Source organism: Schistocerca cancellata, chromosome 3 (assembly GCF_023864275.1).
Source record: "Schistocerca cancellata isolate TAMUIC-IGC-003103 chromosome 3, iqSchCanc2.1, whole genome shotgun sequence".
Lineage (NCBI taxonomy): Eukaryota > Metazoa > Arthropoda > Insecta > Orthoptera > Acrididae > Schistocerca > Schistocerca cancellata.
Genome location: NC_064628.1, coordinates 873,692,310 through 874,845,742, shown reverse-complemented (window position 1 = coordinate 874,845,742; position 1,153,433 = coordinate 873,692,310). Strand labels below are relative to the sequence as shown.

At 44.4% G+C, this 1,153,433-nt stretch overlaps 2 long non-coding RNA genes, 2 other non-coding genes and 1 pseudogene across 4 annotated transcripts; 1 reads left to right on the top strand and 4 right to left on the bottom strand.

Moving 5' to 3' along the window:
• Window positions 1-228,378: 228,378 nt before the first annotated feature.
• On the bottom strand, window positions 228,379-228,451 carry Trnav-aac (transfer RNA valine (anticodon AAC)). Its single transcript has one exon. It is a non-coding gene; the product is annotated as a tRNA-Val (tRNA).
• Window positions 228,452-299,769: 71,318 nt separating this feature from the next.
• On the top strand, window positions 299,770-945,208 carry LOC126175946 (uncharacterized). The gene is made up of 5 exons (XR_007535625.1): window positions 299,770-299,966; window positions 306,884-306,964; window positions 517,545-517,570; window positions 627,493-627,522; window positions 945,108-945,208. It is a non-coding gene; the product is annotated as an uncharacterized LOC126175946 (long non-coding RNA).
• LOC126175947 (uncharacterized) lies at window positions 309,173-631,420 on the bottom strand. Its single transcript, XR_007535626.1, has 3 exons — window positions 631,375-631,420; window positions 488,371-488,477; window positions 309,173-311,601 (listed from the first exon to the last, which is right to left on the bottom strand). It is a non-coding gene; the product is annotated as an uncharacterized LOC126175947 (long non-coding RNA).
• On the bottom strand, window positions 598,492-598,609 carry LOC126177743 (5S ribosomal RNA; annotated as a pseudogene).
• Window positions 874,560-874,633, bottom strand: Trnat-ugu (transfer RNA threonine (anticodon UGU)). The gene has a single exon. It is a non-coding gene; the product is annotated as a tRNA-Thr (tRNA).
• Window positions 945,209-1,153,433: the final 208,225 nt, after the last annotated feature.

Genomic DNA, 1,153,433 nt, shown 5'->3' with positions numbered 1-1,153,433 from the left:
TTGCACTATTAAATATATCATCGCTTGTGGTGTATTTGGTACTGTTCACTTGACGTGTACCTGCAAATTGTACCATGGTCATTCAAAAAAAAAAAAAAAATGGCTCTGAGCACTATGGGACTTAACATCTGTGGTCATCAGTCACCTAGAACTTAGAAATACTTAAACCTAACTAACCTAAGGACATCACATACATCCATGCCTGAGGCAGGATTCGAACCTGCGACCGTAGCGGTCACGCGGTTTCAGACTGAAGCGCCTAGAACCGCACGGCCACACCGGCCGGCCTAATTTTTAGTGACTCAAGCTCTGCTGTAAGGGATTAGCTTCTCGCTGACAGGATAAAGAGCGAAAGCTGTTTGGATGGCGGTGGGGCCTTAATGCATTGATGACTGCGAGGTCGCCGGCGGATACAGGAGAGGTTCAGGTCTGACGCACGCACGCCCTCTGCACGCTATCCTCTGTTTAGTGTGATATGCAGCGCAGCATGACTGTGCATCAGGGTACCAGCTGTTATATCTACTTCAACTTTTTGAAATCTGTTTTCTGTAAGTCTATCTTCAACAGAGCTTTTATTATAAATTCTTACGCAATTTAAACGTCGCTCTAAATGCATTACAAAACTGGTAGCTAATTTATATTTTGGTACGAACAGGGAGATTTGCTCCATCGTATAATATGAGCATTAATGGTTTTGACATAAATGGATCTCGTACCGTCAACGAGTGGGATGACACGACGTTGTAGACGTCGAAAAACGACTGATTTCACTGATGAAAAATTACCGAGGATGCTGGAAGAATCAAAATTTGATGTTGTGGTCCAATACTATCGGAGTTTTCTGACGAAGAAAATGCGTTTGTGGACACAGGTGAAAGCCAAAGCAGCGATGATGCTAACCATTGTGTTGTTAACGGTGATAGGGATGGCCTCCAAGGAATCTACAGCAAGTAGAACTGTAAGAAGCCGCAACTGCGATCCAGGTGCTGCTGATCATATCTCGCCAAACCAAGATCGCATTTACAGACCACATTCATCCACTTTATACACTACTGGCCATTAAAATTGCTACACCACGAAGATGGCGTGCTACAGACGCCAAATTTAACCGACAGGAAGAAGATGCTGTGATATGCAAATGATTAGCTTTCCAGAGCATTCACACAAGGTTGGCGCCGGTGGTGACACCTACAACGTGCTGACATGAGGAAAGTTTCCAACCGATTTCTCATACATAAACAGGAGTTGACCGGCGTTGCCTGGTGAAACGTCGTTGTGATGCCTCGTGTAAGGGGGAGAAATGCGTACCACCACGTTTCCGACTTTGATAAAGGTCGGATTGTAGCCTATCGCGATTGCGGTCTATCGTATCGCGACATTGCTGCTCGCTTTGGTCGAGATCCAATGACTGTTATCAGAATATGGAATCGGTGGGTTCAGGAGGGTAATACGGAACGCCGTGCTGGATACCAACGGCCTCGTGATGAGAGGCTTCATATCCGCATGGCTGTAACGGATCGTGCAGCCACGTCTCGATCCCTGAGTCAACAGATGGGGACGTTTACAAGACAACAACCATCTGCACGAACAGGTCGACGACGTTTGCAGCAACATGGACTATCAGCTCGGAGAACATGGCTGCGATTACCCTTGACGCTGCATCACAGACAGGAGCGCCTGCGATGGTGTACTCAACGACGAACCTGGGTACACGAATGACAAAACGTCATTTTTTCGGATGAATCCAGGTTCTGTTTTCAGCACCATGATGGTCGCATCCGTGTTTGCGACATCTCGGTGAATTCACATTGGAAGTGTGTATCCTTCATCGCCATACTGGCGTATCACCCGGCGTCATGCTAAGGGGGGCCATTTGTTACACGTCTCAGTCACCTTTTGTTCGCATTGACGGCACTTTGAACAGTGGACGTTACATTTCAGATTTGTTACGACCCGTGGCTCTAACCTTCATTCGATCCCTGCGAAACCCTACATTTCAGCAGGATAAAGCACGACCGCATGTTGCAGGTCCTGTACGGGTTTTCTGGATACAGAAAATGTTTGACTGCTGCCCTGGCTAGCAAATTCCCCACATCTCTCACCAACTGAAAACGTCTGGTCAATGGTGACCGAGCAATTGGCTCGTGGCAATACGCCAGTCACTATTCTTGATGGACTGTGGTATCGTGTTCTGCATGGGCAGCTGTACCTGTACACGCCATCCAGGCTCTGTCTGACTCAATGCCCAGGCGTTTCAAGGCCGTTATTACGGCCAGAGGTAGTTTTTCTGGGTGCTGATTTCTCAGGATCTATTCCCCAAAATTGCGTGAAAATCTAATCACATGTCAGTTCTAGTATAATATATTCATCCATTGAATACCCGTTTATCATCTGCATTTCCTCTTGGTGTAGCAATTTTAATGGCCAATAGTGTTTTTCCATCAGGAAACCGCATGCAGTGGAGGTTGTATTACAAACTCGCCGTGCACAGATACACTGATCAGCCAGAACATTTCGACCACCTACCTAATAGCCGGTACGTCCACCTTTGGCACGGATAACAGCGGCGACGCGTCGTGGCATGGAAGCTATGAGGTGTTGGTATGTTCCTGGAGTCACCTAATTCCCGTAAATTCCGTGTAGGAGGGGGGTGGAAGGAGGGGGCCGATGAGCTCTGACGTAACGTTCAATCACAACCCAGATGTGTTCGATCGGGTTCAGATTTGGTGAGTTGGGAGGCCAGCACATCAACTGGAACTCACCACTGTGTTCCTCGAACCACTCCATCACACTCCCGGCCTTGTGACACGGCGCATTATCTTGTTGAAAAATGCCACTGCCTTAGGGAAACCTGATCGTCATGAAGAGGGGTGTACGTAGTCTGCAGCCAGTGCACGATACTGTTTAGCCGACATGGTGCCTTTCACGTGCTCCACTGGACCCATGGATGCCCAACTGATTGTCCCCAGCCAGCTTGTCTCCGACCCGTAGTACAGGTGTTAAGGAGCTGTTCATCTGAAAGACGACGGATTCGCGCCCTCCCATCGGCATGATGAAGAAGGTATTCTGGATTCACCAGACCATGCAACGCTCTGCCAGCGGCCACGTACCCATTTCAGTCATAGTTGCCGATGTCGTGGTGTTAACATTGGCACATGCAAGGGTCGCAGGCTGCGGAGGCCCATTGTTAGGAATATTCGATGCACTGTACACATTTGTACTATGGCCAGTATTAAAGTCTGATGTTAGTTCTGCCACGGTTCTCCGCCTGCCCTGTTTTACCAGTCTGCCCAGCCCACGACGTCCGACATCTGTAATGAGGTGTGGCCGCCCAACACTACGACGTCTGGACGCGGCTTCACCTCGGATCCGCCACCTGTCGAAGACACTCACCACGGCACTCCTCACACACCCGACAAGTTGTTCAGTTTATGAAATGCTCGTGCCGAGTCTCCGGGCAATCAGAATCAGCCCTCGGTCAAAAGACAGATCGCCCGCCTACCCCACTCCACACACGGACAGCACGCTCACTGATACTACATACGCGTGTCTGACTAGCAGTCGTTCCTCGTCAGGTCACGCTGCTATCGCCTGTACGGGTTTATATCGATAGTAGATTGGTGGTCATAATCTTCTGGTTGACCATGGTATACTGTGCTAGAGAGGAAAGTGCGTCCACCGGCGCGCGCACACTGCGTCTGACGTTTAGCCGGCCGCTGTGGCCGAGCGGTTGTAGGCGCTACCGTCTGGAACCGCGCGACCGCTGCGGTCGCAGCTTCGAATCCTGCCTCGGGCATGGATGTGTGTGATGTCCTTAGTTAGGTTTAAGTAGTTCTAACAAGGGAACCGCCCCATCGCACCCCCCTCAGATTTAGTTATAAGTTGGTACAGAGGATAGGCCTTGAAAAACTGAACACAGATCAATCGAGAAAAGAGGAAGAAGTTGTGTGGAACTATAAAAAGAATTAGTAAAATATACAAACTGAGTAGTCCACGCGAAGATAGGCAACATCAAGGACAATGGGACTCAAGGAGCGCCGTGGTCCCGTGCTTAGTGAGAGCAGCTACGGAACGAGAGGCCCCAGGTTCAAGTCTTTCCTCGAGTCAAAAGTTTAATTTTTTTATTTTCAGTGTATGTGACAAACCCTTATGTTTTCATCACTTTTTTGGGAGTGATTATCACATCCACAAGAAAACCTAAATCGGGCAAGGTAGAAGAATCTTTTTACCCATTCGCCAAAAAGTGTACAAGTTATGCGGGTCGACAACATATTCCTGTCATATGACGCACATGCCGTCACCAGTGTCGTATAGAATATATATGACGTGTTTTCCTGTGGAGGAATCGGTTGACCTATGACCTTGCGATCAAATGTTTTCGGTTCCCATTGGAGAGGCACGTCCTTTCGTCTACTAATCGCACGGTTTTGCGGTGCGGTCGCAAAACACAGATACTAAACTTATTACAGTTAACAGAGACGTCAATGAACGAACGGACAGATCATAATTTTGCGAAAATAAAGAAAGTAAAATATTTAGTCGGGAGAAGACTTGAACCAAGGACCTCTCACTCCGCAGCTGCTCACGCTAACCACGGGACCACGGTGCTCCTGAGCTCAGAATCTCCTTGATGTTGCTTATCTTGCCCATGGACTACTCAGTTTGCATATTTTACTAATTTTTTTCATAGTTCCACACAACTTCTTCCTGTTTTCTCCATTGATCTGTGTTCAGTTTTTCAAGGCCTATCCACTGTGCCAACTTATAACTAAATTTGAGGGGGGGGGGGGGGTGCGATGTGGAGGTTCCCTTCTAAGTTCTAGGGGACTGATGACCTCAGATATTAAGTCCCACAGTGCTCAGAGCCATTTTTCGCCTGAAGTATAGGCTCCTCAGTGTCTGCTAGCGGCCTCGTGGAAGCCAATATGTTAAAGCGACTATTCCATTATTCACCCGAAGTGATATACGGAAATCATAGAGACTCTAAATCTGGATGATTGAGTGCTGATTTGATTCTCACGCCTCCTGAAAAGGCAGTCCATTGCCTTACCAGCTGCGCCATCACCTTCATAGAATCTTAAGAGTCATATGATTTTTTGCACGTCTTGCACGAAGCAAATAGCCAGTGCTCAATGCACAACAAAACGATATCGTTAAGCTTGAAACGTCTCCTTAGAAAAATTATGAATAATTGTGCTAGTAAACTTCTACGTTATTTCATACAAAGACAGCTGAGTAAAACTGAACGTACACAGACAGTTCTCTCTTTACGTATTTTGATCGTCACTAAACTGACACACAATATTTTTTAGCGCAACGCAATTTGGCTTTCAACAACCCCTACAAAAAAATGGCCCTGACTAACAATAACCTATACCTTTCATGAATCACATACCTCACAAAAACATCCGTTACTCGAACTACTGCAATACAGCGAGCGCCAATACTGCCAGGTAAATAAAAGATTCTAGCTACTGAAGGCACTAACTACTGATAGGAGAACAAGCAATATATTTACCATAATAATGTTCAAAAGTTATCATATATATATCTATCAATTCATGACATCCATCTTTACACACGTCCACATCGTCCGCTCATAGTAACCTCTCAAAACTCTGGCATCTCTCTCTCTCCGCATCCACCACTGCTGGCGGCTCACCTCCAACTGCACAACGCTACGCACTGTTCACATCCAATTGCCCAACACTACACAAGCGAATATTCCAACAATGAGTTCACCCAGCCACAGACTGCACACAGCACAGTCAGCGATTTTCATACAGAGCGCTACGTGGCGTTACTAACATGAAAACCTAAACAGACTACTTACAAGCTTCGAGTGGCTGTAGAGGGTATCTTCCGGAACAAATTGAACACAGGAACCCATGCCCGCAAATGTCATCCACCAGACTGAAGCGCCTAGAACCGCTCGGCCACACCGGCCGAACCAGTTTGGTCCCTTAGGAATTCACACACATTTGAACATTTTTTCTGCAGCTGAAATGTTAGTGGCGCTGACGCCACTACGCCTGCCAATCTCTGCAACGTTTACACAGACTGAGAAACATTCGACTCAAACTGTCGTCCTCGGTGCTTCGAAAATTATCGGGACATGTTCCGCTTACAGGGGAGGCCGCCAATTGTGAAATTCAGATTCGATTCATACTGCGCATAATAAAAGCTCATGGCCAGAGGTGTAATGTGGCAAAGCACCAAGATGCACTTCTCAGCCATTGTCAAGAAAATCGACAGTTAAAAGAAACCGTTGCGGTGAAATACTCTCTACGATTAATAATTTTCTACAGCGTTGTGGAGCAGCGGTAAGCGCTCGGGTTTGTGGATCGAATCTCGCGCCATGCAACCTTTTTTTTTTTTTAGTATTTGTTTTTGTAATTCAGATGTACACACACACACACACACACACACACTATATATATATATATATATATATATATATATATATATATATATATATTATATATATATATATGTGTGTGTGTGTGTGTGTGTGTACATCTGAATTACAAAAACAAATACTAAAAAAAAAAAAAGGTTGCATGGCGCGAGATTCGATCCACAAACCCGTTTGGCGTGTGGAAAAACTGGCGACTTCGAACATCATTATGTTTTCCGCAAACAAAGTTGTATTTCAAAAATGTTATTAATTGTCTTCATAATGTTTACCACGTATAGTTAACGGAAGACGTAGAAGCGATATTCCGAAACGAATACGTATAGTATAAGTCAAACGTTCGAATTAGAATAGAGACCCCACGAACACAAATTTGCTGTGACAGGTACGAAATATAAACTCCGTTACTCGCTCGTTACACTTGAAGGACAGATGTTGAATGGGCCGAAACGAGCCGCCGCATAACAGCGTAGTTGCGTGCTAACTTCGAAAGAAGATAGATGCGGTCCCTAGCGCAACTTATAACATTGTTGAAAATCAGTGCGTACGTGAGAGCTTTGGTACACCCTGTTAAGCAAAGGGAAAAATGGGAGCGGTACAATTGGAGAGCGATCCGGGCCCTTCGCATGAAAGTGATGTGATCGAAGAAGATTCTATACACAGTGAAGTGGCGAAACAACAATTGAAAGATGCGTTGGTGTATTTTGAAAGCCTCCTTCGTAACAGTAATCGCATCGCAGCAGAACCGTCATCATCAATCAACGAAGAAGCCATAGTAATTGGGGAAGAAATGTTCCAGAATACGCTGCAAATGCTCGCCGAAGAAACCCTCGTTCATGATGAGGAACTGATTAATGACATTAATGAAATCGACGATAATAATGCCTACGAAGACGTTGAAACGAGTGCCATTGCCAACGAATCATCAGACGAATAATACGAGCCGGACGAGAAGAAAAAAAAGGGTACGACTATATTTCTCTGGATTACAAAATTAGAGCTGTCAATCTGGCCAAAGAATATCCAGGCTGGAGTCTCAAAACTTTACAAAAAAACTGGTGCTCTCGTTTGACAAAAATGGGCTATTTATCCAGGTGGGAAGAGTAAATCAAACGTGGCGGTAGCAAATTTGATAAATATTGTACCATCGATTCATGGGTGCATGATCGCTTGGTAGAAGCTCGACAAAACTTCCAGCAAGTTACTAACAGAAACCTGCAGCAGTGGGCATTGGGCGCTGCAAGTCAGTTCCCAGATTTCAACTTCAAAGCTTCAAAAACATGGGTCACCGAATTTAAAAAGAAGCATGGAATTCGGCAACGGAAAATCACAAAATTTGTTTCCCGGAAAGAGACGGCTACCCAAGACGAAATTTTGGCCGCAGCGGACACATTCGGATCCAGACGCGAACGTTGATAACTAACTACGACAAAGATTTTATGGTGTCACCGCCAGACACCACACTTGCTAGGTGGTAGCCTTTAAATCGGCCGCGGTCCGTTAGTCTACGTCGGACCCGCGTGTCGCCACTATCAGTGATTGCAGACCGAGCGCCGCCACACGGCAGGTCTAGAGAGACTTCCTAGGACTCGCCACAGTTGTACAACCGACTTTGCTAGCGATGGTTCACTGACAAAATACGCTCTCATTTGCCGAGACGATAGTAGCATAGCCTTCAGCTACGCCATTTGCTACGACCTAGCAAGGCGCCATTACCAGTTACTATTGATATAATGAATCATGTACAGTCAAGAGCGATGTTCACCATTTATGGATTAAAGTTAAGTATTCCACCAGCTAGGTCCGTTTTTCTAAATTCTAATTTCCTTGACCTGTTCCAGACCTCACGCCAGCCTGCGTGAGCTAAAACGCGTGCCTTTCGGCTTCCTCTAATAAAACGGTGTTGGCTCTCCTGCCAACCCACAACAGATTTCATAATTCATACCGATCAAACAGGTACGTAAAGAGCTGTTCACAAATGTCATATGACATGATGATAGAATATGATAATCTGATATATGATAGACAACACAGATTTCGTATATTTATTATATAAACGATATTTTTTATTTTGTTTGTCAGGGTGCCAGTACCAGTCCACGTTCAATAGAACTCTCGCCGAAAAAGGGTCAAAGGCTGTCCTGGTAACCCGACACGACCTGAACAAGGTGATGCATTCGTATACGGCACAATATTCAATCACGATGTCTGGACGAGTCTTGCCTCTTGTTTTCGTATGCCTCCAAGAGTCCACAGGTACCCAGAGTACAGAAGACAGTCGACGAGTACGCCATATTTTTGTCTCCGGACTTGTGTTCCTCTTTCTCCCAGTTTCATTATTTAAAAAAAAAAAATGGTTCAAATGGCTCTGAGCACTATGGGACTTAACATCTGAGGTCATCAGTCCCCTAGAACTTAGAACTACTTAAATCGAACTAACCTAAGGACATCACACACATCCATGCCCGAGGCAGGATTCGAACCTGCGACCGTAGCGGCGCGCGGCTCCAGACTGTAGTGCCTGGAACCGCTCGGCCACTCAGGCCGGCTTCATTATTTTGACTACTTTTTCCCTCCTCTGTATTCAGTCGCGACGTTACTAAAATGAGACTTCTGTATCCTCGCTTTCATGGGCATTATTATTCTGCATTCGTTACTTTCGCTATATTTAAATGTTTATATATAACCTTTTTAGTTTTCCTCTCAACTTAGAGCTTGCGTAAATGCGTCTTTGCCAGTCAAACTTCCTCCCGTTTCTCTTTCCAGGCGTTGAAGATTCTCTGCTGTACGTGGAGAGGTATGATACTACGAATTTATTCAATCGTTTATCCACTTTTATTAGGTCGTATTTTACTGAATTTTGTTCGGCATTATTTAAGTTATTTATTCAGAATTTTAATACTTACAATATACATGTAACATTTCAGTTATGAAGGTTGGTTATTAGTCATACTGTTATGTTTATGACAAAGTTTTTGATTTTTCCGCTATAAAATGATTGTAAACGCGGTGACTGGAGCAGTGGTTTCCTCTTCATCATTAGAACACTTTCTACTGCCTAACATGACTTTATTCGTTTAGATGGTCTTTTATACATTGTCTTCGGGAAACATTTCCAATTATCAAGTGCTGTTTCTGTCATTGCATTACGCTGACGTAAATGTGGTGCTTGTTCAAGCTACTGCATCGTTCCAAAAACTACATCGTAGTACAAACGTGCGAAAATTTTATCGATACTGACGTTTCATGTTCCGTGTTCTACGTGGGGTAAAATGGTTGGGTTTTCACACTAGATTTTCAGAGCGCGTGAGTGTTTTATCACACTAAAGATACACAAGATCAGAACGTTTTAAGTAGACCACCCATTGAATAAAGGTAGGGAAACTGGTTTATGGAAAGGATTAGAATTACACTTACTTAAAAAAAAATGAAAACAAAGTACTAAATGGAAAACTCGAATCAATTAGTATTATTTATTTATTCGAGTCAGAAAAAAGTATGCTACATGGTTATTGTGGTGTCACCGCCAGACACCACACTTGCTAGGTGGTAGCCTTTAAATCGGCCGCGGTCCGCTAGTATACGTCGGACCCGCGTGTCGCCACTATCAGTGATTGCAGACCGAGCGCCGCCACACGGCAGGTCTAGAGAGACGTCCTAGCACTCGCCCCAGTTGTACAGCCGACTTGCTAGAGATGGTTCACTGACAAATTACGCTCTCATTTGCCGAGACGATAGTTAGCATAGCCTTCAGCTACGTCATTTGCTACGACCTAGCAAGGCGCCATTATCATTTGCTATTTATCTTGTGATGCATGTACCGTCTGACCGATGTTCACCAATTATGGATTAAAGTTAAGTATTCCAGAAGATCCGTACTTTTTTACTAGACTCAACTCCTTTAATGTTCCAGACCTCACGCCAGCCTGCGTGAGCTTAACGCGTGCCTTTCGGCTACCAATCATAGTGGCTTGGCTGTCTTGCCAAGTCACAACAGTTATTACCATTAAAACAAATGGAAAAAATAATAATCAGGTTAGCCCAGTTGTTGATCAAAATCTTGCAATTTCAAACACGCTCGGAGTCGCGAGCGGAAGATGGTTTTTGTGCGAGATGAAGGGCACAGTAGCTGCTCCGTAGTCTGTGACTCCCTTTAGTCAAAGTTGTTTCTGTCCACAGGGAGATGCCATTTCTGGAGTTTAATCCTGACTCTCTCAGCTCCAGAATTAAGACGATTGAGCGAGCTCTGCACCATCCAATTCCGTTCACGCCCAGGTGAGAGGATTTACGAAGGGTGATGCCAGGTATAGTCATTATCAAGTCGATATATCCGCAGTTGTTTCTTTATGTTAGTTGCTGTTGTTTTCGAGACAGAAGTGGTCTGGATGACACTTTTTCTGGACCTCAGCCTTGGAGCCGCTGGAAAGTGCCCATTTACTGGATATGTTTCCTGATGAGCCTGATTTGTACTCTCCGCTTTGGCAACCACTACCAACCAATATCTGGTGGTGCTATGCCTGCGAGATGGTAGCGTTTTACAAGTGAACCTGTGAAGCTCATTCCTGCTCGCAGTGCCCTGAACTGAACATCAGCGCTTCAGAAGAAGAAAAGAAGGCCAAATTAGTAAATTTGTTCAGTTCATGAATCGAAATTAAAAGAATAGTGTGTAGCAAATATAGGGATATAGTTGCTGTTCAGAGAAACTTTTAACGATGAAGGCCAAGTGTATCAATTTGATGTTGGGAACACTGTTTCGGAAAATACTTAATCGGAAATTATAAGCGGAAATAAGAAGATTTATAAATTACTGTTGGCCTATTGAGGACGAAGCTCCAAGTACAGTCATTCTTTAAATAATTATATCTTCGAAACTTCCACAAGGTGCTGTGTACACAATCGTTGTTCACTGTGGCGACGCCCCCTAGAGTACATCTTATGCCAAGCTTGGAAGGCAAAAGGAAGAGAGGTATTGGCTGAAATAACTCTGTGAGCACTATACGAGGAGATCCTCTTTAGTCTCGACAGATCTCTCGTTCACAAACCAACAAGAAGTTAAGGAGGTTAAAGATTAACCAAGCGAATGAAGTGGCAACGAAGCAGGACCTCTTCCTTCCAGCTATCTTATAAGAAATTTCTAACGTTGCTTGTAGCCACGTACAGAACAAATCAGTTTATCATAGTGTAGAAACAACGATTCCGATGTTCTCAAATTCCATTTGGTAGAGTTGTCTCGTTAAAAGTTTGACTCAGTGGCTTTCGAGTCAGCCGTTTCGGAACCAGGCTTCCTTATCTCAAACTGGTATGTTTGTCCTCCCCATCCTGTTGGCAATGCCTAAAATCATATCTTTCTGGTTGGTTTGTCTGTGTTTCTATTTTGGCGTGTGAGTCACATCCGTGTGTCTGGTTCACTTTTTTGAAGCTCGCAAGTAAAGTGTAAGTGATAAAATGAATGAATTTCTACATAAAACGTCTCCTTCAAAATTCTGTGAGTAATATTACTTTCACATTTTCTAAATCCCATAAGATACAAAATGTGTAAAACAAATTTCCGCTTATTTATATTACGGTACATTTTCCAGAAAGCTGCAACTGCTGACACGCACCAAGCAGTCATAACTCGATAATTTAAAAAATATTTCCTGACTCAGATGAATAAGATAAATAAAACAAATAAAAATGGTGGACGGCTGCAGCAAATGTTTTGACAACAAAGCAAAACCATATTATAACAACACCCATGTTGCGGAATACGATATACTTGTCTGATGATAACTGACACTCACACATGGTGACTGCGCTTTGTTATTCGCTACGGTGGGCGATGTACTGCGCTTCCATTCGTGGAGGTGACCAGAAATGGTAGAGTTGTCTCATTAAAAGTTATCATACTGATAACTGATCACGGCCCCATTGTGGACAACCCAAATTGTCCTCTCGACAAACACGAGGCATTGCTCCGACCAGGTGTAAAGAGTGCTTTCGCTCTGTAATTTTTCTCGTACTCTAATAGAACAGAAGCTACGAGGTCTGACGTCTGAAGTTTTCTCGTTCTAATTGGTTTATATTACATTTTCGTTAGTCCAATCAAATTGACGGCTTCACATTAGCACGTTGTAACCTTCATAAAGTGCTGCGAGCAATGGTCTTACGTGAGCTAGCCGCCAATGTGTTTATAATTAATCAAGATAGTCACTTATGGCAAGTTAAAACATAGAGACGATCAGACAATAATAAATTCAGCCTTCAGTTGCAAGGTAAATTTTATCACTTTACCTAGGTTTCGATGCCAATAATGGTATCTTCTTCAGAACAAAAATTAATTTATTTTGAGGGCCAAATGTTGGCCATGTCACATAATAAAACTAATGCAAAATGAAGAAGCATAATCGTAAGATTATGTCTGTTAATACTAAAAACAATAACAAAAACGTAGACGGGGCTACGTCGGGCCAGGAAATAAGGGTCACACGTAAGTAACAAGGAGTTTAATGTTTGTTCTGAAGAAGGTACCATTATTGGCATCAAAAACTAGGTAAACTAAAAAAAAATTACCTTGCAACTAAAGGCTGAATTTCTTATCGTCTGAACAATTCACGGTTGCTGAAGCGTTCCATTATGTTAAAGATTTACAGAGAGGATCGCTTAATGTCACAGTTGATATAGGAAGCTAGACTTATGAAAAATTATGACACTTTCACACGACTTGACTGTGCAACAGTGGTGGAAGATATTCAAAATCCTCGGGAAAACACACCTGTGGAGGAAAGACGAGTAATATATAATATGAACGAGGACCACGATGGAACAATAATAATGGAAGACCAGGTGAGAAGTGCCCAGGTTAAATGCGCATGTCTTTCTCTTTTATTGTTTAACTTCGAAGAAGCAATGAGGTATATAAAAGATCAGCTGTAGAATTAAAGTTCAAGGTAAAGGACAACAAATTTAAGATTCGTTGATGAGACTGCTATCCTCAATAAAAGTAAGAAGAATTGCACGACGTACTGAATACAATGAACAGGTTACTGAACACAGAAAAAGGTTGAAAATAAACAAAACAATGGCGGATGTATTGAGGATTAGCAGAAATGAGATTGGCAACGAACTACATCAAGACTGCAGACCACATAGTGGAAGAAGTGACGCAAATCTGCTCCTATGCAAGCCCTATGACGCACGACGGTCACAGTACAAGAAGTACATAAGAAACACACTAGTACAGACTTAAGTCAACACTCCTCAGCAACACAAGACTGCTGGTGCCAAACATAGGCCTTAATTTGAGAAAATAACTTCCGAAAACATGTACCTGAAGCACAGCATTGTCTCGAAATTAATCTTAATGATGGACAGTGGGAAAACCATATATTGAAGAGTTTGAGATACTGAAGAGTTTGAGATACTGAAGAGTTTGAGATACTGAAGAGTTTGAGATACTGAAGAGTTTGAGATACTGAGGAGCTTGAGATACTGAGGAGTTTGAGATACTGAGGAGTTTGAGATACTGAAGAGTTTGAGATACTGAAGAGTTTGAGATACTGAAGAGTTTGAGATACTGAAGAGTTTGAGATACTGAAGCGTTTGAGGAGGACATTGAAAATCAAGTGGACTGACAACATAAGAAATGAAGAGGATCTCCACAGAGTCGACAAGGAACGTCTAGGTTGATAGATGTAAGACGAAATCGTACAAGGTAAAAGCTATAAGGGAAGACAGAGATTGTAATATATACAACAGTTAGTTGAGAACATCAATAAATGCATAAGAAACAAGATCCCTTTAAGGGTGAGGTTATGGTGATCCTAATTTCAGTAATTTATTTGTTGACTTTGATGAAAAAAAGGGGTACTCGCTTTCTCCTGACTGAGAATTTATACAGGGGAAATCAGCCTAGCTTCTAAGCTGAGAAAGTTAACGCTCTCTCGTGTGGTGGCTCTGGTCAGAATTCTGTTTGAGAAAACCTTTTCAGCGTTACTATTTGATCGACATAGGAAGGGGGCATGGTGTCGCCAAGTTCTCGGTCATCTGTGTCCTGAGTTAAATGACAAAGGTCTCGACATTTCTCGCGGCGAGAGAGCCTATTGCTGGTGACCTGTCCGTCAGAAGACGTCACGATCGACGGCCTCCTTGCTGTTATTCGAGAGGAATGGTACCTGGTTTCACTCTCTTCCTTTCATCTCATTGTCATCAAGAACACAAAGGCGACATAAAACATCACACGCCCTTGTTACATTTGCATTTGGCGAACGAAAGGTGACAAAGTGCTCGCAGAAAGAAAACGTTTCCAATTAGGCCACTGAATCTCTCTCTCTCTCTCTCTCTCTCGGAGTCTTCCACTCAGTAATGGCATACGTATTTATTTTGCACAAAGAATCTACAGAAGGAAGGAAATTAGTGTTTCAAGACCCAACGATGGTGGGTCCATTTAAGCCGTAACACAAGCTCGGATTGAGGTATGATGCGTAAGAAAATCTGCAGTGTCCTTTTCAAGGGAACTGTCGTGGAATTTGCCTTAAGCTATTTAAGGATTATTAGAAAAAACTAGAACTCTATTTTCGTAAGAGTATTTGAGCCACTGTAATCCTGAGACCAATTTTTTTACCACTGCCCCACCTCCACTGGTGGGAATACGCGGTCGGAGGGACCACGAGAGATTCACCTTAGCGCCAGAGAAAACCGCAAGAGTTCATGTAATTGGGTGTTGAGATCTAGACGTGTGGCGTCTTTCAGAGAGCAGGGTGCCAAAGCAAGATGGCACCTCGCAACGAAGCCACAGGAAACTACAATTGCTGCATGCCGCATCAACGAATTGACCGGTTCACAGTCAACCATCAAGATGACATCATCAGTTTATTTAGGCCACGACTGTATTAAATGTTTTAGGCAGAACTTAAAGCTAAAATTATGTCAGTTGTTCTTCAAGTGAAAACTCTTGTAAAATTGTCTGCATCAAATGGTACTTTAATGTTCCAATGCAGTTGATTCGGAAAATTCGTATAGGGATACATTGTACGATGGTAAGTAAATCTTCATGTGTATGTTGTTATAAAGTGAACCAGTATCTTAAGTGTTACAGTTCCGTTCAGTCTCCTCCCTGAGCAAAACAAAGAACCCACCAGGGTGCCAGCGCCGGCCGGAGTGGCCAAGCGGTTCTAGGCGCTTCAGTCTGGAACCGCGCGCCCGCTCCGGTCGCAGGTTCGAATCTTGCCTCGGGCATGGGTGGGTGTGATCTCCTTAGGTTAGTTCAAAAAATGGTTCAAATGGCTCTGAGCACTATGCGACTTAACTTCTGAGGTCATCAGTCGCCTAGAACTTAGAACTAATTAAACCTAACTACCCTAAGGACGTCACACACATCCATGCCCGAGGCAGGATTCGAACCTGCGACTGTAACGGTCACGCGGTTCCAGACTGAAGCGCCTAGAACCGCACGGCCACACCGCCCGGCCCTTAGGTTAGTTAGTTTAAGTAGTTCTAGGGGACTGATGACCTCAGCAGTTAAGTCCCATAATGCTCAGAGCCATTTGAAGTGTGCCAACGAGTGTCTTTTCGGACGGCAAACCAGCTCCTTCTTAGATTTCGGTTATTTTCAAACCCTGACCAACTGGATGCGCGGCAAAGGGAGTTACCAACCAGGATTTCTTTTAGTGGCAATAGCAGTTCCCGCGCGTACCTTAAAACCAATGAAAACCTCCCGAAAACCTCGCTTTATAGTACCGTTCGGCTCGCGTCGCCCATTCCATCGTAACATGTATTGTTCTTCGGCGCTCCCGTGCCGTTATTCGGCGAAACGTACAGTGTCTTTCGGCTAGTGACCCCACCATTGCTGCATCTCTACTATTTTAGCTACGTTTAGTCTCCTATTCAGCTACATACAATCAATACAATAACAACCATGACGAGATACCATAACGAGTAATCCTGCATCTTTGGGCTCTCGCCACTGGTTTTCGGTGTTACTAAATTTTGAGCGCATACTAGCGCGGCAGTCGAGTGCTGTTGTCAAACGAAACGACAGCGAAATTGAACACTTGTATTTACAATCGCATTTACTGCGGAATGATTTTGTCGATTGCCATTAATAATGCCTAATAGTATTTCGGAAACAGAGGGTATCGTCTGTGGAACATTCATGAAAGTTAGTTTTATTTAAGTTTCAGTTTATCAGAGGAGCTACGGCTGATGAAGGGTTTGGCATTTGACCTCGAACGTAAGTAAATGTAGCGTATTACAGAAGAGGTTGAACACTGCTCGGCTACGCTGTTGATATAAAAAATGGTTCAAATGGCCCTAAGCACTATGGGACTTAACATCTGAGGTCATCAGTCCCCTAGACTTAGAACTACTTAAACCTAACTAACCTAAGGACATCACACACATCCATGCCCGAGGCAGGATTCGAACCTGCGACCGTAGCAGCAGCGCGGTTCCGGACTAAAGCGCCCAGAACGGCTCGGCCACAGCGGCCGGCTGTTGATAGAAAATCACTGGAAATATTAAAACAACCGTAAACGACTAGGGACAAACCATCCTGAATGACGTACAGTGGAATGACCACATAAAAGAAAGTACGAGAAAAGTGGATGCCAGGCTGAGATTCACTGGAAAAATATTAAAGAAACGTTTTCAGTTAACACACACAAGGCTGAATTAAGTCAAGTCGCTATATAAGTACTGATCACCAATAAAAGAGGCACTATTATGGAAATACATATTTTCAATTAAAAAAATTAGGCGCTCTGGGTGAAAGATCGTCGCTGTGCGGAGAATATGTCTCGAATTGTCGATTTATTGCTTTTTATGATGTGCAACCTTGAAGTTTCGTTGGGCCAAATTACGCAGTCTTCGACCACCCACCCACCCTCCATTTTCTACCTATATTTAGTGCTAATTGCGTTCAGTTAATTATGTTGATGAGAAGCTGAATTGGCAGTCGCATGCTATTGGTCTTGTTCTTCTTCTGCAACTTTTGCGTTACGGATAACAGCGGACATATAAATGACATTTGTTTAAAAAATTGTTTTAATTTTCCTATTGTCATTCCGTAATGTGCTATGGCAGCACGTCCTAGGGTAACACTTAACACTATAAGAAAGTGTTACATACAAGGGTGTGAAATGATAATATTTGTTGTCCGTTCTAGAACGTTTTGGAGGCAGTTCTTTAAGCAGTTGAGAATATGAACAAGGGCCTGACAATTTATTTAGTCCACAGGAAATTTGTTGTCAATAATTAGTTGTAGTTCCAGAACAATAGTAACAATAAGTACTGTACAACACTAGATCGGAAGCGACTTATACTATTTACCACCGTTATTGTGGCGCAGACAGGAGCGAGGTATTTCAGCCAAATGAATTTTGACCTAGTGATGTAAATTTTATTATTAACGTTGTGTATGTATGTGTGTGTGTGTGTGTGTGTGTGTGTGTGTGAGAGAGAGAGAGAGAGAGAGAGAGAGAGAGGGTTAACTATAAACTAACAAAAATGGCTCAAATGGCTCTGAGCACAATGGGACTTTACTTTTGAGGTCATCAGTCCCCTAGAACTTAGAACTACTTAAACCTAACCAACCTAAGGACATCACACACATCCATGCCCGAGGCAGGATTCGAACCTGCGACCGTAGTGGTCGCGCGGCTCCAGACTGTAGCGCCTAGAACCGCTCGGCCACCCCGGCCAGCATAAACTAACATATGTGAGAAATTGTAGCTTAAGATAAATGTGAAATTCAAACACACAAATTCTCAGTGTGTTACGTTATTTTTCACTGAGAAATACGTTACATTTGGAAACTGACTCGTTCTACATCATCGCTAGAAACTGGAATTATGACCCATAGAACACTCAAACAACTCCCTAACTGGCAAATATGCCTTTACTGTAGCCCCAAGCATTAGTTGCCCTAAGGATGGGGAATCGTGTATGCTAATTCTCTGTGAGTCATGTAAACGTCCGTCCCCCGTGTCTGTTTACACAGAGTGAATCACCTAAAACTTACGCCGCAGATATTTCAATATTTCATGGCGCTATTTATATGCGTATTTCACAGACTGGAATGGTAGGCGAGTGACCCGCCTTTGCAGCCCATACACGAGTTTCTGTTGTGTATTTATTTACAAAAGGTACAAATATTTAAATGGAAAAATGCCTACTGACAGTATCACAATCAAAGTAGACGAAACCGGAACGTCAGTGGTGGTTGTTGCAGGAGTCTAGTACAAATACTTCAAGAGATATCGCAGTTTAGTCCGCAGCTCGTGGTCGTGCGGTAGCGTTCTCGCTTCCCACGCCCGGGTTCCCGGGTTCGATTCCCGGCGGGGTTAGGGATTTTCTCTGCCTCGTGATGACTGGGTGTTGTGTGATGTCCTTAGGTTAGTTAGGTTTAAGTAGTTCTAAGTTCTATGGGACTGATGACCATAGATGTTAAGTCCAATAGTGCTCAGAGCCATTTGAACCATATCGCAGTTTAAACATCGTTAACGACAGCTGTTGGCTGCATGTTGTCGCGCTCGTAGGAGCGGTATGTATAGCCCTACACAGATAATACGTCTCCAGAGGGGTCGTGTTGTTAAATGGGACATTGCCTAGGAGAAATGAAAGACAAAGGTGAATACATTAACTCTGTGGGGTCTGACACGTAAAGAGTCAATCTATCCTGAAAGCCTGTGCACAAAATGAGAATCACCAGCGCCAACACAAGCTTGCAGTCTACCACGCAACGATTGCTGCGCACGTTCTAGCATTTTAGTGGAAATTGCAGCGTAGGCAGTAGAAATGCGCCGTTTCAATTCATCTGTGATTGTTTGAACAGGTTGATATCTATTGGGATATCTTTCGGCGTACACGGTACACGAACGAACGGCTTACTTCCTATATTCACGCTGAACAATGAGCATGTTCGCTTTTTTCACAGTGGGAAGAACCATTTTCGAAGCACGTCCTACAACGTCCGCTATCACGCAGTAAGTGACAGGTGTATACACATAACGCAATGTAAACAAACATAACGTCGTCGCCTAGCGCCTAAGCACTAGAATGGAACATACAGCTGTCGGTCTTTACAATGTTGACAATACGATAACTCGTAAACTACTTACACTAGCTTCCTGCAACAAACACCACTGACATTCTCATTTACGCTATTTTCAGAATTTTACTGTCAATAGTCACTGTACGAATTAAAAACTTATAACTGTTGTAAAACACCACACTTCCGTCAACGCCTGATAATCTGTGTGTTGGCTGCTAAGACGCACCCTTGTCTACAAATCAGTTGTGCGAAAACGGCATATCAGTAGTGCCTTCCATGTCCGAAACATCTGCGGTGGAAGTGTGTGTGACGCGCAATTGGAAAAAACACCTGAACTGTCTTCTCAAGCCCAGGATGTTAAACAGACATTCTAGATAAATATGAAGCTGGCCCTGTAATGCAGCAAATATTAGGCGCAATTAGAAGTGCTGCTGTCACTTAACCAGAATGCATAAATTAATAAAAGTGAAAGGTGGTGGTGGTGGCTCTGAGCACTATGGGACTCAACATCTATGGTCATCAGTCCCCTAGAACTTAGAACTACTTAAACCTAACTAACCGAAGGACAGCACACAACACCCAGCCATCACGAGGCAGAGAAAATCCCTGACCCCGCCGGGAATCGAACCCGGGAAAAAAGTGAAAGGTTTTGATCTATTCTAGAAAGATAAAACAGCTATTCCCCTTTTCATTCTACATATAATTTATCACTGTGCTTTCAGGGAGTAAACTTATACACAACAATCTTGTTCAATTACTTCCAACACTCAACCACAAAATATTTAGCTCTTGGACATATTGAATTGGCGATTATTAAATTCGTTATCTCTACATATGAAAATTTTTTTCACAGGCAAGAATGATTAAATATCTTCATCAGCTAACTTGCGTCTACGATGGCGTAGCTGGTCAATGCACTGAGTTGGAGGAGAATAATTTTACTTTTTAAACCAATGAAAAATCATCATGCACTCAATGTGAGGGTAGGTTAGTATCCTAGCTTTTGATATTCAATAGTCTAAACGTATGCAAATTGAAGTGAGCAAAATCTCAACATTTACTGTGGCCTAATGCGTGATAGTACTTTACCAAGCTGGATCTGCGACGGCGTTATCTCTGTGCAGGATCTGAAACGCTAATTTCCTACTCTGGCCTTGACTGAATTCACTCAGTCTCAACTTTCCTACATTCCGAAGATCTTTAATTTTTCCCTAGTCGAAATAATGGATATTGCACACTTGCTAAGGGTTGGAGTGACGTGCACAATTTCTTTGCCCGCAAAAATCCCCGTAGGAATAATTAACTGCCTCTTTGCTATCTCTCACCATGATACTTGAAGCATATCGTCCACACTTCTCAACGCCCTCGTTATTTTACACTTACTTGTGCGGTCCGCCGCGAGACGAGAGAGATTCTAGAAATTTTAGTTCTCAAAATGCTTTTATATAGACTGTGTCGCTTCTGTGTCGCCCAGTATAGCTTCAGCCAATCGCCGTCTCGTTAAAGGTGAATTTTATTTTTCTTGCTGGGTAGCCGCCTAGCCCTGTTAAAGCCATCTAGCCACTTACCCTCGGTCCCGGCCGTATTTACGTTAAAAGGAATAATGTATTGTTCTGGCCTTATCCCTTTCTGTGCTGAAGCTCGCTGCTCTCTTGTTAAATTGGGTTTTCCAATGCCATTAACCACCTGCTCGGTTCATCTCCAAAATTCGTTTCACTTTAATTTATTTATTCATGCCCCTGTCCACATATTTTTAGATATTGTTTAGTTAGTTTTCAGTACATGAGATAACTGCAATTGCTTTTTGTTGGTATAATATACTTATTATTTTCTGAGGATGTAATACTGTATTGTCATTCTGGATCAGGCTCATGTAAGATCCGTAAAATCAGGATGCCTTACAAGTGTTAGGTGATTCACGTTGTATATGAAACAGTGTACTGCGTTTCCGAGGCAGAGATGAGTATCTCAGTCCTGTGTTCATGCAGACGAGTGTGGAAAACCACCTAAAACCCCACTGATGTGTGTACAAGACTTACTACTAGGCCCGCCTCACCTGTAGCGTAGACAGATTCCAACAAGCTGCTGTGTAGACAGGTTCCACTGCCACATTTGATACCATATTTGGTATCGATGCCAACACCAAAAATTGTATCGGTGCCTCCAACATACCTAACAATAGTATCGATTCCTACAATATCACAAGATCCTCATTGCTTACGTATTTTTTAGGTTTTCTGGAAATATGTAAATTACGTTGTGTTTTCATGAACCAACTTGAGTATACAATGGCATATAGGGAGTGTAAAAGAGGACACGCAGATTTATATGCTATTTAAACAGAAATAAAATGTACTGTATACGGTGAATGTTCACCAGCCAGCCTACTGCTAGTGTACTAATAAGGCTGCCCTCCGCCAAATGTGAGGCAAACTTCATAAAAATTTAACAAATAACACGCTTGTTTATTATAAGAACAAAGTGTAACCAATAAGCACACATACGTCGGGACTGCACAGTATTACAGTGCAATGTGTCTTTATAAGCAGGATGGCGGATCCTTGACATAGAACACAAGGATTTTCCAAAACTCCCCTCTCTGGCAACCAATGGCAGTAAAGCAAATGCTTATCTTAGTTACCCCGTTGTTGTTGGATGTGATTAAAACCGCCACAACCCCCCTGTCCACCAGGCAAGGCAGCGTATTTAGGGAGTCGAACCCGCGACTCCCCACTGCCCGAACAGGAAGCAAACAGCGCTTCCAACAGCGTAGCCGCTCCTTAATGGTCAATCCGAGGTCAATGCGACTGCCTCGATACCCAGGTGCCGAAGCCAATCCCTCGGTCGTTTTACGGAGTCATCAGCAGAATGTCGCCCACACATTGCAGTATTGGTGTGGAAGCTGAAGCAAGAACCTCATTGGTGTAGCTCATGCTCAAGCCTTTACCATCGCGAAGCAATTACACTACTGGCCATTAAAATTGCTCCACCAGGAAGAAATGCAGATGATAAACGGGTATTCATTGAACAAATGTATTATACTAGAACTGACACGTGGTTACATTTTCAGAAATTTGGGTGCATAGATCCTGAGAAATCAGTACCTAAAACAAAAAACCTCTGGCCGTAATAACAGCCGTGATACGCCTGGGCATTGTACAGGTGCAACTGCCCATGCACCTTCAGCAAGATGCCACAGTTCATCAAAAGTAGTGACTGGTGTATTGTGGTGAGCCAGTTGCTCGGCCACCATTGACCAGACGTTTTCATATGGTGAGAGATCTGGAGAATGTGCTGGCCAGGGCAGCAATCGAACATTTTCTGTATCCAGAAAGGCCCATACAGGACCTGCAATATGCGATCGTGCATTATCCTGCTGAAATGAAGGGTTTCGCAAGGATCGAATAATGGGTAGAGCCACGGGTCGTAACACATCTGAAATGTAATGTCCACTGTTCAAAGTGCCGTCAATGCGAACAAGAGGTGACCGAGACGTGTAACCAATGGCACCCCATACCATCACCCCGAGTGATACGCCAGTATGGCGATGACGAATACACGCTTCCAATGTACGTTCACCGCGATGTCGCCAAACACGGATGCGACCATCATGATGCTGTAAACAGAACCTGGATTCATCCGAAAAAAATGACGTTTTGCCATTCCTGCACCCTTGTTCGTCGTTGAGTACACCATCGTAGGCGCTCCTGTCTGTGATGCAGCGTCAAGGGTAACCGCAGCCTTGGTCTCCGAGCTGATAGTCCATGCTGCGTCGTCGAATGTTTTTATTGCAGATGGTTGTTGTCTTGCAAACGTCTCCATCTGCTGACTCAGGGATCGAAACGTGACTGCACGATCCGTTACAGCCATGCGGATAAGATGCCTTTCATCTCGACTGCTAGTGATACGAGGCCGTTGGGATCCAGCACGGCGTTCCGTATTACCCTCCTGAACCCATCGATTCCATATTCTGCTAACAGTCATTGTATCTCGACCGACGCGAGCAGCAATGTCGCGATACGATAAACCGCAATCGCGATAGGCTACAATCCGACTTTTATCAAAGAAAAGTGATGGTACCGATTTTGCCCCCTGACTCGAGGCATCACAGCAACGTTTCACCAGGCAACGCCGGTCAACTGCTGTTTGTGTATGAGAAACCGGTTGGAAACTTTCCTCGTGTCATCACTTTGTAGGTGTCGCCACCGGTGCCAGACTTGTGTGAATGCTCTGAAAAGCTAATCATTTGCATATCACAGCATCTTCTTCCTGTCGGTTAAATTTCGCATTGGGCTGCATGGGCAGCTGTACCTGTACACGCCATCCAAGCTCTGTTTGACTCAATGCCCAGGCGTATCAAGGCCATTTGGTGGCCAGAGGTGGTTGTTCTAGGTACTGATTTCTCAGGATCTAGATAGGTAGAATTGTGGACAGTTGGGAATGTGGGTCTCACGGGAAGCGTGCAAGGGATAAGTCCCTGCAGTCGCGCTATTCATCTGTGTCCTCGGTGGCTCAGACATACAGCGATACGGGATGGCGGCAGGAAGCGTGCTTAATCTACAGAAGTCACGCTGCATGAATGTCGGTCGAGGATTACAACCAGGGGAGGAAGGCCCGCTCATGTTAGTTAAGACCATAAAATGTCTAGGTGTTACGTTCCACACGGATGTGCAGCGGACAGCAGCGGAGAAATACCGACGCTTAATGAAACTGATGCGGACAATGGTGCTGTTACAGAAATTAAGAGCGTTGGATATGATTCAGAGGGTGTCCTATGTTTACGTATAACTAGCACCGAGACCCACTCACGTAGCGCATGTCCTGCCTTCTACGCGCACAATGGCATCACGGATACAAGGAACTTTCGGAACCTACCTGAGTGTGGGACACCTCTTGGATCTTAAAGAGGTGTCCCACACTCAGGTAGGTTCCGAAAGTTCCTTGTTTTGTATTGGATCTTACACAACGCTTACGCTACCACCTGGAGAGGGTGGACTTGGTCTAGTGAACGTATATGAAAAGGCACGGGCGTTATTCGTCAGTACGATGTTACGACAGTGGCGCGGACAATTTGGCAATATCTCGGGTGCGTTGGCCGATGTACTAGCGCCCCCTTCAATGTTGCCCCCAGTCAATGTGGGCCACATTTCACCGAATATGTCACATTTCAAGTCTTTTTTTGGAGCTTAGCTATGTCAGAGAATCCTTCCCAACAACACGACTTCCGACGTCGTGAGATGTATTGTAAGTAGGCTGTTTAGGTTTTTGTATTGGTAACGCCACGTAGCGCTCTGTATGAAATTCACTGGCTGTGCTGTGTGCAGTCTGTGGCTGGTTTGCATTGTTGTTGGCTATTGTAGTGTTGGGCAGTTGGCTATTAACAGCGCATAGCGTTGCGCAGTTAGAGGTGAGCCGTCAGCAGTGGTGGATGTGGGGAAGTGAGATGGCAGATTTTTGAGAGCGGATGATCTGGACGTGTGTCCATCAGAGACAGTACATTTGTAAGACTGGAAGTAATGAACTGATATATATAATATGGCTTTTGAACAATATTAAGGTAAATACATTGTTTGTTCTCAATCAAAATCTTTCTTTTGCTAACTGTGCCTATCAGTAGTTAGTGCCTTCAGTAGTTTGAATCTTTTATTTAGCTGGCAGTAGTGGCGCTCGCTGTATTGCAGTAGTTCGAGTAACGAAGATTTTTGTGAGGTAAGTGATTCATGAAAGGTATAGGTTAATGTTAGTCAGGGCCATTCTTTTGTAGGGATTACTGAAAGTCAGTATGCGTTGCGCTAAGAAAATATTGTGTGTCAGTTTAAGCACAGTCATGTATAAATGTTCAAAGGGGACGTTTCATATGTCGACCCTTAGCCGAGGATACCTCACTGGAATCTTCTGATTTTTTCTTGTAGTTTGTGTAATTAGTGTAGCTTTTGTTTATTGCTAGCGCGTAATTGTAGAGAGAATCTCCTTAGTACTTGCAGTCTTTCATTGTTGTACAGTAAAACAGTTGTGGCATGCATGTAGATTTACACCAAGTATTTCGCAGCTGCGCTTGCGATTAACTAGATATTATTTTCAGTGCTATGCTAATGTGTTTTCTTATTTTTGCTCTTCAAATTGTGCTTTTCTGTGTTATCGTGTGAAATATTGTGACAATTATGGCGTGTGAAAAACGTAATACTAGGCTGCAAAGTAAACTGAGAAATGAGAGTGAAGACGAAAGCAGTGTGTTAGCGCCACCGTGTAATGAATTAACTAATGTTCAACATAGTAATTTGGTAATTGTGCATAGGGAAATGGAGCGGGCGGCAAACAATGGTGTAGACAGTGAAACAATTAGTGAACAGGGAAGCATTATCGATCGATCGGTCGGCAACAGCCCGCCTCAGGAATCGGGAATGACAGAACACAATCTTGCAAATACTGCAGATTCAGGTTTTAGGTCCTCACCGTTTTCTCAAATAAGTCAAGACACATTTTCTGCTTGTCAAAATGTGAATGTTGCCGGTGCAACTTCACTGCCGAAAAGCACTGAGGAACATGTTTCAGACACCAGTGCATTGTTGTTACAGTTAATGCAACAAATGGGACAAAGGCTACAAAAGTTAGACACAACGCTTGAACAAAATCAGAAACAAATGGGACAAAAACTTCAAAAGTTAGACTCAGTGGAACATACGCTTGAACAAACACGTGAAGATTTAACTACTGAGTTACATAAAATCGAATCGAAACGTCAAAAGTCTGTAATGACGTAAAAACATATATTTGTGAGCATTTCCAACCTGTTTTTTCGCGGCATGAAAATACATTACAGAATCACGAAGCAGCCATAAAAGAACTGCAAACTACTGTTCATGAAAATCATGAAACCTTGCAAGCTAAGATTGACTCAGTTGCATCTACCGATTCGGTTACGCAACAAAAACTCAGGAAAACTTAAAGGACCCAGTAGATACGATTTCAACACAAATGGACATTCTGAAACTTGGTTCAGAAAAACACACTGAGGAAATAAGTACACTAGCGGAGAAAATAGCCGAACTTTCGGATCAGTTCACTAACTTATCTGCAAAGGTTGATAATGATCTGAATGACACAAGACCTGTAGCCATCACTGACACAGAAGAGTATGAACAAATTAAGAAATTCAAACAAAATCAGAATCAAATTAATACGCAACACAAAAGAGAAATCCGGGAAGTGCAAGATCAGTTGGCACAAGTAATACAAAAATTACATATTTCATAGGACACTCGCACTCCAACACGGGAAGAGGGACTTAGAAATACGGAAAAGCCACAAAATAATAATACAGGGCATTTCGGAAATTATGTAAGAAATTGGCAAGGTGCACCGAATTTTGAGATGTAACCGCCGACACGACGTAACAATGACCGATATGCGACTCGCCGACATGATGATTTTGACTATAAGCTGTTCATTACTACACGCAAATTCAAAACATTTAAGAATTCTGGCAACGACATTCATCCACAAGCATGGCTCCATCAATTCTCTCATTGTTTTCCTCCCAACTGGTCATTAGAGCACAGATTAGAATTTATGTGTGGCTACTTAGAGAATGAACCAGCTGAAAGAATGTGATCGGTCATTCACGATTGTCACAGGGAAGGAGTATTTTATCATGCCTTCCTCTCAGCATATTGATCTCAAGCTACACAAGACCGAGAAAAACATAGCATCATAATGATGAAACATTTCGAACAATCTGAATTTTCCAGTCTTGTGAAATATTTTGAAGACATGTTGCACAAGAATCAGTACCTGTCAAACCCATACAGCCCCTCAGAATTCATCCACATTTGCTTAATCAAATTACCTGAACATTTACGACATATTATTTTGGCAGGACGTTGCAAAGACGACATTGAAACTTTTCAGGGACTCTTACAAGAATTAGAAATTGACACTGACAATCGCAGAATGCGAAAAAAGGAACACAACAATTACAGGTCACATCCGTCGCAATTCCACGATGAAAGAAATAATAACTGGACACGACAAGGCTCTTCTCACAACACATATCGTGACCAAAACAGACACCACCCGTATGACAACTGTTGGCAGAGTAGTAATAATTACAGGTGTAAGTAGGCTGTTTATGTTTTCTTTATGTAAGTTTGCTGTTTATGTTTTCTTATTGGCAACGTTACGTAGCGCTCTCTGTATGAAAATCACTGGCTGTGCTGTGTGCAGTATGTCGCTAGTTTGCATTGTTGCCTGCCATTGTTGTCATGAACTGCTATAGCTGGATGTGAACAGCAGATAGCGTTGGGCAGTTGGAGGTGAGCCGCCAGCAGTGGTGGACGTGGGGAGAGAGATGGCGGAGTTTTGATAATCTGTAAGACTGAATGTCAATTATGAATATTAAGGTAAATACATTGTTTGTTCTCTATTAATATCTTTCATTTGCTAACTATCCCTATCAGTAGTTAGTACCTTCAGTAGTTTGAATCTTTTATTTAGCTGGCAGTAGTGGCGCTCGCTGTTTTGCAGTAGCTTGAGTAGCGAAGATTTTTGTGAGGTAAGTGATTTGTAAAAGGTATAGGTTAAAGTTAGTCAGGGCCATTGTTTTGTAGGGGTTATTGAAAGTCAGATTGCGTTGCGCTAAATAATATTGTGTGTCAGGTTAAGCACAGGCTTGTATAATTGTTCTAAGTGGACGTTTCACATGTAAAATTGTTGTAAGGGGACGTTTCATATGGCGACCCTGCCAGGATACCTCACTGGAATCTTCTGATTTTTTCTTGTAGTTTGTGTATTTAGTGTAGCTTTTGTTTATAGCTAGCGCGTAATTGTAGAGAGAATCTCCTTTGTAGTTGCAGTCTTTCATTGTTGTACTGTAAAACAGTTGTGGTATGCATGTAGATTTGCACCAAGTATTTCGCAGCTGCAATTAACTAGATATTATTTTCAGTGCTATGTTAATGTGTTCTCCTATTTTTGCTCTTCAAATTGTGTTTTTCTGTGTTATCGTGTGAAATATTGTCACAATAATGGCGTGTGAAAAACGTAACACTCGGCTCCAAAGTAAACTGAGAAACGACAGTGAAGACGAAAGCAATGTGTTAGCGCCACTGTGTAATGAGTTAACTAATGTTCAAAGTAGTAATTTGGTAACTGTGCATAGGGAAATGGAGCGGACGTCAAACAATGGCGTAGACAGTCAAACAGGTAGTGAACAGGGAAGCATTATCGATCGGTCGGTCGGCAACAGCTCGCCTCAGGAATCCGAAATGATAGGACACAATATTGCAAATACTGTAGATTCAGGTTTTGCGTCCTCACCGTTTTCTCAAATAAGTCAAGACACATTTTCAGCTTGTCAAAATGTGAATGTTGCCGGCGCAAATGCACTGCCGAAAAGAGTAGAGGAACAGATTCCAGACACTAATGCATTGTTATTACAACTAATGCAACAAATGGAACAAAATCAGAGACAGATGGGACAAAATCTTCAAAAGTTAGACACAATGGAACAAAATCTTAAAAAGTTAGACACAGTGGAACAAAATCTTAAAAAGTTAGACACAGTGGAACAAAATCTTCAAAAGTTAGACACAATGGAACAAAATCTTCGGAAGTTAGACACCACACTTGAACAAACACGTGAAGATCTAACTACTGAGTTACATAACATTGAATCGAAATGCCAAAAAGTCTGTAATGACGTAAAAACACAAATTTGTGAGCATTTTCAGCCTATTTTTTCGCGGCATGAAAATGCATTACAGAATCACGAAGCAGCCATAAAAGAGCTGCAAACTATTGTTCATGAAAATCATGAGACCTTGCAAGCTAAAATGGACTCAGTTGCATCTACCGATTCGGTTACGCAACTTGCAAAAACTCAGGAAAACTTAAAGGACACAGTAGAAAGACACATGGGGGAAATTAGTTCATTATCAGAGAAAGTAGCCGAACTTTCGGATCAGGTCACTAACTTATCTACAAAGGTAGATGATGATCTGAATGACACAAGACCCATAGCCTTCACTGACACAGAAGAGTATGAACAAATTAGAAAATTCAAACAAAATCAAAATCAAATCAATACACAGTACAAAAGAGAAATCCGGGAAGTACAAGATCAGTTGACACAGGTAATACAAGAATTACATATTTCAGAGGATACTCGCGTTCCAACACGGGAAGAGGAACTTAGAAATACGGAAAAGCCACAAAATAATAGCACAGGGCATTTCGGTAATTATGAAAGAAATTGGCAAGGTACACCGAATTTTGAGATGGAACCGCCGAAACGACGTGACAATGACCGACATGCTACTCGCCGACACGATGATTTTGACTATAAGCTGTTCATTACTACACGTAAATTCAAAACATTTAAGAATTCTGGCAACGACATTCATCCACAAGCATGGCTCCATCAATTCTCTCATTGTTTCCCTCCCAACTGGTCATTGGAGCACAGGTTAGAATTTATGTGTGGCTACTTAGAGAATGAACCAGCTGTAAGAATGCGATCGGTCATTCACGATTGTCACAGTGAAGGAGAATTTTACCTTCCTCTCAGCATATTGGTCACAACCTACACAAGATCGCGTAAAACATAGCATCATGATGATGAAACACTTTGAACAATCTGAATTTTCCAGTCTTGTCAAATATTTTGAAGACATGTTGCACAAGAATCAGTACCTATCAAACCCATACAGCCCCTCAGAACTCATCCGCATTTGCTTAATCAAACTGCCTGAACATTTACGACATATTATTTTGGCAGGACGTTGCAAAGACGACATTGAAGCTTTTCAGGGATTGTTACAAGAACTGGAAATTGACACAGACAGTCGCGGGATGCGAAAACAGGAAAACAATCACTACAGGTCACATCCGTCTCAATTCCGTGACGACAGAAACAATAAATGGCCACGACAAACCTATTCTTACAACGTAAATCGTGACCAAAACAGACACCACCCATATGACAACCACTGGCAGAGTAATAGTTACAGGGAAAGATCACCTTTCCGCGGTAATGACTATCACAGAGACAATCAGAGAAACAGACAATATGGGAACCAATATAACTATTATCAAGGGAGACAGAATAACTTTAGTCGCAACGGTCCAGCACGCAGTTACGACTCAGGCAGAAATTCTCCACCACATGACCGACAAGAAAGAAACTATCGAACCTACCGACATGACGACAGACGATATGATCGTAACGACAGACCTGAATTGCATCAGAACTGGCGAGTTTTAAACAGAGCTGGGCCCTCTGGGCAAGGCGAATTTGTGGAAGTTAGGCCTCCAAATCCCAATAACGACGCGCGCCAACAAAGAGACAATAGGCGATGACTCACACCACTGGCAGCCACAAGACGTACTTATGAAACTGACGACGGAGCTGCCGTAGCTAGTAATTACGTAAAAATGGAAGACATTAGGGACATCTTACTCCAGGAACACGACGTAAAACATAAGAACATTGCATATCCTGTGATCCACATTACTGTAAATGACGTAAAATTTACGGCAGTACTTGACTCTGGCAGTCCCATTTCAGTAATTAGTGAAACAGCTTTTAGCAAATGCAACAAATCGAACGATTGCCCCACACTTCCGTTACGTAAGATTAAATTACAAGGTGCAATCTTTGGAAAAAGTGTAGATGTACGCCAACAAACCAATTTAGAATTCTTTTGCCAAAGCCACAGCTTCTCTATGAACTTTCTTATTGTTCCATTATTGTCGACGGAAATTATACTGGGAGTAGACTTTTTGAATGAATATAAAGCAATCTTAAGCTTTCACGATGCTGAAATAAGTTTAGAGAAAGAAGGTATGTCAATAGCTTTGAAATTTGAAGACTGGCTCTCAAACCATGATGTGGAAATTAATCGGCTTTACCTTCTGTTAGATAACAGTTCGGAATTTTCTACGGAACTAGACACTAACAATCACTCTGCAAGTACTGACAGGGATGACATCGACGGCATATTTGAAATTAATGAGTTAATTCAGAATAAAATTCAGACAATTGAGAATTGTAATGACACTGATAGGCAGGACCTTTTTGAGATTTTACAAGCACATTCCACAGTTTTTACTCACAAAACAGGAACAATCAAGAGGTTTCAATACCAATTTCGTGTTCGTGAGCATACTAAATTTTGTGTTAGACCATACGTAATTCCAGCACATTATAGGGACCGTGTTAGAACAGAAATACGATCTATGCTTGACGAGGGCATTATTGAGCCTGCAGTAAGCTCATACAACAATCCGTTACATGTTGTTGAGAAGAAAAATGGATCGATCAGACTTGTCTTAGATTCGAGACAAATCAATACTATCATTATTCCTGAAACAGACAGGCCGCAGACGATGGAAGAACTTCTTCAAAATTTAAATGGTGTAAAAGTGTTGTCTTCCATTGATCTCAGATCCAGCTTTTATCAGATCGAACTTCATCCAGAATGTAGAAAATACACAGCTTTCCTTTGTTTCGGCGTTTGTTATCAGTTTCGGAAACTTCCTTTTGGGTTGAACATTTCTTCAGCAGCATTCATTCGCGGGTTAAATTCCATATTACCTGAGTTCTTAAAACGTCACATCACCTTATATGTGGACGATATTCTAATAGCAGAAGCTTCATGGGAACAACATAACCGCATACTCAACAGTTTGTTACGTATTTTTGCAGAATCTGGAATTACAGTTAACTTGGAAAAGTCTGAATTCGGTAGGACAAAGGTGAAGTTTTTGGGACATATTATTTCTTCTGAAGGCATTCAGCGGATCCTGAAAAGTTAGAAGCAATTAGAGCCATTCCAGTTCCATCCACAAAAAAACAAGTCCGCAGTTTTCTAGGTCTCGTAAATTTTTACCGTCGTTTTCTGAATATGCAAATTCTAGTTACACCAAAACTTTGTTCTCTCACTGGAAAAAATACTATTTGGAACTGGGACGAACAAGCACAGCTGGAATTCAATTCTTTGAAAGAAGCGTTACTTCACGCGCCAATACTGGCTCATCCAGATCTGTCACAAGATTTCTGCCTTAGCACTGATTCTTCCAAAGTTGGTCTTGGTGCCCATTTATTTCAAGAAGCCATAGAAGATGACATTACTGTTCAGAAAACCATTGCTTTTGCTAGCCGAGTGCTAACAAAATCTGAAAAAAATTATTCCGTTACTGAATTAGAAGCTTTAGCTATCGTTTGGGCATTTAACAAATTTCGTTTCTTTCTTTCTGGTAAGCACGTAAAAGTATACAGTGATCATCGTGCATTACAGTTTCTTATGTCTTCAAAATTAAATCATGATAGGTTAGAACGTTGGGCATTGTTTCTGCAAGAATTCCGCTTCACAATAGTCTACATTCCCGGCAAGGAGAACATTGTTGCGGACGCGCTGTCACGCGCACCGGCTGGGCTTGAGAAAAGTAACACAGAAGGCAACCTCGAGAAAAATTTCAGTATTCTTTACATTCAGAAAGTCGCCTTTGAAAACTTCATCACCACATCTTTAAAGGACATTGCTCATGAACAAGATAAAGATCCGATTTGGAAAGATATCAAAAGTAAATGGCATGAAAAGACACACACTCAGATTCGGCATTATTACCTGGTTAGAAACAACATACTTTTCAAACGCTGCACTGTTGATGACAAGCTATGGGTACTTTGCATTCCAGACGATTTTGTTAATAAGCTCATTTGGTACATTCATTTCAGCTACGCACATTTTGGTCCACGAAAATGTTATCATATTCTTCGAACGACTTGTTATTTTAAAAATATGGAAAAGCGAATTCGAAGAGTCTTGTCTATTTGTAAACTTTGTCAAAAGGCGAAACCATCTACTATCTCACATCGTGCTCCGTTGTTTCCTATTATTCCTTCCAAATTAAAAGAATTTGCTGCTGTTGATCTCTTGGGACCCCTTGTCACAACATCGAATGGATTTTCGTACGTTCTAGTCGCTGTTGAACTTACTTCAAAATTTGTTTCTTTCACTCCGTTACGTAAAGCCACTGGACGGTCTGTATCCAACGCCTTTGTTAAAAATTTCTTACGTGAAGTGGGACACGTTAGTAAAGTCATTTCAGATAACGGACCGCAATTCAGATCTGCTGTTTGGTCACGCATGCTTCGGAATCATAAAATCAAACCTGTTTTTATTTCATTGTATTCACCACACTGTAACCCGTCTGAACGGATTATGAAAGAAATCAATAAGCTTTGCAGACTTTATTGTCACAGAAAGCATCAGCATTGGGACAGATATTTACACTTATTTCAAAATGTGCTGAATGAAATGCCTCATGATTCCACTGCTTTACCACCTACTCTTGTACTGAAGAATGTAGAACCTCCGAACAGAATCAGAGAGCTTGTACCTTTCCCGAATACACGTAAACTTCGACACAAAGACATAATTGATTTGGCTCTTAAAAATATAAAATCTGCAGCAGACAAAAGGAGAAAACTACACGGTAAAGCAAATGCAAAGAAATTATGTATTGGTCAGAAAGTTCTCATTAAAGCTCATTCATTGTCACATAAGAAGAAACACTTGAGTCACAAATTCTTTCTAGTTTACAATGGACCTTACAGAATCCGACGTATACCACATGATAATTGCGTTGAAGTTGAAACTCTGCGTACTAGGAAGAGTAAAGGTTTACACCACATTTCTCATGTAAAACCATTTATTGACAGATAATCTGCTTTTTAACTTAGTCTTTGCAATTTTCACTTCACGCTACTTGTACAATTTGTCACACTGAGAATCTGTTAACATGCAACAATGTTTGAAGTTAAATATCCAGTAAGAACCAAGAGAACTTATTTAAACAGAAATTACGAATGCATTGTTATTGCGAACAGACGACACAGTGTAATTGTGTGTGTACATTCTTGCTTGTTAGTTGCACGATTAGAACATTTACCAGCACTGCTAATGAAATTTTCATGCAACATTTTGGTTTGCTTACGAGTGGATTCGGGATTTGGTGCTTTCTGTGAAATGCCAGATGACACAGTGGTTGGTTTGTGTGACAGCTACACGATTATATCACGACGTTACTAATGAGTGACAATTTACAATGTTGCTTTTGCGGTGTATCTGTTTGATATCTGCACAGTTTTTCTGAATTCTTCTGTAAAGTAAAACATGTTTTAGTGGTGACTTTTGTGCTATTGCTACAAGGAGACAGCCTTTTCCGTAGCACAACAATACTTTACAGCACAGTAATTTCTTCATCGCAACAATAAGCATAATAACTAAGTTATCTATACGCAAAGCATTTCACTTTTGTTTATCATGAGGTAAGTACATTGACTTCTGCAGAACTTAGCTTTCGGAGGACAATAACTACGACACTTCCCAGAGATTATCTTACAGCAAGACGCACATTTAGCGCTACTGGACACGTATTTGAGTGATTAATTTTGTACTTAAGACATTTATTTTTAGAGATTTTTGAATTACAAAGAAAGTTTTTCGTGATACATTTCATTCCATTGCTGTAATCTGTAACACCTGAGGGTATAATTACAACAAACCTCAGGGGGGTACACGCCTACTTTGTGTACCATGTGTTTGGCAAGCACAAGGAGCCCTAGCTAATATGGTATTTGCTTATACAATTTAACACATCGGTACCATATTTCTCTAACACATAAATTACACACCTATCTGATCATTTAACAGAGAAACAAACATCCTTTTACTACGTCAGTGACACATGTTTACGCAATTACAGAGTTGGATTACTTCACACTTAAGAAATTGTACTTTGTCTGCACTTTGTGAACTGTTCATAATTTTTTTGGTACCATTGTGATACTATGAGAGCTTTGAATGATGTATTTGGTAAGGGAGAATGATTTTAAAGTACGTTTGAGGCAGATGACACCTTTGATATGAGCAGAGAATTTTGTTAGGTTTTGAAATTATTGGAGGAAGATACGACGATTTTGAGATTTGACTGAGGTTTTATGATGTTATTTTTACGACGACGATGTGTATTATGCTGCTGAGGTAAGTTTATGATCAATAAGCTAATGCTATATGAGTTATTTGATTATGCTATGTATCTGTTATGATGAAATATGGAAAAAGTGTCGACGAATAAGGTAAGGAGTAATGAATAGTGGTTAGGGACTCTTGACTTGTGAAAAAGGATGTTGGAAACCAAGAATTGTACTTTAAGAGTTATGAGATATGTGTGTAAATGCGTGAATGTATCACAATGCAAGCGAAAATTTTTTGGACACTGTCATATCAATAGCATTTTGTTTCTACAGATTTGTAACGCAAATTCTTGACCTGTGAAATATTTTTATATGAGACTGTCACTGTAGCGGAAACTACTGTCGTAAATATTTCCGTAAGAAAGTTAAGTGACCACCTGCACATAATGTGACGTGGGCACCCAGGTGTGTCAGACACCTGGAGAACAAGCCTTTTCAGACGCTCAAGTAGAAAAGAAAGCCATTAGGGTGTGCCAGAGGCACAGGTGGAAGAGAAGGACAAAGAGAGGCCTATAACCCTGTTAATGACATTCCTTTGTAGAGGGCATCGCTAATGCGACACGCTCGCTACTTGAAAACATATGATTTTTGTAATGCGTTGTGGGCACACAGCTGTGTCAAACACCTGGAGAACAAGCCATTAGGGCGTGCCTTTCATCGCTAATGCGACACCGTTGTTACTTAAAAACATATGATTACTCGCACTTTGTGCTAATTATTGAAATGCTTATGAATTGACAAGAAATATTTTTACATCTGCACACCTGATTATGACAAGAGTCTTTGTACGAGAGTTGAGAGCAATTAACTTATGAAATGAAATGTCACATGACTACTGAATGACATTTTTATGCTTTGGTTTGCGTAATTGCTTATTTCATTTGATATCTGGTTTCCAGCTGCGTTGCAGCATTGCTTTTATAAAATGAGATGCATTTGCTAATGTGTACTCTTTCTGTCAACAGATCTATTAAATGATAATTTTGTAATCCACATTCTTTAAAAAAGGAGCACTTGGAAAGGAAAGAACAATAAGAAGTAACTAATAACAGTAACACTTAATTTTCTTTTCAGGTACATGGTAATATTTTTTTACAATCAGTTGTTATGGTGCACCACTTTAATTACATAGACATTAAGATGTGAATATGCATTTCCCTTGTCTGCATTGTTGTTTTTCTTGTAATATTTTTTCTGCTTGAGCTATGTCATGTTTAGGTATAAGTTGCTGCTGTTTGTCAGGCATAGTGTTACTGAATTTGACTTTGTGTTACTCTTCTAAGCTAGTTTTTCTTGTTTCCTGCATTGCCTTATATTAGTTGTAATATTGCACTTGCTTTGCTAATTTATGCTGCTAGCTTTGCCAATTTGCATTTTTTGTCATTTCTGTTTGTGTTGATTTGTTGTGATGCTGCATTGCCTCGTCCCTTGGTATATATATCTGAGCTCAGTAGATTTAAGTTAGCTTAAGAGGGGGTAGACTATATAAGAAACTGACTATGGATAATAGGTAAAGAATGCATTGCGAAGAAAGATTTGGGCCCCAATGAGTATTGTACAATCAGAAATAATTATTTTGAAAGAAATATGAATAGAATACAGGAACGAGGTATAGGTAGGATTTTCTTGGAAATAAATGATGAGGTAAGCAATATGTGAACATATAAATACAGAAAGCATGCTTGGATAGGATTTTTTTGGTGGAAACAAATGTTGAAATAAGACGAAAGATCTATCGAATGAAGTTGTGGGGTGGACTGCAGTACCAAATGTTCCACTGAAAACAAACCCTGTCCTTTCCTTTTGTGTTATCCCACTATGTGTTTGGGTACCCGTGTGTATTTGTGTTTTTCCTGTCTTTATGTGTTTAGCTGATGAGAGCTATGTTGTAGAATTTTTCTAATACTCTGTTATTTTCTTTGTAAAGATGCTTAGACTTTATTTATTCTGTTTTGTTTTAATGCTCATGTGTGAAGTTGAATTTTTAAAAGTGATTCTCATCTTTTATGTATGTACTCATGTCATCATTCCTGTAACACTGATGTATATGTTTATTTCTATTGTTTTGTAAAGCCTGCACTACAAATATTATCTGTATTGTTATGTTTTTAATGATGTATTTTGTATCTTTGTAATTGTATTCTTATGTTATATAATTGTAATTGACACCAGTTACTCAAATTAAGTAACTTGTAAGCATTCATTTCACTGCACACATTTCTGTTGGTCATAGTATATGGACAATATGTGAGAAGTAGGGACTGTTAGTGTTTGCACGTGTGTTAATAATTCAGCAAGGGACTGGATAACAGCATTGCTGGTTCTAAGGACAATTCCCAAAAACTTTGTGAATGCACAAGTGGTGGTTATGGACTTGCTCTATTATCCGCAAGACTCTTCAATGGTGATTGTGCACCTGCACAGTCACAACAGATGGCTGCTGGCCATCTCTACAAGGACTACAGTGGGTCTGCATCTTTGATGGCCCACCAATACAATTATCTCTACAAGGACTACTGTGGGTCTGCATCTCTGGTGGCCCACCAATACCATACTCTCTACCAGGACTGCAGTGGGTCTGCTCAGTGATGACCTACCTACCAATATTCGTCAGAACTTCGAATGACTCTGCTGTGGGTTTGCTCCATTGTGGCCCATTACCTGTCAGCATTTCAAGAGTCAGCACTGTCTTTCCGTTGGAAGGACAACACTACTTCTTCAAGACTGCATGGAAATCCACTACTTCTATGTGCAATTTCTTTTACTAATGAGACTTTGTGAAAAACAAAAACTGTAATTACTATTATGATGAACAATCTGGACTGTCTTTATTGACTGTGAAAAAAATTTTAGCTGTTGACCAACATTGTATCAATAAGTGTGTGCATTTGATATCTTTGTTATTGTAATTATGAAAAAATTTTTCAAATCTGTATTGGCCACTGGCCAAAAACATTTTGTAAAATTTTTTGTGGGGAGCATGGGGGCTATGTAAGTAGGCTGTTTATGTTTTCTTTATGTAAGTTTGCTGTTTATGTTTTCTTATTGGCAACGTTACGTAGCGCTCTCTGTATGAAAATCACTGGCTGTGCTGTGTGCAGTATGTCGCTAGTTTGCATTGTTGCCTGCCATTGTTGTCATGAACTGCTATAGCTGGATGTGAACAGCAGATAGCGTTGGGCAGTTGGAGGTGAGCCGCCAGCAGTGGTGGACGTGGGGAGAGAGATGGCGGAGTTTTGATAATCTGTAAGACTGAATGTCAATTATGAATATTAAGGTAAATACATTGTTTGTTCTCTATTAATATCTTTCATTTGCTAACTATCCCTATCAGTAGTTAGTACCTTCAGTAGTTTGAATCTTTTATTTAGCTGGCAGTAGTGGCGCTCGCTGTTTTGCAGTAGCTTGAGTAGCGAAGATTTTTGTGAGGTAAGTGATTTGTAAAAGGTATAGGTTAAAGTTAGTCAGGGCCATTGTTTTGTAGGGGTTATTGAAAGTCAGATTGCGTTGCGCTAAATAATATTGTGTGTCACGTTAAGCACAGGCTTGTATAATTGTTCTAAGTGGACGTTTCACATGTAAAATTGTTGTAAGGGGACGTTTCACAGGGAAAGATCACCTCTCCGTGGTAGTGACTATCACAGAGACAATCAGAGAAACAGACAATATGGGAACCAAAATAATTATTATCAAGGGAGACAGAATAGACGCAACGGTCCAGCGCACAGTTACAATTCAGGGAGAAATTCTCCACCACGTGACCGACAAGAAAGAAACTATGGAATCTACCGACATGACAACAGACGATATGATCGTAACGACAGACCTGAATTGCATCAGAGCTGGCGGGATTCAAACAGGGCAGGGCCCTCTCGACAAGGTGAATTCGTAGAATTTAGGTCTCCAAATCCTAATAACGATGCGTGCCAACAAAGAGATAGCAGACAATGACTCGCACCACAGGCAGCCACGTGCGCTGGCTGGCTCAGAGAAAAATAACATAGACGCTAACCTTGAGAAAAATTCCAGCATTCCTTACCGACATATACAACATGATAATTGCGTTTTAGTTGTAACTCTGCGTACTACGAAGGAAAAACGTTTACACCACATTTCAGTTGTAAAACCGTTTATTGAGAAATAATCTGCCTTTAACTTAGTCTTTGCCATAAAATTTTCACTTCAAGCTGCTAGTACGCTTTGTCACACTGAGAAACTGGTAACATGCAACAATTTTTGAAGTTAAATATCCAGTCAAGAACCAAGAGAACTTATTTAGACAAGTAATTACAAATGCATTGTTATAGTGAACAGAGGACACAGTGTTACTGTGTGTGTACATTCTTGCTTGTTAGCTGCATGATTACGTAACGACTATAAGGCTTACATACTTGGAACATATACTGCTGACAAGATTTTAATGCAACATTTTGGTTTACTTGAGAATACATTCTGGATTTAAAGTACTTTCTGTGAGATTAAATATGACTTAGCATTTGGTTTATGTGACAGCTACACAATTATATCACGACGCTACTAATGTGTGACACAATTTACATTGTTGCTTTTGTTGTGTATCTGTATTATATCTGCACAGTTTTTCTGAATTCTTCTGGAAAGTAAAACATGTTTTAGTTGTAACTTTTGTGGTATAGCTACAATGAGACAGCCTTTTTCTTAGCACAACAAAACGTTACAGTACTTTCTTGATACAGTACTATGCGTAATAACTACGATATCTATACCCATAGCATTTCGCTTTTGTTTATTACGAGGTAAGTACATTGACTTCCACAGAACTTTGCTTACGGCCGACGATAATTACGACACTTGGCACATTTTTTTACCCTTAGGTAATGACGGAGATTATGTTACAACAAGACGCACAATTTAGCGCTACAGGACACTCATTTGAGTTATTAATATTGTGCTTAAAACATTTCTTTTTAAAGATTTTTGAATTACAAAGAAAGTTTTCCGTGATACATTTCATTCCATTGCTGTAATCTGTAACACCTGAGGGTATAATTACATTAATCCTCAGGGGGGTGTTTGGCAAGCACAAGAAGCCCTAGCTAATATGGTATTTGCTTATACAACTTTACACATTGGTACCATATTTCTCCAAGACAGAATTACACAGCTATCTGGTTATTTAACAGAGAACCAAACATTTTTTTTACTACGTTAATGACAGATGTTTACGCAATTACACAGTTGGATAATTTCACACTTATGAAATTGTATTTTGTATGTACTTTGTGAACTGTTCATATGTTTTTGGAACCATTGTGATACTATGAGAGCTTTGAATGATTTATTTGGTATGGGATAATGATTTTTAAAGTACATTTGAGGTAGATGATACTATTGAAATGAGTAGAGAATATTTTTTTAGGTTTTGAAATTATTGCAGAAAGCTATGGCGATTTTGAGATTTGACTGAGGTGTTAATATGTTATTATTACGATGACAATGTGTATTATGCTGTTGAGGTATGTTTATGATCAATAAGCTGATGCTATATGAGGAATCTGATTTTTCTCCGTATTTATTATGATGAAATATTGAAGAAGTGTCGACGAATATGTATATGTGTAATAAGGTAAGGAATAATGACTAGTGGTTAGGGACTCTGTCTTGTGAAAAAGGATGTTGGAAACAAAGAATCGTACTTTAAGAATTATGAAATGTGTGTAAATGCGTGAATGTATCACAATGCCGGCGAAAATTTTTTGGACACTGTTACATTTATAGAATTTTGTTTCTACAGATTTGCAACGCAAATTCTCGACCTGTGAAATTTTTTATATGAAACTCACTGTAGTGCAAACTGGTGTCGTAAATATTTCAGTAAGAAAGCTAAGTGACCTTGACGTAATGCGTTATGGGCGACCAGCTGTGCGAGTCACCTGGAGAAAAAGCCATTAGGTGAAAAAAAAAAGAGACCATTTACCTCGCTATTGATATTCCTTTGTAGAAAGCATCGCAAATACGACACGCTCATTACTTGGAAACATATCGTACTTTGTGCTACTTGCTGATATGCTTATGAGTTGGTGGGAAATATTCTTACATCTGCACACCTGATTATGACAAGTCTCTTTCTACGAGACTTGAGAGAATTTCTACTGACTTATGAAATGCCACATGGCTATTGAATGATGTTTTTAAGCTTTGCTTTACATAGCTGCTTATTTCATTTGATATCTGGTTTCCAGCTGTGTTGCAGCATTGGTTATATAAAATAAAATTAAATGCATTTGCTAATGTGAACACTTTCTGCCAACAGATCTATTAAATAATAATTTTATGATCCACATTCTTCGAAAAAGGAGCAGTTGGAAAGGAAAGAACAATAAGAAGGGATTAATAACAGTAATTACATACATACTTTTCTTTTCAACTACTTGGTAATTTTTTGGTAGAGTAAGTTATCGTGATGCATTACTCTAGTGTTAAGATGTGACATAGGTATTAAACATGGCCATTTTTACTGTAATAATTTTTCTGCTTGAGCTATGTCATATTTAGGTATAAGTTATTGCATTTGCTGCTGCTGTTTGCCAGGCATAGTGCTACTAAATTTCACTTTGTATTACTCTGTTAAGCCAGTTTTACTACTGATTTCTTTTTCTTGTTGCTGCACATTGGCTCATATTAGTCATAACATTGCAATTGCTTTGCTAATTTATATATACTGCTGCTTGCTTTGCCAATTTCCATTTTTTTGGTCTCGCTGTTTGTGTAAATTTGTTATGTGCTACTGCATTGCCTCGTCCCTTTGTATATATATCTGAGCTCAGTAGATTTAAGTTAGCTTAAGATGGGGTAGGCTATATGAGAGAACGAGTTGTGATGAATTGGAAGAAATGCATTGAGAAGCTATAAGAAAACGGTTTGGCCAAAAAAGAATTTTGAAAGAGGATATGAACAAAAAAGTAGGGTTTAGGGACAACAGGTTTAGGTAGGATTTTCTTGGAAATAAATGATGAGGTAAGATAATGGAAAATAAATAATGAGGTAAGAAATATGTGAACATATAAATACAGAAAGCATGCTTCGATAGGTTTTTTTTTGTGGAAACAAATGGTGAAATAAGACGAAAGATCTATGGAATTAAGTTTTGGGTTGGACTGCAGTACCAAATGTTACACTGAAAACAAACCCTGCCCTTTCCTCTTGTGTTATTCCGCTATGTGTTTATGTACCCTTGTGTATTTGTCTTTTTCCTGCCTTTATGTGTTTAGCTAATAAGATTTATGTTGTAGAATTTTTCAAATAATATGTTATTTAATATGTTATTTACTTTGTATAATATGTTATTTACTTTTTAATAATGTTTAGACATTATTTATTCTGTTTTGTTTTAATGCTCATGTGTGAAGTTGATGTTTCAAAAGTTATTCTGATCTTTTATGTATGTACTTATGTCATAATTCCTGTAACACTGATGTATATGTTATTTCGATTCTTTTGTAAAGCCTGTTTTACTACAAATGTTATCTGTATTGTTATGTTCTTTAATGATGTATTTTGTACCTTTGTTATTGTATTCTTATGTTATAAAATTGTAATTGACACCAGTTCATCAAATTAAGTAACTTGTAAGTTACATTTCACTGCACACGTTTCTGTTGGTCATAGTATATGGACAATATGTGAGAAGTAGGGACTGTTAGTGTTTGCATGTGTGTTGATATTCAGCAAGGGACTGGTTAACAGCATTGCTGTTTCTAAGGATAATTCCAAAAACTTTGTGAGTGCACAAGTGGTGGTTTATGGACTTGCTATATAGTACAAGATTCTTCGATGGTGATGGTGCACCTGCACAGTCGCAACAGATGGCTGCTGGCCGTCTCTACAATGACTGAAGTGGGTCTGCACCTTTGATGATCCACCAATACCATTATTTCTACAAGGACTGCAGTGTGTCTGCACCTCTGGTGGCCCATCAATACCATACTCTCTACCAATACTATAGTGAGTCTGCTCTGTGATGACCTACCTACCAATATTCTTCAAAACTTCGAATGACTCTGCTGTGGGTTTGCTCTGTTGTGGCCCATTACCTGTCTGCATGTCAAGAGTCAGCACTGTCTTTCCGTTGGAAGGACAACACTACTTCTTCAAGACTGCATGGAAATCCACTACTTCCGTGTGCATTTTCTTTTACTGCTCAGACTTCGAGAAAAACACTGCAGTTTTACTGTGATGAACGATCAGGACTGTCTTTATGGACTGTGAGAAAATTTTAGCTACATTGTATCGATAAGTGTGTGCATTTGATTTCTTTGTTATTGTAATTATGAAAATTTTTTTCAAATCTGTATTGGCCCTTGCCCAAAACAATTTGCAAAATTTTTTGTGGGGAGCATGGGGGCTGTGTTAGTAGGCTGTTTAGGTTTTTATATTGGTAACGCCACGTAGCGCTCTGTATGAAATTCACTGGCTGTGCTGTGTGCAGTCTGTGGCTGGTTTGCATTGTTGTTGGCTATTGTAGTGTTGGGCAGTTGGCTATTAACAGCGCATAGCGTTGCGCAGTTGGAGGTGAGCCGTCAGCAGTGGTGGATGTGGGGAAGTGAGATGGCAGATTTTTGAGAGCGGATGATCTGGACGTGTGTCCATCAGAGACAGTACATTTGTAAGACTGGAAGTAATGAACTGATATATATATAATATGGCTTTTGAACAATATTAAGGTAAATACATTGTTTGTTCTCAATCAAAATCTTTCTTTTGCTAACTGTGCCTATCAGTAGTTAGTGCCTTCAGTAGTTAGAATCTTTTATTTAGCTGGCAGTAGTGGCGCTCGCTGTATTGCAGTAGTTCGAGTAACGAAGATTTTTGTGAGGTAAGTGATTCATGAAAGGTATGGGTTAATGTTAGTCAGGGCCATTCTTTTGTAGGGATTACTGAAAGTCAGATTGCGTTGCGCTAAAAAAATATTGTGTGTCAGTTTAAGCACAGTCATGTATAATTGTTCAAAGGGGACGTTTCAGTATACCAACTCTTACTGCGCCGGTGCCCCAGGAATACCCTGGAAAAGAAGTACCCAGATAAGAACTGGCGACAGATATGGCGCGTTGTACGGAACGTTTACCTCCCAACGTCGGTACGCTCAACATGGTATGTGGTGGTAAATAGGAAGTTCGCAACAAATCAACGGCGGCACGCGATTCATTTGGCAGACACTCCCCAATGTTTAGGCTGCGCAACAGTGGTCACTGATGAACATCGTTTAGCATGTAGTGGGACGGCTCCAGTGAGGCACTTGGCACAACAGGTATTGGCGTTCCTGTTACGCTCTGCCCCTCACACAACTTCATCAGACACACTTTTTTTCCCCCAAGAATCTTATTTTCCGGTCCAAAAAACCACGGGGTATGGTGGTGGGCTACCTCTATAACGAATCAGAAAAGGACAAAATGGATTTTTGGCATTTTCTCCTGGATGGACACACGAAGCTGCAACAACATAAGAAATATGGGCAAGACTTCGCTAATTACTTGCGACTTACATTTACCGACCCGCCGGCCAGATGGGGTGTGACGGGTGAGAGATGAGATAGACGAAGAAGCCGAGATACACATCGATCACACGTACGGACCCTTAGTTAATTTCGAGAAGACGACCCAGTCTTACACCAACGTCTGGAGAACGGGTCGATAGATGGCTCTATTGCTCTATCGAACGTCGGGTCGTGAGCAGGTGTCGCCCCCGACACGAATTTCATTTCATTGCTACAGGAGCATGTTTCTTTTGTATTTGTACTATCTGCAATGTCTTCATGTCTTTCATTTGGACATTTTCAGTTTTATTCATCTCCTTCATTAATTAATTTTCTAATTAGCCACTATTTGTCAACATTTGGACATTGTAGACACTATTTATGCGGTAGTACAACAAAATGTATGTCAGCAAAGGTTGTAAGTCTGACATTGGATAAAAATAAAAATAAATAAATAAAAAAGATGGATAGAGCGTCTGCCATATAAGCAGGAGATCCTGGGTTCGAGGCCCGATCGGGGCACACATTTTCAGCTGTCCACATCGAGGTATATCAACAACACCTGTCGGCAGCCGAGGGTTTCAGTTAGTCATTTATTCCAGGGAAAAGCTGCACGGTGATCTACAGTATCTGTTCTTTCGAGAACAGTTACTGTCTTCATATAGACTTTAAGAATATTAAAGCTACTACCACTGGTGACAGAGGAACGAGGGCCGGACGCATTCACAAATCGGGATTTTTTCTCGCATTCGCTCAAAGCTGTGCAGCTATCGCGAAAGAATCGCTAAACAATGAAAAAATAACAGCCATTGCCGGTTCGAGTTGTTGTCTTAGCGCTTTTCTTCCAAAGTTCAATATTTGTTTTAATTAATTCGCTGGCTTTCATTTGCATTCAGATAGAAGACGAAAGAGAAATGTTTCTGTCCTTCAAAACACGCAGCTATACTGAAATTAATTTCACTTCCCTCTTTATGTAGAGACACCCTTTAAGTCTTGTTGGACGTCTATTTCACTTGCATACAGACGGAATTTGTAGGAATAAATTTATGTATGATTTTATTTCATTTAACCTTCCATGATATAGTGAATCAGACAAAGACTACTGATATCTTTCGTAATTCCTACTACAGTTTTCGGCATTGTTAGTTTACAAGCTCAATTCAACATTATATAAATATCGAGCATGCTATAAGAATTAAAAAGTATTAATCGTATGCTGTTTATGAAGCTATTTTGTATGGTGCAAGGATTAGAAGCATCGAAAGCAGCAATCTAGCGTTATTACGTCTTACGCTCGGCCGTCGTAACAGTGTCGTCTCGAAGCAGCGTTCGCCATGTTTTCTAGATTTTATATTCAGCAGATTGTGAAGTCGCTGCGAAAAATAGCAATCAATTTGAAGCTACACTCAGCCACGTGTGGCAGTCTGTGAACGAGTTATAGATTTGTTTGTGACATAAATGGAAGACACGATAATATTGTAGCACATAAACATCTGAATATATTATTTACAGCACAGAATTTCAGAGAACGAAAAAGAGTAAACATTCATTCTATAAGTTGAAACATCTTTTTCGTGCTGCAGTCTGCATTTATTTACGTTCCATGCACGTTTCGCCTCTTATCTTCCGTGGAACTGATCTGAGACAATACAGTTTTGTTTCTATATGCGATACTTATTGATGAGAAAAAAAATTGATGAGAAAAGAGTTCAAGCCCTTCTTTTTTTACATTAGTAAAATGTTACTGACGGTTATTCGTTACTCCGACCGGAATCTGCGTTTTCTCTCATCTGTTCACAAGTCAGAGGTCGCACAGTCACTCACTAACACAAGACCGACTAATTTTCGCATCACTAGCTATTTGTTTTGTAGTCTTCATATTTCGTTTGCTAACTTCTGTGGAACAGCACTACTGATCTGACAAAAGTTGCAGAACTGTGAGTGATTTCTGTCGTAACACTACCCATTTGGTGTCTCTTTTCTTATTTTTACGTAAATGTTGGCTACCTAACCACTTTTCATTTCTGTTCTCTTCCTCGCGTCTGTGACTCATAGGTCCATGTACAGAAACACGTTTAATACAAAAATAATACGCGTTAAATGGTTAACTGTCAAGAAACGGCCGCACAATAAAGAACTGTGTGCGTTGCCTTTCTTAAGAATACTACTAATGAAAATTTAAAACGTAAGACGGGCCGAACTTACAGATTTGTTAGTGTACTTGCTTAATATACCCACACAATATGTAGCGTAATTCAGACTGTGTATATTTGCTGTGTCTTTCGAGTAATTACATGTTCTATAAACCACTTACTAAACCACTTACCAGTGGTGCTTCCACTGAATGAATGAATTGAGAACGTCGACAGCTCGTTGCGGAAATGATAAAATAAATGAAGCCATGTGGCAGAGTGTTTTCGAAACGTACGGTTTGGGCATAAGCTAGGGCGTCCGTTGAGTTTATCATCTGATCACGGCCATGGCGATTCATAAACTCATTTCAGAAGTTTCACGTAATGGGCTATGTTTAAGTGAAGACGCATTATATTCAGAATTCTTAGCAGTGTCAGAAAGCCGGAATATTTGTTGTCCTACGTAAGGCTACCTCGGTACGGGTCGTGACGGTCTTAAAAATTCAAACACTTGCCAAAAATTGGGACATCTAGCAACGCTGGCTACAATCTCCTGTGACTCTCTCCTCGGATACGGCGTCTCTTTCATATCCTCCGACTCTTATCACTGCAGTCTGATTCCAGTACAAGTGCCAGACATTCTTTCGTTCCCTGCATTTTGTCCGTTATAACTTGGCTGTGTGGTAAAGCGCTAGATGACCTACGAAGGTCTCGTGTTCGACTCTCCGAAATTCACTGAGTTTCATCTGTTATCTGTCATCGTTGCATTCACCTCTGTCAATGTTTGTTAACGTGAAAAGTGCTGAGTTGCGTCGTGGTCAAAGTCTTCGTCACATTGTAGGCCCCCTATAAATGGCTGAGTAATAGGGATGGCGGCAATCGCTGAAACAACATGTTTTCGGTTATATCGGTTTTTCCACGCCAGTTTAAATCGACTGGTAAAACCGCTCATAATACTGGTTTCTGAAATAATCGGTTCTGTTTCGTTCTGTAAACTTAAAAATCGAACAAAGATTGAAAAATTTTGACTCACTCAGTTTCATGATGGATAGAATCAAAATAGTAAATTAAATGGGTAAATAAAGGAAAACTTAGTCCGTCCGCCGTTCGCTGCTTTTCTCAAAAAGTGATAAGTGATTGAGTACTGCAAAAAATCACCAGTATTCTCCTACTGATTCTAAAGTTTTTTGAAACTCTGCTCAAAAATCGTTTTGTAATCGAGAATCATGCCGTATTTCTGCATTACGAATAGTCGGTGCTAATTGGGGAAAACTGTGGTTGAAAAACTGTTTTTCGTTTTAGTTTGTCCGTTTTCAAGGGCTGCAGGCAAATAAAGGCGTGTTATACAAACAAAGACAGCAGATAAGATACTTTCTGTTGTTATTATATACTATGAATGAAATGTTAAATTTTCAATACGTTACCCTTACCATAATTTCCTTCCTCTTTCATTATCTCATAGAAATGACAGAAAGATCTTTAATCTTTTAAAACAGATACACTATTGCTTTGTCACTTCGTAAAAATATTTGGTGCCATTTTGCAATATAACGGATATCCGGAGGCGACAGAGAGGAACTACAGTGCAGACAAGGTGCGGGCTAGTCTTGCATACTGCAGTACATTAAACTATGACACACTGAGACATGAACATTATTCCCTCAGGAACGCTGCATCAGTTCTTACCCCATGTGTCGGTTGCCTGTTTCCGTCAGCACTGTTATTAAAACAGCATTGATAACTTTTCCCATTCACTGTAGAAAAATAATATTTCAGTCTACATCTACATTTATACTCCCCAAGCCACACATGGCGAGCCTGCGTGCGCGCTCGAATCTCTCTAATTTTACATTCATGATCTCCTCGGGAAGTATAAGTAGGGGGAAGCACTTCAAATCGTTCCGTACGCATACTCCCAGATATTTTGCAGAACTAACTGTTACCAGTGTTTGTTCCGCTATCATATAATCATACAATAAAGGATCCTTCTTTCTATGTATTCGCAATACATTACATTTGTCTGTGTTAAGGGTCAGTTGCCACTCCCTGCACCAAGTGCCTGGTCATATATATATATATATATATATATATATATATATATATATATATATTAGTAAAATTTGCGTTCGATACAGTTCCGCACTGTCCCCTGATAAACAAAGTAAGAGCCTACGGAATATCAGACCAACTGTATGGATGGATTGAAGAGTTTTTAGCAATTGCTTTTCATATATATATATTGTGAAAAGCAATTGCTAAAAACTCTTCAATCCATCCATACAGTTGGTCTGATATTCCGTAGGCTCTTACTTTGTTTATCAGGGGACAGTGCGGAACTGTATCGAACGCAAATTTTACTAATAAAAGAGACTCCTTTTTTAATAAAAGGTTTACTTAAAAGCGAAAAAATTTAGCACTGCTGCTATCGCTAACTGACCTTTCGGTTTTTGTACTGGTTACTAGTAAAAAGTTAAAAACACTTCTTACCACTGAAAGTGTTGTTAATAAAAATTCTCTATTTAAACTAGACTTAACTGCATGTGACTGCTTTAGTCTTTAATAAAACTTGCATCTGACTGCGTATTTAACTGAACTGAACTTTATCTGACTGCATGAAAATATTGTTGGAAAATTAATACTCAAAATACGCATCTGACTGCATGAAAGTTTAGTGGTAAAAATAAATGAAAGTGACCAACCTGCATCTGACTGCGTCTGTGGACTTAGCTGCATCTGACTGCGTCTGTGGACTTAGCTCGTGCACGCCTTCCCGCTTAGCCGACAATAAAACATATATTCAACTCAGCAGTAGTGCAATGGCATAAAATTGTCATTCTAGATAACTTTACTCGTTTTGGCCCTGTGTGTTACTTAATAAAAATTCTGTCCTGATCGGCCGGCCGCGGTGGTCTCGCGGTTCTAGGCGCGCAGTCCGGAACCGCGCGACTGCTACGGTCACAGGTTCGAATCTAGCCTCGGGCATGGATGTGTGTGATGTCCTTAGGTTAGTTAGGTTTAAGTAGTTCTAAGTTCTAGGGGACTGATGACCACAGCTGTTAAGTCCCATAGTGCTCAGAGCCATTTGAACCATCTGTCCTGATCTGAATAATTTGCCAACTGTGCAATGGGATATAGATTATTTTACTCTGATAAATGAAATTATTAGTTTCACTCATGGGAACTTTGCTTTAATGTAGCTTTTGGTTCAATGCAAGCACAGGATGCGGAGAACGACATAAGGTGTGAGATGAAACTCTAATTTTATCTAAAAAATATTTATTGTTCAAACTTTTAAGGCACATGTGAAAAACTAAAAAAAACTTCTATAGCATGGATTTACGTGATAGTTTCACAAAACGCTTATTGCATCAACAATGGGATTTCTATCTAGCTTTTAGACATTATTTAACCAAAGAAAACCTATTTTATTAATTATTCTTTCTAGGTTCCCCAGGTATGTGCTGAGTTTCGCTCAATATATAGCTTATTATGTGCGTAGCGCCAATTCTTACTTTGATGCTGTCACGACCCGGCTGCCTCCTGCAGGCATCTAGCTCCGACTCGAAACACGTCTGCTGTCTGTGCGCATCTCCTCACCACTACTCAAACTTTTACCGCGTGCACCTAGCTCTGTTAGCTGTCAAAGACCTTACTATTCGAAGATGTACTACTCGTCTAACCTTGCGGTTGGGAACTATCGACATTTTTCACTGGCTCTATCCTGATCGAATCTCAGCAATACCTTTCACCACCGAAACCAGAAAAAAACGAAAAAATAGTTGTCATTCCGAACTAAAATAACGGTATTGGTTTTAACAGGTCGGTTTTCCCCGTCGCTGCTGAGTAACTCAGCTCGAAGCCCGGGCAGAGGCAACGGCATACCATCTTCAATAGCACCACTCCTAGAAAAGTACTGTGGTGTTCAAATCAGTCTCCGGGTTGATGACAGCTTTACGCTTTTAACTTGAGGATTTCAAAGAGTGCTTTCCAGTCAGCGTACAAGGCTCGAAACGTTAAAGCGTCAAGAACGCCGCAGATGGGAAAGCTAGTAGTGGCGCCTGCACGTGCAAGTGTCGCCGCGCGCACGTGGCCGGGCTTATTGCGCTGTTCCGCGGCGCCCTTGAGGGACTGGGGGAGGCGACGCGCCCTTCGCCCTTCGCGGTGCGCTCTGAGTGGCCGCCCTGCCACTCACTCACTTGTCGCGCCGACGCCACGTGGAGGGCGACAAACAAGACCGCCGGCCCTTCCCCAGCCCGAATACCGCACCGCCACCACTTCTGCGTCAAGCCCCGCGTTACCCTCTAGGGCTCATTCTCGCGGCTCTTGCCTTCCTTTCTTTCACGTGTTAATCAGCTTCCGTCTGTTACACTTATTATTTTTATTGACTCTCTTACTCTCTCATATTTTTCTTCTCTCAATTTCATCATGTGCAGAAGTTGGAAAGAAGACATGCGGTTACTGAGTCAGATTAAATTTGCTTTACTTTATGTCTATGGTCACAATTTTTTTTCTCATATCAGACTACCGGTTTCGGTCTGTAATGACCATCTTCATGACTGTTTTATAAAAAATGGTTAATGGCTCTAAGCACTATGTATCTGTTTTATAAAAACATGTCCTACTATACTGAAGCATAGTGGCATCGTCAAATGGTACACATGAAATCAGCACCACCAATGTGTTTAGCATTTGACGATGTCACTATGACTCCAGTACATTACAAAGTGTACAGTTTTGCTTCCGCCGTTTGCTGATAGGTGGCGACAACGGTAAGTAGCGGTCGAATGAAACAGATCGCAGACATCAGACAGTTAGCTTGGACCTTGGTCAACATAACCTCATTCCAACATTACTCGATTTGTGTCTGCATCATAAAGTTGTTCTTGACTGAAAATGTCAGTTTACGAGCGTAATTCTCATTATTTGCGGGAGGTGTTACTGTTTTGTTTCAGTATGAAGAAAACAGCGGCTGAGTCTCATCGAATGCTCTCAAGTGCGTATGGCACGGGCGCTATTAGTGAAAGAACACGTTATGAGTGGTTTCAACGCTTCAAGAACGGTGATTTTAACGCCCTAGACCGGTATTGTGGTGGAAGAGAGAAAGTTTTCGCATACTTGGAGACATTGCTGAGTGAAGACTCGCGTCAGACTCAAGAAGAATTGGCACGATTAGTGGGAGTGACACAGCAAGCCATTTCAAAACGTCTCAAGGCTATGGGCATATTCAGAAAGGAGGGTCCCCTGTTAGCTGAAACCATGGTACTTTGAACGGCGTTTGTGTGTTTCTGAACAGTTGCTTCAGAGGCAAAAACGGAAGGGATTTCTACATCGCATTGTGACAGGGGACGAAAAATGAGTTCATTACAATAACCCTAAACACAAAAAATCATGGGGTATCCCGGCCGTGCTTCCACGTCGACGGCCAAATCCGAATATTCATGGCTCCAAGATCTTACTCTGCATTTGGTGGGACCAGCTCGGCGCCGTGTACTATGAGGTGTTAAAACCAAGTGAAACAATCACAGGTGCTCGTTATCGAATACAGTTAATGTGTCTGAACAGAGCATTAAAAGACAAACGGCCGCAGCACGACAACGCTCGACCCCACGTTGCAAAAATAGGTCAAATCGCACTTGGAAACGTTAAAATGGGAAGTCCTACCCCACCCTCCGTATTCTCCAGACATTGCTCCCTCTGACTATCACCTGTTTAGGTCTATGGAGCACGGCCTGGCTGACCAATACTTCCGATCTCATGAAGAAGTCACAAATTGGATCACTCGTGGACCTCTTCAAAAGATGAACAATTTTTTCGACGCGGGTTTTGTACACTGCCCGAAAGATGGGACAAAGTAGTGGCCAGCGATGGAAGATACTTTGAATGATACATGTGTAACCAATTTGTTTCATTAAAGGCTCAAATGTTGGAGGAAAAACAGCGGAAGCAAAGTTGTACACCTTGTAGGACATGTTTTTATAAAACAAATCTGAAGATGGTCATTATAGGCCGAAACCGGTAGTCTGATGCCAAAAAAACGTCACCATAGATGTAAAGCAAAGAATATTTATGCTATATTCAGCTCACTGTTTTATTCGCGACAATGCCTCAGTGCCGGCCGGAGCGGCCGTGCGGCTCTAGGCGCTACAGTCTGGAGCCGAGCGACCGCTCCGGTCGCAGGTTCGAATCCTGCCTCGGGCATGGATGTGGGTGGTGTCCTTAGGTTAGTTAGGTTTAATTAGTTCTAAGTTCTAGGCGACTAATGACCTCAGAAGTTAAGTCGCATAGTGCTCCGAGCCATTTGAACCAATGCCTCAGCTTGTGGTATTATTGGATGTTCATAACATCATTCGCTCGTTTCTTTGCTTAAGGTTGTAGATGCCCTATTTCCGCTGTGCTTTTCTACGTCTACATTTACATTCCGAATTCCATCTTATGGTGTGCGGCGGAGAGTAATTCTGGTATCCCCCGTTCTCCGTTCCATTCACGGATAGTGCACGAGATGAATGAATGTCGGTAAACCTCCGGTTTAGCTCTAATTTCTCGAATTCCCTCGGTCTGATATTTCGCAGGACATATGTGGGAGGTAGTAGTGCGTCCCGGATCGAACTCTCTTGGAATTTCCATGCTAAACCTTACAGCGATACGCAACGTCTGTACCGTCTGCCACTGGAGTTTGTTAAGCATCTACGTTATCTTGTCTATCTCTTCTATCAGACCAACCTGGTAAGGGTCCGACATTGATGAGAAATACTAAAGAATCGGTCGAACAAGTGTTTTGTAAACCACTTGTTTCGCAAATTAATTACATTTCCTTCAGGTTGTTCCTGTTAATCTCAGCCTAACAACTGATTTTCCTACATTTTGTTTTATGTGTTCATTCCACTTAAGGGTGATCCGGATGGCTACTCCTAGGTCTTTTATGGTAGCTACTGTTTCCACTGATCTGTCACCAGTCGTACAGTAGTCGATTTCCTAACTTATTCTTATTTCACTTTGTACTGTCATTAATCACTATTGAAATCTGCTTTTCCTTGCCATCTGGTATCACGCACTTTCAAAATGTCTATTTCATTCTTGTTAATAATAATTTTGAGGTCACTCATAGTTTTTTCTCAGCGGATATGTTCAGTATATGACTCTCGGCTTTGCCACCCGATCACTGTTTGTGTGTCCCACAATATTTCGTCGAGGCAGCATTGTCAAGTTGGTGGCAAGTAGGAACTCGAGGACATATTACGGGATACACAAAACATGACCCAGCAGCATTGCCGAGAGCCATATATTAAATAATTCTGAACTTTTGTGTCATCTCGTTGCCACGGTAGGTTTTGTACCAGGGGAAGCAAGGAGAGGATGTTTGGTGGCCAGTATCCTCTTTCTGTAACACAACTGCAGGCACGTATTAACTGGGTCTTTATTAAGTAGACAAAGAGCTACTTAACTTAAACTTCCACGTGCTGTAGTACAAGCTCTTCCATAATAATCCACGTTAGCCTCAGTGCTGGTGAAATACAAGTCTCGCTATGTACAGTACTCTGGTCGCCAGGTGCTGCCTGAGGTAGAGGCTGAGCTAACTGCGACCGCGACTCCCACTGGGCTGGGACTGATGACTCAGCTCGTTGACCCACTGGATGACTGACTGGCTGTAACTGAATGAGCCCTCCGGTCCACGGCGGCGATGTAAATACGCCGGCCGATGTGGCCGAGCGGTTCTAGGCGCTACAGTCTGGAACCGCGCGACCGCTACGGTCGCAGGTTCGAATCCTGCCTCGGGCATGGATGTGTGTGATGTCCTTATGTTAGTTAGGTTTAAGTAGTTCTAAGCTCTAGGGGACTGATGACCTCACAAGGGAACCTCCCCATCGCACCCCCCTCAGATTTAGTTATAAATTGACACAGTGGATAGGCCTTGAAAAAAAAGGAAGAAGTTGTGTGGAACTATGAAAAAATAAGCAAAATATACAAACTGAGTAGTCCATGCTGGACATAGGCAACATCAAGGCCAATGTGAACTGAGGAGCGCCGTGGTCCCGTGGTTAGAGTGAGCAGCTACGAAACGAGAGGTCCTTAGTTCGAGTCTTCCCTCGAGTAAAAATTTTACTTTCTTTATTTTCGCAAAGTTACCATCTGTCCGTTCATTCATTGACGTCTCTGTTCACTGTAATAAGTTTAGTGTCTGTGTTTTGCGACCGCACCGCAAAACCGTGCCATTAGTAGACGAAAGGACGTGCCTCTCATATAGGAACCGAAAACATTTGATCGTAAGATCATAGGTCAACCGATTCCTCCACAGGAAAACACGTCTGATATATTCTATACGACACTGGTGACGGCATGTGCGTCATATGACAGAAATATGTTGTCGACCCACCTAACTTGCACACCTGGCGGAAGGGTAAAAAGATTCTTCTACCTTGCCCGATTTAGGTTTTCTTGTGGATGTGATAATCACTCCCAAAAAAGTGATGAAAATATAAGAGTTTGTCACATAAACTGCAACAAATGACTGCAACAGTTTCACAGTCGCACAGTTTTCCCTGTGCTCTGACAAAACATATGGTTTTTTTTTGTTTTCAAATGTTTCCGTGTGTAGACCGTCAAATCCTGCATATGTCCAAGCAAATCTGAACATGTCCTGGAATTTTGGAGAGCGAAGTTGATTATGTGTGAGTGCCTGAACTTTGATAATTGTCACTCTCGAGAAAAGACTTGAACCAAGGACCTCTCGTTCCGCAGCTGCTCACGCTAACCACGGGACCACGGCGCTCGTAAGCTCACATTCTCCTTGATGTTGCCTACGTTGCGCATGGACTACTCAGTTTGCATATTTTGCTTATTTTTTTCATAGTTCCACACAACTTCTTCCTGTTTTCTCGATTGATCTGTGTTCAGTTTTTCAAGGCCTATCCCTGTGCCAACTTATAACTAAATCTGAGTGGGGTGCGATGGGGAGATTCCCTTGTCAGATGTTAAGTCCCATAGTGCTCAGAGCCATTTTTGATGTAAATACTGGTGGTCGGGAGGGCGTTGGCGGTGCGTTCTTGCGAGTTTGTCTTTGGCCTCTCTCCTGAGAGGCTCGCTCGCTCCGATGCCTATTATCGATCTTCTAGCAGCCTCTTCGCTGCCTGGTATGCTGGCGACAGCTTACGCCAGCACATGAGTTCTTACAATTTACCTTCTTTTTACTATGTCCTCGTCAGTTTCTTCGCTTTCTTCACAGAGAGACACTTTTAATACTGGATATCAGCTAGTTATGTGCCCATTCCAGATCTTAGCTTACGTCTCCCATGTTAATTAAAGTGAAAATTAATTACTGTACTTTTCATGGTTGCTTTAATTAGGAGATACTGCGGTGGTATCCTGCTACCATTAAAGTCGTGGAGCTACTTCCATCCACACTGTCCTGACCATACCAGTAAATATTGTCACAATCCATATTGACAGCCTGCATCTTTTGCAGTTTGCTTACTGAGGACGCCTTTTCATCATCAAGACGAAAGACTCTTCCTCCTTGTCTGCCGTTGGCATTATCTTCTTCCCCCATTGAAGACACTCTCTTGTAATCCATCAAGGAAAGTGGGACAACAGCCGGATTGAAGTACCTGAATCATGATAGCTAAACTAACAGTCGTACTGGAATTAACGAGGTTGGATCCCAATGCAACTGTTGGCTTTGTTACCATTATTCAAGTACTAATTGAAGTCTTTGGTTTTCTTCATCTGTAGACCTCGACAGATCCCTTTACGACGTGATATCATGTGGAGCCAGATGACACCTGATTTTGTAACAAGGTGTTACTCCTCCTCCTCCTCCTCCTTTTCTAGCGTGACATACAGCTGTGGTGTACGCAGGGCAGCGCTCCTGCATATACAGCCATCACACAGATACAGAGTACTCGAGTACAGAGTACGCGAAGGAACTTGCCCCCCTTCTTGCAGCGGTGTACCGTAGGTCTCTAGAAGAGCGTAGCATTCCAAAGGATTGGAAAAGGGCACAGGTCATTCCCCGTTTTCAAGATGGGACGTCGAACAGATGTGCAGAACTATAGACCTATATCTCTAACGTCGATCAGTTGTAGATTTTTGGAACACGTATTATGTTCGAGTATAATGACTTTTCTGGAGACTAGAAATTGTAGGAATCAGCATGGGTTTCGAAAAAGACGGTCATGTGAAACCCAGCTCGCGCTATTCGTCCACGAGACTCAGAGGGCCATAGACACGGGTTCACAGGTAGATGCCGTGTTTCTTGACTTCCGCAAGGCGTTCGATACAGTTCCCCACAGTCGTTTAATGAACAAAGTAAGAGCATATGGACTATCAGACCAATTGTGTGATTGGATTGAGGAGTTCCTAGATAACAGGACGCAGCATGTTATTCTCAATGGAGAGAAGTCTTCCGAAGTAAGAGTGATTTCAGGTGTGCCGCAGGGGAGTGTCATAGGACCGTTGCTATTCACAATATACATAAATGACCTGGTGGATGACATCGGAAGTTCACTGAGGCTTTTTGCAGATGATGCTGTGGTGTATCGAGAGGTTGTAACAATGGAAAATTGTAATGAAATGCAGGAGGATCTGGAGCGAATTGCCGCATGGTGCAGGGAATGGCAATTGAATCTCAATGTAGACAAGTGTAATGTGCCGCGAATACACAGAAACATAGATCCTTTATCATTTAGCTACAAAATAGCAGGTCAGCAACTGGAAGCAGTTAATACCATAAATTATCTGGGAGTACGCATTAGGAGTGATTTAAAATGGAATGATCATATAATGTTGATCGTCGGTAAAGCAGATGCCAGACTGAGATTCATTGCAAGAATCCTAAGGAAATGCAATCCGAAAACAAAGGAAGTAGGGTACAGTACGCTTGTTCGTCCGCTGCTTGAATACTGCTCAGCAGTGTGGGATCCGTACCAGATAGGGTTGATACAAGACATAGAGAAGATCCAACGGAGAGCAGCGCGCTTCGTTACAGGATCATTTAGTAATCGCGAGAGCGTTACGGAGATGATAGATAAACTCCAGTGGAAGACTCTGCAGGAGAGACGCTCAGTAGCTCGGTACGGCCTTTTGTCAAAGTTTCGAGAACATACCTTCACCGAAGAGTCAAGCAGTATATTGCTCCCTCCTACGTATATCCCGCGAAGAGACCATGAGGATAAAATCAATTAGAGCCCACACAGAGGCATACCGACAATCCTTCTTCCCACGAACAATACGAGACTGGAATAGAAGGGAGAACCGACAGAGGTACTGAAGGTACCCTCCGCCACACACCGTCAGGTGGCTTGCGGAGTATGGATGTAGATGTAGATGTAGATACGCTTTGTGGGTCAGATACGGCCCTTTCCTCGCCTCGGTCTCAACAGAAAAGTCACTGAGTTGTTTCCCTCCACACCTCCTGCAGCGGCCACAGGGACTGTCAGCGCAAGCCGCGTCTGTATGCGGCGTGCATGCATTGGTAAAAAGTTTTTGTAACGTGTTACAAGCAGCTGCGCAGGTGAGCTATTGTTGTTGGTCTGCGCGATTATCTGACCTCGGCAGCAACTGACAATTGCGAGAGGGCCCGTGGTGCGCCTGCGTGATGCGCGGTCGTAGTCGGGTAAATAGAATACAATCAGTGAGCTTAACAACCACGATCGTTACGGTAACATTGGTGCAGAAGTACCGAGTTTAGATTCTGCTGCAATAAATTTGGGCGAAGATACGCCCGGATTCGGAACGCCGCGGTGGCATACGCACTGGGAACTGCGGCCGTTAACTGTTTGTCGTCCCTGTAATGTCTGCACCGCTCCACTTAACGTTCTTAAACAAAGTCTAGTACACTGCATTTGAAACTCAATGGGCTTTTAGGGAAGTCTCAAAGTCACTGTCCTACCCATGTTTACTGGTCTACTTACGTAAAAGAAGCATAACAAATTCAGGCACTCATTGAGTATCCTAGTCTTTTAAGCAAAATTATATTTTGCTGTGATGTAAAGAGGTTGCCCTTTGTTTGCGTGCGGATATGATACACGCTAACATGAGGTTATTACCACACGGCCCGACCCAGCCACCTGCTTTGACCCACCACTGCAGACAACTAAATATGAACTTCAACTACCAACACAAACCACAAAAGCTCAAAAATACTGCTCCAGCATCAGCTTTGATACCCACACAAAGAATATTACGAACACAAATAAGCACACTACACTTCTTACAGTAAAGCTAAAAAATACATAAAAAAAACGTGCCACCCAAAGTCAGCTAAGAAATAAATCTGGACTGACACAACACACACACACACACACACACACACATACAAAATTAACGGTACTGTAACCCACTGAAAACGCCACCACAAAAAGTCTTCTCTGGTTTCAGAAGCAGAGACTTTGCTTAACCTCATAAATTTAACGCACTGCTGACACTTCACGCACACTGCCACGTGGCCATATACCTCGTGAAAGACAACTGTAGACGCCACATCGTCGCCCGTAGCAGCAAACGACGAACGACTAGTAAATTTCGTTGAAAGATCTGTACATAGTATTAAACGAAGTATCCAAAAAATAACTTTCAAACCACGAACAACACGGCGAACTAACAATTTCAGAACCGAAAACAAATCAGTACCCAATAACTAACGACATAAAATAATTCACTAACAAGACAACTAAAACGAACTACCGAAACACCGACTAACACATGAAGGGCTTATTTCAATAGTGACACAAGTCCATCACCTCCACTTTTCTGACTATAATGGTTCTGAAATTAATGATCCAAACAAACAGAAAGAAAGGTTCATCTCTAGCAAGAAGCCATATGCTTGAATATTTCTGGTATCTCAACTGCAGATTTTTCAGCGCTCATTTAACTTTAGGACTCTGTATCTCAATATGAAGAAAAATGGACTTGTACCACTTTGAAATAAGCCCTTCACATAGCATTAACTCTAATGACGCGCTAACATCACTAACAACTAATTTAGAAACGTACACATCCCACACTAGAATGCGCCACCGCTTACTACAACAGACCCTCTACAAACACAATCCATTTCAAATACGCCGCGCCTCCATGACGTCACAAACGCAACACAATTACGTCACGGGTCAAAAACGACTAGTGAGAGTAGGAGCGAACGGTAGAACCTGGATTAGTTTTCTTCCATTTTCTGATTTCTCCTGCTTCGTGACGGAACCGACGTTGTTGTGAATCTGCGCTGCCGATACAATGTTTCCCATATTTACATGGTATTGGCGATGCTATTTGTGTGAAATGCTAATAAAATCAGTGCGTGTTTATGTGTATAACCTAGTGAGAATTCTAATTTCTCTTGTAAGTGTGCAATATTTGGGCATACTGTCACGGAAAACCTAAAACTACTGTCATACTGTTACCCCCTATACTGCCAATAGCAACCTTAATGGGGAGGGCGGAGGGGGGCGGTCTCTTGCAACCCTCCCTCATCTGAAATCTGAAGTACAGAGTTCTGAGTGGCTAACTGTCAGTTCTCTGGGACAGAATAAGTTTTTAGGGTCATGTATAAAATTTGGTTCTTGTGGCACGACGTGTTTCGAAACTCGCCAATTCATTTATGAACTTCCAGCACGCTAGAGTAATCGCAGGGCAGTAACTTGTATTAACAGTGCAATGGAAAAATAGCCAAAATTGCAAATTTCACTTTTGTTTACTCGAACACTTGTTTCGTGTCGGGACCCATTTTCAAATAATCCAAACAGTCAAAATGATATTTCCCAAAGCATAATAACCCTGTGAAGGCAACTGTATGCTCTGTCACTGTTCATTTGCACTTTCTTCTTCACACATGTTCGTTATCTTGGCATGGTTCTTATATTTTCGAAAATACCATTTTGACTATCTGGATTATTTGAATGTGGGTCCCGATCCGAAGCTAGTCATCATGTAATTAAAAGTGAAGTTTGTAACTTCGGCTGTTTTTCCTTTAACTTATTTATATTAAAAATAGTAATTTTAGAGTCACCCATCCACCCTGGAAGAACTTCTGTGGACTCCCACAATAGTAACGGCATCAAGTACAGATAGGCGGCCAGCGTGCGTATGTATATATATTTTCTTCTGGCAACTAAATTCTAAATTCAGTCATTAAAGCGTATATCTGCAAAGCAGTGTAAAGACATGCAGACACATTAGTGAGGAGAATGGCCCTCGATATGCCCACCTTATAAAGAGGTGCGTTAGTAAATCGGTACACGTTATCATTATAGTTATTTTAAACCTTTCATTCTCGTCTTCTGTATCGGACTTTGGAAATAATTTTTATCTGTCAAATTACAGTCGTTCCGTTTTTATCGGTCAAATTACGGTCGTTCCGTTACACTCGGACATGGCTGGTCTGCTATCTACAGAATCACGTGACACTGTGGCATTACGTGTACAGGGCACACACAAGGTACATGCAACTGCAAATCGCTACCGCGAATACCAAGGGCGGATCTGGATATTACAGGCAAGCAAACCTGCTGTGATACAGAAGTGACACGCAGAACTGTATGCAATGGACTACAGCACGAACGACTTCCTTCCCCATCCTTCCCTAATCCGATGGGACCGATGACCTCTTTGTTTGGTCCTTCCCCCCCCCCCCCCCCCAACCGACCAACCGATCGACTACAGCCAAACGAAGCTCCTGGTACAACGTTTGCACTATTTGTAGTGCCGTATAACACATGAAACTGGCATTACAGTCAAATATATGAAGTATCACAGAATAACCTCCTCCATGCCACTAGCAGAATTTATTGTCTTTCGAAAGCATTTAAATCAGAACCACGTCAACGCCTGTTAACAAAAGTTTGACCATGTGGGACGTAAAAGACATTTTGCGACTGGACTGAGAATTTCTTGACAGGCAAGACATAGAATGTTATCTTAGGTGGGGAATCACCGACAGAAGTAGAAGTAATCTCAGTCGTGCTCCAGGAAAACATGTTACAAAGCATACTCTTAGCGCTATATATTTATGTCGTGGCAGAGAATTTTAAAGATAATCTCAGAATGTGTGTTGATGATGCATTTATCTATAACGATGAGCTATGTTGGAAAAGAGCCGCATAAATATCCAGTCAGATCTCCATAAGGTTTCAAAGTGGTTCAAAATCGGCGACTTGTTTTAACTATCAGAAAAGTAAAATTGAGCTGTCCACAAAATGCCCCAATGTAGTATTCTATGACTACAACTTCAAAGACCCATATTTGTAAAGAGTCAATTCATGCAGATATCTGGGTGTAACAATTAGTGATGACATAAAATGGAATTATATTAATGGTAAAAAATTACATTGTATTCCAGTTGCTGATGATGTAGTATTCTTAGCAGATTCTGAAAATATCATGTACTGAACGTCAAAAATTTTACATGACGCCTTGGACAACCACAAAACGAAAACAAAATACAACAAGACTAAAATAACGATGATAGATAAATCCGACATACAAATAAGGGCAAACATTAAGATAGAAAATATAATTTCAATGGAAGTAAATTAATTTTCCTATTTGGGGAGTGCAATAACAGATAACAGAAGTGTAATGGATGTTAAAAGAAAAACTGAAATGAATAAACAAACACCAGAAATGAGAGTAACTTATTAGCAAACAACCACCTTAATAGAGAAACAGGAATTAAATTGATCAAAATACTTATTTGGAGCATTTTAACTATGATTATGAAGGGTGGTCTCTGAGGAATCGAAAAATGAAAAAATTAGGATCAGTAGAGATGTGAATATCGAGAAGACCCACAAAAACATTCTCCATCGGAGGGATATCTAACGAACAAACATTGAAAGAAATTAGAGAGAAAATGACAGTGATTAACATGATGTAGGGCAGAATACTAAATTAATTGGACACATACTTTGACATAAGAGGTTCGTGATAAACATCTTGGAAAGAAAAATATCGGGAAAAAATCAACAGTTAGGCCAAGAACATCCACACTCGTATTCCAAAGCGTCGTCAATGGAATGAAATGTAGTAACTACAACCAGATGCTACAGACGGCAAGGGAAAGAGGCGGATTGCTACATCAACAAGGCGCTGCTTTTAGCGTCTGGCGATGATAAAATGGAAAGGTCACCTTAGCTGAGCCGTAGGTAAAACATCCGACAGACTTCCGTTCATTTGTATGATACTGGGAAAATGTAGTAGATCTATAAGGTAAGTTGCTTACAAATCCATCCTAGTACAATCATTAATGCGTGGAACCAATACCATATAGGGCCGGCCGGAGTGGCCGTGCGGGTCTAGGCGCTACAGCCTGGAACCGCGCGACCGCGAGGTCGCAGGTTCGAATCCTGCCTAGGGCATGGATGTGTGTGATGTCCTTAGGTTAGCTAGGCTTAAGTAGTTCTAAGTTCTAGGTGACTGATGACCTCAGAAGTTGAGTCACATAGTGCTCAGAGCCATTTTTGAGTACCATATAGGTCTAAGAGGGGCTGTTGAACGTGCACTAAGTAAGGCAGCAAGAATGGTCACTGGATTTCTTTTTAGTCACGGTACAATGCCATAGAAATGCTGAAAAACATGAAGTGGCAGATTCATGAAGAATAACGCCAACTATCCCGCAAAAGCCTACTCACAAGGTTCCGGTAACCACTGTATTGTAAAAAAAACTAGAAATATAACACTGCCTCGTATGTATACCTCTTGTAGGCACCAGGAAGACAGGACTGGTTCAATTACCACGCTCTTTGGAAGATATCCTAGTACATTATAGAATGTGTTCAAAATGGTTCAAATGGCTCTGAGCACTGTGGGACTTAACATCTATGGTCATCAGTACCCTAGAACTCAGAACTACTTAAACCTAACTAACCTAAGGACATCACACAACACCCAGTCATCACGAGGCAGTTATACAATGGGAAGTATCCTTTGCCACGCACCTGACAGTGGTTTGGGGAGAATGGATGTAGGTGCAGATAGCGATTAAGAATTCTAGTTCAACAAAACCAGGAACCCGATTTTAGAATAATTAAAAGTCGCAACTGATACCCATTAACATCATTTTCACTGCTGCGTTCTCCCGATACCTTTGGGGTCAAATATAAATGTGACAGGGGGCGAACCACCTAGCACACAAAGTGGTTTCTTGCTGTTCCTGAGGTGGCTTGCTCGCACCCAGCCTTGCCACAGGGCCACATAGGATTACGCAAACTACGGCAAAAATGGTGCCGACACATATCAGCAACAATTTACAATAATTTATTAAATGAAAGTGTACATTACGTAACTGGAGTGTGAAGAGGATAGTTGGCAATGTAACTAAATGTCCATTTGCACTGACCAATCTTTGAACACTGCTCTCGTCCTGAATCCAGGTAATGAATATAATTTGTAGAATACCCAGTTTCGCTCATCTGGACGGCGACTATAGGTGCCGTTTTGAAACACAATTGACACTATGAAATCAACTCTCTGGAGGCTGCCCATGCCGTGTGGCGCACACTCTGCGTATGATTGTTTTTCGTATCTCTGGCAGGCATGGCAAATAGATTTCTGATACGAGCGTGAAAACCCGACGGAGCGCCAGACACGCTTCAGAACCGTGGAACGAACTTCTGCTGAATCGACGCTGGAGGCAAGCGCGTCTGTGGGGCGCAATATGTAGACCAAAATAAGCGCCCCTTGCTCAGTCGTTTCGACAGTGGTCGTGATAAAAGCAACGTGGTCCATTGCTTAACTGCTACCCCACTGAGCACCCCAGTCAGACTCTACACCTGTGAGATCTGAATTATTGACAGAGGACAAAAGTATTTTGGGACCTAATATAGAGCCTTGGGGTACATCATAGCTAATCATGACAAGGCGTGTCACGCTTGTGTCAGGTTGACGCCTTTGGTTTCGTCATTCAGAAAGGCCTCTGTGAGCCCAGCTGAGCCAGTGGCAGTGGCAGGCAGCAGCTTCGCCGGCATTCTGGTCACGGCGGCCGCGACAAACTGTGCCTCTCTGGCGGAAGGGCCCGGCAGGGGATCAATATCGGCGCGTCACACGCCGCCCGTCCGTCCTAACATTTCCGCTGGCCCTCGCCCTAGCCCTAGGCCTCCCTAAAACCCACCCCCGTCGCCTCCTCCTCCCCCTCTCTCTCCCCCCCACCTATAGCGGAGACATCGATCCGGATTTTAACCTTCGCGACCGCCGCCCCTTCTCTCACAGGGTGTCCTGGCAGCTGGACCACCGCAGCCTACCGGCTGGCTGCTATGGTCTGCCAGTAGACTGAAGATCGAGCGACTACCTGCAGTTTCTAAAAAACACTTGAATCATCCCGCAGCGTGCCATTTAAATCATCCACTTTCAGGAAATCATCCACGTTCAGGGAGTGTCTGTGTTTCTCTAAATGTGGTAACACTGCATGGAGTACTGAATGGTATTTCAAAATGGCTCTGAGCACTATGGGACTTAACTCCTGAGGTCATCAGTCCCCTAGAACTTGGAACTACTTAAACCTAACTAACCTAAGGACATCACACACATCCATGCCCGAGGCAGGATTCGAACCTGCGGCCGTAGCGGTCGTGTGGTTCCAGTCTGTAGCGCCTAGAACCGCTCGGTCACACCGGCCAGCTGAATGGTATTTCCTTCCTTCAAATCATAACATTATAAAGTTCATAGGTACAAATATCATAGGACTTAAAAAATTTATGTTAATAATTGTGGCTCTACTGCGTACAAAGTGGCCCAAGGTCGAAGTGGTCAGTATTAACATCCATACAAAGGCGATGTCGCAGAACTAGTTTACAGACTACCGCCCGCGACGTGTCTAGTTGGACGTCTACAGAGAAATGTTAAATCCATTCTCGATGTTCATCCAATGTCTACATCTACATCTAAAGCTACGTGATTACTCTGCTATTCACAATAAAGTGTCTGGTTCTCGAACGGCGCGCGGGAAAAACGAGCACTTAATTTTTTCTGTGCGAGCCCTGATTTCTCTTATTTTATCGTGACGATCATTTCTCCCTATGTAAGTGGGTGCCAACAGAATGTTTCCGCTATCGGAGGAGAAAACCAGTGATTGAAATTTCATGAGAAGATCCCGTCGCAACGAAAAACGCCTTTGTTTTAATGATTGTCACTCTAATTAATGTATTATGTCTGTGACACTACCTCCCCTATTTCGCGATAATACAAAACGAGCTGCCCTTCTTTGTAATTTTTCGAAGTCATCCGTCAGTCCCACCTGATGCGGATCCTACACCGCACAGCAGTACTCCAGAATAGGGCGCACAAGGGTGGCGTCTCTTTAGCAGATCGGTTGCACCTTCTAAGTGTTCTTCCATTGAATCGCAGTCTATGGTTTGCTCTACCCACAATATTATCTACGTCATCGTTCCAATTTAGGTTATTTGTAATTGTAATCCCTAAGTATTTAGTTGAATTTACAGCCTTCAGATTTCTGTGACTTATCGCGTAATCGCAATTTAGGTGATTTCTTTTACTACTCATGTGAATAACACCACACTTTTCCTTATTCAGTGTCAATTGCCACATTTCTCACCATACAGATATCTTATCTAAATTATTTTGCAAATCGTTTTGATCATCTGATGACTTTACAAGACGGTAAATGACAGCATCATCTGCAAACAATCTAAGACGGCTACTCAGATTGTCTCCTGTGTCGTTAATATAGATCAGGAACAATAGAGGGCCTATAACACTTCCTTGTGGAACGCCGGATATTACTTCTGTTTTATTCGATGTCTTTCCGTCTGTTACTACGAACTGTAACCTTTCTGACAGGAAATCACGGATCCAGTCGCACAACTGAGGCGATACTCCGTAGACACGGAGTTTGATTAGAAGACGCTTGTGAGGAACGGTGTCGAAAGCCCCCTGGAAATCTAAAAATATGGAATCAATTTGACATCCCCTGTCGATAGCACTTATTACTTCATGTGTTTCACAAGAACGATATTTTCTGAAACCGTGCTAAGTGTCAATAAATCGTTTTCATAATGTTCGAATACATTATATGTTCCAAAACCCTACTGCAAATCGACGTCAGTGATATGGGCCTGTAATTCAACGGATTACTCCTACTTCTCTTTTTGGGTATTGGTGTGACATGAGCAATTTTCCAGTCTTTAGGTACTGATCTTTCTGTGCGCGAGCTGTGGTATATAATTGCTAAATATGAAGCTATTGTATCAGAACACTCAGACAGGAACCTGACTGGTAGACAATGTGGACCGAAGGCCTTGCCTTTATTAAGAGATTTAATCAGCTTCGTTACTCCGAGGATATCTACTTCTACGTTCCTCATATTGGAAGTTGTTCTTGATTGGAGTTCAGGAATATTTACTTCGTCTTCTTTGGTGAAGGAGTTTCGGAAAACCGTGTTTAATAACTCTGTTTTAGTGGCACTGTCATCAGTGACTTCACCGTTGTTATCGCGCAGTGAAGGTATTGATTGCGTCTTGCCACTGGTGTGCTTTATGTATGACCGGAATCTCTCTGGGAATTTCTGCTAGATTTCGAGACAGAGTTTCGCGGTGGAAATTATTAAAAGCATCTCGCGTTGAAGTAAACGCCATATTTCGAACTATTGTAAAACTTTGCCAATCTTGGGAATTTTGCGTTATTTTAAATTTGGCATGCTTTTTTCTTTGCTTCTGCAACAACGATCTGACCCGTTTTGTGTACCATGGGGGGATCAGTACCATCACTTATTATTTTATGTGGTGTATATCTCCCAATTGCTGTTGATACTCTCTCTTTGAAAACATTCCACAACTTCTCTACGCTTACATGATCAGATCGGAAGGAGTGAACAGTGTCTCTTAAAAAGGCGTTAAGAGCATTTTTATCGTCTTTTTTAAATAGATATACTTTGCGTTTCTTTTTGGTGGTTGTAAGTGTTATGGTATTCAGCCTAGCACCAACTGCCATGTGCTCGCTAATCCCTGTATTCGTCACAATACTATTTGTCCAGGATTATTTGTTGCTAAGAGGTCAAGTATGCTTTCGCAACCGTTTACGCTTCGAGTGGGCTCATGAACTAATTGTTCAAAAAATGTGCGTAGTTTTTGTCGATAAAGCGTGTCGTCTAGTGTTCCCCGTAGACAAAAGTCCAGAGGAGTTAAGTCTGGTGCATACTCCACAGCACCTACACGGTCTGTCCAGTGCGCGGGTAGATTTTCGTTGACATACTCCCCGACACTATTGTGGTAATGGGGTGGAACACTATCTTGTTGAAAGCAAAACCTTCCTCGTACAACTCACGGATGGCAGGTAAAATGGATGTCTCAAACTTCCTAGCTACACCTCACCGGTAACTATGCCATCAAACCCAATCAAACCCCGATAACAAAACTAGCACCATACATTCATTAGCGGTAAATTCACGGCTTTGTCCACACTGACGTGCAGACTTGCGGCGGGGCAGCAGATACAATTATCGCAGTTTTCTGTACCGCTGTGTTTAAATTGCTCCTCTTCAGACGACACAAGCGTCTCTGGAAACGTTCATTAATGTGAACGCGAGGTGCCTCTTCTTTCAAACATGGCCGAAAGAACTGACACTGCGAATTCATATCACTGGTACGCCTCGATGAGCGATGAATCCACACCTTCAGTGCGGATGCACATTTACTCGTACGTTCGACCTACAGCAGGAATCAGAAATAAGCGAGTACGGAGGACATGGACGGCGACTGGAGATAGGCCGTGCTAGGTGGAAGTGGCAGTCGGTCGGGGAGCGTGCCAGGACAGTCCGCGCGTTTGTGATAGACACCGTGTCCGGGTGCTACAGTGGTTAACGCAACTGCTTAGTTCGCAGGAGATCCTGTGTTCGAGTCTCGGGCTGGCACGCATTTTCACTCGTCCCCGCTGATTCCGCATTCAGGGCTGATGCAGCTGATATCGTTAGTTCATTTCCTCTCTCCCCCCCCCCCCCTTCCGCCTTCTGTTTACATAGACCCTTCATTATTGCGCACCATGCCATTAAACTAACCGCAGTACTCCGTTCTACGATCTGGGTCGTCCTTGTTCAGTGAAGATAACAGTCTTGTGCTGCAACACTATTTAGCAGTCTTTAATATGCACTTAACATTTGAACGACTCACTCTGGTTTCACAGGCACGCTGTCTCAAAGACAGATGTGGTGGGCGACTGAACTGCTATAACACAGCACGGGGGTTCAATGGACTTGTTGCTGTCACAGGTTGTTCAGGTTTTTGTTTGTGTAAATCAGTAACACAGCTCAAAAAATGGTTCAAATGGCTCTGAGCACTATGGGACTTCACATCTGAGGTCATCAGTTCCCTAGACTTAGAACTACTTTTACCTAACTAACCTAAGGACATCACACACATCCATGCCCGAGGCAGGATTCGAACCTGCGACCGTAGCAGCAGCGGGGTTCCGGATTGAAGCGCCTAGGACCGCTTTTTTTTCATTTTGTTCGCTTTTGTTTGTTGCATCTGCTCGGGGCGGACGTCGTAAGACACCCGTATAAGTGCGTCGTTGATCGATTAACTCAGTTTTTTTTTATTACAGAGGGCAGCTAACCCTCTGATCGAACACGCTGAGCTACCATGCCGGCATTCGGCCACAACGGCCGGCAGTAACACAGCCTTAATATGTCTCTCAGATGCGCGTCAGTGTCACATACTGTATGTCTGTGGCTCTGTTTTGAAACTCATTCCGCCATTGAGGTTGTACTACATTAATGTTTTTCTATTTAATGAAGCACTTCAAAACTGCATTCCTTTCATCGAATGCCAAAATTGCACCAACCATGTCTACTCACTTACCTGAAAGCAAAACAAAACACTATGATAACAAAACAAAATGGTTCAAATGGTTCTGAGCACTATGGGACTTAACTACTGAGGTCATCAGTCCCCTAGAACTTAGAACTACTTAAGCCTAACTAACCTAAGGACATCACACACATCCATGCCCGAGGCAGGATTCGAACCTGCGACCGTAGCGGTCACGCGGTTCCAAACTGACGCGCTTAGAACCGCACGGCCACACCGGCCGGCCAATAACAAAACAAAATAACCCTTATGTGGCGGCTATTACGTATCAAAACGGAACGACGCCTGTGTAGCGAAGCTAGTACAATTCTCTCAATTAATTTATAATGTACAACTCAACTGTATGTACATTTTTGTCGTCCACTCTGTACATGGAACTAAGTACTCATCCATATGAATATTTTTATTTTCTTTAAGTCCTACCACACGGATAGATGTATTTCACGAAGATTATCCCGAAAATTTGATATCGTCTCTTATTTAACAAAGTACGGTTTATCACTGAGACTGCATTGTAAAATAACAATTCAAGTACGAATGAAATTTTTCAGCGTATAACTGTACGAAAATTTCGATGGCGCATTCACTAGTATACAGCTTAGCTGATGCGAAAGTATTTTATGTCAGTAGCTTTTCACGTTTCTGATTGCTAAACTGTGTCCATGTACTTTCTCTGTTATGATCCCGTTTGTTGCATTCGAACACTTCTCAACCCAACTAAGGAGGAGGCGTTACTTCCTGACTTTCGCACAGCCGTTTCCTGCGCCGCAGCAGAGGTCACAACCCTGGTACTGCTTTGCTAATGCCTCTTGTATCACACACGGTCCAATGTGACAGATATACAATACTACACACTGAGCACATTTATCAAATGAGCCGTATAGCTAATCTTCATCAGAAAATGCTGAACTATGAAAGAAAAATCGAACTGCAGTAAATTAGCCAAAGTAACACCTACGTTTAACAAAGGAGATAGGAAATGAGTGCAAATTCTAGGATCGTTTCTTTACCCAACTCTGGATATAAAATATTTAGGAAAATAATATCACAAAGACTCGCAATAATTTTAGAAAATATCTTGCTGGAGAGGCAAGGAAGGGTACGTACTATTGAGAAAACACAATTTTCATCGGGCACGTAATCGAAATGTAATAGAGAGAGACCACTGTTGTCCGTCGACCGCGTAGAAGCCTTTGAAAATGTATATACGAGAATGTTCTGGAAAATACTAGACAGGAGAGACATACCACAGAACTTAATAAGAGTAATTTAGCAAGAGTAATCCAATAAATGTACCAAGACTCAAGTATTGCTACTGACGGAGAAAACAATGTTAAAACAACGGCAAATCTAGGTTTCGACAATGACGCTAATATGTTGAGACAATGGCTAAAACAAAATTTGAAAATGTAATTTGGTATATACTTCACTCGTTCGCCGTGCATCACAAAGGGTTGAGATTAACTCAGTTCTCGTTTCATATAGTTACTGTCATAATTTGTGCTAGGCTGTCTGAACGCTTTCAGTACCGTTCATAGATCAATTCAGGCAATCCATATATAATTTCTTGACATTTTATTATGTTCGTAGTTGGTACGAAACTCAATAATTCATATTCTTGTATAACAGCACAATATGCAGGATGAGGCAAAAGTGTGGATACAGCCCTATGAAAGTCGAACGGTGTGAGGAATCATAATGGCAACTGGTATGGGGTGTCTGCAGTTAGGGGAGGAATTTACCTTACTTTGCCGGCAGCGGTGGCAGTCTTAAAATCCGCCATCTTGAATTTGGGTTACGTGTTTCAAATGGGAAGGGGGTCATGTAACACATCATTTTCAACTGCCTATTTCTGAGGGAAACACACCTGAAATCTGTTTTAGCCCCTTAGCTTACAATGTCGTGTGAGAGACGTAGCGTGGCCGACCTGGCCAAACATCACCTAGACGTATCAGAGACGTGGTGTGTTTACCGCGCCGAACAAGCGCACGTCGTGTGAGACGTCGCCGGTCAGTCGCGCCAAATGTAAACAGAACGTCCCCGAAACGTCGCGGAGATGATCGAGTACACGCGGCATACACGAAGTGTTCTTCGCCGCATTCGGACCTGCCGACATTACAAAAATACTTTCGCAATGTTCCCGAAGTGTAGCAAACGTGTTCACGAGGAAAGGGAGACATGTGGTGGTATAGCCAACAATGATTCTGCAGGATATTTTGACAAGGGCATTGGCAGTAGTAGGGACGTCTTACCTCCTGTACGAAAACGGTGTAAGCGGCTGGTCATTGAAGATGATACAGACGAAGAAGAGAAAACATACCAGCAACAATCAGAGTAGTGGATGTGGCAAAAGGAAGACAATGAACCAACAATCTGGACGTATACGGAAATTCCCAGAATAAAGGAAGCAGCTTTACAGCGCGTGAGTACAAGCATAAGGGAATTATTTAACAGAACATTTTGGGAAAACTTCGTAACAGAGACGAATAGATATGCACAAGACGTACTCAACAATGAACAGAAGAGACGAAAAGCCGGCCGGGGTGGCCGAGCGGTTCTAGGCGCTTCAGTCTGGAACCGCGCGACCACTACGGTCGCAGGTTCGAATCCTGCCTCGGGCATGGATGTGTGTGATGTCCTTAGGTTAGTTAGGTTTAAGTAGTTCTAAGTTCTAGGGGACTGATGACCTCAGAAGTTAAGTCCCATAGTGCTCAGAGCCATTTGAATTTGAAGAGACGAAAAATAGACCAAAAGTAGTCTCCTATCGGCTGTAATGAAATAAAAATACATATTGCGCTATGTATAATCATGGCTGAAGTAAGGAAACCGTTGATTCAGATGATTTGGTCTAGGACGGCCGTTATAGAAACGCCAATATTTAGGGAGACGATACCATTCTGGAGATTTCTGCACATAAATAGATTTCTGCATCTAGCGAATAGCAGTTTTGCCAACAACACAGTTACGCTGTACAAACTAAGGCCAGTCATAGATACGTTCAACCAAAAATTTAAGGAAGTGTACACAATGCAAGAGAATATTGCCATTGACGAACCATTAATGAAATTTAAGAGGCGCTTATCCTACAAACAATTTAACCCATCAAAAAGAGCGAGGTTTGGTATTAAAATTTATACGAGGTGCATTCAAGTTCTAAGGCCTCCGATTTTTTTTCTAATTAACTACTCACCCGAAATCGATGAAACTGGCGTTACTTCACGACGTAATCGCCCTGCAGACGTACACATTATTCACAACGCTGACGCCATGATTCCATGGCAGCGGCGAAGGCTTCTTTAGGAGTCTGTTTTGACCACTGCAAAATCGCTGAGGCAATAGCAGCACGGCTGGTGAATGTGCGACCACGGAGAGTGTCTTTCATTGTTGGAAAAAGCCAAAAGTCACTAGGAGCCAGGTCAGGTGAGTAGGGAGCATAAGGAATCACTTCAAAGTTGTTATCACGAAGAAACTGTTGCGTAACGTTAGCTCGATGTGCGGGTGCGTTGTCTTGGTGAAACAGCACACGCGCAGCCCTTCCCGGACGTTTTTGTTGCAGTGCAGGAAGGAATTTGTTCTTCAAAACATTTTCGTAGGATGCACCTGTTACCGTAGTGCCCTTTGGAACGCAATGGGTAAGGATTACGCCCTCGCTGTCCCAGAACATGGACACCATCATTTTTTCAGCACTGGCGGTTACCCGAAATTTTTTTGGTGGCAGTGAATCTGTGTGCTTCTATGAGCTGACTGGCGCTTTGTTTCTGGATTGAAAAATGGCATCCACGTCTCATCCATTGTCACAACCGACGAAAAGAAAGTCCCATTCATGCTGTCGTTGCACGTCAACATTGCTGGGCAACATGCCACACGGGCAGCCATGTGGTCGTCCGTCAGCATTCGTGGCACCCACCTGGATGACACTTTTCGCATTTTCAGGTCGTCATGCAGGATTGTGTGCACAGAACCCACAGAAATTCCAACTCTGGAGGCGATCTGTTCAACAGTCATTCGGCGATCCCCCAAAACAATTCTCTCCACTTTCTCGATCATGTCGTCAGACTGGCTTGTGCTAGCCCGAGGTTGTTTCAGTTTGTTGTCACACAATGTTCTGCCTTCATTAAACTGTCGCACCCACGAACGCACTTTCGACACATCCATAACTCCATCACCACATGTCTCCTTCAACTGTCGATGAATTTCAATTGGTTCCACACCACGCAAATTCAGAAAACGAATGATTGCACGCTGTTCAAGTAAGGAAAACGTCACCAATTTAAGTATTTAAAACAGTTCTCATTCTCACCGCTGGCGGTAAAATTCCATCTGCCATACGGTGCTGCCATCACTGGGACGTATTGACAATGAACGCAGCCTCATTTTAAAACAATGCGCATGTTTCTATCTCTTTCCAGTCTGGAGAAAAAAAAATTGGAGGCCTTAGAACTTGAATGCACCTCGTAAATTGTGTGAGTCAAGTTCAGGATACTGCTATGATTTTAAGATATATACGGTTCGTGACAAACGTGATGCTAGTGGTGGTGCCTCTCAAAGTGTAGTTCTAGAACTATCACAGAAGGTATTACACAAAGGGCATACTCTATATGTAGATAACGGGTTTTCTTCACTGAAACTTTTCAAAACTCTCCTCACGAATTAAACTAATGTGATTGGAACATTGCGCCCAAACAGAAAAAATATGCCCCCAGACTTCCTGAAGGCAAAATTAAAGAAGGGACAAGTGAGGAGTTGTAATGGATTATTGGCACTAAAATGGAAAGATAAACGAGACGTTTACATGTTTACCACAAAACATTCAGCAGCAGAAATGATTGCCACAGACACATCTCTCCGCAATGCGTCGTGGGAACCGAAATGTGTCGTCGAATACAATAGAGGCATGATTGGAATTGATCGCCAAGATCAGATGCTCGCATGCTTCCCTGTGATGAGAAAATGTATGAAAGGATACCACAAGATATTCTTTTACCTATTTGATGACGCTTTATTCAACACATACATTTTGTATTACAAAATACATTGTGGCAAACGACAGAGCTACGCAGAATATAGGATTCACATTGCAGAATCATTATTGAAAACTACACCTTTACCGGAACATAATCGGAAGGGGCTATTAGCATCCGCCGATATACCACAAGCGCAACATTGGGCACATTTTCCCAAACATATTGCTCCACCACCACCAAAAGTAAATCCTGCGAGAGCTTGTGTAGTGTGCAGAAAGCATAAACGACGCAGCGAAACAACGTGGGAATGCAAAAAGTGCAGGACTGCATTACATGTGCCAGATTGTTTTGAACGATATCATACAATCGTGTACAATTCGTGTACATGTCATTGTGAAGACGTTGCGTTTGAGAATATGTTTGCCAACGTACTAACATAACAAGTTTTGAACAAAATATTATACAGTCTTAAATCATTGCATTGTCGTGAATATTATTATTAAGATGTATTTCGTCAATGTATGCTTACAAAGGGAAATAAAACGTTTGTGAATATATCGTTGCGTTGGAGACAATGAAAGTTTAGTTTCCAATGGGCAACTAGTCGTTATTATTTATGATACCTGTAGAAATGTCACGTTACTGGTATCTCACACACGTACTTGCAAATCCCGAGGGCGTTGCACGACTCCGGACGCCAGCAAGCGTAGTGCACCGCTGCCTTAGCATGTGTAAGAGCCGGGAATCGTAAGGCGCATCCGTACCTTACAGCCACTTACGGCTCACGCTAACGGAACTTACATCATAAGGCAAAGGGTTAAGACGTCTTTATTTCTGTAGGAGTCATGATCTGTTAACATTTGAAATTGCGAGGGAGTGGTCAATTCCGTCTATTGTTTCAGGTGATCAACAATGGCGGTTACACACCAGGAACGCATTGAAATTGTGTTAATGAGTGGTGGACGAAGTAACAGTGTGATTGCTGCTGAGTTTAGTGCCCAACACCCTGAGAGAAATGGCATTACACCTATACTGATAGGCTAAAACCGGAACGTTGGATGCCGCCTGGTGGCGTTGAGGGCAATTGACACTTAACAAAAGTACATAAAGGGAACAGACACGGACGGGGGATCACGCTAGCGAAGACATGGGCTGCAAATGGGTGTATCCACTGAGATGAGCGACACTGGAAAAGGGCAGATTATTGTTCTGCAGAGCCTGTGAACGATTATCTCGAAAACGGTGAAACTGGTCGAATGTTCACGTGCTACTGTCGTGAGCACCTACAGTGAAACCACCACTAGGCTATAAATGGTTGGACATCCACGACTCTTCACAGAACGTGGGGTTCGGAGGTTCGTCTGCTCGGTAGAGTAGGGTAGATGGCAATTTGTGGCATCTCTGCCGAAAGGGCACAATCCTGGCGCACGCACAAGTGTTTCTGATGTGTTGGCAGAAGAGCCAACACCGTGTTGCTAGAGGAGGCCGAAATGCACGCGTTAAAGCTCACGCAGGCTGGCGTGAGGTCTGGAACTGTTAAGGGAATTATAGTAGCAAATAAAGTACGTAGTTGATGTAATACTTAACTTTAATCCATAATTGGAGAACATCGCTCTTGATGATGCATTAAGTACAATCTCAATATAAACTGGTAATGGCGCCTTGCTAGGTCGTAGCAAATGGCGTAGCTGAAGGCTATGCTAACTATCGTCTCGGCAAATGAGAGCGTAATTTGTCAGTGAACCATTGCTCGCAACGTCGGCTGTACAACTGGGGCGAGTGCTAGGACGTCTCTCTAGACCTGCCGTGTGGCGTCGGCGACAGGCGGGTCCGACGTATACTAGCGGACCGCGGCCGATTTAAAGGCTACCACCTAGCAAGTGTGGTGTCTGGCGGTGACACCACAGTTTCGGAGAGCATCGTTCATCGTACATTATTGAACATGGAGCTCTGCACCAGACAGCCCCTACGTGTTCACTTGTTGACCCAACGACATCGTCGGTTACGTTTGCAGTGGGCACGGGACCATCGGGATCTGATCGCCGATCAGTGGAAACGAGTCTATGTTGAATCACATTTCTGCTACACTAGGACGATTGTCGACAAACAAGCTATTATGCAGCTAGTCATAATGGTTTTTCTCATCAGTGTATGACAGTATCCAAGTTATTGGACAAATTTCATGCAACGGGTTCTGTGCCAGACAAGCCATGCAGTGGACGTCCAAGAACAGCCACCGACGAGGAGACTGCGACAGCAGTTGCCGCATCATTTGTGAAAAGTCCACGTCGCAGGACGTGGCGATTATCAGCAGTAGCCGGTGTCAGTCAGTGTTCCATCCTGCGTGTGTTGCACAGTCACCAATGGCATCCATACAAGTTAATTTGCAACATCATCTCTCAGAGGACGGTCCTGACCGGCGGGTGCTGTTTGCAGAATGTGCTCTGGAGCAGTATAACAGAAATCCAAACTTAATACGACAGGTGTTGTTCAGTGATGAATCTAACTTTATATACAAGGAGAAGTAAACAAACAGAACCATCATTACTGGTCAGATGCAAACCCCCTGATGGGTGGGTCCCTATAAAGTTGCATGTGAAAAAGTGATAGTTTACTGTAGGGTCTGGGACACAAGAATGATGGGTCCACTGTTTACTGATGGAACCTTGAATAGGGAGAGGTATCTTAACATGCTCCGTGATTATGTGCTTCCAACACTGCTGAGCTGCTAGGGTGATTTCCCAACCTCTTTCCAATAAGGCGCTGCACTTCCCCAGTATGCTACTGTCAGTTTTGGATGAAAAGTTTGGAGGTCACTGAATAGGTAGGAGGGTCCTATCGAATGGTCACCGCGGTTCCCTGATCGCACACCTCTTGATTTTTATCTGTGGAGACATTAGAAACCAATCGTGTACGAGGTAAAAATCAACCATATAGCCGACATATTGAGGAGGCGTCTGCCTCTGTTGGCCCACAGATCATACAGTGTGTGCAGCAGGACTGACAAAAAAGACTCCTTTTGTGTGTCCACCTCAATGGCGGTCATAGTGAGCATATGGTGTAATACCGACTCTAACAAGTGCCCGAACATTAACAGTTTACAACTCATGCACAAATGAAAATGTCTTAGAACAAATTCCATGTGAGTATTCCTGAGAAAGAGGCAGTTCAAAATGATGTGCCACAAGACCCCCTTCCCATTTGAAACACCGAGCGAGGTGGCGTAGTGGTTAGACACTGGACTCGCATTCGGGAGGACGACGGCTCAATCCCGCGTCCGGCCATCCTAATTTAGGTTTTCCGTGATTTCCCTAAATCACTCCAGCCAAATGCCGGGGTGGTTCCTCTGAAAGGGCACGGCCGACTTCCTTCCCTAATCCGATGAGACCGATGAGTACGCTGTCTGGTCTCCTTCCCCAAACCAACCAACCAACCATTTAAAACACGTAACCCAAATCCAAGATGACAGGTTTCAAGATGGCCAACGCTATCGCCATTGCTCATATACGAGGGTTGGAACTTAAATAGTGGCAACTATTTATTCACAACCGATACAAAAGAGTTACATGTTTGCACCTTTTACCATCCTTCAAAGTAGTCACCAGCATTGTGTAGAATCCGTTTCCAGTGATGTGCAAGGTGTAGTACGCCGTTAGCAGAGCCTGTTTGTCAATGTTGCGAATGGAGCGGTCTGCTGCCTCTCGAATCTCTGAAACAGTTCTGAAGCGAATGCCACGAAGTGGTTCCTTCATCTTCGGAATCAAATCAAAGTCACAAGGACTTAAGTCCGAGGAGTATGGTGGATGGGACAGCAAACTGGATCTTTTTAGCACTAGTGTTGGGTATATCACTGGCATAAAGGTTAAAAAGCGTTAGTTATAACACAGCGCCCTGCAGTATCCCATCATTCAGTCTTCGACACCTGCTCCCTTTGTCTCCAAAGAATGTTTGAAATCGTCTGCTGCTAAGCTTGCTATGCATTGCATTAACCAAGATTCATACATGATATGATTTCTGCACATTTATGTAGCAGGCCATCGCGCCATACAGTGTCAAGTGGGGCCGCAAGATCAACAAAAATGGTTCAAATGGACAAAAGGACAACACACACATTGATGCCCGAGGCAGGATTCGAACCTGCGACCGTTGCAGTCGCGCGGTTTCAGACTATAGCGCCTAGAACCGCACGGCCACAACGGCCGGCTTACTTCGTCCTCCACTCATTAACACAATTTCAATGCGTTCCTGCTGTGTAAGTGCCATTGTTGATCACCTGCAACAATAGACAGAATTTATCACCTCCTTGTTAACAGATCATGACTCCTACAGAAATAAAAACATCTTAAAACAGATTTCACGTCTATTTTCCCGAGAAACAGGCAGTTGAAAATGATGTGTTACATGACCCCCTTCCCATTTGAAAGACGTAAACCAAATACAAGATGGCAGATTTCAAGACGGCCACCGATGTCGGCAAAGTAAGGTAAGTTCTTCCCCTAACTGCAGACACCCCATACCAGTTGCCATTATGATTCCTCTCACCGACTTTTATAGGGGTGTATCTTATCTGCATGGCTGTAACGGATCGTACAGCCACGTCTCGATCCCTGAGTCAACAGATGGGGTCGTTTGAAACACAACAACCATCTGAACGAACAGTTCGACGACTTTTGCAGCAGCATGGACTATCAGCTCGGAGCCCATGGCTGCGGTTACCCTTGATGCTACATCACAGACAGGAACGCCTGTGATGGTGTACTCAACGACGAACCTGGGTGCACGAATGGCATTTTTTCGGATGAATCCAGGTTCTGTTTATAGCATCATCATGGTCGCATCCGTGTTTGGCGACATCGCGGTGAACGGCCATTGGAAGCGTGTATTCGTCATCGGCATACTGGCGTATCACCCGGCGTGATGGTATGGGGCGCCATTGGTTACAAGTCTCGATCACCTCTTGTTCGCATTGACGGCATTTTTAACAGTGGACGTTACATTTCAGATGTGTTACGACACGTGGCTCTACCCTTCATTCGATCGCTGAGAAACCCTACATTTCAGCAGGATAATGCATGACCGCATGTTGCAGGTCCTGTACGGGCCTTTCTGGATACAGAAAATGTTCAACTGCTGCCCTGGCCAGCACATTCTCCAGATCTCCCAGCAATTGAAAACATCTAGTAATGGTGGCCGAGCACCTGGCTCGTCACAATACGCCAGTGACTCTTGATGAACTGTGGTATCGTGTTGAAGCTGCATGGGCAGCTGTACCTGTACACGCCATCCAAGCTCTGCTTGACTCAATGCCCAGGCGTATCAAGCCCGTTATTACGGCCAGAAGGTGGTTGTTCTGGGTGCTGATTTCTCAGGATCTATGGCCCCAAATTGCGTGAAAATGTAATCACATGTCAGTTCTTTTATAATTTATTTGTCCAATGAATACCCGTTTATCATCTGCATTTCCTCTTGGTGTAGCAATTTTAATGGCCAGTAGTGTTCATGACATCCAGTCTTACAAATTTCCTTTTTCTGACGGACACACGTCCAGATCGTCCGCTCTCAAAACTCAGGCATCTCTCTCCCCACATCCACGACTGCTGGCGGCTCACCTCCAACTGCACAATGCTACGTGCTGTTCACATCCAACAGCCCAACAGTGCACAAGCGAATATTCCAATAATGAGTCCAACCAGCCACAGACTACACACAGCACAGTCAGTGATTTTCATACGGAGCGCTATGTGGCGTTATCAACATAAAAACCTAAACAGCCTACTTACAAGTTTCAGATGTCTGTTCTCTAAATATTTTCAACTGCGTTCCTCGTAAAGAACGTCGCCTACCCATTTCAGTTCCCCGAGCATCTCCATAAAACAGGTACTGGACAACGACACTTCCTGTACACCAAGAACCTTCAGCAGACAGCCGGAGATTGCTGCAGAGAACAATATGGTCCTATCGCGCTGCCCTGGGACATCTCGAACGATGCCCTTCTCTCCAACGAACACTCGTCGTCGAAGACAACATACTGGGCACTATCACTAAAAACTAAACTCCTCCCGAACAGGCCATGAAGGCCCCACGGTACCAACCGACCACCGGTCATCCTCAGCCTACAGGCGTCACTAGATGCGGATATGGAGGGGCATGTGGTCAACACACCGACCCGCCAGGGTAGCCGAGTGCGGCGAGGACGTCTTGTTTACGTCCCGTCCGCGCGGTCGCGAGTGCCCGTAGTTGTTTACTACTGCGTTTTCGCTAGTTTAGAGTCCATCACTACCGACGCAACATGGCACATTCATACAGACAAACCACCATCAAGATCAGTTTTCAACCCGATCATGCACGACCGCGAGCTTTTGAAGTGGAAGGTTTTCTACGTGACGACGTTAAAACTGAACCGCGAGACACAATTGGTATCCATCTCTCTATCACGAGCAGTGTTGTTGACGTCAAGTTAGTAAGTGACGAGGTGTGGAACAGAATCGTGCGCGCACATGCGAACAATCTTAAATTCAAACATTCTGATGGCCATATTGGGGCAGTCTCTATCGATCACGCGGGGTTTGGCCTCCGTACGATACGCGTCTTCGAACTCCCTTCCGAAGTACCACCGGACGTATTCACCGCGGCTTTCCAGCCCTACGGCAGAGTGATCAGCCATATGGCCGAAAAATGGCCCACCTTTACAACGTACCCCCTTCTTAACGGGGTACGACAGATCAAAATTGAACTGACCAAACATGTACCGTCGTATCTTGTCATCGGCGGATGTAGGGCGATCATTATGTATGACGGTCAGCCACGCACTTGCTCCGGTTGTGGCCAAGAAGGGCATGTCCTGTCGGATTGTCTCCGACGACGGCTAACTCAAATCCCGACAGGTGAATCTATGACTCCTTCTACGGTGACGACCCTTCCTCTCAATTACGCCGAAGTTGCACGGGCAGCAACTCTTTCCGATGCTGACCAAATTAGTCCAATAGCCGCCCCCGACATGGAGACCATGATGGATTCTGCAGTACAGGATCCGGCCTCTACAACGGCGCCCCCACCTGAAGATAATCACCGACCGACCTTGCAAGAAGACGTGGATGCCAGGATGGAAATTGACCCACGGGTTGTGCTGACAGCGGCTTTTCTTCCAGACACCGGAGCAGCTGAAGAAATCCGCCCACATTCACATACTGAAACACACGTCTGTAAACAGCGTTCCCCGCGAAAACACAAGAGACGGAGGCGTGCTCCATCGGACGAGTGTTTGCAGCGATCGTCTGACATGGACTGTGGACACTTCGACGACGGTACCGGCGGTACAGAGGCCGCTGTAACATCAAACTCAACAGTTCGCCGTGGTGACGGCTTCAGCCCCTCCGACCCCACAGAACAGCAGGATCACAAGCAGACAGCCGCTGCCGATTCCCAGCCAGTAGAGCCGATGGAGTCAGCGGCGAGTGCCGCAGCAGCCACCAACAGCCACCAACAGCCGATGGTCTTTCATGGTGACTGGGCGGATGACTGTGAGGAAAACTCCTTGCCCACCGTGTTGGACGACACGCGGGGAAATTTACCCCACCAGTGTTGATCCTTTTCCGCCGTCAGATACAGTGACGAGACAGCCTTACAAGGGTATTGATGGCCAACACGGGTGCTATGGATAGACCTCAAACTTATCGCGTTGCAACTATAAACATCAACACTATACGGACGCGCGCTAAGTTATCCTTGTTTCAGGATATGTTGAAGTCTGCTTCCATCGATATAGCCCTTCTCCAGGAAGTGTACGTCGACGACTTCCGAGGCGTGTACGGTTACGATGCTTGCGTCTCTCCAGCTTCCCCTACAGGCAGCGGTGTCGCTGTACGAGGTGCGTTCAAGTTCTAAGGCTTCCGATTTTTTTTCTAATTAACTACTCACCCGAAATCGATGAAACTGGCGTTACTTCTCGACGTAATCGCCCTGCAGACGTACACATTTTTCACAACGCTGACGCCATGATTCCATGGCAGCGGCGAAGGCTTCTTTAGGAGTCTGTTTGGACCACTGGAAAATCGCTGAGGCAATAGCAGCACGGCTGGTGAATGTGCGGCCACGGAGAGTGTCTTTCATTGTTGGAGAAAGCCAAAAGTCACTAGGAGCCAGGTCAGGTGAGTAGGGAGCATGAGGAATCACTTCAAAGTTGTTATCACGAAGAAACTGTTGCGTAACGTTAGCTCGATGTGCGGGTGCGTTGTCTTGGTGAAACAGCACACGCGCAGCCCTTCCCGGACGTTTTTGATGCAGTGCAGGAAGGAATTTGTTCTTCAAAACATTTTCGTAGGATGCACCTGTTACCGTAGTGCCCTTTGGAACGCAATGGGTAAGGATTACGCCCTCGCTGTCCCTGAACATGGACACCATCATTTTTTCAGCACTGGCGGTTACCTGAAATTTTTTTGGTGGCGGTGAATCTGTGTGCTTCCATTGAGCTGACTGGCGCTTTGTTTCTGGATTGAAAAATGGCATCCACGTCTCATCCATTGTCACAACCGACGAAAACAAAGTCCCATTCATGCTGTCGTTGCGCGTCAACATTGCTTGGCAACATGCCACACGGACAGCTATGTGGTCGTCCGTCAGCATTCGTGGCACCCACCTGGATGACACTTTTCGCATTTTCAGGTCGTCATGCAGGATTGTGTGCACAGAACCCACAGAAATGCCAACTCTGGAGGCGATCTGTTCAACAGTCATTCGGCGATCCCCCAAAACAGTTCTCTCCACTTTCTCGATCATGTCGTCAGACCGGCTTGTGCGAGCCTGAGGTTGTTTCGATTTTTTTGTTGTCACACGATGTTCTGCCTTCATTAAACTGTCGCACCCACGAACGCACTTTCGACACATCCATAACTCCATCACCACATGTCTCCAACTGTCGATGAATTTCAATTGGTTTCACACCACGCAAATTGAGAAAACAAATGATTGCACGCTGTTCAAGTAAGGAAAACGTCGCCATTTTAAGTATTTAAAACAGTTCTCGCCGCTGGCGGTAAAATTCCATCTGCCGTACGGTGCTGCCATCTCTGGGACGTATTGACAATGAATGCGGCCTCATTTTAAAACAATGCGCATGTTTCTATCTCTTTCCAGTCCGGAGAAAAAAAAAATCGGAGGCCTTAGAACTTGAATGCACCTCGTACTTCTTCGGCAAGGGATAGTGGCGGACGATATCCTGTTTCTGCCTGGGGCAAGAGGAATGGCACTCACAGTATTAGGTGTCCGCCTTATGAATATCTTCGCACCTTCCGGGACGGACAAACGTCGCGAACGTTCACGATTCTTTGCGGAAGAGGTGGCCCCGCTCTTCCAAGACCGCCACGACCATCTGGTGTTTGGAGGTGACTACAATTGCGTACTGGCGCCCAGAGACCAACTCCCACGACATAATCCGTGCCCGGAACTCGAGACGCTAATTCGAGACCTGCAGATGGTGGACACTTGGGATCATCTTCACGGCCATTGGCCGGGATTCACACACTTCACGAGTCACTCTTCCAGTCGTATCTCACCGGATTTATGTCTCACGCTCTCTCGCCGCTGGAACACAGGATGCGGAACTGTGGCCTGCAGCCTTCTCGGACCACTCAACTTACATTTGTGCCGTCACCCTACGTCGGCAACAAGTGTGGAGAAGCCGCAGCCCGTGGAAATTAAACATCGCTCATCTGTCGTACCCGGATTGCCGCCAAGCCGTTGAGGATACGTGGCATTCGTGTGAAAATCGCCTCCGTGCATATCCCACAACGATCCGCTGGTGGTTGGACTGCGCCAAACCGGCACTGAGGCGACCGTTGATAACCTACGGTCGCGACCACGCTATTTATCGTAGACATACACTCGACTTTTACTTCAGGGTGCTGCGCTACTGCGATGCTATGGCGCCGTCTCCGGAACGACAAACGGCGGTCCATCGTGCTAGGCTCAGATCATCGCTCATATGTTACGCCACCTAGAGGGGGTAGTCATCCGCTCGAGGACGCAGGATCGGATACCGAGCGAACGCCCGTCAATGTTCCACGTCCTTCGTGAACGTAAACGACGCCAACGAGCGCTGATACGCTTCATTGACACGGAGGACGGTCGTCGCCTCACCACGCAACAAGACATAAACACAGCGTTCTACAATCATTATTTCCAACCCTATTCCGCTCAGACTCCTGATGCGACAGCACTGGAGGACGTCTCTCAGATGATTTACGGCAACGTCACCCCGGCAATGGAAGCGGCCTTGATGGAAGAAATTACAGAAGAAGAAGTGATCGACGCCATTAGAAAAGGAGCTGTCAACAAGTCTCCGGGTCCTGATGGCCTCCCCTTGGAATTTTACCGGACTTTTCAATATTTATTAGCCTCCCGATGGACGGACATCTGTCGCGAACTATTATCCCCGGACGTGCCGCTCCCTGCGGCCCTTGTGGAAGGGATGATTATTCCTATTCACAAACCGTCCGGTGGCTCACGACTGCAGGACTACCGCCCGTTGCCGCTATTGAACTGCGACTTTAAGATCTTTTCTCGTCTGTTGGCGGCGCGGATACGCCAGACCTTACGATATGTTATCTCACCCGATCAAACGTCATTAGGAGGCGACAATAATGTTCAAACAGCACTCAGTGAATATCGTGACTTGATTTCACTGGCGAAGGCATGTCACCTGAAGGGTGCACTGGCAGGAATCGATTTTAGTCAAGCTTTCGACCGAGTGGATCACGACTATTTGGAAGCGGTCCTCCAACATATGCGGTACCCACAGCCATTCGTTACTGTCGTCATGCGACTATTCCGTGGCGCGACGTCCAAGGTGATCGTCAACGGCCGATCTACGCAGCCCCTCACCATTTCTCGATCGACACGCCAAGGCTGCCCTCTGTCCAATTTACTTTACGCTGTGGCCATGGAACCACTCCTCTGCGGCCTGCGAGAACGACTAACGGGTATGACGTTACGAGGCCACACATTCCGATGTAAAGCGTACGCTGACGACCTGGTGATAGTCATCCGCAATGGTGACGACACCGCTAGCGCACTGAATTGGATAGCGAAATGTAGCATGGCCACTGGTAGTCGTATCAACGTCGCAAAATCGATGGCGATGAACATCGGGGTCGGATTGTCTGAGAACAGTGTCACCCTCTTACAGCTCAGAGATAGTTTGAAATGTCTCGGCATTGATTTCACAGACGATATACGACGGACCGCTGCTCACAACTTTCGACGGCTTTTACGAAATGTTCGGACTGGAATTGACAACAACCGCCTACGAGCCCTGGACATCGTCCAAAGGACCCAGTATGTCAACACACATTTAGCGTCACGCATTCCGCACATCGCCCAGATATTACCTATACCGGTGATGGTAGCTCGCCGTATACTTGCGGCTTTTGGGTCCTTCGTGAGTTCAGGGATGCTTTTCAAGATCAAATATGAGACTCTCACCCTTCCCCCGGATCGGGGAGGGCTTGGCCTTTATCACGTGCATGACAGAGCGGTCGCCCTATTTGTGAGCACATTAGTCAAACTATGGCACCGCCGTCCGGACAGTCTGACGAGTTTGTTAATAGAAGAACTAGCACCGCCCACCCTGTTGCCACCTGTGCCGATACACCATGTCCCCTCCTCGCTCTTCTACATCGGTGTTTTTTACCTCGAACTAAGTTACGTTCGACTTGCGATACCAGCGACCCAACTGGCGACGGCAAAGACGGTTTATCGGGTCCTGCAACGTGGACGACCCGATAACGTCGTGGAGAGAAAGCACCCGAACGTCAACTGGCGAGTAGTATGGAGGACAATTCACCACGTAACACTGGACACTGACGTCACGGCGATGTGGTATATCACTGTCAACGGTAAGCAGGTGACCAGATCAAGGCTACATGCGATCCACATCGTAGACTCACCACATGCACGAGCTGTGGCGTTCAAGACAACGATGAACACCGTCTTAGCTGTGGAGAGTCTGCGGCAGTGTGGCACTTAGTGAGGCAAATGTCAGCATACTTCCTTCGAGTAACGCCGAATCATATCGACCTCAAGACTATCTTCTTCCCGGATGAAACGTATTACCCATGCACTAAAACTAATGCAATGACGTGGCTTCGTGGACAGGCAGTGCATTATTTGTTTTAAGACGGCACTAAGGACACTTTAGACTTTTGGAACTATTTGCAGGAACGACATTGCAAGATCCTCCGTAACCCAAAGTATCGACAGTATTTTTCCAATTATTTGTGGAGTGCGTTCCACGACCCTCCATGTAGCTGGAACATCACAGGTACGAGAAGCTAAAATTACAAGACGATGATAGAACACTACACGGTACAACGTTGGATCTACCTTGGTCATTACGAGAAGTCATACCTGGATGATACAGCAGATGGAGAGTTTCGTTGTGAGCCCTCACACTCTGTAGCAGTATTTGCCCCATTTCCTCTTTTTGTCCCCGGTGCGAAAAGGTCCTCGCAGTTTTTGTTTCCCATCCGGTGCAAGATGTAGCACTGGTTAATGGTGGTATGGATTCCACCCTTCAGTTTTGTTTCACGGTTTCCTTAGCCCCGCGCTTTGCTCTCTTTCTTTATGACTTTTTCTACAACTCTTAGCATGTTTTTAGTTATGTGCGTCTCCAACTCGACGCAACGAGTGCACTTACTACTTTTCAGTTCCTTACTGTTAAAATAAAAAAAAAACATATAAAAATTAAAATTAAATGAATAAATAAAATTTTTAAAAAAATTCACAATAATACACCAACTGCATCCTTTGTACCACATCCCCAGGATGGGAGGGAGGAGACGTCGTGGCCAGGCCTCGGGTTGCGACCCCTGCCCGCCTTGCCTCCGCCACCCCACTACCTGATCCATCTCCCATTAAAAAAAAAGGAGCGTTAACGTGCTGTTTCCTGGACTCGGGCAGGCGCGCCGGCCCCAGATCGAATCCGCCCGGCGGATTGACGACGACAGCCACTGTGCTGGCCAGCCCTGATGTGGTTTTTAGGCTGTTTTCCACATCCCCCTAGGTGAATACCGGGCTGGTCCCCACGTTCCGCCCTCAGTTACACAGCTCGCAGACATCTGAACACATTCACACTATTTCATGGATTCCACTAGACACAGACAGTTGGGGTATTCTAATTCCTTCCTGGGGGGAGGTGGGAGGTACGGGGTGGCGGCAGGAAAGGCATCCGGCCACCTCTTAAACTTAACATGCCAAATCCGACTAACCATGGCTGACTCTGCGTAGAAGCGGGACAAGGCCCAAGCGATAGAATGTGGTCAGCACACCACTCTCCCGGCCGTATGTCAGTCTCCGAGACCGGAGCCGCTACTTCTCAATCAAGTAGCACCTCAGTTTGCCTCACAAGGGCTGTGTGCACCCCGCTTGCGAACAGCGTTCGGCAGACCGGATGGTCAGTCACTCTTCCAAGTGCTGCCCCAGCCCGACGGCGCGTAACTTCGCTGGTCTGACAGAAACCGATGTTACAATTGCGGTATGGCCGTTGGCTCGGCTACTGTCACTTACGGGGAGGTTTACTATCTTTGGCCCGAAAAAAGCATGCTCTTTGAGAATTTTTTTCTCGGGATGTGTTACAGATTTGAATGTCGAATTTGGTCAAAATGTTTACTGGTATTTCCTCTACAAACTGGAGTTTTCCGACCGGAAATGTCGAAGAGCAAAGGCGGAAGTGCCGTCGGGACGAAACAAAATTTCGATGTAGACCTCCACGCGCGCTATGTCACAGGTCAACAGGCTCGTCTGAAATCAAAATTGAGTTGACGTTAGCGAAGATTCTTTAGGAGTTGTACCTCGCTTAAGTTATTTGGACCATAGTAAACAAAATGGCGGCCATTTGAAGAAAAATAGGGATTCTTCATCGATTTTTCGACTTCGTCGGTCAAGTAAAAATATTTGTAGTTGATGGATCGGAATAAAAGTGGTACAACTCCTAGACAGTTTAGTTAGCTTCGTCGGAAACAAAGAATCATTCCAATCTGTTCAGTAGATTTGAAGTCACCATACCGCGCGATAAAAAAAAAAGTCTTTTCGAGAAAAACGCGTTTGAAGTTTTGACTACATATAAATGCGATATTATGCAACTTACATTCAATCTGCTTTTCCGGGTCCATAAACTAGTCCTCCCTCTTCCTAATAGAGGGCGTTCTGCTCGATATGGACCATCCTGCGCTGCTCCAGAGCCGCTCGTACGGCCGGACACAAGCGGTTTTCGGCCGCTTGAATCCGGTGGTCGTCCGAATGCTTGGCGAACTGCGTCGAACAGAGTCCCAAGGTGACGTCCATCGTTGTCATGGTCTTCAGAATTGCTGAATACCCTTCGTTGAAGCTGCTCACTGCCAGGAAAGTCGCAATCTCCACAGTCTTCGCACCAGAATGCAAATGCTTGGGGGCAAACTTCCAAACACACGCGTTCAAACTTTATTTGAATTTTGTGTGTTTCCTCCCAAGCACCGGTACAATAACTCGTCCTCCGAAAGAAAAATAATTGGTGCTTGAAAAAGGCCGATTTGAGGCAGGTGCAGTTTCTTGTTCAACCGCGAATAACACACATTTCCGTTCCGTATTCGGAAAAACCGTTTCAGGGGTGGATTCTAAATACTTTCATGGATCCAAAAAATGCAACTTTCGATTTTTTGAACCAAAAGATAGTAAACCTCCCCTTAAGAAGTTTTCACGCCATTCACACATTTTTGAACGTATTGTGTATGCCAGTACCCCGGTCAACAGCGTGCAGTGGGACACCGTGGTGGCCCCGAAATCAGTCACGGCACAATAAAAGGAAAAACATCTAAACCTATCACGCGACTGCCTTCCTGGGTTCCATCACATTGGAAAGATCCTTTCAAAGAAACATGACTCCTTGTAGCGATACATTTGCAGTAACATCAGAAAAAAAGTGATTCAATCGCAGTACGTGTAGATGTTCATTCTGCTGTGTCTGTCGATTGCGCTAACTTCACTGCTAGACCGTATGGTATTCGACTTTGACCGTTTTTTTTTCTCGAAAACCCCTGACAAGCACATTAAATGCTTTTTTCAGCATTCCAATGCCTACTGTTTTCCTCCTATCTGTTCACCGTACCAAAAGCAGTAAATAAGTGGGTGACAGTGATGCAATACGCAAGATATGTGGCGAACCAGTCGCGATTTGCTCTCTTCAATGGACCAGATGAATAAAATCATCATGAAAGGCACTCCGCTATAAATGTTATTCAAGTATTTGCACTGACGGTAGAAATGAATATCGGCTGCGTGTTTCACGCGTTGAAATTCATAAACTGGAAAAAGGGAGTTTTATACGGCATTACTTCTCTCTCCTCAAAGAAATAATGAATTTCCTCGGCTGTTCCTCCTTTTTTCCCGGTGGCAGTAGAAGCATTTTTCGTGTTTACGGAATAGTACGCTGGTTGAACGCTTTAGCACAAAGGAAAATGTTATTAGCGGGCGTAAAAAGATAAAAAGAAGTTGCGCGGAGGAAAAGCATCGAAGTAAAGAGCGTACATTCACCGACAAACATTGCCGACAAAGTTATTGTGATCGATAAAGCCTCTAAAAGAATCGGAAGGCCGCTGACGAGCAGAGGCCGGCAAAGCTGGCGAGAGAGCCGCTTTATTTCGACACTAAACGAGGCCGCCGGCGATTAGAAGTCGACAAGTGACACATCAAACAACAATGCGAGCAGTTTCCTCGCCTGCCGGCTAAAGTAACCTGCTCCCTCCCTCCCTCCGCCTCGCCTTTCCCCTCCCGAGATAAATGGCGGCCCTCTTTCTGCTCGCTGTCACCGAGCTGTCTCGCTTTCCCCACTCAGGTCGGAACAGGCCGCCTGCCCTTAATGTAAACGCGACGTTGAAGACTGTTCGTAAAGGCGATGTCGCTAAACCGCGCCCTCGGGACGCAATACCAGAGGTTCAGTGTTTCCACAGCTATCAAATACTGTCGACACTACTTTTCTTGCTTCAAGCACTTCGCAACGGTAATTATCAATGTATAGCTTACAGACTCCAGTTTGTAAGGGACATCCTCCTCCAGCATTTCTTTTCCTCAATAGTAGTTGTCGATACCAGTAATATTTTTCGAAATTTGGGAAGGTCAGTATTATCTCAGCTATTTTTCTGAAAAATTTCATATAATTTTATAAACAATATATTTCAAGCTGAAATTTATGAATAGGAATTATTATTTTGGATGTTACAATCCATAAATACTAGTTCTGAATGTGCAGTTAAAATTATATTTTTTAGAAACATTTGAAATTATTAATCATGTGGCACACTTAAAATTTCTACTATTAATTACGCAATCTAGTAATGTTTATTATGTTTATTTCTGGACTCGTTTATGAAATAATATTCGAAACTAACAGAAATTCTTTTTTCAAGAAAAAGTGTAAACCCTTTGGAATACCTTACTAGCGCAAAGTGAAGGTGTAGTAAGCATGCCTCTGATGTGATCGGACGTATTTTTATATTCTGGGCTAACAATGTAATTTCGGCTTTGTTAATGTGAAAATTCAAAAGACTGTGTGCTACTCTAAACTGCGACAAAAAATAACGTGAGAACAAAAAATTCTGCAACGACAGTCTTCAAACTTATATAGATCAATTCAACGTTGCGTTGTGAGAATTTCAGCTTGAAGAATCAGACTCCTAGACATGAAGAACTGGAGCCAACCCTACAAGAAAAGATAAGTAAACTAAAAAGATTGCTATAATTTTACTCCTCTGTAATCTCCAGAAAAGATTTTGGTTTGTGGACAGCAGCGCCAAGCAGAAAGTAGATGACAAGTTTCAGTATAGTTTGTGTAGTACAACATGTTTAAGTTAGTCAGTGGGTTTAGCGATATATGTTCATACCTTTAGTGTCTGAAACATTCAGTACATTATACATAATGTTTTGTACCCATATCAAACTGAAGCATTGCAATTTGTGTTTTTTGTGTAGGTGCATAATCTTCAAATCGTCGTTTATCCTTAGAAATAACTCTTTGTATAGCCAGAAGCTCTCGCTGATATTAATTATAAGTTACGTGATGTCGCCTAGAAAGACGAAAATTGATTCACAACGAAACGTAAAATACTGTTGCAGAACAGTAACGCTGTGAGTCTCAGTATTTAAGAAAATTTTAATCGTAAACGTAATATTATAGAAGTACTCCAGGGTCTTACGTGCATGTATGTAGATGAAATACATTGTAATATCTGATTGTTCTTTTGGAAATAAATACCCCATATTCTTCATTCGTGCAGAAGACATAGTCTTGAGTAAACAAATGTATCTCCTTGAAACACCATTCAGTTTCAGTTTTCTGCTGTAAATGAAACTTTATTTATAGTCTTCTGTAGGTTACTCGAATACGGTACTGCGTTGTCATCTTACTGCAATTTAACCCCGCTACAACCAAGTATAGCTGTGAGAGGAATTAGGTCAGTACAGCAATCCACTGTTGCGTGACTGTGACTCGCAAATACTGTTTCCATCCCTTGTTATTGACCCTGGACATGCAGTCCAATTGCATGTCCTTGTTTCACGAATCGCACTTCAATATGACAGATGGTTATTGCCTTCCAGATTCTTCCCAAGGAAATTACCCACACCAAGCAAATAGAATATTGTGGAAACTGCGGTGTTACTTGCGACGATGACAGTAATGCTACATTCATTTTGGCCTCTTATCAGAGGGGATCGTGTTTCGACAATTATTTTCGAAAATCGACGACGAAGATGTAAACGTAATTATGAGATACAGACTTACAAAAAAATTGTGCCTTCAAAAATGCTTCTAAAAATAGCTCTCTGTTACAGTATACTATATTACACACATCAAAAAAAGAGTTTTGCATCACCTCGGTTCCGAGAGTTCCGGAATAGAGATCAACATAAACATCATTTCCGCCATTTTTATTGCTCATGAAAACTACACATTGCATATTCCACCACCATACAGCGAGACCTTCAGAGGTGGTGGTCCAGATTGCTGTGCACATCGGTATCTCTAATACGCAGTAGCACGTCCTCTTGCATTGATGCATGCCTGTATTCGTCGTGCCATACTATCCCCCAAAATATGCAAAGTCAGGCTGGCGATCTGTTAGATGAATCGCAATTACTCTCTGATGAAGCCCTGAAACCTCAGTAGATGCCAGTGTGTGTGGCACTCATGTTCGCCGATCATATAATGGACCAATTTGACTCACTTATACGCCAGTGCGCACAAGGAGATCAAACGTCAGGGCAGCAGACCTGATATGAATAAGATTTTCCTGGGCACTGCGAGTTATCCAAGGTCACTGAGGTCTAAACTGTCGGTACTGCTCTCCAGTCAAGAGCAGCGCCAGTGCGAAGTCACCCTCAGGGCGACTGTCCCAAGTGCAACCCACTCACAACAAGAGTCAAGATCGTAATCTCCTCTCCAGACTGGTGTCTGAGTCAGAAGCCCTGTTCCTCCACACCTCCCTTTCCATCAAACCTCATTAAACTTACAAAGAATGCCCACGCAAATGCCTCCACAAAGGTTTTGTTCCAATCACATGACTCCATGAGCGCCATGTCTTCCATCCCGCTTGTCTGCTCCACTTGCCAGCCAATCCTAACCAAAGCTAATAATATTCTTTCTCTGCTGAAGACGCAGCCAATCCCTGACTCATAAATTACAGCACACGGAGGAGAAGACATTACGCTCCCAAATTGTTTATGCAGAGTGTTTTGAGTTTTTGTTATGATCTAAAGTGAGCAACATATTTGTCACAGACATCATTATCTGGACGGATCAAATGTTACAGCATGGCGGACCAGGGACCTTGGCTAAACTAAGAGAAGTGCTTTTGTGTTCCAACATAGACCATTTCAGAGCTGCCATAAATGTTGTATACTACCCTAAAATACTTCCAAAGGCCTGAGACTTCCCAAAAACAACTCGACAGGCAGAGGGACGACACCATCTGATGGCTCCCTCAATAACATCCGATCGAAGGTGAACGTGGAAACTCGCGGATTTTTATGGACACTATCTCTACATCTGCATCTACATCCACACTCCGCAAGCCACCTGACGGTGCGTGGTGGCAGTCTCGTATTGTTCGTGGAAAGAAGGATTGTCGGTATGCTTCTGTGTGGGCTCTAATCTCTCTGATTTTATCCTCATGGTCTCTTCGCGAGATACAGGTATAGGTAGGAGCTAGCTATATACTGCATGACTCTTCGGTGAAGGTATGTTCTCGAAATTTCGACAAAAGCCTGTACCGAGCTACTGAGCGTCTCGCCTGCAGAGTCTTCCACTGGAGTTTATCTATCATCTCCGTAACGCTTTCGCGATTACTAAATGATTCTGTAACGAAGCGCGCTGCTCTCCGTTGGATCTTCTCTATCTCTTCTGTCAACCCTATCTGGTATGGAACCCACACCGGTGAGCAGTATTCAAACAGTGGGCGAACAAGTGTACTGTAACCTACTTCCTTTGTTTTCGGATTGCATTTCCTTAGGATTCTTCCAATGAATCTCAGTCTGGCATCTGCTTTACCAACGATCAACTTTATATGATCATTCCATTTTAAATCACTCCTAATGCGTACTCCCAGATAAATTATGGAATTAACTGCTTCCAGTTGCTAACTTGCTATATTGTAGCTAAATGATAAGGGATCTATCTTTCTATGTATTCGCAGCACGTTACACTTGTCTACATTAAAATTCACTTGCCATTCCCTGCACCATGCGTCAATTCGCTGCACATCCTCCTGCATTTCAGTACAATTTTTCAATGTTACAACCTCTCGATATCCCACAGCATCATCAGTGAACTTCCGATGTCATCCACCAGGTCATTTATGTATATTGTGAACAGCAACGGTCCTACGACACTCCCCTACGGCACACCTGAAATCACTCTTACTTCGGAAGACTTCTCTCCATTCAGAATGACATGCTCCGTTCTGTTATCTGGGAACTCTTCAATCCAATCACACAATTGGTCTCATAGTCCATATGCTCTTACTTTGTTCATTAAACGACTTTGGGGAACTGTATCGAACGCCTTCCAGAAGTCAAGAAACACAGCATCTACCTGTGAACCCGTGTCTATGGCCCTCTGAGGCTCGTGGACGAATAGCGCGAGCTGGGTTTCAGACGACCGTCTTTTTCGAAACCCATGCTGATTTCTATAGAGTAGATTTCTAGTCTCCAGAAAAGTCATTATACTCGAACATAATACGTGTTCCAAAAATCTACAACTGATCGACGTTAGAGATATAGGTCTATAGTTCTGCACATCTGTTCGACGTGCCTTCTTGAAAACAGGGAAGACCTGTGCCCTTTTCCAATCCTTTGGAACGCTACACTCTTCTCGAGACCCACGGTACACCGCTGCAAGAAGGGGGGCAAGTTCCTTCGCGTACTCTGTGTAAAATCGAACTGGTATCCCATCAGGTCCAGCGGCCTTTCCTCTTTTGAGCGATTTTAATTGTTTCTCTATCCCTCTGTCGTCTATTTCGATATCTACAATTTTGTCACCTGTGTGACAATCTAGAGAAGGAACAACAGTGCAGTCTTCCTCTGTGAAACAGCTTTGGAAAAATACATTTAGTATTTCGGCCTTTAGTCTGTCATCTTCTGTTTCAGTACCATTTTGGTCACAGAGTGTCGGGACATCTTGTTTTGATCCATCTACCGCTTTGACATAAGACCAAAATTTCTTAGGATTTTCTGCCAAGTCAGTACATAGGACTTTACTTTCGAATTCATTGAACGCCTCTCGCGTAGCCCTCCTCACACTAATTTCGCTTCGAGTAATTTTTGTTTGTCTGCAAGGTTTTGGCTATGTTTATGTTTGCTGTGAAGTTCCCTTTGCTTACGCAGCAGTTTTCTAACTCGGTAGTTGTACCACGGTGGCTCTTTTCCATCTCTTACGATCTTGCTTGGCACATACTCATCTAACGCATATTGTACGATGGTTTTGAACTTTGTCCACTGATCCTCAACACTATCTGTACTTGCGACAAAACTTTTGTGTTGGGCCGTCAGATACACTGTAATCTGATTTTTGTCACTTTTACTAAACAGAAAAATCTTCCTACCTTTTTTAATATTTCTATTTACGGCTGAAATCATCGCTGCAGTAACCGCTTTATGATCGCTGATTCCCTGTTCTGCGTTAACTGTTTCAAATAGTTCGGGTCTGTTTGTCATCGCCACGAGTCGGTTCTCTGTTTAATTGCTCAAGGTAGTTTTCAGATAAAGCACTTAAAAATTTCACTGGATTCTTTGTCCCTGCTACCCGTTATGAACGTTTGAGTCTCCCAGTCTATATCCGGCAAATTAAAATCTCCACCCAGATCTATAATATGGTGGGGAAATCTACTCGAAAATGATATCTCTTCACACAATGGGCATTTACGATACTGTCGAAGCGTATTGGCTGGGGGACCCACTTCTCTCCTGCACTCCTTTCCCTGCTGTGGTGAGAAACGCCTGACAGGTACATCCAGGTAGGCAGGTTTTCCGCCTCTTTGGACAAAAGTTTGTCTGCACCCCAGTGTCAGAAATTATTGAGACCATTGTCCTATCCCCAGTAAGTGCTTCGAGATGTTCCTCTCCATAATAGCAGCACGTGGTTTCCAAGCCCCAAATGTCCACTGCAAGAGCTACTATTAAATAACCAAACTGCCTGCTTGTTCTCAACTCCAGAAAAGACTTTTCGAAGGAGAGCTAGAATTACTGTGCTTAAACTGACACACAATATTGTTAGCGCAACGCAATCTGACTTTCAGAAATCCCTACAAAAGAATGGCCCTGACTAACATTAACCTATACCTTTCACAAATCACTTACCTCACAAAAATCTTCGTTACTCGAACTACTGCAATACAGCGAGGGCCACTAATGCCAGCTAAATAAAAGATTCAAACTACGGAAGTCACTAACTACTGATAGGGATAGTTAGCAAATGAAAGATTTTAATAGAGAACAAACACTGTATTTACCTTAATAATCATAATATATATAGCAGTTCAATTTCAAAACTCCGCCATCTCTCTCCCCACATCCACCACTGCTGGCGGCTCACCTCCAACTGCGCAACGCTACGCGCTGTTCACATCCAGCTGCCGCTGCCCAACACTACAATGGCAGACAACAATGCAAACTAGCCACAGACTGCAAACAGCACAGCCACTGATTTTCATATAGAGTGCTACGTAACGTTGCCAATAAGAAAACATAAACAGCCTACTTACATAAAGAAAACATAAACAGCCTACTTACAATGAAAATAACTGACCTGCCGTCTCTCTAAACAAAAACACAGAAATGGTGGAGGTACAAGCAAAAGCTTTTCAACAAGTGACATTTAAAATAATTTAAATGTATTTGGATCAGCGCCGTCTGTATTCACCTTTAAAATTTCTTGTAACCAAACGACCACCTTAAAGTGGACCATAATTGTGCTTAATAGCTGCACGTACAGTAGTGTGGGGACGTAAAAAATGTTGCGATGCTGTCCAGTGCAGCTATACAGGCCTGCAGAGACACACAGAGAATGTTGGTTACCCGCTAGTGAAGATGCAGCAAGCAGTGCCGTTACGAATAGAACACCGCACACACTCGATTAGGTCTGCGGTCTTTCTCACACTATTTTACAGGCACTATACAGTAAAAAAATGAATTTTGCATTACTTATTCATATATGGGTGTAAAGTATGTATGTAGAACTGTAAACGGAGCCTAGCCAAGGCTTGACATACGTTACGTACCAATAATAATGGAGATGTAACCCTTGTGCGCAATTTCTGGTTAACCACATCACAAGGACAATTGTAAATTTAAAGATTATGGGGTCGCCACCAGCACAAGCCCTTCCTATCAATTAAGAAACGACCGAACTGGAAATTATCAGTTAAATTAAATTAAGAATTTAATTATAAGAATGCAAATTTTTCAAAGGAACTAACAAGATGAAGAGCATCGTATGTCGTACATCAACGAGCTTGTTTAATTAAATGTGAATTCCCTAATTTTGAGACAGTTCACCTGTTCACTTTGATTTTTCCTCCCATTTTTGTTCATCACAAGCAAGCAGATTAATTTTTGAAAAAATCAGGGAATAGAATATTCATTTGAAAAGTGGCATCAGGGAGAAATATAAAGGACGCAGAATTTATCTTTTACGTAGCACGTGATAAGCTTCATTACGAGTTAACTGTTCAGAAATCAGACATTAATCAACGCAAAAATGTAAGATATTTTAATGGTGCAATACCAGAGTGATTTTGCCACCACAAAATAAAATTAACTCGTCAAGGCAGAAATCCCCCAACCGTTTCGACTTACATGTGGTCCTTTCAGATACAAACCGTTACAAACATTTCCTCTATGCGCACGAAAAACTGATATTTTATTGAAATTATAACACACGAAACAATTAAACGGGTAATAAGAAAACCTATTGCAATGCAGTAGTAGACCAGAAGGATCATCGGTTACCAAACACCAGGTACAAGACGAACACAAAGAGATAATAGCATCTTCCACGAAAACATAGAAAATAAGAACAATAAAAAATCACACTTGCTCGAAAACACTATTATTCTCACGTTCACCCGAAGTTATACCGACTAGCTTTTCCTAAACATATTCACTGCTAGAAATTCCGCACCATGACGTCCGAAAAGAACAAAGCAACTTCCGCACTTTTAATTTCAACCACCATCATCGCCGATTTTAATGCCACATTCCGAAAATACATAACTACACACACGCTTCAGAATAGGATGCACAGAATCCAGTGAGACAAGCGTCTTATGAAACGACTTCACAGACACGTTTCGTGGGGTGAACATTAATAAAACCGACAAACTGCACGAACGTATTTCTGACTGGAAATGGCGGAAAAAGGTATCCGCTAATGGACGGTATGCGTGCTACGACAACGAATCGTCCAGGAACAAAGTAGTACTGGTACAGTTAAAAAGCCGCTCGGGATTAGCCGAGCGGTCTCAGGCGCTACAGTCATGGACTGTGCGGCTGGTCCCGGCGGAGGTTCGATTCCTCCCTCGGGCATGGCTGTGTGTGTTTGTCCTTAGGATAATTTAGGTTAAGTAGGGTGTAAGCTTAGGGACTGATGACCTTAGCAGTTAAGTACCATAAGATTTCACACACATTTGAGTATTTTGAACAGGAACAAAGGTACAGATCTGCATCGCATCCACGTCACAACAAATGGTTCAAATGGCTCTGAGCACTATGGGACTTAACATCTGTGGTCATCAGTCCCCGAGAACTTAGAACTTTTTTTTTTTTTTTTTTTTTTTTGTCATCAGTCTACTGACTGGTTTGATGCGCCCCGCCACGAATTCCTTTCCTGTGCTAACCTCTTCATCTCAGAGTAGCACTTGCAACCTACGTCCTCAATTATTTGCTTGCCGTATTCCAATCTCTGTCTTCCTCTACACTTTTTGCCCTCTACAGCTCCCTCTAGTACCATGGAAGTCATTCCCTCATGTCTTAGCAGATGTCCTTTCATCCTGTCCCTTCTCCTTATCAGTGTTTTCCACATATTCCTTTCCTCTCCGATTCTGCGTATAACCTCCTCATTCCTTACCTTATCAGTCCACCTAATTTTCAACATTCGTCTATAGCACCACATCTCAAATGCTTCGATTCTCTTCTGTTCCGGTTTTCCCACAGTCCATGCTTCACTACCATACAATGCTGTACTCCAGACGTACATCCTCAGAAATTTGTTCCTCAAATTAAGGCCAGTATTTGATATTAGTAGACTTCTCTTGGCCAGAAATGCCTTTTTTGCCATAGCGAGTCTGCTTTTGATGTCCTCCTTGCTCCGTCTGTCATTGGTTATTTTACTGCCTAGGTAGCAGAATTCCTTAACTTCTTTGACTTCGTGACTATCAATCCTGATGTTAAGTTTCTCGCTGTTCTCATTTCTACTACTTCTCATTACCTTCGTCTTTCTCCGATTTACTCTCAAACCATACTGTGTACTCATTAGACTGTTCATTCCGTTCAACAGATCATTTAATTTTTCTTAACTTTCACTCAGGATAGCAATGTCATCAGCGAATCGTATCATTGATATCCTTTCACCTTGTATTTTAATTCCACTCCTGAACCTTTCTTTTATTTCCATCATTGCTTCCTCGATGTGCAGATTGAAGAGTAGGGGCGAAAGGCTACAGCCTTGTCTTACACTCTTCTTAATACGAGCACTTCGTTCTTGATCGTCCACTCTTATTATTCCCTCTTGGTTGTTGTACATATTGTATATGACCCGACTCTCCCTACAGCTTACCCCTACTTTTTTCAGAATCTCGAACAGCTTGCGCCATTTTATATTGTCGAACGCTTTTTCCAGGTCGACAAATCCTATGAAAGTGTCTTGATTTTTCTTTAGCCTTGCTTCCATTATTAGCCGTAACGTCAGAATTGCCTCTCTCCTCCCTTTACTTTTCCTAAAGCCAAACTGATCGTCACCTAGCGCATTCTCAATTTTCTTTTCCATTCTTCTGTATATTATTATTGTAAGCAGCTTCGATGCATGAGCTGTTAAGCTGATTGTGCGATAATTCTCGCACTTGTCAGCTCTTGCCGTCTTCGGAATTGTGTGGATGATGCTTTTCCGAAAGTCAGATGGTATACCGCCAGACTCATATATTCTACACACCAACGTGAATAGTCGTTTTGTTGCCACTTCCCCCAATGATTTTAGAAATTCTGATGGAATGTTATCTATCCCTTCCGCCTTATTTGACCGTAAGTCCTCCAAAGCTCTTTTAAATTCCGATTCTAATACTGGATCCCCTATCTCTTCTAAATCGACTCCTGTTTCTTCTTCTATCACATCAGACAAATCTTCACCCTCATAGAGGCTTTCAATGTATTCTTTCCACCTATCTGCTCTCTCCTCAGCATTTAACAGTGGAATTCCCGTTGCACTCTTAATGTTACCACCGTTTCTTTTAATGTCACCAAAGATTGTTTTGACTATCCTGTATGCTGAGTCTGTCCTTCCGACAATCATATCATTTTCGATATCTTCACATTTTTCCTGCAGCCATTTCGTATTAGCTTCCCTGCACTTCCTATTTATTTCATTCCTCAACGACTTGTATTTCTGTATTCCTGATTTTCCCGGAACATGTTTGTACTTCCTTCTTTCATCAATCAACTGAAGTATTTCTTCTGTTACCCATGGTTTCTTCGCAGCTACCTTCTTTGTACCTATGTTTTCTTTCCCAACTTCTGTGATGGCCCTTTTTAGAGATGTCCATTCCTCTTCAACTGTACTGCCTACTGCGCTATTCCTTATTGCTGTATCTATAGCGTTAGAGAACTTCAAACGTATCTCGTCATTCCTTAGTACTTCCGTATCCCTCTTCTTTGCGTATTGATTCTTCCTGACTAATGTCTTGAACTTCAGCCTACTCTTCATCACTACTATATTGTGATCTGAGTCTATATCTGCTCCTGGGTACGCCTTACAATCCAGTATCTGATTTCGGAATCTCTGTCTGACCATGATGTAATCTAATTGAAATCTTCCCTATCTCCCAGCCTTTTCCAAGTATACCTCCTACTCTTGTGATTCTTGAACAGGGTATTCGCTATTACTAGCTGAAACTTGTTACAGAACTCAATTAGTCTTTCTCCTTAGAACTACTTAAACCTAACTAACCTAAGGACATCACACACATCCATGCCCGAGGCAGGATTCGATCCTGTGACCCTAGCAGTCGCGCGGTTCCGGACTGAGCGCCTAGAACCGCTCGGCTACCACGGCCGGCACATTTTTTTTTTTCTCTTTATTGAATTTCGATTCTCCCCCGAAGGGGGCGGGCTGGCAACAGCTTAGTATGCCGTCCTTCAGCCTACAGACTTAGTTAAAAAGATGAAGAGAATAAATAATAAAAATAGGCGATAAAATCGGAGACTTAAAGAGTAATATGGCGAAAAAAAAATCGTGGAACTTAAAACATAGAACAGAGGGATGATGATGCTAAGAAAATACGAAGCAGACAGGTAAAACAATAGACAGACAATTAAAAAACACGGCGACAGTCTGGTTTCTGTTCGCAAAAGACATAAAATTCACACCTAATGACAGCATGGTTTCTGTTCGCAACACGAGAAAGACGAACAACACTAAACAGGCACTGGAACACTGCACTAAAAAGTTGGCAAATGTGACATACCACAGCCGAGAGCAGGTGGGAGGAAACTGGACAGATGATGGGAAAATAAAAAAGGGGGGAGGGAGAAGAAAAGCGAAGGGGGGGAGGCGGGAAAGGAGCCGATGTAGGACGAGGACTCATAAGAGGGGTGGGGGGTGCTGGGCAGATGCGACAGGGAGTGGGGAAGGCAGAGGAGGGGAATACAAAAGGACTCGGGGGGGGGGGGGAGAAGGCAGGTAGGGAGAGGTTTGGTGGGGAGAAAACAGGATGGAAAGGGGGGAAGAGGGACCCCAGGGAAAGGACGGAGGAAATGAGGGGGGATGGGGATCAGAGTTGATAGGAGGGATTAGATGGAGGGAGAGAGGGCATCATCTGGGAGGGGGAGTTGGTGGAAGCCACCTTTCGAAAGGAGATGAGGGGTGTAGAGAAGGAGGGTACGGGGGACACAACAGTGAAGGCATGGCAGGGGGCGGGGATGGGAGAGGAGAGGAGCAACCAGGGGGTGAAGGGGATCAAGGCGGCAGGAGGTGTAGAGTATGCGGATATGTTCGAGGAACAGGAGCAGATGGGGGAAAGGAATGAGGTCATATAGGATCCACGTGGGGGACAGGAGGCGTCTACTGAAGGCGAGGCAGAGTGCATGACGCTCAAGGATCTGGAGGGACTTATAGAATTTGGGGGGGGGGGCAGATATCCAGGCAGGACTGGCATAACAGAGGATGGGACGGATTAAGGATTTGTAGGTGTGGAGGATGGTAGAGGGGTGCAACCCCATGTCCGGCCAGAGAGGAGTTTGAGGAGTCGGAGGCGGTTGTGGGCTTTGGATGGGATCAAGCGGAGGTTAGGGATCCAGGTGAGGTGATGGTCAATGGTGAGGCCAAGGAAGGTGAGGGTGGGGGTGAGGCCAGGACAGGCGCAGACAGTAAGGGAGAAATCCAGGAGCCGGAAGGAGCGAGTGGTACGACCTACGATGATTGCCTGGGTCTTGGAAAGATTGATTTTCAGGAGCCACTGGTTACACCATGCGGCGAAAAGTTCAAGGTGACTCTGGAGAAGGCGTTGGGACCGTTAGAGGGTAGGAGCGAGGGCGAGGAATGCGGTGTCATCGGCATATTGCAGGAGGTGTACTGGAGGAGGGAGGGAGGGGGGTTGGGGCATATCTGCCGTGTACAGGAGGTAGAGGAGAGGGGAGAGGACAGAGCCCTGGGGCACACCTGCAGAGGGGTAGAAAGTGTGGGAATTGGCGCGGCCGGCACGTCACAACACATGTTTAAAGTAGCCTCCATGGGTTTGTGCATGTGAGGCCGATACTGCTGCCTCTCGACCGTTTCCATCTGCTTTGCCATACACAGACACCATCTTGGCTTGTTTCTGACATGAAAACTGCACCTTTCTTACAACACACTGCGCCAATCACGCAACCGGCAACACACGAGGAACACGTGGCACGTGGTCAGAGGAACTTCCATTCGTCAGCGCCACCTACTGTGCAGCTTGTGCCCCAGGTAGCGCTAGTAGTCGTGCAGTGTCACGAGGGTTGTCCATCCCACGGTCAACACTACGGAAAGTTTTGCGGTCTATTTTTCACTGGTACCCGTACAAGATCCAGACGGCACAGCAGCTGAAACCTCGTGATCCGCAGCAACATTCTGAAATTCCTCTTCGATTTCTGGCACGGATTAAAGTTGATGACACATGACCGGGAAATATTTTATGGAGCGGCAAGTTATATTTTACACTACAGGGTGCAGTGAACACACGGAACTGCCGGATTTCACTTGTGGTCCACGAAGAGACCCTACACTCGCCTTGTCTGACTATATGGTGTGGATTCACAAGCTTTATTCACAGTCCCTTCTTCTTTACAGAGAGTACACGAAGAGTGATTCTAGGCGCTTCAGTCCGGAACCGCGCGACCGCTACGGTCGCAGGTTCGAATCGTGCCTCGGGCATGGTTGTGTGTGATCTCCTTAGTTAGATTTAAGTACTTCTAAGTTCTAGGGGACTGATGACCTCAGATGTTAAATCCCATAGTGCTCAGAGCCATTTGAACCATTTTTGAAGAGGTCCTGTCAGGTATACTGTGACGTCTGCACGTTATCGAGAGCTCGTACAGCATGTGATTCCTGCTCTGGAAGGGCGCAACTGATTGGAAGCTATTTATGCAAGGTGTGGCAACACCTCACCTCGCTCACCCAGTGAAAGATCTCCTTAATGTAACCTTCCACGAACGTGTATTGTTCAGAGGTTTTCCAGATGCATGACCTGTGATTCATCTGATCTGAATCCATGTGACTTTTGGCTCTGGGGATAGCTAAAAGAACGTTCGGTCTCTACCTGACCTGAACACCATTATAAAGGAACATGTTGCTCAGATTCCAATGGAATTGCTGCGAGCAACTGTCGATCACATCGTTTTACGGATGCAGCACCTCGTCGACGTTTCCGGTGGTCATACTGAACAAACTGTGTAAGGGGTGGCTATTAATAAAATCAACATTATCCCTTTCTCAGTTGTTTGACGTTTTCTGCCCATCCCCTGTTCGTAAATCGTAGTGAACCGCGGCGCCACTGAGTTAGTAGACTTCTTTCTGGCGCCATTGGCTCACAGGTAGTATCGACTATCCCTCTTGCGGTCCCGTTGCCAATATCTATGAGGAAGATTTGGTATCTGTGGGCTGTGTGCTTAGAGGGTCTTTGCTTGCAGAAGTACACACATCAAAAAAAGTTTATCATCACCCCTGTCCCCATAACCTGAAGACAGAAGTTGACTGTGGATATTGTATTACAGGCACAGTACCTTTGACTGTTCAGAGATGTCACAAAACCCGCCCAAAGATGAAAACAACCATGCATCAGTTTCAGTCATTCCACCAGGAATACCGCGGTTCGATTGCTTCCGCATTGTTACTTTGTGCCTGGAAGGGCTCTTAACAAGGGAAGTGTCCAGGCGTCTAGGAGTGAACAAAAGCGATGTTGTTCGGACATGGAGGAGATAACAGAGAGATAGGAACTGTCGATGACGTGCCTCGCTAAGGTCGCCCAAGGGCTACTACTGCAGTGGATGACCGCTACCTACGGATTATGGCTCGAAAGAACTCTGACAGCAGCGCCACCATGTGGAATAATGCTTTCCGTGCAGCCATAGGACGTCGTGTTATGATTCAAACTGTGCGCAATAGGTTGCATGATGAGCAACTTCACTCCCGACGTCCATGGTGAGGTCCATCTTTGCAACCACGACACCACGCAGCGCGGTACAGATGGACCCAAACAATATGCCGAATGGACCGCTCAGGACTGGCATCACGTTCTCTTCACTGATGAGTGTCGCATATGCCTTCAACCAGACAATCGCCGGAGACGTGTTTGGAGGCAACCCGGTCATCCTGAGCGCCTTAGACACACCGTCCAGCGAGTGCAGCACAGTGGAGGTTTCCTGTTGTTCTGCGGTGGCATAATATGGGGCCGATGTACGCCGCTGGTAGTCATGGAAGACGCTGTAACCGCTGTATTATGCGTGAATGCCATCCTCTGACCAGGATCGCTCGACTAGAGTGGCCAGCATGTTCTCCAGATATGAACCCTATCGAACATGCCTGGGATAGATTAAAAAGGGCTGTTTATGGACGACGTGTCCCACCAACCAGTCTGAGGGATCTACGTCGAATCGCCGTTGAGGACAATCTGGACCAACAATGCCGTGATGAAGATGTGGATAGTATGCTACGACGAATACAAGCATGCATCAATGCTAGAAGACGTGCTACTGGGTATTGGAGGTACCGGTGTGTACAGCAATCTGAAGGTCTCGCTGTATAGTGGTACAACATGTAATGTGTGGTTGTCATGAGCAATAAAAAGGGCGAAAATGATGTTTATGTTAATCTCTATCCCAGTTTTCTGTACAGGTTTCGGAACTCTCGGAACCGAGGTGATGGAAACCTTTTTTGATGTGTGTATATACGGTGCTCGCTGACACGAGAGGATAGCACGAAGTTTGGGGATTGGCGTTAGCGTCGCGACAATAGGTGGTCACGAGGCCCGAGCGACCGAAACCACGAGCTGTGCAAGGAGGGTCTGGGCAGAGCGGAGATACCGGAGTACTTCTCCGGGGTAAGCGTCGACTACAAGCAGCACTCCGACATCCCGTCGGTTGGTTGGCAACATTCGTGTCGGACGACCGCTGCTCTCTTCATCGGCACCACTCAATAACTGCTGCGACGCACCGTGGATCCATGGAATTGCTTGCTGTTAAAGGGGAGTAACATTCTGTAATCCTCGTGGTGATTTGTTTCATTGTCTACTTGCCTTGCTTATTATTTTCTGGTTTGTACCCGATCGTCAGAGTTTCACTCGTTCGGCTCTTTGGTCGTAAAAATAGGCGGTAGTCTTCTACTAAGACCCTAGTTGTCGTTTGAACATTTGTCCCGCTATTAATTTGCCTTTCCTTTTTGATTTGTGTAGTGGACTGACCCGACAGCCAATCCACTATGACTTGTAGCCGAATAGCACGCGTTTAAGCTCACGCAGACTGGCGTGAGGTCTGGAACAGTTAAAGGAGTTGAGTCTACTAAATAAAGTACGAAGCTCTTTGAATACTTAACTTTAATCCATAATTGGTGTACATCGGTCTGATGGTTCATGCTTCATTAGATACATAGCAAAGGATAATTGGCGCCTTGCTAGGTCGTAGCAAATGACGTAGCTGAAGGCTATGCTAACTATCGTCTCGGCTAATGAGAGCGTATTTGTCAGTGTAGCATCGCTAGCAAAGTCGTCCGTACAACTGGGGCGAGTGCTAGGACGTCTCTCTAGACCTGCCGTGTGGCGGCGCTCGGTCTGCAATCACTGACAGTGGCGACACGCGGGTCCGACGTATACTAGCGGACCGCGGCCACTTTAAAGGCTACCACCTAGCAAGTGTGGTGTCTGGCCGTGACACCACAATTTGTACCCGAACGTTACTGCTGTAATTAATCAGCCGGAACAGTTGTACTGAGGCACAGGTTGCCGTTAGTCAAAAGAGGGACCTTGTGGTTAGATTTCGATGTTAACAGTTTCAATTCTTTGATTGTAATTGCATTTCTCAGTCACTAGTTATAATCTGAACCACCTTTTATATTAAGCTGTGTGTTGCTGTGTTTGAAAGACAGGGTCATAATTGGTGTATTTTAGCTGGATCTTGTGGTTCCGCCGAGTAAGTTCTTCTGTAACAAGTGTTCACAAGTAATGTTTTAAGACGTTCCTTCAGAGCGGCCTTAATAACTGACAATCAGTTCAACTCTGAAAATATGAACAGCCAACTGTCACCAGGGCTTTAGTCAAAATAAAATTGGACTCCAGTAGTACCTTGGTTGCCGATTGAAATTAAGAGGTCGATTGCTTTGAAGTAAGCCTTATCATTGTCACATTATTAATCTGTTTAACCTTTAAGCACAGGTGCGCATCTTAACCCCCAACCTTTCTATATACAGATTTCAAATTGAATGTTAAGTCTTCTGTTTTGAGTAACTGAATCACTCTTGTCATCAATGGTGCTTATATACGAGGGTTGGAAATTAAATAGTGGCAACTATTTATTCAAACCAATACAAAAGAGTTACATGTTTACACCTGTTACTGCCCTTCAAAGTAGTCACCAGCGTTGTGTAGAACCCGTTGCCAGCGATGTGGAAGGCGTAGTATACCGTTAGCAGAGCCTGTTGATGGTGCGAATGGAGCGGCCTACTGCCTGTCGAATCTCTGGAACAGTTCTGAAGCGAATGCCACGAGCCGGCCGCTGTGGTCGAGCTGTTCTAGGCGCTTCAGTCTGGAACCGGCTCCTGCTACGGTCGCAGGTTCGAATCCTGCCTCGGGCATGAATGTGTGTGATGTCCTTAGGTTAGTTAGGTTTAAGTAGGGGACTGATGACCTCAGATGTTAAGTCCCATAGTGCTCAGATCCATTTGAACCATTTGAATCTGCTTGGTGGCCTCGTCATGCCAAATGGATGTGCAAATGAGACAAACACGTTTCGCTTAACCTGCGGAATCATTGCCTGTCGGTTGGAAGCAAGATAACAGGCTTAGCTTGGCGCTATTCATTAAAGATTTGCCCACATGATTCTATAACTTAGGGTGGATACGGTTACTGCAATGTTACTAGTGAGTGAAAAATGCACAAAATATAGGCTAGTTTTCCATAATTCTCTGAACTGGAGTATACAGGGTGAGTCACCTAACGTTACCGCTGGATATATTTCGTAAACCACATCAAATACTGACAAACCGATTCCACAGACCGAACGTGCGGAGAGGGGCTAGTGTAATAATTGTTTAATACAAACCATACAAAAATGCACGGAAGTATGTTTTTTAACACAAACCTACCTTTTTTTAAATGGAACCACGTTAGTTTTGTTAGCACATCTGAACATATAAACAAATACGTAATCAGTGCTGTTTGTTGCATTGTAAAATGTTAATTACATCCGGAGATATTGTAACCCAAAGTTGACGCTTGGAACCTCCGACGGTCAGTTGCGTGTTGTAATAAACACGGGCCACGCCGGCGAGCAGCATCTGCAGGGACATGTTTACGATGACGACCGTGTTTACGAGTGTGGCTGTAGTGCACTGTTGTGGTTTGGTCTAGCTGTCGCAGTGTCCGCATGTAGCGCTTGCTGCTATTGTTATTCTGCATTCGTCTCCGCTCGCAGACCAACTGTAGTACACCGTGCTACCAGACGTCTGTGACAGTGTAGTGTTGCAGGAACTGTGACCATGGTGTATTCGAACTCTGAAAAGGCGGAGATGATACTCATCTGTGGCGAGTGTCGACGAAATGCAGCTGAAGCCTGCAGGGTGTATGCAGAACGGTACTCGGACAGAGAGCATCCAACGTGCCGCACATTGCAAAACATCTACCGCCAACTGTATGCAACAGGTATGGTCGTAGCACGCAAACGGGTCCGTAACAAGCCCGTCACAAGAGAAGCGGGTGCAGTTGGTGTGTTTGCTGCTGTTGCCATGAAACCACGGGACATTGCGAGAGCCGGTGGACTGAATCAAAGTAATGTCATGCGCATACTGCATCGTCACCGCTTTCACCCGTTTGATGTGTCGCTACATCAGCAATTACATGGTGATGACTTTAATCATCGAGTACAATTCTGTCAATGGGCATTAACAGAGAATGCGTTGCAGTTCTACCTGTTTACCGATGAAGCGGGTTTCACAAACCACGGGGCAGTGAATCTACGGAACATGCATTACTGGTCCGTGGACAATCCTCGCTGGCTCAGACAGGTAGAGCGACAGCGACCGTGGACTGTAAATGTATGGTGCGGAATCATTGCCGACCACCTCATTGGTCCTCACTTCATTAAAGGGTTCCAAACAGCTGCAACATACATCGCGTTTCAACAGAATTATCTGTCGAAAATGTCCCACTGGAAACGCGTCGACCTATGTGGTATCAGCATGATGGTGCACCTGCACATTCCGCAATTAACATTAAGCTGACCCTTGACAGGATGTTCGACGGGCGTTTCATAGGACGTGGAGGACGCATAAATTGGCCAGCCCGTTCTCCTGATCTTACACCTCTGGACGTCTTTCTGTGGGGTACGTTAAAGGAGAATGTGTACCGTGATGTGCCTACAACCCCAGAGGATATGAAACAACGTATTGTGACAGCCTGCGGCGACATTACACCAGATGTACTGCGGCGTGTACGACATTCATTACGCCAGAGATTGCAGTTGTGCGCAGCAAATGATGGCCACCACATTGAACATCTATTGGCCTGACATGTCGGGACACACTCTATTCCACTCCGTAATTGAAAACGGAAACCACGTGTGTACGTATTCCTCACCCCTCATGTTAATGTACATGTGCGTCAGTGAAAAAGACCAATAAAAAGATGTTAGCATGTGGACGTAAGGTGCTGTTCCAGTCTCTTCTGTACCTAAGGTCCATCACCGTTCCCTTTGGATCCCTACGTAATTCGGTGCTCTCCGATATACACGATCGAACAGCGGAGGAGTGGTACTCAAGCGTAAAATTTAGGTTACAATATCTCCTGATGTAATTAACATTTTACAATTCAACAAACGGCACTGATTACGTATTTGTTTATATGATCAGATGTGCTAACAAAACTAACGGGGTTCCATTTAAAAAAAACGTAGGTTTGTGTTAAAAAACATACTTCCGTGCGTTTTTTTATGGTTTGTATTAACCAATTACGCTAGCCCCTCTCCTCACATTCGGTCTGTAGAATCGATTCGTCAGTATTTGATGTGGTTTACGAAATATATCCAGCGGTAATGTTAGGCGACTCACCCTGTATACGCAGTCTCCCCCTCCCCTTCCCACACCCCACCTACATCTACATACATGTTCCGCGTGCCACTACTTGTCACTTCCATCCCTGTTCCACTCGCACACAGAGCGAGGGAAAAACGACCGTCTATACGCCTCAGTATGAGCCCCAATTTCTCGTATTTTATCTTCGTGGTCCTTAGGCGAAACTTATTGTAGCGACAGTAGAATCGTTCTGCAATGAGCCTCAAATGCCCGTTATCTAAATTTTCTCAATAGTGTTCCCCGAAAAGAACGCCGTGTTCCCTCCAAGGATTCCCATTTGAGTTGCCAAAGCATCTCCGTAATACTTGTTTGTTGTTTGAACCTACCGCTAAAAAAATCTAGCAGCCTGCCTCTGAACTACTTCGATATTTTCCTTCAATCGGACCTGGTGCCTATCCCAGACATTCGAGCAGTACTCAAGGACAGGTCGCACAAGCGTCCTAGAAGCGGTCTCCTTTGCAGATGAACCACTCTTTCCTAAAATTCTCCCAGTAAACCAAAGTCTACCATTCGCCTTCCCTACCACAGCCCTTACAACCTAGCTCCACTTCATATCGCTTTGCAACGTTACGCCCAGATATTTAAACTACGTGACTGTGTCAGGCAGGATGGTACTAATATGGTATCCGAACATTTCTGGATTATTCTCCTCCTCAACCGAATTTCTCTACATATAAAGCTAGCTGCCATTCATCAGATCAACTAGAAATTTTGTCTATCTTGTATCCTCCTGCAGTCACTGAACGACTATACTTCTCCGCAAGCTAGAGCGTCATCACCAAATAGTCGCAGATTGCTGCTCACCTTATCCGCCAGTTTATTTATGTATACAGAAAATAATAGCGGTCCTATCACACTTCCCTTGTCTCTGATGAACCTTCGCCATGCAAGATAGCGTACTACGTTCTATTACTTAAGAAGTTTTCGAGCCAGTTACATACTCGTATCTGGACACTTGTTACGTATGTTCATACCTTCGTTAACAGTCTGTTGTGGAACACCGTGACAAAAGGTTTTCGGAAATCTTCGAATATGGAATCTGCCTGTCACTCGCCATCCATAGTTGGCAGTACATCACGTGAGAAATGAGCAAGCTGAGTTTCTAACACCGTGCCGGTTCGTGACAGAAACTTTTCGGTCTCAAGAAAATTTCTTATATTCGAACTGAGAATCTGTTCAAGAATTCTGCAGAAAACCGAGGTTAGAGATGGTCTATAATTTCGCGGATCAGTTCTTTTACCTTTCTTACATACAGGAGTCACCTGCCATTTTTTAGCGTCAACAAAATAGTTCAAATGGCTCTGAGCGCTATGGGACTTGACTTCTGAGGTCATCAGTCCCCTAGAACTTAGAACTACTTAAACCTAACTAACATAAGGACATCACACACACCCATGCCCGAGGCAGGATTCGAACCTGCGACCGTAGCGGTCGCGCGGTTCCAGACTGTAGCGCCTAGAACCGCTCGGCCCCACCGGCCGGCGACCAGTGTTTCATCTGTTCCACAGTCCTTCGAATAGCTCCCTATGAAATGAGACGACGTTTGGAGTAAAAAAAAAAAAATGCACTAAACAAGCTAGGCTAGCGTCAACAGTAGTGGCGACTTATCTACGTCAGAAAAAATCAGTGAACTGGCTGTTCCGTGGTTAAGACACACCGGACGTGGTTCACCGTTCGAGCCTATATACGTTTGATTAAAAGCTTAAGGGGCTCCGGAACGCCCTATACTTGCAATGTTAAAATAACGCTTATAAATTACATCTTTCCTCACAAAGTATTTGAGGTTGGAAGTTGAACTTTTTACAGATTATTTATTGGAATATGGGCTACAACTTAACACAGGAATTTTACAAAATTTTAGTTCAGTTATTAAAGATGATTTTTTTTTCAATTGCAATGAAAATTCACAACATTTTTTTGCAATTTTTTATTTATATATTCAAAAATATACAGTTTTTTGGAAAAAGGCTGTGTTAAATTATGGAGAAGGTACTGTCTAACATTTACTGAAAGTTTGAAACCAATATGTTTGGAAGATCCTTAGAAAACATGTAATTAGTATGAGAAAATAAAAGTTTTGGGAATCGAGTGACAAAGATTGGATTAACTTTTTAGTGCATTCCAGGTCCATAGGATGGATTATCTTCATCCTCTGCAAACTCCTCCTCCAGCTTCCTCTTGTTCCTCCTCCTGTTTACTCTTGCTTGTATTTCTAGACTCTTTACAGCCCTGTCTGCAGCCCGAAGGCGTTCCTTGTCTAAAGCAAGCATCGCTCGTACCATGTTAGAACCTATCTTCATTCCCATAATTCTAAATACCTTGCACCTTACAATGTTGCCATCATTGAAAGTCGCAACAGCAACTTTACTTTTACTCATTATTATACTTCAACAAAACAGAGACTCAAGAAACAGAATTAATTACGAATATTTTCGAGATAACGACAGAGTAAGTAAACATGAAACAATCGACAATCACACCAGCGATATATATTGAACCATCACAGGTTAGCCACAACACATACTTTATCTCACAGCACTAAAATGTACCTGATGAACACGGACGTTAATAATAACACCATTTGACAGCAGTTTAACAGCGCCACAGTGGGTCACGCCCATGTAGAACACATTTCAAAAAAAATTTAAAAATAGTTGTAGTCTTCGGAATTGAATAAATTATATATCTATTAAAAGGTAATAGTCTGCAGATTCAGAAAACGCAAAAAAGTAAAAATTGAACTTTTCATGATTTTGAGCCTTTCCGGAGCCCCTTAAAGTTATCTCCTCATATCGGTGAATCTATTACATCAATTTGCGTTCAACGTCACAGCTTTTGACTGCGCTGGAAGAGCCAGCTGGCACGCTTTCGGCCGATAACTGGGATCGGGTGTAAACAGTGATTAGCGTCTGCCTTTGGTGCGGCCCTTCTTTGTCACGGCGCAGCGCTGCAATGCCATCTATCACAGGAGAGGCGCGATCCACCTGGCCGGAAAAAAGAGTCGCTCGCCCTGATCCGCTTTGGCCGCCCTTGTAGTTTATAGATATATATATATATTTCCCAATTTGTAGCCATCGAGCTGTGTGATAGCGGTACGGTGCGATTCCAATACAGTTGCCGCGCTGCGAGCTTTCAAGCTGTGGCGCAATTTACGGAGTAGGACGGCCATTTTGTAACTGCCGGTCCGTTTCACTCGGATAGCCCTGAAAGGGCGATCTGTATCCGCCCCAGCCCAGCGACCCGCCGCGTATCGCCGCTTCCGATGAACACACCGACCCGAGAGTACTGCACATAATGAACAGCGCGTACCGGCTCCTACTAGAGAACTCAGCAGGTAATCTCGCAGCTTCCTGGAGGACTGAAACTGTATACCTAACGAGACATTAGACAAGGAACCTGGGACAGGCAACGAGGTCGTGTACCTAGTTAGAGGACACAAACAGCCAGGTCCTAAAGGAAGGACTGGAGAAAACTATTGGTTTGGTTGGCTCATTTTGGACAGTGGACCAAACAGCGAAGTCATCTGTCCCATAAGATTAGGAAAGGATGGCGAAGGGAGTCGGCCGTGCCCTTTGAGAGGAACCATCCCGGCAAATGCCTGAAGCGATTTAGGGAAATCACGGAAAACCGAAATCAGGATGGCCGGGCGCCGGGTGGAACCGTCGTCCTCACGAATGCGAGTCCAGTGTGCTAACCACTGCGCCAATTCGCTCGGTGGAAAACCACTGAACATCATTTGCTATTAAGCAGCTCCACCAAAAATTTACTAACTAACAAAAAATTAATTAATACTTGTGCTACCAAGCTTATAAATGATCACTTGCAGAAAACACTATTCTTATCTATTAAAAAAGGAAAAAAATATTAATGGTCAGCCCCAAGAAAAATTACACTACTGGCCACTAAAATTGCTACACCAAGAAGAAATGCAGATGATAAACGGGTATTTATTGGACAAATATATTATACTAGAACGGCATGTGATTACATTTTCACGCAATTTGGGTGCATAGATCCTGAGAAATCAGTACCCAGAACAACCACCTCTGGCCGTAATAAAGGCCTTGATACGCCTGGGCATTGAGTCGGAGCTGGATTGGCGTGTACAGGTACAGCTGCCCATGCAGCTGCAACACGATACCACAGTTCATCAAGAGTAGTGACTGGTGTATTGTGACGAGGCAGTTGCTTGGCCACCATTGACCAGACGTTTTCAGTTGATGAGAGATATGGAGAATGTGCTGGCCAGGGCAGCAGTCGAACATTTTCTGTATCCAGGAAGGCCCATACAGGACCTGCAACGTGCGGTCGTGCATTATCCTGCTGAAACGTAGGGTTTCGCAGGGATCGAATGAAGGGTAGAGTCATGTGTCGTAACACATCTGAAATGTAATGTCCACTGTTCAAAGTGCCGTCAATGCGAACAAGAGGTGACCGAGATGTGTAACCAGTGGCACCCCATACCATCACGCCAGGTGATACGCCAGTATGGAGATGACGAATACACGCTTCCAATGTGCGTTCACCGCAATGTCGCCACATATGGATGCGACCATCATGATGCTGTAAACAGAACCTGGATTCATCCGAAAAATGACGTTTTGACATTCGTACATCCAGGTTCGTCATTGACTACACCATCGCAGGCGCTCCTGTCTGTGATGCAGAGTAAAGGGTAACCGCAGCCATGGTCTCCGAGCTGATAGTCCATGCTGCTGCAAACGTCGTCGAGCTGTTCGTGCAGATGGTTGTTGTCTTGCACGTCCCCATCTGTTGACTCAGGGATCGAGACGTGGCTACACGATCCGTTACAGCCATGCGGCTAAGATGCCTGTCATCTCGATTGCTAGTGATACGAGGCCTTTGGGATCCAGCACGGCGTTCCGTATTACCCTGCTGAACCCACCGATTGCATGTTCTGCTAACAGTCATTGGATCGCGACCAATGCGAGATAAATCGCAATCGCGATAGGCTACAATCCGACCTTTATTAAAGTCGGAAACGTGATGGTTAGCATTTCTCCTCCTTACACGAGGCATCACAACGTTTCATCAGGCAACGGCAGTCAACTGCTGTTTGTGCGTGAGAAATCGGTTGGAAAGTTTCCTCGTGTCAGCACGTTGTAGGTGTCGCCACCGGCGCCGACCTTGTGTGAATGCTCTGAAGAACTAATCATTTGCATATCACGGCATCTTCTTCCTGTCGGTCAAATTTCGCGTCTGTAGCATGTCATCGTGGTGTAGCAATTTTAGCGGCCAGCAGTGTAGTTCTTCTCGATACCTCTTTTTGCTTGGAGGTATTCTACACAGTCTGTATACCATACGTCTGATGGCTGCCATTTTTTGATAGTCTGTGTGGTTTCATATCTTTTGTATTACCATATCTGTAGTTGCTTCCTTTCAGAAAAAGTTGAAGCTGTTCCTTTTGTTAGATTTTGTGAGTTTGAGATTACTGTAGGATATTGTTTCTTCTATTTCTTTTTCCACATTGAATTAAATTTTGTGATGTTCATCATTAATTTTTTTGTGTAAACTGTTTGAAAATTGCTTGCGCTATCGACTGACATGGTGGTGGCCGAGCGGTTCTAGGCGCTACAGTCTGGAACCGCGCGACTGCTACGGTCGCAGGTTCGAATCCTGCCTCGGGCATGGATGTGTGTGATGCCCTTAGGTTAGTTAGGTTTAAGTAGTTCTAAGTTCTAGGAGACTGATGACCTCAGATGTTAAGTCCCATAGTGCTCAGAGCCATTTGAACCATTTGACATGAATTCTATTGAGTACGCTTGGAACCAACAGAAACGGCCAGAGAGGCGTCGCACGAAATCTCCTCGCGTAATGCCTGACCTCAGGAGAGCTAGAGAACCAATGTCTTGATGAATTTCTGGACGGCATCCAACGCGAACAAAAGCGTGTTACAATGCACAAGCCGAGCAACCCGACTGTGAGTAGTACACAGCAATACATTTGATTCCAGCTTTCTGGTTATTTTCTGTAAGTTCGTAGACTTACACGACCAGTGCCAATTTCAATAAAATGTTTTTCGTATAAGGCAGAGTCATCAAGAAACGCTGAAAACAACTAGAATACCGACGTTTCGACCAGCTTTCCTGTGGCCTTCTTCACCACGATGTACTTCTGGATTCTGAAGGTGGTTTTCTCCTATATACTGTCCTAGTTAGGTTCAAAGGTGGCTATCGATGTCACATTCTGGGATGCCATTGGACAACTCGTAAATAGCTATAAAGGCGTCGCTGTACCGAAGGCTGTTGCCCGCGCCACTCTGACAAGTGATTGGTAGTCAACAGCGAATCGGCAGTTGTACGAGTAGTTAGGGGTAGTGTTTTCCTACCGCATGGCAGTTCTCTTGCGGCTGCTTGTTCACAGCGCTGAACCCACGTCACGTGGAGCTGCTGGTGGAGATCACACCCGGCCCGCTGGAAGGGGATCAGTGGCATTGTGGCCATTCTCTCTGTTCATACTGTTACGGAGTTATTTTACACTGCTGCATCCACAGCTATCGAGCAAGCACACGAGAGTCTTGAAAACTGATAGATTGGTCACAATCCTGGTGGTATTCATGATGAATGACTGAAGCAACAGACACTGTTATGACGATTAGAGCTATGCTAAATATTACAAAACTGACTAGTATTTTGTGAATCTGGATTGACGTCAGCTGCTTGTGACAGATGATACTCTATGACAGACTGGGACTCGTAACCAGGTTTCCTGCTTATCGATAGCAGTCGCACTAACCACTTCGACTATTTGAGCACGCTTCCAGGACCAACCTAGAATTAGTACGCCTCCAAGACCGACCTGAACATAGTACGCCTCCAGGACCGACCGAGACATAGTACGCCTACAGGACCGACCTGGACATAGTACACCTCCAAGACCGACCTAGACATAGCACGCCTCCAGAACCGACCTAGACATAGTATGCCTCCAGGACTGACCTAGACATAATACATCTCCAGGACCGATCTAGACATAGTACGCCTCCAGGACCGACCTAAGTAGGCCTCTAGGACCGACCTGGACATAGTATGCCTCCAGGATCGACCTAGACATAGTACACCTCCAAGAAAGACCTAGACATAGCACGCCTCCAGGACCGACCTAGACTTAGTAGGCCTCTAGGACAGACCTGGACATAGTATGCCTCCAGGACTGACCTAGACATAGTACGCCTCCAGGAACGTCCTAGACATAGCACGCCTCCAGGACCGACCTAGACTTAGTAGGCCTCTAGGACTGACCTGAAGATAGTACGCCTCCAGGACTGACCTAGACATAATACATCTCCAGGACCTATCTAGACATACTACGCCTCCAGGACCGACCTAGACATAGTAAACCTCCAGGACCGACCTAGACATAGCATGCCTCCAAGACCGACCTAGATTTAGTAGGCCTCTAGGACTGCCTTAACATAGTATGGCTCCAGGACCAACCTGGACATAGGACGCCTCCAGTACTGACCTGGACATAGTACACCTCCAAGACCGACCTAGACATAGCACGCCTCCAAGACCGACCTAGACATAGTATGCCTCCAGGACTGACCTAGACATATCTCCAGGACCGATCTAGACATAGTACGCCTCCAGGACCGACCTAGACTTAGTAGGCCTCTAGGACCGACCTGGACAAAGTACGCCTCCAGGACTGACCTAGACTTAGTAGGCCTCTAGGACTGCCTTAACATAGTATGCCTCCAGGACCGACCTGGACATAGTACGCCTCCAGTACTGACCTGGACATAGTACACCTCCAAGACCGACCTAGACATAGCACGCCTCCAGGAACGACGTAGACATAGTATGCCTCCAGGACTGACCTAGACATATATCCAGTACCGATCTAGACATAGTACGCCTCCAGGACTGATCTAGACTTAGTAGGCCTCTAGGACTGACCCGGACATAGTGCGCCTCCAGGACCGACCTAGACTTAGTAGGCCTCTAGGACCACCTGAACATAGTATGCCTCCAGGACTGGCCTAGACATAGTACGCCTCCAGGACTGACCTGGACATAGTACACCTCCAGGACCGATCTAGAGATAGTACCCCTCCAGGACCGACCTGGACATAGTATGCTTCCAGTACCGATCTAGACATAGTACGCCTCCAGGACTGATCTAGACTTAGTAGGCCTCTAGGACCGACCTGGACATAGTACGCCTCCAGGACTGACCTGGACATAGTACGCCTCCAGTACTGACCTGGACATAGTACACCTCCAAGACCAACCTAGACATAGCATGCCTCCACGACCGACCTAGACATAGTACACCTCCAGGACTGACCTAGACATAATACATCTCCAGGACCGATCTAGACATAGTACGCCTCCAGGACCAACCTAGACATAGCTCGCCTCCAGGACCGACCTAGACTTAGTAGGCCTCCAGGAACGACCTATACATAGCATGCCTCCAGGACCGACCTAGACTTAGTAGGCCTCTAGGACTGACCTGGACATAGTATGCCTCCAGGATTGACCTAGACATAGTGTGCCTCTAGGACCGACCTAGACATAGTATGCCTCCAGGACCGACCCAGCCATCCATATGCCATGGGCTCCACAACATTGACACTGGCACATTTCGTGATTTGCGCACAAGGAGAGATAAATCATTTATGGTCCTTTTAGCCCGTCGAGGTGTGGATACGTCAATCATGCTTACAATGTCTGTGCTTACACAGTGTCTGTATCTATACATTACAACGTCATTCAGACATGCATGTACGTATACATGCATATGTGAAGGAAAAGGCACTGTTTTGACAATTATAGCTGTTGTAAATACTATGAATTTGATTGGAATTTTGCGAATCTGGGTGGAAGCACGCCTGAAGGACACTGTAATGCGAAGATACAAACACCACTCGGAAGTACTTGTTTAATTCCTCCATGCGCAGCACGTTGCCCATAGGGTCACTGACGAACCTCACATAAGCGAGTAAGACAAAATTGTTCTTGTCTTCTTTTGTTTGTTTTTTCTTGTTGTCCTTCATAGATCGTCGTATGTTCTCGTTGCTACATCCACTCACACGGCATATTGTCCAGAACTGACCCATTTCTTATTGGAGATTGTCCGTGTCGCTAATCTGGTCAGCGTACGTAGCACAGCGTTCTGTATTGTGGTGGACTCCATTTACAAATATCTCTTGGTGTATATTGGCGCTCGAATGAGTCGTACTTTAGTCAATAACCTGGGTGCAGCAGGCCACAGCTGTTCGAATGCTTCCATGAATGCGTTACCTGCTGCAGGTGAAAAGGGAGAGCCCATTGCCACCCCTACCGTCTGCTCATATTCCTGGTTTTGTTTGGATTTCACTGTAAAGATATTCACTGAGCTGGCAAAAATCATGGAATGCCTCCTAATATCGTATCAGACCTCCGTCGGCCGGCGTAGTGCAGCATCTCGACGAGGAGTGAACTCAACAAGTGGTTGAAAGTCCCTTGTAGAAATATTTCTGTCTCTGTAGCCCTCCGTAATCGTACAAGCGCTGCCAGTGAAGGATTTTGTGCACAAAGTGATCTCTCGATTACGTCCCATGAATGTTCGATGGGATTCAGGTCGGACGATCTGGGTGACTACATCATTTGCTCAAATTGTCCAGAATGTTCCTCAAACCAATCACGGACAAATGTGGGCCGGCGACATGTTTGGAAAATGAAGTCTACTAATGGCTGTAAATGACATCCATGTAGCTGAACATAACCATTATCAGACAACGATCGGTTCAGTTGGACCAAGAAACCCGGTTATGGAGCCACCACCAACTTGCACAGTGTCTTGTTGACAATTTGGCCCCATGGCTTCGTGGGGTGTGCACCACGCTCGAACCCTACCCCTAGCTAACGTCAGCCGAAATCAGGACTAATCTAACAAGGGCACGGTTTTCCAGTCGTCTATGGTCCATGAGATCTATGGTTCATGAGCCCAGGAGAGGTGCCGCAGACGGTGTTGTGCTGTTAGCAAAGGCACTCGCGTCGGTCGTCTGCGGCAAATGTCGCCACACTGTCCTAATGGATGTGTTCGTTGTACATCCCTCATTGATCTCTGCCATTATTTCACACAGTGTCGCTTGTCTGTTAGCACTGGCAACTCTGTGAAGATGGCGTAAAATGGAAAACCTACAGCCGTCCTTACAATGTTATTTATTGTATGGCCAGCAGTTTCGGTGCTTCAGTGCACCATCTTCAGGCGTTAACTGACGCTGAAGGGGCTAACTCCAGCCGTATACACTATTCATCAGTGGTCAACGTCTGTGAACTGGTTTTCGCAGACTATCTGTAACAACAACATTGTGTCGCTAACCATGGCACCGAAACCAGTTGGCAGATAATAAATAAAACCACAAGGAGAGCGCCTTTAGGTGTTCCATTTTATTACATAAGTGACGGCCGAAGTCCCCCAAACCTCCACTCAGAAGAATAATGGACATACAAAAACTACGCTGCTTTCGGTCGTTAAATGGAGGTCGTTGGCCACTGCGTTGTCCGTGGTGAGAAGTAATGCCTGTAATGCGGTATTCTCGACACTCTCTTCACACTGTGTCTCTCGGAATACTGAATTGCCTAGCGATTTCCGAAATGAAACGTCCCGTGCGTCCAATAGTAACTACCATTTCGCGTTCAAAGTTATAACGTTGTTGCTTTATTTTGTGGTGTAAGCGGAACTGATAGACAATAAAAGCGGGTTAAAAGCTGTGAGCTGTCTGGGGAAGTTAACCTTGCATTACTGCGCAACTGTTTCACCAGGTATCCAGTCTAGCTTACCAAATTCCCAACCAGACTAACATTAATTATAATCTTTTAATAGTCATACGACAACCTGTGATATACACTCCTGGAAACTGAAATAAGAACACCGTGAATTCATTGTCCCAGGAAGGGGAAACTTTATTGACACATTCCTGGGGTCAGATACATCACATAATCACACTGACAGAACCACAGGCACATAGACACAGGCAACAGAGCATGCACAATGTCGGCACTAGTACAGTGTATATCCACCTTTCGCAGCAATGCAGGCTGCTATTCTCCCATGGAGACGATCGTAGAGATGCTGGATGTAGTCCTGTGGAACGGCTTGCCATGCCATTTCCACCTGGCGCCTCAGTTGGACCAGCGTTCGTGCTGGACATGCAGACCGCGTGAGACGACGCTTCATCCAGTCCCAAACATGCTCAATGGGGGACAGATCCAGAGATCTTGCTGGCCAGGGTAGTTGACTTACACCTTCTAGAGCACGTTGGGTGGCACGGGATACATGCGGACGTGCATTGTCCTGTTGGAACAGCAAGTTCCCTTGCCGGTCTAGGAATGGTAGAACGATGGGTTCGATGACGGTTTGGATGTACCGTGCACTATTCAGTGTCCCCTCGACGATCACCAGTGGTGTACGGCCAGTGTAGGAGATCGCTCCCCACACCATGATGCCGGGTGTTGGCCCTGTGTGCCTCGGTCGTATGCAGTCCTGATTGTGGCGCTCACCTGCACGGCGCCAAACACGCATACGACCATCATTGGCACCAAGGCAGAAGCGACTCTCATCGCTGAAGACGACACGTCTCCATTCGTCCCTCCATTCACGTCTGTCGCGACACCACTGGAGGCGGGCTGCACGATGTTGGGGCGTGAGCGGAAGACGGCCTAACGGTGTGCGGGACCGTAGCCCAGCTTCATGGAGACGGTTGCGAATGGTCCTCGCCGATACCCCAGGAGCAACAGTGTCCCTAATTTGCTGGGAAGTGGCGGTGCGGTCCCCTACGGCACTGCGTAGGATCCTACGGTCTTGGCGTGCATCCGTGCGTCGCTGCGGTCCGGTCCCAGGTCGACGGGCACGTGCACCTTCCGCCGACCACTGGCGACAACATCGATGTACTGTGGAGACCTCACGCCCCACGTGTTGAGCAATTCGGCGGTACGTCCACCCGGCCTCCCGCATGCCCACTATACGCCCTCGCTCAAAGTCCGTCAGCTGCACATACGGTTCACTTCCACGCTGTCGCGGCATGCTACCAGTGTTAAAGACTGCGATGGAGCTCCGTATGCTACGGCAAACTGGCTGACACTGACGGCGGCGGTGCACAAATGCTGCGCAGCTAGCGCCATTCGACGGCCAACACCGCGGTTGCTGGTGTGTCCGCTGTGCCGTGCGTGTGATCATTGCTTGTACAGCCCTCTCGCAGTGTCCGGAGCAAGTATGGTGGGTCTGACACACCGGTGTCAATATGTTCTTTTTTCCATTTCCAGGAGTGTATATATAAAAAAAGAGAATTTAAATAAAAGAAATAAATCAGTTTATATTTGGAAATTTATTTTAACATTGATCATTGAAATTTCAGCATATTAAATTTGATTCATAACTAAACTGGTGCCTTATTTAGGATTGTGGAAAATGTGAGTTTGTAATCTTACGGAACACATCAAATACGGAGCCAAGATTGGGAGACTGCATACAACACCGCATTCATAAAATAATACACGAGGAACGTTGAAACATATGCAAGAGGAAATTAACCACAACCAACTGATTCAATTTTCACCCAAAGAAGTTACGTTCGTAGCACAATCCTGTCCGTCGTGTAATTACCACACACTGGTATACTAAATTCATACTGACTCTCTGTGAAATCTTCCCAAAAAGAATAGCTGAGGGCTACTTTGATGATTACACCACATGCTTCACGTGGTCAACTTGGTTTACACAAAGAGTGTAACTCCACAATAAATTTCGATAATTAAAATAAATTAGATCGAAAAGCAATTTACAAAAGAAAAACCTCGAAATGGTTACTAACGTCTTACTATTAATCTGATGGGTCAAACAATTGTATAAGCACGTGGTACTGGTTTCACAAAGTACACCCCACGTGGGTTGAACATAAAGAAAAGTTGCTATATTGAAAAATATTGTCAAGACGAGAATTTATAATTTTACGCACGTTCGCATTTAAGATTGATGAACTTAGTTAGATTTACTGATCAACACGTGGTTCCACTTTACTCACAAAGTAGTGACAAAGCAACTACCGGAATATATTCTGAACTTCACACGAGAATTACACTGCGCTGCAATTTAAGATAACATTAGATATTTTAGAGCTAAACCTGAAATAAAGGTGATTAAATTTTCAGTTAGGCTGAACTTAAGAAATCCATTGTCCTATGGACTTAGCAGACACGCGCTTAGCCGGAGATCTTACCACTTCAGACGCTCGCCGCAGACAGACTGCCCTGGTCCCTTCCTGAGGGTGGCTCACAAATACAAACGGAAGTGGCCAGAGGGGCAGCTTCCTATACCAACATGACAAGCGACGGACAGGACCATACTAAGGATAGAAACCTCTTTGCTTCTAGAAAGCGTAGCTACCTGTTCCGACGTTGGTCCTACTGTTCTCTAGCAGACAGGCTTGTCTGCTACCCTCAAGCATGCAACTAGAAATACATTTGCTCATTCATCCTCTCACACAGAAGGGAAGGGGGATGACAGTATCTTATCATATACAGTATATAAAAGAAAGCGGATGTAGGTTCCGTATGAGACTGTGTGACATGAATTACATATAAACTGTGTTTTAAAGTGTAGTAGTGTGACAGATCGTTCTTGTTTATGTGTAAAAGTAACACGTTCCACTACTCAGTCTCCTCCCAGATAGTCAGAAACGCCACAGTAAATTTAGAAGAGGAATTTATGCCGTAAATGACAACAGATTTAAGAAATTAACATGAAAGGAATCCAACAGAGACCTTTCAAAGTCTGTTAATTCTCTTCGTGCGGCCATATTTAATAACACCGGAAACCTTTTCGCATGAATCACCTCATTACAAATGACACCTCCGCCAGTGCGCTGCTCTTCTGCACGCTGTGCACGCGATACCACCGCCATCATCTGTATATGTTGTAACCTCCCCACAAAATACTTGAATAAATAATAATAATGAGTATGGTTCTAATTTTAGTGTAACCTCCCCACAAAATTAAAATTAAATATTATGGAAAATGATTCTAATTTACGGTAACCTCAAAACAAAATTCTTTCTCATTTGCAACCTCTCTACAAAAATTCATTCACATTTAACCTCCACACAAAATTTGTTTCCCATTTAATGTGCCCATAAAATTCTTTTCTCATTTAATGTAACCTCGAAACAGAAAAATTCCTAAACCTCGTAATAAAAAATAAATTCAGTAACCTGGTAAATTTTGGACGACAGTACTGCTCCGTCATGGCCCTGTAAGATCATTCTGAATAAAAAAAGGAAAAATTCTTACCTCAATAAACTCGACCAATATATCTGCTCTTACAATAAATTTTTCCGGCACAGCTCTGTGCAATGCTGGCCGATAGATTTGTCAGTTATGAAAGGAAGCAACTGATTTTTCTTTTGCAACAATCGGAATGATCATGCATTGGAGAAATTAGTAAATTCTTTAAATTGAAGTGAATGCTTATTAAAAAAATTACTTTATATGACATTTTTAAAACATTTACATGGGAGTTCAGATAACATTACTAGATATTCGCGAGGCTGCTTTTTTTACCTTATACAATAATACTCAGCCTCCGGCATCGCTGCACCGCGACCGGCCAGCCAACACGATGCACCATACTAGATCAGAGCAGACTCCAGACTAGCGCAGACTAGCAACAACTTACTGCTACAGCTACACAGTACCTACTGCAGTCAACACTGCTCTCTGGTCAGCGATTCTCTTATACTTTGCATATCGCAGGCAGCGCATGAGCAATACATCGAAATTACATCTGCTCGGACCTCTTACATAAAATTACATCTGCTCGGACCTCTTACAATGTGCATCTCGCTATCCCGTGATTCTCGTCACCTCAGTTTATATTTTTCATTGTTTGCTTCATAAGGCTCGTTCTTGCATTCGCCACTCTCCTTGACTCTGAGCGTATACACGGTCGCAGCTGTGTAAGCGGTGCAGGATCTTTTTTTGAGATGTTTATGGAACGGTGGCGAAGAAAAACCGCGTCAACATGCAAAGCAAGTGGAACTGGTGACGTTGGGTGGGGGGGGGGGGGGGAAGGGGGTGGGAGGGGAGGGACGGAGGGAGTCGTGCGTGCGAATCTCCAAAAACTACAGTACTGCTGTACCTGGTTTCCAGTAACTCAGTTCTTTTGGTTGCACAGTTTGGCTGCAAGTTTCCCGCCGGCAGAGAATCGCCCCGCAGCGAACTGGCGGTAGATGGAAACTCGGCATCCTCGTACTGGCGCGGTTTGGCTGCCAATTCTGCAGAGTTAGCCCGCGGGTTAGGGAGCATAAAAGCTGGCTGGCGCGCGCCGCGGCAGACGCTCGGGGCCGCCGTAAAACGGCGACTCCCCTCTCTCTCCGGCCGTTCTTTTATTTCGGAAGACGTCGGCGATGAGGGATTTTTTAAGAGTCGTCGACGCGGCAGCGCAACGCAGCCAGCCCCGCCGCCACGGATCGTATTCTTCCCGCGTTCTGGCTGGCGCAGCTTGCGCGGCTATACCTTGTGTTAACGGGCGCACACGTCACACTCCGGCAGCCGATGAGCAACCACTTGGTTCTGCTTCAGGTCTTCAGTTGGAAGACTGGTTCGGTGCAGCTCTCCACGTTCCCCTATCTTGTCCAAATCTCTTCCTCTTGAAGTAACATCCACCTGATCCTGTTTACTCTATTCGCGCCTGAGTTCCTCATGCAATTTTTACCTCTAAAACTATTCCTCGATACCCCAGGATGTGTTCTGTCAACCTGTACTTACTTTTAGTCCGGTTGTACCTGTAACTTCTTTTCTCTACCATTCGATATAGTTTTGACTTCCGCAAGGCGTTCGAGCGTTCCATACAGTTCCTCACAGTCGTTTAATGAACAAAGTAAGAGCATATGGACTATCAGATCAGTTGTGTGATTGAATTGAAGAGTTCCTAGATAACAGAACGCGCCAGTCTTCCGAAGTAAGAGTGATTTCAGGTGTGCCGCAGGGGAGTGTCGTAGGACCATTGCTATTCATAATTACTTACATGACCTTGTGGATAACATCGGAAGTTCACTGAGGCTTTATGCGGGTTATGCTGTAGTGTATCGAGAGATTGTAACAATGGAAAATTGTACTGAAATGCAGGAGGATCTGCAATGAGTTGACGCATGGTGCAGGGTAATGGGGCCCCTTAGGGATATGGCAGCAAGGGAGGGGAAGAAAACCAAAGTGCACTCCGTGTGCATACCGGGGGGAGTCATTCCAGATGTGGAAAGGGTCCTTCCGGATGCCACGAAGGGTACAGGGTGCACCCATCTGCAGGTGGTCGCTCATGTCGGCACCAATGATATGTGTCGCTATGGATCGGAGGAAATCCTCTCTGGCTTCCACCGGCTATCTGATTTGGTGAAGACTGCCAGTCTCGCTAGCGGGATGAAAGCAGAGCTCACCATCTGCAGCATCGTCGACAGGACTGACTGCGGACCTTTGGTACAGAGTCGAGCGGAGGGTCTGAATCAGAGGCTGAGACGGTTCTGCGACCATGTGGGCTGCAGATTCCTCGACTTGCGCCATAGGGTGTTGGGGTTTCGGGTTCCGCTGGATAGGTCAGGAGTCCACTACACGCAACAAGCGCCTACACGGGTGGCAGGGGTTGTGTGGCGTGGGCTGGGCGGTTTTTTAGGTTAGATGGCCTCGGGCAAGTACAGAAAGGGCAACAGCCTCAACGGGTGCGGGGCAAAGTCAGGACATGCGGGGACCAAGCAGCAATCGGTATTGTAATTGTAAACTGTCGAAGCTGCGTTGGTAAAGTACCGGAACTTCAAGCGCTGATAGAAAGCACCGAAGCTGAAATCGTTATAGGTACAGAAAGCTGGCTGAAGCCAGAGATAAATACTGCCGAAATTTTTACAAACGTACAGACGGTGTTTAGAAAGGATAGATTGCATGCAACCGGTGGTGGAGTGTTCGTTGCTGTTAGTAGTAGTTTATCCTGTAGTGAAGTAGAAGTGGATAGTTCCTGTGAATTATTATGGGTGGAGGTTACACTCAACAACCGAGCTAGGTTAATAATTGGCTCTTTTTACCGAGCTCCCGACTTAGCAGCATTAGTGGTAGAACAACTGAGAGAAAATTTGGAATACATTTCACATAAATTTTCTCAGCATGTTATAGTCTTAGATGGAGATTTCAATTTACCAGATATAGACTGGGACACTCAGATGTTTAGGATGGGTGGTAGGGACAGAGCATCGAGTGACATTATACTGAGTGCACTTTCCGAAAATTACCTCGAGCAATTAAACAGAGAACCGACTCGTGGAGATAACATCTTGGACCTACTGATAACAAACAGACCCGAACTTTTCGACTCTGTATGTGCAGAACAGGGAATCAGTGATAATAAGGCCGTTGCAGCATCCCTGAATATGGAAGTTAATAGGAATATAAAAACAGGGAGGAAGGTTTATCTGTTTAGCAAGAGTAATAGAAGGCAGATTTCAGACTATCTAACAGATCAAAACGAACATTTCTGTTCCGACACTGACAATGTTGAGTGTTTATGGAAAAAGTTCAAGGCAATCGTAAAATGCGTTTCAGACAGGTACGTGCCGAGTAAAACTGTGAGGGACGGGAAAAACCCACCGTGGTACAACAACAAAGTTAGGAAATTACTGCGAAAGTAAAGAGAGCTTCACTCCAAATTTAAACGCAGCCAAAACCTCTCAGACAAACAGAAGCTAAACGATGTCAAAGTTAGCGTAAGGAGGGCTATGCGTGAAGCGTTTAGTGAATTCGAAAGCAAAATACTAGATACCGACTTGACAGAAAATCCTAGGAAGTTCTGGTCTTACGTTAAATCAGTAAGTGGCTCGAAACAGCATGTCCAGACACTCCGGGATGATGATGGCATTGAAACAGAGGATGACAAGCGTAAAGCTGAAATACTAAACACCTTTTTCCAAAGCTGTTTCACAGAGGAAGACCGCACTGCAGTTCCTTCTCTAAATCCTCGCACAAATGAAAAAATGGCTGACATCGAAATAAGTGTCCAAGGAATAGAAAAGCAACTGGAATCACTCAACAGAGGAAAGTCCACTGGACCTGACGGGATACCAATTCGATTCTACACAGAGTACGCGAAAGAACTTGCCCCCCTTCTAACAGCCGTGTACCGCAAGTCTCTAGAGGAACGGAAGGTTCCAAATGATTGGAAAAGAGCACAGGTAGTCCCAGTCTTCAAGAATGGTGGTCGAGCAGATGCGCAAAACTATAGACCTATATCTCTGACGTCGATCTGTTGTAGAATTTTAGAACATGTTTTTTGCTCGAGTATCATGTCGTTTTTGGAAACTCAGAATCTACTATGTAGGAATCAACATGGATTCCGGAAACAGCGATCGTGTGAGACCCAACTCGCTCTATTTGTTCATGAGACCCAGAAAATATTAGATACAGGCTCCCAGGTAGATGCTATTTTTCTTGACTTCCGGAAGGCGTTCGATACAGTTCCGCACTGTCGCCTGATAAACAAAGTAAGAGCCTACGGAATATCAGACCAGCTGTGTGGCTGGATTGAAGAGTTTTTAGCAAACAGAACACAGCATGTTGTTATCAACGGAGAGACGTCTACAGACGTTAAAGTAACCTCTGGCGTGAAACAGGGGAGTGTTATGGGACCATTGCTTTTCACAATATATATAAATGACCTAGTAGATAGTGTCGGAAGTTCCATGCGGCTTTTCGCGGATGATGCTGTAGTATACAGAGAAGTTGCAGCATTAGAAAATTGTAGCGAAATGCAGGAAGATCTGCAGCGGATAAGCACTTGGTGCAGGGAGTGGCAACTGACCCTTGACATAGACAAATGTAATGTATTGAGAATACATAGAAAGAAGGATCCTTTATTGTATGATTATATGATAGCGGAACAAACACTGGTAGCAGTTACTTCTGTAAAATATCTGGGAGTATGCGTGCGGAACGATTTGAAGTGGAATGATCATATAAAATAATTGTTGGTAAGGCGGGTACCAGGTTGAGATTCATTGAGAGAGTCCTTAGAAAATGTAGTCCATCAACAAAGGAGGTGGCTTACAAAACACTCGTTCGACCTATACTTGAGTATTGCTCATCAGTGTGGGATCCGCACCAGATCGGGTTGACGGAGGAGATAGAGAAGATCCAAAGAAGAGCGGCGCGTTTCGTCACAGGGTTATCTGGTAACCGTGATAGCGTTACGGAGATGTTTAACAAACTGAAGTGGCAGACTCTGCAAGAGAGGCGCTCTGCATCGCGGTGTAGCTTGCTCGCCAGGTTTCGAGAGGGTGCGTTTCTGGATGAGGTATCGAATATATTGCTTCCCCCTACTTATACCTCCCGAGGAGATCACGAATGTAAAATTAGAGAGATTAGAGCACGCACAGAGGCTTTCAGACAGTCGTTCTTCCCGCGAACCATACGCGACTGGAACAGGAAAGGGAGTTAATGACAGTGGCACGTAAAGTGCCCTCCGCCACACACCGTTGGGTGGCTTGGAGTATAAATGTAGATAGATGTGGAATGGCAATTGAATCTCAATGTAGACAAGTGTAATGTGCTGCGAATACATAGAAAGAAAGATCCTTTATCATTTAGCTACAATATAGCAGGTCTGCAACTGGAAGCAGTTAATTCCATAAATTATCTGGGAGTAGGCATTAGGAGTGATTTAAAATGGAATGATCATGTAAAGTTGATCGTCGGTAAAGCAGATGCCAGACTGAGATTCATTGCAAGAATCCTAAGGAAATGCAATCCGAAAACAAAGGAAGTAGGTTACAGTACACTTGTTCGCCCACTGCTTGAATACTTCTCAGTAGTGTGGGACCTGTACCAGATAGGGTTGACAGAAGAGATAGAGAAGATCCAACGGAGAGCAGCGTGCTTCGTTACAGGATTATTTAGTAATCGCGAAAGCGTTACGAAGATGATAGATAAACTCCAGTGGAAGACTCTGCAGGTGAGACGCTCAGTAGCTCGAGAACATACCTAGTAAGGTGTCAGGCAAATCCAACACCTTCCATCAAAACCCTGACATGGTAAGCAAATCCGGCAGTATGTCACATAGCTCCGAATAAATCCTGACATTAAAATAACCAAAGTAATACGATCAACGAGTGAGCAACTGGAATACCACAGACTGACACAAGAACGCCTAAATGCATGTCATACCTTCCCACCGTGAAACAGACGCAGTTCTGAGGGGAAAAACGAGAACCGAAGCCGAGAGCAGAATCGTGTAGGCTAGGAGGCCCTGCGATAAGGGCCGGACACCCACGTCGCCAGCAGACCGCCTAAATCTCCCCCCCCCCCCCCCCCAGCCCATGTTAAAAGATAGAGCCCTCCAGAAGAACAGTATAGATCTTACGATAACACTAAAAGGGCCACACCAGCTGCAAGTTTTAGCGTGAGACTTTTTGGCGTCTCTTTTACGTTGCAAACGGTAAAAACATTGCCCCACCATTAAAAGTATAACGTTTCTCATTGGATAGACAGAATTTTTGTAGGCGGAGCTTATGGTTAACATTGAGACCCTGACTGGTCAGTTGAAAACACAGCCAGATAGCTTTATTTAAGCCAACTTCGGTAAATTGTAGTAAGGAGAAGTTAGGAGAGAGTTGCTTCCGAGACAGCGGGCTGTATGGAGCTGTGCCGCCTGCCGCCTCTGATGCTGCCTAAACACCGACAAGGTAATGAACGCACGCGATGCCGCATTTTTGACCGCATAAGGCTTCACTCAGAACTGCAGAAGTCTCATCTGTTACATCCTCTTTTTACGTAATACTAGTGTCGATCGTCAATTAAATCTCATGGTGTTCACATTTGCTACTTAAAGTTAAAATCTGAAACGCGATGATTTTTCTGTTATATAATTATTGAGAAGCCACATCTGCCACTGTAATTTACGACAAATTAAATAAGTAATTAAAGATAATTGAGGGTCACTCTAGACCAATTTTGATAGTTTTCTCTTTTATGCAACTTAATTTAAACCTAGATTATTGATGTGATATGGCATAGGTCATCCTTCGATCCATTGTAGAACTTGAAAACCCATTCAGGGAAGATTCGTTCACATTTTTGTTGGGCGCAGTTGGTTTTTATCATCCTGTATCAAAATATTTCCTTTTATCAATAGTGCAATTTATAAACAATGTTTTGTGAGTAGAATAAAAATTGCAATGGTAAACCTAACTGCTTTTTCGACTTTATTTTACCAGCTAACTAAAAATAGGAAAGCCTTGAACCCCTTCCTCTAAATTTAGTTAGTATTAAGGTTCTTTTACAGGGAGTGCAGTGGAGCTGACGCTAAAATCATTAAGTATTTGATTATATCATCGCTAGTCTCACTGAACTCTTCTGAACTCTACATGTCATGTGTGGTCTGGCGTCTCCTTACCAGCAACAAGTCACATGTTCGAACTAGTCAATTCCCTAAAAAACACGCTCAGAGCGTCGTTGCGCGAAAGTGGTAGGTAGACACGACTTAGAACAAACAGACACCACGCAGAATGTTAGAACCTTCACCGAGGAGTCAAGCAATATATTGCTCCCTCCTACGTATATCTCGCGAAGAGACCATGAGGATAAAATCAGATTAGAGCCCACACAGAGGCATACTGACAATCTTTCTTTCCACGAACAATACGAGACTGGAACAGAAGGGAGACCCGATAGACGTTCTCAAAGTACCCTTCGCCACACACCGTCAGGTGGCTTACGGAGTATGGATGTAGATGTATATGTATCGGTCTGACCCATCCAGTTCTTCAGTATTACTCCGTAGCACCATATTTCAAAAGCTATTCTTTTATTGTGCAACCTCTTTATCTTCCTCGTACACTTCTACATAAGGCTACAACCCTAACAAATACTTTCAGGAATTACTTCCTCGCGCTTAAATTTATGTTTAGTGTTAACAAATTCCTTATTCCAGAAAAGTTTTTCCTTGTTATTGTCACTCTGCAATTTACATCTTCATTTTTATGTTACTGTGCTGACCAAATTGCAAAAGTTATTTTATAGTTTTAGTGGCTCTTTTCCTAGTTCAATTCTCCCATCGCCTCATTTAACTTCACTACATTCCATGACGTTTGTTTTACTTTTTTACGTACATCTTATAACCTCTTTCCAAGACACAATACACTCCATTCAACTAATCTTCCAAGTGCTTTGCGTTCTCGGCCAGAATTACAATGTCATCTGCAAGCTAAATTATTCACGGTAAATGATGACAGCCAAAACAGTTGCAGGATAAAGATTTACTAAAATTCTTGACCAAGGTTTCGGTATATATAAATATACCTTCATCAGAAGTAAAATATCTAAAATTACATCCTGCAATGGAGATTAATAAAACAATTGTGCAAATTAGGCATGTCGCAGGTTTCTCTAATCTATTCTATTTCTTCATTTAGACACATCATTTGCAAATTATTTGACCTTCTTCGTGTTCTTTTTTTAATTTCAGATTTTCTTCAGACAACAGAAAATATAATATACACACATCAGTTTGTGTCACCTTGGTTCCGAGAATTCATGAGGATACATTTTGACTGTGGATATTGTATCACAGACACAATCCTTTTCATTGTTCAGAGAAATCACTAAACAAAAATGTAAACAACCATGCATGAGTAGTGCCTATTAGACGGAGGGGGTCCGACAGGAGATCAGTTCCAATCATTCCACCAGGAAGGAGGTACACGGCTCGTGTTGTCTGTAGTTCAACCATGCCTAGACGGTCAATACCACGGTTCGATCGCATCTGCATTGTTGCTATGTGCCAGGAAGGGCTCTCAACAAGGAAAATGACCAGGCGTCTCGCAGTGAACAACAGCGATGTTCTTCGGACATGAAGGAGATAGGGATACAGGAGCTGTCGATGACATCAATCGCTCAGGCCGCCCGAGTGCTACTACTGCAGTGAATAACAGCTACCTATGGATTATGGCTCGGAGGAACCCTGACAGCAACGCCACCATGTTGAACACTACTTTTCGTGCAACCATGGGACGTTGTGTTATGACTCAAACTGTGCGCAATAAACTGAATCGCGAGCAACTTCATTCCCCACGTCCATGGCGAGGACCATCTTTCCAACCACGACACCATGCAGCTCGGTACACATGGGTCCAACAACACACCGATTGGGCCGCTCAGGATTGGCACCATGTTCTCTTCACCGATGTGTATCGCATATGCCTTCAACCAGGCAATCGTTGGAGATGTATTTGGAGGCAACCCGGTCAGGCTGAACGCCTTAGAACACACTGTTTAGTGAGTGCAGCAAGGTGTAGGTTCCCTCCTGTTTTGGGGGTGGGGGGGGGCATTATATGAGGCCGACGTACACCGCTGGTGGCCATGCAAGGCGCCATAACGGCTGTACGATACGTGAATGCCATCCTCGGTCCGATAGTGCAACCATATCGGCAGCATATTGGCGAGGCATTCGTCTTCATGGACGACAATTCGCGCCCCCATCGTGCACATCCTTCAGGATAACGACATCGCTCTACTAGAGTAGCCAGCATGTTCTCCAGGCATGAACCCTATCGAACATGCCTGGGATATACTGAAAAGGTCTGTTTATAGACTACGTGGCCCACCAGCCACTCTGAGGGATCTACGCCGAAACACAGTTGAGGAGTGGGACAATCTGGACTATCAGCGCCTTGATGAACTTGTGGATAGTATGCCACGACGAACGCAAGCATGCATCAATACAAGAGGACGTGCTACTGGGTATTAGAGGTACCGGTGTGTACAGCAATCTGTACCAGCACCTCTGAAGGATGGGTGGTTTTCATGAGCAATAAAAAGGGCGGAAGTGATGTTTATGTTGGTCTCTATTCCAATTTTCTGTACAGGTTCCGAAACTGTCGGAGCCGAGATGATGCAAAACTTTTTTTGATGTGTGTATTCAAATCTTGTTGGGGGCTGTATAAATATTAAGAATATATAGATGAAGAGAAATCAAAGGTTCCAGTTATGCTGAAATTTGATATTTATATTATATGTTAAAATTTAAACTTGTTATATGCACAAAAGCTAGCCCTTGAGGAGATGAACGTTTTGGCTTTTCATTTACATAGGTCGCAGCAGTTATTCATGAAATATTTCCATTTTTGTCAAACCAATAATTAAGTTTGATTAATTATGCTGATTTCTGTCAAGTAATGAAATCATTTTTTTTTTTTCACAATCAGAGAACTCCCGCCAGAGGTTCGAGTCCTCCCTCTGACATGGGTGTGCGTGTTGTTCTTAGTATAACTTAGTTTAAGTAGTGTGTAAGTCTTCGGACAGATGACCAAAGCAGTTTGATCCATTAGGAATTCACACACATTTGAACATTTTGAAAACTAGAGATTTGGCTGGGGTATTTGATACCCCATTTGTCCACTTCCCACCCTTCTTTCTCTATGAAAATTCGAACAAAAATCCATTGTGTAATTTTCCCTCATGTCGCTAAGTTTTCTTGACTACCCTGGTTACTTTCGAGAAATTAAGTACTATTTTGCAGAACTAAACATCACGCTGGTGAATTTGATACCCTATTTGTCCATTTCCGACTCTTCGTTTGACTATAAAATTCGGACAAACATCCCTTGTGCAATTTCTAGTGCGTATTGTTTTCGCTCCTTTGAAACAATCGAGCTACACAATTATCTGTAGCAAAACAGAGAATTTACGATAACAGGAGATTCATACTACTGTTCCATAGATGAATCTAACTTTAATGCGAATTATGTGTGAAAAAGCACAGAAAGAAAATGCTTCGAACGTACGTCACCTTCATACACACTGGTTTCACAGATACGCGAACCGTAATGTTACTGGGCGGGACAGAGGAGTATCTGTGGAGCGGTTCGCGAACGCAGGCTGTCGGATCGAACGCAGGTAGAGCCTTGTTACAGACAGGTCACTCAGGCGTGAAATGAGGATAAATGAAACGGGAGCGACGAACTCAGAACGACAAGCGTGTTCAGATTAAAACTGGAAACGTCGAGAGCAGCTGCGCGCAAATGAAGCGGCGCGCGTTTGAGGCTGTGAACTGTAATTGTGCGTAATCCCGCGTGCCGCGCCACGCCGCCGTCTCGCTAATTGATGGCCGACCGGACGCACGCATCTCCCACGTGTGCGCGTCCCCAGCGAGGGCCCACGCGCCGCGCGCTGCGCTTTGCATAATAGCGACTGCAGCCGGTGGCGGCGCCACTGCTGCAGTAATTTTGTGTTTGACAGCGGAGGCCGGCTGTTCTCGTGCGTGTAAACGTCCAAATAACGTGTTGCCTGCTGTTTCAAAGTGGCGTTGCCCATGCTTCTACACAGCACTGGAAAAATCGTTCCCGTAACTCACCGTGTTTGCAACTGCAGAATGCAAGCAGGGTTACAGAGCAACGTCGCGTCAACGACGACGTGACGTAACGCTAACCCGTCTCATACGGGGTAAGGTAAACACCGACTCAAAGGAAGGCCTCGGCGCTTGTTCGTGACGTCACGTCAGCTAGGCACGGCGAACGCCAGGTGGTGTCTCCCTCTCAGGAAAATGGGAAACTATTGGCGGTAGTTGACCAACACACATTGTTCTGAGAGATTTCTGCAAATCAATTAATTGTGCAATTCATTACACATCTTAACAAATAGTGTACTCCTGAACTTAAATTTCCACCTGTTTTAAGGATTGACATACAAAAACAACTTCATGGTCCAGCAGCAACAGAATTCGTGCTTCTGTGCCTTATTTGTAAATCTGAGGAAGTTACGTTTGTACTGGGTTGCTTTTACAAGAAACTGTGAACATATTGGTGCTCTTCTTTAGGTATCTTGGTTGACTATGGGGTGAGGAGCACTGAATGTTAATGAAATATCTTGCGACTGTACACGTTGGGGGAGGGGGTGGGGGACAGAAGAAGAGGCAAAAGAGAGATACTTGTTTTATCAAATAAAATTTTTTTATCTTATAAAGTTTCTCCTTTCAGTTGCAAGAGGGGAATATTTATCTTTTCTAATGTGCATGTTTAAAAAAGTTTAAGCTCAGCAGTATTTTCGATGTATGAAGCTATTTTGTTTCCTGTTTAGAATTCCTTTCGTTGAAAACTACTGTAATCTAATGACTGGCAACAGTTGGACATTTACACATGTAAATTAGTTCACATTTCCAGTGACCATGTCAAACGAAAATAAATAAAAGAAACGAGTTAATTGTAAGGGGGTTGGGGTAACTTTCGATAACAAAATGGATCAAGTAAATATAGTTACTTCAATGTAAAATTTCCGAAGCTTGCAATGGGGCAGAGCATCTTCTCATATTGATCTACGTTTGTTTCGAGAGGATTCAGTAATACAGAACTATGATCTTCATTTGTAGCTTTACGATAGTAAGAAAATCTTTCATCTAAATAAAACTGCAGAATCCAAAACAATACCAAACATTTTGTCCAAAAATAAGAGATTTATAGTGATAAGCACGCCCAGGCGTTTCTGCCTGCAACAGACCTGGCGTTCGCCGTGCCTAGCTGACGTGACGTCACCAACAAGTGCCGAGGCCTTCCTTTGAGTCGGTGTTGGTAAGGTTCGCCAAAGTTCGATAGCTAGCGCGCTTGACTGTTCGGTATCAGAGAGTGTGGACGGTTAGTTCGCATGCTGAAGTTGTAATGCTGTGTAATATACTGAAGAGCTAAAGAAACTGGTACACCTTCCTAGTATCGTGTAGGGCCACCGCGGCTGCAGAATCGTTCTGGAGTCAGATTCAAATGCCGATTGTCCAAATATCCGAAAGAACAGACACCACCCATTCGTACAATTTGATGAGGCAATGGATCCTCTTCCTTCAGTGCGGATGCACAAAAACGTCCACCCTCCTGTGGGAATCCTAGAGAGCGAGCATAGAGCAAATGGACAGGAACTGTGTGGATATGTGGCACTCGATGGGAGGCGTGCCGACGTAGACCGCGTAATTGGGTTAATACTGTGTTGTGGATGGCGCAGTAGTCAATGCACCAGCTTGGTAAGCATGAGATCCCGGGTTAGAATCCCGGTCTAATACACATTTTCACTCCTCGCCCCTGATTCCGTGTAATGTCCCGATGCAGCTGACAGCAGTCATCCCCTTCCTTACTTCCCCTCTCCATATCCAATTTACATATCTTTACAGTGTTTCGGCAAAAAGAACGTCGTCTTCCCTCGACCGATTCTCATTTCACTTCACGAAGCATCTCCGTAATACTTGCGTGTTGATCGAACCTAACAAATCTAGCCGCGCGGGATTAGCCGAGCAGTCTAGGGCGCTACAGTCATAGACTGTGGGGCTGGTCTCGGCGGAGGTTCGAGTCCTCCCTCGGGCATGGGTGTGTGTGTGTGTCCTTAGGATAATTTAGGTTAAGTAGTGTGTAAGCTTACGGACTGATGACCTTAGCAGCTAAGTACCATAAGACGTCACACACATATGAACATTTTTTAACAAATCTAGCAGCCCGCCTCTGAATTGCTTCCATGTCTCCGGGTGTTACTAGTGTTCTGTACGTGGTCTCCATTGTAGATAAGCAACATTTTCATAACATTCTCGCAGTAAACCGAAGCCGACCATTCGCCTTGCCAACTACAATTCTTACACGCTCGTACCATTTCATATTGCTCTGCAACCTTTCACATGGATATTTAATCGTCGTGACTGTATCAAGCAGAGCACTACTAATGATGTATTCGAACATTACGGCTAGCTTTTCCTACCCATAAGAATTAAATTACATTTTTCTACCTTTAGGGCAAGCTGCCATTCATCACACCAACTACAAGTATTTTCTAACTCATCTAGTATCCTCCAACGGTCACTCGACGACGAGACCTAACCGTATACCACAGCACCGTCAGCAAACTACCGCAGATTGCTCCTCCGCCTTTCCGTCAGATCATTTATGTATAACGGGCGATCAAACAGGTTCCATCTGTCGGCGTTGCTGGAGCGTACATGCAACCTGGCACGACTGCGATCGTGTTGTGTAAGCACCGACATGTAGGGCGGTTAGTGTGGACTTCGAACGTAAATTCCGATCGTCCCTCATACACAGGGTGGTCCATTGATCGTGACCGGGCCAAATATCTCACGAAATAAGCGTCAGACGAAAAAACTACAAAGAACGGAACTCGTCTAGCTTGAAGTGGGAAACCAGATGGCGCTATGGTTGGCCCGATAGATGGCGCTGCCATAGGTCAAACGGATATCGACTGCGTTTTTTTAAAATAGGAACCCACATTTTTTATTACATACTCCTGTAGTACGTAAAGAAATATGAATGTTTTAGTTGGACCACTTTTTTCGCTTTGTGATAGATGACGCTGTATAGTCACAAACATATGGCTCACAATATTAGACGAACAGTTAGTAACAGGTAGGTCATTTAAATTAAAATACAGAACGTAGCTACGTTTGAACATTTTATTTCGGTTGTTCCAATGTGATACATGTACCTTTGTGAACTTATCATTTCTGAGAACGCATGCTGTTACAGCGTGATTACATGTAAATACCAAATTAATGCAATAAATGCTCAAAATGATGTCCATCAACCTCAATGCATTTGGCAATACGTGTAACGACATTCCTCTCGACAGCGAGTATTTCGCCTTCCGTAATGTTCGCACATGCATTGACAATGAGCTGACGCATGTTGTCAGGCGTTGTCGGTGGATCACGATGGCAAATATCCTTCAACTTTCCCCACAGAAAGAAATCCGTGGACGTCAGATCCGGTGAACGTGCGGGCCATGGTATGATGCCTCGACGACCAATCCACCTGTCATGAAACATGCTATTCAATACCGCGTCAACCGCAGGCGAGCTATGTGCCGGACATCCATCATGGAAGTACATCGCCATAGTGAAGCATCTTGTAGTAACATCGGTAGAACATTGCGTAGGAAATCAGCATACATTGCACCATTTAGATTACCATCGATAAAATGGGGGCCAATTATCCTTCCTCCCATACTGCTGCACCATACATTAACCCACCAAGGTCGCTGATGTTCCACTTGACGCAGCCATCGTGGATTTTCCGTTGCCCAATAGTGTATATTATGGTGGTTTACTTTACTCCTGTTGGTGAATGACGTTTCGTCGCTAAATAGAACTCGTGCAAAAAACCTGTCATCGTCCCGTAATTTCTCTTGTGCCCAGTGGCAGAACTGTACACAACGTTCAAAGTCGTCGCCATGCAATTCCTGGTGCACAGAAATATGGTACGGGAGTAATCGATGTTGATGTAGCATTCTAAACACCGACGTTTTTGAGATTCCCGATTCTCGCGCAATTTGTCTGCTACTGGTGTGCGGATTATCCACGACAGCAGCTAAAACACCAACTTGGGCATCACCCTTTATTGCAGGTCGTGGTTGACGTTTCACATGTGGCTGAACACTTCCTGTTTCCTTATATGACGTATTTATCCGGCGAACGGTCCGGACACTTGGATGATGTAGTCCAGGATACCGAGCAGCATACATAGCACACGCCCGTTGGGCATTTTGATCGCAACAGCCATACACCAACGCGATATCGATATTTTCCATAATTGGTAAACGGTCCATTTTAACACGGGTAATGTATCGTTTCTGAAAGTATTTGTATGGAGTGTAGCCATGTATGGAAGTGAAACATGGACGATAAATAGTTAGGACAAGAAGAGAATAGAAGCTTTCGAAATGTGGTGCTACAGAAGAATGCTGAAGATTAGATGGGTAGATCACATAACCAATGAGGAGGTATTGAATAGAATTGGGGAGAAGAGGAGTTTGTGGCACAACTTGACAAGAAGAAGGGACTGGTTGGTAGGACATGTTCTGAGGCATCAAGGGATCACAAATTTAGCATTGGAGGGCAGTGTGGAGGGTAAAAATCGTAGAGGGAGACCAAGAGATGAATACACTAAGCAGATTCAGAAGGATGTAGGCTGCAGTAGGTACTGGGAGATGAAGAAGCTTGCACAGGATAGAGTAGCATGGAGAGCTGCATCAAACCAGTCTCAGGACTGAAGACCACAACAACAACAATGTATCACGAAGCAAACAGCGTCCGCACTGGCGGAATTTTACGTGATACCACGTACTTTTACGTTTGTGACTATTACAGCGCCATCTATCACAAAGCGAAAAAAGTGGTCCAACTAAAACATTCATATTTCCTTACGTACTACACGAATATGTAATAAAAAATGTGGGTTCCTATTTAAAAAAAACGCAGTTGATATCAGTTTGACCAGTGGCAGCGTCACCTAGCGGGCCAAGCATAGCGCCATCTGGTTTCCCCCTTCAAGCTAGACGAGTTTCGTTCTTTGCTGTTTTTTCGTTTGATGCTTATTTCGTGAGATATTTGGCCCGGTCACTATCAAAGGACCACCCTGTATAATGACTCGTTCCACATCATTATGATGTATCGTGTAAACGATACGTGGAACATGAAACTAACAAATTATTGGTATATCACAAAGCATGGTATAGGCTTATATACTCCGGAAACCTCAAAATGAAATTCAAAAGTCGAATCAAGCAGATGATCAAAGCAGATGTCCATTGCAGTTGTGCTTTGTTTGGTTAGCCTTATATCTCACACGGGTTAGGCAATCATTACTAAAAAATTACTTGCATACACGTTAAAGGAAAATATCTATTTTATGTGGTCTTAAGCTTTTGAGACCATTCCCTTAGTCACATTCATACCATTCCGCAACTCTGGAAGATCTTTAAAAAATTATTTCTTTTTTTTTTAGCCTGTACTGTTATTATTGCCCATACACTGATTGAGGCATCATAGATAAGATTTCAGAGTGAGAAGATATGTAAGCGACAGAGAAAGTAATGCAGTGACAATCTAATAGAAAGAGGAACTCTATTCATGTCCGCCTGCTTAGCTGAGTAGTAACGTGCTCGCCTCCCATGCAAGTGGGCCTACCTCTATGCAGTTCTGTTCCTTTCAGATTTCAATAATCGTTTAGTTCGTTCACATGCATAAGACATGACAGCAATCCTTACTTCTTTCTTCATTGCACACGTTTATGGTCTAACAAATATACGTAGGTAAGTTCTTTGGAAACGTGAACATTAGAAATGTTGTGCACACGAGTTGAAAGCTGAAAATGTAACGGACAAGAAGCATTACCAGTAAGCAACCGAGTACTAGTTTCGGAGTTCCAGCATCATTTGCTATAGCTACAAATATTGTAAAAGTGCAAAAAAATGCATTACGAAAGCATCCTTTTCACATCACGTCCTTCGTTTCTTCGTTATTCAAAGTGCATCAACAAAAACAAGTTACATTAACAGGGCCAAATGTGTCGTATTACGAGAGCAAATACGCATTCAAGAACAGAAAGACGCTCGAAATAGCCTTCCTGACACTACGTTGTTCATGTAAACATTATAATTCTTAGTATTTAAAATGGTTCAAATGGCTCTCAGCACTATGGTACTTCACATCTGAGGTCATTGGTCCCCTAGAACTTAGAACTACTTAAACCTAACTAACCTAAGGACATCACACACATCCATGCCCGAGGCAGGATTCGAACCTGCGACCGTAGCGGTCACGCGGTTCCAGACTGAAGCGCCTAGAACCGCACGGCCACACCGGCCGGCTGGCAGATCAGGTAATAGGATTCTGAAAAGGGCCAAAGGTTGAGGTCAGTTTCTCCTTCTAATTGACACTTCTTGTAATTTAATAACCTTTACACCCAAAGTGGCACATAGCCACGCCTTTATCGCATGCAAATCTTTCACGGCTGAAGGCCTCCAAACAAGAAATCTTAAAAATCAACAAGATTAAAACGCAATTAAGGAGGCAAATCAAATTTAAAAAAAAAAACGTATCATGGCTATGTGCAAAGCCCAAAGGCTAAGCAGATAGAACATGCATATGCAAGATGCAGTACCTATGACTGAAGGCCACAATTAAGTTTTCCCACAGTGCTCAGAGCCATTTGAACCATTTGATCTGGTCAGCGGGTTTAGCGGGCGTATCACGTCACTACAGATATTCGGATTTAGGTTATGACATGTTCGATATGCCTGCCATCACTAGCGATGATGTGGCGCAGACGGATAGCGAAATTCTGCATGGCCCGCTGAAGTGTTGGAACATCGATGATGTTGATGACCTCGTGAATGGCTGTATTCAGCACAGCAAAGGTTTCGGGGTTATTGCTGTACACCTTGTCTTTAACATAGCCCCACAAAAAGGAGCCGCATGTGTTCAGATCCAAAGAATATGGCGGCCAGTCGAGGCGCATAGCAGTGGCCTCTGGGTACCCCAGATCCAGAATGTTGTGGACTGGCAAGACAGCCAACCCACTAGGAGGAAGCCGAAAAGCACGCGTTTAAGCTCACGCAGGCTGGCGTGATGTCTGGAACAGGACAAGGAAATGAGACTAACAAGTAACGTACGTAGCTGCTGGAATACTTTAATCCATAATGGGTGAACATAGCTCTTGACGGTACATGTTTTACAGCATCAATAGTAACTGGTAATGGCGCCTTGCTAGGTAGTAGCAAATGACGTAGCTGAAGGCTATGCTAACTATCGTCTCGGCAAATGAGAGCGTAATTTGTTAGTGAACCATCGCTAGCAAAATCGGCTGTACAACTGGGGCGACTGCTAGGAAGTCTCTCTAGACCTGCCGTGTGGCGGCGCTCGGTTTACAATCACTGACAGTGGCGACATGCGGATCCGTCGTATACTAGCGGACCGCTGCCGATTTAAAGGCTACCACCTAGCAAGTGTGGTGTCTGGCGGTGACACCACACAGAATGCAGTCCCCAAAGTGCTCCTCCAGCTCATCACTCTCCTGCTTCGACGGGGTCGAGTTCTGTCATCTCGTCGAAATCAGAATCACTTCGGATAATGTAGGTGAAATCATCTTCCAAAACCTTCACACACTGTTCGGTAATCACCGTGCCGTCAAGGAATATTGCACCGATATTTCCGTGACCGGACACTGCACATCTCAAAGCCACCCGTTGAGGGTGAAGAGATTTCTCGATCGCAAAATGCGAGTTCTCAGTCCCCCAAATGCGCCAATTTTGCATCTTGGCGAACTCATCCAAATGAAAGTGGGCTTCGTCGCTAAACCAAACCTATTAATTCCCATCATGCCCCGCGGACAACCGTGCAGTTTGAACGCAAATTATTCAGAAGCTATGACGATTTTATTTCATTTAATTCAAGAATTGTCATCCTGTGTTAAGTTTTAAGTAATAGGTATTTTTTATGGGTCGTGGCAAGTTACTGGAAACGTATGTTCCTGAAAAATGACACTTTTCTGGATCGACGTTATTGGTTTTAAATCTTTACATGACTTATTCTTATTTCAGCTATCGAAAGATATTCACGCCCAGTTTGATTAAGGAATAAATACATTGTGACTGGATTTGCGATTTCCTGTCAGAGAGGTACAGTTCGTAGTAACTGACGGAAAGTCATCGAGTAAGACAGAAGTGATTTCAGGCGTTCCCCAAGGTAGTGTTATAGGCCCTTTGCTGCTCCTTACCTATATAAACGATTTGGGAGACAATCTGAGCAGCCGTCTTCAGTTGTTTGCAGATGACGCCGTCGTTTATCAACTAATAAAGTCATCAGAAGACCAAAACAAACTGCAGAACGATTTTAAAAAAATATCTGAATGGAGCGAAAAGTGGCAGTTGACCCTAAATAACGAAAAGTGTGAGGTCACCCACATGATTACTAAAAGGAACTCGTTAAACTTCGGTTACACGATAAATCAGTCTAATCTAAAAGCCGTAAATTCAACTAAATACCTAGGTATTACAATTGCGAACAACTTAAATTGGAAAGAACACATAGAAAATGTTGTAGGGAAGACTAACCAAAGGCTGCATTTTACTGGCAAGACGCTTAGAAAATGTAACACACCTGCTAAGGAGACTGCCTGCACTATGCTTGTCCGTCCTCTTTTATAATACTGCTGCGCGGTGTGGGATCCTTACCAGGTAGGACTGACGGAGTACATCGAATAAGTTCAAAGAAAGGCAGCACGTTTTGTACACTCCTGGAAATTGAAATAAGAACACCGTGAATTCATAGTCACAGGAAGGGGAAACTTTATTGACACATTCCTGGGGTCAGATACATCACATGATCACACTGACAGAACCACAGGCACATAGACACAGGCAACAGAGCATGCACAATGTCGGCACTAGTACAGTGTATATCCACCTTTCGCAGCAATGCAGGCTGCTATTCTCCCATGGAGACGACCGTAGAGATGCTGGATGTAGTCCTGTGGAACGGCTTGCCATGCCATTTCCACCTGGCGCCTCAGTTGGACCAGCGTTCGTGCTGGACGTGCAGACCGCGTGAGACGACGCTTCATCCAGTCCCAAACATGCTCAATGGGGGACAGATCCGGAGATCTTGCTGGCCAGGGTAGTTGACTTACACCTTCTAGAGCACGTTGGGTGGCACGGGATACATGCGGACGTGCATTGTCCTGTTGGAACAGCAAGTTCCCTTGCCGGTCTAGGAATGGTAGAACGATGGGTTCGATGACGGTTTGGATGTACCGTGCACTATTCAGTGTCCCCTCGACGATCACCAGTGGTGTACGGCCAGTGTAGGAGATCGCTCCCCACACCATGATGCCGGGTGTTGGCCCTGTGTGCCTCGGTCGTATGCAGTCCTGATTGTGGCGCTCACCTGCACGGCGCCAAACACGCATACGACCATCATTGGCACCAAGGCAGAAGCGACTCTCATCGCTGAAGACGACACGTCTCCATTCGTCCCTCCATTCACGCCTGTCGCGACACCACTGGAGGCGGGCTGCACGATGTTGGGGCGTGAGCGGAAGACGGCCTAACGGTGTGCGGGACCGTAGCCCAGCTTCATGGAGACGGTTGCGAATGGTCCTCGCCGATACCCCAGGAGCAACAGTGTCCCTAATTTGCTGGGAAGTGGCGGTGCGGTCCCCTACGGCACTGCGTAGGATCCTACGGTCTTGGCGTGCATCCGTGCGTCGCTGCGGTCCGGTCCCAGGTCGACGGGCACGTGCACCTTCCGCCGACCACTGGCGACAACATCGATGTACTGTGGATACCTCACGCCCCACGTGTTGAGCAATTCGGCGGTACGTCCACCCGGCCTCCCGCATGCCCACTATACGCCCTCGCTCAAAGTCCGTCAACTGCACATACGGTTCACGTCCACGCTGTCGCGGCATGCTACCAGAGTTAAAGACTGCGATGGAGCTCCGTATGCCACGGCAAACTGGCTGACACTGACGGCGGCGGTGCACAAATGCTGCGCAGCTAGCGCCATTCGACGGCCAACACCGCGGTTCCTGGTGTGTCCGCTGTGCCGTGCGTGTGATCATTGCTTGTACAGCCCTCTCGCAGTGTCCGGAGCAAGTATGGTGGGTCTGACACACCGGTGTCAATGTGTTCTTTTTTCCATTTCCAGGAGTGTATTATCGCGAAATATGGGAGAGATGTCACAGAAATGATACAGGATTTGGGCTGGAAATCATTAAAAGAAAGGCGTTTTTCGTTGCGACGCAATCTTCTCACGAAATTCCAATCACCAACATTTCCTCCGAACCCGAAAATATTTTGTTGACACCGACCTACATAGGGAGGAACGGTCACCACGATGTAATAAGGGAAATCAGAGCTCGTACGGGAAGATATAGGTGTTCATTCTTTCCGCGCGCTATACGGGATTGGAATAATAGAGAATTGTGAAGGTGTTTCGATGAACGCTCTGCCAGGCACTTAAATGTAATTTGCAGGGTATCCATTTAGATGTAGATGTGGGGTAGTTAGTATTCCCAGTTCTTTAAGCAGTTCACCACAGGACAGGACGTTAGTGAATACAGACTACAGTGAGCAGTTAAGAAAAACTAAACAACAGCTTCCTTTTACAGCAATTATTGTTGAATCTCAATCCCCAAGACATGAGATTCGAGTAATAACACCAGATATCGTGAGAACATCGGTGTAATTAACTTCACAGCTCATGGCTTTCAATTTCTCTTTCGCGTGTATTACACGCAGAGAGCAGTATTTACATACACATGGCTGAAAACTAATTACGCGGCCTAGGTTTGTCGGCCGCGCCACGTTTTTGTCGCGCCCACGCGCCGCACCGACTGTCCTGACGAGCATTCAAATGAAAACGGCAATTAGCACCTCATTACGCGCCGCTCCGGCGTGCATAGAACAGTAAGGGCCCGCTGTAGTAGGCGCTTTTTCCGGCAAAACTCGATAGCGGCGTCCGGGCAGCGTGGCGTGGCATTCGCTTTGCTGTGTTAGCGCCCATCCGTGACGCCATGTGATGTGATGTGACGGGTGATTACTGGGGGCAGGCAGTAGCAGATGGCCGCAGGCAAACGAACCACGAACCGGGTTCTCTGAGGTTCCAGCGCCGGCGAGGCACAAACCGCCCTCGATGCTGTTCTCTCGCTGCGTTCTGCTGTCCCTGGCGCTGTCCTGTGTCCGGCACACATCTCTCCCATCCCCACGCCCATCCCGCTATACTCACCACACTCGCAGTAGCAATAATTCATACGCCTGTCAATTAACAAGCTGCCACTTATCATGCAGAATAATTAACTGGCGAATAAAAAGTGACAGTTAAACAGTACCTCTCTCCAACCCCCACCAACTTTCCCCCAAATTTGTGAGTATACATCGCTTTCCAATGCGTCATTATACGCGGTTGAAATATTTAAAAAAAAAAATTCGCTGCGTTTTCCACCTGTCCGAAACAAATGGTCGAATTCATTTTTCTCCCATTCAGAGTTACTCAGTGATAACGACTCCGTTAGACTGATTCATCGAACATGTTGGTGCTATAAGGTTCTACATCTACACTACTGTGCTGTGATATGCAAATGATTAGCTTTTCAGAGCATTCACACAAGGTTGGCGCCGGTGTCGACACCTCCAACGTGCTGACATGAGGAAAGTTTCTAACCGATTTCTCATACATAAACAGCAGTTGACCGCCATTGCCAGGTGAAACGTTCTTGTGATGCCTCGTGTAAGGAGGAGAAATGCGTACCATCACGTTTCCGACTTTGATAAAGGTCGGATTGTAGCCTATCGCGATTGCGGTTTATCGTATCGCGACATTGCTGCTCGCGTTGGTCGAGATACAATGACTGTTAGCAGAATATGGAATCGGTGGCTTCAGGAGTGTAATACGGAACGCCGTGCTGGATCCCAACGGCCTCGTATCACTATCAGTCCAGATGACAGGCATCTTATCCGCATGGCTGTAACGGATCGTGCAGCCACGTCTCGATCCCTGAGTCAACAGGTGGGGACGTTTGCAAGACACCATCTGCACGAACAGTTCGACGACGTTTGCAGCAGCATGGACTATCAGCTCGGAGACCATGGCTGCGGTTACCCTTGACGCTGCATCACAGATAGGAGAGCCTGCGATGGTGTACTCAACGACAAACCTAGGTGCACGAATCGCAAAACGTCATTTTTTCGGATGAATCCAGGTTCCGTTTACAGCATCATGATGGTCGCATCCGTGTTTGGCGACATCGTGGTGAACGCACACTGGAAACGTGTATTCGTCATCGCCATACTGGCGTATCACCCAGCGCGATGGTATGGAGTGCCATTGGTTACACGTCTCGGTCAACTCTTGATCAGCATTGACGCCACTTTGAACAGCGCACGGTACATTTCAGATGTGTTACGACCCGTGGCTCTGCCCTTCACTCGATCCCTGCGAAACCCTAAATTTCTGCAGGATAATGCACGATCGCATGTTGCAGGTCCTGTACGGGCCTTTCTGGATACAGAAAATGTTCGACTGCTGCCCTGGCCAGCACATTCTCCAGATCTCTCACCAACTGAAAACGTCTGGTCAATGGTGGCCGAGCAACTGGCTCGTCACAATACGCCAGTCACTACTCTTGATGAACTGTGGTATCGTGTTGAAGCTGTATGGGCAGCTGTACCTGTACACGCCATCCAAGCTCTGTTTGACTCAATGCCCAGGCGTATCAAGGCCGTTATTACGGCCAGAGGTGGTTCTTCTGGGTACTGATTTCTCAGGATCTAAGTACAGTAAAGCTGCATGCCCTCGGGAAAAATTACGGCCGTAGTTTCCCCTTGCTTTCAGCCGTTCGCAGTACCAGCACAGCAAGGCCGTTTTGGTTATTGTTACAAGGCCAGATCAGTCAATCATCCAGACTGTTGCCCTTGCAACTACTGAAAAGGCTGTTGCCCCTCTTCAGGAACCACACGTTTGTCTGGCCTCTCTACAGATACCCCTCCGTTGTGGTTGTACCTACGGTACGGCTATCTGTATCGCTGAGGCGCGCAAGCCTCCCCACCAACGGCAAGGTCCATGGTTCATGGGGTGACTCAATGCCCAGGCGTATCAAGGCCGTTATTACGGCCAGAGGTGGTTGTTGTGGGTACTGATTTCTCAGTATCTATGCACCTAAATTGCGTGAAAATGTAATCACATGTCAGTTCTAGTATAATATATTTGTCCAATGAATACCCGTTCATCATCTGCATTTCTTCTTAGTGTAGCAGTTTTAATGGCCAGTAGTGTACATATACATACATACTCCACAAACCACCGTACAGTGCGTGGCGGAGGGTACCCTGTACAATAACCAGTCGTTTCGTTTGCTGTTCCACTCGCAGATAGAGCGAGGGGCAAACGATTGTCTGTATGCCTACGTATGAGCCCTAATTTCTCGTATCTTACCTTCGTGGTCCGTACGCGTAATCTATGAAGGCGGTAGTAGGATCGTTCTGCAGTCAGCTTCAAACGCCGGTTCTCTAAACTTTTTCAGTAGTGTTCTTCGAAATGAATGTCTTCTTCCCTCCAGGGGTTCCCACTTGAGTCCTCGAAGCATATCGGTAACACTTGCTTGCTGACTGAACCGGCCGGTAACAAATCTACCACCTTGCCTCTGAATTGCTTCGATGTCTTCTTTCAGTCCGTCTTGGTGCGGATGTCAAACACTCTAGCAGTATTCTAGAATAGGTCGCACCAGCGTGCTACATGCGGTACTGTAAAGGATTACAACACTTTCCTCGAATTCTCCCAAAAACCGAAGTCGACTACTTGCCTTTGTTACCACAATCCTCACATCCTCGTTCCATTTCATATCGCTACGCTCGATATTTATACGACGTAATTGTGTCAAGTAGTAGACTACTAATGCAGTATCCGAACATTACGGGTTTGTTTTTTTCTCCTCATCTACTCGCATTAAGAGCGAGCTGCCATTCATCACGCCAACCAGAAATTTTGTCTAGGTCATCTTGTATCAACCTACAGTCACTTATTTTCGATACCTTCCTGCTCTCCACAGCATCACCAGCGAACAATCGGACATTGCTGGCCAGCCTGTCTGCCGATATTCTTGCTTTAACCGATATACAATGTCTGCAAGAGAAAAGTGAACGAAATAATTGTTTTAAATAACAAAGACGAGATAGTGCTAAGGAACATGTAAGATAGAGCTGGAACCTATCTGCACTGCTGTCGGGCGAGGATACCGCGAAGAACGTCATGTTTCAGGAAAGGAATAACGGTGCAATCGGAAGAGATATAATAGCTAGGATCTGAGTTACGGGGTGGGGAATACAGTTTCGTAGAAGGGGAGAGAGGTGGAGAAAACGAAGCACAACTACTTAAGAAATAAAACTTTAAGAATTAAAACCCAAAAAACTTTTGATAAAATAGGCTTATTAATCATCACGGGTAATGTAATGGTATCGTGTTTGTGTTGACCGCTACACTTAAACCAGTGTTGCAGGATGGGCACTTATGCCACCGGAATAACCTGTGGCCGTGAGGCTGGTATTTCCCAGTACCATGCCGCGGTGACAAGAATGCTGGTTCAGTACAACAATACATGTGGCGTCGTTGAGTTATGTTTGTCTTCAGCATATTTCAAATGGCAACGAAAATACTATGAGCAGACGGACGGCCTAGCAGTGGGGTCTCCCTTATCCCCTTAGCAGCAAATGAACTCATGAAGGCCTTTGCAGCAACGGCACTTTGTTCTGCTCTTTAACGCCCACAGTGCTGGTTCACATACGCGCACGATACGTTCGCTACATGGTCGCATGATGAAACGGAGTTACACGGATTTCACGACAGACTAGGACATACAGTGTATCGGAAAACTACACGTACTGACAAATATTTGCACGCCCAGTACGACTGCCACCGAGCGTAGAAGAAGTCAGTTACCCGTTCTTTGGCCGTGCGCAGTGTCTATCTATGTTCAAAACATAACACATGAGCGTGAAAGGCTACGTAGAACGTTCGATGTCAGTGGCTACAACCATAAATCGATCCAAGCAGCCATGACAATGGAAGCGAGGTAGGCAATAAATTGACAAACTGCAGTCGTCAGCGCGCTTACCTTAAGTGAAAAATGTCACTGACCGGATCGGTAAACTCCTTCGTCGGTTTGGCCCTTCTACTACGGTACCCGCATGATCCAGCATGTGCCAGGCTCCACAAAAAGACAGGATAGCTGCTTTACATACTGCAGATGCGTACGAGGTGGAACGTCAGTTTGGAGTACACATCGGTGAGACCGGTAGGCCTATAGCAATGCTCGTACGAGAACATAAGCACTACATTCGTCTGGAGCAGCACGGCAATGAAGTGACCGAACACCGTCAAGACGGCGGCAAATTTAGCGAAGCCCACGTGCTGGTCAAGCAGATGGGTTTGACGAAATGCAAGATCCGAAAAGCCATAAAAATAAATAAACGCCCTAATAATATGAACAGACAGGATGGATACAGGCCAGCCCCACCTGGCTCCCATTCCTTAGAGTCCAACAGGCCCCACCAACAACAACACGTGACGCAGAGCTACGGCTTCCAGCAGGAGGAAAACAGGAGCTCACGCCTCGTTCGCAGATGAGCATCAGTCATAACAAACAATGCTGGAGCAACAGACGATAGCAGATCGCCACTATCTCCACCGAAGCGACCAATACACTTAACCGCCAAGGAAACTGGTGTAGGCATGCGTATTCAAACACATATATAAACAGGCAGAATAGGCACTGTGTCCGGTTAAGCTTAAGTAAGACAACAGGTGTCTGGCGCACTTATGTGGGTCACTGCTGCTACAATGGCAGGTTATCAAGATTTAAGTGACTTTTTAACGTGGTGTTATAGTCGGCGCACGAGCGATGGGACACAACATCTCCGAGGTAGCGATGAAGTGGGGATTTTCCCGTATGGCTATTTCACGAATGTACCGTGAATATCAGGAATCCGGTAAAACATCAAATCTCTGGCATTGCTATGGCCGGAAAAAGATCCTGAAAGAACGGATCAACGACGGCTGAAGAGAATCGTTGAGTGTGACAGAAGTGCAACCCTTGCGCAAATTGTTGCAGATTTCAGTGCTGGGCCATCAGCAAGTGTCAGCGTGTAACCATTCAATGAAACATCATCGATGTGGGCTTTCGGAGCCGACGGCCCACACGAGTACCCTTGATGACTGCACGAAACAAAGCTTTACGCCTCGCCTGGGCCCGTCAGCGCCGACATTGGACTGTTGATGAGCGGAAACATGTTGCCTGGTTGGGCGAGCCTCGTTTCAAATTGTATCGAGGGGATGGACGTGTACGGGTATAGAAACAACCTAATGAATCCATGGACCCTGTATGTCAGCAGAGGACTGTTCAAATTGGTGGAGGCTTTGTAATAGAGTGGGACGTGTGCAGTTGAAGTGATACGGAACCCCCTTATACGTCTAGACTCTGGCGCGTGACACGTACGTAAGCATCGTGTCTGATCACCTGCATCCATTCATGTCCTTTGTGCATTCCGACTGACTTGGGCAATTCCAGCAGGACAATGCGACACCCCACATGTCCAGAACTCCTACAGAGTGGCTGCAGGAAAACATTTCTGAGTTTAAACACTTCCGCTGGCAATCATACTCCCCAGACCTAAACATTATTGAGCATGTCTGATATGCCTTCCAGCGTGCTGTTCAGAATAAATCTCCACCCCCTCGTACTCTTACAGATTTATGGACAGCCTTGCAGGAATCATGGTGTCAGTTCCCTCCAGCACTACATCAGACATTAGTCGAGTCTACGCCACGTCGTGTTGCGGCACTTCTGAGTGCTCGCGAGGGCCCTGAACGATATTAGGCAGTTGTACCAGTTTGGCTCTTCAGTGTATAACAAAGTTCTCGGTCACCGCGTTAACTGACCAGTCATAACAAAGAGCGTTTTTAAAATTACGAGGTAAATTCGTGGTAGTGACCAGCAAAATATAAGCAACTCCACACAGCTAAAGCACATCAGTAAACTTAGAAGAAAGCCATTGTAATCGTGGCCGAAACTATGGTTTCTCTGGTATAGTTTTTGTTTTTTATATTTTGACTCTGTTCGACATTCACAAGGGGACGGCTCGACATCGGGATCACAAATTTACTTCAAACGTTGTACGCATTTAGTAGGTCATTAAAACAATTTATTGTGCAAATAGTAAAATGCACTACTCTGGCAATTCCGAGAAAATCAAGAGAGAAGCTTTACACGTCTATTATGTCGCGTATGTATCTATGCCTAGTGCCGGACGTTTGAGGTCATAGTGATCAAATGGTTAGCGTTTGAACGTTATAAGACGAACGTGTATGAGGCGACAGTTCGATTCACACTCAATTTTTAATCTACAGTTTCTTCATCAATGGTCATATATGGTTTGCATCCAAACTATCGGAAAAAAAGAGAATATTTTTCAAAATGCGAGAAAACCGAGTTCATTCGATGTAGCTAGATACCGTTTCAGTTCATTTTTTTTCCATGTCTGTATGACGAATAGCAGCCCGCAACATGTGACGTTGAGAGCTCACGTGACGAGTAATCTTGTGGTCTGGCACATTGTGACTTACTATATTACAGAGAAACGTCATTCGCATCAATATTTATGGAGGTTTTACTTGGACTTTGCCTCGCCCTTGAAAAATTAATTAAAAATATTAAATAGTCAAGTAACGTATGAAATTCACTACACTTCCTGAAAATGCACGTGGGTGTCTTTTAGTTACATTACTTCACAAATGTCATATAAATTAAATAACCTGAGCAGTGATGAAAATAATATAGATTAAAAAATAAGTATTGGCGGTTTTTTTTTCGTCGCGTTTGCTCGGGGCAGACGTTCCGTGACACCCGATCAAGTTCATCGTTGATCCTTTCACTCAGTTTTTTTAATACAGAGGACAGCTGACTGAACACGCGGAGCTACCCTGCCGGCTGACGTTCACGGCATTCGAACCGTCGCCTCGTCCGCGACCCTCTCGCTGAACGTGAAAGCAGACCGCGCGACCACACTACCATCTTGCGGGTGGCACTTTCGCACAGATACATTGGGTACAAAACAGATGCGTAAAACTTCTCTTGCAATTTTCTCGGATTTGCCAGTGTAGGGCACCTTAGTACTTGCTCATCATGTACTTTCAAGCCTACTAAAGCTGTCATAAAGTAAATCTATGATCCCAGCGTCGTGGCCTCGCCTTGTCAGAAAAAAACTGACTCTGACCGCGGAAGCCTACGCAGTTATGCAATAACGCATTTTTTTTATTAATGACCATTTTCCATACGGCAGGTCGACGGCTGTGGTCCAGGTACTGACCATGGCTGGCAGCAGTGAGTTGGTCTGCTGAGACGGCGTGACAGCATTTGGCGGCTACAACGTCCTCGAGACGCATTTCCGCTCCGCAACACACTATGACCGTGGCACAAAATGGCTCGAGGTGGCGCAGTGGTTAGACACTGGACTCGCATTCGGGAGGACGACGGTTCAGTCCCGCGTCCGGCCATCCTGATTTAGGTTTTCCGTGATTTCCCTACATCACTCCAGGCAAATGCCGGGATGGTTCCTCTGAAAGGGCACGGCCGACTTCCTTCCCCATCCTTCCCTAAGCCGATGAGACCGATGACCTCGCTGTCTGGTCTCCTTCCCCAAACAACCCCAAAACCCCACAATATGGCTCGCATGTGCGCGCAGGCGTCCAGAGTCGAACCCCTGAGTCTCGAACGCTGGCTGCGGTACCGGGCAACGGCAGCCAATGACAGGCCTCGCCCTGGCACTGTCGGAGCTAGCTGACTGCTCCTAGACCAGAAGCTTTGCCAAGTTTGTGGAGCTGCTTAATGAAGCTGTAACTTATTGGCTGCTCATGTGGCTGATGACCGGCACAGAGAATGCGCCAGACAAATACACGACGCCGATGAAGTAAAGCTACCGGCGGAACTGGTAGCACTGTACTTACTCTGGCCAGGTGTATTGTGACAGGAGCTCAGTTCCCGTAACGTACCTCTGCTGTGAAACGTTGCCTTACGCCACAGCACGTAGCGATCTATGCCGCCGCTACGGCAGACCGCTGCACTGCAGAACACTGTGCCACGATTAATGCAGCTGCAGAATTACGCAGGTGACTGGTCCACATACACTCCTGGAAATGGAAAACAGAACACATTGACACCGGTGTGTCAGACCCACCATACTTGCTCCGGACACTGCGAGAGGGCTGTACAAGCAATGATCACACGCAAGGCACAGCGGACACACCAGGAACCGCGGTGTTGGCCGTCTAATGGCGCTAGCTGCGCAGCATTTGTGCACCGCCGCCGTCAGTCTCAGCCAGTTTGCCGTGGCATACGGAGCTCCATCGCAGTCCCTTAACACTGGTAGCATGCCGCGACAGCGTGGACGTGAACCGTATGTGCAGTTGACGGACTTTGAGCGAGGGCGTATAGTGGGCATGGGGGAGGCCGGGTGGACGTACCGCCAAATTGCTCAACACGTGGGGCGTGAGGTCTCCACAGTACATCGATGTTGTCGCCAGTGGTCGGCGGAAGGTGCACGTGCCCGTCGACCTGGGACCGGACCGCAGCGACGCACGGATGCACGCCAAGACCGTAGGATCCTACGCAGTGCCGTAGGGGACCGCACCGCCACTTCCCAGCAAATTAGGGACACTGTTGCTCCTGGGGTATCGGCGAGGACCATTCGCAACCGTCTCCACGAAGCTGGGCTACGGTCCCGCACACCGTTAGGCCGTCTTCCGCTCACGCCCCAACATCGTGCAGCCCGCCTCCAGTGGTGTCGCGACAGGCGTGAATGGAGGGACGAATGGAGACGTGTCGTCTTCAGCGATGAGAGTCGCTTCTGCCTTGGTGCCAATGATGGTCGTATGCGTGTTTGGCGCCGTGCAGGTGAGCGCCACAATCAGGACTGCATACGACCGAGGCACACAGGGCCAACACCCGGCATCATGGTGTGGGGAGCGATCTCCTACACTGGCCGTACACCACTGGTGATCGTCGAGGGGACACTGAATAGTGCACGGTACATCCAAACCGTCATCGAACCCATCGTTCTACCATTCCTAGACCGGCAAGGGAACTTGCTGTTCCAACAGGACAATGCACGTCCGCATGTATCCCGTGCCACCCAACGTGCTCTAGAAGGTGTAAGTCAACTACCCTGGCCAGCAAGATCTCCGGATCTGTCCCCCATTGAGCATGTTTGGGACTGGATGAAGCGTCGTCTCACGCGGTCTGCACGTCCAGCACGAATGCTGGTCCAACTGAGGCGCCAGGTGGAAATGGCATGGCAAGCCGTTCCACAGGACTACATCCAGCATCTCTACGATCGTCTCCATGGGAGAATAGCAGCCTGCATTGCTGCGAAAGGTGGATATACACTGTACTAGTGCCGACATTGTGCATGCTCTGTTGCCTGTGTCTATGTGCCTGTGGTTCTGTCAGTGTGATCATGTGATGTATCTGACCCCAGGAATGTGTCAATAAAGTTTCCCCTTCCTGGGACAATGAATTCACGGTGTTCTTATTTCAATTTCCAGGAGTGTTCATGTTGGCTGTCTGCTGCAGTCCGCCTGCTACCGATGCAGCACCAGTGGTAACGCTGACACTTCACAGTAGGTACCTGCTCTCTACTATGTACTTAGCTGACAAGGTATGGTACGAGATTTGTACATATTATTTTCCTTTCAGGCAAGTAACGTTTAAATATTGTTTCTTTAGTGGTCTTCAGTCAGAAGACTGGTTTGATGCCTTTCTCCACCCTCTCCACGCAATGGTCTTATTTTAATCATCGTAGGACATTGTACAGAGAATGGGTAGGCAGTATGCTGTTTAATATTTTATTCTTCTATATAAGTTTCACGTCGAAACAAGGCCCCTGGAGTAGATAACATTCCATTAGAACTACTGACGGCCTTGGGAGAGCCAGCCCTGACAAAACTCTACCATCCGGTGAGCAAGATGTATTACAGGCGAAATACACTCAGACTTCAAGAAGAATATAATAATTCAAATCCCAAAGAAAGCAGGTGTTGACAGATCTGAAAATTACAGAACTATCAGTTTAATAAGTCATGGCTGCAAAATACTAACGCGAATTCTTCACAGACGAATGGAAAAACTGGTAGAAGCCGACCTGGGGGAAGACCAGTTTGGATTCCGTAGAAATGTTGGAACACGTGAGGCAATACATCCCTACGACTTATCTTAGAAGATGGATTAAGAAAAGGCAAAGCTACGTTTCTAGCATTTGTAGACAATGTTGACTGGAATACTCTCTTTTAAATTCTGAAGGTGCAAGGGGTAAAGTACAGGATGCGAAAAGCTATTTACAATTTGCACAGAAACCAGATGGCAGTTATAAAGAGTTGCGGGGCACGAAAGGGAAGCAGTGGTTGGGAAGGGAGTGAGACAGGGTTGTAGCCTATCCCCCATGTTATTCAATCTGTATATTGAGTAAGCAGTAAAGGAAACAAAAGAAAAATTCGGAGTAGGTATTAAAATCCATGGAAAAGAAATAAAAACTTTGAGGTTCGCCGATGACATTGTAATTCTGTCAGAGACAGCAAAGGACTTGGAAGAGCAGTTGAACGGAATGGACAGTGTCTTGAAAGGAGGATATATGATGAACATCAACAAAAGCAAAACGAGGATAATGGAATGTAGTCGAATTAAATCGGGTGATGCTGAGGGAATTAGATTAGGAAATGAGACACTTAAAGTAGTAAAGGAGTTTTGCTATTTGGGGAGCAAAATAACTGATGATGGTCGAAGTAGAGAGCAATGGCAAGGAAAGCGTTTCTGAAGAAGAGAAATTTGTTAACATCGAGTATAGATTTAAGTGTCAGGAAGTCGTTTCTGAAAGTATTTGTATGGAGTGTAGCCATGTATGGAAGTGAAACATGGACGATAAATAGTTCGGACAGGAGGAGAATAGAAGCTTTCGAAATGTGGTGCTACAGAAGAATGCTGAAGATTAGATGGGTAGATCACATAACTAATGAGGAGGTATTGAATAGAATTGGAGAGAAGAGGAGTTTGTGGCACAACTTGACCAGAAGAAGGGACTGGTTGGTAGGACATGTTCTGAGGCATTAAGGGATCACAAATTTAGCATTGGAGGGCAGCGTGGAGGGTAAAAATCGTAGAGGAAGAGATGAATACACTAAGCAGATTCAGAAGGATGTAGGTTGCAGTAAGTACTGGGAGATGCAGAAACTTGCACAGGTTAGGGTAGCATGGAGAGCTGCATCAGACCAGTCTCGGGACTGAAGACCACAACAACAACAACAAAAATGGTGCAAATGGCTCTGAGCACTATGGGACTTAACATCTGAGATCATCAGTCCCGTAGAACTTAGAACTACTTAAACCTAACTAACCTAAGGACATCACACACATCCATGCCTGTGGCAGGATTCGAACCTGCAACCGTAGCGGTCTCGCGGTTCCAGAGTGAAGCGCCTAGAACCGCACGGCCATAACAACAACAACATATAAGTTTCTGTCGGCTTTATTGCCTTCATCAGTACATCTGCAAACAGTCGCATTTATTCATATTTTACATAATAAATAATTTGTAAAGGTTTTTTACACTGGATTTTGACTCACGTCCTGACGCTCTAAACGGACATATTTCAAGTTTTGCTGTTGTCTGTAGTTGTTCTATGCAATATTTTTCAGTAACGTTTATAGTTGTCCGATGATTTTATGGTTCACGTATATTATAACAGGTTTTTGATTATTTTGACAGTAGCAGAGATTAACAGCCGCTCCGTGTTCTGTCTTTCTTCAGATAGGTATAGAACTGACACTCGTGTGTGTTCGCCAGGGCATTGTGTGAGTACGGAATGCGAATATCATTTTTTATCTAGGGTTGGGGGCGACTGAGAAGGAGCTGCAGCTGCCTTTCCCAGACACGCACTCGGACTCCAGTGTGCAGCTTGCTTGATTGATTTGCTGTCAGATTTGCTCACTGTCCCCTCTCACGCTCTCGTGCACCACGTGGGTTGACGTTCTGGCACTGTGCTTGCCACTTCGTTTGTTGGCAGACTCTAGAAGGTGCCTCAACATAAAATTTAAGAATTCCGAAATCGTGTTGCACCTGATTTAATAAAGTTTCAAAGAACACAGGTGTATGAGCAATTAGTTGAGTAAACAGATATCGATGCCAAGCTTAGCCTCTGACGTAACCATTCTGACAGAACTGTCACGTAGGATGTGCAAGGTTCTCATATGTTTTGTGCTGTTGTAAATAATTTGCCTCTGCTGTACTGAGACAAAGATGAATGAGCGCACTGCACGTGTAGCGAATAAGATCCTTGACTCTTAGTTTTATCTGTGGTTGACTTGCTGGTCCGTCTGTTGTGCAACGCTGCGCATTCTTATTTGAGGCACGGTAGCGACCTGTTGAGTTCTTCCGACAGGATATCTGTATTTGTGAATCTGCGAAAAACCATCTGGAATATTTTAATATGGAGAAGAAAAGTGATATACACTGCTGGCCACCGTAAATGCAACACCAAGAAAGACACGAGGAAGCACAACAAAATTTATTTTGTAGATAACATGTTGACCAAGTATCAAATGATTACGTTTACAGACGTCTGTGACATGTGGTTCCTGCCAGAATTAGTAGCCAGAGTAGCCGCCATTGTTGGAGATCACCGCTGCCACACGTCTCGGCATTGAGTCAAAGAGACGTTGGATGTGTTCCTGGGGTACAGCAGCCCAAGCAGCTTCCACACGTTGCCAAAGATCATCTGGTTTGGCAGCTGGGGATGTAATCCGGGTCACTCGTTGAGCAACCATGGACCACATGTTTTCTATCGGCGAAAGATCCGGAGAGCGAGCCGGCCAGGGAAGCAATTCAATCTGGTTATTGACGAAGAACCTTTGGACAATGCGTGCCACGTGTGGTCGCGCATTATCCTGTTGAAATATGGCTGTGGCCGAACCCTGAAGGTAAGGAAGGACAACTGGCTCCAGCACCTGGGATTTGTAGCGCTGGCTATTTAAAGTACCGGCAATGCGTACTAGAGGCGTGCGAAAGTAATATCCAATACCGCCCCATACCATAATACCCGGTGCAAGACCAGTGTGGCGGTGCATAAAGCAGCTGTCCAGCATCCTCTCTCCACGGTGTCTCCACACTCGAATCCGACCATCGTGGTGCTGCAAACAGAAGCGTGCCTCGTCAGTAAAGACAACGTCATTCCATTCTGCCGTCCACATCCGTCTGTCATCACACCATTGGCGACGGAGGCGTTTGTGGTTCTGCGTCAATGGTAGACGAAGCAATGGACGTCTTGCGGACAGACCACTCTGCTGTAAACGGCGTCGAATGGTACGCGCAGACAATGGATGATGCGTTACAGACGCAATGTGCTGTGCTATGGTTCGGGATGTCACTGAGCGATCCGTCACTGCCATGCGCACAATTTGCCTATCAGCACGTGCAGTGGTGCACCGAGGTGAATGCGATCGACCACGTCAGTCCGTCGTACCCTCCTGCATCCAACGGTCACATATCCGCATTACAGTTGTTTGGTTTCGTCCAACACGACTAGCGATTTCTCTGTATGATAATCCACAATCTCGGTAAGCCACTATCCTTCCTCTGTCGAACTCGGATACTTGATCAAAAGATGTTCGCTGTTTTCTACGAGGCATAACTGATCGTCTTGTGAAACAACCACAAGGTAAACACACGTGCCGAACGTACACTCGTCGAAATCGCCAAGCCTTAAATGGCGCTATGAGGTGGCGCCACAGGCGCGCGTGATGTGCGTCTGCGCTGAAAGTCTAATCAGTTGCATATCTCATCGCTGCAAACTAATGGTGTAAATTTCACTTGATTCGGATGCTTCCTTCAGGGTGTTGCATTTACGGTGGCCAGCAGTGTATAATACTTTCTTGTTTTGTACTGGAGGAATTGTTGAGATATGTTTGTGATTTTTGTAATAAGAGTCTTCTTATGTTGTGCTATCTTTTTATCAACGATCAGAGTTTGAAGGTTCCTGGCAGATTAAAACTGTGTGCCGGACCGAGACTCGAACCAGGATCGTAGGTTGTGTTCCAAAAATAAACAGCACAGGGACAGAAGTGATGACCCTCATTTTGCAGGACAATGCTCAAGCACGTACAGTGCAAGCTGTCACTGATTTGTTTGACTGATGGGGCTGCTAAGTGCTATACCACCTACGGCGCTCCCCTGACTTAAGCCCTCGTAAGTTAAACTCGATTTCTAAACTGAAGGAAACACTGCACGGCATTCGCTTCAGAACTGCTACAAATTCGTCGGGCAATAGACCGCGCCGCTCGAACTGTCAACACAACTGGCACTGCTAAGAGTATCCAACGACTTCCACATCGCTGGCAACGGGTTATACATATTGCTTGTGACTACTTTGAAGGTCAGTAAAACTTTGAAACACGCATCTATTTGGTACCAGCTGTAAAATAGTTGCCATAGTAAAGTTCCAACCCTCGTAGATAGTGTGCTGTATTTTTGTTTCTTGTATATTTTTGCCAAAGCACTGTACACTGAGAACAGTAACGATGCTGTGATCTGCACGGAAAGTTTACTGTGCGTAATTTAAGAAGGAAAGCTATCTGTTAATTACGGTGGGATTTGTATGTAGATTTCGTGGGTTTATCGCAATTACAGAAATTTAAGAGAGCACTGTATTACGTGACTGTTTATTAGTATTGTGTGGAAAGTTGGCGGGTTCTTACATCTAGATTATGAAAAGAGTGAAGCAGGGAGCAAAAGTGCAACCGGTACTCGCTGCCGGGTTTTATGTGTGACCATTGTGCGGCACGCAATCTCCTGTGCTGTGGGTTGGCGATATGCGATACGTGCTCCTTAGGAAAGCACAACGGAGGCGGTTTCTGTGCCAAAGCGAGATAGCGCATTCGGTAGCCGTGTATCCGCCAGCCAGGTGTACGCAGCCGGCGCTCGCACCACCGCCTATCGGCTGGGGCCACGACCCGCGTCACGCCGAGCCGTATCTGCGTCTCAGATAACGCCGGCGTCTCAAAAAATGGCTCTGAGCACTATGGGACTCAACTGCTGAGGTCATCAGTCCCCTAGAACTTAGCACTACTTAAACCTAACTAACCTAAGGACACCACACACATCCATGCCCGAGGCAGGATTCGAACCTGCGACCGTAGAGGTCGCGCGGTTCCAGACTGTAGCGCCTAGAACCGCTCGGCCACCTCGGCCGGCGCCGGCGTCTCGAAGCCTGCCGAGGTGTCTCTGCACAGCTCTCTGTGGGGACAGGACTGACTGCAGAATGCCAGTCGCACTTTACAAATGAAGACCACGGCACAAAACGGAGATATATGTTTGTACACTCTAAGACAGAAAAAAAGATGACCCACCGCGAAGGAATTATCCGTATGGGACGGAAATCGGGAGAACTGATGTACATGTACAGACGAACAAATGATTACAATTTAAAGAAAGCCGGATGGTCTATTCAAGTGAAAGAGCTCCACAAATTGAGCAACGCGTCCGCCCACGTCTTGCCCTTGTGCAAGCAGTTATTCGGTTTGGGTTTGATTCATGGAGTTGTTGCATGTCCTCCTGAGGGATATCTTGCCAAGTGATACGTGGTAAAAATTGCTGTTATGAAGAGCGCGCCGCAGCGCGTAGTGTGAAGCAGTCGCCTTCCGTTTCTGGCGGTGGCGCCGCTGTGGCAGTCGCAGCTTTGGTGTCTCCCTCTGGTGGGAAAGGGGGAAGGTTGCCTGTTCACGTGCATTTAAGAGGCGCTATGAGCTCGCCAGGAGTCAGTCTGGGTCAGTTTCTCGTCCCCAGCTTGCTAGTCTGTCTCTCGTCCGCATTTGATAGGCACTTAGTATCTGTCTGTCATTCGGAGCTGCCTCTGTCATGTTTGTCGGATTTGGTGTGTTAACGAATTTATTGCTTGGAGTGTAAAGGCCAAATACCTGAAATATGTTTTCATCTTGCCTATGATCTTGAGAAGCGGTATCTGTGTACTGTAGAGCACTTAACTTGTTTGGCCAAGCTTGTATAATTTTATGTAAGATTGCATTTCATGGGTTTTTATTTAAATGATCATTTTAGTGTATAAAGTTGCCACCCTTTCACCGTTAAGAGTTTTCTTAGAAGTTAAAATCAAGTTGCACCTCCGGTGCCAAAATTAATATTTTAATTGTTAGCATTTACTACCATTTCCATCCCTCCTACGGGGGTGCATAGTTTGTGTGCTTGTGTAAATTGTTAAAACTTTTAGTTTAAAGTAATCTGGTGTGTTTTAGATTTGCACCAGTGTAGTCTTTCATAGGCTGTTGTGAGCGGTCGTAACTACGGCCGTGTCAAAAGGGAGCGGCAAGGTTCTCTGCCCGAGAGCACATAGTCAAAACTTGTTTCTTTCTGCCTTGGAATAAATTTTAGCTCGATATTTTTAGAGGGTGCTTTCTGATTATAATTTTAAATCTGTTTCTTTAAAAAAAATGCTTTTAGGCACTATTAAAGTGAATAAAATTCCCATTTGTTAAAAGGAATTTGGTTCTGATTTCATCAGATACTCCCTGACAACTACTTCTACGCTTACATAGTGTGATTAACTGTGTTAATGTTCTTGATGAATCTCTAGTAAATAAAATAAATTCTTAAGTATATTCTTTGAAAATAAATCATGGTTCACCAAGTTCTGTCCAACTGACGCGTTAGGTCGTCAAAATCCCGAGCTCATTGGAGGGCCCTGCCCATAACGCTTCAAACGTTGTCAGCTGGGGAGAGATCGGTCGACCAGGCTGCCCAAGGTAGGGTCTGGCAAGCACGAAGACAAGCGGAGGAAACTAGAGATGGGCAAACTCTTTCACCTTTGGGAACTAGTTCACTGGTGATCGCTCTTTTTTGGGAACCGTTCATATTTACTCGTTCACCGTTCATTTGTGCATGATGTACGATTATTACGAAAAATTGAAAATTAGTAGCGTAGGTGAATGAAGGATGGAAGCGCCTAGACCTCCCCCTGGAGTACAGAGTTTTTATTCATTACAGAATCCTCACACACATACAGAAGTAATTTCCGTGATTCTGCAAAACCTCTCGTTTAACCAACTACAGCGTTATGTGGCTGATCGCAGTGAAATAATATAAGGTGGCGCACGAAAAACCGGCCCCGAGTTCAGACTGCTCGCCAATTACGCACGATTTGTTGACCGCTACGAGCAGAGTAGATAAACATGTAATAATTAGGCAGTAAAGAAATAAAAAAAGCTAATGCAAACAACTACTTCGAAACTACAGACGACGATTGGTGGGCGACAATGAGCAGTCTAATACTCTGGCCGACTTTTCGTGCGCCACCCTATACCACTGAAATAATAATGTGAAGTTATCATATTCTGAATAAAACGTTCTCGGTTTTCAAGCCGCGTCAATTCGAAAAAAAATCCTCGAGCTTTCGATGACCTCCTCCGTCATCGTCGTCATGAGTTCATTGACTGAAGGGGCTGCTACGGTTTCTCCCTTATATAGGCATGATGACATCATCAGCGGCCAATCAGATAGACCCAATGTGGCGCGCGTAAGTCGACCCGGGCAGCTAGCGGAGCTATTGCTCTTGGCAGCACCGGGTGACGTCAGATGGCGCCAAGGGCAGGTGCCACGTTTGAAACTGCCGCTCCCGCGTCACGCATCTGTCTTTCCTTTCTGTTGATGTCCAGCGCCTGCCCCCATGCCCTGCTGAGTGTGTACCGCTGGTCTCTATTGAAATTGTTCTTTAAACGAATCTCGGCCGCTTCCTTTATAAAGGAGTCCCAATATGTAGATGCATGAGCCAACACTTTTGTATTTTCAAACTGTACTTTATGTCCGTTTTCTAGGCAATGCTCCGCTATGGCCGACTTGTCAAGCTCCCTTTGTTTTATGTGGCTCTTGTTCTCAGCACAACGCTCCGCAACCGTGCGAATTGTTTGTCCGATATACATGCTGCCACATTCACAGGGTACACCATGCACGCCGCACAGTCGAAGAGCAATGTCGTCTTTAACGGGGCGCAACATATCTCGTATCTTGGGGGCGAGCCGGATCACTGGTCTTAGCCCAGCGCATGCTGTTTTACCCTGGATAAAAAAGACGGAAAATGGCCATTCGTGTGTGCCCTGCCGACTTTCTTTGCATGTGTCATGACGAAAAACTTGCCTTTTTGTAAGTAAGTCGAAATGAAGTAAGCTGATATGCCATTTTGCTACCTAAAAAGATGTATGTATTACATACAATGTAATTTTTATGTAATTAACGTAATTACAAAATACATTTTTACTACCGGTCGTGGACGCTGAATACGAAAAGAACCAGAAGTCCAGAGTTCAAGAAAGGCTTGAAACAGATCTAGAATGGAAGTGCGCACGCGAACGAAACGAACGACAACTCTATACTGAACTAACTGGGCGCAGTCGGCAGTGGAACTGCGACGAGTGAGCACGCGAAGAAGGACGAGTCCGGCCGAGGGAGACAGAGACAGAGACGGGAACGAGACCGGCCTAAGTGACGCTGCCGGAACGAGACCGACCGTTTCCCGCTCCCGGGAACTACAAGGGGCGTTTGAAAAGTCCGTGCAAAGTCCGAGAGATGGCACCACCGGCGCGTATCGAGGTCATGTTTAGTTAGTAGCATCTTTGGACAGAGCGCACGCCAAGATTCAGCCATATTGGTATACTCTGTGTTTGGCATTCGTGTGAATCAAGGAAGTCGAGTGATTGTCAAAAAATGGACGAAAAAGAATTTCGTGCGGTGATTAAACATTACTTTATGAAAGGCAAAACTCCTCGGGAGACTAAAGAGAAGTTTGATAAACATTACGGTGACTCTGCACCTTCGATTAGAACAGTTTATAAGTGGTTAAAAAATTTTATGAGTGACCATATGGGCACAAGTGATGCTGAACGTTCTGGACGCCCAGTGGTGGTTACGACTCCACAAATCATTGATAAAATCCATGATATGGTGATGGATGACAGAAGAGGTAAGGTGCGTGAGATTGCTAGTGCTGTGGGCATCTCGAATAAACGGGTACATAATGTTTTGCTTAAGCATTTGGACCTGAGAAAGCTATCCACAAGATGGGTTCTGCGATTGCTCACGCTTGACCGAAACGGAATTGTGTGAAGTGTTGCAAGGATGGTTTGCAGTTGTTCAGGAAGAATCTGCAGGACTTTAAGAGTCGTTTCGTCACTATGGATGAAACATGGATACATCACTACACTCCTGAGACCAAACAACAAAATAAACAATGGGTCACCAAGGGAGAAATGGCTCTGAGCACTATGGGACTTAACATCTGAGGTCATCAGTCCCCTAGAACTTAGAACTACTTAAACCTAACTAACATAAGGACATCACACACATCCATGCCCGAGGCAGTATTCGAACCTGCGACCGTAGTGGTCGCGCGATTCCAGACTGAAGCGCCTAGAACCGCTCGGCCACACCGGCCGGCTACCAGGGGTATAATCTGCACCAAAAAAGACGAAGACCATTCCTTCGGCCAGAAAGCTTATGGCGACTGTCTTTCGGGAATAGCAAGGGATAATCCTTATCGACTGGCTGGAAAAGGGTAAAACTATTACAGGTGCATATTATTTATCGCTATTGGACCGTTTGAAAGCCGAGTTGCAAGAAAAACGCCGGCGACTGGACCGCAAAAAAGTTCTTTTCCATCACGACAATGCACCTGCACACACCTCAGCAGTTGTGGTCGCAAAATTAATGGAAATACGATTCCAGCTCGTTTCACAATCCCCCCTAATCCTCAGACTTGGCTCCCTCGGACTACTATTTGTTCCCCAATTTGAAGAAATGGCTAGTGGGGCAAAAATTTTATTCAAACGAGCAGCAACTAATAGCTGTTTTGCAGACTTGGACAATTCCTGTTATTCAGAAGGGATCAACAAACTAGAACAGCGTTGGACGAAGTGTATAAGTCTAAGAGGAGATTATGTCGAAAAATTAAAAATGATTTACCCCAAACACGTAAGTAGTTTTTATTTTTGCGCGGGCTTTTCAAACGCCCCTCGTATAAGTAGAAAGCCGGGACCGATGTGAGCTATGAAAGACCGTTCCTTACAATTCGTTCCTCGCTCGTTCCTTCCATCTTGGTGAATGGTTCCTTTGGATCCGTTAGTTTGCGAACGACCCATCTCTAGTAGAAACTCTCGCAGTGTGCGGGCGCGCATCGTCTTGCCGATGTAAGCCCAGGATGGCCTGCCATGAAGGGCAACAAAACGGGACTTAGAATGTCGTCGACGTACTGTAAGTAGGTCATGTAAGTAGGCTGTTTATGTTTTCTTATTGGCAACGTTACGTAGCTCTCTGTATGAAAATCACTGGCTGTGATGTGTACAGTCTGTGGCTAGTTTGCATTGTTGTCTGCCATTGTAGTGTTGGGCAGCGGCAGCTGGATGTGAACGGCGCGTAGCGTTGCGCAGTTGGAGGTGAGCCGCCAGCAGTGGTGGATGTGGGGAGAGATATGGCGGAGTTTTGTAATTTGTCATGAACTGCTATATATGACTATTAAGGTAAATACATTGTTTGTTCTCTATTAAAATCTTTCATTTGCTAACTATGCCTATCAGTAGTTAGTGCCTTCAGTAGTTTGAATCTCTTATTTAGCTGGCAGTAGTGGCGCTCGCTGTATTGCAGTAGTTCCAGTAACGAAGATTTTTGTGAGGTAAGTGATTTGTGAAAGGTATAGGTTAATGTTAGTCAGGGCCATTCTTTTGTAGTGATTTTTGAAAGTCAGATTGCGTTGCGCTAAAAATATTGTCTATCAGTTTAAGCACAGTCCTGTATAATTGTTCTAAGGGGATGTTTCAGTACCGCTGTGCTGCGACTGTGCCGCGGATGACAGCCAGAGGGGTGCTGCTATGAAATGAAAAGCCACCCCAAGCCGTACAGCGGGTGGTCGCCAGGTTGATACCCACCGCTGTCCGGAGCTTCTCGAGGCACGTCTTCTCTTGTCTTCGGGGTTCAGTTCGAAGCGGGACTCAACACTGAAGACAATTCTACTCCAGTCAGTGAGATTTCAGGTCAAATGCGCCAGAATCCCCAGCAAACGCACTTGTTGGTGTACAGAGGTCAATGGTTGTCGACGCAAGGGACACCGCGACCTCAGTCCTCACTCTGTGAGCTGCGTATCAGTGGTCGTCGTGCTCGCTGGAGCACCAGTTGCACGTCGGATCGATGATAATGATGAATCCGGGGCTCTGACGATTGCTCGGTCCTCACCTTCCGTCGTCTCTCTAGGTCGTCCGCTTCCTTCTCGAAACTGTGTTCAGCCATGGTTCACCCATTCCTGCCAGCATCGCCGAATAGTGGCATCATTCCTATTCAAACGTCGATCGATTCGCTTCTTTGAGCGCAACTACACGTCTTCTCACGAATGTTGTCATCTGCTCATATTGTTCGCGAGCCAGTCTGCAGGGCACGACTACTGTCCAACTGAGTTCACGGAACGACATTCTCGAATACTTAACGCCCCGGGCCCTGTTGCTGACATGTCCCCCTTTTACTACCCTTGCGGTGAAACTGCGCAACAGCATCACACATGCATCCATCGGCCACCAAAGTTTACAATTTTGCATGTTCCGTTTATAATTATACAAACATCAGTTCGTGGCCAACTTGCGTAACTGCTTAGTAGTACGATGGCTTCCTTTAAAAAAAGAGAGAGAAAATAAATTTTACATGAAAGTAATTTCAAAAAATGAAACACTCTGATTCCTGATACCTTCCTCTATTTTTGTCATCTGTCCTCTCCTGTGTCAAGCACTTCATCTCTGAGTAACACTCATATACAACGTCCTCATTTATTTGTTGGATATAGCTCCCTCTGGTACCATGGCAGTTATTCCCTTCTGTAATCCTCTACCTCCTCCCTCTCAGTGTTTCAAGTATACTCATTTCATCTCACCGATCCTGCAGAGAATCGCATCATTTCATATCGTTTCAATTCACATAATTTTCAACATTTTTCTGTAGCACCACAACTTAAACGCTTCTGTTCTCTTCTTTTCCTGTTTCCTCAGCGTGATTCACTTGCATACAATTCTATGCTCCAAACGTACATTCTCATAAATTTCTTCCCCAAGGCCGCTGTTTGAAGCTAGTTGAATTCTTTTAACCAGGAATGCCCTGCTTGCCTGATATATTCGGCTTTTTTATGCCTTTGATTACGAGGTACCAGAATTCTTTTACTTCTTTTACTTTCTCATCGACGGTTTTGTTGTTAATTTTATCGCTAATCACATTTTTGCTACTTTTCATTACTTTCGTCTTTCTTCGGTTTCCTTCCAGGCCATATTCTGTGCTCAATAGACCGTTCATTCCATTCAGTATGTTCAGTAATTCTTCCTCCATTTGACTGGGTATAGTAATGTTATCAGTGAATCTTACCATTGATAACCTTTCACACTGCACTTTAATTCCACTCTTTAACCTTCCTTATATTTCCGTCATTGCTTCTTCGACGTAGAGATTAAACGATAGGTGAGAAGTACTGCCTCCCTGTCCTACACACTTTTTAATCCAAGCACTTCATTATTGGTCTTCCACTGTTATTTTTTCCTCTTGGTTCTTGTATACATTTATATTACCCTTCTTCCCCTATAGCTTACTTCTATTTTTCACAGAATTTCGAACATCTAGCACCATTTTACATTGTCGAACGGTTTTTCTAGTTCCATAAATCCTATGAAGGTGTCTCGATTTTTCTTAAGTCTTGCTTCCGTTAAGAACCACAACAATGGGACTGTATTTAGTAGTTACTTGCTTATCTTCTTATACGAGCATTTTGTAATAAATAAAAAACGGAATGCAATGTAACACGAACCTGTTCAGAAACAAAAGAGGTTGAAAGGCCCACCAAACCCGCTGGGCAGAACAGGTAATTAGGATTGTGGAAAGGGCCAAATAAGGTTCAGGTCAGTTTCACCCTCTAATTGTAATTTATTGTAATTTAATAACACTTTTACAAACAAAGCGGCACACAGCCGGACCTTTACCGAATGCAACTCTTTCACGGCTGAAGGCCTCCAAACAAGAAATCGTAACAAATCAACAAGATAAAAAATCCAATTAAGATAGCAATAAAATAATTTTAAAAAAATATCATAGCAAAGTAGATAGAACAAACATATGCAAGGTGCAGTACTAATGGCTGAAGGCCACAATTAAGTTTCAAATTTTTAAAATATGTTACCATAATCTTTAGGCAGAAGGCCGCAATGTTTAAGCTTGAAAGATAAATTTAAGAATTAATTTTGCAAAATTTTTGCGATGAAAGGAAAATAACATAAGCCTTAAATTTTAAGCAGCTGAAAACAGATAATTAAACACCGGTGGCACTCAGAAGCCTCCAGGGAGGTCGGTCTGCCCTCGTTCACTTAGGCGAGACAGGTGGTGAGCCCAACTACACTTGATCCGTCGGAACCCAACCAAGGGACAGCCACGGACCGACTGACTTAACGAGTTTCTTCCCATCAATCAGTACATGAGAACTCAAACAGAAAAGGTTACAAACGCCATAATCCACAATGGAGTATGTATTCGCTGTCAAATTACACACCGTGTTGGACAACGACAACAGATGAGGAAAGGACTCTACCTGAAATTACGTTAGTGGCCAGGGCAGGTAAACGGAACAGTAACACCCACTAGGCAGAAAATTCCGCTGGTACACCTGAGTTTGAAACACGGTAATATAGTTAACTTCCCCCAAAAGAACACTGCCTGAATTTACGTCAGTGATCAGGGCAGGGTAACCAGAACACTAACTGCCACTAGACAGAAAATTCCTCTGGTGCACTCGAATTGTAGTGAACCAAAATAGTTGATTGCACCGGTTGGTGGCTAAATTTCACCAGTAGAAACACTCAGTGTTGCTCACAGCAAATCACCGAAACGAACCACCACAACATGAAAGGACGTGGCTTGGTTAGTTGAAACCACTACTCAACTTTCACATCCCGGGTCGGTGAACCACGAAGCTCGTAGCGACCGGACAGCTCCACACACGTTCTGACGTTGCGCAGGGGCTGCCAGCGGACCCAGCCGACTGCACCGCGCAGAGATAACTTCCCTCGTCTACAACAACCGACCGACTGCCTGTTGGTCCGTCCGCGACTGCTGCTCCGTCGCGACTGCACTGCTGGTGCGTCTCCCACTCACTTCCAGACACACGTCGGCGGAAATACTGGCTCTTGCTCAACCGTGCAGAGGGAACACGCCCACTGGCTAAACGACATCCCTGCACCAGGAAAGGACCGACCCAAGTTCCGCAAGAAGGTAACTGAAGCGGCCCAGAAGCGCTCGGAGAACCAGTTACGAGTCGCCCGATGTGACGACCGACCTCTCAGAGGCAGTACGCCGACAACATTCAAATTAGCTTGTCGAAGTAAATAACGCCAACTACATGCACAACCTGACAAACACTTGCACGAAGACCTGAACGACACGCAACAGTAACTAACACGCACAAAGATAAATCGGGAGTCTACACACACGCACAGGCGACTCAAGAACGATCGGCGAGCCAAAACGCGTCGTCCGGTAGGACGACCGACCGACGATCCACCAAGACCGTGGCCCGGCTCAAGTGATGCGTGGCGGCAATGGTCGGGCGAGCCATGTCGACGCAGACCTCACTGCTCCAAGCCGACTGCACTAGTGCTACATTGTAACTCCCCGACTGGGGACTGCGCTCCAGACGCGTTCCAACCGACTGGCAGACCGAACTTGCTATCCGAACTCCCGACGAACTGCTCTACGACAGACAGCGACTGGGAAGTAATAGCAGTCAAGCAAAGACACTACGAGAGGGAATATATCGACACGCACAACTAACCCGCTCATGGTCAGGCAAAGCAGCAACTCAGTGACAGTAGTAATTTAAATTAACGTAATGAGGTGGAAGTGCGTTAAACATAGGATGTAACATACATGATGGCGGGAACACAAACCACGCACGGCTTAGAGGTAATATAAAATAAAGGGGTTATGTACATCACACGTACGGTAGTGAAGAAAGTAAATCACTCATGTGGTAATATCGAGTAGCCTTGGCCATCGGAAGAGCATTGTTCGCTTGAAATGCACCGCGATATTTTCGTGTGAGAGGTAACACATGATGACGTAGGACGCCCGTGACTACCGCTGTGCCGTCAGAGTCCCTTCAGTTACTCACATCCATGACGTGAAGTACTATCCTATAACTTCCCACACCATGGCACCAGGAGTGACGCCGTTGTGCCTCTCCAAAACATTGTATGAGAGGATCCTCACCACGGGTCGACACCGTACTCGGCAACGATAATCCGGCGTCATGGAGAACCGTGATTCATCGCTGGACACAATGCGACGCCATCGGTCAGCAGCCCATGTTTCCCGGCCACGGCACCACTCCAAACGAAGCCGTTCGCGCTGCGGTGTTAATGGCAGCCTATGCAATGGACGGTAATTACCTGGTCCAGTTGCTGCTAGTGTCCAGCAAAAGGTGCAGCGTGGCACAGAACGTTGCAGGGAGAGCATTGCTTGGTTCAGAAGGCAGGCACAGATGTGAAGGAGTTGCGATGTCGAAGGTCCTCTCCTGCGGTCGACAGAAACCTTGACGACGAGTGTACCCGCCCTCACATTAGCATGCATTTCAACACTGGGCCTTTGTTACAACCGAAAGATCCACAAATCTGGATATTGCACGATTCGACCAGTCGGCCAAACGGAGATCCACGGTGATCCCATTTTCAGACTGTCAGGTGCCGATTACGCTGTCTCACATGAGTGCGCATCATTTTTGTGCCTTCTACAGCTGTCACTCAACATCTGACATTGTTCACGTCGCTTACACACGCCGCCAGGCCCAGTAGCAACACTAAGGCACTCTGGTGGTCGCTCTACCTGTCACACAGAGAACTGCAGCTCTGATCATTTACAAACCAGCCGATGGCGTGCGTGCTCGAAACTACTTTAATATCCGACCATGTCTGTGGAAGCTTCGATTTGTTTTCCAGTCGACTTACATACTTTTCCCCTGTGCTTTTCAAATGTCTAGTACAAATTTTATTCGTCTTGATGACAAATTGCAATTCAGATTGCCAGTTTCGGTAGTACAGACACTCATTTTTAGTTCCAGAATACATTTAAGGGCATACGGAACGCCCTATGCTTACAATGTTAAATTGAGCTAAAAGTTAGGAACATTTTCTCATTTGTTATTTGGACGATACTCTTGATTTTTTCACAGAACGCAGAGATATGTTCTGCTTTTATGCTGAATGATTAATTTTGAAAAAATAATGTATAGTTTTTCAGAGATTTTATTTTTTGTAAATGTTAAAAAAGTTATACATTATAACAAGTATTTTAAAATTTACATCCATTAATACAAAATAATTCCACATATCTTTTAATTCAGATATATTAGAAGGTCTTAAGGAACTACTACAGAAAATTTCATCTTTCTACTATCAATAGGCCCTGAGAAAATGTACCTTATACACAAAAAAACTAAAGTTACGGGAAATTAGCTTCAAAGTTTTTACTTCAGTACAAGCCTGCTCCATAGCTTGTATCATCAGAATCGTCCAACAGCTTCCTCTTGATGGCTCTGCTATGCTGTCTAGCCATCTTTAACTATACTTTTATGGCATTATCTGAAGACCTGAGCCGTTTCTTGTCCAAGCAAAGCATAGCTGCGGCAGTTCGTAGTCCTACACAGAGCCCCAACTTCTGCAGAATTTTGCACTTTGTTATATTGCCCTGATTTAATGATGAAACAGCATTATAAACGCCAAAGTGAAGTGTGTTTATACCCACAAACACAGTTTTAGGTAATCTATTCCATATCACATGGTTCACACACTCATTTTGATTTTGAGTCCGGCCATGAAGACATTTCTTTAGTAGACTAATATCTGCGAGGTCTCGGAATATTGGTTTTATTTCATCCATTATGGCAGGTGGCAAGTGATGAGGGTGATTGTATTGTTTCTTAGTTACCTTGCCTCTGTTGTACTTGCACCAACTATCGTCTCCTTTTGGACATAGCCCATGTTGGGGATTCTCATTGTTTGAAGCTGTATGAAAAAACAGAGCCCAGACTGCTCTTCTCATTAATTCTGCATCTGCTGTATTCTGTCTTATCGCTAGACCATAGCACTTCTGAATATGATCTATTGTAGCATCTGTCAGTCTATTTTTCCCATCTAAAGTTTTTCCATCGCTCAATTTCTTGTCTTTCATGCTAGCCTTGAGCCGTCGAAGTCTTGATCCCATCCTTTTCTGAACATGGCCAACACACTCCAGTTTGGAAATTTTCACATCGTTACCATAGGGTCTCAGTTCCTCAATTTCTTTGAAAGCCTTTGAGTCACCATCTCCAAGGTAATTTATGTATCTAACGTTGTACCATTTTATTGAGCGTTGATAAATACTTCTTACACCAGCAACTTCCATACCACCACTTGACCCATAGTAATTTGCCATGCACTCCTCTTCATGTTTATTTTTCAAATTTCTCCTTGCATCTGCAATGCTTCGAAAGTATTGCCACATCAACTACCTTACCAGTGTCCACACTTGTAGCTGTTACTACACCATTCAGAGATGTGTGGCCTCTCTTCTGCCAGCTTCCATCAAAAGCTATGGACAAGTCTCTGCTATTATTATTTTCAACAACTGCTTCCTCAACAGCATCTTTCATGTTTTCCTGTGCCACATCTTCTACAGCAGAGCCTATTGCAATTATGTGTTTGTTAAATTTTGAAGGTGGAGGAGGGAGGTTCATCACACCACACAACATGGCACCTGCAGCCCTGCCCTTTCCTATAGACCGTAATCCATAAACCAGTCTAATGTTTATATCGTATAGTTTACCTGTATCTGCAGTAACATATGAGGAATTGAAGAAAGTAACACTGTGTTTGCAATAACTGCACATCAACTCTAATTCACAAGCAAGTCCTATATGCAAGTTTGTTTTCAATGAAACACCACATTTTCCACATTCTTTGCAGCACATATTGTTCTCCAAAACGTCTGATAATAAAGAGACGTTAATTATCTCATGTTTTGTAGTCCCAGCATTTATTTTCTTGTATTCTTCTTCAATTCCAGCTAGTTTTCTTCTTGAAGCACTTTCCGGTGTAGTGGCAGCAGCATCACTCAATGTATCACTACCAGTGTTGAGGTTAGTCGCTACTGGGACATCAGATACTGATGAAGATGAATCAGACGAATTTTTAGTACACTTTACTTTCTTGCGTCAATGTACACGCTTTCTAAATACCTTCAGACTAGGTCTTGGCATGTTGAAGGAAAGAAAACTCAATGACTTCTCCACATACGGCTTTCACAACAATGACATGGATGTACTCACAAAGGAAACAATACAAATGGTGCAGAATCTATTGTCAACTGTCTAGCAGTCTAGCCAACAGAAAAGCTAACTCTCTTGTGCTCAATTATATCTCTGGCAAGGCTGTCTATATCACGAATATTTCGCGTCTCATATACAAAGTGCGGAACATCGTGTGTCGAAATTATTTTAAAAAATTATTTAAAATAGTTCTATTCACGTCATCCAAATATTTTATACATAGTATTAAACGGGAGAGTCTAAATTTTTCGAAAATGCATTTACCCAAAAATCGATTTTTTCATCAAAAAACTCATTCCGTATACCCTTAAGAGAGAACTCCTACTTGCAAATTGTCTTAATAAGCCAGATACACGGCATACAGTGTGAACCAGCTACGTTTACCCCAGAACTACTAAATGTGTAGAGATGCGGTTTGCGCTACGCTATAGAGTACAATGTGGTGAGAACTCTGACGCGCGAAAGTAAATTTTTAACGTTCATAACTGCCGAATTATGACACCGAAACTGCTTTTGAAACGGAATTGTATACTTTTCCTTTGGCGTTACCAACAGTCTTCAAAGAGGACGTAAACGAAATAACATGTATAGTACTTGACATAATACTTACAAGAATACAGCACCTTACACCACTGTCTCCTCGCCAGGAGAAGAATGCCAAATGTAATCAAACATTTGGCTCATATACGGCTCTACAGTTTATTGTTATGACTCTTATATCAAGTGTCTAAATGCTGACCTTAAGCAGTGATAAAGCGATTCCGGACAGACAACACAGCACGCTGAATGTCGTCTGGACCAATTACAGCATGGGCGTGTCTAATATGGCATTTCACGTCTTCGAGAGTCGTCGGTGTCTCTTTGTAGCCGCGCGGGATTAGCCAAGCGGTCTAGGGCGCTGCAGTCATGGACTGTGCGGCTGATTCCGGCGTAGGTTCGAGTCCTCTCTCTGGCATGGGTGTGTGTGTTTGTCCTTAGGATAATTTAGGTTATGTAGTGTGTAAGCATAGGAACTGATGACCTTACCAGTTAAGTCCCATAAGATTCCACACACATTTGAACATTTTTTAACATTTTTTTGTTTCCTTGTAGCCCTCTTGTTGTACCGCAGATAAGTCTACAGATATTACGTCTAACAAGCATTTTGTGTTTCCTAGACAACTGATGCAGTGATCTCCAAATTTTCTACTAAGGCTTGTAGTTTTTTGGGCCAGGACATCGGTCTTGTTGGTACATCTACTGTTTGATGTCCAGTGGGAAATCTTCGAACAACTACGGTTAGCAACTACAGATACGTGTGCCTATTTAGAATCCCAGCTATAACACAGGGGCCAGTTATGTGATCACTGAAAAGGCTGCAGTCTGACAGAGCAGCATCAATGTTTGTCCACCGTGGACTTTCAGCTGACCAGTTGTGCATATTGCGAAGACTGATTTGTCCCTCGTTTGTAAACGATGCTTCATTCGTAAACAAAGTCGCTGTACACTGGACCACGAGTTACGGATGTAGAAGTTCGAAATAAAGTTAGCGGAACATAAGTTGCGAAAACTTGTTTACTCATAGATGTTGTTGTTTGTTGTTGTGGTCTTCAGTCCTGAGACTGGTTTGATGCAGCTCTCCATGCTACTCTATCCTGTGCAAGCTTCTTCATCTCCCAGTATCTACTGCAACCTACATCCTTCTGAATCTGCTTAGTGTATTCATCTCTTGGTCTCCCTCTACGATTTTTACCCTCCACACTGCCCTCCAATGCTAAATTTGTGATCCCTTGATGCCTCAAAACATGTCCTACCAACCGATCCCTTCTTCTAGTCAAGTTGTGCCACAAACTTCTCTTCTCCCCAATCCTATTCAATACCTCCTCATTAGTTACGTGATCTACCCACCTTATCTTCAGCATTCTTCTGTAGCACCACATTTCGAAAGCTTCTATTCTCTTCTTGTCCAAACTAGTTATCGTCCATGTTTCACTTCCATACATGGCTACACTCCATACAAATACTTTCAGAAACGACTTCCTGACACTTAAATCTATACTGGATGTTAACAAATTCCTCTTATTGAGAAACGCTTTCCTTGCCATTGTCAGTCTACATTTTATATCCTCTCTACTTCGACCATCATCGGTTATTTTACTTCCTAAATAGCAAAACTCCTTTACTACTTTAAGTGTCTCATTTCCTAATCTAATTCCCTCAGCACCACCCGACTTAATTTGACTACATTCCATTATCCTCGTTTTGCTTTTGTTGATGTTCATCTTATATCCTCCTTTCAAGACACTGTCCATTCCGTTCAACTGCTCTTCCAAGTCCTTTGCTGTCTCTGACAGAATTACAATGTCATCGGCGAACCTCAAAGTTTTTATTTCTTCTCCATGAATTTTAATACCTACTCCGAATTTTTCTTTTGTTTCCTTTACTGCTTGCTCAATATTCAGATTGAATAACATCGGTGAGAGGCTACAACCCTGTCTTACTCCTTTCCCAACCACTGCTTCCCTTTCATGCCCCTCGACTCTTATAACTGCCATATGGTTTCTGTACAAACTGTAAATAGCCTTTCGCTCCCTGTATTTTACCCCTGCCACCTTCAGAATTTGAAAGAGAGTATTCCAGTTAACATTGTCAAAAGCTTTCTCTAAGTCTACAAATGCTAGAAACGTAGGTTTGCCTTTTCTTAATCTTTCCTCTAAGATAAGTCGTAAGGTCAGTATTGCCTCACGTGTTCCAACATTTCTACGGAATCCAAACTGATCTTCCGCGAGGTCGGCTTCTACCAGTTTTTCCATTCGTCTGTAAAGAATTCGCGTTAGTATTTTGCAGCTGTGACTTATTAAACTGATAGTTCGGTAATTTTCACATCTGTCAACACCTGCTTTCTTTGGGATTGGAATTATTATATTCTTCTTGAAGTCTGAGGGTATTTCGCCTGTCTCATACATCGTGCTCACCAGATGGTAGAGTTTTGTTATGACTGGCTCTCCCGAGGCCATCAGTAGTTCAAATGGAATGTTGTCTACTCCCGGGGCCTTGTTTCGACTCAGGTCTTTCAGTGCTCTGTCAAACTCTTCACGCAGTATCGTATCTCCCATTTCGTCTTCATCTACATCCTCTTCCATTTCCATAATATTGTCCTCAAGTACATCGCCCTTGTATAAACCCTCTATATACTCCTTCCACCTTTCTGCCTTCCCTTCTTTGCTTAGAACTGGGTTGCCATCTGAGCTCTTGATATTCATACAAGTGGTTCTCTTCTTTCCAAAGGTCTCTTTAATTTTCCTGTAGGCAGTATCTATCTTACCCCTAGTGAGACAAGCCTCTACATCCTTACATTTGTCCTCTAGCCATCCCTGCTTAGCCATTTTGCACTTCCTGTCGATATCATTTTTGAGACGTTTGTATTCCTTTTTGCCTGCTTCATTTACTGCATTTTTATATTTTCTCCTTTCATCAATTAAATTCAATATTTCTTCTGTTACCCAAGGATTTCTATTAGCCCTCGTCTTTTTACCTACTTGATCCTCTGCTGCCTTCACTACTTCATCCCTCAGAGCTACCCGTTCTTCTTGTACTGTATTTCTTTCCCCCATTCCTGTCAATTGTTCCCTTATGCTCTCCCTGAAACTCTCTACAACCTCTGGTTCTTTCAGTTTATCCAGGTCCCATCTCCTTAAATTCCCACCTTTTTGCAGTTTTTCAGTTTCAATCTGCAATTCATAACCAATAGATTGTGGTCAGAATCCACATCTGCCCCAGGAAATGTCTTACAATTTAAAACCTGGTTCCTAAATCTCTGTCTTACCATTATATAATCTATCTGATACCTTTTAGTATCTCCAGGATTCTTCCAGGTATACAACCTTCTTTTATGATTCTTGAACCAGGTGTTGGCTATGATTAAGTTATGCTCTGTGCAAAATTCTACAAGGCGGCTTCCTCTTTCATTCCTTCCCCCCAATCCATATTCACCTACTATGTTTCCTTCTCTCCCTTTTCCTACTGACGAATTCCAGTCACCCATGACTATTAAATTTTCGTCTCCCTTCACTACCTGAATAATTTCTTTTATCTCGTCATACATTTCATCTATTTCTTCATCATCTGCAGAGCTAGTTGGCATATAAACTTGTACTACTGTAGTAGGCATGGGCTTCATGTCTATCTTGGCCACTATAATGCGTTCACTATGCTGTTTGTAGTAGCTAACCCGCACTCCTATTTTTTTATTCATTATTAAACCTACTCCTGCATTACCCCTATTTGATTTTGTATTTATAACCCTGTAATCACCTGACCAAAAGTCTTGTTCCTCCTGCCACCGAACTTCACTAATTCCCACTATATCTAACTTTAACCTATCCATTTCCCTTTTTAAATTTTCTAACCTACCTGCCCGATTAAGGGATCTGACATTCCACGTTCCGATCCGTAGAACGCCAGTTTTCTTTCTCCTGATAACGACGTCCTCCTGAGTAGTCCCCGCCCGGAGATCCGAATGGGGGACTATTTTACCTCCGGAATATTTTACCCAAGAGGACGCCATCATCATTTAATCATACAGTAGAGCTGCATGTCCTCGGGAAAAATTACGGCTGTAGTTTCCCCTTGCTTTCAGCCGTTTGCAGTACCAGCACAGCAAGGCCGTTTTGGTTAATGTTACAAGGCCAGATCAGTCAATCATCCAGACTTTTGCCCCTGCAACTACTGAAAAGGCTGCTGCCCCTCTTCAGGAACCACATGTTTGTCTGGCCTCTCAACAGATACCCCTCCGTTGTGGTTGCACCTACGGTACGGCCATCTGTATCGCTGAGGCACGCAAGCCTCCCCACCAACGGCAAGGTCCATGGTTCATGGGGGGGTACTCATAGATAAGCGACTGATTTTTAATCCGTTTAACTTCTGCGTACCATTTAACTGTGAGCTTCAGTTGATCTAAGCTATTTAACGCGAAGTGTAGTGTTTAGATGTTAAATCGGTTTTTAAGTAACACTGCATTCAACTGAGATACTTATTTTTCTTGAAGGATGTGTTATTCGGCAAGGCGATAAATACACAGTTCTAGTGCCGTTTTGAAAGATCCCGACCGACTTCTTTCTCTTTCCTTTCCCAATTAAAATCTGTGCTCCGTCTCTAATGATCTCGTTGTCGACGGCACGTTACACTCTATCTGCCTTCCTTTTATTCACGTTGAAACAGACTACGCAAGCCACCCAAAGAGTACCCAAACGACTAAATTTATCGACTGGCGTCTGATGCTGAATTATGGTGGAGAATGTAACAGATGTTCTGGCGTACGCAAACAAATTTTAGCGTTTATAACAGCTGAAGTATGAGATAGACTATTATTTTTAACAGAACCTCATACACAGTATTCGGAAAGTTGCTGTGCAGTTATAACATGATTATGTTGGAAATACCGTCCACAGGACGGCTGTACAATGCTTCTCACGTTCGTAATTATTTAAGTTCTTAAGTCACAAAGCGTGCGTGGGCTATTGTGATACACTAAAATTTTGCTGCTGCCCAAAGAAAAAAAGGCTGGTGCACTAAAGTCCGGCGAGCGAGGGGGTCATAGATATTTTCATGTGACACGTTCCCCAAAAACTTACAGAAGGTACATAGTGATGTTATCTGTGTGTGCAGTAGCGGCAGCTTATTGAAATTATGAGTACTTGATCTGGTCTTCCTCTAGCAGACCAATGAAATCGTGGAATAACAGTGACGTTCATTGGTCACTGTTCGCGGTTTCTTCAAAAATAAAGACCCAATAACTCGCCGTCTGGATGTTGCACCCAAAACCCAAATTGTTTATCATACAACGGCGTTTCAAGTACAGGGTGAGGAGTCTAGTTTGACCATAATCGCGTGTTTTGGGTGTTAACACAACCAGAGTGGTGGAACCCGGCGTCGTCTGTATAAAACGCGACATGAAGGATGTCAGTATCAAGATGAAAACTATTTGTAGTAATGCATTCGCTTTTGCTGATCCACATCCTTCAATTCAGGGACTGCTATCGCTTTATACGGGAATAATTTCAATGTTTGCCTAACCGGTTTGTGCGCGGTTGCAAGCCCGATAGCTTTTTCTTGTTCCCGCTTGCTCAGTGATTTAGCTGGGCTCTGCTGCATAGTCAGCAATATGGAACAACTTATGTTCGTCTAGTTTAGGTCGTTTACCAGTTCGTTCGGCATCTAATACTGAGCCTGTCTCTCGAAATTTCTCAATAAGTCTACGAACTTCATTAGGGCATTTTTCGGCAAATGACTACTTAAACTACATGAGCTACGTGATGTCACTGAGTTTCATTTAAGAAATTTATTTTAAGTCTTTTATTAAAATGTTTATGTTCTAGAATTATTATAATTATTATTTTTAGTTCGTCTCAAGCAAGTCCTAGTTTATTTAGTTTTGCTATGTAGCTATTGTTCATTTACTTAATTGGTAATTCCGGGACTTCAGCGGATTTTGAGTGGCTCACAAAGTTTCAGAGAATTTCCAGACGTCCATGTGCTGGTCTGAAAATATCTCGCCGATTAGCTACAACTCTGGTAATGAACACATGATCGCCTGAAACTCGATATTGTACTTACTCTCACATAAAGAATCTTCGGAGCCTGCACTAGTGAATTACAGCACTCAGATGACTAGACATAGATTTCCACACAATAACAACGTGTTAGAAATTCTCCCGGTGAGGAGACCGTGCTTGCAGTCTCGCCAGGGAACATCCAAAAAACAAATTCAGAAAATCCTACGGCAATATTAAACGTGCCCGGTCACATCAGTCACGGTTGGATAAATAAATAAATGCCGTGTACCTTAAACTTTTGCTTTGTTATTTTACTGAAAATATTACACTACTGTGAACCGAGATAACATTAATTGGACACTATTTGTGTCGACAATTTGACCCTGCATTAATACAAGTCGTAATGGGGCCAAAAACGTACAAGTTGTTCCTAATCAATAGAAAGGTCCGTAGTCGTTAAGTCTTCTAACCAAAGTAAGTCACAATCGTTGCATACTTTCATTACAAGATTTACTCTCCTAGGAGAAGCGCTAAGGTTACAGGACATATACCGCGCTCTCGTAGTCGAATTAAAGTCGATATATCATTAAAAATATTGTAGTAGCAAATGACACGCCGTAAGAGTAGACGTATGTTAGACCACTACAGCTCGTGATATATAAAACTGAAACATAAACTAGTAGTAAATCTACTTCGTAATTCCGCAACGTGCTTCTGCAGTTCAATACACCACCTGCTAAATCCAACGCCCAGGATAAGAGAGGGTTGACAGTAACATTCCCGAGCAAATGATTTCTTTCGTACTGGAGGATGTCGACTAAATTTTTGAAACGAACAAATGGGAATGAATTTGGGACGTAATGTAAATCGCACTCCTGATAGTATCTGTGTATGCATGCGAGATGAGTGCCGCCTGCCGCTTGTGTGTGTATATAAATAAATAATGTAATATTAGTTCTGGAGTAACTACCTCACTTGTTTGGAAGATTGCACACACAAAAAAAAATCAATGCGCACAGTGTATAAATTCTAGTCAAACTAAACCTGCACGTAATTATGTCTACATGTATAAATTTGTTATCTGTTTGTATTAAGTTGATATATCAAGTATATTGGTTCATATAATCTGTGTGTAAATAAATCAACAGCTGCTCGTGTTAATATTACTTCAATTGACTCTCAGACAGTTTAGTTTGAGATGACGTAAATTATTTTACGTCAATAAAACAAAACGTTTCCTCTTAGTAAAGGAAATGTTTGAATTTAGACTTTCATTTCAGTCTAGAATGTTGTTTAAAACAAAAATTTCAATTTAGAGGAGAGAAGGCTAATACGAGGTATTGAGTATTTTGCGATACTCCCCAGTATAACATAAATTAAGCAGGTGATCCTACAAACAGTAATGGTTCCACGGGGCACCTCGGGAACAAGTGCGTTGTTGTAACCAGAGTGTGGGCTAACATACAAGTAACCAGTGTAGGCTAATACGCAAGAAAGGAGTTTTGTAAACAGAAAGGCCAGGGTCAGAGACCTTACCTTCCAGTTACAGTACTCACACACGGCGGCCGACAGTCTTAGCCACATAAATGTACTATTGTTTTCGTATAGTGACTTAAACGCCAATTTCTGGAATACAGCGTCCGTTTTCGAGGACGTACCACATGTTCGAAGAAATGCTTTGTTTGATTTGCGCAGTACGACCGTTAATTCTCCTCCTACTGATCCTGGCAGAAATATCAGAATCAAAATGAACGGAATCCCTAACAGATACGGACTGTAATGGAACTCTGTTTTAAGTAGTGGCGCACAGTCTCCGCAAGGACTGTACGAATAATCGGCGACAATATAGAGAACCGCATCTTACTTGCCACCAGAACATCTAGGTCAAGGCAGAAGTGGAAACCTTAGTTGAACATTAATTTGAATGAATTTCTTATTAAAATGAGTGCTTTTGAAACGCTGTTTTTCCAATCGCTTCTCCCCGCAGAAGCACTTGCATTCTACGTCCGCAGTTATTTGGTGGATGTATTCCAATCTCTGTCTTCCTCTGTAGTTCTTAGCCTCTACAGTTCCATATGATACTATGGAAGTTGTTCTCTGGTGTTCAACACATGTTATCTGTAGTGGCGTAGTGGCAATTCTGGATTTACTTCTGGAGGAGGCCACATGTCCTATCTGTAGTGGCATTGTAGCAATTCCAGATTTACTCCTGGAAGAGCCCGAGGAGATACTACAACGCACACAAAATATTAGATCACTTTATTAAAAATTGAACAAGATAAATTACTTAATTTCGAAACAATCCAGGTCCACAGGAATGTCGCTATATATAAGTTACTGTCGCTGAACCGTAAAAATTACCACTAGGCTCGATACAGAATGGTAGTCATATCTCAATGTACAATTGTCGATAAACTTCGATAAACAGTTCTGCGTTCTAATAGAATTCGCGCTGCTGGATCTGAAGCAAGATGACGCTGGTGTCGCAAGCGATGATTAACGTGTGGGCTGACCTGCGCTACGCTCTGATGTAAGTACATATAGGCCTCGCAACAAGTTTGTGACGTCACAGTAGTTGCCTTGCCCAATATACATTTGCACATGCAAAAAAAAGTGGACACCGCCCTGAATGAAACCTGCAGGCCGATCACAGGCTGCCTGAAGCCAACGCCAATACAGAAGCTGTATACACTTGCACGTATAGCCTCACCCGATATTAGACGCCAGATAGCGGCTAGCAACGTGAGGCAAAAGGTCTGCAATAACCCAGCGCACCCCTTGCACGAACATCAGCCACCACCACTTCGACTGAAGTCCAGGAAGAACTTTCTACAGTCTTCTGTTCCCATTGACAGAGAGCAAAGTATAGCCAAGGTTGAACTGTGGAAAAAAAGACAACCTGTCCATCCAGAGCGAGACGTAATTCAAGAAACTCTACCACTTGGTCACCAAAAAGGATGGAGCACATGGAAGTCCTTGAACAGACTGCGTGATACACCCGTTAAACTCGCTGGGTAGAACAGGTAATAGAGTTGTGGAAAGGGCCAAGGGTTGAGGTCAGTTTCTGCTTCTAATTGTGTTTTAGTAACTCTTTCACGGCTGAAGGCCTCCAACAAGAAATCTTAACAAGATAAAAATCCAATTAAGATAGCAATAAAATAATTTAAAGAAACAACATAAGCAAGGTGCAATACCAATGGCTGAGGGCCACAATCAAACTTCAAAATTTCAAAATACATTACCATAATCTTTAAAGGCAGAAGGCCTCAGTGTTTAAGCTTGAAAGCTAAATTTAAAATTAATTTTGCAAAATTTTAAGAAACAAACAATAACCACAAGCCTAAAATTTAAAATAACAGATAAGTAAACACCTGTGGCACTCAGAAGGCCTCCAGGGAGGTCGGTCTGCCCTCGTTCACTCAGGTGAGGCAGATGGTGACCCCAACGGTACTTGATCCGTCGGAACCCAACCCGGGGGCAGCCACGGACCGACCGACACAACAACTTGCTTCCCGTCAATCAGTACATGAGAACTTCAACCGGCAAAGTTACAAACGTGATAATTCATAATGGAGTACGTATTAGCTGTCAAAATTACACACCATGTTGGACAGCGACAAAAGGTGAGGAAATGACGGTGCCTGAAATTACGTTAGTGGCCAGGGCAGATAACCAGAACACTAACGGCCACAAGACAGAAAATTCCACTGGTACACTTGAATTTGAAACACGATAATAATTAACTCGCTCAAAAGAACACTGCCTGAATTTACGTCAGTGCACAGGGCAGGTAACCAGAATACTACCGGCCACAAAACGGAAAATTCCACTGCTGCACTCAAATCGCAGTCGACCAAAATAGTTAATTGCACCGCATGGCGGCTAAATCTCAGCAGTAGAACAACTCGATGTTGCTCACCGGAAAACCTCCCCAACAGCGAACCACCACAACGTGAATAAACGTGGCTTGGTTAGTTGAAACCACTACTCAACTTTGACGTCCTGAGTCGGTGAACCACGAAGCTCGTAGCGATCGGACAGCTCCACGCACGCTCTGACACTGCGCAGGGGCTGCCAGCGGCCCCAGCCGACTGCACCGCGCGGAGATAACTTCCCTCGTCCGCAACAACCGACCGACTCCTCTCAGAGTGCCGACAATGCCTAAAATCGTCGCCAGTGGAAATAACGACAATTGCACACACAATCTGACAAACACTTGCACGAAGACCTGAACGATACCCAACAGTAACTTAACACACACGAAGACAAATCGGGAGTCGATGCACACACACAGAGCCTACTCATGAACGATCGTCGAGCCCAAACGCGTCGTCCGGTAGGACGACCGACCGACGACCCACCATGACCGTGGCCCAGCCTTCGACCATAGATACTAGTAGACTGGCCTTGCTGTGCAGAAGCTATAGGGCTGGTGTGGCTCCAACATAAACCACGTGACTGTTGGCAAAACGTGGCGGGATTTCAAATCAGCGGTCTGCCATCCTATGTTTGTATCGTATTTTACCCACATTTCTCAGTTGACTGCCAAACGCTTCCAACAAAAATTACTTTTTTTTGCGAAAAATTATGTCAGAACTACATTTGACCTGGATTTGTTCACAGTACCATTTATAAAATCTAACAAATACATCGAACGCCCCTCTGGTGGCCAGCGGGACGAAATTACTATAAACTATCAATTAAAGTAAAATGTCGTTAAAATTCTTTTAAGCGGAAGAGTGGGCTCGTGTCAAAACTTCTAACATTGGATTCGCCGCGTTTTGAGCTCTAGTTGCTTATAAAAGAAAATGGGATATGGGAATTACGTCAACTATAGGTGCCAAAATTGTCGACTTTAGGAGCAGGTCCATTTTAGAGTATCAATTTTAGGTGCACTCTAAAGGTTCAGTTCCTACTATTTTTACAAGAGTTTAAACTATCAGTTTAAAAAAAATGATATTTTAGATGAAAGGTGAGACTTTGAAGTTTCAGAAAATAATTTCGGAGCCTACCTTTATTTAATAGTATCAGAAGGTAGAAAAAAATTCTCTTCATGTGTCGACTATAGGTGCTCTTACCTTATTATAATCTCACTTGTATATACAAAAAGGCGCGTATGTGCAGATGGCTTAAAGTTTTTCCATTTCAGGGCCTGTATCCAAAGCTGCCTTCGGTTTTCATCCTTAAGAAACCTATGAGTAGGAACGAGAAACAGTTATACTTACTTCTGTAACCGAATTATCACAGATACTTCCGAAAATGGAATATGAGTCTGACTTTACAGGCATCACTTTCAACACTTTAATTTACGTGATACTCTATTTCAAGTGTAAAAAACATAAAAGTCACTTCAGCAGATTTCCATAAACGCATCTGCACCATCATAGGAACACTTACACGTGAAATGTAATGCCATTTCCCCCGACAAAACGCTGAGTACAGCCGTAAGCGCAACACGAAACAACCACGTTTTGCCAACATTCACGTGACTTTAGCCCTGAGATGTTGGAGCCACGAAAATGACGTCAGGGCCAGTCTATTATATTTATGGTCGAAGGGCCCAGCTCAAGTAATACGTGGCGGCAATGGTCGGGCGAGCCATGTCGATGCTGACCTCACTGCTGTTCCAACCAGACTGCACTAGTGCTGCATTGCAACTCCCCGAGTGGTAGGTCCGGACTGCTCCTGACGCGTTCCAATTCACTGGCCGACCCGAACTCGCAACCCGAACTGCCACCAACTCACTTGGACAACGAGTGGAAAGTAATAGCAGTCGAGCAAAGTTAGTACAAGAGGGGATATATCGATAAGCGCTGCTAATGCCGCTCACGGTCAGGCAAAGCAGCAACTCAGTGACAGTAGTAATTTAAATTAACGCAGTGAGATGGAAGTACGTTAAAAACAGGTTTTAAAATACATGATGGCAGGAAAACGAGCCACGCACAGCTCACTGCGCTGCAGCGTTGCAAGAACGAAGGACAATTGGAAGAAATTGTGCATCGCACAATGCGGAGACACATTGTGTGAGTGTGGAGATGAACAAACTACAAGCCATCTCCTAAAGTGTCATCTCTGTCCATACTCTTGTACAAGACTGGAACTGGCTTATAGCAACGCAGTCAACTTTGCCAAATACTGGATACAACGAGAGTAAATGTGTTTATTATGTAAAAATTGATTTCTTACTCCTGTGCGTATTATGTAAATATTGATTACTTACTCTTTTTTCACTATGTGTCCATTTTATTACGTTTATACGTCTCTGAATTACTCACATATTCAAATATGTATATTTTTAAATGAGGAGTCTGTGACCTATTACTTCTGACACGAATAAATAAATACGCACATTAAGAAATGCAATCTGAGGCTAAGTAACAATGTAATTGAACAGAATATCCGTGCAACGTAATAACGAAGGAATGACACAAATTTACAGATTTTACTGGTCTCATATAGATATGATTTCATGTATATAGACTGAAGCAACGAGTAAAACTTTGTACCAAGGGAAGGAATTAAACGCGGGTCTCCTTCTTACTAGGCAGGATCGTATGCCACTAAGCCACTTAGGCACAGCATTTAGACAACTGCACGGATTACGCTGGCATGCTGAAAAATCCCCTTAGAACAATTTATACAAGACTGTGCTTAACCTGGCACACAATAATTTTAGCGCAACGCAATCTGACTATCAAAAATCCCTGCAAAAGAATGGCCCTGAGTAACATTAAACTATACCTTTCAGAAATCACTTACCTCACAAAAATCTTCGTTACTCGAACTACTGCAATACAGCGAGCGCCACTACTGCCAGCTAAATAAAAGATTCAAACTACTGAAGGCACTAACTACTGATAGGGATAGTTAGCAAATGAAAGATATTAATAGAGAACAAACAATGTATTTACCTTAATATTCATAATTGACATCCAGTATTACAAATTATCAAAACTCCGCCATCTCTCTCCCCACATCCACCACTGCTGGCGGCTCACCTCCAACTGCGCAACGCTACGCGCTGTTCACATCCAGCTGCCGCTGCCCAACACTACAATGGCAGACAACAATGCAAACTAGCCACAGACTGCACACAGCACAGCTAGTGATTTTCATATAGAGCGCTACGTAACGTTGCCAATAAAAAAACATAAACAGCCTACTTACACAAAGAAAACATAAACAGCCTACTTACAATGCCTCTCTTCTTGATCCAAGTTCTTAGCTGTATGAGACGAATAAAATATCTGAAATTGTGTCATTTCATTTTTATGAGTACCTGCACCTGGGTTTCAGTCTGGATCCCTCATTTATATTTGATGCTGAGATGCTGTTCCAGAACATGGAAAACCTTGGCAATTCGTGTGTCAGGAGGAACTTAGACTGGGATGGCAGTGAGACTTTGGATCGAGGAGGGAGGCGTTCCATGGTAGTCAGTGAAGTTGTGTGAACTACTGTGCCAAGGTGGCTTAGTGGCCTGCCTAGTAAGCAGGGGACCTGGATTCAATTCCCGGCCTTGGTACAAATTTTCACTCACCGCTTCAATCTATATACATAGAATAGTAATAACGAAGGCGACTTTTTTTAACCTCTAATTTGTTGTGAAATGCAAATCACTGAAAATCAAATATGTTATACATGCAACATTTAGGTACAGCTCCCAGCTACTTGCCTTCATAGTCACTGCTCCGACTTAGATATGCGATGTAGCGTGGAACCAGCTTTCCAATAGCCTCGTCATAGAAGGAAGCCGCCTGCGATATCCGCCTCTTCCCTACATTGGTCAGTAGCTCGTTGGCTGTGCCAAAATGTTGTCTTTATAGCCAGCGGTTCATGTGGTCGAAGAGATGAAGATCATAGGGTCAGGCTGTATGGTGGATCGTCAAACACTACCCATCGAAAATGTTGTAGGAGTATCTACATAGAAGCCGCAGTTTGTGGCCGAGAATTGTAGTGAATAAAAAATGTTTGGTAGTTACGTTAAGTGGGCTTCATGAAATCAGGCGAAGCCCATCAGCAAGACTTCACTCTCGGCGGGGGACATTACTTTCGTGGTCATTGTGCGCTCAAAACTGAAAAGCAGGACTTGGCGTGATAGACGGGCATACTAGAGACACTGCGCAAGACATCTGTACCAAGCTGGTCTCACTTTCGCGACCGATAGAGGTTGAAAAACAAAATAGCCCTCATATATAGCAAACACAGTCCGAGAAATTGAATAGTGGTAAACAAGAAAAATCTGTTAAAAGATCCTAACAATAACTAACGTATTACAGTGGACATCTTGTAGTTGATCACTGTGCTATGGCGATGTAGAATCCATACTTTAATCACAGTATTCAAATCTGGACCGCTGCATAATTCCTAGCAATACGACTTAAAGACGGTTGAAAGATGTTGCTGTGCTATCATGTATCGATACCACCCCACTGGCGTTCTACAGTTGGTAACAGAATTGCAAGTCCCCGTTAGGTGCCAACAGCGGTCACGCGGGATCTGGTGGACCCAATGGTACGCGCGTGCTGCGCCATCTCTGCAGCAGCCCTGGACTACGAGCGCGCTCTGTTGCCGCGATATGGGGCGGCCGGCGGCAGAAACACGGCCCACTTGCGCTTTTTTTTCTTTTTTTTTCGTTCGTTGCATCTGCTCGGGGCGGACGTCGTAAGACATCCATTTAAGTCCGTTGTTGATCGATTGACTCAGTTTTTTTTATCATAGAGGGCTGCTAACCCTCTGACCGAACACGCTGAGCTACCGTGCCGGCGCGCTCGGAGCCACTGCGCCACGTGACGCTACGCAGGCGCCGTCATTTGTTGCCCCAACACCATCGTTCGTGGTTTGGTACAGAGAGGTTCTTCCTTGTTGACATTTATAAGCTGGACCTGGCCTCTAGCTGCATTGTTTGTAATGAGTCTTCGCATGTTTGGAGAACTACAAGTTAAGTAAATCTTCTGTTTGTTGTGTTAATTTGCTCGCTAATTATTTCTGGTCCTGTACAGCTCTCACACTACGACAGTTATCGCACCGCTCTGTAGCCCACTTCTGCTTACCGTTGTTTACAAAGTCATACACAACAATTGCTGTTTGAAAGATTTTTAATATGCATGGTTTGCCAAATGGTGCTGGACACCTCGAGATAATACTTTATCTGATATGGCTTGCAGGAAATTAATTAATTCACTATTCAGGATCAAGCGCAGCGTCTCTCCAGCAACTGTCCATCGCCAAAACCCGCCTTGTTAAGTGAAATTTGTGCATGGGAACGGAGATAAGTATTGATATAAATAGTGAAACCGTCTGAGGTACGAAATACTTGATGAAATTTATGAAATACAACAGTTCGCTGAGGTAAAGGTAGTGTCCTCTAGCACACGATCACGAAATGGCGGCATACACAAGATTATACGAGTTTGTATGTAAATACTCAGTAAATGAATCAAAAAGGTTGAAATGAGAAATAGTATTAGAATTTAGATTATATAATTGGTTCGAAACCAGATGAACATAGGGTAGTAACATATGACCACTTGCCACCACAAAGACACGTCCGCCGCTCGTGGTCTCGCGGTAGCGTTCTCGCTTCCCGAGCACGGGGTCCCGGGTTCGATTCCCGGCGGGGTCAGGGATTTTCACCTGCTTCGAGATGACTGGGTGTTTGTGTTGTCCTCATCATTTCATCATCATCCAGGAAAGTGGCGAAATTGGACTGAGCAAAGGTTGGGAAATTGTACGGGCGCTGATAACCACGCAGTTGAGCACCCCACAAACCAAACATTATCATCATCACCACAAAGACAGGTGGACACAAGTCGTATTTACCAGCATCACATGAGCTCAGTTGCACACTCGACACAAAGCAAATCATTGTAGACTGCTTCAGTTCAGTTTATTCAGTGTTCACAGCCGGCCGCGGTGGCCGTGCGGTTCTGGCGCTGCAGTCCGGAACCGCGGGACTGCTACGGTCGCAAGTTCGAATCCTGCCTCGGGCATGGGTGTGTGTGATGTCCTTAGGTTTAAGTAGTTCTAAGTTCTAGGGGACTTATGACGTAAGATGTTGAGTCCCATAGTGCTCAGAGCCATTTTTTCAGTGTTCACAATGCCTTAAACCTACAGCAACACGTCGCAGAACAGTTCTTCACATCAGCAGTTAATAGCAAGTTTAGCAGCACGAAACCAGTGAAAAATTTAGCCGAGCAATGTGAACATCTCACGAATGTTGTAAAGAATGATCGTGCATATGAAAAATTAATTCGGATAACCGCAGTAAGTACAACAATCTCACTCATTGTAGACCGCTTCAGTTCAGTTTATTCAGAGTTCACAATGACGTAAACCTACAGCAACACCTCGTAGAACATTACCTCACATCTGCAGTTAATAGCAAGTTTATCAGCACGAAACCAGTGAAAAATTTAGCCGAGCAATGTGAACACCTCACGAATAATACAACAGAATGATCTTGCATACGAAAAATTCATTCGGATAACGGCAGTAAGTAGAACAATCTCACCATCACTGCACAGCCGTTACAAACGCAGTCCCCTGCGCGAAGAACCAGGGGCGATGTGTTTGAGAAACAACTCGCCGGCATGCACAAAAACCGACCAAGCGCTCGTTGGCCAATACACCGGAAACTTATGACCAAAACTTCAGTTAAACATTTATGACCAAAACTTCAGTTAAACATAACAGAAGAAACACTTCACACATCTTGACTGTCAGTAGTCGAAACTGATTACAAAAATATCTTTAGAAGGTCTCTGCAAGCCTAACTCCCGAGATACAATAAGAAAATACGCTGAAGTGCCCCGTGTCGTGCATATGAAAAATTAATTCGGAACTCGACAAATTGTTGAAAGTCCCCTGCAGAAATATTGAACCAAGCTGCATCTGGTTGGATGGTGGAATCGTTTGTGGGATTGAATGGACCAGACTACTAGGGCCATCGGTCCATGCTGCATCTATTGAGTAAGTGTTGCCAGTGCGGGATATCGTGCACGAACAGACCTCTCTGTCATGTCCCATATACACTCCTGGAAATTGAAATAAGAACACCGTGAATTCATTGTCCCAGGAAGGGGAAACTTTATTGACACATTCCTGGGGTCAGATACATCACATGATCACACTGACAGAACCACAGGCACATAGACACAGGCAACAGAGCATGCACAATGTCGGCACTAGTACAGTGTATATCCACCTTTCGCAGCAATGCAGGCTGCTATTCTCCCATGGAGACGATCGTAGAGATGCTGGATGTAGTCCTGTGGAACGGCTTGCCATGCCATTTCCACCTGGCGCCTCAGTTGGACCAGCGTTCGTGCTGGACGTGCAGACCGCGTGAGACGACGCTTCATCCAGTCCCAAACATGCTCAATGGGGGACAGATCCGGAGATCTTGCTGGCCAGGGTAGTTGACTTACACCTTCTAGAGCACGTTGGGTGGCACGGGATACATGCGGACGTGCATTGTCCTGTTGGAACAGCAAGTTCCCTTGCCGGTCTAGGAATGGTAGAACGATGGGTTCGATGACGGTTTGGATGTACCGTGCACTATTCAGTGTCCCCTCGACGATCACCAGTGGTGTACGGCCAGTGTAGGAGATCGCTCCCCACACCATGATGCCGGGTGTTGGCCCTGTGTGCCTCGGTCGTATGCAGTCCTGACTGTGGCGCTCACCCGCACGGCGCCAAACACGCATACGACCATCACTGGCACCAAGGCAGAAGCGACTCTCATCGCTGAAGACGACACGTCTCCATTCGTCCCTCCATTCACGCCTGTCGCGACACCACTGGAGGCGGGCTGCACGATGTTGGGGCTTGAGCGGAAGACGGCCTAACGGTGTGCGGGACCGTAGCCCAGCTTCGTGGAGACGGTTGCGAATGGTCCTCGCCGATACCCCAGGAGCAACAGTGTCCCTAATTTGCTGGGAAGTGGCGGTGCGGTCCCCTACGGCACTGCGTAGGATCCTACGGTCTTGGCGTGCATCCGTGCGTCGCTGCGGTCCGGTCCCAGGTCGACGGGCACGTGCACCTTCCGCCGACCACTGGCGACAACATCGATGTACTGTGGAGACCTCACGCCCCACGTGTTGAGCAATTCGGCGGTACGTCCACCCGGCCTCCCGCATGCCCACTATACGCCCTCGCTCAAAATCCGTCAACTGCACATACGGTTCACGTCCACGCTGTCGCGGCATGCTACCAGTGTTAAAGACTGCGATGGATCTCCGTATGCCACGGCAAACTGGCTGACACTGACGGCGGCGGTGCACAAATGCTGCGCAGCTAGCGCCATTCGACGGCCAACACCGCGGTTCCTGGTGTGTCTGCTGTGCCGTGCGTGTGATCATTGCTTGTACAGTCCTCTCGCAGTGTCCGGAGCAAGTATGGTGGGTCTGACACACCGGTGTCAATGTGTTCTTTTTTCCATTTCCAGGAGTGTATGTTCGATGGGACGATCTGGCTGGCCAAACCATTCGCTCGGACTGTCCAGAATGTTCTTCAAACCAGTCGCGAACGGTCGCAGAGTTCGAATCCTGCCGCGGGCATGGATGTGTGTGATGTCCTTAGGTTAGTTACGTTTAAGTAGTTCTAAGTTCTAGGGGACTGATGACCTCAGAAGTTAAGTCCAATAGTGCTCAGAGCCATTTGAACCATTTGAACCAATCGCGAAGAATTGTGACCCAGTGACGTGACATGCTGTCATGCATAAAAATTCCATTGTTGTTTAGGGACATGACGTCCATGAATTGCTGCAAATGGTTTTTTAGTAGCCGATCATCGAGAGGACGGAGTCCATTCCATGTAAAAACAGCCCACTCCATTATGGAGCCACTACCAACATGCACAGTGCCTTGTTGACAAGTTGGGTACGGCTTAGTGCGATGTGCACCAAGCTCGAACCCTGCCATCAGCCCTTACCAACTGCAATCGGGAATCATCTGTCACCAGTCCACAGTTTTCCAGTCGTCTAGGGTCCAACTGATATGGTCACGGGCCGAGGGGAGCAGCTGAGGCGATGTCGTGCTGTTAGCAAAGGCAACCTCGCCGGCTGTCTGCTGCCATAGCCCATTAACGCCAAATTTCGCCTCACTGTCCTAACGGATGCGTTCTTCGTAAGAGCCACATTTATTTCCGTGGTTATTTCACGCAGTGTTGCTTTACGTTAGCACTGTCAACTCTACACAAACGCCACTGCTTCCTGTCGTTTAGTGCAGGCCGTCGACGTGGTGTTGTGGGAGGTAATATCTGAAATTCGGTATCCCGGTACACTCTTGACACTGCGGATCGCGGAATACTTAATTCTCTGACGATTTCCGAAATGGACTGTCCCGTGCGTTCGGCTCCAACTACCACTCTGCGTTCAAAGTGTGTTAATTCCCGCCGTGCGACCACAATCACTTCCGAAGCCTTTTCACATGAATCACCTTGATACAAATGATAGCTTCGCCAATGCACTTCCCTTTCGTAGTTTGTCTAGGCGATACTGTCCCATTTTTATATGTGCATATCGGTATCGCAGGAATTTTGCCACTTCAGTGGAACGGAAAAATTGAAATGGCCATTTAACAGACACCTTTACAACCATCTTCCTGTAACATGTTTCTGTTGTTGTACTCATTAAGGAATGTAAACTGTGTTTATTTTTTTCTGAACTATAGTAGTTACTAAATTCTCTTTAATATCATACACTATATGTAACTAACAAACCCGCCAGGTTAGCCGAGCGTGCTAACGCGCTGTTTCCTGGACTCGGGCAGGCGCGCCGGCCCCGGATCGAATCCGCACGCCTGATAAACGACGAGGGCCGGTGTGCCTGGCAACCTCTATGTAGTTTTTAGGCGGTTTTCCACATCCCCCTAGGTGAATACCGGGCTGGTCCCCACGTCCCGCCTCAATTAGACGACTCGCAGACATCTGAACACTTTCGCAGTATCCCATGGATAACACCAGTCACAGACAGTTGGGGTACACTAATTCCTTCCCGGGGGTATGGGGTGGCGGCAGGAAGGGCTTCTGGCCACCCCTTCAACTAACATTGCCACATCCGATTAACCATGCCGACCTGCGTATCCGCGGGAAAACGGCACAAGCAAAAGAAAGAAAGACTATATGTAACTTTTAACATACTTATCGTAATGAAAATAGTGCAAAATATGTAGAAAGGCTGATTAGTGGCTTAAGTTCCCCAGTACGTATCCTCCACATATTGTCAGCACGAACCACAAGTCTCCCACTTTGCTGCTTGTTACGGTATCTCCTTGCATGTTGCTTCCGCAGGAGGTTTCTACAGGTGGTACCTTAAACAAATGAAACGACGAAAGGCTATTGACTAAACCGTCAGACAAACAAAAAACTGGAAGAAAAACTTCCATCTGAAAATTGGACTAAAGACATCTGGCGTGAAAGTTTTCAAAGCTACTTGGTTTAGGAAAACTCTTGGAAATGTTGTTCGTAACATAGACAACCGTAAACGTTCATGACCTGAAAACGTGGCTAATATACGGATAGCATTAGCAGCTATATGAGTAAGCAGGCTTCTTAGCGTACTGTTCTGATCAAGTCTTGGGATATCAGTCTAGCAGCAGCGTAGTTTTGTGGCAACGTTTCAACATGTTCCTTAGGTGATGATGATGTTTGGTTTGTGGGGCGCTCAACTGCGTGGTTATCAGCGCCCGTACAATTTCCCAACCATTGCTCAGTCCAATTTCGCCACTTTCCTGGATGATGATGAAATGATGAGGACAACACAAACACCCAGTCATCTCGAGGCAGGTGAAAATCCCTGACCCCGCCGGGAATCGAACCCGGGACCCCGTGCTCGGGAAGCGAGAACGCTACCGCGAGACCACGAGCGGCGGACCGGTGTTCCTTAGGTGTCGCATTCAGGTGAAGTCCAGAAAGATTTTACGTAAAGATGATGAGTAGGAACCGCACTGAAACGTTGCTTCATGACGACTTTGTCGTCTAGCTGAAACCCGAAAATTTTCATCAAATGCTAGTTATTGTGTTTTTTAATGGAACAATGTTCTTTTTTAACGTACTCGACAGCTCGTGGAAAGAGGACAGTGAAAAGCACATGTCAACATACTGAGTGAAAATAGCCGGAAAATGTATGTAATCTAACGCTAAAATTTTGCATATTACAGAGTGTCCGTAAATGTTTACCCTGATTTCAATATTAAATAGCAATTATATTTTATTCAGTCGTATGGCTAGATCCTTCGCCGGGTGCCGGTCTTTCAATTTGACGTCACTTCGGCGACCTGTAGTGGATGAGGATGATAGGATGATGAGTACAGCACAACACCCAGTCCCTGGGAGGAGAAAATTCTCTGATCCAGCCGGGAATCGAACCCGGGCCCAGAGCATTGACAATCCGTCAAATGATTTCGCCCCAGAAGAAAGCTCAGTGTGTTGTGTTGCTAGCAGAAACCAAATCACCGCCTACTGTGCAGTGAAAGTTTTTCTGCCATTACCGAAAGAAAGCACCTGATGTCAAGTTAATCAGAACATGGTTGGAAACTTTTTTTTAGCAACGGAATCGGTTCCGAATCGAACAAGCAGCGGCAGACCATGTGTTTCGGAGGAGACTGTGTAGGCAGTTCAAACCGCATTCCCGAGGTCACCACAAAAATAGTATAGACAAGCTTCGCAGGAGTTGCAAAAAGTGGTTCGTAAACGTCTTAAATTGTACGCGTGCAAGGCCCGAGTTGTTTAGGCCTTACAACCAGATGATCGCCCAAAACGTGAACAATTTGACGTGCTGAACTGTTTGGTTTAGGGCATTGATTTCTTGTAGCGTGTGTGTTTTTTCCGATGAGGCTACATTCCATGTCGCGGCTCAGTTGACCGCCTTAACGCTCGGATCTGGGGATCAGAAAGTCCTCACGTCGTACGAGAACACATTCAGGACAGTCCAAAGGTTAATGTGTGTTGAGAGTTAATGTGTGATCGAGTGATTGGCTCATTTTTCTTACTTGAAAGCAATGGAAGTGAATATGATTACCTAGAAATATTAGTGAACTACGGCGTTCCCCAAGTACAGCATGTGAAAAACACTACCATCTTTCAGCAAGATGGCGCTCTGCCTCATTGGACTCTCGAAATCCGTAAGTTTCTTAATGAAACCTTCCTCAAAATGAAACCTTCTCCAACAGGTGAAATAGTAGAGCCTGCCCAATTCCATAGTACCCGACATTACCCCCTTAGATTTCATTCTTTTGGGGTATGTGAAAGATATTGTGTACAAAACGGCAGTTCCTGACGTAGTGACTTTGCAACAACGCATGAGAGGCGCCATTGATATAATCACACCAGGCATATTGCAGAATGTGTGTCAAAGAGATTGAATACCGGCTTGATATTTTGCATGTTGCCCGGGTAGGGAGGGGAGGGGCACACGTTGAAGTGATTTAAATGCTGAAGTCTATTACCTACATGAAAGGTTTATGTAATATTTAAAACTACTTTATGAGTAGAGGCATATGTGGTACATAGCAAGTTTCATTTACTGTATCCAATATAGAGTTACGTTGTTTTGTTACCAGGGTAAACATTTATTGACATTATTTCGTGAACGAACGGCGCTCAGGCGGAAGGTAATTCCAGTCATATCTCACTTTGCCTCGTATATCACTGAAACGTGTAGTATAATTGCTCATAATTCCGTCGTTTTAGATGAAATTTTGTCGTACCTTGCAACCTTGCACCAGAGCGTAGATGTATGACGTACATGATTCTGGCGTCCCAATATTCCGTCACTGAATCTAATGATGTTGTCGGACAGGATCTCGATATAATATGCTCTCGCATTACAATGGTAATCTCATACAGGGAGTGCTGCCGAGAATAACTCATTGAAGATGCATTTGACAACATGGGCTTGCCAATGACATAGCGTTAATGTTGTACAAGGTATCCGTCGTCGTCCTTCTATAATGAATTGTGTAGCAGTGTGCAGCAGTTCTACGTATTTATACTCCTCTGCCTAATAACTCATTCGTAAAGCCGATTATAGTGATGCCGCTATATGTCGAGCAAACATTAAGTGGCGTATTTAGCTGAACCCGTAACCTTTTGTGGGAGTTTCTGAATATAGCAACGACGTCGATGGAAATCAATGGAGAGCATTTAGACTTTGGTGTCTAGACAAAACGTATATTAATTGATAAGAAGCACTTATCCAGCACTAGCTATCAAATTAGTTCACACTATAAGGGACTTCAAAATGTCAAAGAGCGTAACATACAAAGGGCCAAAAAAAAAAAACAACGAGTCTGTTTGCCATACAGCCTGTCTTGTGACCTATTAGTACGGGACTGTTTCTCGGTTCTTCAACTGTGTCTGTCGTCTTCTAGTTTTACGAAAATAGATCGACTAAGCGACAGATTCTTGCGATGTACTACAGACGTGTTTTTACTCTCCGCAGAGAAGTGTTGTGTACAACCTCTGCTGAAAAATAATCGAGACGGGTGTGTGCTTACCAAACCCGTTGAGTTAAGGCTAGCGATTCCGTAGTAGAGCCCGTTTGACTCCTAGAACGACTACATTCTGTTTTGCATCCCAGGCAGAGCTATCCAACACGGGTCGAAAAAATGTTTTACGAGAAATTGTTAATATCAAAAACTTTTACACTGTTATTTAATTATTTGAATTTAATGTGCCCTCCTCATACCCTAGATAACTAGAAAACAGAAGGTAGAAACAATCGTCATCTTTTCCTATCTTTTTTTTTTTGCACGAATGTAATTTCGAAGCGAGTAAATTAGTCTTACAAATGAATACTTTCAAAAAAACAACCATAAAACTATTTGATGGATTTGGGAAATTCAAATAATCTAAACAATGCTTAATTTCTTCAGTCTGATGTAGTGGTTCTTTTACGTTGTTTTAGGTGCCACAGTGAAGTGGGCATGGGTGGTAAACTCTCTTCGCTTATCCCCAACTTTGACCCAGAGTATTCATAGATATATTTGTACTGTAAACATCTGCCATAATTAACCTTCCCACCACAAGACGGTGTCGGATCCGACACGTCGTATTTGTTTTTGCTTGCACAGGAAACAACGCTAGTGTGTAATTTTGTCATATGATGACATGGTTGGAGACCGTGGCTGTTATCTGACGAAAAGTAACACACTAGTGTGTGTTATGTGTGTAAACCAAATAAACCTGATTAATAAGGGAAAAACAGTTTTTAGCTAACTTTCGAATAAGACACGACCTTGTGATCACCTTGTAGCAGGAAGGTTAATATATGCGATCTTCACCAATTATTAAATGGTTCTTTGTGGACTTAGGAAGAATTAGGGTAATTGGAGGAGAACCTCCCTGTCATTGCATAGAATTCTTTTCTTCGTATCATTTTACTACAGTTATATAGCAGTGAGACTGGGAGTGGCCTCAATCTACGCAGTTTTTAATATGTTCATCTAGGAAGCAATAACAACAATGAAACAGAAGACGACTGGACTCCAAATTAATAATAATTGTAGTCACTGCATCAGATTTGCCGATGATAAGGTTTTAAATCAAGAGATAACAAAACTAAAACTAAATATGAAGAAGACAAAAGTCATCATTATAGACAAGAATGGAAGTTGAAGTAAGACTGACGTAAGATCAAACAATGAAAAACCCAAAAACCTCAGCAAAATACGGAGGAAAACATTAGATGTCTTAAGTAAATCAAGAGAAAAAGAGGATTGACCATGAGCACCTTCCAGAATAAGAAGAACCTTCTGCTGAAGAAGCGAATCCGCTTCGTCACTAACGAAAGATTTGAAAAGATCTTTGTATGAAGTGTCTTGACATGAGGATGTGAATACTGTACGCTAGCAAAACAGGAGAAATCTCGTCTCGAGTTGTGGAAATGTGAGTCTGAAGGAGAATTACAATAATTAGCCGAACTGACAGAAAAACGAATGAGATGGTTCTACAACCAATAGGAGAGAATACAAAACTAATGTACGTTATAGACCAAAGCAAAGGAAAACACATAGGACAATTCTTTATAATCCGTTCATCATAAGAATAAACCTGATGTAAACATTGCACTGCGTTTGCTGGAACCTCATTGGATTTCCGTTTCACGTGGGACTGCAGCCAAGCCGTCTCGGGTACTGTCAAGGCCGATCATAAGGGTACGTTTTGTGCTGTGCGTTACGCGCACATCGATTGATCGATAATACGGCGCATTTAACTTGGACAGCACTGGCCGGTCAGCTGGTACAGCTAGCCTGCAGTGACGTGGCCAGCTGCAGTTCACACGTAAAAAGAGATGAGCAGAGGACCAATACAATTCGAATGTCATTTAATTTTTAAATAGAATGAAATAATACACTGCAGATCTCCCACAATACGCTCCTTAGACGACTAGACGAAAACCGCAACTTGTTGCCGTTTTTTACTAATGCGCTATTGTAATTAAAAACAAGAACGATGAAAATTCCTGACTTAACCACAGGATAATTTTTCTGCATAAGCTGTGTGTAACGTAAGAGAGTATTGAAGGATTTCATCTTATAGTTAAATACTGAAGCCACTGAATGTATTAATTAGAGGCATTCGTCTGGTAATCTCTTAGCTCCTTCCTTATCCGAATCCGAGAAATACATTTCAGTTCTGGAAGTGTCACCTACTACGTTGAGTTCTGTTGTTGAGCCTATCAACAACAGAATCCACGAAGCCAACCGGGCGCAGCATTTCCGCTTCTTCCTTCATGACGAGCCTTTCTACATCCCGCCAGCGTTCGGCAGTGACGTGTGAAACAGCCTGCGTGCGTTAGTTCCAGTACGTCTGGCAGCTTAGCAATGTTGTTGCTTCTCGGGCCAAATCCCGCAGCTTGGCTCCAGATCAGTTCTGTTGGGTTCATATCGTAGAGGTAAAGTAGCAAATGTAAAAATGCAGCATTTTTATGATGTGCTCGATGCTTCATGTTTCTAAGACACTTATCAACCTCTGTGGTATAAAACGATGGACATAGTCCAAATAAAGAGGATGTGATTTTTCATTTTTGCCTTAAAAATTAAATTGTTGTTTTCTTAATTTAAACAACTTTTATGAACAGTATTTCATAAAACATCGATAATTAAGAATTTGTATTTGAAATGGAACCAGAAAATTCGCATCCAATATGTAATTAGAAACAAGAAGACGGGCATTATACATAAAAATTTATGAGTTTTATAATTACGAGATGTAGGTATTTCAAATTGAACGAGGAAAGAAGAAGATACTGAGGAGATCTGAACCAACGCAAGAATAACCAGATTTGTTTTACATTTTATTGCGCTACGGACTCCACTATACGTCCATTGCGAGTTTGTGTATCAATTGCAGTGTATAAAAGCTAGGAAATCTTCAAAGCCGATTATCTCCGTAAATTTATGAAAAGCATTACGAACAGCCTGTTTCTACCGTGTTCTATGCGCGTGTTTCACTACGGAACAGAAAGCAGCCTCAGCCATTTTCATAGTGTACATTAACAGCCCGACAATCAGAGCACAACAGTGCAGAGGCTGCGACTGTACACGATTTTTGAAATTAAAAACTACGTAACTTAAGCGTGATTAAGAAAAACGTTGACGGCTGTTAATACATTTGAATATGTTAAAGTTTCATTTAGCGTAACTTAGTAATTAGATATCTAATGCATAAGTAGGACCTACTTCTAAGAGTGTAACAACACCGGTGTACGTGTGCTACGGCTTCTGACCAATAATCGCGTTTGTATATGTTTACATCAGGTTTATTCTTATGATGGACGGATTACAGACATGATATTCCTTTACAAAACATTTTCGAAGGCAAGATCGTAGGGAAGAAAATGGTGGAACGACTGAGAACATCCTACTTTAAAAAAATATGATCAGAGAGATGGGATGTTCTCCCCGACATGAAGAGGACTGCTGAAGAGAGGAAACTGCGGCTCCCGAAACAAGGTTTAGCCTTTTGAAAAAAAAAAAAAGAAAAAAAAAAGAAAAAGAATAAGCAATCAGCGATGACTTGTTCAATGCAACGAATGGTTGAACAGATGGACACTCACTGATTCATTTACAATATCACGACGTATGATATTGTTAAAAATAAGACAATCTTCTTTTTAAACAATGTACAACAATTGAAAAACAGCTATGCGGGTGATTGGAACGACATCTTCGCTCGTGGGCTGGCCGTAGGCTGGAAGATCGTCAGTGACCGGTGCGACTAGATACGTCACAAAGCAATTTATGCTGGTCTTCTCTGTCTCGCTCGGTGACGAAACAGAATACATAAACATAGTTACGCAGTGCAATTTACTGCTTCGAAGCTGCAACTGAGAGTTTATAAATTAGTTATACAAAAGTAACCTTTAATTGTGAAAAGGGTAAATAACTTACGGAAAGCCGGCCGTTGTGGCCGAGCGGTTCTAGGCGCTTCAGTCTGGAACCGCGCGACAGCTACGGTCGCAGGTTCGAATCCTGCCTCGGGCATGGATGTGTGTGATGTCCTTAGGTTAGTTAGGTTTAAGTAGTTCTAAGTTCTAGGGGACTGGTGACCTCAGAAGTTAAGTCCCATAGTGCTCAGAGCCATTTTTTTGAACTTACAGAAATGTTTGATAAAGCACTGAATGCACTAACCCTCACTTCAATTCCCGCCTAACATTGTTAGTTCCCGACGTTCCCGCTAGGTGGCATAGGCGAATGAGTTACTCTAGAAGTCATCATGGAGTCGCATAACGGTGCAGAACGTGGGTAGCGCTTTTTAGGGTTTCATGGATCCAAATATCACAAGCCACCACTTCAAAGGCAAATTGTTGTTAATTGGTAAAATCGTTTCATCGAAACTGGCTGAGTATCGAATAGGACGTTTCACCGAAACTGGCTGAGTATCTGATAGGACGCAGTATTAAACAAGTTCAGCTGTCTTACATAGTCTCGGGAAATCAACGAGACGTGCCAGCTTAGAGCTGAATATACCTAGTGTTACAGCGTAGCACGTAAAGCCGTGTCAACTGTAACAAGCCTATCGTTGCTGGAATTCTTCAGCATTATGTAATGCCTCAATTACAACGGGATATGGGCACAGAATTTATTTTCCAGCGAGATGGTGCCCCATCACATGTCGCGTACCTCCGAAGGAATGTGCGATTTGGACTGGGCGTGATGGAACAATATCCTGGCCGCCACGAACAACTGAAGAACGTTGACGTTCATCCACTGTTTGGCCATCAATAGTCTCAACCTAGGCTGAAAATCAAGGAAAACTTTGGAAGTACATCCAGATAAGGTAAAACTTTTATGTGAAATCTAAGCCCCAAGAATGGATGGAGCCACGTGAACTGGTTCTGGCTGGTCACAACGAGAGCTGGGGTGTTTGGAGGTCCCTTAACTTAACAACAATTGGTGTCGCCAGGACTAAGTCACCGATTATGTCATGAGGCTTTAAACCACACCGAGCGAGGTGGCGTAGTGGTTAGACACTGGACTCGCATTCGGGAGGACGACGGTTCCATCCCGCGTCCGGCCATCCTGATTTAGGTTTTCCGTGATTTCCCCAAAAATGCTCCAGGCAAATGCCGGGATGGTTCCTTTGAAAGGGCACGGCCGACTTCCTTCCCCGTCCTTCCCTAATCCGATGAGACCGATGACCTCGCTGTCTGGTCTCCTTTCCCAACCAACCTTTAAACCACATATATTTAGCGTTTCTGACACGAATAAAAAGTCCTTTGTTCATTTTAACGACAATGTAAGCATGTCACATTCTTACGATGTACACAGTCCGCCACACAGAATGGAGCTAATACATTGGTGTGCAGGATGAAATTAATTTTCGTACGATGTATAACTGGCAGGAACGTAGCTCGATGAAACATGGACCATACTGAAACCTCCCCTTCGAAAAATTTATGAATGACTGTGCTGATAAACCCCTTACTTTATTGGATCTCAAACAGCTGAGCAAAACTGAACGTACTCAGACATTTCGCTCTTTACTTATTCTGATCAACACTAAACTGACACGAAATATTTTTAGCGCAACGCAATCTGACTTTCAATAATCCCTACAAAAGAATAGCCCTGACTAACAATAACCTATACCTTTCATGAATCACTTACCTCACAAAAATCTTCGTTACTCAAACTACTGTAATACAGCGAGCGCCACTACTGCCAGCTAAATAAAAGATTCTACCTACTGAAGGCACTAACTACTGATAGGCATAGTCAGCAAGTGAAAGATGTTGGCCGGCCGCGGTCGCCGAGCGGTTCTAGGCGCTTCAGTCCGGAATCACGCGACTGCTACGGTCGCAGGTTCGAATCCTGCCTCGGGTATGGATGTGTGTGTTGTTCTTACGTTAGTTAGGTTTAAGTAGTTCTAAGTTCTAGGGGACTGATGACCTCCGATGCTAAGTCCCATAATGCTCAGAGCCATTTTTTTGAAAGATGTTGATTAGAACAAACAATGTATTTACCTTAATAATGTTCAAAAATAATCATTATATATATATATATATCAGTTCATGATATTCAGTATTACAAATTCACTCTTTCTGGCGGACATACGTCCAGATCGTCTGCTCTTAAAATTCTGCCATCTCTCTCCCCACATCAACCACTGCTGGCTCACCTCCAACTGCGCAACGCTACGCGCAGTTCACGTCCAACTGCCCAACACTACAATAGCGAATATTCCAACAATGCCAACGAGCCACAGACTTCACACAGCACAGTCAGTGATTTTCATACAGAGCGCTACGTGGCGTTACGAACATAAAAACCTTAAACAGCGTACTTACAATATGTAGACGGAACTGCTACAGCATAGCACGGTACAAAAATTTACTGAAAGAGATCCGCCATGACACTAACAGAACTTTAAAGACAATAATTACACTTAATTCACCGTGATTTATGATTGTTGCCTGGACGGTAATAAAAGTGGGACATGGTTCTTTGTAGGCACTGTGATCACGGAGGACGGTCATCCATCCTCTGCAACGTGGTCCAATACTGACCACGAGGTTGGCAACTGCTGGAGGTCGTTGACGCATGCGGACATATTGTAACACGTCTGTCCAACTCATCCCACATTTGCTCGACGGGATTTAAGTCGGGGGGACGGGCATGGCAGTCCATTCTCCGAATATCCTCTCGTTCCAATAGCTCCTCCACCTGCGCAGATCGATGCGGGCCGGGCATTGTCATCCATGAAAAAGGAATCAGGGTAGAATGCATCTTTGAAAAGATGCATATGGGAAAGAAGTACAGTGTCACAATAATGTTGACCGATGAGTGTTCCGTGTTGAAAGATTTGGTGGTCTGTGCGCTCATGCAACATTATACCTCCCCTCATCACAACACTTGGGGCACCAAAACAATTAGGTTCGATGATGCTAGATGTATCCTCATATGGCGAGAGGTGGGAACACGTAACACACCCAGGAACATTATTTATGTGATGGTTCAAATTTTAAGTGTTTCTTAATTGTAGTCCCTAGGTATTCGGCTGAATCGATTTATCGTGTAGGAGAAATTCGGCGGAATTGTTTTAAGCGCTCAAGTGAAAGACCTCACACTTCCTGTTGCTTACAGATAATTGTCACTTTTCGCACTGTGGAGACATCTTGCCTAAACTATTTTCCAGTTCTTTTTAAACTTCCGATGCGTTTAGTCGACGGTAAACGACGGCATCGTTGTAGCAGGATAAAAAAAATAATTTATGGAATAACTCATACCTTCAACTTCGCTGACAGTTATCGTTCTTCCATTATTCATCTGCACGATAACAGTATGCTGTATTACAAGCGATGAGAGGGAAGGTAAGGTACCAGTCTCCTCCCGGTATTCTTCGTAAGAAAGAGATGGGCTGCTTTGATGATGCAGGATCTCGGAGAGAAGGTCTTAGGAAAGGCGGAGAGCGCCCTGAAAGGGTTGTTACGTAGTTACCGCTCCGAGCCCAGGGATCCCGACAGAGCAAAGTAGCCAACCCTGGCGCCAGGGCAGCAGATGAGCTGACGCGAAGCGGCTCCTCTCTCAGAGACTCTCCTTGTATCTGCGAGGATTTTTAATTAACGGCTTTGTAAAGTGCCGGGCGTGATCAAAAAGAATCTGCAAGTAGCCGTAAAAAATGTAGGCATTACTCTGGCGTGGATGAAGGTCAGAGTTCCGCGACTGGCATCTTCCTTCCTTCCTGTCGCCAACTCCCCCAGTAATTACTTCTTTAGTTACCTCTTCATTGATTCGTCGTGACTGCACGACGTCAGATTATGGTACTCAGCTGGTTTTTAATGTTTACTCGATCCGAACGACTTAGGGGTTAGGCAAAATTACGGAAACACTGCGAGAAATCCATTTTTGGACATCAATGCAGGTTGCGCCGTTGTCTTCAACCACGGGTGTAACCTGTGCAATTGCCTCAGTATGTTGGAACTGCAAGCTGTTCGGTTCTATGATCATCACACCACCATTGCAGTACAAGTGTAGAAGTATGAAACCGGAATTTTGTTGCAACAATTACAGGTCTGTTGTTACACGTCTGTTGTTTAAAACTGATAAGGAATTTGTTACCGAAAATAATCTCCATTGCCATTTATACCTTTCTCCCACCATCCTGGCAGGCTATGAATGCCACGCCAAGAAAACAGTTCTTCTTTTGAGGCGAACCAGTCAGCGAGCCATCTTCGTATATTTTTATACGAACTGAAGCGTTGTTCAGCGAGAGCGTGTCCCAGTGATGCAAACAGACGATAATCGGACGGAGCCAAGTCTGGAGAATAAGCCGCATGCCCTAATATTTCCCAACTGAACGCCTCGACTGTTTCCCTGCCCCGTTTTGCTGTGTTTGATGGGTTGTTATCATGGAACCCTTTTCCATATTCGGTTTAAATTCATCATTCGCTGTTGTTACCGATCAGTGTTAACGGTTTCACTGGATTTTAGCAGCTTATAATAGATGACACCTACTGATCCCACCAAACACAGAACATTATCTTCTTTCCAAAGCGATTTGGTCTTGCAGTGGATGTCGATGGTTTGCCTGGATTCGTCCATGATTTACGACGCTCAGGATTCTCAAAATACATCCATTTTTCATCACTTGTCACTATTCGGTGGAGAAACGACTTTCTTTTGTATCTGGCGATGCTTGCTGTCTTTCATTCAGTACATGCGGAACCCATTTTCCCACGTTCTGCATCCTTCCCGTAGCTTCCAAACGAAGAGAAACAACTTTCTACGTCTCATTCAGTTGTTCCGCGAGTTAGTTTTGAGTTCGAGTATCCTCTTTGTCCAATAACGCTTGCAATTCGTTGTCTTTGAACTATTTCGGTGGTTTCCCGCGCTCCTAGTTTCTCACTTCAAAATCAACACTTTTTAATTTTCTGAACCAATAGAAACACTATGTTTTCCCAAGAGCATGTTCGCCGAAAGTTTCAACAAGCATTAGATTTGATTCTGCAGCAAAAATGATAATAGAAAACCAATGCTGTCTGCAAATCTCACTTCGTAGGCACAAAACCCGACGTGTTTACAGGTTTGAAACAGATACAGATGTATGGAACTTGGGTTACTGTGTGTTGACATTCATCGTCAGCTGTTAAGGGGGCACATGGCGCTACAGACACGGTCTTACGGCCCTACAGTGACAGCTAGCACCATCTATAGGGAAATTCTGGTTTCATACTCCTATACCTGGTAGGTAACATACCTGCTCGGACTACTGTGCAGCTGTGTTACCAATGCTGCTACAGTGGTGTAGTGACTAGCACACCTGCCTAATAAAACCAATGCTGCTACGGTGGTGTAGTGACTAGCACACCTGCCTAATAAGCAAGGAGACCAGCGTTCGTATCCACGCCATGGAACAAATGTTAATTCATTTCTTTAGCTTCTATCATTATCGTAGATGAAGTTGAGATTGATATGTCTCAAGGAAAATTTAATTATATCAGATCTATGTTTACTAAACGTTTGGATGACAGTCTTCTACTCATTGTGTTGAATCACAACACCTATAATTAATTTTATGTTCCTTTCTATAAATAGGCTTAATTACAGCATTTGAGGACGACTGTCTCTCTCATGCGCATTCAGGCATGCATGTTACTTTTCTGTAAAAATCTGTATCATAGCATGCGCACGCCCGTGTGTTGTCAGTACTGGAAGACAAACAATACAACAGTACCCCTCCCCTCCCACGTCCTCTAAGCCGATAGCGGCCGCGCTACTTGCCCCTCTGCCCCTGAGGCAAAGAGCCAAATTTATTCATCTCACAGTGAAATTCACCAACATCAGTTACAATTAAGCCGATCTTAAAATATTACTTTCTCTGTAAGTCATTTTACTTGTTACTGAGCAAGAGAGATGCTCTTAATGTTAGTTGAAGCTGTTGGCTTCGGCTGTTTGTCACTAGTTGTATATTATTGTAAAAAAACGGCTGAGAATCGTAGGCCGCAAGAATACTTGAATCGGGCGGCAGTTTGATGACCAGTGATAAAAATCTACCCTTCACATAAATAGTTTCAGTAACGACTATCTAAGACTTGAAGTAATTATTAGTGTCTCCATGTTCTGAGGGTGCTGACTCCGCACCTGTATGTTCAGTTAATGAAGACCCGCTCCCAGTTGCTAACGAGAACTTTATTAAATACACGACCGTTTTCGGTCTGTGGAAAAGCGACGTCAAGTGACCGTTCGACGTTGTTCCTGTACAGCACAGTATTCATATTGGCCTCGTAGACTTAATAAAGTTCTCATTAGCAACTAGAGCGGCGTCTTTTTTACTTGAATTTATTTTCTACCAGCGACCCGCCTCGGCTTAGCACGGGCTCCATCAAATATCTACGTCCGAGCGACTTGTCTAGCGTAGCGGTCATAAATTGTGTACACAAACCTCCCTCGTAAATCTGTCAATCTATCCGTGAAACCCGTATCAAAATCCCTACAGTAGGTCCTGAGATTGCCTTCGCATACAGACAGAAACTTCGCCGGGAAACTATAAATTATATACAGGGTAAACCAGAACGCCATCGACAAACTTTCAGAGGTGGCCGTTGGTCGCAAAAAAAAAAGGGGGGAAAAATGTCCGGTAAACGTCGGCTCTAAACTACGTACCTTAAGAGCTATTAACATCTCTTGAGCAGAAGCTGTTAAAGTATGCACTTTAAATTCCATGTGCACTACCCGTATTTTTTTGTTTTGGTACATACTATCACCGATCAAAATATTGAAAGCAAAGAATTTTCAGTAGAAGAGATCGAAGATGAAAAAGTTTTGTCAAAGGTACGGCTTTACAGCCAAAGATTACTAGACTTTCTTTCCTTGTTGTGGTCCATACTCTCACCTCAAAAAGTTTGTCGATGGTGTTCTGGTTCAGCCTGAATATGTCTAAGGTCAACAATTTTTTTTTTCTTTTTCAGAAAATCTTTTCTTGCTATTGCCTGCCTTTACTTCTGTGCTCGTCACTTATTTTGGAGTCCAAACATCTAAACTCGTCTGCTACTTGTAATGTCTCTTTTGCCAACCTAACTGCCCTAGTGACTTGTACTTATCGGGGAAGAAAACATTTTCGTCACTGTTACGTCGTGAAAGTGTATGTTAAACTGTCTGCATCCAATACAACGTTACAAGAGCCACACAATTTTTTCCCGCGCTACCACTCATAAGAAAATGCTTCTTTCGTTCTTATGGACAGAGAAAGTTACTGCAGCTCATAGTAAATATGGCACCGAGCCTGGAAATGCGTCACATTAAAAACACAAAATCTCTTTCGTCCGACTATAAGGAAGAGGATAACAAAGTAAACTGAAAGAATTTTAACGGGTGGGGCTGATCTAGTGACCTGATATCCGACTGAAACAAATAAAGTCTGTTTCAGACCTACTTATTGAGGTTTCTAGAACTGATAGGATGCACAGGAAAAGACAGATATGTAAAAGGATAATGCAGGAGTGCCTGGAAATCGATCGGCAACACGAGAAAGCTACGAACTAGACAAAGTACAGCTGAAGCTGCGAAATTCTCATGGAGAGAGAGAGAGAGAGAGGCAGATTCCTGTACACTGACCGGTGATGTTAAAAGTATGCACTAAAACTGGCTGTTTGGCAACGTGCCAAGAGGTCGGCGCACCAATATCATTAACTCAGGCTCGCTGATTCTCAAGGATCACCCACACACAACCGCAATAATTACCTGGAATTGCTTACCAGCGGCTACCTGAGCTGTAATATAAAATTGTAGAAACTGATTTTCAATACAGACATTTATTCCACCAACACAAAACAAAACCATCAGCTACTGTCGATGAGTACTGAATTGTCGGCACAGCGACTGATAATTACGAGCTCTGTTGCGTGAAAGCACATCCGTGATGTTGTCAAACTCGGCTTCATCGTTCACAAATTCCAATTTGCTATCGATCTGAACAAATTTTCGTCGAAGGCCAGCGCTAGGAACATCACAATCAAGTGCTGTTGCCCTCTCACTAGTTCATCATACCGGCGCATTCCACATCTTGGGCATTCAACCCTCACATTACAGCACTGAGCACACCTATTACAACATTTTAACTATGGAGTCTACAATAAATATAAGTACATCAAAATAAGTACGCCAAAGTACCGATCAAAATATTGCTAGTAAATAATCATCATTTGGTTTTTCTCACTTACAGCGACCGTGGTTGCAGATAAAATTGCAAGATATTAGGTACACCTGTTATGCAGAATACTGTATTTTCATATGGTGCAAACATGTCTCAGCACCTTTGTGGGTTTCCTCTGTCCAAATCTGTAAAATGCGAACGTCTTTTAATTGATAATTAATTTACTTTATATCTAAATGTAATTGTGTTCGTACGAAGATATTTCGCGAATATAGTTGTGACTACTTACATTTAGAGTTCGCAAATCCTTTTAATCTGTGTTCCCATGAGATGTTGAGAAGCATCCAGTAACACTACACATATTTTGCGGGATTTACATGCAACACTTGTCAGTCACTATAAATAGCACAAACATGCAAGAACTTTAAAACAAGATGTTCACAGCATTTCAGAGATTTAAAAATAACAAGTCGCATATAACATGCAATAGCCCCTAACTATCACCCAAGTAAAATAGAAACAAATTTAAAAATACTAAAATCCAGCTACAGCCTATACCACAAATAGAATAAAGCTTACAAATACAAAAGACATTAGCAAGAGGAATACAGATTATATACGAGTACACTACACTAAGAAATGTCACATTGTTTAACACATTAAAGGGTCTTTGCAGAGCTCTACATTAAATAGACTTTACACACACATACACACATACACACAAAGAAAGAGAGGGAGAGAAAGTAAGCAAAATTCACATTTGGCGCCAAGCTCACTTGAGAACAAGTAAACGCAATTGCGACAGGTCATACAACAGCAACACTACATTTTGGCAAAGTTGAAAAATATTATTTACAAATGAAATTCCGCAAAATATATTTAGCGTTTGTGCCATCTTCTCCACAACTCGTGGCAATGCCGATGACAAAGGATTTGCGAAAGCTAAAATTAAACAGTCGCTAAAATAGTCGTGAAATCGAGGGTGGTTCTGAAAGTACTCGGAATCACCACTAGAGGTCAGCGCTAGCGCAACGAGTTCTTCAGGTGATATTCATTGGACTGTAAACACGTGCCACATCAGTGCTCTTGGAAGACATTTGTGGCGGTGACGTGGCTCCGATGTTGTTCCCTCGTAGTGATTGGCGAAGATGAAACAAAAATCGAGATTCGAGCAGTGATTAAGTACTTCGTAAAGAAAGGTATCAAAGCACAGGGCTTACATGCCGATTCCCAGAATACACTGGGGGACTCTGCTCCTTCTTATTCAACTGTTGGCAAGTGGTTCAAAAATGGCTCTGAGCACTATGGGACTTAACATCTATGGTCATCAGTCCCCTAGAACTTAGAACTACTTAAACCTAACTAACCTAAGGACATCACACACATCCATGCCCGAGGCAGGATTCGAACCTGCGACCGTAGCAGTCGCGCGGCTCCGGACAGAGCGCCTAGAACCGCTAGACCGCCGCGACCGGCCAATGTTGCCAAGTGGACAAATGAATTTAAATTTGGTCAGGAGAGCTTAGATGATGATCTGCGAAGTGGTCGGCCAAGATGTGCCACTAATCCAGAATTCATTGTAAAAGTGCACAAAATGGTCATGCAAAATCGCCGATTGAAAGTGCTTGAAATTGCTCATGCTTGCCAGATGTCATCTGAAAGGGTATATCACATTTTAACTGAAGAATTAGAAATGGAAACATTATCTGCAAGACTGGTGCCGCAACTCTCGACGCTGGATCAAAAACGCATGAGAATGGACATATCGGAACATTGTTTGGCCCGTTTTAGGAGAAACGGACAAGATTTTTTGGGCCATTTTGTGACCACAGATAAAACTTTGGTGAACTACTATACCACAGAGACAAAACAACAGTCAAAGCAGTGGAAACAAGTTGATTCTCCGCCACCAAAGAAAGCAAAGACAATTCCTTCGGTTGGAAAGGTCACGGAATCAGTTTTCTGGGATGCGAAGGGGATTCTGTTTGTAGATAATTTCCCCACTGGGCTAACAATTACTGGAAAACACTATGCTAACCTCCTGGACAAATTGCAACAAAAGATACGGGAAAAAAGGCCATGTTTAGCAAGGAAGAAAGTCATCTCCCATCAAGACCATGCGCGCCCGCACACACATGGCGTCGCGGTGGCAAAATTACACGAAATAAGGTAAGAATTGTTGCCACACCCGCCTTATTCACCTGATACGGCTCCTTCAGACTTTCATCTCTTCCCAAAAATGAAAATTTTTCTTGGTGGACGAAGATTCACTTCAAATGCATAATTCATGGCCTGGAGGAAACTCATTTTCGAGATGGGATCAGGGCACTGGAACATCATTGGACCAAGTGCATTAATCTACAGGGAGACTATATTGAAAAATTAAAGAAGTTTCAGTGATTTAAGAACTTTTTTTTCTATTTCGTTCCGAGAACTTTTCAAACCACCCTCGAATGTTCACACAGCAAAATTACGTTTAGATATAAATTAATGTGTAACTCGCCAGTCAAATCCTCATTAACTTTATTTGCTTGTTGATATGAAGCTACCAGTATCCGATCCCCCCCATGAACCATGGACCTTGCCGTTGGTGGGGAGGCTTGCGTGCCTCAGTGATACAGATAGCCGTACCGTAGGTACAACCACAACGGAGGGGTATCTGCTGAGAGGCCAGACAAACGTGTGGTTCCTGAAGAGGGGCAGCAGCCTTTTCAGTAGTTGCAAGGGCAACAGTCTGGATGATTGACTGATCTGGCCTTGTAACAATGACCAAAACGGCCTTGCTGGGCTGGTACTGCGAACGGCTGAAAGCAAGGGGAAACTATGGCCGTAATTTTTCTCGAGGGCATGCAGCTTTACTGTATGATTAAATGATGATGGCGTCCTCTTGGGTAAAATATTCCGGAGGTAAAATAGTCCCCCATTCGGATCTCCGGGCGGGGACTACTCAAGAGGATGTCATTATCAGGAGAAAGAAAACTGGCGTTCTACGGATCGGAGCGTGGAATGTCAGATCCCTTAATCGGGCAGGTAGGTTAGAAAATTTAAAAATGGAAATGGATAGGTTACAGTTAGATATAGTGGGAATTAGTGAAGTTCGGTGGCAGGAGGAACAAGACTTCTGGTCAGGTGACTACAGGGTTATAAACACAAAGTCAAATAGGGGTAATGCAGGAGTAGGTTTAATAATGAATAGGAAAATAGGAATGCGGGTAAGCTACTACAAACAGCATAGTGAACGCATTATTGTGGCCAAGATAGATACGAAGCCCACACCTACTACAGTAGTACAAGTTTATATGCCAACTAGCTCTGCAGATGACGAAGAAATTGAAGAAATGTATGATGAAATAAAAGAATTTACTCAGATAGTGAAGGGAGACGAAAATTTAATAGTCATGGGTGACTGGAATTCGAGTGTAGGAAAAGGGAGAGAAGGAAACGTAGTAAGTGAATATGGATTGGGGCTAAGAAATGAAAGAGGAAGACGCCTGGTAGAATTTTGCACAGAGCACAACTTAATCATAGCTAACACTTGGTTTCAGAATCATGATGGAAGGTTGTATACATGGAAGAACCCTGGAGATACTAAAAGGTATCAGATAGATTGTATAATGGTAAGACAGAGATTTAGAAACCAGGTTTTAAATTGTAAGACATTTCCAGGGGCAGATGTGGACTCTGACCACAATCTATTGGTTATGACCTGTAGATTAAAACTGAAGAAACTGCAAAAAGGTGGGAATTTAAGGAGATGGGACCTGGATAAACTCAAGGAACCAGAGGTTGCACAGAGTTTCAGGGAGAGCATAAGGGAACAATTGACAGGAATGGGGGAAAGAAATACAGTAGAAGAAGAATGGGTAGCTTTGAGGGATGAAGTAGTGAAGGCAGCAGAGGATCAAGTAGGTAAAAAGACGAGGGCTAGTAGAAATCCTTGGATAATAGAAGAAATATTGAATTTAATTGATGAAAGGAGAAAATATAAAAATTCAGTAAATGAAGCAGGCAACAAGCAATACAAACGTCTCAAAAATGAGATCGACAGGAAGTGCAAAATGGCTAAGCAGGGATGGCTAGAGGACAAATGTAAGGATGTAGAGGCTTATCTCACTAGGGGTAAGATAGATGCTGCCTACAGGAAAATTAAAGAGACCTTTGGAGATAAGAGAACCACTTGTATGAACATCAAGAGCTCAGATGGAAACCCAGTTCTAATCAAAGAAGGGAAAGCAGAAAGGTGGAAGGAGTATATAGAAGGTCTGTACAAGGGCGATGTACTTGAGGACTATATATATATATATATATATATATATATATATATGAAGATGAAGATGAAATGGGAGATACGATACTGCGTGAAGAGTTTGACAGAGCACTGAAAGACCTGAGTCAAAACAAGGCCCCCGGAGTAGACAACATTCCATTGGAACTACTGACGGCCTTGGGAGAGCCAGTCCTGACAAAACTCTACCATCTGATGAGCAAGATGTATGAAACAGGCGAAATACCCTCAGACTTCAAGAAGAATATAATAATTCCAATCCCAAAGAAAGCAGGTGTTGACAGATGTCAAAATTACCGAACAATCAGTTTAATAAGCCACAGCTGCAAAATACTAACACGAATTATTTACAGACGAATGGAAAAACTAGTAGAAGGCGGCCTCGGGGAAGATCAGTTTGGATTCCGTAGAAATACTGGAACACGTGAGGCAATACTGACCTTACGACTTATCTTAGAAGAAAGATCAAGGAAAGGCAAACCTACGTTTCTAGCATTTGTAGACTTAGAGAAAGCTTTTGGCAATGTTGACTGGAATACTCTCTTTCAAATTCTAAAGGTGGCAGGGGTAAAATACAGGGAGCGAAAGGCTATTTACAATTTGTACAGAAACCAGATGGCAGTTATTAGAGTCGAGGGACATGAAAGGGAAGCAGTGGTTGGGAAGGGAGTAAGACAGGGTTGTATCCTCTCCCCGATGTTATTCAATCTGTATATTGAGCAAGCAGTAAAGGAAACAAAAGAAAAGTTCAGAGTAGGCATTAAAATCCATGGAGAAGAAATAAAAAATTTGAGGTTCGCCGATGACATTGTAATTCTGTCAGAGACAGCAAAGGACTTGGAAGAGCAGTTGAACGGAATGGATGATGTCTTGAAGCGAGGATGTAAGATGAAGATCAACAAAAGCAAAACGAGGATAATGGAATGTAGTCGAATTAAGTCGGGTGATGTTGAGGGTATTAGATTAGGAAATGAGACACTTAAAGTAGTAAAGGAGTTTTTCTATTTGGGGAGCAAAATAACTGATGATGGTCGAAGTAGAGAGGATATAAAATGTAGACTGCCAATAGCAAGGAAAGCGTTTCTGAAGAAGAGAAATTTGTTAACATCGAGTATAGATTTAAGTGTCAGGAAGTCGTTTCAGAAAGTATCTGTATGGAGTGTAGCCATGTATGGAAGTGAAACATGGACTATAAATAGTTTGGACAAGAAGAGAATAGATGATTTCGAAATGTGGTGCTACAGAAGAATGCTGAAGATTACATGGGTAGATCACATAACTAATGAGGAAGTATTGAATAGGATTGGGGAGAAGAGAAGTTTGTGGCACAACTTGACCAGAAGAAGGGATCGGTTCTGAGGCATCAAGGTATCACCAATTTAGTATTGGAGGGCAGCGTGGAAGGTAAAAATCGTAGAGGGAGACCAAGAGATGAATACACTAAGCAGATTCAGAAGGATGTAGGTTGCAGTAGGTACTGGGAGATGAAGAAGCTTGCACGGGATAGAGTAGCATGGAGAGCTGCATCAAACCAGTCTCAGGACTGAAGACCACAACAACAACAACAGTATCCGATAATTCTCAGAGGGTGCAACATGAAGCTATAATGTAAAATTTCAGTTAATGACAACCTAATTTTCGTAGATTAGGTATCATTTAAAATATGCTTCTAAAGTTTGTTATTATATCTAAAGCATATAAACCCACGCATCCGAAGATGTATTAATATTACTATCTACTAACCTTACCTCATGAAGTCACGTGTTTTTGTGTTTATGCTTAGTCACTCGGAAATAATGATTAAAGTTCATTCAAATTTTGCAGACCTCTCAACATCATCGGATGACACCTGAGAAGCGTCATCTGTTTACGCCTGCATCTTGTTTAGCAGATATTATTGTACTATTAAATTATTTAATTATGTAGCACAAAACCAGAACAGTTTCTAAAGTTCTCGCCAGGTCGGCTAGCCCTTTACACCGAGTATTCCTTCTTTCCCGCTACCTTACCAGTGGTATTCTTATGAAGAGGATTAAAGTGCGCTGAAATTAAATGTATAATCGATTGGGATAAAGTGAAGATGCAATGACGTACGAAGACGTCGGTGTCAATCGTTCAGATATCCTGAAGCTGTAGTGTAATCAATTTAATATTTAACCTACTGTACTGACACCATTTGATGCCATCACATCTTCATTGATTTCGTCCCATCTCTCTAGCCATTTTATTTCAGTATATTTTAATTCATTTCACATACTACGAACCTCCAAAGCCCCGATCCACAAAAAAAAAAAAAAAAAAAAAAAAAAAACTTCTGTTCTAAGAAAAGCTAGTATGTTCACGCACATCAATGTTTAGGACTATGTGTCGTATAATGATATACTTTTGCTGATTCATTCAGTGCTAGGCTTGGATACTGTCTGAAAAATGTGTTTCGAATAGAGTAAATAATAGGGAAGTAACAAATACGAAGTCTGTCTAAAAAGTATCAGACCTTCGATTTTCCCGCGCAAAATGGAGAAGATAGCGCGGCGCCACTGTACACAGTAAAGGAAGAGACCTTTATGCGCAGGCGTGAATTCTGTCCCTGCCTTCCAGGTCGTCAGTCGATGAGTGAGGTGCTACACAACGAGATCGTCGGATTACCGATTCTCTCAAGATAACAGAACGTGCTGAGCAAAGATACTGCATCAAATTTTGTCTAAAGCTTGGTGATTCTCAAATCGAAACAATTCGTAGGATTCATCAGGTGTTTGGAGAAGATTCGATGGGTGTAATAGAAATTAAGGAGTGGTTCAACCGATTCAAAAATGGTCGCACATCAGTGGAGAGTGACCAGCGCTCTGGCAGGCCCCAAACTACTCGGAGTGCAGCTGTTGTTGAGAGGGCGCAAAATTTGGTGATGTCAGATCGTAATTGACCTTATGGGAGATTGCCCAAGAGGTTAGAGTGAGTAAAGATTCTGCACATGCAATTTTGCGTGATGATTTGAACATGCATCGAGAGGCTGCGTAATTTGTGCCCAAGATGTTGTTGGAACAAAAAGACCTCCGTTTTGATGTTGCACAGGACCTTCTGGACACCACCAACACTGAACCTGGGCTTCTGAACACCATGATAACTGGAGATAAGTCATGGGTGTACGGGAACGACCCAGAAACGAAGAGACAGTCGTCGCAATGGAAGCATTCCGTGTCTCCAAGGCCGAAGAAAGTGAGGCAGGTGCGAAGCAAAATCAAGGTGATGCTGACTGCCTTCTTTGGTGTCCTTGGAACTGTGCGTCACGAATAAGCACTGGAAGGACAAAAAGGGACAAAGGAGTACTATCAAGATATTCCGCGGCGACGCGGTGTGGGCGTCTGTTCTTTAGGACATGTCCGAACAGATGCGATCTTCATATCGTTTAAGGCTAATCGACTTATGACCTTCTTCAGTGCGGATGCACACAATTTGCCTGAACTCTTACGGGACTCGGTGGATTGTATGCCGCCAGTAATGGGTATAATGGCAGGGGCATTACGAATGTAGTGTGCGGACTGTAAGTTGAGAATGTGGGTCTTACGGGGAGCGTGCCGGCGATAAATCCCTGCAGCCGCACCATCATCTGTGTCCTCGGTGGCTCACATGGATAGAGTGTCTGCCATGTAAGCAGGAGATCCCGGGTTCGAGTCCCGGTGGGGGCACATAATTTCAACTGTCCCCGTTGATGTATATCAACGCCCGTCAGCAGTTAATGGTATTGATTTAACTTTAATTTCATTCTAAAGAGCAGCACGGGCATCTGTTCTTTCGGACATGTCCGAAAGCACAGATGCCATCTTCATAAGAAATGCAGCTTTCCTACTTTATGTTAAAGCCGACTGCGAGGGAAAAAAAGAAAATAGCAGATCGTTGTGCATACGATTCTTGTTTAAAATTACATATAAGGAGAAAGACTATAACTATAAGGGAAAAACAATTTGTCTAATAGTTTAAATACGCGGGTACGGAATTAAAACTGACTGTGACAAAGAAAATGAAACTGCACATTTTCACAGCACAGTATGGCACAATATTTTCTTTCTGACAGTTTATTTTAACAGAAAAGCTGTACATTGCTGTTTAAAAAAATATAGTCTATGTCCATCCGAAAGTTTATTGAAGTGTTCGAGATTTTTGCTAGCAACTTTTCCCTATGATGTGTTATATACAGTTATACATTAAAAATTACCCTACGTCCGTCGATATATTTATTGTTTAAAAATTCAAAGAAAATTGGTCAAGAACTTTACGGGATTTTTGCTGAAAACGTTTCCCGTTTGTATGGTATACAGAGGGCTGTCAGAAACTGTCTGAAAAGCTTCAAAGGGTGTGCTGAGAAATAACTGTTGAGAAAAAGTTTCGATGCGTTGCACCGTTTCCGACTTATTTAACATTGAAGTTAGCCAATCAGTTCTTCACGCGCGCAAATTTAAGGAACCAGTCAGTGGAAGAATCACCAAACGTGTTGACTCCGAAAGAGGGACATTTTAACTGGTAATGAGCATTTCGACAAGTGGTAACTCAGGGACTCACACATATCTAAACATTATCGCATTTTAGTGTATGTAAGTGTTTGAATTTGCGCACTTAGTGACCTGATTGTAATTTCAATTCTAAATAACTGGGAAACGGCGGAGCTTAACGAATATTTTCTTAACAACTGTATCCTAGCACAACCTCCCTCTTGCAACACCCTTACAAGGTTTCCAACCTGTTTATGACCACTCTGTACATATATTTGAATACCATATATACTTATTTAAAAAATACGTAGCCGATTCGTCTTGAAGGGAAACAAGAGTAAAAAAAAAAATACGTAGCCCACGTCCACCTTAATGTTCGTTAGAGTAACGTCTAAAAATCTGAAGTAAATCGATGAAGAACTTCTCAAGATTTTGGATAACTGCTTTAAATAACGACTTGTCTTTAGCAGTAAAGATTTTCTTCTTCTGGTGTCATAATTTTGTCCTGAAAATATCGCTATTTCTCCTTGTTACACCCTACATATTTGTCGTGTCACATCATCAGTCGTTCACGAGCTCAGTGCGACGATACAAGGGCGGTTGCAATGTTACGGCCGATGTGCGAGCAAACGAATTAATGTAATTTGTTAGCGTTTAGTGTGTCTCGTGGTATTTCGTTACTCCGTCGTTTGAACTGAGTAAATAGTTACGGGAACGCGTCTGCTGTACTTCTCTTTAGTTTGCGACCTTCAGCCAATTATTTTGCATTCTGCCTAATTGTTTGCTGCAGTGGGCGGGGCGGAATGCCATCCAGCCATACAGAGCTTTTCCTACACATAAATTTAATCCGCCAGATCTAAATTTCCCTCGTGGATTTCTGCTATTAAAGTGGAAACTGTCAAAGGTAATCAGCGCTTTATTTGTGTACCAGGAACAATCGATTCGCCGAAAATTAATTTCCGAGCCATTAAATGTTCCTGAGAGTTGACATGGCGCTCGAAAAAAAAAACCCAATTCGTTCATTAATATCATTCTACGACACATGATAATAGTACTGAGCACGGCGTATCACAGATATTTGACAGTCCTCTAACATCGGCATTACTGAACCGATGTGCGCCTATACCACAGACGATAGTAATAACCGTAGAAATAAAGAAGAAGAATAAGGATTAGAGAGAAGGTCAGCATTGGCCGTAATATTGATGGTTTATTGAGAGCAAAATCGATTTTCAATCACATAATGATCATCTTCAGTGCTGTTGTGTACAAATTAAACTCATAGGCACTGGTGTCAAGTTATTTATCAGTAACCAAAGCTATGAACTTAGGTTACTGATAATAACTTGACACCACTGCCTATGAGTTTAATTTGTACACCACAGCACTGAAGATGATCACTATGTGATTGAAAATCGATTTTGGCTCTGAGCATTATGGGACTTAACTTCTGAGGTCATCAGTCCCCTAGAACAGAACTGCTTAAACCTAACTAACCTAAGGACATCACAAACATCCCTGCCCGAGGCAGGATTCGAACCTGTGACCGTAGCGGTCGCGCGGTTCCAGACTGTAGCGCCTAGAACCGGTCGGCCACTCGGCCGGCTAAATCGATTTTGCTCTCAATAAACCATCAATATTACGACCAACGCTGACCTTCTATCTAGTTTCACGTATATGGTCGTTGTGCACACAACACTCTGTGGAGTCGCTAATCAATAGAATAAGGATTAATACCTCGTCGACAACGAAGTCATCAGAGAGAGAGCACAAGCTCGAATTGGGAGAGGTTGGGGAAGGAGTTAGTTCGTGTCCTTCTCGAAGTAGCAGTTTCGCAGTTTGCCTTAAACTGTTTAAGGGAGCCCCAGAACATATACACAGAACATTATGACCACCTACCTAATACGCGGTGACGCGTCGTGATATGGAGGCAATGAGGACTTCGTAGGTCGCTGGTTGGAGTTGGCACCGCACCTGATCCCACAAATCGCCAAATTCCCGTAAATTCCAGGGAGGGGGCGGTGAGCTCTGACACCCCCTTCAATCACATCCCAGATGTGTTCGTTCGAGTTCTGATCTGGCGAGTTGGGAGCCCAGCACATCAACAGGAACTCGACACTGTGTTCCTCGTACCATTCCATAACTCTCCTGGTCTTGTGACATGTCACATTATCTTGCTGAAAAATGCCAATGCCATCGGGAAACAAGATCGTCATGAAGGGGTGTACGTGGTCTGCAACCAATATACGATACTCCTTGGCCATCATGGTGCCTTGCACTATCTCCACTGGACCGTTGTATGCCAACGTGATTGGTCCCCAGAGCATAATGGAGCCGCAGCCAGCTTGTCTCCGTTCCGCAGTACAGGTGTCAAGGAGATGTTTCCCTGCAAGATGGCGGTTCCGCACCCTCTCATCGGCGTGATGAAGAAGTTATCGGGCTTCATCAGAGGCAGCAGGGCAGATGAGTAGATGAAATTGTGTAACACTGACTGATACCGCAATAAATTAGAATTTTTCTGTATCGCGACTGGGATCTACGTCTACATCTACATGATTACTCTGCAATCCACAATTAGGTGCCTGGCAGAGGGTTCATCGCTCCATCTTCAAGCGATGTCTCTACCATTCCATTCTCGAACAGCGTGGGAAAAACGTACACTTAAATTTTTCCGTGTTAGCCCTGATTTCTCTTCCTTTATAGGTAGACCCCAACAAAATATTTTCAGACTCTGAGGAAAAAATTGGTGATCGAAATTTCACGAGAAAATGCTTCCTTTTAACAATTGCTACCGCAGTTCGCGTGTCATATCCGTGGCAGTCTCCTCCCTATTTCCTTTTAACTTTTTGGATGTCCTCCGCCGACTCTATCTAATGTGGATCCGACATCGCTCTGCAGTACCCCAGAAGAGGATGTTCTAGGGCACTGTAAGCAGTCTCTTCAATAAACCTGTTACATTTTCGAAGGGTTCTGCCAATAAATCGCAGTCTTTGGTTTGCCTTACGCACAACATTATCCGCGTGATCGCCCCAATTGAAGTTTTTCGTAATTGCAGTTCCTAAGTAGTTAGTTGAATTTGCAGCCTTTAGATTTCTGTCATTTATTGTGTAACAGAAATTCGGCGGATTCCTTTTAGCAAACATGTGGACGACTTCACACTTTTCATTATTTAGAGTCAATTGTCGCTTTTCGTGGGATACAGATAAGTAGGTGTAATAAGTATGTTCTGGCGCACTTTGGGGGACGTATATACCTAGGTATACGTCTTAGCACCACGCCGCAGCGCGTAGCACCGTACCGTACCCAGGTGACGTCACGACTCTTGATATTTTCACCTCGCCTTACTCCAACAGGTGTCAAAGCTCGGCAGCTATCCATCGAGAACATCTGTTTAGGCTCACACACAAACACACACACACACACACACACACACACACATACACGTAAATCAAAGTATTCCGTATGTTGTAACTTTGCAAATGCTATGATTATTTTTCCAAATTAATCCAGCTGTTATGTGCATTGCTGAATCCAAGCCATTTTATTAGAGCTTTGTTCCCTTGATCAGTTTATAAGAGTCCTGTACCCGCCTCTGTTTTCTGTGTAAATTTTTTTAAGCACGTTTGCAGCTTTTAGTCTTCAGAGCAGCAACCCATGCGTATAGCCACAATCTGCCAGGAAGTTTCATATCAGCGCACACTCCGCTGCAGAGTGAAAATCTCATTCTGGAAACATCCCCCAGGCTGTGGCTAAGCCACGTCTCTGCAGTTTCCTTTCTTTCAGGAGTGCTAGTTCTGCAAGGTTCGCAGGAGAGCTTCTGTAAAGTTTGGAAGGTAGGAGACGAGATACTGCCAGAAGTAAAGCTGTGAGGACCGGGCGTGCGTCGTGCTTCGGTAGCTCAGATGGTAGCGCACTTGCCCGCGAAAGGCAAAGGTCCCGAGTTCGAGTCTCGGTCGGGCACACAGTTTTAATCTGCCAGGAAGTTTGATATCAGCGCACACTCCGCTGCAGAGTGAAATTCTCATTCTGGGAACTTAAAAAGTTTACTAACTAATGAAACGATAACAGAGATAGAGTACCAAAGAGTGTGCAGTGTTTGGAATGCATTCAATTGTAAGATACTTTGAGAATACTCTGATTTATATTTAAAAGTCGATGTTTTACTCCTTGCCGATGTGTTTGAGAAGTCTTTGCCTTAGGACATATGAACTGGATGATGCTCATCATATTACTGCACCTGGTTTCGCATGGGACGCTTTACTGAAAACTGCTACAGTAGAATTGCAGGTCGTTACCGACACTGAACAACATCAGTTTATCGAACGTGGTATCATAGGTGGAATTGTTCATTGCTCGTGTCGACGTACTACTGCAAACAACAGGTTTATATCTAGTTATAACGAAAATATTGATGAATCTTGCATTATATATTCCGATGTTAATAGCCTCTACAGTTGGGCAATGATGCAACACCTTTCTGTCTCAGAATTAGCTTCGGTTGACTCAAAGGGAGAGAGTTTGAATACTTTTGATGTGAGGAACATACCAGATGATCCTGATGTGGGCTATATTTTAGAGATTGATCTTGAATACCCTGAAAGTATTCATGATCTACATTCTGATCTACCATTATGCGCTGAGAAATTGCTACCACCAGCTAGGCGCACCAGCAACAATCCTAGTGTTACAAAAAAAAAAATAATTTTCTTCTTTGCATGATAAGAAAAATTATGATACACTTTAGAAATCTAAAACAGTGCCTGAAGCGCAATATGGTGCTGAAAAAATTCACAGAATACTGTTGTTTAGATAAGCACCATGGATGAAATCATACATTGAAATTAATGCAAAGGAACGTATGAAGCCAACAATGATTTTGAAAAAAATTTCTTCAGGCTCATGAATAACAGAGTCTAAGGCAAAACTATGCAGAATGTACGAAAGATGAGTGACATAAGAATAGCAACATCCTGGAAAGGTAGATATTTAGCATCTGCATTAATTTCGAAACTTAATTTCAAAAGGAGTGTTATATTTTTTTTAAATTAGTTGCTGTTGAATTAAGGAAACTTAACATAGTGTTTGATAAGCCATTAGCAGTAGGAATAGCGATTTTAGATATTTCAAAGACTCTTCTTGTAAAATTTCATTGTGAATTTAATTATGAATATATGCTAAAAAAGTTTCCACTAAACCCTGTAAAACTGTGTTACACTGATACTCATAGTTTAATACATCATATTAAAACTTCAGAACTTTATAAGAATATAAAGAGTGATTTGCCAAAATGGTTTGATACTTCAAGTTTCCCTGTAAATAACAAATATCAGATTTCACTTGTAAATAAAAAGAAAGTTGGATTATTGAAAGATGAGTGAAGTGGTGATCGTATTGTTGAATTTATCGGTCTACAAGCTAAAATGTATGCTCTCGCGACTGAATCACAGCGTGTAATGTGCAGAGTAAAAGGAGTGAAACAGTCTGCTATTAATCAGCTAACCATTGATTATTATCGACAATGTGTGTTGAAATCTAATGTTAAATCAACTGTACTGTGTATTAATCAATGCAAAGGCCATGTAGTTTCCACTGTTAAGCAATATAAGCTAGGTTCATCAGCACAAGATGATAAAAGTTTTATACTGTCGGATAAAATGAATACCTTAGCATGGGGTCACTATCACTTGAAAAATAATAATAATGATGATGATGATGGTGGTGGTGGTGGTGGTGGTGGTGATGGTGATGTGTAAAAATAAACACAAGAAATATTATTTGTAAAAATTAAATATTAAAAAGTAAAAATTTTTTTAAGTGATTTAATTTGTCGAAAAATAAAAACATATATTACATAAACATGAGTTTGTAACTGTTTGATTTTGTGGAAAAAATAAATAAATAAACGTAATTCAATAATTACTTCATTTTATTTTATCTGAAAGTTCCTTTCTACAACCTTTACAGTTCACTGTAAATGGAGGTGATCCATCAATCTGACAATGTGCATTCAAATCATAATGTTTATAGCAATTTTCATACTTAGAAATAATATCATCATTCTGAAATATTTATGGTAACCTTGTATGAAATGTCACATAAAGAGGGTAACAATTGTTTAGGAAACAGATAATAATCAATTCCATTCAAATTTTTAGATCCTGCTACACGTTTACCATAAATTTCACAAAGCAGTTTGCAAACATTTTTCGATTTGATCCAAGCAAACAAGAAGAACACATCAGCAGTGTCAGTCTCAGCACTAGCAGCAGCTCGCTCGTCGAATCCATAGTCTTCCAATTGTAGCATTTTAACGTCTTCAGGGATAATAAGTTTCAAAATATTTAGGATAAGTGGACACAGTAGACTTCGTGAAAACACCAATGCTTTACAGTCACTGATTCCATAATCTGAACTTGTAGTACACATTCATTTCCATCAATTAAATTAGTGTCCAACACTCTCAATGAATGTTGGTCTGAATTAATGTTAATTATCATAACTTTGTTCATATTTATTCCTTTAGCTACTGGACTGATAGGATGCAAATGGTGAAATGAATGTAGCTCTCTACATATTTCTCTCTTTCTATATTTGACTACGCTTTGTGACCTGATTGTTCACAGGCAGTATCTCTTTTTCCCCTGGTGAAATATTCTTCTAAATTCTTACATTTGTCCTCTAGCCATCTGCCTTAGTCATATTCCAATTCCTGTCCATTTCATTTTTTAGATGTTTGCATTCCCCTTCACCTAATTTATTTGATGCATTTTTGTATTTTCTTATTTCATCAATTTAGTTCAGTATCTCCTATGTTGACCAAGGATTTCTACTAGGCCCTGTCCTCTTACCCATTTGATCCTCTGCTACCTTCACTGTTTCATCTGTCAAAGTTACCTATTCGTCGTATACTGTATTATTTTCGCCTGTTACTGTGAATCATTGCCTAATGCCCCCTTTGAAACTCCCAGCAATTTCTGGTTCTTTCAACTAATGTAGGTTCAGTCCCTTTTTGAAATTTCTTTAGTTTCAATCTACTGCACATAATTAATGAAATGTGGTCCACTGTTCTTTTCCTATCACAGCAAACATATTTCTGTTAATGGCACTAGGATACATTATGGCCATTCACTCACAATTTGATCCTATGTCATGTCTCTGTAAGTCCATCATCACCTTACAAGGTGGTTGATGGACCTCGTTTGTTGAATATGAAATGTCGAATCGAAACAACTTCAGCCGTCTAAATTTCGAGATGTTATATTTGTTGACCAACCAGTTTCGCCGCTACATTACGAAAATGGTGCCAATGGCTCTGAGCACTATGGGACTGAACATCTGAGGTCATTAGTCCCCTAGAACTTAGAACTACTTAAACCTAACTAACCTAAGGATATCATACACACCCTTGCCCGAGGTAGGATACGAACCTGCGACCGTAGCAGTCGCGCGGTTCCGGACTGAAGCGCCTAGAACCGCTCGGCCACTGCGGCCGGCCGCTACATTACCTCATCTTTTTTTTGTTTATTTTGAACCTACGTCTTCCACTGGTTCTGCGCTTACGAATAGTCTCTCTTCCCGATCTAGGCCCAACAAAGCACAGCCTAATTAACAACTACGCTCTTCGCTTGGCCGTTTAGAAACAATCAGTACGTAAAAGTGAAGGCACGAAACACCAGACAGTGCTAACATGATCGACACTGACTTACACACACATAAACGCAAACACAAACACACACACACGCCCGCACGCACGCAGCTGGATGTTGAGCTCCCGCGTGCCAGTGTGGTCTGGCGTCAGAGACTGCTATCGACCGCACGCAACTTCGCGGCTGTTCCAGCACTCGGCAACTCGGGCAACGTTGGCGCCAACTTGGCTGGCGCCAGCTCGTTACGTACCGCCGGCGCAGCGCTCATACCGGGCCAGCTGCATTTCGTCACACCCGCGTCTGAAATACCGCACTTGGCTATTCAAATTTCGCCCATCTGGGAAAGGCATACGTTTATTACTTCCGTGTACACCGCTGCAATATAATTTCACGCGTGTTTCTGTACTCTGTTCGACTTGGCAGCATTCTTATTTGAATTTCTGCCTGGTGTGCGGAAACTGAAGGGTTGGGGTAATGTATCACTAAACCACAAAGACGTGGACGGTAGCGGAAAAAATTAAGGTCTGTGACAGTTTTAATATAGTTTCCGCCCGGAATCAAACTGGGGACCTTTTGCGTGTTAGGCACACGTGATAACCGCTACACCACGGAAACTGCTACCCTCTGTGCTGCACCTGAGATTGAACTTGTAGGAAAATCGCTGTTTTGCCGTAAAAGTCACTTTGCGGAAACGCACCGTGCAAGTACTTCCACTCGTCTGCAACAATCGACAACACCTTTGGCAGTCTGAATGCCATCACGAGTAAGAGCTTAAGTAGTCAAAGAAAATGCTCGCGTGCGAGTTCTCAGTAGCATGATTAGCTCTATCTTTCCGTACGAGATACCGTCGATTCGAACAGTCGTTATTGCAAAAAGATTTCACCAAAACCAGTCACTTCGTTGGCAGCACGGAGTTTGGGCCCAGGGGTTATCAGGCCACATGCCATTCAAATTTCAGATTTAAAGTCACCTCATGTAGAAACTTAATTGAACACAGAGACTGTATGACAGAAAGCGCTGAGTTGAGATAGAGAAGGAATGACGGGTGTCTATTGATACACCCATCTCGACTTTCGAAGTAAATCATTCCCTACAGCAACGCGATTTTATTTAACTTTATTTTTGTTTACACGATCTTTCTTACAATCACAGGACTAGGAAGCTCATTTGACTATCAATCTTTGCCACTGAACTCAGTTTCAAACGTCACGCCAAAAGAAAAACTGTGAGAAGACACTGATACGCCTCTGTTTCGACTAGGAATATGGAAAGACTCGCTTTGCATAATTAAGTTTCCGAGCGTCATCTTAACGCGCAAGCTATATGTCCAAGGACTTGCGAAAACGTATACGAACTCACAGCTCCCTGGATAGGTTCGTTGACCTTTGTTTAAGATAGTGATCGAGAAGGAAACAAATGTGAAATCTGGCGAATGTGGGCGACTGGTTTCATGGAATGAATGAATGTCTGTATATAAAGATAATCTTAATACAACTTAAACATATTGGCTTATTCTCATATTGACTAAGTGGTATGCCAGATTTTACCGGGAACTGCATGGATTCTAATCTATCCTTAACAGATTTGCGAGTCTCCTCAAAAGAAACGGCCGACGAGCCCTCCACTCATGTCCACAACAAGGAATTCTTTCCCAGCGAGAAGGAGATGGGTTGCTGCTATGGTACTGAAACAAGGACGTAGCCAAAGGGGTGAGGAGGGAGTACACGCCCCCCCCCACCCCCTATCAAATGAACTGAATTACACGCAATGTGGTTGCCGTGTAGAGAAACTGAAAGATATAAGGGACGACCAAAACGTTTTTGTATGCGGTCGTTACTGCAACGTATAAAGGTCGGGACACACACGTCCGGGCCGTGTCAGGGCCGAGCGTCGGACGAGTGACGGCCGCGCTCCGGTCCGTTCCTGCAGGGGCCACACATGGCCGGGGCACGTCAGTGTCTCTGTTGTTCTTTGTAGCGACTCGGACGCGGTGATCTGTGTTTCTGTTTGTGAAAGCTGTAAAACATGTTCACTAATTTTCGTAATAGTGAATTAGGACTTATAGCACTTGCTTTAGAAGAAGAGGAAAAAGAACCAAGGCAAACAAGAAGAAGAAAATTATGGATCCACAGTGCCTGGAAAACAAGACCAGTACAGGGAGAGTTTCGAACATTATTTTCTCATCTCATAGATGATGAGACTAAGTTTTATGAATATTATAGGATGACGCAGTACAGCTTCTGTGAACTTTTAAAGAAACTAGAACCAAGACTGAGAAAATAGGACACTTTCTGGAGAGTATCAGTTTTACCCAAAGAACGACTGACTGTTTTTTTAAGGTAGGTTAAAGAAAAGTACACAGAACACAGATAAATATGAAGTTTTTAGGACGCATTTATATTTTATTACTTTAGTAATTGAAAGATAAATACATAAGTTAGTAAATAATACAGTTAAATTTCTACTATCCTAAGAAAAACAAATGAGCATTATTCAGTGACTTAGTTTCTGAAGCTGATGAGGATGCAGGGGAACTTGGAGGATGATCGCTTTGGTTATTTATATACGAATTGTGGGAATCCCTTTGCAGATCCAAAAGCTGCTGTGTAGGTTCTGTTGACTCGTTTTCCACAGGTGAAGGATATGGTGTTGAAACAAATTTTGCTGAGGAATTGGAGGATGATGGAGTGAATTGATGGACTGATACGTCATTCATGAGTTGCTTCACCTCAAAGTCTTGTACAATTGAAAAAATCCTCTTTCAGCTTGATGACAAACTCTGTCTTTGTACTCGATATTCCTGTAGTTTTCACTTCCCTGATGGTAACGAACAGGAAACTTATGAACTTCTTCTATTAGCCGTTCCACATCCATGTTTTGTACACAGAACAGTCTTGCGCAGTTGCACAGCTCACAAGACAGTTCTACCGTCAGGCCGTGTCCGTCACGTGAAAATTTAAACACGGCGAATCCCGCCCGGCCCGGCCTCGGCCCGTTGACGTTCCCCGTGCACGGCCCGGTCAAGTGGGGCCCGCTACATGTGTTTTAATGGTGTATTTCGTTGTCCGGGTGACGGCCGATACTCGGACGTGTCTCGGCACGGCCACGGTCCGGGCATGTGTGTCCCGACCTTAAGCAATGTAGCGCGACTCCGATTCATTGCTGGCGTATAAGCATTGACATGAAGGTAAGGGATTGGTGTGGAATTCGTGTCTTTCCGACGGGAGTGCGGTAAATGCGTAAGCGTGAACTATGGCGACGTTGATACCGAACGCGTCGAAACGAGACGAGCGTGCTATTATTCTTTTCTTGACTGCCGAAGGGCAAACACCGATAGACGTCCATTGCAGAATGAAGAATGCGTATGGGGCAGCATATCTGTAGAAGACTGACGTCGTGGAATAGTGTGACAAAGACTGCTGCTGCTTCATTATAACGTCCGTCCCCACATTGCAAACGTTGTAACGCTGAAGTCACGTCAACTTAAAGTGGGAGACACCCGAGCACTCAATCTACAGTCCTGATCTCTCCCCATGCGTTTATCACGCTTATAGCTCCTTAAAAAAAGGCCTTGAAGGGTCAACTATTGCTGTCGGACGAGGATGTGAGCAGGCAGTCATGGACTTCACACAGTCGACGCCGTGTTTCACCAAACGGGTATCTTCAAAGTGATTGTCTCAATACCCACGACGACTTTCTCTGAGTGACATACCGAATCTGGATTCTACGGCCGTCGAAGGGAACCTTTTTGATCGTCCTTTACATTCTAATTTTCAATCATACGACGAAAAAGGTGAACGCACTATCGATAGTCAACAATGCCGTCGATAGATTTAAACTATCGATAGTACTGTCGGCTGTAGCCCATATCTTTACTTATATTAGAAAAGTCAGCTGTGTTTTGTTAGCAACGAATTGTAATTCGTTTGGCAGTGCCAAATAAAGAAATATTTAATTCCACAACTGGGTATCTTATATACAGGGTGATTCGCGAAGATATACAAATATTTTAATATATCATTCTACAAGTAAAACTAAAGAAAAATGTTCTCATAAACAAATATCCGCAAATGTTAAGTTACTGAGTTACGCCTAATACAATATTTTGCCTGAAATTTAGCAACTTCGCTAATATGAAGCAACCACAAAACTGTACGACGTTAAAGTAAAGCATGATTGTCATTTATTTTCTTGTTATTGGTCTGGTGAATTTAATAAAACCTATCCCAGACGTGTATCTGCAACAGTTTTCCAGAACATCCAGAGAAGCACAGATTATTATGCCAGTAAATTTGTTTACTTTCCATTAAAAATGTAGAATCGTTTATGTCATTGTTGACAGCCGTTAGTGAGTTGCTTCAGTAGTTTCCTAACATCGTTTATGAGGGCAAAGTCAATACACGTGAGGCATTACCTACTCGCATTATGAGTGCAATAGACGAAATTAAGAACAACGATGTGAAACTGCAACGAGCAACAAAATCTGTTCATACACGTGCAGCAAAATGCATTGAACTCGGTGCAGACATTTTTGAACATTTATTGTTTAATGTATTGTGAAACTGTATGTACACTGTCCAACTTCTTTAACACTGAGCTTTGTTTTTTCCGGTTTAACATGAATTCACTTGTGCTATGGTATTAATAAAAGCAGATTATCTGACACATACAATTTCTGTTAGCGTCATTACCATCATTTTTCCAAAGTTAAATTCTCTACAACTTATGTTGAAAACTTTGTTGCAACTGTCTGGGATTTCAAAAACAAATTGGACCAGGTAGTTAATAAAGTAAAAATTTTACGAAATTACTCCTTTGCTTCTCTGGATGTTCTGGAAAACTACTGCAGATACACGTCTGGGACAGGTTTTATTAGATTCGCCCGATCAATAACAACAAAATAAATGGAAATCGTGCTTTAAAGTAACGTTGCACAGTTTTGCGATGGCTTCATATTAGCGAAGTTGCTAAATTTGTCAAAATCTTTTATTAGCCGTAACTAAACATTTGCGGACCTATGTTTACATGAACTTTTTTAGCAGGTTACCTTCCGTTCGGAAAGTGGTTGCGCTCAGCGACTGTTATGTGACTTATAAATTATAGAGTGCAGCAATCAGTCGTCCTTTTTTAGATTTTATTCAAATAACTGTGGCTGACGCCCGAACAACAGGAACTTACACATGCACTGACAATAGAAAATAGTGCATTGAGAATGGCTAGCTACTACCCGAAATCTGGAATTGCGTAATAAAATCTAAAAATCTATGACTGATTGTTGCACTCTATAATTTGTATGAACTTTTTTCTTTAGTTTTACTTGCAGAATAAGAATATAAAATATTTGCGTATCTTCGTGAATTACTCTGTATATGCGATGTTGAGAATATGTGTTATATTTTTTAAAGAAAGCTTTTCTTGGTTAATTCTACAGACTATTTGTATGAACGCCTCCCAAAAACAAATTATGTACACGTGGTTAATAAATAAATAAATATGTTTTAAGAATAAAATTAAAAACATGAATCTATTTAAGGTCCTCTTTAACAAATCGGATACCCCCCACCCTCGTTGACAAAATCTTGGCTGTGTCCTTGGAAGGAAACATCGCAAGATTCTCATGCAGTGGTCTAAAACGTAGACCAGGTCAGCAAATGGCTATTTTAAACAGTCCACTGTTTTGATCGAATAAGCCGGTATATTGTACTCGTATACAGGAGTTTACATATCGAAATTTCTTCCGGCCAATCCTGACAGGTTCCCCATGATTCCCTCAGATCATTAGAAGAAAATGAAATTTCATTAACATATGCCATGGATAGCAATGGACTAACAAATTTTCTTGGGACACATCGTCTGCAATGCTGCCTGTTGAGAAATCTTCAATCCAATCGCGAACAGCGCTGGATATGACATTCGAAAGTAGGCCTTGTGGTTGCTCCAAATCAAAAGATTTTGACCAAAGTGTAAATAAATAACGAAACGATGTGGCTACCTCCGACTTCAAGAAGAATATAATAATTCCAATCCCAAAGAAAGCAGGTGTTGACAGATGTGAAAATTACCGAACAATCAGTTTAATAAGCCACAGCTGCAAACTACTAACACGAATTCTTTACAGACGAATGGAAAAACTAGTAGAAGCCGACCTCGGGGAAGATCAGTTTGGATTCCGTAGAAATACTGGAACACGTGAGGCAATACTGACCTTACGACTTATCTTAGAAGAAAGATTAAGGAAAGGCAAACCTACGTTTCTAGCATTTGTAGACTTAGAGAGAGCTTTTGACAATGTTGACTGGAATACTCTTTTTCAAATTCTAAAGATGGCAGGGGTAAAATACAGGGAGCGAAAGGCTATTTACAATTTGTACAGAAACCAGAGGGCAGTTATAAGAGTCGAGGGCCACGAAAGGGAAGCAGTGATTGGGAAGGGAGTGAGACAGGGTTGTAGCCTCTCCCCAATGTTATTCAATCTGTATATTGAGCAAGCAGTAAAGGAAACAAAAGAAAAATTCGGAGTAGGTATTAAAATCCATGGAGAAGAAATAAAAACTTTGAGGTTCGCCGATGACATTGTTATTCTGTCAGAGACAGCAAAGGACTTAGAAGAGCAGTTGAACGGAATGGATGGTGTCTTGCAGGGAGGATATAAGATGAACATCAACAAAAGCAAAATGAGGATAATGAAATGTAGTCGAATTAAGTCGGGTGATGTTGAGGGTATTAGATTAGGAAATGAGACACTTAAAGTAGTAAAGGAGTTTTGCTATTTGGGGAGCAAAATAACTGATGATGGTCGAAGTAGAGAGGATATAAAATGTAGACTGGCAATGGCAAGGAAAGCGTTTCTGAAGAAGAGATATTTGTTAACATCGAGTATAGATTTAAGTGTCAGGAAGTCGTTTCTGAAAGTATTTGTATGGAGTGTAGCCATGTATAGAAGTGAAACATGGACGGTAAATAGTTTCGACAAGAAGAGAATAGAAGCTTTTGAAATGTGGTGCTACAGAAGAATGCTGAAGATTAGATGGGTAGATCACATAACTAATGAGGAAGTATTGAATAGGATTGGGGAGAAGAGAAGTTTGTGGCACAACTTGGCCAGAAGAAGGGATCGGTTGGTAGGACATGTTCTGAGGCATCAAGGGATCACCAATTTAGTATTGGAAGGCAGCGTGGAGGGTAAAAATCGCAGGGGGAGACCAAGAGATGAATACACTAAGCAGATTCAGAAGGATGTAGGTTGCAGTAGGTACTGGGAGATGAAGAAGCTTGCACAGGATAGAGTAGCATGGAGAGCTGCATCAAACCAGTCTCGGGACTGAAGACCACAACAACAACAACAACCTCCATCGTGGCACTGGGGATGTGTGTGTGTTTGCGTGCGAAGGAGGGGGGAGGGAGAGGGGGGGGGGGGGGGTGTGCGAAGAGCAATTGAGACTTTTTACGTTGCAACAATGGATTTGTAAACGACAAGAGATCATATTTGAAACTGGTAATTGCGTAAGTAAAACCTGTGACTGGCGTCCAGTTAAATAACGGTGAAGAAGGAAGGGAACGTGCAAAAAGATGGAGATTTTTTTTAAAGTCTAGAACAAGAGAACATAGGCAATTGTTACATACAGTTTACTGTAAAATACACACATCAAAAAAGTTTTGCGTCACCTCGGTTGCGAGAGTTGCGGAACCTGTACAGAAAATTGGACTAGAGATCAACATAAACAGTAGCACGTCTTCTTGCATTGATGGATGCCTGCATTCGGCGTGGCATACTATTCACAAGTTCATCAAGGCATTGTTGGTCCAGATTGTACAATTCCTCAATGGCGATTCGGCGTAGATCCTTCAGAGTGGTTGGTGGTTCACGTCGTCCATAAACAACCCTTTTCAGTCTATCCTAGGCATGTTCGATACGGTTGATTTCTGGAGAATATGCTGGCCACTCTAGTCGAGCGATGTCGTTATCCTGAAGAAAGTCATTCACAAGAAGCGCACGATGGGGGCGCGAATTGTCGTCCATGAAGACGAATGCCTCGCCAATTTGCTGCCGATATGGTTGCACTGTCGGTCGGAGGACGACATTCACGTGTCACACAGCCGTTACGGCGCCTTCCATGACCACCAGTGACGTACGTCGATCCCACGTAATGCTATCCTAAAACAGCAGGGAACTTCCACCTTGCTGCACACGCTGGGCGGTGAGTGTAAGACGTTCAGCCTAACCGGGTTGCCACCAAACACGTCTCCGACGATTGTCTGGTTGAAGGCATATGCGACACTCATCGGTGAAGAGAACGTGATGCCAATCCTGAGCGGTCCGTTTGGCATGTTGTTTGGCCCATCTGTACTGCGTGCGCTGCATGGAGTCGTGGTTGCAAAGATGGACCTGGCCATGGACGTCGGGAGTAAAGTTGCGAATCATGCAGCCTATTGCGAACGATTTGAGTTATAACACGACATCCTGTGGCTGCACGAAAAGCATTATTCAACACGGCGTTGCTGTCAGGGTTCCTCCGAGGCATAATCCATAGGTAGCCCTTGGGTGTCCTGAGCTAGGCATGTCATCGACAGTTCCTCTCTGTATCTCCTGCATGTCCGAACAACATCACTTTGGTTCACTCCGAGACGCCTGGTCACTTCCCTTGTTGAGAGCCCTTTCTGGCACAAAGTAACAATGCGGACGCGATCGAACAGCGGTGTTGACCGTCTGGGCATGGTTGAACTACACACAACACGTGCCGTGTACCTCCTTCCTGGTGGAATGACTGGAACTGATCGGCTGTCGGACCCCCTCCGCCTAATAGGCGCTGCTCATGCATTGTTGTTTACATCTTTGGGTGGGTTTAGTGACATCTCTCAACAGCCTGTGTGACACAATAGCCATAGTCAATGTCTATCTTCAGGAGTTCTGGGAACCGGGGTGATGCAAAACTTTTTTTGATGTGTGTATAAGTTAGCATTATCTACGATGAGTGTCATTCTTTAGCGACAAGCAGTTACATATATTATCACGTCTACGAACAGATGGTTCGCCTTGTGCACTGTAGAGACGTAGATCACGTGTTCAGGAATTGTTCTCTGAAGACAAGTTTAGCAACAGGCTTCTCCACCTCCTCGTGCCCTCATCCTTTAGGTTTTTTTTTTCGTCCACTTTGCCTGCCTCCCGTACATTTCTTTTTTTTTTTTTTATTTCTGCCACTTTGAACTTGACAGGGTGTCAGTCCTTGGCAGCAAAGTGGCTTGGCATGTACCCGCCTCTGAGAAGCTGCCAAGCAGTATCGCCAGCGACGCTTCACGGAAATCCGGAAATGACTTTCTCAGAAACCGGCGAACGAAACGCCAGGTTTATTTCCGTGTGTTACAGTCGTAAAGTTTTTCGGAGAATCGGGAACGCTTCGTATAGCTTAGAATTCGTAGCTCAGTTATGGTACGCCTGTAACTGGCCGCTATGGAGTATGTTTCCTAGACACTGTCATACTGCTGTCAATCTTATTGGGCAGCCATTCCCGTTGTCTAATTAGGTGCCACAGCGAAATTTTGAACCGTGAACGAAAGATCCATTCAGAATGAGATTTTCAATCTGCAGCGGATTGTGCGCTGATCTGAAACTTTCTGGCAGATTAAAACAGTGTGCCATACCGAGACTCGAACTCGGGACCTTTGCCTTTCGCGGGCAAGTGCTCCACCAGCTGAGCTACCCAAGCACGACTCATGTCGACACCTTTACACAGATTGAACAGTCCAATCTCGATGATACCGTGCTAGCTTTAATCATAATTGATTATGTCGATGGGTAGACGTAGGTGTCGTAAGGTTCTCATATCTTTTCCGCTATCGTAAATAATTCATCATTACTTTACCGGAACAAAGATGAATGAGCGTACTGTAATAGTAGTGAATAAGATCCTTGACGCCGTGTTTAATTTTATCTGTGACTGATGTGTTATTCAGTCAATTATGCAACGCTGGGGCATTCTTATTTGAGGCGTAGTAGCGTGCAGTTGAGTTTTTCAGAGAAATAGATCCGTTATTTGTGAATCTGGGAGAAATTATCTGGAATACTTTATTATCGTGATGAAAACACATTTATAATGCTTTCTTGTTTTTTATATTGATGGAGAAAAATTTGGAGAAATTTTAAAGTTGTTTGTAATTTTTGTAATAAGAGAATTTTCTAATTTAGAGGTTTTTGTGTTGTGCTGTCTTCTTCTCAATAATCAGAGTTTAATTTCTTAAAAAAAGATTTTCTCTAACGTAAAACCTACCTTCACGATTCATAGTAAAGTTTTGAATTTTTATTGTGTATACATCGCACGTTACGGCACACGAAGCAGGAGATCGTTTCTGACAAAAGGAAGATTATTTATGTTCAGCTGCTGCATCTTCTGATTTGTATTTGCTTTCGAAAATGTACTCCAGACACAAAAAAAATAACACCAGGCTGAGCATTTTTTTTTTTTTATTTCAGTGCAGATCTTACCTTGCGTTCTTGTGCAGTGTGTAGTGAGGCTTGTCAGCAGACGTGCTAGCAAGTACATTAATCATGAGTGAACAGTGTTGCTAACATCACTTATTTCCTTCCGTGTCTAGCAGTACTTAGTATCTGAGAATATTCTTAGCCTAACATTGCACTTCGTATTACACATTGTTCATAATGTGTTTACGGTACTGAGTTAGTTGTATAGTTTTCACTGACCACACACTTAGTTTCTTTTGGCATTTAATTAGTTACATTTTATTTATTTCAAATTTTGTATTTCATGAAGTTATATTTTACGACGCTGTTCACATGTGCAAAAAATGGTTCAAATGGCTCTGAGCACTATGGGACTCAACTGCTGAAGTCATAAGTCCCCTAGAACTTAGAACTACTTAAACCTAACTAACCTAAAGACATCACACACATCCACACCCGAGGCAGGATTCGAACCTGCGACCGTAGCGGTCGCGCGGTTCCAGACTGTAGCGTTCAGAACCGCTCGGCCACTCCGGCCGGCGTTCACATTTGCAATACGGGGCCATCCAACAGTGGTTTTGTTAGGCAATTGAATACTGTACCTAATGCACACGTTCAATGTGGAGAAATTTTTCGAAATCAGTGTATTCAGTTTTCCTGTAGTCAGACAATAGCTTGTAGAAAGTTTGTATCGTCTCCTACGGGGCTCCGCGTTCAACAGTGTGCGCTGAATAGTGTGATCCTTAACATTTGCGCCTGCACCTGGATTGTACTCTGTCCTCAAGTCTGACACTTCGTGACTGATTAAAACTGTGTGCCGGACCGGGACTCCAATCTTCTATCTTAGAAACTTTACAGAAGTTATTCAAAAATGGTTCAAAAGGCTCTAAGCACTATGGGACTTAACATCTGAGGTCTACAGTCCCGTAGACTTAGAACTACTTAAACCTAACTAACCTAAGGACATCACACACATCCATGACCGAGGCAGGATTCGAACATGCGACCGTAGCAGCCGCGTGGTTCTGGACTAAGGCGCCGGAACCGCTCGGCACCGCGACCGGCTCAGAAGTTATTCTCCAAAACATGCAGGACTAGCAGTCGCGGAAGGGAGGGTACTGGAGAAAAGGCAGAAGATGCACTGGGAACCGTGCTTGCGTAGCCCAGTCGGCTAAGCACTTGGGCGCGAAAAGCGAAGCTTCATGGTTCGATTTCCGGCCTGACACATACGCTACGGGCCATTAAAATTGCTACACCACGAAGATGACGTGCTATAGACGCGAAATTTAACCGACAGGAAGAAGATGTTGTGATACGCAAATGATTAGCTTTTCAGAGCATTCACACAAGGTTGGCGCCGGTGGCCACACCTACAACGTGCTGACATGAGAAAAGTTTCCAACCGATTTCTCATAAACAAACAGCAGTTGAGCGGCGTTGCCTGGTGAAACGTTGTTGTGATGCCTCGTGTAAGGAGAAGAAATGCGTACTATCACGTTTCCGACTTTGATAAAGGTCGGATTGTAGCCTAACGCGATTGCGGTTTATCGTATCGCGACATTGCTACTCGCGTTGGTCGAGAACCAATGACTGTTAGCAGAATATGGAATTGGTGGGTTCAGGAGGCTAATACGGAACGCCGTGCTGGACTCCAACGGCCTCGTGTCACTAGCAGTCGAGATTACAGGCATCTTATCCGCATGGCTGTAACGGATCGTGGAGCCACGTCTCGATCCCTGAATCAACAGATGGGGACGTTTGCAAGACAACAACCATCTGCACGAACAGCTCGACGACGTTTGCAGCAGCATGGACTATTAGCTCGGAGACCATGGCTGAGGTTACCCTTGACGCTGCATCACAGACAGGAGCGCCTGCGATGGTGTAGTCAACAACGAACCTGGGTGCACGAATGGCAAAACGTCATTTTTTGGGATGGATCCAGGTTCTGTTTACAGCATCGTGATGGTCGCATCCGTGTTTAGCGACATCGCGTTGAACGCACGTTGGAAGCGTGTATTCGTCATCGCCATATTGCCGTATCACACGGCGCAATGGTATGGGGTGCCATTGGTTACAAGTCTCGGTCATCTCTTGTTCGCATTGACGGCACTTTGAACAGTGGACGTTACATTGCAAATGTGTTACGACCAGTGGCTCTACCCTTCATTCGACCCCTGCGAAACCCTACATTTCAACAGGATTGTTGTGGACTGACAAGGCAGCCAGTCCACAGTGACGGGTAACCGAAATGCACGCTTTACTCACGCCGGCTGGCGTGAGGTCTGAAACAGGATACGTGATGAATGCTATAAAGAAAAGTACGTAGCTGCGTTAATACTTAACTTTATTCCATCATTGTGGTACATCGCTCTTGGTTATACAAGTGAGACTCTCTCCAGAAATGGTTAATGGCGCCTTGCTAGGTCGTAGCCATGGACTTAGCTGAAGGCTGTTCTAACTGTCTCTCGGCAAATGAGAGAAAGGCTTCGTCAGTGTAGTCGCTAGCAAAGTCGTCGTACAACTGGGGCGAGTGCTAGTACGTCTCTCAAGACCTGCCGTGTGGTGGCGCTCGGTCTGCAAATACTGACTGTGGCGACACGCGGGTCCGACATGTACTAATGGACCGCGGCCGATTTAAAGCTACCACCTAGCAAGTGTGGTGTCTGGCGGTGACACCACAAGGATAATGCACGACCGCGTGTTGCAGGTCCTGTACGGGCCTTTCTGCATACAGAAAATGTTCGACTGCTGCTCTGACCAGCATATTCTCGAGATATCTCACCAACTGAAAACGGTGGTCAATGGTGGCCGAGCAACTGGCTCGTCACAATACGCCAGTCACTACTCTTGATGAACTATGGTATCGTGTTGAAGCTGCATGGGCAGCTGTACCTGTACACGCCATCCAAGTTCTGTTTGACTCAATGCCAGGCGTATCAAGGCCAGAAGTGGTTGTTCTGGGTACTGATTTCTCAGGATGTATGCACCCAAATTGCGTGAAAATGTAATCACATGTCAGTTCTAGTTAATATATTTGTCCAATGAATACCCGTTTATCATCTATATTTCTTCTTGGTGTATCAATTTTAATGGCCAGTAATGTAGTTTTAATCTACCAGAAAGTTTCACATCGGCACACACTCCACAGCATAGCGGAAACTTTATTCTGCCTAAAACTTGTAAATATGTGTATTCACTGGGACTTGTCAGAGTACAGAACAATAACGTAATGCTGTTAAGAGTAGGTAGCCTTCCAGAGTTCTTTGGAAACCAAACAAATAGCTGTACAGGACCTACCACAACGCTCCTCCCTTGTTGATTCAGAGAACTTGACGTTGGAGACACGTAGAGCTGGCCACCGACAGCGACGCGCGCTGGAATAGTTGCGAATTAGTCACGATTTGCGTTAAATGGCACTTTCGTGAGTAGCAGCGAGCCGGGTGGTCCGTGGCAGAAGTTCCAGCCAGAACTGGCGTGATTCTCGAGCACAGAGATGCACATGGGAGCCCGGTGGATTGTGGAGCATGATCATCATCCGATGCCACCTTAATGAACTGTTTGTGGCGCTATTTAGACTGTTATAGCACGCAATGGGAAGCGTAGCTTATGTGTTGGTTAAATAATGACTATACAGCTGTGTCATTGTAACTGCAATATTGTATAATAAAGGAATACATTTTCCATTGCAGGCTGCATTGTGCTTTATTAAAATCGTGCTGTTAGCTAATTTTGGTCGTGAGCCATTATCAAGCACATTTGCTATGTCATGTATTACATACCATACTCATCACATTCTTTTATGTCACATAGATAATACCGTAAGTCGTACTCCATCGTAACATACATAAGTGCTGCGGCCACACCGCTCTTGAACTAATTCATATAGTTGAATCTTTCAAAGGAGTGAACAATCAGTGATTCAGAAAAAAAGAACGGTAGCTCCAAACGTTTCCCACGGCAGAGAGAGAGAGAGAGAGACGGAGCATATCAGCAGCGCCTCTGCTGGTCAGAGCACAGTGCACACCACACAACACAGCCAGCGCCGGCCTCTGCCCTGCTTCTACCTTGGCTGCCTGCATTGTGCAGTGCCCCATTGGATTTTGTGTTTCACATATGCCGTGCCGTCTCTGTGCGTCGTCTGTCGCCTGCAGTGTCTGGTGCAGCTTAACTTCGCATCGCACTCTGTCGGCGATTGTTTCAGTCGCACGTCCTGCCCTCTGGGCAGTTGATGCGAGCAACAGGACAGAGAGCCACCTAGCGGATAACATACGAACTACTTGCAACAACCTGCTCACAAGGGAACGGACGATTTATCTCGGAGCGGGTGAGTTCACCGCTCTCCCCACCCTCGGAACTCGCCCGCTCAACACTCGCCCCACCATCTCGACTCTAGCCAGAGCGTTGAGCAAAGCGACTCAGGTGTCACTCTGGTCTTTGCGGTCTCAGCTCATGCAGTAATACAGCTCGCGGCTCGACCTGCTCGACTCAGCGCCTCTGCATCGGAGTTCGTCTCTACTGGATATTGTTCTTCGTAGTAATACCGCTATGTATATTACATTATTATGTTATGTATACATCAATTGTTTTTATTTTATTTTTATTTGTTTAAACTGATTAGATTAGGTTCCTGATGACTCCTCTTACTATAGGATTTTTATTATGGACACTCGAATTTACGCTTTAATTACGAGCGAACCGATAAATGTATCGCAAAATGTGATACACCAATATTTTCCTTGTTTTATTCTGCGTAAGGCTATATGCAGCACTTTCGTTTTACAGTCAAATTTATATGTTTTTTTTTTCTTATTCTGGTACGGATTTTGCGATTTTAGGCGTCTTCGGAAGGAAACGTTCACTTTAAAAATATATGGCTTGCGATGTATTTGTATGAGGTTAATGAAATTTTAATACATTATAGCCAAATATATTGTTAATGTAAATCTCAAGTTACAACATTTTCCGATTACCCAAAAAACCACGATAGTGCAAAATAAATCAATAATCAAAAACTTTGTCATATCGTGGAAATTTCAATAAACAATACAAAATTCTTACTCATTATCTGTGTTACTTCAAAATAGGATCAAATAAGATCAAAATACAGGTATAGTACTGGAATAAACCAAGTTTAAAGGGCAATGTGCCTTCCATTTATTTTCTATTGTAAATGAGTGGTGAGTCATGAAAAAGAGCTAATTCATTTCAGGGAGTGAACAGTTCTGATCCAATCTCTGAAAAGAACAGTTTTGCCCATCTCTACACACCATATGTAGTACACACGATATGTAGTACATGATATAGCGAATTGCTTAATAATAGCTCACGGCTGAAGTTAGCCAACAGCAGACTTTTAATAAAGCACAATGCTGTGTACAATGGACAATGTATTCTATTATTAAACACTTAGAGGCTGTGGATCACCACTGAAGCAAAATCTTCATGTAATATTGTAGTTACAGCCCATAATTGTCATCGTGTTATTATTAGCTCTCCCTATTCTTAATTACAACCTATCATCGTAGTAGTTGTTAAATAATCCGTAAAATTAGTGCCAAATTTAGCCATTAAATTTGTTTTTAATACTGATAAATTTTGCTGTAAGTGAAAATTAAATTTCTTCCTGATTAAACTGTCTCAGCAATAAAAGTACATATAAATATCTTGTGTCTTAAAATCAGAAAGTAGTTAGTGCCTTTAAAGAAATATTAAGCAATTTCCTGTGCTATGTCGTATATCACATATCATGCTCATCACATTCTTCTATATCACATAAGAAGTCGTACACCATCGTAATATACTCTTACGTGCTGCAGCTTGACATAGCAAATGTGCTTGATAATGGCTCACGGCCGAAATTAGCTAATATCACGATTTTAGTAAAACACAGTACAACCTACAGCTGACAATGCATTCTTTTATTAAATACTTAGAGGCCGTGGTTTCTCACTGCAGCAAAATCTTCATGTAATAGTGTAGTTAGAACACAAAATTGTCCTCACATTATTATCAGCTCTCCCTATTTCTAATTACAACCTAGCATCGTAGTATTAGTTAAATAACCCATAGCATTAGTACCAAATTGAGCCGTTAAATTTGTACTTAATACTGGTGAAGTTTGCGGTAAGTGAAAATTAAATTTCTGGCTCAGCAATTAGAGTACTTACAAAGCTCTTGAATCTTAAAATCAGAAACTAATTAGTGCCTTTAAAGTAGTATCAAGTAATTTGCTTTGCTGGCAGAAATTTTTCATTAATGGTTTAACGATTTTTGTGCACCTGAGGTTTTACTGATTACGCAATCAATGCTCGTGATGATTACTGTTTCCTCACCTCGGATCCTCTTGTCCTGTGAAACTGTGGCATTATCGATCTAATAAGAGGTCTTTTATTATAGTGTGCAGCCACCAACCTTCTACCATTTACTTTAATCATCTTAATTATTTCTCATCTTTTATCTGATAGCGGTGCTTCTATTTCTAGAGCTACTAAGACTTAAGAGCAGTGAATGTGGACATGAAGGCTCGTTCATCATGCCAAAATAATGTGGCCAAGTCGTTAGGGTCATAAGTCTCCAGTTTTATATTTGTGTATTTTTACATTTTTCATAATTTCTAGATTTTTGTACTTTACATTTCTATTCTCGCAGTTTTGATCCTGTTATCCAGAGATTCTCTGTTGACTGCTGTGTTAAAAAAAAGTGTGGAGGACGATGAACGTTAACTTAACTGTATTTGTCATTACATACCAATTCAAACTAAAATGTCACGAAAGTAGTGTCACTTATAGTTGCATAGTTCATCATTTTATCCTAGTCTTCCTAATAGGTCTGTCATTTTAAAGAAGGAAGATTTAAATGCATGTATTACCTCACTTCATTATATTGTTGCAAATTGTGTACAACAATGGTTATAATGGTGTTATCGGAACAATTAATGTTTCGATAGTATCGGTTACGATCCTTATACATAGAATAAAAAGAACATAATCCTTCCTTACCTTTCTAACACTCATATTAATATTTTAGATAACGCAGACGACACATATACCTGTCCATACAGTATTATACGTATTTGACTTGTTTGTTACGAGGGTCGCTGCATACAGTACATTGCTCAGTGACAACAGTAAATGGCGTGGCTGTTTATACTAAACAGAATATCATCGATAAAGATAAGCTCGGTAATGTAATGAACCATTTTGTTATGTAACGTTTTCAGCTATTGCCTACGACTATTTTCCATTGTACTTACACAGTGTTCAATTTTTATTTATTTTATTGTACATCGGGCGCAGTACGGAGTGCCCACGAAAATGGCTGTAACCCAAAACATATGTAGTTAAGAGCTGTAACTTTATAATTGCTCTTTGTATTCCGATTTCATTCTGGTGGCTGTAACCAATGGTTGCTTTAGAATTTGCATTCTAATTATCTTTTTTCTGACATATTTCCAGTTACTTGAGAATGGCTACACAGCCGAAACGTCGTGCCACGTAAAATTAAAATGAAACAGAAATGAACAGCAGCCGATACAGGGAAGTTATTTGTTTCAAGAAGGTTATCACGGCTGCCGAACTCGTTGTAACTAAGTTAATTGTCAGTACGGCCCGTCGGAAGGCGGCCCAGTTTTCAGCAGCTCCACGCATCCCCCTCCACTAACTGCTAGCAGCCAATTAGATTTATGCTGCTTCCGAGCCATTAGCCGTTAGTTAACCCTAGGCGACGCTAATTGCTCTACGCTGTTGCCATGCTTAGCGACGATACAACTTCATTCATTCAGCGACTGAATTATTCATTGCAGATGAACTGTCGATGCTGCATTGTGATTATAGGCATTGCTTGTGAATGTGAATGTGTGTGTGTGTCTGTGTGTGTGTGTGTGTGTGTGTGTGTGTGTAACCATGCTTCCAGATTTGTAAATAAATACGTCATGTGGCGGCAGGAAACGCGAAATGCTTCACCGGCAGACGCAGGGGCTATTTACCACGTTTGCGTTTACAAACGCGACTCTGCAAACACTACTCCTATTGTTAAAATTTTAAATACAGAATAACGGGATTGTAAGAGCATGTTGTGTTCGTGAAAGAACTGTGTAGAGAATTGTGAACGAAATACCAAAGTTGTAGAAAGGTTACGAAGATTTGGTTTCGTGTCGCCTGAAAGCATCCAAACTGCGATAATGCAGCAACTCTCCGAAGTCTACTATTAACCATAATGGAAAAATTACAGAGAATACAGTTAGGTGCGTAAGATGATATGTAATACGTGATTTCCAGTTCATATTCGTATCGATAAGCGACTGTGTATTTCTATTTAATTTACAACACAGTCCGAATCGAACTAAATTGACAAATATTGGAACTGGATTTCATGGTCTTGTCGTCGGCGAACACCCTTCTTGAGAAAAATTGTTCTTGTTGGCTTCAGGAGGTTTCTTAGCCACTCTGCATCTCTTGTCTGGCGTCGATGGGAGCGTCTCTCTTTACCATCAAGTATGATGTTTCTCAAGAAAGCGATTGTCTGTCAAACTGATCAAAACCGGCCACAACATTTGCTCTTTATTTAGGTATAAGAAAAATAACATTACTAAAATAAATATTCAGAAAATAAAAGTTAAAATGTAAATCTTAAAATTCGAATCATATCATGTATCTGAACATTTGAAGCGATGTACTGTAGAGAAATAAACCTGTGCGAAGTAGATAACGTGTCTTCCCCTCCCCAAGTCTTCTTGCACCCTTTAATGTGCCCGTACCCTGATTAAATTATGTTTTATATATTTCTGGAAACTGTTATTATTACGTTAATTAAATATTACTATTTCAGTGAAATTGTCTGTACATGATGTAATATTGCTACCATTGATAAATCAGTAAAAACAATCTAGCAACGTTATGCAAATTGTAAGCCACATATGATAGATATCTTACGAACATTTTAAAACAAAACCAAACGCATCTTGATAATTATTCATGAAAATAAAAATGCTTTTTAGTTACCACACTGATTTTCAACGTGCTAGGTCATTCTTTGTAATGAAAGTCGTCGTCCTTTGGACGACCTAATTCCACACAACACCTTAAAATGACTGGCAGATTCATGAATAAAACTGCCCGGTCCAGGTCTTCAGCTTTGCTAGAAGGAAAATTATTGAACAATCTGGGCTGATAGTAAAGCGCCTGTAAGGCAATACTGTAAATTTTGAATACGCCGCGTAATATCGGCGGACTGCAGCATTCCAGCGAAGCTATTTTCGCTCCGCTGTAGACAGTGGTGTAATTCTGAAAACGGATTATTTGACACAGGTTAACACTTCTGTAAATAAAACTCAACTTATTAACTTATTATCTATTTGACATCATCTCAGTAAATTACATTACATTACAGTCCTGGATAAGCAGTATATGCGCTGGACTCGCAGTCCGGAGGACGACGGTTCAATCCCGCGTCCGGTCATCCTGATTCAGGTTTTCCGTGATTTCCCTAAATCGCTTCAGGCAAATGCCGGGATGGTTAATTTGAAAGGGCACGGCCAACTTCCCTCCCCGTCCTTCCCTAATCCGATGAGACCGATGACCTCGCCGTTTGGTCTCTTCCACCGGATCAACCCAGCAGTGTATGTGATAACGCTTCGGAAGCGAGAAGGTCTTTACGTACCTAAATCGATTGAAGACCACTTATCAGTACAATGATACCGTTTATTTTTCAAAGATGAAGGTAACTCAATTATTATCCGCAAAGTAGTTACAAAATTTTATTGTAATCAAACAGGAAACTTACAAAGACATCATTGTTCGACATAGTCTCCTTGCATTTCAACGCACTTGGTCCATCGTTGTACAAGCTTCCTGATGCCCTCATAAAAGAAGGTTCTCGGTTGAGCTGCGAGCCACGAATGCATCGCTTCTTTCACTGATTCGTCCGAAGCAAATCGGCGGCCCATTAATGCCTGTTTGAGTGTACCAAACAAGTCATAGTCAGAAGGCGCAAGATCGTGACTATGTGGAGGATGATCCAGTACTTCAAAATTGAGTTTCTGGAGCGTTTCAGCAGTGTGGGCAACAGTATGCGGACGGGCATTGTCGTGCAACAACACAACACCTTTTGACACAGAGTCCTTGGCGTTTGCTTCGAATTGCAGGCTTTAGCCTGGCAGTAAGCATCTCACTGTAACGTACACTTTTTATTGTTGTGCCCCTTTCCCCATAACGTTCAAGCACTGGACCTTGTGCGTCCCAAAAACTGTAAGTATCAGTTTTCCTGCGGACTGTTGGGTCTTGAACTTTTTCTTGCACGGCAAATTTGGATGTTTCCATTCCATACTCTGCCGTTTACTCTCTGGCTCATAATGATGGATCCATTTTTCGTCACCAGTAATGATCCGGACCAAGAAGTTGTCCCCTTCGTTACCATAGCGACCCAAATGTTTTTTTGCACATGTCCAAGCGCGTTTGTCTATGCAACTGTGTGAGATGTTTTGGGACCCATCTTGCTCAAACTTTACGAAACCCAAGTCTGTTGTGGATGTTTCCGTAGGCAGAACCGTGATTAATTTGCAGACGATATGCCACTTCTTCAATAGTTAATAGTCTGTCAAAGAGAATCACTTCACGTGAACGCTCAATGGTTTCTTCATTTGTGGCGGTAAACAGTCGTAGGGCTCCTTCATCGTGCGCAACACTTAATGCGAGCATTTCGGAATTTTTCAACCCATTCGTAGACACTCCGTTGTGGCAAAACACTGTACCGAAAGTCTTCGATGAATTTCGGCCCCTGATACGCCTTCCGACCACAATAAACGGATCACTGAACGTTGCTCTTCTTTGGTGCAAATAGACAGCGGAGCAGCCATGGTTCAAATGGCTCTGAGCACTATGGGACTTAACATCTATGGTCATCAGTCCCCTAGAACTTAGAACTACTTACACCTAACTAACCTAAGGACATTACACAACACCCAGTCATCACGAGGCAGAGAAAATCTCTGACCCCGCCGGGAATCGAACCCGGGAAGCCGGGCGTGGGAAGCGAGAACGCTACCGCACGACCACGAGCGGCGGACAGGAGCAGCCATGATTAACAGCACTGCAGCGATAACGAAACTAACCTAGCAGCTTGAAAATGGTAAAGATATAACAACAAATAAACAACGCATGCGTCGTCAACGTAAAACGACAGTACTACCAAAATAAACAAAAATATAACTACATGATGGATATTAATTGACTTACCCTCGTACTTCATTATTGTCTTTGTTTTTTAAGCTAACAATTTTCGTAATTGTTTGCACAAAACACTGTTTTCGCGTTTCATAGCCATACGAACTTTTCATAATTTTTTTACGTCTCATTTCACCTGCAAAAAACATTATTACTACATATTGGTATGGGGACGCTATAATACATTACAATCTCTCTCCCTCACGCCTGACTGCGATGCCGCCTAACTATGTCTCGATCAAAATGTGACAGACAGTCAAGCATGGAAGGACGCGTTGTTGGTAGTTCGCCTTGGCCAACACACACCATATAGCTGCGGCAGCAACAGCTGTAGGCCTGCGCTTCGGTTCTGGGTACGTTCATACGCTCCTCGTTAATCGGCAGTACTGGGTTTCGTCAGCGGAATGCTAATAGCCTTATCAATATCCTGCATAGTTTTTATACATTCTGGCACGCACAAGAAACATGCCGAATAAAGAAGCAATACAAATAACGAAAACAAAATCCACATTTTCGTTACTGGCTTAAGCGTCGAAACTGACTGTGCAGGAGTGCGCACAAAATAAATATTCACGTAGTTGCACAGATGGCGCGCAAGGGCGGGGTAAACGGCCGGTGCGGTCTTTTGACCGGTGAAGCCTACGCGCAAACATGTCTCACGTAACTTGTAAGCCGCGGCTAACGAATCTACACATAATCTTACTAACAGGTTATCTCAGTAAGACCAACAATTCGACAAATATAGGCCTTCAAAGTGTGGAGTTTCTCACTAGTTTACCGAAAAATGAATAATTGCATCAAGAAAGGACCGACCAAAGCAGAACAAGTCCAACTACACGAAAAAATCCCCCCGGGTACTCAATTGTCGTCCGCCCATTGTTTTGAAGCTGTTTTGTACTGTCAGTACGAGAGTCGTTGCGACTTGGTTAAGAAATCTGAAGCAAATACCTCAGCGAGATGTATCCTCTTCAAGAAAGAATTGCAATAGTAGAGGCGTCCGTTGTCTACCAGTTCATTTAAGGAAACACGGGACGTTTTTGCAAAGACGTTTCCTGGCGTTTCCATACCAGCGAAGAGCTATATACAGGATTCGGTGACAAAGTGACGACTATAGGGTCAGCTGCAAACGCAAAACGGAACTGAGGCCCGTTCATTCGTACACCTGCTGTGACCGTGGATACTCGTGCTCGAATAATTCAGCGTCCAGAGGAGCCGGAATGTCAACTGTGGCAACGAGTGAACGTTTCGCGTAGTTCTTGTCAACGGGATTACCATCACATAGGGATGAAGCCGAACAAAATGACGTATGTCCAAGAACTGAAGGAGGAAGATACGACAAAACGTGTGAATTACTATATGTGGCTATAACAAACGACTTACAATGGATGCTGTGTTTTACGAGTGATGAAGCCTGGTTCCGTCTGACAGGACATGTGAACTCCCAGAATATCAGATTCTGACCAGTCCTATACGATTAACGAGGAACAACTTCACCATGAGGAATTGGTGTGGGGTGTGCCATACCAGCAAGACAGATTGTGGGTCCCGTACTTTTTGAAACGAACGTAAACACTGATGTATAGCCTATATTCGAATCTTTGACGAATTTCCCCCCTCTTCCCCCCCGCCCCCATGGTCGTTGTGTTCTTCAAGCGGATGAAGCTACCGGTTGTACTTCAATAGAGCCAATCTCACGAATTCCTGAAAAATCCACAGAAGAAAGGCCTGTCACCAAAGTATTGTGGCCACCATGTTCGCCGCACCTAACCACTTGTGACTTTTGTCTGTTGGGTAGTCTAAAGGCAAAAGTGTACGGGAATAACCCAAACGTTAGAAGACTTGAAGGACAATATTCGTAACGAAATTTTGAGAACTAATCCGTCACAGTAGCAACATGTATATAAGTGAGCTGTGTGCGCTGGCCAGAGTAGTGCCTGTCTGGTTGTCGATGGTCGTCTGTGGTCTTCCGATGAGTCCAACCAGCCACAGACTTCACACAGCACAGTCAGTGATTTTCATACAGAGCGCTACGTGGCGTTACCAACATAAAAGCGTGAACAGCCTACTTACATAAGGTCCACAGTGCACACAAATGAAGGTAATCAGTTTTACACTCGAATGAAGGAACACACCCAAGATAACACTAACGCACAGAAAAGAAGGGAACACGGTTGCACTAAACATTGGTGACGATCTTTGGCACAGAGAACACTGAACATACGTGATGAGATTGGGGGGTGGGGGGGCTGCCATTGGGTGTAGGGGTCAGGCAGTGGGGGAAGGAGGGAGGAAGAAGCCAGTGGGAGAAAAGAAGGGAGAGGGGAGGGGAGAGGGTAGGGTGAGGTGTGGAGGCTCAAGGAGGGGGGAGAGGAGGAAGAAAGGGTGGTAAGAAAGAAGAGAGAAGGAGCCCTGGTGGTAAAGGGAGGAAAGGGGGAGAGGAAGGGTGCACTGATGTTTTTTTTTTTATTGATTTTCGATTCGCCCCAAGGGGGCAGGCTGGCAGCAGCTTAGTACGCCACTCTTCAGCCTACAGAATTTGTTTTAAAAAGATGAAGATAATAAATAATAAAAGCAGGCGATAAAATCGGTGACTTAAATGGTAAAATGGCGGAAAATTGTGGAGCTTAAAACATAAAACAAAGGGTTGATGATGCTAATAAAATACACAGGAAGCAGACAGGTAAAATAATAGACAGACAATTAAAAAACATGGCGACAGTCTGGTTTCTGTTCGCAAGAGAAATAAAATTCACACCCAGCGACAGCATTATTTCTGTTCGCAACATTTTGGACAGACGCAGAACGCTCACTTGAACACTGCACTAAAAAGTTGGCACAAATATGACATACGACAGCAGAGGGCAGATGGGGGGAGCCTGGACAGATGATGGGAAAGAAAAGGGGGGGGAAGGAGAGGAAAAACGAAGTGGTGGGGAGGGGGGGAAGGAGCCGACGGAGGACGAGGACCCATAAGATGGGGAGGGGGGGGGAGCTAGGCAGATGCGACAGGGAATGGGGAAAGGCAGAGGAGGGGAATGCAAAAGGACTCGGATTGGGGGGGGGGAGAAGGGAGGCAGAGAGTGGTTAGGCGGGGAGAAAATAGAATGGAGAGGGGGGAGGAAGTGCAGTGATGGGCTGTTGTCCTCTATAATTGTGTGGAGCCGGCGCGGTCGCTGAGAACAAGTCCGACGAGGGTACTGTACTCGAGTCTGAGGGGCCAAACTGTATTGACGTTCACAGACAGCGGTGATCTTTTGTTGATTTGGTGACTAAAAGGCTGTTTAAACCATTAGTCCAGGCTCATCAAGAATTGCCGCCTCCGCGGGCACAAGGCAGTGTAGTTCAGCGCCCCGTACGCGGCCGCGTGTAGCTAGTGTCGGCATAGGAGTGAGAGAGACAGCTGCGGGGAGAGTAGGACAGCACAGCCCTGTTCTGCTCTGCACTGGACTGTCCCGCGGTCAGATCCAACGTAAACAAAATAACAGCGGAAGCGCAGCTCTGTAAAAGCGGTCGATGAGCGGTAAAACAAGCAAACCATTTGCTGTTTAAGTAACAATTAGTGTTCGTGTGGCAGAATTTCTATGCAAAGCTTTAGAAAACAATGTCCAATACAAGAATCGAAGAACAACTTACAAGGGAACATCCCCATCGCACCCCCCTCAGATTTAGTTATAAGTTGGCACAGTGGATAGGCCTTGAAAAACTGAACACAGATCGATCGAGAAAACAGGAAGAAGTTGTGTGGAACTATGAAAAAATAAGCAAAATATACTAACTGGGTCGTCCATGCGTAAGATAGGCAATATTAAGGGCAATGTGAGGTGAGGAGCGCTGTGGTCCCGTGGTTAGCGTGAGAGAGACGGCTAACCTCAAAGACTTAGTCAAATTTTTATCGCTTGGTTTTAGCAAGCTTTGAAAGGGAGAGAAAGCGTTCACAAATATACGTGGAACTAAACACTGAGAGAAATTTGGCAGCGTGCTAGTGCAGAAGATGATACTACTTCCGTAGAAAACAGCTGTAAAAAACCATCCAAAGTTTTATACATAAGAAAGCGGTCCTTCAGGCGGATGTCGGACTGCAGGTCAATCAGCTCTAGTTGAAACACTTGTGAGACGTCCTCTGCCGGAAGGGAAAACGAGCGAACAAATATATCTAAGACCGGTTGAAAATCACTTACCTCCAAAAATCCGTTTTCAAATCCTTCTTGTAATTCGCAGGTGATTTGAACATAATCTGAAATATCCACATCTTCTTTGACCCTGTCTAATGCAGGGAAGTGCCCACAATTCTCCCTGGGAAACGGTTTTTCCCACAAAGTAAGGGTTTTTTTTATTTTTTTTTCAAATGCTTGGAGTCGTCTGCACTAAATCAACAACAGAGTGATTTTCACCTTGGAGTGAAATGTTCAAAGTATTTCAATGACCGGTTAGGTCATTCAAAAAAAGCCAAATTCGCCACCACTTTTGATCACTAAGTTATTATTCTGGACGTCCTTTCATTTCCATAAAGGTATTGATTTCGTCCCTCAAGGAGAAAAAACGGAAGAAGCACCTTTCCTGTGCTTAGCCATCTTAATTCGGCGTGGTAGGGGATGTCCGGGTATTCCGCTTCGATATTCTCGAAATTCTTTAAATTGGAGATGTCTGAGTCCATGCGAGCGAAGATTATTAACCGTTCGAATAATTGTGTCCATAACATTTTTTTATGTTGACAATCTTCGCACAAAGTGCCTCCTGGTTTATCAGACAATGGACTGAGAGAATAATGAACAGCCGACTTCAGTCATTTTTGACCTGACGTAACCCAGGAATCCAGCGCGTATCCCTCGTGGCTGAGGGGCTCCATCCCTTGTTACACTGGTCAAGCGTTCCCATTTTAAAACCATTGACTCGAACACGTTTTCCATAGCTAGAAAAATATCCAAACCCGTGGTTGTGTCTTTTAATGTTATAAGGTCTAGAAATTCTTCGGTGACACGCAGATTGTTGTCGACACCCGGAATGAGTACGACGAGCTGAGATATGTCCGCAACGTCCGTGCACTCGTCAAGAGCGACAGAAAATGAAACGAAGTTTGCCGCTCTCTCCATTAATTGCTGCTCCATATCTGAGGCCATATCTTCGACTCGGCGAGCAACAGATTGAGGCGAAAGAGCAATTTTTTCAAATTTTTTCCGTGAGGTCTGTTCGACAAATACAATCCGCCGAGTGGACAAGGCAATCCTTGGTGAGATTCCCAGCCGCAAAGGATTTCACTGCTTTCGCGATTCTTAGCGAGCATTTGTAACTTGCGCGCAACTTTTCCCACCTGTTTCCTGCTCCTACCACGCCAAAAAAATAAATAAATAAATCCTGAGTTACTGAGGACCTCATATCTTCATTTGTATGTCGTTTTTTAAAATGAATTATAATTTTTGAATATGATAGTTTTGAGTAACCATGAGGCCTAGCGCTAAGGCCCTGCGTAAGAATAACAAAATAGACAGTTTCATGCCCTCAGCTCACTCATCTGTTCAGTGACATGTTTTTCAAGTCACGCACATTTTGCGACCCTGCAAGGATTGCTGTTACTTCAGTATTTTCAAATAACGAAAGGTAAATTTGCCTTCACAAGGCAGGAGCTACTTCGTCATCTTCATAACATGTTTTGTGATAGCCTTACACTGTCAGCTTATAATAACAAAGTGTTGTGAAGTTATGACTGACTTCACGATTTAATATTTATATCTTGCTGATTAGGGGAAACATAAAGGTTTCTCAAGCGCGAAGTACGTATGCCTGTAATGAATTAGCCCTGAGACCAGAAAACGCAATAAAATTTGTTCCATATCTGAGGCCATATCTTCGACTCGGCGAGCAACAGATTGAGGCGAAAGAGCAATTTTTTCAAATTTTTTCCGTGAGGTCTGTTGGACAAATACAATCCGCCGAGTGGACAAGGCAATCCTTGGTGAGATTCCCAGCCGCAAAGGATTTCACTGCTTTCTCGATTCTCAGCGAGCATTTGTAACTTGCGCGCAACTTTTCCCACCTGTTTCCTGCTCCTACCACGCCCAAAAAAAAAAACAAAAAAAAAAAATCCTTACAAATAATTTTGTAAAATCCTGTTTTTAAAAAGCTTTTATCATTTTAACAATCAATTGTTTCATGCATTGAAACCCAAATAAAAAAACTAACAAAGAAAGACCGGTTTTAGGTGCGTTTTCCCCCAGTTCCTCTGAAAAGCGGACGACTAAATGTGGTCGCAATATAAATTTTCATCTATTGAAATATTTGCGTTTTAATTAATTGAAAACATAGAGCAAACTACAGCATATGTTTCCCTACCCATCAAAACACAAATACACAAAAACAAAGAATGACTCTTAATGACACTTTGCTGTCCGAGAGGGCGTTTGTGACGACTTTTCAGAAAGTGGCAAAAAATAACGCACTTGAAACTTTTTCTTATGTCTGTGCGACGTGTTTTAATGCAACCCAAATACAAAAATTAACCGAAAAGAAATGTTCCTTGTTGCTGACAATCTGATATTCGATAACTGGCACATTTCTAAGCGACATATCAGATTATAAAATATAGTTTAATAAATAATAAAGATTCATACGATAGGAAACACTTACTTCACTGTAATGCTACGTGAAATTTTCTTTCAGTTCTTCAAGCTTTGATTGGCTTTCCACTTGCGATAAATTTTGGAACTGATCTTTGGGGCAGTTATTAAAGTGCAGTTCAACCGAGTATTTATTTAAATACATGAGATTCCGATGACATACTCAACATTTGGCACGATTTTCGACAGCAGTACAAAAGAAATTAATTTCCGACTCGGATTTTAATAGTGCGGACGCGCCGCTCCTCGTTTTTATTGTCTGCTGCTGTTGAGCATCCATCTCGATCCGCTGTAGCTTTACGCCTGTTGAGTAACGGCCTTGTGTCGTATCAATGCTCTCGACCGCTGCTGGCGCGGCGGTCTGTCTTCCGTAGTAAGCGCGCCTACAGCGAGCGGCATGGCGAGTCGCGGCGTGCGGACCGCTAGGTCACCTAAGCGGCACGGCTCGGCCACAGCAATAACATACGATTTCGCCCGGGGAGCCGGCTCGGACGATCGCGGGCGCTAGCGCCCCAGGGGCACAGTTTACACGAGCCTGCATTAGTGTGTCCCACAGCCTGCATACAGTAGAAGTACAAGTACAGTTAGGCTACTATTTACTTCTGTGACCGGACGGCACTACCGAGCGTATATGTTATGAATGGATGGTCTAAGTGATTTGATATTAGTAATTTGTCCACGTTGTACTGTTCACGTTTCTTTCGCTCGTTAAGAAATGGCTTGACTTCAGTTGTCTGTAATTTAGTACGGTGTTCATACGTAAAAAACTATCATAAGCCATTGTTGTTGTTTTACCGTGCTTTAGATATTTCCTGCCTTAAAGAGAGTTCCTTTTACTCAACCATTATGTAAAGATTAGCTGGGTGGATGATCACTGAATTGTTTGTAATTCTAGTAGAATCAAGTGGGCTGAACCTGTTGCTTCTCGTAAACCGAGGAGGTGTTTGTGAACTAGCTGCTGACGTACTGGCTTAAACTGTTTGTACTGCTGTTGATCCGGAATTGTTTCATAAGCCAACTGCATCTGTCAAATAATTACTTCTTACTTCAGGTAACTCAAATTATTGGTTTGTTAAGTTGGTATGAAAGGGAGCAATCATCGGTTGGCTTAATTAACAAAAAATGGTTCAAGTGGCTCTGAGCACTATGGGACTTAACATCTGAGGTCATCAGTCCCCTAGAACTTAGAACTACATAAACCTAAATAACCTAAGGACATCACATACATCCATGCCCGAGGCAAGATTCGAGTCTGCGACCGTAGCAGCAGCGCGGTTCCAGACTGAAGCGCCTAGAACCGCCTAGTCACTCCGGCCGGTCGCTTAATTAGCAGACAGGTAAGTTAAAAGGTTAAAATTAAATGGGTTTATGCCATTTAATGCCAATGGATCATTCTAATACTACTAATTGCTTTTCATTGCAGATTTTTCTGTGTGTGTGTGTGTGTGTGTGTGTGTGTGTGTGTGTGTGTGTGTGTGTGTGTGTGTGTGTTTGTTTGGGGTTACGTATGTTTGTTGCCGTTATTAAACATCTTAATTAAGCACTGTGTCTTCTTGTCTATTCCGGGTGCTGTTAAGGTTTATGTTACAGGTATCATAATTTAGCGTAACCAGAAAGGCCAAGACGTGGACTATTGCAAAGAGAAAGGCCAGCAAGTCCAGTGAAAGACTTACCATTTCTAAAACTAATACCAATATTGTGATGCATAAACACCCCCCAACCCCCTGGCCTCACAAGTTAAGTGCAGATGTGTAGCCCTTGGTTGTCAATGGACTCACAAGGGTTGTATCTGTTGTTTAACTGATTGTCTTGAGTGATTTGTCGAGTCAGCCGTTTGTGAATTTATGAGTTGTAATTAGTTTTTAAAGAGAAAGATCGTACTGAAAGATGCTTGGAATTCTTTGTACATATTGTTTATCGTCAGTTTTATATTACTGTCTACAATCCGAGTTGTGAAGTTGATAATGTTCTTTAATGCTGACTATCAGTGTTTGTTTAAGGTTTCTTAACTGACCATTTGTATTCAAGTGTTTAAAGTTTTAAGGTACGATTGTAGAATGGCTTGGCACCTTACCACTCCACTCCTGCTCCTACCATTTCAGTTAACATGTTTGGGTGCGCGCAAAAGTGCACTGGAGCACAAAGAGGTTATTTTCAACACGTGACACGTGTAACGTAACATGAAATACATGATCAATTCAGTAAATAAAGGTCGTTGCATTAGTTTATTTGTTATTTCTTTGTTATATAATTATTACACGTTTAGCTATTTGCTGTTGTATCTGCTCGTGGCGGGCAACAATTCGTACTTAATTGGCGACCTACTCGGGACAGTGTTCCGTGTACTAACACTGCGATGTGATGCTATGAAGTGAAGAGATAACGACGGCCATGCCCACAGTGTACAGTTCGGCAGGCTGCAGTCAACAGAGACGACCATCCCTTCAGAACACAGGAATGGATCAGTGAAGCGCTCACGACGAGAATGCACTTCTGTCAGAGCCCTAACTGGCGCTTGAGATAGCAGATGGATATGACAACGTTGACAGAACAGAAGGCGTGACCAAGCTCATTTCCTGATTGGTTATTGCTATGGTACCGTACTTTACACTGAGGTGTCGAAACTCAGGGGGTACCTGCTAATATCGTGTCGGACCTTCTTTTGCCTGGCGTAGTGAAGCGACTCGAAGTGGCGTGAACTCAACAAGGCTTGGAGTCCCTGCAGAAAAAACTGAGCCACGCTGCCTCTATAGCCGTCCATACTAACGAAAGTGTTGCCAGTGCTGGATTTTGTGCACGAACTGACATCTAGATTGTGTTCTATAAATGTTCAAATGGCTCTGAGCACTATGGGACTCAACATCTTAGGTCATAAGTCTCCTAGAACTTAGAACTACTTAAACCTAACTAACCTAAGGACAACACACACACCCATGCCCGAGGCAGGATTCGAACCTGCGACCGCAGCAGTCCCGCGGTTCCGGACTTCAGCGCCAGAACCGCTAGACCACCGCGGCCGGCCCAATGTTCAATGGGATATGTGTTTAGGAATCTGGGTGGCTAAACCATCCGCTCGAATTGTCCAGTGTGTTCTTCAAACCAGTCGCGAACAACTGAGACCCGGTGACATGACATCATTGTTTGGGAACACGAAGACCATGAACGGCTGCAAATGGACTCCAAGAAGCCAGACATAACCATTTACAGTCAATAATCGGTTCAGTTGGACCAGAGGACCCAGTCCATTCCTTATAAACACTGCCCACACCATTGTGGAGTCACCATCACCTTGGACAGTGCCTTATTAACAAAAAATGGTTCAAATGGGTCTGAGCATTATGGGACTCAACAGCTTAGGTCATAAGTCCCCTAGAACTTAGAACTACTTAAACCTAACTAACCTAAGGACATCACACACACCCATGCCCGAGGTAGGATTCGAACCTGCGACCGTAGCAGTCCCGCGGTTCCGGACTGCAGCGCCAGAACCGCTAGACCACCGCGGCCGGCCCTTATTAACAACTTGGGTCCATGGTTACGTGAGATCTGCGCCGCACTCGAACCCTACCATCAGCACTTACCAACTGAAATCGGGACTCATCTGAACAGGCCAAGGTTTTCCAATCGTCTAGGGTCCAATCAACATGGTTCACGAGCCCAGGAGAGGCGCTGCAGACGATGTCGTGCCGTTAGCAAAGGCACTCTCGTTGTTTGTTTGGTGCCATAGCACATTAACGCCAAATTTCGCGGTACTGTCCTAACTAATACATTTGTCGTACGTCCCACATTGATTTCAACGGTTATTTCACGCAGTGTTACTTGTCTGTTAGCACTGACAACTCTACGCAAACGCCGCTACTCTCGGTCCTTAAGCCTAGGCTGTCGACCACTGCTTTGTCCATGGTGAGAGGTAATGCCTCGCCAGTCGATATGCAGCAAGGGAAGTCAGACCGCGTTCAGAGAGAAGACACTTCGATTGACAAAAATTTAACAGTAAATTATCGAAGTATTCGTAACAAAGTTCCTGGATTATCGGCCCTCGAGGAAAGCTCTCGCGTTAAAATTATTCTCGGGACCAAGAGCTGGCTGTAACCCGAGGTGGAAAGCTCTGAGTTATTTACCGAGTCATTGAACATACGCCGGAAAGTCAGATTAGAGGCCATAGGAGAAGGAGTGTTATTGCAGTTGACAAAAATATTGTCTCTATTGAGGTGGAAGTTGAGCGTGACAGTGAAGTTACTTGGCCGCGTATAACAGGTCTAGGTGAAACCAAGCTAATTGTTGGATGTTTTTATCGGCCACACGATTCTGCTGTGACAGTTCTAGAGTCATACAAAGAATGTCTGTGGTCAGTAGCGCGTAAATGCTCAGATCATGCGGCTTGAACCTACCGAGTATAGACTGGTTTTCCTATGGATTCGTTGCAGGGGTACAAACAGACACTCATGCGAAGTACTTTTGAACACGTTTTCTGATAAACTGTCTTGAGCCGCTAGTTCGGCAGCCCAAACACAAAGAAAATATCTTACATCTTTGTAGCTAAAATAGGCCGGAGAAACGGGGATTAGCGATCAAGATGTCCTTATATGTCAACGATGGTTACGGAAGTTAATAAATCAGTTAAGAAGGCTGAAAGAGCGTTTTCGCTGGAAAGAGCAGTTTTAGCATCTCACTTAGCCAGCGAATTTACATTACTTAATTCCAGTAAGATAGACGTAGAGCAATTGTGGGCAAAGTTTAAGCAGATTATAAGTCTTGGTCTGGAGGATTATATATCCAGTAAGTGGATTAAGGACGGAAAAGACCCACGAGATTCAGAAAATGCTGAGGATTGAGAGGCTTCAAAAGAGAAGGCGCAAAGGACGACAAGCAAAGGTTAAGAGTGATTCGTGCGCCTGTGAAAAGATCTATGCTCGAAGCATGTAACTACTACCACCGTCATACTTTACTAAAAGATATGGTAGAGGAACCGAGAAAATTCTGGTCTTACGTAAAAAACGCTAATTGGTTCTAAGGCTTCCATCCGACCACTTGTTAACGAGTCTGTTGTGGCAGTTGAAGATAGTAAAACGAAAGCCGATGTTTGAAATTTCACGTTCAAGAAATCGTTCGCGCAGGAGAATCGTACAAACATATTCTTTGACCATCGAACGGACTTCCTTGTAATAAGCATCCTTGGCGTAGAGAAACAACTGATGGAATTGAAAACAAGTAAGTCACCAGGCCCGGAGGGAATTCCAATTCGTTCTCTCAAATAGTACTCTACATATTGGCCCTTTACTTATTAGCTTCCATTTATCGCGAATCTCTCGACCAGCGCGAAGTCCCGAGCGACTGAAAAAAAAAAAAAAAAAAAAACGCAGACAGACCTAACATAGATTTGCTGCGGAATTCTTGAACATATTATGAGCTCGAAAACAACAAATTTTCGCAAGACTGAGAAGCTTATGTCCACGAATCAACATGGTTCTAGAGAGCATCGCTCGTACGAAACTCAGCTTGCTCTTTTGTCGCGTGATACACTGCGCACTAGAGATGAAGGGCAACAGGCAGACTCCATATTTCTGGATTTCCCAAAGTGTTTGATACGGTGCCCCACCGCAGGCTGTTAAAGGAGGTACGAGCATATGGAATAGGTTCACAGATGTGCGAGTGGCTCGAAGACTTCTTAAGTGGTAGAATCCAGTACGTTGTCCTCGACGGTGAGTGTTCATCAGAGATACGGGTATCATCAGGAGTGCCCCATAGAAGTGGGACAGCAGTGTTGTTATTCTCTAAATACACAAATGAGTTGGCGGACTGGGTGGGCAGCAATCTGCGGTTGTTTGCTGATAATGTGCGGTAGTGTACGGTAAGATGTCGAAATTGAGTGACTGTAGGAGGATACAAGATGACTTAGACAAAATTTAAAGCGGGTGTGATGAATGGCAGCTAGCTCTAAATATTTAAAAAAAAATGTAATACAATGCGAATGAGTAGGAAAAACAAACCCGTAATGTTCGGCAATAGCGTTAATAGTGTCCCGCTTGACACCATCACGTTTTTTAAATATCTGGACGTAACGGTGCAAAGCGATATGAAATGGAACGTGAGGAATGTGGTAGGAAAGGCGAATGGTCGACTTCGGTTTATTGAGAGAAACAGTCATAGCTTGTTATTCTGGGTCAAGGGGTTTCACAGTGCCTATGACGAGCTTCTAGGGGTTGTAGAGAGGATAAAGTTGTCATAAGAAACCCATGTTCGTAAATGTAGCATTTGGACATAAAATATGTTTGAAGATCGGAACATTTTCAATCTCCAACATCACCGTACTCCCACAGCGGAGGTATTATCTGACCTGTGTTGAGTCGTGTCACGGCTCAGCAGTTTTGATTTACCCGCGAGATTATTTCACTTGTTTTCGCCGCAGCGATAGGGGGCGTGATCGATGAGCGCTGTTGGCGCTGGTGAGCGAAGCAAGAGTTTTGGGGAGGACGGCTCGGTCGGAAGATAGCGACAGGACGGAAGCGGCGGGGAGCCAACTGGTGCCTGCCGATTAAGGACTGCGATGAGTGCGGCTGTTTGCGAGCATGTGGGGAGGACGGAATGCTCGCTTGCTTAGCGTGGTTCTCCATGACCAGCTGTTGTTTGTTGGGCCTAGCACTCGAGTGTAACGGGAAACTGCATTGGTGTGGTTCTCGTCACCTGGCTAAGGCCGAAATTTTCATATACTTTTATTATATTTCATTATCATTACCTTATTATGGGGTTGGTACTTGTAGCCAACATTTTGTGATTTGAAATGCTTCAGAGAATATCATCATGTGCCAGGTGTCTACTGCGAATAATTCTTAATTTGTTTCATACTGTATGGCACGGTATCCACTATCATCGATCATTTTATGAAAGTTCTGTCCAAATTATTATTACATTAGACTTTGTTAAAATTGGTGCGTTTAAATTGCAAATTTCCTAATTCTACTAATATTGCTTGGGATAAACCCATCTATTTCTTGATATTGCCATATTTGTGTATTAAGTTGTGTTTCTTCTCGAGACTGGCTGAATTGATTTTGGAACACGTGGGGGGGGGGGAGTATTTAATTGAAAATTTGCTAAATAACACAACCGTTGTGAAAATGAAAACTTGACAGTGTTTACTCATGTCACCAGTCGTTAATGTTATTTCTGTCTTGTAGCTTACTTAACTGATATAAAATAATTTAGAAATTTTGTGTATTTGCCACGAAAGGTGAGCTGATGTCACATGACATTGGCATTTGTGTAGAATTTACGTAAGATTAAGTAAATCACGAGGTTAAAAAAAAGGAAAACTGATTATCATTGCCACATTTTTTTTAGCAGGCAGTAGGGAATTTGTTGCACTCTTGCCAAATTGGATTTTTTTAAGGTTTGATTTACATGTAGTACAAATCACAAGTTCAATATTTTTCTGGTGTAATTGTTAATATTTGTACATGTTGCACTATTGTACGATATAATATACCCTTTACTAAGAATGCCTTTATGTAATGTTTCAGAATGGGGCTGCATGTTCTTCTAGAGAATGTTTTAAAATTTTTTTTTTGTTATTGCTAAAATTTTCTTTTAAACTGTTAATTGTATTAACTTGGATGTATAACCAATTATTGTTAAATAATAAATTTGTGTCAACAAGGCTCAGACCAAATAAATGTGCCTACAGCTTCCCCACCCTGGCTCTGCTACCGTCTGTACTTCACACTGTGCTCTACAGGAGCAATGTTCCGAGTGCTCGTCACTGGGTTCTCTTCTGTGTGATGAAGGACGTCCTCCTTATTGTGGACAGCCTTGAACGTCCGTGGAGCATCCCAGTCAACCGTCCTAGTCGCAAACGTACCAGTTTCTTGCAGTCGCCGTTGTAGTCCCAGAAGTGTAGAGACTTGCGAGTACTGTGGGCCGCAAGCACGTAACTGTGGCTAGTTAAAGGCTGCAAGCAAAATAAAAGAAAAATTACATGATTATTTCACTTAATCTGTTGCATGAATATTTACTATTTTAAGAAATATAACTACAACAGCGTAAATTTAGAGAAGTATTATTTACACAGTTCAATTTGAAACATGACGCTCCACTGATTTCACAACTGCTTCTATGTTTGGCTCTATTTGTAAGAACGATGAGGGGCGAGCTGTCGTCATAAAAATGGCGGGCGGCGATCTGTTTTCCATGTTGCAGTCGGACGAAAATGATATGTGACGTCATAATTACAACAAGGACTGACTATGTCACCTTCTGCCTAATTTCTGTGCTTACGTGAAGTGGGGGATTTGAAAGTGATCCGATCATAAACCTTATTTTGGTTAAAATGGCGCTAAACACTACGGGACTTAACATCTGAGGTCATCAGTCCCCTAGAACTTAGAACTACTTAAACCTAACTAACCTAAGGACATCACATACATCCATGCCCGAAGCAGGATTCGAACCTGCGACCGTAGCAGCAGTGCGGTTGAGGACTGAAGCGCCTAGAACCGCTCGGCCACAACGGCCGGCAAACCTTGTTTTGTATCCAAACTGTACATTTCCTGGCATTGGTTCTCTGTCAAAACTTTATCTATTAAGTCTCCTCTGCAATCCCTAGAAGCCTGTAACAGAGATTGCGGAACACCCTGTATATTACAGCAAACTATTCATTCTTTCGTTTTAACTATGAAAGGTTTATATGCTCCATCCTTCCAATTAATAAAAATGTGTATTTACATCGCCCTGTGAGTTCCATTTTATTGACTGAAGACATTGTCAGTGGTAACATTTGTCCCAATATCTGTTTACACCTGGTAGCGTCGTATCCTTGCACATTTCCCAGGTGTTCCTACGTTAGGCACAGTTGGTTTCGACGTAATTTCTTTTGCAGCACAACGCATTTCTTTACATGCAGTACGACGAAATACATGACCACTACAGTCCGATTAAAATTACTTGATAGTTGACGTCTGTCACTTGACGCTACAGTGTTGCCACATCCGCTGCCAGCTACCGCTCGGTTATAGGCGACACACAAACACGGTGGGTCGCTTCACAAATACTCTTGAAGTATAACGCGGAGCAATGTTGGAAGCGGCTGAAGCGACGTATAACGGAAATGAGAGACTCTCTGTCGACAGATAATTAAGTTACCAATGTCCGAACTGCGACAGACAACGTGTTTTCTAACCCTGAATTTAAACTCATGTCCTAACCTAACCACAACCTCGTGATGTGCCACGTATCCGAGAAAACAACACTCAACAATTTGTGCAGAACTAAAATCACGGTCGCTTTGTTCATGACGTTTAACGCTAACCTCTACGAGCAAAATTCCATAATATTCCAAATTTCAATTTTAGCAGTACAAGTAAACTATAATTTCTCGCTGTACTCGGTTGGCTGAAATTATCCTCACATTGGCTACAAGGAAAGCGGCGCCGCCAACCGATGAGCTGTTCTGGTTGGCACTTGGTTGCAGATTTTAGGCGACGCAGTCAGATTCCAAACGAAAAAAAGGATGGTAGGAAGAAAAATGAGAGCACACAAAAAAGTCAATACAATGATGGGAATGACGCGGTAAAGTATTAGAAATAGAAAATTACATTTAAACCAACTAAGTGAATAAAAATGGTAATCAAAGTCTTTTGTGAGTTTTAGAAGAATAAAGATGCCGCTGCATTTGACGAGATTTGAACCTTGTGCCTTCTACACGGCAGGTTTATATCGTAACCACAATGCTATGCCATTTCACTGGAATAAGCTCTTGTGTTTCTAACTCTGGTGACGCAGTCGCAACTATTAATTGACAGCCTTCAAAAATTCGACTTCACGCAATGTCGTGCGAAGCTTATGTAATGTAAGCGGATCTCTGTGATTATAATAACTGTTTAAATGTCTTGTGTGGAAGGATTCAGTAGGATTTGGTTAGTGCTGTGTATGAAACATGTGTATTTCATTAGTATCGTTGTGTGTGTGTGTGTGTGTGTGTGTGTGTGTGTGTGTGTGTGTTGTTGTTGTTGTTGTTAGTATGGATATCATGTGTGATGAAATACGAAATAAAAAGGTCAGACCCAGCTGGCGCCAGTGTTCTCGCACTTACAATGGCATCGCTGCCATCGATTATACGGTCACCATCTTTGCCTTCCGCGATTTAGGCCGGTGGTCGGGTGGTTAAGAGAGGGAGAGCAAAGAGACAGCGGAGGGGATATTCGCAGGGTCGGAGGTGGCTCGTCGACGTTTACCATGAGGCATGTGGTACGACGCCTGTACGCTATGCGCAGGGTCAGCGAGAGATCCCGGCATGGACTTGATGGGACCTCGGGTGCGGTATCGCGGTGGTGCACTGTTGTGTTCTGGGGCTTTTCTGCTGCGAGGGCATGTATAGGTTCTTGTTACTGGCCTCCGAAATTGAGATGTGTCTATGGAGTGACGGAGGAAATGTGTGATGCTCGCCGCTGTTGCATGTGAAAACGCTTCGTCTGCCTTGTGTCTGTGCAGGAAATTATGTGAAGTAAGTAGCTGATACCACGGCGACATCTTGCTCTTACGCGTTCTTGAATATATTTCGGAATTACTGAATGGTGAAGATGTCCCACGTGTGAAGCAAATGAAGCCATTTGCGCCATACTTACTGGTTTATTCTGCTTAAACATGTGTCAGTTATATGTGCATTTATATGCCCTTCTTTAGTTGCAGACGTTATAGAAGTGTGTAAACAGAGAGCTATGTGGAAAGGGATGCAAAGCTGAAACCCTTCCAATAAGTGAATACACTCGAATTCTGTATTACTTAAGGTGCCTTTCGATACCAGCACCTACCTTGGGTAATAAGTGTCATTCGGAGGTTGTCATGGAACTGTAAGTAATTATTATACACTCTTTATTGTGATTATACTAAATAGGAGATGTAAGGTCGGTTCTGTACCGCTGTAAATTACTATTGTCTCCTCTGTGTTTGGTAGCCTAGCATTGTCAGTGGCTTCAATCATTATTTCGAGTTTTGTATTCGCGGGTTTGCTTAAGCTGACACTTAAGTTGAGTTGTAAGACCTACAAACAGGGAAGTCAAACTGAGTATTCAATGAGCTCAAGACGATATTCTATTACGTGGTACCTTAGTTTGTTTCAGGTTAGAAGTATTTTTCGTGTTATTAATATTCTGCTCTTTGCTTTGTCTAAAGAGGAGCTGGTTCTGTGAAGTAGTCGTTTATACTTTATTAGCGTGTTACACGTTGTGCCTTTTCATGTTAATTGTTTTTAAGAAGCTACAAATGACTCTGTGTGTGTTGCAGGTGGCTGAAACTGACGTGTTCACGGGGGACGCGTCCTGACGCGGTTGATAGTGACCCTTTTTACTACGGCACACCCGGCTATCCTCCTTCAGTACATTTGTCTCGCTTATATCGTTACTACGTTCGTCGAGTGGAATTAGGGCTTACTGTAATCACCTTATATGTTGAAGTTAAGTATCTCCCTTGCCAGGGCGCGAACCTTCGTGGATATAGTCGTATTCTCATCTGTAAAGATTGATAGTGTTATTCATTTGTTCTCGTCACATGTATGATTATTTATCTTGTTATATTTAATGTCTGTAAAATGTAAGTGTCAGCGAGGTCCGAATTGGGACGTTGTATTCTCCTCTTGTGGAAACAAATTTAGGTGATTTTATTCCTTTTCTTAAGTAGCCTTTAGATGTGTACATTTTGCCTCCATGTTTGGTGTTTTTATGGCTTCCACGTTAATTAAAATTACAATAAAGATAAATTTTGCAACGGAGGGTTTCGTGTATTTATTAGTTGCTAAGTGGCTCCTAAGTTAAGTGCAGAAACCCTACCAGAAGTGAACTAATTGTTATGGCAGTTCGGCAACTGTTCGGGCGTGCCGTTGAGCGCTCTGGTTGGAGGAACCAGCTCCAACAAGTTCCAACTATCAAGTAATTTTAATCGGACTATAGTGAATGTTACGATCACAAAGGCCACACATTTTTCCGAGTGAACATTATTGGTTCTATATCACGTAGTATTTCACATCACGAAATCTGTTGTGCTGCGAACCAGCGTGAAATTAACCTTTGAATACCTGGGAAAAAGCAAGCACACGCCGTTGCCAAAAAGAAATCAGGAACAAACATTACCGCTGACATTAGTTCATGTAAATAAAACGCAGTGCGTATAATACACTACTAGCCATTAAAATTGCTACACCACGAAGATGACGTGATACAGACGCGAAATTTAACCGACAGGAAGAAGATGCTGTGAAATGCAAATGATTAGCTTTTCAAAGCATTCACACAAGGTTGGCGCCGGTGGCGACACCAACAACGTGCTGAGATGAGGAAAGTTTCCACCCGATTTCTCATACACAAACAGCAGTTGACCGGCGTTGCCTGGTGAAACGTTGTTGTGATGCCTCGTGTAAGGAGGAGAAATGCGTACCATTACATTTCCGACTTTGATAAAGGTCGGATTGTAGCCTATCGCGATTGCGGTTTATCGTATCGCGACATTCCTTCTCGCGTTGGTCGAGATCCAATGACTTAGCGGAATATGGAATCGGTGGTTTCAGGAGGGTAATACGGAACGCCGTGCTGTATCCCAACGGCCTCGTATCACTAGCAGTCGAGATGACAGGCATCTTATCCGTTTGCAAGACAACAATAATCTGCACGAACAGTTCGACGACGTTTGCAGCAGCATGGACTATCAGCTCGGAGACCATGGCTGCGGTTACCCTTGACGCTGCATCACAGACAGGAGCGCCTGCGATGGTGTACTCAACGACGAGCCTGGGTGCACAAATGGCAAAACGACATTTTTTCGGATCAATCCAGGTTCTGTTTACAGCATCAAGATGGTCGCATCCGTGTTTGGCGACATCGCGGTGAACGCACATTGGAAGCGTGTATTCGTCATCGCCATACTGGCGTATCACCCGGCGTGATGGTATGGGGTGCCATTGGTTACACGTCTCGGTCACCTCTTGTACGTATTGACGCCACTTCGAACAGTGGACGCTACATTGCAAATGTGTTACGACCCGTGGCTCTACCCTTCATTCGATCCCTGCGAAACCCTACATTTCAGGAGGATAATGCACGACCGCATGTTGCACGTCCTGTACGGGCCTTTCTGGATACAGAAAATGTTCGACTGCTGCTCTGGCTAGCACATTCTCCAGATCTCTCACCAATTGAAAACGTCTTGTCAATGGTGGCCGAGCAACTGGCTCGTCACAATACGCCAGTCTCTATTTCTGATGAACTGTGGTATCGTGTTGAAGCTGCATGGACAGCTGTACCTGTACACGCCATCCAAGCTCTGTTTGACTCAATGCCCACGCGTATCAAGGCCGTTATTACGGCCAGAGGTAGTTGTTCTGGGTACTGATTTCTCAGGATCTATGCACCCAAATTGCGTGAAAATGCAATCACATGTCAGTTATAGTATAATATATTTGTCCAATGAATACCCGGTCAACATCTGCATTTCTTCTTGGTGTAGCAATTTTAATGGCCAGTAGTGTAGAAATGCGCATTTTTTTAACTCTTACAATGACTTTAAATACCTTCAATAACAGCAAAATAGCTATGGCCATTATGACCTACGAATGAAGAATTTCAGTTGAGAGCGTTTTCCCTTACTGTGGCGGTGAGACACGCTTGCCATTCAGTCACGAATGCTGTAGAACTTTGTGTCAGGACATAGTTTGCACGCCGCGTGTCCAGTTTACTGGTTTTCCGCTTTGCTTCTTTCAGGGCGGCAGCAGTTCGGCGCGGCACGCTTTGGTGGAGTGAGTGCCTGTGAAGACGGCGGTGGCGTGGAGTGGCGGTGCTGACTGCTAGTGGTCCGGAACGGCGCCGCAGATCGACCTGGGCGGTCGTACATCGATCTCAGCAGCTGGGCCGGCGCGCCGTGTGACGGAAATACCGCAGTCCTGCCCTGTTCTCTTCTGTTCCTCCCACACCCCTCCGGCGCGGTGCTCGCGGTGGACGGCAGCGAACGAGCGGCGGCGCGAACACCCGCTCGAGGCATGCAGATCTGCTAGAATTCCAACGGCACCGTAAACCTACTACAAATTCAAACGCCTTTTTCTTACCGGAATGAAATATTTATTTACGCAAAAAATTCATATCAGTTTTCATTTAAGGCACCTTCAGTAGAGCCGGTCGAAGTGACTGAGCGGTTCTAGGCGCAACATTCCGGAACCGCGCGACCGCTACGGTCGCAGGTTCGAATTCTGCCTCGGGCATGGATGTGTGAGATGTCCTTAGGTTAGTGAGGTTTAAGTAGTTCTAAGTTATAGGGGACTGATGACCTCAGAAGTTAAGTCCCATAGTGCTCAGAGCCATTTGAACGAAACACCTTCAGTAGATTTAATACACTGACTGGAAAAAAATCGCAAAACCGAAAAATAATTAATGTAGAGTAGTGAAATTCCAGGGATACATTCGTCTAGGTAACACAAACATTGAAGCCACACAGAAACAGTAGTTTTTCGACGGTCAAAAAAGGTAACAAACTAAATAAAGACTATGAAGGTGTACCTCCAGGTGTAGAAGAGCTTACCTTAAGGGTAGCAACACTGGAAGTTGACTCAGCATGTGCATAGAAAGAGAGAGAGAGAGAGAAGATAGATGAAAATTTGAGTGATATCATTAGTCAAGTTGAAGCAGGTACGTTAGGTAAATGTAATACCATTGCAGAGAAGTCAGTAACAGATTGTAAGTTGTACACAGATGTAGTAGAAAAGGCTATTCAGAAAAAAGAAAATGAAGTAGTGAACAAGTTAAACATTAAGCTGCGAATACATAGAAAGGAAGATCCCTTATCATTTAGCTACAATATAGCATGTCAGCAACTGGAAGCAGTTAATTCCATAAATCATCTGGGAGTACGCATTAGGAGTGATTTAAAATGGAATGATCACATAAAGATGATCGTCGGTAAAGCAGATGCCAGACTGAGATTCATTGGAAGAATCCTAAGGAAATGCAATCCGAAAACATAGGAAGTAGGTTACAGTACGCTTGTTCGCCCACTGCTTGAATACTGCTCAGCAGTGTGGGATCCGCACCGGATATGGTTGATAGAAGAGATAGAGAAGATCCAACGGAGAACAGCGCGCTTCTTACAGGATCATTTAGTAATCGCGAAAGCGTCACGGAGATGATAGATAAACTCCAGTGGAAGACTCGGCAGGAGAGACGCTCAGTAGCTCGGTACGGGCTTTTGTTGAAATTTCGAGAACATACCTTCACTGAGGAGTCAAGCAGTATAATGCTAGCTCCTACGTATATCTCGCGAAGAGACCATGAGGATAAAATCAGAGAGATTAGAGCCCACACAGAAGCATACCGACAATCCTTCTTTCCACGAACAATACGAGACTGGAACAGAAGGGAGAATCGATAGAGGTACTCAAGGTACCCTCCGCCACACACCATCAGGTGGCTTGCGGAGTATGGATGTAGATGTAGATGTAAGCTACAAGCCGCGGGAAATAGGATCCACAATCTTTTAGAAGAAAATATTACCGGATCTCGAAATGTGCATGTAAATAATACACAGGCTACAGTGAACAAACCACAATCTGTTGGTATCTAGTATTCACAAATTGTCAGGAGTCCCACAGCAGGTACCAGTGAGAGTTGTAGAGCGCAAAATGTAAACATACCCACAACTCCAAACATGAGCAATTACCAACCGGAATTACAGGTAACGACAATAACCACATAAATCCGACCGAAAAGACAACGTGTCCATCGACTATTTTTGCAGACGAAGGTTTGCTGAGACATCGACTGTTTCCTGCATTCACTACCGAAGGTAAAAGAATGAATTCCGCAGTATTTATGAGTGCTTTTCGTCATGTATTTCCACGCAGCTGGACGGAAGCACAGAAAATCGGATTTGTCGTGGGATGTACGCAAGGCGATGTGCTTTTATGGGAAACTGAAGGGGCCGAACGTTGCAGCTCTTATATCCAATTTGGTCGAGCTCTCCTCGACGAGTACTGGTCTAAGGCAGTGCAAGAAAGACTCAGACGCGAGGTTTTCAAACCCTGCACCATTCAGCGGCAAATACGGCAGTCCACGTGGATACTTTGAAAAATACGTGAACAAGACACGCTACTGTAGAACACATTTCAGTAATCAGCATTGCAGGATCAGAGGTTAATGTAAGCGCGATATAAGCCATTGCAAATGTGACATTCTGGTACATTAATAACCAGTGTAGCCGCCAGAATGTTGAATGCAAACATGCAGACGTGCATGCGTTGTACAGGTGACGGATGTCACTTTGTGGGCTGGTGTTCCATTCTTATTGCACTCTGAAACTTCCTGGCAGATTAAAACTGTGTGCCGCACCGAGACTCGAACTCGGGACCTTTGCCTTTCGCGGGCAAGCGCTGTCCCATCTGTTTCTCGAAACATCCGCAAGGCTGTGGCTAAGCCATGTCTCCGCAATATCGTTTCTTTCAGGAGTGCTAGTCCTGCAAGGTTCGCAGGAGTGCTTCTGTAAAGTTTGGAAAGTAGGAGACGAGGTACTGGCGGAAGTAAAGCTCTGAGGACGGGGCGTGAGTCGTGCTTCTGTAGCTCAGATGGTAGAGCGCTTGCCCGCGAAAGGCAAAGGTCCCGAGTTCGAGTCTCTGTCCGCCACACAGTTTTAATCTGCCTGGAAGTTTCATATCAGCAGAGTGAAAATCTCATTCTGGCTTATTGCACTTTGTCGGTCAATACAGGGACGGTTAATGCTGGTTGTGGATGACACCGGAGATGTCGTTCGATAATGTGCATTACGTGCTCGATTGGAGACAGGTCTGGTGATTGAGCAGGCCAAGACAACATGTCGACACACTGTAGAGCATGTTGAGTTACAACAGGGGTACGTGGGCGAGCGTTATCCTATTGGAAAACACCCCCTGAAATGGTGTTCATGAATTGCAGCTCAGCAGGTCGAATCACCCAGCTGACGTACAAATTTGCTGTCAGAGATTTGTGTGAGATAACAACGAGAGTGCTCCTGTACGAACTTGCACCGCAGACCATAACTCCAGGTGTAGGTGCAGTGCGTCTAGCATGCACACATATTGGTTGAAGGCCCTCAAATTGTCGCCTTCTGACCAAACACACGGCCATGCCTGCACCGAGGCAGAACCAGCTTTCATCAGGAAACACAACAGACGTCCACTCTGCCCTCCAATGAGCGCTCGCCTGACACCGCTGAAGTCGGAAATGCTCGTCGTTTAGGGTCAGTGTAATGCACGCTGCAGGGCGACTGACTCGGAGCTGTCCTCGATGTAACGACACATTGCGACGCAGAGACATACAGTACCTTAAAGTTTGCGCCAAAGATTAAATTGAGAGGAATTTAGAATATAATCTCTGTAGTGTTCATATTGGATTCTCTTTTGTTTCATGCTCCAAGGAGGAGTTAAGATACACTTTCGATTGTTACCTTGTAATGGGATGGACGTAATTTTTGGTGCGTGCCTTCGACCATAGATACTAGTAGACTGGCCTTGTTGTGCAGAAGCTATACGGCTGGTGTGGCTCCAACATAAACCACGTGACTGTTGGCAAAACGTGGCGGGATTTCAAATCAGCGGTCTGCCATCCTATGCTTGTATCGGATTTTCCCCACATTTCTCAACTGACTGCCAAACGCTTCCAACAAAAACTACTTTCTTATTTGTGAAAAATTATGCCAGAACTACATTTGACCTGGATTTGTTCAAAGTACCATTTATAAAATCTAACAAATACATCGAACGCCACTCTGGTGGGCAGTGGGACGAAATTACTATAAACTATCAATTATAGTAAAATGTCGTTAAAATTCTTATAAACAGTAAGAGTGAGCTCGTGTCAAAACTTTAAACATTGTATTCGCCACGTTTCGAGCTTTAGTCACTTATAAAAGAAAATGGGCTATGGGAATTACGTCAATTATAGGTGTCAAAATTGTTTACTTTAGGAGCAGGTCCATTTTAGAGTATCAATTTTAGGTGCACTTCAAAGGTTCAGTTCCCACTATTTTTACAAAAGTTTAAACCATTAGTTAAAAAAAAAGATAATTTAGATGAAAGGTGAGGACTTTGCAGTTTCAGAAAATAATTTTGGAGCCTAGGTTTAAAAATGACAGACACTGTAAATACAAATTATAGATATACATTGTAAATAATAACTAACCTATCAAAACACTTCTCCTCGAAGTGCTTCGAGCAAAGGCGCGTATGTGCAAACGGCTTAAAGTTTTTTCCGTTTCAAGGCCTGTATCCAAAGCTGCCTTCGGTTTTCATCCTTACAGAACCTATGAGTAGGAACGAGAAAAAGTTATACTTACTTCTGTAACCGAATCATCACAGATACTTTCCAAAATGTAATATGAGTCTGAGTTTACAGGCATCACTTTCAACACTTTAATTTACGTGATACTCTATTTCAAGTGTAAAAAACATATAAAAGTCACTTCAGCAGATTTCAATAAACGCATCTGCACTATCTTAGACACACTTCCACGTGAAATGTAATGCCATTTCCCCGACAAAACGCTGAGTACAGCCATAAGCGCAACACGAAACAACCATGTTTTGCCAACATTCACGTGACTTCAGCCCAGAGATGTTGGAGCCACGAAAATGACGTCAGGGCCAGTCTATTATATTTATGGTCGAAGGTTAAGATACACTTTCGATTGTTACCTTGTAATGGGATGGACGTAATTTTTGGTGTGTGAGGAAAGGCAGCCATCTTGTTAGTATTTATGGTTTGTGCGACAAGCAAAGCAAGTCTTATTGTCTTGTGAATGAAAAATATCTAAGTTTTACGAGGATTATTTAAAGCGACGTAGCATTGTATTCCTTGGTTTCCACCGTCTTCGTGAAGTAAACCGATGCCGACTTAGGAAGAAACACACGGTCAACAAAGAGAAGAACATCGATGGCGACTAATGAATTAATATTGTGGCAGAAAGACTAATTCTATTTCTAAGGTGATATCAACAATGAAGTAGAATTCAAAAATGTACTTAATTGGAATTGTAAATTATATTACAGGCAAATTTCACGCAGCACTGAATTCGTCCGCATCCAGTCCGTAAAAAAAAAAGGTCTTTCTAAAGTTAAAAGTTCCATATCCATAATTTTTTTCTCTTTTCAAAAAATCAATAAATTTAATTTATTTATTTATTTTGCCACATTGAAGTAACCGATCTGTAACAGAGCGTCGTGTTACTGTGCTGCCGACTGCTGCTCGAATTGCTCTTGTAGATGCAGGACGATGCGCCGGAGCCGTACGCCGAACACAGTGACCTCTCTCGGTAGTGCGACGCGGCCGTCCGGAGCCCGGTCTGCTTGTGATCGTACCAGGCCCCCACTACCGCACGAGTGGTCGACTGTGAAGCGCGGACAAATTGAATAGCTGGGCGGCGGCCATTAGAGTGGTAAACTGACGCGCGGAGTTCGAATGTTTATACATCGCTTTTGGTTATAAAATGCCTTCCCTTGAGTTAGGTCACAAACATAATGCCTCATTTAAATACGTTACTACAATATACTTTTTAATTTACGAACAAACAGCAACTAGTCACTGTTTATGAATTTATCTTACGTACTACGTGGAATCTGCCGTAGCTAAAATTTATGTACTGGACCCCTAGCATTTTTTGTAGTTCATTTACGATAGATGTACGCAATATGCATCAAAATACTCGAAGATTTGCCCAGTATATTAATAGATATTTTCTGACTCTACTTTGCTTTAGATTTTACGACGAGAAGTGCGTTTTATATGGCATAGTGCTTTGGCAACTCACGACCAAATTATCAAGTTTCAACCTAATCTAGACCATGAAAACACTACCGATCAGCCAACTTTCTTCAAAATGATCAGAACGTATAAAATAGTATTCTGTCGGTCGGAAATCTTGCCTCCTGACAGCGTGTAACCATTTTTGTAACAGCTGCGGTTTTGAGAAAGGAAACCTGCAAATAGATGCGCAGACAATATGCTAGTACCGTGTTACAAAAACATTTATTAAGCAAGTGCAGTGACATACAAAACAACTTAAAATATTCACATATCTGTGAAATGTAATATTCGTTCCTTTCTCGAATTTATTTGTACAATTAATCGCTGCACAGCACTTCACCATTGTACTTCTTTTGTTGGGAAGTACAGACAGTAGAATTACGAGTAACAAATATTGTATGTACGCCCAAACAAATATACAACGTTCAATCTGGGTCTTCATAAACAACAATACAACACAACACATCAGACTGCAACCACTATAATGGCGTCCAGCCGAAGGTTCAAATTATCCCGCGACTGCAGCGCCATCATTGAGTCTAGTTATTTTTTACAAGGTCTTTGGATCGTACATTCTCGTGACCAACGCTGTCAGCCATCATGAACAGTGGCTACATTCTCTCTGCAATATCGCAGAAGGAACGTCCAGCTTCTCGGAGCCCTATTTCACGACCTCGATGAAACTCTGTGAGGTTTTGACAATGGCGTCTTTGGCGCCTTAAAGGCATTCTTGACTAACATCAACTCCCACGACAGTTACAGCGTGTGTTTGAAGCAGACCTGATTTGCATCGCCATACTGGCGCTATTTCTGCGAGTGTTATGTGAGTGGCGTGAAATCTGAGTAGCTATAATCTTTCAGATGTATGAACACCCTACCATCTATCGTTTACGTCGCACACCACCTTCATGGCATTTTTTTCCGTCAGTGTAGTTACTCGTTTGCTTGCCAAAGTGTGCATTTCCTCTCATCTGGACACAGGCTAGACAGGCTAGAACTCGCATTGCCGCTTCATTTGTAAAAAATCGGCACGTATCACTATCGAGATCTTCTGTGATTGAAGTTTTCACACTTTGTTTTTGGCTATCGAAATGCTGTGAAAACCTCACCACTGATATTGCGTGAACCGCAGATTTATCGCGTTCGCGATTTCTGTCTTAACACTTCGGCTGTAACTGTTTCTCAAAACGAGAAATTGTTATTACACCATCCGTCCGAAAAGGTCCGAGACTGGTGTTTCTCCTGCCGCATAAGCGGCACCAACACAGTAACTGCGGTGGCAGCTTGAACTAACAATTGTAAACGACAGGTATGTAGTAGCCATTCTATCGTGTCAGCAGGCGCTGTCACGTTCGCGCAAGCAACCGTACTGTGCCAGCATTGTTGTGTCACAAATCGCAATGGAGCAACATCTCTAAATCAAGGGTTCAAGACGTTATCCAGAATGTTTTGAAGAAGTGAAAAGCATGTGCAAAGTCTGTCCTGCACATCTCGACTCCCTAACAAGAACAATGGCGCATGGACACCTTTCGTGGCTTGGTTGAGATCCAAATTGCGGACAGTTCTTTTCTGCCACAGATCGACTATATGCAGAAGTTCACGTGAACGGTCAACACGCTGACGACATAAGAGACATTAAAAATCCATGTGACGCGCCAGTCGAACCACATCCCAAAAAAGAACTTTTTTGACAGTTTCACATAGCTATGTGAACGTAGCGTACGTTATGCTCCGGAGAGGGGGAGACTATGTAGAATATTTGAAGCATTAAAACCAGCAACTTAAAGTTTCTCTAATATTGATTAATCCAGAAGTTTGACCGTGTACTTCCCATGTTTATCTTCTGGACTTTGTCACCAAAGCTGTAATAGTTGTAATAGCTCCTTTGAAACCAAAAAAAAAAAAATTCTTTCATTTACACCACATTTTATTAAGAAATTTACCTCAGTATTTTCCTACACTTTAGATACATCGACAACTCATACTATTCAGATATGTTTGTGCCTCTCCATACAACATCAGTCAGTGTCAATCTCAGAAGCTCACATTGCTTCCATTTTAATTTGTAACTGTTTTCGATATAGCAGTTCTTACGAAATCTGCACATCTCCAGGACAGGACGGCAATCTTACACTGAAGCGCCAACGATACTGGTATAGGCAAGGGTACTCAAATACAGAGAGATGTAAACAGACAGAATACGGCGCTGCGGTCGGAAACACCTATATAACACAACATGTGTCTGGCGCAGTTGTTAGATCGATTACTGCTGCTACAATGGCAGGTTATCACTATTTAAGTGAGTTTAAATGTGCTATTGTCGGCACACGAGCGATGGGTCACGGCATCTCCGAGGTAGCGATGAAGTGGGGATTTTCTCATACGACCATTTCACGAGTGTACCGTGAATATCAGGAATCCAGCAGAACATCAAATCTCCGACATCGCTGCGACCGGAAAATTATCCTGCAAGAACGGGACAAACGACGACTGAAGAGAATCGTTCAACGTGACAGGAGTGCAACCCTTCCGTAAATTGCTGCAGATTTCAATGCTGGGTCGTCAACAAGTGTCAGCGTGCGAATCATTCTACGAAACGTTATGGACTTTCGGAGCCGAAGACCCCCTTGCGTATCCTTGATGACTGCACGACGCAAAGCTTTACGTCTCTCCTGGGCCCGTCAACACCGACATTGGACTGTCGATGATTGGAAACTTGTTGCCTGGTCGGACGACTCTCGTTTCAAATTGTATCGAGCGGATGGATGTGTACTCGTATGGAGACAACCTCCTGAATCCATGGGCCCTGCATGTGAGCAGGAGACTGTTCAAGCTGGTGGAGGCTCTGTAATGGTGTGGAGCGTGTCCTATTGGAGTGGATGGGACCCCTGATACGTCTAGATACGACTCTGACAGGTGACACGTACGTAAGCATCCTGTCCGATCACCTGCATCCATTCATGTCCACTGTGCATTCCGACGGACGTGGAAAATTCCAGCAGGACAATGTGACACCTCACACATCCGGAATTACAATAGAGTGGCTCCAGGAACACTCTTTTGCGTGTAAACGCTTCCGCTGGCCACCAAACTCCCAAGACAGAAACGTTACTGAGCATATCTGGTTCGCCTTGCAATGTGCTATTCAGAAGAGATCTTCACCCCCTCGTACTCACGGATTTATGGACAGTCCTGCAGGGTTGACGGTGTCAGTTCCCTCCAGCACTACTTCAGACACTAGTCGAATTCATGGTACGTCGTATTGCGGCACTTTTGCATGCTTGGCGGAGCCCTACACGATTTACCAGTTTCTTTGGCTCGTCAGTATACTTATTACCCCACCCAAACACGTGTTACTACCTCTCCCCGCGTTCGCCGTCCCATGCTGAAGCCGCATTTCGGCCCTCAATATGCATCACCACAACCATAACAAAAATACAACCAACTCAAAATATCTCCACTTTTAATGTAGACAAAATGTTTTATACGTTATTTTCTTACTGTATAATTACTTTCGTTGTGAGCATCATTCGTCGGTAAGAAGACATTAGGGATACGCCCCACTGCTACCGAGATGTGAGCTATGAGAGATTTCCGGCGGAACACTGTTCACTTGCTATCTCGCGAGATAAACCTTCAGTGCTTGCCAGATCAGTAGCGAAGTGGCTCACAACATTTAGATAACCAAAAACGAAGTATGTAAACTTCAAAACTGAACGACTTCGGCACGAATATGTGCCACATTTTCACACGTGAAGTGGCAGTCCGACCTGTAACGTAAGACTGGTGTGAGGAAGCTCATATTTTGGGGCACAAATCAGTATTATAAATTCAGTGAAGAGGCTCTGACATAAAAGACGAAACGCGTCTGGAGCGTAAATAAATATTATATTGCAGCAAGAAAAAGACGCGTAAATTTATAAAATTAATATATATACATTCTAGCTGCGGAATTGATCACGGCAAAAAACATGCGACCTAGAATTTTATTTGTTAGTAGACCTAGAGGACAAATGTAAGGATGTAGAGGCATATCTCACCAGGGGTAAGATAGATACTGCCTACAGGAAAATTAAGGAGACCTTTGGAAAAAGGAGAACCACTTGCATGAATATCAAGAGCTTTGATGGAAACCCAGTTCTAAGCAAAGAAGGGAGCAGAAAGGTGGAAGGAGTATATAGAGGGTCTATACAAGGGCGATGTACTTGAGGACAATATTATGGAAATGGAAGAGGATGTAGATGAAGATGAAATGGCAGATATGATACTGCGTGAAGAGTTTGACAGAGCACTGAAAGACCTGAGTCGAAACAAGGCCCCCAGAGTAGAAAACATTCCATTAGAACTACTGACAGCCTTGGGAGAGTCAGTCCTGACAAAACTCTACCATCTGGTGAGCAAGATGTATGAGACAGGCGAAATACCCTCAGACTTCAAGAAGAATATAATAATTCCAATCCCAAAGAAAGCAGGTGTTGACAGATGTGAAAATTACCGAACTGTCAGTTTAATAAGTCACAGCTGCAAAATACTAACGCGAATTCTTTACAGACGAATGGAAAAATTGGTATAAGCCGACCTCGAGGGAGATCAGTTTGGATTCCGTAGAAACGTTGGAAAACGTGAGGCAATACTGACCCTACGACTTATCTTCGAAGAAAGATTAAGGAAAGGCAAGCCTACGTTTCTAGCATTTGTAGACTTAGAGAAAGCTTTTGACAATGTTGATTGGAGTACTCTCTTTCAAATTCTGAAGGTGGCAGGGGTAAAATACAGGGAGAGAAAGGCTATTTACAATTTGTACAGAAAGCAGATGGCAGTTATAAGAGTCGAGAGGTATGAAAGGGAAGCAGTATTATTCAATCTGTATATTGAGCAAGCAATAAACGAAACAAAAGAAAAGTTTGGAGTAGGTATTAAAATCCATGGAGAAGAAACAAAAACTTTGAGGTTCGCCGATGACATTGTAATTCTGTCAGAGACAGCAAAGAACTTGGAAGAACAGTTGAATGGAATGGACAGTGTCTTGAAAGGAGGGTATAGGGTGAACATCAACAAAAGCAAAACGAGGATAATGGAATGTAGTCGAATTAAGTCGGGTGATGCTGAGGGAATTAGATTAGGAAATGAGACACTTAAAGTAGTAAAGGAGTTTAGCTGTTTGGGGAGCAAAATAACTGATGATGGTCGGAGTAGAGAGGATTTAAAATGTAGACTGGCAATGGCAAGGAAAGCGTTTCTGAAGAAGAAAAATTTGTTAACATCGAGTACAGATTTAAATATCAGGAAGTCGTTTCTGAAAGTACTTGTATGGAGTGTAGCCATGTATGGAAGTGAAACGTGGACGATAAATAGTTTAGACAAGAAGAGAATAGAAGCTTTCGATATGTGGTGCTACAGAAGAATGCTGAAGATGATGGGTAGATCACATAACTAATGAGGAGGTATTGAATAGAATTGGGGAGAAGAGGAGCTTGTGGCAGAACTTGACTAGAAGAAGGGATCGGTTGGTAGGACATGTTCTGAGACATCGAGGGATCACCAATTTAGTATTGGAGGGTAAAAATCGTAGAGGGAGACCAAGAGATGAATACACTACGCAGATTCAGAAGGATGTAGGCTGCAGTAGGTACTGGGAGATGAAGAAGCTTGCACAGGATAGAGTAGCACGGAGAGCTGCATCAAACCAGTCTTACACCAACAACAACAACAGTAGTCCTTGTGTCACATCACAACAAAGTAGAAGTCAGGAATCGTGCCTGCTTTTGGTTATTCTCGATTTATAAATTCATCTTTGATACCGGTGACTGAACTCCGTGGCTCTAGATTAAATTGGTCGAAGAAACACAACAAGCAGACTTTTTTTCCGTAATTGTATTTGTGACCAAGGCACGTTTCGGGTATTCTGTCATCTTCAGTTGACGTACATCTTCATCATTATTAACTTTACGTCGACCGCATTTTACAGCTACAGCTGCTCTGAGCAAAGTTAACAATTGTTATGCAATGTTCAAAATGCAGTCGAAATAAAGTTGATAATGATGATGGCGAAACTGTATCACGCCACCTGAAGAAGGATGATAACACGAAACTCTTCTTGGCACAAAGAAACTTATATAAAAAAGCTGATATTTGGTTTGTTTCTTTAAAGTGTTTACGATTTGCCATTTGCGAAAGGTGGTTTGAAACAACTAAGCTGCGGATAACAAAATCTTCCATTCAGAAATCTTATTTAAGCGTTTATTTCGTGTCATACGGAAATTCTCATCCCGATTTACAACGTGTTCTCCACCTGAAGATCCGTGGAGTGTCAGTAGAGGCCCTAGCGTAAGAATCGTCAGGCCAGCAGAAAGTACTCCATGTATTTGTTTCATTTCTGAAATCGAGCGAGGTATCGCAGTGGTTAGCACACTGGACTCGCACTGGGGAAGACGACTGTTCAGACTCGCGTTGGACCATCCAGATTTAGGTTTTCCGTGATTTCCCTAACCCGTTTAAAGGAAATTTCGGGAGCGTTCCTTTGAATTGGCATGGCCGATTTCCTTCTCCACCCTTCCATAATCAGAGCTTGTGCTCCGTTTCTAATGACCTCGTTGCTTATGGATCGTTAAACACTAATCTCCTCTTCCTTCCTCGTTTTTGAAGGATTAAACGGAGCTATGAAAGAATGGTTTCGACGAAATAAGCTTCGTTTTATTACATTATAAGTCATTTGAGTACAAAAATTCGTACGCAGCAAACAACTCGCATATTCTGCATCTCCAGCTACATCCATACTCTGTGAAGTGCATGACACAGGGTACTCCCGTTGAAGAAGTGGTTAGTGCTTATACCCATTCAATTCACATACAGATCGCGGGAAGAAACATTAAATGCTTCTGTGCTCGCTGTAATGAGTCTAGTCTTCCTGTCGTGATAATGCGACACCGGCAAGCTTTCAAGGTCACCTGACCTCTAAGGTCTTTGGATTTTTCTGTCTGGGGTCATCACAGAAATGAAGTTTACAGCACTCCCGTTGATAAGGCGAATTTTAGTCTTGTCAAGCTTTGCCAGACGGTCTGTGGGTGTTTGAAACAATTCTTATTCGCTATAGAGACGACTGCAGTACTGCATCCAAATGCACACGTACAGGTGTAGGGTAAACCTATGCAACTTTGAGATATTAAGGATTGTAAATGAAAAAGCAAAACAAATATTCTATCTAGAAATTGTATATTTTACATGTAAGAGACCTCTACATTGCCCTACTAACCCGTGATAAAGAACATTTAAGAAATGAAAAACTGTTAACAAATCTTTCTTTTCTTTCTTTCTTTCTTTTCCTGAGCCTTGTCCCGCAGTTACGCCGGGTCGGTCATGGTTTATCGGATGTGGCAAGTTAAGTGTAAGGGGTGGCCGAAAGCCCTTTCTGCCGCCACCCCGTACTCCCTGGGAAGAAATTAGTGTACCCCAGTTGTCTGAGTCTAATGTAAGCCATGGAAGAGTGTGAATGTGTTGCAGATGTCTGTGAGTCGTGTAACTGAGGCGGAACGTGAGGACCAGCCCGGTATTCACCTAGGGGGATGCGGAAAACCGCCTTAAAACCACATCCCGGCTGGCCGGCACACGGGCTGTCGTCGTTAATCCTCCGGACGGATTCGATCCGGGGCCGGCGCGCCTACCCGAGTCCAGGAAGCAGCGCGTTAGCGAGCTCGGCTACCCTGGCGGATTGAAAAACTGTTAAAAAATATAGTAAACAAAATGGGTATGCTACCTAATTTCGTTATAGCATACCTAATTAAAAATTAGGTAAACCTGTGGACTGACGACTTTCATGGGACCATCGCAGACGAAAGCAACACTGAATACAAGCACCTTTATTCTTTCCACAGCTGTAGCTCTCTTTACAAGTGGCGCAGATGCCACCATTTCTTTTCTTCTTTGACTTCTGTTTTCCCTTCGACATTGATTTCATTATGCTACAATGTTCGAATAAAGTACAGACTGAGCGCCAGTTCCTGCATTTGTATTGGAAATTGACCAATTTAACTTCCATTTCACTCGTAAGGGCAAACGGTCTATCCATTTTGCCAACGATCACATTGTCTTTCCCATCATCACTGCGGTCTACATAGTACTTTAAAGTGCTCAGTGGAATGGGGAAATGTTTAGCAGCTTTGCATATCGATCACTTATCTCCCAAAACCTTATGAAGTGCTCCACGAAGTCATCAATATAGGATTGTCTTCTCTTGCTCGCAAAAGTCGATTTTGGCTTCTCCTCCTTCGCACAGTTGCTTCGACATGGAGCCAATGTTTCTGAAATGGACACATACCTTAAGAGTTGTTGCCGTTTTCCTAAGCGAATGAGTCAGCAGTAAGGAATTTTTGTGGTGACTAAGATTATCATCATGTTTCATTGTTGCCGGCCGGTGTGGCCTTGCGGTTCTAGGCGTTCCAGTCTGGAACCGCGCGACCGCTACGGTCGCAGGTTCGAATCCTGCCTCGGGCATGAATGTGTGTGATGTCCTTAGGTTAGTTAGGTTTAAGTAGTTCTAAGTTCTAGGGGACTGATGACCACAGATGTTAAGTCCCATAGTGCTCAGAGCCATTTAAGCCATGTTTCATTGCCAATACAACTACATGTAAGTGTCTGACTAATTACTAGAACAACTTACCTTAATGAAACTGTATTACAATATCAGGGTAGCAAAAGACGTGTTTTTCTTTCCACACAAAACAATAAATACCTGTTCCGCACACAACGTTCATTCCCGCCCAGAATGTCTTTCCCGTGTGAAGAAAATATTCATGCAATTTGTTGAGGACGGTTGGAACTGTGATTACAAGGGATACTTTACTTAAGAAGGAAGAATGTGTTAGCTGTAACGAAATAAAGTACATCAAGGAGTTATTTAGATTCACCCTATTGTAAATTGTAACATGTGAAATATAGCGTATGGGTGAAATTTGAGCCCAGTTACATGGGGAGTTAATCGAAAAGTTTACATTTTAAAATATGTGTGCACTTATCGGCACAGTAGTTGATTACTTCGCAAAATGCTCGCTTGGGGAACCATATTCCCTGGCTTGTTTTTCCTACTTATCGTGTTTTTCACACGTTTCAGTTTGTGCTGTTAATTATGATACACACTGTACGTGGGTATACAGGAAGGTTTCTGCTCATAGTAACTGACGGTAAGTCATCTACTGAAACAAAAGTTATATCTGGGGCACCTCAAGGAAGCGTTATAGGCTCTCTGCCGCTCTTACTCCACGTAAACGATTTGCGAGAGCAGCCCCCTTGAATTGTTTACAGATGGTGCTGTCATTTACCGTCTACTAAACTTTTCAGATGATAAAAATGAATTACAAAATGATTTAGGCATGATATCTACGTTATATGAAAAACGGCAATTGATCCTGAACAGTAACAAGTGTGAAGTCTTCCACAGGAGTATTACAAAAATTCCGTGAAATTTCGGTTACACGATGAATCACACACATTTAAATGTTGTCGATTCGACTAAGTACTTAAAAGATCACATAAGGAACAGCTTACATTAGAACTATCACATAGAAAATGTTGTGGTTAAGGTTAATCAAAGACTGCGCTTAGTTGGCAGAACACTTAGAAGTTGCAACACATTTACTAAAGAAACTCCCCACACTGCACTTATCCGTCCTCTTCTGGAATACTGTTGCCCGGTATTGAATCCTTACAAGATAGATTTGACGAGGGACATCGAAAAAGTTCAGACAAAGGCAACTATTTCTGTGCTATCTCGAAATAGATGAGAGAGTGTCACAGATAAGATACGTGAACTGCGGCGACAATCATTAAGACGAAAGTTTTTTTCGTTGCGATACGATCTTTTCACAAAATTTCAGTCACTAAATTCTCCAAAACTACATAAATATAAATGTAAATGTTCTTTTGTTCAAAATTGTGTATCTCAGAAAGTTCTTGACCGATTGTTTTGAAATTTTGACACAACGTTGCATTCGAATACTCAAGAGTTTTTATACACCTGCTGGAACGCCATCTGGTGCATTTGTAATATACATGTAATAAAAGGGGAAACATTGTAAAAATGTAAATGTTGGTTTGTTCAAAATCGTAAATCTCCGAAAGTTCTTGAACGACTGCTTTGAAATGTTGGCACACTGTTGAATTCTAATCTGGGCGTATTTTCAGGTACTTAATTCCATGTATATCAAAATGTACCTGTCCGGTTTTCTACAAATGTTTACACGTTACCGTGAATTTTTTTTTTATCAGCTAGAGTAAAATCGTTGCATCAAGTTGGTTTCTTTACTATGTGTTGCACAGCGAGGGCCCTCCGAACTGTCGTCCCTCTTAAACTTCCAAGGTCGTTTAGACTCTGAGGTATTGAGCGTATGTATTTTTTATTCTGAAACTGTGTATTCCTACCAAATGTTATATAGTTTACTTGTTATTGCTTCTTTGAATACGCTCATGTATAATGTTCTTTTCCAAATTCAATCCATTTTTTCTGCATGTTTGTATACCTCTGAGTTACTTCTCAGTTTAAATGTTTCCTCAGCTGTTCTGTATTGTGGTATCTTCGTCACACTCTGTCTTTCCTTTTTCCCGATTCGTGTTTTTTTTTTTTTTCTTTTTGCGTGCATAACAGACTCGTAATGATGAATTTCTTCATTTATAGCGTTTCCTTTTTTTATATTAAGAGAATCTCTTGTCAGGTGGAATGTTAGGTCCATATTTCGTAACCTTCCTCTGATAATGCATGTATCAAGACTGGTGATTTCCCCTATACAGGGTGAAAAGTATTTAAACCGACAAACTCTGGGAGGTTGTAGGGGACATCAAAACAAATACTTTTCCCCAATGTCAGTTTTTCCTATGAGGAGTATTTAAACCGGTAGAGGGAGATTTCTCTGGCGGCAAATTAATTAAACCAGCAAACACTTTTCCATTTTTTATGACCAAGAGGCAACACATTAACACAACCCAATTTCAGTTACAGTAGATTTTCAAAATGCCTCCATTGACACGTAAGCAAAGGTTACACCGTCGGATCATATTCTATCTGACAGGGGCAAAAACCCCAGGAGTATCCTGAACTGTTCCTGCTGCTGCTGCTAACTATCCGGACAACCAGATCCTCTTCTGAAGCAACAGGAGTTGCGTAAAAGAGGTTGTGCATCTCTCCCCACACAAAAAGTCCAGAGGGGTCATATCTGGGGATCGAGCAAGCCATGGTACAGGACCACCTCTGCCAATCCATGTTTCTGGGAACCGTCGGTCCAGGAATCGACGCACACGACGACTGAAATGTGCCGGCGCCCCGTCATGTTGGAGCACATGCGTTGTCTTGTAAGGAGCGGGATGTCTTCCAGCAATTCTGGCAATATTCTGGCGAGAAAATTTTAATAGTACCTGCCATTTAATGGCCTAGGTAGCAGATACGGCCCAATTAAACAGTCCCCAACAACACCCACCCACACATTAACGAAGAACCGCACTTGATGAGCGCTAGTAACTGTGGCATGTGGGTTAACCTCACTCCAAACATGCGAATTATGCATCTCGAAGACTCCATCACGCCCGAACATTGCTTCATCGGTAAACAACACAGAGGATGGAAATGTAGGATGCATTTCACACTGTTCCAGGTACCACTGCGAAAACTGTGCTCTGGGTCGATAACCAGCTGATTCCAGGTTGTGGACACGCTGTAACTGAAATGGACTAACAACTGCTCTCGAAGGACTGTTCTTGCATTAGTCTGATTCGTCCCCATGTTACGTGCAATTGCACGAGTGCTGATTGAAGGATCCCGCTCCACATGCTGCAAGAGAGCTTCCTCCAGCTGCAGCGTTCTTACCGTGTGACGGCGTCCCTGTCCAGGTAATCTGCTAAATGACCAGGTCTTACGCAGACGTTGGTACACAGTAGTAAAGGTCCTATGATGCGGGATACAGCAATTAGGATATTGTTGTTGATAAACCCGCTGTGCAGCTCGTTCGTTGTGGTGCGGTACGTAGTACGTACCAAACATATCAGTGGAGTCACTCCGGGAGTATCGTTCCATTAGTAAACAGAAACAATGCACTACTACACTGGTGGACAGCAGTTGCCTACAACTGAAGAGCGTAATAAGCCCTCTAACAACAGAAGAGCGTAGTACGGCCTCCACCTGTTTAAATAATCCTCATAGGAAAAAATGACATTAGGAAAAAATATTTGTTTTGATGTCCCCTACAACCTCCCAGAGTTTGTCGGTTTAAATACTTATCACCCTGTATAGTTAAACTGGTCTGATGTTCTGATTTTACCACATTATATGCTTAACTCTGGCAATGTTGCTCGGCATTCTCTATCTTTTTTAATTTTGCGAAAAATATTTTTGTAGTGCCGCTTTTCCTGCTGATTAAATGTTTTCCTTTGTCACAGCTGCTAAATCATCTACAAATGGCCGGCCGGAGTGGCCGAGCGGTTCTAGGCGCTACAGTCTGGAACCGCGCGACCGCTACGGTCGCAGGTTCGAATCCTGCCTCGGGCATTGATGTGTGTGATGTCTTTAGATTAGTTAGGTTTAAGTAGTTCTAAGTTCTAGGGGACTGGTGACCTCAAAAGTTAAGTCCCATAGTGCTCAGAGCCATTTTAACCATCTACAAATGATACACGCTCAATTTTGACTTTATCCATTTCCGAGCCATCTTGTATTCCAATTTTTTCTTTGTGTTTCTTTCTCCACTCTCTGATCACGTTTATGCGAAGTTGCTCAAGACAACTGACCAAGGTGACGCAGTGGTTAGCCCACTGGACTCGCTTTCGGGAGGACGAAGATTCAGACCGCGTCCGGCCAACCAGACTCAGGTTTTCGGTGATTTCCCTACATCGCTCCAGGCAAATGCCGGGATAGTTGCTTTGAAGTGCACGGCCGATTTCCTTCTCCACCCTTGACTCAATCCAAGCTCGAGCTCCGACTCTAATGACCTCGATGTTGACAGGGCGTTAAACCCAATCTTGCTTCCTCGTTCCTGCTCAGGGTTGTAATATCGAATGACTGAGACATTTTAGTTTAGATTTTAGACTCTGCATTTGTTCGCGTTTCTAGTAGAACCTCCTGTATTGTCTTATCCATTCCAACTTCTTACAGGGTTTTGAGTATCATCATCCAGTCCGCACACTCCTAACTTTTACAATCACAGAACACGTAATGAGATGATGTTCAATAGCGGCCGTACCACATGTACGCTCTTTTTATTTTCTTTATTTCCTGGATTGCGCTATACGCCTAGTTCCTTCGTACAGTGCGTATAATGTACAGCTGGTACAGAGTGTTACGTCACGGAATGTATTTTTACACATCTGCGCTGCATCGTGTTGGTGTTAGATGTAGACGTTTGCAGCGACAGTATATTTTCAGAACATCTAAGTTGTTATGACCCTGCGTTGTTAGCAGCGCCGCCACACTGGCTGGGATCTTATGTTCAAACTTCACAAGTTCAAGCAAAAGGACTGCTGTAATATCACGTCGCCTGGAATAGCCAAAGAAAGAAGGAAGCAAGATTAATATCTAACGTCCCGTCTAGAACGATGTCGACAGAGACGGAACAAGAACTCGGATTAAGAAATGATGAGAAAGGAAATCGTCCGTGTCCCTTCAAAGGAACCATCCCGGTATTTGCCTTAAGTGACTGAAATAAATCACAGAAAATCTATATCACGATGACTGGACGCGAAATTGAACCATTGTCATCCCCAAATGCGAGACCATCGTGCTAAACACTGCTCTACTTCGCTCACCAAAGAAAAGATAATCTGCGTCCTCCTTTTCTCCGCAACGGGAAGAATTATTCACGATGTGCAGCTGTTTGTGAAAACGCCTGTGGCTAAATCTGGGACGAGCTATTAAAGATATCAGCCTCCTAGAGACTGGGCATGGATGGGATTTCATGGACTAGAGAACCGCCAGCTGAATTATTGCACAGTTCTTGCCTCAGTGTCTTGTATGCTGCCATTCATACCACCAGTTTTCTATTATACCTATAAATAAATCATGTCTACTCCAAAAGTGGAGACTTCAGTGTAAGTTATGTTCCCCGCCCTTAACAGTGATCAGCTTCATTACCCCTAAGTTCTCCTGATCGGAGGTAATAGATTTGCCTTTTCGCATGGATACAAACATTTGAATTATACTATGTGGAATAGTATTTTTTGTCCCGCTGCCACCAAAATTACTCGTCACTTTTAGATCAATATGCTGTTCTAGTAAGGCCTCGAATTCCGCAGTCCTAACCCTCGTTGCCTCTTCTAACAGAGACATTGGGTTTGAAGTGATTATACGTACTGCTTCTCAAAATTTAGATCAAGATATTAAGTACGTGTTATGCTCAAAAAGAATGCTAGTTATTGCCCTCGCACTTCCTAAGCGTCGCGATAGTCCAGAAGAGTAATGTTCCCTCTCTCTTTGAGCAAGGAATACCCAAATAGTTTGTTGTGCATTCCGCAGAACTTTAAAAAGTGTGGTTTATATGCCCGACTATGAAACAAATCCATATTTCACGGAGCATTTTTGGAGATATCTATTATGTCCAAGGTCCTCTGTGCAAACGTCACAGGATATTCTGCGGACTACTGAAATATTTCTGTCCACCTTTTCTTAAGTTGCATTCATTTTCAATCGTGGTAGAAAATCCTGCGCGATATTACATATTTATGACACAGATGTTTTATTATGTCAACGAAGTGTCAAAAAAATGTGTGTGAAATCTTAAGGGACTTAACTGCTAAGGTCATCAGTCCCTAAGCTTACACACATGTTTAACCTAAATTATCCTAAGGACAAACACACACACCCATGCCCGAGGGAGGACTCGAACCTCCGCCGGGACCAGCCGCACAGTCCATGACTGCAGCGCCTGAGACCGCTTGGCTAATCCCGCGCGGGCAAAGTGTCAAAGGACAGAAGACTTAGTAGTTACGGACATCGATAGTAGGATTAGCAAAAAATATGTAGCTGTCAGAGGAATAATTACCAAGTCCACACCTATTTTCATTAGGTATCGTAGGGCGCTGGAAATCAGCCATTGCAATCTGAAGCGAAAGCCTTTCATACATGAACAGAAAGATAATCGCTGAAGGCATTAGCGCAGGCGTGAACTTAGCGTTGGCTCACCGTTCTTGTCCCGACATGACCCAATTTTGTCCCGATTTTGCTAAGTGCTGTTACGAACTTGGCTCAAGTACGAAGTAACGCCATCTGTTAGCGCAACATGTAAATGCAGCCTCAGTTTTATTTACAAGAAGTTTATTTCGACAAAGTCGTCTGACAGATGGCGTTGCATGTTGCGTGTTCTGTAACGACGATACTTGTTGCGTTGCGTGTATCGACGAATCGACGCTACAAGCACCTTCTAAGTCTAGCGCCATCATTCTGAAAATACCAGTCTCCTCCAGTAGGAAGGGGCTGGAACTATTTAAGCAGCGCCGCGCGGAAGAATCGGAGAGTTTCCATTTGAATAGCGACCTGATAACACGATTCTTTCTAAACTTAATACGTACTGCGAATGCAAGTTAGTAATGGGTTGGATTGGGTTGCTTGGGAGATGAGACCAAACAGCTAGGTGATCGGTTTCATCGGATTAGGGAAGGACGGGGTAAGGAATCGGCCGTGCCTTTTCAAAGGAACCATCCCGTCATTTGCCTGGAGCGATTTAGGGAAATCACGGAAAACCTATATCAGGATGGCCGGACGCCGGTTTGAACCGTCGTCCTCCCGAATGTGAGTCCAGTGTGCTAACCACTCCGCCACCTCGCTCGGTCAAGTTAGTAATGTTTGTAGTGTTTACTGCGGTTATATAGGGCGTGAAGTGTGTAGTGACGTGTACATCGATGACTAAAGTGTTATTGTTGACTGTTTACCGTCTAATAAACTTATCATAGCTTACGGAAATGCTTAAGGATGGAAAGAGAAAGTGACGTTTTCGATTGATTACAGAAAAGAGTAGTTTGTAGCTGTTTCATCTCAGTAAAACATGGAGGTAAGACAGATCACATTTCTACGCACAACTATACAAACAGATTCGCGGTAGCCTCGACATCAAGGCCTATTTCTACATTTATGGTTAAAGAAGATATCCGAGAAGAATCGCTACTTGCTTCTGCAGAACTAACAACAGCTTATAAAGCGTCAACAGTTTTTCAGTTCTTTTGACTGTACTGTAAAACAGAATGCCGCAATGTATCCTGACTCCAAAGTCGCATCAAAGCAGTCTACAGCCAGGACCAAAGCTACACCGTGTCCGAATACGTAAAACAAATGCAAGAAGTTTTATTTTACGGCACAGGCACCGACGCATCGAACCACAGGGCTGAAAAGATGTTTCCATTAGTTGTTCAATACTTTACCGAAACTGACGGAATCCAACAGAAGCTGTTGAAGTTTGATTTGCTCAATAACGAAACATCGGAGACAACTGCAAAGTTTTGCCTAGACACATTAGGACAACTGCAAATTCCATTAGATAAATTAATCGGTTTTTGGGGGGACAGTACCAATACCAACTTCGGAAGGCATCATCAACGGAATGTATTCACCAAATTAAAGAAGAACCAGGGAAAAAAATGTAGAAGGCCCGTCGATATTCTCCACAATACTACACTCCTGGAAATTGAAATAAGAACACCGTGAATTCATTGTCCCAGGAAGGGGAAACTTTATTGACACATTCCTGGGGTCAGATACATCACATGATCACACTGACAGAACCACAGGCACATAGACACAGGCAACAGAGCATGCACAATGTCGGCACTACTACAGTGTATATCCACCTTTCGCAGCAATGCAGGCTGCTATTCTCCCATGGAGACGATCGTAGAGATGCTGGATGTAGTCCTGTGGAACGGCTTGCCATGCCATTTCCACCTGGCGCCTCAGTTGGACCAGCGTTCGTGCTGGACGTGCAGACCGCGTGAGACGACGCTTCATGCAGTCCCAAACATGCTCAATGGGGGACAGATCCGGAGATCTTGCTGGCCAGGGTAGTTGACTTACACCTTCTAGAGCACGTTGGGTGGCACGGGATACATGCGGACGTGCATTGTCCTGTTGGAACAGCAAGTTCCCTTGCCGGTCTAGGAATGGTAGAACGATGGGTTCGATGACGGTTTGGATGTACCGTGCACTATTCAGTGTCCCCTCGACGATCACCAGTGGTGTACGGCCAGTGTAGGAGATCGCTCCCCACACCATGATGCCGGGTGTTGGCCCTGTGTGCCTCGGTCGTATGCAGTCCTGATTGTGGCGCTCACCTGCACGGCGCCAAACACGCATACGACCATCATTGGCACCAAGGCAGAAGCGACTCTCATCGCTGAAGACGACACGTCTCCATTCGTCCCTCCATTCACGCCTGTCGCGACACCACTGGAGGCGGGCTGCACGATGTTGGGGCGTGAGCGGAAGACGGCCTAACGGTGTGCGGGACCGTAGCCCAGCTTCATGGAGACGGTTGCGAATGGTCCTCGCCGATACCCCAGGAGCAACAGTGTCCCTAATTTGCTGGGAAGTGGCGGGGCGGTCCCCTACGGCACTGCGTAGGATCCTACGGTCTTGGCGTGCATCCGTGCGTCGCTGCGGTCCGGTCCCAGGTCGACGGGCACGTGCACCTTCCGCCGACCACTGGCGACAACATCGATGTACTGTGGAGACCTCACGCCCCACGTGTTGAGCAATTCGGCGGTACGTCCACCCGGCCTCCCGCATGCCCACTATACGCCCTCGCTCAAAGTCCGTCAACTGCACATACGGTTCACGTCCACGCTGTCGCGGCATGCTACCAGTGTTAAAGACTGCGATGGAGCTCCGTATGCCACGGCAAACTGGCTGACACTGACGGCGGCGGTGCACAAATGCTGCGCAGCTAGCGCCATTCGACGGCCAACACCGCGGTTCCTGGTGTGTCCGCTGTGCCGTGCGTGTGATCATTGCTTGTACAGCCCTCTCGCAGTGTTCGGAGCAAGTATGGTGGGTCTGACACACCGGTGTCAATGTGTTCTTTTTTTCCATTTCCAGGAGTGTATTTCAAGCGCTGCTGGAGACTTAAATGTCGACATTGAAATAATCGCAAACTATTGTATGTTAGAGGCAACTGCAGCTGTCGACAGCCATGATCTACATTTACATTTACGTGATTACTCTGCTATTCACAATAAAGTGCCTGGCAGAAGGTTCCATGAACCACCTTCAAGCTGTCTCTCGTTCCACTCTCGAACGGCGCGCGGCAAAAACGAGCACTTAAATTTTTCTGTGCGATCCTTGATTTCTCTTATTTTATCGTGATGATCATTTCTCCCTATGTAGGTGGGTGCTAACAGAATGTTTTTGCAATCGGAGGAGAAAACTGGTGATTGAATTTTCATGAGAAGATCCCGTCGCAACGAAAAACGCCTTTGTTTTAATGATTGCCACTCCAGTTCACGTATCATGTCTGTTGCACTATCTCCCCTATTTCGCGATAATACAAAACGAGCCGCCCTTCTTTGTACTTTTTCGATGTCATCCGTCAGTCCCACCTGATGCGGGTTCCCCCACCGCACAGCAATACTCTAGAATAGGGCGGACAAGCGTGGTGTAACCAGTCTCAATTTAGTAGACCTGTTGCACCTTCTAAGTGTTCTGCCAATGAATCGCAGTTTTTGGTTTGCTCTACCCATAACATTATCTATGTGATCGTTCCAGTTTAGGTTATTTGTAATTGTAATCCCTAAGTATGTAGTTGAATTTACAGCCCTTTGATTTGTACGACTTATCGCGTAATCGAAGTTTAGTGGATTTCTTTTAGTACTCATGTGAATAACTTCACACTTTTCGTTATTCAGGGTCAATTGCCACTTTTCACACCGTACAGATATCTTACCTAAATCATTTTGCAAGTCGTTTTGGTCATCTGATGACTTTATAAGACTGTAAATGACAGCATAGTCTGCAAACAAACTAAGACGGCTACTAAGATTGTCTCCTATATCGTTAATATAGATCGGGAACAATAGAGTGTCTGTAACACTTCCTTGGGGAACGTCGGATATTACTTCTGTTTTACTCGATGATTTGCCGTCTGTTACTAAGAACTTTGTGACCTTTCTGAAAGGGAATCACGAATCCAGTCGCTTAACTGAGGCGATATTCCATAGGCACACAGTTTGGTTTGAAGACGCTTGTGAGGAACGGTGTCGAAAGCCTTCTGGAAATCTAAAAATATAGAATCAATTTGACATCCCCTGTCGATAGCACTCATTATTTCATGAGTATAAAGAGCTAGTTGTGTTTCGCAAGAATGTCACTTTCTGAATCCGTGCTGACTATGTATCAATAAATCGTTTTCTTCCAGGTACTTCATAATGTTCGAATACAGTATATGTTCCAAAACCCTACTGCAAATAGACGTTAGTGATATGGGCCTGTAATTCAACGGATTACTCCTACTTCCCTTTTGCGGTATTGGTGTGACGAGCAATTTTCCAGTCTGTGAGCGAGCAGTTCTATGCAATTGCTAAATATGGAGCTATTGTATCAGCATACTCTGAGAGGAACCTGACTGGTATGCAGTCTGGACCGGAAGCCTTGCTTTTATTGATTGCTGCTTTGCTACACCGAGGATATCTACTCCTATGTTCCTCATATTGGCAGTTGTTCTTGATTGGAATTCATGAATATTTACTTCGTCTTCTTGGTGAAGGAATTTCGGAAAACCGTGTTTAATAACTCTGCTTTAGTGGCACTGTCATCAGTGACTTCACCGTTGTCATCGCGCAGTGAAGGTATTGATTGCGTCTTGCCACTGGTGTGCTTTATGTATGACCAGAATCTCTTTGGGTTTTCTGCCAGATTTAGAGACAGAGTTTCGTTATGGAAATTATTAAAACCATCTCACATTGAAGTACGCGCTATATTTCGAACTTCCGTAAAACGTTGCAAGTCTGGGGGATTTTGCGTTATTTTAAATTTGGCATGCTTTTTTCGCTGCTTCTGCAGCAGCGATCTGATCCGTTTTGTGTGCCATGGGGGATCAGTAGCATCACTCATCAATTTGCTGTTGATACTATCTCTCTGAAATCATTCCACAACTTTTCTACGCTTACGTGATCAGATCGGAAGGAGTGAAGACTGTCTCTTAAAACGGCGTTAAGAGAATTTTTATAAGCTTTTTTAAATAGATATACTTTGCGTTTCTTTTTGATGATTGTAGGTGTTAACGGCATTCAGCCTAACAGCAATTGCCTTGTGGTCGCTAATCCCTGTATTCGTCACGATACTCACTATTTGTCCAGGATTATTTGTTGCTGAGAGGTCAAGTATGCTTTCGCAACCATTTACGCTTCGAGTGGGCTCATGAACTAACTGATCAAAATAATTTTCTGAGAAAGCATTGTTCAATTTCGGGTGATGTTTTATGCCCGCCGGCGGCTTTAAACGTATAATTTTTACAGCATATCGATGTTACGAAGGACTCCGCTAAAAGCTTGTAAAATTGTTGTTTATTAAAACACAATCGGTTTCGCGGTCTAAGGCACACCCATCAAAATTTTAAAGAATGGAGCACGTCTTCTTTACCTTTCGCTCACCGAAGTATTGTAGATATTCACTGAATAGTATATGTTGACTAGGAGCGATGGGTATGCCTATGATCCTTTAATGTTGTTCCACCCTATGATGCGAATTTCAGGCCGCGAAACCCGTATTCGTCACGATACTCACTATTTGTCCAGGATTATTTGTTGCTGAGAGGTCAAGTATGCTTTCGCAACCATTTACGCTTCGAGTGGGCTCATGAACTAACTGATCAAAATAATTTTCTGAGAAAGCATTGTTCAATTTCGGGTGACGTTTTATGCCCGCCGGCGGCTTTAAACGTATAATTTTTACAGCATATCGATGTTACGAAGGACTCCGCTAAAAGCTTGTAAAATTGTTGTTTATTAAAACACAATCGGTTTCGCGGTCTAAGGCACACCCATCAAAATTTTAAAGAATGGAGCACGTCTTCTTTACCTTTCGCTCACCGAAGTATTGTAGATATTCACTGAATAGTATATGTTGACTAGGAGCGATGGGTATGCCTATGATCCTTTAATGTTGTTCCACCCTATGATGCGAATTTCAGGCCGCGAAACCGGTGGTGTTTTAATAAACAACAATTTTACCAGCTGTTAGTAGAGTTCTTGCTAACATCATTGAAAGTGAAGTATTGAATTGCTTTTCAATATACACGGTAAGGAAAGAGAAGCTGAAAGAGTTCTGCCTTTACGTTGATTGTCAATCGTCAGATTCTTGTATCTCACTCAAAAACAGGATGGCTATCGTTAATACCCGCAGTTAAGAGAAACTTTTGATTCCATTAAAACAGTTTTTTGGCGCCGAGGACAGACCACCTAAACTAATTTATGATTTTTCAGTACTCCGATCAGTGAAATTTACTTCCTTTTCTGCAGTGAAACTTGGCTGCTTGAAAAAAATGAAAAAAGCGTGGATAAGAAGGAAGTCTCGATAACTGAAATAAGAAATATATCGACCGACACTCAAAGATGTCTCAATGAAAGGAAGACGGCCAATATTATCGACATTGAAACCAATATGAATTTGAACAAATTAAAATATGAGAATCCCAATCAAAAAATAATTAATTCGATTTCGAAATTTGAGGAAGAGACAATGGCTTTCTATATTATGGCATTCGATTACTTAGAGAAATGGGCTATTTCTTTTAATGAATATCAAGTATTTGATTGGATGACGCTATCTGAAACTCAAAACTGTGTGATGATTGGAGTGAATGGTTCGAATGGTTTTGAGCACTATGGGACTTAACTTCTGAGGTCATCAGTCCCCTAGAACTTCGAACTACTTAAACCTAACTAACCCAAGGACATCACACACATCCATGCCCGAGGCAGGATTCGAACCTGCGACCGTAGCGGTTGTGATGATTGAAAACACTATTATATACCTGATTAAAAATAGTGCGAAGATTTCAGGCGACAATTGTGTTCCAGAATATATGTATCTGTAGAGCTTTTTAGAAACTAATGCTGACTCGGAAGAATGGAAGTCTAAACACCTCGAGGAAGAAAGGTGGATTTACTTTCTTAAGGAAACGTAAAACCGAACTGCTAAAATTATATGAGTATCTGTTTTCTATTACCGGACACAACGCCACCGTGGAAACGTGACGTCGGCCCAATGAACTGCTGAAAGAATGATGTTAGTAAGAACTCTGCTAACAGCTGGCAAAATTGTTGTTTTAAAACACAACTGCTTTCGCGGCCTAAAGACGCACCATCAGATTCAACAACGGTAAGAGGCCATAGGGATACCCATCGCTCCCAGTCAAAATTTACTATTCATTGAATATAACAGTAGGTTTTGACTGCGATAGGTATGCCTATGACATTTTAACGGTGTTGCACCTCATGGTGCTTTAGCCTACGAAACCGTCTGTGTTTTAACAAACAATAATTTTACCAGAGGTTAGCGGAGTTCTGCCTAGCATCACGCCTTCCAACATCTGTCCGTTGTATAAAATAGTATCCGATGAAAGAAATAGACGGCTGCTATGAACTGTGGAATCAATCATACAGTGCCCCTCTAACTACAAGCTGACTTGCACGTGAAAGGGAAAAAAGACTTGCTGAAAAACGTGAAATCTTCAGAAAAGTATAGTGCACTAACTAATTCTGTTGCAACAGGTTCCGTGCAAAAAGTAATTATATTAAATAAATTTTTACTTCATTTAAGAAAAAACTCTGCATTAAGTAAATAAGGTTCCAGGCATGGTCTCCTGTTCTCTCTTAGTCCCTCAACCACAAGAGTCAACGAAAGAACTACGCCACATCTCCGAAGTTGTGGATTTTCTCGTTCACTTATTTTATTTGATCAGAGCGAAAGGCGAAACCGAAAGCTAATATATAAAACACTACAGTCGAAGTTTCGGCAGGAACTGGGTTCAAGCCCATCTTGATTTTCTGTGGATTTCGAAAATCATTTAGGAAGGTTCGACACCTTTTCACCTCCCAAGAGTAACCAAGCTGGTTTTAGAATATTTAAACGATAAATGTTAACAAAAGAAAGCTATTGTACGTTAAACTCACTATTGAAACTGTCTCTTATCTGCGAAGGAAACCATTGAAGGTGTCACTGTGTCGAAACGTGAATCACATTGCGCACACAGAATCTAGGATAGGAATGGGTGAAGCCTATGCAAAGGAGAGTATAACAAACAGTGCGAAACACAATGTCTCCTGCGTATATGGCTACTCAGAATGTTAAAATTAAGTGAAGTAGTACTAACACAGTTTGCTCTTTTCCGAAAGAGAAAGTATATCGGACGTAACATCCAGTCGATCTGAAAGTGAGACGGATACAAACTCAGTAGAAATGTGACGGATAAGCAAATCACCCACGGCCATTCTTAATAATTCATCCCGGCATTCACCAAAATATTTAAGGAAATCAAGACGAAACAAGACGAAAACCTAAGGATAGCCAGACACGGGGATTTGAAGCCCCGCTCACTTTTACGATGAACTGCAAGTGTTTACATCGGAAGAAGGTACGTTACAAGCCTTAAGTCACAGTGAAAGATCATGCATTGTGATATTTACGATGGTTAATTCACTCCTCGAGAAAGAGTAAATTAACAATATCCCAAATTCCATACCTTGTTAAACTCTATTGCCGACCACAATCTCAGAGTTGTTATATCGACCACGCAGGACTTGCGTCCTATATAGTTCACGCAGTGGCCGTTAAGAGCAGCAGCGCTCACTTCTCGCATGTAGTTCAGCGCGTTGCCGCTCGAGGGCGGTAAATGTACTTTCAGCGCTTCGTCGTTTGTCGATCTAGCTTTGTTTATACATAAACAGTGACAAAATAGATACTTAAATTTTATAAATGTATTTTTGACAGTGGACTTACTTTATTAATTTTATATGATGTGCCTTAAATGCGTGTGCTGTGTGTGTCAGAATGATAAAGAAAAGATGTTTTGAAGAGTGAAGATTCGTTGACTGGTAAGAGTTTGGAATGCAGTACTAGGTAGTAGTACACATGTTCAACGCATATGTATGTATTCTTTGTTTTTGTGACAAATGAAGACAACATAAACGTACAGTGTCCCGACCACTGACTATTGAGAGCTGAAATAAATTAATAAACCCCTTAGTTCGTAATTTTCGAGTAATATTTTCCGATTTCCGTAGTTTAGTTGAAATTAATAGACCAGTAATGTAAAAAACTTTTGAAAGGACGTCAAAAACTTGTTGAAACTCGAAATCGCTTCGTAACAGTAGAATTTTAGTACAGTGTGCCTACGTATAGAAGTAACATTTGTTTACGTTTGTAGTCATGCACTCGATGTTACCACTGCCTCTGTCACTTGCATCTCCTTTTTCCACATTATTATTCTTGGAAGTGTGTTTATGATTGTTTCCTTATGATTTGAAGCGGTTTTGTTACCCAAACAAATGGAAGAAAGTCGTAATGCCACCGTGGAAGTGTTGCATGTGGAAGTGTGTTTTGATAAACAGACTCGCATTTGTCAAAGAATACCTCAAGTTTGCAGTTGACGTTGCAGTAGTGTATTTCCTACTATCGTTAAGAAATATAGACCATAATTACCCATTCTAATGGAATCTGTCGGCCTCAGTCCCTAAAAAGATTGTTACGATTGCCATTTATACTCAGATTTTCTGCAGGCAGCAAAATCTTTACTTTTCTTTATTTTGTGATTTCGGAAAACAAGCGAATGATGTTTCCATTAGAATCTTTTTCCAATACTACAGCATCTGAATGTTTTCATGGTGCTCTGTTGCGGTTGTTGTTAGTTAGACACGTTTATGTTCATTCAGTGGCTTTTGTAGTTTACTACAGGTTCTGTTTACATCATGTAATGTGGTGTAAACAGTTCTCGTCTGAAGTAACCATACATTCTGTAACAAAAGTTTGCGAATATGTTGCTCAAGACATGCCTTAAATTACTTAAGAATTATTTCAGCACTTAGAAAGCTAAAGTATGCAACACACATTTGAATATATGCTTTCCACGTGTATAATTCATAGTCAACAACTTGAGAGTTACTTATTATTCGAATCTTAAATGTGTGGTGGCAGCCAGCACTTTGTGCAGCTAATACATACAGGCAGAAGATCTAAACAACAGCCTTCATTATGTGAAAGTTTCATAATGAAAACTATAAAACATTGCAATATATGATGCAGAAAAGGTGTATTGGCGTGCAGAAGTAAACAAACTCGTGGGCACAAAGGCTGTAATTGTATTTTCTGTTTTGCCATTTCATTATTAGTGAAAACACAGGTTTTATTTTGCAGAGCAACGAACTGACGTTGCAGACAGTTCACTGTGCCTTATAGGTGTATTATGTGCAAGTAACACACATAAGTTAAACATGTTGTAATGAGAATAGGTCTATATGGGAGAGAGGGACATGTTTGGATTATAGAGTTACTAAAACCTTCAGTAGAAAATTTGTGGTAAATTACATCTAGAATGGTGTATTTTACACAACAGTTTTTACATAATGATTGCGCATTGCACTGTAGGCCTGCCCATTTCCTAATGAGCTGCAGTAATCACAGGAATCTAGTTGTTCTATTGTTATCTGAAACATGAATTCTGTTATATTAAGCCTATGAGAGTGAAAATTTCCATCTAGAGTAACTGATACAGGTTAGCCTTCCGAAAACATTCTGAATGTGAAAAAGTTATTCCACTTGTGCAGTGAACAATATATTTCTGTTTGTTTCTCATGTTTCTGGTAAATATTTTGGTTTATGAACAGTACTTGCAAATTTATTTCCTGTGTAGTGTTGTAACAATATTGTGTGACAGTGTCACTGTATTTGTCTCCATCTTTCTAACCACTCAAACAGAATTAGTCTTTAGTAGACCTATTTGTCAACTTTGAAATTCCTTCTTTGTGGATTTTTGTTTATTGACTTCATTGCTAGATTCCAATGAGCCGTATTATCAACCAGTGCTTAATTTCATGTATGAAAAAAAATTAGGAGTATTAATACTGACATTTACTTTACTTTGGTATTGCTTATCTATGTTACAATTAGCTCGTCTGTAGACAATCATGCAAAATGTAGTTAAGTATGTTTTGCTTAAGGTTTTCCTGACATAAGAAATAATGTCATATGCCACATTGCCTAAAAACCTCCTACAGTTTATTACATACATTTTGAGTTTTTGTTGGACTCGCATTCGGGAGGACGACGGTTCAATCCCGTCTCCGGCCATCCTGATTTAGGTTTTCTGTGATTTCCCTAAATCGCTTCAGGCAAATGCCGGGATGGTTCCTTTGAAAGGGCACGGCCAATTTCCTTCCCCATCCTTCCCTCACCCGTGCTTGCGCTCCGTCTCTAATGACCTCGTTGTCGACGGGACGTTAAACACTAATCTCCTCCTCCTCCTCTTTTTGAGTTTTGTTTCTTCCTGTTGGTACTAACGGTAAATGATTTCACCTGTGAAATATTTGTTATCCCTGTGATCATGGAGTACTTGAAATTAATATTTTTGATTGCAGCACCAGTTATTTTTATTGTATATATGTTTTAGAATAATGCTGCTTCATTACTGGGTTAATGTAGTGTTGTGATCAAAATTCTGTGCCAAGTAATTTCATTACCTTTATTTGTACACTATTGTTTACCATTCATTGCGCACAAGTTCTATTAGAGTATTGTTTTATGTGAAACATTTCACTATTGTCAAGTGGTTTTAAGTCGGAGTACAGTGCGTCAGTTAAACCTCTGTGCTGCTTACATTAAATGTACAAGAACAGTACTGTATCTGCCATATCTTTCTTTAGGAAAAAAAGATAGAGCATGATCTCTGTGCTCAGGTCATACTCACCTTTTAGTCTTGACAATTCATACAGAATATTAGTTAGCTATCATATATGTACCATGCTGTTACCATCCTTACTTTTTACAAGTAGCATTTTGTGGCTTTGTCCAATTTTAGATACCTGCTAACTGATTTTGTATTAATTAATCTGAAATTGCTCAGCATCAGCTTTATTATCGTATGACAGACTTTTACAATTTTGTGCATATATTACCACGAACATAGATTTGTTAGTTTTTACTTGCTTCTCAACAAATATTTTGCTGGGAACTGAACACATGTTCAGATGTACATAGCATTGATGCAAGATTGGGCAAGCTTGACAGGAGCAATGAAGCATATTTTATTTTTAAGTATGTAAAATATTTCTTATTGTAGTCTAAAATCTGTTGAAAGTATTGTCTGTAATTGACATAGTTGTGCCTTATTTAAAGTAAGTTAGGCTGTTATTTCGATGATGTTTGGTATCCAATAAATGTGTCAGAAGTCCTTTATGTCTTATTCCATTACTGTATGTATTGTGATGTACTTGGTCAATTGAACCTACTGATACTCTACTTCATATTTGACCTGTAAGATATTAATATGTGTGTTGTTGTATTTTGTCATATGTAGTAACACAACAGAACATAATACTGAGGATATTTGCTTTGTGCCTATTATTATTTGGAATGTAGCATTTGGTACCAGGCATAACTGTATTGTAGTCAAAGGTCTAGGTTACGTTGATTGGTGATGGATTGGCTTTAAGTTGGTGAATCCAGAAAATGTGAATATAAAATATTAGTTGTGGTGATTTAATAATCTGTAGTGTAGCTCCAGGTCTAGGTTAGATTGAAAGTGAACAATTAGTTGTAAATCAGCAAAGCAATATCAAAAGCTTTTGTTAACCCATAATTTTTGTGTTCTTATTATTACATGCAATCACATGCATTTGTCGGGATTATGGAAGTGTCAGATTCCACCTGTCTGCTTTGACCCATGGCATCATCATTATGTTGAAAATGGCTATTCTAAGCATCTCCAATATGGCACCAATGGTGTCACTACATACACATGATAACAAACACGAAAATACATATAAATAAGACAATAACATCTCCCTCCTAAAATATAATCACACTAACAGGACAACTGCGGGAAACTGGGGGTTTTAGGGAGGGGACAAGCTAATTAAAAATAACACCACAATCCCAAAACACACAAAATGACGAACAAAAAAAATTATTACAAAATCTACAGGAATTGGACACTTCCCTTGACCTGTGTAGGTCAACCGCAGCTGACGATACCAAAACACCAATACCTATGCGTAAAACTAAGAAAATTAGAATCGGTCATTTCACTTGACCTATATGGGTCATCCATAGCTATTGATATGAAAAAACAAACATCTACAACTACAAAAAACAAAACTGAAACCACAAACACACAGAGGGCGCCATCATACAAACAAGAAAACTCCGTGCCTTAATGACGTCGCACACCATTATACCCTTACTCCATGGGTCAAAGCAGCGGGTGGAATCGGATACTTGCGTTCACCCCATTGGTCTCAGGCCAAATGTACTAGTCAATTTCGCTTATGTTGGTTCTTGTCTATTTTTGTTTTGGGTGTTGCAGTTATATTGTGTCATTACGTGACAGTGTTACTGGATTCAATAAAATTTAAAACATTGATTTAGAAATGTTGTATACTGTTCTTCGGGCTTTGGAGGGTAATGGAACTTTATAGAGTGCTGCTCCTTGCTTTGTGCAATGTTATTTAAATGAAGTGTATTAGGAATTTTTTGAACTTATTATGCCTACTTGTACAATTTTCTCATTTTGTATGTTGTTTAGCAGATGTAGCTTCTGATATGCTGCACACGTTGCTGCATAGTTAAGGGCATACAATTTAAAAGATTTAAGGTATTTCTTTTTCAACTTAGGTAGTTCTGAGACATTAGCTGGATGATATTTTGTTTGTGTGGAATGTTGTACATAAAATAAAAATTATTTTTATCCACCCGTTTTTTCACTTACTCATTATTTCCACAAAATTGTATGTGTAACAGATTTCACCTATATGCATTTGATTGTCATCTTTAAATGGATTTCATAAGCTACTACTTCTGAGTATTTAGTTTATATTGTGATTGAGTTACACTTATTCATTTTCTGCATTTCTGTCAGAATTAAACAAGTACTGTAACTGTCCACAGGGCTTGTTTTCCACAGGGCATTAAATCTGAAACAGGAAAAAAAGCATCATAAAAATAATTTGCATATCAACATTTCTAAATATGCCAATAATGATGAGCAACATTGAGTCAGCATAGTTTTCCATGGCCATTGTTGCCGTAACTAAAACTTTCCAGTTATGTAACAGAAACTGTGGCCTACAAGACAGCATGACTACGTGATCACATACCTGGACAAATTTTCTAAAAGCGCAACAATGTTTTCTTTATTTGATACATGCTACTGGTCCTAATGCTGAGAGATAGCACTTCTGTTTAGAGTTCTCAGCTTCAGTTTGATATTCCACAGTTCTTCAACACTTATGCTTCTGTTTTATGGGCTACTGTGTTGTTATGTAGAGGCAAACCAGCTTGTCTTGGGAACAGTGGAATAGGGTGATAAAGAAGCTAGAAAAGCAATTATGAAGACAGGAAACCAGAGGAAAAAATACGAGTAGACTGTAAAAATTAAATGTTTTAGCATTTTGAAAAGACAAATACTCATAAGTAATCCACTAATTTCTTTTTTTCTAGTTTTAGTTTCTGATAGAACAAAATGAAATCACAACTGTGATAATTTGCAGATGCCTCAATTTGTGCGCAAGATAATTCTCTGCTGGTTTTCCTTTATATATATATATATATATATATATATATATATATATATATATATATATATATATATATATATATATATATATATATATATAATAGAGGGAAACATTCCACGTGGGAAAAATATATATATAATAAATATATATATATATATGTCTAAAAAGAAAGATGATGAGACTTACCAAACAAAAGCGCTTTTTAGATATATTTTTTCCACATGGAATGTTTCCCTCTATTATAACAGACAACAAATTATAACGATATAGTCTTTGTTTTTGAAACTTACTGTGTTTTATTTATGAGGGCAGTCAAATGAAAACAGAACAGCTGCCACAGTGGGACCATCGAATGGTTTCTTTCAAAGTAATCAATGCATGCTTTAAGACATTATCCCATTGGGAGATGAGATGATCAATTCGGTTTTATAGAACATAATGGGCCATCGATGGATTCAAAATCACATCCAATCATGCATTTCCATGTTTGACTAAAAACAATGTCCACATATGTCTTTTTTGGGTCACCAAAGACATAAAAATCACATGGTGAACAATCTGAGCTTTATATAGGATGTTACAGTGTTTCCCGACAATATCACTGAAGCGTAGCTGTTGTACAGTTGGTTGTGAGGGGGCAGGCGTTATCATACAACAGGATGCTTCCGTTTGACAGTATTCCGACAGCCCGAAGGCAAACAACAAAGTCAGTGGCAGAAGCATCTCACATCTCCACTACTGAGGAAATCCAGAGCTTTTCACACAGGTTCCGGTTAGCTCCTGATGATTTCCTCCTTTGACTTCGGGGGCCCTGTGCTCGTCGAGTTTCTTGAGTATGGAACCACAATCTGTGGGCAGTGCTATGAATACACTTTGCAGAAACTGCCATAAAGTCAAAACGCCCAGGAATTCTGTTGGACAGAATAATCTTGTTGCACAATAATGCCCACCCTCTCAATCAATCAGAAAAAGGCTGCACTTCATCGATTTGGTTGGGAAACACTGCAGCATCCTCCAGATCTTTCACCATTTTGTTTTCAAATCTTTGGCTACCTGAAGAAGTACTTGTGTGGGTGTCCCTTTCAGTAGTGTATGTCATCCCTGCAAATGCACAACTAGATCTTTGATAAGTCAAATTTTTTTCTGAGTTTTACAAAAAAGGTGTTTTTTACTTTTAATTGCATTAAAATTAAACCCTGCTAACTTGGGCCACATTATTTCAGGGGCATTAACGGAGTGGAGGGGGAGCCACCATAACTTCTTGACAACGGCGCCACAGAACTCTCACCCTCTGCCCATACATGGTAAGTATGTAATGATCTATTGCAGTTTTAATCATTGATTTGTATTGTCATTAAGCCAGTGAGAAGTTTAAAGTACTGCTACAAATACACAAGTATTTCAAAACGTCAGCCTACACATTGGTGAGGAAAAACGTATTAACCTATCACAAATTGTAACATATCTGCCCCTCACCCATCTCCATTTTCTTTCTCATAATTGTGTTGCCTAAGTTAGTCCATTCTGGGATCTCCTTATAAAAGCTGACTCATGATGACACCACAGTGACAGGGCAATAATGGACTCGAGTAATCCGCGAATAGTGTGGAAAGGGAAGTAAGGAACAAGTGAATTGAGCCAAGACCATACTGCTGGGTGCCTGAAGTATTGTTGTCACAAGTTACCATTGCCAAAGTGGCGAATGAATGTGGGCACACTTGCTCACTAAGATGACATATGAACAGGGTTGGTTCAAACAGTCCCCAGTTTCTGCTCCAGTCAGGGGCAAAACACATTCATCTTTGTTTACAAGAATATCAATAGTTGTTAAGAAACTGTTCTGTCAGATGCATTTTCCAGGATATAAGGAAATACTCATTTATGAAATATTTACAATGGCAAGGTGTGGAATGCTGAATTTGGACAGTCTAAGTGCCATTTCAACCAATAAAAAGTGCAATAGGCCTGTTTTCTGTACTCTTATTATCTCTTCATTCTCCTCTTCTTACAGCATTTGTTTAAAAGCAAGGCAACTAATGTAGAAGCTATTTATTTGTATGAGAAATGAATTGAATACTCATGTACCAGTTAGTTAAAAATACGAGAATAAGTAATGAACTATTGTCTGTCTCTTTTCAGATATAATATTAACATGAGACACTTCACAGATGATGCAATTATGTATAAAGTAGAATCAATTTCTTGGACACAAAGTGCACTTCTGGAAGACAAGTTCATCTGTAGTAAAGAAATCATTTTGTGCTTCCAGCCACACAAGTAGTTCAGGCTCAATAACCTTTCTGCTAATCCATCCTTGTTGTTGTCATTATGTGTCAACTATTCACTGCAAAGTGGAAGACAGCAGTGTTTTTACGAGAGTTGTGCTATTAGTGCTAATAGCACTGGTGCTTTGTTTAGTGTGATATAAGGCTTTATTTTCATTTCATGTGTGCTGTGCTTGCTTAAGTCACATGATGGCTGGTCTCAACTCTGTAGTTGGCTACAGCCAAACATCTTCATTAAGACTGCTATCTTCTGTTGAATATTTGTGCCATTTCATCACTGAATCTTATTCTGCACTTAATAATAGAGGTGGTATCTAATAATAAGTATACATCCATTTTCTTGAGAATGGAAGAAAAGTGGCCTCTGGGGTAGCAGGATAACAAAATATACAGTAATAATTTGCACTAAATAATTGTACCGTAATCAGTTTCACCTACTGCAAGAAAAATCAAAGATTAGAATATGAAATATGTTACTTTCAATACAAGTATTAACAGTTATTTTAATGTAGTCAATTGAAGTGGTAGCTATTATTATGACATTGGGCTCACATTCTGGAGGAACAGGAATCAAATTCCCATTGAAATTCGTGCTTTTTTGTGGTTTCTCCAACTTTTTGTAAGCAAGTACCAAATTGCTTCCATTGAAAACGATACAGTTGATTTGCTTCTTGCTTCATGAAGGCACCTATGCTTGTGCCCTGTCCTCAATGGCACCATCGTTGAAAGTTACTGCCTTAATCCTCCATTCTTCCTTTTGATTTGATTATGCCTCAGAACACTGCCTTCTCCATAAACGTTTGTATTGAGAAATGTTGATGGAAAGCCCTTGGTGGGATATAAATAATTTAAGACCCAAACATTGGCAACAGTCCATTTTGTTAATGTATACATGTTATCTGCCTTTCTTTTTCTTCCGACAGTAACGCTACTGTATAATAGTCATAAAAACTAGACAGAGAAGGAGGAGGTCTGTCAGCTCACATGTAATTGTTGCTAAGAAATGCATTTGGCTGTTGTCTCAAGCATTAGGCACTGAGAGAGCTTCTTGAGGATTGTATCGAAATGATAAATGTTTTCCAAGTACCTGAAAAGATTGCTCCTCTTCTACCACTATTTGGAAAACAATTTCACACAAACATTGAAAAAATTAATGTTTTCAATACAAGAGACAGTACATTCAGATCTTCTAACATTTTTCGGGCAGCTTGAGACAATGTTGTACTGGGGTGCAAGAGACACACGTCTCTCGCAGTTGACTTACATATTGTGTGCAGCCGATCCTCTTCTCTGGGTAATCAGTTACATCGATCTCTAAAAGCTTCTTCTCCGAAGACTATAGCGGGTTAAAGGAATTTATTAAGCTACTTCTCTATTCTTGAAATAATTTGTGTACTCGTGAAACACTTTCAATTCCTTCATGGTATATTTTCAACTCTCAACACAAAGCAACATTTACTCTTTTTCACATAAGTATCTGAGTTCTGGCAAACCAACTGGTGTCTTTAAACGTCAGACTCGATAAAACACAAGTACAATATCGTAGATTGTAACAATCAAATAATTTATAGACATCACACGTGCCCTGCCTCATGCAGAGCTGAGACATGAAGTAAGTTAAAAGTATATAGTCAGTTGTTTTCTTTTCTTTTTCTACAATAATCACTTTCACTAACACATCAAAGAATATTCCATAATTATTCCTTGAGTTTTCATCAAGTGTTCTGTGGCCCTGGTGGCAAACACTTGTCATCGTCTGTGACTCGCCCCTCTTACAGTCTTGTAATAACAAACTTCCAACCTGCACATAAAAACAGGTGGATCGATAGAAACATTCTCACTCTTCCGAACACGTGCCTAAAATATCAGGTGTTCGATACGGTGGAAGGCTCAATGTTTCCAGAATTTACACCGAAATTCTTGAGGCACTACAATCTATTAATGTGCGTGGCTGTTTTGTCAGAAGATTCTAAATGTTTCTTCAGCAGTTTATGTTTATGTATTTTATAACATGATAAAAAGCACATCTTGTTGAAGAATGTAGTCACTGTTGTGAAGTTTAATAGCTTACGAGCCTTGCCCTAGTTCTTCGAGGCTTTGTTCTTGATCAGTGTGTTTCATAAATTTTTCCAGTGATGTTAGAAATTTGAACTCAGGTGTACATAAAGCAACATGTCTTCTCATGTGGTTACTAATCTCCGTGTTTTCTTGTACCATGCAAGACATACTGAAGTTTCGTTCAGGTGCATCTAAATTACCATCCTGGTTTAGGTTTTGATTGCTTTCACCCAAGCAATGACTGTTAAAATAAGTAACGCCTGCTTTATTTCTCCAGTACTTCTACAACCAAGCAACTACTGCATCTTTGTTAGTACCAGTGAGATGTTGAACTCTTAACCGTTCATCCTTTTTAGATGCGTGATGAGTTATCTCCTCAAAACTTGCAGTAAGATTCATATGGTAAAACATTAACCCTAGTATCAAAATTAACACCAAGGGCAACGTACCACTGAAGCACTATTGTTTTGCTCACTTTTGCACCTTAATTCACTGTTTAATCTTCAGAGAATTGTGTGAACAGTGTGCTTGTGGATATTCAGCCAAGTACTTGATTCCACTTATGTGCACTATATTTCAGTGACTTGCACAGTCATCATCTTCAGATGCTGTGAGCTGTGTCTTTATGTACACTCACTGCCTGTAGGTGTCACACCACTGGCAGGGTTCAACATCTTGCACCTTCTATGCCCATTAATGCTCATTTGTTATCCTGTGAAATGCACGTTCTCTCAGCTTTTTTTAACTCTGGCTGGCTAGATTGTAAAAAGTTGATTGCAAGATCTTAAGCATTGTTTAATTTGCCACTTCTGTCTCGGTTTGTAATGCTTTCTGACATTGTAATTGTGATATGCTCCTTAATTATGTTGTTGTACAATACTGGGCTCATTGTATTTCATTTCATGATTATGAAGCATTGCCCATCAACAGCTAATTTACATGGTTCTTTTAGTCAAGTGTATTGCTGATGTTCATTGCACCCCTCAGCGACTGTTCCCTACCAGTTGAGGTGGTGCAGTGGTTAGCACACTGAATTTGAATTCAGGAGGATGACAGTTCAAACTGACAATCCAGATTTTGGTTGAAAATGATTTCCCGAAATCACTCCAAGCAAATGCCAGAATGATTCCTTTGAAAGGGAATGGCCGATTTCCTTCTCCATCTTAAAATGATTCAAGCTTGTGCTCTGTGTCTGATCCATCATTGTTGGTGTGATATTAAATCCTAATCTTTTTTCCTTCCTTCCCCTGTTGCAACAGTCTGCCCAATGTAAGACATATTACATTCACTCTGGTTGCTTGGTTTTGAGAGATCTAGATTGTTTTCAAAATTACGAGCAGTGCTTTTTATCTTGACGGGAGCAAAATCCACTGCATGCTATATTTCTGTGGTGGTCTACTGATCTTTCTGAACACGGAACCAGCATAAGGTAGATGAGCAATTCTTGTCTTTTCTTTTTCTTTCTCAGTCTCAGCCTCTTCCTCAGACATTGCAGTGCCCTCTCAGTATGTTGATCTGAGTAACCACTTCTTCAGAACAGTATTTTTAGGTGTAGCAATTCTTCGTTGAGGCTCTCATTCTCTGATAGTCCACAGCACCTGAAGAAAAAGAAACATGGTCTGTTGTCAAAACATTGCTCATAAAAAATGGAATCAATAGTTGACTGAACATTCAAAAGCATACCATTACTCAAACATACTTAGAAAGTGTGAGAGATCGCAGCTTTCAGTGCACTTACGAAACGATGTTTAACAGTAGGAAATGCCCTAAGCAATGTGATTCTGTCAGTGGTTTTAGAGTTGGTACAGAAGTACAAAAGTAGTAAAATAAAATTGATAAATGTGAATTGGAAATGTGACACTGCTTTGGAGACTTGCATGTCAGATTCTCTGTTCATTTTACCAAGGGGTGGCTCCTTTGGCCTCACAAGACTGCGTGGATCCCATTCTTGACCTTCCCACTTCCCGGAAATCTGAAGCACCCACCGGATTTCAGTGTTAGTAGCCAGCAATGCTAATCATTACACCATGAGGTGGCACACAATATGTAACTTTATTTATTTTATGGATTATACATTTAAATTGAACAAGGTCTGTACAGAATTTAAACCTCCTAATGAATAAAGTGTTCTACATGGTCACTTATTTGCCTTACAAATTCTTGAAGTCACATCTGCGTTACGGTGAGGATTCTCTTACACAAATAGTGAAAGTACATTTTGTTTTATATATAATTTTTTGTGCAATATTTTTTGTCAGAAATTGTCAGGGGACAAGCCATATGTCAGTGCTGTGATACAGCCGAATATGCTCATCTTCATGACATTCTGGTAATCCATTCAGTGTGACATGAATGCCAAATCTATTGTGTGATAATGTGTTGAATACCAAGTGACTGATGACCTCAGCAGTTTGGTCCTTTAGGAATTCACACACACACAATACAAAGCACAAAATCGGTGTTGTATCAGTGAACGCCATCCTACACTAACCACTGTGTCCACTGTTGCTACATATGTTGCTGTAAGTTGGTGACAAAAGTGTTTCCACACCATGGCTACGTTCTGTTAACTGATTACATTGTCATCGAAGAAAACTGGAACCACATATTCCATAATTTGTTGCTTTACTGACACACTCAGTTTTTCCCGGTACAAGGCATGATCAAAAAGGAGCAGAAATTTTTGTTTTTCTTAAAGAATCATTTTCTTTCATCCTCTCAATTTTGTTCCTTTTGAAGTAATCCCCCTCAGATATAATACACTAGTACCAATGCTTTTTCCAATCTTGGAATCACTTCTGGAACTCACTTTTCGTTACGGAGCTCAGCTTCTTCAACAGTTCTGTTTTTATCCCATCAAAGGTGGCCAAACAACATCCTTTCATGGTTCTCTGCAGCCCACGGAGTAGAAAGAAGTCGGAAGGGGCCATGTCCAACGAATAGGGTGGCTGAGGCAACGTAACAGTTCTGTTTTTTGACAAAAAAATTATGAACAAGCATTGAGGTATTAGTGAGAGTATTATCATGATGCAATTTCCACGAGTGGTTTTGCCACAATTCTGGCCATTTTCATCAGATTGCTTCACACAAATGGTGCATAAACCTTGCAGGTAGTATTCTTTATTGAATGTATGAGCATAAAGTAGGAACTCATGATTCACTATCTCATTGTAATCAAATAAAACAGTGAGAAGAACACTGACATGGGATCAAACTTGTCAAATTTTTTTAGTGTTGGCTCTTCAGTAGTTTCCATGGAGACAGCTGGGCCTTGGTTTCGATGTCATACCTGTATACCCATGTTTTGTCACCTGTTATAACCTTCTTTAGAAGTTCTGGGTTGTTAACTTCATTCGGCTATTCCTGAGTGATGTTTGTGTGATGTTGTTTCTGGTTGAAATTCAACAATTTCGCAACAAACTTTGCTGCTACAAGTTTCATGCACAAATCATCCGAAAAAATTGCTTAGCATGAGCCAAAGGATGTGCTGACATCAGCAACCTCTCTGATGGTGCTTTGGCAGTTTTCCAGAACCATTTTCTTTAGTTCTTCCACATTGTCGTCAGTAATTGATGTGCTAGGGTGTCCAGGGTGGTTGTGGTCTTCAACGTCTTCTCCGGCCCTCTTTGAAACATGTATAGCCCTCGTAATCTCCTGTCTTACTTGTAGTAGATTTGCCAGAAAGCACAGTCAACATTTCAAATGTGATGCTGCACTTTATTCCATTTTTCGAGTAAAATTTAATGTGTATTCTTTGATCCATGTCTTTCAAAAGCCAAAATTCACCAAGCACTCGAAAACATGATTTTTTTATAAAAAAACATGAAATTAAAGAAAATCCCATTAATTTTTGATTATGCATCATATATTTTTCTCATGTGCACATTTTTTAAATGTTATGTCTCCCTTTACCAAACATCCTATTAGTCTACAAAATCATTCACAGGGAATTCATCAGAAAACCCTGTGTTATGGAATGTTCTGCTTGCTGCCTGCCCAATTTGAAAACCGTAATCTCTACTCCATTCATCCTGCCTCAAGCTTAAGTATCACTGTCATCATGTCAGAAACAAGTTAAACTCTTTTTGAGTAACAAATTAAGATAAAGTTGCAGTTCGGTGATGGCTCTTCTTGTTGAATTTCCCTGACATCATTTCAAAGCCACGAGCTGTGCTTATGCCTTCTCTGGTATGGGAATACTAGCAACATGTGGCCACTTATTCTGTGAAATACCCCCACTATTGTCTGTGTACACAATGCCAGCCATGCACCGAAGATGCATCAAAATTTATCTGTGGCACGCTTTGTTTTTGAGAGTTAAACACATCTTTTTCCCTCTTTGAAACACTTTCCATTCATGGTTCACAATTATTACAAACTGATGTGATAATCTGTACTCTGTGAATTCATTTTGCCTAATTTTGAAGCTAATACCACAGTGGTTAAGAATAAAATAAACCTGGAGTCCGTTCATGTGCTGTCCTGTAGTTACCAGCAACTAATACCGTATTTACTCGAATCTAAGCCGCACCTGAAAAATGAGACTCGAAATCAAGGAAAAAAAAATTTCCCGAATCTAAGCCGCACCTGAAATTTGAGACTCGAAATTCAAGGGGAGAGAAAAGTTTTAGGCCGCACCTCCAAATCGAAACAAAGTTGGTCCATTGTAATATGAGACACAATTTAGGTCGAGTGAATGATGATACAGCTACAGTAGTTTGGTTCGAGTCGTAAGCTTAGCAGTTAAGCTTTACCAGGTAGCCATTGCTACGCGTCAGGCGCTCCGTCCGTATTTATACGGGTACCCTTCCTTTTTCACGTGCTTCGCCTAGTTTGAATTGATTGCTTATTTTTCTTTGATCTGATAAGTGCCGTTCTCTTTGTTATAGGTGTTTACGTCACTCTAAGCTGAAAATGCATTATTGTACTGTGTCATGCATTGTTTGTCGCATTCTGATAATGAGTGTTTACGACCTGTCGCCACTCGCGGCATGGCTTACTTTTGTGCGCCCTACCGCCGCTTCCAATTTTAAAAAAAGCGAGGAATCGTCTCATTAGCGAAACAATGGCAAGAGACTGCTATTTGTTGTAACTTACACTGCTGCTTTCTTTGATAATGATCAACAAGAACCAAATAACAGACTGCGTGTGACAGAAGATGTTGTGAAGCAGAGTTTAGCGAAAATTTTTCCCCATTTGAAAATCTTTGCAGACCCACTTCAGTACATTACATTCTGCACAGAAACTAGAGTCATCTTAGATTTAAAAATCTAGTCAGTTGTCAAGCTTCATTCCTGACTGTATCACTATTCGGCGTTAGAATAATACGAATATAAACATGGCACGATATGTATATTCTTCCGCATTTGCCGTTGTCTCACTCTAGTTTCGTGGTTTATTAGGCAGACAGGATTTAAATGAGATAGCAGCAAACACGAAAGAATACGTGGCAAAATGTTTATATTCGTATTATTCTTATGGTGAAGAGAATACTGCATGTGATTCACAATTCATAAAAGTTCCTATTAGCAACCATCTCTTGTCACAGATAGGAAAAAATTCAGAACGTAGAGTTGGCCATATTGTCCTACATCCCAAACAGTCTTGCCAGTCGGATTTTCGTAGTACATTGAAAGGCTGCTACATCCGAAGATGAACAATCCGGAATTTGTATTTACTTCGTTGGATAATGTATGAAAATGTAGTGGTCGAAACTCGGGGCGGAGAAAAAAAGCTCGTCTTCTACCTTTTTTTAAATTTATTTACTGACACAGAGGTTTTGGTGCCAGTATTTATCTTTGCGCCTGCAAAGCATGCCTATGTAACGCTACATATATTCGACGGCAGAAGTTAGTTGTGTCGGCACCTACCAACATTTTACAGAACTTCCATTTACTTTGCGCTCGATTGTAAGCCGCAGGCGTTTTTTTTGGGTTACAAAAACTGGAAAAAAAGTGCGGCTTAGATTCGAGTAAATACGGTAGGTAGTAACATTCAAATTACGTGCCAGAGATACACATATTTTGATTCTTGTCCACAAAGCTGGAAGTGTAATATTGAGACAATGAGGTATTTTTAGAAATATATTTTTTAGGTGTATACAAGGGGTCCTATCTAAGAGTCGCCTGGCACATTTTTTCCGATGTTTTGGCATATATTTGCAATTTTGTTTTTGCAGTGTGTAGCTAGAGTCAGCGTAAGCAATTATGCTCGTGACATCTTTCATGTGATGGCTGGTGTCTGGAGTGCAGCAGTTTGTATCATGGTACAAATAAAATTATTTTTAAAGTGGTTCCAAATTGGTCTAGTCTGATATTCATTTTATCTATCTGTATTAAGAGGGCAGTAAATCACAGAAGAATATATCGTACTCCAGAAGTGACAGGACTGCCATGACCCGCACTGACTGCTACCACCATGCAGAAGTGGTGCTCAGTTGCTACTGGGGTACTCATTATTCTTTGTGTTTTTTCTGTTTCTATTAGTACATATCGAAAAAATGATTATTGCACTGGATTAATTTGGGGCTGCTATATCAAATGGATGCATAGATTTCCATTTTAAAAATAATTTTGTTTGACACTTTTTGTTGACATGAAAGGCATGATGATCATTATTTGTTTGGGCTGACTTCAGCTGCACATTGCAAAAACAAAATTGCAAATATCTGCCGAAATCCCAGAGAAAATGTCCCTGGCGATATTTAGGAGGGACACACTGTATACGACAAACTGTGTACGTGGTGCACATTTGGCGACACATGCCTCTAGGTTGCATATTGGAGAGAATGTTGTACAGTAGCCTCTTATTGGGATGGGTAGTGAGTGTGAGACTACTAATTTCAAACTCAGTGTGGAAGGCAAAGATATTGACAATCTAATGCCTCGTGTAATTGGAACCCTTTTTAATGCCCATTTCTGTTGTGGAAAGCCTAGTGATTTCTGTACTATTTTCTCAGTGCTGCATTGTATATACGGATTATCTGCAACAAAAATGACAGTTATTTTAGTTAATATTTATTTGCTTCAAAAACTATTTCCACAGTTAACCCAAGAGTTCTTATATAACTCAGGCTTAAAACAACATGCTACAAAAGCACATTGATATCACTATTTTAATGACATTAGTGATATTAGTTCTTTGTTGCACGTATCAAATTAGACTTTATGGATTAAAATAGACTTCTCATGGCAGGTTTGTTATAAACTTGTTGGGCATTAACTTTTTTGTCAACACATTAGCTGAGAACACTTTTTCACGTGTATCTGTGGCAGCAAATGGTAAAAGTACCACAAAGGCCTTAAGTGATAATTGAGGTTATTTGTCTTTTAAACTGCACCAAAATTCCACTGTTGGCATTAATTTAAAATTTTCTTCCATCCGTGAATCAGATATCAGTTTGACAAAAGTTTTGTATTCTTCTGGCATCCTCAAAGGCCTTGCATCGACAGTAAGGTGGTTTTTAAACAGTTCATATTGATATGTAGTATACTGTTCATTTGGAGAGTAGTGGTGACAGACGACACAGTGATACAGACTGTTGTGGTTGCAGGTGCACTTTTAGATGGATGATGCATGCAATTTGGATGACCTGCTACAATCAAGCCGTGTGCAATTGTTTGCTCATTGTTGATTTGGCCATCTGCAGCCTTGTTTACTATCAATGTGTATCATATTTGTACTGACTATCCAAATTGTTAAATAGAAGGCATTAGTTGTTTTTTTCCCATGGAGATGAGATATTCTAATGCTTTTCTTTTAAGCTACTTTCTTGAATATTACAATTAAGAGACACACAAGTTTTGTGGAATCATTTAGTTATTTCCATGGAAGCCCAGGGTTCCACAGAACACAGTTTAAGAAACACTGGTCTAGCTGTTTGCCACTAACCTTGTAATGACTACTGCCGGGTTATTTCTCTTTGCTGGAGGCATTGCCAAACATTTACTCACATTTAAGGAGAGCTGTTTTAAGATTCGCAAACGATAATACTTTCCTGTTGACATTAGCATCGACTGCGAACAATCTGATAGCATTTTCTGTGTTCCTACAGTTTGTTTACAGGGTAGAAAAGGGAAACTGATCATGCAGTATTTAAATTGGTGTTCTGTTACACTTTGAATCCCATTAACTTTGATCCCCATTATATTTTTAGTCATTCATCATACTTCTTTTTCATGCCATCATACTAACATTTCTTATGGAGCCTATTTAATTAGAGACAGGATGCTTACTACTTTGACAGTTGTGAATTGTCTGATGTAGATCCCAGTCCCACAGTGATGAGAAACCATCATAAAAGACTGTATCAGAACATGTGAGTAGTCATGAGGAATGGCTACTTAATAGGCCTGTATTTTATGTCGAGCAGGTTAAATGCTGCAGTATGTATTGCATATCTGAACCTCTAAATTTCTAAATTGTCGTAAGTTCCTCTAGTGGTTTGTCTTTGTATGTGAGATGAATGTAGTGGGACATCATCTCATAATTTAGCAAATCATGCTCCTAAGTGTCACAGTTTGTTTTAGACTAAAAACAGGTTTTTGTCCCTGGTTGTTGTCTTCCCATGAGTCCTGATCTTCCACCATTTCTTATCTTTTATACTGATGATCCTCAAAATTCTTCCATCTTCTACTAACCACAGCAACTATTTTGGCTAGTGGCAGTGGTATTTGCAAACTGAAGTTTCTTCTTTAATTTTACTAATTTTATATTTGCCTATCATCCCTGAAACTTATTCCTGTCACTCCTTATCATAGGCAGTCAAAAATAACACATTTATGTGACTTACGACTAAAAAAGAAAAGATGGTGCTCTTGTTTTAACTTAAAATATAAAACTTCCTGGCAGATTAAAACTGTGTGCCCGACCGAGACTCGAACTCGGGACCTTTGCCTTTCGCGGGCAAGTGCTCTACCAACTGAGCTACCGAAGCACGACTCACGCCCGGTTCTCACAGCTTTACTTCTGCCAGTACCTCGTCTCCTACCTTCCAACCGTGAGTACCGGGCGTGAGTCGTGCTTTGGTAGCTCAGTTGGTAGAGCACTTGCCCGCGAAAGGCAAAGGTCCCGAGTTCGAGTCTCGGTCGGGCACACAGTTTTAATCTGCCAGGAAGTTTCATATCAGCGCACACTCCGCTGCAGAGTGAAAATCTCATTCTTTAAAATATAAACTTTGAACAGGAGTAAGGAGAAGTGATATCTGGTTTTCGAAGTGCACACAGTGAGTTAGACAGAGATGTACCAAACTTAAACAGAAATGGTAGCTAAATTCTTACTATTTCACTTTCATTTTGTCTCCTTTGATTTCAGTAAAGGTTTTGTGTAATGACGATGATGATGATGATGATGATGATGATTGGTTTGTGGGGCGCTTAACTGCGCGGTCATCAGCACCCATACAATGTCCCAATTTTTACACAGTCTAGCCAGTGTCATGAATGATGATAATGATAAGGATGAAATGATGAGGAAAACACAAACACCCAGACCCCGGACAGAGAAATTCCCCAACTCGGCTGGGAATCGAACCTGGGATCCTGTGATCCAGAGACAACAAGTCTAGCCACTAGACCACAAGCTGCAGATTTTGTGTAACAAAGAACATTAGATACCACATGCTTTGCAAGCCATCATTTTTGTGTGTGGCGGAAGACACCTTGTACCACTACTAGTCGTTCCCTTTCCTGTTCCACTTGTGAATAGAGCTAAGGAAAAATGTTCATCTGTGTGCTTCCGCACGAGCCATAATCTCTCTGATCTTATATTTATGTCCTTATGTACATCAGTGGTAGTAGAATCATTCTGCAGTTGGCTTCAAATGCCCATTTCCTAACTTTCTGAATATGCTCCCCGAAAAGAATGTCACTTTCTCTCCAGTGATTCCCATTTGAGTTTCTGAAGCAGCTCCATAATATTTACATTTTGTTCGAGCCTACTGGTAACAAATCTTGCAGCCCACTTCTGATTTGCTTCGATGTCTTTCTTTAATCTGACCTGCTGCGGATCCCGAATGCTCAAACAGTACTCAAGAATAGGTCGCACTGTGTCCTACATTTGGTTTCCTTTACAGATGAACCGCAATTTCTGTAAAATTATCCCAATAAACCAAAGCAAAGTCGATTGTTTGCCTTCCCTCCTAAAATCGTTTCATGCTCATTCTGTTTCATATCTCATTGAAACGTTACGTCTAGACATTTAATTGACATGACTGTGTCAAGCAGCATATTTCTAATGCTGTGTTTGAACATGATGGTTTGTTGTTCATACTCAACTGCATTAACTTACATTTTTCTACCTTTAGAACTAGCTGTCTTTCATCACACTAGCTAGAAATTTTGTCTAAGTCATCTTGTATCATCCTACAGTCACTCAGTGATGACACCTTCCCACAAACCACTGCATCATCAGCAAACAGCCACAGGTTGCTGCTTAACCTGTCCGCCAGATCATTTATGTATATGGAAACTAACAGTGGTCCTATTGCACTTTTAGAGTGCTCCTGACATTACCCATTTCTATGATGAACACTTGTGATTGAGGACAACATGCTCGGTTCTATTACTTGTCAAGTCTTTGAGCCACTTGCATATCTGGGAACCTGTTCAGCACTCTATATTACATAAAATAAGCATCTCAGCAATGGAATTGGCTTGTAATCAACTTGTGTGCCTGTAGAAGTATTTTAGTTCACAGCATAGTAATTAATGTTACCACAGTTCTCATAGAATGAACCCATTTTGAAATCAACTCTCTTGTTCCTAGTCCTATTACCCATTCCTTCTTATTATGCTCATTAAGCATGCTCGTTGAACGTGAAGAACTGCCAGACTGGTGAGATCTGAGTAAGAAAACGGCTATTCCTGAATTTCAGAGCATTCTTGTCGTTTGCTTTCAGTGTTTTAGGAAACTGTAGAAAACTTAGATTTTGGTGCCCAGATTACTTTGTCACCTGTTATAGTGAATACTCAGGCACATCTCGTCTATTATTGGTATCTCAGTGGCTAAATGGGTAAGTGCCAGACTGCAATCCTTAGCTGGTCCAAGGGTGTTTCTCATCACTTCACTGTCTGAGGTACATTGTAGACTGGATAAGCCGGACCAGAGGTTAGAGGAAACCAAGAGAATGCTATCCCCAAAAGATACATGTCAGAAAATGCTTTCCAGTATTCACTCAAACCCTCAGGTTGAAGACATATTTAATTTTATCAATTACTCTTAAAAATGGGGAAAAAACTTTGCCTAGTGACAAAAAATATGTTGTTGTCCTCATCATCTTTCTCGTCTTCAGTACAAAGACTGGTCTGTTGCAGCTCTCATGCTACTGTATCCTTTGCAGGCCTCTTTGTCTCTATGTATCTACTGCAACCCACATATATTTGAACCTGCTCACTCTGTTTATCCCTTGGCCTCTTTGTACAGTTTTCACCCCTGTCCTCCGCACTGCCCCCAATACCAAATTGATGATCGATTGATGCCTCAGGCTGTGTCCTACCGACCAATCTCTTTTCTTAGCGAAGTTCTGCAGTAAATTTATTATTTTCTCCAGTTTGAATCATTAACTCATTAGTTAATTAGGATTTGTGAGTGGTGTAAAGAATGGCAGCTAACTCTAAATATAGATAAATGTAAATTAATGCAGATGAATAGGAAAAAGAATCCTGTAACGTTTGAATACCCCATTAGTAGTGTAGCGCTTGACACAGTCACGTCGATTAAATATTTGGGCGTAACATAGCAGAGCGATACGAAGTGGGACAAGCATGTAATGGCAGTTGTGGGGAAAGCGGATAGTCGTCTTCGGTTCATTGGTAGAATTTTGGGAAGATGTGGTTCATCTGTAAAGCAGGCCGCTTATAAAACACTAATATGACCTATTCTTGAGTACTGCTCGAGCGTTTGGGATCCCTATCAGGTCAGATTGAGGGAGGACATAGAAGCAATTCAGAGGCTGGCTGCTAGATTTGTTACTGGTAGGTTTGATCATCACGCGAGTGCTACGGAAATGCTTCAGGAACTCGGGTGGGAGTCTTTAGAGGAAAGGAGGCATTCTTTTCGTGAATCGCTACTGAGTAAATTTAGAGAACCAGCATTTGAGGCTGACTGCAGTACCATTTTACTGCTGCCAACTTATATTTCGCGGAAAGACCACAAAGATAAGATAAGAGAGATTAGGGCTTGTACAGAGGCATATAGGCAGTCATTTTCCCCTCGTTCTGTTTGGGAGTGGAACAGGGAGAGAAGATGCTCATTGTGGTACGAGGTACCCTCCGCCACGCACTGTATGGTGGATTGTGGAGTATGTATGTAGATGTAGTTATTCCATCTACCCATCTAATCTTATGCATTCTTTTTTAAAACTAAATTTTGAAAGCTTCAGTTCTTTTCTTGTCCGAGCTCCTTGTTCTGTGCATTTCACTTCCATTCAGCAAATACTTCAATGTCAACAAATTCATCTTTTGCCAAAATGCTGTACTTGCTATAGCTATTCTACATCTTATATCCTCTCTAGTTCGACAATTGTCAGTTATTTTGGTGCCCAGATAGCAAAACACTTTGTCTACTTCTAGTGTCTGATTACCTAATCTAATTATTTCAGCGTCACCAGTTTAATTCAGTTACATTCCATTACCTTTGAATTACTTTTGTTGATGTTCATCATATAACTTACTTAAAGACACTGTTGTGACTTGGCAAGACAACCAAGCCACTATGATTGGTAGCCGAAAGGCACGCGTTAAGCTCACGCAGGCTGGCGTGAGGTCTGGAACAGTTATAGGAGTTGAGTTTAGTAATAAAGGTATGTAGCTTCTGGAATACTTAACTTTAATCCATAATTGGTGAACATCGGTCTGACGGTACATACATCACAAGATAAATAGCAAATGATAATGGCGCCTTGCTAGGTCGTAGCAAATGAAGTAGCTGAAGGCTATGCTAACTATCGTCTCGGCAAATGAGAGCGTATTTTGTCAGTGAACCATCGCTAGCAAAGTCGGCTGTACAACTGGAGCGAGTGCTAGGAAGTCTCTCTAGACCTGCCGTGTGGCGGCGCTCGGTCTGCAATCACTGATAGTGGCGACACGCGGGTCCGACATATACTAACGGACCGCGGCCGATTTAAAGGCTACCACCTAGCAAGTGTGGTGTCTGGTGGTGACACCACAGACACTACCAGTTTTGTTCAGTTATTCTTTCAAGTCCTTGTCTATCTCTGACATGATTACAATATCATCAGCAAATTTCAGAGTTTTTATTTCTTCTCCCTAAACTGTAATTCCCTCTCCAAATTTCATTTTTGTTTCCATTACAGCTTGTTCTGTGTACAGATTGTATAAAATCGGGGATGGATTACAATTCTGTCTCGCTCCCTTCTCGACCACTGCTTCCCTTTCACGTTGTTTGAATCTTATAATTGCAGTCTGGTTTCTGTAAAAGTTGTTAGTAAACTTTGGCTCCTTGCACTTTGTTCGTACTCCCTCCAGAATTTCAAAGGGTGTATTCCAGTAAGCATTGTCAAAAGCTTTCTGTAAATCTACATATGCTGTAACTGTAGGTTTGCCTTAGGATCATTAGTGCCTTGCTTATTCCTACATTTCTTCATAACCGAAAATAATCTTTCCTAAGATCAGTTTCACCCATTTTTTCCATTCTTCTGTAAAGTATTCATGTCAGTAATTTGTGAAAAAAGTAACAAAACTGATAAATAGGAAATCCCCTTATTCTTCTCTTTGCGTCTCTCTTGACAACTGTAAAGCAAAAATTTACCTTCATATCTGCTTGTGTGCAAGTCTGGTACTTTTTTGATCATTCTTTTCTTTCTTTTACATAATCTAGTTTCTATAACTTTCTCTATTATTGCAGAGAGACCTCAAGAATATGATAGCAATATTATTTCATTCATTCTGTATTTATTTGCATAAAACTCTATAAAGTAATAAGAAGAAACTAACATCGTGAGATTCCTTAAGATATCACCAAATCATTAATTGGCCAGTGTGTGGTATTGTGACAATGAATGGAGAAATTTTCTGTGGGTTTTTTAAATGTTGATTGTCCAGTAGGCTACCGTGTATTTTCACAATGTATTCATGTGTGGTTGAAGATGTGGCACATTCTTTGTGTGATCTTTATTGAAGAAAAGTATGACGGTGTTTTAATTTGGCTGTCCATGTCTTATGTGATGAAAATGAAGCAGCAGACTCGTCAAACATTCAGAAATAAACATGAATTTCTGTTGGCAGTAAACCATACAGAATAGTGTTTTATGACAGCATGGTATTCTTGTTTACCCATTTGAAAAAAACTACTTCAAAGGCTGTTTCCCAGGTCTGTTATTCCAACTAAAAAAATTTTTGCAATTGGATGTTCTAGTGTTCCTTGTCCATGAAGCCATGCTCATGAAGTTTAAATGAATCACGTGGAAGTAAAAGAGAGGAACACAGAGAGACAGAGGGAGAGAGAGACAGGAACATTATAATGGGAAATACGTCATGTGGGAACGTACATGCATATGGTATGTATCTTTTTCCCTCGTGAAAGTATTCAAAATGCATCCATAGGATTGATTCGTACACCAACCTGTTGTCGCGTGGAATCCAGCATGTGCCGATTTTTCCCAGAGGTATGTTTCACAGCCTTGCACAGTATCGATACCCAGCAAGAACAGTGAACAACTTAAAATGCAATACTTGAAGAAACTCGATTTTAAGAATTAATTTTTTGAAACTTATTGAAATAGTATAAGCTTCCTTTAAATTTCAAGTAAATGCAGTTGCCAGTAAATTCCGGTATGTTTTACATGCTCTTTGGGGGCATTCCACACTTATTTTTCGGTGATTAACTAAAAATTGCCGTTTTTCGTGTTGTCGCTTTTATTGCCGGAGTGCGATACATGCAAAAAGGTACTCTCCATCTTTTACCGAGGCTATATAAACGAGGTCTTCCAAATGTCCTCACAAGGAAAGTCTGCTGGACTAGGTGCAGACAATGCGTAGGCTAGGGAATTGAACCACCTCTGCTTTTCCATCTGTCACTCGTGGTTAACTTACGAATTACATCTTAACCGTATTCCAGAGCGCTTGGAACGCAAAACCCACAAATTGAGCGAAACTGCGGATAGACACTGAAGAGCCAAAGAAACTGCATGCGTATTCAAATACACAGATAAGTAAACGGGAAGGATACGGCGCTGGGGTCGGCAACGCCTGTTTAAGACAAGTGTCTGGCGCAGTTGTTAGATCGGTTACTGCTGCTGCAATGGCAGATTATCAAGATTTAACTGAGTTTGAACGTGTTGCTGTAGTCGACACAAGAAAGACGGGACGCAGCATCTCCGAGGTAGCGATGAAGTGGGGATTTTCCCGTACAACCATTTCACGAGTATGCCGTGAATATCAGGACTCCGGTAAAACATCAAATCTCCGACATCGCTGCGACCGGAAAAACATTGTGCAAGAACGGGACCAACGACAAGTGAAGAAATCGTTCAGCGTGACCGAAGAGCAACCATTCCGCAAACTGCTGCTGATTTCAGTGCTGGCCCCTCAACAATTCTTAGCGTGCGAACCATTCAACGAATCATTTTTGATAAGGGCTTCCTGAGCCGAAGTCCTACTAGTGTACCCTTGATGACCGCGACACAAAACTTTACGCCTTGCCTGGGCCGTCAACACCGACGACTTGGATCGTTGATGACTGGCAACATGTTCCCTGGTCGGACGTGCCTTGGTTCAAATTGGATTGGTATGGAGACAACCTCATGAATCCATGGACCCTGCATGTCAGGACTCTGAGACAGATGACGCGTACGTAAGCATCCTGTCTGATCACCTGCATCCATTCATGTCCATTGTGCATTCCGACAGACTTGGGTAATTCCAGCAGGATAATGAGACACCCCGCACGTCCAGAGTTGCTACAGAGTGGCTGCAGGAACACTCTTCCGAGTTTAAAGACTTCCGCTGGCCTCCAAACTCCTCAGACATGAACATTGAGCATCTCTGGGATGCCTTGCAACGTGCTGTTCAGAAGAGATTTCCACTCCCTCTTACTCTCCTGGATTTATGGACAGCCCTGCAGGATTCATGGCGCCATTTTCCTCCCGCACTACTTCAGACATTAAACGAGTCCACGCCGTGTTGCGACACTTCAGCGTGCTCGCGGGGCCCCTACACGATAGTAGGTAGGTTTATCGTTTTCTTTGGCTCTTCAGTGTATTTTTGCTGTGCTACCAACATCCTTTAAGTTCTTATCTACTTAGACGTGGAGTAAACTATGTGTTACTGCAAGTTGTAGCGGGATGTACGTAGAGGTATAGTTTGTTTTGCGTCGTAATTATTGCGTCATCTCGTTCGACACAAATGAGATGGCACTTGTGTTTGACAGTTTGATGCAAATGTGCCAGTGCTTCACTCGGCTGTGACCGGGAACGGAAGGCAGAGAGGACGGACGGATGCCGCAGTACCCTGCTGACCTTCACTGTGACCCGTCCTCTCGTTGCAGCGTAGGCGGATGCACAAAGGCCAGCGAGTGCCGTCAGTTGCGAAAAACGTTTACCGTCACACCCAGCTCCGGCAGAAACTGCACGTCAGACATTTGCGCAGCGATTGTCGTTTTTAAACCGAAACCTATCTGTGCTTCTGTGATCTCGCATGCGGTGATACAGGGCGTACCGATATTACTGACACTTCCTTGAGGTACCTATGGATATCAGTAGCGTAATAAATGTCAGAGTTATCGAATACAGATGGAGAAAGTAATAATCTTTCACTGTGACGCGTATTTCAATAAAGTAGCAAGATTTGTAAAACTGAAGTTGTTAGACTAACTTAATGTCTCTCTTATGAGGGGGGGGGGGGGGGGGGCAGTGGAGCAACGGTCATCATTGATGGTGGTGCGCATTTCTCTTACTGCATGTGATACGCACCTAAAAAGAATGCAGCGATTTCAGAATGACTTGGCTCTTGAAGTTTGTACCGTCAGTTCTGTGGGGTTTGTATCTGACAGAAGCGAGAGCAGCAGATTCACAGTTCGGAGACAATGGCCGGATCGTACGTAATTTGCACTTGCTCAGAATGATCCAAATCAATGTTAGGTGATCTGCAAATAATCTCAGGGACGCGCATTGCTTATAGCAGAATGAAATCAGTGGCTGAACGCGAATTACATTCGGCACATTGTCCTTTACCATGATCTGCTGAGCTCGCGGTTCCGGCTAGTTGCCATGCCTGATCAGGCCGGCTCCTCGGTTCATCTGTTCGCTACAGGGTGTGTTTCGAGATCTTTCAAGAGGGGTTAATTGTGTTAAGCGCCTAGTCGGAGACCAACACCAGAAAAGGGAAAAAAAAAACAGGTTTAACGTGAGTGGCGCATTACACTGCCTCAATATTTGCCGTAAAAAAGCCACGGGAAACCTGATGTGGGGTTACCAAATCCGACCATTAAGCATACAGTCTCGTGTATTTTCAACGTCTCACAGTGGTGGTTCATATGAAACCAATTTATTTTCTGCGGTGGCACTTACTCGTTTTGCCGTTCACATACTTTTGTGTTAGGATTCTTTCAGTTAGTCGTTGGGTCTGTTCCCAATTGTTTGCTTCAAACTGAAAGGAACTCATCGCAGTATGGCTTTCGTGAAAGAGAAAAATAAAAAAATGAGCTGTTTCGTATAATAGGATAGGCTTTGTGTCCGTTTGGCTAGTTTTTCATATTTCTCTTTAGAACGAAAAATGTTATCCATGCGATGATTCGGGGAGCAGTTCAGATAATTGTGTAAATATTCATAAAACAGGGTCTTAGTGTTGGAAGTAGTGAGGCATTTGAAAATATAAACCATTTTCATACAATATAGTTGTTCTGTTGACAGTTTATAATAATGTTTGTATTTGTAGTTTTCTGTCTCCCAGTCTGACAAACGTTCTTATTAATTGTCGTGTAACCGGTGAATTAGCTTGCACTGTTATTGTTATTTAGAGAATGTCTTCGCAGGTAAAATAGGATCCAGTCAACATTTAAAATAACTTGGGGCGCAATATTCATGTTTTTTTTCCCCACAAGTAATGATGATTACATCATAAAGCGTCATCTCTAGCACTTCATATATCTGGATATGGAACAGTTCAGTTTACGTTTGTTTTTAGATGGCCATAATTCATTTAGAGTATTAGTTGAATATATATTTAACGTCTTAGCCGACAAAACCGTTAGAAAACAAAATTCCTGTGTATCAAGGCCGTTAAGAGATCGATCTCAAGTGACCCCGCGTACTGGAGCCATCTGTGGCGGCGCTGCGAACTGTTGGAACAGCAGCGCTCTGGTGGCGAGTCTGGCAAGCATTGAGAAATGTTGCCGGACGCGTATTGTAGCACCAACTGGCGGAGCGTCCACGAACTGCTTGCTGTATCATGATGCCTTTGAGTTTTTTGTTCTCTTGTGTTTCACTTAGAGCGTGGGGAAGTGACGAGGCTACTGCAGAGAGCGGGAATCAATAAAAAGGAGATTTTCATACCATTGCTTAAGCTGCCCACAGACACGTACAGGATATACGGTGCTCAAAAGTACTTCGTCTTATTATGAATTAACAACAATATATTCATTTTAAGACTCAATAGTCGTAAAGTTCGTTTCATGAAGTAACAGTTTGAGTCGCAAAACATCTTCGCAAAGTTGCCTTGTGGTTTTATAGCGCAGCCTGTATAGATTAAAAATAATTGTGTTAACTGCTTTTTAATTTGTAGTTTATTTTCCTCTTTTAGTGCTGTAGTAATGTTTCAGTAGAGTTCATACGTATTTCGACGATCAACTGCGTGTAATTCACTTCGATTTTTTTCCATTGTGCGAAATACAGCGAAGTCTGCGCAAACTGATTTCGAAGGAATTCTTGTTTCTAAATCCAACTTACGAAAAGTTTCCCGAAAAACATAGGAATGCAATATGCTACAGCCTCTCTCGACGAATTTAATGGCTTATAACACTGCATTTCTGTTGAAGGATCACTGATAGTGATCTCCGACTGCAGTTAAATGTCAGATATTTCGCATTGTTTTCGCTAACCCTTGCTGGAAATGGTTATGATCAGATACTTTCAAGTTAATGTCGTTCGGTAATACTCGAAGTATTTTTTTTTTCTTTTTCTCCGAATGAAGATTAGATGAAATCAAGTCTCATATGTGGACGCTAATTTAATTGTGTTTTTGGCCACACATACCAAATAAACTATTTTTTAATGACTCATGTTGTATCCCACAACCGATTCCATCTTTGCTCAAGTTGTGCCATAAATTTTTTATCTCCCCGATTGCATTCAGTACCAATTCATTATTTTCCGATCTAATCATCTAACCTTCAGCATTCTTTTGTTGCACCGCGTATGAAAAGCTTATGCTCCATTCTTCTCCTTACAGCTTATAATCCGCATTTGACTTTCGTATAACCCTATGCTCCAGAATAATAATGTCGGAAAATACTTCCAAAAACTTAAAAATTTTTATTCATTGTTAACACGTTTCTCTTTTAAAGAAACCGTTCCGTTGCTGTTTCAGGTCTGCGTTTTATGTTCTCCACTTCGCGCCACCATCAGCTATTTTTCTCCATAAAATTCCCTCAGTAACACCTTATTTAACGCAATTACATTACATTACGCTCACGGAGACGTAGTATTTTTAATGTACACACGTGAACGAAGGTGCTGCCTCACTCCGTTGTGTCGTGCAGGTTTGTTGCTATTGTGACTGTTCCCGTAGCGATCGGGTCATCCCTGACGTTGTTTGTAAACATACAAACTGCCACCACGAACGCTACCTATGAGTGGAACGCCGCACTCGAATGGATTGCAGCGTTTCAGTTGAAAGTAAAACGCTAGTAGGGCGCGTTAGAGTGCATGGAACGGGTGAGTGAAAATCCGGCATGCCACAAAAACAGCACATGCCGTCCGCGCTTGACAGATGATCGTTATCTACAACTTTTGAGTCAAAGGAAACGTGGGTTGACTGCTGCGGAACCGAATTCAGCTTTCGAAGAGGCCACAGAACAGCATGCATCCCATCAAACTGTTAGGAGACGATTGCATTCTCCGTTACCGATGAACGTGGCGAGCGCAAAGTACACCACTGCACCAAGATGGTCAAGGAATCATGCAGATCTAGGCGCTCAGTCCGGAACCGCGGGACTGCTACGGTCGCAGGTTCGAATCCTGCCTCTGGCATGGATGTGTGTGATGTCCTTAGGTTAGTTAGGTTTAAGTAGTTCTAAGTTCTAGGGGACTGATGACCACAGATGTTAAGCCCCATAGTGCTCAGAGCCATTTGAACCAATCATGCAGAATAGACACCCCACGGCGTCGGGCGTTGTTTACGAACGAAACTAATTTGTGTACCCTAGTAATCGCAGTCAGCGTGTTTGGAGAATATGAACGACTCAAACACTGTGTCCGACGTGGGAAATGGTGTAGTGATGCTGTGGAGTGGCATTGCACAGGGGCGCCGTATTACACGCGCAAACTAAGTTGACACTCGGCGCGGTGGCTTATGGAAGTGACTGTAACCAGGAAATGCATTTACGTTCGCTCCCATCAGCCGCCACGCCGAGTGTCAATTTAGTCATTCATCCCCATTATGGTCGGAGGAAGGCAATGGCAAACCACCTCCACTAGGACCTTTCCTAGTAAGGCGGCGCGGGTCTCCCGCGTCGTTCCCCTACGCTCTGTAAAGAAGTATGGGTCTCATCATCATCATCATCATAGTAAGCCGCTCGTGGTTGTTGAGGGAAGTATCACTGACCTTCGATGTGGCGACGATATTCTGCGAGCAGTAGTGGGATTGTATCGCCAACATTTTGGTGACAATTTCATTTTACTTCTGCCAGTACCTCGTCTCCTACCTTCCAAACTTTACAGAAGCTCTCCTGCGAACCTGGCAGAACTAGCACTCCTGAAAGAAAGGATATTGCAGAGACATGGTTTATCTACAGCCTGGGGGGCGTTTACAGAATGAGATTTTCACTCTACAGCGGAGTGTGCGTTGATATCAAACTTCCTGGCAGATTAAAACTGTGTGCCGGACCGAGACTCGAACTCGGGACCTTTGCCTTTCGCGGGCAAGTGTTCTACCAGCTTCTGTAAAGTTTGGAAGGTAGGTACTGAGGTACTGGCAGAAGTAAAGCTGTGAGGACGGGGCGTGAGTCGTGCTTGGGTAGCTCAGTTGGTAGAACACTTGCCCGCGAAGGGAAAGATCCCGAGTTCGAGTCTCGGTCCGGCGCACAGTTTTAATCTGCCAGGAAGTTTCATTCTACATGACAATTGTTACTACCCTTATCACTTACAGCGTGTGCAGAGCTTACTAGCGACATACTTTCCACATCGGGAGCAGTTTTGTCACTGGTTTCTTCACTAGGCAACCACGATTCCGGGATTTGTGCCATTCATTCTGTCATTCTGTTCACAGATGATGCCAACTTTACCCAGAGTGGCATCTTCAACTTTCATAATAGACATCTGCGGGATAGTATGTAGATCCCCAATGGTATGGTGACAGCAAATCAGTAGCATCGGTGCAGCATGAATATGTGGGCCGGGATAATTAGCGACTGTATTTTGGGACGTCGCCGAACAGGCCGGAAATAGCGGTCCGCGGGTGACATTGCCTCTCCTGCTGGAAGAAGTGCCATTGATGATTCGAAGGGTTACGTGGCTGCTACATGACGGTGCTCCAGCCCACTTCGCCGTTAACGTCCGGACGCTTCTCAGTCATGTCTTCCCTGGTCGGTCGATGGATCGGACGAGGGCGTCCAGTTGTGTGGCCTGCTCGTTCACCGGATCTCAACCCGTGCGATTTTTGGTTATGGGGCCATCTCAAAAGTATCGTGTATGCAGACACTGGAACCGCGTATTCATGCTGCCTTTGACACTGTTCAGATGCAGCCTGGCCGATGTGAACGTGTGAGACAGAACATGCTACGGCGCGTACACGCATGCGTTGAGGCACATGGAAACCATTTTCAACACATACTGTAACTGTAGCTGCTTGGTACAGCGCGTGTTAGACCCCAGTCTCTGTAACAGTGTGTGATTAAATAAATGGTCTCTAGCATGGAAACCATACATTTCCGGACGTAGGTTCTTTAGACCTTTTTTTGTTCTATATCTTCTCATCCCTAGAAATTGTACACGGTGGAAAAAGTCACCCTGTATAATGTCTCTCATTATATATTGTATAAATATCAAAGGTGCAATTTTATTTCCTTCCCCACAGACGGTTTCCACATAAAACAGGAAAGTTGTATTTCTGGCTTATCGGCTTGTGATTGGAATGCTGCCATACAATCTGAATTTGCAATAACAAGAAACAAGGCTCAGAGTCAGAGTGGGAGAGGAGATAGAAAGAGGGGTGGGACGAAGTGGGCGTAGAGAGATCCGAAAGGAGGAAACGGAGAGAGAGGGGAGAAGTAGGTCACGGTGAGGGGGGGGGGGAGAAGAGGGACTGGGACAAGGAAGAGAAGGAGATTAGGACGTGTATCTGGTTCCCATACATACTAGAAACGTGTGCATTCTCTTTTCTTTCTTTTCCATTTAACCAGACTAAGCCACAATAAGGCGTGGCTGGGTACAGCCAGTAGTATAATGGAATAGTAATAGGTGTTTCCGTCATGCCCAGTACGTTACATTAATAGTTTAGTGTAGTTTAGTAATATCATTTTCACCATTATTTTATCGATGTGATGTGGAACAAGTCAGATTACAATATATACATGAATAGTGCTAAAATTAATATTACTGAAATTTTTAGTTCTACACGTTCAACTACATTTAGAGGTACAATTTTTTTTTACCAGCTTTGAAACAGAAACTCGTCCATCAAATAGAAGGAGTTGTCGACAAGAATGATTTTAAGCTAGATTTAAAACTTGATCTGCTACCTGCCAGACACTTTTATGTTGTTGGGCAAATGGTCGAAGATTTTTATTGCTGAATAATGTACTCCTTTTTGAGCAACTGACAGCTTCCATAACGGATAGTAAAGGTCATTTGCCCCTCTAGTGTTGCACGTATGAACAGCACTGTTCTTCGCGAATTGAGATGGATTATTTATAACGAATTTCATTAGAGAATATATGTGCTCTGGTGCTGCACTTAAAATAACTAACTCCTTGAATAGGTGCCTACATGACGTCCTTGGGTGAACACCACTAATTATTCTCACTGCTCTCTTTTGTGCCTTCTGCCAGTCCATGCACCAGTTGTCGATGCTCTACATTTCGCTACAATTTTCTGGCGTTGCCAATTTGCTTTACAAAATAAGCACGAGCGCCACCTACAAAATTCGATGGTTGTTAAAGGGATTTTATCAACTGTTCATTGGCTGGATAAAGACTTTCTCTTGAATGTTCCATGTACTATGGTTTTCTCTACACATCCACGTGACTCCCGTATATTTGCTGGTGTCATTTCCTTATTTTCTATTAGGTTGTTGTCTCCTTGTTTTGGAATCCAACAGACGATTTCTTAGTCGGCCTTCATGTCCCATCCACCTCCATCCTAGTAATTTTCAACATGTATCCTTCCTCGCTGTTCAGCTCTTAGTGTTCGAATTGTTTTCCTATTATAAATAATGTCTCACTTTCGTAAGTCAAGATTTTTCATACCTACTGGTTGTAAACTTTCCTTTCCAGGCGAATCAGAAGGTTATTTTAGTTTGCCAGACACTCCCAACCATTCTTGCTCTTGTGTACTCTTAAGGGTGTCAAACGGCTGTTGATGGTCCTGCCACAATTAATTTCTTACTGTAAGTTCTGATTAATGCTTAAGTGAGACGAAACTTAAATCTACAATGTGAGGTAATGGTAGGAAAGTAGAGGGGCGAACGGACAAAAGCTGCTGTACAGAAGGAGAGGACTGAAAGAAATGCAACCCCAGTTCAAAGCTGCAGAGAAACTTAAGATTAGGGGGAAATGGACGTGTATCGTATTCGTGAGCTAATACACTGACGAAAAAAAAAAAAAAATCGCACCAAGAACGAATCGTGCGACATAAAAGAAAGTTGGTAGGCGGCTTCCTACATCTGAAAGATAATGTACCAGCATTTCACCTGTGTAATGACGTATTTCGCGCTTGGATTAACCTGTGATTTTTCGATGTTAATCACTTAAATATTTTACCTAGACAGATGTATTCCTGAAATTTCATTACTCTCCATTAATTATTTTTTGGTGTCGCGATTTTTTTTATATTTTTTTTTTGTGTATAATGTGCGAGCAAAGCGCGAGATACAGGCGATAGATGGGAAACGGTACATGGTCTTAACAGGTCGCGCTACGCCTTTTAGCCGCTTCCCTGCTCTTGTAGCCGACACAACCCGCTGACAATAATTTCTTTCGTTTGATGTTAGGAAATGAATGCAGTATCGACCTATGCTGCGAAGTCTTTTCACACCACTGCAACACACAGTAACGGCTGCAAAACTGTTTGTGATCCCCACCAACAACAAGCATTTTTTTCTCCTTTTGTTCACATGCATGATGTCACATTTTTTAAATTCCTGTTTTTACTCGTGGTGCAGTACTCCGGTTGCACTACACATCTGAAAATAATAATGAAAAAAAAAGTGAGACCCGGCTCGTGTTTGTGAAGTTTGAAGTGCTCCACTCCTGTTACTCGCCTGTGGCATCATGTGCGTGGCGTGTGCAACACGAGTAGTGACGCTGTTCGGGATGCCGGCCATAACCGTAGCGACATCTGCCCTGCACAGAATACACTGTCGCACAGGCATTTTAATTCTGTTGCTATATTAGACCTGGCGATTTTAGTCATTCGTGCCAAATGCGTGCAAATTGATAGCACAGCAAATTAATCTCTCACTCGGCGGCAGAGTGTGCGTTCGTGTGAAACTTGCTGACACGTTAAAAATTAAATGCGGCCTCGGGAGACGAACCCGGACGCTTACCTTTCGCAGAGAGATCTGTCCCGGTATAATTGGCATGTCTTCGCAGCTTCATTGCAGGTATCTCCCTCCTACATTCAAAACTCAAAAGGTGTGTTGAAACTTCCTGGCAGACCAAAACTTTGTGGTGGACCGGGACTCGAAGTCGGGAACTTTGCCTTTCCCGGGTTAATGAGCCATCCTGGCGCTGCTAGCCACCCACTCTCACAGCCATATTTCTTCCAGTATCTCTCTGCTGTCCTCCAAACTTTACAGAAGTTCTCCTGTGTACTTTGCGGGGCTGTCAAAGAAAGGAATGTAAACGTTGTTCATTTACACGCCGGGAATTCTACGTGATACAAAGATGGCGATGGTGGTTCTTTCTCTAAACTCTTAAGGGAAGGTACTGTCAAGTGCCGAAGCACTAACCTGCGGAAGAAATTGGCACAAAACTGATGAGAAATCATTATGAACCGGTGGAGAGTCTGGTAACAAAGTCGGAGAATTATGTTACGTGCGAAACTACCCAACAAAAATGTAGGTTCCTGCCTGTTTGTATGCAATGTGTTAGATTTGTCAATATTGAGGGTGAACCGCTAATCCCAACACCAACCGTCTTTGTTGCGGGTCTTGCCGTATTTCCTTACAATTCTCTATCGTTTTGACAGTACTGTGACATTCTTACTTCTACGGATCTCGCTCCATCTGCCGCCAACAGCAGCCATAATGGCGGGGAAAAGCCTGAAGGTGGTCTGAGGAAAGGACCGAAACCGGTTGCTAAGGAATAAAAATCTGAAAACACTGTCGAGACTGCTTTTATTTGATTTTTAGTGCTGTGTACGATGGCATTTGTCGTAGACAGTCTCTCGGACCTCCCTGTATTATCCATTAGGTCATATACAGGCTGACCCAACATTCGCGCCCTCGGACGCTACAGCATGATCCCTTGCATCGGCACACGGTACGAGACAGGTAACGTCGACGCGCACGTAGATGGAATATCCAGCCATATGAGACAAAACGGCGTCAGCTGATCTGGTTAACGTGTCTTAGCGCTCTCCAGCGGAGTTGTCGGCTTTATTTGGCTCGCAGACAAGAGACCTGTCTCACGAAAATGGACGGGCGTAAAATTCCGACATAGTTCTATTACGAGGTGCATTCAAGTTCTAAGGCCTCCGAATTTTTTTCTAGTTAACTACTCACCCGAAATCGATGAAACTGGCGTTACTTCTCAACGTAATTGCCCTGCAGACGTACACATTTTTCACAACGCTGACGCCATGATTCCATGGCAGCGGCGAAGGCTTCTTTAGGAGTCTGTTTTGACCACTGGAAAATCGCTGAGGCAATAGCAGCACGGCTGGTGAATGTGCGGCCACGGAGAGTGTCTTTCATTGTTGGAAAAAGCCAAAAGTCACTAGGAGCCAGGTCAGGTCAGTAGGGAGCATGAGGAATCACTTCAAAGTTGTTATCACGAAGAAACTGTTGCGTAACGTTAGCTCGATGTGCGGGTGCGTTGTCTTGGTGAAACAGCACACCCGCAGCCGTTCCCAGACGTTTTTGTTGCAGTGCAGGAAGGAATTTGTTCTTCAAAACATTTTCGTAGGATCCACCTGTTACCGTAGTGCCCTTTGGAACGCAATGGGTAAGGATTATGCCCTCGCTGTCCCAGAACATGGACACCATCATTTTTTCAGCACTGGCGGTTACCCGAAATTTTTTTGGTGGCGGTGAATCTGTGTGCTTCCATTGAGCTGACTGGCGCTTTGTTTCTGGATTGAAAAATGGCATCGACGTCTCATCCATTGTCACAACCGACGAAAAGAAAGTCCCATTCATGCTGTCGTTGCGCGTCAACGTTGCTTGGCAACATGCCACATGCTTTTCAGACCATTCACACAAGGTTGATGGCAACACCTACAACGTGCTGACATGAGGGTAGTTTCCAACCGATTTCTCATACACAAACAGCAGTTGACCGGCGTTGCCTGGTGAAACATTGTTGTAATGCCTCGTGTAAGGAGGAGAAATGCGTACCATCACGTTTCCGACTTTGATAAATGTCGGATTCTAGCCTATCGCGATTGCGGTTTATCGTATCGCGACATTGCTGCTCGCCTTGGTCGAGATCCAATGACTGTTAGCAGAATATGGAATCGGTGGGTTCAGGAGGGTAATACGGAACGCACAACGGCCTCGTATCACTAGCAGTCGAGATGACAGGCATCTTAACCGCACGGCTGTAACGGATCGTGCAGCCACGTCTCGATCCCTGAGTCAACAGATAGGGACGTTTGGAAGACAACAACCATCTGCACGAACAGTTCGACGACGTTTTCAGCAGCATGGACTATCGGCTCGTATATCGTGGCTGCGGTTACCCTTGACGCTGCATCACAGACAGGAGCGCCTGCGATGGTGTACTCAACGACGAACCTGGGTGCACGAAAGGCAAAACGTCATTTTTTCGAATGAATCCAGCTCTGTTTACAGCATCATGATGGTCGGACCCGTCTTTAGCAACATCGCGGTTAACGTACATTGGAAGCGTGTATTCGTCATCGCCATACTGGCGTATCACCCGGCGTGATGGTATGGTGTGCCATTGTTTACACGTCTCGGTCACCTCTTGTTCGCATTGACGGCACTTTGAACAGTGGATGTTACATTTCAGATGTGTTACGACCTGTGGCTCTACCCTTCATTCGATCCCTGCGAAACCCTACATTTCAGCAGGATAATGCACGACCGCATGTTACAGGTCCTGTACGGGCCTTTCTGGATGCAGAAAATGTTCGACTGCTGCCCTGGCCAGCACATTCTCCAGATCTCTCGCCTATTGAAAACGTCTGGTCAATGGTGGCCGAGCAACTGGCTCGTCACAATACGCCAGTCACTACTCTGGATGAACTGTGGTATCGTGTTGAAGCCGCATGGGCAGCTGTACCTGTACACGCCATCCAAGCTCTGTTTGACTCAACGCCCAGGCGTATCAATGCCGTCATTACGGCCTGAGGTTGTTCTGGGCTGGGTACTGATTTCTCAGGTCTATGCACCCAAATTGGGTGAAAATGTAATCACATGTCAGTTCTAGTATAATATATTTGTCCAATGAATACTCATTTATCATCTGCTTTTTTTCTTGGTTTCGCAATTTTAATGGCCAGTAATGTATTTTCTGATTTCATCTGGCTTCTTAATCGTTTCCGAGCGAGGTGGCGCAGTGGTTAGACACTGGACTCGCATTCGGGAGGATGACGGTTCAATCCCGCGTCCGGCCATCCTGATTTAGGTTTTCCGTTATTTCCCTAAATCACTCCAGGCAAATCCCGGGATGGTTCCTCTGAAAGGGCACGGCCGACTTCCTTCCCCAACCTTTCCTAATTCGATGAGACCGATGACCACGCTGTCTGGTCTCCTTCCCCAAACAACCAAACCAACCACACCAATCTTAATCGTTATACAGCCACTACAGCAGGACTTATACAAAACGCTTGCAATTATTTAATACTAACACGGAAATGAGAGAACATTTTAGTTATCCGCCTTCCTGGAAAATTACCCATTCTTGCTGAATATAGTATGTATTTTCAACACCATCAAATTGATAAATCTTGTAGTTATTTCTGTCCTACGACAGATCATTTTGTTAACTGGTTATAAATAGAGCATGATGCAGAAGTTATGCAACCCTAAATTTAAAAAAAAATATATTAATGTGCGTACGATGTTTACAATCACAATATGTATTTTCTCATAATATATTCATGAAATGCCTACCGTTAGCTGCAACGCCCGCCTCAACACGTACCTTCTTGCTAGCTGGTACTTTTTGGCACTGCACTTATGCAGTATATTACGTCTTCGATAATATGCTTCATTTAGTCTGTTGTGTGAGGGATGCCGTTGTAGTCGTCATCCTTCAGATGTCTCCAAAGATAAAATGTCTGGGAAAGATAAATCGGGGGATTTAGGCGGCCAGAGGTCACGTGAAATGGTGTTCCCCTAAAGAACTCGTGCAACATTATGGTGCTATTCGCCATGTACGCTGTTGTGCCATCTTGCTGCAGCCACCATAGTCTTTTATCAGCCTCTAACAGTACTGCGAATTTCATGTTGATGTCATGGGGCGTTCAGCTGTAATCGTTCCCGAGAAAAAAAAGGGCCTACAATTCGTTTGAGCAAAATTGCACACCAAACAGCAACCTGCTTTTAATGTAATGGTGTCTCCTGGAAAAGTGATGGGTTTCTGAACTTCATTACCTGTAGTTCTGGCTCTTTACGTAGCCACTTGATGAAACCCTGTTTCATCAGAGTAGGAAACATAATCCAAGACCCAAACGCGAAAACCATTGACAGTAACGCAGTCTTTTTCCTCTCAGGTTCTCGAAGCTGACGCAGGCCGTAAATATTATACGGACAGAGTTTCAGCTTCTTCGTGTCTCTGAACATCCCTGTCACACATTCCAGTTTGCTGAAACAGTTTTCTTATCGACTTTTTAGGTGTTACCTAGCAACGACGCGCAGCTATTTTCCTGTGCGGTATCACTTAACACCGAAGGTTGGCCGGAACGTTCACACTCATTCGCACTATTAGCTTTTTTGAAAACTAGCGACTGTGCGTGAAATCGTTGATTTGTTAAGCAACCTTGTTTCAGGAAAATCTGCCGTGAAGTATTCCTGACATTTTAAGAAAGATTGCGAGTTGAAATATTTAGCGGGCCCCTGTGGCCGTGCGCTTCTAGGCGCTTCAGTTTGGAACCGCGTGACCGCTACGGTCGCAGGTTCGAATCCTGCCTCGGGCACTGATGTGTGTGATGTCCTTAGGTTAGTTAGGTTTAAGTAGTTCTAAATTCTAGGGGACTGATGACCTCAGATGTTGAGTCCCATAGTGCTCAGAGCCATTTTAAAATATTTTTCAAGAATCAACACACGTTGAAACTTGTGAAAAACACATTTTTGTTCGTACGCAGGTATCTCAACACTGACATCAAACTGACTGGAAAGTGCGTGGATAACGCGTTCTATGCGTCTTGCACAAGATCATCCATTGCCGACAGAAACATTCCCGCCAGCAAGAAACTCCATTTCCCACCACACTATTATTATTATTATTATTATTATTATTATCATTATTTAGGAACATGTAACTTCTAGTTGACCCTGTATTTCTCACATGTCTGACAAATTGTCAGCGTTAAAAAAACAGTTGTAGGGGGATATGTATCGTATAAGAAACAGGGTACTTTACACCATTATGCAGCAAATCAAAATTTTAAAAAAATGAACGTAGATCGCGACTCGAACTCGAGTGTTCTACTGCAAAACTTAATCCAATGCACCAACTGGGCAGCAGAGCTATGGAGTACTAAATGAAAACACTTGCATATTTAATTAGTTTTGCCAAATTGACTTTGAAGCCCTTTTTTTTACCGAGAATATGTACGGTACGAAATTTTGTTAGAGTCATTTGTATACTATTAGTATGCAAGGAATTGCATTGTGGTGTCCGATTCCGGGAATTTTGATTGGTCCTCTATAGTGAACAGTAACGAGCGTCTCACACACCTTTGCATTACCGGAAACCGGGTAGACTTTGACCGATTTTCAGATTGAGAAGTGATTATATGACTGTTTTTTTAACTTCTGTGACATTTTTGTTTATGGACGCATGGGCTTGTATGAAAGAGTCACATACTAATGAGTACAAGACTTTTATAAAATGCAGAGGGAGTAATCGGAAAAAATGCAGGTGGTCAAAGTTAGCATGGATTTAGGGATTCATTGACCGGCCTGTACTTCCACCACGCCTGCCAGCTAGCATTCCATGTGTGGTCAGTATTTTAAAAACAGAATGAAACTTTCACCACCCAGAAATAAGTGCATTGATCGAAAGTTTCCTTAAGTGCTCCATTAAGCCCCATAAAAGAAAAAAACCTAGTGTGGTACATAAATCAAAGTTTGTATGATCGGTCATCAAAATTATAAATATAGTGAAAGGTACTGGGATGGAGTACCATACACTTAGCTTCAAACTTAGCTGAGCATAATTCATTGAATTTCATCCATCTTAGATCTAAATCCTCGTTTCAAAACATCCATTGCAGTTAGAATTAAGGTTATCTGTTCTTATTTTTATCGAGACAATATCTGGCTCGTGTGGCCAAACAAAATTAATTCCTCGTTTCCGGAGTATTTGACATTATATGTTACACCTGAATCACTACCTGAACGACAGCAGCATGTGACTGACATTTGTTTTTGTTATTCGTAAGCACGTTAACAATTGCAAATGAGCCTTGTTTATATACCGATGGTTGATGTATGTGTTCCTTAGTTCCACATTGTCATTCGCATAAACATCGTTTAATAAATTATGTGTCTGTAAAACTCTGCCAATCACATTGAATTGCCTGGCAGAGGTTTCATCGATCCCACCCTCTACTGTTCCAATCTCGTATAGCGCGCGGAAAGAACGAACATCGTCCGCCCCTGGTAGCTGAGCGGTCAGCGAGAGGGAATGTCATGCCTAACGGCCCGGGTTCGATTCCCGGCTGGGTCGGAGATTTCCTCCGCTCAGGGACTGGGCGTTGTCCTTATCATCATCATTTCATCCCGGTCGACACGCAAGTCGCCGAAGTGGCGTCAACTCTAAAGACTTGCACCAGGCGAACTGTCTACCCGACGGGAAGCCCTAGCCACACGGCATTTCCAGAACGAACATCTATATCTTTCTGTACGAGCTCTGATTTCCCTTATTTTATCATGGTGATGGTTTCTCCCTATGTGGGTCGACGTCAGCAAAGTATTTTCACATTCGGAGGAGAAAGTGGATGACTGGAATTTCGTGAGAAGATCCCTGCGCAACGAAAAACGCCTTTCTTTTAATGATGTCCCCTCCAAATCTTGGATCATGTCAGTGACACTCTCTCCCCTATTTCTCGATAATACAAAACGTGCTGCACTTCTTTGAACTTTCGCGGTGTAATTAACGGTATCTGGTAGGAATCCCACACCGCGCAGCAGTATTGTAATAGAGGACGAACAAGCGTAGTTTCGGCAGTTTCCTTAGTAGCTACATCTGTTCCATTTCGTAAGTGGTGTGCCAATAAAACACAGTCTTTGGTTAGCCTTCCCCACAACATTTTTTACGTGTTCTTTCCAATTTAAGTTGTTCGTAATTGTAATCCCCAGGTATTTACTGAATTTACGGCCTTTAGATTTGACTGATTTATCGTGTAACGGAAGTTTCAACGGATTTCTTTTAGCACTCATGTGGATGACCTCACGCTTTCCGTTATTTAGGGTCAGTTGCTAATTTTCGCAACACCACACACACATATATATATATATATATATATATATATGGTGAGCCGCGTAAGACGTAACACCCCTTTTATTCCGGGGGCGATTGCACGTATCGGCATGCGGTTTTAGGCGAATCATAGCGGTCTATGGGGCACATACGTTGGTACATGCACAATAATCCCAACGTTTATATTGACCGAGATAATGAGGCAAGTACATGTTTTTTAAATGGGACGCTATACTTTTTTTACCATCATTCGAACGCTCTGAAAAAGACGCGTATGTAACGCATGTTGCTATTGTGATTCAAACTTTGCTTAAAATAGGGCGGATGAGGATTTACCGCCGGCAGGAGTGGCCGTGCGGTTCTAGGCGCTACAGTCTGGAACCAAGCGACCGCTACGGTCGCAGGTTCGAATCATGCCTCGGGCATGGATGTGTGTGATGTCCTTAGGTTAGTTAGGTTTAATTAGTTCTAAGTTGTAGGCGACTAATGACCTCAGAAGTTACGTCGCATAGTGCTCAGAGCCATTTGAACCATTTGAGGATTTACCTACGTAGCGTAGGCCGTGCATGCTGCACTGAGCACGGCAACTCGGCTTGCGAATCGCGCGAGGCGTGTTTACAGCCGCTTCCGACCGCCTCGACCTTCAATCGTACATTATTTCCCAGCGTCTTTTAAGCGAAGTTTGAATCACAACAGCAACATGCGTTACATCACTATACGCGTCTTTTTCAGAGCGTTCGAATGATGGTAAAAAAAAGTATAGCGTCCCATTTAAAGAACATGTACTTGCCTCGTTGTAAATCTTACGCGTATGAGTGGTGAAAGTAATCACGGCGGTCAAAGTATAGCCGTTTTACGGTATTTCAGGTGTTACTTTTACATCCGTCGATTACGCGCCATTAAGAACGACATTAGAGTTCAGTAGCTAAGCTGGTGCGATATTCCGTAAGTCCGCTTTTGTTGGGTAGACAACAAGCATTTCAAGACTGTAGTTGTTCTTTGGAGCTTGGCCGACATACGAAATTTTTTTGAAGAAGGAACTATTCGTAACGTGTATGTAGGAGGAGGCGGAAACGTACTTAGAAATTCGGCAAACGCGGCGCCCGATACGATCTCAGGCGGAACGCAAACAGGCGGCGCGCGGGGCTGCTCAGCTATTCCGGCGGGTTAAGCAAGGCGTAGCTAATGCTCGGGACCGCAGCACACGCAGGCGAACAATGGCGGCCCTTGTACTACAGCCGCGAGCCTCCCATTAAGCGCCGCCCGCCGACCTGTTGACGATGTTCCGCTGTGTACCTGTATCGCTGTCAGTGACGTCACGTCGCCGTGCACACTGCCGACGCACTGAAGGGACAGTTTCTCGTCCCACGAGGTTACCGCAGTGCTACTCGATCAAACCAGCTGTGTAATATTATGTGATTTAATGAACATGAGAGCACCAAAACTAGCTGTAATAAGTTAATGTATCGAACAAAAGACCTGATTTCAAAATTCTATACTTATTGATAAAAACATACTACAAACATGGAATGAATCGCAGAATACTCACAAAATCTTGAATTTTTAGCTATGCCATTACAGATGCTCTCTGTAACCACTAGCAGCAGCACGAACAACATTTAGACTATAGGTAAATTCGTCATAAACATACAGTGCCTCTCATAAGTTTTTGGACAAATATTGTGCACAGAGTGTTTGGTTCAAAAAATGGTTCAAATGGCTCTGAGCACTATGGGACTCAACATCTTAGGTCATAAGTCCCCTAGAACTTAGAACTACTTAACCTAACTAACCTAAGGACATCACACACACCCATGCCCGAAGCAGGATTCGAACCTGCGACCGTAGCAGTCCCGCGGTTCCGGACTGCAGCGCCAGAACCGCTAGAGAGTGTTTGGGTATGATAGAATTTATGATGCTTAACACGGAAGCAAAGATGTACGTCTGCAAATTATCAGTGTGCATATCTGTTATGCGTTACTTCCTGCGATGTCAGTCATTACTTGTCGAGAGCTCATGTGTGTTTGTATACAATGGTACGTATAGGTCAAAAAAGTACTTTTTAACAGGGGCAGTTAGTAATATTCCACCACGAAAAGGGAAGAACATGCCGAGAAATAGCAACGTTACTGAATATGAAGAAGGGTGCTGTAGGGAACGAAGTCCGTCGATGTGAATATGAAGACAGGATAGAAAATATGCCACAGACAGGCCGTTCAAGGACATTTGTGAGGAGAGAAGAGAGGGCAACAGTACAAAAGCTCAAGAAAGATCCACGAATCACATGTACACGAATTACCATTGAGTCTAACAAAGAGTTTGGGAAGAAGGGCCGCGCGTGATTACCCGAGTGGTCTTAGGCGTTGCAGTCATGGACTGTGCGGCCGGTCCCGGCGGAGGTTCGAGTCCTCCCTCACGCATGGGTGTGTGTGTTTGTCCTTAGGGTAGTTCAGGTTAAGTAGTGTGTAAGCTTAGGGACTGATGACCTTAGCAGTTAAGTCCTATAAGATTTCACACACATTTGAACATTTTTTGGGAAGAAGGCCAGTCCTAGCACAATCAGACAAGTACTGTACAGAGAGGATTACCTTGGGCGAACTGCAAGATGGAAGCCTGAGTTCAGCGCTGCCAATAGGAAGAAAATGGTGCTAATCGCAAGGGAACACACAAACAAGAACACGGAGTGCTGGAATCAAGTAATTTTTTGGATGAATCAAAATTTAACATATCAGCACCTGATGAACGAGTAACGATCTGGCGGCAGCCCAACAAAGAGCTGCAAGAAAAAAACATGCAAGCTTTACTGAAACATAGCTGGGGCCATGTTATGGATTGGGTTTGTATGTCGGCGCAAGGAGTGGGTGAGCTGGTCTTCATTGACGAAACAATGGTTAAAAATGTATACCTGCAGATTCTAAGGAACAATTTGAAGAAGAGCGCAGAAAATGTGGGAATTGGAGACTGTTTCACATTTTATCAGGACAACGACCCCAAACTTACCGCCTGTATAGTACGTTTGTAGCTTCTGTACAACTGTCCAAAAGTTGTCAGTCCCCCTCCACAATGTCCCATAGAGAATTTATGGGATGCATTAGAAACAAATAATCGAAAAGTCACCCTACATCCAAACAAGACGTCAGGAGACGACTGCAAGAAAAAATGTGAAAATCTTAAGTATTTCGTACTTACAGAAGCTTGTACAACGTATGCCAAAACGGCTGACACAAGTGTTACAACGTCGCGGTAGAAGTACGAAGTACTGATTCCTCATTATTTCCTAGTTTTTGGTTAATTTCTGAATTTTGTCCCAAGACTTTTGCGAAGGCAAATCTTTGTTTTTTCATATAAATATGAAATTATTTCTACACTCCTGGAAATGGAAAAAAGAACACATTGACACCGGTGTGTCAGACCCACCATACTTGCTCTGGACACTGCGAGAGGGCTGTACAAGCAATGATCACACGCACGGCACAGCGGACACACCAGGAACCGCGGTGTTGGCCGTCGAATGGCGCTAGCTGCGCAGCATTTGTGCACCGCCGCCGTCAGTGTCAGCCAGTTTGCCGTGGCATACGGAGCTCCATCGCAGTCTTTAACACTGGTAGCATGCCGCGACAGCGTGGACGTGAACCGTATGTGCAGTTGACGGACTTTGAGCGAGGGCGTATAGTGGGCATGCGGGAGGCCGGATGGACGTACCGCCGAATTGCTCAACACGTGGGGCGTGAGGTCTCCACAGTACATCGATGTTGTCGCCAGTGGTCGGCGGAAGGTGCACGTGCCCGTCGACCTGGGACCGGACCGCAGCGACGCACGGATGCACGCCAAGACCGTAGGATCCTACGCAGTGCCGTAGGGGACCGCACCGCCACTTCCCAGCAAATTAGGGACACTGTTGCTCCTGGGGTATCGGCGAGGACCATTCGCAACCGTCTCCATGAAGCTGGGCTACGGTCCCGCACACCGTTAGGCCGTCTTCCGCTCACGCCCCAACATCGTGCAGCCCGCCTCCAGTGGTGTCGCGACAGGTGTGAATGGAGGGACGAATGGAGACGTGTCGTCTTCAGCGATGAGAGTCGCTTCTGCCTTGGTGCCAATGATGGTCGTATGCGTGTTTGGCGCCGTGCAGGTGAGCGCCACAATCAGGACTGCATACGACCGTGGCACACAGGGCCAACACCCGGCATCATGGTGTGGGGAGCGATCTCCTACACTGGCCGTACACCACTGGTGATCGTCGAGGGGACACTGAATAGTGCACAGTACATCCAAACCGTCATCGAACCCATCGTTCTACCATTCCTAGACCGGCAAGGGAACTTGCTGTTCCAACAGGACAATGCACGTCCGCATGTATCCCGTGCCACCCAACGTGCTCTAGAAGGTGTAAGTCAACTACCCTGGCCAGCGAGATCTCCAGATCCGTCCCCCATTGAGCATGTTTGGGACTGGATGAAGCGTCTTCTCACGCGGTCTGCACGTCCAGCACGAACGCTGGTCCAACTGAGGCGCCAGGTGGAAATGGCATGGCAAGCCGTTCCACAGGACTACATCCAGCATCTCTACGATCGTCTCCATGGGAGAATAGCAGCCTGCATTGCTGCGAAAGGTGGATATACACTGTACTAGTGCCGACATTGTGCATGCTCTGTTGCCTGTGTCTATGTGCCTGTGGTTCTGTCAGTGTGATCATGTGATGTATCTGACCCCAGGAATGTGTCAATAAAGTTTCCCCTTCCTGGGACAATTAATTCACGGTGTTCTTATTTCAATTTCCAGGAGTGTATTTTGTGAGTCATTAAATGAAGTAAAATGTTCAATTTATTGCTCTGTGAATATCATTCTGTCTGTTGGAATAACTCACATAATACGTTTAATTGTTTATCTGTTATTTCCCAAAGTAAATACAAAACTATTGTTTGTCCCAAAACTTACTGTATCTGCTTTTACAAAACTTATGGCGGGTGTTATTCTGTTCTTCACTTCTATGTAGGGTAATAACTACTACACATTCTCTGTATAGCTCCTACTAAATAGATATGAGCTTATTAAACCTCTAAAAGCATAAGACAGTGTAAATTCGTCAAATAATTTAGCAGAATATATAACGTTTAATTAACTGAATGCGGAGAATGGCTAGGTTCGTTAACCTTATCCAACATTCACCCGTAACAGTCCTTAAATCTGTGTGTTTCTTTGTGTCGATTGCCTTCCATCAGCTCTGTGTGTATTGGAAAGTTTGTTGCCCGATGCGGATTTGTTTTTTTTTAACATTCGTGTTTTTAATGACCATTTAACCCTCAGTGCATCATCTCTTCAGCGTTACAAAATCCTCGCACCAGGCAACGACCTTTGGAATGGGTATTCGTATTGATGTGCTCGTGAACAACATTTTGTATTATCGCAGTGCTTTGTGTTGGTAATGCGCATTGCCTACAATTCAATTTTTTGTATTTAAGAGAACGGACTCTGTGCTGTGTATATCTGCATACTTGACGAACTGTACTCGTATGCACACGCGAGAGTATTAAGCCGTGTTTAACTGTAATACGGCATAATCACCCGCTCTGAAATCAGGGTAATCCAAACTAATTGGTGCGTTGCTTTCTAATGAACATCGGGATGAGGACTCCTGTTGCCTGCTTACTCTCGCGCTAAGTCAGGGGAGCGGTCTTGGCACGCAGCCGTCTAACCCGAGCTCCTGGAACCACCGCCGCCTCAGGCGTGTGTAGGCGCAGTCGCTCGCCAAGTGGGGAAGCTGTTACCGCCGGTTATTGAATCGATCCCTCAGTAGTTTCCTGCGTCGTGTATTTCTCTTTCGAATATCGTGAAGCCCTTGCTGGAAGAGCACAGTGGCTTTGGTTTTATTATCGACGAGGCAAAATACCGCGTTGTCTACTTGCTTTGCTAGATGCACCTCTGAACCCGTTCTTGTTCGAAATTCGCCTCCGTAAGTTCTCTCTCGTTCGCCCGCCAGGGTAGCCGAGAACGCTAATGCACTGCTTCCTGGACTCGGGTAGGCGCGTCGGCCCCGGATCGAATCCACCCAGCGGATTAACGACGAGGACCGGTCTGCCGACCAGCCTGGATGTGATTTTTAGGCGGTTTTCAACATCCCGCTAGGTGAATACCTGGCTGGTTCCCAAGTTCCGCCTCAGTTACACGACTCACAGACATTTGAAAACGTTCGCACTATTCCATGACTTAGAACACTAGACGCAGACAGCTAGGGGACACTACTTCCGTCCCGGGGGGCTCGGGGTCGCGGCAGGAAGGGCATCTGGTCACCCTCTGAAAGTAACGCTGCCAAATCCGTCATAACAAAGCCGACCCCGCGTTGGAGCGGGAGAAAGGCCCAAGAAAGAAAGTTCTCTGTCGTTCGTGAAAGAAAAACCATACCTATTTCGACTTTTGTTCTGATCGTACACTGCAACCATTTTCATTCAGTTCACTGGTCAGCGAAACACGGTAGAGGGCTGCCAGTTAGTCGTTAAGTAGGGCTGTAAATTTACCGACTGAATTTCGATATTTTCGAGACAAATTCCCGTTCCAAAGTATTTTTGTTCGTTACTTGGGCTACTGGACGTCGTTACTACTGTAGCGACTACACATAAATACTATTTTTGTAACCTATAAAGTTTTGGGTATTACCATGCTCGTGAAAGCGCCATTTGAGTGGGATGTCTTTGCTGCAAAGGTTTATCTCTTTTACCTACTGCTGATCAGTCACCAATAGCGTTAATGGTAACTGCTGGAGGTAAATGTTATCATATTAAAATAATTACTATTTGAGCCACCATGCCACTACCTCGCGCAGCTCCACACCCAGACACGGTGATGCTGTCGTACGCCTGTCGGCGTCTGCAGTGGCAAACCAAAAAGGTTATTTTTCGATATCAGTTATTTCAACAACATTTATGTCTCTCTATTTTTATCGATTGCAGATAACTTGTAGATATCTGTGCTATGGTCGCCTGACGGAGAGCATACGGAGCAAACGCCGTATTTGATTTCATAATTTTGAAGTTTGTTTTGTGGCGTAGCAAGACAGCCACGCCACTCGGAAGTAGCCGAAATGCACGCGTAACACACGCCGGCTGGCGTGATGTCTGAAACAGGATACGTAATGAATGCTATAAAGAAAAGTACGTAGCTTCTTTGATACTTAACTTTAATCCATCATTTGTATACAGCATTCTTGATGATACAAGTGAGACTCTCTATAGAAATGGTTAATGGCGCCTTGCTAGGTCGTAGCCATGGACTTAGCTGAAGGCTATTCTAACTATCTCTCGGCAAATGAGAGAAAGGCTTCGTCAGTGTAGTCGCTAGCAAAGTCGTCGTACAACTGGGGACGAGTGCTAGTACGTCTCTCTAGACCTGCCGTGTGGTGGCGCTCGGTCTGCAATTACTGACAGTGGCGACACGCGGGTCCGACATGTACTAATGGACCGCGGCCGATTTAAAGCTACCACCTAGCAAGTGTGGTGTCTGGCGGTGACACCACAGTTTGTATGTCGTATTTGGTGGTTTACGTGCAACGAATAAAATGCAATTTTTAGCAGCCATTGCACAAGCGCCAAGGAAGGCGGAAGTTAAAAAGTTCTTGAGAAAGAAAACCTGTTAAAAAAATGGCTCTGAGCACTATGGGACTTAACTTCTAAGGTAATCAGTCCCCTAGAACTTAGAACTACTTAAACCTAACTAACCTAAGGACATCACACACATCCATGCCCGAGGCAGGATTCGAACCTGCGACCGTAGCGGTCACGCGGTTCCAGACTGTTGCGCCTTTAACCCCTTGGCCACACCGGCCGGCGAAAACCTGTTAGATCTACAGCAGAAGAAGCAGGCAAAGCAGAACAATACAAGAAAGAAAAGCTTTAAAAGTGATATAAGGAACCATAAAATTACAAGAAAGGTTAGAGCGGCTAAAAGAAAAATTGAATTTCAGAATTGTGACGAAAGTTCCTCTTCGTAAGACAACCATTATTTTCGTTGTCGTTTGTAAGGACAAATTTGCAAACACATTACCGAACGAGCAGTGGGCGCAATTGTTTATCGGATTACTTGGTAGATTTTTTATTATTTGAAATCTACAACTTACAATGTACAACGAGTGATACATTTAATGAAGTTTTTTTATTTAAAACATGAAAGTGTTAAAAATGGTAATATTAATAATTAATTCCTTTGTTATAATGTAATTAGTGCGGCAAAATTGTGTAACCTGGAAATATTATTGCATGTTTTAATGTAATTACGGTGTGATTAGGAGGAGGAAATAATAATGCAAGAATGTGCTAGTTCAAATCATTATTTTTGTGTTGTAACGCATCATTTCTGTTATATTTGACTATACCTATCACTCATAGTTATTATTTTGTCGTCTAACACCTGCATTTTCAAAAATGGTTCAGATGGCTCTAAGCACTATGGGACTTAACATCTGAGGTCATCAGTCTCCTAGAATTAGAACTACTTAAACCTTACTAAGCTAAGGACATCACACACATCCTTGCTCCGCCCGAGGCAGGATTCGAACCTGCGACCGTAACAGCAGCGCGGTTCCGGACTGAAGCGCCTTGAACTGCTCGGCCACAGCGGCAGGCTGCATTTTCATAATATTATTACATTCTTATTGATCATATATTGTTTTTAGAACTTAAAATACTGTGTTCCAACTGACCCAAATGCGTGTTACAACTCACTGCGAAGCGTGGTCGAGTGTAACACTGCACGTTGCTCCGAATAAACGAATAAAAGTGCGTTAAAATAAAATTTTAATGCAAGTAATTATGCAACCTTACAAACACAGGACTTCGTTCAGTAATCGCGGAGATGTTCTTCAAATTCCAGTGGTACACGCCTCAGACACGAGCAACCGATTCGGCTCATATTTGGCTGGTCGCTTGTACAAAACCGAAAAATGAAACACTAAGGTAGTTCTCTTCCATATCAGATAACGTGCGTTGCGTCGTATGCTCGTCTTCACAGGTGTCTTACTGGGAATTATTGTCAATAGCAAGGCTTAAAATTTTAATTCTTTGCTACTCCAATTCGTTTGAAAAAAATTTATGTACCAGCCTTGTTATTATTCCTTTACTTAACTTATTAACCATCCTGTTCCTACAAATTTCGAAAATAAAAAAATACAAATGAAAAGAAATGAATGCACTTGGGAATCGAACGCAAGTTCTCTGTTTTCCAGCCAAATGCCTTGGTCGATACGCCAGCGGCGGTTTCGTTGCACAGCATATACTTTATGGTACATAAGCGGCAGCCACAAAGCTTCTTTCCGCAATTTCCAGGAAAACATGCGTTTGCAGACCCCATATATAATGGTGAAAAAAAGTCAGTTTTAAATTGTCTGTTGACCGCGTGAGTAGTGAGTCGATTGCGCGTCAAGAACTGTAGGGGTGGTTTTTTGAATGACGTGGGGACGGTTGTCGAGCCAAAATACGTTAGTCTTATTTTAGGTTTTACACAATTGACCTGCCAGATTCGAGCCGAATCGGTTGGATGTGTTAGAAGCCTTTCGCTTGTCAGAGAGATTACCGTTGAAATTCCGAAAGCTTACGTTCTAAGATGAGCCGACAGACCTACGAGGTGTGTGAAAAAGAGTAGACTGACAACGCTGTGTTGTTCTACTTGCGTGTTCAACCATCCCAGATGCTCAGTCCACGTTCCAGCTCCGCGCCATCAGTGAGGTTGTGTTTTTGTTGTGTTACGAAAACGGAACAGCGGAATTTAGAGTAACGTTATGCCGTCAGGTTTTGTGTTAAACTTGGGGCATCGGCGAGTGTGACATTTGAAAAGTTGGAACAGGCCTGTAGGGAACATTTCTTATCAAGTGGACAAGGTTTTTCGCTGGCACGAACCATTTTTGGAAGGCTGAGAACACGTTGAAGATAAACTTCGCTCAGGGAGACGAAAACGTCGAACGTGTGCATGCTCTTCTGAGATCAGATTGACGTTTAACAATAGGGATGATAGATGTCCTGCTAAACTTAAACACTTTCACCGTACATGAAAATTTGACCGAAGGTTGTGCCAAAATGGTGTCGGAAAAATCCTACAACTGAGAACGATCGTGGAAAAAACTTGTATGTTGGTCTTCGTGAGAGGACTGCCAACGATCACGAATGTTTCAGTCGTGTGATCACAAGTGATGACTCCTTGACTCTTGAGCACGATTCTGAGACAAAGTGGCAAAGTGAGGAATGGCACACCGAGTCATCTCTTCGACTGAAAAAAGCTCGAATGAGCAAATCAAAGATCAAAACGACGCTGATTTGCTTTATTGATAGTAGGGGTTTCGTACATGGAGAATTTGTTCCTTCAGGACAAACAGTGAACCAAGTGTTTTACAAAAGGGTCCTTGAAAGGCTCAGAAAAAGGGCGAATCGAGTGAGACTGGACGTTGCAGACAAATGGATGCTGCATCTTGAGAATGTCCCATGGCCTCTTCCATCACGGAATTTTTGACCTCAAAAGCCATTCCTGGTGCTGCACAGCCCGCCTATTCACTTGAGCTGAGTCCTTTGTCTTTTCTGGGAATTGAAAAAATGTCTTAAGAGGGGATAGGACGTCAAAGAGGCCGACTTGGAGCAGGAGAGGCACCACACGACATTTTAAGTTCCACTGTCTGTACTTTTTTAGAAATAAATTCATAAAACTTTGTCAGCATGACCAGGGAAGATTCAGGATTCACACTCATAGCAGTGGTAGTTCAAAAACATAACAAAGTAATTTTTGTACATGTGAAATTTGATAATTTTTTTCACTTGCTATTGGATGCACTTGATGCTGTAGGTTCACTTTTCTTCATAAGAAACTTCAGAACTTCCCAAATCTGTTAAAAACTGTCGTAAAATTTGAGATAATTAACTATAAAATTTGAGTTTTTTCTAAGCATGAAGTTTAAAATGTAACAGCTCATTAATTTTTTCACTAATTAAATAAATTCTAGAGTTTCGTACAGCTGTAGGCATGGTTTGTATGCTGTGCAAAATTCGTCGAAGAATCTCTCTTACTTATGAAGAAAAGTGTACCTATGGCAACAAATGCAGCCAATAGTAAGTGAAAAAAAGATGAAATTTCAGAGTGAATTCTGAATCCTTCCTGGTCATGCTGACAAAGTTTTATGAATTTATTTCTAAAAGTATAGACAGTGGAAATTAAAATGTCCCGTGGCGCCTCTCCTGTTCCAAGTCAGCCTGTTTGTCGTTCTACCCACCTTAAAAGGACGTCGTTTTGAGACTCTGGAAAACATTCAAAATGATGTGACCGACATGTTAAAGGCCCTGCCAGCGGAAGCCTTGCAACACTGCTACTCGTTCTTCACATGTTGCACTATGCCGCGTATGGATAAGGGAAAGGGGGAAAACGAGAGTGGCGATAAAAGTACCCTCTGCCATTAGCCGCAAGGAGACTCGCGGAGCCACAGACGTAGATTGGATGCAGAATTACGACGAGGTGACGACCGTGCCGGGTGACCGGCCGTTTGAGACGGCGAGTGCTTGACGTGTACTGAGTGGAAACCCGCGTACTGCTGCGGCCTCGCCGTCGAGTGCCGGCAGCTGCGGGGTCGATGCCTGCCCTGCCCGTTAGCGCTTTGTGTGCTGCCTCCTCAAACGACCCGCCTCTTGCCACACACACACACACACACACACACACACACACACACACACACACACTCTCTCCCCTGCGCGGCGCTGCGCCGATCCCGCTATTCACACCTGCCGTCGCCAGAATACGAAACGTTTCCTTCGTGTCACACCGAGAGACGGAACACTGTGAGTTAAAAACGCCAGACAACCGTCGTCCGGATTTAGGTTTTCCTCGGTTCCTCTACGCGTTTGCCAAAGTAGTTCCTTGAGGCGTCGACATCAGTACAGGCAGCCCGCTATACAGGGTGTTACAAAAAGGTACAGCCAAACTTTCAGGAAACATTCCTCACAAACAAAGAAAGAAAATATGTTATGTGGGCATGTGTCCGGAAACGCTTACTTTCCATGTTAGAGCTCATTTTATTACTTCCCTTCAAATCACATAAATCATGGAATGGAAACACACAGCAACAGAACGTACCAGCGTGACTTCAAACACTTTGTTACTGGAAATGTTCAAAATGTCCTCCGTTAGCGAGGATACATGCATCCACCCTCCGTCGGATGGAATCCCTGATGCGCTGATGCAGCCCTGGAGAATTGCGTATTGTATCACAGCCGTCCACAATACGAGCACGAAGAGTCTCTAAATTTGGTACCGGGGTTGCGTAGACAAAAGCTTTCAAGTGCCCCCATAAATGAAAGTCGAGAGGGTTGAGGTCAGGAGAGCGTGGAGGCCACGGAATTGGTCCGCCTCGACCAATCCATCGGTCACCGAATCTGTTGTTGAGAAGCGTACGAACACTTCGACTGAAATGTGCAGGAGCTCCATCGTGCGTGAACCACATGTTGTGTCGTACTTGTAAAGGCACATGTTCTAGCAGCACAGCTAGAATATCCCGTATGAAATCATGGCGGTGAATCGAGGAAGTACAGTACATACTGACGAAACTAAAATGAGCTCTAACATGGAAATTAAGCGTTACCGGACACATGTCCACATAACATCTTTTCTTTATTTGTGTGTGAGGAATGTTTCCTGAAAGTTCGGCCGTACCTTTTTGTAACACCTGTATATGAATTTTCAAGCCGGTGGCAGGAAGATACGTTCAACATTTTCTCCGTTGTATGAGGTGTAATGTCCACATTGGATGAAGACATTTTAGTCGTTGCCTGCTGTCTGTTCGTGACCTGTGCTAAATAAGCGAGGAAAGTGCCAGAGTAGTATTATCGAGCGGGCTGTCTCTACTGAAGACAGAAAAGTCTCCCAACTAATATTTTTTCACAACTGAAAACCATTTCCCCAATATTTCAGAATTAATAGGGATAGATGAAGATGCCTACTTTCGTCTACTTCATTGGTCACATAGTTTATTACGGAAAATAGGTATCAACAGCTATGCAAGCAGCCATTTATCCCTGTTAAGTACGACCAAAAATGCAACAATCAGAAAGCGATTTCGAGACAAAGTGAGAGACAGTAAAATGTTTGACACTTCGCTAATGTATTACATTTTCGGCTGACATATGCTGTCAGCAGGCTCTTATGGATTGATTTCTTAATTTTATTGTTTTCTTTCTTTCCGGAAGGCTTGTCAGATATTATTCATCTTTTCGAATACATAATCTTTCTTGTCACTTGTCTCCATCTCACTGAACTTTACTAAGAGACTTGCATATTTATGCCTACCCCCCCCCCCCCCCCATTTCCTATCTCCGTCTCCCTCTTCCTCCCCCTTCCGCTCTCTCTCTCTCTATCTCTCTCTCTCTCTCTCTCTCTCTCTCTCTCTCTCTCTCTCTCTCTGTTATGTAGTTCGCTGTTAACAGAAAGAGTCACCCGAATGTTGTTTCGCTGTACGAAAAGTACACGAGAGACATCCATGCTGTTCGTTTTTGAGCAGCATGTCAATCGTTAGCGTCATTTAATTACAGAGAAAAAGGAACTCAATCATATAGACGTTGATACTTTGGCCACCCTGTATCATTGTTACCGAGACCCAAGTGACAGTAGGCAAAGTTAAGGGACATTGCTACCTCCATGAAGTTATTCCTATAGATCCGAAAGAAATATTCACGAATGTTCGGATGAGCTCTGTAACTGTAAAAACCAATCAAAACCGAGCAAATAATATGCCTATTACATTCAAATGTTTGCGGAAACTGTCTTCGCCATGTTGCATATTTTCAGCGTTCATCCTACAGATGCACAGTTAGCGGAAATAATTTACATCATCTCAGCGTCTAACATATCCGAGATAATTTGTGAAACAATGTTATCCCCAATGTTCATTCTTCATTAGAAGTAGCATTTCACAGCATAAGTCAAATTGGATGTAAAGAGAATTCAATCTATTTGTTGTCATGTACGGCACAGAAGAAAACAAGTAGTGAAAAAAGCTTACACACGGCTCCCGAATCTTAAGATCTGTTACTGTGATGTAACATGCAGTCTTTCGTGTCAGAAGATATCAGAAGAGTAAATCCACAGAGGACAAATGCTAGCTGAATAAAAACCAACTCCGCAGACTAGTGACTCAGAAGGCCATTTCGGTAAATATTCATGCCATTTCTCAATTCTTCGCTGATATCTCGGGCGTACGACTGAGTTAGGAACGTAAAAATAGTATTCATACATATCAAAGAAACTACTAGGAATATATCAATACCAGATAAACGACTGTCTGTTGTAAGTAAAATATTAAACAGCCTTTAACATCAGTGGCATACATATTTACCAGTGTCCCAGTTTTACAGCGTCAAGCCAATATAGATGGTCGTTTCCTCTCTATGTTATGTTCTTCGTAGTCACCACACATTTGCAAAAACTGATATATTGTCCCAGGCACGAAATAGTGGCAGGGCACGATTCACAGTGGTATAAGCCGTTACTACTGTCGCCTTCTTTTCTCCTAATTTGCACCGAATGAGACTGTAAAAGCACGAATTCCGCATAATTTATTGTGGAATTGTCTATTGTTGTACATGATTGCCATTTTGATAAATTATGATCATATCCAGGTCAGTCCGAGTTAATAAAATGGCTTTAAAAGATATAAAAATTTTGACCTAGAAGTTTCCGGCTGTTATTTTACTATCAGAGACCTATCTGAACATCATCGTAATTGATCGAAACTTATAATAAGCCACAAAATTCGATGCGATCAAAGGCTAATACGAGGGTGAGTCAAATGAAAACCATAAATTTGTAATAACAAATCGAAATTTCGCGCCGTTATCCTGTAAGTTGGAAAGCGTGCTACAAACAGCGTGCAGAATGGACTGTAGGTGGCAGCGTAGTGCAGATGCACACACACCGTCGCAGTATCTGTATAAAGATGGCCGCCCCACTTGCTACTTGCACCGGGGAAGAACAGCGTTCTGTTATTCGGTTTTTAAGTAGTGAAGGTGTGAAACCTATTGAAATTCATCGACGAATGAATGTTCACTACGGTGATACATGTTTGTCACAGCAGCAAGTCTACGAATGGAGTAGAAAGTTCGCAAATGGTGTGACTTTAGTGGAAGTTGCTCCTCGTCCAGGTCAGGCACAACGAGTTGTGACTCCACAGAACATTGCAGCAGTTGAAGCCATAGTGATGGAAAACCGCCAAGTGACACTGAATGACATTGCAGCATGTTTACAGATCGGTCATGGGTCAGCACACCACACTGTGCATGATGTGCTCCAGTTTCACAAAGTGTCTGCAAGATGGGTGCCACAGCAGCTTACTCCTGAAATGAGAGAACGGCGTGTTGATGCTTGTGAAGAACTTCTTCGGCGCTTTGAACGAGAAGGTAATGGCTTCCTTGGAAGAATCGTTACTGGGGACGAAACCTGCGTTCTCTTCTACCAACCGGAAACGAAGAAAGCGAGCAAGGAATGGCGCCATTCCTCATCGCCAAAATAAGTTTCGAACAGAGCCATCAGCAGGGAAGGTTATGCTGACTCTCTTGTGGGGCGAAAAAGGGGTCATTTTGGAGCATTATATGCCTAGAGGGACCTATGTCACCAGTGCACCATACACAGATCTCCTAAAAAATCATCTGCGGTCTGCAATCAAATCAAAGCGAAGTGGATTGCTGTCAGCAGGTGTCCTTTTGCAACATGGCAATGCAAGGCCCAACACTGCCCGTACAACAGTTGCAACAATCACAGACCTACATTTTGAGTGTCTTCCTCATCCACCATACTCACCAGACCTTGCCCCAAGTGATTTCCATATGTTTGGACCAGTCAAAGACGCAATGGTAGGAAACAAGTTCCGTTCTCATGAAGAGGTATGCCACGCGGTGCATGAGTGGTTGTGCAGACTACCAAAAGAATTTTTTTCTAAAGGAATTTATGCACTTTGTAAGCGGTGGAGGACTTGCATTGAGCGTGGGGGAGGTTACGTTGAAAAGTGATACAGCTTTGTACCACTTCAGCACAATAAATAATATTTTAAAAAGTATTTAAAGTTTTCATTTGACTCACCCTCGTACAAGTTCTACAATGTCAAACACTGGATCGCTGTACCTTGTTCATGACCATGTCACCCTACTCATTCGTTTATGCTCTTACCGTCTTTCTGTGGACCTAAAAACCTGTTGCGAGTTGTTCGTGCAGTGTTCTTCCTGTAATCGGAACTATAAATGTAGTATGAGCAATACCACTGTTCGGGATACATTTTACTCCGTGCTGAGGACATCGTAGAGCGTGGCAGATGTGCCATGCGGCCCGCTTCGTGTTAAGATCTTTCCGGGAACGAACGGTCCACTGTCATCTGCCACGCGCCACCGCAAAAAGTAATTTTCGCGAGCAGTGAAGCACGTCCGCGTCTCGCCGCTAAACGCTACCGAATCTTTCGACCGGAAAGTGCGCCCCGAGCGCTTCCGATTGCCTTCCGCGCTGTCGGAGAGGGGCTGTCGGATGAGCTGTGCGCGCTCAACTTCGGCGAAAGAACAATGTGGCGCTGGAGGCAACGGGGGTGCGTGGTTCCGCGGACTGCTCGCAGTGGCGGGCGGTATGACGCTTGACTTACCGCGCAATCTAGCTGTAGTTGCTTCTGGCTGTAACACTGACGCCTGCCACAATTACCCGTAGTCACACTGACGCTAACAAAATATTTTCGGTACAGGCTGCCGAAGCGAAGTGTGTGCCTGGAGTGACAGCGGAACACTTACGAACTTTTCACCTGCCATCTGCTGTTACGAAGCTTTATTGGTGACCCGGACAGGGAAATGGGTGGCATTATGGAAGAGATCTGTCCGGTTGTCATTGAAGGCCAACGAATGACAAGCAACTGATTCGGCCGAATGTTCGTAGGCAACGCATTTGCGTTCCGCCTCTCATCGTCATTTAGCCAAGGGGTTGGGGCGATGGGATTTGGCATGTGGAATCGCAGCTGGTTCTGGTAACTTGTCGAGGTTGCTCCCATTTTGATGTTATAAAGTATCGTTTTAATTACAGGTTCACCGGCTGATTCTTTCTTTCTTTCTTTCTTTTGCTACTGCCTGTATCCCGCATTGTGCGCAGGGTCGGAAGGGTTAGGTACGGAAGTGGCATGGTTAATTTTAAGGGGTGGCCGGATGCCCTTCCTGCCGCCACCCCGTACCCCCACCCCCCACAGGACGGAATTAGTGTACCCCAGCTGTCAGCGTCTAGTGTAAATCGTGAAATAGTGTGAATGTGTGTCAAATGTCTGCGAGTCGTGTAACTGAGGCGGGACGTGGGGACCAGCGCGGTATTCACCTAGGAGGATGTGGAAAACCGCCTAAAAACTACATCCAGGCTGGCCGGCACACCGGCCGATGTCTTTAATCCGCTGGGCGGATTCGATCCGGGGCCGGCGCGCCTATCCGAGTCCAGGAAGCAGCGCGTTCGCGCTCTCTGCTATCCTGGCGGGTTTTGACCGGCTGATACTATGAAGGAAGAAAACTGTTTAGCAGTCGTTGCATTTATTTTACTGCAAGGAGGTGATCATCAGAAGAAGAAGATGATGATAAAATTCTGCTGGACGAACTTTCTGTGGGAGCAGCGTGGTGGGACAAAATTCGTCTCTTACTTTAAAAGCTGAACTGGAATATGAGCTATTTCAAATTTTTTGGGAATGAAAGCTACAGATTTCGCATCGTTATTGAATTGTGTAGACCCTAAATTTCGAAAGGTGAGGAATATACCAGCAGCAGAAAGATTAATGGTTACTCTGAGATACGAGGAACGTTCATTAAGTACAATTTCTTTTTCTCCGCCAATTTCGGTTGAAAATGTTCCGGTCTAACGACAAGCGCCGGCACAAAGATCAACAACGACACATAAGAGAGGGCTGTGAGACGACGTCAGCCAATAGCTCGCTGACTGGGACGTCACCACGACAGGAGCGGCCTCTGCGCGAAGAGAAAAAAAGCGATGCGCCGCCTAGCCTCGGATTCACCTGTACAAGAAGAGAGGACTAGAAGAGCCGCAGTGATATTAACGATAGCAATGACTTATGTGATTAGCTTGCATGGATGTCGTATATATCAAAGGACATTGATTATTTGCATGTCGACAGTTGCTTGCGACCCGTCATGTAGAAACGAAAGTTAAGTGTTGTCAATTCAATTAATACAATGAACTCCATTAAAATGATTTGTTTGTATGTTGTCTAGGTATCCGAGAAAACAGCTTCCTAAGCACTCTATAAGAGACCAGTGGGCAGGATCCCACAAAAAAATGCGGAATTTGTTATGGGATATCGCGTAACATTTCCGCTTCAGCCCCTATAGTTTCGTGAAATTCTGATTGGTGGCGGCGCAATACGTAGTCTTCAAAATGGCGTCTCCAACGGAAGTGCGTTCCGAGCAGAGAGCTGTCTATGAGTTTCTTTTGGCGGAAAAATAGAGCATTTTCGGAGACGTGGCAGTAAACAAAAGCATGGTGAGTCGTTGGGCGAGGTGTCTGCCATCATCGCAACAAGGTAGCGTAGACCTGTCTGATGTCCCGCGTGCCGGCCGGCCCCACGGAGCTGTGATACCTGTAATGCGTTCGTCGCCACAAAAATTGCAAACCAACTACTTCTTCATCACAACGGACGATCTCATAGATGTATGTACACCTGAGAGTAGTTGACAAAACGCCACTGGGCTATTCTTCCTCATCCATCCTACAGTCCGGATCACGCACCTGAAGATTTCCATATGTGTGGCCCAGTGAAGGGCGCACTGCGCGGCAATCAGTACGTGGATGATGGAGAGGTTATTGATGCAGTAAGGCGTTGGCTCCGACGTCGACCAGTACAGTGGTAACATGCAGACGTACAGGCCCCCCCCTAGTAAGGTGGCGTAAGGCCGTCGTATTTAACGGAGATTCTGGTGAAAAATAAGGTTTTGCATGGAATCCGGAATAAAACCAACCTGCTTTCAGAATAAATGTGCTGCATTACTTATTGAACTCCCGTAGCATTTAGCTGCGGGACATTTTGATATGTCAACATAATGTGTACCTTTAAAATACCAAAACAGTTCCTTTTCAAGATTGTACCTGAAGTTTGTTAGGCTGTAATTTAAAGAGTACAGGGGTATATTAAGGTAAGATCACGGCGAAGAGATGTCAATAAAGCCTCCATTTTCTTTTTCACATCGAGTACATCACTTTGTAAGAGCTCACGTCTTTCCCTCCAAGCACATAATCTTTTCGATTTCTTTTTGTAATCGCAAGTTGTAGGATCCCATCAACTTTCCCATTCACGATAAAGCTCCCTCGGCTTTTAATACTGTCTCTGTATTCCACTCCACACTCCGATACTATTAAACATAATGTATACTCACCCGTTCGACAGACGCAGTAAATCGCTGATGAACCAGCGAACACTCGATGCGGCACCCACATTGGGGAGGGTCGCAAGAAAAATCCACCACGAACGTTTTAATTGTACCGTCTGCAGCCCGAACCGCAATCACGGCCAGCTGCTTCGTTGTCTTCGATTTTCCGCCCGTACACACCGAGCAAATATAGACCAACGAAGCGGTTTTGTAGTCGTTCGTTGGTCTAGTGTGTACGCACCTTTCAGGAGAATTCCTGATCTACGCTGTGGGCTGAGCCGTACAGGCTGTTCCTTCAGCTGTTCTGTGCCCGTCTCTGTTTTCTTTCCTTCTTCGGCTACTCTTTCCCTGAGGCACTGATGTGAAACAGGGTGGTGCACCAAACAGGAAGCCTCCCACAGAAGCGGTTCCACGTCACACCAAGTGCCTTCTCAGTAAGACATGTCTGTGTGTGTGTGTGTGTGTGTGTGTGTGTGTGTGTGTGTGTGTGTGTGTGTGTATGATGCTCTGAATATCTGCCTTTTGGACTGGACGTAGTTATGACTTTGGACTCGCAACTTCGAATCTTCTATCTGTGGGCGACGTACAAATAAATTGTGCTCTATTGACAACACAACATTATTATAATACTTCAGTTGCTTCAGTAGGTATGGCTTACGCTCATGGGCCTACAGATTTCGAGAAATCTGTGTTCTTTGTAAGGATTCAAAGGAAAAATCGTCTCCGGGGGCAATGAGGCGTTTGGAACCGTTCTAGTGGGCGCATCACTATATTATTACTCTGGGGCTGTGCCTGTTGGACTTGGTAACATGACAAGACACTACGAGGTCTTTACTAAAAATTCCGGAACTTGGTCCACAAAATTATTCTACGCGTACCTTTTACTTGTTGTGCATGGTCTCCTTCGAAATACTGTCCTCCACAATTGATTTACCGCTCCCATTGCCGTTTCCACTTCCGGAAGCAGTCATTGTATACCTCTGGCTGGACTGCGCGAAGCGCCAACACATAACGCACGGCGACACTCTCGAAGAGAACCGCATGGCAACGCGCACGGACCCCAGGTAACCTCCCGTTCTCCGCACAAGAAAGCTGACAGGAAGATTTCGAGATAACATTCGAATTTTGCAAGAAGTTAGGTCAGCAGCAAAACCATCGCAGAAGAATTTAATTAAAGCAAGCCGGACGACGCACGATTACACAGCTTACAGGACTGGTGAATGGCCGAAGGGATAGCCGAAGAAGTGTGCCATTCTCGGCTACCGTATTTGAAGTGTATAAAATCATACAGAGCCACGTTGCAGCATAAGGCCGTACCACAAAATCTTGTGTTCTTTTTGACGGCTGCACGAGTAAGACTTCTCCGGATTCCTTTCTCTCGCGCCCTTGTCAGTTACGGAAAGGGAAAAGTCCTTTGTCTGTAATGACGCCCACGCGGTAACTCTGGCGACTTCGCGCAGCCCCAAATTCGCACACCTCCGAGGCGGAAAGAAACTGCAGCCTCGCAGCGCCGTGGAGTGCAGTCCACTCGAGGCGGGGAGCGGGGTCGCAGGGCGCGCACGTTCGCTTTTGTTTACCGACCTGGCGGTGCAAAGAGGGCGTGAAACCGCCCGCCAGTGGAGGGGAGGAAGCAGCGCGACAGTGCCCCCCCCCCCCCCCCCTCTCTCTCTCTCTCTCTCTCTCTCTCTCTCTCTCTCTCTCTCTCTCTCTCTCTTGGCTGCTCTCCTCTTTTCTCCCCTCCCCCAATCTTTTCACTCGGCGTCCCCGCGCGGCCTTTGGCTCGGTGCTGTAGCCACGGTGTAACGGAGCGCAGCCTGGCCAAGTAGCGGCGCTCGGCCGGTCTTCCTTTCAGCGCCTGCTCGCCCGCCTGAATGGCGCCTGCGCTGTCGCTGCATTAAAGTCGTATGTCCGCGCCGGCCGGCACGGTTTTTAAAATTATTCTCGCCCTCGGCGCGCCGCCACGACCGCCCGTTCGTTCTTCCGTCCTCCTCCAGTGGCTGGCGGCGACAGAGACCGAGCCGCCCGTTTAGAATTAATTCCCGATACGTGTCCCGAGTGCCGATGGCGGGCAGACTCTTTAATACATCGCGGAGCCAGTCATCTCGTACCCAACTCCACTTCTTCCCCCCCCCCCCCCCCAACACTTCAACTCCTCTCTTCCTCTCTCTCTCTCTCTCTCTCTCTCTCTCTCTCTCTCTCTCAAGTGTCGCTTTATTGATTTGATAGCTTCTGCGGCAGGCCATTCAAATACATGCCTCACCGCCACCGCAGGCGCCATGAATTCGCATTAGCTCGAGTGGGGGGGCGGTGTGGGAGGGGGCGGTATTCGCCGCGGGTGGTGCGGTGGGTGGAGGCAAATGGCACGAAAAGTTAAAGACCCGCCCTATGAAATATACATGAACTACGGCCAGCCCGAGACTGTATTTCATGTCTGAGACCCAAAAACATACATTCTGGACGGCGGAGAGTGTTCCGTGTTGGGACGGCGCGCATTACGGATGCGGGATGAGCGAGTAATCGCGCGCTCCGACCCGCCGGTTTATTTCCTTTCAGCGTTTCCGTCCCTCCCTCTTCTCTGCGCCCAGCGATGGAATCCACGTCGTTGCAGTTATGCAGATTTATTGGGCTGAGAACCTCGTGATCGTCCGACAGGTTTCTTCTCTTTTTTTCTGGCGTCCTAAAGGAGTATCGCAGCATAGAATCAGCTCTTCACTTATTCTTCTTTCTACCACCCCCATTTCTTTCCTACCTACACCTACACAGCCCTTGACAATAGACGCCGTGGATGACAGATTGTAACAACCCCGTTACTTTGTTTATAGAAGAGGTTCACTGAATACTGAATTTTACCCACAGGCGGTTACTGTTTGATCCACGTTCATCGACCTACCTGCGTGTTGCTTTCTCTGTATTGCAAGTCTCTCCTAAGAGTCGCCAGACGCAAGTTCTCTGGTGCTTCCAGTTTTGTTTTTGCAATGTGTAGCTGGAGTCCGTCCCCAAGCAAAAAAAAAAAAAAAAAAACTGGTTATTGCGCCTTTTATGCGACGCTCAGCTGCGACCGAATGCCTAGGATTGATTCCCGTTACAGACAAGATGATTGTAAAGCGGAATTTTGCGTGCTCATAAAACTTGTGCGATACTCATTTTATTGATATCTATTAACAGGGGCAGTAAAACACGTAGAATAAACAGTATTCCAGCAGCTACCGAGCAGCGCTGCTGCATGGCGTTAGCAGTCAGCGTGCGCCAGGGCGCTGCTCACTCGCTGCTGGAGTACTGGTTATCCTTCTAGTCTTACTGCCCTGTTCAAACACATCAATAAAATGAGTATCGCACTACTAAAGTGTGACCGCTTTATCGAATGGACACGCAAAATTCCGCTTGGTTGTAACGGGAAACAATGCGAGGCTTTCGTCCGCGCTGGGCGTCGCATGAAAGACGTGATAAGCGGTATTTGTTCGTGCTGACTTCGGCTACACATTTCAAAAACGAACTTGCGAATATCTGCCGAACACTAGAGAAATTGCGCCTAACTACTCTTTTTGCTCTAGCTTTCTACTCGCAGTGAGTGTGTGTCACATATGTGTCCGATCCCTCCTCTAATCTTCCTTCGACCTTCCACGCTCTTCCACCTCCTTCATCACCTGTCGCACGTCCACCTGCCTCCTCACATTCCCTCCCCCTTCCACCTCACACCCTCTCCGTTTTCCACTTCCCGACTACCCCTCTCCATCTTCCACCTGCTTCCTACAGCTCTCCGTCTTTCCTGCTCCTCCTCCTCCTCCTCCTCCCTCTATTGTCCATCTTCTCCTCCCCCTCTCACTGCCCATTTACTATCTCATCCCGTTTTCACCCCCTCCCAATGGGAGGTAGGTGGTTATTACCTCCATAGTACTACTTTCGAGACAATAACTGACATATGTACCAAATCTGGTTAAAATGTATCCTGTGTTTTAGGAGGAGATGTGGAACAAACACACATCCATATATAAACTTTTATTATAGGCATAGATATATAGGGATCAGTAAGGACATATAAAGTGGGCTGCAGTGCAGACAAGCCTCCGAACCCCATGTTGCGTGAAGAGTCGTGGACGACCAACTATTTAGCGCCTAGTGGCAGTTTCATTGTCCTCCTCCTGCCTTTTACCGTAGATACTTGTGACATGGGACGTGACCATTCGAACAGCTTTGCCGTCCTCGAGATACTAGTTCACAGGCTCTGCGTAATAATACTCTGCCCTTTGTCAAAGTGGCTTATCTAATGGATTTCCCCATTTTCAGCACATATCTTTGCTAGGTTGATCCCCCGTCCGTGTCTGCTGCGCTTACATCTGTTAACGCGTCACGTGCCCGCAACGCCAACAGGAGGCATAATCTTTTGTCTGATCAGTGTGTAATGTAGACTTCGGGTAGGTGCCAGCTATTTTATGTGAAGTATTAATAGCATGACGACATCTCCTACGATGGGAGACATGGCTGGGTAAATTCTGAAATGTACGAGTATTTACGGTGTGTGAAGATGAGTTATAAAAGACAGAACCGAACGTAACCATTATACCGCACGTTTATTGTGGAACACATATCTTCCATATTTTACAAAAGTTAGCAGTATCTGTAGTGTGGAGAGGTGTATCATATAGTCTTCGGACCGCTTCCTTGTGTGTGTGTGTGTGTGTGTGTGTGTGTGTGTGTGTTGCGGTAAAAAATTCAGTTGTTCTTGATGGTTCACACCGAGCGAGGTAGCGCAGTGGTAGCACATTGGACTCGCATTCAGGAGGACGACGGTTCAATCCCGTCTCCGGCCATTCTGATTTAGGTTTTCCGTGATTTCCCTAAATCGTTTCAGGCAAATGCCGGGATGGTTCCTTTGAAAGGGCACGGCCGATTTCCTTCCACTTCCTTCCGTACCCCGAGCTTGCGCTCCGTCTCTAATGACCTCGTTGTCGACGGGACGTTAAACACTAATCTCCTCCTCCCCTCCTTGATGGTTCACAAACGATACTGTTCACGCTAGTTTGATGGATAGTCGGTGCACGATGAACGATAAAGAGGAAGAAGGTATTAATTCGTCACTTTTGTTTGAAACGCTCTGGCTTGGTGCACAGAAGAGTAATATACATGGTAAATCCGATCACTGCCGACAAAAATTCGAAAGTTGTTCGGGATATTTTCTGAGTATTTTGTGTAAGAGATCTATGTCTCCGGTGAGTCGCATCAGAGTAATTGCATTTCGTTTGACTGCTTGCCCCAGTTTATCTTTATATCTGCAGTGCACTGAAAATATCTGTATAACAGTGCAATGTTGATACTATCGTGTTCTGAAAAGAACTTGGTAGACTCATTCGTGGTACTTGTTGATTTTTTAGAGACGCTTTACTTTTCGCCGTTGAGCTGGCATTCAGTACGGGTCGGTTCCGTCTCCGGTTCATTTTTCAAGTAGTGTTAGCTTTTGTAACCAAAGCAATTACTTGTGATGCAAGTACAGTTTACATGCACACACGTAAAAATATATATAATTATTGTTGTTTATTTTGTACTCAATAGAACTGTCTTCATAATTATTTTCGGCCATAGTGTCTACGTTTGTGAACAGTGACTGTGTAGGATAATTATTTATTTGTAATTTCTGCTACCAGTCACATTTTTATTTGTTTTATGTTTAATCTAACGTAGTACAGCGCGTTTCGAACATATTTTGTTCTTCATGATGTATAAACACGTGATGAGCAAACATGTCCGGAACGGGTTATATTATGTTAAGCATAAAACAAATAAAAAGTGACTGGTAGCAGAAATTACAAATAAATAAGAACTTCTTCATCTTCGTCAAATGGAAAAGTCTCTTGTTATTAGTGATAGATGCGAAAGTTGTTTATGAGTAAGAGAAACTTGTTTTATGTAAGTCCGACGAAGTATTGAAGCGATGTTTGATTGTTTTTTGTTTTTTTTTTCTTCCTTGTAGAGGAAATTCCGTTTTCTAGTGCTACTTGATAAATCGGCATTGTTTTCTTCATTTTTACTACATCATCCCTCAGTCCCACGTTACAAATCAACATTTTTTAAATAAAAGATAAATTAAACATTAATAATTTCAGTTTTGCTGTAAACACAGGGGGATAACTATGTACAACAAAAGCGTTCTGCAGACTACGCAGCCCTTTGTATGTCCTCACTGAGTTTTTGGATGACCCACTGCTTCCGATTTCTAGCGGTATCTGGTGAGAGACAGACCGCAGACGCAAACAAAGCGATCGAAATGACGTAACGCGCAATAGGTATGCAACACACCTAACGTTCAGGTAATGTGGTTCCTATCTTAAGTGACCAAGGCTACTAGGAAAACTATCGTACGCTTACTTACGATAGTCTACGGTAGCCAACGATAGTTTTACAAGTCCAGGTATCTGCTGGCCTTGGCCAGAAATGAAAGTGGCGAAAGTGGGAGCTCCACATGGTCAATAGCGTAGAAAAGGAGTAGTAGTTTTGGAGCGAGTCGGGCCAGACCTGAGAAATTTACAGGGAAAAATAGGCGCCATGTCACGTATTGCGCGGCCCCTCCCTCCGGAGGTTCGAGTCCTCCCTCGGGCAGGGGTGTGTGTGTTGTTCTTAGCATAAGTTAGTGTAAGCAATGTGTAAGTATAGCGACCGATGACCTCAGCAGTTTGGTTCCTTAGGACGTCACACATATTTGGACATGGCAAAATAATGTGAACGGTGATAGCAGTTGGGATGGTTGTGTTTGACGGTCAACAACGCAGACAATGTACAGGGTGTTTCAAAAATGACCGGTATATTTGAAACGGCAATAAAAACTAAACGAGCAGCGATAGAAATACACCGTTTGTTGCAATATGCTTGGGACAACAGTACATTTTCAGGCGGACAAACTTTCGAAATTACAGTAGTTACAATTTTCAACAACAGATGGCGCTGCAAGTGATGTGAAAGATATAGAAGACAACGCAGTCTGTGGTTGCGCCATTCTGTACGTCGTCTTTCTGCTGTAAGCGTGTGCTGTTCACAACGTGCAAGTGTGCTGTGGACAACATGGTTTATTCCTTAGAACAGAGGATTTTTCTGGTGTTGGAATTCCACCGCCTAGAACACAGTGTTGTTGCAACAAGACGAAGTTTTCAACGGAGGTTTAATGTAACTAAAGGACCGAAAAGCGATACAATAAAGGATCTGTTTGAAAAATTTCAACGGACTGTGAACGTGACGGATAAACGTGCTGGAAAGGTAGGGCGACCGCGTACGGCAACCACAGAAGGCAACGCGCAGCTAGTGCAGCAGGTGATCCAACAGCGGCCTCGGGTTTCCGTTCGCCGTGTTGCAGCTGCGGTCCAAATGACGTCAACGTCTACGTATCGTCTCATGAGCCAGAGTTTACACCTCTATCCATACAAAATTCAAACGCGGCAACCCCTCAGCGCCGCTACCATTGCTGCACGAGAGACATTCGCTAACGATATAGTGCACAGGATTGATGACGGCGATATGCATGTGGGCAGCATTTGGTTTACTGACGAAGCTTATTTTTACCTGGACGGCTTCGTCAATAAACAGAACTGGCGCATATGGGGAACCGAAAAGCCCCATGTTGCAGTCCCATCGTCCCTGCATCCTCAAAAAGTACTGGTCTGTGCCGCCATTTCTTCCAAAGGAATCATTGGCCCATTTTTCAGATCCGAAACGATTACTGCATCACGCTATCTGGACATTCTTCGTGAATTTGTGGCGGTACAAACTGCCTTAGACGACACTGCGAACACCTCGTGGTTTATGCAAGATGGTGCCCGGCCACATCGCACGGCCGACGTCTTTAATTTCCTGAATGAATATTTCGATGATCGTGTGATTGCTTTGGGCTATCCGAAACATACAGGAGGCGGCGTGGATTGGCCTCCCTATTCGCCAGACATGAACCCCTGTGACTTCTTTCTGTGGGGACACTTGAAAGACCAGGTGTACCGCCAGAATCCAGAAACAATTGAACAGCTGAAGCAGTACATCTCATCTGCATGTGAAGCCATTCCGCCAGACACGTTGTCAAAGGTTTCGGGTAATTTCATTCAGAGACTACGCCATATTATTGCTACGCATGGTGGATATGTGGAAAATATCGTACTATAGTGTTTCCCAGACCGCAGCGCCATCTGTTGTTGAAAATTGTAACTACTGTAATTTCGAAAGTTTGTCTGCCTGAAAATGTACTGTTGTCCCAAGCATATTGCAACAAACGGTGTATTTCTATCGCTGCTCGTTTAGTTTTTACTGCCGTTTCAAATATACCGGTCATTTTTGAAACACCCTGTATGTGTGGCGCTGGTCCGTGCGCGTTCAGTACGGACTAGGCATCAGTGCAGGTTGTTTACGAGTAGTGCACACTTCGTACTTGCATTCGGAGGCCGAGATCGAAGTGGAGTGAAGGACCTAACAGAGTTCCAAAGGGGGCAGGTTGTGTGTGTCGCACTAGCTGTAGCTTCAGTAACCAAGACAGCCAACCCATTGAATGTTTCAGTCGCAGCTGTTTCAGCAATCATGACAGCCTACACAACACATGGAAAGACACCACCGTGTAAACGTAATAGTGGGCGCAAATCAAAACTGACAGAGATCGTCATACGCTTACACGAATTGTGTCAAAACAACACAAAACTACGGCAGCTAAAAGTGACTGCAGAGCTGAATAGCCGTCTTCGATACGTCTTATCTATCAATACTGTCCGCCGAGAACTCCATAAAGCGAATATCCGTAGACGAGTTGCTAACCATTAGTGAGGACAACCAACGGAAAGAAGCGTAAAAGATGGTGTCATGAGCATAAATCCTGGGCGGCTGATTAGTGCAAACACGTCATATGGTCCGACGAGTCAACGTTTTCGCTATTTCCAACATCGGGCCGGGTTTATATCTGGAGAACTCCAAAAGAGGCGTACGATCATGACTGCTTCATTCCAACAGTTAAGCATGGAGGTGGAAGTGTGATGGTTTGGGCAGCTATATAATGGTACTCTGCTGGTCTCATCATTACTCTCAAAGGCCGTGTTACAGACAGCGATTATGTGAACATTTTAGGCGACCAGGTGCATCCCATGATTGAAATGTTGTTCCCCAACAGTGATGCCATATTTCAGGACGATAATGGACCCATTCACACAGCCAGGCAGTACAGTCGTGGTGTAAGGAGCATGCAACGGAACTGCAGCGTCTTCCCTGACCAGCACAGTCCCTGGACTTGAACATTATCGAACCCTTGTGGGTGGTATTGGAGCGCAGACTCCGGAGTAGATTTCCGCTTCCCTCGTTATTAGAGGAACTGCGAGGGTCACTCCAAAAGAAATGCACACTTTTTTTTAATCCATCTTTTATTCTACATGTTTGAAAGTTTTACAGTGTGTAGATACATCCTTTAGGAACAGTATTTTCATTTGTACACGTAATTTCCATCCCTCTCAACTGTCTTATGTCATCTTGGAACCAACGCCTGTATACCCGAACGATAAAATTCTGGATCAACCTGTTGGAGTCACTGTTTGGCAGCGTGCACAAGGGAACCTTGTTCCGCGAAGATAGTCTTTCAGTTTCTCAAAGAGAAGGTAGTCACATGGAGCCAGGTCAGGACTGTAAGGCGGGTGTTTCAGTGTTGTCCATCTGAGTTTTGTGATCGCTTCCATGGTTTTTTGACTGACATATGGCCGTGCATTGTCGTGTAACAGCAAAACATCCTGCTTTTGCCGATGTGGTCGAACACGACTCAGTCGAGCTTGAAGTTTCTTCAGTGTCGTCAACATGCATCAGAATTTATGGTGGTTCCACTTGGCATGATGTCCACAAGCAAAAGACCTTCGGAATCGAAAAACACCGTAGACATAACTTTTCCAGCAGAAGGTGTGGTTTTCAATTCTTTTTTCTTGGGTCAATTTGCATGATGCCACTCCATTGATTGTCTCTTCGTCTCTGGTGAAAAATGATGGAGCCATGTTTCATCACCTATCACAATTCTTCCAAGAAACTCATCTCCACCACTCTCGTACTGTTCCAAAAGTTCGCTGCATACCATTTTTCTTGTTTCTTTGTGAGCCACTGTCAACATCCTGGGAACTCACCTGGCACAAACATTTCTTAACGTCAACGCTTTCAGTATTCTGCAAACACTTCCTTCCCCTATCCCAACGTAGCTTGACAATTCGTTCACTGTGATGCGTCTGTCAGCGGTCGCCAATTCGTTAACTCTCTGCACATTGTCTGGAGTGTGTGCAGTACGAGGCCTGCCGCTGCGAGGACAATCATCAATATTACCGCGCCCGCTCTCATCACGTAACCTGCTTGCCCACCGACTAACTGTACTGCGATGACAGCAGCATCTCCACACACCTTTTTCAACCTCTTGTGGATGTTTCCCACTGTCTCGTTTTCACAGTACAGCAATGCTATGACAGCACGTTGCTTCTGACGAACGTCAAGTGTTGCAGCCATCTTGAAGACATGCTGTGACGGCGCCATTCACGGGTACAGGTTGAACTAAGTTTGAAAACAAGCGGGAAGGATGTATCTACACACTGAAAACTTTCACACTGCAAAATGAGTATTAGTTGAGGACCAATTGGATGAAAATCAGTGTGGGTTTAGGCATCTTAGAGGTTGTCAGGACCAGATCTTTATCTTACCGCAAATAATGGAGAAGTGTTACGAGTGGAACAGGGAATTGTATCTATGCTTTATACATCTAGAAAAGGCATATGACCGGGTTCCTAGGGGGAAGTTATTGTCTGTTCTACGAGATTATGGAATAGGAAGCAAACTTTTGCAAGCAATTAAAGGTCTTTACATAGATAGTCAGGCAGCAGTTAGAGTTGACGCTAAATTGAGTTCATGTTTCAGAGTAGTTTCAGGATTAAGACAAGGCTGCAACTTGTCTCCACTGTTGTTCATATTATTTATGGATCATATGTTGAAAACAATAGACTGGCTGGGTGAGATTAAGATATGTGAACACAAAATAAGCAATCTCGCGTATGCGGATGATTTAGTTGTGATGGCAGATTCGACCGAAAGTTTGCAAAGTAATATTTCAGAGCTAGATCAGAAATGTAAGGACTATGGTATGAAGATTAGCATCTCCAAAACGAAAGTAATGTCAGTGGGAAAGAGATATAAAAGGATTGAGTGCCAAATAGGAGGAACAAAGTTAGAACAGGTGGATGGTTTCAAGTACATATTCTCACAGGATGGCAACATAGTGAAAGAATTGGAAGCGAGGTGTAGCAAAGCTAATGCAGTGAGCGCTCAGCTACGATCTACTCTCTTCTGCAAGAAGAAAGTCAGTACCAAGACTAAGTTATCTGTGCACCGTTCAATCTTTCGACCAACTTTGTTGTATGGGAGCGAAAGCTGGGTGGATTCAGGTTACCTTATCAATAAGGTTGAGGTTACGGATGTGAAAGTAGCTAGGATGATTGCAGGTACTAGTAGATGGGAACAATGGCAGGAGTGTGTCCACAATGAGGAAATTAAAGAAAAACTGGGAATGACCTCTATAGATGTAGCAGTCATGGCGAACAGGCTTAGATGGTGGGGTCATGTTACACGTATGGGAGAAGCAAGGTTACCCAAGAGACTCATGGGTTCAGCAGTAGAGGGTAGGAGGAGTCGGGGTAGGCCAAGGAGGAGGTACCTGGATTCGGTTAAGAATGATTTTGAAGTAATAGGCTTAGCATCAGAAGAGGCACCAATGTTAGCACTGAATAGGTGATCATGGAGGAATTTTATAAGGGGGACTATGCTCCAGACTGAACGCTGAAAGGCATAATCAGTCTTAAATGATAATGATGATGCAAAATGAAAATTGTATTTTTACAAAAATAGTGTGCAATTCTTTTGGAGTGACCCTCGGAAAAGAGGTTCGCATCGAAGAGTGGCATAACATTCCGCTGGAGAGTATAATCATTATATGCCAGTATTCCAAAAAGAATCACAGCTGTATTACGGGCAAATGGGGTCCAACCTCTCATTAATCACCCATTCCCAAGCAAGACGGGTGTTCACATTGTTTTGCCTATCCCCTGTGTGTTAGCATAGTTTCCAAGCAGCGGCTGGCGCAGCGCAAAGAGTGCATAATTGTAATGCGGGGGTCGTATCGTCGAGTCCCTCTGCGGAAACTTTTTTTTCAGTTTTTACGTTATTTATACTGCAGATAAACCGGAATTATGTTGTTTATTGGATTCATTAACATTTTCATGAAGGGAAAGGCAAAGGAAAATCCTGGAGTGCACAAATTCGCACGCGCTCACAGCCAGCGCCCCGAGCGCGGAAGCAGAGGGTAAGGAGCAGGAGGTGCTGTTGTTCTCGGGTGTTTAGCGGCTGCGCGGCCCCGCCGCCACCGCCAACAAATGGCGGAGTCGTCCGCCGCCGGGCCCCGGGGCGCCTGCAGTGTGACACTGCCGTAAACGGGGCCTAACTGCGGCCGGAATATCTCGTGTAAATAGCGCCAGATTGCAGAATAAACAAGCGGCCGCCGCCCCGCGCCGCGCTGTTTGCGAGCCTCCTTAAGAGCGACAACAAAAGGAATTTACACTCGCCTCGCCTGCTGCGCAGACCCCGCGCGGCTGTTTATCACCGCCCCTCTCCACACAGCGCGCTCTTTCCCCGCTCGCTACCCATCTACCTCGACCTGTTTCTTTTTAGCCACCCTTCCCCCCTTCCCCTGTTCCCTCCGCATTCTCCGGGAGGGGGAAGTCGCGAATGTGCGGCTGCCGCGACCTCTCGGAGAGGGAAGCGCACTCGGAAGTGGAGAAGTCACGCGCCAAGAATTTCTGCCGCTGTTTCGGCGCAGGTGTTTTCGTGCCCCATCCCGTCCCATCCCATCCCGGGCGGCTCGGTTTTCTCGCAAGACTGCCTGTGCGGAGTATGTGACGCCGTTAAGGTCTCTCGCCTACTCTTGCCGTCGCCCAGGCCGTGCCTTCCCTCTACCACTGCCGTATTCACGCTTTCTCTTTTCCGTATACTCTGTTGTCTGTATTACTGGTTGTTTGTTAATATGTCGTAACACACACCTGACTAAAAATGCAGACGTAACCCAATCAGCATGAACACCGAAAACATCGCTCATGGAAAACCCAACTCGCGTTTTCGTTGTGGAAGAAGGCAGTCTGGTATGTACAGTATTTCTTGCCTCACCACCGTACGACGTACGGGCGTATGGAGTAGCAGACAAAATTTATAACTGCACTGAGGCTTTCTTGGCAAAGAGGACGCAGCTTGTTATCTTGAACGAAGAGTAAGAGTAGTAAAACTACCGTTGACTAACGTAAATAAGCGTAGACTACGGTAGTTCTCCTAGTACTTTTCGTCAGTTAAGGTCTGACCCTCGTTACCTGTACGTTATATGTGTTGCATACCTATAGGGCATCCATTCATATCGACCGCTTTCTTTCCTTTTGCGATCAGCGCCTTAATATATTCCCCTAAAAAACGGAAGCAGTGAACCGTCTAGAAACTTAGTGAGGATATATAAAGGACCGGTTAACCTATAGAACATTTTTTCTACATGGTTGTCCTCCTGTCTGTTACTTAAAAAGAAGCAGTATTTATAGCAAACCTGAAATTGTAAAACTTTAATTCACGTTTTATTCGAAAATTGTTGATTTGCTACGTGGAACAGATATATATTGTAGAAAAAATAAAGAAAGCTATAAAGATTTACCATGTAGCTCTAGAAGACGCAATTTCCTCGACAAAAATAACACACACACCGCTTCAAATCGTCGTTGAATTTACGTGAAATGTGTTTGTGTTATTCATAAAGAACTTACGCATTTATCAGTAATAACAGGAAACACTTTCACGATGAAGAACGTTCTGTCGAGTACAAAGTAACACTAATATACGTATGTATCTTTTTTATATTTGTATATGTGAACTGCACTTATATCAAAAATAATTGATTTGGTAATATAAAAGCCGAGAAGTTACGCAAGCAACTAATTTTTATTACTTATAAAAGACCGTTTATATTCTGTAAGGAGGTAAAAAAGCCACAGTGGAGTAACACTGGATTCCGTGCTGTTGTAATTATGTCCAAAGCAACCAAACAAAACAAACAAAGATAAGTCGTCGGCTACCAGATTCTCTCTTACACATTCTTTTATGTTTCTTTCCCCAACCGTGCTACATCGCAATTCTAATAGAGACTCATTGCCCATTGTCGATGTAGCTTCGATTGTGCACCAGGGAAGAGTGTTGCTACCTCTGCTGTTCATGTTGCGTATTGATGACCCTGCAGACAATAGTAACCTCATGAGGAATAACAGTGTAGATCGCCCATAAAAATGGACTGAAAGCACAGAATTTATGTATTTTCGCGGTAAATAAATTCCTCACATTCCTACATTCCTACATTTGTGTAGAAGCGGGAGAAACTCTTACCATACCAGATCCTTATTAAAAATTTACGTAATAGTTTCAGTTTTATAGTGTGTTGTTATTATTGTATTTGCTGGGTGATATTATTTTCATTTGTGTTGATGTGTGGTGGTTAGTTCCTATGAGACCAAACTGCTGAGGTCATCGGCCCCTAGGCTTACACACTACGTAATCTAACTTAAAGTAACTTATGCTGAGGACAACACACAGACCCATACCCGAGGAAGGACTCGAACATCCGACGGGGGGAGGCGTGCGAACCGTGGCAAGGCGCCCAAAACCGCGCGACTACCCCACACGACTGCGAATGGCGAATTAGGGTACAACCGCGTCGTGTATGCGAAATTTGCACAACTGATATTCTGAGTAACTTAGTGTGAGTGAGCGTGGGTATCAGATTGTGCAGTCCTGGTGTGTCACTTATATGGTACAAAATGGTGTTGTAAAGCAGCCAGTTTTCGGTAGCTCAGAAATGTAAAACTTACTTCCGTCCTTCAGAAGATTAAAGATGCGGTTATTTCATTTTTTTGCGTCTTAGGTATGTGTTATTCTGTAATTTCATGTAAATTTATTTCGTAATGGGGACGGGTTCGGAATGTGGAGCACCGATTTGTGTAAATCGAAATATGAAGTTGATTGGATAAATCGTTTTCCGGCCAAGCGTAGCAGAGATCTTTCGCGCCATTTGGCGCTGCGACAGAAGTTCCGCGCACGACTCGAGAAGAATCTGTGGTCAGATCTTGAGACGAAAGGTCACCGATCCTGGAGCTAGGCAGATTCGGTAAGATTGAGTTACGCAATGTGATCAAAAGTATCCGGACACCTGGCTGAAGTTCGTGGCGCCCTCCATCGGTAATGCTGAAATTCAGTATGGTATTGGTCCACCCGTAACCTTGATGACAGCTTCCACTCTTGCAGGCATACGTTCAATCAGGTGCTGGAAGTTTTCTTGGGGAATGGCAGCCAATTCTTCACGTAGTGCTGCACTGTAGAGACGTATCGATGTCGATCGGTGAGGCTTGGCACGATGTCGGCGTTCCAAAACGTCCCAGAGGTGTTCTATAGGATTCAGGTCAGGATTCTGTACAGGCCAGTCCATTACAGGGATGTTACTGTCGTGTAACCACTCCACCACAGGCTGCGGATTATGAACAGGTGCTCGAGCGTGTTGAAAGATGCAATTACCATCGCCAAATAGCTCTCCAACAGTGGGAAGCAAGAAGGTGCTTAAAACGTAAATGTGGGCCTGTGCTATGATAGTGCCACGCAAAACAAAAAGGGGTGCAAGCACCCTCCACGAAAAACACGACCACACCATAACACCACTGACTCCGAATTTTACTGTTGGCACTACACATGCTGGCAGATGATGTTCACCGGACATTCCCCATGCCCACACCTTGCCATCGGATTGCCACATTGTGTACCGTGATTCGTCACTCCACACAACGTTTCTCCACTGTTCAGTCGTCCAATGTTTACGCTCCTTACACCAAGAGAGGCATCATTTGGCATTTACTGGCGTCATGTGTGGCTTATCAGTAGCCGCTCGACCATGAAATCCCAAGTTTTCTCACCTCCCGCCTAACTGTCATAGTACTTGCAGTGGATCCTAATGCAGTTTGGAATTCCTGTGTGATGGTCTGAATAGATTTCTGCCTATTACACATTACGACCCTCTTCAACTGTCGGCGGTCTCTGTCAGTCAACAGACGAGGTCGGCCTGTACGCTTTTGTGCTGTACGTGTCCCTTCACGTTTTTCACTTCACTATCACATCGGAAACAGTGGGCATAGGGATATTTAGAAGAATTGAAATCTCGCGTACAGACGTATGACACAAGTGACACCCAATCACGTGACCACGTTCAAAGTCCATGAGTTCAACGGAGCGCCCAATCTGCTCTCTCACGATGTCTAATGACTACTGACGTCGCTGATATGGAGTACCTGGCAGTAGGTGGCAGCACAATGCACCTAATATGGAAAACGTATGCTTTTGGAGGTGTCCAGATACTTTAGATCACATACTGTACACTGTTTTAGTAGAATTGGATTTATCGATAAAAGTTTACGATAATTCGTGAATGATGTCCACGGAAATTTCGGATTTTTTAGTGATAAACGATACTTACTTTTGGAGGGTAAAAATTCTGGTCTCGCTGTGCAGTCATAATTGCAAACTTTCAGAGTCCAAAAGTGATGATTTGCGTATAATGGAGCGAGCATTCAAAACTGTTAAACCCTATGTATTGTTTACAGATCGTCTGTTAACTGACCAGTAGTGGAGTTCTTTTGGCATCAGATCTAATTCAAAACCTTAAACGGGTCACGAGAGAGAGAGAGAGAGAGAGAGAGAGAGAGAGAGAGAGAGAGATGACTTTTCGCAGATGATGCACTTGTCTACAATTATGTACTGGCCGAAAATGGCTAGTCATGCATGTGGAAAAACAGAGTTCTTCTGTGGATAGGATAGGATCTATAATCCTGTGTTGGAGGAAGAAAGGACATTACCGGCATCTGTTCACTATAAAGCACTTTGCTATCAATACGTTTACGTTTTGCATGCTGTCGTGGTTAATAGTTGAGGAATATTGTCTCAATCTAAAACTAAAGGTGCCGTCTGTCCGAATGCTGGTTTAGAAGGGCAGAGAGCTATACTAGGCATCACCCTATTGGAGGTGTAGTACCCTCACTTTGTTCACCTTACCTAGTCACTTGGGTGAGAAGCGCAGTTTGATGTGAATTTCTAACCCTGGTCAAACCTTCACGTTTTTCACGTGCATAAATCATTGACATAGACGGAAGAAATAAGAAGTAGTACACCCGCTAAGGATTACAATCCTGGATCGTATGACTTGAAGTCTGATACTTGTCCAATCAGCCTTCGAGGCACATATTATTTCTAAACAAAAGATATATTGTTGTAATTAAATGACTTTTAAATACAAGGTGTCATGTGATGAAAGTACGTTGGATCAAAAATTTTTAATTCCACAAACGCTTTCTCAAATAACGAATCAAAACAGCGTCTTTTTTAAAGGCCCACCCTAACCAAACAGCGACAATGCGGTATGCATGGTTCGTTTCCTTTGTTGGTATTTTATTTTCGTTCGTAACGACACTGATAAATCGAACTGGTTACAGAGGACTCAATATTATCAAGAGGAGACTGCTTCTGGACGCACTGAGTGTCGGTGTTATCGATTAATGTGCGTCTTAATTCAGTTTGTCTTTGGCACTCCGCGCGGATTTTGTGTTTGAAATTTAAGCGAGAAGACCTACTGGTTAAGGCACAGCACTCGCACTCGGAGTCCAGAGGTTGAGATGTCCCGTATTCAGTTTTTCCTATTTCCATAAATCGCAAATGGAAGTTACCTCATAAGAAAAAGCTGTGGCGAGTTTCCTGCCCCCTACTTCTCCAACCCAGACTTGTGCACCCACTCTGGTGTCTTTATAGTCGACTGGACGTTAAACCCAAATGTTTGTCTTTATTGAGCGAGATGAAGTAGCGGTATAAGGCGGGCGATGTCCGCAACAAGACTTCTATCGCCCACCATATACAGTACCTAGTAACGTGGTGATTTCTGGGCGCTGGCGAACAAAGCACCTCATTTCGTTCTGTGTCGGGTTTTCCCATCAAGAAGTTGTTCAAAAAATTAAGACACGCCGTAACTTTCAGTTTCTCCTACCGCGCTTCAGACAAATCGTTCTTAATCTTTTCTTCGGTCTGTGGCATCTTTCACGACTTACCTTCTGGCACTGACTGCTTTTTTAAGGGTCTCGTGTTTCTGTGCCTTCGCGGTTGCGTTCTTCATCTGACAAGTGTCTTCCTCAACCTCACTCTCTGCCCACCAACGCTACCAGTGTTACCGGCAAAAGACTAGATCCAGCGACACCCCGAAGGAAGACCAAACTGACTACGTGAAGAACAAACTTCGAACGTGCTGTGTGATGTGGAGAGTTATTCGTTGTATCAGTCGAAAATGCATCTCGCTCGTGTAAATTTGGTGATTCTAATGCCGTAAGGTCTTCTTCTTTTCGTTGGTAGCAGTTGCATCTAGTGATCTTGTTTTTCAACCAATTTTGAGTCCATTTTTTCTACGTACACCGTGAGTTAGATTCTTCGCATATGTATTGTTTCCGTGATTTAGAGATTTCGTCTCTATATTTCTGCGTTGGGTTGTGGGTGATGTATTCCATGATTTATTCCTGGTCCTAAGATTTTTCTCACAACTTTACGTTTTTCTGTTTCTAATTGCTCTTTTAATGTTTTTCGTCGGTTTCATTTTTAGAATGCGTTTTTAATGGTCTTTCGATGCTCTTTCTGTTTACTATAGCATAAAAGAGATGCTCACATTCTGGTAGCGAAGTGCTATTTCTTTGAATTTCGCAACTTGCGCAGTTGGTGTTGATTCAACACCGTGTTTTCGCTTCTGTGCCACAGTGGAAACCAATCGCAAATTTTTCCTCGTTTCGTTGACTCGTCCGCCGTTCCTCGCACTGCCACTGCCACTGCTCGACTTGAAACAAGTTCCCCCCCCTACGCTTGTTATCCCGCGGGGCACTTCTTACCTGTTAGCTCGTTCTCTTGGGGAGTGGTGAAAAAAGACGTTGATTAAAAAACAACCAGCTGAGGACCCTTGTCTGTTATTTTAATTAATTAGTGCGCGGGAGGCAGGAGGGGGGCGGCGGCCACCGCTGTTTGTGTTTGGTCTCCCCGCCGGATGAGAATCCTCTCGTCTCGCCGCCTAAGGCCGCCACTGGCGACCCCGCCAGGCACCCCGCCCACGCCCTCCCGGCCGCTTTTCATTCTGCGCCTTTAATTATACGTGGGCTGATAGATTCCTCCAGTTTGTATACGGAGAAAAAGTCTGCCGCTCCGGCAAAAATCTAGCTCCCACAACTTAATGACTTCGGTGTTCCGTCTCCCGTAATCTATGGAAGAATAAAACTTCGCAAAATTCACTTGCTTCCCGTTACGTCTTCATGTTCAGCTTCCATCAAATATTTTGTCGCTGCTCACAAGAAATTACGAACAAAATATCCTCACCGGCAAGGCACACAGGTAGTTTACTATGCTCCATTGTGGAGGTTATCGGCTACTCGCTTTTTCACTGTGAAAACAATTTTCCCAAATATCTGTGTGCTTGATCTCTGTACCCATACATAAACAGTGTGACAGATAGGCTGAGCAGCAGTCTGCGACTGTTCGCTGATGACGCACTAGTGTACGGGCAAGTGTCGCTTTCGACTGACTGTACGAGGAAAAGGTTGTCGTGGATATAGTTACTTCTCTGTGGAGTTACTTATGGGACCTTGCTCTGAATGTGGGAAAATGAGTTGGGAAATCGATTCCGTTATATTATAATACAGTATTAATATTTTCTGCTTCTTGACACAGCAAGTTGACTAAATATCAATACTTAACGTAAAGCCGGTTTTAGGTAAAGTATTCGGGGCTCAGAACAACAAGGTAACAGAACTATGTCTCCATTTATTAATAAAATGGTTTTCCTCAACTTAATAAAAAATGGTATCCTTTGACCAACACTGAAGCTCAACACAGGCTATTTCTATCGCTTGCACCTTGTCCCGCAGTTACGCAGGGTCGGCCACGGTTAACCGGATTTGGCATGTTAATTGTAAGGGGTGGTCAGATGCCCTTCCTGCCGCCACCCCGTACCCCTCAGGACGGAATTAGTGTGCCCCAGCTGTCTGCGTCTAGTGTAAATCGTGAAATAGTGTGAATGTGTTTCAATTATCAGTGAGCCATGTAACTGAGTCGGGACGTGGGGACCAGCCCGGTATTCACCTAGTAGGATGTGGAAAACCGCCTAAAAACCACATCCAGGCTGGCCGGCACACCGGCCGTCGTCGTTAATCCGCCGGGCGGATTCGATCCGGGGCCGGCGCGCCTACCCGAGTCCAGGAAGCAGCGCGTTCGCGCTCTCGGCTATCCTGGCGGGTTGAAGCTCAACACAGGCAGAGTGCAAAAATGTCAGTAGTCTGGTAGAAAATCTTACGCTAAACGGTAAGTTCACTGAATGTTTGATAACGCGACCCGTCTTTTAACTGGACACCCAAAGATATTCTCTGTGATACGATACAGCCTTTCCACTTGCCCGAACACTGTGGAAACTAAGTACACGCTCCCACTGGGAAGCTAAGTCAGAACAGAATGAACCTTAAGGTTCCGTCGAACTTAGCGCTGTTCTCTAGACGCGAAGGCGGCCTGCGGTCGGAAGCCTTGCTGGGTCCGTAGCAGATGATATTAGTTGACGGGGTTTCAAGGGAACTGTGTGGGTCGGGGTCGGCGTGGTCCTAAATACTGGCATGGTGGAGGTATATTTGCATTCGACTGGCCGCTCTGACACGATGAATGCAGCAAAAGGTCCGCAGCAGGAACAATCCCAGTCGCGGTTGTGCGCGCCACCTATTCTTCGTGTCTGGTGAAGGCGAAGACCCTCTGCGGGCCGGGTTGCAAGTTTCTTGGCTCGCTGGACTGTGCAGTCACAGGAGCTGTACTTGGTGCAGCTCGCCTGGCAGAGATATATTGCAGGGTGGCGTCGGCGCTTGATGAGTTTCGCGACACGCCTGTAGACAAGGCGAATGATCGACTTCGGTTTATAGGGAGTATTCTTGGAAAGTTAAGCTCAGCTACAAAGGAGGCCACCTACAGAACACTCGTGGTACCCATTCTTGAGTACTGCTCTAGTGTTTGGGACCCCAACCAAGTCCCAAGTCCTGATTAAAGGAAGACATCGAAGGAAATTAGAGATGTTGGTTGGTTGATTTGGGGAAGGGGACCAAGCTACGGGGTCATTGGCCCCCTCGGATTAAGGAAGGATGGGAGGGAAGACAGCCGTGCCCTTTCAAAGGAACCATCCCGGCATTTGCCCTAAATCACGGAAAACCTAAATCAGGATGGCCAGACGCAGGTTTGAACTGTCGTCCTCCGGAATGCGAGTCCAGTATACTAACCACTGCGCCACCTCGCTTGGTAAATTAGAGACGTACTACTAGGTTCAATCAACACGCGAGTATAACAGAAATATTCCGTGAAGTCAATTGGGAATCAGTGGAGGGACAATTTCTTCTCGCAAAAACGCTGTTCGAGAATGCTTGGAGATCCAGCATCTGAGATACACTGCAGAACAATTTTACTGCCAACACCCTACATCTCGCGTAAGACGTACGTCCATTTGCGGCTGCTACAGGAAAGAGAATGGCTAGCAGTGGTTCGGAGATACCTTCAGACGTGTACTGTACGCTGGTTTGCGGCGTTTTTATCGTGACGTTGTACACGTTGTATGTACACGTTGGCTCTTCATCTTTTTGTTGATCAGATAAAGGCATCTGTTGGGGGCTCGTATGACCCTGTGTTCAACCGACAGCTAGAGAACTTACAAAAGTTGGTTATACCATGGATCTCTAGCAGTTGACTCAAAGTTACTCATGTTGGCGTTGTAGTCTTTAGTCCAGAGACTGGTTTGATGCAGCTCTCCATGCTAGTCTATCCTGTGCAAGCTTCTTCATCTTCGAATAACTACTGCAATCCACATCCTTCTGAATCTGCTTAGTGTATTCATCTCTTGGTCTCCATCTACGATTTTTACCCTCCACGCTTCCCTCCAATACTAAATTGGTTCCCGGGTTCGATTCCCGGCGGGGTCAGGGATTTTCTCTGCCTCGTGATGGCTGGGGGTTGTGTGCTGTCCTTAGGTTAGTTAGGTTTAACTAGTTCTAAGTTCTGGGGGACTAATGACCTCAGCAGTTGAGTCCCATAGTGCTCAGAGCCATTTGAACCATTTGAACTAAATTGGTGATCCCTTGATGCCTCAGAACGTGTACTACCAACCGATCCTTTCTTCTAGTCAAGTTGTGCCACAAATTCCTCTTCTCCCCAATTGTGTTCAGTACCTCCTCATATAATCTACCCATCTAATCTTCAGCATTCTTCTGGCACCACATTTCGAAAGCCTCTATTATCTTCTTGTCCAAACTATTTATCGTCCATCTTTCACTTCCATACATGGCTACACTCCATATAAATACTTTCAGAAACGACTTCCTGACACTTAAATCTACACTCGATCTTAACAAATTTCTCTTCTTCAGAAACGATTTCCTTGCCATAGTCACTCTACATTTTATAACGTCTCTACTTCGACCATCATCAGTTATTTTGTTCCCCAAATAGCAAAACTCCTTTACTACTTTAAGTGTTTCATTTCCTAATCTAATTACCTCAGCATCACCTGACTTAATTCGACTACATTCCATTATGTTACTCATATGACCCCAAAAAAGATACTACTATGAAACGAATAAAATGACAAAGAAAACAGCTGTAAGGAAAATACATACAGTGAGAACAAAATATTCGCCTGTTACTCTGTTGTGATCAATAACGTTTTTAAAAATGAAAACTGGTAAACATTATCAAATATATAACTCTCGTTATATCGTAAAAATTTCGGAAACACTGAATTCATTGATTAAATCAAACACGTTAGTCACGTACAATAATTGCAAGTCGTCCTTATTGCCGAAAAAAAAAAACCAGAATAGGGCAGCGTCTTGTTTTGCTGAGCCTGTCCTGCTACCGCTGCTCAAAAATGGTTCAGATGGCTCTGAGCCCTATGGGACTTAACATCTGAGGTCAACAGCCCCCTAGAACTCATAACTACTTAAACGTAACTAACTTAAGGACATCACACACACCCATGCCCGAGGCAGGATTCGAACCTGCTTTCGTAGCGGTCGTGCTGTTCCAGACTGAAGCGCCTAGAACCGCTCGGTCACAACGGCCGGCGCTGCCGCTGCGTGACGTTACATCCGGCTACTGCCACTGGTGCGTTCACCACCCTGCTACAGTTTGGTGTAGATAAGCTATTGGTTACATTTCAATGCGCAAGTCGCCGCAGGGGCGTCTAATCGAATGACTTGCACCTGGTGAACGGTCTACCTGACGGGAGGCCCTAGCCACAAGACATTTATTTTTTATTGGTTACATTTACAAGACGGCTGTGCCTTGTATTATTGCAGCTTAAACTTAAAATGTTGAATTTTCTTTTAGATATATTCGCGCGTGTCTGGCCACCTGGACCGAAACGACACAATAGTTGTCGGCACGTAGATTAGCCGTAGAGTTGTTTTTGCGTGGTTTCCCTTCTTGTAGATAAATGTCCTCTCTCTCTCTCTCTCTCTCTTATATATAAATTCGAAGAAAGTACAGCAACCCACCGTTTATGAAAACAGGTGCTACTCGTATGTACATGAAAGGTAATATGTGTCGCGCAACAGTCGACGTCAAAATAATATGGCTCTCATCTGTACATAATACGTGTCGCTCACGCAGTGGAAACACTTGCTCTTAACGGAATGACAACGAAAATTTGTGCCAGACCGTACATCGAACCGCGATTTCCTGCTTATCGCCAACTGTCGCCTTACCATTAGACTGTCCGACCAAGACTAACAGCAAGACCCAAACTTCCATACGTCGTCGTAGCCTAAAGCTAAGGCGACTTTTGCGATAAGAGGGAAATCCGGGTTCGATTTCCGATCCGGCGCATTTTTCGTATTTCGTAACGGCTGTGGTCGCCGCAGTGCCTCCTGCTCTGGACATGCATGAATATCCAAAGGAGTATTATTGCATCGTAATTCTGAACAACAGAGGCAGAGCAATATCCTATCGTATCTGTACATAGTTCGGCGATATTTCTAAAGAAATGATGCATTAGAGTCATATTTCACCGCCGGATCATGACGCTTGCACCAAAGCCACCGTCGGACAGCCTGAAATATTTTTCCATTGTATACTATTTCACCTTCAGTGACTCCGCCCTCCTAACATGTCCACGGTCGTTTTCCAGTCTACTTATAGCCCTTGCCTGGCAGCTAAAAATCGATAATTAACAACTCACGTGAAGCTGATACTAAAAGAAGATTATTTATATTTTGTTTTGAGATACAGTTCCCTTCAGAATTCTTGGTCTGTCTTGATACTAAATTAAAGTATACTGTTAAACTATCCCAGGAGGGATGTGTTGTTAATAGAACTTTTCTAACTGCCGACAGATGACAACACTGTAGCTTCCAAAATGAGTTATTGACAATAAATGTTAACCTGTCGCACATTTCTTGCTGTTGCGGAAGTTTCGAATGGCTCACATACGCTAGGAAGACGACGAATAAACGCAAACGTGTTCTAATGATCGAAAAGAAATTAGAAGCTACAGAAAAGCTTGTGAATGGCGTATCTGCTGTAAATTACGAGTATTATTTCCCGGAAGTGATATGAAATATAGTGTGTGTTAAGAGTAATTTTGTAAAGAAGCTTGGAAATTCCGGCAAGTATCGGTGTTACTAATGCAGTAGGCAGTCACATGTGACATACAGGTTATTTCGTAAATACAGTAGATAGTTTCCGGTAAAAATACACATACTTCTTATTGTCCATGTTTTTTTGGTTTTTTGAGCAGTTTCGGGTCCGCGTTAACCTGGATAATCATAAGCTACAAATACCGTTGGTGCACAGGAACTTCCTCTGTTAAGGGTTCCCTTTAGTTTCAGCGTACGAGGTACACGGCGTGTGGAAGACTGATCTAACCGGAGAACTCCTCACAGCCACGCCTCCGCTTGTAGGAGAGGATTTCTCGTTACAGCGGAGACCCTCTCATATGAAGGTTGGAAGGCACGCTAAGTAACTATAAATCTATTGTACCTACCCAACATGCCAACCAGTAACGTGTCTCCTGAAGACAAGGCAAAAAAAGTGCCGACACTTGAATTGGTACAGTAGCAATGAAGAATTAAACAGTTCGTAAGACGAATTTATCATTGCTGAAAACAGTATTACGGGCGGAAATGAAAGCAATCTACGTTTCTGTTTACTCTGTCGAATACAGCTTGGTATTACTTCGCTGCTCAATAGTTTACATGCTTTTAAGATGAAAGACATCGTGCAGAGGAATGAGGCCAGCACAGAGTTTCGTGACTGTGCGCTGATCCATCTTTAATACGAAGAGCTATTTCCTGTAGGGCGTGTATTCTGCTACAACCTTTCGTTGTGGCTCTTGCGTAATTTCATTTAGCTGGTATGGCTCTTAATGATAGCGTTTCTGTGTACTTTAGTTTCATTATTATGCAGAATGCAGTTTTTTGTAACCACGACAAATGTATAAATATTTGACTGACGCCACATCCTTTCAAACTGAATTAATACCATGTTGTATGGTTCAAATGGCTCTGACCACTATGGGACTTAACATCTGAGGTCATCAGTCCCCTAGAACTTAGAAGTACTTAAACTTAACTAACCTAAGAACATCACACACATCCATGCCCGAGGCAGGATTCGAACCGCGGACCGTAGCACTCGCGCGGTTCCAGACTAAAGCGCCTAGAACCGCTCGGCTACTCAGGCCGGCTATAATAACATGATTTGTTCATAATGATTCGAAAAAAAAATTACATTACTATTTAACGAATGTCCTTAAATTGTGAACGTGACAAGACTCTTTCAGTGAACAACAAACGCACCCTTTCCATATAAGAACTACGCGCGTCTGATTAGATCCCAACAGCATTATTGTAAAAGTTCATCTATTGCTTAGATGAAAATTAAGGAAAAAGTAAAAATTCATATTTCGGATGTTTTGCTTGCTATTTTATTTCCTCCGCGTCCTGTTTCTGCGTTGCCGTGCCGTCTGTCATCATAATATTATTTTGCAGTCCTCCATTCAATAAATTATTATGTGTCGCCCATTTTCGAATATACAGTGGGTGTCGCCGGCCAATACTTCCAAGAAGCGGTGAATACTGACAAATCTTCGTACTCCGAAATCTTTTGTACTGCTGTTGGGTCGATGCATGTGTTACGAGTGTTGTTCGTTCTTTACCACAAAAATACTATGATAGTAGAGTTTTAGAAGATACTTGTCCTCCATTTCTTATTAGCAGTCTTGAGCTTGTAGAAGCCCCATGATAGTTTTTCTGATTCAGAAAAGCTTGTGGTCTTTGTGAACTAAAGAAGATGAAGAGTCAATTAGAAAATAATTCGACACGATTAGCATTCGTTGGAGACGGAAAAGCAGCGGAGAGGGCTCGTAACATAGTGGTATGTACAGAAAACTGCCAGTGAAGAGAGCTCGGCAGGAAAATAATCTCCCCCTTTGAAACAGACTACTTTAACGTGGGTGAGTGGACACTTCTAGGCAGATCATTGATGTATTATGAAGATCTTCAGAATATGATAACTTTAGTCAGTCAATTCAATCAGAAGTGATTAATTGCAGCTAGTCAAGCATTGCGCGCCATTAACGTTCCGTTGTAAAAGTATGGACATTGAAGGTGGAATTCAAAACAACAAAAATCGTCTCTTCTTGCTTACTATTAAGTACATCGAACATTTCTAATCAAGGTTGTTACCAATGTCAAAAGAATATCCTTGAGGGAACATCAGAACAAAACGGGGAGCTGTGAGTCAGCGCTAATCAAAAGGCAACAAACCGCAGAAAATATTCCGCCGCTCCAAAAAAAAAAAAAAAAATTCGAGCGTCTGATGCTATAAAGAAAGCCATATGCACTTGTCAGCTATTTCACACTAATATTACTATGATTGTTGGTGTATACTACCTACAGCAGATACACCTTGCAGTATTAGTTGAAAACGATGGAGAAGACAAGGAAGGTACATACCGCGATTCTACAGCACGATAATGAGTGCTTGCTAGCCAATCAAATTGCGGAAGTAACTTTCTAGGATCTTGGTTGGGACGTTCTACCAAGTCCACTATAATTTGTCTGGCACTGATCTGTCCTGTAGTGTTCGAGAAAACATGTGTTCGAGGCACATCATTTCATGACAGAAATGTGCTTAGAACTAGATCTATGGACTCAGAAGTCGAAAGCAGCAAATTTAATCAGACTTGGAATAGAAGAATACCATTGCGCTGGAGAGAATCGTAGACGATATAAGTCAGTTTATTACAGATCCTTTTCATGTTCCGTTGGTCAAAATAACAAACTGAAGCATAAAATGTTGCATTATCACAATAAAAAACAGTCTCTCAACGTATTACATCATTCCACACATTTCTCGTAAAATCAGCGTGACAGGAGATTTACGACTGATGACACACCGGAATGTGGCTTGCGAAGTATAGACATAGATCTAGTTTGCACATGCGTCTCTGTAAATGAATTTGTTTAAAGAAGTTGATGTGTTTAACAGTACAAGAATATTGCCTGTATGCCCATGTTCGATAGTTGGCATGCTTCTACGACTATAGCTTAACGCGCTGCGCGCTATCTTAAGAGTCAAAGGAGGAGAGCCCGTCCTTGATCGAACCCACGCTGTCGAATGACGACCATTGGTCCGGTAGACCACCCAGTCAGAGTGTGGCTTTTAGGCGGTTTCCCATGCTCGTCGAGGCGAATGTTTAGTTCCCAACCTGTGCACTAGAAAACATAGTACGCAAGCACTTCCAAATCAACAACACGCAAAATAAAGATTTCATGGTTCACCACAGATGGCACACATGGCTCTCCGCCCCCACCTCTCACCGTGTTAGGTAAACGGATAACGGTGACTACATGAAGTGTACCCAGACACAAAAGATGCCACAAATCATGATATAGTTAACCCCGTTGCCCGTGTGGGTTCGCCGTCTGAGTTGTCGGCCGCTTTAGCCTCCGTTTCTCTATGGCGTATTCTGTAGACCTTTCTCCACGTCCCTGTTTGTAACTGTCTTATCTTCCGTCCATTGAGACTGACGCGATTTTCTCATGAAATTTCAATCACCAGTTTTCTCCTCCGATTGCGAAAACATTCTGTTGGCACCCACCCACATAGGGAGCATCACGATAAAATAAGAGAAATCAGGGCTCGCACAGAAAAATTTAAGTCCTCGATTCTCCCGCGTGCCGTTCGAGAGTGAAACGGTAGAGAGACAGCATGAAGGTGGTTCATTGAACCATCTGCCAGGCACCTTATTGTGAATAGCAGAGTAATCATGTAGATGTAGACGTATAGTCCTCTCTTTGTCTTTGTGTTCCACAGTTTTGACATGTGCGCGTATGACCCAAGTTACTTTTGCGCCCTAAAACAAAACAAACAAACATTGACTGTTGGAATGAATGGGAATTCTATGCAAATATTGAGTTAGAACTTAATAGAAGTGTATTTTCCAAGAAGCTTTTCTGCTGTGATCCATTTAATGCACTGATACTCTGGCTATCATCATTACATGTAGAGCAACTTTTTCACTAACGGTCACAAGACTTTTCGGTCCAAGAGGAGGCCAAGTTCTTATGTCTTGTTAAAAGGAAGATTGTTGTAAATAAGAGTTTTGTTTTAAATAAAAGCTTTAATGAACATGAGTTAAAATTACACAGAAAATGTATCAGTCCGTGAAGAACAGTCGATATCGGTAGTTTCGTTTCGATATTATCGTGGTATCGATACAATTTTATACATTGGTAAGCAGTGTGCCTGTCCTCAACCCGGAGCTAAGTTTGAACACCGCATCACTTTACTAGGCATTGTCTTATTGAAGACGGCGCGCCCTCACCTTCCTAGAACCTTTAGATTGACTTACGTAGCCTGTGGTAGCGGGACCTTCAGTGAAACGTGCATTCCGAACTAAGATGCACCTTGTTAATTTTTACAACTACTATTTTTCGGTGGTGAAAGAGGCGAAAAAAATACGAGAACCAACTGGGGATCGTAATTTGGATTTGTAGTCCAGCGTTTATATACCAAGCCTCCAAGCCACATGGGTACCAAATGCCGTATAGATTCTGTCTCGGGATCAGGCGATGTTCTAGGATTTGGTTCTGTTCTGAGGGCTGTGGATTGCACAGTCTGTTACTGCTTTCCCCCCTCTAAAATTTTACCTTTATTTACGGTTACCCATGCTTTTAACGTGCCACACATGTTTACTATTTTGATGATAATAATAACAATAAAATTCATAAAATGTTTTAGTATAATAAGAATTATATTATAAGAATTGTCACTCTGCAGCTGAGTGTGCTTATATGAAACTTGCTGGCAGATTAATACTGTGTGCCGGACCAGGACTCGAACCCTGGACGTTCGCTTTTCGCAAGCAAGTGTTCTGCCAACTGAGCGAGCCAAACAAGACTCACGACGTGTCCTCACAGCTTTCGTGTTCGCCAGTGCCTCATTTCGTATCTTAAAAACTCCACAGAAGTTAGGAACTTGCGGGACTAGTACTCCTGGTAGAAAGGATACCGTGCATTTACATCAGTACGTAGTACACTGCTTTAGAAATTGCAATTCAGAGGACAGTAGCATTAGAGAGGAACTTTAGTCGTGCAATTAATTTAAAAAGTATTATATACGGAGTGTTCAAAGGAAAAGTTACGAAATAAAACTGTGGGTGTAATTGAAATCTTCATTCAAAAGTAGTCATCAGAGGCCGGAGTAAAACTACCCCCTGCTTCACGACGCGAAGGATTACCTGTTCCCAGAATTCCTGATAATGATAGGAGCCAGTCTTCCACTGTGTCCTTCAATTCGTCGTCTGAGTTCGTCGTTCTTTGAGATGTTTTTTGTAGCGGACCAAACTTACGGAATCCAGAGGGCGACATGTCCGATCTCTCGGGCGGACGCTCAAGCTGCTGGACTTGGACTTAGCCATTACACGTAATGTGACCTTGGAGGCGTGCGGACGCACGTTATCGCGGAGGAAAATCTCACCCTCAGTGAGCAGCTGAGGCCGCTCGCTCTTGATGGGCTTACGTAAGCTGCAATGTGTCGCACAGTACACGTCACTGACGATGGGTTTTCCGCGCTAGAGGAATTCAACGAGAATCTGACCTCGGACATCGAAACAGGAGGTGGACATCACACAGCTTTGAATATTTTCGCATGAGGTGAGAAGGCTACATTCGCGTCGCTAGATGTCTCACTACGTTATCCAAAAGCACCATTTATAGATTTTAACTGGTGTGGTTGTTACGACTTTTCGTAGTTTTTCATTTGAACACTTCTTATAGCAACAAACCCCCACAAAATTAACAACGTCATAATTTGCGCAATATAAAATAGAAGTGTGCAGTCAGTAGTTTCAGTTTTTTACTTAGTACTGCGACTGCGTGAGCTGCAATGTGTCGCACAGTTCACGTCACTGACGATGGGTTTTCCGCGCTAGAGGAATTCAACGAGAATCTGACCTTGGACATCGAAACAGGAGGTGGACATCACACAGCTTTGAATATTTTCGCATGAGGTGAGAAGGCTACATTCGCGTCGCTAGATGTCTCACTACGTTATCCAAAAGCACCATTTACACAGAACAGTCTGGAGAGTTTGGGTACATGGGCATCTATATGAGCGGAATACTGTTCCTTACAGGCCGGCCAGTGTGGCCGAGCGGTTCTAGGCGCTTCAGTCTAGAACCGCGCGACTGCTAAGGTCGCAGATTCGAATCCTGCCTAGGGCATGGATGTGTGTGATGTGCTTAGGTTAGTTAGGTTTAAGTAGTTCTAAGTTCTAGGGGACTTATGACCTCAGATGTTAAGTCCCACAGTGCTCAGAGCCATTTACTGTTCCTTACAGTCGTTTCCACCTACGTTCGGGAAGTCGTATTTGTTGTTGATAGCAGGTGCTGTCATCCTGGGAATGTGCGCCTTTGCCCGGTTAGAATGTGACCGGCCGCGCCGTGAGCCCATCCTCGTCGGCAGTCCCTCACGCAAGGAACTGAAAATGTAGCTTGTAATTCTTCACGGTAAACGATGACAGCCAAAACAGTTGCAGGATATAGATTTATTAAAATTCTTGACCAAGTTTTCGATATATATTATACAAGATGATTATGGACACATTGTCGATGCGAACACAGTTGTATAAGTGGAGATGATATCTTAACTACTGACGACGCCTTTGGCACAATTGTTTTACTAATCTCCATTGCAGGATGTAATTTTAGATATTTTACTTCTGATGAAGGTATATTTATATATACCGAAACCTTGGTCAAGAATTTTAATAAATCTTTATCCTGCAACTGTTTTGGCTGTCATTTACCGTGAAGAATTTCAACAGTTGCTGTTTCAGCCGTGTTTAAAATTTTGTAGCTTGTAATTTATACAATGCCTGGTCATTTTTTAGATCCTTACTTGTCACGCTACTTTATTGTTCAGAAGCTTGGAGATCGATGTAATACGTAAAATGCTGAAATGTGTTTTATGGAGGTCATGACCCCCCCCTCCCCCCCGCCCCGCGCCCATGCAGAAAATGAAGACAGCTGGAACGTTATGGTGAACTACCTGTCCAGACCACTACAGCGTCGTTTCTTCTGGAATCATTTCCGTCAGGGTACGTCACAGGCTTGGCGAGAAGCGCGCCAGCAGGTAGCGAGTTCTTTTCACGGACTCCTTCGCTACGATTCGGAAATATTAATTACGGCCGTGGGAGTGGTCGCGTTTTGTACTCTTGTTCTTGGCGCCTTCTGCGGTGTTTTTGACGTGGGCCCGTCTTGTTCCGCGGACGGCAGGAAATGAAACTTTGGCTCTGTGCTAATGAGCCCCGGCGCCTAAAGACCGCGAATCCGGCGAGGCCGCCGCACGTCCGCATTCGGCGCGCGGCCGGCTCGCTCCCTCCCTCCCTCCCACCACAATGGCGCGCCCCGGCCCTTTGTGGCGGCCGACCGCTGATAGCGCGCTCTTGTTTTCTTTTCAGAGCGCCCGCAAGACAAAGCCCAGTTTGTACGTACGCTTTAACATGAAACGCCCAGAATGGGCTTTTTAGAAGAGCGCGACCTCCAGCGCGCAGATAACGGCGTTTGTTATCTCGCCGCGCCGCGGCGCCCGCTGCCTTTCCCCTGGACCTCAGCAGCCGGCGCCGGCGTTTGTTTTATTTCCTTTAGGGAGATGCCTCGCTAAACACGTGCCCGCCTTCCGGAGATATATTGCTTTCGCCTTCGGCGTGATATATATCTCCGCGGCCCTCGCCGTACGCGCGCGTCTCGTCGATGCTTGCGTGATTGCCATCGGCTGAAAAACGATTGAAGCTCCAATTCCCTTTGCCGCCGACTTCGTCTACTCCTTCAACCTCCCCTCCCCCAGTGTTTTTTCACGGAAATCATGTTGCGTCTCAGCCGTTCGCAGTCCAATAAATATACACAGTTGTGAAACTTTTACATAATTTGCGCACAGTAAATAAAATCCTGCCCCTGCCGCAATATCTTTTACTAAATGCTTCCAGTTTCGTAGGATTAATACTTCGTCTTCGAGTATTATAAGTTCTAAGTGGTAGAGGACTGATGACCTCAGAAGTTAAGTCCCGTAGTGCTCAGAGCCATTTAGCCACTATCTATCTGAACACCTAGAAATTTGATCTGTTCAGTTTCACTAATCATATGCCCATTCTGTGAAATTAAAACGTCAGGTTTTGTTGAATTGTGTGGTAGAAACTGTAAAAACTGAGTGTTACTGTGATGTAGCGTTAGTTCATATTCTACAAGCCATGAACTGAGGTCATGTACTGCACTACCTGAAACTGAGTCAGTGTTGCACACAACATCCTTTACTACCAAGCTAGTGTCATCAGCAAACAGAAATATTTTAGAGTTACCCATAATACTAGAGGGCATATCATTTATATAAATAAGGAACAGGAGCGGCCCCAACACTGATCCCTGGGGCACCCCACCACTTGACAGTACCCCACTCGGACCTCACATCACAGCCGGTTTCAGCATTGTGTATAATGACCTTTTGCTGCCTCTTGCTAAGTAAGAGGTAAACCAATTGTGAGCTACTCCCCGTATTCCGTAATGGTCCAACTTCTGGAGCAATATTTTGTGATCAAGACAATCAAATGCTATCATCTGGTAGCTTGACAATGCCCGTGGCGGCGAAGTTAGGTCATCGCTAAATGAAATTAAAGAAAATGCAGCCTGAAGGAAAGAAACGATGTATTTCAAGATATTTGCACCGTTTGGGAAACCAGGCATGGAAAAGTGTGTTACTGCCATTGTCTTCCAAGACCTTTGCAAGTAGATTTTTAGGAAGACATGGAAGAAATCGAGAGTTGTAGTGGTAGGATCGCTGCACAGCGACAGTATTATACGCGTACGTTATAACTGCGTGTTGAGAAACTAGATCCCGCGGGCAAATTCTATTAGGCGGTGGGAGGACGAATGCGAGCGGCTGGAGGGCGACAGTATTTCTGGCGGTGGCGCCTGCGGGCGAAGGCCGAGGCGGCCCTCCAGCAGACCAGGAGAGCGTGCGCTTAATGCGGGCCGGGCCGCGCGATTACGACCTGGCAGCGGAGAGCTGCTTTTAATTGCCGGCGGCGCGCGCTGGCGCCGGCCCAGCGCCGCCCTGCCGCCGCCTCCGCCGCCTCCAGCGCCGCGGGGGCGTGTCCGGCAGCGGGGGCTGCCCGGGCGGGCACTTCATATTGGCGCGGACCGCGGCCAGCCGCAGCGCCCACGTAGCGTTCTAATCTGCTGCCACTGCCAGTCGTCCGAAGGATGACAATCTGCCCGTAGTTCACAGTTTCCTCGACGTCCGTATGATCAGAACACTAAAGTGCGCGTCATTTACGACGGCGGCCGAGTTTAGATTCGTTCTGCGCATCTGACGTCACAAAACAGTCAGCCAATGAACAGAGAACGACGTTGCCAGAGCTCGACTGCAGTGCACAGCACGGACGAGTGTCTTCAGTTTTAGAAACGTTCAGTCATAAATAAAGTAATTGCACAAAAGCAATGTCTTGATAGCAGACTTTCTTTTATAGAAAGTTTGGAAAAAGCATTCTTTATACCAATTGCTTCATATTCTATAAATTAATTAAACCAAACAAGCAATAAGCCTCCTAATTCAGGCGATAGCAAGGAAAGGTGTTTGTATCATTCTCACTAACCGCTTTTTCGCAATAAAGAACAGTGGCAATTGTTTATTTCCTATTGTACTTCGACGAAACGTGAGTAATTCATAGTCATACCAACAAAGCACTTGCCCCCGAAAGGCAAAGGTTCAGAGTTCGAGTCTCGGTCCGTCACACAGTTTTAATCTGCCAGGCAGTTTCATATCAGCGCAGACTCCGCTGTAGAGTGAAAATTTCATTCTAGATACAAACAGTGTTTGTCGGTATTTTGCGTGCTATTTTAGAGTCCGTTGGATGGTCTATGAAACGACGAGTTGCGTTAGCGTAATCGTTAAAGTGTTTGGCTAGTAAGCGAAAGGTTTTGAGTTCAAACCTTGTTCGGTGCTTAATATTTTCTTTATTTTAAAACAATATCGAAGTGTCTTACTTCATGAATTTTATTCGTTTGAATGTAGTTTTTTGAAATTTCTAGAGGCAACTAAAATCGACCATACGAAAAGTATACGCTATGGACTTCTACCTTTGCAAACTCTTCAAAATTTCGTGCAATGGTTTACTACATCTAATGCTGCACAATAATTGCGTTGAACATCGAAACACAATTAAGTCATTTATGGGAGGAAGGTATCAGTCAAGAAGATGTATAAAAATCAAATTATTGGGCCAAATAGTTTTTTTGAAATGGAATGATAAAGTGTGTCAAAGCAGTCGAAACACCATGTGTCTGCACAGGCAGGCGGTGCAGTGATGCAAAATCGCGCACAGAGCGGAATGCGGGGAGCACGTCTCTGTAGCAGCGAAAGGGTTAATGCTGCCGTGGTGGCTTTACTTAATAAACTGCGCGCTCCCCCCCTAAACGTAATTTTGCGAACTATACTATACTATGGCGCTGCTTCTCTTGGCGCGTGCAACTGGCAATCTCCCGAGTCTGGGCGGACACGCGCGAACCGCCAAGATAAAAGAATTGAGCTATAGCATCGCAGAAAAGGCAACCCTACAGCAACTGCAGTGGCTTAGTGTTGCGGTGTACACAGAAAAAAAAGGGCTAGAACGAAAGGGACTACCTGCGTGAGGCGTCGCAGCTAGGGCGCGATCGCCAGTTTGTCTATTAAAGCTTTCTTGTATGAATGTATGTTGGCTCCAGTGTAAATAGTCAGAAACTTATACGGTCTGCAACGGGCGAGTTGTGCCCTGCAAACGTGCGTCATGACCATATGGCGTGACTGCAGCGTGTGAAAGTAGCGGAGAGGCGCTTACAGAGTAGTTACATTCTCTGGAACTATAAATATTAATAACTGATCTCGAAATAGCCTGAGGAATTTCATATTAGATACTTAACCTTCTGATGTGTAAACGAACAATCTGTCAAAATCTGAAGTCAATAACTGTCATAATTTGGAAGTTACGAAAAAAAAGGTCAGTAAAAAACGTAATTATCCGACATTTCAAAAAGGAAATCAGTATATATATGTTGTGTGATGTCCTTAGGTTAGTTAGGTTTAAGTAGTTCTAAGTTCTAGGGGACTGATGACCATAGATGTTAAGTCCCATAGTGCTCAGAGCCATTTGTTAATAGAAGCTGTATTGTGAGTGATCAAATTGCCTTGAAGAAGGAAACGCACGCTTATGTTATGTGGCCTGCAGCCGAAATTTCTCACCAGGTCCTCGTACTTGGCGAGAGACACCGTTTTCTAGTATTTTTACGTGCTGATTGTGCGCTCAGAACTGAATAGAGCGACGTGACGCGATCGACTGGCATACTAGACACTGCCCAACGCATCTGTGCAAAACTTCATCGGATTTTCACTGTGGTTTCCATTTCGCGACTGATTGGAACTTTCCGAATAGCTCTCGTAGTTACCGTCACCCGGTTCTGACCAATATTTTCGGCAGCTTTCCTCTGATTGGAAGGCAATGCTGGAACTGGAAATCCCAACTGCGAGTGCCTGGTATTTGACTGAAAACGCCCCAACTCTACAACAGCCCGCCTGCCTCTAGGAGAAAAGAGTGAGGGTAATTAAACCTTTTGGGTAATATTAGACTTTCTTGGCGGAGGGGTATAAAAACAAAAACTAATCGGTGATTAATGGTTAGTCACGGCTCTAAATTACTTTTTTGGAAAATTTCTACTAACATTATTACGTTAGAATATGATATTTATATCATCATCCATTATGGCACAGCTTGACTAGAAAAACGATCGGTTGATAGGTCATATCTTGAGGCAAAGAATCAAAAATATGGTAGTGAAGGGAAGTTGGAGGGGGGGGGGGGGTAAAAATTGTAGAGACAGACCGGAGGTAGTTATGCAGAGAAGATGTTTGCGCAGGATAGGCAGAGAAGATGTTTGCGCAGGATGGGTTATCGTGGAGAACTACATCAAACCCTTCTTCCGACTGAAGTCGACAACAGCAACGTAATATCATCGTCAAAAAGTATCATTGTTGTTGGAATTGTGTGAACAATATATTTCGTGTGTGACGGCGCAAAGTGCACTGTGTAAAATAGACCTCTTTGACATTGTCTAACACTCTTTGTGTGAGCTAATTATTCTGTTGTGTTCGCTGTAATTTTGTTTGTTCTTGAATGTGCAAATATAGTTATTAGTAAGATGTCCTTTTTCTCCTTAATACTTATTCAGCTGCGCAAATTCCAATAGGTTATGGGCCCAGCGTGCATTTGGAATAACTATATCAATAAAATAGTAGGGAGAAAGTATTGGAAAAGTTCCAATTTACGTGAAGTGCGAGTTATCCTTACAAGACGATCGCATTTTTTTCCGCATTATTTTTCGGTGTTCTTTACGGCAATAAAAAGCAAGTTACCGTTAAGAATGAGTGCGGCACAAATTCCACAGATTGAAAGACTTATAGGTCGCGAAAACTATGCAACCCGGAAGTTCGCAGTAGAAGCGTATTTACGTTTAGACGACCTATGGGACGTGGTAGATGGGACAATGAAATCCACAGATCAGAATTATTCAAGTAAGGATAGGAAAGCAAAATCAAAATTGATATTACTGATTGATTCGGTGAATTATGTTCACGTTGAAAAAGCTGCTACAGCGAAAGAAGTCTGGGACAATTTACGAAGTGCATTCGAGGATGGTGGTCTTACGAGAAAAGTAGGATTATTACGCGAGTTAATTACCACTCGTCTGGACAAATGTAAGAGTGTAGACGAATACGTTAACAAAATCATAACCACGTCGAACCGACTGAGAAACATCGGATTCGAGATCGCTGACGAATGGATAGGAACATTGCTGTTGGCAGGACTGCCCGAAAGGTATGCGCCTATGATTATGGGACTTGAAAGCTCGGGTATACCAATCACAGGCGACAGTGTTAAGGTGAAATTCCTGCAGGACGAAAAGAGTGCTCCAAGCTGTTGTACATTGGAGAAGGAAGGTGCGTCTGCTCTCTACTTCAAAAACAAAAAGAAGAAACCGGTGAGGTGCTATAAATGTCAGAAGATGGGACATATTGTGTCTCAGTGCAAAGAAAAAGTAAGCCCAAGATCAGACACTCAGCAAAAGAGGTATGTTACTGATACCCCAGAGAGAAGGACCAATAACAAAGGTAAGGCACTCTCATGTTTTTATTCTTTTGGTGGGATGAGCAATCGTGATATGGAATGGATTTTAGACTCAGGTGCATCTGTGCATATTGTTAAAGATAAATCACTTCTTTATGACATCAAAGATAAGACTCAAATGGGAATATCTACTATTGATGGCAACAAGCTCCAGTGTCACCTGGCTGGGAAACTAGATCTACATGTAAGTGTAAATGGTGAATCAGATATGGTTACAGCACACAATGTTCATTATGTGAAAAATGTGGCAACTAACCTGCTGTCTGTAGGGGAAATTGTCAAGAAAGGAAATACAGTCACCTTTGACATGCAGGGTGCAAGAGTAATCAGTGAAAGTGGTGAAGTTATAGCTACAGCAAGTAACGAAAGGGGTATTTTTAAGTTGGATACCATTGACAGTAAACATAAAAATGTTAGTGATTCAGTATATTCAGCAGAAGGTTTTTTATGGCACCGGAGGCTTGGACATCTAAATAGAAAGAGTATGTCTATAATAAAGGATATGGTAAAGGGAATACAGAATTTTAGTGTGTCCAAGGATCCTTGTGAGACATGTATAAAGGGAAAACAAGCAAGGTTACCCTTCAAGACTAGTAAGACTAAATCCACAGAAGTCTTACAGTTAATCCACACAGATGTATGTGGCCCGATGGAGTGTGAATCCATAGGTGGGAGTAATTATTTTCTTACGTTTATTGATGATTACTCACGATATACTCATGTTTATTTTCTTAGTTCTAAAGACCAAGTGAGAGATATCTTTGAGGAATATTGCAATATGGTTGAAAGATGGACAGGAAAGAAGATCAAGATCATCAGGTCTGATAATGGGAGAGAATATATTAACCAGAAATTGAAGAAACTTCTGGCAGAAAAGGGAATCAGGCATCAAACTACCATAAGGTACAGCCCATCTCAAAATGGGGTTGCTGAGAGGGCTAATAGGACCATTGTTGAGAAAGCAAGGAGCATGATGACTGACGCTGAATTATCCAAAGATTTTTGGGCAGAGGCAGTGTCAACAGCTGTATATTTGAACAATAGATCACCTACAAAAGCATTAAAGAATAGAACCCCTTATGAGATACGGGTAGGAAAGAAACCTGATCTAAGCAATATAAGGGTTTTTGGGTGTGATGCAATGGCACATATTCCAAAACAGCTAAGAGGAAAATGGGATCCGAAAGCTAAAAAGTATATTTTTGTAGGCTATTGTGAAAATTCAAAGGGCTAGCGATTAATGGATCCATTGACTAAAAAGATTGTCACAAGTAGAGATGTAATATTCTTTGAAAATAGAAAGGACTCAAAAGAGAGCGAAACCACTAAGTCAACTGCACCTAGTTCAGAAGGTGAAACCTTGTGTGAGGAAATAGGAAGTGAAGAAGAGGAAGACGACAGCCAACGACAAATGGATACATTTTATGATGACAATGAGTTAGAGGATGAAAAACATGAAGAAAACAATGTAAGGCGTTCTTCTCGTGTACCAAAACCAAAGTAATATCCGGATTTTGAGATGTATACAGCACAGTCTTTTAATGATGAGCCAAGAACAGCAGAAGAAGCAATGAGTGGCCCAAACTCTCAAGAATGGAAAGAAGCAATGAAGAGAGAATTAGAATCTTTATATCAGAACGAAACCTTTGAATGGGCAGATATGCCAGGAGATAAGAAACCACTGCAGGCAAGATGGGTATTCAATTTGAAGAACCCTGAAAGCTCATCACCAAAATACAAAGCAAGACTTGTGGTAAAAGGATATTCACAAAAACAAGGGGTAGATTACGAAGAAACTTTTTCACCTGTAGTCAAGTATGCATCATTGAGATATCTTTTAGCCTTGGCAGTAAAACGAAATTTAATAATTCATCATATGGATGTTAAAACGGCATATTTAAATGGGAAATTGGAGGAGGAGATATATGTCATTCCACCAAGGGAAGCCATAAAAACCAGGTCAGAAAGTAAAAAGATTTGGCGTTTGAGAAAAAGTATTTATGGACTTAAACAAAGTGGACGTTGCTGGAATCGATGTCTACATGAAACTCTAATAAATATGAATATGAAGCAATCCAAGGCAGATCCCAGCATTTACTATAAAGGGAGAAAAGAAGAAATAATAATAATGGCGATATGGGTGGACGATTTCTTTATCCTGACTGAAAGTGAAGGCCAAATGAGAATTTTCAAGAAACAGCTGCAAACCAAGTTTAAGGTGCATGATTTGGGAGAAGTCAAACGTTATTTAGGTATGCAGATTACTAAGGATGAAGAAAGACAAGAATTGAGCATAAGTCAATCATCATACACGGAAAAAATATTAAAGAAATTTGGCATGAGTGATTGCAAACCTATAAGTACTCCAATGGAAGTAGGAGTGAAGTTAAGTGTAAATGAGACTGATGTGCAATGTGACAAGAATGTTCCTTATTTAGAAGCAGTAGGGAGTCTGTTATATTTGTCTCAAACGTCACGACCCGACATTGCTTTTGCCACCAATGCAGTGAGCAGATATTGCAGAGACCCAAAGGAAAAGCACTGGAAAGCTGTAAAGAGGATATTCCGATACCTAAGAGGAACCTCAAACTATGAATTAAAATTCCATGGAGATGGTGACGCAAAACTAGAGGGATATAGCGATGCGGACTGGGGGAGTGAATTGGGAGACAGATACTCCACCACTGGCTGCTGTTTTAAATTAATGGGGGGCCTCACATCATGGTCCTGTCAAAAGCAAAAAACTGTTGCATTGAGCACCGTAGAGGCCGAGTATATGGCACTATCTAACACCACACAGGAAGCATTATGGCTACGAACATTAATAAGTGAAATAGAACCCAATTTAATTGATGAACCTACAACCATCTTCTGTGACAATAAGGAAGCCATAAACCTAGCTAAAATGATGTTACTAGTGCTAGGACAAAGCATATTGATATACGGCACCATTTCATTCGGGACCACGTAGAGCGACAGAACATTGCCGAGGACTATCTGCGTACAGAAGACATGTTAGCTGACCTTCTGACCAAACCCTTGGAAATGGAGAAGTTTGAGAAGATTGTGGAACTATTTGGTTTATCTTGTGGAAGCAACACACAAAATATAAGTTCAAGGAGGGGTGTTGGAATTGTGTGAACAATATATTTCGTGTGTGACGGCGCAAAGTGCACTGTGTAAAATAGACCTCTTTGACATTGTCTAACACTCTTTGTGTGCGCTAATTATTCTGTTGTGTTCGCTGTAATTTTGTTTGTTCTTGAATGTGCAAATATAGTTATTAGTAAGATGTCCTTTTTTCTCCTTAATACTTATTTAGCTGCGTAAATTCCAATAATTGTCAAAAACATCAGCCGTTAAACATCCCACCTGGATAAAGGCCTTCTTTAACCCTTTCTGTACATTGTGGTCTCCAAATATACGAATCCACGTTTTTAATGGCATATAACCACGTACCATTAGGTTCTCGTCTTGAACTTTTCTTGTCTCTTGGAATACAACAAACAATTCCTTGAAACATCTGCCATATACTCGCTGGATACACGTACTGCTCCACCCTGTTCGCCGATGTATTCGTTTGTTTGCCAACGTGGATGTCTCCCGTCACTTTTTAATCGATTTCTCACGAAAAGTCCATGTCTCATCGACTTATGTCAAAACTGGTAATAAGCACCGATTATCAGCTTTCAGTTTAAGACAAACTGGAAACTTCATTTTGAAAATTCTATTTGCAGGGTGTTTCAAAAAGAATATACATATTTCGAATGTATATATTTATTAAACTTTAAGACATACGAATATGAAACTTTACACACATATTTACGAACCTCTTAAGTTCAGATTACAGATGTTCAATATGTCCTCCATCTGCGACACGATCAATTTCACATCGATACTCCTTCGCATATTCGGGCAAGAATGTCCTTCGTCACTGATGTTATGGCAGAACGAATCTGGTTCTTCAACTCCTCCAGGTTCTGTGGGAGTGATGGTTGGTGCATAAACGTTGTCTTTAACGAAACCCCACAGGCAGAGGTCAGAGGGTGTCAAATCTGGTGACCGTGGAGCCCAGCTGAGACACGCTAAGTCGCCAGCTCCTTGACGACCAATCCAACGGTTCGGTAGAGTTTCATTCAGATATTCTCGCACATGGCGACTACAGTGAGGGGGTGCCTCGTCTTATTGAAAAAGTAGGCTTCGTGCAACCTCGGAAACAACCAGTTTTGTAACATAGCTAGATACTGCTGACCGTTAACCGTGTTTCCATCGAAGAAGAATGGGCCGTAAACAGATAATCGGTATATCGCACAAAACACATTGACGTTGGGCAATCTCGTACATGTTCAGTGGCTTCATGTGGGTTCTGTAGGCACCAAATTCTATCATTGTGTTTGTTTACCTGATCACTAACATGGAAAGTCGCTTCATCACTGAACATCATGCGTTGTGCGAAAGTGTTATCACTGTCAATAGCATCAAGAATCTCGTTACAAAATGCCACATGTTTGCGTTTGGACGCATAGCTTGTAACAGCTGTAACTTGTAGGCTTAATAACCAACCGACGTCTCAAAACACGCCAAATTGTTGTTGTAGGCCCTACTGGCACGACGAGTTGATTTTGAAGGACTGCGTTCGAAAGCAGTTTGTATTCGTGTAATATTTTCTTCAGGAACACGAGGGCGGCCAGATCTCTTTCCTTTACATACACATCCTGTCTCTAGAAACTGTCGATACCATTTGCGAATGCTCCACCCATCCGGAGGATCAGTTTGGTCCCTCAATCTGAAACGTCTTTGCACTGTAATCACGGAATTACACTTCGCAAACTCGAGAACACAAAATGATTTGTGCTACGGAGTAGCCATTATAAACATATGACGGTTGCCAAGCAAAACAGAAGACAATTGACATCTAGCAGCTATTAATATAAACTAGAAAATGTATTCGTTTCTCCAATAGCCGAGCCGAGGCGCAGCGATCGATAGTTTGGACAAAATAACACTGTGTAACACGTATATTCTCTTTGAAACACCCTGTATTTCACAAAAGCACTGAACGCCATTTTTGTTCTCCCGTGTTTATACATTTTCCTGTCACCCATTCGTGCTTCTGAACACTCGCTATCATACAACTGTATTTCAACAATTATTTTTCTGATTTGGGAAATTGGCGTGAATATACTAGGATTCTAATGCAGTTTTCCTGTTTTCCGTAAAGACAACACTCGGAAAACAGTTTTGTTAAAACACGGTTGGTCACGCACCAGATATTCGATAGCAACCTATCGGAAAATGCCTTAAGTATAGTGATTCTGTCGCTTACAGCTTGCAGATGTATGTCGATTTACGACAGTGTTCGTAAAGAAAAATTGGCCAGGTGGGAGTATTACTTACGTACTGATGGTTCCGTACGAACTTAATTATGTATATAGACAGTTCATCTATCCAGGGAACCGACAGTCTCGATCATCTTTGCCTGTTGTCGAGATTGATACTGGCGAGATATCGGTTCTGGGAATTCCAAGCCTGTCTACAACATTTTAATTTGGAAGCCGAATTATAAACGACAAAACGAATATTTTTAGTGTAGTATAACTACAAATTAATACTTTTATGACTTTTTTTTCGTGTACATGTACTGTGAAACCTTTCTTCTTGCCAAATGTCTAGAGTCTAAGCTAGCGGGGCCGCGCGGGTTAGCCGTGCGGTTTGAGGCGTCTTGTCACGGTTCGCGCGGCTTCCCCCGTCGGAGGTTCGAGTCCTCCCTCGGGCAGGGGTGTGTGTGTGTGTGTGTGTTGTCCTTAGCGTAAGTTAGTCTAAGTTGGATTACGTAGTGCGTAAGCCTAGTGATCGATGACCTCAGCAGTTTGGTCCCATAGCCCTTACCATAAAATTTCTAAGCTAGCGGGAAGTAACCTATTGGTTTTGATGAGTGAATTTGCTAGTATCAAAATATGTCATTTGTTTGCATTGACCTAGAAGCTTAAATATTTTTTTGCAGCGTCGAGGAACCGTAGGTCTTAGTACGTGACATTAATTTCAACTCGATACATCTACCGCTCCTGAGAAAATGGGTTTTGTTTTTTGTCAGACAGACAGGCCGGACAACGAAGTGATCGTGTAAGTTTTCGGCGTTTCTACCGACTGGGGTACGGAATCTCAAATTAATTAATTAATTAATTAAATATAACGAGGCACTGAATAAAATTTAGAGGACAGAGATGGGGAACATGACTGATGTTTTGTCTTGAGAAATCTTACGTGGTCGCTGCACTTTATAATGCCGCTAATACTGAAACCGATCGGTAATGAAGAGTAAAATAAAAATATGCGAACTGAAAAAACTGCGCGGAAATGATGTGTTGCAGTTGCGGTGCACGGCGATAAGAAATTAATCAACACGTAGAATATCTTGGTTGATGTTAAGGAATTTTTGTATGTGTCACCTTCTTACATGTACCATCATTACGGTCAGCGAAATGTGCACGTAATTAACTGTGTGCTACATGACGCCCACCTGGTGGGCACTGTTTTGTGACACTCGCTGCCGACTGCTCGCGTATTACCTGTTTGTCTCGTCATCTCTCGCAGCCAGCGCCGCGGCCCCCGTAATAAATACCGATAGGGGGCATACAAATAAGGGATTATAACCCGTCCGATCCGCTCCTCGGCAGTCGAGGGGCGCGGGAATCCTTATTTGTATGGTAATGCCGCGGACTCGGCCCTATCACCGCCAGGGCGCCGCGCGGCCGCCCTCAGCTAACGGCACGGCCGGCAAAACCCCGCCGCGGCCACCGTTATTATGTTTTTTAATTTAATTTTCCGCTCACTACACTCCGCGGTACTTTTTCTCGCCGTCCTTCCATCATCTTCCACCCCCACCCCTTCCCCCTTCCTCCACTTGGCGTCTACAGATAAATGTTCGTAAATACGGCCTCGCGTCGAGGCTACGCCGATCTACTTTGTGCCGGGGCGATCGACTGACGTGGGGGAGTGCGATCGAAATGGCACGCGTCGCGCGGAGAATTAGCGGCTTAGCGGTTACTGGGCGCGACCACTTGCCGTTGCGGCATCGCTCCCACCACCCCCACCCCCTCCCGCCCCCACCTCTCCCCTTTCTCCCGCCCCTCCAGCATTGCCGCCGCGGCCATCGCCCTGGAGAAAAGTGGCAATTACGTTAACGGGCCGCACCCTGCTCTCCGCTCCCTGCCGTTCTTTCGCCTCACCCCGATCCACGCGGAACACCGGGCGTCGCTATCCGTAAACCCCGTCCGCTGTTGATCTGATTATATCTGCTCCTTTTTTATGTGCCCCTCGCCGCTGACAGTTTCCAGTTTGGCGTGTTTTGTGAAGTATTATTGTGGGCAGAGGCGCGCGCGAACACACACACACACACACACACACACACAAACACACACACACACACACACACACACACGAGCTGGGACGGATTAGGGGAGGCAGCGCAGCGCGTAGGAGGGCCGTGTGTGCTCGGCCGAGCGGCGCCGCTGTTTGGATTGAAAATTGAATCCGTCCGCGGCTATAACCCGGCGCTACATCCTCTCTATGGACTCATTGTGCCGCCGCCGACGCCAGGGTACCGTCGGCTGCCCTGCAAACAGACTCCTCCCACATGTGAACAGACTGTCCTGTCCACTGTGAGGCGAAATTGGGTATTGTGCCACACACGTTCCAGTGAAGAACACGACCCACCGCGTTAGATTTGTGTCGTTGTTGTAACACCCTCCACTTGCATACGCTATGTTCCTACTCATATTTATTCACACACAGATTATTCATCTGACGTCAAAATGACACCCAAGTAACAATCAATTTACAATAATCGCCATTTGAAGTGTGCTTTCATATTACATCTATAATTTTATATGCCTTTTTAAAAAAAATAAATAAAGAGAGAACTTTACTTTTCTTCAAATTTAGTGACCATTTGAACTTGAATGTACCAGTAATTATCTGTTTTCATAACCACATAATTTATCAAATTTTTAAAAAAGAATAATTTGGGAAATTAAAACAGCGTAACCTCAGGACTATTGTTTTATACCAATTGGAAGCTGTTATGTCTAATTACTGCTTGTAAACAAAATAATTAAAACTTATGTAATTATGAAACTTTCTCTTGTTTTTATGTGATATGTATGAAACATACCTAAATGAAGGTATGTAAATACTTATTTAAACATAACACATTATAAAATCCTTCGTTGTCTTAAAAAATTTGTAGGAAAAAGTAGCAGTATCGGTAACATGTAGTTGTTAAACAGTTCAGTCTCGATATCTTACGTCATGCGTAAGTTTTGGATGTTGGTTGATGATTGAATGCACGACGAGTTGGGTGTGCAGATAATTGTGAACTGGCCAGAGCTGGCGGTATTGTCATTGCACCGTAGACGAAGTCGTAACAGTTAATAAAACTGTTAATTAATGAGCAACTAAAAGTGTGTTCTATTTATGAACGGGTGTTTTACAGTGAAAAACTTTGGTAATACTTACAGGAATAGTCATCCTCCTGACAGGCGACAGAAGAAAATATTTAAGACGAAGATAAGTATGTTAGAACAGTAATTTGTTATTTCTATTCAACTGTTCAGTTCTGCAGACAATTTGCAGGTATGGCTACGGAATGTATGATCTCTCAGTCACCCAGTGTGAGGGTGCATTTGAAAGCGGCCGAAAATTTTATTTTTCTTCATACGTGATACGAAGCATATATTGCTGTGTTGACCAAAGAACCTGTTTGAGCTGTTCGTACCCATTATATCTGTATGCCTGGGACAGATGCGTCGCAGTTACTAAAAGTGCGATAACATGAATTCATTTATTGTCTTATAAATTTGTGGCGACAAACCTCATTTCCCCAGCAGTTCCTGTAAGAAGTGGAACTCAAGGAAAGTGGGTTCGTTAAGTGTAACTTCGGAAGCATCCTACTTACAGGCCCCATTCAAGCACTGAATGGATTAATCGACAGCGGTAATTTTCTTTGGTCATGAGTATAAACTTCTTGCATTTTTTTAAAATGATTACGTGACTTTGTGCAACTCTACATGTTTTTGACTGATTCTAAATACCACTATACATTTTCGTACCTAGCTCCTTTTTAGATACACTGTATGTAAAGGATGATGCGGTACTGCGATATCTGTGATGGTCAGTATTGGGATACTGGTCTTCTGTACAGTCTTTTATATACATGCATGGCCTGATCCTTGTACATTAAGGAGCTGTATACACGTATAAATGTAGTATTGATTAGCACGTCGCGACCGGCCAGTAAGAAGTAGGTTTTCTTATTGAGGGGAATGTCTGGTTCATTGCATTGCATTTCTCAAGCCGAAGAAAATACTAAGAAACTCATTTGTGTGGGCTTCTTTCGTGTGGTTGCCGATCTAGCGTGTGATAAAAATGCCTACGTTAATTATTATTGCATATGGTTCAAATGGCTCTGAGCACTATGGGACTCAACATCTTAGGTCATCAGGCCCCTAGAACTTAGAACTACTTAAACCTAACTAACCTAAGGACATCACACACACCCATGCCCGAGGCAGGATTCGAACCTGCGACCGTAGCAACCCGCGGTTCCGGACTGCAGCGCCTAGAACCGCACGGCCACCGCGGCCGGCTATTGCATATGTATATGAAAAAATACATGCAGGATGGAGAAGCAAAATTAATGACAAGGCGAGCATCTAAGATCAGAATGATGCACGATGGATTTCATCGCATCATAAACTTCCAGTAAAAAGTTTTCGAAATTTAGGAAATCCTCCCTAAACAGCAACATAGTAACTGTTTTGTTCAAACTCCACGTATCATCAAGTCTTCTAGTCGTCACTGTCCGGTCGTATTCACCAGAAAATAATACGAAATTTGTCGAACGTCGCTTCAGAGCGAGACTGTTGCCATTATGATACGAGGGCTATTCATAAATTAACCTCCGCTGGCTTTTTTAACAGTTAAGAAATTTTATATGCTACGTGGTTGTTGTGCCAGTTGTTGGCAGCATTCTTGAGTTCATCGTTGGTCGTGAAGTGCTGAGGAGCAAGTCAGACCTTCGTTTCGGTGGAGAGATAAAACCGCTGCGTGCCAAGTCCTGTCTACAAGGAGGATGTTGAAAAACTCTCATCCAAAACATTTGAATTTTTCCGTTCCATTCGCAGTATGCAGTCGAATATTGTCATAAAGGGCAATGATTCTTTTGGTAATCATCGCGCTTCTTTCGCTTTGGATTGCGCTTCGGAGGCCGGCCGATGTGGCCAAGCGGTTCTGTGCGCTTCAGTCCGGAACCGCGCGACTGCTACGGTCGCAGGTTCGAATCCTGCCTCGGGCATGGATGTGTGTGGTGTCCTTAGGTAGATAGGTTTAAGTAGTTCTAAGTTCTAGGGGACTCAGATGTTAAATCAGATGTTAAATCCCATAGTGCTCAGAGCCATTTGAACCATTTTTTGCGCTTCCGAGTTTCATAAGAGTGCCACAATAAACCTGTGACTTGACGACATTATCAAGCGTTACTGTGATGAAAATCGTCGCGATCGCAAAAAACTTCAGCCATCATTTTGCCTCTTCACAGCTTTTGCTTCAATGGGAGAATGAATGTTCTGACTGTTCTTCTGTTCCAGAGTTCACGTACTGCACTTATGAGTAGTCTGTAAAGTTGCGTTCTACCAAAACTACAGTTCGGTGGTTTTGGTACAGTACATAAATGACACAATAATAGTAGGCTTGCCGGTAATATTGGTAACACTGGTAGAAAAACAAACATAAATGATCATGTCAGAGAGAAACTGGGAACCGACTTCTCACCGCTTTTTTTTCTTCTACATAATTAAAATCCCACATCGTTAGTCCATTCTGTATTTTATCTCCTTACTAAATATAAATTGCAATATATAAGCAATAAAAATGAGACGATCTCGGGGAACTTCGGCGCCTTTATGTAACCAAGTTCTTTTGATGCAAGGGCAATTTAAATGCACTTAGGGACGTAAAAAGTCTGTAACTGTTGTTAATTTGTACTCAATGGAGTATTCACCATCATGATCATTTCCTGTTCTTATTGATCAGTGTGAAAGTTTTTAAAAATAACGGAAACTTGTTTAATCTAAGCTCCACAAAGTAGTGAAGCGATGTTTGATATGGTTTTGCTTTGCGTTTTTTATTTTTCCTTTTTTTTTAAGGAAATTGCTTTTTCTACCGCTATATGATAAATCTGTATTTTTTTTATTTTTGCAACAACGTCCCTCTGTTTCACGTTACACGTCAACAATCCCCCCCCCCCCCAAAAAAAAAAAAACTAAATCAAACTTTGACCGTTTCAGTTTTGCTATAGATACTGTTTATTTGTAAGTAACAGAAGATGATAATTAAGTAAATCAAAAATGTTCCGTAGATTACGCGGCCCTATGTATATCCCCAATCGGTTTCTAGACGGTTCACCTCTTCCGGCTTCTAGGCACTTTAGTAAGACACTGACCGGATACGCAAACAAAGCGATCGAGATGAGGTTACGCTTGGTAGTTGTGCTACACACATAACGTACAGGGCTAGAAGGAAACCTACCCTACTTATTGTACTCTGCCTTAGTTTTACGACTCTAGTTGTCTCCAGTCACCATTCTGTTCAGAAAATCCTGATAGCGGTGAATGAATGTCTAGGCCTAACCCATTCTTCCAGTTTTGTCGACATCGGTTAGACACTTTGGTACCCACCGTGCACAAAAATACGGTAACATATCCTTTCTGTGACAGTATTGAAGAGGGCTAGCACAGCAGAACGTTCGCAAATTATAACCGACGTCTCGTCAGCATATGGTCCAAGTTCATCAGTCATATACTTCCATCATGCATTTCTGTGCGAGAAGCCTTGAATTTTCTGCATCACTTCCTCATAGCACCATTACAAATAACTCCGTCCCCATACACAGCACACAGTCGATGATGAACTTCGAGGCATTGACTCCTATTTTCAGGAAGGGAATGACAGTTTCTGAGCTGGCGCGAGACACATTATCACTGACCATCCCAGTCGATTGCTGCTCACACACTGACGAATGCAACAAGACCTATCTGATGCAAACTGACCTTCTAAGTCTCCTTTTACAACTGTGCAAGCGCCATGAAGTTACAAGTATTACTTTATTTTTAATAGCCAATCGGAGGTTAATTAAAGGGGCCGACGGAAAGAAGTGCTAACCCCCAATTGAATAACGATTGGCTTGATCACGTTATCTGTTGTACACTACTTGCCATTAAAATTGCTGTACCACAAAGATGACGTGCTACAGACGCGAAATTTAACCGACAGGAAGAAGATGCTGTGATATGCAAATGATTAGCTTTTCTACATCTACATCTACATCCATACTCCGCAAGCCACCTGACGGTGTGTGGCGGAGGGTACCTTGAGTACCTCTATCGGTTCTCCCTTCTATTCCAGTCTCGTATTATTCGTGGGAAGAAAGTTTGTCGGTATGCCTCTGTGTGGGCTCTAATCTCTCTGATTTTATCCTCATGGTCTCTTCGCGAGATATACGTAGGAGGGAGCAATATACTACTTGACTCCACGGTGAAGGTATGTTCTCGAAACTTTAACAAAAGCCCGTACGGAGCTACTGAGCGTCTCTCATGCAGAGTCTTCCACTGGAGTTTATCTATCATCTCCGTAACGCTTTCGCGATTACTAAATGATCCTGTAACGAAGCGCGCTGCTCTCCGTTGGATCTTCTCTATCTCTTCTACCAACCCTGTCTGGTACGGATCCCACACTGGCGAGCAATATTCAAGATGTGGGCGAACAAGTGTACTGTAACCTACTTCCTTTGTTTTCGGACTGCATTTCTTTATTTTTCTTCCAATGAATCTCAGTCTGGCATCTGCTTTACCGACGATCAACTTTATATGATAATTCCATTGTAAATCACTCCTAATGCGTACTCCCAAATAATTTATGGAATTAACTGCTTCCAGTTGCTGACCTGCTAATTTGTAGCTAAATGATAAGGGATCTATCTTTCTATGTATTCGCAGCACATTATACTTGTCTACATTGAGATTCAATTGCCGTTCCCTGCACCATGCGTCAATTCGCTGCAGATCCTCCTGCATCCTGCATTTTCAGGGCATTCACACAAGGTTGGCGCCGGTGGCGACACCTACAACGTGCTGACATGAGGAAAGTTTCCAACCGATTTCTCATACACAAACAGCAGTTGACCGGCGTTGCCTGGTGAAACGTTGTTGTGATGCCTCGTGTAAGGAGGAGAAATGCGTACCATCAGGTTTCCGACTTTGATAGAGGTCGGATTGTAGCCTGTTGCGATTGCGGTTTATCGTATCGTGACATTGCTGCTCGCGTTGGTTGAGATCCAATGACTGTCAGCAGGATATGGAATCGGTGGGTTCAGGAGGGTAATACGGAACGCCGTGCTGGATCCCAACGGTCTCGTATCACAAGCAGTCCAGATGGAAAAGCATCTTACCCGCATGGCTGTAACGGATCGTGCAGCCACGTCTCGATTCCTGAGTCAACAGATGGGGATGTTTGCAAGACCACAACCATCTGTACGAACAATTCGACGACGTTGCAGCAGCTTGGACTATCATCTCGGAGACCATGGGTGCGATTACCTTTGACGCTGCATCACAGACAGGATGTTGTACTCAACGACGAACCTGGGTGCAGGAATGGCAAAACGTCATTTTTTCTGATGAATCCAGGTTCTGTTTACAGCATCATGATGGTCGCATCCGTGTTTGGCGTCATCGCGGTGAACGCACATTGGAAGCGTGTATTCGTCATCGCCATACTGGCGTATCACCCGGCGTGATGGTATGGGGTGCCATTGGTTACACGTCTCGGTCTCCTCTTGTTCGCATTGACGGCACTTTGAACAGTGGACGTTACATTTCAAAATGGTTCAAATGGCTCTGAGCACTATGGGACTTAACATCTGAGATCATCAGTCCCCTAGAACTTAAAACTACTTAAACCTAACTAACCTAAGGACATCACACGCATCCATGCCCCAGGCAGAATTCGAACCTGCGACCGTGGCGGTCATGCGGTTCCAGACTGAAGCGCCTAGAACCGCACGGCCGGCGGACGTTACATTTCAGATGTGTTACGACCCGTGGCTCTACCCCTCATTCGATCCCTGCGAAACCCTACATTTCACCAGGATAATGCACGACCGCATGTTGCACGTCCTGTACGGGCCTTTCTGGATACAGAAAACGTTCGACTGCTGCCCTGGCCAGCACATTCTCCAGATCTCTCACCAATTGAAAACGTCTGGTGGCCGAGCAATTGGCTCGTCGCAATACGCCAGTCACTACTCTTGATGAACCGTGGTGTCGTGTTGAAGCGGCATGGGCAGCTGTACCTGCACACGCCATCCAAGCTCTGTTTGACTCAATGCCCAGGCGTATCAAGACCGTTACTACGGCCAGAGGTGGATGTTCTGGGTACTGATTTCTCAGGATCTATGCACCCAAATTGCGTGAAAATGTAATCACATGTCAGTTGTTGTATAATATATTTGTCCAGTGAATACCCGTTTATCATGTGCATTTGTTCTTGGTGTAGCAATTTTAATGGGCAGTGTTGTAGATGTGTATGGACCACAAGGTAGTAACAAGTAATTCCATATATGGTCATGTTTTTAAATTTAACCATGCATTTAACACGCAGTAAATGAAAACACGCTCGTGTGAGCTAGCACTCCCATCAGCCGACGCCTTCAATTTCTGAATATCCCTCGTAACTGGAGAAAATTTCGTCAATGAAATTCGTCGAGAACGAAACTATCGTTTGCCGTACTTGACCACAATGAATTTCAACGCATAGAGATAATTGTTGACAGTAAGGGGAGCGCTAAACCGGCTTGTGCCAAGTGGGCTATTGGAAAACAGAGCTGGCGCACGGCCGTTGAACGGCTGATCGGCGTATAATGCAGCTCTGTCGGTCTGGAGTTTTCCGGCGCGCGCGGGTAATACGCGAAATGTTTCACGCGCGGGCCGTCATTTATCACGGCGTCGCGGCGGAGTGGGCGGGGGACGGCGCGCCAGCGTGGCAGCCAGGTATCGGGACGTCGCGGCGCTGACAAATGGCGCGCCCGTCGCCGGAAATATGCGGAGCCCTGGTCGGAGGCCGCGCCGTCGTAGTCTCGCCTGTGTACACGGCGGCCACAACTGGGCGGCGGGTCCGCCTAGCCGGCGACCGAGTCTGCGTGCGGTCAGCCACTGTCGCCGAAGTCGGCGCATTCCGCCGACGACCGACGCCGCCCGACGACGGTCGATCTTCAAATCAGTAAGCCAGTAGGCGTAAGCAGTCTTACGAGGAGAACACGGCAAGTGCCATAACTCGATTTCCCAGGAACTGCGCTCGGTGGAAGAGGGGTCAAAATAAGCGAACACATGTCTCGGCTTATCCTTAGATAGTCGACCTTTTCTGAGTAAACGACGAGCCATGTTTCGACGTACCTCAGATTCCTTTTAGAGCGCGCTGATCTCAGCAAAAATGGTGTCCTAGCGGGTAGCGTCGCGGACTTTCACTTTTGCGCTTCGAAACCCGATTGTTGTTTTTATTTATTTTATTTTTATTTTTTCATTTATGAAGCCATCCATGGCCGGAGAATGTTAGTACAGGAATCTTTCCTTTCAAGTTCGGGGATAAAAAGGCGTTATATTACGTATGGTTTTTTTTGTTGATAGGATCCGCCTTTAGCAAAACACAGTTTTTTTTTTTTAACCCAAACATGTTTCACTGCAGTTCCAGCATCTTCAGTGCGCTTTTATTTCTCATCTGTTAAAGATAAAGAAAGTTCTTTACTGTTTGTGTACATTTAACTGTTAGTTTTTAAATCGTAATTACAGATATTTGAAAAAACACACAGATTATGAATTCATACCTTTTTACCACATGGTGTGGTTTTTCTGATGTGTTGTGTTTTTACAGTGACTGTTTTGTTCCACAGTTTGTCATCAGCAACCAGTTACACCTTAAAGTAGATAAATTGTTTAAGCTAAAATTACGATTTGAAATAGTTATTTCTATCTGTGAAATTAATTAATTCTGTGTGTGTGTGTGTGTGTGTGTGTGTGTATTTACATAATGTTTCACTTACGTTTTCTTTTTCGTCATCTTCATCACTGTCAAACACTATATATTGAGTTGCCACTGTCACCATTCCACAGTTTACAAGCTGTAAACAAACATGGCGGGCAGAAGAACAATTGAAGGTGTAAAAACAAGATGGCTGACAGTGGAACAGTTGAAGGTGTTCCTGGTGGTTGTTCTGAATCTTTCAGAGCTGTCTGTGAATTTGGTCGTGTGTGTGTGTGTGTGTGTGTGTGTGTGTGTGTGTGTGTGTGTGTGTGTGTGTGTAGAGAGAGAGAGAGAGAATGAATGAATGAATGTGACGGTAGGTTTTAGGATTTTGTGTGGTGTGTGTGTGTGTGTGTGTGTGTGTGTGTGTGTGTGTGTGTCAAGGGAGATAGAGTAAAATTAAAACTGCGTTTCACAATGTCATATATATGTGTGCACATATATGTGTGTGTGGGGGGGGGGGGGGGGGGGGGTTATGAAGTTTTCAGGTGTTACAATCTTTTTAAATGCTCGTATTCTTATATTTCATTCTTATATTAGTTCTTATGTTTTGTTTTATGTTTATTCTTCAGGAAGATTTGGTGCATTCCCTTCGTTGATACCCATCGTAGAAACTCGAAACATAAAAATATCACGAGTTTAGCGCGAAGACAGATTTGCCACATTGGCATTTCTTCGTACGAATCTCACTCGGGAAAGAAACATAGTTAACACTGCTGAAGATTACGCGGCAAATCACGCATAATGCATCACTTCTCCGTAAACTGACGCTTGCAATTGCTTATGAGCAAGGTGCAGTATTGGAAATTCACCTAAAACAACTTCAAATAATTTTCTTGTTCATTTATTATTATTATTATTCAATTCATTCACGAAACATAAAATTATTAGGCGAATAAGAGCATCTTATTTCAATGTACATTTGAAAACATTCGTGTAGTAATCTTCTCTGGACGTGGGTAATAAATAACAACAAAAATAAATGTAATCATCGGGTTTCGGAAACGGGGCACAAAACTGTCAAGTCGCTACGCCTGCCACTGTACCACCGCTAAAAGGCATAAAATACCACGAAAACTTTGACCGTTTTTCCTCAGAAACGGTTGAGTATCTACGTGTAAGCCGAAACACGTGTTCGCTCATTTCTACCCCTCTTCCACTGAGAGAAGTTTCTGGGAAATCGAGAATTGGCACTTGACGTGTTCTCCTCGTCAGTGCAACCAGTCTTAGCGCCCGGACTTACCGACTTCCGGCGACAGTCGGTGGAATCCAAATTACAGTAATTTGTTTTCTTTGAGCGAATCGGGCGACAGTCCTACACGCAAAACATACGTATTCTGAATGACAGTCATTGAAGAGCAATTGACATATGTCTGTTTTGCTGAATTTATTTGAAATAATGTAAAGTGTTTGTAAGCTCGCTTTTCAGTGTCATCACTAAAATATGTAATAGAATGTTTCTCTCTTGACCTCGTATATTTGTAAAGCTTGCCTGATTTTTCCAGTAAACCGAGGAAAGTGTATCCAGTACTCGCCACGTCATTTTCTGCGGAACGGGTATAGCTCTTTCACGTGCTTTCGGCATTGTTTTAGTAGCACTCTTATCCAAGCACGGAGGCTACGTAGCATCCAGCCCGCCCAAGATGGTTAGAATAGATTCGGAGGCCTGCCGGAGCTGAACCAAGATTTCTATATGCAACTAGTGCGACGCGACTCCGCCCCCACTCGGGAGGCGTCACCGCAAGTTAACGTCACTTTAACTTTGCGACGTCAGTTTCCTTCCCACATCCTTCCCACACCACTGCCTAGTCTCATTTGACTGCCATCTCGTGGCCAAACTGCGAAGCTCAAAAATGACTCTGAGCACTCTAGGACTTAACATCTGAGGTCATCAGTCCCCTAGAATTTAAAACTACTTAAACCTAACTAACCTAAGGGCATCACACACATCCATGCCCGAGGCAAGATTCGAACCTGCTTCCGTAGCAGTCGCGCGGTTGCGGGCTGAAGCGCGTAGAACCGCTCGGCTACAACGGCCGGCAATTGCGAAGCAGCCCCGCTGTATTCTGGTTTTGGTGTTACTTAAACTCGTCTCCAGTCAGTTTGAAAAAGGAAGTAACAAGCCTTCTGGTGACAGTATAATTTCAGCTTCACTCTCCCTTCTAATAAAGCAGCATGAATATTCAGTCATAAACGAAATTACATGTCTTATTTTTTTTTTTATCTTGGAGTTCTTCCATTGGTCTGTATTTGCATAGAGGAAAGGTGCCTAATATGAGACACACTTTTGTAAACCCATTTGAAAGACCTAAGAGTAAGGGCAATTGTATTTTTTATGATGGTAATAATATCTTGTATTATTTAATTTTAACATACAATTATCGTATTTGCAATAATAGACAATCTTACAGAGTAGTTACTAAATCTTCACAAACAAGGCATTTCGTAGAAATGAGATCAAGGTTTCCTAATATGAGACAGGAATAATATTTTGCTTCAATTATTTTATTACAGAATAATGACGTATGAATATACAATTTTTACATGTTCATTCACTTCTGTTATCCTTCACTCATTTCACACTACTTAGGTTTATATTTACGACTTCCGGGGCAAACAAAATTGTCTTCTGTGATACCGCAATCTTCATGAGCCCAGCGATAACATTTTGTGCACTGTGTCCATTTCTCCCCGTGCTTGTCTTCAGAAAAGCGCTCAGTACAGAACAGACAATCTGTGTCATCGTCAACACTGCTGTCTGAATCCCCACTGTCCTCTAGATGGACATCGGATGCCGAGTCACTAGACGATTCTTCTGCTTTAGGTGTACAATTTGAAGATTTTCCACTCTTCTCCCCAAATAACTTTCTGGCTGCTTTCTTAGCTTCAGCCTCTGATTTCTTCTGTTTAGATTCTTGCAATTGCTTCACATAAGGAGTTGAATTTAGTAACGCAGCAGAGCACGAACGCGACGTTTGACCTATTTGAATATCTTCAGGTGGTTTTTCGATGTGTGGGAGAGGTCTGATGTCTGCCGGGCTGACAGCTTGACCATCATCATTTCGTTTTTGGCATCTTTTTCTTGGAGAGCGTCAGCATGGCGATGAACTGATAATTCATGTTCCCTACAGATGTTTCTGTTGCGTGGGATGAGACCTGGCCGGCCGGAGTGGCCAAGCGGTTCTAGGCGCTACGGTCTGGAACCGCGCGACTGCGACGGTCGCAGGTTCGAATCCTGCCTCGGGCATGGCTGTGTGTGATGCCCTTAGGTTAGTTAGGTTTAAGTAGTTCTAAGTTCTAGGGGACTGATGACCTCAGATGTTAAGTCCCATAGTGCTCAGAGCCATTTGAACCATTTTTGATGAGACCTGTTTTTCTGAAGGCATTCACAAATGCTTCAATTGTTGCTGCTCGGTTGTAAGCTGCTCCAAATAACCTGGCTATTAATAATGGGGTGATAACACGACCTGGGTTACTTGCCAACCACGGTTCTATATCTTGAGCATAGTAGGTTTTCAAAGGCCCCGTAAATCCGACATCAAGTGGCTGCATTTTATGCGTTGAGTGAGGTGGCAAACATACAATATGAGCATTGTTTTCACGTGCTTTATCTAACACATCGAGATTCTTTGTGTGGGAATAATGCCCATCAAGAATCAAAATGATAGGGTCATTTGAAGAGGGCTTTGCATGACTTACAAAATGATCAAACCACTGAGTAAATATGTGAGTTTGTATCCAGCCACTGGGATGACAAACTGATATTGATCCTGCAGTTTAACCGTCCATCAATTCCTGCTTCATATTCTTCCTTGGAAAAACTAGTAGAAGCCGACCTCGGGGAAGATCAGTTTGGATTCCGTAGAAATACTGGAACACGTGAGGCAATACTGACCTTACGACATATCTTAGAAGAAAGATTAAGGAAAGGCAAACCTACGTTTCTAGCATTTGTAGACTTAGAGAAAGCTTTTGACAATGTTGACTGGAATACTCTCTTTCGAATTCTAAAGGTGGCAGGGGTAAAATACAGGGAGCGAAAGGCTATTTACAATTTGTACAGAAACCAGATGGCAGTTATAAGAGTCGATGGGCATGAGAGGGAAGCAGCGGTTGGGAAGGGAGTGAGACAGGGTTGTAGCCTCTCCCCAATGTTATTCAATCTGTATATTGAGCAAGCAGTAAAGGAAACAAAAGAAAAATTCGGAGTAGGTATTAAAATCCATGGAGAAGAAATAAAAACTTTGAGGTTCGCCGATGACATTGTAATTCTGTCAGAGACAGCAAAGGACTTGGAAGAGCAGTTGAACGGAATGGATGGTGTCTTGAAGGGAGGATATAAGATGAACATCAACAAAAGCAAAACGAGGATAATGGAATGTAGTCGAATTAAGTCGGGTGATGTTGAGGGTATTAGATTAGGAAATGAGACACTTAAAGTAGTAAAGGAGTTTTGCTATTTGGGGAGCAAAAGAACTGATGATGGTCGAAGTAGAGAGGATAGAAAATGTAGACTGGTAATGGCAAGGAAAGCGTTTCTGAAGAAGAGAAATTTGTTAACATCGAGTATAGATTTAAGTGTCAGGAAGTCGTTTCTGAAAGTATTTGTATGGAGTGTAGCCATGTATGGAAGTGAAACATGGACGGTAAATAGTTTGGACAAGAAGAGAATAGAAGCTTTTGAAATGTGGTGCTACAGAAGAATGCTGAAGATTAGATGGGTAGATCACATAACTAATGAGGAAGTATTGAATAGGATTGGGGAGAAGAGAAGTTTGTGGCACAACTTGACCAGAAGAAGGGATCGGTTGGTAGGACATGTTCTGAGGCATCAAGGGATCACCAATTTAGTATTGGAAGGCAGCGTGGAGGGTAAAAATCGTAGGGGGAGACCAAGAGATGAATACACTAAGCAGATTCAGAAGGATGTAGGTTGCAGTAGGTACTGGGAGATGAAGCAGCTTGCACAGGATAGAGTAGCATGGAGAGCTGCATCAAACCAGTCTCAGGACTGAAGACAACAACAACAACAACAACAACAACAACAACAACATTCTTCCTTGGGAAGACTATTAGTGGTGGAACATAAGTGCCAGCTGCGCTCATACACGTTACAGCTGTGATTAGATTTCCCCTTTCTGCTGAAATAAAGGCAGCAGCTTGTCTCTTCCCTTTCATAGCAATAACCTTGCTGTGTTTGTGCTTCACTGACGTCACCCCAGTTTCGTCAACATTGAAGACTCGCTGCGGGTTATGGTTGACTTAAGGTAGCACAGATTCGTAAATACGAAAAAATCTCCCCACATTTTCTGGAGTGAAAGCTTTCACTCTTGCTGCTGCAAGACCCTGAGGAGTTCTCACTGATAAAATGGGGTGTCTCTTCAGGAAAGCTCGGAGCCATTTCTTTCCTGCTGAAGCCTTTTCTGGACTGAAGGGATTCTTCAGCCTATTCCTGACAGCTAACTGGAGGGCTATGCTTCGTATGTCCTTACATTTAAGAGCATAAAATCGCTCTTCCATTGCAAGTCAGTATTAACACCAACCAGCTTCTCGGGTGTACGAGTTTACCCTTCACATACTTTTCCAAACTACGTTTTGGTACAGCAAAAATTTTTGAGGCTTTTAAGTACCCCATCTCGCCGTTTCTCACACATGTAATGGCACGAACCATGGCGTCTTTATCCCATGTTTTCCTTTTAGGTGCCAATGCCATCTACAAAGAATAAATACAGTAATCTGACATACTTCTTAAAGGACTTCAACTTCTACGATTTTATTTGTTAGATTGTTTTTTTATAAGTACTGTGAACGGAGTACTTTGAATCTGGAGTAATATTAATCAGCTTTTGAGCAAAATACTGCCTTGACAGAAAGTTCCAGAAAACATTCCAATTTCTGATCATAAGACTAGTCAAAGTAATCCCTGTTGATGATAATTTAATCGAATTAAAAGAAACGCAGTTGCCAAAATTTAACTACAATAAATGATAAAATATTGTTATCTCGTGATAGTATTGCGTAAATTACATATAACAAATCGTGAGAGAACGAGTTCCCCCAATATGCGATAGGTATTGTAATATGCGACACTGTCGCGTATTTGGATCCCCATAGTATCGCATGTTAGGAATTTCGCCATCTTACACAAAGAATCACGCACTTGCTAACAACGTTCGTTGGAAAATTAACCTAATTGTCAATAATTATAGGTAATACCGTCACAGATAGCAACAATAAAAGAGTGCAGTAATATCCACCTACCTTTAAGCTGAAATATTGTCTTAACACCGATGTCGCAAAAACTCCAAACACAAGAAATTTTGTATGAACCTGTCCGTACTGTGTCCGGCTCAACTGTGGCGTCCTACTCTCTGTGTGGTCGTCTGGCACGCAGTAGACGTGTTTACGAAACTCTCCACCAGAGTGCAACCCCTAACACGAGCGCAGTTGGGGTGTCTCATATTAGGGAACTATCGCATAATAGGCACCTTTCCTCTACAAACGCAACAGTATGGAAATTGTGGATCTGCCTTGATTCAGCAATGCTAGAGTATAGCAATTCACGTGTAACGCTTGTCAGACCCAATGTATAAGACAAACAAGCAGAAATTTCCGAACGAGATACACAGAGCACATGAGAACTCTAAAGAGTGACAGCGCACATTCCACTTTCGCAGAACAGCCTAAAGAACAAAAAACCATAACCCTACCGATATCGAAAGTGATCTGCACATCCTGAAAAACAGCAATATCTTATACTGACAACCAACAACAGAGGAAAATTATTACATACAAAAGGCTGTATTGGAAGGGCAAACCTCAATAAACGAAAACACAACTCTTTGCAACAACGCACTCTTTACCGCTATGAGAGGACCGATCCAGGACACAGAACAGAAAGCACAAACACACAAAAGAATCACTCCCCCATCACACGCAGAGACATAAATAAGGAACAGATGTCGTCAGAACTCCCGCTACAATGTTCACAGCCATGTGATATATTTCTCGCGATACACGCGAACAACAAGATGGCGTTTTGTTTTGCACTATGAACGAAGTCCAAAAGTTATGCTTTTCTGAGTATAAAAGTAGCTACAAGCTGCCCAGTAAACGTGAGTACATGACAAGCTAAGTAACAACCCAGTACACACCAAAACTGTATCCACAGTACTGCCACAATCCCAACTGTATGATGCTGACATACGTAAGTTCACGTTTCCTGTGTTTGTTTACTAACAGTCGGTCACACAATTGCAGATGACATGATGTATGCCGAGAAAAACGGCAACACAAAAACGCAGAAAATATGCCGCAAAAACCGAAAGCAGTCTTAAAACCATACTGTAACCTACAGTAAGTAAGGTATTGTGAAAGTATTCACAGAAAGCAATAGTTAAAAAACAAACAGTAAATGTGTTATAATTTTTACAATGTTTTATAACTATGCTGTTTCTGTATGTTTTAGAATTAAAGAACCATGTTTTATAACTATGCTGTTTCTGTATGTTTTAGAGTTAAAGAACCCACTGAAGATGGCAATATATGTCGCTGAAGCTAATTTGTAGAGTAAATAAATCAATCAATGAATAACAAAAGTGTTTTGCATCAAGGGAGACCCACAATTCCCATATTGTATATTGTCTTTTATTGCACTTGCACAAAGTTCAACTCCAGTATTCGGTACAGAATAACATTTGCAAGATCTGTGATGTTTCGTGTAACTAATCGATATGAGGTGCAACAGTGTAAATATTAGCCTCCAAATGAGTCTTCAGAGTATCGTAAGTAGTTGTACTTCGCGTGACGTGGTACATGCGTTGTAGTGGAGAGACGACAGGTAATCGTCAGATTTCAAATATCGAAGTGCCAGTTGTAATTCCACTCGAGCCAGTACTGCTGCCGCCCGGTGTCGCCGAGCGGCTCTAGGCGCTTCAGTCTGGAACCGCGCCCCCGCTACGGTCGCAGGCTCGAATCCTGCCTCGAGCATGGATGTGTGTGATGTCCTTAGATTAGTTAGGTTTAAGTAGTTCTAAGTTCTAGGGGACTGATGACCTCAGATGTTAAGTCCCAAAGTGCTCAGAGCCATTTTAACCGTTTTGAACCAGTACTGCTTCTGATGTAACACATTTTTATAGAGCTCTGTACGCAGCTAAACAACTCCCTCCCCGAAATTTGCTTCTGTCGTTCGAAATTGGTTCCACAATTAACCTTCGTTTACCAGTTATACTTTCTTTTGAAGTATAATGGCCCTCTGTTATTTCTGCGCAAAATCCACAAGTCCAACTTTTATACTTTCTTTTCTTCTTACTGGATTCTTGACTCAGTTCTGACGCCGTAACATGACCAACACCGTCCGAATAATCCCAGTTGACGCCTTAATGCAGACAGTGCCACTAGAATTTTGAGAGGGGCGTGTCGAAACAACAGATCACGGCCCCACTGCCGTTATCAGCCGGCATGCCACTCCCTGTGGCTTCCCTTCAGTTGCAGGTGGAAACACGGCTTAACAGATGATGCGAAGTTACTGACTTGGGCACTCCCAACGGGCATTTCCGACACTGTCAGAGGAGACTGTGAGAAAAGGGCAAACAGCCTTCCGTCTTCTGTACGTATTTTCCATTTATTCACTAAGAGTAATATTGCATTTTTATTCACATAACCTATTACGTTTAAATAAACTAAAACAGTGCGGCTCGGTACTCAGTAGGCTTCTAAGCTAAGGTCCGTCAGAACGTTTCTTGCAGAAGAACGATATGCACAGCAATGACAAAATAATCTACGCGACAAAACGGTTCAACGAGATACACTGCAATGTGAAGAAGTCTAGCATCGAACTATGGTATTCGTCGGAAAATAAGCCGTGCTTTTTCCCCTCAGAACTCGGCCACAAAAAGTTTTAGGGTGCGACTTAACTGCGCCGCCCTGTAAATAGTGTTCGTTCCTTAGCTGAGAAATGGGGTAACAGTATCGCTATTGTTGGGAATTGATGGTAGCACATTTTGTTGCATTGTAATCGTATTCGATCGCTAACATTTCATTTAGTTACTACTATTATCGTAATTACAGGGCAGCTAATATATGTGTCAGTACAGGCTCAGTTTTTTTCTCTATCTAAAGAACAAAATTTAGTCTTTACCAGTAAGCAGCAATGTGGGAAGAATATCAACAAACTTAGGAATACAGATATGGTATGTGATACCCGTTACGAGTATTCGACGTAGACCCTGCTGCTGTACTCCTCACGGCCTCTAACCAATTGAAGCTGTTCAGTCAAACACTTATGGTACACTGTAATTTAAAATCACCAGTCCGATGTGTAGCACATTTTTGGAAATAACGTTTTCCACCTTACTTCTCCGTAGTCTTTTCTAGGGTCAATTAAATATTCTGAGTAATGAGCATATCCTCATCGTAAATCGGTACTTCGATGCGATGAATAATATCACACAAACTGCTCACTTACAAAGGAGAGAAATAAAGAAGGTGTGGTAAGGATGGGAATCTAGAAAATTACGCAGAAGTGAAAAGGTTGGTTATTGAGTTCTGTCTGCAACTTTTTCTTGGTGCAAATGTTTGTGTTTGAAGCTAGTTGTGGGTCAGAGAGAGAGAGAAAGAGAGAGAGAGAGAGAGAGAGAGAGAGAGAGAGAAGGGGGGGGGAGGAGGTATTGTTTCCGATACTTTTTTCCTTGGCCACATGAGAGCCTATCTTGGCAGCAGTATCGGAGTTCATATTTTCAGCTAACTAATTGAATCGCACCAGCAGCTACGCTCCGTCTCAGTTTGCTGGCCTCAGAGAAGTTGAACATCGTCGGTTTGCGGCGGCTACATGCTACGCTTTTGCCATTTCCGTTGTACAGGAACGGGAAAAATAATATTTGCTTTTCTCTGTGTGTGCGAGCTGGCGAGCTCGTTTTCCCCCTTTGAATTCGTTTTAGGACGACTCGCGTAAATGGGAGACATACCAGTCGAGTAGGAGAAGGAGGAGGGAATCTAGTTACAGCCATCGATTTTATCTGCGCTAACCGTGCGGCGACGGTGTGTGTTCCATTGCTCGGCGCTTGTGTAGTGCATTCGAGAGCGTAAGGCCATTACGGGTCTTTGCCGAGGGGCGAGTATCGTCGATCCCATAGGTAATTGATGACCGAGTATGCAATTAATAGAAAAGATGTTTCTGATGACTTCCGTAGTGCGTTTGCGGAAACATCGTATTTCTATCGCTTTGTTAACCTTGCAGTGGACCGCAGTGAAGGCCAGATCGCTTGCTGGCGATGATAGGCGTTCAACATGTGTATCTAAAAACTGTTTCAGGTGACTGGCTGTCGGGAATGCGTTGGTCACACAGATCAGCATTTCGTTGAATTTGAAATCTGGACTGACTTGTAATTTGTTGGTGATTTGTTTGTCAGATCTGAGACATGGCTCATACAGCCGAATACAGGTGAACATTTTTTATGGTTCGAATGTTGTTTCGAGACACTGAGTAACTTTTCAGAGATGCCTTGGCTTTTCGAGGGTTGCCTTGGCTTCGCGAGGAAATATACACGATATATTGTACGTCCGATTAACCAAGAAACTTTTGTAGGTGGCCACGGAACAATTATAGCCACTGCTACCTATACAGGGTGAGTCACCTAACGTTACCGCTGGATATATTTCGTAAACCACATCAAATACTGACGAACCAATTCCACAGACCGAACGTGAGGAGAGGGGCTAGTGTAATTGTTTAATACAAACCATACAAAAATGCACGGAAGTAGGTTTTTAACACAAACCTACGTTTTTTTTAAAATGGAACCACGTTAGTTTTGTTAGCACATCTGAACATATAAACAAATACGTAATCAGTGCCGTTTGTTGCATTGTAAAATGTTAATTACATCTGGAGATATTGCAACCTAAAGCTGACGCTTGAAACCTCCGACTTTCAGTTGGGTGTTGTAACAAACACGGGCCACGGTCGGCGAGCAGCATCTGCAGGGACATGTTTACGATGACGACCGTGTTTACGAGTGTGGCTGTAGTGCACTGTTATGGTTTGGTCTAGCTGTCGCAGTGTCCGCATGTAGCGATTGCTGCTATTGTTATTCTGCATTCGTCTCCGCACGCAGACCAACTGTAGTACACCGTGTTACCAGACGTCTGTGATAGTGTAGTGTTGTAGGAACTGTGACCATGGTGTATTCGAACTCTGAAAAGGCGGAGATGATACTCATCTATGGCGAGTGTGACGAAATGCAGGTGAAGCCTGCAGGGTGTATGCAGAACGGTACCCGGACAGAGAGCATCCAACGTGCCGCACATTGCAAAACATCTACCGCCAACTGTGTGCAACAGGTATGGTCGTAGCACGCAAACGGGTCCGTAACAGGCCCGTCACGGGAGAAGCGGGTGCAGTTGGTGTGTTAGTTGCTGTTGCCATGAACCCACACATGAGTACACGGGACATGCGAGAGCCGGTGGACTGAGTCAAAGTAGTGTCATCCGCATACTGCATCGTCACCGCTTTCACCCGTTTCATGTGTCGCTACATCAGCAATTACATGGTGATGACTTTAATCATCGAGTGCAATTGTGTCAATGGGCATTAACAGAGAATGCGTTGCAGTTCTACCTGTTTACCGATGAAGCGGGTTTCACAAACCACGGGTAGTGAATCTACGGAATATGCATTACTGGTCCGTGGACAATCCTCGCTGGCTCAGACAGGTAGAGCGACAGCGACCGTGGACTGTAAATGTATGGTGCGGAATCATTGGAGACCACCTCATTGGTCCTCACTTCATTGCAGGGGCCCAAACAGCTGCAACATACATCGCGTTTCTACAGAATGATCTGCCAACGTTGCTCGAAAATGTCCCACTGGAAACGTGTCGACGTATGTGGTATCAGCATGATGGTGCACCTGCACATTCCGCAATTAACACTAGGCTGACCCTGGACAGGATGTTCGACGGGCGTTTCATAGGACGTGGAGGACGCATAAATTGGCCAGCCCGTTCTCCTGATCTTACACCTCTGGACTTCTATCTGTGGGGTACGTTAAAGGAGAATGTGTACCGTGATGTGCCTATAACCCCAGAGGATACGAAACAAAGTATTGTGGCAGCCTGCGGCGACATGACACCAGATGTACTGCGGCGTGTACGACATTCATTGCAGTTGTATGCAGCAAATGATGGCCACCACATTGAACATCTATTGGCCTGACATGTCGGGACACACTCTATTCCACTCCGTAATTGAAAACGGAAACCACATGTATACGTGTACCTCACCCCTCATGGTAGTGTACATGAGCGTCAGTGAAAAAGACCAATGAAAAGGTGTTAGCATGTGGACGTAATGTGCTGTTCCAGTCTCTTCTGTACCTAAGGTCCATCACCGTTCCCTTTGGATCCCTACGTAATTCGGTGCTCTCCGATACACACGATCGAACAGCGGAGGAGTGGTACTCAAGCGTCAACTTTAGGTTACAATATCTCCGGATGTAAATAACATTTTACAATGCAACAAAGGGCACTGATTACGTATTTGTTTGTATGTTCCGATGTGCTAACAAAACTAACGGGGTTCCATTTAAAAAAACCGTAGGTTTGTGTTAAAAAACATACTTCCGTGCATTTTTTTGGTTTGTATTAACCAATTACATTAACCCCTCTCCTCACGTTCGGTCTGTGGAATCGATTCGTCAGTATTTGATGTGGTTTACGAAATACATCCAGCGGTAATGTTAGGTGACTCACCCTGTATATTAAAAAAAACCTCTTGAATAAGGGACACCTAGGTCGTTTAGATTAGCGAGATACGATTAAAATTGTCACTATTTCAGCACAAATAATAATTGTCCCATGCCAACCTAAATCACATTTATACACATTCAGAGATTCGGCCACTGGGGTGGAAACCAGACATCGCTACCTTACATCATGGCAAAGTTTCTAATATCCAAACGAACCTACAAAACGCGGACCATAGCGTTCAGTGTGCAATGTGGGTCTTTCCTAACGTCGGATTACTGAAGCCCAATGCGTCATGGCCGCAGTGGTACAGAAAACCCCGCCCGTCAGAAATTCTTGTCTCACTAACGGTCAGCATCGGGACCATACGACACGGCCATCAATTGGGTCGGACTGAAAAGCAAATAAATTTTTCTCCACAGTAAATCCTGAAACTCTGTTATAGCTTAGAATGGGAACAATAAAGCAAGAAAATCAGCTCCCGGTTGCAGGTTACACCATTTGGCGCTTTGGGTCGACACTTCTCCCTCCTGTTCTTTCATGCTGTATCTCTGGTGACCCATGGCCGCGATACTGCCTCATTTTTATCATCAGTGACCGACTAAAATGACAATTATCCTGCGCCAGCCTGAATGCGAACGAAGTGCGGAGCGTTACCGTAATAATTCGGCTTGCGCTAAAAGCCCCGCATGCATTTATCATGGGAGAGCAGATGGCCGTTGGGTGATTAAGCTGCGCGTCCGGTTTGAAATACTGTTACAGCGGTGCGCAACCGGCCCTTTCGGCCGTTTCCAGACAGATGGCCCTCACTGCGGCCGACAGACACCAACTGAACACTGCCGCTTGCTCCACTAACCTCTCGTGCGTGCAAAATGTGTCGCTGACATACAAGGTGTGCGAGAAAAGTACTGGCATAGATTTTTTATCTACCTAAGTTCGTATTTTTTTCTTCAAAAAGTGTGTAGTCTCCTTCAAAATAGTTTCCTTCGGCAACTATACACCGGCGAAGTCGTTGTTCCGTGTTGGAAGCAGCGCTGAAAGGATTCAACTGGTAGGGCCTTCAACATATCGGTCACATTCTTTTGAATGTTCTTCAGAGTCCTAGAATTCAGGGCAGAGAAAAACTTCACAAGTACTCAGATCAGATAAATAGGGAGGGGGGGGGGTCGGGTCAGTGGAACAAAAAAAATGGATCTGAGCACTATGGGACTTAACATCTGAGGTCATCAGTCCCCTAAAACTTAGAACTACTTAAACATAACTAACCTAAGGACATCACACACATCCATGCCCGAGGCAGGATTCGAACCCGCGACCGTAGCGGTCGCGGGGTTCCAGACTGCAGCGCCTAGAACCTCTCGGCCACTCAGGCCGGCCCTAATAGCGAAGCCCCAAATAAAACTGTACATGGTGTTTCAAAATGAATATACGTGTTTTAAAGCTCTGTAATATTTAGGACATTCAACTTACAACTATAAACAATACCTCAAATGAAACAGCAACCCAGATAGTATACCTGTGCGCAAGGGGAAGACTATGGAACGACGAGGAGTGACGGAAGAACGTGTTGAACGAGCGAGTCTATTGCGCGTGGCCTCAAAAAATCAGTTCGGAAGGCTAGTTGTGAATTAGCAGTTCCAATGACGCGTATGTGCAGACTTTCAAGGAGAGGCTTACAACTACATACCTACTGTTTACAGCGTTTACAAATTCTAAAACCTGCAGACTCCGGTTTACACACCAATTTTGCAAATCGAATGTTGCTGTATGACGACGAAGATTTTCTGGGTAGCGTCGTCTTCAGTGATGAATCGACATTTCACCTACGTGAAAATCTGGACATACATAATGTGCGCATCTGGGGGTCAGCAAATGCCAACTAGGTGGTACATTCGCAAGAGAGACCCCTAAATTGAATGTTTTTTGTGTGATATCTCGGCGGAAGGTTTACCGGCGTTTCTTTTTCGGTGAAGCAACTGTAAGTGGTGTTTCTTATCTTGATGCGCTAGAACTATGGATCTTTCTTAGCTGGAAGAAGCTGAACCATAGAACTTCATTTGTCATCGAGATAGTGCACCGCATCACTGACATAACTCAGTAAGCGATTGGTTAAACAACGTTGTAACCGACCTCTGGACTGGCAGAAGTGGCCGCATGTCGAGAGCTTGTTTTTCATGACCTCCACGTTCACGCACTGTCTGACGCCATGCGATTTTTACCTTTGGGTGTTTATAATCACGTGTATGTGCCTCCGCTACCAACTGCACTAGCCGACTTTAGAGGCAGGTTTGACGCAACAATTACTCCAGACACACTGATCAAGGCTTGGGAAGAACTCGCCTATCGATTCGATGTGTGACGAATGGTGCTCACATTGAACACTCGTAGGAAAAACTTTGAGTTTCTCTTTAATTTGATATACTACACTACGGGCCATTAAAATTGCTATACTACGAAGATGACGTCCTACATACGCGAAGTTTAACCGACAGGAAGAAGATGCTGTGATATACAAACGATTAGCTATTCAGAGAATTCACACAAGGCTGGCGCCGGTGGCGACACCTACAACGTGCTGAAATGAGGAAAGTTCCCAACCGATTTCTCATTCACAAACAGAGGCTGACCGGCATTGCGTGGTGAAACGTTATTGTGATGCCTCGTGTAAGGAGGAGAAATGCGTACCATCACGTTGATAAAGGTCGGATTGTAGCCTATCGCGATTGCGGTTTATCGTTTTGCCACATTGCTGCTCGCGTTGGTCGAGATCCAATGACTGTTAGCAGAATATGGAATCGGTGGGATCAGGAGGATAGTACAGAACGCCGTGCTGGCTCCCAACGGCCTCGTATCACTAGCAGTCGAGACGACAGGCATCTGTTCCGCATGGCTGTAACGGATCGTGCAGCCACGTCTCGATCCCTGAGTCAAGAGATGGGGACGTTTGCAAGACAACAACCATCTGCACGAACAGTTCGACGACGTTTGCAGCAGCATGGAGTATCAGCTCGGAGACCGTGGCTGCGGTTACCTTTGACGCTGCATCACAGACAGGAGCGCCTGCGATGGTGTACTCAACGACGAACCTGGGTGCACGAATGGCAAAACGTAATTTTTTAGGATGAATCCAGGTTCTGTTTACATCATCATAATGGTCGCATCCGTGTTTGGCGACATTGCGGTGAACGCACGTTAGAAGCGTGTACTCGTCATCGCTATACTGGCGTATCACCCGGCGTGACGGTATGGGGTGCCATTGGTTACTCGTCTCGGTCACCACATTGACGGCACTTTGAACAGTGGACGTTACATTTCAGATGTATTACGACCCGTGGCTCTACCGTTCCTTCGATCCCTGCGAAACCCTACATTTCAGCAGAATAATGCACGACCGCATGTTACAGGTCCTGCCAGGGGGTTTCTGGATACCGAAAATGTTCGACTGCTGCCCTGGCCAGCACACTCTCCAGATCTCTCGGCAATTGAAAACGTCTGGTCAATGGTGGCCGAGCAACTGGCTCGTCACAATACGCCAGTCACTAATCTTGATGAACTGTGGTATCGTGTTGAAGCTGCATGAGCAGTTGTACCTGTACACGCCATCCAAGCTCTGTTTGACTCATTGCCCAGGCGTATCAAGGCTGTTATTACGGCCAGAAGTAGTTGGTTCAAATGGTTCTGAGCACTATGGGACTTAACTTCTGAGGTCATCAGTCCCCTAGAACTTAGAACTACTTATACCTAACTAACCTAAGGACATCACATACATCCATGCCCGAGGCAGAATTTGAACCTGCGACTGTAGCGGTCTCGCGGTTCCAGACTAGCGCCTAGAACCGCACGGCCACCCCGGCCAGCAGAAGTGGTTGCTCTGGGTACTGATTTCTCAGGATCTATGCACCCAAACTGCATGAAAATGTAATCACATGTCAGTTCTATATAATATATTTGGCCAATGAATTCCCGTTTATCATCTGCATTTCTTCTCGGTGTAGCAATTTTAATGGCCAGTAGTGCATTTGCAATTGTAAGCTCAGTGTAACAAATACAACAATGTTTTAAAAACTCATATATTCATTTTGAAACTCCCTGTATTTTTTCTCGACAAGAGAAAAAAAAATCTTGCACCATGATGAACCCACCTGCACCTGAATGGAGATTTCAACTAAAAATTCATAAAGCAAACACCCATACCTGACGATAGTCCGTTGTATGAGAAGTCCAATGTACCATCTTACCAAAAAATTAAATTATATTCCGACCCAAAACCGCATATATGATTATCAGTAAACAATAAAGATCTCTAGCGACCCGATAGAACAGATTAAAGATCTCGAATTTTGTGACTGTCGTGTACATGATTGTGAATGCCTTCTGTGAACCTACGCCTCTAGATCTTTGTGAGAGTACGGTAACTGGCAGACTGAGGTAGGAGCACTGGCAGCGCCCGTGCCGCCGGCAGCCCCGGGTCGGGCGCGGCGTGAAAGCTTGGCACCTGGCGGCGGCCGGCTGTCGCGCCTCATCTCATCCGCGGCACAATCGATACGCGCGGCGTGTAGCCTTCCGCCGGCCGGCCCGGCGCGGCCCGGCGCGGCCTCCTTGGTATTCACCGGCGGCGGGCCACGTGTTTACATTCAATCATCCGCCCCCGCGGCCGCCCGGCGCCCCCCCCCCCCTCCCCCCCTGGCCCGCTGCCCGCTCTTTCAATATCCGCGGGCGTCCGGCCGGCGCGCCTCTTCGGGGGCTATTTTTCTGGCGCCAGCAAAGCCAGCCCCGGCGGCCCGAGAGCCGACCAGAGGAGAATCAATATGTTAATGGCGCGGCTGCCTCTCCGCCGCGGTCCGGTTTGTTTAATATTTCGTTCTCGGGTGCGCCGGTGTGCGCGCCGTCCGAAAATCCACCCTCTCGGCGCTTATCCTCGAGAGCAATCGCCTCTAAAAGTTCGAAGATCTAGACGATTCTTCGTCATCATTACACACTGGGCGACGTTGCGAAGAGATCAACAGACGGGACTCGCATTCGGGAAAGTCATTGTTCAAGTCCCCGTTTGAACGTTCACGTGCAGGTTTTACAGTGTTTCCCTAAATCGAAAATGCCAAAAGGTCTCTTTTGAAAATGGCTCGGAGCACTATGGGACTTAACTGCGACGGTCATCAGAACTACTTAAACCTAACTAACCTAAGGACAACACACAACACCCAGCCATCACGAGGCAGAGAAAATCCCTGACCCCGCCGGGAATCGAACCCGGGAACCCGGGCGTGGGAAGCGAGAAAGCTACCGCACGACCACGAGATGCGGGCAGGTCTCTTTTGAAAAGGATGCTGCTAACTGCATATGCCAGTGCGATCTTCGGCTCAGTCTCTGATGCGCTCGACGTAGACGGCTCGTTAATCCCACAATCTTGCGTCCCTCATTGCCTGTTTTAACCACACAGTAAGTTCGTGGACTCTTGTACAGTGCTGACATTTTTTAGTTTGCTTATAACTTAGCTGCTAGACTTTTTTTAGAATTTCCTCATTTTTATTAATTAATTACTGATGTTTTTGATAATCAAAGAAATATTGGAATACAGGTCTTTTACACTACTATGATTCGCTGTTGATTTCTTTTGCTTTTAGCGATGATGGTTTTTGTCACTCATTGTCGTCTTACTTTTCACAGGGTGGTCCATTGATAGTGACCTGCAGACTGGCACGCTAACATACTCTGCAAACTGTCATCTTGTGCCATAACCTTCTGAGACAATTCAGCTAAACTGGGAAAATATTTGTTATATACAGGGTGGACCATTTATCGTGCCAAATATCTCACGAAATAAGCGTCAACCGAAAAAACTACAAAGAACGAAACTCGTCTAGCTTGAAGGGGGAAACCAGATGGCGGTATGGTTGGCCAGCTAGATGGCGCTGCCATAGGTCAAACGGATATCAACTCCGTTTTTTAAAATAGGAACCCCCATTTTTATTACATATTCGTGTAGTACGTAAAGGAATATGAATGTTTTAGTTGGACCACTTTTTTCGCTTTGTGATAGATGGCGCTGTAATAGTCACAAACATATGGCTCACAATTTTAGACGAACAGTTGGTAACAGGTAGGTTTTTTAAATTAAAATACAAAACGTAGGTACGTTTGAACATTTTATTTCGGTTGTTCCAGTGTGACACATGTACCTTTGTGAACTTCTCATATATGCTCAACTGTGTCCCATCGGCTGCAATGCACATTTACAATCGCTGTTTGTGAACGCTATACATTCCAAATCTGTAGCAAAGGCGATTACAAAACAGGTGTAGCTTGTTCCAACTTTTCGGAAAAAAATCTGAGAAAATGTGTTCAAAATCCCTAATATGAGCAGGGTATTAGGGTTTGGTGTAGAGCGTAAAGGTTGATGGTGGGTAGTATTCGGTGACCTAAGTACCTGAACAGCAACTCCTCTGCATTTAATACACACTTTCCTGGAAGCTAAGGATTTAGAGAAATTTCAGGTATTGTAGAGCAAGTTGGCAACGCTACGGTGCTATGCGTGCAGCGAAAGTGATGTGGATTCAGATGTAACGAAGCAGCGGTTGGATGAATGTTGCTGTTAGCCACGATGGAAAGGAACACGTATAAATGTTGTCGCGTTGTAGATTGCGTGTCATTGCGGTGACGTCTCTGTACATAGCGGTATAGTGTAGTGTAGTGTAGTGTGTGGTGTGTGTGTGTGTGTGTGTGTGTGTGTGTGTGTGTGTGTGGGTGTGTGTGTTTGTATGAGAGAGAGAGAGAGAGTGAGAGAGTGTGTGTGAGAGAGAAAGGTATGCCGCCAGCTTTGATTGCAACTGCCAGGCACCCCCGCTTCCACTTTGCATCTTGTAGCATTAATGCGTTTCGCTGATGTGCCGCTCATTCGATTACGTGCTGTGGCACAACACATTGATGACATCTGTCGGAATGAATATAACGCCACGCAGTACAAATCACACTCACGAGCTAATAATATCCACTCCGTACAGAATCAAATCACGTCTGTTATGCATTATATTCCGCAAACGATCGTCGGTTAATTTCATATCGCGATTCTTTTGCTAGTTTTCTGGTTCGGCATTCTTACCCGAATTTGGTTATTCGGAAAACTGAAAAAATGAGGCCTGTTCGAGATGATGCGTTTGATAAAAACATCTTTATTGTAGTTGCGGAATACAAACATGGTTGCGGACTTTACCTCCAGTTTAATTCCTTTATAAGTTCTGTTACGTAACGTGTGCACAGCGATCACTCTTACACTAGTGGATAGTAACGCCCGTTCTCAAGACCAGACTAGGACGTCAATAAGCATAGCTTTATTTGCAACTATTCCTAACACTTCGTTTGTTTTGACTGAGGTTTAACTTCTCGATAACTGCTGGTCATCAAATATGGGTCGTTAATTTACTTAAATAAGAAAGAAGAGAGTACAATGCTGAGATCTTAGGCATTCGCATCACTTTAATCGAAGTATAGTAAGGTTATCGGAATCTTTGGATTTTTCTCAAGCTTCACACAGAGCGAGGTGGCCGAGTGGTGCGGCAATACATTAGTGTCCTGCACTGAAGCGCCAGTGTATATTCTGGAGGACGTCACTCCAGATCCCACCCGGCCATCTAAATTTTGGTTATGCCTAGGTCGCTTAAGGTGAAGGCCAGGATTGTTCCTTTGCAAGTGTACGGCTAGCGTTGCACTCTACCAAAACTACAGTTCCATAGTTTTGGTACAGTACATAAGTGACATAGCAAATGGTGGGATAGCCGGTAGTTCTGGTAGAACTGGTAGTGAACGAAACATAAATGACTTTGTGATGAGAAACTGGGGGCGGCCGCAGTGGCCGAGCGGTTCTAGGCGCTTCAGTCTGGAACCGCGCGACCGCTACGGTGGCAGGTTCGAATCCTGTTTCGGGCATGAATGTGTGTGATGTCCTTAGGTTAGTTAGGTTTAAGTAGTTCCAAGTTCTAGGGGACTGATGACCTCAGATGTTTAAAGTCCCGTAGTGCTCAGAGCCATTTTAAACCATGAGAAACTGGAAGCCGACGACTTCTCTTTGTTTTTTGTTTGTTTGAGTGTTTTGCACGTAATTAGAACCGCACATAGTTCAGTATTAGTCCGTTGTGTATTTTACATCCTTATGAAATATGAGTTGTATTTAATATGTAAAAAATTAGTTGACTGGATACCTTCTGCGCCTTGCAATTACTTTTGGTGCAGATACAGACTAAATGAACAAACATAAAAATTTATATAATTATTGTTGTTATTTTGCACTCAATAGAAGAGGAAGACAAGAGTTTGCTGTTATTATTGGTAAGCCTGGAAATTGTTTATGAATAACAGAGAAACGTTTCGTGTATGCTGGACTAAGTACTGAAGCGATGTTTGGTACGTTTTCGTTTTGCTTTTTTTTTAATTTTACCTTTTTTCCTTTTAGGAAATTGCGTTTTCTAGCGCTATATTATAAACTGGTACTATTTCTTTTATTTTTTACTACAACATCCCTCTGTCGCATGTTAAAAATCAACGATTTTCGAATAAAACTGAAATAAGCATTGACAAATTCAGTTTTGCTGTGAGTATTGTTATTTTTAATTGACAGGGATGTGACTGTGTAGAACAAAAATGTTGCATAGGTTACGCTGGTCTTTATATATCCTCACTCCGTTTCTAGGGGAATCTACTGATCGCATACGCAAAAAAAGTGATCGAAATTAGGTAACCCCCGGTTGGTATGCAATACATCTAACGTCCGGGTAACGCAGTCACGATCTTACCTGACCAAAGCTACCAGGAAAACTACCGTAGTCTACGCTTACTTAATGATAGTCTACCGTAGTTTTACAACTCTAGGTACGGCTAATTTTCTTCCCTAATCCGAGCTTCCTCTCCATCTCCGTGACCTTGTCGTCGATGAGACGTGGAACTGCAGTCTGCTTCCCCCTCCTAGTTTTACGTGGCTACTTTCTACAGAGGCACTCGAATACTACTCTCATTTACACTTGTCGTCTGCAACTCTCTCTGTAGTGCATGGCAGAGGGTATTTGTCATTGCACCTCGTATTTGGCTTTTGTCCCATTCCAATAGTGTATGGAGCACGGGAAGAATAACTGCTGAAATACACTGAACCGTCAAAAGAAACTGGTATAGGCATGCGTATTAAAATACAGAGGTATATAAACAGGCAGAATACGGCGCTGCGGTCGGTAACGCCTATATAAGACAACAAGTGTCTGGCGCTGTTCTTATATCGGTTACTGTTGCTACAACGGCAGATTATCAAGAGTAAAGTGAGTATGAACGTGGTGTTATATTCGGCGGCGCATGGGCGATGGGACACAGCATCTCCGAGATAGCGATGGAGTGGGGATTTTCCCGTACGACCACTTAACGAGTGTACCGTGAATATCAGGAAACCGGTAAAACATCAAATCTCCGACATCGCTACGACCGGAAAAATACCCTGCAAAAGCGGTAATAACGACTACCGAAGAGAATCGTTCAACGTGACAGAAGTACAACCCCTCCGCAAGTTGCTGCAGATTTAAATGCTGGGCCATCAGCAAATGTCAGTGTACGAACCATTCAGCCAGACATCGATATGGGCTTTCGGACCCGAAGGCCCACTGTGTACCGTTGATAACGCGCGACACAAACCTTTACACCTCGCCTGGGCCCGTCAACACCGACATTGGACTGTTGATGACTGGAAACAAGTTGCCTGGTCGGACGAGTCGCGTTTCAAATTGCATGGAGCGGATGGACGTGTACGGATATGGAGGGAACCTCATCAATCCACGGACTGTGCATGTAAACAGGGGACTGTTCAAGCTGGTGGAGGCTCTGTAATTGTGTGCAGTTGGAGTGCGATGGGACCCCTGATACGTCTGCGATACGACTCTGACGGGTGGCACGTACATACGCATCCTCTCTGATCACAGGCATCCATTCGTGTCCATTGTGCGTTCCGACGGACTTGGGCAATTCCAGCAGGACAGTGCGACACTCCACACGTCCGTAATTGCTACAGAGTGGCTCCTCTGAGTCTAAGCACTTCCGCTGGCAATCAAACTCCCCAGACATGAACGTCATTGAGCATATCTGGGATGCCTTGCAAAGTGCTCCTCAATAGAGATCTCCACCCCCTCGTTCTCTTACGGATTTATGGACAGCCCTGCAGGACTGATGGTGTCAGTTTCCTCCAGCACTACTTCAGTCGAGTCCATGCCATGACATGTTGTGGCACTTCTGCGTGCTGGCGGGAGCCCCACATGATATTGGGCTCTTCAGTGTATCTCTGTGCGCGCTGTAATTTCTCTGATTTTACCTTCGCTGTGCCAAGGGTGGGCTGTACTGTATTCGTAGATTCTTCACCGATTCCTTAAACTTTAGTTACAGACTAGGTGGGGTAGTTTTGTTACCGTTATGCGTGGTCGAGTGTGACCTTTGTTGTAGCACAGCGACGTTCAGCTATGAGGTGTAAACATGACGGATACGGGCCACGACCAGTAGAAAAGTGTACAGCTGGCATGTAAAGTCTGAATTTTATTGTACACGCCTATCCACTTCACATGCATGCCATTTTATCTACGTTTCTCTAGTGTTGGGCATATTATCTCTCAGTTAAGCCTCGTAAAATTTATGACTGTTGCAAATACGCTTCTCGGGTTTGCCGCCGGATCGTATTGTGTAAATCGCACAGTATTTCTTCGATGTAACTGCTCGCCATCATCAGGTGGTGGTAGGCGCTGCTTTCACTGCAGCAGTGACAGCAGCACCTACCACCACCTGATGATGTCGAGCAGTTACATCGAAGAAATATTGTGCGATTTACACAATACGATCCGGAGGCAAACCCGAGAAACGTATTTGCAACAGATCCGTCGGGAAAGCATGAAAAGTCACATTTATGATGGTTGTTGACAGCAATTCGCGGTTACCACCAATCTGGTATTGTCCGTATACGGTGCAGAAGAGGACATTTTCTACCTACTATTGTATGTGACCTACCATTGGAGACATTCCAGTTGTTATTAACTAGTGCATGAACTATACACAATGACTTTCTTTGAATGCAATAAGGAGTACTTAGTAAAAATTACGATGGTTTAGTAACTATATAACATGTCCCTCTATTTAGTATTCTACATTTGCGTGTACATACTCCGCAAGTCACTGTACGGTGTGTGGCGGAGAGTACCCTGTACCATGGCTAGTTGCTTCCACTCGCAGACAGAGCGAGGACAAAACTACTGTCTACATGCCTCCGTATGAACCCTAATTTCTCGTGTCTTATCTTCGTGGTCCTTACTCGAAATGTATGTTGGCGGCAGTATAAATTGTGTGGCAGCCAGCTTCAAATGCCGGTTCTCTAAATTTTCTCAATAGTGATTCTCGAAAAGAACGTCGCCTTCCCTCCAGGGATCCCCATTTCATTTCCCAAACTGTCTCCATAACACTTGCATGTTGTTCGATGCCGGCCGCGGTGGTCTAGCGGTTCTAGGCGCGCAGTCCGGAACCGCGCGACTGCTACGGTCGCAGGTTCGAATCCTGCCTCGGGCATGGATGTGTGTGATGTCCTTAGGTTCGTTAGGTTTAAGTAGTTCTAAGTTCTAGGGGATGATGACCTCAGATGTTAAGTCCCATAGTGCTCAGAGCCGCAGATGAACCAAGATGATGATGATGATGATGTTTGGTTTGTGGGGCGCTCAACTGCGTGGTTATCAGCGCCCGTACAATTATCCAATCTTTGCTCAGTCCAATTTCGCCACTTTCCTGGATGATGATGAAATGATGAGGACAACACAAACACCCAGTCATCTCGGCAGATGAACCAAAGTTTCCTAAAATTCTCCCACTGAACAGCTATGTCGACCATTGGCTTTCCTACCACAATCTTTAAATGATCGTTACATTTCATGTCGCTTTGCAACATTACGCCCACATATTTAAATGAGTTGACACTGTCAAGCAGTGTTAATGGTTCAAATGGCTCTGAGCACTATGGTACTTAACTTCTGAGATCGTCAGTCCCCTAGAACTTAGAACTACGTAAACCTAATTAACCTAAGGACATCACACACATCCATGCCCGAGGCAGGATTCGAACCTGCGATCGTAGCGGTCGCGCGGTTCTGGACTGAAGCGCCGAGAGCGCCTAGAACCGCTCGGCCGTTGTGGCCGGCGCAGGGTTAATCATACGCGATCGATTGTTTCCTCTTCACAAATTTTCGCCTTTTAACATGGCCTGCACATAACCAAGTGACATTTCAAAAGTGTTGGATGTGGCCTCTTCCTACGATGCCCGGTCGACATGGAACTGTGCCCGCACTTAGAATATGCAGGGGGAAATATCGAGGGGGCCGGAATGGGCACGTGCCCTCAGTGGCGGCGTGTTTGTCTTAATGTAAGGAGAGCGGCGGCGGATGCCGCAGCGTTCATTTTTCTCTATTTATCCGGCGCTTTTATTTGCGGGGGCGGGCCGCGACTGGAAGCTCGATGGAGGCGGAGGGGCGCTTATTGCATTCCTGGGCGGCTTCCGTCTCGTCTGCCGCAGCCGCGTTCCTCGCCCTCTTCCCGGGGTATTGTCGTTCGAACCCGGCGGCCTCTTCCACCCACCCACCCCCCTCCGCTAACCCCACCCACGCTTCCCCACCCCTCGTCCAGCACGTCTCACGGGTAATCACTTCGCAGGCCGGCCATCTCTTCTGCGCCGCGCGCCGCAACTGTGCGCAGCTCCAAGACGCTGTGCTCGTCCCAAGACGCTACACTCCTTCGTGCCATGTTATCTCTTCCATATTGCTCCCGAGGAACTCGATTGTAGAAGAAAAGGTCAAAGCTATCCGCCTAGTATTGCTCATTTTTCCTCGTTGTAGTCAGCTCTGGTTAAATGCGCAATATATTGCGAGGATGTGACAAAGCGGTAAACTTAGACATCGTTACGCATTTGAAGGAATCACGAAGTACCCGGTGGAAGAATGAATGGAAAATAAGAAGCGCCTCTTCTGGGGCGGTCCTGTCCCCCAGTACGTCTGTAATTTAACCACCAACGCTACCAAAAAAATATTCATCAACTTGTAACGACGTCTCCCCCAGGTGAGGAACGTGGGACGCGCATTTCCATCGAGTGTGAAAACCCTCCTGATCTCAGCGGCCATTATGATGCTACTTATTTCGTACTGCCCATTATAACATATGCCTTCAATTACTCCTTAATCGTAATTTCTTTCCTCGGGGCCTGGAAAAAGGGACCAGTTAAGCCACTACCAATAAAAGAACGTTGCCACAGCACCCTCTGATTACCGACCTGTTTGCGTTCTTCCTGCACGGTCTCCAAGGCCTTAGAGTATATAGCCCACGAACAGCTAAGAAACTTCCTAACTACAAAGAACCTTGCAGACGAACACCTGCTGTAATAAAGGTAACACATGGCTTGAAGCTTGCCACTGATGCAAAAGAGGCGACTGTCGTGTGCTTCTTAGATTTCGCCAAAGCTTTTGACACTGTCGACTTCGACATTTTACTTGCCACTTAGCAGCTTAAATTTCCCGCAGAGCGCAGTGCAGTGGTTTCGCTCATACTTGAGGATTCGCCAGCAGTGCGTCATGTGCGCCACCGTAAAGTCACAATGGACCCAAGTAGTATCACGCGTCCCCCAGCGTTAGGTTTTAGGCCCTGTACTCTTTTCACTGTGTGGCAAAGATGTTTTAGTAGTTTAGTCCTCCTTCAAATTTCACACGTACGCTGATGGCCTACAGTTGTAGCTAAGTGCAAAACCAATAAACCAGGAGACAGCGAAAGAGATCTCAGTACCTACCTGTATGAACTATTAACAAGGGCGTAGATATAGGATTAAAGCTCAGTCCGTCCAAAACCCCAGCGGTACTGATTGATGCTCTTTAGTTCAATATATCGAGAATCCCCATCATCTGTGGCCCTAACTTCTCTTCATGAACAAAGAGTCTAGGAGTAACAGTACATGAAAATCTAAATTGGACTGAGCAAGTAAACAGTTTGCAAGAAGGCATCAGCATCTCTCCATGCCCTACGAAAATATAAAAACAATCTCTTCCCTCTTGATCTGAAACAGAAACTTGCACTAACACCTATACTTCCAGTTATTGTTTACAGCAACGTTTTCCTGCAATGCCCTTCTCAGGAAAGTTCATGGCGCCTGAAACTCGTTCGTTGTATCCGTGATGTTCGACTCGCTGATCGTATTTCACCATCGTTTCCACAGCTATCCAGGCTGTGCGCTGTACACTGTTCCTCATATGTCTGCTCGATCTTAACGCTCTTGACTGAACAACACAGCGTTCGGACGATCTCATAAACCGAGACACAGGTTTTCAACTGAGCAAGGCATGGAAACCCTTACTTAGCTCCATCAAGGAGTCACGCCTCAAGCGAACACAAGATCCTTCCACGACGGCCGCCGGGGACACTCCACTGGATTTTGCATTTTCCACCATCCGGAACGACGCCGGGGTCGGCGCGGACCTGGGTCGGCGACCGCAATCGGAGCGTCGGCGCAGGGAATCGAAGCCCGACTGACGACTGACGGTCTGGTTAAAAATGGAAAGTGACACGGACCTTCATCAAGCGTCACTTCCTTTTAACTGTACGGTATATGTTACATTGTATTTAGGAATTTTCGGGTTATTGAACACGTATCAATAATTACGGATTTCTGTAGTTGTATATATACGTTTGGATGTAGCTGTATTGCATTGATGTACTGGTGGATATTGTGTGGTATGACCATGCCATCAGAACCACCTGATGATGGCGGAAAGGTTATTCGCCGAAATATCGTGGGACTTCACCGATCGCATCCGGCTGGACACCCGAGAGCCCATGGAAACAACACGTACGCCGGGAAAGCCTCCAATCAAATATGATTACCACTGTCCCTGTACACAGTCGTTACCCTTGTACCTCCCTCTTTCGAACCAAATCTTCCACATTTGCCATTATTCTTACTGCTACAATCTCCTTAGATTTCCTTTGAGAACTCGCTATATCAGAAAGTATCTATTAGGTACACCTATAAATGCTTTTTATGTGCCGCTATCATAGTTATTATTATTATTATTATTATTATTATTATTATTATTTCTATTCTTCTCAGATCTTAGGTCTGGTTAAAAATGGAAAGTGACACGGACCTTCATCAAGCGTCACTTCCTTTTAACTGTACGGTCTATGTTACATTGTATTTAGGAATTTTCGGGTTATTGAACACGTATCAATAATTACGGATTTCTGTAGTTGTATATATACGTTTGGATGTAGCTGTATTGCATTGATGTACTGGTGGATATTGTGTGGTATGACTCCTGTTGTTGATAGTATAATTGGTATAATGTCAACTTTATCCTGATGCCACATGTCCTTGACTTCCTCAGACAGTTGGATGTATTTTTCAATTTTTTCTCCTGTTTTCTTTTGTATATTTGTTGTATTGGTTATGGATTTTTCGATTAGTTGTGTTGATTTCATCTTTTTATTGGTGGGTATGATGTCAGGTTTGTTATGTGGTGTTGTTTTATCTGTTATAATGGTTCTGTTCCAGTATAATTTGTATTCATCATTCTCCAGTACATTTTGTGATGCATACTTGTATGTGGGAACGTGTTGTTTTATAAGTTTATGTTGTAAGGCAAGCTGTTGGTGTATTATTTTTGCTACATTGTCATGTCTTCTGGGGTATTCTGTATTTGCTAGTATTGTACATCCGCTTGTGATGTGATCTACTGTTTCTATTTGTTGTTTGCAAAGTCTGCATTTATCTGTTGTATAATTATTATTATTACTATTATTATTTCCATTATCACTATTAGTGGCAGCAGCAGTAGCCGAAGTAGTACCAGTATTAACTTCATTAGTTCATAGTCAGTATTATTTACTCACATTATCACGATATACACATCATTTTCATACTGTTTTTCATATTAAAATTGTTATTTCTTAGGTAACTATGATGTAAAAAAAGTGCTGTAAATGTGAAACGGCGGTGCGATGTAAGCAGATCAGACTGAATAAATAAATAAAATATGTATATTATCGTGGAATATTCTTGCGAATTTGCGGCTCTGATGCTATCCGGTAATCCCACCTGCAAAGAGAGAAAAACTTTTATATAAACGATACTGTAGCCAGTATTGTACGTTCTGGCCAACTCCCTTTGTGAATTTGCAAACGGAACGATCCGTGTGGCACATATATAGCTTGAATATATGATTCTGAAAGTGTACGTGTATTTGCCTTTGATTGGAGATGGCTGTGTCATTGTAAAAATAAGAGGCAATATAAAACGTATTACGAGGATTGACAGAAAAATCTGGTAATAACCTACGAAATAGCGGCAGGTTTTTGCCAAGCAGCTTAAATGTCGATAGGCGAAATTTTTGTGGCGATATTCTGCAATCTTACATGAAGGTTTGTTTTCAGCCCCTGCTTTGACTGGTAAGTGTCAAAGTCTTCATCAAAATTCAGTCAGATGGGTGCTGCGGAGTGATTAAAACTTTTAAATTTTCAAAGTGGACCCGGCCAGGATACAGTCAAAGAAAAAAGAAAAAAAAGGCACATGCAGTTAAGCTGAATACGTGTAAGCCACCTTCTGAAAAATGACAAAGTTGCTCTCTCAAGTTTCATGGACTCTGTTTATTACCGGATTAATGGATTGAAACTTGGTCGTATGAACACTGGATATGGACGTCCTATTACGGTTTCTCCTGAACAAATGTTCCACAAAACTCGTTATGTAGAAACTGTTGTGTACACATTTGTGAAATTTTTCAGATGATAGCAATCGGTTACGCAACATACTGAATGTTTATCAGCATACGAAGAAACGGAATGATCTCTGGACGCCGCTTTTGAAATGAAACTAATCAACGGGAATAAAAGGAATGTACAATGACAATGAGACTATGCCACTGGAAATCGCTCAGGAGCTCTGATGAACCGGAAACGTAACGAACATGCGGTAAAGTAATAAAACTTCCAGTGTAACCGAGTGAATCATCTTGAGAGATTCAGCAACAGCATTGATATTTAAGATAATTCCCAGTTATTGTTCCGTCTCAGGTGAACATTTTTAATTAGATTACGTTTTTCGAACCCTCTGGATCATTTTCCAGTGGGATCGAAACATGTAATCTAATTAAAATGTGCGTTGCTCTGATACGTGCTTCTGAGTAGATAAGACGACTTGCTGACGCAACTACTTAGACCTGAAGAAGATCCAGAGGGATCGAAAAATGTGATGTAATGCATGTGGGACGGAACGACAAATGAGAATTGTATTTAACGACCGTGAGTCGAAACCGGGTTTCCTCCGTTTCGCGGTCTGTCTCGTTATCCTAGAGGCTATTCATCACGCATACGAACTTGATCCAGTCATTGAGTGTATGTGTTCATGTCATTGCATCTTCCTTTGTTTCATTTCATTTCCGTGATTTGAATCAGTTGGTATTCATCCATAAGCCAGAGTGCGCCACTGTTTTCCACCAGGTCAGTTCCCCCGGTGGCGCTAGTGCCACATACCACCATGGGAGAAGCTCTCTGTGTAGTGTTAAGAATTAACAAAAGGGAAACGTAGTGAATATAAATGTCTAAGTCTGGCCAGAAGACGGCTAGAATGATATATATGCGGGACGTGATCGAAAAGCTTGTAATGAGACAGAAATTTCTCTGGTAACACTGTGTCACACTTGCACTTCCTCATGATCTCGCAGACGAGTTCGTTATAGGGAACGTTGTTGCGCTCGTACGCCTGCTACCGGTGTTTGCTACAATACCTTACGTCTAATACCTCATGTCTAATTACCAAGGACTTGAGATGTCAATGTGACCCTGTTTCTGACAGCTTAGTGCTCGCTTTGCTAATCAGAAAAGTAACTGAATCTGGTGGAGCGTTTCATTCCCTTTGTGCAGGTTTTCATTCCCTTTGTGCAAGTTGTTCACGCTCGAATGACCTGGGTTATGAAAAGGCTTTCGCTGCAAAACATGCCCTAGCAGCACCAAGCGCCATATTTTTCAAATTCATTGTGTCAGCGCCACAGTGTCGTGGCAACTGATCTATTCTCTCCTTTTTTCCACACTAGCGCACAGCTGGTGTAACTGCGTGCTACACCTGAGGATAACAGCACGCCACGGTTCACAGATGTCGAAACAAAGCAGTAAATGAAAGGTAGAAACAGCAGTATTTACATATGAATTCGTAATGTTCGGCCACGGAATATAAACTCGTCTCACCGTGAAATTACAGAAAATGCTGCGATTGTCGAAACAGCGACCGCGTTGAAACGTAAAAATGAAATTCCAGTTGGAGGCAAAGTATCGCCAAATCTATTCAATCAGGCGTGAGCTTCGCCTGCAGCATAGCGGTGACCCAGGTAGACAAGTTCTCACGAGGCTGTTAAATGCCGAGGTCGTCCTACTACTCTCACTGTTTGTTCGTTGAGCTGTACAAGCAAACTTCATTCTGCCACGGAATTCCGGGTGATAAGTTTGTTTCGACCCCGTGAACTTTGGAAACACAATACCAACTGCCAGCGATTTTTCCCTGTCATAGTTCTTGTTTGGGGGAGCAGTAAACAAAAAGAAATAGTTGGGCCATGTATTTTCATTACTCTGATTATTCAGTGACACTTGCCGCGTATGGGTACTAAAAGGACTGAGAAACAAAATGTTCGTAGCTGATAACAGGAGTCCCCATTTTCCAGGAACATGTTTCCGCTTGAGTTACTGCACCTTACTGGACTGTAATGACGTCCGTAACTTCAGGAGTGTGTTAGTTAAATTGGATGTACGTGATTCGCGTATCGTTCTTTGGACCGTGGTATACTTTAAACTCAGTTCTTCAGTGTTAAAGAAATGTTTAACAATAATTTAATAAAATTCAAACTCCGGCCGCTGTGGCCGAGCTGTTCTAGGCGTCTCAGTCTGGAACGGCGGGACCGCTACGGTCGCAGGTTCGAAAAATGGTTCAAATGGCTCGGAGCACTATGGGACTTAACATCTGAGGTCATCAGTCCCCTAGAACTTAGAACTTCTTAAATCTAACTAACCCAAGGACATCACACACATCAATGCCCGAGGCAGGATTCGAACCTGCGATCGTAGCGGTCGCGCGGTTCCCGACTGAAGCGCCGAGAACCGCTCGGCCACATCGGCCGGCGGCAGGTTCGAATCCTGCCTCGGGCATGGCTGTGTGTGATGTCCTTAGGTTAGTTAGATTTAAGTAGTTCTAAGTTCTAGGGGACTGATGACCTCGGATGTTAAGTCCCATAGTGCTCAGAGCCATTTGAAAATTCAGTCCTATCGGCATAAAAAACAGTAAACACCGGTGCCCAAGTTCATGTCATGTTCTTTGACTTTCGAAAGATGTACAATATGCTAATATTCACTCCATTTGTATTTTGTTCATTGGCCGGCTGTATTGTACATCCGCCTAATGAACAAAATACAAATGGAGTGAATATTAGCCCATCTTTCAGATTTGGGCTCAAACAGTTCCGAGCAAATAAAACACACCATGTAATTTTTAACGGAGAGAGTTCTTCAGGCGTAAAATTAGTTTCGGATGCATCGCAAGGGAGTGTTTATATCCACTACTGTTACTCCGTTCGAAAGCCAGGTAAATAAGCACTTGCGTTATTATGTAACTCCGCAGGCTTTCTACGCCGTTGTCACTGAAGTTAAAATCTTCTGGGTTATTAGGCCGCGTCATGTTTCTTCTAAAATGTTCGACTTTTCGACCCCTCTGCTGGGATCTTCCTCAGGATATTTTGGTGTCCACTACTGCTAGAACGCTGTTCTTTAGAAGAAACATGACCGGTCCTAATAACCCAGAAGATTTTAACTTCACTTGTGGTATTAATCGTTAAAATCAGAATTGCAGCATGTTTCTTTACGTCGCGACGATTAATTCCACCTCAAAAGAGCGATACTATTTGATAACACGAGTGGTTTTGGAGAATGTTTCAATTTTAGACCACTACATACAGGAAATACTACTTGCTGGAAGGTTCATGTGATGGCTAGTGAGCTCCACTAGACCAGTAAAGGTGCGTTTGGAATGGTTCGGGGAGGTTGGCAGCAATGTAAGCTAAGCGTCCAGTAGCGTGACAGGCAATCTCTCTGGGCCGTGTCGTACTTACCCTGTGGCAGTCACGCTGCCTATCAGTACTGCTAATCCCCTTAGCAGAGGTCTGTCTCTCGTAGGTTACCAACAGTCTGTGTTCAAATATCACGAGGTGTTGGTGTTTGTTATTATCATCAACTGTTCGCAGAAAGATTATTCCATCGGAACGTGCCTTTTTCCAAGTGTTAAAAGAGTTGACAGATAACCAGAAACAAATATGAAGTGACTGAGGCACAAAGTAACATTGGGACGATCAAAGTGGCGACTTCGATCAGTAGTTAGTGGCGGGAATTAAACTTCGTTAGAGTGTTTTAAAGCTATAACAAAATGGTGAAGAAAGAAAGCAGTTACACTACTGACCATTAAAATTGCTACACCAAGAAGAAGTGCAGATGATAAACAGGTATTCATTGGACAAATACATTATACTAGAACTAACATGTGATTACATTTTCACGCAATTTGGGTGCATAGATCCTGAGAAATCAGTACCCAGAACAACCACCTCTGGCCGTAATAACGGCCTTGATACGCCTGGGCATTGAGTCAAACAGAGCTTGGATGGCGTGTACAGGTACAGTTGCACATGCAGCTTCAACACGATACCACACTTCATCAAGATTAGTGACTGGCGTATTGTGACGAGCCAGTTGCTCGGCCACCATTGACCAGACGTTTTCAGTTGGTGAGAGATCTGGAGAATGTGCTGGCCAGGGCAGCAGTCAAACATTTTCTGTATCTAGAAAGGCCGTACAGGACGTGCAACATGCGGTCGTGCATTATCCTGCTGAAATGTAGGGTTTCGCAGGGATCGAATGAAGGGTAGAGCCACGGGTCGTAACACGTCTGAAATGTAACGTCCACTGTTCAAAGTGCCGTCAATGGTAACAGAGACGTGTAACCAATGGCATTCGATACCATCACGCCGGGTGATATGCCAGTATGGCGATGATGAATACACGCTTCCAATGTGTGTTGACCGCGATGTCGCCAAACACGGATGCGACCATCATGATGGTGTAAACAGAACCTAGATTCATCCGAAAAAATGACGTTTTGCCATTCGTGCACCCAGGTTCGTCGTTGAGCACACCAACGCAAGCGCTCCTGTCTGTTATGCAGCGTCAAGGGTAACCGCAGCCATGGTCTCCGAGCTAATAGTCCATGCTGCTGCAAACTTCGTTGAACTGTTCGTGCAGATGGTTGTTGTCTTGCAAACGTCCCCATCTGTTGACTCAGGGATCAAGACGTGGCTGCACGATCCGTTATAACCATGCGGATAAGATGCCTGTCATCTCGACTGCCGTTGGGATACAGCACTGCGTTCCGTATTACCCTCCTGAACCCACCGATTGCATATTCTGCTAACAGTCATTGGATCTCGACCAAGGCGAGCAGCAATGTCGCGATACGATAAACCGCAATCGCGATAGGCTACAATCCGGCCTTTATCAAAGTCGGAAACGTGATGGTACGCATTTCTCCTCCTTACACGAGGCATCACAACAACGTTTCACCATGCAACGCCGCTGTTTGTGAATGAGAAATCGGTTGGGAACTTTCCTCGTGTCAGCACGTTGTAGGTGTCGCCACCGGCGCCAACCTTGTGTGAATTCTCTGAAAAGCTAATCATTTGCATATCACAGCATCTTCTTCCTGTCGGTTAAATTTCGCGTCTGTAGCACGCCATCTTGGTGGTGTAGCAATTTTAATGGCCAGTAGTGTAGTAATGTACATGTCCTGTAAATATGAACGTCCTGACTCTAGTCTTTCAAGGTGTTCTGCTTTTTCTGAACATGATTGTACATACATCAACATGTGCCAGTTATGTACAGCTTATGGATATAACCTAGGAGAGTAGTGTAGTATTTTCGAACATTAACGTCTGTAGGGTCCTGCATTGGTTATAGCATTAACGACGTACGCCCCTGTCATATCGCAGCTTTCCGATAATTTCTCCGCGGTATTGCAATTACAAACCCGTGACGACAAGATCCATCTTACTGTGGTGATGTAGAAACATTGAGTTTTGAAAAGTAAATGTGCGGTATCTCTCCTGTTTTCAGACGGAAGTAGGTACCGGAAAACTCCTTTCGGGCTGGGTGAAAAGACGGGGCTGTGGTGAAACGGATAGGGCTGCAAGCTTTTAGCGGCGTCGGGTCCGGCCGGCGTCGGCCTGATGCGCTCTATTCACGCGGCTATTTCCTGTCGCCGCTCGAGGCGCAGGCAATTACGGGCGCGTCTTTCAAGCGCTTTTCAGTCGCAGCTGCAGCTGTGGCCACCGCCGCGCCGCGCCCGGCGGGGGTAGTCGCCCCAATTTGCCGGGCGGCGGGCGCGCGTCACTCAGCGACCGGGCAGTGGTAGCAGCGGCAGCGGCAGAAACGTTCCCACCTGTTAGCGCTCCCAGCGGGCCTTTTTCTTTGCTAATTTGGTTTACGCCGCAACACCTGCTGCTCGCCGGCGCGGACGCGCGGAAGACGCCGGCCGCAACAGCCGGTCCCAACTCCTCCACGTCGAGTCACGCATCTTGCTGCCGAAAGGAACGAAATCGTTTCTTACCTTTAGAAATGTTTAGTCGCGACTGGAAAAAAGTCTGCTTAGTGTGCAGTAATGCACACTCCCCTTACACCAGTGTAAAGATCCTCCCGTTATGCGACATTTAAAGATCTGAGTAATACAAAAGTATCGCATATATATTTAGCCGCGTTATAAAAGCACATTCCAACAGCGATGGTGTGCCTTCTAACGGCTGCGTAGTTGCTGATGAAAAAACTTAATTAATAGGACCTTAAATAACTCCATTCCTTTTCTCCCATCGATGGATGTTCTGGCCAATACGTTGTGGTTGGCTTCCGTCATTGGCTGGTTCAAATGGCTCGGAGCACTATGGGACTTAACATCCGAGGTCATCAGTTCCCTAGAACTTAGAACTACTTAAACCTAACTAACCTACGGACATCACACACATCTATGCCCAAGGTAGGATTCGAACCTGCGACCGTAGCGGTCGCGCGGTTCCAAACTGTAGCGCCTAGAACCGCTCGGTCACTCGGACCGGCACTACCGTCATTGTTTATTGACTTTTTTGACCGCGAAATTTCGATACAATTCCCACCCTGCGAAAGTGTAGGAAAAAAAAGAAAATTAAATTATTGGACATCGTCTCTGCGAAGATAGGTTCTGTCTTTGATGCTGCAGTCAGTTCCACAAGAAAATGTGCGCCATAATTTTAAATGCAACGTCCGCAGCGATATCTGTTGCAGTGGTCTCGAATCTGTAATCAATGCGTCTTTGCACAGTGTGAGAGTTGAACGTTTCGTTTTGTCAGTTGCAGTTGAAAATGAGTGCAAAATATCTGAAGCGTCATGAGGCAGTGTTCCTTGTAAATCATCCAAAGGGATCGAAGTATTCATATGGAGCTGGTGCTGAATTACTTGAAAGTCAAAAACACTCGAAGTGGGTCAGACAATGTTTAGAGGTTGGAAACATGGACAATTCGCCGGAGAGAGGGCTAAGGTGCTAAGCTATAATCGATAATGGCGGCGAGTGGATTAACTACTAGGTAATGATGCAATTAGTAATAAAATGCGTTTTCATGTAAACGTATGTATCAGACATCTTGCGTATAAATATGTCTTTTATTTCATACTGATAGCGGCGTACACATTTTTTGGTCGAGCTGATTGTAAATGTTCGTGGTTCTCAGATCGTTTCGTCACTTAACAGTGGCGATTGTAATCCTGTTGAAATCGGCCTCCTGTGAAATAGTGACTTACAATTTTGATTAGTTCAAGATGTATAAAAACGTGTACTTCCCATATTTCTACTAAATAAAACACCTCTACACAATCGGTTAACTAATTATTTACAATATCCTTTTACATGAGCTACACTCACAGTATACTACCATCCAAGAAATAGTCAGAGAATCAAGTGACACAAATCTTGTCGGGACAGAAGAACAGTAGCCTTTTCTGTTTCAAAAGATAAATGATAAAGAATGCAACCAGCTTCTTAGAATGCAAGAAAGTGATATCTGTATTACAATTCCTTGTCATTATGTAATAGAATAGTTCATCATTAGTTCTCTACGTATTTTTTATGATTTTTAAATAAAAAGTGATAATCGTATTCTCCACAATATAAAAAATTGGGGTAGGTAATAAACTGTTTAATTTGATCGCACAATCTCATACGCATGATAAATCGAAAGTTAAATTCCAAGGCTAAATTTCTGAATCATTTGAAATCAGGAGTCCTACAAGGGGATGGATTGTTTGCTGTACTCTTTAATTGCCTTTCTGAAAAAAATCATTGGAGAATAGGAAAATTCTCTTCAAAAAAATAAGAATAAATCAAGAAATAAAACTAGGAACGGAACATAAAGGAATCAAAATCAACTGCATGGCCTTTGTGTATGATCTTGCAGTCTTTTGCCAGGCGTATGGAAACAGCTGTCACCCAAATAAACCTCTTCGGAAGAATATCAGAGGAAGGCAGCTACAGATACCAACATCCAAAATATAGTGACTGTCACAATTATCGTAGGTGCCGCAAAATCGTTGAAAACATTTGGAAAATCGTCATTTTCCTGTTTTCCGTCTTTACGTTAGTTGCTTTAAATTCGTGGAAGTATGTACCGTCTATGCAACTAATTGAAGGCACTTTGGTTATTGCCATACGGGCTTCGATTCTTTTATTTGGGAAGCATCATCATTGGTCTGTAATACTTGTCTCCTTTTATACATACAATAAACGTATTATGTGGTAGATATAATATGCTGCTGTATTACATATTGTCGTGGTTTTCTCTTGTTTTTTACGTTAGAATCAACTTTGAAAAAAGTAACGAACTTCAAAAATATGAGTATCTCGGAGAAATCATTCAAACCAGTGGAACGACCAAAGAAGCAAACACCACTTGATCCCAGATGATGGTGTTGGCGTTATCAACTTTTCAAGGGCACCTACAAAAAAAAAAAAAAAAAAAAAAAAAAAAAAAAAAATCTGTATCTCTTAACGCGATGCCGGCCAAAGTGGCCGTGTGGTTAAAGGCGCTGCAGTCTGGAACCGCAAGACCGCTACGGTCGCAGGTTCGAATCCTGCCTCGGGCATGGATGTTTGTGATGTCCTTAGGTTAGTTAGGTTTAACTAGTTCTAAGTTCTAGGGGACTAATGACCTCAGCAGTTGAGTCCCATAGTGCTCAGAGCCATTTTCTTAACGCGATAATTAGACCCTATGAAATAGTTCCAAAATCGGAACGCATTATGGAGCAGAGAGATTTGTCACACTTGACCTTGGGCAAACAGGAGAAATGAAGAAAAAAAGAGAGGAGCGAGCTCTGAAAAATCCTGGCACGCACCATAGACGAATATGTTAACTGGAAATTAAGAAGCACCAAAGAAATCTATCAAAAAATTCACACTCACACACAGTCATCGAGAAGGCGGGTCAGTTTCTTTGGACATGTGAAAAGAATGGAGGACGGAAGATCAACTAAAAGAATCTTCCGATTTTTCAATAACAAAACGAACAAAAATCAGGAAAGCAAATATACTCAAAAGGTGAAGAAGAGATGAACTTAACAAGTCGTTCAAAACAGAGAAAAATACGAACCAGAACAAAAAACTTTAAAGGTTTTCGAGAAAAAGACAGAAAACCTTCACCCAGGAACAAAAATACAAGCATAACGAGAGAGAAAATAATAGGAAGAAAAAAGCCACTCGAAAGAACCACGTTTCTCAGCAAGTCATTTTACATTATCCATAGTTTGGCGGATTCAACGTAAGAGAGGCATTAGCTTGCTGGAGTTCCAATCATATGTGACGCCATCAGAATAATTTTCCCCTCAGATCAGAATGGACGCACTTCAGGACATAATGGAGCACTTGCTCATGGAAGACTTGCTCTTTGGTTCGGAAGAATCGTGATAGGTTCAACATTTTGGATCCTGGACATAGATACACTAAATAAACACAGTACATCTGATCAAAAATATCCCTTCGCCGTCATGACGTTTTGAACTATTCTGGCGACAATTGCAGCGAGTTATCTCGGGAGTAATGGCAGCCCATTCTTCCTCAAGAGCTGATACTAGAAAATGTAGTGACGTTGGACGCTTGGGTCTGGAGCGAAGCCCACGTTCTGACTCATTCCAGAGGTGTCTGTTGGGTTAAGGTCGGGACTGTAGGCAGGTCAGTCCATTGAGGAATGCATATTTTTCACATACCATTGCTTTACGTACGCTGCTTTATGAAGGGGTGTATTGTCATGCTGAAACAATCAGTCATCGTTTCCTAATTGTTCCTCTCTTGTACACAGTACACAGTGCTGTTAAATGAGTTCATACCCTTCCACATTTAGCATTTTCTTAAGCACAGTAAGGGGTCCATACCCTAACCACGAAAACAGCCCCTTACTGTAACACCACTTCCTCCGTACTTCCCTATTCGCACTACACATGATGACAGGTAACGTTCACCAGGTATTCACCAAACACAAACCCTTCCATCGGACCGCTGCATGTTATAGCGTGACTCTCCACTCCGCATCACCTGTCTCCTGTGTTGTGACTCTCCACTCCCCATCACTCGTCTCCTGTGTTGTGACTGTCCACTCCCCATCACTTGTCTCCTGTGTTGTGACTGTCCACTCCCCATCACTCTTCTCCTCTGTTGTGACTCTCCACTCCACATCTCTCATCTCCTTTGTTGTGACTCTCCTCTCCGCATCACGTGTCTCCTGTGTTGTGACTCTCCTCTCCGCGTCACTCGTCTCCTGTATTGTGACTCTCCGCATCACTCGTCTCCTGTGTTGTGACTCTCCACTCTGCATCACTTGTCTCCTGTGTTGTGACTCTCCATTCTGCATCACTCGTATCCTGTGTTGTGACTCTCCATTCTGCATCACTCGTCTCCTGTGTTGTGACTCTCCTCTCCGCATCACTAGTCTCCTGTGTTGTGACTCTCCACTCCGCATCGCCTGTCTCCTGTGTTGTGACTCTCCACTCCGCATCACCTGTCTCCTGTGTTGTGAGTCACCACTCTGCATCACCTGTCTCCTGTATTGTGACTCTCCACTCCGTCACTCCTCTCCTGTGTTGTGACTCTCCACTCTGCATCACTCGTCTCCTGTGTTGTGACTCTCCACTCTGCATCACTCGTCTCCTGTGTTGTGTCTCTCCACTCTGCATCACTCGTCTCCTGTGTTGTGACTCTCCTCTCCGCGTCACTCGTCTCCTGTGTTGTGATTCACCGCGTCACTCGTCTCCTGTATTGTGACTCTCCGCATCACTCGTCTTCTGTGTTGTGACTCTCCACTCTGCATCACTTGCCTCCTGTGTTGTGACTCTCCACTCTGCATCACTCGTCTCCTGTGTTGTGTCTCTCCACTCTGCATCACTCGTCTCCTGTGTTGTGACTCTCCTCTCCGCGTCACTCGTCTCCTGTGTTGTGATCCACCGCGTCACTCGTCTCCTGTATTGTGACTCTCCGCATCACTCGTCTCCTGTGTTGTGACTCTCCTCTCTGCATCACTCGTCTTCTGTATTGTGACTCTCCTCTGCGCATCACTCGTCTACTGTGTTGTGACTCTCCACTCTACATCACTCGTCTCCTGTGTTGTGACTCTCCACTCTACATCACTCTTCTCCTGTGCTGTGAGTCTCCACTCTGCATCACTCGTCTCCTGTGTTGTGACTCTCCACTCTGCATCACTCGTCTCCTGTATTGTGACTCTCCTCTCTGCATCACTCGTCTCCTGTATTGTGACTCTCCTCTCCGCATCACTCATCTCCTGTATTGTGACTCTCCTCTCCGTCACTCGTCTCCTGTATTCTGACTGTCCACTCTGCATCACTCGACACCTGTGTTGTAACTGTTCACTCCGCATCACTCGACTCCTGTGTTGTAACTGTTCACTCCGCATCACTCGTATCCTCTGTTGAGTGGCGTCGCTCCTTACACCATTGGAAGCCTTCGCTTAGCATTGAGTGCAGAGATGTGTGGCTTGTGAGGAGCTTCTCGACCATTGTACACAATTCTTTTACATGGAAACATGCTACTGGGGGTTGCCTTGACAGGCAATCAGCTTTTTTATGTCCCTTCTCCCCACACCTAGCGCAGGTTATTCATTCATCATCACAATATTTGCTTGTGTGGCCTATCCCACAGCATTTAAAACATTTCCTTGTTGCATTGTAGTCCTCCATGTACAGTGCCAGGAAATTTGTAAAAACTCGTTCTCGATTCAAAGGAATTGTTCTCATCTTTGGTGTAACGAGTGGAGTACACGAGTTGCGTCCATGCAGTCCGGCAGGTGACCCCCGCAGCCACGGTGCCGGCGGCAGCCCTCACTTCCCTGCCGCGGCGCGGCCGAGCCGCAGGGCAAGCGGTGGAGCGGCGCCACTTGGGGCCAGTCATCTTTATTCATGGATACTGCCAACCGCAGCGCCCTCACCTGTCGCCAGGACTGCCAACCTCCCCTCCAATTTTCTACACGCTGCCTCTCGAGTACGTCTTGATTGTCTGGGTCACCGCATTAATGGCTGGATTTGCTCGGCAAACCAAACCCCTCACACGAAACGCCACTTTAAGCTTAGGAGAATAATTTAGGCCTGGATGCCAACCATACCTGTTGTATAAAAGTCGTCCAAACGACTGATGACCATGAAAATGACCTGGAGCATCCAAGTCATATGGCATCGTTGACTGGAAGACGTTGAAGGGTGGGTTCTGCTCCCAAAGAAAGGTTCGTCGTCCTTCGCGTACTACGACACATTTGCTTTGCATAGTGTGAGAACTGCGTTGCGTGTTATGTTATTTGTTCACTATTGGTGACTGTATTGGTGTGTATATGTAAAATATTCGAAGACTGCTGTAAAAGAGTTTAAACAAGAATACAACCATTTTGTTTGTATTGAACAAGTACGTTATCCTTATGAACTGTGGACTGCGGCATCTAACTTTTTCCAAGCACCACTCTTCATCTTGTGCAGCACATCTGCAACTGTAGGCACTGCATCTCTTAATTTGCCTCTTACAGGCCCAACAGTCTCAAGAATCACATCTTCATCAGAGGTCGTGTGATCCTGGGAGTCGGTCATTTTAGCCCTTTCAGTGCTACACCGTCACGGCAAGATCGTTCATTCAAATTGCGTACTAAAGCAGGACTAGCCTCACAGTCATACAAGTTTCAGTAGGAAAAGAGGAAGAAAGCCAGCCTAACATTGCCGTAAAAGCGGCGCCTTAATTTATTATGTATGCAACCCTCAACATTACAGTTGTACTTGCCCCGTTTCTGATCTGTATGGTCTAATTTGAAATTGTAGATAAAATGGAAAATCTTTCTTTCGTCGTCTTTTGTGGAAATGAGCGATACACATACTTCATAAATAATTATACAGACTTCTGCTGCATATCGTATTACTACTTTTTTTAAAAGTATTAGTAGTACGAAATGTGAAGCACATTCTTAACAGAAACAAATTTAGCACCTGTAAAAATGCAAACAAGAATGCCTATTGGAACACAGGAATACATAATCCCTCTCTGTAGCAAACGGTGTTAACGGACGCCTCTGCGGTGGCACTGTACTTGCAAGGTAAATTGATTGGAATCCTGTCGACGGAAGAAATGTTCACCTGTAGTATTTGGCCAGCAAGCGGAACGGTAATTCCTGATCACCACACTTAGCGTCATTCTCCTGCATTAGGCTATGTGCCGGCACCGTCTCACTTCTGTCTGCAAAACGCTCTCTCTCTCTCTCTCTCTCTCTCTCTCTCTCTCTCTCTCTCTCTCTCTCTAGGATATGGATATCCTGTGGGAGGAATGGTCAGATATTCAGAGACGTGATAAGAATGATCATTTAAAGCAAAGAAGTCCATTAAACGTGGACTCTGTGGACTCTAATTTGTGTACCTTGAGAGCTATAACACTTCGTCTTCGATACTGTGAAACAAATCTCTTCTTCTGCAGGCGCTTCGCTTTCCATGTTTTGAGAGGCAGTAGTGTGGACCAAAGCAAGAAAAAAAAATTGTCCGCTAAACATGAGCTCTGAACTGTATGCCTGAAGAGCAATGCGCACTTGTTCATCGTCGCTACTATGAAAGACATCTCATATACTGAACAGGGTATGCAATTTAGAGCCCATTTTCCTTATTTTGGTCCATACTACCTCCTCCCAATATATGGAAAGCAAAGGGATAGTAGTAGAAGAGATTTGTTTCACAGTATCGAAGACGGACGACTCATAGGTCTTCAGGTGTGCATTTTAGAGCCCATATTTGCTAGACTTTTTGGCTTCAAATGAGCGTTGCTGTGATGTTCCTTAATATTGAGAATTCCTTTTGGGACACCCTCTAATTCATAAATCCGTAAACATTATAAAAATGTTTGGTTCGTTGACTTTCGGGGAGGGGACTAAACCGCAAGGTCACCCGTCCCATCGAATTGGGAAAGGACGGGGAAGGAAATCGGCTGTGCCCTTTCAAAGGAACCATCCCGGCATTTACCTGGAGCGCTTTAGGGAAATCAGTAAGGCCGGACGCAGGTTTGAACCATCTTCCTCCCGAATGCCAGTCCAGTGTGCTAACCACTGCGCCACTTCGCTCGGTGTCCTGTAAGGTACTGGAAGCAGGGCAGGGTTCGGAACACATACATTATATTTTGGCGCCAAGCGCGTCAGAGTGGGATTAGCATCAGTATAGTCTGGCAGATGTTCTGCTGTGATTAGTTATATTCCTTGTATGGTGCAAGCAAGTTGCACAATTTGGACTATTTTCTTTACTGTAAGGTTAGTTGATCGATTCGGGGAAGGGGACAAAACAGCGAGGTCATCGGTCCCATAGAATTAGGAAAGGATGTAGAAGGAAGTCGGCCGTGCCCTTTCAAAGGATCCTTGCGGGCATTTGCCTAAAGCGATTTAGGGAAATCATGGAAAACCTAAATCAGGATGCCCGGAGACGTGTTTGAACCGTCGTCCTCCTGAATGCGAGTCCAGTGTGCTAACCACTGCGTTGACTCGCTCAGTATAAAAATGAATGTAAGTATACATTTTTGTATGGCCAAGATCTCAGACCGATTTCAACCAATCTTGGTACACATATCGCTTACTGTCTCTAAACCCCGCTGTGCTGGTGAGAATTACTTACGTATCAGAGAGGTATTGGGAAAGCAGTGTACCTCACGACCCGCTAATACCCACACTTCAGTGATCTAGTATTTGAGAATGTGAGCAGTCAGTGACTGGTAGCAAGCTTAACAAGTAATTTCAAACCTTAACAAAACTACTTCTCGCTGAAAACCTCCACAAAATGATGAAAGGAAAAAGGTTTATCCCTTACTACATTTTCGCTCGTCTTGTAGAAAAACTAACGCACGAAGCATGACGTTCTAATTTATGTCTGCTTTACTGTTAACTATTTTCGCGACACACTTCGCAGGCAGTATTGGAGTATACCACTGAATGTACTACCAAAATTATACCATTGTACGATGCACAGTTGTTCGACGTCACAAACACTGAGATGCGTGGAAAACTGTCGCGTCACGAAAGACTTTTAACTCTATTCGCAACACTCTTCGGAGACAGTATCCACACATGCCGCTGAATGTACCTACACGAGTATATCATGGTACGACACAAAGTTCTGGAGATATGACGTCAAATACTGTGATGCGTGACAAACTGCCGCGTCATGCATGATGTTTAATATATTACTTCTTTGCTACTAACTCTATTCACAATACGTTTCGCAGATAGTAGCCACGTGTGCCACTGGATGTACCTGCAATATCATATAATTATAGAGCACGTAGTTCAGGTGATACGAACATTGAGTTGCGTGGAAATGAAACTGTACGGCGAAATTCGTTACAGATAAAAGGTGAAATATGCGTACAAATATGTGTGACGTGTTAAACATATGTGAAATATATTTGATGTGGGTAAAAAGTTCATTCTAAATCCCTGGAGCGATTTTAATCAAATTTGTTTCGCATATTAGTTGCGCTCTGGAAGCCAATACTGCGAGCGTGAGAACCACCAGCCTCCCATTAGGGTGAGCGTGAAAACGAGGAGAGAGAACTTCGGAGGAGGAGGAGGAGGAGGAGGAGGATGATAGACAGCGAGGGGGGAAGGTGAACAGAGAGAGGAGGAGAGGGAAATGGCAGACAGAGGGGAGGGTAAGAGAAGGGTGGAGAACAGAGAGAGGGAGATGAGGAAATGGACATGCAGAGGGAGATGACTAGGGAGAGGGGAAATAGGAGGTGAGCAGAGAGAGTGGGAGGAACAGATGGACAGAGAAGGTGGAGAAGGTGGTTGATAGAGGGGGGAGGAGACGATGGAATTAGGGGGGGGGAGGATGTGTGGAATAAATAAATACCTGCGAACGCCAAATATTTAGTATATTGGTATATAATAATCGTTCTGTCTAACAGTTGCGTCTATAGTCGCAATGCAGCGTGCATCGGTTATACTTGCGAATTCGTGTTCTCGCTCTCTTTTCTACGCTGGTACTGCCCACTTGTACCCGCAAACTGACTCAAGCGGCGAGTTTTCTTAAGTAGGGAGCGGCGTAGACTGGCGAGTCAAGTGTCTGCTTGTACGGAGACAGCGAATTCGGAGATGGATGGGTTCATAGGATCCGCTGGTGATTTTAAAGCGTGTATAAAGACCTCACTTCTGAACTCTATTGGACAACAGATGGTCACGAGTAGCTCTGTCTACGCTCATCCAACCTCCACCAAACATTGGATGGCGCAGTGATAAGCCACTGGGACGATGGTTTAGATCTGTCGTCAACCAGATTGAGACTTTCTACGGTTTTAATAAATCGCTTAAGGCAAATGCTGGGATGGACCTTTAATTAATTTGATTCTGTATTTTAGTTTCCTAACGCTTTCTGCTCCCCTTTTATTTCCTTTTAAACACATCATCTGAGGATGACTTGCTAAGAATTCAAAAGCGTGTTACGTCACTCCGCTATGTTTTTCCGCTTTTTTTTTCTTTTGCGGCGATCCGATCGGATATTGGTACGCGATGGTTAACACAGAGAAAACTCCCTTTGTTCGAAAGCCTGATATTGTAGCTCTAACAAAAATGTGTCTCTTTTCTTTATTAAAATTTTTCACTGTCAAGTAAAAAAGATTGCCCTGAAGAAATACCATTTACTTCGTTTATTGAGTTCTTAACTAACATACTTATTAATAATGGCTATGCGGCCGCTGTGGCCGAGCGTTTCTAGGCGCTTCAGTCCGGAACCGCGCGACTGCTACGGTCGCAGGTTCGAATCCTGCCTCGGGCATGGATGTGTGTGATGTCTTTAGGTTAGTTAGGTTTAAGTAGTTCTAAGTTCTAGGGGACCGATGACCTCAGATGTTAAGTCCCATAGTGCTCAGAGCCATTTGAATAATTTTGAATAATGGCTAGACGCAAAAAGCCTCACTTTCACATTGAAGTTCAAATTTTAACCGTCACGGTAGAACAATTTACGATATCCTTAATAATGGTTAAACAAATAATAGAGCCTGGCAACGGATGCTACTGAGTGATTACGATACAGATTTGGCTGCTGGTTTCGTGTGTAATTACCGTGTGGCATTCTGGAGGAAGACAGTTCAAATCCGCGTCGGATCATCATGATGTAGGTTTTCTGTGGTTTCCCTAAATGGCTCCAGGCAAATGCCGGGATGATTCCTTTGGAAGAGCACGGCCGATTTCTTTCCCCATCTTTCAAACACTCCGAGCTTATGATCCGCCTCTAACGACCTTGATGTCGACGGGACGTTATACCCTATTCTTCCTTCCTTTCTTTCGTGTGCAACCATCCGCGAATGAACCGATTAATCACTCATTGTTGCTTTACCGTTTGATGGAAAAACTTCCAGACGAATATATTCTCACTATCTGCAGACTTTTTCGATTCTACTAGACGCCATGCAGCCGTTCCACACGAAACCTAAACGCCCGCCCCCGCCTCACGTAAAGGAGCGAGAACGATAGCGCTTGGGGTTTGTTGAACGAAACGGCAAGACAGCGCCTCCTGCCGGAGGAAGCGTGCTCAACTGCGAACGCTCCAGACAAACAGCAATGCATAAGGGGTACGAGTGACTTAATTGCACCATTATCTATAGTACCTAGTGCCTCTCTTAGCCGTTACTGGTATCATCTGTCTGACCTGAAATATGTAATTTTGCAATGAAAAAAAATCCATGTGACCTGTCATCTTACATTGTGACATGCTCCACCAAGATCGAGCAACTTAGTGGCCGTCGACGAGCAGATGTGTTCTTGTGTTGAAGTTTGGAAAACAATACTGCGTTAACATGCAGTGGCAAATACAAATTCTTTCCGACAGCCCCGTTACTTTTCTGTCGACGTGGTATTGTCAAATAGAACGATACGGTGAATTCAGAAAAGGCAGAAGAGAGAGGAATCACTGCGTCTTTATTGTCATGGAAGCGAGGTAAGTTCTAGGAATATCTGATAATGCCTAAAAGGAGTGTTAGAACTCTGAGTTTTGGTAGACGGTGCTCCGGAAGGTAGCTGGAGACTAAACTTGTAGGACGTCTCACTGGCGTCCACTTTCAGTAATGCAGTAAGAATTCCAGGAGGCAGCGGTGTGTGTGTGTGTGTGTGTGTGTGTGTGTGTGTGTGTGTGTGTGTGTCTGCTTTGATCTCGCTATCCCCCTGCTGGCGCCCACTTGCCGACTGCACGGCGGGCTGAATCTTCGTGACTTGCATCGCTACGTTGCGCCCATCCGTGTCGGCAACCCTCCCCCGGCCGTTCTGGAACAGCTGCCAGGAAAGAGGGAAAGATTCCACAGGGCGCTGCAGCAATGATTGACGTGTTTCCAAGCATCATAGCTCGCGCCGCCGTCTTGGGGAGGGGGGGGGGGGCAGGCGGGCGCATGATTTTGGGACATGTCTCGTTGACTATTTGCGGCGTTGGAATATACTGTGAAAGTCTTAACTGTCACGTGAACGTTTCGGTTCTTTTACGAAAGTTACAACCGTTTTATATAGGGCAAATTTCATAACTGAGTTGTGTTGTCGTAAATGAAACAGGAATGACTCAAATGGCAACTACTAGTGTCACGGGATTTGGATACACGTTAATTGTACGTAAAACCGCGAAGAATGCTTTGTGGGACGATCTGCAGCCCTCGCAGACGTCAACAAGGCATCTAAACTCTCCTAGAAACTGTGCATATAGTGTATCTGCCGACTGACAGATTTCAGCGTGTCTTTACAATCAAGTGCAGTGCCGCTTCGTACATTCGTGTATATCGGCAGGAGTTTTATGCAAGTAAACAACTCTGGCCTTTAACTATCAAACGCAAGAATTATTGTTGCGGTATCAGCAGCTGTAACCGCACCTAACCGCATGGGCGCAGTATTTGACCTGCAAAGAAATTATTACTGCGGATACCCCCTGATATATCCGTGTATATTCCAACCCGCGCAGACCTCTCCTGAACTGTATTCCAACTCTCTCCAACATGTCTATATGAACTTCATTGGTGGCATCAGTTATTCAAATTATAAACAAAGTGCATCTGAAAAGTTTCGTGAATGGCCTCATAAAATGAAGGAAAGAAGAATTACGGTCAAAATACCTCTACTTGCCTTCAGATTAATCACAGTTAGCTGCAGTGCACACTTCTGACGTCGGTTGTAAAATTGATGGAAACTATCATCTTAAGGAACCGCTTGAAGGATCGTGTTCACGCGCAACGCCTATGAAGCGTACGCCTTTCAGGGCTAATTGAAGGTGCGAACCAGTGCCCGAGCGGTTCTAGGCGCTTCAGTCTGGAACACCACGACCGCTACGATCGCAGGTTCGAATCCTGCCTCGGACATGCATGTGTATGATGTCCTTAGGTTAGTTAGGTTTAAGTAGTTCTAAGTTCTAGGGGACTGATGACCTCTGATGTTAAGTCCCAAAGTGCTCAGAGCCATTTGAACTATTTTTGAAGGTGCGAAAAGAAATAAGTCTGCTGCGCCAGATCTGGGGAGTAAAGAGGATGTTGAAGAAAGTCACCTTGCGTTGAGCAAGCACAGCAGCATGTGACCACGGTGCTTCGAGCGATTCCGCAAGAAGCGTGTGCCGACAGTTTCCTACTGCCTTACAACCGATGTAAGACGCGTGTTTTATCTAATGGTGATTACACTAAAGGCCAGTAAAGGGATTTTGTTTCTAACTCCAGCTTCCTTCAATTTCTGAGGCCAAGCGCCGAACTTTTCAGACGTATCTTGTACATCGTTAGGAGGCGTTTCGAGAACATCGATAACCACCTCCTTTGCACCGCAGAAAAGAACCCAAGGTGTGATATGATATGACTGGGCTAAACTCGCAGTTCTTTTCATAAATCTGAGGTCGACTGCGACCATTCGATCGATATCGAAACAGATTGCTTCAGATGGAAACTGCTTTGACTTTCAAGTAACATAGAGGAGAGCTGAGTTTGCTTGGCCGTGTGCGAGTCAGCGGGATGAGGACGTGACGTCACGGTGCCGTCCCAGTTGGGCTCAGGGAGCGCGTGGCTCGATATGGGTAAATCCCAAAGCGGGTGTTTTGGACGGCTGTTGATCACATAGCCTTTGTGCGGGACAGACAACGCTCCTAAAAGCGACGGAGTGCCAGACAAGCTGAAAGATGGCTTCTTACACCTCTACAAATATCTACAATAATTGAGAGTCAAATATTAACAGCACTATTTCAATATCTTCAAAACTACAGAAGTTAATATTTCGTATTGAATAAATATTTTCACAGTGAACCTCTGAATTAACAGCTTTTAACTACTTCTTGCGATTTCAACAAACGATATAGGCCTATCAGGTGATAGCATTGCAGCCCAGAAAGCCTCTCTTATTTATTTGCTTTATTTATTGACTTACGACTACTTTTTGATCTTTAATCACGTCCGGTCTTTCTCCTTGACTGTGTGGAGCAAGTGTTTATGGCACAAAGAAGAAGTCCGATTGCAATGGAGGTGGCGGTGTGAATGGAATAACAACATTTCGGATGTGAAGATGCCTAAATAAGGCGAAACGCGTCGTTGAAAAATAAAAAACTAAAATTGCAACCAAGGCTGTTTTTAACCAAGTCCAATTCACATACTACTGCTAGACAACAGTATTGCAGGCTGAACACGATAACACATGTAAAAAAACTCTCAGCAGTCACAAATATCCGTGCCGTAGGGGGGAGTATAATCACGGAAAAAACACCTAAAATCGCGCAACAGAAACGACAGATTCGACGGAGAATCTGTACGAGACATACAAATCATTAACTTAAGTTTAAGTCCTGTATGCACCGAGATCATCACAGACGGGCCACTTGTTCTAACAGAGGATAAAGGACAAGCATTGAAATTATCACCGCCGTTTTAGGGAGACCATACTGGCGTTCACCGAAGCGATTTAGGAGATGCACGGATAGGCCAGCTCAAAGGCCGCCCAGATGATTTTAACACAGGCCCTTCCAGCCAGGAGTCCAGTGTATTAGCGACCGCCGCACCAGCCGATACCGAGTAAAACAGAATTAATGGCGGCGCTGCGAACTGGTCTGGTAACACGGGCGGTCCCCGCCAAATCGGCGAGTGCCGTGCTTTGACAGTGCGTTGCGTCAGCACGGGGAACGGTTTCCCATGGAATATTCCGCGTCACCCTTGGCTCAAAGAACACTCAACACAACAGCAATTAATAGACAAACAAATTAGCAAACCTAATAATGCAAAGAGCAGAAACCAAATCAACATTATTACCGAGAGCCGAGTCAATAGAAGAACACCACGCGCCCTGACATTTTAGCGTGTAAACACCGTGCGCTGAATTTTCCGCCGCCCACCGGTTCGCCGAAACCACAGGATAATATTAACAGCGGCGATATTCAGCACTACAATATCGCATGGTCAATTAGGGGGAAAACTGTCAACGATGAAAAATTAAACAGTCTCAGACAAAAGCACCGCAGATTAATGAAAATTTTAATATTTATATGGAAACGCTTTAAAAGGGAACTCGTTTATTTTTTTTAAATACGTGTAACTGATAAATGTTGCATTAATAGACTTTTCCGGCGGTGTTCGGCGGAGCGTGCTGATAAACTGAAACGCAACGCACAGGCGCAGCCTTGCTGCCGAATTTAATTGCGAAGCGATTTTCGGCTTGTTAGCGCTTGCCCGCTTGATGATGGGCTGCACCGGTAGGAGGCCAGTTCGTAATTAAATAAATGTTCTGCAGCGGGCCTTAACGAGTGCGGTAAACAGACACCGCGCCAACGCGTCACACACGACTGGCGTCACCGTTACAAACGACCCAAAAGCGCATCACTGACAAGACTGACACTGCCTATGATCTATTGCGGAAAAGCTAATATTCACAGACCCAACAGGGAATACACGATCGCTTTTTTACCATGGTTCTTACTTGAAGTCGACGTAAGGCCAGTGGTCTTGTCTCATGACTGGTCTCCTTGCTTGTCCATTTCTGGCATTTATCTCGGCATGCTGCAGTTCTATCCATATCTACTTCCATACTCCGCAAGCCACCTGACGGTGTATGGTGGAGGGTATCTTGAGTACCTCTATCGGTTCTCCCTTCTATTCCAGTCTCGTATTGTTCGTGGAAACAAAGATTGTCGGTATGCCTCTATTTGGGCTCTAATCTCTCAGATTTTATCCTCATGGTCTCTTCGCGAGATATACGTAGGAGGGAGCAATATACTGCTTGACTCCTCGGTGAAGCTATGTTCTCGAAACTTCAACAAAAGCTCGTACAGAGCTACTAAGCGTCTCTCTTGCAGAGTCTTCCACTGGAGTTTATCTATCATCTCCGTAACACTTTCGCGATTACTAAACGATCCTGTAATGAAGCGTTATGCTCTCTGTTGGATCTTCTCTATCTCTTCTATCAACCGTATCTGGTACGGATCCCACACTGCTGAGCACTATTCAAGCAGTGGGCAAACAAGTGTACTGTAACCTACTTCCTTTGTTTTAGGACTGCATTTCCTTAGGATTCTTCCAATGAATCAGTCTGGCATCTGCCCCCCAATCTCATGTGAGATTTTTCAAGATGCGTATTTCTGGTGTAAATACGTTAATCTGTGCTTGATTCCGTTCGATTTATTAAAAAAAAAAAACGAAATTTGCTTATAATCTAGAATCACAGTGAGAAAATCGAACAATAAATAGCTTAAATAAAATGAACTACTGAAATTCGTAAACGAATATTATTCTAATTGAGTCCACGGGAACTCATGTGCGGTCTCAAACAATGACTGTTGGAACCAAGATGTCCATGTGATTTTTAGTAAAATCATCTGCTCATTCGACTCCGCTGTGGTGTAGCCACCCTAAACTGTTCTCGCTTGCACACAGAAACTCAGTACCTCGACGTGTGACAATTTGTGAGGCTCGCACTTTGCGCGGTGGTGCACTGTGGACGGCACGCCGGTGCTCTGCAGCTCTTGTGATGGATGGAAAGTACATACCACATGCACTCAGCACCTCTTTCCTGGATCATCACTTACATTTGGGCAATAGGGGGCATGCTGAGGAGGGCATGCAAAGGTTGAATCGGTAGACAATGGCGGATCAAGAAGGGAGCAAATGACTTTCCGTTCACTGATCCGTCGAGTAATGGAACATTTATGGGCGTAAACACACCAGCAGGTGGGGGGGGGGGGGGGGCCGCTTCCGCGCGTCGCTGCCACCCGGCTGCTACACCGCAGCGGTCGTTCAGTCGCACATTACGCTGGCCGGTGGCGGCTAAACAATCCAGACGGTACTGTGCTACTTTGTAGCGCTTGCATAACCGCGATAAATATTATTGTGTAGGATTTAGCAATATTTTAGTGAACAAACATGTTTCACTCAATTTCACCCAGTTTTCTCACAGTTTTGTACTGTTTTTTTGCGGAAAAAAGAAATTGTGTGGTATTTGCAGTGACCCCCTCTCCCCCACGTGAGGTTAGATGAGTTTCTGCTCAACCCCCGTCTCGCCCCGCCCCACCAATAAGCATTTCACGTAATTAATGGAGCCCCCCCCCCTAACTAAACTGCCTCTCTCGTGAGGCTGTTCATCGCCTCTTCACTATACAGGGTGTTTCAGAAGCGATGATCAGTATTCAGGAATATGACAAGAATGATCATTCGAAACAAAAAAAGTCAAGTAAACGTGGGCTGTAAAACGCATACCTTAAGAGCTATGAGCAATTCTTGATCTTCGCTACTGTAAAACAAATTTCGTCTACTGCAGGCTCTTTGCTTTCCATATTTTGGTTGGTGGTAGTATGAACCAAAACAAGAAAACAAAATCCAATAAACATGTGCTCTACAATGCGAACGTTAAGAGCTATGAGCACTTGTTCATCTTCGCTACTTTGAAACGCAACGCTTCTAATGAAAAAGTGCTCATAACTTTTAAGGTGTCCATTTTAGAGCACTGAGTAAATGAAATGGCGCCTTGTGTGGATCAGAACTATCCCCACCACGACCACCTCCCACCACCGCGCCCTCAGTACCACTTAGTTCAAAACCTTCCGTCTCCCGTGCGTCACCCTGTAGAATCTGTGGTCGCAGCTGACCATCGGCAGGACCAGAACTTCAGTACTGTACCACGGGCGCTGTCCTTCCACTGTGCCGTGAGGGACAACAGGTCGCGTCCCCTGTGCCTCGAGGGGTGTGCGGCAGGCGGTGGCGGCGTCTCCGCTCTCCGGCAGATAATTAGAAGGCCCGTCCTCGGCCGCGGCGGCTAAACTACTCCGGGGCGTAGTGTGGCCGACCGGCGGAGATTTTTAATTAACGACCGCGCAACACGAGCAAGTGTTTCTGGCCGCTCGGCCGGGCTTAGGTGGCGCTCCGCAAGACGCGCCCGGCCGGCCTTTCTCCCTGCGAGCGGTTAATTAGGCGTGCGGGCCACGTCGTTAGCACGCCTGCCGCTCCCCGCGAGTGCGATTGGTTTCACCGGCAGCCTCGCAGCGCAAAGCCAGACTGCCCTTTTTTTTACCTCGGGTTTAGTTACGCCCTCGAAACGTTACTTTGCCGACAGAGGTCCATATTTCGTTTGAAAGTCTGCCTCACTTGTGTCGACGTCAGGCGCTGGGTTCGCTCTCTTTAACATAAGACTTCATCACAAGAATAAGTTAACCAGCGCTCCTCCCCACAATATTGTTTGCATCGACAGCTAATTGAGACCCAATACTGGATGAAGGCCCTCGTGAATTGCGGTTGTCAGCTGTAGACGTCCATGTCATTCCTGAGGGATTCTCAAGGTCACCTACCAGCTTTCCCTTATAATCACGTCTCGGAGATTTCGTATCTCTTGCTAGCCACCAGAAAACTTCTTCCGTCCACCTGCTATCAAATTACCTACCTACATGAGTGTATGGTTTAATATGGCGCTCCACATCTTCAGCTCACAGTAGCACTTCCACGGAACGTCTTCAATCGTCCATTAGGTATATTCCGGTCCTTATCTCCCCCTACAGTTTTCACTCTTTACGGCTCTCCTGTACAGATTTTATTCTGTACTTCTTTCTCTAGTAACATGGGTATCGCACCCTGATGTAACACACGACCTATCAACCTGCCAGTATTCTCGAGATGTTCCTTCCTTAGGTTAGTTAGGTTTAAGTAGTTCTAAGTCTAGGGGACTGATGACCTCAACGTTATGTCCCATAGTGCTTAGAGCCATTTGAACCATTTGAGAATCTTATTTCTCCTCAGTCCACCCAATCTTCAACATTCAAGCTTTTCTTGATCAATAATGCCCTCTGTGTCTTTGCTAGTCTGCCGTTGATGTCCTCCTTGCTTCGTCCTTAGTGTGTTATTTTGCTTCCAAGGAAACACCGTTCTTTCACTTCATCCACTGTGTGGTAATCAATGTTGATGTTAAGTTTATCGCTAATCTCATTGCTGCTACTCCGTATGACTGTACTCTTTCTTAAGTCAAAATATACCTGTACTTACATAAAGATGAAGAAGCATCGTCATTAAAATTATGAAGCATTCCGTCTTCAGGCCACAAGTGGCCCATCGGGACCATCCGACCGCCGTGTCATCCTCAGCTGAGGATGCGGATAGGAGGGGTGTGTGGTCAGCACACAGCTCTCCCGGTCGTGAAGAGGGTTTTCTTTGACAGGATGCACTACTATTTGGTCGAGTAGCTCCTCCGTTGTCATCACGAGGCTGAGTGCACCCCGAAAAATGGCAACAGCGCATGGCTGCCCGGATCGTCATCTATCCAAGTGTCGGCCACTCCCGACTGCGCTTAATTCCCGTGATCTGACGGGAGCCGGTGTATCCACTGCGGCAGGGCTGTTGGTTGTTATAATTATGCTGCACATATAATGACGTGCAACTGACTGGAAAAACTGTCACCATAACACATTTATAATGCGGATGCTTCATCTTTATCACGCCCGGGTTCCCGGGTTCGATTCCCGACGGGGTCAGGGATTTTCTCTGCCTCGTGATGACTGGGTGTTGTGTGATGTCCTTAGGTTAGTTAGGTTTAAGTAGTACTAAGTTCTAGGGGACTGATGACCTCAGTAGTTAAGTCCCATAATGCTCAGAGCCTTCATCTTTATGTACGTACAGATATATTTTCGACAAATGTTGCCTTGCCACCAACAATTGTTCCACTTGTATCTGTTTAATCAACAGCAAATAATTTTCTTTTTATTTAAACAGTGATCTCCAGCAATATAAATATGTACATGAATTTATAAACACCTGAGGATGGCACAAGCCCGAAACCGGTCCTGTGACGGGTAAATAATCTTCTATTGTAACTGGTAGCGGAAATTTTTCTACACCCTATAAAGAAACAGTCACGGAGTACAGCAACATCCGCTATGGATAAAATTCTCTTTCTTACGTTTATCTTCAATCCATAGTCTATAATTTTGAGACTATTCATTCCACTGGACAAACCCGCGGTTCTTTCTCCCTTTCGCGAATCTTATCACAGGTATCCTTTAACCCAGAATTTTCCATTCCCTTCTTTCATTTCCGTAATTGCTTTTTCGATATATGGATGGAGCATTAGGGACGAAAGGTTGCGTCCCCTGTCTTACAATCTTTTAAACCCGAGCACTTCGTTCTTGGTCTACCTCACCTACTGCACCCTCTTGTTTTTTCTTTTTTGTTTTTTCTTTGTATGTATTAGCCGTCTTTCCTTACAGCTTACACCTGCTTCTGTGACAATTTTGATCATCTTGTCCCTTAAAACTCATAGTTCCGTCTTCTGTTTTAGTCTGTGTCCTGATCCGTATTTGTCTTCTTGTCTCTCACTATTTAGTGTATCAGTAATGCTCCAGAATAGTTGTACCTCCTGTTAATTTCTTCCGATGCCCATTTATCCATGCCTTAACTGTCCTATACATCACATGGATGTGTGACTGCTGTGTACGGACGCAGGAGGAGCTGGCCACTGTTCGCGAACAGCTGAGCGTGTTGATGGCCGCGGTCAGCCGTCTTCAGGTTGCTGCCTCGGAGTGTAGCGGCAGTGGGGAGTCTGGTGCGTCGCAAGGTACACCCCAGGTGTTACATGCTTCACCCACTGTCCCTGCTGTCGAGACATCTTCGCGCGTTCCGGGCGCGGTTGGGCCACCCTCTCCCCAAGGGGAGTGGCGGGTTCAGCGGCGTTCGCGGCGCACGAGGCGGAGGGTAAATGTGGAGGCTGGCCGTGTGGCATCGCCCGCTCTGCCTGTGAGTGGGCAAGTGGCTGCTCCTTCAGCAAGGTCCGAGCAGGCACACGGGGGGAGGGGTTTATTAGTTATTGGGAGCTCCAACGTTAGGCGGGTGATGGAGCCCCTTAGGGAAATAGCGGAAAGATCGGGGATGAAGGCCAGTGTTCGCTATGTCTGCTTGCCGGGGGGTCTCATCCGAGATGTGGAGGGGGCCCTACCGGCGGCGATAGAGAGCACTGGGTGCACCCGACTGCAAATTGTTGCTCATGTCGGCACCAGTGACTCCTGCCGTCTGGGTTCAGAGGTCATCATCAGTTCGTAGAGGCGGTTGGCGGAATTGGTGAAGGCGGAAAGCCTCGCTCGCGGGGTGGAATCAGAGCTAACTATTTGTAGTATCGTTCCCAGAACCGATCGCGGTCCTCTGGTTTGGAGCCGAGTGGAAGGCTTAAACCAGAGGCTCAGACGATTCTGCGGAGATCTGGGGTGCAAATTTCTCGACCTCCGCTATCGGGTGGAGAAATGTAGGGTCCCCCTGAATAGGTCAGGCGTGCACTACACGCCGGAAGCGGCTACAAGGGTAGCGGAGTACGTGTGGAGTGCACATGGGGGTTTTTTAGGTTAGAGAATCCCCTCCCTAGGCCCGACAAGGCGCCTCCTGAGATGCGGCAAGGTAGGAGTAGGCAAAATGCAACAGGGAATAACAATATTAATGTGCTAATAGTAAACTGCAGGAGCGTCTACAGAAAGGTCCCAGAACTGCTCTCATTAATAAACGGTCACAACGCCCATATAGTACTAGGGACAGAAAGTTGGCTGAAACCAGACGTAAACAGTAATGAAATCCTAAACTCAGATTGGAATGTATACCGCAGAGACAGGCTGGACAGTGAAGGAGGAGGCGTGTTTATAGCGATAAGAAGTGCAATAGTATCGAAGGAAATTGACGGAGATCCGAAATGTGAAATGATTTGGGTGAAGGTCACGGTTAAAGCAGGCTCAGACATGGTAATTGGATGTCTCTATAGGCCCCCTGGCTCAGCAGCTGTTGTGGCTGAGCACCTGAAGGATAATTTGGAAAATATTTCGAGTAGATTTCCCCACCATGTTATAGTTCTGGGTGGAGATTTTAATTTGCCGGATATAGACTGGGAGACTTTTTCTGTTTAGCAAAAGTGACAAAAAGCAGATTACTGAGTACCTGACGGCTCAACACAAAAGTTTTGTCTCAAGTACAGATAGTGTTGAGGATCAGTGGACAAAGTTCAAAACCATCGTACAATATGCGTTAGATGAGTATGTGCCAAGCAAGATCGTAAGAGATGGAGAAGAGCCACCGTGGTACAACAACCGCTGCGGAAGCAAAGGGAACTTCACAGCAAACATAAACATAGCCAAAGCCTTGCAGACAAACAAAAATTACGCGAAGCGAAATGTAGTGTGAGGAGGGCTATGCGAGAGGCGTTCAGTGAATTCGAAAGTAAAGTTCTATGTACTGACTTCGCAGAAAATCCTAAGAAATTTTGGTCTTATGTCAAAGCGGTAGGTGGATCAAAACAAAATGTCCAGACACTCTGTGACCAAAATGGTACTGATATAGAGGATGACAGATTAAAGGCCGAAATACTAAATGTCTTTTTCCAAAGCTGTTTCACAGAGGAAGACTGCACTGTAGTTCCTTCTCTAGATTGTCGCACATATGACAAAATGGTAGATATCGAAATAGACGACAAAGGGATAGAGATACAATTAAAATCGCTCAAAAGAGGAAAGGCCGCTGGACCTGATGGGATACTAGTTCGATTTTACACAGAGTAACTTGCCCCCCTTCTTGCAGCGGTGTACCGTAGGTCTCTAGAAGAGCGTAGCGTTCCAAAGGATTGGAAAAGGGCACAGGTCATCCCCGTTTTCAAGAAGGGACGTCGAGCAGATGTGCAGAACTATAGACCTATATCTCTAACGTCGACCAGTTGTAGAATTTTGGAACACGTATTATGTTCGAGTATAATGACTTTTCTGGAGACTATAAATCTACTCTGAAGGAATCAGCATGTGTTTCGAAAAAGACGGTCGTGTGAAACCCAGCTCGCGCTATTCGTCCACGAGCCTCAGAGGGCCATAGACACGGGTTCACAGGTAGATGCCGTGTTTCTTGACTTCCGCAAGTCGTTCGATGCAGTTCCCCACAGTCGTTTAATGAACAGAGTAAGGGCGTATGGTCTATCAGACCAATTGTGTGATTGGATTGAAGAGTTCCTAGATAACAGAACGCAGCATGTCATTCTCAATGGAGAGAAGTCTTCCGAAGTAAGAGTGATTTCAGGTGTGCCGCAGGGGAGTGTCATAGGACCGTTGCTATTCACAATATACATTAATGACCTGGTGGATGACATCGGAAGTTCACTGGGGCTTTTTGCAGATGATGCTGTGGTGTATCGAGAGGTTGTAACAATGGAAAATTGTACTGAAATGCAGGAGGTCCTGCAGCGAATTGACGCATGGTGTAGGGAATGGCAATTGAATCTCGATGTAGACAAGTGTAATGTGCTGCGAATACATAGAAAGATAGATCCTGTATCATGTAGCTACAAAATAGCAGTTCAGCAACTGGAAGCAGTTAATTCCATAAATTACACTGGTCAACACTCATTTTCTTGCCAAGGATATTTGAGTGGCTTTAGGATGGGTTAGTGGTGCTGAGGACGAATATAGCAACCATTTATGCAGTTTGGCTCTAGTTTTTGAGATAATGCATGATTTATTCAAAAAATTAGAAAAAATTGCTAATACTGAACTCGAGCGCTACAAACTACAATGAAAAAAGAAAATAATCTTTATAAATAGCTTCTATGAAAACCTGATAGGCATTTGTCCACGTATAAAACATAATTGAAAAGTTTCTCTATAAGTATATCATTTTCCGTCCATGACGAACCGCTTCCTGCACGCTTTCCTTTTATAGGTCTCTTCAGAACAGTCACGTTGCAGATTCCAGCAATAATCTGCCATCATATGCCTGTCCCATCTTCCTTTATATCTTTCCTCTATTTCTTTCATATCTTGATGGAACCGCTCTCCTTGTTCCTCACTGAAATCACCTAGATTACGAGGAAATCGATCCAAGTGGCTGTGAAGGAAGTGCAATTTTATGCTCATGTTAGCTCCTAAGTTTTGAAAGTTAGTGAGCATGTTTTTGACCAGTTCCTCGTAATTGGGAGCTTTATGATTGCCCAAAAAACATTTTACAACAGCGACAAAACTGTTCCAGGCCGATGCTTCAATGACAGTCATGACACTTGTAAAATTGGTATCGTTGATGAGCCTGCGAATTTGAGGACCATCAAATATTCCTGCCTTAAGTTTTTCACTACTGAGTCCAGGGAACGTATTGCAGATGTATGTGAAGCAATTACCATTTCTGTCTAAAGCTTTGGTGAATTGCTTCATTAGTCCTAACTTAATATGTAATGGTGGAAGAACAATTTTGTCCCTACTAACCAGAGGTTCATTAATGATGTTTGCTTCACCAACAGCCATATGTTCCCTTGGAGGCCATGTTTTCTGCTTCCAATGTTCGTGCTTTGCCCTACTATCCCACATGCAGATAAAACATGGGTGCTTTGTGTATCCACTTTGTTGTCCAAGCAAGAAGTTCACCATTTTCAAATCAACACAAATCAACCACTGGTGCTGCATATACTGAATTTTCTGCAGAACCATCTTGATGTTAGCATATGCTTCACAAAGTTTTGTTGACTGGGCAATTGGAATAGATGCGTAACGATTGCCATTGTGTAGGAGAACACATTTTAAACTTCTAGTGGAACTGTCTATGAAGAGACGCCAGTCCTCTGGTCTATATTCCGGCAGCCCCAATTCAAGTAAAAGTCCAGGTATATTGCTGCAATACACTATAACCTCTTCTTGGTTCAAGTATGGAAGAGGGTTTTCTTCTCTCGTCCGGTAAGCTGTTATTTTAACACTTGGATGAAGACAGTTCTTTTCCTTAAGCCTGGATGCTAAGAGTTCTGATGCTTGCTTTGAAAGATTGAGTTCTCGTATCAAGTCACTGAGCTCCTTCTGGTCGAACTGCTGGGGTTGTGTCTCACGTCCTTCGTATTCCGAACCACTAGTTGTACATTCCTCGCCGTGCACCTCGTCATCTGATGATGTTAGCGTGGGTAATGTTGTGAAGGTTGGTACAGGAACATCGTTGCTGTGCACCACCGGTCTTCTTGCTGACGCCAAATCGGGATATTCCCACTTTCGTTTTTTGAACCTATTAAAACCTTTCACATTAACAATGCAAAAATAGCAATCATCTGTATGGTTCTTCTGCTCTCGCCATACCATAGGCATTCCGAAGTTTAAGCTTTTCCTTTTTCGTTTTGTCCACTGCCGTAAGCACTCCACACAGCATTTACAAACTTTATGGGGTGCCCACGCCTTGTCTTGATCTCCAAGTTTAATTCCGAAATATGCCAGATACGCTTCCTTCACAAAAGGAGTGATATTCTTCCTGTTCTTTTGAAGAACGTATTCACCACAAATGTAGCAGAACTCATCTGGATGGTTCACGGAAAGACGGCGTGAAGAACTCATGTTTTCCTAAAACAAAATTGCACAAATACTACATATTGTGCAGAAATTTCTTGTATTTGCATGTCAATCACATCCAACAAACATCATTAATTGTTTTGTGTGAAATGAATACTCACCTCTTATTTGCTACGTCACGATGAAAAGGTTCTATCTCCTTGAAGCTGCACTGCACATGTTTGTGACTTTCGACCATCGCCATTTTTCTTGTTTACACTGAACGCTACCTATCGGCTGTTGCGGGGATTACCTCGGCCAACAAATGAATGTCGAGTACCGCCGAATTCAAATCTGCACAACCCTCAATATCTTCAACACACGCACCGCACAACAGGACTGAACACATGCTGACAGTGTGATGTTTGCATGATGTAATCCGCAACCACACAGATGCACTCCCTGAGCACAATTGTTTAATAAAGATAGTACAATATCACTAATTAAAAAACAGGTAGCAAATACATTACACCATATATGGACCCTGCAGTCGATATTAACCACATGAAACTCTCATTTCCACAAATAACCTATATCTCAAAAACCAGAGCCAATTTGGAAAAAGAACAAATATACTCGGAATGAGTATCATAACAATATCCCATTTTCGTTCAAACTTCCCTGGCAACGAAAAAAAAAATTTATTTTGTAGAGCTGTGTTATCTGCGAGTGCGCATTAGGAGTGATTTAAAATGGAATGATCATATAAAGTTGATCGTCGATAAAGCAGATGTCAGACTGAGATTCATTGGAAGAATCCTAAGGAAATGCAATCCGAAAACAAAGGAAGTAGGTTACAGTACGCTTGTTCGCCCACTGCTTGAATACTGCTCAGCAGTGTGGGATCCGTACCAGATGGGGTTGATAGAAGAGATAGAGAAGATCCAACGGATAGCAGCGCGCTTCGTTACAGGATCATTTAGTAATCGCGAAAGCGTTACGGAGATGATAGATAAGCTCCAGTGGAAGACTCTGCGGGAGAGACGCTCAGTAGCTCGGTACGGGCTTTTGTTAAAGTTTCGAGAACATACCTTCACCGAGGAGTCAAGCAGTAAATTGCTCCCTCCTACGTATATCTCGCGAAGAGACCATGAGGATAAAATCAGAGAGATTAGAGCCCACACAGAAGCATACCGACAATCCTTCTTTCCACGAACAATACGAGACTGGAATAGAAGGGAGAACCGATAGAGGTACTCAAAGTACCCTCCGCCATACACCGTCAGGTGGTTTTTCAGAGTATGGATGTAGATGTAGATATAACCTCACCCACTGGTTCTGAGATTTCATTGATAATTTATACTGTTTACCTTTCTCTACGTTTGTTATACATTATTATAGTCATGTAACTGTTTTTCAAACTTACTTTCAAAGTTGATATGTAAAGTTGTTGCATTCGTTGCTGAAGTTTATCTACACTTCTAAGAAACAAAATGGTTCAAATGGCTCTGAGCACTATGGGACTTAACTTCTGCGGTCATCAGTCCACTAGAACGTAGAACTACTTAAACTTAACTAACCTAAGGACACCACACACATCCATGCCCGAAGCAGGATTCGAACCGTAGCGGTCGCGCGATGCCAGACTGTAGCGCCTAGAACCGCTTGGTCACCCCGGCCGGCTCTAACAAACAGGACCGTGTCATCGGCAAAACCAATGAGGTTCAGATAGGTTGCGTTAATACGTGTTACTACTTCTTGTTCAGTGTATTAACCTAGTTTCAGGGAATGCTGCATTTCTCAGGGGCTGGCGGTTAATACATATTTTGTTGAAACCGAGTCAAAAGTCTCGATAAACATATAAGTCTCAGACAGAGTGGTAATTTCGTTCAGGATTCGCAAATGATTCGTTATGCTGTACCGATTCGCGAGGTCATCTCGTTTGTATGCCTCCTTAAGATCCAAGTTTTAACGAGCATGCTGTACATTACGGATAGAAGGTTGATAGCTAGTATATTTTTATCTTGTGAGTCTCCTTTCTTGGATGATTACAGCTTCCGTCCAGTTTAGGGGAATTATTGTAGTTCGAAAACATTTTGTAAACAGTTGTGCAGATTCGTCTTGTAACACTTTTTGTCCGAATTTAATAATTTTCGTTGCAGCACAACCATCTGCCAGCACCTTCCGTGTCTTCTTTGTTGTACTGTCTTTGTGTAGCCGTTAGGAAGGTAAATGCCACGTTCAGTTTTGTTGCAAGAATCTTTGGGAGGTATTGCGTCCTTTGGCGGAGTGATTTAAATGGCAGTATAGAAATACCTCGTACACACAATGCAACTGTTTGTTTATTATCAGGAACTAAACGAAGTACAGCTTCTGCACACGAATGTGCATGAACGTCGCAGTAGCGTGCAGCAGGGAGGATCGCAATGACACGGCCCCACGAGGCAGTCACTTGCAGATCCTGCGAAGCGGTGCCCTCGGGAGCGGCTGCTAGCGAGGGCGAGAAGACGACTTGGCAGGCAGCAAAGGCTTGGGGTCGGTAGCGGACGGCCGTGGCAGCTTATGGTAGTCCGGAGCCCGAAGCGTTAACTGGCTCTCGAAGGACCGACGCGCGCCCTACGTACGCTTGAGCGGAAGGTTACAAGTGCGGTGTCACGTGCACACGTGACGGGCGGAGACGTAATAGGTGCCTGCGACTGCAGCGCTGTTTCCCGCTACCTGCACGCCATCTGACGGTGTGGCGGCTGCAGGACGTTTGACGGTGAACAGTTCAGCGTCTTCTGTGGACAAACGACGTGCAATATGACGCAGGGGCCTTACATGGCCCGCGAAGCTTGCTCGTAAATGTGGTGGCCGAATATGCAGGGGCGCAGCCATGCAAATATCACAGGAAGTCAGCTAATACAGACGAGAAAGGTCAATTACAAGCCTTCCTTTGATAAATACTCTACCGTCGTTCATCGATCTTGGATCCTTGTCACTTCGGATTAACGGGAGTGTAAGAAAATATTCAAATATTGCCAATTTGGATTAACGGAAGTAATAAAGAAGAGATGAAGGAGAGTTGCACAATTCGTCACGGGTTTGTGTAGTCAGCGTGAGAATGTCACAAAGATCCACATCAATATGTGGTGGCTGACGCTACACGAAAGGTTGTGTAGGGTAAACCTGTCTAACATCGTGGTTGAAGGAGTGTAAGTGAAAAATCAAAACAAATATTCAGTCTAGAAACTGTATATTTTACATGTAAGAGAACACTACATTCATCTACTAATCCATGATAAAGAACATTTAAGGATCGAAAAACTACTGAAGGTATAAAATGTAGTAAACAAAGTGGCCGTGCTACCTGCTTTCGTTATGGCGTACATAATTGTATTACACAATATACTTCGCGATAGCCGAGCGGTTCTAGGCGCCACAGTCTGCAACCGCGCGGCAGCTACGGTCGCAGGTTCGAATTCTGCCTCGGGCATGGATGTGTGTGATGTCCTTAGGTTAGTAATCACTCACTTTCATCATCGGTGTCACTATCTCTAACATTTGCCCAGGTATTGCACATAGATGCAATCAGGTGAATTGATTGACTGACAACTTACGTGGAACCATCGCTGACAAAAACAAAGCTGAGTCCAAGCACTTTTAATCTTTCCACAGCTGTAGGTCTTTTTACAAGAGGTGCAAATGTCATCATTTCTTTTGTTCTTACTTCTGTTTTCCCTTAGACACTGATTTTGTTGTATTACAATGGTTAATAGATTATCCAGTAACGTACGTATATCGACCACTTTTCCTCCATAACCTTCTTAAGTACTTCACGAAAATCGTCAGTTGAAAAAGATTGTTTTCTCTTGCTCACGTAACCCTTTTTGGCTAGTCCTTCTTCTCACTCTTGCTGATAGACAGAGGTGTTCTGTCTGAAATGGGCACAAAACTTAAAGAGTTGTTGTCGTCTTTCTAGGCGAGCGCTTCAGTAATGAAGCATTTCAATTGAACTATGATGACTGAGATTATATGTATGCTCCATTGGTAATACAATTGCATGTAAACGTCTGACTAATTACTTTAACAACTTACCGTAATAAACTTGTTTTACACGGTCAACGTAGCAAACGACGTATTTCCCTCCGCACAACAAACAATAAACTACCTGTTCCGCACACAGCGTTTATTCCCGCCCCGTCTGAAGACATCTTTCTCATCTGAAGACAATCCTACCATTTGTTTAGGACGGTTGGAACTGAGTAGAGAAGACCTGCCTTGCTTAAGGACAAAGAATGTGTCTGCTGCCACAAAATAAGGTGAGTTGGGTAGGTTTACCCTATCAGGGGAACCTTATAGTATTTCAAGAGCTAACGTTTCATAGTGATTCTACAAACTGTTTCCTCCAATGTATACAGATGGAAATGGAAAGTGTTACACAATGAAGCACCAGTCCTATATTTTTCACGTTTCTGTCAGTGTAGCGGCAGCGTGGCTGCAGTTATGTCCTCTGTTGTGAGTGGCACAAGGCAGATGTACGTGGTGAATAACTCAGCATGTAGTTGTTTTAATTTTGGCATGTCGATGAATCAGTCTTCTAGTGTGTTACGTACCTGCCAAAACATGAGAAAAAGTACTCTTATTGTTGCTTTAAGAAATATGCAGTAACCTATCTGTCGAGTTCGGAAGACGGTAATACTGATTACCGAAACCGATCACCGAGAATAAAGGTTATTATTAGACATCTTGGCAAAGAAGATCTGTAATCTTACACCAAGTCGGCAATGGACACACCGGAGTCGATCCGACAGCCGCATTCAGAAGCGAGACTCATCGCTACCGAGTGTCACACAGTGACGCATCTGACTTTGGCTCCGTCCTGTCTTTTGTACTGTTTCAGCGGAAAACGCCTCTTAGCAACTCGTGATATCAACCCAGTTTCTAATAATCTCCACCGTATTTCTATTGTTATCATCTGTTTAGTCGTCAGGGCCAGTAGATTAGTCGTACCATCTTCTAGTGATTGTGTCTCTGAAAACACCCTTACCTATTCGTGCCACAACTGTGTTCTCGGTATGTCTCGTCATCACTCGTTCTGAAATTATATCCTTACAGCCAGCTGGCTTTGTGACCTGTTGATGCTGCCATGTTCCCCGTAAACTGACGTTCCTCAAAGTCCTAAAGACAGCTTATCGCTGCTAGTGGACTTCCTCTCGGGGTACTATGTTGGGATCGACATCTGAAACCTTACAGCGACGCTAGACACTGCCGATAGCCATCATGTATTCACCTCGTTCTTCACCTGCGTTTAAAATCATTAAAAATAATTTCACATAAATACAGGATGTCGCAGGAGGAATGGTCAGTATTCAGGGATATGACGGGAACGATCATTAGAAGCAAAAAAGTCCACTGGACATGGGTTCTGAAACGTATACCGTCAGAGCTGTGAGCACTCCTTCATCTTAGATATTATGAAGCAGACCTCTCCTACTAAAAATTCCTTACTTTCAGCATTTTGAGGATATCGCCCATAACAAAACAAAAAATAATAATATTCAGTAAACGTGGGCTCCAAAGTGCATACCTTAAGTGCTGTGAACACTTGTTCAGTCGAAGGGATGGTTTCTCGGTAGCGGAAGATGACCAAGTGCTCACAGCTCTTAAAGTATGCCTTTTAGCTTCCATATTTACTACACATTTCTTCTTTTGATCCGTACTATCTCTTCCCAAAATATGGAATGCAAAGAGTTCCCAATAGAAGACGTTTATTTCACAACATCGTAGTTTTTAAGGCATGCATTGTAGAGCCCATGTTTACTGGATTTCTTGTCGTATCCCTCAATACTGACCATTCCTCCTGGGATGCTGTGCATAACATTTTAATCAACATTTCTCACATACATGGGGGTGTGTTCGGTCAAGGTGGTATAAGTGTTTCCATTTCCGTTCAAAAAAAAAAAAAAAAAAAAAAATGAGTCCGCATCTCGTGGTCGTGCGGTAGCGTTCTCGCTTCCCACGCCCGGGTTCCCGGGTTCGATTCCCGGCGGGGTCAGGGATTTTCTCTACCTCGTGATGACTGGGTGTTGTGTGCTGTCCTTAGGTTAGTTAGGTTTAAGTAGTTCTAAGTTTAGGGGACTGATGACCATAGATGTTAAGTCCCATAGTGCTCAGAGCCATTTGAACCTTTTTTTTTTCAAAAAAATGGTTCAAATATGGCTCTGAGCACTATGGGACTCAACTGCTGAGGTCATTAGTCCCCTAGAACTTAGAACTAGTTAAACCTAACTAACCTAAGGACATCACAAACATCCATGCCCAAGGCAGGATTCGAACCTGCGACCGTAGCGGTCTTGCGGTTCCAGACTGCAGCGCCTTTAACCGCACGTCCACTTCGGCCGGCTCCATTTCCGTCAGTGTATATCTCGCGGAATGAGCATCACGACAGGATTAGAGAAATTCTGGTTTATACAGAAAGATACCGACAATGTTCTTCTCGCGTGCCGTATTCAGATAACAGGGGGAGACAGATTTGTGCTGGTACGCTAAGTGTCTTCCGCCACACGTCGTACGGTTAGTTTGCAAAGTATAGATCTGGACAGCAGGGGTCTGGGTAACCGGACAGCGACGGGTAATCTGGTGCTTGTGAATAACATAAGAGAGACAGATTTGTTTGAGGTATTATCATAATCAGAATATCGTCGGAGACCAGCTTTAAGGAGTTCAAGAGAAACCGCCCTTTTTTGAGTGGCAAGACACTAGCTTACAAAATGGTTCAAATGGCTGTGAGCACTCTGGGACTTAACTTCTGAGATCATCAGTCCCCTAGAACTTAGAACTGCTTAAACCTAACTAACCTAAGGACATCACACACATCCATGGCCGAGGCAGGATTCGAACCTGCGACCGTAGCGGTCGCGCGGCTCCAGACTGTAGCGCCTCGAACCGCTCGGCCACAAAGGCCGGCCACTGGCTTACAGTTTGACTCTTATATTTGTCCACAAAAGTTTGCAAATCGTATTTCTTCCACTACTGTCAAACTCAGTTCCTTGCGTGTAAACAAGCACTAGTAAAGGCCGCAGGTGGTGGCATTGTTTAGACTATCCACTTTGCGGGCGTCTGTTACGGGCCGGGCGACGCCTGCGTTTGCCAGCCGCCGCACGCGCGCGTCGTGCTCGCTAGAGACGCGGCCGTGATCCAATTGTTCCGCACGGATGCGATAATTTGTCCTCATTACGCCCTAATTACGCGTGGGTGGCTGTGCCATTGCTGGACGGGCCCGCCACAGTCCGCAACGTCCCGACACTATGATCACAGGGCTGGGCCGGACCATTAACACAGCCGCTCACACGCTCTGTTGGCCGGCGACCGAACCCGCCCTTCTTGTGACCGCGAACTGGGCGGCTGTCGGCACTGTCTCTCACCTGAATGACCTGTTACAGAGCCGCAGTTATTCCAGAGGTCTCGGATGGGCGCAGCCGCTAGGCGCTTAGGCGATACGCGGTCTCATCGGAGCCAGCCAGCCTAGCGCCGAAGAGGCCTCTCGCATGTTCATTTTGGCCCGCGAAGTTGGGCACACCGTCTAAACTCGCTACTCCCATCCTGCTGCTGCGTGTTGCACGGAACCGTACTCAAGTTTATATCCGAGCGTGAAAACGCACACCGTGGTACAGGAATGTTGCCGACAGAAGCCGAAGCGGGGAAGGCGTCAGTAGATATGAACGTCACAGCTCCCGAGGTCCGCTGACAAAGGAATTTCGAGAACAGTGAACATAAAATTCGGCAGCGTGGAGCAAATAAAACGTGTTTTAATTGAACCCTATGGACTTTAAGGCGTGTCTTTTTGACGTCAGAAATAAAGGTCATTGCAGTAGAAAGAAATGTGATACAGCATTAAGCGGCATATGCGGTACGTTAACAGAACTTAGGCAGCAGACAACAGTAGATGGAAACTGGAAAGAAAGTAAGAACTCTGCATTGACAGTACTGCCGAGAAAGACATGTCATTGAGATCTCGAAGAGAATTGGCGCTACCAGGTTTTTGACAGACTTCGATTCGCCAATGACATGGAATCTTAAGAGTAGCCGACAGCTTCTCGGAAGAAGTAATTTCTTCTCTCATCACAGTATCCTGTAATCTTAACTTCTGTTGCACAAGGTGCAGTAGGAACACATGATTGTCCTCGCTCATCCTGAATTTGTAAACGAATTTTCGTGCTGTAAAAAAAAAAAACAAATGTCAAGCTTATCCTCTCATCCTGATAATGACGGTTTTCTTCTTCCCGTATTGTTCATTGCCACTGCATGTAATACAGCGGCTGCAGAGAAAGCTAGAATTGCTGGTTTCCTTTGAGCAGTCCACGCCATAACAGCTTGCTTTTTGTACATCCAGTAGAGTCTACTGACGTGAGCTTTGTGGCGTCTCTAACCACGCGCGATTTTAACCTTTAGAATAAGTATGCGTTTTAAGGAATGTGCTAATGGCCACTGACGTAGCGAACCTAGAATTGATATCTACTTAAAAATAATTTTAACAAATCTACATTCTACCCTTGTGCCATGTGGCGCACAGATGTGTGTTCAGCCGGAATCCAGAAGGCACATGCTACTGGCCCACTGTACTGTACTGCATTGCTTCATAACCGATTTTTTATTTTATTGTTCTTTACTACATTACTGTTCAGCACTTCACTACTGATCACTACACTACACTACAATACTGTACTTAGTATGAGAACCGTCCTAGATTCCCCGTTTGTCTGGATAGTTAGCCTCCAGTGTGCTGAGGTACAATATAGGATTCCCAGGATCTGTGTTGCTGTGCCACCCAAGATGTAGAGATTGGGAGATGGCTTCAGGGCCTCAGGAAATCATTCCTGGTTGTCCCCGAGGCTCATCTCCTCTCTGATTCGGAAAGGTTGTGGACGTTTTGCCGTGATGCATCTCATTTCGTGATGGAGGGCCTCCAGTTGGTTGACTCTTAGCCTTGTAAGCTTGCAATTCCTCACTGACTCGGGTCCGCAGCTCGTGGTATCGCGGTCGGGTTCTCGTTTCCCAAGCACGGGGTCCCGGGTCCGATTCCCGGCGAGGTCAGGGATTTTCCCCTGCCTCGAGATGACTGGGTGTTTGTGTCTTACTCTTCATTTCATCATCATCCATGAAAGTGGCGAGATTGGACTGAGGAAAGGTTGAGAATTTGTACGGGCGCTGATAACCGCGCAGTTGAGCGCCCCACAAGCCAAACATCATCGTCATCATCACTGACTCGGAAAGGCTGTTGCAGGTGGATGTTCCGCCGTGATGGGTCTCATTTTCATGATTTAGAACCTCCCCTCTTGGTTGTTTCTCAGCAATGTTGGCTTGCAATTCATAAGCTGTATTTTAGTTCTCAACAAGTTCAGCTTATGCCACAGTTCCTCATTCCTTATTGTGTGAAGACTTTTGTATAATCAAAGACATTCCTGTCATCATGTGTAACGTCTTGTCAAATACCACATTCCCAGACGATCTGTTCCAGGATGCCAGTTTGTCCACATCAACAATGGTCTATGGTGCGTTGTCGTATTTTCCGTAAATAGCTGCGATGTGGACCGTGTCCTTAACGGTAGGAAGGAAACATGAGATTCTTGCCTTTCCTTTATGTTAGGAAGGAGCTGGTAAGTTTTCCTCCCTGTTTCAGCCCGTCCCACATTCCTTACTATTCTCTATCAATGCGTGCCTTTATTTCCTTATTCGATGTGGCCTTTGTTCCTAGTATCTCCTTCAGCTTATCATTCTGAGCAAACACTGTGCGCCTCTCTTTCTTACGGATAGGTCCAGTAGCAGGCCCCGTCTCACCAGCAGCGCCTCAGTAGGTGTTGGTCTGTACTCGCCTGTCGGGTGCAGGAGTATTCTCTGCGTTCGCCGTAAGGCCTGTGCTGTCCTCACCTTTCTAGTCCTATGAGTCCAAACGCTCGACCGGTGGCCCACAATAGCGATTAAAACTGCGTTGTGGTACTTTCTTATTGCGCTTAGTGGCAGCTGAAAAGTTCTTCGGCCAATTTTTGCTGTTTTGTTCAGCATTTTAATGCATCTCTGGCAGACGAGCTCTACATCTGCATGAAAGTTTTGTGTTTCATTGATCTACGTATGTACTTCCTAGAAACAGACTGTAGACCCCACAGAACGGATTGGGACATTCGTAAGCAGTGGACTCCCATTCGGGAGAACGGCAGCTCAAATTCCTGTCCACCCATCCGTATCTACGATTTCCGCGCTTTCGCGATACCGCTTTAGTCAAATTCTGGGTTGATTTCTTGAAAAGGAGTGATCGATTCCCTACCCAACTCTTCCCTGATTCGAACCAGTGTTCTGTCGACCTCATCCTCGGTAAGTCGTGGAATCCTGAACTTGCTTCCTTCCTTCCTTCCTTCCGAGGCTCAAACGCCAATCATCAATCTTAATGCGCCTAATTCCAACGTATTTCTTCGTCTTACAGTCAGCGTTGTTCCTGTCCCAAATGGATTAACAGTCGATAGGAAATTAGTCTAGCTTTGTGACTGGGTTCGTAGTAGCGCAGCGAAGTGTTGGCTGTGTGCAGCCAGCTACACTTGACAAAGCTCTTCTTGTACCTACAAAACAGGCAACACAACGATGGCTGGGTCACCGGAAGAAGAACCACCGCATGGCGGCTGCTTCTAAGGATCGGAACAACCGAATGAAGACAGTCGGATCAGTCTTCTACAGTTTTTCACATTGACTGAATTATTCCATCTTTCTTTTCAAGTGAAACCATTCTGTAGTCTTCCCGCCGCTTCTGCCGGCCACTTCCAGTGTGGTTTTCCGGCGGCTTTCTCACACTCTTCTGGGTATACTGTGCTAATTAACCATTCAAAGATATTTACGAATGACGACAAATATTTCTCGCGAAAAAATACTTTCGACTACTGGCAGTATATACTTAAAAAGCAAATCTAAAAAAATGTTTATTTTATGCTCCGTGTTCACGTTACATTAGTATTTACCAAAAGAGAATTACCGGTGGTGGGTGCAAACCGGCGGGAAGAGACAGAGCTTTATTAAATTTAAATTAAAAAAATCAGTTTAGTACTGGAGGGAAGCGTGGGGGAGTAAAAATCGTTTAGCTAAAATACTGTCAGCAGATGCAGAAGTATGTAGGTTGTCCTTCCTCGGAGATGAAGAGGCTTGCCCGGGGTAAAGTATCATGGACAGCTGCATCAAACCAGTCTTCGAACTGAAGTCCACAACTACAACAAGGAGAAATCTCGTACAGCATAGCTGAAAATAGTAGGAAAACAGTCAACGGGAAATGGTCGTCTGGAGCGGCGAGTACAGTTAGCCCTCATGAGGTGAGGTGTAGAAAGAATGCGTTTTGAGGAGGCAAAACAATAACGACCCAGTTGCTAGTACAGTGTGTTTGCAGACCTAGGGCGCTAAACAGGAAGTAGTTAGCGCTCTAATGACTAGTACACGAGTAGCTAATATCAAGAGGAGGTAAAATTAGTTGCTCGTGCTCGGCCAATTACTGAAGCACGGAATGTACAATTGATGATGACAGCTACAAGACGAAGTGTACTTGTACTCGCTCATAGATAATTACCTGATGAATAAGCGTTGCTGAGGAACCATCTTGTTTGGATGCACCATACGACACATCACTTCTGCAGAACTCTACGGAATTGTTTCCAGAAGTGACGCCTCAGGGACCTGGGAAAACACAACAAATCTCTGCTAACATAGATATGATATGTAGAAATCCATTGCAATTACTACTGTTGACTGTAGCGGTGATTGTTAAATGTAGCCGCGCGCGATTAGCCGAGCGGTCTAAGGCGCTGCAGTCATAGACTGTACGGCTGGTCCCGGCGGAGGTTCGAGTCCTCCCTCGGGCATGGGTGTGTGTGTGTTTGTCCTTAGAATAATTTAGGTTAAGTAGTGTGTAAGCTTAGGGACGGATGACCTCAGCAGTTAAGTCCCATAAGATTTCACACATATTTGAACATTTTGTTAAATGTAGTACTGTTACTAACATCAACAATAAAAGAAAATAAACGAAAAATTAATATCACTTGATTTGTAATCACGGAGCAATTAGTTGTAGGTTTGTTTCGGACAGAAAACTATGGATTTGAGGGATTCACTCCATATACCTGTTACCAGCTAGCAGAGAGATGCAACACCTCACCAAACTTCATATACACAAGGCTATGAATCCTACCCATTATACTGTATGAATGCTTATCACGGGGCATCACGATCCAATCAAACAAAGGACCACTGCAAGTACTACAAAAGCGGTGTCTAAAGCTCGTTCTAAACGCACCATGGTGGACAAACATAGACCTCATCCACGCAGAACTCGTAATGCCAACTGTGGAAAACTTTTCGACAAGGTAGGTCGGCTCAGAACTAGTCGCAACCAACTACGAGACCTAGCAACAGTTGAACCTGCACCCTGGCATAAAGTAGGAGTTCCCAACCGACGCTCACCAAAAAATCTGCAAGAGAACACTTTTAGCCCTACCAGGAGTGAGTACCTAAAGGACCTAAATCAGTGTTCAAAGACCCTCAAAAGCTTACATCAGTGCCCCAACTTACGGAAAAAAAATGGAGTCCCCAGTAAGAAACCCTGTCCCGTACACTTGAGGGGCCAGGAGCTCCGCAGGAGCCGCGATACGGCTGGCTGCCTCACGATGTCGAAACCAGTAATGACTATAAAAGTTGTTTGCGATTTTGACTAAAAATAAAACTTATATAAATGATGATCGTTGATGCTCCGTCATGGTATGGCTAATTTAAAGGGCGAACGTATAGGCTAGCAACTGAAGCGACAATGAAATGGTTCGATGAGAAATATTTCCTACACTCCCTGAAATATGCTGTACAGCAATGGCGATTCTATCGTATATAAGGTTACGAATTTTACTTCAGTGGGACTGGTAAAAATTACTCTTCGAAACACTGGGAGAGACGAAAAACTAAGATAACGTTTCGGCATTGTTCGACGTGTAAGTAATTTTGTTCGTAATCAAAGGAAGCATTTCATATTTGTAGTGACGAATTTGATATTTGTAGACAGAGCTGTACGAACTCTCAACATAACTAACTCTTAGTTCAAATGGTTCGAATGGCTCTGAGCACTATGGGACTTAACATCTGTGGTCATCAGTCCCCTAGAACTTAGAACTACTTAAACCTAACTAACCTAAAGACAGCACACACATCCATGCCCGAGGCAGGATTCGAACCTGCGACCGTAGCAGTCGCGCGGTTCCGGACTGCGCGCCTAGAACCGCTAGACCACCGCGGCCGGCACCTCTCTTAGTCATGATCCCCAATCTCTGTAGGTGTTTCCGCGCATGACGTGGTGTGCATGTTTACATTTAGTAAAGATATTCTGGTTGCATCATATACCGGGTGATCAAAAAGTCAGTATAAATTTGAAAACTAAATAAATCACGGAATAATGTAGATAGAGAGGTACAAATTGACACAGATGCTTGGAATGACATGGGGTTTTATCAGAACCAAAAAAATACAAACGTTCAAAAAATGTCCGACAGATGGCGCTTCATCTGATCAGAATAGTAATAATTAGCGTAACAAAGTAAGACAAAGCAAAGATGATGTTCTTTACAGGAAATGCTCAATATGTCCACCATCATTCCTCAACAATAGCTGTAGTCGAGGAATAATGTTGTGAACAGCACCGTAAAGCACGTCCGGAGTTATGGTGAGGCATTGGCGTCGGATGTTGTCTTTCACCATCCCTAGAGATGTCGGTCGATCACGATACACTTGCGACTTCAGGTAACCCCAAAGCGAAAAATCGCAAGGACTGGGGTCTGGGGACCTGGGAGGCCAAGCATGACGAAAGTGGCGGCTGAGCACACGATCATCACCAAACGACCCGCGCAAGAGATCTTTCACGCGTCTAGCAATACTTTGTTTATTTTTTATTTATTTATTTATTTATTTTTGTTGTTCTAATAAAACCCCATGTCATTCCAAGCATGTGTGTCAATTTTTACCTCTCTGTCTACATTATTCCGTGGTTTATTAAGTTTTCAAATTTATATTGACTTTTTGATCACGCGGTACATTAGTAATGTGTGTAGATTGTTAATGATAAAATGGAAGGATTCTCGGATCTACTACAGTTTGCCTACTTTCCAAAAATAAGAATCGATTCGAAACAGACGTCCCTTGCGTATTAGCTGCTTGTTCTCTCGTACGGTATTTTGCTTTCCCGAAGCACCTTTCCTGAAAACCGTTCCACTTGTTTCAGCTGCCGCCGGGAGAGAACTGCGAAAGTTACGCGATACGGAACACATTATATGGACGGCAGAGCGTAACCTGATGATGTAAATACTGAACGCTCCCCCGAGTCGGGAAGCAGAATTAAAAATGACGCGGCTCGCCTAAATGAGGGGAAACTAATGCATTGCGCAGATGTACACACAGCGGAAAAGATAAACAAGAGGCGACCCGGCGGCGCAGCAAGTTACGATACGCGGAGCAGTCAGTGTATGGGGGTCCGAGTGTTTGCCCGCCGCGCAACGCAGCGCCCGCCCGAATGGGTCTGTTTTGTTAGACGCGCCGTTGTAACCAGAAACGTCTGCGCGAGTCTCTTATTTAAACGAAGCAGAATTTATGCAAACGGTCGTTCGTTAGCAACTTTAATGGGCACCTATTAGATTACAATCTCAAACTGCAGGTAATTTTGTGTAACGTGCTGTCCAACGTTTGTGATACTGTACCCACAGTTTTTTGTCGTTCTTTTGTTTATTTTGCTCGTCATAAAAAGCTTTTGGGCTCTGTTGATTGAGTCAGAGCATTGTTCTCATACTTTTTTCTATTGTATTTATTACCATTTTAATACTTAATTATAACTGTATGACTATTACTCGTGCTCGTGTAATTGTCTCTTCGAAAAATTAGAGCTATGTAATTAATTCTTACTTTGTTCCAAGCTACACGTCTGTAGCTCTGCTATACATTGAAATCCCCTCGGTCCCGCCACAGTATGGTAGCACACGGCTATAGGAGCCCATTGATGAAGTGAAGCGTCATAGGGTAATTTATTTTCTCCCTATGTAGTAAAACGCCAAAAACTGTTTTCACACTGTGAGGGGAAAGTTGGTGATCGAAATTTTATGAGAAGATCCTGTCACCTTTGTTTTAATGTCAGCCACCCCACTTCGCGTATCATGTCCATGGCACTCTCTCACTTATTTCGGTATAATACAAAACGAGCTGCCCCTCTTTGAACTTTTTCGATGTCCTCCGTCGACCCTATCTGATACGGATCCCACACCACTGAGCAACACTTCGGAAAAGGACGCACAAGTGTAGTGCAGGCGGTCATTTTATAAGACATGTTGCAGTTTCTCAGTGTTCTGCCAATAAATCATAGTCTTTGGTTTGCTTTACCCGCAACATTATCTATGTGGTTTTTCCAGTTTAAGTTATTCATAATTGTAATGCCTGAGTGTTTAGATGAACTGATAGCCTTTCGATTTGTGTGATTTATTGTGCAACCTAAATTTGGCTGATTCCTTTTAGTACTTATGTAACTTCACACTTTTCATGATTTAGACTCAATTGTCGCTTTTTGCAAAAAATTAGTTTGCAATTGGTTTTGATCATCAGATAGCTTAACAAGACAGTTAATGACTGCGTCACCTGTAAGGAATATAAAAAGGGCTGCTCAGATAGTTTTCTAAATCGTTTATATAGGTAAGTACAGTAAAGGGCCTGTAACACTTCCTTGAGGAATGCCGAAAATTACTTCCGTATTACTCAGTGACAAATATAATAATTCCAATCCCAGAGAAAGCAGGTGTTGACAGATGTGAAAATTACCGAACTGTCAGTTTAATAAGCCACGGCTGCAAAATACTAACACGAATTCTCTACAGAGAAAAACTGGTAGAAGCTCACCTCGGGGAAGATCAGTTTGGATTCCGTAGAAATGTTGGAGCACGTGAAGCAATATTGACCCTACGACTTATCGTAGAAAATAGATTAAGGAAAGGCAAACCTACGTTTCTAGAATTTGTAGACTTAGAGAGAGCTTTTGAAAATGTTGATTGTCATACTCTCTTTCAAATTCTGAAGGTGGCAGGGGTAAAATACAGGGAGCGAAAGGCCATTTACAATTTGTACAGAAACCAGATGGCAGTTATAAGAGTCGAGGGGCATAAAAGGGAAGCAGTGGTTAGGAAAGGAGTGAGACAGGGTTGTAGCCTCTCAACGATGTTATTCAATCTGTATATTGAGCAAGCAGTAAAGGAAACGAAAGAAAAATTCGGAGTAGGTATTAAAATCCATGGAGAAGAAATAAAAACTTTGAGGTTCGACGATGACATTGTAATTCTGTCAGAGACAGCAAAGGACCTGGAAGAGCAGCTGAACGGAATGGACAGTGTCTTGAAAGGAGGATATAAGATGAACATCAACAAAAACAAAACTAGGATAATGGGATGTAGTCGAATTAAGTCGGGTGATGCTGAGGGAATTAGAATAGGATATGAGACACTTAAAGTAGTTAAGGAGGTAAAGGAGTTTTGCTCTTTGGGGAGCAGAATAACTGATGATGGTCGAGGTAGAGAGGATATAATATGTAGGCTGGCAATGGCAAGGAAAGCGTTTCTGAAGAAGAGAAATTTGTTAAAATCGAGTATAGATTTAAATGTCAGGAATTCGTTTTTGAAAGTATTTGTGTGGAGTGTAGCCATGTATGGAAGTGAAACATGGACGATAAATATTTTGGACAAGAATAGAAGCTTTCGAAATGTGGTGCTGCAGAAGAATGGTGAAGATTAGATGGGTAGATCACATCACTAATGAGGAGGTACTGAAAAGAATTGGGGAGAAGAGGAATTTGTGGCACAACTTGACAAGAAGAAGGGACCGGTTGGTAGGACATGTTCTGAGGCATCAGGGGAGCACAAATTTAGCATTGGAGGGCAGCGTGGAGGGTAAAAATCGTAGCGGGAGAACAAGAGATGAATACACTAAAAAGATTCAGAAGGATGTTGGTTGCAGTAGGTACTGGGAGATGAAGAAGCTTGCACAGGATAGAATAGCATGGAGAGCTGCATCAAACCAGTCTCTGGACTGAAGACCACAACAACAACAACTCACAAGGGAACCTCCCCATCGCACCCCTCTCAGATTTAGTTGTAAGTTGACACAGTGGATAGGTCTTGAAAAACTGAACACAGATCAATCGAGAAATCAGGAAGAAGTTGTGTGGAACTATGAAAAAAATAAGCAAAATATCCAAACTGAGTAGTCCATGCGAACATAGGCAACATCAAGGAGAATCTGAGCTCAGGAGCGTCGTGGTCCCGTGGTTAGCGTGAGTAGCTGCGGAAAGAGAGGTCCTTGGTTCAAGTCCTCCTTCGACTGAAATTTTACTTTCTTTATTTTCGCAAAGTTATTATCTGTCCGGTCGTTCATTGACGTCTCTGTTCCATGTAATAAGTTTAGTGTCTGTGTTTTGCGACCGCACCGCAAAACCGTGCGATTAGTAAACGAAAGGACGTGCTTCTCCAATGGGAACCGAAAACATTTGATCGCTAGGTCATAGGTCAACCGATTCCTCCACAGGAAAACACGTCTGATATATTCTATATGACACTGGTGACGGCATGTGGGTCACATGACAGGACTATGTTGTCGGCCCACCTAACTTGTACACTTGGCGAGTGGGTAAAAAGATTCTTCTACCTTGCCCGATTTAGGTTTTCTTGTGGATGTGATAATCACTCCCAAAAAAGTGACGAAAACATAAGAGTTTGTCACATAAACTGAAAATAAAAAATTAAACTTTTCACTCGAGGGAAGACTTGAACCTAGGACCTTTCCTTCCGTAGCTGCTCTCGCTAACCACGGGACAACGGCGCTCCAAGACTCCCATTGTCCTTGATGTTACCTGTCTTCGAATGCACTACTCAGTTTGTATATTTTACTAATTTTTTTCATAGTTCCACACAACTTCTTCCTGTTTTCTCGATTGATCTGTGTTCAGTTTTTCAAGGGCTATCCACTGTGCTAACTTATAACTAAATCTGAGGGGGGTGCGATGGGGAGGTTCCCTTGTCAATGACTTTGCGTCAATTACTGCGAACTGTTACCTTTCTGATAGAAACTCTCGAATCCAGTAGGCACGCAATTTGATTAGAAGACGGGTGTGAGGAAATGTGTCGAAAGTCTTCCGGAAATCTAAAACTGTGGAATCAGTTTCACATCCCCTGTCGATATTGTTGTATAAGTTTCACTTCAGCCTCGTAAAGCATCTCGTTAACTGCACATGCTCTAGCACCCTACATATTAGTATTATTTTTTTTATTTGTTGAGTCAAATCAGTAGTGCTCCTGGAGCAGCACTAGGTGGAGATGCAGAACAAAGGTAGCGCGGGGTACCGGCTACAGATGGGTAGTTCGTGAACGAACGGGTGCAAAGGAACGGTTCACCAAGATGAAGGTAAGGACCGAGGAACGAATTCCAAGGAACGATCGGTTCATAGTTCACTTCGGTCGCGGCGGTCTACTTATAGTTCTCGGCAACGAGGAACGATCGATTTATAGTTCACTAGTTCACTTCGGTCGCGGCGGTCACTTCGGCAGGTCTCGTTCCAGCTCATGCTCGTCTCAGTCTCGGTCTCCCTCGGCCGCACTCGCCGTTCTTCGCATGACCACCTGTCTCAGTTCCACTGCCGACTGCTCCTAGTTAGTTCAGTATCCAGGTGTTCGTTTCGTTCACTCCGCTCGCCTATTTTACATGTATTCCAAACTGTTCTTGCACTTGATTCTAGCTATTCAGCGTCCACGACTGGTAATCAAAAAGTATTTTATAGTTACGTAAATTACATAAAAATTACGTTGTGTGTAATAGGTACGTCTTTTTAGGTAACAAAAGGGCATATCAGCTCACTTCATTATATCGATGAATAGCAGAAGATATACTTACAACAAGGCAATTTTTTTTTGTTATATATTTTTTGGTTTCATCAACTTGATTTAGCAGCTAACTTTCAATAATTTGTTTAATTTTTAGTGTAAGAAAATTCATATAAAACGATTTTCGTGTATCTTTCATATACAAAACATTACATTTAGGAAGGCTCTAAAATACATAGATTGCCATAAAATCATATTTACTTACTATCTCGAAAACATTTGTTCAGAAGGAGCTTTCAAACCAAAAACTTTATTGCTGCGAACTTAATTATTATTATTATTATTGCTGAATTAACGTTAATAATGCAACATAAAAACCTAATTTTTACTTAGCGTGTGACGCAAGTATGAGAAAACCACATTTTATTTTATGCTTCCTTAAAGTCTCTACTTCGCCTACGAACTCGGAGGCAACGTGAAGTATATATAAGGTGTAAACGATTATTGTTTACAGCGTAGCATAGCTATGTAGTGGAAGTCGAAACGAAAAATTTTATACAAGACACTTGTGGTCTATTAAGTTGGGAAACAGCCACCAACAGGTTTTCAAGACTACATGAGCTATAGCCCATTCGCGTCGCGTGAGATTTTCATGTTCTCTTCTCCAGATCTCTACACGTCGTCATCGACTGTTTCGCAATTGTTGCTTGCATTAGCTTGTTATTTCTTCACTGCCTAATTATTACATGTTTGTCTGTTTGTTGCGTCTGCTCGTCACGGGCAACACATCGTCCTTAATTGGCGAGCAGTCTGTACTCGGGGCCGGTTTTGCGTGCGCCACCCTACATTATTTCCCTGCGATCAGCCACACACGGCTACGGTTGGCTAAACGACAGGTTCTGCAGAATCACAGAAATTACTTCTAAAAGTATGAATGAAAGGAAGGAATGAAAGAGGAAGCCGCCTTGTAGAATTTTGCACAGAGCATAACTTAATCATAGCCAACACTTGGTTCAAGAATCATAAAAGAAGGTTGTATACCTGGAAGAATCCTGGAGATACTAGTAGGTATCAGATAGATTATATAATGGTAAGACAGAGATTTAGGAACCAGGTTTTAAATTGTAAGACATTTCCTGGGGCAGATGTGGATTCTGACCACAATCTATTGGTTATCAACTGCAGATTGAAACTGAAGAAACTGCAAAAAGGTGGGAATTTAAGGAGATGGGACCTGGACAAACTGAAAGAACCAGAGGTTGTAGATAGTTTCAGGGAGAGCATAAGGGAACAATTGACAGGAATGGGGGAAAGAAATACAGTAGAAGAAGAATGGGTAGCTCTGAGGGATGAAGTAGTGAAGGCAGCAGAGGATCAAGTAGGTAAAAAGACGAGGGCTAATAGAAATCCTTGGGTAACAGAAGAAATATTGAATTTAATTGATGAAAGGAGAAAATACAAAAATGCAGTAAATGAAGCAGGCAAAAAGGAATACAGACGTCTCAAAAATGATATCGACAGGAAGTGCAAAATGGCTAAGCAGGGATGGCTAGAGGACAAATGTAAGGATGTAGAGGCTTGTCTCACTAGGGGTAAGATAGATACTGCCTACAGGAAAATTAAAGAGACCTTTGGAGAGAAGAGAACCACTTGTATGAATATCAAGAGCTCAGATGGCAACCAAGTTCTAAGCAAAGAAGCGAAGGCAGAAAGATGGAAGGAGTATATAGAGGGTTTATACAAGGGCGATGTACTTAAGGAGAATATTATGGAAATGGAAGAGGATGTAGATGAAGACGAAATGGGAGATAAGATACTGCGTGAAGAGTTTGACAGAGCACTGAAAGACCTGAGTCGAAACAAGGCACCGGGAGTAGACAACATTCCATTTGAACTACTGATGGCCTCGGGAGAGCCAGTCATGACAAAACTCTACCATCTAGTGAGCACGATGTATGAGACAGGCGAAATACCCTCAGACTTCAAGAAGAATATAATAATTCCAATCCCAAAGAAAGCAGGTGTTGACAGATGTGAAAATTACCGAACTATCAGTTTAATAAGTCACAGCTGCAAAATACTAACGCGAATTCTTTACAGACGAATGGAAAAACTGGTAGAAGCTGACCTCGGGGAAGATCAGTTTGGATTCCGTAGAAATGTTGGAACACGTGAGGCAATACTGACCTTACGACTTATCTTAGAAGAAAGATTAAGAAAAGGCAAACCTACGTTTCTAGCATTTGTCGACTTAGAGAAAGCTTTTGACAATGTTAACTGGAATACTCTCTTTCAAATTCTGAAGGTGGCAGGGGTAAAATACAGGGAGCGAAAGGCTATTTACAGTTTGTACAGAAACCAGATGGCAGTTATAAGAGTCGAGGGGCATGAAAGGGAAGCAGTGGTTGGGAAAGGAGTAAGACAGGGTTGTAGCCTCTCCCCGATGTTATTCAATCTGTATATTGAGCAAGCAGTAAAGGAAACAAAAGAAAAATTCGGAGTAGGTATTAAAATTCATGGAGAAGAAGTAAAAACTTTGAGGTTCGCCGATGACATTGTAATTCTGTCAGAGACAGCAAAGGACTTGGAAGAGCTGTTGAACGGAATGGACAGTGTCTTGAAAGGAGGATATAAGATGAACATCAACAAAAGCAAAACGAGGATAATGGAATGTAGTCAAATTAAGTCGGGTGATGCTGAGGGAATTAGATTAGGAAATGAGACACTTAAAGTAGTAAAGGAGTTTTGCTATTTAGGGAGTAAAATAACCGATGATGGTCGAAGTAGAGAGGATATAAAATGTAGACTGGCAATGGCAAGGAAAGCGTTTCTCAAGAAGAGGAATTTGTTAACATCGAGTATAGATTTAAGTGTCAGGAAGTCGTTTCTGAAAGTATTTGTATGGAGTGTAGCCATGTATGGAAGTGAAACATGGACGATAACTAGTTTGGACAAGAAGAGAATAGAAGCTTTCGAAATGTGGTGCTACAGAAGAATGCTGAAGATAAGGTGGGTAGATCACGTAACTAATGAGGAGGTATTGAAGAGGATTGGGGAGAAGAGAAGTTTGTGGCACAACTTGACTAGAAGAAGGGATCGGCTGGTAGGACATGTTTTGAGGCATCAAGGGATCACAAATTTAGCATTGGAGGGCAGTGTGGAGGGTAAAAATCGTAGAGGGAGACCAAGAGATGAATACACTAAGCAGATTCAGAAGGATGTAGGTTGCAGTAGATACTGGGAGATGAAGAAGCTTGCACAGGATAGAGTAGCATGGAGAGCTGCATCAAACCAGTCTCAGGACTGAAGACCACAACAACAACAACAACTTCTAAAAGTGTGTAAGAATTCTGTAATGAATAAAAACTATACTCCAGGGGGGAGGCAAGTGCTGCCACTTGGTGCCCTCCAGCCTTCAGTCACCTACACTACTAGTTCTCAGTTCTTCATAAGAGCCATATACCAAGCACAAATGAACGGTGAACGAGTAAAAATGAACGGTTCCCAAAAAAGAACGATCACCGGTGAACCAGTTCCCAAGAATGAACGAGTTTGCCCATCTCTAGTACCGGCTGCAGGTGCATAACGAAGCCAGCGCGGGCTGCGGCTGCAGCGGCGGCGGCAGGCGGAAGAGCGACGCCAATTACAGGCGCCGTGTCCGCCCGCGGATCGCCAACTTGGCCAGCGGCGGCGCTGTAATCCATCAAGCGTAGCGTCCGCGCCCAACTTGAGCCCCGGAGTTGGCCTCTGCCGCCGACGGCAAGTTGGCGGTGGCTGGAGCGGGAGAGGGCGCGCCGCGCCGAGCGCCGGGCCGGGCCGACCTGCCGCCATCCATCGCGCGCGCTGCTCGCTCTCCCCGCTTCCCCGGCTTCTTACCTTGTTAGCCGGGGCGCCACTTAGGGGGCTTTGTGCAGCCACGACCTGTAGCCGGCTCTCTTAACAGACACCTCGCCTAAATTAGCTTCGGAACTTGGCTGCCGCTACTTCTAAGGATACAAGCTGCCGCGTGCTCCGGTGCCGCCGCTTTTCATTAATAACGTCCAATCCTGTCCCAGAATGCCTAGCATAGGCGAGCGACACTGACGGAGGGGCCGCCGAGTTCCTGCCTCGTGCAGAATTTCTCACGCGTCCCCTCAGAGTTTTCGCGCTGACACCGACGGCGGACGTCGAGGCTGTGACGGTACAAACCCCCGTTACTAGATGAATATTTCTAGTATGCAAGGATTGCTTTGTGGAGACCGAGCGCGCTACATGGTGCGCGATTCGCGTGGCACGCCCGCGCGTGATTTGCAACGGTCGGTGGGATGGTCTCAGCCTCCGGGCGGCCACGTGGCCCGCAGCTTGGGGCATTGCTTGGTTTTTCGCGCATTACGCGAAAACTATGTAACTTAAAGTGAAGAGCGATGCGGCAGTGGATTGTCGTCAGCAATATGCACCTTCTGAAGGATCGATCTTTATTTCAAGTCACGAAACGCAAAAGTTATAGTAACCTCAAAATCGGTTAATATCACGAATACTGAAAGATCAATAAGAATAGTAAACACCAACTTACAGGGATGAGCGAGCACTCATTAAAAACGTTTCGTCACAGCGGATCGAGTGCCGTAGTCATATGTTAAGATTCATAAATAGTTAAGCCCGTAAAGAGCAATAGATGATGATGCTCAGATGTGTGTCAAATCTTATGGGACTTAACTGCTAAGGTCATCAGTCCCTAAGCTTACACACAACGTAACCTAAATTATGCTAAGGACAAACACCCACACCCATGCCCGACGGAGGACTCGAACCTCCGCCGGGAGCAGCCGCACAGTCCATGGCTGCAGCGCCTTAGACCGCTCGTAAAGAGCAATAAACAAAGATTGTGAAAAAATTGTTTATAAAGTTCAATAGAAAATTCACGACGTAAAGAACGGCACTATATAATATGTTGGGTGCCATCACACGTATTTTAAACTAGTTAAGTTATACTATACACTTAACTTGCAATAGTTTTCATTGTTTGCAAATTATCGCCCATAATTAGCTAATTATTATACGAGGGCTGTCCAGAAAGTAAGTTACGTTTGTTCGCGAAATGAAAATCACAGTGAAAATCAGAAATGTTTCATTTGTAACAGTTAGCTACACCTTTCAGCTGCTTCTCTACGTAGTCGCCGTTCTGACTCAGACATTCGTCGTAGCGTTGTACCAACTTTCCAATACCCTCATCATAGAAGGCAGCCGCCAGTGCTTTCCGCCAATTCTCTACGCTGGCCTAAAGCTCGTTGTCTGTGCCAAAATCTTGTCTTCATAGCCAGCGGTTCGTTTGAGCAGAGATGAAACTCAGTGGGAGACAATTACGGGCTGTATTGTGGGTAACCAAACATTTCCAATTGAAACGATGCAGGAACATCTTCATTGCCCCTGCAGAATGAGGCTGAGAATTGGTCTTGAAGAAGAAACCGCACGACAGTTATGTAATGTTCGTTGCATGGCTTCAGGGGAAAATTCTCACCAGGCCCTCGTACTTGGCGGGAGACACTATTTTCTATAACATCTTTACGCGCTCACTAAGAGCTCAGGAATGAAAAGAGCGACATAATTCTACCTAGAGTCATACTAGAGACACTGCCCAACACATCTTTGCAAAGCTGTATCGGATTTTCGTAGTCGTTTCCATTTCGCGACCGATCGTAACTTACCGTCTGGACAGCCCTCGTAGATACGAAGATTTTGAGCAGCGCAATGTGTAGATGGCTATAGATTACGTATAAAAACGGTGCTATATACAGTTCTATGTTAAAACTTTGCAGCACACGTGTCAACAAACAAATTTCTGCTAGGAGGCGAAATTTTGCAGACACTAAAACTTGATTTACGGGCGATAGAATAATCCTAGAAAGTAATGTGACATAGTAAATGAAATGTACTTTTCAGCGCGGTTCCAATGGTGTACTGATTTCTGTCGAGGGATGTATGTATCAAAATTTCTAACCTTAACTGGTGAGATTGGTACTTGCATAACCAGGGGGGGGGGGGGGGACACATCCGAGCCTATATAACCGAGCCATCTCTTGGCCAAGGGTCAGTCGTTGTTCAGTCGTTTTGGAGGGTGGATGGCGAGCCTCACTTGAGGATGGCCCATGTGGTCGTTTGAGAATTGTTTTCCGCGCCGATTTATTTCGACAAAGAGTATTGTGTAATAGTTCAAGTGTGCAAGCATATATTTCTTGAACTGGAAGTGCAACGATTACTTGTGTGAGTACGAATTACGAGGTATACATCGCCGTAAGTGAACATGTGGCGATCTGTGATTTCGCCCCAAAACTGCTAGAACAAAGAGGACAGTGGGACTTGTGCTTCTGTTCGAATTGAGTGAGTAATTTTGTTTATAGCAGCCTACATTACTGCTATTGGGGGCTCGGAGTCAAATTATTATTAAACTAAAACTGTAAAAACGTCTCACCAGCGCTAATTTCATTGTGTGAAACAAAAGGACAACGGCAATAAATAGTGATTGAACTGTGTCGTAAAAAAAAACTGATTTTGCTATAATAATCGCCTAATTTTGTTCCCTGGCATAAACTGTACTCATGTCTGAGTGAATAATTAATTCAAAAACTATAACAAATGCGCGGGTGTGGAACAGTGTACTAATTCACCAAGTATGGAAATCATCCCCTGAGATTTACGTGAGAGCCAAAATTTGCAATAACATTTTCAACCAACATTGTTTATGCACATGCATGTGAACACTCTGCAACCGCACTCGTATTTACCGCTCCGTCACAAGACGCAGGGCGAGCCGACGCAGTGGCTTGAAGGAGGCAGGCCCTCGTGCCTAAATCCCGATTCGAGGTCATACCTACACTAAAGAGCCAAAGAAACGGATATAGGCATGCATATTCAAATACAGAAATACGTAAACGGGCAGAATACGGTGCTGCCGTCGGCACCGCCTATATCAGACAACAAGCGTCTGGCGCAGTTGTTAGGTGTGTTACTGCTGCTGCAATGGCAGGTTGTCAAGTTTCAAGTGAGTTTGAACGTGGTGTTATAGTCGGCGCACGAGGGATGGGACACAGTATCTCCGAGGTAGCGATGAGATGTGTAATGTTATGTGAGCCTCACTGCGCCTTTTCTTAAAACTAATATGTCTCTGATTATATTCTGAGAAGCTCAGTAATGTATGTAAATACCGTAAACGTCAATTTGATTCAAAAAGTACTTGAAGTGAAGTGAAGCGCAGCTGGACAGCAACAAACTCTTTAGCGCGCAATTCCCGCAACGATAGGAGTTGTGAATCTTCGAGTATGGACTCAAAAAAAGACAATTGATTTATTAAAAAAAAAAAAGAGAACTGTTGATCTGTATCTTGTGGAAAGAGGGCGTGTTGCTAGGCCGTCGCTCAGAACGTGTTGTTACATTTAATGAAAATTGATATTTTACTGATAAATCCGAGTAAAGTATGTGTAAGAGTTGCCAACCATTTATGTATACAAATTTTCTGGAAGTGAAGAATAGAAATATCTTGTTTTTGGAAAAGGAGGTCAACTTCATTGTCGTTGCCGTCTATCAATCGACAGAATTGTAAGTGTATAAAGTTCACTAAAATACAGGAAAAGAAATGAATTACCTATAGTTTTCAAACAATACGTAACAACCTCTCATAATTTCTTAATTACAGTAATTGGATTATGTTCTTGTACAATAGTATGGTTCTGAACTCCACTGACCAATTTTGATGTAGCAGGACGTGTAGTTTGAAGGAAGTTTCTGTGCCAAGTAGTCTCCTTTTCTCACGAAAAGCGGATTACTGTTTGATCTTATTTACTTACAACAGTGGTCCCTTAGATATGAAAAACTACGAAAAATTGGGCTCAAAGCTATCCGCAATGCGGCCAAGTAACTAACAGAGTTGTTCCCCACCAAACTCCCCAGATATGAACATTATTGAGCATATCTGTGATGCCTTGCAATGTGCTGTTCAGAATAGATATCTACCCCCCCGCACTCTTACGAATTTATGGAGCCCGCATCTCGTGGTCGTGCGGTAGCGTTCTCGCTTTCCACGCCCGGGTTCCCGGGTTCGATTCCCGGCGGGGTCAGGGATTTTCTCTGCCTCGTGATGGCTGGGTGTTGTGTGATGTCCTTAGGTTAGTTAGGTTTAAGTAGTTCTAAGTTCTAGGGGACTGATGACCATAGATGTTAAGTCCCATAGTGCTCAGAGCCATTTGAACCATTTTTGGATTTATGGACAACCATGCGGCACTTCTGCGTGCTCGCGGGGGCCCTACACGATGTTAGGCAGGTGTACCAGTTTCTTTGGCTGCTCGGTGTATATGCAATGTAACAACAATCTCCAGAAGGTGGACAGCAACACACACAGTGACAATGAAAAACAACCGGAAGACGATATGTAACATTAAATAAGCGTAAGGTGTTTGCGCCGGCCGGAGTGGCCGAGCGGTTAAAGGCGCTACAGTCTGGAACCGCACGACCGCTACGGTCGCAGGTTCGAATCCTGCCTCGGGCGTGGATGTGTGTGATGTCCTTAGGTTAGTTAGGTTTAAGTAGTTCTAAGTTCTAGGGGACTTATGACCACAGCAGTTGAGCCCCATAGTGCTCAGAGCCATTTGAACCAATCGTAAGGTGTTTGCGATCTACCGAAGAAAGCACCAACTGTTGTACCCGGATGAATACTTTGGCGGTCAGCCGCTCGAAGAAAGCATTCCGAGGCATTCAGCGCGTCACAATCGGTGATGGCACTAAGAAATCTCCCCTCTATCGTACTTTTATATTCTTCCTAAACCAAGGAAATTTTATTTATATATCAACCTTAAATTATCGTTATTTTGAAAAAAGTATTACTCTTTGTAGAATGTTGAAGAGGAAAAAAAATGAAAACTACAAAAAAGATGTAAAATGAGAAGTGTAGGATGTACTACCTGTTTTAAAACATCAGGTAACAGGGCCATAATTTGGCAATAAATAAATCACACTGGACGTCAAAGCAACAAAGCGGCACTGCAGAATCGTAATGTGTCTGCAAAAGAGGGAAGGTCTACCTAGGTCATCCCAGTTTTGAAAGGTGAAAGTGAGGTTACGAGGGACTGACTACCTTGCAAAATGTCCGAATACAGTATCAGCAGGAAGAAACTAGCCGTGAATACAGGCAAAGTCAGGACATGCGGGGACCAAGCAGCAATCGGTATTGTAATTGTAAACTGTCGAAGCTGCGTTGGTAAAGTACCGGAACTTCAAGCGCTGATAGTTCCTGTGAATTATTATGGGTGGAGGTTACACTCATCAACCGAGCAAGGTTAATAATTGGCTCCTTTTACCGACCCCCCGACTCAGCAGCATTAGTGGCAGAACAACTGAGAGAAAATTTGGAATACATTTCACATAAATTTTCTCAGCATGTTATGGTCTTAGGTGGAGATTTCAATTTACCAGATATAGACTGGGACACTCAGATGTTTAGGACGGGTGGTAGGGACAGAGCATCGAGTGACATTATACTGAGTGCACTATCCGAAAATTACCTCGAGCAATTAAACAGAGAACCGACTCGTGGAGATAACATCTTGGACCTACTGATAACAAACAGACCCGAACTTTTCGACTCTGTAAGTGCAGAACAGGGAATCAGTGATCATAAGGCCGTTGCAGCATCCCTGAATATGGAAGTTAATAGGAATATAAAAAAAGGGAGGAAGGTTTATCTGTTTAGCAAGAGTAATAGAAGGCAGATTTCAGACTACCTAACAGATCAAAACGAAAATTTCTGTTCCGACACTGACAATGTTGAGTGTTTATGGAAAAAGTTCAAGGCAACCGTTAAATGCGTTTTAGACAGGTACGTGCCGAGCAAAACTGTGAGGGACGGGAAAAACCCACCGTGGTACAACAACAAAGTTAGGAAACTACTGCGAAAGCAAAGAGAGCTTCACTCCAAGTTTAAACGCAGCTAAAACCTCTCAGACAAACAGAAGCTAAACGATGTCAAAGTTAGCGTAAGGAGGGCTATGCGTGAAGCGTTCAGTGAATTCGAAAGTAAAATACTAGGTACCGACTTGACAGAAAATCCTAGGAAGTTCTGGTCTTACGTTAAATCAGTAAGTGGCTCGAAACATCATGTCCAGACACTCTGGGATGATGATGGCATTGAAACAGAGGATGACAAGCGTAAAGCTGAAATACTAAACACCTTTTTCCAAAGCTGTTTCACAGAGGAAGACCGCACTGCAGTTCCTTCTCTAAATCCTCGCACCAACGAAAAAATGGCTGACATTGAAATAAGTGTCCAAGGAATAGAAAAGCAACTGGAATCACTCAACAGAGGAAAGTCCACTGGACCTGACGGGATACCAATTCGATTCTACACAGAGTACGCGAAAGAACTTGCCCCCCTTCTAACAGCCGTGTACCGCAAGTCTCTAGAGGAACAGAAGGTTCCAAATGATTGGAAAAGAGCACAGGTAGTCCCAGTCTTCAAGAAGGGTCGTCGAGCAGATGCGCAAAACTATAGACCTATCTCTCTGACGTCGATCTGTTGTAGAATTTTAGAACATGTCTTTTGCTCGAGTATCATGTCGTTTTTGGAAACTCAGAATCTACTATGTAGGAATCAACATGGATTCCGGAAACAGCGATCGTGTGAAACCCAACTCGCATTATTTGTTCATGAAACCCAGAAAATATTAGATACAGGCTCCCAGGTAGATGCCATTTTCCTTGACTTCCGGAAGGCGTTCGATACAGTTCCGCACTGTCGTCTGATAAACAAAGTAAGAGCCTACGGAATATCAGACCAGCTGTGTGGCTGGATTGAAGAGTTTTTAGCAAACAGAACACAGCATGTTGTTCTCAATGGAGAGACATCTACAGACGTTAAAGTAACCTCTGGCGTGCCACAGGGGAGTGTTATGGGACCATTGCTTTTCACAATATATATAAATGACCTAGTAGATAGTGTCGGAAGTTCCATGCGGCTTTTCGCGGATGATGCTGTAGTATACAGAGAAGTTGCAGCATTAGAAAATTGTAGCGAAATGCAGGAAGATCTGCAGCGGATAGGCACTTGGTGCAGGGAGTGGCAACTGACCCTTAACATAGACAAATGTAATGTATTGCGAATACATAGAAAGAAGGATCCTTTATTGTATGATTATATGATAGCGGAACAAACACTGGTAGCAGTTACTTCTGTAAAATATCTGGGAGTATGCGTGCGGAACGATTTGAAGTGGAATGATCATATAAAATTAATTGTTGGTAAGGCGGGTACCAGGTTGAGATTCATTGGGAGAGTCCTTAGAAAATGTAGTCCATCAACAAAGGAGGTGGCTTACAAAACACTCGTTCGACCTATACTTGAGTATTGCTCATCAGTGTGGGATCCGTACCAGATCGGGTTGACGGAGGAGATAGAGAAGATCCAAAGAAGAGCGGCGCGTTTCGTCACAGGGTTATTTGGTAACCGTGATAGCGTTACGGAGATGTTTAACAAACTCAAGTGGCAGACTCTGCAAGAGAGGCGCTCTGCATCGCGGTGTAGCTTGCTCGCCAGGTTTCGAGAGGGTGCGTTTCTGGATGAGGTATCGAATATATTGCTTCCCCCTACTTATACCTCCCGAGGAGATCACGAATGTAAAATTAGAGAGATTAGAGCGCGCACAGAGGCTTTCAGACAGTCGTTCTTCCCGCGAACCATACGCGACTGGAACAGGAAAGGGAGATAATGACAGTGGCACGTAAAGTGCCCTCCGCCACACACCGTTGGGTGGCTTGCGGAGTATAAATGTAGATGTAGATGTAGAAGAGCCGGTGGTGGGGGGAGGGGGATTATGCGCTCCCCATCCTCAAAATAACTTTACTGAAGACGTTAATATTTTTCAGGCAGGATTCGGAAAAGAAAGTAGCATGAAAACTCAAAAGTGTCGAAAGCGAGAAGGATGCTTCTCAGCTATTTGCTCGAGAATCAGCTCACATCGATAGTCCTGCGGCCTGGCCGGCTGCTGCAAACATTCCAGCCCGGTGCTACCCGACCACGATAAAATGACACGTGGCCTCCCGTGGCCCTTATAGGAAAAACGCCGTGGCGTTGCAGTAAACAGGCACTGTGAAGACATAACGGCATCGCATAGCAAATGTTTTCAAGACTGTTCGATGAGATTTCGGGATTGCATCCGGATCGTGATGATTTCTTGCCACGATATTTTGGCTGGCAATCGTCCAGCCATCTTCAGGTGAGTGTCCGTCACTGAAGACTGCAAGTTCTCCACCAACGCACTGCCAGAGCCGTTGTATTTGTGCGTATATCCCGTGACTTTCGTCACCTGAGTGTATTGTTATGTTAAGGTATTTCTGATGGCGATGGCGTGTCCATTCGAGACGTGTAATTTTTTGCAGTGTGAGTGATTGTGCCTGTATTGTTGCTTTCCGATTTTTAATTATACGCGCCATTCATACATTCAGTCTTCAGAGCAGAACGCAGTCATTCTCATTGGCCGTTCCCATCGGCCGTTAAATACTAGAAATTATTGCCTCTTGCAAGGATTTTTAGCAAGTTTATTTTGACCAAGTGCTGGAAAACTGCTGCCATAATGGGAATCACGAACCCGGCAACAATACAATTGAGACAGGTTAGGGCAAGACTAACCCATCATCCCAATTGCACGATGGCTCTCGCATCCCGAGCAACTACGAGGACGACTGGCGCTGTTGGGAATTACGTGTCGGCTGTCAGCACGCAGGTGGCCTGCCTGCCTTGGCGCGCCTGGGCAGAATCCGGGGAAGCCCCGCCGCCGGCGCGCAGTGGAGCAGCCATCGGGCGCGCGGCGTTGTTTCGATCCGCCAGCTCCCGGCGCTCGCGCTCACACACACACACGCGTACACACACACACACACACACACACACACACGCGCGTACACACACACACACATTACTGGCGTTATTGCGGCTTAGTCCGCCGGCGCAGACGTCAGGCGCCGCGCGCTCTCCCTTTAAGTAATGAGCGCCGGAACGGCTGTGAAAGCCCCAGTGATTGATTGTTGCGCGCGGTGGCGGCTGTGGGCCGAGCCGAGCCGCCGGCCCGGTATTAACCTGCCGCTGGAGCGAGGGGCCGAGTATCGACTGCGCCTGCGGGGTGCTTTCCCTCCCTGCTCCTGTAGCGGAGGGCTCCCGCGGGAGCCCGACGTCGCGCTAGCGCGCCACCTGCCGCATTATCCGGGGACAACGCGCGCGCACTTGGCCGCCCGCCGGCGAAATATCGCGCGGCCCGGCTCCTTGCCGCACGCCCGGGGTCGATGCGGCCCGAGGACTGTGGAGGCGCAGCGGCGGCGCCTCCGGCTACTCCCTGTCGCCGGCAGCAGGCAGCCGCTGCCCGGCGAAGGCGAGGTGTTTCATTAGCAAACCATTAGCACAGCCTGGCACAGTCAGTAACCGATTATACGGAGTATAACATCTAAGCGATTATACGGAGTGTAACATCATTCGTAATCGGATGAACAAGGATATGCGGAAATTCGGTATTGGGAGCGATATACGATAGGTATGGAACGAGACTTTTATTTATGAACCGCAAAAGAAAGTGTGCTGAATACTCCAGAAGCAAAAGAAGGATACTAATGCACACATTCAGATACACAATGTAGGAAACATTATTTTATATTACAGCATAAGAACGTAGCATAGGTGGAAATTGAAACCAGTCACCAAGTCACAGAGAATGACAGACAAATAGACTTCTTATTCGAGGAAATATGCACTGTAATAAAAAGAAATTACAATGAAATGAATACCCCTAGCTGCATACAGACGGTGGTGTAAGTCAACGGGGACAGTTGAAAATTTGTGCCCCGATCGGGACTCGAACCCGGGATCTCCTGCTTACATGACAGACGCTCAATCCATTTTTTTTAATCTCATTTTGTTCGTTTTCGTTCGTTGTATGTGCTCGGTGCGGACGTCGCAAGACACCCGTTTCAGTTCGTCGTTCATCCATTAACCTAGTTTTTTTTTTATTACAGAGGGTAGCTAACCCTCTGACCGAACACGCTGAGTTACTGTGCCGGCATTCCATCTGAGCCACCGAGGACACAAAGGATAGTGCGACTGCAGGGACTTACCTCTGGCACACCTCCCGTGAGGCCCACATTCCCAACTTATTATCCTGCACCATATTCATAGTGCCCCTGCCATTTATACTTGTCTCCGAAAGAGCAGATACCATCTTCATCTATATATATAGCTAACACTCGCCGGCCATTTGACCATCTTCTTCTGTGCGGATGCACAAACAGTGCCCGAACCCTTACGGGAGACCGTGTGGGATTAGCCGAGCGGTCTAATGCGCTGCAAAAAATAGTTCAAATGGCTCTGAGCAGTAATCGACTTAACATTCATCAGTCCCCTAGAACTTTAGAACTACTTAAACCTAACTAACCTAAGGACAGCACACACATCCATGCCCGAGGCAGGATTCGAACCTGCGACCGTAGCGGGCACGCGGTTCCAGACCGAAGCGCGTAGAACCGCACAGCCACACCGGCCGGCTAAGGCGCTGTAGTCATGGACTGTGCGGCTGGTCACGGCGGAGGTTCGAGTCCTCCTTCGGGGACGGATGTGTGTGTTCGTCCTTAGGATAACTTAGATTAAGTAGTGTGTAAGCTTAGGGACTGATGACCTTAGCAGTTAAGTCCTATAAGATTTCATACACATTTGAACATTTGAATCTTAAGGGAGTCGGCAAAAAGCCGCGACTACGTAATAAGCATAATGGGCAGGGGCACTATGAATATATTGCGGAACAATAAGGTGGGAATGTGGGTCTCACGGGAGACGTGCCAGAGATAAGTCCGTGCAGTCGCACTATCCTGTGTGTCCTCGGTGGCTCAGGTGGATAGAGCGACTGCCATGTAAGCAGGAGATCGTGGGTTCGAGTCCCGGTCGGCGCACACATTTTCATGTCCCCGTTGACTTACATCAACGCCTGTATGCAGCTAGGGGTATTCATTTCATTGTAATTTCATTCTAACAAACTGCATGGTCGCCGATGGTATCTGTTCTTTCGGACACGCCCGAAAGAATAGATACCATCTTCATGTATGTAGTGAAAAGACTTAAAAATAGAAAATCTCCACGGCCAGGTGGCATATACAGGACGTTCGGAAATTCTGGTTTCAAACTTCTAGGAAACGGTTTTTGATTTTGCTTTGTAGCAGTCATGCAATATTTTTTAAAAGAACACACCACCATTTGACCGATGTATTCTTTATTTAAGTACAAGACGTGTTTCGACCGTATATGCCATTTTCTAGTATTTGATTTTATGTCTTTAACATATATTGCAGGACACTTAACGTGTTGTCAAGCCCAAACTTGGCCATAAATTAAGAAAAATTTTGGCTCCCCCCACGAAATGCCAGACGTAGAACCACCATCTTGTAACAGATCAGTAAATAATCGTGAGATCACGTCGTATTTAGTAAAAAAGCAGGCTTACGTTGGTGAATAAAAGATGAGCACATGTTCTTAAAACGTAATGATAGTGAAATCAAAGAGTGCGAGTAATAGAAGAACTGAACACTTGTGGTGAGGTTATTGAGGCAGGAAGACGTTGGATCAACTAGTAGTTTGGTACCATGTAGGAATACACGCCCTCCCGGTAAAGTGACGTAAGGCCGTCGCATTCGATGCGGGTTCTACATCTACATACATACTCCGCAACCCACCTGACGGTGTATGGCGGAGGGTACTTTGAGTACTTCTATCGGTTCTCTTTTATATTCCAGTCTCGTATTGTTCATGGAAAGAAAGATTGTCGGTATGACTCTATGTGGGCCCTAATCTCTCTGATTTTATCATCATGATATCTTCGCGAGATATACGTAGGAGGGAGCAATATACTGCTTGACTCCTCGGTGAAGGTATGTTCTCGAAACTTCAGCAAAAGCCCGTATCGAGCTACTGAGCGCCTCTCTTGCAGAGTCTTCCACTGGAGTTTATCCATCATCTCCGTAACGCTTTCGCGATTACTAAATGATCATGTAACGAAGCGCGCTGCTCTCCATTGGATCTTCTGTCTCTCTTCTATCAACCCTATCTGGTGTGGATCCTACACCGGTGTACTGTAACCTACTTCCTTTGTTTTCGGATTGCATTTCCTTAGGATTCTTCCAATGAATCTCAGTCTGGCATCTGCTATACCGTCGATTAATTTTATATGGCCATTCCATTTTAAATCACTCCTAATGCCTACTCCCAGATAATTTATGGAATTAACTGCTTCCAGTTGCTGACCTGCTATATTGTAGCTAAACAATAAAGGATCTTTCTTTCTGTGTATTCGCAGCACATTACACTTGTCTACCTTGGGATTCAGTTGCCATTCCCTGCACCATGCGTCAATTCGTTGCAGATCCTCCTGCATTTCAGTACAATTTTCCATTGTTACAACCTCTCGATATACTACAGCATCATCCGCAAAAAACCTCAGTGAACTTCCGATGTTATCCACAAAGTCATTTATATAAATTGTCAATAGCAACGGTCCTACGACACTCCCCTGCTGCACACCTGAAATCACTCTTACTTCAGAAGACTTCTATCCATTGAGAATGACATGGTGCGTTCTGTTATCTAGGAACTCTTCAATCCAATCACACAATTGGTCTGATAGTTCATATGCTCTTACTTTCTTCATTCAACGACTGTGGGGAACTGTATCAAACGCCTTGCGGAAGTCAAGAAACACGGCATCTACTTGGGAACCCGTGTCTATGACCCGCTGAGTCTCGTGGACGAATATCGCGAGCTGGGTTTCACACGATCGTCTTTCTCGAAACCCATGCTGATTTCTATAGAGTAGATTTCTAGTCTCCAGAAAAGTCACTGTACTCGAACATATTACGTGTTCCAAAATTCTACAACTGGTCGACGTTAGAGATATAGGTCTATAGTTCTGCACATCTGTTCGACGTCCCTTCTTGAAAACTGGGATGATCCGTGCCCTTTTCCAATCTTTTGGAACGCTACGCTCTTCTAGAGAGGGTTAAGTTGAAAAATACGGTTTTGTAGCCGGAGTAATGGGGAATGGTACTGTATATTGAAATCCTGAATAAAGCCAACGTGCATTCAGAAAAAGTGTGTTACATTACATATTGACGCCCCTTTTATGGACTAGTTAGTAAAATGAGTCTACGTGAAGAGGTGACAGAATGCCAGGAGCGAGCGAGCATGTTTGGACGTGCCCATGACCAAGGCGTCAATGAACTTGATCAATTCGTTGGTGTATCAAAACGGACTGTCCAGAAAATCTCCAAGGAACTGTGTGCCACTCGCAGCTATGAATGTGGCATAAACACAATGGTCGTAGAAAGATGCTAACAGACAGAGGCCAGAGACGGCTGTCACGCCTCGTCATTGACGGTCGGTTTCAGTATCAGTGAATGTACCAGCGCGTCTCAACCAGTTTCGTAGCGAACATTACATTCAGTGGACATTTGGTTTCGGATACCTACCAAAAGGTCGTTGCTGACAGTGGTTCGTAAAACTGCATGTCTATCAAGAAAAGAACAGAGGTAGTAGCGAGTGTACGCACATTATGTGGTCCGACGAGTGGCAGTTATTTTTTTTTCCCTCCAAATTATGCAAGGCGTCGAGTGTACGACGGCGCGATGAGGCATTTTTGTCCTGTGTGCTTGTTTTTCCGTCTACGTGAGGCCCTGGGTAGTAGCTTGGGATACTTCCACCCGAATGGGCGATAAATTGACAGTGAGATGAATTGTTATAAATTTGTGCGAAGACAACCGCACAGCCGTAATGAACACCTCACCTCACTGCTAATGCACATTACACTCAGAACGGAAACAGACGGAATGTATCAGTGTTAACTATGCATTTAGACACTGTTGTACTGTCTCAAGGAATTCCCCTGGTCTGTTGAAATCGGCCAACAAAAATATATGTTCGACAACCACAGAGGCAAATCACCTATTCGATTTTGTCAGTGCCACATTTGCCTAGTTAAGACAGCTGTAACCAGGCGAATTACCTGACTGCAACATGCTGTCGATACGTCATCCGATTCTGATTACCAAACACCGCACGTTGCTTTATAATAGTAACACACGAGCTGACTTCACTCCTATCCTTGCTGTACCCGTCTGTAAAACGAAAACATTCTAAATCTTCAAATCCACTGCTTCTTCCTGCCTATTGAACAAGCTACCCCGTGGCCTATGCAAAAACCGGCTCCATTTTGCATTTGAGAAAGAACTAAGTAACTTCCTTTTGTCGCTGCTGTAATTTTTCTTTTAACAATTAACGTAATGGCCATTCCCTCTTGTTCAACAGAGAAGCAAATACCCTTTTACTCCTTATTTTTCCAGCCTTTTTGCCCCTTCTTCAGTCATTAATCCTGTCTTGCTTTTTATCGTCTCTTCGTTAGTCGCATTCGTCCTCGTTCTCATCTTCCGTTATTTATATTTTTGTCTCTCCTCATTTTAATTGCCTGCCAAGGTAAAAATATCTACCGACTTGTCTAAGTTATTTATATCACCTTCCTCTTCGCAAAACAAGCAGAACGATATTTATCTCTGTTGTAGCTTTTACTGTTATCAGTCCTTTTAGACTCCATGCTACGAGCATTGTAACACAGTTAGATTAAGCAACATACGTCATCAATCAAACGATCGATCGATCGTATCTTGTGGCAACGACTCTGTTTCATGATTGATCTATTAATGAAACAAGGTGAGTTCCAGGTTGAAAGAGAAGGCCTTACAGATATTGCAGGAAAAATAAATCAGTGAATTTAGTAAAAATGACTCACACACACGGGCTTCGTTTTCTCTATGCTTTTACCGTTCTCTAATGTATACTCGCAACAGTGACTGTTCTGCATTCCATTGCGTGGGTGTCGAAGGACTGATAAACACAGTACATTGCGAGCTGTTTCAGTCAAATTGGTGGCCGGTGCACTTGACAGCAATCGGCAACAATTTGCCGCGAGCTTGCCAAGTTGAGAGTTTTTCGAGCTTAATAGTCATTCGTTAACGAAATAAAAGCGAAATCTGCTTGCATATCTCGTCGAAGCTGCATTTAGAGAAGAGAAATTCGTGCCCTCGTGAAAGACATAATACCCAGAGATGCTAAACGAGATACAACGGCATGCGTACATGCATTGACTGGTAATCGGATAGTGATTAAAACATTTGCCTTTCCCCAAAAGGAGTGTAGGTAAGCTTCTGGTCCCTATTGATGTGAACGAGCGAGATGGCGGACTGTTTTGAGGCACAGCATTCGTGTTCGTGAAGAGCGGGGCTCAAACCCCGAACCGATCACAAAATTGACATCACTACTCTGGTCTTGATGACTACATTGAATATTATGTTTGGTTCGCATACACAGGGCGCAATCATAGCTACAGTTAACTCTGGCTGAATCAAGAGTGTGAATTATTTAACAGAATACTGACAACTGCTTAATACTGCCAAGAACAGAAAACGATGTTCCGCAATACGTGAAATGTAAGTGCTCATAAGACAGTGTCTCCCAAGACATTCGTATGTATGATGTTCGTGTGGAGAGTTTGAGTGGCTATTAATGCTGTCTTCTGGCGCACGCTAATGCAAAAAAATGGTTCAAATGGCTCTGAGCACTATGCAACTTAACTGCTGAGGTCATCAGTCGCCTAGAACTTAGAACTAATTAAACCTAACTAACCTGAGGACATCGGACACATCCATGCCCGAGGCAGGATTCGAAAACACAAATAAAGAAAATGTCATGTGGGCATGTGTCCGGAAACGCTTACTTTCCATGTTAGAGCTCAGTTTATTACTTCTCTTCAAATCACATTAATCATGGAATGGAAACACACAGCAACAGAACGTACCAGTGTGACTTCAAACACTTTGTTACAGGAAATGTTCAAAATGTCCTCCGTTAGCGAGGATACATGCATCCACTCTCCGTCGCATGGAATCCCTGATGTGCTGATGCAGCCCTGGAGAATGGCGTATTGTATCACAGCCGTCCACAATACGAGCACGAAGAGTCCCTACATTTGGTACCGCGGTTGCGTAGACAAGAGCTTTCAAATGCCCCCATAAATGATAGTCAAGAGGGTTGAGGTCAGGAGATCGTGGAGGCCATGGAATTGGTCCGCCTCTACCAGTCCATCGGTCACCGAATCTGTTGTTCGACTGAAATGTGTAGGAGCTCCATCGTGCATGAACCACATGTTGTGTCGTACTTGTGAAGGCACATGTTCCAGCAGCACAGGTAGAGTATCCCGTATGAAATCATGGTAACGTGCTCCATTGAGCGTAGGTGGAAGAACATGGGGCCCAATCAAGACATCACCAACAATGCCTGCCCAAACGTTCACAGAAAATCTGTGTTGATGACGTGATTGCACAATTGCGTACGGATTCTCGTCAGCCCACACATGTTGATTGTGAAAATTTACAATTTGATCACGTTGGAATGAAGCCTCATCCGTAAAGAGAACATATGCGCTGAAATGAGGATTAACACATTGTCGGATGAACCATTCGCAGAAGTGTACCCGTGAAGGCCAGTCAGCTGGTGATAGTGCCTGCACACGCTGTACATGGTACGGAAACAACTGGTTCTCCCGTAGCACTCTCCATACAGTGACGTGGTCAACGTTACCTTGTACAGCAGCAACTTCTCTGACGCTGACATTAGGGTTATCGTCAACTGCACGAAGAATTGCCTCGTCCATTGCAGGTGTCCTCGTCGTTCTAGGTCTTCCCCAGTCGCGAGTCATAGGCTGGAATGTTCCGTGCTCCCAAAGACGCCGATCAATTGCTTCGAACGTATTCCTGTCGGGACACCTTCGTTCTGGAAATGTGTCTCGATACAAACGTACCGCGCCACGGCTATTGCTCCGTGCTAATCCATACATTAAATGGGCATCTGCCAACTCCGCATTTGTAAACATTACACTGACAGCAAAGCCACGTTCGTGATGAACACTAACCTGTTGATGCTTTCCCATCTTTATTTGTGCTTGATGCTAGTACTGTAGAGCAATGAGTCGCATATCAACACAAGCACCGAAGTCAACATTACCTCCCTTCAATTGGGCCAACTGGCGGTGTATCGAGGAAGTACAGTACATACTGACGAAACTAAAATGAGCTCTAATATGGAAATTAAGCGTTTCCGGACACATGTCCACATAATACCTTTTCTTTATTTGTGTGTGAGGAATGTTTCCTGAAAGTTTGGCCGGACACCCTGTATATTTTAATCAGCTAGAAACGCTGCGTTTACGTTACTTTGACGTGTCCTGCTATGTAAATTTCTATTCTTGAACGCCAGATAAACGAGGGTGCGTTCCTGCTCTATCTAAAAACTCTGATGATGAAACTCACTTTAATTATACACCTAGATGCAGTAGTTTTACTTGTTTATCTCATGAATTTGTGACACACTTCGTGTCCTAGTTTATAAAGTTGCATTGCCCCAGGAATAGTTTTTCACTTTAGCGTTGCAGTGCCGGCCGGTGTGGCCGAGCGGTTCTAGGCGCTTCAGTCTGGAACCGCGCTGCTTCTACCGTCGCAGGTTAGAATCCTGCCTCGGACATGGATGTGTGTGATGTCCTTAGAACTACTTAAGCCTAACTAACCTAAGTTCTAGGGACTGATGACCTCAGATGTTAAGTCCCATAGTGCTCAGAGCCATTTGAGCGTTGCAGCGCCGTTAAAATTTCGTTGCAGTAAAACATAGTGCCGCTCTACGATTTCAAGTTCAGTTTATTGATTCTGTTCGTGTGTCAGTTGCTTAGCAGTTCATTAATTCCTCAACTTTTTCTAACTATCTTTGTTTCTTTTGTTTCAGATAACCGGTGGCAAAAGTACTCCAAGGTACGGCGCTGTTTCATTTCATCGGTAAAGTAGAGCAGCAAGCGCTGCTTTTATTGTCTACTTATTGCTATTGGATTACTGTACCTCTGTTGTATATTACTATTCGAAAATCACTTTCTCCTAAAGGTGAAAGTCGAGTGCCATGGAAGCGCGTTGGTCATTGCGCATTCGGAACAACAGGCGAAGGCGTTCTCACTCCAAAAGTCTTCCCGTGGATAACTGTTCATTCTCATGTTTGTCCAGAAAGTGAGAGACGAGGGAGAACTGTTAATCTGGATACTGTAGGATTATTGTCGGACCATCCAGATCCACCAGCAGTCACTGTAGTAAGAAATCGCATTGGCAGAATGTCTGAAACGTCCCGTGCACAGACTTTGTGTGGGATGACTCAATACCTGACAAAAGCGGAAGAGAAATTCATTAAGGAGTCCCAGAGGGAAGCCATAATACAACTCTACGGGCGATACGGCTGTCATCCGCGCGTAGGCCTATTGGAGTTCTTGTCTTCAGTTCAGTGCACTTTATTGTAGTATCTCTGGCTAAGATTGTGGCGCCTTTAGAATGAGAATTTTCATTCGGAAACATAACGCGCTAACAAGGAAGAAAAGTAAGACTGACATAGGGGTCAAGCGGGAAACGAGGCACTATCTCTACGTCCTCTACTGGACAAGAATGAGGCCTAATTAATCATCCCAACATTTTCCTAAAGTTATTCAAATCATTTTCGCCGGAAGGTACTGGTACAATGTCTTAACCATACATGGAAGCCATACATGGTCGGTGTCCAGAATGCCCATTTGTTATTGGAGACCAGAGCATATCCTAAGTTCGAACTAATTTCGTTCTCAGGGGAAAAAACCTACTCGACAAGTCAACACAAGATGAGAAAACAGCACTCGTGTGGAAGCACAGCTCGTGGCTTCCCACGCGTTGTCATGCTGATTACTAGATGCTGATAAATCTATTGATTCCCTCTTTCTAAACTTCTGAAAGGCTGTATTCCACTGCCGTCTGGTAACTGAGGCAGAGTATGATTGGTCCGAAGAATCTTTAAAGCCTATGCTTTGTACTGGACGGCGAATGTTCGGCTGACGTGACAGTAAATCTGGTAATGTTCTCAATAAACATTAGTGATTGGATCAAATACGGCCAACATTAGCTAAAAGAGTCACTCGAATGAAAACTAGCCAGATGGAAAAAAGTAAGTAATCTGTTTATTATTTCGAAAGTAATCGCCATATCTGTTAATATATCAGTTTCACTATGAGACAAGCCGGTGAGTGCCTTCATGAAGAAAATGTTGGAACTATGTTTGTACCAGGTGCGCACCTCTTCGCCCGAAGCAAATCGCGCCCGAAGCAAATCGACGCCCACGAATATCTTGCCTACGGAAGTAAGACTGTACCCAGGTGCACACCTCTTTTTACGAAGCAAATCGACGCCCACGAATATCTTGCCTACGGAACCATGACTGTACGCCGGTGCACACCTCTTCGCCCGAAGCAAATCGACGCCCACGAATGTCTTGCCTGCGGAACCATGACTGTACCCAGGTGCGCACTCTTCTCCTGAGCCGCGCGGGATTAGCCGAGCGGTCTCAGGCGCTGCAGTGATGGACCGTGCGGCTGGTCCCGGCGGAGGTTCGAGTCCTCCCTCGTTCATGGTTGTGTGTGTTTGTCCTTAGGATAATTTAGGTTAAGTAGTGTGTAAGCTTAGGGACTGATAACCTTAGCAGTTAAAGTCCCATAAGATTTCACACACAGTTGAACATTTCTTCGCCTGAAGCAAATCGACGCCCACAAATGTCTTTCTTCAGGGCTCCAAAAAATATGGAAATCGCTTGGGGAGAGATCGGGACTGTATGGAAGATGTTTAAGGGTTTCCCAGCGAAACTTCTGCAGCGTAGTCCGAAACAACCTTGGTAGCAACCTCCACACAGTCCTCATCTTGCGATTCCCATATTTGGTGCCCTGAAAGAAAGCATTCGTGGCCGTCGATTGTTTTTTTTCCGAACATCAGGGTACAATTATGGTTCCGTAGGCAACCACAAACATAGTTCCATGAAGGCACTGACCGGCATTTCTCACAATGGGACAAATGTATTAACAGATATGGCTATTACTTTACAGTTTACGAACTTTTTTTCCATCTGTCTCGTTTTCATTTGACTGCTCCTTGTATAGGCCTGCTGTTTGCTGGCTATGCTGTTTCCTACAAGAAAATCTCATTGCTGGATGACTGTAAGTAAGTTTAGAACATCTTAGATGAGATATTTAGCTTGCATTTCTGGCAATAATTGTTGTCGCCATAACTGTAACTTTAAATCTTTTAGTGTTTGCTCTGTATTTCTAGTACAGTTTTTATGTCTGAAGATAAAAAATCGACTCTTGCGGGTGTTAGCTTTAATGAGCCACGAGCTGAGCCATTTTTCTAAACTTTTGAACATGGCTGTGTGGTCAGCGACCGTTCACAAAGTAAAATTAAAGCAATAACAGCCCGCGGTCGCATAAAGAAATATTTTGACCTAGGTTTCAGCGCTACTATGAGTGCCTTCAAGAGAAGTAAAACACTCAAACTGGTCTATGACACAAGTACAAAATTATAGGAAAAAATTTTGAAGTCTAAGTAATAACTAGCAGTAGAAAAAGAAACAGTATTTACATGTCACGTATAAAAATAAATATCAAGCGATAAAGCTTTAGTCACATTTTTCCATTTTTCTAAGTTTGCTGGTATATTGCTTTTTCATTTGTTTTACGCGTTTTTCGTTTGTTAAATTAGTACTTTCACAGAATATACAGTCAGAACAGAAAAATAAAGAAAAAATTGCGTCACACGTGGGGAAGTAATAGTAGTAATAATAATTAACAATAAACAAAATAATAAGATCAGTATTAAGTACGTAACGTTCAACTAACGAAGCGAAAGCAGATTGCCAAAAGAACATTGCTACAAACTCCGAAGAGTTATTTTACATGTCAGGAATATGTGTTCCCATATAACAGTTCCACGCGTAAACAGTTAAAAAAATCATAAGTGGGATTTGAACGCGGGATCTTTGGTACGACGACCGCGTGCTGTATCCCGTCACCCAGCGAGATCTACAGTACCAGCCCTCACAGATGTGCTTTTCCTGAACTCCGTAGCATTAGCGATACTTTTAATTACCGTTTACGCATGTTGTACTGGACGACAGCGTACAGTAGGAAGTAAATTGATGTTTTTTTCCCACTAGCTGCTTATTTTTTGTGACTCACCGTCTAATTTCTTATGGTAGTTCGTATGTTGCCACGTAGCCGCTGTGATTGAATCCGGGGTCCGGAGTGACTGGAAGTAACACCACACCGGCTCCCGTCCCCACTCACACCGTTGCCCGTGTCCCGCCACGTGGAGGTGGGCTCTATTTGTTTACATCCATTTGATATCTTTTTTGTGCAGCATTACAAAAACTTATAACTAATATAAAATCAAGTGGGATATTAATAAACAAAACCAAATTAAATATTTAGAAAGAAGGAAGGAAGAGAATTGAATAGAGAAGAGATAGGTATAATATTGCCCGTCACCTGGTTGTGGGCGGCGGCCCGGGTGTTGGAATGACCCTCAAGACGCTGGCCATCGCTCACCATGCTTTTGACATCTACCATCCTAAAAACTAAATTAACTAGAAGAGATTAGGGTACGTTAAAGCTAGAAACTAAGACCTCCATGTCCAGCCTGCTTAAACTTTTTTACGATATACAATAGAGGGGTAGCTGATTTTGTGCTTGGCTCAAAGTTGCTAGTGAAAGGGTACTTGTGGTAAAAGTAATAAAGGTAATGACGCTAACGGTTTGTGTTGAGCCTACAAGACTCCTAGTAGAGTACATCAGGTACACGCACCTCCCGGCCCCGCCGACAACACGACATGAACGGTGGTTTTCCCCGATCTGCCATAGGTATCCGTCGGGCTGGGCTCAAAAGAGAGGAACCACAATTAAGATCCTTCCATCCAGGACGTGCGCCGCCTCTTACCGGGAGGCGTAGGTCCCTTGAAGAGGGAGATCAGAAGTTATTAGTGAAGTGGAGGTTGAGGTATAGGCTGTGTAGGGTGATTGTACAAACAATTCATGCTGAGGCAATGAGACTTACAATGATACGTGGTGTGGCAGTTAGCACCTTCCGGCCCCGCCAGCAACACAGCCAGAACGGTGGTGTTTTGGTTTCTACTCCATCGACATACAAGGTCTGGGTGTCAGTGGTGCTCCGGCTGCTCTAGCGCCTGACGCCAGGCAACCCGTTGCACACCCGGTAGAAGTGGTTGCCTGTTTCTCGCATTTGCCGACTCCTTGCCGTTTGAAGCGTAGCGCTCGGGCTGTTACGTCACTAGAGACAGTGGCGAGCTCCCTTTCTCGTCGGCCTCACGCCATTGTCTGCCTGTGCTCGCTCACGCTCGCGCTGCGCCGGACAGTGGAGAACACCAGCGCCCCTCGGGCGGCAGCCGAATAAACAGTTGGCCGCGCCTCGCGTACAGTAAGAATATCGAGCGGCCGGCTGCCTGGGGCCTGGCCGGAGTCACGCAGGCGCGGCCCACGCCGAAAGGTTAACGCGGCGCCGCGCCGCGCCGTGCCGCTATCTCGCATGCGACGACCCGCGCGGCCGGCGGCGCGCCTCGCATATGCAAGTGCTGTGGCGCTGCGGCAAAAACTGCGAATGAAATGTAATGGCCATCTTCGGTCCGCGCGGCCTAATTAGAACCGCGCCGCGTCGCGTTACGTTACCATTCCGCCTTTGCGGCTTTTGTTTTTGTGCGCCGGCGCGGGGCTACGTGCCGGACCATCACGTCCGCCGGCTCTGGACGCTTCTTGCTTTTATCTGCCGCGGCGGTCGCCCGAGCACTGTGCAAACACGATCCGTGCCTGCTCGAAAAAGGCGGGCCCACTAGATTCCAGGCGCGACCACGTATGCTTCCGTTTGCAGTTTTCGTTGGCGTGCCTCAACGAATGATATACCAAAACTCAAAACAAAACTTTCAATGATTCTCTGACAACTGTTACATTCATATTCAACTCAGCATTCTACAACTCGCACTGAATAATCACCAACACCCCCACCCCACAAAAAAAGAATCATCCTTGCATATATATACTCTCTCTCTTTCTCTCTCTCTCTCTCTCTCTCTCTCTCACACACACACACACACACACACACACACACAGATATGAACATAACAGAAATGAGTAGACGTTATTCCAACATATACTTCGTTAGGTTGGAAACAAATAGGATGAGACACATACTGAACCCACAGTATTTACGTCTTGAAACCACAGTTCTCGACCAGATATCTATAATTAGTGACACAAGACTTATAGTACATCAGAACAAGAAAGGCAAACAAAACGAAAAATGAGAGAAAAATGTTCGGTACATAAAAACACTTTTATGTTTCGTAAACACACGTGCAGTGCGTCCTACAGCATGTGACCAGATGGGAGGAAACACGGGTGCCAACCAAAAACATGAAGAACTTTAAGCAATCACTCATTTACATAAAAAACTAGACGTGAAGTTTTTATGATCTTCAAATATCACACATATTACAACAAAACTGTATCATTCTAGAGCCCACTGATGAAAGGCGAAAAGTACCTAGGAGAAATGAAATACACGCAGCAAGAACAGGTTGTTTTTATTTACAAAACAAATATTTCTGTGCTTGATGCAGAGGATGGCCAGGCAAACAAACTCGTTATTTGCATTCTGTTTGTTAAGTGTGATTCAAAGCATTTGTATTCCCTGTGATTAATGTGATTGTGATGGTAGAAAACATCCTTTAACATGGAAATGAGGCGATTCCATACCCTTACGACACATTTATTCCTCTATGTGTGAGGCATGTTTCCTGAAAGTCCGCCTGCTTAGCTGGGTGGTAACGTGCTCGCTTCCCATGCAAGTGGGCCCGGGTTCGATTCCTGGCCGTCTTGGAGATTTTCTCCGCTCGGGGACTGGGTGTTTCTGTTGTCCTTATCATCATTCCCCGGATGAGGCCTCCCGGTCAACGATGCCTACGCTGATTTCCTGGAAGTTGGCCCATATCTGTTCGTTACACCCCGTATGGAGACGATCCAACGGAGAGCGCTGCGGTTCATGCATTGCGGGTATGCTCAACAAACTCCAGCCGAGATGCAACAACAGAAGCCTTTCGCATCACAGAGAAGCTAATTAGTAAAATTCAGAGGCCTTCCGTTCCAAGAGGAGTCGGGAAACGCAATACTTCTTTGCACATACGTCTCGCGAAATAATCACGACTGTAAAATCACGTATATTACAGCTCACAAGAATGAAGCAGGGAAGAGGACAAACGACAGTGGTGCTGCCACACACCCTAAGGTGGCGTGCGGAGCATAGATATAAATGTAGATGTAGTGGCAGAACTAAAGCCAAAACCGATACAGATGTAACCACAAAACTCGAATGTACCCCATGAAAATGGAGTTTAGTTTCGATACATATTAGATATAGAAACAAGTAGCGACTGGAAGTATTTATTGTCATTATTATTATTATTATTCAACAGTATGGCTCACTGTAGTTTACAACTCCGATCACTAAATATGTAAAAACGTCCTTGGTTGAGAGTCCAGGTTTAACTTTACATTCCTGTATACTTTGCTGGGGAAGTTTGATCTAAGGAGAAGGGGGACTTCGAATAGGATTATGGCGTCAAATGAACATTGTGGAAGGCAACAGCTTTACATTTATTACATTATTAATTTAAATTAATCGTATGGCTAGGGCCCCACGTCGGGCAGACCGTTCACTGGGTGCCGGTCTTTCAATTTGATGCCACTTCGGCGACCTGCAGTCAATGAGGATGATAGAATGATGATGAGGACAGCACCACACCCAGTCCCTGTGCGGAGAAAATTCCCCGACCCAGCGGGCAATCGAACCCGGGCCCAGAGGATTGACAGTCCGTCACGCTGACCATTCAGCTACCGGGGCCGGACATTAAATACCGTAACCTAACCTTTCAGTGAGTTCACAGCGATACTACCCCAGTAGAAACTTTCCTGCGGTTGGCAGCATCAGTAGTTGTAAGAACGAGGGCCAAATGCTGGAGTAGTTGCAGTCTTGGTCATAGTAACCTGAATGTCAGATCACAACGCTTGCTCTCTCCCACCTTCGCATCCACCGAGCGAGGTGGCGCAGTAGTTAGCACACTGCACTCGCATTTGGGAGGACGACGGTTCAGTCCCGCTTCCGGCCATCCTGATTTAGGTTTCCCGTGATTTCCCTACATCGCTTCACAAATGCCGGGTGGTTCCTTTGAAAAAGCACGGCCGACTTCCTTCCCTAATCCGATGAGACCGATGACCTCGCAGTTTGGTCTCCTCCACCAAATCAACCCAACCCACACCTTAGCGGTAGGTTGATCTTTGAGGAGATATGTTGTAGTTGAGACCCCAGACTCGAATTTGAGAGCGCGGTAGTTCCTACCCTGTCCGACCATCCAGATTCAATGATTTCCGTAAATCACTGAAGACATATGCCGCTGTGGTTCCTTTCGAAAGGACACAGCTGATTTTCTTTTCCCGTCATTACTTAAACCGAGCTTATGCTCCGGCTATAATAACCTTCTATAGAGTCAGGCTAAAGAATCTTCAAAAGAAACAGCGACTACAGCATAATTTATGTAAAAGCTTAAGTCTACACCTAGAGAGAGAGAAAAAGAGAGCGAGAGACGACTCACGCCGACTGCTAGTTTGCCTTGCTCGTCAAACGACGCCATTTGCATTGGTAGTGTCGCTGTGTGCTGCTTACAGTATCAGTTCAAAGTGTTTAAATCGATTGATCAGCCCGCCGACTGTGAAAATGGTCAGTGATTCGGTTTTTGACAGCCAGGAACTTGGCGGCAGCAGCAGAAATGCATCGACAGATAAGTGAGGTGTATGGTACCAATGCAGTGAATGACCGCGAAGTGCGTAAGTATGTGAGAGCTATCAAGGGCAGGTGGTAGAATGTCCGTACAATTGGAAGCACTTTGTGTTCACAAGCTGCTTACTGAGGAACAGAAAATGGAAAGAATGGCTTGTACGCTTGATTTTTTTTTAGACCCATATCGTAAGGAAGGGGATCAGTTTTTAGAGAATTTTGTTGCGGGGGACGAGACGTAGGTTTCTCAGATGACTCCGGAGTCTAAAAGTCAGTTAATGGAATGGCGTCATATGACATGAACGCCAATCTCAACACATAAGGTTATGGCAACCGTGTGCTGGGATAGACATGGCGCGGTGTTAGACGAGTGTATGCAGCAAGGGACAACGATAAAAATTCTTCCAATCCATATGTGGCATACAGCAAACCAGTGCTTAACAGTATTGGTTAAAAACAGTCTTGGTTGCAATTTTATTTTTTTATTTTTCAACTACGCCTTTCGCCTTATTTAGGCATCTTCAGGTTGATCTTAATTTGGTATTTCTTAGAACGATCCTTTGGCTACACTGTTTTTAACCAATACTGACAACGATAAACGCAGCCACTTCCTGCGCTGTCCTGACTAAACTTCGACGAGCAAAACGCAATAAGCGATGTGCCCTTCTGAGGTCTGGAGTTTTGTTGCTGCATGACAACGCCGTACCCCATTCTGCCAGTCGCACCAAAAATCTGATCAGATCTTTTGGATTGGAACAGATTGTTCACCTACCGTACAGTCCAGACCTGACGCCGAGCGATTTTCACCTTTTTTGCTACCTAAGGGAGATTCACAGCGGCAAACGCTTTGCAGTAGATGACGTGGTGAAAGAAGCAGTTAAAAACTGATTATCCAAATAGGCGCCAGATGTCTATGACTTAAAGATACAGAAGCTTGTAGAACGTAATAAAAACGTTAAAATACTTGTGGAGAGTATGTAGGTAAACAGAGAATCCTGAAAGGACTTAAATAAAAGCGTTTTTTTTTTTAAATAAAGAAATCAGGCCTTACTTTCCGAATGATCCTCGTACATTTTTAGCTGTTGTCACTGTGTTGGAGAGACTTTGCAATTCATGCATTTTCAGTTTTTGATGGACTTGGCAGTTCATTATTAAAAAAGAGCCAAATGTGTATGATCATTATAGCCCAGCCATTTAATCTATATTTGTATAAATCTGTTTGAATCCATAATGTCAGTGATTGTAGTAGTTAAATTATTTTTTGCTTATCCAGTGTTACTGGATGAGTTATAACTCCCACACGTCTTTATGACCCTGAGTGCTTTTTCTGACTACAGGGTGATACAGACCCAAGAGGTAAACGATTACTATGCGGTTATCAACTTTATGTTTCGTTATTCGCCCTTGAAGCAGGCAACAGAAACTGCTTGCGCTCTGTGCGAGAGTGTGGTTGCTCAAAAGTTAAAGTATGTACGGTTGATGACTGGGGGTGGGGGGGGGGGGGTGGGGGGGGGGGGTGCTGTCCTCCAGACTGCCACGCAGTTTCGCACAGTGCTGCACGGTCTGGGCACCGTGTCCAAATACCGCACCCACATAGTCGTAGTCCCGGTATTGCTCTACACATGTGCCGGGTATCGTTCGCGGATACTGTGTCCAGATACCACACCTGTAACAGTGGTAACGAGTAGCCTGGTTTTATGCCAGCATCATAGGTCGGTATTTTGTTTTTAACATCGATGTTGCGAAGATTAAAGGACTTAAGTTTCGATTTTCAAGCTCCAAATATCGATATTTTGTAAATACGGATAATCATCCAACATCCCTAATCCAAATACGGTATGGCTCTGTGACCCATGAGTACCTAAGATTTATTTGCTTTTAAAAGTGCAGTTTTAACTAAGGACTACGCATCTAACTGTATATTTTATATGTTTTCTAGTAAATAAACGTGTTATTTAAGGGAGGCTGAGAGGAAGGGAGTGCGAACAGAAGTGCAATACTGTTTTATCGTTGATTTAATTTTAGATACACTACTGGCCATTAAAATGGCTACACCAAGAAGAAATGCAGATGATAAACGGGTATTCATTGGACAAATATATTATACTATAACTGACATCTGATTACATTTTCACGCAATGTGGGTGCATAGATTAAAAAAAATTATTCGAATGGCTCTGAGCACTATGGGACTTAACTTCTGAGGTCATCAGTCCCCTAGAACTTAGAACTACTTAAACCTAACTAACCTAAGGACATCACACACCTCCATGCCCGATGCAGGATTCGAACCTGCGACCGTATCGGTCACGCGGTTCCAAACTGAAGCGCCTAGAACCGCACGGCCACACCGGCCGGCGTGCAGAGATCCTGAGACCAAGAACAACCACCTCTAGCCGTAATAACGGCCTTGATACGCCTGGGCAGTCAAACAGAGCTTGGATGGCGTGTACAGGTGCAGCTGCCCATGCAGCTTCAACACGATACCACAGTTCATCAAGAGTACTGACTGGCCTATTGTGACGAGCCTGTTGCTCGGCCACCATTCACCAGACGTTTTCAGTTGGTGAGAGATCTGGAGAATGTGCTGGCCAGGGCAGTAGTCGAACATTTTCTGTACCTAGAAAGGCTCGTACAGGACCTGCAACATGCGGTCGTGCATTATCCTGCTGAAATGTAGGGGTTCGCAGGGATCTAGTGAAGGGAAGAGCCACGGGTCATAACACATCTGTTCAAAGTGCCGTCGATGCGAACAAGAGGTGACCGAGACGTGTAACCAATGGCACCCCATACCATCACGCCGGGGATACGCCAGTATGGCGATGACGAATACACGCTTCCAATGTGCGTTCACCGCGATGCCACCGAACGCGGATGCGACCATCATGATGCTGTAAACAGAACCTGGATTGATCCGAAAAAATGACGTTTTGCCATTCGTGCATCGAGGTTCGTCGTTGAGTACACCATCGCAGGCGCTCCTGTCTGTGATGCAGCGTCAAGAGTAACCGCAGCCACGGTCTCCCAGCTGATAGTCCATGCTGCTGCAAACGTCGTCGAACTATCCGAGCAGATGCTTGTTGTCTTGCAAACGTCCCCATGTGTTGACTCAGTGATCAAGACGTGGCTGCACGATCCGTTACAGCCATACGGATAAAATGCCTCTCATCTCGACTGCTAATGATACGAGGCCGTTGGGATCCAGCACGGCGTTCCGTATTACCCTCCTGAACCCACCGATTCCATATTCTGCTGACAGTCATTGGATCTCGAGCAACGCGAGCAGCAATGTTACGATACGATAAACCGCAGTCGCGATAGGCTACAATCCTACCTTTATCAAAGTCGGAAACGTGATGGTACGCATTTCTCCTCCTTGCACGAGGCATCACAACAACGTTTCACCAGGCAACGCCTGTCAACTGGTGTTTGTGTATGAGAAATTGGTTGGAAACTTTCCTCATGTCAGCACGTTGTAGGTGTCGCCACCGGCGCCAACCTTGTGTGAATGGTTCAAATGGCTCTGAGCACTATGGGACTCAACTGCTGTGGTCATAAGTCCCCTAGAACTTAGAACTACTTAAACCTAACTAACCTAAGGACATCACACACATCCATGCCCGAGGGAGGCTTCGAACCTGCGACCGTAGCGGTCGTGCGGTTCCAGACTGTAGCGCCTTTAACCTTGTGTGAATGCTCTGAAAAGCTAATCATTTGCATATCACAGCATCTTCTTCCTGTCGGTTAAATTTCGCGTCTGTAGCACGTCTTCGTCGTGGTGTAGCAATTTTAATGGCCAGTAGTGTATTTTAAACAGATTCGTCTCAAAGTGTTTGTCAGTGGGACAACATCCCCAATGTTGAGAGTTGTCTGCAATCAGTCAGCAGTGGGTAATTTGCATTTTACATCGCTTGTGATACACATTAGCTAAGCGGATGAATGTGTGGTAATTCAGAAAAGTTTCACTTCGGATTCCATGAATTCTAATGAATTCTAAGGAGTAAAGGAATGTTCCTGTGTACGTAGCAAGATTACATTGGATAGCTCGAGGCAAGGGAACAATCAGCACGATATTTACACGGGCGGGGAAAGCTTTTTCCGGTGAAAGAGTTCTCTAGCTACCAGACATTGATTTGGAAATGGGAAAGAAGTTCCTGAGAACGTGCACGCGGAGGACAACGTTGCCGCGAACTACCGGAAATATGTGAAAAAAGAACATTAAAGCATTTGATAAGTGAAGCTATCGAAATCGGAGAATGTGAAAAAAATAAATGGATAGACTAGGTACGGATTGAAGCAGTATTACAAAGAATAAAGTGAGAAAAGACCCTTATAGAAAGAAGGGACAGGTTAGTGGGGCATCGTCTGCGGCATTCAGGGATAGGTAACGTGGCGCTGTAAGGAGCAGTGAAGAGAAAAAAAGAACAACAGGAGCAGTAGACGATACAAAAATAAAATGTAGAAAATGTGTGGTGTAGGATTGAAAGGTATGTCACTAGACAAGAAAAGTTTAAGGAGACGCAGGGTAGGTAGGCGCAAAGCCGCACAATTCTCAATGTTCCTGCTCAACGCGCGGTAGAGTTTACTGCGATTTCAAATTGAAGTCTTAGGCTGGGTTGCTACCTACGACTAACCCATCCAAATTCCAACTTTATCTGATTATTAACTATAGATAAATTTGCAATTTAGCTAAAGCAAGAAATACGGGGTTTTGCTTCATTTGAGATAAACATGGATAAAAATGGATGACTGCACACCATAAAAACACTTGAAATATCTCTCTATTACAGTCTAGTGTTGTAGCCAAGTTATCCAACACAATACTGAACGGAAGTGTCCCGTAAATTTCATCATAGTCCTTTCAAATATGTGTAAAAAATAGATATTGTTTTCTCCACGAAAGGAGGATTAGTAGGGTAACCTCAAAGAGTTACATTACTGAGGCTAACCTGCCTAGATATCTAGAAAATAGCGTACTTTGTTAGGTCCTGTGATTCTTCCTTGAAATCGCAGGCTCTTTTCTTCTTCTTCTTCGGATACTTCTTCGCCAAACAGTAGGCCCCTATCTATACCTGAGCTATTGTCATGATGTGAAAGGTCGGAGTCAGACTCACGAGAATAATCAGCTGGCTTCTTCATCTGTTTTTTTTTTTCAGTTTTTTTGTCACTGATATAATAAAATCTAGCTTACGCCGTTTTGTTTCTATAGCATGCCCTTTTCTTTCTTTGGTACATCTTTACTTTACAATAGCAAGCCTTTTATTCTCCCTTGAATTCTGCTTCCATTCGTCCTTTGTTGGGTGTCGACATTAGAAGCACAGATTTCAACGCTTTGCTGGAAAGTTTCCTCTAAATCTTTATTTTAGACATTGGAATCATATCTTCAGGTAAGATACACGTAGAGTGTGTTGAGCGTCATATTTTGCGAGAGTTATTATTGAAAAATTGTCGTCACCGCGTTGGGTCTGCAGGTATGTACCCAAAAACACTTACGGGGATTCGACCCATTTCGCCATTTTTTGAGAAATGCGCCATGAAGCAGAGCAGGCATTCAAAAACTTAAATGTACCATTGTTGATTTTGGGGCCCAACTGGAACAACTATTTCTACGTCAAAGTGAGGCAAGTGTCAAAGAGTAATTCGTTGATTCTCCTTTTCAAAACTAGCATTGTACAGTGTTCCAGTAAAATAGGGAAGTTACTTGTAAGTAGTAAAAAATAGACTTAACTCATTTTCGCGCTCTTGGAGGGACCTGCCGCGAGGAACCCACTCTTTCCCCTCCCTACCGTACGATGCATTCTAAAGAACGATGTGTTAAAAACAATTACAGAGTTCGTAGGTTTCTACGAGCAGTGGCAGTTTGAATCAAATCCTTTTGGGTGGTGGGCCTCGTATTTAAAAAGACACAAAATGGACATAGAAACATAGAAAGCCTTCTTGCGGGCAGCCAAATTAATGTTTGGTCGCCCAGAAGAGAAGCGAGGCAAAGTTTAATAATCCAAAAAGATTTTATACATTTATGTCTAATAACTTGCTCGAGGGAAGATCGGAACGTTCTACAGACAGATCCCTACATGTGAAGTACTGCGACGCTTTAATTCGGTGGAGTAGGTGATAAACAGTCCAGACAAAAGAATTTTATTACGGGAACAGTGTTTCAGTTTATTAATTTGAACGAAATACAGGTACAACCTTACCTTATACTATCGTATTAACGAAACTGTCCTGTACCTTCAGCCAACAGTTAATTTACATTCTTTTGCAACGTGTGCCACCGTAACAAAAGTATGATATTGCCGATATCTACGCCATTGCCTTCGTAACGAGCAGAGATGCAACGGAAAGTTGTGCAGAAAAACACTTTAGTCGAATGTTGTCAGCTGCATCGTTATTGTTTTATAGCAGCAAAGTAAAATACTGCAAAGTGTTTACTGAAATGGTTCCCCGGAACGATACCCTATTTGGCGAGTGGAGAGCTATTTTGTACGCTAGCCGCATCGTAAACCGCTTACCTACAAATTACACTTTGTTCCCTGTCGGCATTTCACCGAGTGATAATAACTGAACAATGAGGTCAAGTTATATTGGAGTGAGCCGCGTTATTAAATCGTTATTTTGAAGCGGTAACGTATATTTTATTACTGAATAATATAGGCTGCGATACTCTTTTTTTAATGAATGTGTAATTCAGAATATTAACCGCTTCGTCACCATTGTGCGTGGAGAGGCTGCGGCCGTTGATGATCCTGGGAGAGTGCTTTCGGATGTCATACGCCACGTCATACAGCATAAGCGGATTGGGCGCATAGTGAGAATTAATTTTTGTTACTGCGTAAACTTGAATTTACTCCAGTATGCCGAACTATCGGATAAAACCAGCGGTATGTATAATACACAGAGAGGTAAATGTGTTTGGTGTTACTTGTGTCCTCGTGAATGTCTGAACGTATAATATTTAATGCAGAGCCGGATTCTACCTTGTTTACGAAATTAAGCGCACGATGTATTTACGACGGATATTTTTACAAATATCTTTCCATACCTGTGATTTGCGCTGTCATATTTTATTACTACATCACATGGACTGGTCGCAGAACAAAATTCTGACTATCGATTGAACGTTTTATTGCAACGCTGTTGTCCGGATGTGTCCCCACAGCAAAATGTTCAAATGTGTGTGAAATCGTATGGGACTTAACTGCTAAGGTCATCAGTCCCTAAGTTTAAGCACTACTGAAACTAAATTATCCTAAAGACAAACACACACACCCATGCCCGAGGGAGGACTCGAATCTCCGCCGGTACCAGCCCCACAGCCCATGACTGCAGCGCCCAAAACCGCTTGGCTAATCCCGCGCGGCTCCCCACAGCATGTTCCATAGTTATTTAGTAGTAATCGTTAGACGATGCTGCAGAATGAAAACGAAATGTTATAAGCTGCTGCTTCTTTTTTTATGAAATAAGGGTGTCTTGGGGTAACAAATGTCCGCTCAGTCCCCGTAATCTCCCGACATTGCACCCGGTGTCCTCTTCGTTGTTCTCCGTATGAATAGGCTGGAAGTAGCGAAAACGACTTTTTTGAAGTACTCACATTAACAACAAATGCCGTAACCAATGTATATAACACTGATCGTTAAATTTTACGATCGCCCCACTCGGCAATTGTAGCAGTGTTGCTGTTCTCATTTCTCTAGAAAGTGAGTTTTTATTTGCGGATCACTTCCATTTCGCCCCTGAGAGGCAAGTACATACATTGCAATAAAGAAGCAGAAGGTAAAGCTGCGGTGGTATTAATGTTTAAACCCAAAACAGGCCGAAAGAGAACGCCGGGCGCCAGATGCTAACAACTAAAAAAGGAGAGATGAATTTTGTAGTAAATGTAATTATAGTCAACAGACGGTACCAAAACCAATGTAACTAACACTAATGGTTGAATACTAAGATTGGTTCAGTCAGCGTATATAGCAGTACCGCTATTTTTACTGGCTGGTGAGTGGGTTCTTATTTGTCGGCCACTTCCATATCATACCTGACAGGCAAAGTCTTCTATCGCCGTAAAAGGGACCAAAAATAGTACTCAGAGGTAATGCTCCAGTGCTATGTTTCCACCACGATATTTTTTGTATATAATGATGGGATGACTATCTTTTCTGCCTTTAAATTCTGAGTTTCCCTTCGCAAAACAACAAACGCATAAATATGGTAATTGAGTCACTAACTGCAAAAGAAGAGAAAGAAGTAAAGTTTCCGTTTTGTGAATTTATTAGAAAAAGGCAAAAAAAAAATCGACATTCAGTTTACCACGTTAGCAAAGTGAGTACTTGAAGATTAATTTTAACTTGAAGAAATCAGATGATTTTAAGTGAAATTTAGCCACTTCTCTACGTTTGGTTACAGTAAAATAAAGAAAGGGGAAAAATAAAGGTTGTTATTAATTAATGAGTAGTTACAGAAGAGTTACTGACATGAGAAATGTTAGCGTGAGAAGGGTTTAGGAATTAAATAGTGCTTCAGTCTTCGTAATTAATGAAATTCCGAAAAGCGCTCCATTGACATATATCAAAGATTCATAACCATATTCGATAATATGACAGAACTCAACACACTCGTATAGTCGGACGATATATATTTTTTATTCGGATAACCGCGAATACTGCGTTCTTATCGAACGTAAACGATGCCCAGTCTGCCACGTTTACGCTGACACATATTTAAAGAAAAATGACTGGCGGCGAGAAACGTTCGTGAAAAGAACGTCGCAAAACCATTCTGTGATAAACATTTCTAGAATGGCGACGAGGCGATTTTCCAGAGGGAACGTTGTAGTGAATAGGAAAAATCCAGTGTTTCACGATGGAGGTTTCCACCAGCTCATCTACCGTTGAAAACAGTGTGGCCAATTGTGGGCTGATTAGTATCTTCGCACCATGCGTGTCGTGTACGCCGCACGAAACTAGTCACTTTTATTTTCGTACAGAACTCACGTAACGCCAAAGATACTTGAGGCAGTACTTTGCTCACATTCCACAATGTGTCATTGCCTACTGAATCAGGTTTCAGCACTCTTGTATAGTCAGTTACACGCAACAGAAATACGAGGCCGTCCAATAAGCAATGAATCCCTTTTTATTCTCAGCCAGTTGCGGTTGGAGAAAGGCGGAATTTGTAGTGAGATATCGTGGAATATTCTCCTTCAGCCCCTATAGTTTCATGAAGTTCCAGTAAGTGGTGGCGCTAAACGTAGCCTTAAAAACGGCGTCTGTAACAGAGGTGTGTCCCGAGCAGAAAACTATCATTGAGTTTCCTTTGGCGGAAAACCAGAGCATCGCAGATATCCATGGGCGCTTGCAGAATGTCTACAAAGACATGGCAATGAACGAAAGCATGGTGAGTCGTTGGGTGAGGGCTCTGTCATCATTGCAACAAGGTCGCTCAAACCTGTCCGATGTTTTTGTCAAGCATCGTCACAGACAATGAAATACAGGTTCATCACTCCGAACCGGAAACAAAACGGGAACCCATGGAGTGGCACCTCAGCACCTCCAATGAAAACATTCAAATCCTCACCCTCAGCGGATAAAATCATGGCTACGGTCTTCGGGTACTCTGAAGGGGTTATTCTGCGTTATGTCATCCCTCATGGTGCAACGATCATCTCTGAACTCCGTAGTGCTGTGCTCAAGAAATTGGAGAAACGACTTCAGCGTGTTCGTCCTTCTCCGTGACAACGCAAGTTGTCACACGAGACTGCCTGCCCGAGAGCTCATAAAACCTCATTGGACTGTTCTTCCCAATCCACTCTACTGCACTCTCGCACATTCCGACTCCCGTCTATTTGGCCCAATGAAGAATGCACTCCATAGGAAGCAGTATCTGCATGATGGGGAGGTTGTAACTAACCGGTTTCTACGGGTTATTACGTTAAGATTAGGGTCGCCACCGACTCTAATCAAACAACTAATCGAAGGTTTGGCCGAGTCGGAAAATAAATTAATTTGATCACAAAAAATGGTTCAAATGGCTCTGAGCACTATGGGACTTAACTGCTGAGGTCATCAGTCCCCTAGAACTTAGAACTACTTAAACCTAACTAACCTAAGGACAGCACACACATCCATGCCCGAGGCAGCATTCGAACCTGCGACCGTAGCGGTCACACGGTTCCAGACTGTAGCGCCTAGAACCGCACGGCCACCCAGCCCGGCAATTTAATCACAGACCAAAAACTCATAAAAATGCATACGTCGTGATATCGCTCATAGGGGATTCGATGTAATTAATAGTATTTCCCGTGTACTGTTCACGAGAATCAACCATTTAAAATAAAACAGAAAATGCATGAACACTGTGCAAAAGATCGGCTCCCTGCAACACGCGTGAAAATAAGACTTAATGTAAAGCATTTGTTTTAAAATAAAAGGGGAAACTAATCATAGAACCTGTGCGCAAGGAAACGTGTTGGATGTGCTAACGGGAAAGGTATGAGATGAGTGGCTCAGGTGCAGAAACGTAACCTCGGAGTACAAGAGAAAATTGTGGATAAAATCATTTATTCCTAAGATATGGAAGTGAGGCATGTGCACAATCCCTGATAACATTAATTCCTAAAACATTAAAGAAAATCATCGATGCATTCACCGTTATAATCTACACCTAAAAGCACTGGTGTGAATCATTCATACAACTGCTGGTGCCTGATAACGGATCGCATTAACTCGTGAAACGGTACACGTTTCGCAGTACACCCGCGTGCCCACGTGGATTGTGGAGACGCAATTTGTAGGTAACGTGACCGAGTTACAACAATACCACATCATGCAATCATGAACAGTTAATATTCTTTAAAACAAACATGAGTTCGGACAGTTAGTGATGACGGTAGCCCAACAAACTCTAATGTTCTACCACGTGGTTGGCTCCCCACGGACGAAAGATACATAAAGCAAGGAAAATTTACGAGAAGGCAAAGCTGTTAATATTTAGAAAAATAAAAGCTTATAAAGGCACAGCTGAAGGCAAACTGGCATTCATACAAAAGCGAGGTCCGCAGCTCGTGCTCGTGCGGTAGCGTTCTCGCTTCCCGCGCCCGGATTCCCGGGTTCGATTCGCGGTGGGGGTCAGGGATTTTCTCTGCCTCGTGATGACTGGGTGTTGTGTGATGTCCTTAGGTTAGTTAGGTTTCAGTAGTTCTAAGTTCTAGGGGACTGATGACCATAGCTGTTAAGTCCCATAGTGCTCAGAGCCATTTGAACCATTTGAACAAAAGCGAGTGCTCACTTCTTGTCGACACCTTTGTGTGGCGCTCTTCCGGCGGATCCAAGTCTGCTATGGAAATTTACTAAAAGAAAGATCTGCGTTCCTTGCTGCGACTAGGCAGAGCAATCCTTCAGAGTTGTTAAGCGAGACCATAAGCTAACAGGTCTTCTCTCGCCCAGTAACAACGCGCCACGCGGTCAGTCTAACTCGCCCTTCTTCGACTGGAGCACAGCTGTGGACGCTTCCCGTACCGGTGGCAGACTGCCTCCCTTTTCCATCTCCAGCCTCTTCCACGCTCCGCGTGGCCCGGAAAACCCAAAGATGCCATTTCCGCCATCAACCTAACGTAGGTGGATTTCTCACAAGTAGCGCAAACCTCTTTGCCTACCTGACCACTACGAGAGTTGGCTCTTCTGTACAACTGTTGCTGAATCTGTATGACTATCGCAGACTTTCTGCAGCAGACTACGCCACCGTCTAGCAACGTGACACACAACCACATTCATTCAGTCACACTACTATGAGAGTTATGAGAAAAGAGAAACAAGGAAAAGAAAGAGAAATGCTAGTGAAAATTGGCTACCGGACTAATGAAAGGTGGCTACTGGATCCTTTCAAAGTTAATGATGCAACAATCCGTTGGCTTCGACGTGGACCTGTATCGTGGTAAGCTTGTCGGCATACAGGCCGTCCCAGGACAAGGTGGTGTAAGGCCGTCACATTGAACTCAGATCACGATGGAAAATCAGGATTTTTAGCGAAAAGAGTGGGGCATGTATTGGAATCCTGAATAAAACGAATCAGCAAAAAGAAGGTCGCAATGCTTGTTGGAGGCCCCTTGTATAGGGAGATAAAAATACACTACTGGTTATAAAAAAATTGCTACGCCAATAAGAAATGCAGATAATAGACGGATATTCTTTGGACAAATATACTAGAACTGACATGTGATTGAATTTTCACGCAATTTGGGTGCATAGATTCTGAGAAATCACTACCCGGAACAACCACGTCTGGCCGTAATAACGGCCTTGATACGCCTGGGCATTGAGTCAAACAGAGCTTGGTGGCGTGTACAGGTACAGCTGCCCATGCAGCTTCAACACGATACCACAGTTCATCAAGAGTAGTGACTGGCGTATTGTGACGAGCCAGTTGCTCGACCACCATTGACCAGCCGTTTTCATTTGGTGAGAGATCTGGAGATGAGGGCAGCAGTCGAACATTTTCTGTATCCAGAAAGGCCCGTACAGGATCTACAACATGCGGTCGTGCATTATCTTGTTGAAATGAAGGGTTTCGCAGGGATCGAGTGAAGGGTAGAGCCACGGGTCGTAACACATCTGAAATGTAACGCCCACTGTTCAAAGTGCCGTCAATGCGAAGAAGAGGTGACCGAGACGTGTAACCAATGGCACCCCATACCATCACGCCGGGTGATACGCCATTATGGCGATGACGAATACACGCTTCCAATGTGCGTTCACCGCGATGTCGCCAAACACGGATGCGACCATCATGGTGCTATAAACAGAAACTGGATCCATCCGGAAAAATGACGTTTTGACATTCGTGCACCCAAGTTCGTCGTTGAGTACACCATCGCAGGCGCTCCTGTCTGTGATGCAGCGTCAAGAGTAACCGCAGCCACGGTCTCCCAGCTGATAGTCCATGCTGCTGCAAACGTCGTCGAACTATCCGAGCAGATGGTTGTTGTCTTGCAAACGTCCCCATGTGTTGACTCAGAGATCGAGACGTGGCTGCACGATCCGTTCCAGCCATGCGGGTAAGATGCCTGTCATCTCGACTGCTAGTGATACGAGGCCGTTGGGATCCAGCACGGCGCTCCGTATTATCCTCCTAAACCCACCGATTCTGTACTCTGCTAAGAGTCATTGCATGTCGACCAACGCGAGCAGCAATGTCGCGATACGATAAACCGCAATCGCGAAAGGCTACAATTCCACCTTTATCAAAGTCGGAAACGTGATGGTACGCATTTCTCCTCCTTACACAAGGTATCACAACAACGTTTGACTACGCCGGTCAACTGCTGTTTGTGTATGAGAAATCGGTTGGAAACTTTCCTCATGTCAGCACGTTGTAGGTGTCGCCACCGGCGCCAACCTTGTGTGAATGATCAGAGAAGCTAATCGTTTGCATATCACAGCATCTTCTTCCTGTCGGTCAATTTTCGCGTCTGTAGCACGCCATCTTCGTGGTGTAGCAGTTTTAATGGCCAGTAGTATATTTCTCGAACTGAAGAGAATATGTAGATAAGACCTGATGCCGCGACAATTAATCACGGACACGGCTGCATTTGTGGTGGGATAATCACAAGTGTACGACTAACCCTCCGTGTTGCTTACGCGCCGGAGAGGACCTGCACCTGGATGCAGGTGGCTGATAGCTGTAATAGCGGGTGATCAACCTTTAGTGCTGGCCGTGTGTCACGTATCGGGAAGAGCCGCCCGGCCAATTTCTGGCAGCGGACCGCGTGCTCGGCGCCGCCTGCGCGCAGCACATTAACGTGCCGGGATGCGCCGGCGATTCCCGAAAACCGGCGGCGGCCGGGCCACGCGCACGCGCAGGTGGCGGCCCCGGGCCGGCGGGCCGCCATATATCGCGTGCTGGCCGGCGTAATTACACGGCGGGGGTTAATAAGAGGCGCGCCGCCCGAGGACGGCCGAGGCCGCAGCTGCGCCCAACGACCCCGCCGCCCGCCCTCACGCAGGCGGCCTACCTGCGTGAGGACGCGCCGCTGTGCAGCACTTGCGGTCCTGTTGACTCCAGCCCCGCAGATCCCAGCAGGGGGCCTCCCGCTCCAACAAAAGCAACGCTTGCGGCGTTTATCAAACGTTGTTACGACTTCAGCAGAGTGAGTAAGACAGTTGCGGCATTTTCCGGAAGACAGTCTGGTAGCACCAGTGGATACTTGAAATAATACAGAAGCGCCGAAGAAACTGGTTATCAGCTTGCGTATTCAAATACAGACAGGCAGAATACGGCGCTGCGGTCGGCAACGCCTATACAGGGTGTTACAGAAAGGTACGGCCAAACTTTCAGGAAACATTCCTCACACACAAATAAAGAAAATATGTTATGTGGACATGTTTCCGGAGACGCTTAATTTCCATGTTAGAGCTCATTTTAGTTTCGTCAGTATGTACTGTTTTTCCTCGATTCACCGCCAGTTGGCCCAATTGAAGGAATGTAATGTTGACTTCGGTGCTTGTGTTGACATGCGACTCATTGCTCTACAGTACTAGCATCAAGCACATCAGTACGTAGCATCAACAGGTTAGTGTTCATCACGAACGTGGTTTTGTAGTCAGTGCAATGTTTACAAATGCGGAGTTGGCAGACGCCCATTTGATCTATGGATTAGCACGGGGCAATAGCCGTGGCGCCGTACGTTTGTATCGAGACAGATTTCCAGAACGAAGGTGTCCCGACAGGAAGACGTTCGAAGAAATTGATCGGCGTCTTAGGAAGCACGGAACATTCCAGCCTATGACTCGCGACTGGGGAAGACCTAGAACGACGAGGACACCTGCAATGGACGAGGCAATTCTTCGTGCAATTGACGATAACCCTAATGTCAGCGTCAGAGAAGTTGCTGCTGTACAAGGTAACGTTGACCACGTCACTGTATGGAGAGTGCTACGGGAGAACCAGTTTCCGTACCATGTACAGCGTGTGCAGGCACTATCAGCAGCTGATTGGCCTCCACGGGTACACTTCTGCGAATGGTTCATCCAGCAATGTGTCAATCCTCATTTCAGTGCAAATGTTCTCTTTAAGGATGAGACTGCATTCCAACGTGATCAAATTGTAAATTTTCACAATCAACATGTGTGGGCTGACGAGAATCCGCACGCAATTGTGCAATCACGTCATCAACACAGATTTTCTGTGAACGTTTGGACAGGCATTGTTGGTGATGTCTTGGTTGGGCCCCATGTTCTTCCACCTACGCTCAATGGAGCACGTTATCATGATTTCATACGGGATACTGTACCTGTGCAGCTGGAACATGTGCCTTTACAAGTACGACACAACATGTGGTTCATGCACGATGGCGCTCCTGCACATTTGAGTCGAAGTGTTCGTACGCTTCCCAACAACAGATTCGGTGACGGATGGACTGGTAGAGGCGGACCAATTCCATGGCCTCCACGCTCTCCTGACCTCAACCCTCTTGACTTTCATTTGTGGGGGCATTTGAAAGCTCTTGTCTACGCAACCCCGGTACCAAATGTAGAGACTCTTTGTGCTCGTATTGTGGACGGCTGTGATGCAATACGTCATTCTCCAGGGCTGCATCAGCAAATCAGGGATTCCATGCGACGGAGGCTGGATGCATGTATCCTCGCTAACGGAGGACATTTTGAACATTTCCTGTAACAAAGTGTTTGAAGTCACGCTGGTACGTTCTGTTGATGTGTGTTTCCATTCCATGATTAATGTGATTTGAAGAGAAGTAATAAAATGAGCTCTAACATGGAAAGTAAGCGTTTCCGGACACATGTCCACATAACATATTTTCTTTCTTTGTGTGTGAGGAATGTTTCCTGAAAGTTTGGCCGTACCTTTTTGTAACACCCTGTATAAGGCAATAAGTATCTGGCACAGTTGTTAGATCGGTTACTGCTTCTACAATGAGAGATTGCCAAGATTTAAGTGAGTTTGAATGTGGTGTTACAGTCGGTGCACGAACGATAGGACACAGCATCTCCGAGGTAGTTTTCAAGTGGAGATTTTCCCGTACGAGCACTTCACGAGTGTACCGTGAATATCAGGAATCCGGTAAAACATCAAATCTCTGCGGTCGGAAAAAGATCTTGCAAGAATGGGACCAACGACGACTGACGAGAACCGCTCAGCGTGACAGTATTGCTTGTTGCAGATCTCAGTGCTGGGCCATCATCGATATGGGCTTTCGGAGCCGAAGACCGACTCGTGTACCCTTCATGACTGCACGACACAAAGCTTTACGCAGACGTGGTGCCAGCGACCTACCGAGGCTTCATTGCTTCCGTGTCAAGACGCGTCGCCGTTGTTATCTGTGCCAAAGGTGGACATGCTGGCAATTTAGTAGCTGATGATAGTGTCCTGGCTGATCAGTGTATATGTACTATATACAGGGTGGGCCAAATATCTCACGAAATAAGCGTCAAACGAAATGACTACAAAGAACGAAACTCGTCTAGTTTGAAGGGGGAAACCAGATGGCGCTATCGTCGGCCCGCTAGATGGCGCGGTCAAAGGTCAAACGGATATCAACTGCGTTTCTTAAAACAGGAACCCCCATTTTTTATTACATATTCGTGTAGTACGTAAAGAAATATGAATGTTTTAGTTGGACCACTTTTTTCGCTTTGTGATAGATGGCGCTGTAATAGTCACAAACATATGGCTTACAATTTTAGACGAACAGTTGGTAACAGGTAGATTTTTTAAATAAAAATACAGAACGTTCGTACGTTTGGACATTTTATTTTATTTGATACACGTACCTTTGTGAACTTATCATTTCTGAGAACGCATGCTGCTACAGCGTGATTACCTGTAAATACCCCATTAATGCAATAAATGGTCAAAATGATGTCCGTCAACCTCATTGCATTTCGCAATGTGTCTAACGAAATTTCTCTCCGACGTTTTTGAGGTTCCCGATTCTCGCGCAGTTTGTCTGCTACTGATGTGCGGATTAGCCGCGACAGCAGCTAAAACACCTACTTGGGCATCATCATTTGTTGCAGGTCGTGTATGACGTTTCACATGTGACTGAACACTTCCTGTTTCCTTAAATAACGTAACTATCCGGCGAACGGTCCGTCCGTACACTTGGATGATGTCGTCCAGGATACCGAGCAGCATACATAGCACACGCCCGTTGGGTGTTTTGATCACAGTAGCCATACATCAACACGATATCGACCTTTTCCGCAATTGGTAAGGTCCATTTTAACACGGGTAATGTATCACGAAGCAAATACCGTCCGCACTGGCGGAATATTACGAGATACCACGTACTTATACGTTTGTTACTATTACGGCGCCATCCATCACAAAGCGAAAAAAGTGGTCAAACATATTTCTTTATGTACTACACGAATATGTAATAAAAATGGGGGTTCCTATTTTTTAAAAAAAACGTAGTTGATATCCGTTTGACCTACTACAGCGCCATCTAGCGGGCCAACCATAGCGCCATCTGGTTTCCCCGTTCAAGCTAGACAAGTTTTTTCCTTTGTAGTTTTTTCGTTTGACGCTTATTTCATGAGATATTTGGCCCGGTCGCTATCAATGGACTACTCTGTATAAATCAGAAACGTTGTTATCAAACACGTCGAAAGTACTTGACGTAGTTACCTCAAAGTTCTTCGCCGATTTACTTCAAATTTCTACATTGAGGTGAAACAATGAAGGAAATGAATGAAAAATTAAATGCCTAACAAACGAATTATATCGTGGTAAAGTGATGGTAATTCATATCGCGAGAATAAATTACATCTGCAATACTCAAATATTTCAAATGGCTCTGAGCACTATGGGACTCAACATCTTAGGTCATAAGTCCCCTAGAACTTAGAACTACTTAAACCTAACTAACCTAAGAACATCACACACACCCATGCCCGAGGCAGGATTCGAACCTGCGACCGTAGCAGTCCCGCGGTTCCGGACTGCAGCGCCAGAACCGCTAGACCACCGCGGCCGGCTGCAATACTCATCTTGGAGGTAGTACCATCTGGTGTCACTAGAGCGAAGGACGGTCGAAAGCTTTGAAATTTGACAGGAGTTTGATTGTAAATCCTTATTCATTGTTTAGTTGCCGTTGTTATATGTGACAAATACCCTAGAAGATACTTTAGACCGTTTTGCACAGTTATTTCTGCTATTAAAATCCACAGTGCCTTACAACCGCTAAGGCAGGTCGTGGATGTAGTAGCAACAAAAATCACAAGATAACGGGCCGATCAGAAGTGCGAAAACAACCCGGTATTTGCTGAACAGAGACATAAACTGTTCGTACATATCGAGTCGCGCTCAAACACCGCCCCACTTGAAACAATCCGAGCGTGGTGGCGCAGTGGTTAGCACACTGGATTCGCATTCGGGACGACGGCGGTTCAAAGCCTCGTACGGCCGTCCTGATTTAGGTTTTCGGAGATTACCCGTAACCGCTTCAGGCAAATGCCGGGATGGTTCCTTTGAAAGGGCGCGGCCAACTTCTTTCGCCGTTCTTCCCTAATTCGATGGGACTGACGACCTCGCTGTTTGCTTCCCTCTTTCAAATCAACCAAACAACCAGGCTGAAACAGTGAAAACTGAGCTGGAACTATAGAAAACGAATTCTCCAAATACACAATTAGATATTTGTCGCAAAATGTAACAACAGGCGCAAGTAATCATCTTTGCATACGGGAAAAATATGCGAAATATGCGAAAACTAGCTTGAATACATACATTAAAAATACTAATAGAAAATCGTTAAGTTCCAATCAAAGTTTAACTGAAATATCGACGTTCTGTGTATCGAATACTGATAACAAAGCAAACTGTGCGTTCTCCTGAAGCGAAAGTTTTAAACTCGTTTACAGCGCCATTCTTACTTGAGTGCTGCGTAGTGTGGCCGTTAGAAAGGGTGGCTCTTAGCTGGGGTTACCGTGTAAATCATTTGCTTGCTTTACGCAGGGTTTTAGTACTATTAAGTTCTGATTTGTTCATTTTAGTTAGAACTAGAAAAAGATAAGTTTATCCAAGGAAGATATCAATTCGTCCCTATCATATTATTGAGCAACATCGAGCCGCCTTCACTGTGTAACGAAACAAGGCTGGCCGTGAAGAACCTATTGCCGAAGGTAGTAGTGGCCACTGTCGTCACGATATATGCCGCAGGTGATGACGTATCGTTAATACCCAGTGGCCTTTGATTTCAAGCGATTGCAGTTTCCCACCCCATAGCAATTGCTATGACTATGTGTGACAGGCATTAACTTGAACACGCCGTGTTTTTCACATGGCCGATTAAACATCAAGAGTTGGCACGCCGGATAGTTTGTTTACACTTCAGACTAACAAGTGAATAACATTGTTTACCATCAAGTTTCGCAATAAGAGTTTTATTTTACAGTTTTGTTCGAGATTGTTAAAATTATACTTTTGTTGACATTAAATACGCTTTCATTATGTTCTCGCGAAAGGAAAGGTTCGCAGCTGCCAATGTAGAAATGAATAGGCACGTCTTTTAGTAAATAGTGGTTTTTTCACCCTTGCTGACAGTAAATATATATTTAAATGGTTCAAAATATTAACAAATATGTGAAATATTTATTCATTAAGCATATACACATATTTTTAGTGTCAAAAAATTTCTTGCGGGAATTAAGTGTATTGAAATGATAAAAGTACGTGTTTTACAGTTGGAATGTAGGTACATTATGCGTTACAGATGTATTACTTTAATTTGTAATTTAAAAAGTAATCAAAGCTTGATCTGTGGTGTAATTGTTATTACTACACTTTCGATTTAAATTGGTTTATAGCTGCAGAAGTCGGAACGGAAGCCTAGAAGCTGATTTTTATGGATGCCACAGGTGAAGCCGTATTCATTCGTCTTTTTCCATTGACACCCAGTGATTCAGATATGCCCTTCGATTTAAAGCGATAGCAGTTTCCCTCGCGGCTTGCATTCGCCATGAATATCAGCTAGGTACACGGCCAATCACTTTGTGTGCAGATATTAAACATCCCAGGGAACGTCGTACTAGTCACAAATAGATTCCGTGGTGCAAAAAAATGGCTCTGAGCACTATGGGACTTAACATCTGAGGTCATCAGTCCCCTAGACTTAGAACTACCTAAACCTAACTAACCTAAGGAGATCACTCACATCTATGCCCGAGGCAGGATTCGAACCTGCGACCGTAGTGGTCGCGCGATTCCAGACTGTAGCGCCTAGAACCGCTTGGCCACACCGGCTGGCTACCTTTTATATTCCTTACTTTTGTTCTCTTTCCATATATAACAGTAAGCCAAATTACTACAAAGAATCAAGTGGGCTCCTCTTTTGCCTCCCCCAATCACTAGGATCCCTCAAGCATTGTCTTATTAGGTCGTTTAGCCGGCCGCGGTGGCCGAGCGGTTCTAGGCGCTTCAGTCCGGAACCTCGCGACTGCTACGGTCGCAGTTTCTAGTCCTGCCTCGGTCATGGATGTGTGTGATGTCCTTAGGTTAGTTAGGTTTAAGTTGTTCTAAGTTCTAAGGGACTGATGACCTCAGATGTTAAGTCCCATAGTGCTCTGAGCCATATGAGTTTTTTTAACACATCCATGCCCGAGGCAGGATTCGAACTTGCGACCGTAGCAGCTGCGCGGTTCCTTGGTACAGAAACAGCAACATCCACCTGATCGTGATGATAGCCCGACCATCAAAACGCCTAGTGCACTGTAAAATAAAACGTGGCTGAAGCAGTAAACTGACGTTTGTGTTAGTCTGTAGTAGCGTGTGCTTTCCCATCACATTGACTTAGCTAGCGCTACGGATGCTGTCTTCCAAATTATACGCCACGGACAGATAAATTCTCTTCCTCCTTCTTCCCTCACACACACACACACACACACACACACACACACACACACACACACTGATGCAGACTGCGGCAGGGAGGGGCAGGAGCAAAATAAAAAAAAGGGGGTAGGGGAGAGAGTGGAGCCCTGCGGGAAGCGCTCAGCAAGTAAAGACGCCGCTATATCAGGCAGTTAGGGCCGGCTGCGCGGTTCTTCTCCTTCCGCCACGCCCCTTTCCCGCCGCTGCCGCCGGGTATATAAATATCCGTTATGGTTTATTTTTCGGGGCTGATATACCTACGTGCGAGTCGTATATCATCGGTTTTATTCCGGCGGACTGCGGGGTAATCCTGGGAAGTAGGCCGCCCCGACCGCTGCGGCCGCGGCGTGTGACGTGTGTGGCGCCTAATTTAATACGTCACCCCACACTCCAGGTGGCGGCCAGCGACGGACGGGCAACATTTTCCGCCGCCCAAAGTAAATCGTGCTTACATTATGAATTTAACACCGTAAACGTGTGGCCGTGAGGCGACGAAGCTTCGCGACGTTGACTGATGGGTCCGAAACACGAACCGGGTACTAGCGGCCTGTTTCGCTTCGAAAAAAATTCCGCAAGAAAAGCGCCTGTAACAGCGACTTACACGAGCGACAGTGCTGTTGCCCCGCAGAAGAGTACTATGGTCTGTCGCTAATTTTACATGTTAACGGTGCTGAGCTCCGTGGCTGTGAATTGAATTGTTTGAAGAGATACAGCAACTACCCGTTCTTTGTGTAGCTGTCTACATGTACATACACCCATGAGCCCTGCCCACAGCGACGGTGGATGCCGCCAGTTGGCGTTGCGGGCACGTGACTCGGTAACAAAACTATGTAGCGGAGCGGATCCTGACGGGGATCACTCAAGCGAAGATGTGAGCTGCAAATGGGGAAATCCACTGAGGTAAGAGACTACGACAAAGGGCAGAGTTTTATTACGCACAGCCTGTGAAGGACTACATCAAAAACGGCGAACCTGGTCGAATGTCCACGTGCTACTGTCGTGAGCATCTACAGAAAGAGGAAGAAGATTCACAACCCTTCACAGAACGTAGGGTTCGAAGGCTTGTCTGCTCTGTAAAGTAGGGTAGATGGTGATCTCTGCATCTCTGGCGTTTCGGAGCACACCGTTCATCGTACGTTGTCGAACGTGGAGCTCCGCGGCAGACCAGCCCTACGTGTTCACGTGTTTACGAACGGCATCGTCAGTTATGATTGCTGTGGACACGGGACCATAGGGATTCGACCGTCGATCAATCGAAACGTGTCGGCTCTTCGGGTGAATCACATGTTTGTTACACTAGGGCGATTGTCGTCTCCACAAACGCCGTCATCGAGGTGAACGGCGGCTCGAAACGTGCAGCGCGCCACGGATGCAAACTGGTGGGAGCAGTATTACGCTATGGAAGACATTCTCCTGCTCTTGCATGGGACCTGTGATAGTAACGAAGACATGCTGACAGCTGCGAACCACCTGCAACCCTTCATGTTTGATGCCTTCGCCAGTATAACTGTCCGTGTCTCGGACTCAGAACCGTAGGTTGGTGGAGCATTATCGTGCACTCAAATGGTTCAAATGGCTCTGAGCACTATGGGACGTAACTTCTGAGGTCATCAGTCCTCTACTACTTAAACTACTTAAACCTAACTAACCTAAGGACATCACATACATCCATGCCCGAGGCAGGATTCGAACCTGCGACCGTACCGGTCGCTCGGTTCCACACTGTAGCGCCTAGAACCCCTCGGCCACCTCGTCCGGCTATCGTGCACTCGGGATGATGTCTCGGCGATGAGATTCGCCTGTTTTAAATCCTATGGAACCCATATGGGTCGCTCTCGAGCGCCATCACCGTGTACGGAAATCAGCGGCCCGTTATTTAAGTGAATTGCGTGATCTCTGCGTAGACATCTAGCGCCACATACCTCTACAAATCTACCAACAAACTGTCGGATCCCAGACGAGCAGTATCAGTGATGTATTTCGCTCCAAGGACGAACAAACAAGGTATTAAGCGGGTGGTCATAATGTTTTAGCTCATCAGTGTCTATACCCTGCAAGCCACGTACTACAAGCAAGTCATGTCCTTTCCAGTTTCACCTGCAAGTAGAGCGAGGGAAAAACGATTGTCTGTATGCCTCCGTATGGTCCTAATTTTTCGTATCTTATCTTCGTGGTTCTAAGCGAAATGTATATTTGCGGAATCGTTCTGTTGTCAACTTCAGATTCCAGTTCTTTAAATTTTCTCGTTTGTCGAAATGTACATCACCTTTCCTCTATTAATGCTTATTTTTCTCCAAGCTTCTCTGTACCACTTGTTTGTTGTTCGAACCTACTGGTAACAAATCTAGCAGACTGCCTCTGAATTGCTTCGGTATCTATCTTCAATCCGATCTAGTATGGATCCCAAAAATTCGAGCAGTACTCAAGAATAGGTCACACTAGGACCCTATAAGTGGTCTTCTTTGGAGATGAAGCACACTTTCCCAAAATTCTCCCAATAACCCAAAGTCGACCATTTGCCCTCCCTACCACAGACCTCACATGCTCGTTCCATTTCATTTCGCTTTGCAACGTTATGCCCAGGTATTTAAACAGGACAGTACTAATACTGTATCCAAACATTTCACACTTCTAATGCTGTATCCGAACATTTCACACAACTAGTGCTGTGTCCTAACATTTCTGGTTTGTTTTTTCTAACCATCCGCTATAAGTTACAGTTTTGCATATTTAGAGCTAACTGTCTATAGCCAAGTATAAATTTTGTCTAAGTCATCTTGTATCCTCCTATACAGTCACTCAACTTCGACACCTTACCGTACCGTCATCAGCGGACAACAGCAAATTGCTGCCGCCAGTTCATTAGTGTATATAGAAAATAATAGTGGTCCTGTCACAATCCCCTGGAGCGCTCCTGAAGATACCATTGCTTTATTTATACCAAGACCTTTTCGGCCCGAGCGAGGTGGCACAGTGTTTACGACGCTGTACTCGCATTCGGGAGGACGACGGTTCAAACCCGCGTCCGGCCATCCTGATTTAGGTTTTCCATTATTTCCCTAAATCGCTTCAGGCAAATGGCAGGATGGTTTCTTTGGAAGGGCACGGTCGACACCCTTCCCCATCCTTCCCTTATCCTATGGGACTTATGACCTCGTTGTTTGGTCCCCCTCCCCCAAATCAACCATCTAACCAACTCTTTTTGGACTTTCACCCATTTTCTACTGGCGTTCTATATTTATGTCTTCTTCAGCACAATGCTTTTATTATCGATTGCATACTGAACTTTACAACTGTCGAGTGCAAAATAACTATTTGTTGAGACACCTTCTTTATCGTATTGTCTATTTATGTTTAATTAATACTTACTTTTGACCAGTAGTTTCCGGTTCACTTTTCCGCCTGTACATGCGTAGCACAAACGTATGGACTGACGCTGCATAGCAGTAGCCATGTCTCCGACTAATGCATTTCTTTGTATTACACAAAACTCATCAGTGCTTCGCTAATGCTAAATATGTATGGAAATTGGATATACATCCTGATCTCTTTCATTCTCTTTGTCCATCACCTCCTTTGCTGTCTCTCTGCCTTATCTCCTCCTGCCTTGTCTCTCTCCATCTCCTCTCACTTCTCTTTGTCCATTACCTCCGTCCCACACTCTACATCTATTTCCTCCCAACCTCCCTGTCCATCTCGTATTCACTCTTCTCTTCCTGATACTGATCCTCATTTATGGTCACTACATGTTCGCATTTTCTAGTACTACGCTAGTCATAAGCCAATAAGCCGTTTATACAACTTTTTATTTTTTCTGTGAAAACTAGTTGCGAGGTAGAACATAAAATTACACATAGTTGCGTATGCAATTTTTAAAAATATGTGCAGGGTGACTGAGGAGGAATGTCACACAGTTTGTGAGGTGATGGTACGTATGAAAATAAACGGAAAAATCCGTATGAACATGTGTCCGATTTTCGATCGTTACGCAACTGGAGCGGGTTGAAGACTACACACATCCTTCAATGATGATTCAGAAAAGTGTGAATGTTACTTACCGAAATGCTGTGTAGATGCTGTGGTGGACAGTATAATGGTGAGACGGATGACTGGTCCATCGTGCAAGAGCTGTTCAACGCGTTGGAGGGTGTCTTGTGTTGCACGTCGAACATCACCACGGCGGGCGCTAATGCGGGCAACAGGGTCGGCGATGCGAGCGACAAGTAAACGTCCCCCTTTAACCAGACCCATAAACAGAAGTGTAATGGAATTGGGTCTGGTAATCTGGATCCGACACGGGCAATCTACCGTTGAGCAAATGTGTTCTTCGCATACTGGGATGCTTGTCTGCTGCATCATATTGCGGTACATTTTCCGTCGTTGTTCTGACGTCACGTCTTCCAAAAGTGCAGGTGGGTGTTCTATCAAGAAGTGTCCCTATGCTGCGGGTATCATGCGAATAGGCTGAAACACAGGCCATATCACCAGGTTATCAGTCATACCACACCAGACGTTCACTGGAACCTATCTTGGAATCTAGTTTCCGTCTGCGTACGATTATTTTCCGAAAACCGCATCTCGGTATCTTGAAATGATCGGAAAATAAAACGATTTTACGCTTGATCTTCACGCCCTGTATAGCCGTATAAAACATCAGTTTCAGTAACGTTACGAAATGCCACGCCTTCTGATTTGTTAGTGTGGTACTCTCACACGTTTTTCAACCAATCACATCGTCGGATGGATGGGATATCGAGAATACCTGTCGTTACGACTGCGCCTTTCTAGGACAACATATGCGCAGTGCTGTGGTCGCTTCACGGGCTGGCGGAATGGATAAAGCAGTAGCTAATTACCACTGAAGCCAGAGACGTGACCGTAAACATGCGACACATTCCATCCCCAGCGATAATGAAGGCAAACTACGCGTTCCGTGCGAGATACATGTTTCGCGGCGCTCTAATTATACTACACATTCGAGCTTGAAGCGCGCGTAATTTTCCGCGAAACGTGACATCATTGCGGCAACAGCGCCGAAGTCGTTTCCAGGTACTGCAGCAGGTAGAGTGGGCCACACATTTAGGGAGTGGCTGATGGCGAAACGTGAGGGAGGTTACCGGGTAAAGTAGTTAGCGGCAACCGGAAGACACGTTGGACGTGTCCGTTCCTGGAAACAGCAGGCTGGACGTTACCCGAAGTCTGATTACCGAAGATAGCTACGTGCTGCCGCTTCCCACCTCTTCGACATCCACGTCCACATTATGCACTGAAGCGCCAAGGAAACAGATATAAGCATTGGTATTCAAATAGAAAGATATGTAAACGGCCAGAATGCGGGGCTGCAGTCGGCAACGCCTATATAAGACAACAAGTGTCTGGCGCAGTTGTCAGATCGGTTACTGTTGCTACAATGGCTGGTTATCAAGATTTAAGCGAGTTCAATCGTGGTGTTACAGTCGGCGTACGAGGGGTGGGACACAGCATCTGCGAGGTAGCGATGAAGTGGGGATTTTCCCTTACGACCATTTCACGAGAGCACCGTGAATATCACGAATCCGGTAAAACATCAAATCTCCGATATCGCTGCGGCCGGATAATGATCCTGCAGGAACGGCTACAACGACCATTAAAGAGAATTGTTCAACTTGACAAATCTGCAGCTCTTCCCGCAAATTGTTGCAAATTTCAATGCTGAGCCATCAACAAGTGTTAGCGTGCGAACCATTCAACGAAACATCATCCATATGGGCTTTCGAAGCCGAAGGCATACTCGTGTACCCTTGATAACTGCACGATACAAAGGTTTACGTGTCGCCTAGGCCCGTTAAACCGACATTGGACTGTTGATGACTGGAAACATGTTGCCTGGTCGTAAGAGCCTCGTTTCAAATTGTATCGAGCGGATGGACGTGTACTGGCATGGTTCCTGCATGTCACCACGGGACTTTTCAAGACGGTGGAGGCTTTGTAGTGGTTTGGGGCGCATGCAGTTGGTGTGATGTGGGACCCCTGATACGTCTAGATACGACTCTTGACAGGTGACGGGTATGTAAGCATCCTGTCTGATCTATTCATGTCCATTGTTCATTCCGACGGACTTGGGCAATTCCATTAGGACAATACGGCACACCACACGTCCAGAATTGCTACAGATTGGCTCCAGGAACAGTCTTCTGGGTTTATACACTTCCGCTGGCTACCACACTCCCCAGAAACGAACATTATTGGGATGCCTTGAAACGTACTGTTCAGAAGAGATCTCCACCCCCTCGTACTATTACGGATTTATGGACAACACTGCAGGATTCATGGTGTCCATTCCCTCCAGTCCTACTTCAGACGTTAGTCGAGTCACTGCTACGTCGTGTTGTGTTGCGGCACTTCAGCGTGTTGACGGGGACCCTACACTATATTATGCAGGTATACCAACCAGTTGCGGGCCGTTATGACCGAGCGGTTCTAGGCGCTTCAGTCTGGAACTGCACGACTGGTACGGTCGCAGGTTCGAATCCTGCCTTGGGGATGGATGTGTATGATGTCCTTAGATTAGTTAGGTTTAAGTAGTTCTAAGTTCTAGGTGACTGATGACCACAGATGTTAAGTCCCATAGTGTTCAGAGCCATTTGAACCAGCCAGTTTCTTTGGCTCTTCAGTAGATAAGCAATAATGACGCACTTCTTAAAGGCTGCTTATCACTCGATGAGTACTGTCCAATGTACGATTATTCACCGTTATCCTTTATGATCTGTCTGCTGCAGAATCCTAAGCGTGTTCAAACCCCGGATATAATGAGTTTCCCAGAGAGAGAAAAGCGTGATAAAGCAGCGTGGGTGTAGGAAGCGTCGTTCGTGCGAAACACAGCTCACTCCAGCCAGATTCTGTAGTCGTAGAGTTTCCGAAAGTCCTCGGTGGGCGGAAGTCTGAGACAGTTTGTTGGTGACGTTGTTGTATAGTTTAAAGTGTCGTGGATGAGTGACAGTAGCGGGAGTCAAGATGGCTTGGACGTAATTTCTGTCAGATACAGTCAACGGTAGTTAACTTTCAGCGCGCATTTCACAAATGTAAGTTAATGCAGATGCCCAGCGAGAATGTTACTGTATCTTCTAATGCAGTACTAGTGCTATGCTCCTTGACGGAGTCATGGAGATTAAACAGCTGGGCGTGAAGTAACGTGAAATCCACTGCATATCGAAGTCCAGCTATAGGGTATGCCCATGGCTGATTATGGTTTATTGGGCAAGTTCACGAAACTGTACAGTTTCTGTGAAGCACGCTACTTTCAGTGGCTCTGAGCACTATGCTACTTAACTTCTGAGGTCATCAGTCGCCTAGAACTTAGAACTAATTAAACCTAACTAACCTAAGGAAATCACATACATCCATGCCCGAGGCAGCATTCGAACCTGCGACCGTAGCGGTCGCTTGGTTCCAGACTCTAGCGCCTAGAACCACACGGCCACTCTGGCGGGCCTACTTTCAATGAACTTTTGTGTAGTCCTGGTGTGTTTGCGGTCCGAATTAATGAAAAATGCCGGAGCAATCACGGACGGTTCGATCAGTTAGAGTGTGCTGCGGAAATGCTTGTTGTATTGACAATCATTTTAGTGAAGAGGACGACCTTCGCGAAAGAAAGTATGGAGAATCAGCATTTTCGACGGTGCTCAGGAAGCTTCTATTGCCTCCTCCCCTAATGACCATGAGAAGTAAATAAGTGGAGAATCATTTATGCAGTCATTCGCGGGTGGAGCTCGTCTGAATCTGCTCAGCGGACAAAGTATTAAACACTTCCGTAAAGAACACAGTGCTCGCTTCGAATCGCTTATTCCGTGTCCATAGCTGAGCGGTTAGCGCAGATGGTTGCCCTGTAGAGGACGCAGATTCTATTCCCGCTACTGCCAAGGGTTGTTCCTTGCTGCGAGGACTAGTAGAGGATGCATTCAGCCTCGCGAGGAGCTACTTGACTGAGCAGTAGCGGCTCTATGCTCAGGAGAATGGTGTGCAGACCCTCCAACCGGCATCTGCATGACTCCGCAAGGCAGTGTACAAATTTGTACCAGTCAGTGATTTCACTCTAGATTAATACTGCGGGAAATCGTGACAGTGTAATAGTATGTACCTGCCAGTCAGTTGTATAGCATCGACGTCGTAAGATGGGTCGAAGTTATGACGTGTCAGAATGACAGGAAGATGTATGTCACGTTTGGACGTACCCTTGTGTACGGCGTGAATGAAGTTACCCATTTTTTGGTGTATCAACGCGCACTGTCCAGCGCGTGTACAAGGAATGATATACCCATCGTAGTCGTCGTAACACAGCATCAGAACAGTGGTCATTTAAAAGTACTCATGACAGTCACCGTCCTGCCACTGACAGCTGGTTTCAGTCGCAGGAATTGCTGTTGTAGTGAATGGAGGTCCATCTCATCCAGTTTTCGAGTGAACCCTGCAATGGGAACAGTCGCAGGAATTGCTGTTGTGGTGAATGGAGGTCCATCTCATCCAGTTTTCGAGTGAACCCTGCAATGGGAACAGCACCCAGTTAACGTTTTAAAGTCGATTACCTCGCACGAAAAGAACATTGCTTACAGCAGCGCATAAGGCTGCACGTCTTCTGTCGGCTAAACAACACAGAAACTCGACAGTGACTGAGTGGAGGTATGTAGCGTGGTCCGACGAGTTGCGGTCCTCGTCCACAATGAGGCGTTTAAACTGCAGTGTGTGTGTGTGTGTGTGTGTGTGTGTGTGTGTGTGTGTGTGTGTGTGTGTGTGCGCGCAGGTTGTTATCCAGGCCAGAAGAGTGATTCTCTGATGTTTTCGAGGTGCTTTTTATACCTTGACTTACTCGTTCAGGTTACCGTGAACATGAAGCAGTATGTTTATTTCAACATTCATAGCCCCAAGAGTCGCCCTTCTTTCTATGGGGTCTGTACAAAAATATGGAAACATCGTGATAAGTATACGCTTGAGCATAAATCCAGATACTGACCAGGGCTGTGGATTGCGCTGTTGCATTTGGTCACGAACAATACCTGTTCAGTGACTTCAACACGTTGAAAGCGATAATCGTGGTCCAAACAGTGAACTGTGTGGTTGTAAGCGCATTATGTTGGAGCTAAGTGAACTAAAATAGGACACGTACTCTGTGTATCAAGATTCACCGTATCGAAGATTTATACCACATACAGGGAAATCGGAAAGATATTTACGAAGGCATATGGTGGACGAGAGTATGTGTTGTGTGATTGTGATAGACGGTCATTGAAGAGCATTTTCATCAAAAATAAGAAGGCGATAGCCACAAAAGTTACTGCTAAACTGAATTTCGCACTTGCGAACTCTGTCAGCACCGAAACAACACCAGTGGAGCTCCATAGGCGAGGAACTGCTAGGCGAGTTGTAACTCCAAAACCTCCCGTCAGTGATACAAATGTCTAACAGGAAAAAAGTGCTCCGAGGCAATAAAACTTGGAATGTAGAGCAATGGAAGAAAGATATTTGGTCAGGCTAGCCTTGTTTCACACTATTTTCAACTTCTGGCCGTGTTTACGTCCCAAGACTGAAAACTGGTGGCGGTTCGGTGATGATTTGGGCAGCCGTATCGTGGTATTGCATGGGCGCCATGGGTACTGTGCAAGGTCGCATTGCTGGCAAGGATCCTGTGACCATTTTGGCTGATCAGGTCCCTCTCATGGTACAATGTTTGCTTCCAGTTGAGCTGTTCTCTCTGGTGACAGCTCACATCATCCAGGACTGAAAGAGGGAGGCCGCGTGGGATTAGCCGAGCGGTCTAGGGCGCTGCAGTCATGGACTGTGCGGCTGATTCCGGCGGAGGTTCGAGCCCTCCCTCGGGCATGTCCCATAGGATTTCACACACATTTGAACATTTTTGAAAGAGGGAGGTTGAAGTGCCGCATATGTCTTGGCCAGCACAGTGCCACCATATCTCGCTGTTATTGACCCTTTGTAGTCTGCTTCGGAGAGAAGGGTGTGCGATCGCTGTCCGTCTCCATCACCGTTACCTGATCCTGCCAATATTTTTGGGGGAAGCATGGTACAAGATTCCGTTGAAAACCGTGCAGAACATGTATTTAATTCTTCCGAAAAGACTGAAAGCTGTCTTGAATTCCAGTGGGTTTCCTACACCACATTACGGATGGTTATTTCTTGTATTGTTTGAGTTTCCGTATTTATGTGCATCCCGCATCTTCATGTGTCAACACTTACGTCTTTCAACTTTATAGCAGCCGTACGCATGCTCTTGGTTTGACGGACACCCGGGCACCGCATTGGACTTCGACTGGCCCGCTAAATCACCAACTCTTAATTTAGTTAGCAGTCCGTCTTCAGGCCACGAGTGGCCTACCGGGACCATCCGACCGCCATATCATCCTCCGTGGAGGATGCGGATAGGAGGGGCGTGGGGTCAGCACACCGCTCTCCCGTTCGTTATGATAGTATTCTTGACCGAAGCCGCTCCTCAGTTGGCATTACGAGGCTGAGTGCACCCCGAAAAATGGCAACAGCGCATGGCGGTCTGGATGGTCACCCATCCAAGTGCCGACCACACCCGACTGCGCTTAACTTCGGTGATCTCACGGGAACCGGTGTAGCCACTGCGGCAGGGCCGTTGCCACCAACTCTTAATGGCATAGGAAATGTCTTGAGACTACTTCAAGCAGCAGGTCAAACACAAACCAGCAAAATCTCTGCATTTCAGCATCTCTGCTGGATATGATAATCAGTGAGTAGCTTCGTTTGTATATGGCATATTCGAATAAACTTGTCGGCACTTTTGCTCGCCGATTTGAGGCCTCTGACAAGGTTAGAGGCGGCGACTTACGGTATTGCCGGCCGACGCTCTTGTGGGTCACTAATGTTCGTCGAGTGCGCTTAGATGCAGAAAGCGCCTGTTTGGAAGTAACTTCAGAGAACACGAAGGAGCTGAACTGGACTAGCGTAGCGTCTGCCCGAGGAGAGGCGTTCAGGTTTCAGCATTGTGCCACCCTTTCGGCAGTCGACAGACACCTTCCCGAAAGAGCAGATCGCGGCTGCGAGGCGTCCGCCGTGAGGTGAGGCGGCGCCTGAGTATTTGCAACGCGACGCCGCAGCATATGAGGCCCGCCTCCGAACTGGAGAGGCGGAGACAGGGTGGCGGCGGCGGCGGCAGCTGTACTACAGACGTAGACGCCCTGCGCTCGGCAAGTTAATCTCTGTGTCGGGGGGCTTAGCGTAACACGAGTGGCAGCATTATGCTGAGTAGATTATCCCGACAGGCAACAGGCAGGAAGGCACCAAGGCGGCGGGCACGGCGTTTAATTAACAAGCGGCTCGGGTGAAGCGGGACGTGGGAGGGAGGTTGATGGGGGGGAGGAGGGGGTTCCCCGCTGCGACCCGCCCCCGGCGCCTGACGGCAAAACAATGCTGTCACTTGACAGGCCGAGTGACGCAATCGCGGCGATTGCCGGGGCGCCGCCACCGCCGGCGGGCTGACGTGTACCCCACGCCCACCCCCTTCCGCGACAGGCCCCGCCCACTGTAGGCGGTGCACCTGCTACCGCCCGCGCACTCCAGGGTTGGGATTATTCGACGCGCTACGTGGCAGGCAGCCCCACGACGCGGCAGTCCAGATAACAATATGCGGTATTGCATTTTAGCCACCTGTCGGGTTAGTGCATAAGTTCGTCATGTTTTGTTGAAATGTGTGTGAATCTTATGGGACTTAACTGCCAAGGTCATCAGTCCCTAAGCTTACACACTACTTAAACTAAATTATCCTAAGAACAAACACACACACACACACACACACCCATGCCCAAGGGAGGACTCGAACCTTCGCCGGGCCAGCCGTCGTCATGTTTTCCCATGCGGTTAATAAACACAACAGATTCACATAAGAGAGACTTTAGTCATCAGTAATATATTCTCCTTCGCTATCTACAACAGTCTGCCAACGCTGTAGTAACTTTTCGATTCCGCAAGTGTAGAAATCACGTGGTTTTGAGGCAAAGAACTCGTGGAGACGTCTTCGTAGCGCATTTTCTCCCGGAAAGGAAGTTCCTTGAAAGTTGTTTGCTAGAGAGTAGAAAATGTGAAAACCCGAGAGCGTTCAGGATCAGGGGAATAAAGTGGGGGCGGACTGTTGTCCCATCTCAACTCCCGTATAATGTTTTTTTTCTCAGTCTAGCAGATCACGGGCCGGGGTTATCGTGGAGCAGCTTGATTTCACGCAGTCTTCCTGGTCGTTGTTCTTGGATTGCGTCTGCAAAATACCTCAGTTGTTGACAACAAATACCAGCAATGATAGTTACACCTTAGGGAAGCAGTTCGTAGTACAAACACACCATCGCCGCACCACCAGACGCATAACATTGTCTTTTGTGGATTCGCGCATGGCTTTGCACGGGCGGTTGCTGCTTTTTAGGGTCCAACCATTCCTTTCTTTTCCTTATGTTAGCTCAAAGACACGCTTTCTCGCAACCAGTAACGATACACGATAAGAATGGTCGGTATTGTTCGCGAGCCAACTGATGACGAGCATGCAGAGATGCAGTTACGGCCGCCCGTCGGATTTTTGTCATTTTGGCTTACAGCATGCGGTACACATACGTCGGAGTTTTGAACCATCCCCATTGCATGCAACTGTCGCACGATGATGGAATGATACAATTTATCAGATTTGCCGCTTCTTGATTACATTGACGTGTATACCTGTGGATTAACGCGTTTAAACGATCTTCATCAAACCCCGAAGTCGTGGAGAGAGAATAATGTCAAAACGATCCTCCTTACAACGAGAAATTCACTTTCTTGCCGTGCTAAAAAATGATTCAAATGGTTCTGAGCACTATGGGACTTAACTTCTAAGGTCATCAGTCCCCTAGAACTTAGAACTATTTAAATCTAACCAACCTAACGAAATCACACACATCCATGCCAGAGGCAGGATTCGAACCTGCGACCGTAGCGGTCGCGCGGTTCCAGACTGTAGCGCTAACCGCTCGGCCACCCTGGCCGGCCCCCTTCCGTGCTCTGTCCAATGGTGTTATCCCCATACATGGCGTAAATGTTATTGGCTGCCTCCACTGCTGTCGCCCCTCCACTGAACTCAAACGGAAGAATATGTCACAAATGTTCCGATTTCTCCACTTGGTACGGCATTTTCGAGCGTTCACTGCTCCACTCACTATGTCCAAATGACAAAATGGCAGTATGTAAACTCAAATAGCAACAGTCAACTACAGTGGGGCGCCAAAGAAAATGGTATAAGCATGCGTATTCAGATACAGAGATATGTAAACAGGGAGAATATGGCGCTGCGATCGGCAAAGCGTATGTAAGATAACCGCCTGTCGCAGTTGTTCGATCGGTCACTGTTGCGACAATGGAACTTTATCAAGATCTGAGTGAGTTTGAACGAGGTGTTGCAGTCGGCGCACGAGCGATGGGACTCAGCATCTCCGAGGCAGAGATGAAGTGGGGATTTTCCCGTACGATCATTTCACGAGTGTCCCGTGAATATCATGAATCCGGTAAAACATCAAATCTCCGACATCGCTGGGGCCGGATAATGATCCTGCAAGAACGGGACCAACGACGACCGACTGGAGAGAATCGTTCTATGTCACAGAAGTGCAACCCTTCCACAAATTGTTGCAGAATTCAATGCTGGGCCATCAGCAAGTGTCAGCGTGCGAATCATTCAACGAAACATCATCCATATGGGCTTTCGGAGCCGAACGCCCACTCGTGTATCCTCGATGACTGCGCGACACAAAGCTCTATGCCTCGCCTTTGTCCTCAACAGCGACATTGGACTGTTGATGACTGGAAACGTGTTCCCTGGTCCAACAAGTCTCGTTTCAAATTGTATCTAGTGGATGGACGTGTACGGGTATGGTGACAACCTCGGAATCCATAGACCCTGCACGTCGGCAGGGCACTGTTCAAGCTGTTGGAGGCTGTGTAATGGTGTGGGGGGTGTGCAGTTGGAGTGATATGGGACCCCAGATACTTCTACATACGACTCTTGACAGGTGACACGTACATAAGCATCCTGTCAGATCAACTGCATCCATTCATTTCTCGACACCCCACAGGTCCAGAATTGCTACAGACTGGCTCCGGGAATACTCTTTTCAGTTTGAACACTTACGCTGGCCACCAAACTCGCCAGACATGAACATTATTGAGGATATCTGGGACGCCTTGCTGCGTGCTGTTCAAAAGAGATCCCCACCCCCTCGTACTCTTACAAATTTATGGACAGCCGTGCAGGATTCATGGTATCAATGCCCTCCAGGACTTCTTCAGACGTTAGTCTAGTCCACATGTCACGTCGTGTTGCGGCATTTCTGGTGCTCGCGGGGCCTCTACATTATATTAGGGAGGTGTACCAGTTTCTTTGGATCTTCTGTGTACGTATAAAAAATTATAATCTATAAGTGAATCCATAGCAAAACGAGTACCAACATGCAAAGCAAAAACGTTACGAACTTGCGCACTAACCTGATACTTTGTAGTGATCAGTGAGTTACTAGGACCATCCTCAAACAATAATATCTGTTACTTGGAAAAAATTGCAGTAAAGTGCATAAGTAGTTATGGTTGCAGCGAAGGGGAGGCGAATTATGTGCAGGGTCAGACTAACCGAAAAAAGATAGAAAGACGGTGTAAGCTTTAACTGAGAGAGGTGCGTGAGTTCTCCTACCCCTGGTGTTCCTATTGTCCTCCTATGAGAAGATGCGTTTCCCACGGTCGGAGATTGTAAACATACTCTGTTGCCTCAGTTTCATTTCGGCCAACGAACATCATAACGAAACGACTAATAGCCAACAGGGAGCTATCGCTAACGAGGTTTATGTGACAACAGTGCGCTTGATTCACACGGAGGTGGCCAAAATAAAGGAGAGATGGCGGTATCTGTTCCGACGTCATTTGTCAGTTAAAGCTTGTGAAGTGTCGGCAGAAGTGCCAACACTGTTTTGTTTGAGGAGACCGAAATGCACGCTATAAGCTCACGCAGGCTGGCGTGAGGTCTGAAACAGGATACGTAATGAATGCTATAAAGAAAAGTACGTAGCTTCTGGAATACTTAACTTTAATCCACATTTGTAGAACATCGCTCTTGATGATACATTAATAGAATCTCAATATCTATACTGGTAATGGCGCCTTGCTAGGTCGTAGCAAATGTAGCTGAAGGCTATGCTAACTATCGTCTCGGCAAATGAGAGCGTAATTCTCAGTGAACCATGGCTAGCAACGTCGGCTGTACAACTGGGGCGAGTGCTAGTACGTCTCTCTAGACCTGCCGTGTGGTGGCGCTTGGTCTGCAATTACTGACAGTGGCGACACGCGGGTCCGTCGTATACTAGCGGACCGCGGCCGATTTAAAAGCTACCACCTAGCAAGTGTGGTGTCTGGCGGTGACACCACAGCTTGTCTAACATATCTGGATATCGCAGAAGTCCACTGTGAAAGACCCGTGTTAAACATACGCTTTTAGCGCTAATGCTTTGAACTCGCTGTCAGTTATGAATATGAACTCTGAAACAATATACTTTCGTGGGTGAATACTCATCATCAGAAAATTGAAAACTTATTTTTTTACCGTTAGTTCACACTTGTTGAACATGTACATCGCGGCAAATCAGCCGAACGTTTTATTCCTGTTTCAAGAGAGATCTAAGAGCAGCACTGCAATACGAACACTTCAGCAGAACTCAGCAGTATGGCGGAGCCAGGCTTCTGTTTTATTGCGTGAGGGTGTTGCCCTATATTCTAACCGCCATGGGGCACACAGCTGCCGCCTACGAAACTCACTCACCAACGGAGTTCTCGATGCTGCCTCGCTACGGTATTGAAGGCTCTAAAAGGTCGTCAGCTGGATGCTGAAACAAATACACTAGTTTGCTTCGCTCAAAGCAAGGAAATGTAAAACGTAGTTGTTGTGAAAATACAATTGTTAACTCATAATCCTGTTTATTTTACTTCTAATTCGTAGTTTATCTATTACTGACAATTTATAAGCAGCAAATAAACTCTGTTCTTTATAGTAAATGGTAACTGAACAAGTGTACAGTAACTGCCATAAACAACAAGATACAGATTTTGTTTTGCCTCCAGTTTTACAGAAAGTATAGAAAATTGGTAATTTATTTACTACAATGAGAGATCTAACGTGTCGTGTGCAATGTTTTTCATCAGTTTAGTTCCTTTAAGTAATATTTTTAACAATGCATCGTTTTCTTTAATTTACTTGCAAACGTACTTACGATGATGAAATTCGCTAGAAAATAATTTCGGGAAGGCAGCTTTACGGGGAGTGGAAAGCACATATTTGCCAGCCCTTGTCAAGTGTACATGATCACCAAGGTACGGCGGCTCTGGGGAAAAGGATTCGGAACGATCGACGGCTGCTGTGCTAGCGAGGTACGACAGGGGGGTTGAGGCAAAAGCAGGGGTCGGTATCTGCCGCAGCAGCCAGCGGCAGCGCAGAAAGGGCTTGCCACTAGCTCTCGTGACGTCACAGGCTTCGTGGTACGCACAGGGACGGGCTTGGCTACGCTAGTGGTTCACATTGTGAATTTCAGTTTGGTATTTGATGCAGACTTATAAATCGTGATATTTTGTGCATTTCACGCAGATTACTTTACACTGTAGAGAAACTGAGCAGTACTAGGCAGCATTCAAGGCGATTACTTGATGCATTTTCGAGATTTCGTAAAATGGGTAGCCTTGGATCCTGATTCGTTGTCAAATATACAGCTCTTAAATCGTGTGGCACAGAAGAACAAGTATTAAGAACGGCAAACTGATAAGAAAAACGCGTACCGGTACAGGCGTACGTAAATCTGACTTTGAAAATGCGAGTAACATCAGCCTACTGTTATTTACAAGACGGTTTTTGCTTACTTTAGAATAAGTGTTTGCGAAATATTTTCCAAAAGTGGTTCATATTATTGAAGTTATTTCATATATTTACCGCAAGTACACGTTTTAACAAAGCAAGTTTAGTCAAATGTCATTCCCAGAAGCTGTTTAAATATTTCTCTGTTATTCGCGTTTCCTGGGAACTACCGGTACTCTCAATGTCATCAAGTGTGTTTGAAATTGTTGTCATTCAGTGATACTTTCTAATATTGACTCAGGTTGTTGCGTTAATGTGGCTCTGCACTGACTGACTAAATACTCGTATATCAAGGTTTATTGCACGAGTTTATGAATTTCAATAAAAAGTACCATACATAGTCTCCTATGTATGACACTACACTGTAGTTATTCTGAGAGGTTTCTGTTTTACTTGCGCGTTACGAAACAAATCTAAATACCTAGTAGACACTTGGGTCATGCGAAATTTCTACAGAACACAGTAGTGCCCAAACAACTCAGATCTCATTATTAGTACACTCCTTATTTTCTTTTCCAGAATCTAAAACCTCCAAAACGACACAAAGTTACATGCATCAAAGCGACTCTCTGGAACATTTTCTTGAAACTTACTGAGTCACAAATTTTTGCTGCTTACAAAAGTCTACTTCTTTTGTTAGTGCCTTGTCCCGCGGTTTCGCAGGGTCGGCATTATTAGGAACGGATTTGGCAAGGGTAATTTTAAGGGGTAGCCAGATGCCCTTCCTGCTGCCTCCCCGTACCCCTCCAGGACAGAATTAGTGTACTTCAGCTGTCTGCGTCTAGTGTAATCCATGGAATTGTGCAAACGTGTTCAGATGTCTGGGAGTCGTGTAACTGAGGCAGAACGTGGGGATGAGCCCGGTATTCACCTAGTGGAATGTGGAAAACCGCCTAAAATCCACATCCAGGCTGGCCGGCACACCGGCCGACGTAGATAATCCGCCGAGCGGATTTGATCCGGGGCCGGCGCTCCTACCCAAGTCCAGGAAGCAGCCCATTAAAGATTTCGGCTAACCTGATGTGTTTTCTTGCCTACAGAAGTGCTGAAAGCGTGTTCAATTACATGTCTGGTTATCGTTGTTGTATGCAGCAAAGAAGAAAAATGTGTCGGTGGGGGGTTCCAGGGTGTTTAGAGGAAGATACAAGTAGTGAAAAACTTTATCCAGCGAATTAGGAACTAGATAAAACCTGTCATGTTATGATAACTGGCATTATCAACGCTGCTTTCTGGTTTTTGTGACGGATCTCGAAGACGACAAGTAGTCTTAGGAGAAAGAACGTAGAAAATAATATACAGTATTTCGTGGATCACATGAGAATTTCACGTAGAAGTTAACCTGGCGCGACTGCGGCTTGTGACGTCACGCGGGCTACCTGACAATTGCCACAGGCGCTATGTCCCTTAAGGTGACTATACACATAGTGCATGCTTGACGAGCACGCATGGTCAAGTATGCTTGCCCAAGCATGTACAAATTCCTCCCATCATCACACAGCTCAAGCATGCTTCTACAAGCAGCAGTTTGTTTACCAAAAAAATGTCGAGCTCAGACGACTACGTCCTGTCTTTCGCAGCCTTTTGCTTGTGTTACGAAAAAACAAAATGTAATTTCAGGAGTAAAAAAATTGTTAAAGAAATGAAAGTTATGTTCGTACATTTAACTATTCGTATTCTGTGACTTGTCCTGCATTAGAGTGCAACCTTTGTACAGAATGTAATTTATCAGAAGAAAATGGAAATTAAATCACTAACGAATGCTTGCACAAGCTTCTCTATTCTTGGTACACACGCGCAAGCATGCATACGCTTGAACGCTTGCAAAATAAGCATGTATAATCGAAATCCAATCAAGCATTGTAAATCCGAGTGCTTGCGCAAGCTTATCCTAAACACGCTCAAGCATGCTTGCGCAAGCACAATTGTGCGCATGTGGTTGTCAAGCAAGCGGTTATTTTTTAGGTTGAGGAGGCCTCACAGAAAAATGGTTGAAATGGCTCTGAGCGCCATGTGACTTAACATCTGAGGTCATCAGTCCCCTAGAACAAAGAACTATTTAAACCTAACTAACCTAAGGACATCACACACATCCAAGCCCGAAGCAGGATTCGAACCTGCGACCGTAGCAGCCGCGTGGTTCCGGACTGAAGCGCCTAGAACCGCTCGGCCACAGCGGCCGGCGAGGCCTCACACACCAGTCTCAGTATACTGCCCGAAAATGCGATGCCAAGAACGGCACAACATTATTTCGTAATATTTAGACATACTCCAAAAAGTATTCGTCTAATACATGAGTTAATGTTTAAGCTTGTGTGGACCCTGGAAAACTGTTAGAATGAAGTACTGCAGGGTCGTAGACTTGTTAGTTAATCAGTGAAAAGAAGAATATAATAAAGAAACATAAAATATTTAATTAGTACTCAATTAGTAGTAGTGCGTGGACTTACACACTTTTGTCGAGTGTTTTTACAGTGTAAATATTAAATATTATGTAATCGAACTACTCCCGCGAATGTGCTTCAACAGACGATTCCTGTCATCGGTCTTATTTGATATATTCATATTCCTATAGCGCCACTGTATCACTTGTTCGCAATATCCGCCAGAGCGGCTTGCTCGGTTGCCTACATAGCTGGTGCCGTGGGCGAGAGCTGCTTCTTGCGTCCGGCGGCGCTGATGAAATGTTGATTACGTTGCAGCAGCCCACAGGGAGACGCCTGCCCCGCACCACTGCCGTAACATAGTTCTGCTGTGCCCTGCTTGCGCCGTTGCCGTACTTAACGATTCGCTACGCCCTGCCAGCCCAAGTTGGCTGCCCGGAATGGACGATACGGTCAGCTCTGCCCTTACCGCAATCTGGTGCATGGCTGCAGATGCATCGTATTACTGGTTTTGCCCTCAGTGTGGGATGTCGTGAGTAGTGTAAATGCAGGCAGGCGAACTTACAGCCAACGTACTCGAGTATTACGCTTAGCTGAAATAATTTTCGGTGTCCATCTCAGACGCTTTAAACAGCAGGGGTGGAATGGACGACTCTTTGAAGTTATCTCTACATCACGTTCCGCAAGCTACCTTGTGGTATGTGGCACAGGATACTTCTTACACCGCTATCGTTACACTCTTTAACGGGACATCCTTCTCTAGCATTACTTTTCTTCAACAGTAGTTTTCGATACCAGTATTATTTTTCGAATTTTGGACGGGTCAGTATTATCTCAGCCGCTTTTCTGAAAACTTTCATGTAATTTTATACATAGGATGTTATATTTCGCCAACGGCATTACCGTAGTGGTAACACAAGTCCCCGTTAGATCACCGACGTTAAGCGCTGTGGGCTGGGCTAACACGTGGATGGATGACCATCCGGTCTACCGAGCGCTGTTGGCAAGCGGGGTGCATTTAGCACGTGTGAGGCAAAACTGAGGAGCTACTTGATTGAGAAGTAGCGGCTCCGGTCTCGGAAACTGACATACGGCCGGCAGAGTGGTGTGCTGACCACGTGCCCCTCCACATCAGCGTCCAGTGACGCCTATGCGCCGAGGACGACACGGCGGCAGGTCGGTACCGTTGGGCCTTCGTGGCCTGTTCGGGAGGAGGAAAATAATTGGTAACCAATACTGTACAATCGCAGTGAAGTCATGAGATGTTCAATTGACTCTTTTATTAGAATCTGTTACGCGTTTCGGGATTACACCCATCTTCAGACATCACGAACTTCAACGCCTTCCTAACCAACCAGGCGTACAGCCTTGACAACTCAAAGAAAGTGTCCAATAACATATGATTATAACTGCGACACAAGCAGTTTTGTAGCAGGAGAAGAAATGTTATATTTCAAGCTAAAATTTATGAAAAGGAACTGCTTTATAAAATAGTTTGGTTTCGATGTTGTAATCGGTAAGTACTAGTTCTGAATATACAGTTAAAATTACTTTTTTTAAAAACATTTGAAATTACGAATTATTGGCAACTTAAAATTTCTATTATTAATTACGCACTCCTGTACTGTTTACTATGTTTATTTCTGGATTCATTTATGAAATAACAATCGAAATTAATAATGTAAGGAAAACTAATACAAATTCATTTGTTAAGAAAAATTGTAAACCCTGTGGGATATGGTTATTTCCGCAGACTTTGTGATGGGACGTGTTTTTGTATTTTTGTGCGAACAATGTAATTCCCTCTTTTTTAATGTGAAAAATCAAAATACTATATGATACAGTAGAATGTGAGAAAATATATTTACGTAGAAAATACTGTAACAATTATTTTCACATTTATTAATTCAAACCAACCGCGTGGACCTGACGGGAAAGTTTCAGCTTCATGAATCAGAGCCCTACACAAGAAGAACTGGAGCCATCTCATCATGACAACCTAAGAAAACTTGAAAGTTTATTGTAATCTTCGCTTCTCTCAAATCTTCAAAAACGATTTTGCCTATTAATTACTTGGACTGGACATAGTTTAATGTCCAGATTACAACTCCCATCTACCTCTTTTTCCTATCTCATTAGTTAATAGTGTGTAGGAAGCAGGAAGGTGAAGGATTCTATTCTGGAGAGGGCGTGGGTAAACACAGTTTGCTACTGTTCCTCTCTCCTCCCTCAGTATAGAATTAATATAAAACTCCTTCACCCTCACTTACGACGTGTGAGAATTCTGTACGACTTTAATAATAATAACAGTAAAATATTTTATATGCAATAATAATAATTTTGTAATTAGATTAGTCGGAGGTATGTATAAAATATTTCAATGTAATTATAATTTTTACGTTAGTGAATAGTACGTTGCCTTAGCATAATGTACAAGAAATTGCAGTTCAGGAAAATACTGAAGTATGCGTCCGAAAAATAGAGAAGTAAATGTGTCGTGCAATTCATTTAAAAACCAACAGATTCTGACGACTTCGATACTGTCATAATTTACCCAATCTGCTGTTTCTTTTACTCGTTTCCGTCTAAATTCGGAAAACCAGTATTTTCGATCCTCAGTGGAAGGTATTCCTTGTTGACAAGAGGTACGGTCAGACTGTGAATGGGCGCCTTTATATATATGAAATGTTGCGGATGAAGACGCGTGCCCATCGGCTTGAGCGGGCTCTCGCGCAAGCAACTGAGAGGTCTGTTGTGTTAAACGTAACTTTTAAGTTCCAGAATTCCTTGCCGTTCGGATGCTCTTTTTTTCATACTAGTTTACTCTAAGAAATTTCTCTGTGAAATTTAGAAATTGATGTATCTAAAAGTATAAATACTTCTTTTAGTTTATTTGGTACTGCACTTGGTGCGAACAAGACAATAGGTTAGCGTCTGTATGACGTCCAGTTTGGTGCCCTAGGCTTTGCGATCCGTGACGTCAACGTCGTGTTTCCGACCACAGATATACATTTTAGCCGTGGTTTCTCCGACCGTCAAAGGAAACCGAAAAAGTGGGGAGGCTCAGTGTAACGTTTGGGAACAACAGCATCCCTTCACATTTTATCCAGTCTAAGGACTGCAGCCTACATAGGCATATTTGATTTTTTTTATTTGTACATTTTTTAGTTTAATTTTTAAGCCTCTTTTCTTTCTACAACATTACTGCAGCTAGTGATTAAACTTCTTAATTTTATTAATTTTTTTTATCTCTCAGTTTTTTGTAATAAAGCCACAGTTTTGAAATATCTTCTTAAATGCTTCGAGTCGTAAATTCTTATAGTGCCTTTCAACCTTTTATCAAGATCTATCTGTCTTTTCCATCTTTTTTGAAGAGGCAGGCCAGTGGAATCCTTTTTAATTACAGATGCAGGATTTAGCGCTTCGTGCTTTATCTTATTCATCTGGAAATATACACTCGGAGGTTTTAGGTTTATTTAGAAGTTTAGTTCCCTATGCCAACCTTCTACAACATTCGTCCTTCTGTCTCGCTGGTTAAAAACATCCACATTGCAATTGGTATGGCCGGCCGGTGTGGCCGTGCGGTTAAAGGCGCTTCAGTCTGGAACCGCGTGACCGCTACGGTCGCAGGTTCGAATCCTGCCTCGGGCATGGATGTGTGTGATGTCCTTAGGTTAGTTAGGTTTAATTAGCTCTAAGTTCTAGGCGACTGATAACCTCAGAAGTTAAGTCGCATACTGCTCAGAGCCATTTGAACCATTTGCAATTGGTGTACTGGGATTTTCCATTCAATCATTGACCATATAGTTTGAGAATTACGTAATCTTTCATTCATTGGGCATTCTCTCCCTTATTACCATCCACTCTTCTTCGGCACTGTTAGGTGGAAGACGTGCCACAGTAGCACACATGCGGCAAAACACCGGACTTCTCTCGATCAGCGTGTTCCACCGTTTATCCCAGTTCTTGTATTTTCTTCCACAGACACTGATTGGAGGAAAACTGCAGCGAAAAGTAGATGTTTCGGAGAAGACTGTTTTCAATTTTAGCAATTTAACACTGCAATTTAGTGGGCACACAGGCATCTTATCTTTTAATCCAGAATAAAGTCTTTCCTATGTATTTTGACTTCGGTGCGGGACCAAAGAAAATCAAAAAGAAAATGCTTTTGTCTCTTCTTCTGTTTTTACGATGTAATCAGGTGTTGTGTACTGTTATTTGAATTGTTTTGAACAACTGTGTCTCATTTCAAAAGAACTCTTACCTTTAGTTAGTTTCAAAATGCCTTTACTCGGATGAATCTCCGTACTAGTGCCAGGATTCTGGGTCGTCCCAACAGCTTCCTTTACACGTGAAGTATTCGGGTTCTCATAATCTCGTACAGCCGCGCGGGGTAGCCGCACGGTCTTTGTCGTCTTGCCGCGGTTCGCGCAGCTCCCCCCGTCGGAGGTTCGAGTCCTCCCTCGGGCGTAGGTGGGTGTGTTGTCCTTAGCGTATGTTGGTTTAAGTTAGATTAAGTATTGTGTAAGCGTAGGGACCGATGACCACAGCTTTTTGGTCCTGTAGGAACATACCACAAATTTCGAAATCTGGTACATTTCCGACAGAATTTAAACCTCTCTTTCGAATCTAGAAATTCCTCTTTAAAAATATGGGAAACAGGCACTGTCGTTTCTTCATAAACTCTCTTCCTTCAGTTACACATTCGTTTCTGAATCATCTCCGTCGTCAGGTGGGCCAGAAAATTGCTCTTGAGCCATGATTCTGCATTTGCAGTTTTAAATGGCCTCGCCACTACGTCTGTTCGGATTTTACGTGGAACCAGTTCGTATCAACTCAACTCAACTCCTCCCGAACATGCCGTGCAGGCACAACGGTACCGACCGGCCGCCGTGTCATCCTCACCCATAGGTGTCACTGGATGTCGATATGGTGGGGCACGTGGTCACCACACCGCTCTCCCGGCCGTATGCCAGTTTCCGAGACCGGAGCCGCTACTTCTCAATCAAGTAGCTCCTCAGTTTGTCTCACAAGGGCTGAGTGCACCTCGCTTGCCAACAGCGCTCGGCAGACCGACAGCGCTTAACGTCGGTGATCTGCCGGCAACCGGTGTTACCCTGCGGCAAGGGCGTTGACGAACCAGTTCGTATACTCATCACATATTTTTGTAGACCTGGTAACGGTGATCATCCTTGAGAAGACACGACTTCCGTCTCGTTATTGTAATTATTCCCATTACACACAGCGTGTAGATCTCAAATGGCTTAGGCGTGGAAAACTACACGAAAACGAAGGCTCTCGGAAGGGCAGTGCCTGACAGACGGTGACAACACATCCACTGCTGGTGAACGACCGGCGTATGTCGGCAGTGGGCGAGGCTGTGATCGAAAATAACACGGTGCAAAACTGGTTCGCCGGAAGACCTACGCCACCTACAAAGGACACGGAAATGCCACGGTAGAGTTTCTCGCCGTGCTGATTTCCCGATGTTTACGTGGAAGGAAGTAAAACAGGATGGAGGCAAATAGCATACTAGTAGGGGACGTCGATTCCACCAAAATTTTCCGAATAACCGTGGGTGAGAAATGCCACGTTGCGCAGCCAGAGCCGTGGAACGACAGCCAGTGTGCGAGGACCGCTCGTGTGCTTGCTTGTGTCTATTGATGAGCAACATGTTAGCAATTGTTGAGAGGTTACGCCAGTTATTTCTTCGTCGGTGTCAGCTATGTAGCAATGATGGTGGCAGGAAATTTCAGCATTTGCTATAAAATGCGTTATTGGAGAAAAAAGTATTAAAAATTTATTTTATGGTTTCTTTTTGACAGGTGTCTTAGATCATACGAGGTTTACCCAGAAAGTAATGCACCAATTTTTTTTCTTCAACCGTTCTTTATTGAACATAATGAGAATTACACACACGAAGGAAAGGTGTTTTATGTACACACCCTATTTTTCCACGTAATATGCATCCCGTTCTATGGCCTTCTTCCAGCGCGAAACAAGGGCGTGTAAGCCCTGCCGTTACCAGTCCTCGTCCTGATGCTTCACTGCGTGAATCACCACCTCATCGTCCCCAAAATGTCTTCCACGAATGGCATCCTTCAATGGCCCTAACAAGTGTAAGTCTGAGGAGGCTAGGTCAGGGCTGTAGGGTGTATGGGGCAACACTGTCCAACCCTGTTTTGCGACGTGTTCAACAGTCCCCAGACTTGTGTGGGGCCGAGCGTTATCGTGTTGCAGCAAAACATCTCCTGGGGTGCTGTGGCGCCGAAGTAGCCGGAAGCACGGCTTGAGTTTTGTTAATCTGTTGACATATGCTTCTGAATTAATGGTACCGCTTTTCGGGATGACTTTAATGAGAATGACACCTTCACAGTCCCAGAACACGGTGATCATGACCTTCCCGGCGGAAGCAGTTGTTTGAATTGTTTCTTCTGTGGGGAGCGGGAATGGCGCCATTCCATCGACTGTCGTCTAGTTTTGGCCTCAAAATGGTGAACCCAGGAACCATCGGGGACAAGAAGGCCTCCCCCTCAGCTTCAAAATGTAGCAACAAATCGAGACAAATATTTTCTGTGCGATTTGTGATCGACCGTTAGACGGCGCAGTAACCACCTTGCACACACTTTTGAATATCGAAGAGTGCGAATAATTGCATCCACACTTCCTTTGCTGACAGAAGAAGCAGCGCCAACTGCTAGGTCGCAATGCTTCTGCCATGATCTCCCCGACCGCTGCAAATCATGGAGCTCCGCCGAACCGTCTTCTGATGACCGTGCCCTCCATAGACTTCGCACTATCGTTTGTGAATATTCCCCATAGTTTCTTTCTCTGCAGTGAGAAATTCAATGACAGCACGTTGCTTGTAACGTACGTCACCTACTGACGCCATTTTGAAACTGTCATGCAGCTACGCTGTTTCGTCCAGAAGAGACAGAAACTTGACACGCTCCCTCAGGAGACTCCAAATAATACATACGTAACGTTTCACATTCGTAGCATTGTTTCAGGCTGAGAAAAAAATGCGGTGCCTTACTTTCTGGACAACCCTCGTACTTGCTTATCCACTGTATTTGTCAGAATAAAAGTTAATTCACCCACTCTGTATGTTAGCAAAAATTAAAATGCTTGACCTTTAGATTTAATTTTTAATAACATGCACCCTGCAGTACTACAGTTTGGCCATCTTACTGCACTGCTATTTCTGCAGTATAGTTTATTATCTTAACGAATTAATGACATTATGGTACATCTAGATAGTTGATTTAATAGTCAAGGTTTGCAGAGCAAAACAGAAAATTGAAGTCTAACCCAACTAGCCGTGGCCAGGAATTTAAAGTTTGCCTTACTTTGGGTGTTCAGCTGAAACTATTACACCGAACTAAGTTAATTAATAATTCCTTTCCCTAGCGTAACGCGTGTTAGTGGGGGCAAGTTAGACTAAATGCACACGCTTCGCTGATTGGTTGCCATTTCGTGGGTATAACTTCGCAACGGTTATTTGGCAAATTTTGGTCGTTTCGACGTGCCCTAACCTGCATTGACACTATTAGATTGTCTTTCCACCTTGTACGTTTCCCTATTCCTGTTCGAATGTATGCTGTCTGAATTTTGCATTAAACCTTTCTGTGATGCACAACGCCTCTTGTTGTGTCTGCCACCGGTGCTTGCTGAACATCTTCGTAACTCCCGTGAGCATGCTGAACACAACTATGTGTAAAAACGCTGCTGTCTTGTACCTTCTCTATCTCCTCTGTTAACTCACGGTAGGCTCAGAACTGATAACCAGTACTCAATAATTGGTTGAACGACTGTTTTGCAAGCCGCATCTTTTCTTAGGATTCTTTTCAGTAAACCTCGGACGGCCATCAGAGTTTCTTACGTTTAGTTTTTGTGGTCGTTCCACTTCCAGTCGGTTCGGACGGGAACTACTAAATATTTTACGGTTTTACTGGTTCCAGTGATTGATCGGCAATAGCGTAACCGGCCATTGCTGTGCCTTTCCGCTCGTTTATGTGCAGCTCCCAGTTCTAGCACAAACGTTCGTCCGCTGCAGGCGGTCCTGCATTTCTGTAGTCTTCTGGCGTTGAAAGTTCGCTGCATGCGACAGTATCATCTTCGCGCAGTCTTACGGAACATCCAACGATACCCATCACATCATTTATTTATATCACGCACATTTACGGCATTCCTAGCACTATTTTTGTGGTACTCCCTAATTTACTTTTATATCCGATCAGATTGCTCGTACAGAACGTGTTTAGTTCTCAGCTCGATTGAACAGAACTACCTCGCCGTCCCTAGCGACGTGAATGGAAATTTGAAGTCTCTCCTGTCTTTAGTCCACACGCTATTTGGTATGTCACTGGAAACTGAAACTTTGAGCTGGCATGATTTGATGGACTCTTTTCGTTTCTAGAGAAGTTAATTTCCTATTGTCTCTGGATCTTTCCCTTGCCTATAATGATGCTCCGCCAGCGGATTCTAATTTGTAGGAACTACCATACGAAAACATATATTATTTTCAAAAAGTGGAAGTCGTGGCTTGCAATGGAGTGTATATTACGATAATTACACACTGAAGAGCCAAAGAAACTGCTACACCTGCCTAATATCGTGTAGGGCCCCAGCGAGCACGAAGAAGTGCCGCAACACGACGTTGCATGGACTCGATTAATGTCTGAGGTAGTGCTGGAGGGAATTGACACCATGTATCGTGCAGGTTCAAAATGGCTCTGAGCACTATGGGACTTAACATCTATGGTCATCAGTCCCCTAGAACTTAGAACTACTTAAACCTAACTAACCTAAGGACATCACACAACACCCAGCCATCACGAGGCAGAGAAAATCCCTGACCCCGCCGGGAATCGAACCCGGGAACCCGGGCGTGGGAAGCGAGAAAGCTACCGCACGACCACGAGATGCGGGCTGTGTATCGTGCAGTGCTGTCCATCAATACGGAAGAGTGCGAGGTGGTGGAGATCTCTTCTGAACAGCACTTTGCAAGGCATGCCGGATATTCTCAATAATGTTCATGTCTGGGGAGTTTGGTAGCTAGCGGAATGTTTAATCTCAGAAGAGTTTTCCTGGAGCCACCCTTTAGCAATTATACACGTGTGGGATGTCGCGTAGTGCTGCTGGAATTGCCCAAGTCCGTGTCACCTGTCAGTGTCTTATCTAGACGTATCAGCGGTCCTGTATCACTCAAACTGCACACGCCCCACACCATTACAGAGCCTCCACCAGCTTGAACAGTCCCTGCTGACATGCAGGGTCCATGGATTCATGAGGTTGTCTTCATACCCGTACACGTCGATCCGCTCGATGCAGTTGGAAACGAAACTCGTCCGACGAGGCAGCATGTTCCCAGTAACGTCGGTGTTGACGGCCCCAGGCGAGGCGTAAAGCTTTGTGTCGTACAGTCATCAAGGGTACACGAGTGGGCATTCGGCTCTGAAAGCTCATATCGATGATGTTTCGTTGAATAGTTCGCACGCTAACACTTGTTGATGGACCAACATTGAAATCTGCAGAAATTTACGGAAGGGGTGCACTTCTGTCACGTTGAACGATTCTCTTTAGTCGTCGTTGGTCCCGTTCTTGCAGAATCTTTTTCCGGCAGTAGCTGTGACGGAGATTTGATGTTTTATCGGATTCCTGATATTCGCAGTACACTCGTGAAATGGTCGTGCAGGAAAATCCCCACTTCATTCCTTCCTCGGATATGCTGTGTCCCATCGCTCGTGCGCCGACTGTAACATCACATTTCAACTCACTGAATTCTTGATAACCTGCCATTGTAACAGCAGTAACTGATTCAACAGCTGCGCTAGACACTTGTCTTATATAGGAATTTCCGACCACAGCTCCGTATTCTGCCTGTTTGCATATCTCTGTATTTAAATACGCATGCCTATACCAGTGTCTTTGGCGCTTCAGTGTATTCGTTAATAAACAATCCATAGAGCAGGTGTCACGTTTCATCGGTATCTATTGATCTACAACAGAACTGCATAGAAAACTCAATATCAACACATATGTAGTGCAGTACACCGAGTACTTACGAATAATGCTAGAAAAGTCAGATTAGTACAATTTTGCTAGACGAAGGCAACTGTTTCAGTAATCTACGATTCGGAAATATGAATCATTCAAAAGGAAATATGATGATGTTTGGTTTGGGGGGCGCTCAACTGCGCGGTTATCAGCGCCCGCACAAATTCCCAACCTTTGCTCAGCCCAATCTCGCCACTTTCATGAATGATGATGAAATGATGAGGACAACACAAACACCCAGTCATCTCGAGGCAGGTGAAAATCCCTGACCCCGCCGGAAGTCGGACCCCGGACCCCGTTCTCGGGAAGCGAGAACGCGACCGCGAGACCATGAGCTGCGGACAAAATGAAATATGAGATGTGGCGGAGAGTCAAAGATTGTGCTACAAATTATGAACAGAATAGTCAAAATGTGAAGCAGGAACGCAGTTAACATGAACTGCAACTTTTTAGAAACGAAGCGGTAGAAAATAATTTGAGATTGTGACATTTTGCCATCCGGCGCAGAAGAGGAATCTACAGAGGGACAACGTTGATTATCGAAGTGTGAAACTGGAAGGCAGCCATCGATATCTGCATGTATACTCCCCAACATAATATACAGTGCGTGGCAGAGAGAACTTGGAACCAGTATTAGCGAGTTGCTGCCCTGTTCCAGTCGCCTGCTGAGTAAGGGGAAAAATGAGTGTTTATGTGAATCTCTTTTCTCGTATTTTCTTTATGCGTTCGCGGGACTCAAGATAGTGACGGACAGAGTTGCTACACAGATCTCGAAAGTTGTTCAACACGAAATTGCGAAAACTATGTCGCTTTTCTTCCATAAACTCCCATTTAAATTTCCGGGCCACCTGATCTGCACTTTTGCGTGAGCTATTCCGATGTGTAAGGAAAGTAACGATGTTACTTGTTATCAGCTCTTGTACCTAATATTCGAGAACGGGTCGTATTGGCTCATCGATGCACTACACTTTCGCAGAACTCTTGCAACAAATCCCTTTGCCCGTTGCCTAGCGCTTGAGATATCGATAGAAAATGCAGTTTGCTGGATACTGAACTGTACTTATGGTACACAGTTGCATGCCGAAATATTCTACCTCCTCCAGTGCTTAAGGCAGTGCAGTAAAGGGCATACGCTGCCGTTTTTCACCTGATATCTGTTGTGTAACGCTGCTAGTTTCGCGATTGTAGAATTACTGCATGTCTTCCTCTATAATCGACACAGGATGTAGACGAAAATTGCTGAAAGGAACAGGATTTGTAAGTATTTCACACGGGGAAGAGTGTGGGAACCACGATTCGCTGACATTCGTTTGAAATTTTGTCCAAGAACACTGACGGGTGTCGAATTTACGTCCGTCGAACCCGTCAACAGCGGCCTCCTCGATTGCGTGCCTGTTCTGGCCTCCAGATATCGCGCTACACAACAGAGCACAGGCGATAACTCGTAATTTTTGGCCCCCGCTATTATAATTAAATCGTTTATTGGACTGCACATATTGGCAAACAGAGCATCACGCGAAATCACAACATTGCTCATTGGAAATAAATTGTCGTAATTTATTTCGTAATTACTTACGTCGCACGAAGTTTAGTTACGCACCTAGATTGAAAACGATAAAACTGCACACTGTCCTCATTACTTCCGAAATGTGTTTGGCGGACATACGGTATGTTTCCGTGGCGCTCGGCAGGCGTGACTGAATGGGGTTGGACCGCATATTTCTTCAGGGCTCTCATAAGAACCGCAAATAAATTTAAAGTCTTTCCGATAGTTTGCAAATTACAGTGCCCAACGCGTGGGATCTGTAAGAAACGCTTCCGAGCTTTCAACAGGCCAGGCGTTACATAAATTCCACGGCATATAGCAACATACTTATGTACCACATTTCTTCTCAGTGGAATATGTTTGCAGGCGGGTTGAGTCGGTAGCGCAGAACAGAATTGTAGAACATGCGGGTAAATCAGAAGGTTTGTTCAATAAAATGCTCGTCAGAGGCACACTACGAAGCTGTAATTACGTCTACAGATTGGCGAACAATATAAAACTATGAACATACTGTGATGAAAAAGGGCTCGTGAAATTAAACATTTTATAATTCAAACTGTGTTTATTGTGTCATGCGTTTATGAAACGTCTCTACGCCGATCTAAAATTCACTCACAGTACAGTACACACTATTCAATGTTTTACCCAATTATCCATTGACCTTCAAAGATCCCTTTCTGTCACCATAAAGGAAAGCATGCTGTTCCATATTGGACTATACTAATCGTAGACTAAATACTTCGCGCCCCTATTCACGCCAATATTGTTCACTCCATAAGCCACTTTCGCAGACTTGCTACGTGCGCGCCTTTTCTGCAGGTACCAAAAGCTGAACTCACTCTCTACCTCACGGGACATTCTCGAGCCTCCTGTGGTCTTGGGTCCAACAGATACTTCGTGGCAATACCGATATCTGTGCCTATACCATATATAGAGGGTTAACATAAGTGAAACCGAAAACAGCAAGTACGGATCCCTTACTGGAAATGGAGGTAAAAGGGTCGCACGAACATGTGTCCGGAAATGGACGGTGTGCGTGCAACGACAACAAACCGTCAGAGAACATAGTGCACAGCTACATCAAATCTACTTCACAACAGATGTTCAGAGTTGCCTCCCTGGGACTGTAGGTCATAGGGATATTAGCGTTTGTCATGCAGGGTACACATAATCCTAATTTGGCATACATCATATTGGTGGGCCACTTACCTGGAGCTTGTACTAGGTTTCGTCTGAATATCCTGTAGAAACTGGTCCTCCAAATCCGGTGTACGCACAGTCCCCCGCCTCCCTGCACGTTCGTCTGTCCGAAAGGACCCATGATTACACACAAACGCCCAAAAAGGGCTTGAAACGTTGGTAGCCGTGCTGCCTCTCGACCGTATCCATTTGTTTGGCCGCACGCAAATACCATACCGGCTTGTTCCCGACGTGAATACCGGACTGTTCTGTTGTTTACAGTACGCTGCGCCAATCGCACGACCTGAAACACACAAGGAACACACGGCACGTGGTCAGAGGAACTGCCATTTGTCAGCGCCACCCAGCGTGGCAGTGATGCATTTCTGGACGCCTGTTCATGGTGAAACGTCGTGGTATGGGAAAACTTAACCAAAACGTAAGGTACGCAGAGCTCAAAGGCTGCAGGGAGTGAAAGCGTAGACCCAAATGAGGTTACAGTTTCAAACACAATTTAATTTTATTAAACATTAAAAAACACTTGTTCACTGGTAATATATAATCATAAAACACAATAAATTTTTTTGAACTCCAGGCCTGAAGGGCCACTGAACATTCACAACTGTAATGTCAGTATGACAATCTTAAGATTCAAGATAATCACGGTCTGAAGGACCCAACACTTTTGATTAATTATTGACCAATACAATAAGTTACTGAAAGGAATTACTTTAATCATTCGGCCAAGAAGGCCAATCAAATATAACCACAAATGCTGTTTTGATAATGCTACAAAAGTGCAGAACCAACAGTTGATTTATTTCGTCCAGAGGAGCAGTAAAGACCAAAAGACAAATTCATATACCAAAGGTTTTTTTTTTTTTTTTTTTAAGGAAAGAAGCTAACAAGATCAAATTAATAACCAAAAAGGGGTAGTGACGTCGCCACTCGGCCTGAATATCAGTAGTAATAAATATTTGAGAATGGTTGAAGTTAGTGAGTTAGCACTTAAAACCAGCCCGTCCTCCTCACCACCAGGAAAAATTTACAATCAGCTGTGCTACGACTGTCTGCTTTAGCAATATGACACAGACCAGCAGAACAACTAGAAACTTCACCAACGTGGCGAATCGTCCACATAGGACATGACAGCAACTCTCTATAACACACAAAATAAAAATTACTAAACATTCAAACATATGATTCAAAATATAACGCCTATCTAAGCAGGAACTCTTAATGACGCCCACTGGCCTTCGTAAGTCTTCGACTTAATAAACGTGACGGCCAGTACTAAATAATAATATCACTCAAATTGTAAAATACAAGATCGTTCTTGCACTTGGGTCAGAATATAATTTCAACCACAGATAAGATTTTAGGTTTAGTTATTAAGGCACAGAGAGTTAACACTCTTTTCTAGTGATAGTTACACTTGACAGTATAACAGCAGATCATTGAACCGGGATTTCGGGCACGCCTGAGCCTACGAAAATTGCGAAACACCATGGCACACGACCTTAGAGCAAAACACACCCGACGACACGGGCAGAAATTCTCACCGTTAGTCCAGAAGGCAGACAAGCATTCGGCGACAGGTTGCAACCAGCACCAACTCGAGTTATGTCAATCGCTCCAGTTCCGCCATAGCAACGCGGACACGCCGCGTCAACAGTCGCCACGCCGAGCTTCCTTATCACACAGCCCGTCCAGAACGACTGCCGCCGTCCCGAGTACACACGCTCGTAGCAATCACGTGCGTTCACAGGAGGTTATACCACCTTTCCCGCAACATTGCGCTGCCACACAACCGGAAACTAAACTCCCCGTCTCACTCCGGCAGCAGCACTCGATACTGTCGTCGTCAGCAGGTCTCTCCCCAGAACGCAGCGCCCTCCGAAATTTGAAAGCAAACAGACCAATCGCGGCAGAGCAAAGCCAAGGCTCCGGAAGACGACACACCACACCTAGGCAAAGATGAAGATGATACGGTTCACATGGGACCTTTATTTCCTCCATTTCCAGTAACTAATCCGTCCTTGCACTCGTTCGGTTTTATTAATGTTCACATGTATAGTGTTTAAATTTGTCACATTGATACTCTACATCGCAGCGACGGAAGTGCGAACCCTTGACTGACAGCAGATTGCCCATCCCTCCGCCGCGGGTAATCGTCGCTACACCGGCAGAAAGCTGCGCCGCCGGAGATGGAATTTTCTCATCGGGCCGCTCCTTGCGGCTGACGGCTGCACATCGCACACTCTGTCACCTGCCACGGGGACGATAAATCAGCAGGTGCCGTCGCTCTGGCCCGGGAACAGAGTAGAATTTCCGGCCAGACCGCCGAACAAATTGGGCCGCGAGTTCCAGCTGCCCGTCCTGTACACCGGGCTCTGGCGCTGCCTCTGATTGCCGGAACAGCGGATCACGTAGCTATTACGTCATCGGTACTGTGTATCCAGTACCGCGCCAACACTGCTTATCCACTTCGGTCTGTGTGACACAGTATTCAATTCAAGCATTTAATTCGCAGACGAATGGATACGGGAAGCATCAGTTGCAGAAGTAAACTGGGTACCAAGTGAAAATCGTCTAAAGCCGATAAACACTAAAAATCAAATCCGTCGTGAAGCAACATCGTTGGTATGTACTATATGGCTCTTCACAATAGGCTTATTGGTGCAAAAGCACATGTGTTCCGAGGGGATGGCGAGGTATGCCCCCGCCGAGGCGCAGGCCCGGAGGGAGCGGAAAAACTGACGGAAGAAAAAGACAGATAATCGGTTTGAGAATTTTCCGGGAGAGGTACGTAAGTTCCCTTACTCCTTGTACCCCGCGACTACAGACGCTCACTGCTGTCGCGGTGTCATTTCGTGCAATTAGCATCACAAGAAAACGGCTACTACCGGTCAGGCATCTGTCGCTACCACGGTTCATTTGGAAACAAGTGCGCGTGGTTCACGCAAGTGCCGCCTACACAGCTCCCACAGGTTTAGCTATGGAGATGTCCCTAAGGCATTGTAGAATCTCAAAGGACGGCTGGTTCTATATGATCGAAGACTTCCGTCTTTTGCCGATTTCTGCCGAATGAGAATTGCAGCGAGACGTGATATGGAAGATGAAGCAAAACAGGTGGATGAGACTTTAATTTACTTGCTTCTCCGGCCAGTACTTTTTGCTGCTCCCAAGAGCTAGCTGGTACGATCCACTGTCTGACTAAGAAAAAAAGAATTCAAGAATAAAATGGCTGAAACATAATGTTACGGGGTTGTTAGCCTACGTACCGATCGGCAGCTGTACTCTGTTCGTCGAAGGTCAACCCTCGTGTAAAGAAAAACATACTCTGACACTGGTCATGGTCAGTGACATAATCAACGGTATTCTTCGCACAAGGCAAGGAAATGCAAAGAAAAATTACAATGAAACTCACATTTCCTGGTAAGGGATATTTTCTCAACTCTTAATTATAGCCCTTTTTCTTCTGTTCGTTCTGGTAATAATTTGCGAGAACCAATACGATCAATTGTTTAATACACAACTCACTAAAACCTAAGTACTTTGTCTGCGACATACAATAACATACTGATTTCGTTTTAGTTCCAATTACTTTATAAAGTTTAACAATTTTAATACATTTACTACAATAATACAGCTAATTTCGTTATGTGCAATATTTTTCTTTAATTTAATTCAAATGGTTCAAATGGCTCTGAGCACTATGCGACTTAACTTCTGAGGTCATCAGTCCCCTAGAGCTTAGAACTAATTAAATCTAACTAACCTAAGGACATCACACACATCCATGCCCGAGACAGGATTCGAACCTGCGACCGTAGCGGTGGCTCGGCTCCAGACTGTAGCGCCTAGAACCGAAATATAATTCATAGCAGTAATGCTCTTCAATAATGCGTATTTTTTATTAAATCAACTTACGAAATTATGAATTTTGATGAATCTTCGTATTAGAGGTTGCAGAAGGTTAGTTTCACGAAGGGGTGGAGGGGGGGGGGTAATTTTGACACTTCTCAGGATGACCTCGGTACGGCTGTGTCACTGTATTGTAGTGCCGCTCGGTAACTGACGCACCGGTACTTATGATCGATAGCAGATTTGCCTCTGATTCAGTGTCATAGCCGCTACTAAAATATCGTCGCTGGAAGTGGAATAATTGCGCCTTAAAAAAATGGTTTAGGTTGTTCGTTAATGATGCTTAATAACGATATAAAGGAAAGTGAAATATTGATGCACTTCACAATTCAAGCTAAGACTGATGAAATTAACCGCTGGACCATTCGGAAGAGTTGCGTAGCCGCCGAGTCCGAAGACTTCTGGTACTCGTGTAGAACGTTTTAGTCCGTGTTACATCTCCACACGTTTGCAATAGAGAACTGTGATGACTCTCGTATGCTTTTATGGTCTTGACTATGAAAGTAAGAACAATGCTGGAATAAATGAGTCGGCAGATTTCGTCTGCTCATATTGACGATAACCAGAGGGACTCCTTGCAGCGTAACGCTTCGACTGTCGGACGGGTCACGACCTACAATATCATACGCCACCTACGTCCATACTAACGCCAGGTTCCTTATGGTGTGTGGTGGAGGTAGCACTGATGACACTATTTACTCATCCCTTTCCAGTTCAGCCGGCCGCGTTGGCCGAGCGGTTCTGGGCGCTTCAGTCCGGAACCGCGCTACTGCTACAGTCGCAGGTTCGAACCCTGCCTCGGGCATGGATATGTGTGATGTCCTTAGGTTAGTTAGGTTTAAGTAGTTCTAAGTTCTAGGGGATTGATGACCTCAGATGTTAAGTCACATAGTGCTCAGAACCATTTCGAATCTTTCCAGTTCCATTCACGAATGGTGCGTGGAAAGAACAGGTGTGGGAGCTCGAATGTACCCGATTTTGATTTCGAAATTTCGCGAGATATGGAACGGAATAATATTTTGCACGACACTTCTTGAAACGTAGGCTCTCAGAATTTTAGCGGTAAACCTCTCCCTGACGCGCAACACCGCCCCTAACGACTGCCGCGGCATTTCGATGGGCATCTAGGTAACGCTCTCTATCTAAACTGACTGTTGAAGAAACGTGCCGTTCTTCTTTGGAGTTTTTTCTATGTCCTCTATTTATTCTATGTGGTAAAAGCCCCGCCTCATGAACAGTGCTAAAAAATCTGCGGTAGGTTTGTTTTGCAAGGCACTTTGTTGTGGATGAATTACATTCACTTAGTTAGGAATCTTTTATAGAATCGCAACGAAACATCAAATTTAGCGAGACACTTAAAAAATTGGAGAGAGGTGACGGATCGATGTTCGTCATATGATGAGCTCGGAGCCAGAAAACGTTCAAATGTGTGTGAAATCTTACGGGACTTAACTGCAAAGGTCATCAGTCCCTAAGCTTACATACTATTCAACCTAAATTATCCTAAGGACAAACACACACACCCATGCCCGAGGGAGGACTCGAACCTCCGCCGGGATCAGCCGCCCAGTCCATGACTGCAGCGCCCTTACCGCTCGGCTAATCCCGCGCGGCGTCGGCGGCAGGTATCAGTCATTATGAAGAAAGTAATAATTGCAAAACTGCGCAGGAAAGAGTTGCAACCATACCGCTGAGCAACCCCAGTACCTCACGTTGATTGGAAACGGAAATTCACAGCTTTTGCTGTTGCTGCCTCAAGCATAGCGTGTGCGCTGGACGAGGCAAACCGCCAACGTCGCTCGTATACGCTGAAGTGACAAAAGTCACGGAACACCTCCTAATTTCGTGTCTGATCTTTTCCCCGGCGTAGTGCATCAGCTCGATGTGACATGGACTCAACAAGACGTTGCAACTCCCCTGCAGATGTATTGAGCATGCTGCCTCTATAGCCGTCCGTAATTGTGAAACTGTTGCCAGTGCAGATTTTTGTGCACGGACTGACCTCTCAAAAATGTTCCATGGGATTCATACTGGGAGATTTGGGTCGCTAAACCAGTCGCTCGAATTGTTCAGAATGTTCTTCAATCCAATCGCGAAAAATTGTGGCCCTGTGACTTGGGCCATTGTCATCCAGAAAACGTCCATCGTTGTTTGGGAACATGAATTCCATGAATGGCTGCATACGGGCAATGATCGGTTCAGTTGGACCTGAGAATCCAGTCCATTCCGTGTAAACACAGCCTACACTATTATGGAGCAACCGTCAGCGTTCACAGTGTCTTGCTGACAAGTTGTGTCCACGGCTTGATGGCGTTTGCGCCACAATTGAACCCTACCATCAACTCTGACGAATTAAAATCAGGACTCACCCGATCAGGCCACTGCTTACTATTCGTCTAGAGTTCAACCGATATGGTCACGAGCATAGAAGAGGCGCTGCAGCCGATGTCGTGCTGTTGGGTAAGGCACTCGCGTCGGTCGTCGTCTGCTGCCACAGCCCAGTAACGCTACATTTCTCCGCACTCTCCTAACGGATATATGATCGTCGTACATCCCACATTGATTTCTGCGGTTATTTCACACAGTGTTGTTTGTCTGTTAGCACTGACAGCTCCGCTGTTTTCAGTCGTTACGTAAAGGCTGTCGGGCACTGCATTGTCCGTTGTGAGAGGTAATGCCAGTAATTTTGTATTCTCGACACACTCTCCGAAATGGGACGTCCTACGTCCAGCTCCAACTATCCAGCTCCAAAATTGTTAAGGCTTTCGTGGCCACTTGTTGACAAACTGCCTATTGGCTTCTGTCTCGGGTTCTTCGGCCGACGTTCATCTAATGATTTTTCTGACGTTTCGCCAGCACGAGTGGCTGATGGGGTTGTTCAGAGAAGCTGCAGAAATACAAAAACACGCGAACAGTTTCAACAAGAAAGAGGAAAGCCTTAAGGTAAACGGATCCTGGCTTCCCGTACTGCAGCGAACGACCGTCGCAGGTAGCAAGAGGAGAACCGCACCGGAAATGACCGCGGAAAAGCCCTCGGACGTTGGCGCGCCAGGTACATATAGTTTGCGGCCGCGAGCTCGTCTCCAGTTCACCACCGACAATGGAGGGTGAAGCTTTGACAATGCCAACCACTCGTGCTGGCGAAACGTCAGAAAAATCATTAGATGAACGTCGGCCGAAGAACCCGAGACAGAAGCTAATAGGCAGTTTATCCAGCTCCAACTGCCATTCCGCGTTGAAAGTCTGTTAATTCTCGACGTGTGGCTATAATCACATCGAGAACCTTTTCACGTCAGTCACCTGGGTACAAATGACAGCTCCGCCAATGCAATGTCCTTTTATACCTTGTGTATATCGCTATCGTATGACTTTGTCACCTCAGTGTGCATGCCCCACTGTTAATCTCTTAGTTCTTATGAATCAATTTTACAGTTTCACGTGACAGGGTGACACATCAAGGAAATCCAGAAATAAGATGGACGCTTTAACATTATTGTCAAATTATAGCAAAAAAAATGGTTCAAATGGCTGTGAGCACTATGGGACTTAACATCGGAGGTCATCAGTCCCCTAGAACTTAGAACTACTTAAACCTAACTAACCTAAGGACATCACACACATCCATGCCCGAGGCAGGATTCGAACCTGCGACCGTAGCGGTCGCGCCGTTCCAAACTGGAGCGCCCAGAACCGCTCGGCCACTCCGGCCGGCGAAATTATAACAGACGTTATTATCTCCACTGTCGGAGCTACTGACTCGAACCGCGCGTACGCGTTGACTGAAACTGCGGTGCCCTGCAGAATTTATCTCCGTACTGTCGCATACCATCGGTGATAATAGAAGCAAAATTATTCCACTAAACATGGGTTCATACCGTATGCGAGAAAACTGTATACGTGTTGTTACGAGCTGCCACTAACATCGGTATGACATTGTTCTAATTAAGAAAATGTATTTAAAATATAAACTTTTCGATTAAGTTTCCATTTAGTTGGGCTTAATTCGCGCGCTTAATTCGCGCCCATGTGACATTGTTAGGGAATGCGGTACATGAATGATGGGGCACCGGTACATTTTTCTGCTGATGTAAGAACACACCTAACTCTCCATTATAGTCCAAGAGGGATAGGTCGAGCGGGGCCTGAACTTGACCTCAACCCACTGGATTCTTCTGCCTGGATTCATCCCAGAAGTGAAGTGTATGGCATGCGGTTGAAGGACTGGAACAGTCAATTGCACAAGGTAATCCGGACGTGTTTGAAAGAATTTATAGCCGGCCGGAGTGGCCGTGCGGTTCTAGGCTCTACAGTCTGGAACCGCGAGACCGCTACGGTCGCAGGTTCGAATCCTGCCTCGGGCATGGATGTGTGTGATGTCCTTAGGTTAGTTAGGTTTAAGTAGTTCTAAGTTCTAGGGGACTGATGACCTCAGAAGTTGTCCCATAGTGCTCAGAGCCATTTGAACCATTTTTTGAAAGAATTTATAACTCACTGGAGAGACCAGTGTAGTATCGCATCCAGATTTTAGAACGACACGTGGAACAACTACTTCTAGCAGGTACGAGAGTACAGTAAATTGTAATATTTAACGTGCTGGAGCAGTAGTCTTTTCCACGTTAAGGTATGTCATGGGTGAAATATGAACAAATTTAGAATGAGATTATATAAGTCTGGAGGCAGTTGTCGCTGGAATTAAAGTCTTGTGGGTTTGTAGACCGCGTCATATTTCTTCAAACAGTCGACGTTTAGACCTCTCTGATGGGGTCTTCTTCAGGATCTTGTGGTGCCCACTGTAGATTGAGCAGTGGACACCACAAGATCCTGAAGAAGGTCCCAGCAGAGGAGTCGAAACGTCGATTGTTTCGAGAAATATGACACGGCATAACAACCTGGAAGATTTAACTTCAGAATTAAACTTGATAGAAAAGTTTGTGTTTCAATATTTTAATAACTAGGACAATATTTACTGTTGACATCTGTGGCAGCTGGTAATCAAACGTTCGCAATTATCTCGCAAAAATCTTGTTTGCGGATCCATGTTTACCGAAACTTTTTTTCTTTCTAATAGCCTTTACATTCACGCTCGTCGGATTTTGGTATTAGTTTTGATACATCCTGTATTTAACAATTATTGTGGTCTACGTGCAATTTTTCCCTCTTCATTCCATCTCGCCAACAATTATCCATTCATGTTGCGATTAAACTGCAGATATAATGTATGTGGAGAGATGCAGAAACTTACAAACTAGTTATATGTGGCGGTCATAGCGGCGATTAACAGAAGCGTTTACCATTTCGGCGGCTATCGCTACCTTCAGATCATTTCAGTTCACACTATAACGCGTGTACGGTGTTGTCGTGTATGGTTGCGTCAAATTTAAAATGTTTTTGTATAGAGACAGCCATACACGAGAAGGAAGTTGGCGCGTAACACTCCAACTGAACTTTAAAGACCTGAAATGGGTGATAACGGCAGAAATTGTAATAGCTATTCTTAAGGAGGAATTAAATCACACATCGCTGTTTTATACGCGCGCCTGTATCAGACTCCATTTTGGAACAGTCCTCTGCTGGCACCAACTATCGCATACCAAAGGAACCGCCTGCAAATGAAAGCGGAAGGTTCAAGCATTAGCACTAAATCACCGACGTCTGGCACGAACATCCAAAATCACCACAAAAAAAAGGGAGGCATTACTTTTGGAACGACTCTCTTAGATTGAAGGGGAAAAAAATTGGCAGTTGATGGACTAACACAAATGTAATCGACCCGTGATTGTGGTCATTCGGTTCGTAGTTTTGTCAGATTTTAATATCCGTGAGCCGTGGTAAAAATTGCTTAGTGTGAAGCAGTCGCCCTCCGTTTCCAGCGGTGGCGCCGCTGTGGCAATCGCAGCTTTGGTGTCTCCCTCTGGTGGGAAAGGGGAAAGGTTGCCTGTTCACGTGCATTTAAGGGGCGCTATGAGCTCGCGAGTCTGGTCAGTTGGTCAGCCGGGTCAGTGTGAGCCAGTTAGTGTCTGTCTGTCGTCCGGAGTGCTAGTATGTGTTAGGCCTTGCTCACGCAATGATCATTGGCGGTTGGATCGATCGGTTGGTCGATCGCGCACTGGGACACAAGATGACTTGTCCGTCTTGAGCGTCGGCCACGTCAGTCCAGTGGGCCTCGCCGTATAGCGAGGGGTAGTGGCTTCGCGGCCCAGACGAGAGCAACAGGAGTCAACCCACGACATCAGTCTGGCCGGTGCGAGCTGCGACGCCGTGAGACGGGAGATCGGCGCGCCTTCCTGCGTCCGTTGAAGCGACTGGCAACGGACGGTTAAGGGAGAGCGTTTTGGGGTGCTGCGCCAGGTCTTTGCCAGAAATCGGTGTTATTAGAAGTGATTAGTGATATGTTGTTTCAGTTACTTGTTAAATTCTACTTTGTTCTTGGTCAGTCTCTCGTCCCCAGCTTGCTTGTCTATCTCTCGTCCGTATTTGTTATGCAGTTAGTGTCTGTCTGTCTGTCGGTCGGTCTGCCGTACGTTAATAGCTGCCTCTGTCATGTTTGTCGGATTCGGTGTTAATGAATTTATTGCTGAAGGTGTAAAGGCCGAATTTCTGAAATGTGATTTTATCTTGCCTCTACTCTTGAGAGGCGGTATATGTGTAATGTAGAGCATGTTTGTACATTTTATGTAAGACTGCATTTCATGGGTTTTTCATTAAATGGTCATTTTAGTGTATAAAGTTGCCACGCTTCCAACGTAAGAGTTTTCTTTTAAAAACAAGTTGCACTTTCGGTGGTAAGTAATTTTTTTTTAGTGTGAGAGTTTGTACCATTTCCATCCCTCTACGGGGTGCATGGTTTATGTTTTTGTGTGAGTTGTTAAAATTTTTAGTTTCAAGGAATCTGGTGTGTTGCAGATTTGCACCAGTGTAGTCTTTCAGACGTTGCTGCGAGCGGTCGTGACTACGGCCGTGTTAAAAGGCAGCGGCAAGGTTCTCAACCCGAAAGCTCATACTGTCAAAAAAAATTGTTATTTCTGTCTCTGAATAAATTGTAACTTTATATTTAGAGTGTGCTTTCTGATTATAATTTTTAAATCTGTTTTAAAAAAAAGAAAGAGTTTTTAGGAATAAAATTTCTATTTGTTGAAAGAAATTTGTTTTCATTAGTTACCCACTGGCAGCCACTTCCACGCTCACATAGTGTGATTAAATGTGTTAATGTTCGTGATAAATCGCTAGTAAATAAAGTAACTTCTTTAAGAAAAGATTTTGAAAGTAAATTCACGGTTCAATCCGTGTTAGGAATTTAGGTGTATTGGCGTAGAACGTGAAGATCTTCCTTTGTATCAATTTGTTGTAATGGTTGACTTGTCCCGGAAAAGTCTACGATCTAGAGAACGACGTGTGGACGTATACTGCTATCCCGGAGAGCGTGTAGTTCGGGGAATCGCTTGAAAAGCGGTTATACCGCGCAGCAGTTAGGGGCTGGCGCCGGCAGGGAGGGATTAATATGCATGAGATGAAGCGGCGGCGTAGCTGCCGCCGGAGCCGACACCCGGCGGCTCGCATAGTTCTGCAGAGACGCGGCCGGCCGGCCAAGTTTATTCACTGGCCGTCCCAGGTGCCCAATCAATTGCCGCGGCCGCTCGCCCATTAGAAACACAAGCCGGGCCGCCATTAAGGGGGCGGACGGACTTCCTGGCGCGAACAAAACCCCGGCAGCGTTACTCACGGGCGCGCCGCGCCATCAGCATAACTCGCGCTAACTTGGTTATCATTTCATCATCGCCCGCAGAATGGGCTCAGCGGGCAGTCGGAGCGCTATATATAAGGCCGGATTAGGGCGTCGGCGTCCGGCGCCCCGGCTGGACCGGTCCAGCGCCGCAGGAAGTCGCCCGCCCATTGTTCCGCGCCACGCTGCGCCAACTCCCTCCCTGGGCCCGCCCGGCACTTCTTCGTCCGCGAGCGTAAACAGCCACGCCACGATACACACTCGCAGTCTCTACGTTATATCGCAGCCCAACACGTACAGTCGCGGCACTCCTGCTCGTTTTTAGTTCACTGTGACGGCAGCGCTCCAAGCTGAGAGGAAGCTAACTGTTGAATACGATATCCGACGAATGCTAATAGTATCGTTTATATTCATTCGTGAGATGACCGTTAATCCATTAATCGTTAATTACCGAAGTTAACTTTTGAGTAACGGATTAACTTTTAAACTAATTTTAAATACCTACGTATATGCGGACGACGTCGTAATCGGATCGAACTCCAGACTCAAGCATATGCTTTCAACCAGACAATCGTCGGATACGTCATTGGAGGCAACCGGGTCAGGATGAACACCTTAGACACACTGTCCACCGAGTGCGGCAAGGTGGAGGTTCCATGCTGTTTTGGGGTGGTATTATGGGGGGCCGACGTACGCCGCTGGTAGTCATGGAAGGCGCCGTAACGGCTGTACGATACGTGAATGCTATCCTCCGACCGATAGTGCAACCATATCGGCAGCATATTGGCGAGGAATTCGTTTTCATGGACGAAAATTCGCGGTCCTATCGTGCACAACTTGTGAATGACTTCCTTCAGGATAACGACATCGCTCTACTAGAGTGGCCAGCATGTTCTCCAATCATGTACCCTATCGAACATGCCTGGGATAGATTGAGAAGGCTGTTTATGGACGACGTAACACACCAACTACTCTGAAGGATCTACGACGAATCGCCGTTGAGGAGTGGGACAGTCTGGACCAACAGTGCCTTGCGATAGTATGCCAGGACGAATACAGGTATGCATCAATGCAAGAGCACCTGCTACTGGGTATTAGAGGTACTGGTGTGCACAGCAGTCTGGACCACCGCCTCTGAAGGTCTCGCTGTGTGGTGGTACAACATGCAAAGTGTGGTTTTCATTAACAGTAAAAAGGGCGGAAATGATGTTTATGTTGATCTCTGTTCCAATTTTCTGTACAGGTTCTGGAACTCTCGGTGCCGAGGGGATGCAATTTTTTTTTTATTTATGTGCGTGTCAAGACTGGGAACAACAACTACGCCGGCCACAGTGGCCGAGCGGTTCTAGGCGCTACAGTCTGATGTTAAGTCCCATAGTGCTCAGAGCCATTTGAACCATTTGAACAACAACTCCGCCGGTGTATAGCTGCTGAAGGGATTATCTTTGAAGGGACGGTATTGTTTGAAGGGGACGGTATTGTTGTTTGAGGGGAAAAAAAAACTTCGGTGAGTAACAAATCAGTCTCATTACTTTTCTTACACACTTCGTAGACAAGAGGGCAACTTCGAACTGCAGGACGAGGCATGGAAAGGTGTATGTTGAGATTTTCAAGGATAAAAAAGGGGAGGCGACAAAAGATAGAGCGTGACCATGAGGAAGATCGGGAGACCGATGGGATTAAGACGTGCAGAAGATCGTTGTCGAGTTAACTCGCTGAATATAGTCCAAAACCAGTGCTCATTGAAGAAGAAATTGTAGCAGTACCAAAACTCAGCACTCCATTTAAAAGTAGAAATGACTGGTGGTGTGGTGATGATGAAGATGATGATGATGGCGACAGACCAAAAGGGATATCAAAAAACATATTACAGGCTGTTTAGTGACGATTTCCTTGTACTGCAAGCATTTACTGAAGAACAACCTTTGTTTATAAGAATGAAAAATAGTGAACAGCAGAAAAGATGATGAACTGCAGAAAGACATCGTACATTATTCAATAAAGTGATATTTTGTTTGGTACACTTCCAAGCAAACCAGTTTATGAATGGATAATATAGGATATTTGTGTCGAATGCAGTACGTAAATTACTTAAGATGCCACACAAGCAACCGCAACTGTAGCTGAAAAATGCCACATAGGCATGATAATAGAGTGATAAAAAAGACCATCTCCCGATTCAAAAGAAACCAATTCCGCAATTGTTACTACATCAGAGAATTCCGGAGCTTCGCAACTCTCTTGTCTTTTGAAGAAGTCGTAATTATATTGAACAGGTGTTTGTGGGTTGGAAATACGAAAGAATTGCAACAGTGAGCAAATCTTTGGACTTCGTGCAAAGTTGTTGCATGTCAAAGCAATTGCCAATCATAAGACGCTAGACATATAATGATGGCAGTATAATGCTTCCACAGATATCATCCAATACAGGTCCTGCAAAATTCCGCAACAGTTCTCCACGTAGACTACGTCGTCTTTCTTCCAGGGATTCCCTTTTAAGTTCCCTTAATATTTTTGTTACACTTTCGTATGGAATATTCAGACCGTGTTACCATCTCTGAATTCAGTCCATGCTTGATAAAAACTCTCAAAACATTAAGCAGTTTTTAACACTATCCTGCATAAAATCTTGTGTTCCAGTTGAACTCAGTTGCTCGTATGACGTTTAAAATTTATTAATTGCTTAATGCAACAAATGTGTATAATAGGAGATGAAAGCAGTATGTTATAAAATGGTTTTAATTTATTTCGTTCTAGACATGCAGGGTTGCTAACTTAACGTCCTGCGCCCGTGAAAATGACAGCTCGTGTGTGTGTGTGTATTGGAAAAACGTCATCCAATAGAAACTTCAAATAATTTAACTGAACCACGTCCAGAAACGGAAGAGAGGGAAAGGAAAGTAAAAGTATTGCCGCGCCCAACCCTTAAAGATTACTTTGTTTGCGGTATGATCCTAAGAATTTCGACTATATGGCATTTCCTCTTAGACATCTTCATGATCGTAACCATTCTATTTACCAGTACGAGGTCGTTGGTAGTATTCATATTGTGCTACTGTTTGAGCAGGAGTTATTTCACAAAAGCTGGCATGATTTCTGTACACTGCTATAGCAATTGTTCCAAGTTTGTAACCGATTATTTGCTGAAGTCACGTGTGCGATGTACTGTAGATGATTACGTGCTTTGGTTGTCATGGGCCATATTCAGGCTACCTGCTTGGTTACAGCCTAATATGTCAACTTTCTGGCCGTAGTTGTACCAACACTGTAGTTTCAGCAGTTGTCGACATATGTTCCAGGTTCAGGGGAACTGTCGCAGCATCGTGATGGTATGGATGAAGGGCCACTCCTGACGGAGCAGATGCCATGGCAAAGCAGGCATCTCTACGTGGAGCTATTAAAGATGATAAGCTCCCTCTCACGGATTGAGAGCGGTTGTTCACGGATTGGCAAGAGGAATGTTCGCGGACATCATTTCAAGAGCACCATGGTATAAAAAGACACGACTATTACAGGACAGTTGAAATTTAATCATTGAAAGTTCAAGAAAGATTTCTATCGGCTCAACCTAAGCGCCATCGCTTTATGTTTTTGCGGAGAGGAAGAAGATCCAAACCATTTATTTCTACAATGCCCTCGGAACACGTATCGCATGAACGTCCTTGCAAGTAATTTCGGGGTCTTGGTCTTCAGTTCCCAACCAGCCTACAGAACTGGTTTGCATCCAACGACGTAGCGACGTATAACCTACTGTACGAGTTCGTCGACAGTTCCAACATCAAGATATAACTCCCTGAGCTGCTAATCTAATGCTCCTGATACTGAGAATGCCAGCGGAAGATTAAAGGTCAATTAACTGATTATATCCCCACTTCCGTGCAGAATTTGGAACGCTCAACCTGTGAATGTATGACACTATGCACCTCCTATACACCTCCTATACGTACGCGTGCGAATACTGGTCTATAAGTGTGACTGTAATGCAAAACTCTGGTTCTTGTACACTCTTCCGTTCTTTCTAGATGGTACTTACAGACCTGCACAGCTTATGAAGCAGTTCTTCCAGGACATGCAAAGAACATTGTATTGTTAATTTAGATGCTTTGACGTTAATAGGATTGAACTGAGAATATCCAAAATGTATACCGATGGCGATTTGTCGTTTCTTATTGTGGTATCAGTAGGACTTTTATACACTGAAGCGCAAAAGAATCTGATATAGGCATGCGTACTAAAATACAGAGATACGTAAAGTGGCAGAATACGGCGCTGCAATCGGCGACGCCTATATAAGATAAGTGTCTGGCGCAGCTGTTACATCGGTTACTGCCGCTAAAATGGCATATTATCAAGATTTAAGTGCGTTTGAACGTGGTGTTACAGTCGGCGCACGAACAATAGGACACAGCATCTCCGAGGCAGAGATGAAGTGGGGATTTTCCCGTACGATCATTTCACGCGTGTGCCGTCGTGAATATCAGGAATCCGGTAAAACATCAAATCTCCGACATTTATGCTCCCGGAAAAAGAACCTGCGAGAACGGGACCAACGACGACTTCGATAATATCTCAACATGACAAAAGTGCAACTCTCCCGGAAATTGCTGCAGATTTCAATGCTGGGGCATCGATAAGTGTCAGCGTGCGAATCATCCCAAACATCGTCGGTATGGAGTTTCGGCGCCAAAGGCCCACTCGTGTACCCTTGATGACTGCTGCACGACGCAAAGCTCTACGCCTCGCCTGGGCCCGTCAACAGGGACGCTGCACCGTTGATGACTGGAAACATGTTGCCTGATCGGACGAGTCTCGTTTAAAATTGTATCGAGCGGATGGACGTTTACGGGCATGGAGACTACCTCATGAGTCCATGTACCATTCAAGCTGGTGGAGGCTTTGTAATGGTGTGTTGCGTGTGCAATTAGAGTGATATGGGACCCCTGATAATTATTGAGCGTATCTGGGATGCCTTGCAACGTGGCGTTCAGAAGAGACCTTCACCCCCTCGTACCGATACGGATTTATGGACAGCCCTACAGGATTCATGGTGTCAGTTCCCTCCAGCATTACTTCAGACATTAGTCGAGTCCACGCCACGTCGTGTTGCGGCACTTCTGCGTGTTCGCGAGAGCCCTACACGGTATTAAGCAGGAGTACCAGTTTCTTTGGCTGTTCAGTGTAGCGCAGTATCACTGTGTATTGTTTGTGCCATTTTCGTCTTGTTTACACGTTTTCCTATACTCTGATTTTACATCTTGTTTTGTGTCGAACCAGTGCTTTGTTAATCCTGTGTTACATCGTACCAGTGTATGACTCGGCCACACACCGTCAGGTGGATTGCGGAGTATGGATTCTCGAAACCAGTTGTAATATAACATTCTCTATGTTAAGACGTCTGTGTGGGCACATTCTGGGGAAAAAAAGAAGAAAAAAAACTCTGTCGCCATCTTTTGCTACCTCAAGCCGAAACTCAGTAATAATGAGCATTACATCGCAACTGCTACTGTGATAAAAATCTATTAAAGGAATTCCTTCGACCATAAATGTGTCACGATGTTGCCGAGATGGAAAAACCCACTAAAGAGAAAGCGAAGTGTTTAGGCTGTGCGTGAACGAATAGTAAAACGGGAGAATTCGTTTTGACCGGACCGGAGGGAAAGAACTACCGCAGAAGTGTTCCACTGGCCGCTGGCTGCAGTGATTCGTTGCCGGAATGTTTATTTGCGTTTAATCTCATCACTCGCGACAGCTGTTGTAGACGCACCGGTGGATGGCGGCGTGCACGCAGTCGGTGAGCCGTTCCCCTTTGTTAGCGCCGGTGCAACATCATCTCCATATTTATTGCCCCGGGTCCTGGCAGGTTGGGCCTAATTTATAGGCGGCTGCTTCCTTAGCGCCCGCTATAGGTTATCGCTATAATTTTATTTACGACCGCCGCAATCGTTGCGCGCCGCCATTTTAATACGTCGGGCAGAATTAGGCAGAGCAGTGAAGTACAGCGCGCCCGCATTCTGGGAGGGGGGGGGGGGGGGGGAAACAACGTGAGATCCCTGCCCCAGCCGCAGCCCCCACGGCGTGCCTGCAGCACTATAAATATCCACCTCCCACCCCTTTCCGGAAGGGTCGCGTGGTGATTATCCAGGGAGTGTATTCGTTTTGGGCCGCGAAGCCGCCGTAAAAACCCACACCTTCCGCAGCCCCGTCTGCTTATCTCTGCCCGGAGCCACGCTTCGGTCATTTATTTTCCCAATTTTATCATAGATCGTGGCTCATTATTCTGCCGCCGACGAAAAGACATACCGACCATTAAGTTGGAAAAAGGAAAACACGTGGTGAGTTTACCCAGAAGCTCTCAGCGGAATAGGGAAAGAAGTTGAGAAAGGGTGGCAGTATGTGAGGCAGTGTAGGCGGGGTTGTGTTTTTCTCTTCCTTGCTGATTCCAGAACGGTCCTCGGGACACTTTGGTTGGTAATTTGCAAACAGTGCAAAACTTATTACTTCCGAATTGTTGTCCCCGTGCTGAAAAATTACGATTTCTTCTGTGACTCGAATAGCACTAGTGTTGTAAGGCAACTAACACATCTGCATCTACGTGATTACTGTGCTATTCACAATTAAGTGCCTGGCAGAGGGTTCAGTGAACCATCTTCAAGCTGTCTCTCTCCCGTTCCACTCTCGAACGTCGCACGGGGAAAAAGAGCTCATAAATTTTTCTGTGCGAGCCCTGATTTCTCTTATTTCACATTTGACTTCGAGATCTTAGGCACTGGCCGTCTTCTCTTCGTTTCATACTCAAAGAATTTCAAGGTCAGCCCCATCATCCCATGGAGCAGTACGATGAACCACTTCTCAAAAACACTCGAAAAAACTGAATTGAAGGATATTAAGATACGAAGTACGGAAAATGTTGACCTATTTTTACATAGAGCTACATTTTTCTTTAAATTTTGGCTATTCGAAACCTATATTTATATGAAATTTAAATATTAATTAACAACTCTTAAATTGCAGTTTTATAATAAAAATGACGTGTTTAGGTTGGTTGGTTGGTTTGGGGAAGGAGACCAGACAGCGTGGTCATCGGTCTCATCGGAGCAGGGAAGGAAGTTGGCCGTGCCCTTTCAGAGAAACCATCACGGCATTTGCCTGGAGTGATTTAGGGAAATGAAGGAAAACATAAATCAGGATGGGCGGACGCGGGATTGAACCGTCGTCCTCCCGAATGCGAGTGCAGTGGACGTGTTTTATTTGAATTACTAATCGCAAGTAAATTTACGTACTAACAATAAATTAAAATCAGTGAAACAAATAGAAAACGAAATAACATTTTACAATTAAACGTAATACCAAAAACATAAAAATAAACTTAATGTAAATAAACATAATATTACAAACAGTATAATTTCTTCATTCAGCACTAAGACACAACGAAATATTCTGCTCCGTTGAAATACGGCTTTAAATTCTCCATGCTTAACAGCGCTCATATCTTGAAATCTTCGAAGTAATTCCTGTCGAGTGTTTTTGAGAAATTAATGTTCGGGTACTTACTTCAAATACCATAAGTAGCTTATGAAAAAGTCGAACAGAGCAACACTGTTGCGAGCCTATTGCGAGTTAATAAAGAATGCCTCGTCTATAACTGTGTACTGATTCAAAATAATCCACACCCAAGCAAGCCATTTGCAAATTTCACCTAACAGTTTCTTTTACACACCGAACACTTTAACAGTGCCATGCACATTTTGAAATCAAGAAGATTGTAATGTTTCACTAGTACAGCACATCTAATTGGGAATTATTTGCAGGCAATTTCAGTAAAAAGTAGCGTCGCCATACAGCGCATAGTACAAGGCGTATTCGGAAAGTAAGGTCCGATTTGGCGCGAAATGGAAAACACTTTGGAATCCGATGAAGCTTTGCACAGATGTGTTGGGCAGTGTCTCTAATATGCCCGTCGATCGCATCACGTCGCGTTTTTCAGTTCAGCGCGTAGAGATGCCTACAATAACAGTGTCCCCTGCCAGAGTACAGGAGCCTGGTCAGAAATTTCGTCTGAAGCTATGCAGCCCACATTACATAAACGTCATGCGATTCTTTCTTCAAGACAATTCTCTGCTGCATTCTGCAGGGGAAACGAAGACGCTCCTGCAGTGTTTCCGATGGGAAGTGTTTGATCACCCACAATTTTAGCACTCTTTTTTTTTAGCACTCCGTCGTCAGGCCGCGAGTGGCCTACCGGGGCCATCCGACCGCCGTCTCATCCTCAGTGGAGGATGCGGATAGGAGGGGCGTGGGGTCAGCACACCGCCCTCGCGGTCGTTATCATGGTATTTTTGACCGAAGCCGCTACTAATCGGTCGAGTAGCTCCTCTATTGGCATCACGAGGCTGAGTGCACCCCGGAAAATGGTAACAGCGCATGGCAGCCTGGGTGGTCACCCATCAAAGTGCCGACCACGCCCGACAGCGCTTAACTTCGGTGATCTCTCGGGAACCGGTGTATCCACTGCGGCAAGGCCGTTGCCGTTGATCACCCACAATACAGCCCTTAATTGGCTCTCTCCGATTTTCATCTCTGCTCACATGAGCCGCTGGTTACGAAGACTATATTTTGGCACAAACAACGATAGGCAGACCAGCGTAGAGAATTGCCGGAAACACAAATGGTTCAAATAGCTCTGAGCACTATGGGATTTAATTTCTGAGGTCATCAGTCCCCTAGAACTTAGAACTACTTAAACCTAACTAACCTAAGGACATCACACACATCCATGCCCGAGGCAAGATTCGATCCTGCGACCGTAGCAGCAGCGGGGTTCCGGACTGTAGCGCCTAGAACCGCTCGGTCACCCTGGCCGGCGACGGGAAGCACAGGCGGCTGCTTCTTACTGTTGATATCAGTACTAAGAAGGAGAGGCGATAGGATAGGTAACAGTTAAAGAACGACCCGTGTTAGCGTAGTGTTCGCCTCAGTCGTAATCCAAACACTTTTTTATAGCACATTTTCATTATCTGCTCATATGCAGTGTTTTGGATTATTGTGAAAAACTTGGAAAAAGCTCACTTATTCTTAATTAGTGATTTACTCTGTAACCTTTGTTGTGGTGCAGTTATTTGACGTTTAAATTTAAAAACGTGCTTGCTTATCTTATTTTACGGTGTGCATTTTTGTTGCGCAATTACCCCTGCGTTGGAGATAGCGTCGGCGTTAAAACTTGCCGCCGTGAGTAATCTGACCTCAGCGTTTTATTCTCTTCATAACATGCTCTGAAAGAATTACACTTTTAAAACAGTAAACCCACAGGCAACGGATCTAACTCAGCTGTTTGTAAGAAGACACACACACACACACACACACACACACACACACACACACACACACACACACACACACGCTCTGCACCGTGTTGGAGGAAGGAGTAGTAGATAAGTGTTTAACGTCCCGTCGACATCGAAGTCATTAGAGACAGAGCACAAACGCGGATTAGGGAAGGAAATAAGCCGTGTCCTTTCAAAGGAACCATCAAGGCATTTGTCTGAGGCGTTTTAGGGAAATCAAGGAGAACCTAAATTACGACAGCCGAACGCGTGTTTGAACCGTCGCCTTCCCGAATGCGAGTCCGGTTTGCTAACGACTGCGCCACTTCGCTCGGTTGCATTAGCCAAAAACCCCATGATAAATGAACGAAGTTCAAAAACTCGCCCCAAAAATAGTCTAAATGAATGAATCCCTAACGTAGTAGACCCTTAGAGAATAAGAGCAGCGAATATATATATTTATTTATTTGTGTTTTGCTGTGTCTGATTTCATCAGCGTGTAGTTATTTGTTGACACACTGACATGTCAGAGAAAAACGATAATGTTACCGACTTACGAAGTCATACTATAGTTTCAGCAGAGGCAGAAACAGTCGACGGCTACCGACAGTAGGAGAAACGTGATGAGTTACAATTGTCTGCCCTTGGAAGCAGCTACTCGACTTAGGCGAGAAAAAAGCTTTTGTAGTCCCATATTCTCTTCGAAACCGTCACCAGATTTGAGTATTAGAACATCCTCTGTTCCGTTGACACGTCACGCTAGTTTTAATGGATGAAAACCGTTACCGCAGTGGAGATCGTGAATAGAAACAGAGCCTTTTTTCAATAGTCGCTTGTTATAGCGCTATTCGCAAATTAAAAAGGCCGCGTTTAAATCCATTTCACCTTAATCTACTAAAGGTGCTTCACTATTAAATGAAAAATCTTTCCACGAAAGTAAAGTTGCCGTCAACTCGAAGGTTGGCTTGAATACCGCAATCCTTTACTGGGCATGGTTGGAGTCCGAAGGACGGCGCAATTTTGCAAATTAACAAGTCGCTACTTTGAAAGAAATGCCATTCAAGTAACCACGTGTTTTCTATTGTAGAATAATTTAAGAATACATTAAATGTATTTGCAATTGCAAATGTGGACAACCATCAGCTGTTTAACGCAATGACGAGAATGACATTTTGTGGCGGACCGGGACTGGAACCCGGATATCCCGCTCATCGCGAGTGGTCGCCTTACCATTTAGCTATCCGGGCACGACCCACGGGCAAAGTTCCATATGTCGTTAATCATGGGTCTACAACCTGTACTCGTACATCCATTATGTATATTCCCGTACAGGTGAGGTACTTTACTTGAAAACCGCTTGCCCGGTATCAAAAATGGTTCAAATGGTTCTGAGCACTATGGGACTTAACTTCTAAGGTCATCAGTACCCTAGAACTTAGAACTACTTAAACCTAACTAACCTAAGGACATCACACACAGCCATGCCCGAGGCAGGATTCGAACCTGCGACCGTAGCGGTCGAGCGGTTCCAGACTGTAGCGCCTTTAACCGCTTGGCCACCCCGGCCGGCTGCCCGGTATCGGCGGATAAATACGATTGCAGTGCCTTTGTTATTCTGAATTACCATGCAAAGTTCTTTTGAACAAGAATACATGTCCAAAGGAACTTTGAATCGTAAATCCGATTAAGGAGACATTCTATGTCTTATGATTATCGAATTTTGTAACCCATTATCTTGGAAACTTTTTAAGACACCAACTTACAATTTTCCATAATTATTAAATACACCTTTCTAGATCCAATGAATAGAACTATTACTAAGATTGTATTGTGGGGCATGATATCTTTTTTTTTTTCAAAGACTCAATTTTTTGACAGAATTTTGTAAATAAATGAACATAAAACAACCCTGGACATTTTAATTATTCTAGTTCCATATGTGTTGAATCTCACACTTGGCATGCTGTGAAAATTTCATGTCTCTACCATCAGTACTTTTTTAGAAAACGGGTTATTTATTGTAAAAAATGTAGTTCAGAGATAATGAGGTTTAAAAGTTTTTTTATTACAAATTCTTACACACACTTACATTTGCGCGTCTTTTATGCACTAGAATTGCCCTGGCCCATAGTCTGTGTCTTCTTCAGTGTCACAATAGCCCAGTTCTTGCCTCCTCGGTTTCTTTCTTGCTTCTTTTGTCATTTGCTGAACAGCTAACTCTGCTTCACGTACACGAAGCTCATCCATTTACCGCAGTCCTTTAGCTGTGTTCCAGGTCGTACCCCTAACTTCTCCAGAACCGTAAGTCTTTCATAGTTCCCACCATTAAAGTTATTACAGCATCAGACGCTGCTAACTTTGTAGTCATAAGGCCAACAGATACATTTTTAGGCACAGGGCACCACACAACATTATTGAAGGATGTTTCCAGAATGAGATTTTCACTCTGCAGCGGAGTGTGCGCTGATATGAAACTTCCTGGCAGATTAAAACTTTGTGTCGGACCGAGACTCTAACTCGGTACCTTTGCCGTGAGTCGTGCTTGGGTAGCCCAGTTGGTAGACCACTTACCCGCGAAAGGCAAAGGTCCCGAGTTCGCGTCTCGGTCCGGCACACAGTTTTAATCTGCAATAAGTTTCATTATTGAAGGACTCATACACATTCTGGGTCTTCCCATGTAAACACTTCTTTAGTAGCGCAGGATTTGCCAAATCTCTGTAAATATGTTTGATTGCCTCTATCACTGACAAAGGAAGAGAATTTATATGTGTAAATTCATGCAGGGTGCCAGAAAATTCAGCTTGCCTATATTTACACCAAGTGTTTGGTGGAGGTGGGCACAAAGCATGACATGGCTTTTATCGGTTGATATTCGATGAAAGAAAGTGCTCCACACAGCTCTTTTCATCTTCGTCTTCTCTAATCATTTTATTTACGTATAAAATCAATAGAAGTTAGCTTACTACAAAAATAGCCGATAATCACACTACTTTCAACGAAAATTGGGATCAGAAATAAAGGACTGATTTGTGTATTCGTAATGCCAACTTCTGAGGCGTAGCAGTAGGCACAAAACAAAGCAATTCACAGCTTCTAGACTGTGTAGTTTCCAAGATACCACTGCTCAACTGTGGCAGTATAAGCGTAGCCGCGAAATTTGACAGTCACACGTCAGCATTCAAAGTAGAATTTGAAGGTGTCACAATTGTCTGATTTTATTGTATTAAGTACCAAAATGTTCTGGAAAGTACAAAGTACATTATGGAGTAGAATACAGAAAATGTCAAATTTCAACGAATTTCACGTACAGTGTCCCATTAACACAGGCACTGCAGTATCGTATCGTAGTTTAAGAGCAGTCGTATCCAAGTAAATACCTGTTGTCTCTCCTAAGAACCATCAGGCACATGGTGTTTCGCTAGATAATTGCAATATCGCTTTTACAATTTGTACTTAGGGTCAGGCCAAACAAACAATATTCATCACGTCTTTTATGCCTCGTCCAGTGTCGACAGAAACCGTCGGTTTTTTTTTGTCATCTAAAGAAAACTATTTTTGAAGTGGAATGTTACGTGCTCATTCAACAGAGCGGTCCCAGATTAGCCTAGTGCGATATTCGTTTAATTGATATCTGTTAACAGTGACAGTAAAACCCGAAGAATAAGCAGGGACAACACCGCCCTGGCTGCTAACGCCGTGGAGCGGCGCTACTCACTCGCTGTTGGAGCACTGTGTGTTCGTCGTGTTTTACTGTCCCTGTTAAAACATCCCAGCAAAACGAATTTCGCACTAATCCGGGACCGCTCTATGGAATGAGCACCTAACAATCCACTTAAAAAATAATTTTGTTTAAAACGGGAAACAACGCAACAATTTTGTTTAAAACGGGAAACAACGCGACGGTTTCTGTTGGCACTCGGCGTCGCACGACAGACGTGATGACCAATACTTGTTTGTGGTGACTACGGTGTACTGAGACAACACGCAAGAGGAGTTTTCGACAGTTGGTACAAGAAATACTGAGGATGTCCGTCCTCAGCAGTAGAACATGGCTGCGCCTAAAGCAGTCACATTGCCCGCGAGAATGACGTATCCTGGAGCGGCAGCGTCACCTGGAAGAGAGACGCGCGCTTACTCAATCGTGCGCGAGCATAAGTTGTCAGTTGCAAGTTGTAAGTCAGTCCTAGTCTTGTTAGGGAGTTCTTGCAGAACATTCATCGTGTCTTCAAATCGTCGAGTGAGATAGAAACAGTCTGCAGTAGAAATAGTAGAGTGGAGAGAATTATCGCGTATGGAGAGAGACCGCCTACCTAGAAATTTAAACTGTGTGCATTTGTTTGGATCCGGCCGCTGTGGGCGAGCGGTTCTAGGCGCTTCAGTCTGGAACCGCGCGACCGCTACGGTCGCAGCTTCGAATCCTGCCTCGGGCATGGATGTGTGTGATGTCCTTAGGTTAGTTAGGTTTAAGTAATTCTAAGTTCTAGGGGACTGATGACCTCAGAAGTTGAGTCCCATAGTGCTCAGAGCAATTTGAACCATTTTTCCTAGCCTGGCAAGGTAAAACATACAATTGTATAAAAGCCAGTACAAAAAATTTTACTAATGAACTAATCAGCTTTTTCAAAAGCGAGGGTAGGTTACTTAGTTTTCAGTTATCTTCCATGCGAGGAAAAAGAAAAAAAAAGGCAGCGCAAGGTTTAACGTCCAATCGTCCACGCAAGAAATGCTGCAGACACTTTTTGTGAAGAAACTTGTTAATGAAGATTAAAATTTAAAGTAGCATCGTTATCACTCTCTGGCGTGTTTCCTTTACGGTAGCCTTGCATGCGATCAAACTCGAAAGAGGTTACATATTGCTGTTCTATCTGTTCCGTGAGATGCGTTTTAATATGTCAGTCCCTGAAAGTAACTGACCCGTTTTACCACGGCATACGCAGAAATAGCTTCTGTGCGATCTTCACAAAAGGGATAATGACCAGTGAGTTATCAAGATAGGTTAATTAGTTTCCTTTTTTCATCCGTACAAGGCCTGTTGCAGACGCACTTTATGGAAGATATTAGTTGTCACATTATAGAGTTGAATGACACGCAGTCTGTGTGAAACTGAAAGCGAGAGTCGAAACAGGATTTGAGACAATACGAACGAGAGGCTTAATCGCTTTGCCCGGACGAAAACGTTGGTGCAGACTGCGGCGATTGTCGCATCAATCACTCTCCATCTGGGAGCTTTTTCCGTGTTGACAGCTTTCCTATTCCTCGCCGATGATTCCGTCCAATCTCGCAGACGACGTTGCTGTAGCGACTCGGCAGCGCGAGGCATTAGTTACCCCGAATGGTCAGGCGCGGCTGTCAGCCGTAATCTCCTCCGCACAAGTTAGATGGCCCGCTTCCAGCGCCGGGTAATATATTTTCGCCTAGTGCCTGATGCTTGATTACATTAGGTAGATCGTCGCAGTGCTCAGATAGGGGGATTAGCTGGAGTGGCTTTCGCAAGTGTGTCTTGAAACTGTGGTGGGCTCACCTAGACGAGGCTAGCTGTCAGCAGCGCGAAGTTAATAGTCTCGTGCCTCGTGTTTGGTTTGTGGCTGACTACTCTGAAATTACAGAGTCAAAAAAATGGCTCTGAGCACTATGGGACTTATCTTCTAAGGTCATCAATCCCCTAGAACTAACCTAAGGACATCACACACATCCATGCCCGAGGCAGGATTCGAACCTGCGACCGTAGCAGTCGTGCGGTTCCAGACTGTAGCGCCTAGAACCGCTCGGCCACTCCGGTGACAGAGTCAACAGTCTGCTTTCGTAATTCTCAGAATTACTGTCGAGCGAGGAGGGGAATGGTTGGACACGGAGATCGTATCTGGGAAGATATTGCGTCGAATGCGAGTTTGGCTCTTCCGATTTGGATTCACTGTAGCTGTCCTTAATCACTTCACGCGAGGGACGAATGACTGTTTCAGTAACGCCAAGACCTGTTAGTTCCCAAATTTCAGTCGAATTGCAGTATTGAAATGAAGCGAAAAATAACGAGGATGAAATCAGTGATGATGGATTGGCATAAAAGCATAAAACAGAAAGCTGGCCAGACGTGCTGAACGCGCAATGTAATGAATGTGTTGCGATAAAAATTAGTGGCAGACCTGGAATCGAACCCGAATATCATGGTTTCCGCAAGCAGTCGTCTTAACCTTTAACATACCTGAGCACGCCTGCATGCTGAGTTCAAGCAATCATTTTCACTGAAGTTTTCACCAATGATCTGCGAACGCTATTACCACACGTTCTCTCTTAACTGTCCATTTCTCCATTTGCACGTGGAATTCCCGACTGAAGCGACATCACACCACAGTAGGAAGTCAGTCACTTGCTACACAGGACACAACGATCGGTTGGTACAGTCAGTCGCCTCCTTAGAATGTAGATGGCGAATAACTGCGAAAGCTTGAGCTTCGACTCAAACATAGTACTGCTTGAACACCAAGGTCATTTTATAGATTTTCAGTCATCGTGACCAGCTCGAACAGACATGATGATGCAGCGGCTTTTGCATCGACGGAGCATGATAACTCTTTGTTTGACATTTGACGACTGTTAATTGCTCGAGAACGGGACAGACCGACACATGCGGGTATACGTTGTAGGGCCTACGTATATACTGGCTGCCTACATTAGTAATTACTTAGCACTCGCCACCGAGCGAGGTGGCGCAGTGATTAGCACACTGGACTCGCATTCGGGAGGACGACGGTTCAATCCCGCGTCCGGCCATCCTGATTTAGGTTTTCCGTGATTTCCCTAAATCGCTCCAGGCAAATGCCGGAATGGTTCCTCTGAAAGGGCACGGCCGACTACCTTCCCCGTCCTTCTATAATAAGATGAGACCGATGACTTCGATGTTTGGTCTCTTCCTCCAAACAACCCAACCCCCCGAATATTCTTCCGAAGTGTTGTAACTCGGCACTCGTTAATGTGTGTAGCAGATAGAGTACATACGAGGGGGTACCCAGAAGAAACCGGAATAACACTGCCGTTGGTGCTGCTTGTGTAGTACGAATTTCTGCCACTAGGCGTGTATACACTCCTGGAAATTGAAATAAGAACACCGTGAATTCATTGTCCCAGGAAGGGGAAACTTTATTGACACATTCCTGGGGTCAGATACATCACATGATCACACTGACAGAACCACAGGCACATAGACACAGGCAACAGAGCATGCACAATGTCGGCACTAGTACAGTGTATATCCACCTTTCGCAGCAATGCAGGCTGCTATTCTCCCATGGAGACGATCGTAGAGATGCTGGATGTAGTCCTGTGGAACGGCTTGCCGTGCCATTTCCACCTGGCGCCTCAGTTGGACCAGCGTTCGTGCTGGACGTGCAGACCGGGTGAGACGACGCTTCATCCAGTCCAAAACATGCTCAATGGGGGACAGATCCGGAGATCTTGCTGGCCAGGGTAGTTGACTTACACCTTCTAGAGCACGTTGGGTGGCACGGGATACATGCGGACGTGCATTGTCCTGTTGGAACAGCAAGTTCCCTTGCCGGTCTAGGAATGGTAGAACGATGGGTTCGTTGACGGTTTGGATGTACCGTGCACTATTCAGTGTCCCCTCGACGATCACCAGTGGTGTACGGCCAGTGTAGGAGATCGCTCCCCACACCATGATGCCGGGTGTTGGCCCTGTGTGCCTCGGTCGTATGCAGTCCTGATTGTGGCGCTCACCTGCACGGCGCCAAACACGCATACGACCATCATTGGCACCAAGGCAGAAGCGACTCTCATCGCTGAAGACGACACGTCTCCATTCGTCCCTCCATTCACGCCTGTCGCGACACCACTGGAGGCGGGCTGCACGATGTTGGGGCGTGAGCGGAAGACGGCCTAACGGTGTGCGGGACCGTAGCCCAGCTTCATGGAGACGGTTGCGAATGGTCCTCGCCGATACCCCAGGAGTAACAGTGTCCCTAATTTGCTGGGAAGTGGCGGTGCGGTCCCCTACGGCATTGCGTAGGATCCTACGGTCTTGGCGTGCATCCGTGCGTCGCTGCGGTCCGGTCCCAGGTCGACGGGCACGTGCACCTTCCGCCGACCACTGGAGACAACATCGATGTACTGTGGAGACCTCACGCCCCACGTGTTGAGCAATTCGGCGGTACGTCCACCCGGCCTCCCGCATGCCCACTATACGCCCTCGCTCAAAGTCCGTCAACTGCACATACGGTTCACGTCCACGCTGTCGCGGCATGCTACCAGTGTTAAAGACTGCGATGGAGCTCCGTATGCCACGGCTAACTGGCTGACACTGACGGCGGTGGTGCACAAATGCTGCGCAGCTAGCGCCATTCAACGGCCAACACCGCGGTTCCTGGTGTTTCCTCTGTGTCGTGCGTGTGATCATTGCTTGTACAGCCCTCTCGCAGTGTCCGGAGCAAGTATGGTGGGTCTGACACACCGGTGTCAATGTGTTCTTTTTTCCATTTCCAGGAGTGTATCTCAACTCGATTGCCAGTTCAGTACCGCCTGTATTGTCGACCTGGCTTGTTCTGTTCATCTGCGTTGTTTGCTTTTGCTAGCGCTGATTTGTTCTTGTTTCGTTTTTTATGATGGCAAGTTTAAGCGAACAACGTGCAACTGCGAAATTTTGTTTTCTACTCGGTAAAAATGCTGGTGAAAGTGTTTTAATGTTGGAAACAGCTTACCAAGATCATGCTATGGGAAAAACTCAAGTGTACAAGTGGTTTCCTCGATAATGATTGACAAATCATTGATGACAAATCTCGGTCTGGACGTCCGTGAACTGCACGAGTCGACGAAGGCATTGAAACAATTCGAGAGCTTGTGCTCACAGACCTAAGACGGACAGTTGATCAACTGTCAGAGAAGGTGGGTTCTCTTGGAGTTCAGATCGGTGCACAAAGACCCGACTTGTGGCAGACAGGAGACTGGTTCTTCCAGCACAACAACGCACCTCCACACACACAGCCATCTCTGTTAGTTTTTGGCTAAAAATGGCATGGTTCCGCTGACCCACGCATCTTACTCGCCTGACCTGGCTCTGTGCGACTTTTCTTATTTCCACTTATGAAAAGGGGCATGAAAGAACACCGACTTAACAACAGAAAAGAAGTCGAGAAAAAAACGAGGAAGGAACTGTCAGCCATTTCTACAGATGACTGCAAAAAATATTTCGGACAGTGGGAACAGCTGTGGGACAAACGTATTAGTTGTAATGGAAAATATTTTGAAGGGGATTAGGTTGTTTTGTAAATAGTTTGAAAATAATTCCGATTTTTTTGGGTACACTTCGTATATTCCTTTCCAGAAATAACGGGTTGGGAACAGGAAGGGCATCCCGTCACACTTTAATTTCAGCATGCTGATTCCGTTAGTAACCATGATGACCTTGCGCAGATGCGGCACAACGGCACAAGGAAAAGAAGAAGAAGAAGAAGAAGAAGAAGAAGAAGATGGACTGAACGAGTGACTAACGAAGAGGTGCTGCAAGGACTTGTGTGGAAAAGAGGATAATGCATGACTTGACTAACAGAAGTGGTAAATTTATAGTACGTGTCCTAAAAGATTAAGGAATAGTTATTGTGTCTACATCTACATTTATACTCCGCAAGCCAACCAACGGTGTGTGGCGGAGAGCACTTTACGTGCCACTGTCATTACCTCCCTTTCCTGTTCCAGTCGCGTATGGTATTTGGGAAGAACGACTGCCGGAAAACCTCCGTGCGCGCTCGAATGTCTCTAATTTTACATTCGTGATCTCCTTTGGAGATATAAGTAGGGGGAAGCAATATATTCGATACCTCATCTAGAAACGCACCCTCTCGAAACCTGGCGAGCAAGCTACACCGCGATGCAGAGCGCCTCTCTTGCAGAGTTTGCCACTTGAGTTTGTTAAACATCTCCGTAACGCTATCACGGTTACCAAATAACCCTGTGACGAAACGCGCCGCTCTTCTTTGGATCTTCTCTATCTCCTCCGTCAACCCGATCTGGTACGGATCCCACACTGATGAGCAAAACTCAAGTATAGGTCGAACGAGTGTTTCGTAAGCCACCTCCTTTGTTGATGGACTACATTTTCTAAGGACTCTCCCAATGAATCTCAACCTGGTGCCCGCCTTACCAACATTTAATTTTATACGATCATTCCACTTCAAATCGTTCCGTACGCATACTCCCAGATATTTTACAGAAGTAACTGCTACCAGTGTTTGTTCCGCTATCATATAATCAGACAGTAAAAGATCCTTCTTTCTATGTATTCGCAATACATTACATTTCTCTATGTTAAGGGTCAGTTGCCACTCCCTGCACCAAGTGGCTATCCGCTGCAGATCTTCCTGCATTTCGTTGCAATTTTCTAATGCTGCAACTTCTCTGTATACTACAGCATCATCCGCGAAGAGCTACTTGGTCATTTATATACTGTATATTGTGAAAAGCAATTGTCGCATAGCACTCCCCTGTGGCACGCCAGAGGTTACTTTAACGTCTGTAGACGTTGAGAACAAAATCCTGTGTTCTGTTTGCTAAAATCTCTTCAATCCAGCCACACAGCTGATCTGATATTCCGTAGGCTCTTACTTTGTTTATCAGGCGACAGTGCCAAACTGTATCGAACGCCTTCCGGAAGTCAAGGAAAATGGCATCTACCTCGGAGCCTGTATCTAATATTTTCTGGATCTCATGAACAAATAAAGAGAGTTGGGTCTCACACGATCGCTGTTTCCGGAATCCGTGTTGATTCCTACAGAGTAGATTCTGGGTTTCCAGAAATCACATGATACGCAAGCAAAAAACATGTTCTAAAATTCTACAGCAGATCGATTTCAGAGATATAGGCCTATAGTTTTGCGCATCTGCTCGACGACCCTTCTTGAAGACTGGGACTACCTGTGCTCTTTTCCAATCATTTTGAACCTTCCGTTCCTCTAGAGACTTGCGGTACACGGCTGTTAGAAGGGGGGCAAGTTCTTTCGCGTACTCTGTGTAGAATCGAATTGGTATCCCGTCAGGTCCAGTGGACTTTCAACGAAGATTAGTTTGTGTGGGGGTAGGGGGGAAATTATAGAGGGAGACCAAGTCTTAGGTAGAGCTAGAGGGTTTGAAGCGAATTTAGCTTACAGTAGCGACGCTCGAATGAAGATAATTTCCTAGATTAGACTAGCGTGAAGACATGTACAGGATGTCCAGAAAAGGTCTCCCTGATTTCAGAATTAAATATCTCGAAAACAAAGATCGATAGAGGAATGCAGTAAACGGTATGTTTATTGTGAAAGCTGTAAGAAGTTTATACAACAGTTTGAAATAATAGTTACAAAAGCTGCTAACAGATGGCGCTGTACGCTCTACAGCTCATATCAGCATACATAGGTAAATAATCGTATGAAAACAATCTTTGCAAACAATAACATCACAAAGTTTTCAATACGTTCACCATTGGCACTACAGAGGTGGCGCAAACGAAGAATGAAATTCGCCATCACATTTCGTAGTGCCTCAACCGAAATGGATTCACATGCCACAGACATCGCCGATTCAAGCTCGTCCAGCGTGGCGGGATGCTTCGGGTAGACCATGTCTTTCATTGTGCCCCACAAGAAAAAGTCACAGGGAGTCAAATCCGGCGAATATGGAGGCCAATCCATGCCTGCACCAGTAAATTTGGGATATTCCAAAGCAATGACTCGATTCCCGAAGCATTCCTCAAGAAAGAGAAACACTTGTTCGGTCCGATGTGGTCGGGCTCCATCTTGCATAAATCATTCAGTACCTGGTCGATCCTCTAACACTTGCTGTGTGGCGACAAATTGTTCCAAAATTGCAACGTAACGTGCACCAGTGACCGTTTCTCGAATGAAAAAAGGGCCAATAATGCCTCTGCTGCATACTGCAGCCCACACAGTAACTTTAGGAGAATACAGGGGTTTCGCTTCACACCAATATGGCTTTTCGGAACCTCAAAATCGCCAGTCCTACTTATTCACGTATCCAATCAGGTGGAAGTGTGCTTCATCTGTAAACCAGATGCAGCCAACATCAAATCCTTCACTATTAATCATTGCGAGCATCTGATTAGCAAAGGCAACCCTTTGTTGCACAGCTTGTACGGGTATGGCCAGGTGCGTTTGAATTTTGAATGGAAACATGTGTAGGCTTTTTCTCAGTATTTTCTGCGTGCTGGAACGCTTCAAACCAGTCTCAGATGCAATTCTACGGACGGATGACATTGGATTTCGCTGAATAATTCCAGAAACTGTGGCGATATTTTCAGGCGTAACTGCGGTTTGCTTGCGGCCAACATGCCCCACTAGATCATCAGTTACGCTGCCTGTTCGTTGAAATTTTGCGAAGAGCGTACGAATGGTTTTCGCATCGGGTCCTTTTGGAACATTAAATCGTGCTTGGAAACTTCGCCTTGTTGCCGTAGGACTCTAACATGTGGTACTCTAGCACCAGAAAAACGCGTTGTTCAATGGAGTACATGGTTTTAATCTCTTCCTTCGGTACGCTAACCTCCTTTCACGTTTCAATAGTGGAACCGATCGCTCTGGGCTTCGGATCACTATTTATACTAGGCATTACGTATGGCGATTACAGCGCCATCTGGTAGCAGCTTTTGTAACAATTATTTCAAACTGCTGTATAAACTTCTTACAGCTTTCACAATAAACCTACCGTTTACTGCATTCCTCTGTCGATCTTTGTTTTCGAGATATTTAATTTTGAAATCAGGGAGTCCTTTTCTGGACACCCTGTATTAAAGCAGTATGGCAGCACACCACAACAACAGCGTCGAGTAGAAGCGTGAAGCCGCTGTAGGAAGGTGGTTTACAGAGTGTTACGTGTGGCTGCGGACAGCTGCGCCCTGCCGTCGCTGTGCATGCGTGGCCGGCGCGGCGCAGCGGTCAGATTGCGGGCGGCGGTAGCCGGCAGCGGGAGCTGGGGCCGGCGCGCGGCCTAGCGCCGGCTAGCTCGGCGACGCGCTGTCAGCCACCTGCCGCCTGCTAATGCGGCATTAGCGCCAGAAATTGCTTGTCCGTCCGTCTCGGCGGCGGCGCCGCGCGGCGCTGGCGAATAATTCACGCGGCTGCATTAAAGATGACGGCCCGCGCCGGCATCACCGCCGGATTACCGCGCTGTGCTCTGCCGTGCCGCGCCGCGACCCCTGCTGGCTGCCGCTGGTAGCCACCTAGCGTGCATGGCCACGCTGGATCCACGGAAAATCGGCAGCAGCTGTCACAAACAACCGATCCTCGGTACAGGCACAGAGAGCCGGATTGTGCAAAAGGCACCAAATCCGACAGGGATGCTGCACCCAGTCTGAAAGGGATGCATGCCACAGCGTAGAGTATTTAGAGACTACTTGCCTTTTCTGCGTGGCTACCCTCGTGTACGCTTTCGACACGTACATTGGAACACCTGTCTTCTTACACTCTCTGTCCACCTCTTCCTCCACCCACCTCTCTATGCACTTTACCCTCTACCATTATCTCTTCAGACCCGTCAGGCGTTGCACTTGCTCACTACTCCATGCAGTCTGCCTGTCTCCTCCATCTCCCGCTCAGATCTCCTGCTCCTCCTCCCTCGGTCTGTCCCCTCCTTGCCCCTCGTCTCTCCCTCTCCTTAGGTTCTCTCTCCATGTCCATCTCGTCCTCTACTACACTCTCCCTGCCCATCTTCCGTTCCCCCTTCTCCTATCCACCTCATCCTCTCTCACTATCCTCCTTCCTTGTACACAGGGTGGTCCATTGATAGTGACCGGGCCAAATATCTCACGAAATAAGCGTCAAACGAAAAAACTACAAAGAACGAAACTCGTCTAGCTTGAAAGGGGAAACCAGATGGCGCTATGGTTACCCCGCTAGATGGCGCTGCCATAGGTCGAAACGGATATCAACTGCGTTTTTTAAAATAGGAACCCCCATTTTTATTACATATTCGTGTAGTACGTAAAGAAATATGAATGTTTAAGTTGGACAACTTTTTTCGCTTTGTGATAGATGGCGCTGTAATAGTCATAAACATACGGCTCACAATTTTAGACGAACAGTTGGTGACAGGTAGGTTTTTTAAATTAAAATACAGAACGTAGGTATGTTTGAACATTTTATTGCGGTTATTCCAGTGTCGTATATGTACCTTTGTTAACTTATCATTTCTGAGAACGCATACTGTTACAGCGTGATTACCTGTAAATACCACATTAACGCAATAAATCCTCAAAATGATGCCCGTTAACCTCAATGCATTTGGCAATACTTGTAACGACATTCCTCTCAACAGCGAGTAGTTCGCCTTCCGTAATGTTCGCATATGCATTGACAGTGCGCTCACGCATATTGTCAGGCGTTGTGGGTGGATCACGATAGCAAATATCCATCAACTTCAACTTTCCCCACAGAAAGAAATCCGGGGACGTCAAATCCGGTGAACGTGCGGGTCATGGTATGGTGCTTCGACGACCAATCCACCTATTATGAAATATGCTATTCAATATCGCTTCAACCGCACGCGAGCTATGTGCCGGACATCTATCGTGTTGGAAGTACATCGCCATTCTGTCATGCAGTGAAACATCTTGTAGTAACATCGATAGAACATTACGTGGGAAATCAGCATACATTGCACCATTTAGATTGCCATCGATAAATGGGGGCCAGTTATCCTTCCTCACATAATGCCGCACCATACATTAACCCGCCAAGGTCGCTGATGTTCCACTTGTCGCAGCCATCGTGGATTTTCCGTTGCCCAATAGTGCATATTATGCCGGTTTACGTTACCGCTGTTGGTGTATGACGCTTCGTCGTTAAATAGAACGCGTGCAAAAAATCTGTCATCGTCCCGTAATTTCTCTTGTGCCCAGTGACAGAACTATACACGACGTTCAAAGTCGTCGCCATGCAATTCCTGGTGCATAGAAATATGGTACGGGTGCAGTCGATGTTGCTGTAGCATTCTCAACACCGACGTTTTTGAGATTCCTGATTCTCACGCAATTTGTCTGCTACTGATGTTCGGATTAGCCGCGACAGCAGCCGAAACACCTACTTGGCATCATCATTTGTTGCACGTTTCACACGTGGCTGAACACTTCCTGTTTCCTTAAATAACGTAACTGTCCGCCGAACGGTCCAGACACTTGTATCATGTCGTCCATGATAGCGAGCAGCATACATAGCACATGCCCATTGAGCATTTTGATCACAATAGCCATACATCTATACGATATCGACCTTTTCCGCAATTGGTAAACGGTCCATGTTGACACGGGTAATGTATCACAAAGCAAATACCGTCTGCACTGCCGGATACCACGTACTAATACGTTTGTGACAATTACAGCGCCATCCATCACAAAGCGAAAGAAGTGGTCCAACTAAAACATTCATATTTCTTTACGTACTAAACGAATATGTAGTAAAAATGGGGGTCCTATTTTTAAAAAACGCAGTTGATATCCGTTTGACCTATGGCAGCGCCAACCATAGCGCCATCTGCTTTCCCCTTTCAAGCTAGACGAGTTTCATTCTTTGTAGTTTTTTCGTTTGACGCTTATTTACTGAGATATTTGGCCCAATCACTATCAATGGACCACCCTGTATACCCCCTGCACAACTGGTTGATAAAACAGACTGATACTACTCTGACAAGATGCCTGTCATGCAGGACACACTACACATAAAGGGCTTGGAAACTGTTTCTTGTCCATGACATGTAGCCTACCCTGCAAAGCAAGTCGATAAAGCAGGATGCTAATACTCCAACACAACATGTCTGTTTTGCAGCTGACCTTCAAAGTGTGTCGATAGGACAGGTGGAAACGATTACCACACAACACAAGGATGATGCAGGGCAGTCCATAAAAAAAAAAAAGTTTTCCCTGTATCTCTGTTCCTATTGGAGCCAGGAGGTTATAAATCTCACATGGCGGATATTCATGAAGTTTGCTGTTAGTGAGCAAAATTTGGTTGAAAGCAGTTCAGGCGTTTGTGAGGAGATCTTAGACATTCAGCCAAATATATATGGTGAACATTAATAAGACTGACAAGTTGCAGGAACTGATCCCTTAATGGAAATGGAGGGAAAAGAAGTCCTGTGTACATGCATCTGGAAATGCAGCATTGCGTTTCCGGACATATCTTCATAGGACCTTTCCTCCTCCGTTTCCAGCTAGGTATTCGTCGCTACAGTTTGTCGACTTTATTAATGTTCACCCTGCATATACAGGGTGTTACAAAAAGGTACGGCCAAACTTTCAGGAAACATTCCTCACACTCTTCGTGCTCGTATTGTGGACGGCTGTGATACAATACGCCATTCTCCAGGGCTGCATCAGCGCATCAGGGATTCCATGCGACGGAGGATGGATACATGTACCCTCGCTAACGGAAGACATTTTGAACATTTCCTGTAACAAATTGTTTGAAGTCACGCTGGTACGTTCTGTTGCTGTGTGTTTCCATTCCATGATTAATGTGATTTGAAGAGAAGTATTAAAATGAGCTCTAACATGGAAAGTAAGCGTTTATGGACACATGTCCACATAACATATTTTCTTTCTTTGTGTGTGAGGAATGTTTCCCGAAAGTTTGGCCGTACCTTTTTGTAACACCCTGTATATCAGAAGACTCAAGATCAGTGATGGAAGTATCGCACTCTGTCGCCAAGGTTGTGCTGGTGTGCTAGTGCTGTGGTACTCCACCGGGAGGTTGTACGTTTGAGTGTGGACGGCTAGAGAACTTTTTCGTCATCAATATGTGCCAGAGAAACCAAAATGAAATGCTTGGGAGAATGACCGATTCATCATATAGAAAAGTCAAAACAGCCTGTGGTGAAATTAAAATCAAAGGCATCAACCTTAAGAGTGGAGGATCAGTATCACTGTTAAATGCAGGGAAGAGAGCAGATTGATAGGAAGAGCACATTGAAGGCTCTACGACGGTAAGAAACTGTCGTCATAGAAGAAGAAATTAGTCAGTATGGAAGAGATAGCGGATCCAATATTAAAGTCGCAGTTTATCAAAGCTCTCAGGCTAATGAGACGGAAGGCGTCGATAACATTCTTTCAAAATTTCTCATATAATTAGCAGTAATGACAGCCATACGAATATTGCACTTGGCGTGTAGACAATATGACACCGAAGGCATACCACTGGACATTCGGGTGAAGGGTGGTTACTGCCACCGTCCAGACATACGCTTTCTACTATCTGTGTCTTCAGCGCCCCCTCCCCCTTCCCCCTACCACCCCAGCGCAGCCCCGTTATTAGGTAATGTTTCCGTCACAAGTCTGCTTCAATCTTCCAACGGCTGGGTTGCAAGCTGCGTTTGACTGCTGTCTGTATTGAGGGTGCTGTAAGATATTTCTGTGTCGATCGCTTCTTTTATGACACTATGTCAGAAATTGTTTGTCCATTTTCTGGACCGTATTCTGTTACCGCTGATACTTCAAGCGGAAACACCTATCGTGTTCTATATGGTGCTTTTCCGTAGTGCGTACAATCTGCCCGGCATGACACTGCCCACACCCGCAGAGTATTTTGTACACTACTGGCCATTTAAATTGCTACACCAAGAAAAAATGCAGATTATAAACGGGTATTCATTGGACAAATATATTATACTAAAACTGACATGTTATTACATTTTCACGCAATTTGGGTGCATAGATCTTGAGAAATCAGTACCCAGAACAACCACTTCTGGCCGTAATAACGGCCTTAATACGCCTGGGCATTCAGTCAAACAGAGCTTGGATGGCGTCTACAGGTACAGCTGCCCTTGCAGCCTCAACACAATACCACACCTCATCAAGAGTAGTGACTGGCGTATTGTGCTCGGCCACCATTGACCAGACGGTTTCAGTTGGTGAGAGGTCTGGAGAATGTGCTGGCCAGGGCAGCAGTCGAACATTTTCTGTATCCCGTATAGGACCTGCAACATGCAATTTTGCATTATCCTGCTGAAATGTAGGGTTTCGCAAGGATCGAATGGGGGTAGAGCCACGGGTCGTAACACATCTGAAATGTAACTTTCACTGTTCAAATGCCGTCAGTGCCAACAGGAGGTGACCGAGACGTGTAACCAATGGCACCCCATACCATCACGCCGGGTGATACGCCAGTATGGCGATGGCGAATACACGCTTCTAATGTGCGTTCACCGCGATGTCGCCAAACATGGCTGCGACCATCATGATGCTGTAAACAGAACCTGGGTTCATCCGAAAAAATGACATTTTGCCATTCGTGCACCCAGGTTTGTCGTTCAGTACACCATCGCAGGCGCTCCTGTCTGTGACGCAGCGTCAAGGGTAACCGCATCCGTGGTCTCAGAGCTGACAGTCCATGCTGCTGCAAACGTCGTCGAACTGTTCGTGCAGATGGTTGTTGTCTTGCAAACGTCCCCATGTGTTGACTCAGGGATCGAGACGTGACTGCACGATCCGTTACAGCCATGCGGATAAGATGCCTGTCATCTCGACTGCTAGTGATACTAGCACGGCGTTCTGTATTACCCTCCTGAACTCATCGATTGCATATTCTGCTAACAGTCATTGGATCTCGACCAACGCAAGCTGCAATGTCGCGATACGAAAAACCCGCAATCGCGATAGGCTACAATCCGACCTTTATCAAAGTCGGAACGTGGTGGTACGCATTTCTCCTCCTTACACGAGGCATCGCAACAACGTTTCAGCAGGCAACGTGTATGAGAAATCGGTTGGAAACTTTCCTCCTGTCAGCACGTTGTAGGTGTCTCCACCGGCGCCAACCTTGTGTGAATGCACTGAAGAGCTAATCATTTGCATATCACAGCGTCTTCTTCCTGTCGGTTAAATTTCGCGTCTGTAGTACGTCATCTTCTTGGTGTAGCAATTTTAATGGCTAGTAGTGTATATCCGCGGCAAAGCCTGTATAGTCTTTCGTAGATCGTAGAGTATTCGCAATGTTTCTGGAGGCCTCAAAACGAAATCGATTTGTGCTTCTTTAGCCGCCGGTTACTCTTACTGAAGCGTGGAGTGGCAAAAAGTCAAGCATCTTCGTGTCCTCTTCAGGATACTTTACAAATCGCAGAAAGGTGGAAACGCCGTGGATATTTAGCAACGTGTCACGGCTGGAAGCTCTAGAAACTTTTATTAGTCTGTTATCACGTGACACCAAATGTTCATACAAAATTACAAACTTCATTTATATTTCGAATGTTACTTGCAGCAGCGAATTTAAAGTTACTAGCGTCTCGAATGTTCAGGAAAGCGCCGTCGTTCCTGCGCGTATATGCATGAATGAATCACCAACAGCTCGTGGATCTCTGCGAGCAATTTTCATCCACAGGTGATTCAGGCAGTGAGGTGAGTAACTCGATTCCTACGCACTGCACTTTTTGGACTCGAGCGTAACGCTGAAATGCTGCTCTAGATATTAAGCGGTCGCGGCTATATACCGCCTGCATCGTGTCATAAACTAACAGACGGATACCAATTTGCGCGGAAGCTGTTCCTCAGCTGAATTCCTCGCCACGAACCGGGGCTGAAGTAAACACATGGCGACGATCGTCACACGGTACAGGAATTGATTCGGCTGGCAAGTTAGAATGGGACTCGCAGCTCGGCTGTGAACGACTCTTGCCAACTTTTCCGTTGTGTGCTGACATTAATTCACTGTTGACCTTTTCACCGGACATTCGAGCACTTGCTGCGCTATTCGCTGAGATGAAAAGTCCTCATCAGCCACGTGTCACTGCTCGTAGTTCATCGGGACAGAAAATTAAATTCGCCGCATTTTTGCTTAAAACGCATTTGCGCAACTAGCTCAGTTCGAGCGCGAAAGTGCATGGACGCGTGAGAAGTGTTCGCAGAATTGGGTGAAATAAAATATCCTTGCTGAGATTGCAGAAGTATCATGTACGTCACATGTTGCTCCGAAACTGAGCAAAAATAACTGCTCTCTCCGTAACATACAATTATAAGCTTCCTAAAGGTTGTTTCTAACGGCGTAATGCCGCGCTAGTCATGGTCATATTGGAGAGGATTACGTCGTTGGCTTACAATGCGGCCTGAAATTCGGCTCAACCAGCCAGTTACAGGAATCCCTACAACTTAAGGTAGACTGTCCGTGCCATTTCGCACTTTGGTGTTTCTCATACAGACAGACCACAGCCAAATATAATATTACGTAAATTGCCAGCAAAATATCCAAGAACCAATCTTGTATCCAGTAAAGAAGGATTGGTCACATAGTCTGACCCATGCTGCCTCGTGGCCACTCTCCTGTCTATAACGCATACAGGGTGTTACAAAAAGGTACGGCCAAACTTTCAGGAAACATTCCTCACACACAAATAAAGAAAAGATGTTATGTGGACATGTGTCTGGAAACGCTTACTTTCCATGTTAGAGCTCATTTTATTACTTCTCTTCAAATCGCATTAATCATGGAATGGAAACACACAGCAACAGAACGTACCAGCATGACTTCAAACACTTTGTTACAGGAAATGTTCAAAATGTCCTCCGTTAGCGAGGATATATGCATCCAGCCTCCGTCGCATGGAATCCCTGATGCGCTGATGCAGCCCTGGAGAATGGCGTATTGTATCACAGCCGTCCACAATACGAGCACGAAGAGTCTCTACATTTGGTACCGGGGTTGTGTAGACAGGAGCTTTCAAATGCCCCCATAAATGAAGGTCAAGAGCGTTGAGGTCAGAAGAGCGTGGAGGCCATGGAATTGGTCCGCCTCTACCAATCCATCGGTCACCGAATCTCTTGTTGAGAAGCATACGAACACTTCGACTGAAATGTGCAGGAGATCCATCGTGTATGAACCACATGTCTTGTCGTACTTGTAAAGGCACATGTTCTAGCAGCACAGGTAGAGTATCCCGTATGAAATCATGATAACGTGCTCCATTGAGCGTAGGTGGAAGAACATGGGGCCCAATCAAGGCATCACCAACAATGTCTGCCCAAACGTTCACAGAAAATCTGTGTTGATGACGGGATTGAACAATTGCGTGCGGATTCTCGTCAGCCCACGTATGTTGATTGTGAAAATTTACAATTTGATCACGTTGGAATGAAGCCTCATCCGTAAAGAGAACATTTGCACTGAAATGAGGATTGACACATTGTTGGATGCACCATTCGCAGAAGTGTACCCGTGGAGGCCAATCAGCTGCTTCTAGTGCCTGCACACGCTGTACAGGGTACGGAAACAACTGGTTCTCCCGTAGCATTCTCCATATAGTGACGTGGTCAACGTTACCTTGTACAGCAGCAGCTTCTGTGACGCTGACATTAGGGTTATCGTCAACTGCACGAAGAATTGCCTCGTCCATTGCAGGTGTCCTCGTCGTTCTAGGTCTTCCCCAGTCGCGAGTCATAGGCTGGAATGTTCCGTGCTCCCTAAGACGCCGATCAATTGCTTCGGACGTCTTCCTGTCGGAACACCTTCGTTCTGGAAATCTGTCTCGATACAAACGTACCGCGCCACGGCTATTGCCCCGTGCTAATCCAAACATCAAATGGGCATCTGCCAACTCCGCATTTGTAAACATTGCACTGACTGCAAAACCATGTTCGTGATGAACACTAACCTGTTGATGCTACGTACTGATGTGCTTGATGCTAGTACTGTAGGGCAATGAGTCGCATGTCAACACAAGCACCGAAGTCAACATTACCTTCCATCAATTGGGCCAACTGGCGGTGAATCGAGGAAGTAAAGTACATAGTGACGAAACTAAAATGAGCTCTAACATGGAAATTTAGCGTTTCCGGACACATGTCCACATAACATCTTTTCTTTATTTGTGTGTGAGGGCCGGCCGAAGTGGCCGTGCGGTTAAAGGCGCTGCTGTCTGGAACCGCAAGACCGCTATGGTCGCAGGTTCGAATCCTGCCTCGGGCATGGATTTTTGTGATGTCCTTAGGTTAGTTAGGTTTAACTAGTTCTAAGTTCTAGGGGACTAATGACCTCAGAAGTTGAGTCCCATAGTGCTCAGAGCCATTTGAACCATTTTGTGTGTGAGGAATGTTTCCTGAAAGTTTGGCCGTACCTTTTTGTAACACCCTGTATAAATTTGATGCTGCTGAGTACACAAGTAACTGTAAGATACAATGAAGCGCCAACGAAATTGGTACTGGCATGCTTATTCAAATACAGATACATGTAAACAGGCAGAACACGGCGCTGCGATCGGCAACGCCTGTATAAGACGACAAGTGTCTGGTGGCGCACTTGTTGGATTGGTTACTGCTCCTACGATGGCATGTTATCAAGATTTAAGTGAGTTTCAACGTGGTGTTATAGTCGGCGCACGAACGATGGTACACGCCGTCTCCGAGGTAGCAATGTTCCCCCACGACCATATCACGATTATACCGTGAATATCAGGAATCCGGCAAAATATCAGTTCTCCGACATTGATGCGGCCGGAAAGAGATTCTGCAAGAACGGGACCAACGACGACTGAAGACAATCGTTCAACGTGACAGAAGTGCAACCCTTACGCAAATTGCTGCAGATTTCAATGCTGGGCCGTCGACAAGTGTCAGCTTGCGAATCATTCGAAACATCATCGATATGGTCTTTCAGAGCCAAAGGCCCACTCTTGTTCCCTTGATGATTGCACGGCACAAAGTTTTACGCCTCGCCTGGTCCCGTTACACCGACAGTGCACTGTTGATGACTGGAAACATGCTACCTGGTCGTACGAGTCTGGTTTCAGATTGTATCAAGTGGATGGACGTGTGCCGGCCGCAGTGGCCGAGCGGTTTTAGGCGCTTCTGTCCGGAAACGCGCTGCTGCTACGGTCGGAGGTTCGAATCCTGCCTCGGGCATGGATGTGTGTGATGTCCTTAGGTTAGTTAGGTTTAAGTCCAGGAGACTGATAACCTCAGATGTTAAGTCCCATAGTGATTAGCGCCATTTGAACAATTTGATGGACGTGTACGGGTTTGGACACATGAATACATGGACTCTGCATGTCAGCACGAGACTGTTGAAGCTGGTGGAGGCTCTGTGGGGCGTGTGATATGGAGTGCTACATCTAGATACGACTCTGACAGGTGACACGTACGTAAGCATTCTGTCTGATCATCCGCATCCATTCGTATACCTTTTGCATTCCGACAGACTTGGGCAATTCCAGCAGGACAGTGCGACACCCCACACGTCCAGAATTGCTACAGAGTGGATCCAGGATCACACTTTATGGATTTCATCACTTCCGCTGGCCACCAAATTCCCCAGACATGAACATTATTGAGCTTATCTTGGGTGCCTTGCAAGGTGCTGTTCAGGAGAGATCTCCACCCCCTCGGACTCGTACGGATTTCTGGGCAGCCATGCAGGATTCATGGTGTCGATTCCCTCCAGCACTGCTTCAGACCCTAGTCGAGTCCATGCCACGTCGTGTTGCAACACTGCTGCTTGGTCGTTGGTGCCCTAACAGTATCAGGCATGTGTATCAGTTGCTTTGGATGTTAAGTGTATTTGTTCAGAAGCTAAAATCAGAATGGATGTACAACCATACACGTCGACGTGACAATGTTCCGCACCAAAACATTATTGTCAGAAAATTAGTTGCTTTTATTGGCTTGTCGCGGTCCTCGATCCAAAGATTCGTTTGATGCAGCTCTCCACAGCAGTCTAGAGTGTGCAGGTCTCTCTCTCTCTCTCTCTCTCTCTGTATCACTGCTGCAATGCATGTCTGTTTAAACCTTTTCGCTGTATTGAAGCCTTGGTAAATGTCTCGTCACGAATTCCAGAAAAGACTGCGTTACCTTCGGAAAATTATTTTGATTCTATACTGTAAAAATAAATATGACGAAGATGCAGGAGACGGAGTAGAAAGGAAAATATTGACTTCTCAGCACATCAAAACTGGAGACAAAGTGGTGAAAGAAGTGAAAGAATTGTATCTAGGAAACGAGACTGCGCAGGATGGCCGAAACGAAGGAAGATGTCGGAAGTAGATAGGCACAGGCAAGGAAAGTTTTTTTTTCACTAACAGAGCTCTAGTGAAGTTGCATATTGAATAGGACTGAGGAAGTTCCTGTATGTCTATGTCAGGCGTATACCACTGCATGTGCGTGAAAAATGAATCATTGGAAATCCAGAGAAGAAGAAACTGCAAGCATTTAACATGTGACCTTATAGAAGAGTGTGAAAAATTAACGTCCTATAGCTTGCGTATTATTTTACTAAATTTTGACTGTGATGATGTTTCTGATAGTTTGCTTAGGAATTATTTGCTTGTCTCTGGAACACACGATAATCAGAATACAGAAAAATGCATGTTTTGTACATTTTTTGCACAATGGCCAACGGCCAATGCAAATCGCACGTGTGTTTTAATAACCAAAGAAATTGCAAACTTCAAATTTCAGTAGGAAAATTGGATTTTCTGTAGTAACTTTTTATTGAGAAAACTGTTTCACAAAATCATTTTTCCACTGCAGTATCAATTTTGCACTTCGCTGTGTGACGCTAATTAAGAAGACAAACGCTCCCTCCCATTAACTATTACGAAAATATCTGGATGGTTCTGAATAAAGCAACAACTGAAGTAGAAATTAGTCTGCAGGCCTACTTTCTTTATGTTAAATATTCTCTTACCACAAGTACACGTGGATGGATGCACATTTGTCAATCACAAAACAGTGAAATGCTGAACAAAATTGAAACATTCATCTTAAATGTTTGCTGAATAGTGCTGTCAGAATCAACTTATTTTCAAAACAATCATTAACTGTTTATGAAGTTTAAATTTTAGTTCGATATTGCACGAATTTTATGAGTGTTTGCTCATTCGATAAATTGTCTTTCAAGCAATTGTTAATCTCTAACAGTCTTAGTCAGGAAAATTTTTACAATTGTAGGTATATTATAAGATACGGAACAGGATCCTATGACAGGCACCGTGACTAAAGTCAGGAGCAGTGTCTATGGAGCATGAAGCGTATATCAGGCACCCTCTAGTCTGTGTAGCGAGGACGCCGTCGCCATGGTAGCAGCTAGTGTGTTCGTATGGTGTTATCTTTGCCCAGGCCACGGCGTCCGTATAGGTTCCTGCCGTTATGTAAACGGGAGTGACACCACCAGCAGTCGACCAGTGGGTAACATATTTCAACTTTACGCAATTTTAACTGTTGTATAATGGAGTCTTTCTGACGGATATCTATAATTTCACAGTGTAAACGCCCAGAAGATGTCCAAAAATTTTATGTTGGTGTTATTCTAACGATAAGTTTTATTGCTGCAATATTATTTTGCACTAGTGGGCTAAAGTAAAATTCTGTGTTAGAGCATCAATTCTCACCAGTCAAAACTATATTAATTTAACTGAAAACTAAAACAATGAAAAATTCCCGGTTTTCTTCAGGGTTTTTCCCAGATGAAAAAAGTCCCGCGTTTTTCCGGACTGTCCCTGAGCAACCCAACAAGATCCTACAGGATAACTTTGTTTTTGGAAGTAACTACTCAATAAAATATAGCTTCTCATTTGCCACTGATCCGAAAGACATACAAAGTTCTAACAACTGCCGAATGATCCCTCTAGATGTAACAAATCTGTGTACTAACACCTCCATTCACGATGCTTCAGCTGTTATTAAACAAAACCTAAAAAATACAAGAACCTCTCCCTGGCATAGATCACAGATTTCATTACTCTTCTCGAGCTGATAATGAAATACAATTATTTCTCTTTCAGTGGAAAAATCTGCAAACGATCAAATGGACTAGCTACGGGTGCCAGCAGGAATGTTCCTCAACCACCTAGAGCACAGAAGGTTTCACGAAAAGCCAACATGCGTTCAAAAATTTCAGTTATAAGGAATATATGCAGGCTGTACATTTCTGGTCTTTGATGGGGAAACAAAGATTATGTCCAAGACATCCTGCAAACGTTTAACAAAATGCACAGGAATATTAAATTCACCTGTGAGCATGCACAGAAGATCAACATGTCTTCCAGTTTCACAGGAAACCAGCCACCAGAGACATAAACACACATCTCCCTTCTGTCACCCCAACAGGCACAGACTAGCAGCATGCTGCTCAGTGATTCGTAGAGCTCTAAAAATCCCACTGAGTGTCGAGAACCTCCAGAATGAAGCGAAATGATAAAACAAGTAGCTGCAGATAATGAGTAAAAGCCCACACTAATAGACAATATAGTTAAAAAAAAGTAAATGAACAAAGTGAGTGTCAAGAAGCTGGTAACACTAAGAGCTTACATCCACTTCCTCGGTAATACCTAGCAAAAAATTGCCAAATCTTCAAGCGACACAAAATAAGACTGGCTTTTCAAAGGAACAATAAAATTTTCCAAATACAACCTCATATCCCGAAATGCAGTCAGCATTGATCCTTCCTTTAGCACATTTAAAATCATACACAATAAATGCCCCGCTCAATACATAGGTTAAAGAGGTCGTAACTTCTACACCAGATTCTTGAACTCATCAACGCCTTCTGATTCAACATATCACACAAATCTGCAATAGCCTCCCATCCAAAAGATACAGGACATCCATTTGACAATGTAGAAAGCTACCTTAAAATATACATAAACTGAACAAATGACTCGGAAAATCTCTGTATAAACAACTAGAAATCTATATCCACAGGGAGAATCTTGGGGAGCATCTATTCAACGACCATAGTGAAACAGACAGGCTCAACCAACTTTTTCATAAGCTTTGCCAAAGTACTTCAGACATTCTCATAGTTTACTATTCCAGTGCACACCAGTTTCTCAATAAGTTCACCCTACAATATATGTATGTATGATGTGGTGTAATCATTTTGTATATAAGAAATTAACAGAGTAATTAAATTGTGCACATGTCTATATTCTGGTGCAGCCTATTCACATTTTCTAATACGAACCATTTAAGCACTCATTTTTTTAAATACATATTTAGGTAAATGTACCTGCCTAATGTATTAACCAAATTAGGCAAATGACCATATCTTGCTGCAGCCATTCATATTTTTTTTAAAAAGGGAAACATATCTATGTAGAAGTCATTCAGTCTGTTATCTTTGTAACTAATGTAAGCAAGCATATCTGTAACATTTACATCTTTAAATTGACGATGTAAACACAATGTACAGTGGAGAGAGCATACAACAAGCAGTAGTATGCAGAATTTTTACGACTCTGCCGTCCCTATAAGTACAATTCACTGACGGAAATTCATTTAGCCGGCCGGAGTGGCCGAGCGGTTCTAGGCGCTTCAGTCCGGAACTGCTCGACTGCTTCGGTCGCAGGTTCGAGTCCAGCGTCGGGCATGGATGTGTGTGATGTCCTAAGGTTAGTTAGGTTTAAGTAGTTCTAAGTTTTAGGGGACTGATGACCTCAGATGTTAAGTCCCATAGTGCTCAGAGCCATTTGAACCATTTTTTTGAAATTCATTTCTTTTACCCCAAAAGCACCTTTCCTAAATAAAGCTTTTATCACTAGCAAAATACACAGCATAATCCACACTACCCTTGGTCTGCTATGTTGAAAAGAAGTCTGTACTCTTCACCAAAACCAGCTATGTAAATAAACAGTTCTCCACCTGAAGATAATGGTGTAAACCATCGAAACGCGCAGTGGCAAAATAAACAAATGACTGACACAGAAAACTGTTTTATATGTATTCATCAACTACGGCAGCAAATCACATCTGCAGCGAACAAGTGTTCCGTGTCGTCTGTGGGGCGACGGTAAGCTGGCAGAAAGAAGTCCACACGACAGCCACTACCGATACTTGTACGGAAATTAGTTGGTCACTGGTCAATATGGAATGACAATATAATTCAACGAAGCAACACAGATCCACATTTCCGCCGTATGTGTACATTCTGCTCTGCTAACTGTGAAACAAACCTCTTTTTTCGATGAAAAGTCTTCATTATTTAATCTTTACTCTTTTTTCTGATATGTCTTGTATAATAAACATTGTAATACTTATTATGTTATTTAAAAATAAATATTTGTAAAAAGAAATCTATTTAATTTCCATTCACTTTACTAAAAGTGTTTTTGTCTTTTGTTTTAGGAACCTCGGCGCGTTGGTAGCTAATTGGAGGTAAGAACAAATCCAGTATCAGATACATCTTCCAAGCTTCTTATATTTTATCAATACATATGTGTCAATATGTTTCCATGTTTGTCTAAGTTAAACAAATATGTGCTTTGTTTCAGCTGTTACCGTTTCCGTGTGTAGTATCTGACAACAATAAGATGTCGTACGTGAAGTGTTACAGTTATTGTCTACGAATTAACTGTAATGGCGTAGGATTTACGTGGAAAACCTCTGTCACAGTGTTCTTCATACAGATTTATATGTCATTTACATCATGTAATTCCTTTTCAGGACGAGAGTTTCCAAGAAAAGATGTCATACATTTTGTACCATATACATGCAGAGATGGTGTCTCTTTGATTTTCAGGGCTATTAAAATCCTGAGGTTGTATAGTGTGTTGTGTTATACACCTTTTATATGTACGTTTGCAACTCTTCCAAACTGATTTAGGAAACCTGAAGGTATACTTGTTGTTACTGACTCAGACCCGAGATGCTACAGCTACCCGAAGATACTGTGGAATTCTGCGTCGGAGACTTTTTCGCAGGTAGATGTTTCGTTCTCGCGGGCACGTTCTGTACAGTGAGCCATCAAAGGACGCAATATGTTCAGCCTCAGAAATTCAGTTTGTAGCACTAAGAAAATGGAGTACTAAGTCCAATGAGCTAACAGCAGTTTGTTGTGGATTGTTTATTAGTTATACATTGAAATAAAAAATAATACGACAGTAATGTTCCAGAGCTGCACGCAATGTTTAACACTTACTCATATGATTCCATTTTTGAACAGTAAATGCACAGAAATTCGTCCTGTACCTATTGATGACAGTAATTTACATAATTAGAAGAGTTACGAGATGTTAGGGAATGTTAATAGTATAACTATCCAGTGCCAACAATGTAAACAGCCTATATCCCAGGACGTCAAACTTCCAGAAAAAGCACTGAAGATCATTGCTTCCATCGCTTCCTGATTCAGATAACTAACCTGAGCACATCTTTTCTTTATTACTTCACCTCCTTAGTACGTCACAAGTGTGCTCTTTCGTTACTCACAAAGCAAATTCCGCATCGCACCCCTCTCAGATTTAGTGGTAAAATGGCTTAGTGGATAGCCTGTCAAAAATTGAACAAAGATCAAGAGAGAAAACAGGAAGAAGGATACTGAACTGCGAAAAACTCAACTTATGCTAACTGCATCGAGCAGTTGTGATGAACCACAGCATCGTGATTGTGTGGTCTGTGTTGGACAGCGAAGCAGGGTATCTGTGTTCAAATCTCCCTTCTGCCCCAATTTTTTCACAAAATTATCAACTTTCCCGTCCGGACGGTGACGTGTCTGTTCTCCTCCTGTAATTATATTATACATTGGTTATAGTATATGAGTCGCGAGGTAAGAAGATATTACGGTCACAAGTAAATGTGATGAATAGTGAGAGCAGGTGAGGTGCCGCATACACCTTTCACAGAAATGACAACAACAAATAAGCGGGTGTGAATTATGTTACAACAAAGTAATTCTAGAGTCGAAACTTCCAAAACGGAACGCAAGAGTCGTAACATGTGATACTTGAGGCGAAAAAATAGTAGGTTCTTACATGTGGAGGTTCCTTCTCTACACCTCGCTGTTGTAAACGGACGTTAAACCACGCCACAGACACAAATTTGAATACAGCGAGCGGTCACGTCAGTGACCGGACGGAGAGTTAATAACTGGACAGTTCATAATTTTGTGTAAAAAAAATAAATAAATAAAATGGGTAACGAGGAAGAGTTGAACACGGATCTCACACCAATCCAACACGCTGACCACATAACCACGACGCCGCCGCTATGCAACTGCGCCCATTGTTGAGCTTGGGCCGTTCAATTTTACGATTTTGCTTCTTTTTTACACAGTTCAGTACGCCTTTTTTCTGTTTTCATGCTTGACATGTGTTCAGTTTTTGACGATTACCCACAGGGCCATCTTACCACTAAATCTGACGGGAGTTTCCCTCGTTAGCTACACCGTTATTGTGCTGCGCAGTAGTGGTTCAAATGGCTCTGAGCACTATGGGACTTAACATCCATGGTCATCAGTCCTCTAGAACTCAGAACTACTGAAACCTAACTAACCGAAGGACATCACAGAACACCCAGTCATCACGAGGCAGAGAAAATCTCTGACCCCGCCGGGAATCGAACCCGGGAACCCGGGTGCGCAGTAGTGCTCCGCACTGAATCAGGTTACTTAAGAGACAACGATTTATTGCAAGCTTGTATGAAAACATGTATGATATATTTTCTACGGTACCGTAACGTGTGAACGGTGAAAAGAACCATTTTTGCCAAGCAGATTACAGTATCGGTTAGACCAGACTTAAGTGGAATTGAACGACCATTTTAGAAGCAATCGGCATCGAATTGAAGCGAGCTTGGTAAGTATCGGTTCACAGTGGTGAATCTTTGCGAACTTCCACGAACGCAATGTTAATAGTCTACTCTTTTAAAAAGTACGCCGTGGACAATTTTTTTCATTCATTTTTATGCTTGACAATTAAGTTGGCGATCTGATTATATGGCAAGCGCTGTGGTGACATTGGGGTGCCGGTAACGGTGATTCTGTGCATGCTCACCTATAACCGAGAAATTACTGACGATTTTCGTAGTCATGATCGTGTTGCGTACCTTTCTGTTTTCACATGTGTGTGCTTTGTAATTTTGATGGTGGTTCTAATTATCGACTGGAAGAACAACTAGTCGTGACAAAATTACTTGTGCAGGCACGAGCGCTGGACCCGTAAGTTCTTGAAATAATGCAACCTCTTTACGTAGAATTTCGTGTAAATGTTAAGTTTATTCTTAAATACAGTGAATAGGATCAGAGAGCAGAAAAACTCATCTGCGCTGAAGACTGAAAACCAGACGTGAACTCTGATCGATGCGTATCTACCGCTCCGTTTTTAACCAGGGTTCACCGAGACACCGCCCGTGTCATACGCGTACAAGAATTAAGTAATCAAAATTGCCCGAAGATGGTTACCAGAAAAACTGAAAACTTAAAAAGCGGAACATCGTCTGTGAGTTTGACAGGAATGCAGACATGTGCTTCGATACACGAGTATGGTCTTGAGACGAAGAGGCAGAGCATAGAGTGTAGAAAAGTGGTGACTAGCAGACATAAACGAGCCAGATTTTCAAAATAAAATAACAAAGGCCATTCTGATATTTTTTTTTTTAGTTTTTACTAGTATGAAACAGTGACTTAGAATAGGTCCCGAAGGTCTGTCAATTCTGCGTACTACGGGCACATTACGAAAAGTTTGCGCGAAATACTTCGCAAAGTGGAGACCTAATTCGTAGTAAGATAAGTGGCAGTGCCTCAGAAGGACACTGTCATACGGCCGTTATTGGCAAGCAGATTTTAAACACGGACAGGAACCCCACCAGCCCTCGAGGAACGGCCTGGCCTCCCCCTCGCCCGCCGTGGACGGTGAGTCTTCGAGAATGCCAGCCACTAGTGCTAGCGAAATGTCACAAACGTCGGCCGAAGATGCCGAGACGAAAGCCAGAAGGCGATACGCCAACAAAACAGCAACTTCGCGCATGGCTCGAAGGCTAGAAAAATAACCGGGGAAGTAAAACAAAACTTAGAGGCTTGACTTTGAACTGTGTCACATGTTTTTAGTTGCTTGTGTGCGAATTTCCTGATACGTCATACGTTTTTTTGCCTTTGGATTCCCCCCAAAGGAACACGTGGGACACTGCGTTTTCGTAAACGTCAAGTGGAGCAAGAAAGCCATCTTTTGTTAATGAAAATAGGTTAGTTCTGTTACTGCGTAAAGCGGCCGTGAACGACGTCTCTTTTCCTACCTGGTAACCGGAGAGGTTGTGGCGTTCTCGCAGCCCTCCACGGCAGTCGCACGCAGACTGCTTTTCCTGTTGGCTTGCTGCCACTTGCTTTATCTCACGTTATCTCGTTGCTCGTTACCACCATCCGGAAACGCGTGGTTTCGTATGAGGGCCCCGTGCATTATCCACGCTGCCTTGTTGACGAGAGCTTTTTTCAAACTAACATTCGCTCACATCTCGCTAATACTTACTCACAAAATTGTTCAAGCGCATTTTATACTTGCATACAAATTACTCACTTTCTCTAGACATTCTGTTTAATAATTTTCAGAATTCATTTCCACTAAATCAAAAGAAGATATTGGCAGCATCTGAGATCGCTAACGCAAATCAGACCTATAAGACAGATTAGGCTACATTATATGCACTGTACATTCCATGCATCCACAGTGAGTATGTACTGAATATGCCAAAAAGAAAAAAAAATACGTATTTTCAAAGGAACTTAAATGCTAATGGTGCTTCCACACATCAAAATAAGGTTCTCAAAGACGTGGAAAAGACCAAAAACTTCATACACGTTTTTCATTTACATGTTAATTAAAAGCTTACTCCAAACGTTTAAAACTGCACGTACTAACTTCATCCTGTGTACGTTTAAATGTTTGTAGTAAGATAATTCGTAGGCTGTAGTCTACCATCGTCAGAACAGAAACAGTTCACAAAGGTAACTTACAGGGATTATCTTTCTATATTGAAGCTGTGTCACAGTCAGATATTATGTAGCTTTCACGAAATGTAATGTCATTAACAGTATAGATATCCATTGTTTCTGCCAACAATGTCATTGACGAAGTAGACGTTGTCCGCCAATAAATCGCTTAGGCTGCTCTTAAACTCTTAATTTATTAATGTCTAAACAAATTTTTGTAGTTGCTGCGTACTAGTTGAAAATGGTGCGGACACATTTCTAAACTAAAGTGAGTCACCGTAAGAGTTTATGAAAGGTCATTAATAAACACAAAAAGTAAGAGCCCCTCATATGAGCATCTTCTACGAAACTGCATACATTTGTTTCCCATTTAGATAAATAGGTAAGTGCATACAGTACTCTTTCTGCTAACACTTTTTGTTTTCTGTTAGACAGAGTGTGAGCTGTTACGTCATAACACTTTTATATACTAAAAAGGATGGTGTGATATACACGGTCGAATGCCATTGAAAGGTCACGGTAATTTAGTGGCTAATGAATTAAGTAGATGCTAATTACATGTGCAACTAGCCTTTCCAGTATTAGACCATTTAGAAATCCAAGCTGTAGCTCTGGCAGCACGTTAACGTAGTCAAATTAGGGCCCTGCGACCGCGTGGCCCGCACGTGCCTGTTGTGTGCGAGAGAGTTCGCGAATACGCTTCGCGAACGTTGGCGGAAGTTGCCGAATATAACCGATGCTAGTCACAGCCGCGTGAGCGTACGTATAGCCGGCCACGCGGCTGCACAGACGCGTGAGAAGTCGCCCGCAACCACGCGGATTGCATGCGCATGCACGATGCTCTTCGCTTATTACCAGGCTTGGACGAAATTTATGTGAATGGCGAGTAACGAATACAAATATAAATTACTGTTCGTCAGTCGTGAATAACAAATATTATTTGAAACATTACTCACAAGAATAAAAACACTTATTTGTCATCTGTGAATTAAAAGTGTTAAGAATACTAGGTAAATTTCAAATTCAATAGCGTTTATAGCTCCAATTCTTTGTCGTTTTAGTAAATGACTGAACTTTTCATTTCTTTTAAATTAGTTTTCAGAACACTTTTTTCTTTTTCTTAAAAATGTCTCATCAGAAACTTTACTTGATTTATGGAAATTTACCGATGTGACACTAAACAAAATATGTGCAACACATGCAGTGCAGTCCAGAATTCATCTTTAATCATGGTTTCGATGCATGACTTTCAGCTCACAATCTTTTTCAGTAAAAATTGAGAAATCATAAATTGGGCTGTAGCTTTTGGCAAATAATTCGTTGTGATTCCACTTTAACTTCAATTCTCAAATTAGATTCCTAGTAAAATCTTCTTTTTACATCATCATGTCATTCGAAGCTCGTGATCTGATTTATTTGGCTGTTGTAGTCTGAAGTTTGTTGTAAGCTTCCCTTGGTCATGGACTGCAATAGTGGTGAACTGCTTGTTTTTAAATAGTGGGTAAGACTTTGCTTCAATAATTGCACTTGATGTAGAAAACTGAAAAAGTCTTCCAGTCGTCTTTTGACACTTTCATGATAAGCAGGTTGCAAGTGTGCTGCAGTATTACTAGTTTCTTTATATACTCGAGCCCAGTCTTTTCCGAAATTTTTGAATCTCAGAGGTCTACATAACTGCATAGATGGATATCGAATCGAAAAACTATTCCATATTCTAACGGCAAACTCACTCAGTGTTAATCATAAAACCCTCTGAATGACTCTGCAAGTTCAGCAGCATCCCGTAAACGTTTTAGGAGAACTAAGGTTAGAAGTCTGATGATGTTAATAGTAAATCGTTAGGAACCACTGAGTTCTTGCTTGGTTACTTGTTTTGTAGCTCTGCAATCACGAATTGCGTGAGGACCTCGGAGAATTTCCATTTCGCGAGGGAGGTACGTCTTCAAATTTTTAGTCATCTCTTTCGGGCACATTATTTTGTAAAACACAGCGAGTGTTTATTATGCAAATTTTTCCGTTCGCCATTTATATCTCAGAGTGCCAACAGTACATTCTATAAACCGTCTAGTCCGAGACAGTCGGTCTTTAAAGGTTCTTTTATTGTTTGTTAAAGTCCGCCTCCGTAGCGTAGCGGTAGCGTTTCCGCTAATAACGGAGGGGGCTCGGGTTCGATTCCTGGCAGGGAACTGGGTGTTGTGTGTCCATCATCATGGACCCGCAAGTCGCCGAAGTGGCGTCAACTAAAGAGGACTTGCAATACGGGGCCTCCCTGCCAACCATTCCATACGCTCATTTTTTTTTTATTTGTTTAACTCCATGCTCCATAAAGACGCATTAAATTTTCAGATATACGAAGTACCTCGTTACCGGCGATGACGCACGGCATCGGTACTCCCGTGTTCGATATGGAGCCGGTGTCTGATGGAAATTTTTACCAACGAGATCTTCATTTAACGTTAATTGCATAAAAATAGATGAGTCACCGTTCCTTCCGTGTGCCCCAACATTTATGTAAGTGCACTTATGATCCGCGGCGCATAAAGCAAGTAAACGACGGAGAAATAGTTTTTTAATAATAGTAAACTACGTTTGTTATGACAGAAAAGGCATAACATAGTCTTCACCCTTCTCGCTCAGCTAATCGGTCACGATCGACCGTCAGCTGGCTAAATTGGCTGCTTAACATTGCGCCTGCCTGGTACGTTATAGCCCAAACTGCTGAGGTCATCCACCTATAAGCAGTTTTTTGACTCATTTGTTATGCTGTAAATCACCTAAAGCTGTATTCAACTTGAAGGGTGGTTTCAACACAGCAGTGCTTTACTAGCCATGGTGAAGTGCTGTTGACTTCCTCCCATCTCGAAACAGCTCAGTAAAGCCAGTTAGAGGGGGATCTAAATTTCAGCAAGTACTCTGACGTACAGTGGAAGTGACTCGGCATTATTGTCATTATTATAGATGAAGGAAACGACAAGAACAGAGAAAATCGTAGGACCAAATGGGTATCGAACCCTAAACCTAAGTTTTGTAATCTGGAACTTAGGCCATTGGGCCACAAAGGAACATTTCCGAACAAACCGTTAAGTTTTATCAAACAGAAACTGGACTGAGCCAGGGGACCAAATAGTAATTCTGCAAAGAAGTAAACAAAGAAAATACATTATATATTATTCATTAATTAGTTCACAGATATTTATTGGTGAACAAATTCGTTTGAAAGATGTACTTATTTGAATAATTATCCATCCACATAGGAATCTAGGCGAATAATACCCATCTCTTTTAACCACTGAACTTTCCCTCTCTGTTCATATTACAAATGTAATGAGTCCTACTGGTTCATGTGCTCGATTTACTCACAAAAGCATACGGTGTAGCTGAATTGAAGTGAACTTGTTAATTCTAAACGAAGTTGATATTTATAATCTGTTGTTACACTCCTCAGTGTAAACCTTCTTAATTTCTTTTATTCAAAATACGTCTAAATGTCAGTGTGAGTTTAGCAACTGACTCGAAGCGAGCATTAATTCATCAGCTATTATTTCAAGAAAATATACAGTTCCACAACTGAAACAGTGACCTTCAGTAACATTCAGTATTCGGTTATCACTTTAATTTTCGTTACACTGCGGTAACACTTGGTGAATCTCAAGTATACACACTTTCTCTTTAGAAAACATGAAAAATCGGCAGCTAAAATAAATTCTAATCCTAAAAGAATTTGAACGGTTTGTCAGGCCTGCTACCGCTACCTTGTGTTGAAGCTGTGTAAGCTGGCCACGTTTCTTCGCACGTGGCAGGCAAGGACACGCGGCTGTTGCCCGTCACTCCACGAGTAAGCGCTGCGCGATAGTGAGTGAACTGACAGTGAGTGATGTAGGCGAGGGCCAGCTACTCACGCGGATTCGCCACACGGGTACTGTGCTCTAGTCAGATAGTAAACAACCCATGTACACATTAAAATTTCTAAAATTTGTGAGAATCTTGGCAAAAGTGATATTGCAGGGATTTCGAAAGTGATTCTTTATCCTTTTCATTATACAGTGCCTTAAGCTCATCATACGGGGGTTACGCCAGAAGAATGCACACTATTTTTTTAAAGTCCATCATTTATTCTACATGTTTGAAAGTTTTACAGTGTGTAGATACATCCATTAGAAACAATATTTTCATTTCTCCACATAATTTCGATCCCTCTCAACTGTCTTACGCCATCTTGGAACTAGCGCCGGTATACCCGCAGGGTAAAATTCTGGACCAACCTGTTGGAGCCACTGTTTGGCAGCGTGCACAAGGGAGTCATCATCTTCAAACCTTGTTCCACGAAGAGAGTCTTTCATGTTTCCCAAAGAGATGATAGTCACATGGAGCCAGGTCAGGACTGTAACGCGGGTGTTTCAGTGTTGCCCATCCGAGTTTTGTGATCGCTTCCATAGTTTTTTGACTGACATGTGGCCGTGTATTGTCGTGCAACAGCAAAACATCCTGTTTTTGCCGATGTGGTCGAACACGACTCAGTCGAGCTTGAAGTTCCTTCAGTGTCGTCACATATGCATCAGAATTTATGGTGGTTCCACTTGGCACGATGTCCACAAGCAAAGTCCTTCGGAATCGAAAAACACCGTAGCCATAACTTTTCCAGCAGAAGATGTGGTTTTGAATTTTTTTTCGTGGGTGAATTTGCATGATGCCACTCCATTGATTGCCTCTTCCTCTCTGGTGAAAAATGATGTAGCCATGTTTCATCACCTGTCACAATTCTTCCAAGAAATTCATTTCCACCATTCTCATACTGTTCGAAAAGTTCGCTGCATACCGTTTTTCTTGTCTCTTTGTGAGCAGTAGTTTCAAACTGTGCTACGATCTGCTGCATTGTTTGCTCGAGTCCTAAAACTTTTCCGCTTTTCGTAGGTTGTACCTCGCAGTTTTGAAGAAAATTTGGAAATCACATCGCACGATGACATCAGAGCCCGACATACTCTTCAATTTTAAGAGCTGTTGCTGGCGAGTTTTAACGTCCGAATTCTTCTGAAGGCGTTTTCGAGGGCAGGGCTTATCCGTAGACAAGTGTGCGTGGAGGTCAGCTTGATTTTGGTCTTACGGTTAGTTGGTGGAATATCGGTTTGTGATATGCGTATATTCAGTAACACAATGAAAATAACGGTACCTCAATTTGGTCACTTATTTCGCTGTTCAGTAGCTCCCATTTCCACGTACTTACAGTGATGAGACTGTAAGTCATTGACTGGCAGTGAATAGTCCTCTTTTCTCCGTATTTCACGTGAATAGCGATCCAGCCTTCTATTACGCATGACGGTATTAAGGCAAACGGGGGTAAATAATAAGCACTTTTCTTCATCTGCGATGACAAATTTAACCGACGGTAGTAATCGGTTGAAAATTAAAATTCGACTTTCCGATTCACAGTGTTATCGGTCTGAATAATTTATTCTATAGTCCGTTTCCCGGGCTGCAGCGTATTTGTTAAAACATCGTTCGCTTTGGCATTAAACAGTGAATAGCAGGTCTTGTTGGCGCAACCTTTTAAATTTAACTTCACTGCGGGACCAAATAAATCTTGTTCAAAGCTTGACTCCCATTTACATGACTCATTTAACAGAGGCCTTATTTTTTCAGGTCGTTTTGCAGTCGCGAATGACAGGCGGGAAAAACACACTGGCAGTAAATCAAGTCACCGGCGTTGTAGACATTGAAATACTGCCGGCGGAAAGCCACTTTCGTCTGATTATCATATCTGATCAGATGACTGGGTCTTGCAAAATAACAGATTTTTTTAGGGAGTAGCTTTCCCTAAGGAATCAGCAGACCTCTGTTAGAAACATGTTCGAGCTTCGTCGTAGTCTTCGCTGTGTAATTTTTGCCATAGTTTTATCTCGAGGGGGGAGTACGTTAGAATAGAGTGCGTGAGACCGCCAAGGTGCACTACTAAACATTCCCGAATAAAATCATAAGTATAATTTCGGCTTTGGTGTACGTAATTAACGACCTTAATACGGCTAAATAACTCACTGTTCACGTATTCCACAGTACGGTAGCACCTTGTTACGAATAACAAAAAAATGTCGTCAGTGAATTTGAGAGTACATCTGACTTAGGTGCGGCGGTGACAGACTACTGGTGATGCAGCGAAGTAAAGTGAAACTCGTTTCGTCGAAATAAAGAATTATGACAAATGTAATCATATTTTTAATTCGTTTAGGTAATTGTTAAAAATTTTGAATCTTCTTTGTAATTGTTGTAGGTATTTGTTGCGCCTAAATTACCAATTAAATGGTAAAAACAGCTTGGTATGGTGCATAACGGTAGACGGTCGAACGACACATTGTCAGACGCAGAGTGAACATTTAATGTATAACCCAAGGAAATCTGTTTTCACTTGAGAACGATTCCTGATCCATTCTGTGCACGAGAATCAGATAGCATTATTCCCTCTTCGCGTCTCCGCATTACAGACGTGTCACTTTATTGCAACGAAAAAATGGTGGTAAACAAGTCACGTATCCTCTCTCTTGCCAATTGTCTGTTTTAGAAGTGAGAACTCTAGGTTTTCATTATCGTAAGTGGTTCTTTATGGGAAGTAATTGGTTTCAAGATATCTCCTTTTGGTATAGTTTAAAGCGGACTGAGTTTTGTTGTAGGGAGGAATGTAAGTAGAATTGGTGGAGAACCGTATTTATCTGTAATGCAGTGTAAGCTTCCCGTAAGCCTTGTTTTCAGCCTGCAATGGGAGCAACCTCTACAGTTGAAACGCTTAGAGGAAACTCAGCCTTCTCGAAGACTGATTTGAGGAGCAAGATGATTTTCATAAATATCAGCTATTTCGTACTGAAATGAAAAGAACAACCAACCATGCTCTCCTACATAAACATTGTGATTAATTTCAGTTGGAAGATCGTAACTGATTTTTCTAACCTTTTATGAAATTCGTTTACAATCTAACATTCGAAGTTATTCGTTGGACTACTTATGACGACTCAAGAGAGCAACAGGTTTTTGACGTCGTAAATGTGTAACCAATCTGTACTTGTTTTCTGAGAGCCAAGATTTGCAAAAACATATTTAATTGTATGAAAGTTGCCAGGGCGATTAAGAAAAACTTAATTAGTGATTTGCCGGCCGAAGTGGCCGTGCGGTCCTAGGCGCTGCAGTCTGGAACTGCGAGACCGCTACGGTCGCAAGTTCGAATCCTGCCTCGGGCATGGATGTGTGTGATGTCATTAGGTTAGTTAGGTTTAACTAGTTCTAAGTTCTAGGGGACTAATGACCTCAGAAGTTGAGTCCCATAGTGCTCAGAGCCATTTGAACCATTAGTGATTTGAGGAGCGAATCCGCTTTCTATGTAAATGAAGTGTCAAGGATTTCATCTCGTCAAGGCCTAGCTATTTTGCGCATCAAAAGTGTAGTGTGATATTTAACTGTGAGAATTGACTCGAATTCTAAATTTAGAACTCTTCCAGAACTGAAGACGCTTGTAAGTCAAATGAAGTGTCAAAAAGATGGTGCTTTGTTAACAAAACTTGACAATTTAAAAAAATGAACTATCGGTCAAATGTTTTGTGAAATGATTTGTCTAAAAGTAAGAAATAAAATATGTTACAGAAATATTTGACGTGCCTTAGAATGACGTCCGAAATCATGTACAGCAAATGAGGTGCTTCAGAATGTTTCTCTAATCTGTTTTATTTGTTACTTTCAGACAAATCGTCTCACGATACATTTGACAGATGTATTCTTTTCAATTTTTTTTATTTTAAAGGGGCAAAAATCTTTTACTTAAAACTAATCTACATCTACAACATGATTATCTTCAATTGGCAATTAAGTACGTAGCAGAGGATTCATCGAACCACTTTCTAGCTACCTCTCTACCGTTCCACTTTATAACAGCACGCGCGAAAAACGAAGTCTTAAGTCGTTCCGTGCGAGCTCTTGATTTCTCTGATATTATTATGGTGATTCTCCCTTTGTTGACGGACACCAACAAAATATTTCCTCAGTTTACAAATTTTAAAAATTTTAAACACCTGTACATATTTTACCTTCTTTTGCATCTCTTAGGTTGTTGAAATTAGCTATGGATATTAAAACGTTGTCGCCAATAAGTTAAATAGGTTTTAAATGCGGCAGAATACACAAAACACTAGGATACAAGACTTTATAAAGTAATGACCATCCTGTACTAATACATGTAATGTTTGACTTTAAGAAAGGGAAAGGACGAATACAATCTATTGAAATGAAATGTATAACGAGAGTTATAGTTATCAGATGCAAAATACAATTATAGAAGAACAACGTAACTTATTCTTCTTGTTCGGCTTTTATGACCTCATTGGTCCACTTACTTCAAACATTTTCTGGTCATCTGCTTCGGTAGGTTCTCTTTCCGAATTTCCCAGTATCTTTTCATTCGTTATGATCTTTTTTGTCGTTTCTTGTCTTTAAATACGCTTTTACTGCGTGTCGATATCTATGTTAGGTTTAAAGCTTATTTTAATTTTTTTCAGTTTATTTAAATTTTCTCTTTGGTTTTGCAAAGAGTGCAGTGTTTATTGTAGCTCTTTCATATGCTCCCTCATCACCTTTATTCATCCTAATTGTTGCTCTATGTTCCAGAGTTTCTCTATAATTTTTCTTCGTAATCTGGTTTCCGTTGTCCTCTTAATGTGACCAAAAAAGAGATCCTCTTTCCCGTATAATATAAGTAATGGGCTCCAGTTCACTGTACAGCACTTCATTGGGCACTATCCGTAATTTTCCATCTTTTCGATATTTCTTATTCATGCATAGTCTAGCTATTCTTCTCTCAACTATAGAGATTTTGTCGATTCTGTTTTTCTGGGTGACTTTAAAACCAGTTTCACTTCCGTATGTCATCTCTAGTCGAACCACTATCTTGTCATATTTTATTTTTGATTGATAGACATATTGTTTATTTGACTACAATAGTGAAGCCATAGTCACAGTACATAAATTTTTTTCCATAAAAAGGGTTACATTACCGATCTCAACGAATTGCGTCGTTATTTTCAAATGTAAAATATATATAATGGCAATATATAAGGGAAATTGTGACCATACATCTGACACAATTACGAAAAATAATGAGACCAGGCAACTGAGGCAATGGTGTCACAACCAAGTCACTACATGTTACGCCCATGTTGTAATGAAGAGTAGATAAAATCTACACCAGGGTAAAAATTGCCAAAAATTCTTGCAACGTGTCCTGCTGTGACACAACCATCTGATGGCTGATATAAATTCACAAGCCGTAGGGTATCAATCACAGCGAGCTTCCATATGGAATGCAGTACATAATTGTACGATGTTCCGAAAAGAGAATCCCAAAAACTCGCTGTACTCTCATGTAGTACTGACATTATTTGCTGCATTCCATATGGAAGTTTGCTGTGCTTGATACACGTACGACTTGTGAATTTATATCAGTGACCCGATTGTTGTGTCACGGCAGGACACATTACAAGAAACTTTGGCAATTTTTACCCTGGGGTAGTTTCTATCTATTCTACGTTAGGACACGGAATGAACAGTTGGGCAAGCATTGGCATAACTTGTAGTGACTTGGTTGTGCCACCATTGCCTGCTCTCGTTATTTTTCGTAATTGTTGTCAGATGTATGGTCACAATTCCCATTACATATTCTCCAACTGATGTTTTACATTTGAAAATGACGCCGTAGTTCGTTGAAACCGGTTATGTAATCCATTTTTTGAAAGAAAAACTTTAGGTACTGTGATTATGGCTTTACTATTGTAGTGTCAAATAAACATTTAACTTTAAGTCACACTCCTTAACGACACTTATGTCAGAATATAGACTGATAGACGTACAATAGAAATGTTTATCAGTCAAAACTAAATTAAAACTTAATATATACTGTATAAAATTAAAAAGACAGAGCACGGGCGCATAAAATGGAGACAACATATCAAAAGAATAAGGAAAGACAGATTAGTTAAACAAACTGGCCATTAAAATGCACACAAGGATGGCGGCGGTGGCGACACCTGCAACGTGCTGACATGACGAAAGTTTCCAACCGATTTCTCATACACAAACAGCAGTTGACTGGCGTTGCCGGGTGAAACGTTGTTGTGATATCTCGTGTAAGAAGAAGAAATGTGTACCATCACGTTTCCGACTTTGATAAAGGTCGGATTGTAGCCTACGCGATTGCGGTTTATCGTATCGCGACATTGCAGCTCGCGTTGGTCGAGATCCAATGACTGTTAGCAGAATATGCAATCAGTGTGTTCAGGAGGGTTATACGGAACGCCGTGCAGGATCCCAACGGCCTCGTATCACTAGCAGTCGAGATGAGAGGCATCTTATCCGCATGGCTGTAACGGATCGTGCAACCACCTCTCGATCCCTGAGTCAACAGACGGGGACGTTTGCACGACAACAACCATCTGCACGATCAGTTTGACGACGTTTGCAGCAGCATGGACTATCAGCTCGGAGACCATGGCTGCGGTTACCCTTGACGCTGCATCACAGAGAGGAGCGCCTGCGATGGTGTACTCAACGATGAACCTGGGTGCACGAATGGCAAAACGTCGTTTTTTAGAATGAATCCAGGTTATGTTTACAGCATCATGATGGTCGCATCCGTGTTTTGCGACATCGCGGTGAGCGCACATTGGAAGCGTGTATTCGTCATCGCCATAATGGCGTATCACCTGGCGTGATGGTATGGGGTGCCATTGGTTACACGTCTCGGTCACATCTTGTTCGCATTGACGGCACTTTGAACAGTTGACGTTACATTTCAGATGTGTTATGACACGTGGCTCTACCCTTCCCTCGATCCCTGCGAAACCTTATATTTAAGCAGGATAATACACGACCGCATGTTGCAGGTCCTGTACTGGCCTTTCTGGATACAGAAAATGTTCGCCTGCTGCCCTGGCCAGCACATTCTCCAGATCTCTCACCAATTGAAAACCTCTGGTGAATGGTGGCCGAGGAACTGGCTCGTCACAATACGCCAGTCACTACTCTTGATGAACTGTGGTATCGTGTTGAAGCTGCACGGGCACCTGTACCTGTACACGCCATCCAAGCTCTTTTTGACTCAATGCCCAGGCGTATCAAGGCCGTTATTACGGCCAGAGGTGGTTGTTCTGGGTACTGATTTCTCAGGATCTATGCACCAAAATTGCGTGAAAATGTAATCACATGTCAGTTCTGGTGTGATATATTTGTCCAATGAATACCCGTGTATGATCTGCATTTCTTCTTGGTGTAGCAATTTTAATGGCCAGTAGTGTAGCCATTTATAAAGTAATAGGAAAGGGAGATCGAGGGACAGATGGCTTCATTGAAGACGGAATAGATTGTACGCGTACTCCTTGGAGTGGAGAAGAAAATGGTTCCTTACCTAATCTTGGATCTGCAGATGGCTGATACATAGCGAAAACCAACAATTACGAAGTTTGCCGGCCGGAGTGACCGTGCGGTTCTAGGCGCTTCAGTCTGGAACGGCGTGACCGCTACAGGCTCGAATCCTGCCTCGGGCATGGATGTGTGTGATGTGCTTAGGTTAGTTAGGTTTAATTAGTTCTAAGTTCTAGGCGACCTATGACCTCAGAAGTTAAGTCGCATAGTGCTCAGAGCCATTTGAGCCAATTACGAAGTTTGCTTTTGCGATCGAGAGTGTAAATAACTACCGTGCACCTTGTTTACGTTATTTTAGGTAAACATGAGCCGTTAGCAGTGTTCTCTCTCTCTCTCTCTCTCTCTCTCTCTCTCTCTCTCTCTCACTCGCTCACTCTCGGACACACACTCCTCTATATCTCTCGGACTATCTCTCTCACTCACGCGCGCGCGCACACACACACACACACACACACACACACACACACACACACACACACAATCCTCTATGTGGATGAGAACAGTGGAAAGCCAGCACGCTCGTGCTGGTGAGCAGTTAACTGCCTTCTGACGGCCAGTGAGGCGAGCGAATGTTCCTTCTGTCACAGCGTGGAGTACCGGCCACAGGCGGCGGCGTCCACCATAAACGGATGCAGAGCTGCATGAGAGGTCTGAGATGCACGAGCGCGTGTAATGCGCGGATTTGCTCTCTGTCGGGAGGTAGGGAGGAAGGAAAGGCCCTGGCGAAGAGTGTTGCGAGGAGCGAGGAGAAGCGGAACAGAACAGAAGGCAGGGCTCGTCTGCCTGCTGCTGAGAGGACCTCGTCGTCAGCGGCGCGGGCTGGCTGCTGGCTGCCGGCACCCCCACAGAGCCGGCCTGCGCCCTCGCCGCTTTGGCAGACCCGGGCGCCGACTGCGTCATTCGCGACCCGCTCTTTCTGCGGCCCTCGGGCGGCTCGCCGTTTTGTTCTTCAGCGCTCGCGAATGCGTTTAAAAGACTGCGCCCGCCGCGCCCTGGCCCGCTCCTGATCTTTTACCGGAATGAATTCGCGAATCCGTCCTCACGGCGCACTAGGTACAAAGTGAAAGCGGGCCAAAATATTACACGTCTGCTCTACCGCCGTAATCCCGCCATTCACCGCTAGCACAGAAAAAATATCTCGCCTACTGCCCGAGCGAGCATTCGTTTGCTGAATGCCTGAGACCAGCCAAGTCACTTGTATACGACGTGTTTCACACAGCTTTTTCTTACGGTACAAATAACTGGCTGCTTACCCAACGTCTTAGCGAGACTAATCCGCTAATGGTCGACGCAAGTAAGAAATAGTTACCCAACGAGCGTCCAAAAACAGCACGAACGGACTTAAATTGAGCAGCTCCAAAAAGGATGTGACGTGCTTTTGAATCTTTCAGTATCATGAAGAATACATTTGAGGAAAATGAAAAAGTCATTCACACGTAGTGTTAGTGTTACGAAGCGTGTTTTTTTTTTTCTAAGTACCGTTTTGAAATTAAGAAAAGACATGGTAAGATATCTCAATAATTTTATTTTTACATGAAAGCTTGTACCGTAATCTACTTTTCTACATAATTTCCGTCAATATTGAGGCACTTGTCATAACGTTGTACCAGTTTTTGAATACCCTCCTCATAGAAGTCTGCCGCCTGACTTGTTAACCACTGCATCACCACTGTTTTGACTTCGTCACCGTCTTGAAGATGCTGACCGCCCAGGTGTTTTTCCAGGAGCAGATGGTAGTCACTGGGCGTAAGATCGGGGCTGTACGGAGGATGATCTAGAGTTTCCCATCGAAAAGATGTGATGAGATCTGTGGTCTGATTCGCCACATGCGGACGGGCATTGTCTTGCAGCAAAACGATGCCCTTGCTCAACTTCCGTGGACTGCTGCTTTGATTCTGGTGCGAAGTAGGCCACCCGTGTTTCATCGCCCGTAACAATTTGGCTTGAGAAATCATCACCGTCGTTATGTGGTACCGCTCAAGGAAAGTCAGTGTTTGGCTTTGTGCACATCCGTCAACATATTCGGTACCCAACGTGCGCACAATTTTCGGTAATTCAACTACTCGGTCACAATGCCATACAAAACACTACGAGAAACATAAGGAAAGTCATCCCGAAAAGAGGAAATCGTAAAGCGTCTGCTTTCTCTCACCTTATTGTCCACTTCCTGCACCAAACTTTCATTAACGACCGAAGGACGCCCACTCCGTTGTTCATCATGCACATTTGTGCGGCCATCTTTAAATGCTCTCACCCACTTACTTACCATTACATCACTCGTAAAGTTTTCTCCGTAAACCGCACAGATCTCACGATGAATATGTATCGCTTTTACGCCTTTAGCACTAAGAAATCTTATAACAGCCCGTACTTCACAGTCGGCGGGACTCACGGTTATAGGAGGCATCTTAAACACTCAGTAAACAACGTAAACAAGGAAGAATCAGACTGTAATGGCGCCAGTGCGTAGATTAAGATACAGGCTTTCATGTAAAAATAAAATTATTGAGGTATCTTAACACGTCTTTTTTCTTAAATTTCAAAACGGTACTTATTTAAAAAACACGCCTCGTAAATGAGAACGACATTTGATGTGAATAATATAAATGAAGATTATAGACAACGTTAGCATATACAGGCGGTACGACTGTAAAACCGTCGTATGTAAACGTTGGCTCCCTCATACAACACGGGATAAGGGGGAAAAAGGAGTGTTGGGGGATCCTATTTGTTGCTCATATACAATCGACCAAGAAGATCTTTTCATCGTAACCTCCGATGGCAATTCAGTTTCACATGTCAAAGTAAGAGGAGGAAGAAGACTGGAATGATTCTCACACAGTCCTCTTCTAACTGGGACTGGTTACAGACGCTCCTTATGTATGATCAGTATTGAAATCACTAACGCCATATTTGTCAGGCTGGGTGCTCTATAAGAATGTGATTGTGAAAAGATTTACCATAAACATAGTGAAAGGGAAGATTAAATGGCATGAATAGTCTAATGAGCGCAGAATATGGATCGAGAGCAAGCCAAGGAAACACGAAATTAATGAGGAGTTAGTGATGAACTTACATCAAAACGGGCATGGACGTAGTATACGTACTGAAGGAATTCTGCTACCTTGGAGGGGAAAGAACGCACAGTGGACGGAGCTGGGAGGACGTAAGAATTGGATCAGAACGTGCAAGTAGGGCATTCCTCTTTAAAAGAAGTTTGCTTGTGTCAACATAGGCCTCACTTTGTGCGAGATATTTCTGAGAATCTGCGCCTAGAGCACAGTTCTGTGGAAATGATTTGTGAAGTTTGGGGGAACAAAAGTAGAATCGAGGCGTGTGAGACGTGTTGTTAGAGAAAGATGCTGAAAGTTTAGTGACTGGTAGGATAAGAAGTGAGGTCCCCCGCAGAATCTGTGATGAATACAGTATATGCAAACTAACTGACAAGAAGGAACGATAGGATGGTACGACATGGAATCGAAGGTCCGTTTTACAAAGAGCTCTCTGCGGCATTGGCCGTTTACGCAGCTTGCATATGTTGCTAATCTCTTCCCCAGCGCAAAGCCCAAACGATTGGAAAAATGGGGACGGGTGACACCTGTATAAAAGAAGGGCAAAAGAACGGATCTGCAAAATTTTAGACTAATATTCCTATCATCGGTTTGCTCCAGAATTCTTCAACGAATTCTCAGTTCGAATATAATAAATTTCGATAAGCTGAGAAAGCTTCTCGTCACAAATCAGCATTACGTACGAAATTTAGCTCGCCTTTTTCTCACATGATATCCTGCGAACCACGGATGAAGGACATCGGTAAGCCGGCTGTTGTGGCGGAGCGGCTCTAGGCGCTTCAGTCCGGAACCGCGCTGCTGCTACGGTCACAGCTTCAATCCTGCCTCGGGCATGGATGTGTGGGATGCCCTTAGGTTAGTTAGGTTTAAGTAGTTCTAGGTCTAGGGGACTGATGATAGGTTCAAATGGCTCTGACAAGGGAACCTCCCCATCGCAGCTCCCTCAGATTTAGTTATAAGTTGGCACAGTGGATAGGCCTTGAAAAACTGAACACAGATCAATCGAGAAAACAGGAAGAAGTTATTTGGAACTATGACAAAAATAAGCAAAATATACAAACTGAGTAGTCCGTGCAAGATAGGCAACATCAAGAACAGTACGAGCTCAGGAGCGCCGTGGTCCCGTGGTTAGCGTGAGCAGCTGCGGAGCTGGAGGTCCTCGGTTCAAGTCTCCTCTCGAGTGAAAGGTTCAATTTTTTATTTTCAGACAATTATTATCTGTCCGTCCGTCCGATGCGAGGTAACAGCGCCGTAGTATGGGTTCGGAAAATATTCATTGGCCTTACTGAAGTCGCAAGCTATATTTGCTGGATTCATATTGCCCACGGAATACATCTCACGTATTTAATGCACTCTCGTCCAAAGTAGCGGACAGTCAACTGCCAGCCAGGGAGCCTCGTTAGCAGGAATACTCGCTCTTCCGTGCGCTGTAGTCGACTGAAGTCGTGTGTTTCGATGTTTGTTTAGGTGTAGCGTCCCCCTACTACGGCGCAGTTACCTCGCATCGGACGGACAGATAATAATTGTCTGAAAATAAAAAATTAAATTTTTCACTCGAGGGGAGACTAGAAACAAGGACCTCTCATTCTGCAGCTGCTCACGCTAACCACGGAACCACGGCACTGCTGAGAGCACATTCTCCTTGATGTTGCCTATGTTGCGCATGGACTACTCTGTTTGTATATTTTGCTTATTTTTTTCATAGTTCCGCACAACTTCTTCCTGTTTTCTCGATTCATCGGTGTTCAGGTTTACAAGGCCTGTCCACAGTGCCAACTTATAACTAAATCTGAGGGGGGTGCGATGGGGAGGTTCCCTTGTGAGCATTATGGGACTTACCTGAGGTCATCAGTCCTCTAGACTTAGAACTACGTAAATCTAACTAACCTAAGGACAGCATACACACCCATGCCCGAGGCAGGATTCGAACCTGCGACCGTAGCAGTCGCGCGGTTCCGGACTGGAGCGCCTAGAACCGCTCGGCCACAGCGGCCGGCGGGACTTATGACCTCAGATGTTAAGCCCCATAGTGCTTAGAGCCATTTGAACCATTTTGAAGGACAACGGGCAGATTTCAAATTCCTAGATTTCCGGAAAGCATTTGACACGGTGATCCACTGCAGACTGTTGACGAAGGTACGAGCATACGGAGTAGGTTCCCAGACGTGTGAGTGCCTCGAAGACTTCTCAAGTAACGGAACCGAGTACGTTGTCCTCGATGGCGAGACAAAGGTATCGTCAGGAGTGCCCACGGAAGTTTGATTGGACCGCTATTGTTTTCTACATACATAAGTGATCGGGCGGACAGAGTGGTTAGCAATCTGCTGCTGTTTGCTAGTGATGCTGTGGTGGTCGGGAAAGTCTCGCAGTTGAGTGATCGTAAGAGGATACAAGATGGCTTGGTGGATGTGATGAATGGCAGCTAGCTCTGAATGTAGAAAAATGTAAGTTAATGGGGATGAGTGGGAAAAAGAATCCCGTAATGTTTGGATATAATATTATGGTGTGCTGGTTGACACAGGTGGATTAAATTCCTAGGCGTAACGTTGCAAAGCGGTATGAAATGGAACAAGCAAGTAATGATTGAAGTAGTTAAGGCGAATAGTAGACTTCAGTTTTCCGGAGAATTTTAGAAATAGTGGTTCACCTGTAAAGGAGACCTCATATAGACCGCTAGTGCGACCTATTCGGATTAAAGGCTGACTACGAAGTGGTTCAAAGTCGGGCTCCTAAATTTGTTACGGGTAGGTTCAGTCAGGACGGAATTATTACGGAGAAATTTCGGGAACTTAAATGTGTATCCCTGGAGGGAAGGTGATTATGATGTCGTATTCAGTAAATTTCGAAATCCGGTATTTGGAGCTGACTGCAGAACGATTGTGCTGCAGCCAACGTACATTTTGTGTAAGGAGGTAAGAGAAATACAGGTAGCCGGTTTTACCTCGCTCTCTTTGCGAATGGAACAGGAAGGAAAATGACGAGTAGTGATACAATGTAGCCTCCACCACGCACCGTACTGTGGCTTGCGGTGTATATATGTTACTGTACAGAGAGCCGTAAAGGACGTCAGATATTGGAATATATGAAACAGGTTGGGGGTTGGGTGTGTTACTTAGAGATGAAGACGTAAAGAGCGTGTCTACAATTAGGAGTTTCATATGGATTGTAGTTATGCAGAGATTAAGAGAACAGCACTGGATAGGCGAGCGAGGAGAGCTGCGTGAGTCCTGTCTTCGGTCTGAAGACTAAAACAACACCCAACTGCGAGAAGTTAAGAGGCAGTTAAAGGGAAGGTGGGCGAGTTCACTTGCCGTGTAGTGTTGACAGAGCCGGTGACAGGTGTGGGGAAACAAACGAACGTCGGCGGCCAGTGGTTACTTAGGCGGGCGGCATATTCAGGCGGCGGGCGCACGAGCAGCGTCGGGCAGTAAAGTACCTTGCGGCCACTGTGGCGCCCCCGGAGGCCGTCGCGTGCGGCAGTTTATGCTGCCTGGGCCCGGCACGGCAGGGTGGCTCCGGCCCTGGGGACTGGGGGGGTCCTCCCCACGCGGCGGTCTGCCGCACGGGGTCGCCGCCGTCGCAGCCGGCAGGTAGCGCGCCCGGACACCCGCCTCCTGTAACATCTCATCTACGTGTTTGCACCCAGTCACAGGTGAGCGAGAGCGTTCTCTCTGCGCCCGTAGGTCGTTTACAAGTGGCGCTCAGTTATGCAGCCAGGAAAATGGGTACACCTCACTTGACTACGTACAGCTTGTTGCCTCGACCCCTAAACTGAAGCTCTCTGGAGAATAACTAAATCAACCACGTTCAGGACACCGCAGGAAGAGCGTTCCTTACGTATGTGTATCAAAATAAATATAGCTTTACTTATTATTTTGTAAGTTATAGAGAAAAACACCTTACCTAAAACATTAAATGTAGATGGTAATTACTAACAGTCTGAAAAGATTGTAAGGATGTTGCGGGGCAGGTTGCACGAAGAAATAATTGTTAAGAAAAAAATCGATACATTGCGTTGTTTCCGAGGTAGTTGGCATTGAAGTTAGCCAATCAGGCCGTCACCCGTTCAGATTCAAGTGTCCCGTCAGAGACAGTGTGGCCAAACGTGTTCTTCGTTTCGTTTCCTAAAACCGATCAAGAGAGCGATACAAAAACTGGACATGGGACAGTAGTAAGTTTTGTGTCGTCTCGTTGTCACTGTTGGCTTGTGCCATGGGGAACGAGGAGAGGATGTTGTTTGGTGGCTCGTATACTCCTCCTATGACATAAACTTCACTCATGTATTAACTGGGTTCATTATTCATAAGAACAAGAAGTTACTTAAGCCGTCGGCACACGGACAGTGCAGCCGAACGTTGAGCGTTGAGCGTGCCGAGTTTCTGACGTCATAGCGTGGAATAGCACGTTCGGGAGTCTTTCCGAACGTGCAGAACAATATCGGGCATCTTCAATAAAATTCTTCAGGGTATCAGACCGCATCGTCATAATTTAAAATGCGCCAACGTTTCGGCCAGCGTTGCAGCTAGCCTTCATCAGGGCTTTACGTTAAACGTAAGATGACAACGGCCGCGGAAGCCTACGCTTACAATATCGGGCATGTCAGATATTCTGAGCGTGCGTCTGGGCGTTGACCAATGAGATGGCACAACGCCGCCTACGTCACACGCACGCTATCTCCCCTCAGCGCAGAGTTGTGAGGCGCCATGTTCGCATTCATTTCAAGCCTATAAGTATATACATGCCGTTTCTGAGCACCAGCAAATTGAGAATCACTGGAAACCCGTTGTTAGTTGTGTGATTCGTTCCAATAAAATAATGAGAAGCATCATATTCGTGGCAAAATAATTATTGTAACTTGCATATTATGAGAGTAGGCTGTTTGAAGGCAGCGACACACTGAAGATCCACCCAAAACGCATTGTTCTTGGTACAATTTGTTATAATTAAATTTCAATTAGTAACATAATTATCTACGATTAACGTTTTTAGCAACGAGTAACATAATATGATGAAGTACAAGGAGCTTGTTGTTGGTTTATCGTAATCAGTAGCGTCTTTGTCCAGTAATGAATTTTTGTTGGGGGCGGTGGTTCGCGTCTAAACACTTCCAAAAGTTTATTTTTTTTTAATTTCGCGTTTTTATTAGGTTCTGATACTTTATTGTTAGTTTAATATAAGTATATGCTATAATATTTGATGTCACGTAAATATAAGTTCACCTTTTTTGAGGGGTGACTTTGTTCGATTCGCTTAATCTACAGGACAGCTTGCGCTACTTGTATAAAGATATTTCGCTCCTTTTTCTTTTACGCTTTGTAATTCACATGTTGCAAAGCTTCTGCTACTGCGTAGGAACAGTGATCAAGTAAGACTGACCTTAGAGTTTTACTAAAATGTGGGAATGATGAAATAATGTTTCTCTTATGCGGAGAAGTATTCCAAATTTGTACCGCACTGTTTGTAATGGAACTTTTATAAGCCTGTGTTCTTATTGAACATGGTACTTTCCTTTTCATGGACGATGGAGGAAATGTGCGTTTTAATAGAGCTAACGTGCGAATTTTACGCCCGCCCGTTGAGTAAACAGTGTGATTTACGAACTAGAAACATCCCTCAACTGCCGCTGGAGTGCGTTGCGATTGCGTATACCACGTTGGGGCCCACGTACCGTACGCACAAGTCGCATCGTTCCTGAGCGTTCAGCAGCACGTTGAACTTGGCACGCTCAACGTTAACATTCGACAGCACGGTCCTTGTGCCGACGGCTTAAGGACATCACACACATCCATGCCCCAGGCAGGATTCGAACCTGCGACCGTAGCGGTCGCTTGGTTCAAGACTGTAGCGTCCAGAACCGCTCGGCCACCCCTGCCGGCACTTGAAAGGGGATTCTGCCACTTTCCGTACAGCTTGTTGCCTCGACCCCTAAACTGTAGCTCTCTGGACAATAACTAAATCAACCATGTTCAGGACACCGCAGGAAGAGCGTTCCTTACGTAAGTGTATCAAAATAAATATAGCTTTACTTATTATTTTGTAAGTTGCAGAGAAAAACACCTTACCTGAAACATTAAGATACAGGGTGGTTACAAACAGTCTGAAAAGATAGTAAGGATGTTGCAGGGTAGGTTGTACGAAGAAATAATTGTTAAAAAAAATTCGATAGATTGCGCCGTTTCCGAGGTAATTGGCATTGAAGTTAGCCAATCTGGCCGTCACCCGTGCTAATTCAAACGTCCCGCCAGAGACAGTGTGGCCAAACGTGTTCTTCGTTTGGTTTGCTGAAACCGATCAAGAGAGCAATATAAAAACTGGACATGGGATGGTTGTAAGTTTTGTGTCGTCTCGTTCTCACTGTTGGCTTGTGCCATGGGGAGCAAGGAGAGGATGTTGTTTAGTGGCTTGTATCCTCCTTCTATATCATAAACGTCACGCATGTGGGTTCATTATTCATAAGAACAAGAAGTTACTTACGATAGTCCAGGTGTTGTGCTACAAGCTCTTCCATTGTAATCCACTTTAGCCTCGCTACTGGTGAAGTGCAAGTCCCGCTGTATCGCAACTCTGGTCGCTACGCACTGACTGACTCCGAGCCAGAGGCTGAGCTAACTGCAACTGCGACTCCCACTGGGCTGGGACTCATATCTCGCTGGCTCACTGGATGACTGACTGACTGACTGACTGGGCCCTCCGGTCCGCTGCGGCGAACTAAATACTGGCGGTCGAGGGGGCGTTGGCGGCACGTTTCTTGCAAGTCTGTCGTTGCCCTCTCTCCTGATAGGCTCGCTTGCTCCAGTGTCCAACCTCTTTGCCGCCCAGAGTGCTGGCGCCAGCTTATGCCTGCACAGTAAGGACTGAAAATGAGCTGAAGGCTGAACAGTCTCGTTCGTTATCATGTAGATCGATATCTAAATAAAAAATTTATCGATCTTCTCACAACGTCTTTGCCACCCGGACTGCACAGTAAGGACTGAACCTGAGCTGAAGGCTGAACAGTCTCGTTCGTTATCATGTACGCTACGAGAACAACTGAAATTATTGTATGTGGTGGGCCGCTTGAATTTTCATGCGCGACGGCCTGCTTGGCTAATTTCAGGATAATTAACTTGGAAACGGCGCAGCATATAGATTTATTTCCTTAGCAATTATTTCTCAGTACAACCTACCCTGCAGTATCCTTTCAAGCTTTTCAGACTGTTTCTGACCACCATTTGTTGTTCACACAAACAATACTGCGATTGAAATAGTTCAGTAGTTTTTAGTGTTATGAATAGAAACAAAGTAGTATAACTCCAGACAACAGAAAATACGAGGGTTGCCCAGAAAGTATTGCACAGTATTTTTTTCTTCAACAATTCTTTATTGAGCATAATGAGAATTACACACACGAAGGAATGGTGTTTTATCTATACACAATATTTTTCCACGTAATCTCCATCCCGTTCTATGGCCCTCCAGCTCGAAACGAAGGCGTGTATGCTCTGTCGGTATCAATCCTTATCCTGGTGGCGGAGCCAGTGCTTCACTGTGTGAATAACTTTCTCATCATCCTAAAAATGTCTTCCAGAAATGGCATCCTTTAATGGCCCAAACAAGTGGAAGTCCGAGGGGGCCAGGTCAAGTGTGACAGCTGTGGATGGTCTCCTCGACTGCTGCATCATGGAGCTCCGCCGAACCGCCTTCTGTTGACCTCACGCTCTGTGACCAGCGACTAACTGTGCTTCTGTCTACAGCAGATGGTCCGTAGGCTTTGCACGAGCGTTTGGAAATATGCCCCGCAGTTTTTTTCTCTGCAGTGAGAAATTCAATGACGGCGCGTTGGTTGTAACGTACATCACCTACAGACGCCATTTTGAAACTGTCCTGCAGCTACGCCACCTGTCGAAAATGATGGAAACTTGGCGCGCTCTCTAATTCAAATAATACATACGTAACATTTCGCATTCGTAGAGAAAAAAGTGGTAGTGCCAACCGTCATAGCATCAGGTAACGTAGTAAAATCACAACGTTTAAGGACGCAGTACCATATGAATCAGCAAAACAAATGTCAAGCGTTTGTGTAAAATTAAGAGTGTGTTACATTTAGATATGTATGCTTGCAGAGGATATTAAGCTTTTAGATACTGAGGTATATACATTCCGTGATACGAGAGGCTAGATGCAGGAAACAAATAGTATGTAACCCTTCAAACAACGTACATTCTCTGAATGTTAACATTTAACTCCTCCTTGATGCACATCGCGTCTGGCACTGGAGATAGATCAGCATCTCCTCATTGCTTCCGCGCTTAAGTAAACGAACCCATCACGAGACGAACTGCTCTTGGTAGATCCTCTCTATATCGTCTACTGATCATCCCTGGTAAGGATCCCTGTCTGACGTGTACTACTCAAGAACTGGGCGTACAAATGTTTCGTAAACCATTTCTTTCAAGGATGAGTTACATTTTCTTAAGGTGCATTTACAGATGTACAACTTTCCGTCGGCACTAGGCGTAGGTAGGCGTTGCACGAAGATACGAGGAGGCGCATGAAACGGTTTAAAGTCACGCGTGCCTCTGCTTTGCGCGCATGCGCCACCGTGTGCAGGTGTCGGAGTGGCTGTTCCAGCGGGCAAAGAAACGTCGACTGCCGGAAAGTTAAGTTTCTCGCAAACGATCAAATTTGCCTTTGCGTTAGAACTATGGCTGAGTACTCAAATGAGGAACACGGGGAAAGAAGAAAGGAAGCGAGGAATATCAGATCAGGGTTTAACGTCCCGTCGACAACTAGGTCGTTGCAGATGAAGGATAAATTAGGATTGGTTCAAGGATGGGGAAGGAAATCTGCCGAGGTCTTTGAAACACATGATAGTGTTTGAACAGTATTGTCGGGCATCACCTTGTTTGATGTTTGGTAATTCCGCGCACTGTAACGGAAGCGTGAAACGAAGTGACTGTCTGCAGCGCCTCATAAATACGTACAACCTGGAAACAAAAGTGGCTACTCTGAACAGAATGAAAAGCCTTCGTTCTTAAATCTGGCGCGTACTCAGGTAATACATGTGGAACGAGAGGAGTGCTTCGAGAGCTCTCGAGTTGCCGAAGCGGATTTGGTCCTCGGCGAGTTGCTTCGATTCATTACAGTTTGCATCGACGAGAGCAAATAACACCGAAATAGTGCTGATAATTGAAATAATCCTCCCCGAAGAAATACGAAAAGCTATAAACGAGATGCAGAATGGTAAAGCAGGGGGGTCATGATAGTCTGACAATTGACAGCCTGAAGGGGAGGAAACAGAAAAACATCTGGCTAAAGTCTTTACTTCGTTTGTACAGAATGGCAGTATCACAACCAACTGGAACAAAGAATACATAATCTTCCTACATAAGTAGGAAGTATTCACGATCTAAAGAACTACCGCCCCATTAGCTTACTTTCTGTTACATATAAAGTGTTAACTAAAGTCCCGATAAGTCGCATTAAAATGGTAGTGGAGACTACACAGCCCATAGAACAAGCTGGATTCCGCAGTGGTTTCAGTACAATTGACCGTATAAACACACTGTGTGAGGTAATTAGTGCAACTAATGAGGATGAAATGCCACTATGCATAGCCTTCATTTACTTAGAAAAAACCTTTGATTCTGTCAGCCACACTGCTGTCACACAAGCACAGGCTGAGCAAAGAGTGGAAACAAAATATATAAACATATTGTGCAACATTTATAACACGTCTGTAGCATCTGTCAACATAGGAAAAAGCAAGTGCGAATTTCTCATTGGAAAAGGAGTAAAGCAGGGCGATCCTATATCCCCGAAGTTATTTGTAGCAGTTCTCGAGATGGCTCTGTCCAAAATTATTTGGAACAACAGAGGAATAAGGATAAATGGTGAAAGGCTCAACAACCTGAGATTTGCTGACGATATAGTGGTCCTAGCTAACAGTAAGATGGAAATGCAGTCCTCTATAGAAGACTTAACAGATCGCTGACAGGAAGTTGGACTTAAAATAAATCACTCTAAAACTAAGGTTATGCATAATAAGTGGGCAGCTGGAGGACAAGTAACACTGAACGGCAACATCCTAAATAATGTTCAGGATACTTTTATCTGGGGCAATAAACTGACACAAAAGGGGATTTGAAACCTGGAATTTTTCGTCGAATTAAACTGGGTTGGAGGGCTTACGGAAGGAATGCAACAGTTTTCAAATCTAACATGCCGGTTTACTTAAAGAAGACAGTTTTGATCAGTGTGTCCTACCGGTTTTAACGTATGGTGTGAAATTTGGACTTCAAATTAATTTTTCAAAAGGAAACTTAGAACTGCTCAGAGAGCTATGGAAAGGTCAATGTTGGGTCTCACTAAGAAAGATCGACAGAAAAGTGAAGACATTCGAGCAATAACAGGAGTAAAAGATACTACAGAACAGGTTAAGACTCTAAAATGACAGTGGGCAGGACGTATTGCACGAACGAAGGATGGAAGATCGACAAAATCAGTTTTAGAGTCGAGTCCCAGAGAAAAACGAACACCACCTGGGAGACCACGTGGATCGCTGGTCTAAGGAACTCAGAAAGTCGTGGGCTTCAGCTGGCAGAAGACAGCGGCGGACAGAGATGCATAGAAAAACCTCTTAAAAATGTAGTTGATAACTTAAAGAGGCTACATCTTGTATATAATGAATTAGATGGACAATAAATAAATAAATTAAAATAGCTTGTTCCATTGTTGTTTGGACACTACAAAAGCACATGTTTGGCGTAAAAAGCACCAGACGTTAGTACAAATATCACCGCACTTCAAAATCTCTCGCTTCTTCCAGCCACTACGACGCAGTTTTAAGGTATTCATTAACGCAGCACTCGCGCTTTTTTTCTACGATTTCTGACTATGGCCACAGCTGCTCCTAGCCGAGCAGACGGATTCCTCACTGGAAGTAGATGAGAGAGATACCACGCATGGACACTTGTCGAGAAAGAGGCGTGCACGCAGCGGCTAGGAGCAAGGGGCACAGGTCCACAGTTACTCTTAGGATATTTTCCAGTTAATGTCAGCCTAGTACTAATTGTATGTACTTGGCAAGCCGTTGGTCGCTCTAGACAGTCGCTAAGAGGAGTGTTCAATAATGTGGAACATCTAGGCTGATTTGGGGTAAAAAATGCGTTATTTGTTGTCGGACATATTCCCGCTTCAGCCCCTTCAGTTTTCGATTGGTGTCGGTGCTATACGTAGCCTTCAACGGGGTCTCTGTAACGCAGGTGCGTTCCAAGCAGAGAGTTGTCACTGACTTTCTTCTGGCAGAAAAACATAGCATCGCAGATATTCATAGGCGCTTGCCGAATGTCTATGGAGACCTCGCAGCGAACAAAAGCACGGTGAGTCTGTAAGCGAGGCGTGTGCCATCACCGGAACAAGGTCGTGCAAACCTTGCCAATCTCCCGTGTGCCGGCCGGCCACCCACTGCCGTGACTTGTGCAGTGTTGGAACGTGCGGACACTCTCATTGGAGATGATCGACGGATCACAGTCTTCACACCTCACTGCACTACTGGAGGTCTCTGTTGGTGCTGCTGACACGTTCATCCACCAGTTGAGTTTAGGTTAGGTTAGTGTTGTTTAACGTCCCGTCGACAACGAGGTCATTAGAGACGGAGCGCAAGCTCGGGTTAGGGAAGGATGGGGAAGGAAATCGGCCGTGCCCTTGCAAAGGAACCATCCCGGCATTTGCCTGAAACGATTTAGGGAAATCACGGAAAACCTAAATCAGGATGGCTGGAGACGGGATTGAACCGTCGTCCTCCCGAACGCGAGTCCAGTGTGCTAACCACTGCGCCACCTCGCCCGGTCGCCAGTTGAGGCACCCAAAGGTGTCTGCCTGCTGGGTTCCACCCTACAGTCCGGATCTCGCACCTTACGAATTCCGTCTGTTTAGCCCAATGAAGGGGAAGCAGTACGTGGGTGATGGGTATGTTATTGATGCAGGTAGACATTGGCCCCGTCATCACCCAGTACAGTGGGGAGTCATATGGTTTATTGGAGCCCGAATAAAAACAATCTGCTTACAGGATGAAATAAGTGCTGCATTAATTATTGAACGTCCATCACTCTAAATATTTTACAGTTGTTACTGTTTACAGCGTAATCGTACTGTAGTGAATGAGGGAGACGCAATTGATCCGGAGCGGATCTCTACTACGTATATCCCAAGTTCTTGTGCGTCGTACTATTAAATGATGGGAACGCACATGGTGTTACTGTAATAGAAGGCGGAAGCGCTATTTACGGGCGTAGTGGGTGGCGGCGGAGGTGCGATCGCGGCGACCTTTTACGAGTTTTGAACAAAGTTGGCAGGCGCTCGCTGAAGGCGGCGTGTGCGGCGCAGCAAACTTTGCACTTAGCGTGTAAGTCGCGGCAGCCGCGCGTGCCTCCGTCATTACGGCGATGGCGATGGAGGGGGCAACAGGTGCGCCGTACACAAAACTGGAGCGCCGGCGCCGTTACGACGCGCCGTCACGTGACACCGTCGTAAATACCGGGCGCCGCGGCGCGCCGCTGCGCGCGCTTTTTATTCGCAGGTTCGCCGCCGCGGAATTTACTCCGGGGCCCCCACCACCTTAAGATTATCCACTCCGCAAACTGGCTTCACCGCCGATAAAAGTTTAAGGCGCGCGCTGCGCCGTGGCCGAGTGCGGAGACTTTGTTTTCCATGTTTGATTGCCAGTCCGAGCTGCGAGGGGCGGCCTCTCGCAGACTTCCACCAGTCTGGGGCTGGGAAAGACCGCGCAGGTGGTCTGTGCCGTGTGGACGTGTCCTGGCGTGAGAGACGGAAGTCACCTCTGGATGCACGGCTTTGGCCGCGGCCGGCGTGCATGGATGTTGCAGGGTTACGTATATCGGTGTTACCAGCACTACGATGCGTAGCACCTTACAGTTACCTATCTCTGCGGTACCCAAGATAACAGGTGGCGCGGGGAAGTCCCGACGGCTAGGGAGTGCTTTGAGCTTTTGGAGGATGCGGAAAAAAAGGCGCGTAGGCGATGTCTACAAGATCGGCTCATGGAGTGAACGAGTCGGGACGTGAAAAAGGTGATGCCAGTAGTGGCACCAAGTTACTAATTTGCGGTTAGCGTTGTGCTGTATGGAACAGCATATGTTTATTTACAGCATCTTCTGTGGTTTTTCCCCCCCATATACCATATCTTTACGGTATCTGCATGTTAATCTGGATTTGCCAGTGTCAGTGGTAGCGGGTGGCCGGATGCGCTTCCTATCGCGCCCCCGCCCCCCTCCGCCGTATGGAAGTTGTGCACCCTATCTGGGTGGGTCTAGATTTATCCAAGTAAAATAGTGATGCCGTTTTCGAAATGTCTGCGAATCGTGTAACTGAGGCGGGACGTGGGTGCCAGTCCGATATTCATCTAGTCGGTTGTGGGAAACACCTAAAACCACATCCGAGCTGGCAAGCGAACAGGCTGTCGTCGTTAATCCACCAGGCGGAGTCAAACCGGGTCCAGCGCCTCCGTGAAGCCCAAATGCGGCGTGCTAACACGCACGGCCATTTCCACGGGTAATATATTTTTTCCTTTGCATTGACCAAACGAAATAAAAAAAGCTAATGGTTAATTTAACCGAAAATGTGAACAGTGTGCGTGGATTTCACATTGATGTAGTGACCTTTCATGAACTCATGGAATCGTGAACTCCGTGATAATCATAAACTAATTTCAAGAAACTTTTTCATCGTAATATATTCATCTAATCAGTCATATTGAAGCGTGGCAGTAGCGGATTGCGAAAGCACGCGTCTAGTAAGCACACGTTACGGAAATTATTACAGTGATAGGTTACCTTGGGAGTAAGTTGCCCGGTAATGTTGTGTACAAATAGTCCGATGCCGAATCAATACTACGACTAACAACAGGTCAAAACTACACTGAACCAGTGAACAGATTATACAATCGTCAAACGACCGTCGTACTTGCGACAAGTTCCTGCAACAACTGGAGCCGGTCGGCTCGCTGATGGCCCCGAGAACAAATACTTTTTTTCAGCTATGTGAACGGAGTACGAGCATTTGAAACGTGATGCTCCCCGAAATGTTTTAAAAAAAGTAAGTCAACAGTCAAGATACGAAATGAAATACTAAAAAAAAAGAAAGATGCGGTCAGGAGTCTAGGGAATTCTTGACGGAAGAAAGCACAGGTTAGTGGAACATCTGTGCAGCAATCGGGATAGTTAAACTGTCGTTGGAAAACAGCTATAGATGAAAAAAATAGTAGAAGCAGACTAAGCGAAGAATGTGAAATCAGATTATAGAGGTAGATATGGAAAGACGAGTAGACGGCAGGGAAGGATGGACGACAGCATGATACCAGTCGAATGACGGATGACTTGTGATTCCTTATGAAACTCGTTTCCACAGAATGGAAACAGCTTTTAGACATACGAAAGACGTTTTTAATAAAAGCTGCTTCTCAGAATACACAAAATTGAGATAAGAGGACGTCGTCCAAGTGTCCAACGATATTTTCATATTTACTTCATGTCCATAAAAATAAACGAGGTTCCTCGTCAACTATGTAAAAAAAAAATGGCTCTGAGCACTATGGGACTTAACGTCTATGGTCATCAGTCCCCTAGAACTTAGAACTACTTAAACCTAACTAACTTAAGGACATCACACAACACCAAGTCATCACGAGGCGTCAACAATGTAAAAATGGCTCTGAGCACTATGGGACTCAACATCTGAGGTTATCAGTCCCCTAGAACTTAGAACTACTTAAACCCAACCAACCTAAGGACATCACACACACCCATGCCCGAGGCAGGATTCGAACCTGCGACCGTAGCGGTCGCGCGGTTCCAGACTGTAGCGCCTAGAACCGCTCGGCCACCCCGACGGCATTTAAAAAGGGAAATGGATAGGTTAAAGTTAGATATACTGGGAATCAGTGAAGTTCGGTGGCTGGAGGAACAAGACTTGTGGTCAGGTGAATAAAGGGTTATAAATTCAAAATCAAATAGGGGTAATGCAGGAGTAGGTTTAATAATGAATAGGAAAATAGGAGTGCAGGTAATCTACTACAAACAGCATAGTGAACTCATTATTGTGGCCAAGATAGACACGAAGCCCACGCCTACTACAGTAGTACAAGTTTATATGCCAACTACCTCCGCAGATGACGAAGAGATCGATGAAATGTATGATGAGATAAAAGAAATTATTTAGATAGTGAAGGGAGACGAAAATTTAATAGTCATGGGTGACTGGAATTCGATAGTAGGGAAAGAAAGAGAAGGAAACGTAGTAGGTGAATATGGATTGGGGGTAAGAAATGAAAGAGGAAGCCGCCTGGTAGAATTTTGCACAGAGCATAACTTAATCATAGCTAACACTTGGTTCAAGAATCATGAAAGATGGTTGTGTACATGGAAGAAGCCTGGAGATACTAGAAGGTATCAGATAGATTATATAATGGTAAGACAGAGATTCAGGAACCAGGTTTTAAATTGTAAGACATTTCCAGGGGCAGATGCGGACTCTGACCATAATCTATTGGTTATGAACTGTATATTAAAATTGAAGAAACTGCATGAAGGTGGGAATTTAAGGAGATGGGACCTGACTTTGACTAGAAGACGGGATCGGTTGGTAGGACATGTTCTGAGGCGTCAAGGGATCACGAATTTAGTATTGGAGGGCAGTGTGGAGGGTAAAAATCGTAGAGGGAGACCAAGAGATGAATACACTAAGCAGTCTCAGGACTGAAGACGACAACAACAACAACAATCAGTTATAGACTTTTTCGGATGTCCATTGTACGGGTACTCATATATGGTCGTAACCTGCACATATTCATTGGTTTGTTGTAACTGTTGGCGAATATTCAGAACTGTTGAGTCCCCTTTCTCTTAAGCTGAAGAAAGGCTTCATCTTAAGAGAGTTTTGAAGCAATGAAAATTCCAGTTTAACTGCAAACGACCGATCTGAAACGGAATGGAAAGATTCTTCAAGAGTGGAGAACAGGGAAGTTGAGTAGTAGCTAGTAGGTAGAGGAGGAAGCAGGCAATAAGTAGCTGTTTTTCCGGTTGAAGACTCGACAGCGCCACTCGGTGCGTACGTGGGCCGCTGCCAGGGAGAGTGAGGAGGTCATTCAGCAGCGGTCCCAGAAGCAGCCGACTGCGAGCAGCCCAGCTCGGCACAGAGGGACGCGCAGGTAATGAAGTGGCTCATTACCTGCCGAGTGGAGGGGAAAAGCGCCGGCCCGGCCTCGCGTATCCCCTGCGGAATAATGCGCGGCCGGCGTGGTTTCGTTTAGCTGCGCCCCCAAAGACGCTGCGGAGCATCCATTAGAACCGCCGTTTGCTGCGCCTTTTATTCTCGAGGGGGCTCGCTCCGGGTAAATGCTCCTTATTATTTTCGATACGTATACCGGCACTCGACGGTCGACCAGAAAGAAATCTCTGGCTGAACCTCCAAATTACCCTCAGGCCTCACTCAGGAGGAAAACCAACTATCTTGTCTCCCGTTCTTCCTTGAGTGCATCGTACTCATACGCTTACTTTTTGTGAAATAAGTGACCTGGTAAATTCTAAATTTACGCATCACTTGAGGAGAGGACTGACTAGCGCAGGGACGGGCAATTCATCCTGAACGTAAATAAATGTAAGGTATTGCTCACAAATAGGAGAAAAGATCCATTACTGTTCGATTGTGCTTTTGAGTCATCAGTGATCTGACTGAGTCGCCCCCCCCCCCCCCCCCCCCGCCCCTAACAAATTCCTCTCCTGTGCCAGCCTCTTCGTCGTAGAGTAGCACTTGCAACCTACATCCTCAGTTATTTTCTGGGTGCATTCCAATCTATGTCTTCCTCTACAGTTTTTACCCTCTAAAGCTCTCTAGTACCGTGCAAGTTATTCCACGATGTCTTATTAGATGCCCTGTCATCCTGTCCCTGCTTCCTCTCATTGTATGTATTCCTATCGCCTTTGATTATGCGGAGAACCTCCTCAGTCCTAACCGTACCAGTACATCTAATTTTTAATGCTTCGATTCTCTTCTACTCCTGTTTTTCCACAGTTCATATTTAACTGCCACACAACACTCTACTCCAAACGTACATTCGAAGAAATTTCTTTCTCAAATCAAGGTGTGTGTTTGATACTAGTAAAATTCTCTTCGCCTGGAGTGCCCCATTTTCCAGTGCTAATCTGCTTTTTATGTCCTCCTTGCTCCTTCCGTCATGGGTTAGTTTGCTGCCTGGGTTGCAGAATTTCTTAACTTTATTTACTTCGTGATCACCAATTCTGATGTGAAGTTTATCAGTATTCTCATTTTTTGTACTTCTCATTGCTTTCGTCTTTCTTCTACTTACTCTCAATCTATATTCTCTACTCATTAGACTCTTCATGCCATTCAACAGATCCTTTAGTTCTTCATGGTCACTGACGATAATAATGTCTCCAGCGAATTTTATGATTGATATCCGTTCATCTTGAATTCTAGGCCCACTTTTGAACCTTTCTTTTATTTCTGTCATTGCTTCTTCGATGAACGGATTGAACAGTAGGGGTCAAAGCCTGCATCCCGGTCTTTACACCGTGCGTAATCCAAGCACTTCGTTCTTTTTCTTTCACTCTTATTACGCTACTTGCGAAAAATCACTGGAAACACTAACCGCTGTAAAATTTATAGGAGTAACGGTTTGGGGCGACGTAAGGTGGAATGGTTCAAATGGCTCTGAGCACTGGGACTTAACATCTGAGGTCATCAGTCCCCTAGAACTGCTTAAACCTAACTAACCTAAGGACACCACACACATCCATGCCCGAGGCAGGATTCGAACCTGCGACAGTAGCAGTCGCGTCCGCAGCTCGTGGTCGTACGGTAGCGTTCTCGCTTCCCACGCCCGGGTTCCCGGGTTCGATTCCCGGCGGGGTGAGGGATTTTCTCTGCCTCGTGATGACTGGGTGTTGAGTGCTGTCCTTAGGTTTGTTAGGGTTAAGTAGTTCTAAGTTCTAGGGGACTGATGACCGTCGATGTTAAGTCCCATAGTGCTCAGAGCCCTGTAGCAGTCGCGCGGTTCCGGACTGAAGCGCCTAGAACCTCTCGGCTTTTTTGGTCTTTCCCTGGCATTGTAAGTACCAAGAGCGTTACATTAGCAGCAGCATGTTGACACTGTTGGCGATCTCATACAGTAGCTTATAAGTTGCTATATTATTGGGTGCTAACAAGGTTTGGAGGCTGCTTCGTAACTGACGACCAAATGCCCGACGATTACGTGCAAGAACTCGTGTTCCGAGGGCATTTTAGAAATATATGGTTTCGATCGTCTTCCTAACCGCAGACACACACAGGGATGGCGCTTAACACTTTCGCTGCGGCTGACATAAGCGTCACAACAAGCCATGAGCCAGTGCGACTGACGCTTATAAGCGTCCGCGCTCGGATTACTCAGTCTAGTTGCAGCGCCTAAGCTAGCATCAAAGCGTGTAAACTTTTGTTTTTGTGGTCTGTTATCGAATGTCTATTGTTCGTAATGGCGGCTCATGTCCCGACAGCTGGACCTTCCAATGTGAAAAAGAGCAGGAAAAGTGTTAAATTGACAGAGCAACAGTTACTTAGTGTACTAGACAACAGTGATTTTCTGTCTAGTGAGGACGAGGCATACCACGGAGATTGTCATTTAGAGGCTGCAGAAGAATTGCTGTGTGATGATAGCGTAGAAGCACAGCTTTCGATTCTGTTTCGTCACAGTTCCGAATCTGACGATACGGATCACGACGATTGTGTGGAACTCGACGACGAAAAAGAATTGCATCTAAGATGTCATCATTAAGTCAGTATAGAACATGATCCTACAGATCTTACAAGGGCTTGACGTCGGTCTGTGACTCAGGTGGGCTTAGGAGCCTCGGCTCCGTGCGGTACCTGCCGTTTCAGAGTGTTACCGGCCCGCACTCGCATGTTGAACGGGCCGCACTGTGGTTAAATTTCAGCCGTGCTCTAGCAGTCGCAAAGCTCTTCGAAGTTTGTGTCTTACTACACCACGAGACTCTTGAAATCGTGGACTGGATGTCTATGTTCGTTAGATGAAAATCGCTGATAAGTTTTCAACCATTGGGAATTTATATTGCAGTGTCGCACTGCTATCTGAGTTAGCTCCATGCTCAGTTCGTTAGTTGGTCGTATGTGTGGTGAGCTGTTGATCCAACATTCGAACCAAGAAGAGGTTGGACGCTCTGATTAAACAGCTGGGTTTGGGGGGGTGCACGCTGCGCGGGACGTTTTGACGCTTGCAGAATAGCGTGCGAACTAGCCGGCCACCAGTGTGGGACAGGCGGTTGGAGGGTCAGAGCGGGGCACTTGTTTTGGCGGTGACAGGCCGGCATTGTGGGCGCGTGCGGAAGCGGCGCCGCATCGAGGGCCGCCTTTGTCCGCCGCTGGCCGCTCTGCGCTCGGCGCTGGGCGCGCTTTCAGCTGGAGGGCTTCTCCCCTGTGCCGGACAGTCCGGCCGTCCGCGCCAGCCAGCCTACTTCCCGGTCCACCGGCACTCCAACGCCGCGCCGCGGTCACGGCCACGTGTCAAACACGTCAGCCCGTACTGGACGGCACTGCAAAAACCCTTTACCGGCAAGTGTGAAACCGCGGACCAACGTTTTACATCTGCTCTTAAGGGGTGACATTTCGAGGTGTATGGAAACGTAGCCTGCAGAATTTACAGGTAGTTTGCAGGTGAAAATTCATCTTCCAGTTTTTTGCAAAAGGTTGAATCGGTAATAGAGCTGTGAATGTACCGTAGGCTACCGTATGTTAGCTTAGACTACGATAGTTTCCCTAGTGTCTCTGGTGAGTTAAGGTGGTAACCCTGTTGCCTGTACACTAGGTGTATTGCATACCTATCGGTCGTTATCTCATTTAGATCGCCTTGTTCTTAAAAAAAAAATTCTTTTTTCAAACCAATAATGTCATACATGATGACCCACCACCTGATACATTAGTGGGTCTTGAGATGAACAATACATTCAATAATATTTAGCAGCATTTACTAATTCTAATTTTAACCTTATTACATGCTACAGGATATGAGATGTTAGTTATTCAATGGGTAAGAACTAGTCTCTATAATCTAACTATTCTAGAAGCTACCTCCTGCAGCGTTACAGGCGTACCAGCGAATGTGTAAACCTACTTTCTGGCCGTGCCCACCGAGCTAATCCCAGTGGGTGTGCCCCTGGCACCGTGCTGGCCTTTACAGAAAACCCCTGCAGGTGCTGTTTAAGGGTATCCTAATCTACTTTCTACTTAAAAATTGTCTATCTGCTGAATCAATATCGGTGTGCAGTTGTGAAGTCCGAAATATTTGCGCACCTTCCCCCTGTTCCAGGATGTGGCGGATTCCTACCGTTACTGCGATTGGCCAATCCACGCCCTGGCGGAATGGGATAGGTCGCAGTGTGTCATATAGTGATCAATAGTTCGTATATTTTCCCTACTATATTCCCACAGGACCTTTGCCGATACCTCGCTGGCAAGACTTTATAATCTTGAATGTGGTCGGGTTCCTAATTAGGTGATAAGTGTCATTATTTGGTAGCTGATGTCTAGGTCAGTGGCTGTATAATCTAAAATGAGACGCTCGTAGATTATCCGGAGTGCCCATTTCAGCTCCACAGTCACACGAGGGGGTAGCCCTTTTCACGAACCGGCAAAGATATGTAAGTTTCGGTGCATGACGTGTGAAGAAGTGCAACAGTCCCTTGCTAGGTTGGAAGTGCGAAAGTTGGAGCCGTTATTTAATGTTTCGCAGCAGTTGGCGAGTCCTTCTGCCTGTTTCGTCTCTGTCCCAGAGTTTCTGCCACAATCCTTCTCCTCTTCTTTTCATTGCAAACTTATCCCCCACCTGCACCCCCAAAATACTTTCAGTTTTTTCTACTTCTCCTCTTTTTACCCAATACCAAGTCGCCAGTACCCGAATTTTAATATCCATGGGGCACTCCCCCATGAGTATGACTAGTGCCCGCCTCCCCCCACCCCAACGGAGATGTTCTGTATGCTCCCATGGAACGTAGAAGCATGTTGCGCTGCACCCTCCTCACGGCCATGGCAGGCACGGCCCTCGTGAGCCTGTGTGCCAAGACTTCGGATCCGTAACCTACGATGGAGGCAAGAATGGTGTTATGATATAACTTTGAGTTCTGGTGGGAGGTGAAATCTTGTGTGTCCTATCATGATAAGGTTGTTCAAAGCTTCTAATGACCTTTGTGTTGCCACTTCGATATGCTTAGCAAAGCTCCATCTATCATCAGTGATCACGCCCAGATACCGGGCCTCACGACGCCGAATTACTGATGAGCCCCCGATCCTCACCATCGGAATTCTGGTGAGCTGTGATAGTACCGTAGGCTACCGTATGTTAGCTTAGACTACGGTAGTTTCCCTAGTGTCTCTGGTCAGTGGAGATGTAACCCTGTTACCTGTACGCTAGGTGTGTTGCATACCTCTTGGGCGTTACCTCATTTAGATCACCTTGTTCGCGTACACTATCAACATCTTACTTTCCCCTAGAAACCAGCAGCGGTGAACCATTTAGAAACTGAATGAGGATATATAAAGGACCGCGGAAGCTACGGAACATTTTTTTAGTTACCTTTCTGTCTGTTACTTAAAAATAAGCAGTATAGCAAAATTGAAATTGTCGATGCTTGATTCTGTTTTTATTTGGAAATTGTTGATTTATGATATGGGACAGAGAAATGTTGTAATAAAAATAAAAAAAATACATATGCATCATATAGCTCCGGAAAACGTAATTTTCTCAAAAAGAGGTAAAATAAAAAACCACAAAACAAAAACATATCCAACATCGCTTCAGGACTTCGTCGAGCTTACGTTGAACATGTTTCCGTTATTTATAACCGCCGGCCGCTGTGACCGAGTAGTTCTAGGCACTTCAGTCCAGAACCGCGCTGCTGCTACGGTCGCAGGTTCGAATCCTGCCTCGGGCATGGCTGTGTGTGATGTCCTTAGGTTAGTTAGGTGTAAGTAGTTCTACGTTTAGGGGACTGATGACCTTAGATGTTAAGTCCCATAGTGCTTAGAGCCATTTGAACCATAAGCGACTAAAAAGACGATAGCTAACGATCCACAATGATAGGCTAAGAACGTCGCTCGTACATATGATCAGCCTCTTGCAGCCTCAGCTGAGCACCATGCTAAAATCGTCCTGTCACTTCCGCGTCCACACTTGTGAGGACGTGACATGTTTAGCAACTGTGCGGGCTCCATACTCCATAAACAGCAGCGGAGCTATGGCAGGCAGGCAGGCCGCAGAGACGTGTGTGTGTGTGTGTGTGTGTGTGTGTGTGTGTGTGTGTGTGTGTGTGTGTGAAAATTTCACGGTACAGCGTGCCTGAGCGTATAGCGCTTGTGAAGGCCTACTATGCCAGCTATAATATCCTAACTGCGGCTTAAAGGAAGTTTGCGGGCGAGTTCTAAGACAATCGGTCCAAGTGTGCTAATAATCAAGGATTTGATTCGCAAGTTTGAGAGAACGGGCAGTTTTCGTGAGTGTTGGTAATGTCGGTCGTCCAAAAAGGGTGAAAATTCCTGAAGACATCGAGAGACACGCGCTGTGTTTCAAACTAGCCCCAGGAAATCGGTCAGACGAACTGCACAAGAGATGGAAGTCAACCGGGAGACATTGCGACAAATTGTTGTTGCCGACCTGCATCTCTTCCCATACAGAATTGAAACCCATCAGCCATTAGGCGCCAGGGCCATGGAACAGCGGTTGTGTTTCGCGAACGCTATTGTCCATAGAACTGATGAATATGATGTGAATGGTTTGTGACGAAGCCCACTATCTTTTGTGTGGGTTCGCCGATAAGAAAAATTGGCTCATTTGGGGGACTGAGAATCCGCATTTCGCGATCGAGAAGTGTCTTCACCCTCAACAGGTGACTGTGTGGTGTGCGAGGTCCAGTCACAGAGTAATCGGTGCGGTATTACTTGATGGCATGGTGATTACCAAAAGGTACGTGAAGGTTTTGGAAGTTGAATTCATCCCCATTATCCAAAGTGACCCTGATTTCGACAAGAAGTGGTTCATGCTAGACGGAGCTCGACCCCCATCGAAGGAGGAGAGTGTTTGATGTCCTGGAGGAGCACTTTGGGGACCTCATTCTGGCTCTGGGGTGCCCAGAGGCCGCTGGCATGGGCCTCGATTGGCCGCTATATTCTCCGGATCTGAATACATGTGACTCCTTTTTGTAGTGATGTATTAAAGGCAAGGTGTACAGCGATAATCCCAAAACGATTGCTGAGCTGGAAACAGCCATTCAGGATGTCATCGACAGCATCAATGTTGCGACACTTCAGCGGGTCATGCAGAAATTCGCTATTCGTCTGTGTCACGTCATCGCCAATGATGGCAGGCATATCGATCGTGTCGTAACCTAAACCCGAATATGTATAGTTTACATCTTGAGTAGAGTGTGTGCACGCCATAGTTTGTAACTAATTTACGTTTTTTCGTATAGTTCAATAATTGTCACCCCGTACATGACTCCAGTACACAGGCTGGTTCGACCGTGTGCTGACTTGCTTGTTCCTAATTAAGACTAGCCACTGAGACACCAGAGTAGCCGACGTTGTTTCACTTTGGTCATGGTCACAGGTGACATGATCCACATCACACTCGCTGCAAGGCTCTCTGATATCGACTGCCAGAGACATTCGTGACGCGGCTCCGGTTTTTTGCTTATAACATGGAACTCCGGAAAAAGTCTGTGGGCGGAAGATGCAGACGTGTCCATATTTCGTCACAAGCAGTCATGCAGGAAACTTGCTGGACTTATATTGACAATACAGGGTTATTATATTCGTAAGTAGCTCTCGGGTTTCACAACTAACTGTGCAAGAAATTCAGAGACAGATTAAGGGATAGATAATTTCTCCAAGCTTTTAACTCACGATGTTGGTGGTCAATATGGGCACTGTTAGTCAATACGGCCAGAAGAGCATGTGCCCACAGTTCATTGAATCCGCAGCTGCGGTATCAACGACAGCAACGCGCCTTGAGAATCCGTCGGGTTGCCAATCTTCAGGGTCGAACTAATTCGATGCAGTAATATAGAGCACTTGTTAAAAATCGTGGTGAATCCTTCAGCTGTCACTTATTTTGCACAATTCGCTACTAGTTTCGGTCAGTGACTACTATCAAGCATAGCTGGCAAAAATGGCAGGTAAGCTAACCGCAATTTGAATAAAGGTAATTTGCTCTTTTAAGCCCACCATAGTACCTAAGAGATTTCTCATAACAGTAACAGACCAAGTGTGTTACTAACTATCGATGAAGCCTTGCTTCTTGACGAAAATTATAGTACTCGGTTATTGTTGTGAGAATTTTTTTCGTTCTATGGTGAGCTTAAAAGAGCAAATTACTTTTGTTCAAATCGTGGAATAACTTTCCTGCCGTTTATGACACTAAGCTTGATAATGGTCATTGACCGAAACTCGGAGCTCAAGGTTTCTGAACTTGGAAAGATGCTCTACGCACTGATATGGCTCATTTTTCTCTCCGTCTTGTAATATTTGAGCAGTCGACTTCTGAAACCCCAGGGGCACTTAGGAGAAAAACCTCCACACGGTGGATAACTACGTTTCCACCGTCTTCGCTGCGCTTCTTTTCAGGGCGACCAAGAGGATGGCCGCTGCAAAGACGATCCGAAACGCCGCTTGCACAGTTGTTTTTAGTGTGTCACGTTGTCGCGACCTGACCCTCAAAAGCATTTTATTCGAATTGACAATGACCGTGGAAGCCTGCGGACTAAAATATCGTTCTACTCGATTTGTCTTGTGTGCTATACCCATAGAGCAATAGCTTATTCTTACCTCTCGTAACTGTAGGCAAGCCGGCCGGAGTGGCCGTGCGGTTCTAGGCGCTGCAGTCTGGAATCGAGCGACCGCTACGAGGCAGGTTCGAATCCTGCCTCGGGCATGGATGTGTGTGATATCCTTGGGTTAGTTAGGTTTAATTAGTTCTAGGCGACTGATGACCTTAGAAGTTAAGTCGCATAGTGCTCAGAGCCATTTGAACCATTTGAACTATAGGCAGGTTGCCGACTGTAAATAAATGGCAGCCGCCATTGACAGTTATGAAAAAAAAACCACCATCAGGACTTCTGTGCGTATGAAACATACAGAACAGAATGTAAAATCGAAAATCTGATTTGGTCGTACAGATAGATGTAAAAGATTTGTTGGTGCAAGATGCCTAGACGAAAAAAAACGGTACGTCGAAAATAAGTTGCGGAAACAGACGTGTTCAGTGATCGCAATTCTGAAGCAATGCTGCGGAAAATATTCCACAAAAGATCTTTGTTACTGGTAGAATATCAGCCCTGTCGTTTCGACGCTTTCGTTTGATAAAAAGCTGTGTACGAAATGAAACGGTTCCGGCGTGACAATGGATTGAATTATTGTTCGGGATAAATATTGACCTCTTCAGACCGCAAATTCTCATTTTTTGTTGCCATTAATACGGCCGCGGACGAGTGCGTACACGGACATATGCGCGCGCGTAACTCACGCACAACATGCAAACGCGCGGCGGCCATTCCTGCGCGGATTAAATCTATCCGCCGGCCGACTTTATGGCCATATAATAACGGCGCGTTTTGCCGGCCAACAATGCGGACGGTGGGCCCCGCCGGGCAGTTTATCACTGTATAGGGAGCGGGCGGCCAGATAGAGCAGGTGCCATCGGCATTACTGTCTGCAGCGGGCGAACAATGCCGGCCGCTGCCGCGCACTCGCACAAAGCGAGACAGCCTGTGCGCCGCTCCGGCAGCCTGGCTGCCGCGGGGATTCCCCCGCCACGCCGGCACAAAGCGAAAAGGCCGCGGGAGTCGAACCGCGCCGCGCGGATCAAATGCACGCGCTCCATCTCTCGACGTGCGCGCGCGGGATGACCGGAAAATGCTTCTCGTTACCTCGTTCACAGTGACTGACGTACTGGCTGGCAAATGAACTCGTGATTGATGTTTACGCTCGCCGGGCCGTCCTGGACCGTGAAGCCAAGAGCGAGCTGCCTAATGCCGGAAATTAATTAAACGTTCAGCGCGTAATTCCGAAATACCTGTGTAATGCAGAACACTGTGCAGGCTGTCCAACAAATGACCCCCTGATTTTCAAATTTAACAACAAAGATCGGTTGAAGAATGCGACGAACGGTAAGAAATGTATATACGGGGGCACTTTAATGCATTAAGTTACACGTTTCGTGAAACATAAGCCCATCTTCTTGTGATATCAGGCATCTTGTAAAATTTCCTGGCCGCGCGGGATTAGCCGAGCGGTCTGGGGCGCTGCAGTCCTGGACTGTGCGGCTGGTCCCGACAGAGGTTCGAATCCTCCCTCGGGCATGGGTGTGTGTGTTTGTCCTTAGGATAGTTTAGGATAAGTGGTGTGTAAGCTTAGGGACTGATAACGTTATCAGTTAGTCCCATAAGATTTCACACACATCTGAACATTTTTTGAAAATTTCCTGCTGTTTCATGAATGAGGTGAACTCGTAGTAATCTGCGTTCCTACTGTGAAAAGCCGGCCGGGGTGGCCGAGCGGTTCTAGGCGCCACAGTCTGGAACCGCGCGACCGCTACGGTCGCAGGTTCGAATCCTGCCTCGGGCATGGATGTGTGTGACTTCCTTAGGTTAGTTAGGTTTAAGTAGTTCTAACTTCTAGAGGATTGATGACTTCAGCAATTAAGTCCCATAATGCTCAGAGCCTACTGTGAAAATGTAACATGTGAAATGGTGGAAAATGTGAAACACTGGGAACGTAAGGACGGGAGAGGACAACAACTCACCTTTGTGCTCAATGTGAACTGAACAAATTAATCCACAGACATCTTTGGTCGGAACTTAAAAAGAAAGTGCTTACTGAGGGAAATGAACCGTCTTGACGAATTTTCCTATCTCTTTTGGTAAGTTTTTCTCGCGTTTAGCGCATTTCTGCTCATCTTCATAAATGTACAATGTACCACACTGCAGGCTGTCATGATCCGAGTGTATGGAATAGTTTACATAGAAGTTTTCTGAGTATGGTGCCGCGTCATAATGTAAAGAACTGTACTGTAGAAACAACGGCTTTTGTGGTCTTCATCTAGCTCTAGAAGACCAAGTAGGCCCAGCAGAATGCCACTGCGACCGTGGCCGACACGTTGGTATCTCCATTATAGTCGTTTACGTTATTACGCGGTACCATACTCTGAAAACTTTTACGTAAACTGACTCTCGCCGCCGTACCGTGCACAGTTAATTATAGAATAGGTTCGTAAATATGTGACTTTCCCCAAGACGTTTTGACCTATGTAATGTGCAAATAAACGACTTATCTGATAGAATGAGACTGTCTGTGACGACAATGTTGTTTTCGGAGAAGTCTAGTTCAAAATGTTCAAATGTGTGTGAAATCTACTCTGTAGGAATCAGCATGGGTTTCGAAAAAGACGGTCATGTGAAGCCCAGCTAGCGCTATTCGTCCACGACACTCAGAGGGCCATAGACACGGGTTCACAGGTAGATGCCGTGTTTCTTGACTTCCGCAAGGCGTTCGATACAATTCCACAGTCGTTTAATGAACAAAGTAAGAGCATATGGACTATCAGACCAATTGTGTGATTGGATTGAGGAGTTCCTAGATAACAGGACGTACCATGTCATTCTCAATGGAGAGAAGTCCTCCGAAGTAAGAGTGATTTCAGGCGTGCCGCAGGGGAGTGTCATAGGACCGTTGCTATTCACAATATACATAAATGACCTGGTGGATGACATCGGAAGTTCACTGAGGCTTTTTGCAGATGATGCTGTGGTGTATCGAGAGGTTGTAACAATGGAAAATTGTACTGAAATGCAGGAGGATCTGCAGCGAATTGACGCATGGTGCAGGGAATGGCAATTGAATCTCAATGTAGACAAGTGTAATGTGCTGCGAATACACAGAAAGATAGATCCTTTATCATTTAGCTACAAAATAGCAGGTCAGCAACTGGAAGCAGTTAATACCATAAATTATCTGGGAGTACGCATTAGGAGTGATTTAAAATGGGATGATCGTCGGTAAAGCAGATGCCAGACTGAGATTCATTGGAAGAATCCTAAGGAAATGCAATCCGAAAACAAAGGAAGTAGGTTACAGTACGCTTGTTCGCCCACTGCTTGAATACTGCTCAGCAGTGTGGGATCCGTACCAGATAGGGTTGATAGAAGATATAGAGAAGATCCAACGGAGAGCAGCGCGCTTCGTTACAGGATCATTTAGTAATCGCGAAAGCGTTACGGAGATGATAGATAAACTCCAGTGGAAGACTGCAGGAGAGCCGCTCAGTAGCTCGGTACGGGCTTTTGTCAAAGTTTCGAGAACATACTTTCACCGAAGAGTCAAGCAGTATATTGCTCCCTCCTACGTATATCTCGCGAAGAGACCAAGAGGATAAAATCAGAGAGATTAGAGCCCACACAGAGGCAATCCGACAATCCTTCTTTCCACGAACAATACGAGACTGGAATAGAAGGGAGAACAGATAGAGGTACTGAAGGTAGCCTCCGCCACACACCGTCAGGTGGCTTGCGAAGTATGGATGTAGATGTAGATGTAGATCTTATGGGACTTAACTGCTAAGGTCATCATCCCTAAGCTTACACACTACTTAACCTAAATTATCCTAAGGGCAAACACACACACCCATGCCCGATGGAGGACTCGGACCTCCACCGGGGTCAGCCGCACAGTCCATCACTGCAGCGCCTTAGACAGCCCGGCTAATCCCGCGCGGCACTCAGCAGACATTCGGGCATGAACTTCATGACACGTGTTCCGTAGTCAAAAACGCACAAAAACTCGCTGTTCCTATTTCCCGCCCTCCTTAGTGAAGTCGGACTGACACACGACCCGCTGACGTCAAGTCGAGCACGTCTAACAGGCAAAGGGGAAGCAGCAGTGACCGTTCTCGCTGTTCCTTCCTGTCTCCCACATCTGTAGACAAACCTACCTGCGTCACCAACGTCCGCGCCATGCTCTTTATACACACTCTGTTCTTTTGATTTTACTGTCCCTTATTCAGTAGTTTCGAAGTAGTAGTTAGAAAAGTCGCCGACAGATGACGCTGCAATCGCAATATGTAACGCTTAAGAATAGTACTACGCAGCCCAAAGCTATCTGCTCCACCATTGAAACGTGAAAGGAGGTTGGCGTACCGAAGGTTCAAATGGCTCTGTGCACTATCGGACTTAACTGCTGAGGTCATCAGTCCCCTAGAACTTAGATCTTCTTAAACCTAACTAACATAAGGACATCACACACATCCATGCCCGAGGCAGGATTCGAACCTGCCACCGTAGCGGTCGCATGGTCCCAGACTGAAGCGCCTAGAACCGCTCGGCCACCGCGGCCGGCCGTACCGAAGGAAGTGGTTGAAACCATGCATTTGATTGAAAAAGAGTGTTCCAGGTACTGCAATATTTCTGCAACTAGGCGCAGTTTTCACACAGGCTTTAATGTTCAAAAAGGACTGTGTGAAAACAATTCGCAAGGTGTCGAACAGACTGGCAGCGCCACTGCTGATGTAATGGGGAATGTTGGTCCTACGCCGACTTTAAAATGTCGCCACAGTTTCTGGACTTAACAGCATCCGAAGAACTATACCAGAGTCCGCAGCTCGTGGTCGTGCGGTAGCGTTCTCGCTTCCCGCGCCCGGGTTCGATTCCCGGCGGGGTCAGGGATTTTCTCTGCCTCGTGATGACTGGGTGTTGTGTGATGTCCTTAGGTTAGTTAGGTTTAAGTAGTTCTAAGTTCTAGGGGACTGATGACCATAACTGTTAAGTCCCATAGTGCTCAGAGCCAACTATACCAGAGACTGGTTTGAGGCATTCCACCGGGTATACAATACTGACAAACAGTCCACACATGTTTCCACTCAAAATCCGTTCCCACTGCGCGACAAAGGGCTGAGTCTCTCAATCATAGGTAAGATACTTTTTAACTGCAGTCGCCCACATTTTGTACTCGACGCTCAGGTCTGACGAGGCTCACCAAGATCCACTACGCTGCTTCGTTTGCTTTCCTTTTTTTCCCTGCCAAGCAAAGAGTCAGCCAGGTTTGTAAACTCACAGAACTACTGGGAACCGAACCCATGCCCACCGCATAGCAGTCAGAAACGGTACCACTTAGCTATGGGGACAGAGTGAACAAACAGCTGTTTTTTTGTGTGTGTCTGTGTGTGTGTGTGAGAGAGAGAGAGAGAGAGAGGGGGGGGGGGGGGTCGCCAGAATAACCATCCAGAATCGGGTGAATCTCACCACACGCTTTTTTATGCAAGAGCAAAATGTGAATCGTTGATGATACGGCACTTTTTCCAGCTCTTCAAAAATCCGCGAACCACAACGTACTGGTATGGCCGCCAGATCTCAACCAACCTTGTATCAGCACGATTTCGGTTTCATTTTACCGTAGTTTGACATACAGGCAACGGCACACCAGCACAGGCAACGATGCGCCTCGTGAAACAGAGAAACTTATTTGATTGCCCTCCAAGTTGTGAAAAATTTGCTACAGTCCCTCTCACTCAGAGTAAGATACCCTCTAAGGTTACTTTCTGGCTCGCGTGACGTCTCCCAAGCTGGCATCGTTGACTGCTACACAGCATCCACGCTAGACAGGGCTCCACTGGAACGTAACTTCAGTACGTTTGAAGTCACTTCTACACGGGCGACTTTGTTGTCACAATGGACTACTGGTTGCAAGCAGGTCTACCGTAGCGCTGCCAGCGTTTTATTTGTGGACTGAGTCTTGTGTATCGCGAGTGCTCATTTTCACTTACACGAAGACGGCAAAGGTGTTTGGGTTGTGTGAGAGCAGTGTGCTGAGCTGTTAGTCGCCTGAAAGCTGAAAACGAGATTAGGGCAGACCATCGTTTCTAGAAGAAAATCGAAACGCGGTAACAGACTGTAGGAGGAAGGGGTGGTAATAGTTTATTAATGACGAAAGCAAAATTCATAGCGGATGTTGTTGACAAAGGCCGTATGGTTAATTGTTTAAATGTGTGTGAAATCTTATGGGACTTAACTGCTAAGGTCATCAGTCCCTAAGCTTACACACTACTTAGCCTAAATTATCCTAAGGACAAACACACACACCCATGCCCGAGGGAGGACTCGAACCTCCGCCGGGATCAGCCGCACAGTCCATGACTGCAGCGCCTTAGACCGCGCGGCGGCGGTATGGTTAATTCTCCACATTGATGAGAACTGAAAGAACAGGAAACGTGTCATCCAAACATTTCATAACAGCTACATTTATCTTCTCGTGAAAACAAACTCATTAAACAGTATTTAGAAGGCAGGAAACAGTGCCTTTTCACTTGATGTTTCATATCTCGTTTTATTTGTAAGTGCCAACTAACGTCGAAAATTATTTTTCTCGTTATACAGTTCTGACCTTTTCAGCGATGAAACAGTTTTCATTGACAAAAAACCTTGTCTAATTACGTTTTATTTATGCGTGTTGTAGGTTCTGTCTTTGTGTGGGCATATTAAAAAGTGAATATGTTCAAATGTTTCATCTCCCTTGAGGGCGAACACTAGTAGGAAAAATAAAAAGATGTTCCTGCAATATTTGCAATGTGCCACGAAAACAAAGCAAACAACAAGATTAAGAAAACACAAAAGCTCAAAAACTACTGGTATAAAGAGAGAGAGCTCGGCGGCTGCGAATACGCAGTCTGCAGCGTAATCAAGATTTTAGAACTCCACACTCGGCGCCTTAAGTTGCTCATCGACGTGACTGCCCCACTCGCTACGTGGTTGTCGCCCAATCGATGCGCAAGCACGCGACGCGCTCCCACGACGAGTAGTTTATTTTTACCGGAAAGTAGCTCGTTTGAAACGGGCTTCATTCCGTGTGAGACGGACTCGACAGGAAGGAGGTGAGGTAGCGTGCGGCCGTCTTGCGGTGAGCGAGCACAGGGTGAAGCACCGCTGTGAATGCCGCAGCCGCGCCGCAGAGGGAGGCAGACAGCAGTGGGTGTAGAGGCGGCCGGGCGGACGCGCCAACACGTCACGTGACCGGCTGGGAGCCGCAGGTGCACGGCGCGTCGCGGAACACGCGGCGCTGGCGGCGCGCCAGCTGCGCCCGCCCCGCTGCCAGCTGGCCCGCCCCAGCCAGCGGGGGAATCCCGGAGCCCGGCTCGGGGACTCCCCTCCCCTCACACAGACCCTCGCTCCGCGCGCAGACCGCGCTTTTATGCACTCGCCGCCGTCACCACCACTCCCTCTTTCGCGCCCTCTTAATCGCTCGAGTCCCTGCGTCCGTTCTGCGGCTGCTTTCGCCCCTCCTCTTACCTCCCCTTACCCTCTCGACATCTAGATCCTAGAGAAATGTGCGCACTGTAGTCCTCTTTTCGTAGGTTTGTGCAGGCGAGCAGTATCATTGCGTTCCATTCTACTCTCATAGAGACGTCCAGATCAGGACATAATACAATCCGTTACTGTATGTCCATATATTATGAAGAATTCAAATATTTTTGTTTACGTTGTAAGAACTATCTCATAGTTCAGTCAAAGCTTAAATTTCCATGCAGCACAAAATTCGTTATATTTACCTGCTTAAGTTGGTCTCAGTTTCAGGGCTGCTTCCTTTGTTTTTGTATATAGTGTGTCCAGCGTTCATTTAAATGATAAATCGCTGGAACACTATGTTGCTGTTCACCATTTGCTTCTTTTGTTTGCATTTTCTTGAAACTTATTTTATAATGAATAATCATAATTTTCTCAACATACATCTGCAACTTGCTTGCACCATACAAGGAATATAACAAATCACAGCGCTGGATCCTTGGTCATTTAGCTACAATATAGCAGGTCAGCAACTGGAAGCAGTTAATTCCATAAATTATCTGGAAGTAGGCATTAGGAGTGATTTAAAATGGAATGATCATATAAAGTTGATCGTCGGTAAAGCGGATGCCAGACTGAGATTCATTGGAAGAATCCTAAGGACATGCAATTCGAAAACAAAGGAAGTAGGTTACAGTACACTTGTTCGCCCGCTGCTTGAATATTGCTCACTAGTGTGGGGTACGTACCAGATGGGGTTGATAGAAGAGATAGAGAAGATTCAACGGAGAGCAGCGCGCTTCGTTAAAAAATCATTTAGTAATCGCGAAAGCGTTACGGAGATAATAGATAAACTCCAGTGGAAGGTCTGCAGGAGAGACACTCAGTAGCTCGGTACGGGCTTTTGTTGAAGTTTCGAGGGCATACCTTCACCGAGGAGTCAAGCAGTATACTGCTTCCTCCTACGTACATCTCGCGAACAGACCATGAGGGTAAAATCAGAGAGATTAGAGCCCACACAGAGGCATACCGACAATCTTTCTTTCCACGAACAATACGAGACTAGAATAGAAGGGAGAACCGATAGAGGTATTCAAAGTATCCTCCGCAACACCGTCAGGTGGCTTGCGGAGTATGGATGTAGATGTAGAACATGTACCAAAGTACGAGAGTTGGAACTTAAATAGTGGCAACTATTTATCCACAACCAAAACAAAAGAGTTACATGTTTGCACCTGTTCCTGTCCTTCAAAGTAGTCACCAGGATTGTGTAGAACCCGTTGCCAGCGATGTGGAAGGCGTAGTATACTGTTAGCAGAGCCTGTTCTGTTCATGGTGCGAATGGAGCGGTGTACTGCATGTCGAATCTCTGGAACAGTTGTGAAGCGGATGCCACGAAGCGGTCATGATCGGAATCAAATCAAAGTCACAAGGACTTAAGTCCGGGGATTATGGTGGATGGTACAGTACTTCCCAGTCCCATCGACCGAACAGAGCAGCCACAGCTTGCGCTGTATATGCCCGCGCATTGTCGTGCAAAATGATGGATGTGTTCCGCAGAAAGTGTCGCCGCTTCTATCGCAAACCTTGTCGCAGATGATGCTTAAAACAGTAATACTGTGCGTTGACGTTCTGCCGTGGAGGAACGTAATGCCCATCACAGTCGTATACGAGAATCATCATAACTTCAGACCACTCCGCCGGCCGGAGTGGCCGAGCGGTCCTAGGCGCTAAGTCTGGAACCGCGCAACCGCTACGGTCGCAGGTTCGAATCGTGCCTCGGGCATGGATGTGTGTGATGTCCTTAGGTTAGTTAGGTTTAAGTAGTTCTAAGTTCTAGGGGACTGATGACCTCAGAAGTTAGGTCCCATATTGCTCAGAGCCATTTTTTAGACCGCTCCATTCGCACCATAAATAGAACAGGCTCTGCTAACGGTATACTGCGCCTTCCACGTTGCTGGCTACGGGTTCTACACAACGCTGGTGACTACTTTGAAGAACAGTAGCAGGTGCAAACATGTAACTCTTTTGTATCGGTCGTGAATAAATATTTGCCACTATTTAAGTTCCAACCCTCGTATATACATGCTCATCTCACTCTGACGCGCTTGGCGCTAAAAAATAATATGTATGTTACGAACCCAGCTTCTAGTTCCTTACAGAACAGAAAGTAGTTCAAATTAGTGTGTACATGACTGTCTTAATCGACACTGTCTTTCACGTTCAATCTGTATATTGTTGTAAGTGAAGATTTTTAGCCCAAGTGGTGAATCAAAAATGTTGCAAAATTTGGCAATATGAAAAAATAAAAGCTTCAAGTTGTTTTATAAAATCGATTTCGTTATCGGTAGTGAAATTAGAAAAATTACAAATTAAGACAAATTTTGTTTTACAGTATTATGTTTGTTGAAAATTTGTTTTTAGATAATTTGACAATTGGAGTTACTAATTTTCATGGTAACGGATCGATATTATATAATATTTCGATATAAATAACAAAATTATGCTGACAAAAGTGGTTTTTTCACCGTCAGATATGTTCAGAAGTATCCGCAGATGAGAAATGTATAATTTAAGTGAGAAAATTGTCTCAAGTATGGCCAAAATTTTCACGGAATCGAACATTTCGGTTGACAGTGCTCAAGTGCCGAAGAGGCTAGATTCATTACAAGGGTTAGTCAACCTACCTATGTTAGTAGTACAATTTTCTAACCGGTCACCGTTTCCACACTGGTGATTTATACGGGAGCGTGGTAATTTTACTGTATACAATTGATAAAGCAGAGCTACAGCAAGTTAAAGCGTATAATAATACGACCGCTACGGTTGCAGGTTAGAATCCAGCCTCGGGCATGGATGTGTGTGATGTCCTTAGGTTAGTTAGGTTTAAGTAGTTCTATGTTCTAGGGAACTGATGGCCTCAGAAGTTAAGTCCCATAGTACTCAGAGCCATTTGAACCATTTTCGTATAATAATAATTACTAAGCAAATACTTTATGCCAAAATTCTATTTTTTGAAACCGTCAAAACCTACGCCCATCATGAACAGCCTCCAGTGGGCGCTAGGGGACCTGGTTGACTATCACGGGTCTAGATGTACATCTTCTCTCCGCAACCCATCTTATTTCATTTTCCGAAGGAACGCAGCGTATCGGTGTTATTCCGCAGCTCCCTTCCCCTCCCTTCCTAGCCCTTTCGCAGAACCCGTCTCTATGGGCCTGAAATTCGCTTATCTTGTCGTCGTGATCATTTCCCAGAATAGACAGACACGAGCCAAAACATTATGAGCACCAAATAAATAGCGTGTTGGTGTACATTTGGGAGGCAATACACAATCGATTCTGCATGTCGTGTATTCAACAAGTCCTTCACAGGTTTCCGAAGGTATGTGGCACCAGATGTGTACACACAGGTCACGCAATTTCCCGTAGACTGTGGACCGGTGGTTTGTGCAACCGTAGCTGGGCGTCGATAGCGTCCCAGTAGTGTTCCGTCGACTTCAGATCAGGTGAATTTCGTGGTCAAGACATCGACCTGGGTTCACTTCCGTCCTCCTCGAACCATTACAGCACGAATGTGGGCTTGTGACATGGTCAGACGCACTGTTGGAAGATGCCGTTGTTGTCGAAGAAGACATCAAGCGTGTCGGCTTCCGGACCCAAGGAGCGGGCAGTGTCTATTGGACATGGGCTCACAGGAACATATTTTAGTCGGTAAAGTGGTGACAGTTCGTGATTTTAACACAAACTGGACATTTATGACGGATGATGGTTCTTGCCAGTTGAAGACAGCTGAGAACTTTGCCTAGCCACGCCATCTGTTACTCTGCAGCATTCTGTAATAACTCCCTATCCGTTTCCACCCGAACCCACACGATCGTGCGGGTTCGGTTTTTATTTTATTTTATTTTTTTTTTATTACGAGAAACTGAATCTCTTGCCTTGCTTCCAACCGGCCTGCAACTATCGTGCAGGTTGTGCGCTACGCGTTTCTCATGTTTATGTTGCCATTCGGCGCCAACAGATTGCAGCACATTTTGTTTAAGTTGATCGAGAAGTGAGCATTATGCCGGCGCTTGGTTAGTTGCACATAATTTAGTTAAATTGAATTGTTTCGGTGATTTGCTGGATCTGGTTATTTGTAATAGTGTGTACAACGTTGTGATATTGATAATTATTAGTAACTTCATATCTTTGCACAGTAATTGTGCGTTAAATGTGTACTAGCACGATTGTGCGGGTTAGGTGTTGACTGTGTAACTTCATCCTCGAGTGGGTGTTATTGTGTCATTGGCCTTCCTATATTACTGCTTTTACAGTTTTGAATGGGAAAGTTTTTATGCACATTCCCGTTATTGTGTGCAGGTTCATCAGACAATCAAAGCCGTTCTCTATTAGAGGCTTCGGATATGAGTGGCATTTCGTCAGATGAAGGCGACGAGTTTGATCCTTCTCCTTCAAATATTCAGCAGGCAGACGACTCGTCTGATGATAATTTGAGTGCCGAAGAAGTTCCTGAAGAGCGCAGGAGTCCACACAGTACCAGGAAAGGTGTCAGACCACTGCTTTTTCGGAGATCAAATTTTGTTCAGAAGTTTCCCCCACCAAACATTAATTACAGTGCTGTTGAGGTCAGTGACAAAGAGGTGCGATCTGAGTTACCTATTTCGTGTGTCATTCCCATTTTCTTACTGAAATATGTGTGAGCGCTGCACTTCCAGAACAAAGACAAAGTGCACAAAATGCAATCAGTACTTATGTCTTGCAAAAGGAAAGGATTGTTTCAAATTATTTCACGAAAAGTAAAGCAGTCTGAACCATGCCTTTGTGTTACAAAATAAATAAAAACAATTTATTATTAATTTTTTTCCGCAGAATATGATTTTCAATCTATGTAACATTTTTTATAATAACTAATAAATAAAAGAAATGAAAGAATAATTTTTTATTCATAACTGTTCCTCAGGTAATTTATAATATCAAACAAATAGCAGGAAGTCAGAGAATAATTTATGGTGAAATAAAACCTGACCCTCACGATTGTGCTAGTTGTTTTCCCGCTACATTTTTTATGGAAGAGTTTTTTTTATTATTTTTCCCAGCGTCTACTATGCCCAATTATACAGGGAATTAAACTTTATTCACCATTTTCAAAAAAAAAAAAAAAAAAAAAAGAGGTGTTCAGGGTGGAAAGAGCTATACTTAGGGACAGTTATTCTCTGGCAAGCTTTTTCTATTATCAGTTATCTACTTTTGTCATATTTAACCATTTTTCAATGCTGTGTTGAAAATGGAATTGTTCCTAAGATAGGGTGGGCCAAATATGAGACAAGTGTAGAGAAAAATTGTTTTAACAAAAATTTTTGACACAAATAATTATTTAAAAATAAATACCAGAGGTAAAAATGAAAATAACAGCATGCTGCAGATATTTCATTGATGACGTGTTGCGCACTTCTACATATCGTTCTTGAGTTGTGGAGACCAGAGAAGCCGGTCTCCGCAGTTGAAGAATGATTTGAAGATGAGCTAGATGCGTGAAACGCGTCATCAATACAGTATCTCCAACAGAGACTATTATTTCAATTTTTAAAATTTGTATACTGTTGCTGCGCTTGGCCAGAATGGTGTGGAGAAAAAATGCGAAAAAAATTATTTATCAACGATGTATCCAATTTGTGGAGTATAATGTTGGCCTCCAAAAATTCTTTTCACAGTCCTTTGGGCCAGATATTCACAATCGCTCTTCTTTTTTGCAGCTTCAAAGCTGCTGCTAATTGTAGACTGCCGCTTTATTGGCAAACTGATCTACTTCAACTTGTTTCCCTTATGTTTTTCGGTCTGCACATGTTTCACTATATAATCTTAACGCTCCCATGAAACTCTGATACTGCAGAATTTACGAAACACTATTAGCCAGTCGGGAGCATATAAACCATCGACTTCAAATCCTCACCCCCTTTCGTCAGCGGTTACTGTAGGCTTCGGCATTGTAATGTGTTTGTGATAGATTTTCATTGCGCCATTGATTTGAAACGGCATACTGCGGAACATACACTACAAAAGAAATAAATAATCGAAATCCACACAGTTGTCGTTCGTACGCGCTCGCAAAAGTCGATAGTCTAAAGGCCACTAGTGCCGGCACGACTGCAAAAAGTAGTGCGACAGTTGAACGTGGAACATTTCAACATTAAATATGTCGCTGACATCATTAGATTGACGACACTACTTACGAGGACACAGCAAAATTTTGTTGAAAAACGCTGATTTTGCGTTTCTTACTTAAAAACTGCTGAGTTCGCGCTATTTCCTTAAAAACCAAATTCGCGTTATTCATCGCGTTTTCGTTTAAACGAATTTTTCCTGTCCGTACCTATACTATATGACATAGCATTATATGCACCTGAAGATACAACTTAAAAGTTGGCAAACCGGTTGTATGAGTCTCTAACCGATTTAAATAAATACAGCTACAGCGGACAGTTGAATAGTCTTAACGCCAGTATGGAAACACCTGCTTTACTGTATAAATCGGTTAAACAATTATGTACATGTAGTAAGGGATGCAGTTTGTCCGCAGTAATGTTCACGCTGTCCACAGCTGCCATGGTACGTTTATTTACTGCCACAGGTCCCTTGGAATCCCAGGTAAGAGTTCTCCATAACACCACTGTGCCTCCCCTTGCCGGTGTCCGTGCTGTGGTGCATATTTCCAGCAGGCGTTTGCGTAAAAAGAAATGTGACTCATCTCACAAGGCAACGCGTTTCCACTTATCCACGAGCCAAACTAGATGCCCGCAATTGTCGATGTTGTCCGATTGACAACGGACGTTTGATACAAAGCTCCACTTCCAGCAGTGTGCTCCGAAACACGTGTGACTGCACCAGCATTGTAGTCATATCTGCGATAGATCGTCACGTATCCTACTTTACAGAGCCGGCAATGCTCCTCCCTCCACGTTCCGTAGTGCTTGGTGGACGCGTATCAACTAGTCCCATACTCGTGGTTTCTTAGTTATTCAAACATTTTCCATACGTGCTCACGAAATTAGCACAGCATCAGCTGACCAGCATACAAGAATCGTAATTTTCGAGTCGCATCTTTGCAAGTGCTGGGTCGTAACAATCTACCCTTTGTGGAAATAGCTAAGCCACCGAATTTCCCCGTTTGCGACTTGTATCATCGCTGGAACGATTCCCCTTTGTCAATACTCCGTTTGCTCCAGCAGTAATAACTTGAGCTCCATTAGACGTGGAGTAAATTAACCTGTGACGAGTCGAGCAGGTGCTCTTGCCACAAAGTGTACCAGAGCGACGAACAGTATTCGTCGAACATCGATTTTGTGAGCTACATATTGTCAATGTTCTTCCAGTAAATCTGGGCTGTTACCTGCCTTCCTCAACGTTAAATTTGGGTGGTCGTTCTGTTCTATTACTAAAGGTAAGCGTTGGCATAAATTAACTTTTTAGAACGTTTCAGTGTTCTTAAACTAAAGTTCTGGCGGCTACCCTTTTTTAAGAAGTTTGAAAAACTGTTTATAACCCGAGTTCCAAGTTAAGTCTTTTATACTGTTCGACTTAAGGTTAGCCGTAGCTATTAGCGGCGTCAGATAAAAATCCCCGAAAATATTAATTTATCAGCATAAAAATAAAAACTAAGAATAAAGTCTGGTCCCAGCTGCGCGCAGCAGTTACCAGTAAAAAGAAATGCACACACTGCAATTAATTCGAAACAAAATTATTTCACTCTCTCTTCATTTGGTTTGTAAAAATAAACGGCGAGCTACGGAGAACAAATAACGTGATATATTCTTAGAAGGAAGTTATAGCAACTGCGTCTCGTAATATTAAACTTTTTAACAGTCTGCTTGAGTAGTAGTAGCTTGGTGTAATCATATTTATCTCAGGCTAAAATAGATACAAAACAACAAGTGACGAATACATTTTACAAAGGCTTTTCTTTAATAATTTTTTTCATAATGTGGGGCCACAGTAATAATATATTTCTTTAAAGTCAATACCGCCATTTCACTGTTTTTTATTTACAGTGTTACGTTACACGATCATGATTTTGGCTTTAAAGTGCCATTATCAAGTGTTTCAATGTTATATTTCTGGTAAAAGCCTACTGCTTTGTTTTATCACTCAAAGCAAAATTATAGCAGAAATATTGACCCTTAGACAATGTGTCTAATAGTGTATTTTAAATATGACAGTATGCCATCTTAGATAACATTAAAACACATGATAATGGCACTTTAAAGCCGAAATCAAGATCGTGTAATGTAACACTGCAAATAAAAAACAGGCTAATAGCGCTACTGACTTTAAAGAAAAGTGTTTTCTTCTTTCTGTACCAGAACAGGGAGTTGTGTTCTCGATGTTCTTGCGCACACTTTTCAGTACCACCACCGCACGTTCATCAGTGTTCTGGGTGCTGCATCACTCGTAACTCGATCAGGGTAGCGCCCCGAAGTTCCTGCTTGACGACAATATGAAAGAGATTTTTTTCCACAGATATCAATAAAAGGGCTCTTCCCTGTTGTCGCACTTCTCGCCCCGCTCAGCTACAGTTTGGGATTAAAACTTTTTAACGCATTTGAAATTAACACCTTATCATTGAATAAAACATCGTATGTAACAGGACCGTTACAAAGCGTAACGCTAATTTGTGTGTATTGTTTGGTGGAAGTTTACTGTCACTTTGTCACACGATGCACACAGTGAAAAAGGCGTTGCCACCCACTGGTGTTTTCCTCCATCTTGCAAGTAGGAGTGAAGCGGTAAGGGGTGATCTCGCACTGCCGTGTTTATTATTTGTACTTCGTTGTCACTAAGGCAAGTCCAAACTACCCCTCCCCCCATCTCATCTCTCTCTCTCTCTCTCTCTCTCCCCCAGGTGCACAGACGGTTTTTTGGTGAGCTGTAATAATTCATGTACGTTCGCCATATAAAACGAGGTTTATTTTAGAAAGCACCGGTTGAAAAGAAATTTTAATACGTGGCTGAATTATTCAGGTATCTTTGTTCATCAGCCGGCAAATTAAATTTAGTGGGCCGATTTAATCTTTAATTAGCGCCCTTTTTACATATCATCACATTCGCTGCGCGTATCTAATTTGAATTAGTCTGTTGGCGTCGTGGCTGCTTTGTTCGCCGCGTCCACTGGCTCCCACAGGTTTTGCGCCGGGCTGGTGTTAACTTGATCGGCGCTAATCGCGGGCCGAGGAACGCTAGACTGCCTCCAGAAGTAAATGTTAATTTGCCTCTTTAATTTGTCGGGTGTCTTTCTCTTAACGAGGCGTGCTCGGAACAGCTTAATCATAGACACTAATCCACACAGAGAGGGCCAACATTTTATTTTGTACGCGGCAGGCACGAACAACCGACCATGTCGCTTATAGCAATGTGACGAGACCTGCGGGTACTACTGGGGGCGTTCCTCAGAATGTCCAGCATAATAAAAGGAATTTTATCTGATGCCACATCTGTGGATGAAGGTACTAGAAATGCCTTGCAAATTCTTTCTGGGCAAGTAAAATTTACTTACAAGGGTGTTCCGGAGCTCCTATTACAGGTTCCTGAGGGTCGTAAAGGGAACTTATGATTCCTTATCAAAACTTTATCTACTGAATGACCTCTAAATCGCCCAGAAACCCGTAATTTGATTTGTTAGATACCCTTCCTACTTACCTGCGCCGTAGGCGAATGGACGAACTACTTACGATAGAATTACTAGAAAACCCAATATGTAAGAGAATAGTTGAGAATTAATTTTTTGCCTTGTGATGACTGGGTGTTGTGTGCTGTCCTTAGGTTAGTTAGGTTTAAGTAGTTCTAAGTTCTAGGGGACTGATGACCATAGATGTTAAGTCCCATAGTGCTCAGAGCCATTTGAACCATTTTTTGAATTAACACTTCTCAGAACGAGCGCACGCTGTAGCGTCGAAGTTAGAAGAGGACAAAGAAAATATGAGTTTGTGCTCTCCGCACTGCTGTTGTGGCAGCCATTAACGTATGTAGCGAAATGCAGCACGCGTGCCTGCACGCTGAAGTGACGCGCCCGGTTCGGCCGGCACGCGCCTAATGACAGTCGATTGGCGGCGGCAAACGGCCGGGAAGGCGCCCTCGCATGATTTAGTGGGCCAGCGGCGAGCGGCGGCTGACGTATGCGACTGGGACCCTCGCCATGCGAGGGCATTGTGGCCCCTCACTCCCGTTGTGGCCTTCGCGTGCCGGCAATTTCCGTCACTCGGACCTCCCCTTATGGCAGACCGCTGCTTCTGAGAGCGGCTAGCTTCCCCCCACGGAAGCTTGATCTCGCTGCTTACCGGAGAACTGTAAGATGGACAGTAGCCACAATATTTGTCATATACCGCTTTTAGAGTCGGTACACCGTCAATTTCCCCAAGGAACTTTGCAGTGAGCGGAGTGAAGCGTTGTAATAAAGTATAGCATTTCTGTTACGTCGAAAAGTCTCGATCTAAATCAGTAAGAAGCGAATTACAGCAGTCGCGTTTTAGCGGGAAGTTTTACAGATTTACCCACATAGTATAAAAATTTAATTGAAGCCAAAGGAGAAGTGTTCTGCTGTTAATACAATTGAACCATAAAGTGCCAACTAAGGAAATGTGAAGTCAAAATACAGCTGCTAACATTATGTATAAGAGGTGAAATTCCATACACATTTCCATTAATTAAAGTATTTTAATTAATAAGGCATTTTCACAGTCAACATACCAAATATTATTACTATACTTGAAATAAAAATAAAACATTAAAATCGTGAGTGTTACACTCCCAGTGTATGTTTTTTTAATTACAAGAGAAATAACATAACTAAAATAACTGTACAAAAAGTACAAGTTAAAAGGTTAATCATAAAGTTAAATCATAGCAATTCTATTCATGTAACTTTTTCTAATCAAAGTTTGGTAGAAATAGAAGCAATTATACAACATTATTATATAAATATTATGCAAATAAATAAATAAATAAAGTCTATATATCCTAATCACCTATCAGTTTACCAGAACAGTGTTTAGAAGACTGATTAGTAATAACATTTTTTCCATGGTCAGTATCTTATGTATTTAGTTGAAACGAGTGGTGGTATAAATCGTACCTAACCAGCAAACGAAACAAAAGAGAACATATTTAAAGAATATGTATTAAAACAAATGTCAAAATTAGATGCATTAAAATAGCTATAGTAAGTGTGACCTACTTCAAACAATAAGATAAAGTAACGTTATCAACAGTAGAGAAAATAAGTCATCATAAAAGTCTGTCTTCAGATACTATAATTAAAACAATTATATCATAAATAATATAATAACCTGTATGATGAAGTGAAAAATTTGAAATAACAAATGTAATTGTGTACTGAACAAGAAATATTAAGGCATGTAGAATGGAATGTCAGGAAAAACTAAACATTTAATTCATCTCAGGCAAACCATTTCAGAAATAAGAAGTAAATGATATAAAATTAACAGTTGAATAGTAGGAACTCAATATTCTAATAATTCTTTAAATTGTAAAATACAGTTTGTGCACAGACAAATGACGAGACCTTAAATAAAGCATGAGCCATTAGATGCAAAAAGTAAATTTTGAGTAACCCTTAGCAAAGGTCCTTATTGTTATACTGTATAAGTTCTCTTGCAGTAGTTCTTATTATTAAAATCAAATTCAAAATTAGCATGTAACAATGCTAAATATCCCAAGAAAATCTCTTCTCCAGCTTGTAGATAGTACCTGCAGTAGCCCAGAAAAATGAATTAGCTGACAGCACAACTCAGCAGTAGCTACATAATGTCTGTTTCCAGGGCTCTCGGGTGTCCAGCCAGATGCGATCGTTGAAGTCCCACGATATTTCGGCGAATAACCTTTCCGCCATCATCAGGTGGTTCCGATGGAATGGTCTGTCTGCCCAGGGAATCGAAGCCCGACTGACGGACATAAATAACACCGACAATGAGCAGAGAGACCATTCCATCAGAACCACCTGATGATGGCGGAAAGGTTATTCGCCGAAATATCGTGGGACTTCAACGATCGCATCCGGCTGCACACCCGACAGCCCTGGAAATAACACATACACCGGGAAAGCCTCCGATCATATACACTCCTGGAAATGGAAAAAAGAACACATTGACACCGGTGTGTCAGACCCACCATACTTGCTCCAGACACTGCGAGAGGGCTGTACAAGCAATGATCACACGCACGGCACATCGGACACACCAGGAACCGCGGTGTTGGCCGTCGAATGACGCTAGCTGCGCAGCACTTGTGCACCGCCGCCGTCAGTGTCAGCCAGTTTGCCGTGGCATACGGAGCTCCATCGCAGTCTTTAACACTGGTAGCATGCCGCGACAGCGTGGACGTGAACCGTATGTGCAGTTGACGGACTTTGAGCGAGGGCGTATAGTGGGCATGCGGGAGGCCGGGTGGACGTACCGCCGAATTGCTCAACACGTGGGGCGTGAGGTCTCCACAGTACATCGATGCTGTCGCCAGTGGTCGGCGGAAGGTGCACGTGCCCGTCGACCCGGGACCGAACCGCAGCGACGCACGGATGCACGCCAAGACCGTAGGATCCTACGCAGTGCCGTAGGGGACCGCACCGCCACTTCCCAGCAAATTAGGGACACTGTTGCTCCTGGGGTATCGGCGAGGACCATTCGCAACCGTCTCCATGAAGCTGGGCTACGGTCCCGCACACCGTTAGGCCGTCTTCCGCTCACGCCCCAACATCGTGCAGCCCGCCTCCAGTGGTGTCGCGACAGGCGTGAATGGAGGGACGAATGGAGACGTGTCGTCTTCAGCGATGAGAGTCGCTTCTGCCTTGGTGCCAATGATGGTCGTATGCGTGTTTGGCGCCGTGCAGGTGAGCGCCACAATCAGGACTGCATACGACCGAGGCACACAGGGCCAACACCCGGCATCATGGTGTGGGGAGCGATCTCCTACACCGGCCGTACACCACTGGTGATCGTCGAGGGGACACTGAATAGTGCACGGTACATCCAAACCGTCATCGAACCCATCGTTCTACCATTCCTAGACTGGCAAGGGAACTTGCTGTTCCAACAGGACAATGCACGTCCGCATGTATCCCGTGCCACCCAACGTGCTCTAGAAGGAGTAAGTCAACTACCCTGGCCAGCAAGATCTCCGCATCTGTCCCCCATTGAGCATGTTTGGGACTGGATGAAGCGTCGTCTCACGCGGTCTGCACGTCCAGCACGAACGCTGGTCCAACTGAGGCGCCAGGTGGAAATGGCATGGCAAGCCGTTCCACAGGACTACATCCAGCATCTCTACGATCGTCTCCATGGGAGAATAGCAGCCTGCATTGCTGCGAAAGGTGGATACACACTGTACTAGTGCCGACATTGTGCATGCTCTGTTGCCTGTGTCTATGTGCCTGTGGTTCTGTCAGTGTGATCATGTGATGTATCTGACCCCAGGAATGTTTCAATAAAGTTTCCCCTTCCAGGGACAATGAATTCACGGTGTTCTTATTTCAATTTCCAGGAGTGTACATAAGGGCTACTATAGTGCGGCGAACAGCCTGAAGTCGTCCAAGTAAGCAATGAAGTGATTTACGAACAGTAAGTACAGTTCACACATCTGAAATTGTATGATTTTAAATGGGGTTGCAGTGTGCAGGCCAGGCAACTGCCGCAGTGGAGAGGAATGATGCAGGGGAAGTATGCTTTGTAACAACTGTCTACCCTCACTGTGGATAGTTAGCTTTCTTTTCTTAAAAGGAGTGGTGGATAGCATTGCGATGCACCACGAATTCCTTCGTCATTCGTTCTAACACACACACAAACTAAATGTCATTCATCTTTCATCATTTTAAAACTAAAAGTGTTCCAAGAAAAGTATCTCATTCCACAGTTTAGCTATGTGCTAAAGTTGGTTATAACGGCAAGGGTGGAGGGAAGGGTACTAGCTAATGTGTAATTGCACTTTGGGGGGGAGGGTGTTGTGACTGTAGAAAATTTTAATTTTTATTGTTGCTTTTGTGACCATAATAAGAGTCCAGGTTTCATAGGCAAACCGCCAGCCGACATTAAGAAATAGTCCACCAGGACTTAGGGACAAGATAAGCAGCGGAGGCTGCCAAGTGTGGCTTGTTGATCAAATAACTTAGTGTCTGACTTCCTGCCAGAGGAAGCAGCATGAGTCAAACATTCGCAATGGAAGACGCAAACACCAGGGCGATAATACAGCAAGAGAGAGTGTGAGTCACGTGCGGAAAAGACTCGTGTGGAACCAAATTGTGTGCAGCTAGAAACAAAAGTGTCGTGTGGAACCGAAGGCATTCTTGTGCAATCCGATCACTTAGAAATGAAAGGGTCGTGTGAAACAAATTAACTCGTGTACACCCAAGTAAATGAGAAACGAAATAAAAGGCCTGGCAGCGGAATAGCTAGAGGCAGAGATTCAGATGCAGATTCAGAGCCAGTGCCGGCAGTTTGGAGATTCCGCAGCGAGACGCCAGCGGGGCCGAGTAGGCCCATAGCAGCCGATACAGCTGATAAAGACTTCAATTACGAGAAGACGGTGACAGAATCTGGTGGACACTCAGGAACTGCAGGTCAAGTAGGATTTTTAGAGTTTCATTGGAATAGTATTGAACAGAGTCTGTCAGTATTTGCCTCAATTACTTAGAGAGATTTCAGTGCTAACCAAGAACAAATGATTGCTTTGTACTTGTTTCTTATATGTACTGGCAATTAGCTTTCAAGTAGTGTAATATCTCTTTATATTCGATGATTTATTCTGATACAATTCTACCCTTGAATGACGTTTACTAATTTTCTATCTTCATACTCGCAGAATCCATGCGCAAAGTAGTTTCATACAATAGCTATGCCATGAGCGCATAATTATTCTTTGTAGGACTCTCTCTGGTGGTTGTTAGAAAAAAGCTTCCGAGATTGTCTTCGTGCCGATTAGCCTGAGCATTGTTTCAAGAATTGTAATCTGAATATTGAGATTTATGACAAAAGATAACTGATACGAAAGTAATAAAATTATAAACAGCCGACCAGTTGCAATGTATAAAGAATTCATTACCTAGGTTTCAACAAATTTAAATTTGTCTTCTTCAGAAGGTGGCAATTTTACATTAGTACGGACTAATGTACCATCGCCGTTTGAGTCGGTTGTGAGCTCTGCAACATCCATGTACTAATTTATATTTACGTGACAAACCCTATTTCTAGGGATATATTTTAATTTTGACAAATGGATCTATGCCGACATTTGTAAAAACGGCGATGGTCCATTGTTGTTGTTGTTATGGTCTTCAGTCCTGAGACTGGTTTGATGCAGCTCTCCATGCTACTCTATCCTGTGCAAGCTTCTTCATCTCCCAGTACCTACTGCAACCTACATCCTTCTGAATCTGCTTAGTGTATTCATCTCTTGGTCTCCCCCTACGATTTTTACCCTCCACGCCGCCCGCCAATACTAAATTGGTGATCCCTTGATGCCTCAGAACATGTCCTACCAACCGATCCCTTCTTCTGGTCAAGTTGTTCCACAAACTTCTCTTCTCCCCAATCCTATTCAATACTTCCTCATTAGTTATGTGATCTACCGATCTAATCTTCAGCATTCTTCTGTAGCACCACATTTCGAAAGCTTCTATTCTCTTCTTGTCCAAACTATTTACCGTCCATGTTTCACTTCCATACATGGCTACACTCCATACAAATACTTTCAGAAATGACTTCCTGACACTTAAATCTATACTCGATGTTAACAAATTTCTCTTCTTCAAAAACGCTTTCCTTGCCATTGCCAGTCTACATTTTATATCCTCTCTACTTCGACCATCATCACTTTTGCTCCCCAAATAACAAAACTCCTTTACTACTTCAAGTCTCTCATTTCCTAATCTAATACCATCAACATCACCCGACTTAATTCGACTACATTCCATTATCCTCGTTTTGCTTTTGTTGATGTTCATCTTATATCCTCCCTTCAAGACACCATCCATTCCGTTCAACTGCTCTTCCAAATCCTTTGCTGTCTCTGACAGAATTACAATGTCATCGGCGAACCTCAACGTTTTTATTTCTTCTCCATGGATTTTAATACCTGCTCCGAATTTTTCTTTTGTTTCCCTTACTGCTTGCTCAATATACAGATTGAATAACATCGGGGAGAGGCTACAACCCTGTCTCACTCACTTCCCAACCACTGCTTCCCTTTCATGTCCCTCGACTCTTATAACTGCCATCTGGTTTATGTACAAACTGTAAATAGCCTTTCGTTCCCTGTATTTTACCCCTGCCACCTTTAGAATTTGAAAGAGAGTATTCCAGTCAACATTGTCAAAAGCTTTCTCTAAGTCTACAAATGCTAGAAACGTAGGTTTGCCTTTCCTTATTCTTTCTTCTAAGATAAGTCGTAAGGTCAGTATTGCCTCACGTGTTCCACTATTTCTACGGAATCCAAACTGATCTTCCCCGAGGTCGGCTTCTACCAGTTTTTCCATTCGTCTGTAAAGAATTCGTGTTAGTATTTTGCAGCTGTGGCTTATTAAACTGATTGTTCGGTAATTTTCACATCTGTCAACACCTGCTTTCTTTGGGATTGGAATTATTATATTCTTCTTGAAGTCTGAGGGTATTTCGCCTGTTTCATACATCTTGCTCACCAGATGGTAGAGTTTTGTCAGGACTGGCTCTCCCAAGGCCGTCAGTAGTTCCAATGGAATGTTGTCTACTCCGGGGGCCTTGTTTCGACTCAGGTCTTTCAGTGGATGGTCCATTAGTCCATACTAATGTAAAATTGCCACCTTCCGAAGAAGACAAATTTAAATTTGTTGAAACCTAGGTAAAGAATTCTTTATCCATTGCAACTGGTCGGCTGTTTATAATTTTATTACGTGGAACCGTTGCTGTTGTGCAGCTATGTTTAAAATACTGATACGAAAGTGTATGATTAAAAGGGAATATATATATATATATATATATATATATATTGCGTAGTTGTTAATCAGAAGGGAACTTCCGAAAGACTGGATACGAACCTGCGTTTAACAATCCAAGAGCTCCATTACTTCTTCGGAAGGTTAAACTTCATCAAAGCCAAATATCCGCTTGATCTGAGGTTTCCCGACTGATTATACAACGCTCCTAAAAATACGAGGCATTTTATTTGTACAGATTAGCAGATTGTCGCAAAGCACGAGCCTGCAGAGAAGAAGAATCATCGCCTGATTTCAATCTAACAAGTAAAATTTCTGAATAATTTTGAGTGACTGAGTTATGACTGTGTTTGCTATTATAAATGATTGATTGCTCGAACGAATTGAGAACTACATAATTACATAGATAGGAGGAAAAATTACAGTAGCAAGTCTGAATAAATAGACTGAATCTTACTAAGGGATTTATGGTCCAACACCTCACATAAGTAAATGTGAGAATAAACTTGATAGAAACTAACCAATCCTGTCTGTCTATTGCAATTCTGTAACCTATTTTCAGGAAACTTACTTGCTTCAAGCCAAGGAGATTCTCTCCCTCTCATCTCCGATATGAAGGTTGACAGAAATTTGTAACTAACCCATTGTCGTTAACGTCCCGATTGCGCTACGCAGTTCGCACTTACTTCATTCTGGTACAGTGAGGCTGTGGCGGGACGTTACAGGGGGTAGGGGCGTAATGTCTAAGAAAGGTTGGGAACTACATCTACATCTACATGATTACTCTGCAATTCACATTTAAGTGCTTGGCAGAGGGTTCATCGAACCACAATCATACTATCTCTCTACCATTCCACTCCCGAAAGCGCGCGGGAAAAACGAACATCTAAACCTTTCTGTTCGAGCTCTGATTTCTCTTATTTTATTTTGATGATCATTCCTACCTATGTAGGTTGAGCTCGACAAAATATTTTTGCATTCGGAAGAGAAAGTTGGTGACTGAAATTTCGTAAATAGATCTCGCCGCGACGAAAAAGTCTTTGCTTTAATGACTTCCATCCCAGCTGGCGTATCATATCTGCCACAGTCTCTCCCCTGTTACGTGTAATACAAAACGAGTTGCCCTTTTTTGCACCCTTTCGATGTCCTCCGTCAATCCCACCTGGTAAGGATCCCACACCGCGCAGCAATATTCTAACAGAGGACGAACGAGTGTAGTGTAAGCTGTCTCATTACTGGACTTGTTGCATCTAAGTGTCCTGCCAATGAAACGCAACCTTTGGCTCGCCCACCCCACGATATTATCTATGTGAACTGAAGTTGTTCGTAATTTTAACATCCAGGTACTTAGTTGAATTGACAACCTTGAGAATTGTACTATTTATCGAGTAATCGAATTCCAACGGATTTCTTTTGGAACTCATGTGGATCACCTCACACTTTTCGTTATTTAGCGTCAACTGCCACCTGCCACACCATACAGCAACCTCTTCTAAATCGCTTTTGCAACTGATACTGGTCTTCGGATGACCTTACTAGACGGTAAATTACAGCATCAGCTGCGAACAACCTAAGAGAACTGCTCAGATTGTCACCCAGGTCATTTATATAGATCAGAAACAGCAGAGGTTGCGAGGTGCCGGGGCTAGCAGTGTATTGAACACTAAATTCTTCTCGAATCTTCATATGGAAATGATGCTCTAAGCCCCCCCTTTTCTAACTCGTACTTTCGCTGTTGCACATGGATTAAGGAGAAACGCGAACTGGCTGTAATCGACCCTGCAAGTGGAGTAGACAAGAGTTTGGCACCTGCAATAATTTAATTTGATAGACATTAATTAAATAAAGGAAAGTTTCAGTAACGTAGTGAGAAATGAAAGGGTTGCTCTACCGATTAACAGAATGAAAGTTCTGTCCAAAATAACAATTTGATTTATTATGACTAAACTCAAAATCATAAACAAAACACATGAAACATTTATAATACATCAAATTGGATACTCAAATAAATGCGGGTGAGGTTGTCCTTAAACTAGTTTGTGACATTTATGACGAAGTGGTATGTGGAGCCAATTCCTTGCAACTTAAATCTTAAGAGAAACACACAACCAACCCAACATTTTAATTGCTGCTACAGTAGTGAGAACTCAGACAATGAACACCCGAGACAGAACAAAGTTAGAAAAAGACGAACAGGCGCGCTCTGCTGAGCTCTGATTATCACAGTGCAAATTCCCTAGTCTGCCGGTGCTGCGGACATACATTACCAAACTGCCTTCTTAACTGCAAGGACACGATCTGGCGTACCGGAAGCGATGGCTGGTTGCTCCGACGTCCCGTCGTGGTGATGATAATGTCGCGAATATAGCCCGAAACAAATTGTCCTGGTCTGGTTCCAGACTAAAGACTTCCTATCAATACAAATTCGCCTCTGAGGGAGACGAAGAAGGCTCGCCACACCATCACTGACGGTACAGTGATTGATTTTAACAAGCGAAGTCACACAGTAACTCCGATAGTCAACTTTAGCCGAAACTGCCCAAGACAGACAACATAGGCCGCTTCTACACAGAACGCTCAATTGCCAACTGCACTGGGAAAGTTACGTTGAAGTCGAAACTTCAGCAACTTCGTTAAACAGTTACAATCAAATAAAAGTATATTAGACAGCCAACGGAAGGCAGGCTGTCCAGAGCAGCGAGATCTCAGTCTGGTAACTTACTCCGACCGAGAACCCCCTCTCTCAAGAGCACCCGTACAAGCCGAACACAGAACATTCCCGCCCCCACGACAGTGGCCGTGGTTAAACGTTCCAATCAGCAACTCGAAAACCGGCGGAGAATTCCACTCTATTGCCGAGGCACTACCATTCCACCAATGGAGATTCTTGGCGCCAATTTCTGCGCCGATTTTGCTACGTTACGGAGCTTAGCGCTGAGCAAGCCAATCACAGTTACGATTTTGCAGAAAACGCGGGAATTTGCCCGCCCAGACTGCCTGGGAACACAAGTCATTCCCACGCCTCGCTGGTAGCCCGCCAGAAAGTGTTTTCGCTAAGTTTCTGCGAAGTAACGGAACCTCTAGCCCAGCCGCTCCTTCAGGCCCCTGCGGGCGTGTCTCCGCCGCTATTATGACAATGTCGGTGTCTTGAAAGCATTCACTCGACTCCCTCACACCCATCGGCTTAACCCTTTCAAGTTCAGCAGAGCCCGCCTGTCACCGGACCACCCGGGTGACGAGAGACGCTGCGTGGGAAGTCCGCGTGTGAAGGAATAGCAACTTTTCACCGCATGCAATTAGAGAGGAAAATCTAATTACTCAGGGTAAGATAGAAATATGTGAGGGGGATTCTGCCACCTCTCAAGGTCCCAGGACGTTTCCCTGGGGATCACCTGATATCACTTCAGTGTGTACTTAAAAAGAGTAGGGTAGTTAGGGACCTCAGAATGGAAGCCACTATTTTAATTTAGCGGTCTTCCGCAGTTATAGTGGTATGTAGTACAATCCAGCTGGACAGTTGCAGGTAGATCGGACGACGGAACCGACAATACAAACACCCTCCAGAGGAGTTTAGAACTGCAGAGATCTGAGCGCCGACGACTTTTAGGCCATAAAAAGGGACGGTTGGCGATCCAGAGGTGAGGGCGGCCTTTTTCCGCGCGAGAGGAGAACAGCAATCCCGCGGCGAGGAGGCCAGGTTAAAAAGACGGTGGCAGCGGCCCCTGTGTGGTGTGGAGGGGTGCGGTGAGGCGGGCAGCCGCAGCGGCAGCCGCAGGCGCACACCTGAGCCGCGCAGCGCCGCGGCCGGTCGGCGCACGTGACGCCATGACGCCAGGACGTGCCCCGCCGCGCCTTATTACCACAGCACCGCCGCCGCGAATGAGACGTCCCCGGCGGCAAATCCCTCTGCGAGTGCTCGCCAGATTCAACGGCCCGCCCGCTCCCGTCCTCACCGCACCGCCACTTACCTGCCGCTGCCGACCTCTCGCTTATTCCGCGCCACGGCACCCTCACTGCCTCCACTCGACACCCTCCTCCACCGACACCTGATATGCCGTTGCGAATAGCCGGACATTCCTACCGTGTTACTCGCGTCTCGTGTAGCAGCCTTTTGGTCTGTGAGCTGTGAGCGCGTTTTACAAGATCGACTATCTCGTGTCAGTTGACTAATCGTGACAAGTGAGGCTACAGAACGGCCCTGCCATTTCATTCCTGTACTGACGAGGAAAGCACGGCAAGTGTCACGTCCTTAGCCTGTGGTCTACTGGCTAGCGTTGCTGCCTCTGGATCACCGGGTCCCGAGTCGATACCTGGCCGGCTTGGGGATTTTTTCTGCCCTGGGACTAGATGTTTGTGTTGTCCTCATCTTTTCATCATCATCATCATTCGTGACAGTGGCTAGAATGGACTGTGTAAAAATTGAACTGTGTAAAAATTGGGACTTTTTACGGGCGCTGATGACCGCGCAGCTGTGCGCCCCAAAAACCAGACCTCATCATCACGGCAAGTGCCATCAGCCAATTTCCCAAAAACGTCACTCAGTGGTAGAACGCAGCTTGTCATTCTCAATGGAGAGAAGTCTTCCGAAGTAAGAGTAATTTCAGGGGAGTGTTGTAGGACCGTTCTATTCACAATATACATAAATGACCTTGTGGATGACATCGGAAGTCCACTGAGGCTTTTTGCGGATGATACTATGGTATATCGAGAGGTTGTAACAATGGAACATTGTACTGAAATGCAGGAGGATCTGCAGCGAATTGACGCATGGTGCAGGGAATGGCAATTGAATCTCAATGTAGACAAGTGTAATGTGCTGCGAATAGATAGAAAGATAGATCCCTTATCATTTAGCTACAAAATAGTAGGTCAGCAACTGGGAGCAGTTAATTCCATAAATTATCTGGGAGTACGGATTAGGAGTGATTTAAAATGGAATGATCCTATAAAGTTGATAGTCGGTAAAGCAGATGCCAGACTGAGATTCATTGGAAGAATCCTAAGGAATTGCAGTCCGAAAACAAAGGAAGTAGGTTTCAGTACGCTTGTTCGCCCACTGCTTGAATACTGCTCAGCAGTGTGGGATCCGTACCAGATAGGGTTGATAGAAGAGATTGAGAAGATCCATCATAGAGCAGCGCGCTTCGTTACAGGATCATTTAGTAATCGCGAAAGCGTTACGGAGATGATAGATAAACTGCAGTGGAAGACTCTGCAAGAGAGACGCTCAGTAGGTCGGTACGGGCTTTTGTTAAAGTTTCGAGAACATACCTTCACCGAGGAGTCAAGCAGTATATTGCTCCCTCCTACGTATATCTCGCGAAGAGACCATGAGGATAAAATCAGAGAGGCTAGAGCCCACACAGAAGCATACCGACAATCCTTCTTTCCACGAACAATACGAGACTGGAATGGAAGGGAGAACCGATAGAGGTACTCAAGGTACCCTCCGCCACACACCGTCAGGTGGCTTGCGGAGTATGGATGTAGATGTAGATGTACACGAGTCAAAATACGCGAACATGTTGATACGTGTTACAAACCGGACACAATAGGAAGGACCAGGCCCATTTGCTTTTTTCTTTTAGCACTCTTGAGCCGGCCGAAGTGGCCGTGCGGTTAAAGGCGCTGCAGTCTGGAACCGCAAGACCGCTACGGTCGCAGATTCGAATCCTGCCTCGGGCATGGATATTTGTGATGTCCTTAGGTTAGTTAGGTTTAACTAGTTCTAAGTTCTTGGGGACTAGTGACTTCAGCAGTTGAGTCCCATAGTGCTCAGAGCCATTTGAACCATTTTTTTTAGCACTCTGTTTTTACATCAGAGAAATACACATTTTAAGACAAAATTTAACTACATGAAATATCGCTCCCAGTAAAGGTTAACATAAGCAGTGACAAAAGTTAGTTCTCTTAAGGGTTTCTGCTGGCAACAAATTTTAAGGAGGCAATATAAGGTTTATATCAATTTAACTCAAACACGTAGCTAGTGATTGAATCACGACACAGACATTTTAACAATTTCGGCAACAAATGAATAGCGTGAATTTGTACTCACAGTAACCTTGCCACTGAATAAGTAGTAGGCCATTTGAAACGAATTAGCAACACCTAGAAACTAGAGGAGTTAATGCCAACAGTATTTAAATGTCTTGCTACCCATTAAATAAAAAAACTTACAGTAATTAAATGAATAACAAATCAAACACACTATGCTCCACTCAAACTCTCCAGTGCAAGCCAAGCCAAAATGAAGATTCCATTGCCTTACTAGCACTGAAGTCACACTAAAGCTCATCTCTGTGTTCCCAGACACACATGGGGCAAACTTATACAAGACAAAATTTTGAAGGGAGCACATCAGTACAACCGGTAGTGGAGCTAACTCGTGCCACTGAAAATTAAGGTACTAGACCGGGGCACAAGGTGGTATACAATGAGGTTGCTTCAGTGCGCTCCAAAATATTAATTCAAATGGCCAATTCAAAATTAAGTACACATAAACCAGCATTAATTAACGAGGAGTGACACCAGGTCGCTCGAAGGGATGACAATACTTAATTGAAAAGACGAATGCCGGAGGCGGCAGTAACATCAAACACCTTCTCCGAGTTTTAAAAATGGCTCTGAGCACTATGCGACTTAACTTCTGAGGTCATCAGTCGCCTAGAACTTAGAACTAATTAAACCTAACTAACCTAAGGACATCACACACATCCATGCCCGAGGCAGGATTCGAACCCACGACCGTAGCGGTCGCTCGGATCCAGAACCGCACGGGACTCCGGCCGGCCCGAGTTTTAACCAGGAGTCACTTCCCGCTGTGCAAGTAAACATTTAACCAAGCACAAAGAAGGAATCCCAAGGAGAAAATTCAAATAAAACCCCCAAAAGAGTATAAAGGACAGGGAACCCGAACTATTTAAATTTAAAAGAATTAGCTCACCCAAAGGCAGTGTAAACGCTAAGGCTTCACTTAAGAGGCCATCAAAATTGGTTACAAAAAGCCTCTTACATTTGCTCCTTTTCTTTAAAAGAAACACAAGGCTGCTTAACTTCTGCTAGACGTCCGGTATGGCTCATGTAAGATACACCAGGTAGCAACCCAAGCTAGGCGGTCGCAAGGCACGGCGAGGAAAATCAGGAGAGCAGACAGGCAGGCAGCCAACACATTTCCTCCATCCTGAACCGGCAGACCGCGTACAACCAACTCAACATATACGTGGTTGCTTCCCACCTCGTACCTCGCGGCGTCTCAGCAGGTAGCCCGAGCAAACGTTAACTGCCACTCGCCCCGCGAATGCGGAAAACAACAAGGCAAGCAAAGATAAGAAACATCGAAGGATCGGTGAGGGACATCCAAGAGACTGGCGCGCCAGTAACGAGCGCCACGGCTCACATGTGTATAGGCTTATCCGTAGATACTCTGCCGTTTCTGCAAAAACGAAGATCACAGTTTTGTAGAGGTACTATATGTGCGCTTTACCGCGCGATACCTGCACATGAAATCGTGACTCAGTGGTTAGGGTCGCGGTTTTTTAATTTTGGGTTCCATGTTCGAAACCCCGATTATTTCAGTTTTATTTTTGATTTATATACTCATCGCTGTAGAAGATAACTGCACGAATGTTTTGACCCCTCTTCTAGTGAGCGAAATTTGTGGGAAATTGGGTAATGGCACTTGCGTGTTCTCCTCGTTAGCCTCGCTCTGTCGCGAGTGGTCGCCTTTCGTTTACACGTCAGCGCCAAAATTGCGTGTTTCGCGTCATCTGCTTGCCGTGCCGTTTGGCACCTGAACTGTCAAAATTAGGTTATAAGGGACTACCCTTTTTACGAGAAGATGTAAATTTAGTAACGGAACATAGGAACAACCAGTGATAATTTTTGACCAAAACGAAAGTCGTACTGAATGTTCTTGACAAAACTCATGTAATAAATTCTCCACGTTCCTCAAAACTGAAAGAATATGAAAGATGTTGTCCAAACGTTGAAAAATATCTAAATTTATCTGTTCGATAAAACAGATACTTGCAGACACGTCAAATAATATTTACAAGATAGTAAACACTATCTATTTATATTATCCTTTCTATCTTCTTTTCTTTCTGATAAATAACGTCGAAAGTTATTTGTCTTGTTAAATAGTTCTGATTTTTTCACAGCTGAAACTATTTTCATTAAAAAGAAGCTTTTACCTATTTACTTTCTTATTTATGCATAACGTAGGCTTTTTCTTAGTCCACGTACCGATATGGCAGAACGTAAATAGGGAACATTTCCGCCTTCCGTTATTTCGTTTCTCGGTTGTTCGAGAACACTAGTAGGAAAAATGTGCAAGCTTTTCAGTGTGCAACGAATATAAAGGAAACAACAAAGTGAAGATTAAGAAGGCACAAAATGCATTACTGTAATACATGTCAGCTCGGTGAGAACAGGTTAACTTCCGATGTTAGCAGTCGACGCTATAGTCGCCTGTTTCCGCGCATGTGCAATCTGCAGCATGCTTAAGACTGTAACTCATATCGTGCAGCTCGTCTTTGAATCTTTTCGGCCTCTTAATTCAGTTTCATAAGGGTCCCACCCTGGTGAACAATACTCGTGAACTGATGGAATAAGTATGAAGCAGAGTGTAGTATCAATTCCCCTCACGTCAAGGTTTTATGCAGGGATTCACAATAAGTCACTACGGACAGAAACTTCTGGATTCTAGAAAGTTATCACTCCATTCATTGATAGTAAGTCGTGTAGTCAAAGAACATCAGACATCGTCCATTTACGCGCGTTACAATTCAAAATGAAATAGACACTGTCAAGTGACCGTTAATAAATTTTTGTATTGTAATAACTCTCCGTCCAAATAGGCCTTAGAAGGCCCAGCGGTACCGACCGACTGCCGTGTCATCCTCAGCCCACAGGCGTCACTGGATGCGGATATGGAGGGACATGTGCTCAGCACACCGCTCTCCCGGCCGTATGTCAGTTTACGAGACTGGAGCCGCTGCTTCGCAGTCAAGTAGCTCCTCAGTTCGCCTCACAAGGGCTGAGTGCACCCCGCATGCCAACAGCGCTCTGCAGACCGTATGGTCACCCATCCAAGTACTATCCCAGCCCGACAGCGCTTAACTTCGGTGATATAGCGGGAACCAGTGTTACCACCGCGGCAAAGCCGTTGGCGTATTGAAATAAGGTGCTATGTAATTATATGTATGGCAACAGCAGCTGAAGAAGTTTTTTCTGTCATGTTCACGAATATTCGGTGTGTGAATATTTTATGGTATGTATAGCTGGTATGTATGAAACAGGCGAAATACCCTCAGACTTCAAGAAGAATATAATAATTCCAATCCCAAAGAAAGCAGGTGTTGACAGATGTGAAAATTACCGAACAATCAGTTTAATAAGCCACAGCTGCAAAATACTAACACGAATTCCTTACAGACGAATGGAAAAACTAGTGGAAGCCGATCTCGGGGAAGATCAGTTTGGATTCCGTAGAAACACTGGAACACGTGAGGCAATACTGACCTTACGACTTATCTTAGAAGATAGATTAAGGAAAGGCAAACCTATGTTTCTAGCATTTGTAGACTTAGAGAAAGCTTTTGACAATGTTGACTGGAATACTCTCTTTCAAATTCTGAAGGTGGCAGGGGTAAAATACAGGGAGCGAAAGGCTATTTACAATTTGTACAGAAACCAGATGACAGTTATAAGAGTCGAGGGACATGAAAGGGAAGCAGTGGTTGGGAAGGGAGTGAGACAGGGTTGTAGCCTGTCCCCGATGTTATTCAATCTGTATATTGAGCAAGCAGTAAAGGAAACAAAAGAAAAATTCGGAGTAGGTATTAAAATCCATGGAAAAGAAATAAAAACTTTGAGGTTCACCGATGACATTGTAATTCTGTCAGAGACAGCAAAGGACTTGGAAGAGCAGTTGAACGGAATGGACAGTGTCTTGAAAGGAGGATATAAGATGAACATCAACAAAAGCAAAACGAGGATAATGGAATGTAGTCGAATTAAGTCGGGTGATGCTGAGGGAATTAGATTAGGAAATGAGACACTTAAAGTAGTAAAGGAGTTTTGCTATTTGGGGAGCAAAATAACTGATGATGGTCGAAGTAGAGAGGATATAAAATGTAGACTGGCAATGGCAAGAAAAGCGTTTCTGAAGAAGAGAAATTTGTTAACGTCGAGTATAGATTTAAGTGTCAGGAAGTCATTTCTGAAAGTATTTGTATGGAGTGTAGCCATGTATGGAAGTGAAACATGGACGATAAATAGTTCGGACAGGAGGAGAATAGAAGCTTTCGAAATGTGGTGCTACATAAGAATGCTGAAGATTAGATGGGTAGATCACATAACTAATGAGGAAATATTGAATAGAATTGGGGAGAAGAGGAGTTTGTGGCACAACTTGACTAGATGAAGGGATCGGTTGGTAGGACATGTTCTGAGGCATCAAGGGATCACCAATTTGGTGTTGGAGGGCAGCGTGGAGGGTAAAAATCGTAGAGGGAGACCAAGAGATGAATACACTAAGCAGATTCAGAAGGATGTAGGTTGCAGTAGGTACTGGGAGATGAAGAAACTTGCACAGGATAGCGTAGCATGGAGAGCTGCATCAAGCCAGTCTCAGGACTGAAGACCATAACAACAATAACATGGCTGGTATACATGGCTGTTAATCATGTAAACACTTTCATCTGTCTTATTTACCACCAGACCTTTTTTAGATTTAGCGTCAGCAAACTGAACTAAAATAAATAAATGTCGTGTGACTAGGGCCTCCCGGACGGGGAGACCGTTCGCCGGGTGCAGGTCTTTGGATCTGATGCCGCTTCGGCGACTTGCGCGTCCATGGGGATGAAATGATGATGATTAGGACAACACAGACCCAGTCCCTGAGCGGAAAAACAAAACAAAAAAATTTCGACGCAGGCGGGAATCGAACCCGGGCCCTTAGGATTGACATTCTGTCCCTCTGATCACTCAGCTACCGGGAGCGGACAGCAAAGTGAATTTAATTCGTTACATTCGTTACACGCTGTTTTCATAGTGAAGTGTAAAAGTTTGTGTGTTGAAGACGGACCTGTTAAATAAAGCGGAAAAAAAAAACAGATTTAATTCACCAACCGGAAAAACGGATCGGTCATTTTCAATCGCAGCCAGATGATTAACTCACTCTACAATAACGCAAAACGTTATTGTATATACATTGGAACGGTAAAATTATTAAGCCTTTCGCGCCTGCCAGCTGTTGGATGCACCTGGTGGTTGATTCTCAGCCGCGCACGCGATTGAGAATGGTTTGCAGCGTCCCTGCATGAGGGCAGCTGTTTCCCGCGTGTCCGGCACGGGCCCGCCGTGGGAGAGCGCCCTTTGTCCCGCAGGTAGTCAGTCGTTTCCTGTCCGCGCGCCTGTAGGAATGCGAACGCCTTCGTAGCGCGGTCCGCGAGGTGGCTGCTGCAGCGCGTCGCAGAGTCACGCATCTCTCAGTTACAGGTAATCTCTGTAGATCGCTGCTTGGTCCGTGTCTTGTTGTGCAGCCATAACGTAGTTCTTACGGGTCCGGTAGTTATAACTATAATCCAAACCTTAGGGGTCCGGGGTATTAATCATTATTTAATAAGCAATAGAAGACCTTGAGAACAAAGTCTGTCGCGACGGCCCTGTTGCGTACAAACATGTTCGGGCTTCGTGCCTCGTCAGTTCAGGGTACATCCTCGAGCATGTGACGATTCCCTCCATCGTCTTCGTTAAGAAGCAACTGACTGCCAAAATTGCTGCTGTTGGGGTCTTATACAGCCCATAGGCCGTTTCTGCCGGCCGGTGTGCCGAGCGGTTCTGGGCGCTACAGTCTGGAACCGCGCGACCGCTGCGGTCGCACGTTCGAATCCTGCCTCGGGCATGGATGTGTGTGATCTCCTTAGGTTAGTTAGGTTTAACTAGTTCTAAGTTCTAGGGGACTGATGACCTCAGATGTTAAGTCCCATAGTGCTCAGAGCCATTTGAACCAATCTCCGCTGATGGCGCCACCGCTCTCGGAGCAGCGTAAACATTGCGACGAGTATATCTGGCTCTACTTTGCATCGAGTGCTCGCTTCCACGCATCGCTAAGATTATATCCTCTGTCACAGCTGAAGTTCTTCTCACACACTGCAAATCCTACAGCACCTTCAATTACAGAATACCAGTATGTAGGGGCCTGCAACAACACTTTTGTTTCATCAAGCAATATTCTATATTTGTTTGTGAGACCGTGCTCTGCAACTGCAGATTTCTCAAGCTCTGAATTTTTATTATGCCGTTGATGTCCTGCACAGCGGTCGGAAACGGTACGGATAGACCGACTAATATATCTGTTTCCGTACTGACGTGGGATGTTATAAATCACATGGATCCTGAGGCCAATACTGTCCTTAACAGGGCGTAGCACCTCCTTTACCTTCTTAGGTCGGAAAACAGATCTTGTACCTTGTCTCCCCAGGACTCTACCCATTTTGCTGGACGTAGCGCCGCAGAAAGAAAGAAATGCAATCGATGGCTCATCATGTGGATGTTTAATCTTTTTGATGCTTCCTTTTCTTGTAGAACGCTGAATTCATATCATGTGACCCGTACCCTTTCTTTCGGAACACTCACCTCAGAAGATTAATTTCCGAAGCCAAGTGGTCCTCGTGAACAACAGTTTTTGCTCTATGTGTTAGTGTATTCAAAACTGCCCTCTTCTGCACTGGATGGTGAAAACTCTGGTCGCTAATATATAAATCAGTGTGCATCGGCTTGCGGGGTACACTGAGTGACCGAGGCGTCCATCCGATTTTCGATGTACCGAAACATCTAGAAATAGCATCAGTCCTTCTTTCTCTGCTTCGACAGTGAACTACTCGTAGATGTTCTCATGGAAGTGCTCAAGACCTTCTACACACCGTATGACCAGACCATAATCGTGTCGTCAACAAAACGAGAAAATGAAGACAGTACTACGTAATTACCCACCTATCAGAAACAGTCTTCAAATGGCTCTGAGCACTATGGGACTTAACATCTGAGGTCATCAGTCCCCTAGAACTTAGAACTACTTAAACCTAACTAAACTAAGGACATCACACACATCCATGCCCGAGGCAGGATTCGAACCTGCGACCGTAGCAGTCACGCGGTTCCGGACTGAAGTGCCTAGAACCGCACGGCCACCGCGGCCGGCATCAGCGGAGATGTTGAGACGACCTGCGTCAGCACTGCGTAATTACCGACCAATCAGAAGTGGTCTGTGGGCTATGTAAGGCCATCACAACAGTAGTTTTACAGCCAGTTGCTCCTGAAGAAGACGATGGCGGTAACTGTCCAAAGCTCGAGGTTTTACTCTGAACTGACGCGGAAAGAAGGCCGCGAATGTTTCACACAATGTGTTTCATACATAACCCAAACAATTTTCTACAGTGTCTCATCGGAGTTAACAGTTTACAAAAAAAAAATAAAAATTTCCGTTTGGAAGATCTCTGATCCTTTATTGTCTCGTTCATATCCATGACAAAACTACACCTTTTTTGGTTCAATGGACAGCAGGTCAAACACGATTTTACTGTTATTTGTTACGATAAGCGTTTCGGAAATTTGTTCTTGCGACGGATATGCAAAAAATTACATCATATAGTGCATAGTCACAATTAGATAATCTTAGAACTGTATAATTTCTGTTCCGTGCTACAAAAATGGCTCTGAGCACTATGGGACTTAACATCCGTGCTACAGGTTCATAGCTGTTACCACTATTCCTTTCGACAATATTACCTATTTTTTTGCTTACGTCGACGGACTGAATATTCGTCGAGTAATTGTTCAGTACATTACCTTACCTAGAAGTTTTGTACTAGTTAGCTAAATCCGTAACATTTTCGCAGTAGGTAACAGCAACAGTAATTACCTATGATGCGTGGAAAAATACTACTTGTTTGTAACTGCGACAGGCTATACTAATTTTTGTCTGTATGTATGTATCCATACTCTTGCAGATGTTGACGGATAACGTAATTAAAAGTCTCTCTCTCTGTCTGTCTCCCTCTCCCCTCCTTTTCTCGAAGCTGCACAGAAGACCATATTCACCTTGCTCGACTAGCACTCCTGGAAGAAAGACACGGGATTCTCACTTTTAACTTTTAATCTGGCAGATTGTTTCAGGATACTGCAGTGCCAGTGCGTAAGTCAGCGTTAGTTAGCAACAAATAGCCATGTTTTTTAGCTTTTTTAAATTCTGTCTCTTCCAAAAAGACAGGAGTAGATTTGCACCTCGTGTAAGACGCGGTACAGCACTTTATGTTGAGTCTGCAGCGTTTCTTTCTTTCTTTTTTTTTTTTTTTTTTTTTTTTTTTTTTAACTACCACACATAATATTACTGGTTACTTTTCGCTCGAGAGGACAGCACCAGAATAGCTGACAAACTGTAATCGCTGCATCTCACACGCCGTTGCTAGCACAAAATAACTTACAGCATAATCTGAGGACAGTAATGAAAGGAGCCACTGAAGATACTGTTTTACCACGTATAAGAAAAAGAAAAATTCAGTGTGTCCTGCAAGAGGCGGAAATTTTCTCCAGTTTTTAGTATTTTGTGTAATGACATTTGATGCGTAATCCGAAGTCTCGTTTGATTTTGGTAGATGATAATTTAGTTGCAATTTGGTCAAACCAACTGATATGACTTGATAGGGAGCCATCATAATATGCATGCTGCTTGCATTAAATTTTCCCATTCGTTATATTTGACAATAAAGTGACAATTCGTTTATTTGCTTATTTATAATTGAACTTTTTTTCCAGGCTGGTCGACTTTTTAAGGAATGAATAAATTATACTAATCGCATTTTTAAAACAAGTACCGTTCTGAAGTAGGCCCTTGGAGCTTCGAGTCCGCCGTACGGCAAGTGTTCGCAAACATAGCAGGCTATCCACAAACGCCATTTCTGTAGCGTTTCTGCGGCATTTACGATTCTTAATTCGTGTTTAAAATTAAATCCAATAGACTTGAGTGCTACCGGAATTGCTCGAGAAATTCAAGAAGTGTGTCAGAAAGCGCCACGAGCGTTGCAATGATTAGATAAATGGAGTAAGGCATTTAGAGGTAACCGCACAAATCTGTAAAATGAGAAACTAAGTGTGCAACCGTCCTGCCTTAATGACGACCTAGTGCACAAAATCAACAACAACAACAACAAAAATCCACGAAGCAGATTCTGCACGATTTCATCGTTAGCTCGTGCCTTTCCTCACGTTTCAGTAAGTGCTCTGTATGGAATTCTGATAGAAGGCTTACAACGTGGGACTGGTTAAAAAAAATCAGGTGACAGAATTCTAGGAGGATGGATCTCAGAAGCTGGTTTATAATATGATGGGTGCCGTAATATCGGTGGCAGTCATGTCGAAAGGTTAACATCCAGGTTTTCATGTAAAAATGAATTATGTGTTTCCTATTTAATGTAACTGAAAATGAAATTGTTGTAATATTATTTTTGTTTGTAGAACTGCTGTCATCACTGTAGAATATGTTAATAATTTTAATTACGTGTCAGATCAGAAAACGTTAATAATTTTAATTGCATGAAGAGGACTCAGGCTCCCAGGCGCGTGGAACAGACAGGTGACAAACAGGATGAGGTAACGAGACCCCAGGCAACCCAAAGCCGTTTTCTGCTCAGCGACTGACCAAACACGCCAGTGAGGATAAAATTCTTGACGGTTCGCAGACGAGGGCTGATGTCACAGGCTTCAGTGGTAACATTCTGATGCATATAATGGACGAATTTCTTGTGGGAGTTTGAATGATAATCAATCGTTTCGACGACCACGTGTCGAGGACATCTTTCAAGGGAATATACCCGATAGATATCGTAGAGTGCCGTGTGCTCCAGAATCAATGTGGGAAGGAATAAAAGCTGAGATGTAGCACATGAAAGGAGAGTTAAGAGGTTCACCGGGTAATCGGAGCAGCCGGTATGCAGTGACGCTCCTTGACCTGCACTTGATGGAGCAGTGGACACTTCAGATAGGAGAAGAGGTTGATGGACTGCCGGCCGAGGTGGCCGAGGTGTTCTAGGCGCTTCAGTCCGGAACCGCGCGACTGCTACGGTCGTAGGTTCAAATCCTGCTGCCTCGGGCATGGATGTGTGTGATGTCCTTAGGTTAGTTAGGTTTAAGTAGTTCTAGGGGACTGATGACCTCAGATGTTAAGTCCCATAGTGCTCAGAGCCATTTGAACCATTTTGATGGACTCGGGTTGGCATATGGCAACTACAGGCTGAGGAGCAATTTTCAGTATTCGTCGGAACAGCACTGAACAGACACTGCGTGTCTCTCTGTGTCAATGAAGCGAGTTAGAGAAACTTTTTTAGTGAATAGCAGGAAGAAGTTACTCATTGATACTTGTCTCTTGTACTGTAGGTCAAATGAGCCTTTATTGATAGTGTTGTTGATTTATGATTTAGGCCAAGAGGCCAGTAGTGGGTAGCACTCGTCTCTGATAAAGGTCCTTCCTAGTTATTATTAAAAGCATCTGACATTCTGTTAGGGGGTTTCGGTCTGACACGTTAATAAACAAAAGTGTTCGTTAGAGCAGTAAATGAATTGACTCACAGTAAATACCTGATACATCAGCAAATCAACATACCAAGTACACGAGAATTACCAACCTGTTGTAATGTAAAATGCAACCCAACCAAAGAGAGCTCCTACCTCTCATCTCTGCTATAAAGTGTTGACATACAAGCTAACTAAACTCATATTGTCGTTAACGTCCTGATTGCGCCACGCAAGTAACACCGAAGGCAAAAGAAGAATCTGAAGTTTTGAATCTGACTTATTGCTCGTTTAGAGACCTGTTGCCTTACATTTTATTATAGATCGTTCATTTTGCAGCATTTCATGTAGATTACAAAACATATTCCATAATACAGACAGCAATGATAGTTTTCAGCAATTACAATGGAAGTAATAATTAATTAAAAGTAGATTAGAAATTGAAAAAAAGCAAAAAATATTCAAATTTGAAGAAGATATGGTTAGTTGGATAGAAAGAGAGAGAGAGAGAGAGAGAGAAATGTTACCGTTTCTGAAACAGCCTGTTGTGGAAGCCTCTGAACTACTTCGAGCCTTGCAGTCCCGGTTCGCTACAGTTTCATTTGCGGATTAATATTTAAAAAAAACACTACTTAGAAAAACAGTATAACTATCATGTTTATTGTGGAAAGCGCAGTGGTGTGTGAGTGTGAACGGTTATATTTCGCGGGGTTATTAATTAACCTTCAGTTCCTGTATTATTTATCGTGAATTTTACCTGTTACGTTCCTTATGTACTAAATGTTAAGTTGCAGGTGTCACATCACAACAGCGGTATAATGACCGTGGGACGGATATGCCTGCTGTCTATACTTAAGCTAGAACAAGTTTACAGCGTTGATTGTATTACACTGTTTATTCTAATAGAGTTTAATTATTCTAGGCATTGTAAGGTTGCCTGCGATAAGTGTTGGTGGAAGTGTTCGCTGTTTGAGTGTGTATTTCGGTACTACATCTAGATGGATACTCTGCATATCACATTTAAGTGCCTGGCAGAGGGTTCATCGAACCACCTTCACAATTCTCTATTATTCCAGTCTCGTATAGCGCGCGGAAAGAATGAACACCTATATCTTTCCGTACGAGCTTTGATTTCCCTTGTTTTACCGTTGTGCTCGTTCCTGCGTATGTGGGTCGGTGTCAAAATAATATTTTCGCATTCGGAGGCGAAAGTTGGTGATTTGAATTCCGTGAGAAGATTCTGTCGCAACGAAAAACGTCTTTCTTTTAATGATGTCCAGCCCAAATCCTGTATCATTTCTGTGACACTCTCTCCCATATTTCGCGATAATACAAAACGTGCTGTCTTTCTTTGAACTTTTTCGATGTACCCCGTCAGTCCTATCTAGTAAGGATCCCACACCGCGCAGCAGTATTCTAAAAGACGACGGACAAGCATAGTGTAGGCAGTCTCCTTAGTCTGTTAAATTTTCTAAGTGTTCTGTCAATAAAACGTAGTCCTTGGTTAGCCTTCCCCACAACATTTTCTATGAGTTCCTTCCAATTTTAAGTTGTTCGTAATTGGAATACCTAGGTATTTAGTTGAATTTACGGCTTTTAGATTAGACTGATTTATCGTGTATCCGAAGTTTAACGAGTTCATTTTAGCACTCACGTGGATGACCTCACACTTTTCGTTATTTAGGGTCAACTGCCACTTTTCGCACCATTCAGATATTTTTTCTAAATCGTTTTGGGGGTTTGTTTTGATCTTCTGATGATGTCGGTAAACGACAGCGTCATCTGCAAACAACCGAAGACGGCTGCTCAGATTGTCTCTCAAATCGTTTATATAGATAAGGAATAGCAAAGGGCGTATAACACAACTTTGCGGAACGCCAGAGATCACTTCTGCTTTACTCGATGACTTTCCGTCAGTTTATTTATTTATTTCCTTTTTTTACGCCCACATTGGAGCACTAAAATCAAACATAATACAACAGAGTCTACAATAATTAATTCTTAGCAGTCAGCAATTTCTTCGTTTCCCAAAACTTCTTCATTCGCTGTGATCTGGCTGCTCGTTCTTCTGCAGATATGACATACTTCTTCCGTTCTGATGGTTTGAATGCCAGCCGTGTGTATTTGTTCTTCTCTTCTCTTTGTTGAATTTGGTGTGTGGTGATGTTCAGTTCATCCAGATCACTTTGTACTTCTTTAAACCAGATGTTTTTGGTTTTACTGTTCCAGAAGTAGTCAAAAAGCTGCTCCAGGATTGTAGTATTTGGTAGGCGAGATATGTGGCCGAAAAATGCAATCCTTCTTTTCCGCATTGTATCAATAATGGATTCACTTTCTTTATACACTTCTGACTTTCCGTCAGTTACTACGAACTGTGACCTCTGCTGTCTCTGCTGGTCTACGCATTGGAACTGCTGTCGTACATGCTTCGTATGTGTTGGTAGTGTTCTGCTATAAGGCCCTGTCTGTCTGTCTGTATTCGTCGTGTAATGTCCTTGACACATCATCAGCGATTTTATTTATTATCTACCACTAGTCTTTGTTTCTTATTGCCCGTGGCATCTCATTGTCATACTGCGCTGGTGTTTGGTGCGCTGTTCTGTATCGGTGACAGTGAAAAGGTACGTGTTCTGGGGATCCGTGTTCCTGCACGTACAAGTAGCACTCTGGGATTGATATGGCTCAGTCTCAGACAATCCTTGATGTCCGGGAAGAAATGATATACCCTACAGCCCTTATTGTTTGGTTGCCATTCCATTTGCGAGTTATTAAGACGACGTTTAACGTGTTGACGCTACTCCGGATGTCTTGTCCGGTAATCTCGATTACCTTACCCTGTCTCCCCCTTCTCAGCCAGTACATTGCACCCCAACGCAAATGATTACGTCCGTAGGGAATGTTTCAAGCAGCAACCAGAGAAGAAAAAGAAGTAATAAGTGGTGTAGGGTCGCGAGACTGCTGGTTTCGAGTTGTAATGTAGAAAAAGAACAAACTTCCGAACACCTATGTTGCGATTGGTCGTAAAAGTAGGTGCTGATTAGAACGAATTAACATGAAAATGGTACTTCAGTTTCTAACAATACCACTACTTGCAAAGTAGGTTAGAAATCAGATTAATAATGTTACTCATGTAGCATATGTTCGCTTTATAGGGCAACAACAAAGTTATTGACTGTGATGGTATCGTCAGAATGGAAATAATGAAGTCACTGTAAAAAATTCATTAATTTTGGCACTTATCTTGAATGGATTCCCACGTAGATTTCGTCGAAGTAGTTATGGCTCATTTTGTTGATTCTAGAAGGTCCAGATCTGTATTTTAGCAATATTTGAAGACCTAACAAATGCGTTTTTCAGGTAATTTTTAATGATCAAACAATCGCAGATCAGAACAATGGTATGGTAGAAATAATTTTTGACTTGTTGTTCACGATCGACATTTTTATTAAACTTCTTGTAAATTCACATATACTTCTTCTTAATTGTCACATAATCAAGAAAACAGTTTTGTATCAATCTTCATATATTTAATTTCCACTTAAACCAAACACAAGACTTGACTGTTCTTTTACAAAGCGAAATAACCACTTAACTTCTGCAAAGTGAAACAAAGACTGCTCTGTGCGCATTCGCGCCAAAACGGTTACAAGTAAGTCAAAGATTATGACAGTCTCACAGAAATGAATACACACAAGAACCATATCACTGTAATATATCGATACATCGGAGTACCTTTACATTAATAAAACCAAATGTGAATATTGTCACAAAATACGTCTGTTACTTCGCAGAAAAGTAGTACAATGTTACTGGTGTCGAGAACTGGAGTTGGAGTGCCGTAATGGTCACGTAAATAAAGAACCATTACAAGTTTCAATACCGGGAGAAATACTAAAATGCTTGAACCATGATGGAATAAGAGAAATATTGAGGTTATGTAATAAAATATATGATGTGGTGAATGGCCTGAGGACTTTTTGACAACAGTAATGATTCCATTACCGAAAAAACAAGGTACCAAGAAATCAACGAGCACAGGACAATCAGCCTCATTTCACATGCAGCCAAAGTGATGTTAAGAATAATTAATAAGAGACTCGGAAAAGTAATGGAGGAGAATCTTGGCGAGGAGCAGTTTGGCTTCAGACGGAATACGGGCACCAGAGATGCAATAGGGCTCCTACGAATCTAGGGAGAAAGGTTTACTGAAAAAGAAAGAGACCTATATATGTGCTTCATCGATCTAGAAAAGTCATTTGACAATGTAGTTTGGTACAAGCTGGCAACAGTAATGATTCCATTACCGAAAAAACAAGGTACCAAGAAATCAACGAGCACAGGACAATCAGCCTCATTTCACATGCAGCCAAAGTGATGTTAAGAATAATTAATAAGAGACTCGGAAAAGTAATGGAGGAGAATCTTGGCGAGGAGCAGTTTGGCTTCAGACGGAATACGGGCACCAGAGATGCAATAGGGCTCCTACGAATCTAGGGAGAAAGGTTTACTGAAAAAGAAAGAGACCTATATATGTGCTTCATCGATCTAGAAAAGTCATTTGACAATGTAGTTTGGTACAAGCTGGCAACAGTAATGATTCCATTACCGAAAAAACAAGGTACCAAGAAATCAACGAGCACAGGACAATCAGCCTCATTTCACATGCAGCCAAAGTGATGTTAAGAATAATTAATAAGAGACTCGGAAAAGTAATGGAGGAGAATCTTGGCGAGGAGCAGTTTGGCTTCAGACGGAATACGGGCACCAGAGATGCAATAGGGCTCCTACGAATCTAGGGAGAAAGGTTTATTGAAAAAGAAAGAGACCTATATATGTGCTTCATCGATCTAGAAAAGTCATTTGACAATGTAGTTTGGTACAAGCTGGCGACTATAATGAGGAAAAATAGAGTGGACTGGAAAACCAGAAGACTTATAAACTCATTATATCTTAATCAAAAAGTTTCAGTTAAAGTGAGAGGAGAAAGTACAAACTGGATCAGACTAGGAAAAGGAGTAAGACAAGGATGCTGTTTATCATCTACTCTTTTCAACCTCTACTTGGAAAATATGAGTGACCAATGCTCATTAGATGACAAAGGAGTAGAAATTGGAGGAAGAAGAATAGGGACTTTGAGATTTGCTGATGACATGGTCCTTCTAGCCACAGGGGACAAAGAATTACAGGATTTGGTGGACACCATTGCCACTAACGGAAAAAAATGTGGAATGAAAATTAACACAAATAAAACAAAAGTATTGGCACTAGGAGGATATAAGGAAATAAAAATTATGCTGAATCGAGAAATACTAGAACAGGTGCAAAATTTTAAGTATCTTGGAAGCAGAATAGACACCGACTGGAAGTGAGCCACAGAAATTAAAACAAGGATAGCAATGGCAAAAGAGGCGTTTTATAAGAAAAGGAGAATTTTCTGCAGCGGTCTGGACCGAGAACTCAGAAAGAGACTCATAAAATGTCTTGTATAGAGTGTCCTTCTATATGGTGCTGAAACATGGACTATGAGGAAAAAAGACAGAGAAAGGCTGGAGGCTTTTGAGCTCTGGACATGGCGGAATATGGAAAGAATAAGTTGGATGGACAGAGTAAAAAATGAAGAGGTACTGACAAGGGAACGTCCCCATCGCACCCCCTTCAGATTTAGTTATAAGTTGGCGCAGTGGATAGGCCTTGAAAAACTGAACACAGACCAATGGAGAAAACAGGAAGAAGTTGTGTGGAACTATGAAAAAAAATAGCAAAATAGACAAACTTAGGAGTCCATGTGCAAGATAGCCAACATCAAGGAGAGTGTGAGCACAGGAGCGCCGTGGTCCCGTGGTTAGCGTGAGCAGCTGAGGAACGAGAGGTCCTCGAGTGAAAAGTTTAATTTTTTATTTTCAGTTTATGTGACAAACTCTTATGTTTTCATTTCTTTTTTGGGAGTGATTTCCACATCCAGAAGAAAAACTAAATCGGGCAAGGTAGAAGAATCTTTTTACCCATTCGCCAAGTGTACAAGTTAGGTGGGTCGCCAACATATTCCTGTCATGTAACGCACATGCCGTCACCAGTGTCGTATAGAATATACACTCCTGGAAATGGAAAAAAGAACACATTGACACCGGTGTGTCAGACCCACCATACTTGCTCCGGACACTGCGAGAGGGCTGTACAAGCAATGATCACACGCACGGCACAGCGGACACACCAGGAACCGCGGTGTTGGCCGTCGAATGGCGCTAGCTGCGCAGCATTTGTGCACCGCCGCCGTCAGTGTCAGCCAGTTTGCCGTGGCATACGGAGCTCCATCGCAGTCTTTAACACTGGTAGCATGCCGCGACAGCGTGGACGTGAACCGTATGTGCAGTTGACGGACTTTGAGCGAGGGCGTATAGTGGGCATGCGGGAGGCCGGGTGGACGTACCGCCGAATTGCTCAACACGTGGGGCGTGAGGTCTCCACAGTACATCGATGCTGTCGCCAGTGCTCGGCGGAAGGTGCACGTGCCCGTCGACCTGGGACCGGACCGCAGCGACGCACGGATGCACGCCAAGACCGTAGGATCCTACGCAGTGCCGTAGGGGACCGCACCGCCACTTGCCAGCAAATTAGGGACACTGTTGCTCCTGGGGTATCGGCGAGGACCATTCGCAACCGTCTCCATGAAGCTGGGCTACGGTCCCGCACACCGTTAGGCCGTCTTCCGCTCACGCCCCAACATCGTGCAGCCCGCCTCCAGTGGTGTCGCGACAGGCGTGAATGGAGGGACGAATGGAGACGTGTCGTCTTCAGCGATGAGAGTCGCTTCTGCCTTGGTGCCAATGATGGTCGTATGCGTGTTTGGCGCCGTGCAGGTGAGCGCCACAATCAGGATTGCATACGACCGAGGCACACAGGGCCAACACCCGGCATCATGGTGTGGGGAGCGATCTCCTACACTGGTCGTACACCACTGGTGATCGTCGAGGGGACACTGAATATTGCACGGTACATCCAAACCGTCATCGAACCCATCGTTCTACCATTCCTAGACCGGCAAGGGAACTTGCTGTTCCAACAGGACAATGCACGTCCGCATGTATCCCGTGCCACCCAACGTGCTCTAGAAGGTGTAAGTCAACTACCCTGGCCAGCAAGATCTCCGGATCTGTCCCCCATTGAGCATGTTTGGGACTGGATGAAGCGTCGTCTCACGCGGTCTGCACGTCCAGCACGAACGCTGGTCCAACTGAGGCGCCAGGTGGAAATGGCATGGCAAGCCGTTCCACAGGACTACATCCAGCATCTCTACGATCGTCTCCATGGGAGAATAGCAGCCTGCATTGCTGCGAAAGGTGGATATACACTGTACTAGTGCCGACATTGTGCATGCTCTGTTGCCTGTGTCTATGTGCCTGTGGTTCTGTCAGTGTGATCATGTGATGTATCTGACCCCAGGAATGTGTCAATAAAGTTTCCCCTTCCTGGGACAATGAATTCACGGTGTTCTTATTTCAATTTCCAGGAGTGTATCAGACGTGTTTTTCTGTGGAGGAGTCGGTTGACCTATGACATTGCGATCAAATGTTTTCGGTTCCCATTGGAGAGGCACGTCCTTTCGTCTACTAATCGCACGGTTTTGCGGTGCGGTCGCAAAAGACAAACACTAAACTTATTACAGTGAACAGAGACGTCAATGAACGAACGGACAGATCATAACTTTGCGAAAATAAAGTAAACTTTTCACTCGAAGGAAGACTTGAACCAAGGACCTCTCGTTCCACAGCTGCTCACGCTAATCACGGGACCACGGCGCTCCTGACCTCACACTGTCTTTGATGTTGGCTATCTTGTGCATGGTCTACTCAGTTTGTATATTTTGCTTATTTTTTTTTTCATAGTTCCACACAACTTCTTCCTGTTTTCTCGATTGATCTGTGTTCAGTTTTTCAAGGCCTATCCAGTGTGCCAACTTATAACTAAATCTGAGGGGGGTGCGATAGGGAGGTTCCCTTGTGAGAAGAGTGGGAGAGAAAAGACAGTTACTAGATGTAATAAGGAGAAGAAAAAGAAATTGGATTGGGCATATATTAAGAAAGAATGACGGACTGATAAAAACAGTTTTAGAAGGTTATGTAGAAGGGAAAAGGAAGCGAGGAAGGAAGAGATTCCAGATACTGGATGACATGATGGACAGTACAACATACAGCAGCCTTAAGAAGGAAGCAATGGATCGCAGAAAATGGAGAGGCAAAGCACCTGCTAATATAGCAGATAACTGATGATGATGACAAGTTCCAATCAGGATAAACCTCGACGCTGACGTCGCTCGCGGCTAGAGAGCAGCCGGCGCCCGTGTGCTGTGCCGGCGCTGACGCTGACCGCCAAGCTGCCGAGTTGGGCGTGAAATCTGGGGGGGGGGGGGGGGGGGGGGCAGAGTGCGAGTGCGATGTGCAGCACGGTGGCCGGCTAGCTGGCTGGCTGTGTGGGACGGTCGGCACGTACCGTGGTGTGGTGTGGTGCGGTGCGGTGCGGTGCGGTCTGGCCGCCTGTGAAGCGCCGGAGTTCGGCGCGGCGCAGCAGGGGGGCGCGCGGGGGCGTGGCTCGGCGGTGCTAGGAGCGCGGCGCGCCGCTCCAGCCTGGAGCTGGCTGGCTGGCTGGACCCGGGCGGGAATGGCGCACTCAGCGGCCGCGCCCGCCACGCCACGCCGGCTAATGGGCTGGAAAAGCCGCAGTAAAGGATGCGCCGCCGGCCGCTTTTAAAGGCCTTCCGCCACCCCAGTCCCAGTAAAAGCCAGGCCGCGCCGCCAAGGCCGGCCGGCCGGGGGCCCGTCCGCTGCGCTCCACTCTGCCCTGCCCTGCCCCGCGTGCAGCGCGTCCTCTGTTCGACTCGCCGCACCTCTGCGCTGCTGGCCGGTAACATTACGACACCTAGGCGGCGGCATGCCAGAAACCTCACGCTGCCGTCAGCTGCACTACGTGCTTGTACCCACGTAACTGAGTAACGATGTTGTAATTAAATTTTCTCCGAGACATTTAAGTCTCATCTTTATCTACGATAATGCTGGAAGCTGAAGAAATGAATTAAAATTTGTGCCACGGCGGGACTCGAACCCGGGTCTACTTGCGTTTTGTTTTTTACCAATACAAATGGTTTCCGGGGCAAAGTGGACAGTGGTCGTTGGACAAGGCCTGCGCACGAGGTTTGATAAATAGCCATAGGGGAATATTCGTTTATTTATTGTCCGCGGCTCGTGGTCTTGCGGCAGCGTTCACCATTCCCGCGCACGGGGTCCCGGGTTCGATTCCCGACGGGGTCAGGGATTTTCTCTGCCTCGAGATGACTGGGTGTTGTGTGTCTTTCATCATCATTTCATCCTCATTCACTCGCAAGTCCCCGTAGTGGCGTTAAAGAGCTTGTGGAGCGGCGGCCGAACCGCCCCGGAAGGGGTCTCCCGGCCACCAATGCCATACGCTTTCATCATTTATTTATTGACACTCCCTGACGTCTTAACAGATGTCCTTTTACCCTGTCCCTTCTGCTTGCGTTTTCCACATACTCCGATTCTGCGCAGAACCTCATTCCTTATCTTATCAGCCCACCTAATTTTCAATATTCGTTTGTAGCACTACATCTCAAATGCTTCTCAGCAGCTCAAATGCTTCGACTCTCTTCTGTTCCGGTTTTTCCATCAGGGGCGTGCAGATTTCTGGGGCCGAGCCCTAGTGAGAGCGCTGAGGCTCCGACAGATGTCCAGCACCACACCGGTCTGTAGCGATGTGGCGGCCGACGAACCCTTCTGACAAGGGAACCTCCCCATCGCAACCCCCTCAGATTTAGTTATAAGTCGGCACAGTGGATAGGCCTTGAAAAACTGAACACAGATCAGTTGAGAAAACCGGAAGAAGTTGTGTGGAACTATGAAAAAAATAAGCAAAATATACAAACTGAGTAGTCCATGCGCAAGATAGGCAACATCAAGGATGGTGCGAGCTCAGGAGCGCCGTGGTCCCCTTGGTTAGCGTGAGCAGCTGCGGAACAAGAGGTGCTTGGTTCAAGTCTTCGCTCGAGTGAAAAACTTTACTTTTTTTTATTTTCGCAAAGTTATGATCTGTCCGTTCGTTCATTGACGTCTCTGCTCACTGTAATAAGTTTAGTGCCTGTGTTTTGCGACCGCACCGCAAAACCGTGAGATTAGTGGACGAAAGGACGTGCCTCTCCAATGGGAACCGAAAACATGTGATCGCAAGGTCATAGGTCAACCGATTCCTCCACAGGTAAAAACGTCTGATATATTCTATACGACACTGGTGACGGCATGTGCGTTACATGACAGGAATATGTTGTCGACTCACCTAAGTTGTACACTTGGCGAATGGGTAAAAAGATTCTTCTACCTTGCCCGATTTAGGTTTTCTTGTGGATGTCATAATCACTCCCAAAAAAGTGATGAAAACATAAGAGTTTGTCAGATAGTAATTGCCTGAAAATAAAAAATTAAATTTTTCACTCGAGGGAAGACTTGAACCAAGGACCTCTCGTTCCGCAGTTGCTCACGCCAACCACGGGAACGGCGCTCCTGAACTCGTTCTATCCTTGATGTTGCCTGTCTTGCCATGGACTACTCAGTTTGTATATTTTGCTTATTTTCTTCATAGTTCCACACAACTTCTTCTCGTTTTCTCGATTGATCTGTGTTCGGTTTTTCAAGGCCTATCTACTGTGCCAACTTATAACTAAACCTGAGAGGGATGCGACGGGGCCGCAGCTGTGACCTATGGCAAAAATCACAGAGCCTGCGCCAGCAAATTCCTCGCCTGGCTCTGAGCGCAACTCTGCGCCTTCGTGCAACGCTGGACGTTCGCTGCTAGGCAGCGATGGCAACAAGGCACACTGAATGTAAAACTCTCGCTAATTGTGATTGTTAACTGATTCATGTTTGATTAGCACCCCGGCATTCCACAGGAGTCTACCGCCACTCGTCTATCCAGCCTCTGGCGGGCTCCTACAGTGTATTGAATATAACGTTGCTGTTTGTCAGAGGCAGAAACGATGGCTCGGTCTTCATGAAATTTCCGCATTCTGTCGACCTGCACCAGTTCCGGACGGACGGGGCAGATACGCGGGCAGTGGCGCAGCTAAGGTTTCCGGCCCATAAATCTGGCGCGGTAGGGCGAGAGTGCAGGGCAGCCGGGGCTAAGTTTGGACGCGATCGGCGGCGGCAGGTTGTCCCCCGCGGCCGGCCGGCCCGCTGGGAGCAGCTAGTTGGCCTCGCAGCTGCAGCTGCGGCGGCGGCACCGCGCGATGCCGACGGCCCGGCGTTCATTATTTAGTAAAGGAGCTTTTACCGCTCGGCACATTAGCCGAGCCGGGCGCGCCGTCCCGAATGGCGATCCCCCCCCCCCCTCCAACTCTCACACCACCTAGCCAGCCGGTCAGCCCCTGCTGTGCTACCGCGTTCCCTGGCGGCAGTGCGCGCCTGGGTTGCTCACTGACGCATTTGCCTACCACTGCAGCGTTATAACGCACGCACAGGCCGTATTATACAGCTCTGGCCAGCTCCACTGAGGGCCTCGGTGGCACTACTCTTTCCAATATACACTACTGGCCATTAAAATGGCCACACCAAGAAGAAATGCAGATGATAAACGGGTATTCATTGGACACATATATTACACTAGAACTGACATGTGATTACATTTTCAAGCAATTTGGGTGCATAGATCCTGAGAAATCAGTACCCAGAACAACCACCTCTCGCTGTAATAACGGCCTTCATACGCCTGGGCATTGAGTCAAACAGAGCTTGGATGGCGTGTACAGGTACAGCTGCCCATGCAGCTTCAACACGATGCCACAGCTCATCAAGAGTAGTGACTGGCGTATTGTGACGAGCCAGTTGCTCGGCCACCATTGAGTAGACGTTTTCAATTGGTGAGAGATCTGGAGAACGTGCTGGCCAGGGCAGCAGTAGAACATTTCCTGTATCCAGAAAGGCCCGTACAGGACCTGCAACATGCGATCGTGCATTATCCTGCAGAGATTTAGGATTTCGCAGGGATCGAATGAAAGGTAGAGCCACGGGTCGTAACACATCTGAAATGTAACGTCCACTGTTCAAAGTGCCGTCAATGCGAACAAAAGGTGACCGAGACGTGTAACCAATGGCACCCCATACCATCACGCCGGGTGATACGCCAATATCGCGATGACGAATACACGCTTCCAATGTGCGTTCACCGCGATGTCGCCAAACACGGATGCTACCATAATGATGCTGTAAACAGAACTTGGATTCATCCGAAAAAATGACGTTTTGGCATTCGTGCACCGCGGTTCGTCGTTGAGTACACCATCGCAGGTGCTCCTGTCTGTGATGCAGCGTCAAGGGTAACCGCAGCCACGGTCTCAGAGCTGATTGTCCATATTGCTGCAAACGTTGTCGAACTGTTAGTAGAGATGGTTGTTGTCTTGCAAACGTCCCCATCTGTTGACTCTGGGATCGAGACGTGGCTGCACGATCCGTTACAGCAATGCGGATAAGATGCCTGTCATCTCGACTGCTAGTGATACGAGGCCGTTGGGATCCAGCACGGCATTCCGTATTACCCTCCTGAACCCACCGATTCCATATTCTCCTAACAGTCATTGGATCTCGACCAACGCGAGCAACAATGTCGCGATACGATAAACTCCAATCACTATAGGCTACAATCCGACCTTTGTCAAAGTCGGAAACGTGATGGTACGCATTTCTCCTCCTTACACGAGGCATCACAACAACGTTTCACCAGGCAAGGTCGGTCAACTGCTGTTTATGTATGAGAAATCGGTTGGAAACTTTCCTCATGTCAGCACGTTGTAGGTGTCGCCACCGGCTCCGACCTTGTGTGAATGCTCTGAAAAGCTAATCATTTGCATATCACGGCATCTTCTTCCTGTCGGTTAAATTTCGCATCTGTAGCACGTCATCTTCGTGGTGTAGCAATTTAAATTTCCAGTATTGTAAAATCGGAGCCATTTTTGACCTTATTGGACGTGTCCGTTCTTTGTATCCTGAAGTACGTTTCTGGTGTCCCATAAATGATGATTCCTCCAGCCTTGTGATTTTTCAGTTTACCTAAAATGGCAAATCTTTCCCAAGTGCTGTTAAAAATAAATTTGTCTAAAGCACTGCCAGGAACAAGCTACGGTCGCAGGTTCGAATCCTGCCTCGGGCATGGGTGTGTGTGATGTCCTTAGGTTAGTTAGGTTTAAGTAGTTCTAAGTTCTAGGGGACTTATGACCTAAGATGTTGAGTCCCATAGTGCTCAGAGCCATTTGAACCATTTTTGAACAAGCGGAGGTGTGACAGGAGTGCAACTGCACTGGAGCTGTGAAGTAGAAGAACTGGTATTTGTTGGGGCGCAAGTATCCTTTCCTAGATAACACAACTTGAAAGACAGTTGCTCTTCTTATTATAGAAGTTTATTCGCCCAGGTCGCTTAAAAATGCACAATTAAAATGCGCAATTAAATCACCATCTTCAAGTCATTTATATAGGTTTTTTTCCAGTTCATTTCGTCGACTATTCACATTAACAGGACACAAGTTACAGAGACGATATTCCATAGTACTGTCTCTCGTCATATAATAAGAGAACAGCTGTGCAAACAGTTCACAATCGTCAAAAATTGTGCGCTGCTCACACAGCTGTTCTCTTATTGCATGATAACGAGAGACACTAGTATGGGGTTAATGTGAATTATCCGTTAAAAAAAGCTATACGATTGATGAGAAAATGGCGATTTAATTTCTCTGAATCTAGTTATCATAGTACGATCTAGTTGTCATAGTTCGATCCGGGCGGCCTCCAATATAGCTGTCAGTGTCAGCTAATCATCGTAACACAATGTTATTACAAAACAATCTTGAACTGTAGCCGCTATTCCTTTATAGCTCACCACCTCCCCTGTAAAACACATACTTTCCAGAGACGTTTAAATTAGGCTTCGATGTCTCTGTAGCGGTCCAGACCAGTTATTAAAAAATAAATAAAAATAAAAAAAACGTCCGAACACGCCTTGATGGCCCTACGGTACCGAGGACCGCCGTGTCATCCTCAGCCCTTAGGTGTCACTGGATGCACATAACGGAGGGGAGTGGAGACAGCACACCCCTTCTCCCAGCAGTTGTCAGTTTTCTCTACATGTCCATGGTTGCGGGACTCTGCTGTTCGATACAGGATATCAAATCAAATACCTTTCAGCCGTCTAGTTTCCAAACTTATTTTATTTGCCTACCAGTTTCGGCGATTTACTACGCCATCTTCAGGCCCCTGACCGACTTTTAGGAAGACTCCACTTCGGTTCTCGCCAAAACAGGGGTCAACAGTACTGGTGTTAGTAGATTTGCGCCTGTTCAAAACTGTGTGTGAAATCTTACGGGACTTAACAGTCCCTAAGCTTACACACTACTTAACCTAAATTATCCTAAGGACAAACACACCCTTGCCCGAGGGAGGACTCGAACCTCCGCCTGGACGAGCCGCACAGTCCATGACTGCAGCCCCTAAGACCGCTCGGCTAATCCCGCTCGGCTTTCCGCCTGTTACAGCGATCACTTCAACCCTCATCTGCCGACTGCTCGTCCGTTGAAGTGATTGCTGATAGATTAAAACTGCGACTCGAACCTGCGGTATTTGCCTTTCGCGGGGGAGTGCTCTACCAACTGACCCACCGTAGCACGACTCAGGACCGACACCACGGCTTTACTTCCGCCATTACTTCATCTCCTTCTTTCTGCGTTGGAGAATTTGTGTGAAGTCTGACTGGTAGGAGACGAGGTACTGGCGGAAGTAAAGCTGTGAGGATGCGTCGCGCGTGAGGTGTGCTCATGTAGCTCAGTTGGTACAGCACTTGCTCGCAGAAGGCAAGTGTCGGAGATTAGAGTCCCGACCCGGCACTCAGTTTTAATCCTTCAAGAAGTTTATTTTTAAAACATCTTCGGATAAAAATCGTACGTGAAGATCGCAAAGTTTCTTTACTGACAACCGATTTCAGCTCATTACCGAGCTGTCTTCAGATTAATCTGGAATTTTGCTCAGTGTGTGATAATCATTAAACACCATCGCATTTTTTAGGATTAAGTTGACCTAGTTAAATAAAAAATCCTAAAGTAAAAATTTTAATTGGTTATGTAAAAATTGTAGTTTGTTATGTAAACTGACAACTTTAATCACTAATAAAATGTTGTTACAGTCTCCATTTTGCCGCACGAATGTACAAACGATGGACAGCAATGTTGCATCGCCAATGAGTGGATGTAAAGTACATATCGTATTTTAAACATTCATGATAGGAACAAGGAAATGTTTGTGAGACAGCTGACAACTCTCAGGTTACATAACCGAGTAAGATTTTTACTTAGGATTTTTTTATTTAAGTGGGGTGACTTAGCTCTAAAAATATGACCATGTGTAATGAGCGTCATACAATGAACAACGTTTTAGATTGATCTGAAGATGTCTCGATAATGAGTTCAGATGGTAGAGCACTTGCCCGCGAAAGGCAAAGGTCCCGAGTTCGAGTCTCGGCCCGGCACACAGTTTTAATCTACCAGGAAGTTTCATATCTTCGCACACTCCGCTGCAGAGTGAAAATCTCATCTGGAAACATCCCCCAGGCTGTCGCTAAGCCATGTCTCCGCAGTATCCTTTCTTCCAGGAGTGCTATTTCTGAAAGGTTGTCAGAAGAGCTTCTGTGAAGTTTGGAAGGTAGGAGACGAGATACTTGCAGAATTCAAGCTGTGAGGACGGGTCGTGAGTCGTGCTCGGGTAGCTCAGATGGTAGAGCACTTCCCCGCGAAAGGCAGTCCCGAGTCTGGATCTTGGTTCGGCACACAGTTTTAAGTTGACAGGAAGTTTCATATCAGCGCACACTCCGCTGCAGAGTGAAAATCTCATTCTGGATGAGCCGAAACAGCTAATCAGCAAAGAAAGTATGCGATCTTGATATAGGATTTTTATCCAAACATGTTTTGAATTAACAGATAGCATCTCTCTCTATCTCTATCTCTCTATCTCTTCCCCCCCCTCCCCCTCCACTGATATTGCCAAGGAAGAAAACCTACCGAGGTGGCGCAGTGGTTAGCACACTGGACTCGCATTATGGAGGACGACGGTTCAATCGCAGCGTCCGGCCATCCTGATTTAGGTTTCCCGTGATTTCCCTAAATCGCTCCAGGCAAATGCCAGGATAGTTCCTTTGAAAGGGCATGGCCGACTTCCTCCCCCGTCCTTCCCTAATCCAATGAGACCGATGACCTAGCTGTTTGGTCTCTTCCCCCAACCAACCCGACCCAACCCAAGGAAGAACAAGTTATTCCTTCTTTGCATTTCCAGAGGTTTTTTACCATATTGTATCAAAAATAGACGGAAACAGAAGGGGGGGCACATCGAGCCACCTACGTAAAGCTTCCTCTCACCGTTCAGTCGGAGGACAGAAATGATTCGAAAAGTCTGGTCTCCGGGCAGCACTACAATAGATGGAAGCGTTTTGGGAAACCACAGAGAGAGATAACGATGGGCAGACGGCGATGTAATTCCGCCGTATACCAGACTCCCGTATTGATCAGCGTTTCGGCTGATTCTGCAGCTCAAACGGATCGCGAGACACGTTCCCCGCTCAGTCGCCAGCACGGTCGGGGCTGTCGCACGGCAGGGCGGGGTGTTTGGACGCGTAGGCGTGGCGTGGGTGGGCCGCGGCTGCGGCTGGGGCGCGCGGCGCCGGCCGGCAGCCGATATTTCTGGTTTGCAGATAAGGCCGGCCGTAATTACGTGGGGGTCTTGGCGGTCGGGAGCGATGCGTGATGGATGCGGGCCGTGACAGCGGGTGTCAGGCCCAGGAAATGAGCGCCGCGGCGGCTGGCGGGCCGGGCCGGGCCGGCCTCCGACCGCGCTTCCAGCGGCGCCGCGGTCAGCCGCCGCCCACAGTGGACGCCACAGCGAGGCGTAGGCGAAGAGCAGCGCGGCCGGAGTCTGCTAAACAAGCACTCCGAAGACCAAACAGTGGACTGTGCGGCTGGTCCCAGCGGGGGTTCGAGTCCTCCGTCGGGCACGGGTGTGTGTGTTCGTCCTTAGGATAATTTAGGTTAAGTAGCCTGTACGCGTAGGGACTGATGGCCTTAGCAGTTAAGTCCCATAAGATTCCACACACGTTTGAGCATTTGAACTAAACAGTTACACTGGACTCGCATTCGGGAGGACGACGGTTCAATCCCGCGTCCGGCCATCCTGATTTAGGTTTTCCGTGATTTCCCTAAATCATTCCAGGCAAATGCCGGGATGATTCCTCTGAAAGGGCACGGCCGACTTCCTTCCCCATCCTTCTTTAATTCGATGAGACCGATGACCACCCTGTCTGGTCTCCTTCCCCAAACAACCACCCAACTAAACAGTTTCTACTTGCTGAGGAATCGAGCGTGGAACGCAGCTTCCCCGCTCAAAGGTGAAGAAACCAGAAGGAAGTTCATTGCGGAGCTCAGCTTCATGTCGTTCTTCGCTTCGAGGTAGTCTTTAATACATTTACAAACCGTCGTCTAGTGTACGAGGGTTGCACAGAAAGTAATGCACCGCATTTTTTCCTTCAACAATTCTGTATGGAACATAATGAGAATTACAGACACGAAAGAATGGTGTTTTATCTACACACCTTATTTTCCAGGTAATCTCCATCTATGGCTTTCCTCCAGCTCTGTCGGTACCAGTACTTGCCCTGGTGAGGAGTCAGTGCTTCGCTTTGTGAATCACATCCTCATCTTCCTCAAAATGTCTTCCACGAATGGCATCCTTTAATTACCTAGCAAAGTGGAAGTTCGAGAGATGTGACAGCCGTGGATGGTCTCCCCGACCGCTGCAAATAGCGGAGCTCCGCCGAAACGCCTTCTGATGACCTCACCCTCCGTGCCCAGCGACTACCTGTACTTCTGTCGACAGCAGATGCTCCATAGACTTTGCACGAGCGTTTGCGAATATTTCCCACAGTTTCTTTCTCTGCAGAGAGAAATTCAATGACGGCACGCTGCTTGTAATGTACATCACCTGCAGACGCCATTTTGAAACTGTCCTGCAGCTACGCAATCTGTCGTAAGTGACGGAAACTTGGCGCGCTCACTCAGGAGGCTTCAAATAATACATACGTAACTTTTCGCATTCGTAGCAGTATCGTTACAGAAAGCAACTTGCTGCGAGTCACTTTTCAAGTGCTGTGTGGTCATTACATCAGCAACATCTGTGGAATTCTTTTACTTATTCTCTCATGAATATGTGCACTCACTTGACTTGGTGCGGCCGTGAATTATTGTTGTCTTGACGTACGAGCGTAATCCCAAAAGTAAGGTCTCCTATTTTTTATAATTACTTAGACCTGTTTATTTCTACAATGGTTTACATCACTTTACAGCTTGAACGTTTAGCTATTTTTCGACATAATCACCATTTCTGTCGATGCATTTTTGTAGACGCTGTGGCAGTTTTTGTATGCCCACGTCATACCAGCTCGCCGCCATGAGCTGTTCAGAAAGTTATGAACCTCTTCTTTCACCTCGTCGTCGGAGCTGAATCGCTTTCCGGCCAAATGTTCTTTTAACCTAGGGAACAGTTGATAGTCCCTGGGCCGGCCGAAGTGGCCGTGCGGTTAAAGGCTGCAGTCTGGAACCGCAAGACCGCTACGGTCGCAGGTTCGAATCCTGCCTCGGGCATGGATGTTTGTGATGTCCTTAGGTTAGTTAGGTTTAACTAGTTCTAAGTTCTAGGGGACTAATGACCTCAGCAGTTGAGTCCCATAGTGCTCAGAGCCATTTTGATAGTCACTGGGCGCCAAGTCAGGACTATAGGGTGGGTGGGTGATTATGTTGCACTGAAACTGTTGAAGGATAGCAACGGTTTGCCGAGCGATGTGTACGCTCTTGCTCAGCATTCCTCTTCTCCGGTTCTGAAGTGCCCGTTTGAGTTTTTTCAGAATCTCACAGTACCTGTCGGCGTTAATTGTTGTCCCAGCGGTTCAGCTCCGACGACAAGGTGAAAAGAAGAGGTTCGTAACTTTCTGAACAGCATGGCGGCGAGCTGGTATGACATGGGCATACAAAGACTGCCACAGCGTCTACAAAAACGCATCGACAGAAATGGTGATTATGTCGAAAAATAGCTAAATGTTCAAGATGTAAACTGATGTAAACCAGTGTAGAAATAAACAGGTCTGTATGTATACTAAGATGGTATCCGTCCTTTCGGAAATGTCGGAAAGAACGGACATGACCATGCAGCTTGTTAGAATGAAATTATGATGAAATGAACATCCTTAGCTGCTTACAGGCGCTGACATACGTCAATGGGGACAGATGAAAATGTGTGCCCCCACCGGGACTCGAACCCGGGATCCCCTGCTTACATGGCAGACGCTCTATGCATCTGAGCCACCGAGGACACAGAGGATAGCGCCTGCAGGGATTTATCTCTGTGCACGCCTCCCGCGAAACCCACATTCTCAACGTATTGTCCCACACTACATTCGTAGTGCCCCTGCCCATTATACTAATTACTCGCGGCGCGTTGCCGATTCCCGTAAGAGTTCGGGCACTGTTTGTGCACAGAAGAAGAAGATGGTCAAGTGGCCGGTGAGCCTTAACTATATATATATCTATACTAAGCAGGAGATCCCGGTTTCGAGTCCTGGTCGGGGCACACATTTTCATCTGTCCCCGTTGACATATGTCAACGCCTGTAAGCAGCTAAGGGTGTTCAATTCATTGTAATTTCATTCTAACGAGCTGCATGGTCACCGATGGTATCTGTTCTTTCGGGCATGTCCGAAAGGACAGATACCATCTTAGTATATATATAGTTAAGGCTCACCGGCCACTTGACCATCTTCTTCTTCTTCCGTGCGAATGCACCAACAGTGCCCGAACTGTTACGGGAATCGGCAACGCGCCGCGAGTAATGAGTATAATGGGCAGGGGCACTACGAATGTAGTGTGGGACAATACGTTGAGAATGTGGGTTTCGCGGGAGGCGTGCCAGAGATAAATCCCTGCAGTCGCGCTATTCTCTGTGTCCTCGGTGGCTCAGATAGATAGAGCGTCTGACATGTAAGCAAGAGATCCCGGGTTCGAGTCCCTGTCGGGGCACACATTTTCATCTGTCCCCGTTGACGTATGTCAACGCCTGTAAGCAGCTAAGGGTGTTCATTTCATCATAATATCATAAAACAGGTCTATGTACTTATAAAAAAATAGGAGACCTTACTTTTGGGATTAGCCTCGTATTCAACTAGTCATACAGACCGGACATCCTATTCACTTAGCGGGCGTCGAATAGATCGGACGCAGATGCAGAAAAGGAGAATGGGATCCACGAAGACAGGCGAGCCGCGGTGCTGTTACTGCGGCGGACGGCTGTAGGCGCCGCCGAAGACACGCTCCAGGGCCGTTAGGCGGCGTTCGGGCCGCCGTTAGCCGCGGACGGCCGTATCTGCGGCCGAGCACGTCGTTCCGAATGGCCAGGCGCGAGGGCGCAGCGGCGCTGCGTCACGCGGGATTACACCCACTGCAGCGCGTCGAGTTACCGGCCGAAAGAGCGTCGAGCAGAGCTCCCAGCAAACAGTCTGGCGGCCGCCGCAAGGACGTACCTTCACTGTGGTCATCAGTTGTCAGTGCTGCTTCAGTACTCGGGATAGGGACATATTACGTGTCTGCTGTGGCGATTTCCCGTACAGCGCAGGCCGCATCATCACAAAACGATATTTCTGTCAGGTATTGGACTGACCCTAGACATCGTAGAAGACAGATCAAAAGAAGGCAGATGTCCATTTATAGCATTTGCAGCTGTAGAGGAAGCGCTCCACAGGTATAAGAGGGGGTGTTCAGCCAGTAATGCAACACCTTTTTTTTCTGAAAGCAGCCTGATTTTTTTCAGGGTTCCAATACACTATATTATTCCCCACTCTTTCGGATACAAAACCACATTTTTCATTATAATTTCCGTTTAGTGCGACGGCCTTAGGCCACCATATTGTGAGGGTCTTTATGCCCGTATGGTACCACTCTACTTGTCGACATCGCAGCCAACGTCTTGCTGCACCTATAACCTCCGCAACGTCCGCGTACTGCTTTCCCGCAGAGTGCATCCTTTATTGGCCCAAACAGGTTGAAGACGGAAGGTACGAGATCCGAGCTACTGAGTGGATGAGGAAGAACTCTTACTGCGTAAAGTCGACGCCGGCACGCCAGTCGGAACGACAGAGAAGAGAAGACTGTGAGAAGAGGACGGCCAATCGCACGGTGACCGACCTCCCTCGAGGACGACAACGCGACAGCAGCGGCCCCTACGTGAAGAGGACATAAGCGACGCGCTCGACTGGTGGCAGCCGAGCGGTTCTAGGCGCTTCAGTCCGGAACCGCGCTGCTGCTACGGTCGCAGGTTCGAATCATTCCTCGAGTATGGGTGTGTGTGATGTCCTTGGGTTAGTTAGGTTTAAGTAGTTCTGAGTCTAGGGGACTGATGACCTCAGATGTTAAGTAACATAGTGCTTAGAGCCATTTGAACCATTTGAAGTGTGCCGTTGCCTTGGGGACTGGTTTTTGAGAGATCCTCAATTTGCTGATGCTTAGAAACGGCCTACATACGTATGGACCTACAACGAAGACCAATGTGACATCTCTGGACTCTGTACTGAAGAGAGATGGCGTGCATGTGACGTAGGGGACGTTTTTCGTCTCAGTGGTTAACCTTCACGCGCACGTTCAGAATACGTGTCGTGCTAGATATTGATGCGCATGTTTGGAAAGACTCGCTAACGTGCTTTTTCCACGTGACTAACTCGCCGCGCTACACGCTCGAGTGCACGGTCCACGTGCCGACGACTTAACTGTTACGCCGGTGTAGTCTGTGACGTACCCGGACGCCTTGGTACAGAAGTCGCAAGACACGGTGGCAGTCGCGTTGAGAGCTCGCAGACGCAGGTAGCTGCCAAGTGCCGGCTGCGGGCCGTGCGCCCAGATAAGAGGCAGCTATCGGCCGTGTAACGAGCGCCGGCCCACGGTGTCTCCCTCCAGCTGGCCGGCTATCCAGGCCTCCAGCCGCCATCTCTGCTGGAAGTGCCCCCCAGCCGTCGCCGTCCTCCGATAAGCGGCAGGCCGTGGCGAGACTGCGGCGACTTAGGACTGCCGAGGCGGGGCCGGGCAATACGGGCCTTACCAGCAGAACAGCCGAACAGCTGCTACTACTGTCAGGGCCACCTCAGTCAGTCGGCGTCCGTGCAATTCTACGGACATTAGTCCTTCCTAGCAAACTATCACTGAGTGAGATTCGTGATTTCGTTGAGACTGGTTTGATGCAGCTCTCCATGCTACCCTATCCTGTGCAAGTTTCTTCATCTCCCAGTACCTACTGCAACCTACATCCTTCTGAATCTGCTTAGTGTATTCATCTCTTGGTCTCCCTCTACGGTTTTTACCCTCCACGCTGCCCTCCAATGCTAAATTTGTGATCCCTTGATGCCTCAGAACATGTCCTACCAACCGGTCCTTTCTTCTCGTCAAGTTGTGCCACAAACACCTCTTCTCCCCAATTCTATTCAATTCTCCTCATTAGTTATGTGATCTACCCATCTAATCTTCAGCATTCTTCTGTAGCACCACATTTCGAAAGCTTCTATTCTCTTCTTGTCTAAACTATTTATCGTCCACGTTTCACTTCCATACATGGCTACACTCCATACAATCACTTTAAGAACGACTTCCTGATATTTAAATCTGTACTCGATGTTAACAAATTTTTCTTCTTCAGAAACGCTTTCCTTGCCATTGCCAGTCTACATTTTATATCCTCTCTACTTCGACCATCATCAGTTATTTTGCTCCCCAAATAGCAAAACTCCTTTACTACATTAAGTGTCTCATTTCCTAATCTAATTCCCTCAGCATCACGCGTCTTAATTCGACTACATTCCATTATCCTCGTTTTGCTTTTGTTGATGTTCATCTTATATCCTCCTTTCAAGACACTGTCCATTCCGTTCAACTGCTCTTCCAAGTCCTTTGCTGTCTCTGACAGAATTACAATGTCATCGGCGAACCTCAAAGTTTTTATTTCTTTTCCATGGATTTTAATACATACTCCGAATTTTTCTTTTGTTTCCTTCACTGCTTGCTCAATATACAGATTGAATAACATTGGGGAGAGGCTACAACCCTGTCTCACTCCCTTCCCAACCACTGCTTCCCTTTCATGCCCCTCGATTCTTATAACTGCCATCTGGTTTCTGTACAAATTGTAAATAGCCTTTCGCTCCCTGTATTTTAGCCCTGCCACCTTTAGAATTTGAAAGAGAGTATTCCAGTCAACATTGTCAAAAGCCTTCTCTAAGTCTACAAAAGCTAGAAACGTAGGTTTGCCTTTCCTTAATCTTTCTTCTAAGATAAGTAGTAAGGTCAGTATTGCCTCACGTGTTCCAATATTTCTACGGAATCCAAACTGATCTTTCCCGATGTCGGCTTCTACCAGTTTTTCCATTCGTCTGTAAAGAATTCGCGTGAATCCGTAGCGCCAACAATTGTCGTTGGCGCACTTCTTCATGCGGCTGCTGTCTATTCTTGAATAGTACTGCCATATATACTGATTTTCGCAGGCTATCCTTATTTAGTGATACCGTGAGTAGAGCTATGAAACTACTGTAAGCTGCCGTACTCTACCATAAGTAACTTCGGTAGTTCTCCTAGTAGCTTTGTCAGTTTAGGTCGTACCAGCATTAACTGTGTGTTAAGTGTGTTGCATACTTGTCGGGCGTCACAGCGATCCCTTTCTTTATGTATGCGACCAGTGTCTTTCTACGAAGGTAATCCCAAAAGTAAGTTCTCCTATTTTTTTGTATAAGTACTTAGACCTGTTTATTTCTAAAATGGTTTACATCAGTTTACAGCTTGAACATTTAGCTATTTTTGGACATAATCACCATTTCTGTCGATGCATTTTTGTAGCCACTGTGGCAGTCTTTGTATGCCCATGTCATACCAGCTCGCCGTCATGCTGTTCAGAAAGTTATAAACCTCTTCTTTCACCTCGTCGTCGGAGCTGAATCGCTTTCCGGCCAAATGTTCTTTTAACCTAGGGAATGATGATAGGCACTGGGCGCCAAGCCGGGACTGTACGTTGGGTGGCTGATTATGTTCCACTGAAACTGTTGCAGGAGAGCAGCGTTTTGCCGAGCGATGTGTGGGCGAGCGTTGTTATGGAAAGTGTGTACGCCATTGCTCAACATTCCGCTTCTCCGGTTCTGAATTGCCCGTTTGAGTTTTTTTGGAGTATCACAGTATCTGTCAGCGTTAATTGTGGTCCCAGCGATTCAGCTCCGACGACGAGGTGAAAGAAGAGGTTCATAACTTTCTGAACAGCATGGCGGCGAGCTGGTATGACATGGGTATACTAAAACTGCCACAGTGTCTACAAAAGTGCATCGACAGAAATGGTGATTATGTCGAAAAACAGCTAAATGTTCAAGCTGCAAACTGATGTAAACTATTGTAGAAATAAACAGGTCTATGTACTTATAAAAAAAATAGGAGACCTTACTTTTGGGATTACCCTCGTACATTCCCCTCAGTATCAGAAGGAGTTAACTGTCTAGAAACAGAGTAAGGCGGGGGTAACCTATGGAACATTTTCGTTCTACGTAGTTATCCTCCTGTAAGTTACTTAAGAATAAATAATATTTATAGCAAAACGCAGTTGTCAATGTTTAATTCAGGTTTTATTCGAAAATTGTTGATTGGTAACGTAAAACAGATGGACATTGCCGTAAAAATAAAGAAAACAATACAGATTTATCATACAGCGCTAGAAAACGCAATTTCCTCAACGAAAAGATAAAATAAAAAACAGGAAAACAAAAATACAGGGTGTTTCAAAATGAACGTACCAGTTTTAAGGCGTTGTAGCGTTTATTACGTTCAACTTACTATTGTAAATAATACACCAAATAAAAGATCAACTGAAACAGTTTTGTTTGTATACCTGTGCGCAATGGGAAGCGTATGGAATGACAAAGAGTGACTGAAAAACGTGTTGAACGAGTGCGAGTCTCTCACGTTTAGCCACTAGAAATACCTCCGCGGAAAGTTTATGGGCCTTTCTTTTTCGGTGAATCAACTGTAACTGATGTTTCTTGATGTGCTACAGCTCCGTGCTTCAGTGGGAAGAAACTGAACAACACATCTTTATTTGAGAGCAAGAGGGTGCTCCGCTTCGCGACTGGTTAAACGACGGTGTATCCAGCCAGTGGATTGAGCGCAAGGGACCAGTTGACACAGCATTTTAAGCATGACCTCCACGTTCACATACGATCTGACGCGATCATGTGTATGTGCCTCCGATACCAGCTGATCTATCCGACCTTAGGAACAGAGTTATTGCGACAGTTACTGCTGACACATTGACCAAGGTTTCGGAACAACCCGCCTATCGATGTGTGATCGCTGTTCACACTGAATAACTGTAAGAAGAACAGTTTGCGTTTCTCTTTCATTTGGTGTATTATTTACAGTTGTAAGGTGAATGTAATACGTACTACAAAGCCTTAAAATCCGTATATTCATTTTGTAACACCCTGTATATCAAACATCGCTTCAATACTTCGTCAAAATTGCGTGAAAAATGTTTCTGTTATTCATTAACAACCTTCGCATGTATCAGTAATAACAGCAAATTGTTGCCTTTGATCATAATGAACGAAGTTATATTGAGTACAAAATAACAATATTAATTATCTTTACGTTTGTGCATGTAAACTGCACTTGCATCAAAAATATTGCTTTGGATATACCTGTATAATAGCGCAGAAGTTATGTAATCAACTAATTTTTGTTACTTATAAAATTCAGTTTATTTCCTGTAAGAATGTAAACTACACTGTGGGCTAACATGAATGCTGTATCTTTCTAACATTTTTGCAAAACAAACCGCCAAACAAACCACAAATTTGCCACTTCGTCAGTCATTAATCGTCAATCTGAGAGAATCATTTCACGTGAACGCTCAATAGTTTCTTCATTGCCGCCTTGAGTGGCCAAGCGGTTCTAGGCGCTACAGTCTGGAGCCGCTCGACTGCTACGATCGCAGGTTCGAATCCTGCCTCGGGCATGGATATGTGTGATGTCCTTAGGTTAGTTAGGTGTAAGTAGTTCTAGGTTCTAGGGGACTGATGACCTCAAAAGTTAAGTCCCACAGTGCTCAGAGCCATTTTTGTTTCTTCATTTGTGGCGGTTCCTTCATCGTGCGTGACACTTGTGCGACCATTTCGGAATTTTTTTCAATCCATTCGTAGACACATCCTTGTGGCAAAACACAATTCCCGTATTGTACCTAAAGTCTTCGATGAATTTCGACCCCTGATACGCTTTCCGACCGCAAAAAACGGATCACTGAACGTTGCTCTTCTTTGGTGCAAATAGACTGCGGAGCAGCCATGATTAACAGCGCAGCAGCGATAACGAAACTAACCTAGCAGCTTGAAAATTGCAAAGATATAACAACAAATAAACAAAACATGCGTCATCAGTGTGAAACGACAGTACTACAAAAATATAGTTAAATTGCGGTTAATAATTGATTTACCCTCGTAATGCCTCAAGTGGATTTCACAATAAGTTTCACACATTGATTGTACAATGTATATGTGATGGTATGTTGAGGTGCTAAAATCTTATTAAATTCTCATGTTCTGATACTTCACTCTCCTTTCAATTTTTATGTTAATTTTCATGTTTCATTCATATGTTTATTCTTCAGGAAGATTTCGATGATACAGATCGTAGAAACGTTTTCTCTTTTACACATTAATTTTTTTTTCTGTACCAGTTCTACCAGTACTGCCGGTTGTCCTACCATTTACTACGTCATTTATGTTTCCAAAACTACGGAACCGTAGTTCTGGTGGAAAGTAACCCGTCCCGCGTTAGCCTTACGCGGGTCGCCAGAGATCCCGGCTTTTACGCACAGCCAACATTTAGAAATATAATGGGTCTTCACATGGTCAAGTACTTGAAAGTTCCAAAATGAGTTACTGAAGGCGGCAGTGGTGGCAATCAAGGCAATTAGAGCACCTTGCACCATGAGGTCTCGATAACTCAATGCCTCAAACTGTACTTTTCGAAAACATTCAGCCACGTGGCTTCCATTGTTGTATTATTGCCGCTACTCCGCGGCGTTGTCAGCTCGCCTTGTAGCCCCGAAGTCCCCACTGACCACGACCGCAGCTCAGCTTCCAGCGAAACGGAGACCCGGGAGGGGCAGCGGCAGTTCAGTAATTCTTGCGCGTTAAATTATGCGTAGTAATTTCTTTAATCCGGTAAGGCGAGAAGGCCGGCGCGGCGCGCCATCGTTGGGGGCGTTACGTTACGTTACGGTACGTTACGGAGGGCGCCGTAGATTAGCGCGGATTAGCTGACGCGCTTCGGCAGGTGCGCCGCGCTGTCTTCCAGGGCCGTCTTAATCTGGCGATTTATCAGCGGCCGGGATCCCCGCCTGTCCGCCAGCGCCGCTGCTACTTGCACGCACTGTGCGTGCAGGCGAGATGCCCAACTCAAACTCAGCGGGGGGAGGCCGCTTGTCTGCATTTCTGGAGCCGGACCAACGCAGGAGTGCCAAACGCACGTAACAAATTGCTGCATTCCGTAGTACGTGCTGGCTGTTACAGACACCGCTGCGAAACTCCAGTATTAGCAGATAATGTGTTTTAAGAGGGTATCAAGAGCCCATGTTTCAAGCGTTGTCATAACGGTGTTCAGCTCAATTCACATAGAGCCATCAGCTGAGCGCTGCGCAGACAAGATAGATGAAACACTGATGAAGCAAATATTGTGACTACTTGCTTAACAGTTTGTTTGTCTGTCTTTGGAACGAACTAATCACTGATTCTGGGTTATCAGGGATCCAAAAATTTGTGGGTAGGTTTTGGAGGTATGTGGCATTAGATGTCTTCGCACAGGTCATGTAACTCGCGTAAATAACGGGCCGCTGATTGGCGTACGCGTCGATGGCTGCCGGTACCGACTAAGGTGGGTTCCAAAGGATTTACTGGGTGTTCAAAAAGTCAGTATAAATTTAAAAACTGAATAAATCACGGAATAATGTAGATAGAGAGGTACAAATTGACACATATACTTGGAATGACATGGGGTTTTATTAGAACAAAAAAAAATGTCCGACAGATGGCGCTTCATGTAATCAGAACAGCAATAATTAGCATAACAAAGTAAGACAAAGCAAAGATGATGTTCGTTACAGGAGATGCTCAATATGCCCACCATCATTCCTCAACAATAGCTGTAGTCGAGGAATAATGTGAACAGCACTGTAAAGCATGTCCGGAGTTATGGTGAGGCATTGGCGTCGGATGTTGTCTTTCAGCATCCCTAGAGATGTCTGTCGATCACGATACACTTGCGACTTCAGGTAACCCCAAAGCCAATAATCGCACGGACTGAGGTCTGGGGACCTGGGAGGCCAAGCATGACGAAAGTGGCGGCTGAGCACACGATCATCACCAAACGACGCGCGCGAGAGATCTTTCACGCGTCTAGCAATATGGGGTGGTTCTAATAAAAGCCTACGTCATTCCAAGCATATGTGTCAATTTTTACCTCTCTACCTACATTATTCCATGGTTTATAAAGTTTTCAAATGTATACTGACTTTTTGATCACCCGGTACATCAGGCGAACTGGCGTGCCGAGCCATCAGCGTGGGTTCACTATGATGCATCTCAAATGACTGTAGCACCGTTCTGACTCCGAGGTACGGACAGCTGTACTGCTGAAAGCAGGGAAGACGTCAAGCATCAAGTCACCTCGATGACGGCGTTTGTGAGGACGACCATCGATCTAGTGTAGCAAAAATTTGATTTACTGAAAGAACAGACACGTTGCCAATGGCCGACGGTCGAATCCCTATGGTCCAGCTATCCTGCTGTACAGAGCAGACAAGTCTGCGAAACCCACGTTCTGTGAAGAGCCGTGGACGTCCAGCCATCTAGCGCCTAGTGGTAGTCTCGCTGTCCTTCTACCCCTTTCCGTAGGTGCTCACGACAGTAGCTCGTGAACATTCGACCATCTTCGCCGTCTTCTGGTACTGGGTCACAGGCTCTGCGTATTCGTAATCTGCCCTTTGACAAAGTCGCTTTTCTCAGTGGTTTACCCAGTTGCAGACCATATCTTGGGTAGGCTGATTCCCCGTTCACGTGTGCTTCGCGTGCATACTTTGGTTACCGCGTCACGTGACCGCAACGCACCAGGCGGCATCCATCGCCGCGATGGGCAGCCGTCATAATCTTTCAGCTCTTCAGTGTACTTCTGCAACCGCAAGTCTTTTATCCGCATATGCAAATTTTAATTGTTGCAACCCTCTGCTATGAGCGTGTATACACATCATGCTGCGCCGTTCCCCAGGTGTTACAACTCTCTGTCGTAATTACTCAAAAACATTTTTTGAAATTTCTTGAAACATGTTGCAGTTCCGAGAAGTCAGATGAAATCATATTACAAGTAGTCATAACATCTTTTATTTTAGTCCTGTAGTTCAGCTGTAAAATTCAAGTTAATTCGTCGTAACGTTAAATCGTTTTAACGAACCACCCCTTTTCAGTGTAGCAAACGTTTTGCTGTCTATTTCCGTACATACTATAAATAAAAGATCTCCGCCGCGTTTTTCTGCCTACGTGTGAAGGCTAGTATCAGGGACTACTTTAGGGATTTTGATACGGTTGTCACTAACAGGTAGACTGATTCGAGAAGAAAGGTTGTGTATATAATGTATTAACATACGCCAGACAAGTAGTTCGGCCGTAGATACAGCTACCCGTGCGAACCCGGGGCAGGGTTCAAATGGTTCAAATGGCTCTGAGCACTATGGGACTCAACTGCTGTGGTCATAAGTCCCCTAGAACTTAGAACTACTTAAACCTAACTAACCTAAGGACATCACACACATCCATGCCCGAGGCAGGATTCGAACCTGCGACCGTAGCGGTCGTGCGGTTCCAGACTGTAGCGCCTTTAACCGCTCGGCCACTTCGGCCGGCCCCTGTCAGGGCGCTAGTGTAAATATACTTTGATAGATTAACTGATTTTATGCCAAACATTATGTATCTGCATGTGATGGAAATTAACTAAAATCTTGATAATACCAGCGCCCTTTAACATTTTACCCCAAAGTTGTTATTATTACGGGTATCCACAACAGTGCATACTTTCACCCTCAAAGCAAAAAATGGCTGTAAGCATGGGACTTAACATCTAAGGTCATCATTTCCCTGGAACTGAGAACTACTTAAACCTAACTAACGTAATGACATCTCACACATCCACGCCCGAGGCAGGATTCGAACCTGCGACCGTAGCAGCAGCGCAGTTCCGCACTGAAGCGCTTAGAACCGCTCGGCCACAGCGGCCAGCACCCTCAAAGCAATTTTAACTGTGGATATTCGAGGTTACATTTGCACAGACCTCTAGCCGTCTTCAGAAAGCTGGAGTTTTCCTTTATTCGTGAACGTCACGTAAACAGTAGCGACGCAAGAGAACTGCACAGGTAAAATCGTAATATGTCAGGTAATTATCGGTCTACAAATACAGTAGCTGGGTCAACAGAAGCGTCCGATCTTACCCGTCGGCTTTGACCCGTGACGTAAGCGTGTTGTGGTGTGTGACGCCATTACGGCGCGGAGTTTGATTTGCGATTGTGGCGTGTTTGTAGATGTCTTGTTTTTGTTTGTCGTGCTCTCTGGTGGTGTGTTCATGGTTTTCGTTTGTTTCGTTTGTTTCGTGTGGTGGGGTCAGTTTTCTGTTGCTCAGGTGTTGGATTTGAAGCGGAATTTCTATTAGTGAGTTTTTTTTTTTTGGTTATTTATGTATGTTTTGTGTATTGGGTATAGGTTGGAAACATCCGATCTCACGCGTCGGCTTTGACCCGTGACGTAAGGGACCTACACATTGATCTGTAGCGTAGCCCTGAATACGAGGTTAGGTTGGGAGTTTTTTTTTGGAATGCGGCCGCGGCAGCGGCCGCCTATGATTCGAAAATATTGATTTGACACTAATGAACATGTATACGTAATATGAAGCAATTTGATGAACATATTGATCTGTAGCGTAGCCCACTTGAGGTTAGGTTGGGAGTTTTTTTTTTGGAATGCGGCCGCGGCAGCGGCCGCCTATGATTCGAAAATATTGATTTGACACTAATGAACATGTATACGTAATATGAAGCAATTTGATGAACATATTGATCTGTAGCGTAGCCCACTTGAGGTTAGGTTGGGAGTTTTTTTTTGGAATGCGGCCGCGGCAGCGGCCGCCTATGATTCGAAAATATTGATTTGACACTAATGAAGCCTGTGGGGGGATGGGGGGGCACTGCAGACTCCCCCCCCCCCCCGCATAACGACACATGATGATCAAATTTTGAAAAAAATGAAAAATTTTTTCCGTACCTGCTAAACTGCATAAGTGCCGATGTATGTAGGTGTAAGGGAAGCTTTCGTTTCTTAGTTTTCTATTGGGGGATGTGATCGGTAGGTTCTGTTGAGCTATATAGGTTAAGGGAAGTGTCCGATTATGGATAGGAATGTGTTTTTTGGTATTTGGTCAGTTTTGTGATGTTGATTTATTTCGTTGTTTTGCGTGGTTTTGAATGGCGGTCGGTGGCTACATTTCTGTATATTTAGTTTCTCCGCACCCAAAAACCCCTAATTTCCCACGCTTGTCCCGTTACAGTCATTAGGCTTTTTGTGAAACTTGTGTATTTCAGTGTTTACAATACGTATGCGATGTTTTTATATCCGCCATATTGAAATTGTTTATAGTCGTTTCCGCGGTATTTGTGACGTCATGGGTCAAAGCCGACGGGTAAGATCGGACGCTTCTGTATTTCCCAGTAGCTGACATTACAAAATTATATGTACGGTATTTTTAAGATCATTTTTGTTTAAGGCGCTTACTACGACAGTGGAAAATTTTCGTCCGGTTTCTATTAGTGATCCTCGACGATTCGTTTACCGTCCCGGTTGTTTTATGTGCGCAGAACGTAAGCGGGTATTATTTTGAAGCCTTTCAAGGGGTAATATTTTTCTAGTAAACATTAGGAGAAAATTAAGCTGTCCATTCTCTCCGTAATGTTGTTAATTTGCTTGCTTTCGGGCATTTACCCTCCCACAGGGATAGGAGGTACTGCTTTCGAATATTATGTGCTATAAATTGTGGAACTCTGCCGCGCATTCGTTTCAGCGGAGTATCTTACATGAGTTCCCATTATCAGAAGATTCCACTTTGTGTCCCGTATTGCGGCAGAAAGAGCAAGTCATAAACGTAATTAGTATTCTCTTTCAAAACGGCGGAAGCTTTGTGAATAAAATGGCGAGGAAAGACGTATGGTGGAATGGCGGGTAGATCGGTGTCTCTGCCCCGCGGCCCCACACAGGCAGTCAATATTATTAGCATCGCTGTCATTTCGCATCGAAAATCGATTTGTATATCGTATATTAAAGCGGCATCTGATACCGGTAGCAGCTGCGGCGACGACCAGGTCAGAAAGACTGTAACCCTCCGCAATGATGTGCACGTGGCTCTTGCATACAGTGTTTAAGCGTTTGTTATATTCTTCTACTTTGCTGTTTGCCTTCTGTTTCTTCTACATTCCAACTGCACAGTTTTCCCCCCTGTTCGTGGAACGAGACTTACCCTTTCAGAGGATCTTCACCGTAGTGTCATTCCGAACTCAGAAGACAAGTTCTCAGCTGCACATTTGTTCCATTGTGTTATTGACAGAACTTATGTGATGGGAATTTTGAGCACAGTGAGGCTTCCCAGTGTAATTTTGTCAGAGGCCCAAAGGACCTTGAAGATCAGTTCAAGGGAGAGGATATGAAATGTATGGTATCGGTAGCTACGATGCCACGGCGTAGGTGCAAGTTCTTAGGTTGGCACTACGGCACAGACACCGACGACAGCGCCCTCTAGCCGGCACTGTGCAGCTCTACGAGCTTCGCTCCAGATTCAGCCCATTTGATTCCGAGGAGATGACTAGCAACATTGTTTCTACTTCATAGTGAGCTAACAATTACAGACTGTCTTACTTCAGTGATAGTTTGTCCAACTACGAGTAGCTGTTAGATTTGATGGATGAATGGCTTCGCACCTACGTGTTCATCTGTACGCAAAGTTAAGTAAAAGAGCTATAACCTAATTGCAATACCAAGCATTTCACCTTTTCCTGCTCCTACTCACTTCCTACATTCGGCCTACCCACAGTTTACAGGAGCAGACCCATGCGCCGACTTCCAGGCGGGATACAAAAAAATGGACATCAACAAAAATATAGTCGAATTGTATCAGGATATGGCGAGGGAGTTACATTAGGGACTGACACACTAAAAGTGGAAGGTCAGTTTTGTTACTTGTGCGAGGAAATAACCGACGATCGCCAACTGCCAAAAAAGCGTTGCACAAAATGAGAAATTTGCTTACACGGAATATAAAGTGGACTGTTAGGAAGTCTTATCTGAAGATATGTAGAGTCTAGTCATATAGTGGAGCGAAACGTGGACAGTAAGCGGTTCAGACCAATAGAGTAGCGAAGCTTTGAAATGTGGTGCAACCGAAGAATACTGAAGATCAGATGGCTAGATCGTTTAACTGTTGAATGGTTGCTGAATCGAATCGGCGGAAAAAAAAAGATTTGTGGCACAGAAAAAGAAGACGGTTGGTAGGACACATCGTGATGTATCAAGGTATCATTGGTTTGGTAATGGACGGAAGTGCGCGCTATATATATATATATATATATATATATATATATATATATATATATATATATATATATATATATGGGGGGGGAGAGGGGGGGGGAGTTGTAGAGCGATATACTAAAGCGACAATAAGCAGTTTCAAATGGCTCTGAGCACTATGGGACGTAATACCCGAGGTCATCAGTCCCCTGGACTTAGAACTACTTAAACCTAACTAACCTAAGGACATCACAAACATCCATGCCCGAGGCAGGATTCGAACCTGCGACCGTAGAAGCAGCGCGGTGCCGGACTGAAGCGCCTAGAACCGCTCGGCCACAGCGGCAGGCTGTGGATGTAAGTTCCAGTAGTTATGCGGAAATGAAGCTTCTACAAGATCGCTGTCGTAGCTTGTTTCTTTCTTTCCTTCCTTCTGCTACGTGAAAGAAACAGTCAAGTTAATTTTGACTTTGACACTAGTTACAACTGTATTTCTCTTTCACGTATCTCTGCTCGCACTGTGATACTGTTTTACAATAGGCGTCAGGATTTATTGTACTTAGTTAATATTGGGGGGCAAGTATTACTGCTCTCACAATTACAAACCCAGTGGAACTTTGTTTTGAGTCCGCACTCGTAACTATATTACTATTACATGTGGACAAATCGGCTTTGTTGGCTTATTACAGTAGTATTTCCTGCGACGCCATGAGGATATACGAGTATTGTGGAAGTGTCTGCACTGTTTACATATTAACAATGCATTCATTAAATCTGTTTCCACTACAGCTGTATGTTACACTGTAATTATATTTTGTCGTTTCTACACTTGTACAGTTGTGGCTGATTGCGCGAATACGGACCGATTAGTATACAGTACACAATGTAAAATGTAAAATCTTTTAAAATATATACGAATCGCTCTTTGTGGCAATGATAAATTGTTGTTCTCGGCTTATTTGTGAATAAATAGACTTTTGTGGAGTTCTGTCGACTTCTAAGGCACAATAAACTTTGTGAAACATAATTTTTTTTCAGTTTTTCTAGTTCCTGAAGCCCTCTAAATTTCTCCAGCGTCTGAATTTATGAAGCTTTGGGGTAATTCCGCCTTGTGGAACACCGAGTAGAATCTTATAGCTGTCTCTTCATTCTCGTCTTCCTTCGATTGTTACGTTTATGTGTACTCCATCGAACTACTCGAATACATGGTTTCTTCTGATCTCACGACTCTGCACGTGACGTGAAGATTAATAAAAACCACGTTCCGAAGTTTATTTTTTTTATCTTTTTCTAAGCCTCTGTATTGTTACCAGCATGTAGTTTCTTTGGAGAGCCTTACAATTCGCGAGGATCGTCATCATTACCGCCCTCGTCTACATCAGGGCCTGAGCCTTTTGGTCTGTTCCGCCTCATGGCTCCTTCAAAATTGGTCAAGTCATCTCTTCATTGTCCTTCGTGAAGATCTTTTCCTTTTGGTTTATGCAGCCTGTCTCATAATTAATGACGTAAACGCGTACAGTTGAAAGTACTCGATACTAGAAACAAAAAAGTCTTAGTAAATATAGGTCTGCAAGCCAACCGTTAGTCACGTAATTGTGACTTTATGGTAACCTGCCATTACTAACTTGATTATGTGTAAATACAAATGGCTCAAATGGCTCTGAGCACTATGGGAATCAACATCTTAGGTCATAAGTCCCCTAGAACTTAGAACTCCTTAATCCTAAATAACCTAAGGACATCACACACATCCATGCCCGAGCCAGGATTCGAACCTGCGACCGTAGCGGTCACGCGGCTCCAGACTGTAGCGCCTAGAACCGCACGGCCACTCCGGCCGGCTATTCTCTTTTCATTTCGCTTCTTAAGCATGTAGTGTTTGCATCCATAGCGCAATGCAGGTATAGCCATAGCCTTATAGAAATTTCTCCATAATGTTAAATCGTATGGGTTGGTGCCCTAAAATGCCATTGATCCCGTCTTCGTAATGGAGGTTTTTCAGGTTGTATTGTCTTCCTATTTTCCCTAAATTAAAAATTGCTTTTCTGAGCTTTTTCCGTCTCACTAACAATTAGCCTTCAGCAAATTCCACTGTGCTAACATGCACATTGTTAATTTTAAAATGTTCCATTGTCTGTACCCCAGTTTTGGTTACATCGTCAATAAATATATAAAAAAGAGTAAGTGAAAGGGCACACATATAAATGCTTGTTTTGTTTCAGCCATATTATGTCCGCTGTCCACTGTTTTTATTTGTATTTTGTTACTCATATGTAAACCGTGGGTAGCCCTTATAAAACGAGATGGCATCCTTCTGTTCTTAAAAGTTCCCATAGTTTGCTTCAATTTATTTAATCGAACTCCTTTTCGTAGTCAATGAAGGCACGGTGTATTGTATTAGATGTATCATAATGAAGATACAGTCCGAGCGTGATGCTTTGCGAAAACCATGTTGGGCATCGGATATTATAGTTTCAACGATTAGCGATAGTCGTTCTGTTAAAATTATAAAATAAAATTTATAACATGTTTTTAGACGGCTGTAGTGCTAAACTTTATGTCCATTTATTTTGATATATAATTGGCATATCTCACCTGTAATCTATTATCTAGTATATAACCACTTCGCAATTAAATATTAATAAAGTCAAACATCCTTAATTTTGTAACATTTGGTACATATTTTAGCAGTTCTGTATTTATTTTATCACGTCCTGGAGCCTTCGTGTCTTTACGGGAACTTACTGCACCCTGTAGTTCCTCAGTGTCTACATTCCTATATGCTTCGGCCAGCACTATCTGAGTATCTTGCAGATCTGTCTAGTATCTCTTGTGGTATTGTGTTTATTTCTAGATTTTGCTTATCTTCCTTTTTTATTCTTAGTATTTCATTATTCTGAGTTCGTTGTCTTGTCTTCATCTTACGTAATGTTCAGTATCTGTAGTATATTTTTCCCAAATAAGCTTTTTAACTCTCCTGACTTCCCTTTTCACTACAGCTAATTTTCTTTTGTAATAAATTCAACAGTTTTAAGTTGGCCTGTTTCTAATTATCAATTAGACTACGTATTTCACCATCCCAGATTCGCAGGACCCTCTTGAAAAAGCTTTTCTTTCTTGTGCCGAGTGCTTCTGTTGCTGCTTGAATTATTGCTTATTTTATATTCCATTCCTCGATGATGTTATCCACTTTTGATTTTAATCCTAAGAACTCTTCAAGCCTTTTCTGATACAGTAACCGATTGCTATCTACTTGAAGTAAATGTACGTTAAATTTTGCATTAGCATTATTTTATTTATGTTTAGAAGTTACAAAGTCTATGTTTTAAGCAGTTTTATTCTTGAGAGTAACAAGAAATGTTAAGTAGACACACTTACATACTGCATTAGAGGCCAAGTGTTCTTTTTTGCACAGATGATACAGTCAAAGTATATTTGAGAAAGGAAGATATAACCACCACAATGCTGCGTTGTAACTTCCTTTGATTCAGCGACTAGTTCCGATAGCTTCATCGTGATCATGAGATGGAACGAAATTGGGTCATTCTAGCTACCTATGACGAGCCATTATCGTCATACTGTGTATTACTCATTGAACATTATAAGCATACAGGCACATGTGCAAAGCTTGTAGTGCTTAATAATTCCTACCACATGATGCCAGTTACTTAGCAATATGAAGGCAATTACGTTCAATCAGATTATGATAATGGAAGGTGTGGTGTCACCGCCAGACACCACACTTGCTAGGTGGTAGCTTTTAAATCGGCCGCGGTCCGCTAGTATACGTCGGACCCGCGTGTCGCCACTGTCTGTGATTGCAGACCGAGCGCCGCCACACGGCAGGTCTAGTGAGACTTCCGAGCACTCGCCCCAGTTGTACAGCCGACTTTGCTAGCGATGGTTCACTGACAAAATACGCTCTCATTTGCCGAGACGATAGTTAGCATAGCCTTCAGCTACGTCATTTGCTACGACCTAGCAAGGCGCCATGACCAGTTATATTGAGATTATATAATGTATCAACAAGAGATGTTCACCAATTGTGGATTAAAGTTAAGTATTCTACCAGTTACTCTTGTTTTGCTAGTCTTATTTCTCTGACCTGTTCCAGACCTCACGCCAGCCTGCGTGAGCTTAATCGCGTGCCTTTCGGCTTCCTCCAAACTCTGAATTGGCTCCTGCCAATTCACAACAGAAGGAAGGAATATAAGAGTTTAACATTTCGTCGACAACGAGATCATTAGAAACGGAACATATGCTCAGTGTTTCAAGGATGGGAAAGAAAATTAGGTGTTCCCTTTCAAGGAACCATCCCGGCATTTGCCTGGAGCGTTTTCAGCAATTAACAGTAACCTCAATGTGGATGGTCGGGCGCGGATTTGAACCGTCGTCCTCCAAAAGTGTGGTAACCACTGCGCCACCTCGCTCGGTGGAATGATAAAAGGTATAGAAGCGAGACGGTTCAATTACCATATTGTGACCACCGCCTGTGCCACTCACAGACAGCAGATGGCAGCACCAGCAGTGGCATCTGGTTTCTGTGCAAATTGTAAATAGCCTTTCGCTCCCTGTATTTTACCCCTGCCACTTTCAGAATTTGAAACAGAGTATTCCATTCAACATTGTCAAAAGCTTTCTCTAAGTCTACAAACACTAGTAACGTAGGTTTGCCTTTCCTTAATGTATTTTCTAAGATAAGTCGTAGGTTGAGTATTGCCTCACGTGTTCCAACATTTCTACGGAATCCAAAGTGATGTTCCGCGGTGTAAATGGCGGTTATTCGGGCTCTTGGCAAGTGGTCGTATTAATGTAAGTGGACAGTGTAGTTTGTAAAGTCGTATTGCAGCTTTCCGGCGGTTACGTCGCCGTTTTTCAAATATTTAAAAGCTACGGAGCAGCACCCGCACAAAATATATCATACAATGTTAGTGTACGTATTTAACTGTGTTTGTATGATAAGTAGATGAAGCACTACGTTGAAATACTATCTCTTCAACAACCTACGTAAATATATCCTCACTTCGCTTAGCAATATGTCGTTGTAACATCTTTCTGAATCATGGATGGACGATTAAATGAGTGGGTATACAGTTCTGTGACGTCCAAGTGTTTCATATTCGCTGCCAGTCACTTACAATCCGCACCAAATTCATTTGTGCGGTATTAACGTATTTTCCCGGTTCGTGTTTCTGCCTTTGTCATTCAAAACGCGGAAAAATTAATCTTTTTTGTCGTTTGTTACCGGGCGAAATGAGATCCACTTAGACCGCTGCGAGCGCTAATCCGGGTGTACGTGCTACACCAGCGCAAATTATGCGCCCTGTGTTTACATTTAAGGAGATTATAATATGTAATTGTTCTGCTGTCTGGCGTGGCGCCCCGCGAAAATGAGAATAAAAGCCACGGGGCCCGCGGCGTAGCTTCCACCTCTGTCGGCCGTACGCGGCAGGCATTCTCCGCAGCACGAGGCAACTAACTGTACCTCGCGGTGGCCTCACGCGTTCTGTGGAGGGAGCAGCGGTTGTTCATGTCAGACAGTAACACAGGTGTAAGATGGAATTGCTAGACGCAAAGCGAACAAGCTGTGTGACGCTATCATATGCTGGTTGCAATCTTTGTAGTATAGGCTGTGAGTTCTTAGTAAGTAAATATTACGTACACTAAAACGCAGCGAGCAGAATGTATAACGCTGACCCAAACTGTAACCCAGAGATGTAGCACAGTTCTATGAATGACATGAACTGCAAAAGATGTTGGTGGCACTTGATGGGAACACAGTCCTCGGTCATCTTCAGTCTGATTTTGTCCTTTTAAAAGGTTTCCACCTGAAGCAAGCTTTCCGTAATTAGCTGAACGCCAGTGCCGGAAAGGTTCCTTTGAAAAGGACACTGCTTATTTCTTTCACCTTCGCTTCCCAGTCTGGCAGTGTTTTCCATTTTTCCTAAATATCGGCGATGCCACTCTAAGTTGTTCCGTGCAAGAGTAGTGAGGAGGCTTAGAGGTAGGTTTTAGTCGTTTTTGAATTGTGCGGAAGGGTGCTGAAATAATATGCGCCTGTGATCTTCCACTGATGACCTCCAACACTGTCGACACACATCTATATTACTAACAGGCTAAAATGATCACCCAATTGTAGGTTGCAGTCTAACGGTTTGCAGGGGCTACAAAAATTTCATTTTCAGTGTTCCACATAACTACCGACCAAATTCAAGAATGTCATATGCTGTCAAAAATTACTTTTTAAGGGGTATAATCTTACGTTAAAGGTTGAACGAAATAAATGATGTAGTCAAGTTAGAGATTTTGTATATATGTCGTGAGGTAACGCAAATTACCCAGACCATATTCATCGAGTGTATGATAATAATAGCATGTAGTTAGTTCAAGTGTGCTTGACACATAATTGGAAACATTTTCTTAACTTCTTTTTCTCAGAGCCCCACAAAATTAGAAAAAGAAAACACTTCATGGCACACTAAATGTTCGTTGATCATGTGGTAAAAGTTCAGCGTAAAGCATGACGTTTTACTTTATTACCTAATTTGGTTTTCACTTTTTCGTTAGTCCGTGGATGAATAATTCTAAACTAATAGGAACAACGTCCCACCTGTGCCCAAAACGTTCGTGACAGTTGTTTTACAGTATGGCATTACCTTATCCCCAGGAAACTTTCACGTTAACTGACTTGCAGAGCTTTTCATTGATTTCGACTGTTTCTCATGTAGCACTAATTTTGTTATATTGGCAGATATAAGTGGCTTCTTATTTCACTTGGGCAAGTAAACAAGATGCAGTCCCTATTTCTGAAAGTTAAGATTTCATACATATTTGTAGTATACTAGTAGCAATCCCAAAAGCGATACCCAATTCTACTGTCAAAAATAACTGAAGAATTCCAAGGGGACAACGAGACAGCTTTAGAAGTAATGAGGTAAAAAATGGTTCAAATGGCTCTGAGCACTATGGGACTTAACATCTATGGTCATCAGTCCCCTAGAACTTAGAACTACTTAAACCTAACTAACCTAAGGGCAGCACACAACACCCAGCCATCACGAGGCAGAGAAAATCCCTGACCCCGCCGGGAATCGAACCCGGGAACCCGGGCGTGGGAAGCGAGAACGCTACCGCACGACCACGAGATGCGGGCAGTAATGAGGTAAGTAGGCTTCTTTTCTCAATCAGCGAATCACTGAGTGCAGACTGGTAGCATATTGCAGTCCTCCATATCCAACTTCATAGACAACTTACGGTAATAGCGTACTTGCATGCGGTAGTGTATCACGGCAGGAAGATTGCTTATTTTGATCTTTTTAAATGGAAGAGACTGGGTGTGAACAGATACGAGTAGATGATTACGGCATGCCGAGGACATCGAAATGTGACGATGAGCGGAACGAAGGGCAATTACTGTACCCCCACGAGAGGAGCAAGTGCAGAAAAGCTAAGAGGAATTTGGCGACCCTGCCAGGACGCAAACGGCTGAGGGGAGGCGGACCGCGCGCAGCCTTTGTGCCTTAACGCGGCATCAGACCAGTACGCAGTGGTGCTGTCTGTGTTAAAGCGTTACGGTTGTCGCGTCGCGGTTAGACACGATTTAACCTCCGGCGAGCCTTGTAAAGGTGAGCGCAACAGAATATAACGAGAAAGTCGCGCACGTGGCGAGCGGGCGGCAGCGACAGCCGCGCGGGAAGCGCAGCTGACGATGTGCCGTTTCGTATTTATGCCTGCCCGGCTGTTTGTGTGCATACCACTTCAGAAATACGAAGCGCGCCGCCTCGCGCATTGTGCTCTTTGTCGAAGTGTATTCCATATTTTTTAACATAAAAGCAGACTGCAGGGGACAGCAGAGGCAAAACGCGCGGGCCGTGTGTATGTGTGTGGCAGTGGCCACGCAATCCGGCAGCTCTACTAGACCTCTGGGGAAAGGGCGCGCCAAAAAGTAGGGAAGGGGGGGGGGGGCGAAAATAACGAAAAAAAAAAGAAGGAGAAGGAAGAAGAAACGGAGCTGTATATTTCAGCGGTAACAAAAGCGCACCGGGCTCAGTACAACGGCGGTAGCGAAAAAAAATATCGGAATGAATGTGAAAGGCAGAGGAAACGCGAACAGGGCGAGGCGATTTGGAGCGGCTTCCTGAGGGTGGCGGCGGAAATGCGAGGCGAAGGCCGAGGAGCGGAGGAAGGAAGCGGGGCAGGAAGGAAGGACGGCAGGGGAAGGGGAAGAGGTGTCAACTTGGCACGCGTGCCGCGCGCCACAGCCGCTAAGAGAGGCCGCTGCCGCCCGGCTGGCTGCTCGCTTTCCATTGCGGTGACTCCTCAGCGTACGCAACCACGTGGCTCTCCTAAAGGAGGCGCAGCATTTCAGTTGGTTATGTCTCGCACCAGAGGACGGCTATCTGTTCTCGAGTAGCCAAAGCGCTGCTATAGTGATGTGTTATGGCGTCGCGTCCCAGCACAGTTTTTTTAGTGCGATCGGAACGTTGACGACAATCTGAGGGTTGTTGGAGTGCCCACCTTTATTGACGGAGGTGAGAGGGAGAATGCTTTCGAAGGTAGACTGAGTGGTTATTGGATACAGTGGTAATGTTTTAGGGTTAACGGCAGGCTGGGTATGCTGAAGAATTCAGTACTCATTTAAGTAATATCTTTATTCTCTTTGACAACTTATAAAAGAGGTGCCAGTTCCTAATCCCTTTCTGCACTACTTGTCAGACTCAGTTTACTCTTATCAGCAATTTAAAAAAAAAAAAAAAGTTCAAATAGCTCTGAGCACTATGGGACTTAACATCTGTGGTCATCAGTCCCCTAGAACTTAGTGAACTACTTAAACCTAACCTAAGGACATCACACACATCCATGCCCGAGGCAGGATTCGAACCTGCGACCGTAGCGGTCACGCGGTTCCAGGCTGAAGCGCCTAGAACCGCACGGCCACACCGGCCGGCTCTTATCAGCAAGCCACTCGCCTAAGCTTCCAAGAGACAACTACTCTTCCATAAATCGTTCTTGTTAATTACGAAGTTACAAATGCTACTAATAACCATTTGTGTGTGTGTGTGTGTGTGTGTGTGTGTGTGTGACTGGCGGTCAACGGCTCGATGAAACCATTTCGAGGTATTCACCGTCAGTCACACTCGGTGATGGTACTAACAAATCCCTCATCTATCCTATCTTCTTTCTATATTCTTCTTAAAAAACAACAAAATTTTATTTATATTTCGACCTTAAATTATTGTTAATTTGAAAAGTATCATTCTTTGTAAATGTTGTAGATAAAACAAAAGGAAAGAAAAGTGTAAAAAGATGAAAAACGAAAATTGTAAGATGTACGACCTGTTTAAAACTTCAGGTAACAGGTCTATAATTTGGCAATAAATAAATAAATAAATAAATAAAATGCTAGCTGTTCCTTGAGACAAAGACAGATTGTCTCTGTTCAGAGCTATTCCCCAGAATAGATAATGATTACTTATCTTGCAGTTGCTGTGTTTGTCTCCAGATCTGATCACCGACTTCTCGCTGCGAATATTACTTCTGCATACTCATGTTGCGCGGCGGACTGGCGTTCAACTGCTTTCGGACTCCTCCATCAGACTGACTCTTCTCATTTTATCTCTTGCTTATATACCGTTTAAGTGGCGGCTGATCCTCGATTTGATTCCTCCTGGAGGTTTCCGCTCGATGTTACCACTTACGTACACTGGAAAGCTTCCGTTGAAGTTAGGGCTTGTATCCCTTGGCGCAGTCTCAAATAGTTCCATCACGTGTTTAGTCCGTGATCTGACGGGCTACTGGCGGTCCCTACTTCACATAACATATGGAACACTTCTGTTCTCTTCCAACTGCTGTTCGAATAATGTCTTAATGTGCGTGTTTTGATCGTATGCGTTCTTAGGTCTCTCTCCTTCACAAATATCCTCCACTAGGGTTTCTCAATGCTTAAATTCGGAGGCTTCTAACTTCATGAAGTGACAATCGTTCTCCGCTCATTTTATCTGACAAGCATTGCTTAATAAAATTATTATTAATTTTTTTTGCTTGGGACTGGACAATGGTTCTTTCGCCTTCACCAATGAGCGTCACAGACTTCAGAGATTGTAATAAATAACACATTTAAAATTATTTGATGTAATGTACAGTCGGTGCCTAGCAAACAGCTAGGGAGGAATGGAAAGGGGTGGGGAGTGTGTTACTTTTTGCTTGTAGGACCCTTAGAACCGCCGAATGATCGCGACAGTGTGGAGTTATCAGAAATTTTATCTGCAGTGTACTTAAAAAAATAAAAATAAAAAAAGTAAATAAATAAAAAGACAGAGGTGATATCAATTCATATATTGCTTTGCACATCCCAGTGCACTGCTGTGGAATTGGTATACCCTTTCCTTCGTCTGATGTTACCAGGAAAGGGGGGGGGGCATAAAAAAATTAAAAAAAAAAACGGAAAGGGATCGCGTGGCATTGATGGCCGGGAGGCCCCAACTGGGGGAGTTCGGCCGCCGGATTGCAAGTCGTTTCCAGGCGTCGGTCCGTAACAACCTGTCCTCTGCTAGATGGCGGTGGATTTCCTAATTTTCGGTCCGTATTTTCCGTACAACGATTCCTCATTCGTCTCTGCTCCGCTTATATACTAAGGTGAAAAAAGTCAAGGATTATTTCCTAATACCCTGTCGGATCTCCATTTGCCCTGCGTAGTGCAGCAAATCGAAGTCGCATGGACTCAACAAATTGCTGAAGTCCCCTGCAGAAATACTGAACCATACTGCCTCTGTAGCCGTCCGTAATTGCGAATGTGTTACCAGCGCATGATTTTGTGCGCGAATTGACCTGTCGATTATGTCCCATAAATCTTGATGTGTGGTCAAATCAAAAATGGTTCAAATGGCTCTGAGCACTATGGGACTTAACATCTATGGTCATCAGTCCCCTAGAACTTAGAACTACTTAAACCTAACTAACCTAAGGACGTCACACAACTCCCAGTCATCACGAGGGAGAGAAAATCCCTGACCCCGCCGGGAATCGAACCCTGGCGCGGGAAGCGAGAACGCTACCTCACGACCACGAGCTGCGGACGTGGCCAAATCATTCAGTCGAATTGTCCAGAATGTTCTTCAAATCTGTCGCGAACGATTGTGGCCCAGTGACATGACATCGTTGTTTGGGAACATGAGATATGTGAATGGCTGCAAGTGGTCTCCAGTTAGCCTAACATATCCATTTCCATTCAATGATAGTTACAGCTGGACCAGACGACCCAATCCATTCCAAAAACACAGCCCACACCATTACGGAGCCATCACCAGCTTGCACAGTGACTTGTTGACAACCTGGGTCCATAGCGTCGTGGTGTGTGCGTCATACTGGGAACCCTACCATAGGCTTTTACCGACTAAAATCGGGACTCATCAGACCAGGCCACGATTTTCCAGTCGTCCTGGCTCCAACGGTTAAGAGCCCGGCAGAGACTGCAGGCGATTCCGTTCTGTTAGCAAAGGCACTCACGTCGATCGTCCGCTGCCATAGCCCATTAACGCCAAATTTCGCCGCACCGTCCTAACGGATACGTTCGTCGTACATCCCACTTTTGATTTCTGCGGCTATTGTTGCTTGTCTGTTAACACTGACAACTCTACGCAAAAGCCTGTGCTCTCGATTGTTAAGTTCAGTGCGTTGCTCGTGGTCAGTAGTAAAGCCTGGAATTTCGTATTCTCGGCACACTCTTGACACTTTGGATTTTGTGAGTTTCCTAAAGATTTCCGGAATGGAATGTTTCACGTATCCATCTGCAACTACCATTCCGCGTTCAGAGTGTGTTAACGCTCGTCGTGCGGCAATAATCACGTTAGGAGCCTTTCCACACGAATGAGCTGCGTACAAATGAGTAATGCACCGCGCTTTTATATACTGTACCTTGCGATATTGTCGTCATCTGTATATGTGCATACCACTATGCCATGACTTTTGCCACCCCACTGTATACTTTCCTTACTGGGGCACGAGTCGACAACGCCGCCACACTGCATTATTCGATCTCACGGTGGACAGTGGACAGGTTGTAGTTCATCTTTGTACCCTGGGATGTAGATGTACGAGGCGTGTTTTTTTAATTAAGTACCGTTTTGAAATTAAAAAAAGATGTGCTAAGATACTTCAATAATTTTATTTTTACATGAAAGCCTGTACCTTCATCTACGCACTGACGCCATTAAAGTCCGATTCTTCCTTATTTACGTTGTGTACTGAGTGTTTAAGATGCCTCCGATAATCGTGAGTCCCGCCGACTGTGAAGTTCGGGCTGTTATAACATTTCTTAGTGTTAAAGGCCTAAAAGCGATCGATATTCATTGTGAGATCTGTGCAGTTTACGAAGAAAACATTATGAGTGATGTAATGGTAAGAAAGTGGGTGAGATAATTTGAAGATGGTCGCACAAATGTGTATGATGATCAACGGAGTGGGCGTTCTTCGGTCGTTAATGGAAGTTTGGTGCAGGAAGTGAATAAGGTGAGAGAAAACAGACGCTTTACGATTTCCTCCTTGCGGGATGACTTTCCTTATGTGTCTCGTAGGGTTTTGTATGGCATTGTGACCGAGCACACTAATTACCGAAAATTGTGAGCACGTTGGGTACCGAAAATGTTGACACATGTGCACAAAACCACACGTTTACACTTTCCTTGAGCGGTACCACCACAACGACGGTTATGATTTCTTAATCCAAATTGTTATGGGCGATGAAACATGGGTGGCCTACGTCACACCAGAATCAAAACAACAGTCCATGGAAGTTGAGCAAGAGCATCGTTTTGCTGCAAGGCAACGCCCGTCCGCATGTGGCGAATCAGACCAAAGATTTCATCACATCTTTTCGATGGGAAACTTTAGATCATCCTCCGTACAGCCCCGATCTTGCGCCCAGTGACTACCATCTGTTCCTGCACTTGAAGAAACACCTGGGCGGTCAGCGTCTTCAAGACGATGACGAAGTCGAAACAGTGAGCCGAGCGGTCTAGGTCGCTGCAGTCATGGACTGTGCGGCTGGTCCCGGCGGAGGTTCGAGTCCTCCCTTGGGCATGGGTGTGTGTGTTTGTCCTTAGGGTCATTTAGGTTAAGTAGTGTGGAAGCTTAGGTACTGATGAGCTTAGCAGCTAAGTCCCATAAGATTTCACACACATTTGAACTTTTTTTTTCCAAAACAGTAGTGATGCAGTGGGTAACAAGTCAGGCGGCAGACTTCTATGAGGAGGGTATTCAAAAACTGGTACAACGGTATGACTAGTGCCTCAATATTCATGGAAATTATGTAGAAAAGTAGATTAAGGTACGGGCTTTCATGTAAAAATAAAATTATTGGGATATTTTAGCACGTCTTTAGCCGTCCGAAGTGGCCGTGCGGTTCTGGGCGCTGCAGTCTAGAACCGAGCGACCGCTACGGTCGCAAGTTCGAATCCTGCCTCGGGCATGGATGTGTGTGATGTCCTTAGGTTAGTTAGGTTTAATTAGTTCTAAGTTCTAGGCGACTGATGACCTCAGAAGTTAAGTCGCATAGTGCTCAGAGCCATTTTTGAGCACGTCTTTTTTAAATTTCAGAACGGTACTTAATTAAAAAACACGCCTCGTAGTTGTGTACCACTGATGTCAACTGGCGCGTGATTACTGATATTTTCGCTCATCAGTGTATCTTCCATCGCTTAAGTCACCAGCGTAATTATACAGGGTGTTACAAAAAGGTACGGCCAAACTTTCAGGAAACATTCCTCTCACACAAATAAAGAAAAGATGTTATGTGGACATGTGTCCGGAAACGCGTAATTTCCATGTTAGAGCTCATTTTAGTTTCGTCAGTATTTATTGTACTTCCTCGATTCACCGCCAGTTGGCCCAATTGAAGGAAGGTAATGTTGACTTCGGCGCTTGTGTTGACATGCGCCTCATTGCAGTACAGTACTAGCATCAAGCACAAATAAAGATGGGAAAGCATCAACAGGTTAGTGTTCATCACGAACGTGGTTTTGCAGTCAGTGCAATGTTTACAAATGCGGAGTTGGCAGATGCCCATTTGATGTATGGATTAGCACGGGACAATAGCCGCGGCGCGGTACGTTTGTATCGATACAGGTTTCCAGAACGAAGGTGTCCCGACAGGAAGACATTCGAAGCAATTGGTCGGCGTCTTAGGGAGCACGGAACATTCCAGCCTATGAATCGCGACTGGGGAATGCCTAGAACGACGAGGACACCTGCAATGGACGAAGCAATTCTTCGTGCAGTTGACGATAACCCTAATGTCAGCGTCAGAGAAGTTGCTGCTGTACAAGGTAACGTTGACCACGTCACTGTATGGAGAGTGCTACTGGAGAACCAGTTGTTTCCGTACCATGTACAGCGTGTGCAGGCACTATGAGCAGCTGATTGGCCTCCACTGGTACACTTCTGTGAATGGTTCATCCAACAATGTGTCAATCCTCATTTCAGTGCAAATGTTCTCTTTACGGATGAGGCTTCATTCCAACGTGATCAAATTGTAAATTTTCACAATCAACATATGTGGGCTGACGAGAATCCGCACGCAATTGTGCAATCACGTCATCAACACAGATTTTCTGTGAACGTTTGGGCAGGCATTGCTGGTGATGTCTCGATTGGGCCCCATGTTCGTCCGCCTACGGTCAATGGAGCACGTTATCATGATTTCATACGGGATACTCTACCTGTGCTGCTAGAACATGTGCCTTTACAAGTACGACACAACATGTGGTTCATACACGATGGAGCTCCTGCACATTTCAGTCGAAGTGTTCGTACGCTTCTCAACAACAGATTCGGTGACCGATGGATTGGTAGAGGCGGACCAATTCCATGGCCTCCACGCTCTCCTGACCTCAACCCTCTTGACTTTCATTTATGGGGGCACTTGAAAGCTCTTGTCTACGCAACCCCGGTACCAAATGTAGAGACTCTTCGTGCTCGTATTGTGGACGGCTGTGATACAATACGCCTTTCTCCAGGGCTGCATCAGCGCATCAGGGATTCCATGCGACGGAGGGTGGATGCATGTATCCTCGCTAACGGAGGACATTTTGAACATTTGAAGTGTTTGAAGTCACGCTGGTACGTTCTGTTGCTGTGTGTTTCCGTTCCATGATTAATGTGATTTTAAGGGAAGTAATAAAATGAGCTCTAACATGGAAAGTAAGCGTTTCCGGACACATGTCCACATAGCATATTTTCTTTGTAACACCCTGTATAATAGGGCGAGAGGCTACAGTTCTTCGCGCGCGAACTTACTTTTCTTGGATTTTAATCCAAAGACGCCACTGTGCGGCCTGTAGCGGGGGTGCGTATCGATGTACCGCCCTTCCTCTTCCATTCTTCGGCGAAAAATGACGCTGCGGCGCTGTTGTGTACGGCAGAGGTCGTAAACAGGGCTACCAACGTGACATTCGACGGGGGCCTCGCAACAGGCTTTGACATTTGCACCGTATGTGAAACTCGGCTCTGCGCGGTGGCGCCGGCTGCTGTACTGGGGCTGCCAGTGATGTGCAGATAACGAAGCTCAGCCGGCAGTGCATCTTGTCGCAGCCGCGAGTGATGGACGGGCCGTAAGACGGGAGCCGCGCGCGGGCTTAGCGACACTCGATGTAATTACCAGGCCAGAACGTCAACGCCTGCAACAGAGGCGGGCGCGGACCGCGCCGGCGTCGCTGCTGCGCGGCGTCATTAGATTTATCGAAACGCGCGTGTGCGGCCGGGCCCCGTTATCCGATTAGGCGCGCAGTAAATCAAAACGGCGGGGATAATACGTCAGAGTAATCGCCAAGACCAACAGCGCAGCGCCGGCCTGCTAAGCTCTTTACGCGGGGGCGGCCTAATGAATACCCACGGCACGCGCCGTCGCTCGCGATTGGCCGCTGACGAGTGACGCGGTCTAATTCGGCGAATGTCCCGCACGCCCATTGAGTCCGGAGCCGGCTGACGCGGATGCGACGCTCATTTCCCTGCGTCAGCCCCCTAATTTGATATGAACCCTCCCGGCTGTTTTCCTGCATGTTTTCAGTTCTTCCTCTACATCTTCACTGGTTTCCTCGCAGTTTCCGCCGTCGTATCCCTCTGACGTATCGGTGATCTCGACTGTCGCTGGCAGCTCACTTTTCTTTGTCCTACCACAATGTACTGATGATTGGCGAACTGCAATTCCGACTATCAGACTAAGAAGATGACAGGCACTACACATTGGTGAAAATTAATATAAAGGCACATGTCTATTGAGATCCCCTGCTATAAATGGTTCAAATGGCTCTGAGCACTATGGGACTTAACATCTATGGTCATCAGTCCCATACAACTTAGAACTACTTAAACCTAACTAACCTAAGGACAGCACACAACACCCAGCCATCACGAGGCAGAGAAAATCCCTGACCCCGCCGGGAATCGAACCCGGGAACCCGGGCGTGGGAAGCGAGAACGCTAGCGTACGACCACGAGATGCGGGCCACCTGCTATACCCGCAGGACAGGACAGATAGTTTAATTTGTGGAAAGGAGCCAAAATGAGTGGCTGTCAGTTGCACTCGAACATACTACTTTATTCATTTGACAAACATTACAAGAGTAAAGAAAACATTAAAAACACAGCAAGCCAAACATTAATTTGACAATTCCCGGATAAATGCGCCATTCAATCTCATGCCTCAAGGGCAAAACAACTTTAATTTAAAACTGGCTGAAGGTCAATCACTTAAGACTAAAAAACAAGAATTTGAATTTTAAAAGGCAGAAGGCCCTATCCTAATTTTTTTTAATCACGCTGAAGGCCCAAACAATCTCGCGCCTTAAGTGCAAAACAACTTTAATTTAAAATCTGCTAGAAGCCTTACATAAACAAACAACAAGGACAAATAAGAAAAGGCAGCACATCAAACGGCGCCCAGAAGTTTCCAACGGTCTGTCTGGAATTCAGGTGAGACAGGCAGCCGGCCCAACAATTGTCAATCCGACGGCAACCCAACCGACAGACAGGACGGAGCAAGCGACAGGATAACTTCCGCTCCACCCGACCAGCACACAACAGGGAGTTCAGTGGAACAACGCAGAAGGTGGTGTGACTTGGCAAGACAGCCAAGCCACTATTATTGGTAGCCGAAAGGCACGCGTCTAATCTCACGCAGGCTGGCGTGAGGTCTGGAACAGTTAAAGGGATTGAGACTAGCAAATAAAGTACGTAGCTGATTGAATACTTAACTTTAATCCATAATTGGTGAACATCGGTCTGACGGTACATGCATCACAAGATAAATAGCAAATGACAATGGCGCCTTGCTAGGTCGTAGCAAATGACGTAGCTGAAGGCTATGCTAACTATCGTCTCGGCAAATGAGAGCGTAATTTGTCAGTGAATCATCTCTAGCAAAGTCGGCTGTACAACTGGGGCGAGTGCTAGGAAGTCTCTCTAGACCTGCCGTGTGGCGGCGCTCGGTCTGCAATCACTGACAGTGGCGACACGCGGGTCCGACGTATACTAACGGACCGCGGCCGATTTAAAGGCTACCACCTAGCAAGTGTGGTGTCTGGCGGTGACACCACAGAAGGTATCGGCGCAGACAACGAATTACACACGACGAGGGAAATACACTGCCCGAATTTACGTCAACGCCCAGGGGAGGTAAGCGGAACGTTAACAGCCACAAGGCAGAAGATTCCGCTGGTGCACTTCAATTAAAAAATAATCAAGTCACGTTACACTCCACATGAGGGCGGCTAGAATTTCGCCAACTTGAAAACACACGTTGTTGATCGCGGGAATGTCCCAACAGCCCACAACGAAATTCAAACGACACAATGTGAACAGTTGGGGTTGGCTGGTAGATTGAGTAAAGACTCAACTTTCGTGTCGGGGATGAGTGAGCCACGGACCTCGTAGCAATGGGAACAGCCCCTCACACTCCGACCGCGCGTGGACCCCGCCAGCGGCCCCGGTCAGACACGCGCCACGGAGACTTCCTCGCTGCTCCACGCCAACCGACCAACTGCCCGCACACGGGACAGCCGGAAACTATAAGCGCCAGACCAAAGATAGTACAAGGGTGCGAATATCGTTACACGCTGCTGCTGCGACTCGCGGAGAGAGAGGATAACAGCATAATCGCGATAACCGCGCGAGACTAATCACAGAATAGCAACCAAGGTTTGATGCAAAGCATAACACGAGCCACCCAAGGCTCGTCTATTTGTAGGAGAAACATGTTTATTAGGTATTTGCTACTGCACGTATTTTTCCAGTACGGTTTACAACAAAGCAAAACAGGGCCGAAGTTGGTATAAAGACAGGTCCGTTAGATGCCGCGCACAGTAGTAAATGTCAATAGTTCACTACAATTACAGTGTGGAGGCGTGTCTGCTAATGTCGGTAGGGCATTCGAAAGACGCTATCGGGTGAAGACCAAGCAGGTATTACGGCGTACAAAGAAATGAGCGTGTCTTAAGCGCCAGACTACTAAAAAATTAGTGCGTTCCTGTTGTGTTAGTGATAATTTTACCTGATTGCGCGGTACGTCAGAAACGGTAGATGTAGCCAGACACGAGAATTGTATCAGACACGAGTTTGATTCTGTGTAAAGCAAACGGCAACAGTTTGTGTTCCTCTGAAATCATGACCGATTTGCGGTTATCAGTCACTCCCAGATGTGTAAGATCCTGGCGCAAGAAGCGAATCTGGCATTCCAGAAACGACTCCTTAAGCCAACTTTATACAAATCGCACAAGCAGGCTCGACTGCCGTTTGCGGAAGAACGTACATCGTGGACCGTAGAATGGAACAAAATAATTTTCAATGATCAGAAGAAGTTCAACGTTGATGTGCCAGATTGTTTTCGGTATTATCGGGATGATTTCCGTACAGAAAAACGCAGTGGGATGAGTAGAAACTCTGGCGATGGCTGCATTTTGTGCCAAAGGCACGTCCAATATAGCATGGATGTACCCCAAAATTAAGTCCGATGATTATACAGGAATACTAAAAATTGAATTGGATCCTATTATGAGGAATTTGACGATTATTCAAACATTGATGACTGGGATTCACGGGTCTGCCAAGACAGTCATAGTTCAAACACGAAGGAATTTCGCTTCTGAGCTGGCCATCGAGAAGTCCGGATTTAAATCCCACGGAGAATCTACGGGGAATCCTATTACGACGTTTCCAGAATGCGATTTTCACTCTGCAGCGGGGTGTGCACTGATATGGAACTTCCTGGCAGATTAAAACTATGTGCCAGACTGAGATTCGAACTCGGGACCTTTGCCTTTCGCGGGCAAGTGCTCTACGACGTGTTTACCGCAGTGGACGGCAGTTTGTGACTGTGGCCGAGCTGAAAACTGCAGCTCGAATGGAATTGAAGTCTCGGAAGACGAGGTCAATGCCTAACAGGTTTTTTGCAGTTATCAAGATCAATGGAACTTCGAGTAAATACTAGGTCATTGTTGTGATCTATTTACTGTACAGGTTAGGTTATTCTGTCAATAATTAATGAGTGCCTTTATATCAATTTCCACCCGTAAGATTTTCTTGTTTCTTTAAATTTCTTAATTACCAGTGCTAATTGTAAAATGAGAATGTTTCTTGTTCTGCTTTGTTGTAAACTGTATGGGAAAAATGCGTGCAATATCAGATACGTAAATGGCACTGAGCATTATATGGACTTAACATCTGAGGTCATCAGTCCCCTAGAACTTATAATTATTCAAACGTAACTAACCTAAGGACATCACACACATCCATGCCCGAGGCAGGATTGAACATGCGACCGTAGCAGTCGCGCGGTTCCGGACTGAAGCGCCTAGAACCGCTCGGCCAGAACGGCCGGCCTGTAAATATATAACACACAAGTAGAATAGCAAACGCTGCCACAGTCACTAAAACGAAACAAAATACAGTCGAATTTCGCAACAATAAAACAGAGTACACGAGGTATCGCCACATGCAAACGAGAAACTATTGCGTGTCACTGCAGTACACACATGTATCTAGAAGAACGCGTGAAAATAAGGCAGGAGCCAAAGAACTTGAATAACAGGGTAAAAAAGTAATATTAAAATAACTAATTGTTATCAATGAAAACACTCACGACACTGTGTAATATTCTACAATATTTATTATTTATTTCACAAACCGGTTTTCGCGCGTTGCGCCATCATCACGTACAAAGATAAATGTGCTGCACAGCCAAACTTTTGTAGAATCAAAGATTTTAAACTACTGCATCTCAGAATGTCTCCGTTTCCGAAGATGGAAATTGTTAATGTTTGGATTCCTCGCATTTAATTCCTAAATATTTCTGCGAAATTGTTTCCCTAAATCTAACGTTAAGAATATACATCTTTGGAAACGGAGATACTCTGTAGATACAATTATTTAAAATCTTTGATCCTACAAAAATTTCACTGCACCACACATTTATCTTTGTACCTAATGAAGGCTAATTGGCCGACAGCCTGTTTGTGAACTAAATAATAAATATTGCAGAATATTACACAAGTGTCTTGTTGTTTTCATTCGTAATGCATAGAATATTCTACCAAGAACCAACGGCACAGTCTGTCAATGCAGCAAATCTTTATGATGTCGCTAAAACCGAAATTGTTACAGTGACCACTGAAGATTTGTAAAATAATGCTCAACGCGTGTGGTCCAATAAGGTTTTTACCGCAAAAAAAAAAAGAAAAACTCCCGAAATTACTTGTAGCTTAGCTTACTTTGCATATGTTTGCGCTTCATAAGTTGATGATCCTATATCGCATTGGATCAGTACCTCTCGGAGGTCGCTATTCTTGTAAGCGTGAACGGCAATAGTGGCCAGGTGTAATTGGTCAGAAGGCGTGTAATGCAGACGGCGTCAAAACCCCACCAGCCAACAGTCAGTGTAGCAGCGGTTGGCGGCACTGTAAGCAGCGGCGGCGGACACCTGCGGTAATTCCCCGGCGCGCCACGCGAGACCGGCCTTTTGTCCGCAAGCCGGGCCGCTTTTGTGCCGCCGCGCATAGAAATGCGCCTCCCGCGCTAATTCCATAAAATCTACGCGGCTCGCCAACCTTTCACAATTACCCCGCTACACCATTTAATAAGATAAATGAATTAAGCGGGTAAATAAATGGAAACATACGGTCGGCGCGGTAGGCCGGCCCCCCCAGTGTTTGCAGGCGTCCGGAAGTGGAGAGGGCTGCGGTGTGGCGCTTGCGGGCGGCGCGAGGCGCGGGGATGTAAATTTCAGCGATGCGGTCGCATTTCGCCCAATCGATGACCCACCGCGCAGGCCCCCGCATCGCAATGGAATGCAAGAGGCCTCTGTGGAGGGTAGGGGAGCCGCGCCGGCGGCTCCGTCATCTCACTTATTCTGCAAGTTTTGTTTTGGCTTCTCGATGTCTAGCAATTTGCGTATTTCGAAGTTAATTCGCTGACATCAGCTGTGTTAGACATAGATCTAATACACTGTGGTGACACAATAAAATTTGTGCCCGACAGGTACTCAAACCCCGATTTCCCGCGTATCCCGAGCGGGTCGCCTTCACCACTTCGGCTGCCTATGCACGTTCCACTGACCTTCCCAGACTTGAATATGTCGCAATGGCCAAATCCATATACCGTGCCGCGCGGTCTAGGGTGCCTTGTCACGGTCCTGCGGCTCCTCCCGTCGGGGGGTTCGAGTCCTCCCTCGGGCATGGGTGTGTGTGTTGTTCATAGTGTAGGTTAGTTAACGTTACATTAAGTAGTGTGTAGGCTTAGGGACCGATGACCTCTGCAGTTCGGTCCCATAAGACCTTACCACAAATTTCCAATTTCCATGTATCGTAGTGCATTATTGAGTAGGATATCTATATCTAAAACAGCTGACACCGAGAAATTTGCAGTCAGCTAATTAATTTCGAAATATTTGGTACAGTTACGCATCATCAACAGTGTCTGTATTTTCAAACTTGCATGTAACTATTTGGATATTACCATACTCAAACAATTACATACAGGGCCGGTCATTAATATTCGGACACTTAACCATTTCTTCTGGTATATGTCTTCTTTGGCACCCACATTTACCAAACAAATGGAATTTCAATAAATGAAAAATGCATTTTCTTAATAAATATGATGACTTTTTGGCACCGGTGGCGTACGGAAACTCTTGATTTCGTGTCTACGTCGGCGTCTGTCATTCGCTGCTTCGTCTGGCAGCGACTGTCCTTCACTTGTGGTTCCGTGGTGAGGTACCATCTTTGACATGGCACTTCGTTCTTGGGACGACACCACATACACACTCATAAATAAAAAATTACGTTGTCACAGATCTTAAAACAGTAATTCCCTTTTGTCCCGTACACAAACAGTTAGATGAAAACTGCAACAAAATCAACGCTGTTTTCGTACGACCTGTTGCTCAACACACAAGAGCTCATAGCTGGCAATATGGCTACAAGAATGTCGTAATTCACACTTACCTCACCATCGGGCAGTACAAGAGGTACGAATTTTGTAGTAGTGGTACAGATTAGGAGGCTGTACGATGCAGGCTACTCTCCCCTACATTTTTGGCGCGAATTACAGCACTCTGCGTTTGTCGTAACAGCAGTTTTATTTAAAAACTTAACGTATCTTTCCCTGTAATTTTTTTATTTTCGGTAACCTATGATGAAGCGTTGCCAGGTGCATCCAGAAGTCTTACCTTCTCTTATGTTCTACTTGTGGAGTGTTGTTAGTCGTTTGACCTTTTTTTTAGCTAATTTGCGGCATTTCTTTTCACATTAGGATAAGGTGTGGCAATCGGCTACCTACGACTGTGTAAACAATCCCGAAACGTTTTGTACTTAAAAGCGGCCGGAAATCTTCTAACCTGCAAAAGCGATTTTTCGAGTGTTTTTAATAATTGCGACGTACTTCTTTGGTATATTGGTGGTCATGGACTGACCTTCAAATGCTGTAAGTATAAAGAGATTCGCCAGTCGCCTTGCCACGGAAGTAGCACATGTTCCTGTCGGATCACCAAAATTAAGCGCTGTCGAGCTTGGCTGGGATTTTGATGAGTGATCCCGATCTGCCGAGCGCTGTTGACAAGCGGGGTGCACTCACACCGAAAACTCCAGACGTCAGTCACTCAGATCGGTATCGAACATGTCGATAGGGTATCAACCAAAACTCACATTTAGTTCGTGCTATGAGCTGTCGTCCAGCTGAACAGGCGTAAACGTTAAACAAAAATAACACCAGGACTCCGGAGCAAAGGGAAAAGTATAACTGTGTGTAACTGAAAAATATAGAATCCGTGGCGAAATTTGTAGAGCGTTAGATTGTCGTACCCATGGTCTGGGGTTCAAATCCCAATTGTGCCAATGGTTTTACTGTATTATGCGTTAAAGTGTTACATGAGAGTATTAATAATTTTAACGACATAGTCTACGGAGAGCAGCGACCTGATTTATATTTGCATTAGAATGAACAGTCGAGATCGTAAAAATATTTCTTTTTTGACCGGTTTCACCTTATATGCAAGCCATCTTCAGAATTTCTTGGCCCCCTATGGTTGGTGCTGACGGCCCCTAGAATTTCTTGTGGTACCGTGGAGTATACGATCGTGGTACCACGAGAAATCCTAGGGGCCGTCAGCACCAACCATAGGGGGCCAAGAAATTCTGAAGATGCCTTGTATATAAGGTGAAACCGGTCAATAAAGAAATATTTTTGCGATCTAGACTGTTCATTCTAACGCATTAATACTTCGTTACGGCCGCGCGGAGTTGCCGCGCCGTCTAAGGCGTTATGTCACGGATTGCTTGGCTCCTCCCGCCGGAGGTTCGAGTCCTCCCTCGGGCATGGGTGTGTGTGTCGTTTTTAGCATGAGTTAATTTAAGTAGTGTGTAAGTCGAGGGACCTCAGCAGTTTGGTCCCTTAGGAATTCACACACACATTTTTACTTCGGCACGTGTGATGCAGTTGTTTCTTAGCAGTTCCGATTGTTTTTGTTTATTCTGTGAAACTACAAATGAGCTGTCTGTTATGTTGCACGTGTCCGACAGAACATCATATCTATTTATACAAATGTACTATATACATTTGCTACCTTCAACTAACGAGGCGAAAGCTAACTCAAATGGTTCAAATGGCTCTGAACACTATGGGACTTAACATCTGTGGTCATGAGTCCCCTAGTCCGCAGCTCTTGGTCGTGTTGTAGCGTTCTCGCTTCCCACGCCCGGGTTCCCGGGTTCGATTCCCGGCGGGGTCAGGGATTTTCTCTGCCTCGTGATGACTGGGTGTTGCGTGATGTCCTTAGGTTAGTTAGGTTTAAGTAGTTCTAAGTTCTAGGGGACTGATGACCATGGCTGTTAAGTCCCATAGTGCTCAGATCCATTTGAACCATTTCATCAGTCCCCTAGAACTTAGAACTACTTAAACGCAACTAACCTAAGGACTTCACACACGTCCATGGCCGAGGCAGGATTCGAACCTGAGACCGTAGCTGTCACGCGGTTCCAGACTGAAGCACCTAGAACCGCACGGCCACACCGGCCGGCGAAAGCTAACTGCCAATATAGCATTGCTAGAAACTCCGAAAGTACTTTTACACGCCAGGAAAATTTTCTCCCATATGTTTCACGCGTAAACAGCAAAAAAATTTGAAATCAGTGGGTTTTGAACGCAGGACCTTTGATACGAAGATCTCAGGCTCTACCCACTCACAGACACGCTTTTTCTCTGCTTCGTAGTTCTGGTGTTAGTTGTAACTACCGTTTACGCATGTTCTACTGGACGACAGAAAATTGCACGAACGAAGTCTGTGATACTCTATCGACGTACAACGTTTGGTACCCACCTGCGTGTCTGACAACTGGAGGTCTTGGTGTCAGCGTTTGGTGAGTCCAATTTAGGAGCTCCTTGATTGAGAAGTAGCGGCTCTGGTTAGGAAAGATGACAACGGCCGGGTGAGTGGTATGCTGACCACATGCCCCTCCATATCAGCATCCAGTGACGCCTACTGGCTGGAGATGACACCGTCGGGTCTTCGAGGGCCTATCCAGGCAAATTTTTAGTTTAGTAAGTAAGGATAATTCATGAGTCTAGACAAATCTATGAGGTGCCATTGTGTGTACTACAATCATATGAAAGAAAAGCCGAATGGATGAGCCGTTGGCTCTAAACTTTCCTTGTCAGGCTGTGCGCTCATAGGAACAGTGTTTCCCTTTACACGATGGCGGCAAGTCTGTTTATTGTATTTTTTATTCTCGTGCATACTGGTCCTCGAACGAAGGTCAGAACGGCGTCAAGCCCTTACGTGGCATCGCACAGCACCGCGCAGGTTTGTAGATCGGCTACAACGACTGCGGGCAGACCCCGTTTCGGCTGGACGCGCCACATCGCACCGCGCCTCACCTCGCCGTAAATGGCAAAGCCGGACCTAATTCCGCGGCGGTGTTTTCGCAATCAGGGCGTAACGAATTGTATGTTAATCCGGCAGCGGTGTTATGCGGGGAATGCCGGCGTTAATTTAAACGTCTGGCCGCGGCGGCCCTGGCCGTGGTCGCGGCCCGCATTCATTACCGACCACCGCGGCAGTAATTGCGGCGCCGCCACCCACAGCCGCCGCCGCCACCGCCGCCTGCCGGAGCAACGCACGCTGCCCGCACTGCGCCGCCTCGGGACGCGTGGCTGGCCTACGTCGCAGCCGCCTCTCCTTCCCGGTAGAGAGTAGGCTGGTGCTGGACATTCAGCAGGTATCCTGGAGAGGAAATGGGAAATGGGGATGGGGGGCGGCGGTCGGTTGGAGAGGAGGTCACTTACGATGCAGGATACTAGAGTGGTAACACTACCATGGACCTAAAGGTTCGTTCTGCGCTTCTGACGTCACAAAACACAGTCAGCCAATGAACAGAGAACGACGTTGCCAGAGCTTGACTGCAGCGCAGAGCACGGACGAATGTCTTCAGTTTTAGAAACGTTCAGTCATAAATAAAGTAATTGAAGAAAAGCAATGTCTTGATAGCAGACTTTCTTTTATAAAAAGTTTGGAAAAAGCATTCTTTATACCGACTGCTTCATATTCTATTAATGAATTAAACCAAACAAGCAATAAGCCTCCTAATTCAAGCGATAGCAAGGAAATTCATTCTCACCAACCGCTTTTTCGCAATAAAGAACAGCGGTAATTGGTTATTTCCTATTGTACTTCGACGAAACGTAAGTAATTCATAGTCATATCAACAGTGTTTGTCGGTATTTTACGTGACTTTTTGAAGTTCTCCAGGAATACTGTTGAACGACGAGCTACGTTAGCGTAACGGTTAAAGTGTTTTGCTGTTAACCAAAAGGTCCCGACTTCAAATCTTGTTCGTTGTATAAAATTTCCTTTATTTAAAAACAATATCGATGTGTCTTACATCATGAATTTTATTCGTTTGAAGGTAATTTTTTGAAATTTCTAGTGGCAACTAAAAACGACTTACGGAACGAATGCGCTGTGGACTTTTACCTCTGCAAACTCTTCAAAATTTCGTGCAATGGTTTACTACATCTAATGTTGCACAATAACTACGTTGAACATCGAAACAAAATTAAGTCATTTATGGGGGGAAGCTATCAGTCAAGAAGATGTGTAAAAATCAAATTTTGGAACCAAATAGTTTTTGTGAAATCGAATGATAAGTGTGTCAAAGCAGTCGGAACACCATGTGTCTGCACAGGCGAGCAATGCAGTGACGACAAAATCGCGCACAGCGCGGAATGCGGGGAGCACGTCTCTGTAGCAGCGAAAGGGTTAATGCGGCCGTGATGGCTTTACTTCATAAACTGCGCGCTCCCCCCTAAACGTAAGTTTACGAACTATACTATACTATGGCGCTGCTTCTCTTGGCGCATGCAACTGGCAACGCAGCAATCTCCCACGTCTGGGCGGGCATGCGCGAGCCGCCAAGATAAAAGAATTGAACTATAGTACACGCATTGTCTGTACGTTAGGTGTGTTGCATACGTATCGGGCGTTACCTCATTATCGATCGCTTTCTTTACGTATGCGAAGAGTGTCTCACTGTGCTCACCTAGAAACTGAGAGTGGTGAGCTCCCTAGAAACAGAGTGGCGATATATAAAGTGCCGGGTAACATACAGAACAATTTTTTCTGCGTAGTTATCTGCTGCCTGTTAGTTAAAAGTAAATAGTATTCGTAGCAAAATTGATATTGTTAATGTTTCATTCAGATTTTATTCGAAAATTGTTGATTTGTAACATGAAACAGAGGGATGTTCTAGCAAAAATAAAGAATACGATACAGATTTATCATGCAGCACTAGAAAACGCAATTTCCTCAAGTTAAATTAAAAAGGAAACGCCAAACAAAAATATATCAAGCATGGCTTACATTCTTCGTCATACTGTGTTTTGTGTTATTCATAAACAACTTCTGCATTTATCAATAATAACAAGAAACCCTTGCCTTTGATTATTATGAAGAATATCCTGTTGAGTACAGAATTAAGGAATATATGCACTGAACAGCCAAAGAAACTGGTACACTTGCCTGATATCGTGTAGGGCCCCCGCGAGCACGCGTAAGTGCCGCAACACATCGTGGCATGGACTGGACTAACGTGTGAAGTAGTGCTGGAGGGAATTGACAGCATCACTGTGCATAAATCCGTAAGGGGGTGGAGATCTCTTCTGAACAGCACGTCGCAAGGCATCCCAGATATGCTCAATAATGTTCATGACTGAGGAGTTTGGTGCCCAGCGGAATGTTTAACCTCAGAAAAGTGTTCCTGGAGCCACTCTGTACTAATTCTGGACGTGTGGCGTGTCGCATTCTGGTGCCAGAATTGCTCAAGTCGGCCGGAATGCACAATGGACAAGAATGGATGCAGGTGATCAGACAGACTGCTTACCTATATGTGACCTGTCAGTCGTATCTAGGCGTATCAGGGGCCCGGTACCACACCAACTGAACACGCCACACACCAGTACAGAACCTGACCTGCGTGGTCCATGGATTCATGAGGTTATCTCCATATCCGTACACGCCCATCTGCTCGATACAATTTGAGACGAGACTCGTCAGAGCAGGCAACGTGTTTCCAGTCATCAGCAGTCGAATGTCGGTGTTGACGGGTCCAGGGCGAGGCGTAAAGCTGTGTCGTGCACTCATCGGGGTACACGAGTGGGCGTAAGGCTTCGAAAGCCCATATCGATGATATTTCGTTGAATGGTTCGCATGCTGACACTTGTCGATGGTCCAGTTTTGAAATCTCCACCAGTTTGCACTACTGTGACATTGAACGATTCTCTTCGGTCGTCATTGTTCCCGTTATTGTGGAATCTTTTTCCGGTCGCAGCGATGTCGGAGATTTGATGTTTTACCGGATACCTGATATTCACGGTGCATTCGTGACATGGCGGGACGGGAAAATCGCCACATAATCGCTGTCTCGGGGTGCTGTGTCCCATCGCTTGTGCACAAACTATAACACCACGTTCAAACTCACTTAAATCTTGATAACCTGCCATTGTAGCAGCAATAACCGATCTAACAACTGCTCCAGACAGTTGTTATCTTACGTGGGCATTGCCGACCGCGGCGCCGTATTCTACCTGTTTACATGTCACTGCATTTGAATACGTATGCCTATACCAGTTTATATATGTTTGTGTATGTAAAGTGTATATGCATCGAAAGTAGTTTCTTTGCTTATATAAAAGAGCAGAAGTTACGTGGTCAAATAATTTTTATTACCGTACTTAGAGAATACAATTTATATTCTGTAAGAGTGTAAAATGCACAATGAACTACCGCTAAAAGATGTGCGGTTGTAATTATGTGCAAAACATACAAACAAACAAACAAAGAAAAGAGAAATCGTCAGCTTCTAGTGTCTCTTTCACACATTAATTTTATGTTTTTTTCCCTACCAATACTACCGGTAATCTTATCAGCTACTACGTTATTTATGTAGTATATCAAAATTACCGAACGGTAGTTTTGGTAGAGCGGAACTCCACAGGAAACTCATCAACCTCTTTTGCTCTCGCCATCGCCGCACCGCTCTCCCCCTCCTTTAACATTTTTGCGGAAACAATGAGACCGATTTGTGCCAAAGCCTCAACGCTGTATCGATCCTTTACCTTCATTAGAATTTTTGATCCCTGGTGGAGGACTACGATTATTGGTTACAAAAATCAGTAAATCGTTTATTTCTGGAACAGGTTATTTTGAAAGCTTTCCGCAGTCAAGTTAAAATGGAGACGAAAAGAACCAGTATAATCTAAAAGAGGTTGTTTCAGCGATAGTCATCAAATGGTTCCAATGGCTCTGAGAAGTATGGGACTTAACTGCTGTGGTCATCAGTCCCCTAGAACTTAGAACTACTTAAAGCTAACTAACCTAAAGACATCACACACATCCAGGCCCGAGGCAGCATTCGAACCTGCGACCGTAGCGGTCGCGCGGTTCCAGACTGAAGCGTCTAGAAGCGCTCGGCCACAGCGGCCGGCGGTTGGCACAGCAGAGGAAGCCATGGCTGACCGAATCAAACCAGGCGCAAGACAATCTTTTATTTATTTTATTCGCTTTCAGGCAGAGCCCATTCCACCATCTACCAAAGCAGAAGCGTAAAGTGAAAAACTTGTGACCTGCCGACTGAAAAATCGTTAATCCGCACCTAGACTTGTTCGCCAGTTAAGCGGACCCACTGATATGCTCTAGCCACAGCGATTGTCTCTGGTGGATGTGGTGTATCGTGGCTATCACGCTTTACGCTTGGCCGGGTGTCTCGTGAAACGCCCAGAGCTCGCACGAGCCCTGTGATGGGAGTGTACTGTGCGCCAGACAGCCGCGATGTGGTCGCCGTCAGGCGAGCTGGTATCGTACTCTGGTATCACGCCGACGGCCTGTTACTGGCGACTGAGCGCGAGATGCTCAAGTATTCCTTTCGTCGCTGTTACGGGAACGCTCTTTTACCGACATTATTCCTCATCCGGTTGCTGATGAGTATAAATGACAGCGTAACAGGATTTATGGTACAATTGTAGGCCATAGTGTGGCGGAGTTTCGGTTGTCGGACGCCTCTGCTATTCTTATACGCAGTACACCGAACGCCACCGCGCCGCTCGCAGCCTCGGCGGCTCGTAGGTGCCCGGGCCGCGGTTCACTAGCTCCGGAAGGGAAGAGGTGACGCCGGGTGGGGGGTTGTTCGGGCAGCGGCGGCGGCGGTGGCAGCAGGAATGACTCCAACTAATTAGAGCTGCTTTCTTCCGCAATTAATTACAACTGAGGGGCGACGCAGCCTTCCGGTGGAACCGGCGGCGGGCCGGCGCGGGATTACGCCCAACTCTCTCTCCCTCCCCCCTCCAACCTCTTTCCCCCACTCGCCCACTCCAACCCACCCCAGAGTACCAAGTTGAGCGCAGCGAGGAAACGAACGGAGATAATCTGCGCGGCAGTTGCCGGGAGAGCCCTCAGCCGGAACCTCCGCAGGCAGCGGTCGCTTCTCAGGAGAAGCCGTGTGTTACCGGCGATGAAGTAACGTTAGTCACTCTGGCATACCGCTGATAAATGAGACAACTAAATATCACCATCACCCTTATCTTACCAGGTTTCTTCCAATGACTCAATAAGCACAGAAGTTATTGAATACTTTGCGAAAGAGCTACGATTCTTATGCTAACATAAGGGACTATTGCTGCATGAAATAATAAGAAATTCACGTTGGTGCGTACGAGAGCGTTCAATAAGTACTGCAGCACGTTTTTTTTTTTCAAGGCCAATTTCAGTTGAAAAATGCGGAGTTTGTTGTGGGAGCTCGTGAAATACTCCTGTGCTGGCGTAAGCTGTCGCCAGCACACAGATCGGCAAAGATGTAACGCGAAGATCGATAGTAGGCGCTCGATCAAGTTCGGCTATCACGAGAGAGGCCAGAGACACACCGACAAGCAACATGCCGCCAACGCCCTCTCGACAGCAAGTATTTACGCCAACGCCGCTGAACGTAGGGCCTCACTGACTCACCCATACCAGTTTTGCGTCTGTTATTCACTCGCAGAGCGGGCTTAGTTCGTGACAGGCTATGACAGTGCGTAGTGACCAGATTAGTGACTGTAGCGAGACTAAAGCTTGTAACAGCATGGTTACCGATATTGTCTGCAAGAAGACTAATACTGAAGAGTTTGTACCACAACACATGGACTCATGTAAATAAAAGAACTGTATCAACCCAAGTGTGCCTTTATGTTGCAGAAAGTGGATACCGGCCACCCATAACAACATCCTCTTCCTTACGGTACAAGACTCTACAATTCCCGCTTCGCGAAGTTCCGATAGATCGCAGCCCTATATGTTGCCTCCAAAATGTCCTCTGTAACGGAAGTGTGTTCCAAGCAGAGGGCTGCCCTTGAGTTTCTTTTGGCGGAAAACCAGAGCGACGCAGATATCCACAGGCGCTTGCAGAATGTGCACAGAGACCTGGCAGTGAACAAAAGCACGATGAGTCGTTGGTCGAAGCGTCTGTCATCGCAGCTTCATTGGTCTGTTCTTCCTCATCCATCCTACTGCCCGGATCTCGCACTTCCCCGACTTCCATCTGTTAATCCCAGTGAAGGATGCATACAGTGGGAAGCAGTTCGTGGTTGTTTGGGTGATTATTGATACAAGAGGTTGGCTCTTACGTCGACCAGCATAGTGATAACATATGGCCATACAAACCCTCTTAGTGAAGTGGCGTGCGTCACACTGGACGGAGGTTATGCCGAAAAATTGGGTTTTGTAGCCAAAAGAATGGAAACTACTATAGTGCATTGAAATCCTAAATAAAACCAACTTGCTTTCAGAAAAAAATGTGTTACATTACTTATTGAACGCCCATCGTAATAAGCAGATGGTGCAAACAAATGGAAGCAAAACGACGCATGCAGGACCAAACATGGAAGACATACAGAGGAGATCAAACAAACGGAGCATTCCTCGTCAAATGAAGCCTGTTACTACAGGGTAGGCGTAACAAAACTGGCCCATCCATGCACTTTAAGGTAGCCAACTTAACTTACATATTCTGCCCCAGGTAAGGATGAAGTAAGTTGGCTTGCCTATCTAACGGTGCATGAAATACCTTCTGAGCCATTTTTATTCGGACCACCCTGTGTAAACATAAGTCTTAATTTGAGAAAGAAACTTCTGAGAATGTACCTCTGTAGTGTACCGCTTAAATGGTTCAAATGGCTCTGAGCACTATGCGACTTAACTTCTGAGGTCATCAGTCGCCTAGAACTTTGAACTAATTAAACCTAAGTAACGTAAGGACATCACACACATCCATGCCCGAGACAGGATTCCAACCTGCGGCCGTAGCGGTCGCTCCGCTCCAGACTGTAGCGCCTAGAACCGCATGGCCACTCCGGCCGTGTAGTGTACCATTGTATGGAGGTGAATCAAGGACTGTGCAAAAATTGGGAAAGAAGAGAATAGAGTATGCTGCTAGGTGGAGTATTAAAATGAAATGGAAAGATAATAAATGAGGAGATTCTCCGCAATATTGGCGAGGAAAGGAGTGTGAGGACGGTATGGTAGGACGTTTGTTACAATATGCAGCAGGGAGCAGTGAAGAGGATGACAGAGAGTAAAGTATACAGGGTGTTAACTTATGTGCGAGAATGCTCTGGCGAATGGATAGAGGACTCGCAAAGCATCAAAAAAGGTCGTATGGACAATTTTTATTTATTTTCGTAGTTACAGACACTTTTTTTGTTGTTACACATTTGCTTCGTTTCTATATTTTTGTTTTTAGATTTTCGGCTTGCTTCTACAAGCACTTTTTCTTTTCAAATTTTGTCTTCTAATGGCTAAAAGAAGTGCTCAAAATGTCTATCATTAGTTCTGACACAAGCTTCTAAACGCCATGTCATTGATAGGCCTACTCCTTCCCATATTCCAGGCGTCTTCTGTATCTGCTGAAATCCTTTTCGAACTAGCTGGCGAAGAATGTCAACGTTTGTAGTAGGTCTTACATACACTGTGTCTGCGCCCGAAAATAAAAGTCCAATGGCTTGAGATCAGAAAATCGAGCAGGCAGGGATGTTATTGCCTCATGACCTATCCATTTATTTCGAAGAAGCTGATTTAAAATTGTTCTCGTCTGCAGGGCAAAGTGAGGTCACACGCCCAGTCGTTCATAACCACATGTTCTGATGTAAGTGTAGTGGGATGTCTTTCAGCAAAACATTTAAAAGCTCCATTAAAATTTCATCATATGATCCTCCAGTCAGTGCTCCACGGAAAATGAAATGTTACAGTTAATCCGTTTCCAGTTATGTCAGCCCATACATTAGCGCTAAACCGTTGTTGTCTCGTTTCCAAAACTGCAAAAGGATTCTAATCCGCCCGTACGTGAATAAATTCGGCACTCCATTCCTGGTAAACTTCGCTTCATCAATGAATGACATGGTATACAGAAAGTGTTGGTCCTGGTCACGCATTCCCAGTAACCAACAACAAAAAGGTTGTCTGGACTGAAAATCTGTTTCAGTAAGACGTTGCACTCTATGAAGATAGTCCAGATAAAGGAGTTGTTCTGCTAACACTTTCTACACTGTCACGTGAGTCACATTCTCAGTTGCTGTTGTTTGCCTGGTACTGCGGCTATCATTGTCCTCAATATGACGAGGTACGCAATGTTCTGACTCAGCTATTCTGACACTGTTGGGTCTTCCACAGTGAAATGTTATCAGGAGAGCTGGTCTCCACAAGACGTTCATGTGTCCTGTGAAACGTGTTATTGTTCGGCCTTTGCTGATTACAATACACTTTACCCAGAAATGAACAGTACACACTAGTCCAGTAAGAATACAGCCGAGCGGGCGTCACGCGTCATATACAACATGTCGCTCTCGAGTTGACGGCGCTAAAGCACGCTTGTCCTTTGGCGCCTGTCTCGAAAATAGCAGTTCGATTCGTGGTAGGGGAAGGCTGTTCAGTACGTGCTGAATACCAGTCCAAGAAGAAGTGTAGAGGAAGCTTCCACTACTGATTGTGTTCTTCATAATAAAAGAGTTTGTTTATTTATTAGTATCATGACAAGTAAGGTAAACAGAAGAAGACTTTGACTTAATACTTCCCTGCACGAACAACATTTGAAACGAAAAATACAGATATCTCTAGAACCAAGCAGCAAATTTGAAAACAAAAAGACTGAACGGAAACACGTAACAGTACAAACGTTTCTGCAAATAAGAAAATAAAAAAAATTGTTCGTGTATATATATATATATATATATATATATATATATATATATATATATATATATATTAACTTTCTGCTTTTTTTTTAAAGTCCTCTATTCATTCCCCAGAGATTTCCCTACATGTGAGTTAAGGGAAAATGTAAGAAGGGAACTGGTGGCAAACCGCAAGAAACCAGTAAACCAGTCACAGCATTGATAACAAAACACATTAATGAATCACAATGGCAGTGTGCGGAGATATGAGGAAGAAAGATTACACAGGTTCAAATGTAGAAATGGCAAGTGGTTCCTTACAGTTCATTGATAGGTTCCTTTTAACTGCAGTTTGTCCACTAAAAGAATTTGTTCACCGAACACTTGTATGCTACTAAAGTGTATGAGATCTGTATCACGTCGAACTAACAGCAAATATTGAGAGAACGCGAACACGTACCCATCGAATGGTCACAGCTTTGTTTCACCTTGGAGAGAGAGTAACAGAAATATTGAAAATCTTACGTGGCAGACACTCGAAGAAAGAAGCCGGACATATCGTTTAGGAAACTCCAAGAACAGACTTTCAGAGCAGAAACTGCTGTTGTTCTTAAGCTCCATTTGCACCTCTCCTGTAGAGACCGAGCATATGAAATTTGACGAATAAGATGTAGGAGGTTATGGGTGTAGGTTACAGGAGACTGGCCACAGATGTAGATTGCGTGAGACTTGAGCTTCCAGGTGAGCCACCCTGATTTAGACTTAGCGCCGTTTCTCTGAATCACTATAGCACAGAAGTATGCTCCCTTCTCACGCTCCATCTGGGACTGGGACGTGGAGATACCTTTATACAATGAAGAGTCAAAGAAACTGGTACAACTGCCTAATATCGTGTAGGGCCCCAAGCGAGCACGCAGAAGTGCGGCAACACGAACGTGACATGGACTCGACTAATAAGTACTGCTGGAGGGAACTGACACCATGAATCCAGAAGGGCTGTCCATAAATCCGTAAGAGTAGTAGGGGGTGGAGATCTCTTTTGAACAGCACGTTGCAAGGCTTCCCAGATGTGCTCAATAATTTTCATGTCTGGGGAATTTGGTGGCCAGCGGAAGTGTTTAAACTGAGAAGAGAGTTCCTGGAGCCACTCTGTAGCAATTCTGGACGTGAGAGGTGTGCGTTGTCCTGCTGGAATTACCCAAGTCCGTCGGAATGCACACGGGATATGAATGGATTGAGGTGATCAGACACGATGCTTACGTGCGTGTCACCTGTCAGAATCTTAACAGGCAGAGTTCATGGATTCATGAGGTTGTCTCCATACCCGTACACGTCCATCCGCTCGATACAATTTGAAACGAGACACGTCCGACCAGGCAACATGTTTCCAATCATCTCCAGTCCAATGTCGGTGTTGACGGGCCCAGGCGAGACGTAAAGCTTTGTGTCGTACAGTCATCAAGGGTAGACGAGTAGGCTTTCGGCTCCGAAAGCCCATATCGATGATATTTCGTTGAATGGTTCGCACGCCGACACTTGTTGCAGGTCCAGCATTGAAATCTGAAGCCGGCCGGTGTGACCGAGCGGTTCTAGCCGCTTCAGTCTGGAACCGCGCTGCTACTACGGTCGCAGGTTCGAATCCTGCCTCTGGCAGGGATGTGTGTGATGTCCTTAGTTAGGTTTAAGTAGTTCTAAGTCTAGGGGACTGATGACCTCAAATGTTAAGTCCCATAATGCTTAGAGCTATTTGAACCATTTTTTGAAATCTGCAGCAGTTTGCAGAAAGGTTGCACTTCCGTCTCGTTGATCGAGTCTCTTAGTCGTCGTTGGTCCCATTCTTGCAGGATTTTTTTTCCGGGTGCAGCGATGTCAAATTTGATGTTTATTCACGGTACACTCGTGAAATGGTCGTAGAGGGAAATCCCCAGTTCTTCGCTACGTCAGAAAGGCTGTATCCTATCGGTCGTGCGCCGACTATAACACCACGTTGAAACTCACTTAAACCTTGACAAAAAAAGGTTCAAATGGCTATGAGCACTATGGGACTTAACTTCTGAGGTCATCAGTCCCCTAGAACTTAGAACTACTTAAACCTAACTAACCTAAGGACTTCACACACATCCATGCCCGAGGCAGGATTTGAACCTGCGATCGTAGCGGTTGCGCGGTACCAGGCTGTAGCGCCTAGAACCGCTCGGCCACACCTGCCGGCAAATCTTGACAACATGCCATTGTAGCAGCAATAACCGATGTAACAACTGCGCCAGACACTTATTGTCTTGTGTAGGCGTTGCCTACAGCGCGGTATACGCCACAGTAAGAGGTATCCTCAGGCGCACAGTTCACAGCGATCTTCAAAAGACGCTGTGCTAATATTCTCCGCCTTATACCTCCCCTTTATGTCAGTTCACAGTACAGGAATGTATAGCGTTTGATTTCTGGATTGGCTGCTACGCAGAATGGAAGAAAGAGGGCTAAGGTGAGAGACGGCGGAGGGTAAGTAGGACGCCTACGCCTTAGGGAAACACAGGAGGCGCCCACGGCGGCTGGGTTTCAGTTTGGAGGGGCTGAGGAGCCGCGGAACGTGTCCGCAGCCCCGGCGCCGGGAATCAGCGCGACCCACTTTGTGTTTATGAGAACCAAAGCCAGAGCCGGCTGGAGCATCTTCGCTGTAGGCCGGGCCGCGGGCCGCAAACCGTCTCTAGCCGAATCCTGCTACTGGGCGGTTCCCTAGGAGGCGATGTAGCCTGCAGCGTGGTACGCACTTGCTGCCAAATGTTATGTCGGCATGCAAAATACTTCAAAGGCTCTTCATAAAAGCCGAATGTGGCTTTTGGCAAGTGACAGTCTGTATACAGGGTGAACCTTAATTCTCCTTTTTGCTGCCCTATCCCGCGTCCTCACGGGATCAGCGTCGGCATGTTAATCTGGATTTGGCAATGTTAGTGACAGAGGTTGGTCGTATGTCTTCCCCCCACCCCTCTCGTGAGGGTTCTGTGTACCCCATCTTCTGCACCTACTGTAATCCCTTGTGAAAATTTCCGAAATCATTTATTTTTCAAAATATTTCGGCATGTATCTTCAGTGCCGTGTTTGGATTGTGTGGATCGTGTCAGTGCAAACTAATAGTGCCCATCACGTCTTTCATGCAACGCCCAGTGTCAGCATGTATCATTGGCTTACCTTTCGCTGCAAACAGAATGTTACTAACGACTTGTGTTAACAGAAAGAGTAAAACAGGAAGAATAACCAGTACGCCAACAGCAACTGAGTATGGTTCAAATGGCTCTGAGCACAATGGGGCTAAACATGCACGGTGCAGTGTTATTCCAACTGTCCCACGAGTTAGCGTCTCTTCCCGTTCCGTTAGCGAGCGGAGCGCGGGAACATCGGCGTCTGTGCACGTTGTTATCAGTGTAATCTTATCTACGACGTCCCTACGGAAGCAATAGGTTGGAGGCTGTAACTCTCTCGCAGCTGGCCTAGCGGTTCTAGGCGCTTCAGTCCGGAACCGCGCTGCTGCTACGGTCGCAGGTATGAATCCTACCTTGGGCATGGATGTGTGTGACGTCCTTAGGTTAGTTAGGTTTAAGTAGTTCTAAGTTCTAGGGGACTGATGACCTCAGATGTTAAGCCCCATAGTGCTTGGAGTCATTATTTTCAGTCGGTGCGGAAGCTGGATTGTCCCCATGTGTCTGTAGAGGGTGATTTAGATGTAACTGTAGACACATCGTGTCTGTAATGTATGCATCAAAATAAGAGTAAAATGCTAGATAAAGTGTTATGTGGCATTCCTTTATTTCAGAGTTATGCAATAGAGTAGGGATCATAAGTACAACACAAACAACACAAAAATAATTCTTTTCACAAAGCAACTATACTAAGGTACCCGAAATTCCTCATAACTACGTACTGTACATTTGCCCCAGAACTTGTTTTAAATGATTTCACGAAGATGAAGACAGTGACATGCCCTGCGTCTTACCGCTCCAGCAATGTTGCTGGCTCCGTTTATCTCATTCTGCACATCTGCGCGGCCTCATTCAGTATACTGCAGTAGTTGTGAAACATTCTCAACTGCAACACCATACACGAGCTCCTTGAGACTGCCCCAACGGTAAATGTCCAGGGCTTAAGATCCGGAGAAGCCACTTATCGGGATAAGCAGTAGCTTGCCTCCCGATTGAAATATCCACAGGCACAGTCGTGCTAAACTGTGTGGTAGTTCGTGTAGCGAGTGGGACACCAAATAGTAGACTACCCAATTCATGTTCCAAAAACTGTTCCGAGTAACTGATTGTCCACTATACCACATCAGATGTTCACTGTAAAACGATGTTGATATTCTCGTATTGTAGTTACACGAGGATTCTCATACTCCACAAGTGCGTGTTGCAAATGTTAACGCTACGTCATCCGTAAACAGTACCCGACGACTGACCAGTGAATCGGCAGCAAGGTGCTCCAGTGACCACTGATAGAAATTCTGACGACAGTGATAGCCCACAGTTATCAGATCCTGTATTTTCTGCAGGTGAAGTGGGTGGGACTGCTGTCTCCGAGGCAGGCGCCATACAGTTAATTGAGGAAACCCTACAGTGGCACTTCTATAGCGGGTATTTATTGTTGGATCTTCATCTACCATTTCCAAGTTGCACTGAACACCCACTCCATCCAGATGAGCACGACCTCACCGTGGCGCATCACGAATGCCGTATTCCCTTAATCGCCTGTCCACAGCTGTGAAAGTCTGATGGTTTGGTGGTAGTCTCCTGTTTGGAAACGTTTCCATACACCACCGTCTTGCTGCTCGGATGTTGCCCTCTGCTACTCCGTAAAGGAGACGCATAACCACGTATTCAGCGTTTGAGTTCGCCAACGTACCATACACAACGACTGCCGCCAGTGAACTGCCGACGACTATCTGGTGCCGCTTCACCACGTCAGGTACAACGAACCACACCCAAGCCACGTAAACAAAGGCGTTTCGTGCCAGAAGCAACCGATCAGGGGTGTACAAAGCGTCATCAGTCGACGTGCAGGCGAACACGACACGCCTGAAGTCTGCAATGTCCTAAGATGTAGTGCCGACCTCAAATTAAATTATGCATCATAACTCGGAAATATATAAATTTCAGACAAAACTTTATGTAACATCTTACTCTTACACTAAAGAGTCAAAGAAAATGTTCACCTGCCTCATATCGTCTAGGGTCAAAACGAGCACGCAGAAGGCCGCACCACGACGTGGCATGGACTCGACTAATGTCTGAAGTAGTGCTGGAAGGAATTGACACCATGAATCCTGCAGGGCTGTCCATAAATCCGTAAGAGTACGAGGGGGTGGATATCTCTTCTGCACATCACGTTGCAAGGCATCCCATATATGCTCAGTAGTGTTCGTGCCTGGGGAGTTTTTTGGCCAGGGAAAGTATTTAAATTCAGAAGAATGTCCGTGGTCCTACTCCGTACCAATTCTGGTCCTGTGGGGTGTCTCTGTCCTGCTGGAATTGTCCAAGTCCGTTGGAATGCACAGTGGACGTGAATGGATGCAGGTGATCAGATAGGATGTTTACGTACGTGTCAGATGTCAGAGTCGTATCTATACGTATCAAGGATCCCATATCACTCCAGCGGCAGACACCACACACCATTGCACAGCCTCCACCAGCGTGAACATGCTGGGTTCATGGACCCATGAAGTTGTCTCCATACCCGTACACGTCTATCCGCTGTATATAAGTTGAAACGAGACTCGTCCGACCAGTCAACATGTTTACAGTCATCAAAAGTCCAATGTTGTTGTTGACGGGCTCAAGAGGCGTAAAGCAATGTGTCCAGTCATGAAGGGTACACGAGTGAGTCTTCGGCTCCGAAAGCCCATATCGATGATGTTTCGTTGAATGGTTCGCACGCTGACACTTCTTGAAGGCTCAGGATTGAAATCTGAAACAATTTACGGAAGAGTTACGCTTCTGTCACGTTGAACGATTCTCTTCAATCGTCGTTGTTGCCGCTCTTGCAGGGTCTTTTTCCTACCGCAGCGATATCGGAGATTGGATGTTTTTCCGGATGGCTGATTCTCACGGTACACTCGTGAAATGGTCGTACGGGAAAATTGCCACTTCATCGCTACCTCGGAGATGCTGTGTCCTATCACTCGTGCGCCGACTCTTATCTTGATTACCTGCCATTGTAGCAGCAGTAAGCGATCTAACAAGTGCGTCAGACACTTGTCTTATACAGGCGTTGCCCACCGCAGTACCATATTCTGCCTGTTTGGATATGTTTGTATTTGTATACGTATCCCAGTTTCATTGGCGCTTCTGGATATTTTGATGCATACGCTACACCCACGAGGTGTGTGCATCTACTTTTGAATCAGCCTGTATAATAGCCGAAATTAAACTTGGTAAAACGTACACTACTGGCCATGAAAATTGCTACACCAAGAAGGAATGCAGATGATAAACGGGTATTCATTGGACAAATATATTACACTAGAACTGACATGTGATTACATTTTCAAGCAGTTTGGGTGCATAGATCCTGAGAAATCAGTACCCAGAACAACCACCCCTGGCCGTAATAACGGCCTTGATACGCCTGGGCATTGAGTCAAACAGAACTTGTATGGCATGTACAAATACAGCTGCCCATACAGCTTCAACACGATATCAGAGTTCATCAAGAGTAATGACTGGCGTGTTGTGACGAACCAGTTGCTCGGCCACCATTGACCAGACGTTTTCAATTGGTGAATGTGCTGGCCAGGGCAGCAATCGAACATTTTCTGTATGCAGAAAGGCCCGTACAGGACCTGCAACATGCGGTCGTGCATTACCCTGCTGAAATGTAGGGTTTCGCAGGGATCGAATGAAGGGTAGAGCCACGGGACGTAACACATCTGAAATGTAACGTCCACTTTTCAAAAGTGCCGTCAGTGCGAACAAGAGGTGATCGAGACGTGTAACCACTGGCACCCCATACCATCACGCTGGGTGATACGCCAGTATGCCGATGACGAATACACGCTTCCAACGTGCGTTCACCGCGATGTCGCCAAACACGGACGCGACCATTATGATGCCGTAAACAGAACCTGGATTCATCAGAAAAAATGTCGTTTTGCCATTCGTGCAGCCAGGTTCGTCGTGAGTACACCATCGCAGGCGCTCCTGTCTGTGATGCAGCCTCAAAGGTAACCGGAGCCATGGTCTCGGAGCTCATAGTCCATGCTGCTGCAAACGTCGTCGAACAGTTTGTGCAGATGGTTGTTGTATTGCAAACGTCCCCATCTGTTGACTCAGGGATCGAGACGTGGCTGCACGATCCGTTACAGCCATGCGGATAAGATGCCTGTCATCTCGACTGCTGGTGATACGAGGCCTTTGGGATCCAGCACGGCGTTCCGTATTACCCTCCTGAACCCACCGATTCCATATGCTGCAAACAGTCATTGGATCTCGACCAAGGCGAGCAGCAATGTCGCGATACGATAAACCACAATCGCGATAGGCTAAAATCCGACCTTTATCAAAGTCGGAAACGTGATGGTACGCATTTCTCCTCCTTACACGAGGCATCACAACAACGTTTAACCAGGCAACGCCGGTCGTGGTGGCCGAGCGGTTCTAGGCGCTTCAGTCTGGAACCGCGCTTCTGCTGCGGTCGCAGGTTCGAATCCTGCCTCGGGCATGGATGTGTGTGATGTCCTTAGGTTAGTTAGGTTTAATTAGTTCTAAGTCTAGGGATTTGATGACCTCAGATGTTAAGTCCCATAGTGCTTAGAGCCATTTGAACCATTTTTGAACCAGGCAACGCCGGTCAACTGCTGTTTGTGTTTGAGAAATCGGTTGTAAACTTTCGTCATGTCAGCACGTTGTAGGTGTCGCCACCGGTGTCAACCTTGTGTGAATGCTCTGAAAAACTAATCATTTGCGTGTCACAGCATCTTCTTCCTGTCGGTTAAATTTGGCGTCTGTAGCACGTCATCTTCGTGGTGTAGCACGTTTAATTGCCAGTAGTGCATTATAAATGGAGGCAGCACAAGAGAAAATAAGCACCGGAACAATTACTGATACGTACAAGGGATGAATAACAAAAGGCTTCTCAAATTAACTTTAGATTATAAAGTAAATGTGAGGGAATGGTCGAGGGAGCTAAGAAGAGATGGGTGATTTGTGTGACGACGAAAATGACTTAAAATCTTAATCCAAGTCTGTAATTGTTTACACGAACGTTAGTTTCTCGGAAACTAATCTCGCGTCACTCGATGTTCTGTATTGGTAACTTCGGTTCCATTAACACTAGAGACGAGAGAGTTGTGTCTGACAGCAAACTGGCCAACGATGATCACAGTGAGTCCTCCGTAAATAAGGCGTCATTCCAGCTTTTATCCCGGCGGCGCCTCGAGCTGTTGGGAGAGGCGTTGCCGGGGAGTGGAGCTGGTACAGTGGGTGCCTGGGACACGCCGGCGAAGGCAGCGCCCCCCTCCCAGTTAAGCCGCACAGTAGCCGGCCATTGTAGCGCAGCGTTCCCCGGGACGCGCCCTTAATGAGCTCCCCGCCACCCAGAATGGCTTTGTCGGCAGGCGGCGCTCGAGACCTGCGGGCCAGTCTGCCGGACTGCATACCAGACCTGCGACGGGGCGCTCGGCTGCTCGGGCGCTCCTTGCGTCTGCATCTACGGTAGTGGCAATCAGTATAAAGGGGTGCGCACTTGCACGAAAATTAGCATTGTCGGTTGGAATAGTTGCGCACAGTGTATCCACAGTAGCGTGAAATCCATTATACCGGCAAATGCAGTCAAATGGTATCGCATTTGGTGTCGGTAGTAAAGCATATAACAAGACATCAACGATTCGGGTGGTAGAGTGGATCTCGGTATACAGGCAGTCGGTGTTAGTGTGTGCGTACGTGCCTATACTGCACATAGGAAACTGGCACCCCTAGCGACAGTGTGTCTTGTGTATATAAACCACGATTGTGACAATACTACGCGGAAAACAGTTTTCATGAGATGAGAAACTGAAAATCGGGGGTACAACAAAAAAGGAACTCTCTAATCGTCAAGAATTTCAACTGTTCTCGTATACTTGATTGGTAATTTAGTTAGATTGTGCACACGATAAGGACAGAACGGAAAATATGGGCAAAGTAGAAAATTATCTGAGATATAGGATGGATTACTTTTGCTCAAAGGCCACAAACCTTTATTCTTCGTGTCTCGTATTGCATAGCACATTTAAATGTAAGTACGGTTACTGTTATTAATCAGTTAATCATCTGCTCACAGACGCTGTCTAACACCACATCGTCAGACAGTTACAGTGTAACAACGTTTGGATCGTTGACGGTAGCAGCAATCAGGATAACAGAGCAGCCGATACAAAGTGTTCCGAAAGGTTCCGACTTTCAACTATCAGTACTTGGAGACTGGCGACCACCTTATCGCACCGTTACCACAGCTAGTCGTTGAGGGATCACAGAAAACTTATTTATGTTGTTGTTGTTGTTGATGATGATGATGATGATGATGATGATGATGTTGTTGTGGTCTTCAGTCCAGACACTGGTCTGATGCGGCTCCCGCGCTACTCTATTTTGTCCGAGCCTCTTCGTCTCCCAATACCTACTGCAACCTACATTCTTCTTAATCTGCTAAGTGTATTCATCTCCTGGTCTCCCTCTACGATTTTTACTCTCCACGCTTCCCTCCAATACGAAATTTGTGATCCTTTGATGCCTCAGAACGTGTCCTACCAACCGATCCATTCTTCTAGTCAAGTTGTGCCACAGATTCCTCATCTCCCCAATTCCATTCAGTACGTCCTCATTAATTAAGTGATCTACCCATCTAATCTTTAGAATTCTTCTGTAGCACCACGTTTCGAAAGCTTGTATTCTCTTGTCGTCTAAACTACTTACTACCCATGTTTCATTCTCATACATGGCTACACTCCAAATACTGTCAGAAAAATTCCTGACAGTTAATTCTATATTCGATGTTAACAAATTTCTGTTCTTCAGAACAGCTTTCCTTGCCATAGCCAGTCTACATTTTATATCCTCTCTACTTCGACCATCAGTTATTTCGCTTTTCATATAGCAAAACTCGTCTACTGCTTTAACTGTCTCATTTCCTAATCTGATTACCTCAGCATCACATGATTTAATTCGACCACGTTCCATTATCCTTGTTTCGCCTTTGTTGATGTTTATCATATATCCTCCTTTCAAGAGATCGTCCATTCCGTTCAATGCCTCTCAATACAAAGATTGAATAACAATCCTGTCTCACTCCCTTCTCAACCACTGCTTCCCTTTCGTGCCCCTCGACTCTTATAACAGCCATCTGGTTTCTGTACAATTTGTAAATAGCCTTTCGCTCCCTGTATTTTATCAATGCCACCTTCAGAATTTGAAAAAGAGTATTCCAGTCAAAATTGTCAAAAGTTATCTCTAAGTGTACGAATGCTATATGTGTAGGTTTGCCTTTCCTTAGCCTATCTTTTAAGATAAGTCGTAGGGTTAATATTGCCTCGCGTGTTCCTAAATTTCTGCGGAATCCAATCAGATCTTCCCGGAGATCTTCTTCTACGTGTTTTTCCATTCTTCTGCAAAGAATTCGTGTTAGTATTTTGCAGCCGTGACTTGTTAAACTGATATAAATGGTTCAAATGGCTCTGAGCACTATCGGAACATCTGAGGTCATCAGTCACCTAGAACTTAGAACTACTTAAACCTAACTAAGCTAAGGACATCACAGACATCCATGCCCAAGGCAGGAGTCGAACTTGCGACCGTAGCAGTCGCCGGCGTTAAACTGATAGTTCGGTAATTTTCACATCTGTCAACACCCTGTTTTTTTTGGTATTGGAATTATCATATTCTTCTTGAAGTCTGAGTGTATTTTGCCTGTCCCATACATCTTGCTCACCAGATGGAAGACTTTTGTCATGGCTGGATTTCCCAAGGCTATCAGTAGTTCTAACGGAACTTATGTAGGTTACCAGTTGGCAGTGGGATCGGTAGGTACGCGACCCGAGGCGTCGGCCTTCCATGTCAGTATTGGCTCTTGAACAAAAATGTTTGGCGACCACTGAGCAGAAGAGATGTGTTTTACACTATCGAAGATGAGCAAGTGCTTATAGCTGTACTGTTTTGCTTAAAATGGTGGTTCATGTCGTATCTATGAATGAACCATTCCTCCCGGGACAATCTGTTCAAAAATGGGTCAAATGGCTCTGAGAGCTATGAGACTTAACATCTGAGGTCATCAGTCCCCTAGAACCTCGAACTACTTAAACCTATCTAACCTAAGGACATCACACACACCCATGCCCGAGGCAGGATTCGAACCTGCGACCGTAGCAGTCGCGCGGTTCCCGACAGTAGCGCCTAGAACCGCTCGGCCACCGCGGCCGGCGGGGCACTCTGTATCTGGGGCGTTCTTACTACAGTTTCTCCTGGTATGGCCTTCAGCACAGGTTCAGCCTAGGCGTCTATAGATCCTAAATACGGCCCTGCGTAAGAGGAAGTTAGCATGGGGCAGTGCAAAGGGACGCTGTCCCAGAACATTGGCAGTTCCGATGCGGCACCTGCGCTGTGAGCCTTCAAGCTGACTGCTGGCGGTGGCAGGGCGCCCCGGCCGTGACCCTTCGCACGCCGGCCAGTGCAGCGGCCTTTATCGGCGCCAGTGGGAACCACAACAGCGTCCAGGCGCGGCCGGTGGCAGCGGCAGCGGCGGCGGTGTCGTGCCCGCCCTACCGGGAGCGTGTGACGTGCGGCGCGCGAATCCAGATAACACTGTTTGCAATTACGCCCTCCTTAACTGCCGTCTGCCGTGCATCTCGATCGTCATTCCTTAACAGATTTTTGCGTGACGAAAGCTGTAAAAACGATCAATATGCACACAGCGTTCCTTCTTTCACGAAAAAAAAAAAAAAATGAGGCTGACAGGAAACCTGCGGTCGCTACTGGCTGCATGAATGAAGTCCTCCAGCCGTGAGAGGACGTGACTTGTGATAAAACGACATCCATATTTATGAGCAAATCCACATGAAATTCGTATTCTAATGTGTCTTGTTCGTATTCCTCTATTTGGATACTTAGTTTTCTCCAACATATCTTACGAATGTAGGAGGTTTAATGCTTATACAGACGTCTATCAGTTGTAAAATTAAGTAACAAGTTTTTCTCATTTTGGAGAACGAAAAACATCTCTGTGACAATCAACATGGATTCCCCAAATTGTGAAACAGCTCAGTGTGCTCGTACCATTTTCTGACGTGGTACACTGTATTGTTTTTCCCTTGTGTTTTGATCCGACGACGTCCGTCTGTCGAAACGCCTAATCTATGTGACTATGCAAAGTGTGACCCGGATAGTTAATTTTATACAGTTGGAAAGTGTAGCTTCAGTGTTAAAATTAATCATCGTCAGAGACTGATATCTTCTCAGCCCCACACTAAAATTTTTATAGCGAGAAATTTAGAGACACGAGTAGCACAATAAAAGCTTCAGAGACATGTTCAAAAAAGTTTAGCAGTTTTCAGTCGTGTATGTTTTAAATGCACATGTATGTCAAATACACTTAATAGAATTGATTCATCGCATCGGACTTCATGGTACTCTTAAGTCTTGCTGCCCGTGGTGAATAAGGTAGTGCTTCATGGGACTGATATTTTGCCCCTGATTAGAGTACCAGGTGACCCAGACAATTACAAGGAGGGGGGGGGGGGGTGGAGAATTCTAACAGGTGGCGATTTTTCTGGAAAACCTAGACTTCTCAGGATATTACATTTTACCTGAAAAAATGAGGAAGATCTCATGGAATTTCATAAAATGCATGGAAATTCTCTACTTTTAACGTAGCATTGTTATTTAATTTTATATAGCTTTATAAACCACAAATTTTAAAGCACTCACTGTCAGCGCCGGCATGAGAGGGAAGAGAAGGCCGTGAAAAGACGTCAGCCAATCGCAAGCTGACCTACCCCTCTCCAGGACGACGACAGCAGCGGCCGCCTATGTGAAGAGGACATAAGCGCCGCGACCGGCTGGTCATGGCCCAGCTGAATAGCAGCCTCAAGTTTAGACACTTGTATAGCGACAACTCTCGTTAATTCGCTCGTACACTTTATGTAGTTCAGACTTGGAATTGTTTATACTGAAGAAGATTCATTATTTAGTATGTCGCCCTTTGCTTGCGACACGTCTGTGTAATTGGCACAGTTAAGTACTGTCGTATACTTTTTGTAATAAACCTCATTAATACGATTTGTTTGATTTGTTTGTCTAGCGAACCAAGTACGCAGGTTTCCTAGACCCCACATATGTGACGACGAGCAGGGAGACGTAATATTTAATCTTCAAGACAATGTTAATCATATGAATATTATTGCATATGAACTATAGATATTTATAAACCTCGGTTATACTACTGGTATAGTGAAGTTAATTGAAATAGTCAAACTGTTCTGCCTGTGCCAAATTTCTACACGTATTTCTTGTTTCGAGTTGGGGCTTTGATGTTTCAATAAATCATGGGGGCTCGCATAAACGAAACATTAAAAAATAATATATAATGCTCGTTCTGTAAATTATTTAAGCTCTTTCATTTTTAGCAGAAAATTCTTTTATGTTGTATGCCTGCTTAAGTTTAAATAGATTGCTCTCAGTTGAATAATTTTTCTTTTGTTTTGAGTGGCTTGTATCAGCTGTCACAACATTATAACCCTATTGTCTTTGTACTGTTTTATAGTTATTCGTAGCTTTTACAAATTTTTTTGATCAAATGTTTTTTATTCCAGTCTTTGACCAAATTATGAATTCTTTAGACGATAACCGGTTTCAGTCCGTAATGACCATCCTCAGATCTTTTTTACACCATGAGCAGCCAGTTGCAATAATGATTGTGTGGACGATGCGGCCTATTCTACACCTTATTTTAGATCTATATGACGATGCTATCCTGATTATATTTATATGTTTTGACGATGCCATTATGGCCTTATCACTTTAGGACATGTGTAAAAAAGATCTGAGGATGGTCATTACGGACTGAAACCGGTCATCGTCTAAAGAATTCATATTGTGGTCAAAGAGTGGAATAAAAAATATTTGACAGTATTGGATCACTGTTTGTATACGCGACCATGTCGCAAAAAAAAATTGTGTGAAATCTTATGGGACTTAACTGCTACGGTCATCAGTCCCTAAGCTTACACACTACTTAATCTAAATCATCCTAAGGATAAACACACACGCCCATGCCCGAGGGAGGACTCGAACGTCCACCGGGATCAGCCGCACAGTCCATGAATTGCTGCAGTTGGTGAAATTTTTTTTATGCTGTAAAGTTCCATCCCCTTGTCGACAAGGACCATAAAATTGTTACTTATACATTTCTTTGTGGAAGTTCTTAATACTTACCTGGAAAAACTAGAAATTCTCAGGGAATTTATATAATTTTATTTTCAAGTTCGAGTAGGCACCCTGTCTAAACAGATGGGCCTTTGAGCGTTTTACATACACAGAACTGGCATAAAGGTTCCAGATAAAACACCGAATCATTGGAGTTCTTACCTGCAGCTTGCGAAAAGCCACACAAGAGCCACACAAAAGAACGTTCTTCCACGCGAGGAAAATAAACCTGTGTGCGAAAAGAATAGCAGACTTCGGGACAGAGCTTCCAGCCAATACAAAGTGTTGTTTTGAAGGCATCACGGAACTTGGCAAGTGTGTGGCCAAAGAACACAGGCATTGGCGGGCTTTAAAAAGTGCCTCACTTTGCGCTGCGGCCTCTCCGCACATTATGGCGCTTATAGCCTCCCCCCCCCCCCTCCCCCCTGCGGGCGGTCTGCAGTTTATGCAGTGGCAGCGCGACCGCGAGGGCGCCTGTATCCGAGAAGGCGGCCGCCCAGGGGTATTTTTCATCTCTTTATCGCTTCCGCGTCTTCCTCCCCGGCTTTGACACATGACTGTATATAGGAGCCAGCGGGGGCTGACGCTAAACGGCAATGGAGCGCGCCGCGCCACCTGGGGCATTTGTCACGCGTTTTATTGAAAATAAGAGTAGAGAAATAGGTCGGCGAGTGTTTATAATATATCACGCCGGCGGCAGTTAGTAATTGCGCCCTTCCCGGCTGGCGGCGGTCCTCCCACTGTCGCGTTATGTATCTTGGCGGCGGCGGCAGTAGTTTGTTTAGGGTGTCGATACGGCGGGGTGATTTAGCGGGCCCGCGTCAAGGGTAGTGTGTGCCAACTGCTGCTGCCAGAATCCACTTCGTCTGCCGCAGCGTCGCTCAGCGCAAAGGGCGCCGTCGTCTGAATGCGAAACCCGTAGGGTATGCGGCCGCAGTCTTAAGAAGGGCGGAGGTGCCCAGTGTTCCAGAGATCGACACCTGGGTCAGCTATTAACGACAACCCCCATCAATGTCCTGATCAAAAACAAGAATATTGACTGTATTCAAAGGTACTATGTACGATGGCTATTCGGAAAGTAAGGCCCGATTCGTCGCGAAATGGAAACCACAGTGAAAAGTCGAAAATGTTTTAATTGCAACAGTTTGCTACACGTTCCAAATACACTACTGGCCATTAAAATTGCTACACCAAGAACAAATGCAGATGATAAACGGCTATTCATTGGACAAATATATTATACTAGAACTGACATGTGATTACATTTTCACGCAATTTGGGTGCATAGATCCTGAGAAATCAGTACTCAGAACAACCACCTCTGGCCGTAATAACGGCCTTGATACGCCTGGCGTATACAGGTACAGCTGCCCTTGCAGCTTCAACACGATACCACAGTTCATCAGGAGCAGTGACTGGCGTATTGTGACGAGCCAGTTGCTCGGCCGCCATTGACCAGACGTTTTCAATTGGTGAGAGATCTGGAGAATGTGCTGACCAGGGCAGCAGTTGAACATTTTCTATATCCAGAAAGGCCCGTACAGGATCTACAACATACGGTCGTGCATTATCCTGCTGAAATGTAGGGTTTCGCAGGGATCGAATGTAGAGCCACGGGTCGTAACACATCTGAAATGTAACATCCACTGTTCAAAGTGCCGTCAATGCGAACAAGAGGTGACCGAGACGTGCAGATGGAGGTTGTATTGCAAACGTCCCCACCTGTTGACTCAGGGATCGAGACGTGGCTGCACGATCCGTTACAGCCATGGGGATAAGATGCCTGTCCTCTCGACTGCTAGTGATACGAGGCCGTTGGGATCCAGCATGGCGTTCCGTATTACCCTCCTGAACCCACCGATTCCATATTCTGCTAACAGTCATCGGATCTGGACCAACGCGAGCAGCAATGTCGCGATACGATAAACCGCAATCGCGATAAGCTACAATCCGACCTTTATCAAAGTCGGAAACGTGATGGTACGCATTTCTCCTCCTTACACGAGGCATCACAACAACGTTTCGCCAGGCAACGCCGGTCAACTGCTGTTTGTGTATGAGAAATCGGTTGGAAACTTTCCTCATGTCAGCAGGTTGTAGGTTTCGCCACCGGCGCCAACCTTGTGTGAATGCTCTGAAAAGCTAATCATTTGCATATTACAGCATCTTCTTCCTGTCGGTTAAATTTCGCGTCTGTAGCACGTCATCTTCATGTTGTAGCAATTTTAATGGCCAGTTGTGTACTTTCTTCCATAGTCGCCGCTCCTACTTAGACATTTGTTGTAGCGCTGTACCAACTTTCCAATACCCTCGTCACATAAAGCAGCCGCCTGTGCCTTCCACCAACACTGTACGCTGGTCTGCAGCTCGTCTGTGCCTTAATTGTGTCTTCATAGGCAGAGGTTCGTGTTAGCAGAGATGAACATCAGAGGGAGCCAAGTTCGCACTGTACAGTGGATGATGGAGTACTTCCCATCGAAAAAGCTGCAGGGGCGTTGTCATTGCTCCTGCAGTGTGCGGCCGAGAAATTTCATGAAGAAGGAAATGGGTGACAGGTGCGTTGTGTGGTGTTGCATGAAATCGGGCGAAACCTCTCAGCGGGCATCCATACTTAGCAGGAGACACTACTGTTCTAGGCCTCTTGCTCATTGTGTGCTCAGGACTGTAAAGAGCGAAGTGACACGATCGACAAACATACTAGAGACACTACGCAACACATCTGTGCAAATCTTCCTCGTATTTTCACTGTCGTTTCCAAAAAATTGTTCAAATGGCTCTGAGCACTATGGGACTTAACTCCTGAGGTCGTCAGTCCCCTAGAACTTAGAACTACTTAAATCTAACTAACCTAAGGACATCACAAACATCCATGCCCGAGGCAGGATTCGAACCTGCGACCGTAGCGGTTGCGCGGTTCCAGACTGTAGCGCCTAGAACCGCTCGGCCACACTTGCCGGCGTCGTTTCCAATTCGCGACCTATCGGACCTTACTTTCCCAATAGCCCTCGTATATGATTATTCACAAGTAGCCTACCTGCGGGTTTCCAGAAGATGACTGTGCGAAAACTACGAGACATACAGAAAGCAAACACCATCAGTGGAAAAAGTACTCTTCAGTCGTTTTCTAGCAATAGTGGACACCCAACACCAATTTTTCTCAAAATATTGGCTTTACTGTTTTAGAAAAATCTAGTTTTAGTGTAGTTCTGGCTGATAGTGAAAAGAATCTCTTCTCGTGATTTTTGATGTCTTCGTAATTTTGAGTAGAACGCGCACTTCACTCTGTCTCGTTTTAGCCCTTGTAATAAGCTGTAGTTTGTTTCGTCACGGTTCACACACTTTTCAACAGATGATGGTACAGACGTTCTCCATATCCCTTTTTCCATAGTCCATAACAAAGCTAGATACAAAATTATCTAGATTCTTCCTAGCGGTATCAACATTTTCAGAGACTTTATTTCCTCTCTTGCGACTGTCGGTCGAACCTAGTATAAGGGTTCCATGGCTCTGCCGTTTATACTTTGTGAAGTGAATTGGCTATTACGGGTACTAAGTGTTCCGTGGAAGTTCTTCGCGCTTCAGTGAAACTGGACGTTATCTAGGGCGTCAAAAAATGCGGGCCGGCCGCGGTGGTCTAGAGCTTCTAGGCGCTCAGTCCGGAGCCGCGCGACTGCTACGGTCGGAGGTTCGAATTCTGCTTCGGGCATGGATGTGTGTCATGTCCTTAGGTTAGTTAGGTTTAAGTAGTTCTAAGTTCTAGGGGACTGATGACCACAGTTGTTAAGTCCCATAGTGCTCAGAGCCATTTGAACCATTTTTGAAAAAATGCGCGAGGCAGAGGAGAGCTAGCTTATCCAATGGAAGAAAAGATGACGCAGACGGAGACCGCGAAACGTGATGACGTCTTTTTATTCTTTGGATGCTATGGAGAGTACCTTGAGGAAAACGCGGAGGGGTAATATTCATTAATATTGGATGCTTGGCGTTGAATAGCTTATAGGCAATTCAATAACGTGTAGTAAACAATATTTACTGCTTTTAGAGCGTGATGCAGACGCGCTAATTTATGTAATAGCGCCGCGCAAATTATCTGCACTGCACTTAACAAAAACATTAATAGCAATACGTAGTGGTTTCCCCGAACAGATAGACCGGCCGAATTGTACAATTTTATGAGTGTACATATTTCAAACTAATGTATAGTAACTGTGCGGAAGTACAAACAACATATCAGTGTATTAAATGGCCTCTTTCACTCGCGTTACATCTATTATTAATGTAAAGCATAGCGAACTGATTAAGAGCCATGTTCCATCTTAGTGTAATTGCGTGGTCAGAAACGATCAGAATGAACTTGTGAAATGGACCTTCCTTATGGTCCATGGAGTGTCCGCGGGCTCGTGCAATATCTCACCATCGGCATGGCCAGAATCCACTGTCTTTGCAAAGTGCGGCGCGCGGGACACGTGACTCGATGCGTTTGCTCAGCAGGTTTTCTCAGAAATGTTTATCGGCGGATCCGAATTAATCCTCTGCATTGTTGTTCTATCAGATGAGTCAAAATAAGGGTCGCCATCCTCGTTTTGTCGGCGCAGGGTTAAAATTGTCATTTTTGCAAAGTCAATAATTATAAGCCATGTTGCTATCTCTAATTTCTAGAATATTTCGAGATCTGAAAAATGGACTGGAATATGTGGACCGCTAACAGTTCGCACACCACCCCAATTGGCTCCTAGTGACTTCTGATAATCCCAATAACCGTGACACAGGATTAGGGAAAGAGGCACACCAAAACACCGCACTGAAATTTTCCCAGTAACAAATACAATTTACTGGATCAACTAAACCTCGCTATATCTCTCGCCGTGCGGGGTAGCCGTGCGGTCTCGGGGGCCTTGTCACGATTCGCGCCGCTCCCCCCTCGGAGGTTCGAGTCCTACCTCGGGCGTGGGTGTATGTGTTATCCTTAGGTTAGATTAAGTAGTGCGTAAGCCTAGGGGACCGACGACTTCAGCAGTTTTGTCCCATAGTCCTTACCACAAATTTCCAATTTTAACTATATCTCGTTCGCTCGACACCAGCTGATACAATATGTCTGTCCCTGACGTGCACTTGCGCGCCTCGAAAACCAGATCAGGGCTAAATAGTATTTCGCGTCTGTGCATAGGATCGCCCTTCCTGTTTTTGTAGTCTTTCCGTTTTTGCAACAAGGTGTGAAACCCGGCATTCCCCGGGTATTTATTTATAAACGTCTTCGAGTGTTCGTGAGCGTGGAATTTATGTTCGCCTTATAAAGCTTCTTTGTATACAGCGTTTGAAGTAGTGTGATTTGGGACATGAACAAAGAGGTTATTTGCTTCACTAGAACGGCGATGTGCCACGTAGAGTTGACATTGCGAAAAGCAACTAACATTAAGGTCCACTCTCGCAAGACGCAGCGTCTGGCCTATGCGTTGCTCATGGTCATAGCATAATGTAAGCTCACCGAGAATTGTGCACGGAAACGGTAAATTGTTACGAATAAGCGGGATTCGAGGTATAAAAGCTCGTCCGCTTGCGCCACTCCCCGTCGAAATTTCCGCTCCTATGAGGTTACATTGGATAGAAGGAACCTTAAGCTTCTGTGAGTGAGTGGTTCTGAGGAGCGAGATGATGCATAACACTTTCGGTCAGTGTTACGTCACACCTCGCTTTTGGAATCAGTTTCCGAATAGCTAGTTAAAGCCTGATGTTCAAGAGCTGCAGTAGATCTCGCCTCACTATTTTCATTGGATTCTTGAGACCACGTAGTCCTCAGTTTCGTAGCCGGCCTGGTGTACTGATAAAGGCCCGACCGTTTTTAGCCACTTTTATACATAAACAAAACTAAATCAAAATATAACGAGTTGGCACCCTGGCCACAAAGCAAACTTATGAATGCCTGTTTTCTAGCAAAGAATATGAATGAAACCTATCGGAAGAAGCAAAGCAATGTTGTGAATTAAAAAAAAAAATGCATAACACTGTGCTGTCTGTAATAATGGATTTTTTTCACTGATTTCGGTTCTGAGCAATCATCAACGGCAGGAAAAGTATCACAGATGTATCATGATTTAACTTAAGTTTCCACAGAAAACCATTACTGTCAAGAAAAATCGTAAATTGTGACAACATTAAAATGTGATGTGCCGTATTACAGACACCACAGTGATACGCATTTTTTAAAATTTGTACTTTGACCAACGCCTAACCAAGATTTTCAGTGTTGTTAAGCTTTTAATACGCAAAGTGAAATCAGTAAATCCGTTAATCCTAGTTTAATAAATTGAGTATTAGTTTGTATTTGTAAACATTAATTGCGTCGCCTAATTCTGTCACTGACACAAACTTCCGAAAATACTTGTGTAATTGAGTTAAAAATACTGACAGTGGCATCTATTGGATCTTTTGTGTACTACGAAACTTCAGTGTCAACTACTGGGTTTTTGATTTACTGCGGTGTGATGATTAAATATCCGGACTACTAAGCTGAGCTGATGATTTTAATTGAAACTTTAAATTACGTTACATCTTTTCTGTGTTCCGATCCTGATGAAGTAAAGCCTGTACCTTGCTCCAAGTTACCTGTAAAAACCGCATGAAAATTCGTCTAGCAGTTTTGAAGATAAGCCTGTTCAAACAAACATACAGACGTGGCAGTTTTACGGGTTTACTATTAGCATAGATGTAATTTTCTTGACCGCGAAGTAACTCCCGACTTTCGCCTTACAGGACCCTCGACATTTTACCTCTACCCAACGATGTCAGGAGACTCCTCAATTCGCAAGGTCCAAACCGCTCCACGAAATCATTCAACATTTAGCCCTTTTATACAGACAGCCTCAACAACGAAGTTCAAGTGTATCACTCGCGCGTTGCCCTTTAACGCTAATAGCTCTTGCTGTGACACATGCTTCCTGCCAGGATTTTCGGTTTATTTTCCAGCAGGTGTTAAGAAAAACGTTCTACTTTGGGAAAATGACTTGCCTTGTGCCACCGAGGTAAGGGTTCAACCACATTCCATTCAGGTTAAGGTTGGGGAAAAATCGTCCCGTTCTCTCCAGGCTGTAGAGAAACGTCATTCCCATGGATATCGGAAACCGGCACTGATTGTACACAAACCTACCGAGATGGTTGCGTGTGTAGCACACTGTAATTACATTCGGGGGAACGGCAGCTCAAACATGCGTCCGGCCATCCAGATTCCGTGATCTTCTTACATCGCTCCAAGTAAATGCCGAGATGGTTCCCTGGCATCGCCGATTTCCTTGTCTATCTGTGAAACATTCCGAGCTCGCAATCCTTCTCTAAAGGCCTCGATGTCGACAGGATGTTAATCCCTAAACTTACTGCCTTCTGTTGTTGATAATTCTTCCGGGTTATATGGCCGTGGTCCATGGAATTCTTCTATTCCTAACGTTTCGTCCAATACTACGTTGGACATCCTCAGAGGTATGGCTGGTCCTGCTGAGTCCTGCCGACTGACGAGTCGGGCGTCGGAGAGCGGCCTAAATACCGAGGAAAGTGGGCGTGGTCTAGCTTGCACATAGTAGCAGAGAGAAAACTAGTCAAAGATAAAATGTAACTATCGATAATAGTCCGTCATAGGTAAAAATCACTTATCGATTCTGTAACGCCACTGTCCATATCTCGCTTATTTTCAAGGCCTCTTCTTTTCTATTAAAATTATCTTCATGTTTATAAATTTCAATAGCCTCCCTATACAGTCGTGGATAATAGTTCGTGGTAGCACTTAAAACTGTAGTTTCAGAAAACTTAACTACACGGTCACCTGACTGAAGTGCATGTTCCGCAACGGCCGATTTATCTATTTTTCCCAGTCGGCAAAGACTTTTATGCTCCTTTACCCTCGTATTCACACTTCTTTTCGTAGTACCAATATAGAACTTGCCACAAGTACACGGAATTTTATACACACTGCTAGATGATAACGGTGGCGTTCTATCTTTAACAGAACGAAGTACTTGTCCTATTTTTCCGGTAGGTTTGAATACCGGTTTCACTTTATGTTTCAGCAAAATTTTGCCGATTCGATCTGTAACCTTACTAATGAAAGGTAAAGACACCGTGTTCTTCCATTGCTGTGTACCATCCTTGTCCTTTGGCCTGCTGTAATTAGGTCTTAAAACTCTATTAATTTCTTTGTTTGAGTACCCATTCTTTTCGAAGGCCTGTTTCAGATGATTCAGTTCCGTATCCAGATGTTTCGGCGTACAAATCCGTTTTGCCCTGTCCACTAAACTTTTGATTACACCTCGTTTTTGTTGTGGGTGATGATTGGAGCTCTTATGTAAGTATCTGTCAGTATGTGTGCTCTTCCGAAACACTTTGTTTTAGACTGCCGTCGGTCTGTCTCATGACTAACACATCGAGAAACGAAATAGCCTGGTCTTTTTCCACTTCAATGGTAAACTGAATTTTTGAGTTTATGCTATTAAGATAATCAGAAAATTCGTCTAAGGCTTTTTGCCGATTCGATCTGTAACGAATGTGTCGTCTACATAACGATACCAACAACATGGTTTGTTATTTGCTAGACCGCACCCACTTTCCTCGGTGTTTGGCCGCTCTCCGACGCCCGACTCGTCAGTCGGCAGGACTCAGCAGGATCAGCCATACCTCTGAGGATGTCCAACGTAGTATTGGACGAAACGTTAGGAATAGAATAATTCCATGGACCACGGCCATATAACCCGGTATAATTATCAACAACAGTACCACCCGGTCGTGAAAACCTTCATTGTATCATTACTTCCTTCTTTTCAGTGTGTACAGTAGTGAGAGCAGGAGGTCAAAGGCGCGACCAGGAAATGACCTTCTCGTGAGTCATCCTGTGTGCTAGATCTGCTGTCTTACAAACTTACGTAGACAAGACAAAGGCGTGGGGTGACATTAGCGACATCTTAAACAACAGCTTTTGGAGGAAGTCTGATGCTCTTTTTGCAACCGTCTGTGTAGTGATACAGGGTGAAGAATGAAAGTAATACCCAGTTCACTGTAATGTACACGGAAATGCTTGGGCCTGTCAAGTTCGTGGAAATAACCGTACAATGTCCTGTGCACAAATAGAGCATCTTTCTGCGAATAAATGACTTTCATTTCCCTCCCCAAGAATCCAGGGGCGAGTAGACGCAGATATTACGACAGGTGATTTGTGACTCTTCCTAGCGTCGTCGTCGTTTCTTGTGTAGCGATGCGGCCTGAGAGGGGGGGTGGCTCTCGTGTTGGCAACATGTCAGTTTCAAGTTCTCAGCGAGCGGCAGAAAACTCTCTGCTGCACAGTACGGAGCCTGCGCCGGCGCTACACAAAGGGAAAACACACTGGTCCAAGTTTGGGCAGAAACTCGGCGCCTGGAGGCCCACGGCGTCGGCGCCGGCGTTGGCTGTGATTGCAGACGCTAACCTCCCACTTTGAGAGGCAAATGGGTCGCAATAAACTGGCGCGCCCGCGGGGATCACGCCGCGGGGGACGCGTGGGTGGGGGCCTCCTTTAATTGCGAGTCAGTGGGAGGTCCCTTAACGGCTCTGCGGTTTTATGGCGACGCTACTTTGGCGGGCGGTTCCGGTCAATCACTCGACGTCACTCGAAGCCCTTATATTATCACAGCGCGCCTGATCGCGACAGTAATCAGTCCGTTCAAATTCATAAATAATTAGAACGACGTATTGCGATCTTGTCGCCAGTAAATGATGCTGCTCTTGAAGAGGAAGATCGCTGACGCCGAGGTTACCTTCAGTTATCACATAGGGCATGAAATTTGCAGACGGAAGAGTCACTTTATTTGATGTAAGGATTCACTGTGTTACACTTCAGTTTTGCACTAGTTCAGCTGCGGCACTTGTACGCCGTATTATATTCTCTAATTAATATTTGCTAGAAGTCGAGTGGAAGTTTGAAGGAGGAAGTATGAAGAATCGAAGTCCTGTCACGGTCGCCAAGTTGTGCTATTCCTTGCTGTGGTATAAATGTTTTTTATTCTCACACAATATTTCGTCGCATACTCGGACGATAATTCCTGCTTTTCTGTAAAATAGATCCCATACTTAATTAAAGAGAGAAGTAACGAATGCTCAACTCGAAGCTTAAACTTCCTTTCGCTTTGCACTGTCGCCATTACTTTCAGAGCTGTTGAGGCACGCGTCGTAGATAACCTCACAGCTTCAATGTGTCAGTACCTCTCCCTTTACCTATTAAACTGCAAAACAACGTTGAAGCTAATGAACAACGTGCTGAGCGAAAGGAAGTTCAGGGTCAAATTAAATGGTGAAACCGGCAAGTGCCATACCCTAAAAAATGGTCTTCCGCAAGGATCAGTCTTGGCTCCCTGGCTTTTCAACATCTGTATAGCAGACTCGCCTGATCTGCACTCACGTAAATTTGCCTACGCAGATGATTTAACTATTACAGCGCAAAGTAACTCGTTTGAAAACCTAGAGTCAACACCAAATGAAGATCTAGCTACACTGAAAAAATACTATGACACATGGCATCAATGTGACAAAAACAGTAAGGACAGTCATGCATCTGAACAACAAGGAAGCGAGAAGGGAACTGTGCCTGGTTATAAATGGTAAAGCTGTCAGCCACGAGAGTTTCCGAAAATATCTCGGTATTAAGCTAGATCGCAGCATGACTTTCAGACAACACCTAACTGACACTGTCCAAAAGCTAAAGACGAGATATAACCTGCTCAACAGACTCGCAGGCACCACTTGGGGTCGTGATGCTGCCACTCTACGAACTGCTGCACTGGCACTGGTGTATAACGCTGCAGAATACTGTGCCCCAGTCTGGAGCAGAAGCCCGCACGCCAAAAAAGTGGATGTACAACTGAATGCCACTCTGAGAACCGTCACCGGCACTATCAGGCCAACCCCCGTTGAGTGGCTTCCGGTGCTGGCAAACACCGCTCCTACTTCCATACGTAGAGAGCAAGCAACCCAGGACATAGTAGAAAAAAATTGAAGCAAACCCTAGGCTACCCATACATGCCGATATGGGAGGACCCACGAGACTCAAGTCCAGGACGCCTGTCGTCTGGAGCAGAACATTGGGCACAGAGGGTCTCGATGCTGAATGGAAGAGTGCACGGCAGGGTCTGAGAGGAGGCGTCGTGGAAAACCATCACCTAATCCACGACCCAACCAAAAGGGTTGAAGGCTTCAATCTCAACAGGAAACACTGGTCGGCTCTAAACAGGTTCCGCACCGGAGTTGGACGATGCAGACAACTAACAACCAAATGGGGCTATACAGACGATTCGTGTTGTGACTGTGGCGAGATACAATGGACCATCTTGTGGTTTGTAACATTCATGCTTTCAGAGACGGTTCTCTGATGTCGCTCCACAAGTTAACGGACAATGCCAGGAAATGGCTCCATAATCTTAATGTTACTGTGTAATTAATTGTCTTCAATTTATGCGATTATTGTTCCATTTAATGAAATAATGTAGCTTCCCTGACATAATAGTAATGTAATAACTGATATAATTTGTTTCCACATTGTAAGTTCCAAACGTTTATTGTGATTTATATTAATCTTATCTGTTCTTTGTAAAATGTATATGACAGACCCAGTGGTCTAGGGGTCTGCCATATACATTTTACAAAGAACAGATAAGATTATTGCAAATCGCCGGCACGGTAGCTCAGCGTGTTCGGTCAGAAGGCCAGATGCCCTCTGTAATAAAAAAGCCGAGTTAATGGATCAACAACGAACTAAAACGGGTGTCTTTCGACGTCCGCCTAGAGCAGATACAACGAGCGAAAACGAACAAAATGAGATTTTTTTTTAAAAAAAAAGGGTAGCGTCTTTGATTCATAATCAAAACGTCTTCGGTCCCGGGTTCGATCCCCGCCACTGCCTAAATATGTATATGGCAGATCGAACGAGAAATAAATAAAACCTATTTAACTGATCAACGGTTCTCCTGCATACCTTGTAGGAGATGCACCCCAGGGAGAAAATATATCGCAGTGGTTCAGCCACGGCTGTTTCCAAAATCATTTTTTCATCCTCAAGCAGAATGTAGGCTTTTATATGAAACGGTAGATATTTCTGAAAAATTCTTATTTTTCTTTCAGTCTAACTACCTGTCGTAACAGAAATAAACTTTTATATTTCGTGCTTGTAACAAATACAGAAACTGACGCATCACAGCAGTATTAGCGTTTGCAGCCTGTACGGGCTCACCCGGTACTGGGGAGTGAAGAGCTTACTGCCTTGACGGTATCATTCATTATCTTCACCGTTCTTTCATCGTTACTACTGTAATTTTTAGAATTGAGATGAATGTGTGTGTATTTGACAGTTAACCTAGTGACAGCTATAAACCTTACCACTTTGTACTATCCACATGATTACAGCTGCCGCCTCAATAGTCGTTAATATGTGATGTAACTATCTTCAGTGTTGCTTGGCAGCTGTCAATTTAAGAGTGTTGTTTCCTCTTAAATATCGTTGAATCCGATCAGTACCAGACATGCGTTGACAGGCAAGCAGCCTTCCGTTTCACTGCCATTTCTTATGCCAGCGTACTAATTCGCACAACTTACTGTGTCGTAGAATATTGTAAAGCCTTATAGCTCTGATGAAGACGCTTTGCATCGCAACTTTAAGGTTAGGGTCGTCCTCTGAGGTTCGTACAGCAACACTTGCCCACTTATCACGGGAAGACCCATTTATTTCGGTGTCGGTGCGTTCAGCAGGGGTCATAGCCAGTAACGCAATGTCTGTATCCTTGTAAATTATCGTGCATTCAGGCTGCTGCTGAATCGTTCTACGTGGTTTTCCTGCATTTTCTTCCTCTACTTGTAGCTCCTTCTAGCAAATCTTGCTTACTGCTAATTCTTGCAGTGTGTGGTTGCTTTACATAACAAGTGCATTGCTCTTTCAGTATTGTAGTTCCTTTTTTTACAGTAGGTACTGTCATTCAGCCCATATTTGCAATTTAAAAAGGTAACATTATTTTAGAAATGAAATGATCATATGGTATTGTTAGTCAGAGACCTAACAGGCTGTTCTGCCGTCTGGTGCAAGTATTTCTATTTGAAACCAATTGGGTGACTTACGCGTCGATGAAGATGAGTTGAAATGATTAGGACAGCAAAGGCACTCGGTGAATAAAATCGCTGATCCTGCCGGGAATCGACGCCGGAACCACGCGATGTAGAGGCAATGCCGTTAGCCACTAGACAACGAGCTGCAGATACTACTTTAGAAGTTTATCACAATAGCCAGTGCTTATATCCAACTTATGCTATCGCATTGGCTTTCTCGGCCAGTTTAACTAGCAGAAAGTGCTCGGGTTTCCAGCTGACTTAGGAAATAGCTCAGTGAGACTAGTACTGCTGGCTGAGTAATAACAGTTTGACAGGCTATGCAGACGCTAACAGTAATCATCCAGTGATAACACTTTATAGTTACTGCACTTCAGATAATCACAGTTATGGTAATTGGTATCACTTTATGGTACACGTTATGACCTGACCAAACTACAGTCGTCTGGTCATAATAGTGGGTTCTTTGATTGCTCTGGGAGATGTTTGATCCGAACTACAACATATGATCTATTAATTGACTGTATTAATGAACGATAAAAAGATTTACCTAACTTTATACAGTCCATTGCCACAGGAGTATGTCGAATATTTACCACTGTATTTGAACAGTGAAGCATCACTTGATGCACACAACTAGAAAACTTCTCTTGTAGTTCGCTTATAGTAGAAATTCAACAATTAACAGTAGTGCAGTTCCGTCTGAGTCTTCAATAGGACTGCTTTCCTAACTAGATGATGCCGACTGCTTCATCAAGGTCACGAACTGAGTGAGTCGATGGTCGATGTTGTGTAGGCTACTGTGAGAATCAACACCGACTCAAACAAGGGGAGAGAAAGAGAGAGAGAGAGAGAGAGAGAGAGAGAGAGAGAGAGAGAGAGAGGAGTTGCAGTGGCCGGTAGCGGGAATCCAAAATTATCTCTACGTAACACGTTCATTAATACACTGAAGAGCCACAGAAACTGGTACACCTGCCTAATATCGAGTAGGGCCCCCGCGAGCACGCAGAAGTGCCTCAACAAGACGTGGCATGGACTCCACTAACGTCTGTAGTAGGGCTGGAGGGAACTGAAACCCCGAATCCTGCAGTGCTGTCAATATATCTGTAAGAGTACGAAGGGGTGGCGATCTCTTCTGAACAGCACATTGCAAGACATCCCAGGTATGCTCAATAATGTTCGTGTCTGGGGAATTTGGTGGCTAACGGAAGTGTTTAAACTCAGAAGAGAGCCACTCTGTAACAATTCAGGATGTGTGGGATCTCGCATTGTCCTGCTGTAATTGCGCAAGTTCGTCGGAATGCACAACGGACATGAATGGATGCAGATGATCAGACAGGATGCTTACGCACGTGTCACTTGTCAGAGTCGCATCTAAACGTGTCAGGGGTCCCATGTGACTCCAACTGCACACGCCGCACACCATTACAGAGCCTCCACCAGGTTGAACAGTCCGCTGCTGACATGCAGGGTCCATGGATTCAGGAGGTTGTCTGCATACCCATAGACGTCCATCCTCTCGATACAATTTGAAACGAGACTCGTCCGACCAGGCAACATGTTTCCGGTAATCAACAGTCCAATTTCGGCGTTGACTGGCCTAAGCGAGGCGTAAAGCTTTGTGTCCTCCAGTCAACAAGGGTACACGAGTGGGCCTTCCGCTCCGAAAGCCCATTTTTATGATGTTTTGTTGACTGGTTCGCACGCTGTCACTTGCTGATGGCCGAGCATGAAATCTGCAGCAACTTGCGGCAGGATTGCACTTCTGTCACATTGTTCCCGTTCTTGCAGGATCTTTTTTCGGCCGTAGCGGATTGTGAGATTTGATGTTTTATCTGATTCCTGATAATCACAGTACACTCGTGAAATGGTCGTACGGGAAAATTGCCACGTCATCGCTACCTCGGAGATGCTGTGTGTAGTGGACTGGCTGTCCACAGTGACGGGTAACCGAAAGGCACGCGTTTACACACGCCGGCTGGCGTTAGGTCTGAAACAGGATACGTAATGAATGCTATAAAGAAAAGTACGTAGCTGCTGGAATACTTAACTTTAATCCATCATTTGTATACAGCATTCTTGATGATACAAGTGAGACTCTCTAGAAATGGTTAATGGCGCCTTGCTAGGTCGTAGCCATGGACTTAGCTCAAGGCTATTCTAACTATCTCTCGGCAAATGAGAGAAAGGCTTCGTCAGTGTAATCGCTAGCAAAGTCGTCGTACAACTGGGGCGAGTGCCAGTAAGTCTCTCTAGACCTGCCGTGTGGTGGCGCTCGGTCTGCAATTACTGACAGTGGCGACACGCGGGTCCGACATGTACTAATGGACCGCGGCCGATTTAAGGCTACCAACTAGCAAGTGTGGTGTCTGGCGGTGACACCACACTGTGTCCCATTGCTCATCTGCCGTCTATTACACCACGTTGAAACTCATTTAAATCTTGATAACCTGCCATTGTAGCACCTAACAAATGCGCAAAACACTTATCGTCTTATATATTCGTTCCCGACCGCAGCGCCGTATAATTCCTGTTTACATATGTCTGTTTGAATACGTACGCCTATACCAGTTTCTTTAGCCCTTCAGTGTATAACATTTTATTTCTACAAAGAAGTGAGCTGTTACTTAACTTGTTGCGTCTCCTATGTGTAAGTACTTGACAGTGTATTACTACTCGCAGGTCGCTGGCTAAGTATTGTCTTCCTATTACTCAGTACTGATGCTCTTGAAGACTGCGACCGAACCGGGTGACCAGCGATAGGCGGCTGGTTAAATCAGCGTTGATAGAGGCGCTGAACTCTTGGCTTCCTGGAGGTTTGGCTCTGCCCGCTCGTTCCATTGGTGCGCGGGTCAGCGCCTTCTTGATACCGTTCCGTGGCGCTTCGCTGCTCTGTGTGCAGTCGATGCTTTAGGTCTGCATACTCCGCTCTATATCTACCTCTGTGTGGTGGCGCTGCGGTGCTATGTAACGTGTCGTCAGGTGTGCCTCCCATTCGTCGCAGTGGATTGCAGTGAGACGTCGCTAATGCCTGTGTTATCGATGCATATTTCTGACTTTGGTATGGCATCACAGTCTGAATTATACCACAGAATGAATGCTATTTTTAAAGTACACTGTGGGATTTGATGTTTTCCGCCATTTACCGAGGCGAAATTTCGGACAGTTAGTTCGTAAAATTTATGTTCTTCGAAAATGCTTAACAGGACGTTATGATGCGCCTATATTTAGACCACATTAGGCAGTGTGATTTGAGAGGAGTTGCTCTCTTACAATACTAATCGAAGACGGCTTCAGAAAGATTGGGTAAAGTGCTTGAGAAACATGCAGAGAAACTGTGTTAATGTCAAAAGAAAAGAGTCAAAGGGTGCCTTCCTTCCTCTCTCTCTCTCTCTCTCTCTCTCTCTCTCTCTCACACACACACACACACACACACACACACACACATACTCTGTCCAGAAAGGGATGTAAGCAATGTGTTAAAATTTTTATATACTAACAAGTGAGTGCCCATTACGCCTCAAGTGTGCATAAAAAACCACCCAGAGTGTGGTATAGCAAAATATCGCTGATTTTTAAAAAATCGTTCTTTGCGTTTTTCAAGAACATCACTTTCATAACCATAGAAAAATATTTCACATGTTTGTTTGTTCACAGATTTGTTTGCTCCGTCTGAGCGGATAATATGCTCGAGCAATGGATATTATTTCTCTGTTTAGCGCAAAATTCGACTGTACAATCCAAAGCGATTCGCTCGCTTTTCAGTTCTTCATTGAGTAGGTTTTTGAGCGGTTGGTGGCTCCACTATTGCAGAAGACACGTTATGTGTAGCTCTCCGTATGAACTTGGTGCAAAGACCGTGTGATTCGTGCGTTAATACGGCGCTGGAAATCGGTTTCTGGGCTCTTTACATTTCACTGATCCGACAGGTGAAAGTTTGTTTCAGAGGGAAATTTTTTGCTTGTTGCGCTATACAGAAGAATGGCATGTTTGGTAACTGTGAGAAAACGGACTGGAGAACATAAAACAAAATCGCTAGAGCGAAGTAACAGACTTGGCGTCCAGGAGATACAGTGTTTTGTGGCTTCTGTGAAGATAGACCCATGTTTTCAATCACGTGAGCTTGTGGATAGGCACAATCGCCCTACCCCTTGAAAGGTTGTGAAGGTAGGTCCTCGTTTGCTCATTTTCAGCATACTGTATGTATGAAACATGGTACCTACCCGGTATTCAAAAAATGAATACGCTGTTTCAAACAGGATAATTATGTGAGTAAAGCACACGGATATACAGTTTGTGCGATGTTATGTATTTTAAAGCTTTAAATTTTCAGGTAGGTTACGTTCCGCCACTGCACACTATAGACAACGAGGCAAAACAGAGCGACATTGGTTCAAATAGCTCTGAGCACTATGGGACTTAACATCTGAGGTCATCAGTCCCCTAGAACTTAGAACTACTTAAACCTAACTATCCTAAGGACATCACACACATCCATGCCCGAGGCAGTATTCGAACCTGCGACCGTAGCAGTCGCGCGGTTCCGGACTGAAGCGCCTAGAACCGCTTGGCCACCGCGGCCGGCCAGAGTGACATTCACAGACCATTTACTCCTTGGTTATTGACAAGTAACCATAATAAAATGAGATAAAAATTAAAACATTTCATTAATTCATACGTACAATGATATTATTAAAGGTAGGATTATCCGACAAAGGACTTAAATGATATATACAACACTTTTTTTGTAGATACATGTTTATAAAGATAATACACTATCGCAAAAAAATGCTGCTACACTACTTATTCATATTGTTAATATTTTCAGCCATTCTTGCTATGCTGCTATTTTAACGCTATATATCTTGCAGATAACAATAGCTACTAATCGTCTTTCGCGAGTGAATGTTATTGTTTTTAAGTTAACGTGTTTCACTTGATAGCCTTAGCAGTCTTCAGTGGTCTAAAAAGAATTAAGGAAAGAGAGGGTTGTGTACTTAACTGCAAGTATTTTGTTTTTAAATATTTTGTAGTATTTCACAGCAGCAATTTCGATTACATTCCTATCCCAACATCCCACTCAGTGGTATCCTCTCCAGTTTCCTCGATGCCTCAGTTAACCTAGCAGGAAGCCTAAGTGCAGTGAACTGAAAAGTTGTGACGTACAGTTAATTGAAACATTATCAAAGACGTTTGAGTCGTGAAGCACTCACCCGAGATCTAGTGGACGCATATAAAGCGTAAGAGACATAAAAGTAAATAGTAAATAGTAAATTACAGTCTTGTATTTTTGAATAATACTCATACGCACTTTTTTCTCAAATTCTCCAATGATAAATGGCTTGGGGCTTACGTTCAGAGATCTCTCCAACACGTACCATAGTAAGAAACGAGCACCGTACACTCTCTCTGAACTCGCCAGCGAATCTTATGACGTCGCCGGCCGGTGTGGCCGAACGGTTCTAGGCGCGTCAGTCTGGAACCGCGTGACCGCTACGGTCGCAGGTTCGAATCCTGCCTCGGGCATGGATGTGTGTGATGTCCTTACGTTAGTTAGGTTTAAGTAGTTCTAAGTTCTAGGGGACTGATGATGTCAGACGTTAAGTCCCATAGTGCTCAGAGCCATTTGAACCATTTTCTTATGACGTCAGCCCCGAACTCGCCATCCCCTTGTGTTCGTAGACTGGAATTGCCGGTCTCCTACCCTGCCCATTTAACTGGAAACTCGTCACGTGAGTCCGTTGTCGGGTGCAAGCGGACTCTATGCGCTCAGAAAGAGCAGGTACACGAGTTCGCAAGCATTGCCGCGGACTCGCGCCGTGGCCGCCACGTAAGCAACTGTTGGGCATGACGATTATAATGTACCAACGCCAGTACAGTGAATGATCGATTAGGAGTTAATATTATTTTGTATATACACTCGTATTCAAAAACCAGAACTCCTTGAACGGTTAGAGATGGGATGTTCATATTCACATTAGTATTGTTACGACTTCTGCACCACTTGTTAGCAGCAGACACAGTGGCTGCGCCAAAGACTGAGACGGCGTGGAGTTTAACAATTATTTATTGAACTTTCTTTACAATTTCTCCCTCGTCGTCGCTGCCCAGTCCTGCGGATCCCTCCGCCTGGCTGCTGCTGTATGGATTCTCCGACAGTGCGCGCAACGGGCGCCGCTGATCGCACTCGGGAGCCTCAGGCCACCAGTGCTCCGCTGAAGCCAGGATGCCCTGTGGCTGAGATGAACTCGTCGCCGCTCGGCGCCCCAGTACGGGCACGCCCACGGAGCCGCGTCGCCGTGAGGTCAGCTGCCGCCGCCTGCTGCACTGGCGGTTGGGAAGCCGTCAGTCGCGATGTGCGCGAGTTCCCGTCATGGACGGACCACGCGCCGTGGGGCCGGGTTGCTGTGAAGTCCGGGCGTCAGTCCCCGGCGGCGCCATGGTGCCGACCGAACTCAGGCCGACCTCCAGAGCTGCATTTGACATCTGGCGGCGAACGGATGACTCCTGCGAGCTGGAACAGACTTCCGGAATCGTCACCTACGAAGATTGAACATTCAGACACGGACCACGGCCGTCCTCAGATCCGAACTGGTTCCTAATGGCTTCTGTCTGTTGCTGCCTGCTGCGCTCCACTATTTATATCCGGCAGGAGGACGTTTTTTTACCCTCGGTGGTAGCTTTTTGTTATTACTCCCGCAGTATATTGCAGCGTAACTTAGCGTGCTGGCCTCACCTCCCCTTACTCAGCACTCTCCAGGCTTCGCTCGGCGATCGGTCTGTGTGCGTCCTTGCGTCAGCCTGTTGGTAGACTGCTGCCGTCAGTAAGGCTATCTGTGCTTGCCTACTTCGCAACGTCTCGGTCGCCGGCGCGCCTCTGTTTTGCCATTCTCCACTGCGTGAAGCAATGGTTACTACAGGGTGTTTCAAAAATGACCGGTATATTTGAAACGGCAATAAAAACTAAACGAGCAGCGATAGAAATACACTGTTTGTTGCAATATGCTTGGGACAACAGTACATTTTCAGGCGGACAAACTTTCGAAATTACAGTAGTTACAATTTTCAACAACAGATGGCGCTGCAAGTGATGTGAAAGATATAGAAGACAACGCAGTCTGTGGGTGCGCCATTCTGTACGTCGTCTTTCTGCTGTAAGCGTGTGCTGTTAACAACGTGCAAGTGTGCTGTAGACAACAAGGTTTATTCCTTAGAACAGAGGATTTTTCTGGTGTTGGAATTCCACCGCCTAGAACACAGTGTTGTTGCAACAAGACGAAGTTTTCAACGGAGGTTTAACGTAACCAAAGGACCGAAAAGCAATACAATAAAGGATCTGTTTGAAAAATTTCAACGGACTGGGAACGTGACGGATGAATGTGCTGGAAAGGTAGGGCGACCGCGTACGGCAACGACAGAGGGCAACGCGCAGCTAGTGCAGCAGGTGATCCGACAGCGGCCTCGGGTTTCCGTTCGCCGTGTTGCAGCTGCGGTCCAAATGACGCCAACGTCCACGTATCGTCTCGTGCGCCAGAGTTTACACCTCTACCCGTGCAAAATTCAAACGCGGCAACCCCTCAGCGCCGCTACCATTGCTGCACGAGAGACATTCGCTAACGATATAGTGCACAGGATTGATGACGGCGATATGCATGTGCAGCATTTGGTTTTCTGACGAAGCTTATTTTTACCTGGACGGCTTCGTCAATAAACAGAACTGGCGCATATGGGGAACCGAGAAGCCCCATGTTGCAGTCCCATCGTCCCTGCATCCTCAAAAAGTACTGGTCTGGGCCGCCATTTCTTCCAAAGGAATCATTGGCCCATTTTTCAGATCCGAAACGATTACTGCATCACGCTATCTGGACATTCTTCGTGAATTTGTGGCGGTACAAACTGCCTTAGACGACTCTGCGAACACCTCGTGGTTTATGCAAGATGGTGCCCGGCCACATCGCACGGCCGACGTCTTTAATTTCCTGAATGAATATTTCGATGATCGTGTGATTGCTTTGGGCTATCCGAAACATACAGGAGGCGGCGTGGATTGGCCTCCCTATTCGCCAGACATGAACCCCTGTGACTTCTTTCTGTGGGGACACTTGAAAGACCAGGTGTACCGCCAGAATCCAGAAACAATTGAACACCTGAAGCAGTACATCTCATCTGCATGTGAAGCCATTCCGCCAGACACGTTGTCAAAGGTTTCGGGTAATTTCATTCAGAGACTACGCCATATTATTGCTACGCATGGTGGATATGTGGAAAATATCGTACTGTAGAGTTTCCCAGACCGCAGCGCCATCTGTTGTTGAAAATTGTAACTACTGTAATTTCGAAAGTTTGTCTGCCTGAAAATGTACTGTTGTCCCAAGCATATTGCAACAAATGGTGTATTTCTATCGCTGCTCGTTTAGTTGGTATTGCCGTTTCAAATATACCGGTCATTTTTGAAACACCCTGTACATGTGGCTGCAACAGTATGTTCTGCAGAAATGATTGCCGTTTCAGTCACCTCAGTTCAGTATGTGTCCTGTTGCCTAGTAGACACAGGTTCCGCCGTGGGCCCTGATAACTTGTTCCATCCGTGATAGCATCGACGCGTATAAGGCGCGAATGGCGTCCTGTAGTACAGTCGTCCATGCTGGATCACATTGCTCACCTGTGCTGGTAGGCATTGGGTGACAGCGCTGCACCCGTCATTTCACCATATCCCACACATTTTCGACTGGCGCCCAGTCTGGTGATCTGGCGAGCCAGGGCAAAGGGTGATATCTTGTACACCAAGAAGGCATGTGTCCATGCAGCAACGTGTGGTCGTGCATTGTCTTGCCGAAAAATGGCCTCTCCTGTAAGGTGTTGCGCAGAAAAGGTATGGCTACAGGTCGTAGGATGCCATTCACGTAGTTCACACTGGTCACAATGCCCTGGACATGCGCCAACTGGACTTGAGGTTGTGCCCATTAGCATCCCACACTATAAGGCCTTGACTTGACGCAGCACGTCTCGTGCGAATGCTGTCACTGTAACGCCGCTCCCCCTGTCTGCGGCGCACCAAAATGCGGTCATCATTTTCAAACAAACAGAAACTCGATTCGTCTGAAGACATAGTCTGGCGCCATGCCTGTCCCCAGTGTCATCGTTCCTCACATCATTGCCGTCTAGCACGTTTCTGCACATTCGTCAAAGGTAGGCGGAGGAGTGGACGACGCGCACGTAACCCACGCCGTGATAAACGGCGACAGACTGTGTACGATGTGTTACAATGATCCACTGTTGCGCCAGAGCTGAGGAGGACGCACACCTGTCCTGTAATGCCATTCTGAGTAGGTGTCCATCTTCTCGAGGGTTGGTCTGGGTGGTACGACCGGACCCATCTCGTCTTGTTCTACGGCCTTCCGTGAACCATTATGCACACATCCGTTGCACTGCTGAAATGCTTTGTGCCACACGAGCAGCAATTTCCCAGATGGATGCATCACATTGTCTCGTGGCAATATGGCAACAATGCGCTCTCTCTCAAACTCACTTATCTGACGGTAAGATTCACACATACGTCTACGAGGCACCCTGCACGTCTGCTCCAGTCGCACTAATCCATTACTACGAGAGTCGCTTTCACATTTTACTGGTAGGAGGACTTCCAAGCCTAATAAATGCAGGGGTGTACCAACGCGTTATTCACCTGTTCAGTATGTGAAGCTCTTTCTCTTGGGTAAACCATCCAATTTTTCTTACATTGTAATCACTTATTTGTCTGTACATGTACATAATACCTATCTTTTTCCGTTCCATTCGGGTAGTTCCGCCGTGGTGCGTCGTTTACTTGCTTTAATAGTGTATTAAATGGAAGTCGTAAAGGTACCTGTGTCGCAATGTGAAACCCACACAAAGACAATCCTCTAAATCCGATGTAATGTCGACTTTCACTGTCGCCCGCACTTTTTTCGTTTCCCTGTTTCTGTATTTTACGAATCAAAATTAAAAAGAAAGACTTTCGTATTACACAAGTCTGAATATCAATGTGTCACGGCTAACTGAGAGGACAAAATATTTGTTATGCTAGGAAAGGAACATGTGGTAACGGATCGTATATTGTAACACAACTAAGAACAGGTTCCGTGGTCCAGACGTCGGATATTAGAATGTAAATTTGTGCAGTTATTCGCAAAACGAAGTATCGAATAAATTAATACAAAAGCCATTGCAACAGTGTTAATGTGATACAGCACGGAATTAATTGCACCAAATACTTTCAGTTATTAAGTTTTGCACGTATGTATTGATCAGAAACTCAAAGCAGTCCTAAAACAGTATTTTTCCTACCTAAAAATGACATTTGATTATTAGTCTTCCTGACAAGGAATTTATGGTCTGAGGCGACAAACTTCTTTAATATCCGAAACTTTAATAGCTGTAAGAAGTAAGACCATTTTCCTTTCGGTGAAAAGGCAACTCACTGCGTCGTTTCATACAATTTTCGTTATTATCGAGGTACTAAAACTCCAGTCTGTTTCAGCTAACGTATACTAAGCATTTTCACTGACCCACAAAATCCTTTCTTTGCCTGTGACTTGTTTACCCATTCAGCTCATGAGGCGGTACTTAGATGAGATGTGCCGTGTTCAAACGGCTCTAAGCACTATGGGACTTGACATCTGAGGTCCTCAGTCCCCTAGACTTAGAACTACTTAAACCTAACTAACCTAAGGACACCACACACATCCATACCCGAGGCAGCATTCGAATCTGCGACCGTAGCGGCGGCGCGGTTCCGGACTGAAGAGCCTAGAACCCCTCGGCCACAGCGGCCGGCTGTGCCGTGTTCACTTGCCACACTTAACAGGTTAGGTGACTGTAGCTCACTCAGTATTTGTTTTCATTTTCTGTACTGATCTGTGTGTAAAGGAAAATTCTTGAAGAATAACACTATTAATTTGCAACACTTTACGTGAGTAATCCTCATTTTTTTGTCCGTCATTAAGACGTAACAATGTCCATGGACAGCTGGCCTGTGTTTTGCGTGTTATTCTCTTTTTAAATAATACTTTCAGCAAAATTAATTGGCTTGTAAAACGATTCGAAATGCCCCACACACTAGCCACACTATCACATTGTTAGCGATTCCTTCTCAAAATGATTTCTTGCATGTCTAACGCTTATTCTCTGATCTCCTCGCATTATGTGCTACACATAGCCCGTTAGCAATAGACGGGACATTTGTCCCTTTCCCTTGGAATCTGAAGTTCAGAGCTTTTATTCATTACCGAATTCTCATACACTTCTAGAACTGAGTGGGTAACCATCAGTTCTAGAGCTTGTGGTCCGCCTCTAATGGCATAGTTGTCGAGGGGACAAGTTCTAAAGGATTTAATAAATTTTTTTGTGTCACTTATAAAATTTAGTTGTTGTGGCATGACATGTCTCGAAACTGATTTTTTTATATAAAAAATTATAATTTACTCCCCTCCCCCTTCCCAAGATAATTTGCTGCGGGCGCTCGTGGCTTTCTTTTTGTTTTTTTAATCCATTAGCAACTAAGAAAAAGTAGGAACGAGATCACGGTTTTTCGCCTTCCACAGAGACAGCACGTTTGGCATGTTACCCAATAAAGTAACTCAAGCGTCAGTTTGATCTGCGAAATTTCTTTGATAATAAGTTTTCTTCAAGCACTCAAGTTGTGAGTATATCCCTGAAATACGAAAAATAGAACACTGTAACATCATTAAATTATTTCTTTATGAGAATATACCCCCGCCGAAATTCTTCCAGAATGTTGAACACTTATTAAATGCTAGCCAACAGAACAAGGAGGGTCAGTTCGTAAGATGCGGAACTCCTCACATTCGTGAGGGGCGGAGTTCGGTTCCCCGTCCAGGCTTCCAAATTTGGAAATTTGTGATACGTTCCTATGGGACCAAACTGCTGAGGTCATCGATCCCTTGGCTTACACACTACTTAATATAACTTACGCTAAGGGCAAAACACACACATACACACACACACACACACACACACACACACACACACACACACACACACACGCCCGAGGGAGGACTCCAACCTCCGACGGGGGGATCCGCGCGAACCGTGGCAAGGTGCCCCAGACCGCGTGGCTCCAGGCTTGCAGATATAGATTTTGCTCACAGTACCCCGATTCCAGTACGACGAATGCCTGAAAAAGGAAACAGCCGCCTTTATTCGCCATATGCTGTTTGAGGCTTTCCGAACGCAATACGTGCTTGCAACTTTCTCTGGCATAGCACCGGATCGTATTGTCTACCATGCAGAATACCTCCATAAGGCAGCTAGTCGTCATTTACAGGTGCAACTGTGGCTGTCTGTCGCGGCTCGCCAATTTATACTTCGGTACCCTGGAAAAGCTCAGGTGCCGAGTGGCGGGACTTTGTCATCGGAGGGGTCGTTGTCACACAGAGCCCTCTGTCGGCGAGGATAGCCGCATGCGCGGCACGGCAGAACTCTGCTGCTGACAAGTTGTTGCCCGGCTTAGCCAAAAAATGGTTCAAATGGCTCTGAGCAGTATGGGACTTAACTTCTATGGTCTTCAGTCCCCTAGAACTTAGAACTACTTAAACCTAACTAACCTAAGGACATCACACAACACCCAGTCATCACGAGGCAGAGAAAATCCCTGACCCCGCCGGGAATCGAACCCGGAAACCCGGGCGCGGGAAGCGAGAACGCTACCGCACGACCACGAGCTGCGGACCCGGCTTAGCCGTCCTGGCTTCGACTCCCTATTGATGTTATCTCGCTGAATTCGTCTGTCTGCGGCCGACGATGCCGTGGTGCCGCCGGGGTGTCGACTCCCATGCTTTCCTGAATTGAAAACCTCCGTCACTGTTAATTAAGTCGACTTTTTCGAGTCATCAGTCTCCTGACTGGTTTGATGCCGACCGCCACGAATTCCTCCCTTATGACAGCCTCTTCATTGCAGAGAAACATTTACACCCTACGTTCTCAATTATTTGCTGGATGTATTCCTTCCTCTGTCTGTCTCCACAGTGTTCACCCTTTACACAGTCCGTGGCTAACCACAATACTGTGCTGCAAACGTACGTTCTCAGAAATTTCTTCCGCAAGTTGAGGCTTACGTTTGATACTGGGCGCTACTCTACTTTTTGTCCGTTACGTGTTCTTTTACTTCCAATGTAGTAGTCGTTTAACTTCGTCCACTTGGTGAACCCCTATTTGTTGTTAAGTTTATGAGTAATTTCATTTCTGCTGCTCGTCATTACTTCTGTCTTTCTTCGGCACACTCTCAGTCTGTAGTATCCTTTCACCCTGTGTCTTAATCCCAGTCTCGAACCTTTATCTTATTTCCGTCATTCCTTCCTCGATATATAAACTGAACAGTGGGAGCGAAAGGCTGCATCGCTCTCTTACACCCTTCCTAATCCGAGAACTTCGTTCTTGGTCCTCCATTCTTATTGTTACCTCTTGTTTCCTGTACATATTGTATTGTCCTTTTTTCCTTATAACTTAATCATGATTTTATCAGAAGTCTGAACAGTATTTTTCTGAGAATTCGAGCATATTGCACAGTTTCACATTGTCGGACGCCTTTTCTAGGTCAGCAAATTGTATGAACGTATCCTGACCCTTCTCTCGTCTTGCTCCCATTACGAGACGCAACGTTAGAGCTGCCTCTCCGTGCCATTACCTTTCATAAAGCCAGACTGACGTCATCTAACAGATCTTCAATTTTCTTTTCCACTCTTCTGTATATTCCTCTTGTAGTAACGTGGGCGCATGGAATGCTAATCTCCTTCGAAAACTGCAACACGTCTGATCAGAGCAGCATTTCCCACACTGACACGGGTCTCGTATGTTCTTGGTTACCTTAGATTTACGGTCGTCCTGTACGGAAAACATCATTTGTACTCGAGCCAGAGTTTTGGTTGAAGAGCTTGCCGTTCATGAAGTACACACTGCCAACATATGGTAGGAAAACCATTCTAGTGGAGTTTTCGTTTCCTTTCAGCGTGTCTTGAGGTCTGACGCGTGCTGGTCGAAATGCATTTCGAGTCTGCTTACCGCAGTAGCCGTTCTGAAATGGACGAACACAGACCAGACTTTTCTAAGCTCTGCTTACAAGCTCTCCGTATCGAAGTTAGCTCGAGCCCTCCGTAATACACCGCTGTGCTGGGATGCTCTCAGGAACACATCAGTTTCCGAAATACACTGTGACCCACGGAGCCGTCTTTTCTAAGAACCATATCAAATTTTGGAAATTTGTGGTAAGGTCTTACGCGACCAAACTGCTGAGGTCATCGGTCCGTAAGCCTACACACTACTTAATGTAACTTAAACTAACGTACGCTACGGACAACACAGACATTGCCCAAGGGAGGACTCGAACTTCGGACGGAGGGAGCCGCACGGACCTTGACAAGGCGCCATATCATCCAATTTTCTGACTGACCCAGTCTAGTGTCCGACTTGCAGTGATCTCGGCGCCGACGGATATTCAAATAAAAATAAAATCTTTGCGTGGAGTTTGTGTGGTGTCACCGCCAGACAGCACACTTGCTAGGTGGTAGCCTTTAAATCGGCCGCGGTCCGCTAGTATACGACGGACCCACGTGTCGCCACTGTCAGTGATTGCAGACCGAGCGCCGCCACTCGGCAGGTCTAGAGACACTTCCTAGCACTCGCCGCAGTTGTACAGCCGACTTTGCGAGAGATGGTTCATTGACAAATTACGCTCTCATTTGCAGAGACGATAGTTAGCGTAGCCTTCAGCTACGTCATTTGCTACGACCTAGCAAGGCGCCATTATAATTTGCTATTTATCTTATGATGCCTGTACCGTGAGACCGATGTTCACCAATTATGAATTAAAGTTAAGTATTCCATCAGCTACGTACTTTATTTGCTACTATAAATTCCCTTAACTGTTCTAGACCTCACGCCAGCCTGCGTGAGCTTTAACGCGTGCCTTTCGGCTACCAATCATAGTGGCTTGGCTGTCTTGCCAAGTCACAACAGTTTGCAGCCATTGTCCATCTAAAAAGGTGTGTACTTAGAGACAGAAATCGCAGCCCGCACGCTTCCGCAGGAACCTCAACTGAATTTAGGCCAAGCGACTTGTTGGGAATACGGCAGCACACATTATTCCCGTGGTAACCCCAAGGGGTCGGACGATGCTCGGAGCGGAGCACTTTAAATTTCGTAAACTGCATACAGGAAGCGACAGGCAGCCAAGCAAACTCCACAACAGTTTCGGAAGCTCGTCTGCTTGCAGATGCGAAACGTACGCCAGTCGGCGGCTTACGCGCGAAAAATAGTATTTGCTCGGAGAGAGAGAGAGAGGGAGGGGGGGGGCTAGGGGGAGCTGTGTTCCGCTTCATTCCATTATTCCGAGCTGCGAACGCAAGAAAACCCGAAATAAATCAGTCCTACAATTCAGCGGCGGCGCCGCGAAATTAAACAGAAGCCTGCAGCGCACAGTGGCGGCGCATACTAGCTGGCTCGGCCTCGTCCCGCTCACGCGGCGATACGAAATGAAACCGGCGGCGCACAATGGGAGCGAGGATATGCTAGCAGCCGCGGACGGCTTCAGAGGCGAGCCGACTGGGCCGAGGTGCGCCGGCGAAAAGCAAAGGCGGCGAGTTTATTTTGGCAAGAGCGCGTGCCGGCCGCCAAGTTAGCGGCTCACTTCAAACAATTCCACTTTCACTTAACGCCGCGCCGGCCGGCCGGAGAGCTGCTCATTATAAATGCACGAGCGGAGCCAACGTAAACAGAATAAGAAATAGGGCGGCGCACTTAATCTAGGGGGCTGAGTGGCACTGACGGGCACAAGCGCTGCGGTAGCCCAGGCCGTCCAGCCACTTGGCAGCGTCCCGGGCCCGTACCCACGTTCTCTTTGCCGATCGGACTTATACGAGGTTTGTCCGGGAAATACGCATAAAAGTTTAATAATAACTTTATTTTACAATTATTCAGGTATTAGAATAGGGTCTCCTTCAAAGTACTCGCCCTGAGACGCGATACACTTCTGCCAACGCCGTTTCCATTGTTGATAACATTGCTGAAACTCTTCAGTTGTGATGTTGTTCAGTTGCCGTGTCGTTTCCGCCTTGATGGCTTCCACATCTCCCAAGTGCCGCCCTCAAAGCACCATTTTGCATTTCGGGAACATGAAGAAGTCACATGGGGCTCAATCGGATGAATAAGGCGGGTGGTCTGTCACGGTGATTGAGCTTCGGGCCAAAAACTCGCGCACAACGAGCGACGTGTGAGCGGGCGCATTGCCGTGATGAAGGATCCACCTGCCCCCTTTTGCCAACTCCGGTCGAACTCGGGCCACACGAGCTCTCAGACGTGTCAGAACTTCAATGTAAAAATTTCCGTTCACTCTCTGGCCGGGAGGGACAAATTCCTTGTGAACAGTGCCCCTAGAATCAAAGAGAACAATCAACATTGTCCTCACATTGGACCTTGATTTTCGCGACTTTTTTGTTCTCGGTTCTCCTGCTAGTTTCCATTCCTTGCTTTGAGATTTGAGCTCCACATCGAATTCGTAAAACCAGGACTCGTCTCCAGTGATGACTCGGTTGAGAAAGGCCGCTCGTTCCTCAGCTTCCAACCAATCCTCACAGCACTCGACCCTCTTTGCGTCCTGTTCTGGCGTCAAGAGCTTCGGTACAATTTTCGCACACAATTTCTTCATTTCACGTTTTTGTGTCAGGATTTCGTGAACGATTGTTTTGGGGATTGACAGCTCGTCAGCAATAATTCTGACTGCCAATCTGCGGTCTTTAAGAACACAATCCCGAATTCGTTCAACATTTGCATCGGAACTCGCTGTCGACGGGCGTCCTGGGCGAGGGTCATCGTTCACTTCTTCTCGCCCATCCCGGAACCTTTTTAAACACTTGTTCACGGTTGGTTCCTTCAGAGAATTGTCTCCGTAAACCTGTTTCAAACACTCAAAAATCTCACGGCAATTCTTGCCTAGCTTTTCAAGAAAGTTGATGTTGACGAGCTGTTCCTCAATCAGAGAGAGCTCCATGCCGACGGCAGGTGAAAAAGGGTAACTGTCAACAAGCTGCCGCACACTCCCAGCTTCACGCAGAGTGCTCTGACTCGAACTGAGCGTTGATGGGATTGATTGCAGCAGTAGTCCCACCTGGCGGTGACTGCAACTTATAACATAAAGACATTATTCAACTTTTATACGTATTTTCCGGACAAACCTCGTATGTCACGTCAGTGAGTCGATGTAGACTCTTTCCCGCAGTTAATTAGTTCTCTCATGAACCACGCACGTTGCCGTCGGCTGTCTGTATCTTGAGATATAGGTAGCTGTGCCGTAGGTGCAACCACAACGGACAATAATCTGTTGACAGTCAGAGGCTGTATTATGCGGAAGCTCCTATTTTCATACCTATATAAGGAAATAGGCTCTGGCCCCTCCCGCCGGAGGTTCGAGTCCTCCCTCGGCCATGGCTGTGTATGTTGTTCTTAACGTAGGTTACGTCAAGTAGTGTGTAAGTCTAGGGACCGATGACCTCTGCAGTTTGGTCCCTCACACACATTTGAACATTTGAAACAGGCGACCTTGGACAAGGAGGAAACAGTATTGCACTGTCTCAGTACTAAATGTAACATCCGTTCTGTCTGTATCGCTGGTCAGTTTGAAAAAATAAATGGCTTTCACAAACCGAAAGACACTACGAGTGCTTCTTTACTAAGAACGCTGAGGGAACGCGAAAAAAACGGGTGAGTTTCACGCACGAAGGTATCCCGACAGACAGTGCCCAGCAAGAATGACAATTCAGGGATTATGCAAAAACTTGTTATTGGGACACTGCAGTGTGTGTATCTTGACATTAAAAACTGATGGAGCGATGTTGTTAGTCCACAGTCTTTATTCAAATGGTTCAAATGGCTCTGATCACTATGGGACTTAACTTCTAAGCTCATCAGTCCCCTAGAACTCAGAACTACTTAAACCTAACTAACCTAAGGACATCACACACATCCCTGCCCGAGGCAGGATTCGAACCTGCGACCGTAGCGGTCGCGCGGTTCCAGACTGTAGCGCCTAGAACCGCTCAGCCACCTCGGCCGGCTCCACATCTTTATTGTTCAGTTCCCTGCTCCACAGATTCATTGAATATTTGACGTTTACCTTACTTTCAAGGTTTTACAAGAAAGAAGAGCGTAACTGTTCCCGTAGTTAGCACGTGAGTCTTCATTAGATCCTACGCCCGTTACCTTCCGGTTGGTGTGTCGATCTAATCACATACGGTCGAGTGTGCTCATTTCACATTGAAATTAAACTTTCCTCCACCATTCCGCTTTTTTAGGCAGACTCTCTTAGCTGCGTCATCTCGACGCGACAGTTACGTAGAGCAACACGAACTTCGCATAAAAGAGCAGTGGTTTCATGTCCGAAACAATTCATCGTAAGTTCTAAATATTGTAATTTCTTTGGCACTGCTAAATGGATTTTGATGAGTGAAACGTGTTTTAGCGCTATGATGCTACCAACGGAAATTACCATGGTTCCATTTAAGCAAACGAAGTTCATACTAATTTCTCTGTAATTAAGATAATTATGACGAGGGACTATTTGCCATTTATTGATTTTTTCACAATTCATTTAGGTGGAAACAGAATTACAATACCGATATCTCGTAGCGGAATCACCCGGTATAATAGGCTTACTAAGTTTTTTAATTGTAATCATATTGATGAGAAGATATTAATCCTTTGGTATTTTTGTTATGTAAATTATAAATGAAAAGCACAATATTATGTGTGTGCTACAGGTTTATTCATTTAGTTAACCATTTTTCGGCTTACAAGACCCGTATCAGGTTGTAACTGGCTATCGTAATCAAATAAGTTACAATACTTGTAAACAACATTCGAAAAGATGTTACTCATATAGATTGAGGCACTAACACACAGCAGATGTCATCTTTGACAGTAGGACGGTAACACAATTTAAAAAGGTAAAAGTTCATCAAAAACTGGGAATAACTTTAACAATATCTCGAAAACAGTGCCTATATAACAATTTAAATTAAGAGTCCCAATAAAATAAAATTAGTAGGCCTACTTAGCAAGAGTAGCAAAGAATGGCTTGTAAACAGTGTGTTAGAACACTGATTTGTTATGTGAAGGATGGTAACATTGTGAAAAGGCTGATTTTTGACGATGACGTGTATACGTGTCGGAGGATTTTAAAGCGTGACATGTGCTGAATCAAAATCTTTTGCAGTACTACTTGAACATGGCGCTCAGACTGAAGTTGCAATATTGTGAAATAAATAATTTTTACAATCAACGGCTAATATGATGTCATTTCATTTATTTATTTCTCAAGTAAAGACCTGCTGCCTGTTATTATATAACGGGTCGTACATTGTGTGACTTTACATGTTATATCATACAAATTCAGTTTTATTAGTAGTATTTTTTATTGTAAATTTTACAGAAGGATAAATTAAAAAAGGCAAACAAATGCATATAGACAATTTTGTTTAAACTTGTTGCTAACTTACATAATGATAACAAAAGAGATAGATGTGGATGTATTTTAAATTAAAAGTAAAAGTGTATTTAATGGAAGAAACAGTAGATGGCAATTTGACTTAGATATCGTGTGAAAGTTCTTCCCATTATACCTTCTGCGTTTACGATTACATGTTACATATTTTGTCTTGACAATGGTGATACTTGGTTTAATGTTTTGATTCGTTTTTTTTTTTTTAATACGCGCTTTTGTTTTTTCATTTATAGTTATGTTGTTCTACCAAGAAGCGACGAAAGAGCAGTTAACATAACTGAAATTAATTAGCTGAGGTCCAGAGCAGAATGCTTAATGCAAATAAGATGACTGCAGTTCAGTGTATTTACGTTCGTGCAGTTGACGCAGCAACTGTGAAGCTCAGGCGTTATTATTTTACAGTTAGTAAATCAACACTAATTAGACTTCCCAGTATGGGCCTTTAAATAAATATATCAGTACAAGTTCTTGGACGAGCTAAGAAACTTTGTTTTCCTCCGTATACATCTCACGTAATAACGACGATAATATAATTACAGAAGTTTTTGCTATTACGGAATTGTGCTGACATTTCTTCCCGTTTGCTACCCGCAGTTCGGATAAGAAGGCAGTGAAACGATGCTGGTACACCAATTCTGGAACACGGTTGTAGGTGTCGTACATGCTTTTAGGAAGGTTGGGTGTGCTAGTGAGAGAGGTGTTGCCCGAGGACACAGATGATATGTTAATGTTATTTCTGTCGGCCTCAACCAAGGTGCTGTGAAATTCTGTTCAGCTTATCAAACGAACAGCCGGCCGTTGTGGTCGAGCGGTTGTAGGCGATTCAGTCTGGAACCGCGTGACCGCTACGGTCGCAGGTTCGAATCCTGCCTCGGGCACGGATGTGTGTGATGTCATTAGGTTAGTTAGGTTTAAGTAGTTCTAAGGTCTATGGGACTGATGTCCTCAGATGTTAAGTCCCATAGTTCTCAGAGCCATTTGTACCATTTATCAAACGAACGACTTGTATGGGAGATGTATAAAAGTTCTTTCAGTCAGCCTCAACTACAGTGCTTTTAAATACTATTCAGCATGTGAAACGAGCGACTTACTTCAGGAGGTTAACTACTCAAGCAAATTTCATACAAGATTCCTAACACAACTCTGGCCTCTAAAGACTGGCTTCCGTATTCAGATATTTTATTGACTAAAGTGTAAGCATTCTTGTATGAGGTTTTCCTGTGTGTGGGAGACTCATCTCCTGCAGCGACAACAATACGACGTAAGGCCATTGTTACCCGCGCCCGTTAATGGTAGTGGCATCTGGTTGTCTTTCTCCTTTTTACCTTGGAGAGCTTGTCCAGGAGGAACATCTTTACAATCCTGCTGGAGTGAGGCTGGCAAGTGGGACACGGTGGCGTTTCAACTCCGCCGCCGCCTCTGCCTGCTCCGCCAGTGGCAGCACAATGGGCTTTTGTCTCCGCCTCCAAACCTCGCCGCCGGCTATCTCCATGTCTTTATCGTCAGGAGGACAAGTTCCGTCTCTTTCATCGGTCAACAGAGTTAAATCTTTAGTGTCTCGACAACGCGAAAGGAGTCGCTCGCGGGAAGAAAAAAAAAATAGCGAAATGGCAGCAGGCAGCGAACGCGTTCGGAGTGGCGGTCGGACGGTGGTAGAAAGAGGCCCTCAGCCACGCGCGTTGCTGCAGCTGGTGGGGAAACTGATATTGTTGCCTCAGTTAATGAGGACCGCGGAGGGCCGAGAACACGGCTACCTTCCCCTTTCGCTGCGCCCCATTCCATTCCTTCTTCTTTACAGACTTTTGTTCCTTTGTACTGGCCTGTATAACAATGAGTGTTACCGAGACCAAAAGCCCTTCAACATTCGTAACGTCCTGCTAAAGGCAGAGAACCTACACAATACAGTGTGTTCGGAAATTTTCGTTACGAACTTCTGAGACTTGTAGGGGTGAGTGAATACGTAACATTTTGAATAGGAACCGATGTCCGGAAACTTACCGTTCCCGTCCTGATGTGTAACGCGTCCAGGTCTGCTGAGGAAAAGAGAGAAGTCTCCGAGTTGCTTGTTCAGGTAGGGCCTATGCATTAGGATACACAGAATGACGTGTACTACAGTATGTCAGACGGTCACCTGATGTCACTTAATGTGTGCGAAGTTTAATTTACTAGACACCTGTAGAGACACAGGAACGTCTCCTGTCAAGTTCTGGCAGCTGCACCAGAAACTGAAGAGAGAGCAGGTGAGATGGAGAGTGTGTACCAGAACATTCTTCGCATATACAGTGCCTGTAACTACGTTGGTGGTCGCCACATCGAACAACTTTCGTAATGCATCAGCTCTGTTCTGTTCGTACAGTACCCTGGGTTGTTTCTTGTTTTGGAATAATGCAAACACGTAATGTTTAAGTGTTAATACAATCAAATGTGCTTAAGTGATAATGGATGTTACGTTATGTTTCCTTTATCGATTTGCTGCGTCACGCCTAATTCAGTTCCCCCAAGCAGAAGTGGATGAATTAAACATCTGAACTGAAACCGTCGTAGAACGGAAACAGTACGTTTCTGGATTTGGGTTCCTGTTCAAAATATTATGTATTGTACTCTTTCTCCCTACAAGTCCTACAAGTTTGTAATAGAAATTTCCGAACACCCTCAATATTGTGGTTTGACCTTGTGAGGGTACTGGTGTGTAGTATATGTGAGTGGTTGTTCTTTGGAGGGCGACAATGTGGAGTGGCGCAGAGAGTCGCAAGTAGAAGCGGTTGTTAAGAGGCTGTGTAAGGTGTAGGCTGGGTGAGTCGAAAGCGGTTGCGTAGCGAAGGATTTATCTCTATGTTTAATAGTAGTGGCACACAGTTTGAATAATAGTGTGTTTATGTTTGTGCAGTGTGATAAAGGAGATAAATTAAATTTTACCAGTTCTTAATGCGTCTCCATCAGTTAGTACCACACCATTGCATTTAGCAATGAACGAAGTCTCGATATACACGGTCAACTAAAACAAGAGGAAAGTAACATAATAATCATTAATTAACCTATATAATCTCCAAGGAGACGGGAGCTTATAAACTGCCGGCAAGTTCGAAAACGAAGCAGCGTTCACAGTTTGAAAGAAGATCAACAAAAAGTGTTCAGAGAAACCTTGAATATACTCTACTGTTTATGAATATCGCAACGACAAGGTTGAGACCTGAGTACAAAGAAATACGACGCTGAGTCAAGTGAAAACCTAAATTTGTGATAACAAATCGAAATTTCGCGCCGTTATCCTGTAAGTTGGTAAGCGTGCTACAAACAGCGTGCAGAATGGCCTGTGGGTGGCAGCATAGTGCAGATGCACACATACCGTCGCAGTATGACTATAAAGATGGTCACCCCACTTGCGACTTGCACCAGGGAAGAACAGCGTTCTGTTATTCGGTTTTTGCGTAGTGAAAGTGTGAAACCTATTGATTCGTTGGCGAGGTGTAGCAGTCTACAGATTATTATTTTTATTTTTAACTCTCATTCTATCTTCAAATTTAGCTAGGTGACAAGCAAACGAATATCTTATGTTCATGTGGTTAGCATCAGCGTAACAAAATAGGATGTAGGTTTCGTTCAGGAACATCACCGTCTCCTAATCGCCTACCATTATCTGCGTTAAGATCCCTGATAGTTGCGATTTGTATTTGGAACACCGTACTGAACAAACGGCAGAGATGATAATATGGGCTCAACAAAGTTGTAGTTAATGCAATTAACAAAATAGTTACATCATCTTTGATCGCTTTTTTAGTTTTATGAACTGAAAACTTAACGACTTTTGGCTTAAGCTATCATCACAAGTCTATCGGATAAGAAAGAAACAAATGAGAAGTAGTCCAATCAGAGCACACTCACCATATACTCTCTGTCCGCCCCTGGTAGCTGAGCTGTCAGCGCGACGGAATGTCATACCTAAAGGCCCGGATTCGATTCCCGACTGGGTCGGAGATTTTCTCCGGTTAGGGACTGGGTGTTGTGTTGTCCTTATCATCATTGTTTCATCCCCATCGACACGCAAGCTTGCGACGTGACGTCAACTCGACAGACTTGCACCAGGCGAACGGTCTATCCGACGGGAGGCCCTAGCCACACGGCATTTCCATATACGCTGTGAGACAGAAAAGGGAAGCGCCCGCAAGGAAACTCACCGCGTGAGAGGGTAAATGATGTTATTTCAGTAATTGCAAAATCGAATTTTGCCATTTTTGAGAAGGACCTGTGGCCCGCTAGGGATTAACGGCCCCACTCTGGCTCTATCGTCTGTGCTCCAGTACGCTTCACTCAACGTGCATTCAATGAGACTGTCAAGTACTCAATTAAGTAATCTTTCAGAAGAAGAAATTAGCGTGGAATCTGAGCAGTGACATTAATTTTATCAACAGTCGTACCTAAATTTCTCGATGGAAATTAATTTAGATTGTACGAATGCATAGTTTCACGGCGATATACCGGATGATCAAAAAGTACGTATAAATTTGAAAACTGAATAAATCACGGAATAATGTAGATAGAGAGGTACAAATTGACACACATGCTTGGAGTGACATGGGGGTTTTATTAGAACCAAAAAAATACAAAAGTTCAAAAAATGTCCGACAGATGGCGCTTCATCTGATCAGAATAGCAATAATTAGCATAACAAAGTAAGACACAGCAAAGATGAAGTTCTTTACAGGAAATGCTCAATATTTCCACCATCATTCCTCAACAATAGCTGTAGTCGAGGAATAATGTTGTGAACAGCACTGTAAAGCATGTCCGGAGTTCTGGTGAGGCATTGGCGTCGGATGTTGTCTTTCAGCATCCCTATAGATGTCGGTCGATCACGATACACTTGCGACTTCAGGTAACCCCAAAGCCAATAATCGCACGGACTGAAGTCTGGGGACTTGGGAAGCCAAGCATGACGAAAGTGGCGGCTCAGCACACGATCATCACCAAACGACGAGCGCAAGAGGTCTGTCGGACTTTTTTTTGTTATAATAAAAACCCATGTTATTCCAAGCATGTGTGTCAATTTTTACCTCTCCATCTACATTATTCCGTGGTTTATCAATTTTTAAAATGTATAGTGTCTTTTTGATCACCCGGTATACTGAAAAAAATTCCGTTATTACGCGGACCACTGGTTTTTGGGACAGTGTTATAAAAGAAGCGATCTAGTTAAACATTTCTGACAACACCCTCAATGAAGAAGGCGCTCTGCAGCTAAGCAGAGCTTGAAACCCAACCATCGGAAAGTTGAAGCGGGCGCGGCAAGCGTTCAATGAAAACATGGGTACTACTAAAAGAACTGTTTCAAAACGTTTGGAAGAGCACAAGGGCAATTGTAGAAGAGGGGAAACGGAACGATAAGCTGTTGCAGAGCATGCTTTCCAGCCAGGGAACCACCGTACTCGTTTCGAGGAGATGCAAGTACTAGCGGCCACAAGCGGATATTACGAAAGGCTCTACATGGAGGCAATCGAAATCGCCGAACACCCTAATAATTTCAGTCGAAAGGAGGGCGGCGTGAAATTCAACGGTATATGGATGCCGGTGTTGAAGAAGGTATGTACTACCCACTTCCGCCACTGGGTGATGGCAACGGCGATCAACGGCAGCGGGCAACGGCCAATTGCACTGACGTTTTCAAAACGCGTGACGTCACGCCTCGGCGCGGGAGCGCGCGGAAACGGAATTTAGCAGCAATCAGTAGCGAGCCAGTGGATGTGTTGGACCTTCCATCGAGCTACAGACCCCGTGAAGATGTCTTCCGCAGACTGGGACGAAACGTTGGGAATTGACACAGAATTCATCAACCGACCACGGCATAACAGTCGGGATAGTTATAATGGACGCAAATGAAAACATTACATATGTGGCGCTGGAACGAGCACGAGTGACGTCACTGAAGACAGCGCGGCTATATAGGGACGGCAGCAGCAGTCATTCGTCAGTCACCACTTGGTGATGGCCGAGGAGAGCTCGGCCGAAAGATCGTGGATTTTGAACCACTGGACGTGGCTGGAAGCCCGAGGAAATTTGATCAGTAATTTAGGTTAGATGTATTTATTAGTTTAACGGACTTAGGAAGCGTGATGTATTTGATAAAAACGGTCGCCTATCGACTCGCTCGTTAAACCAGTTATTAGTGACGGTTGGAGAACGCCGTGTGTACCGAGGATGTTGGACGGGGCCGGCCGCTGTGGCCGAGCGGTTCTAGGCGCTTCAGTCCGCAACCGTGCTGCTGCTACGGTCGCAGGTTCGAATCCTGTCTCGGGCATGGATGTGTGTGATGTCCTTAGGTTATTTAGGTTTAAGTAGTTCTAAGTCTAGGGGACTGATGACCTCAGATGTTAAGTCCCATAGTGCTTAGAGCCATTTGAACCATTTTTTTTGTTGGAGGGGGAGGGATGGCAGAGTCGTGTGCGCCGGGACGATGACGTAGTGAAAGAGAGAGCGGGCGCGGCGCGTGCCGCGGCCACATTCGGACTAATGGTCGTCGGCGCACAGTGGTGGGCCGTGTAGCGCCGTGACGAGGCGGCGTTACGGCCGCCTGGGGAGCGCGTCGGCCCGCTGCTGATTGGCGCGACACGGCGCCAGCGGCGGCGGCGCCGGCGTCGGCGTCGGTCAATTCCCAGCGCAGCGCGGCGCAGCAGGCCCTGACCCGGCAGCGCGTGGGATCCACGTGTAGCGCGCCGTCCCTGCCCTAGCAAATCGAACAGGTGCCGGCCGGCACTAGGCCTGTTTGTTCACCCGCGCCGCATCGACTCGGAATGAATTGAATTGAATTTGTAATGGCCGTCTTGACAGGCGGATGCTAATATCCGGTCCCCACCACCACGACTTCACCGTTCACGTCGCCGCTCCTCGCTGCCCGACTCTTCTGCAACGACGTGTTGCTACAAAACGTTTCATTGTTATCATTCTTATTAGAATTACTGTATGTAGTAACAGCATTGTGTATGTGTATCAGCACGGAGAGCGGTATAGGGGGTCGGGTTGGTGGGTCCTTCCCGGACGGCGCGCTCTGCTAGTAAGAGCCGGTCAGTGTGGCCGAGCGGTTCTAGCCGCTACAGCCTGGAACCGCGTGACCGCTACGGTCGCAGGTTCGAATCTTGCCTCGGGCATGGATGTGTGTGATATCCTTAGGTTAGTTAGGTTTAAGTAGTTCTAAGTTCTAGGGGACTAATGACCTCAGACGTTAAGTCCCATAGTGCTCAGAGCCATTTGAACAATTTGCTAGTAAGATTACAGTGCGCGTCCGGGGTAGCCATTTTCAAAATGCCAGTATCTCGTCTCCTACTGGCAGAACTAAAGCTGTGAGGACGGGGCGTGAGTCGTGCTTGGGTTGCTCAGTTTGTAGAGCACTTGCCCGCGAAAGGTCCGGCACACAGTTTTAATAAGCCAGGAAGTTTCATGCAGAATGTTCCTTACCATCATGTCAATTACGCCTTCGCTTCTCACAATTCTCTTTGTACTAGTTCATGAGGTTTAATGCACAGTACGAACTCCGTTGTTCAAGCTTAGGCGTTTATACGTTGTGTGGTCTTTCACTACCTACAACTTTGTTCTCAAATCAGCCTGTCTCTCACAAGCGTTGAGTCGTATCAATGTTCTTGCACAAGGTTACTGCCTCCAAGGGTTACATCTAGTTGAAAGTTGACTTGCTGCGTTCGCATTCCCATCTGCTAGGTCATATATAGGGTGTTACAGAAAGGTACGGCCAAACTTTCAGGAAACATTCCTCACACACAAAGAAAGAAAATATATTATGTGGACATGTGTCCGGAAACGCTTACTTTCCATGTTAGAGCTCATTTTATTATTTCTCTTCAAATCACATTAATCATGGAATGGAAACACACAGCAACAGAACGTACCAGCGTGACTTCAAACACTTGAAATGTTCAAAATGTCCTCCGTTAGCGAGGATACATTCATCCACCCTCCGTCGCATGGAATCCCTGATGCGCTGATGCAGCCCTGGAGAATGGCGTATTGTATCACAGCCGTCCACAATACGAGCGCGAAGAGAGTCTACATTTGGTACCGGGGTTGCGTAGACAAGAGCTTTCAAATGCCCACATAAATGAAAGTCAAGAGGGTTGAGGTCAGGAGAGCGTGGAGGCCATGGAATTGGTCCGCCTCTACCAATCCATCGGTCACCGAATCTGTTGTTGAGAAGCGTACGAACAGTTCGACTGAAATGTGCAGGAGCTCCATCGTGCATGAACCACATGTTGTGCCGTACTTGTAAATGCACATGTTCTAGCAGCACAGGTAGAATATCCCGTATGAAATCATGATAACGTGTTCCATTGAGCGTAGGTGGACGGAACTAAAATTAGCTCTAACATGGAAATTAAGCGTTTCCGGACACATGTTATGTTGACATCTTTTCTTTATTGTGTGTGAGGAATGTTTCATGAAAGTTTGGCCGTACCTTTTTGTAACACCCTATATATATAGTGTATACACTGATTAGCCAGAACGTTACGTCCACTACCCACCGCAACCTTGGATTCTACTGGGTAGCGTTGTGGGACTTGACGCGGTAACAAAAGTATGGAAGCGGAGCAGACACCCTAGCGAAAATATGGGCTGCAAATGGAGAAGTCCATTGAGATAAGCGACCTCCATAAATGGTCGATTATTATTACACACAAACCCTGTGAACTGGTATCTCAAAACGGCGAAGCTGGTTGAATGGTCACGTGAGGTAGAAGTACAGTGAAACTACCGCTAGGCGCTAAGTAGGCGGACGTTCACGACTCTTCACAGAACGAGCAGTTCGGAGGCATGTCTGATCTGTAAAGTGGGATAGATGGTAGTCTGTGGCATCTCTGCTGAAAGAACACAATGCTGGCGCCTGTGTTTCGGAGCGCACCGTACATCGTAAATTGTTGAACACTGAGCTTCACAGCAGACCACCCCTAACTGCTCAGATGTTGACCCAACGACATCTTCAGTTACGATTGCACTGGGCATTGGGCCATCGGGATTGATCAACGGAAACATGTCGGCTCTTCGGGTCATTCACATTTTTGGTACACCAGGTCGATGGTCGTATACACAAACTCCGTCATCGAGGTGAAAATCGGCTCGAAACGTACAACGTGCCACGGAGGTAGGAGCAGCATTATTCAACGGGAGACATTCTCTCGGGCTTGCGTGGGACCTGTGGTAGTAAGCGAAAACACACTGACAGCTGCGAGCTATCTGCATCCGCACATGCTTGATGTCTTGCCCGACGGCGATGTCATTTATCAGCAGTATAACTGGTCGGTGTCTCGGAGCCTAAGCCCTGCAACAATGGTTTGAGAAGCATTATAGTGAAATCACGTTTATGTCTCGGCTACCAAATTCGCCTGATGTAAATCCTATGTGCGGTCTAAGGCGCTGCAGTCATGGACTGTGCGGCTGGTCCCGGTGGAGGTCCGAGTCCTCCCTCGGGCATGAGTGTGTGTTTTTGTCCTTAGGATAATTTAAGTTAAGTAGTGTGTAAGCTTAGGGACTGATGACCTTAGCAGTTGAGTCCCATAAGATTTCACACACATTTGAACAAATTCTATGGAATCTATCTAGGTCGCTATCGGGCGCCATCACCGCGTATGCAAATCAGCGGCAAGTTATTTACACGAATTGCATGACCTGTGGGTAGACATGTAACGCCACATACCTCCACAAGCTACCAAAAAAATTATCGGATTCCTGATATGCAGGATCAATGATGTATTTCGCTCCAAAGACGGACAAGCAGGCTATTAAGCGAGTGCTCATAATGTTTTGGCTCATCAATGTATGTGTCAAAATGGTTCAAATGACTCTGAGCACTATGGGACTTAACATCTATGGTCATCAGTCCCCTAGAACTTAGAACTACTTAAACCTAACTAACCTAAGGACAGCACACAAAACCCAGTCATCACGAGGCAGAGAAAATCCCTGACCCCGCCGGGAATCGAACCCGGGCGCGGGAAGCGAGAACGCTACCGCACGACCACGAGCTGCGGACAATGTATGTGTCATTTCAGTCACTGAATACATCGTTATGACGCGTTGTGATAGAAATTACGCTAAAACAGAACAAATGACAATCGAGCAAATCAAAACAAATGGCATGATCAAATTTAAACAAGACAGCAAGTAAAAAAAGCATCTTTTCTTCTTTTGCTTGTGCATTTGTCCCGCGGTTGCGCAAGGTTGGCATGGTTAGGGTCGGATTTGGTAAGGTTAATTTAAGGGGTGGCCGGATGCCCTTCCTGTCACCACCCTGTACCCTCCGGGATGGAGTTGGTGTACCCCAGCTGTCTGCATGTAGTGTAATCCGTGGAATAGTGCGAACGGGTTCAATTGTCTGCGAGCCGTGTACGTGAGGCGGGGCGTGGGGACCAACCCGGTATTCACCTATTGGGATGTGGAAAACCGCCTAAAAACCAAATCCAGGCTGGCCGGCACATCGGCCTTTGTCGGTAATCCGCCGGGCGGATTTGATCCGGGGCCGGCGCGCCTACCCGAGTCCAGGAAGCAGCGCATTAGCGCTCTAGGGTAACCTGGCGGGTGAAGTAAGAAAGGCGTATTATAGGTAAATTGCACAACTGGAAGTGACGACAGGGATTGGATTTTGGATTGTTTGGGGGAGGAGACCAGACAGTGAGGTGATCGGTCTCGGGAAGGATGGGGAAGGAAGTCGGCCGTGCCCTTTCAAAGGAACCATCCCGGCATTTTCCTGGAGCGATTTAGGGAAATCACGGAAAACCTAAATCAGGATGACCGGACGCGGGATTGAACCGTCGTCCTCCCGAATGCGAGTCCGTGGCGACAGGGAATTCGTTTGATACGTTCCTAATGGAGAATTTGCGAGCCCATATTCACGTGTACGTTTTATAATGTTTTGATGCCAAGAATAAATCCCAGAAGTTCCTGACACATGCATTTCTGCCCGCTATATTTCAGTCTTACTACTTTTCTGTCGACAAGTTTTCTGCCCTCTTCATCTCCTTGCAGTGACTATTAACCTCTGTAGTTACTAATAAGGGAACGGCGAGCCAAAACCAAAATTTGTTTTTCCGAAAGGATGTTTAGTAGAATACAACGTTATTTTTAAGTAGTGTGCTGTTTCAGAGTATGATTTCACGAAAACATACGGACAATAGACACATATCAGAGGATAGAGCGTCTCTCCAGGTTTTAACTTACATTGTAGGATATCGTTGTGCTAACAAATTTTTGTCGCTGCAAAAGAGAATACAGCCGAAAAACCCTTTGCGTGCAGTTTATTGGAGGTGCTGGTGTTCCTTCGGATATGCTAATATGACTGTACCACTGTCTCTCTTACCGTTGTGATTACTCAGTCGCTAGAGGTGATCACCATCGATTTTGATTGTGTAAAACGAGTTGGTTGGTTACATGTTGCGTAGGTAATCTGAACGATTCTTTTATCGAAATGATGTGGAACGAGCCAGTTTACAGGATATTTATACGTTATTAGTGTTATCAGTAACGAACAAATTATTTTTGGTCATACTCACGCAAGTACATTTTGAAACAAGTTTCTATTTTTTTGTTTTTACAGGCTACCAGTTTGTAAATAGAAATTCATCCATGCAATAGAAGAAGTTGTCTGGGAGCTATGAATTTACGTCAGATTTAAAATTCGTTTGGCTATATGTGAGACGTTTGTTATTGTGTAAACAATAAAAAAAATTGTTGCTGCAGTATTGAATTTCTCTCTGAGCCACTAACATGTTTAATAATAGGTAATAAAGGCCACTTTTTCCTCTGGTGCTGTAGGTATGGACAAGGCTGTTCTTCTTACAAGGGAACCTCCCCATCGCACCCTCCTCAGATTTAGTTAGTTGGCACAGTGGATAGGCCTTGAAAAACTGAACACAGATCAATCGAGAAAACAGGAAGAAGTTGTGTGGAACTATGAAAAAAAAAATAAGCAAAATATACAAACTGAGTAGTCCATGTGCAACATATGCAACATCAAGGATACCGTGAGCTCAGGAGCGCCGTGGTCCCGTGGTTAGCGTGAGCAGCTGCGGAACGAGACGTCCTTAGTTCAAGTCTTCCCTCAAATGAAAAGTTTAATTTTTTATTTTCAGTTTATATGACAAACTCTTATGTTTTCATCACTTTTTTGGGAGTGATTATCACATCCACAAGAAAACCTAAATCGGGCAAGGTAGAAGAATCTTTTTACCCATTCGCCAAGTGTACAAGTTAGGTGGGTCGACAACATATTCCTGTCATGTGACGCACATGCCGTCACCAGTGTCGTATAGAATATATCAGACGTGTTTTCCGGTGGAGGAATCGGTTGACGTATGACCTTGCGATCAAATGTCTTCGGTTCCCATTGGAGAGGCACGCCCTTTCGTCTACTAATCGCACGGTTTTGCGGTGCGGTCGCAAAACATAGGCACTAAGCTTTTTACAATGATCAGAGACGTCAGTGAACGAACGGACAGATGATAACTTTGCGATAATAAAGAAAGTAAACTTTTCACTCGAGGAAAGACTTCAATTAAGGACCTCGCGTTCCGCAGCTGCTCACGCTAACCACGGGACTGCGGCGCTCCTGAGCTCACATTATCCTTGATGTTGCCTGTCTTGCGCATGGACTGCTCAGTTTGTGTATTTTGCTTATTTTTTTCATAGTTTCACACAACTTCTTCGCCGGCCGGAGTGGCCGTGAGGTTCTAGGCGCTACAGTCTGGAGCCGAGCGACCGCTACGGTCGCAGATTCGAATCCTGCCTCGGGTATGGATGTGTGTGATGACCTTAGGTTAGGTTTAATTAGTTCTAAGTTCTAGGCGACTGATGACCTCAGAAGTTAAAGTCGCATAGTGCTCAGAGCCATTTGAACAACTTCTTCCAGTTGTCTCGATTGATCTGTGTTCAGTTTTTCAAGGCCTATCCACTGTGCCAAGTTATAACTAAATCTGAGGGGGCTGCGATTGGGAGGTTCCCTAGTTAGTAGCCATAAACGGACTGGAAAAAGACAGCTGCACCGAGAATCACCACACACGAAGCATCGACAGGCGACGACGGTGTGCAGTCGCCGTTGCGTCATTTCCGTTGCTACGCCTCTTTCGTCCCTAAGCGATTTCCCGTGAAATAGCCGCCGCTGACGGCGCCGGCGCGGAATAGAAAGCAGCGTTCGTTACGCGGAGGCCGGCACAGCAGCGCCCGATGCTATCGACTCGTCGCGAGGCCGGGCCGCAAGTGAATTTTGTTTGCCGCGTATCTCAAGCAGACTGCTGTTGTGTGTGCTCTCTCTCTCTCTCTCGGTCTCTCTTTTTTTTTTCTACCCGCCCTCATCTCGTCGCCCTGTTAGCGCTTCGCAGCGGAGGCGCCGCACCCACGCTCCCGGGGCGCCGCCCTAACGCAGTTGCGGCGAAATTAGAGAACAAAGCGAGCGGAGTCGCGTGGCCGGACTGCGAGGCTGGCTGGGATTAGCTCGGGCGGGCGCCGCGCCACCCACCCAGTGCTCGCGCGCCTCCCGGCGCCGCCCTGAGCTACGGCGCGCCTGTTTGCCCTTCGGCCCCGGCGCCTTCAATCTCGCGCCCGCTGCCGGTTATTGCCAACTTCATTTTGCGGCCGCTCATCCCTTAGTTATTACATCTGTGCCCCGCGGCGTGATTTATCTGCCGGGGATTACGGCCAGGTGCCGCCGCAGGGCCGGCGCACCCACGCCAGCCGCGCTGCGTCGGGTCCCCCGCCGCTCCGTTCCCACTTCGGTCAGCCGCTTTGCCGGGCCGCCGCGACTCCCTGGTGCTACACTGGTCCGCAGGTTCGAGACCTGCTCACACCTTGAGTACGAAACAATAGGGAGCTAGGATTTGGGTGTGGTGAGGAAAATAATCTTTTTAACATACTTATTCAGGACAGAGGGTAAATTTAACGTCAGTAAGGAGAACTGATGATGGTCGAAGTAGAGAAGATATAAAATGTAGACAGGCAATGGCAAGAAAACCGTTTCTGAAGAAGAGAAATTTGTTAACACCGAGTATAGATTTAAGTGCCAGGAAGTCGTTTCTCATAGTATTTGTATGGAGTGTAGCCATGTATGGAAGTGAAACGTGGACGATAAATAGTTCGGACAGGAGGAGAATAGAAGCTTTCAAAATGTCGTGCTACAGAAGAACGCTGAAGATTAGATGGGGATTAGATGGGTAGATGACATAGCTAATGAGGAGGTATTGAATATAATTGGGGAGAAGAGGATTTTGTGGCACAACTTGACAAGGAGAAGGGATCGGTTGGTAGGACATGTTCTGAGGCATCAAAGGATCACCAATTTAGTATTGGAGGGCAGCGTGAAGGGTAAAAATCGTAGAGGGAGACCAAGAGATGAATACATTAAGCAGATTCAGAAGGATGTAGGCTGCCGTAAGTACTGGGAAATTAAGAATCTTGCACAGGATAGGGTAGCATGGAGAGCTGCACCAAACTAGTCTCAGGACTGAGGAGCACAACAACAAAAACAAGGATGAGCTTTCCCCCCCATGAACCATGGACCTTGCCGTTGATGGGGAGGCTTGCTTGCTTCAGCGATACAGATAGCCGTACCGTATGTGCAACCACAACGGAGGGGTACCTGTTGAGAGGCCAGACAAACATGTGGTTCCTGAAGAGGGGCAGCAGCCTTTTCAGTAGTTGCAGGGGCAACAGTCTGAATGATTTACTGATCTGGCCTTGTAACACTAACCGAAACGGCCTTGCTGTGCTGGTACTGCGAACGCCTGAAAGCAAGGGGAAATTACACCCGTAATTTTTCCCGAGGGTATGCAGTTTTACTGTATGATTAAATGATGATGGCGTCCTCTTGGGTAAAACATTCCGCAGCTAAAATAGTCCCTCCATTCGGATCTCCGGGCGGGGACTACTCAAGAGGACGTCGTTATCAGGAGAAAGAAAACTGGTGTTCTACGGATCGGAGCGTGGAATGTCAGATCCCTTAATGGGGAAGGTAGGTTAGAAAATTTAAAAACGGAAATGGATAGGTTAAAGTTAGATATAGTGGGAATTAGTGAAGTTCGGTGGCAGGAGGAACAAGACTTTTGGTCAGGTGATAGAAAAATACGAATGCGGGTAAGCTACTACAAACAGCATAGTCAACGCATTGTTGTGGCCAAGATAGACACGAAGTACACGCCTATTAAAGTAGTACAATTTTATATGCCAACTAGTTCCGCAGATGACGAAGAGATTGATGAAATGTATGATGAGATAAAAGAAATTATTCAGATAGTGAAGGGAGACGAAAATTTAATTGTCATGGGTGACTGGAACTCGATAGCAGGAAAAGGAAGAGAAGGAGGATTCACACTAAACAGATTCGGAAGGATGTAGGTTGCAGTAGGTACTGGCAGATGACGAAGCTGCATCAAACCAGTCTCCGGACTGAAGACCACAACAACAACAACAACAACAACAACAAGGATGAGCATTATTTATTCACCGAATAGACCAACAATTAAATTGTAGTTTCTATAACAGTACAGAGAACTTCTGAAACCAACAAGCTCTTTGAACTCTACGAGGTGCATTCAAGTTCTAAGGCCTCCGATTTTTTTTCTAATTAACTACTCACCCGAAATCGATGAAACTGGCATTACTTTTCGACGTAATCGCCCTGCAGACGTACACATTTTTCACAACGCTGGCGCCATGATTCCATGGCAGCGGCGAAGACTTCTTTAGGAGTCTGTTTTGACCACTGGAAAATCGCTGAGGCAATAGCAGCACGGCTGGTGAATGTGCGGCCACGGAGAGTGTCTTTCATTGTTGGAAAAAGCCAAAGTCACTAGGAGCCAGGTCAGGTGAGTAGGGAGCATGAGGAATCACTTCAAAGTTGTTATCACGAAGAAACTGTTGCGTAACTTTAGCTCGATGTGCGGGTGCGTTGTCTTGGTGAAACAGCACACTCGCAGCCCTTCCCGGACGTTTTGTTGCAGTGCGGGAAGGAATTTGTTCTTCAAAACATTTTCGTAGGATGCACCTGTTACCGTAGTGCACTTTGGATCGCGTGGGTAAGGATTATGCCCTCGCTGTCCCAGAACATGGACACCATCATTTTTTCAGCACTGGCGGTTACCCGAAATTTTTTTGGTGGCGGTGAATCTGTGTGCTTCCATTGAGCTGACTGGCGCTTTGTTTCTGGATTGAAAAATGGCATCCACGTCTCATCCATTGTCACAACCGACGAAAAGAAAGTCCCATTCGTGCTGTCGTTGCGCGTCAACATTGCTTGGCAACATGCCACACGGGCAGCCGTGTGGTCGTCCGCCAGCATTCGTGGCACCCACCTGGATGACACTTTTTGCATTTTCAGATCGTCATGCAGGATTGTGTGCACAGAACCCACAGAAATGCCAACTCTGGAGGCGATCTGTTCAACAGTCATTCGGCGATCCCCCAAAATAATTCTCTCCACTTTCTCGATCATGTCGTCAGACCGGCTTGTGCGAGCCCGAGGTTGTTTCGGTTTGTTGTCACACGATGTTCTGCCTTCATTTAACTGTCGCACCCACGAACGTACTTTCGACACATCCATAACTCCATCACCACATGTCTCCTTCAACTGTCGATGAATTTCAATCGGTTTCACACCACGCAAATTCAGAAAACGAATGATTGCACGCTGTTGAAGTAAGGAAAACGTCGCCATTTTAAGTATTTAAAACAGTTCTCTTTCTCGCCGCTGGTGGTAAAATTCCATCTGCCGTACGGTGCTGCCATCTCTGGGACGTATTGACAATGAACGCGGCCTCATTTTAAAACAATGTGCATGTTTCTATCTCTTTCCAGTCCGGAGAAAAAAAAATCGGAGGCCTTATAACTTGAATGCACCTCGTATAACATTGGACTTACAGGATTTGACAGTAGGTTTGGTTATGAACTCTTCTCGGGTGATCAGCCGAGTGGTGGCGTCGTCTTGTCCCAACGTTTCGATGAGTTTCGTACCCACCATCCACAAGCGAGGTGTCGGGATGCTGTGCTGCACGTATCTATATAGTTACTTGACCGATGTCCACTTCTGCAGGAGGCCCAGTCACGTGCCTCCGGATAGCGGATTCCGCAGTTGGGAAGATACGTCGGTAATGCTCCGCTCTGAAGGTGACGGCGACCAGGACTCCACGCCCGTACCAGAGCCACGCTGGCATCCCCCACCACTGGACGCGCTTCTCGGCACCCGTTTCTGGAGGCACGTGATTGGCCCGCCTACAGAAGTTGACACCGGTCAAGTAACTATATACACTACTGGCCATTAAAATTGCTACAGCAAGAAGAAATGCAGATGATAAACGGGTATTCATTGGACAAATATATTATACTAGAACTGACATGTGATTACATTTTCACGCAGTTTGGGTGCGTAAATCCTGAGAAATCAGTACTCAGAACAACCACCTCTTGCCGTAATAACGGCCTTGATACGCCTTGGCATTGAGTTGAACAGAGCTTGGATGGCGTGTACAGGTACAGCTGCCCATGGAGCTTCAACACGATACCACAGTTCGTCAAGACTAGTGACTGGCGTATTGTGACGAGCCAGTTGTTCCGCCACCATTGACCAGACGTTTTCAATTGGCGATAGATCTGGAGAGTGTGCTGGCCAGGGCAGCAGTCGAATATTTTCTGTATTCAGAAAAGCCCGTACAGCACCTGCAGCATGCGGTCGTGCATTATCCTGCTGAAATGTAGGGTTTGCAGGGATCGAATGAAGGGTAGAGCCACGGGTGCTGTAAACAGAGCTGAATTCATCCGAAAAAATGACGTTTTGCCTTTCGTGCACCCAGGTTCGTCTTTGAGTACACCATCACAGGTGCTCCTGTCTGTGATGCAGCGTCAACGATAACCGCAACCACGGTCTCCGAGCTGATAGTCCATGCTGCTGCAAACGTGGTCGAACTGTTCGTGCAGATGGTTGTTGTCTTGCAAACGTCCCCATCTGTTGACTCAGGGATCGAGACGTGGCTGCACGATCCGTTACAGCCATGCGGATAAGATGCCTGTAATCTCGACTGTTAGTGATAGGAGGCCGTTGGCATCCAGCTCGGCGTTCCGTATTACCCTCCTGAACCCACCGATTCCATATTCTGCTAACAGTCATTGGACCTCGACCAAGGCGGGCAGCAATGTCGCGATGCGATAAACCGCAATCGCGACATGCTACAATCCGATCTTTATCAAAGTCGGAAACATCTTCTTACGCATTTCTCCTCCTTACACGAGGCATCACAAGAACGTTTCACCAGGCAACGCCGGTCAACTGCTGTTTGTGTGTGAGAAATCGGTCGGAAACTTTCCTCGCGTCAGCACGTTGTAGGTGTCGCCACCGGCGTCAACCTTGTGTGAATGCTCTGAAAAGCTAATCATTTGCATAACACAGCATATTCTTCCTGTCGGTTAAATTTCGCGTTTGTAGCACGTCATCTTCCTGATGTAGCAATTTTAAAGGCCAGTCGTTTATTTCAGTTTTTTTACTCGATTGTTAGTAAGAAATAGAAAATAGCTGTTATAATGGAGATCAAATAAATACCGAAAAATACCTGTTATCCAGAACTGAAATACCGATATTTGTTGTAACCGATTCCTATGAACCAAGTGGTCCTAATGTTCAAGCTCATCACTGTAGTTTTCAGCAGTTACACAAAGATGAAAAGTCGTACACTGGGTACGTCAGCAGGGAGAGGTGTGTCACACCGCTATTCGGAATGAAGACTAGAGAACAAGAACGTGGCGCTGATTGGCAGAGCGCAGACGGAGCACGCGGAAGCGGCGGACCTCGGATGTCAGAGGGTGGTTCTTGGGCGACGTGGAACGCGGCGTCGCCTGCGAGGCTGCGGGCTCCGCCCACTCGCAGGCCGGCGTCGCATTGCGCGGCCGCTCTCGGCTCGCAAAGTGTTTTCTCTGTGCGCCAACTGACCCGGCCCGGCTAACACAACACCAGGCGGCCGCTCCCTCTGTCCGCCTGTCCTCTGCCTGGCGCCCACAAAGCGGGCCCGTCTCGTGTTCGGCTCCTCCGGAGGCCGCAGCGCCGGAATAACGTCGTCCCGGCAGCGAGGACGAGCTGCTGAAGGCGACACGCTCCGAGATTCCGGAGGAGCCGACACAGCGGAGCACTCGTGTGACAGTCTGAATGTGCTTTACGTCTGCTTTGCACTCGCAAATGTGTCTCATTGCCGGCCTTTGCGGCCGTGCGGTTCTAGGCGCTACAGTCTGGAACCGCGTGACCGCTACGGTCGCAGATTCGAATCCTGCCTCGGGCATGGACGTGTGTGCTGTCCTTAGGTTATTTAGGTTTGAGTAGTTCTAAGTTCTAGAGGACTGATGACCTCAGATGTTAAGTCCCATAGTGCTCAGAGCCCTTTGCACCATTTTTGTATCTCATTGTGTTGACCTGCAGACCGGCTCCCTCACATACTCTCCAAACTGTCACTCGGCACTATCTTGTGCCATAACCTTCTGAGACAATTCAGCTAAACTGGGAAAATATTTGTTATATACAGGGTGGTCCATTGATCGTGCCAAATATCTCACGAAATAAGCGTCAAACGGAAAACCTACAAAGAAAGGAACTCGTCTAGCTTGAAGGGGGAAATCAGATGGCGCTGTGGTTGGCCCGCTAGGTGGCGCTCGATGGGTCCAACGGATATCAACTGCGTTTTGTTAAAGTAGGAAACCCCATTTTTATTACATATTCGTGTAGTACGTAAAGAAATATGAATGTTTTAGTTGGTCCACTTTTATCGCTTTGTGATAGATGGCGCGGTAATAGTCACAAACATATGGCTCACAATTTTAGATGAACAGTTGGTGACAGGTAGGTGTTTTAAATTAAAATACAGAATGTAGGTACGTTTGAACATTTTACTTCGCTTGTTCCAATGTGATACATGTACCTTTGTGAACTTATCACTTCTGAGAAAGCATGCTGATTACCTCTAAATACCACATTAATGCAATAAATGCTCAAAATCATGTCCGTCAACCTCAATGCATTTCGCAATACGTGTAACGACATTCCTCTCAACAGCGAGTAGTTCGCCTACCGTAATGTTTGCAAATGCATTGACAACGCGCTGACGCAGGTTGTCAGGCGTTGTCGGTGGATCACGATAGCAAATACCCTTCAACTTTCCTCACAGAAAGAAATCCGGAGACGTCAGATACGGTGAACATGCGGGCCATGGTGTGGTGCTTCGACGACCAATCCCCTGTCACGAGATATGCTATTCAATACCGCTTCAACCGAACGCGAGCTATGTGCCGGACATCCATCATGTTGGAGGCACATCGCCATTCTGTCATGCAGTGAAACATCTTGTAGTAACACCTTTGAACATTACTTAGGAAATCAGCTTACATTGCACCATTTACACAGTACGCTTGTACCATTTGCACAGTTGGCTTGTTCGCCCACTGCTTGAATACTGCTCAGCAGTGTGGGATCCGTACCAGATAGGGTTGATAGAAGATATAGAGAAGATCCAACGGAGAGCAGCGCGCTTCGCTACAGGATCATTTAGTAATCGCGAAAGCGTTACAGAGATGATAGATAAACTCCAGTGGAAGACTCTGCAGGAGAGACGCTCAGTAGCTCGGTACGGGCTTTTGTTAAAGTTTCGAGAACATACCTTCACCGACGAGTCAAGCAGTATATTGCTCCCTCCTACGTATATCTCGCGAAGAGACCATGAGGATAAAATAAGAGAGGTTAGAGCCCATACAGAGGCATACCGACAATCCTTCTTTCCACGAACAATACGAGACTGGAATAGAAGGGAGAACCGATAGAGGTACTCAAGGTACCCTCCGCCAGACACCGTCAGGTGGATTGCGGAGTATGGATGTAGATGTAGATGTACACTGCCATCGATAAAATGGGGGCCAGTTATCTTTCCTTCCATGATGCCGCACCATACATTAACCCGCCAAGGTCACTGATTTCCACTTGTCGCAGCCATCGTGGACATCCCGTTGCCCAATAGCGCTTATTATGCCGGTTTACGTTACCGCTGTTGCTCAATGACGCTTCGTCGTTAAACAGGACGGGTGCAAAAAATCTGTCACCGTCTCGTAATTTCTCTTGTGCCCAGTGGCAGAACTGTACACGACGTTCAAAGTCGTCGCCATGCAATTCCTGGTGCATAGAAAGATGGTTCGGGTGCAATCGAAGTTGATGTAGCATTCTCAACACCGACGTTTTTGAGATTCCCGATTCTCGTGCAATTCGTCTGCTACTGATGTGCGGATTAGCCGCGACAGCAACTAAAACACCTACTTGGGCATCATCATTTGTTGCAGGTCGTGGTTGACGTTTCACATGTGGCTGAATACTTCCTGTTTCCTTCAATAACGTAACTATCCGGCAAACGGTCCGAATACTTGGCTGATGTCGTCCAGGATACCGAGCAGCATACATCGCACACGCCCGTTGGGCATTTTGATCACAATAGCCATACATCAGCACGATATCAACCGTTTCCGCAATTGGTAAACGGTCCATTTTAACATGGGTATTGTATCACGAAACAAATACCGTCCGCACTGGCGGAATTTTACGTGATACCACGCACTTATACGTTTGTGACTATTACAGCGCCATCTATCACAAAGTGAAAAAAGTGGTCCAACTAAAACATCCATATTTCTTTACGTACTACACGAATATGTAATAAAAATGGGGGTTCCTATTTAAAAAAGTTGATAACCGTTTGACCTATATCAGCGCCATCTAGCGGGCCAACCATAGCGCCATCCTGTTTCCCCCTTCAAGCTAGAGGAGTTCCGTTCTTTGTAGTTTTTTCGTTTGATGTTTATTTCGTGAGATATTTGGCCAGGTCACGATCACTGGACCACCCTGTAGAAGCATGCAGTAAGAAAATTATGTTAAGTTGATGAGCAGATATTTGCAGAAGTCTCTTCACAAACCTAGAGATTCCTATTGGTGGGATCTGCGCCATACTGGAACCCTACCATCACCAACTGATATTGGGGGCTCATCTGACCAGGCCGCGGTTTTCCAGTCGTCTGTGGCCCAACTGATATGGTCACGGTCCCAGGAGAGGCGCAGCAGGCGATGTCATGCTTTTGGGAAAGGCACTCGCGTTGGTCGTCTGCTGCCTTAGCCCATTAACGCGGAACTAAAGCATACGTTCGACGTACGTCCCACATTGATTCCTGCAGTTATTCCACGCAGTGTTGCTTGTCTGTTGGTACTGACAAATCTGCACAAACGCCGCTGCTCTCGGTTGTTAACTGCAAACTGGCGGCCAGTGAGTTGTCCGTGGTGAGAGGTAATGCCTGAAATTTGATGTTCTCGGCACACAGTTGACGCTGCGGATCTCGGAATATTTAATTAACTAACGATTTCCGAAATGGAATATCCCATGCGTCTGGATCCAGTCACCATTCTGCGTTCAAAGTTTGTTAATTCCCGTTGTGCAGCCGTAATCACGTCGGAAACTTTTTCACGTGAATCACCTGACTACAAATGACAACTCTGCCAATGCACTGCCCTTTTGATGCCATGTTTACGCGATACTACCACAATCTGTAGTCTATGTGTGAATATCCCTATCCTATTACTTTTGTCACCTCATTGTATACTCCGTTATGGTATTTGTTTTTAGCATACGATGAACGATTATAGACGAAGACAGTTTATTACACAGAATTTATTACAGGAAAGAAGTTTTTTTGTAATTTTCGTATCTGTACTGGAAAGTTTTAAAGACGTTTTTCGATAGATAGCGCCACGCAGCGGAAGACGCAAACTGTCAAGAAAAACACGGTGACTGTAAGTTTTTATACACAGCGGTGTAATGTCTTCCCTATTATTTGTCCTTACCGTTCCATTTGCTGTAGGGGAACAGGGGAAATAAGTTTGAGGGCTGAAAACAGTTCGATGAGACTAAACGATTAATATATGTTGGACATGACTAATATGTAAAAGGAATAGCAACCTCTGTGGCTCTCGCGGTGGCATGTAATAATATCGCTGCCAACGAAATAAAAGAAGGTTGTGCTAAAACTATATCTCTGAATTTCTCCTTGTTATTGACGTAAGAATTTTTAGAAGCTGTAATGGATTGTTTTTTCTTACAGACAACATAAAAGTTAAATTTATACAACATGAAAGTTAATTGAGTGCAACAATTTTCTATAGAATTGTAGCTTCGAAATATGAGCAGCGTTTGAGTAGACGAGACAAAGCACGATACGCGAGGATATGTGGAGACAGTATGATGTTAATTACTTAGCGGTAAATTGTTGCTTTGCGTGCGTGATGGATGGTTGAAGCTTATATGAATTTGGAGTGGGAATGCCGTGTTTGAACGTCCGCCGTGGATAATTACTGATGGAATCGACCGTCCCATGTGCGAAAACGAACAGAATCCAGAGGTAGGTCCGGTAAGTGTATTGTGGACTTTCACATTTCTGTGCAGTTATTCCAGGATTACTGGTAGATTACGTCGAATTGCTGAAATTGCGCGACGTATTCTTTGTTGTAATTCCATTAAATATATTGAATTTGCCTTCGAAACAAAAGGTTTTGGTTTATAATACATCACCCGAACCGCAAGTCTCATTTGCCGCATAGACGACGAAATATGTGCGAATGTAGAAAAGTTTGCCGTTGTAATATTTATGTATATGTGTAACCCAAACATATTTATGTACTCAGAAAATCACTAGAGGTTGCTGTTTATCGTGACGAATGTTAAAGCCTTCCTCCCATTCTCCTCATGAGTGGAGCATACACTTAACAAAATCTTATCTGCTGCCGTGGTGACTGCTGCACAATTTTCATCTTCATTGGAAATGGAAATGTCGTGTGGCTAGGGCCTCCCGCGGGTAGACCGTTCGCCTGTTGCAGGTCTTTCGATCTGACGCCACTTCGGCGACCTGCGCGTCGATGGGGATGAAATGATGATGATTAGGACAACACAACACCCAGTCCCTGAGCGGAGAAAATCTCCGACCCAGCCGGGAATCGAACCCGGGCCCTTAGGATTGACAGTCTGTCACGCTGACCACTCAGCTACCGGGGCGGACTTCATCTTCATTGTTGCTATAGGAGCCCTATGCATGAGACCAATGTTTGCTCTAACGTTGTTTATTGTTCTAAATAGCGCAAACGATAATGTTGTTGTGAGGTCTCCATCAGAAGGCTGGTGAGCTGCAGCCCACTACGCTACTCAATGCTGTGCAAGCCTATTAATCTCTGAATTTGAACCTGCTTATTGTATGAAGCACTTGTCACATCATACAGTTTTTACCTACCTACATACTTCCTTCCATTATCATATTGACGATATCTTGATGGCGCAGGATTTGTCCTATCAAAAAAATAAATCAAAGTAGGCATTGGGTACAAAATCACTTTGCCCATTGAACGCTCTTCGTGGCTCTTGTTTCTACGCTTCATAGATTTCAAGCTCTTCCAACAAGTTGAGAGCTTGGTCGTTTTGCATGCTGTTTTCAATAGTCTCTATAGCGTCATCAGTTTCCGATAAATGCAACTTAAAGCTTACATTACAAAAGCGCCTGGGTTGGCTGATATAACATTTATCACAGTTATTTCAATCAATTATGTATACTCCAGAGCCATCAAATTTGCCATACGCACTTTTCAATTTATGTTTTGATCGAAGTTTTAGTGTGTTGTTAAATAGAAAGCCACATCTAACATTAGATATTCTGAATCGTTCCTTTTTTTCTGGGAAATATTGCCGTGAAATGTCATTGGAATGGTTTTCACTTTTTCTTTATTAGTTCTGTTTCCTCAGTGAGTGTGCGTTTGCCCGCTGTTCATTTTTCGTTTCTTTAGCTTATTGTAAAGGCGCATAACGTCGCTGATAGGAAAACCGTTAGCTATCGCAGTTTGCTTTAAAATACTGAGTTCTTGACGTATTTCACTTTCGGCCACGAGACGAAAGAACCAGTGAATCACTGAGGCGAAGAAGGATGACATGAAATAGTGTTCTCTAATGTAAGTTTTCTGAAAATCAAAAATTTATGTTTGCTGTCGACTTTCTTGATAGTAAGGTCAATGCAGTTATTGGAATTCCCTTCTTCCATTTCAGCAGTTAAAGTTATTTTTGGGTGCGTGCTGCCTATTGCTTGCGTTAACCTCACTGATGTTAACCCTTTGTGAATAATAAAATATCGTCAACATACCATTATACTAAGCACTTTTAGCTGCGGAAAACTGGAATAAAATTTACATTCTAAATCGTTTACAAAATATCTGATAAAGAACCAGCCAGACTATTGCCCATTCCAAGATCATCTTCTTAAAAGTATATTTTGTCACTGAAGGTAAAAAATTCTAATTTAAAAACCAAATCTAAAAATTCTATTAGTGGTGTTCATTCTGTAGTACGTTCTTGTTGTGCGTTAACAGATTACGTCTAATAATTTCTTTTTTCGGGGCATTACTGTAGAGGTTTTTTACATCCGGGGATACTAATGTCGCCTTATTCGGTATATGTATACCGCTGATTGAATTTGCAAGCTCCGAACTGTATTTAACCCCATAAGAAGTATCTAACGTGTAAACTGATTTAAGTTTATTGTTAAGAAACGCGCTAAGTTTATAGCATGGTGATGACTTGTTGTTCGCAATGGTACGAACCGGATTTACATCTTTATATATCTTAACTTAAGATGGCGAAGTTTAGCATTCATTATTTTAAGCGATTTCTGTTCATAATCGGTATCAAGAAACTGGGAGCATCTGTTTTTTACGCAGATTAGTCTGGAACTTCTGAGTTGGATCTCTGTGAATTTCTACTTTTGCTGCAAAGATTTTTTTTATCATTGAACGGACAGTGAAGGGAAGAACACAGGGGGCACACCGAGACTAGAATACATCAACTAGATCACGAAGGCTACCAGATGTGCACTACCTATATCGCTCTCTAGAGGGAGGCTGAGGACAGAAAAGTATCTCGAGCTGCTGCTTAACAAACCTAAGAAAAAGATGATGACGCAAAGATCCAGGGTTTAATCTCCAGTCGTCCCTACTACTTCTTCGTCTGTTTTCGCTTCTTTCACATCCGGAAATTATTTGTTAATGTGAGAAATCTCGAGTTGCACTGTGGACCAGTGATGGCGGTTATCGCTGAAACAATCGATTTTTGTTATATGTTTTTTTACACCAGTTTGACTGTTAAAACCGCTCAAAATAACCGGTTTCTGGAATAACGATTTTCTGTTTTTTGTTTCTATTATTTGCTGTAATAAACGTAGAATTCGAAAGAAGATTGAAAAATTTTTGCTCTCAGTTTCAAGATACATACAATCAAAATATTAAACTAGAAAGGCAAATAAAGGAAAACTTAGTTTGTCCACCAATCGCTAGTTTTCTCGAAAACTGATAAATGGTTTGAATGGTGGAAAAATCACCAGTATTCTCCTACAAAAAAAAGTCATTATTCTCTTATTGATATTTTTTTTGTGCTCATAAAGGTACCGCTCCACTCTGTGTTAACACTACGGAAAATGCGTTGGTGTTGTTAATCTTATGCTAAAAGATATTTTTAGGTTGTTTACCCTACTTACGGGTCAGTATCTATTTAAAACTTATGTTGTTAATGAAACTTAAACACATTTAACGAAATTTTTTTTAGATCTTTTGGTGGTGGGCACACATTAAATCCACACCCCCGCCCCTTGGTATTACACGTTATGGGAAATGCGTAATTATTGCTAGGGTTACGCCTCGACACACGGCAGTGGGGACATTATTGTCTGAGCTGTGTTGTAACAGTTCTTACGCCATATGTTTGTAGCTCGTTTCTGTCGGCATTGCTTTTACAATAGCACTGATCGCTGTTCTCATTTTTTATAATAACGCAATATTTCAAACCAATACAAATGTTATGAATATAAATTACTCATTTAAAAAAATAGTTTATTTAAAAACGAAAAATTTTAGCACTGTTACTATGGCTAATTGATACATCGTTTTTTTACTCGGTTATTAGTAAAAAATTAAGAAAACACCTGTTATAATTGAGTCCAAACAAACAGCAAAAAATACCGGTTATTCAGAACTAAAATTCCTGTATGAATTTTAACCGGTCGCTTTTCTCCATGCCTTTTGGTACTATTGTTACATTAAATGGCGAGACCGCGAATAACTTGCTGGATTAGTCCAGTCGCGTAACCCGTGGCGGGAAAAGTCGTACCAGTTCCAGTAGGACCACATGTAGTAAATTTTTATTTATTATTTACTTATTTTATTTATTTATAAATAAATAAATAAACAGACAAATAAATAAAAACCACATGTAGTAAAGCAAAGCGGTGTTGAAACAGACTTTCGGGTGGAGAACATTTGTGCTTTACTGTGGTATAAATATTCCAGCACTGTTAAGTTAGAACCGACGTGAATATGCGTAACTATGGCTGAGTTAGGTGTTTTACACTACAGCGTAGCCGCATATGACAAGATTTCATTTAAACACAAACTCATGGCGAGTGAACGTTGAGATTCATAAAGCGTTTCCTGACTATGTTTTATTTCACATTTCGCCATCCACAATTCTGGCGAACAGCGTTTTCGACTTATTATATGATACTGCGCCTGTTTTCCTTCAAGTAAGATTTAGCGACTTGGGCAAAGTTTTCAGCTGAAATGCAGGAATCGACATTTAAATTTGTTCACTGATACTCAAAGGGGAAACTGGAGTGTGAAAAAATAAAAAATAAAGTATTTTGTAACACTGGCGTACAAGACAGGCCTTTTGAACACCGCCAGACATTAATCATACTTATCTTCTTCTGTGGCGGGAAACACAGAATTCCGACAGCGCTGGAAACATTTCTCAGACAGAGACGGTTCTGGCACAGTAATATGCTTATACATGAAGGGAAATTCAATACCGCTAATGTAACTTCCCGCGCTCGTGGTCCCGCGGGCTTTTGCACTGAGGCGCGCGCCTCGTCTTCTCTCTGCGTAATGAAGTTTCCGACTGCGCAAACCTTTCCGTGCATGCGCACAGGAAGGTATTTAGCAGTGAAGCGGCTCACCTCCCCGTATTTTGTACCGAAACGCAGATCTCTCGTAGCCTTGCTCCATCGGTTTCCACACTCTGCGACAAAAATAGCTCCAACATCTGGAAAGAGCAACAAAAAATCAAAACCTACAGAAACAACAAAAGCGACATTATTTATTTAAAACGCATGCGTTTCACCTTTTTCAATTCTTTTTAAAGGTAACGTCGACCAGTTAGTTTTAAATACAGCATCGCTCAGGAGTCGACCTTCATCCATTACACGGCGCTGTATTGTTCAGCAGTGAGCCTTACGTTCATGTGCACCACAAACTCTTAGATCTGGGCGTTTCTCCGTGTAAACGGTCTTGCGTCACAACTGGTTTAAACGTGTGTGAGGAAGAAGGTGTGGCAGTAGAGATGGGCAAACTGAAACACGTTACTGTTTCGAAACAAATGAAACAGGACAATGTAATGTTTGGATACGCTGTTTCGAAACAGTGAAACAGTTTGTGTTTTGTAATCTAATAAACCCAAACATTTTATCATCTTGACTATCTACTGTATAAGTATGTCCACATAAACATAAATGAGGTGCGAGAGCGCTAATCATATCGCAGAAAGTATGAAATTATCACTTAGGCGTCTTGGCAGTTTCGTATTTCTGTAGCAAATGCGCTGCTTTCGTGTCGTGTGACTTTCATACTTTTCAATTGGCTGAGGACAGCCATAGCTGAAGACAGAAGAGCCACCACGAACGGAACTGGAGGTGGGAGCAAACTGCAGAAACAACGGATATGCTACTGGGATTCCCACATTCCGTTAGTATGGGTAATATACCCATCCTGCTAATTTCCATGCACACAGAGGGAATCATTGAGGATAATAGGCACAGTGACTATAGACTCACAAATAACGCCAAATAATTCGAATAAATAACAAAATATAACAGAAAAAATTTGTCTTTCAAGGTGTTTCGAACCGTTACTATGAATTCACCATGCTTCCTAGTCCCTCCCGTTCACCATTACACTATCAGTGATAGGTCAAACAGATTGCTTGCAATTATACCTACATCAAATTTATGTATATGTCTAATAACTGTCACTCTACGCCTTTTTGTATTCAAAATGTTGTAGGCTTACTTACGTTTCTTAATATGATTACTGTACATGAACAGAGAAGCGTATGTTATCAAAAAGTATAATTTAACTGAATGATTTTCACATATTTATTATTTTGAATGTGAATAGTATGCGTTGTTTTATTGCTTGGTTAGTGTTTATAAAGCAGATGTTATGCCATTTCGGAATATGACAGTCAGCTAGAAACGAAGCTTTATTTTCGGATATCTTAAGCTTCATGCTGTTGCTTGTCAAAAAGATTTCGACACTCTTGAAAGTGTTTCATGAAGAGGTATGTTAAATGTGTTTCAGTACCTGCGCCGAGCCCGAATCTCGTCCGACACAGAGGGGAATGAAACCACTGTTTCGATACAACTAGTCCGTTCCAAGCACTGGTGGACTGAAACAGCCTTATTTTGAAACAATGATACAGTTTGTGTGTCTGGCTCGAGACCGAATCTGGTCCAGTTATCCGAGACAGGGGTGGAATGAAACACCACTGTTTCGAAACAGTGAACCGTAGCCGTTCCGAAACACTGAAACAGTTCCACGTATCGATACACTGTATCGAAACATAGGAACAGTGGCAGTGACGGTGACCTCCAGCCGGTATTGTGACATGCTGCAAACATCCCTTCCAGCCGATGTACGGAATTGAAGAGGATGCATAGAGCCGGCAGGGTGGGCCCAGGGACTCCTTTTTAACGCTTGACTGCATGCTTTCGTGTCTTGATTATTTTTCGTTCCGAAACACCGTCCTGCAATTATTTAACGGATTCCAGGGTGCATTACTTGTTCCCACCTCTTTCCGTATGTGGGTACGTCCGTCATTGTAGGAGATGATCGTCTTGTTGGCCCAGGTTTTATGATGTGTGGAGGCATAATGTTGCATGGGCGTACTGATATTTCTTCAATGGTCAGCGCTGTAGTCACACATTACTCCTTATCCGATTCGCGTCTTTTCAGGTGTACATTCGGGTCCGACTTCCATTATGCGACCGCATCGAACTGCGTCGTTTGGAGGAGCACTTGGAACGAGAAGGTATTCGTGGGATGGACTGGCCTGACCGCCCCCCCCCCCCCCAACCACCCCCTCATAGAGCACGTGCGGGATATGTTTAGGAGACGTACGTATTACAGCACCAAAAATCCAACAAGCAGTTGCCATTCCATTTTATAGTCCACAGCTCTACTCACTATTTCCATACGACGAAATGACAATATGTGAGCTGAAGTAGGAACAGTAAACTACAAATAAAAAATGACAGTCGATTTATTTTATTTAGCGTATGGCAAGTACAAATCACGTTTATAGAGAATAAGCTGCTACAATAACTTTATAACTTTGGCACTAAAAACAAGACATAAAGAATTAAATACAGTTATGTCACGAACAACATATATATAATTACAAAATAACATTTAGGTTTTTAATATATTGAACTGCACTTCGAGTCGCATCCAGGAAGTCCGTTGTTTGACCTGAGTAGGCTCTCAGAGGGCACTCTGCAGTGATGTGCCGGATCGTCTGCTTCTCAGCGCCGCAGTCGCACTTTGGGGATGGTGCTCTTCCCCATTTGTGTAGAGAGTCCGCACATCGACCGTGGCCCGTCCTGAGCCTGTTGAGGATGGTCCAGATTTTACGTGGTAAGCCAAAGCCTGGAGGTCTGTTCGACGGTTTCAGTAAGGTGTTTACCTGTGGGGGTGCTGATTCTTCCCATTCCAGTTTCCAGCGTTCTTCAAGACAGAAACCATTTTCCTCCAGATCTTTGGCCCTTATAAGAGGTGGATGTCTAGAGCGCAATCAATCTTTGTCAATGCCATTGCTCAAAGCGTGAATGGAAGCTGCGGGTTGTCTTGTATTTTTTTAAATTCTCTGAGAAGCGCATGTTCTCTTCGTAAGTGAGGTGGCGGTATGTGGCTCAGTACAGGTAGCCAGTGAATGGGGGTTGATTTTATTGTACCTGAAATAATCCTCATAGTTTGGTTCAGTACTGTGTCCACCATCTTGGTGTGAGCGCTCTTTAGACAAACAGGGGAACATTACTCTGCCGCAGAGTAGACAAGTCCCGAAGCAGAGCATCGCAAGGTAGAGGCGGAGGAGCCCCAGCTGGTACCACGTAGTTTCTGAATGATATTGTTCCTAGTACGAATTTTTGGAGCAGTCGATGAATGAACCCATAGCAACAGGAAAACCAGCATGCGAAACATAACCGCTACGAACTTAGACACTAACCTAATTCTTTTCTTTCCCTTTTTCCGAATTGATATTCTATGTCGTCTTTTGCACATATATAGCACAAACTTTCTTCAGGTCTCGTAAATTCAACGCGAATTTATAAGCAAAACACGCCAAATAAGGAATAAGTGACGATAATCGGTTAGCAATACTCTAGCAAGATACTGTCATGGTAACTAATAAGATCATTAAGAAGTTGTGTATTAGCCTGAAAGCTGCCGGCCGAGGTGGTCGAGCGGTTCTAGGCGCTTCAGCCCGGAACCGCGCGACTGCAACGGTCGCAGGTTCGAATCCTGCCTCGAGCATGGATGTGTGTGATGCCCTTAGGTTAGTTAGGTTTAAGTAGTTCTAAGTTCTAGGGGACTGATGACCTCAGGTGTTAAGTCCCATAGTGTTCAGAGCCATTTGAACCTGAAAGTTACAGGGTGCACGAAGCGATAGGTAAGCAAGAAGGACGGAAAATTTTCAGCCCCGATCCGATCGCACAGGTGCTGCCCAAGACGAATTCACAGGGGTAACAGTGAAAGCTGTTATCGGATTGGTACGGAGAGCTGATGCGGGCGGTGGGACGAGGAGGGATTCTGCGAGACAGGCCGGATTGCCTGTCCGGCCGCTGGGACACTTGCTGCCGCCACACACTGCCCAACAAGTAGCGCGCCCCACCGCGACCCGTTCGCTCCTGCAGGACCACTAGGACAGCGCCACAGGCAGGCCGTGAAGTTTGTATTCAACGATCTTGCTGAGGTGAAATCCCATTATGTGCCGAAACACCACTGAGTGATGCTGTGTTGGCGACGTTACAATACTGCGTGTAGTTTCCTGTAGCGAAGATCACTAATTACTACTTCATAGTGGCGTCTAAGACTGCATGTGTTTCGTTATCTCGAGGATAGCGCTACCAAATACTTTTACGGACAGACGCGCTGATATTTTCCTCCAAGCTCAGACAAGTACTCTCATACAGCAGTTCCTCAACAGGAAGTGGTAAATGGTTCTAGTTCGTGAAGTATGTTCCTCTAACTTTGCGTCAACGTTTACGTAAAAACTTATTCGCTCTTCATCAACTCCGATCCGCTCTTCTTTTTTCTTATACACTACTGGCCATTAAAATTGCTGCACCAAGAAGAAATGCAGATCATAAACGGGTATTCATTGGACAAATATATTATACTAGAACTGACATGCGATTACATTTTCACGCAATTTGGGTGCATAGATTCTGAGAAATCAGTACCCAGAACAACCACCTGTTATCGTAATAACGGCCTAGATACGCCTGGGCATTGAGTCAGACGGAGCTTGGATGGCGTGTACAGGTACAGCTGCCCATGCAGCTTCAACACGATACCACAGTTCATCAAGAGTAGTGACTGGCGTATTGTGACGAGCCAGTTGCTCTACCACCATTGACCAGACGCTATCAATTGGTGAGAGATTCGGAGAATGTGCTGACCAGGGCAGCAGATGTAAATTTTCTGTATCCAGAAAGGCCCGTACAGGACCTGAAACATGCGGTCGTGCATTATCCTGCTGAAATGCAGGATTTCGCAGGGATCGAATGAAGGGTAGAGCCACGGGTCGTACCACATCTGAAATGTAACGTCCCCTGTTCAAAGTGCCGTCAATGCGAACAAGAGGTGACCGAGACGTGTAACCAATGGCACCCCATACCATCATGCCGGGTGATACACCAGTATGACGATGACGAATACACGCTTCCAATGTGCGTTGACCGCCATGACGCCAAACACGTATGCGACCATCATGATGCTGTAAACAGAACCTGTATTCATCCGAAAAATGACGTTTTGCCATTCGTGCACCTAGGTTCGTCGTTGAGTACACCATCGCAGGCTCTTCTGTCTGTGATGCAGCGTCAAGGGTAACCGCAGCCGTGGTCTTCGAACTGATAGTCCATGCTGCTGCAAGCGTCGTCGAACTGTTCGTGCAGATGGTTGTTGTCTTGCAAATGTCCCCGTCTGTTGACTCAGGAATCGAGACGTCGCTGCACGACCCGTTACAGCCATGCGGATAAGATGCCTGTCATCTCGACTGCTCGTGATACGAGGCCGTTGGGATCCAGCACGGCGTTCCGTATTTCCATGCTGAACCCACCGATTCTATATTCTGCTAACAGTCATTGGGTCTCGACCATCGCGAGCAGCAATGTCGCGATACGATAAGCCGCAATCGCGATAGGCTACAATCCGACCTTTATCAAAGTCGGAAACGTGATGGTACGCGTTTCTCCTCCTTACACGAGACATCACAACAACGTTTCACCTGGCAACGCCGGTCATCTGTTGTTTGTGTATGAGAAATCGGTTGGAAACTTTCCTCATGTCAGTACGTTGTAGGTGTCGCCACCGGCGCCAACCTTGTGTGAATGCTCTGAAGAGCTAATCATTTGCGTATCACAGCATCTTCGTGGTGTAGCAGTTTTAATGGCCAGTGGTGTAGTTAATATACCAGTCTTGTGTTACGGCATGGTATTTGCTACACTGTTTGTCCGTTCTGCAGTAACAGCATGGAGATCTTGACAGAGAACGCTTGAAAGTATGACCGAAAAACTATTATAATTATGCTAAAATAATGAATACTCGAGACATCGAGAAGAAGATAATACAGATTAACAATGAAGGCACAGAACCAGTTGTTGACATCTTCTATTTAGAGTAATTAATTTGTATGAATAAGACATGAAATTTCATCGCTAAAACCGTTTTTAAATTCTGTGGGTGATTCGCGGGCACTGTAGACTTGCTGCATCTTGAGACCTAGTAGGAGAGGCGGGAAAACACAAAAATTAATCAGATGACAGACTGGACAGGGAGACGTAATAGTACAAGAATGTGGGCGAAACATGTTGCCAGAAGAATGGATGGAAGGTGGAAAAATAAGTTATTTGCTGGTTTCCAAACAACAAGACAGTTTTTTTTAAGAAAATCTGAATTTGACCAACAATGAACCGCCAAAGCCCCAAGACTTATTGTCTTCTCTTCCCAGAAACCCTTCATTCTTTCGTTTCAGAAAGTCTGTCCTGTCGAATTCTGGAAGTTTTCGGAAATAAAATAAAGGTAAGACAACGTTATCTACAACTTATGCAGAATTCGGGCTGTAGTTTTAATAGGGAAGCATTACTAGAGAAAAATGTAACACAGGGTTGTAGCGTGTCCCAGATTTTATTCAATCTCTACACTGAACAAGCGGTAAATGCAACCATACAGAAATTTGGAAAAATGAGTTACAGTCTGAGATCAGAAATGAAAAAGTTGCATGCTGATGGCATAGTAACTCTGTCAGAGACGGCATAAGCTTTGGAAGATAAGTTGAAAAATAGGCTATCAGGTAATCGTAAAACAATGAATCAAGGCTAATGAAGTGAAGTCATATTAAATCAAATGGTACTGGGATTTCTAGATTAGGAAATGGTGAGCTACAAGTTGAAGAAGAGTTTTGCTATTTGGACAGCAAAATAAATGTCAGACTGAGAAATTCATGCTCCTGGCAGGTTCTATCCCACGACCTCTAGGTTTACTGGCACACCCTTTGCCGCTGGACCGTCAGAATTAACCGTGTTATGTTGATGACCGTAAAGAGTAATTGCGCAGTTTAGTGTTGTTATAATTGAGTGGTAAAGTGGAAGTTAGGTCCGCAGCTCGTGGTCGTGCCGTAGCGTTCTCGCTTCCCGCGCCCGGGTTCCCGGGTTCGATTCCCGGCGGGGTCAGGGATTTTCTCTGCCTCGTGATGACTGGGTGATGTGTGCTGTCCTTAGGTTAGTTAGGTTTAAGTAGTTCTAAGTTCTAGGGGACTGATGACCATAGATGTTAAGTCCCATAGTGCTCAGACCCATTTGAACCATTGTTTTGTGGAAGTTATGTTGAGGATGAATTACCGTATTTTACGGACTATAAGACGCACCTTAAATTTTAAGGATTTGTTAAAAAAAATAACATTTTTTCTATTTTCATTATTAGATTGCAAAGCCGGACTAAAAAAAAGTTCGTTTTTTATAAAACCGACCTGACCTTTAAAATCCCTGAAAATCGGCATCTTCTAGTTTTGACCCTTTTGCATTCAGTCCTGTATTTGTACAATTAGTCTTCCATGTTTTTTTTCTATTTCTTCTTTACTAGCCCGCCAATTTCGAATGTTTTTTTTTTCTGTTGGTGAAGGGTCGAAATTTCGCTCAGCTGCTCGTTTCTGCGTATGCTATTACTTTTAATTTGTAGCCGTCATCATTTCGAAACTAGCTACTAACATAAATATTATTCTGTTACCGCTAACAAAAACCATTTCAGTTGAAGATGACTGACACTGTAGACTGCAATGACGCATCGTAGGCTAGACTGTGGTATGGCGGGGGTGAGGGAGACAGTGTGAGCAAGCTCATGGATCCCCGCAACTTACGTCCGTCGCATCGGTGCGTGGGTGCTGCCAGTTGAATCCAATATTGCCAGAACACGCGGCATCGAATATGTGGCCATTTTAAGACGGGTGTGAATTTTACATCAAACACTATACATTTTTATATTAATTTCGAGTATAACACATACATGAATTTTATTTGCAATTTTTCGGTGACAGAAGTGCGTCTTGTAGTCCGTAAAATACGCCATGATGTGTTCGCTTTGCCATCGTCTCTCGAATAGCACCGTGAGGTAAACTGAACCTAACTTCCCTACCCGACGCAAGATCATCGTCAACATTATACAGGGTGAAAAGTATTTAAGCCGACAAACTCTGGTAAGTTGTAGGCGACATCAAAACAAATATTTTTCCCTAATGTCATTTTTTCTATGAGGATTATTTAAACCGGTGGAGGCCGTATTACGATCTTCAGTTCTTAGAGGGCGCATTACGCTCTTCAGTTGTAGGCAACTGCTGTCCACTATTGTAATAGTGCCTTGTCTCTGTGTACTAATGGAGCGATACACCTGGAGTGAGTACACTGATATGGTTGCTGCGTAGCACGAGCTGCACAGCGGATTTATCAACAACAATATCCTTTATCGCCGTATCCCGCATCATACGAGCTTTGCTGCTGTCTACCAACGTCTGCGTGAGACCGGGTCATTTAGCAGATTACCTGGACAGGGACGCCGTCACACGGTAAGAACGTTGCAATTTGAGGAAGCTGTCTTGCAACATGTGTAGCGGGATCCTTCAATCAGCACTCGTGCAATTGCACGTAACAGGGGGGCGAATCAGACGAACAGTCCTTCGAGAGTAATTGTTACGTCCATTTCACTTACAGCGTGTCCGCAACCTGGAACTCGTTGATTATCCACATTATCGACCCAGAGCACAGTTTTCTTAGTGGTACCTGGAAAGTGTGAAATGCATCCTACATTTCCATCCTCTGTGTTGTTTGCCGGTGAAGCAACGTTCGGGCGTGATGGAGACTTCAACATGCACAATTCGCATGCCACAGTTACTAGCGCACATCAAGTGCGGTTCTTCGTTAATGTATGGGTCGGTGTTGTTGGGGACTGTTTAACTGGACCGTATCTGCTACCTAGGCCATTAAATGGCAGGCGCTATTACAATTTTCTCGCCAGAACATTGCCAGAATTGCTGGAAGACGTCCCACTCCCTACAAGACAATGCACGTGGTTCCAACATGACGGAGAGCCGGCACATTTCAGTCGTCGTGTGCGTCGATTCCTGGACCGATGGTTTCAGAAACGTGGGCTGGCAGAGGTGGTCCTGTACCGTGGCCTGCTCGATCCCCAGATTTGTCCGCTCTGTACTTTTTTGTGTGGGGAGAGATGCGCAACCTTGTTTACGCAACTCCTGTTGCATCAGAAGAGGATCTGGTTGCACAGATAGAGCAGCAGCAGGAACAGTTCAGGATACTCCCGGGGTTTTTGCCCGTGTCACACAGAACATGATCCGACGGTGTAGCCTTTGTTTACGTGTCAATGGAGGCATTTTTGAAAATCTACTGTGTTTGAAATTGGATTGTGTTAATGTATTGTCTCTTGGTCATAAAAGAATGGAAAAGTGTTTGTTTGTTTAATTAATTTGCCGCCAGAGAAATCTTCCTCTACCGGTTTAAATGCTCCTCATAGAAAAAAAAAACGACATTAGGGAAAATATTTGTTTTGATGTCTCCTACAACCTCCCAGAGTTTGTCGGTTTAAATACTTTTCACCCTGTAAAATGTCCTCACTTAATCAAAGAGTTCGGAGTTGCTTGTATTGTAATCCAGGATGTTGTCGCTTATTCTGGTAGTGAGGTACGTTAACGCCACCTCCTGTGGCCGACCGTGTACTGGAACCGAGGCTCGTATTGGCTGCTTTGCAGGCGAGGGCTCCCATTGCAGCTGGTCTCCGACTGCGATGGCTGCAGAGGCATGTTGGTCGAACCATCCTTTTCTCATCGCAGTGTCGACCTGACGGTGTACTCTGAAGCATTCCTGTCTCAGACATCTGCAAATAAACTGCCACTGTCTTTGAACTACTGACAGTTTAGTGCGTAGTTTTCGCTGGCAGCCCGACACTGACAGGGCGACTGTGCCGGGCGGCAACCCCTGCGTGGGAACGCATGCCTGGTGCACACGCGTTATGGGCGGCTCGTGTTATCGCTAAGCTCTCGCTGGAAACAGCCCGTGACGCTGCGAAAATATCTGCGCGGCCAAGGTGGCGCGTAATGGACAAACGTTGTAAGCCACAAAAAGCAGAAGGCTGTAAATTATAAAAATTCTTCCGTGTGGCCCGCGAACCCCACAGGCTTTCCCCAAGCTTTTTTCCCATTTGCGTGCCACATCCCATTAATAACTTCGATGAGATCGCAGTTCTTGGACCAGTCAAGCATCGAGAATGACACTCACCACGATTTGGATGAAAAAAAAAATCATAAGTTGACAACGTCGCTGCTGTTACAGGGGTCCTACTGAAAGTTGTGAATAACGCTCTGAGCGACATCGATGCCAAAATGTAGTAAATACGGCTGCATTATCGTAATCGACAGACATTACACTGTGTTAACAATCATTACCTCAGTGTAACATATCAAGTTGTGAGATGAACAGATTTTATCTCACACAGGTCCACGGTAGGCAGAAACAATTGTCAAACGCCTCGAGCGCTATGCGAATGGATGTTGCAGTAATCTGGGCGGAGCCGTAAGCCAGCGAGCAACACGTGGTGTCGTATCAGCTGAGTATCTCCCACACCGCCGTGTGTCTACCATCAGTAAAACATTGTACTGAAACTTGAGAAGGAATATTCTTAAGTGTTCAACAATTCACAGTATGCTGAATGGTCGCATTCGCGTCAACCGCGCCGACGACTGGTTGGATCACAGTCAGGGTTACGAGTGTTAACCATTGTGTCATTTAGCGAAGTATTGACCTGCGATGAAATTAATCATAATCGGAACCGTAAGACGAAAGTAGTGTCTGCGTCAAATTAATTGCGTCTAAACAGAATATATAGATGAAATAGAGCAAAAATCTTGATTTTTTTATTATTGTAAAAACCACTCTTCGTTGTGTTTAACACTGATGAACAGAAACGACTCCCGAAGCAACTAAATCTGATTAGCACGAGCATTTCAGGTCACGTTCACATCAGAATTAAAATTAGGCTGCTATTCGGTTATTAGCAATCGACGGAATTTAGTCGGGAGTGTTTCAAAGGGACGACAGGCTGTTTACATAACCGCCGACATTGATGTTCGTTTCGACAGCAGGATGTCATTGAATTGCTTGTTACAGAAGAAAAGTCTGCTGCTGAAAACCACCTCAAACTTGAGCGTGCATACTTAGAGGGATACAGGGGCAACAACTCTGTTAGTAGGTCACTTAAAACACTTAAAATTTGGGAACGGCAGCATCCAAGATCTACTATTACAGGTAGCCTTAGAAATGTCTATACTGTAATGACCGAGAAAAAAAGTTGGCTACTTTATTACAGAAGGCAGACGTGTGGCTGAAATGGCAACAGAAGTCTGTATAAGACCTTGTGCAGTACAGGAAATAATTTAGGTCTTTCGTTGTAGAAAAGTTACGTTCTGCACTGACTGACCGAAGACCACTAAAGTTCAGAGAAGAACCATTACCCAACTCTTTCTTCTGACGTTTCGAAATGTAAGTGAACATTCTGTTATGAGGACTGTTAAGTTTCTTTCGCCCTGCTTCTGAGCTTTCGCGGCGTCGCACAAAGTCCCAGTCGCGGCCGTCGCTTCAATCAACGCACACTTGGCTTTGTGCAACGTGTGAGAGAAGGGAAGGGTGTACTGCTCCGCAGATATAATTGGACACGTTTACTGTCGGGCCTGGCTTAATTCACCGCACTGCTGTATGGTAAGAGCCGGCGGTCTTGCTTTCACTCGCGAGACAAGATTAAGCTTCTCACTTCTCCAAAGTCATTAATTAATGCTCTACAACAGTCCAAATACAGCGTGTCCGGTGAAGGAGTCCCAGGTTTCAAAATTAAATGTCTCGAAAACTGAGACGAGTGCAACAAACGGTATGTTAATGTGAAAGCTGTAATAGTGATATACACACGTTGTACAGAATTTTCGAAATAGTTAGAAAAGCTGTTAACTGATGAGACTGTAATCGCAATACGCAGTGCCTGTAAATAATGCGCCACAGCTCAGAGTGGTCAGTTCCTCCAGCCAAACATGAAAGGGAATTAGCGTACCGAAGGAAGAGGTTGATATGTATTGCATTGAACAACGTGATTTTCTGGAACAAGAATATACAGGTTAGAACACAGTCTTACGGCAACAAGACACAGTTTTTGGACACGATTTAATGTTCCAAAAGTACGCGTTGCGACAATCTTTTAAGCTTTTCGCCAAATTTCAACGTACATGTAGCGTGGCTGATGGTCTAGCGGCGAATGTTTGCCCGAGGCAACAGCAGAGACTGTTCTGAAGCGTTCAGACACCCATAAAACGCTAAGACAGAGTCTACACATGTTTCGATGTAACATCCAAAGCCGTCAGACGATATGTGTACCGGCTGTGCGACATAGGGCTAACTTTGCGAACCAGATCCTCACAGAGATTGATAATGGTATGATGTTGTCTGTGTCTGGTTTTCAGATGAAGCACAGTTCCACGTGAGTGTTGAAAAAGCAAAACTGTCGATTTTGGGCTTCCCAAAATCCCCATTTGTGTGAAGCGAAACAACTGTATTCTCCCAAAGTTACTGTTTGGTCTACGGTATAGAGCAAAGGCATTATTGACCCTTTTTCATGCGAGAAACGATCACTAGTAAACGTTACGTTGCAATTTTGGAGCAATTTGTCGCCAATAGCGTTGGAGGACCGACCAGGCACCGACTGGTTTATACAAGATGGGACCAGACCACAACACTCCGAACAGATGTTTAGCTATCTTGGTGAGTACTTCGGGAATAGAGTCATTGCATTGGAGTATCGCAAATTTGCTGGTGCAAGTGTGGATTGGCCTCCATATTCGCCGGTGTCACTCCTTGTGTGTACCTTTTGTGGGACACGTTGAAAGACACTAAGGGAACAGCCCCGCAACGCTGTACCAGCGTGAATCGGTGATGTGTGTGACGTATGAATCAATTTCCGTTCAGACACTACGGGATGTGATAGCAAATTTCATTGCTCGTTTGCGCGACCTCCTTAATGCGAGTCGTGGACATTTCGAAAAAGCTGTGATGTGATTGTTAAAGACTAGTTAGTTGCAGAGGACGAGTTTAATTACGCACTGCCGCGTAGGAATAGCCGAGCGGTCTAGTGCGCTGCAGTCATGGACTGTGCGGCTGGTCCCGGCAGAGGTTCGAGTCCTCCTTCGGGCATGGGTGTGTGTGTGTGTGTTTGTCCTTAGGATAATTTAGGATAAGTAGTGTGTAAGCTTAGGGACTGATGACCTTAGCAGTTAAGTCCCATAAGATTTCACACACATTTGAACATTTTGAATTAGGCACGCTGATACTGTACTAGCTGAACATCTGTTAGCTGCTTTTCGAATTATTTCGAAAATTTTGTATAACTTTTCTGTAAAATTCTTACCGTGTTCAGAATAAACATGCCTTTTGTTGCACTCGCCTATCGTTCGTAATTTTCGAGACATTTAATTTTGAGATAAGGTACTCCGCTGCATACTCTGTACTAACCGAAAGATTCCGAAATGTGCCAACTGGACTGGAATATGTAGACTGCTAGTAGCTCGTACACTGCCTCTTGATGGATGCTAACCACTCTTACCGATTTTCTCCAGAACAACAAAACAGGAATACATTTCAATCGTAATAAATAAAAAAACATTCACACATAAGCGCCACTCTCAAATGTTCACGGCAACAAATGAAATTTATTGGCACGAATTAACCTGAGGCAAGCTCGTCACTTTTATCCAACACCACCTCCATCTAGCTAATGACTCGACGCTCTAGGGGCCTCTCTTTACCGAACAAGACCACGTTTGCTAACCCACAACATTAGCCGAGGAAAGCAGAGGGTCCTCGACTTGACACCTCACTCCGAGTACGGCCTGCGGGTGGCTCCTCGATTTCGGGAGCCCTCAAAACACTCCACGAATTCATTTAATTTTTAAGCATTCCAGCCTTTCAGAATCTGGAGCAGAATGTAGGCACATTTCCTGTTCCTGTTTATAATGCTTCTGTAAGATGGTGTCTGCTGACAGGACTTTTTCCGCAGCAGGTGCTGGAAACACGGGTAGTCATAGGGAAAATTGCTTCCCCTTTAAGCCAGCCGATCCATTTATGAGGATTAGGGAAAGACCGACCTATCAGCTCTCGGCTGAAGAAAACCTCTTGCCCCAGAAACCATTCCTGCCGTAGACAATAGGCGCAGGAAGAATCACACAGATGCGGTCTAGAAATTGAGATACTACAGCATTATGACATGCGGCACATACGTGCTTTTCGTGAATCGTAATGCCAAAATTTTGGAAAGCACCATTTCGATTCGCCATGAAGGAAAGAAAGCAAAGGGAGTGAAATCTGATGGGAAAGTTACGGACACCGCATGTATGCAAAGGGTTAATTTTCTTGAAGCTGGACAGACCTTATATGTTTTCCGTCACTTTCATACTAAAAACACTTCTAACATTCACAAACTTATCTTGTTCGTTTTACTCGCAGACCATCCCCAATTTTACAATTTTTTCTGTCAGCCCTTAAAGAAAAAAGTGAGGAAAGCGAATCTGAAATTTTTTTTTGTCGTGCAGTGCAGGCTCTGCATGTTGTACTGGAGCTTCTCAAAATACTCATATCCTTGTTAATCAAGTGCTAATTAATTGCCACGACCGTAGTATTTGTGTGTGTGTGTGTGTGTGTGTGTGTGTGTGTGTGTGTGTGTATTTTACGCACACAGTTGTAAAACTGCACTTGTGATTTCTAATCTCCGATGCCACGGTATCCTGAAAGCTATCTGTGTCATCTGGAGAGCCAATCACGTATTTTGCTGCCGATCTGTGAGGCATAAGTAGTTCGCACGTTACCGCTCGCCGCCTGCAAATTATACGGTTATACGGGGAAAAACGATGCTTTTATGTTTCTGCGTTAACGAGAACACAGTTTACTAAAATTTGCAGCATTATTATTAGCTATATCTGCGCAGGAATTTATTGAATGAATAGCAGTAAATGTTTATGCGCTCCGAATTTTGAAAGGAGCCCGTTGTTTTAGCCCTTGTGCGCCTGCGGATAATAAATCGCATTGAGCCTAATATTTCAAATGGAACGGCAAACAAATTGTTGAAGTAAATGCTCCCGAGGTAGCTGCAGTGCTGCTCATTGTTTCGCCGGAAACACAGCTGGTCCGCAAACATTTGTGCTTGCATCGAAATATTTATTTTACTCCATTCGAAACAGTAAACCTCAGGCTTTGTGGTCGATTATATGGAGGTACCACAACCGTAAAACGAATGAGCATTTATATCGTTAATGGAGTAGTCATTACACTGCTTTCCCTAAGTTAGTATGTGGAAAGTAACTGGGCTCCAAATATGTCTATGGTCAACTTGTTTGTAAACATTCTTGTTGTGCACAGAGATCGTTGTAGGAGTTGATTCAACATCATGGTCGATTGGTTCACGTCACCGTCTGGCCTCTAGTATTCGTCCGTTACGAACTAGCCAAGCAGTTTAGGTATAGAGATAATTTTTCGTTCTTCACTTACGTCTAGCGGAGGGCGTAAAGTGTTTGCGATGCAATTTGTTCTGTGGATTCCAAAGAATAATTCGAGCATATACGTAACGTTTTCGTGCTGGGTAAACAAAACGGTTAAACATGCCAAACTCTTCTGAGTATCTTCAGCTTACTAAATTGGTTAGACATGATGAGGATTCTAAATACCTGAGCATTACTCACTAATAGGATGCACAATTATCGTGAGCGCGACTTCCTACTCATCTGCGCTATACCTCCCTAGAATTTTGACAATAAATCTACGCTGTCAGTTTGCCCTTCCAGCAGCTGACTTTCTCTGTCCGTCCCAGTTTCCTTTGGCTGCCTAATATTATCCCTGATTTAATCGACTCGTGGTTTGGAGTCCGTGTTAAGCTGTAGACCCCCCATGACAGAAAGAGTAAGATAATTCAAAGGCGGACCATGTGTGGTGTAGCACTTGTGGCGTTGAAACCAACCTTTGTGTCGTGAACAACGTGAAGAGTTAATCGTCCTACAAGTGAACATTGTATTTTGTTTATCCATATTTGAAGTACATTATATTCAGTGACTATCTGATTATCATTCCTTGCGTGAGGTTCACAGTCATATAAAAGTTTTAACTGGCATGAAAAGACCTGGCAGTAACGACGCTCTATACAACGTTCCTCTTGCATAAATTTTCTGTTACAGTTTATGCAAGGGCGACGCTGTATAGGCTGTCATTAGTGTCAGGTTTGCTGTAAGTTGCGAGCTCTGTAGCTGTGGTAAGGTCTTTTAATTGTAGGGACTTGTATTCTGCTATCTGATAGCATGCCTAATAAATTACCCGTTCCTTTCCCGGAATTACGTAGTTGCACTGGAATACAGTACGCTGACTTAACTATTTCTGAGAACTAGACTAAAATTGTAAGTTGTCAAAATATTCAGCGAATGTATTCTCTGTAGCATATGTTCTCTAACAGTGGAGACAGAATATGGTCTTTGACTAACCAACACCGTCATTTACTATCGGATGGATTTCAAATGGCTCTGAGCACTATGGGACTTAACATCTGTGGTCATCAGTCCCCTAGAACTTAAAACTGTTTAAACCTAACTAACCTAAGGTCATCACACAACACCCAGTCATCACTATCGGATGGAAAATAGGTCCAGTGTTTGCTGTTATTTGTATGAAGGACACTATAGATTTTATGCGTGCAGTGTTCGCCACTTTTATTACGCACGTTCTCGTTTTCGCCTACCTCATAACACATTCTTTCAGTTATATACACAGCCTATGGAGATGCACAACACCATGCTTTCAATTTCAAGCCATACGTATCACCAGGTTATAGAACTAAAATAATCGTTTTTTAGCCAAGTCAGTGGTTTTCGGGTTCCGGTCTTTTGTCTGTTCGACAGTTAAAAACCATGTTTCTCAGGAACGAGTAGATGTATCGAACTTAAATTTATGTCGCATGCTAAAATCTACAGTCCCTTGGCGGTGTAAAAAACTTGAGCTTGTAAGTCAGTGTAGTAAAATATACGGCCATTTGCGTCACGTGTTTTGATACTCGCAAGCTGACTCATGATAACCTATAGGGTAATTCGTGTTGGTCTAGAAACGCGACATATTTAACATGAAGCAAAGTTTCACAGTAAAATTAAAGAAATCAGAAAATTGTAAATTTGTAATTGTATCACACGAAAAAAATATTTCTTCTGTCTTTTTTATCCGGCTTCAGACTTAACATTAAAACATTTTCGAAAGTCTTCGAATTTCCGGGACCTGTATAATGCCAAAACAATGTCGCTAACATGCAAAAATCGTCTAGATCCTCGATTCCCTGCATGGTTGAACTGCTATTTATATACACAATTAAGTTTCTACTGAACCGTCAGAGCGTGAGTCCTTCTTACTCGTGGCCAATCTCTTTTCGCCTACTTTATTAAAAATGTGAAGGGCGCCGGCGGCTCTTCCACGCCTAGGGGAGGGAATGTAAACAACAGTGAAATGAAAACATCAATGAACCATGTGACCATGACTCGTTGTACATTGATATTTTTGGATTTTGACTCGTGTGGAACGACGAAATGTAACATGCGTTTCCGAAATGTAACCGCCATTTGAGATGACAGTACATCAGAGAAGTACTATAATTTTATGCGTACACTCTGCGGTCGCAATATTTTGCTTGAAAATGATCAAAGACCGAAATTGTAGGCGTGGTTGTCGTCAACGGTAATCAGATTTCATTGTTCAAACTGTTCGACTGGTTGTTTATGTGGACTGTATGGAGCGGGAAGCGCGGCAGAAATGAGCTTTATTTCTGGCGAGCATTCCCATGTTAAAAACTCCGTGGTTCTGTCAGTCAAGAACTGTACGACTTGAAACGGCTTTGGTAACCCTGGGATTACAGCGTAGTAGTACTAGTTTTGTTCATCTGTGGAACCCTTTTAAAGGGATGTTGAGCGTATCGTACTCTCAGTACAAGAAACCTTATTCATATATACAGGGATTTACATAGCTGCAGGGTAGTTTGGAAAGGATGGGGGCACGTAGTCGGCCCCGTCTTTACATTAGGAGCCGTAATTTGGGGAAACCTTAGGTAATCTGAATCAAGACGACTGGATGGTGATTAGAGCCTCTATGTCACTGAATACAAGGCCAGTCTTTCAGAGCAGTATACAATACTGCCTTCTTTATAAATTATTTCGAAGAATTTATTTCATAGTGCGAAAGCTGTAGTCGCCGTCACGAAGCTAGGCGGCTCAAAGTTGGGCTGTCGGTCTCTCGTCGCCCCTAGCCCTTCACTAACGCTGTGTCAGGTACCGGCTGATCAGTCGTCACAGTGCGACACTTCCGTGTGACTCGTTCCGCTTTTTTCCGTGAACTCGTTCTGCTGTACAGATATTTGTGTGTGGCGCTAAAGAACGGTGTTCTGTGCATAGCATAGTTACTAACCCACGTCTTCTTAGTGTATGCAGGGATCGAATGCACTTTCAGAAAACATACTAAATAAATAACGCCTTTAACTTTTTCACCAAACATGCTCATCCACACGTTCCGATATTCCAGTCATCTAGAAAACAGTTATTTATTATAAGTCCAATCACAGACCACACATTAATTTTGCTCAGTGATGACCGTCTTCACACCCGAGTAGATGCAGTGTACTACAAATATCGGATAATTACATATATAGATGGTACAGTCGTAAATCACAATTTTGAGTACTATAATACTTGTACTGAATATTTAAAACAGTAGCTTATTAGTGGAGCTTGTATTTCTGGTATTATGTCTGTGCCATCTATATATGCTGCATCTACTCAGGTCTGAAGATGGTCATCGTTGACGGAAATTACGGGCCTAAATGATGACTAACTGACAACCTCAGCTGCCGACAGGTGTTGTTGATATACTTCGATGTGGACAGCTGAAAATGTGTGCCCCGACCGGGACTCGAACTCGGGATCTCCTGCTTACATGGCAGACGCTCTATCCATCTGAGCCACCGAGGTCACAGCTGAATAGCGCGACTGGAAGGACTTATCCCTTGCACGCTTCCCGTGAAACTCACATTCCCAACTGTCCACAATTCTACATATGTATTGTGTACCTTATAGACATTTGCCCACCCACTCATTACTCGCGCACGCTTTGGCGATTCCCGTAACAGTTCGGGCAACCTGTGCGCATTCGCACAGACGAAGGCTGGGTAGCCTTTAACTATATACAGGGTGAGTCACCTAACGTGACCGCTGGATATATTTTGTAAACCACATCAAATACTGACGAATCGATTCCACAGACCGAACGTGAGGAGAGGGGCTAGTGTAGTTGGTTAATACAAACCATAAAAAAATGCACGGAATTATGTTTTTTAACACAAACCTACGTTTTTTTAAATGGAACCCCGTTAGTTTTGTTAGCACATCTAAACATATAAACAAATACGTAATCATTGCCGTTTGTTGCATTGTAAAATGTTAATTACATCCGGAGATATTGTAACCTAAAGTTGACGCTTGAGTACCACTCTTCGGCTGTTCGATCGTGTGTGTCGGAGAGCACCGAATTACGTAGGGATCCAAAGGGAATGGTGATGGACCTTAGGTACAGGAGAGACTGGAACAGCACATTACGTCTACATGCTAACACCTTTTTGTTGGTCTTTTTCACTGACATGTACAGTACCATGAGGGGTGAGGTACACACGTACACACGTGGTTTCCGTTTGCCGCACTCATCCTGGTGTTGTGCCACCGCTGCCTTGGTGTGTTGACTCAGTCGGATAGATTTTTCGTGTTCAGATATCCGTGTGCTGATGGGTCGCCTCGTGTCTCCTACATACACTAATCCACGTTCGCACCTGATGTCGTAAACTCCAGTAGCATGAGTTTGTCAACTGTATCTTTCGTTGCACAAAGAATATCTTTTATCCTGTTGCTGTTTCGGAAAATCGGCTGGACGTCTGCTCAGCAGATAATTTTGACCACCCGTTCACTGACACGTTGAACATATGGTAATAGAGCGATGTTTTGTGCTTCCTACTGCTCTCTTCTATTGCCTCCATTCTTTGTCGCCATAGTTTTATCTATTAGTTTCATCCCATAACCACTGGTACCAAAAATGAACTTGAGGTTTTGTAGTTCACCCTTTTGATGTTCCTTATCGCTGGTCCTGTGATCCCTCTTGGTTAAAGTGTGCAGGGCGGATTTCTTCTACGTAGGTTGATGATGAGAGGAGGCATGTAGGCACCTGTCAGTACTGGTTGGCTTCCTATATACTCTTTGGCCCAGTTTACTGTCAGGCTTTCTGCCAATTAAAGGCAGAACCACACTCTTTTCTGTCTCCGTAATTAATTGGATTCTGCTGTGCTGCTGGTCGAGGTGTTTGTGGAAATTTCGTAGCTTTTCCTCCCCATGTAACCAAATAACGAAGGTGTCATCAACAATATGAAAAGGTGATAGTAAAGTAGAAACAATGTTAAGAATTCAGAACGTAAATAACTGCAACGTGCATAAAATTAGACGAAAATATTCTTCTTCTTTTCCAACTTATCGAATTTGCACAGACATTCCAGCAACTGGTTAATGTGCTCATGGGGTGTGCCCACATCTGGCAGCAATACATGCCTGGGAAGGACGGGGCATGCTGTGTATGATGTCATGAATCTCACGTTGAGGCAGTATCGAGCGTTCCTCCTCCAGAGCTGTTCTCAAGTGTTGCAGAGTGGCTAGTGGATGCTGATGTGATGCAACCCTTGTCAGTAGTGCATCCCAGACATGCTCTTATGTAATTCAACGTGGGAGAACTAGCAAGCCACGCCATACGTGCAGTATCTTCCAAGAAGACATCGACCACCCCTGCTGTATGAGGTCGAGCATTATCGTCCAACGAAAGGAAGTCTCGGCCCACAGCACCTCGCAACAACCTCACATGAGGTCCCAAGATATCGTCACCATACTTGACACCAGTTAAATCTTGCCTGTACAATATCATGAAGAGGCGTTGGTGTGCACAACATAATCCCTACCCACACAGTTAAGGTTGGTTGGTTGGTTTGGGGAAGGAGACCAGACAGCGTGGTCATCGGTCTCATCGGATTAGGGAAGGATGGGGAAGGAAGGCGGCCGTGCCCTTTCAGAGGAACCATCCCGGCATTTGCCTGGAGTGATTTAGGGAAATCACGGAAAACCTAAATCAGGATGGCCGGACGCGGGATTGAACCGTCGTCCTTCCGATTGCGACACAGTTAAGGATCCTCCACGGTATCGGTCTCTATCCACATCGTTTGGCTCCCGAAATCGTGTTTCACGTTCCCTCCAGACGTGAATTCGTCGAGAATTTCTCTCCAGACAAAATCGGGACTCATCTGTCAAAATAATGTTGTCTCACTGCTCGACCACCCAGGTGGCATGTTGACGACTTCACTCTAGACGTTCCTTTCTGAGAAGGCGCGTGAGAGGTACGCATACAGCAGGTCTGTGACAATGGAGGACACTCTGCAAAAGCCTTCTGTACACCGTCTGCCTCTTGCCTCGATACAACACTAGTGGATGCTGCGAGGTCAGATACGAGTTGCCGTGCAGTTCTAAGGCGATACCATCGTGCTCTTACACCCAAATAACGGTCCTCTCTTTCTGATGTCACAAGTGGTCAGCCCTGTCCTGGTCTTCGGAATACTGTTTCGGTCTCTGTAATCTGTGGCCACATCCGAGAAACATCAGAACGACCCACATTAAGCCATTGGGCTACATCAGGTTAAGACTGTCTTGCACCCATTCTTCCTATGGCCTTTCACTGCAGCGAGTCTGGTAGGCGTCTTCTCTGTGCCATAATGCACCGCCTATGGCTGTCGACGCAGTGGGTCTGTATGATTACATCGTGAATTAGATACAAGACGGGAAAATAGCAGCTTGTTGTTTCAATTTTGGAGACCAGTGTAGTTATTTGTTATAATTCCAATCACAGACCAGAGATTAATTTCGCTCAATGATGATCGTCTTCAGACCCGAGTGGATAAAATATACGACAAACGTCGTTCGTTATAGATATAAAGTCGCAAATATTCTGAGTACTATAAAAATTGTTCTGCATACTTAAAATTTTAACTTTATAACGAGCTTGTGTTGTTAATGTTATGACTGCACCATCAGTTTACGTAATGAATACGATATTTGTAGTATGCTGCACCTTCTCGCATGTGAAATTAAGAACTTGTTTGATAAACATTTGTGATCCGTGACTGGATTTGTAATAAAATAAACTTGCTCGTGAGAAGAAGCTAGACTGAGCGATAACATTTCCCAAGCACAAAAACCGACGACAGAAGCATGTGGTGTAGAAAAGACGATACAACGTGTTAGCGGCATTATAACATCTTCAAGAACTGCAAGAGTGAGTGCTGTCTTCCATTCGCCAGCCGAGGCATGTCAGCGGGAACCTAGACTTACTCAGACGGTCGATTTTAACAAAGAATTGGTCCACAGGACTGAGTTATAGTAATACAGTGGGGGAGAGTATCGTACGGGTCTCTAACATCCGTTCCCAACTGTAACATAAAATTGAGTGTGAAGGCTCGGAAACGTTCGTTCTTCGCCTCCTGACAGACTTCGGTTTGAAGGCCAGAAAATTTAGCCGTGGACCTATACCGCTTAGGGAACGGAGCGGAGCTAGACTGCCGCCTATATGTTTATTAGTTATTACTTACGGAGAACAGTAGACCTGTGGTTTATCTGGGCCAAGCTTGGATTTCGCAAAATCTCACGAACAAATATATATGGCGCGACTGTACACGATTTTTCAGCCCGGATACATTTGTGCTTCTTGCTTTTTCCACAAATTAAAATAAAAAAGTATTTTGCTTGAAAATTTCTTGTAGCATTAGTTTCTCTTCGTAGCGAGTGACAAGATTTTTATTTTAGGAAGTACTCCAAATCAAAAATGGTTCAAATGGCTCTGAGCATTGTGGGACTTAACATCTGAGGCCATCAGTCGCCTAGAACTTAGAACTACTTAAACCTAACAAACGTAAGGACATCACGCACATCCATGCCCGAGGCAGGATTCGAACCTGCGACCGTAGCGGTTGCGCGGTTCCAGACTGAAGCGCCTAGAACCGCTCGGCCACCTCGGCCGGCGCGGAAGTACTCCGACATATATAGTAATAGATAGTCTCTTACTTATGGATTGAGCGTAGAGGGAGGAGATGCAGTAACCGTGCACCGCCACTCTTGGTAAGGTGCTAGTGGAGGTTTACAGTTGCCTTCCTCCGACCTTTACGAAGTGTGAAGAGTGTATCTGTCGCGTGTGGATGACTGCGAGTAGCGCTTGTACAGTGCACTGTTACTTCATCACGGAGCAGACTAAAAATAGAGCTCGAATATTTTTTTCCAATTTTTAGTACCATTTGAAATTGTCACTAATTGCCAGTGCTGTAATGACCTTGACCCTCCTAGCATCGTGATTGCCACACCAGTTTGTTGCACATACTACACAACCACCTGTGTAGGTTGATGTTTCTCGTTTCACGATAACGTTTATTGAAGGGCACAGGGGTTCCAGAGCACTTATTGCGCCGCGTTTGGAATTTTGGAGAGCGCGCTGCGATCTCCCGGGGGGACACGGCTTCGGCTGGAGCCCCAGCGTAATTCAGTTCGGCCCGCACCTGGGCACGTAGCGCAGAGGGCGCGCACTGCACCATGATGAAAGGCCCTTCAAGGCGCCTCTCGGCTCACTTTGTTTCTGACTCCCCCTTGATAGATCGCCTCCGTTATGAATAAGTAAGCTCGCAAAATAGCCTCTCCGTCAGGCCAACACGCCATCGGTACAACATTGATTTTTATATTAAAAATGCCTTTTAAGCTCTATCGACTATGTGTCATCGAAGGTTTCGCGAAACGAGGAAGAGGGAGAGCAAGAGAGAGCAAGAGAGAGAGATAGAGAGAGAGAAGAGAGAAGAGAGAAGGGCGCCCTGGGTATGACGAATGGACTCGCTATCTGGGCGACCCGCCGCGTGTCGATAACGGCTGTAAAGAGCGGGAGACGGCCCACTCAGCAATCCTTCTAGGTGCTCCAGGCCGTCCTAATATATCTGGCTATACTGGCAAAGGTCTACGCTGTGGAGGACATCCACTTCTTTGCATTACTCCGCCTATATTTCAGTTTCATTTCCATCCGTACGACGTTTTCTTTGCTCTGCCCCGTCTCATAACGTACTTCCCCTGCTTTTATTTCCTGTTTTCCATGCAGCTACACATTTCATGTCTGAAATTTCGACGGGGTCCTCATGTATTCTCAGCACACCGTTGTGCTGTCCGTGGCTATGTTTCTAAATAAGCGCAGTAAAAATAAAAAAAGGAAGGTTAGTGTTGTGACCAGACGAAACTACTTTCGTCCGGCCGTAACTGTAGGTTCTTTGATTTTTGTGGGAGAAGACTCATCAAACTAGAACACACGAAGTTTATTACATAAATGACGTAGCGTTGTTTATTTCGGGTTGGGACGCGTTGGCTCACTTGGCATTTTATTAATTCCTCTTGATGTTATTACCCCCTGCTGTGTGCAGTGCTCTGTGCATCCACTGTGCAACAGGACACAGAGTTGAAAATATAGGTCTGGAACAGTTACGATTTCGTCAACTGGATTCCGCAGCTGACGGAATCTGCACGCACTAGCAAAAGTATGTAACAGCATTTCACACCCCTTAATGCTATGCCCAGCTTGATACTGATGCAACATCCAAAGCAGAATGCGACGAATGCTGTGTTCGGAAACACGTGTGCCTTCTTCAGGAACGTGTTTCATAAAACCATTACAACTACATACATTTAAAAACAAAGGTGTTTTCAACTACGAGGTTCGTTTGAACAGGGTAGTGGTTCCCTGGGAAAAGACCAAATATTAAATTGATGTACTCCGAACGGTGGTGCAGCTGTGCATTTTTCACATTTACAAATCATTTTCAGTGGTCAAGGGAGCGATAAATGACTGATGAATGGTACACTGACTATAGATAAACCCTCAGACCCATTAATTTGTGATATGGTTCTTACCCAGTTACCCACCAAGCAACACACACAGACAAGAAATTGTGTGTTTTAAACGGCCAAAGTATGTGGGGTAGTTTTAGCTACTCGGTCGTTTTCCCAAATCTTTACCAAGGGCATAGTCCACGAAACAGTGTAACGTCTCTCTGCGCGTTGTTACGTCTCTGTTAATCAGGAGTGAATGAGTGGCAAACAATTACTGTCAATTAAATCGATTATCGGACCGTGCGTCACCTCTTTCAAACGTAATACATTCGTCGAAGCATTCCTTATGCACATCCACCTCAAACAAGCGCCTAGCTACCACATCGAGAGGACCACCAGTAGGCAATAGATGTGGCGTGTGCTTGCTGATGCAGCACACTCTTACATGACATGTTATGCTCACCGTTGCGGGGATAGCCTATTGTATAGCAAGGGAGTTTTTCACTAATTGGAGAGAGAATAAGAAGCGTTAAGCGCTGCCTGCAGCGAATTGACGCATGGTGCAGGGAATGGCAATTGAATCTCAATGTAGACAAGTGTAATGTGCTGCGAATACACAGAAAGATAGATCCTTTATCATTTAGCTACAAAATAGCAGGTCAGCAACTGGAAGCAATTAATACCATAAATTATCTGGGAGTACGCATTAGGAGTGATTTAAAATGGAATGATCATATAATGTTGATTGTCGGTACAGCAGATGCCAGACTGAGATTCATTGGAAGAATCCTAAGGAAATGCAATCCGAAAACAAAGGAAGTAGGTTACAGTACGCTTGTTCGCCCACTGCTTAAATACTGCTCAGCAGTGTGGGATCCGTACCAGATAGGGTTGATACAAGACATAGAGAAGATCCAACGGAGAGCAGCGCGCTTCGTTACAGGATCATTTAGTTACGGAGATGATAGATAAAGTCCAGTGGAAGACTCTGCAGGAGAGACGCTCAATAGCTCGGTACGGGCTTTTGTCAAAGTTTCGAGAACATACCTTCATCGAAGAGTCAAGCAGTATATTGCTCCCTCCTACGTATATCTCGCGAAGAGACCATGAGTATAAAATCAGAGAGATTAGAGCCCACACAGAGGCATACCGACAATCCTTCTTTCCACGAAGAATACGAGACTGGAATAGAAGGGAGAACCGATAGAGGTACTCAAGGTACCCTCCGCCACACACCGTCAGGTGGCTTGCGGAGTATGGATGTAGATGTAGATGTTTTAAGAGCTGTCAACTCGTACTTAAACTGATACAGAGAAACACCTGCAGTCCTAGGGCAAGAGAAGACCCCTGACAGTTAAAGTGGGCTTGGAGCGGGTTATTCGCTCGTCTCCCAAGACCAACCATGTAACGCCATTTTGTTTATGTTTCTGTGGCAACGCTTCACTGTTGCCGCACCGCTAGGCAGTTAACTATGGTCTTCAGTCAGTGTTGTGGTAGCCCTTTGCTGTTCGCAGTTGAAGGCTGGCGACAGCTCTGTTTTAGGGGATATGTTGTCGCTGTGTGGAGTATAACCATACTCCTAAGGGATATCGTGCGCCACACCACCTCTAGCCTTCATAACGGCTCCAATTCGGCGAGGAAGAGAGCCACATGGTTCTTCAGGTATACCATATACAGTTGAAGTCGATTATTGCTACTACGATTCACCTTTTGTTCCAGATAGCCATAAACATTTATTATAGAGTTAAAACAGTGTGATTTAGGGGGCCTATCGATGTGCGATAGGTAGGGACAGGAAAAAGTCGTCGTATTTTATGCCCAAACACGTCGTTATATTTTGCCTAATTCGGCTTCACTTTTTGCCGATTTTGGGTGGTTTTTAGCCAATTTTTGTGCTACTTTTGCTAAATTCAGTACTATTTTGTTGTCAGTTTCGTTGTTTCTTAATGACCTTGTTTTTTTTCCAATTTCGTTGTTACTTGCTAAATTTAGTGATGTTTTCGCAACAAATTCGGTGTTATTTTTGGCCATGTTCGGTGTTTTTTGGCTAGTTTGGTGTTATTTTTGCCTATTTTGACCTTCGGTGTTACTTTTGTCTATTTTGATTTTATGTTTTACGAATTTAGTGTAAATTTTTTGTCAATTTATGTGCTATTTTTGACAAAGTTGGTCTTTTGTCAATGTCGCTGTTTTTTTTCATTACAGTGTTACGTTTTTTCCCTCTTCGGTGTTTATTTTCTCCAATTTCGGGGCTATTTTTTGGTCCCACTTTCCGTTCTGTTTTGGGCCAGATTCTGTGTTACTGTATTACCAGATTGTGTCTTGCTTTTTGCCAGATTCAGTGATTCTTTTACCAAATTCGCTGTAATTTGTGCCAAATTTTGGTGTTAATTTTTGGACACTCTCGGTGCTATTTATCACATCATTTCACAGTTGGTTACGTGGGAAATTAATCTTAATTTTAAGATTATACGAATACGTGAGCCTCAGCCTGTAGGAAAATGAAGGCAAAATGAATTTCACCATTTAGTGACTATGAATTACAAATACTGCTGTACTGTCGACCTCAGATTTAGTATATTTTTAATGCGGGAGAATGACAAAGTTCACAATATTTCGTAATAATCGCGCTAAAAAACACCAATTTCGCGTTGTCTGTTTCGCGAAATTTTCGTCTCCCTCACGATAAGGTGTCTCAGTGTTCCTCTGGCCGCGCGGGATTAGCCGAGCGGTCTTAGGCGCTGCAGTAATGGACTGTGCGGCTGGTCCCGGCGGAGGTTCGAGTCCTCCTTCGGGCATTGGTGTGTGTGTTTGTCCTTAGGATAAATTAGGTTAGGTAGTGTGTAAGCTTTAGGGACTGATGACCTTAGCAGTTCCATAAGATTACACACACATTTGAACATTTTTTTGTTCCTCTGATGAGCTTACTTCCTTCAGCATGCTGTTTCTTATTAACATTAAATATTACTGGCTTAAGCCTTTTGTCTATGCTGAACCATTGCGTTATGTATCGTTCACTGCGTAATAGTTGGACTAGAAATTTTCTTGTCGATCTTGTATTTTATTCGAGTTAAATTCTTTGCTAATTTATTCATGTAAAGGTCAATATAACATCTAGTACCAGAAAAATACAACGATGATCTATCATCAGTTCGAGGCAGACGCCAAATGTATTGTTGGTGTTGATCTTCTTTTATGCGTCCGGCTGTAGTTGCTAATCCATTCTGAGACGTTAGACACGTAACGAGCCGATACCTTTCTGCCGCCTTGCGTTAAGTTAGCTCGTAAGAAAACCCGAAAACACAAAAGCTGAAGTGAGACAGTGTACGAGGGAAGTTTTGCGACCTCAGCAAAGCTTTCTCGTGAGCACATCTTATTTGTGAATTACCGCGGTGAAACTTCCGGATCGCACACACCGGCGTTTTCCCAACTTGTCCGTTTCTGTGCGTGGCGCACGTACGCATAGCGGCGTATCTTATGCAGGAGGCGGGTCGCGTTCTGCAAGTAGCCGGCCATTAAAGCGTGCAGAGCAGCGGACGGGGCGGCGTTAGCGCGTCTGAGAGCGGCCCGTAATGAGATTTTTACCTGCTGCCGGCCCTAAGAGCTTTCGGATGAGCTGGGACGGCTTTCTTTCCTAACTTAATTACCGCTAATGCAAATGTATACCGAGGAGGAGCCGAGCGGTGTTCAGAGGGACGGGGGGAGTTCCCGGCCACCCGGCGGGGCACGCTTTGCCTCTTGGCGAGGCAGCCCCGCCTTTGGCCGGGCGCGGCATCTCTCTCCTGCGATATGGCCCCACTCTGGGCGCCGGAGTCCCTTCAGCGGGGGCTCTGCCCATCACGCCAGACCTGCTCCGACGTCTTCAAAAAGGAGCACGAATCGCAGCAAATCATATTACTGCCATCTTGGGTAGAGGTATTTACTCGTCTTTATTAATAAACCTAAGTGGAGACAAGGTAGTTGGAGTAGGCGATACTGCTTCAGAAATATTGAAATAGTGGGAGAACCAGGCAGGACGTGTAAGATACACTACTGGCCATTAAAATTGGTACACCGCGAAGACGTGCTACAGACGCGAAATTTACCCGACAGGAAGAAGATGCTGTGATATGCAAATGATTAGCTTTTCAGAGCATTCACACAAGGTTGGCGCCTGTGGTGACACCTACAACGTGCTGACATGAGAAAAGTTGCCAACCGATTTCTCATGCACAAACAGCAGTTGACCGGCGTTGCCTGGTGGAACATTCAAAAAAATACACATCCATGCCCGACGCAGGATTCGAACCTGCGACCGAAGCGGTCACGCGGTTCCAGACTGTTGCGCCTAGAACCGAAAGGCCACACTGGTCGGCGGTGGAACATTGTTGTGATGCCTCGTGTAAGGAGGAGAAATGTGTATCATCAAGTTTCCGACTTTGATAAAGGTCGGATTGTAGCCTACCGCGATTGCCGTTTATCGTATCGCGACACTGGTGCTCGCGTCGGTCGAGTTCCAATGACTGTTAGCAGAATATGGAATCGGTGGGTTCAGGAGGGTAATACGGAACGCCGTGCTGGATCCCAACGGCCTCGTATCACTAGCAGTCGAGATGAAAGGCATCTTATCCGAATGGCTGTAACGGATCGTGCAGTCACATCTCGATCCCTGAGTCAACAGATGGGTACGTTTGCAAGACAACAACCATCTGCACGAACAGTTCGACGACGTTTGCAGCAGCATGGAATACCAGCTCGAAGACCACGGCTGCGGTTACCCTTGACGCAGCATCACAGACGGAAGAGCCTGCGATGGTGTACTCAACGACGAACCTGGGTGCACGAATGGCAAAACGTCATTTTTCGGATGAATACAGGTTCTGTTTACAGCATCATGATGGTCGGATCCGTGTTTGGCGTCATCGCGGTCAACGCACATTGGATGCGTGTATTCGTCATCGCGATACTGGCGTATCACCCGGCGTGATGGTATGGGGTGCCATTGGTTACACGTCTCGGTCACCTCTTGTTCGCATTGACGGCACTTTGAACAGGGAACGTTACATTTCAGATGTGTTACGACCCGTGGCTCTATTCATTCGATCCCTGCGAAACCCTACATTTCAGCAGGACAATGCACGACCGCATGTTTCAGGTCCTGTACGGGCCTTTCTGGATACAGAAAATGTTCGACTTCTGCCCTGGCCAGCACATTCTCCGGATCTCTCACCAATTGATAGCGTCTGGACAATGGTGGCCGAGCAACTGGCTCGTCACAATACGCCAGTCACTACTCTTGATGAACTATGGTATCGTGTTGAAGCTGCATGGGCTGTTGTACCTGTACACGCCATCCGAGCTCTGTTTGACTCAATGCCCAGGCGTATCAAGGCCGTTATTACGGCCAGAAGTGGTTGTTCTGGGTACTGATTTCTCAGGATCTGTGCACCCAAATTGCGTGAAAATGTAATCACATGTCAGTTCTTGTATAATATATTTGTCCAATGTATAACCGTTTATAATCTGCATTTCTTCTTGGTGTAGCTATTTTAATGGCCAGTAGTGTATATTGCTTAGCGGTTACATAAAAATCCATTGAGTCACTTAAAAGTTCGTAAAATCTGTTGCGCATAACATCACTCATTCTTGTGCAAAGCAGCAGAAGAAACACCACTAAAGAGTTGCAAAGATGACCGTACGCACGATGCTCGAGAATGATTGAAACTACGCATCGGTGAGTGGACTGAGAACTCATAAATGCCAGCAAAGAAACTTACTGAATATAAAATTGGCAACAATGAAACTTGGTCGTACCTGCACGACTGAGGCGGGGGTGTTTGATCCAGCTTTTACCAGTTTGCGATGGTAAATCTTAGCATTGGTAAAAGTTCGAACTCTATGAATGTGATTTTACCGTGATGGTAAATCTAACGTTTCGTCGTGGGATACTATCCACAAGTTCATCAAGGCACTGTTGGGCCAGATTGCTCCACTCCTCAACGGTGATCGGCGTCAATCCCTCAGAGTGGTGCATCACGTCGTCCATAAACAGGCCTTTTCAATCTATCCCAAGCATGTACGATAAGGTTCATGAGTGGAGAACATGCTGGCCACTCTACTCGAGCGATGTCGTTGTCCTGAAGGAAGTGGTTCAGTTGTGCCCTGATCTTTTGTAATATTCCAGGTGGTCCTTACACATATCTGGAAGCAGTGTTCTCTTTCGACATCGAATTACATGAATTATACGCCTTGATTCCATTGTTCGTTTCACGATACGCTTCTATGTAAACAAATACGTCATAAAGAAGCACACAAATATTTTGTCGAAAAAAAAATCGCAACATCAAAAAATAATTAGTGTAGATTAATGAAATTTCGGCAATACGTTTATCTAGGTAACATATTTAAGTGGTTAATATTGCAAGATTACAAAAAAATGGTTCAAATGGCTCTGAGCACTATGGGACTTAACATCTATGGTCATCAGTCCCCTAGAACTTAGAACTACTTAAACCTAACTAACCTAAGGACAGCACACAACACCCAGTCATCACGAGGCAGAGAAAGCAAGATCACAGATTAATGCAAGCGCGAGATAAACAGTTGCAAATGTGAAATGCTGGTACGTTAGTAAGAATGTTGAATGCTGCCGTGCAAATGTGCATGCATTATGTTGTATAGTTACCGAATGTCAGTTTGTCTTGCCTCTTGCACTTGGTCGACCAATACAGGGACGGTTAAGTCTGTGGATGACGCGGGAGATGTCGTCCGGTCATGTCCCATATGTGGTCGATTGGAGACACGTCTGGGGATCGAGCAGGCTAAGGCTACATGTGGACAGTCTTAGAGCATGTTGGGTTACACCAGTGGTATGAGAGCGAGCGGTGTTCTGTTGGAAAACAGCCCCTGAAATGCTGTTCCTGAAGGGCAGCACAACAGGTCGAGTGAACAGATTTACAGTCAGGGTGCGTGAGATAACCATGAGAGTGCTCCTGCTGTCATACGAAATCGCGCACCAGACCATAACTCCAGGTGTAAGTCCAAATGGTTCAAATGGCTCTGAGCACTACGGGACTTCTGAGGTCATCAGTCCCCTACAAGTTAGAACTACGTAAACCTAACTAACCTAAGGACATCAAACACATCCATGCCCGAGGCAGGATTCGAACCTGCGACCGAAGTGGTCGCGCGGCTCCAGACTGTAGTGCCTAGAACCGCTCGGACACTCCGGCCGGCTGTAAGTCCACTCAGTGTGTCGAGCACGCATACACGTTGGCTGCAGGCCTTCATGTGGTCTCCTAATAGTTAGTTGTGTCATTGTGGTGCCAACAAATCCCTGCTGCAGATGCACCAGAGCCATGCACCGAACACAGTGATCTTCCCTCTCGGCAGTGCCACCTGGCCGTCCGGAGTCCTTGCAACCGTACATTCTGATGACCACCGCTGCTAGCAGTCATGTACAGTGACTACATTCCTGCCATGTATTTCTGCAATGTCGCAGAAGGAACATCCAACTTCTTGAAGCCCTGTTACAAGACCTCGGTCAAACTGAGTGAGGTTTTGACGAAATAAATCTCGGGTGAACAGCCTGGTATGAGGGTGCATAGGACACAGTATTTTGAGTCGACCACGTTGCCATTATCAGGTGCGCTGATGTTCTGACCTGCGGTGGGCTGGCGCCAGGTATATATAGGACAATCCCCCTCCCGCTCCACCCTCAGGCGCTTGCTATGAGTCGGTGCGGTCCAGGTGCAGCGTCCTTTCTCCCGGCGTCTGGGCGCTGCGTTCTAGGTCTTCTCGTTCAGGAGGGTCTGCCGGCACCGCTCTCGTTATTCTTCCCTCTTCCACGAAGTCGGTACACTCTGGGAAATATCGTTTTTCTTCATATTCCACAAGATTTCGGGATTGCAGCCGGATCTCATCGACTTCTTTCCACGATATTTCGGCTGACAACCTTACAGCCATCTTCAGGCGTGTGTTTGACACTGGAGATTGCTAGTGCAAGTCGCTCTATTTATACATAAAAATGCCGCAGGCGCGCATGCGCAAGTTACCGTAGCATGCGCGCCACCTGTCGATTCCAAGGCCCTCTACAATATTACTGCATCTATGGAGGGCCAACGAATGCGTGAAAAAAAGTAAAACATGCACTCAGACGTGTCCAAAACAATAAAATGCAAGATTTCAATATTAAAATTAAAATTACTTGTCGCTCGACATGTCAGAAGCCGTAAAAAGTTTTCTTTTGGTTGAAATTAAAGAAATCAACGGGTCCCAGGCCTTATTCCCTGCGCGGCAGCGCTACTTCCTGCCACGCCCTTGTTGCTTGATAACAGAGCGCACAGGCAGCTGCTTGTTCAGTCGACTCGAGGCAGCCGCACTGTGCACACAGCCATGCCGTACCGACGCAGAAGATATTCAAGGAGGAGCAGGATCACTGTTTACAAAACAGTAGACAGTTTCAAGATGACTCCAAACAATGTTTCTCAACAAGAACTTCTCACAGGACCTATTTCTTTTGTTGGAGCAAAAATTAATTTCACCTGCACCACTAATGAGGTTGATGGTGGTAATGGTTGGTGAACTATTGCTGTTGTGAGAGGTGGGGATACAGCTTTACAAGGCTGTTGCCACGTGATATGTATGATCAGAAGATATATAGTTTGCTGAGTGAGACAACGTACAGGAAGCTTGATAAAGACCCTACTCGGAAAGTAGAAAGGAAAACGTCAGAGTTGCTAAACTCCTCTTCTCTGCCGCAAGAAAAGATTGCGACCTCACAGTTCTGTTCCACCTAGGTTATATGGTCTTCCAAAGATCCATAAGGATAATATGCCCTTACGCCCCATAGTGAGCAATGTCGGTGCTCCAACATATGATTTATCGAGTCATTTGGCTTCGCTACTGAGACCTTTCGTTGGCAAATGTACGCGCCATATTCGCAACTCTGCGAACTTTATCAATAGACTGAGAACACTACAGCTGAAGGATTCGGACTTGTTAGTAAGTTTCGATATCGTTTCACTCTTCACGAGGGTCCCTCTTTTGTATTCATTGTCACTTATCGGCAATAAGTTTACGGCCGATATAACGGCGCTGTTTCACCATGTCCTGTCCTCTACTTACTTTCTATTTAATAATGAATATTTTGAGCAACTTGACGGTGTTGCCATGGGCAGTCCTCTGTCCCCTGTGGTAGCAAACTTTTATATAAGACTTTGAGGAGAGGGCTCTCGATTCGGCGATGTTGAAACCAACAGTCTTCTAGCGATACGTGGACGATACCTTTGTAGTGTGGCCTCACGGTGAAGAAGAGGTTTCACGGTTTTTACAACACATGAATTCCATCCACACAAACATTCAGTTTACGATGGAAGTTGAAAAGGATGGTTGCCTGCCATTTCTGGACGTCATGGTTAAACGCAGGGAGGATGGGTCATTGGGGCATTCTGTCGATCGAAAACCCACGCATACGGATCTGTACCTGCAGGCGTCAAGCTGTCATCACCCGTCACAAACTATGGGTGGTCTTCGAACGTTGGTGCATAGGGCATATGTCGTGTCTGATAAAGACAGCCTTGCAGACGAATTAGAGCACTTGAAATCGGTATTTCAACATAATGGATATTCTGCACATCAGGTCAGTACTGCTTTAAGGAGGAAAATACGTGACCACCCACAAGATCAAGAGGATAAGGAGGTGTTTAAGTCCAGAGCATTTCTCCCATATGTCGGGAACATTTCATCGAAAGTAGGCAGAATTTTAAAGAAACATCGTGTGAAAGCAATCTTCCGGCCACCTACAAAGACTCGTGCTCTTCTGGGCTCAGCCAAGGATGATCTGGGATTACGGAAGGCTGGAATTTATAAAGTACCTTGCGAGTGTGGGAAAGTCTACATTGGTCAAACCACACGCACAGTACACGACCGCTGCGTTGAACATAAGCGCCACAGTCGCCTTTTACAGCCTAGTAAGTCGGCCATAGCCGAACATTGTATTTCCACAGGACGTACTATGGATTATTCGGCCACGAACATCTTGGCCCCATCGAGATCCTTCTGGGATTCAGTTGTGAAGGAATCTGTGGAAATACGTTTAGCGGAAAATCTCATTAATCGTGATGGCGGCTGTTTATTGAATAAGGCCTGGGACCCGTTGATTTCTTTAATTTCAACCAAAAGAAAACTTTTTATGGCTTCTGACATGTCGAGCGACAAGTAATTTTAATTTTAATATTGAAATTTTGCATTTTATTGTTTTGGACACGTCTGAGTGCATGTTTTACTTTTTTCACGCATTCGTTGGCCCTCCATAGATGCAGTAATATTGTAGAGGGCCTTGGAATCGACAGGTGGCGCGCATGCTACGGTAACTTGCGCATGCGCGCCTGCGGCACTGTTATGTATAAATAGAGCGACTTGCACTAGCAATCTCCAGTGTCAAACACTCGCCTGAAGATGGTCGAAATATCGTGGAAAGAAGTCGATGAGATCCGGCTGCAATCCCGAAATCTTGTGGAATATTTGATACGCCGGGAAAATTTCAAGAGTCACATCGTTTTTCTTCTTAATCCGGGTGATCGCGGATTCCCACGCCTTGCTAAGGATGTAACCACTGTCACGATTTGGTTGTCTCTCCCTTACTCTGATCTCTATGGCTTCTTTGATGACACAGTCCCAGTACTTGGAAGTCTGTGTTAGGACTTTGGTTTGGTCATAATCCATGGTGTGGAGTTCCGACAGGCAATGCTCAGCGATTGCCGATTTACTGGGCTGTTGCAGTCTAGTGTGCCGTTGATGTTCTTAGCATCGGTCCTCAGTGGTACGAATGGTCTGTCCTATGTATACACTGCCGCATTGGCAAGGTATCTGATAAACTCCTGATTTATGTAGGCCAAAGTTGTCCTTGACTGACACCAACTCACCACGTCCAATCTCAAAGGTAACTAATGCTCACGATCGTCACAGCATGTGTTTAAAGCAAACCTGATTCGCGTCGTCTTAGTGGCGCTATTAGCGCGACTCTTCTGCGATTGGTGCGAAATTTGAATAGACGTCATGTTGCAGATGTAGAACCGCGCCCACCAACTTCCGTTTGTGACGCACAACTTCTTCCTTGGTGTTGCGATTTCCCCCCCCCCCCCATCATTGTATGGCACCAACTATCTTTTTCCGATAATGTTTTTTTTTTTTTTTTGTATCAGAAGTTTAAATTGTTTAAATGACCAGTTTTGTCGATGGAGCGACGAGTGCTAAGTGTGACGAAGACCAGTTCATGTGTTGTGACGTACTGAATGAGCGTGACGCTGCTAGAGACGGTCATAATAATGTGACCCTAGCTGTCAGGTGTCAGCGTCGCTGTAATATTTCAACAGGGAGCATCGGTCAATAGCGGGGGCGAGCGGGCGTCCGCGCGAGCAGAGATTGGCTGGCTGTCGCGGCGCGGTGTGGCGCGCTCCGGCTGAAAGATTCAGGCGGCGGTGAGCGACAGATTCGCGGCTAACGATGCCGGCCGCTGCATTATAGATGCCTGGCCGCGTGACGTCAGAGCGCCGCGCCGCGCAGCGCGCGCTGCCACTGTGCGATTTCTGTCGCGGCGCGAATGTCAGCCGCTCGCGTTTCTCTCGTGCTTTTTGGATGGCAACGCTCCTGGCGTGACTGACAGTCCGGAGCGAGCGAATTTCGTTCTGAGGTCACGTGCTTATTTGCAGCTGTAGTGTGAGGGGTCAACGTTTAGAGTGGGCGTCTTAGATTTCAGTGTGTCACAAAGAGTACTTTTTGTGGATGTCCATCGTTCTTGCGGACGTGGGACAGAGGCTGGTGACATAAAGATAGAAAACGAACCACCACAGCCGTATAACCAAAAAAAATTATTTCAGATGACTAGTTTCGGCGCAACTCTTATGTTTTATTCAGGTCGAAACCAAAAAAGTACTTTCATCCCTAAATATCTTCAACATTTCCCGGCCCTGTCAGCAACTGTATAATCCATAGTGGACATCGTCAAGCTAAAATTACAAATCCACAAATTATCGTCAGACTGTAAAACTTATCTGGCACTGCCTCGGCCCCACTTCGCGACCTTGATGCGGCAGCCACGAGTGCTGTAGGTAAACGGTGCAACTGAGGCAGTTCATTATTAAAATTAACTTTCATTTCTAGTATTATATGTATTCTACGATACATGGGTCGGAGTGAAAGTACTGTTTTGGTTTGTAGCAGACCTGAAGATGGCGTAAGTATTGCGCCGAAACTGGTCGTCTGAAATTAATTTCCTTGATGATAGAGCTGTGGTAGTTAGTTGTCTTTATTGAAGGGTACTCCTGTTTGAAGACTTATCCTGTTTCATTTACGGAGGAAACCTGGGAAAAGTAATGGCTTTACGCCTCTTTGCCAGTTGTTTCTCTTATTTTATCTTTACAGTCGTGACGGGAACGATAACGTAAAGGTTCAAATGGCTCTGAGCACTATGGGACTTAACTTCTGAGATCATCAGTTCCCTATAACTTCGAACTACTTCAACCTAACTAACCTAAGGACATCACACACATCCATGCCCGAGGCAGGATTCGAACCTGCGACCGTAGCGGTCGCGCGGTTCCAGACTGTAACGCCTAGAACCGTTCGGCCACCTCGGCCGGCGGTAACGTAAAGGACTGAACAGTATACGTACGAGTAGTTTCCACTTTAACAGTCAATTCTTGTACTTTCCGAAGTTGGATATTCTCAAGATATTTGTCCTTAATTAACCTTTTCCTGCTTGAAAGGATCGTAGGAAAAGAAACTTCGTGGAAACATGTGTAAGAACACGCGGGACAGACATAATGAGTAAACCATTAACACAAACACATGTTATTTTCCAACTGAGAGGGTAAAATTTGCTAACTGTGTACCATGTTTACGCTCCAGGTTAGACATTTTGCTCAACGTGACGACCATCTACATCCGCGGCAGCCTGGAACCGCACTAGACATTGTTCTACAGCTGCCTGAAACATGGGATGTTCGTTACCTGCCCCGCTACGTTGATGTTCAACGTCCAACATGTGTTACTGTCCCGGTGATGAACCCTTTCCTTCAGGTAACCCCACAGCGAGAAATCATACTGGTTCAAATATGGTGGCCATGCAGTAGTATTTGATCAGTCGGTCACTGATTCGGCTTCCTCCAAATGTGTTACGGAATAGCAAATGACCTCACGATGTGCATCAAAACAGTTGAGTCCAAAGCATCTCTCGTCCGTAGAGCAGGAATCACATGTTGGCGAAACAGATCGCAGTAACGTGTGCCTTTCACGCTGCATGTCCTTGGGGTCCGAGGTACTGCACTGCTTGAAGAAGGCACATTACGTATAGCACTCTCAGCCATGGCAAAATAGCTTCCACAGCAGTTTGTGGCACAGCTGGCCGTCGGCCTGTCCCGGGGGAAGTTCCCGGATCGTCAATTAATGCGGATTTCCGAAACATGTTCTGCAATGCCGGTGGGGAAGAAGGGCCTATCCGTACTCCTTTAAAGCGTCGATATTCGCGAGAAGCAGCAGCATTGTTCGCTGTTGTTTTGATCAAACAGCCGTGCTCACCTTGTCCAGACGCATCTTCATTGTCTGCAACTGTAATGAAAGCTCATTCTTGCATTTCGACCCAACGTCGGTGTACCAGTATCGGCGCCTAATGGCAACTCACGTTACACTATTAACAATGCAAATACTACAGCACACGTTCTGAACATCGTTGCTGTAAAGCTGGGATCCATGCCACACATTGTTTTCCGCCTACACTGGTTAAAGTAGCGAAAGTTTAATTCTAACCACGATCTATTTCTTCCAGTGTGTGGCGGCGGATGTATGTAAAAGTTAATTATTGCCTGAAACGGTGAAGCTCCGCGCCGTAATAATTCTGATTTGGCGAACCACCGCAGTAAGGGACCTAAATTAAGAATACCTGGAAAATTTAATTTACTAGTATAAGAATTCGGGGCCCTGGAATTATTATCTGACTGTGTTGAGTAACGTTCCGCTACTACAAAAAAAAAAAAAAAAAAAAAAAAATAGTTCAAATGGCTCTGAGCACTATGGGACTTAACATCTGAGGTCGTAAGTCACGTAGAACCACTTTAACCTAACTAACCTAAGGACATCACACACATCCATGCCCGAGGCAGGATTCGAACCTGCGACCGCAGCGGTCGCGCGGTTCCGGACTGAAGTGCCTAGAACCGCTCGGTCATAGAGGCCGGCTCCGCTACTTCAAAAGCCGCTAACAACCAAAGAATACCAGATGATAAGTCAGAGTGTCATTATTTGTCACAGCTTCATGCAGCAATCAAGTAGCGGGACAGTGCACTAAATTATCGCGACAAAATGAGAATACCTTCATTTCTGTTCACTATGTAAATAAAGTCGATGTTCCCCGAATTAAAAACAGTATACAGCGTGTGTACGACAGCTGTTCACAATGTACCCTAGTGGTGTGGAGGAAGTCGTGATGGGACAGTTTGATGTAGGACACTTGCGGTCTATCAAATCGGGAAAGTACCTCTCGCGGAGATATAATCGGGTACATAGTCAATCTTAGAAGGATAGATGCAGGAACGGACTACGAAAGCCAGATATCACCTAATGCTTTACAACGTATTTCACCTCTTAGCATGTGCATTATAATTAATACAAATTTTCGGCAGTGCCTTGAAATTAAAGAATAATTTTCTATTTAAAGTCGTCTTTTGTGAGTGATCTACATTGAGAGGTAGTCTGCGGATTAACAATCAGTAGTTTGCATAGAGGATGATTTGTGACGATTTCCTCGCCCTCATTTTGATGAATGTGGAAATAGTTCTTTTCTGCTTAATACTCAGTGCACAAGAGGGTCTCGGTGACTCAGTAGAATGTGCCAATTGAAAAATGCAAAGGTCACAGGTTGGATCTCCAGCCACTCCAACGATAATAATCTGTCACTTCTCACACTGTATAAAACGCCCCCCATTCCGCCGTTGTTCGGAGAGTACGTTGAACTGTAGCATTCTCTATATCTGGCCGGGTAGGTCAGTGCACATGTCGGATAGGCCAAGGCCACGGCGTACCACCTCCAAAAGACAGTGGCTGCTAAAGTGCTGTGGTGTTCAAACGAACCTGCAGGTTGATGGTAGCTGCACCTTCCTCTACTCACACACACACACACACACACACACACACACACACACACAGTAAACACGTATACACTTTGGGAAGAGTAATTCGATTTCCAGAGTAACGGCCTACGCATCTGTTACTCCTTTGAATTAAGGTGGCTTTGTAGCACCAAGCGGGACGTTTTAGGCACAAAAATTATGATCGAAGCAGAATATGCAAAGTCAGATGAGAAACACGTGTCTTTTTACCATGAGGGTCTGATGTCATGAACATGGCTCGTTTTAACCCCAGTTCATAATTATCAACATTGTCAATCTTGTGCTTAAGTTTACTGAACAATAATAAAATGTGTGAGACATGGCTTATCCGTATCCAGCAGGAACACTATGATGGTGCAGAAAACGATCATTGCAACCAAGTTTACTGAACAATAATAAAATGTGTGAGACATGGCTTATCCGTATCCAGCAGGAACACTATGATGGTACAGAAAACGATCATTGCAACCGTCGCAAGGGTGTCTGATCAAATGGGATAATATGGCACACCGTATCGGAACGAGAGGAAAAGAATGAATAATGGAACTACAGGGGTGAGGACTGCCATTGTACTGATGCATCGCTAATACACTGACTTGCCGTGTCGGACCGTGAAACACTGGATGAATATTTGAGATTAACTACAGTTAGCAGGTACGAATTAGTACCACTGCTTTCATTTTCTGTTCAGTTTATAACCTCCCTGGCTCTATACTTTGCTGATTTTTAATGGAAACAATTTTCTTAGCGGCGGTCGGACATGGGTAGGGTGCGAGTATGTGTAAAAGAGAGAACACGCTTGGTACAAAATCAGGCCGTGTTGCTAAAATATTTAAATTATTCAGTTTTAAGCGCAAAAGATTGCATTGAAACAGTAACAGTTCATACCATTTCATTCGTTTATTGAATGTGACCCAAGCGACTGGAACAAAGCGCAGGTGACTGCTGTGTATAAGAAGGGTAGAAGAACGGACCCATAAAATTATAGACCAATCTCCTTAACGTCGATTTGCTGGAGAATTGTTGAACATCTATGGATGAAGGGCAACAGGCTAATTCCATATTTCTACATTTCCGAAAAACGTTTGACATGGTGCCCCAATGCCGACTGTTAACGAAGATACGAACAGCTTCCCAGAATACAGAACAGGTTCCCAGATATGTGAGTAGCTCAAAGCCTTAGCTAATAGAAACTATTACGTTGTCCTCCACGGCGAGTGTTCATAAGAGACAAGGGTATCGTTAGGACTATTCCAGGGAAGTGTGACAGGATTGCTGTTATTCTCTGTTCACATAAATGATCTGACGAACTGCGTAAGCAGCAATCTGCTGCCGTTTGCTGATGAGGCTGGGGTGTACGGCAAGGTGCCGAGTGACTGTAGGAGTGTGCAAGACGACTTTGGCAAAATTTCCAGTTGGCGTGACGAATGGCAGCTAGCCGTAAATGTAGAAAAAGCTAAGTTAATGAAGATGAGTAGGAATCACAATCACATAATGTTCGAATATGATGATGTTGGTTTGTGGGGCTGTCAACATCGTGGTCATCAGTGCCCGTACAAGTGCCATTCTTTACATTTCCAATCTCGCGACTACCCAAATGATGATGAGATGATGAGGACTAAACAAACACCCCGTCTCCGGGCGGAGAAAATCCCCGACCCGGCCGGGAATGGAAACCGTCACCCCGTGATCCAGAGGCACCGGCGCTAGCCACTAGACCACGAGCTGCGGACACATATGTTCGAATACACCATTAGTAGTGTCCACTTGACGCAGTCACGTCGATCAAAGATGTAGGTGTAACGTTGCAAAGCGCTGTGAAAAGGAACAAGCATGCCAGACTTGTACAAGGGAAGGCGAATGATGGAATTCGGTTTATTGGGAGAATTTTAGGAAACTGTGGTTCATCTGTAAAGAAGACTGCGTATAGAACACTAGTGCAACCCATCCTTGAGTACTGGCCCCGTATTTTGGATCCCCACCAGCTCGGATTAAAGGAAGACATAGAAGCAATTCAGAGGCGGATTCTACTAGGTTTGTTACCGGTAGGTTTAATCAGCAAGCAAGCATTCCGGAGATGTTTCATGAACTGAAAAAGGAATTACTGTAGGGAAGGCAAAGTTGTTTTCGAGCAACACTATTCACAAAATTTAGAGAACTGGCATTTGAAGCTCACTGCAGATCGATTCTACTGCCTCCAACGTGCGTTTCGGAGGAGCAGCACGGAGATCAGAGAAATTAGGGCATGTACGGTGGAATATAGACACATAGTTTTTCACTCACTTCATTTGCGAAATAAAATGATTATTATTAGTACAGTGTATCCTCCGCTACGCACCATACGGTCGTTTGCAGAGTATATATGTAAATGTAGACACGGAACAGACTGTCTAACAATGGCTAGACTCACCCATGTTCATAGTAACAGTTAAATTTAGTTACTCAGTCACGAGACTCGACGGCATGCGACCGTTCCACGCGAAATGTGAACAAATCTCACCGTGAGAGTGTCACATCTCGCATAAAGGCTCGTGAGTTGTAGCGCTTGAAGTTGTTGAACGGAACAAAAAAAAATGTTCAAAAGTGTGTAAAATCTTATGGGACTTAATTACTAAGGTCATCAGTCCCTAAGCTTACACACTACTTAACGTAAATTATCCTAAGGACACACACACACACACACACACACACACACACACACACACACACACACACATGCCCGAGGGAGGACTCGAACCTCCGCCGGGACCAGCCTGAACGGAACAGAGAGACAGTGCCTTCAGCCTGAAAAGTCGCGCTCGGTTCCGAATATCCCAGAGGATCAGCGATGCATGAGAGCTACGATTGACTACGTCATAACACCATCGATAGTAGTAGCCCTTACAAGTTCTGACGTGCGAAAATCACTAAATCATTCCAGCCACTAATTCATATTAGTTATATCCAAGACGAGGGAGGCTACTGGGTAACCACTGTTCGAGCTCTTCGGAGACTAATGTGTATCGAGAATTTTTTTCCGGAGGAAAAAATCAAAATAGGTGATTCAGTTGTGTAAATTGGTCGTGCCGTGTGATTAATCGACGCCTGTTGAGTGACATTCATTGTGTCAGGAAATCAAAGTATTATCTTCCTCACGGCCGAATTTTCCCGCTTCAACATCTCCCTGCTTCAGTTTACACACACACACACACACACACACACACACACAGAGAGAGAGAGAGAGAGAGAGAGAGAGAGAGAGAGAGAGAGGGGGGGGGGATTTCTGCAAGCTAATTATTAGACTATAATACTCTCCTGTAGCAGAGATCGCTACCTCTCACTTGTGGGTAGCATCATGATTCGGAGGAAGCCGCTTCGAATCGTGGTTGTGGACACATTTTCAGCGCAGCGATAGAGGCAGTGACGTCGTAAAATTTCTGATCAGCAGACTTTGCGCCGATACTGTGATTTAGTTTCCGAAGTTCTCTGAAGTCTCTCATGTAGAGACGGCATATGGCAGTAAATAATGATGACCTATCCGTCAGATGGGAATTCCTTGGTACTTTTCGAGACGTGGGGCTGTGTGTTAACGGCGGACTTCACCCTCACCTTCTTACATTATCAACGTCGTCTGTATGAAAAGAAGAAGGAATAGCTCTAGCCTGGACTGCGCAAGGAAAAGCTCTAGCCGAGACTGCGTAAGGTGATGCCTGAGAGCACGCAGCGCTGTTGCCAGATTCCAGCTGCGAAGAGCTGACGGCAGCTGATGAAAACAATAGCGTCTATGCAGGGTATTCATAAATTTCCGTTACAAACGTCTAGGACTTGTAGAGGGGAGTAAGTACATAATATTTCGAATAGGAACATATGTCCGGAAACGTACCGTTTCCGTGCTACAGGTCTTGGTTGGGCAAATATGCAAAGGGGTAACCATGGTGAGTGCGAGGCCCACTAGAAAGACAGGCCGCGCCGCTACGTCACAGCACGTGACACTCCAGGTCTTACGAGTGCCGGCAGCCATCTCCGGCGGGGAGCGCGTAAGTGCTTCAGGCGAATTTAATAATTCCTGAATGCGTGTTTAACTCCATTCAAGTTGTCGATAACACTCGACAAAATTAAAACCTTTAGTGGGCACCTTTTCAGTCACAACTGAGTTCCTATGGGGCCTGCACAGTGCCGGGCGTTCACGAGGTATGGCGGCGAAGCCGACTAGCGTGACGTAACAAGTTGGTTGCGGGGCCCGTATATCTTATTGGCTCCGTGGTGAGGTGTGGCGGCTGATGTCATTTGACGTCTGCCCTATCTCTCTGACCTGGTTCGAGCCTCAGTCACAGATCTGTGAGTGTTAGAGGAACATAATTGAGTACACGTTTGCAGACTGCACCGACATGATGCTTCTGAATGGCAGTAATGGAAGAGCTGCTCGTAGGCTTTATGAGGATCGTCCTCCATAACGTTCGATTCCACCGCAAACCCTTTTCGCCACAATAATACAACAGCTTGGAGAAGGCGTACCTTCACCCTCAGCAAGTGTGACTGTGGTACACCAACGAACTGAAAGAGGCCGTACTCCATCACGTTGAAAAGAACCCGTCAACGAGTACACAAGAAATTTCTTTATCTACTCACTCCTATCTACAAGTCCTAGAAGTTTGTTACGGGTTCTGTCGAGGTACGACAACACTGTGGCATCGCCATAGAGACGTTCATGGAATCACGTAACGTTATTGCTTTAGGTAGAGGCGCGAAGCTGCCGGGCCCTGCCCACTGCAACTGTCAGACGTGAAGACCGCAGAACAATCTGCACTTTTACACAAACTACTGAGCTTTTAGTAACTAAAGGAAGCTATTTTACTGCAGTATTAGATACAAATTGCCATGCTACCAAGCTACCAGTGTCCAGAGTACTTAAAAAATTTCTCCAGGCGCTGTATAAGCTCAGTATTCAATGGTTTCGGAATGGTAACTTTCTTAGCATGACCGTAACCGTGTTGTGAATGACTGGACTATCGATATCATACGTACCCGGGAAGTCCTGCGTTTGTGTAGAAATTTTTCCTTTTGTTGTTACTCCCTTTCCTCGCACGGCGTGACCGAGGTTTCATAATAACGGGTGATTGTTTTTAGTTCCTGAGAAGAAACTGGATAAGGATTAATACAGGCGACCTTGAGTAGGTTTCAGGGGAAAGCGGGGCATGCGGATAAGAAGAAAGAAGAAGAATTAGGCACTCCCTAAAGTCTCTTAATGTTGCCATTAGCCGAATTGTTATTTTCCAAGAGCAGGCCCCGGCTTTCTTTAATGGCAGTTGAGGCGGTGGTGAGTTGGGCTGTGTGTCGATAATTACGGATGTCAGCGCGGGCCGGGCGAGTTAAGCGCCCTCCGCCCCACACCCTCCCTCGCCCACACCCCCTCCCCCCCACGAGACGGATGGCCCGCGTGGGCGACGCCCGGCCGTGATTACTCAGCGAGGCGCGCGGCCGGCCTCAGCAGGCGCATGCGTACACGCCGGCAATCAGCCGCGTGCTGCCGCAGCGCAGCCCACTCCCCCCCCCCCCCCCCCCCCCCACATCCTCCTATCCGGGGCGCGCCTATTCTTCTCCGCCAGGCGGCCCACATTACGATGTTTGAGCCACTTTCCAGGCGGCGCAGGTTTGTGATGGCTGCCACATTTCATTGGTAGTATATACACCTCTGGCCATCAAAATTGCTACACAAAGAAGAAATGCAGATGATAAACGGGTGTACATTGGACAAATATATTATACTAGAACTACCATGTGATTACATTTTCACGTAATTCGGGTGCATAGATCCTGAGAAATCAGTACCTAGAACAACCACCTCTGGCCGTAATAACGGCCTTGATACGCCTGGGCATTGAGTCAAACAGAGCTCGGATGGCGTGTACAGGTACAGGTGCCCATGCAGCTTCAACACGATACCACAGTTCATCAAGAGTAATGACAGGCCTATTGTGACGAGCCAGTTGCTCGGCCACCATTGACCAGACGTTTTCAATTGGTGAGAGATCTGGACAATGTGCTGGACAAGGCAGCAGTCGAATATTTCTGTATCCAGAAAGGCCCGTACAGGACCTGCAACATGCGGTCGTACATTATCCTGCTGACATGTAGGGTTTCGCAGGGATCGAATGAAGGGTAGAGCCATGGGTCGTAACACATCTGAAATGTAACGTCCACTGTTCAAAGTGCCATAAATGCGAACAAGGGGTGACCGAGACGTGTAACCAATGGCAGCCCATAGCATCACGCCGGGTGATACGCCAGTATGGCGATGACGAATACACGCTTCCAATGTGCGTTCACTGGAATGTCGCCTAACACGGATGCGACCATCATGATGCTGTAAACAGAACCTGGATTCATCCGAAAAAATGACGTTTTGCCATTCGAGCATCCAGGTTCGTCGTTGAGTACACCATCGCAGGCGCTCCTGTCTGTGATGCAGCATCAAGAGTAACTGCAGCCATGGCCTCTGAGCTGACAGTCCGTGCTGCTGCAAACGCCGTCGAACTGTTCGTGCAGATGGTTGTTGTGTTGCAAACGTCCCCATCTGTTGACTCAGGAATCGAGATGTGGCTGCACGATCCGTTACAACCATGCGGTTAAGATGCCTGTCATATCGACTGCTAGTGATACGAGGTCGTTGGGATCCAGCACGGCGTTCCGTATTACCCTCCTGAACCCACCGATTCCATATTCTGAGCAGCAATGTCGCTATACAATAAACCACAATCGCGATAGGCTACAATCCGACCATTATCAAAGTCGGAAACGTGATGGTACACATTTCTCCTCCTTACACGAGGCTTCACAACAACGTTTCAGCAGGCAACGCCGGTCAACTGCTGTTTGTGTATGAAAAATCGGTTCGAAACTTTCCTCATGTCAGCACGTTGTAGGTGTCGCCACCGGTGCCATCCTTGTGTGAATGCTCTGAAAAGCTAATCATTTGCATGTTACAGCATCTTCTTCCTGTTGGTTGAATTTCGCGTCTGTAGCACGTCATCCTCGTGGTGTAGTAATTTTAATGGGCAGTAGTGTATGTTACTGTAAAAGTAATATAATTGGTAAATCCTACAATTTACTGGAGAAACCTAACATTTACCATCGCGATGTGGTAAAAGTCCGAAATCTCACATTATATGCATAATTTCGAACTTTTACCGAGAGACGTTGGTAAATCTTAGGATGTAAATTGGTTCCTAGTGTACAGTGGCTTCAGTTTACCAGCTTTGGTACCAAATCGTAGGGTTTACCAGTGCAAACTGTTAAAAGTTGGATCGAAGACTGCCGCCTCCGTCGTGTAGGTTCAGACAAGTTTCATTCTTGCCAGTTTTGTGTTCAGATAAACTTCTTTGTTGGCAATTACGACTTCTCAGTCCACTTACCACTGCGTAGTTTCAATCGTGTCGAGCATCGTGTGTACGATCATATTCGCGACTCGTTTTGATGGTGTTTCTTCTGCAGCTTTGCATCACAATTTTATGGCTAACAGATTTTACGAACTTTTAAGTGAATAAGAAGGAGGACAACAATTTTTATGTAACTGCTGGCATTTCGAATTACATAATAGGGAAGACGATTTGCACAAGTAGTTGAATACTATTCTCCAACAAAAATTGTTTACAACTACTTCCCGTAGACTAATATCTTCTCTTGCTGCTTTTTCGATGTTGATAAAATTTTCCTTGCACAATGTAAATTGGTTCCTAGTGCACAGTGACTTCAGTTTACCAGTTTTGTTACAAAGTAGATCAAATTCGTCATCCTGAATATTTATCACTTCTGTTATTATAGATTTTGCATCAATTTTTGTCCTGTCTAAAACCGGTACATTAATTCTCCCATTCTGTCCAACTGAAGGTTTTGGGATTTCGTTACTTGAGGCTGCTTTCATTTTTTTTTGCATGTAATTGAAGACCTTCTCCGATCCGTTTCACTTTATTAACACTGTTGGAAGTTTTCAGCGTCAGCTGGTGCTGGTGTCTCTTTGTTACATGTCGCAAAATCCTGTCTCTCTGATGCTTCCTCACCTGTTGCAGCCGCACTTTCTACCTCCATACCTTCTGTTCCAGCACTTGATTCACTGGAATCAATTCCTTGGCCGTCATTTGCAATTCCCTGTGACTCAATGGATGTAGTGTTTAACATTGTTTCCAAGTCTTTTTCAGTGTTTACATTTTTAATTAAATCAAGCGAACATCTGAGATTGCAATGCCCATTTTCATTCGAACTGCATACATGGCTTCATATGGTGAAAATCTGATCCCTTCATTATAAGCCCTATTTTTCATTGTTTGCACAAACCTCAGCCCTTCAGACCATTTTGAAGTTTCATATGTTTCCACCCAAGTTGATGAGATATTTTCGATATCTTGACTTACTCTTTCGAATTATCCCTCAGACTGACTGTGCCTCGATTTCCCGTGCACTATCTTTATATCACTCCACAACTCACATAAACTTTGAATGACTTGGTTACAAAACTCTCTACCATTTTCAGAATGAAGGATACTTGGTGCACCAAAGGCGGTAAAAATGTCCAAAAGATGATATGCTACTACATCAGCCGTTTTCGAAGTTAGTGCGCGCAGGATAACAAATTTAGTCAAAAGATCTTGGTGTACAAGTATGAACTTCAGCTTCTTGTCTGGGTTTACCTGCATCTCGATTAAGTCAAATTGGCGTCGTGAATTCATTTCACTGTGTATCATAGGTTTCACTACAACACCCCTGTCAATGTTTCTTGCTTCTTCTAACCTGGTTCACATAATCTCAAATAAGTAACGATTGATTCAACAGTCACATTCTTGTACTTACTATTCAGTTCCACAATCATCCGTGTTCTAGGCACTTCAGTCTGGAATAGCACGACCGCTATGGTGCCAGGTTCGAATCCTGCCTCGGGCATGGATGTGTGTGATGTCTTTAGGTTAGTTAGGTTTAAGTAGTTCTAAGTTCTAAGGAGAATGATGATCTCAGATGTTAAGTCCCATAGTGCTCAGAGCCATTTGAACCATCCGTGTTCGGCCGCCACGGGCTATAACAATGTGGGTGTCATGCAGAAATTAGTACTGTGAGTTTCTCTTCACCTCTGATTTTGTGAACATCATATCGCTTCTAACGTCTGTAGTGAACAGATTTTTTATTGGAAACCATTTTTTGCACTTTCAACTTCACTTAACAGAATATATTGCTTAGCGGATACATAAAAATTGTTGTCCTCCTTCTTATTCATTGATTCACTTAAAAGTTCGTAAAATCTGTTGCGCATAACATCACTCATTCTGTTGCAAAGCTGCAGAAGAAACACCACTAAAACGAGTTGCAAAGATGACCGTCCGCACGCTGCTCGACACTGATTGAAATTACGCAGCGATGAGTGGACCCAGAACTTATAATTGCCAGCAGAGAAACTTATCTCAACATAAAATTGGCAACAATGAAACTTCTTCGAACCTGCACGACGAAGGCGGGAGTCTTCGATCCACCTTTACCACTTTGCGATGGTCAACCTTAGCATTGGTAAAAGTTCGAAATCTAAGCATGTAATGAGAAATTTCGGACTTTTACCACACCGTGTTGGTAAATCTAAGGTTACATCGGTTAATTCTAGGATTTACCAATTATCTTACTTTTACAGTAACATATACACTGTCGGAAAAATATCACGACACCAAAAAATAATTGTTGTTGTTGTGGTGGTCTTCAGTCCTGAGACTGATTTGATGCAGCTTTCCATGCTGCTCTATCCTGTGCAAGCTGCTTCATCTCCCAGTACGTACTGCAGCCTACATCCTTCTGAATCTGCTTAGTGTATTCATCTCTTGGTATCCTTCTACGATTTTTACCCTCCGCGCTGCCCTCCAATACTAAATTGCTGATCCCTTGATGCCTCAGAATATGTCCTATCAACAGATCCCTTCTTCTCGTCAAGTTGTGCCACAAACTCCTCTTCTCCCCAATTTTGTTCACTACTTCCTCATTAGTTATGTGCTCTACCCATCTAATCTTCAGCATTCTTCTGTAGCACCACATTTCGAAAGCTTCTATTCTCTTCTTGTCCAAACTATTTATCGTCCATACAAATGCTTTCAGAAACGACTTCCTGACACTTAAATCTATACTCGATGCTAACAAATTTTTCTTCTTCAGAAACGCTTTCCTTCCCATTGCCAGTCTACATTTTATATCTTCTCTACTTCGACCATCATCAGTTATTTTGCTCCCCAAATAGCAAAACACTTTTACTACTTTATGTGTCTCATTTCCTAATCTAATTCCCTCAGCATCACCCGACTTGATTCGACTACATTCCATTACCCTCGTTTTGCTTTTGTTGATGTTCATCTCATACCTTCCTTTCAAGACATTATCCATTCCGTTCAACTGCTCTTCCAAGTCCTTTGCTCTCTCTGACAGAATTACAATGTCATCGGCGAACCTCAGAGTTTTTATTTCATCTCCATGGCTTTTAATACCTACTCCGAATTTTTCTTTCGTTTCCTTTACTGCTTGCTCAATATACAGATTGAACAACATCGGGGAGAGGCTACAATCCTGTCTCACTCCTTTCCCAACCACTGCTTCCCTTTCATGCCCCTCGACTCTTATAACTGCCATGTGCTTTCTGTACAAATTGTAAATAGCCCTTCGCTCCCTGTGTTTTACCCCTGCCACCTTCAGAATTTGAAAGAGAGTATTCCAGTCAACATTGTCGAAAGCTTTTTTTAATCTAGCTTCTAAGATAAGTCGTAGGGCCAGTATTGTCTCACGTGTTCCAATATTTCTACGGAATCCAAACTGATCTTCCCCGCGGTAGGCTTCTACCAGTTTTTCCATTCGTCTGTAAAGAATTCGAGTTAGTATTTTGCAGCCGTGGCTTATTAAACTGATAGTTCGGTACTTTTACATCTGTCAATACCTGCTTTCTTCGGGATTGATAATTAATGTAGAGTAATGAAAGTTTGGGAAATACATTTGTCTAGATAACATATTTAAGTGATTAACATTGCAACATCATGGGCTAACGTAAGCGCGAGGTAAGCCATTGGATACGTGACACAGTGGTAGACTCATAACTGGTGCAAGTGGCAGAATGTTGAATGCAAGCATTCAAACGTGCATACATTTGCACAGCTGCCAGACGTCAGTTTGTGGGATGGAGTTCCATGCCTTTTGCAACTTGCTCCGTCTGCTAAGGGAGGCTCAATGCTGGTTGTGGGTGACGCTGGAGTTGTCGTCCGATTATGTCCCATATGCGCTCGATCGGAGACAGATCTGGTGATCGAGCAGGCCAAGGCAACATGTCGACACTCTGTAGAGCATGTTGTGTTATAATAGCGCTATATGGGCGAGCGTTATCCTGTTGGAAAACACCCCCTGGAATGCTGTTCATGGATGGCAGCACAACAGGTCGGATCCCCAGATTGACGTACTAAATTGCAGTCAAGGTGCGTGAAATAACCCACGAGAGTGCTTCTACTGTCATATGAAATCGCGTCACAGTCCGGGCCCTCAACTGGCCTCTTTTTAACCAATACACAGTTATCAGCGGCATCGAGGCAGAACCAGGCTTCACCAGAGAACGCAACAGACCTTCATCCTGCCCTCCAGTGAGCTCTCTCTTGACATCGGTGGTTTGCTGTCACTGGTATGCGTGCCACAGGCCATCTGGCTGGGAGCTGTTCTTGAAGTATTCGATTTCTAACAGTTCGTTGTGTCGCTGCGGTGCCAAGTGCTGCTCGAATTGCTGTTGCAGACCCATTACGATGCGCCACTGCCATACGCCTAACACGACGGTCTTCCCTATCGATCGTAGTTGCGCGAAAACTTTGAACCTTCCTCTCCCCAGTGACTCGCATTGTGTTTGTATCTCTTATAATTTGTCTGTAATATACAATTGAAATCTGTTCTCTCTCTGTGAACCACCCGATATTTGGAAGTCACTCAGGCTCCAGAAACTTCAAAACCAGGAAGTGAAAGTAGATGCTATGTGACAGGACACTCTGCTAACACGAAATTAGTAACTGTTAGCGTACTGTAAATAAGGAGCATCACAAGTATGAGCGATAGCTTTTTAGCCGTCGTAGTACAAGAGCAGTCGGAGTCAGAAGGCATACCTCGACGTGTCGGAGTCATCAGCGAAACCTCGACATACAGTTCTGTCCAGTGCATCGCATGATCTCCATTTTACGTATAGTAGTGGATCCATTACCGCGCCCGAACTCTCGTTTGGGTAATGCCACAGGAGATGGCTTAATACTAATAATCATAAGACTTGAAATCTACCCCAGTCGCTGAAAAAGGTACACCAAGCGCCAAAGTAGAATGCAATCCTCCATTTCTAGGTAGCATGCAATGTAATAAAATACACGCATTATTCAGTCCCATTGATCATCTGGATTTAGAAGCACATGTAATTGGTAACTGATAAAAACTGGTATACAGATTTTGTTTCTTTAAAAAAAAAAGCAGTGTACTGGAAGTCGGAGAAAGTGGTTTCCAGTTGGGCAGATTTGGACGCGGTTACCGGTTTCGGTATTTGCCTAATAATTAAAGGAAACACCTCGAGAGCGTTGCTCGGGACTGATTGATAGGGACTGTTTCGAATATGTGTATGGAATAACGTTGCCCTCCACAAAAACAGCAAAGCTATGTGTGATTTGCTTGATTTTACTGTTACGTATGTTTTTTATTTGCCTTTTATTCTGCAACCCGACAGTTAGAGCGTGTCAGTGATAATTCTTGGTTCTTTGTAACCAAATCCCAGATAGTTAGGACTGGGATAGAATTGATATTTTTGTGGAGGGGGTTACTTGTTTCGAAATTCCCGTTGAAAAGAAAGGAATCCTCCCAGCATTATTGCCTACAACAGTCCGATGGACTGGGGAGGTAACTGTAACATTAGGAATCCTTCTGTTTTAGATTATGTACAGGAATCAGTGTAACGTAAGTTCTCAGAGATTAAACGGGAAGAGAGCGTTGAAAACCAGGAGATGGTAAACATCACAACGATCCTAACATGCCGGCCGCTGGTGGCCGAGCGGTTCTAGGCTTCAGTCTGGAACCGGGCGACCGCTACGGTCGCAGGTTCGAATCCTGCCTCGGGCATGGATGTGTGTGATGTCCTTAGGTTAGTTAGGTTTAATTAGTTCTAGGGGACTGTTGACCTCAGACGTTAAGTCCCATAGTGCTCAGAGCCATTTGAACCATTTTTGATCCTAACAAGGATCTGCAGAGAAATTCATGTGTTGGAACCGTGCTGCGGGGATACCGTAAGAGAGAGCAGTGTAGATGCAAAAGCTGTGTGGCTTGCATTTTTTAAACGGTAATATACGTGAGTTTAATATCTTTTGGTGTAAAAATACGACGGCTGTAAGATAGCACGACTACAGACAAAATTACAGTATATCTGAAGCTTTAACGAATGTTAAACTGTATATTGTAATAGGTATATCAGTTCCTCTATATTAAATGTACGAGTATCAATTATGACGCGTCTTGTGTTTTATAGTAAATTCTTGAAGTCCCACTGTTTCTCCGTCATCAGAGCCCGTCAGAAACAAGAATTAATTGGGCCTTAATAAGACCGTAATAATACAAAGCGAAACTGGGAGCCGAGGTCTGGATGGAGTCCGGTGCTAAAGCCTCTTCATTTGCAGGGCCTCCTCTGCTCGGGAACGTGGCCAAAGAATGGGAAGCTGCCAGGCCGTGCCACAGACCCCACTCCAACAGCGGCGTGAAAATCGGTTACCATTGTTTGAGAAGGACGTTGCTAATTGCCTTATTTCACTTCGTTGTACTGCAGTGTCTTCGTCTCTTCTTGCGACGTATTTCTCTCTTCATTACGAGTACCCAGTAGGGAACGTTGGGTGTAACAGTTGTAAGTTGGTTTACTTATCTACTTATTTACAGATCTCGCATCAGAAAGGCACAGTGTAAAATAAATAATGTAAAAATGGAAATAAAAATTCTGTACTGCAACTTTCTTCAGCCATTTCAGCGTTTTACTTAGTCATCTGCGCAAATCTGGCATGCCTCTGTCGAACCCGTGCACCTTGACTGTAGTAAGTGTTCCCTCGATTGCACTTATCATAAGTCACATAGTGGGTCGTGTTGTAGGTCCCACACGCCGTCCTCATTTTCTTGCATCTGTCCATCGCAGTTCTCACTCGAGTTAACACCATCTACAATTTTCTGGTGAGGTAGAAGCCTTCTGTCGTACAAATCGTTACAATGTTACGATTCCTATGTTTAGATATGTCGCGCATTTTCTTCCATTCTTTTTTGTGTCAAAGTGCTGTAATGCTTTGATTGTCTGCTATAGCGGGAACAGTAAAGAGTCATAAGGAGCAATGTTTTCGATAAGCATTTGTAGCGTACCTGCATTTTATGAAAGTCCCGTTGGAACACACACCGACAGCTGCGCCGGCCGGAGTGGCCGGGCGGTTCTAGGCGCTTCAGTCTGGAACCGCGCGACGGCTACGATCGCAGGTTCGAATCCTGCCTCGGGCATGGATGTGTGTGATGTCCTTAGGTTAGTTAGGTTTAAGTAGTTCTAAGTTCTAGGGGGCTGATGACCTCAGAAGTTAAGTCGCATAGTGCTAAGATCCATTTGTTAAGTCCCATAGTGCTCAGAGCCATTTGAACCATTTTTTTGTTCGATGGTTGAAAAAACAAATAGCCATCGCATATACTAAAATTCAGTCGCTTTTACTGGCCATAATTGTTCAGTAGCTATTATTCTGTCTCTTTTTCTTTAAATTAATCAATCAGGTGGTGAAACACGTGCCCAGTGAAGAAGTCGCCGAGGTGCAGGGACAGCAGAGTAACAGGCGAGGTCTTGTAGTGAAACTGTGATTTCCTCAGTTTTATTCAATACGACTCATGATCTACAGAACAGTCGCTACATACTGACATCCATGGCATACTTTCAAACTATTACTCCAGTTTATAGGCAGATTTGACATTACGTATTTTAAACTCGAGACTAAATGATCTTTATCGAAATCATGACGGATTTGACATCCATAGGCCGAAAGTTCGTATTGCGAGCTGTTGATGATCTTGTAGCTCTGATAATACAGGGTGTTACACGGGAGACGGACGGTTTTGAACTGCGTAGTACTGAGGGCGCGGTGGTGGGAGCTGGTCGTGGTGGGGTTAGTTATAATCCACACAAGACGCCATTTCATTTACTCAGTGACTATGGAGCAGTGGGACTTGCAACGTCGAGTGTTTGTCTATGACAGTTTCGTGAAAAGTGGTGAGTCTATGGATAAGAAGCATCCTGGCCCGAGACGCAGAGTAACGACACCAGAAAATGTTGACAGGGTGAGGCAAGCGCCAGTCCGAAGCCCAGGGCGGTCAGCTGGACGTCATGCTAGTGAGTTACGAGTCAGTCGTGAATCGGTTAGATGAATTTTGCATAAAGAATTAAAATTCCATCCCTACAAATTGCTCATTGTCCAACAACTTAAGGAAACTGATTTTGCTGTACGAGAAGACTTCGCTTACAGAATGCAAGTGATTCTGGGATCGAATGAAAATGAAATTTTATTGGTGAGGGATGAAGCTCATTTTCATTTAAACGGGACCGTGAATAAACAAAACCTACGTTACTGGGCTCCAGAGCATCCACACCTTATCCAAAATGGTTCAAATGGCTCTGAGCACTATGGGACTTAACTTCTGAGGTCATCAGTCCCCTAGAACTTAGAACTACTTAAACCTACCTAACCTAAGGACATCACAAACATCCATGCCCGAGGCAGGATTCGAACCTGCGACCGTAGCGGTCGCACGGTTCCAGACTGTAGCGCCCAGAACCGCTCCGCCAGCCCGGCCGGCCACCTTATCCACCAGCGTCCTCTCCACTCAGAAAAAGTAACAGTTTGGTGTGCTCTTGGCTCTGTTGGCATTATTGGACCTTATTTTTTTTTTTTTTTTTTTTTTTTTTTTAGATAACGGGGCCACAGTTACTGGTAATTCGGTTCGTTACATTCGTATGCTTGAAACATTCTTGAAACCAGAACCAAGAAGACGACGTATCCCTTTACAACGCGTCTGGTTCCAGCAGGATGGGGCAACATTGCACACCGCAAATACTTCAGTGACATTCTTAATCCTGACCGGATTATCTCACGTTTTGGCAATGTTCCTTGGCCTCCCAGGTCTCCCGACTTGTCAGTATGTGACTTTTTTCTGTGGGGTACCTTAAGAACTGTGTCTATAACCACAAACCACGAAATTTGAACGAGTTGAAGAATGCAGTCATTCAAGAAATTGCTGCCATCCCTGCAGAGATTTTATTCTGTGTTGGAGGATTTTGAGAAGAGACTTGAGTCTCTGCATTCGAAATGATGGACATCACCTTGACGACATTATTTTTCGCAAATAACTTTGTTAACTAAAATGGCAAATAATGAGCTTTGATTTTGTGTAAATAACATTCATTAATTTTAAAGATGGTTCGGTATTATTTCATTAAAAACCGTCCGTCTCCCGTGTGGCACCCTGTACAACAAAGAGATCCAAGTAGTACCAGTTGGCTTATTTTACAACAGCACTTTAATACAGTGCTGTACTTGAGGCAAGACGAGACTTTATTCTTCTAGCAGTGTAAGTAAAAATGCTAAATTTCCGTTCCGGTGGTTCAATAAAGGACTAGGCCTCCGCATTCGTTAAAAAGTTTGGCCGGAATTCACCTTTAATTGTTTACTAAAAATCACAAGAAAGAAAATCGGGACGAACGAACTGCGGCCTGTGAATTAGTTTCGCCAGTGCCAGCGGAGCAGATGTCTGTGCGACGAGGCCGCTTCTACCCTGGAGACTGCGTCTGATGAGGGCTGGCGGGGGGTGGGGGAGGGTGTTCCGTAATTAGTGGGCCTCGCAGGGCGCCAGTGTCAGGCACCGCAGCAAGGCAGGGAGGGAGGGAGTGAGGGAAAAAAGCGCGCCGCCAGGGCCGGGGATAATTTCATTCCAATTACCACCCGCGCCCGCCACCTGTCCCGGACCGCCGTGGTCAAATTTATTCGGCCGCTCCCTTGCAGAGTTCATCCATTCTTTGGGCTGCGCCGCATCCTCTGGCAACCGTTTTTTCCGCCTGTGTGAGGAACGCGCGCTCCGCACCTGCCAGCGTTGGCGACTCTGTGTGTGTGTGTGTGTGTGTGTGTGTGTGTGTGTGTAGGGGGACGTGGGGGAGGGGCCTGTACGGCGGAGAGGGAGGGAGAGAGGGGCGACGTGGTAGGTCGAACCGTGCCGCCTAATTGCTGCTGCACACTAGCCTTCCCAAACGCTGCTCTGCCTCCTTTCGATCGGGCTCCTGTCCCACATGTTCGTCCAATCGAACTATTGTGGTGCACAAGAACAAGGAGCGATACACTATCTCCCCCTCCGCCCACCCCCTCCTCTCGCACACTCCCTCTCTGCCCCCTCTCTGTGCGCCTCCTTGCGGGCGCGCGCGCCTGTGTGTGTGTGTGTGTGTGAGAGAGAGAGAGAGAGAGAGAGAGAGAGAGAGAGAGAGAAACCGTTCGTGATACTACATTCGTGTAGCTACATCAAGTGGATAAGTTACAGTATTTACCCAGGTACCTCAACAGCATCCATCGTAAAATCAGTTTCAGTGTGGAAGGAGAGGCTATTTTTACGAAGTACCGCACGACATTATTTTCATACCGGGCAATTTAGGGATGGTGGAGAAGAATAAATGTATCAGTTTGGGGTAAGCGATCCTGGCCAGGAAATGAGACTGAGTCGAAAGTTATGAGCGAAAATCGATTGATACGTCTGACAGGGGAATGCATATACCGATTATGTTGTTACTAAGATTGTAGGGCAGTCAACTTTCATAGGTGGTAGTGCGGACCAAACAAAAAGAAGAACGTCTAGTAAACATGGGCTCCAACGTGCATAACTTAAGACAGTGGTCATCAAGCTGTTTTGTTCAGCCGGCCGGTGTGACCGAGCGTTTCTAGACTCTTCAGTCCGGAAACGCGCGACTGCTACGGTCGCAGGTTCGAATCCTGCCTCGGACGTGGATGTGTGCGATGTCCTTAGGTTAGTTAGGTTTAAGTAGTTCTAAGTTCTAGGGGACTGATGACCTCAGGAGTTAAGTCACATAGTGCTCAGAGCCATTTTAACCATTTTTTGTTGAGTCCCATAGTGCTCAGAGCCATTTGAACCATTTTTCTGTTTTGTTCAAGAGCCTATACTGACATGGCGGGGTGATACCTAAGGCCACTCTTGTACCGATTTCGTTATTAATTGGCAACCTACATAAATTACTGTGTAAGAAACTCCCAGTAGAGTAGCTATAAAAAGGGCGCGGTAAGTTAGGCGCCAATCCGCATGTACTGGTTGTTCAAAGTGGGCATCATTCGGAACACTCCGTGTCGCCTGTTCTCTGTTTCAGATTGCTGTCACCACTCAGTGACCCCAAAGTTGAGGTACTGTAAGTGCATGATGATGTGTTGTTTCCGTGTGATCGGATCATTAATTGATCAATAAAACTATGGTGTGAAATTCTGGAGGACAGAGTTATAGACTCATATTTCATCGAAGGAATTCTTAATGTTAGGAAGGAAGAAACATTAGGTCTGTTATTGAAAGAAATACCTTTAGGAACGGGGAACAGAATGTGGTATCAACACTACGGGTGTCCGACACATTTTTCGCTGATCGATAGAAATGAGTTGGAGAGACAATTCCCAAATCTTTGGATTGGACGCGGAGGAGATGTGTCGTGCCCGGCTCGTTCACCAGACTTGACGCCTCTGGATTTTTTCTTGTGGGGATTCGTAAAAGACGTTCTTTATAAAGAAGTTTCAACTACACGTGAAGATATGCGAGAGAGAATTGTCAGAGCATGTGTATCGATAAGTGCCGATGTGATAAGGAATACCACTCAGTCCGTGATAAAAAGATTGCAGCACTGCATTGATACCAGTGGTCATCACGTCGAACGCCTTCTGTAAATGGAGGTTCATGCCACCTTTTTTACCTACTTTGACCTTCAAAGACCTTACTGTTGCACATGATTGGATTCGTCTCGATAGCCGCTATCAGAAAATAAGTACCAAACTATAACACCCCGTCAAAAAAAAAAAAAGTTGACCGTCATATCTCTGAAGCGACCCTACCTAGCAACAAAAAGCCAACGTCATATTATGGCCTCCGTTGTCCCATGCAAATTTTGTCCCATATTATTCTGAGAGGCTGTCGTCCCCACACAGCACACAAGTAATAGTCGGTTGGTAAGAAGTGTTCGTTTTAGTCATTTGGTATCCTAGTTTCTCTGGCGTTTCTTGCAGCAGCAAATAGCGATTGGAGTATGACATTCAGGCGGGGTTGGAAAATGTGTCCTCCCGCTTGCTCTTAGCTTTCGCCATAACAGGACAATGTTAACAGCACGTGTCGACCCGTCGCGGTATATGGTGCTGATGTGGTGAGCCCACGCTGGACGGAACTCGTTCATTAGACGGGCGCCCTTCTGGCGAATTACGAGGCTTATTTTTAGCCTGTTTACCGTACCCCCAAAATAAGGTCGCGCTCTAACTAATGGGATCGAGGCCATCGTGTAGCGTTTAACTGAATTTGCGACACGGGGAATGGCGCTCACGTAATTCGAGTGGGGAAGCTCGCATATGAAGGGCGAAGCGGGTTAGCCGGGGTCGGTCGATTTTGCTGCCATACTCTACCCTCCAATTTTTTATTTTTCCAGTTTTTTACTGGCTGCACTCTGTTCACACCTGGCGCCCAGTGGAGACAGCGCAGCGCTTACCGAGCCGATTTTGCACCAGATTTTTAGATGATTCGCTACGTTTGTTCCCACCACCGATGACAGATGTAGGTCGCCGATCGCAGCTGCGCTCTAGGAAAAGCTCTGTGGTGTTGGTATTGTCTATTAGTAATTTCAGTTGCTCATTAAATTTTGAGCAATCCTCAACTGTTTTTGATTGGCGAGCGACTTCCAACTATGTCATTTCATGACAGGTGGCATAGTTGGAGATAGAGGAATCGGCGAATTATAATAGAGGAGTGTACGTGAAAAAAGCTAGGAAAGTATTCCGAAATTGTGGAAATATGCATGTAACTACTTTGGTTTGACGTCGTCTACTTTTACCAGTACTGATATTCCTTTCGTCCATCTGCTTGATTCATTTCTAGGATGTTGGTGAATTTAAGAGCGCTTAGGTGAGTCAGAAGACATATTCGTTTTCCTGGGGGAGGTTTTGAGTGAAATTTTCATCATCTTGGAGTTGCGTGCCATTATTGACTTCCACTAACGTACCTATACTTGGTGATAAGTACACTGTAACACGAATTGACTAAGTAACAGTGCTATTAAGTATAGTCTTGCCTTGGAAGCCCTCAGTTATAATCTTGGTAGTGAAGGAAATTTGCATCGTTTGTTTCTGTGAAGGTTCAAATGGTTCTGAGCACTATGGGACTGAACATCTGAGGTCATCAGTCCCCTAGAACTTAGAACTACTTAAACCTAACTAACCTAAGGACATCACACACATCCATGCCCGAGGCAGGATTCGAACCTGCGACCGTAGCAGTCGCGCGGTTCCGGACTGAAGCGCCTAGAACCGCTCGGCCACCGAGAAGTTAAGGCCTTACCTTATTATACGCCCGCGCTCTTTGCCAAAAGGGTCCTATGGACTGAAGTTATATATGAGACTGTTGATGGTGACACTTTCGTTATTTTGGGATGCTACATTAGAAGGTGTTTTTGTTGCTGTATATCGATGCTGATTTTTACACTTTTCTGTACCCCCCTCATTCATGGAACATAATCACAAGAGATCCAAGCGACCAGGGTACTACGACTTTAATATACAGGATATTTTAAATAAGGTGTTTATTTCTCTAACTTACGGGATAATAAGTGAAAGCAATTAGTATCGGGAAAGGAAAACATAAGGAAAATTATTCTTTCTGCAAAGTCACGAACATAGCTTATCTATCTATACTCCAGAGAGTTACAGCAACGAGTTTTAACTTTTAAATAGGAACATCGGAGTATATGTACCAAGAAATTAAAAAATGCATATATGAAGCAGTATTTGAAGCACTGGGACAGCAAAAAGAAGAAGGAAAGCAATGAAGAAAAGATAAACTTAAAAACGACGTTTAATAATTGGTTGAGAACAAGGGACATACAGGGTACAGACATGTATGTTAGAATGAATGGAGAAGTAAAAGAGGACATCTGTAAAAGGAAAAATGAAATATGGCAGGGTAAGTGCGAGGAAGTTGATCGGAAATGGGCGGCAACGTGGAAAATGGTTGCGTGGCGGAGGAAAGAAGTGAAAAAAAGAGCAAAGCTGTTGACTATCTGTCTGATGGTTGGAGAAGCATTTTACAGGCCTTTTAACTGAGGAAATGATGGAGTACAACGAAGTAAAAAGAACTAGGCTACGCGAATGGAAATAAGGAAATGTACGGACAGAGCTAGTGAGGTATGGCGCAAGCATTCTGTTTAAATATCTAAGGACGGTGTCACGCCGTGTGTTTCAGGTGTTTCGTAACATAGGTTTCGATTCCCTGCGTCACATAACCAGCTCTCGTGATATTTATTTCAAAATGCCTGACGACTCCAAAATGGGTCATCCTCGAAGAGCGCTTTCTGCCGACGGGGAAAGATGGAAAAGACTAAAGAAAATCAAGTGCGCTTCTGAGTACTGTCTTATTTCGGAAATCTCGTTTCGATGTCTGTGACTATTCACGGGCCGCGCGGTTAGAGGCGCCAAGTCACGGGTTGCGTGGCCCCTCCCGCCGGAGGTTCGAGTCCTCCCTCGTACATGGGTGTGTGTGTTGTCCTTAGGGTTAAGTTAGTTTAAGTTGTCTGTAAATCTTGGGACCCATAACCTCAGCAGTTTGGTCCCTTAGGAATTCACACACATTTGAACATTTGACTATTCACGAAATAAAATTGGTGTTACATCTTGGGCACTCAACCCGTATATGTTGCATGTATATGATGCGGCGAACTTTATTTATTTATCGTTATTGATTTTTTTCAGAGTTGCAAGAAGAGGGCCATCGAGTCCTCTCTTACATGTAACAGGGTATTCTACATATGTTCCATCAAATTCATTATTATAAACGAAGTATATGTTATATCTGATACAGAATACGTTATTTAGAAATTACTATACTGCAGAAAAACGCGCTTTGACGTCGTTCAGGAGAAGCATAACAATAAAAAGAAATTGCAGGCAGTTAGATTTAAACTGTAAGAACCATCAGCAAGGCGAGAGGAGTCGTGGAAGAGCTAGAGACCATTGGGCTTGATAAAACACCATTAATGGAGATTAGTGCAGTGCCTGTATGATAAATGAGAATAGAAGGAAGCGTAAATGGGAGGAATTGGAGCATTTGTTTTACACTATGACTGACGGAATCTGGAGAAACGCTATGAGACTGAGAGAAAGAAGTGCTTCAGTTTTTTGTGAGTGCAGCAGGGCATTGAATTGTGCGCAGAGTAATACAGTAGCTTCTTTCAGAGACAGACAGAAGCAACAGAGGAGGACTTTGCGCAAGTTTTTGTTTTATGAATGGTCACAATTAGGGTGCTAGACATGTGAAACGTTGTTTCGATTATGATGAAATTACTTAATCTGAGACTCAGCCTCGTGATGCCAATTGAGGAGTAGTAGCGGCTTCGGTCAAGAATACCATCATAACGACCGGGAGAGCGGTGTGCTGACCCCACGCCCCTCCTATCCGCATCCTCTACTGAGGATGACACGGCGCTCGGATGGTCCCGGTAGGCCACTCGTGGCCTGAAGACGGAGTGTGAGTGATGCGACATACTGGGGTGCTTGCGCACGGAGGAGCTTTGAAATGGGTGTAGCGTGTTGTAATCGCGTAACTTGTTCCGCCACAACCGAACTAACTTGGCGTACGGTCAAGTAGACGAACGTGATACACACAAGCATTCATTCAGCGTCATCTCTGACCGTATAGTGTTCTCACAAGTCGCGCCTTATTTGATTACATCGCTGTAGTGGTTCAAAGATGACTCTGAGCACTATGGGACTTAACATGTGAGTCATCAGTCCCCTAGAACTTAGAACTACTTAAACCTAACTAACCTAAGGACATCACACACATCCATGCCCGAGGCAGGATTCGAACCTGCGACCTAGCAGTCCCGCGGTTCCGGACTGCAGCGCCTAGAACCGCACGGCCACAGTGGTCGGCTCGCTGTAGTGAAGTTTCGGTAAAACGAGTAATTGCACAACTTTGTTTCACTTCCTGTGTAAATATGTTCCGAATCCTTTTGAGGGCATAGAATCAAGGGCTGTATGTGGCGACGGTACTTTCTGCCAAACTACTGATGTTCACATCCAAAGGTACACTTTTCGTTTTCTAATATGGCATTGGAATTCCGTCGAGAATAGCAGAAGCCAATTATTGCAGGAGTTCTGAACATATTAATTTTTGAGGGGGTATTAAAATTCCTTACGCCTCTTTTATACGATAAACAACACTGTAGTATTGCAGAGATAGGGAAGTGATGACGACGCGTCGTTTTAGATTCGGAAACTTCAACTGTGCTGTTGTAAGATTCAGACGCGATAAAGTGCGAAGAGAGACGACGTGCCTGCACGAGCCTGAGACTCGACTGTGGCATTTTCTCCGCCCACCCGCATCTGGCGCCACCTGTTTATTTAAACGGCGCGCTGGCCTTGCCAATCACGGCTCGCTCGGCGCCGCCCTCGGAAATGGTCCCGCGCCTCTATTATTTATTTCGCGCCAGCGGCGAATAGGAAATGTGCCTGCGGCTGTCGCCGGTGGCAGTGCGGCCTCACGCCGAACCACAGCCGGGCTCCTTGTTCGCAGACACGCCGCGTCTCGGCCCGGCTCGGGTTTCGCGCACGCAGGTTGCCCGCCTGCCGATGAGAACCGCCGCGCCAGGCATCCCTCACTCACAAAAGGACCCTACATACTGTAAATCACGGATTTTGATGCGCTTCGCTTCAAATATGTTCTAGAGGCACTTACCCTTAATATCTGGCTATCCGGTTTTTTTAGCGACGGGCCTTGGTTTTTGAGAAAATCGATTTTGAAGTTCATTGCGAGCTTTGTATACCTGTAACGTTACTTATATTACCAGCAAGTCAGCGTAGCGCACCGGTAAAGGTTCACGGCTCTAGAGGTACTGTGTTCGAATCCTGCTCGTGTACTAATTTTTTGTTTTTGTTTTCAAAATAGGCCAAATTTTTCAATTTTATTTCAAAGAATATCAACAAACAGTGTAAGGTGTGCGAAATTATACAGATATATTCGGTTATTAATTTTTTCAAATGTTCATTCCGTTTGTGGTTCGCAGTTGGAGTTCCAAATGTTCGTACAACAGTCGGTTCTTATATTACCTGAAGTTGATCTCCACCCATTATCGTCCCCTCTCCCGTGAATACCGTTAGCCGTGACGGGAACCTCCGCGGCCGGCCGCGGTGGTCTAGCGGTTCTAGGCGCTCAGTCCGGAGCCGCGCGACTGCTACGGTCGCAGGTTCGAATCCTGCCTCGGGCATGGATGTGTGTGATGTCCTTAGGTTAGTTAGGTTTAAGTAGTTCTAAGTTCTAGGGGACTGATGACCATAGATGTTAAGTCCCATAGTGCTCCGAGCCATTTGAACCATTTTTTTGGAACCCCAGCTCCTAGGCCAATGAGGATGCGAGTTACATTCCTTTACGTTCGCATCTAACTACAGCGTCAGTTGGTCGCAAAGCGTCTCTAGTGCCGTCTGTTAGAAAAATTCTGTGAAATGGAAGAACCAAGTATTTCTGTAGTAGTGCAGCCGGAAGAAGATGCACAAGTAGAGGAGTTGAACGAAGAAGCAAAAGGCGTAATCACAAATGCCATTAAACACGCCGAAAATCTACTTCGCGATTTGAACCTCGTAGCGAATACACCGCCTAGTGTGATCTCTGCCAATTCCGTTGCAGTTGGCGATGAGATATAGTCGCAATACAGGATCTCTTGGCCGAGAGATAGATCATTAATGATAGGTTTCAACGAAGAAGATGAATTGTGAGAATATGATGCGAACCACAAACGGAATGAATATTTGAAAAAATTAATAACTGAATATGTCTTTATAATTTCGCACACCTTACACCGTTTGTTGATATTCTTTCAAAGAAAATTGAAATATTTGGTCGATTTTGAAAAAAAAAGTACGCGAGCAGGATTCGAACACGGTACCTCCAGCGCGGTAGCCGTGAACCTTTACCACTGCGCTACGCTGATTTGCTGGAAATTTGCGAAATGTTACAGGTATACAGAGCGCACAATGACCTTCAAAATCGATTTTCTAAAAAACCAAGGCCCGTCGATAAAAAAACCGGATAGCCGGGTACTCTGGGTAAGTGCCTCTACAACATATTTGAAGCGCATCAAAATCCGTGATTTACATTATGGAGGGTCCCCTTGTCAGCTTTGGTAAATTAGGAGGCAAACCGTTCTTATGTCACAAGCCGTTGACTACTGGTTTTGGTCCCGCCGCTGAATAAGGATGGCGAAAGGTCCTTCTTCTTTGTGATAATGTGTATGGTTTTCATTGTGCAAATAGAAAATTAACAGCCCTAGCTTACCAACGCCAGTAGCTAAGTAATTTTTTGTACTTTTCTCTTTGGGACGGCTTACTCTCACAATCTACATCCATATCTATACTCCGCAAGCCACCTGACGGTGTGTGGCGGAGGGTGCCTTGAGTACCTCTATCGGTTCTCCCTTCTATTCCAGTCTCGTATTGTTTGCGAAAAGAAAGATTGTTGGTATGCCTCCGTGTGGGCTCTAATCTCTCTGATTTTATGCTCATGGTCTCTTGGCGAGATATACGTAGGAGGGAGTAATATACTGCTTGACTCCTCGGTGAAAGTATGTTCTCGAAACTTCAACAAAAGCCCGTACCGAGCTAATGAGCGTCTCTCCTGCAGAAGTCTTCCACTGGAGTTTATCTATCATCTCCGTAACGCTTTCGCGATTACTAAATGATCCTGTAACGAAACGCGCTGCTCTCCGTTAGATCTTCTCTATCTCTTCTTCCAACCATGTCTGGTACGGATCCCACACTGGCGAGCAATATTCAAGCAGTGAGCGAACAAGTGTACTGTAACCTACTTCCTTTGTTTTCGGACTGCATTTCTTTATTTTTCTTCCAATGAATCTCAGTCTGGCATCTGCTTTACCGACGATTAATTTTCTATGATCATTCCATTTTAAATCACTCCTAATGCCTACTCCCAGATAATTTATGGAATTAACTGCTTCCAGTTGCTGACTTCCTATGTTGTAGCTAAATGATGAAGGATCTTTCTTTCTGTGTATGCGCAGCACATTACACTTGTCGACACTGAGATTCAATTGCCATTCCCTGTACCATGCGTCAGTTCGTTGCAGATCCTCTTGCATTTCAGTACAATTTTCCATTGTTACAACCTCTCGATATACCACAGCATCATCCGCAAAAAGCCTCAGTGAACTTCCTATGTTATCCACAAGGTCATTTATATATATTGTGAATAGCGACGGTCCTATGACACTCCCCTGCGGCACACCTGAAATCACTCTTACTTCGGAAGACTTCTCTCCATTGACAATGACATGCTGCGTTTTGTTATCTAGGAACCCTTCAATCCAATCACACAATTGGTCTGATAGTCGATATGCTCTTACTTTGTTCATTAAACGACTGTGGGGAACTGTATCAAACGCCTTGCGGAAGTCTAGAAACACGGCATCTACCTGGGAACTCGTGTCTATTGCCCTATGGGTCTAGGCGCTTCAGTCTGGAACCGCGAGACAGTTACAGTCGCAGGTTCGAATCCTGGGGCATGGATGTGTGTGATGTCCTTAGGTTAGTTAAGTTTAAGTAGTTCTAAGTTCTGAGGGACTGATGACCTCAGGTGTTAAGTCCCATAGTGCTCAGAGCCATTTGAACCATTTGAAGAACATCAATTGAAAGAGTAACTCAAAAAGTTTTCCTTCCAAGAGTTTAATTCAAGCGCTATTCATCAGATGGCACACATCGAGTCGATAGGTGAGATCTTCCCAAACGTGGTTCATTGTGCCTGGAGTAATTGTCGCAACTACTGCTTCACTCCTGTTTCTTAAGCCAGGCAGATCAGCTGTTAGCGGAGGAACATAAACGTGATTAGTTATGAACCTCCAGCGGTAAAAAGTACATTGGGTCAGATCGGGTGAACATGGACGCCATGCGAAAGGAGGTGTGTTACCCGGCCAGCCCTGCGGCCGGGTACGCTATCGCTTAACCAGTCGCTTTACTGAGTCGTGCCAGTGACGCGGCTCACCATCTGCTGCAAGTTTTGTGGTCCAACTTCTTCCATTTCAGCAGAGAGCCATAGTTCTAGTGCCTCAAGATAAGAAATACCAGTTACAGTTGCTTCATCGAAAGAGAGGGATATGGCACATGCAACAGTACCATCCCGTGGGGATTTGCTGACCACAGATGGGCACATTATGTCAATTAATCTCTGAAGACAACATAATCGATAAAATCTTCATCGTAACGCAGCTACATTTCGTCTGCAAAGTTGGCACGTATCGTTTCGACGTGTGCCGTGTCACGAATGGGGCTCACATTCAACACTTGTAAGATAATCTATTTGAGTTGCTCTTTCTGTTGATGTATTATTTGTAATTGTAAGCTGAATATAATAAATGCTACAAAGCCTTAAAACCCCAGTATTCATTTTGAAACAGCTGCTAGTTTGGGGAGAATGATTTTGTTTCAGTTCATAATAAGGAACACTAATAAGGATTTTTATTTGGCAACAGCGACAGAATTTAAGCAATATAGGTGTTCAACATACCCCGTAGATCAGGTTTCGGGCTTCATTCCTTTTAAAGGACGTACATGGTTAAACATGAAACACGTTTGTGTATAAATGTTTGACGATATCCAAGTGTACCACTGTAATTATCAAAAAAGGAGTTTGAACAGAATCAGATGTGGCGATGTTGAAGGCAACGCCAGGTATATTTACTTCAGGTAATGTACTCGTCCATAATTGTTGGAGGAGTCTAAAGTAGAATTGCCCAACTAAAATTCTGATTGCGGAAGTCCAAAAGTTAGACAGTTCGTTTGATGAAACAGTATTCAACTTGTTATTAACGATATTTTTTGCGTACTATAGGAAAGAATGGTAGTAAAACGTCTAGAAGCATATGTGAAGTATGAAGGACGTTTGGAATAGGAAATGCTCTTAATGAGACGAATAGTTCGGCCGCCTTGTAACTAATTGTTGTGCGCGGAGCTTGAAATGATGGACTTGGATCTTCTGACGCGTGAAAAAGATTTGATACAATGAAAGTCTGTACTAGGAGCTATTTTATTGCGCCAAAACTGTTGGAAATCGTAAATAGATATCTCGGCGATTTTATGAAAGGAAAATGAGAGATACATGGAGAAAGAAAGGGAGGATAAGAGAGAATAGGAAAACTTGAGAGCCCCATAAAATCGTTTGGTGTCCGCGGAAGAACGTGAAACTGAGTTCCATTATTAAGTAGTGGAAAGAATGTCCCTCTTTATATACTGAGATCTTTGTTTATGCTTCTAGGACGCCTTGGTACGACCTTGTTCCGAGAAACCCAAGAGCGTAGGGAGACTGCGGAAGAAGAGACAAGTATTACGTAACTTGATTATCTCCGTCGACAAATATTTACTGAGAAAACATTATTTTCCCCTGTTCATTTGAAAAGGAATTTCTTCAGTCGTTGTGAGGAAATACATAAAATTGAAACAGACAGATGAGGATAACGTTCACTTAATACAATGCCGACTGTACTGACCGAGCGAGGTGGTAGAGTTGCTATGGTAGACTACTTTGTTGGCACATGTGAGGAATAGGGTTCAAATCCTCTTCGTACAAGTCAGGGATAGGTTTTTAATAGCGTATGTTAACGGCCGCATATACCTTTCTCCAGCTTTCTGGGTTTGTTATTAAATTTCAATGCAATTCGACAAGGTTAGAGTACGCTGTACTCTGCTAGAAACTGATCACATCGCGGAGTCATCACTTAAACGTATTTCTCGTGTGTGGAGAGGTATGTTCGATATGTCTATCATCAACACTTTACAGAAACGCGGGAAACATTTTATACAATTAAAGAAAGAACTGCGATTGAAGTGTATTGCTGTAGTCTGAAAATCTATTTTCATTTTCACAAGTAGCGATATTCTGGCCGCTTCCGCGTTGTGTAAGTATGGGACTGAAAGTAAAATACGAAAAGGAATTGTCGAAAAGGAAAGAAGCTAGCGGCAGGGCGTATAACAAAGCAAGGCAGATCGGGGTCGAATTTTCCGTCGACGACGGAACGGTGAGCTAACTTGGACTGGAAAGGAGCTCGGCCGGGTCGTTTCGAAAGAACTATCTCAGTATTCACCTTTATTTTAGCGACTTTTGGAAAATCACGGAAAATTTAAATATGGATGGTTGGACACGGATTTGATCCGCCGTCCTCCACTGCCACCATCCCCTCCCCTACTACCCCTCGCTGATAGGGCAGATAGAGCTGTGTTCTTGTTAAAAGTTTGTCCTTATTATGTCCAATACTTGTTGAAATCTGCTTTCCGTAAAGGCTAAAGTAAATTAATGATCAAAGTTAGTGGTAACATTTCGCGGCTGTGAGAAATGGAAGTACAGGAGAAGTACGTAATTCTGTTACGAAATCACTGATAACCAACAGTCCCAGAAGTTAGGAAAAATAAGTTATCAGTAGCTGAAATTACCAGTAGTTTCAGAAAGCTCTGTAATCAGAAGTAATTAATTCCATTGCATTCGAACACAAACTTGAGGAAGGGCGAAAGATTTTAAAAAGAGGAGGGCAGTAATAAGCTGTAGTCCCGAGGGTCGTAGAGATGGGCTGCGAAGTAATAATTGAAGGGCGAAGTCTGAATAAATCTTGTTTGCAGACATGAAGAATGCACCGTATATAAATTGCATTCGACGTCATGGGCCGTTGAAGTTCAGACAACATCACCAAACACCCGATGTCATTGATAACACAATCATGTTGTTGTCCAGCTGACGCTTCTTTGTTATCAACTGGCACTTTATCAGCTTTCCTTTTTTTATCCAGTACCCGGGCAGGGGCGTTTAGTGTAGAGCGGTCGGTTGGTTTTCGAAGCTTCGAGGGCTGCCTGCTGCTGGTATCGACAGGAGAGAGAGGCAACGAGCAGCGGTAATAACGGCACGCCCATTCACGGGCCTAAGTACCACATTACTGCGAGCTGCGATATACGGGCCACGCGTATTAAAGACATTTTTAATATTCAGGTCAGTGTTTCCACGGCGGCTTAAACCAATTGTTTATCATCCAATTTAAAAGCGTTGTTGGCACGGCAATCGAATCACGGGAATGCCGCGCTGCGCCAATTGTGCCAAAGCATGCCATTGCGCATCACGCAGCACGTGGCTCCCACCGGCGCTTGCCCTACCAGAGGCCGCCGAAACCTGTGGTAAACGGCGCCGCTACCAAGTTACGAGCCCGGCATTGTTTTACTGTGTGCTGCCGCTATAATGCAGCATATGATTGGAGTCACAAAATAGCATCTATTTCCTGCCGCCCGCTTCTGCACGCCATCCATTTTCCTGGTTACGCCGTATTCTAGCCACAAAGGGCCAGTTCATAAAAGAGCAGTAGCGAGGGATTTAGGAACTTCACTTAACGGGAAACAAGTCTTGAAGAAAATAGATACCGACAGCCGTAGTTTTATTTCATGATTCTGTTTAACTACCAGTTCCGGTGCGTTATTGGCGCCATCTTCAGGCCCCTACACACGTAGCTAGACTAGCTAGACACTTTTCTATAGTGTATGAAGGCGAATGTGCCCATTAAAGCGTCAGACTGTGTAAGTCTTTGCACAATGCCGTTGAGCTACCGGCGGTCGAGAACGTCAAAGATGGGCGGTACGCCGCCTTCTTTTCCTAAATTTTGAAATTTACCCGTTTTTGTAAGTTCATACAGCTCTCCGCGGGAGAGCCGGCCGAAGTGGCCGAGAGGTTCTAGGCGCTACAGTCTGGAACCGCGAGACCGCTACGGTTGCAGGTTCTAATTCTGCCTCGGGCATGGATGTGTGTGATATCCTTAGGTTAGTTAGGTTCTATGGGACTGATGACCTCAGAAGTTAAGTTCCATCGTGCTCAGAGCCGGCCGGTGTGGCCGTGCGGTTCTAGGCGCTTCAGTCTGGAACCGCGTGACCACTACGGTCGCAGGTTCGAATCCTGCCTCGGGCATGGATGTGTGTGATGTCCTTAGGTTAGTTAGGTTTAAGTAGTTCTAAGTTCTATGGGACTGATGACCTCAGATCTTAAGTCCCATAGTGCTCAGAGCCATCGAGCTCAGAGCCATTTTTTTCTCCACGGGAGGCTGTAATATCAATGCATCATCGCTGTGATAAAAGAACTGACTCAGCTTCAAACAGAGCGCCCGAACTCCTGGTGTTGCTTAAGCGTTCCATGAATTGAACTGATGTGAAGCAGAACATTATGTAAAATAATTTATCTAAACCTGACTATGAAATTACAGCCCTTGCACATACCGATTAAATATTTTCGGTTTTCAGTAACTGACGTTGTAGTAGAGCTGTCTAGAGTCCACGTCTACCGAGAAGTTAACGGAAACCAGTTGGATATAGTGGTTCGAATAATAGCACAAACGTATCTAGCTACGTACATATGGGCCTGAAGATGGGGCGGGTGAGGCACCGAAACTGGTAGCTAAATAAAATTATTAAATAAAATTACTGCTTTTGGCATGTATTTTCTTCAAGTCTTCGACTAGTGGCAGTCCCACACCAGTTACTCAAGATGGATTACAGAAACGAGAAAACAAGTTGTCGAGTGTTCGTTCAAACACGGTTTAGTTAGTGGACAAGTGTAGATTTGTGTGGTGTGTGCACGGGAATATCTTCCGCAAGACGGAGCAAATAAACGAAAATCTTACAAGCGTTGGACAAAATATAAATATAAAAGAGAAGTAAATGAGCAATAAGAAGGAATTAGTCGAGTGTTTGCATAGAGCCCTCATTGAGCTTGTTCCGGAATTCTCGTGGGCTGGTTCAAGTCTTCCGTTTTAGAAAAAAAGATAGTCGTGCAAGATGATAATACCAGCCGTGTGAGATTGAACATCAGTGTAATAATGATCTTCTGTTGGACTAATACAGCTTGCGGACTAGAGGGAAGAGCTAACCAAGGGATGAATCCCGTGACTGAAGTGGGAGAGGGACTAAGTTTTCGTCTGTATAGAAGAAACGTCCGTGTCTCAGAAAGTGTCACATTGAAGAACAGATAAATACTCCGAAGAGAGATAAAAGTAAAGCGTTCGTTCCCATTCGGTACGCAATACTTTGACCGTTCTTCTCTCTCTCTCTCTCTCTCTCTCTCTCTCTCTCTCTCACTCTTTTTTTTTTTAATCTCAACAGTGAAAAGACAATACGTCAGTGTTCTTGGGCTATTCAGAATATTCATTAGGGCCAAGCCATACTCTGATACGAAGTTACATAGGCTTAGTCTTGTCATGTGATGCCATGCAAGAGATGTTCGTGTCAGTTATAACAATACGCAGGGCAACACAACACCCATTCCCAAACGGAGAAATTTTCTGGCCCGGCAGGGATTGGACCGTTCTTTTCGATAGAAATTTTGGCCTCTGATTATTATTTATGTGGCAATAGCGGCAGTCCACTGACAGACATTATTTGCTCTCGGGAACCTGAGAACTTCTGTCATTATTATCGACGTGGAAACTAATGAGAGGGCGTTTATCTTCTGTATTTAGACGCAGTTTAAGAGAAATCCGTACATTGCAGACGAACTTTTGCACTTAATTTTCATTGCCCAGTTCGGTGCGTTCCACATTTCTGTGTACGACCAACTTCATTCTCTGGGCGTTAACTTAAACGGTTGTCTGACCTCGCGTTCAACGTTTGATGTGCAACAAAACATTGTTTAACGACAGTCGTGTACGGTTTTCGTCCAGCACTGAAACGAAGCACGGAGCAGCAATAAACTCAGATTAATACTGGGACCTCATTCCTTTTTATGTTAATTTCCTCCAGGCGTCTCCTTGGCGTTACATTTTCCAAGGCACTTTACGAGCTTACAAGGCATTGTCAGGCTTATGTCTCACATATTACGCGTCTCTATGGCAACGTTACATTGCTCCGTCAAAAAGTCAAGCTGTGGTCCTTATGATACACTTCACGTTTTTCGAAAAAAAAAGAAGTTTTGATTTAAAACAGCAGGTAATTACAGCTAGTTACCGAAAACCGAAAACATTTTATCTGTCTGTACAGCGACTGTAATCTCGTAGTTAGCTGTACATAATATATTCTATGCAATATTTTGGCCGGCCGCGGTGGTCTAGCGGTTCTGGCGCTGCAGTCCGGAACCGCGGGACTGCTACGGTCGCAGGTTCGAATCCTGCCTCGGGCATGGGTGTGTGTGATGTCCTTAGGTTAGTTAGGTTTAAGTAGTTCTAAGTTCTAGGGGACTTATGACCTAAGATGTTGAGTCCCATAGTGCTCAGAGCCATTTTGCAATATTTTGCTTCACATATATTCTAGCCATGGGAATATTAGGAGTTCTGGCAGTCTATTTGAAGCCGAGACATTTCTATTGCCAAATCGATGATCCATTCATGTTACCACCTTTGGACAGAGACATCGACAGAGCTATCGACAGGGAGGTGAACTTCAAAATAGAGTAAAAGAAGGCAGTGTATCCCTCTTCTTTGACGTTGTCAGCCGTCGATAGATTACCGGCATTCTGTCACAGGGCGCACTCTAACCTACTCACACAGTCTAATGTCTTAACGAGCGCATTCGTCTTTACAAAGACAACAAAAGTACTCCTATCGAAACAGATGGCCAGCCACTGTATATGTGTGAAGTGTTGTTGCGAGGAGAGTAAACTGCGTGTGTATAGACTATCGCTATGCGATATGTTTATGGATTTGCAGAACGATCAACTGCTTCTACATCATCACGTAATGATTAATGTGAAATTTACAACAGACGAAATTAGTGTAGTCCTGTTTCTCGTTGTCAAGACGTGGAAAACAATTTGCGCGTGGTAGTTTCACGATAGATGGAATCTCTGTTTTTTATTTTTTTTTCTCTCTCCATTTACCGTTGTCTACTGTCTGGTCATTGTGCCTGTAGAAATCAGAGAATGAGTTCAATGAGCTAGGCTTGAGGCAGAGTCACATCGTAACAGACATGTGCTCCTTATGGATTTATTTCCTCAGAATCCTGCTTTAGACTCTAATAAATGATTGTAGGAAGAGTGCCGCGTGTACATGTTGCGTGTACATGTTGTTATGGATTTATTTCCTCAGAATCCTGCTTTAGACTCTAATAAATGATTGTAGGAAGAGTGCCGCGTGTACATGTTGCAAACAATAAGCTTGTAATACGAATTAATTGGACGTGGTAGACGGAAGCTACGTTGACACAACAGTGCTTCATAAGCAAGATTTGTGTAATTCGCTGCCGATGAATGTTGTTAATCCTCTTCCAGTAGTGCGCCTGTAGACTAGCGCCTTTTAAACAAGAAGTACAACTGTTCAAGATGAGCGGAGCTGAAATTCCTGCTTAGTCAAAAATGGTTCATATGCCTCTGAGCACTATGGGACTTAACTTCTGAGGTCATCAGTCCCCTAGAACTTAGAACTACTTAAACCTAACTAACCTAAGGACATGACACACATCCATGCCCGAAGCAGGATTCGAACCTGCGACCGTAGCGGTCACGCGGTTCCAGACTGTAGCGCCTAGAACCGCTCGGCCACTCCCTCCGGCTCTGCTTAGTCCGACCGATCTATGTTTACCATATTGAGAAGACGTACGGTCGATTCATGTTGTCTTACGTGACCTACCAAACCGCTGCTCCGTTTTTGACAGACTCGTCGCTGGTATAACGTTAAAGTCCAAAAAGAACAGAATTTAAACAGTAAAATGAAAGAGACTGCCAAGATTCCTGTCAGAGTGTCCGTCAGGAATACGGAACCGAGTGGCAAATAAACCAAGTGCGAAAGCTACAAACCGTGAAGAAAAGTATTCGCGGCGCGTCGTTATCCGGTTTCTTAGAAGAAGCACAGGCGCCCGACGCCTCGTGAGTATTCATAAAACGCGCTAACGAGATGTGAAGGGTCGCGACTGGCGGGAGGCGTCGTAACCGCGGCGCGGGATTGGCCATCCGCCGGCGCGGGCCGTGCCGCGCTCTACTTGTCGCCTGCGGCCGTATTGTTCCGCTTTATGGCCGCCTCCGCCCGCACCCTGTCTTCGCAGGCGCTGTCCTCGTCGCTCTGGGTAAACCCCGATCCCCACATTCTTCATAAGCGAAAAAGCTTAATTTCTGCAACTCTCTGTTTGCTAGGTATACTGAAAAGTGCCTAGCGAAATTACTGCAGTTCAACTTCTCCCAAAGATAAGCGAAGGTCATGTAATTGAATACACTACTGGCCATTAAAATTGCTGCACCACGATGAAATGCAGATGATAAACGGGTATTCATTGGACAAATATATTATACTAGAACTGACATGTGATTACATTTTCACGCAATTTGGGTGCATAGATCCTGAGAAATTAGTACCCAGAACAACCACCTCTGGCCGTAATAACGACCTTGATACGCCTGGGCATTGAGTCAAACAGAGCTTGGATGGCGTGTACAGGTACGGCTGCCCATGCAGCTTCAACACGATGCCACAGTTCATCAAGAGTAGTGACTGGCGTATTGTGACGAGCCAGTTGCTCTGCCACCATTGACCAGACGTTTTCAATTGGTGAGAGATCTGGAGAATGTGCTGGTCAGGGCAGCAGTCAAACATTTTCTGTATCCAGAAAGGCCCGTACAGAACCTGCAACATGCGGTCGTGCATTATACTGCTGAAATGTAGGGTTTCCAAGGAATGGAATGAAGGGTACAGCCACGGGTCTCAACACATCAGAGATGTAACGTCCACTGTTCAAAGTGACGTGTAACCAATGGCACCCTATACCATCACGCCTAGTGATACACCAGTATGGCGATGACGAATACACGCTTCCAATGTGCGTTCACCGCGATATCGCCAAACAGGATGCGACCATCATGATGCTGTAAACAGAACCTGGATTCGTCCGAAAAAATGACGATTTGCCATTCGTGCTCCCAGGTTCGTCGCTGAGTACACCATCGAAGGCGCTCCTGTCTATGATGCAGCGTCAAGGGTAACCGAAGCCATGGTCTCCGAGCTGATAGTCCATGCTGCTGCAAACGTCGTCGAACTGTTCGTGCAGATGGTTGTTGTCTTGCAATCGTCCCCATCTGCTGACTCAAGGATCGAGACGTGGCTGCACGATCCGTTACAGCCATGCGGATAAGATGCTTGTCATCTCGAGTGCTAGTGTTACGAGGCCGTTGGGATCCAGCACGGCGTTCCGTATTACCCTCCTGAACCCACCGATTCCATATTCTGCTAACAGTCATTGGATCTCGACCAACGTGAGCAGCAATGTCGCGATACGATAAACCGCAATCGCGATGGGCTACATTCCGACCTTTATCAAAGTCGGAAACGTGATGGTACACATTTCTCCTTCTTACACGAGGCATCACAACAACGTTTCACCAGGCAACGCCGGTCAACTGCTGTTTGTATATGAGAAATCGGTTGGAAACTTTCCTCATGTCAGCACGTTGTAGGTGTCGCCACCGGTGCCAGCCTTGTGTGATTGCTGCGAAAAGCTAATCATTTGCATATCACAGAATCTTCTTCTTGTCGGTTAAATTTCGAGTCTGTAACACGTCATCTTCGTGGTGTAGCAATTTTAATGGCTAGTAGTGTATATCTCCGCTTTCCTCTACACCAGGACCTGCCACGGAGTGCCAAACTTCACGCGTGCAAGGTGTGCGGGCCGCGGCTCGGTCTCTGTCGGGCTAGCTCGGTCGTTCTCAGAGGTACCCGGAACAAAACGACATTTCGTTGAGTATTGCGGTGTGGCATTCTTTGGTGCGCACAACTCTCTTGAGTTCGGCAGGATCGTGGTGTCAGCGCTGTTTAACCTTCGCAATTTGTTCGTGGCGTAAAGGAAATTCTCAGGTCCAGTGGCTGTTTGCACAAAAAGAAGTAGTCTAAGTATCTACTGTCACAAGGCTGTAGAAGTGAGTGGGAAAGACGGAAGAGAGGGATGGGAATTCTCAGTACATTGTACAGTCGACTAAGCGACGGGTACTGCAAGTTCGCTAAGAAACTATATTAAAATACCGTGCAGAAAGAATTTAAAGACGATGACAGAACAAAAAATTACAATATAGTGAAAAAGGATTCACTGTTCTCCACATCAAGAAGTGCTAAATCTGCAGCGTTGCAGCACGTGTGAATAAATTGATGGTATACGAAAAGTAAAATTGTTGAAGTCGCACACATTATTCCACTGTCAGTTGGAACAGTTTTTGGTGTAACTGAAGGAAGAGTATCGAGATTCCAATGTTACTGCAAAGAACTTTGGTTAAGGCAAGGGGCATGCCTGGAACGATTTTTCGATTCAAAACTCGCTGTTGTTGACTTTATGAAGAGAAAGGAGTACAGGGACGCAAAATAGAACATCCTGAATGGATTGCAGACATTGCATTTTAAGTGGACTTGACTGCAAACTGCCCCCAGTAAGATATTTGCTATGTGCAAAACATATTATTTCTGATTTTATGGGGTAAAATTGCCTTGTAGAAGAAAAACACACTGACAAAACAGTCGAGTTCCATAAGCTCACTGGTGTTTAAGAATACGTGAGGTTTGAAGAATTCGTTGTGACTTTGGAAGAATTGCAGGGATAGTTTCCTACACGTTTTTGGGGACACTGCCAATGTTACAGGGTGACATCTATTGCACTATATGAAATAAAATTGTTTTAACTTCTGAACAGATTGCGTTCGGATGTTCAAACTGCACGGTTCGCCGCGGGCATGTCGGGAATTGGTTTGGTTTAGCGACGAAGCCCACTTTCATTTGGATGTGTTCGTCAATAAGTGAAATTGATGCATTTTGGGGACTGAGACTCCGCATTTCGCGATCGAGAAGTGTCTTCACCCTCAACGTGTAACTTTAGAGTGTGCAATGTCGAGTTAAGCAATAATCGGTGCGACATTCCTTGACGCTACGGTGACAACCGAACGGTACGTGAAGGTATTGGAAGATGATTCAATCCCCATTATCCAAAGTGACTCTGATTTCTACGAGACGTGGTTCATGCAAGATGGGGCTCGACCCCGTCGAAGCAGGAGAGTGTTTGATGTCCTGGAGAAGCACTTTGGGGACTGCATTCTGGCTCTGAGGTACCCAGAGGCCACTGACATGGGCCTCGATTGGCCGTCATATTCTCCGGGTCTGGACACATGCGACGCCTTTTTGTGGGGCTATATAAAAGACAAGGTGTACAGCAATGACGGCCAAACCATTGCTGAAGTGAAAACAGTCATTCAGGAGGTCATCGACAGCATCGGTATTCCGACACCTCAGCGGGTCTTGCAGGATTTCGCTATTCGTCTGCGCCAGATCATCGCCAATGACGGCAGGTATATCGAACATGTCATAACCTAAATTTGAATATCTGCAATGACGCTTACGTGTTGAATAAAGAATGTGCACGCCGTAGTTTGTAACTGATTTACGTCTTTTTTCATATGCTCAATAATTGTCGCACTGTACATCTGTTTTCGAGACCGTTTGCCGTTTCGGATGAAAGCGCCACTGAGCATGTGCAGCCGTAATTGATTGATCTGCAAAGTAATTCTCGGTTTAAAGACATATTCCTTTTATTTTACAATTGTTGGTTTCCTCAGGTAGAGTTTCCGTCTCAATAAAATGGTTGCAAAGTGCTACTGTATTTCTATCAACATATTTGTGTGAATGACCATTTTTCGATTTTGAAACGAAATAAATTACGATGACGTGGAAACCTCACAGCGAAAATCTGTGAAATTCAGTATGCCTGCAGTTTGTACCGGATAAACGTAGAATTTTGTCTTCGGCGTGCCAAAAATACTGAAAATTAGTTTTATTTTGATCTACGATGTGATAAATGTGAAATATAAAACCAAGTCGTATACAGTGCGATTGCACTGCCATTTAAATGTGGCGCGTTCGCAGCTTCCCCTTCTTCCGCTTCTCGTGGTCAGACAGCTTGGCGTAGTGGTGGGGGAAAGATGAAATTTTCACTCTGCTACGAAACTTCCTTGCGGATTAAAACCGTGTGCCGGACCGAGACTCGAAGTCGGGACTTTCTCGTTTCGCAGGCAAGTGCTGTACCATGTCAGCTACCCAAGCACGATTCACGACTCGTCCTCGCAGCTTTACTTGCCCCAGTACTTTGGAAGGTAGGACACATGTCATGTTTTGCAAACAAAGATGGCGCCTGGAAACTATTAGGTGCAAGGAGGATGCTAAGTTCACCCAACCTGGATATGATGTGACGTCATTATGACGTATATACGCTTGAGTCGATTAACACACTTATCGACTTTTACGAACGTTCGAGATTCTGTCGTCAGCTAGTGGTTTGTTTTGACACGTGCGATTCTGATAACAGCTCAGTGTGGCAGCGTATATGTATTTCGCCAAAATAAAAGTAAGAGAGCTGGATATTAATAGAAATATTCCTGACCGTGGCCTTGAAAACACCACGGACAACACGTTTCGTAAAAAAGTGAAGTCTTCTTATGTCCCGACCAGATTAGATTGTGTGATTGTTGTATTGAACGCTTACGCCGAATATAATATTTATTTATTATCAATATTTTAGTATGGTTTCATACAATTGGTCTTGTCAGTACATATTAGATTGTAGCAGTATACTCTTGCTGACTTTTTTTTTCTTAATTTATATAGCTGAAAGAGAACTCGTGCAAGTTTGTTAGCTAAGTAATTTATATGTCCATCCCAAGATAGTCTTTTATCAACCACAATTCCAAGTAATTTTGCACTCGGACCGCAGAGACAGGTACCTTAGTGTCCAGTAATGACTGGTGTGTAGAATGATTGAATTTCGAACTTAAAAAGAAAAATATGAGGCTTTGTTGAAGAAAAATCGTCGACCGGAGATCAAATACGAGGGGAATTGGATTTCTCAATGTAATCTTAACCAAAGGTTAGTGTCTTGACGCATCTAAAGATTTTGGCAGCTGAGTGCTTCTTCTCACCGAGTACGAGTAACCGACGCACTTCAGCTGGGTCAGAAGTACATCAATTTCTGCTTGAGATTCACAATAATCACGCAATTGCCCGTCGTCATCGATGCTGAACTCTTTCAGCTTTTCTCTTATTAGTCTCTCGAATGCTGAACACATAATTAGAAACGAGCAAACGAAAAACAACGCACAGGACACAAACACAGTACAATACACGATTTAAACGCAAGGAACGCAAAACACATTTAAACGAATGGCGCAGAGCACAGCGCTACCCTGTCACAACCTCTCGAAAGTTCACAAAAGTCGAATAGTCGATATACGGTTTCTATCGTTTTCGATGTAGCGTGTTACGTCATAATGACGTCACATCGTATCCAAGACCGGTGAACTTAGCATCCTCCAGGAGCATAAAGCAAAAGAGAAACATTATCACAAAGTAAAAAGAATATACATCATAACAATATTATTACGGAATGAGTCTTAAAGGATTTTGGAGATCTTTGTTTTGTGGTGTCGAATACATGCGTTGGAATAAATATTTCAGGTGGTACATAAATCCGATTCTGTCAGGTTTATATAGCTTAAATTTCGTACTCGTTTGTATAATGACGTGGCATGTTGCAAGCTGTAAGTGCAAGAATTATGTTGGCTACAGTGGTAAAATTAAAATTAAAATAATTTATTAATATGAAGATGGCAACAGAAATCATACTAATTCATTTACAACATTTTAACGCAAATAATTAAAATCAGCCCGCATCTCGTGGTCGTGCGGTAGCGTTCTCGCTTCCCACGCTCGGGTTCCCGGGTTCGATTCCCGGCGGGGTCAGGGATTTTCTCTGCCTCGTGATGGCTGGGTGTTGTGTGCTGTCCTTAGGTTAGTTAGGTTTAAGTAGTTCTAAGTTCTAGGGGACTTATGACCACAGCAGTTGAGTCCCATAGTGCTCAGAGCCATTTGAACCGTTTGAACTAAAATCAGCGCGTACGGAAATACTATAAGAAATAGTCGTTAGCAGGTGAGTAGCTCTGTTTAATCTTTTCCACATTTTTGTTGGCGAGTGTTGCATCTCAGTCAGCGTGCAAGTGCTCCGCAGGGCGTTTGACTGCTCGTATTAAAGTTTTCCATCGGTTGTAGAGGGGACTTAGTAGATACAATTTTGATAAGGGTCGCATGTCCAGAAATGAACCGTGTAGATGTAAAACAAACTTGAATACCGGAGATTCAACAGAAGCCGATAAATTACGTTTGTTTCCGTGGTAAGTTTGGCGTTTTGTGTGATTCCCCCCCGCCCCTCTTGTTGACGTTGAACAGTGTTCTTGTTTTGTTGTTGTGGAGATTACCTGTGGAAGATTAAGGGACAACGTCGGAGGCCGTGTTTTGAACTGTTAGCGGTGAAATTTTCCGGTCCAGTGAACGGATCTCGGCATCTTTCTGAATGTGGTTAGGTCACTGCGAGCTTTCAGTCACTGACTTTGGAGTGTTGGGAAGTATAACTCCATCTCGCGGACCAAATCGAAGCTCGCGACATTTACCTAGACTAATTTTACTTCTGTAGGAGTACAGATAATAGCAGTGGAAGCTACGAGGCATGGAGCGTTTCAGTATCTTCGTCAGACATTTTTATTCAACAGTTCAAAAGTGTTGAAAGCATAGTCTTTGCTGATGAGCAGACTATTATCGCCGCGCCTCGCAAGGTCACTTACAGAAAACAGTCTACCTGTCGCGTAACGTAGTCTAGACGTAACACCGTCAAGTCTCAAAAACTAAAACCAAAATGGTGTCCTCTAAAGGAAAAGAAATTATAAGCTCGAAAATATGTTTAGCTGGTACGTGTCTCGTCGTAACTACCTAGGGTACAATATCACGCATGAATGGACAGATATGCAAAGGCACAGAGGAGCGATACGATCACGAAAACTCTGTCACAAAATCTACTGCCTAGAGACTCAAAACAATTTCTACAAGGCAATGTCAGCCCCAACTCATTTTTGCGTCAGCGAAACAAGGATCCTGTAAACCAATAGCGGAAACCCAAGTCTATATGATGTTTTTCAGGTGACTCAGAGGTTTAACCAGACTGCATCGCATCCTCAAGGGAAACGTCAGACGTGAATTGAAGATCCTCTCAATACTAAAATAAAATCTGAGTGCAGGCAAAAATGACACAACCATGTCCTTCGAAAGGGCTGTGAAGTACTACCCAAACAACCTTCTGAATGCCGATGGATGGACAAAATATGTTTGGGTAGAGCAAGGATGATGTGGACTATGGACCGGAACATAGCAATAGACCTAACTCGTGAAGTACTACGTGACAAAATGAAGTTACTATGTAATAAAGAAACGTTATGCCTCCCCACACCGTAACTCCTGGATCACCAAAAGAATCATGTTCGAAAATGCTGGACGTACACTCATATGGTGAGAGGTACATCCAGGACCCTTCTCGAAGTTCAGATCCTAGAAGTGGAAGAAATATTCATCACTTACATTTGGTCGGCAAGAAGAAGAAACCGAAGGCGTTGGCGTACATTTCGTATCATCAAGGTGTTTGCCAGCGTCCTGAGCCGGCCAGTGTGGCCGAGCGGTTCTAGGCTCTTCAGTCTGGAACCGCGCGACCGTACGGTCTCAGGTTCGAATCCTGCCTCAGACATGGATGTGTGTGATAGGTTAGTTAGGTTTACGTAGTTCTAAGTCTGGGGGACTGATGACCTCAGATGTTAAGAGCCATTTTGAACCAGTGTCGTGGATTAAATTCCACTCCGCTCTGCACATGTCATAGAGTGCAGGAAATTAGCAAATCGTCGATCGGCGGCTTTAAGCTGGAGAGACCTTTTGGTGCTATTTGGGACAAGTAGACTACGACCAGATACCTGTTTTTCCTCTAATCATCAGCAACACAAAAACGAAGATGAATGTGAATAGTAATGTTCTCCATATACATGGAGACGATTATCAGGTAACCTCAGTAGCCCTCGCGGATGGCTCGATTTAGATGCTGCTGTCAAGAGGAAAGTATCATCGTTGATTACTAAGGAACTGCAGAATGACGTAGGCAGTGTTGCTACTTGGTGCAGGGAATTGTGACACTCTTTAATGCAGTGACATGTCCAAAAAGAAGGAAAATATCCGGAAGATATCTGATCACAGTATGGCGGTTAAACATTAAGAGCTTTTCACGTCCTGTGCATACATGAGAATAATATTGCGAAGTGATTTTAGATAGGATTATCACGTGAAATTGGTACTGAGTAAGGCGGTGGAACACTTGGATTTGCTGGAACAGTTCTAGGAAAGTGCTAAAGAGATCATATTCAACATCATAGTGCGAACAGCCAGTAGTATGGCCCCCGTATCTGACGAGATAACAGTACACGTACGACAAAACCATTAATAAATTTAGAGAGGATCATGACAGGTTAGTGTAACTCATACGATAAACTAACACAAAGGCTCAAGCGATTTAAACGATTATTGTGGCAAGAAAGGCGACGTTGGTCTACGAATCTCAGTAGGGCAAATTTCTAGAATCATTGTCCGAGGTACAGTGTCAAACAATTTAGATGCCTACATCAAGTGCCCGCCGGTATGGACGAGCGGTTCTAGGCGTTTCAGTCCGCAACCGCGCTGCTGCTACGGTCGCAGGTTCGAATTTTCGCCTCGGGCACGGATGTGTATGATGTCCTTAGGTTATTTAGGTTTAAGTAGTTCTAAGTTTTGGGGACTGATGACCTCAGATGTTAAGTCCAATAGTGATTAGAGCCACTTGAACCTACATCAAGTACATCGCTTAAGAATTTCTGTAGCTATATGTCTCAGGAGACTAAAAGGAGGCCGCAGTAGAGAGAAAGGAGCGAGACAGGGATGTAGCTAATACCTCATATTACTCATTCTCTAAACAGAACAAGCAGTAAAGGAAATAGGGAGAAATTAAAAAAAATAGATTAAAGTTCTTGGGGAAGTAATAAAACTTCAATGTTCGCCGAAGACATTGTAATTCTTTCCGAGACGGCAAAAAACATGAAAGATAAGGTGAACAAAATAAACTATGTCCTGAAAGGAAGTTCTACGCTGAATATCAGTAAAAGTAAATCAAGAGTAATGACTGTATTTGAATTAAGTCAGATGACGCTGAAAGAATAAATTTAGGAAAGAATGTAATAGATGGTTTTGCTATTTGGGCAGCAAAATAACTAACGACGTCAGAAGTTAAGAGGATATAAAAGACTGGCTGGCAGTAGCAAGACAACTTTCCTGGAAAATAAAACTACTTTAATGTCATGAGGATGTATCAGGAGCGTACCGCTAGTACAAGTAAAAGCTGGAGAATAGGCGGTACAGACAAGAACAGAATAGAAACTTCTGAGATATGGCGCTGCAGAAGAAGGAATGGGTACATCGGTTGACAGATGTAGAGGTACTGAAACGGATTGGAGATAAGAGAGCTTTATACTATAACTTAGGAAGAGGGTACTCCCGGGACATCAAGCAACAGTTAATTTGCTAGCGAACGGAAGAATGAAGGGTTAAATTATTAGACCATGACAAAGGCTTTACTATAGCGAACATGCTGAAGTAGTTAAGCAGAGATAATGAAGCTTGCAGAGGACAGAGTAGCATGGAGAGCTGCATGAAACCGATTTTCGGCGTGAAGATTCCAACAAAACATGGGAACATGCGGAAGACAGATTTTTCCTCATTTCATACAGGAATGGAATAGAGACAAATACCATCTCGTAGGCACTGTGCAGTGGCTCAGGGAATATACGATCATCTAGACACTCGCTGTCATCACAGGCACCAGGGCCAAAAGCTCTAATTCGGATGCCTGACATCCATCATGAGGAAGTAACACCGTCCAGGGACCGGGTATGACTCACATGAAATAATTATATGAAGTACAGCAAGCTTCCGATTATTTGATCTGCAGATTACTCGTGCATAGGTCGGCGATTTGGGAAAAAAAGGAAGAACCCAAACGTGAAATTTTGCGTTAAAATTCGAATGAATATTTTAGTTTAGATTGTATCCCTATGTACGTGAATGCTCTTTTATCGGGCACACATAGTAAAATGTATGCAGAACAAAATTCCTTTGAATATAACGAATGCTCTCCAGAGAATGAGGAACGTCTTCAGGAAATAAGTGTTTGAAAAACAGGACCTGGTAAGAAAGTGAACTGTTGTTTCCCAAAAGTGAACTAGCAGCAAGCGGTACGAAGTACTTGAAGTGTAATTTCGTAAATACTCGTGTAAGTTGTCCGCTTCCGGCGATTAACGTGTAAGTAAAGCAGTGGGCTTTCAAAAGTGATATGTACCGTGCTCTGTATATAAGGTGAATTGCAGTTTCCTGAAAAAATATAATTTTGGGTCATTGTTGTTTCTCGGTTCTCGGTGTAGTCTCTGCCATACATTAACCTGGGAGTTTGCTATAATACTTGCTAAAGCCAAGACTGCGTACATATTTTATTTACAAACTACGTATTTCGACAGACTTTGCTGCCGTCTTCAGATCTTGAAAATTTTATGGTAGAAAATGTGTTCCTTTTGAGCTGGACTTCACGCCAAGTTGTCATGTAGATAAAATGTATCACATAAAATGAAGGTTTGTCGTAAATAAAACGTTTAAACCCAAGAAGCACCTTGCGCACATGGCCATGTCCGTATACGTAGCACTCACAGATGATTGTTACGTCATAAAAACACATTATACAATAAAGGCCACAGTAGGACATCTGTTAACGTTGGGTGCACATCTTCTAATCATTGAAGATCCACCTTAGACGGCCCATAAGGAAGTAACAATTATCTGTGACCGCTACGTATACGGACATGGCCATGTTGACAAGGTGCTTCTTGAGGTTAAATGTTTTGTTTATAGCATACCTTTATGTTAGGTGCTACATTTTATCTACATTACAACTTGGGGTTAGATTCAACACAGAGTAAATACATTTTATAACATAAATTTTTTAAGACCTGACAATGACAGCGAAGTCCAAACCGGTTGTTTGTAACTAAAGAAATATTACAATGAAATGAACACTCTTTAACTGCTTACAGGCGTTGACATACGTCAACGGGGACAGATGAAAATGTGTGCCCCGACCGGGACTCGAACCCGTGATCTGCTTACATGGCAGACGCTCTATCCATCTGAGCCACCGAGGACACAGAGGATAGCGCGACTGCAGGGATTTCTCTCTGGCACGCTTCCCGCGAAACCCACATTCTCAACGTATTGTCCCGCACTACATTCGTAGTGTCCCCGCCCATTATACTCATTACTCGCGGCGCGTTGCCGATTCCCGTAAGAGTTCGGGCACTGTTTGTGCATTCGCACAGAAGAAGAAGGAGATGGTCAAGTGGCCGGCGAGCCTTAACTATATACAGAGTGTTACAAAAAGGTACGGCCAAACTTTCAGGAAACATTCCTCATACACAAAGAAAGAAAATATGTTATGTGGACATGTGTACGGAAACGCTTACTTTCCATGTTAGAGCTCATTTTATTACTTTTCTTCAAATCACATTAATTATGGAATGGAAACACACAGCAACAGAACGTACCAGCGTGACTTCGAACACTTTGTTACAGGAAATGTTCAAAATGTGCTCCGTTAGCGAGGATACATGCATCCACCCTCCGTCGCATGGAATCCCTGATGCGCTGATGCAGCCCTGGAGAATGGCGTATTGTATTACAGCCGTACACAATACGAGCACGAGGAGTCTCTACATTTGGTACCGGGGTTGCGTAGACAAGAGCTTTCAAATGCCCCCATAAATGGAAGTCAAGAGGGTTGAGGTCAGGAGAGCGTGGAGGCCGTGGAATTGGACCGCCTCTACCAATCCATCGGTCACCGAAACTGTTGTTGAGAAGCGTACGAACACTTCGACTGAAATGTGCAGGAGCTCCATCGTGCATGAACCACATGTTGTGTCGTACTTGTAAAGGCACATGTTCTAGCAGCACAGGTAGAGTATCCCGTATGAAATCGTGATAACGTGCTCCATTGAGCGTAGGTGGACGACGAAACTAAAATGAGCTCTAACATGGAAAGTAAGCGTTTCCGGACACATGTCCAAATAACATCGTTTCTTTATTTGTGTGTGAGGAATGTTTCCTGAAAGTTTGGCCGTATCTTTTTGTAACAGCCTGTATATACTAAGATGGTATCTGTTCTTTCGGACATGTCCGAAAGAACAGATACCATCGGTGACCATGCAGCTGGTTAGAATGAAATTACACTGAAATGAACAACCTTCATCTGCTTACAGGCGTTGACATACGTCGACGGGGACAGATGAAAATCTTAGTGTATATATAAAGAAATATTGATGCGATCTTGGCTTTAGAATGTTTTTACCAAGGAGAAGAGATCGCTCCTTTAAATTCCTCATCATGAGAAAATTCAAGCAAATTGATACGTGAATTATCGAAAGCGTGTACGTATGAGCAATGATTACTTACAGTGCGTTTCGATGAGATGAGAAGTTCTGCACAGTTCCCGCGCACTTCATCTGCGTGAGGAGCAAAACGCATCACAGATAGGAGGGTCAACTTGTTGTTTGAAGATCGATGACACGGTGGCGGGAAGCTCGCGTCGCAAGTGGACGGCCGAAGTCGGCGGCGGCGGTGGCGGCGGCAGGGTCGTCCCCTCGGTAGCTAGTGGTCTCCGCAGGCGGAAGCAGCGGGCGAAGAGTGCACACCCGGTGTCGGGGCCTGTGAATTACTGATGCGCGTAGTACGGTATGGCGGGCGCCGCAGTGAACGCGTCCGGGCCGCGGCGGTGCGACCACCTGTGCGCGCAGCTTGCGCCGGCGCCCGCCAGAGGCCTCAGGTGTCGGCGTCGCGGCGCGGCGTCGGCGGCGCCGGCCGAGGCCGGCGGCAGTCAGTCCGCGACGCGACCCTCCACGGCCCGGGAGCCCCGCGCTGCGTGCGTGCCCCCCTGCGTCACCGCGCCGTCCGCCGTGCGTGAGTGCGTGCGCGTGAGCGCGAGCCCGCGCCGCGAGCGAGCCCGTGGCGGCGGCGCCGGCGGGCCCCGAGCCGCCCTCGCCCACCTCTGCCGCCGCCCCCGCCTCTGCGAGCGCCCGTGGCGCCAGCGGCCGCCGACCGGAGGCGCAGCATGCCCGCCCCCGCCGCCTGCGTCCGACTCCGCCGCCGCCGCCGCCACGCCGTCCTCTGGGCGCAGCTCGCCGCCGCGTGTTAATGCCGCCCCCGCCGCCGCCGACGACTTCGACGCCGTCGCCTCAGCCAGTAGGAGCGACGCACCCGCACTCGCCGCTGCCTCCCGCGCTGACTTCTCCGACGATGGATTGCCGGCTACGCCGCGGCTGTGCCTCCAGCGCTCTCCCACCGATCTGTACGATCCGGGCAGTTCCTCGCCACCGCGTATGTCGGAAAGCTCTGGACCGCAGTAGCCGCGCGGTCGCTCCGTTTTAACAAGCGGGCCACACTAGGCCACCTGAACACGTGCTGCACTTCCCCGACCCACGTAGACGTTTGTATCTCCCGTCTAGTCCCACTACAGTTCTAGAGGGGGGACACGAGTCTGGTTTTCGGGGGCTCTTCAAAATTCTTACTGTTCCGAGAGAACTGGCAAGGTGTCTGGAATGTTGCCTTGGGACTACCAACACCGTAGTAATTATTGTTGGAATCATAGGAAGAAATCGTCCCTCTCAGATAGTATAGATCGAGATACCGAGCCGTTCCACTTCGCGTGTTGACGAGTGTTAGGCGTAGGTAGAATAACTTCTGCATAGTTCCGATACCGCGAAACTGAGGTCTCGTCTACCCTTTTTCTCGAGGGCATTAGTAATGTTTAGCTCTTAGCAGTATCGCCTGCCGTCTAACGTCGGTCCTTTACTAGGGCCATCCGTTTCAGATTCTGTGCATTTTGCGGTTAAATTCGAGTGCTTCGCGTGTGAATCCGACGACAGTAGCTGTAGCGCAGCGTACGGACGCGACCTGCCGCCGCACCTGGAGATGGTCCCCGCTGCAGTCGCCGCCACGTGAAGCCGTCGCCTCGCCTCGCAGTCTCCAGGGCCCGCCAGCGGCGCGGAAGCAGCGCAGGGGAGATGTCTCCCCATTAAACCTTTTCAATGCTTTTCTCCTATTTTTTTCTCTTTCCTTGTCCCGGATACAGGTGGAGCTGGGCCGGCGCTCGCCTCACCATGCCACGTTGCCAGATCCGCTGCGTCACTGCCTTGCTACTCGTGTTTGCCTTTTCTCGGGTCGCCGCCGAGGGTAAGTGTCGCCGCCAGCGCCTTTCTTCCCTAGCTGCTAAGGCCGCCGCAGTTTCTGCTCGCCAGACATTGCTTGCGGAACAGTGTCTGGTCCAGCCTTGGTAGTGCTCGACTCACGATTCTGAAGAACACCCTAATCTCATACTAGTTCCAGCATAAACGACAGCTATTACTAAATGATGCGGAAGTATCTAATCGTTCGTTGAAACGTACCTACATAGGAAATTGTGTAGTAGCTTTCTTCACGAGCTTCGACGAAACGAACAAACTTCCTAGGGGGATTAGTTTCTCATTTTTTCGAATTATTCCGTCCGTAAAATTGAAAATATAGTTTAAAAGTGGGTTAAACACAAACTTTCTGGATTCCCTACAAAATTAAGTGTTTCTGAAATGGTTTCAACCCTCTTCATTCGATGATCAGACAACATCTGATAATGAATGTAAAAGAATAGTCGAAAAATGTTCAGTTTAACACTGAACTGTTGCGGACGCTAACAGACAGCATTATTACTGGAACGAGATGATGAACGGTAATCTGGAATGACTTCGCCTTTTTTTTTTCTTAACCTGCTACTACCCCTCCAAGAAGGTACCAGAACTATCGCTAGTGAATCTAGACAGGAATTATCCACATGACAGAAAAATATTGTTAATTAGCTTAGATGCTCGTGAACAAGTTAAGAGTACTGCCAGAGGGCGACGTAGGTGAAACTGATAGAAACGCGGCGTCGAGACGAAACTTTTACTCGTCTAACGATACTTCAAGAGATGGTCGTGCTTGAACAGTTTAGCGTACCACACGAGAACGGGAAAGTCAACAAATAAAGTAAATGAAAATGTCGGCGCTTGACACTTGGAAGCAAATTCAACTTAAAATATACCATTAGCCAGACATGTGACTTACTTCATGGAGTGTGATAAGCTGAACATTATTTTGTCATTTTGTAAGAAACCTAGGCCTGGAAAACACGCAGGTAGTTTTCCATCTCCTTCTTTAACATACCTGTGTGTCTGGTTTGAAATGGAGGATCCCCATCGTGTCCTTTTCTGAGCATCTTCCTTCATCTCATTGTATGTTCTTCCTCTTCTAATGTCACCTATCAGTGCAATTCTCTTCCTCCGTCTTCACTCACTCCTTCCACTTTTCCCCCCTATAATTCTTTATGGCAGACAATTTCTGCGGAGTATATGTCCCAGCCAAGAATTTCTCCTGATCGCTTACAATAATCTTCTTCCTCACATTTTTCATTACTACTTCATTGTTAAGTTGGTCAGTGCACTTCACCGTAAGCATTGTCCTCCGTAGCTATATTTTAAAACGTTCTAAATACCTTTCTTCTTTCGTTTTAACTGGCCGTGATTCAATGCTGTGTAACATCACACTCCGGACCTAGCAAATCTTTTTCTCATCTCCGAATTCTTCCAGATGCTAGTTACTACTTCACCTTTTCAAATGCTCTCTATCCCATAGATCTCCTCCGCGTTATTTCTTTTTTACTGTGTACACGATGTAGCGCATCCAGAAAGTTTGTGTGCGAGTCGATCGAGAATGGCATACGCGCGGCACGGTTTTACGCACGCGGGCGACCGCATTCCAGCAGATGCTCTGTGCGCGTGTGGGGCCTCCTGTCCAGAACCACTCCTCTTTCACTGGACGACTTGTTTTTCCAGCCGGCCGGCGCACGACGAGGCGATAACGGACCCGCAGCGCGCTCGTTAACGGTCTATTACAACTCCTTTCCTCCATAGCGCCTTACGTTTACGGCATTCTCATAAGAGAAATTAAAAAGGGTGTTGTTACTGTTACTTTAGCACGACGCGTGGAAATAAGCCCCGAGTACGTGCTCGGCCGTAAGGGAGCGGGCGTGAAACGATGCCGCCTGTGCTGTTCTCGAGACCGATTGTGCTGGGTGGTCAGCGCCCACGGCGACGAGGCCACGCCTTTCGCGGAACGCCACTTTTCGAATGGGTGCCATATTGTAACGATACTCTTATCTCACAAGCAGACGGCACGACCGTGGGGTCCGGGATTTGTCCGAAATTTTGTGTGGTGAAAGAGGACCCCTAACACTTCATGTGGTTAAAATGTTAGGACGCACTACTCGGAAAATCCCGAGAAAAATCGATCCAAAGTTTCTTAGGTGCCTTATGAGTATAGAATGTTAGTCCGCTGCCGAGCCGCCGTCTGGCCTAGATGGTTAGCGGTCGGACCCTTACGCCAGAGGTCTCGGGTTCGATTCCCCCTCCGGCACTTTTTTTTCTTCTGTTGCTTGCAACATTGCAGCGCATTGTTACAGGAGAATCGTGAAATTAATGCCCGGGAAGACTGTATAAAAATTCAGTCTATAATTCACCATCAGTTATCGTCACCAATATTCCGAGACATGATTCAATATGCCTGGTTTGCCTCAAAATTCTCAGAAACTCAAAACATTTTCGTAAATGTTATGGGGCATATTTTTGTACAGATTTATTGCAAACGCCCTGTGATTGTAAAAAATCCGCTTTTATATGTTGCGCAAGATGTCGCAAAAATTATTGCTTTGTTTGTTTTTACGATAATTACCACTACGGTTCTTGTTTATAATTATTATATGTATAAAAAATTGAATGTTTCCCAATCGAATTTGTTATTCTGATTAAAAACCCGATGATTCTCCTTATATACTTTACAATGAAAAATGGAAAACCCACCGCCATGAATTGTGTTGTTGGACAAAAAGAAAATAATTTTTATTCTTTAATGTAACTAATTTGATAAAGATAATGTAGGTCTGGCAAACTTTCTGAATAATTGGTGGAATAACAGAAGAAAATGAAACAGAAGAAAAAAAGTGCCAGAGGAGGAATAGAACCCGAGACCTCTGGCGTAAGAGTCCGAGCCCTAACCATCTAGGCCAGACGGCAGCTCGGCAATGGATTAACATTCTATACTCATAAGGCACCTAAGAAACTTTGGATCGATTTTTCCCGGGATTTTCCGGGTAGTGCGTCCTAATATTTTAACCACATGAGGTATTTAGGGGTCCTCTTTCACCACACAAAATTTCGGACAAATCCCCGACCCCACGCTCGTGCCGTCTCCTTGTCAGATAATCTATATGCTGTGTCTTAGATTATGAGTACACTTTGACCCTATTTTCGATCGATGTTTTCTTGTTTCTGTTGTTCTGTCGTTGCCGCATCAGATTATCATTATTGCTCTCAACATTATCTGTAGATGCTTATGATAGCGCATGCTGTTATCAGCTTGCACTCGATACTTAAGATGCGTTTCTCGACGGATTTGTTGTATTACGTGGTACAAGTTCATTGGTCACGTCAAATTCGTATAAAAATTAGGGCCTTAGACAATATGTATCATTGTCTTCGCCAAGCGACTGACTGTCGAGAAGTAACGGAGTCAGTCAGATCTAACTAACGTAGTAATGCTAACTGCAACACGGGAGCACATTTGCGCCAACGATGAAACGTCATCCGCCCCGTCGGTGTCAGCGTAATAATACGGAGCATGGCCCTCCTATTGATATGATGTGTCGGGTTGCACTCGGGCGCTTTATATCTGTGTGATACCAAGCCTTCGCCAGACACTTGCTTTGCTCACGAAGACAATGATACATATTGTCGAAATCTCGAATTTTATAATGAATTACCACAACTACTGTACCGAGAACATTTAGAACTCAAAAAGTCGTTTAGAAAATGAAGTGAGTTGGAGCATTCGTCCTGAAAACGTTCGTTAGTAAATAGGATTGTATTACACAATTGTAACGCTCTGTACTACTTTGTCAGTGACCTTCTTTGTTTGGTAGTCGGGATTTTAAAATGGGCATGTAGATTCTCGCTCGTGTAAACCAGTTTGGGAAAAAAAAGATATTTTGTGGCTCGTAATGTGGCGTGGCGTTTTTCGTTGCGACGGGGTCTTTTCATGAAATTTCAATCAGCAGTTTTCTCCTCCGAATGCGAAAACGTTCTGTTGGCACTCACCTACATTGTGAGAAATGATCATCACAATAAAATAAGGGAAATCAGGACTCGGACAGAATAATTTAAATGCTCGTTTTTCCCGCGGGCCGCTCGAGAGTGGAATGGTAGAGAGATAGCTTGAAGGTGGTTCATTGAACCCTCTGCCAGGCACTTAATTGTGAATAGCAGAGTAATCACATAGGTGTAGATGAAAAAAAATTCCACTGGGCATGAAGTAGATATTGTGAGCGCAGTGAGAGATCCAAATTTATATAGTTAGTGTTGTTTCTTAGTGCTTGTATAGAAGCGATATAAATTCAAGAATACTTTTTCGATAAATGCGAACTGAAAGAAATACATTATCCATAGGCATCTGAAGCAGCTTAGTCACTGGCCAACGATGATCTGTCGAGAAGAATATTTTTTTGTGTCGGAGTTGATTTTCGCTCCGTAGCGATTGGTGGTAATATAGAACATGAACTTCATACAACTAAAAGCATTGGCATAAATACCACCTAAGATACAGAGCGAGTGCTAGTTCTGCTTCATTATGGCATACGTATTGCTTCCGCATTAATTACAGGGTACTGCGGCGTATCAGATGTAATGCTATCGCACAGCCCATAATGCTCTTTTCATGATTCGTGGAAACATTTTTTAATGCTGGCCCCGTTTTTTGGGCTTGTGGCGGTTTTCAATCTTGATTTTAATATAATAATAATAATAAATTGGGCATTCGCGATTGCGCCATAGAAAATATTTGACTATTTTGTACAGAGCACAATGTTTTCATTCTACGACTTTTTGGGACGTTTGCTGGAGCTCACTTCATGTCTTTGTAAAATAGACGTGCGGACAGTCTTTGGCGTCTAGTTTAGTCTGCACCTCGTTGCTGGTTGTTTCGCAGATTGCACGTAAAAAAATGCAGCGCCTGAATTGTGTTGCGATGGATTGTTGAGAAATTTAAGTGACTAGAATTTTGAGCGCGTCTCTAAAGAAGAGTCATTAAATTCATTTGCAGAGAGAACCGCGGGGGAAATGACGCGAAACAACCAGTTACGAGGAGCTTGTAGGCAGCATCTAGTAGTTTTACTTGTGTACGATTTAAGATCTAGAACGCAGTATTGATACGCCCGCCAAAGCGGCGTAAGCTGATGTTTTTCGACCAACGAACAGTTGATAGCTTTAGTGTTTGACAGCCTTCTGTGTATGAAAATTTGTGTTTGTGGCTCAAATGAAATCAGGAAAAACTGTCAGCTTGAACACGAAGTTCGCTTCATTGCTGTAAAAGCAAGAATGATAAATTTGACGGAAATGAAACAAATCGGCTGTTCGTCGGTCTAAACTATTTTCAATTTTAATGTGTTACCGACGTCTGCAGTTGTATCCCACGAGTTCCTAAATGGATGCACGTCGCATATTCTCGCCATTTGTCGTGTACGTTTCACTTGTCTTGTAATGACACCGCACCCAGTTGCATCCGTCTCGGATGATGTACGGCTACGTTACTCCGTTAGTGTCGCGATGGTCAAGTACTGCCTTAAAAATAGCGCTGAAACATTGCTACTGACCAGCGACCTAGTGGGAACTTGGTTATATTACTTCTGGGTGACGGTGTTCCGAAGCTCCGCTGCTATGCGCATTAATGTGTGTGAAATATAAAGCGAGAATGAAAGAGTGAAATCTGAAATGTTGACCAACATTTAACGTCAAACGTGACAAAAAAATACTTTTTGCTTCAGCCATTTTAGTAATATGAAGCATATCAAAAATAACACGTCATAAATGAGAATAACTTTTCCGAAACCAGTTTGCCAAAAGTGGAACATCGATAACACACAGTTCCATCTATATCTTTACTTTCAGGATAAATAATTTTCATCTTGTTGTATGTATGGTATTACGCATCGTTTTCAACTGTATTCGATACATATAATGATGTCGCGTTAATAAGCGAAACAGTTATTTGCATTGGAGAGGAAGCTACGCTTTGTGTTGGGAAGGAAATTGTAATTTGTGAAGCAAAAGAATACAAACAGATGTTCATTTATCAAATGTAATTCAGAAGATAGAAAGCCTTGCCTATAACTCAGATAACCTCTTGCACCGCAGTTGCCTACAGTAGCAAAATGAAAGACTAGGGACAGAGTTTTTAATTTTAAAAACTATTACGACTGTAGGCCTATCAATGTTTGGTGAACGTTCTCTGCCATCTCCTGTGGTATTTTCTTGTTGGTGTACCGGCAGCTTTTTGCGGCGCTCCAGCACGGAGTATTATATGACAGTGAAATTAATTAATCCATCATGTTTTGTTCTAAGTAAATAAGTCTCTAAATTGAAACCTACTGTAGGCGTAATTCGTTTACTGTTGGAAAAAGAAATGTAACTCACCTGTGGTTGGAAGTTGTCAGCGAATGGATCAGAAAACAGTACCTTCAGTTTCTAAAGTATATCATGTCATGAGCCGGGTATGCGTTACGTATTTCACTTAGTTTGTTATCGGTAGCTTATTTAATTTAAAACCCACAGAGTTTTAATTAGAGTGGAGTTTTCGGACATCATTTCGACATCCCATACCGGAGACACCCAATCAAGCAGACGCGATAAGTGTTTACACATTTTGTTCACACGTTTGTGCTTTCTTCTCATGTTGATTGGTTTCAATCCCGGCGCATTTTTTCGTGGCATAGATGAAACGAGTTGTCATACATACTAGTACGTTAGGGAACAGCTTCGGTGAGCCGATGTAGTGTGTAAAACAGGTAAATTCTAAAACTAAAGTTACTAAAACCTATTGAACATTAATTCCAGTACCCTTTAATACACAATAGTTCATGTAATATACATAATTAAAAAGGTATTAACTTTACACTAATCTGAATGGCAGTGAGTTGTAATTTCAAATGTAGCAGCAAAATTCCCCACAACGATAGCAGTGCTTTTATGATACATGACCATATCATAAAGACACTCAAGGGATATATAAAACTTAGTTTCAACCTGTATTTTATGTATTAATTCGTAACTGATCCATGATCGTACCGTGACTGTCTTGCGCGCGGTTTACCGATCAATAATGTGTTTTTTCTGCGCGGAATATCTTGCTGGATTTGATATTTTGGTTCATCGCTATAGCGATGAACCAAAATTTCGAAAATTAACATATTTCTGTCTTCAATAAGAATTTTATAATGATATTTTTTTAAATTATTTTGGATTGTCGATAAATAAAATGACTTTTAAATTAAAAACACTGCGTTTGATTCAGCGATGCTATTTTTGATACTAGCATTTCCCATTCTGTTTGCTGCCCGAACACAAGCTGATCTGTAACAACTGACATTTGTGGGTGAAGAGATGAAATTATACAATTCTGTCGACGGTGTAAATGAAATGTAATATTTGGGAAAAGCAACATTTATGCACGTACACAACTGACGTATGGAGTCGTGGAATTTTTCTTTTAATTGCATTAGTTGCAAGTTGACTGTAACTACATTCACTCATTATCGCTGTAGAGGGCGTGGAATACTGTTGATGTGTAGCATGAAGCATGTCTTCCAGCTCCTACCAAATTGTGCTGCCTCTTCTATTTCTTGCTTTTCTATTATCACGGCGTTTCTCATTCTTTTTAGAATTTTTGCAAAAATATTTATATTGATGGTTCTATTAAATGAACCTTCCGACCTTGGATCCAATCACGTTTCCTCCCTTCGTAGTTCTGTGTTTCCATCGGGTTTATCGATTTTTCGCTTATCTTATGTATCGTGTTTGGTTACCACTTTGGCTTCTTTATTCTATGCTTGCAACTACATTCATTACCCGCGTGCATTTATGGTACATATAGGAAGATAATCGGCCAGTTTTCGGCAGATTTGGTGGCTTTGCCAGCACGTGCGTGTATGGGTCAGAGCTGTAAAACTGGAGTCATCAAGTATTGTTTTTGCGTGTAGATGCCAGCGTCTCTGTTTGCGACGGTGAACATACATACTCAACAGTATATGATGGCCATTTTTGGTGCACAATTTTCGTATATTTGTCCAGTGAATAAAGTGTGATCAACACACTTCAATCATCGTAGTGACAAGGGTTAATACTATCACAGCCATTGGCATAAATTTGTTCCACTTCAAAACATGTACACAGCTACGCCTATGTCATAACTGATAATTAAAGTGGTAACGCTGTGCAACTTGGGTAACGCTACCTTTGTTTCAGGAGGCATAATAATAGAAGCAAAGTGCGGCTTGTTTGGATAGACAACGAAATCAAGTGAATTTGTTTACTTTCAAAACCAGGCAAATGTTTTAGTGCAAATGATTATTTCTTGCTTTTTCTTTTTTTTCGGTCCTGCTTGATTTTTGTGTATACCCATGTGCGTTAGGTCCATACTTGCCAATTTTTTAAAACCTGTTATATACTTTGCTGTAAGCGCTTGTGGAGTTAAGCTTTAAAAAATAAGTCAGTGCAGTAAAAAGACTAGGTTTTCCCGTCATTTGAAACTACAAATTTCACTTAACTATGCTGCCTAGCCGGCCGCGGTGGCCGTGCGGTTCTGGCGCTGCAGTCCGGAACCGCGGGACTGCTACGGTCGCAGGTTCGAATCCTGCCTCGGGCATGGGTGTGTGTGATGTCCTTAGGTTAGTTAGGTTTAAGTAGTTCTAAGTTCTAGGGGACTTATGACCTAAGATGTTGAGTCCCATAGTGCTCAGAGCCATTTGAACCATTTTTTTTATGCTGCCTAATTATATGTAATTAAAACGTATTTTATGCAGTCGTTCAAGTTTTTAAATAGCGCACAGATTATTGTTTGACAGGAAATTCACCAAAAAATGCACAAGTATGTTCTAAAATGACCCTTATTGTGTCAGCGGGTCTGCATCATCAGTGTTGATGAGGTTGAGAGAACCTTGAGCGGTCGCCGGAAGCAAACTTTGGGTTAAAAATTGGTAAAAGCCATGTCGTCGTAAAGATCACTACTCTGGCCGCAAAAGATAATGAGATCCGTTCTGCCATTGATTTTCCTTCAATTTAGGATGATGGGAAAGAGTCACGCAGTCAGACCCCTGGTCACAAACAAGAAATAAAAGTCTGTTGCTGCAAGTAATTGTCTTTTTGTTAGAAGCGAGAATATGGCCCTGTGAAATTGAGTAGTCTGTGTGGACGATTTTGAGCGCCACGCTCGGTATTTTGCAGGAACGCGCTTTCCGGGACATTTCCGAAACGGCCGCCGAGGCTCATTTGAATTCTGCGAGCACATTTGCAGTTTCGCGGTTTCGCTGTATTTGCGGACGGAGCGCGCGTTGCGTTTTGCGCCGCGCACCCGCCGCGGCGTGGCCTCCGCTTTCTCTATCGGCTGCGAGACGGTTATGCGGCAACGAGTTTGCCGCTAGACGTAACCCTTCACCTCTGACGAACATGGTAGCGGTCGCCACGCCGTAATGTGTTGCGTACACGGATCACTGAAGATGGAGCAAAGTACTACGAGGTGCATTCAAGTTCTAAGGCCTCCGATTTTTTTTCTAATTAATTACTCACCCGAAATCGATGAAACTGGCGTTACTTCTCGACGTAATAGCCCTGCAGACGTACACATTTTTCACAACGCTGACGCCATGATTCCATGGCATCGGCGAAGGCTTCTTTAGGAGTCTGTTTTGACCACTGGAAAATCGCTGAGGCAATAGCAGCACGGCTGGTGAATGTGCGGCCACGGAGAGTGTCTTTCATTGTTGGAAAAAGGCAAAAGTCACTAGGAGCTAGGTCAGGTGAGTAGGGAGCATGAGGAATCACTTCAAAGTTGTTATCACGAAGAAACTGTTGCGTAACGTTAGCTCGATGTGCGGGTGCGTTGTTTTGGTGAAACAGCACACGCGCAGCCCTTCCCGGACGTTTTTGTTGCAGTGCAGGAAGGAATTTGTTCTTCAAAACATTTTCGTAGGATGCACCTGTTACCGTAGTGCCCTTTGGAACGCAATGGGTAAGGATTACACCCTCGCTGTCCCAGAACATGGACACCATCATTTTTCAGCACTGGCGGTTACCCGAAATTTTTTTGGTGGCGGTGAATCTGTGTGCTTCCATTGAGCTGACTGGCGCTTTGTTTCTGGATTGAAAAATGGCATCCACGTCTCATCCATTGTCACAACCGACGAAAAAAAGTCCCATTCATACTGTCGTTGCGCGTCAACATTGCTTGGCAACATGCCACACGGGCAGCGATGTGATCGTCCGTGAGCATTCGTGGCACCCACCTGGGTGATACTTTTCGCATTTTCAGGTCGTCATGCAGGATTGTGTGCACAGAACCCACAGAAATGCCAACTCTGGATGCGATATGTTCAACAGTCATTCGGCGATCCCCCAAAACAATTCTCTCCACTTTCTCGATCATGTCGTCAGACCGGCTTGTGCGAGCCCGAGGTTGTTTCGGTTTGTTGTCACACGATGTTCTGCCTTCATTAAACTGTCGCACCAACGAACGCACTTTCGACACATCCATAACTCCATCACCACATGTCTCCTTCAACTGTCGATTAATTTCAATTGGTTTCACACCACGCAAATTCAGAAAACGAATGATTGCACGCTGTTAAAGTGAGGAAAACGTCGCAAATTTTAAGTATTTAAAACAGTTCTCATTCTCGCCACTGGCGTACGGTGCTGCCATCTCTGGGACGTATTGACAATTAACGCGGCCTCATTTTAAAACAATGCGCATGTTTCGATCTTTTTCCAGTCCGGAGGAAAAAAATCGGAGGCCTTAGAACTTGAATGCAGTTCGTATGTTCAGAATTTGTGCCGTCGCCTTTTACAATATCATTTCCAGAATATCTGTGTTATTTTCCTGGTTGTTGTTTTTGTTGGTGATGTCGTTGTTGCGGTCTTCAGATCGAAAACTTGTTTGATGCCGCTCGTGACGTATCGTTGCCCGGCTGCGTCCGTCATCTCTTGGTGATCGCTGTTGTGAACACGAACGCTAGTTTTCCGGTGTACTTGACAGGGGCTTGCTATTCTCTAGCATTGAGGTCATGAGCTCGTCTTCCTTAATCCATCTAAATGTATGGGTGTCTGGACCGACCACGTTGTTTTCAGGGGATGTCTGCTGATATTCCGGGGATCGCCGGTATTTTCAAACTTCTAAGAGGGTTAGCAAGAAGTAACTTACAGAAAATACTGACGAAGTAAACCTACCCAAGAGATGCATTTCGATTTTGATGGGCTTTGAATATGTTGTAGTGTAGAGAAAAACAAGTGACACATTTATTTATACGTGCCCGTACGGCCATTAAGGATGCCAAACACTCGCTTGAAAAAACGGAGTTAAATATTTCCGAATGAATACCGTTGAAACGGTAACACATGAAAGAAATTACTTCTAATAAACGTTCTGTGGTTTTTAGTGTACGTTATAACGATGCACCAAGACTTCTGAAAAAAGCCGTTTTTTCGAAATCTCCTCTCCTCCACTGCGTTGTTTTTCATTTCGACATTTGGCTAATAGCAAAACATATAGAATCCTTAATACCAAATTCTATCACGTATGATGAAGTGCTATTCCTAAGATTTATTAGTCAGAAATTAGCTAGAAATATCTCTGTAGCGCTGTAAGCACTACCGATATGTGTCTGCTTCAGTGAAAATTGTCGTGTTAGAATATATTTATCTGGGGAACACTTATTAAACAATCCAACATGACAGTTGTCACTGAAGCACACACATATTGGTAGCGCCTAAAGCGATATAAATATATTTCTGTCCAATTTCTGACTAATACTAATAATACGAAGAATAAAATATTTTGTGTTGTACTTGCGTTTTCTTTTTGTGTTTGGTGTATTTTTTTCTTTTCAAGTTGTAATCTTTTCGGATTTAATTGTGTTATATTTGACATTGCTTGTTCATTATTGTTGTAACAGTATTGTAAATTTGTACTATAATGAGGAAGTGCAGAATTGTTCAGGTCAAGAAAATTCTGAATGCTCTCTGATTTTGCACACCGAAGGACTTCCGACAATTACAGCATCACTTGATCAGATGTGTTTGAATTTGGTATTAACGATGCTATATGTTTCGCCATCAGTCAGATTTCGAAATGAAAAACGAAATGGTGGAAGGGAAGGTATTACAAAAAGGAAGACTTTTTTGACAAGTCTGAATGCACCTTTGTAACATACATTAAATTCTACGGAACGTTTATTAGAAGTATTTTATATCTGTTGCCGTTTTAACGGCATTCATTAAAAAATATTAAATTCAACGGCCGTATAGGCACGTATGAAAACATATATATCTCTCAGTTTGATCTACACGACAACGTATTCAAAGCTCATCAAAATCGAATTGTATCCCTTGGGTAGGTTTATTTGTGAGTGTTAGCAGGTAATGACCAATTGAAGTGTCTACTTTTTACCTTGGAAACCGAGTGACAGAAAAACTCCTTGTTAAAATGTTGTGCCTGACAAAAGCAGTGAAGTGTCCAGAAGGAAACTAAGTAAACTACACGGCTTGAGCGGCTATGTGCCGTGTTTTTGGCGATAACAAACCTAGTCCAATTTACAAACAACTTGGCAGCATGAGCCCACATATCAGTATATCGCTGCACTCTCTCTGGCCCGGATGCATGCACTGTTTCGGTTGGCAACCCTGTCACAAAGCCGTCGTATCCTCTCCTGAGGCAAGATGGCCCACAACTGTTGTAAATGGTAATTGGAAAATGGAAATTCCGTGTGGCTAGGGCCTCCCGTCGGGTAGACCGTTCGCCTGGAGCAAGTCTTTCGGGTTGACGTCACTTTGGCGACTTGCGTGTCGATGGGGATGAGATGATGATGATGATAAGGACACTTTTTTTCCACTTGCCACCCTGATTTTACGACCCGCCACCTAATTGCTTAAGGTGGGCCTTTATTGACAACTTGGCCGCTGCGATCGGTATATGGGCGCTGATATGGCTGAACCTCCACACTAGTTCCCGCATCCGATCGCACCATTGCCCGTGTCCCGCCACGTGGAGGCGGGTCATAGTTGATCGTGTTTTGTTTTTGTCTCTTTTATTTTTTTTTTACTTGGTTATCTTTGTTTGCTATTTATCTTTCTTTTCTTTTCTTTATGGCAGCTTTCCCAAACCGTTTAACAAAAATTTACATGAAGTTTAAATTTTAAAAAAGAAATACAAATATATAGTTAAGAATGAAGAAGAGGAAAGAAGATAGGAAAGGAAGATGTTTATAATCCCTTCACCATAGGGAACCTTGGGAACTGAGGATGGGAATTAGTCATAAAGCCATTGGTCCTCAGTCTCCAATCCTTTGCTTACCTTTAACTAAGAATATCTATGCTAATCTAATTTCTATGCTAATTACTAAAGCTGTTAAGGGCAACACAACGCCCAGTCCCTGAGCGGAGGAAATCTGCGATCCAGCCGGGAATCGAACCCGGGCCGTTAGGTATGACGTGCCGTCGCGCTGACCACTCAGCTACCAGGGGCAGAGCTGCTACCACCCACGTACCACCGAGGACAGGTCTGGGGATCTTGTTGGCCACGGGGCTGCCTCGGAATCACGCAGACAGTTGATCGAGACTCGTACCTTTTGTGGACGAGCATTGTCCTGTTGAAAAACTGAACCACTATACTGACTCGTGAGAGGTGACGTATCAGGACACACGATGTCTGTGGCGTACCGTTGTACAGTCAGTTCACTCAGTCACTGCCTGCCGTAACTAGAAGTCGTACCCAGTGGTTACCCACACCGCGGTGCATGGATTAACACATCTGTGGTGTCACCGCCAGACACCACACTTGCTAGGTGGTAGCTTTAAATCGGCCGCGGTCCATTAGTACATGTCGGACCCGCGTGTCGCCACTGTCAGTGATCGCAGACCGAGCGCCACCACACGGCAGGTCTAGAGAGACTGTTGTACGGACGACTTTGCTAGCGACTACACTGACGAAGCCTTTCTCTCATTTGCCGAGAGATAGTTAGAATAGCCTTCAGCTAAGTCCATGGCTACGACCTAGCAAGGCGCCATTAACCATTTCAAGAGAGAGTCTCACTTGTATCATCCAGAATGCTATATACAAATGATGGATTAAAGTTAAGTATTCCAGCAGCTACGTACTTTTCTTTATAGCATTCATTACGTATCCTGTTTCAGACCTAGCGCCACCGGCGTGAATTAAACGCTTGCATTTCGGCCTCCTATTGCAACACAGTGTTGGCTCTTCTGCCAACACTACAACATCTGTGCCTCTGAAAAGAATACGACGTCTCCCAATGTCGCCGCCATACTCGGCCAACGATGGTCATCCGCAGTAGCGCAGAGCCGCGGTCCGTCGCTGAACACAGTACGACACTGTTCATCGGCGTCCGCCCCGATAGCTGAATGGTCTGCGTGACGAATTGCCGTCCTGCGGCTCCGGGTTCGATTCCCGGCTGGGTAGGAGATTATCTCCTCTCAGGGACTGGGTGTTGTGCTGTCTCCATCATCATCATTTCATCCCCATCCGGCGCGCAGGTCGCCCAATGTGGCGTCGAATGTAGTAAGACCTGCACCAAGGCGGCCGGACCTGCCCCGCAAGGGGCCTCCCGGCCAATGACGCCAAACGCTCATTTCCATTTTTACCGTTGATCGGCAGACCATGCTTCCCCGTCACTGCACCACTTCAGTGATGTGGCGTAAACGGCAACCTATGCAATTGACACTCATTCCCTAGCGCGGCTGCTGCTAGTCTCAGGCCAGTGTTTCGTGGTGACACAGAACGTTGCAGGGAGTCCATTAGATGTTGTCGTATGGCAGGTGCAGATGTGGCTGGTGCATAGTATGGCGATCCGCCATTGTGCCTGGGCAGACGTAGTCGACTCGAAGTTTGAGGACGAAATACCTGCCCTCATGCCACTGTACGATCCGAATACACTAAAATATCTGCATATCGCACGAGTCTCCCACCAAGTATTCGAACCACGAACCTCTGAGTCGAGTGCCACTGCACAGATATGCTGCGGAGGCTGGTCTTACCGATCGTATTTAACTTAATTTCGGACTAGAAAAATTATAACTGCGATTATTTCGTTTCGATCGGGTAGAAATTACGGCTTTCGGTGTGTCGCTGCCAACGCCTTAGAAATATGCTTTCGCGTAGAACAGATGAACATGTTGAACATTTGGTCCCCACAACGTAGACTTCTGGTTATGAATGTTGATTGCGCTGTTCGTATTAATCACGGAGCGACTGCCGCACAAGCGGGCAGGATATGTTTTTTGGCTGTACACCATAGCTGACTGCTTGCCAGGGGAGGGGTGTAGGGGCAGTAGCACTATGTTCGTGGGGAGTAGGGCTCATAATACGGTCCTAGTCGCCTAATGGTAGTTTTCTAAATGACTTGTTTGTCTGCTTTAGGCACAGTCACGTTCCTCTCCGATGATTATCTAACTAAATTATAAATGATGATTAATTGAAACCCTCAGCTGCCGATGGGGACAGCTGAAAATGTGTGCCCCGACCGGGACTCGAACCCTGGACCTCATGCTTACATGGCAGACGCCCTATCCATCTGAGCCACCGAGGACACAGATGAATAGCGCGACTGCAGGGACGTATCCCTTGCACGCTTCCCGTGAGACCCACATTTCCAACTGTCCACAATCTACATACGTAATGTTCCTAATAGATATTTACCCATCCACTCATTACTCGCGACGATTCCCGTAAGACTTCGGGCAATATGTGCGTATTCGCACAGACGAAGGTCAGTGGCCGGGTAGGCAAATATCTATTAGGAACATTCCGTATGTAGATTGTGGACAGTTGGGAATGTGGGTCTCACGGGAAGCGTTCAAGGGATAAGCCCCTGCAGTCGCGCTATTCATCTGTGTCCTCGGTGGCTCAGATGGGTAGAACGTCTGCCATGTAAGCTGGGCGTCCCAGGTTACAGTCCCGGTCGGGGCACACATTTTCAGCTGTCCCCATCGAGGTATATCAACAACACCTGTCGGCAGCTGTGGGTGTCAATTAATCATCATTTATTCTAGAGACGCTGCACGGTCATCAATGGTATCTGTTCTTTCGAGAACAGTTACTATCTTCATATAACTAAATTATAGTTACATCTCAAATAAGCTAGTCGTCGATGGAACAGTAAACACCAACTTTACGCCTTTCTTTTTGATTTGAAGTCTCAGTTGAACTGCGACTGTGGAGTGATGTAGTTGTTAGTTGTAGGCAACTTGCAACTTCTTCTTTCCTGGCCACATATATGGGCTAACTCGTTCGCTTTTCCAGGTGCGCCAGCAAATATCCGGCTCACACGGCAAAGGGGGTTTTCTGATCCTTCTATATTGGTCGGCCGGACAATACAGGGTGAGAAATTTCTCCATTACGGCGGTTTGCAGGAAGGATTCTGCCAGGGAGCGGCAGATGACAGAAATGCTATAAGCAGCCCAGGAAGGGTTCTGTCAGGGGGCAGCACATGAGAGAAGTGCTGTGAGCAGGGTAGGGGAATGGCCAAATACCATGGCATGCTTTTTGCTCTAGTTTTCTGAATAGCAGAAAAGCCTACATTTCGAACATATTCGTGAAGCGATGAGGAGCTGATGAAACCGGAGACGGAGGCCCGGGGAGGTGAAGTGTGCTCTCATGGGCGTAGGGGTTGATTTTTGTTATGTATATTTGGGAGTCGCAAGTAGATGATCTGTTGTGACCAGCAACGTGGATGGGTGCAAAACGGAAGACTGATAGAATCCGAAGTGCGTTCCCCTGTATGGGCGTCAATCTGTGTTCAGGCGTCCTTGCTGTTTTTCTCGGCAGTTCTTACATATTAGCGAACGTTGACGTTGTTTGGTAAAAAAGGGAGACTTCAGAGCCTTTCGTGGAGCCGAGTAGCTACGAATTTTTAATGTGAAAAGTATTAAAAGATTTTTAAATAAAACATACGTTATAAACACTGAGCAGTATTTTTATTCATGTTCCGTGTCTCCAATTGAATTCTGTACTTGTGTACTTTGATGATTGTATGGACATCAGTAATGTGCTACGTTGGGTTATTCATGCTCGTGATGTAAATGGTGGTACTAAACGTAACGTGAGAGACCGAATTCGGAGTTGGTGACCGCGTACGGCGACCGACGAGACTCGTGGAAATTGGGTTAACGAACTCATCATCAGAGAAAAATCGTTGGGTAACAGAGGCATAGTTCTCAGGCAAGTGTGGCATATCCAGAGAATGTGTACAAGCTATCATTGCAGAACTGCGGTACGGCAAAATGTATGCAAAGTAGGTACTTCCAATGCTCACTCCTGACATGAAACAGAGTGTATTGGACGTTTGTCAGCAATGTCATTTGCGTTTTGAGCGGGACGGTGATGGGCTCACATCTATGTGGAAACTGGGTTCACCAATTTCCAATTTGACCCCGAATACAAGATTTCAGCTGAATTCCACCAGAAAGGATAGCCAACACCAAAAAAAGCTCATACCATCATCAGGCCAAGTCTTGCTCGCAGTGTTCTGAGATGTTGAAGTCGTGATGGATTTAGAATTCATGGCTAAAGGCACAGCCATAAACCGTGCAACGTATTGCAAGACCATCAGAAAACTGAAAGCACGAGTTCTTCCATATATGGAGCACCCTCTCTTTCAGCATGATAATGCCAGACCACACATGTGTGCTTCGACATCTGCAAGAATCCAAAGTCTTGGGTTTAGCGTCATCGATCGTCCTCCATACAGTGCCGACTTGGCCCCATCCGATTTTCATGATTCCAAAACACGTTCAAGGACTCTGATTGCGATGAAGCGTTGAAACCAGATGTGAGCTGGTGGCTCCTGCAACAAAGTCAAACATTCTACAGTGATGATATCAACAAACTGGTCTCTCGTGGCGAGAAATGTGGTCGTCGCCAGATTGCCTATGTTGAGAAATATGTATGTAGATTTGAAGAATAAAGATGTAGAATACATTAAATTTATTCGCAATTGATAATAATGACAACCATCAGCTGTAGAATGTAATGACGATAGTGAAAATATGTGCCGGACCGGGACTCGCGATAAGCGGGAAATCCGGGTTGGAGTCCCAGTCGGGCACAAATTTTCACTGTCGTCATTCCATTCTACAGCTGATGGTTGTCATTATTCGCAATTGCAAATACATTTATAACGACTGTAGTCACCGCAGTGCCTGCATCGTAATCAGAATAACACAGGCACTGTAATACCGTAAAGGTGTAGAATTTTAATAATGTATGTTTTATTAAAAAAAAGATTTAACAGTTTTCACGTAAAACATTCGGCACGCCATCATATGTTGTCGCATAAGCATTTCAGCCTTGTGACACTATCCCAAGTTACTTTAACACCTGTCGAACAGGTGCCGACGTTTTAGTAAAGACATATAAGTGGTCGGGACGCACTGAGTGTTCTTCACGACGTATGGAGTGGAAGTCGGTGAGTGGAGGGAAAAACATATTTTTGGTCGTGTTAGAATGGGAGGGTGCGCAGTGAATGCTCTGACTGCAGGGACGAGTGAGGCAGACGGGCTTTGGGGCGAGAGACCCTGCTAATAAGGGCTGCGCCGCCCAGCCCGTATATCCCGGAACGTCTGCTCGCTGGCCCGCCTATTTTACCCCTCTTTTGTTTCGAGCTTATCAAGCTCGTTACGCGACCAGCGCCCACCGTGTGAACTCTAAATCAAAGACTCGCGCGCGCTTCCAAATCTCTGTACTGCCCTCCCCGCCGCTCTGTCCCTCTCTCCCTCTTTTTTTTTTTTTCACGCCCACCCGATGCCTTCTGCTGTATTTTCCTTTTTTTGTCCCCTTGTCCCCCTAGCGCTTTTTTGACTGTGTGGGCGCGTGTGCCAAAAAGGGCAAAAAGGACGGCGTGTTGGCACGAAATCCGGCGCAGCTTGCTCCCAGATTAACGGGCCCTCGCATCGGCGACCGAGGCACCGGGCCGCGCTGCGCACGCAGTTGCGAGCGCCAAACGCGCCGCCGGTCAGCCAGATAGCGCATCGCCCACTACCCATAATTAATCCCCACTCGATACAAGTACCCCCGCTGATAAGGTTGCCACTCATCTCGCACCGAAGGGGAATGGCGCGGCCACGCTGCGGTATTGGCGAATCTGTTCTGGCCGGCCGAACGGGGTACGTGTTACTATGAAAGCGTACAGACATCTCGGCTGCAATCTGCTACGTAGCGACGAGTTTTTAACGTGGCCTCGGCGAATAAAATGCTCGGATATTATGTACGTGCTGCTGTCGTAAGAACGTCCGCGCCCCCACAAGACAGATCTGGAGATAGATTGTAATCCAAAACCGGTAATACAGGGTATTCCGAAAAACGTGCCGTGATTTTGAACAAGCGCTGCTGAAAATCTGATCAAGGTAATGAAACGATTTGAATGTCAAATTTAAGAGAAAAGAACTAACCTTTTTTTAAATACCTTAATAACTTTCAGTGAGAGCTTCATTTGTTTCTCTGCAGATATCGAAACGATACTCGGGTCCACGCCATGTGTTTCATAGTATCTCTGGTGTTGCGGTCGTCATGGCTGTCGAAAATCGTTCCCGGAAATGCCTCAGAGTTCCAATTTTATCTGCATAGACAATATTCTTTACAGGGACCCGCCGGGTTAGCCGAGAGCGCTAATGCGCTGCTTCCTGGACTCGGGTAGGCGCGCCGGCCCCGGATCGAATCCGCCCGCCGGATTAACGACGAGGGCCGGTGTGCCGGCCAGCTGGGATGTGGTTTTTAGGCGGTTTTCCACATCCCTCTAGGTGAATACCGGGCTGGTCCCCACGTCCCGCCTCAGTTACACGTCTCACAGACATCTAAAACACATCCGCACTTTTCCATGATTTCCGCTAGACGCAGACCGATGGGGGTACTCTGATTCCGTCCCAGGCGGTTCCTGCTGGTGGCAGGAAGGGCAAATCCGATTTAACCACGCCAACCCTGCGCAAAATGCGGGACAAAGGCGCAAGCGATAGATAGCTAGACAATATTCTTATATTCTTTACAGAGAAACGTAGAAAGCGAAGCTCAGAAGATCAGGACTCTTGGAGGCCAGGGAATAGGCACATCTCTGCCTGCCCAACCATATGGAGATTTGTTGTTTATTGTGTCGCGCACTACGAGATGGAGATGAGGCGGGGAGACATCTTGTATGAAAATGACGCGTTGTCCATCATTTTATTCACTTTCTGAGATTTGAGGAAATACAAACGTTTGAAGCTTATCTTGATGAATGATGCCTGTAATTGTTGTTCTCTCGGCGAAAAAGAAAGACCCTATGACTTGGTCAGCGTACATCTTACGTTTACTTTTCGTGAATCACGGATATGCTCGTGCGCAGCGTTGTGTTGTTCTGAATCCGGTATCCGATAATTGCGACGATTAATACAACCATCTGTATGGAATGTCTGAAAAGAGCACTATGTAACACCTCCGTTGCGTCCCGACCTGATCTGATCGAATAGCAGTCCAATATTTATTATTAACACGACCGTGAATCTAATGGGGCTGGTAATCGGAATTGACTGCTACGGAAGTTGTTACTTTCCAGTTCGTTCTGCTCAATACTATAATACTAAATGTCTGGTAATGAGGAACACCAACACAGTTTTACTAAATACGAACTTATATTCTTCTCAAAACACAAAAAAAGGAGACAGCCACTGCCTTCGCCATACATATCTAATTACGGCTAATCTCAGCACAGGCTTTCTTCATTTTCCATTATCGTCACACGCTAATCCATCACTGCATCCAACACTGCAATCCAAGGTTAGGCCGGCGCGGTAGACGCGAAACCAAATATCGGCACTAGTAACGTCACTGATCACTTTCGTAATGATACTTCTTCACTTTCCCCGTATTAATCTATTACATAGGGCTCTAACCACGGCGATGGCGACACCCTTCTCCGTTAAAGCCCTGTATTTCAACAATGGCTTTCACACACATATACCTGCCAACCACACTGGCGCATCTCGACACTCGCTCTCTCAACACGTCACAATTGATTGTTCGTCCTATCGACCTGTGCCAAGTGCAAAGTTATAGTAAGGGCCTATGGACCCCTTACAACTAGTTTAAGAAAATAAGGAGTGTCATCAGTTTGAAAGCACGCAAGTGCACAACACTTTCACGCGTGTCAGAGTCATCGTTTGCCCCTTCCGACTCGGTAAATAGCTTTTTTTTTTTTGCGGCCACCACTTGTCTCAAAAACTAGCTGTTAAATTACGTGTTGTTGAATGTCTGCATAAGGTTCTGATCACAGTAAAACAGTTTAGCAACTTGCTGTCAGTAAACTTAAATCGGAGGAGCAAACTGAAACTCTACTTACGTGTACACTACTTATTTCGTGCTTTTTTTTAATAGAACGGCCTTGGTCGCGTAATATGTTTTGTTCATTATTTGTAACCTCGTTTCAGCTACTGCCGTCGGGGCGGGGCGTTCAGCTGACCCCTTTATTACGCGTAGGATTTATTAATACTGACACTCAGTTTTAAAAAAGAAGTTTTAAGTTTTGATATGATGATGGCAGTAGGCGGAACAGCGTTATAAATAAAGACATATATCAAGCTATCTAGACGGTTTTATTCATAAACTATTCACGATGATGACGGACTCATTCACGAAATCTATTTCCTTTCTTAATAAACTAATTTTGTTAGCAAATAATTGGTTCTCATAGATTATTAGCTAGATTTCTGTATGGTTAGATAATCATAATGCGATACTACTAAAATATTGTTGTAAAATGCAGTTATTTTCACCTTTATGTGGCTGTAATAATTACATGGACAGGGAAAACTGGAGATATGGCGTTGCTGAAATACGTTGTAAGTTAGATAGCGAGATAAGAAACGAGGAGGTTTTTAGCAGAACCAGAGGGGAAAGGGAGATCTGGAAACATGAACTAGAGGTTAGAGGTAGGGACGGGATAGTAGGACATGTGGTAAACTACACTGGATAACTTTAGAAGTACTGAAGGGGACCGTAGAAGGCCAAAATATTGGGAGAGGGCAGAGACTGGAAATATTTCCGACAAATAATTGAGGCCGTTGGGATCCAGCACGGCGTTCCGTATTACCCTCCTGAACCCACCGATTCCATACTCTGCTCTGGAACCGCGTAACCGCTACGGTCGCAGGTTCGAATCCTGCCTCGGGCATGGATGTGTGTGATGTCCTTAGATTAGTTAGGATAAGTAGTTCTAAGTTCTAGGGGACTGATGACCACAGATGTTGAGTCCCATAGTGCTCAGAGCGATTTGAACCATACTCTGCTGACAGTCATTGGATCTCGACCAATGCGAGCGCAGTGTCGCGATACGATTAACCGCAATCGTGGTAGGCTACAATCCGACCTTTATCAAAGTCGGAAACGTAATGGTACGCATTTCTCCTCCTTACACGAGGCATCGCAACAACGTTTCACCAGGCAACGCTGATTAACTGCTGTTTGGGTATGAGAAATCGGTTGAAAACTTTCCTCATGCCAGCACGTTGTGGGTGTCGCCACCGGCGCCAGCTTTGTTAGAATGCTCCGAAAATCTAATCATTTGCATATCACAGCATCTTCTTTCTGTCGGTTAAATTTCGCGTCTGTAGCACGTCATCTTGGTGGTGTAGCAATTTTAATGGCCAGTAGTGTAAAACCACTCGACGTGATGATTTTATACGAGATGTGAACGACAATTCAGAGAAAATATTAAAAATATTATTGATTTTGTAACGCCAAGATTTGATTAAATGTTAGTGGATTTTCGGCAGAGTTCATCGGCGTTGTCAGTTGACACGAATGCTCTGTGGCTGTCGAAAATGTTGTATTTTTCATCAGTCTGGGACCCCCACTGAATAAGATTAACGTAAGAGGCAGAAAAGATCCAACGAAGAAGAGCATGTTTCCTCACGATGTCGCTTGGTAAGCCTGAGAGCGTTAAGGGGATGGTTAACAAACTTTCGCGGCAGTCGCATACGAGAGAGGCGTCGTGCTCCACTAAGAAAGTCACAGTGAGAGCGTACGTTCGAAGAGGGGTTGGGAAACGTGCTATTTCCTTCCACAGATGTCTCACTAAATGACCGCGACGAAAAGTCAGAGAAGTTTCTTGAGAGTTATACTCCTCACGCACCATTCGCTAATAGAACAGAGAAAGGGGAGGGGGATAGTAGTGACACCGGAGGTACCCTCCTTCAGAAGCCGTGTGGTGGCCCGTGGGGTGCGGATACGGCTGTGGAGTGGCGCCGCAGCAAGTGGCGGCCACATTCTGGTGTGTCTCCATTAAGCGGAGGGGCCATCCGGGCAGCGGGAGGCGAGGCCGGCTTTGAAAGGGAGCCGGCGTGGCGCGGCGCGGCGCGGCGCGACCAACTCGTGGGTGCGGCGCGCCCGCCAGAAGTTGTCCCGGCGTCGGGGGCGGCGGCGCCCGCATTCCTGGCGCGGCATTTCCGGAATTACTCGGGGATTTCTGTAGCATGCGGGCTGCCGGCGGCCCCGCCCCAGCTCTGAGTCAGCAGCGCGCGGCTCACTCCGGCCGCCATTCATACACACGGCGGAAGGAAACTAGCAAGTACACCGTCTGAACTCAGTGACTGTCTGTTTACCAATTGATAATACGGCGTTGTTCACTTCCTTATTCCCCCCAATCTCAGATCACTCTCGGACCCTAACTTCACTCCCACCGTAACGTTGCTAAGAGTGTCGTACTCTCGCAACTTTTTTTCCAGTTGTTCTTATGTGTTCCATGGGCAGGCGGGAGTAAAGAGAAAGGAGCACGTTGACACAACATCAAGAGGTCCCGTATAGGACTATTGATATTTTTAAAAATATCGGAAATTCAATATATCGATTTTTAAAGAGAATCATAGTCGGTCATCGGTACATTGAAGAAATGTATCGAAATATCGATGAAAAAAATCGCCGTACTGGCCTATAAAATCATCAGCTGCAGATTGTAAATATACTGCCGGTTTTAGAGCTGTACTTTTAGGTATCGATTTATTACTAGATATTCTCTACATCTTCAAGCTAGCAGCCTGCTTATCCCCCGTAGAGCAAGAGTTAAAAGGAAAACGCATGAACCTGTGTTCAGTGTATGCCGCCTTTAGCATCTGAAGATGGTCCTTGTATGGCCGAAACTGTGTCATAAACATGTGATTGTGTCTATAAATAAACAAAAAAAATTACAAAAGAATCGATCACGCACTCAATACTCAAAATGTCGTTTTTTCCAAAAATGATGCGCGTTGGCGATAACCACTTTGCTAAAAATGGTAACTGCATTGTGACTGACACAATAAAATGTGTGGAATGGATCCGTCGGATTTGTCCGGAACACTTCGAGTCGACTTCCCTGTTTTCTTTTTTTCCGTTTCTGCAAACGCTAGCGACCTAGCAGTTGTGTCAAAATTTCGTGATGAAGTTAAATGTTGCAGTTTCTGTTAGTAGCACCGAGCGCCGATTGCGTCAGCATTTCCACTTACACGTCTCTTCCCGCCGCAAAGACAATCTTGTCATTTAGATTTTTGTCCATCATTTTCAGCAACTGTTTTTGAAGATTGCCGGTGTGAAGAAATAGCACACTAGTTGCATTAAAATTGTTTTTTAACGCAAAAATCTTGATGTTGCGTTCAAGCCACCACATCTCACTGCAGTCCGCCTCCGTAGCGTAGCGGTAGCGTTTCCGCCTACCACGCAGGAGGCACGGGTTCGATTCCCGGCTGGGTACGGGTGTCGTGTGTCCCTCATCATCGTTTTCATCATTATTGACTCGCAAGTCGCCGAAGTGGCGTCAACTAAAGAGGACTTGCAATACGGCGGCCGAACTCCCCCGCATGGGGCCTCCCGGCCAACAATGCCATACGATCATTTCATTTCATTTCATCCCAGTGCAATCGGACTTCTTCTTTGTGCCAGCCATACATGCTTCACACAAAGACTGGACGTGAAGAAAGCTCAAAAAGTCGTAAGACTCCCACACACAGTGAAAATAAAATTATATTCTACTACAGTTTCAAAAGAACGGTTTCAAATATGTACCGAAAATTACGAAAAAAATGTAAAATAAAAAGAAAATATCGGCACTCGATATTACAGTTTCGCCATCGATATATCGTAAAATAATTGTAACCCACATACGTAGACATTTATGTTGAAAATACCGATATACAGCTATGTCGATATTTTTCGACAGTCCTAATCCTGTAGAGATGACGGTGTTGAACATAATCCCATGTCCCTAGACCTGGAGGCCGTGAATTTGTTATTGAGCGAGAAGGTCATGCGTCAGGTGGAGGATTGGACAACCAGCTGCGGTCTGTGAAACATACTGTAAGACCTTGGCATCCCGCTAGTCCTGTAGAGATGACGGTGTTGAACATAACCCCATGTCCCTAGACCTGGAGGCCGTGAATTTGTTATTGAGCGAGAAGGTCATGCGTCAGGTGGAGGATTGGACAACCAGCTGCGGTCTGTGAAACATACTGTAATACCTTGGCATCCCGCTAGTCCTGTAGAGATGACGGTGTTGAACATAACCCCATGTCCCTAGACCTGGAGGCCGTGAATTTGTTATTGAGCGAGAAGGTCATGCGTCAGGTGGAGGATTGGACAACCAGCTGCGGTCTGTGAAACATACTGTAAGACCTTGGCATCCCGCTTTCGGGCCACACAGGCGGGACGAACTCTTGGTCACTCGTCTCCTTTCACTCGTCTCCTTGTATCACATAGCCCCCCCCCCCCCCCCACGCATGGTTTTATTTTTTTTTCGGCTTGAGAATCTATCGCTTTTTAGTACCTGTGGCGTACACATCTCTTGTTAGGGACTTAAAATCCGACCACTTAAATCGATACTGTCATTTTAGAACTGAATAACCGTTATGTTTAGGTATATGTTTGGTCTCGGTTGTAAAAAGTGTTTTCCATTTTTTACTAAGAACCGGGTAAACAAACTTGCATATCGATTTGCCATAGTAGCAGTGCTCGCATTAGTGCTTTTTAAACGAAGTTTTTTAGAAACGAGTTATGGTCACTCGTAAAAAATTTTCATTGCATTGAAATATTAGATTATTGTAAAAATTTGGAAAAGCCATCAGCACTATTTTAATAGCACCGCCACAGTTAGAAACTAGCAACAAGCGCATGACGTAACAATTTGTACTGCATTGCAGGGACAATGCAGCCGTTGCGGAGTGTCGTGGCATATTAGATGGTACGGTTGTATGTGCAGTGCGCAAGACCGGCCCCACCTGAACTATATGCCATAGTTTCTCGCTGTCGTCCTCGGACATCAGTTCTGTTGCAGTTGGGAGTACGTTCCGAAGTGCGGTATCAAATAAGTACAATGCTCCATTTGCTTTAAAAGACTAAAAACGGGAGCAACCACAACAAGCTTGCGACGTCATATAAGGAGAAAGCATTCACAATGTTCCTAGGAAGAGAAGGTAAATTCGATTGCCATACCTGTAACTTCATTGACGTGCCGTAAGCTTGGTATACTAAGTGAACCCTTAATTTTGTGCTTGCTTCACGGTGAAAAATTGATCCGATCCAAAAGTGGTGGTGCAGGGAAATCACCTTCATCTTTGCAGTCTTTGCTGGAGACATTGAGACCTATCTCCGTTACTGCCTAACCCCATATCGACCGTGGTATCCTACTCCTTCAGCTTCATTAGAATTTTTGAGTCTTTGTTGGAAGTGTACGTGTACTACTTGAAGTAACGGCAATAAAAAAACCGAAAATCCATTATTTCAGAAACCCATTATTTTGAGCGGTTTAAGCAGTCATGTCAAAGTGGAGGCGAAAAGAAGCGATGAAACAGAAAATCGGCTGGTTGTTTCAGCGACAACCGTCATCCATAGTCTCTGTACGTCAAATTTTAACGGATTGGGTTTATCCTGACGAGAGGGCAGCAACAGTTGTAAGTAAGGCCTGTTCTCTGTTTTAGTGGGCGACGAGTGTGGGCGACTTTTTAAAATTTTGTGAAATGTCCAGAGCACGCTCAGAGCTCGTAGGTTGGAGGTTTTAGTGAGTTCCAGAGTGGCTGGCTCGTCCTTCATTAGCCTAGTGACCAGCCAGGCATGATTTATGCTGTACTATGTTACATCTTTCGTTGGATCATTTGTCTTTTAATTGATTGTTTTAGAATTTCATTCATTCGTGTGTGTGTGTGTGTGTGTGTGTGTGTGAGTGAGTGAGTGAATGTGTGTGTGTGTGTGTGTGTGTGTGTGTGTGTGTGAGAGAGAGAGAGAGAGAGAGAGAGAGAGAGAGAGACGGAGAGGGAGAGAAGAGACTCTGATCTTGATTTTTAAAGAACTGGTTTCTTTTATTTTATGTTGAGGACGTTGTTGTGTCCCGAAGAACATCATCCATCCATCCACTCGTACGTATGTCACACTCGCAGGGGTGGAAAATCATTGGAATTGACAGCCTAGCTCTTTATTTGCCATGTTATTGGCGAAGAGCATCCATAAACTTGTTGATATGGGCTGTAATGATTTTAACAGTTAGTTCTTGCACAATTTATTAATTTTTTCGGCTCTGACGGTTTCTATTTTTCAGTCATGAGTGCTCTAGTAGGAACCTCGAAGATATGAGCTCTCCTACCATTCTCTGACTTTGTCATCGGCAAAGAATTCATCAAGACTGTAATGTCGGAATGCATTTGGTTCAAATGGCTCTGAGCACTATGGGGCTTAACATATGAGGTTATCAGTCCCCTAGAACTTATAACTACTTAAACCTAACTAACCTAAGGACATCACACACACACCCATGCCCGAGGCAGGATTCGAACCTGCAACCGTAGCGGTCGCGCGGTTCTAGACTGAAGCGTCTAGAACCGCTCGGCCACACGGCCGGCTCAGAACGCGTATAGCCAGTAAATTTAATAAAAATTGTATGAGCATTGACTGATATAAAATGTATAGTCAAAATCAATCTAGCATCACTGCTATCTGTGGATGATAAACAACATCGGCCCTTATCTAATATTTTTGTGTGTCACCTACTGCTCACCTCTTATTCCCATGCTGCTGCGGATCGGCAAAACCGATCGGTTAAAACCGTGACCGGTATTTTAGTTCTCAGTAACCACTAATTTTAGCTGTTTGCCTGATCTGTGTTATAACCATTGCTTTTTATTTTTTACTAATAACCGGGTAAATAACCGAACGATCTGTTAGCCATAGCATCAATGATAAAATTTTCAGTTTTTAAATGAACCTCTTTAAAAAGCGAGTAATTTTTATTCGACAAATTTCCGTTGTTTTTAAGTATTGCTTTGTAATAGAAAATGAGAATAGCATTCAGTCCTGTTTTAATAACCATGCCGACAGAAACGAGCAACGAACACGTCTTGAGAATTTGTACAACGTGGCTGAGACAATAATGTACCTGTTTCCGTGCGTCGTTGCCTATTAGATGCTACGGGGGACATCCAGTATGCCAGGCTTGCCCCATCTGTTCTGTACGACAGTTTCGTGCTGTCGCCATCAGACATCAGTTGTATACAAAGTGGCACCTTCGTATTTTACGAAGTGTGGTGTCGATGAAGTACAGTGGCCCATTTCTTTTAAAGATTAAAAACGGGAGTAGCCACAAAAAACATACGACATTATATGAGGAGAAAACTTGAAATTTCACTCATAGTTTACGATAAAAATTTACCTGCCTGTAGCCCTTGAAAACTGACAAATAAACACGAGAAACAGAGTTCTTCAACCTTAGTTTTCGCCGTTTAGCACTGACTATTCGTAGTGCCCAAATAGTACTATGATCCTCGATGAAAACATAAGTTTTCAGCACGTTTCAAAAAGTTAGAATCAGGAGGAGACCTTACAGTATTCAACCACATGTCAGTTCTAGAGATAAGAAGCGAACGGTGGACGTTGCCTACTTAATTTAATATTTTGATTCTGTGGATCTTGAAACTGAGAGAGTCAAAATTTTCCAGTCAAATTTGTGGATCTTGAAACTGAGAGAGTCAAAATTTTCCAGTCAAATTTGTGGATCTTGAAACTGAGAGAGTCAAAATTTTCCAGTCAAAATTTTTCAGTCTTTGCCCGATTTCTACGTTTATTACACGAAATAATCGGAATAAAAAAGTCGAAAATCGGTTTTCTCAGAAACCGTTTTTTTTTTACTGTTTTAACAGACAGGTTCAAGTGACGTTGAAAAAACCGATATTACCGAAAACTGTTTGTTTCAGCGATAACCGCCATCCCTACCCCCTGCCGATGATACCACTACATAATTCGCCCTATTTTAATTTTCTGCAGTACTCGACACAACCAATGTAGTCTTGCTATCATAAAATAATACACACAATTCTTCAACGAAAGGTTGAAATTTTGTATCATTTACGTGTTACTTTTCGTTCTATTGTTCCATTGATTTTACGTTAGAGTTAATTGTTTTAAGTAAAGCATGATTTTGTGTCGAAGTACTCTATTAACTTCACTTCATACGAGGCGTGCACTCCACTAAATGGGTAATATCAACTTAGTATGACAGCACTAATTTCGCGCCTGTGAAGTTTGAAGTCACAAGTATTCTGAACCAGGTTCTAATACTGGACAGTAACATGAATTTAGTAAGGTTCATAGCAACAAGCTGTGGAGCCAGATAGGCATATGACTGCTTAGCAAGTTTAGCAAGATGATTTATTTGCAAAAAATTAAATATTTGTTTATGTCGTATGGAGAACCACGAGGACTGTGTCAGTAACAGGGTACTATTTTGCACTCTATGATAGCAAAGTATACTGAAATACTACGGGAGTTCCGAGCTATTTTTAAAAATGGCGTTACTGCAATAATGGCATTCTTCAAGATATAGAGCTAATCTCAACTCGAAAGCTGGTATGAGCTGTGAAGTGCTTAGTTTGACTTGGCCCTGTTGTAGATGGTGTGACCCTGTCTCCCTCCTACATTTGAAGTAACGTACCTAACAGGGTGCAGTGTGGTAGGTTACATGTGAACACAGTGTTACATGGTAATATTCATTTCAACAAATCATTGCCTTACGTGAAAAGGTATCGAGTGGCAGAAAAAAATGCTAGTAATTACTGAGAATCTGTAGGCTTACAGGTATATAGTCTGAAACTTACCCACATGGTTACGAAACCATACAATACTTCATTACGCCAGCAGAAGTACACATATTTGGCCATAAATGGTCTACTTTTACGTTATAGTGGTCATTAACAATCAGCTCATACGAATTGCTAGGTGTAACAGTTTGTGGGGATATTAAATGTAATGATCACATGTGCTCAGTGGCAAATATAGTAGGTGACAGACTTCTTTTGGTAACATACTGGGGAAATTCAGTCGGTCTAAGAACCAGACTGCTTACAAAACACATGTGCATTCAGTCTTAGAATATTCAGAGTTGTAGGAGATTCACGCAAAGTAGGGCTAACAGGAGCCATTGGACGTATTCAGTGAAGAACGTCATTAATGGTCACAGTTTTGTGTAATCCACGGGAGAGCATCACAGAGAAGTTGGAAAATCTGAATTGGTGAACGTTTTGAGACAGGTGCCAACTAGCCGCCCGGATTGGCTCAGCGGTTCTAGGCGCTTCAGTCTGGAACGGCGCGACCGCTACGGTCGCAGGTTCGATTCCTGCCTCGGGCATGGATGTGTATGATGTCCTTAGTTTAGTTAGGTTTAAGTAGGGGACTGATGACTTAAGATGTTAAGTTCCATAGTGCTTAAAGCCATTTGAACCATTTTTGAACAGGGGCCAACTATTTCGCCGAAAGCTACTAAAAATTTTTCAAGAAGTAGTACTGAGTGATGAACTTGGCAATATGCTACAAACCCGTGGATGTTGCTCCTATAGGGACCGTGAAGACAAGAATTGATTAATTACAGCGCCCACGCAGACATCCAAGCAGTTATTGTTCCCGTGCTCCATATGCGAATGGAATGAGAATAGACCCAATTGATGTTACAGTATAATACCCTCTTTCATCCACTTGATAGTGGTTTCCATTGTATGGATGTCTGTTTAGAACTGTTTCGGCAGCAGTGCTAAGGACGGGGTCGACATTTGAGATGATTCATATGACAGCACGGTGTTTGCGCTTGGTAGCATATATCGTTCAGCTACCATAGATATGTATTATTCTGGCTCATTCCTAGACTTCGAAGTTTTTATTTACGAGTTCCCCTTTTTTCGCATATGTACGTCATGGTACGGGAAAACTGTTACGAAATTGCAGCAGCCAGATTTTCAAACTTTCGGCGTCTGATCATATTCCACATTTGTGGAAATTTCGCAAGGACAAGCAGGAAAGTTCTGCCAAGACTGCACACCCGTAGCTTGCTGCTAGAGCCGTCTTTTGTCTTTGCTGCGGCAGCTGGACGCTTGCGTGTCCCTGTTGCGGAAGGACACTTAAAAATTCTGCAGCCGGGCGCGTCGCCCGAGGCGTTCTTGTTTAGAACTCGCGTGAATTGTTAAAGGCACATGCGACCCCGTGTCGCCGACGGCGAGTTGCGCAGGGTACAAGAGCACAGTACAGTACAGGAGCCGCTGGCCGCGCTGCGTGGGCGGTGACGACACGGCAGAGCCACACCGCCTGCGGTGCTTACTACCTGCACCGCGCCGCCGTATCTGTGCGGGGGGTTGCATACGGCGGTACGCTCAGCTTGTTCCGTTACTCAGTTAACTGTGGCTAGTATCGAGCGAGCTATTTTGTGTTTGCACTTATCGCGCTACTGAATAAGAATGGTGGTCACCTGCCGTAACGGAACAAACCGAATACGGAATAAAAATAATTGCAATCGGACAGATAGTCTGAACTCTTTATCAGCTTGCGATTGTACTCCGGACTGCGTGGTGCGTATTACGAACTTTGTAATTGGGCCTGGTTTTATTGAACCGCACCGCACACAACTTGGTACAAATATAAAAACATTTACATAGGAATATCGCAATACGTAGAATCAAATCTTTGACAAAGAAATTTTATAGTGTAATACCGGCCTAAGCAAAGCTGTGAGCGCGGGTCGTGAGACGTTTTTGCATAGCTCAGTTGCCAGAACACTTGCCCGCGAAAGGCAGACGTCCTAAGTTGGAGTCTCGGTCTCGGTATTGCACACGGTTTTAATATGTCAGGAAGTTTCGCCTCAGTACTTCATTCGAAAAGTGTGGCATTTCGAAATGAGACCACAAAACGTAAAGTGTGTGGCGGCCACCTCGTTCGCCGCGCCACTAGGAGGGGGAGAGTGGCGATCCCGTGGCCCCGGCAGTCTTTCACCCCAGGAGAGACCTCCAGTCAGCATGTGGAGAGGACCCGGGCCGCTCCGGAAGGACTGGAACGATGAAAATTACCCGCTCCTAAACTGGATCTCCAAGCTGGAGTCCAGCGCTCTACCCGCTAGACCAACACGGCCACAAATGAGACCCAGTTTCAGCAAAAGTAACAAGGGCAATGCAGTGTAGTCGAATTAAATCAGGCGTTACCGAAGGAGTCAGATGAGGAAATGAAATACTAAAAGTAATCGATAAGTTTTGCTATTTCTGCAACAAAGTAACTGATAATGGCTGAAGCGGAGAGGATATAAAAGACGCAGACTGACAACAGCAAGGCAAGCGCTCCTGAAAAACAGAAATTTGTTAACATCATAAAACATAAATTTAAATGTTAGGGTGTCCTTTCGGAAGGTGTTTTGTGGACTGTAGCACTGTACAGATGTGAAACGTGGATGATAAGCAGTTCAGACGAGAAAAATACAATCTCTTGAAATATGGCGCTACAGACGAATGCTGAATATCAGACGTGTACTTAGTGCAACTAATGAGGAGGTAGTGAATAGGTCTGGGTAAAAAAAGAAATTTATGGTACAACTTGACTAAAATAAGGGATCAGGTGCCACGATGCATCCTAAGACATCAAGGAATCACCAATTTAGTATTGGAGGGAAGTGTGTGGAGCGTAAAAATCGTAGAGTGAGACCAAAAGATGAATACAGTAACCAGATTCAGAAGGATTTAACTTTCAGTAGTAATCAGGAGATGAAGAGGCTTGTAAAGGATGAAACAAGTCTTCGGAATGACGACCACAACAACACTTATCGTCTCAGTATCTCCAGCAGGCATGACCTGTGAGTGGCCCACCAACACCGCGAATATTAAATCATTATCATGACATTGTTTACTTTAAATTAATTTTATTCCAAAAATGATTATTGCACTGTGCAAATATCGCTACCAACTGCGTTGCAGACTGCGCTATCGAAAGATCAAGCAAGAATGGAGATAAAATTCCCTGCAAGGTGCGGGAACAGAACAGAGTCTTCAGGTCCAGGATGTGCGACACTGATGATTCGGCTATGAAGTACAAGCACCCACTGCTACAGAAAAGGGTAATCGCCATGGTCTTGCTCTGAACGTTTTCATAAGATACTTTTCGGGGCTTACGGGTTTGGAAACACGTTTTGTGCTTACGACTACTGCGCAGCGCACGTCGACGACGTTTTTCATAGCATAATATGTCATCTGCACATTGAAAAGATTGGCAGTATCTTAGGAATGTGAAGCTATGTTAGAAGGTATGTTCCGCTTCAAAATATGTCTCTAATGTTTGTTGCATACATTTATAACTTGCACTGGTATTTAGATATAGGTCCTTTTTTTTTTTTATTGACTGGTTTGATCGTTAGATGCGGCCCGCCACTGCTTACTCTCCCTGCCAGTCCCTTCACCTCAACGTGCTCGTCATCTTTGCCTTCCTCTACAGTTTCGGCGCTACCACTTTCATCTAGAGGTACAGAAGGTGTGCCACAAATTAAATATGAGTCTGAATTTAATAATAATCAGGTAGTACGTCTTTGTTAAAATAGACACGTAGTTTGCTTGTGGCAACAGGTAATAACTTTTGCGGAATTTCGCGGATCTGCTAGGCGCTTCACTGTTCCCCGAAGTGAGCAGACTCGCTGCCTCACAACACATACCTGCTGTCGTACATCCTGAGTTTTTCGACGCTTGCTGCGGTCGCTTGAACCTTGGAATGTTTTATGAGGTTGTCGTGGATTTTGTGTGTGTGTGTGTGTGTGTTGTAGATCAGTAAGTCAGTTCAATCGAAGATATAAGACATTGTCATTTATTTGCAAGAAGCGTTCGTGTTTGTAACTAGCGGCTATCCATTTTTTTTTCTTGAAGTCTTGAAATTCTCAAACACGACGTAAAACAGCTAAACATTTTAAAATTACTGCAAGTGTTCCTCCCATGGACGAAATTTTCTCATTCATTCCCTTCCTTTTAAATTCCTTCGAAATATCGTATGAACCTCTTCTGGTAAATTTCTTGATTGTTTCAAAAATGTCTATATACGAGAAACTGCTGTGTTGCAGTACTTTAAGTAATTTAACTTTCGACTTAAGAAGAAGAAAAATCAAAATGGCAGATGAGGGCGTCGAATGTTATTGTGTTAAACAATTGTAATCGGTCTATCATGCCTGTAAAATGAAATATTGCTCGACAAAACTTGACATGCAACTAAAAACACTGAAACGTCAAGATTCTGGAGTAACAAAAATAGCCACAGAAATACTATCTATAAAAGTACAATTTAAACAATAAAGGTATAATGCAAGATAAAGCACATACCTTTCAGTTCCATATTCAGTACGGTAGGCGTTTTTATACAAATTTAACCACAAAGGCGAGAGAAATAAATTTCACAGACAAGAGCGCACGGACTAGCACATGTATTTACCACGTGTCTGGTTTGCGAGCGACTTGGCGACAGGTGGCGTGAGTGTAGATGTAGGTTGTGGTTGCCGAAAAACGGGGAGCTCGTTATTCTTGAAGATTAACACATTTCAAAGGATTTTAAAATAACTCGGCCATTTTGATTTTCGACCAGTTTTAGAGTGCATATCCTCGTACGTGCAGCGTCGCAGTGTCCGGGAATGACCCTGGGCACGGTCCGCCCGCCGCTAAGTACATTCGCCCCGTGTAAACACGCGGCGCCGATGTCGGCAGGTCTGCGATCGTCGCCCGCGGCCGTAGTGGCCTCGGCGCCAACCTTCCTTCATCTAACTTGCTGGTTTAAACTTAGTTTGGCGACTGTCAATTATACGCAGAACTCGCCTCTCCATTTAATTTACACTAGAAGCAATATTAAACTACTAACCGCATTCAATGGCATCAATATTAATGTCTCAGAAACAGCCGACGGCGAGAGAAATTCTCTCAAAATTAAACGCCGTCACTATGTGCGAGAAACAGCAGTCGGAAAGCTAAACAAATTATCCCCGACAGTCAGTGTGACCGATGTCTCGCGATCTGACTTCCTCGCAGATTTCTTCATCGTACCAACCAAGAACGCGTTACACAGAATAAAAACACTACTGCTTGTCCATATTTTGAAAGCCACCTGCAGTTTTCAGACGTCCCTAAGAGTAAGCTCCTGCGTATGGAAAAGTGCTGTATGTGTGAAAGGGTATGTATGACTTGCGCAATAATGTTACGAGTAGCCTCGCAAACAAAAATTTTACCTCCGAGAAAGTGCTGTGTGAAACTGTAACTAACCTGTTTCTACGGGTTATTACGTTATTATTGGGAATGTAAATACTTATTGCTTGGGAAGTTAACGTGAGAAGATTAGGGTCGCCACCGACTCTAACCATACAACTAATCGACGGTTTGGTCGAGTCGGAAAATAAATTAATTTGATCACAGACCAAAAACTCACAAAAATGCATACGTTGTGATGTCGCTCATAGCGGATACAATGTAATTAATAATATTGCCCGCGCACTGTTCACGACAATCAAACATTTAAAATAAAATAGAAAATGCATGAAAACTGCATAAGATCAGCTCCCAGAACACACCTGAAAATAAGACTTAATCCAAAGCACTTGTTTTAAAATAAAAAAAGAAACTAATCACTGGACCTGTGCGTAAGGAAACGCGTTGGATGTGCTAATGGGAAAGCTATGAGGTGAGTGGCTTAGGTGCAAAAACGTAACCTCGGAACACAAGAGAAAATTGTGAATAAAATCATTTATTCCTAAGACATTAAAGAAAAGCATCGATACATTCACCGTTATAATCTACTCCTAAAATCATTGGTGTGAGTCATTCATACCACTGCTGTTGCCTGATCGCAATAACTCGTAAAGCGGTACACGTTTCGCAGTACACCCGCGTGGCCACGTGGTTTGTGGAGACGCACTTCGTAGGTATCGTATCCAAGTTGCAACAATATCACATTACACAATCATGAGCGGTTAAAGTTCTTTAAAACAAGCATAAGACCGCACAGTTAGTGATGACGGTAGCCCAACAAAACTTTAATGTTCAACTACGTGGTCGGCTCCCCACAAACGAAAGATACATTAAGCAAGGAAAATTTACGAGAAGGCAAAGCTATTAATATTTAGAAAAATGAAAGCTTATACAGGCACAGCTGAAGGCAAACAGACATTCATACAGAAGCGAGTCCTCACTTCTTATCGACACCTTTGTGTGGCGCTCTTCCGGTGGATCCAAGTCTGCTATAGAAATTTACTAAGTGAAACATCTGCCAAAGTTTTGCATTCCTTGCTGCGACGAGGCAAAGCAATCTTTCAGAGTTGAAAAGCGAGACCAAAAGCTAACAGCTCTCCCCTCGCTAAGTAACAACGCGCCACGCGGTCAGTCTAACTCACCCTTCTTCGACTGGAGCACAGCTGTGGACGCTTCCCGTACCGGCGGCAGACTGCCCTCCCGCTTCTTCTCCAGCCTCTTCCATGCTCCGCGTGGCCCGGAAAGCCCAAAGATGCCATCTCACAAGTAGCGAAAACCTCTTTGCCGACTTGACCACTACGAGAGTTGGCTATTCTGTACCAGTGCTCCTGAATCTGTACGACTATCGCAGACTTTCTGCAGTAGACTACGCCACCGTCTAACAACGTGACACACAACCACATTCATTCAATCACACCACTATGATAATTATGGGAAAAGAGAAACAAGGAGGGAAAGAGAAATACTAGTGAAAATGGGCTACCGGAATAATGAAAGGTGACTACAGGACCCTTTCAAAACAACTTGTAAAAATATACAAATACAACCTGAAAAGACGCCGACTGGGAACAATTGGTCTTAAGCATACATAAATATAAAGCTATACAACTGACGAAACTTAACATTAGTAATATCTGAGTGCACATTAATGAGTCGCAACTCGAGCACGTGCGGATACGAAGTAAAACGACGACACACATTCAGCCGTGGGCGAAGTTAGAGTCACGTTTCAATATATCGACAGGATATTGCTAAACTGTGTTATTCCCACGAAAAGTGTTATCGGTCAATCGCCTGTAAAAACTATACTGGAGCTGCTCAAATGTGTCTTAACGCTGGGAGACCACAAAAGGAATGGCAACGAATCTTCTATTCTGCAGCAGAGAGTCACGCTCATACGCCGATCAACATTATGACCACATTCGCAACAGAGTGTCGGTCCACGTTTGGAACGAAATGTAGCAGCGATATTGACTGGAATGAATTCGTCGAGTCCGGGGATATGCAGTGCCAGATGTTTCCGCACACGTAAATTACGAGTCGCGGTTTGTGGCCGCTGAGCTGGCTCCCGAAACCGTCCCACATGTATTCCTTCTGTTTCAGATCAGGCGAATTATGTGGCCAAGACATCAGCGTGAGATCTCTAACGTGCTCCTCAACCCACTGTACGAGGTGCATTCAAGTTCTAAGGCCTCCGATTTTTTTTCTCCGGACTGGAAAGAGATAGAAACATGCGCATTGTTTTAAAATGAGGCCGCGTTCATTGTCAATACGTCCCAGAGATGGCAGCACCGTATGGCAGATGGAATTTTACCGCCAGCGGCGAGAATGAGAACTGTTTTAAATACTTAAAATGGCGACGTTTTCCTTACTTGAACAGCGTGCAATCATTCGTTTTCTGAATTTGCGTGGTGTGAAACCAATTGAAATTCTCGATAGTTGAAGGAGACATGTGGTGATGGAGTTACGGATGTGTCGAAAGTGCGTTCGTGGGTGCGACAGTTTAATGAAGGCAGAACATCGTGTGACAACAAAGCGAAACAACATCGGGCTCGCACAAGCCGGTCTGACGACATGATCGAGAAAGTGGAGAGAATTGTTTTGGGGGATCGCCGAATGACTGTTGAACAGATCGCATCCAGAGTTGGCATTTCTGTGGGTTCTGTGCACACAATCCTGCATGACGACCTGAAAATGCGAAAAGTATCATCCAGGTGAGTGCCACGAATGCTGACGGACGTTCACATCGCTGCCCGTGTGGCATGTTGCCAAGCAATGTTGACGCGCAACGACAGTATGAATGGGACTTTTTTTCGTCGGTTGTGACAATAGATGAGACGTGGATGCCATTTTTCAATCCAGAAACAAAGCGCCAGTCAGCTCAACAGCTCAATGGAAGCACACAGATTCACCGCCACCAAAAAAAAACGTCCGGGAAGGGCTGCGCGTGTGCTGTTTCACCAAAACAACGCACCCGCACATCGAGCTAACGTTACGCAACAGTTTCTTCGTGATAACAACTTTGAAGTGATTCGTGATGCTCCCTACTCACCTGACCTGGCTCCTAGTGACTTTTGGCTTTTTCCAACAATGAAAGACACTCTCCGTGGCCGCACATTCACCAGCCGTGCTGCTATTGCCTCAGCGATTTTCCAGTGGTCAAAACAGACTCCTAAAGAAGTCTTCGCCGCTGCCATGGAATCGTGGCGTCAGCGTTGTGAAAAATGTGTACGTCTGCAGGGCGATTGCGTCGAGAAGTAACGCCAGTTTCATCGATTTCGGGTGAGTAGTCAATTAGAAAAAAAATCGGAGGCCTTAGAACTTGAATGCACCTCGTAGCATGGTTCTGACCTTGAGCGAAGAAAAGTTCTCCTACTGAAAGACGCTCTCATTGTCGAGGAAGATACCAAGCGCGAAGGGAGGCAGGAGATTCGCAATTATGTTCACGTAGTCCAAAACTACCGTTCGTCAAAGTTTAAGATGGCTGACAACAACAACTTGTTATTAACCGCAGCAGTTGCATCTACCACAGTTGCACTGTGTGCACATGCGGAAGAGAAGCGGGGGAAAAAAAGGAAATGTACCTGGGGGAAGCCGTGGGTTTTACGACGACACGATGAAAGCATTCAACAAAACTTATTACGTGAACTTGTAGTGGAGGGGGTCAAGTCGTACATCAGTTACTTAAGAATGGTTGAGCATACATTTCTGTATGTGTTCAGTGAAGTGTATCCTCATATCACATAGCACAATATTCACTTAAGAACTGCTACAGAGGGCGCAGGTTCGAATCCTGCCTCGGGCATGGATGTGTGTGATGTCCTTAGGTTAGTTAGGTTTAAGTAGTTTTAAGTTCTAGGGGACTGATGACCTCAGATGTTAAGTCCCATAGTGCTCCGAGCCAGTTGAACCATTTGGAACTGCTAATCTGCAGAAGGTAGGCTCACTGTAACACTCCGATTCCTTGCTACAGGTGAGGGTTGGGTTGGGTTAGGTTAGGTCAGGTCAGGTCAGGTCAGGTCATGTCAGGTCTCCAATCTTCTTAATCTATTTTTGTATTCAGGGTGCCTCACGTTGTAAAGCGCCTCATCAGCTTCATACGTCTCTATTAATTTTGTAGTTGTCGGCACACACCAATTGTATTTACCGGCAATGTTCATAAAAACACTACAGACGTTAGAACGCTGCAGCGATGCTAGCACTCCATGTGGTAACATGTCACATTGCAGTAAACAGAAGACAAGCGACTTCTTTGATCAAATCTACAGCGGATCCCGACATTTGATCGAATATTGGACTGCAATTGACAAAGTTCCCTATTACACTATCAAATATCTTTGACAAAGATGTTTGTCAAAGAGATTTGATAGTGTAATACCGGCCTCAGGTAGGAGACAAGGTGCTGGCGGAAGTAGAGCTGTGAGGACGGGTCGTGAGCCGTGCTTGGGCAGCTCAGTTGATAGAGCCCTTGCCCGCGAAAGGCAAAAGTCACTAGTTCGAGTCTTTGTACGGCACCCAGTTTTAATCTGCCAGGAAGTGTCATATCAGCGTTCACTCTGCTGCCGAGTGAAAATTTCATTCTGTAAGTACTGAGGCGTGTGTTTCTCTGCACTGAATGATCCCACTACAACGGTTGGTTAAGACAAAGTACGGTGTTTTCTCTTGTCGCCTTACTGAACAGTGATTGGTTTCGGGCTGGATGACATCCTAACGTCCTCCTCCTCGTCCCCTCCCCCCTCCCCCACTCTCTCTTCCTCTCTCTCTCTCTCTCTCTCTCTCTCTCTCTCTCTCTCTCTCTCTCTCTCTCTCTCGTTATCCCTCGCGTGCGCTTATAAAAGGGAGGAAGGAAGATTGTGTTTAACTCACCCTTGACCGTCGCCTCTCCTGGACCCCCCATCTCCGGACAATCCAAGTCAAGGCACGCTCCCGACTCCGTCTCCTCAAGCTCCTTTCTGGCCTCACACCATCTATAAATCCCTCATCCGCCCTATCCTCTGCTACGCTCATCCCGCCTGGATCTCCGCCCCTCCTACCTTTTACAAATCCCTTCAAATCCTAGAACGCCATGCGCTCCGCCTCGCCTATCGCATCCGCCTCCCATCCCCCATGCGGATCCTATATGACCTCATCCCGTTCCCGCACCTCCTCCTTTTCCTCGAACGGAAACGGATCCTCTACACCTCCCGCAAACTTGATCCTCCTCACCCGCTTGTCTCTCCCATCCTCTCCCAACCCCGTCCGCTGCCGCGCCTGCATTCTCACATCCCACCCGCTCTCCATCTCACCATACCCTCGCCCAAGGTGGCTTCCACCAACTCCCCCTCCCTGATGACGCCCTCATCCCCTCCATCTACCCCTCCTACCAACTTTGATCCTCTCCATCCACCCCCTGTGTTTTTCCCCAAGGGCCTCCCCTACTCCCCCTACCCTCTTTCCTCCCCCTCCCATCTCCTCTGCCACTGGCCTCTACACCCTCCCCTCTCCCTCCTCCCCCACGTTTCCCCCTTTTTGGTAGGTGCCCGGACTCGTAAACGTATAGTGAACTTTCACGCGCCGGAGATCATCGTCTAGTGCAGGGCTTCACAACATACGTGCTCGCGGAGCAAGCTGTGAGCAGCAAGGCGCGAGCACGGAGCAGCGCGAGCACTCCCCGCTACCGGACCAGAGCGGAGAGTGGGGAGAGTCACGTGGGGCACACAACAGCTGCCGCCAGTCAATGTAAATCCGCGGCCACCTGCAGGGATATCACTCACGAATTATTACTGCGACAAATGAAACAAATAAAGGAGAATGTACACATGCCACATAATTTTATTAGCTTAATGTATGCCTCTACATTCGCTTTTATTTGTGAACTGTTACACAATAAAAGGTGTCACTGAAGTGTGGGATTCTCGGTTATCTTGTACTTTTTGCCCTTTACAATTGCGTCTATGTTCGGAGTAATTGTTATTGTGCATTTTAGGCGCAGCGTGCAGTTTAAATTTCGATCAGACAGTGCGTTTCTCAGGCGCGTCTTGTTACATTTCATTGCAGAGAACAGTTGTTCACAAACATACGTGGAACCGAACATTGATATTATTGTAGCCGCCAGTTTGTGCAAACGAGGAAATCTATCCTGAGGGAAGTGTCTGTAGAATTCCAAAATGTTTTTCTTGTTCTGAAATTTGCCTCTGTATTCTCTGTCACACTGCAGGTCAATAATTTCTTGCTGCAGCTCAGGACGAATCTCTTAAATATTCGCTGAATATGGAGAGAACAGGTCAAAATCACTCTCTAGTGCTGTCAGATCTTGAAAGCGCTGATCAACTAAACTACGTGAATAACGTTCACAATCTTTGTGAACATCTTGCATGGATGATAATTTAGAGAAATGAGCTAGGTTTCCTGTTTCCAGCTGACTCACCCAAAGTGTCAATTTCATTTTAAAAGCTCGTATTCGATCTATGAAATGAGTAATTAGCAGATCTTTACCTTGTAGTAAAATGTTCAAAGCATTCAGATGGCTAGTTAAATCTGCTAAGAACGCGAGATCACATTCAAACGTGCGCGCGTATTTCCCTTCCCTCCCTACTCCGCGACCTTGCACCTGCTCGCGAGCACGTGCCTGAGCAGACGCGAGTACTCGCGCTCAAAACCGGCCAGTTGTTAAGCCCTGGTCTAGTGTTTGTGTGTGCCGTCGTCATTAAAGACGGAGCACAAGGTCGGATGGTGTCGGGGATGGGGACGGAAATCGGCCGTGCCCTGTCAAAGGAACCATCCTGGTGTTTGCATGGAGCGACTTTACGGTAATCACGAAGAACCTAAATACGGACGGTAGGACGCGGGTTTGACAGTCGTCCTCCCGAATGTGATTCCACTTGCTAACTACTGCGCCACTTCGCTTGGTGCGTGCGCTTATGGAGACACGTACAGTGCGCGTGTGCTCACCATATTGTTTCTGTAATCGTAGGTAACTTGTGTGTAGAAGGAACCTGGCGGCAGGAAGACTTCCCCGTCACCGGTCAGAAGGCGGTGTGCCCCCCCTTCTGCCTCTCCCGCGAGCAGCAGTTTGTCGACTTCCCGACGGTAAGCGGCCGACCGCGCGGTGATAAGCTCCACCGCCAACTTCCCAATCAATGGGAAGGAACTGCGCCTCGTATAAATTACTAAGATAACGGCGGCAGACTTAGTTCAGTCGCACAAGAAGCTGGCCGCGCGGCCGGTTGCCCGCTGCGAGTATCCGATCGCCCTGGGCACGTTATCTCGCCGCTCCCGTAATGTCTTCTAATGTGAGTTGCTCTGCCGGCCGGCCCAGACAAACGGGCCCGTTATCGCCGGTCAGCTATGCGGCGTCTTCCTCGCGTTTGCTCCAGGAATGCGGCTATCGGTCTCCCCTTCCTTCCGGGTACTTGTCTGTGTTTGCGATCGGCCGCACGAGCTGCCGACCGAAGCGGCGCAGCCGTTAACTACTGGGATCACAATTGGTTACATTGGTTGCAACCGCTCCCAACAGTTTCTCGTTTTCCCAGTATTCGTTCCGGGCGAAAATAGTACGGCCTCTTACAAGAAACCATGTTCGCACCCCAATGTGGTCAGAATCCAATGTGAGGTAGAGCTCCATTACCGAATTCCACTGTGGACATGAAGGTAACGCTTTGTGGTGCAGAAATGCTGCATCGTTATTTGACTTAAAAAGAAGTACGAAATTTAATATGTTTGTGGACGACATATCACGAAAGGCACGGGAACTCTACTTTTCATGAAATTTTATTTTCACGGTCTAGTTGCACATGAAGGGCTTACTTATTTCAATAGTGGTACAAGTCCATTTTTGTTCATTCTGCGATACAGAGACCTAAAGTTAAATGAGCGCTGAAAAATCTGCAGTTGAGATATTCAAGTATATATCCTTGAATATTTCTGGTATCTCAACTGCAGATTTTTCAGCGCTCATTTAACTTTAAGACTCTGTATCTCAGAATGAACAAAAATGGACTTGTACCACTATTGAAATAAGCCCTTCATATATTATAAATCTTTCTCAGCCATCGTGATCTCTTAAGCGGCGACCCCGAGCAATTTTGCACTCACGGCAACCAACCACCGACGGTGCGCCACTTCCTAAACCAATATTAGTCCGATGTTCCCAGCTGGGCACATGTGGCAAATGCTAGAACGCTATATTTTACTTTTACATGAGCATAGCTGCTCGAAATTCTGCTACTGCTATGTATCAATGTAATTTTACGATTTAGCAACATTTCATTCTGATGAAGACACCCCTAGTAGGTGTCAAAACGTAGGCCAATGTACCTACCGTTTATGTCCAACCGGTTGGCTGTTTAATCCTATGTTGAAACTAATATGTGGCTGCTGGATAACAGCCGAGTTCAAAACTGTTAGTTTTTTAATTCATTACGTTTTAATGTGTGTGTTTCTCATTAGAGCTAGCCGAGGTTTTAGGAAATACAGCACAGGCTGTAGAACGCGTTCTGCTCTGTGCTCGTCTTAGTAACATGGCGAAGGAGATTCAGTGGTCGACCGTGGATACCGCGTGTCCTAGAAACTCTTCCCGAAAGGCTTCATAGAAAAGGAAGGTCGTTGTAGCTGTTAATTCTGCGATTCTTCATTGTTTGTTGCCTTTTAATGAGCGTTTCAGACACACTGTGTTTCATTATAGTTTTACAACCTATTAATGCCGTTAACTTCAACGTCCAAGGAGTACTTTCCCAAGAAAACGGTCCATTTTAAGTTATGATCCGGGTGCTTACGACCTCAGCCGTTTAGCGTTCTAAATCCGATACCATAATATTCAAATCTGCAAATGGAAAAAGACCGTATATAAATATTTAACTAGATAACACGAGATCAATTCTTCAAAAGCTTTCGAAGATATCGTTGTACTCAAAAATTTAGATCAGTCAGAACATTTCAAATAAAATAACTCTACCTATAATTGTACATCAGAAGAGAGCAGCTATCAGTTCACTATTTCTAGAGATCCTATTTGTAGTAATCTAGGTGTCACGTCTTAATCGTGGCACCCAGTTAAGTAAGCAACAAACAAAACGTAAATCATTTATAATAAATGTAACTGAGATTGTGAAAGTAAACATTTTTAAACTACGTAAAGTCGCAACAACAGCACAATCATTCCGTTTAAAATCAAATAACAGTGCAGTATTCTCGCAGCGCCGACAGAGTATGAGATACGCAAGGAAAGGAGTTCTTGGTTTAACATCTCGTCGACGGCGAGTTCATTACAGACGGGTCACAAGTTTGAGTTGAACCCAGTACGTTGTCCTCGATGGTGAGTGTTCATCGGAGGTGAGGGTATCATCTGGAATGCCCCAGGGAATGTGGTAGGTCCGCTGTTGTTTTCTATCTACATAAATGATCTTTTGGATAGGGTGGATAGCAATGTGCGGCTGTTTGCTGATGATGCTGTGGTGTACGGGAAGGTGTCGTCGTTGAGTGACTGTAGGAGGATACAAGATGACTTGGACAGGATTTGTGACTCGTGTAAAGAATGGCAGCTAACATTAAATATAGATAAATGTAAATTAATGCTGATGAATAGGAAAAAGAATCTTGTAATGTTTGAATACTCCATTAGTAGTGTAGCGCGTGACACAGTCACGTCGATTAAATATTTGGGCGTAACATTGCAGAGCGATATGAGGTGGGACAAGCATGTAATGGCAGTTGTGGGGAAGGCGTCTTAGGTTCACTGGTAAAATTTTGGGAAGATGTAGTTCATCTGTAAAGGAGATCGCTTATAAAACACTAATACGACCTATTCTTGAGTACTGCTCGGGATCCCTATCAGGTCGGATTGAGGGAGGACATAGAAGCAAGATTTGTTACTGGTAGGTTTGATCATCACGCGAGTGTTACGGAAATGCTTCAGGAACTCGGGTGGGAGTCTCTAAAGGAAAGGAGGCGTTCTTTTCGTGAATCGCTACTGAGTAAATTTAGAGAGAACCAGCATTTGAGGCTGACTGCAGTACAATTTTACCGCCGCCAACTTACATTTCGCGGAAAGACCACAAAGATAAGAGAGATTAGGGCTCGTACAGAGGCATATAGGCAGTCATTTTTCCCTCGTTCTGTTTGGGAGTGGAACAGGGAGAGAAGATGCTAGTTGTGGTACGAGGTACCCTCCACCACGCACCGTATGGTGGATTGCAGAGTATATGTGTGGATGTAGATGTATAGGGGGGGGGGGGGGGGGAAGAAAATCCCAGTATTCGTCTTAACGATTCAGGAAAACAGCGGAAATGACGACGATTTGAATCCAGATTCTATAACGAATGCGGATTCAGTCCTATGAGCCACCTCACTCGATGCCCCCTCGGAAGAGCATTAGAGCTTGTTCCTTAAAAATGGGATAAATCAATAAATTGTGGACCCCGTTATTTAGGGGAAGTCGCACACACACTGACAGCACAAAAAGTACTGTCAGAGGTTGTTGCAGGTCAATCCCGAGGTATCGCGTAGGTCGATACCAAGCAGTTGTTTTTCCCGACAGACCGAACAAAGATGTGTTTACTCCCCTCCCACATCTGTCGCCCCCCCTCCCCCCCCACACACACACTTCCTAGAAGGCGTGCTGCAAATAATTGATAGGGTGAACGCGTTGTACTAGATACTAGCTCGCGCTGACCCTACGCGGTTCCACGGCGAGTCTGGCTTGGAATAATTACTGAGGAGCAGCGTGGTAAAGATCAGCAGTGTGCGGAACAGGCGTAGGTCATTTGCAACAGGGCTTCCTTTGTTTTAATAGTGTTTTCCAACTGTCTCGCCAGTACGCCTCTTTTTATCTGCCCCGCTAAGAGACTGCGTGATACAAAACGCTGTGAAATTTGCAGTCATTTGATTCACTGAAAACGGGACGGGGAACATCTGCTGCGCTGGCAGATCCTTTTTAAAAAATGAAATATCCGTAAATATTTCCGCCTTTCAGAACTGTTCTGATACTCGTGTTTTCTCTGTGCCTCGCCAGACCTATTGCATTCTGCTGAATAAGCACAATAAAGGCAGAAAAACGAGAAACCATTACCGAATCGAAAATTGCTTCCCTCTGCACCGTGGATCCTCCAAATCCTACATGCACCTCTCGTCATCTACGTCGCTCCCCCCCTCCCCCCCCCCTCTCTCTCTCTCTCTCTCTCTCTCTCTCTCTCTCTCTCTCTCTCTCTCTCTCTCACACACACACACACACACACACTACATAACCAGGATAGAGATTGAGGGGGTTAAGGCCACCTCTGAATGGCTTTGAAAAATGTCGGTGAGATAAGCCGTTAATCGTCAAACGAGAGTATAATTCTGTCAAAGCAGAAACTGTTTGATGGAAATGTTACCGATAAATAACACGAGACAGTTGCAGTTACTTCAAAGCCTCCGAAATACCTGAGTTCATTTTGACTGTCATACGTCTAGCTTCTAAATGATGATTGCAGACCTCTTACATTTTCTTGTAAATTACGCTACGTATAAGTAAAACTGATTCATATTTCTTTTTAAGTCATAGTAACAATATTAACAGAGCTCGAAATGGTGGACTGTGTGGAAGGAAGCTCTGTTTGTTGTGTTGTGATGATGCGTGTACTGTTATATTCTTCCTATATATCACCAATACGATACTTATTGATACTCAGGGCTATTCTTCCTCTGTTTCTATTTGTTGCCTTGTTGTCGTTCCTTCGGCAACAGTGGTCTTTACGCTTATGTAACACTGAAAGCTCGACCTGATACAAGGCAGATAGATAACTGAAATCGGTTTTCAGTTGGAACACACATTCACCAGTGTCAATGATTGATGATTGGCGGTGTAGGGCAACGGAATTTTGATGCACTTGAATAATTGCTTATAAATTAACCCTAGCACCACTAAGCTCGGATCTGTTGCATGGATGTGTAAGGGGGGTGGGGGGTGGGGAAATTGCCATCGCATTCTTTTCACTTTTTAACATATTTTGTTTGTTTGTTTTGTTTTGATTATTTAATGAACTAGGAATTTCTTTACTAGATTGCGTCACACTTTCCATACTTATCAGGAACATTATAAAATATACAGATACAATAAATAAAGTAATGAATTTTAGAAATATTATTATATTTTTATCATGAAACTAACACTTCCATATACATCAGACTTATATTAAGAAAGCATAAAAGAACGTACAGTAGCGAACCACAAATAAGAAAACAGAAAATCAAAGTCAGAAGTTACAATTGAGTTTTTCATTGCTACTCACTTTCACTTTCAATATCACAACCTTTGCATGTGATTGTTTTTCCAGAATGAATGGAACACACGTACTTTGAACACCTGCAACAAGCTATAGACACTTTTGTCATCTCGTCTTTTTCCTTTTTAGAGTTTTTACTCTTCAAACAGATGTGACATCTTCCTCAGATTGAACAGTTGCAGTTTCCCTAGAACGCTTTCCATTGCAAAGATGATAGGCTTTTGTAAACCCATGACATTCTTTGCTCTCTCTTCCACAGCTGGCCTAACGAGCTGTTGACCTAACCACAATCACACTGTGTTTTGGTGAAGTGAAAAATGCTTTTACGACCTTATTCGTCGAAAATATGTGTTATACGTGAGCATCAAGACACCTCACCATGATGCAGAATAAAACGGCTTGCCCCACGAAAACATGACAAGCTACCTGTAGTAAATAATACACAAGTGATCCGGAAAAATCATGCACGCAAAGTGTAAAGAATAAATAAAACGGAAACCCACTGATGATGGCACAGTGATGCTGAAACATGTTTGGGTACTGAGAAAAAACGGTGATTTGCATAACTGGCGGACCGCACATCCTACAATTTTTAGTGCAAACACTGTCAACACAAGGAGCTGCAAATCCAAATCATGGATATGTGTGAGGCTGTTTGGAGAGTAATGTGGTTTGCAGCGAAATGTGGCGGCAGCGTGTGTAGCTAAATTTGAGAGAAATAATATGAAATATGGATTTGGGACTGGTCGAAGTCGACTAGTTGTCTGCCGATTAAGAGCAAGTGATTTAATCGTAAGTTGTATTGATATCTTCGTCTCGGATCTTATGAAGTATCTGATCTATGACACATTTACCACCCATATTACATATGTAACACAGTTTCTTGTGGTTTGAAATCTTTGGTTTGCAACAATTCTTTTCACTATTCGACAGGGTGTAGTTTAATGATAAAATTTATGAACTGATATTAGAAAATTGGAGCACTTTTCTACGTTAAATTTTAGTTTGTATTTTTTAAACATCATGACTTTATTTTATGTTGTTAGAATGGCGTGAGTCTCTGTATGCTTCCATTACTACGGCCAACGTATTTGCCGAACATTTATTCGTATTTAGCGTCCAATTTTTGCCCTTAATGTCAGCTGTCCTTGTGATTAAAAAATTCCTAATTTATGCCGTATGATAAATAAATAGGCTAATAATTGTGCTTAAGCTTTGATGTAAATTGATACCTCTTATTAAGTATGTGATGACAACATTTTCCTTTTTAAATACGGTCAACGATTATATCAAGTACTCGGAATCAAATTTTTGTCGGCCCTGAAACCGTCAGACAACCTGCAACTGGGATACGTGACAATAAATAGGCGTTTAGTAATATAGATTCGTAAGTACATTTGTAAACAAACGAGGTGGATGTTCCGAACTACAAAACGAATAGGAATTCTGATCACAGTTGCTAAATACCATCACGTAGCTCGTGTAAAGTGTCTAAATTTTTCACTTACAACTGTGGTGTCACCGCCAGACACCACACTTGCTAGGTGGTAGCTTTTAAATCGGCCGCGGTCCGCTAGTATACGACGGACCCGCGTGTCGCCACTGTCAGTGATGGCAGACCGAGCGCCGCCACACGGCAGGTCTAGTGAGGCGTACTAGCACTCGGTCCAGTTGTACAGCAGACTTTGCTAGCGAAGCTACACTGACAAATACGCTCTCATAATACGCTCTCATTTGCCGAGACGCTAGTTAGCATAGCCTTCAGCTACGTCATTTGCTACGACCTAGCAAGGCGCCATTACCCTTTATATTGAGATTCAAATTATGTATCATCAAGAGCGATGTTCTACAATTATGGATTAAAGTTAAGTATTCAAGCAACTACGTACTTTATTTACTAGACTTAACTCCTTTAACTGTTCCAGACCTCACGCCATCCTGCGTGAGCTTATAGCGTGCATTTCGGCCTCCTCTAACAACACTGTGTTGGCTCTTCTGCCAACACTACAACAACATTAATAACTGTCTGTCGTTCAGCACCGGTCACGGGATGCTGATGAAGTTTTGTCCAACTTGTCGAGAGTGTGTGCACATCTTTCCCGGCCCATTCGGATGCGGTTCTGGGTACTACAAATTGCCCGAGGCTGGTCACACCCGCAGGGCTGGTCCTGGATGTAGAGCTGTTTCAGATATTGCGGAGGACAGTTTTGCTGTCAACAGCGTTTCCATTCATCGATGACACTGAATTCGTTTTCACTGAGAATCCTTGTTATTATAGGAATAAACCATTCGATACTGGAAGCGCAGTCTTCCGTCTGATATCAGGAAGTACAGTGTTACTCAAGATAGGTAATCAGTATGTGGGAGTAGATCGTATTGACACACTCTCACTGCACACGGATTCGTTAAGTTGCACGTAGGTCTTTTGCACATATGGACTGCTAAGCCAGACGGACACACAGTACTCTGCTGCTGAGTATACCAATCCGAGTGTCGATACTCGGACAGTGCTGTCAATCGCCAACTAGTACCACGGATCTTGTGGAGAACGCAGAAGTTGGCGTCAAGTGTTCTATAAAGGAAAGTATCTTGTCTGACGTGATCCTATGGTATTTTGGATGTATGTAATGACGAAGTTGGTCTCCTTCAAAATAGCCATTAAGGGTTCTGTTTGCCATTGTAATGGATAGATGAAAACATGCAACTTCTGCATTATTTCAGTTAGGTTGCGACCTCCACTTATGAAAGAATTGGGTTATGATGTCTAGATTAAAAGATACGATTTCTCCACTTGTTTCGAAAGTTTTGGGTTTGATAGCTATTGCTAAGAAGCAGAGGTAGCCAGATAACCTCAAAGATCTCCTGGCTTTGTCACAAGACATGTCAAACGGCTCTTTCCAGGATCATCCCGCTATAAACCTGTTAATAAAATAAGGCAAGTACTGCAATTAGTAGCTGCGTGCTTGTATTGAGGGCGCGTAACTCACTGCATGCAAATTACCCAGACTTCATTCATTCATTCTGTATTTGCTCGTGAGTGCACTTAGCTACTTCCAACAAATCGTACACACAATTTCGAAGTTTTTCGTAACTTTTTGTACACACTCGCAGATAATAATGAAAGGAGCACGAAAAAAGTGTATCAGTTAGTACATTTTCGCTATTCATGCTGCAAAACTTCAGCCCGGGTTCGATTCCCGGCTGGGTCGGAGATTTTCTCCGCTCAGGGGCTGGGTGTTGTGTAGTCCTAATCATCATCATTTCATCCCCATCGACGCGCAAGTCGCCGAAGTGGCGTCAAATCGAAAGACTTGCACCAGGCGAGCGGTCTACCCGACGGGAGGCCCTCGTCACACGACATTATATAACAAATTTAAACGTAACTTCAAAAAGTTTCTAAACATTGTCTTGTTTTAAAAGGTTCACACGCTTAACGTCGGATATTTAACACAGTAACTCAATTGTAAAGTAACCAAACGTTTGAAGCTGTTTTATATATATATAGGAATTCGATTCTTTAAAGAATCGAATCCACGGCTCGGGGAGGGGGGGGGGAGATTATATTTCTTAATATAAAGAAGTTGGACTGTGTAACATTCATGCGAGATAATTGATAATAAAGGGAAACTAGGCGTACTTACCCGTCATTATGAGTGAGATCACCTATCGCGAGTCTACAGAGTCGTATGCGACGCAGGAGGCAGATAATGACGATGACGCCGGCCGGTGCGGGATGTAATGACGGCGCTGATTTCCGCGCCCCCTGCTAATCGCTGTCCGCATAAAGACCTGTCTCGTTACCGTGGCGCGGGTCGCCGCCCTAACAAGCGAAGCTGCCTCCCCCCCTCCCCCTCTACCCCAGCAGCCCCCTTCCTGGCGTACCTGTCATTGTGGGGCGTCAACTCTGGCTGCTGTACGTCTGGTCGTCTTAACGACGACGAATGATTTTTTCGAAATTCTGAATTTAAGTCTTGGACTTCTCTAAAATTTAATGAATGTTGCCAAGAGAATCAATATTAGTGGAGTTCAGTACATGCCAATTTCTGTTTCTTGCCTCTTTGTTTGCAAGAGAATTTGTCTCGTGTTTCTATGAATTTGGCTGTTTCCTACTGTTACAACGAACAGTTGTGTTGAAGTTCTCACAGCAACCCATTCGGCACTTCATAAAGTTACAGACTACACTGCTGGAAAAAAAAATTGGAACATCCCTCTAGAGATTTCCAATTCTCTCAAGATTTATTGTTTCAGCGGCACGGAGGTAGCAGGTGTCGATCCATGCTGAAACACCCATATTATTATGGGTGACAACCTGCAGATGGCGAATGCTGTACTGGGATAACTTACGCCACGCCTGCACCGTCTGTTCACCTGGTTCAGTAGGAGTTGATGGTTGACGAGTCGCATGAGTCACTTCTCGTCCCATCATATCCAGCCGGCCGGAGTGGCCGTGCGGTTCTAGGCGCCCTGAATTCTGAAGTGAACGTGTACCAAAAAGCCATCGAATTCGGAGAAAATGTAGTGATTAACCACACGTTGAATTTTCACTATTGCCAAGATATTCGTCGCGAAAGATTCAGCAACTGTTTTGACATTTAAAATTCGTACATCCTTTACGTTGCCGTCTCAGTTGCATTGTTTAAATTAGGATTCCATACATGAATTGGCAAAACCGGAACCCTTTTACGATCGCTTTGTTGTCTGTCTTTCTGTCTGTCCGTCTGACTGTTAAAAACCCTTTTCTCAAAAAATGGTCAAATTTGGGCTGCAGACTGAGGTCTATGGTCCCTTGGCGGTGTCAAACATTCAAGCTTGCCGGCCCGGGGTGGCCGAGCGGTTCCAGGCGCTACAGTCTGGAGCCGAGCGACCGCTAAGGTCGCAGGTCCGAATCCTGCCTCGGGCATGGATGTGTGTGATGTCCTTAGGTTAGTTAGGTTTAATTAGTTCCAAGTTCTAGGCGACTGATGACCTCAGAAGTTAAGTCGCATAGTGCTCAGAGCCATTTGAACCATCATATCCTATAGATGCTCGATTGGAGACAAGTCCAGAGATCGTGCATAGCACTTTGATTTTCGTGGGCAGTGTGTGGGCTGATGATGGGTGAATTCCGAAACGCGTCATATGAGCAATATAGTCTCTCCTTATCTATGTGTGACTGTTACCATTACGATCCAGTCAGGTTGAATGCAAAACTACTGATAGTTGCAATTTCAAGTTTGACATCGGATAACAAATGGCAAAAGAAATATTTTTCGTGCGATACAATTACAAATTCGAGATTTTCGGAACTTTTCCTTTGCTTGTACTGTGGAACCTTGGTTCTTACCAAATTTCATGGCTGTAGGGCAACGGGAAGTACCCTATAGGTTTTGCGAGTATTAAAATATGTCACCTAAATGATCGTATCTTTTGATTCCGTCGGCTTAGAAGCTTGAATGGTTCAGATGGCTCTAGCACTATGGGACTTAGCTTCTGAGGTTATCAGTTCCCTAGAACTTAGAACTACTTAAACCTAACTAACCTAAGGACATCACACACATCCATGCCCGAGGCAGGATTCGAACCTGCGACCGTAGCGGTCGCGCTGTTCCAGACTGTAGCGCCTGGAACCGCTCGGCCACCCCGGGCCGGCAAGCTTGAATGTTTGACACCGCCAAGGGACCATAGACCTCAGTCTGCAGCCCAAATTTGACCATTTTTTGAGAAAAGGGTTTTTAACAGTCAGACGGACAGACAGAAAGACAGACAACAAAGCGATCGTAAAAGGGTTCCGGTTTTGCCAATTCATGTATGGAATCCTAATTTAAACAATGCAACTGAGACGGCAACGTAAAGGATGTACGAATTTTAAATGTCAAAACAGTTGCTGAATCTTTCGCGACGAATATCTTGGCAATAGTGAAAATTCAACGTGTGGTTAATCACTACATTTTCTCCGAATTCGATGGCTTTTTGGTACACGTTCACTTCAGAATTCAGGGCGCTGTTCTAAGATATCTCATTGTATTAACACTGTGATCCTAATCGAAACCCGGAGAGCCTACTACGCTCCACAGTCTCGTCAGTTTCAGAGGTAGTGTACGCTGGCATTAAAAACTGCTGTGCGTCAGAATGCTCGCTGGCTAGACGTCCCCACTGTGCACTGTAGCCGCGCCGCAGTTTGGCCGCACGTGTCTCCCGGCCGGGCTGCTGCGACGCGTGGCGAGGACAAAGTGCGCGCCCGCGGGCGGGTGTTTTATTGCGGCCGGCTAATGACGACGGTGATTGCTGGCCGCGTCGCCCGCCTCGTTCGCCACGTGAGGGATGGCGTCGCCGCGAGGGGCCGGCCACCACTGTGATCCCGGACTGTGCACCGCCTGCGGACCACTCTCCGCACTTGCTACAGCGGTCGTCACGAAAATAGGCACCCCAAAGTCATCTCACGGTCCTACAGCATTGCCACTTAGTGGTAATTCCAAATATACACTACTGGCCATTAAAATTGCTACACCAAGAAGAAATTCAGATGATAAACGGGTACTCGTTGGACAAATATATTATACTAGAACTGGCATGTGATTACATTTTCACGCAATTTGGGTGCATAGATCCTGAGAAATCAGTACCCAGAACCACCACCTCTGGCCGTAATAACGGCCTTGATACACCTGGGCATTGAGGCACACACAGCTTGGATGGCGTGTACAGGTACAGCTGCCTATGCAGCCTCAACACCATACCACAGTTCATCAAGAGTAGTGACTGGCGTATTGTGACGAGCCAGATGCTCGGCCACCATTGACCAGACGTTTTCAGTTGGTGAGAGATCTGGAGAATGTGCTGGCCAGGGCAGCAGTCGAACATTTTCTGTATCCAGAAAGGCCCGTGCAGGACCTGCAACATGCGGTCGTGCATTATCCTGCTGAAATGTAGGGTTTAGCGGGAATCGAATGAGGGGTAGGGCCACCGGTCGTAAGACATCTGAAATGTAACGTCCACTGTTCAAAGTACCATCAATGCGAACAAGAGGTGACCGAGACGTGTAACCAATGGCACCCCATATCATCACGCCGGGTGATACGCCAGAATGGCGATGACGTCAAACACGAATGCGACCATCATGATGCTGTAAACAGAATCTGGATTCACCCGAAAAAAGGACGTTTTGCCGCTCGTGCAGCCAGGTTCGTCTTTGAGTACACCATCAGAGGCGCTCCTGTCTGTGATACAGCGTCAAGGGTAACCGCAGCCATGGTCTCCGAGCTGATAGTCCACGCTGATGCAAACGTCGTCGAATTGGTCGTGCAGATGGTTGTTGTCTTGCAAACGGCCCCATCTGTTGACTCAGGGATCGAGATGTGGCTGCACGATCCGTTACAGCCATGCGGATAAGATGCCTGTCATGTCGACAGCTAGTGATACGAGGCCGTTGGCATCCAGCACGGCCTTCCGTATTACCCTCCTGAACCCGTCGATTCCATATTCTGCTAACAGTCATTGGATCTCTACCGACGCGAGCAGCAATGTCGCGATACGATAAACCGCAATCGCGATAGGCTACAATCCGACCTTTATCAAAGTCGTAAACGTGATGGTACGCATTTCTCCCCCTTACAGGAGGCATCACAACAACGTTTCACCAGGCAACGCCGGTCAACTGCTGTTTGTGTATGAGAAATCGGTTGGAAACTTTGCTCCCACGCCCGGGTTCCCGGGTTCGATTCCCGGCGGAGTCAGGGATTTTCTCTGTCTCGTGATGACTGGGTGTTGTATGGTTTCCTTAGGTTAGTTAGGTTTAAGTAGTTCTAAGTTCTAAGGGACTGATGACCATAGATGTTAAGTCCCATAGTGGTCAGAGCTATTTGAACTTTTTTTTTTTTTTTTTTTTTTTTTGAAACTTTCCTCACGTCAGCACGTTGTAAGTATTGCCACCGGCGCCAACCTTGTGTGAATGCTGTGAAAAGCTAATCATAGCATCTTCTTCGTGTCGGTTAAATTTCGCGTCTGTAGCACGTCATCATCGCGGTGTAGCAATTTTAATGGCCAGTAGTGTAAGTTAAAATTCTGAAAATGTATTAGACATCTTTATCTTAATCTAGACTATGATGGAGTATTTTCCAAAAGAAAATTCTTGCCACCTGCTACGAAGAAATAGTAATGTTGCAAGAAATTTTGAAAAAAAAAATATTTATTTACTGGAATCTTTGAAAAAAAAAAAAAAGAAACAGAACCAATGGCATATTTAAGCTGAAAATAATATAAGGGCATTCTCAGAGTTTATAGATGCCTGTGATACAAATTTTATCGCGAAAACGTGAAATTTTTCCGAGATAAAAAATTAAGTACAGTCAGAGGTGTGAAACTGTTCGTCGTCTGTAACGAAAGATGTCGTCGCTAATTGATTTGCGTACTGTTGTACTGTTGGACCTTGCGAGAAAGTTGTTGAGAAAACTATGAAATTAATTTTGATAACATCTGAGACCTCGTTACTGTATCAGATTACGTATGGACGCAGTTTGTTTACGAGAGACTTCGTGCGCGACACAGCAGCCATGCCTTCAGTTCCGACGGTTTGCCTTAATACGACCAATGATATTCCCTGTCTCCCCAAAATTTTTTATTCGTAGCTCTTACTAGTCTATCGTTACTGCAGCCATCACCCATATCGCCGATATACGCTATATAAACGTAACTGTAGGTACTTTCAGGCCAGTATTTCCGTTGAAGTCGAGCAAAATGTATTTTTGCTTGTGATTTTGTGAAACCCAAGTTTTATCGAAATATACTGCAACGCTATTGTCCTTAGCAAGCATTAAGTGCAGTTTACTCAAAACTTCACTCTTGCTGTTGCAATGTTTCTGCATTCCATTATTGTTTCATTATTATATTTTCGGAGTCTAAAAGTAAGTTAGCGGAGAAGTGAAAGAACGGAGGTCTCTGAGCGAGAATAATTATTTTTGCCATGGAGATCACTGTGTATTTATCTAGCCGTCCCGTACTCACCTCTGTCGTAGTATCAAAGCACAGTTCTACGCAATAATTTTTTTAAAAAATCACCAAATTTCGTTTTCATTTATATCCCCTTCTTGGAGGATCAAAACACTGGGTCCCTGCTAGAGATTCTCCTGATTTTGCTACACTGTTAGTACGAAATACAATCGATTCGGAAATGCCACAAGGTTTTGTTGTCTTTTATGAACTTACTCAAAATTTATATTATTCAGGGCTTCTCCACTGCTGGCCAGATCAGTAAAAAAAATCTTCAGTGTGTTCGACACCGCAGTTTCAGATTGTTTTCAATGTCTTTTTGCTCTCGCACACCGACCGAAATAGCACTTCACGTAGGCCCTTACTCCAGCATTCCGGCCACTACAAAACATACGTCAATGCACCGCTCCACGGAAGACTGAAACCTGACGTGAACACAGGATATCGCAAGACAACACAACATTCAGCTGGCGCTGACCTACGGTACTGTTAACAGGGTACTCGCGGTAACAAAGGTATGAGGCGAGCGAATTACAAGCCTTAACGCTGAGTGACTGCAGGCAGCAGGTGTGACCTAGAGGTGTCTTAATTTCGTGACGCTCATTTTAAGCATTCTACGCGTACGAAGCGCCGAACGAGACAACACAGTCTCCAAAGTGACTGGCTTTTCATTCACGACCGAGTCACGTTCGAATTTCTGCCCGGGCAAACGTAAATAGCCTACAATGCCGACATTGCGTTCAACCTTAAGTACGAAATCGCTCTACATCTGACTGTGAATGTACGACTTGACTACTCAGCAAAGTAAGTTGGGTAGATAGGACTGTTGGGCAGAATTAATGCATGTTTTGAATTAAATTTTTTTGTTATATGCCTGTGCAATCAAGTCCATTCAGCTTTAGTACGTCTACCCCACCTGTTGGCCTTGAGATTCTGATATTAAGTCCTCCTATGTATCATTAGCGAATATGCTTTACAGTAGCACAAGGAAACTTAAGAACGCATAATTTCATTGTCATGTGCCCTTTCCGATACACAGGCGACTCTTTTCTCGGTCACGAGTCATCTGACTGGTTTTACGCACCTGGCCGTGACTTCCTCTCATTTGCCAAGCCTGTCACCTCCCTGATTATTTGTTAGATATATTCCACTCTCTGTCTTCCCTACCGTTGATATCTTCTACGGCTCCCTGTACTACATGGAAGTTATTCCTTCCTGTGCATTCTTCTTGTCAGTGTTTTCCACATTCCTCTGTCGTCGTAGATTCTACGGGGAACGTCGTCATTTCTTACCTGAATACCGGATCTTCAACATCCTTCTGCAACACCATATCTCAAACGCTTCGACACTCTTCTTCTCCGTTTTCCCCACCGTCCGTGCTTCACATCCATACATTCTGTGTCTCCATACGTAGTTTATCAGAAATTTCACCTCAAAGTAAGGCCAATGTGTTACACTGTAAGACTTTTTTGACCAGGAATGTCAATTTTTACTGTGCGAGTCTACATTTAATGCTCCCCTTACTTCCTCCGTCATCGTTATCTCGCTTCTATGGTATAAGGATTTCTTCACTTGGTTTACTTCGTGGTCCCCAGTTTTGACGTTTATTTTATCACTTATTTCTGATACGCCTCATCACTTTCCACACGTTCGGTTTGTTCTCTGGCCGTATTATACGCTCAATAAACTGTTCATTTCGTTTAGTATTTTTTCTCGCTTCCACTGAGGATAGCAATGTCACTATCGAATCTTATCGTTGATAGTCGTTTATCCCGAATTTTAATCACACGGTTGAATCTATCTTTAATTTCCGTCATCTATAGGCTACACCGGATTAAAGGTGAACTGGAGAACGTATGAAAACATTATTACTGTCAGCAATAGCACATACGCTGTGACAACGCGAGTATAAGAACCACTGACCGCCGCTAAGAAACTGAACATAATACATTTAAAATCAATTATGTACATACTTCTTGATTAGGGTCAGCAAAGCTTTATTACTGGGTGATCAAAAAGTCAGTATAAATTTGAAAACTGAATAAACCACGGAATAATGTAGATAGAGAGGTACAAATTGACACACATGCTGGGAATGACATGGGGTTTTCTTAGAACAAAAAGAAAACAAAGTTCAAAAAATGTCCGACAGATGGCGCTGGACAGCAATACGTCAGTGACTGCTACCGTACGGCTGAGAGGTACGCCGATATGTTACAGAATCGCATCATCCCCAGCCTGGCTGATAAACACCTGCTGGAACGTACGATGTTTATGCAGGATAGCGCTCCACCCCATATTTCTAGACGCGTTGAAACGTCCCCTTAGAATAATTTATACACGACTGTGCTTAACCTGACACACAATATTATTTAGCGCAACGCAATCTGACTATCAAAGATCCCTGCAAAAGAATGGCCCTGACTAACATTAACCTATACCTTTCACAAATCACTTACCTCACAAAAATCTCCGTTACTCGAACTACTGCAATACGGCGAGCGCCACTACTGCCAGCTAAATAAAAGATTCAAACTACTGAAGGCACTAACTACTGATAGGGATAGTTAGCAAATGAAAGATTTTAATAGAGAACAAACACTGTATTTACCTTAATATCATCAAAAGTCATAATATATGTAATTTCAAAACTCCGCCATCTCTCTCCTCACATCCACCACTGCTGGCGGCTCACCTCTAACTGCGCAACGCTACGCGCTGTTCACATCCAGCTGCCGCTGCCCAACACTACAATGGCAGACAACAATGCAAACTAGCCACAGACTGCACACAGCACAGCCAGTGATTTTCATATAGAGCGCTACGTAACGTTGCCAATAAGAAAACATAAACAGCCTACTTACATAAAGAAAACATAAACAGCCTACGTACAGCGTGAAAGATCTCTTGCGCGCGTCGTTTGGTGATGATCGCGTGCTCAGCCAACACTTTCGTCATGCTTGGCCTCCCAGGTCCCCAGACATCAGTCCGTGCGATTATTGGCTTTGGTTTTACCTGAAGTCTCAAGTGTATCGTGATCGACCGACATCCCTAGGGATGCTGAAAGACAACATCCGACGCCAATGCCTCACCATAACTCCGGACATGCTTTACTGTGCTGTTCACAACATTATTCCTCGACTATAGTTATTGTTGAGGAATGATGGTGGACATATTGAGCATTTCCTGTAAAGAACATCTTTGCTGTGTCTTACTTTGTTATGCTGATTATTGCTATTCTGATTAGATGAAGCGCCATCTGTCGGACATATTTTGAACTTTTGTATGTTTTTGGTTCTAATAAAACCCCAAGTCATTCCAAGCATGTGTGTCAATTTGTACCTCTCTATCTACATTATTCCGTGATTTATTCAGTTTTCAAGTTTATACTGACTTTTTGATCACCCGGTATATTGTCGAACAACTAATTCGTCAAAACAATCGTTATACAGGGTGTTCCTCACACACAAAGAAAGAAAATATGTTATGCGGACATGTGTCCGGAAACGCTTACTTTCCATGTTAGAGCTCATTTTATTACTTCTCTTCAAATCACATTAATCATGGAATGGAAACACAGCAACAGAACGTACCAGCGTGACTTCAAACACTTTGTTACAAGAAATGTTCAAAATGTCCTCCGTTAGCGAGGATACATGCATCCACCCTCCGTCGCATGGAATCCCTGATGCGCTGATGCAGCCCTGGAGAATGGCGTATTGTGTTACAGCCGTCCACAATACGAGCACGAAGAGTCTCTACATTTGGTACCGGGGTTGCGTAGACAAGAACTTTCAAATGCCCCCATAAATGAAAGCCAAGAGGGTTGAGGTCAGGAGAGCGTGGAGGCTATGGAATTGGTCCGCCTCTACCAATCCATCGGTCACCGAATCTGTTGTTGAGAAGCGTACGAACACTTCGACTGAAATGTGCAGGAGCTCCATCGTGCATGAACCACATGTTATGTGGTTCTTGTAAAGGCACATGTTCTAGCAGCACAGGTAGAGTATCCCGTATGAAATCATGGCGGTGAATCGAGGAAGTACAGTACATACTGACGAAACTAAAATGAGCTCTAACATGGATGTTAAGCGTTTCCGGACACATGTCCACATAACATCTTTTCTTTATTTGTGTGCGAGGAATGTTTCCTGAAAGTTTGGCCGTACCTTTTTGTAACACCCTGTATACGTACCCACTAAAAATACAATCGATACTGTAAATCTAAGGACCTGGGACGGAATTTTTTTGCATTATTCATTGCGTAAAATGCTGAGCAGGTGAGGTGCGTCATGTACCAGAGAAACCAGACTTACGGACACCAGAGACGCTGCCCTGGAAGTAGCACTGTTTCATGTGGGCAGGCCTTTGTGAACCTCGCGTGGAAGCTCGCTGGCTGGCTCGTAGTCGTGTTGGCAGCGTGCTTGAGAGGATTTCGGCGGTCGTATCGATTGCGAGCACGGCTCGGCTCCGTTTGCCTCAAGCGCTGCGACGCGCCGCGAAACCCTTGCGGCAACAACAACAGAAACCACACAAATGCGCCCCGCCGGCGTTACGCGGGAACTAGGCTCCGTCTAGGGAGTTCCGGATACCGCCGACAGATTTCATTTGTATCGCGTTTTCCATCCACTCCAGTGCAAAAGCTGCAGCGGTGCGCACTTGGAATGGCGAATCCTGTCCTCGACTGACAAACTCCATTTTTCACAGTGAAGGGTTTTAGCTCTGTACTCAGCCATATAGCAGTAAGAAGAAACTCTACCTCCAATCTGTGATGGCAGTGTTGTCCACAGCTTCACTAAATCGATGACCAGAACACCCCTTTGGTTCCAAAACTGCTGTACCTATGAATTCTTTTGTTTCGGTAAGTCTTCTCTACCTGATTTGACGTCTTTAGGAAATGGGGGTGATGCATATCATGCCTGTTCCCGAAGAATTGATGCAAGATACATGTCTTTGTCAGTGTTTACTGGCTTTGGGGCGTAGGCGTGACACAAAAAGTGCCTCAGTTGCCTTAGTGATTACGCAGAGAAGTGAGCTGCAGATGAATCTTATTTCTTTTTTTGTTTGTGAATGCGGGGGCATTGTCATCCCATTGGCTTGATGCTGTCTGCTAAACCTATCATAGGGTTGAGCTCAGCATTAATTTTTTTTAATCACATCTCTGTTTTCCTCTGCAATTTCTGCCATTACAGATCGCAGTCGTACGCTGTACGTTATTCCCTGGTGTCTTACACATGCCATGTAATCTTGTCTTCTTCTGGTTGGTGTTTACCACATTTTCCTTCCCTCATCGATTGTGCTGGATTTGTTCAGTGTGAACACCGGAGACGTCGACGGGATGCTATACCGCGTCAGATTTCCTCTTGGTGGCCGAAATTGAAACCAGTTTTTTTTCCAGCGTAAATCGGTTCCGCATTCATTCATTACAATATCTGCCAAGTTTCGCTGCCGTACGATAATTACACTCCTCACTGGAACCTCCTTGAGTAGCTGCACGTTAATTATAGCCACTACTCTATGCTGCATTATCAGAAATTTCTTTCTGAAATTTAGGGCTGTGGGTGACATTAACACAAACCTTTCGTTGAAGAATGCTCTCTTTTTTTTCTTTCTTTCTTTCGCTTACGCCACTGTCCTGCAGCGATCGCAGGGTCGGCGTGGTTACAACGGATTGGCCAGTGTTACTGTTAGGGATGGCCGGATGCCCTTCCCGCCGCCACCCCGTACCCCCCAGGGATGGAAGCAGTGTACCCCAACTGTCTGCGTCTAGTGGAAATCGTGAAATAGTGCGGACGTGTTTCAAATGTCTGCGACGCGTGTAACTGAGGTGGAACGTGGGGACCAGCCCGGTATTCACCCAGCGGGATGTGGAAAACCGCCTAAAAACCACATTCAGGCTGGCCGGCACACCGGCCCTCGTCGTTAATCCGCCGGGCAGATTCGATCCGGGGCCGGCGCGCCTTCCCGAGTCCAGGAAGCAGCACGTTAGCGAGCTCGGCTACCCTGACGGGTAAGAATGCTCTCTTTTTCTGTGCAAGTGTAATTATTACCTTGTATTATACTTCTTTCGTCATACGTCATTTTGCTTCCAACGCACTAAAACTTGTCCACTTCGTGTATTACAAGGTTCAAAGATGTGATGTTAAATTTATTTCTAAAAAGTAAATTCAAACATTTTTCTGTTGCAGTCACTATTATCATCATCCACGACGCGTTTCGAGGGCTTACACCGTCATCATCAGGTGGGTCAGTAGATTACGCTAGAATTTCGTTTGCTGGATGTAGCCAGTTTTCTGTTTGGGAGTTAATTTCGAAGATTTTCGAGCAAGAATTTCGTAGATCAGTACCATCTCAGGACTATTTGGGTTGTTGTTCCGTATTTGTGTGTCATCTAATGATGAAAATGTATCCATACACATGACGAACCCTCAGGGTTCTTTTTGCTGTAACATCTTGAAATGAAGTTCAAAACACACAACTGGCTACGTCTAATAAATGAAATTGTAACGTTACGCTCTGATCCAGCGGAAGATAAGCCCTCTAAATGCATCATGGAAGAAAAGAAGTGACTAACACGAATAATTGTTGTATCTTCTATCTCATAAACAGTAATAGTTTCCAGATCACAGTTCAACATGGGCAACAAAAGTTATTCCCATTTCTGATGCCCCTAAATACTTTGCTCATTCTTAGGTTTATTTTGAATCCATGTTCTGGTCTCAGGATGTCGTTCGTTCCATTCAACAAGTTGTGCGATTCTTCCTCATTTTTACCCTGGATGGCACTGTCATCAGCGACTGTTATCACTTTAAAAAAAGGATAGTAAAGCATTGATGACCGCGAGTCCCCACCTGGGGAAGTCGGCCACCTAGTTGCAAGTCTTTTCGACTGTCGCCACATTGGATGACTTGTGTGTCGGTGATGATGAAATGAGGACAGCACAACACCCAGTCCCCGAGCTAAAAAAATCTCCGCCCTAGCCGGGTATCGAACCCGTGCCCGCTGCATGGCCGTCACGCGCGGACTACTCACTTCAGGAAGCGGGGTGTTATCACTGAGACTCCGCCCTAAGCTATAACCCGCTTCTGAACTTTTATTTCCCTCATTGCTTCATTGATATACAGTTTGATACGTAGCGGAAAAGCCTGCATATCTGTCTTACGCCGCTCTTTCATTGATTTTCCCAGTCTTCGAACTGTAAGTAAAATCTTGACAGTCGCACATGTTCCAGTTAGAAACAAAAATACACTCCTGGCCATAAAATTTGCTACACCACGAAGATGACGTGCTACAGACGCGAAATTTAACCGACAGGCAGAAGATGCTGTGATATGCAAATGATTAGGTTTTCAGAGCATTCACACAAGGTTGGCGCCGGTGGCGACACCTACATCGTGCTCACATGAGGAGAGTTTCCAACCGATTACTCATACACAAACAGCAGTTGACCGGCGTTGCCTACTGAAACGTTGTTGTGATGCCTCGTATAAGGAAGAGAAATGCGTACCATCACGTTTACGACTTTGATAAAGGTCGGATTGTAGCCTATCGCGATTGCGGTTTATCGTATCGCGACATTGCTGCTCACGTTGGTCGAGATCCAATGACTGTTGGCAGAATATGGAATCGGTGGGTACAGGAGGGTAATGCGGAACAGCGTGCTGGATCCCAACACCATCGTATCAACTAGCAGTCGAGGTGACAGGCATCTTATCCGTATCGCTGTAACGGATCGTGCAGCCCCGTTTCGATCCCTGAGTCAATAGATGGGGACGTTTGCAAGACAACAACCATCTTCACGAACAGTTCGACGACGTTTGCAGCAGCACGGACTATCAGCTCGGAGAGCATGGCTGCGGTTACCCTTGACGCTGCATCACAGACAGGAGCGCCTGCAATGGTGTACTCAACGACGAACCTGGGTGCACGAATGCTAAAACGTCATTTTTTCGGATGAATCCAGGTTCTGTTTACATCATGACGGTCGCATCCGTGTTTGGCGACATCGCGGTGAACGCACATTGGAAGTGTGTATTCGTCATCGCCATACTGGCGTATCACCCGGCGTGATGGTATGGGGTGCCATTGGTTACACGTCTCGGTCAGCTCTTGTTCGCGTTGACGGCACTTTGAACAGTTTTCAGATGTGTTACGACCCGTGGCTCTACCCTTCATTCGATCCCGACGAAACCCTAAATTTCAGCAGGATAATGCACGACTGCGTGTTGTAGGTCCTGTACGGGCCTTTCTGGATACAGAAAATGTTCGACTGCTGCCCTGGCCAGCACATTCTCCAGATTTCTCACCAACTGAAAACGTCTGGTCAATGGCGACCGAGCAACTGGTTCGTCACAATACGCCAGTCACTACTCTTGATGAACTGTGGTACCGTGTTGAAGCTGCAGGGCAGCTGTACCTGTACACGCCATCCAAGCTGTATTTGACTCAATGCCCAGGCGTATCAAGGCCGTTGTTACGGCCAGAGGTGGTTGTTCTGGGTACTGATTTCTCAGGATGTATGCACCCAAATTGCGTGAAAATGTAATCATATGTCAGTTCTACTATAATATATTTGTCCAATGAATACCCGTTTATCATCTGCATTTCTTCTTGGTGTAGAAGTTTTAATGGCCAGTAGTGTATAATCCCACTTCTGAACTTTTATTTCATTCAGTTTGATACATAGAAGAGAAGCCTACATATTTGTCCTGTGCCGTTCTTTCATTGGTTTCCCGGTCTTCGAGCTGTAAGTAGACTCTTGACAGTCGCACATGTTCCAGTAGAAACAAAAATATCTCTGGTGAAACACGTCGTTAAGAGTAAGGTGGTGACAAGGCGCCGTTACGGCCACTCGGCCGCCGTTACTGAATCTCGGTCAGTGGTGGGCCGCGGCAGAAGTGTAGGGCGTGCTCGACCTGGGAAGTGAATGCCTTCCCGGGCTCTCCACCCCGGCCTAGTGGTGCAGGTCGATTGTGTGGCGCGGCGGCTGTCAAGTGTATCGGGTGTTGTTAGTGCCAGGCGCCGTCATTAGGACAGAAGACGCCGGCCGCTCGATACTTGACGCCGCGCCGCGCTGCGCCGCGCTCTGCTCGGCCGGCTTGTTAATGCGAGTGGGACGCTACGGGGCGGGCGTGGTCAGCGTGCCGCCAAGCGAGCTCTCGCTACACCTCGCGCTGCAGCTCCGTGCGTCGCGGGCTGTTCGCCTCACCAGGCAACACGCTGCTGCCGCAGGAGGCTGCAGCACAGTGAGACGGAAAGTACAAATTTATCTGTAATGTCATGTCAGCACACAGCTTAACAGAGAGTAGCACAACACAGGGCACCGTTTTTACAGATTAAAAATTATGCTCCGCGTAATTTTGATCGTAAATTGAATGTGCATTCCTTTCACTGTGCCCCATGTAAGGTGGGGCACACTGAAACAGCTAACGATTAACATCATTGTAATGGCCTAAAAGAAGAGTTTTCTGACAAATTTTTTTTTGGGCGAAAAGAAAGGTGACAGTGAGCATGTATCTAACAAAGGGAGGACACGAAATGGGGATCACCGATTTACTTAAATCTTTAGTGGACCATTAAAACATATTGTGCAAATAGTAAAGTGCACTACCCTGGCAATTCCGAGAAAATTGCAAGAGAAGTTTTACGCGTCCATTATGTAACTGATCTGTTCTTGTTGTTGTGGTCTTCAGTCCAGAGACTGGTTTGATGCTGCTCTCCATGCTACTCTATCCAGTGCAAGCTTCTTCATCTCCCAGTACCCACTGCAACCTACATCCTTCTGAATCTGTTTAGTGTATTCATCTGGTCTCCCTCTACGATGTCCCTCCACCGTGCCCTCCAATACTAAACTGGTGATCCCTTGATGCCTCAGAACATGCCCTAACAACCGATCCCTTCTTCTATTCAAGTTGTGCCACAAATTTCTCTTCTCTCCAATTCTGTTCAGTATCTCCTCATTAGTTATGTGATCTACCCATCTAATCTTCAGCATTCTTCTGCAGCACCACATATCGAAAGCTTCTATTCTCTTCTTGTCTGACAAATACCTTCAGAAGCGATTTCCTGACACTTAAATCTATACTGGATGTTAACAAATTTCTCTTCTTCAGAAACGCTTTCCTTGCCATTGCCAGTCTACATTTTATATCCTCTCTACTTCGACCATCATCAGTTATTTTGCTCCCCAAATAGCAAAACTCCTTTACTACTTTAGGCGTCTCGTTTCCTAATCTATTTCCCGCAGCATCACCCGATTTAATTCGATTATCCTCGTTTTGATTTTGTCGATGTTCATCATATATCCTCCTTTCAAGACACTGTCCTTTCCGTTCATCTGCTCTTCCAGGTGCTTTGCTGTCTCTGACAGAATTGCAATGTCATCGGCGAACCCCAAAGCTTTTGTTTCTTCTCCATGGGTTTCAATTCCTACTACATATTTTTCTTTCTTTTCCTTTACTGCTTGCTCAATATACGGACTGAATAACATCGGGGAGAGGCTACAACCCTGTCTCACTCCCTTCCCAACCACTGCTTCCCTTTGATGCCCCTCGACTCTTATAACTGCCATCTGGTTTCTGTACAAATTGTAAATAGCCTTTCGCTCCCTGTATTTTACGCGTGCCACCTTCAGAATTTGAAAGAGAGTATTCCAGTCAACATTGTCAAAAGCCTTCTCTAAGTATACAAATGCTAGAAACGTAGGTTTGCCTTTCCTTAATCTTTCTTCTAAGATAAGTCGTAGGGTCAGTATTGCCTCACCTGTTCCAACGTTTCTACGGAATCCAAACTGATCTTCCCCGACGTAGGCTTCTACCAGCTTTTCCATTCGTTTGTAAAGAATTCGTGTGATAGTTCGGTAATTTTCACATCTGTCAACCCCTCATTTTTTGGGATTGGAATTATATCTGTGCGTAAGTGCTGGACGTCACAGTTCATGTTGGGCAAGCGGTTAGCGTTCGAGTTCCGTAAGGCGAACGTGCCTGGGGCGACAGTTCGACTCTCACTCAAACTTAATTTTTAATATATGGCTGGCTCAGATGGCTCTGAGCACCATGGGACTTAAGTGCTGTGGTCATCAGTCCCCTAGAACTTAGAACTACTTAAACCTAACTAACCTAAGGACATCACACACATCCATGCCTGAGGCAGGATTCGAACCTGCGACCGTAGCGGTCACGCAGTTCCAGACTGTAGCGCCTAGAACCGCACGGCCAGTCCGGCCGGCTTTTGATCAATACTTTTCTCATCATTGGTCATATTATTTAGTGTACATGGCATTTGAGACGTAACATAATTTTAAAAAACCTCGTGCATTTGTATGAAGTTTTAGTGAATTTCGTGTTATTTGACTACAAAGTATTTTTGATTAGATTTAATTATTAGAACAAGCAGAGTTATAACTATCGACAAGTAAATGAAGAAACGCATAGAGTTTTACTGAAAATGTATGCCTGACGTGATATGCGAAATCCCTTATACATTCAGTCTAATAAGATACGCTGAACTACTTTGCACCTCAATGTTTCGAGCTGCAGACACAGAGGCAGGCCCCATTTGGCAGTTAACCTGCTTAGCGTTGAGACGTTGCTAATGTATCAAGAACGAATAGTGTAGGGGCGCAAATTCTTTGAATATCCAAGAATTTACACTTGTAGTACAAAAATGAAGGTTTGAGCGGATGTCGGACCGTCGCCTCAGGCACGTTCATCGTACGACGCTCGAACGCTAACCACTTGCCCACCAGGAACCCTTAACGTCCAGCAGCTACGCACAGATACGTCAGTTACATATTCGACGCTTAAAACTACCTGTGCGATTTTCTCGGAATTGCCAGAGTAGGAATTGCCTTACGACTTGTACATTATGTTATTTTAATGACTTACTAAAGGCGTATAAAATTTGAAGTAAATCTGTGAACCCAACGTCGTGGCCTCCCCTTGTATGAATATTACAAAAAATGTTTGTAGGAAAACACTACAGAATCCGACGCTGCAGCAATTCTCCCGAGACATGTCGAATTTGAGGCGATATGTGACATGTACTATATCTGGTGCCAGTCTATGGAAAAAAGAAAAAAAAATGTATGCAATCTACATCACTGTAGCTAGTGAACTACGTAGGGGATAGTAGAAATTCTCGTGACCACCGTTGTCAGCAATTACGTCCAGTGGCTACATTCGTGACAAGTCTTTCTGTAGTACCGCAGAAGGAAACGATCTTGTTCAATCCCAGTGAGGTGTTGATAATGCTGTCTTTATCGCCTTAAAGGTTTCCTTGGCTAAGATCAACTCACCACGTCCGCTCTCAAAGGTAACACTCGCAATTGTTACAGCGTGCGTATCAAGCAAACCTGGTTTGCATCCCCAGATAGGCGCTATTAGCGGCACGGCAGTTTAAGCGACTGGCGTGAAATTTGAACAGACATTATGTTTCAGAAGTAGAAACACGCCTACCAACCTCTGTTTATGTCGCACAACTCCTTAGAGTTGGGAGTTTGTTTTTTCGTCGGTGTATACATTTCCTGTACCGACGGGTGCCGTTCGTTGTCGGTTGATGGTTAGATGGCCTGTGCTGATTCGACATGGCGAACGTCGTTCGTAGCCGGCATCCAAAAAGTTCATCGTAACTGCAGTTGACGAGTACGTGTGACGCTGCTTTGATGTGGACTCCTAAACAATCGGGGCGCGGATGATGTTCACTTAAGCCATTGGCGGCGTAGAAAAGTATGATTAAAAGCCTGCTGCGCAAGCGGTGGCGCGCGACAGCGTGGCAGGGGGTTGGGATCCGCGCCGGAACGGCGCGTTTACCGCTGGAGGAGTGGTCCGACAAGTGTCAGGGGCAGAGCGCGGCGGCCGGGTTAATGCTTTTAACGGCGTAATCTGGACCCCGGCCGTACGGTCATCATAACGGGCCCGGCCTGGCTGGGCCATCACCCGCCGCTGGCATTTTAAATTTCTGCACTCGCGCTCACCGCCCCCCCCCCCCCCTACCACTCTGGCGGCGCGGCCATTTCCACTCGCGGCCGGCGTGCACTGTCCACCCCCACCCCCCCATTGCCTGTGCTGCTGCAATCGTCGGCTTGTCCTAAAGCGGCCTCTCACCGCGCGCACTTTGCCCACGAGCGCCGACAACAATGCGAACGCCCTCGTACACAATATGCTCGTCAAAACAACGGCAACGGCTTCGGTGGATTTTCGACCGAAATACCTATGCAGTGTTTTTCCTCGGCGCTCCCATATACCCTCCTCCCCCCTCCCCCGTCGTCACCACCATACAGTCACCATTGCCACAACAGTGGCACTTCTCTCTCCCCTTTGGGCTGCTTTTTTTTAATAGCGTGCGCCGTTAAAAATCATGTTCTCTTCTCGTGACGTCACACAGTGCTGGTTTATCTTTTTTTTTGTTGTATCAGCAGCTAATAATTTATCAGGTATGATATACCCCCACCCTGGCTCTCTCCCCTCTCCTCTCTCCCTCGCCCCCCTCCCTTCACTACGTTCCCTCCTTTTTTTTTTATTTTCAGCGGCGCGTGTATCGCGTGCCCATTTCACTTATGGCGGCCGTGCATTATTAATTCCAAAGCTGACAGCGAACACTGCTTTACAGATTTATCAGAACCGTGTTTAAAAGACCCGCGACAACCAGCCACGGTCCTTCAATCGTTGCTCTGTTAGTTAATCTCTGCTAAGCCACCCTCTCGTAACTTTGCGTTACCTGATTTACGATGAGGTTTTAGCGCTGAAATGAGGCAACGCCGATGAATGGTTGCGGGTTATTTGCATAACGATCCTTATGTGACGTCGAGTCAGCCAGATTAACGTATGGTGCCACAAGATAAGTGATCCACTGAAATAACTTCATGAACTCCTCACATTAAATTTGTTTGAACATTATCCCGTGTCATAGGGTCCAGCTACATCCCGATCTCTCTTAATAAAGGGGAACGTTTTGATACAATTCGATGTGTTGCCTTCTGCAATCGCACAGAACGTCAGCCATCCCTTTAGACCTTTTGAAGTGCAAGCTGGATGGTTTAGAGCACTGTACATCGTACAGAAACTGTACGACACCACCATGTGAGTCTCGACCGCCGATGTAAGTTATGGCGGTGAAGTTTGTGTGTGTGTGTGTGTGTGTGTGTGTGTGTGTGTGTGTGCGCGCGCGTTCCCGCCCGCCAGTAATTTATATGACATCGGCAGCAGTAAGAAGGGGCGACATCGAGACGTGACAGAATCACAGAAAGGAGCTGTTATGTTTGGACGTGGTCATAACCACACCGCGAATGAAATGCCCGGTTTGTTGGCGTCTGAGTCATCGTGTTCTTTGAATCGCGATTTCACATAGTAGTTGACGCCAGAGGTTGACTCATTTGTTTCGTCAATATTCGTTATCTGATAAGATACCGAAATCTCTGTGAAAGCAGGTTATCTCACTGTAAGACCGTTTCTTAGAGTTGATTCTCTCATTCCAGCAGACAACTCCGTCAGAGGACTCGCAGGTAATGATGTGAACTCATTGAAAGAGAGCTTGCCACTTGTCTTACTGAACGACACATACAGAAACACGTATTATGTTTGTATAACAATTATTTAGCCATTATACGGAGAGGTTTGACTATTCTAAACGATTTATTTTCGGGAGACTTCCAGCAGAAGTAAATATATATGTTCAACGGCAAACCCAAGATTTTTGAAATCTAAGTTGAAAGCCTTTCTTGGCGTAAATAGCTTTTGTTCTGTACAGAAGTGCCTCACAGTACTTTAGAACCGTGCTCTGTAACATACTTTTTATATACAAAAGTGTCATTCAGTAATTTGTGTCCTAGTTTTTTTCGAATTCAAATTTTGCTATCAGCTTTGTGTGAATTATGTATTGACTCGTTCGATAACTCAAGGAGATTCGTCGTAAGTTCCACGGGACATAATAAATTTAATCAAACTAAAAAAATGTTTTTGGCAACCGAAATAATTCCCGCGTTTGTCGAATCCATCCCTAGTGAGGAGCTGTTTTCTCACAGTAACACATTTCTTTACTTTTTAAAAACACAAACATGTTTCAGTAGCTCTGTTCAGTCGATGGCCGCAGTCAACATTCTGAACCGTTGCACTTAGGAAAAAAAAAGGAGAGAGAGAGAGAGATCGTTTACACTACTTCAAGAGGTGTCTCGAACATAGCTGCCTTTAACTTACAATTCCTCTGAAAAAATTCACAATCTCAAACAGTTTTCTTTGATATTGCTCATACGTCAAAGAATATCGAGTGCCGGTATTACACGTTAGCACCGCTAATTTTGGTCTAAAATGCGTTTCCGTGAAACAAAACAACTTCATTTTAAAGAAAAAAAATGAAGAATATTATATACGACTTTCGTTGATTTTGGGATATTATTTGTGAAGGTCCCGTTACTAAAGACAAGATTGTTCACTAGGTGCTTCAGTGGATACGAGGCCGACTATTGATCGAAAGTTCCGGCTTTCAATACTTTGTTGGTCATAGGACTTTTTTCCGTTGTTTACTGTTCTTTCGACTTGACATTGGTTTGTTCGGAGTCCACGTTAACTGCAGGGCCTGAGTAAGTCAGGTTAGAGTTAGGTAAAGGACCATTACAAGTAAAGGCCTGTGGCGTTCAATTGATGACAGTTTTACGCAGTGTTTGTTGTTGATCTTCGGGGTGAGCGGCGATATTACTGGGCTGTAGTAACATCCTAGAGTGGTGATATTAAATTCCGTTTAGATCGTTCATGTGCTTAATCTTCGCTTTCTTCGTTACTTAGGTGATGGAAATTATGAAGTTAATATACAGTTTCATCCTACTAAAAGAGCTCCTCGTCCAAGACGTGAAAGCCCAAGGACGTCTACCGTCCGCCGTGTCATTTTCTGCCTTGCAGGATGATGCGGCTGCGGTATGGAGGGACATGAGGTCGTCGCACCGCTCTTCCGGCCGTTTTTCAGACTACAGTCCTCCCACTAAAGAAAAATCCTTGCCAGTACCGGGAATCGGACCTGGGACCTCCGCATGGCAGCCGTCTACGCGTACCACTCCAGTACGGAGGTGGATATTTCATCCTACTGCAGCTTCGTAAATGCAGTGTTGTAGGTCATACTAATTCGTCGGAGTTTGCATGATTCAGTTTTACCTGCTGAAACCGTCCCAGAGACACACCTTTCCTCATACGAGGGTATTCGTAGATATCTGTGAGATTTCAGAAGACGACTGTACGAAAAGAACTAGTGATATGAAAAACGACTCACGTCAGTGGATAGAGAATCTCTCGAAGATTCGGTTCGTAATCCGCGCTGTGGCGTAGTTCCAGAGCTCATCTGCAGGCGACAAGCGTGTCGGAGTATGTAAACAAATCATACGCTCCGTATCGTTGCACGAAATTATTTCGCTCTTGCAGCCGGCCAACGCAGAGAACAGATTCTCAACAACGACTCTGCCTTTGCGACTACCCCTCTTTTTTACTTTTTATTTTATCCTTTTGTAAAATTCTCAAAAAAAATGTACTAGTAATAAAACTGAATTTGTATGATATAATCACAAAATGTGCAGTCACAGTCTGTGTGTCCCCACAGAAGAAAGTCACACGGAGTGAGATTTGGCGATCGGGGAGACCATTTCACGAAACATGTGTCCCCTTCCATAGCACGGCCGATCCATCGATGCGGCAGTTCCGTGTTCAGGTACCCACGAACTTCACGATGAAAATCGAGCCCGATTGCATTTGAGGCATCAGCCATTGCTGCAACATGTCCAAGTAGGAATATCCAGTGACAGTGCTCTCGGCGAAGAAGAATGGCCCGTACAGTTTTCGACGTGACAAGGCACGAATTTGTTGTGCCAGTGGTAAATGGCCTTCCTTGTTTTGGTGGCTTCTTACCGTACTTGGTTCTAAACATCCGTTGAACAACTGTAGCACACGTTGTTTTTGTCGAACTCCAACGCACAGAAAGCTCGCTCCGCAACTGAACTCGCCATGTTTGCGACTATCGCTATTGGCAAATTAGCAAACTACGCTTTGGTGGTATACATGAAAAAAAAAAAAAAACTTTCAGGGTTTCTCTTCAAAATGACGTATGTTTGATATCTGTACAATGTTTGGTTCTTGTGCAGTAAATAATTGGAAGAGTACCCGGACTTAATGTAAACCCTCTATAACAACAGGCAGCAGGTTTTTACGTAAGAAATAAATAAATAAAATATGGCAGGCAGCAGCGATTTCCGTGAACTCTTCCGTGAGCTCTTCTGCCCGTATTGACTTTTGCAGTCACAAGCTGTGCCAACACTGAGCACCTGTTACATCAGTTAAAAGCTTTGAGAGATGCCCGATCCACTGATATGGGTGTATTTTCTGTTTGTCTCGTAATTTTCACTCAATCGTCTTCTGAAACCCCGAAGGTAGTTACGAATAATCCTGTATTGCATTCGTGAGGAGTATTGGTTAGTACGTGTAATGTTTTTTTCGAAAAGCCATACAAGTATTGATCTCGAAGATGAATCACATTAACCGGTAGCTTTACGCTCCCGGTTCGTGGATAATTTCACCGCAGCGTGTAACGACCTGGAAAAGGCGCTAAAGTTGGCCGCTCGGCGTATTTATTAGGGATCGGTAATGCTGGCGGGAACGAGTGTGGCGCTATTGGCGGGGACACTAAAGCCGAGTTAATTGCCGCTAGGAGGCGGGGCCCGGCCTCCCAACTTGTTGTAATGGCCGCGGCTCTCCGGGCGGCGGCAGAGCGCAGCTGCGCCCTGATTGAATTGGCACATTAACATACAAACCGCAAGGGTTGTCGTTTGTAGGTGGCCGCTGCGACTGCCGAAACCGGCTGCGAGGCCTGTTAGTGGGGAGAAAAAGGCACGGGGCTGGCCTGTTACTGTACCCTGGGCGACGACTACTCGTCTCGTGATTACTTGGCGAAAGCGAGGTGATCCGGGCTGCTTGTAACAGCCAGACGCTTCACGCGGGTGCTGTCAACGCCGACTCAAAGGAAGGCCTCGGCGCTTGTTCGTGACGTCACGTCAGCTAGGCACGGCGAACGCCAGGTCTGTTGCAGGCATACTCATAATGGTGGTGTCTCCCTCCCTGACACAGGAAAATGTGAAATTATTGGCGGTAGTTGACCAACACACATTGTTCTGAGAGATTTCAGCAATCAATTAATTATGCAATTCATTACACTTCTAAACAAATAGTGTACTCCTGAACTTAAATTTCCACCTGTTTTAAGGATTGACATACAAAAACCACTTCATGGTCCAGCAGCAACAGAATTCGTGCTTCTTAACCTTATTTGTAAATCTGAGGAAGCTACGTTTGTTCAAATGGTTCAAATGGCTCTGAGCGCTATGGGACACAACTTCTGAGGTCATTAGTCCCCTAGAACTTAGAACTAATTAAACCTAACTAACCTAAGGACATCACACACATCCATGCCCGAGGCAGGATTCGAACCTGCGACCGTAGTGGTCTCGCGGTTCCAGACTGCAGCGCCTAGAACCGCACGGCCACTTCGGCCGGCTGCTACGTTTGTACTGGGTTGCTCTAACAAGAAACTGTGAACATATTGGTGCTCTTCTTTACGTATCTTGCTGACTATGGGGTGAGGAACACTGAATGTTAATGAAATATCTTGCGATTGTACACGTTGGGGGTGGGGGTGGGGGACAGAAGAAGAGGCAAAAGAGAGATACTTGTTTTATCAAATAAATTTTTTTTATCTTATAAAGATTCTCATTTCAGTTGCAAGAGTGAATCTTTATCTTTTCTAATGTTCATGTTTAAAAAAGTTTAAGCTCAGCAGTATTTTCGATGTATGAAGCTATTTTGTTTCCTGTTTAGAATTCCTTTCGTTGAAAACGACTGTAACCTAATGACTGGCAATATTTGAACATTTACACATGTAAATTAGTCCACATTTCCAGTGACGATGTCAAACGAAAATAAATAAATAAAGAAAAGAAACGAGTTCATTGTAAGGGGGTTGGCGTAAGTTTCGATAACAAAATGGATCAAGTAAATATAGTTACTTGTATCTAAAATTTCCGAAGCTTGCAATGGGGCAAAGCATCTGCTCACATTGATCTACGTTTGTTTCGACAGGATTCAGTAATACAGAACTATGATCTTCATTTGTAGCTTTACGATAGTAAGAAAATCTTTCATCTAAATAAAACTGCAGAATCGTAAACAATACCAAACATTTTACCAAAAATAAGAGATTTATAGTGATAAGCACGCCCAGGCGTTTCTGTCTGCAACAGACCTGGCGTTCGCCATGCCTAGCTGACGTGACGTCACGAACAAGCGCCGAGGCCTTCCTTTGAGTCGGTGTTGGTGCTGTACACTCCAGGCACACGTCGCGAATGTTGTTTCCACTCACGTCAAGTTTTCCGTACTTAAGATGTGTAGTTAAAATGTAGCACTGGCGTGGATACACTGATAGCGCTCACCTCGTAATGAAGTTCAATTGCTGCTTGGCTTTTGGCGGACTATTTTTAAATACGGTACTGCAGTGCCTGTGTTGTTCAGAACCACGATGTAATGTTTCTTCAGACATCCGTGCATGTCCGAAGAAACACGCATCTCGGCGACTACACCCGTTACCTAATAAATGAAATGTATACACTACTGGCCATTAAAATTGCTACACCACGAAGGTGACGTGTTACAGACGCGAAATTTAACCGACAGGAAGAAGATGCTGCGATATGCAAATGATTAGGTTTTCAGAGCATTCACGCAATGTTGGCGCCGGTGGCGACACCTACAACGTGCTGACATTAGGAAAATTTCCAACCGATTTCTCATACACAAACAGCAGTTGACCGGCGTTGCCTGGTGAAACGTTGTTGTGATGCCTAGTGTAAGAAGGAGAAATGCGCACCATCACGTTTCCGGATTTGATAGAGGTCGGATTGTAGCCTATGGCGATTGCGGTTTATCGTATCGCGACATTGCTGCTCACGTTGGTCGAGATCCAATGACTGTTAGCAGAATATGGAATCGGTGGGTTCAGGAGGGTAATACGGAACGCTGTGCTGGATCCTAACGGCCTCGTATCACTAGCAGTCGAGATGACAAGCATCTTATCCGCATGGCTGTAACGCATCGTGCAGCCACTTCTCCATTCCTCAGTCAACAGATGGGGACGTTTGCAAGACAACAACCATCTGCACGACCAATTCGACGACGTTTGCAGCAGCATGGACTCGGAGACCTTGGCTGCGGTTACCCTTGACGCTGCATCACAGACAGGAGCTCCTGCGATGGTGTACTCAACGACGAAACTGGGTTCACGAATGGCAAAACGTCATTTTTTCGGTTGAATCCACGTTCTTTTTACAGCATCGTGATGGTTTCATCCGTGTTTGGCGACATCGCGGTGAACGCACATTGGAAGCGTGTATTTGTCATAGCCATATTGGCGTATCACCCGGCGTGATGGTATGGGGTGCCATTGGTTACACGTCTTGGTCACCTCTTGTTCGCATTCGCGGCACTTTGAACCGTGGACGTTACATTTCAGATGTGTTACAACCCGTGGCTCTACCCTTCATTCGATCTCTGCGAAACCCTACATTTCAGCTGAATAATGCACGACCGCATGTTGCAAATCCTGTACGGGCCTTTCTGGATACAGAATATGCACGACTGCTGCTCTGGCTAGCACATTTTCCAGGTCTCTCACCAATTGAAATCGTCTGGTCGTTGGAGGCCGAGCAACTGGCTCTTCACAATAGGCCAGTCACTACTCTTGATGAACTGTGGTATAGTGTTGAAGTTGCATGGGCAGCTGTACATGTACACGCCATCCAAGCTGTGTTTGACTCAATGCCCAGGCGTACCAAGACCGTTATTACGACCAGACTTGTGCGCCGACTATAACACCACGTTCATCTCACTTAAATTTTGATAACCAGGCATTGTAGCAAGAGTAACCGATCTAACAACTGCTCCAGACAGTTGTTGTCTTATACAGGCATTGTCGACCGCAGCACCGTATTCTCCCTATTTACATATCTTTGTATTTGAATAAGCATGCCTATAACAGTGTATTTGGCGCCTCTTTGTAATATGTGTTCCAAGCCGCAAGGAAAGTAACCGCGCTCCGTTACATTTATCACGGAGCAATATGGCACCGTGGTTAACTAGACTCGCATGCGGGAAAGCGACAGTTAAAAGCCCGTCTGGCCATCCGGGTTTGGCTTTTCCATGATTTTCTTAAATCAGTTTAGGCATATTCAGTGATGGGCCCTTCTAACAGGACGCGGCCTGGTTTCTTCGCTACCCGAATTTGGGCTTAGTCTCAAATCAACTCGTCGCCGACGGGACGTTAAACCCTAGTCTTCCTTGCGTTACGTTGATCGCTATATCGTCTTTTAATTATTTGTAGGCGAACTCGTTATTAAGTAACATTTGCAGGTTGTAGGTTTGATGAAACAGAGGCGGAGGACTGATATTAGAAATTCTGTCAACGTGTGGATGGGTTGGATGCGCCTCTTTTCCTTGCCACGTGTTCATTACCAGTGGCAATCGAATTTTTTAAATACATGTTATGTATGATCTATCGACAACAGAATGGCCATGTTAAAATAATTTAGAGTGGTGCAGCAAACTTTGACGTCAGCTGCAGCAGTCGCATTAAGCAGCGGCCCAATTTGCTTCGAGCATCAGCCGTGCAGTGCATGCGCCATCAGCGCGTCCCATTACAGCTTGAAATTTATACTGCCGCATGCTGCCGGTAGGGTTATTTTGCGGGTCGTCATTTGACCCTTGCGCTATTGAAAACTGTCGATTAATACATCGTAAAAAGTGGGGCGTCACGCATCAAAGGCCGCTCCTCCACCGAGTCCACTGGCGAGTGGTGGGTACGGCTTGCTGATGAACCGGCAGTCTCTCTCTCTCTCTCTCTCTCTCTCTCTCTCTCTCCCTCCCTCCCTCTCTCCTTCCTGCCTCTCTCTCCCCGTGTGTGTGTGTGTGTGTGTGTGTCTGTGTGTATGGCGGCATTCTATCTATCTACGCTTTCATCCTTGCGATTGAATGGTACACACGAATCTGAAATGTAAATCAGCCGATCCGTGTGTGGACTGATAGTGGCTCCGTTGATTAATTCGCTCCCCAAAGCAAATGCTCTTGCTTGAGTGACAGCATGATGCAGTGTGCCTCTCAGGTTTATTTTTTGATTTCTGCATCACTTCTAATATGTGTAAAGAATTACCAGGAGAAATAAATAATTTTCGCCATCGCGTGTGCAGTGAGAGGTGAAGAGCCTATATAATTCTTATTACGGACGCAATATTTCAGCCACTATAAAATCTCAGGAATGGTGCACATAAAATCATACACTGTGGCAGGTGAAACATAAATTTGGACAAGTAATCGTAGATGAAAACATCAGTTATTTTTATACCTTGCTAATTACAGAATGCACAGGTACCTGTAACTGCATAGAGTTCTCCTGCAGCGTTTGCAAGCAAGCCCGACGGCAGACACCGAACGAATTTAGAAACATGCTGCTTACGATCGTTTTAGGGAGCATAATCCACGCGAGAGTGGATTGGAGATGCCCAGAGAAGTAAAGTAGGGATTCTGGGATGATATGCGTTGTTGTTATGGCGAAAGTCTGTTGGAAGAGTTTAGAGAACCGTTGTTCTAAGAAGAAAGTGACACAGTGCTTGTTGTATCCACGGACCCAACCAACCAACCAACCAACTCGCGCACGCGCGCCCTGACCGTGACATCGCTGGCCACAGTTCATGTCGCGGCCGTCGGCGTCTCAGGGCGTTACCGCCGACGGAAGAGGTCGCGCCATGGCTGAGCTCGGGTCCGCAGCGCCCTCTGCCTTTTGCATATAAGGAGGAGCGCTGGCCCCGAGACGGACAGTCTATTGTCGATTGTCTATTGCTAGCCTTTTGTGGAGTTTATAGCGGAGCCATTGCTGTGTGATATTTGTTGTTGTATTCGACTAGGCTCAGTATACGGATTACTCTTGGATATTACTTGGACTTGTATTGCTGGTGCAAGTTTCGTCAGAAATAAAGATAAGCTTTCTCTTCATTCTAGCTGGCGCAATTCTTGTCATTAATTATTTTTCGGCCAACAGACATAGCTACATCCTGGTCAGTATCCACGCTTTATACAATTTGTGGTGGCAGCCCCAAAAGTACCGCCGAGAACCTTGGGTTTGGGGACTCGTCTCAAAAGTACTGTTGACACTTTTTTGTGTATCTGGCATAGGGATGCTGAGAATAAGACGCTGATACAAGATTAAGGGTATTAACCACGTAACAGAGTTAGGTGGCCCAATGCATGCTATAATTTACGGAAAACCTCGCTTCATTATCCGGAACCGTTCATGAAATGAGAGGTGGTGCTCTGTTGTCATTCTCGACTTCACGATTCAGCCATCTTAATGTGACCACTGTCTGGGTCAGGCATTAGACGTCAACATGCAAGACCACTCACAGACGGGAGGTGGCACCACTAGCAGTGGAACATGTATATAGCATGTCGGGAGGAGGGGGGGGGGGGGGCGACGCGATAAACAGTGCAGTTGTAGTCCTAATGCGGAAATGGAGGGATTTGTCTCACACCCAAAAGGCTCTCTGGCCAAGGATGGAAGCATCTCCGAAAAAGTAAATTTTTCCTGTGCTACCGTGGTTGAAGTATACCATGCAAGGGAAAATGACGCTATCCCAAACTGGCCCCGAGGTAGCTGGGGCGCACTACAGGCCATAGATGACAGAGATGAACGATGGCTGCGGAGATGTGTGCGGGCGAACAGACGTGCGATTGTTGAGGAACTGGCCGCCCAAATTAACCAGGCGGCTAGCAAGAGTGCCTCCGCAACGACCCATTAGTTAAAACTTCCGGTCTGAGAGGCCGTGGTCTGTCTGTGAAATTTCTTCTTCCTGGCGTTTTGTTGCCCGCAGTTGGCCACGAAACGTCAGGATGAAGAAGTTTTACAGATCGACCGGCCTCTCAGCCTGTAAGTTTTAACTAACGAAGACGCCGGGTGAAAGCCTAAACGTTATGATCCTCAACGACCGTTCAGGGAACGTTTCTGCGAATAGGCCTCTGCAGCAGGCGTCTGGTTCACGCGCCCAAGCTGACTCCCGTTCATTGGCGACGAATGCTGATATCTGCACGCCAATACCGCCACTGGACGTCCATCGAGGGAGGACAGGTGACGTTGCGAACGAATCATGTTTTATGCTCTATCGGACAGACGATCGTTGACGTATAAGGCGTGAAACGTTTGAAAGCAAACACCATGCAACAGTCATCGAAAGGGACCAGGCCGTAGGAGGGGACGTTATGATATGTTTTCGACCATTCTCTGGGTGATATCGTCATTTGGGAAGGCACTGTGGATATACACAAGTGTGTATCTATTATTGGGGACCATGTCTATCCGTATGTATTTTTTGTGTATTGTATAATTACATTCCATTGTAATTGCTGAAAACAATAACTGCTGTTTGCGATACGGAAGATGTTTTGTTATCTACATGAAAAGCTGTAAAATGAACAACCTGTTATAAAATGTAAGGCAACAGGTCTCTATATGAGCAGTTAATCAAATCAAATCAAAATCAGGTCTTGTTTACCCGTGCATGCAGTTTATTTTCCTCGTCACGATGCCATCTACCAGGGTCACTCCAAAAGAAATGCACACTATTTTTGTAAAAATACAGTTTTCATTCTGCATGTGTGAAAGTTTTACAGTCTGTAGATACATCCTTCTCGCTTGTTTTCAAACTTAGTACAACGTGTTCCCGTGAGTGGCTCGGTCACAGTATGTCTTGAAGATGGTTGCTACACTTGACGTTCGTCAGAAGCAACGTGCTGTTATAGAATTGCTGTGCTGTGAAAACGAGACAGTGGGGAACATCCACAAGAGGTTGAAAAAGTTGTATGGAGATGCTGCTCTCGATCGCAATATAGTTAGTCGGTGGACAAGCAGGTTAAGTGATGAAAGCGGGCACGGCAATATTGAGGATTGTCCTCGCAGCGGCAGGGCTCGTACTGCACACACTCCAGACAGTGTGCAGAGAGTAAACGAATTGGTGACTGCTGACAGACGCATCACAGTGAACGAACTGTCACGCTACGTTGGGATAGGGGAAGGAAGTGTTTGCAGAATACTGAAAGTGTTGGCGTTAAAAAAGGTTTGTGCCAGGTGGGTTCCCAGGATGTTGACAGTGGCTCGCAAAGAAGCAAGGAAAACGGTATGCAGCAAACTTTTGAAATAGTACGAGAATGGTAGAGATGAATTTGTTGGAAGAACTGTGACAGGTGATGAAACATGGCTCCATCATTTTTCACCAGAGACGAAGAGGCAATCAGTGGATTTGCATCGTGCAAATTCACCCAAGGTAAAAAAAATTCAAAACCTCACCTTCTGCTGGAATAGTTATGCCTACGGTGTTTTTCGATTCCGATGGACTCTTGCTCGTGGATATCGTGCCAAGTGGAACCACCATAAATTCTGATGCATATGTGACGACAATGAAGAAATTTTAAGCTCGACTGACTCGTGTTCGACCACTTCGGAAAAAGTAGGATTTTTGCTGTTTCACAACAATGCACGGCCACATGTCAGTTAAAAAACCATGGAAGCGATCACAAAACTCGGATTGCCAACTCTGAAACACCCGCCTTACAATCCTGACCTGGCTCCATGCGACTATCATCTCTTTGGGAAACTGAAAGACTCTCTTCGTGGAACAAAGTTTGAAGATGATGACTCCGTTGTGCACGCTGCCAAACAGTGGCTCCAACCGGTTAGCCCAGAATTTTACCGTACGGTTATACAGGCGCTGGTTCCAAGATGGCGTAAGACAGTTGAGAGGGATGCAAATTATGTGGAGAAATGGAAATATTGTCCCTGAAGGATGTATCTACACACTGACTTTCAAACATGTAGAATAAAAGATGGATTTAAAAAAAAATAGTGTGCATTTCTTTTGGAGTGACCCTCGTATCATCAGACTATGCAACGTGTCACACAGCTTGCAGTGTAAATGCGTGTTTCTAGGAGCACCAGGAAGAGTTTACTGTACGTCCATGGCCACGAAACTCGCCGGATTTTAATACAATCTAGAATCTGCGGGACCACCTCGCGCAGGCTGTTCGCTTCACGTATCCTCAACCGTGAAACACGGCGCAGCTGGCCACGCCACTGTAGTCGGCGTGGCTCCACACCCGTGTCGGTACCTTCCAGAATCCCGGTCACACTGTTCCTGCACATCTTTCAGCGGTCTCACAAACTGGGTATCCGCAACGGATGTGCCTGATGGTTGTTTGTACTGAAACAACATCTGGCACCTAGGTTCCTGATGACTAGTATTCGGCCGAGTTAGCGGACATGCGTAAGTCAAAACCAGGTGTGTTATTGCCTCGACACCTGAGGAGAAATGGACGATGGTTCCTGGACAGTTTACAGTTCTTCAAAGAAGGGACGGGGAAAGGTGGTAAAGCCGTCGGCACACGGACCGTGCTGTCGGACGTCACCGTTGAGCGTGCCAAGTTCTACGTGCTGCTGAACGCTCAGAAACAATGCGACTTGTGCATACGGTACGTGAGCCCCATCGTGGTGCATGCGATCGCAACGCACTCCGGTGGCAGTTGCGGGAAGTTTCTAGTTTGTAAATCACACTGTTTACTAAACGGACGCGGGTAAAAATACCACGTTAGCTCTAATAAAACGCACATTTCCTCCATTGTCCACAAAAAGGAACGTACCATGTCCAATCAATTAGGATACAGGCTTATAAAAGTTCCATTACAAACAGTGCGATACAAATTTGGAATACTCCTCCGCATAAGATAAACATTATTTCATCATTACCACATTTTACTAAAACTCTAAGGTCATTCTTACTTGATCATTGTTCCTACCCAGCAGCAGAGTCTTTGCAACACGTGAATTACGAAGCGTAAAAGAAAAAGGAGCAAAATAGCTTTGCACAAGTAGCGCATGGTGTCCTGTAGATGAAGCCAATAGAACACCCAAAGAAAGGTGAACTTATATTTACATAACATCAAAAATTATAGTATATTCTTATATTAAACTAATAATAAAGTAGCAGAAACTAATAAAAACGCAAATCTTAGGAAAAAAGTTTACGTACTGGGGAGTCACGAACCATTGCCCAAACATAAACATTTCACAATTCACTGACGCTATTCACCACGTTTTTTTTTTTTTTTTTTTTTTTACGTTGCGGACGTCACATGACATCGGGTAAAGTTCGTTTGTTGATCCTTCCACTCAGTTTTTTATTACAGAGACCGACCACCTCTCTGACCGAACACGCTGAGCTACCGTGCCGGCGCTAAACCAACGATTTGACGTTAATTGCCATTCCTAGGATCTTACTGATCCTAGCATTTGCTGAAAGCTTTAATGGTAACTATGTTACTAACTGAAATTTAATTATAAGAAATTGTACCAAGAACAATGCGTCTTGGGTGCATCCTCAGTGTATTGCTGCCTTCAAATAGCATACTCTCATAATACGCAATAATTGTTTTGCCACGAATGTGATGTTTCTCATTATTTTATTGCAACGGATCACACAGTTAGCAACGGGTTTTCCAGTGATTCTCAATTTGCTGGTGCTCAGAAACGGCATATATACGTGTAGGCTTGAAATGAATGCCAATATGGCGCTCACAACTTTGTGCTGAAGGGAGATGACGTGCATATGACGTAGATGGCGTTGTGCCATCTCATTGGTCAACGCTCAGACTCACATTCAGAATATCTGTCATGGCAGATATTGCTCTGCACGTTCGGAAAGACTCCCGAACGTGCTATTGCAAGCTACACTCCTGGAAATTGAAATAAGAACACCGTGAATTCATTGTCCCAGGAAGGGGAAACTTTATTGACACATTCCTGGGGTCAGACACATCACATGATCACACTGACAGAACCACAGGCACATAGACACAGGCAACAGAGCATGCACAATGTCGGCACTAGTACAGTGTATATCCACCTTTCGCAGCAATGCAGGCTGCTATTCTCCCATGGAGACGATCGTAGAGATGCTGGATGTAGTCCTGTGGAACGGCTTGCCATGCCATTTCCACCTGGCGCCTCAGTTGGACCAGCGTTCGTGCTGGACGTGCAGACCGCGTGAAACGACGCTTCATCCAGTCCCAAACATGCTCAATGGGGGACAGATCCGGAGATCTTGCTGGCGAGGGTAGTTGACTTACACCTTCTAGAGCACGTTGGGTGGCACGGGATACATGCGGACGTGCATTGTCCTGTTGGAACAGCAAGTTCCCTTGCCGGTCTAGGAATGGTAGAACGATGGGTTCGATGACGGTTTGGATGTACCGTGCACTATTCAGTGTCCCCTCGACGATCACCAGTGGTGTACGGCCAGTGTAGGAGATCGCTCCCCACACCATGATGCCGGTTGTTGGCCCTGTGTGCCTCGGTCGAATGCAGTCCTGATTGCGGCGCTCACCTGCACGGCGCCAAACACATATACGACCATCATTGGAACCAAGGCAGAAGCGACTCTCATCGCTGAAGACGACACGTCTCCATTCGTCCCTCCATTCACGCCTGTCGCGACACCACTGGAGGCGGGCTGCACGATGTTGGGGCGTGAGCGGAAGACGGCCTAACGGTGTGCGGGACCGTAGCCCAGCTTCATGGAGACGGTTGCGAATGGTCCTCGCCGATACCCCAGGAGCAACAGTGTCCCTAATTTGCTGGGAAGTGGCGGTGCGGTCCCCTACGGCACTGCGTAGGATCCTACGGCCTTGGCGTGCATCCGTGCGTCGGTGCGGTCCGGTCCCAGGTCGACGGGCACGTGCACCTTCCGCCGACCACTGGCGACAACATCGATGTACTGTGGAGACCTCACGCCCCACGTGTTGAGCAATTCGGCGGTACGTCCACCCGGCCTCCCGCATGCCCACTATACGCCCTCGCTCAAAGTCCGTCAACTGCACATACGGTTCACGTCCACGCTGTCGCGGCATGCTACCAGTGTTAAAGACTGCGATGAAGCTCCGTATGCCACGGCAAACTGGCTGACACTGACGGCGGCGGTGCACAAATGCTGCGCAGCTAGCGCCATTCGACGGCCAACACCGCGGTTCCTGGTGTGTCCGCTGTGCCGTGCGTGTGATCATTGCTTGTACAGCCCTCTCGCAGTGTCCGGAGCAAGTATGGTGGGTCTGACACACCGGTGTCAATGTGTTCTTTTTTCCATTTCCAGGAGTGTATGACGTCAGAAACTCGGCACGCTCAACCCTCAACGTTCGGATGCACGGTCCGTGTGCCGACGGCTTACGCGTAGCCGACAGTGCGCTTGCTAGCTGCGTGCTGCGAGCCGCACTTCGCCCAGCCGGCTCGTCAGAGATAGGGCTGTCGCAGTGTGTGGGAGGATGAGGGCTAGTTAGGAAGTTCCCCGCGACCGGCCGTCGCCAGGGCAGCCGAGTGCTGGCCAAACAGGGCCGCCACGCCGGACATCGATCCCCGGGCAGGCCGCGTCATTAGCCACGGAGCCCGGCCGCGCTCTCAGAACCCTGTCCCCTCATCGCAGGGGCTGCCTGCCTGCCGCGGCCTGCGCGTCCCAGCCCCACTCCTGGAGGAAGCACGATAAGGGCTTAAAGTCCCGTCGATGGCGACGTTATTGACGGCGGAGCACGCCATTGGGATTCGACAAGGACTGCGCAGGAAGTCGGCCACGGTATTTAAATACAGATCAGGGAAAGCCAAAACCTACATCGACATACATAGTGTGCAAGCCACCATACGCCGCATGGCACGCTGTCCCTTGTATCACTGCTCATCATTCCCTTTCTTGTTCCACTCCCAGTTAACAGAGCGAGGGAAAAGCGACTGTCTTATGCCTCTATCCGAGCTGTGGTTTCTCTTGTCTTCTAGGTCATTACCCGAGGTGTATGTTGGTGGCATTAGGATCATCCTCCAGTCTGTCTCAAATGCAAGTTCTTTAAATATTCTCAATAGTGTCTCACGAAAAGAACAGGGATTTCCATTTCAGTTCGTGCAGCAGTTTCGTAATCCTCGCGTGTTTATTGAACCTACCGTTAACTAGTCAGTACCTCGCCTCTAAATTGATCCGATGTGTTCGTTTAATCCGACTCGGTGGAGATACAAAACACTCGAGCAGTACTCAAGAATGGATGGGTCGCATATCTGCAAACCGGTCTCCTCTGTAGATGAGCAACATTTTCTAAGAATTCTCCCAATAAACGAAGTCGACTATTCGCCTTCCGTAGTATAGATCCTACATGCTTGTTCCATTTCCTGTCGCTTTGCAATGTTACGCTTAGATATTTAACCGACGTCACTGTTTGAAGCAGCACACCTCTAATACTGGTTCAAATGACTCTGAGCACTATGGGACTTAACATCCGGGCTCATCAGTCCCCTAGAACTTAGAACTACTTAAACCTAACTAACCTAAGGACATCACACACATCCATGCTCGAGGCAGGATTCGAACCTGCGACCGCAGTAGTCGCGCGGTTCCGGACTGAAGCTCCTAGAACCACTCGGACACCCCGTCCGGCCCTCTAATACTGTATTCGAACATTACAATATTGTTTTTCCTAACCATCTGCATTAACTTAAATTTTCCCACATTTCTAGCAAGCTGACATTCATCATATAAAAACAAATTCTTTTCAAAGACGGCACTGTCCGTACGCTACGGAATCATCAGCAAACAATGGCTGATTGATTGCCACCCCATCCGTCAGATGGTTTGTGTCTGCAGAGAACAAGGACGGTCCTATCACAGTCTTCTGGGACACTCCTCCTGGTGATACCTTCGTCTCTCATGAACCCTCGCCGTCCAGGACAGTGCACTATTACTACGTACATACCTCAGGCCTATTCCGTACGCTCGCACCTTCGTTAACAGTCTGCAGTGAGACAATGTGACAGACGTTTTCCGGGATTCAAGGGATATGGAATCTGCCTCTTGTCCTTCACCCACGGTTCGTGGGATGGACGGACGGGAAATTGAATCCTGTTTCTCATGCATGTCACTCCGGTGCCTTAACCTGTGCCCCACTTCGCTCGGACACATTCTTTCCGATGAGTGCCGTTCTTCAGTCCCTTCTATGCCTCAGGTCTCCCTTAAAATCCCCCTTTTCCAAGAAAGTGCTACTTTGGATTTCTCCCTGATAAAATGCTCGAGGTCATTACAGATGATGAACATATACGGGGTGGTGAAAGTTGAGAACTGAAATCGGCTTTGCTCCTTCAAACGGAGCACCCAGGCGTTCATAATAAGCAAATTAGAAAAATCGTAGAAAACTTAAATCTGGACGGCCAGAAGGAGATGCGAACCGCCATCCTCCAAAATGCGAGTACAGTGTCTTAACTACATCGCATCTCTCTCTCTCTCTCTCCGTATGAACTTATTTCACTATTTTTTAATTGCTTACAGCAGGAAAAGAAGAAGGAGTATCATGCTTTAATGTATCACCTACAACAGACTCATTACCGACGGAGCACGAGTGTGGGTCGAGGAAGGATGGGGGACCGAATTGGACTTGTACTTTTTAGAGAATCATACCGGGATGTGCCATAAGAGATTTACGGAGTTCTGTGGCAGTTCGTCAAATGGGCCACTGTTCTTTCCATAGCCTTATTTGTGCTACGGAGTCACTACGGCCTCCCTGATGACATTAGAAACGACGAGACGCACTTCTTGCTTCCTTCGGTCTTGCCATGAAGCAGTATGTAGCTGTCCCAAACGAAGTGTGTGCTACACAGCAAGGGCAGTAATTTCTAGTGTTGTGCTTGGGAAGAAAACGGGTGTGGCTGAACGTTAGTGAGCGCAAACAGAAAAAGGAACTCCAAGGTAACGTACTGGAGCCTCTCGGATTCATCTCTCATGATGGTCTCCGTAATCACCTAATGGTTTCTGTTCTCCTCCAGCCTTTCGTGTTCCGTTTCTCGTCGTCGACGGGATTCTCAGTCCTAGTTTTCCGTCCTTCCAACTTCTGATATACGAGAAATTCCAGATCAGTAAGAAAGGAGCGCTTCAAGTAGTTTCAAATAGAGGTTGCTTCCTTCTGCTGATCAGGCTTTTCGCTTGGTCAGATTATGCACCATGAAGGTAGAACACCATGAGACTCTGTGACATCAAGAAGCGTGGACGTTGCGGTGTCGTAAAGAATAACCGTCATGACAAAATAGTGAAATGCAGCTCCCATATAACTGTAACATCGTCATGGCAGAAAATGTTGTCATTTATAGAAGGAAATGGTAGACCGCATGGACGCGTGACACGGTATACTTGGCAATGGAACAGAATAATACGGAAGAAACCGACGTTACGTTGGTTTTTTATTTACCTGGTGTTCGTCTTCCCCTACAGAAATAATGATTTCCGCCAGATTTCGGAAGTGAATTCTGTTGCAAGCCTCTTTACTGGCATTGCGTCTCTCTCCGTTGCCAGGTCCACTCATCCCCCCTTGCAGCGCTAATGACATCAGTGCCAGCAGATGCGCACCAATTCAAACTAAATGGAATCACTTGTTTACTGCTGTTTACACCAGTCTCCCTTCGGGTCCTAACCTGGTTAGACATCGCTTAGAGAATCATCTTGTAGAAGAGGCATGATGTCCTTTTTCTCATCGATAGAATCGCAGTGTAGTGCGTGAACTGCTTTTCTGTTGTATAAGGGGCGATCAAAACGTAACGAAAGGGACTGGAAATCGTTGCTGCCTCGCCAGTGCATTTCGTCAATTAACAGCAATTTGTGGACAGTTGTCAAATTCAGAGCAATTACTGTCTAATTTGCAGTGCAATTCGTAGGTTAAATACATGAGAATCTTCAGCATTTCCTTTGAACTACTTTTCTGTTGTATAAGGGGCGATCAAAACGTTTCCGTTTAAGGGCGTTGCTACAGTGTATCTGCAAAGTAGCGCGACTGCGATGCGGTTATATAAGCACCGACATGTAGGGAAGGTGTGGCATTCGTGTATTTCCAGTGTGCGTGTGGTAAATGTGGAATAGAGAACTATGGCGACGTTATTACCTATGCTTCCAAGCATGACCAACGTGCTGTTATAGTTATCGTGACTGCGAAGGACAAACATTTGGAGACATACGTCGAAGAATGTGTATCGGTCAATTAAGTGTAAACGTCCGAGAAAACGGTGACAAGGGGTGCTGCGCCATGATACGCACATCTCCGTATCGTGAATGTCGTACCGCAGATATTACACTAACTCAAATCGAAGATACTCGAGCACCCGCTCAGTCGCTCTGATTTCTTCCCATGCGCGTATCACGCCTTCGGTCCCTCAAAAAAGGCCTTCGAGGATCGACGATTCCTGTCGGACCACGATGTGCAGAAGGCAGTTACGGACTCCTTCACGCAGCAGGACACGGTATTGTTTGCCAAACGGATACCTTAAACCTGGTGCGTCGGCAGTATGATTTCGTCAGTGCTGAAGGCTATGTTGTCTGATCGGCACACCGATTCTGGGCTGTACGGCCTTCGGACGGAATCTTTTTGATCGCTCCTAACAGTAATGATTTCTGCTTAGAAAGGGCCCCTGCCATATAAATAAATTACCATTTTCAAGGACAAGCGTCATCTGTCACAAGGTCTACCAGTTGTAAAATTCACTTTGACGTTTCATATCTTTGAACTCTCATATCATAGTTTATTAATATTGTGTGATTCGCTCTTGCAAGACGGATATGGTAAAAAATTTTTGATTCTTTGTAAAGAACTTTTTTTACTGTATTTCTTGTGCGTTTGGATGATTGCCGATGATGAATATACACTACTGGCCATTAAAATTGCTACACCAAGAAAAAATGCAGATGATAAACGGGTATTCATTGGACAAATATATTATACTAGAACTGACATGTGATTACATTTTTACGCAATTTGGGTGCATACATCCTGAGAAATCAGTACCCAGAACAACCGCCTCTGGCTGTAATAACGGCCTTGATACGCCTGGGCATTGAGTCAAACAGAGCTTGGATGGCGTGTACAGGTACAGCTGCCCATGCAGCTTCAGCACGATACCACAGTTCATCAAGATAGTGACTGGCGTACTGTGACGAACCAGTTGCTCGCCCACCATTGACCAGATGTTTTCAATTGGTGAGAGATCTGGAGAATGTGCTAGCCAGGGCAGCAGTCGAACATTTACTGCATCCAGAAAGGCCCGTACAGGACCTGCAACATGCGGGTAGAGCCACGGGTCGTAACAATTCTGAAATGTAGCGTCCACTGTTCAAAGTGCCCTGAATGCCAACAAGAGGTGACCGAGACGTATAACCAATGGCACCCCATACCATCACGCCGGGTGATGCGCCAGTATGGCAATGACGAATACACGCTTCCAATGTGCGTTCACCGCGATGTCGCCAAACACGGATGCGACCATCATGATGCTGTAAACAGAACCTGGATTCATCCAAAAAAAATGACGTTTTGCCATTCGTGCACCCAGGTTCGTCGTTGAGTACACCATCGCAGGCGCTCCTGTCTGTGATGCAGCGTCAAGGGTAAAGGCAGCCGTTGTCTCTGAGCTGATAGTCCATGCAGCTGCAAACGTCGTCGAACTGTTCGTGCAGATGGTTGTTGTCTTGCAAACGTCCCCATCTGTTGACTCAGGGATCGAGACGTGGCTGCACGATCCGTTACAGCCATGCGGATAAGATGCCTGTGATGTCGACTGCTAGTGATACGAGGCCGTTGGGATCCAGCACGGCGTTCCGTATTACTCTCCTAAATCCACCGAGTCAATATTCTACTAACAGTCATTGGATTTCGACCAACGTGAGCAGCAATGTCGCGATACGATAAACCGCAATCGCGATAGGCTAAAATCAGACCTTTATCAAAGTCGGAAACGTGATGGTACGCCGGCCGAAGTGGCCGTGCGGTTCTAGGCGCTGCAGTCTGGAACCGCGAGACCGCTACGGTCGCAGGTTCGAATCCTGCCTCGGGCATGGATGTGTGTGATATCCTTAGGTTAGTTATGTTTAACTAGTTCTAAGTTTTAGGGGACTAATGACCTCAGAAGTTGAGTCCGATAGTGCTCAGAGCCATTTGAACCGTGATGGTACGCATTTCTCTTCCTTACACGAGACTTCACAACAACGTTTCACCAGGCAACGCCGGTCAACTGATGTTAGTGTGTGAGAAATCGGTTGGAAACTTTCCTCATGTCAGCACGTTGTATTTGTCGCCACCGGCGCCAACCTTGTGTGAATGCTCTGAAAAGCTAATCATTTGCATATCATCGCATCTTCTTCCTGTCGGTTAAATTTCGCGTCTGTAGCACATTATCTTCGTGGTCTGTAGCACATTATCTTCGTGGTGTAGCAATTTTAATGGCCAGTAGTGTAACTTTGGTATCAATTGTAAGTTAACTAAATGCATAATGCTCTCGTCTGTTAAATGTTAAATGTTAAACTTATTGGAATGCACAGTTGCTAGAGTGAGCATCGTCATTTATTTTTTTAAGAGTCTTTTGCATCCTGAGTTAATGACGTTCATAAAGACGATTGTGACTGGTAATGCCAGGGCATAATGGCGGAGTGAACGCGCACAGCTGCCTTCAGGGGCGTCACCGTCTCCTCCGGAGGCTAATTTATTAATGAAGTGACGCGGAAACAATGCCGGCCGTCTCTGCGCCGTCATTAATAACGGGCCTTTCAAACGGCGACGGCGGGGGCTCGGCGTTGAGGCACGCGCGGGAGGACCAGGGGACCATTACGGCGGGGGCGGCGGCGGCCCAAGTGGGTGGCCCGATAGCCAGAGGCTGCGGGCGGCGTCTCGGCGCGTCTAACCAGTGGGGGCGGGGCAGCGGGGCGGCGACAACGCTATTCCGACTAATTTCTGTGGTTCCGCACCTGTGGCTGTGATACACATCTACTTCTGTATAATCCTCAAGATACCTGTACCTTACGGTGTCTGACTCACAAGTAAACCTAGCCGAGGGATACACTCCGATCCTGATCGGCCCTGAATGCTTTGTAATGTAGAGCAATTTTCTATAAGCGTCCATACAGCTGTTAAGGGGGGGGGGGCACCACTTTGATAAAAAGAAACCGAGTTTAAAATTTCATAATGAATACCGTTGGTTGGTAACAGATGTAAAAAAGCTTCTAATAAAAGTTCTACGATTTTTAATGTACGTCACAACTGTGCACCCATGGTTGTCAAAAAAGTCCGGTTTACAAAATTCCTCCCACTCAGCATTTTTTGACTCGATGAATTCTTCACTTCCTTATTGCTGTACAGAATTGCAATAACGTTACAACAGTCGTGTACAGAGAGTTTCAAATATAACATAATTAAACCTGAAATGGTTACAACCTGAAAAAAAAAAGAAATTACACAAAATGTAAAGAGAAAACACAAATACAACAGAAAATATTTTTATATTTCATAATATTAAAGGAAAATAGATCTACAGAACGATATAGGTGAAGTACACGTTTAAAATACACCCATCAAAGAAAGTTTTGTACCACCTCGGTTCTGAGAATTCCGGAACCTCTACAGAAAATTGCAATAGACATAAACATCATTTCCGCCATATTTATTGCTCATGAAAACCATACATTGCGTGTTGTACTACCATACAGCGAGGCTGTGAGAGGTGGTGGTGCAGATTGCTGTACACACCGGTACTTCTAATACCCAATAGCACGTCCTCTTGCATTGATGTATGCTTGTATTCATTTTGTCATACTATCCGCAACTTCATCAAGGCACTGTTTGTCCAGATTGTCCCACTCCTCAACGGCGATTCGGCGTAGATCCCTCAGAGTGGTTGGTGGGTCACGTCGTCCATAAACAGGCATTTTCGGTCTATCCCAGGATTCATGTCTGGAGAACTTGCTGGCCACTCTAGTAGAGCGATGTCGTTATCCTGAAGGAAGTCATTCACAAGATGTGTACGATGGGACCGCGAATTGGCGTCCATGAAGACGAATGCCTCGCCAATATGCTGCCGATATGGTTGCACTATCGATCGGAGGATGGCATTCACGTATCTCACACCCGTTACGACGCCTTCCATAACCACAAGTGGCGTACGTCGGCCCCACATAATGCCACCCCAAAACAGCAGGGAACCTCTACCTTGTTGCACTCGCTGGACAGTGTGTCTAAGGCGTTCAGCCTGACCGGGTTCCCTCCAAACACGTCTCCGACGATTGTCTGGTTGAAGGTATATGTGACACTCATCGGTGAAGAGAACGTGACGCCAATCCTGACCGGTCCATTCGGCATGTTGTTGGGCCCATCTGTATCGCGCTGCATGGTGTCGTTGTTGCTAAGATGGACCTCGCCATGAACGTCGTGAGTGAAGTTGCGCATCATCAGCCTGTTGCGCACAGTCGTAAAACGACGTCCTGTGGCTGCACGAAAAGCAGTATTTGACACGGTGGCGTTTCTGTCAGGGTTCCTCCGAGCCATAATCCGTAGGTAGCGGTAATTCTCTGCAGTAGTACCCCTTAGGCGGCCTGAGTGAGATATGTCGTAGACGGCTCCTGTCTCTCTCTATCCCTTTCAGGTCCGAACAACTTTGCTTTGGTCAACTCTGAGAGCCTTGTTGAGAGCCCTTCCTGGCACAAAGTAACAATGCGGACGCGATCGAACCGCGATATTGACTGTATAGGTATGGTTGAACTACAGACAACACGAGCCGTGTACTTCCTTCCTGGGGGAATGACTGGAACTGATCGGCTGTCAGACCCCCTCCGCCTAACAGGCGCTGCTCATGCACTGTTGTTTCCATCTTTGGGCGGGTTTAGTGACGTCTTTGAACAGTCAAAGGGACTGTGTCTGTGATACAATATCGACAGTCAATGTCTATCTTCAGGAGTCCTGGGAACCGTGGTGATGGAAAACTTTTTTTGATGTATGTATTTTTATATGGGAAAGGCTTGTAAAATAACCGACCTCGATAACTGGCACTGAAGCGGATACATATAGAATATGCGTGCAGCAATGCAGAAAAATTTGTAGCTTATTTCTGGTAAATGTGTCGTGGGATAGAACATCATACAAGATTGAATGTGCTATTAACGATGCTACGTGTTTTGCTATTAGTCAAATGTCGAAATGAAAAAATACTGAAGGGGAGCGGATTTGAAAAAAATTAATTTTTCGACTGATGTGGATGCAGCGTTTTAACGTACATTAAAACAATAGAACTTTTATTTGAGCCTTTTTTTATATCTGTTATCGTTTCAACGGTATTCGTTCCGAAATATTTAAGTTTTGTTTCCAGTGGTGTTTCACCTCCTTAACGGCTGTATGTATACGTGTCTCTTATTTTGATCTACACTGCAACATATTCAAAGCCGATCAAAATCGAAGTGTATCTCTAGAGTAGGTTTACTTCTCAGTAAACAATCGTCACATTGCATACGAATCAGGAAGTCAAGCTCTCTCGGTATAAGCAGTCTAAGGCAAGAAAAAAAAGCCAGATTTTAACTATTTCCGTTTTGCTTAACAGTAAAATGTTAATTATTTGATCGATGTTCAACGCAGGAATGTTTAGTGCCAGGAACAGCCAACACGTACACAATGCAAGGGAACGAAGCAAGAGAAAATTATTTTTGTAGTTTTGTGTATTAAGAATAAATATTTAAAATTGTCCTTTGTTTTTTTCGTGCGAACCCTAGGACCTACACTGTAATGCAGATTACAGTATGACATTTTAATGAATAGTTATTTCCTGTTAGCTGCTTAGACTATTTTTCTCTCGTACTATAATCTTATTTGGTCGTTATTGCCACGGTATAAGGCGCCTTGCCACGGTTGGCGCTGGTCCCTCTATCGGAGGTTCGAGTCCTCCCTTGGTCATGGGTGTGTGTGTTGTCCTTAGCGTAAGTTAGTTTAAGTTAGATTAAGTAGTGTATATGCCTAGGGACCGATGACTTCAGCAGTTTGGTCCCATAGAACTTGCCACAAATTTCCAAAATTTCCGTTATTGCCATTTCCTGTTACAACGTTAAGTTGTTTATAACGTATGTACGTATTACATCTGTGTCTGGTCGCTACTTTCTTCCTGTCTTATCATAAACAAGTATGTATTTTTCACAATATTTTTCAGTTGGTTCTTTTTCTACAGCTTATTAACCTGATCCAGGTTTACTTGTTTTAAGTTAACAACAATTTAAAGGTAGTACACCTAGATCAAATTAATAAGCTGTTACAACAGAACCATCTGCAAAGTATTGTGGAAAATTGTTATGGAAAATACATACTTGCTCATGATGTAACAGCAAGAAAATAGCGACCAGAGACAGATACACTATGTACATATATTATGAAAAATTTGACGTAAGTGTACCTTTGTACATATTCTATGTAAAATACCATCTAATTGACGACACCTATACCATGTATAAAGATTTCAGGGTGTACTAGAAAATAGCAATAACACCGAAATAAGCATATAGTACAAAAGAATAATAAAGTTTAAGCAGCTGACAGGAAACAACTACTCATTAAAATAATTACAACTGTTGATCCCGTTCGAAAAGAAGAAGCACCTTGCGGTGAACACCATTTTAAGTTTTTAACTGTTTGTTACCATTTGAATCTAATCTTCAGTTAACAATAATATTAGTCCCGATTCATCAGTGATGACAATGATAACGATCTTAACTGCGCTCTCTTCAGACAGACGCAGTAGTTTTTGCTCGTCTCTGTTTACCAGAGACGTGTCTGCTTGATTTCTCTTAGTTATTTTAGGCTGGCAAGTTGTGAGCCGTATTAGCATATACTCCAAGTGTGCTTTTTGCAAGTTTGCCTTATTTTTCGTACGAAATAAACCCGTAATTAGTTTAAAGTGTTTCTTTCGATTTGTGAATTGACTGAACAAACGAATAATTTTCAGATAATGAACGTTTCTACTTTTCAGTCGTGTGTTCATAGCTAAGATAAGTACTTGTTAGTATAGTGCAGATGGATATTCCTGCACTTGAGGCGTTTACCAGGTTTATTTCGACATATGCTTAAACTCTCATCGGAACAGATTTTTACATCTCAGCATGCATTCCACCAGAAGTTGAACAGATTTGTTTTGTCTTCTACCAAAATTTTCATCTTTTGCTTGTCCCCCACGTACCGTATGTGAGTAGTCCAGAACATTCTAACATATCTCCCGTAACGAATTTTCTTGGGGGGACATTTTGTAACGGCAAATGCCATAAATTTCATGTTCATTCCTTTCCTGACCCCCTCACAGCTAACGTTTTATTTCAGTGTAGTGCAGATGTTGTAATCGTTTTAGGTAAACAAGTCAATTAAAAAGATTCGCTTACGAGAAGCAGGGTTTTCCTTTTTGTCTTCACAATTTGGGAGCTGTTGCTGAAGCCGAAATCGTCAGTTAGCCAGAATAACATTAGTAGTAGCTAAGGCAGGTCCAGAGTGATAGGGTACGGTAATATAAAGTACAGTTTGTGTCTTGTGCCTTTGTCCCGCAGGTACGCAGGGTTAATCGGATTTGGCAATGTTAGATTAAGGGGTGGCCGGATGCCCTTCCTGCCGCCACCCCGTACCCCCAGGACGGAATTAGTGTACTCCAACTGTCTGCGACTAGTGTAATCCATGGAATAATGCGAAAGTGTTCAGATGTCTGCGAGTCATGCAACTGAGGCGTGGGGACCAGCCCGGTGTTCACTTAGGGGGATGTGGAAAACTGCCTAAAAACCACATCCAGGCTTGCCGGTACACCGACCACCGTCGTTAATCCGCCGGGCGGATTCGATCCGGGGCCGGGGCGCCTACCCTAGTCCACGAAGCAGCGCATTAGCGCTCTCGGCTAATGTGGCGAGTTACGCAGTGTAAAGTACAGTCGCCGATCCTAAAAATCTGGTGGTGGTGGTAAGCTCCTACGGGATCAAACTGCTTAGGTCATCGGTCCCTAGGGTTACACACTACTTACTCTAACTTAAACTAACTTACGCTAAGGACGGTACACATACACACATGCCCGAGGTAGGACGCGAACCTCGGACGGGTGGAGCCACTCGAACCATGGCAAGGCGCCCTAGGCAGCGCGGCAATAAATGTCTGGTAAATCACCGTAGTTAATCAGATGAGTGTGAAAATGACTACTGTTGTCCTACCATAACTGTGTATGTTTCCAGTTAGTACATCAGGCTGATCGCAGCGGAGGTTCGAGTCCTCCCTCGGGCATGGATGTGTGTGTCTGTCCTTAGGATAATTTAGGTTAAGTAGTGTGTAAGCTTAGGGACTGATAACCTTAGCAGTTAAGTCCCATTTAAAAAAAAAAACGTACATCAGGTGTGTATCAAGTCGCATTGAAATTCCTCTAGGCAGTCGAGAACGATGCTGGGAAGCGCATGCACACACACACACACACACACACACACACACATTCACACCTCGAAATAACTCGGTGAGAAGTTAGGTCATGCCAAAAAAATACGCGTCAAGCAAAAATAGACACAACACGCAAAAAAAAAAAGAAACGCCGACTTAACAAATCCGCAGGTGTGATCAGCTCTGTTTGCTGACAGCTCGAGTGTGGATTTTTTGAGAATAAACATTCACAGGACACCAACCAGTGTTTCATTTTGAAACGCCGTTTCGAAAATAGCTTGCCAAATCCACTAACGCTTTCAGTACTGCCTTTGAAGCGAAGTATCAAAAACATTTCTTTTGTCGCTGCGCCGTCTTCAGTGTGCAAACGTGTGGCCCTCCTGATAATCGGATTTTCTTCTCTGCAGCGGTCTTGGAGCAATTTTGTAGCCACCCCCAGCTCTCTGTAGCAAACGCTTTCGGCGCTGGGCACTCGCTGCGCCCTCCCGTTCTAAGTTCTGTTCGTCGTGCGCTCCGAGCCTTTATCTCTAACAAGTCTTTAAAATGTAGTGGTTCACATCCCTTGCCCGTGAAAAGCTCGTTAGCCCGAGCTATTACGTAGCTCTTGCAGAACCAAGTCTCGTCCGGCCGTAGACGTAATCTCGTTGCGTTGCGTCGCGAATGTGAGCTCCTTTCCCTCTGTGTTCGTTTCGCCGCATTTATAGTACCACGCGTTTTATGATGCTGTCTCGTGAGACGACTACAGCGAATTGCATAAAGCGATCTCTCAACCCTGTAACAAACTGAAAATAGCTCTGCTTGTCTCCAAAGTCGTGGCAATGTTATGCAACCTGCTTCTCTGAGACACCGGTTAAAAATATTAAGTTGTCCAATATCATGTGAGAGGGATAACTTTTCTTTTTAAAATGATATTACATTTTCTAGTGAACGTCACCCTTTTTGACTTACAATTTCATTTTTCCTCCTTTTAATTAGACATAATTGCGTTCCGCCTTTCAAAGCGTATCACATACTATTGTTCATTATTCGACGAGGTTTCCCACCTTTGCCAATAAACTTTTCGGGTTTATAGCTCTGTATAATTCACCTCCCGGTTTCGCTGCAGTTGTACAGAGGTTTTCTTTGGAGCATTCTGATATTTTTTTATTTTTATTTTATTTTGTATCGAAAAAGGCATAAATTTTGCAGTCACATTCTGCAGCCCATTCGGTTGACCAGGTAGTAAAATTGTGACCTCCTCTTGCATATAGCTGCCCTCCTTTTAGTTCCTTATTTTACTGTTTTTGTTGTATCTTGTAAGTAAAATCTGGTCCTCCAATTCCTTCAATGAGTTAACGCTCTTTTTTCAGTTGTCAGAGATGTCCTTAACTGGCGCTCTGGAGTAGTGTTTCGTCTTCATACACAATCTGCGTATGAGAGTCTTAATAGTAAAAGTAGCTTGATGTTACGGTAAGGGCACTTTTGTGTTATAAGTAACTTGTGTCAACGAATCAGCTGTTTTAATTCTGGCAGCCTTTCACAAAGAGCTTCTGCATCCAGTCCGTTAACTTCTGAGGTCGTCAGTCCCCTAGAACTTAGAACTATTTAAACCTAACTAACCTAAGGATATCACACACACCCATGCCCGGGACGGGATTCGAACCTACGACACAATCGGTCGCGCGGTTTCAGACTGTAGCGCCTAGAACCGCTCGGCCACACCGGCCGGCGGCTGCGTTACAGTAAGCAGGTCCAAGTGGATGTAATTTTCAGAAGGTACGAAGAAAGAAAAACACGCAAGGTAGACTAGGAAGGAGAGCTGCTTGAAAAAGTGTGACGGCAACGATGCGTCTACACCTGCCAGGAACAGGTACGACCCCACCTCGACAGTATTGCACTTGGCCCCCAGTGGTCGTTAACGTGAACGCGACGTGTCTTCACACTGAGCTGTCAAAAGTTACGGGGTACCTCCTACTGTCGTGTCGGACCTCCTTTTCCCCGGCGTGATGCAGAAACTCGACGTGGCGTGGACTCAACAAGTCGCTGGTAGTCACCTGCAGAGATGTTGACCCGTGCTGTCTCTATAGCCGTCCGAAGTTCCGAACGTGTTGTCGGTGCACGGTTTTGTGCACGAAACGACCTCTCGATTATGTCCCATAAATATTCGATGCGATTCACGTCGAGCGATCTGGGTGGCCAAATCATTCGCGCGAATTGTCGAGAATGTTCATTAAACAATCACGAACAATTGTGGTCCCTGTGGTTCAAATGGCTCTGAGCACTATGGGACTCAACTGCTGTGGTCATAAGTCCCCTAGAACTTAGAACTACTTAAACCTAACTAACCTACGGACAGCACACAACACCCAGCCATCACGAGGCAGAGAATATCCCTGACCCCGCCGGGAATCGAACCCGGGAACCCGGGCGTGGGAAGCGAGAACGCTACCGCACGACCACGAGATGCGGGCTGTGGCCCCTGTGACATAACGCATTGTCGTCCATACAAATTCCACCATTGTTTGGGAAGATGAAATCCATGAATGGCAGCAAATGGTCTCCGTGTAGCCGAACATAAAAATTTCCAATCAACAATCAGTTCAGGTGGATCAGAAGACCCAATCCATTCCATGTAAACACAGCCCACACCATTATGGACCTACCATCAGCTTGCACAGTGCCTTATTGACGACTTGCATGTGTGTCTTCGTGGGGTCTGCGCCACACTCGATCCCTACAATCAGCTGTTGTTGTTGTTGTTGTAGCCTTCAATCCAGAGACTGGTTTGATGCAGCTCTCCATGCAACTTTATCCTTTGCAAGGTTCATCTCCCAGTACTTACTGCAACCTACATCCTTCTGAATATGTTTAGTGTTTTCATCTCTTGGTCTCCCTCTATGATTTTTACCCTCCACGCTGCCCTCCAATACTAAATTGGTGGTCCCTTGATGCCTCAGAACATGTCCTACCAACTGGTTCCTTCTTCTTGTCAAGTTGTGCCACAAACTCCTCTTCTCCCCAATTCTATTCAATACCTCCTCATTAGTTATGTGATCTACCCATCTAATCTTCAGCATTCTTCTGTAGCACCACATTTCGAAAGCTTCTATTCTCTTCTTGTGCGAACTATTTATCGTCCATGTTTAACTTCCATACATGGCTACACTCCATACAAATACTTTCAGAAACGACTTCCTGACACTTAAATCAGTACTCGATGTTAAGAAATTCCTCATCTTCAGAAACGCTTTCCTTGCCATTGCCAGTCTACATTTTATATCCTCTCTACTTCGACTATCAGTTATTTTGCTCCCCAAATAGCAAAACTCATTTGCTACTTTAAGCGTCTCATTTCCTAATCTAATTTCCGCAGCATCACCCGATTTAATTCTACTACAGTCCATTATCCTCCTTTTGCTTTTGTTGATGTTTATCTTACATTCTCCTTTTAAAACACTCATCTCACCACCCCACGGTTTTCAGTCCTCTAGGGTGCAATCGATATGGTCTCGAGCCAAAGAGAGGCGCAGAAAGCAATGTCGTGCTGCCATATTTCGCCACTTGTCAAACGGATACGTTCTTCGTACATCCCACATTGATTTCTGCAGTTATTTCAAGCGCTGTTGCTTGTCTGTTAGTACTGACAACTATACGCAAACGCTGCTGCTCTAGGCCGTTAAGTGAAGGCCATTGGCCATCGCACTGTCCATGGCGAGAGGTAATGTCTGACATCTGGAATTCTCGCCTCGCTGTTGACACTGTGGATCTCGGAATATTGAATACCGTAACGATTTCTGAAATGGAATTTCTCGCGCTTGTAGCTCCACCAACCTTTCCGCGTACATAATCTGTTAATTCCCGTCGTGCGGCAATAGTCACTTCGGAAATCTTTTCACATGAATCACCTGAGTAAAAATGACAGCTCCGCCAGCACAGTGCCCGTTAGTGCCTTGTGTATGTGATGGTACCGCCATTTGTGCATGGGGATAGTGTTACCCCATGACTTTTGTCACCTCATTGTGTAGTGAGTAAGGTAAACCAATGGCACTGTAAATGATTTCAAGGCGGAAGCGCATATACTATCAAGTGTTTCCGTGCGTTCTCGTGCCATGTCGTGATAAGAAGTCGCGGTAAGGCGATCGAAACCCCGTCACTCCGAGGTGCAATAATATCGTAGTCGACTGCTATTACACTCTACACGTATCTGCCTGCGGTGGATTCACCAAGACGGAGCGAAGTATCTCGCTTATTGTCGACGAGACACTGCGCGGTGTCCACCCGGCCGTGAAGACAGTGGGTGTTGACAGCGCCGAGGTGGGGCACAGAGAGCAAAGCTTTTGACCGGGCAGCGGCACTCAGTGCGGTAAGTGTCTCGCCGGCATAACAGAGCGCCGTGGCGGGCGATAACGAAGAAGAAAATTCGCTTTAATTACCGGCGCGGCAGCGCGCGGGGTAAGGGAAGGCCACAATGGCCGGCCGGCCGCCATTGTGGGCCCTAATGAGGAGTATGTTGGCGGCGCCACAATGGCGCCGTAATACTCGCCACGTGCGCCCGGGCCTCTGGCGCGCCCATTGTCTGGGACGCTGTTTACCACCCGCGGCCCGAGCCGGCACGGCGCCCACTTAAAAAATTCACCGGCCCGCCCCGTCTAATGTAGTACGGTGCACTCTGCTGGAGTTATGGCCCCCAAAGTGAAGGACGTTTATTTCTACTGACATATTTAATCGATTTAATGACAGAAAACTTATAAACAACTTATTGTGATATCTGAGCTCTGTTTCTGCGTAGTCGTCCTTCAGTTTTTCACATTTGAAGCAGTGCTCCACGAGCTTTCCTGTCCAGCAGCATACTCACGAATAAACCTACTCAAGGCATACACTTAGAGTTTCATCGGCTCTGAATATGTTGTAATGTAGAGCAAAGAATGAAACTTTGTTTTTTGTATACGCGTCCATTCGGCCGCTAAGGGGGTGAAACACCGCCTTGGAAAATAAAAAAATTAGCTTAATATTTCTGAATGAATACAGTTGCAGCGGTAACAGATAAGATAATGAAACACTTCAAATAAACGTTCTATCGTTTTTAATGTACGTTATTACCCTGCACCAATATTTGTCGTAAAGGTATTTTCTTCGAAATCCTCAATGCTTGGTGCACAAAATCAATGCATTCACCAGATTATTTTTTTTAAAATTTTTTTTTTCATTCGCACAATGAATACGTATGTGGAAATGCAAATGGATTAATAAATGCTTGAAAAATTGGAAAAAATGACTAGAAAGAACAGTTGAAAAAATTTGGAAGGTAATTTATGAATCTGTGCACAATCTCGGTTGGACTTTAACTGATACCAATAGTGCAGTACCAAATAATCACCGAAACCATTGAAATTGTCGATCTGTCACACAAAGCACAATATTTTTAGTATAAGTAAACCAAGTTTAATAGGTGCCTATCAAGTCCTTCCGCCGACCGCTGTGGCCGAGCGGCTCTAGGCCCTTAACTCCGGAAGCGCGCTGCTGCTACGGTCGCGGGTTCGAATCCTGCCTCGGGCATGGATGTGTGTGATGTCCTTAGGTTAGTAGGTGTAAGTAGTTCCAAGACTAGGTGACTGATGACCTGAGGTGTTAAGTCCCATAGTGCTTAGAGCCATTTGAACCATTTTTTGATTACCTTCACATTCCATTGTGTTTTGTCTTCGGCAATGTTGACGGAGGAACACTTCATCATATACCGCGTGAATTATTCTTGTCTCCACCGAACATCTTGATGCAGGTTCTTCGCGGCGAGTGAAATGATGAACAGATAGGAGCTGACTTAATAACCATGCGAAAAAATGTTCCTTTTCTAATAACTTTTTACAATACTTTTAATGAACGGTTGAAATACATATTTTTAACAGTGCTGGTACAACGGATCCAAGCCCACGTCCGTTCGCCACCACTTCCCGAAACAAAAGGCCGAAGATACCTGATATAGCAAATTGAAGAACGTATTTCTTACTTTGTTTCATACACATATTTAACGATGTATCAAAACATTATCCTTGCCACAAAACAACTCGTTAATTTACCTTTGACGGTGTCTTTGGTTTGTAGCTCATTCAGTTACATTAGCTTTTATATATATATATATATATATAACATGAAAAGAAAGAAAAAAATAATATGATTCTATACAGAACTTCCTCATTATTGTGTAGATTTACAGTAATGTTACAACAGTAATGTGAAAACAATTTCAAATATGAAATCATTAAATCCGAAAATGGCATAACTTGATAACAAAAAACACACACGGCAGCTATAAAAAGGAAAGACAACTCCGACACAATATTGAAAGATAAATAAAATATATATGGAACGGTATATTACCGGTATACATTTAGACTATGTTTATCTGGGAAATACTTATTAAACGACCGCACACGACAATTGGCATTGAAGCGGACACACATCGGGCGCGGGTACAACGGTATCGAGATATTTCTAGTTTATTTCTGACAAATGCAGGTCGACCTGTTTGTTCTGCATGATGACTATTCGCCGTTAAACATGGCGCACGACTTTTGAACTGAAGCTTTATTCATCACATTTGCGTAAACTTCGGTTATCTGTCTTTAAATTTTGTTAGGTTTGACTTTTCTTTTGTATTCAGAAACCGTATTACACTAAGAACCTCATACTTGACGGGATGTTTATTTTCATCAAGAATTTTAAAATCGCACAAATAAACAGGAAAAAGCGTACTTCTTGCTCACTGTTAGCGCCAGACTCTTATCAACGATCAGGATACTGAGTGATATAACGGCGGTTGTGGTGAAACACAACGCGCCTCATCAGATCGAAACGTTCTTTACTTTTACACTCAGTCTCGTACATTTATTAATAATAATTGCACGTGAGTGCAACATTTGAAATTACGGGTTGTGTTTTTCTGTTTTTAAGCGTCTTTTTCCGCAATCCCAGTTACACTACTAATATAGGTTATATACAGCCTTTTGCTACTGTAATAAAGGTCTTATTCAGATAATATGATTTTCCCTTTGTTTTAAGGCATACTCAGTGCAGCAGTCCGTCTTTTGTTTTGCTTTGAGTATAAAAGAGCATGGATAAATGCCACGAGCTATTCACACCGTACTAAAATACGTACATGGAAGCAGGCATGAAAATAATCGGACCCAGTAACAAAAAACACCTACTTGCACTGCACTGCGATAAAATTTTCAAATAGGAAAGCCACAACAGAAATGAAACAGATAATAAATGACCAAACACACACACACACACACACACAACAGTTGAAAAATATAAACGCACGCTCAGAAAAATAGCAGAGGCCTCGACAACCATCAAAACAAAAGAGGATCGCATCTCGCAACATCAGAACAATGTATACAAAGAAGGCCAGTGCGAATGACCACAGGTTTGTTTGATCCATGGGAAGAGATCATGAAGATGCTGAAGAAAGTGGCAGACGCTTGGAGATAACCGCAAACTATCCCGAGGAAGTTTGGTTAGAAATTTTCAAGAGCCAATTTTAAATGATTAATCTAGGTATATACTACAAACTCCTACGCATCGCCCCCGTAGAGATCGTGAGGACAGGATTAGACAAATTTGAGAGCCCACAGAGGCGTTTAAACAGTCATGCTTCTGAACTTCCTGGCAGATTAAAACTGTGTGCGGACCGAGTCTCGAACTCGGTACCTTTGCCTTTCGCGGGCAAGTGCTCTACCAACTGAGCTACCCAAGCACGACTCACGCCCCGTCCTCACAGCTTTACATCTGCCAGTTACCTCGTCTCCTACCTTCTCGGTCCGGCACACAGGTTTAATCTGCCAGGAAGTTTCATATCAGCGCACACTCCGCTGCAGAGTGAAAATCTCATTCTGGAATCATGCTTCTCGCGATCCACTCGTTAATGGAAAGGGGAACTCTAACGACTGGTACGATGGGATGGACACTCCGCCATGCACTTCACAGTGGTTTGCAGAATATGGATGTAGACGCAGAAGAAGAAACAGTGGTGCATCTGCTACTGCATTCTGCTGGTGCAGAAAACCAATTCGGAGGTGAAACATTAGGGGATTCAGAAACATGAAAATGCAAAATAGTTGGTAGAGGACATTTGTAGCTACATAGGGACGAAAAGATTAACAGGAGATAGGGAGGCCGAGCGGTTCTAGGCGCTACAGTCCGGAGCCGCGCGACCGCTAAGTCGCAGGTTCTAATCCTGCCTCGGGCATGGATGTGTGTGATGTCCTTAGGTTAGTTAGGTTTATGTAGTTCTAAGTCTAGGGGACTGATGACCTCAGAAGTTAAGTCCCATAGTGCTCAGAGCCATTTGAACCATTTTTTGAAGATAGGGAAAAACGAACAGGATCAAACCAGTCGAAAGAGTGACGACCTCAAAAGCAAAGAGAAAAGTCACACTGTTAGAGTTTCGGCGTCTGTGGGACTAGGATGGCGGCCGGAGAGAAGCCTGTGGAGAGTTGCTGGAGTCGGTCAAGTGGGTGAGCGGAGCAATGTTTCCGGCCGAGCACTTGTCGGGCGAGAGCAGAGGCGGCTGTCCGAGCGCTGAGTGTTTACACCGCGCCGGCCGGTCGATATTCGCCAAGGCGGGCCGGCTGGCTCTTGAACCGGCCGCGGTCGAGTGGACGCCGCCCTCGAGGGCGCGCCAAACTGTCTGGCCAAAGTGATTCCCGGCCGGGGTAAACACGGCCCCGCGAACAGCCGCCCGTAATCCCCAGCGCTTTTCTCGCCTGTTCCGCGCTGCGGTCGTAGCCCCACACCGACGCTTCGCCCTCTCCACTGCCTCGAGGACTCCACGTACTGAACTTGTGTTGAGGGTACCATATACTTGGCACCAGCCGAACATGGGCGTCCGGCTCTTTATTGTCCGGAGCTCTTTTTTATTTATTTATTAAGACGGAGAGAGTTGTTTCGTGAGGGAGCTTGTGTTATTCACAACTATAGGTTTGACAGCACTGTTTTGACTCAGTTTATTTTTAGATGGGAAGAAAGGGAAATTTTGAATTCATTGTCTGTTGAATGAAATTCTCAGTTTTCCAGTCATATCAAGTGGTGTAGTTCCACAACTTTTCAGCCAAGTACTCTTAGGCATTTGTCAAGAGGAATGACTATTGGTTGACCGCTGGTACGCCCTTATGTACTCCTGCTGCCGCGGGCTCACGGGAAATACGGGCCCCGCAACTAAGTTGTGACGTCACAGTAGTCGCCTTACCCGACATACATTTCTAAAGCTCGGCTATGTCCGGGGCCAATCAATATAGCAATGAAAAGGCACGCAATGGAGTCCTTAACTATGTCACATGTTACTGAGAGCGTGAGTCTGTCTAAACGCGCAGCTTCGAAGTATAAAAATGGTCTCTAATAGTAATTCGCTTTCTGCTGCAGCTCGTAAGACCTATATTGTAACGTGCGCTACCTGTCTTTCGGGTGGACTTCGAGCTGCCGCCTGTGACGTCACTGGTGTCCGCGGTATCGCCATATATGGCAGGCACTTAAATGTGATTTGCTGCCAGGCACCTAAATGTGATTTGCGGAGTATCGATGTAGATGTAGACGTTGATTCCACATTCGATGTGCCTGCTTCAACTTCGCGATCGCTTGATCACACGGTACTGTGAACTGTTTGCCACTATCTCTAGTAATGGTGTCATCAGTATCGTTTGTTTCGGCCGGCCAGAGTGGCCGAGCGGTTCTAGGCGCTACAGTCTGGAACCGCGCGACCGCTACGGTCGCAGGTTCGAATCCTGCCTCGGGCATGGATGTGTGTGATGTCCTTAGATTAGCTAGGTTTAAGTAGTTCTAAGTTCTAGGGGACTTAATCACAATGTCCCAGAAGCAGTTAGTATAAGGCACGATAGAAGTTTCTCGTGGAATCGTAAACTCATGATGCGGCTGGATTCCCAAGAACAGTTTCTTCAGTGTTCCACCTGCGAGATCCCTCACATTATTGTCTGCTGTCTATTTTTTTATTTTGATCAATAATAATTATAATGTGAGGAGTGTAGTACTATCTCGGCATGTGTCTTACAGGCGAGGTATAGCCTTTTAAAGCCTCACTTGGGAATGTCTTGTGAACAGTAGTCCTAAACGATATTTTCTTTCTTTCTTTAAGAGATGGTTGATGTTGATGGCTAGTTATGTTTACAGTCCGTCTTTTGTTTTTATTATGAGTCGGGCTGGTGTATGCGATGGATAATTGTACTGAAATTTAAGCTTAGTCAGTTTTAAGGCTTTTACATAGGTTATTTCGTATGTGGCATAGACCTTGTGCCTATTCCTGGGATTCGTCCTTCTGTGCTGAACAGTGGTTAGCCATCGAGACAGGTACTGGTTATTCGAGAACTGATGTAATGAAGATCTTGCATGTGTGAGCTAATGTTTCGTTTCATGTGCCGATAATGCGTCTTTTAATTAGTTTGAAAAGCCTGAGTCGTCATCTTGAATTTGCCATGGGGTTGTTCATGTGAGGATTCCGTGATATTGCAGTACCAGTGGTCACTCCGAGACATTTAGCTTTCGTTTATGCAGTTATTTCTTCTCCCCAAGACTTCATGCTTCCTATTGTTTCCGTTCTATTTCTTGTACTTCTTTTGTTTGAAGATAACAGGTTGACGCTTTTGGCTGTATAGATTATATGAGCCAGAGAGCCAGCCATTTTTGTAGTTCCCTGATGTATCACATGTTCCTTTGTTTTATGCCTGCTGTTGCTCTTTCGTAACACTAATATGCGTTGTCATAGAGTATAACGCTAAAAGTCCGTTCCAGTGAGTTCGACGATGTAAAGGAGACCGCTTATAAAACACTAATACGACCTATTCTTGAGTACTGATCGAGCGTTTGGGATACCTATCAGGTCGGATTGAGGGAGGACATAGAAGCAATTCAGAGGCGGGCTGCTAGATTCGTTACTGGTAGGTTTGATCATCATGCGAGTGTTACGCAAATGCCTCAGGAACTCGTGTGGAAGTCTCTGCAGGAAAGGAGGCGTTCTTTTCGTGAATCACTACTGTGGCAATTTAGAGAACCAGCATTTAGGCTGACTGCAGTACAATTTTACTGCCGCCAACTTATATTTCACGGAAAGACCCCAAAGATAAGAGAGATTAGGGCTCGTACAGAGGCATATAAGCAGTCAATTTTCCCTTGTTCTGTTTGGGAATCGAACAGGGAGAGAAGATGCTAGTTCTGGTTCGAGGTACCCTTCGCCACGCACCGTATGGTGGATTGCGGAGTATGTATGTAGATGTATATCGTCAGCTTGTATTCTACCCCAAATGTTACACGGTCTGGGATACTATATGCTAATGGGGTTAAGATGACTCTCGGCGGTACTCTAACTTCTGCGATAAAAAATCTCATGATGTTTGTCACCCACTATGACGGTTGTGGGCCTGTCATCTGTGACTGACTTGAGAGTTGTACGTAATGGTCAAGAATTTCGAAAGTGGTTTGCTTGTATTATGGTCCAGAGTGCCACACCTTGTCGAATGCCTGCTCTGTATCTAAATATAAAGATTTCTCTAAGATAGGCCTGTATTGCTTTTGTGATATTACAATAGGTTTTCAGTAGAAGGCCAGTGACAGAATGCAGTCTACTACAGTCGGCTTGTGTATGTGGAATTATCTTTTGTTCTTCAGGAAGACGTTGTATAGCGATAATTTCGGAAGAGTTTTGGTTCCATGTACCTAAAACTGCTAACAGATACAGAAGTCACTCAGCTCGATGCACTTATTTTTCCCACGTTTCCTTTACAACTGGAGGAAGTGTGAGTCTACGACTGAACTGGAACTAAACGTACTCCGCCTTAAGACATGTATAATTATTGATAACGAAAATTTAAGAATATATTGCGTGGAGAGCATGTTGCACATGCTGACAGGAGATGTACTTCCTGCTACGTTTCACAAAAGAATGAAAGAGCGACTGTTTGTAATCCATTTGACGCACGTTAAAACGTGGTTAACTCAGCTCTCACTAGAAGTGGCGCCAGACGTTCGAATGGTTCCACACATCCTCAGAGTCAAATAAACTGTTCAAAACTTTAGCTCACCTTGTGTCATTCAGTACTTCGTTGTATTGCTAAGAAATTCATTTATCCCAAAACCGATGTTGTCCTTACTCATCAGCATTTGAATTGGAAATAGCTGCTGCATCAGAAGGTGAGCGCACCTGTCGCGACGGTTCACTTGGTTACGATGTCGCCTGTCCTTGCACTGGCCATCGGCATGACGTAGAGCACAGAATGAGCAATGTGCGCAACAGCGCGTTTGGTTTGTGGCCAGGTCTCGGGAATTGTATTCACAAGGTGTTGCGGCCGCTGGCCTTTCCATGTGCCACCACGACAGGGGTGTAACGTGCGTACCTCGACTCTGGGATAACCGCGGATTCCAATGTCAACCGCCGTGTGCACGGGCTCTAGCTACTATCGTGAGTTGTAAAAATGCCGGATAGGCCACGATGATGAAAATCTTCCTCTAACTCAACGCTGATACCCAATAAATGATGAGCACCCACACAACCCCCTACCACCGCTTCGCCTTGGGTTACAGAAGCCATCGCCCTCCCGCCGTCTGTCTTCAGTGGGCACAAAGATTAACACCGGCGCTGTACCATATTCACTGGAACGCTGAAGCACCGGAAAAGATATCCTTTTTGGTTATTTAGGAGTTAAAGGACTAAACAGCGAGGTCATCAGTCCCTCGGCCAAGAGAGATTTAATCGTTGGCTAGGGACGACAGTCGGAATGGTAACTGAGTTATGAAAGTGCGTACGAGTGGTAAAATCAAGACCTTGAAATCAGTTTTGATACCAGAGCTGAGACGGGCCGGTACGTAGGTTAGAGCAGACGATGGGTCTCCCGGGGCTCATCTGCGGAAACAGAAACCCCACCCGCGTCTAAACCTCCACCAAACCGATTAAGGGGTGAAGACGGCTACAGAGTAAAGAATTTCTTCCATCCGCGACATTCGCAATAATGAAAGTGAGAAGGCTAAAAACGTGACAGACATCGATTGGAACGACAATAATTAAATAAGGTGAGAGAAATGATCGGGTCAGTGGGTGGGTGGGGGTAGCCATGTCTCCGGGATTGTGCATGCGATGGGGGTCGACCTTCCCACAGCCGTCCCACCCAATGGTAGCCTGGGTTGGTGAGTTGCTGTACAAGTGGACGCATGCCACTGACCAGATGCCAGTACCACGAAAACCATATGCGGCGATGCTTCTCACTTATCTATTCAGGCAGCCGGTGCAGGTGATACGTTTGCCACTGTGTCTCACTGGTGAACAATACAGCACCTACGGCGGTGTGTGACTTCATCACCGAGATAATGCAGCACTCAAGCGCTCAGGCACTTAGCGGTGATCTATATACATACTGTACAAACCACTGTACGGTGCGTGGCGGCGGACATATTGTGACAGTACTAGTGATTTCGCTTCACTCACAAATAGGGCGAGAGAGAAACGACTGTTGTGGGCCTGCGTACGAGCCCTAATATCTTTTATCTTGTGTTCGTGGTCCTTACACGAAATACCACGTTGGCGGCAGTAGGATAGTTCTGCAACAGCATCGATGCCGGTCCTCTAAGTTTTCTCACTAGTGTTCCTCGAAAATAGCGTCGCATTACCTACAGAGATTCCCATTTGCGTTCCCGAAGCGTCTCCGTAATACACTCCTGGAAATGGAAAAAAGAACACATTGACACCGGTGTGTCAGACCCACCATACTTGCTCCGGACACTGCGAGAGGGCTGTACAAGCAATGATCACACGCACGGCACAGGGACACACCAGGAACCGCGGTGTTGGCCGTCGAATGGCGCTAGCTGCGCAGCATTTGTGCACCGCCGCCGTCAGTGTCAGCCAGTTTGCCGTGGCATACGGAGCTCCATCGCAGTCTTTAACACTGGTAGCATGCCGCGACAGCGTGGACGTGAACCGTATGTGCAGTTGACGGACTTTGAGCGAGGGCGTATAGTGGGCATGCGGGAGGCCGGGTGGACGTACCGCCGAATTGCTCAACACGTGGGGCGTGAGGTCTCCACAGTACATCGATGTTGTCGCCAGTGGTCGGCGGAAGGTGCATGTGCCCGTCGACCTGGGACCGGACCGAGGCGACGCACGGATGCACGCCAAGACCGTAGGATCCTACGCAGTGCCGTAGTGGACCGCACCGCCACTTCCCAGCAAATTAGGGACACTGTTGCTCCTGGGGTATCGGCGAGGACCATTCGCAACCGTCTCCATGAAGCTGGGCTACGGTCCCGCACACCGTTAGGCCGTCTTCCGCTCACGCCCCAACATCGTGCAGCCCGCCTCCAGTGGTGTCGCGACAGGCGTGAATGGAGGGACGAATGGAGACGTGTCGTCTTCAGCGATGAGAGTCGCTTCTGCCTTGGTGCCAATGATGGTCGTATGCGTGTTTGGCGCCGTGCAGGTGAGCGCCACAATCAGGACTGCATACGACCGAGGCACACAGGGCCAACACCCGGCATCATGGTGTGGGGAGCGATCTCCTACACTGGCCGTACACCACTGGTGATCGTCGAGGGGACACTGAATAGTGCACGGTACATCCAAACCGTCATCGAACCCATCGTTCTACCATTCCTAGACCGGCAAGGGAACTTGCTGTTCCAACAGGACAGTGCACGTCCGCATGTATCCCGTGCCACCCAACGTGCTCTAGAAGGTGTAAGTCAACTACCCTGGCCAACAAGATCTCCGGATCTGTCCCCCATTGAGCATGTTTGGGACTGGATGAAGCGTCGTCTCACGCGGTCTGCACGTCCAGCACGAACGCTGGTCCAACTGAGGCGCCAGGTGGAAATGGCATGGCAAGCCATTCCACAGGACTACATCCAGCATCTGTACGATCGTCTCCATGGGAGAATAGCAGCCTGCATTGCTGCGAAAGGTGGATATACACTGTACTAGAGCCGACATTGTGCATGCTCTGTTGCCTGTGTCTATGTGCCTGTGGTTCTGTCAGTGTGATCATGTGATGTATCTGACCCCAGGAATGTGTCAATAAAGTTTCCCCTTCCTGGGACAATGAATTCACGGTGTTCTTATTTCAATTTCCAGGAGTGTATTTGCGTGATGGTCGAAGGTACGGGTAAGAAATGTATCAGCCCGCCTCTGAATTGCTTCGCTGTCTTCCTTTAATAGGACTTGATGGGGATCCAAAACACTCGACCAGTACTGAAGATAGGTCAATGTCAATGTGTGTGAAATCTTATGGGACTTAACTGCTAAGGTCATCAATCCCTAAGCTTACACACTACTTAACCTAAATTATCCCAAGGACGAACACACACACCCATGCCCGAGGGAGGTCTCGAACCTCCGCCGGGACCACCGGGACCAACCGCACAGTTCACGACTGCAGCGCCCTAGACCTCTCGGCTAATCCCGCTCGGCGAAGAAAGGTCGCACTAGTGTTCTATATGCAGTCTCCTTTACAGATGAGCTACACTTCCTAAAACTCTCCCAGTAAACCAATGTCGACCATTCGCCTTCCCAACTACACTCGTTACATGCTCATTCCATTTTAAATCGCCTTGCAGCGTTGCGCCCAGATATTTAAACGACGTGATTGCGTCTTGCAGGACACTACTACTGCTATATCCAAACAGTACGGGTTTATTTTTCCTCCTCATCAGTATTAACTTACATTTTTGTACGTTTAGAGGTAGCTGTTATTTATCACACCTGCTATAAAATCACCTTCTAAGTCACCTTGTACCCTCCTACAGTCACTCAGCGACAACACCTTATCGTACTCCACAGCATCATCAACAAACAACCGCAGATTGCTGCCCACCGTGCCTGCCAAATCATTTATGTTTGTAGAGAATAACTGCGGTCCTGCCACACTTCCCTGTTGCCCTCCTGACGATGCGACGAAGACTCGCCGTCGACGACGACAACTGCGTCCTACTGCTTCAGTTGTCTTCGAGCCACTCACATTTATTCTGTACACTCGTGGCTTCGTTAACAGTCTGCTGTGGGACACAGTGCGAAACACGTTTCGGAAGTCTAGGAGTATGAGATCAGCTTGTTGCCCTTCATCCGTGTTTGCAGGATGTCGTGTGAGAAAAGGGCAAGCTGGGTTTCACACGAGCGATGCTTCCTAAAACCGTCCTGATTTCTGGACAGAAGCTGTTCCGTCTCAATGAACCTTATTGTATTCTGCGACGGGGCGGTAAGTAAAGTGCGGTTGCAGAGTTCACACGAATGTGCATATACAAATGTGGGGATGATTTCCACACTTGGTGCATTAGTACACTGATCCACTCGCGCGCATTAATTATAGTTTTTGAATTAATTATTCACTCAGACATGAGTACAGTTTTTGCTAGGGACCAAAAATTAGGCAATTATTATAGCAAAATCATTTTTCGCAACACAGTTCAATCATTATTTATTAGCGTCGTCCTTTTTTCACGCAATGAAATTAGCACTGGTGAGACGGTTTACAGTTTTACTTAAATAATAATTTGACTCCGAGCCCCCAATAGCAGTAATGTAGGCTGCTATAATCGAAAGTTATTCAATCAATTCGAACAGATCCACAAGTCCTACTGTCCTCTTTGTTCTAACAGTTTTGGGGCGAGATCAGAGATCGACACATGTTCACTTACTACGATGTATACCTCGTAATTCGTACTCACACAAATAATCGTAACACTTCCAGGTCACCAAATATATGCTTGCACTCTCGCACTATTAAACAATACTCTTTGTCGAAATAAATCGACGCGAAAAATTCTTACTCAAACGACCACGTGAGCCACCCACAAGTGAGGCTCGCTCGCCACCCACCCGCCAAACGACTGACCCTTGGCCAAGATGGCCGCTCGCCTATATAGGCTCGGAAGCCCCTCCCCCCCCCCCTCCTGGTTATGCAAGTACCAATCTCACCAGTTAAGGTTACAAATTTTGATGCATACATCCCTAGACATAAATAAGTACACCATCGGAACCGCGCTAAAAAGTACATCTCATTTACTATGTTACATTAATTTCTACGATTATTCTATCGCCCGTAAATCAAGTTTTAGTTTTTGCAAAATTTCGTCACTTAGTGCAAATTTGTTTGTTTACATCTGTGCTGTAAAGTTTTAACATAGAACTGCATATAGCACCGTTTTTGGACGTATTCTATAACGGTCTACACATTGCGCTGCTCAGAATCTTCATATCTATAATAATTAATTAATTATGGGCGATAAATGTTAATAATAATTTGCAAACAACTATTGCAAGTTATGTGTATAGTATAACTTAACTAGTTTAAAATACGTATGATGCCACCCATTATACTATATAGTGCCGTTCTTTACGTCATGAATTTTCTATTGAATTTTATAAACAATTTTCCATCAAACTTTGTTTGTTGCTCTTTACGAGCTTAATTATGAATCTTAACATGTAACTACGGCACTCGATCCGCTGTGACGAAACGTTTTTAATGAGTGCTCGCTCATCCCTGTAAGTTGTTATTTACTGTTTTTATTAATCTTTCAGTATTCGTGATGTTAACCTATTTTGAGGTTACTATAACTTTTGCGTCTCGTGAGTTGAAATAAAGATCGATCTTTCAGAAGGTGGATATTGCTGACCACAATCCACTGCCGCATCGCTCTTCACCGCAAGTTGCATAGTTTTCGCGTAATACGCGAGAAACCAAACAATGCCCCAAGCTGCGGGGCACGTGGCCGCCCGTCGCCGGAGACCATCCCACCGAGCATTGCTAATCTCGCGCGGGCGCGCCACGCGCTTCCGCAAATCACGCACCATGTCGCGAGCTCACTGTCCACAAAGCAATCCTTGCATACTAGAAATATTCATCTAGTAACGGGGTTTTTACCGTCACAATTCGAACTGAGAATAATTTCAAGAATTTTACAGCAAGCTGATGTTAAGGATATTGGTCTTTAATGTTGCGGGTCAGTTCTTTTACCCTCTTTATGTACAGGAGTCACGTGCGCTTTTTTCCAGTAGCCATGGACTTTGCGCTGGGCGAAAGTTCCGCGACAAATGCATGCTACGTATGGGGCACATAGGGTGACGAGCCTTCGATCGTCTTGACACGTCATCGAACGAGAAATACGCGTCTTGGATCTAGCTCTGACTCAATTCTGTGCGATGCAAGTAGCGTCTGAGCAGTCCTAGTTCGACGTGGCCCCTCAGCGCTCTCGGTCTCTCGTGAAGTCCATTTGAGTGAGAGTGAATGGTGGGATGCTAGAACGTAGACGTCTAAATGGACGTCGAATCGATAAGAAAGAAAAGCTCAGGACCATGTGTATAACATAGCCTGTTGGCAGTGGTAGTGATACGTAATATTTGTTTACTTTGGATGAACGTACACTACTGGCCATTAAAACTGCAGCAGCATGGTCTATCAGCTCGGAGACCGTGGATGCGGTTACCCTTTAGGTGCATCACAGACAGGAGTGCCTGCGATGGTGTACTCAACGACGAACGTGGGTGCAAAAATGGCGAAACGTCATTTTTTCGGATGAATCCAGGTTCTGTTTACAGCTTCATGATGGTCGCATCCGTGTTTGTCGACATCGCTGTGGACGCACATTGGAAGCGTGTATTCGTCATCGCCATACTGGCGTATCACCTAGCGTGATGGTATGGGGTGCCAATGGTTACACGTATCCGTCACCTCTTGTTCGCATTGACGGCACTTTTGACAGTGGATGTTACATTTCAGATGTGTTACGATTCGTGGCTCTACGCTTCATTCGATCCCTGTTAAATCTTACATTTCAGCAGGATAATGCACGACCGCATGTTGCAGGTCCTGTACGGGCCTTACTGGGTACAGAAAATGTTCGACTGCTGCCCTGACCAGCGCATTCTCCAGATCTCTCACCAATTGAAAACGTCTGGTCAATGGTGGCCGAGCAACTGGCTCGTCACAATACCCCAGTCACTACTCCTGATGAACTGTGGTATCGTGTTGAAGCCGCATGGGCAGCTGTGCCTGTATACGCCATCCAAGCTCTGTTTGACTCAATGCCCAGGCGTATCAAGGGCGTTATTACGGCCAGAGGTGGTTGTTCTGGGTACTGATCTCTCAGGATCTATCCACCCAAATTGCGTGAAAATGTATTCACGTGTCAGTTCTAGTATAATATATTTATCCAATGAATACCCGTTTGTCATCTGCATTTCCTCTTGGTGTCGCAATTTTAATGGTCAGTAGTGCATTTACGAGCTCACTTCAGTCGTCGAGGTACTTGCTAAGAGAAACACAAATCAAACGAGAACTGTGGGCGATGTCAGCAGACGCGAGGAGAGTGGGCGTGCTGTGTTTTAGTGGCGCAGCAGCGGGGGCGGCTGCGGCGGTTCTACACGTGTAGAGAGGGCTGTTGTGGCGCGCGATCAGCAGTTTGTCCTAATAACAAGCAGCGGGCAGGCGCCCGGCTGCGGTCCGGGCAGCGGCAGCGCCAGCAGCGGGCAGACAAATGAATGCGGGCGGCCGTGATGTAGCGCCGGCGCCGACCTGACGGATGGCCGACGGCGCTCCGTCTGCCCCCGGCCCAGACCGACGCTCCGGCTCGGCTCGCCTCGGTTCGACTCCGGCGGCTGCTGCCCGGCGCGCTCGCACTCAAACTGAGCAACGGGAGGGCTTCATAATCTGGTTCACTCATGGCAACACTCGTGTTACCACCGACATAATGTGATCCGATACTCACGGTTATTTGATGCTGCTGTACCCGATAACTTGTTGGTAGCACTTTGTAAGAAGCCGATCAATAATGATCTGTTGACAACTTCGAAAGCTTAATGACATTTGTAGTTGTTCTTGTCGTCTTCAGTTCGAAGACCGATCTGTTACAGCTGTAAACACTAGTCGTACCATGTGCAAACCATTCCATCTTTGAGTAACTGCTGCAACATTAACCTATATCAGTCTTCTTACTGTATTCGTCTCTTGACCTCCATCTACAATATTTAACTCCCTCCCATCGCCACACTTCTTTCCATTGTCGAACTGACCATTCCTTGATTTCTCAGGTTGTTTCCTACAACTGATTGCTTCTTTTAGTCAAGTTGTGCCATAAATTCGCTTCATTACCAGTTACTCGATCCACCCATACAGTCTTCAGGATTCTTCTATTGCATGGCTTTTCAGAATCTTTCGTCGCCCCACTTCGGTAAAAGGTATAGCGTTCCTCGTTACATGGTCTGGACAATATATAAAGAGTGCGGGTAGGGAATTTCCTTATTTTAAAGAGTAATAAAACAGAAAGCATTGGAGATAGCAATTCCTATACAAAGGAGTATATTTCAAGTTTTATTTCAGTAGGTTTTGAAAATTATACGTTGAACGTTGTCTCCGTCCTGCTCAGTGCATTTGGAGAGTCCAAATAGGAAGTTACGGTCACACTTTGTTCAGCATGCCTCTGTCTGTGTTCGCATTACCAGCACGAATATTGTTCCGCAGCTTACCCAGGGTCCGTAACGATTGCTATACACCGACAATTGAAGATAGCCCCATAAGAAAACGTCGCAGGAGGCTACCTTCCTGGCCACTGAAGATTCCCCCTCCAAGGAGATGAGACGGTCAGGGAGATGTCCACGCGAGAGTCGCCGACGTCCGTGCCGTGTGACCTGTGGCGCCGTTTTTTTTTGGAACCAGACATCCCCCATATCAGTTTCTTCAGTTTCGTTAAGAAAAAAAAAAACCCTCAATAATGTGGACACGACGCCCAGAAGTGACCATCTGTCGTTCTCTTGGAAAACCCCATGGGGCAATAATGTCAATTTTAGTCTAGATAATGTACACCAAAGAGTATCACGTTCTGTTTGAAGGTCCTGTTTCTGAAGTTCTCGGGGGTTCGTGCCACTCTAGTATCACATTTTTTTGTTTATTCACTGATCCATGCAAATGAAAATCTGCGTCGTCGTTGAAGAACACAAGACGTCATGAGGAAGGTTTTCGATCAAGGCTGCATTTTTTCTTGAAACAAAATTGAGTCGATTAAGTGTGTGCACCACTGCCAGTTTCTGTGGATGAAATTCTGTCTCTACATGAATACGGTAATTCGTCTCAAAGTGCGATCAGAAATTGAAAGAGCAGTTGCATGTTTGCTTGCAGATCGGTTGGTTTCTCGACGTTACCTGTTTTCATGGTGGTACTTGAGAGTTCTTGTCTTTTTGTGCACACTACCAGTATCCATAAACGCATCCAACCACATAACAATTGATTTCCGATCAAGAACATGGCCTGCACGCTCGATATTAAACTGTTCGCTGAATGCACTCTGGGTTGCGATGAACGAACAGCCACGGCGAAGGTGCGCTTCTCTCTCTATAACTGCAAGTTCACAACTAAACTAGTCTTTAAAAAAAATTTTTAATCGTTAGGTCCCCCTTTTCGAATGCGCTCAAGCCCACACAACAATCAGTAACGGCCGCTGTGTCGTTCGCGTTTCAAATAAGGTAGTTCCTACGCCGCACCCCGTATTTTATGTGATGACAGTATTGTGAACAAGAGAACTATAACCCCACTGAAAATTTAATTCTGATAAATAATCTGTAGTACGTTACTTCTTAATAACTCATGGAGGAGACTAGGCCATAATCATTAATTGAGCATAGTCCTACTCGTAAGGAAATCTCAAATTATCTTTTATTAGGAGTCGGTAAGTTATCAATTGAAATCAAAGTTAAACCCTAAAAAGGCTACGCTCCAGGCAATTACCTTGAGGAAAGACTTCCTAACATTTGAATTTATATTGTATTTTAAGAAATGGCAACCGGTTGTCGTGTGCTGATGTGTTACAGCACAGTATATATATTGCACCAAAAATACCCATTCCCTTCGAATGCGTGCTGGAAATCACACTAAAATTCCGCAGTTTTTCTTCGAATGCGTGATGGTATGCAAATAAAATGGACGAGAACATGTTTTGTAGTGCTCTCCCTGCAGTCAGTTGAAACCAGTGTGTAGTGCTGAGAAAATTATCATCCTCTCTACGGTAAACTCAAGAGAAGGGGCACAATTTGTTTTCGACTGGGCATACTCTGATGTGACGTCATCCAAGGGTGCTACGTTGGTCAGAACACTACGTCAGTGTTTTTCTCTGAAAGAGCTTGTAGATCGTCGTGCAGTCAACTTGGCGAATTCCGTGATGAGCTGCTTTTTCAATAGATCTCTAGAGGAGAAACTGAGAGTTAAAGAGTTAGGTAAACCTACTCCAAACTGAAATCTAGCGAAGGGAGAGGGTGGGTTGGGGCTCACCGATTTGACTCGAGGTATGTGAATACATGCAGGTAGATGCCTCTTTCAGGATCGTAGAATGTTTCGCCTGAGTCCGCCTTAGGGAATGGGGGACGCTCTCTAAAGCTTTACGGCTAGAGTATGTGGAATTCATGAGCAACACACTGACGTGGGCAGTGGTCTGCCGCATCGACTGGCAGTTCGTCGGCTCCTGTTCCATTCTGACTGCTTCCTCTTGTTTTTTTTTTATTTTTTTCCTTAGCAGTGTTAAACTACACTCCTGGAAATTGAAATAAGAACACCGTGAATTCATTGTCCCAGGAAGGGGAAACTTTATTGACACATTCCTGGGGTCAGATACATCACATGATCACACTGACAGAACCACTGGCACATAGACACAGGCAACAGAGCATGCACAATGTCGGCACTAGTACAGTGTATATCCACCTTTCGCAGCAATGCAGGCTGCTATTCTCCCATGGAGACGATCGTAGAGATGCTGGATGTAGTCCTGTGGAACGGCTTGCCATGCCATTTCCACCTGGCGCCTCAGTTGGACCAGCGTTCGTGCTGGACGTGCAGACCGCGTGAGACGACGCTTCATCCAGTCCCAAACATGCTCAATGGGGGACAGATCCGGAGATCTTGCTGGCCAGGGTAGTTGACTTACACCTTCTAGAGCACGTTGGGTGGCACGGGATACATGCGGACGTGCATTGTCCTGTTGGAACAGCAAGTTCCCTTGCCGGTCTAGGAATGGTAGAACGATGGGTTCGATGACGGTTTGGATGTACCGTGCACTATTCAGTGTCCCCTCGACGATCACCAGTGGTGTACGGCCAGTGTAGGAGATCGCTCCCCACACCATGATGCCGGGTGTTGGCCCTGTGTGCCTCGGTCGTATGCAGTCCTGATTGTGGCGCTTACCTGCACGGCGCCAAACACGCATACGACCATCATTGGCACCAAGGCAGAAGCGACTCTCATCGCTGAAGACGACACGTCTCCATTCGTCCCTCCATTCACGCCTGTCGCGACACCACTGGAGGCGGGCTGCACGATGTTGGGGCGTGAGCGGAAGACGGCCTAACGGTGTGCGGGACCGTAGCCCAGCTTCATGGAGACGGTTGCGAATGGTCCTCGCCGATACCCCAGGAGCAACAGTGTCCCTAATTTGCTGGGAAGTGGCGGTGCGGTCCCCTACGGCACTGCGTAGGATCCTACGGTCTTGGCGTGCATCCGTGCGTCGCTGCGGTCCGGTCCCAGGTCGACGGGCACGTGCACCTTCCGCCGACCACTGGCGACAACATCGATGTACTGTGGAGACCTCACGCCCCACGTGTTGAGCAATTCGGCGGTACGTCCACCCGGCCTCCCGCATGCCCACTATACGCCCTCGCTCAAAGTCCGTCAACTGCACACACGGTTCACGTCCACGCTGTCGCGGCATGCTACCAGTGTTAAAAAACTGCGATGGAGCTCCGTATGCCACGGCAAACTGGCTGACACTGACAGCGGCGGTGCACAAATGCTACGCAGCTAGCGCCATTCGACGGCCAACACCGCGGTTCCTGGCGTGTCCGCTGTGCCGTGCGTGTGATCATTGCTTGTACAGCCCTCTCGCAGTGTCCGGAGCAAGTATGGTGGGTCTGACACACCGGTGTCAATGTGTTCTTTTTTCCATTTCCAGGAGTGTATTATCTAAAAAATTAATTTTATTTAAACAGTTTAAGTTCCGGTTGGTTCCATATTGGTCTTATATCCACAGCCGTACGTGTAAAACTTGATCAGACCCTTGCTCCAATTTAAAACTTACCTCTCTTCTGCGATGACGATTGTGTTTGTTCTTCGCTGTCTTACTTACCTTCCGTCTGCACTCATCCCAGCGCCTTGGTGTGCTCTTAAAATTCACCGCCTGCAAACTGCAGAGCATGCGTTGTAGCATCAGAGCTGTGAACCTTGTTTCACGATTAGAAGGTACGCGGCGGTTGCGAATTAATGAAGGCGCCATTGATTTCTCGTTACAACGGAGAGCTTCGATCCGTTGGCTAACAGGGAAAGGTATATTCTGCAGATAATGAGCTGCGTTATTACGCGATGCCCCTCGAAAGCATCACACCCCCTTGCGGAATCTTTGAAGAGCCATTCACAAGGAAACCAAAATACCTACCAAGTAAAGGTGGAAGTGAGATGCTAAGAACCCAGTTACGAATAATAATTTTAAAGCGTGGCCTAAATGAAAGTTCGTTCCACCAGAGGCTGACTCCCACTAATTGGCCTACTGATCGTTAATGGCTTTTTGACGACTTTATCGGCGTAAGGATGTCAAATATCATTCACAAGGGCAGATAAGACATTGCTTTGGAGTTTCATGGGTTTTTTATGCATGCGTGTCCGAAGGAACGATGTGTCGTACTTCTGAACATCTGAGTCAACGCAATAACATATTTATCCGCCATCACCGGCCAAGCGACTGTCAGTTAAAAATGCCACCCGTGTACGTGAAATACATAATGGATGTGCGAGTGCAGGCTGTAGACGCATGGTTGACGACATATGGAAGCTTGGGTCTACACTACTGACCATTAAAACTGCTACACCACGAAGGTGACGTGCTACAGACGCGAAATTAAACCGACAGGAAGAAGATGCTGTGATATGCAAATGATTAGCTTTGCAGAGCATTCACACAAGGTTGGCGCCGATGGCGACACCTACAACGTGCAGACATGAGGAAAGTTTCCAACCGATTTCTCATAGACAAACAGCAGTTGACCGTCGTTGCCTGGTGAAACGTTGTTGTGATGCCTCGTGTAAGGAGGAGAAATGCGTACCATCACGTTTCCGACTTTCATAAGGGTCGGAATGCAGCCTATCGCGATTGCGGTTTATGGTATCGCGACATTGCTACTTGCGTTGGTCGAGATCCAGCAGAATATGGAATCGATGGGTTCAGGAGGGTAATACGGAACGCCGTGCTGGATCCGAACAGCCTCGTATCAACTAGCAGTCGAGATGACAGGCATCTTATCCGCATGGCTGTAACGGATCGTGCAGCCACGTCTAGATCCCTGAGTCAACAGATGGGGACGTTTACAAGACAACAACCATATGCACGAACAATTCGACGACGTCTGCAGCAGCATGGACTATCAGCTCGGATACCGTGGCTGCGGTTACCCTTGACGCTGCATCACAGACAGGAGCTCCTGCGATGGTCTACTCAATGACGAACCTGGGTGCACGAATGGCAAAACGTTATTTTTCGGATGAATCCAGGTTCTGTTTACAGCATCATCATGGTCGCATCCGTGTTTGGCGACATCGAGGTGAACGCACATTGGAAGCGTGTATTCGTAATCGCCATACTGACGTATCACCCAATATGATGGTATGGTGTGCCATTGCTTACAGGTCTCGGTCACCTCTTGTTCGCATTGACGGCACTTTCAACAGTGGACGTTACATTTCAGATGGGTTACGACTCGTGGCTCTACATTTCATTCGTTCCCTGCGAAACCCTACATTCCAGCAGGATAATGCCCGACCGCATGTTGAAGGTCCTGTACGGGCCTTTCTGGATACAGAAAATGTTCGACTGCTGCCCTGGACAGCACATTCTCCAGATCTATCACCAATTGAAAACGTCTGGTCAATGGTGGCCGAGCAACTGGCTCGTCACAATACGCCAGTCACTACTCCTGATGAACTGTGGTATCGTGTTGAAGCTGCATGGGCACCTGTACCTGTACACGCCATCCAAGCTGTGTTTGCCTCTATCTCCATGCGTATCAAGGGCGTTATTACGGCCAGAGGTGGTTGTTCTGGGTACTGATTTCTCAGGATCTATGCAACCAAATTGCATGAAAATGTAATCACATGTCAGTTCTAGTATAATATATTTGTCCAATGAATACCCGTTTGTCATCTGCATTTCTTCTTGGTGTAGCAATTTTAATGGCCAGTAGTGTAGTTGTGAGGCGTGTTCGGATAGCCTGATGGTAAGGCGACCGCTAGCATAAGCGGGAAATATGGATTCGACTCCCGATACGGCACATTGTCGTTTTCTGTTATACAGCTTATGGTCGTTCGTATTCGCAACTGTGATTACATGTCATGTATGTCATAATGGCTGTCTTCACCGTAGTGCCTGTTCCTTCAGACATGCATATGTGTCCGAAGGAACATTACATTCTACTTTTGAACAACACAGGCAGTGCTATATCGCAATCATCCGCTCTACGTCGGAGGAAAGGAAGATCACACAAGGTCCACTGGGATCATACATATCATCGTGCGATTTAGACCAACCTTTGGATTGGTGAATACTTTTACGTTAATTGAGACTAATCCATCCTTCGATCAACAGACAGCATAAGGCTTTGGACGATAGTATAGAAATGTGGTGGCGAACATGGCATAAACTCATGACCATATCTCTAGCCAATGAGTACCATAGGTTCAAATTTTAGGCTTCCATATTAAGCCATTGTGATTTGTAAAAAATTAATTTAGTTTGGATTGTTTGTTTACGTTTCGAAAATATGTACTATTAAGGCATTTATTTTCAACAACAAATCAATCCTCGTTAGCTCCTTCCTTTATGTATGGTGTTTGACACAATGTCCACTTACACAGGTTCTGCTTACGTGCGCAAAACGAGCAGTACGAAGAAATTGTCTCGTTTGTTGTTTTTGGAAACATAAAGTTATTGATGGAATAACTGTGAGGAACTGTCGTTAAACACGATAATGGTTCACTATTAATAATAAAAAATATGAGTAACGTCAATGATAGCTTCCAAAGAATTCGCACCCGAGTACTTATATACATGGTATCATTTTCTTCGTTTGCATAATTTCGGCAAAACATTTTCGGCGAATGTTGGCGCCTGATACGTTGAAAAGTGAAAAGGGATGAGGAGAAATTTTACTTTTTAAGTGACTTGCGGTCGACACCGTTCCTCTAATAGCTGCGGCGTGTGCTGCTCAAACAAAGCCATTAACGTGGATTACAAGTTCTGCGCTGGACGGTAATATACTTAGCACAAAGTTGGAATGCACAGGTTTCGCCAACTTGAGTATTTAAGGGCTTCTGCTGAAAGCTCCCACAAAAGGGCTGCTGGATTAACTCCTACCGCGAAAATCGCAAAGCGCTTGCGGGGCGTTGCGAGTTTTGCACGAGAATCCTGCAGATTCTGCTTGTTGTGGCTTGCGTCGGCCCTCGCCTGTTCTCTTTCCTCGCGTTGGGAGTCGCCGCACGAACCGACACGGACACTTGTTGTGAAATATGTAAAGGTCTCGTTGTAACCCCTTGGAAAAGGTAGAAGTAGAAATGAAGTCCACAGTGCCCATAAGGTAAAATCAACACACATTGTTTTCTGCGGTCATTTTCATAGGGATTTGATGCTAGTGCTAATACATTTGATCAAAAATGAAGGAAAGAATCGTTCGTGTCTCCTCGCTCAGGGTCATCTGGGGAAAATGAATTGGTCCACGGTTAGACCTCGACTGTTCTAGAATGACTGAACAGCTGCTCCTCCTAAAAGCTCAAAACTGTGTAGCATTTATTGTCTGGTCATCCAGATTTAGGATATCTACGAATTCTGTAAATCACTTCAGGCAAATTCCTGTCGATTTCTTGTCCCTTCCCAGTTCAGTCAGAGCTTTTTGGGCGCCCCTAATTTTATCGTCGTCGATGAGTTGTTAGAGTCTGACAGTTAGACCCTAACCAGTTTCGTAGAGCAAAATCTGAGCCTTTGGCTACATTGCATGTATGAAGACGTATAAATATACTTTAACAGTCCGTCTGTAGCCTCATATCCCAAATAGTTCCCGGTATTCTTCCATTGGGAGAAGCAAGTAAGAATTGAAAAAGAATACTAGAATGTAGTTTTGAAGCCAGTCATTGAATCAGGAAGGACTAGATGTAAAAGGAAACTTTTGGAATCATGATGTGGTACTGATGAAACACGCTTCCTGATTTTACACGTATTTGCGCTGCTTCATCCATCATCGTCGTCATCATCATCAATGACTCTACAAACCTTTGGTAGCCATGTGTTAGAGAAGAAGGTTGTTCCATTCTTTCCTATTTTGTACCGAACTCCTCCTATTTAGCATTGTAATTTTCCTTATTCCCTCTCTGACACCTTCTTTCCACCTTAGCTGTGGCCTTCCAGCCCTCCTGGTTCCTTCAGACTCTGCACTGAATAACTTACCACTGAGTCTGTCATTATCTCATACTACATGTCCTGCAAATTCCTGAGGATCTTCACCACCCCAAATTCGCACATTGTGTCTGTTGACCGTTCCACTGAGGTGAAATGCTGTCTCATTGGAGGAGGTAAACTTAGCCAAGGAACTGTCGTGTATGTCGATGCGCTGAAGAACTTTGCTCGTTTGGGTTCGTCGTAGGCTTTCACCTGAAGTAACAATTGCAATGCGTAAACTTCTAGCCGCTTTGTTGTACATCGTGGATACTTGATTTTGACTGCTTGCAAACGCATGTGAAATGCTATTAACAGCCTCCGCTAATGTTCTCGATGGTCCAGAACTATGCCTCCTAGCGACACATCCCGTCTCCAGAAACGCTGCTCTCCACGCTCTGATTTTCTTGACATCGGGCAGATTTCTGTGTTATTCTGCTCATAAACATCGTAAAACTGCAATAATGGACTCTAGTTCTGCATACGACCATTCTGTCCGTGCCTTTTCAGAATTCGTTGTCATTTGCAACTATCTGAAAATCTTTGTTTCTTCAATTTCGGCTCCTGAAGTGAGAAAAGTGAATAAAATTAAAAATGAACTTGCAATAACATTGTAAATAATAAATTCCACAGGTAATCTACCATCCAACACCTAAGAAAATTGTCTCGATCGTTTGTTATGTTCAGTATAGTGTTTGTTTTATATTAGGGCGTTTCGTCTCAGGCACCCCGTACTACGAAGACGGCGTATTATGGTGCAACTCTCATCCCCTTTCCTCCATAAAAAGGAAAATAAACAGACTAAATCTTAGTTATCTGTATTCCAAGTTTCTACTACCAGCATAAAAGTCCTCCACTGGTACATCGTGGCAACAACTCAAGACTTTGCAGACACACGTCTCTAGTTCTTCGAAGTTATCTCGAAAGATAAAGGAATTACTGACATTAACTGCGAGTGGGCATTGATTTAAATCATTGGAAATAGTTAAAAGTATGTACCGGACCGGGATTCGAACCCGGGTCTCCTGCTTACTTTTTTTATTTTTAATCTCATTTTGTTCGTTTTCGTTCGTTGCACCTTCTCGTGGCGGACGTCGCAAGACACCCGCTTCAGTTCGTCGTTGGCCCATTGACTCAGTTTTTTTGTTGCAGAGGGCAGCTAACCCTCTGACCGAACACGCTGAGTTACCGTGCCGGCGCTTACTGGGCAGATGCGCTGACCACCGTCCCATCCGGACACAGTGGTCATCGCAACTTCATTGACTACCCTAACACGCCTCCCGTCAGACCCAAATTGTCAGCTTGTATACACATTACTGATGTAGTGTCCCTTACTCATTACTCGCTGCAATTCGCCAGTTCCCGTAAGAGTTCGAACATGGTGTGCACATGCACTGAAGTGATCAGTTGGGTGCCCTCGCCTTAGTTGTGTCTGTGTTCTTTCGGACATCTCCAAAAGAAGAGACACCACACGTCTAACAATATGAATTTATTTTAGCAGTAGAGGTGATTTGCTATTGTTCGTAAGGCAACTTAAACTTCGCAGGACCCTCATTTGATGCCAGTGGAGTGCCGCAGCTTGATGGCATCCGAGAGCTTCCCAGGTTCATTAGATGAGATTGACTGTGTTAGTAAAGTAACGTTTGTGGCTTCCCTGACAAGCAGCAGCAATACACACTCCGACGAGGATGCTTACGGCTGCGTATTTGGTGCAGGCGGACCACGCCATAGTGCGCTTCGCTTTACGAGGCTTTAGTCTTATCGCGGCGGCGGAGCCGAGGAGCGTAATTGCCGCCGGAGAGCAGATGCGGGCAGTCTTCTGGCGCGCCGCGCTCGCCACTAATTTAATCGGCAATCTGGAAACACGCCGGCGCTATCGTTATCTGCCATCTCTGGCGGTCGTTCACGCGCGAAATGTGGGGGCAGCCGCACCACATCTGATGGCCGGCGGCCGACAGATAAAACTGGACTGCGTAAATCTTCTGCGCAAGCGCAGGCGCGCCCACAACAAGTATAACGGCCGCAGATAACAAATATAGTGCCGGTATTAATCAGAACGGCCGTTAGAGAGTTGCCTAGCCCTGCCTCGTTGTAAGACTACAAGCGAACCGGCAGCGGCGATAGTGTTGCTGTTCATACTAACGGGGATAGGTTTCTGCTGGGACAAAGTGAACCGAAGCTCCCGCGTAAGTGTGCAGTTGTGGTGGACACGGCATTGTTCGCAACACACATTGCCAGAATTCGACCGATGACGTTTCATCGCTGCCTTTTATTTATCGACGTTTTTTGGTACAATCTATTCAAGTGAAACCCGTTTTGCAAGAACGACTTTGGGCCAAAATCGGCTACTCGAAGAGTTTCTGCCTTACGTGCCTGTGTCTAAACCAGAAGTCAATCACGTCACGAGTGTGTCTATGACATCAGTGAACTATAGATTGTGCCGAGTGTAGAGTTCTATATTTATGAGTATACTGCACACTGAGCAGGTGCAGAAACAGGGGCCTATGCCGGAGTCTGCTAGAATCGCAAGTTAATCTATTCTGGCCGATCTCACTCATATTATAGAAATGAATCTTCTGCTTTCTTGTCTTCTTAATCTTTATTGTGTTGTTTGTTTTCGTGATACAGGGTGAAAAGTGTTTAAACCGACAAACTCTGGGAGGTTGTAGGCGACATCAAAACAAATATTTTTTCCTATGAGGATTATTTAAAGCCGGCCGCTGGTGGCCGAGCGTTTCTAGGCGCTACAGTCTGGAACCGCGCGACCGCTACGGTCGCAGGTTCGAATCCTGCCTCGGGCATGGATGTGTGTGTTGTCCTTAGGTTAGTTAGGTTTAAGTAGTTCTAAGTTCTAGCGGACTTATGACCTCAGCTGTTGAGTCCCATAGTGCTCAGAGCCATTTGAACCATTTTGATTATTTAAACCGGTGGAGGCCATATTACTCTCTTCAGTCGTTAGAGGCCATATTACGATCTTCAGTTGTTAGAGGGCGTATTACGCTCTTCAGTTGTAGGCAACTGCTGTCCACCAGTGTAGTAGTGCGTTGTCTCTGTTTACTAATGGAGCGATACACCTGAAGTGAGTACACTGATACGGTTGGTGCGTACTACGTAGCGCGCCACAACGGACGATCTGCACAGCGGGTTTATCAACAACAATATCCTAATCGCCGTATCCCGCACCATACGACCTTTGCTGCTGTGTGCCAACGTCTGCGTGAGACCGGGTCATTCAGCAGATAACCTGAACAGGGACGCCGTCGCACGGTAAGAACGCTGCAATTTGAGGAAGCTGTCTTGCAGCATGTGGAGCGGGATCCTTGAATTAGCACTCGTGCAATTGCACGTAACATGGAGACGAATCAGACGAATGTAAGAACAGTCGTTCGAGAGCAATTGTTACGTCCATTGGACTTAAAGCGTGTCCACAACCTAGAACCAGTTGATTATCCACCCAGAGCACAGTTTTTGCAGTGGTACCGGGAACAGTGTGAAATGCATCCTACATTTCCAGCCTCTGTGTTGTTTACCGATGAAGAAACGTTCGGACATGATGGAGTCTTCAACATGCACAATTCGCATGTTTGGAGTGAGGATAACTCATATGCCATAGTTACTAGCGCTCATCAAGTGCTGTTCTTCGTTAATACGTGGGTCAGTGTTGGTGGGGGCTGTTTAGTTGGGCCGTATCTGCTACCTAGGCCATTAAATGACAGGCACTATTACAATTTTCTCGCCAGAGCATTGCCAGAATTGCTGGAAGACGCCCCGCTCCCTACAGGACAACGCATGTGGTTCCAACATGACGGCGCGCCGCCACATTTCAGTCGTCGTGTGTGTCGATTCCTGGACCGACGGTTCCCAGAAACGGGGATTGGCATAGGTGGTCCTGTACCATGGCCTGCTCGATCCCCAGATATGTCCTCTCTGGACTATTTTGTGTGGGGAGAGATGCGCAACCTTGTTTACGCAACTCCTGTTGCATCACAACAGGATCTGGTTGCTCGGATAGTAGCAGCAACAATTCAGGATACTCCTGGGATTTTTGCCCGTGTCAGACAGAACATGATCCGGCGATGTAACCTTTGTTTACGTGTCAATGGAGGCATTTTTGAAAATCTACTGTAATTGAAATTGGGTTGTGTTTATGTGTTGTCTCTTGGTCATAAGAAATGGAAAAGTGTTTGTTGGTTTGATTAATTTGCCGCCAGAGAAATCTTCCTCTACCAGTTTAAATACTCCTTATAGGAAAAAATGACATTAGGGAAAAATATTTGTTTTGATGTTCCCTACAACCTTCCAGAGTTTGTCGGTTTAAATACTTTTCACCCTGTAAAATGAAAATGATGTACGAAAACCTGGTACTTCTCTTGCTAGTATTCTCCAACAAGAGAGAGGAAGTATCTGAAAGTAAAAAAGTGTATACATTTTCCAGAGAAAAGGTCAGCACTCTGCATAAATTAGAACGTCAGTAGGTAAATGTGTTTTAATGAAAATTACTTCAACAGTGAAAAAGTTAGTATTATTTTACGAGAAAAATGATTTTCCATTATATTTGGAACTTGGCAGGGAAACAAGATTCAAAGGATAAAGTTAACAAGGCGCTGTTTACTTGGTTCTGGATACTAATTTATGCGTTTGCAAGTATATATTTTCTCGAGCAAATAAACGTGCATGTTTTAAAATGTTTGGACGATTGGTTTCCCATATTTCAGTTCTCAGGAGTGTAGATAATTTATTACACTACCTTTCGCAGAAGGTCCACTATGAATTCTGCTTATGTGACTAAATAACTAAATTGTCATTGGTCGTTCCTACATTTAGATTTTTTCGTAAAACTAATAGTCCCTCAGAATTCCCCTTTCACCATTCAGATGCCAAGCTGCACAGGACTATCACACACAGTTTTGGTGCGCACATGTAAACGAAAACGGCTACTCGAGATAGACGAAACTCAGTATGGGGGCCGGCCGGTGTGGCCGAGCGGCTGTAGGCGCTTCAGTCTGGTACCGAGCGACCACTACGGTCGCAGGTTCGAATCCTGCCTCGGGCATGGATGTGTATGATGTCCTTAGGTTAGTTAGGTTTAAGTAGTTCTAAGTTCTAGGGGACTGATGACCTCAGAAGTTAAGTCCCATAGTGGCTCAAATGGTTCAAATGGCTCTGAGCACTATGGGACTCAACTGCTGTGGTCATAAGTCCCCTAGAACTTAGAACTACTTAAACCTAACTAACCTAAGGACAGCACACAGCACCCAGCCATCACGAGGCAGAGAAAATCCCTGACCCCGCCGGGAATCGAACCCGGGAACCCGGGCGTGGGAAGCGAGAACGCTACCGCACGACCACGAGATGCGGGCTAAGTCCCATAGTGTTCAGAGCCATTTGAACCATTTAACCTGAGTACGAATGGCAGTTTTATTTTTTATTTATTTATTTATTAGGAGAAGTCTCCATGGTCATGGAACGAGTCAATACATGAAATTATAACACGATAGTAGAAACAGATAAAATGAAATATAAGTAACATATTCAGGCAACAATTCGTAAGTATAAATAAAGAAAATCAACAATGTAACACTGGAATTTGCTTAATTTTTCAGCTCTTCCGGGAGCTCCTCGACAGAATAGGAGTGAGCCATGAGGAAACTCTTCGGTTTAGACTTAAAAGTATTTGGGCTACTGCTAAGATTTTTGAGTTCTTGTGGTAGCTTATTGAAAATGGATGCAGCAGAATACTGCACTCCTTTCTGCACAAAAGTCAAGGAAGTGCATTCCACATGCAGATTTGATTTCTGCCTAGTATTAACTGAGTGAAAGCTGCTAACTCTTGGGAATAAGCTAATATTGCTAACAGCAAACGACATTGAAGAAAATATATACTGTGATGCCAATGTCAGAATTCCCAGACTATTGAATAGGGGTCGACAAGAGGTTCTCGAACTTACACCACACATAGCTCGAACACCCCGTTTTTGAGCCAAGAATGCCCTTTTTGTATCAGAAGAATTACCCCAAAAAATAATACCATGACATAAGCGTATGAAAATGAGCGAAGTAGACTACTTTTCGTGTTGAACTGTCACTTATTTCAGATGCTGTTCTAATGGTAAAAAAAAAAAAACAGCATTTAGTTTCTGAACAAGATCCTGAACATGGGCTTTCCACAACAACTTACTATCTATCCGATCGCCTAGGAACTTGAACTGTTCCGTCTTGCTTATAATATGCCCATTCTGTCTGATCAAAATATCGGTTCTTGTTGAATTGTGAGTTAAAAACTATAAAAACTGAGTCTTACTGTGATTTAGCATCAAATTATTTTCCACAAGCCACGAACTTATTTCATGAACTACATTATTTGATACTGTCTCAATATTACTCACAATATCCTTCACTACCAAGCTGGTGTCATCAGCAAACAGAAATATTTTTGAATCACCTGTAATACTAGAAGGCATATCATTTATTTAAATAAGAAACAGCAGTGGCCCCAGCGCCGACCCTTGGGGAACGCCCCACTTAACAGTGCCCCATTGGGACTGAACATCACTACCACTCTCAATATTGCGGAGAATTACGTTATGCTTTCTGTTCTTAAAGTAAGAGGCGAACCAATTGTAAGCTACTCCCCTTACTCCATATTGGTCCAACTTCTGCAGTAATGTTTGGTGGTCAACACAGTCAAAAGCCTTCGTTAAATCAAAGAAAACATCTAGCGTTCGCTACCTTTTATTTAATCCGTCCAAAACCAATGCACGGCCGTTTTATACTTTGTGTACTCCATACTATCGCCATCTGCATATGTGCATGTCGGTATCGCATGACTACTGTCACCTCAGTGTATGAAGGGGGGCACTCTTGACATCATCTTTGTATTCGACGAATACAACGTAATTGGTTCTGCGTCTCAAAAAGAATGTCGTGTCATTTTCATTTCAAAAGCCGGATGAATCCTAATCAACGGAAATATTTTTTTTAAAAAAAGGGGAACGTCATTGCAGAGGAGTGTCCCAGGCGGCGGGCAAGACGAGGTGTCGGCAGAGACCCGCCTCTGCGCATCGCGCCGCCCCCGGAAGCCTATTAAAGCGGGCGTTATCTGCAAAGGCGGCGGCCGGGCTAATGGAACCCCAGTGTGCGCGCGCTGCCCGGCCCTCGGCGCGCATGAATTCATTACTTGGCGCGAATTAAACTTCATTATATTTTTCTTGTATATGTAGATTAAAAAGCCGAGGGGCGAAGGCCGGCGCGGCGCGGGCCGCGCGCAGAGATGTGGTTATGCGTGGGCGCTGTTGCGCCGGCCGCTCTTCCCCCCGAACAGACGGCGCCAAACTAATTGCCGCAGCGGCATTACTCCACGTCTGGAGGCCGCTCTCTGCTGGGAGCCTTCCATATTACCGCGCGGCCGCTCCGGCCCCGGCCGGGTATAAATACGCGCCGTCGGCCGGCAAATGAGCCGCGTGTTTCCAGCGCTTGTTTCCGGCGCCGCGCAAACACTGCAGATGGCATGATTTACCGCCTCATCTTGGGGGGCGCGCCTTGCCTGCAGGTCTGCGCGCGGAAAGAGTCGTCGTTGATTAAAATAGAGCGGGGGGTGGGCACTGCAGCAGCAGCACAAACACCACTGGTCAAATAGCCACACTCGTCTGTATAATGTTACCGTGAACGAATATGCAAACACGCCGTGTGACGTCTCCAGTTTATTTCTTATTAAGTTGGTGCATAAGTTCGTAGCATTTTTCCAAGTGTAATAAACACATCAGATACACATCACAGAGACTTTAGACATCAGTAATATATTCTCCTTCACTATTTACTACAGTCTGCCACCGCTGACGTAACGTTTCGATTCCGCGGCTGTAGAGCTCACGCTATTTTGAGGCGAAGAACTCGTCGAGCCATGATCGGAACGCAGTTTCATCCAGAAAGGAAGTTCCTTGAAGGTTGTTAGATACAAATCGGAAAAGATGAAAATCTGAGTCCGCAAAATCAGGTGAATGAGATCGATGCGTAGTCACTTCACGACCGAGCTCTTGCACAGGTTGGTCCACTGATCGTGACCGGGCCAAAATATCTCACGAAATAAGCGTCAAACGAAAAAAACTACAAAGAGCGAAACTTGTCTTGCTTCAAGGGCGAAACCAGATGGTGCTTTGGTTGGACAGCTAGATGACGCTGCCATAGGTCAAACAGATATCGTTTTTTAAAATAGAAACCCCCATTTTTATTACATATTCGTGTAGTACGAAAAGAAATATGAATGTTTTGGTTGTACCACGTTTTTCGCTTTGTCATAGATGGCGCTGTAATAGTCACAAACACATGGCTCACAATTTTAGACGAACAGTTGGTAAAAGGTATGTTTTTTAAATTAAAATACAGAACGTAGGTACGTTTGAACATTTTTATTTCGATTGTTCCAATGTGATACATGTACCTTTGTTAGCTTATCATTTCTGAGAACGCATGCTGTTACAGCGTTATTATCTGTAAATACCACATTAATGCCATAAATGCTCATAATGATGTCCGTCAACCTCAATGCATTTGGCAATACGTGTAACGACATTCCTCTCAACAGCGAGTAGTTCGCCTTCCGTAATGTTCGCACATGCAATGACAATGCGCTGACGCATGTTGTCAGGCGTTGTCGGTGGATCACGATAGCAAATATCCTTCAGATTTCCCCACAGAATAAATGCGGAGACGTCAAATCCGGTGAACGTGCGGTGCTTCGACGACCAATCCACCTGTCATGAAATATGCTATTCAATACCGCTTCAACTGCACTCGAGCTATGTGCCGGACATCCATCATGTTGCAAGTACATCGCCATTCTGTCATGCAGTGAAACATATGGTAGTAACATCGGTAGAACATTACGTAGGAAATCAGCAAACATTGCACCATTTAGATTGCCATTGATAAAATGGGGGCCAATTATCCTTTCAAATGGTTCAAATGGCTCTTTGCACTATGAGACTTAACTTCTAAGGTCATCAGTCCCCTAAAACTTAGAACTACTTAAACCTAACTAACCTAAGGACATCACACACATCCATGCCCGAGGCCGGATTCGACCTGCGATCGTAGCGGTCGCGCGGTTCCAGACTGTAGCGCCTAGAACCGCTCGGCCAACCCGGCCGGCAATTATCCTCCCTCCCATAATGCCGCACCATACATTAACCCGCCAAGGTCGCTGATGTTCCACTTCTCGCAGCCATCGTGGATTTTCCGTTGCCCAATACTGCATATTACGCCGGTCATCGTCCCGTAATTTCTCTTTTGCCCAGTGGAAGAACTGTACACGACGTTCAAAGTCGTCGCCATGCAATTCCTGGTGCATAGAAATATGGTACGGGTGCAATCGATGTTGCTGCGCCGGCCGGAGTGGCCGTGCGGTTCTAGGCGCTGCAGTTTGGAACCGGGTGACCGCTACGGTCGCAGGTTCGAATCCTGCCTCGGGCATGGATGTGTGTGATGTCCTTAGGTTAGTTAGGTTTAAGTAGTTCTAAGTTCTAGGCGACTGATGACCTCAGAAGTTAAGTCGCCTAGTGCTCAGAGCCATTTGAACCATGTGATGTTGCTGCAGCATTCGCAACACCGACATTTTTGAGATTCGCGATTCTCGCGCAGTTTGTCTGCTACTGATGTGCGGATTCGCCAGGACAGCAGCTAAAACACCTACTTGGGCATCATCATTTGTTGCACGTCGTGGTTGACGTTTCACGTGTGACTGAACACTTCGTGCTTCCTTAAATAACGTAACTATTCGGCGAACGGTTCGGGCACTTGGATGATGTCGTCCAGGATACCGAGCAGCATACATAGCACACGCCCGTTGCGCACTTTTTCCGCATTTGGTAAACGGTCCATTTTAACACGGGTAATGTATAACGAATCAAATACCGTCCGCACTGGTGGAATGTTACATGATACCACGTACTTATACGTTTGTGACTGTTACAACGCCACCTACTACAAAGCGAAGAAAATGGTCCAACTAAAAGATTTATATTTATTTACGTACTACATGAATATGTAATAAAAATGGGGTTTCTTATTTAAAAAAAATGCAGTTGATATCCGTTTGACCTATGGCAGCGCCTTCCAGCGGGCCAACCATAGCGCCATCTGTTCTCCCCTTCAAGCTAGACGAGTTTCATTCTTTGTAGTTTTTTCGTTTGATGCTTATTTCGTGAGATATTTCGCCCGATCACTATCAATGGACCACCCTGTATATTCTCCTTCACTATTTACTACAGTCTGCCAACGCTGGGGTAACGTTTCGATTCCGCGGTTGTAGGACTCACGCGATTTTGAGGCGAAGAACTCGGCGAGCCATGATCGGAACGCAGTTTCATCCAGAAATGGAGTTCCTTGATGGTTGTTCGATACAGATCGGAAAAGATGAAAATCTGAGTGCGTAAAATCAGGCGAATAAGGTGACTTCCCAACCGAGCTCGTGTATAGTGTTTATTGTCAGTCTAGCGGAATGCGAGCGGTCGTTCTTGTGGAGTAGCATCACTTCACTGGTCGTTGTCCTTGGACTGCGTCTGGAAGACGTCTCAGTTGTCGACAGTAAATGTCAGCAGTGATGGTCACACCTCGGCGGAGCCTTCTGTAGCACACCGCACCGTCCCTGTTGCACAATGTGCGTAACATTATCCCCATACAGGGCGCAAATGTTTCTGGCTACCTCTACTGCTGTTACCTCTCTATTGAACTCAATCGGAAGAATACGTCAGAAATGTTCCGATTTCTTCATTTGGCACTGTATTGTCTAGCGTTCACAGCTCTGCACTATCTGCAAATGACAAAATGACAATATGTAAACTAAAATAGCAATAGTGAACTAAAAATAAAAAAATGGCAATAGATAAATAAACACTTAGCAAACGGAATACAAGCGTAGAAAACAAAAACGGTACAAACTTATCACCAACCTAACATTTTTCTAAATTTAATTGTCCAAGCTTTTCAGCTATTTTGGCGCTTCGTAAGTCTCGTAAGTTTTCATCTTCACCGGAAGCAGCTACAAGGGTAGCAGAGTACGTGTGGCGTGCACACGGGGGTTTTTTAGGTTAGAGGGACCCCCCCTTGGGCGAAACGATAAAATATCTGACGGCTTACCAGAGAGGACATTATCATCGTTGATAAAGAACGTCCGTCCTCAGAGACCAAAAACAGGAAAAGTTAACGTAATATTGGTAAACTGCAGGAGTATCCAGGGCAAGGTTCCTGAATTAGTATCTCTTATTGAAGGAAATAGTGCGCATATAGTATTAGGAACGGAAAGTTGGTTAAAACCGGAAGTGAACAGTAACGAAATCCTAGACACAGAATGGAATATATACCGCAAGGATAGGATAAACGCCAATGGTTTAGGAGTATTTATAGCAGTAAAGAATTCAATAATATCCAGTGAAGTTATTAGCGAATGCGAATGTGAAATAATCTGGGTTAAGCTAAGTATCAAAGGTGGGTCAGATATGATAGTCGGATGCTTCTATAGACCACCTGCATCAGCAACCGTAGTAGTTGAGCGCCTCAGAGAGAACCTGCAGAACGTCGTGAAGAAGTTTCGTGATCATACTATTGTAATAGGGGGAGACTTCAATCTACCAGGTGTAGAATGGGATAGTCACACAATCAGAACTGGAGCCAGGGACAGAGACTCTTGTGACATTATCCTGACTGCCTTGTCCGAGAATTACTTCGAGCAGATAGTTAGAGAACCAACTCGTGAAGCTAACGTTTTAGACCTCATAGCAACAAATAGACCGGAACTTTTCGACTCCGTGAATGTAGAAGAGGGTATCAGTGATCATAAGTCAGTGGTTGCATCAATGACTACAAGTGTAATAAGAAATGCCAAGAAAGGAAGGAAAATATATTTGCTTAACAAGAGTGATAGGGCACAAATCGCAGAATATCTGAGTGACCACCATCAAACGTTCATTTCTGAGGAAGAGGATGTGGAACAAAAATGGAAAAAATTCAGAAACATCGTCCAGTACGCCTTAGATAAGTTCGTACCGACTAAGGTCCAAAGCGAGGGGAAAGATCCACCGTGGTATAACAATCATGTACGAAAGGTACTACGGAAACAAAGAAAGCTTCATCATAGGTTTAAGAGTAGTCGAATCATAGCTGATAAGGAAAAGCTGAACGAAGCGAAAAAGAGCGTAAAGAGAGCAATGAGAGAAGCATTCAACGAATTCGAACATAAAACATTGGCAAACAATCTAAACAAGAACCCTAAAAAGTTTTGGTCATATGTAAAATCGGTAAGCGGATCTAAATCCCCTATTCAGTCACTCGTTGACCACGATGGCACCGAAACAGAGGACGACCGAAGAAAGGCAGAAATACTGAATTCAGTGTTCCGAAACTGTTTCACTGCGGAAAATCGTAACACGGTCCCTGACTTCAGCCGTCGCACGGACGCCAAAATGGAAAATATTGAAATAAACGATATCGGAATTGAAAAACAACTGCTATCACTTAGTAGCGGAAAAGCATCCGGACCAGACGAGATACCCTTAAGATTCTACAGTGATTATGCTAAAGAACTTGCCCCCTTTCTATCAGCAATTTATCGTAGATCGCTGGAAGAACGTAAAGTACCTAGCGACTGGAAGAAAGCGCAGGTCGTTCCCATTTTCAAGAAGGGTCATAAATCAGATGCGAATAATTATAGGCCTATTTCGCTTACGTCAATCTGTTGTAGAATAATGGAACATGTTTTGTGTTCTCGTATTATGACGTTCTTAGATAATACAAATCTCCTTCATCATAACCAACATGGATTCCGCAAACAGAGATCATGTGAAACTCAGCTCGCCCTATTTGCCCAAGAAATTCACAGTGCCGTAGACACTGGCGAGCAGATTGATGCCGTATTCCTGGACTTCAGGAAGGCATTTGATACGGTTCCGCACTTACGTTTAATGAAAAAAATACGAGCTTACGGAATATCGGACCAGGTTTGTGATTGGATTCAGGATTTCCTAGAAGAAAGAACACAACATGTCATTCTTAACGGTTCAAAATCTGCAGATGTAGAGGTAATTTCGGGAGTACCGCAAGGAAGCGTGATAGGACCTTTATTGTTTACAATATACATAAATGACTTAGTTGACAACATCGGTAGCTCCGTGAGGCTATTTGCAGATGACACGGTTGTCTACAAGAAAGTAGCAACATCAGAAGACTCGTACGTACTCCAGGAAGACCTGCAGAGGATTAATGCATGGTGCGACAGCTGGCAGCTTTCCCTAAACGTAGATAAATGTAATATAATGCGCATACATAGGGGCAGAAATCCATTCCAGTACGATTATGCCATAGGTGGTAAATCATTGGAAGCGGTAACGACCGTAAAATACTTAGGAGTTACTATCCGGAGCGATCTGAAGTGGAATGATCACATAAAACAAATAGTGGGAAAAGCAGGCGCCAGGTTGAGATTCATAGGAAGAATTCTAAGAAAATGTGACTCATCGACGAAAGAAGTAGCTTACAAAACGCTTGTTCGTCCGATTCTTGAGTATTGCTCATCAGTATGGGACCCTTACCAGGTTGGATTAATAGAAGAGATAGACATGATCCAGCGAAAAGCAGCGCGATTCGTCATGGGGACATTTAGTCAGCGCGAGAGCGTTACGGAGATGCTGAACAAGCTCCAGTGGCGGACACTTCAAGAAAGGCGTTACGCAATACGGAGAGGTTTATTATCGAAATTACGAGAGAGCACATTCCGGGAAGAGATGGGCAACATATTACTACCGCCCACATATATCTCGCGTAATGATCACAACGAAAAGATCCGAGAAATTAGAGCAAATACGGAGACTTACAAGCAGTCGTTCTTCCCACGCACAATTCGTGAATGGAACAGGGAAGGGGGGATCAGATAGTGGTACAATAAGTACCCTCCGCCACACACCGTAAGGTGGCTCGCGGAGTATAGATGTAGATGTAGATGTAGATCCTCTCCCGATGATTATTAGCTGATTTCAACAGTTTAAAATAATTTAACAAAACACTACCGAGTTTGCCTCTCAGTTACTTTACTTTTATTGATTTTAAACGTACGATGATCTCGGCCGACTCCTGCTGTATATGAATTTAATTATTAGGAGAGACAAGCTGAATGGATAATCCAAATTTATTCTGAGTATCATACGCGAAGATCGTCTCCTGATAACAAGTTCTCCCATTGTGTATTCGCAGACGTCCTGTCGTACCGTTAAGTCACGACTTTTCGATGTATGTAATCCGTAGAGACTTAAATACATTATCGCTGATCATGCCTTCAATTGAAACTACTAAATTAACTTTTTTACGCCACAAAGCGCTGTTTGTTTCATTAAGTTAAAACATTGTCACTGGTCTGAAAAGAGTCTCTGCTTACGTGGGGATTTTAACTTTATTTGTTTGCATGCACCTTTCATGAGAATTTCAGTCCTGTTCCTGTTGCCTGATTTATATTTCGCGTACTAAATATGTTCCACATGATGCAGACGTTTAAATATTGTATTACATTCACATGGCTATGTCAGTTTAGTTGAAGTACGTTTTTTCTTGTTTTGGTCTATTTTCTTTCGACGTGGAATGGTTGTCAACGTAGTAGATAAACTTAGCGCTAAGCTTATTTCTCAAATACTGTTATATATTTTCTTGGGGATGTTTTGTCTGTGGCAACCAAATGGAAGTCTGTTTGTATTGTGCCTTACGCACTTCCCTCCTTTTTATTTTTGAAGCATCTACAGTGGCCTGTAATAATGTTTTTTTTTGTATATAATAATTACAGATTTGTTATTCATTTTAGTTGTGTTTTTTTCTTGGTATTGCGTGAGGGCCTACTTTTTGTTGCGAAATGTTTATAAAGTTAAGTCTACTTGCAGTTTGTGATCCTATTAATGCATCTGTGCCGTCCTAGAGTTGTACTTATGTAGCTGTTGAATTTTAGTGGGCGTGGCGTGATTCCAAAAGAAGTGAATGAACTGCCTAATGCCGCGCGGGATTAGCCGAGCGGCCTAAGGCGCTGCAGTCATGGACTGTGCGGCTGGTCCCGGCGGAGGTTCAAAATGGCTCTGAGCACTATGGGACTTAACGTCTAAGGTCATCAGTCCCCTAGAACTTAGAACTACTTAAACCTAACTAACCTAAGGACATCACACACATCCATGCCCGAGGCAGGATTCGAACCTGCGACCGTAGCGGTCGCGCGGTTCCAGACTGTAGCGCCCTTTAACCGCTTGGCTACCCCGGCCGGCGCGGAGGTTCGAGTCCTCCCTCGGGCATGGGTGTATGTGTTTGTCCTTAGGATAATTTAGGTTAAGTAGTGTGTAAGCTTAGGGACTGATGACCTTAGCAGATACGTCCCATAAGATTTCACACACATTTGAACATTTTGAACATTTAGGTTAATGCTACAGACCAACAGACACACGGATATGGTATATAAAATAAATATATTCACCAAACAAAACACAGTTGCAATGAGAGATAGTATGTTACATGCAGTAAAAGATCAAGCCACCTACAGTTACTGAAATAACCTGCTACGGAAATGTTTTATTGTTGGTCGAAATAAAAACAGTATTCAGCAGTTAGGTATAAAAGAGGAACGAGTCGTCCACCCCCTTTGAGAGACTGCGCTACAGAAAACCACAAAGAAAGATGAGAATTCGAATCAACAGCGAAACAGTCAGTAGGCATGTGATCAGTGTTTGGCCCCGATAGGGGCAGCACGACTAGCGTACCGTGTCAAAATAAAATTCGCCATGCCTGTCGATGGAGATGCAAATGGTTGCTTCGTTTGTAAAATAGCAGCTGAAATTTACGAGAGTGAATTATTCAAAAATTGCAACGCCGAACCAGTCTACTCGGTCCAAAGCCGCTAAAACCTAACACAGGCAAACCTAATAGATAAAGAAAAAGCTGTAAACACAAACACGCTCTTTACTCCTATCACAAACTGACTGCAACCCAGAAATTCAGTGAAGTGGAATGCCGAGAACGGCTCCCCGCACTTTTTTCAATTCGAATGCTCTTCCACAGTAAGCGCGTGCCGACAGAAGAAAGTTCATAACAAGGGGTGGCAGTTGTAATGTGTTCTGGCGCCGGCCGCGGTGGCCGTGCGGTTCTGGCGCTGCAGTCCGGAACCGCGGGACTGCTACGGTCGCAGGTTCGAATCCTGCCTCGGGCATGGGTGTGTGTGATGTCCTTAGGTTCGTTAGGTTTAAGTAGTTCTAAGTTCTAGGGGACTTATGACCTAAGATGTTGAGTCCCATAGTGCTCAGAGCCATTTGAACCATTTTTTTGTGTTCTGGCCAGGGACGCCTTGCCCTGCTGGTTCAGGATTTGGAGAGACTGAAGTGGCGCCAATTCTGCGAAACAGGGCAAACCGTGTGTCCTTGCGCGTCGAAGTAGCCGCAGCTTGAAATTAAAAGTAAAGGCTCGAAGCCACTGTAGAATATCGCCATCTTGTCCAAAATTGACGATAATTAATCTGTGGTCCTGAAAATTTCTTCGCTCCCAACAGTCGACAGTTCCTGTTCTGGCCGGCCATCAGTGGTCTCAGATTGCAGAGGAAAATTGATTTAATACAATTTATTAAACACTAGATTTTATTGAGTTTCTAATTAATTACACGATCAGTTTGCGATTGATGTCATTTGATTCGTAGTTTCACAAGCAGTCCGTATCCAAGATCGAAAATGTAAATTTATGAACACATTTCGAATTAATAGATCTCTGTGAGAAATGTAGGTGAAACTAGAGGAAAGTATAAGTGAAGTGTTGTATTCATCAGTATTCTTGGTATCAAACATACAGGCTGATTCATGTACCACTACGGCTGGGCTTTATGCAATCCTTCACGCTGTGAAATACCACACACAAGATGTTCATATTCTCTCGCCCGCTGCGTGCGAACTGTTAATCCTACAGAAAATGTGAACGGGACCTTTTCTTAGGAAATTTGATGTAGTTAAATTTTGTTCTGGGACGCATCCCCCAGTGGTTCATAGTATTCGTATTATCGAAGATAAACGTACAGAAGTGATTTTCAGACGCGTTTTTCTAGAATCTTTCTAAAACTCTTGCCTCCAGTAAAAAGGTATCCAAGTGTTAAATTATATTTGCTACAAAAAAGGTCGCGCTCATTTTTTTCTGTAGGAGTAATAGTTTGCGCGTAGCAAGTGAGAGAATACGAAAATCTTGTGCGTGGTATTTGGAGGCGCAGCGGGCTGCATAAAACCCAGTGATAGGAACAGCTGAATCACACTATATGTGGAAGGAAGAACATCCCTTACCACTGAAAGGAGTTGTTATGAGGTGGCTTGGTTGCACGCAGCAAGGATACATCCTCGTCACAGGACCAAGTAGAGTTAGGCAATAGCTGAACGAAAATATATGGCAGCACAGATAACCAGCAGCTTACCATAATTTCTTAAAAGAAATTTTACAAATACCTGGCTTTGGTATGAATATACTTGCAGTGAACTGTCTTTAACTCTGGTCTAGTCCTGAATCCACTGAATGGTAATTACGGTGACTTGCAGAAGTCCAGTGGTTCTTCTTGCGCCGACCATAGCGATAATGCTGATGCAATTGATAGTCCACGTAATGTTAGATACTGCCTGAGAGGTACCGGGTGTACGCTTATACACTGATTTGGCGAAGGGATGCCCTCCTGGGAACTATCTGGATGACGTAGGGCGGAAGCGTAACGGAGTTCTTCTTGTGTGCGCTCTCTGTGGTGTCTGACCAGTAACTATGTCGCGCCTCTGATCTTGTGTAGCACCCTCTCTGTGTGTGGCTGTGTCTCGTATCTCGGGTTGAGACAGCATGAGGCAAAAGCACTCCGTCTTCAGGCCACAAGTGGCCCATCGGGACCGTCCGACCGCCGTGTCATCCTCAGTTGAGGATGCGGATAGGAGAGGCGTGTGGTCAACACACCGCTCTCCCGGTTGTTATGATGGTATTCTTGACCGAAGGCGCTACTATTCGGTCGAGTAGCTCCTCAGTTGGCATCACCAGGCTGAGTGCACCCCGAAAAGTGGCAACAGCGCATGACGGACCGGATGGTCACCCATCAAAGTGCCGGCCACGCCCGACAGCGCTTAACTTCGGTTATCTGACGGGAACCGGTGTATGCATGAGGCAAAGGCAACTCTTTATTTTAAATGTGATTGTTTTTCGTGCATGTGCTACGCGAGGATAAAGGGCAAGAATATAACTCATCATATTTGTTTTTTTCTGGTATGCGTTCAGTACTTTTGTCTGACTTGCAGTGGTCGTTAAAACGATGTTTGTTGTTTGTAAACTCTCTGAGTGTGATGTAGCTTTTCCGGAAGGAGAGGAAATGTGTTTTGGTAATGACTTCGTTCATATTCGTCTTCTTGTGTATTGTACTTTGTATATGTAAATGTTGTTGAAGGAGATCTGGTGTGTGTGTCACTGCTGTGCTCCGAAGTGTTTCTTATATATTTTTATATACTGCGTTTAATTTTTTTTATTTTCTTTGAGGTCCGATTACTAATGTGATATAGTAACAAAAGAAGAGAAACTCAACTGATTAAAAAAAATTCAAATCTTCAAAATCAAGATGCAGTTCTCTGCGCCACTGAAGACGGCGACTCGTCAGGCATACGTGAATGTGTAAACGGGGCGAGCGTAAGCAGCCGGCAAGAGCCGGCGAGAGAGAACGGAGCTATGCGTCAGGCGTTGTCAGCGCCACGCCTGGGAAGTAGACCGTCCGTCAGGCGGCTTCTTGCAGGCAGCGCTCGCTGTTCAGCTGTCGCTTGTTAGCCGCGGCGGCTCGTAAAAGGCTCGGCCGGCCGTGGCCATGCATTATACATAGAAATTCAGACTCGCCGCCTTTAGATTTACCGCGTCTCGTTGCGCACCTATAAATCCCGGTGGCCTACTGCGACTGCTCTCCGGCGTCTCCGCGTCTGTAGAGTTGTGTGGGGCGCTGGGACACGTCAGTAGCCGCCGACAGCTGCTCACGACTCGCAACGACGCTCGGTCGCACGGTTTTCCATAATCCTGCTATTTACATTCATTTGCCTTATCTCATAACGAGACTCGCTGCGGCACACTAGGTGCGTGCCGAGTGAAGCTCGTATGTGTGGCGCAGTGAGAGTACGAGTATGATGGGTGGCGACATAACTTGTGGGTCTCACAGCTCTCTTACAAATTTGTCCTCAAATACACTACTGGCCATTAAAATTACTACACCAAGAAGAAATGCAGATGGTAAACGGGTATTCATTGGACAAATATATTATACAGGAACTGACATGTGATTACATTTTCACGCAGTTTGGGTGCATAGATCCTGAGAAATCAGTACCCAGGACAACCACCTCTGGCTGTAATAACGGCCTTGATACGCCTGGGCATTGAGTCAAACAGAGCTTGCATGGCGTGTAGAGGTACAGCTGCCCATGCAGCTTCAACACGATACCGCAGTTCATCAAGTGACTGGCGTATTGTGACGAGCCAGTTGCTCGGCCACCATTGACCAGACGTTTTCAGTTGGCGAGAGATCTGGAGAATGTGCTGGCCAGGACAGCAGTCGAACATTTTCTGTATCCATAAAGGCCCGCACAGGACCTGCAACATGCGGTCGTGCATTATCCTGCTGAAATGTAGGGTTTCGCAGGGATCGAATGAAGGGTAGAGCCACGGGTCGTAACACATCTGAAATGTAACGTCCACTGTTCAACGTGCCGTCAGTGCAAACAAGAGGCGACACCGAGACGTGTAACCAGTGGCACCCCATACCTTCACGCCGGGTGATACGCCAGTATGGTGATGAAGAAGACACGTTTCCAATGTGCGTTCACCGCGAAGTCGCCAAACACGGACGCGACCATCATGATGCTGCAAACAGAACCTGGATTCATCCGAAAAAATGGCGTTTTGCCACTCGTGCACCCAGGTTAGTCGTTGAGTACACCATCGCAGCCACTCCCTGTCTGTGATGCAGCGTCAAGGGTAACGGCAGTCGTGGTCTCCGAGCTGATAGTCCATGCTGCTGCAAACGTCGTCGGACTGTTCGAACAGATGGTCGTTGTCTTGCAGACGTCCCCATCTGTTGACTCAGGGATCGAGACGTGGCTGCACGATCCGTTACAGTCATGCGGATAAGATGCCTGTCACTGCTAGTGATACGAAGCCCTTGGGATCCAGCACGGCGTTTCGTATTACCCTCTTGAACCCACCGATTCCATATTCTCCTAACAGTCATTGGATCTCGAGCAACGCGAGTAGCAATGTCGCGATACGATAAACCGCAATCGCGATAGGACGCAATCCGACTTTTATCAAAGTCAGAAACGTGACGGTACGCATTTCTCCCGCTTACACGAGGCTGTTTGTGTATGTGAAATCGGTTGGAAACTTTCCTCATGTCAGCACGTTGTAGGTGAAAAGCTAATCATTTGCATATCACAGCATCTTCTTCATGTCGGTTAAATTTCGCGTCTGTAGCACGTCATCTTCGTCGTGTCGCAATTTTAACGGCCAGTAGCCTATATGACGTGGAATCATAAATTTTGGCAAGAAGCAAGGTATATATTGTTTCAAAGGAGATACCAACTGCCGGCGGTAGTGGCTGAACGTTTCTAGGCGCTACAGTCTGGAACCGCGCGACCGCTACGGTCGCAGGTTCGAATACTGCCTCGGGCGTGGATGTGTGTGATGTCCTTAGGTTAGTTAGGTTTAAGTAGTTCTATGTTCTAGGGCAGTTATGACCTCAGATGCTAAGTCCCATAGTGTTCAGAGTGTTTTGAACCTTTTTTGAGATTTTGTACACGACTGGCACTCGAACACGGAACTCCCGATTAATGCGAGCAGTTTCCCTAATTGCGTCGACCATCCGGACACGCTTCCGTCCGATCCAAATTCTCAACTTGTCACACGCTAGTAGCGTCGATCCACCTCCTTCTCGCAGCCAGTCCCGTATTACCTAAAGAGGTTCGGATTCTGTTGTGCATCCGCGATGAAGTTATCAAGGCTGTCATGCCTGTAGATATTACATATACAGCCTTTAAATGGTATCTGCTCTGTCCGAAGGAACAGACACCACACATATATGTAAGATATCAAAATATCTGACATAAATGGCCTCATCTTTTGATTGCATTTATTTAGACGGTTAAATTTTTTGCATCTCCGAGAGATCTTGTACCTTAGTGTGTGGCCCAAATTTCAACATCATACCTCTAGTCTTTCCTGAGGAAAAGCGGTCTTAGCAGTCGGACAGACAGACACGGACAACCAAGTGATCCTATAAAAGTTCCGTTTTTACCGATTTACCAGTGTTTGAACTCAAGAATGAATCAAAAGTCTTCAGCACTTTTCTCTCAAATATGAGAAGTTTACGAAAGTGTTGCTTTCGAATACTCCACGTCTCGGATTTCTATGGTACTTCGGGTATGATCACGGTTTTATGTAGCCGAATCTTGAACCCTCTCGACAGACGTTTGGAGCGAAGCTGTTGTGGTAGACTCTAGAAGGATCAATTTCCTGCCTGGGTCTTTGCGTTGATCTCTTATTTCGCATGACGAGTGCTCTGTGAAAAGCGCTCCCAGGTATTTCAATTCATGGACTCTCTTGTACGACTGGTCTCTAGCCCGGAGTGACTGTAGTTTTCCAGTATCTTGGCCTTGTCGGCGACTCGTAAAGAGAAACCTTTTTCGCTTCGTTTATGAGTAGCCCAAATATTTGGCTACCATCTCCAGCGCCCTGGTCATTTACTTCAGTTCCTCTTCAGAGTTGCAGAGTGTGCAATTATCATCTGCGTAGGCCAGATATGTATGTGTGTGAAACCTTATGGGACTTAACTGCTCAGGTCATCAGTCCCTAAGCTTACACACTACTTAACCTAAATTATCCTAAGGACAAACACACACACCCATACCCGAGGGAGGACTCGAACCTCCGCCGGGACCAGCCGCGCAGTCCATGACTGCAGCGCCCCAGACAGCTCGGCTAATCCATCGCGGCTGTAGGCCAGATATGTCAGGTTCTTGTCTTCGAATTGGATCCCTTAGATTCTCTTTGAAACTTTCAAGAGCAAAAGTGAACAAAAAAGTGAAACCATATCCTTGCCTGACACACGTTCCAATTTCAAAGTCATCTGTTCTCGGTTTTCCATCTTTACCCTATCGCTTGTTCCATTGAGGCCGATCTTTGCTATGTTTATGGGTTTCTGCGCACCCCAAGCTCTCTTGCGGTAAATGCAATTATAGACCCTCTTGAAATCAAGAAACAAAATTTGCTGTACTTTGCCGTGTTCTTCCAGTTTTTCAGTGAGCTGGCGGAAAAGAAAGATGTGATCTACTTTTGATCTTCCTGGCTGGAAACAACCGTGGCATTCGCCATTGCTGTTCATGCCAAGGTTGAATTCTATGTGCGAGGCAGTTGAACAGGATTCTGTACACTCTTTGGGCGGGGTCTTCAGAATGCTTAGAACTCACAAAAGACGCTGGTGTTTCCATTCTTTCTTGAACGTACCGCGTCACTACGTGACGGTTTGAATCAGGAAATATTAGCCACAATCTCATATAATTCAAAGGAACCACAGTTGTAGCCACCGTGTTGACTCTAAGGCGTCGTCGAAGATGTAACCAAGTTTCGCATAGCTCGGAATAACTGGTGTTAAAAAAGGAAAACTAAGGTCAACTGTATGGCTACAAAAGAAGTTAATCGGAAGGCTTTCTCGAAGTTTGCTTTACTTCTGGATCGATAGTCGCGAGCAAAGGCAAGGCTGATGGCCGCTTCAGACCGAGTGGCTCATAAACAAAGAGAAGCGGCCAGGGAGCGGTGTTTACTGAGCAATCAGTTCAGTGGCCCGCCGCTTTTCAGAACTGTGCCGTTTTACACGTCCCGTGTTTGCCCTTCCTTGCCAGCGGCGGAAGTTGGAAGACTGCCTTTGTGCCCTCCGTTTGGTGTAAAACAAATCAAGGAACTGGCGCATTTGTCCACAGCACAAACGCGGGCACACGCTTTTCTATGCGCTTCGGTAAAAGCTTGCAGACGCCACAGCATTTGATTAATGGTTTCCGCGCCGTTGTCGTGGGACGACTCTGATTACTTCCGTACAAGTATAACCGATGAAAAGGGAAATTTCTTCTTCCTACGTTGCATATTACGAACCATTCTTGTTATCAACAGCTCGAGTAGTGTCAGAGAGGGACTGCTATCCCGTCAGTAACTATTTTATAAATAAATAATCTTGATCATATCGAGCTTCAGAGCTGATTGACAGTAATTTCAATACTTGTTTTCTAAACAAAACCGCCTTTTCCGCCTGCCACTTAATTTATTTATTCCAGACGCGTTTCGCCTTTTTCTTGTTCTAAAGCCTCATCAATGGCATCTATAACGATACAGTTTTGTTAGTTTTAGATTATTAAATAGTTCACAACGCGATTTTTATGTAAAAAAAGTAATTACTTACGATTTTCGGATCTGCGTTTCCACTCATGTGGTCTGGCGGTCGCACTACCACTTAATTACTGACACATAAGCGCAACTTTTCGATCTGACCTTCTTCACACTGTTCACCAAGTTTCTCCTAAAAAGTTGTCCTTATATTTCAGTAATAAAATGGTAGTGCGACCTCCAGACAAGTTGAGAGGAAACGCAATCAGCAAATATAATCTAAAACTAACAAAACTGTATCGTTATAGATCCCACTGATGATGCCTTAGAACAAGAAAGTCCGCCCCGATAGCTGAGTGGTCAGCGTGACGGATTGCCGTCCTACGGTCCCGGGTTCGATTTCTGGCTGGGTCGGAGATTTTCTCCGCTCAGGACTGGGTGTTGTGATGTCTTCATCATCATTTCATCCCCATCCGCGTGCAGGTTGGGCCGGTCCTGCCCCGCAAGGGGCCTCCCGGCCAATGACGCCAAACGCTCATTTCCATTTCCAGAACAAGAAAAAGGCGAAACGCGTCTGGGATAAATAAGTGAAGTGGAAGCACGAAAAGGTGGTTTTATTTCAAGACAAGTATTTCTGTACTTGCTGCGGAGGATGGCCACGCAAACAAACTTGTTACTGGTGGTGATGGTGGTGGTTAGTGTTTAACGTCCCGTCGACAACGAGGTCATTAGAGACGGAGCGCAAGCTCGGGTTAGGGAAGGAAATCGGCCGTGCCCTTTCAAAGGAACCATCCCAGCATTTGCCTGAAACGATTTAGGGAAATCACGGAAAACCTAAATCAGGATGGCCGGAGACGGGATTGAACCGTCGTCCTCCCGAATGCGAGTCCAGTGTGCTAACCACTGCGCCACCTCGCTCGGTACAAAACTTGTTACTAATGCTCTTTGTGGAGCAACAATTGTTACGTTATTTGCAAGTTTTGATTAAAGCTAGAGAAGAAGTTGATGGTCACTTTACAAGCGAATCAGCAGTATCGTATTTGATGTAATATTTAGCAGCTCCAACAAGGAAGACTGCAGGAACTCTTATCCGAGTAACAATAAATTTTCCGTGAATAATTATGATATTGTTTGAAACTCGTATGTTTTTATTTTGCCAGGGTGCCATGAACGTATCCTATTTCTCCTCTTGTAGTGTCTTTTGAATTTTCCGTTAACAGATCATCGAGTTCATTGCCCTCTTAACTACGGCTTTCCACTCCGAGCCGCTCCACAAATTTGTGGATTATGAATTCCATGACGCCGCTTTTTGACTAACCGCGTTCTCTGACGAGAGAAGGTGAGTAAATTTGAGTGAAGATCTGTTCTCTGGGTTTTTTTTGTATTAGCTCTTTCGTTATTGGTGTAATGATCAACCTGCCACTTGTATGTGTTGTAGTATTCAGTTTGAAAAATAGTATATTCTTTGAAGTCTGTGCTTACCTTCAACCCAAATTTTTAAAGGTAGTTGGCATATACAAATTTTATCTCCATATTGACCAACTAGGATCACGTGAAAACATCAATTCCTGTGCTTTCTTTTTTGTTTCGTGCTTTTGAAGTACTCCGTCGTCTTTTTCCCGTGTTGTCTTTTTCTTTCTTCTGTCCATATTGTTGCAAATTTCTCATTTCTTCTCGCTAAACGTTTCCTAAATTTAGTATTTTGTTTTTTTTTCTATAACTTTCAAAATCGAATGGTTCAAATGGTACTATGGAACTTCTAACGTCATCAGTCCCCTAGAATATAAAACTACTTAAACCTAACTAACCTAAGGACATCACACATATCCATGCCCGAGGCAGGATTCGAACCTGCGATCGTAGCGGTCTCTCGTTATTTCTGATTTTTCAGTCATGAAGTTTGTATTGCTCCCATTATTTCTCTAATAATCCATCTTTCAGATACGTACTTCAGTTTTCCCCGGCTAATAGTTCACCGCTAAGGATTCACATGCGTATAAAAATTCTGATATTACCTCTTTGTTACACTACTTTAGTCATGTTTTTCTACATATGCTTGTCTTGTGAGTCTTAAAATTTTCCTCACCTAAAGAGTATTTTATGAAGTTTCGGAATTGCAACCGGATTACGTCGACTTCTTGCCACGATATTTCGACTGACAACTTTTCAGCCATTTTCGGGTGAGTATCTTTGAACGCTAATTGCAAGTGCAAAACAATGGATATTCTGCACACCAGACTGGCGCAGTTTTAAAGAAGAAGAAACGTGACTTCCCACAAGATCAAGAGGAAATCGAACGGTTCAAGTCCAGGCCGTTACTCCAGCACGTCGCCAATATTTCGTCGAAATTAGCCAGAATCTTAAATAAATAATATGCCAAAGTAATCTTCCACCTACATACAAAGACATGTGCTCTTGTCGGTTCGACAAATGACGATCTGGGATTGCGGAAGGCCATCTGCAAAATACATCGTCAGTGTGGCAGAGCTTATACTGGTCAGACAACGCGCATAATGTGTGAAAATCGCGTTGGACACTATCGCCACACTCCCTTTTTGCAGCCCAGTAAGTCAGCAATAACTGAACATTGTATCTCACAGAAAATTCCGTGGATTATTCTGCCACGGAAATCTTGGCGTCGAAGAGATTCTTCTGGGATTCAGTTATTAAGGAATCGGTGGAAATACATTCAGCGGAAGGTCTTATGGAAAATCTTAATCGTGATCGCGCCTTTCAATTGGATGAGGCGTAGGACGCAGTGGTTTCTTTAATTTCACCAGAAAACAAAACATTTTATGACCAATGACACGTTGAGCGACAGCTAATTCTGTTAACTCTGGAATCTGGATTATAACTCCTCGAGTGCACATTTCGACAGAGAAGTGCGTGCGGTATCACCATTACGGATGAGCCTGCGCGCCATAGATGGAACTTCATTTGAAGAGGGCGCGAAACTAGACAGAGGTCGCTCAGGTAGCTGTTGCCTTTGCGCATGAAGCTCCGCGCCAATTCCTGGTTTAAAGTTAGCGACGTGAACTAACAATCTCCAGTGCAAAACGGTCACCTGAAGATGGTCGAGTGGTTGTCAGCCGAATTCTCGTGGGCAAGAAGTCTGCGTCGTCCGGCTGCAATCTCGAAACTTCGTGGATTACGCATATCTTGTTGTAGGTATTTTTTTGTCAAATCATGTATTCTATCCATTTTGTTAACTAGGCACAGTCGCCTGAAATTTTTATTCCACTTCTACTAGCTATTGTTACCATAAGATTTATTTTAGTAATTACTTGTGTTAGATTATCTGAAAGTGTTGCAAAATTGCCTGCAAGATTTTAAATTTTAGGATAGTATTTTATTTTTATTCTAGTGCAATTTTTCAATGCCTTTGTTCATTGTAAACACAGTCTTCTGACCAGGCTACAGTATGTGCTTTAAAGACTTCGATGTTGTGCGCCCAGGCAGTTTTATCACCACCACCACCAACAACAACAACAATAACAACAACAACAACAAAAACAACATTCTTTGCCAGGTTGGTTCCTGTAAGTAATTTCGTTTTTTGGGATTGTCTGGGTTTATCAGCTCAGAGAGTAGAGAACAAACAATGAGCGGCCGGCATCGGCTCTTCCTCGGGCCTCGGACGGAGCGAAGCGATTTCGTCTGCGAAATCCATGTGATGTCGTTTGGGGCGGTGTCTCGCAGCGGCATAAAGGGGGCGCCTGCCCGCGGCGCGGCCGGCCGCCCAGATCTAATCGCTGACGTCAAAGGCGGCTGCCGTCGCGTCCTCTGCCGCCGCCGCCAACCGTGAACCACCCCCGCACTCACCCCCACTCCGCGAGACCCGCCGAGGACGACGGTCCCGGAAACCTGCAGCCTTTTGCCTCTTTATCAGCTCGCTTGGAAATGGAGCCCTTGCTCATGAAAACTCTCCTCCATCTCGCGTATTACTACTGATGGACTTTAACGAAGTCTCAACCTTCCTGACAGGAATCTTTCCTGCTGAAAATGAGAATACCTTACGCTGACATCAGACAAGCGTTTTCAATCCGGGGCATTCGCCATACCGTCACTAATGCAGTGTGATAGATATATCAGTATGCTACTCTCGTAAGTACCAACTTAACGTCCGCTAGGGTTCTAGAACGGGCGAGGACGAAGGCACTCGACCTGCAACTAGACGTTTCAAATACAGACCGTGCAAGAATTGTTTCCTCTTCAACGTCCCTGTTTATACGGGTAGACCTTCAGCGTTCCTAAATAGTGTTGGTAAACCTAATGCCTGTAGTTTATGGGTGAAGCAAAACACTGGCGCTGTGGAAATTAGGAAAAAAATGGCGATTATAATAATTTTCTACAATACTCTACAATGACAACCATATAATCCTTAACGGTGTTGTTATTCTCATTTCCAAAACTACCAACCAGTAGTTTTCCTCCGAAAATTACGGCTTTGGAGAACCTTGGGCGCGGGGACCTTAGATTGGACTACGTGTGACGTATGCAACAAAAAATGCCTGATTTTTGAAGGAATGACTTGAGAGGGTATACTACTTGCTGACAAAGACATTGTACCAGAGAACGCGTACTAGTGGTTGCTGGTCAAATGTACATGCAACGTGATACGGAGCACAGAGGGGGCAGACCTATCGTACGCAGTGTGTCCCAGTTGTGTCAGGACTGCAGTGCTACATCGTGGCGAGTTGTGGCGATATGATCCTTTAAGTTTCAATAGCAGCCGTGTAGAGGATCAAAGCTGCAGCAGGCATCCTCTGACCGTGAATGTAGCAGTATGTGTCTTGACACTCGTCAGAAAAAAGTGGTGGAGCAGTGGGGCAACGTCAAGTTTTTTGCGTCCTCCATTATTTGTGGGCGTGAATTTATCGAGTTCGACCCGACTACCGAGAGGCAGGTTTCTGGACGCACCTCCACGACAATGACCCAGCTTGCAAAGTGAAGATTCATAAGAGTTTTTTGTCAGCGAGTAGATCACAGTCCTGGATTATCCGCCGTATTCGACGGATTTGGTACCAACCAACTTCTGCTCGTTACCGAATTGAAGCTGGCAATAAAGGACACAATTACGATGCAGCTGAGAACATCCGAGAAAACTGTACTGCAGTACTAAATGTACTTAAAAAAAAGATGTAGTGTCTATAACTTAGAACTACTTAAACGTAACTAACCTAAGGACATCACACACATCCATGCCCGAGGCAGGATTCGAAACTGCGACCGTAGCGGTCACGCGGTTCCAGACTGAAGCGCCTAGAACTGCACGGCCACACCGGCCGGCGTGAACATAATCCATGACTTTTATTTTTCCTAATGGAGATGGGAAACACTGTGTATTGATACTATATCAGCGCAGAACATAAAGGAAATACAGAAACGTAAGAAGTACTGTCCAAATTTCGCAAGATTTTTTTATATTAATAATGGAATTCTGAGTTACAAAATTATAGATAAATTCAGTGTTAGGGAAAAACCATGTCACAACTGAAATGGAACTTTACAATCGTAACATTGATGGAAAAGAACTACATTGATAGTCTCCAACCTCAAAGAAGACAGTTAAGCTGCAGAAGTAGTAGAAAGGCTACTCCCGCATAGTACACATCGGTTTCGGTACTGATGTGTGAATGTGTTAGTGTGTACACAGTTATTTGTGGATGAGTCTGTATTTTATCATTTGGATGTAATTACGTGAATGGGTTGTGATTATTGAAAAGATCGGGGTTCAGTCTCCGGTCTGTCCAAAGAGTTTTTTTCTGTCGCTTGTTGCTTCTTTAACATTTGTTAATGTGAAAAATGCAGAGCGATGCCGTGGTTACGTTAAGCTATAGCTTCGCTCATTACGCTCGTGGTAAGGAAGTTCAGATTTCTGAAGAAGGCAAGGGCATACAACATTCGATAAGAACACCCCTAGTAAAGCACTGTCGTGTCCAAAACCAACCTTCGAGGTTACCTTTATAGCTGAATTCTAGGATTAGAGCCAGCATGTTAGTGAGTTTTAAACGTGCCAGTGATACACTGATGCAAATTTGTATACTGCTGACTTTTAAAACAGAAATACTCTTCGTCAAAATACCTTAAAATTCATCGTTCCGTTGTTGTAAATTGCGCTATTGGAAACATGCAGAATGGGAATTGTGTTGCTGTCGTACTCGAACGTTAAATTCGTAGTTCTAACTGTCAGACGTTTCGGATGCATATCCGAAAAGTAATATATGTAACTGTAGATGTAGAAGGCCCCGTCAGTGACAACATACTTTAGAAAAAACTGACTGGGTGTTTTATCTTCCGAGAAACCCAGTTCGTTTTTCCACGTGATCCCCTTTGATTCCCAAGCAGTTTTCGTGAGTGCGCTAGCTTCTTCAGCGCTTTGCCTGGCACTTTATTACGTGACAAAAGCGGTCTCGAGTTCCTCTTCATCTTCAAATCGTTGTGCATCCACCGATTGTTTTCAGGTACAAGAAGAGATAATAATCGCTAGGTGCGAGGTAGGGTGTCCGGGTTGGGTGGTTGAAAACGTCCCAACGGAAGCGCTGTAATTTTAACACCCTTACAGTCACTGTGCTACAGTGTTATGACAAATGCGGACACGCTTACTGTTGGATCTAACGTCAAGTCCGGTGGCTAGGAGTTCGGCCTACAGTCCGCCAGCTTTTTTGTGCTGAAACGATGTCCTAGCGGCAGGCGTTTCCCTCTTTAATGTTTTCGACCCTCTGTAGCGTTGCTGGCTGTCATTTCCTCATGTAGGTTGCTGTCTTGAAGTTACCCGTACTTTCCCTCTAAGTTGGACAGTAACTTTTTATCACATTCTGTACATAGCCTGTTCTGTTTAAAAAAAATACGGAGTTTCGTTGACGCAGTGATCGAGATACTAGACTTTAGACTCGGAATCTGAAGGACTTGGCTTTACATACCCGTCCGACCATCTAGATTTTTACTAAATCGCTCAAGGGAGATGCCGCGATGAATGCGTTTAAAAAATATGCAAGATTTCTATCATGTCCACAAAAATGTGCAATGAGAAGCTGCTTATACGTGTAGCGTCGCTCGTTTGTGGACTAATTGCAGCCGCTGCACGTGTTATTGCCCTGCGAAATTTTTCCAGCTGCTAAATGGCATAACTGCCGTGACATAATTATCCAGCTAAATCATGCGAATGTAAACACAGAAAGGGGGCCGTTATACATGTCAGTTCAGATTCATAATTACGATGTGTGGTTTACGTTTTTGAAATTAATTAAATCACGTTGTTATTTTACAGGTTTCATCGGGTTCCATTCGGGACAGTTCTTCCGAACAAATTAAAAAATTCTACATAAGGGAGGTCCGATACGTCAGAAAATCGCGCACTGTGTTAACACGTTATTACAGGTGCAAGAAGGAATTTGCCATGCAGAGAAATAGCTCTTCTTATTCTTCTTTTGTGTCCTTTTCTGTCTGATATTTTCTGCCCCAGGCTTGCCTTACCAGTGATTTCATATCGCCGTATCTAAATCGTTGCTCTCCGGTTTTTCCATGAAGTTCAGGGGCAGTCTTGGGCAGAGCAATCGTAATAAACGAAAGGGATTTGTTGTGCGTACAGGCAATGTGGAACAGTATTGATTAATTTAGTGGATGATTTTTGTTCACATATTCAGTAACGTTATGCTCAACACAGACAATACTGAATAGATGTTGACGGAATGAGCAGGGAGACAAATACGGGCATCACTTCAGAAACCTTGCAGTGGAAAAGGACTTGTTGACGAGGTAACATTCTTCCAAACATTTCTCCGAATGTAAACGTCTCCTAACATACAACTAAACTTAACATCCAACTTATTAGTTACTATTGAGGCATAGTTACTGTTGCTGCATAGTTACAGCTGTACGCTGTTACAACCTCATGAAGTCAGTAGGTAAATTTATGGAAAATGTTCAGTAACGTAGTTTTTTCTGTATTGAATATTCCCATTTTTATTTTCCTCCAGAGGCGTGAAAATGATGTTCAGAACAAATTCAGAGGTATTATCATCTTATTTATGATCTTACTGCATATTTTAACGAATAGCGTAGATAAATGAATGCAAAGAGCCATACAGCCCTACACCAAAGCCCAAACAATTGAAGACACCTATGTGACAGTAAAGTTTCGGGCTGTAACATGTAGCACGAAACAATTTAACAAGTTGAAGGAAATCCGCTATCTATAATTAGGAGTTTATCATAATTTCAAACAGATTAGAACTTATCCACGTATCTACAATATACAGATCATTTAGGCGTTTATACACTGTATAGTCATTAGAGTTTAGCAGTCATTTTACATCCATAAATAGCTTGTAGTAGTCTCTCTCTCTCTCTCTCTCTCTCTCTCTCTCTCTCTCTCTCTCTCTCTCTCTCTCTCTCTCACTGGAAGCTTAGGGAAAAGTTAGTTAATCACTTCCTTTCCCCAACTGACGCAGACTGGGGAAGGTATCACTTTGGTCTAGTACATGTGTTAATGAAATGGACATGTTCGTGTACACGGCACGATACGCGGCAGACTTGAATGTCGACACTTTTGAAGTGGCATTTCTTCATTGATTTTTTATGTCCAAGCTAGATACATCCGACAGATAAACAGGTATCATTAGTTCATGATATAGATTGAAGTTACAAAGTCTAATAATGCTGTGGGTGAGTAACTATCCTTACTGTCACTGCACGATTACGTAACTGACATAATGTACGTGTGGTGTACTAGTCGCCTTTTTACTGATTTGTCTATGACCGCCGTTTTAATCAGTGGTTTGTCTCCTCGGCCGCTTGGTATAACACTGTGACAATCGCTGCAGTGTTTAGATGTACTTATCATTGTCTTTACTTTTCACAGCTGCATGACGTTCTAATCTTTCCGCCCGGTAACAGAAATAGCGAGAACAAATTTTCCGTATCTCTCGGTTTGTTCAACTTTCGAATAGTAGGAACTGATTGTTTGCATAAATTTCTTTCCTATAGTTTTTCCCCCTATCCGAGTTACTGTGAAAGATGTAGTAAGTCTGACAGTGTGATCGCGACGTGTTTTACGACCGCATCGCACTTGTCTTGTGGTTAACTTTTCTAGTTGGTGCTGTTCTTTCTTAAGTACCTCAGATTTATCTCTGGTGGTGTTAAGTAGCCTTTATACAAGGACTGTTTGGAAAGTAAGGTCCGATCGGTTGCGAAATGGAAACCACTATCAAAATCACAAATGTTTTAGTTACTACAGTTAGCTGTACCTTCCAGTTTCTTCTCTACGTAGTCACTGCTCCGAGTTAGACGCTTGTCATAGCATTTCGCCAACTCTGCGATACCCTCGTCATAGAAGGCACCCGCCTTCGCTTTCCGCCACTTCTCTACGCTTGTCTGCGCCAAAATGTTGTATTCGTAGCCAGGGGTTCATGTGAGCTGAGATGATGGTCACAGCCAAGTCTGGGCTGTATTGTCGGTGATAAAACACTTCCCATCGATAGTGCTGCAAGAGCATCTTCATTGTCCCTGCAGAGCACAGCCGAGTTGTCATGAAGAAGGAAACGCATGACAGTTGCGTTATGTGGGCTGCCTGACTTCGGGCGAAATGTCGCGCCTGGCCATCATATTGGGCGGGAGAGCTATGCCGTAGGCATCTTTGCTTGGTCACCTTGCGCTCAAAACTGAAAAGGGCGACGTGACGCGATTGACGGGCATACTAGAGACGCTACTCAACACATCTGTGCAAAGCTTCATCATGTGTTCTCCATTTCGTGCACGATCGGACCTCGCTTTCCTAGTAACCCTCACAGATAATTAAATGAGCTGAAGTCCCTAGTGTGACATTAAAGTGGCAGAGTTGTACCTGACACTGTGTTTCTCGTCGGTCATAAATACGGCAGTGTTGACAAAGTAGTGAGGCTGTTCTGTAATTTTTTTTCTCTTGCTGCTTGCCAAATAGGCCCGCTGCCTGTATAAAAAAGCGGACTGTAATACTGCAGTTGGTCTCTTAGCCGTCACATCAGTAACTCAAGATGAAGAACACGGGAAAATCCACATTGTAATGAACATAGACCCATCAAAGCTCCACATACTGCTCTAATACATATACGAACTTGAGTTACTGAAGTGCCGTTGCCCGTGTCCCGCCCCGTGGAGGCGGACCAAGTACAGTGTCAAGTCAACAACTGAGCAGCAATACAAACAAACATACTTATAATTTTAAATATTACTAATACAAAATAATCTTTAATTATCATAATTTGAAGTATATCAACTCAAAAATACAAAAAAGTGATATTTACTAAGTATCCCTACACCAACAAGGCCATGAGAAGAAAACCTCGGAACATTCCTCGAGCCTTACCAGTCTTGGCCTGATACCAAATACTAGTTCTCATTTTGTGTGTCCATATCCAACATCTAGTAATTAATGCGATCTTGTTACAATAATACTTATCTTTTGTGTGTGTGTGTGTGTGTGTGTGTGTGTGTGTGTGTGTGTGTGTGTGTGTTGTGATGCTGGTGTGAGGGGCAGGGCTCGGAATGATATCATCGAGCAATGGCCCTCTCACCAGCAATTTTCTACCCTATTCTATATCTAAACATACTCTACTGTAAATGATATTTAGCATTTAATACTACTACACATTGCCACATTTGATTACAGTTTGTTACGGATCTGTATACAAAGTTCTACAACAAAATGTTACAAGTGTGAATCAGTTAAGTTACCCAGATCTGTGTCTGTATCATTATCAGTAATATGATCATCGAGTTCCTCAGTACTGCTATCATTAGTTTAAGATATCCGTCCTCTCTGTCTGTGTCTCCATGATCTCCCTCTGTTGAGATTATGTTTGCTGCGTTATTTAATTTTGTCCATTTATCTGGGTCCCTAATGCAGTTGTAGATATTAAACTGTCTCAAATCTGATTGTCGTATATGTGAATGTAACACACAAGAAATAATCGTGTGTTCTGGGGTCCCAATGTTCTTTATTATGGACGTTGCCTGTTGAGCTCTCCGGCGAGTGTCAGTTGGCAGCCCTGCGGCAGAGTTCACGCCGGCGCGGACAGCGAGACTCGCGCCGGCCGCAGCCGCGTTTTATTTTGCCCTTATTATTCCGCCCTCTGCTTCCTCCGCCTGGCGTGCCCCTCCGCCTGCTCGCCGCTAACGAAAAGAGTTCTCCGGGCCGCCACAATATCGACCCGCGCCCCCGGCAATTACAACGCCGCCGCCTCGGCCGCGTATCCTCTGGTCTGAAGGCAGTTTAGCAGCAAACTACACAGCTGTCGCTCAGCGGTCCTTTTGGCCAGACGATTCTTCTCACGTTCTAGCGTAGTGCTGGCGACCGCGTGAAAACATTCTCTCCACTAATCGTGGCTGCCGCAGATAAGCAGTCATACAGTCGTGTGCCGACTGTTTCTCCCCCCCCCCCCCCCCCCCCCCCTTCGCTTAACTTCTTATCTTAGAGCGTCAAATGGTTTAGTCTTCTATATGCTACTTCGGACATAGCTACTAATCAGTTTATCGTCATTCATTTGTGCTAATGATTTTGAGGTTATGTCTGTTCAACCTAATGAAGAAAACCAGTGTTTTGACGTTTGATTTATACTCATTTTATTGAACCGTATAAAGAGTACCACAAAACGCCCAAATTCTAGGGTGCCTAAGTAAAGCTGAAGGTAAAAGAGAAGCTACGGTAGACATGTATGCTCGGAGTGTTTTCGTCCATCCGTGACATGGCTGGAAAAGCAAAGGGCCCTTTTATTATTATTATTATCATCATCATCATCATCATGGATTAACAATCCTCGAGATCAACATCGCAAACAAATTTTATTGTGATTACTAGTTTCAGCTACACACGAGCCACCTTCAGATCATAAAAACAGTCACGATTAATGTAACTGCCATAACGGCATATAATTGTGAGCGACGGCATTAATACAGAATGTATAGACGGAATAATTTGACATATCGTTCGTATGCAAACAATCAGAAGCAAAGTCATAAAACTAACGCATTATATCTTTAAAACGTAATAACTGACACATTTAATTCGTACTTATATTGTCTTATAGTAATGTTCGTGAGTGCGCCACTACGACGTGTTATATGAAGATACAATGACCAATACAGTAACAAGTATATAATATTCGAAATACACATCAAGTAAAGACATGTGGCCAGTACTGCAGTGAGTAGTTTTAACAGTATAAGCTTTATTGTCTTGGTTCTAATTGAACGATATGTCAAGTTATTCCACCTATACATTCTACATGTATGTTGCCAGTCACAATTTTATGACGATGTGTTAAGCCGTTATGGCAATTACATTAATCACTTTTGTTACCGGCTGAGTAGTAAGCCATTAGCAGCGGTTTTACAATAAAACTTGGAAACTTCGCGCCAACGGCTCCGCGCAGACCTAAGGTGGACAATCCAAAGTTCTAATATATATATATATATGTTGGTGCTTTGCAAAGTTCTTGAAAAGGACGTTGTTACTGTAACTGTGACCGTAGACTGTTTTTGTGCAGTGGTGTAGAACGTTCATCAGTCCTAACTGGATGGATCAGTCGTTTTGGCGCAATGGTATAGAAATTGGTCTCGGTTTCGGGACGAGCGGGTGCGAATCCACGTCTGGTCATCGGATTTTTCCCGCGGTTTCGCTACTCAGGATGGTTCATTTGGCAACGCCACCGACGATTTTTCTCTCCTTCCTTGTCCATTTTGCGGATTGTCCTTGGTCGCTAATGACTTCGCATCGACGAGCGCTAAATCCCCGCTTTCGTCACTCCTTACGTATCATAAATGCTACATCAATTTTTTTCTGGCTCACGGAATAAACTAAACTCGCTGTGATTGCTTGTAGCATATACTTTTCACTATGGGCCTTCAGTTCATCACTTGTTTTCGTTTCTGCATTTTTCCAGAATGTGGCAGCATCTGCTTAAAAAAAGCTGTTCATCGCAGTGCCAATCGCAGTCTTCCAGAAATAAAAGCACATTCTGTTTGATTTCAGTAATGTTGAACTATAATGTTTTTGGAACATGCTGCAATATATGTTCTGCACTGTCGAGTGAGTCACTGTTTATTTCATCACAACAACACAGTGGCAGTTTTTTTTTTTTCGATGTAGATAGGGACTACAGTCGTCAACGACTTCCATTTCCACCTTCCATTTGCATTGTTTTCATAATTTTTATGTGTTTAATATTACGTTTTCCGAGTATTGCAAATGTTTCGGTAATTTTTTAAGATAAATAGTATTCACTTTGAACATGATCTAACTTTTAATTAGTGACACCTTTTTGTAGTTTAGTATTTTAATCTTAATTTGTCCCAGGAAAATGCTTTTATCATAGATATAAACTTTTCATTCATAGCATCTAAGCTTAGAAGTGAAGAGGACAAATATATCCTTCTCAAAATTTATATCGTTCTCAAAATTTCGAAGCTTTTAAGGATATGTTTTCATTAGGTAATACATAGAGGAAAACTGGTGTTGTACTGTGCAGTAATATAAAGAATTGTAGAAACATGTAGAAGCCACTGAAATAATGTAGTATTTCACCAGTATAGTGTCCATAAATATAACATTTTGTTGGTGATGTTTTTACAAATCTCTCAGCCCTTTCAGTGGTGGTAAGGTGGTTTGCTCCTGCTGTTTACCACTTTGACACGTAAGGTTATGATAAACTACCAGAGAAGTTCCATTATTATCTCTTCTATACAAAGCTCCACGAATTATAAAAATCGTGTATACGTTTTTACTTAATTGCTTTAATTTTTATTAGCTTCCCAATTGACGCATTGAATACAGAAATTAAATACGTATTGTCAAATACATTGGAGGCTATTTATGTTTGAAATTTCCTGTCCTGTGTCGTGTAAAGCTCCAGAATACGAAAGATATGCTCATATATTTTTATATCTTACTTGACTTCATCGTGTTGTATTACTCGCAATCTGGGTAAGGGGTTCTTGATTTCTTGTGTGACGTACCTGAGGCATTTCAGAGAGATGCGATTTTGAGCAAAGCAACAGTCTCGCAGAAGATTCTCGCACTTGACCTTCTGTGAAGAATAAGTACATAAAAAACCCAACAAGCAGGTTCGCCTCGTGTTGAGAAGAAAAACATGGCTACTGTATTCAAGCGACGTTGGGCCTTTCGTGACCGGCGCTATTAAATCAAGCACAGAACACGATTCCGTGGGTAATTTAAATGTGAAAGAAGTTAATCTCAGCTTTACACCGTCGTAATTATATTTTAATGATCCCTGCGTTTTCTTTGTTCCCCTCACACATCAGGGTCTAAAAATCCGAATCTCTTGTCGTAAAAACTTCTCGAATCAAATAAAAGTGGTCGACATGCTTCAGATGATAAAGCTGTTTGCCTCGTAGCGGAACGAGCCGTTCGATAACACGGTATATTTCTGTAGGACTACTGCATTTTGAACGCAAAGTAGACACAAGATTCAGTAGATTCTTTCTGCAAACAGATCCTTCTTTTTCCATTTAGAGATATATCCTTTCTCCGAAGTTTAGGTTCTAATTTAAAGATCCGAATTCATAATTTAAAGAACCGAATTCTATTGTATATAAAACATGAAAACGTTACTGTATAAGTGAGCAAGAACTGATTGTAATTGCTGACCTGGAAACTGTGTTGTATTACAGTAAGCTCGTTATATACTTTTGCTATTTATTTCATAAATTCGTAAAAGTGTTGTGCAAATGCCGTTCATTTATCCTCTCTCGGTGGCAGTGGGAAAAGCCTGGAGAATTTCCCCTTTTGCTTCTTAAAGAATAGGAAAAATGCGAAGCAAACGGAAAAATATCTCAGGACGGTACCAGACCGGCTCCTTCCGTGCGTTCATTTGTCATTATAATTGCCTGGGTGATAAGGGCTATACAAGGAGATCTGTTTCCTTTCTATCTGTTCTTTCACGTCATATTGCAGAATTTCATTGGAACGAAACACCAGCAGTCGGGGATACATTCTCGTGGAACCTTGGAAAATTTCATCATCATCCTAAGTTTTCTGCTATACTTGCAGGTCCTTTGCATTTTCATTTCTTGCAATCCATTGCTTCCTTTTTAGTCTTGGTATGTATGTGCAGCAGTCGAGCACATCATCGAGGATCTAGAATCTGTTCCTCCCTCACCTTCTTCTACCATCCACAAATCGTCTGAGATTGTTTTTGTAAGTCCCTTAATCTTTACTAATTTATGTCCAATCCAGTACCTTTTCCTTCTTTTTATTACAGTTATTTGCCTTTTATTTATCTCTAATTACCAAGTAACAGTACTTTTATTCCAGTATTTCAGTACTTAAAATCGTCTCTGCGCGAACTCCCTCCCACTAACGGATGAATCCATGGAGTCATTGCTTCACGACTTTATGCTTCCGTGATTCTGTTTATCGATATGCGAATAATTTAACTTCTGATACAGTAAATCGAAATGACGAGCGAAACCCTCTTCCTCACATTTTCTGACCGGTCATCGGAACGGATTCGGAGAGGAGAAGACAACGTAGCTGTAACAGACTTAATGTTTTACAATAAATGATTTGCAAAAGTGGTAGCAAAAGCTTCCTGCTTCGCTGCACGTGACTTTTGCTTCCAGTACGTCTGCCTCCTTTAAGTAATCTCTCGAAAGGTTCGTTAACGCAGTGTTTCTCGTAGTGTTTGTTGGGCATAGAATGAAGCGTAAGTCCAGGGGTATTCAATGTGACTACTGCATTTACGCGGTGATCGTGAATAATAATGAAATTGAATTTACTTGTGGACAGTACAAAATTGACTTTTTTCTTGATGCCAGATTTCTACTCTACCTGACAAAAAAAGGTCAAGCACCCAGTAAATGCAATGAAATTGCGCACATTGAGAGGGCATGTAATGTTATTTCAGTGGTTACAACTTCAAGTTAAATTTTTAAACAAATCAGCAGTATGAGGCGACTTATCAGTGGGATATTGCACCCGCTTCGGTTCACATGCACGCACGGACGAAGTTGCCAGGCCTTTAACAAATCACTGTACCTTCTGCTGCGAGAAACGGGCCCACAACTGTTGTAATATGTGCTTGATGTCGGCGATGGGATGCAGTTAACGTCCGAGATGGTCCCACACATGTTCTGTCTGGGACAGATCTGGGGATCTTGCTGCCCACTGAAATATTTCAGCATGGCGCAGGCGGTTCATAGACACACGTGCCGTGTGTACATGAGCGTTGTCTTGTTGAAAATTAGCACCACGATACTGTCACGTCAGAGGTAACACGTGAGGACGCAGGGTGTCGGTGACGTACCATTGTACCACCAGAGTTCCCTCAGTCACTAGCAGCCATTTCCAATGGCTCCCTACACCATGACTTCAAGAGTGACACCCCTACGCCTCTCTAAAATATTGCAAAAAATGAGACGTCGCCCCAGGCTGTTGTCATACCCACCCACGATGGTCATCCGGGATTGCGCAGAATAGCGCTCCATTGAAGACAGGGTGGCTCCAATCGTCGGCAATGAATTCTTCCTGGTTATGGTACCGCTCCCAACGCAGCTATTTGTTGTGGTATTAACGGCAGGCTTCGCATGGTAACTTAATTCCGTAGTCCGAGTGCTGCCAGTCTTCGTCTAATGGTGTGGGATGACACAGAATGTTCGGAGTGCCAATTAGTTGCTCCCCGCTAGCAAGCCCAGATGTGTAGGGGTTACGTCGTCCGCGGTGGTCTCGCGGTTCTAGGCGCTCAGTCCGGAACCGCGCGACTGCTACGGTCTCAGGTTCGAATCCTGCCTCGGGCATGGATGTGTGTGATGTCCTTAGGTTAGTTAGGTTTAAGTAGTTCTAAGTTCTAGGGGACTGATGACCACGGATGTTAAGTCCCATAGTGCTCAGAGCCATTTGAACCATTTTTGTGTAGGGGTTACATTGTGTTTGGTTTACAATACGGCGATCCTCCCTCCCAGTGGTCAGACGTGGTTGGCCGGAACCTTGACGAGGGGCATATCTACCCTCACGTTCCCATGCAGTCCAATATTTGGCCTGTGTCACATCCGAATGCTCCACAAATCTGGACATTGCGTGATTTGTCCAGCCTGCGAAATGAAGACCTACGTTGAGGTCCCCTTCAAACACTGGTGCTGATAACGCTGTCTCAGACGAGTACGCGGCATGTGCGTGTCCTTCACCGCGTTCGCTCAACATGTGACGCCGTTCACGCCTGTGATGTGCGCTATCAGGCCTGGTAACAGCACTAAACACGATCAGCACTAATGCACACTGGTGGCCTCTTAATCATTTACGTATCCGCCGGAGTTGTATACATGTATGAAGTCACGACGTACGACCATGTCTTCTGGGAGCTTCACATCTTTTGTCACACATTGTAGTGTGAACAGTATCCTAGAATGAACGGTTCGTTGAAAAAAAAAATCAGTTACTACCCACAGTTTACGCGACGTGTTGTTAACATTTTATGTGAACATTATAATGTTGTGTGTGCCTGACTGCTTTTTTAAAACTAATTTGTGCCTGATTTTATTCTGAGAAGTTCATTAATGTATGTAAATACCGTAAATGTAAATGTGATTCGAAAAGTACTTGAAGTGAAGTGAAGCGCAGCTGGACAGCAAGAAACTCTTTAGCGCGCAATCCCCGCAACGATAGTAGTTGTGCACCTTTGACTAAAAATAAAAAAAAAATTGATTTATTAAAAAAAGAGGACTGTTAATCTGAATCTCGGGGAAAGAGGGCGTGCTACTAGGCCGTCGCTCAGAACGTATTGTTACATGTAATGAAAATTGATATTTTAGTGATAAAACCGAGTAAAGTATGTGTAAGAATTGCCAAACGTTTATTTATACAAATTTTCTGGTAGTGAAGAATAGAAATATCTTGTTTTTGGAAAAGGAGGCGAACTTCATTGTCGTCGCCGTCTATCAATAGACAGAAATGTAAGTGTACAAAGTTCACTAAAATACAGGAAAAGAAATGCATTCTCTACGGTTTCCATTCAGTAAGTAACAACCTCTCATAACTGATTAATTACAGCAATCGGATTATGTTCTTGTACAATAGTATGGTGCTGAATTCCACTGACCAATTTTGATGTAGCAGGACGTGTAGTTTGAAGGAAATTTGTGTCCCAAGCAATCTCCTTTTCTCACGGAAAGCAGATTGCTGTTTGATCTTATTTACTTACAACAGTGGTTCCTTAGATATGAAAAGCTACGAAAACTTGGGCTCAAAGCTATCCGCAATACGGACAAGTAACCAACAGAGTCGTATTTTAATCCTTAAAGAACAATAAAATTCGTCCAAATTGTAATACGTCACCAATTGGTGCAGAAGCTGATCATTCAAGGAGGCAGCAACCAAAATTCAGGTACCAGTTACGACTTAAAGTAAAAGTCTCAATCAAAAATCAATCTCTCTCTCTCTCTCTCTCTCTCCAAACACACATATAAATATTCATATTATTAAGATAAAAGTAATTTTATAACATCTCAGGCATTTTATAATTGTAGTCACCATTGCCTGTTTAGCTTCTCGTCTCATAATTTGTAACGAACTTCCCCCGTCTATCTTGAGCTTACGGGTTCGCAAGTAGTTCACATAGAGCGCCTCGTTCCGAACTGGAAATATAAGGGAGCCTCTCTCCTGGCCGTGTTTGCTGTGGAGGTCGCTGGAGGGAGTTTAATATCTGGAGAGGAGGTAAAAGGCTGGCCGACGGATAATGCATCCTTCCTCTTCCTCTGTTGCCGGAAGGCGCACACAGCTGCATCTATTCCAGAGCGCCCCGGGTTTTCGCCCTGGACGTCTAGCAAGGCACTTCGCTATTATCTGCATCTAGTCTTTCGGTTGAGTTCTCCCCTTCACTGCCTTAAGGAATTTATTTTCAGCTGCGTTGACATTGTAGTTTATTTGTACGGTTATCAGTGAAAGATGGATGAAAATACACAGGACGAGCAAACTGTTCATTTCTCCAAATATCAGCAAAGCTATGTAGGAGACATAAGAGAAAGCAGGCGCACGTGGAACGAAGCAACAAATAAACTCTTTGTTATTTCAGTCGTCGTATTTCATGTGATTATTCGAGAAGTGACTGTAATTAACCGCGAACGAGTGAGGTACAGGGCATGGATGTGTGTGATGTCCTTAGGTTAGTTAGGTTTAAGTAGTTTTAAGTCTAGGGGACTGATGACCTCAGAAGTTAAGTCCCATAGTGCTCAGAGCCTTTTTTTATATGCAGGGTGTGGACAAAAATATGGAAACGGCAAAAAACACAGTACATTGATACGGTGTACGAAACCAGCTGGCATTTTAAAACAGCTGGAAGTAGTTTCGGAATGGATAAATACTGGTCCTGTGTGGTTTTCAAGAGAATGTTATACTACTCTTCCTGCAGCATAGTGGCAAATTTAGGTAGCAATGTGGAGATGGACAGCGATCATACACCCTCCTCTCCAAAGTAGCCTACAAAGTCTCAACAAAGTTCAGATCCGGTGACTCTAGTGGCCAGGGGAGAAGCGACAATTCATCCTCGTGCTCACAAAACCAATCCTGTACGATGCGAGCTGTGTGAACCAGGGGTCCTGTGGTCTGGGAACACAGCCTCACCATTGGGGAAGAAGCATCGTACCGTAGAATGGACATGGTCAGCCGAAATGGTCACATAATCTTTGGGGCAGTCATGCGACTTTACGGAGTAAACGTGGGGCCTATGGAACACCACAATATGGCTGCTTCATATTCATTAGCGATCCCCAGCATGTTTCACTCTTGAGACATAAACTCGGCCAGAAGTTAGAAACTTTGGAAACAAGACTCATCCGACCAAATGACTTTCTTTCATTCCTCCGTAGTTCAGGTTTCAGTGTTCTCCGCTTACGGCTATTTGCATAACTGACGAGTGCTTTTGGCACTCTAGCTCGCCCTGCAGTTCGTGCGTACGGAGCTGCATCACATTCTGCAGTGACTTTTGGAGGTGTTTCCCTCTTAATCTTCGTCACGACCACTCAACACACACTCTCGTGTGCGTTGTGACTTACCAGCGAACTATATTTCCAGTGTGCAATACAACTATTACATACGGTGCCTGTTGAAACACCGAAGACATCTGCTCCCTTTAATAATGGAAGCAGCCACCAACAAGCACCACAACGCCAACGTTCGAATTCGCTTAACTCTGACATAATGCACTCACAAACACACACAACACGACTCACACATGCAACGTATTGAGATCACTGCACAGGTGCCGATCGTGGTCAAATACGTACTACAGCGCAACTTGCAGGGTTCGCTAGCATATACGAGGGCAAGTCAATTATTATCCACAATTTACTTATATTTTTGTTTATTTTAGTAGTACTGTCGTTTTACGTTGATGACGCATGCTTTGCTAAATTGTTGTTATATATTTGCAATTTTCAAGCTGCTATATTAGTTTCGTTGTTGCTGCCGTGCTGTTAATCATGGCTGCTCCGCTGTCTATTTGCACCATAGAAGAGCCACGTTCAGTGATACGTTTTTTGTGGTCCGAAGGCGTATCAGGGGCCGAAATTCATCGAAGACTTGTGGTACAGTACGGGAACAGTGTTTTGCCACAACAGAGAGTCTACGAATGGATTGAAAAATTCCGAAATGGTCGCACAAGTGTTACACACGACGAAGGAGCCGGACGACCGTTTACCGCCACAAATGAAGAAACCAGTTTACCGCCACAAATGAAGAAACCATTGAGCGTTCACGTGGAATGATTCTCTTAGACAGACGATTAACTGTTGACGAAGTGGCACATCGTCTGCAAATTAGTCACGGTTCTGCCTACGAAATGATCCACAACAGACTTGGGTTTCATAAAGTTTGTGCAAGATGGATCCCAGAACAACGCACACAATTGCATAAACAAATGCGCTTGGACATATGCAAAAAACATTTGGATCGCTACGGTAACGAAGGGGACAACTTCTTAGACAGGATCATTACTGGTGACGAAACATGGATCCATCATTACGAGCCGGAGAGTAAACGGCAGCGTATGGAATGGAAACATCCAAATTCGCAGTGCAAGAAAAAGTTCAAGACCCAGCCATCCGCAGGAGAACTGATACTTACGGTTTTTTTGGACGCACATGGTCCAGTACTGGAACATTGTGAGGAAAGGGGCACAACAATAAACAGTGTAAGATACAGTGAGGTGCTTACTGGTAGGATAAAGCCTTCAATTCGAAGCAAACGCCGAGGATTGCTATCAAAAGGTGTTGTGTTGTTGCACGACAATGCCCTTAGGCATACTGCAGCCCACACTGCTGGAACGCTCCAGAAACTCATTTTGAAGTACTGGATCATCCTCCACATAGTCCCGATCTTGCCTCTTCTGACTTGTCTGGTCCACTCAAACAGGCATTAAGGGATCGTCGATTTGCCTCGGATGAGGCAGCGAAAGAAGCGGTGCATTCATGGCTCGTAGCCCAACCGAGAACCTTCTTTTATGAGGGCATCAGGAAGCTTGTACAACGATGGACCAAGTGCGTTGAAACGCAAGGAGACTATGTCGAACAATCATGTCCTTGTAAGTTTCCTATTTGATTACAATAACATTTTATAACTACTTTGCGAATAATAATTGACTTACCCTCGTACATTTACGTTCCAGCATGCATTTCTCCATATTTTTGTCTGTGTCTGTTTCTTTATCGGTAACTTTTATTTATTTATTTTTTATTATGAAAGAGCGTACTCAAACAATCAGTAGCTCTCGGCGTTATTTCTTAAAAGGCATCATAGTCGCCGTTGACTGTATAAAATATTTATTGTTACTATTGCAATTTCGGCCTTATGGCCATTTTGAAGTAATACTGCAAAGTTATACATAATTAAGCAAACATTTCATTAAGAAAGTAGCTCAGTTATAAAAATTGGAGATAAATGTACATGTCATCGTCAAAATGCAGCCTTTTGACTGTGAGAATCCCACAATATCCGATGAGTACGACACTTATTACATCGTAATATGTTGTTAAATATATACTGAACTATCGATGTTGCCATCGTTCTAATAATCTATCACGCATACAAGTTCAGGTGCACTGACAAAGCTAAGTCAGTTGGCGCGAAAATACATTTACTAAAGATACTGCATGTGCACGTAGCAAAGATAGTGCACACCAAGGATACAACTTATAAGCTTTATATCGTAAAGTCTCTTCATATGCCGACATCATACGGCTTACTAAATAGTGCTGTGATTGTAATGGGCAGTAGGATAGGATGGGAATATTTATTTATAACATAAAAGGGGATAATACATGTGTTATCTGTTAATAAGTTCTCACATTGACTTAAGTGCTTGTAAATGAGATGAAGACAGAGTTCTGATATATAATACTTTGTATGCGTATAAATTTTACGAATATAAATGGCGTAAAACGCTCGCCAGCAATCCAATTCGGCGTTATCCTCTCTGGCAGTCGAAATCCCTAATCGCATGCAGTTAGATTTCTTTCTGTGGTGCGGATGAGCAGCAAATCCAGAGTACCATTTCTTGGCAAAGCGGAAAATTCATTCTGCGAAAAGACATAGACTGCGATTGAGCTATTTCACCGCGATAGCTTAGGAGTTCTAGTCCGGAAAGGTATATAGAAGAGCATCTGTGAAGTTTAGGAAGTAGTGGTAGTTTATTGGCTGAATTATATGTGTGGGGGTGGGTTGTCCCTCGTAACGAGATAGCTGACTCCGTAACAGTATACGCCGCGAAAAGCAATGTTTCGAATTCGAGTCTCGGTTCGCAACATTCGCCGAAAGCGTTTTGATAGACGCCCGTCAAGTGTTTTCATTTGGTGCTCTTATGGTGGAGCGGAAATTGCAGATTGCAGTCGCGTTTTTCAACATTCTCTTATTTACGTTTTAACAATTTTGCACTGTTTTCAGTATACTTTTCGTTTGTAATCCTTCCATACGTGCTGACGTAACTTATTACGGCACTTGACGAAAGTACACTGAAGAATTAAATTACCTTCGTGCTAAAAAGTCGTATATGATAGTACGACAAAATCAACTCTACCCCCCCCCCCCCCCCACCTTCCTTGTCCTTTTCGTCTTCCCAATACTATCTTGAATTCTTTCTCATACAGCTTCCTCTCCAAACGTCTGTATTGAAATCCCCGATACAGAAAATGTTTCTAGGAGTGCACAGCACTAGGTATCAGTTGTTAATACTGTGCACAATGCATGAATTGAAGGTGAAGGGGGTATAAGATTCTGGTACTATGTGCAACGTCCTAGCAGTGTTACTGAGGCACGCAGAATGCAGACGCAGGTGTAGATATTACCAAAACCTTGAGTTGTATCCGAAAAGGCAGCAGTTCGTCCGATGGCCTCTGTTAACGTTCCTGTCGAATTACAATGTTCGTCCAGTGTGTCGCTAGCGCCATGTTGCAACTCGGCCTTTTTCCCCACGGGAGGACCCGATGTACGCGAGCAGAGGGCGCGCGCCGTGTTTAATGGATGTGACCGGGTCACGGGGGGAAGTGTTGCCGTCGCCTCGTGTTTGTGTTCGTGTGTGTGTATGTGTGTGTATCGATTGTCGTCGTCGACGGAGAGTGCGTGCCGCGCTGTGGCGGCCGTATCGATTGCTACCGTCGCGGCCGGCGCGTCGGCTATTAGGACGACGCGGCGGTCAGCGCCTTCTGCCGCAAGTTTCACAGGTGATATATACCGCGCATGACTTCGTTATGCTGGAACCAGTCTCGATCAGCTGAGTATTGGGAGCATACATTTGCAGGCTGCTTCGAGAATACTCTTCGGTTTACACTCAGTCGCAAAAGTATTCGGACAGTGGGAAGTTTCACAATGAGTACTCGAGAAACACTGACTATGAAACCCAAACATATTTATCAGCAATATATATATGCGTAACAACATTAATAACAAAAGAATTATTGTATTATATCGTTTCTAAAACATAAATAACAGAAAAATTAACAACAAAAATGAAACATCCTGCACACCCTGCTGCTACAAAAGTATTCGGACACTGTCCAATAAACGTTCATAAGTTGCACGACGAAAATATCAATACCTTGTGGTCCACCTTTCATTTTCAACACCTCCTCCAATCTACTAGGCATACTTTCCAGGAGTTTTTTTCGTGAAATCTGGGCCTATATTTGCCCATTCTTGGCGCAGTTTCTCTTTCAACGTCTCCTTCGTATAGATGTTGTCCGCACGGAGGGTCCGTTTCAATTTATCCCACAAATGTTCGATTGGGTTAAGGTCTGGTGGTTGGGGAGGGGGGTGCAATACTTTCGGGCAACTGAAGAGCAACCACATTTGTACAATATGCGCGGTATGCTTGGGATCATTATCCTGATAAAAATGAAAGTTGTTCGCAATACCTCGATGTCGTGCACTCTGCTTCAAATGTCCTCGCAGTATATTCAAATACGCTTCTTTGATCATCGTATCATCAATGAACACTAAATCACACACACCATTGTCGGACATGCATCCCCCCACCTGGATGCTCCCACCTCCAGACTTTACTGTTGGTTTGAGGTTCCTGGGATTCAGCTCTTCATTGGTCTTTCGCCACACGTTTGCCTTTCCGCCGCTTTGCCATAACGTAAATTTACATTCGTTGCAAAATGTCACCCGATTCCACCAAGCCTGATCGTATTCGGCGTATTCCCTCGCAAGCTGCATACGTTTCTTCTGGTTCACTGCATTTATGAATGGCTTCCGTCGTGCCACTCGACCATGGTACTGTGATCGTCGTAGTACACTCCGCACGGTTTCGGGATGAACTTTTATACCAAGGTCTCCCTCCACCTCATTTGCGATTCGTGTGGCAGATATTTTCGGATTCTGTTGTACCTTTCGCACAATCACACGTTCATCTCTCTGTGAAAATGTCCGTGGCCGTCCTGTACTGCAACGGAATTCCAATCGGTCTTCTTTCTCGAACCGTTTAATAATGTCGTGAACTGTACTTTTCTTCATGTTCACTATTGCGGCAATTTCCCTGCAGGTTTTCCCCTTTGCGTGATGATAAACGACAGGTTGCCTTGAAAGGTGGCTACACTGAGCCACAGCGCCAGAAATCGCGCCAGAGTGTATTGTTCCGCCGCCTCCACTAGCAGTGATTATTGAGACGTAGCGACAGGCAGTGCTTGCCGAGAAGTTGTGGTGGACACTGCTTGTCGTGAAGTCAGAGTGAGATGGGGTAGTAGTGAGTGTTTGTTCCATGTTTTATGCAGCTATGTGATGGGAGAGATAGCAGATGTTATTCTAATGGAGACATTGTAATGATCAGAGTGCATTTCGTCAATATAAATTAAGGTAACAAACTACTTTTATTCTTCTCTCTCATTATTTCAGTGACCTGAATAATGTGTCACTACAGGTTCAGTCAACAAGCATCTGGCGTGTGTTCTTGTATTAGAGTGTAATTTTGGTTTTCTTGCACAATTATAGTATTTGTAATTTTCTTTTATCACGTCAGTATAATTGGTATTTAAAAATTCTTGTCTTGTTGAAGAAGAACCGTGCCAGATGTGCGTTGAGTCATACTACCACATACAGAACAGCTACACTTGTGCTTTGTTGGTTTCGTAGATTTTATAGTTGCTGGGGACTTAATTAATTATTTGTATTAACTGAAATTTTCATTTCATTCTTTGTGGTTGTTACATGCAGTCAGATTGCGTACAAAAACTAGTCAGGGCCAGCCGTTTACGAAACAGCGTAATCGGACATACAGCGACAGAAAATTAAAAAGTATTTGCATTGCATTCTTATATCTTTATTTTAATAAAGCCCCCATGCAGCCTTTGCTCGAACGTAGAACACTTCCCTCTGCGTCCCATCGTCCACCTGCACAGGCTCGCGATACGTGTTTACTAGTCATCGCTATCGTTTAGCGGAATTGTCGGACACACTGCAATCGCTTCACCCTCTGTGCGTCTCGGAATGAACTATTCTCTCACGTTGTCCGAATACTTTTGTTGCACGTAACAGACACATGTCTAAAAACAATTCTTCGTATTTGACGCGTGTTTCACATTGCGACATCGTACCCAGAGTCCTAAATACATTACAAAGTGCAATTTCTGAATTTGTTCACGCGGCAAACTGCAAAATTATGCGCCGGTACGTGCTGTCCGAACACTTTTGCGACTGAGTGTATAAGAGGCGATCAAAATTTTTCGTTCGAAGGCCGTACACATGTATCTTCAGAATTATTTCAGCTCAAAAGTTTAATTTGTTTTTGAAATGTAGCTGTAAGGAATGCATTATGGTGACGATACTTACGATAAAGTAATACATAATTGTTATTAACTATACGTGTGAATTATATACTTATTCTTATCAGTAAATTATTTAAGAGAGGAAAAGGATTACAATATAAAAAAGAGCGAGTAACTTAAAATCTTTATGCAGTTTCCTGATGTTACATGATGTTTCGTAGTCGCTAGTTAGACTAATAACCGTTCAGATTATTCAAATTGAAGCCTACAATAATTAGAATCCTTTCTAATGCCAGTTGCCGCCGGATAAGACCGTGTTATTGTGGTACTGAATGCTAGCGCATGGAAACAAAACACAGTTTTCGCTGCTCCCATGGCATTCGAAATTTTAGAATAGCGCCTGACAAGCGCTATTATAATGGTTTCGTGAGAACAGTGTCATCTTTCTTCCAAGGACTTTAACTTACGTTCCCAGAGCATTGCTCTAACAGCTTCATAGGGAAGAGTACATGTCATGCTATGAAATAGGACCACGGAATAATTTTCCGATCACATGCGTATCTGAGACAGAAGACTTATTACACACGACAATTATTCTTCGAGAAATGTAGTAGAAAATGTGACTGTATTCATTCGAATTGTAACGCTGCAAATGAGTATTAAGTACATGCACAAGCAAATTAATGGAGGAAAAGAATAAGGGAGCAAAGAAGACAAAGGTAAATTGTCACAGGAGGAAGAGAGGCGTGCGTGAGTCGTCAAATGTATGTTCAATATTTGATGGAAGGTGGCACAATACTGACGGTGATTAGGAACGTCGATAGTCAGGAAAATGGAAACAGAAGTCTCGCATTTTTTAAATTTTCATAAATGGGCGCAAGTTCAGTTCCTCTCAAGGAGAGAATCAGAGGAGGAGGAGTACTGAACTGTTGTAAAAAGCGAAAATATACCATATGCTTCAATACAGTCACGTCCGCTATAGAAGCGGATCGGAGAGGGGGGGGGGGGCAGGGGTTTCTAGAATTATGTTTATATTTTTACATTCATCAGCCTACAAGTTCCAAGGATAACTTTCTGAGTAATTCCTCAAATTACAAGGTACGTTTAACACTTAGCACTTGGTTGTGTGAGGGCGCATGAGGATAGCATTACTAAAGTCGCGTATTCCCAGCCTGCTATCAGTAACCAATCCGAAACGGTTCGTAAGCCCACAGGCAGAGCGGACAAACCATGGGAAGTTCAGCATGCGTGAAGGAAAACAGAAAGGGAAAGACACTCGTGAGGGGAAAAAAAACAAAACGTCAAACTTTTCGAAAGTAAGCGGAAACGACTTAGAAGAAACACTGTTCCTTTCATTTACACCCTCGAATGGCAGTGTTCTTCCGACCTGTGTTCACAGTCATAGTACCCAGTCACATATTGGTTATGGTGAGTACACACTTTCATTTTACATTGCTTGAATTATCACGTCGTCAAACTTGCGAGAGTCTGTAACTGTTACAGTCCTAAACTTAATTACATGACACATCATCATCTCAAATTTTCGAACGATTGCTTTTCTAATAGGCAACGGCCTTGCCGCAGTGGATACACCGGTTCCCGTGAGATCACCGCTGTTGGGCGTGGCCGGCACTTGGATGGGTGACCATCCAGCCGCCATGCACTGTTGCCATTTTTCGGGTTGCACTCAGCCTCGTGATGCCAATTGAGGAGCTACTCGACCGAATAGTAGCGGCTTCGGTAAGAATACCATCATAACGACCAGGAGAGCGGTGTGCTGACCCCATGCCCCTTCTATCCTCATCCTCATCTGAGGATGACACGGCGGTCGGATGGTCCCGGTACGCCACTCGTGGCCTGAAGACGGACTGCTTTTCTAATGCTATTTTCGTCCGAACTGCAATTTCCTGGATGTTAAGCTGAGGTGAAGTACTCAGTACCTGCGTAAACAAATTATTATTATTATTGCATTAAAACATTTTATATATTTTATTGTTATCATTATTAAAATGTTAGTCATCGTTTGCCGGTAAAATTTGAGAGTACAGGAGAAGTGACAGTAAGAAACTGCGACCCCCTCCCTTGAACTGGACGCTGGACTCACAGCTGCTGCCTAGTAAAGCACCTGGTTACTTTTACAGGCCCTTTGACAGGCGATGGGCACAGTGGTGAATTCGAAACCTGCTCTGCTTGTTATATAGCAAGAAGGCAGCGAGTTCGAGCAGAGGTGGCGGCAGCCAGCGGCGAGACAAATGTTGTGGTGTTTGCACCCGCCGTTGCCAGGAAGAAGAGGCTGTGCTTTTAAGGCGTTGTACCGTGCGCTGACCGATAGCTCCGCAGCCCAGGCGGCTGTCTGAAGCCTCCCCCCCCCCCCCCCCCCCCATTCGCGGCTTATTGCCCGTGACTTATTGCGCGCTAAATACCAAGGCCGGCCGCCTAGTCGCCGGTGACATTATTCCGGCCGCCACCCCCCACTGCGCCCACCGGCACCGAACACTGCAGTCTCTATTCTCCATACGTGTCGCGTCCCAAAAGTCCCGTAAACTCTCTGTTCTTGGAGGCTGTTTTCACTCACTTACTAGTGCAGACATATACAGGGCTATTACAAATGATTGAAGCGATTTCATAAATTCACTGTAGCTCCATTCATTGACATATGGTCACGACACACTACAGATACGTAGAAAAACTCATAAAGTTTTGTTCGGCTGAAGCCGCACTTCAGGTTTCTGCCGTCAGAGCGATCGAGAGCGCAGTGAGACAAAATGTCGACAGGAGCCGAGAAAGCGTATGTCGTGCTTGAAATGCACTCACATCAGTCAGTCATAACAGTGCAACGACACTTTAGGACGAAGTTCGACAAAGATCCACCAACTGCTAACTCCATTCGGCGATGGTATGCGCAGTTTAAAGCTTCTGGATGCCTCTGTAAGGGGAAATCATCGGGTCGGCCTGCAGTGAGCGAAGAAACGGTTGAACGCGTGCGGGCAAGTTTCACGCGTAGCCCGCGGAAAATTGGCTCGTGCCACAATTGGAGACCGACAACGCCGACTTCATCTTTCGACAGGATGGTGTCCCACCGCACTTCCATCATGATGTTCGGCATTTCTTAAACAGGAGATTGGAAAACCGATGGATCGGTCGTGGTGGAGATCATGATCAGCAATGCGTGTCACGGTCTCCACGCTCTCCCGACTTAACCCCGTGCGATTTCTTTCTGTGGGGTTATGTGAAAGATTCAGTGTTTAAACCTCCTCTACCAAGAAAAGTGCCAGAACTGCGAGCTCGGATCAACGATGCTTTCGAACTCATTGATGGGGACATGCTGCGCCGAGTGTGGGAGGAACTTGATTATCGGCTTGATGTCTGCCGAATCACTAAAGGGGCACATATCGAACATTTGTGGATGCCTAAAAAAACTTTTTGAGTTTTTGTATATGTGTGCGAAGAATTGTGAAAATATCTCAAACAATAAAGTTATTGTAGAGCTGAGAAATCGCTTCAATCATTTGTAATAACCCTGTATATATCCACACGTTCATCCGTATGCCACCGTGTGTTGTGCGGTGAAGGGTACACAGTGAACCAGTTTCTCCCCCTCTCCCCGCCCTCTTCCTACACTGAAGAGCGAAAGAGATTGGTACACCTGCGTAATACCGCGTGAGGCCACCGCGAGCACGCAGAAGTGCCGCAACATGACTGGCATGGACTCGACTAATGTCTGAAGTAGTGCTGGAGGGAATTGACACCACGAATCCTGCAGGGCTGTCAATAATTCCGCAGGAGTACGAGAGGGTGGAGATCTCTTCTCACGTTGCATCCCAGATATGCTCAATAATGTTCGTAGACGGGGAGTTTGCTGGCCAGCGGAAGTGTTTAAACGCAGAAGAGTGTTCCTGGTGCCACTCTGTAGCAATTCTGCACGTGTGGGGTGTCGCATTGTCCTGCTGGAATTGACCAAGTCCGTCGGAGTGCACAATGGACACGAATGGATGTAGATGATCGCACAGGATGCTTACGTACGTGTCACTTGTCAGAGTCGCATCTAGGCATGCCAGGGGTCCCATATCAGACCAACTGCACACGCCCCACACCATTACGGAACCTGCACCAGCCTGAACAGTCCCCTGCTGACATGCAGGGTTCATGGATTCATGAGGTTGTCTCCATACCCATACACGTCTGTCTGCTCGTTACAATTTGAAACGAGACTCGTCCCACCAGGCAACATGTTTCCAGTCGTCAACAGTCCAATGTCGGTGTTGACGGTCCCATGCGAGGCGTAGAGCTGTACACGAGTGTGCCTTCGGCTCCCAAAGCCCACATGGATGATGTTTCGTTGAATGGTTCGCACTTGCTAATGGCCCAGCAATGAAATCTGCAGCAGTTTGCGAAAGGGTTGCACTTCTGTCACGTTGAACGATTCTCTTCAGTCGTCGTTGGTCCCGTTCTTTCAGGATCTCTCTCCGGCCGCAGCGACGTCTGAGATTTGATGTTTTACCGGATTCCTGATATTGACGGTGCACTCGTGAAAAGGTCTTACGGGAATATCCCCACTTCATCGCTACCTCGGAGATGCTGTGTCCCATCGCTTGTGTGCCAACTATAACACCACATTCAGACTCACTTAAATCTTGATAACCTGGCACTGTAGCAGCAGTAACCGATCTAACAACTGCGCCAGACATTATGTAGGCTTTGCCGACCGCAGCGCTGTATTCTGCCTGTATTTGAACAGACATGCCAATACCAGTCTCTTTGGCGCTTCAGTGTATTTCTTTGGCCGCTGGTACTTGGGAAGAGAGACTGTTGGTATCGCTCTCGCTCGTTTCGGAACGTGGGTTGTCAGGACCTTTTGGAGCTGAGCTCTCTACATACACATCTGTACTCTACAAGCTAGCTTATGGCGTGTGGCGGAGGGTATCCTTTGTATCACTACCATTTGCCCTTTTCTCGGTTCCATTGTCGAATGGTGCGTCGGAGTAACCACTGTCAGCAAACTTCCGTACGAGCTCTGATTTCTCTCTCTCTTTCTCTTTTTCCGTCGTGGTGATTACGCGCGGTGGGAGGATGTAATATGTTGTCCATCTCTACTTGTAACTTAGGCTCGACCAATTTTAGCAGTAACCTTTTCGGTGATAAGCAACGATCGCCGCCTTTCCTGCCGCGACTGCTACTGGTGTCTATAGAGCATCTCTGTAACGATCTCGTACTTACTAACTAATTGATTCCGGTGCTCGTCGCTAGAATTTCTCCATATCTTTCGCTAATCCTACTTGGTCAGGATCCCAAACCGCCGAACGATACTAAAATACTAAAGAATCGATCAAACAGATGTTATGTAAGCCATTTCTTTTGTGGATTAATTACATTTCCTTAACGTTCTCCGCGATGCAAACTTCTTTCTTGTAGCCTGTGTTTGTTGAGCATTTCTGTGGCTGTCTGTTGCCGACCAAAAATTCCTTGCAGCTGTTCTTTGTATATTTTCTATCTTTTTCGTTAATCCATCTATATAGTGTTCCAGAATGACGAAGAGAAGAATTGAACGAACGAGGCTTTAATGAGAGGCATTAGGTTTCTACCATTAAGTCTGAGTTTGGAATCGGCCTAGATATACATCAGGCCATTTCGTCTTAAATGAGTCCCGAGAGTAATTCCTAGACGGTTTCCGCGCAGTCTAACTCAGAGACGTACGGGCAGCAACCGTCTCGACGATGTCGAGGTTTGTTTGGAAGTACAGTTGTGGAATTTTTCTCAGCTTGATCCGGCGGATAACCGTGATAATCTAGAGTGTCACAATGCCAGGAGTACATCTCGCTTAAGCAATAAGCTGCCAGTCACTTAACAGTATACTAGTGTTACGTTTATTTTAAGTTTTCCCTAAATGATTGAGTTCACCTTAAATGATTGAGTTCATTACTGTCGCTTAACTTTAGTTAAAATGAAGGTTGAAAATTGTAGGTGAACTTGATACATCATTTGTTAGCTAGCTTTTATGAATTTTTTTCGGCTGCGTGAAGGATTTGTCACTAACGCTAAAATTAATGAAATTACGATCCATAATGACGATAATAAATTGCAATCCCACTTAAAAATTGTTAATTTTGTCACCTCTGCGAAGAACGAAGGAGGTAAATGTATTCGTGACCTCTTTCGTCTGTTCCCACGTGGTGACGATGTTGGTAAATGACTTTTCTGCCCTGTCCTCTCATGGACATATCGTAAAGTGCTTCTCGAGCACTGGGTCCCGCGTTCGATTCCCGGCGGGGCCAGGGATTTTTCCCCTGCCTCGAGATGACCGGGTGTTCGTGTTGCCGTCATCATTTCATCATCATTCAAGAAAGTGGCGAAATTGAGCTGAGCAATGGTTGGGAATTTGCACGGGCGCTGATAACCGCGCAGTTGAGCGTCACACATACCAAACATCATCATCATCATCATCGCCCCACATACCAAACATCATCATCATCGTATATGCAAAGTTCCTCCTTTCCTTCTCAGTGAGAACGGCAGCGATAAATGTATTGAAAATCAAGTTTCCACCAAATCTGTTAGCTTATCTACAAAATTACGTTTATTGAATCAAGAGAACAGTCCACTTTCATTTCAGTACGCCATTCCAAAGTGAAAGTGAAGACTTTCGTTTCAAACTGAGATTCAGCTGAATATTCATGATGATTCAGTAAACAGTATGTTGCAAATATAAGTATAGCTTTCTTGCGAATAACGTCATTAATCTGAAACTACGTTCTTCGTTACGTACGTTTTAAATTTCACATTTCCTGTAGAATGGACTCTTAATACTGTCGTCCATAGTTTTATATATATTTTTTCTTTTTAATTCCAGTAAAATGTACTTGCTATTAAGTAAGCACTAAATGTGAAAGTGCTATCATTGGTATAGAGGATGCATTATTTAATTCACCTTTTCGGGAAGTCGTCATTAAATCCCCCTTTTTCCTAATTTCGCAATATCAAGGAATGATGACTCGAAAAATACGTTCATCTGAAGAAGTTTCGTAGTACACTTAAATGATTACGGTCGCGAGTGGTCGAAAGCTACCGCTGCTATATAAGTGATGATTCTGCATAATCCCCGCCCTGTTTGCTTTCCGTTGTGAACTTTTCCGCCCCAGAAAGCCGGTGCGTAGCGGAGGAACGGGTTGCGCCTGACGTCGGTGTGCATAATTTAGCCTCAGCTCGTTCTGCTCTGCTCCGGAGTGACTGCCAGAGTTCCGCAAGGGCTTAATTGCAGCGCAACGTGTTAACGACAGGGTGTTACTTATGTGCGCCAAAGTTCGTATTAAATCATACAGCCCAGGGCCCGCGCCCGAACACTCTCTGATTACGGTTAATATCTGGACTAAGGACGATACGTGCTCTAGCCTCAGGCTCAACGCGATAATGTGAGTGACGGCGTCGCTATAAGTGGACTTCGAATCAGGCGCCTGCTCTTTACTCATCAAAAACATAGTTTTAAAGTGGCACGACATTTTTCATAACTTTAAACAAAATAGGTTTTCTTCAGGACACACACACACACACACACACACACACACACACACACACACACACACAGAGAGAGAGAGAGAGAGAGAGAGAGAGAACCAAGCTAGAAACTTGCATTTACATAGTTCCCGTTTAGTGCCTCTGTTTTCGCATACTGAATTTTCAGTCATATTACTTCCGTAAATCTTGGCATACAGTTACTCTATTCAACCTTCTTTATGACGTGTGGCACTGTTTTACAGTAACATAAATTCTTATGATAAGCAAAAATATCTATCATATCAGTTTCATTATGAGAATAAATTTATTCAAATCTGTGTCAATAAAATTTGAACATATAAAACTTACTAACAAGAGGTGTTTTTAGAAAATCGTATATCATACACGTACTTTGTCTACGTAAATGGTTAAAAAGAAACTCCATTGCATTTAAGAAACTAATCATTCATTATGTCTCCAGAGAGACAAAATATTAGTTTAAGAATGACAACAGCACACAGGTATTGCTTCTTTGTATTTCCTGACCTATTCGCTAGATTTTAGTGTCCAAGCGGCAGCTATACTTAAGTTCTTGAAAGTTTTAATGTTGCATATGAAATGCTAGTTTTGAAGGAGTACCATATAACATTGATTCTGAAACGGAATTGATAATTTTTTCAGGTTTCTATGAGTACAGATAAGCGAACAACTTTCTGATTTTATCATTACAAAAACAGGAAGTTGGTATCGAAAATTCTCTTTCTGCAAACGACTACTAAATAATTTCTGTTTCTTCCATAAATGTTACTTTGAGTGATGTTATATCTTGAGTGTAATGTTGAATTATTTATATCTCAAGAAGTAAGTCGTACACCTGTTTTCACGAAACCAGAATGATTATTACAGTTCACGTTTGAACCCGTAGCTCAAGGCGGGGGTGAAACTGTTCTTTGTTATATGTCCCTTTTCAAAGTTTATTAAGAAAATTTTCCTGAGCAAACTATTCTTGGAACGAAAATAACACCATTCATTTTACTTTACACTAAACTAGGGGCTGCTTCGTTTCGGCGTTGTGTAGCAGGACAGGGTGAGTATAAAGGAGTCTTGGTTCGGCAATCATTTTATCACATGTGACCGTCAGTGATGTTATGAAAGGTTGTAAATTTCGTTACCTAAATTGAAAGTACGAATTAATCTGTACGTAATAGTAGCGGTGCTTACACCGTGTAGCTGTTCTCTGATGGAAGTAATGAAATACGAACATTAATATTTGCAAATTTGTCGTGAGGTACAAATACGTTACTAGTTAAATATAGATGACATCTCAGTCAAACCACAATCTGTTTCAGATTTACTTTGAATATGCAGTATCATGTTGCAGGAAATTGCTGCTGAAATGTTCATCGTGCTTCCATTTTCACCTCGAATCTGTTGGCTGACGATTCATTGCGTCTCATTTCAGATCCAGCTTTTCAGTAACACATTAACTTACACTCGGTGGCAGAGTGTGGCAAAAATATGGTGAACTGTTCCTACAGATTTATATTACATTTCTTGGATTTCAATTATCAGGAAAACGAAGTGGAATTCGACAAGCTCCGTGGAGCGTTCATGTTACTTAACTGTAGCGGAAATAATATATTTCTGGCCAAGAATTTGTATTGTTTTAAGTGTGAAGAATTTTACTTTTAAGAATGAAGGTACGCACGATTAGAAAACGTGAACACACTTTTTTTTTGCTGGCAATAAGTATTTTTAATTATAAGCACCTTTGCTTTTCAAGGTCAAGGTGATCTAGTGATAACGTTCTCTCTTTTTTCCTAGTTTGTATCCCGTATACTACGGCGTTCGCCTTTTTACACTTCTGAAGATTTCATTTTAGCACATAACATTTTGCCAACGGACTTGCCGTAGTGGTAACATCGGTTCCCGTCACATCACCGAAGTTAAGCGGTGTCGTGTTTGGCTAGCATTTGGATGGGTCATCGTCCGGGTTTGCCGACTGCTGTTGGCAAACGGGGTGCACTCGGCCCTTGTGAGGCCAGTTGAGGAGCTAGTTGACTGAAGAGTAACGACTCCAGTCGCGGAAACACAACGGCCGGGAGAGCGGTGCCCTCCGCATCCGCATCCGGTGACGCGTTAGGTCTGAGGATGACACGGCGGCCGGTCGGTACCGTTGGCCTCCAAGGCCTGTTCGGACGGTGTTTGTTTATTTGTTTACAAAACTTTGTGGCCGGACGCTGTTCCTGACAGCAGAGCTGGCCGCTGTGACCGGGCGGTTCTAGGCGCTTCAGTCTGGAACCGCGCGACCGCTAAGGTCGCAGGTTCTAATCCTGCCTCGGTCATGGATGTGCGTGATGTCCTTAGGTTAGTTAGGTTTAAGTAGTTCCAAGTTCTACGGGACTGGTGACCTAAGATGGTAAGTCCTATAGTGCTCAGAGCCATTGGAACCTGGCACCACAGTCGTGAAGGTAAACTAACTGAGGGAAGTCGTGTGTGAGTCTCGGGAGCTCTGTTCTGTGCCTTATGGCATTTTAACTGGTCATGGGGCGGAATTTGGCGACCAACAGAGCATTTGCCTAAACCAGCGTGGGATACCGGCTAAAAACCACACCCAGGATGGTCGGTTTACCAGCACCCTGGTCGTTAAGCCACCGCGCAGATTCTATCCGGATTTCCGGCTCACCTGCCGATCACACAAGATAGGGCGCTGCGCGGTACACTGTACGAGCGGGTCTAGTGATGATCGGTGCTGGTTTAAACTTAAAAAGGCGGCTTACACATTAGAAATTCAGAGTTTGAAACACCCCCGTTTAAATTCCTTATTGGGTTTTGTGTAATTTACCGAAACCGCCAAACAGTTAATATTTATGATTAAATGACCGTGTGCTTAATGGATGAAAGGCTATCGGTTCTTCTGCTGTGGTTTCGGGGAAATTTCAACCGAGTGCAGCTGTTCTGAGACGGAATAGTTAATGATTGAAAGTCTGTCTATTATTAAAGACCATCAAGGTTGCGATGTACGAACTGATATGTATTTTCTACTGACACACAAATTCTGAGGCAGTTGCTACCTTCGTCTTACACATCTAATCAGAGTTATATCTTTTTATTGGTTGCTGATTTCAAGTACTTCGTCACGCGCAAGGATAATGGTTATCATTCACAACAATCCTCACTGCAATCCATGGTTGTTCCTGGCCGACGCGGTTGACGCGAATCACGTAACTCGGCACTAGTTACTTTTTGTGGTGTCACCGCCAGACACCACACTTGCTAGGTGGTAGCCTTTAAATCGGCCGCGGTATACGTCGGACCCGCGTGTCGCCACTATCAGTGATTGCAGACCGAGCGCCCGCACACGGCAGGTCTAGAGACACTTCCTAGCACTCGCCCCAGTTGTACAACCGACTTTGCTAGCGATGGTTCACTGACAAAATACGCTCTCATTTGCCGAGACGATAGTTAGCATAGCCGTCAGCTACGTCATTTGCTACGACCTAGCAAGGCGCCATTACCAGTTACTATTGATACTGAGACATGTACAGTCAAGAGCGACGTTCACCATTAATGGATTAAAGTTAAGTATTCCACCAGCTACGTCCGTTTTTTCTAAATTCTAATTTCCTTGTCCTGTTCCAGACCTCACGCCAGCCTGCGTGAGCTAAAACGCGTGCCTTTCGGCTTCCTCTAGTAACCCGGTGTTGGCTCTCCTGCTAACCACAACACTTTTGGTTTCATATCACTCGCGAATCGGTATCGATGAGGGTCCACCCCACGACGATCAGGGGGGACGCGCTCACTCGTCATACTCCGGTGAATTTTACCGTTTACAACTCACTCGACCACCATTCTTGACCGTCTCTCCAGTACTAGTTCACTCTCGACACTAGTCTCCCTGCCTCCTGCAGCGCTGGACACTCGACTCCTGTCTGCTATCGACCTGGGCGTCGGATACTAATATCTATGTTCATGGGATCGTGGATCCCTTATAAGGTGCAGCGTTCGACCCCCAGTAATTCGTAGGATCTTTTTCTGTTATTTACAGCTTTTTTCGCGTGTGCCGAATGAGTTGTTAGTGTGAAAAGTGGTAAGTTGCAACACGATGTAGGTGTGTGGTTAAATGGCAGGGTAAGCATCGCCGTAAACGAATTTCGAAAGAGATAATGTTTTCCGCCCTCGTCGCATTGAACACAGTCCGCGCAGGAAGGATGGTAGCGTGTCAAGTCCCCGTGTGTCGCTGGCGAGGCGCTCCGGCTCGCCTGCAGCACCACCACCGCCACGGCAGGCGCCGTCTTAATTGGACGCATCACACAATCAGGGCGTGCGCCGCAGTATTGGTTCTGTTAATGAATATTTGTGTGCGGCCCTGCGCGCGCTGTTGACCCGGGGACCGCGGGCCCTGCCGGCGAACACGTGGCGGGCTCCCACGGCCGCTACCTGCGCCCGCCAGGGAGGGCGCTGCTGCCGCTACCCAGCCAAGAGAAAGAGGTACTACTGCCGTGTACTCGCAGCTGTCTGTGGGACTGACGGCGGGGCTAGCAAAGCAAAACCAGGGACGCTCGACTCCAGCTCCAAAGGAAGATCCGAGACTATTAACCCCGTTCAAATTATGTTTTCATTCTGTGCTCCAAGGTATCCAACCCGCAGGCTGCATGTGACCCAAAGCAACTTCCAACACGGCCCAAAAATTGAGCATCTATCACACGATCGGTAAAAAGAAAAAGAATAAATTCCGCCGGCCGGAGTGGCCGAGCAGTTCTAGGCGCTATAGTCTGGAACCGCGCGACCGCTACTCGCAGGTTCGAATCCTGCCACGGGCATGGGTGTGTGTGATGTCCTTCGGTTGGTTAGGTTTAAGTAGTTCTAAGTTCTAGGGGACTGATGACCACAGATGTTAAGTCCCATAGTGCTCAGAGCCATTTTTTTCAGAATCAAATGTCACATTAATTATAAAATTTGTAGTTACTTACACACAAAATTATTAATGAAATCTCATATATAATCGTCAGGTTAATTCCATCATAAATTCAATATTACTTAAATGTGTTAAGTATATTTCTCCGAGCCACCCTGTTTTTTCTTTTTTTTCCTCGATGTTTATTGTTAGTGTTATTGTATTGTATGTTTTTTGTTAACTGGGGAGCTATAAATGACTGAGAGGCTCCGTCCCCGCCGCAGCCGCAGTGGTCCACAACCCCACGACGACTACCGAAGTCCACTTCACCCCTCCGCGGCCCCACACCGAACCCAGGGTTATTGTGTGGTTCGGCCGCCGGTTGACCCTCCCAGGGAACGTCTCACACCAGACGAGTGTAACCCCTATGTTTACGTGGTAGAGTAATGGTGGTGTACGTGTACGTGGAGTACTTGTTTGCGCAGCAATCGCTGACATAGTGTAGCTGAGGCGGAATAAGGGGAACCAGCCCGCATTCGCCGAGGCAGATGGCCTAAAAACCATCCACAGACTGGCCGGCTGACCGGACCTCGACACAAGTCCGCCGGGCGGATTCGTGTCTGGGACCAGGCGCACCTTCCCACTCCGGAAAGCCGTGCGTTAGACCGCTATCGGTTGGACGCTAGATGATTGGAAAACCGTGGCCTGATCAATTGAGTCCCGATTTCAGTTGGTAAGTGCTGGTGGTAGGGTTCAAGTGTTAAGCAGACCCAACGAATCCATGGATCCAAGTTGTCAACGGGCACTGTGCAAGCTGTATAGGCTGTGTTTACATGGAGTGGACTGGGTCCGTTGTTCTAACTGAATCGATCATTGACTGGAAATGGTTGTCTTTGTCTACTCGGAGATAATTTGCATCAGTTCAAAGATGGAATTTTTATGGATGACAATGCGTCATGTCACTAGGCCACAACTGTACGCAGTTGGTTTGAAGAACATTGTAGACAGTTCGAGCGAATGTTTTGGCCACCCAAGTAGCTCGACATGATTCCCATCGAACGTTTGTATGACATAATCGAGAGATCAGTTCGTGCTTAACATCCTGAACCTGGAACACTTCTGCAATTAAGGACGGCTATACGGTCAGAGGAAGGCAGTGGCAAACCACCTCCGCTAGGAAAATGGCTCTGAGCACTATGGGACTTAACTGCTGTGGTCATCAGTCCCCTAGAACTTAGAACTACTTAAACCTAACCAACCCAAGGACATCACACACATCCATGCCCGAGGCAGGATTCGAACCTGCGACCGTAGTGGCCGCGCGGTTCCAGACTGTAGCGCCTAGAAACGCTCGGCCACTCCGGCCGGCTCCTCCGCTAGGACCTTGCCTAGTACGGCGGTGCGGTTCTCCCGCATCGTCCGCTACGCTCCTCGGAGTATGGGATCTCATCATCATCGTAGAGGCAGAGTGGCTCAGTATTGCTGCAGGGGACTTCCAACGACTTGTTGAGTCCATGAGGGTCGAGTTGCTTTCTCTACGTCTTGCCAAGGCAGGTCCGATAGTATATGAGGAGATATGGCATGAGTTTTGTCACCTCACTGTACAACCTCCTGAGGTTCAAAAGACATCTAAGCGAAAGCTACAAGTCAGGCAGGAAACAGAGATGTCAGTGGATAGAGCGTCACTACAAGTGTATAAGTCACATTACAGCATGGGCACAGTTTGTTGTGTGGAAAACGTCACTACATGGATGAGTTTCAGCGACACGAAGTCAGCAGATCGTGGTGCCGCGGCAAGCGTTGTTGACTTTTTATCGCGGTCCCACGAGCTCTGTTCCCGGTCGGGTCGAGGACTTTCTCCGCTCGGGACGGTGGGTGTATGAGTTGTCCTCATCACGTTGTCATCATTATCATCATCATCATCATCATCATCATCATCGACGCTCAAGTCACGGAAGCGGCGTCAAATTGTTATTATCATCATCTTTCAGTACGGGTCCATACAGCCATCTCAACATTAAAGAGACGACCCGACAGTGTGGTGTGACAGTTCGGAATATTCGTTAAGGCCAAGTCGTATCCTGGTGCGAAGTTACATAGGTTGCGACTTGTCAAGTGACGCCGTTCAGGCGATTTTCGCGTCAGTTATGACCTACTCCCCGGGCGGAGGAAAATCTCCAACCCGGACGGGAATTGAACCTGGGCCCTTTCGGTTAGCTATCTGCTGCAGTGACGCCACAGCTACCGAGTTCGACATACGCTCACATATCATTTCATTGCCACGGGAAGGCGCGACAGCAGCCTTCGTTGCAAAAGTGTTCATTGGGTTGCCTAACTGCAGCCAAGGTGTAATCAGAAGCGACAGTAGGGAACAGAGGGTTGTAATGAAAATTTGAGACATCACAACCTACAGGAGCAGTACTTAATTATAAGAATTCTGGAAACCATTAACAGGCTTCCCATTACCAACGGGACTTTGATACGTAACTATAAAATGCAGCAAATCGTCACTGGTTCTCCTATAACACGTACATTCAAGTGGCAATGGACGGGTCAAGCGATTTAGGGAAGCCGCGAGAAACCTAATCTCATTGATGGGATGGGTATTCGAATCGTGTTCTCCTGGATTGGCGTGCTGTGGTGCCAACTCGTTCGGTCTGCTCCCCCCCCCCTCCCTCTCTCTCTCTCTCTCTCTCTCTCTCTCTCTCTCTCTCTCTGTGTGTGTGTGTGTGTGTGTGTGTGTGTGTGTGTGTGTGTGTTGCTCACAATTTTTCCAGTGACGTTTCTGAAAGATTTCTCCAATTATCATTTACTTGTAACCTTAATCTATGAGACTGTATTCTGGCTGTGCAAAGTTGTGGTTTGATGTCATGTGTCTAGGATGGAGTTTGTTTGGTTGCTTGCGCCTAAATTTGTGAGAAACTGTATTAGAAGGCAGGTAGTCTGTGTCTTACGTGATTAATCCCCTCCGAAGTCGCCGTAGCTTTTCACTTTTCGTGCCGTGGGGAGGTAATGACCATCGGGTTTTAAATGTCTCCCAGTGTTCCAGAACCAAAAACTCCCCCCTCCCTCTCCTTTCCCCCTCCCGATTCCTTAAACAGTTGAACTCTCATGAGTGACACAATTCCGTCTTCCACGCATACCAATGTTTATGATATCACATCTCCGAGGCAGAGGACCACGAGAAAGACAGGCCGCGGCACAGGAAGCGAGTTACTATTTGAGACCAGGTTAATACTTCGTAACTGCGCGTTTAAATAGCCTCACGCTCTCGGTGATATATGCTGAAGTTACGGACTTTATTGGATGTCTTTTCATTGATGTACTGATTTGCCGCCTGGCACCGGACGTTCCCGAGTTTTCGCCATGTAGTCGGACAAGTCAACTAGTGTGATGTTCCAAATCGTTGCGGGCCCTTGTATCCCGTGAACCCCGTCCGGAGTTGTGTGTCGTAGAGTTACATAATTTTGGAAATGGCCGGCCGATGTGGCCGAGCGGTTCTACGCGCTTCAGTCTGGAACCGCGCGACCGCCACGGTCGCAGGTTCGAATCCTGCCTTGGGCATGGCCGGCCGGGGTGGCCGAGCGGTTCTAGGCGCTTCAGTCTGGAACCGCGCGACCGCTACGGTCGCAGGCTCGAATCCTGCCTCGGGCATGGATGTGTGTGATGTCCTTAGGTTTAAGTAGTTCTAAGTTCTAATGGACTGATGACCTCAGAAGTTAAGTCCCATAGCGCTCAGAGCCATTTAAACTAATTTTGGAAATACATACAGTAGAATATGTCGGTACTACCTGCAAAATGTGTTGCGAATAGAATTAGCGTTATAAAGAACAAGTAAATTGAACGTCACGTCTGATGAAATGATGTTACTGTGTAAACAGGGCAAATGTTAAAAAGCAATAAACGTCTTTCCTGTTTATTTTGCGGGGTAACAAGGGGAAAATTTTCGAAAATCTCTGCATTTATATATTAAGTGCTCTCATCGTCAAGTAGTGAGTGAATATGGTCTGGGTAATTTGCACACCGTGAGTTATGCTGTCTCGAGACATACACACGGTATCTAACTGCAATACTTGTATTACTATGTGAAATCTTTATCGTATGATTGTGCCTTAACGAGAGGATTATCACAGCTTTTTAATCAGAATTTTGTTGCCTCTGAAAGGCGTTAGATAGGCAACTTGCAACTGGGCCTGTGTGACCGTTTTAGTCCTTTAATAATATGGACAGACACTGTTTATGTTTGTTGTTCTCCTTTGACGTCTTCAGTAAATTGTGATTTTTCTCCGCTTTAAATGTTCTCTTGTCGGTGTGCTAAAATCACGTGTACGGCTAACGACAGGGTAGTGAGCTACGGCGGTATCAGTCGCTTCAGAGACCGGAGCTAAGCCTCGACAAACTGCGTGCGCGCCGCGCCGCGCCGTGGGTACATGGCCCGAATCCCCGCCGCCGTTGAACTCGCTCCCGCCCAAACTTTGGTTTGCGCAAAGGGCGCAGCAGCGGTTCCATTTGCATTTGTAAACACGCCGACAACGACACATCACGTCACAAGCAGCGGAGCCGGCGAAAGGGAGGGCGCGGCGAATCCGGCGCTCGGCTGCCCCGGGCGCTGCCCCAACTTCCAACTTTACGCACATTTCCTGTAATCCCCGTGTCACTGCTCCGCGATGGGCTCTCCGGGCGGACAGACGGCAAACGAGGCGCTGTGACAGCGGCCGCCCGTGCCGGTCGTATTGCGTTACAAGGAGCGCGAGCGGCTTGCGGCTCTGCATTGGGAAAGTGCTCGTGCGGCAAAAAGTTGTCTCGTTTCACAGCGAGCGCTTTGTCCAACAGTCTGTCACATGTTTACAGCGAAGCTACCTCTGTTACGACGTTAGGAGGAATTACAGCAATGGCTTTGTGCCGGACGAGGTGTTTCTGTCCCCGTGATCTCAGAATTAGCCCGTTAAGCAAAATATTGTGCATGTGGCAGGCCAATGATTGTGTGACTTCACCGCGACCCCCGCCGAAGTCATTGGCATTGTTTTTTCGGTGTAGTGCGACTTCCATCGATTTCTGCCATTCTTAGTGGCGGACAAGTGTCAACCTCGTCTCGAATGAGCCATTTTCGAAACTTAACGAAAGGAAGTAGAAAAATGGAAATAACACCTTGTGTGGCTGCTCAGTCCTTTCAGCGTTTCTACTCTTTCCATTCTTCAGCTCTAAAAGGTGATGAAAACAACGCTGACACGTTTCGTTCCAGGAACAAAAATGACCGATATTTACATACACTGTAGGTATAATATTTTTTATGTTTATTAATAAATAAAGGCCTCTCCCTTAGAGCCGGCGTTGGTGGCCGAGCGGTTTCTAGGCGTTACAGTCTGGAACCGCGCTACCGCTACGGTTGCAGGTTCGAATCCTACCTCGGGCATGGATGTGTGTGATGTCCTTAGGTTAGTTACGTTTAAGTAGTTCTAAGTTCTAGGGGACTGATGACCTCAGAAGTTAAGTCCCATAGTGCTCAGAGCAATTTGAACCATTTTTGGCCATCTCCCTTAGAAACGACAAGTATTCACTAAACAGTAGCTACTTTTTACATTCCATATGTGGTTCCTATTCTTCTTTACGATTACTGCTTCTGTACATTATCTTCATTTCTTCAGTTAGCACGACCATTGGAGCGACTCGTTGCCCCTAGCCACAAAGAGGCTGGGAAACCAAGTAAATAGTCTACGATCAGTATCTTAACTACATAACTGAAAATAATACTACTTGTAAGCCCTCTGTCTGCAGTGATAATTTAAAGACTCATTCCAGGTAGCGCTGTGAAATAAACATCAAAAGTTCTTGGTTAAATTGAAGAATGGACGGAAGCCACCAATTTACTGCTTTCGTTTACAACTTCTAATCGATTTTTCAATAAACACTTGGGTCACCTGCATTTACTTCAGTGTCTGCTACACCTTCCTGAACAATCCGGTGTTTACAACACACCACTCCAACAGAACGGTCCATGTTAGTAATGCCTTGTTCAGTGTGTTTGTCCCTAGACCTCAATCAACCTCACGGGGCTTCTCACCCCTGTGTTTTCATAGTTCAAATGGCTCTGAGCACTATGGGACTTAACTTCTGAGGTCATCAGTCCCCTAGAACTTAGATCTACTTAAACCTAACTAACCTAAGGACATCACACACAGCCATGCCCGAGGCAGGATTCGAACCTGCGACCGTAGCATGTTTTCATAGTTAATTCTGTCCCTTGTATTCCAGTGAGTAAAGTCAGACACGTTATGCAACATCTTTGAGAACGTCGTCCACTTATCCCAATCGTGGAGTAATTTCTGAATGTTTCTTCTATTGATAGCTGCCTGTCCACAGTTAATAGTGACACTCGAATACAGTGTGCTCACGTGTCCGCACTGTAACACAGTGAAGATAGTCGTTAGTTGGTCTTTTTCCAGTGTAGAATAAATACACCCGGGTGTGGTCCATCTCTGTAACGACGTTTATTACTGCTTTCAAGTGATAAAGACTCTTTAATCTTTGATACACTGGGAAGGTAGCAGACACTCATCTACCTGTTTCCAATAATTTCTAACATCTATATAACAAAATGTAAAATAATGTAAGATTTTTCCTATCCCTTCTCTTGAACTCTTTTTAGCTCTTGAGTAGATTTCGGCTGTTTCACGGATTATTATATTACGGGGCAGAACGCCAACAGCGCTGGCAATTCGTCTGTAGGCGAGGCGGAACTTAATTATAATAATATTCGGTGCCCTTAGCCCACTATTGAGGCAACAAGAGTGTTTTTATTCCATTTTTATCCTGAAACAGAAACACAGCACTCACATTTGCGAACACAGATTATACCAGCACCTAGGCGTCACGCACTGAAGGGTGTCGGTCAGCCATTTCACACGACAGCAGAGGCGTTAAAACTGAGGCCGTTGTACTTGTATTTAGGTCAGATTGACTACTTGGCCAGTTCGCAAGGGCTTCACTGACATCCCGGCTATCTGTGAGGACATTTCAGGCTTAGAGTCTGGTACTGTTGTTGATAATTCTTCCGGGTTATATGGCCGTGGTCCCTGGAATTCTTCTATTCCTAACGTTAGGAATAGAAGAATTCCATGGACCACGGCCATATGACCCGGAAGAATTATCAACAACAGTACCATCCGGTCGTGAAAGCCTTCATTGTATGATTAGAGTGTGGTGACCTAAAGGCTCCACGATTCGGTTTTTATTTTTCTGGTGGTCAAAAGACTGAGTTAAATCCAGACACCCAGCCGACCGGTGAGACTGCGTCGCGCGGATCTGGACGGCCAGCTTTGCGAGAGGTTGCGCGCGCAGTCGCCGGCAGGCGTCGGCTTCCGTTCCTTTCTTCATCGCCGCGGCGCCGCACGCGTCGGTATTCCAGAGTTCCCGCCAGGGCTGCACCGGGAATTTGGCGAATGTTGCGCCCAGCTTCCCGGCATTCTTCCAGGTCTCGCCTGCGCGCCGAGTTGCTCGGTCTGCGTCCGTAGGCTCACCTGTTCCGAAGACGTCTGCTTTCTCACTTTCCCGTCCTGTGGCCCACTCAGGCCACGGTTTTTCTGCGGCATTGAGGTAGAGTGCAGCCAACCGTTGTGCAGACCGTGATTCACGTATTAGCTGGACACAACCTGATAGTCTAGATCCCTCGCTTCTTAGGCTGGAACAGTATTCAGTCACTGAGCCATGCATCCGTATTCCAGGAAAACATCTTAAAAGACAGCGCTATGGTCCTCCTGTTAAGCTAGTAGGCGGCTTCTTCACCAGCCTACTTGGTGGCTTTCCACTCCAAGAAACCACTTCCAGTCAGGAAAGGGGGACAAATGTTGTATGCTGTACACAGTTTGTAGAGTAGGACCAGTAACTGATGTTTCAGACGGCTGATATTCTAGTAACTGTACTGAACTGTCCTTTCGTAATACACTGAGGCGACAAAACGCAAGGCCGGCTGGAGTGGCCGAGCGGTTCTAGGCGCTTCAGTTTGCAACCGCGCGTCCGCTACGGTCGCAGGTTCGAATCCTGTCTCGGGCATGGATGTGTGTGATGTCCTTAGGTTAGTTAGGTTTAAGTAGTCCTAAGTTCTAGGTGACCGATGACCTCAGATGTTAAGTCCCGTAGTACTCAGAGCCATTTGAGCCAAAAAAACTCATGGGATACTTCCTAATATCGTGTCAGATCACCTTTTGCTCGGCATAGACCAACAACTCGACGTGGCATGGACTCAACAAGCCACTGGAAGTCCCGGGCAGAAATACTGAGCCATGCTGCCTCTATGTTGTTGTTGTGGTCTTCAGTCCAGAGACTGGTTTGATGCAGCTCTCCATTCTACGCTACCCTGCGCAAGCTTCTTCATCTCCCAGTACCTACTGCAACCTACATCCTTCTGAATCTGCTTAGTGTATTCATCTCTTGGTCTCCCTCTACGATTTTTACCCTCCAGGCTGCCCTCCAATACTAAATTGATGATCCCTTGATGCTCAGAATATGCCCTACCAACTGATCCCTTCTTCTAGTCGTGCCACAAATTTCTCTTCTCTCCAATTGTCTCTCTCCTCATTAGTTATGTGATCTACCCATCTAATAACCGTCCGTAATTGCGAAAGTGTTGCCCTTGTAGGACCTTCGCTTGGTTGGGGAAGAGACCAAACAGCGAGGTCATCAGTCTCATCGGATTAGGGAAGGACGGGGAAGGAAGTCGGCCGTGCCCTTTCAAAGGAAGCATCCCGGCATTTTCCTGGAGCGATTTAGGGAAATCACGGAAAACCTAAATCAGGATGGCAGAACGCGGGATTGAACCGTCGTTCTCCCGAATGCGAGTCCAGTGTGCTTACCACTGCGCCACCTCGCTCGGTGCCGGTGTAGGATTTCGTGCATAAAGTCGCCTCTCGATTATGTCATATAAATGTTCCATGGAATTTATGTCGAGCGATCTGGATGGTCAAATCAATCGCTCGAATTGTCCAGAATGTTCTTCAAACCAATCGCGAACAATTGTGGCCCGGTGATACCGCGCATTGTCATGCATAAAGATTCCTTCGTTGTTTGGGAACCTGAAGTTGATGAATAGCTACAAATAGTCTCCGAGTAACCGAACAGACCAAAGGATCACAGGAATCTGGACTCATCTGACCAGGCCACTGTTTACCAGTCGGCTGGGTTGCAATCGATATGGTCAGGAGCCCAGGAGATGTGCTGCAGGCGATGACGTACTGTTAGCGAAGGCACTTGCGTCGGTCAACTGCTGCCGTAGCTCATTAACGCCAAATTTCGCCGCATTGTCCTAATGGATACGTTCGTGGTACGTACAACATTGTCTTCTGTGGTTATTTCACGCTGTGTTACTTGTCTGGTAGCACTGACAACTAGACGCAAACGCCACTCCTCTTGGTAGTTAAGTGAAAGCCGTGGGCCCCTAAGTTGGTTGTGGTTAGAGCTAATGCCTTAAATTTGGTTTTCTCGGCACACTCTTTGACACTGTGGCTCTCGGAATATTTGTTCCCCTAACGATTTACGAAATGGAACGTCTCGCGCGTCTAGCGCCAACTACAATTCGGCGTTCAAAGCCTGTCAATTCCCATCGTGCGGCCATAATCAGGTCGGAAACTGAGTACAAATGGCAACTCCGGCAATGCGCTGCCGTTGTATACCTTGTGTACGCGATACTACGGCCATCTGTATATGTGCATATCGTGACTTTTGTCACTTCATTGTACATATTTACTTACCACTGCAATCGCGACCTTTTGCCTCTGTAACACAGGGGAGCCGAGCAAATTGTTCGCCGCGTCACGTTTCTCGGAGCTGCAGTTTGCATTTTTCATTGGCCGCGACCAGTGACGTCAGCGGCCGGTCCCCAGGCGGCCCGCGTCAGCAAGAGCCCCCGGCCGGCCGGCAAGTTGCCGGCGCAGCATTCGGTATTCAGGCGCAAAGCGCGCCCCCGCCGTCCCAGGCGGCGCGTAATAACGCTTGTTTGGTCCGCGCTGTCCACATTCCGGTGCTAATTTGACGCGATATAATTTGCCCGTCCGCCGGAGTGCGGAGCTAATTAGAGTTTAATGAAGTCTGCGGATTCAATATTGCGCGGCCCGGCTGTCGTCGGCGCTCTCTTGCGCTCCTGGCCGCTCTCCATTGTTTTTGCGGCGCGGATCGCCACGACTTCATTTCATTACCTGCCGTCACAGCGCGCCGCTGTCTTTATTACCTGTTTCAACGTGCCGCTGTGCTAACAGCGAAATGTAAACACCAGGATAAGGCCTTCACGTGCTATTTCCACAGTTATCTGGGTTTTAGCGAACATGACATTTATAGCGACGGAAATCACTCATTCCCCCTCCATCCCCCCTTAAAACATGCACCTAGCCGAATAATTTACAGAGGAACGGAAAACTGGTAGAATCTGACGTCGGGGAAGATCGCTTTGCGTTCCGGAAAAATGTAGCAACACGTGAGACAACACTGACCTTACGAGTAATCTTAGAAGTTAGATTAAAGAAAGTCAAATCTGCCTTTCTAGAATTTGTAGATTTACAGGAAGCTTTTGACAATATTGCCTGGAATACACTCTTTGAAATTATGAAAAAAATGGTTCAAATGGCACGGAGGACTATGGGACTTAATATCTGAGGTCATCAGTCCCCTAGAACTTCAAACTACTTAAACCTAATTAACGTAAGGACAACACTCACATCCGTGCCCAGGGCAGGATTCGAACCTGCGACCGTAGCAGTCGCGCGGTTCCGGACTGAAGCGCCTAGAACCGCTCGGCCACCGCGGCCGGCCTGAAATTATGAAGATAGCTGGTTAAAATACAGGGAGCTAAAGGCTATACACAACATAAATGTAGAAAACTGGAACTAGTCACCTTTTTCAATCCTTAAATCGGTTTTCGAAACTTTTTGAGCTCATCTCCAGACGGTGCACAGGAGGTTAAATGACTTGGTGGTATGTGGCAAGAAGGTAGGATATGCTTTAATGTGTTGCCATGAGTATTTGGATCCAAAAATGAATTCTGTACTTGCTTCGACAGTATCCTTCTATCAGCTTCCAATGCGATAGATAACTGGTAACACGTCGTTCACTTTTCACATAATATGTATGTATATACACCGCAGTTACGATCTGTGCCAATATCCAGTATGTGCTGTGCAACTGTTGCTTGTTACAAAGATCTTCATACGATCATATAACACACTTTGCTCAGAGATATTATTGGTTTTTGTTTACATGTAATACAGTCGATGTATGGGTAAATACTGCGTGAACATGAATGCTGAGAAATAAATAAGTAAAATAAAATAAGGTTATAATATTTGCAGGCAATTTCAGCTTTTTATAGGTACATGAACTTTACATTTAAAAACAACAAGAACAATACATAGAAATTACACACCATATTATTTGAAGTCTGCTCTTGTCGTTTTTAAACGTCAAGTTCATGTATCTACAAACAGCTGAAATTCTCTGTAAATATTATAACCTTATTTTATTTATTTATTTTTCGCCGTGTGGGATAGCCCGCGGTCAAGGGCGCCTTGTCACGGTCCGCGAGGCTACCCCCGTCGGAGGTCCGAATCCTCTCTTGGGCATGGGTGTGTGTGTGAGTGTGCGTGTTGTACTTAGCGTAAGTTAGTGTAAGTTAATCGAAGTAGTGTGTATGCTTAGGGACCGATGACCTTAGCAGTTTGGTCCCATAGGACTTCACACACATATGAACATTTATTTATTTTTCGGCATTCATGTTCACCCCAGTATTTACCCTTACAGCGACTGTATTAGATGTAAACAAAAACAGATAATATCTGTGAGCAAAGTGTGTTATATCATCGTATGAAGATCTTTATAGCAAGCAATAGATGTACAGAACATGCTGGATTCTGGCAAAGTTTCGTAACTGCGGTGTATATACATTTATCACGTGAAAGGTGAGTGATGTATTACCAACTGGCAATCACAATGGAAGCTGATAAAAGGTCATTTATTCCTTTGGTCGTCTCTGACACTGAGCAACTAACCTAGTTGTATGGGAGCACATGGCCACATGAAACTTTTTATTACAACCGCTGAAAAAAAATGCTTTCTGCTACTTCCATATTAACCATTCGTATATATGATGATTTTTTAGTGATTAATGTATAAAATATTAACTTTTATCGTTTTCTAATAATTACACGTACGCATGTTTTGAAACATTGGCTGTTTCGTCCCACTTTACCATAAGGCAGATGCAAGGGTGGTTTCCTTTTAAAAGTAAACAGCCGAATTTCTTCCACAGCCTTCATAGATCTTAGCTGTGCTCTATCTCTAATGATCCCATCGTTAACTGGCTTTCATACCTGTTCTTCACTTCCTCATTCCAGTTCTTGCCCCAAGTCAGGAAAGATATTGCGTTCCGCAGTGTGGAAAGTACTTTGAATGCGTGCGTTTGCGAATGTACCTTACTTTTGCGTTGACTCCACCACATCATCCGTATTAAAGGCCTTAAGTATGTGCATTTTGCAACTATTGTTCCTTCATTGAAAAAATCTGACAAAGATTAATTTATATATCCGGCTTTGTGCTACTCATGTGCAGGAACTTGACTTTTCAGCTCACCCCCCCCCCCCCCCCCAACGTCTCTCTCTCTCTCTCTCTCTCTCTCTCTCTCTCTCTCTCTCTCTCTCTGTGTGTGTGTGTGTGTGTGTGTGTGTGTGTGTGTGTGTGTGTGTGTGTGTACACTGAATAATGCTTGCAGTGTAACACAAACAATCCCCTTCGCAACAGTTTGCGCAGGATCTCTTAGGTTCACCATTCAAACCCCTCGAAAATTCCTGCCTCCATGGTAACAGAAAGGAGGATTTTTATCGCCCGTGTAAAGATTTGAAGATTACCCAACTGCATTAACGGTCGCAGAAATAGAGTGATTCAGCTTAAATACGTTTAATACTAGCGAATCAGACTGCACAAAGCTTCCACCAGCCCCGACATGTTTCATGCCAGAAGCCCCCTGGATTACGTGTAACGTAGATTCCGGAATAACGGCTATGATTTGATGTAGTCGTAGAGAACAACTGCCGTAATATTGGAAAATCTGTTTATCGTTTCCGAGCCTTTTGCCGATCCATTTATTTCTTCTGTGATACACAAATAAACGCATTAAATTATTATTATTTTTTTGTCTCAGCTTTTAACGCTCTGTTTCATAGAGAGATCATTTGGAACTAGTTTTGTCGAAAATTAAGGGGAGGGTTCAAATTAAGATTCTGTCGTTTCATTTCTGGGCGAAACATTCCGTTATTGGTAATTAGGAAAAAGCTTCGAAATTATTAATTAGAACCATCGAATGCTGATTTGAACCTTTATCTGCAATACAGGTACAAAAGTATTACTACCGTAGATACGTGAAACTTTATTCGGTACACAAGGAAGGCAAGGGTTTCTGAAATAAAACATGGTGTTATTTGTTACTGTCTGCTACTGTGAGATAATTCTTAAATTGCATAATTAGTTTCCATATGTCCTGCACATTGCGTGATCATTTCATGTGGTAATTTGCTTTGAAGGTGACAATCAGTTATTATACTGCGTGAATGTTAAAGTTTTCTGGAGCGTGGAGTTCATTGTCAGCCCACCCCAACAATTTGTATGCAGAATCTTCGAATTGTCATCATCCGTCGCAGACTGACTGCGCTGAAAACGCTTGCCTACAGAGCTCACACAGTCTCGGATTTTTGCTGCACTATTGATTTATTTACTCGTTATGATTACAGAGTTACGCAACGAGGTCGTTTCGGCATTTTTACCGTTATCTATATGTCCAGATGGTAGAATAGGTATAATATTGTTCCTTACGTCTAGGTATAATACTGTTCGTTACATCTATGGTAGTTTCTGTGTCTACGTATGGCACACTTTGCTTACTTCCTAGCTGGTATGACGCGGTCTGCATTGCATCTTGGAGCGTATCAGTTGTCTTTCTGTTATGTTATGATCACGTTATTTCTGTGTACTTGTGTGAGCTCGGTAAAATTATTTTTGACAGCTCCGGCTCCAGCGATGCTATATCTTTACAATGGAAATTACATTTCGCGGAAAGTCAGTTATTACGTTTAATTTTCAAAAACAAACACGAAACAATAGAGCATTTATTATGTAAGAAATTCACTAAATACTATCTTTGCCCACCGGATAGTGTAGTTGATATGTCACCGTGATCTTGAGGCATGCGCGGAATACACACAACTCGCTGGTGAAATGCGGGAAGGACGCACCTGAAGATGAATGGCAGCTTCTCAATATTGTGTAGCGTAGTGAACGGTGATCGGCTGCAAGCCCGAAACTTCTTCGAATATGTATTATATTAAACAGTATTATCGGGACATCTACATTTTCTGGACAGCACCGATTACTTACCGGTTACTGCATCACTGTACGCCTATCTAGGAAATCCTGTAATAAATGTGAGTACTTCATCACTGACCTCAGAATGACTGACACAAACGCTAAACTGGCCGGGTTGGGGACTTTCTCTGCCCGGGGACGGGGTGTTTGTGTTGTCCTCTCATTTCATCATCATCATCATCATCACCATCATCATTCGTGACAGTGGCTAGATTGGATAGGGTAAAAAACTTGGACTGTGTAAAAACTGGGACTTTGTACGGGCGCTGGTGACAGCGCAGTTGAGCGCCCCACAAACCAAACATCATCATCATCATCATCACAAACGCTAAGGATTATCAAAAAGCGTGACAGCGACGTGCAGCAAACGTCGTTCAGACTGTTGCAAATAAAAAAACTTCGTGTGTGTCTCTTTAGACGTTCCTTTATTTATGTGAATGTTGAAGAAACTATGCAACTAGAAGAGCAGCAAAGTGTTCGTGACTCACCGCAATGAGAGAGTGCGCCTACAAATTACGTGAAATTGCCTTCATTAGCTCGATTGGCTTGGTAGTGCGGGTTCCGAACTTGGCCAATAGATTTATGAAACTTTTCTTTCCTTCGAGCGTCGTTGTGAAATTCAGCAGCAGGTCTCTTTTTGTGTATTCTATCAGAACCGACTTCGAGATACGTGTCAGAAGGCCTGCATCAGGTCTAACGGCCGCTTTTCCCAGTAATCGACGTTCTGATTTGCTTCCTTCTGTGTAGGTCTGACCATCCGCGGCTGCGTTGATGCCAGGAACCACTGGGTTATTTCGTATGGACGCTTGGAGACGTACGATTATCATTGTTCTCGGTTTAGCGTCTACTCTAAAGGATATGACGAAATGTTATCCGAACGAAGATGATGTCTTTATGTACCACATGCAAACCTGCAATAACGATAGAGTGTAACACTTAACTTTTTACCGTATATTATGTTATTCGTGATTCTCTCATTATATCGAGAGTCACTGCACTCATTGCTGCTTACGAGCTGTGAGTAATAAGATGTTATTCTTATGGTGGGTTCTGAAAGGAGGGAGCTGCAAAAATCTAAAGCTTTCCCATTACAAAGTTGTTGATGAAATCTGTTAATCCTCTTGATTGGATTGCAAAATGTAGTTGAAAATATTGCCAATTCCACTCAACTTTGGTTTCCTAGAAAAATTTCCAGTACACACATTGTTATCCTACAATGTCATCAGGAAGCAGAGACATTTTTATATTTGGTAATTGTGTTCATAAGGGCCCCTCGACTGCAGCAGAACTCTCTCATCTACACACTGCCCCTTCGTGCTTAACGAGTTGGGCATAGCGCAGTAGTAGCAGTGCCAAGAATGTTCTACTGCAGCAGCAGTATTCACATTCAGTAGCAGCACGCGTTACGTCGAGTTTGGCTACGAAATCTGCTCCTCTGTCAACGAGTGTGGACCTCTCACTAAGAACTAATATTGCTCTCATTGATGTGGTCTACAAAAAGCTGTAAATTTCATGTCGAAGCAAGACAGCGGTTCAGTTATTCGGTGGCGCGGCACAACCCTCTGTGCTTCCAATAGTTTCCGCAATATAGACGTAGCAAAATTTTGTTCTGACATCAAAATCGACGAGAATGGACAGCGTTCTCGAGACTGATTGTCTATGATTCATTTGAATGTCGTGGGCAGTTCCCGTACAATCACTGTCCGCATATCATCGTACTCGGTTGAGCTGTTACTCCTCTAGAAAAACAATTAAAAACTGCTCACCGCTTCCCGTTATTTCACAGCTAAACGTCTTGATGTTTAACTGATAAATTTTCTTCGTCTGACTGCGAGCTTACTCCGTGCGGCTCTCCCCGTAACAAAACTACTTTCCTCGCACTTGGACTGTGCTTACATCGGTGTAGCAGCTACCTGGTGGACTCTGGATCACATGTATGTGTGCGTTTCCCTTGTGCTGGCAGTGGACAGCTTTCGCTCGTTTCCGTTCTTAGCAGTTTCTGTCTTTGTACCAGCAGAATAATGCTTTAATTGGAAATCATAATAGTAATATCTGCTTGAAGTGGTCCAGCAGGCCTCTTCGGCTAATGAAGTAAGAAAGTCTAGGTGACATGCCAAAAAGTTAATTAGAGTAGTGGTTTTACTAAACTGAACAGTTTTCAACACTGCGAAATTACGAAGATAGAAGAGAGAGAGAAACCACTGTCGCGGGCTGTGCTGTTGAACACATTGTTAACAAATAAATTTCAGGCCACATTTTACGACACGTAACATGAAGATATGACGTAGTCTGAGCATTGACCCGAATGAACTATGCTCTGGCGAACTGCAGCCAGCCAAATACCTCGTCCTATTTTTCCAGAAGTCTTCTATGAATCAGCACTACGATGCGATTACATAAACAGCATTGCATTTAAATGTGCTGCAACATTAACAGTCTCAAGTTAGGTCTTCCCTCTGTACTTGTAATTTACGGTAATAGCTTTTCTGTAGATTCTTACTTAAAAATACGTTTTGGCTGTAGAATGTGTGGCCGTCCCGGTACTGTGTTCTTGAATTCCAGGTTTCTTCCTCGTCTAACTGTCACTGGTGCTGTAAGCGACTAATGGTGTGGCTGAGCTACAAGGGCTGACCAGTGTGGAAACGCCCATCCGGCTGTATTAACGCTGCTCTGCCTACCAGCCTGCGATAAACCCTCCAACACTCAGATTTACCTGATACACAAATGAGCAAGTGCATGTATGATGTGACTCGCAGCGTCACCTAACAATTGGATACTACACTTGATACATGTACAGATGGCTATTGATTTACGGATACTGTGTAAAGACTGACTACTAAAATACCACGTATTTAATAACAATCTTACAATTGTTATCACATCTTAATTGTTAGTATACTGATGCATACGTGGTACTGGTAATTCATGTGTCATGCCTACCTTTTATATGCACTATGTAAATTCAAATTTTCTGCGTAATGACATCGTCTGACATTCAGATGAGAACGACGGTTGAAACCCGCATCCGGCCATCCAGTTTTATGTTTTTCGTGATTTCCTTAAATCGCTTCAGACAAATGGCGGGTTGGTTCCTTTGAAAGGGCACGGCTGACTCCTTCCCAATACTTCCCTAATCCTATTGGACCAATCACCTCGCTGTTTGGTCCCTCCTCCAAATCAACCATCCATCCAGTCAACGTGCAGATGAGATGATGCCAGTGAGTAGAGTTGGAAGAGTAAATGGTACGAGTCTTATGTCTTCGACCCCATCACTTATACCTGCATTTGTACTCCGCAAACCACGTTACAGTATGTGGTGGAGGGTACTTCATGTATGAGCGTCATGTCCGCCCTTTCTTGTTGCAATCGCCGCGGGAACACAGCTGTTAGTAAGCCACTGTGTGAGCTCGAATCTCTCTGATTTCACGCACACGGTCTTTTCACGAGATACACGAACGAGATATCAGTATTGTGGTGGACTCTCCAGGAACATATGCTCTCGAAATTCTAACAGTAAAATACACCATGATGTAAAGTATGGCACCGAACTTTAACGGGCACGTTCGCGTTTACTAATTGATCCCCGTGACAAAGCGTGATACTCTTCTGCGGGTTCTCTCTGTTTCCTGTATGAATCCTGCGTGGTAAGGGTCGCAGACAGACCTAACAGTACTCAAATGCCGCTCGAACGAATTTTTCGTAAGATGTTTTCTCCTTGGGTGGTGTGCACTTCCTGAGCCTTGCTCCAACAAGCGTGTACCCAAACTATAGCTGGTGTTTCTCTCTGTTTATAGGTTTATGCCCAGTAGACTTTCCTGAAACGAAATGGCTCTGAGCACTAAGGGACTTAACATCTGAGTTCATCAGTACCCTAGACTTAGAACTACTTAAACCTAACTAATCTAAGGACATCACACACAGCCAAGCCCGAAGCAGGATTCGAACCTGCGACCGCAGCAGCGGCACGGTTCCGGACTGAAGCGTCTAGAACCGCTCGGCCACAGCGGCTGGCAGACTTTCCTGCATTTCGTTACAGTTTTCTAGCGTAGCTATTTATCTGTATGGAACGACATACTTTACGAAAAGTCTCTGACTTTGTCCACTAGATGGTTTATACGTATTGTAACACTCGATTGGCGTAGGAAGTAAGATTCTTTGCGTCAGAATGTTTATCTCAGTTAAGAACGGCATGCAGTGTCCAATTTGCTAGTAACTCTTCAGTCCAATCGGTATTTATTTTCCCCTTATTTGGAAAGGCAAGATCCGGTGTTCGTGCCGTTAGGTGTTGTTCGAAGAACAGAATCGCTGAATAAGAACTAAGTCAACAGCTTGTGCTGTTCCATTTCCTCCAAGTTTATTCTCGAGGCTAATAAAGTGTTTGTAGACGGGCATGCGGTGGCGGCGTTGACGATACACACGTCGACGGGGCATAGTGCTTCAATGCTGTTGCAGATAGAGCTCACAGCGGAATGAACTAAGTCGTTTTCAGATTATTGTTACTGACAAAGGCATTCAAGTAGCGACACGTAGGCTTTTTCGATTAACTCCGGTGCCATAGGAGAGCTAGCGATAAAAATGAATGCTTGAGGATCTTTAATCGCTGTTCACAAATTGTGGTGCGGTAGGATGTATGCTGTTGACGTTTGGTTCCTTCGTGCCGTGTTGCACTGTTCACCTGGCGACTTTTATTCGCACGCTATTTACGTCTCTGCTAGCGCAGTATCTCGACGGCGGCAGCTCGGCCGTGTTACGTTCGGCAGTACGCCACCAGTAGAGCTCGCAGTGTTTCCGGTGCCAGCTACAACTTGCCTTTGAGCGCGGCATTAGGGCCGTGACAGCGGGCCGTAATTAACGACTCGCCGCAATTACGGCATCGCGACTCGGCGCGGATGAAATATTACATGTGGATGGGATGCGAAATGTATCACTGTGTGTTCGGTTCGGTAGCGGCAAAGTAGAATTTATAGGGCCTTTTAGCTGGAGCACCTGTCGGCCGGTTAATGCACGCGGCGGCGCGCCCGTGATGGACTCGCGAGGCAGTCACCGCCCTCACTTGATGGGTGGTGGCCCGGCCGTCGCTCGTCAGTATAATTTACACATAAATTAATTGACGGACGAGTAACGAGAGCGGCCGCTCGCCTAATGGTCCCCGCAACTGCGGCCAGCTTCCTGCCCAGTAGACCCGCAGCGCAGACCCGCGGCGCGGCTCTTGTGACCTGATTCCGCAGTGCAACGGGGCCCCACCTGCATCCAGTC